The sequence below is a fragment of the Symphodus melops genome (assembly GCF_947650265.1).
Source record: "Symphodus melops genome assembly, chromosome: 2".
NCBI classification, from domain to species: domain Eukaryota; kingdom Metazoa; phylum Chordata; class Actinopteri; order Labriformes; family Labridae; genus Symphodus; species Symphodus melops.
In genome coordinates this window covers 21,132,700-22,286,132 of record NC_136692.1, presented here as the reverse complement: position 1 = coordinate 22,286,132, position 1,153,433 = coordinate 21,132,700, and the positions used below count along the sequence as shown (strand labels likewise).

Below are 1,153,433 nucleotides of genomic sequence, written 5' to 3'. Positions count from 1 at the left end.
CTCTCACACACAAATCAAGTCCGGGAAGTCTTAAACTTGTTCGGAACGACCTTTCAGGACGACGTCTCAGCCAAAAAGGGAAGAGACCTTGAGAGTTCGCGCTAACAGAGAGTTACAGAGTGGTTGCGCCACCCACTGTTCTGGTGTGAGATTACACCTCTAACTGAGATATATCGATTTAGTAACTCCATATTCATGTGGGTTACATTATTTCATGCAAAATAATGAAAAAGTGTACAGCAACGAAAAGCAGCTACATCTGAAGGATGGTGCTTTATTTGAATGTAGTTAATCAGCTCCTGTAACATTATAGAAACACTCAAAGTACTGCTGATTCATTTTGGTCCATCTGCTTCTCTGCACAGACATTTTCTGGCTAACACAAAAAATGTTTCACTTTAAAGTTGAAGGCAGACAAATCAGCTCAGCTTTACTAATGTCATTTGTTTTTGTACATGCAGTTTTTTAAAGGTTTATTTTAGGGCTTTTGTGCCTTTACCCAGAGAGGGTCAGAAATCAGGGAGAGAGAGAAAGTGGAGAATGAGCCCGAGGTTGGACCTGCACCCAGGTAACCCGTCTAGAGGTATTTTCTGTATTTTTAAGTTAAAATCATTTGGGTATTTGATCAAGATGTTTTTGTTTGTTACTTTGGCTTGTGCTGATAAAGTTTAGAAGTTTGGAAATTCATTTGGTTTTGGCTCATCATTGGGAGTGAGGAAAGAGAGGGCTGACCTTACAGAAACATTCAAAGAAAAGGGTTAGGGTAACAACTTCGCCTTCTTAGTTATTATCTTATCTCATTATATTCATCTGCACCCTGTACCCCACAGTTTTATGTGATGCTTGCATAAAACAACGTTTAAAACTGTTTCATTGACGGGGGGGGGGGGGGGGGGGGGCGGGTGCTTCTAAAGCCCCCTGCTTGCTTTAGTGACTTAAACTTTATTTAGTTCAACATTTGTACATTATAAAACATCTTAACTAACTTTTCAAAGCAGTTAATGAGGGACAGAGAGATAAACAACAAAAGCATTTAAAGTGCTAATAAATGCAAATTTTGAAAAAGTCAAACATAATTTTATGTAAATCTGTTCATTACACGAGGAGTCCAGCTTCAGTGCTCGAAACTCCCAAATGTGCAAGGACAAAGAAGCTCAGGCTCAATTTAAGCAAGCACACACTGGGGTTCCAGCTGTTTGCCACAGTGCAGACACTATTGTAGGATCATTTATTGAAGAGAATTCACTAAACTTTAGTCCTGAAGTCATTAAGTTATCCAAAAAGGATTCAAATGCCAGATAACATGTCAAAAATATTTAAGATAATATACAAAATCATACAACAACCCTGCAGGTTGAAGTAACTCCCTCCACACAGCCACACCAGTTGTTTCTTTGATCAACAGCTTACAAGCGTTTGACTGCAGTCCAGCTGTTGTACTTCCTACTTGGCCAGGTTGTCTCATGGTGCAGGGCGGTGGAGGGTGGCACGGGGAGGGGTGCAAACCGCCATCTCCAGAAAATACATCTGTGACAGAAAACTCCAGCGAAAGTGCATCACAATTAAAAGAATGAAGAGACATTCAGAAAACAACGTTAACAGCATTCTCTGTAGTTGTTTACCCGATTGCAACAATTTCATCAAGTGAACTATATTTTACCAAGCCCTGATAACACGGTTATTACCAAACCCTCCTGCCGGGAAGCTAATTTGCAAAAAAGAGACTCCCCCTGATGTTGAATTCCTTGGTGAAAATGTCTCTCCTCAAACATCCATTTATTGACTTCCCTGAAAAGATTTTTTTCTAATTCATTCTTCTACCATAATCTTTTTCTTTAGTGCTATTCATATTCCAAAGCCCCTTCTATCCACAGAGTGTTCCAACACCAATGTTTGACTGAAGGCTGTAATATTCCGTTTGAATGTAGATGCTATGCAAGCATGCCGCCTGCCCATGTAGGGGTTGTTTATGTTGGGTTCTACATGTTTGATTGTGTGCTGCTGCTGTCATTTGCTCCCTGTCAATTTAATACATTTCATGTAACATATCCCCTTCACATTGCGATAACATTTGGTGAATTGTAACAAGTGTAGAAATCAGGACCAGTTTAAGTGATGGAGTCCCATGAAAGTTTGGCAGAGTATACATGTTTCTTTACCCACTTCAATGTTTCTAAACTGTTTACCAATTAAAGCTTGACCTTCCTGTAAGCTAGTGGGATAGCATACTTGCTTAGCATTCAGATTTGCTTGCTGTTTTACTGAAGTGCCCCTTCCTCCAATATTTAAAGTGTTTTCCAAGAAAATTGGAAACTGTAAGACATCCTTTATTATAAATAATCATTTTTATATAGGTGTTTATAGGTGACAGTCAACACAAGAAATATTTAATCAAACAATGCTCAGCAATTACCTTGAGTTCATGGGAACTTTAACCCTTTGTAGTGTCCTTTTATGGGGACTTTGTGTCTTTCATTTTGTCTTTGTTCTCTTTGGAGACAACAAGCTTTTCTTAAGCAAAAAACACATTTGCCTCACAGTTACCTTAATCTGGTGTGCCAGATTATGTTAAATGATGTTCCATAAAGTATTCTGGTCTTGTTCCAGATTCAAAAGTGGCCCACGTGTTGTTAACTGGAGGGGAATGTGCACACTGCCAGGTTACCCCTGCCAAATTTGGCCTGGAAACCAAACACAGGGCCTGTACCTGCTCATTTTTGGACTCATGATTTGAATTTGGAGAAAAGTAATCACAATCTGTGACTTACTGTTTAGAAATAAAATAATGTCAAAAGCAATGATCAATCGGCTGCAGATCTGATAAAGTCAGTGAAGAAACTGTCAATAGCGATGAGTCTTTAACTTCCACATCCATATATCAATCTACAATTTATAACAAGCATGCAAGAACAATTTAGACTGAAAAACAAGTGTTATGAATTAGAGGCCTATTGAATACAGTATCCCAAGACAGTGGTAGATAAAGGCTATTTGAAGTGTGTGGTCTAAAACTATGGTGGGGAAGCAGCACACATAACTTTCCTTCTCAGACAACCTCAGAACATCACTTAATCCTTATTCTCCAATCAATATCGCTGTCACTTCCTTTCTAAGCGCCCTGATGTTTTATATAAAAAAGTATAAGTAGAATAATTCTGCTAGCTAGCAGAACATGTCCATTGCTAAAAGAAAATGTTTTCTTTTTTTTACATAAACAAGGTAATCGTGCACTCAGACTCGCACAGTTGTTCCATACCGTGCTTAAACCCGATTTCCTGAGTATTGGCTAAAGCAACTAATCCAAACTAGAATTACCCATACTGACACCTCAAGATTTGTAAGAAACATTAAGAGCATGTCATTGGCATGTACTGAAAGGATATTTTATGAGTTTTCTCCCAGCTGACTCTGACCTGTAAGAGATGGTTTTTCTAAAAGCCCCCACCAAAGGTGTGAAAGCGATCACAAACAATAGAATGGACAATGGGAATCTCTGCCTGGAAACCTGGCCAAGGTAAAAAAAATTAAAAAAAAAAATATATATATTTTTCCATTTTTTTATGACAGCAAATAATTAGTTATTCTATAGCTGCTAATAAATGCATCAACATGCCCAGTAACTCCAGCATGGGAAAAAGGGATAGGCCCACTCAACCTGATCAAAAGCCTTTTTCTCTTTCCGACAACTGTAAATTGTATTACGTCAGAATTTGGCAGTTGAACCACATTGAGAAGCTTCCTTTTATTACCACACTGATTTCTGCCAGATGTAAATCCTGTCTGATCATTGTTTACAATGGCAAGCAGGACTAGTTCTAAATAAAAATGTTGGAAAGCAATTTAAGGTTTGTATTGTAGGTTATTGCAATTTAAGGCTTATAAGGCCTGTAGGAAACCTACATTTTAAAGTCTTTATCATTTCTCTCACTTTGCCACAAGTATGCCACCAGAGATTCAATGATGTCACAGATATTTAAAAAAAAAAAAAAAAAGGTGCTGAATGAAAATTAATTAGTCTTCTGAGTTATCATTGTGGCTTTACTGATAAGAATGACACGGGACCTGAATTGGTAATTTATGTCAGTACTTGAACGATGTTGCTGGCTCAGCATTTCCATTTCCATTCTATCAATACGGTGCCTCACATATTTTACTAGGTGATTTGTTCATTAAGTAGAGAATGGGCTGCAGCTTTCAGGAGGTAAGTACCCACTTCAAAGCATCTAGAGATACATATCAAGATGAACAGCTGAGATAAACATAAAACTTCCCAAACTGTTTAAGCTGCATTGGGAAGCATGAGCATGAGAAAAGCATTTTGGTGCATTCATTTGTAAGCCTGGTAACCTGCAGACTGCTAAACAGAGCCGAGGCTTTGAAGCTGCTTCACTCTCACTTTCCCTGCACTTATGGGAATAGACACAATATTTGGTAAGTTTCTTTTGTAATATTTTTGATGTATCACCTGCAAAGTATTGCCACATTTGTATCTCTTTTGATAACAAAGCCTTTGGTCTCTCTAGGAACTGGGTTGCTCCCTATAACAAGCGCATCAAGATCAGCAACTTACCAGAATATTTGGTGTTCCCTGCAAAAATCAACATCATCATTAATCATCCATGCCAATCATCATTTCATTATTATTTAAATACTTTCAGGGAGACTAAGGGTGCACTCACACTAGGCACTCCATACCATGCCCATGCACACTTCACCCCTGAAGTCCAGTTTGACTAATGTGAGTGTTACGATCCATTCTAAAGCGCGGTACACTTCCTTGGTCCTGGTATGCTTGGACGGTGCTTCGGCAGGGTAAAGTTCACACACAAGCACAAGCATGCAGGTACACAACATGGACAGCCTTAGTTATGGTGAAGTCTCAGTGTTCTGGCTGTATCCATTTAAAGTGACTCCAAATAAGCCAAAGAGTCAGTAAAGGAGCTGCCATGTTCTCCGTGTTGTTCTCTGATGTTTTCTTTTTCTTGAGATCGCCTGTCTCTTAACTAAACAGCTTCATGATAATGTAAATGTAAAGGATACAAGATTGTTAAGAAGTTAAAATGACTAAGATAGTGGATTTAAAAAACTCAGGTGTCTTTCTAATATGTTTTGGGCAAATATTCTGTATAGTCATCATACCGTAACTTCAACAATTAGAGCTTACAGCCTTTTACACCCTCGATGAAGCAAACAGTATAGGATCAAGAAAAACTGATTTCATTACCGCTATATATGTTAGATATTATTACTTAAAATTAATATTTTACCCAAGATTTTCTATGTAATAGTTCCAATCACATTCAAAGAAAAAAATATGGAAATAAATGGTTGCTCTTCCTTTCAACTCATTGCACCACCCATCCGTCTGAATACCATGTGATCTAGGGCATTCAGCCTCTCTGCCCCCCGCGCTTCTGAAACTGTCAACCAGACAACTGTAACATCTCTAATCTCAAAAACACATATTTTTATGCTTTCATATTCAGTTTGACCATTATTCAACTTCTCTCACAATTTTGAATTACTATCTAGATACAAAAAAATAGTTTTAATTGAACTGAAATGTCTTCAAAATGGTTTTGTACACTGTCCAGTACTAATAAAACACAATGGGCGATATGGGCGTTTCTGCCTCAGCGTGCAAAATACTGGGAGGAGAAAATGCAAAGAAGTTAACAAGTTAGTACACACGATGCGATTTACCAAACCAGGCAAAGATTGCGGTGATTGTGACGGTGTCTACATTTAACACCTTTGAAAAGAACGTGCTAATCCAAGAGCCCCAGTGTTACGCACAACAGGCTGCAGTTAGGAGGAGACATAGGCACAAGAAAAGATGTGTTATGTTTGTTTAAATGACAGAAAAATAAATGTAATGCGTTTATTTATTTTTTTATCTTGCTTCAATAATACTTTAAAAGAAACATGGTTAAAGTATAAGTTAACATTCACAGCCTCTGCATTGTAAAGAATTTCAACACTGACACTTATGTCATCCTATTTCCCTCTTCTCGCCAACATTACATGTTAAACATCACATTTACTTTCTCAAGGGTTGCGTTTCTCCAGTGCACTCCGATGCGCTACTCCAGACCGTGCTCGTTTCTTGACTCTACAGCCCTCTGCCCTGCTGCTGCGCTGTGGGACGCTTGGATTCGGGGGCCTTACCACTGTTTGTACCCCCGACTTCAGTACCTGTTGCCATGGCATTTATGTCCGATCAGACACAGCGCTGACCAGCTTCTGCTGCGCAACGGGCACGAGTGGCACACACACACTGAGCACCAGTGCCAAAGAGGACTCGCACCATGACAATTCACTCAAAAGAGGGAGGGAAGAAAAGAAAGGCCCGGTTAAATACCAAGGTTTTCTTATAAGCCACTTTTTCCTTTTGTTATATTCAGATTTATCTGCTATTACTTGAAAATACTGGACGTTCATTTGCCTCTCACTAATACCTATTTCAGCAAGTTTCATTGAAATTTTGCCAATATTTTAAAAATAATTTTGCAGTGAAACAGACAAACAGAAACAGAAAGAAAAAGAACAAAAGCTCATTGGCAGAGGAAGAATTATTAAGAATACTACTTAGAATCAATAATAATAGAAACTGTGGATGCCAAGCAGGCTCAGAGCAGCAGGTGGTCTTCAATAACAATCAACAAGAATCAGCAAGATGAGAGAGCACAACAACTGCAGCAGAGATACAAAGTTCAGGATATCAAAAAAAACAAAAAAAACATTAATGGATCTAAATGTAACGTTTAGTGGAGATTTTTCCTCAGAAATTGAATAACTAATGTGAGAAGTTTAAGTTAAAAAGCACAAGGCATAGCTAAACTGAGGTTGAACCTTAGATTAAATCTGTGGGGAAAATGAATTAGCCGTTTCATCTTTTTATCTCTTTTTTTTCCAGTGATACTCTACAAATCAAAGTTTGGTGTATGATTAATACTGGACAGAAAGGTGCAGAGGGGTATATGAACTTGTGCAATGATTTGTTTAAAAATGTGTATCCACATGGAATTTCATGGCAGTTCTGATTGATTAAATACTCCTTTGTTTTTTTCCCTATTACATGGATGGAGAAAAAGAGGTTTTCTAAAGTTTCAATGGCTGATTCTGGCCAATCCATCCTCACTGTGCTTTCATGTGAGGTGTTGTTTCATCTGCAGGACCTTTTCAGTAATTAATTCAACTGCCTACTTAGCTCCTGCGAGATACATTTTGTTCTGAGTCAGAGTGAAAATCAAACTTAATTGACCTTTAAACTGATATTTAATCTTTGCCAGATTGCAGCAATAGGCATTTGAGGAGCTCTAACCCTGTTAGTTACTGTCAAAGTGAGCCGCCATAAATTACCAACACAGACTACGAACCTGGCACCTGCAGGCTTTAGACTATTGTTGTTGCCTGTTTCAAGACTGCCAGCTGTATTAGTGCCAAATTCACATTCATGTCCTGGTGTTTGCATGGAACAAATCTCTTTTATGATGATCACAAAGTGCTTTTTGTTCTGAGTTTGCCTGGTGAGTGTTCTCTACTTGAATTAATGGAAATCTGAAGATCTTCAGTGGCGTTTTCACAGAAAAAGGTAACAAAGGGTAAATGAGTATTCTTATTTTGCAAGAAAATCACAGCTTCCATCTCTTCAGTGAGTCAGAAAGCATCAAGGACAAGTAGCAATTTCCCAACGAGTGAAGGAATACACCAGGTTGCCTTTTTATATGCAATTCCAGATGCCTCCTTAGGGCTTGATGTCTTTCATCATTATTCTTTCATGTAATTCTGCAGCACACAGCATCTGTACTCTTCACACAGTGTTTGTTATATATGTAAGTCATTTTCATCAAATCGCAAATAAACATCCTTTAAAACAAAATGGAAACGGGAAATCACAAGGTGAACAGGCAGCACTGCCCCTCTCGTTCAACGTTTATAACTTACACAGTCGAGAATTGGAAACACCAGCTGTCTTTTTCCATTTACTGACTCAAGCTGGTGTCTTCCACAAATTTCCATTTTTAGATACTACAGCCTTCTGTAATCATTTATTTTGTTTCACTTATTCATTTATTTGTCATGTTTTCAACAACTCGACAACCAGAGTCCGATTGTTTTTTTAGAGAGATTATGTATAAGGCAGCAAAAAATGATTTTTTTGTTCGTTCTTTACTGCAAGGAATCCCAAGGGTAGAACTTGTAGATGTGTTTAAGTGTTCACTGTTGCTAATAGTACAGCAATTGAGAATTAAAAAAAACACACATTGGGGACCCAAAATGGATTGCAAAAAAAAAAGTTTGCAAAATAACTTGGAAGACGCACATTAAAAGGAGGTTAATGTGTCCTTGTGAAAATCCCTAGTAGTTAACAAAAGTTTCTGGTCCATTAAATATTCTCTGCAAAAATAAACAAAACAACAACAACATTGCACCAAAAAGATTCACCCAGTAATGTTCAAATGTTTTTTGATAAACACTGTTAAACATTGAACTGGGTCTGTCTCCCGTATTGCTATGCTGAGTGCGCACTGGTGGGTGTAACCTCATTTCAAGGTTTTCACTCTGCAGAGGTGCATTCTCCCAGAGAGGCCAGGCTCTACTTTTACTTGATTGTTGTTGCTAGCTCTAAACTCACAGTTTATGGGGAAATAAATAAACCTCAAGGCACATCTTGCAGTGTTTATCTCCGAAGGCTCAGCTGAATGGGATTACAGTGTATTTCGCATTAAAAAATCTACCACTTGCACTTTGTCTAGAAAGCTTGTTGACGACCAAAACTTGGTAAAGCCAATCTTCTAATCGTTCTGAATTCACATTTCAAAAGAAATCACAAATGCATCTGATTCCAAGCAGCAAGGTGAGAGGATGAAATCTGAGCAGCAGCGTAAGGGGTTGAAAGATCTGCATACAAAGTGACACAATAGCTTGAGACAGGCTCCATATGGGCCTTTGGAGCTGGTAAAATTGAAAATGAAAGCACAGATGCTGTCGCAATACATTGGGGGATCACAATTCAACAAAGAGTCTTAGAACTGTCAGGATGTGGCAACAGGACTCTGACTAGTGTTGCTGCGATGAGGTGCCTTCTGACAGCTTCACTTAGAGCCTCTTCCCTGTTTTTATGGGAGCCAAATTATCATATTTCATATGTCAGTCAAATATAAAAAGATGGCTGTTATCTCCTGCTAAAGCATCAGAGTTAAATGTTTTCAGATATATAATCTACTTTATGCAGTACTTTTTGATTAAAGACGTTTATAAGTTTCAATCCATTTAGCCCTCTTTAAAAGTCATCAAACTCCACAAATGCCTCAGTATCCCTTAAACTTATCTTTTAATGGGTTATTTTAATAGGAAAAGTTAATCCTAATATCTAAATTATTATCAAGATAGAGCGATCATATTGATGTTAAACTCTGGATATATCTGCCTTATCTATCTCTGCAGCCATGCTGAACTCTTTAATTGGCCTCGGTGACCTTGTCAACAGCACAGGATCCTGCTCTGAGGCTCTGAAACTCATCATTTGAAACAAGACATGTTGTTTTGTGACATCTTCTGCTTGCTGGTATTTACTCCCCTGTTCCATCTGTCTTTTGAGCTTGGTATTATATTTAGACATGTACTGCACTGCTTGTAAGATCTGGGAAGCTTGACACTGCAGAGCTTCGTGAAATATCATCATAATCGTTAGCAGAATATCAATTGCAGAAAGTATCACAGGACAGATGCCAAGTAAAATAAGTATAGCTGAGGAAGAATTGTCACTGCTTGAGATAACTACTCCAATTACATTTGCTCTAAGGATTTTATTTCGGATTTGGTCATTAAGATGGGTAAATATTTTAATTTCCTATTTCCTTTGAGGTCGTTTTTCAAGGCTGCATTCATCAATTAGATAATTACAATAGGTCAAAAGTCTGAATCTACTAAAATGTGTTGCAAAAAAGATACATACAACGATGTTTCAGTCACTTCATATGCTTCAAAGTTAGGGTTCAGGTTTAAGTCTCCATTATTGGGAGGAGAGGCAGTTTTCTGGCAGGCAGGCAGCCTCGTTGACAAGCAGACAGGTATAGGGAAATCAAATACACAACAATAAAATCCTATTGAAAAGCATGAAAAATAGAAAACGCAGAAATCATCCAATTAACAGATAGAAGAGAAAACACTTGCAAACCTTTATTGAAATGTTCAGAAATATGTAAAGAGGCTGATGAGGGGAAGTGGAGGCAGGTGGGGAATGTGTGATGATAAGAAACAGAGATGTTTGAGACAACGGGGGAAAGGGAAAAAAAAACATCCAAGGGCCTCTGGTGGAGCATTCATTCTCATGAAGCCCCATTAAATTGAAACGACTCAAAAAGGTTTAGCGAGAAAAAAAAAATCTTTAACTTGTGGAGTCGACAAGCTGACATCAGACTAGGCAAAAACTGAGAAGGAAAGTATATTTAATGTTATTGCTTCAAACTTTTTAGGAATTTGTCTTCTCTAAATCAATGTTTTTGTTGCTTTGCAGATTGAATGGCCTGCGAAAGTAATCAGAACATCTTCCAAAGACAGGTTAGTTTTACCAACATTCATTCTGAAAAACGGACTTTGACATTGAACATCTGTTCAATGTCTGGAGGAAATGTGATCCAATGTAAGACAATTCTGTAAATATAGGCCTATTTATGTCTTTGTATTTTCCACATTTCAAATACATATGAAATTATGTGTTTTGTTCAAAATCATTATGCTCATTGATGGAAACTGTATTGTGTTGGCAGATGCTTACTTCCTGAAGTTCCACTTTAAAGCCTGATCTTTTGTCTGTTCAATCGTTCATGTGGTGGTGATGACTAAAAGAGAGCGCTGCAGGGGGTGAACAGCTTATCGTCATGCAGCTACAATTATGACTCCACGGGAATGCTAATGATGCTGGATGAAGAAAAGTACAGAGAATTCCATGATTATCAGGAGTCAGTCTTTAACATGTGTTGGACAAGCTGGACAATTCTGAGTTGCCAGTCTAAAAGTAATCAGGAACACCTCTCTGAAATCACTATTCCAACTTTTAGCCCTGGTTTAAGTCCAACATGGCTGCTACGTGCAATAACAGTAACGTTTAAGCTAAAACTGTATTGTGTTTATAAAGTAGTCCTCTTTTTGAGTAATTAAATGTAAACTGTAAATTCCAGTTTGCAAGATGAATAAGTGATTATTTTATCTTCAAACAATCACACCAATGGTATTGTCCTATTGTATCTGTGGACATGTTATTTCTGCGCATCAAACTATCTAGTAGTGTGTTATCCCCTTGCACTAGTTAATTATTAAAGGCACTCCTGGAGGGGTCCATGCTGTTTGTTCGACTTGTTGCTATGTCTCAACTGGAACACGGCCGACTTGGTTTTGACGTCCTTTCCAGCTCTGAGATCAAAGTGCAGAGATAAATGGAACCTAACGTAAACAAAGCCTCTTCACCAAAGTTTTGTTTTGTCTAGTATGTGAAAAGATTAGATGTAAATTAGCAAACCACTGTTAAGGTGGACTTTGAAAGAAGAAATGCACATTTGGGTTTTCTCATTTAAACTAATCTCTCACAACATATCTGTGAAATACACAAAGAGTTATCCTTGGTCCTTTCTAACTGGACTTAAGTAGCTTTCAGTATCATACATCTTTTTGGCACAGAAGAACAATAATAAATATGCTGGCTTTGAATTAATGACAGATAGCCTCAGGCCTGCAGATCTAACAGATCAAAATGCCGGCCCCTGTTACTGCTCTGACATGAGGGATGCTATGCATATTCATGATTTCCATTTGCAAGTACCGAACCATGAGCAAAAATAAAGACAGTGAGTTTATTAATAAATGCTTCAGTTTTATGGGATACAAAGATTAATTCTCTAATTGTCTTTGTCCAACTGTTGTAAAAAATTATTACTTAATTGAATGAATAAACAACAGAGAGCCTGATTTGTCGGGGACGTGATCGTTGCACAAATGTTATTCATGTTGCAACTGTTACAGCAGCAGTCCAGTTTAGTTAATTGGGTGGAAGCTGTTTTTTTTTCTGACAGCATCACAAAGGTCAATTTCCCTCTATGCGTCCCTCGCTATGTTGGAGCTTTCTGTTTCCGTTTGGAGCTTTTCTTTTCTGCGTTTGTTGACAAAGCTTTGGCAGTCAAACAGATCACATTACTGACTGGTTTGCAACAATATGTCACACGTTGCTAATATGTCAGTAATATGTAATTTCTGAACATTATGACACAGCGGTATCCTTAGTTTATTTTATGACGTAGCACACTTGCCATGGCTCCAGCCTGCGTGGGTCACAACTCTCTCAAAGGTTGTGCGTTTCTGTGTGCTGATTGTTTGTCCGTATGCAACATGTGTAATAGAGTGATCTGGGGAGCTATTAAATGGATAACTCATTACGTTTGAACAAAAAGATGCACTGAAACACTTGTGATTTAATTCCATCTGCACTGGATATGTGCCTTTTCGCTTGATGCATTTGTAGAAACTTTAATTGTTTGCTTTCAAGGCGTGTTTTTTGTGTTTTTACTCTGCAGCAGACTGAGAGACAGAAGTACGTTGTTCTGATAATGTGTGACAAAGTGGAGGCAGGAAGAACTCGGGGTGATGGCTCATTCTGTTTGAACAAAGGACGCAATGTATTGCTAATAATTTGATTCATGATATGAACTGGTTTCATGGGTCAGCCTTGTAACTGAAAATGTTTAAAGCAGCTGGCATTTGAATGGAAAGTAACAGAGGGCTGAGCATTGAGAAACCTGCAGTTTAATTGTAAACTTGGGTCAAAGAATGAAAAAAGAATAACCCAGAACATGAATCTAAGACTTTCTTCCTGCTCGTCTGTTTAGCATCTTAGAAAAACAAAAGTTTTCAAATTTTTAAAAAGTCCAAATGAGGAAATGTTTTAAAAAACATCTTTTAATCAAATCCAAAATTCCAATTAGATTTTAACCAAATGAAAACAGCAAGCACTGTTCTTGGACTGCTTGTATTTATCATGAGTGATTGTAGTTTGGAATCTAACAGTCCAAATGATGGCTAAGATTTTTCTAGTAGTTGGAATTCCCCGCTATTTGTTTCTTCTTGTTAAAATGCTTTGGACCATCGCTTGAGGACAATGCAATCACTTCTATAAGCTCAAAAAGGTTTAGAGTGGAGGAGCACAGCCACATGAAATCACTTTTTTCAAACTTTAAAAACTCACATACACAAGAAATGTTTATGTAGGTTTGATTCAAGCGCAACGTGGAACCAAAGACGAGCATGTGCTATGCCTATCCGGTGCACAGAAAATTATTAACTCTGACATTAATGAGAGGCTCAAAAGGTGAAAATATGTGCACATTGTCAGTGGCATTCTGAGCATCTATTTGAATGGACAATAGTGGGAGACGTCGGCATGAGTTGTTTGAGGGGGTTTCAATTCACAAACCCGGAATACAAAAGCTTTGACTAAGTGATTTTTTTTTCTAGTGGTTAAAACAGTAACACAAAACAGTGAGGTAACCATGCTGTATTGTTTTGATTAGAACTAGGATGTGGACTGTTGAAAACCGGGATGTACAGTATGCTCACTCTACCAAAGCTACTTTAAAAATGGTCTAGAAAATTCAACATAGATGATCTGAAAAACCACCACTCAACTGGCCCAGCAATGTTCAGAGATACAAATAAAATAAGTATTTATGTGCAATTAGCTCCCGTTAGGAACTAAAATTAGAACCATTTAAGGGTAAAATTGGCAAACAACCTCATCCTGACTCCTTTACACATTCTACAATACTAATGCAGAGTTCAGACACAGAGAAATATGTTGTATATCCAACACGCAATTCTGTCAAACATTAAAGTTAGCAAGTTTGTAGTTAGATGCCAATGTTATTGTTCTTTTTTATTAAAAGGATGGCCCAATCTTGCTCTTTAGTTTTAGCCTCCATTGTCCTTCTGTTGCTTGGCAAAGGTTAAGCTAGGAAATGACAATCACTTGTCATCCTGTCAGTAACATCCATCCCTGACTGGATGTCGTAATAGGTTATAATGTTAGAATAGGTGTGCTGTATCAGTATGATTTTTGAGGATTGTGGAAGAGGTAGGTAAAATGACATAACGGGTAGAAACAGTTGCTTGAGGGATACATAAACAGTTAAAGGGTTTGATATCTTCCACTTCATTTCCATTGTTTTTGTAAAAGATATTATTATTAAACATTATCAATTTTTAAAAAATATTCGGCCTCTAAAAAAGAAATAACCATGAAAAAACACACTCTGTTTCAGAATTCTAGTTCAGCTTCACAATGGGAAGAATAATAAATCTTCAGTCCCTCATGGCCTGACATTGTTTCTGCAGATCTATAATAAGATGTAATAAAAATCAAACAGTTCAGAAAGTGTAATACTCAAACAGTGGAACTCAACCTTTACCATTTTTTCCACATTAAACTTCCACCACCTCATTGTTCTGTGCCTCCCCCTGACATGCAAGCCTTTCAGTAACCTGCACCAAGGGTTAGAGTATGTGTTCGGGATTCTAAGAACCCCATACCACATTATGTCAGCCTTCCAAGGTGAAAGAGAGAGACAGGGGCCACAGATTAATTCAAGCCACTGTATAATGAGGCTGCTCTCAGACTTCCCTGGGTGAATAAAGACGAGTGGCTTTTGTTTGTTCCAGCTTTGCCATCTTACATTGACAACTCCTATAATAGGATGTTATGTCCAAGTCTCATCTGCTGCAGGGAAAAAAGGGGCATAAACAGTAATTGAGGGAGGGACAAAGAAGAAGGTTGTTGATCCGAAATGACATACTGTGCTCTCTGGAGAGAACGTCTTTCAATAAGCACAACTGATAACTCAATTCTACTTTCCCTAGGACAAATTGGCATTTGCATGCTAAATTCCTTCACGTGGAGCCATCAAGTCAATGGCTCTATGAGATCAAGAAGAGATTGTAGCTTAATTCTGTCTACAAAACTGTACTGCCTGATAACCATGTGATAAGGAAATGTGGATTTTGTTCTTGTAGTTTGGTCATTGTTTTAGTCAGGTCTTATAATTAACAGTGGTTGTGGGTGGTATGGTTTTTATAGAGCGATAGGAACACATCGACAGGGACAGAAACTACATCCAGATCATCAGTTCCAATATAATTCAATTGAATCACTTTATTGTTCCCTGAGGGGCAAAGTTGTAGATGTTGTAAACATGCTCACAGTTTAATAAAAAAACTGCTTTATATGGAGATAAAACACAAGTGATTATCCCTCATTGTTCAGGAACCACTTTGAGCATACAATAGACAACATTGGTATTTTTTTTGGGCAATAACTTAATCGTAAGCTGTTGTTGGCGCTTCAAAAGAAACTATCCCACTGTGAAAGTTGCTATTTTAGTCAGTGGAAGATGTGCTAGATCTAATGGTGTTTAGGTTTCAGCTGGAGTCTCTGAGAAGAGGAGGAGCAGGATAACAAAGAGAATGCTGGCAGTTTTTGAATCTGTGTGCTTCGACTGCAGATTGGTACTGGTACATTGAGTCGTCATTGCAGTGTAATTTGCAGCATGCACATCATCTTCTTTACACCCTTCAGTTCACAGGAATTTCATCAGCCAGAGAACAAATGCACTGATGTACAAAAATACATTTATTTGAAACAATTTCAAAATGACAGTTTCTTTACCGTAGAAATATTGAAATAAAGATGAAACAGAACATTACTGATGATGCATGCATTGTGGTTTTTTGTGCACTGAAGAACATTACAATGCTTCTGCCTTCTGTTAAATCATGAAAGGAAGAATCTCTTTCATTTCAAGTATGGATTCCCCAAAAGATGTAACAGCATAATGTGGCATTTAAAATGTCAGCTGAGACTGTAATTCCCAGTGATCAAAGTGGTGATTGAATGCACAATGAGTAGATCAACACCCAGTGTATGAGTTTATTTTACTGAGGACAGTTTCAATGTGCAGATACATTGAACTGCATGTATTCAGTTGATAGACTTTACTTTTGGAACTCTAAATTCTTACCCACCAACAGTTGCAACAAAACATTGGCCTGGATATGAACCACATTAGTCTTCATACATTCTTTACAATGTCAAAGGGTTCAAATGGGAGGTACTTTTCTGTTTTTCCTAATGCCATTTTGTTAAGTATCTAAAAAAAGTGACACCATCAAAGCTCCCATCCAAACAAACCCCAGCCAAGCAAACAAACCCTTTTGCTTGTGACGTGAGTTGAATTCAACAAAGTTATGAAACCATCTTTGTTCAATGTGTATTCTATCTGCAGTAACAAGGCTTGGCTGTTTGATTTGAGATGAGAACGCGCCGTTCGAAGAAATGCATATCTGACAGACTGCATCTCTGTGCAGTGTGTTCCCTGCCCCTCTCAATTTTCCTGCAAGTGCTGTTTACTGAGCTCAGCATAGTGGGAACATTCTGCATGGGGGGCTCTTCCACTCAGCTATATAGCCGTCTCTGATTATCTTCACGGTGGATACCAGGTGGCCAATGGGCCACAGCCTGAGGCCTTCTTGTGTTTGAAGGACTGGAAACCACACATAGACATTATAAGAAATGGACTTAGCCTCTGAAACTCAAAGCCAGTATAGAAGTGCATTAGACGGTAGACTGATATACTTTCGAATGGCTAGAAGAATCTTGAATTTCCCTCGGAATCAAGTATCTATCTATCTATCTATCCATCCATCTATCTATCTAGAGATGGGAGACTCCATGTGTTACAATTAGAGAATAAACCTACTGTTTTGGCATCAGTTGCTAGTTTCAGTTTTTCTGCAGGGTCACTTTCCTTTTGTCCACAACCACCATGTAGTGTGATTTAGAGTTAACTCAACAGTAATAATGGATTGCTTTGGGCTCAGGCTACCTTGGGATTAGCTGGTCACTTCTATGTCATGACCTTTAAAATGTCATGTTCAGCACTTGTACTGAAAGACATAAAGGAGATGGTTGTTTGTTTTCTGTCATTAACCTATTAACGAGAGAGGTGGGACTCAGTCTGTTGAGACCTTGGTTGGGAACCAGAGGGTTGCTGTATCGAGTCCCTTTGCAGACCCAGCGCAGATATTGTTTTGGTAGCTGGAGAGGTGTCAGTTTACTTCCTGGGCATTACCAACGTACCCCTAGGTCCAAGCACCATCGTCTAAATGCTTGAGTGATCTTCCATGTGCTGCCACTCACTTTAACATCTCACGTTTAGTGGATGTCCTTAGGATCCTGTTTGTGCATATGCTTGTTTGTCAGAAGATATGAAACGTGTTTAATGTCTCTGACATATGAACTTTCACGTTAGAGCTACTGGTTCAAAATACTACAGCGGCCTACTCATTATCAAATCAAAAATAAATATATCTATGCAGTTTTAACTTGGATATTCTGACAACTGAAACAGACTTGTTCTGATCAGGACTATATTCAAGGTAATAATTGCACAATGGTCTTAGTAGACTAATGTTCCTCTTCCCTCACATTTATTTGAACAAACTCGTCCCCCTCAGAGTAAGTTGTTAAATCAGGCTGAGCCGTTTTCATCCAATCCTTCATTTTTAAATAGCAATCTTATCAGTTTAGTAGTATGTTTTTTGACAAAATACCTGATACACAATTTTCTAATCAGCCTCTACTGTGCCTGTTTCCCACTTATTAGCAAATGTTAGCACACAAAAAGGGGGCTAAATAAGACTTCATACCTGCCTGACATTAAGATGAAGATTTTGTCTTTGTGGTGACATAGGAATGCTTTTTAGAGCCATAGGGACAATTCATTTAAAAACTAATGCAAACCCCATGCCAAAAGTCAGAGTATCACAAAAGTAACTCGGGTTTAATCTTTGGACACTGTGCATGTAAGTATTGAATAACAAAGCAATTAATTCAATTATACAGTGAATGAGATATTCAACTGTTGTAGATGGATAGATTGTACTGACAGATAAACAGGCCAACATAAAGCTACACTTCTGCCATGGCTAGAATGAGGGGGAAGGGGAATCAATAATGAAAATGGTACAAACGAAGATTCTTAACCAGTCAGAGTGTATTCAATTTGTGTATTTGTCAAAAGGTAAGGAATCCAAAATGGAACAAGCCATCTTAACCCACTTTAAGGCCTAAAGGCACTCTAGAAGATGTACACATATCATATACCATCACATATTTTGTAATGAATGTTTCTCATGCACAATTGATCACTGGAAGCCACAATATTTTTATAAGAATTCAGCTTTTTTTCTGAGGCAGAGTCAGAAACATCTGAACTGTAGTAACTGAGGAATGAATGCAAAGATGATATTGGCAAATGATGTAGTATAGTTGAAAGACAATTGCCGATGTAAACATGTCTAAATATCTACTGTATATGTTTCATGAAAATATAAACATATTGAGCACGATCACTTTCATTTTGACCCTTTTCGAATAGATACATACTGCCCCATAGTTACAGAAGAAAAAAGGAAATTGAAAACAGAAATTTGGGCAGAGTCGATCAGGCTCTTCTGATGAATGATTAGAAAATAACTATATACAACACTTGCTTATCTACAACACAGAAATTGTGTCCTTACTAAGAACATGCACAAGTCAAGGACCTTAGCAAAACAAAGTACATTTTTTCTTAAAGTAATGTTTGACTTTAAACACACTTTCAAAAACAGACCACTGTCAGATCTTCTGTCATTGCCTTAGTACTTAGACTACAAGCATGTAGAAAGTAATAATATATACATTTAACAGAACAGATTTTGTACATTTTTCATATTATTCCCTGTTTGACTGAAGACTCAGACAGTATAGTCTATATACGTATAGGCAGAAATGATTTTCAAAGCAAACTCCTTAGGAAATGTACAGAACTCTTCATAAGTTTTTGACAAAGACATTTCACTCTGCAAAAGAAATGTCGCTATGTAGCTTATACATCCACAGAACTGAACACGTGTCTCCAGTTTACTTACAATGATCTCATCGAGTAGTTTGATATTTGCAGCGTGGATGTTGTTGGACGAGGCATCCGTGCAAGTCTGTATAAATGAGGTCCCTTAGAAAACTATTAACATCAGTTGTGTTGAGAATTACAAAACAGAAAAAGAGAACCCTCGACACAGTAATGCTTCACTCTGTACATGAACTGCTGCTCTCCGGCTTTACACACTGGTACAGTTTGGAATCTCCCTTGTGCTCTCGCAGGCATTCCCAACTCCCCCTGAGTGGAAAGTCATGAAATAAAGTAAGAGAGAGAGAAAGGAAACACATAATTAGAATTTGTCTTTTTTTAATGTGTAAGATGAATGAATGGGCAAATACAGAATGTGGAATTCAACTGTATTTAAGGTTCAAGTCATATACCCTTCATCAAAGCCAATGTTCCATTGAATAGTTGTGCTCTTGACAGATTTTGGTTTGGATAGATTGAAACTCATTTTTGGAGAATGAACAAATCCTAACAAAATGTGAAGTAAGCTGACAGTCTCTGTGAGCTCATCAATATCAGTACATAGACATCTTTAAACAAGTCCTGCAGACATTTAGTCGATTCCTCCGACCAGACTGTAACCAATCTTTGTTACGGTGTGTTCCTCTTCAAGGACAGAACATAATAGATGACATAGTTAAGTATGTTCTGAAAGGTATTGTTTCTTTGTTGTATTCAAGTGAGACAATAGTGTAACTATGATGTGCGTGATTTAACAAGAAAAAACTGATCGCCAAATCTAAAGAAAAGAACACTGGCCCTTTAAAAACAGGTCATTTTAATGGTCAATATTGCTTAGCCCTTATGGAGCTTTTTGGGTGGGGGAAGGGGGGGGGGGGCATCATGGGGGTAGAAGTTCTTGGAAACCAGAGGGCATGCTCCAATCACATAGCATCAGATGGTTAGGGATTGTGTGCCTGATTATATGGAAGAGCAATATGTGATTACGAGGCACAAATGTAAAATGCCTTGAGGAGCTCTTATTTTGTATTTTTTTGTCTGTATCAAATAATATCCTTCATCAATTAATCATCTAATGTTAAAACTATCAGATACAAAAAACATGCATTATCAATCACATATTCCTTGTTGAAAATGTGCCATCTTTAAAGAGGCTGATGTGACTGATCAATAAGTCCACGACCCAAACACAATGTGATTTGAATAATTTAAGAAAGTATTGACATTTAAATTCTATTAATGCTTGGGAGATCTAATATTGGCTTAAAAAACCTATATACCCGATTGATAAAATATTAAATAGTAGCTGATTTATTGTCTGTTCAGCCATACACTGACACATCATTTATTCCAGCTTAGTCTGCCATTCAAGGTGCTTTGGAAATGTTTTTCTTACAACACTGAGCTCTGTTTTCATTCAGTGTAACAAACCAGACATCCTTTAACTTTCGGTGTATTTTGTAAGATAAGATAACAGAAGAGAACATTTATTGCCACAGTGGGATATTTGGACTTGGACTTCCCAGTGCTGGGATACAGTAAGAAAATATCAAAGGACATTTATCCATCAGTAAAACATGTCCAGTTAAATAATAATTAAATTGTACCACAGTACTGTCTTTTTTTAGTGTACCGTTCTGGTTAGAATTTATTCCATCATATCTTCTTGTTCAGTATGAGCCATAGCCACTATCAACACGGGCTGCTACATGATTTTATACCCGACAGTCTCATCTCTGTGCAAAAGATAACAATGGACACTGAGCTGAATAAAAAATATTTAGCTGGACATCAAGCAGAATACTGATTACTTAGGTGCTTGAGGATGTCCACTACTTTGTAAAACTAAAAGTTTGTTCTCTACAGTTATCTGGAGTTCTAACACCCAGGTCAGAATCCTATGGTTTTCCAGAACTGTGAAACTACGGGAGCTTCATTCACCTGGTAAAGTATCTCAGAGCCTTATAAATTCAGGAACAGCGGTGTGTCAGATGACCTGAACTGCTCACTGTGCTGTAAGGTCAAAGAAAGCAATATCGGACAATTTGCTTTCAACAACACTGCTGCTTTTTGTTTCAGATTGAGATACTCTTTTTAAACCAGTCATGCTGTGGCCAACCACTAAACTGATTACAGCCACTGTCTCTGCGCTCCTGCTGGCCTTATTGAATCTCAAGACGGCATGCCTAAACATGTTATTAATTATTAATTGTTCGCAGTGCTGGAGGCATTGCTGGAATCTATTCTTTACTATATTAAAACCCTTCCAGGACTGTCTCTACAATGTGGCTCCCTCTGCCTTTCTCTTCCATAAATAATTAAAAATGTAAAAGAAAATTAAGTTGCCAATTCTACGTCTAAAAAATCCTCTTAATTTCAAAGCTAGAGTATGCCTGCAGCCATTTCCTCTGTGTTCCAAAACTGAAGCATCAAATTCTGTCCTCTGTTCCGCGGTGCCGCCTTTCATCTTCAACTCGTATAATGTTAAGATGAATTTGAAAGCTTTCGACTTACTTTTGACCCTTGACTCCAGTTCTTTCTCCATGAGTTCTTTAGATGTGGGGAACTCACTCAGAGTGATTTTAGGCGTGCTGTCACCCTGGCCCACTGAGCCGATCATCTCCTGCTCTTTCTCCTGGTTCACCTCAGCGTATATGTTGATCCAGGGTATTTTTCTAAAGTGGTGTTAGCAAACAGATCAGCAAATTAATCAGATGTTACCAGACGATAATTTAAAAAAAATGTCATTGTTTGAGTTTAATTTTTTATCCCTAACCCTGAGAGTTCAACTTTTCTCAAAACCCTCAAAGAACCGAACGCTGTTCCCCTTGAGCTATAAGCTGTCGAATTCCAAAGTTGTCCAGACTTTAATTAAATATCTCCGAAACTAATTTACAAGCAAACTACAGTAACATTGGTATCGTTTCCCATCTGCATTTATAACACATAATATACATCTTTATTTAGGCACTATCCAATTTATTTCCAATTACTATTCATTTTGGTTATTAATTGCTCTGTTTTGTCAACTGTGAGATTTTTTTTGAAAAATGCATCCTCTTTAGACTAATGGGAAAAATTTCATATCCATAATTAATGACAGCTTTTCCATTTCCCCTCGATTTTTTCGAGAGAATCATTTTGAGAATGAATAATTTATTCCGCAAAAAAACAGCTGAGGCACAGCGAGCGAATATTATACCACTTAATGGCCGTTTTCTCTGCATTTGATAACTGATTGGTGTGAGTGCCTCATGTATTGGAACCCCGCAAGAAGTTTCTCTACAACTCTCTAAGGGGATGTGTCAAATTAAACTTCCAAACATGATTGTGATGGATTGGTTTAGGCTGTGCTAATCTGGTACACATCAATAATGGATAAAATGGTAATAGATCTACAGTATACTAGGGACATGATGTCTGTGCTGCAGGTGGAAGTAATCACAAAGGTTGAGCACCTCTTGAATTTGTAGATGAGGAACACTGCAAGGCCCAGGAACACCACTGATAGGAGCATTAGCATGGCTGAGCTGCTGTGTCTGGGGTTTGAGTCCACCAAGGGTGCTGTGAAAGTAGAAGAGAACAAACACAAATCCAACATTAGTTTTCTATTTTTGTCCATCTGAAGAATAAAAGTCCAATGTTGATGTTGTTTTTCTTGCGATGATTTAGGTCTTTAACTTCGGAGAGAAATGTCTGGCTCACTAACTGTAAAATGTTGTTTGGTGCACAGCTTTCTGCTGGAAACACACAAAATCAACACTTTTTGAGAAGGACAAGCCTGAACCACAACAGTAAAAAAAAAATATGAATGAGATAGAAAAGCTAAACTAGCTTATACCTGTATACCAGCTAGCTAAACCTTAGTATGGAAGCATTTTTGAAAGAGATTAAGTTTTATTTTTTTATAAAATGATTCTGACTCCCTTCCAACATAAAAACAAAGTGGAAATTTTTTTTTTTTGCCAACTCATTTTTTTTATAAGAATTTTTTCATGTCCATTCCAATGGACGCCACAACAATATGGGCGTAAAATCTCATAAATATCATTGAACTTCTAACACATACCATACAACACCATACTTTTTATAGGAGGCTGATAACATAGTTTTTTTACTTTAAAATACTAGGAACTGGAACTTATGCTGGAGAAGACGTCAGCTTGTGTTTTAATTTATTATATTTTAATTTTCGTGCAGCTTTGAAGTGGTTTCGGTGTGTACTAAAGAGGTTCATTAGGCCTACAGGCCTAATGAACCTCTTTAGTACACCTGTGTGTGAAGCCTAATGAATAATCTTATGTTTGTTTTTAAAGGCCAGGAAGGTGAAATTGTTTTACCTGACCAGTTTCGGCTACTGTAGCCTTCATCAGAGGTGTCACGTGATGTTGTTGTGACCTCGTCTGTGCTGATTTATGTAGATTTTGCCATCCCACCTGACATGATCATGATGGGATGGGGGGGGGCCCTGCTGTCTGATGGTTTGTTAGACAGCTGGGGGTGGCTCTGCAGGACTGTGTCGCAGGTGTGGGGAAAGTTGCTATGACCTTTCATCCCGGTTTGCAGTCCTTGGTGCACGTTTCCTAATTCTCCCTCTTGCAGTGGTCTGAAATGGCTGATTTCAGATTCTCCTGCATTGCTTTCATTCTTGAGTCATCAGTAGCCTATCATTCTTGAATGAAAGTAATGCAGGAGAATCTGAAATCAGCCATTTCAGACCACTGCAAGAGAGAGAACCACCTAATGGACTGGGATGCAGCCAAGGTCATATGGACAGAAAGCAAAAAGTTCCACCGGTGGATCAAAGAGACGGTGAAAACGGGCACCAAGGACTGCAAACCGGGATGAAGGAACATACCAACTTTCCCACACCTGGGACACAGTCCTGCAGAGCCACCCCCAGCTATCTAACAAACCATCTGACAGCATGGGGCACCCTCCTTACGAGACGTTCAAGGAATTCTTTGACTTTATACTCTACAACAGGGGTATCCAACCCTGGTCCTCGAGGGCTACTATCCTACATGTTTTAGATGTCTCCCTCTTCCAACACACCTGATTCAAATGATCAGGATTGTTATCAGGCTTCTGCAGAGCTTGATGACGAGATAATCATTTGAATCAGGTGTGTTGGAAGAGAGAGACATCTAAAACATGCAGGATAGTAGCCCTTGAGGACCAGGGTTGGCTACCCCTGCTCTACAAGAACATTATGTACAAAAAAAATATATTAAAAATTGCATAATTATGAATAACTGAACCATGGCATCATGCTTTACCAATGAAAAGCTTACAAGTATGCTTTTTCTTTATATTCTAACACCTAACATTTGGGTGTTAGCTTAACTCGCCCAACTACTGCTGTCCATTGCAATGGACATCAGACTTTGAAAAAATCCTCTAAATTAAATACATGATATATGTTCAAAATAACTTCATATATTATTACTTGTAACAGTTAAAATTATACTGACAGAAAGTTTTTTTGGCCAGCATGAACATAAATGTATATTTTTGACTGAAAATGGGCACTTGCGCTTCCCTCTCTGGAGCTGCTTCACCATGCTGGTCTTGTCAGAGGTCTGACACTCTCTCAGAGCATGCTCAAAGTCATGACATGATTGTGATTGGATAATCAGGACCCAGTTAGTAACCAGCAGTGCTGACCTCATCCAATTACAGAGTATTTATTGGTTTAGAGACAGAAATATGTCATGTCCATTCCAATGGACGCAGGGTCAGAAGGGGTTAAATCTATCATGTAAAGCAGTCAAGCAGTTGGCTAAATCTTCCAAGTTTACATCAAACCATTTATTTTCCACTGGACCTTATAATAAATGGTTAAAATATATATATATATATATATATATATATATATATATATATATATATGACAAATATTACAAATACAGTGGAACTTAAGATTCTCTAGTTTTGAAAGCTCATATGTCAGAAGGTAAGGTAGCGTGAAATAAATGTTTCCCAAGCAGGGTTAAGAAGGTAACTGTAGCAGATGACTGAAACAGTTAGAGTAGATTAGAAATAGTTATCTGCATATTTATCTCTAATGAGAACCCAACCAAACAAGCACTTTTTATGATGCATGTCACACTAGGTCTCATTATTTTTAAATAGTGAATTAATGTCTGCCATTGTATGAAAATCACATTGGAATTTCCGTTATTACTGTGCAACATCTGAGCACATCAGCTCAGAGGCGATGAGGCATTTGCTGTTGACCTTTCTCAAGGAGCTTGAAGGCTTTTTAGACCTTTTCTTGGAGGGTGGCATCAAAGGAGCGATCCAGCTGTGTACACCTCCGATGTCATTAGAGTGCAGCACAGCAGCGAAGCATCGCAGTGCATGCCAGGCTGTTAACCTGGCACTTTTAGCCACAGACAACTCATGGCTGTGTGCCTCCAGAGACTGTACGCCTAATGAAAACCAGCCAAGCAATGAATACAACGTAAGATCTGTCCAGCACATGGGAGTTGATGAGGCCGGAGCCAAAAAAAAGGTGGAGTATCCCAGACAAGCAACCGCATTTAAAATTGATGTGCCTCAACGAATCAAGCATTGATTTCACATTTAAAACTGCAATTTATTTTATTTGCCTTTATTTTTTTCTTGGCAGGAGCACATTTCTCTTTTCTCAAAAGTTGGCCAACATTCTATTTGTAACGATGATAAGCAGAACAGTGTTGTTGACTCTTCCAGAAAATGTTGAATTCCAGCTTTGCCCTTAAATTGTACAGTCCTTCTTCTCAAGGACTAAATAATCAACATAATTATATTCAGTGTAACACTCATTTTGTGGTTGGATGGCTATAAAAGGAATCGAACAGATGTTCAGTTTTTGATGGCAGGCATAAAAGATCCCTCATCTCAAGGAGCTCCACTTAAAATCAAACCTCACCCGATACTCCCCTGTGTTCTCCTGCTTGGGATGGAAGCAGGCTGACAGGAATTTTAATTGGTGGACCAAAGAAAAATACTTGTCAAAAAAAAAGGTTATTATTCTACATTTCTCTGCACTTCTAACTGCAAAATATAAAATGGCAGGGCAAACTTAAATCACCCAGACAAGTTGATAAAATATGAAATAACTCAAAGACAGTATTGAAAGCAGTAAGAGTAAATAATTCTTACCCAGTGTTAACTGTGTGTTGTACACAATCACCCTCACACCAGGCTTCAGCTCAAACTCCACTAGATTTTGATTCAGTGCACTTATGATAACATCAGACACCTGTAGAACACAATAAACATGGTGTTACATATATATTTTTTAATGTATGGAGTAGTGTGTTTGATATGATTTTAAAATAGTTTCCATGTAAAATGTTACCTATACCTGCTCTAGCTCCTCCTCTTTCTTTTTCTTGGCCTCTGATTGGTTCTTATAAGGTAACAGGAAGAGTTCAGCAGCTGTAGGAACTCCAGGAAACACAGCGACCAAGAGCTGCTCCTCCGGGAAGTCCGACACCTGTGACAAGATTGATATACTTTGTTAGCTACAACACTGTGGTCATAATTATCACAGACGGTACAGCAATATAATCAGCTCTTTTATGATAATTTTTTGCAAAATCTTTTAACTTCATTATCTATAAATATAACTGAGGAACAGACCAAAGTCTACGAAAAGAGTATGATATGAACTATAAATTATGTCTAAACAAACGTACCTTCTAAATTTGTACCAACTGAAAAAACTATACAAAGTGAAAACTGTATACCAAGAAGATGCAGCATCTGTGTTGTTTCATTGGTGGATTGAATGAATAGTGCAGTGAGCAGAGTTGGAGTGTGTATCTCATTAGCTGTCAGGCTTTTTTTTTACCCTATTCTATTGCATTGAACAATGCAATAGAAATTGTCCACAAGTGTCTACATAGAACTCATTTTAAAAGTTTTAGTTTAAGATAGCAAGAACTACAGTGCGGAGCCCCACATTTTAGAATTTGTGGCAAGGAAATAAGAATTTGTGGCCACAAATGATAATTTCGAGGCCACAAATCACGATGGGTGCGTGAAGAACTCCGTTTAGTTGTCAAAGTGGGGAGGTGTTTAGTTTGTGGATTTTTCTAGGGTATTTGTATTGTTTTTAACAATGAATGAACTCATACAGTGCATCATAACGCAGGATCAGAGCCAGTGCATACTAGCCTACTAAGATCAATGATGCTCTGTCCTAACCATGCTAGTGCTCGCCTGATAAGGTCATGAAATGGTGTCTCCATGCTATTCTTTGAGAAGGGGTTACACTACTGATTCTAAGCTCCTCAAGCTTAACTCATTTTTAGACCACTCCAAATACATCCATCTAATCAATCCATAAAGACACATGTTAATAAAAGAGATCAAGATTTGCCCTTGGTTTAAGCTAAACAATGGGTTATTCCAGAGTTACAAATAGCATTTATAACAAACATTATTTTCATATAATAACACTTATTTAAACTTCCACAATTCAACAAGTCATCAGAGTTCTTCACGCACATGATCCACCACGTGTGGCCTGAATGAATTACTAATTTGAGGCCACAAAATAATAATTTGTCGTCACACACTATTATTTCGTTGTCATAAATTATAACATTTTTGCCAACGCCACCAGACTGGGCTCCATACAGCAGAATAGTTTTTTGTAAAAAAAAAATATATATATTGAAACTCTTAATAAAATTCCACTCTACCGGCTGCTTTAATTGTTTATGGGTTTCTTAGTGTGTTGCATGTTTATATGTAAACCTGTGTACTAATTGTGCTGTGACAACTAATTTCCCCCTGGGAAACAACAAAGAATTTTACTGTAAAGTAAAAAACACACACACACACAGGATTTCATTTTTCACAGTACATGAACTGAAACACTTTTAACATGATAATGTCTGTAAGCACTTGGAAAAGGAGAAAACAGTATTCCACCAGGTCCAGCATTGCTGTTACTCTGGGTCCAGGATCATCTAATATAGACTGAGTGGAAAAATGTTCTGAGGTATGACTAGAAAAAAGGTGAACTTCTGTTTAAAAACAATCCAGCTTATTATCAGGGCAAAGTTCAAAAGCATGCATTAATCATGGTGTGGGAGTGCATTCGTGCACATGGATAGGACAAAGTCAAAATCTGTGTGGGCACCATTCATGCTGAACCATACACATGTTTTGAAGCAGACTAATTATTTAAGGCCATATTTCATCAAGACCGTGTCCAGACATATTGTGATATACTATATAACAACAACATAGCGCTGTAGTAACTGACAGTCCTATCTTAAATCCTAAACTGTCATCCATTGTAACTATTTGGAGCACTACAAAGCCAGTAGACAATCAGCTGAACTCATTCAGCAAGCAGTACATGAAGCAAAAGTGGTAAACATTCCACTTTCAAACTCAGAGATTTGCCACCTTTGTTCCCAAGAAAAAAAGTACAATGACAGAGTACAATAATAAGGTTCCAAGTTTTCATTATATCACTTTCCATCACTTTCATTATATACAAACTAGGCATTCAAGTTTCCAAATACAATGAATTATCTCTGTTGTATCATTCCGCCTGTTGTCTTTGTGCCATTTTCAATAAAATATGGGGTTTCAATGGTTCACAAATGCTCACATTCATTTGGTTTTGTATTCTACACAATTTCCAGACATTTTATGAACTGGAATCACTTTAAAGAAATATAAGTGTTCCACCGTGATAAGAAAGGATGTTCAAGTTGTTATAGGTGTAATTATGGATCAGTGGGAATGGCGATTACATCGCAAACATCTACAGTTCAGTGTCAAGGTGGTCCATTTAAATTGAGTTTCATCATATGTGAGGCTTTACTCCATGCTGCAAGAACAGAGTCTAATCCTTATATGACTGTTACCAAACAGAATGAAACAAGGATAAATGTATGCATTAGATTGGGCCATTTATCAATTAACATCATTTTCTAAACACAATATGCTTTATATTAAAATGCAAAAAGTAGATGTGAAATGACACAGAAGAATGTTCCATGAGAAGTTACTTTTTAATCATGGAAACCTAATTATATTCTGAAACTCTTCAGAGTTCATTCCATAATTACTTTCATTTGAAATTGCCTGCCCCTAAATCACTGATAAGTGCTTGTATATTCAGAATAGCAGTGACAGTTCACATATTGGTGAGCATCTTCACTTAACAGATGTTTTCACACTCTTCATAAGGCTTTAATGTCCTCTTTTGGTGTCTGTGCAATTATGTGTAATTAAGTGTTTTCAGTTTGTTAATGAATGGATCATTTTGGTTTTTTGGTTTTTAAACTTGTCAAACATTTTTTGTAATCATTAAAGAAAAAATAAATACGACTCTAAATACGACTTGTTTTGCTTTGACTTTTTGTGTTAAAGTTGACATCAAACAAAGTATAGCTGTCATGACTTTCAGACTGAAGCAGAGAGGGTTTTCATGTCAGTCTTCTGTTGGCATGGGTGAAGACCTGTATTTTTGTTGTATTTGAATACATCCTGTAAATGCAACAGTTCACCACAAGTTCACGTGCCAGTATTGATGCAAACAGAAGGGGAAGCACAGAAGTAGAAAGGGAGAGAAGGAAAAGAGAGATGAAACAAGAGGGTGGAATATCAAAAATAGTAGCTGTGTGAAAAATAAAAGGAGACAGTGTTTTCAAGTGTTATTTTGGGAAGGAACGAACAGGCAACTTTTTTGTGCCGTTTTCTTTTTAAGTGCCATCCTTGCCACAAAATCTGCCTCTGAAACTATTAGAAGCATCCTCATCATTTTATCATGAGCAGATCATTTGACGATACAAGACCTGGTGTCAGCATCGGCATTTAAGCGCCAACATAATTATTTTAATCTTTTTTGAATTTATAAACAGACTTCAAGCAAGTCCTGCTGTCATGATACTGGATTTTTTTCATCTAAAATGTAAGTTAGAATCTCTTGGTATTTACATTTATTAGACAACACGAATCTATTTGGTTAGATTAGATTAGATTAGGTTAGATTCCCATGACATCATTTAAAATAACGCACATAGCATTCCTAGCATATAGCATTATCCCATTTTCACTTTAACTCAGCTTTAACTCCTGCATGGGAGCTTTGTCATAAAAACGAGTGAAAGTTCTCTTAAGTCTTAATTTTGGCTGCAATAGTTTTCATAGAGACATATGGTAATGTTACACAACTGTGAATCCACACACATTCCCTTCTTGCATATTTTTGGATTTAAAAAAACCCCAAACACACTTGATGTGATAGAGCTGTAACTTTTTCTCAGTTTCCAAGGATGCTTAAGTCTTAATTACCTGTGAGGGATAAAGCATTAGCCTTGCAAATGTTTCTCTCTTTGTTTCGAGAAATACGTTTTTCAGGCTCTCTACTCTCAACAATCATACAAGAAAATGAAGCACACAATACAATACAAATACCCTCTGAAAAATGAAGCCTGGATGGAAATCACTCTTTATTTTAGAGCCTGTGATGTTTTTATGTTTTCTCAGCGGTCTGGGCAGACAATTGAGTGGGCATAGCCAGATAACATCAATTATCAAGCACAGGAATCACTATTTGAGTACCAAAGAAGTGGCCATGGGCAAGACTTGCATTGAGAGCAGTGAGGCTACAGTGAATTGGATGACAGAAGAAGCAATTTACCCGGAGAAGAAAATCAATACACTTTGGCCATGCGAGATGTCATTGCAATCACTCATTAGTTTAAAAACCTGCCTGGTTCCTATGGAGCCCTCCATTTTGATGCTTTGCAAACATAGGGATGAATACAAAAATATGATTTGGTTGGTATGGAGGAAGAGGTGAGAAAACTCAACAATGATGAGGTTACCTGCTGCAGGGGAGCATGGCTCAATTTGGTTTGATTCAAACATTCCACAGTGCAATATTTTGCAGGTTTATTTGAAGGGAATACTTTTTCAAAGAGATAAGCTCTTGAGAGATTCAGCACAGAAATTAAACCACATGCATGCAAACTGAAAGTTATTACACCTCGATATACTGCTCCAAATTCTGCATGCTACTATCTATGCTGTAGTTCTGCTTTCATATGTTGTAAAAATAGAGAAAAACCCTTTGGGATGTACCATCTAATTGTTTGCCAATGCAATATAATATTAAAGCAACTATTGAGTTGCATAACCGAATGTTTATGCATGCTTGCCTACTGCTTCAGCCAAGCTTGCAGCTCTGTGGGCTCAACAAAGGTACAATGGCATGTTGAGCTAAGTGCTACAATTAGAATGCTTATGAACTCACACAAAACAGTGTAAAGATCATGACACTCAACTATGTTATATTTAACCATGATTGCTATTTTAGCATATTAGCATACAAGCATATTTGACAAACATGTAGGGTAAACATAAGCTGCAGATGCTATTCCAACACAACTGATACAGACAGTGTGGGGTTAACACTAATAAAAAAAGACGATAGGGGTACACTAGGTGGTCTGATCTGGTTCAGAAGTAGTTTGGTTTGGTCAATAAACCTTGACTTTGCTTATCTTTTCAAAGCAAATAGTACCTTGGCTGGATGATGATAGCTGCATTTGCTACCTAATAGTGTGACATCATAGCGATGTGATATAGTGTAGCACAAACAACTTCAACAGATCGAAGAAAGCGGTACAGTAAATCAAGGGCAGCACCTCTGAGGTCGTCGATTGGTCAGTGCTATGCAAAGAAAATGAAAAAAGCCTTGAATTAACTCTTGAAATCCAAAGAATATTTAATCATAGGACGTTTTGTGTGAACCTTTGTAATCTCTGTCGCACGGAAACTGACGATTGTTTTACCAATGAACTGACTTGCAGTTTGCCTAGTGTTGTGTATTTGTCAGGCAAACTTAAAGCATCACGAACAGAGGACTTCGTTTAACTTTCTTTAATGTCGGCGCACATTCTTCTAAACACATTCCTTTTCTTTTTCTTCTCTCTCACTCTATATCTCTCTAGAGCAGCAACTGTCCCACTATGCCCCCTACTGGCCGGAGAAGTATAAGCTTTTAGAACACAACATTTCCCCCTTTCTTAAAAGCATTCCACTTACCTCAAAATAACGTGGGGTATTATCAAAATGTTTTTCTTACCACAACTAGTAAGCTCTGTAGTTATAACCTGAACATATCAACATCTTCTGTAGTTATTATAACCTGCATGTAACTTCACATAACAATTAGCAGTAGTTATTTTAGTTTTATGAACACTTATGTCCCTCACATACAGTATGCTCAAGTGACATAGTCTTTAATCCAAGCTGGCTGTTTTCTACTGCGTTGGCTCCTATTCTGTGTGCTGTCACACATAGCAGGTTCTGGAGGCTCAGGTTCTTCTGCTATAGGAACAAAGGTCTCCGGCAGTACAGACAGGCGTGACGCATCCCAAGTCTTCCCGTCATTCAAGGTGTAGCTGTGATGTCCCTTCTGTTTTGTCACTTTAAGAGGTTCACTGAACTTGGACCTTCCTTTCTTGGTGTGCAGGGGGTTTCTCACACGCACAAGGCTCCCTGGGTGCAGTTTAGGAGTCTTGGCATGTCTCTTCATGTCCGTATATGTTTTCATGTGTAACTGTTTCTTTGCAACTCTGTCTCTCAGTGGTTTATCCTGAACAACAGTGAGTGTTGGCTGGATAGTGAGCTTTGTTCTCATCTTTCTTCCGTACATGAGCTCAAAAGGTGATGTTCCTGTGGTTGCATGTGGTGTAGCTCTATAAACTTGAAGAAACTCGGTGACATGGGTTTTCCAAGGAGCCTTCACTCTCTCTGCAGTAAGAATGGTTTCTTTTAACACTCTGTTCATTCTCTCTACTGCCCCGTTTCCTTCCGGGTGATAAATTGTGGTCCTGATGTGTTGGATATCTCGTTCTTTCATGAAAGAGGACAGTTCTGAGGAGGTAAGCTGTGGACCATTATCAGTCACCACCGATATCGGGTTTCCTTTTTGGCTAAACACTGACCTCATGAAGGCAATCACTGTAGCCGCAGTGCACTGTGGAGCAAAACACACCTCTGGCCACTTTGAATAGTAGTCCACCATGGTAATAGCAAACTTGCAGTCCGCAGGACCAGTCTCAAATGGGCCAACAATGTCCAGTCCAAGCTTTTGCCAAGGACCATCAGGTAAAGGAACTGGTGTCATCGGAGCAGGAGCTGTCTTTGTTGATTTATCATTCAGCTGACATGACACACATGTTGCAATAACAGACTGCACCAGTGCATCCATCTTAGGCCACCAATACAAGTCTCTCAGTCTCTGTTTAGTACGAACAATGCCTTGGTGGCTCTCATGTGCCAGGTGTACCATGTGAGAACGCACACTTACTGGCACCACCATTCTGTGACCCCCTCTCAGAACAAGTGAGTCGTGTACAGACAGTTCGTTTCTGACCTGATAATAAGGCAACATGTCTATAGGCAGGCCTTTGGATGATGCAGGCCACCCTTTCGCCATGTAGCTGCGCAGCTGACGTAGTTCTGGGCAGGAGGAACAGACCTTTTTGAAGTCAGATATAGGAATGGCAGTCAGGAGGGTGGAGATGGCAGCAACAGTCTCCGGTTCCATTTCTGAAGAGCACTCCTGGTTGTTTGGCAGCGGCAAGCGGGAAAGGCAGTCTGCTGCATGATTCTGAGCACCAGGTCTGTAAACAATATCATAGTTGAAGCAGAGCAGTCTGGCAGACCACCGTGCTATCCTCATGCCAGCTCTCCCCATGCCTTTTGTCATCAGTAGTGTGGTTAAAGCCTGGTGATCAGTTTGTAAAGTGAACTTTGTCCTCCATAAGTAAGTCCTCCAACGCTCTGTAGCCCAGACACAGGCCAACGCTTCTTTTTCTACCACTGAGTATTTCCTCTCAGCTGTACTCAGAGAGCGAGAAGCAAAAGCCACTGTCCTTTCGGAGTTGTCTGGATGCATCTGGGTGAGGACACCACCTATGCCATAGTCTGAGGCGTCTGTGGACACGATGATGGGCAGTGAGGGATCAAAAAGGGCCAGCGCTGGACTTTCAGTAATTAGCTGTTTGACCTGCTGAAAGCTGCGCTGGGCGTTATCAGTCCATTGAAATGTAGCGGTGCGCAACACATCTCTCATTGGTTCCACAACAGTTGCATAGTTTTGTATGAACTTGGCGTACCAGGATGTCAGGCCCAGGAAGGACCTGAGAGATGCAGTATCACTGGGTGCAGGTGCATCACGAATAGCTGTAATGTGGTCATCAGTCGGCAGCAGATCATCCCTACTTATGGTATGCCCCAGATAAGTTAGCTTATTTTGGTAGAATTTGCATTTTTCAGTATTCAGACGCAGTCCAGATTCCTGTAGTCTGCACAGTACAGCTTTCAGGCGTGTTTCATGATCAGCACGGCAAGATGAGAAAACAATGATGTCATCAAGATATGCTTGAACTCCAGGCAGATCTTTCAGCACAATGGACATCATTTTCTGAAATGCTGACGGCGCTGATGCTAGCCCAAAACAAACTCGCTTATATCTGAAGAGCCCTTCATGTGTTATAAAAGCAGTCAGGTCTCTGCTGTCCTCATGCAGAGGGACCTGATAGTAAGCATTTGCAAGGTCAATGGTTGAGAACACAGATGCTCCTCTGAGCTCTGAAAAGAGCTCCTCAATGTGTGGAATAGGGTAACAATCAGTCACTACAGCTTTGTTGGGCTCTCTGAGATCAGTACACATCCGTATTCTTTCTGAGTTCTTGCGTTGAGTCACCACAATTAGGGACACCCAGGGAGATGCATCAATCCTCTCGATGATGTCAGCATCCAGCAGGCGCTTTAATTCTGCAGAAACAGCATCTCTGACGGAGAAAGGTAACCGCCTTAACTTTTGTTGCACAGGTTTCACATCATCTCTTACTTTGACTTTGTGTACAAAGTCTTTCACACAGCCCATGGTAGACAGAGGCAAGGCTGTAGTGTCAGGTGGAGGTGCAGTTGCAGTTGCTGGTTGAACAGTTATCTCCTTAACCATCAACTCTGCTTTCGGTACTACTTTCCTTCCCACAATCATAATTTCCAGTGCCTCAACTAAGTCCAACCCCAGCAGCAGCGAACCTGACTTTACAATGAAGAAAGTGGCTGGAGCAGAACATCCGTCATGAAATGCAGTGATGTTCAGACAGCCAAGTACTGGGATTCTCTGCCTCGAGTAGGTGACTAGAGGAATGTCTGTGCGTTTTAGCGGGATGTGACTGAATGAGCTCCAATAAACACAAGCAGGAAGCAATGACACTGAAGATCCAGTGTCCACTATCATCTTAAATGGCTGCATATTGGTAGGTAAACCTAATTCTATTGTGCACAGAATTTTTCTCTCTAGTGGCACAGCATCTTTCAGATACAGCACAGTCAGCTCTGGGATAACAATCTCCTTCACCTCATGTTTTTGACCTGAACGGCACACTTTAGCAAAGTGCCCAGTCTTTCCACATGATTTACATGTTTTATTTGCAGCAGGACAGTTCGGTGAATTTGCAAGGTGCTTATCTGAGTCACATCTGTAGCATTTACGTGCCCGTTGAGTGTTTGAGTCACGTTTTCTGGGATTACCTGCATTGTAGGGGCGCTGTTTTTCCAACTTTGGCAGCTTATTCATTTCCCTCACTTGTACTTCATTATGTGAAAACGTGCTGGCGTTGCGCGCGGCTGATTCCACTTGGTTGGCAATCTGAATCGCTTTATCGAGTGTGAGTTGTTCCTCGAGCAGCAAACGTTCACGTATGCGTCCATTGTAAGACTTTTCCACAATCTGGTCTCTTAACATATCTTGCTCTGCATTTCCAAATTCACATAATACGAGCATCTCACGCAGCGCGGAAACATATTGTGCAATACTTTCATCATGTCTTTGTGCACGTTGGCGAAACTTATGTCTTTCAGCAATGACATTTACCTTCTGCACAAAATGCGCTTTCAAGGCAGCAACAGCATGGTTGTAAGTAGTCCCTGTTTCAGTCAAAGTGTAGAAAATCCTCTGTGCTTCGGTTCCGACGCTGTGTAGCAATACAGCACGCTTTCGGGCATCAGGCCACTTGGCTCCTTCCACGTCAATCACTAGCAGGTAGTTTTCGAACATCTTTAGCCACGTTCCAAACGGCATCGTAGGTTCTCCCGGACATTGTAGGAATGAGGGAGGCAAAGGAGTAGAAGCCACGGCCATCCTCGTCGCCAATTTGTTGTGTATTTGTCAGGCAAACTTAAAGCATCACGAACAGAGGACTTCGTTTAACTTTCTTTAATGTCGGCGCACATTCTTCTCAACACATTCCTTTTCTTTTTCTTCTCTCTCACTCTATATCTCTCTAGAGCAGCAACTGTCCCACTATGCCCCCTACTGGCCGGAGAAGTATAAGCTTTTAGAACACAACACCTAGCTCTACCCTTTAGGGTCGGATCGGTACACTTGGCAGTCCAAAAGGAGAGTAGCAAAATAAGTAGGACAGCATGAGGTGGTTATTTTGGTATCAAGCCCAACTTTTAACAGTGGTAACACTTACAAATGCCAAACCATATCAAACTGAATAGTTTCACACTTAATCTGACCACTTGGTGGAAACGAGGCTTCCAAATACCAAAATACCAAAAACATCATCAGTCAGTGGTGTAATGATCATTAATGTTCCAGCGGCTTCTTCTCTTCCCGCTCCCCTCTCTTCTGGACCTCTACGGCACCCGCCTCACCCGCAAAGCAACCCGCATTGTGAGTGACCCCACCCACCCCTCACACAGCCTCTTCAGCCTCCTGCCATCGGGGAGACGGTACCGCAGTCTGCGGGCCGACTCTACCAGACTGAGAAACAGCTTCTTCCACCAAGCTGTCAGGAAGCTGAACTCTCTCCCTTCTCTTCCCTCTCTTCCCTCCCTTCCTTCCCCTCTGCCCCCATGAACACTGAACATTGGAACCTCCTCCTGTTTGAACATTGAAACAGAACCCTGGTCACTTATTGCACATTGCACGCATGCACAAGTTTCACTTTTCTTATAATCTTGTTTTATACTCCATTTTATTTAACTTTGTACTTTTTGCACATTTAGTTTTATTAATGTAAATATTATTTATCTTTTTTACCTTGTTTTATTTTATTTACCGTACCTTTTTATCTACATTGCACCGTCTGACATATTTTGGAATTGACAATAAAGAACCTTGAACCTTGAACCTTTACCGAACAAAGTTTTATGAAGATAATTTGTTTCTATATGAATATGTAAGGCCAGTTATCAACAGTACTCATCACAAGTTGTTTGATGGATTGTTTTTGTGCCTTTAGGGAAGAATGATGAAGTGTTATAACGATGAGCATGGTCTTGTTACCTGCTCTTTTGTTAATGTTAACAGACAAACAGTAAGGTCCTTTACCTGCTTTTGTAAAGTGTCTTGAGATAACGCCTGTTATGAATTGACGCTATATAAATAAAGATTGATTGATTGATTGATTGATTGATTGATTTTGGTGCCTTCAGGGCACCAATCTGGAAAGGATAGCTTGAAAAGTAGCTCAACCTTCAGGGAAAGCTTTTGGTGAGAAGGGACATTGCAAACTGAATGAGTTTAAGCGGTGGAACATTAAGGGGATGTGAGAGGAAGGTGATTCAAGAAAGACTGAGTGAAATGAAATAACCTCCATTACTGAATGTGCATTCAGGAGTAGCAGCCACACCACAACAAGCCTGGGTGAAGAGTGCAGAGTCATGACTTCTACGATTCAGCAGCAGGGCCACGCAGCACCTCAGTTTAATAGACCTTGACTTTGATTGCGAGTTGTTCTCTCGCTCATCACCTGTTTTGTTGTTGCAAAGTTGTTTACTAAGTTGAAAGCCATCACTTGTCTGACTGCGGCCTCTCTCCCAAGCAAGTGTTTTTAAACCTGACAACATTTCAGAAAAATCACCCTCTCTGTCTCCACTTGGATAATATATTAGCTGAAAATGAAGCCTGTGTCAGCTCTAGGCTCATATCGGCAGGAGTTGATGTCAGACTTGCAGAGTAAAGTGAAAAGATTAATTCCAACATATGTGACATATCAGCCTCTGTCAACTAGTGTAATGCAATAAATAACAAATATTGAAGCTGTCATTTTTTTCACACACTGTGAGGTTTCTTCACCCCAAGGGAGGCCCTGTTAGAATGCCTACATATTTAAGCAAAACTAGCTAAACAATCACTGGTAGAGCCCTCAATTTAATTTGTGTCATAGAAACTGCATGATACCTTTTATCAACCTTCATTGAAAAACATGTGTTGTCTTTAAAACATAATTGCTATTCATATCCATTTCCTCCCTGGATTAACCTTGTGTTAGTGTTCCTCGACTGGAGCATAGAAAGAAAGGCTGAGGAGAAGAAAGACACACCTGGAGAAAAACGCAACACAGAACTTTTTTTTCACATTAATTAATGCACGCCATAATCCTCCTGTACCACGGTTTTGCTCAGTCATACGGCATACGCCCTGCCCCTACGGATCTGTTTCTGGAAAGTGACAACTAATATTGTAACCTTAATGGTTGCTTATACTGAGAGCAGGACTAAGAATGTAACTTTTAGAAATATTGACCTCATTCCATCCACACAACAAAATGTGAATGAACTTACACAGAACGTGCCAGTATGCATGCCATTATAAGCTTCAAACTGCCTCATTAACCTTGGAGATTAATTTCTAAGAGAAGTGTATACGGCTTTAGTCTTATGAGGTCAAACATAAACAAGATCAGAGCGTCTATGAAGTTGTTAATATCGATCCTGTCCGAATAATTTAATAACTTGTTATGGCTGATCTTGATGGAAATATTTATTTCAGAAAAACAAGCTATTTTTTTTTTCTAGGCATATTTTTTTGCTAAAAGCCTTTTAAAATGTGTTTTGAAGTAGAGTTATATGCCATCAGAATTGAGAGGTACATTATTGACACTACTCTAATCCCATTGAAAATAAGCATTAAAACCTAGTTAAAAACTCATTATTACATATTTTGCAAAGACCGTTTCATCACTGACTGTTTTGCCTTGGCTAGTGGAGGTTTGACTGTCATCTGACTGGCACCGTGTGAATGGAAAGCTAAACAATGGCTTGCCATCAGTATCATAGTTAGTAGTTGGCATACACATGCAATGTTAAAGAGGTCCCCATTTTTGTTCACCAAGCTGTGGTGGATTAGCCAGTGTTCTATAATTCTTAACCCACTGATGCCCTTTCCCATTGGCAACAAAGACCATTGTTTAAACTCCAACTGCAGGGGGACAGACAATATGTTTCCCAAAAAGGTCCCTAGCACTAGGGGTAAACGGTCATGTGACTCTAAGATCCAATCTGGAAATTAGCTTTGTTATTAATAGCAAAGGATCAACTTGCAATCAGTCAAAAAGTCAAATTTACAGACATGTAGGACCAATATCCAGTTTACATTTAACTCAATGACAACATTTCTGATGCTTGAAAAATGCTCAGCAATTACCCATAATGTTAAACAGGGAGATCAGTAAGCTCAAAAGCAGAGGCCTAAGTCTGGGTTATCCCGGTTATACATGAGATTCTTTTCACTCATTTAAATAGTCCACCAGCAGCGCCCACCTGCAGCTTTAATGGTCAATATGTTGGTGAGATAGGCAAGAGCACATTACAACCAAATGCAGTCAGCTATTCATGAGTTGTCAATGGGGAGATGAGTAGCACTTAACAATGATGGGTTAGCTTCCCACACACGCTGAGAGCACTTGCACCCCTCCTACGTTCAAGTACTTTAAAGCACGCACACATACACACACATACATTAGACACAGTGACAGCTACCATCACATCACAGGTCCCCCACAAGACCCTGCACTTGAAGTCCTGGGATCATTTAATTGATGACTTTTGAAATGAAAGAATCTGCCCCAATGAAGCCATCTTGGGGGAGAAGGAAAGCCGAGGCGTTGTCACACCTGTCTCATGATGAATCACTGGGTGCCCCTAAGGGCGTTGTAGTGCCGCACCAATGAGCCCAGAGTAATGGGCAGCGGAGGTAATAGGAGCATAGGAAATAATACAGAAATATCATGGTGAGAGAGAAGGTAGGAGATAAAAAGACTTGCAGAAAGACAGACAGAAGAGAAGGCGAGGGACAGAGGAAACGAAAATCACTCACTTGGAGCAGAGCCTTCTTAATTACTCTCCCCACATCCTGTCTCCACTCGGGTATGTCGGGGTTGAACTCGTCCAGATTAGGGGAGAAAGATAAAAGTAGAGATTTGAAGAATTCTGTCGAGGAGAGTCAGGGGAAAATCAGCCATTAATTCACGCAGATCCGGGGGCATTATTCTCAGAGAGCAGTGCCAACTGTCATTTTGTTCAAGCTGAGTTTCAGGTAGTTAACACTTGATGAAAAGAAGAGGCTTCCTCACATCCCCCACACTTCCCTTTGGCTAAATGTAGCAGATGCACTTCTAGATAATTAGAAAATGTCACAGCTTTACGCCAGCCATTCTGCTGGTGATAAATCACATGCTCTTAAAGACACTTGCTGCCGCATTACTTGGTTTCAAATAAAGACATATTTTTCAGAGGGTCTAACAGTAATGTGATATATTTTACGAAAAGAGGGACAGTTTTATTTCCAAGACAGCATAGTTAGAGAATGATGTATTTGGAAGTATCTAACTGCTTTGCATAAAACTTAAAACTTAGGAGATGCCAGCAGTACAAAGTTCTGCAAGATTGTCTGAGCCCCAGGACACAAGCAGAAAAAAACAACATACTGACCTTTGACTGCTATGGTCTTGGTATCCTGCAGTATTGCGTTAGCTGCAGCCACTTGAACCGTGATGGTGTGCATTCCCTCGCTGGGGAAGGTGTATGAGATACTCCCGTCCAATGTAATTACAGGCTGAAAGCACAAAAGGTACAAAATTGTCACAGTATGTCCTCCTGTTCTTCCTGTTATTCTACACCTTGTTTTCCCACCACATACTCTGGCTTAACCTTCCTTCAATTTAAAGCACATTTCCACCATCCTAACCAGTTCTGCGATTGTCTGACCTTCCTAGGTCCCATGTCTCCTATTCCCTCATCAGTTTCACGCCATGAACAGTGGTAAGTTTCCCTTTTATTTCTTTTTTTTTTAGGCAGGTCATCCTAGTTGCCATGAGCTTTGTTGGTGTCCTGCCTTTCATTTTGCCCTTGGATTTGTCTTCAATTGAGCCTTGATCCACCTACCTTCAACCTAGCGTTTTCAAGTTTGCTTGCCTTGTTACTAGTCACTTTCTGAAAGCTAATTATTCCAAAATAAAGCCTCTTAAATGCACCAGCATGACAGTTTCCATCTACTCCGGGGTCCGGTGCCTTTCTAACCAAACATTTCAGGCTTTTTAGAGCCTAAAATTTAACACCTACCCGAAATGTTATAACTGGTCGATAATGTAACAAAATGCTGAGCCCAAAAGGTAATAACGTTTTGCCTGAAATTAAGTTGTTACATTTTGGGTTAGTTCTTACATTATGGGGCAGGCAAAATATTTTTCTCCTAATAATATAACAACTTGTTACATTTTTGGGGAAAAAAAAGTTATTACGTTTTGGGCTCTACATTTTGTTATATAATCGACCAAGTATTACATTTGGGTTTTGTTACATTTTTTAAATATCATTTTGGGTTGTTGTAACATTTCAGGCTCTAACAAGGCTGTTATTTGGTTATCAGGATGGTGTTAGGTGTTGACTTGTTTCACTATTGAGGTATGTTCTGGGATTTGTTTGAGATAAATAAAGTTTGGTCAAATGATGACTTTTTGTTAAGGTCAACTATACTTCACTTTCAATTTATGATATCCCAAAATTAGAGGCATTTTAAAGTTGAAGTTGATGATGTAAGTCTCTCTTTCATGGCTGCCAAGCTAGTCTTTTTAGTTAGAGGATAACTGTGATACAGGAAATACATAAAATCTAATGGCCCACCAAGTCAGGTTGGATTTATTCAGCAGGTCTTGTAAATGATGCTGAGCAAGCTTTTTCTCTTTTGTAATGCCCTATCCTCTTAATGTTGTGTCATAGAATTAGCAACATGTTATCAGTGTCAAAGCAAAGCCCCACAGAACTGCTGGCTGTTGAGTTCCTTTCAGACAAGGAGCAGATGTTGCCAGCGCCTCCAGTGTTTGAATGTAAACATGACAGCAGACAAGTCAGGGAGGTCTGCCGCAGTGTCAGGCAGAGGGAGAGGGACTGTCACGTTGAACTTTCACAACTGGCTGCTGAGACGTGCTATGTAAATATAGCAATGACAGCAACTACTGCAAGAGAAATGATCCAGGAACAGATTTTTACTGGTGTGCGAGTTCCCTGAGCAGGTTGCTTTTTATGATACTTGCAGGCTGTGACTATTTTCCCTCATTTGACCTAAAATACGATTATGATGCATTCTTTTATCCTTAAAACAGACAAATAAAAAAAAAGACCATAAAAATCAGCATTGGTTGTGCTGACTTCTCTTTCCAACCACCTAAATAGAAATATTAATTCAAGATTTTACACATTTTAAACAAAAAAAATGCAATTCGTTATTTTGTTTCATTTCATGATATGTATGTGTTGTCAATGTGTTTTCTAATCTGTGTCTCTGTCCTGTTGTTTTACCTCGTAAACTGTTCTGCTTTGTTCTGTGCTGCGTCATGTTTTGAGCTAAGTTATCTTCTGTTTATGTTATCGCTCTTTTTCCTTTGTCTCTCCTTGTTTATTCGTCAGGGCCACACTTCACTACAGGTGAAACGTGGCGTTTTGAATAATTCTGGCATTTCTACCCATGTTTTTTATTAATTTGCAATGTCCCCTTCCTTAATAAACTGAATTAAATTGAAAGTTATTATTTAGGCGGATAGAAGCCCTTTTAGTTTGTAGTAAGAAAATGAAATCTGTTAAAACTGCTATAGAATAAAATGTACAATTTCTGGGCTGTACAGAATTACTAATTTGAAAGCCTTCATAGTCTCCTTTAAATGTAAGTTGTGAAGATGAAGGTGATGTGTCAAGTGATCTGTAAGTCACATGACGTGTCAGAACCTTGAGCACCCTGGTTGAATGGAGATGGGGTGAAAGTAAAATAAACCATGATATGCTAGCAGATAACTGGATCATAAATATTTTAATTCAGCAGACACTCTTTGAAGCTTTCACTTAATTTCACTTCATTCATGTTTATTCTCAAAGTCTGATCCTATTCTGTAACATATACAGGCTCATGGGGGTATTTTGTCAGTTGAAATTAGCTTTATTCCAGCACTTCCTTGATTTAAACATATATTTGACCTTAAATGCCACATATTGTGTCATGTTTTAAAAACTTGATTAATAGTTAAACTTATTAATAAGCCTTGTGCTTAAAGAATTACCTCAGTATTGTTCCCAAGCCACCAGAAGTAGGTGACAGTACGCGAGTGGCTGGGTAAAACCACCGCTGTGATGTTCACCTCCTTGTTCCTTATGACCACGAAGGGAGCTAGAAGCTGGACATGCTCAACTGGACCTGAGAAAGAAACAACACAAAGTGTTAAAAATCATCCAAGTTTTTATTTCTGATGAGACATGATTGACTCTTTGTTTTAGGGAATAAGCTCACATGGTGTAAAGCTCGTTTCAGGTCGAGATATACTCCAGACATCATCCCTTTTGTAAGACAGCATAGTGTGATGGGATGTTCTCTCACAGTCCTAAGATGCGCACCTCAGGTGAAAAGATAAATTGTCCAAGGGGTGCATGAAAGTGTGACCAGGTTTCTCCGTGTGTGATTCACCAGCACCCTTTTCAGGGTGTTTGCTACATCATCTTAGCTACTGCATTCTGGGATAAGATCCACCCATATACTATAATCTTAAAAGAGTGTGTTTATTTATTTTTTCCCCAAATACAATATTCCTTCAAGTTTGTAAATGTATGGTCTTTGGCAGTGAAACCATTTTTATACAATTTCACATGATGCCACCGTCACTATAATAGTTACTCACCGTATCAGACACTGTGGACTTTATTTGCAATTTGAAACCAGAATTTGAGGGTACACAAAAAAAATAAAACTATAACACTTTTTTTTCATGGGCCAAATTAAGAAAAATTGGAAGTGCAAAAACCTGCAGTTCATTCAGGGTTCACTTGAGGCAGGCTGCAAAAGCTCCAGAAGTCACATACACACTCATTCAAAAATACCAAGTTTTACAGAAGAAGTTAACTGCTCAACAGATTTGAATTTATGAAGAAGTGTTGGCTGTTTGTCCAGTGGCTTAAGACCCCGCTTCAGCTCGAGCTCTTGGCCTTTTGTTGGGTTGACTGAAAGTTGCATTTCAAGCAATAACACTTATACGTTCGACATATCTATTATACCAATCTGCACAATGTGATGGTAGGCAGGATATGAAATATACTTTATATTCATTTCACATTTAATTCTACACTCTTTTAGATCCATCAATCTGTGGCAGTGAGGTCATTTTTGAATGACAATCAATGAAAGTTTACTTTTGTCTTTATGTTTGTTATGAGGAGGATATCCTCAAATGGAACACTTCAGTCATTTTTAATTCTGTCTGTTGTGCTTTTAACTAAGTGACATCAGCCATTGATTTCCTCAGGAGAAACAAGGAAAAAGATGGTGCATTAACAAACACTTTGGTTTGATACATTGATAATGAACTGCATGCATGGCTGAAAAAACGTCTTTTAAATCCTAAGAAGGACAGCATTAAATTACTGAATCTTTAGCAGCTGTTGTAAAGGACCAACCCTGAACAGTCATTGTCATGTTTATCCCTTGTGTTTTTCCAGATTTCCAAAGGTGTCATCTCCTACAATCTACTTCACCTGCAAACCACTCCACTAACTCTCTGTCTGCAACACTTGCACTTAAGTGAAATAAGTGCCGAATGGAAAGCTTCACACCTCTCTATCATATTGATTAAAAAAAGGTAAAAAGACCAACGTCTCTTTCAAAATGTGTTTTCTTTGCTGTTGTTTGTAAAATTAAAAAAAGTCGATATATGGAGACATCATGACCTTCTATTCCATTCTGACCATTTATTTACTCCACGTTTTGAAAAATGAAAGATTAATTCAAGATGTTGGCTGACTGTTTTTAGTGGTGGCAACTAAACAAGTAGTTGCAGTTAAAGGTCCTTGTAGATTTGGAAGTTCGGTGTTAGCACCTTGACACGCTGCTCATTTAAACTCGAAAAAACATTGAAATGTTGTCTGTATTTGTTACAGGTAATGCTTCAAGCCTCCATACCAAGAACCTAATAGTACCTGACAGCAGCCTATTGCTTTACACTAATCTCAGGGATGACGTTTCCTGCTGTGGACGGATGTTCTACATTACTTCTGGTGAAAAAAAAAACCTCTGCCAAAGGTTTGTGTAGTGCTGTAGTGTGGGGTGTTCCGTCTCGCTGAGACTTCTGTTAGCTTTCATCCTCTTTAACCAGAACTAATCTTTATCCCCACTTTCAGATACTCAGTGTGTGTGTGTGAATGACAGAGGAAGAGCGAGGGATTTGATTTTAAATATGCTCAGCAGAGAAATTTTTGTCGTAGTTTTTAGCTTTTACCCTGAAAGCATCACCTACGCTGTAAATAAATCCATCTAAAATGTTTCCGAATTCAGAAATAAACACGACAGCTAATACATCAGGGTGTCAAGAGGTCAAATAAGACGGATTTAAAAGAAAAAGATTAAAGATAAACTTCACAGACGAAAAGAGGATTGTACTCATCTTGAAAGGTGCTTTCATGATTCCCTTAGAAACAACAATATATAGTTTTTCATTGTACTTTGCTACAGATTTAAAGCATGACACTAATTTCATTGTGTGTGCCAATTTGTGGGAAATAGTCTCCACTTCAGAATAAGCCATTGTTATTCGTATAACATCCTAAGTTGACTATGGGTGAATTAGTAGCACTGGCCTGAAAGTCTATATTTCTCCCCACAGTGAAACTTGCGTAAGCAAACTTGACATGACCTTCCTCTCAAAAGTTGTTCATCACAGCTGCTGTATTATATAACAGGTCAGTACAGATCATTTCAGATGAGCTGAGCATGGATCAACTATGTGGCTGTCAATCAGTTGAACATACAGTATTTTAACACCTGGAGCTAGGCAATGGAAAACATACAACTGAGAAGTTCACATTGCTGCTTTGGGTACAATGACTGTCTATGTTATGAAACATTGGGAAATAAAACAAGAAAAACATGTTCGGATTCTACAAAGCAGGTGTACTCATAAAAACAGCTTGAAGGAAAATTAAAACGTGCACCCTCAGTCCTCAATTATGGGTAATAAAGCCACATATCTCAGGGATACATCACCTACGATCTTACTTTAATGAAGGTAAGCATTTTTGTTGAAATTATTCAAGAGAGTTGTTTGTTAAAACTTGATTTTGGTTCTTTTTTAATTAGACTGCATTTCATGAGAGGCTCTACATCATTAAAACATGACAGATCAAAACAAAGATTTAATTAATCTGCAGCATTAACTGCTAAGTCCCTAATGCAAAGGTTAACTGAAAAAAATAAATGAATGATTTTATTCACATGCATATTTGTGGACATTTGAGACAATAAAGAAGTGTCCATGCATGTGAAATGGTCCACAAAGAAGCTACCTAAAGCTTATGCAAGGTGGGCATGACAAATTATTTTTACAACTCTACAATTCATTGATTTTAGCTCGGTGTACTTTATAAACAGCCAATATACACTGTTTTGTAGAAACAAAATAAGGCTGGATCCTGACATGTTTGAGTTTTTCAGTCCTATAAAAGTCGATATCCAACCAATCCCCTTAAGGGTGGCCAATATTTTACATTTTTCAAAACTGAAAAAACACAATAATAATAATAATTCTACATGGGGTGTACAAAGATATGGCCACACAAAGGTGTGTGGAAGGTTGCTCCCTCCATACAAAAGCCTTATAAAATAAAATGTAACATGTTGTCAACCGAAGTTGACAAAACTTTGAGAGTAAGTAACTGCATATTTATCTACCGTCAAGGAGAACTAATCACAAGATCGAAGGCGGGACATAACATTTGGAAGAATTTATTGTGATCATTGGCTTCAACAAAGCTTTTTAATTGGTCAAATGTGTCGATGCACAAGTTCAGCATTGGTCCTAAGACAACTGAATCGTTTTACAGGAAGAGAAAAATACAGTTATTTTGATGTAAGAAATAAAAAGATAATGTTTTATTCAAATGTATTTGGCTGATCATGGAACCAGCAAAAAAAGTGTTTTTCATTTCACTGAGGCCAAAAAGAAAACCCCTCAGTAGGCCCTTAGGAGTGCTTACAGTTCCAACAACCTTCACCAGCTACACAGAGCAGCCTATATGTAGTCTGACAAGCAAACAGGGGGTGATAAAAGTCAGTCACATGGTGCACCAACTGCTGCTGCTTGTTAGGGCCCATGTGTTGAGCCCATGTAATAACTAGAAGCACCTCTAATTAGTTTCTTAAACATGTTGCTCTCCTCTTCTCTCATACTGTTTTTCATCGCAGCACTTACATGTGACGTGCAGGAAGAGAGTGGTGCTGTCATGACCCAGCGTGTTCTCTGCCAGTGCAGTCACACGGAATATTCCGGCAGACTTGTAGACGTGTTTTATCCCCTCCTCGGTCCAGCTCAGGTTGGAGTAGGACACAGCTGTGCCGTCGCCGAAATCCAACTGGATGTTGGTCCGCAAAGAGTCACCCTGAAACACAGCAAAGGGGGGAGGGGTTTCAGTGAGGTGAATATAATGCACTGACAGCACATTCTCACATGAAACCATCCATCAGAAAGGCCAAAATCATCGGCTGGATGCTATACAGTGTTATGAGTAGGAATAATATTGGCAAAAAGTCAGGTCTCATCATCTTAAACCGTGTGTAAATTTGTTCGAAGGAGCGTCAACCTCAGAGATATGTAATAGCTCCTTGGTAGGCTGACAGTGGCAAGCCAAAAAATCATAGCAACCCAAATACGAAGCAGCACAGCAAATGTGAATATACAGGAACCTGAATACCAATATATCAAGCCAAAAATATCATTAAAATGCTCCCAAAATAAACAGTGTGCCTGTTTGAGATTTTGTAGGGGGAGTGATTGAAATGACTGAGCTCGTTATCCATCTGAGTTAAAATCAGAGTTTAATTGGATCCAATAAATAAACAGGACGAATAAATCTATAGCCCTCTTAAAACTACGAGAAAAATCATTTGAATATAACAACTTTTATACTCCATGTCAGTCTCCCTCAGTTGTGTGCATTTCTCTGTAGTCCAACTGAGATCTGAAACTGTTATTTATGAGAAAAGGACGAAAAAAAGATCCAACAGCTTTTTTGTTAAAGTGGGAACTAAAGGGAACTAAAGCTTATGTCTCATAGTTAATAGAATCGGTTCCCTTCACACATTTTAACGTTTTTTCTTTCCTTTGGGTGGAAACACAAACAAGAGAAACACATCACACAGTCACGAAAAATGCACCTTGGTAAAAATCGTAATATGTGTAAGCAGTTTATTTCTCTTCTATTTAAACTGAAGGTCATGTGTTATCAATTAGAAATGCATGTTCAATTTCATAGTTTCATTTATAAAAAACTGTAATATTAGAGCCTATATACATTATCATTTAAAGTTAACTTAAGTCCTTTCAAGTACGTCTCTTCCACCCTTCAAGTAATAACGTTTCTTATGTGGCAAGATTCATGGTGGTTTCAAAAGTTTTGTCTGACTTATTTTGCAGAAAACACTTTGTTTCATTACACAGTCAGTAAGGAGCTTTGCTTTGCATGACTTCAGCAAATACTAATTTGCAAAAACAAACTGTTCAGTAAACAAAAATAAATGAAATACTACAGAAACTATGTACATTTGTTCAAGGAGTCTTCTGAAAAAAAAGGAACTAATCATTATGACTTGCTTTTCTGTCAGTGTTTCCTCAATTGTAAAATGTCAGGATCACTGCGTAACTTACTATCATATCTTTGCCTGAGAAAGACAAGAACAGAAAATTATGAATGCCTGTCAGTCAGCATGTGAACATGAGCATCTGTGTACATGCACCCCACCCGACCATGTTTGCCTTTGCATGGTGTGTGAGTCTTTAGCTGCTTGCACGGTGTCCTCTGGGAATCACATCTGGCATTATCCGAGGATCAGCACACAACACGAGTGTTGGTGGCTCCAGCTGCCACGGCGGCTGAATCTGCTCTCATCCCGCAGGCCTGGGAAGGCAAACTCCCAGCCTCCCTTCAGCACATTGTTGCTCAATGCTACAGGGATCTTCATTTGTAAAACTGCATTAGCATGAAAGCTTTGCCAAAACGCACAATACAAAAAACATATACAACTATTGTTCCATCTCTTCCCTGCTCTTTTGCTCCTTTTTTATCAATCTCTGAAATCTGTCTTTGTGCGTGTCCTAGTGTGAAAACATAGGATGTTTTGTCGAGGCTTCTGGGGACATTTTATGCCATTTGCCTGGAAAATGATATCTTTGATAAGTAGCTGGAGAGAATAGAGAACAGGGGAGAACAGGATTTGACAGTATGGGCATTGTTAAGAGCTGTAATGAGCTGGCATGCTAACAGGACTCTGGCTTGGTGGCACCAATGTCATTCAGCCCTCCTCAGTGTCTGCGGTCCATTCTCAGCTCATACTTACTCTCTATATCAGCCACAATGGGACTGACTAATCTGCATGAGACTGATGCTGGTCTGTCGCTCTAAATGTCACTCTTTGTGTGCGTGTATCTCCCAGGGCTGAGAGGATCCAAACACATCATGGCGGGAGCCTTGAGGCTAGGACATCAGTGTTGGTTCACAATGAAAGCGCTGTTGTACAGGTTTGACAAGAGTTTGGAAACACAAGGGCTATCGTTTGCTCAGGTGTGTGTCAAACCTGAAACCACCGTGTCAGTGTGATGTATGACAACAAAAGACATGGCTCCTGAGAGGTTGTTTTTCACAATGTCTTTTTTGTTGTCCCCCACAGCTGATACAGCAGAGTCCTTGTTGTGTTAATGCAGAGGGACATTAGTGTATGAGCAGTGCGTACTGCAAGATCAAGTGATGAGAAACTGTACCTCTTTTCCCGTTAGGGCTAGCCTGAGGCTGGAGCCGATCCCAGCTCTCATCAGGCGATAGGTGGGGTACACCCTGGACTGATCACAAGTCAATCACTGGGCTGAAATATAGAAACAGACAACCAGCTGCACTCACACCTACGGGCAATGTAGAGTCACCAATCAACCTAATGAGCATGTCTTTGGACTGTGGGACAAAGCCAGAGTACCCATAGAGAACCCACGCATGCAGAAAATCCAAAAGGACCCTTCTTGCCGTGAGGTAACAGCGCTAACAACAGCTCCTCAAACAAAATCAATTAAATCAAATTGAGTTACCTGGTATTTGCCTTTGTTTAATGCTGCACAAACATGATTTGTTTCATGTTAATTTATGAAATTACAAATTAATGTTAGCCCTTTCTAAATTGCCATTTGGGATTGTGCGTCTGCAAGTGAAATTAGCAAGTTAGTTGATTTTAGCAGGCAACCTTTAATACGGTTCTGTACAATTTCATCAAAGCTGATATAGCTTTTGTAATACAAAACACAATTTCTCAAGTGAATCAGTTTAAAATGTTCCTGTTTGTTTAGAACATGGGTTCGTTGTTTCTGACATCACTGCCATTCACACGAAATGATAAAGTATTTGAAAGGAAAACATTCATCAACTTCACCAGTTATGTTTGAGAGAATACCAATCAAATCTAACGTTTTGTTGCTTTGGTATGATAAAAGGCACAATGAACAATACATTGATTACACTGAGTATGTATGGATCTAACACTGGCCTTTATTTCCATCCAGTCCCTCCAGTAGAAAGGACTCCCTTTCTGCTTAAAACTACCCGCCGTTCACTACGCATTATACTTTTTTGGAGTATTATTCTAAAATATTTGTGAAAATGAATTCAAGGTTCAGAGGATGGTTTACATTATGTTTTTGTGGTGACAAAAAGCTCTGGTTATAGATAGTGACTTATTCATTTTTGATTGCAATTTATTTGTTTACACTTTGTCCTGCTGCCCTGAAATGACAGAAACAAGCAACAATGTTTGTTTTTGTTTTTTTTCAATCAAAGAGGACCAATCACTTGATAGAGTCTCATGGGAAATAAGAGTAAAACAACGTTTTACTGTTTACTTTTCAGTAAACGAGTGGGTATGAGCAGAAAGTAATATCTGCTCATAGCCAGACATTTAATAGAGCGGCTGCACAGTTTGGAATCAAACCCTGCAGTAAATATTTTAGCTCTGAATCCTCAGCGGACACGTCGTTCATGTTCGATCACAAAGAAAGACAACTATGGAACATTTCCTAACAAATGTGACCAGACAAACAAAAATTCCACTTCAAGGGAAAAAAACCCAACAAATACTCATCAGAGTAGGTGAAGTCAATGCTATATCTACGAAAGCATTAGTTCGACATTTTGTTCAATATTTGTCCCTTTTCTTTCTGAAAGTTGGATGAGCATAATATTTTCACTGCATGCTTAATAGGAAGGTGAACAAAAAACTTTTTGGCAGATCTGTAGCTTACATGTATATGACACAATTACTTTTTTTGACAGACAGTATATACTGTATATAAAAAGAGTGTGAATGACATTATGCATTGTATGTCTAGGCTACATCTAGACCAGTCCTGTACAGGTAGCTTAAAAAAATAATTAGCCTGAACGTATTATAAATATTTATTTATTTCAAAGTCTGAGTGATGTCACCCATCGGTTCCTTCTGGGGGCTTTTGAGTCCCATCGCTGGTGGTTACTACACTGAAAATGTTCTCTCAACCTACCTTTCAGTGAACCTAACAACAGATCATTTGCTGGAGCTCAGGTGAGATTTAGGCCTTTTGGCAAACTTATACATCACGTCAGCTGTCCATCACGTAAGCTTTATTTTTCATCATCAGAGGCTGTCGCTTGGTGATTATCCAAAAACAATCACATTACCAAAGACAGAGCTGAGAACATGAAACCATTAAATCAGTGTCCGTGAGACAAACAGGATATGATTGTATCATAACATAATTAAACATTAGGCTGGTAATTCTAACCATATCCAGCATGGGGTGATAATTTATAAAAGTACATTGTTATGGCTAGATACAGTATGTGTATAGTTTGGAGGAAGCCTCAGCCATTTTTTTACCCCTCTTTGGAATAACCTGTTCCTTTCAATCAGATTACTGATAGTTGTTTATTATAGCGTTTATTTATTCATTTTTTTGCTTTGTTCTAGTTTCCATTAAGATTTGTGCAAATATGCTTCTGCAATTCAAAAACAAGATTTGCTATTTGAAATGTTGCACACTTATACCCGAAGGACCAAGCGTGCATGGGATTTTTATATTTCTTTAATTTGCTCTGAAACACAGAGACACAAACATCAACTTTGCGTGGCTGCACACTCTCGGACGTCAAGGTTAACTGAGCTACGCATGGCATCAAAGATAATGCTTATGCCTCTCAAACAATGATACAAATATTCTGCACACCCATACACACAGTAAATATTAAAGAAGGCTAACTGTGGATTTTCTACTGTCACTTACATCACTTTTCTTACCTGAAACACAGAGACACAAACATCAACTTCGCGTGGCTGCACACTCTCGGACGTCAAGGTTAACTGAGCTACGCATGGCATCAAAGACCCCTTGTGCTGCCCTGAGCTGCCCCAAAAGTGCCTGTGTTACACTTTATACTTCTTCGATCCACAATTATACCCACTAAAAATATCATAGTGCCTTTGCGCAGAAATATTTAACAATAAGACTTAACTGACAAAACAAAAATACTTAAATAATATGAGAGGGGGGGTGCCAACTGTCCACAAACATGCCTGAAATAACACGGGCCTCACAGAAACGTACCTCAGAACCATATCCCTATAGAAACAACGTTTCCTTCTCACATCCACAAAGCAAACCCATTAAACAACAAACCATTTGAACTGGCAGAGGAAATAAGTAAATAAGCTCATGTCTTAAATTTCTTTGAATCTGTCTCCACTCTTTGATGCTACAGTACATATGGAAAAGCAGTTAGATTTATCATGGATTGTTTGAGCTTGACGTTTTTGAGGCACAAGCCAATCAGTTCTCTGCCAACCAGCACTTGGAGAAAAGTCAGTTACTGTAATAAAGCCCATCTGTAGCTGTAATTATTGTTCTGTGTTTCACAACAAACACAAAACTATGTCTGACAAGGAAAATGTACCATGCAGTTTTATTTATTGAATCATACCACATAACTTCTCCCTTTTTCTCACCTTTGATTGCTCAAGACTTTTTAACAATTAAATATTTACAGTATGGGCTGTTGCTCTTCCTACACCTTACAGCCACTGTAGGCTTTATGAATATAAATTAAAGTCTCAATTCATCATTATAATTTTCTTAAAGGTGGCTACGCATGCACCACACACAACAATATAGCAACAGGGAACGGAAATCAAAGGCAACATTTCTAGCTTAACCAAAATGACCATATATCTGCTAAAAACTCATGTGGTATACCATACGTTTGTAAATAACAGAAAGCACTAATAATTGGAATTCCACTCAACTCAAAAGATAGATCCGGACTCAAGACCAACATAACCTGGTGGCAATGCATGTCAGGGAAGCTGATCATTTGGTGTCGTCCCTGATATATGTTGTTATCAAGATCAAGCATTAAACCCCAGATGAGGATGTGATTTAAACACCATCTGAATTCGCAGAGAGTACGTTTCTAAAGAGTCAAACTCCAGACATTAATGCCAAAAAATTAATCTATTAAAAATATTATCAAGATTGAGTATTATTGCAATCGATGACATTTAGTTTTCTTGTTGAAATGTTTTCTAAAAAATATATACCGGTATACATTTTGTTAAAACAAAAACAAATTGAAGTGTTTTTCTCCGGTCTACGTTTATCCTAAGAATGCTGAAAGTTTCACAAGATGCTTTGTGCAAATATATTTATTTGAAAGATAAATGTGTTTCACATCGAAGACTTTTTAGCCCTTTTCAGACTGCAAATCAGTGACAGTGCCATAACAAAACCCGGCCGTCATCACGCCTTAAGACATTTATTTTGATTCTGCAACACTGTAATATTAGTGTACCAGTCTGTAAATCACATTGCCGTACAGGGTTTCTGAAGCTTAAGGGATGTAGGCATGTTAGAGACCGAAATGTAACAACCGCCTGAAATGTAACAATGTCCCAAAATGTAATACCTGGTCGATAATGTAACAAAACGCTGAGCCCAAAACATAACTTTTTGCAACATGTTACATTTTTGGTCAGTTCTTATGGGGCAGGCAAAATATTGTTCTCCTAGTAATGTAACAAGTTGTTGGATTTTGGGCAAAAAGTTACGATATTTTGAGCTCAGCATTTTGTTACATTATCAACCAGTTATTACATTCACGGTTTTGTTACATTTTTGGTATAACATTTCAGGTCGTTGTTATATTTCGGCCTCTAACAAGGCACAGCTGTTGCTCCACACGCACAGTTAGACACCCAGAGCCCCTTTAACACCTCTGTTACTATCTCCAAAGATGATAGAGATGGGGCATCCCTTTGAACCTCTGATTTTGCCTCTGTAACGTTCAGATTTAAGAGGTACCTTCACAGGGACGCAATATTGCATCATTAAACGGTTTGAATTGGGCTTTGAGATGTTTACCCACACCTGCCATTATAGCACCTATCGGCCTATACGTACACATCTAAATATATATTGATGTGGCCCCCATTTTTCAGAAATTCTCAGCTGAAGATGATCATACAGTGGAAACTTTAGTTTAATGTTCAAAAACTTTTTTTTAGCATTAAGTGTGTGGGTAGATCTTTTTCTGAACGTGCGTATTACCAGCCCCGTTTCATCAACAGCTGATGCTACAAGGATTCTTTAACCTTAACCATCTATGCTTTATTTAATCACATTGTTTTACCACCCACTGCTCTTCTGTCACCCCCGCCCCACTGATGAAAGTAAGAGGCCTGTGTTTCTCAAGTCATCACACAGTAATTTGACAACTGAGCACAGACAACACCTTTGGGGACATACACTTACCTTGAGCGGTTTCAGTGTCTGGAAAACACTCCAGTTGCCAATGCCCAAACAGCCTGCAGATAATATCAGCGGAATATTTTCTGCCTGAGAAACTGGCGAGACTGTTTCCTTGTGATGAGACCGCCTGGCAGGACTGGCTCTGAACAAAGTGTTTCTCTCACACTAACAGGGTCTCTTGTGAGGTCCTTTACTTTTGCTACTGGCTTAGGAGCCGAGCTTTGTGTAGGCGATTTGGAGCCATTTGACTCTATTAAACTAAAGAGAAGTGTTAAGAGCAGTGCTTTCCTGGGAATCACCAGACGCACTCAAACTTTAACATTTATGCTTGAGGGGTCTATGAGCTATATCTTACAAGTTTTATAGACAAAAAAACCCACCTCTTTACTCAGTTTCCACACGTCTGGTATTCATCTTGTTCAACAACAAGCGCAATGACATTTATTTCATATTTTTAAACACACTATAATCTATAATATCTTTAATATCAAAATGAAAACACACATTTGGATGCATGAATCATTTTGTAAAACTATTAAGTTGCTCCTGTTAAAATGTTGGACGTTTTGGGACACCCAGTTGGTCACATCTGTGATGCATTCAACCAGGGATTTAACAGTGGTTAAAGCACTGGTTGAATTTGGTCTGTATGTCATCAGCCTAGTTATAACTACAAATTCTGTGTTTTGTGGTCTTGCGTTTACTTCAAACTTAAACTATTTGATCCTAGATTTAAACCTTGGAAATTATATTGAGAATAAGACATTAATTTTGTTTTTGAGTACATGACAGAAGGATTCTCAAGAGAGACACCCCCCCCCCCTCCCCCCCATGATGCAAACAAGGCAGATGCTGATATCAAACTAGGATATGGTAGTTCAGGTGGAAGATATTCCCTTTGTGTAAATAATGTAAATAAACATAAATGCAATAAAAATGTTATGTACTTTTTAAATTAAAAATAACATCTGCCCATATACGTATTGTTATGATGCACTAAAATATAACTACGGTGTAGAAGAGGTTATTCTTTGTGACAAACCTACAGAGAAATATAAAATTACTGTGCAGATTGAGTTAAGAGAGAGCATATTGGAATTTATGATGCAGCGAGGAACAAAACGCCAAAAGAAGACCATTCTAATCCTATAGGGAAATTACAAAAAAAAAAACCTGCTACGCAATTGATAGAGTATCTGTCAAATGATGCTTCCTTCCTCATGATGGCAAAAATGCATTAAATGCAACCTCAAATCAACAGAATAAAGCGGTGCTTGGAGGTAATGGCAATCTTGCTTGGGATTTAAAAGAGCAATGTTTATTTTCTTCTCACCTCATCCAGATGTACCAAGAAGGTTACGTTGTTTCCCAGGTTGGCGGTGAGTTTGCCATCTCTTGTGGTCAGCATGAGTCCTTTGGGAGGTCTGTTGGGACACTGCTGCTTTCTGGGCGTGTACATTTCTTTTACACCTTTTGTGCAGTTGTTCAACACAACTTTACGGTACCTTTAGAAAGACACAGGACCTAAATTTAGAGTCAGCGAGTTTCTTTAACTTAAATCCATTTTGCCTTTTCTGTAGTTTAAGACACATTTCAATTAATCCACTGGATGCTTCATGGTACGTGGTTTAGAGGAAAAGTCTGCTGTAGTAAGAAAGCTCAACTATCATTAAAACTAAACTCAACAATTGCAAAAAGTCAATAAATGACAGTGAATACAAGTATAAAATGGTGTCACAGATTAATAAAGAAATATATAATAAAAATAAATATATAATATATTCTGCGCCAAAATAAAACCATTACATTTTGATATGTTTTGAATTTAGAGAATTGGACAAAACAACCCCACTTCTTAGGTTATTTATTTATTTGTAAATTTGTTTTTCACCTGTGCATCTCACTCACCCAGTGCTGTTGAAGTAGTTTTGCCCTTGGCTGCAGCTTCTGGAGACAGTGAAGGGATTGAACCAAAAGGATGGCCTGCAGTTCCCATCTCCGCGCCGCTCGTACCCATAATCACTATTGAACAACAAAGCACATCCACAAAGCACCTGATCAATATCAACATGTGAAAAAGGACATATTGTCATACAGTGTGTTCCACATCCCTCGTTTTTTTTTTTTTTTTTATAACTGGTGGCCAGAGACCTGCTAAGCCTGGAGAAAACATCATTATGTATTGATTGAGGCCTCTGCTGACTAATGCACAATACCAAGCACTATGTATGAATTCACAACCTAGAGGGGAGACGGTTGTTTGTTACCATACAAGGATGACTAACTCTCACTTGCCTGCAAGCGTTTTTAATCACTACATGATTTACATCTAACAAAGCAAGGTAAGCAAGAGCCCATTCTAATAAAGAGCATGACATTGATTTGTCAATTAATCACCAAGCCCTACAAATAAACAAAACCAACAAGCCGGTGACAGACTAGTCCACTTTGATTATGTGGTAACAACAGTGTGAATTGTTCATTAACACGCTGTCATGGAAGATTAGACAGATTAGACAGATGCAAGTGGATAGAAAGGTTAAAGGTAAATATAATGTCGTTGGGAGGACGGGACTTTGCATAGCTCTGATAAAGATGGGTGCGAACACAGAATCTGGATCAAAGGTTCCAAAAAACACAAGTTACTTTCAATTTTGGATACACTTTAGTTACAGAGAAAAGTTTAAATGTCAGAAGAAACGTATCTAAATGACAAAAACTCAAGCAATAGTCAAAGGTGTTCTTTTTCGATGCCAATGACAACATGATAAATGAGGAAGAGCATGAGCAAGAGACAAAAACTTAAACAAAATAATCCTCATTGTAGCCGGCATCAACATCATAAAGTATGGGCAAACATTTATACATCTATGGTAGGAATCTGTAGCCATAGTTGAATAGCTTAGCTTAGCAAAAGGATAAGGAGTCGTGGAAACAGCTAGCATGGCCCTACTTTATCTTTAAAAACAAACTTATCAGCACATTTAAAACAGTGTATTAAAATTGTGTAGCCGTTCACTTGAGAGATATTGTATTTTTAAGTGACGGAATTGTTTTGTTTTTTTTGCACGTAACCAGCACAGTTACTCAAAGTACTCTTGCTGTGACTTTAAAAATGCAATGCTTTCAGCTGAGAGACTGTACTGAGGACGAGCAAGGTGGGAAATTCTTTCAATGCACATCATTGTTTTCTTTATTTTCTACAAGTACAAAGCCTCTTCACCTTTTCATCTGCTGATACATTATGTATTAGCATCACTTTTTGGGAATGTCCTGCCTTGACTCACTTTGCTTTCTGTCATGCTTAAATAGCATATCTGTGATTGCAAAGGTCCAATGGTTGATCGATAGGTCTGTCTGTCTGTCATTTTTTTGTCAGCAGAAAGGTCTGCACCAATGATTCAATTACAGTATGTAGGCTCATTAAGGGCCTGATTTACTGAAGGTTTGCGTGTATTAAAACGTGTACAAACTTGATACCACCAACAAAAAATGTGCCGTTTGATTTACTAACAGCGTGCAGTGAGGATTGCGTCTTTCATATGAGCAAACTAACACGTATTGTCCAAATAGTACGTTTGCCTTAATGAATATGCAAAACGAGGCGTTTCTGCAAAATGCTGGGAGGAGAAAATGCAAAGAAGTTAAGTTAGTACACGCAATGTGATTTACCAAGCCAGGCAAAAATTGCGGTGGTTGTGACGGTGTCTGAAATTAAGATCTTTGAAAAGAACGTGCTAATCCAAGAGCCCAAGTGTAACTGCAGCCTGTTCACTGCAGGCTGCAGTTAGGAGGAGACATAGGCACAATAAAAGACGTGTTAACATGTTAAAATGACAGAAAAATATATGGTATGCATTTATTTTGTATCTTGCTTCAATAATAGTTTAAAATGATTGAACTGTAACTGAACATTCACAGCCTCTGCATTCTAAAGAATTTCAACATTGACACTGTCGTCCTATTTCCCTCTTCTCGCCAACATTACATTTTAAACTCTCTGGTGCACTCCGGCGCGCGCTCGTCTCTTCACTCTACAGCCCCCTCCCCTGCTGCTGCGCTGTGGGACGCTTGAACGGGGGGCTAACCATGCTTGTACCCCCAACTTCAGTACCTGTTGCTAGACAGCGCTGACCAGCTTCTGGTGCGCAACGATAGCACGAGTGGCACACACACTGCGCACCAGTGCCACAGAGGACCGTGTTTAATACCGAAGTTTTCTGATAAGCCCCTTTTTTCTTTTGTTATATTCATATTTATCTGCTATTACTTAATACTGGACGTTCATTTGCCTCTCACTAACACCTATTTTGCACTTGCAGTCGTCCAGCTTTCCGTCCAAACTCTCTGTGACGTAAACCAGTAGAACACGCAAAAGCCTGACAGAAATACTACCGCCTCCACAAGGTTTGCACCTGACGTCATTCACGCAAATGTTCTTAGTAAATCACCCGCAAAACTCCCACAAGCCAAACGTGCAAACTTTTGCAATGAGCATGCAGTTTAGTACTCTTTAATTGAGAGCTTAGTAAATCAGGCCCTAAGTGTCACACAAACTCCTCACATCTGAGCTTTTCTCTGTTTTGTTCATGTTATGTTTTTAATACTCCTTGTGAACTTGTAAGCATGCACCAGATAACTCCCTACTGAGAAGAGACGGAGCAAGACAGACAGGCAGAAATCAAACAGAGAGAAAAAAAAAAAACTAACTTTCCACTCATTAGATGGAAACCAATTAGCACTCACTCTCTGACCTTCTACAAACACTATTTACATAACAGCTGTATGTCGGGGATGGCTTTTTTTCTGCTCCCTGTCATTACAAGATAAAAAATATAACCATTTAGGATTTGCATACAAATTTAAACTATTTACACCCCCCCCCCCCACCCATCAGTTCCCCCAGCCCCACCTTCCACATCGTCTCAATAGAATTACTAGCATGGTGAGCTTGCAGATGGATGCCAGAGAGAAAGACATAATGAGTAAATTGTGTACAAAGATCCCAAACTTATCAGATTATTGGAGAAACACAAAACAAATGGAGCAAATGAATGAGACACATGAATAGCATATGCAATGGATTCCACTTAAAGGGCGCTAAATTAGAAAAGCAGGATGATGAGTGAAAACGAAGTTCATATAAAACTTTTCTATTATCCATGCTGCATGCTTCTGTTGCTGCACTGTTCATTCATTCAACATGAGCAACTCTGCTGAGGAATACATCAGCTAATTTACATATTTCCCCTGTTCATCACTCATTTTTTGAAAATTTAACTGACATGACCATTGCTGTTTCCATTGCTGTGCTGGAAAATAAACCTTCTGCAGTATTTAAATCACAGCACACATCCACAAAGTCCTTTTTTAGGAGTGCATCTGTTCCCTCTCAGTAGAATAAAAATAAATACATGATGTAAAAAAAGTCAAAAAGTAAATAAAGCACCTTTTTTAACATGTTTGTTCTGTTTTTTATTGTGTCACATGTTTTGTACCTTCTGAGGTCCATGCTGAACAATTTGATATTACATCTGATTGGTTGAAAAATATCAGACATTGGGCTTCCAATTTATCATGAAATTGCAAGCCGGTCAGTGTAGCTGGACCACTTGAGAGTCAATGGTCTGAAACAGTAGTTCCTAAAGTGGGATTTGGCACCCACTGAGCAGTCTTGAGACACTAGTAGGGGGGTTGCAAGATGACCTTCCAAAAAAAAGATACAAATTAAAAATTACCTAAAAATGACATTTTACCCGGTTTTTGAAATAATCTTTAAAGTGAGATTTGTGCTGAAATAAAAGTCAAATCTTAAACTGTAACAATCTTTATATTATTTTGTTTATTTTATTGTTAAATTATGATTTTTTTATTTATTTATATTTTATTTATTTTGTTATTTTCAAGGTCTGCTACAGACAGACAGACAGACAGAGTTTTATCAGAAAATTAAACATTTTTGTGATAAATCATCTGTTTTAATAATATATAAAGTCCTAGAGTTATGCATTTATTTTCATCATTACGGGCATGGCTGATTTGAATGACAGTCAGGCACATTGTGGACCTTAAGCTTGAGATAGTATGTGACAACCCTCAATCGTTGGGCTTCATAACACCTCTTCAGAAACCAATAAGTACAACCTTGCTACATCCATCTATGGACATGAGTGCTTTTTATCCAATTTACAACCCCATTTGTCTGACTTTTAAATGCAACTGGTCGTTAAATTACATTTTTTCAATGCTCGTTATATTTATGAACGATCCATTACTCATACAAAACTTTGGGGAATGATCAATAGGTTGCATATTAACTCAGGTTCCGTACACCACATATATGTGTTTGGGTAGATGCACCTGAACATAACATGTGCATGATCAAGGCTAGTTATATTTCCTTTAGTTTGACTTTAAGTAAACAACCCATAGAGTCATATTGTAACTTACCGCCACATCTGGCAGCCAGCCAGGAGAAAACAATTAAAACACCAACTTATTGAAATTCTTTCAAGATTAATGAAAAACAACTTTCCTCTAAAGGACATTGTTGTTAATGAAGTACTCTTTAAGAGAAACATAATCTCCCTTGATGATTATTAAGAAAGGAGCTGATGCACAAAGGCACACATCCTCTTACCATTCAAAGTCATGAGCTCTGCAAATACACGACTCAGCCGAGAGGATTCTAGAGTAGTCCCTTCCCAGCATGCAGTAGTTTCCAGGCCTGCGCTTCATGTAAATCTGTTTCTGTCCCATCACACATGGCTCACCCTGTTGGAACAATACATAGTGTTTTTTATTGTATTTTTATGGCATCACACTTACTCGCTCAGTAGTTTGCATACCTGGTTGTGCAGGTGCCAGGTTTGATAGTCCTCCTCTGTGCACTTCCTGCTGTAGATGGACTTGTAGTCTATTTTGATGAGCTGCCACTCAGAACGGTGGCTGAAGTGTCCAAAAAAGCTAAAGAAGCAAATGAACTGTTTTACAACAAAATGTAACAGGAAGTTACAACACATGAGATGATTCAAATAACGTGTAGCAATACATTTTTTTCTGTCACAAATTATAATTTTGTAGTGCCAGAGAGTAGTTCTTCTATGTGAGCTGTTTCGCTTATATGGACCGCTTTTATTAAACAATATCAGGGTGTATTTTTTCTCAAAGTAGGCTCTGTTTTTCTTTCCCTTCTTTGCCCATAGTAGCCTCATTGGTCATTATAAACATATTTCTGTCTCAAAAAGTTACATGCAAAAGCAACATGTAGCTAGGACCCTTTGGCATGTGTTGGATGTCTGAGTTACTGGCAGTTCCATCCAGGGGCTGAAAGTGTGATGTGCACAAACAAACCAAAAGGGAATATAAATGTAAACCATTCTTACTTCACCAACCATACTTTATCAACCTTATGACACAAGATACTGGTTACATTAGTTCATTGTTTTAATGACACAAAACTAAAATTTATGTAAATGTCAGAATTTAAAATACTTTTGAAAAAACTCTAACTTTCAAAAATACATTTATGGGAATGTCTTGATCCCAACACTTTGCCTGTCTAACTTTCCCTTGCACCTTACTCATGAAATAAACGTTCATATGTAAAGAAAAATAATGGCCTTCCAAAAAAAAAAAAAAGATATTGAGTGTGGTACACAAGTCAAACTTCTGACAGGGAAAAAAGCCAATCACTATAATCCAATGTTTCATGGAGGATTCAAATATATGTTAAAAGAAAAAGATCAATCCATTGTGGTTTGTCAGAATTTCCTGCTCATTTATCATATTACTACTCATTATTTTTACATTTTGCTGTCAATGATTGTTAACTAGAATGATAACTTTGCTTTTGAGAGTTTTTTGTAGTTGCTGACTGGAGTAGCACCTGTGTGGGTGTAAACGCAAATGTACAACTGAGTGGAATAGGAAATCATTGTGGGCGGTTTTGGTCCCTGCCAATCAAATCTAAAACAATACGCCAACACAGTCTTGATGTGAGAATTTTTAGTATAAAACTCGAAAACAATTAAAATCTCAAGATGAGATCAGTCAGTGTATGTTGCTTGATTAGTCATTGCTCGTTCTTCTGTGAGCTGTGACATCAGAGGGGTTCAGTTTTACTGACAAAAGTGTCTTTATTAAGTGATTCTGCTTTAATCAAACCCATTGTTCATGTTACCTAATATCCACAAAGGTCTGACTTACAGCCTACATAACCCTTTACCTGTCACTCACACGTGTGGCTTAATAACGGTTAAATACCACTGTGCTTTGAATGGACGCCTCCTTTAAAGGTCCTCCATCTGTCTCGCCTTTCTGCTGAAAACAATAATAACCCTTGGGGCTGAACAGAGAACAGAAAATTGCCATTCACCTTTCACTCAGCCAACACTAGTAAAGGACAAAGAAATCATCACCTTTAAACATGTTTTTCGTCGCTGCTTTGGATTTGCTGGACTTACGTCATGATTTGGTTCTCGGCCCCGGCCTCCACCAAGACTCCGTCCACAAACAGAGGCACTGATGAGAAGCTGTGCTGGGTCCACTGCCTCCCCTCGTCAAAGCTGACCCTGTGTGTGAGTGTCAGAACGCATTCCCATCACAAACCCAGCAACAGCAATGGCACAGAAACAGACGCCCTTTATTAGAGCCCGGTCATAGGGGAGTAGGGGTGTATGGGCGGAGTGTTAGGTGGATATCAGGATGACTGGCTTGTCCTAACAGACAAGTCTCAGAGTCTCAGTGCAATTAGCTACTGTAGCTTTAGGTAAACATGAAAAGCTGAGCATTAAAGAGATATTTAAGAGCCAGTCTGTCTGGTTATCAAAGCAAAGATGCCCAAAGCTGCTCTCAGATGTCAAAAAGAAAGAGTGCGACATCTCTGGTCCTGGGTGAAGTCTACACAGGGGTGAAAAAAAACAAGACCAGAATAGAACTGTTTCATGTGTCAGTGCAAAACTGCAGAGTGTGGAGGAGGCAGTGAAGAAAAAATTGGACAGCTTTCATCATCGAGGCTTGGGCTCTATTGATTCTGACAACTTATCAACATCGGTGCTGAAGTGAGAACAACTAGGAGTACCTGAGTGTGACATGGCCTGTGTGTGGAAGAAAGAAAAGCCTGCCTTGTTGACTCCGACCCCCCCACACTGCCATCATTTAGCTAAAAGCACTGACAAAAGAAACAGTGTTGACATGCACCTATTATGTGATTCAGACGAAGTGTTTAACTGAACACTGGTTTAGAGAGCCACACGTTGCTCCATGGCAGCTGTATAGTGTATATGTGGAGATACACAGGCTTCTTTCTATCTGTCATTTATTTCATTTCCTCTACCATCACACTTAAATTGGTTGAGAGACAAAACCCCAGCAGGCTACACTTCAGTGGCTCTAAAACTAATTTCAGAATTGTTGCAAAAGCGACTAGAGAACAGATCTGGTCTCACTTGGATTAGCCTGCACTGAGGCAAAGCAAGGCCCCCCGATTTGGCAGAAAGAAGGCAATGTGTTAATGAAAAGTGTGGGAAGGGGTGTTCAGACTGCAGGCTGTTAATCATAAGTGGCTTGAAAAAAAAGGGTTATATTTATCTCCAAAGGCCACAGTCTAAGTGCATCGCGAAATGGACGTCTATATATAAGCTCGTTTTTTTGGGACCATAAGGGTCGAGTTCACCTAAAAATAGCTGATGAAAATTGAAAAAGGCAATTTAAGACTGGAGGTATACGTCCAAAAGTTCACTAAATGGACATACCACAAATGTCTGGTTGGCACAGATGGCTGCTTGACTGCGACGAGGGCTCCTCCTTTGTCCAGAAACCACACGTTGTGCTCCTCTTCAAATATCTGAAAAGACACAGAAATTCACACACAAAAATACAGAGAAAGGCAGTAGATCTCATGCGCAACTCTACCAATGTTATTTGTAAAATTTACATTTATCAATATGATAAAAGCATGCATAAACTGACAAGGAGCACTAATGGCATTGTCTTTACCCATTACCTTTTAAAGCGCCAAAACTCAATTACCAGGATCACAATTATAAGAAATGGACCAAACATTGTGTTTATCCTCTCTTGATGATACGATTAATTTAGCGGACGCTTTAATCCTAAGCAATAAAAATCAGAGTGTAACGGGTATGGAGTGAACCCAATTGCAGCACAAATGAACCAGTGTTTTCATTTTAAAACAGTCTTTATTTATCAGGTTCACGTATGTAGACAACAGACCAGAAGAAGTGAGCTGGAGAGGCGAAGCTGATCTGTTCAGTCTTTCCAGCCACAGGCAGACAAGGAACAGGGAACAGGCAGGCAATACTCGTGGTCATAAACAGAAAACTAGCAGGTTTACCGGGGCTGAGACAAGAGACAATGGTCGGAGGCAGGTCGGGTCAATAACAGGTAGGTAATCCAGGAATAAGTGCTGGAGAGTTAGGCATGGGAGCTAAAACAATCTGGCAAAGAGTGAGTGAAGTGAAGCTGCATATATACTGGCTTGATTGGAGATGACGAGCAGGTGAGAGCAGTTTGACTGTTGAGGTGTGTGGCTGAGCAGCTGAGCGGGGGAGGAGCAGAGCAGACTGTGACACAGAGAGTAAGTACAACCCAAGCAAGGTTCTAGAAGGAGGAAACACCATCATTAGGTGCACACCAACAGCTTTTAGTTCAATAGGCCACACAGGTGCTGACGGGCTATGCAAAGAGTCACAACACTGACAGCTGTTCTTGAGACTTCTAATCAAAACCATCCTAGATATCACCATTATCGAACAGAACAATCAACATCACCAGCATTATCATTAAATAATAATAATGATGTAATTTTCTCCAGGTACGCTTTTTAAGATTTTGGTTGAAATTGTCTTTATGTCCTGACAAACATCTGCAGCAGTTGTAAGCCTGTAAAAACATCAACCAATGTCTGCACTGAGTTCCATTATTATGAACTAATCAGTTCTCCCTGCTCGAGCCCACACTCAAAGCATGAGTTGAAATCCGCTTCTGGACCAATGATGCTTGTGCATGTAAGTGAGGGGCGTGGCTTTTGAGGGGAGTTGGTGGAAGCAGACGGAGCATGCATGGAATGCGACTTTCAAAATCTTGCTAGTTTCCTAAAATGTCCAACCCTGCCTTTAAGTTGGGAGATGTTCATGAAAGAACTGGGTCTTCAGCTTTTTGTTAAAGGTGCAAAGGGACTCTACTGATTGAACAGAGTTTGGTAGTTCGTTCCACCATCGGGGGGCGACAGAGGAGAAGAGTCTAGTTAGACACTTAGGACCCTGTTGTGAAGGTTGGATCAGGTGCCTTTAATTTTCAGAGATAAATGAGCTAAAAGGAGTCTCCCTGGATGAAAGAATGATTTTGAATTATGTCAAATAATATCTTAATACTTAAACATAATTACTTAAACCTTGATGCTTGACTACCTGCAGCCAGTGTAATTGAAAATTTCCTTCGGATTACGTTTTTTTTGGCTACTGAAAAAGAGACATTTTTTTGTTATCGGTAATCTCTGTCAGAATTGTCTGTAAAGACATGACTAACACTTGTACTAAATAGTTAAATGAATAGTTTGTTATAGCTGCAGGGTAAACCTTGGGTGTTAGAGAGTCATCTTAAGTACTGTTGTGTATTTTTCTTTTGGCTGTCGATGCATTTTGGTGTTTGGAGAAATAAGAATATACCTGGAGGAAAGCATGACTGCTGGAAGAGCACAAGTGTACACCAAATAACAACGCTTCCTTTTAAAAATATAAATTTGGAAATCTCAGCAGCATGTTATGTCTTCGCTTTCACACTGTTTGACAGTTGTTTCCTGATCGAAATTATTCATGGTTTTTGTGAACGAGAACTAAGTTCTTTCAAAATCTGCAAAAATCGACCTTGCTTTTTAGGCAATGTTAGGTTAAAGAAAAAAAATCTTTATTTGTAAAATGGATTTAAAGTAGCAGGATTTGGGCGGTAGAACAATACAGCTGAATACAATAAAGACCAGGAAAGCTGGTAGCTGTTATGTCAATCTTTCAAACTGTTGTACAAATCTGTCAGCTGGTTTAAATCACAGCGTGAAGCTTACCTGTCTCCAGCTGTTGCCAGCATCTGAAGATATGTACATGCCAACATTGTTGTAGGACAGCTCAGCTCCAATATTTCCTGCAGAGTAAAAAAAAACCCCACATGTCAAAAGAGAATATGGTTCAATAAAACTGCAGTGAGACCACACAGATAAGGAGGGACACATGTTTTATATACATGCTACGTACATAAAAGTGAGTTATAAATCTACTTCATCAGCCTTCTGTCTCGCAATCTGCAAGAACATTATAGAGATGCTGCTCGGTCAATTTCTATGGATGCCTGTGTCATTAATACAAAACCATGGCTCTACATATTTTATATTTTTCTCTGAGTGGGCATCAAGTAACTTCTTCTTTTGTCGATCCTCTTCTGCAATCTTGGCCATGGCTCAGTAAATAGGCATGTGTTTGATCTGGATGGTGTTTGTCATGTTGGTGAGATGATCTCTGCACCAGCTGACGTCTTAAAAGGCGCAGCGGGCAAAGTGAATCACAGTGCCAAAGCAAAGACTCAGCCAGCAACACACACACACACACACACACTCATATAAACACATACCAACACAGGGACACAATGCAAGCATGGCATCTGAGATGTAAGTTTGTTCAGTATTCTCACAGACCAAAGACAAAACAGACAGATCTAAAGATAAACACACACACACACACACACACACACACACACACACACACACACACACACGCACACACACACATGCACACACACAGCAAAAGCAGACTTTTTGACACTCCACTGCTGCTCACACATCTTTTTTTTTCCCTCTGAACTCGTCTGTCTTTTTTCCTGCTTCAGTTTTATTCAAGTGGTCTAAATTATGAATAAAGTTGATCTTCTTACTGCAAGTGTTGCTTGCATTTTGACCCCTTCTAAGCTTTTCACTCTTCATGCACCTTGTCAGATGGTGAAGTTTGTGCCAGAAAATCCTCGGCTTCTTCCGTTTTTTTTTTTTCAAATGCCTGAACACTCACAAGGGATCTCATGCCGCATAAAGCAAATTGTGGCTGGTCTCATAAATATAGACATTGAAAAAGTTGGGCGTGTGATCCACAAAATGTTTGCTTTTTGAAAAACTTAAAGACCTTGCAGCGTGAGAGAGGCTTCAGCTTGGCTAAGGCTTAGATTTGATTTATTACTTCTATTTCTTATGATTGCTTATTTTAATATATGTTCAATTGTTTATCTATTATCTATCTTCCTTTAAATCCTGATGATTTTAAGACTTGTCTTTGTTTTTTGCATTTTTTGTTGGCACGGCAAAGTGGATCCTTTAAGAGCTTCAATATAAAGGTTATAATACTTTCACAGTTCAAATCGTTTCTGAAAATATTTACTTCAAAAGGTATAAGCCTGAAAATGTCCTTTTTTGCATGCAGAAATGAATGAAAATCTTTGTTTTAATTGCAATATGCTATTAGTATCCTGCTTCCTATTACGGTTCTAAAGTAGGGGTTTTATGCAATTGCTTTTTAAAAAATTTTTTTTTTTTACTGGGGCTGCTGCTCTGACTGCCACCAAAATAAAGCTCCTCTGCATACTGGATGTAACAAGCTGCGCCCATCACTCATAATGCCACGCTACCACTTCTTCTCAAGAAAACAGGCTCACACTCATGGTAAAGTAAGTTTGAATTTTTGAGTGTCTTCTAGTTTGAGTTGCATTAGGCTTTTGACTGTACTTCATACATCTTCACATGTTATCAGTCGAGAATCCTTGACCCCCTCAATATCAGTCCATCAAAAATATGACTGCTGCTGGTCAGGTCTGTGTTTGTAAAAAGGTTGTGGATCCCTATCCTACAACTTGTGTTAAGCATTTTGTCTTACCTGTGGCAACTATTATCCCTGGAGCAGAGCTCTTGGTGGAGATTGTTCCTGACAGGTACGGGTTCTCTGACATTTGCAGCTGGAGGTGAAGTGAACAGAAAGGCTGCAGAAAAAAGAAAAAAGGGTAGGTTGACACAGACGTTAATATTCATCGGAATTATTATTTTTTGTTTTGGCATTTTGTGATGTTTCATATACTCCTGATGTATTTCCTGTCAATGTTGATAAGCCACACTGTTTGGTAAACATTTAACAAACTATTTGGGCTCAATGTAGAAAAAAAAAAAAAAAGTTAGGTTTTGGTTTGCCATTATCCGACGTCTCTTTTGGAATCACTATAAGGTCACTCAAAGGAAGGCATATGAGCAGTGTTTAAAGTGGCCTGTTTACACAGATTTCAGCTAAATGTTAACACATTATTCTACTGAAACTGGATCATATTTCATGAGTAAAATAAGGGCCATCTGCATTAATGTTTCAATTAAATGAGGACAGAAAGCAATTTATTTTATTTTAAATGTATTTATTTTTAGTATTGCATTAATCATGTACTACAGGCTGCACGGTGGTGCAGTGGTTAACACCCTTGTGTCACAGCGAGTAGGTTCCAGGTGCGACTTTACATTAGACCGTAGCCTCTCTGTGTGGAGTTTGCATGTTCTCCTAGTGCTTGCATGGGTTCTCTCTGGTTACTTTGGCTTCCTCCCACAGCCCATCGACATGCTCGTGAGGTTAATTGCTGAGGTGTGAATGTGATTGTGGCTGGTTGTTTGTCTCGCCTATAGTCCAAATGACAGCTTGGATCGGCGGCTCCAGCCCCCTGTGACCCCCCAATGGGAAAAGTGGTATAGATATTTGATGGATGGATGGATTATTAATTTGCTATTTTGGCCCTTTTGGTGCACTGTAATTAAACAATCTTCCTACTTCCACAGCTATGGAAAAGAACAACACAAATGTGCCTTTATACCCATGCTTTTCCTTTAAAATCTCCTTTGTTTACCTGTTTTTATTTTTTTTTCTAAATCTGAAAAAAGATCATTTTTAGTGGTTAAGTTAGTGTTGGAAAGTTCCATACTTGCTTTCAAAATAAAAGCATGATATTATCTAAAAAGGAATTATAATACCTCTAACTTGAGACTATTCGGATTGAAAGTAATAGAATTTTAAACACACAATTAAATGTGATTAACTCAGCCCTAAAAAGCTTTCTTGTTTTCTCCCCACCTGCTACAACCTCCACTCTCAGTGAGGCAGGTTCTAGAGGGGAGGGTCGCTGTTAGCTAGTTAGCAAAGTAAGCCCCCCCTTGAACCTCAGGGTCAAGTATGAATTAGTGTTTACAACTAGCATAGGAGATTTGAACCACCAGAGGCAAAGGTTTTCTAGCTTATGGCTGGACCCCCTTGGGGGGATGCTGGTTGAGAGTGGCCATGGGCACTGCAAGCTGGGGATTCAAATTTGTAAGTGCTTTCTACAGCCTCCAAGGGAACAGGCCAGGAGATACATTTTACAACAGCTCAGACCAAAACTACAACAATTAGGATACTGGGTGCAACAGGGTTATAGCTTGAATGCAAGGCGCAAAACTGGATTTCACACTGGTACTGTTTAAGTGTGTGATACAAGAATTATAAGAGTAATTCTCTGTTTTAAATTTTAGAATTTACAGCTAATCAGTGAGACAGTAAACTTATAGGACAAAACAAAACCATCACAAACTAGCTTGACTCATTTGTCTCACAATGAGCAAATGTGCCTTCATAGGTTGGGCTAATTGTATTTAATCTGTCATTAATACAAAGAGCAATGGAATTTGCATTAAAGTGTGACAGCGAGTCTCTAAGGCATGCACACAACAGAAGACAATTACATTTGTTCACAGAGCAGAAAAAGAAAAGAAACAAAAAACGTGTCTGCGTTTGTCTTTGCAGCAGACAGCGTGTCACTAGTGTAAGGACATGAAGGGCAGCGGACTGAACAGGGTAATCAAAAGGGAATCCACAGCAGTAATTAAAATGTCACATGAATGCGCAATCACAGGGAACCTGTACGCCACCAAATCACTTCTTAAACAGCACGAAGTCCCCCTAATGTCTCAGACATGATTCCTCCTAACGGTCGACCTCTTAGATGAGTAGCAGGGAGGCGGTCTAATAACGATGGAGACAGATGCAAAAAAATAAATCTGCTTCTGCCAGAACCTAGACACATTTGAAAAATGTGCATAGTTTATCATCTCAATATCACTTTTCTCATACGCAGACATTAGGCATACTTTGTGGGAATATATAACAAAAACATATATTTTCAACTACTTAACTCAATTTGCTTTTGCTAAAGACTCTTACAGGTGAAAGCACCCCACATACAGTAAAGAGCTTGAAGGAGCAATATCGAAAGTCATATTGATTTCATTTGAGCATATATATATATATATATATATACACTTATTTGCTATATACACTACAGTAGTACACTAATTAATGTGATGTGTGCCAACATTAACATTTATATGAATGAACAGAATCCCTACATCTCCAGGTTATTTTATAGTTGTAAGAGGATGTTTGTTGTCGTGGCGGTCTCCATTACAGAGCCACTATGACACCAGAGATCAAAGCCCGCTATATTTGGAAGCAAAAATCGCTCCTGAAAGTTGCAATAACGTTGCTGTATGTGTTGCTGTGATAAAAATGTCATGTAAATTATAATTGGATACAATGTCTGCAAACATGTTCTCTTCCTCAGGTCTGTTTCGCCTGTTCATCTTGACTAAGATCAACGTGGCGTTCGGTTTCATCGAGAGGGGAGTAGCAGACAGAACTCCCATGATTCCCCTCCAGCCTGTACATCATATTTTCACACTGTGGTATTGAATGAGAATCCTCTGGCGTGGGGTGTTTGGACTAACAAAAATACATCATTAGAATTTACTAGAATAAAAACATGATAGAAACTCATAATGCATCATCACAACCTGGAGATCAAAAGGTTCATCTTATTTATAACTGAAAATAAATCCCTCTTAAACACGTTTAAAGCCACTATTCTAAAGTTCAAACTTTGAACCTGGCAAAATTATTCCCTGTACTATATTTTCAAAGTTTTATATTAGCTTTCAGTTTCGCAAATGTTGTTATTTTCCCCTTTAAGTTAACATTTTCAAGCATAGTATCTTACCAGTATGCAGTGAATGTCGTTTCCATCCAGGTCACTAGCAGGGGCCTGCAGGAGCCTCCAGTCACGGCCCTTATTGTAGGTGATGAACGTCTTTACCTGGTTGTCTTGCCTCTTGTTAGCGATCAGCATGCCTTTAATTCCTGCCACCTAAGGGACAGGGAAAACACTGCAGGTTCAACCTCAGCTTCACCCAGGGACTTTTTTTGTTATATTTTTTTTCATCTTGCTACTAGTTCCCTTCTGCACAAGAAGAAGCAAAACCCAGTCCCCTCATCAGAGGGCATTATGGGTACTGAGGCAGTAATCTTTGTGACACCAGCTCAGTTAAATGCAAATGGTGTGCTTATCCTTTCTCACTGGGGCTGACAGTGTGGCAGACACCATCAGCAGAGTCGGCTGCATTTTCTTATGCTGAGCTAAGTGCTATCTGTAATTGTATCCTCACATGTCTCAGCAATCCAGACAGTACAAAATGATGACTGTTAGGGAGTGACACCTTGTATGTTTTCTCACAGTCACTCTGAGTCTCCTGAAACACCGCAACACACTCACACACGCACAAAAAATTCTCTTCCACAATCATCCCTGCTAGCTGTCTCTCACAGAAAAGACATATTCCTCAACCTTACCAAAGTGTGATATGTCATGGAACGGACAGAGTTACTCCAAATGGTTGCCATCATGAGGGGCTCCGGTTGGATGTGTTCCCCCTCCCTGCAGAGGTTCGTCAGTGTAAGTGGCACTAATAGGCATGGAACCTGACATTGTCATAGAAACATGGTGCTCAGGACAGATTCAGCTAATGAGGGACCCTGCATCCTCATCAAACTAGACCTGTCAATCACTGCAGTAATTATTTATCGCTTCCACCTCCTCTATCACTCACAGTCACACCTGCAAACAAACAAGAAGCAGACATCTCTCCTAAGCATACATTTCTCTCAATCCATCACTCATACCTCCCACACTTTACATTCTTTGAGTGAAGGATGCAGACATGTTGCACAAACTACTCAATGTGCTGCTGTGTTAAAGGAAAAATGTGCTCATTTGTGGCTCCATGCAATAATGACTTCAAACATCTCGGCAGGAAATAAAGAAAAGAAAAACTGAATGACGTTTTGTGCATCAGAGCATGATCACAGACACTGAGTGTGAGTCATAACCTTGACAAAGACACTATATGTTAGAATAGAATATATATATATATATATATATATATATATATATATATATATATATTCTATTCTATTTCTGATTAACAGCCTGCTGCTCTTCATCACAGAGTATGCTGCTCTGATGTTTGTTCGCTTGTTTAGAACCAATGATATCGTTTATCAGAAAAAATGTCTTGTAAATTTAACATCAGAAGAAAAAAATGAAAAGAGAAGAATATAACACGTCAAAAGCTTGCAGAGCAGTCTCTTTTTTTTTTACCACAAAGCCTTTTCAGAACCAGAGGGCTTAGCACAAAAACTTTGAACCTCTGTTTGAATCCTGCATTCCCTCCAAACAATCATCTCTGTTTGCTGAGACAGTATTCAGCGTTGGACTATGTTGACTCAGTCCTATTATCATACAATATGGAACACAGAGGGAGGGTGAAATGATGGCTCAGGATTTACTGCATATCAAAGCTCTATTCTCTTTTGTTTTTGCTCTTCAGACAAATGTAAACATACCTTACACACCTATGTATAAGAAAAGGCTATTAGGCTGTTTTGGTGAAGTATGTATCACTATAAATTCAATTAAATGTATTATTTATAAGGTGTCGAAAAAAAATAGTTTTCTGGACTGTTGCTTTTATTTACAATCAATTAATCAATCAGTTATTTTCAACACATTTGTAGTGGGTCTGATTTATTTTTCTGGATTTTATATTCCACTCGATGCTTTTAATTAAACGCAACATCCTGCTCAGTTTATTTCTTCTTTTAAAGGCAGGATTGGTAGTTTTTTGAAAACTAGCATGAGTGCACCCACCCCCCTCTAAACTCTGTCATCGGTTCATCACTCCATCATTGGTTTATCAAATTGGTACCTCGGGGCAGACATTGGTCAACATTTTACAGGCTTACAGTTTCTAGAGACATTTTTTTTTTCATTCCATTTTCAGAGCTCATTAATTATTATGTTCTGTCAGGACCAAAAGACGATCCCAACCAAAACCTGTGAATCTGGAGAAAATTACCAACAAACTCTCCCTTCAAATACTGTTGTCTGTTACTGTGATAATAATTAAAAGTTACTCACATTTTTTATTTACTTCTGCCTAACAGATGGATTTTTGGGTGGCACGTGGACACTCTGGACATGCACCTGCTCACTAAGAACAGAGGATGAATAAAACATAGCTTTGTTTGACTCCCACTCTCCGGAGAGTCTCCAAAGCCTATTGTCCCGCCATATCTGTGGCTTTAAAAAAATATTTCTACAATCTGAGTTTCTTGGACTGCTAAAACAATGGGCTTTAATATTAAGTAAGCAGAGTGACAATGTTGTTGTTTTTTCCAAATGATTCACTAAATCTAAAAGCAGGAGCCTGGACAAGAAAAAAAGTAATTTTTTTGGTAGAGCAGTGTATTTCCTTTATGAAGTAAAAAAACCCCAAAACAATTCAGTTTTACACATCAAGCACAACCTGTTTACCGTCAGAAGGGAATAACTGGATGGTTTTCATGTCTGTTTCTCCCTTGTACTCATTGAGCGGAACTGCGAACCTGACATGCTAGATGCACACAGCAGAGTTACATAGTTTAATTCATTTAGCAAACACAACCAAGCAACAGTTCTCTTCTTCCCAATTCAGGAGGACTTTCAGGGGATTGTGGGGAGTGGCTATGCCCCTTTTTTATGTATGTTTGTATACTTACATAAAAAATGTACATAATACATTAAAAATAATGTAATAGAGGGGAAAAAACAAGTATATTAAAATAAAATACATAATGAATTACAAGTTAACCTAATTGTCTACTGTTAAAAATTAAGCTCATGTGATGAGTTTTAACTGTTTTTAAAACTGAATCTAATACTTTGGCCTTTATATGATGCACAAAAGAAGACAAGGATACACGTGAGCATGCAGATTGTATCTATATAGTTATGTATAGGTATCCATGACAATGGGGTAAAAAAAGAAATGCCATCACAAATGCAGGCCTTTATCCTACTGTTGATTAATTTATGTCTACCTAACCGTATTTATGGAGACAAATACTTTTTTGTTTGACATTAACATAAGGTTACAGTTTCTGTGAGATCAGCTCAAAGCTTGCTGGCGAAGGGTATGAATTCATATACTTCTCCAGAGTTCTCTCCTTTACTGGGTGTTGAGGGACAACTTTAAGAATAGCCTTTTATTTAGCCTACATGAGTCTTTTTATTGGTTAGCAGGAAATTACTTGATGTGCATGAACAAAATAATAGTTTGTATGACTAGTTTGCAGTATGCTTTGTGAGTTTGAGTACATCAATCTGAGTACCAGCTTGATCCTGATGATCTAACACCCTCCACTGAAACCACTTCACATCTTCAATCAGTCATTCAAAGCAGTTTGTATCGAGATGAGGGGGATGCAGGGTTTTTGATGCACCGCGAACCCAAGCCAATCAGACTGATAATTGCCAGAGAGCCACCTGCTTAACCACCATCAGTCTGATGGGAAGTTTAGTGGGTGATGCAGAGCCCTGATGTCAACAGAAAATTAGTTTTCACAACAAAGCCTCCTGATTACAGAAATTGCCCTTATCCAATCTGATTGACAATAAAATAATCTTCCTAATTTAGAGGGTAATTCAGCAATTTTCAGTGTGAAATAGCATAATTGATTTTAGGGAGGAAGATGGAAGGAGAACAGAGACCCAAATGGCAAGAGACAGGACTTGTAAGAGGAAGAACAAAACAACTTTCGCATACTCTGCTTTCTCCCCTCTTGTCTGACTCAAGCTGTATGTTCTGTCTGGAACATTAGGTCTGTGAGGAGCAGTTTGTCAGAGTCACAAAGCAATAAATGGGATGAGTTCCACAGCATATATCTTCCCGTGTGTAATGGGTCTGATACTAGAAACAGCAGAGTATCATCCTTCTCTTGTTTAGGTTCTGATCAGGAACAGAGCTCCGACCACCACACCTGATCATCTCATACTGCATGCGCTGGAATGCCTGAACTACTGCTGCACATCAATGGGAGCTGGACACGCACACGCGCACACACGTGCGCGCACACACACACACACACACACACACACACACACACACACACACACACACACACACACACACACACACACACACACACACACACACACACACACACACACACACACACACACACACACACACACACACACACACACACACACACACACACACACACACACACACTGTGCTGGAGAGGTAATGGCATTGTTAATTACCATACCGCTGCCACTGCTGCTGGCCAATATCTCACTTCCTTTACTCTTTCAGTCACACCTGCCAGTGTGGGAGTGATAAAATGGGTTCAACAGGGAGTAGAGAAGGAGGGAATTTTACCACACTGCCATGAATGCTAATACAAACACATTCTGTGGCTATCCAGTAAGCTAACAAGGTCATTACAAGTCCAGAGGTGCATGGCAGTGAGCCCCATTAAGCATGTTCTTCATACTGTTATTTTCTGCTGTCAGGAAGATTGATGACCACTGCAGCTTGTCTTTGTATGCAAACCTGTAAAACAAGTAACTGCTACACAAACTCTACTCTTCTCTCAACTGTGTATGCAGAGCAAGTAGAGAGAAAACAATACACTGAATCTGCATTCTATAAAATAACTTTAGCCAAATTGTAACAATCATAATTTGATGATATTGACGGATCGAGAGAGGTTTAACAATATCACGTCAGATAAGGAGGTGTTGGATATCCATAGGATTAAAAGGGAAAAAATGAGCATGAATAAATGTTTTTCTGAGCATATGTTGTTCATAACCAATTTAGGCAATTTGCAGCTGTATACAGATGTGAACTAGAGACAATAAGCAAAATCCTTTGTTTTTAGTTTGCAGGTAACCCTTTTGATCATTTTAATTAGATGTGGCCTTTCATTTCCACAACCTCAGAGGTAAAAAATTAAACCAAAGTGAATGTGTAAAAAAACTGCAGTACACACCCCAAAATGAAATACCCATTTTGAATGCAGAAGTAAACATGTTTCTTACAGCCTGGCACAAATAATATAACTACTTAGGTCTGAATAATCTATGCCTTAATCTGCACACGTTGTACGGGGGTTGTAATTTTTTATAACTCATCCGTTTGATTTTATGAAGGTTAAAGGGCATAGCTCATTTGACTGATGGGCGGGCTTGTTGTAGCTGTTTGACAGGAGGTTTAAGGGCCTAACCTTAGCTCCAGCTGTTTGAGGTTGACCAAAAGTCAGTTTGAATAAGTACTTCCAATCTAGAGAACACCATCATTTGGCTTTGATTGTCCATTTCAGAAACCCATGGGTGATGCAGCCATATGGCTGAATCTGAAACTATTCATACTTAATGTGATTTCACATTGAGTAAGTATGATCTGCATTGAGTATGCAATTTTGCGTATGTGAAAAATGGATGTATACTAGATTGGCCAGATTTTTTTAAGCATTAAACAGGAGCACACTGATCATACTATACTGGCCCATAATGCATTGTGGCTTTTATATAGTGTCCATTGGCAGAGCTCACCAAGGGAATAAAAGTAAATGAAAGTAATGGATTGATGAACTGTGTATTGTTGTTGAATTTTATTTATGAACAGATGATCATGCTAGCTTGATACTAGCTTATCCAACGTAGCTCAGACCAGAAGTAAACAAGTGACTCACAGTCTGTTGCTAAAAGCATACTAACTAGGTTGGTATGCTGTATGCAGAATGTGTTGTTTTAGTATGTCGTCTGCAGAACATCAGCATGTGGTTTCAGGCACAGCCTATATATCCATGTATTCATGTGTAGAGTTGTGGATGTTTTGTACATTCAGGGATCAGCACCCATTTAAAAAATGTGCTCTAATCTGTATTAGTGCAGACGTGTGGGTATTTTATGGCAAAATGTAAGAAGGTGAGAAAGTAATAGTCCCTGAAGCTTCCCATTGATTCAATCGATGAAAATCTCACTGTATGTTTCCCCCCAGGATGACCAATTTCTTCTGTAGCCTACCTCATACAGGTCCAACATCTGGTTTCCTCCGATTCCCCTTGTAGTCTTGACATTTTCCATGGCCAAGGTGAAGTAGATCCCTCTGGTGTCAGACAGGTAGAGGTTATAGGTGTCGTTCTGGTTCCACTCCTGCACTGCCGCAAACACTTGCTTCTCATCGGTGCTGACAATGTGTAAATCCTATCAGGGAGCAGGGAGAGATTAAGAGGAGTTATGACTGGAGGCGGGAAGGTGACGGATAAGAACATGCTGACCCTGTGGGACTGGTCATGAGATCAATGCTGTGGTACAAATATAAATGGTTGATGACATACTGTTCAGTGTATAGCTCACCCTGGAGTGTTGTACCATTGCTAAAACTATGACTTTAAAAGGACAAAGTTCCAGATTTAAGGGGTATGTGTGTGGAAAAGAACTCAGAGACGCCTGAGGCTTGAGAGCAGATTTTTAAAGCAATCTACATAAATTTGCCGTTTTGACAGAATAAAGCTGAAAAGCTCCAAGGAGTAAGACTGTGACACCTCATCAAGCCTATTTTTAATTAACCCTGAGATTCTAAATTACATTTATTTTTCCGTCACAGAGTTACAAGTAGAACTTAGCCAATATTAGTCAAATGACATAATCAAGCTAGCCTTACAATGACATACTGGTGTTGCAAAATTTCTTCTTAATAATGTTGAAATATAAAGTTTTCATAGAACACATTGTGTTAAAAACAACGTTTACAATACCAATCGTTCTGTGCACATGTGATTTAGCAAAATGGCTGACGACTTGGTTGTGAGCATTAGAATTGGCTAAGAATGTATTGTTATGTATTATATAATTAAATCAATCAGTCAGTCTATATTTGTACAGCCCCAATGTATAGCAAATGTTATCTCATGATCTTGAGAAATTAAAATACCATATCCGTTGTTATTTTAATTGCAAAGACAACAAACATTAATCCATCGTGAGCACTCAGTAACATTTGAAAAAGTTACAGTGGCAACTAAAAAATTCCTTTAAGTGGTTGAAACCTTGAGCAGAATCAGACTCATGATGAACACCCATCTTCCAAACTGTGTTGGGCTTGGAAAGCGGAATTATTGTAGAAAGTAGTTTGGAAGAAAGTGTCTTTACAAAGTTGCTAAAGCATCAGAATAAATATGTTTAAAAAACAATTCGAAATGTGTCATTTTTCTCCCCTCTTTAAAAAAGGGTATCTGTAACAGTCTAAAACATATACCGTAAATTCCGGACTATAAGCCGCTACTTTTTTCTCACACTTCGAGCACTGCGGCTTCTACTCCGGTGCGGCTAATGCATGGATTTTTTATGGGGGACAATGAGCTTCTGCCGCAAAAACATTTGACTTCGTCACGTCGGATCTTAATATCAGTCATTTTGCGCTTCATGCACGCACCCTCATGATGGAAAACACACGGAGAAATACATATGATGCAGCTTTCAAGTTAAAGGCGATCGACCTGGCTGTCAAAGAAGCTAACAGAGCTGCTGCACGTTAATATGACACTGACAGCGACAACAAGAGACTGAGGAAGTGAGTAATGAAGTCATTCTGAGGCAGTGAATGGATGGACTTTTTCTTGTGAAATATATTACGGTCATCTTTTTCATCAGCCGTGTTACAGACACCGTCGGCTAGGCTTCGTATTGTAACGGTTCATGTTGCAAAGTCAGTAGTTGATAATGTGTTCATAATTCCGATTATGTGGAGAGTCAGTGAATGCACCAGCGAGAACGTGTTGAGTGGCTGTATGAGAGAACGCTGGGGGAGAGAGTTGGATTGTTACGGCAAGTTATGTGTTGCTCTCTGCTGTAAACGGCGTGGTCACGGCCGACAGTGATCGGGTTATTAAAAGTTATTATTTGAACGCTCTCGTCATCCTTTAACGTCCGTACGGACGCTACAGTATTTGCGGATGTTACCGGTAGCCTACGTCTGTGTAAATAGCTCTTGTTATAGCGTGGACACCTGCGGCTTATAATCAAGTGCGGCTTATATATGTACAAATACATTTATTTACTTATTTTTAGCCGGTGCGGCTTATATCCAGGTGCGCTCAATGGTACGGAATTTACGGTACTATTAGTCAGATTCCACTTGTGGAAATATAAATGAAATTGTCTAATAAAACTGCAACTTACCTTTGGCAAGGAGTATTTGGGGAGTTTGGTTTGTATAAACGATTCTCTCTTGTAGGACACATAATAGGTGGCTCGCCCCGATGTAGGAACCTACAAAACAAAACAAACCACTTTGACTTAAAATCCCCAAGTAATTCTAGCTTTGTTGCAGCAACAATATACATGTTTTTCATTTTAAGCTCAGCTGCTGCTCAAATACAGAGGACACCTTGTATCAAGGCCTTGACTAACCTCATTACTGACAGCAAATCATATTCTCTCCAATCAATTACAGTGGTGGATGATAGCACACATCAATCTCTCTTTCTCTCTATCTCCGTCCTGCTGGCTTTCAAATAACTTTTCCCAAAACAGTTTTTTTTTCTTCCTTCGACTTTACCATTTATAGCCGTCACCTGGTTTGCATTCAGAGAATGCTGCCCTCTCAATGCACTTAGTGGTTTCAAAGTGGACTTTGGTAAATATCTCTTAGGACAATCAATAGTCTCATTATTCTTTGTCAAGAGAAATCTTTACGTTGCCTAACCAAGCCTCATCTGACGTCTCAGAGGGTAAAAAGGTGTCCTTAATGGTCTAGACCCATTGCAAACACTCCAAGCTGTTTGGTGTTAGCTTATGCAGCAAGACAACAGAGGGCTGGTGGGTGTTGGAGCTTTGTCATTAGCCTCGAGGCTACGGAAGCCAAGCACATTATACACATACAAACACATAGAGCCACGAAGAGTAAAGTCAGCCGGCAGCTTTGTAATATACTTTTCCCTTTTGTCAATAACGACATTGAACTCAGTAACGGCAAACCTTCAAATCAAACTTGTGGCTCTCTGCTAAGGAGGAATGATATCAGCATTAATGTTGTATGACAGGGCTGATTCTTTCACTTATCTTGTAAGTGCTAAAATAAGAGAAAACAAGCCAGGAGAGGAAATATAGAAGGGTAGTACTACTGAACAGTCCCACATGCAATCGAATAAAGGAGCGGGAGATCGATGGCAGAGTAACCAGAGGCAGTTTGAACTTTAAGAGAAATTGGTATGATTGATTTTCTTCCCCTCCCATCCCTTTCAGGATCTTTCGTCTGTGACGCATTATGTGTTTAAATGTGGCGGTGCAAGAAGTGAAGGGGGAGGTTTAGGTTGAGTGCTTGTGAGTTTACTTGAGAGACTTCAGAGAGGTCAAACAGCACTGAAGGTTCTTTGGAGTTTCTTTGTCTTACGTGCTGCCAAGACCAGTAAGAGTTCTGGAGGTATGACTTTCCTGTAAGGTAAGTTGGTATCTGAAAAGTCCCATTTCTTCTCTGAACAAAACATTAAGTTGGATTAGAGAGCTTGGAATGCAAGACCACAACTACTATCAGCATTTTGGAGTTATTGCTATTCAGGCTCCATGCCAATTTAGATCTAACCTTTTAGTGACTTCATATGACTAAATTTGTTTCCCTATACTGGGCATATTTTGGTATTTGTCATGTAATAGTTTAGAAAATGTAGGCTACGTTATGTTACATTCTTGCAGCTTTAACATTTTTAAAGCTGATTTAGGCTGCCAAATTTGGCCTTGGTGACATTGCTTAAAAACTACATCAATGCTATTATTAGTATAATGTCATTAATATAGTAATAAGAAAATGAGATAAGATTAACCTATTTTTCCTGTTAAATTAATGCTGCATATAAAAAGCTTGGACAGATTATCGCACATAAGGATTGTCTTTTTAAAAAATTATTGCATACAAGTGAAAGTATAATTCCATCCATTATCTTAACCGCTTTTGCCGTTTGGGGTCGTGGTAGGCTGGAGCCAGTCATTTGGGGAGAGGGGGGATTAAAAGTATGTGTTGTTGTTTAAAAGTCAATCACAGGGCTGACATACTGGACAGAGAGAGTCAACCAGCCACACATTCACACTTACGGGCAATTTAGAGTCACCAATTCATCTAACAAGCATGTCTTTGTACTGTGGAAAACATGCTAACTCCACACATAAAGGCCTTGTATACAGGGATACAAATCATGGACCTTCTTGCTGTGAGGTAAGAGCGCTAACAAATGCACCACCCGGCAGCCCAAAAGTGAAAGCAGTGACTCACTTTCAGCACTTGAGATGGATTCAGCTTAGCAGAGGCAGATGTCAGACTTTGAGACACTGGGTGAAAAAGTCTCGAATCGAGGGAATCAACATGTGGGGATTTTATTATTTTTTTTAAGATAATGGTGGTTATTTTTTCTGTGAACAGCTCTTATAGCTCCATATTGGAAGAACGCACACTTTGACAGGTGAAGAGGTTAGCAGACTAAAGCAAATATGTAGATTTGTATCTTAAGCACAGGTGCTGGAAGCACATTTAGCAGACATGACCACAACAGTTGTTCAAGGTAAATTAGAATGAAATACAGTATGTGTTGTGGTAGACTAGCCGTGTAATTGTGCTGACTTTCCCAGTCGACTTTTAAATGTATGAAACTTAATTTGAATAATGTCAAAAGTGAATAATATTCATTCTGTGGACTAAATTAAAATGAAACCCATAAATTGCATCTGCACTACTTGAAATTCAGCACATTTTTTTCAGATTTGTCTGTCACACAAATCATGATTACAATAATGTACCAGGCAGTGACTGGGATGAATATTAAAAGTATTTTAGTCCATCAACAAATTCAATAATAATAATTATGCTTCAGTTCAGGGAAAATATTTTTTTATTTGCCCTAATTTGTACATAAAGAAGACACTGGACATCAAACTTTTGCTTTGAAGGCACATTGGATTTCTTGGTAGAAATGTGGTCACATTAAAATGCTTTAATTATATTTCAATATGAATCTTTAATGATTTGAATGGTTTTTGAGCAGAACAAAACCTATTGTGAAAAAAATGAAATAAACCAACCCTCAGTTCTGAATATTTTTTTAAATTTTAACTTCTTAATTATTTTTTGTTTTGTTTTAACTTACTAAATGACTCGCCCCTGAACTGCTACCTTATCATGGAGGGGGAGTTTGAGTACCCGAATGATCCTTGGAGCTATGTTGTCAGGGGCTTCATGCCGCCAGCAGGGTCTGCCAAGGCAAACAAATCAAATCAATCAAATAACCCCGATGACGACTACAGCAATAAGGACCGTGACGCCGACTGGCATGACGCAGCCGGGGCCCTACCCTGGAGCCCTGCCCAGGTTTGGGGCAGTCAATGGCAGGGGCCTCGGCCACCTGATCCCCTGACAAAGCTTCTGGCTTTTGGGACATGGAATGTCACCTCACTGGGGGGGAAGGAACCTGAGCTTGTGCGGGAGTTTGAGAGGTACCGGCCAGATATAGTCGGGCGCATCTCCACACACAGCTTGGGCTCTGGAACCCAGCACCTCGAGAGGGGTTGGTCTCTTCATTTCTCTGGAGTTGCCCACGATGAGAGGTGGCAGGCTGGTGTGGGCTTGCTCATAGCCCCACAGCTCAGCCGCCATGTGTGAGAGGGTTGCATCCCTACGCTTTTCGGACAACAGAGTCTCTCACTGTTATCTCAGCACAGCAGTGGAGTCCCTGGGACGGGTGCTGGACAGTGCTCCGAATGGGGACTCCATTGTTCTACTGGGGGACTTCAACACTCATGTGGGTAACGCCCGTGAGACTTGGAGGGGGGTGATTGGGATGAACGGCCTCCCTTATCTGAACCCGGGCGGTGTTTTGTTATTGGACTTCTGTGCCAATCATAGTTTGTCCATAACAAACACCTTGTTCGAGCACAGGGGTGCCCATAAATGCACGTGGCACCAGGACACCCTAGGCCAGAGGTCGATGATAGACTTTTGTGGTCGTGTCGTCTGACCCCCGGCCGTGTGTTTTGGACACTCGGGAGAAGAAAGGGGCTTAGCCGTCAACTGATCAGTGAGTTGAATGCGACGGGTGAGGAAGCCGGACAGACTCTGCGGGCCTAAACATGTAGTGAGGGTCTGTTGGGAACGTCTGGCAGAACCATCTGTTAGTGAGGCCTTTAACACCCATCTCCGGGAGAGCTTTTCACAGATCCCAAGCGAGGCTAGCGACATTGAGTCCGAGTGGTCCATGTTCTCCACCTCCATTGTTGAAAAGGCTGCTCCGAGCTGTGGTCGCAAGGTCTCTGGTGCCTGTCATGGCGGTAATCCCTGAAGGGAGGCTGTCAGGCTGAAGAAGGAGTCCGATCTGGCATTGCTAGCTCATAGAACTCCTGAGGCAGCTGACGGGTACCAGCAGGCCAGGCGTGCCGCAGCCTGGGCTGTTGTGGAGGCAAAAACTCGGGCCTGGGAGGAGTTTGGGGAGGCCATGGAGGAGGACTTTTAGACGAACTTGAGGAAATTCTGGCAAACCGTCCATTTCCTCAGGAGAGGAAGCAACCTCAACTAGGGATCTTGTCAGACAGTTCAATTCAACTCAAAAAACTTTATTTGTACAGTGCAACTATATTAAAAAATGTAACCAATCAACAAGAATAAAGTGTAAAAGAAGAATAAGTGTCAGGGTGTTAGTACAGGTTAGAATCCAATCACAGAGTTAGATACGAAGAACAGCAGAGAGGAAAGTGTCTAGATGTTAGTACAAGTTAAAAACACAAGTCACAGTTAGATACAGAGGACAGTGTTGATGTGAGATGCATGTATCAGATGAAAGCAGACATGTGAACAGGTGTATATGATGTAAACGTGCAGTAGACTGTTGAAACAGGTATAAACAGAACTGTAGTGCAGAAAAAGATAAGTGGACAGGGATCGGACTAAGATGTGATCAGACATGATACTTCGGGAATACTTGAAGGAATACTTCAAGCATCTCCTCAATCCCGCCGTCACGTCTTCCACTGAGGAAGCAGAGGCTGAGCTCTCAGAGGTAGACTCGTTCATTACACAAGCTGAAGTCACCAAGGTGGTTGGCAAGCTCCTCGGTGGCAAGGCACGGGGGGTGGATGAGATTCGCCCTGAGTATCTTAAGTCTCTGGATGTGCAGGGGCTGTCATGGTTGACACGTCTCTGTAACATCACGTGGAGGTCAGGGACAGTGCCTTTGGACTAGCAGACCAGGGTGGTGGTCCCTCTTTTCAAGAAGGGGGATCAGAGGGTGTGTTCCAACTACTGGGGAACCACACTCCTCAGCCTCCCTGGGAAAGTCTATTCCAGGGTACTGGAGAGGAGGATCCAGCCGTTAGTCGAACCTTGGATCCAAGAGGAACAATGCAGCTTTCGTCCTGGCCACGGAACACTGGACCAGCTCTACACTCTCCATCGGGTGCTCGAGGGTTCATGGGAGTTCGCCCAACCAGTCCACATGTGCTTTGTGGATCTGGAGAAGGCGTTCAACCGTGGCGTCCTGTAGGGGGTGCTCCTTGAATTTCCCTCGGGATCAATAAAGTATCTATCTATCTATCTATCTATCTATCTATCTATCTATCTATCTATCTATCTATCTATCTATCTATCTATCTATCTATCTATCTATCTATCTATCTATCTATCTATCTATCTATCTATCTATCTATCTCCAAGAGTATGGGGTCCGGGGCCCTTTGCTCAGGACGGACCGGTGCTATGACCCGCTTTGTTGATTACCATGATTAGTCTCTCCTGTGTCATTAGACTCATCTGTGTCTGATTACCCCATGTCTATTTAGTCTCTGTTTTTGTTACCCTCTGTGTCAGTTCATTGTAGTTTGTTGGTCCAGTGTGTGTTTTGGTACCCTGTCTTCTTGGATCATTTGGATTTTTACTGTTCCTCATTTTTGTTTTTGAACAGTAAGTTTTTGTTTCTTGTCTTGGTCTTTTTGTTTGAATAAATATTTTGTTTTTTCTGTACATGGGTCCTCCTCCCTGTTTTCTGCCCGTTACTGTGACAATGACAATTCATTCAATAAATGACGGGAAGAAAAGAGAGGCCCTTTTTAATGCCTTGGTTTTCTGATAAGCTAAATATTCTTTTTGTTATATTCAGAGTTGTCTGCTAAAACTTGAAAATACTGCTCGTTCATTTGCCTCTCTTACTAAAAACCTATTTTGCACTTGCAGCCATCCTGTTTCTGTCCAAACTCTCTGTGATATAAACCAGTAGAACATGCAAAAGCCTGACTGAATAACTACCGCCTCTACAAGGTTTGCACCTCTTACAATTCACACAAATATTCTTGGTAAATCACCTGCAAAATGCTCACAAACCAAACGTGCAATCTTTTGGAGTGAACTCGCTATTTAGTACTCTTTAATTGGGATCTTAGTAAATCAGGGCCCGTGTGTTCTATTTGACAGATGGTTGTCAAACCCTTGTGCTGCTTGCTTTGGTAAGCCAATTTGATGTAAGCTGTTGATCAATAATCTGTGATCAACAGTAGATCAGATAAAAGATAGATCAATAAAAAGAGCCACACTTTTTTTTTTTTTTTTTTACAATCGATGGCTTCAATAATGTCATGTAAAACCTTTCGTGCAGGTGTAACAGTGCTTTGTTGTTTTCTAAAACCTGACATTTAAAAAGGACATTATTATTCTACAAGAAGTCCTTCCATTGATCACTTATGATTTTCTCAAACACAGAATGTAATGTTTTGAAATTGGCCTGTAATTATTTACAATGGAAGGTCCACCTCCTTTAAACAGGGGAAGACCAAAGGCAGATTTCAAGACCTTTTTTAACTCAACGCAAGCTGAGCAAATCAAAAGTAGAAGGTACGAAATGAAGTGTACGGCAAAGTGTACATTAGCCGAAGCCCTCTCCTGGCTGTTTCATTCTATGATGTCCTTTAAATCAGCTTATCACATCTTAGTAAATCAAGATCCTTCATTCCAAGTCATAAGATGATGAAGATAACATGAAACTAATTAACTTCACACCCACATCTCATAGAAGACAATTAAGGGAATTATATTGACTCCCTAATGTACAGGTCACATCCTCAGGTTTGATTATCTATACATAGCAGGCCACTAACTTGTGTTTCTGCTTCTTTGATTAGTCTCGTCTCTTTTCAAGTAGAAAGCAATAACTTAGAGATACTTGGAAAATGAAGACACATGATTACACAGTATATCGGTGTGAACAACTGACTATTCATAGAATGAATCATACAATTCATACAAGTCAATTAGACATAAACACCCAGATATAATAGAGAAGTTCTCTCAGGGTTTAGCATGATCCATCATGTATCCCATCGTCAGTGGGACTGACAGTTTAGAGCCCTACCTGTATGAATATGTAGTCGTCTTGAACCACCAAAGAGCTGATGTCAATGTATCCGGGGAATGGGTAGTTCCTGTTAGCTTCTGTGCACATCTGCACTCTGCATGTCACATATTGCACATCTGTCAGAGACATAGAAGGCAGAGGTTAAATAAGCAATCCAAAGTGAGCATTCATCAGATTCATTCTATAGAGCTGTAACAAGAGAGTAATTGTGGGCATCATCCGCTGCAGCTGACTTTTTCTCAGATATATAAGTATTAAATAATTTGTCTTGCTTGTGTGAGACATCAATAAAATACAAGAGTGTGTGGGTAGGGTTCAACTTCACCTGTCTATGTGGTATGACATGTTCTCTGACTAATTTGCTTTTCCTTCCAGCACAAGATTTATTCTTATTATGTGTGCCACAGACAAGCAGCTCCGCCTGTCAATCATATACCAGTAATATGAGATAAAAGCAAGGCTCTTTTTTTTTTTTTTTTTTTTTTTTTTACAGTGACACTGCTTCAAAATCACAAGCTGGCATAAACAGATCCACCTATGTCACCTATAGAAGACCTGTGTGCTTCAGTCAGTCAGAGTTATAGAGCTGACATTCAGAAAAGGGAAGAAGATGAAGAAAGGCCATATTAATCAGAAATCCTGCTTTGGGTTTATTGGTGGGGCGAGCCGTTGCTGTTTCCCTGGGGACGCCAGATTTTCTCCAAAGGGAATTCATTCCTATAGAGACCTGTTCATTACTCTTTGATGTGTGTGCTTGTTGTGCACTGTCTGTAGGAGACACTTACTTCCATCGGGTGTATGAGCCTCCATGTGAACCAGATCAGGCTCCTTGTCGAGGCCCGAGACAGACCTTTGAAAGAGTGACAGACCATGGGAGAATACATCATCATAATGACAACGAATTGAAAGGGATACAAAGCACAAAAGACGGTGAAAAAAGATCAGAGCATATTCAGAGGGACAGCGGAGGAGGAAACAGGATGAAAGGCCAAGGATTCTAAGGTATTCTGCTCTACTCGCTGCTATTTTTTTTTCCAGTTAGAAAAAAAAAGATGAAGTTTCTAGTTTGAAACCTGCTCACAAAGAAATGCAATAAATGTCCATGAAAAACAGAAGTACTTGGTGATAACATTTAATTTTAATTTCCTGCAAGGGAAATGGCAAAGATGCAGATGCAAAGTGCATACAGGACAAACAAGACATTTTCTTCCACTGACTGAAACAAGCGCTTTGACTTATGATGCATCCACACAGTGCTTGTGTCAGTTCCTTTGTCAGTTGGATTTTTAGAAGATCTCTATGAGGGTATTGGTCCAGCCTGTTGTTAGAGCATGCACCCCATGGCAGACCCTCATCTTTTACTGCAAGTAATCTATTACTCTGCTCAGCGACACTTCCTGTCCTATCTTAGTGTAAGAATAATAAAAACAAAAGTCTTGAAAACAATATGGCATTGTTGCACATGTAATATGTAGGATTAAAAAGGTGCATTGTTGATGCATTTTATTTCATAAATGCACATTGTTGACAGTACATTTTGTAACATTAACATAATAACATTATAATAAGGTCATTGAACAGGCCTGATTAGAAAAGAGGAATGTCTTTTTCAACAAGGGATTACAGGTGTTAAATTGTTTGTTGCAAAGCTTGGAATTTATACCGACTTTGTGGTCAAAGGACATGATCAATTTGGTATCAGACGTTTTGTGGTTTCTGTTTAAAGTGTTGACAAACAAGTTTCAGATGGATTTTATTGGAACAAGTTTTAACTGTGTGTGTGTGTGTGTGTGTGTGTGTGTCTTTACTTATGTATGTGTGTCTGTCCACTGCTATGTAGGCTTACTGACCGTCCGTCGTCTTTGTTTGAAAAAAAAAAAAAAGTAGTTGGAGAAGATTACTTTACACCACGATGTAACATACTGTTAAAGGTGCATGTCCATTTTCTGTGATTTATGTAAGATCAAACTGACATTTTCCTCGTATTCAAATTGTCCTATTATGGCAATTACATGCACAGCTACTCAAGACACGAACCCTTCCAGCAGAATACAAAAAGAAATAAAAACATCTTTCCCCCTCATCATTGCCTGGGTGATGAAGGGTGATGCCGACGTGAGTATATCTCTGTGTAAAATCTTGCTTTATTGTTCATTTCACTGCTTGTGGATTAGACCTGATGGACACAGCTTTACCATTGTGCCGATATTTCATATCCCTTGGAGGCTGATGAAGCCATTGTCCAAATACAGGCAACTGGAGTCCTGCCTAGCCATTGCTAGAGGCCCCTTCAGTGTGCAGATGTCCTTGAAAGGCCTTTGGCCGTGAAGGGTGAAGCCAACGATGCATTGTGCGGATTTTTTAGGATTATACCACAATCATGGCACGCAAGAAGCTCCAGATTTATGCAAGTTATAACAGTGGTTGTAGCCAACGGCGATCCCAGGCACTTCCCAATCACCTTAGAGACAGGGTTAGGAGCAATGAGATGGAATAGATCCGGGCCTACATTTGTGATGAGTGTGCACTTTCAAATATAGTAGGTACACTGCAGGGGGAGTGAGAAGAGGACATGACAGGAAAAGAAGTGACAGGGACGTCCTGGATCCATTATTAGTCATAGCTCCTCGTACTGTAACCAAGCTTCTGCACGTTGGCATCTGTGGGAAACCTGCCCCATGTCATTCTATTAGTTATGTGAAAATAATTATTTTGTATGCATGTACAATATGCCTGATATGAGCAGAGTGCATGTGAAAAATGAGGTGGAATGCCATCTCAGACTATGAATGCAAATGATGTTCTGGAGGAGGAGGATTAATCTCTAGCCTGATTGTATCAAGGAGTAGAAAATGTTCAGGATTTCAGCAGCATCACCAGTCAGTCAGACACCTTGTTCGAAGCCATCAGTATCACTTGCTCAGTGGCGCAGAACACGAGCAATGGTTTCTGCATTCCTGAGTAAACAAAACTTTGAAGGAGGGGGTAAGGAGTGCATTGAAAGAAAGATAAAAGGGAAGATGTGAGAGAGGATGACTCACCAGTAGAATCGGTTCGGCGTGACGCGTTCGTGTATGAGATGCCATTTTCTTCCAAAGTCCATAGAGCTGTACAACTGGAGGGAATATCAGAGAAAAAGAGACTCAGTGTTAGCATGACAAATTGTTACTTCTTCAGTGCTGCAGCGTCTAAAAAGACTGGCTGATTTAGAAGATGTAACAGTGATGAGTGAGCCTGAGACATGGCTGAATAATTCTACGGTGGAGGTTAGGCTGAGACCATAAAGCATCAACAAGAGAGATGAGCCAGCCATCATCATTACCCACTGTTCATTTAAGCTAACATATCGTCACTGATATAGGCATTGTAATTCACCTCTCCTCTTTTAAAATAGAGCCACAGGTTCCAGTTAGGCTCTTCATTGGAATAATAAATGATAGCCAAAAAAGAAATGACACTGAAGTGGCCACTTTCGGCATTATCAGCAAATAATCTGGTTTGATTCAGTAGGTTTCAAATGTTTCTTCAGTATGCTACTGTACAAAAACCTGCAGCCCTATAGAATGAGCGTGTATTGGTTCAAGGAATGATATATAGCACAGCTGACATGAAAGTGTAAAGAGTGTGTGCAGTGTGCAGTGACCCAATTTCTATGCACTAATTATTTTCTGTTGCTTTGGCAAACAATTAAAAACCCAGGTGCATTTCCCAACACTGTATTGATTGATTTTGCCAAAGGAACTCCTTTCTGCTTTCCCCTGCATTGCATTTTGTCCTTATAGCGCGGTGACCCTAGTTGAGCTCTATGCTAATGTCCCTACTTGCTTTCTTTCATCAATGCAAATCTCACACTAACTCAGATAAAAGGATATCAATTTGTCTCGAGATGCAATGTAATAGTCAGCTCCACATTGGCAATAGCTATCCGTGTCAGCAGGTGTGTTTTCCACATAAAAATGACACCATCCGTGTTCTCAAAACATGTTCAGCAAGAGTGCCCTCCATTTGCAGATTGCAGTGGTTATCTGCTTCTGATTGGAAATTGGCGTGATTCTGTAGCTCTTCACATGGTGCTGTCAAACCTCCATCATGTAATCAGCACTTGGAGGGCCATGTGTCTTTTTGGAGGGCTTGATAATGACCTGCAATGGCAGGAGAGCAAAGCATTTATCCCTGTGTCCAATGTCAGCATGGATCCAGAGAAAACATTTGTCCAAACCTTCATGAAATCAAACCCTGTCTAATAAACACTACCCATTGGCATCTATTTGAAAGAAAATTAGATTTCTTATTCCTCCAATTCCAGTTCCGTACGGCTCCCCATTGGAGCCGTTGTGCGGGTGAAACAGTGCGACAGGCAGGCTCCCTCATCACTTTGGACAGTGACATATGACGGCAGCAGGCAGGCTCAGCCTCTCCTCCCTCCATTCATCAGTTCAATGACATCTTAAATTTTAAAGCTTCTGAGCTGTCACAAAGTAAGCTTCATAGTTTCCCACTCACTACAATAAATCAAACACGTGGTAGGCCAGCTGCCACGCCACCGATGGAGTTGATGACGGCAGACAGAGCTGACAAAGGATGAAAGCTCAAACAGTGGTTGAGGAATTGCAGAAACCAGCTTCAAATTAATTTATTCTGGTGCATTCAGAAAACTTTTGGGTTGCTTGGACCTGTGCATTAACTTACAGGTAAGCATTGGAATACAGCTGAGGGTCCTGTGATGCAGTTCGTGAATTTGAAAGTTTTTGTTACCAAGGTTGGATTTTAGTAAAATGGCACGGGGGGGGTGGGTGGGGGGGCAAAGTAGTTTATTGCACATTATATTTAGTAAAATTGCATCATAAGAAAAACAAAATGTTTTATCTGTGGTTTGATATTGCTGGATGTATCCAGGTCTCAGGTGACATTCTTCATTGTCTTCCCAACATCTGTTTGAAAGGACTCAAATAAAAAAGCTATTTTTGATCAATCTTCTTCATCATCCACAATCTCACCTCGTGTGTAAGTAACTATAACTTGAATATGAATGAGAGCCTGTGTGGCTGCATGAATGCAGAGTGACTTTCTGCTGACAATTAAAATAGATGGGACATGTAACATTAAGACAGATGAAGGATGGCCTCGGAAAAAGCCTTCAGAATACTAAGACATTCAAATGGAATATAGCCTAATAGCAAAAAGAGACATACATAAAGGGCATTACAGTCTATAAAGTCATCCAGAAACCCATAGACTTACCTTTTCAGATCATAGCATACCCATGGCCCCTTTTATGTTTTTGGCCTTGCTTTGAATCAGTCTTTTAGATTAAGTTGTATATTTTAACATTTCACTTGCAACTCCCTTTTTTTTTAAATAATATTTGGTAAAATGACCAATGATTTGATTTCAAGCAATGCAGCCAAAGTTCAGACATAAATAAAAAAAAAGAATCCATGGAGTTCGGGCTGCTCTACAGAGTGAGTATCAGAATTCCAGGAATAATTCATGTAAATAGAGAGAGAGGCATAGCTAAACCAAATGTGTCTCACTGTGGTTCAGATCAGGATTCAGGTCTTTGATGGCCAGGTCCTACTCAAATATCCATTATAAACAGTGTTGCCTTCATCACATTTAGCCATCAAACAATTTAAAGCCTGCTGCAGGCAAGCATGCATAATAAACAGGAACTGTTCCACAACTCTTACTTTAGGAGTTATGCAGCGCAATTGGATTTTGTATAGGGAAAAAAACTTAAGGTTTATGTGTTTGTATTGGTTTTTCTTCTTAGTGCACTTTTATGGGAAACATAATCTGCATGGGGTGTCGAGGAAATCAAACAGAGATGTAGCTTAAATGTGAAATAAATTGATGTTGCCCCCTCACAGGAGAGCTTACACATCAATCTCTCAAAGATGAATTTCATAAGCCATGTTCATGCCTTTTTTCCCCCGTATAAATGTGTAATAAATGTACACCATTGACTTTTTTTAAAAATGTATTTCCTATTGTATTTGGTTGAGAGAATCCAGACTTCTCTACAGAAACCTTCTACCCTTGAAATCAATTAGAAAAGAGTCACAGTGTCTAGAGACATGTCCCCTGTGGATAGAATGACATGAGTTTTCATACTGCTCACACACACGCACAACAACAAAACGCCTGCTCCCAGTATCCGGCAACAACAAGCTACTTGTTCGCTGTGATGCTACTGTACCATCTACAAAAATATATGGCCACATACAACCATCTGAGATAATAATGATGTCTTTTCTCAACTCGGCCTGTGAGTTGGAAAAAAAAAACGGTGACAAGATGCTTAAAGACAGCGGGAGAGGGATGAACCATTATTCTCACAGTGGAGGATAAAATGTGGTGGACCTCTGCAACCAATTAGTGACAGGAAGCCCACGTGGGGCTGTTTTGTGACCTTGCACATGCCCTGTTCCCGCAGGATTTCTAACCATTGCTCAGTGCATTGATGCTCCATGCACCTCCAGCCTCCTCTTATACTGTGATTCTGATCACTCTTTCCAGCAACAATATTCTCTATTGACGGCCTGTCTGTTTCAGTATGCAATGCAAATAAGTCACTATTTTCCAGAAGGCAGTCAGAAGAAACTGGATACAATTGTTTATTATCTCCAATACTGTATTTATTTTTGTTTAAATGGTAACAGATCCAACCAGCACCGAACCCTGACTTCACACTTACTGAGATAATATAGCTTTAATATCAGACTTTTACTATAATTAAGTTTTATGATAATCCCATTTTTTCATCAAGTATAATTGCATTAAGTCCTCCACAAGGAATAAAAAGTAATCATGTTTTCCCACTTATCTCAGGTGATTTCTAGCCACACATTTTATGTCTGTATTTTAAGATACCTGAGAGAACTTTTCAGCCTCCAGCCCATTATTGCAGAGATGGATGGGATTTTTTTTTTTTTTTTTTTTACGAGTGCAATCGCTACTGACAATTAAACAAGAAAAGAAAAGAGCATAATCTCCTTTCAAAAAGTTTGCACCGATGAATCTATATTATTGAGACCTCACTGTCAGCTGACTGCAAGTAATGTTTTTGTTTTGTTGCAGAAAAACAGAAGGGGCGATTTTGGGGCAAAGTATTTAAAATGAAATACCTCTAATTAAAAAAAAAAAAATGTATACATCATAGTTGTACTTTAGAACTCCAAAAAATTGGTTGTGGAAAAAATTAAGTCTAAGTCAGTTTAAGGAGCTGGAGTGAGTAAGAAAAATGATTTCCTATCACAGAATACATTTTTATTCCAAGATTTGAAGACAAATATTTTAACGATGGGATTAAACTCAAATGAGAATACGGATCACTAAGCGCAAAAAACAAAAACAAAACATTTACCTATCTAAAGGCAGAATCTGAAAAATCAGACTCCTAAAGTAAATCCTTAGTTGGGGACCGGCCTACTTGTGTAACTGTTTTTATTAGCTTAAGAGTTATGAACGTTTAACCGGTTTCATTGTTATTCCACAATGTCAGTAGTATTCAGGCCTTACTGTTTGCTCAATGATAAATAACCGGACGGTTTCACTTGTGTTTAGCCATGAAAGTAAAAACAAAGGGAAAGAATAAACTTCTTCTTAAGCTGAGAACTGTTCCACTGTCTCTCTCTGACATGAAGTATGGCTCCTTTTCTGTCATGGCTTCCGTCCTAATGTTGGAAAAAATGTGTGTGAACTTGAATGCTATCTTTCTCCGACACACTGCTTCAACCAAGAGCAAAGTAAAGACTGTTTTTACCCCTTTTTTATGTTTGCACAGTTCAGCATTGCAGCTACACCGTGCCACCCAGAAAAGCTTTGCGCATTTAGATCAAAAGCACAAACAACTCCACCAACACAGAGAAGTTCTCAGAGAAAAAAAAAAAAACGAATCAAGATTTGGAAGTTATGGAAATGATAACTGCTGCATTATAACCCTATGTGTCCCACAATTACTATAAGTCACCTTTATAACCTCTAATTAAGTCTCCTATAAATTTCTGATGCATTGTACTGTGCTCTAAATCAAAATGCTTCTGTTGGCATCGCCCTGGTGTGTCTCATATGGGTGTGAGGAGGAGGGACTGTTTTTTTATTGCACAATTTATGGAGCTCTGCAAAGTAGACAGCAGTAAGGATGCTCCTACAGAGGGAGGTATAGGAAAGGTCTATGCAAACTGTCAGAGTGAGAGGCCGAAGGATGAGGGAAGTTTAGAGTGGAACATCCACTCTGAACGTCACCGTTACTCGAAGACAAAACCAGTACCTGTGTTCTGTTTAACCCAAAGACAACATGTCTCTGTTTAGATAGCAATTCTTTCTTTTCTTCTTACCACAGTGCTATAAATGAGCATTAAAAGTCAGATTAAATCGAGAATTAAGACTTTTTAACTGGTCATGAAGCAGTCTCATAAACAGTAAGAAGAGTGGCTGTTTTTACATATTATTTTAAATGACTATCATGGTGTCATAGGGTCAGGTTCCAACAAAACCCTTTACTGAAAAAAACAAACAAAAAAAACACCTTTATTTCTCAGGGACAGGTTCACCTTGAATGGCCAAATCTGGAGATTGGGCTAGTTGTCTTTCGTATTTTTTTAACCCCTTTATTTAACAATAATGATAATAACAATTTTGAGCTGCTGTAACACCCGAATTTCCCCCGTTGGGTAATCAATAAAGTTTAGTCCTTATCCTTAGCTGTAGAAATCCAGCTCACTTCCTGATTACTGCCAAGGTGCACAATGGCTGACCTCCTAGTGTCGCGCTAATGAGCTAACACTCTAAATTGGTGTAACTATAGGAACATGAACAATAGAATGCGTTCATAACATTTTCTCATTTTAAAAACAGCAGGAAAACATCAAGAGACATGACTTTTAATCATAGGTACACTGTGTTCTTGACTTAATGATTCAAGAAAAAAAGCTCTTGATGATGATCGTTGGAGTTAATATTCCATATTTATAGAAAATACATTTCGAAAAGTAAAGAGCATCCTGCAATATGAACTCTGGAGTTTTTAATCACTTGTTGCGTGAGCTTGCTCAACAAATTAAAATGTATCCTGTACGATTATCAGTGTCAAACACTAACATGGACCCAGTCAAGTATAACAAATGCATCCCCTGTGGCTTTGTGCTGACTTTCATAATGCACCGCCTCATCTGGTTTCCCTCAGTAATTCCTTGTTCAGCTATCTTGTTGCCTTCTAGCAACATAACAAATCATAGCAGGCGGCACACCTGCCTGGCAGCAACACAGGTACTGTTTGAACTCTCAAGATGACAGTGAGACGGGGACTTCAGTTCTTTATTCTGCTCAGATGACCCATCTCTGTAACGGCATGTGCTTAGGAAAAACTGCCACTGCTTTTTTGTTTTCATACATTTTGAGGGCCCATTATTTAAAGCTGCATATGTTGCATAACTCACTATAGTAGGGACATGTCGAGAACTTTTTACAAGGGTGGCTCAAATAAAGCAGTTGAAATGCACATATGCACACACACACACCACTTAATATCCATTAGTTAGCCTTTCTAACTTCAAAAATAATACCCACTTGATAAAACAAGCTTTGAAAACTCTCAAACCAACGCACGCAGGTGTCAATCATCAGCGTCGCCAACTTACATAAGCTAACCAGCAAGCTAAATCATACCAAACATTCTTTGGCGGCTTGGGGTCCACAGCTATTATATCTATTATATATGAAAGGTGTTTTTTGCTGCACTTCATCATTCAAACATGAAATGTTTGATTACGAATGAAATGTATTGGGATAACTCTTGTCCCACAAAAAGAGACAATGTTATTTTTATTCTTAGTAGTTCTTAACTCACATTTCACCACATTGGCATAATCAAAAGATAACATGACAATATCATTACATGTTTCTTTCTCAGCTAAAATCTCTTTTGCCCTTTGGTAATTATGTACATATGTGAGTGTAGAATAATAACATGTGGTGTTCCCCAAGGATCCATTCTGGGGCCCATATTTTTTGAAACATCGACATGTTGATTTTAAAATACCAGAACATCTCTTACCATTCTTAGCAGATAACACACATTTGTATATTGCAGTGTCATCTATGACTACAGTCCCATTCAACTTACAAAAAATAACTCCAGTGTGGAGCATCAGATTGAGCTGTGATCTGTGAGCTGTAATTGTGTCTTGTGCATTTGGCCCTTTTCAAACGTGGCCTTTTAACCCTTTCCTTCCTGCAGTCCAACACCAATTTAGTAGGCTAAAGCACAAAAGTGACGGAAAGAATGTGATGTAAGTAACTTTTCACATATCAATGGGCACATTTTTCTGATTCAGTTTTGCCAATGGCATCACCTACCACCACAGTATTGCTGTTCGGTCTTGAAATTGATGTGTGAGATTAAGTTTGGGACATTTTTCTTTTATTTTGAGCATAATGTGATATCAAGAGAAGGATCTGTTTTGCTGTCAGACTCTGAAGGTTGACTAGAAAAGAAAAACATTTGTCGAAAGATTTTGAAAAAAAATACATAAAAAACAGTTTAATAATCTAAGATGATGTCATTTTTTTTCATCTGAGATGCGTGGTTTGAGTTATTTCTTAGATCAGATGTTTCTCATTATGTTGAGGCTCAAACTCTGTTCAAGTTGTGCTTTTTCCAAAAACATAATATACTTTATTTCTTTCCGTATCAAAGATAGTGCTGTTTTTTTTTGTTTTTTTTTTCATATTGAGGCAGAACATATTCATTGAGTTAGTGCTCTAGCTGCACTGGTTCAAAATGTACGACCAGGGCCTCATTATACATGCTCAATTTAAAGCAGCTGCTTCAACACGTCTTCGAGAAATTATTTTTATCCACTTATCCATAATTATGCTGCACAATGCTAAGCCCATATGCAAGAGAAGGAGCCCTATTATCTCCATTGTGCTAGCAAGTGTACGGTTTGTATTGTCTCGATCATGTGTTTCAAGTTAAAGTCCATTACAAGAACCCCGGGAGGGCGGGCCTGCAGCAGCCCGATGAAGCGCGGCAGAGCTGTCGCAGCTCAGGACAAGGGAGCTGAGCACTAAAGATACCTGCCATCTGGAGAGCCATTGAGTTGAGAAATGCACTGCAGTAGCTGAGCAGCCTTTTTGGCTCGAACTCAATACCACCTTTACGACGAGGGCAGGAAAGTGGATCTGTTTGGTGAGAAACACTTTGACAGATTTGTAGTAAGTCATTTTGTTTGTGGAAAGGATTAGAATCTGCCATTACGAATGGGTACCAAACTATAGCTAATATTTGTGCGTTTGCATTCACTGCTCCTTCGTGTGCATGGCATGTCCTTCTAGAAAGTCTGGACCAAAAAATAGACAGAGAGAGAGAAAGAGATATCATCTAGTCCCTTCATTTTAACGACTTCCTTGTTCCACCAGTTTGGAGCTGCTGTCATTCTGCACCAACTCAGGTACTAAAGATATGTATGCTACATCATTAACAACAGGCATTCATCTTTAGCCCAGCTGCTGTAGTGAAATAAAAACATCTGGATAACGGGGGAAAACATTCAAAATTGAAAGTAACTTTTTAAGGACAACTTCGAAAGAATGGATGTAATGGATGGAGAGTAAAACAGAGCAGACGCACACAGAGGGGAGAATCAGAGGAAGGCAGGCAGGGGCAGACTGGGATAATAATTCAGGCCGCGAGTTTGACTCCATAAAGGCCACCCTGTCCATGTGAACCACTAATCGTGTAAGCTAACTGACAAAATGCAATATCCAAATCACAAGAACCAGCAATGTCAATGACATGACAATCCTGAACGTGTCATGAAACTGCATCATAATGACATTCTGTTCTGCAGAGATGCTCTGGCTTACACTCTCCAGATGTAGTGACACGTCTGTGTATAAAGACACCACCAAAATACCACAACATCATCATTTAACCTGTGTCACAAGTACACATTAAAATTAAAATGCAAAATGTAATCATCATCTTTAATTGTGAATTACATTGCAATCACATTATCTGAGAAATCATTTAAACAGATGAGTCGTTGAACATATTGTGTAGCCCTAACGCATATTGTGCATAAAGCTGTAAATCATTTCTAGATAGATATAGCACTAGAGAAATATATTGATATTTTTCATTGATCCAAGTACTATGTGATAAAGTTGTGATTTATTGATTAGCTTTAGGCTACAACGTGTATGCACTTTAGTAGCTTTTGTTTTTTTTGAGTTGTTGAAACAATCTGCCCTCAGTGTTATATGGTCGCTCTCTTGCTCTTAGATTTAATCCCTTCCCAGAGTCATTCTCGCTGTGTCAGCTGTGGGCCGGTTTGTCACACTGTCATTACCCAGGCTAATACTGGGTTACTTTATTTATTGTGTTACTTTATTAACTACTTACTTATTTACTAAACTAGCAATGCTGGGTCTGTGTAGACTAACCTAGTTTCATGTACTGGCGTACACGCCTCTTATTTTGAAGCATTTCGCTGCGTCTGTGGCGAGGGTCTTTCTCATTCTCTCCCTCTGTGCTACACCTTTCCAGTTCTTGTTACTGTCCATTTCACCTGGCACTAATGTTGACCATGTCCATTGAGACGTAGCAGGTAGATGCCTGATATGTGGGTCACAAAGTATCCAATGATGTCTTTTTTTTTTTTTTTTTTTTGCAGTACACCAGCAACCTGCTCATCTCTATAAACCAACCGAAAGAGTGGCACGAGCATGTACTGTATTCTTGCTGCTCACATTGAATACTCATGGCAGGCACAGGGAAATGTCCTGTTGCTACAATCCACGCCTGTGGACTGGACAAACTGACTGTGTGCAGTCAAACAGGATACGCTTGACAACCTTATCCAATTTTGTTTTTTAGAAATCAAGATTTTCGTTTAAAATCCATGGGTGCAATAAAAGCTCGATGCTAACTAGTGTCATTCTTCAGTACAGGGTGACAAAAAAGCCTCCTCTTCTTTGCTTCTTGATAAGCTGTAGTCACCAAAAAGTGGAGTGTATCTTTGAAGACTTTTTGAATGCCTTTAATTTATAACAGAAAAAACTAAGGGACAGAGAAAAGACAAAAAAAAAAAATTGCCAGCTTGTGGCCTAAAAAAGAAAAGGCTTTTGTGATGTGAACTTAGCTGATAGAATCCTTTAAGTGTTCTTTTTGCTACTGAAGACAGTTTAAAATAAAAGACGTTTAATTAGAACAAAGTCGCCTTGATTTTATAAAGCTCTTGACGATAATCATACTGTGACAAAAATAGCATTTGCACTGATTTCCTCTGCACGATGACAGGACATGCTTTTGTACGCGCACATATTAAAGGTTTAAATGGAGAGTCATATTCAGCGGGCAGAAAAGGTGTCATCCAGCGATTACACTGACAGGGATGGATCCTTAAAGGGAAGCACTCGGGGATGTACACTCACTGCTTCCTATTAAATAAGGTTTGAGTTAAAAGAGCTTATCTGAAGAGGACTCTTCAACACCAGATTCTATAGCCACAGACAACAATATTGCTCATATTAAGAAAAATGCAAATTATATTTTATGGAGTCAATGCAAATCAAAAGAAATAAAAGAAAGATGGGGTGGGGGGGGGGGGGGGGGGGGAGTAATCCTGAATAATGTGTTCCCCCTCTTTCCCTGAATCCTTTATTGAGTCTGATGTCCCCATTGCATTTCTGAAATGTTTAGCCAGGATGCAATTCAGCTCGAAATAATTAACAGCATAAATTTGCATCATTAGGATGGATTAAGTCAAACAATGTTTGCACGTTGAAGGACTGAAGAGACTGTGTAGCTCTGTCAGAGAGGAGGCTCCTTTCACATTCGAGGTGGGCTGTCTTTGGAGACATAGGTGAGGATGCTCCTTCTTTACCCGGGAAACAAATGTGCAGACAGATTATTTTAACAGAAAAAAAAGGACTGGAGCAGATTTGTATGTTTGTGTGTTCCTGTTAGGGAACAGCAATGGAAAAGAATGGCAATTACCAGCAGCAGGTGGAGTGTTTTAGTTGTCCCCTGAGCCTCTTTCAGTCACAACCTGAGCTGCCAAAGTAACTTGCTGATTTTCCTCAACAGAGCATTTTCCATTTTCCAGACTTACTCTGCTGACTGCTTATATCCTGCTTGAAAATGTAAGGCCCTGTCAGACCAGGACAGCCGATCCAGATTGTGCATTCACCTGTACCTCTAAAGAGTATTCACAGAAGGACAAATTAATATACAAAAAACAGTACTTGAAATGAAAATAAATAGTTTCCCCTGGAAACATCTGTGAAGATCTGATCAGTGTTTTCTTTAAGTGTAAAAAAAAGACATCCCACACTACGTCCATAGGAACAAACACACTGAGGTTGACAGGGTTTTGGAGAGATGGATGGATGGATCATTGAAATAACAATCAATTAGCTTACCAGGCATTGCAAGAATTACTCATGGCTAATGAATTTATTTATCCAACCAGAAGCTGGATAGTGTGGTATGATCATTATAGTGACTTTTCAACAATATGGAAGAGACACTACTACACCTTACTTTCTTTTATATACTTTATGTAGGACTGTAATTTGCAATATTAATATCACATTGCTTGGAAGAATATTTACAACTGGCAAATGAGATCATCGACTCATCAGGAAAACGTTTTTTAAGCATTTCATTTCAGGAAAATTATCTGCATTAGTTTAACCCTTCCGTATATTTTTTCCTTCTCAAAGCTTAATCTAGTATTTCCCCATTCTGGCTTTAGAGAGATTCAGGGTAAATGCTATTCCACACTGACCCCATGGTTATGTCCACTTTCTTATTTACCTTCTATGGACATGATTCCAGTCCTTTAATAATAAACAATCTGCCACACTGCTCTTTGCATTTATCTGTGTAATTACATAAAGTTTTTAATCTGTGTGAACATGTCTGGGCGGTTTCAAAGACAAACTCTTTCCACCTTTTTGCTGGAAAAAAATAAGTTTTTCCTGATATATATAATTTCCCAAGTTTCCAACAACCAATGTATTGGATAATAGCTTTTCACAGACATGAGCAGCTGTGCACTTGAACCGAGATCCTACCAAGGTCAGAGCTGTCCAACCGAGTCCCCGTAGGACTTCATAATTTCTTCAGGGAGCGACTGTCTGCAACAACATTACTTGAACTGAAAATGATTCAGTCAACTAACCTCAGTCATCACCATTAGTCAAGCGGAAGAGTAATTGAACTCATCCCCATTACAGGTAACACAACAATACGGCACGGGACGACATTAGGGTGCAGGAGGGGGAAAAAGTGATGAAGAGCTCACTGGAATGAGATTGGATTTAAACAAGTGCCGCTCGTGTCCTGGGGGGGGCTTACACGGATGCTCTTATAGCGGATAGGTGGAGGCTGCATAATGATGAGACACTTAGTTTCCCTACTGTTCAGATTTATGGGCTCTGAGGCCTGTTACGATCATTAGGGGGATCGTGAAAGGAAAAGGGAAATGGGGTTGAGACTATATGGGCTTGGGAGGAGGTGGAAATTGCAGAGATCTTTTTTTTCTGGTAACGCAGCACTTTTGAACCATAAATCTTTGATCGTCTCCTCCCTATTTGTGCAATGGCATTTTATAATGGAAGACTCCCCATAATTTCACACTCCAATTAGTAAATTACTAATGTTCCAATACGCGAGACTAGAGGAGGTTATAAACAAACAGGTCATACCCTTAGGGAACCTGGTTAACAGAAGAGAGGGGAGGAATATTGTACACAAGGTAATAAAAATAAGTGGCTTTTGTTTGATTGTGTTCGAGATGACTCAGAGAACCCCAAATGAACTATAGCAGCATTAAAATAGGAGGTATAAAAAAAATAAAAATAAAAAAACCCCTCAAAACAACAATCTAATTATTAGTTTTATCTTTGCATAATGCCTGCAAGTAGACCAGAATAAACTTCAGTGAGTTGGATCTCTGCCAAAGGATTTACAAACATCAGCAAAAATGTGGATGAACGAAAGTCATTAGGCATTTGGAACACGTTGAATAATTCATATTGTATAATCACCTGGAATCAACAGAAATATTAACTTCTGTGTTACCTGGGGTTGATTTAACAAAAGAAAAAAAAATACATTGTTGGTCTGAAGATTTATCGTCTCTTCAGATTAGCTCACTATGCATTTGCTCTAACTGTCCTGTAAAGCCAACACATGGACTTCTTCTATATTTTCTTTGTCCACTGACATGCTGAAGCACCACAGGACTTACATTTTCCTCACACATAAACCAATGCGTAGTGATGGGTACAGGACAGACAGTTTAAACATCTACAAAATCTGAGTCAAACATCTCAACCTCATTTTTGATCAATCACAGGTAACAGGTAAGAGGCAGTGCTAAGGCAGGAATTGAGCATCCTAGCAAGCAACTGTAACAGGTCCACCTGTCAGGCAAATGAGTATATTCAAAAATATATGAATAAATCTTTGGCTTTATGTGTTTCCCGTATTGAGTTTTAAACTCTATGTAAACTAAACTTAGCGTGTAAATTTTGTCCAGGAAATGACAAAACAAGCAAAAAATGGAAAATAACAGTATGTAGATTCCACCGCCAGAGGTCTCTCAATCAAAACAATAACAAAAGATGAAGTTAAGATGTCTGATGAATACAAAACAGGTACACAGAGATCTACACAAGTTAAGCAAAGACAAGCTGATACAATAAGTGGTGACAGGAATTTAGAAATAATTGTAGATAGGATTAAAGTTTGTGTTAAAAGAAATCTGATACCTCACCTCATCTGGTTTCAATAAAGACACGGCTAGAACCAAACATATCTAAATGTAGGCTTCAGTTTGTAACCTGGACTGTAAATGGATCACAAATAAGAATAATCTTCCAGCCTTTTAAGAAAACATCGCCCGAGTGCTCTGAATCATGAACAACAAAAGTTACCTGAGCAAAGTTTATATGGAATTTATTCATCTTAAATTGACATTATTTCTTGTGTATTCCTTGCTCAGAATAAAAACAGTATTCTCTCCTGAGCTGCAAAAAGAAAGAAAGAAAGAAAGAAAGAAAGAAAGAAAGAAAGAAAGAAAGAAAGAAAGAAAGAAAGAAAGAAAGAAAGAAAGAAAGAAAGAAAGAAAGAAAGAAAGAAAGAAAGAAAGAAAGAAAGAAAGAAAGAAAGAAAGAAAGAAAGAAAGAAAGAAAGAAAGAAAACAGAAATCAATATAAAGTTAGATCTGTTATTTCAAAAACCCGATTTATCTTACACAATATAGAGCTAGTGAAGTGGTGACACGAGTTTCCCAGTCAAGAATCGGTAAAATTATGTTCTAGGCCACCTTACTGCCCTGTGTTTATTTCACACTTACTGGATTACTTCTGGGATGAAGGTGCCTAATAATTATTTGTAGCTCAAAAATAGATGCCTTGATAACTTGCTGTGAGAGAACAGATCAACATCCAATCTAACGCCACACACCTTACCTCTGACAATGTGATTTAGGGAGGAGGTTTGCTTCTAAGCAGTGATTTTAAGCGACTGTGTCAACAGGGGTGGGCTCGACTGACGCATCATTGGAACAGGCAATGAGGGAATACACCAAGGCCTGTTTGAAAACTGATATACAAGCTGATAAACAGATGAACTAATATCTGTTATCATGCCAATGGAGGATGTCAGTGAAGCCTCTATCACAAATACAAATTAGTTACTTATTAAGAAATTGAGCATTATCCATCAATCTTCATTTGCTCTCATTTATTGGTTCATTTTCCAGCTATGTTCCATCTCCCCCATCTTTCTCCAACCCAACCCGCCTCACACGCATATATCTGCCGGAACAACCCCCTCCCCACCCGGCTGACTCTTTTCTCAATCCCCTGCACCTGACAGCTTCGCTTCTCCTCTGTGAAGAGCAAAACGTGGACTGACAGGCCCGCACAGCACGCGAGGAGCAGCAGCAGGCAGGTAAGCAAAGTGTAAAGGTTAAAATGGATGGTGAAATATCAAAGGCTCCTCCATCATGGTGAATTCTAAACATTGTCAGAGGACATGTGGTATTTTCCAAGGACAAAGATAGCCTTCTACCTCGAGGCCTTTCCCTGACGGTAAAAAAAAGCCATAGGGATTAATAATATTGTCATGTCTGAACTCATCAATACTGTCTGATGGTGAATTCAATAAACAAGATAACTAAAGATATATTTGTGTTGTTAGATGTTGGTTTCTAATTCCATGCTTTCTCCATACTCACACTTTAACAACTCATGGAAAAGTTTACAGTTTCTTTTTCTTTTTTTTTTTGATGTATCCTTCTTCTGGAGCCTTCTACTAATGTAACTGTCAAAAATGTGACAACAGAGAACAACATGTTATTTTTCCATTGCTGAGTCTGTAAGTTGCTGTTCCCACAGTCACAAGAAAAGATGAAGCGGTTAACCCGTTTAACAATTAACCCCGGTTTAAGATTTCACAGTTAATTAATCCTAAAGACCCTGCTACATGGCTTGTTTCTGTTCTCTGTCACAAAAAGTGGGCGGAGACATTCAATTCAGTAAAGAGTGACACCAGCTGTTGTATACGGGTGGTCCTTGTTAAGTTACACTGCATTATATTTACCAAGGCAGAAGTAGCTGCAGTGAAGCTTTGTATCCAAAAAAGAAAAAAAAGTTAAAATTGCCAGTTTGGATGGATTTTAGAATGACCAGGGAGTCATTCAAGACAACATCATCCCTTTCTGTAAAATCTGCCGGTGAAAAGTTTCAGCTAAAGTTTTGCATACATCAAACTTGACCACCACCACACAACACATCTGATTCCTGCATACTAACAAAGTGATACTATGTAAGTGGTAAATTACTCAACAAAACATCCTATTGGTCTGGAATTAAAACAGTCACAGGTGTTCATCAACACAACAGCTGCCTTAAATCTTGGTCTTAACCTTTAGAGTCATGAGGCCTTTTTGTTTGAGAGGTAAGAGCACTGTCCAATAGTTGCTCTATTCCTATGAACTCAATGCTATTTCAAGGTCAACCGTTGCTAAAGTTGTCAACCAGCAGAAAAGTTTCTTCTCCTTTCTATTGACAAAGTACACTTTCAGCTTAGCAGGCCACCTCCATCTGCTGTTTTGACAACAGAGTGACAATACATATCTGCAATTCCATAAGAACGTGTTACTCCATCTGTGCTGCCTCTTCTTGCCATGTCGCTGTCAGTGTTTCACTGTATCCATAATTTCCCTTTGATTTCAGAGCTCCGTTCCCCGTTTCATCATACCAGGCACCCTACAATCAAGGCCATGCTTGACCTGTTGGCACTTGTTTTCTTTTGAATTCATATGACGAACTTTTCAAGTCCTTTAATCATCCTGCAATTACTCTTTTGATTGGGTCTGTTTGTTTGCGACTATGCTTTTTACTAAACTGATTATAACACCATCCAAGCTGCCAATGTTTTGTTTTTTTTCTTCTTTTTAATACTACGGTTAATTCTACCTCCTGGAATTAAACTGCCAAGGACAGCTCCCTCTCTGACCATTTAGTCATGATCTATTGTATTATTACTGTGTGGCTCTTAGCCATCCATCACCTGACTAATGACATTAATCCTCTGTCTGCACCGGGCTGCCAACTCAGGGCCATAGAGAGCTTTAGTTGAGTCCCATATGTGTCGGGGTTCAGATTTAGTAATATAGTTCTGTAGCCACTGAGTCACCAGCTTCCAGTTAAAGCAGCCTCAGCCTTAATGGATTACCTCTCCTCTAGTGGAAACACAAACACACAAATGAAATGTTTGCCTGGACCTAGGCACTGCTGTGTACCATCTTAGGGTAATGTAATTGTGCTGCAGTGTGAATATGCACTACAGTTCCTTGTGGATGACTCTTTATGAGGTTAGAGCTGAACCAATAAAGCCCCTGTCCTCGTTAAACTCAACGCTTGCATTGTGAAAGTATACCCTGGTGGCTCTCTTTGTTTCCCCAAAGTGCAAGTTTGGTTGTTTGCTGCTTTGGGTTCAAAGGAAATGCAAGCGGGGGGAATTTCAATTGTCACTGCTCAAATTGTGTTGCGGGCTGGTCAGAATGCCACAGACTAGCAGGAAATATAAAATACGCCTTTTGATTATGTGTGACTATACAGGAGGCAGACCAGTGTTCAGTTGTGGCAGGCGCCTGACAATCACATTTTTAAAACATGCGCATGGAATAAAGTTATGTCAGTCATACATTCTCCCTCAAGACTGGACTTTAAAAGGTGCATTGAACCAAGTATAGTAAAAATAGCTGCGTAAATAGCCGTGTCCAGTTTTGTTACCCTGATGCTGTCATTGGGAATATATTGGCTCCACGTTAAGAGTGTATTGCTTGCCTTTTTCTCAAATACTGGTCACACAGTAACATCTAACAGCTATTTAATAGATTTCTATGAAAACATTCATGATCCCTAGCTTACAAATTACATGTTTCAAAACAAATGAGATGTGTTGCCATAAACTGAATTAAATTGAATTGTGGTCCCATAACATTTTGTATGCATGGATATTAAAACTTTCATTTCAATCCAAAAGTCAGGTCTGAAGAAGCCTTTTCAATGATGTCTTAATGAACATTAACCAATTCCTGTTGGTATAAACTTAGAATTACTATGACCTTGGTGAACAAGGACCTTTAGAGACACATTCTAGGTTATTGGTCCCCATTTGATGAATAGCCTACTTCAGATTTTAGTAATCATCAACTAAGTCTATCTCAGCCTGTAGCACATTTTCAGAAAACATATTTCTTCTGAGAGGTTTTTCCCTTAATCTCTAGAAATCTCCTGTAGTTCCAACATGAAGTCTAAGATAAGGATACATATCTGCTGAACTTAACATATTTCCTCCAACCTAATTGGAGATTTGTTCTCAGATCTAAAAAGCTAATTTTAATCACATGCTCAACTCAATTCAAGTCTTTTCCTGAATGCATTGCAACCCAGCACAAAACTGTCCGGTCACTTTTATGTGTAGTGTTACAATACAGCGAATGACAGTGCCCAAAGAGAGTGCCTCTTCGCCTTTTAAATTGTCCTCCTGATCTCAATACATATTGTATTGATATCAGTGTTCGTCAGGGCAGAGCCCTTCCTGTGTGCTCTGCCCAGAGATCATCTCTTGCCTAACTACAGAGTATTTGCAGTGGGTGAGAAGGAGTACAAGATTGACAAACTGCTGTTGTGTGTGAGATGGATAACTTAATAACAAATGTGACTTTTAGATTGTGGAACATTATACTTCACAAATTCCCTTCAGCTTTATTTAAACAGTTTACAAACATGAGAGTTTGCATTTAGCCATGTTGAAATAAAGCCTATACATTCTAACCAATAATATGACATATTACTGTATACTGAGTAAGCACAAAAGTGTTGATGATCCATTTTGAGAAGCGTAGGATGTTATTTTTTAGCTTTCAAATGACATCACACATGAAACCACCCACCTCGCCCTCCTGCTAAACTCTATACAGATGAGATAGCAGCCTCTGTTTCCTCCTATAGATGTTTTCAACAGGTTTATTTTTTATTTTTTAAATGAAAAGTGTGTTTTTCAATTGGATGCACTTACTGACAGGAAGGCAAGCTAAGGTTGTGCTTCTTCAGAATAAACTGAGGAGACTTACCAAGAGGAGGAGATTGTGGATTAATGATTGTAGACACTCTGGTGTCTCTCGAGAAACAGAATTATCCTAATCCTGCCATTAAATATTGTGTTCACTTAAGAATATTATGACTGCCTTTTCACTTCCCAAACCCCAGCATTAATGACCCAGCCACATTGAAACTGTCTGCACTTTTGTTTACTCTTAGGTGAAGGATTCTCCACTATGTAAACACTAGCAAGAACAGTTTTTAGGGTTAGGGTTACAATCTGAAATGGGTTTTATCTTAAACGTCCCATATTATGCCCGTTTAGGGGTTCATATATCTAATCTATGTGTCCACTAAAGTAGATTCACAAACGTGAGCCAAGTTTGACCTGATTGGTCGGCCAATCAGCTCTCTCGTAATTGGCCAGAACTTTGTTGGGCTTTGCTCTTGAATATGTCCCATCCCTTTTACCGTTTTGGGAATGCTACAGTCAGTCCAAGGGGAGCTTGTGCTTGCTACAGTGAGCCAATGGGCTTGGATCAGTGAAGCCTTTGTCGGATGTCACAAAACCATTTTCAACGAGGAGGGCTAGGGACCGAGCGTTTCATGCGGCTATTGCTACTGCTAACAGAAGGAGGTAGGATAAGCCACGATTCCGTGGACTTTACATTTTTGCAAATAGATTTGCCTAAACATGCAAGACACCTGGAAAACAGTAATAAAGTATAAATCCAGAAAAAGCAGACTATGGGACTTTTAATATCAGTTTGTGTGTAGTTTTCAGGTGATCTGCATCATATTGAAGAGATTTAAAAAGCCTGTGCTGCAACCCCAAAGTCTATTCAGGAGTAGTTGCTACTTTGCCAAGCTCTATTTTCCCTCTTAGCCTCCTCGCTGTTCATGTGATTCCCTTCCCTTGCATTCCCTTTTCTTTTTTCTTATTTTTTAACTTAGTTTATTTTATTTAAAAAACCACCATTTTTACAATTATATTAAGAGTCCTTCAATTTTACTTTTTTTTTTTTTTTATTACAGCTGTACAGTATCTACAGTATATGTTTACAAGGACAAACACAATGCATTCTGTTTCAATCACAAATATATTATTAAAATGCAATGCTAGAATGTTGGCGCCCTCTCTAAGAACTACAAAAAGCAGCATTGTAGAAGTCCTAATGGTGGTAATTACGACAATTATTATCAAGGACAAATAGTCACTGAAAAAATATGCCACTCTGTAATGGGTCAGATACTCTCATTAGGAATTAGCTGATTACAAACAATGTTTGATGGCAGTGCAGCACTGTACCCTTTGTCTCTTTGTGATGCAATTACAGGATGAACTAATCGCTACATAGTCCATTAGAGAGTGACGGCCTTGTCTTTCAAGTTTGCTGAGGTGTCAGCAGCACAAGACGTATCATGTCCATTCAGACATTTTCAACCTCTTTGTGTGTTTTTTAGGGTATTGCTGCAGTAACCCTAACATGCTATCTGTAACAAACTATAAGAAATATTGTAGTTTTAAAAAATGGCAGTGGCAGAGCGTAAGGAAAGTGGAACCTGTTTCTGTCTGGGCTTTGGTCACATAGGAAAAAAAAAGTGTTTTTGGCAAGATGCCTGAGCCAAACTGGGAGCTCAGACAGTTTACAGGGAATAAATTAAGACAAGTCCTTTTCATTGTACGTGTAGAGCTGCTTTCCTGTGCTTCTTCCGTGTCTGCCCGTTTACATAACTCACTCACTTGGCAGCAGTAACATTGGTCTTGTTCTCAGTAGCCAACTTGGGACTACATCAATGAGTAATTGTCTCCACAAAAAACTCACAGACGAGATTTGAGCCTGTAAAGGTCACCAAGAGTTCTTAATCTAAAAATACCTTCATTTAGTAAAGTAGGGGGACTGACCTGAATGTTAATTTTTTGAAAAGTACAAAATAAAAGAGAATCAAGATTTACAACAAATATCTCACTCACACCTATTAGTCCTGACATGGTTTTGATGCCTCACTAAAGAGTTTCACTCGTGCCTTTAAAGTTAGGTCCTTAGGGCTGCATTTAACCACAGTTAAGCACCAACTTACAGCTGATTAAATTCAGAGCGACCCAGTCTGAAAACTATTAGCAGGTTACAAGCTGAAAATGAGCATATTAAAGCTTCTCGCTGCAGGCTCAAACGTGGAGATGAAGCATCTAGGCTGCAGGTGGAATTAAACAACCAATAATATCAGTGTGAACTTCTTTTAACTAACTAGATGAAGAATATGTGCTTTATCTGCAATAACAGTTGAAGGGGTTGGGTTATGGAGCAAAATTAAATTAGGTTCAGCTGAGGTCGCAATCATGCCTGGGCTTGATGCTTCAGATAGCAAATTGTGCTTGTGATTATTCAAATTATAGCCACATTAGTTATAATGCCTGTAATCTTCATTTCATGCACTGACCTGGACTACCTTGTAAATGTTGATTTGCCAAATCTTTATTAAGTCAGAACCACCTCCAGCTTCTTGATCTTTCTACTCTGCTGCTTGATGTATATCCCACTTTCATGACTGAGATGTATTTAATCAGTGAGATCAATAACTCTTACAGTCATTGATCCTGGGAGTCTATCTTATGAGCCAGCCAGGCACACCTCATATTTTGTGTACGCTGTAATTTTGAAAGATAATGCAAGCTGCTAAGGCATGTTTTTAATTAATATTTGGGGACTGTTTTGAGGTTATGTAAAAGCTATGACAGATGAGTAGCTTTTACTCGTTGCGATCCATATGAATAATTTTATGTTTTTTGCCCGAACTTTGGCTGAAGGCTCACAGCACTGCTCTTTAAACTACACTCCTCCCCGGACTTCACAGGGATTTAAAGTTCTTGAACCTGGCTACTGTGTTCATCCTGATAGTCAGTCCTGCAGTCTAAAATAGCAGCAGCTGAATTTTCATGCTGACTTCTAATGCAAAGTAATAGAGCTCAAATGAAAGTTCTGATCTTTCTGACTTTTTTGCCTCCTGTTTCAGAATGGGTGATATGTAAAATAAAATAAGGTTAATAAAAAGACGAGACGTTACAGAGAGGGAATGTTCTTTATTTAGCCAATCATCATAATAAATGAACAGGACTTGGAGCATTCAGTAAGTAAGACACATCTATGAAATATGGCATTAATCCTAAAAAAGGGTCTAATGCCTGTTGTACATTTATTCTTTGGATCTTAGAGGCACAAGTGCAGAAAATGACCATAAACTCTTTGCACCAAAGTTTGTTGTTTTTTGCACATAGTTATCTGAAATGATGTGCATTAAGATAATATGTTGCATTAAGAACTAAGCAAAGTTTGTTTGTGCGAAATACTACACAATATCCTCTCATAAAGTTACAAAATAGTTCCAGTTATAGGTTATATTTCCACATAAAGACTGTGTAGTTACATCTTGGCACAAAAAATGTCTTGGTTTAGTTAAGAACAAGCTTGCAGCAAAGGTTGTAGTAAGTATCATTTTCAGTGATGTCACATATGTACACTGCATTATACGTCATCATCATTTGAATTGCAAATATGTTTTTTTTTTTTATTGAATTTGAATTGAATCATGACTGCACTAAAAACAGCAAGTAACAAGTGACTGACTTTGTCACTAGGTGAGGTTTTGTTAAATACATGTAAAAGCATGTAGCTATAGGGTTGAAATAAGTAAACACAGTTTGCAAAGCTACATGGCATTAGTCATGTGACAAAAAAAACAGTTGGATACGAGGATAAACGGCTCGGTTAGTTTTACACAGAAAGTGAAGTAGACTTTTTGCAAGAAGTCAAAAGCTCAATGCCGACGTCATACAGGACTCATCCGAGTCTGCTGTGTTTAAGTCTTGGGTTTGTCAGACCAATCAATTGTTCACAACTGCTGTCTTTATAGGACTTTTGTTTTTGCTCTTTATGCTACTGTACGTGTCTTTTTTTTTTCTTCTACCAAACAAAGTGGATCCTAAATAGGCATTAATTGGCCTTGTTTCCTAAAGTGCTGAAACATGTTATTAACACATAATATTCAACCAATCCCTTATTACATCGATGTAAACCAACAAGTCCTCCAACCTATACGACCGCAGGTCATCTGTCACGTGGTACGACCCATAGGAGCGTTTCCTAAATTAGCGCCCCCTACCGGCAAACGGAGAAATACCAGTAAATCGTCACACTGCACATCACACTGCTTGATGCGCTTACCAAGGTAAGTGGAAATAACTATTCTTTTGGGGAAAAAGTTAGCTAGCTTGGACTTGGGTTAGGGGGTCAAGTGTCATTCGATGACGAACACACATTCACCGGATCAAAGTCGTCATCCCCCCCCCCCCCACACACACACAGAGGGATTTATGTTGCTCTTGGGTCATAGACATTGACCTTAATGGCAGACCTTAGCTGGCGACAATCTCTTTTCACTGTGTGAAGATAGCATGCAGAGCTCCATGTTGTGAGTTAAACAAGGTGACAACAGGATGAATAGTGATAAGGAAAACGGGAGGCTAAGAATTAGTTTTAGGGAGTGATGTTTTTTAAGCTGATGTAGTATATACCATTACATCTGAAACAAAAGCTGTAGCTCAAATACTGCAACAGCCCTGTCTCAGATAATGGCTCAATGTGTTCTGTTCAAAACAAAGAGGGCCAATCCAAAAAAAACATGCCAGGGAAAATAAACACATTACTGGGAGCTGTACTGTAATGGCTTGCATGGGGCTTGCAGCATTGTGGATGTCCATCAGTCTAGTGCCACACTCACCACTCTATTTCTCTTGACTTTTGTTTTGAACATATAAAGTCTTTGCACTCACACAGTCATTCAGATTGGCATATGCAAATTCTACAGGGAACCAACTTTGTAAATTATTCGAGAAAGGTTTCATAAAAAAAATCATGCCACTTAGAACATGCTGCATTATACTGTACGGTTGAAGGCTGGGTCTCAAACCAGCAATCATCGGGATCCAATGAGTACAATGCTAAATCTTAAATATCCAAACAGGCTAAGAAAACTGTCTATTCAAATTTTCAAAATGTAAGTACTTTAAATGGAACATTTTCCAGAAATGCTGAGCTCTTCTTCAAAAAAAGTTTTTTTTGATCTTTTGCCCAAATAATTGGTTTTGGTGTGGAAGATTATTATTAACGAATGGATATGCAATAACTCTCATGTAGACTTCTCGCTGTTGTGCCAGTTATTTGTTGCTACTTTGATACTGTAGCTTGCAAATCTCTTGACATTGCATATGTTGGGACACATCTAATCTGATGATGTCCTCTATTTAAAGCTTCAGGTTCTAGTCCAGGGCAGATCAGAAAATTAAGAGATTTTAATTCAAATTCATCTCTATTTAGTAATATTAAATGATGGCACTATTCTTTCTTTATTGTTTCAAATTGTAATAATTTCACAAGCTTCAACTTAAGCAGGAGATTTACTACACTTCCATCAGATAATTTACCGAGATGATGAAAACTACTACCTTTTAAATGTGAACAGTATTCATCACAAAGGTAGAAATGGTCACACGCAGCCTATTGTGAAGAGCAGAGAAAAGGCAGCAAAGACAATCTCACCTTCTGGTCGTGACTGTAGGCTAACGCCCAGTCCTCCTTAGAGGGGTGGAATAAAAGGCTCAGCACAAAGAACGTGAGGCGGTACTTCTGGAAACTGGCCCCCTCATCAGAGCTGATGAGCACGCTGCTCTCAAACTCAGGATCTGTCAACACCATAATCTGTGAGAGCGGAGAGAAAGATAGAGAACGAAAGGTAGAGAAAGGGTTTTTGAAGAAAAAGGAGGGGAGGATTTTAAGGGTGAGATGGAGTAAAGATTGGGAGATGAGAGGAGAAAACAATGTTAGAAGGTAGGAGCAGTGTCAGCAAAAAAAAGGCCTTGCTCTTTGGAAGATGTCAGGCATCTGTTTGGCAAACATGGCCTCCAACAACTTCATTTCACAAGTGTGACTCATGTTGTCTTGGCCATGTGGCTCTTCCTGTGCACTCGTGTCATGAATAAGATCAAGGTTGGTGTGTTGGGAAATCCTGAAGGCATTTTTCTTCATGAAACTTCATGGAGTTAAATTGGTTGCTTAGAGTCTAGTCTTGTGCATTGGTTCCTAACCTGGGATTTAAGAACCCTTTGGGGTGAGGCAAGATAAAGTAACTCAGGGGTGGAGACTCTGTGTGCTCTGAGGTTGTAGAAACGTGATTTGCACTCATAAACAACAAGAATGAATGAAATGTGAGAACAAAAGACTAAGGCTACTTAGTTAGCTCAACTTGAAATTCATGTTATTTACTTAGATTTAAATATATTTACATTTTTTAACACTACAGTATTTTTTTTACAAGGGTCTTGGGGGAGCTCAGCTTCTTTTCAGTCAGAAGTAGTGTATGCGAGGTAAAATGTTTGGGAACCCTTGGTCTAGTGACAATTTAATCCTGGTACCAACAAGGGTTTGTGCAGCCATGCATGATTTTGCTTTTTTAGATTGTTATCTTCTTTTTCAACTTTAGTTCTTTCTGCACATTATTTCTTAACATATCTCCTTCAAGGGAAATTTGATTTCAAATGTAACTAGTGTCACAGAGGTAGAAGCCTTAATTTCATGCTTGGAATATTTCCAGCAGAGCTATCAGAGTTATTACAAAATTCAATAAGAACAGGAATTCCACAAGACATAGTCCTTTTTGCTAACGACATTTAGAGTCTTTGTGGAAGCAGATAAAATAGTCACAGGAAATTTCTCCTTGACTAAAGAAGCTATATTTGAATAGGTGTGTAATATATTTAAAGAACGTTGTATTCTTTTGAAACAGACTATTGAAAACATTGTTCCTAAATAAAATGTCCTTCTGCCTTTCAATTCACTTCATATGAAATATACATTGTCTGTGTTTTTTAATGAATCCAACACCATTATCAGCATTGATCGACTGGTGCATGTCTGTTGCACTAAAAGGTAAAGTGGAAATTCAAACATTGGTCTGTAAACTACATGGAAGGTTCTGACTTGTTATGTGCAGAGAATAGTTGTCTCTAACCACTGAGCCTTCGAGTAATGGATGCAGTGAACATTGAAGTATCTTCATCGCTATGAAGGTTGTTACAGGAGGCCCTCAGATAAAAACGTAAATTTTTTCAGGTGACAGAACTGACATCACAAAAATTTATGTCATCACATTATGACACATGGAAGACATAATCACAATGTAACTAGCAGAAAGAAAGTGATGCACACTTCCTTTAACTGGTGGTAAGTCAGTGTACTGGGTCCTTTATGAATCAATATGAATCCTTGTCACATTATAAAAGATCATTAGCTGTTTTGTTAAACTAGGTTGCAATTGTTTATTTTGTGTTCTTTTTTTTTATTTGGATAAAACTACAGCACCCACTTCTCACTGAGGCTTTGGTGGTGGAGGTGTGAACAGCAGGAGCTTGTGGCACAAAATGGATGTGTTCTTTCACGTCAATTCAATTTGGATTGGAAAAAACAGCAGGGCATTTGTCACTGACAGAAATGTTAGCCCCCCCTTTCCACAGCTTTACTCTGAACCCTCCCTGGTGGTGATTTAGATAAATTGTTTTTCATTAAGCACCAATAAACAGGCGGAAAATTCGCCACCTGGATATCTCATTGGTCCACGCTTGCAGATCTTGCCATTCATTACCTGTCACTGTGTAATGCCAAGGCCTCCTGATATCTGCCAGTGTCTTTGAGGGTTGTCAAATGTAATTTGCTGTTTTTAAGCAGTAATCATACTCTATATTATTATAGTGAGCAGCACAGTCTATTATGAAAGGTAAATTACATTATGCAGAGCCTTATTGTGAGTCAGCTGTCAGTGCTTTTAGTTAACAAAAGCAGAAAAGCCTTGTATAAATGGATGATCATGTGTTTCATATTTAAATACAGCCTTGCTTTCTCTTTGAGCATTTCATGTTTTACTTTTGTAACTATATCCTTCAGCTGCTGTGTTTTTAATCTTAACATTTCCGTAAACATCAGCCCAGAAATGGGCTCTTTAGGAAAAAGTGTCTGACAAGTAACGTCAGCTTCACATGACTAATTTCCCATCAGAGAAGTGTGAAAACAGCCACTTTATTCCCCAACCTTATACATTATCGTAACGAGCCAGTTTCTGTCTGACGCCTCTGCAATCAAACAGAACCCAGAACCAATTCCAAGCCAATACAAAGGTGGGAAAAGGAGTAGCGGCCAATTCCTCTCCTGCCTACTAAAACACTCAACCACAAACAATAATTACTCACTTCCAAAATCAAAGTGACCGATAGCATTAGCAAGGAGGTGATTAAGATTTCCCCCACAGCATCCACTCAGCCTGTGTGAGGAGAGTAGCAATACAGAATCAATAGAGGTTGGGGCGATAACCGCGCCGTTTTATAAACCTGATGTTGAGAGCTGTGCATATGCTGTAGAGGAGAGATAGGAAGCGGGTAGTTGTCGGATCATGGGGTAAGTGGAGGTATGGATCAGACAGGCAGGGGGAGAGACACCCTGCAGCACATGAATCACGCCACGTCGGATCAATTGAGCTTAGTCTGCTTTTGACGGGAGGCTTTAACAGAGAGTTGTCGCGGCAATATGTTCATTAACCATGGATCAGGACTTAATCACCCCATTTAGCTATCATGTTTTCACTGTCTTGCTTCCTCAATGGCATTTTAAATGTGCATGTCTTTATTTTCAAATTAACCTAATCCGGCAGCCGTTCAATCAAATCGCTCAAGCTCTAAGAGCACACCGAGCTCAGAGGAATGACATCAAAATACAGCTGAGAAGAATCATGGGAGGTGTCATTTTCTGTGGCTCTGCTCTAAATGTCATTACTATCATTGAAATGTAAAATGTGACATTGGGAAAAGGTCAGAACTTACACTTACAAGTCTACATATGCTTCAAGTATAGCCGCAGAAGACTTATAATGAAACCTTTATTGAGGTTGATAGGAATAAGAGCGGCAGACGATTTTATCTGACGGTGACTGATTGGACATCCACACTGCTCTTGTGTGTGTGTGTGTGTGTGTGTGTGTGTGTAAACAAGTTCGCTCAGAGGCTTCAAAGAAATGCGGGAGTGGAGCCAGGCAAACTTTCATCCATCTCATGGAAGGCAAATGAATATAACTCAATAAGGGATAAGGTGCATGGGGGGAATGGACCTGTGGGCAGAGCTCGAGATCAACCATGAGAGTTAAATTTTCTCCTGGGATTGTTACAGAATCTCGGTTACAGTAAAATTAAATCAAGTTTATCTTTATTGTCCTTCGAGGTGGTCATTTGTCTTGTAAAACATCAATAAAAGGCACCCAAAGAGAATATGGTTTAGCTTTCTTTATTTGGTTTATACATTTCAACTTTAAGACATTTGTTTTGGTGAAACATTTATCAAAAAAATATCAAACAGAGATCCCAAGGCTGATTAATTTTCATGTTGTTATCATTTAGTAAGGTTTCAACCTTGTTGACAAAAAAGAAAAAAAGGAAAGTAGCATTACAGTTCCAGCCACCAGGATTTTCCCTTTAGGGCAGTAGCCAGTCAGCTGTCAGGCGGACACTTCTTATGCAGTTCCAAGGCAAAGAGAGAGCCCCCCTCTTTGCATACATTGCACTGTAAACACACCTATGTAATTGCAGAGTGTTGCCAGTAGATGACGCTTCCCTCACAAGAACGCGTCAGCCTACAGTATTATTGAGCTGAACTTGGGTCAATCAAACTCAGACATGCATTAATGAATGCTTAATTACATCAGCTGCTTCATAAAGTCCATATTTAATATAATCTATAACTTTCTTCATGGCATTAAACCAATTCCTTACTTCTCTACTCTACTTTGATGTGCAAATTGTTCACATATGTAGGCCTACATCTTCTTTAGTGAGCATTGCTTAACTGTCCTTAAAATAGGTTGTGAAATCAGAATCAGAATTCTTTTGTTGTCATTGTTCCTCTTTAGAGCACAACGAAATAAAAAAATATAGCAGCTCTTGTATTAAAAACAGAAAAGGAAAAACAGTGCAAACAGTACAGGGAGGTCGTCAAAATGTGCAAATATATGTAACTGAAGAAGAGTTCCCTTTCATGAGCTCACAAAGCACTGAGATGAGGCAGCTGGTTTTTTTTTGGTTCAAAACGCGCATATCACTTTCACTGACGTGTGGATCAATAAATCCACTCAAAGTCAACAGTGGATTACAGGTAGTCTAATCTCAACTGTCTGGTTGAAGCTCTCACACATTGCTGTACATTTTGACACATTGGTATTCTCAGTTTCTTTTATGATGTAGCGCACCTTGCGTGTCTCCAGGCTGCATCACGGCGCATGATCAGCGTTGCAGTGACCAATGCGGTCGAATGGTTGAAGCACAGAAGCTACTCAGTGATTTTACAAATGTCATTATGAAGTTGTATTTGTCTTTGAGAGGGTGATTATCTGTGCATGGGTCACATCTCTGTCACAGGTTTTGTGTCTCTGTGCGCTGAATGTTTGCCCTTTCGCAACGTAACAGAGTGATTTGACTGGTCCACTTGTTACATTTGAACAAAAAGATGCACTGAAACGCTAAAGATTTGATTAACCCACACTGGATGTGTGCTTTATACCATGCTTAATGCATCTGTAGAAACTTTTAATTCTGTTTGCGGGTTTGCTTTTTAAGTTGTGGGTCTGTTTTCTGTTCTGTGCATCTGCAGCATGACACCGAGAAATAAAATTACTGTAAATGCAGGATACTGAATCTACAGTGTATTTAAACCTGTCGTTTAAATGTTAACTTGGGTCAAAGAATGGAAAAAGAACGACCTAGAACATGACTCTAAGGCTTTCTTCCTGCCCCTCTGTTTCATGTCTTTCAAACAAATGTTTTCAAATGTTTCCAAACGTCCAAATGAGGAAATGTATTCAAAAGCATTCCAATTAGATCCTTACCTAACGAAAAAAGTAGCTGTGTTCTTGTACTGCTTGTATTTATCATGAGAGATTATTCTTTGGAATCTAGCAGTCCAAATGATGGCTAAGACTCTTCTAGTAGTTGGAATTTCCTGTTATTTGTTTCTTGTTGTTAAAATGCATTGGACCTTCACTTGAGAACAATTTCTTTAACTGGCCTCTTTTTAAATCACTTCTGTAAGCTCTTGAGGGTCCAGAGTGGAGGACTGATTCAAGCGCAGCCTGGACCAAGACAAAGTCAAGCTTTAATTTATGTGTTATGTTTAAGATCATAAAGATGGTCTATCGGGTGCACAGAAAATGATTAACTCAGATGTGCAAATTGTCAGGTGCATTCTGAGCATCTATTTGAACGGAGATTGAAGGGAGACTTGGCAATTTCGGCCCATGGCCAGGACGTTGATACATTTATTTAATTCATTTAGTGACACCTCAAACTCATGATGTCCCTGATCCAAACCTTTTGACTCTCTGTACGAGTACAAGCTCCCCTCAGACTGACTGTAGCATTTCCAATATGGTAAAAGGGGCGGGACATATCTGAGAACAAAGCCAAACGACTGACCAATTAAGATAATTAAGTGGAGACCCCCCTTTCTTTTCTCTTCATGGGGGATTGTGAGCATTGGAAATACAGGCAGAGGAGAGAGCCTGCATGGAGCAGCAGTACATGAAAACAGACACTTTTTTTTTTAAACATAAGCAATTGTGAACGTACTTTAGTAGAAATGTAAATTATATATGAACCCCCGAAAAGGGCATAAAATGGGAATTTCAAGCAGATTCGCCTCCTACTTTCTACCAAATATAGCAGCCTTTCATCTTGTATGTTTACTACGTCATGTGTGGACTCAAACACTGGATTGTTGTTGTTAACATCCTGTGTTTTATGTGTGAAGCGTGTGAATTCTATTTTTCGCATCTTGGTTTAATCTTACATAACTGAAAGCACATAAGAGAAAGTGTGTCAGGTCAGCAGCAAATACAAAGAACCGGAGGAACTATTCCTGCTATGCCCTTAATGTGGAATTACATTTTCTCAATATAAAGAAGGCAAAAAGAGTGAGTCATAAGGAGTAATCAGCTGCAGCTATGATATGTTCCTCACTCTGACATGGTTTCTCCCAACAACGTGGGATCCTATTAACTTCCACGCCATGCAAACACATTCGGGGTCAGTACCTTGGCTCGGCCTTGGGAAAGTGAAACAAATGAACTCCAGCACTGTCACGACTCCCAGCATGTCATCATTGCACGCTGGAGTCAGCTTTTATTTTCTAGCAGCATTGTCCACTTTCTTTCTTTTTATTAAACAACAATTATCCGACATGACATTTCGACCACAATGAACACATTATTTGAAATTAATTTGAAAAAGTTTTTTTTTTTCTAAAGGCTTGCAACACATTTAGGACGTTTTCAACTCTATGAATGGTCAGGCATGACTTGTTGTTTCTAATAATGTGCAAACATTTTCAAAGGAACCAGAATAGTTCTTAGGTCCTTGAATTAGTGAAGACCAGTCTTTTATATCCTCTCGTTCATGTTAATTTGTATTCTTGAGCGATAACAAAACAAACAAGCACATTAAAGATGATCAAACTACTTGTTTATTCATATTCAATGAAAGGAAGGCCTGACATTATGTTTGTGGACACTATCTACAGGTGTCTATTGGTCTTGTTATGTTTTAAAAGACTTTGTAAACATATTGCCGAATGTGTGAAGTGATTCATGAAAGTGTAAAAGAACATCTCTTGTAATTTTTACGCAAGCAATTTCTGAGGCTTTTATTTTGAAATGAATGCTACATTTATTTTAAAACAGTACTACACTGTAAACCCAAATGGGTTTACAATGGGAAAGGTAATATAAAAATATAAAATAATAATAATATAAAAATAATAATAATATAAAAATAGTAAACCGTTGAAAAAAAACCCCTGTTAATTAAGAGGAAGATTTGTGTTGAAGCTGTAGGTCAGCAGTTCTCTCCTGTTCACATTAGTTTTGTAGGATCTACCGACTTAAAAAAAGACTTGTTTGTGATGAACAGAGGCTGCTACTAGTCACACTTTACTGCATCTAATTGCCTTCAAACACCATTTCAATTTCTTTGTAAATTATAATGTGTATGGGTCCTGCGTTACCAGAGTAACAGATCAGTTCAATGCAGTATAAGCTTCCCATCCACCATATCCACAGTTTCTTATAATTAACTAGAGCTGGGGAAATTATAATAATGTGCCGAATGTTATTTTCTTGTGTGCTTATCTTGGCACTAAAACAAAATTGACAAGAAATATATGGATATGGAAAAGGCTTTTGGCAGATGCCTCTGGAGACTAGACTCCAACTTCAACCGAGCATCTCACAGCCCTCTGACCTCAAGGTCAACAAATACGTGTCTGTCAAACTGCTTGATTCTGCAGTAGTGAATCACAGAGTGGGGACTTAAAACATGTCCTGTACATGCATCTCTGAAGCGTATGATGCAGGAATGAGTATCATCTGTTAAAGGATCCTTAACCTCCACAGGTCAATTGATCTAATGTGAATTTTAATACAGGAGAGGTTAAGATGGTTTCTTTTACAATCTCTTCATTAAATTAAGTTGACATAAAACTGAAGCAGATGGGAGTAAATGAAGTCTGTTCGATTAGCTCTATTCTTTAAATGTCAAATAAACAAGATGTTGTTGACAGAATTCTTGGTCAGATAAGACACGTTGGCAGATGACTTGCAGGTGGATATGCTTACACCTTTTTGATACTTTACATCCTTAATATTCGACATTTGGAAACATATTTTGCAAAAGCATGCTTTGAGTTTATCTGTCTTGAACAGAAATTTTGTTCAGAATATTTTTTTTTTTTCTAAAGTTAGACAATGTCATAAATAAACACATTCACAAGGATGTCAGCTGATAAGCTACAGGAAACTGTTAAATAATAGATGATAAATATAATAATAATAATAAAAACAATGAGATAAGGGGGAATTCATGGAGATGTTTTATATTACTCAACGTGATTGATTCGTTATTGAGATATATCGTTAAATTCATTTAACAATCCGTTTTTTTCTGAGGGTGCCTCAGTTCGCACCTCCCCGAGCACCCACCTAACCCATGCCCAGCGCCGCAGGGCGAGCGTCCCCGCTGCCGGTGTCTGCTTCATGGGCTGCCTGGTTGATCCTGCCAGGAGCATATGCTTGTCTCAAAGATTAAGCCATGCAAGTCTAAGTACACACGGCCGGTACAGTGAAACCGCGAATGGCTCATTAAATCATTCCATTCACACACCTGGCATCAGTGTGTGAATGGATATGAATGGACAGGTGTGACATGCACACATGCAAATGCAAACGTGTGTTGCATAGTCATAAGACAAGAAAAGCGCTTTTTAAGCTGAAATCCATTCATCATTTTACCTGGTAACACCTCAAGATTTGACGAGTGTCAAAAACAATTATGACCATCCTAGTGGGTTCTTATGCAATGGGCTGCAAAGAGACAGAACTACTTTTTAGACGTGAGTTGATGGGGATAAATAGACACTGTGCTACCAATTAGAGGTGAGTGTTTACCGCATAAAGTTAATAACAGTCCAAAAGCTAAACAGGTTTATAGCTGAGAGTTTGCATTTAAGGCAAACATCATCAGCAAATCAGAACAGAGCTGGAAAAAAAAACAAACTAAAATAAGATGAAATGAGGAAACTGCAGATAAAGGTATGTCTCCTCTTTAAGCCTGTTTTCAAGCAGTCTGTTTCTCTCTGCAGTCCAGATCATTAGAGGCCACTATTAAAGAGTTTACTGATCATTATAATATAAAACATTTATGGCAAGGTGTTTCATTGATCTGGTGTATTTTGACAGAATGGGGACATTGAGTAAAACATCTTACCTTTCTCTTGTTAGTTGGGCAGACATACAGGTAGCTCAGAACAGTCTTGAATCCTACTTTGTCATTCATTCTCTCATATGTGGAGCCGTAGTCAGTCGATCTGTATTGGAGAAGATAAAGGGAAAATGCTCTCTGAGGCAGGCAAATAATATAGCAGATAAAAGCATAGCGCTGACAATGTAATGGGTAAACAAACAGACTAAAGACTACTGGGACTTTGCAGGATTCATGTCAAATGATATTTATTTTGCTGTGATGAAAAAGGAAGCGATATCACACCCTACAGGAAAAAAAGAAAAGCAGAAAGTGTAGAGGCTTGTATATGGTACTGTATACACATAGTTACTCTGCGCCGGAGAGAAACCTCTGGCATTAGAACAAGGGAAGGTTAACCAATCATACAGAGCTGCTGACAAAAATGAACCATTGGAAAATGTCTTGGGACCCTGCACTGTTAATAATTAATTCTCTCCCGATAACTACCATGAAATAAAATATGACGAGAGAAAAAAACATGTGGATGTTCCTGAACCCATGGGCTTTAATAATTTAGCAGTGGGAATGAGCCTGTTAGCCAGCCTAGTCCCCAGAATCTCCACATGAATCCATCATCGCTCGTAACTACCAAATCTGCCTTCAAGAAGAATATTACAGCATGTGCAGGACTTCACTCGTGTTTCCTTATTTTTTTTATAAATGTGAAAGCTGCATTCATGTGCCCAGGATTTTCAAACATTTCTCTCAGAGGGAACAGAGGCACCCACCCACAACTGTGGCAGAACTCCCATTTGGATTTAAAGACTACTTCACAGTGTTATGAGAAACGTGGAGATGATACCTATTTGAGTGCGTTTTTTTTTTCCCCCTCCATTAAAGCCTGCTGCTTGTGCTGCTCCAGTAGGGAATGGAGTTTCAGTAAAATTGCAAAGAGCCTGCTGTCAGTCAGATTCATTCCTGAATTCCCCAGAGAGACACAGCAGTTGCTACGATTACAAAGCACAATAATGAATCAGACTGGCAGAATATTAAAGAGGAGAGGAGAGGAGAGGGGGTGCTGAGAATGATCTTGATTCAAAGCAGTCCAATGAACTCTACTATTAGCCTCTGTGTAATGTTGTTTGAACCTCCTAAGATCAGACTTCAATAATAACAAACAAACATATGTTGATTTTAGAGTGACATCGGTAAGCCAGGCAGGCCTTCTCTATCATCTGGTCACCATAATGCATTCATTCAAATCTTAAACGGAGAGCACTGATGAGTTGGGCGTGGACAAGAGGAAGATGTCAGTTCTTGGATGTTAACGGGGATGAAGCGTGACACATACACTCTGAGAGAGAGCTGATTTAAACAGAAAGGAAATGACAAGAAGATTACCCTCATCATTCCTTGTGGACTATTTTGTAGAGGGCAATTAAAGAGGAAGGGCTGCCTGCATATCAGTAGTTGTTCTGCATGCCTCACGTACGGAGGCTATAGACCTCCAAGCGCAGACGGTCTGGGTTTGAATCTGACTTGGCTTCTTTGTCGTATGTCACTCTTTCTCCCTGGTATCCAACTCTATCGTTGACTAGGCCATCTCTACAACAGATGCAAAAAGCCCCCAAATAATTTGAATTAGATAGGCGAGTCTCGAGGAGGGACCACATGTTGGCTCTTGCCTGTTGATGCCCTTGGCTTTGATGTTTCTGCAGTGGAAGCAAGAAGGGAATATTTTGAACAACTTGTTTTAGTCCATAAAGACTCTTTATGATTGACTGTCTTTTTCTTTTTTTCATTCATCTGAGAAATTGTGTATTAGCTTTGCAAAGGCTTTGCGTGAAAAGGCCGTGCTCTAGTTTTTAGCTTAAACTATTTCAAGTTATGTATTTTAGAGGAGGTGAAACGTGTACTGTATTTGATACATTATGAGAAACATTAAATATGATTCCTCTAAAAAGGGGGTTCCTCTAACTCCAATCCTATTGTTTAACAGATTTTTATGTCTATGAATGACCTTCTTAAAGTTTTGGAACTGCTTCCAGATTCCCAGTTGCTTTCTTCCAGCAGCTAATAGACTGGTATAGTAATGACGTATTATTGTAGGCCAACCCGAAAAAAGGGTTAGTGTTAGGTGAGAAATCCTTGTCTGCAATTCTAAAACTTTGTGTACCTGTTTGTTATTCAGATCCCAAAATATGTTTAAAAATTCATACAACTTCCATTAAAGAAAAAAAATGAAAATACATATTTCACATTGTTTTCAAAAAATGTAAATGCTATTTTTTTTAAGATGTTGACAATCAAACCAAATCATGAATAAATAGACTTTAAAAACTAGTAGATATAGTGGAAAGAAGATCATTATTGAGAATGTAATATTGGAATTGTCTCTATGGTGCTTAAATAATAATTTTTCAAAGAGGCCAAACAGTTATCTATTTATACCTGTATGTTCTACACTGTTTGGTGTCAAGCATTTTTATCAACTCAAACTAGCAACTTAAAATAGCAGTACTGCTGTCTTCGGGGAATAGGATGAATATGATCAAACTGGCCACAAGTAAATGAAGTCTTACTGAATGTCTTTGTAGTAGGTTCAGTGTGAGCCTTCAGACACTTCTGGCCTGCCCTTGGCTTGCTAATCATATTAAGTCTTAGGAAACTGACAAGTCAAATTTGACCTTAGCCATATTGTTAAACATTCTCATTCAAGCACAAAGGGATTATCCCTCCTAATATTTTAATAGTACATCAATTACTGCAGCGGTTTGTTTGACCGAAAAAAAAAAAGCGATTAATACCTCTATTGTACACAAAAAGTCCCAAGCTTTTTTAGTGGACATTTAGAGGTTGATTTTTACTTCTTTTTTTTTTTCAATTACTCCCACGAGTATGAAGCTTTAAGAATGTAAAATTCCACCTCCTCGAATTTTTTCTATGATTTTATTTTACTGGGACAAAGCACATTAATATACATTTCTTTAAATATTCCAGAGTTAGCCAAAAGGCTAATTTTTACCTGTTTTCCCAGATTTTAGAAAAGGCTCTCTAGAATATCAAAACAAATTCAAACATTACTAAAAGCTATAAATAGAATAGGCAGTAATTAAGTAGACAGATAAAAAGTCACAGGTTAACATACATAAGATGTGCAGGACAAACAAGCATTTGGTTACGATTAAAAAAAGTATAACGTGCAGGACAGACATGAAGCAGCATTAAGCAGACATAAAAAAATGTAAAAAAAAAAATAAAAATAAACAGGTATTTGTAAAAGCACTAAAGTCAATGTTACATACACACAACAGCGGTAAGTGTTGGACTCTCTGATAAATGTTGGGATGTTCCATTCACGAGAGACTGTAACAGAAAAGGCTGACTGACTAAAGGCGCACTTCTTCAAAGGAATAACGCAGTCACTTCTTCAGACACCTCTCGTCAAGTGATGGATATTTGTTTGGATGCTTACTAAATCTTTGAGTGGGGGAGGGCCCAAACCAGTGCTTTATTTTATTAAAAAAAAGGCATGCTTTTTTGTTGTTTAATCATGTTTTTCCAGATCAGGAGGTTTTATTATGTGAAGATTGAACAGTGAAATTGTTTTTTTTTTTGTTTTTTTTTAAACTTTTACTATCTGTTCATACAAAGATTAAAGTGGTTTAATATTGGTGTGACTTGCCTGAGACCAGCTTGTCAAACAGTCGGTCATATATGAGAAATAAAATCATTGAATGCGCGTACATCTTGGCTGCATCAGTAGACATTTCTGATGTATCTGAAGTTGAAAGTTTCAATTTAATTTGTTTACAGACTTTTTAAAAAAAATGTTTTTAACATGTGCCTTAAAGTTAAGGTTGGAGTCAAGTATGATAACAAGGTATTTGAATTCTTTTACAAATGTGTTTTTTCTCCTGACAAATATAACTGGATCTTTTTCTTTAGAGTCATCTTTTAGTGGAAAACACGCCAACAGTTTTCAACATGTTAATAGGAAACAGCAGTGGTTGGGCCATGACATAATTTTGACCATTGCGGGTGTAAGTTTAGAAGCAATGTCTGCTTTGCCCACACAAAACAATATTGTCAGCATAAATCTTAACCACAGGGCATACAGATGGAAAATAATGTACATATCGGCAGAATAAAAGTGGGCCCGTGTAGATCCCTGCAGTATGCCAGTGGACAAGCAGAAAGCATAAGATTGACAATTAAGTATTTGCTCACTTTGAAAGCGGTTGGAAAGATAGAGTATGATTCTAACCACTTAAGGGCATAGGCAGACGAATAAAATGTCTATAACTTATATAGAAGAACTGATTTCCTGTGTCAAATGCTTTTCTGAGATCCAGAAAGACTGCACAGACAATACCACGGTTATTTAGCAGTGATTTGATTTTTTTTTTAATGAAGAAGTAATTAGCTGTCTCTGTTGAATGGTTGGATCTGAATCCAAACTTCATTGGATGCAGATGGAAATAGCTGTTATTCAGGTGATGTATAATTTGCTCAATTGAGCACTTCTCTGCAACTTTCAACATGATAGAAAGAATGCTGATGGGCCTATAATTGCAGTGGTATGTTTTTCTGTTTTCCTCTGTTTGCATATTGCACCAGAAAACTTAGCTGAGTGTGGAAAAACCCTGTGCAACACTGGCACTGGTTTTGTGTTGGATGCATCACCTGCCACCTCCTTGCAAAGCAGCAACAGTAGGCACAATATACCATTTATTCTGGCTGACATCCAGTATGGAAGCGGTCAGACAGGTTGGTGTAGAGAGGGAAGCAGTTTTGCCAATTTGCTCTTTGCAAAACACTTGCAGGCGCCATGTGTCAACACTATGTGACATTTTAGTTTCCCTGTCAGTGTCTCACAGTATAGCACACCGTTTCTAGAGTTCACTTACAAAGGCAAAGCTTTGGTTTAATAATGTGTTGGTGGTTATTTGTAACCATAGGGTTCTAAACACTGACTTTGAACCTTTAAATATTTTAAATAATTTTAAATCAACAGAAGAGTTGTTTTTTGGTTTTGGTTTTTACAGGTCACATATCATACAAAATACCCCAACCTGTCTACAACTCCAACTATGATAAAAGTCCATCCTGTCCATCTTTTGCCTGCTCCACTTTTCTGAAAATATGTTTCAAAACAGGCCGCTGGAGACTTGGCCTTTGTGACATCACAGAGGACTGTAACCACTTCCCCAGCTGACACTCCCACAGCTCGGTGTTTGTTTTACCCTCGGAGTCTACATGGTGTAAGAAAGCCCGCGCAACTTTCAAAAGAGGTCAAACACAGCTCATTTACTTTTAAAGCTACAGAAACAGCCTGCTCTGACCAGGACTAAAATGAAGGTTCACAGTCTTGTTAAAAATAAAAGGATGGGAGTGCATTTTTATCAAGAAACTTCACAGACGTGTCTTCCTGCCCTCTTAGACCTATGTAAACTGGTTGAAAAGGAGGAGGATATGTTAACTCCAAATCAAAACAGACTTTTGAGAGGCTGATGGTTGAGTAATTGAGCAGAGGTTGTTGTCCTCGAAGAATGCGGTTCGGGTTTAAATCTGACCTGTGCCATGCTATCTGTCCATGATTTCTGACTTCATCCACTGTCTTATCTTGAATTTCCCTCAAATCAATAAAGTGTCTATCTATCTAGCTGTGCGATTAAGGCATAAAAAGCCAACAAAAAACAGACTTTTCATGTTGGAAGTAGTGATGGGAATTATGGCTCTTTTTAGAGAACCAGCTCTTTTGGCTCAGCTCACCAAAAAGAGCCGGCTCTTTCGGCTCCCAAGTGGCTCATCAGATTTTTTGTAAAAGTATGCATTATATCAAATGTTTATGATATAAACACACTTATTTATACACTCTGCAGAGTTGCAGCTTGAAGAGGAAAAAGAAGAGAGAGAGAGAGGAAAAAACCCAAATAAATAAGCGGCCCTGGCCAGGATTTTTTGAAATATCGAGGTCAACATTCGATAAACATTTATTTTAGGCAAAACTGTTTAGTGTGTTTTTGTATGAGTGTGTTGCTGCAATCATAAAATATATAAAACTATAACTGAAGTATTTGTGTGTGTGGTGTTGCTGCCTCACAATAAATAACAACTAAGGTGATCTCTAACTGTATATGAAGTGTTTGGTATAGGATATGGTGATTGACTGAGTGATATAGAGAGACTCTGGTCTTTGTATGTAACTGGGTCCTGGTCTTTGTGTGTAACTGGGTCCTGGTCTTTGTATGTAACTGGGTCCTGGTCTTTGCATGTAACTGGGTCCTGGTCTTTGTATGTAACTGGGTCCTGGTCTGATAATGGGCTTCCTGGACCTGACTCCACATTCATCTCACTGGTTCCTTCTCCTGCTCTTTCTCTCTCCTCTCTTCCTGTCTCATCCTCTGTGAAATTTTTAATGCTGTTCAGCCTTGAACATGAACTTCAAATATTCGGATTCATGTCCTTTCATTTTTCAGCCCAGGCTACATTTACATCTCTATTGTCTATCTGTTGCATCTATAGGCTCATTCACTGTTTCTCATTCTCTTAGCTTATTACAGTTTTGGTCACCAAACACCTAAACACATAGACACTAAATGGTGACAATGTCTCAAAATGAAGGAACACTAGACCAAATCCTCTTTCTAAAAAATCAGGTTCAAAATAAAAAGTGCTCCTCTCTTCTTTGCCTGATCATCCTCTGCCTTTCATGCTGCAACAAATAACTTGATTGACGCTGCCTCTTAAAACTACGTTACATCGTTGCTCCGATTCATTTAAATGCCGTTCTAAAAAATAGACCTGCAGTCACGTCGTGAGACTCGCGAACGTGTTTACTTTCGGGTTTAATGAAACGAAACTTAAAGAAAAATATGAGGAGTACATAACAGAGGTGTAAACCTCTGTCTCTCTCTCCTGTTCGTCTGCTGTGTTTATAACCCCTCCCCTTGCTCAGTGAGGACACAGACGCAACCGCACATCTTTACCAATGATATCCGGCTTTAACAGAAAAAAGACAAGAAAAAAAGTAATCAGCTCCCATCTGGCTCCCAATGACGAGCCGGCTCCTGTCGTTCACTTCAAAGAGCCGAGTCTTAGAGCCGTTACGTTCTCGACCGACACATCACTAGTTGGAAGTAGTATGTCCATATTATAAAGACGTTGATATTCCATTTTATCGAAAAATCGATTCAATGGGAGCTGCATGACAATTCCTATTCACCTGAGAGTTAAAACAGAAATGATATACAACGTGATAAATAATAAACATATATGAAAACGTGGGTAAGGGGGCGATTACATTATACTTAAATACAAACTTTATTTGCCGAGGAAGTTCAAACTTAAGGTTACTGAAATCTGACAAAAACAAAAACACAGTGAAGCAATTAAAATACTTCATACTGTATAACAAACAGAACTAAACATCCAGGCGTATATGGGCTTCATTTGTCTTGGCCCTACTCTTGCATGTTCCGTATAACATGAAAACAAACAGTAAAATGTAACATTAATTCTGTGTCTTACTCGAGTCTGTGCTCCATAAAAAGGTTTTGCGGTACAGAGGATCTTTGCTGAGGGTAAACAGACTAACACTAATGAAAGGTTTTACGAGAGCTTCTCCTCCTTTTACTCAGTCCTATAACCATTCTTGCTGTTTTACTATTGACCTTATGCAGGCCAATGAGGAGCAACAACTCTACATATGCTTTTTCATTTGAACAGACATATTTTGCATAAATAGGCAAATGTTTGTGGTTTTTTTTGTGTGTGTGTGTGTGTGTGTGTGGTTGGGGGGGGGGGGGGGGGGGGGCTAAATCCAATCAGATACCTGCTTTCTTTTTGTCTTGTCTGGTTGTCATGGGCAAAGAAATTAATATGCAAAGTTTCCCTGAACATAGAATCAATGCAAAGACAGAAAAGTTCAACTCACTGCTCTGAGTCTTTCACATATTTTAAAATTTAAGACGCAACTCCAGGGAACCTTCTGCAAGAAGCAACCTCTTTCCATATCCGTTCAGACTAGCAATGTGCAAGCCTTCCCATGGAATCATTGTCTTTTTCAAGCTTGCGCTAAAAAATACAGGCTGGAAATGTTTTTTCTGCATTTCAGTGAAAGAGATTAAGGCAGATTTGAATCAGGATGTTGCATTAGAATCTCTCGAGTGAAAGATTTTCTCTGTAAGTCTTTGACCATGAAACAGACTTAGCAGACTGGCGATATTACGGCCTGTTCTTGGAAGATTTGGTATTTAAAGAGCATAATGAATTGCAGAACGTAAAGAGCTTTCCCTCAACACTTTCTTTTTACAAACTGTCTTTAAAGTATGGAAGAGATGAGAAAAAAAAAAAAGATTAGCAAAGTGAATTAGCAAAGGCCAGAAGATGGGACTCAGTTAAAATGAAACACATTCAAATACATATAGCATCTGTGTATCCATACATTCACAAAGTGGAGGTTTCAGCTTGTGTTTCCACTTCCACATTTGTCAAGCCCTCCAATAATTTGAGTGTGTGAGAGATGCAGTGCATTGCTGTGTATGAACATCAAATGATTGGGAAAAGAGACATGCAGAAATAGCATTAGGGAATGTTTGTGAGGTTTTGCCAGATGGCTGCCAGTAAAGCAGAACAACTCAGCGTTGGTGTACAACGCTGTTGACCATGCTCTTGGGAACGAGAGAGAAGGAGTAGAGAAAAAGAGCTTTTCACTTCAAAGACTAAAGGATGAAAACTCCAAGCAAATCATCTTAGTTTCTCAACCTCGCACAAACAACACAAATCACCCTGAAGCATGCAAGAATTAAAGAGAAACAAAGTCTGTTGCAATGTTGTTCCAATGAAAACAAAAGGTGACTGATCTACTGCTCTCCTCGCCGCACAGCTCGCATTGGGCTGTTTGCTGCTAAGACAAAAATGCCTGTGAATGCACGCTTGTGCACACGAAACAGCAAAGAGACACAATGAGAAAACAACAAATCAATATTCATCAGGCATCCGAAGATGAAGGCATCATCAGGTGGCTGTCGGAGTCGAACCGAAGCAGCAACAACTCAATTGTCTGTCACGCAGAGACGCAGGAGGCTCAGAGACAGGGAGAGGAAAGGTGTCTTAGCAGAGAGAACCCCGTGGCAAAATCAAGCCTGAACACTCGCTGAGTGATGCGCCTGAAAAACATTCTCTGCACCGGTGAACCGAAGCATTCTCTGCAATACTGAGGGGTCAGAGGGAGAGACCACCTGAATGCATTGCAGACATTTCCACCACAACTGTCTGAAATGTTGCAGTCCTTTGTTCCAGGAACCAACTCTAGAGGGATGACATAGCCAACACTGCTCTTGCCACAGGTCTTTGACACGAGCCTGCTCTTTGGATAGAATCCAGGAAACTCTGGTTATAGAGGAAAAGAAGTAAACAGCGATGTCACCAGAACAAAATGCCCGAGTGTTTGATGATTAAAGACCGGATTTGGACAAGCAAAATATCTTTTAATTAACCTCAAATGTTCTGCATGAGGGAGTTCATACTCTGTCATGAGGGAGTTCATACTCTGTCTTGGGCGGCAGTAGCTCAGTCTGTAGGGACTTGGGTTGGGAACCGGAGGGTCGCCGGTTCAAGTCCCGGCACGGACCAAGTCCGGAAACTGGTCTGGTAACTGGAGAGGTGCCAGTCCATTTCCTGAGCACTGCCGAGGTGCCCCCGAGCAAGGCACCGAACCCCAAAACTGCTCTGGAGCGCTCGCTGTGGGCAGCCCCCTCACTCTGAGACCTCTCCATTAATGCATGTCACTAGAACCCTGTTTGTGCATGAGTGTGTATCTCGGCCTATGTGTGTGTTAGACAGAGTGTAAAAAACAAATTTCCCCTCGTGGGATTAATAAAGTGTAAATTATTATTATTATTGGCAGAACCTTTCTTTGAATGGTGATATATGCTGTGCTTACACAACGAGACAATCCTGCAGCAGTCTGTCAAGTTTGTACTCTCTGCCTGATCTGGCGATTAACTCTCCAATGTAAGACTCAAGACAAGTAAGGATCAGTTCAGATCTAGTTCCAAATTTGTTAAATACCCTGACTTAGTGATTACTGCAGCCAACAAATCCCTCAACAGATCTCCATGATCTCGCTAATGTAGTCTCGTTTGCATCGTTGAGACACCGTTGAGCCCTCTGTGAAAGGAAAAACAGGATGATGTATAAATGGTAGTGATGTATCTATGGTGATGCATGACCAATCATTCTCACTGAAGTGCACTGCTGCTTACGTCCCCAAATTCTATGAAAGAAAGCCATTACTGGAGTATATACGGGGTTAAATAGTGAGCATGCTATTCTAGCAGAATGTAAATTTTTAATTTTTGATGTTTTTTTTTAATTTTTTTAATTTAACAAGACTTCATTCTGCAGATTCTCATGGTTACAATTATTCCCTAAGAGAGGGTCTATACTCACTGTCTCCATTTGTAATGTCAGTCTGGGATACCGATTGAGAAGTGTTATCTCACACTGGCATCAAACTGTTATTTATGTAGCATATATTTTTTAAGAGAAGTCATATTGTTTCCTGTTGGAGGTTTTTTTGTGTTTTTTTTTTAACCTCTGTAGCTAAAGCACAGCCCCCCAACTGAGGAGCAAACAGCATTTTCCCTCCCAGCAAAACGAGAAAAAATGAGTCAGGACAGGGATGATGAATGTCACAGAGCAGTGACAAAATGTGTGATGAAAGCTCTGCACCATTTTAGCACAACAAAATCTCCATGGTTCAGGTATTCTACTGAGTGAAACAAGAGCGTTATTTTGAGGAGGGAACACAAACAAACAGCACTGCATTTGCCACAATACAATCATACATTGTTTGCATGGCATTAAACATAAACTGTATTGTTCAGAAGCTTCAAATATGGATATCACAATTTGGCTGTCTCGAGACAGTATGTCTTTTTTTTTTTAAACCAATAGTGGATGTTGGACCTCAAGACAAACTGCAGATCAATGCTCAGTGAGTCAGAACTGCCCACAGTGGACATTGTAACATGCTCGTCTGTGTGCTGGCCCTGCAGCAAATGCTGACCTGCCCTGGTGTTTCCTTGCCTTCTATCTGAGGCATAGAGAACAACGTTATGAGGCTGAATAAGAGCAAGCAACCAGAGAAAATGAAGGGATGGATGAGCTGCCCGGGGCAATTAGTCTGCTACTTGCTGCCTGTGTACTGCTTCTTTCAACCAACCGATTATTAAGTGCTCTAATCCCATACACTAATCCGGCACTCGAAACAACATTTAAGCAGAAACAAGCGCTGTCGTCATAGTTCCCTTTTATGGCAAGAACACTGGACTTTGAGATAATGGCTCTTTTCTGTGCAGCTTCCCTGTCAATTCATTCACAAGAGACAGATTGATAAAAGGCCTAACTTTGTCCTTTAACCGAAGGTTTTATGTTTGCATAATGTCAAGATATAGAATAACTAAAATACATGTTTGGATGTATGTTTGAGGGTTATTCAGTCAATTCTAGAACAATTGTAGCATGTTTCATGTGTTCAAGTTTTGTTTGCAAGAAGAACGGACTAATCCAAGAACAGGTTAGAGGATCCATACGGACGTCTTTAAGAAGACATCCATATGGATCAAAATTAAGAATAAGAAATGGGCCTTCATGTAGGGGCCTATGTTTATGAGTTGTATTCAAGTTCAGATTTTATTTTGCAAAATACTGAAGACAGAATCATATGAATCTACGTGTCCGTTTATTCAGAAAAAAAAACAAGTTTGAACTGTATTCTTGAATCAGCACTCATATGGGAGAACACCAGCTTCCTCCTTTTTTTTCATCCAAATAAAGATGTGATGCCATTATTCATTTATCTCTGTTACTGGAGTAATTGTATGTGGTGCGGAGGAAATAAAAAAGACGGGCTCTTTTTCAAATGCAGAGCCTTTGATGGCACCGATCCCACATGCTAAAACCAGACTGTAACACTGTATGACTACAATAAATAAAATTTCCGCTGCCTTTCATCAGAAGAAAATACATACGGCAACGGAGGCTATATGAAAACTTTTAATCACACAGAAACCCATACAGAATAAAAATGGTGCCATTACATGAGATGTGAACGATATGAAACAAAAAAAAAAGATAAACATGAGGATTGTGTTGCAGCACGTCTTTAGCAGAGGCAGGAAAACCTTCAGCAGGTTTTAATAATCACTGCTCCCATCAGCAGAGCATATCTCAGCAAGGGGAATCGTAATGTACAAGCTGTCAAGGAGTTTATCTGTGGAATATACACTCACCCCGAGCCGCACTCTTGTGAAATCTTTCACAACAACTGAAGCCTACATACACAATCATGCTCAAAGGTGGCACACACACTCACACACACGTGCTGGCATCTTTCCATGTTTTTACCTAAGGCAACTGCTGCACAATCTCTCCTCTAATGCAGAATCCACTGAAGCATAATTGAAAATGACTTTGGAGATTCGACACATTAAGATTAGAAGATGTTGTATTTGCAGGTGTTTGTGTGGGACAGCGCTGAGTTTTGTGTGAGACACACACGAGGGAGCAGAGGACGGTGAAGCATAAAAAAAATAATGGAACCTCATAAGACTGAGCACGGTATGCCAAAGTCTGTCTTTCTTTCAATAGATTAAGAAATGTGTTTATGTGCACAGCCACTGGTGTGTGTGTGTGTGTGTGTGTGTGTGTGTGTGTGTGTGTCTGTGTCTGTGTGCACATTAATGTATGCGTCTGTTTTAGTGGGAGAGAGAGAGAGAGAGGAAGGAAAATACAAAAACAAACCACGTGTGAAACAAACACAAACAGGAAATGTGCCAGCAGACTGTACTGCAATTCGTGCCTCTGCTTCGAAAAAGAGAACGTCAGAGAGGATGCTGTAGTGTAAATTTGAAAGAGTCCACATAACAAACGGGTGCAGAGGAAGTGTGATAACATGTAAACAAAAGACAGGCTAGAAAAGAGAGAGAACAGGTCATAAAAAAAATGTGATGAAAAAACATCATCCTCACTGTATCCTGTGCTGCCATCGGGCCATACCCAAAAATAATCCTGGATGCATTATTGCGCAACGCCTGACAAATGCAGCGTTGAGGAAATACCTTAAAGGAATAAGCTGAGTGGGGCAGAAGTGCTGACATTCAAAGATCGCTTTCAGTGACAACATTCGTTGTGTATCCCTCTCATAGCCCCTCTTCTCCAGTCAACCTTGACAGCTGGTAGGCGAGTGTTTTTTCCTTCATTCCCTTCCCTATTCTCCACATTGACGGAAGCTTTTTTTTTTCTTTTTTTTTAAGAGTTCATCTTTTTAGGAAAAGCATAAATCATTAAAAAAATTCCCAGAGACATGATGACGTTTTTATGAGTTCCAGAAGGACATTTTTTGGCCTCACTAAAGATAAATGTGCTTTTGACATCTATGTTGTTCCCACTGAGGATTTCTCCTGCTGACCTCGGCCATATTGTTTAATGACTTTATCACCTTGCACACTGTGAGGTGCACCAAGTTTCCCCTATAGTCCATTACAGACGTTATGGTACAGTTTGTGATTTAAATCTGAGTGCAGGCTCTGGAGCACACACACACACCTACACACCCACACACCCACACACCCACACACACACACACACACACACACACACACACACACACACACACACACACACACACACACACTAACCCAAGAAAGCCTCTAGTGTATCTTTCCTCCCTTCAAAGCTGGCGGGCAAAGAACAACCAGAAATGACTTCCATTCATTATTCATAGTGAGAGTAGGCTTGAGAAAACAGCAATTTGAAGACTCGATTATTATAAAGCTGGAGAGTGGCAGTGCACCATAGTAAACATTTGGTTGCAGTTTTTTGCTCCAACAGATCTCTGGAGTGTTGTAAGGGATGATGTCTGGACAAAGTGCCAAAGAAAAAATAAAGAGGACTTGGGAGTGTGTGTGCTCACAGACATGTTTACTATTTTCATTTCATTTTCATACATAAAATTGGAAATAAGAATCAATGTTCAGTTTCAAGTGGATCAGTGCTAGCTTGCATTGTGCAAGAGTCCTTTTGATTCAGTACAACAAAACGATGACAGAAGAGGGTTATCAAAGGAGTCTAACCTAAAGAATATGCTCTCCTTTCATCTTATGCATCTCAGGCAATTTTATAGAGAAATTAGAAAAAATGTAACGAGTAATGTAACTAATTACTTTCTTCAGGGAATAATCATGTAATGTAAGGCATTACTATTTTTAAGAGTAATGTGTAATATATTACTTTTTTGAGTAACAAGTGCCAACACTGGTGGCTATACTATCAAAGGTTACAACTTCTATTATTTTAAATGTGCTGGAGTGCAGCTTGTTGAAAGTCCCAGCTCTGATAGTATCAGTCGCCACATGAACACACACACACACACACACACACACACACACACACACTGGACATAGAGTAACATCCCTTAATTAAATTAGACTTTAAGTCATGAAAAAGTTGTGTGTGGGCATGGACTAAACTAATGATTCAATATGTGTAAGGTAAATTACATCCGAAATAAAGAAGCAGAAATAAGGCTTTTATATAATTAAAGAGCCTTTAATAATTTAAGTCCACTTATCATTGCTATTTTTTTTGGTTATGTTTGGCTTAATCATTATAATTTTATAATAATAATTATTATTTTTGATGCCTCATACTCCAGAAAATAACTTCTTTAGACCTCATTTAAACTGCATTCATCTGTGATATAGCAAAAAGTAGAAGTTTGGACTTTGAGTCTGAAGCTCTGCCTCATTTTCTAGCCTATATATATCAGAAATAATTGCCTCCAACTTATCGATCACATGGCATTTAGAGATAGCTTAATGATCTGTCTATAGACCTCCGGAGCTATTCTGCAAATAAGCAGACATAGCTTGCATTTTAAAAAGTATTATTTTAATGTGTTCCGCGGAGACATCCTACGATCCTCTTCTGTGCTAATGGAGGAGGGCTGCAAACAAACTTGATTTGTATCTGCTTTAATAGCTGTGGATTTATGCACATCATGCTGCGTGTTTGCAGAATCCAAATTTTAATTTCATTTATAAATCATTCCCTCCTTTTCTGTCACTACTGACGCTGCATGCTGAGGTGAGTTTTAACGCCTCAAACGCACAAGCTGTTTCTCTGATGGATTCTCGGTAAAGACAGAGTTATAAAAGCAAGGCAGGAGTTTAAGAAATCTGAGCACGCTCTGTGAGTCTTTTCGTTTGATCCCCTGCTCATTTGGCGGCGTGCATCCTGTTGCAACCGCTCAGGGTAAATACACGTTTTGTTCCCATTTCCAAAGAGAAGGGAGGGGGGGGGATTGTTCTCCTGGAGGGTAAGTGGGAGCTATCCTACACTTCTTTTCTCTGCCTTTATCTGGTTACCTTTCTTCTCTCTGATAATAATCTCCGCAGCCAATCATGTGGAACTTATAACTCCGACGTGTAAGTAAAGTTTTACAAAAAGGTAAGTAAGGAGAAGAAGGTAAAATATGAATAATACACTTTCCTCCTATCTATTTAAACTTGCTCTGTGTGCTTCACATATACTTGACAATTCACACATTCAGCTCATTTTGGCTGTGTCTCTCAGTGTGTCTCGCAGCAACCTGTTCGCAATATCAACACGTCTAAGCATGAGGCCCAGCGCTGACTGTATAATGTTGTACAGGCAGTTGGCAGCTGATATGGGGCAAAAACAAAACAAGCACCTAGCCATACTACCCAGGGCACAAGCCACATCACCAGCCACCCCGGTTCAGCTCCATGCTGTGGGCAATTTGTGTCACAATGTTGTCCTTAAAGTGAATATTTACGTCATTTCAGATAAGCCGTGGAGTCAAAGCTCGCAGGCATGCACTGCTGTCGTCAAACACGGGAACACTCATCATAAATTTAGGGCATTATCTGGCCTGTATCCTTGGGAATCCACGACAAACAGATTTATCCCCTCAGGATCAACATACTTAAAACAAGGAAATTCGAGTAACAAATGGAGAAGCCCTGGAATGGCCATGGTATGCCTCAAGTTTTAAACCTCCTGATGAAATTCACCTCATGCTGTGATGGCAGCAGGCGAATGAGTACAAGCTTGAGGAAGAAAAAAGGAAAGACCCCAGGCGTGTGCAATTAAAAAGAGGTAAGATTTTAAATATTCGAGTGATAGGATCAATATAAATGACCTATTAAATAGCTGCAAGGTTGATCTACGTGTTAACTGAGGTAAAGCACAAATGAGGAAACAAAAAGGTCGCTGGAATTCCCAAGAAATATGTTTTAAAGCAGCTTCTCTATGATGACAAGGTTTTTCAGTGTGCACACTGAAAAAGTCATTGTCGTTTCTAGAGCAAAATACCAACAGAAGGAATCTCAGTGCACCTTTCAAGCAGAGTAAGTCCAGTCTGCACTTCGAATCATTTCTGATCTTTCTAACTGCCTTGTTAGGGCCCGAAATGTGAAAACTATCGGAAAAAAATGTGACCCGGTCTCTTTTACCAGCTTAGTGTTGCTGAATGTTTTGATATATAAAGGCAGGTCTCAATCAGAGGCTCCTCTGCATTTAGTGTTAGATAGTTAGTGGGTTGACACTAAGGACCAAAAGTCGCTGGACACAAAAATTAAAAATGAACTGAGTAATAAGACTGACTTGAAACTATTAACTTAAATTAGAAACCAAAACAGGTGGTCACAGAAGCTAAAATTCATTCATAGGGCTGAGGGAATCTGGGGAGTGATGCATTGCTTGGTACAGCTTTTTGCAGATGCTTAATGTATGTGCACCTGTAATTACCTGCAGTACAAGTCAGGGTTTTTAGGATTTTAAGTGATCCAATTATAGACGCATCAGCCTTGCCATTTCCAGAGTGCTTTTTATTAAAGTGCTCATCAAAAGTTCGGACGAGACCGGGCTAGTGGGGTTTTAGAGGGGAAATACGGAGTCCAATTGCAAAAGGTCAGAGACATCAGGTGGGTCTCACGGAGAGAGCCAGGCCCTTATTATAGGCACTGACCTGTGAAATATCACATACCCTGTGAGCATGCTCAGCAAAATGATGCAATTTGAGAGGATGTCACTCCTCACCCCCAGGTGACCCCATCCTGGCTCAGCGAGGAGAAATGGAGTCTGCAGCCAGGGAGTGATAACGCAAAACTATCTCCTCTTTCTCTCTTATACTCCCTCAGTCTCTCTAATGGACTCCTGTTTTAGGCGAGGGAATCCCCTCCAACATGAAGGTCCTCTTTAAAAGAAAGTGGACCCACCAACATTTGTTTGTTTGCTTTTCCCTCTGATTTTCTTATCTTTTCATGGTGGAAAAGCACAAGGACCTGCAGCTTATTGTTTATGAAAATTATATGACAATGTGTTACCTGACTTTAAAGGTTACACTATATATATAGTTTTTTTTTTTAAAAATACAAAACAATTGTTGTGAATAGGTGCTGTACAAATTAAGATTGATTGATTGATTGAACAAGGCACAAGTCTAATGAAATGGGGTTATTACAGAGTATACCGTAAATTCCGTACTATTGAGCGCACCTGGATATAAGCCGCACCGGCTAAAAATAAGTAAATAAATGTATTTGTACATATATAAGCCGCACTTGATTATAAGCCGCAGGTGTCCACGCTATAACAAGAGCTATTTACACAGACCTAGGCTACCGGTAACATCCGCAAATACTGTAGCGACGTTAAAGGACGACAAGAGCGTTCAAATAATAACTTTTAATAACCCGATCACTGTCGGCCGTGACCACGCCGTTTACAGCAGAGAGCAACACATAACTTGCCGTAACAATCCAACTCTCTCACCCAGCGTTCTCTCATACAGCCACTCAACACGTTCTCGCTGGTGCATTCACTGACTCTCCACATAATCGGAATTATGAACACATTATCAACTACTGACTTTACAACATGAACCGTTACAATACGAAGCCTAGCCGACGGTGTCTGTAACACGGCTGATGAAAAAGATGACCGTAATATATTTCACAAGAAAAAGTCCATCCATTCACTGCCTCAGAATGACTTCATTACTCACTTCCTCAGTCTCTGTTGTCGCTGTCAGTGTCATCTTAACGTGCAGCAGCTCTGTTAGCTTCTTTGACAGCCAGGTCGATCGCCTTTAACTTGAAAACTGCATCATATGTATTTCTCCGTGTGTTTTCCATCATGAGGGTGCGTGCATGAAGCGCAAAATGACTGATATTAAGATCCGACGTGACGAAGTCAAATGTTTTTGCGGCAGAAGCTCATTGTCCCCCAAGAAAAATCCATGCATTAGCCGCACCGGAGTAGAAGCCGCAGTGCTCGAAGTGTGAGAAAAAAGTAGCGGCTTATAGTCCGGAATTTACGGTAATTACCCAACAGTTGTTTACTTATTGAAAATTGGTGTAATGAAGTCTCATGATCTCATTAGTTTATTGTGGTTATCACTAATTTCATTAAACGAGGACATATTATAGCCCTTTTCAAACTGCTCCCTGTGGTCTGAATGAATAATAATAAAATATAACATGAATCAAGCACCAGAGAAGGTTTGTGACCCTGTAAAAACCAGCTCTTTCAGAACGCTCCATTTGTGTATGTCTCTTTAAATTCAATGAGATTAGTTTCCCTTGTCGACATCACTCCTTTACAAGCAAGAAAAAATTATGGTGGACCTGCACAAATGTTTTGTTCTAGGCTGGGGGTGAAGTGCGTTCAGGGCTTTTTTAATTTTTTTACCAGAATCTCACTGTGACGTCACAAGTAGAGCATTTGAAACAGAGCATCATTTCTCTGTGTTATAAGACTGCAGACCACAAACAAAAGACTGGACGGGTTTAGTTCACTTTTTTTTTTCAGGTTACTTTTATGTTTAAAAACACTGTAAAATAATCTTTTCAGAATATGTCTGCTTTGAAACAAAGGTTCTCTTAATTTGGTAAACATACCGATTGGTATGACTTCTTTACTGCAGAAGTCAAATTGTTTATAGTGAATAGTACACACAATTGTTCTTTAAATCTGAGCTTTGATGGAATTAGAAAATATTTATAGTGGTACACAATATTCAACAAGGAAAATATTGTACATTAAATACGATGCAATACGATAAATAATAATCAAAATCTTTACCTGATTTAGCATAAGTTAGATTTTTAGACTACTACATTGAAAGTCATCCGTATGCGGATTTAGAATTTGTCATACAAGACACACTTTTCTGTTTTTGTTACCTTTGCCAATCACATAACAGCTGCTGCAGACATAACAGGTCAATATCTGACCAAATTGAACTCAATTGATGCTGTTGTGTGTGTCAGAAATGCCAAGGCCAATTTTTATCAAGGTAGATGAATGCTTGGAATGATGAAAAATGTCATGGCTGGTGTTGCTACATCAGTGTTGATTCTTTCTTTAAAATGTGTTGAAGGAGTGTAAGACAGCTAACCATTACTAGCATAACATTGTGGAATAGAGTGATAGCTATATTTTTGTATGAAAGAGCAAAGGTTGAGATATTGTGAGTTAAAGAGCGTATATAGGTCACTTAAAAAAAAAAAAAAAAGAACACTCCCATTATGCAACCAACAGCATGTTTTGGTAGCTCCTCCCTGCCTGGTTCATGGTCAAAGAGATGAAAAGAATGCATGATGATATCTGTAGTCGTCATATTCTTTACTGGAAAAGGCTTAATCAGAGGCAAATAAGATATTATTAAACAATTGCCCTATGTCGCTTAAGCACAACTCCCCATAGCTAGTAAAAATGACATTCAAATCGCCGTAGCCCACCCATAACTTCTCGATAATAATTTTTTTCAGACCTGAAGCAGATGTAGTGCTGTAATTATCTCCCCACCAGCAATCAAACTGTTGGCAAATATTCCATAATCTCTGGCATTTTCAGCACCACTATTTTAACTGTAGTTATCTTCATAATGAACATTTCCTCATACAAAACATCATTACAGCTCTAATCAGCAGCTTAATAGAGGACAGAAATAAAGTGAAAAGAATGCTCTTTTTTTTATTATCAGATCAGCGTCAATTTGCTGAAGGCGAGAATAAGAGCAATTAAATCAAAATAATTAGACTCGAACGCCTAAACATTTGGTGTGAAACTTAACATGCTGTAATGTGATAAGACAAACTGACTCAGACTACAGCGATGTTCCCTGAGGGATACAATGAAAAGTCTGACAGTTAGTGCATGTTTGTCGGTGGTACTGTGGTGTCATCATTTAGCAGTTCAATAGGAGAGTGATGCTCTTTCTCACAGATATTGATTCACCGATTTCAGACCACAGAGAGAGAATAATAATGGTTGAACTGAGAGGTGTTCTCGCTTCATGCACTGCAGGTGCAGATAAGACTTCAACTGTTAAAACCAAACATCCACATCAAGGGACAATTATCAGTCACGTTTAGTGTTATTATTTGAGTCAAAGCCTGAAAGGCATGGCTTCTCCAACATGTGTTGCCAGATTTTAGAAACACTAAGTCACCTCATGAGTTTTAAGCCTCAAACTCCCTTAAACTACGCAAAAAGCTAAATTTGAGTTAAAACTCCTTTAAACATTCAGGTGCTTAAAGGAGTAATATGAAGGATTTTTACACTTAAATCTTAATTAATTAAAAATGTATTGTTGTTATATTTTTTGTTGAGCACTTACATTACCTCAAATATTTACAACATTTATCAAAGCCAGGGGAATACTTTATTTAATAGCTGTTTCTGTCATGGCGGATGTAAAAAAAAGATGTAAACATATTCCCCTCCTCAGGTCTGTTTCAGCCACTGTCTTAACTACTATGGTAAACATGGACTATGTTTTCATCTGGTGTGGGAGGTAGTAGAGGGAATCTTCCCCATGATACCCTGACAGCGTCGACATCATCTTTTGCTATTCATAGATTAATTGTGAGCCCCCTGGTGGCGAACTTTACATACTGTGCATTTAAAGAAATCAACATAGAACGGATGCACGAGCAAAAGCCAACCAGAGAGTTGGTAGGAAGATAAATTTAGTTATTTTGATTTACTGTTAATTCAACCAGTAGGCGACAGATAAAGCAATTCATGGAACGCTGTTAAGCTGAAGACTTAAGTGCCTAAAACCTGCATTATCTCCAATGGCCAGTGCTCCTGGTAACAAAATCTGTACGGAAGTGTACCAGAAAGTTCTCACTTAACTCATTAGAAGTTTAAGTCTTCTTAATTGAATCGCAATCATTTTGCGAAGGCCTCAAAACAGTATTGAAACAACTAAAAGCACACACCAGGGTGGCTACCTCTAATTTTGACAGTATAAAAGTCCTTGCTCATCATAGCTATTGCCCTGTCTGTACCAATGCAGTAAAAAGAGTGCTTAAGTTCGTCATGTTACTACCTTTCATTCACACCAAGTGTATAGTACTCAATTCAGTTTTATTATTTGCTGTTTGGTCCTGTACCAAACTGTAAATAATTAAGCCCTCAGTTAATTGCCCCAATATCTGCCTTAGTGGATCATCATCAACTAATAATTAAGGGCTCTGCATTTTGTTTTGAGTGGGACAAAAAGACTGCAGCTAATCACGAGCGTTCCAGTTCAATGATTCAGTGATACCACTGTGAGTATACAACTTTAATGAACTTTTTATGTAGCACTGAGAACAACTACTGCATAGGCTTGTTTGCAAAAAGTACAAGTAAGCCTATAGGATATGTCAGATTTATATAATTATATAGGAGCGACATACAGCCTGACTTTGTTGTTGGCATTCATTTCATGTTTGAATACCTGCAAATGAGTACGGGGCTTGTCATAACTGATCAGTTTTCTTCCACAGAGGGGCAATATGCTCCAGAGACCAGATGAGAGAGGTTGAACAACTTTGAAGAACTGTTTTGCTGAGTTGATTTATTGTCAACAATGAGCAGCTCGCCTTTGTTTCTTTTCTCTACCACCTCCACACACATATCAGGGCTTCTTTGAAAATTATGCACAGACAGACTGAGCAGCTTTCATTGTTTAAGGTCAGGATGTTCATTAAAATTGACAGACTGACTGGGCGATACTTTGAGCTGTTTCCAGTGCCTTGACCTTTGCAAAAAAGCCAGACTTAGACTTTCCATTTGAGATGTCTTCCCATAAAGCAATAAACATTCACTCCAACTGCTCATCTTCAATCCCTATCAAAGTAGCGATCTCAATTAGCTGGCAACAGAAGACGAATCATAGACAGGAGCTGACTTGAGACAGCAGGTTTCCTAGCACTGCCACAGTTAAGCTGATAGAAGAAAATTGCTGTTTCAGTAAAGAACTTGCCCTTTATCTGCATTTTTTCCTATTTCCTTTTACCACATCCCTTAACGTATAGCATTTCTATCTCAAATTCAACCTGAGTTATTATTTACAAGTAGAATACAAGCAGATTATGTACGTCTGTTTTTTTTTTTTAAAACACAATCTCGCATCTTTTCAGACAGTGACATATTGGAAATTCAAGCTTAGATGGACAGCTGCTCCTCTCACTGTAGGTTTGTGGGTGAGTGACAGGGCTGGGAGTGCTGCCAATAATTTTGATCTTCAAGCAGAGTGATGTCCCTGTCTTCACATCATGGATAAGTTACTTCACCTGATTACATCTTGCCTGCAGAGTTAAACTGTCAGGCGCACTTAACTCTGATAACGGTTTCACGGTTTGTGTGGGAACTGCTCTCAGTCAACGCCATTTGATAGGACACATACCAAGTCCCTGAACGCATTTACACCAAGTGTGTCGAAGACGGCGCGTTTGTGCAGGCGAACTTTGTGAGCCGTTATTATGTGAGTGTTTTTGCAATCCAAAAAATTTCAATATGGTAGCTGGTTGACTCAAAAGTGGAGAGTCATTCACCAAAGAGACAAATAGGCAGAAACTATGCAGTTAAGATTGTAGTTGGTTTCAATCTAAAAAGTCCAAGTTAGTTTGTTTTAGAGTGAGACCTCAAGTAATTGGCAGCTGCAATATTTTCCTGCAAATCCAGCACTGCAATCAACCAAGCTGTAACCTCCTCTGAATTATATTATACACCCAGACACAATATCTGGTGTTGCATTTGGACTGAACACAGCTTAACAATGATGATAAAAGAAACAGAGTGCCCAGAGTGACTTACATTCCTGTCCAGTCTGATTGTACCAGAGCCTGGTGCTAGTTCATGTTGCAAAAGAACATATATTTGCAATTGTTGATTGGCAACTGCTACTTTGTTAATCCTTCACATTCCTTGGCTCACTCATCAGCTGCTAGGCTACTAGCTGAAACTGCCGGTATATAACATGTCTCAAGCCTGCTGTTATATTCAATCAAGAGGCCCCCGAAGCATTACATGCGAAGGAAAGAAAGTGAAAGTGAAAAAGTACATTTAAGGGAATGACACAGTGAGTTTTATCTGTTTGAGTTAATAATATTTGAAAGAGCAAAATGGTTGTCTTCACTTGCACATAAAACAAACAGTAGTCCACTGGAGTTTTGCAAAAGCTTCTGTAAGACTGAGTGGGATGCCATTTGGATGGATGCAGCATCCATTTAACTTTATGAATCCGTGATGGCAATGTTGTGTAGCCTCAGCTCTCTCCACCCTACTCTAGTTTTTATTTTCTGAGTATTACAAACAAAGATCCACAGTTTGTGTTTGCTTGCTCAAGTGGCTTTGTTCTCAAACAGAATCTCCATTCCATAATGGCTTCATTAATTATTTGGCCGATCTTAAAAAGCAGAGCCTCTGGAGACACCATTGAATATAATATGAGAGGGCATCATCTCAGGTGGTTCGATCACTCAGTAGGATCATTTTGAGAACTAAAACTTTGCTTCTGATAAATGCACCGTGTGCTGAGAGTAACCCAAGTTTGTGCACGAGCAAGTTTATTTCAGTTCCATTCACTTTGCATTATGATGGTTTTCACCTCTCCTTTAGGCTACATTATGTCCTCTCTCTGCCATCTGTGGTGGTTTCAACAGGGATATGTCCAGGGGACTTTATGTAACTGGAGGGATCACCAAAGTGTGTCAAAAGTTTTCTTGGTTGTATAACAGGCTGAACCTGAGAGAAAAGGTGGCTCAAATTTGAGAGGACACATTATATAATAGCAGCAAGTAGAGGCTTATCGGGAAGCAATCACTGAATTATTTAAAGAGGTTTTTGTGGACTCTTTTATGACCCATAGTGTCTGCAGTTAAATAAACTGTGTTCTATCTTTTAAACAGACATTTTTCTTGCAAATAAAAACCCAAACATGCACTTTTTTGCCTCATGGCCCAAATTACCTAGGCACTGCTTGGGAAAAGTAAACTTGTTTTGTTCATCTTAAGATACTTTTGAATAATAAATAAATAAGATACTTTTGAATAATAAATAAATAAGATACTTTTGAGTAATATACATATTTAACATCCACATTTTGCTCAAATATTAGACTACTTGTAACAGAGACATTGGACACATCGTCTTCATAGCATCCACGCTGTCTGTTTTTGTTGTTAAAACATTCCGACTTTTAAAATTGAAAATACGTAAACAAACTGAAGTCGGATAGGCAACTTTCAAACCTGAATGCAGCATGCAGCTCCAGTCAGTAGCTGCTGTGATCTAGCCAGCACTACAGCCTCAAAGTAAACAAGATAGAAGAAGACAGGCATGCTAATGATTGCCATACTCGGCGACTGCCAGTCAGTTGTTCCGTACATGCCACATAACGCAGTGTACAATCATAGTCAGGGATTAGTATAGTATAGTATAGTATTAGTATGAAGATACAGTAATTTTGAGCTTTTGGTCTTTGATTCTAATCCCAAGTAGACAAAGACAGGGTAGTCATTTTAAGATAACAGTAGTCATTTTTATAAGCTGAAATGACAACTTTAGCTGGTGGTTATTTCTTAGCAGCAACACGATCCACTTAGATTTGAAAAATGTGTTACATGCCGTTTCAACTCATCGGGGATGTGTTACCCATCCCACTGCTATTGTGTTTTTTCTCTTTACAAGCAATCTTGTTGTTTCTGGAGTGAGTGTGCATATGTGTGTGTGTTCATTCTATTCCCAGAACTGGTGAGGAAGGAGGGTACATGAGACAATGTGCCAGATACAAGAGTATGGCAAACAGCAAACTCCACCCTGAGTGCCTGGTCTGACCGTGCGTGACACCAGAATAAACTGTTCACAGCAGCAGAGGAGCAGAGTGATTGCAAACAGAAGGTAGAAAGAGACTCTTAGTTTTATTATTAAGGGTGACACTGGGAGAGAAAGAAAAACCTTACTGATCAATGACATGAAGCATCGAATGAATTCAAGGATCATCGTACAAGGTTACTTCCGTCCTTTGTCTCTTCCTGCAGCACTGCAGGATTCAGAGACACCTATGTGTTTGCTAATAAAAGCTCCAGTGGACTCACCTCCAAAGAGTGCTCTCAGTGACGCTGCCAATATGGAAGTCATACAGCTTGGTTAGAATCAGGATGACCTGTAAACAGAGGACAGATTCAACTGTTAAAATGTTTGAATGAAAACACCAAAGTAAACAATAAATTCTCCTTAGACTGAGACCAAAGCATCAAGAATATTGCTTCAATTGCATCATCATTACCAAGTCTAATACCACATCAAGAATCAAAGCTTCTTGTCCACCAATGATGATATGGTGAGATCAACAGATGTTTCAGTACAGCTGTACTGGACTATACATGCAAAAGTGTATTTGAGCCAGGAGCTCTTGGTACCAGGGGACCTACTTTCCCTCCTGAAATGTTCTAGCCATGACAAACACAAATTGAGCCTTAAGCGGTAAACTAATAGACTATTTAAAAAAGTTTTTTTTTTTTTTACAATGGACTGTATACAGTATGAGGAATCAACATGGTCTCTGGGCAACCACTTTTTAAAACAAGTGTAAGGCAAGGCAAAGCAAGTTTATTTATATAGCGCTTTTCAGGCACAAGGCAATTCACAGTGCTTTACAGACATAATAGCAGAAATACATTTAAACAAAACTTAAGGAAAGAATGCAACAGATATTAAGTAAACAGAGCAAAAAAAAGATTGTACATCATTAAAAGAGTGAAAAGATAAGATGGTGAAAACTGTTAACTAGGGGAGATAAAATGCACTCCTTAATACACTTAACCATATGGTAGTATTTACATCTGATAATTCCCTCTGGTTACAAAATGAAACCAGCGGAGCGTGAGAAAATGAGGCAACCACATGTGAAAACACAGAGAAGTGTGCACACACAATTATTTAGCATTTATCACACTTGACCTGACCTCATTGGGGAAAACATCCTTTTACATAACAGAGGCTATTTTCATCCGTCGCTCCACATGTTGTTTGAGTTCCTCTTTTCCTTCCCTTACAAAATGACCGCTGCTTGTCCTCATTAGCATCACTCGTTAGTATTTCCTCCTCCGAAACAAGCTTGTTTAAAGCATCCTGACAAGTTTGACTTGAGTCACATGGCTGGAAGGGAATGAAGAGGGTGTGGCTGTGTTCCCTCTGTCAGCGATCAGCGAATTAGGCCTACATGAGGGGAAAGTGAATCTCTGTACAGTTTGGAAAAGAACCCGTGACCTGGCATTCTCGACCTCGCCGAGTGCTCATGTCCCCATGAAGCTTTGAGGCCCGCAGACTTCAGAGACCTTTCCACCCCTGGCTGAGCCTCAATGTCCCCAAAAGCCCTTTGAGCGAGCCAGCCGCTCACAAGGGACCCTTGGATAGTACTCGTGGGGAAGATGTGCCACATGCCCGAGGGATCCTCATGCTGAGACTGTGAACATATGGTTCAGGCCTGCACGCCAGAGAGGGGCAGTGTTGAATATGATAAAAAAAAAATGTGTTCTTGCTTTTCAGCTGCATAACATAAAACACTGGATTGCCTGGGCATGAGCTTGTGTTAGTCTGTAGATGCATATTTTCTTTTAGAGCATTCTACGTGCTAGCCAGCCCACTGTAGAGATGACAGATTTTGTGTAAATGTGTGTGCTTCTATAAGATTTCAGCTGTCAGAGATCTGGATACTCTATTGGAGTTCTTATATCTACTTTATGTCTACTAAAGTACGTTCACGATCGCTAATGTTTGAAAAAAAGTCTGTTTTCATGTACTGCCATGCAGGCTCTTTCATCTAACTGTTTTTCCAATGCTCAGAATCCCCCACCAAGAAAAATAAAAACAAAAAAACAAGCCGGGTGCTCACGTGTGCTAAGTCTGGTTTGATTAATTGGCCGATCTGCTCTCTTGCAATTGGTCAGTCATTCCACTCTGTTCTCGGATATGTCCCGTCCCTTTTACCATATTGGGAATGCTGCAGTCAGTCCGAGCTTGCTCAAACGAGCCAATGGGCTTGGATCAGTGACATCATAGGTTTGTGATGTAACAAACATATGATGTCATGAACCCATTTTCAATGAGGGAGGCTCGGGACCGAATGTTACATGCAGCTACTGCTCCTGCTAATAGGAGGAGGTAGGAAAATAAGTGTTTCCGTGGACTTTGAAGTTTTGCAAATAGATGTGCGGACGTCACATGTGAGTCATGCAAGACTCCGGGAAGAATTCCTTGTACTGTATGTGTCTGTTGTAATCCAACCATAAAAGCCCTTTTAAAGAAGTAACTAATTAAACCCTAAGGTCATTACAAAATGACTTTCACAGAATTTCAAAATCCAACATGTAGATATTTCTGTTTATTTAAGTGCTTGCTCTAAAATGTTCTTGTTTTTGGTTCAGCAGATAGTGGTTTTAACTGATGGACAAAATTGCAGGTGTGTATCTGAATCCCTCCTTGACTAGCAATTATTCCATTAAAATGTCAGTCACATTGCACGCAAGCCTTTTTGCCAAAGCAATTAACCTGAAAACATATTATAAGCATAACTACATGCCCCCACTGTCCTCTAATGCCATGTCGTAGTTCTAAATTAAATTGTGTATTCTGTGTTCCTCTCATGACTTGCTAATTAAAGTGCTAATGAATTTCCAGAGAAAACTAATTTTCAGTTTCTACTTTGTACAGAATTAGTTTACTTATAGATGTGAAGACTCTCTGACCACGGGCGATCTAGCAAGGACACTTTATTTTTGCCATTTCACAATAGTAATGGATGGATTTTTTTTTTTAAATCATGCTGAATGTCTTAATTACTTGAAAAAGTAAATATAATTCAACCTTTTGAAATATTTTTAGATACAGTTGGAGACTTTGGTCTGACATTTCTCTTTTTTGCTGTGCTTATTCTAAGTAGGCCGACTAATGTTTTTTCCTGGCACATTTCCAACCATTTTACCTAAGAGTGACATCTGGACATCCCTAAACTAAATTCATTAATTGGTTCTTGATTATTACCGACATCATCTAAACTCACTGCATGTTGTAGATTAATCAGTTACCAAAAATATATAATTTTTTCACACCAATGCATACACATTTTTATACAATATGGTTTTATACATTTTTGGTCTTGGCATTTTATGTTTTTCTGTTTAAATCCCAATGGAAGTAGGAGCACTGTGGGTACTGAAATGCTTTTTTTAAGAAGAAGAATTACTTGTACTGTATGTGTAAACGTATTGAACAAGAAACAGTGCTTGGCTGTAAACACTTTACTCATTGTCTGCTGCTGGAATCCTTGGCTATATTCACTAATATGTGTGTGATGGATACTAAACAATTTGCATAACTGTCTGGGCTTAATTGCACTATGCACTATTTAGTCGCACTTATTCATGTACAAGAATATTTATAAATCGAACTTCGTTGCATAGGAGTATATGAATGTTTGTGTTTCTGCATTTGTTTTGGCAGACAGTGGACACAGAGCTTGGAGTTTTTGGCCTTGTCCAGCTCAAGCAGAATTCTCCCTGAGGTGTACCAGCGATCTAAAAGGTATCGGAGAGCGTTTCCATATTCCAAGAGTAAACGTAAATGGAGTTAAGCTTGTATAGTGCTTTTCTAGTCTTCTGACCACACAAAGTGCTTTACAGTATATACTGAAGGTCACAATCACACATTCACACCATGTTCGCACACTGATGGCAGAGGCTGCGATGTAAATGGTCCGTCAGTATTAACTAAGCCCATCCATACACATTCACAAACCACTGATGCAGCTGCGGAAGCAATTTGGTGTTCGGTGTTTTGCCCAAGGACACATGGTGCATTCACACAGAAGAAGCTTGTTCCTTCTGGTTTTGTTTTATGATACTTTGTTAGACTGCTGGTTCTTATCGACTTAGTTATGTACTTACTGTAAGTTTAGATTTACTTATTTAAGTAAATAATAACAGTAATTCAACCACATCATTTATCATATATTTATTTTATCTTGATTTTAATTAGATATATTAATGTTCTTATTTGTAAAAGAGATGTTTCTAACCTGTAGCTTTGTGCAGCGCATGTGTCTTCCCTAGTTTCCACCGGACACGTTTGTCATTTTCATCCTCTGCACCCATAGGTGAATTGGTCCTAAAACAGTGTGTGGTCAGGCGTGAATTTATGAATTTATATTCATAAATTCACCTCTACATGTTTTTTTTTCTTTCAAATTATCAAAAAGATTTAATTACTGATCTCTCTATTTCCACACACTCAAGTTTGAATTGAAAATGTGACTAGGGATGAAAACCAACACTACCGCTGAACCTCACCTCAGCCACTGCAGCATCTCTAGAACAGCCTCATGTCCAAAGGAAGAAGATGACTGCAGACAGGAAAGCAGAAGCTTGCCGTCTCCCAACCCCCCATTAAAAATTAAAATCAGAATGTATCAGCAAATACAAAAATATTTTTAACAGATCAGTGTGAGCCCTGCCCCATGAGTGTCTATATGTCTTAAATAGCAGAATAATACAATGTAACAGAATTAAGACTTTTTATTGGATTATCACACAGTCACTTTCTTAGTCCTCAAAATAGGAACATGTCACTTGTGCGCCTGACCACACATTGTTTTAGGACCAATTCACCTATGGGTGCAGAGGATGAAAATGACAAACGTGTCCGGTGGAAACTAGGGAAGACACATGTGCTGCACATAGGACTCTTTGTTTCTGGTGTCAATGTACATTTGTTAGCTAAATGCTAGTTTTTGTCAGCAACCCTGTTGCCTGCTGTTGTAAAATGATCCTATAATGATAACAATGATAGAATATGCACAGTTCCATTATATACATAACATTGCATGTAAAGTTTATTATCAAAGACAAAAAATATAAAATCTCCTTCAACAAGATAAGACTTGATTTGAAAGGTTATTGAAAAAAAGTATCAGCGAACTAGCATGAATGATTGACAGTTAGCAATGTTAGCATAGTGAAGTCTCCACTTTCTGACCGTGAATCCAGAACAGCTTTGTTTTCTATTGATTAAAGTCTAATTAACCTGATCTTCTTTATTGTCAGTGTTACCCTGCAACCCCTCACACAATGATGGCCACTATTTATTGCTTTGCCCTGTTTCCCTTGCTCAAAGAACTTATCTGGACAGTTTTGTAAACAATCCTCATGACTCATGTGTTGGCCTCAAAGACACTGATCAAAGAAAAAAACAAAAGATTGAAAACTTGAATCCACATCTAAACCATATGAAGACAATTTTCATTTCACCTCAAAAAACAACTTCTTAGACATCTGCTTTGAACACTCCTTTTCGGAACAAAAGCGTTGCCTCTGCCTTTGATTGCAAAAATGTCATGGTGCTATTACTGAAAGTCTCACACACTACTGACAACAAGCTTTTAGTAGTGTGTAAACAAATGTCAGGCTAGTCAACACCAAAATGGCAGCTGGAACTGATCATTATCTAGAAGTGATTAAGTCTCTCAGTAGCATGTCAACAGCTGAGCAATTACTCTGTCAATTGATGAGAGCTGTTTATGAGACACATTGTCAAATGATGGCAACAGAGCAACCAGTAAACAGCAAGGCCAGGCAAAAAAAAATCACACACTCTGGCTTGACTATGGGGGGGAGGGGGGAGCTGTTAATTTAATAGTGAGTGGATAAATTCACAGATGTTTGTTTTTTTTGTTGCAGTGATTTTGAGGACCATACGAGGAGACAAATACAAAGTCAAATTAAGGAGGGTGTCAACAATAAAGGCCATCTGACAATAAGGAAAATAATTATCTGTTGTCTATGTTTTCTCGCAACAACAAAGAGGGCTGTCACTAAGTGTCTTATCTGTTATTTTCATCAACGCATCAGTCAACCAAATAATTAAACACTCTTATAGAGCAGCATGATTACACATAGACATTAGTCTATCAGAATACAGCTGCACAAGTCATTATTTGTATACAATGGATTATATGTTGTGTGACATACAGAATTTCTTATCATTGTCAACAGTGTACTAACTCTTCAAACAGTGCTTTTAGGTGGAGCAAGGGAGTTTGTTAATCCCGCCTTTGTGTGTTTTGTGGACTTGATGGCCTATGATTGTGTCCCTTGTGGCGTTACGTCGGGAGTATTGGGGGAATACGGGAATGAGAACCATTCAGTCCCTATATGACCAAAGTGAGACCTGTGTCCCAATCCCCAGAGTCAGACATGTTTCCAGTCTCGGTTGGCTTCTACCAGTGTGGACCCTTTTCACTGATTCTGTTTGTGAATTTCATTGACAGGCTCTCAAGATGCAGATAGGTGGAGGAATGCATCCCTGCTTTTTTTGTGAATTATGTAGTTCTTTTGGCTTCTACAGCTTAGGTCCTCAAGCTGGCATTGGGGCGGTTTACAGCTCAGTTTGAAGGGACTGAGATGAGAGTCAAGCTAGAAGCCATGGTTCTCTGCTGGGAAAACCAATGGATTGCCTCCTACCTTTGGGGTAGGGAGAGTCTCTGCCTCAAGAAAAGGAATTCAAGTATATCTTGGTCTTGATCACCAGTGAGGGTAAAATGGTTTGTGAGATTGAAAGGTAGATCGGTGCATCACCAGCAATAGACTAGTGGTACAGAGTGGTGTTTTACAGGACCATGGTGATGATATCTTTTATTAATTATTTTTTGTCTTCCATTCATTTGGCTAAAGTATGTGAGCCTTATATCATCACTGATGATCCTGTCTCTGTAATAGTGTGTGTAGGTCTGTTCTGTACAGTACAAATACAGTATTTATGCTTCATGTCTTTTTATAAACCCACCTCTCAGACAAAAAAAACAAAACAATTGTACTTCCAATATTATTTCTTTTGAATTGAGTTTAAGGTTACACATATTCAAGAGAACACCTAAGTCTCAAGCCTTCAATTCTTCTTGAAATAATGAGATTACTTTAGGCAGAGGAATAGGGTTGCACTTGGTAAACTGCTGTTCCGTAGACTGCCTTGTAATGACAAAGTATGTTGAAGGCCTCTTTCATGATTCAATGTAGGCCGTCAGCAGACGAAGGGAAGTGAGTTAAGATGTACAATGAGTGGTGTTTGCGTGAGTAAATGCAGTCCACCAGGATTTGTTAAAGCAGTTGGCATCTTGTATTCCCATCAAGACCACACCAGGGAGAAGAATGTGGTACTGTGCTCCTTCTGGACATCACTCACTTGGCTTCCTCGCAGCATCCTCCTTCTCTCTCTATCACTGTGCTGCTTTACTCTCACGCTCTCTGTCTCCATCTTTCTGTATACCTCCCGAGAGTAAAGATTCTTTCATTTATTGAATCCGTCATTTGTCTGTCTATCCCCATTCCCCCTTTTCTCGCCGGCCATATCTCACCCTACCGTTACCTTACCAACTCTAAGTGTTCCTTCCAACTTCGGCCACTTTATCTCTGCTTATCTGTTTGTTTCTGTCTTCCCTTTGTGCTGCTCTCTTGTGGTTTATCTCCTTACATCTGTTTTCCAAAATCTCGTTCTTATATTTCCTTTAAAATTGACCCAACCTCTGCTTCTAACCTGAATTCTTTTATTTTTCCTGATTATCTCTGGTTATTTTTTACTCTGGCTATCTTTTCTTTCAACAGTGAAGCACATCTGAGAGATTTATACAAAATATGAAGGAATTAAGACAAGATCTTAATAAATAAGGCACAACACTCATCCTAAGATCCAGAAAGCTACTGCATCCAATTTCTGATGATAGTTTTGCCAGTGCAGTCCAAGTATTAGGCCTATATTTTACGGCTGTCAATGTTTTTTTTTTTAATTAATTTTTATCCTGATTAATGTCTACATTTCAATATAAGCACCATAAATCACAATTTAAATCAAATGTTTGATATTTAATTATTAAACATTTCTATACAGTTGTTATGGTATTATTGTGTATTTCTCTTGTTTTAAGCTATGTTTCATTTACTTCTTGCTTAACTAACTTAACTGTAACATTATTGGCTGATAAGGTGGGCAGGATGGCAGTTAACAATACCCTCATTAGGTGAATGCATACATTTCCTTTTCAGTGGCAACAGTTTGTTAACATTGATAAAATTATCAACTATCAGCACCCACACTGGAGTACCGCAAGGGTGCGTCTCTTGTTCACTTTTTGTACCAATGACTGTATTAACCATCACAATAATTGTAAATGAATTAGAAGTGCAGAACATGTTGCTCTCATAGGTTTAAATTACAATAAGACTTATAGCATTTAGGAAGGCTGTAATAGCAGCCCTTTTTTGTTTAGATCTTCACACTCAAACCTTCACAGGTGATAATCCTTCAAAATTCATTTTTGTGCTCACCCAAGTGGAAACAGATGCAGCCAGCATCCTTTAGTTGTCTTTATTCTGTCGTTGTTTTGTAAAACTTTTTTTTTTTAAATGTTAGAAATTAAGCTTGTGTGTGTGCTGCTTCTAAACACTGAAAATCGAACTTCCAGGGACAGCGAAGGAAGGTCAGTGTCAGAAAATGTGCTTTAAAACAATGACTTTATTGGTTAGAGCAGTTTTCAGCATGTTCATAGATTTCATACATTTGTTTTGCATCTTGTTGTAATAATTGATTTGGCCTTGTAAAACATGGTTGAAAGCACAAATACAAATTAAATGTTAAGACTTTTCAATTGCTAATATTCCAACATTTAATTGCACACTGCACATTCATCAGTCTGCCGGTGAAGCCCAACCACCAAAGTAAACAGTTTATTGGACAGCAGGAATACTTTAGAGTAATTGACTCATAACATGAATGTATTTATTGTAATTAAAGGTCATGTGCTTCCTGTTTTTTTTTCTTTAAGGTAACTTAAGTTTATCTTTACATGTCATGGGGATCATTGCAGGGACAAAGCCCTTTCTTGGATTACTTTATCATTGAACAACACAAGTTTGTGCTTGAGCAGAAGACACTGTATTCAAAAGCGAGCTGTAGGATCAATATGGTGCTACAAGGTGAGATGAAGGTCAATTGATAAAGCAATCAAGAGGGCTACCTGGCAGTAGTGAGGTTTTAAGTTTTATCACCTCCTCTGGACTTGCAGACTGTGCAAGGAATAACTTTCCCAGCATACCAAGATAAACCTGCCATATTACGCCATGCTGCCATTTCTGTTCCAAAAAAAAAAAAGTTTGCCATTCCAATTTCACATAAGCATACAATATCCTGATTCACATTCAAAGACTGGAGATAGAAACGTTACCATAACTCGGAGAGCTCCAACCAGTCTGGCACCACAGTTTCTAGAAGTCATGAGAATCTTGCTGCTATTTTTCTCGGGCCAGATTTATAATTTCTCAAAAGCAAGGATTTTTTAATTTTTTTTATTTAACTACTTTTTTATTGCACTGCCATAACATGGCAGCACATACAGTATGCACAGCTTGAAACTGAGCTTTTGTGCTAAGCTTTTGCTGCCATTTTAGTAAGCAGGAAAATGTTTTTTCGAAAGATGTGGCAGTCCTTCAGATTTAAATCTGTATAAGCAAGATTCTTTTTTTGGCATTTCTTCCCACCTCTTTGGAGTTTACCCATAGTGCTTCCTGCACACTTTCACAGTGTAAAGTAAAACATTGGCCTCATTCCAACAACTAATTAGGCTTAACGAACTCAAAATCCTTTTTGCAGATTCAGAAGGAAATCTACATTTTCTTTATCAAACAATGGGGAAAATATACAGCAGTAAAGTTCAAGTTTGAAGGACAATAAAGAAAGTCACGTTATTATTTACAGTTTCCATTTGGATATTCCAGGCATTGGAATAGCATGCAGGACACAGTTCTTCCTATTTGTCCATTATTTCCTTACCCATGGTGAAGCTGTGTCTCAGGCCAGCTCCTAAGGAAGTCAAGCGGAGCAAACACTATCTGGCTGGCTGTGAAGCCTGCACTTGGGGTTAGAGCTTATCACAGTGCAGGCAAGGGTGCAATAAAAACAAAGGCTGCTTACGCTCCCTCACTTTAGCCCTTCATACTTTATAACACAAAGACAGATAGGAAAATGGATGCAGTGGCATTTTATTGACGCACATACACCGACTGGAGACATCCTGGCACAACCAAAATGACATGCCACTATCTTATACGAGGATACTGATTACAAGGAAGGTTAAGCTACAGTAAGATCTCTGTCTTTTTTTTCCCTTTTTGAAGCAGTCCAGTTTCTCTTCACTTAATTTTCGACATTTTATCATTGGATACACAGAGGCAGAGCCCAGAGAGACGATCTAAGATATGTTAAAGAATGTACCATTTCTCTACAAGAGCTATATTTGAAAGAATGTGGTCCTGCATGCCCGCTAATTAGGAAAGAGGAGCAGTTGCTGCAGTGTAAATGGGATGCAAGTGATATATTGTGTTGAAAAATGGACTGCGGCACAGATAAAAAAGGAAGAATGTCACTAATAAGATGCTGTCGGAAGTAGCCTGTAAGTACGTGCAGTGTTGTTCGTTGATACAGCATGTTTTCCAAGAGAAAAGAATGAAAGAGGCTACTGATTAGTCCAGTCTTAAAAGAAGCAAACAAACTCAAGCAAGCTTCCTTATTGGAGCGGAAAGTTATCAAGAAAGGGATCAAAATGCATGCTTTTCTACCTCCAATGCATATGCTACATACTTGACTACATTTGTTAAAACGTGTAGCTTTTCTTCTTTTTACATATGTGGCAGATACAATTGTGTTCAGTACATATACACTTCTTATTGTTCAGGTGTTAAGCAGGTTTTTGGGCTAACATGTTGCTGTAACACCAACACTATTTGCAGTAACAAGTAAAGCATCTTGTAACTTTGCAGATTTAATGAGGCCGCTCCAATTTCTGACATTTAAAAGCGCTCGTTGTTACTTTGTGTGAAACAGCCGACAACAAGAGAGCAAGGTGACACCTACAACAGCAGAGCATTGTGCGCTGTAAACAAACAAAGGCAGGTGATCCTGTCTTTTAAATACCAACATCATTATGATTAGATTGTGTCTGCAACATGCTTCATCTCAACTTTAAAGTCTTTAAAAAATAACTACAAATTAATTAATGATTTCAGTGTTATTTGAAATTCAAAAGGTGGAAAATCAGTATTTTTCATGGGTAAGACGTATTTAAATAGAATTTGCAAGCAAGATGACTTCAGCAGAGTTATTGTTTCAGATTTTTAGAGCACTCCAAAGCTACTTAATACAAAAGCTTGGTGGATCTGGTGAATTAGAGGGATGTGTAAAACTTGATGGTGTGCACCTTTTTAAAAGAAAATTCAGGATATATCCGATCCTGGCTACAGAAGCGATAAAATAGAGAAGAAGCTCAACAAAACGGTTGTGTGTAAATGTCCTTGATGTTCTTCAGGGTGTCAAAGCTTGTGATGAGTTATTCTTGTGGCCAATGAAGAAGAGGTAATTTAAAGTTCTGGTATAAAAAAGACATAAAAGAGAAAGGAGGAGAGAAAAAAAAAGAAGAATCTGAGAAGTTCTCACCTGACAGAAGCATTATGCATACTCTGCCAAAGGGAACCAGGTGGACGGATGGTCTGCAGCTCATAAGTGACAGACGCCAAACTGTGAAATGTGCGAGTGAAAAATATAAGTCCACACAAGTTTTGGCAAGAAAATTGACTGGTTTTTTTTTATTTATTTTTTTAAATAGTGTGAAAAACTAATTTGTCCTTGGAAGGACACATGAGAGAAGAGATGGTATCTGCACAGTCAGAGTCAGGATGGGAAGCAACAGCCACCCACAGTTATTAGAGTTATTGTGAAATTTTTACCTTTATTCCTTGATTATTTTTTTTTTATAAGACAGAAGGGAACACTTTTTGCAAATAACACAATGATGACTGCTAGCTGTTAGTCTCAAAAAGCGTGAATAATCCTCACAACTGGGGTTCTGTCTGAATACATACTCCAGCACATGCTCCCATTAATCTAATCAGCGTCATTGTCAGCCAGAAAAGCCTGTTTTTCAGAGGCACATCATTTCAGATTAGAGCAGCATATTGATCTTTATTCAGAAAAGGAGTCTGTCATTTACATTTTCACATTATTTCCTTTTATTCCCACATCATTTCTGAGTTCTGGTAATTTTCCCTCTTACACCTCTCTGGTGTTTGCAGGAGCCAAGGAGAAGAGGAGAGGAAGGAGGCAGGGAGCTCTAACTGTAGGCGTTCTCGTGTGTCGTTGGGAATCTTTCTCTGAGGTGACACTATATGGAGGCAGCAGGACAGCTGATTAACACCAGACTCTGTCTGAAACCCTTTAATACATTCTCCCCACACACAGATACTTGTCTTGGGACGGTACATTCTGCTAGCTAAAGCAGCTGAGCCTGACTTCGACACTGCAGACACACTAAAAGCAACAGAAGTGAGCAGGGCGTAATTAAAATTGCAGCATGTTGTCTTTTCAGGGACATTATGTTATCCATCAGGCACTTGATCCATCGGCCCGGCTCGACACGAGGCAGCCCGCTGATGGCTAAGAGGCTGCTTACACCGACATCTGCTGTGACAGCGCTGGGTTGGCAGACACCAGAGTGTGCTGCTGTCGCCACCCTGTCGCACCATCCATTACTGTAATACCTCCACCTGACTGATCTACTGTTTGGAGAGTCATTTGAGGTCAGGTTTTTTTTTTTTGTCATTAAAAAATCCACTCAGTGATAGTTCAAATAATTCAGTCTGGACTTCAGTGGTTGACCAGACAAATTACCCATACCAATAATGATAGCAAGGCTCTCTCTCTCTCTCTATATATATATATATATATATATATACACACATACATGAATGAAGAATGTTTCAAAGTAAAAGGGATCTCCATCTAATTGAAAAAAAATTAGAATTAGATTATTGAGTTTGAACTGAACTGACAGCATTCAGAGATCTTCTAAAACAGTACAGCAATTAAATATCTCATCAATTCCTAAAACATTATTCCAGAACCATGAAGTCAAGTAAAACATGTTCTTAGGGGAAAAAAAGCACTGTCCTTTCTCGTGAAATCACCCCATGAAATCGAATAGTTCCAAAGAACAATGATTCTCAAAGTGGGGTCCAAGGATCACCAGGGGTCCGTGAAGCAAAAAAAAAGAAAAGAAAAAAAGTCTCACATAAAAGGGAAGTGAAAAGTTTGAGAACCACTGCCAGAAAGCCCAAACTGTCACTGTGGTGAAGGGGACTGGAGCTTCAGGAAGCTTACATGTCGCAGCTCATAATCCAGTGCCATGCTGGGGCATGGTCATCACTCTGTGCCAACAACAGCAGCCTGGCAAGCACAACAGTTAGTACCATGTGTTTTATAGCATGATTCATTTTGACTTCCTGAATGTCCAGCATCCTCACAGCCAGGGCAGTTCAAGTGAGCCATATCAGAGAGTGAGCTCAGAGTCGAGATGACTCTAAGGTCTGCATGTGTCTTCGACATATCAATATGAGGAAGGTTTGGTCAGACTTAGCAGACGTGTGTAGGATTACTGAGCCTTAAATGAGACTCTGCATAGCAAATAAATCTTATTGAGCACTGGAGGGTTTTAAGGTGTCTGAAAATCATGTCTATAGAGAAAAAGAATTATCAGTGGATTGTAACTTCAGTTACTTGGTCTTTGTCTGACTTCTGTTTGGTTGGTTGATTGTTATGCTGTAATGTCTGTGTAGGGTCATAGTCACCCAGGTCACGTTAAATGCCAATCTTGATAAAAGATGGTATCTTGACTGATTGAAGATCCTTGAGATTTTTCACCTCTCCTCTAAACTACCAGGTAGTTTAGCCTTTCGGAGGAGTGGTGAAATGTCTTTAATATCTTCAACCGTTTATTTCTAGTAACATTAAGAGGCAACCAGGCACCTCCAAATCAGATTTTTTTGTAGTTGGTTTTTTGCCAGTCTGGACCAAATTTGATTCAAACCACATCCGCAGCTGGTTTCAAATGAAATTTGATTCAGACAGATCCGACTCAATCTGAACATCTCGGTCGCTTTAATATGTCTTCTGCGTCATTCACAACATAACACCATCAGCAATAACAATGACGTAGATCCGGCAAGCAGGAAGTAAACTTTGGTCAGTGAAAGAAAACAGCAAGAATAAAAACAAATGTAGTAAAAACAAGCCCAGGGACAGACTGTTCCGCAAGATTGTTTGCGTCAGAAATAATCACACTTCTCTGTCATCTATTTTGCTGTTGTATTTCCTGGATGTAATCTGTTTTCATAGAAATCAATGTGGATCAGACCATGTCAATATGGGCAGGCAGATCGGATCTAGTCTCTTGCAATTTGTAATATAGACATTCAGTTAGATCGGATTCTGATCTGATTTGGGCAAAAATTTCGGATTTGGGCGGCAGTCTGAACAAAGCCTTAGGCAATAACCCACTTGCAGAGCCTCTGAATAAAAATGACAAAGATGTCATTGATTTTTTTTGGTAAGTATAAAAAAACAGGAGCAAATTTTATTCCTAAAATAACTTTCCTCAAGTGCAAAGCAATTTTAGAATTTCCTTCACAAGGCATCTGTTTCTCACAAAAAAAAGTGGAGCAATCAATGATTTTCATGGTAGAGTTTTAAAGTAATAAACCTTTTTCATGGTACATAGATGACAACTGCTTCAAAAATCGTGTGTGACTTGTCTTCAATGACTGCTGTACAAGCGCAGTGATCACATGGTGCGGATAAAAAAAAACTAAAAAAAAAGCCTTAACTTATCTAGTCATGCTTCAGTGCAGCTGTGAGAGACTTCCTGTAAACCAATTAGGGGAGGAAAAGGTCATACACTAGCCTTGGAGAAAAAAAAAGAGATAAAAGCCTGATTGGATTTGTTCATGCTCTAATTTTGACCATCACACTTTTCACAAATTGTATCCAATTGAGCGTAGAGAAGTAGAGAGAAGATGAGAGCAAATGCCTGTGTCAGTCTGTCTACCAATGCTGCTGATAAAAAAAATACAAAAAAAAAAATGTATCCTACTTATCTAAAAGAATTGCCAGCCCCAGATCACTGTGTTAATGTGATGCAGAAAGTATCCAAAAAAGATGAGAAATGATCATAATCTATAATGAAGTTTGGTGAACAATAACATGAGACGTGAGTTACTTGGGGGGGGGAGGTCAGCTGCATAGGGAAAATCCCCGGCTGTAAAATCAGATTGGTGTAGCCTGCTCACACAAGGCTTGGCTTTATATTTCTAACCACCTCGAGCGCAGTGCTTGACATACTACTCAGACCAACACATTCCCTGTGATTTCAGCAGGGAGGGCCTACTTAGATACTTACATTTATCTTGATTCAATTAATGATGTGGAATAGTTGCAGCCTGCAGACTGTATTTGACAAGACTGTTTCAGGAAACCTTGGTGCCCCAGGCCAAACACCCAGACAACCCGGAGGCGATTTTATCTCTAAATCATAATATTTAATGAAAATCTAACTTTTTTCTTTTTTAGAACTCAAGTCTATCATCTTGAAAAACTTTTTTACTGAACTGTTTTAAAGGAAGAATGTGTGACTTTTCGATCCAGTAGATGTCGCCCTTGAGCACCAGCATGAAACAAGGTAATTGGCCACAACTCCAACGCCATATTCAGGCCTCCACTCTCCAAGTGACACATCTCCACTGAGATTTGCAAGAAGGAGAAAAGCACAAGGAGCAGGCAAAATAATTGTCCTTTGCTTGTGCTGCAGCTTATTGCCTGCATTGTTGTGTTAGCGGGCTAATGTTAGCACACTTTAGTTAGCTTCATGTTGCATACATCTGAATACCCTTACATGACATTCAATTGAGCAAATAAAGTAAGTATATTATTCTTCATTTCTGTAGTTCTGGAATAAAACAACTTTTATACATTAGGGGGAGGAGCCAGCCGTCCTGTCCATGTAAACCTGATGTAAACACGGCTCCAACAACACAGCCAGCACAACTGGTATGTCTCACATACCAGTTCTCTCATTCTCTCATTGTAGACAGTCATGACTCAGAGAGATATTCATAGTACTCGCTTATTTTATACTATAAGTTAAATACAAATAGTTTTGAAGGATAGACTGAGACTGAACCACAGCATGATCCCTTCGTAGTGTGAGTAAAAATCACCGCCCTTGAATCTAACGAGGTATGTTCTCAGCGTAAAAAGCTGAAAAATCACTGTGCACCTCCTGTTGTTTTGGCCTTTTAATATGCTTTGTTGCCTTGACTGCAGAGAGAAAATGAAAGATTTTCTATTGATGCAGAGAATTAGGACCATTAGGTCTCATTAGGAAACTCGATCAGCGCCTGCTTGTGTGCTCTTTCTTTTTCTCTCTACTTCAGGCCTGCTTGGGAGATAGTCCAGGCCTGAAGTGATCGTTACAAACACAAGCACATTTATTCTTTCTGTCAACTGCTGAGACACAGTGGATGCTGCCAATGAATCTCTAATTTCTGAAGCCGCTGAAACGGGTAATTTCCTCCCCGAAAAAGCACATAGCAAAGCAATGTTTGTTCTACTTTTACTGCTGCAGTTGTTGTTGTTGTTTTTGCACCAGAGAAAGAACAAGATAGGGAAGGAGATCAAGGGGAAAAAGGTAGGAAGACAGTATCTGTTTGATCTTATTTTTTTTCTCAAATTGATCGGCATCACATCATCTAAAATAAAATGTATAACTTGTGCATCTGGAGCTGTATTTATACGCAAAGATGAAAACAGCAACCTAGCCGTATGCTGCCATTTTTTATGTTCATAAAGCGCCTGCTTGTCTTTTGCATCTCCCTCTTTTGTGAACCGCCACGTCTGAAACTTAAAAGTTGAACTTCACTGTGCGCTTCACTATTAAACTTACTTTTTCAGCTGCCTCTCTCGGCTGCTGCTCTCGTTATATCTACAGCGACATTGCTAAGCTATAAATAGGGATCCTCAGAAAAGCGATTTTGGGATGAAGAATGATGCCTTTGCTGTTAAGTATTTCCATTGGGCTGATGTATCATTTGGGGTTGAGCTCTCATTATCAACTCGCAAGATTACAAGCCCTAACTCTCTCAGAGGAGAGTACTGTCTGCTCTTCTTCCATCAGGTGTATTTCTGCAGTACACACTCACTGCCAGTTGAATAGGGACATATCTATCCAGCTCATTCTCTCAGACCTCCCTCCTCCTCATTCTCTTTACTCTTCCACTCTCTCCCGCATGTCTCCCTGCCATCTTTCCCCTCTTGGCCATTTTCCTGCCCCCTATCTCTATCGCCTGCTTTCATTTCTTTCATGCTGTCTGAAAGTTCAAGGCTTTCATTGACTTTGCTGACTCTCAGCAGACTCTGAGGATGCTGGAACCGAGAGTTACGGTGGCTGAAGCTGACATCTCTTCTCAATTAAATCTGGGACTTTAGCTGCAGTGTGTGGTGGCTTTGGTGGTCAATTAAAAAGGGGGTTTGGTCTTCTTTATAGAACCACCGAGTAGGATAAAGGAACAAAGCTGGTGTTTTGCCTGGATTTATGTTAATACTATACATAACCATATGAGATTATGTCTTTAGATACACATCTTAAAAGGTGCATGCATTTCCATACCATTGTACTTTTATCATACATCATTTTTCAGTTATGATGATGTGGGTGGAATCTTATACAACAACAGTTAGAAAACAATGTAAATCACCAGACATCCCTTATTATTCGTTACATTTGTTTGCAATTCAAGCATACAAGGGCTTATAAAATGCAATGTTGCACCGACAGTGTTGCACTGTAGAAGACCAGAAGGACTGCATGATGTCAAATACAGGGAGGAAACATATTCATAAACAGGGATTGATGAGTTGCGTCTTTAAAACCATTTCCGCTCATGTGTTTGAGCTTGTTGAGCATTTTTCTAGTCTTTAAACGACACAAAGTGCTTTAACACTGCACATCACCCTGACCAAAGAGGCTGCTAAGTAAAGTGACCATGAGAAGTAACACATCCCATTCATACACCTTCATATGCTGATGAAGCAGCAGGAGTATCTTGGGTTTAAGTGTCAACTGGGTGAGAACATGAAATAAATAAATACATAATATAACAGGAAGACGCGGCAGAATTACAAATACTGCCACGAACAATTCCCAGGAAAGATTGAATAAATGGTGTAACAGCTCAGCTCAAGTGAATCTTCAAGTTCTCCCTCATGCCAGATAACAGAAGCAAGAGTGGGTAGAGGTCATCTCGGCTGATCCACTCGCCAACAACAAACCAGAACAGTTCCATAAAGCAGCATCCAACGATATGAGGTTGTTGTTTCACAGAATCATAAACTGTGGTTAAACAGTTGCAATTTATTTTGACCACAATAGGATTTTGTAGAGCTGCAGAGAAAGAAAAAGGGCAAATAGTCCTGCAGTCTGTTTTATCTTCAAATACTAAATATAAGAGCTTAAAACTGCTGAATTACGGCAAACCCAAGAGAGCTGTTTGAGAGAAAGCAAACAAAACATTTAATAAAGTAGGCAGGAACAAAACAGACTCAGAGCCATGCATTCTTGTGTTTTTACATGACGGAGTTAAAGCAAACACTGCATGTTTTCGTATAAAACACAGGAAAAAAGGGATTTATGTTCTTTTGTTAATCATCGATTAAACAAAGCTGTTTGAGCATGAGAGCTAAGAAGGCGTATTCACAAACTTGCACCTTGTTTTGGAAAAGTGTTGTTGTTGCCTATAACTGAAACATTGGAAAATCTCCCTAAAATCAATGCTTCATTTAGGTTTTCATTTCTGATACTTGTCGCTGCTCTTGAACTGGTTGACTCTGCAATGTTACAAAGTGCATTTCTAATGTAATCTAAGAGACCTCTGCTAGAACGAGTGAAACCTTTTTTTTTTCTTTTCATACTCTTCATGACTTCAATGTACAAAGAAATAATGAATCAAATTGTTCCTGTAATTCAACCAATACATGAGATGCGATCAAGTTTTTTGTACTTTCAGAGCACAGAGAGAAAAGCCTTTTCACTCTGATGGTTGTATCAGAAATTGAATAAATCTTTACGCTGCACGCCTCCTGATGGTGTTTTCCAGAACCAAAGCAAACAGTAAAAGATTAAATCTTCAAACATTTTTTCGTGTGTATCCATCATCGTGTAACAGTCCGTACCTTTTTACGTCTAATAACCACAATAGCGATACAGATTTGGAGAGGAAGAAGGCTGTTCATATCTGCTATTGTGCACTTCACTATTCCGATTGGATTGGAAAATCTTTCTTGTCTCGGAGGAGCAGTTTGGCTTGCAACAGAGGTCTATGCAGGCAATACACATCATAAAAAACAGCACAAAGACATAAATAGATGCATATAAGACACAACTACCATAGATTTCATGCCTCGTGCCTGCAACAATGCCCACAGCTTATTTAAAAACCCAACTGCTGATTGGACAAACAACCTCCGATATCTGTTTGATTAGCCCTCCTCAGGGAACCTGCTCCCTGTTAGCAGAAGTCTCCGCTCTGCATGCAGAGGTAGCTGATGGAGGCGCTACTTGTCAACAGACTAGGGCAGGCAATTGCTTGGGGCCCCAGACCAGTAGGGGCCCCCCAAAGGCTGAAAAAACCTTAAATCACAGCATTGCCTCAAAATGTGCACATTTTGACATGAGAGTAAACCTCTCTAATGGGACCCCATCTTACAGCACTTACTCTCAATGTCCTGCTAATTTTCACATGCAATATTGCTGTGAAATTGATAATAGACGCTGTTTGGAGCAGCCCCCATTGAATGTTTGCCGAGGGCCCCAACAGACCTTAGAAGTGCCCCTGGGTGCTGAGGGTCTTCCTGGATGGTCTTTGCCTTGTGAGTGGCTCTTATTTGAAAAAGATGGCCAAGATCATTCAAGTCAACGCCAACAATCTGTTGGAAAAATGTAAAAATATTTCCCAGGCTGTTTTTCTTAATGATGCATGGTTCAAGAGATGCTGTAACTATTGGTTATGAAGCCAGTTTGCTATAACAACCTGCTCACAATATATTATCGCTTAGTTACCATGTGTATCTAAAGATTTCCTTCTTTCTTATATCTTTGGGGGAAAAAATGAATTAGCAGTTATTTTTGAGAGATATGCTTCTCGTGTTACCTCTGCCTCATCCAGTTTTGGACATTTCCAAACCAACAAAGAGATTCAGACGGACAAAAATAAACATATCATATTAAATAGCATACATCACCATAAGGTCCTCTGTAGTGTTGTAGTCAAGACAACACTAACCGTGACACCCGAGGCTGGAGTTCTTCTGAGACCGAGACAAGACCAAAACATTCAGGGATCGAGACCGATATATATCACTGAAAAAAATCATCATCTCATGTGCAGCTCACAAGTACAAATCTAATTATTATGATTGATTTTAAGTAAATTGTTCACTTAAAAAGGGGAGTTTTCTTACTAATCGTGCACTCCTTTCTTTGGAGCTCCTGAGCTCCCTTCGGTTTCTCGAGAATGTTGGTGAGGATGGCCTGCCCAAACATCCAATCTCCCTCTTCATCCTATCCTTTCCTTTCCTTCTTGGGATTATGACAGAACAGCCATGTTATCCTAAGTCTGCTGAACATTTTTGACTGTTAAAGGGAGTTTTTTTTTTTTCAAAAGACTACTACCTTTTTTGGAAATGTTTAGGGTTTCCACACATGTACTTTTAGTGTCTGTAATTCCCTAAAAAGCCTCAAGCAAACTTCCTGAGATGCTGATATTCAACAATACATACTGTAATACACTTAATAAATTAAAATGGCAGGGTGCCCATAAAAAGAACAATCCTTTAATGGAATTAGCCCCAGCCCAAAAAAAACATACAAGGAAAATGATTTTTTTTCCCCCAGATGCCATTGATGATCAAACTTCACAGAGATATGGTGTATAAATGAATGAAAACATACCTCCAATGTTAACAAGATAAACAAACCCATTTAATTAGAGTGCATCTTTAAAACCTTGAGATGTATCATCTTATTTACAACCTAGAATCTGGACTCCATGTTATATCAACCAATTTTGACCTCACAGCACAGTATGAGCCTGCATATTACTGTTCGCTCATACGGTTGTCCATTTGTTTAGTATTGTTTCTGATCAATGTAAAAAGGCAACTAGAAGTTCCGTTCTCTCTGCTCTCTCTCTCTCTCTGTGTGTGTGTGTGTGTGTGTGTGTGTGTGTGTGTGTGTGTGTGTGTGTGTGTGAGTGAGAGAGAGAGACCTGTTGAAGGTCCCTTTCTACTGCATTTACATACAAATATGGCTCCTGTTTGAAGTGTTTTACTTGTTGGAACTATATTTAGGTTCTTCGCAGGCTCTGTTGAACGAGTCTGTCAGGAGCTGGAGCTAGAAGTGACCTTTCCAACAGCCAACACTCACTGCAGCCTCCAGTCACCTCCTCAACTCTAACTCGGCGTGTTAAGACTCTGCTGAAAGGCTCCCTGACACCCACCAGCTCCAGCACATCTCCCTTTAGATTCACATAAAATACACATTGTTTTGTTCACACAATGAAACCACATTAACAAGCTGTTTCAACGTGTGTACGCACGCAGTCACCTCACAGATGCTGGATCGCTTCCTCTATACTCCCTCTCTTTCTCCTCTATACCACTCTGCTTTCTTCACCGCCACACGCAAAGACACTCAGTGGATCAATCTTCTCCGATTGGATTGATGGCCCGCATGTCTTCTGCTGACTAAGGCGATGCCAAATATGGAGAGTTATTGGGGAAATTATGCTTAGCTGCCACTCTATCTGGAATGGGGATCCACTTTGTCAATCCTGATCTTTAGCTGCTGTCACCGCAGCACCACCCAGTGTGCCTCTGTGACCCAATGCTGCTAATGCAGGCGGAGCAGATTTCACCACAGGCGTGATAAATGCATCCCAATGAGCTCAGTGGTTGGCTATTATGATCTATATTACTAACCCTCAAAGAGGAATGTTACATTTGCTAGATGACATTTTAGTCAAAGTCAGGGGCAGGAAATTAAAGCACATAGGAAGTGATTTATTGGAAGAGAAACAGGCATTGTACGCTTTTTGGCAGGAACAATCAAATAAATAAGGATTATATAAAACAAGTGGCTGTGTGTGGTCTAAGGTTAGAGAAACAAAGGCACACTGAATTTCTCTTCTTTCATGCCTGGTCATTTCCATATGTCCCCCCTTGCTCTCCTGCCCATCCATCAAATTTCACTCTGGGCAAGACAGCTGTCTGGAGCTGAAACATATTCACAGTTCAGCAGTCCATCAAATTGCACCAAATACAGTAATTCTTCAGTCAAGCTGGAGCAGGGGAGTTTAAGGCAAAAAGCGTCAAGGAGGCAGAGTCATGTTTGTGAACCCTAAACCAAGTTTAACCCTTTCTCTCAGCACAAGGTTTTACAGCAAGTTTACTTTGAGTTTATTTGCAAGTCACATACAGTATAAAGCCATGCATCTGTTGCTGGAGAAGTGAAATATGTATTAAAAAAAAGAAAGTGTTTGCCCAAACAAGTTGTCCCTTTCAAAAATCAGAAATGTATCTCAAGCTGGTCTGCTTCTCACTCATTCATTTGTTAAGTCATCATTCATTCACATCACTTCCTTACACTGTCTCCCTCTCCCTCTCTTCAGCCAATTCTCAGCGTTTAAGCACTAAACAAACTGGATTTGGCCACCACCTCTATTATCCAGTCATCCTGCTGCTGTCAAACTTGAAATCTGATCTTCTTCTTCTGTGGTCAGATCGTCATTTCAGTATGGATCACTGTGATGCCCCTTCACCCCAATCAACTCCAATCCATCTCATCAGCATCCAGGTCCAGCTCTTCAGCAGTCCACCTCTCATCAAATCATCACACCCTGCATCTAATTTCTTCACCACCACTAGTGTCTGAAGTCCATTGTGTATTAAACCTTTTCTAAATGGTACATTTAGCAATTGTCCACCTGAAAAACAAATTTTTTTTACTCGTGTCTCTTGTTTTATAGGAAGTATGAAAACTTAAACTCAAGAATGATTGAAAAAGGAAAAAAAAGGGTTTTATAAGCAATTGAACGCTTATAAATACATACAACTTGCATCCACATGGCTAAGAGCATTTAGAAAGACTAGCTATGAGTGATTAATATGTCAATTTATGTACTGACATTTACAGCGGAGGAGATTGGACTGATTTTCTACTGTTTTGTGTCAAAATGATGACAGGTGCGAGTGATGATCCTATCTTGTATTTTTTAGGATAAAAACAGCATTATAAAAGGTATAAATAATGGAACTTGAGAGAATGTGTCAGCCCAGAATGGACTTCACATGTGTAGCTAAAAGACGTTTCATTTATAATATGAAATGTTAATTTGTCTGCAGAGATCTGTGCAGCAGAGGAGCAAAGTAGATCCATAATTAGAGTTTTTTTAATTTTTATTGTGCAGTCTGAGAAGTCACTGCTGTGAGGAACAAATTGTGGGCAATAACATCGAACTGGAACAATCTCAGGCATGAAGGTAAGTTTTGTTTACGAGGTCAGCTCTAGACTTTTATGTGTTGTGAAGAGGCCTCTCTTATCTGTTGGGCTGAATTGTTTAATGGCGTGTGAAATATGTAAAATAACATGTATTACTATATTAAGTTTTACACTAACATGTCTAAATTAATTAAAAATTGGCTAAATGCTAAATTGTATATGTTTTATTGAGTATTTTACATTAAATATTTCCAAAAGAGATCAAAACCGGAGAAATCCGTAATTTTAACATGTCTTGTCATGGTGGCCACAATGACTGAACCGACATGAAAAAAAATCCAAGAGCAAAAGTTTCAGCAACGATCAGCAGTGGCCTGAGTACGAGGAGAAGGATTTAAGCATGAGCGCAGGAATATGAGAGCAAGCAAACAAAAACAGAGAAAATGTAAGCACGAGCAACAATTTGAGTACGAATACCGGTTTTTGAGAGAGAATATTAAAACAATCTTTCGGTGAAATCAATAAATAATGCTGTCAAAACTTAAAAACTCATTCTTGAGTTGAAAACCATGCTCTTGAATAAGATAGTATTTTAATCCCATACCTGGCGGGGATCATCAGTTCATTACTGTGCCTGTGGACATGTAAATCTGGACACATTTATACTCGCGCATAGATCAGGAAATATCACCTGACAATGTAAGTAAATATCTAATGTAAAAAAAAAATCCCAAAAATATTATCATTTGTTATCACAAACATACTCAGATCATGAAACAGACATTTAAGGAGTCTCTTTTTTAAAAAACCTGAACAGCTAAAAATTCAACAAAATTAGAGTTAATGAAGACATTTGTTCAGTTTTTCAGAGAGTAAGAGTAGCATTTCATGATAATATAGTTATCTTGAATTAAGACTCCATACCCTGGAGTCTACGGTAAGAACATTAAAAAAAAATGGTTTTATTTTTTTTATAACCATCAAAAAAAGAAAAAAAATCTCAGCCTTAAGTCTTTCTTTTCCAAACTAGTTAGCTCAAAAGACAAAATACAGATGTACCAGACTCTTAAAAGTGACTCATGTTATGTTCACCAGATAAGAAAGCGTCTTTGTAAATAAATCATTGCTTCCCGGTGGTGTGAGATCGACATTCGACTGTTTACAACAACTCCAATCTCGGTTCTACAAACCGTATGTGAAGTAACAGAAACTATCATATCAAAGAAGATGACTCTGACTGTTTAATATTAAACAAATGTCCATTCTGGTAAGTCTTGTTGTAAGCATGTCTTAAAGGAGAATCAGTTATAAAATCTCAGTAAAACATTTTAATTTTTATTACAAATATCGACAAATAGATTATATTTGAGGTCTGACTTAATATCACTTGGAGTTTCCATAACTGTCCCCATAAACTCTTCACGGACAATGAGCATGACTATAAGACAAATCACTTCTATAATGCAGTTACTCATTTATGTGATGGAGCTGAGTTAAGACATCGGTAACTTGGAACTCTAACCAGTTTGTTCAGAAACTTGCCGATCACTGCTTAAAAGAAAACTCTGAAGAATGATATTCAAAATGTTATTTCAAAACATGAGGAACAACCATTCCATTTCCTGTAAACACAGCTCAACTTGTGTGAGAGGTTTATTTTGCTGACCTCTTTCCTTTTCCTTTGAGAGGTTTATGACTTTTTGGAAAGGCTTGGAATGGAATGGGCCATTGTTCTCTCTGGGGCATGTTGATTCTTCATTTGAGAGTGCCTTGTTAACCCACTCAGCCAGCACATGAGTGCACTTTACTTAATGCATGAAGGTGGCACCTAGCCAACTGCTGCACAATTTTATATTATGGCAGGCTTCACTCAAATCCCCTCTATTAAAAGGCTGCCAGCTCCCACTCCTGCAATTGCTCATTATGTTATGATCAACCTGTGGGGGTCTTCTGCAGCATAACTTGTCCCTCTTTGGTCCCTAAAGACAATTCTGAGCATTCACATGAATGCAGATGAAGGGAGAATAATGTGGTGGATGAAAGTACCATGTTCATACCATTGGGATTCTTTCCCTAACATGCATTTCTACCCTTTGGTGGAATTGCTTGTACTGTATATGCCCTGGTTAACCTTTAGGAGCTGTGTTGTCAGGGGCAGTAGCTCCTCATAGGCATCGTGAAGACAAATAATTCCAACATGAGAGGTTGGACAATTCGTAGACCCCTATGTTCCTTTCGGGAAAAAAAAAGAAAAAAAGACTGAACTCCCCCCTTGGTGAAGGGGCAGCTCATGCTCTTTACTGATTGGTCTTGTCTGGCTCTGCTGCTGCTGCTGCCATGTGAGTACACGATCTCGAGGAAAGGTGTACAGCCTGATGAATACACAAATAGATTGCAGGAACAAATGAATGTTTAATCTTCTATCAAATTATTAACACTGCCTGTTTGCCTATTGATCACAGCAACAGAAAGTAGACCACGTCAAACAGACAAAGGAGATTACTCGCGAGCACAGTGATGCATTAAGGAAATAGAATGTTCAAGTGTTGATAAACAATGCCAACATCTGACCATGGTCTTCAACCAAGGGCCACGTCTTTACTCTGAGAAGAGTGCTGGAGGCAGCTTGTTTTGTCAGGATGTACTTTGGGAAGGAGTGTCTTTCAACGGCAGGATGGAGAATTCTCAAATGCCTGACGATGAAGTAGGACCAGACTCTTTTGTATTGTAAATAATGAATTCAGTCAGTTCATACAACTAATCAGGCGGCTGCTCCATGGAGAAATCCCATACCAAGTGCCACTGGTAGACGTCTGACCAAGAACACATTGAAAATATTACATTTAATGGCATTAAGCAACAGGAAAGTCCGGGCTACTATGCTTGGCCTTCAGCTATAACACAGATTCAAGTGGTTGGCTTTGTTTATCTTTTTAAACGTTTCCTTTCATACTAATCAAAAGGTCTATCTGATGAATAGGAAGGCCTTTGAACTAAACTCAGAGAAAGCAATTCATAGTCCTGATCAACAGCTTAATCACATCAATAATTTAGAAATATACTGAAAGAGAAGAGAGCAAAGTGACATTGAAGCAAAGCAAAACAAAACAGAAAAGATCAGAATGAACACCCAGTTAGGTTGTCTCAATACCAAGAAGGACAAGTGTTACATTTTTCATTGTGGAATGAATCGCTGCTTGTCATGCAAAAAAAATAAAATAAAATTAGAGACAGCAAAACAAGAGAAAGCAGTCTGGACAATGAATACAGATTACATATCAAATATTAGCACAGTTAATTAACTCCAAATCGTGGTTGGGTAAACAGTGCAGCAGTTTTGGAATAGCAGCCCCTGGCTGTGAATTAATGTGTCAAACTGACAGTAATTTCCTACCATTTGAAATGTAATGGAAACATTTGAAACTGGCACCAGCAATGACTAGAATGCAAAGATGTTCTATTGAAAGAAGCTCTTGCTGGAAGTGAAACTTAACACTGCGACACCTCCTGAGACTCATAGATTTTTCCTGTTAAAGTTTGCAAAGTTAACCAGCTTTCCACCCAGTAGACATCATATGCTTTAACAAAGAAAATCTCATTCTCAAGAACTGAAAATAAAAAAGACAGCGGAAAATGCGAAGTGTGCATCAGTGGTGACCATCAGAAAAACTTTATGTACATTTTCTGTAACAAGGATCGACAATATCATGTCTTTTATTATTTGCTTAAACACAAATAATACACCTGTAACATTATGATGTAGAATTAAAATACAGAGTGTTTGGCAAATTTGGAAATCCCTGTTTTTTTGTTTTTTTTAAATTGACGATTGAAGTCCGTATGAAAAACACCCAGCATATGAGACATGGCTAGCTGTAATGTTTTATTGATGCAGCCTCTGTGCTGAAGGGGTAAATCTATCTTTTGTAGTGCCACACATCCTCTTTAAGAAATCAATCATTCTGCTTACTAATGGCAGACCATCTGCACTACCAGGCAAGCAACTTCTCTTCAAAGCCCTCCTATCCATGAGCTTTTGCACCCTGATCAGAGACTGCAGGTTAAAAGTGATGCATTGATGGAGCTGAACATGTTATATGGCTGTGAGGTCTGAAGATGAGTTTTGTGAAACACAATAAAGAAACCTTGTATCACAAAAACGAGTAAAATACAAAATAAACTTAACATAATTGACCACAAGCCCAACCCATGCTTCTCTCCCACTTACTGATACCTAACCACTGAAACTATTTGCTGTAACATGAGGCCCTTTCCCCCTTAATGTGACTGTAATGTGGGCTTTAAGGTCACTTACTGTATACTCCTTTTTTTACAAATTCCAAAAAGTCTCAGAGCTCCCTAAAACATGTCAGTGAAGTTTCTTTCCAAAAATCGCGTCTGATCCTGTATTTTAGGATGCCTGGCCCTCTGTTTCAGCTCTGCTCAAAACAGGCTGTTTCTGTCTAGCTTTGAAACCAAGTGAGCTTTGTATGACTACGCTCCTCTGGAAAGGTTTGGGTGGCTCAGAGCTTACTCACTCCCTGCCTTATTGTTTACAGTCTAAGGGCAAGACAAACACCGACTGTAACCGTGGGAGTATCACCCACCTGAGTGAGGGGTTACTGCCCTTTGTGATGTCACAAGGAGAACATCTTGCCTGTTTAAACGCATTTCCTAAAAAGTGGAGCAAAAAAAAACCTTTTCTCACAACTGGTCCGCAGATGGACTAGGGGCACAAAAATATGTTACATTTAAAAGTGGTTGAAAAGCAAAGTGGCCTGATTGCAGATATGATCCCTCACAACAATGGATGTTGGAATACATGAACAATTCAGGGATACATTATCTGGGAATGATACCCCCTCTGTCTTTGATGCCGGAAAATCAGCCTCTGTACTACCTGAACACTTGCAGCCTTCAGACTTGATTGTTATGGATAGTGTGATTGAACGTAACAGCTGGGAACACTCTGGAGCACATCCTGGCACAAAGCACGAATAAAAAAGGAAAACTGTGTCCCAAATCTTATGTAAAGCTAACAACAGCAGGAACTCTCAGGCATCCAAAGGAGGACTTGGATTTGCAGTCAGCACTCTGGGTGTTAGGAAGACGCCTTGCTCGACATGCCAAATCCATATTAAAGACTCTGCACAAGCAAAGCATTGAATAGTAAGACTATAAAACACTTCTTGTGAGGAGCTTTGAAGGGCAGAGATAGTTTGGTTGAGTTGGTTGGAAGCAGAGAGTGCAGTACTGCTTTTTTACATTTGTCTGATTTAGGTTAAGTAAACCATCTCTTATCGTTCACTTTGTTTGTTTCATTGGTTACTTTTATAATGCAGTTACATTGGATACTGAAAAAAACATCTTCTTGACATGATTACGGTAAAAAAAAAATATATATATATAACTGACACAAACACTAATTTCTATCTATTTATTAGTTGTCATAAAAACAGCTTTTAAATCTGTGCTCTAATCTTTATTGGCTAGTAAAATACCATCTATTTTTAGAATTTCAGTTCCTGTTAAAATGCCTTTAGCATTTCTTTTAATTCAGTATCTCTTTCTTAGTCTTTGGTATATGGAGGTGTGCAGGCTGCAGAGCAACGTAAAAAAAAAAAAAAAAAGATCTTGATTTATTCGCTTGCATATTAAGATTTCACCCCGAAAACAAACTGTTGGAGTCTTTTTCAAACCATCCACTACACCCTAGCCCTACCCACTACCCCTCCGTTTGCGCGTCCACGTGGAGGGTCCGCCATATTAAGTCTGTCTCAAACCACTTAGCGGGGAGTGGTAGTGGGCCATAAAACCCTCCGCCAGCGAGTCTGCACCGATGCCGACTTGATATGATCACGTGTAACACCTATTGCGTCCGGTAGTCACGGAAGGAGTGACCTATACAAAAGTAAGTTCCGTGTGTAAGTGTTTGTACAAACCAAAACACTACTCCAACTATACATTTAATATCATCATACAGACGTTAACAACTTCACCTGTTTATTGTTGTGAGGATCAAATAAAAGCCTCCTCTTCTTTTCTTCCTTCTGTTGACGTGTTTATTTCATTGTGTTTTATATATTTTTTTTTTTTAAAGGATTATTTTTGGCCTTTTTGCCTTTATTGATAGGACAGATAGAGTCGGAAGGGGGGAGAGAGTGGGGAGAGACATGCGGGAAGGTGGCCACAGGCCGGACGCGAACCTGGGCCGCCCGCGCGAGGAGCAAGGCCTCGCAACATGGTACGCGCGCAGTCGCTGCCGCTGAGCTATCGGCGCCCCCGATTATGTTTTATATTTAAAGGGACTGTTGCAAAAACTAAAGAATATGAAATTATTTTGCAGACAACTTATCACTGTTATTTATTTATCATTGTTCTACTTTTGATTTCTTTGTAAAACTTACATTTCGGCTGCAACAAAAAAATAAACGTCTTGCAGCTGTGATGTTCATTTATAGTCTCCTTGTCTGTGCTTTCATTTAAGACAACCTGTTCTTTGATATTATAATAAATTAACTAAACATTAAATTATAAATTACAATAAAGAATGTGGGCTCCATCTGATCGTTTTGCTACAAGTCTACACTAATATACATTTACTAGAGAAAAATAATCTACATAAAGACTTTTACAGAATGTATTACATACATTAATAATAAGCCGTTCCCCCAGGATGCTGCTAAGTAACCATGGTAACACACACTTCCTGTTTCCACCTGAAAGAGTGAAGTTTGTCCCGATGCCTACTGCTGTATTTCTACCCTACACCTGGATGGAGGGGACTTCATTCAGCTGCGAGTGTGACTTCTGACGGAGGGGGAGTGTGTAGGGATTGGTTTGAAAAAGGCCCCTATATCAGGCAATACCTTTACCTATCTGCCAGAGCTTCCTGGTTCTGTTCATGCATGAAACAACACTGTTGGAAATGCAGAATAACAACAAAGCTACCCGTGACCACAGCTGCGATGGTGGGAGGCTGATGGAAGAGTGGAGGAGTGAAAGAGGAAAGGGTCATGACCTGCCCCTCTGGTACTAAATGGATAATTCAACTCTATTTCACTAAAACATCTACCGGAGCCGAGGCAGTAGAGTTTGTACAATACCTCATGTCATCAACAACATAACAAGCTCCATCGCCTCTTGGAATAAAGGGATGAAATAGCAGGCAGCCCTCTCCCGATAAACACCTCCTACCCTCACTTTCTTTTCTATTACTTATTTCTGCCGTTCCCTGCCTGTAGCTCGATACAATCCATCATCTTCTGCTGCGGCTCAGTGTCCTCAGGTTGAGCAGTGAGTGCTCAGTGCACCATATGGTTTCCTTAACAAAACAGTTTTCCTTTTGGAAATTCAACTCTCTGCCTCTATTCTTTTGACCTCTTGTTATTTATAGACAAGATACAGAGCATACCACTGGGAAAAGTTTGCTTTTTTATAACCAGATATAAAGTAAACAGGCTGAAGCAAAGGACGGTTAAGATATTACTTTAGATTTGGCAGTTATGAATCAGTGTGGTTTTGCTCTAAATGTTAGATAAAAATGATTCAAAATGCAAAAATAAAGCACCTAAAGGAAATTATTGCATCCACCCTCGGAAATAAGCACAAGAGGCAGCTATTTCTGCATTACAGTGTTAAATAACTTGTAATTCAGCAGATCCAGTCAGTGGACAAAATGATTAATATTAGGTTAACACAGGGGCATCTGTTTATTTGCAGACCTAATACAATGTTTACCACCAATAAGGTTTATATATTACATATGTATAATGCTAAGTAGGCAGTTTCACCTTAAGCGGAGTTCACACTAAAAGGTAATAGCTTGGTTTTCGGTGCCTTGCTGCAATCTAAAGCAAACTCCAGACTTGTCAATGTTTTTAAAGATTGTCTCGCTAAATGTTCCTTTATGGTGTGAGGCGTGTTTAATTTCATACGATCTGCCGGGAAGGATATTGGGAATACCCCGATTTGAAATGGTAAATACTGAACATGTTTAAATATAATTCAACATGGTTAATCAAACAAGCTGATTTCCTGTTATGTGAGGGAAACCGAGATATGAAATATCTTAGTGTGTGGTGTGTTGTTTGGTCATACCGTTGCTCTCCACCCATCAAAAGTACACAATCTATGACTGTGAGGAGGCACTAACTCTGACTCTAAAAATCTGTTCAGATTTTTAAAAACCTTTTATTGTTAGCAAGGTTTTAAGTGTCCATAGTCAGGAAATAGTAGTAGTAGTAACCAATCAGAATTGAGTATCAACCTAGACCAGGATACAAGGACATTTTAAGAAAGTCTTTTCCTTCTGTTGACTTCTGTCTTGTGATTTCCCTTCAACCAAAACATCTCAAAGTTTTGATTTGTACAAACAAGGCTTTTCAGTCAAATTTGAAGGACACTATGTTTTTCTTTTAAATTGAAAAGATAAAAGCTTCAGAGCGTCTTTGGTATTATGAACAGATATGAAATCAGTAAATAGATATTCATACTTTAAGACTTTCAGGTATTAAACACAATGCTGTCAACATGTAATAACCCAATAGTTGTGGATTGTTGTATCCTTTTTTAATGGAGGGATTATTATGTACAATGCGCTGGAAGCATGTGTTGCCTCTGACAACATGTGTTATCGCTGGCTTACTGATAGACCCGGTGACAGCGAACTTGGGGTTGTGCTTGTTAAAAAAATCTTGATAGCAATTCAACGTTCAGGTGTTATCCAAAGTCACATAAACTGATGCAGCAGTCATCAATATCCTAGGTTTCTTTAACATTTTAACTCAATATTTCTCACACAACCCAAATGCTGGAGATACTGCAAACTGAACACACAGAAACTAAAAATGTGTGGTGGAGAAAAAAAGGCAGACATAGGCACAAAGGCAGCCAGACGGTGTACTGTAACTGCCAAACATTAATTGAGGAAAATCATTAAAATCACCTTCAAAGACCTTATCTAGGCAACTTCTTTCTCGGCTGCCTTAAAGGGGTAAACATATTCCGTCAGCAGCAAAACAGTTTTGTTTGAGACGCTCACTTTTGTCATAAAGTCAAATGAAGGATAAAGAAACAATCCGTCTCATGTAGCTCATTAGAGGAGAGATGAGCCGGGCGCTCCCAGCAGAGTAAGACCCATCAGCTGTCAAACACCTGCTTTTTGTGTCTGGGAGACAGGCAGGCGGGGAGCCTCACAAAGCAGAGTGCAAACTGTCGGTGCCACTGTAAAAGATCCAAAACAACCTCAAGAGGAATATGCCACATCATTATGACTGGAAGACATTCCACAAGTACACGACAATATGATAACAACTCAGGGCCTTTGTTGAAATACAAAAGGATTTTCACCGCTGTAAAAACAGACAAACACCTGATGAAGGCTGGATTTATTTACAGTAAACAAGTGCTTACATTTAAATCTCTGTCTTCCCTTTGGAATGACATTCCAACTCCTACGCAGCTTTGTATTCTGTTCAAACCTGACAAGGTCAGACTAAGTACTGAGTGAAGAATTCATTAAATCTACTTATCTGTGCCAGAAGTGTAATTATGAATTGTCCATCAAGCCATGGCTGGTCCCAGGAGAGCTTTAAGGGATATGCCCTGCTTGGTCTTCGGACCACGGGCATTGATCAACTTTTAGTTTCAGAGTGGTTTAGATTAAAGCCAGCCGAGCTGGAGGCTTAAAGACTGTCATCAAATATGCATCAAGAGATTGTTCCATCCTGTAATCTGCTCACAATTATCTGACAATTAAATATGTCATATTTCATCAATATTTAGAAACATTCATAACACTCATATTTTGATGTTCGTATTGAAATTTGGCACCTGTATAACAAGTCTTAATAAATATGATCATATGGGAATATGTTTACCTTTAAAAATTACAGAAAGAAAATTGATTTTTTCTCAAAATGAACCTAATTACAAATTTAAAAAGACAGCTCAATCTAAAAGTAACACCTGAAAGATGGGACTTCATGATGCACTGTCAAACTCCTCATACTTATAAACTATACTATAACTCTGGGTACAAAACTTTTCGACTAGGTGGACCAACTGGGGAAAAGGACTTATTTAAGGGTGGCATGGAATTCAATTCATGGAATTCAATGGGTGTTGGCATCTCAATTTATCACCTACACATAGCTCACATTTCTACACCATTCATTCATTTCAAGGAGAATTTTAAACTTTTTCACCTCTGAATCTGAGAAGTTACACTTGGTTTGAGAGCTTCAACTTCTTTAAGAGTTAGAATTTCAACTCTCTGAGTAACTGGGGAAGTATCCAGTTCATATTTAATTTACAGTCTCTGATTAATGTCTGCCTTCATAAGAAAGAAAACAGTGTTTCTACTCACATATCATTTTCCTGTAAAATGTTATTAAAGTAAGGAATTCAGATTGATTATTCCATTTCCCCCAGCTAGTCAGTGTAGTCTTTGACACAGCACAGATGAACAGAGCATCTGTGATATATACCCAGCCACGCTCCAACCCCTGCTAGGTTAACATGAATCTGGTCTACAGTTTCACTTATATTTATAACACCAGGTAAAATTGAAAATCCGACATTTTTCGACAGTGAAAAAATATAGAAAGTACAATTATTCTATATTACACCTCGCTTCTGGCAAAATTTAACCCTTAAATCACACACAGCTTCTCTTAAGAGAAAAGCTCATTTTGTCAGAGGAGTAAATGATCTTCTCGCTTCCCTGCTTTTCCCCTTGTTTCACCAAGCAAAAGACTCATTCTTAATCTCCTCATGAAATGAGACTATAAACAATGAGAAATTCACCAGACATCTCCTATTCCATTCCACTGAAAAAGGTTGGAGTTAGCCTTGGGCAAAGCTGTTAGTGCTTCATGCTCCAGCAATCTGGCAACTATTTCTGTTGGCGAACCTTCGTGCAGGGATAAGAGGGTTGTGTATCTTGCCAGGCAGCATGATATGTTTATCTTTTTCTGTCTTTTCTCACTTTCTTTTGTTTTGAAAATCAATCGTTACATTGGTGGTGTACAGAGGGAAAAGAAGGAATGCAGTGTTTTTTTCTTCTTTTTTTAGGTTTTTACCACAGACACATTCAAAACCACATGATCCTCCTGATTAATGCTGTGTTTAAGCCAAATCAAGTTAGAATTGAGCTTGAATGTGGGAATAACTGAGGAAACACATAAAGCCAAGAGCTAGTGGAAGCCAACTGTCATCAAAGTGGCAATACTCAGATTATTCAGATGTATTAATGTTATTTAAACATTTATTTAAAAACGCACTCCTTTAACATTTGCAGAAATAATAAGAAAGAGCTCCAACATGTTCTGTTGTACCAGGTGGTAAATATGTTTAATCCTGCTGTAAAGAACAATTTCACATTTTGTGTGTGTTGGGATTCACTCACTTTTGGCTATTTCGGGAGCTACATTTTGTTGCCCCTCCACATTGGTTTGATGCAGCCATCGTCTTCAAGCACACTGTCTCTTAAGGCCTTCTTCAGAGGAGGCCTCTGCTCATTAACCTTTGTGCTCCAGCACACCTTGGGCTCCTTTTTTTTTGGTACATTTGCTTCTTTTAAGTAACTGCGTGTAGGGCTGTTTTACTGGTCGACCAGATGTCTCCAATCACTCTCTCTGAACCTCTTTAGCACTTTTCTGCGTTCCTCTATCTGCCTCTGTCCTCTGATAATAGTCTCCTATCTTGCTGGTCGCGGAGTCCTCCTGTTCTCCTCTGCAAACCACCAGAGGGTATCATCTAACTTTGCACTGTCCTCGTACATTAAATCAATAGGACCTCTTTAAGCAGACTGCCTTATGCCATATCCCTACCTCTTTCAAAGGGGGATTCATACTGTATAAATCCGATGAATGTCCAAACAAAGACATGTCCACCAAAAACAACTGAACATGAGAGAAAAACCTACTCAGTATTTCAGTTTGGGCCGCTAGTTGGAATTCTCAGGCTAACTTTGAGTTTCTTTCTGAATTGCCAGCTTACTATGGCTTTAATCCAAAATCTGGTTTCCATAGAGACTCTGAAGATAGCAGTATGATTGAGGTGGTCTTTTTTTAAGCTATAATGTAAAAGTCCCATAAGGTCTAGATAAAGAAGTTGTATTTTTGGTCTTTTTGCCTTTGTTGGATAGCATAGCTGAAGAGAGTCATTACATATTGGGAAGAGGAAGTGGGGGAAGACATGCAGCAAAAGGCGGAGGTTGGATTCTAACCCACAGACACTGCAACAAGACCATACATACGTGGCACGAAATAGCCTAGGCTATCGGCACCCCTGCTTAAGATGCTTTTCAATATATCAAGTCATTATGTATATACTTTGTTTAACCTTCATGCTGAAAAGCTTTCACGAATAGCTTTTACTTTAAGACTGCTGTTTGGAGGACAACTAAAAATAAGTTTAATCTAAATGCATCTTTATTTCCTATTATTCATCTCTTTTCATTACATTCTGGTAACGTCACACAGACGTCCAGACAACATCAGGATTACACAGGATAAGCCTTCCTCTCTCTCACCATTGCCTCACTTCACCATTATATCCCATTAGAAATGTGTGTGCAACCGTTTTGTAATTCTCAAGGCATGCATTCATATCACAAAACTACAGCTGTCGTCCACTCTGTATGCAACCACCTGTCCTTCAAAACCTCCCAACTTGAGAACTATCTTGACTGCAAAACTCCTCTGAAATCTATCATTCTTAATCCTGTGAAAAGTGTTCCCTGCCATCCGTGAGTAGATTGTTGTGCGTGTGATACTGAAACTGATGCATGTTTAAGATGTATTATGACTACTAATGTAGTGAACTGAGCTTCACTTCTGTTCTGCATTTAAACTCTTACAGCTTTCAATTTCTAGGAAAAACATTGGATTCTAACTTGCAAAATGCGTGGTCCTTCAGCTATATCTTTTCTTTGACTAATTGCAGTTTGGTTCTGCCTGGCACTTTGAGTGAGCTTGGGAACGTGTAGTACTTTGGTCTTTTAGTATAGAAAACAATACAACATTGTACAATGGATTCATATACATCTTGAGAAAATGTGCTGACTCTTGAACACAGGTTGGTGTTTTTTTCTACTAAGGGTACGATTGAATAATAGGCCTCTTTCTGCTTATACTCAATGTGTTCATTTCACCCGGTCCAAAGAAATGGTTTGAAATCCACTGTATGAATGATTTGTGCTTACGTTAATATTATACCAGTTATTTTAACATTTTTTATTCTAGGTGTGTGTGTTTTAATAAAATTGTCTGACTTTTCAGTACAAAGGTGTTTGGAATGTGCAATCCCTCCTGCAAGCCCTCTTCACACAATGTCTTTGATGTGGCCCTTCACTGCCAATCACTCACCAATTCAAAGTTTAGTTTAAGGCCCTGAACAGTTAATCACTCACCCACTTTATATACAGTAGGTTGAGTGAGCCTTAATAGCTAATCACTTAAATGATCTTTTCCTTAAAAAGAATTGGTTACTAGACTAGATGTCAGGTTATGATAAGAAACAGGAAGTGTCTTCCCCTACAGATTGGAGAAAGGATTCGGGATTATGACGCACCAATGAGAGAAGAGGAGCCAAACTGGAAACGCAGGAAATGCATAATTTGGAAAGCTGCCCCAATCGGAGGAAGGAACCACACATTTTCGAATGCATGATTTGGTTAGATATTCTCTGTCTAGAGCAGGGGTGGGCAATTATTTTTTTAACAAGGGGCCACATGAGAAACTCACATTTTGTCAGAGGGCCGCACCAACTATAACTTAAACTCTGCTCAACGTTCTCTTAATGTAAAATACAAAATGATATATTTTGAATAGGTGGAAACTGGCAATCGGAAGACTAAAAACAGTCTGTAAATATTTGTAGAAATAGACTTTGTTAAATTGTGGCGTACAGGTCAAATAAGAAAATGCTACTATAGATGTAATAAACAAAAAAAAGTGAAATGTCGTGACATTTATTTTTAACTTTGTTATATTCACAAGCAAAGAAAAACTTTATAACAAGTCCAAACAATAACTTTGATTGTTTTTCAGCTCATTCATTCACTTCAGTGAGAATAATCCAGTATATCTTCATCCAGTCTCTTAATCTTTAGTCTTGTACACATTAGTCATTAATTACCTGTTTATTTTTAGTTCACTGTTATTATTTAATGTTAAATTTTACACAGAGAGCACAGGCTACCAAAAATAAATTCCATTTTTGTTAAACATACCTGGCCAATGAAACTGATTCTATCTTGGGCTTCAACAAGGACATTTAAATCTGGCTCTGTGAATGACAGCTGAGAGGTGCTCATCACTGATAGAGGATCTGTGTTTGGATTTGTTTAACTTCATCACTGAGAATGTTTGTGCACAAAGAGGACAAGCATCTTCTGAAAATTATTATAGTCATAGTCGCCGCTTTGTCCTTTAGCTGAAGCTCCAAGTTTGCAGCGATGTCCTCAACCCGCCTCCTCACATTGCGTCAGTGCAAAAGACTCCAATTAACACTCCTTAATAAACTCTCTTACGCCTTACTGTTTCCGGCGACTCGTCCTGACGGCTGCATCTCTGGCTGTGTAACGTTTTGTAAAAACCCCTTGTTGGGTTTGCAGCTTTGCTAGCAACGTTGTTTACCTTCAATCGCACGCACACTGCGTCCGTCCATACGGAAGTAATACGCTGACGCTTTTATTTTGAAAGCGTCAGCGTTGTATTGCAAGCACGGCTTAAATATACAGTAAATATTGATTTATTATTGGCATCGCGTGGGCCAGACAGGGATGCACAACGGGCCGTAGTTTGCCCAGGTCTGGTCTAGAGTATAAAAGGGTTCATGGAAAGATAGTCGGGGCTCAGACTTTGCGAACTGACCAGGATCTGTCTGTCGTCAGGGACACGTAGTGTTGAACCCAGAGACTCTGTAACTTCTATTCTTGATTCATCGTGTTAATAAACTCTGTTAACCTGGAATAGACGCCTCCAGTCATTCCTCTCATCCCATCAAAAGAATGCGCAGAGAGATTCTAGGTAATTATTTGAAGGAGTCAGATTTCTGTTTACAACATTTAGGAAAAGGATTAAACAGCCAACTTTTATCCAACAAGTATCAGCCTACAAAGGCTGATGATATATAATGAGTATAGTTTATGGCAAGATTTGTGGATGGATGTATATATATCCATCCATCTATAGTGTATAGATCCATTGTCAGTGAATTGTACGAGTTTAAGCAGCAAGTAAAGCAACTTTAGATAGTCGTGTAAATTTCACACAACAAAAGCAATTCAAGCAAAAGAGGATCAAAGTTCATTACCAGCATTCCCAGAGAAAAATAGGAAAACTAATGTATAATAACAAATGGAACCTAATCCATTATGACACATACTCTATTCATATATTTGCTGCAGAAGTAATGCATGCTATATATTTTCAAGAGAGAGTGCAGGACCTTTGGCACAGAGCAGCAAGACATCAGCAGAGTTTGTGTCTAATGAAGCAAAAACTACAGCACTATCCGTTTGTGTTCCATTTTAATGAAATGACTAAATATTGCCTTCAGGCTCGGATGTCAGCAGAGCAGTAAGAATGCAGTCCACGGACAAAAAGGCTTTTGTGTCTTTACTCAAAACACCCCACATTGCTGCAGTATGTCACTGTGTTAAAATAGTTTTTAGAAATACAATGTGATGAAATTGTTCTCAATATCCTGCCCTGAGGTTGCTCAATAATAACATTTGGCAAGCTCTTTGTTCTTTAGTATTGTCTGCTTTCTTCAAAAACAAGCTTGATGAGCAATCATTCAGTGGAAATACCGTGCAACACCTTGGCAAAAATGTTTTCACTTTGCAATACAGTTAATACATACGGAAGGTATCTATCAGCACCATTTTTTCCCTACAGTGTCATAGTAAGAACGTCATATTGACTTTGTAGTGCTAATGTCAATGTTTAAAACTTATCATGAACTTTAGACAACTTCCACTTCCCTCAGTTCAATGTCGTTATCTCTATGTTTCCATCAGATTCATTCCCATTTCAGACTCAGTTGACAAATCATCTCAAGCACAGACTTTTGTCATTTCCAATTCCTTCCTTATGCTCAACAGGGATTCTTGCCTCTCTCTTATTCTTACCACCTTTCGTTTCAATCCTTCTTCCAAGGCCCCAGACTGCAGCTGCTGCTTCACATTTTAATACAAACTGTGTAAGACAACCCAAACAGGGTCCTTCGGCGCCAATTGCATTAATCCTTGCTACCTCCCATCACCTGTCTCTTTTTTCACAGTATCTTTGCTAAGTTTCAAAGTTTTCCCAAACTCACCCCCCCCCCCCCCATCACTTTTTTTTCTTTTTCCTTATCCTTCTTGCTCCTCCAACACTCTTATATTCTTAGTGATGATTTAGGTGTGTGTTTCACCATAGCACTGACTATTATTCAAATGTCTAAGCTTGAAAAAAAAAAAAATCTTCCTTCAATTTTTTGCAGAAGATTTTTTGACTAACTTCACTTAAATTAAGTTAAACCTTTTACACCTCCCACAGAATGCACAATAACTTCACCAAGCCAAGGTTGTCATGGCGGTCAGCAGAAAGATGTTCTTGCCAAAGTGTCATCCATGCACATGGATTAAAAAAAAAAAAAAAGAACAAGAGGAGTAATATAATAATGTTGCTGTCCTTTGTTGAGAAAAAAGGCCAAATTGGGAGGCCAGTGTTGCAAACATAGCTTAAGGTGAAGTCATGTTGTTGTTAACATACGCTTGTGACAGTTCTGGAGCTGTCACAAGCGTTGTTTAATGCTGCATTTCTATTGGTTGGTACTTCACTTAGATTGTAGAAGAATTCACATTGGGAGATGGTCGCCCTACATTTCTGGTTCCTTCAGATATTTGTCCCAAGACCAGTTGATTGGCCATCTTTGATGGTGTGTCGACCACCATTCTGGAGCCACAAGCTCCAATATAGTCACGATTGATGAGTTTTAATATGGGACAGCATGAAACTGTACAATCGTTACCCAGCTTTAGGAAACAACATAATAATAAGTTAAATAAGATATAGATACATTTTATTGATCTCTATGTAATGTATTCCACAGCTGTTAATGTCAAGTGGAAATGCTAAGTGAAATAAAAAATCTAAAGTCTACATTCACTGACTTCGTAAGTGTTTTACATTTGTGGTGACCAATTAATGGGCTCAAGATAATTGGCTTCTTTCTGCAGTGAAGACTAAAGGTTGCAAAGTTCTCTTATATAGCATGGTTCATTTCACTCATCTGCTTCTCCCTTTCCCGACTTTGATTTGTTCTTGCAAGTGAAAAGTCTGATGCGTACTACAAGGTCTGTTAGGTTCTTTATCTAATAACTAATCAACTCAGGCAGTTACCAACAACTAGAACCTCATTATGTGTTCCGCAATGTTGTTAACTTTTCAAATAGCTACTGAAATAGCCTTGGTCATGGACTAATAACTATGACACTTTAGCGTTTTCCAATCCAGATCTTTTCTTCTTACCGGTTTTATCAGCATGTCTTTGAGAGCACATTTACTTTTTATAGTATGTTTAAAACATTAGATTAAAAGGCAACCCTTCACTGCTTGTTGACATGAGCAGAGGCCTAATCATGATGACATTGGAGCAGTTTGTTTAGTAACTCCCCGTGGATGTCCAGAATCTAATTAAATGCAGTTCAAAACATTGCCGTGACATTTCTTCCCTTGCCACATTACTGGGCTTTCCGGGATTTCATCTCCTCCTAGAGAAAACACAGATGGCACTTTGGAAATGATGTCTTCAGGACTAAATGGACCGTGAACATTTCGGCTTGACCTGCTGCAGGAGTGCAAATCCCTGAAAAAGAAAAATGCATGTCACCTTTGTGGAAGTTTTAGCACAACCTTTTCTCTTCCCATCCATTGTTTCTCTCTGTGAGCCAGCCCAGGATTAAATGTACAAATACGGTGTAGTTCTTTTTTTTTAGTCAATGCCAGCATTACTTTAAGTTCTAGTAGTCAGTAATTTGCTTTTGCATATTGTTACTCCACAGGGAGACTTAAAAATGGACATATGGACAGAGGCAACGAGACTGTGAAAGTCATTGCAATTAGTTTATTTCCTTATTGAGGCCATCAACAGCTTGTCAGTGTGGCATTTCATTGCAACGTTCTCAGCAGGATAAAACTAACAACAAGAGCAGGAGAAGCAATAACAGCACCTGTCATTTTAACGGCTTTGACATGCTGATTAAAGGCCAAACAGCCTTGTGCAAATGAGACAAAAATATACTGTCTAATTCACAAAGCAAAGATTCAATGCTTTCCAAACTGTGCTGCAGACCAAAGAGCAGGCAGGTGCTGTTTACATGTATTTAAATGAGCCGAAATATTTTGGGCCAAATTTAACTCTGATGTAATAAACCGCATTGATAAAAAACTAACAATTAAGAAAAAACTGCTCTGATAGTTAATCGTTAATACATTACTCTACAATATTGCTAAGGGGAAGCAGTAACTACCTGCAGATAAGTATTTTTCAGAAAAGTATGCTTAAACGTCTCACTGCTGAGGGCGAAGCCATATTTTTGTATGACTAAAAAATAAATAACCTGTAAATGAAGTATGAAAATAAAATACATTTAAATAAGGGATAATCTTTGCAAAATCCTGGGCTGCCTGACGCTCAACCCAAGCACATACTAGCATGGGTGATGGGAAGGATTTTTTGAGGGGTTTGGAGGGGTAAACAAAGTGTTCAGGCTGGCTGAATCATATCTGTTGAGTCTGACTTCAAAATAAATCAGAAAAAGTGTCCCATCTCTCTACAGCTCCTGTTCCTTACTTTGACAATCCCCGTGCCACAGAATATTGTGAAAGCTCATCTTGTCTATCAGATGCACAATAATAATAATAAAAAAAAAAAACTACGCCGAGCTGGACATCTCTGTGGGTGTTTTGTTTGGGTTATCTCATTAGAACGATACTTTTTGTAAAAAGGAAAATGAGATAGTGCGGCCAACTGTAATGCAATTCATCAAGCTATTAGAGGTGGCCATCCATTCCTAGTAAAGACATTTACAAGAAGAAATAATCTTTTAAAACATTGTGATATCGAGTCCCTGTTTTTCCAGGCCGGTACTGTCTGCCAAGTACCGAAGCAATACAACAGGGAAGTCCACAACCTGTTTTAATTAGACACAGACTGTATGACTATGTATGCACACAAAGTCTGCTGATTCAGAGACAGTCTCGTCTACATGCACACTGACCCTTCCATCAGTTCATCCATGTCAAATCATTCATCTGATTTGTCGTGGCCGGTTAGCGATGCAACGTAACAAACACTGTGACAGTAGGATTATTCCATGGCTCCTCATATGCACAGTTAGGCATACAGTACATTCATATCATATATGCTTGAGTGTATCTCCCCAATCAAGTGTACTGATGTGTTCTGCTATTGCACTCTTTATTTGAACAAGTCAAACTACATCACACTACAAAGAACTCGACCCATGATGATTGAACGCTAAGAAGCCCAGCTAAACAAAACAGAAGATCTTAACAGTTTAACGGCGTGATTTATTGAGTGTCTCCATCAGTGAGCATCTTAGGAGCAGCATGTAATTAGCTCAACTCAAAGACAATCAATCTTTAAAGGATCTTTTCTCTGTAAGATTAATGTTATTTTTGTACATAGTCCCTGACAACTAAACTTATAAACTAAACTTGTAGGAATGTTTTTGCCGCTAACCAAAGTCTCTGTGTGCATCTATTTTGCCGTATAACACACAGTGCTGATACAATTGCAGATCAACAGGGGAAGAGACAACTTTTGGCATGTCATCTATTTATTTGTATACAAACCTGAGGCAAAAGTTGGGTTACATGACTTCTAATTCTGCTAAAAATGAGAGAACGATTATAGCACTAACAATACAGCCTACAATTATTTCTCAACCTGTTATGAATAACAGATTGTTGCTTTTTGTCCTTCTTAGTTTATCTCCCACTGTCCACTTCCATTTTTAGGCTGTTCCACAGATTTGGAGCAGCCACTGCAAAGGTTCTATCACCTCAGTTTTAAGCCTGCATCTAGAAATATGCAGGAGCATCTGGTGGGTTGAGCTCTCGGACTGGAGCATGTTGGTGCAAGAGCTCATACAAATGCCAAGAGGCAAACTCATTTTAAAGTCTTTTAAACAAGTAATACAGTCTTAAACTGGATCCTGAAGCTCACAGGAAGCCAGGACATGAGCTTGTGGTCGCGTTGTCTTTTTTTCAGTCTGAGAACTTGATGCTGTGTTCTAAACCAGCTGTATACCCCAAAGAGATGACTGACACACACACTGCAATCTGACTCTCTCAAATGCATTTGAAAGAAGCAAAGGGCTTTATGTTTACCAGCAATATCAGTTGAACAAAATGGTTTTGTTGACCATCAAGCTAATCTTTTGGTCAAATTTGAAAAGCCAAGGCCAAGACCACTGTCTGTACCATAAAGAAATTCAGGTTTTCCACATTGTGATTTATTTGTCTCCTTTTGTTTCGATTCAGGAAGCAGACAGTGGATAACAAAGATAAGAAAAAAAGCCTCATTCTTTATTACTCGGAATTACTTATTAGACTATCTATTTTCAGCAAGAGCTTGAAGCCACAATTAGTGCAAAGATATTTTTGGTCATCTGATATTGTGCAAACAAAGAAGCCCATTGTGCAAAATGTATTTTCATACTGGTTTGTTTAATGCCTGATTTTCCAGCAAAATTCAAACTGTTTACAAGTATAATCTGAGAGTAGTCTAACTTCAGGATGACCTCTTCGTACATGTCCTTTTTTTATTCTCTGCCGCTTTCAAACTCTAAATCTGTTCAAAAGTCAAAACCTCAGGCGCAGCAATGGCCAACATTGGTATGGGTGATGTGGAAGATGTTTTTGGTGGGTTGGGGGGGTGGAGAAAGTGTTCAGGCTGGCGGAATCATATCTGTTTAGTCTGGCTTCAAAATGAACAAGAGAATGCGTCCCATCTCTCTACAGCTCTTTTTCCTTTTGACAATCCCTGTGTCACAGAAGGTTGTGAAAGCTCATCTTGTATATCAGACAAATGATAAAAGCAAACTATGCAGTGCAGGACATCTCTGCAGGTGTTTTTCATTAATTTTTTGCTTATCTCTTTAGAGCAATACATTTTGTGAAAAAGACCATAAGATGGCCATGGTCAATTGTAGCGGAATTCATTGAGCTATTAGGGGTGGCCATCCATTCCTACAGTAGTAAAGACATTTACATGAAGAAATAAATCTTTCAAAAAAACTGGGATATCAAGTCCATACAATGTTTTTTTTCAGGCAGGTACTGTCTGCTGAAGCATTGTGCAACAGGGAAGTCTACAACCTGTTTTAATTAGACACAGACTGTATGACTATGTATGTACACAACGTCTGCTGATTCAGAGACAGTCTCGTCTACATGCACACTGACCCTTCCATCAGTTCATCCATGTGGAATCGTTCATCTGATTTGTCGTGGCCGGTTAGCGATGCAATGTAACAAACACTGTGACAGTAGGATTATTTCATGGCTCCTCATATGCACAGTTAGGCATACAGTACATTCATATCATATGCTTGAGTGTATCTCCCCAACCAAGTGTACTGATGTGTTCTGCTGTTTCAGTCTTTATTATAACAAGCCAAACTATAACACACTACAAAGAACTCGACCCCAAGAAGATTGAACGCCAAGAAGCCCAGCTAAACAAAACAGAAGATCTTAACAGTTTAACAGCATGATTTATTGAGTGTCTCCATCAGTGAGCATCTTAAGAGCAGCATGTAATTAGCTCAACTCAAAGACAATCAATCTTTAAAGCAACAACATGTCAGAATTTGGTTGCAGCTCACCAAAGTCTCTGTGTGCATCTATTTTGCCATACAACACACAGTGCTGACTTGCAGTTCGACAAGGGAAGAGACAACTTTGGCATGTGATCTATTTATTTGTATGCAAACCTGAAGCAAAAGTTGGGTTATAGACTTCTGAGTTGGGAAAACTGATAAAAATGAGAGAACAATGATAGCCTTAACAATACAGCTTAACATTATATCTCAATCTGTTGTGAATAATTCAATGTACACTCTGCGGTCGGATTGTTGCTTTTTGTCATAAGACTGTATCTAGAAACATCTGGTGGGTAGACCGTTGAGCTCTCGGACTGGAGCATGTTGGTGCAAGAGCTCATACAAATAACAAGAAGCCAACTCATTTTAAAGTCTTTTCAACAAGCAATACAGTCTTAAACTGGATCCTGAAGCTCACAGGAAGCCAGTACAGGAGCTTGTGGGCACATTGTCTTTTTTCCAGTCTGAGAACTTGATGCTGCGTTCTAAACCAGCTGTATACCCCAAAGAGATGACTGACACACAAACCACAATCTGCCTCTCTCAAATACATTTGAAAGAAGCAAAGGGCTTTATGTTTACCAGCAATGTCAGTTGAAAAAAATGGTGTTGTTGTCCATCAAGCTAATCTTTTGGTCAAATTTGTAAAACCAAGGTTAAGACCGCTGTCTGTACCATTGATTTATTTGCCTCCTGTTGTTTCGATTCAGGAAGTAGACAGTGGATAGCAAAAATGAAAAAGTCTCATTCTTCATTACATGGAATTACTTATTAGACTATCTATTTTCAGCAAGAGCTTGAAGCCACGATTAGTACAAAGATATTTTTGCTCATCTGATATTGTGCAAACAAAGAGGCCCATTGAACAAAATGTATTTTCGTACTGGTCTGTTTAATGCCAGATTTTCCAGGCAAATTCAAGAGTGAGTGGTGTAATTTCAGGATCTCCTCTTCGTACATTTGTCCTTTTTTTATTCTCTGCCCCTTTCAAACTCTCAATCCTCTCTGTTCAAAAGTCAAAACCTCGGCCTCAGCTATAAATACTGTTTAGCTTCCTGCATGCCCTTAGAAGCACACCATACTTTGACTTGTCATTAGGCAGATGGAAAGTTAGTCGAAAAATATTGAATACATGTGGATAACTGTTCAAAATGCCTTCAAGAATAACATGTCTTTTCAGCAGTGTAGTTTACCAGTTAATGTTTATGTGCAGGTCTACAACTGCCAAGCAAATGCTTTACTCATATTACTTAGTTCCTCAGATTAAATATGAGGGACTAAGGAAAATTGTCTCCTTTTTTGTGAAGTACACATTTTAATGAACTGAGTTAAAACTGTTTCATTGTTTTTATTTGTTTAATTTATTTTTATTTTTACTTAATGATTCTTCTCAACATGGCTGGACTATACATTTAGAAAATAATGAAAATCTGTTGTTATCCAAAACACATAGGCAACCAACACACAAAGGATTAGAAGCGCTACAAGAGGACTGTAGATAATCGTCCTCACCTAGACAGCGAAAGCATTTCATCTGTTTGATGAGATAATGATTCCAGCCCTCTCAACAACCCTTAAATGAACACTTGAGTTGAAGAGGGCTTGAGTACTCAAATGTAACCAGGCAAATGTTCATCTTGTGCTTAAAAAACAGACAACATCACACAAGTCAGACATCTCTTGAGATTCACAGAAGTAAAATCAGAATTTAATCTAACCCCAAAGCAGTCACAATTGGCTCGGAGACATGCCATTTTAATGAAGCTGCTGTATATGAATGGAAAAACCTCAAACCATAATCTGAGACCTTCTCTATCTTGTAAAAGCTTCCTAACAAGATCAGAGATTGAGTCATCCACGTTGTGAAAGAGGTTTTCCTTATCTCAGAAACCAATTAATGGCAAAAGCTTGAATAATGCTCATGGGAACATGCTAACGCAACACTTTCAACACAGCACAACAGTTTGAGCACATCACTCATGGGCATGATCAAAGAACAGATGCTGATGCGTGTGGCGTATTCTATGGCACATTGATGAGCAGGAATATTTTTTAGCCTCTGTGAAAGATGAAATGATTAGGTATATTCAGAGGATAAGGAACCTATAGTTTAATTGATTTTACAATAAGGATTAATCAGACTAAGAGAGATGGAACAGTAACAGTGTTACAGTTGAATGTTATTTTTAAATGCATACGGTTGGCAGTCCATGGGTCGACCATTCAAGTCTTCACTGAAATGTTTGAAAATTATTTAATTAATTCACATTAAGTTATTTGGAACCCAAAGACTTAAGCCTACTCACTAAAATAACAAAGAACAGCATCATCTCTAATTTGTTTCATAATTAGGAGACTAAAAGTTTCACATTAATGACAATGCCATTGGTTCTAAGCATACTTGTATTGAGTGCTTATTAGAAAGTGTTGTAAGATTCTAAGCTTTAATCATGAACATGGCAGAAATTGTACGCGCTAATGTTAACGCGTTAGCATTTTCTTTTGTGAATGTTTTTGCATGGTGACATTCGGAATGTATCCAAACACGCTCATGATATGATAAGAATTTAAGGCTGCCAATATAACTCCAGGCCCCTTATCTATTTAAACATGCAGTACTATGCAAGAAAAATGGTCTTCCTGTGCTTTCATTTTAAATATTGTGAGTATTAAATTAGCTCTCTAGCCATTCAAGGGTAAATTTATTCCATTGGTAAGAAAAAGGCGAACAAAGATGTATGATGATTTCATTAAACAGAATCATGTAATCTCCATATATGACTTAATGACATGTTTCCACAAAGACATCTGCAGCTTTCTTTATGAGTTTGATTCACATTTATTCAAATGGTGCACTAGATAGAAAATTACAACCATAATTTGGCATATAACCATTGGCACAATGTTGGTTTAGTAGTTGTACTATGTAAATTGTATCAACTAATAAATCTGCCTGCATATTGTAACCAGACTGCTTCATGTAAGATTCATCACTTTGTCCCTCGCTGCTTTCAACTGGAACAAAAGATGGACTATTACATACAAGCATGTGAACTTGTGAACCTTTTTCTATTCCTGTATGTGTTCTTGTCTCTCTATGGTTCTTCTTACCAGTCAGTGTTTGCCTCATCTCCATTTTGATACTGTTTATACTGTAAAAGACTGCTGTGTGATTGTTATGTGAAGTGTATATCCACTCACCTTTTGAGTGCAGAGTTCCGAGTGAGCTACAGTAGTTGCCGTAAAGCGGTGAAAAGTGTTGTTATGCAGGTGTGCTCGGCTCGTGTGGAAAAATAAAGTGGAAGCGGTGACTGAAGAAGCTCCCTGTCTACGTCCTGTTTATTATTTCTTTAGTTAAAGTGTATTAGATCCAACAAACCCAGAAAGCTCTGTTACAGTAGTGTTTTGTTTTTCCATCTATCACTTGGTAAAGAGAACATATTTCTCCAGAAAGCTAGGAATTTATAGCACTGACTATGGAAAAAAAGCTAGATGTTAGATTCTAAGCACCTGCCTGATTATTGCCACCAAAAAAAAATGTATGCATCAACAAAAATTAAGCCATTACTGAGAAGAAAAGGAAAACCAGACAGCAAAAAAGCTTCAAAATCTTTTTCCCAAATGTTAGGTGACGAAAAAAAAAACAACTACCAAGATAAAGGACCGATCTTTGCAAGTATGTAATGAAAATAATCTGTCATTTGACTGCCTAAAAAAACCTGTATAGGAGGGTACAAAGTAGTAATAAAACAGCAGACTGGGGAAGAAGATATGAAAGTTTTTTTTCCATTACGATCACAGTAAAGGTAATAAAAGCATGTGAAAAAGTATCAGCTGAAGAAGAAGTCTGGTTGAAACGTGGTTTTGATGGAATCAAAAAATGTAGTGGCATTTGAGCAAGTGTGCTGGTATGTCTTCTTCCTTAGATTTGGAAAATGAAATTACTTTTTTTTAATTTATTTATTTCCAAAGAATGTAGTTTATGCAATAGCATTAATCCATGGGTCCAATGCTCAGTCCAGATTGTGTTAACTAATTCAGGAGGTGAAGGTGACTTCAGACTGATATGATAGCCTTAATTAAGAGTTTTTTGGGGGGGTTTTCTCGGAGGGAGTGAAGATCAATTGGCTATGACATTTACAAGCATCAATATGAATCTCCGCCAGACATTTAAAAAGCAGAAAAAAATAAAGCTATTTTTTGCAGAACTGTGACTGAACCCCATCTACTACAAATGTCACTTATAATCTCTCACGACAATGGAACTGACACTAAAACTGACTTTTTGACTTTACTGACTTTCCTGACAGCTGGAATTGGTAATAAATGTTCAAAAAAATACAAGGACTGACATAGTCTTTATAGGAAGCTAAAACGAATAACATATGTTAGGAAAATAGAGATTGTTGAATTACCAACATTATACGACCATGTTTAGGGGTACACGTCTGATTATTAAAACTGATGGAAAAAGATAAAACATTAGGAGCAAATTAATAGGCATTAGAAAAGACAAATGAGACAATTCCAGCAAATGGGTAATGGCTCATTATATCGTGGGGTGATTATTCAGTGGAATTCAATTGAAGTGAATTCAGCTCAGGGAGTCATTACGCTCAAAGTTAGTCCTCTGTGTGCAATTGCACTGCCATGCATGATGAGAAAAATACCTAAATGCAATGATGTGACCAGAGGGGTCAAACTGGGTCAAAGCAGAAAGAATAAAGAAGAATGATACTGCCTTTTGCAAAGGGACCTTAGCTTCATAAAAGATATCCACAGCAGAGACATCTGCGAATAAGCATGATGGATTTATGATAAATGTGAAATCAGTTAATATTTCCATCTATTGCATTTGCCTTGCTAAATAGCTGGATAGCTAATAGAGGGAGGTACAGCAATTCAACCTTGAAAGAGCCAACATGCAGAGTTTTGCACTCAATAATGAGTCAGACATGACCTTAAAGTTAAAACAGTGAGAGGGTCTCTGTTTATATCTTTTCATTATCTCTGTTGAGTTTGCATGTTATTTTTAATTATGACCCTGAAGACCCATCTTCACCTGAAGTCTAAATTAAGGGAGGGGGGGGGGGATTAAACAAAGGCTTGGATTAATGAAGGACAAGTTGATTAAAGTGAAACAAACATCCTTTCGGGTTATTCAAATTCTGTTTTCACTTTTAGACTGATGGTTAATTCATTGACATCCTTGAACTCGTTTTTCACCGGATCACAATCTCTTGGTATGTCATGATAAGACTTTACAGGGACTATTTTTAACATAAACCAGTTAAAAAGGGTAGCTAACTTTAAAACTGTTAAAGATTGGGAAGAAAGTGCTTCTCTTACTCTTCTCTGCAGAAGTTCTGATCTGTCGACAGTGCAGTGTGTTATATGTGTTTGCAACAGTGCATGACATATTTAGATACGCAGTGTATTTGAAAAATCATTCAAGCCATTTATGCCGGAAAATACAAATAACCATACATATTCATGTAATTAAATAAATGAATAATAGTCAAATTAAACCCAGCATCATCTAATCTCTTAGAAGGCTGGTCTAAATAATAAGAGGATTTGATCTTATGATCTTAAACAGTCCGCATGTAAACACATCACAATTGATTGTCTGTATGCATCTGCACATCGGAGATGGAAACTAAGCTCGACTAGAAAGAATCTAATCAACACAACTGTTGATTGCAATCATTTATAACCATATGAAAAGTACAACAGCAACGTTTTGTTATTGTGTAGGGAACGTGCTCTCCTAAGAGTGTAAAATACCTGAAAATGAAATGGAGCTAAATGACAAGTTATAAAGCTCATCCAGTGTAATAGAGATCAGATCAGACTGAATTGCAGGGGATTTTCCAACAACCTTCTGTGAAAGAACTCCTTTCTTCAACACTTTCATCTTCATCTGTGTGAGTGCAGATTGTCTATTTTGTGCTGACATCCAAGCATGAAACTGAAACTACATCCTCCGCACTTATTCCAGACTGAGGGACAGACATTGCCAGTTTTGTCCTGCTTTTTAGCCAAAACATGCTTATTAGGATATTTAAAAGCTGTCCATCCCTGGCACAAACAGGAAATAGTGAATATCCAGATTCTTCATGGATCACTTTATTATACGGCTCTGTTTAAAGTACTGTTCTCTCATCATTTGCAGAGTCTAGCTGTTAATTCACTTGACACATTGCTCGATTTTTCGTAACATGTCACATGCAGAATGTTATCTCTAGCAGTTTGCCATTGTTCCCTGGGGTAAAGAATCAAAGCTGGTCTGTGACATCGCCATTTGTTGTCAGATGTAGCCATCATCTGTTGGTTTGTTGACGGCTTTATTGGAGCCATGGATTTGTTGATTAGGTCGTTGCCATGCTGATTTCTGGAGCCAGAAGAGACCATATGGGGTATAAGGACCAGGAGTGTGCACACATCAAGTTATTGGAGCCAATAAATTCTCCTTGACATATTATGTTGTCAATACTTTCATTAAACAATGATGGTGTCTATGTGTGGGGAGTCTATAGGGAGTGTGCAGAGTGTGTGATTTTGTTTTGCTTTTTCGAATCTTTATTTTTTTCCCCTAAACTTGAAACTTCCTCTACATATGTCTGTAGTTATTTTCCATTTGTTGGTGTCTATGTGCTCTTAACTGAAAAGCTGATGTTTAGTTGTTTGGTAAACCCAGAGCTAACGTCATATTGATGATTGGTTACAGGCTTGAAGATGTCAAACCCATTTTGAGAAACTTGTTGCCTAAAAAATGTCTATTACCGAATCATTGCTAATAAATCTTTGTTTGCAAGTTAGATAGTGTGTGGGGGTTTACCTTTAGATTTTTGATGGACACATTGCTCTTCTACACACCTATCTTGTGAAGTAGATGTGCAAAGGTTTTTTTTTTCCAAATTAAAACAATTAAAAAAAATACCAAATCCCCACAACCATGGCTGAGAGTGTTAGTTCTCAGCCATAAGGTTGCCAGTTAGGTTTTACCCAGTATCGCTGTCTGTACAGCTAACAATGTATCAATACACGCAATAAAACATAAAACATACAGAATCATTTAAAAAGGGCTGAATTAAAGGCACTGTAACAGTCCTTCCAACTGAACATCAGCTCAGAGACAGTTTGACATGATGGGAGAAGAAACACTGTCACTGCGGGATGCATGGAACGATTAATGAACTAATGACATTATATATTTATTTACTAATCATTAGGATTCAGGGCCCGAGGAGTCACATCCTCTCTGCCAAGGCTCTCCATGGAGCATTCATTTTGTTTGGTCTACATAACAAAGACAAAAATTAAAAGCTGGCATAGAAGCCCTCAAGCTGAGCGCACACAAAGCTTTAAGTTTGCTCTGTAGACGTGGAAGCTTAAAACAGGGAGAGGGAATTCTGTGACTGAATGTTTATAGATTTAATTAAATTACAAGAAGAGACAAAAAGCCCAGAGGCAAAGCGCTTTAGTGTTTAACAGAAGCAGGATATGGCTATTGTTAGGAGTGAACAATCAGCTGGAATTCCTTTTTGAGGCTGAATACTGCTTTATATTCTGCACAATATGCTGACTTAGAAATGGTATCAGTGGGTTTATTAAGTAATGGCTGCACAGTAGAAAAATTCTCAATAGTGTGATCTGGGAAAAGAAACGGCAAGCATAAGAGAAACAGAAGTTCTAAAGAATGTGAGGTTGTGAATATGCAGACGTTTTTTTTTAAATTAATGTCTGCAAGTGGCTGCTAAATTCATTATGTGTACAATACAGTATATGCCGTAGGTGTGAAAAACCATTCATCTGCAGTCCCCTCAACCTTCCTCCTCTCACAAGCCAGAGGTGCTGAACTGGCATGGAAGACTGCCATCATTATGTTATATCATCAATTAGTCTCATCAATTAATCTGGTGACATAACATACCCTCCGACTACACTGAGAGCTCATTCTCACAGTGCCCTTGCCCGTATGTATCCCCAGTGACAAAAGCCAGAGTGTTGCCAAGGCCTGATATTGCCGCGCAGAAGGTCATGCTAAACGAAGAGGCTCGTCCAAGCACTGATGCCTTTTTACATCTTACAACATCATACCCCCGCACCTTCCAAAATACAACAGGTCTGCAGCAAAGTGCTGCCTCTGAAACCTTGACCTTTTTTCACATAGTGTAAATGTCAGTGAGCATGTGAACTCCTAGCTTGAAATGAGTGTTCGTGGTTCAACTGCTCAAAGTAGGAAACAGCAGGAAGAGATAACCAGAAGCTGAGGTCAAATCAAAGTGTGATTACATTCGGGGTTTTTTTTGCACCATTCTGAACAGGAGATACCAGCGTGTTTTAGAATAGATTTTAAGAGTTCACAGGTTACTTCAAAGGCTGTTCTTGACAGTACTTCCTGCTATAACTGATATATCCTGGACCCTTTAACTGCTGTAAGTGCGATACTTTGAGATTCAAAGGTAGTGTGGCTTTGAGCATTTTGTTCCTGAAACCTGCTTGAAAATGGATTTGCAGTCACAGATCATAGCCTGGAGATATTTGCTTGACAAAAATAAAGTCAGCCAAGTGAGTGATATCTTTTGATTCCATTCTTAAGTAAAGATGCTATTCCCGATATTTTCAGAATCAATAATACCTTGCATATCTTGCAATATTTACATTTTATTTATTTTTGTTCTGTCTCATCTTCCCTGAAGACAAATTGTTTCCAAACGACAGACATTGCTTCCAAGTGTCATATTGGTGGTGTCGTCATGTGACTCTGCCCTGAAAATAATTGAAATAATTGACATGGACAAGATTACATCGATTATAGGTTATGAATGTGAGTTTAGAGGAATTTTCTATTAACTTCCCGGCCCTAATCTCTAAACTGTCTTTTTCATGTTTTTTTTGCGTTTGCCTTTATTGCAGTTGAATCTGCACTACATGCTTTGTAACATGATTCTATAATGTGCTCCATAAAAACAAAAACAAAAAATTTTTTTTTACCATTACTATGAGGCTTAACAACGAAAGCAGTGGTAGCAGTATTAGTAGTAGTAGTAGTAGCAGTAGTAGGTAATATGAGCCATGGTAGTTTGGATGATATTGGTAATATCATTTTGAACATGAACAGTGACTCATGTATTTACAAGTCCAGGATGACTGACAGAGAAATGCACCATCTGCCCCAAACATGCTCTAATTGAGGCATATGTGGTGGCTAAAAAAGCAAGTATACTAATTCTTCTTTACAATAATCTAGTACATGTTGTCATCCGACTCGTTAAGAATTAACAAATCATTTACATATTTTTTTTATTTATTTTTATTTTTTCATCATAGCAGTGGGATGAGGAAGTACCAAGGGCAGAACAAATTTCAACAATCATTCTGCACCAGATGTTATCAAGAAGTACCAGCATGCTGTGGTTATCCAAAACATAGCATTAGCCAACCCTGAAATGTAACAACACACGAAATTACACATATTGTTTGGGTCCTATTGTCTTTGTGAGAACAAATCCACTTGTTGCATGACATGCTCTCGATGAATTCAACAGCATGAAGCCCCAAACAGAAAAAAAGACCAGAATCATAATTTAAGGATGAAAAGAATCGACGCAGGAATACCCTGCCAACACTGCATACAAAAATCCCCTCTGCTGTTTCTGCCTTGAAATTGTGACTGTTAGAAGTACAATTTTGAAGGTTGCATTACCTATAATCATTTTAAAATTGCCTTGAATAAGTAGATATGTAGAGTTCATGCAATATGAAATCAAAGTTTATACTCCTACTCATTTATTCTGATATTAGTTTGAACCTCCCCTAGTTGATCTCCCAGAGGGCAACTGGCCAGGTGTTGTGAGGGGAGTGGGGGTTACTGGGTCAGCATGTTGCTGCGGGGACAGCAGTGAGTGGGTACTGAGGCAGAAATAGGTCAGTGCTAAGAGAGGACAACAAATTGGCAGTAACACTCAACCCCCAGTGAAGCAGGAGAATGTGGGGAAACAGGGGTGGAATATATGCAATTCATGGGACACTACAAGTATCTATTCCAGAGGTTTACATAAGTAACACATGCTCTTCAAAGACTTGCACCTTCATTCATGATTGTGTCTTGAATGTAAATGAAGAAGTTCATGAGTTCACGGCTCACAGGACTCCTGCTGTGGTCTGAACTCCTAATGTACCGTTGTTGGGTGAGGTGGGAAAGTAGCATCAAAGAAAGTGCCCAGCTGCTAAACTATAGGGGTGTTCTCAGCCTCTGTGTGTGTGTGTGTGTGTGTGTGTGTGTGTGTGTGTGTGTGTGTGTGTGTGTGTGTGTGTGTGTGTGTGTGTGTGTGTGTGTGTGTGTGTGTAACTCAACAGCTCATTCAGAGATGCATTAATACACTCAAAGACAGCAGAGTTAAAGAGATCTTGAACAATAGGCTTTTACACAGCTATTAGTTGGTGTGTTTGATTTTGATGATTTGCAGTGAAGGGAGAGAGGAAATGTGTGGAAGAAGAGATTAAATTCGAGATTAAAAAGTTTTTCCTTAGGGGTTTATTAATCATTAATTTTTGTGACTCGAAAAAGGTGTTATTTTAGATTAGTGTTGTGCAAATGTAGAAATATGTCCCCTGTTTTAAGGCAAGGTATTTTAATGTAAGGCTCGGTCTCTTTTATTCTTTGTTTTTTTTTAAAGTTACAGTTACTATTGATCTTATTGACAGAACCTGGACGAGTCAGAGACTGATGGCACAAAACTTCAGAGGTATGATAAGTGCCATGTGAGAAATGTTGAAGTAAAGTGAGGCGGCAACAAAAAACATCTATCATGTGTTTTTGGGCTGTCAGTATAGGTGTTGGGAGGCTTTTTACCTTACATAGCACACGTTTCAAAGGTAAGTTCATTAGTTCTGGTGATTAGATGTGACCAAAGCCATGTGTCTGGTGTGAATGTGTTGCCTGACATCAGTATGGGTGTTACAAGATTGAATGGTTGTATTTAGGGGCAGGTAAAAAAGACCTATGTGGTCTATAGGTTATAGCACTTGCCATCCATCAATGCATTACTGACTAAAAAGTCAGCTTAAAAAGATATTAGTCAAAGTAGAATAGACTAAAAAAAAGATCAGTCATAAACTAAAATTGTTGTCTCATTGTGTGTTTTTACTTTCCCTCTCAAACCTGCAATAATGATTTTTTTCCTGCCCCCCTAGGGGCAGTGCAAACAAGCTGTGAACACTAAATTGGGACATCAACACCTCTGAAGTTAATATGGGCAAACTTGTTAGCAAACAGTTGCTTATTTTCACATCTAGCAGGTACAGAGCAGCATAAAAAAAAGCTGCTTCAGAGTTATGTGCGTGTATATTTTGGCTGCTCACAATTCCTGAGGGAAGTATGTGACTCTTCAGACGCTAAATACTGTGTCCATCTTCAGTTGGCTGTTGTGCTGGTAGAGTTCTGTGGATTTTTGGAGCTTTCTCCCCGGGAACAGCTTCCGCTTCAGTTGGAGGATAAAGCTATCAGCAGTGAGTGTGGAGCAGAACAGTACGTTTTGGACCCAAGCTGTGGGCCAGTGAACAGACCAATGAGATGGAACCCACTAAGAAGGAACAATAAATCTAGGCAAGGCAAGTTCATTTATATGGCACATTTTAACAACAAGGCAATTCAAAGTGCTTCACACAAGACATCAAGAGCATCATGACAGAGGGAAGAAAAGATACATTAAAATAGAAAATCAATAAAAAAATTACCTAAATTATTAAAACTTAAAACATATTCCCGTAAAAATAATTTAATTACAATTAATTGAAGTAAGAATATGCAAATAATTAAAAGTTTCTGTGCAGAGTAAACGATTTCAATCTTTACTAAAGTTGTTTAGTTAGGGGGATGTGCAAAAGCAGAAATGTTCTCCTTTCAAGGATGTAACTTTATAACATGTCCGTGTACAGCAGGCTGATTGCTGCAGCTTGAAACAGCATGCATCAGATCAACCTCCTGTTTTGAAAAATGAAGCAAATTTGAAAGTGCAAAAAAAACTGCAGCTCATTGAGGCTCTGCTTGAGGCTCGCTCCAAGAGCCATGAAAGTCACATACACACCACAGACATTGGGAATGTCTTTTTTATTTTTTTTTATATCTGTTTTGATTTTATGAATGATACGAGTTTTGCATAGTTAGGCCCAAGGCTGACCGTATCAACAGGCGGGTGCTACAGAGGTTTATCAGGAAGCCTGCTTCTGCTCCAGCTCTAAGCCTGTCCTCAGGTTGTCCGTAAGTTAGGGTGAAGCAGAATTTTCAACATGGCAGATACCGCTGATGGACCTCAAAAGGCCCCCCCTGTAAAAGATGGGTGACATCACTCAGGCTTCATCCATCAATATCTTTAGTCGATGATTGTATTACAGGTTGAGTTCACCCTGTACATGTAAAATAGCTTTAGTACAAAAATGGCTTCCCCCCCTCTCTTAATCTACATCACTCTCTTTAGTTATTTTTCTCATCACTTTTTCTTCGCTGATTTTACATTAAAATAGTTCAGACAATTTCACCTTCCGAATGATACCAGGGCAAAAGGAATGCAACGCTGCCCAACATAATTCCCTCAACAAACCACGAGCACACTCAGAGAAAATATGATGAATTATAAAGGGAGCTGTGGATGAGCTCAGCCATAAGCAGTTAAGCTGATGCTTTGCAGAGAACAAAAACAACATAAGCACAATGTAGAATTAATGAATAGCTCCACGACAAAAGCTTTCATCCCAGTTGTGTTATGTCATGGTTATTGATGCTGTTGTGAAAATAAAGTCAAGTAATGCACAATGAGAAGAAATAAAGAATTTAAAACACAATATTATGCATATTTGCTGCAACCAGTGAGCTGAGAAAGCCTGCACTTGAAAAGGTAGAAGATGAATGTTTCAGCAGCATAAGTGTTTCTCTGCTTTTCTTTAATCTCTTTAAAACCCAGTTTGCTTAAAGAGGGAACTTATGATGTGAATATTCATGTTGGTATGACACACAGGCATAGAGATTATCTCTGTGTTAGGCACTACATATAAAGCTAAAGAACAAAGAAGATGGGGTTGTGCTGTCAAATAGAAGTAAATGGCTATTATGTGAACAGTAAATAGGCAGGAAAAAAAATCTGCATTGTGTTAAAAAGTCACTACATTAACTCACCATTCTTCTGACCTTAAAGAAAGGAGTTCCACAGTGTTTATCAGAATCACTAACCTCAGGGTGCACAACCCCGTGAGGTAGATGGAGTTTAAAATTTGGGGTTGCCTGAAACTTGTTATTTATTGATCAATAAAAGATGTATTGAACATACGCTATTGTAGGCATTAGCCAATGTCAAAACAAGGAATTACAGTCTCTGCCTGTCATCCATAGCAAAAAAAAATAGGAGGCAGCATGTCGCAGGGAGGCTTGAGCTGATCCCAGGTGTCATTGGGCGAGAGCAGAGGGGTACAGCCTGGATTGTTTGCCAGTCAAGAAACAGGGCTGACATTTCGAGACAGACAAACAGCCACTCTCACATCCACACCTTCCGGCAATGCAGTCACCAATTTACCTATAACGAGCATGTATTTGGACTGTGGGAGGAAGCCGGAGGGAAGCCAGAGTTCTCGAAGAGAACGCACACATGGCACAGGGCGAACATGCAAACTCCACACAAAGAGGCTCCTGTCAGACAAAGATTCGAACCAGGAACCTGCTCGCCCTAAGACAACAATGCTAACCAGTGTTTCACTTCATTGTCTTTGCTGTTTTCTTATTATGATTTTATTTTTGAGATAAATTAAGATGTTTTATTTCCATAAAATCTGCACGATCTAAAGGTTATAAGAGTTTTGTAATTAATGCTCAGTCTATGCTTTTTTTTCAGATTCATTTGAACAGGATTATACGTTTATAATTGTCTCCTGCAGCCAGATTTTGTAAAAAAAAAAAAAAAAAAAAGTCTTAGATTTTATTTTCCCAAACAAGCCTTTTGTGTCCATTTATTGAGATGTTTGACTGAAAATAAAATAATATAAAGTGCACAAACAGGCAATAAATAACAAGGACCCAGCTTTGTGTGAAAAAGTTTGTATTAGAGCACTAATACACCTGATGATCTGACAGTGGGTGGGTCCCGAGCCCTCATACAAGTGGTGGGAACTCTATCAAAGTCTCAAAAAAGCTAAGAAGGGGGAGATTGGAACAGAAAGTTTTAGATTTTCAGTTTGAAGCAGATCAAGGCCTTGACCTCGACCAACCTAAATGCTCCTTGATGTTTTGAGGCACATATTTTTATAGATTCTCTTCAATATCACATATATCTCAATATCTCATGTTCACAACTGTTTGTTTTTTGCAGCAATTATTCTTTAGGAGATTTAGATCCCAAACAAAGCCATGGAAGCGCATACTGTGAAACTTTAAATTGACAGTCCACAATAAAAACAAACCTTTAAGAGGCTATTGTCCTCCAAACAGAAGACCCAGGATCAAGTCTGACCTGTGGCTCCTTTCCAGCATCTCAATCCCCATCTCTCTCTCTATTTCTTACTCTATCCATGTTCCTATCCAATAAAGCAAAGAATAATTCTTAAAAGGAACACGGTGCAAATGAGAAAATAATTAAAAGTTATCTTTACATATTAATATATTGGTGTTGCTGGGCTTGGAAGAGGCGAGAAAATGTACAGTATCAGTGAGAATGTAATTTATTTCCATGTCAGAAAGCCCATCAACATGTTTTTAATTAAAATTGCTACATGGTATTTCCTCATACGGGTGCAGCCACTTAAGAAGTAAAAAAACTGGAAAGATAAAGGTAGACCTTGAGCAAATTACTGAGTGAGACAGAGCGGAAGACATCATGAGGGAGACGGGGACGGAGTGGGAGGGGGCGAGTTTGATTAGACAAACTCTGAGACGTGTTTCGTTCGGTTGGAGGGCTGTTAATTACCGCTACAGTTCAAAACAATCTCCCTCTCCTGCTGAGATAGTCCCCTCCTTTTACACCATCAGCCACATGCTCTGTCACACGGTCGCTTCTTCATCAGGGCTCGAAGGCACAAGTTATGCATGGTATCCTCATCACCCCAGACTGGTGAAGATCACCCTCCACCCTTGTAATACACTCATCATCCAGCAGTCATGATCAAAGTCCTGCTCACTTCTGTAGATGGTGTGAAGTTACAGATCGACTTCCTTAACTCTGTAATTTGCTCGTCAATGGAGCTGTTTGTTGAATCTCTGACAGATCTTGCATGGTCGTGTGATTACCGCTGATACATAAAGTCGCTCTGGACCTTGGCATGACCATACATTTTCTCCTGATTGAATATGCATTGGATATAAAATGTAAGTTTGAGTAATTTCCAATGCTTTTGAAGGTAATATTAGCTTCATCATAAAGATTCTATTACTCAATGGGAGCCCTTTGACTACAAGGACTTCATTTCATTCAATCAAATTGAAAAAGATGTCACACGGCTACATATTCTTCTATATTTAAATCTTCAAGTGTTTTTTAAAAAAATATTTTTTTATTAATAATTGAACATGCAACTATGGTAAAATGGACTTTGCAAATGGACTTGAGCTTGTATAGCGCTTTTCTAGTCTTCCGACTACTCAAAGCGCTTTTTACACTGCAGATCACACCTACCCATTCACACCCATTCCCACTGATGGCTAGTTATGTGGACCATCCAGTAATTAATTCCATTCACGCACATTCATACGCCCCAGATGCAGCAGGGGGAGCAATTTGGGGTTTTGGGACACTTAACGGCCCCAAACGGCTGTTAAGTGTCCCAAAACCCAAAACCCCCAAAAAACTGGAAAGATAAGTGCCCGAGGACACATCGGACATGTTGCTCGCAGGAGCTGGGGATCAAACCCTCAACCTTCCAATTGAGGGACAACGACTCTACCAACTGAGCCACAGCCGCCCGGTGAGCTGGTGAACTTAGCCTATGTAAAAGGGCTTTGAAGTGGCTCTCTTGTTTGAAATTATGAGCAGGGGCCGACTATATTGAATGCAAATGTCTTTTCATTTCAAAGTCAGAACAAAAAGGTCCGAACTTTTAATCTGTTTCATTACATCAGTAAACGTTTTCCCAACAAATAGAATAACTGAAAGTATCTTTTTTTATTATTATTTTTTTTTTTTAAAGATTTATTTTTGGCCTTTATTGATAGAGAGAGGAAGGTGGAGTCGAAAACAGGGAGAGACATGCGGGAAATGGGCCACAGGCCAGACGCGAACCCTGGCTGCCCGCGCGAGGAGCAAAGTCTCACTATATGGGACGCGCCCCAGCCATTGCGCCACCGGCGCCCCATAACTGAAGTTATCTTTGACATAACTGTTACTCGTTTATAAATTCTGATACAGCAAGAGGGGGGAAAAGTAAAAATGTTACGGACGGATGCCTTGGGTTTGGTAACTTCTGACTACATGAACCTTTTAAGGAGTGCAGGTATGTTCAAATATGTAGTCACTTCTAAATGAAAAGAAAATTACAGCTCAAATTTCTAGATCGAGGCTTTAATTTGGACATTTTTGAGTAAAAATAGTTCAATAAACAAACAGTGCCCTCTCCTCATTCTCAGTTCTGAACACCCATTTTATATTTCTGTACTTCCTCCCTGCAGTCCTAAAAAACAAAAATAAACATCTTCATAAATGTGCATAACTGTAGATCTACTATAGTCTTAATCCAAGCATTTGGCAATTCTTCTCCATATGACACCAAATAACTTCCCAAAATACACAACCACACTTTCATCTCTGCTTAAAGCATTAGTGTCATTTTGTGAGCACACTGTGGTTTAACAGAATCGATATGCTTTAAAAACATCTTGGTACAGTACATGAGAACTGTCAAATGACGTTATACTGATGCTTTTTTTTCCAGATTTAAAGATAGATGGCATGAAAACTCAGTCGCAGGCGTTGCAAGGGAGGCACGTCAGCCATTTTCCTGGAACAGGACCCAATTAATGCAGTACTCTAATTGATCAGCATTCATCCCTCATCCATGCCAAGTCACCAAGCCAGTGACTGCCATAGTGCTGCCAGAGGATCTCTGCCATCCACCATTCACACTGGGAGGTTTCAGACACCACACAGGCCGTTTACTAATAGAGATTTACACTGTTTGGTTGTACACACACACACACATATATATATATATATATATATATATATATATATATATATAAAATCAGCTGAGTGTGTGTGAATGACCATGAATCTAAAACAGGAGTAGATCTCTAATTGCCTCCCACAGGGCTGAAACATATATATGTATATACACACCATGGTTTTACCTCCTGGAGTTAAATATAAGACAATGAGGAACAAATGCTTTATTTGAACGGTTATATGACAATGGCTTCTGGGGATATTTTTCATATTAAGGCAGTCTTAATAGCAAGAAGAGATCAACTTAGGTGCCAGAGGCAAGGCTGTGGATCCATCAACCACATATTCAACACTGTGTTTTGAAAGACCCTAATTTCTTTCATGTCCCTGAAGAGAAGAGAAATGTGTTTTCTAACTTGGAGATAGAACGATCCAACCGCTAAACTAAATGAGCCTCTAAAGACACATTTTCACATTTAAAATGTCATCTTCTGATTAGGGTGAAATGTCAAATTCCCTGAGGTTCAGCCAGTGCCTTTCAAGGATGGATTGAAGGGGAATATTATATGGATAAAATAGAGGAAAAGATACCATCTCAAGGTCACAAAGTGAGACCAAGATATCTGTAATAGACATAAGGACATAAGGACCCTTAGAGGGGAGAAGGAGGTGCGGGGGTCTGTGGAGATGGTTTAAGTTCCAGTCCTTGGGGAAATCTCCATCCATCTGGGGAGACGTAGGGAGCAGAGTCAAATCACATGCTCTAACATGCCCTTAATTTGGGTAAACATATGCCACTGCTAAGGTCATTTGGAATCGGTTCACATGGCAGATATTGGTTGTGATGGTGGGCATTCGCTGAGAGACGAGCATACATGATATCGATATGTGATGTACACACACCACTCGTGTTTCACTGTCAATGCTTAATGTTCACACTTCTTCTTATCCTTCTTCCACTTATTCTATCAACACAATATGGAAACGTACAATCTTAAATGTCCCCCTGTCTGTAAGTCTAAATTAAACCCATAAAGCATTCCTGAACCAAACCCCTATCTGTTGCTTTGGATTAAGCCTGCAGGCAAAACCCACCTGATCAGTGCTAATGGAAGTTCTATGAGTTAAATGTCATTACAGTAAGTATTTTAAAAAAAAGGTTTCTTCATTAAAGATGTGTTTTTTAAAGGCACATTAGTATAAGATGCTAATTGCTTACCTTGAAATATTGTCGTAATTAAGATGTCAGTGAGTGTTTGTACTTTTACAACCAGGATATCATTTGAAATCATTTGAAGTTTTAAATGTGGCTCTGTTACATGTGTACTTATAATATTTACAAGCTCTGTGTGATCTCAACCTACCACAGATAGAAATGTGTCTCTCTCTCTCTCTGGTTAAGTCCATTACAACTATCTGTGCTTGATTACTTTGGCTAAATGTGGGTTGGCTCTGGGCTGTCATCATACAGTAGCGAATCAAAGATGGGAAAGACTATACAATTGTAAATTTACACCAGAAATAACCTGTAAATGTGTCAAAATTAGAATATAGAAACAATAAACTTGCTTATTTGATATTTTGGTCAACAAAATGAATCAACACTAAACACAAAGTGGCCTCTAATTGAGAACTGCCTTAATTTGAAATTAACAAAAAAAAAAAAAAAAAACTTGGTTAGCTGGTTAAATTGGGATGAGCTTTATTTAAAGTTATACAATAATTGATCTGACTTTCTTACATCATTGGCATCATCGTCAAATGTAATATGTACTTAGACTGTAATGTCCCTAAAGTTTATAATAGTTAAAGTTACTGAACAACTATTAGGAGTATTTCTCACATGACCTCTTATGACTAGATATTCAAACTGTGAGAGGGTTTATTGTATTGTGTTTTAAGAGGAGCATGAATCGGAACTATGCTTAGAAATATATATATTATATATATATATTTTTTTTGTAATTGTATAAGAACATATTACACATTTGCCTGCAAAAAAACCCCCAAACAGTTACTACAATTGTTCAGTAAAGGGAGTAGATTTACTTACTCAAGCATGTGGTGTAAACAGTAGCATAACATGGACAACTGTAGCTAAAGCACCTTACAGTACAACTATGTAGAAAGGTCAAAATAAGGGAATGCTTTTGTGTTACTTGGGTTCCCTGCAGGGGTGAAACAACCCTGGCCACTACACTTAAACACAAGTCCTCTTTGAATCAACATATTTCCCAGAGGTCTCCCATCCAAGCCGTGTGTGCTGCTTACTGGCCTGGATAGCAATAACATCTCAACGCTGATTATTCACGCCGAGCCACAGCCATGAAAATGCCACAGTGTCAAGCTTGCACTTTACTCTTTTTAACAGTGGCTCCAAGCTTTAACTCCTATCCTTCTGCAGCACACCACTGTGGTTAGAGAAGTATTTTTACTACTGTGGCAGCCCCAGAGGGAACGCAGAAAAATGTGGAGTAGGCTCTTTCAGTAATTTCAGTCCAAGTCTCCACCATGCACATCAGAGCCGGAGGAGCAGATATGGTCCGAATAGTGAATCCACCCACACGGCATGTCGCTCTGTATAACCAGTCTGAAACTGTGAGCATGCTATCGTCAACCACATACATGTGCACCAATACCTACACATAGCACAATCAGAATGTTGCACACACAGAAACGGAAAGCTTGAAGACAAAAAAAGATGCAAGACAATGATGGAATCAATGTGCTGTTGATAACAACAGGTGTCACATATTCCTATCTTGCATTTGAACATATATGAGAGCTTCCAGTCACGCTTCCGTTCTAATCATCTACAACCTCGTCTGGATGTTGAATCCGAGGTTGCAGAATGAGTGGGAGCTTGGCATGTTGGCACGCTCTTTGTCTGCCTCCTGATAGAATGCTTTCCACTCGGATGAATGACCCACCCTCCGATGACTCAGTGCAGCAGAGCAATAAATGATGCCACCCCAGACTCCTGCTGATAAAAAAGGTGTTTCTATCTATTTGTGCATATATACAGTATATATTTTTATGAATATGGATCTTATACAAAACATTTAATGATTTTGTAGCCAAAGTGTTCAAAAAGCAAGCGACTGTGGGCTGATTCCTTTAACATACTTACATGTTGATCCTCGTGAATTCGAGTGCTTATCAATTTGTACATGTGCTGCAATTTATTTCAGGATATAACCATCACTGGAAAGAATAAAATTACACTTCAACTGTGCTGAGGAATGAAATTGCCCCATTACTGTAGTGGAGTAACAGGACAGATTTTAATTTAGATTATTTTAATTTCCATGCACAACTGGATTTTAGTGCCTGTGCAAACTCACAGACCATTTCATTCAACTGCTTTATTTCAGCTGTGTTGGGACTTTCAAATCTATGAGTCATTGATTAACTCGACCCATCACCTGTCAACCAGATGCAGGGGGCCAATCACTGTGTGAGCAGGCTGGGGGTGGGGGGCATGATCTTCCAACTTGTGTTGACAACATAGCTGCGTCAAGTTGCCGAGGAGACTCATGCATGTCTCCTCTGACATGATGACATGGAACATCACAAAGCTTGTACTGACAGTCACAAATGTAAATTTGGTATCTATGCAAACAATTTTGAGGGGAACAACACATTAAATTAAAATGCTGAGAAATAAATACAACATATATACAATATGTTCTGTTGGATTAGACGTCTGTGCATTTGTTTGTCATGAGTAACGGGCAGAAAACAGGGAGGAGGAACAATTTATCTAAAAAAAGGAAGAAAAAAAAAAAACTTACTTCAATAATAAATCCAGAAATCCAAAAACCACGAGGAGAAAAACAAAGTAAATCCAGAGAGCCGAGGAAGATAAACGACGTGCCAAACTGCTAACAGACTACGAGAGACAATGAACCGACACAGAGGGTAACAAAGACAGAGACTAAATAGACATGAGGTAATTAGACACAGGTGAGTCTAATGACACAGGTGAGGACAATCAGGGTAATCACACAGGCGGGAAACACAAGGAACACAGAACACAAGACACTTGAGGACAAGTAAAAAGTAAAACCTGACACTGACACCAACTAAACAAGATATTACAAGATAAAACAGGAAACACTAAAGACTAGACTTAAAACACACAGTACAGGAAATAAACTTAGAGGCAACATAGGAGGACACAGGGAAACACACTAAAGACTAAAGTAAACACAAGACTATGAAACATTAAAACACACAAGGGAAACAATCAACAATAGGAAATATAAACACAGAACACTAAGGAAAGAAAGAAAACTAAAACAAGACCAAACGCAGAACCAAACCATGACAGTTTATGATCTTTGTCTGCTGATTAGTTATCTATGGAGGTTAAGAAAACTCTGGGAACAGATTTGTAAACTGTGGGAACGGATATGTAAACGATAGATGTGGCTTTAATAGGTGATTTCTTTTTTCAGAGATGGGATGGATAATTTCCATGTTAAATATACAACAAGAAAATCCAAATGCTCTGGATTTAAGGGTACGTTCAATGCTATAATTTCTGTTTGGCATTGCTGACGTAGCTTACTTGGCAGATGCCATTGCAAAGGAAATGTTCCGTTACTTGTCCTCTGAAGAAAGACCTCGTGGTAAAATAATAATGTGCTGAAAGATTGCTAACTAGCGGGCAAAGATTATGACTCTTTTGGCAGAGATGATAAACTGTACTCACAAGTTTGTAAACTGAGAGCGCAGAGATATAAAAGGCTGTATTTTTTTTTCTTATCCTAAGCTGCACAGTTTTTGTAGACGTTCAATAAGATAAACTTACTACGGCAATGAAACATGTCTTATGCAACCTAGGTCACAATGTCCTGTCTCTCTTTCTCCTTTCCTGCCAGTCATTTGACAGGGAGCAAAGCACGAAGGTCTTAAAATAAACAAACAGCCCAGAGACCATCAAGTGGTAAATTCCGCATCTGGGTCCCCACTGGTCAAGGACGGAATCCCAGCACAAGTTTTTTTGTCATTCACTATACGTGCATAAATGCATTTCAAATTACTTGGACCAAAAATAGCAGAAAGGCAAAAGACTTAATGAGTGGTGCAATTTCCGTTGTTGTATGTCGTTATATGCCATTTGCAATTTTCTAAAATATCAATATTTCTAACACTTCATCCACAAAAGGATCAAACAAAAATCAGAATAGCTGGTGATTAGAATGCCGTTATAGTCAAGGTAATTTACCCACCTTGACCCACAATTATCAGTCTATCTGTTTTGTTAGATTAACAATAAAAGATTGGGGGATTTCTTAAATAAAAAATCATTTGTTTGGGGTAAATTTTAATCTGATGTTGAAGCTTCAGGAAAGATCCAGGTGTCACAAAAGTTATTAGAAACCATCCTCTGTGAGTCATAAATAACCAATGACATTTTGAGATAATCTATGGAGACATGCCCCTCGACAAAAGAATTGGGCAGACGAGTAGAAAGAATGAGTAACAATGTTGAGACCAGCAGGGGGAAAAATAATAAAGGTTAGCTGACACACTTTCTTCAGGGTAGATGAATGACAGTGAATTCATATGCCACCCAGTGACCACTGTATCCTGAGGCGCAGGACTTCTCAGATTTGACTCCACATAAATTCCCCCTTGCAGTGATGGCTAAAACTAAAGCTCCTTAAATGCAGAGATAGGCCGCAGAAGCGAAGAATCTTTACTAGCCGGATTATCTCTCTTGTAGCAGCCCACTCTACAAATGCTTTTCTATCTGGTAAACCATGTAGCTCTAAATTCAATTAGGGCCACATAAACATTTTCATGTGTGGCAAGTGAGCTGTGAAAGGGCAGCGCACAGGCTCAGGCTGCAGCTGGGAAGAGTCGAGCAGGGCCTGATCCGCTCCTGAGCAGCAGAGGAAGGAAAAGATTTGAGATGCGGTCGGAGACGTGCTGTAATATTTAGCATGCACAGAACTTGCTGCTTTGTGAGAGTCCACGCGAGCGCCTGTCTCTTTATCACGTTGTATGTCTGCAGCTGTCATGTTTCCATCCATCTATCTGACTCCATGCCTCCCCCTCTGCCTTCTCTCGTCACACACAAACACACACTGACAAACACAGACCATAGTTATCAATTTCTTTCAATCACAGTTTTCCATTTAATCTCGCTGTTTTTCTTTGCAGGATTAGTCTGGCGGCATCACTCCAGCTACACTCTGAATTTACAACAAGCAGCATATTCATCATTTAGTATCTATGTGCACCTAAGCTGTACGAGGCTCAATGTGGCTACAGCTCTGGGTATAATCAGTGGTTTCTCCCTCTCTCTCTCTCTCTCTCTCTCTCTACGTCCTTCTGTCCTGCAATTCATATTACACTTCATTATTCTTTAGGGTACCCACTCCCTCTAGTGATGGACAAAGGCACTGCCCAAGGAGCAGCCGGCAGGCAGGCAGGCAGGCGGCCAAAGTGGGACCACAGGAATGACAGGAAGAGTCAGCCTCCCTGGCTGCAGGCTGGATGCCGTGCCAGGGCTGTCGGTGGGAAACACAGTGGTGGACTGAGAGGAACACTTGTGTGACAAGAACACACAAAACAGTCACTGCGGCATAAAAATTACTTTACCGAGTGCAATCTCCGTTTCAGGGAGTTTGTCGGGTTGAAGTGCTAAAAGGCGAAAAACAAAAAAGGACACAAGAACAGGCAGAGGACAGCAGGCACACACACACACACACACACACACACACATTACTAAACTGCTGTGAAAAAGCATCTTCATTTGTATTGAAGTGGCACAACATGATAATTACCTGGGCTGGGTTTCTCCTGAGCTGCATGCTACAATGTGGGTTCCCGACAAGGCCTAGTTTCCCTGAGCCCCCGCTCCACTCATCCATCTCGCTGGTCTGTATGATGAAGTGATGCTTTCAGTTGCAGCCCTACCTCTGAAAATGTTAATAATCATACACAGCATCCACTTTCCCCATCTACATCTTCAGCTCTTATCAGTGGTATATCGTCTACCAAAGATACACTGTGAACACGAAAAAAACAACAACAACAAAAACCCAACTATCCAGGTCTGCTGCTTTAATAACACATTCATTTTCATATCAGATTCTGTGTCCATGTGTTTGGAACAGAGAAGATTAGCCCACTTAGAGGCTGCATGCACAGATGCATAATTAACATAATAGCTCACTCCAGAGCTTCATGCATCCAACATATTATAAGGTGAGGAAGAATTGAACGCTCTGGACTCAATAGAATTCATTATATGAAGTTGCGAGAGAACACTCTCCATGCAGCAAATCATTGCTTCTGTTTGAGTGGTCTCATTTAAATTACATTATGTCCTTGCACTGACATGCTTAAAATCAGACAGGGACTGGAATCAGATCTATCCCCTTCAAGATAATTGATACCGCCAGGGTCTGGGCAGACCACACAGTGGAAATCGGGCATTATTCATAATTCATCAAATTTTACATAACTGACTTACTTCTGAAGATTACACAATAACATCTTCGTCGTTCAAGGGAGAGCCATGGTCAACCCAGACCTAACAAGCACTGTTGAATTAAAGGCCCAATCAGAATGAGAATCCCCCCCCCCCATGACATGCTCGGCAGTCTGTCGACAAATTACTCATTTACTTATCCACCACAGTGTGTGTTTAAGCGTTGATTCCAGGTGTTCCCAGAGTAAACGTCATCTTACTGATGATGGCATTTTACAGGTTTCTTGCATTTTTCCTGTTGTGATTCTTCTCCCTTCTCCCTGGCGAAAAGGTCACTCCTGAGCTAATGCTCCTGCTATCACATTGTGACAGCTCTGGGATAATGTGTGATAATTAAAAAGGCTTTGGCATATGGCTAGCATTGCAAACATGCTGTGTGAGTCAATGGGAGCTATTTTTTGCCTGGTGGGAGAAAGAAAATGAATTGCCATTTTGGATGAAAATGCACCATTGCACTCAATGTTGGATATTTTTCTCTACAAAAAACACCAAACAAACATGCTTGCATATTTAGAGCAGTTTTAAGAGGGAGGTAAAAAGAAAAAAAAAAAAGCAGAGACATGACAAAATGAACCTCGATTTAGCAACTTTAGTGAAAAACAACCTTAGCTCGATAACACAAGGATAGAATTGGAGGATTGACAACAATCCAAAACAATTCTGAATTTGAGCCCTTCCATCTGGAGGGATGTAAAATGTCTCTTCTTATGTTAACGAAACTACGTGTATAAGACGTGTGTGTACATTCTATGAAAGTCACAGTAACATTAGCCTACTTGAAAAAGAAAATCAATCTGTTAGCTCTGTGGATCTAAGGTGCAAATGATACTTAGAGTCTCAAACCCATTAAACAGTCTGTTCCCATAAAAAAACCCAAATACATTACCTCTTATTTTAACTGCGTTATTAAACAAAAACAAAAGGTTGAAAAAAGATCCTTAACTTCAAGAAAACATAAACAAGTGGTGCCAAAAGTAATCCACTGAATGTTTCTTAGTGTTGCTTTCAGAGTATGCATCTACAACATTAGTATTTACCGTCGTTTACAGCCACCTGACCCGGTTTGTTTTTACATTGCACACAGTAACTGGACGTGTAGGATACCAAATATTCAACTCTTCAAAACCTTTTAAACATTCTTCACAAATTCTTTCTTGCCAAAATGGCTATACCCAAGGAAGAAAAAAAAACAAGACTAGTAACACGGAACCCATCACAGAAGTTGTGTGATATATTGGGGGTGTCAAAAATATTGATAGATGCAGTTTTATTACCTAAAACAAAGAAAAGATGCAGCACCCCCAAAAAAAGTCAGACGGTGGCCGAACTTGCCTTATTTTCACTGTGGCCTGCAGGCACATGACACACCAGGAATGATACTGAGCACCATTGATTGTAAAGGCCTACTATCAGTCTCTCTATGACAGGACTGGGGCAGCACAGTAAGCTACCTTCTCTGAGAGTTATTGGGATTTAAACTGTTCAAGATTCTACTTTTACTCACACCAGCTGGGTTTGTGACGACCCCATGTGCTTGTAATCAACAAACCACACATGGAATGGAAAGGAATATTCAAGAGGAACTTATAACAATACGACAAACAAATTGATGAAGCTAAACATGGAAACAACAACAACAACAGGCCCTTTTAGGTGCTGTCTGTTTTATGTGCTGCTCTCAGCATGGCAAGCCACACTGAGCAGAAAATCACTTTGCTGTTGATGCAGGCAAAAAGAGGTTTGCAGGCTGGAGCACGTAAAAAGTGTCAGACAAAGGGTATTTATTTGGTCACACGCCTGTTACCACTCATTACTCAACATTACTGCGTGTATTCATTAAAACCTCAACTCAAGATGCAGTGAATAAAGTGCGGAAAACAAACAGAGAAAGTGGGAAAACGAGCCATGAGGGTCCAAATGGGGCCACTTAGGGATGTCTTTATCACCACAGCAAAGATAATTTAGCAGTGGAGGTGAACATAAAGTAAAAGGGACATCCATGCTTTAGTTTTTTATTTCAGGTTTGCTGTGGATTATTATGTAAATTATGCAATATTTTTGAAACTGTGTTGTATTTCTTTCTTCATATGCAAACAACAGCTTACTTTTTCCGTAAAGGCAGCACACGTGAAAGCCTTCTGTTCAGCATGCTTCATTAGGTTGTTTTTTTTTACGCTACTCACAGGTTGCAACCATTAAAACATACAGTATGCATTGTTGCACACATACACATAATGCATAAATCAGTGCATACTCATAGCTCCCCCTTCACTCAAACTGCAGTGTTCACACATTTCAACTATTGATCGCAAAAACAATGTGACAACCTGAATTGACAGCAGTCTGCTTTCAAGGCAGAGGTGCTGCTCGTCAAGAGGCAGGGCAGGCAACTGCTGGGGACCTCAGGCCAGTTGGGGGCCCCCAAACGCCTGAAAAACTTTAAACCAAAGTATTGCCTGAGATTTTGAACAATTTTGCAACAACAGTAGGATATCTGCCTAATCGGGCACCATCTGACAGCACTCACTCTAAATGCCCTGTTTAGTGTTGCATACATTAGTCCTGTGAAAACCAAAATGAAGAGGTAAATGAAGAGCAGTTATCTGTAATATCGAGATAATAATAAACCCTAGTTGTGACGCCCCCAATAAGTTTTTGCCTCGGGCCCCAACATACCCTGGAATCGCACGTTTCCAGGTCTACCTGGCAAGAAATAGGAGCATAGATGGATACGTTCCCCTCTCATCTCTATGCTGAAACAAGACAGACGCTGACCAGCAACAGAAAGCAACTGCCTCATTCCTGTGTGCATATGTGCACAAGCTAAACAACTTGATTACAGGTGGCAGCAGCTTCTTGTCTGTTGAATCAAGGCACAAATTCTCAAAGAGCATTAAAAACAAGTATCAGCTGAAACAACAAATCAAATACCATTTGGCAGATATATTCAGTGTGCTTCTCAAACAGAGTGCCAGAAAGATAGAAACCCTGTAATACGACCCACAGCAACAGTTCTGAGAGAAAAGCTTCGATCCATCCTCTATCCATTATCTTCTGCTTATCCAAGGCCATAAGCTACAGTAGGCAAACGAGTCTGGAAATCCCTTTTCCCCGTACTATTTTTTCAGCTCCTTCTAAGAGTTTCTGAGGCATTCTTAGGCCTCAGATGAGATACATATCCCCTACAGCAAGTTTCGGGTTCCACTGTGGGGTATTCTACCTGTATAACATGCCCTAAAAAAAGCCTCCAAGCCAAGACGCCCAAGAGACATCATAATCAGATGCTGGATCAACCTCAGCTGGCTGATTTGATGCAAAGGAACAGCAGCTCAACTCCAACCTCCAGTCTTATGACTGAGATCTTTATCCGATCGCTAAAGCAATGCAGTGTGACACTCAAGCTCATTTCAGCCGCTCGTATTGGCAATGTCATTTTTCAGTCACCACCTAAACCCCATGACAGGAGGTGAGGGTGTACCACCGCATTACTGCTGATGCCATACTGAAACTTTCTGACAATCCACTTCACTTAAACTTGTTGAAAAGATCGCAATATCCTTTAACTTCTTCACTTTACCTTCTTAAACAACATACATTAGATCAGAAGCCATTTCATTACCACTTTGAACTAAAACTATAACAACAAAAGTGTTCACTTGAACAAAGAGAGACTACAGTGTTGCAGAAAAATCTGTTCTAGGTTAGCTTATATTAGCTCACCATTGATGAGATCACCTGGCCACCATTTGTAGTTGTTATCATGTCAGAGAGATCTTGACTGTTTCTCTGACAGGGAAATTAAGCATTAAACAATGCAGTCCAATATACACTCAATTACTACGATTGACAGCCTCAAATTATAATACAGTTATGCAGCACCATGTGACTAAAATCTCACCAAGAATGGACATACGTTAAAACATACACTTGGTTCTACATTACAAGGCACTAATGCGTGATATAAAGTCCCTTTGGTCCTTCAGCGTAAGTGTCACATACATTAACTTGTTGAAAAGATCGCAATATCCTTTAACTTCTTCACTTTACCTTCTTAAACAACATACATTAGATCAGAAGCCATTTCATTACCACTTTGAACTAAAACTATAACAACAAAAGTGTTCACTTGAACAAAGAGAGACTACAGTGTTGCAGAAAAATCTGTTCTAGGTTAGCTTATATTAGCTCACCATTGATGAGATCACCTGGCCACCATTTGTAGTTGTTATCATGTCAGAGAGATCTTGACTGTTTCTCTGACAGGGAAATTAAGCATTAAACAATGCAGTCCAATATACACTCAATTACTACGATTGACAGCCTCAAATTATAATACAGTTATGCAGCACCATGTGACTAAAATCTCACCAAGAATGGACATACGTTAAAACATACACTTGGTTCTACATTACAAGGCACTAATGCGTAATATAAAGTCCCTTTGGTCCTTCAGCGTAAGTGTCACATACATTAATTGTCCATCTGAAGGGATTGTTAGCCGTTCCTTTCGCTTGTATCTTCCTTCTGCTCTTTAACGGTAACAGTATTTTTTTCTCAGCAGGATTATGTACACTCTGCATTCTTTTCCAGTGGAAGTTCCACCCTCAAAGAAAATACCTATAAAAGAGCTGGAGGATTAATAATTCATTGATATCCATGGCCACTCACACACACTCCTTTATGGCAGACTCATATTAGTGCCATACCCGTCAGGATGCAGTTCAAACAACTCTTACGGCGTCATTAACATTTTAAAAGCAGCTCAGCTTGGGGGCTCGGTAAATAAGAGACAATTATTGTGTTTGATAGAAATGTAATATGGTCCTGTTTCAAGAGAATTAAGTGCAAACTTTGCTGGAAGGAAAAGGACTTATAGCCGGTCGAAGGATGATTTATTTAAAGGGCACTTTTCAGGCTGAGTTCCACGCCAGATACCACAGTTGGTCTGGAGTTCAGTCACGTATGGTGGCTGCTTAGGCATTTTGTGCAGCTTGAGAGGGGCATTAAGGGGAAATGGAAATCCAAAATCACGAGCATCTATCTCCCACAGGCATCAATGAAAGATGCTAATACAACCTGTTTGATAATGGGTGGGATGCTTAAGCAGGTCATTATCATTAAAATCCACATTGGAATAAAAAAAAAAAAAAAGCAGACCTGATTGTAAAGTTAATGCAGCGTGGACCCATTTTACAGCCGCTTTCAATCTCTCATACATAAACCAGTAGATCACTTTAATTAGACAATGTGTTAATTGACTGCAGGTCCTGGGGTGTGATGTGTCAACATTAGTCTCCATCAATGACAACCACCTCCAGGCATGACACCACTCACTCAGACAGTGAGAGAGATGAGACACTGAGAATGATTGAGGTCATTGTGTGTGTATATTAGCGTGTGTCTGTTATCTTCTTCATAGACATATATGTGCATGCATGCAACTTTGTATCAGCCTATTGCATAGGAACAAGTTTGTTGTTTGGTGCCTAAGATTTCATGTGACCGAGTGAAGACGTATTAATGCGTGGGAGAGACAGAGCGTGATGAAGGAGGGCAGTGAGAAAAGAGGAAGAAAAATCAAAGAGAGGATGAGGTAGAGCGAGAGAGAGAGAGAAAGAGAGAGACAGCGTGCGGTCTATCACTTCACAGTGGTCCCACATTATTACATGCTCATCGCCTGGCCTCTCTCTCCAGCTTGCCCATGTTTGGGAAATGGCAAGGGACATCAACGTTACAAAGTATCACACTTGGCTCTAAAAAAAAAAAAGGTGGTAAAGGTCAAGATGCACGGTGCCTCTTGGAGATTCAAAGCTCGATATTCTGGAAGTCAGTCCATAGGTGTTTCAAACTGTGCACAGTAAGGGAAGACGGAAGGAAGCACACTGCACTGGTAGGAGGTACCCCACATTCTCTGGTGGGAAAAAAAAGCATTTAATAGAATAGAAATGAAACTAAATTAAATCTGACACTGGGGTGTACCAGTGTAATTAACACACATAGTTACCCTCACACTTCTCTCTGCCTCACACTCTTTCTTGCACATGGATAATGTCAGCAGCCTTGTACTGCAGAGCAGGATCAGTGGCCAAGCGTATGATTAACACTCAAGTCTCTGAAGTCATGGCGAGGTAGCTTCCATCAGCACCTCAACTAACGTGGCAATCATACAGGAAACATAATGAGACCATTAGTTCTGGTGAACGCAGCCTTAAAGCCTTCCTGTCCTACCTGCTGGGCTTTTTCTATGCGTCTGCTCGGAGACCTTCAAAGCTTTTTGCAGCTTGATGTGAACCGAGATCTGTGGCACTGCAGCAGCAGGTGCAATGGACCCTGATTGGACGACTTCCTGAATGGCTTCCTAAATGTGATAGTATTTCCGCACCCAAGCGCTAAGGAGAGTTCCAACATTATGTAACACTTTTAAGTCTGCTGACCTTTAAGAGTTGACGTAAAACCATAGATATCCTTAAATTGGGCTGACCCAGTTAACTATACTAAAATGGAAGATGTGGGTTTTTGCATTATGTAGACATAAGGGTAGGATGTTTTTGTCTTTGCTGGATATATTAACTGTTCTTTTTTTGGTACATGGGAAACAAATGGTTATCTGTGTATGCTTATGCAGAGCAATAATAAAAGCAACAAATATAGCTTTATATAGATATTCAATTTGACAGGCTAAACAGCAGTGACATGGTATTGGGTGTCATAACATCCTTTCAAAACGCATGCATGACCATCAGAAAATCAAGAGTGGATATGCCCACAGTATGGGAAACTGCAGCCAAGAATTTGACTCTGGAGGCCATTCAAGACAGATTCTCCATTCATGTTTTGTGGCATATGGCTTCTGGCCATAGAATTATACATCCAAAGAAAAAAAAAAAACAGGCGACAGGAAACAAACTTGTATGAACTAATTAGAGGGGGAAGGGGAGGGGTAGACGGGAGGAGAAATCGAGGAATATGGGAGATGAGGCCCGCTGGAAGGGCTACATTATTTATGACATTCTTGTTTTCTTCTCCTCTTTCTTCCTCCAGAGCAGAGGGCCAACAGGGTAGCAGGAGAGGGGAGAGAAAAAAAAGTTCATTATGTATTACCTTCAGTTATTTAGGCTGAGGGGTGAGATGGGCTGAGGGAAAGTGAGCGGGAACAAGACCTGCCTCCACATCCTAAATCATGTCCCGCTCGCTGCAGAGAAAACTGTTGGAAATGCGTCTCACGGCTCTGTCCTTGTTGTTGGGTCTCAGGGCTATTCCCACAATATTGGCGGTGCATATAATGACTGGAACATGCAAATAGCATCCAGTCAGGCTAATATAGCAGTCTACAACATGTTTTCAGGAGTGGGGTTCTTTCAAATAAGAAATCCTTTTTGTAATAAGTCGATATCCTGCAAAAATGGGTTTTATATATCGAGCTTACATACACATAGTTGATGTTTGCTCGTGCCGCACGACATTTGGCCTTCAAATGCCACTCATGAGACTCTGCATGTGTTCCTCTAGCGCTCAAGAGGGATTTAGGAATTTCAAACACACACAGCTCTATTGATGACTTGCCAGATATGCCTGACCTGTCTCTGTGTGAGTTCTCATGACTTTAAAAGACCACTCGAGTCGAGCCGAGTGCTCACTCTGTCTTATGCTAATGCACCAACAGATGAAGGGACATCAAAAAAGTCTGGCCGTGTGTGGTGGTATATGAAAATAATGTTTAGATCAACACACACAGGACGGGAAAAAATGCCATTGAGCAGCTTAAATGCTGACACCATCTATTGCTATCAATATGCTGACATTTATGGTCACAGTTTTCTTAATGGAACATATTTATTATGATTATGCTGTTGGGAGGAATTCTCAAGGTTTCCTCAAAAGAGATGGATGTATTAAGATGTCAACAAAAAAAGCACTGCTAAAGCTATGCATTTTGTATTCATGTTCTCAGTCACAATGCCATTACTCTAAAGGTGAAAGGATTACACAGTCTCAGAGACATTTAAGGCAATTACTTCTCACTCTGCTTTCTGGATGATTCACAGAATTTATGCCAAAAAATATGTCAAACGACATACTATTTCAACATTCACAAGTGACACAAGGATATGACAACATGCAGCGTGAAAGAAAGGGAGGAAAAGTGTGGGCTGAAACAGCCAGCTGTACAGGTAGAGAGAGACAGAAAGAGTGCATTAGCTTTGTGTACACGCCTCAGAGGACACGCCATTCCCTCCCAAGGGAAGCTACAGCGGCGTCAATTCCTCCAAGAGGTAGTCACAGTAAAAGACACGGCCGAGCAATCTGGCTGAAATAAGACCGGGAAAAACTTTCTAGACCGAAGATGTTGTGGAATTATGTTCAATGCCGGGGCCGCTCAACCAAATAGGAACGACATATTTGAACCCAAAGGAGTTCAGTTTCTTGACTGAAGGCCTTTGGAACACCTTCCAAAGCTCGCCCATGACAGAGTTGACTGATCCGACTCACGTCTCTGCTTATTGTTTGGTTACATTACAAATCTTGGCAAATGATTGGGTAGAGAGGGTAAAGGAGAGGGACACTGTTGTCAAACTAATGCTAGCAAACATCGCACACAGAAAGTCATGTATGCGTCGTTCAAGACCAGGCTTCTCCTGGTTTATAAGACAGAAAGAAAGAAAGAAAGAAAGAAAGAGAAGGAAAGAAAGAAAGAGAGAAAGAAAGAAAGAAAGAAAGAAAGAAGTATCTTATGGCTTTAACTTTGACCTCCTTGAAGCCACTGGATGGGAACGTTTCCATGTGAGAAGAAGTAAAGTAAGTAAAGGATCTGGAAAGATGATGGTAATACATGAATTGCTCTGTTTAGTTGTAATAGACCCCTTCAATTATGTTGCATACCCAAAAGAGAATACAAATGATCTACAAAAACACCCGGGTCAGTTTAAACAGTATTTCATAGGCTGTTGGCAAAACACCACATGGGGGCATTTCTTCCATGTTTGTGCTGCAAGAGTGGGTACATGGGTATTGTAAGCTGTTTGTGTTATGAAGATCAACACAATAAGAACTACTGCATGAGAGAGGAAAAAAAAGATATCCATCTTCAGGGAATTCATCAAACACAGACCAAGGAGATAAAGCTTGCATGTGTCTGTGCTGATCGACAAGAAAAACAAGCTGTATGAATCAGTGCGAGCAGATCACTGAGCTGTTCCCATTGCAAATCACACTGTTTTAAAATAACAATAATGTGCATGTAAATTAGGATTATTGTCAGATGGGTTGGTAATATAGTTGTCAAGTTTCTTTGTTTGATGCTTTGTTACACATGTTTCCTTAAACGATGTTTCATTAAGCAACAGTCATGGCAGGGTTGTTCTGTCTGACCAATGAAGGTTGATTGTCTGAAAAACCTAACTCAAGGTTGCCCTAAAGGTTTTACACTGATTGATTTAATATTTAAAAACAGACAGAGTCATAACTGTGGAACAAAAGTGTAAAAGAACCAGAGATTATTTTTTTCTGCGTTAATAGTATTAACAAAAAGAATAACAAGAAGGCTCAGGTTGTTAAGTGTTAAAACCAAACAAATAGCACAGCAGGCTGTGAATAAAAGGCCAAGATTAAGGTGCTGCACTGAGCTGGTCATCCATTCAACTAGCCATTCACTCTTACTCTTACTAAACAACTACAGCAGTTCAGCTAGTGGACTCTCTCCCTGCGTCCAGCACTCTATTCATCACCACAACAAGCATCAAACACGAATAAAGATTAAGTAGCAGATCTCCCCTTTTGGGGATGCTCTCGAGGCCAGCCTGATTTCCCTTTTTGTGCGGCAACAAAAAGGGAGATTTAAAAAAAAAAACAGAGGCCTCAGTTTTCAAAATAATAAAGATTTAAAGCTGAGGGGCAGCAGCACAAAATAACCTCTTCACCCTCTCTGTCCAGCACACACTCAAGAGTCACACACACAAATACATATGCACACAAACAAGCTCCCTACACACTGCCTCAGTCTTCACTGCGGGTTAAAAAACAAGTTCATTCACCGTGTGGTAATCAGCTCAGACAAGACTGAATATGTGGGATTTTTTTTTTTTTTTCAAATGGAATAAAGCAGTAGGAAGAGCCACAACAACAAATTAAGCTCATAAAAAACACACAGAAGAGGCCCATTGGCTCACTGTGAGCTTACAGGGTTGCATAAATGACTTTGATTCATTTTGTGACATTATTCTCTTCCTGTGAGAGCCCACTTGTGCAAGAGGGGCAGAGTTTGCACGCAGTTTGTCTGGAGAACAGGTTTTAGTGTGGTCAGTGTCATTTAAGAATAAATGGTACAGTGACTACTGCTGTTGTTCAGATTTACACATTATGACAGCAGGTTGGCCCTGCCTTTGACTTGCACTGTTATTTTGTGACACCCAAAGGACTGTATCTTGTCCTTCTGCACCCATAGAGCAAGCTAACCTATTTAGACTTCAGTTTTTATGACGAGACATGAATCATGGGAATTTATATTCTTGAATTGTATCTTTTAATGAGGAAGTTTAAGGAATTAAGCAAATCATTTTTGTGTATTCATTTGGGTTTGTTTTTTTTTGCAGCACAAAATACAGTGAGCTGTCTTTAAATTCAGTGCAGTATAACATTTAAATTCAGTGCCCCATTGTTTCTGGATACACGCATCTCTCAGTAAATAATGCAGATGGGGTAGAGAATCATCATGCAAACACTGAATACCCTCCTTTGGAAAGTCTATGTTAATCCTTTCAGGTTTGAAACTATTTCATTCGTATTGAAATCACTGCTGTTAAAATGAGAAAATACCCCAAACAGTTCTTTTCATAGATTTAAAAAATGTGTTTACTTCAGTTAAGGCAAAATTTCAGGACAAGCTCAGAGAGTTGAACAGCGAATAATTTCATAATCTAAAGATTTGAAGAGTTTATTGGAGATTGAGTAATAATTTATGACTCCCTCCCTCCCCGATCAATTAGTTTGGATAAAACCCCTCGCATCATTTTGGAGGCATGAATCATGTTCAAAATCTCAAATCGCTGCAAGTAAATCATAAACAGGTTTTCCAAACAAGACTATGACTTCGAAATGTTTGGTATAAAAGTCAAATTGAACGACTTTGAGAGAATTCACAGGCAAATAGACTGGAATTTAGGATGAAATCACAACACATCTATCTATCTATCTATCTATCTATCTATCTATCTATCTATGTATCTATCATTAACACGGTCGCTGTTAGAGAGAAGGGGCATCGTGCGTAATTTCGGTGGGAGTCAAAGGTTGATACGATTTACAATCACTGCACATGTCTGGCATTTAGGCAACAGTGTGCGTCAATGTGCATCTGTAGCTTCCAGTGCACCTGTTAACAGTGAAGCTCAACTCAACGGCACGATGGAGCGCCGAGTCTCCGCTCTGTGCGTCACGGAGTTTGATCCCCAGCCGCTTTCAACACTTCGCTTTCAGGATAGAGTTAACGTGCGATGTTGAGCAGTGTAAAGACACAGATTATAGAGCTGGGGACAATTACAACAACATTGAATTTCACTTACGCTGCTGTTCTGCCCTGACCAGTAGACCACAGCGTGGTTATGGGCAGAGTCTCCCGTCAGAGCAAAAGTGCTGCTGGTGAGCTTAGGCTCATCCTGCTTGTTATTTCCTCTCACTTCGTCCCTGTTCCATCCGAACTCGGACCTGCCCTTGTTGAGTCCGTCCAACAACGAGCCTCGAGCCTCCGTTGCGCCCGCATCCACGCCGGCCCACCCGTTTGCGCTCAACTCAGCAAACTCAGGACCACTTCTCTTCGCTCTCCGGAGCGCAACATCCTCACTCTCCCCGGTCACTCCTGCCCTGATATTGTCCCTGCGACTTTCTTCCATGGAGCCCAGCGTGTCCTCCTTAACACCAACAACTCTATTCGAACTGACATGTTGTAAGAACCGGGGGACATCCCCGAAATAAAAGCCTTTCTCATCGTCGTTTTCAACTCCAGCATTTTGGTCAGTAACCCCGACTTCACTAAACTCTACTCGGATGTTTTTAAGGCTACCCGGCTCCTCTGTCGGGTCAGCGCGCATCCCCAGCTGTAATTCCTCTTGGATTAGTTGAAGTGGCGTTGGGCAAGATGCGCACGTTATCTCCGCCTTGGCATTTTGTAGGGTATGAACGGCTATCATCAGCCAGATACCCAGAGATAAGTGCAAGCCTGGGCACAAGCCAGCCCAAGTCTCCATCGCTGACAGAGATTTGGGGGGGTGGGGGGGGGTGAAAGACCGTTGGAGACCTTATCCGATACCTTAACTCCCTTCTCGCAGGTCGATACGGAATAACTAACGCCTCTTTTGTCCGTCTGCTTGTTTGGGGGGGTTGAAAAGTGCTCCTCAGCAAAACCGTTCACGTCCAAGGATCTCTGGTCGGGAAAGCCACCACTCTGGAGGGAGGAGCTGTATAGCAGCCAGCTGCCGAGTGTGCGCCCGGAAGAGACAGTTAGAGAGAGAGTGTGTGCGAGAGAGAGAGAGAGAGAGAGAGAGAGAGAGAGAGAGAGAGAGAGAGAGAGTATGTTTGTGTGTGTGTGAGAGAGAGAGAGAGAGATAGAGATAGAGTGTGTGTGTGTGAGAGAGAGAGAGAGATAGAGAGAGTGTGTGTGTGAGAGAGAGAGAGAAAGGGAGAGAGAGAGAGAGAGAGAGAGGAACTGTCCGTGGTGCTGAACATACTCCTATTCTTGAGCTAGTGAACATTTTGCAACGCAAAAAAAAATTCAATTGAAGTACACATCTGGTGACGCAAGAAAAAAAATAAGTTATTTACAGGATAGTTTGAAAGCTGTGACGCAACAGTTATTTACCGGGAAACGAAGATCAATAGTAATTATGATAATCGTTGAAGCTCTTCTTCTTGTTGTTACTAAGAACAGTTTTAGGAGAGCAACCATAGCCTGATTTGGCCATGTATATTAAACATGAGATTGATGTCAGGGTTTTGCTCATTCTCAGTTGGCCAGTGTCTACTTCTTCAAACACCAAACTAAGTATAATGTGAACAGTGGAGAAATCATAAGCAGCCATTTGTGGTGAAAAAAAGATCTGGTCACTCATGGTGTGGGAAAAATTACAGCACTAGAGCATGTGGAGCACGGGGGAGAGAACATTCACATGGATTGGGATGGATTGGGAAGAATTGGCAGTGAGTTGCACCACTCCTGGGGGAAAACGAAGCAGCGCCTACAGACATGAGAGAAGGAGGGAAGGGGATGCAGTGTTGCTGCACTTTAAGCATCAAATTGCAGATGGAAAAGTGAGACAAAAGAAGAAAACAGACAAGTGTGTGTTTGTTGTAAAAAAGGGAAAGAGAGAAAAGGAGAGCTTGTCAAAGTGTTAGGGTAAGTGCAGAGCATTACTCATTAATGATCCAGCATGTTGTGCCCTTGTCTATCAAGCTGACAGCCCACAAATTGCTCGTCCGGGAACAATAAGAGACAGAGGCTGAATTTCAACAAATGAAGTCATATCAGGGAGAAATAAAGACCGTTTTTTTGGAGGGGGGGATTTCAACTCCAGGAATGAAAGTAACCATAGCATCTTGTTTAAAGATATTGGAGGAACCAGTCCAGTATTATAAAGTTAGTGATCCATTTCTATTTTTCTAACACCACGCAAGCAAGCACAATATACACAGGTTATTTATCTAAGGCAGGGGTTAACTGTGATGTTTGCAGTTAGCATGTTCTCACTATGCTCTGGCTTCCGCTTACAGTCCACAGTCATTAGGTTAGCTGTCCGTATAGGTGTGATTGTATCCACGGATGGCTGTCTGTCTCTATGTGTCAGCCCTGTGATTGACCGGACAGGGTGGCCAATGTCAGATGGGATTGGCTCCAACCCCCCTGTCACCCTTCAAAGGTTAAGCGAGTGAAGCTAATGGATGGATGTCTGAGTCTGAAGGAAATTAAAAACCCCTCAGAGAGTTGTTTATAGTTGTAATTTTCATTTTTTGTTGACACAAATTAAAGTACAAAAAAAGAATGTTTCATCCAGGGGGGGATTAAAGTCCTGTGTGGGATCAACAGAAAAAAAATGAATTAGTCTGCCTTCACCACCTCCAAGAATGACACAAGTTACATGTATCCAAAACAAAAAGATGAACATGCTGTATGTCAATTATTAAAATAATTCTTCAGATTACCACAACAATAATGAATAACAATAATGAAGTTTGCAAATGTGGCAAGAGGACCAGAGATATTTTCTACACATGTAGTTCCAACTAGACATAGAACTAATAGCTCGCTAGGCCACATGAATAAGCACAACGCATTGATGTTGTAACCAATTTATGTAGATACATGACATGTCTTTACATCCTTCTTTTATAGTTGACTGAAAGTACCATATAAACATCATAGCTATGTTCCATTTAAACCTAAACAACAGAGTTTACCAATTTTAAGACAAGTAAAACATTGGCTGAAACTGGAGCACGTCTGTAAGCATTGACTGTTTCCTCTTACAATCCTCATTAAACTGTTTAGTCTTATTCAGTCTCTTATTTTTATTGAGGTTATAATATCCATACTTGTATAGTTTCACTATTTCTGTATATCTTAAAGTCTAATGATTCTGTTTTAATCCCAAAAGCCGAAACAGAGACAGGAGTTGCCACTACTAGAAACCTGCATGCTCAAATGTATTTATAATATGTGAAGCAATGTTCATTGCATGTGTCCCTGTTAAATAAACACATCACATTTAAAAAAACAAAACATTTTTGTGCCTTAAGCTGAATAAAATTCAATTATGTTTTAAAGTTGGTAAAGGCACCAAAATTTTGTTTAAGTTACAGCAAAAAACAAAGTTAGGCTGTATAACAGCCAAAAGTGGCTTCTGTTGTCACAGGAAGCTTCCAGTTGTTTCAAGTGAAAAGAGATGTTTTAATTTATCCCACCAGAAAGCCTTAAAAGGTTTGAGGGAAAGTGTTTCTAGCAACCAATGCGTGGGGCTTTTTTTTTTTTTGTTTGTTTTACAAAAAATTAAATATAAAAGTTTTGATAGAAAAAAAACAAAACACCTAAATTGTCTTACTCGACACACACTGAGCAGTATCAAGAGTTGTTTTAACACAGTTAGCACCCTCTTGTTTCCATGAATCTTTGCATCATGTCACTTTTAAGATTTCTATAAAGCGTCAAGCTTTTCATTGGTAAGCTGTGCTGCCAACCAACTGGCAGTTGAGCAACACAAAGTAGCAGACACTGAACTGAAAGGGACTACTTGGCAAACACAGTGAGGACTTTTGAAGCAACAGGAGGCGTTTATTTTACAAGTTATAAGAAACCACTGTCAGAGCTGGAAAAGAATGAAGACAGAACATATATTTGTGAAATGACAAGAATCAAAACTTTGCATCAATGTGTATGCATCTGAAACTGATTGATGCGTCAATATGTCACTAAAAAGCTTGTGGTTACAGCTTTCAAAGTGATGGGGTGTGAACAGTGTTTAAGTGTTTATTCGGCCAAAAGAATCCAAATTGCAATGTGTTGCTTTGCTTATACTATCACAGTAAACAAGACAATATATTACCCCGATAATAATCCCCATCCTCAGATATCTGATACAAAGTCCAAAACAGACACGAGTGTGCACGCCAAGCTCAGAAATAAAGTAACTACATTTCCCAGAATGTTGAATAATTTCTTCAATGAGTCCCATGACTTTTACACACTCTACTCTAAAATGACTGTGACCAAGCAGACTGTCACCAGCGAAAGACCCTAAGCAGCTCAGATCCAAACAGAGACATGGCCTGTGTGCCAAGACTGAAATATCTCAGAGAGACACATGTAATGAGATTTTAATGAAAGTGAATGAAACTTCTCATCTCTTTTGATGCTGCCATTCATCAATTACCATGGCTTCTTAATGGAGTGGAAATTATTAATCAATCCACGATAAATCAGATGAAAACTTTCACATCAATCAATATCCAAGTAAGAAGTTTTGTTTTTTTTTATCTGAGAGAGGAACTCTGAAGTACTATGGATGTGTCATAAAGGGTTGTATCCCAAATATTGAGAAGCAGGATGCTTATTTATTTTTAATTGTATATAGGCCAATGCAAAGTTCAACAGAGTGTCAGTCTTTTATGCAACTAAAGATTAAGGGCCTGATTTACTAAACGTTTGCGTGTATTAAAACGTGTGCAAACTTGATACCACCAGCAAAAAAATTTGCTATCTGATTTACTAACAGCGTGCAGTGAGGATTGCGTCTTTCATATGAGCAAAACAACACGTACTGTCCAAATAGTACGTTTGCCTTTATGAATATGCAAAACGAGACGTTTCTGCCTCAGCGTGCAAAATACTGGGAGGAGAAAATGCAAAGAAGTTAAGTTAGTACACGCAATGTGAGTTACCAAGCCAGGCAAAAAAGTGATTGTGACGGTGTCTGAATTTAACACCTTTAAAAAGAACGTGCTAATCCAAGAGCCCAGTGTTATGCACTGCAGGCTGCAGTTAGGAGGAGACATAGGCACAATGAAAGACGTGTTAACATGTTTAAATGACAGAAAAATAAAGGGTATGCATGTATTTTTTATCAGTAATAATAGTACTTAAGTAATAATACTTCAATAATAGTTTAAAAGAAACACCTTGATTAAACTATAAGTGAACATTCACAGCCTCTGCATTCTAAAGAATTTCAACATTGACACTTATGTCGTCCTATTTCCCTCTTCTTGCCAACATTACATTTTAAACTGGGCATTTACTTTTCTCGGGTTGCGTGTCTCTGGTGCACTCCAGAGCGCGCTCATCTCTTCACTCTATCAATCAATCAATCAATCAATCTTTATTTATATAGCGTCAATTCATAACAGGCGTTATCTCAAGACACTTTACAAAAGCAGGTAAAGCACCTTACTGTTTGTCTGTTAACATTAACAAAAGAGCAGGTAACAAGACCATGCTCATTGTTATGTTTACAAAAAGCAGGTAAAGGACCTTACTTATGGCTATATTACAAGAGCCCAGCTTAATCCATCATAGCGTGGCAAGAAGAAACTTCCTTTTAACAGGCAGAAATCTTCAGCAGACCCGGGCTCATGACGGAACAGCCATCTGCTAAACTGTGCGGGGCTTGAAATGGGATGGGGGAGATGGGACAAGATGCAGAAAGAAGAATAGGATAGGATAGGTTTGGGGGCAGGGGGTGGGGGGTCTGGGCAGGCCATCCTCGTGTGTGTGTGTGGGGGGGAGGGGTTGTTTGCTGAAAAAGTTAAACTTATCAAGGAAGTGAAGAACTGCATCCAAGGCCTAAACCTGGTTCAGGCCAAGAAACTAGTGGAGTCCCTTCCCCAGGAAATCCAAGCCAATGTGTCCAAAGAAGAGGCGGAGAAACTCAAAGCAGCTCTGGAGGCAGCAGGCGGCACCGTGGTGTTGGAGTAGCTCTGAGCCCCGCAAGTTCTCCACTGTTTTGCTGCTCCTGCACTTCATTCTTCATTCTATTGTTTTGAACCAAACTCTACAGCCCCCTCCCCTGCTGCTGCGCTGTGGGACACTTGGATTGGGGGCTCACCATGCTTGTCCCCCCAAATTCAGTACCTGTTGCCATGAGATTTATGTTCGATCAGACACAGCGCTGACCAGCTTCTGGTGCACAACGATGGCACGAGTGGCACACACACACTGCGCACCAGTGTCACAGAGGACATGCACCTCCTGCTCAATGTATTACAATTCATTCAAAAAAGGGAGGGAAGAGAAGAGAGGCCGTGTTTAATACCATGGTTTTCTTATAAGCCACTTTTTCCTTTTGTTATATTTAGATTTATCTGCTATTACTTGATACTGGACGTTCATTGCCTCTCACCAACACCTATTTTGTGCTTGCAGTCGTCCAGCTTTCCGTCCAAACTCTCTGTGACGTAAACCAGTAGAACGCGCAAAAGCCTGGCAGAAATACTACCGCCTCCACAAGGTTTGCACCTGACGTCATTCACACAAATGTTCTTAGTAAATCACCCGCAAAACACCCACAAGCCAAACGTGCAAACTAGTACTCTTTAATTTAGATCTTAGTAAATCAGGCCCTAAATGTGCTCACTAGGGGCTTCTTGATATTAAATAGACATGAAATAATGGTAAAACAAATAGAAACGGGATGAATAACAGGACTCTCGTATTAATCAAATAGTCACATTTAGTATGTGATGGCCACATCCGTAAACAGCTAATGAAACCAATTCACACACTATCACCACTTTGGCATATTTCCTAGCTGCACGTGGTCTAAAAAACAAATTTAAAGATGAGCATCACAGTTTGTTTGAATACAACACAACATTTTTACAAATTAGGACTGTGGGGTAACAAAAAATTGAAACATGAATCTTTTGATTATTTAGTGCTCTACTCTCACTTCTGCTCCTTCAGCTATCTGTTTGCAAATTCTAAAGACACTCCTACACAGAGGGAGACTTGTATGGTATCTGTGGCAATCAGAAAAAACGGTGACAAGTCAAGAACTCTGGACAAGCAACACCAAAGCCCATGTTGCAGTCAATATATACAGTCTCTTTGAATCAAATCAAAACCAGCCAAAGCATAAAAGGCGGAGTTTGAAGAAAATAATGATGCATTTAAAAAGTGGTCTTCGTCCCGACATGACAAAAGCAGCAGACTGGCCTCTGGCTTAATGCTTTTGACAAACTTGATAACTCTGCAGCTTGCATTTTTGAACATCCAGGACCAAGTGATCAAAGGAGAAATACTAAATCATTTCTTTAGCCATCTGTCTGATAATAAAGAAAAAACCTCGAGACAGACTTTTAAATATATGGCTTGATGGGAAACATCCAAAGTTATGATTTTGTGTAAGCACAATTAATTCCCACTTGTGTTGATTGACAGGAAAACGCACCTTAAACACATTTGAACACTATTACAATGCACCTATTCTATTTCTGTCCCTTTGTCCTGTCTGTTGATAGATCATTGTTATAAATACTGTATGTACAGAATATACTTCACTATTAGAGAAAAACAAACTAATAATACTATCTTGTAAGATGGTCACAGCACGTTTTGTGTGGAGACCAAAACTCATTGATTAATTCTAGTAAAGGTTATGGTTTTGATTCAAATTACTTGCATCACATGACATTAAAAACATCAACAGATACCAGAGGGAACTTTACAAATGAACCACCTTTTACAAAAGTTATCTTGCAGCTCTATTAAACGTTGTCATGTTTAACAACAAGGAAGCTTCTGTATTTCACTGAGAACGGTCTGAGAATGTGCTGAACAGAAGGTTGAAAAGCCACATTTAAAGGTAGTTTAACATTTAGGTCATATCATTGCATCATAATGATAAAAGGTCTATTGGCAAAACTCCTGGGGATAAATATGCACATGTAACTTACTTGCATTCAAGTCTTAACATATACGTATATTCAACCTTCTAACAAAGACCACAACAGGGGAGAACAAACAGCTCGAGAGGCCAACTCTGAGGTTCAAATGGGAATCAAACCGAAGTCTGCTAGTCAGAGACGAAATCTTACTTGTTGTTGTAAGAGTTCTTCTTATTAAAAAGGACAATAACCACTTAATGAAGTTGGTGTATTGAAGGAAAATGTGCCAAACAGATTTCTACGTGCTTGCCCCATGTACAGAGGACATAGTATTTCAAAGTGGACAGCCCCAGTTCAAATCTGACCTGTGGCTCCTTTCATATGTTGTACCACACACCCTTCTGACTCCATCCACTTTCCTCCCTCAGAGCCAGCAACAGAGCAGCAGTCGACATAACGATACATGATGAAACAAGTTTATTTCTAAGCAGAGAAAATGAAAACTATTTTCAGAGTGACTAACGCAAACAGGTGTAATTCTCACTAACTTATAACATAATGTTTGTTGCTTCATAAAGTAACTGTAGGATCTCATTTTAGGAGGTCACATGTACTGAATCAATAAGATGTAACTCTCCAAAGCCTGGGGAATCAAATACTGTCAGGCAACGTGACATTTGAATGAGGCTCTTTTGGGTTTTCTGGCACATCAAGATAAAGGTCAGGCTATGATACTAGAGTCCTTGGACACGCAACTGTAATTGACCTTTTCCTTTGATAATAGGGCATGGATTGACTCATGTTTCTATAGGGGCCCAGCTCCACTCACTGCTGTACAAATATAATTAGTCAAGTTGCTCAGGGAGTCATTAGGTACAGTAAGACTTAAGCTTAGAGGACAACGTTCAGCATTGGTGATGGAACTAAAACACAACATTTTTTCTGTCTTTGCATACAGCATCGTGGCAGGTTTGAAGTTAAAGAGAGACATTCATTACTTCACTGTTGCGATGAGCTCTGATTTGTCTTGTGTATGTAATGTCTTGTAATGTCACTGTTGTCTTGGCTTTCATTGTATTTTATTCTATTATCTGCCATGCACCACTTCACTTTATTATTTAGTATCTGTGTACTTGCGCACACACACACACACACACACACACACACACACGCACACACACACACACACACACACACACACTTACTTAATTATTTATTTCATATTAACTGTATTATAGTTTGGAAGTATAGTTTTAACATCGATATTTCTGTGGACATCTTTAGTCCGATCACGGTCCACTTATACCTGCTTTTGTATTTGACTTTGTAATTTTGTATTTTAACTTTGTACTTATATTTTGACACTTTCTTCTTTTGTTGACACTTCATCTTTGGTTAAACTTTTGGTATACCTGCACTGCTCTGTGTGACCTTGAATTTCCCCCCGGGGACAAATAAAGTTTTTTTTTAATTGAATGGAATTAATGACTCAGTATGAATCTGGTATCCATCACAGGCTGACCACCTTTGTTAAATTTGTACTGTGTGGAAATTAATCATTGCAAGTGAGTGTGCTGTAGTGTCCTACTTGTAAACATATGTGTATCTTAATAATCAACATTCGTATCATGTGATTGAAGTAATCATATGTTATTAGCCTCTGTGCCTTATAGGCAGCTGCACAGAGGGAGGTCAGAAGTTGAAATCGTACAGCCCTTAAAAGCATGCAAGACCTTCAGGAACAGTCAGAAAAGTAAAATTGAAATCATACAGCCCCTGAATAAGGGCGGGCCTATAACTCCCCATTCAAACATACAGGCGCAAGCCATGCGCAACCATCGCCACTGTATCCATTTCTGGATCGTGAGCGGAGCGCACCCATGAGCAGCTGTATACGCATCGCTGGAGAGCTAAGAGATCACATGGGAATAAAGAGGAAAAACTTGCAAACATGTTGCTTTGTTTTTCTAAGGATGAATTTTTTCTTCACTCAGTGCCTGTTTTTATGCAATGTTGGTTAAGTGATAAAAATACACTCAGGAGTCCCTATATTGAGTTTTATTTTGAAAGTGACCTGATACTCTGTGCATTGGTGAACAACATTGCTCCGGACTAGGCTAAGTGTCGAACTTGTGTGTTTGACAGTTGTGTGTCAAAGGATGTCCTTGATAAATGTTCTATCAGGTGAGTTTCCGCGCTCACGTCATTCATGTCATAATAATAAAAAAGGTCATCAAATTTGTGTCTCAGCTGTGTAAAAATAAATGACTGAAAACCTTGATTATATTGCAAAATTCACACATTTAATGAAATGACACGTGAGAAAACATGACTTCATAAAAAGTCTATTAAATAATTCACATCTCACAAGTACCCACCCTACTCTGTCTCTGATTGGCTGCTAAAACACGAGAGACAGGCAGACAGACCAACAGTGAAAGACGGAGATGCCAATGATGAACTGAAATGGAAAATGGAGAGCATTTAATACATAGAGAGTGAGAGAAAGAAAGCAAACCACCATGCTCCCTATTATCCATTATCCTTTTTTTGTATTCTTTCAATTGTGATGATAAATGGACATTTTATTGGAGCCAATTACCAGCTGTGGAATTTTACATTTTATTTTACACAAACACACCTAATCATGGGGCTAATTAACATCCTAAATGCTTTTTGATTGTTTGATCGACATTTCATTAATCCACTCATTTGGGCTCCATATAATCTAACTTGATTTGTTGCCATGTTTAACTAAAACTGGATTTAAACATTCAAGGTTCAAGCGTTTTATCTCCACTAAATATGTATTGCAGTAGCTTTGAACAACAGAGCAAAATAACACCATAACAAAAGGGATACTCAAATACATAAATCAGCTGAAAACTATTACTATTATCACCTTCCTTCACTTTTTAAAACTTCTTAAGTAAAACCTGCCTTAAACTTTATCATTTTGTATTTCGACCCATCTGATAAACCTCCTTTACATCTACCGGCAGCTGTTTTCAGCCTCCAAAGGGCCACCTCTACGAACACCTCTGCAGAAAGATGTGGACGTGAACACATTTGCTCTCACTGTTTGACAACAAGAGGCACCTGTTACTGGTCTTTAATTTCACACTGCATGCTTGTTGAGACTAATACCATACTGCAGAATACAAAAACTGTTTTTCTTCCCTGCGTTGACTGTGCAGGACTAGAGTTAATTAGCGATTCAATGTCCTGAGCAGCTTTTGAGATAACCGTCTGCAGAAACAAGATTGACATGAAAGCTAACGAGAAGGCATGTCATTTCCAGCCTGTTCTCTCTCCCAACTTGTCATGGAGAGCAGCTGTCTGTGAAACACTCTGATCTTGCTACCCTTTGAGAATCTTTTTTTTTTGCAGGGTGTCCTTTAGCACATTGTTTGATGTGCCATTAAGGTCCATTGACTCAGAATGAAGAGCTTGACATTTGGTAGGTAGATTAGGGTTTGGTTTAAATGTAAAACCAATATCAATTTTGACTTTACATTAACTATTTAAAAAACGCAACTTATGTAACACTGGCAATTTAGATACATTGGTTACCAACCCTAACCCTTAAATATTAAAAGCATGTCTGTGATGCAACATAACGCATAGCATACAGATGTTGGCATTCATTTCCCACCAAACCTGAGAACCTCTTGACACTTCCACAACTCATCTATAGGTTTGCGCTCTCTTCCATCCCACACCATATGCACCATACATTCACACATGGGAATATTTCTTAAAAGACCAGTCAATAAAGTCAGTGCTGTCCTGTTCATATGATGCTATTCATCATATCAAACAATGCTTCAGATCAAAGGAAGATTTTGTTGCTTTTGTAAAATTGTGGAAGTCAATGAGAGATATGGGGCTAATAATTATGGGAGACATTTAAAGTACAAGTGTGGGGAGAAATTATTTGCACATAAATCTAAAACGTGAAGGAGATTGGCAGACACATCTCAGAGCATTATGAGCTCTATTCTATTATTTCAATGCCAGATTTTCATTAAGTCCAGCAAATAATACAGGGAGAATCTGACATTCATCAAGCATTCAGTACAGAACAACATTACTGAATAACTGTTTAATACGAAAGAGAACATCTTTGAGCCGAGCATAGTGAGAGGAGTGGGTAGCAAAATCTGATATCCTGCCAGAAGAGCTATAAAGGCCACTAGATTTAAAAAAAAAAAATGTTTTTTTGAGTAAGTGTAGGTTAAGAAGCAGAAGATAAGAGGTGTAACAAAAGGATAAAGTAAAATACTTTGCAAAACCTTAATTTCACTTTTTTTGAGCACTGCATTTAAGATCCTGTCCTCCACAAAAAACGACTCCACTGGTCATTTGTGAAAGCGTCAAATTACGACCTATATTTACGTTTTAGAGTCAAGCGACCTCTAGCGGACATATAAATAACCTTGATCCGGTGAATGTGTGTTGGTCATTGAACAACGTTTGACCCCTAACCCTAACCGAAGTCCAAGCTAGCTAACTTTTTTCCCAAAAATAGTTAATTACCACTTACCTTAGTAAGCGCATCAAGCAGTGTGATGTGCAGGGTGACGACTTACTGGCATTTCTCATTTCTGGAGCTAATTTAGGAAACGCTCTTATGGGTTGTATTACGGGACAGACGACCTCTACAGTCGTATAGGTTGGAGGACTTGTTGGCATTTAACCAATAACATAAAATCAATCTTTATGTGTTTGTGTATATATATATGTATTCATACATTTAGACATGTATAGACACACATACTGCTTTTTTTGTGCTTCGTTCGTCAACCAGGCTCTATGTTACATTGTTAGAGTTTTTCTTTTCTCTGGTGAAAAAAAAATGCATTTCTTTCACAGAAAAAAGCACAACATTAATCTAATGTCATTACAGTTATACTTCCATTACTCATAGTGCAGTATACATTTTACTCAGCTCTATCTTGACCATGCAGCCTTTAACATGCAAAACTGTCAGTGAAGAGAACCTGCATTATATTATTTAGGACCTCCAACAACGCTTCTGTACAGAACATGTTAGAACATGACAGACAGTTACCACTGTAGATTTCACAGATTACAACATTGAATTGAAATCCCACTTTCCAACACGTTTACTGGCACATATCTGTTATTTCATTTACAGAGGTGGGCACACAAAAATGTACTTCTGTTTACATGCTAACAAAGATGTTGACTTCCATATGAGTTGATCCAATAATTCTGTTAAACGCACAGTGTGTAAAATTCACTACAGGGGGCTCTTAATCCAAACAATAACAAAAGATGATATTGAGGCTTGTGGGGTATTATGGGAGAAACCAAGCAAGCTCCATGTTGAATAGATATGAATGGGCGAAACCGATCTGAGAAAGACAATGGGCCAGATTTACTGAGATCTCAATTAAAGAGTACTAAATTGCGTGTTCACCGCAAAAGTTTGCACGTTTGGCTTGTGGGTGTTTTGCAGGTGATTTACTAAGAACATTTGCGTGAATGACGTCAGGTGCAAACCTTGTGGAGGCGGTAGTATTTCTGTCAGGCTTGTGCGTGTTCTACTGGTTTACGTCACAGAGTTTGGACGGAAAGCTGGACGACTACAAGCGCAAAATAGATAATAGTTAGAGGCCAATGAACGTCCAGTATTTTCAAGTAATAGCATATAAATGTGAATATAACAAAAGGAAAACATGGCTTATAAGAAAACCTCTGTATTAAACACGTTCCTCTGTGGCACTGGTGCGCAGTGTGTGTGCCACTCGTGCTATCGTTGCGCACCAGAAGCTGGTCAGCGCTGTCTAGCAACAGGTACTGAAGTTGGGGGTACAAGCATGGTGAGCCCCCCGTTCAAGCGTCCCACAGTGCAGCAGCAGGGGAGGGGGCTGTAGAGTGAAGAGACGAGCGCGCGCCGGAGTGCACCAGAGACACGTAACCCGAGAAGATTAAATGCCTTAAAATGTGATGTTGGCGAGAAGAGGGAAATAGGACGACATAATGTCAATGTTGAAATTCTTGCAGACGCTGTGAATGTTCAGTTACAGTTTAATCATGGCGTTTCTTTTAAACTATTATTGAAGCAAGATACAAAATAAATGCATACCATTTATTTTATCAAAATAAATGCATACCATTTATTTTTCTGTCATTTAAACATGTTAACACGTCTTTCTTTGTGCCTATGTCTCCTCCTCACTGCAGCCTGCAGTGCATAACACTGGGCTCTTGGATTAGCACGTTCTTTTCAAAGGTGTTAAATTCAGACACCGTCACAACCACCGCAATTTTTGCCTGGCTTGGTAAATCACATTGCGTGTGCTAACTTAACTTCTTTACATGTTCTCCTCCCAGTATTTTGCACATTTGGGCAGAAACGCCTCGTTTTGCATATTCATTAAGGCAAACATACTAAATGAACAGTACGTGTTGTTTTGCTCATATGAAAGACGCAAATCCTCACTGCACGCTGTTAGTAGATCAGATAGCACATTTTTTTCTGGTGGTATCAAGGTTGCACACATTTTAATACACGCAAACCTTTAGTAAATCTGGCCCAATGTGTACTGAAGATGCATCCAAGTATATTTTACATTGTGGTTTTTTTTTTTTTTTATGGTAGCAGTACATAACGGCAGCAAGCACATACAGCAGTCTTTGACGTAATATCCGGTGTCTATCATGGTGGCTGCCTACAAGACATGCCCCGTTGCAACTATAAAATTATAGTTTTCTCTGGCTTTGATAACTTTTGGAAATATTATATAGTTTATGTAAGTACTCAACTAGGAAATATATACTGTATAATGTGGTCTTTGTTAAGTTCGAATTCAAGTTAAATATGTTAATGCAAACATTAGCATGCAGTTCTACATGCAGTTCCTTTCATATTTATCTGAAGTGGAAATGAGCAATCACCAGTATCATCAAAAAGAAACAAAAACAGTCTTTTAGAACGTTTATAGATCCAATTCTTAAGAGGCCATGATGACTAGAAAATGTGATGAAAATCTACAAAAAATACAAACTGTCAGCACTTCTCTGTCTTATATATGTGTTTTCTCATTCTCACCATCATGTAAGCACCTGCTGCTCTGCATATGTTCATCAAGCTTCCACCAACAAACACACTTTTGGATTTCAATTACCATCTGAAGGTCTACTGTTGGCTAGACTCCTCTTCCAGTCATAATGTTGCAACAGACAAGGCCCTGCTGTATTAGCGCAATGGTCCTCACGATTCAAATCCATTACATCCACAGATTGATTTTCAAGTTTTCCACCACTGTTTAGCTGTTTCCTGTATTCTACTCAGAACTTTTGAATGACACCTCATTTGACCAATCACAACAATTCATTCACTGTTTCTAGGCTACTTGTAGAAACGGGACTTTCTTTCTCTCCCCTTGATAACACTGGCAAAACTCATGATATCGATGTGTGAGTTAAAAAAAGGGTGAACAACAGAGGTCGGCAGTCTCGTCTCTTTAAAGAGTCAGGAGCGATTGAGGTCGTGTGACTTGGTGTTGGTCAAAATGAAGTTATTGTTAAGGTCTCTTTGTACACTTTTCAGTCTTATGTGCACATCCCAAACAGTGTCTAAAGCTTACATTTTTGTGTACTCTGATTCAAAATCACTTGAATACGACACATTGTGAATCTCCTTGAATGGTTATCACTCGATCAGTCTATCGCTAATTGCCTGTGCTTTGCACAATCAGCCTGGCAGCTGAGTTACTTGTACTGCTTTTGCGAGTAATTTTTCCTTAAGAGAAGCACAGGTGATGAATGTATCCCTGAGCACTGTGCTTTTATGTGAATAATTGTATCTGCCTTGAGGCGCCGCTTCAGTGGATGTCATTTGTTAATAGGAAAAAATATAGGGACATAACATAAATATAGAAGATTTGAAGTATTTCAAAGCCTTCCGTTTAGCTAAAGACAGCATGAGAGGCAGGGTGAATAGTTTCTGTATCGATTGCTGCTTTAATTCTAAATAGAGACTGACAGTTCAGGCAGCTACTGGATCCTCCAATGGCTGAGTCAGTGCCTCGTCGCTGTCACAGCTGTGCTTGCCTGTGGCAGGTTTGTTCCTCTATCAGTGGATAAGGATTTCCATCTTCACACCTCAGGGTTCTCAGAAGGCAGCAGCTCTCCCAATCGGTCAACTTTGCTAACACCAAGCAGGGCATTTCAGGTAAGCAAGCTGTCCTTGGGATGCATTACTCAGCCATTCTATGGGGACCTTTTGGATGCTGGTGCAGGACACTCAGGGACAATACCTTGAACTCTATCACACATCTTTTTTATGGGTGCAACAAGTTTTGTGATTTACTCACTGAGTATAGAACAGAGTCTTGCCAATATGCGCTGTATCCAATATGAAATGTCAACAAAAGGAAGACAAGATTTATGATAGAACAGGGAGAAGCATATTAGGAATAGTTTTTATTTGCGATGATATGCTAATGCAGTACCCATATTAATAAGACAAAGCAGTAATAATGCTTCACTTTCCAGTTATAAATACACCAAGACAAATTCCTTGTATATGTAAATGTACTTTAAAAAAAAAAAAATCTGATTCTGATGGAATAATTGACGCACTTGCCTAAAACATGTTGCTTTCATTGCCTTTTATTGCCTATAATGCAATGTATAATGTGAGGGACTGCAGATGTAGGTCTAAGCTGTCTCTGGTGCAATACATCAAATGGCAACATTTATGTTTCATAATTGTACATGGTCTCTTTACAAATAAAAGTTAAAGTAAAGTCAAATGTTAAAACAATTCAAATCGTCTGTTTTTTTTGTTGGTTTTTTTTATTCCACCAAACAATAATCCCCTTTTTGATTATCTGGATGGATTATTCTATACATTTTTTATCCTTTCACACTTCGTCCTGCCTTCAGTTTCTGTTGGCTCATCTGCAGCGGGTGTCAGGTTAGAAGCACGGGAGGCACCTGACCGTCCTCCCGGGTCCGTGGCTTCGGTTGACATCTTTGCAGAAGTAACTTAATCACCAAGTACACAATAATAAACAGGAGACATGTTTCTCTCTTAACTGGAAGCCGCTATGCCCCGCTCTGCTTGAACTCAGAGTGCTGGGAGGCTCCGCCCTTTATTATTTAAACAGCGCGTAACCTTACGCATAATAAAGTAGTGCCTACCAAAATAACACAGTGGCATATATCGCACTCTAACAGTTTCACCTTGTCTTTCATGTTTCTGCCAATTTTAACATAGTCCAATGTGGAGCGCAGCCACGAGCAGGTGTACTCAGCTCACAGGAGAACTACAAGATTAAAGGGGAATAAAGAGATGCTGATCATTTAGTGCCTGTTTTGATACCGTTTAAAAAAAAGAGATGGAAAATGGGAATGCAAGTCTATTTATATAGTGTTTTATTTAGAAAATGAGTGGTCTGTTAATTTTCATCTATTATGTTCAGCTTGGGGCACCTTCAAAACAGACGTAGAGCATTTGAAAGAGTTGAGCATAGTGATGCTGCTTTCAAGTTCTAGAGAAGGACTGCGGTGCTGACCGACCATGGAGCACACTGATGTGAAAACTGGCCACATTTGCATTTCTACTGTTTTAAGACCCAGATAATATAGTATTAAAAGCACTGACCCAGCAAGAAGTGGCATTAAAAAATACTCTTGATAGATTATTTTGCTGTCATGTGTCATTTGTAAGCATCACTATTAATTTCATTCAGTTTCATAACCTGTTTAAACTCCTTACAGTATGTTCAAACAGTTGCAGTGCAACATTTTCAAGTTAAATTGAGTTATTCATTTTTCATAAGACATGTATACCATCTTAAAAATACAAATCATTGGCCCTTTGCAAGACTGTATTGAACTAAAAATGTCAACACAAAGTTTGTATGGTGCACATAATGCAGATTCTCCATCCACAAGTACAGCCTTTATTAAAAATTTAAATTTCACAGGCTCGTGTCTTCAGCTCATGTAACACAGCATGTGCTTGTGTTTGGGGATTTAGCAGTAGTCTGGCAATGCATTCTCAGCAGATGTTGTTGAATTGTTGGAGTCTTGTTTTTCATCTTCCCTGGCCTGCATGTGAAAATCTTCTGCTGAATGCAGTTCGAAAGTCTTAGAGACTTAAGCTAGCTCAGTAAATGTGTACTGCATATAAATGGATTTTAAGAATTTCCTTTCTGCCCCTTTTTTTAAAAAAAGAAAAAAAACCTGTTGCTTTGTCTTTTAGTAGTTGCTTCATTGTTAGTTTGCAGTGCAGTCAGTTGTTATGTCCTGTTGATAAAGTGATGAAAACTGCAATCTTCCATCCTGATATAGTTTTTATTTTGGAACTGACTAGACACTGTGTGTTTCGTTGTCTGACTTCCTGTCTGAGCTGTTCTATTCTGTCAGCTTGATGCGTGCTTGCAGCATGCTCCGCCAAAAATAGACCAGCGGCATATTTAAATTGGAGCAGAGCTTAATGGCGCTGCTGGCACGCCTCGGAGACAGACAGCAGCGCTCGACAATGACTAGTAGCAAACCAACAGGGTCGCAGTGTGAGGCGCTGAAGGACCACGTCGCACGTATGTATGTGGAAATGGGGGGGTTAGTGTGGGTAGAGCTCTAAAAACACAGCATCCTGCTGTTTCATTTAGGAATCATTATAGTCTTCTTAATATGTCATGGTATCTTATAGTAATATGCTTAGGGCCATTCTTGTAGTTTATAAACTTTTTTTCTACTTATTATATTGTTGGGTATTCATGACTATAAGGTCAAGTTCGGAGTGTCTGTAGATCGCTACTGGTTTGCCGTCCAGAATGAACAGATAAAAGTAATTATCCCTCATTTCTCTGCTTTGTATTAGTATCATGAAGTAGCAGTGGTACATGAGCTGCTCTTGGTAGTGGCCTAACCTCCAGCTGATGCTTTGATAGAAAGTAAATAAATTATGAAGTTGAAGACAAAGCACAACATCAATAGGAATATTCTGATTCCTCCATCTGATATTCTTCGACGAGCCTGGCGACCACACTTACTAAGGCTGTGACTTTTTCATGTCCTTTGAATTTTTTTAAAAGTGACGTTTTTAATTGCGCAAGCATCAGAACCGTCACCACTTCTGTGCCCTTTCATTTGCATTTCTCTCTTCCCTCTTTAAGAGATAGAAGAGGCAAACCGCTTTATTTCAGTGCCTCTGAATAATTGATGTGTAATGCTGTTGTGAAGTGGAAAGCACCTCATGGTGGCTGCTTGAGCGAGCAAGAGAGACATGGTGCACCTTTTCAAGCTTCCTCCTCCAGATTTAAGAACAGTGCCAAAGAAAGAGGGGAGCGAGGGGGAGGAAAGGGCAGTCAAAGGAGAGAGGCAGAGAACTGACCTCCCCCACACTGCCACCCCCGTGGCCAGTGATATCATTGACAAGGCTGGTAGTACAGTTCTGCAGGTTAAATTAGTTTAGGCCTAGAGAGCATAAAAACAGAATTAAGACAGGGGTGTTTTTTGTGAACAAGTGTTTTGATTCACAATTATTGCAATATGCTTAAAGTTTGATTTTATCCAATAAAAGTACTTGTGTAAATAGAAAGCGGTACATTCAGACAAAAAAACCAAACACATACGGTCTATTTTTTGTAAGAAGATCTGGCACATTATGTTTTGATTCATGTTGAGTTATTTGGTTGACAATTTAATGATCCTAGTAAAAAAAAAAAAGACAAGCAGGAGAATCCTGACTAAAGTTTTCTCTCTGCTCAGCGAGTCAGCAGAATTTTGTGTGTTTCATTTAGAAGCCCTTCAATCTTGCAAGACAAAAGCCTTTTCATGTCAGTCTTCACGTTTCATAATGTGGCTGTGCCATTAATTATTTGCCCAGCAGGCCTTGGGGGCTCTTTAACTTCTGTTTCTAAGAAACCATAAGTCAACATTGAAGGCCTGATTCACAAAAGGCTTTGGACCCCTGCTAAACCAGTGAAAAATACACTGTCTAATTCATGAATACATGCAACACCCCCACCTGTGCTGGAGAACAAACTCTTCTGTACGCTTGTGCTGTTTGCGTGTAATGAGCTATTGTGAAGTCAATATGTGAAAAATGACTGCCTTTATATGAAAATTGACCGAGATACATTATTCACAAAAACTGATGTTAACAATAACATGCAGTAAGAGTGAAAAAAATGACCGTCTGTTGAGATGAGGGGCAGCAGTATTTATAAGAGAAGTCAGACAAGCTCCATTGATCAAAACAATGCCACCTCTGAATGACTTTTTCCTTCTTCGAGTTGCCCTTTTTGCACTATTCAGGGATGAAGCTTTGTTATTGAGTGGTGACAATCATATCCACTTTTTTTTCAGTTTGGACTCAGGATTAATTTGTTTTGAATTAAAAGTGTCCTTTTGCTTCCTCCCTCATCATTATTATGTTGATGAAATTGTGCTCTGAGAGCGCAGCCTCAGTGCAGACGTGAAGATGTATTCTCTCTCCACATTCCGACCCAAATCAAAAGCAAACTGAACGAAGCCGGACAACTTAGGGGGTATGTTTGCGCCCAAGATATCTTTAGAGCAAACTGTGTGAGTTAGAACTTCCAGACTGAGCACGATAGAGCCAGCAACAATGTGCAATTGTTGAATCCATTCTTTGTGAAACAGGAGTGTTTCATTAAAATATATTTTTGAACCAACATTTTCAGAAAAGTTGTGACTGTGATGGAATACAAACTTTTTGTGGCACAACTTTTTAGTAAGTCTCCTATTTTTGAACTGCTCTGAGCCTGTCTGTACAAATACAGCTTGTATCTGCCTCTTAATAATCAATAATAATCTTATGTTCGAGACACAAAGCAGAAAGCTAAAGTAACTAAACTCCTTTGTAATTCATGTTGTCTTGGCATGGGGCAAACAAACAAATCGGGAAGAGGAATATGATTTGAATTGATTTTTTTTTTTCCAAACTGGGTGAGATGGATCTGATAAAATGGCAACTGCAAGAGTATGTAAAACTGAATAAACTGTACTGTATTAACTTGAAAACATTACTGTCTACTTTACCTGGGCCAGTGTGGCCTCAGAGCCTAAGTGTTTATGAACAAAATGAGTGTGAAGAAACATGTAGGCACACTTGACTCAAACCACAAAATGTATGTTTTATCATGGTGAAGTTCCAGATAAGCTTGGGCACTCTCATAAATTAGTATCAGTGTTTTGGCCCCAGTTGTGTTAACTTCCATAAAAGTGATCAAGTGGAAACTCTTCTGGGCTGTTCTCCCATCACCACGAAGAGAATGAAAATAAAAACTAGACACTGCATTCCAATTAAAACACACTGGTTCCTGTACATCTCGGATCAGGGTTTGCTACAGAAAGTACTTGGCTCTACTGGGAAAAAATTCTACGAAAGACATGTGAGGAGCAGTTTGGACTGGTAACAGGCTTGAGACTGAGATGGAGATTAAAGCAACAATCACTGCTGGGCCAAGAAGCAGCTGGAGCCAGGGAGTGCAAATTTCCATTTTTCAATTTCTCATCATCCAATATTTTCACAGGCCAATTCATCTAAAAGCCCCCGCCCCCTTTGAAGAAGGGAGGAAAGCATTTACTTCATGGCAGTTGTTAAAACAAGTCTGCGTGTGTTTGTGTATGTGTGTGGGTGTGCATTCACAGAAGGATAAAATGGCAAAATGTGCATGCACACTGTATAAGAACGTGAATGTGTACAAGTTGTGTAGCTGTATCTGATCTTTAAAGGAGGCAACACGTTTTGATGGATTTGGACTTCAGAAAAGAAAGAAATGAGGAAAAAGAATCAGCATCTCTGAAATCAACTCCAGCTACTCATATGCATGTATAAATATTAATGCAACTGTGCTGCCAACAAGCTTTAAAAGAGCTGTACAGTCAAACGTGGCACTGACATATTTTATGGTCGACTCTCAAAGCTTTTATGATATTCAGACAGATGCTGACAGAAGCTATCATAATCATGATCTCAGAACAAGTGAAATCTGCTCAGTTGTTTTTAGTTACAGCAATAGTAAGTGACAGTAAAGTGAGAACAGATTAGAGTGATATTAAAGTGCACCTACTCACCACCCTCCCCTGCATTTAATGTCCAAGCTGATATTCAGCTGGTGCCTTGTCTTTTTATAAAAGCACAGGGGATCGGCCTGGTATGAATATCCAATGGTATAAGTAAATACGTGATTATCGTCTATGTTGTGGAGTTTTGCATAATTTGACTCAAAATGTACACCTTGTCTAGATGTGGTATACGATTGCATAAACAATTAAATGTTGTGGACAGTGATCACAGGAGTGTGGTAAAAAGGGTGGACATATTTTGTCAGTAACTGAGATTCAAAAATCTGTGACTTTTATAATTCCTTTTCCCTTCTTTGTCAATAGACCGGAATAGTTTCCCATGAGTACTTGCCCAAAATACTGTAGTAATTTTTTGTTGGTCAACCCGGAAGTAACTAAGGCTGCGTCTCAAGTCCCTTATTTGCAGGCTCCTCGGTCCTCGGCCGAACCGGAAGTAGTTCCAGAGCCGCCATGTTGAGGATCGTCTCAAAGCTCTTATAGCGAACGGAGGAGAGAGGATCGAGGAGCGAGGAGGCTGATCCGAGGAGCGATGACCGAGGAGACGCGAGAGTGACTTTCCGGAAGAGACATTCAGATGAACGATATAAAAACTCCACCCCCGCATCTGGGAAATTTCAACGAGATGGCGGGAGAAAAGTTGTTTAAGTGTAAGTAGCGTTTCTTCCTAACATTCACCCACTTCATGTGTCCACTAAAAGAAAATGATATAATATGTAATGCAAGAGGATGGACATTGAAAACAATTGAATTTGCTATCCTTGCTGATTTAAATAACTATTAATTCATACGAAGGTTTATGAATTCATAGAATTAGGTAACATTGTTGAAATACTATTCAATCAGTCATCTATATGATGGTCATTCCTTTAGGAAAAGACATGTCATGGCAGCAGAGCTTTATTTGAATAAGAGCCAAATGTTTGTTGTGAGCTAAAAAGTCATTATGGGTTACTGAGGCTGAAAATGTATCGCTGTGACATTTACATGTAAGCAGTGTACCCAAATAGAAAGGAATATATAGGCTGTACCTGCTAACAGAACATAAGCAAGACTGTTCACAAGTTTGTCAGCCATGTACCAATGTCAAAATAATCCACAGTATGTATCCCCATTTCCCCCATTGAACATTTAAAAGACTACAGAAACATCCCCACCAAACAAGAACGTGGTTTTATTTTATGTAAGCTCACTAGTGTGGAAAGTGATCAAGCTAATGGACCTCTAGCTATGATGAGCTCCACACTTGTGTGTTGGAAACGGGGATGATGTAAATATGGGAACAACAGTAAACACGGAGAAGAGACAGCATAAGTGCTGAAGTCAAAACTGAAGCATCACCCGATACAACATAGGCCTTTCATGCAATAATTGACAGGTCACGAGTGTGACACTAAAGCGTTTCACAGTGTGCATTGGTGCCAAATGATGCGAAAAATAAATTGGATGTGTGATTTAACAGGGGCCAACGAAATAACAACGGCATCAATTAAGACCCATAAAGAGAATGACCATCTCTTTACGGGCAAACGCCACACTGCGAAGAAGGCGTGGGGTTGAGTTGAACTTCACATTAGTCGAGTCATGTGAAAATGCTGACCATAGTAACATAATTGCCCAGTGATCAAGCCTGCGTCATGCTATCACAATATGACTAATTCATACCCTATCACTAAGACCACTTATATATTGTGGCTGAAAAAAACAAGGAGTGATGAGGCTGACACAATTTGTCTTCTCCACAGGGAAATCATCAAGCTGCTTGACCTGGCGGGACAGGTCTCGGTCTCCCAGGTCAGGTCAAAAAATGGGACAATTTGAAAAGGAAATATAAGGTGAGATATCTATTCTGTATGGTTTCAATGCGTGTCCTTAGACATCAGTGCAGATAGTTGTTTCATGTAATGCGTCATGTTATGGTATCTTATTTTCCCTGTGTCTGCATCCTGTTGATAAAGCCCTCCTTTAATGTCTTGCAGAAGGTGAAATGTCCGCCTACGGGCACAGGGACAGACAGGGGGGAGGCCCTCATGCACGACGCCATAGGAGGGCGGCCCTCAATCGAGCTGCCCATCCTGATGGAGTCGTGTGTGGGGGAACCCACATGCCTGAAGCTGCTGTGGCCTCTGCAGATGACTCATCATCTAATATATCTGCAGCTTGTAGCCAGGCTTGTCAGGAGGAAGATGCACCCCCCAAACGTCGCAGGACGACCCGCCTCGACCTCCTGGCCTTCCTGCAGGAGGAGGCAAGGAAAGAGGACGGCAGATATGAGAGGCTACAAAACACTAGTGACAGCCTCGTCCAGCTCCTCACAGAGAATTGTAATAAAAAATAATAATTTGATCATTGTTGTTTAAAGTATGGTTCTGTTTTCTATTGGTAAACATGTTGTTCTGTAATTGACATTCTGGGACTACAGCTATGCAACGCAGTTTAGTGTAGTAGTTATTCTGAGGACGTTAGAGATGATAAAGTTGAAAGACAACCAAACAATGCTATTAGTTTCAACAGTGAGCTGTTTTTGTTAAGTCTGACAGATAGTGTACACAATGAAGATGAAAGAGAGACTTTCCAGGGTTATTTCAGTCGAAAATTCCTATGGGATTTTTGCATTGGATTTTGGATCATTACAGAAAATAAGCTCAGTGTCAAACACACGCTTCTGATGAGTAGCTGTTCTGTTCAGCTGGATGATCTTTACAGATGAACACCACTTACATGAAGTTTGAAGCGTTAATGCAGCTGAGAGAAGTAAAGAGCTAATGTTATGAGGCATTAGCGTTGCTTGACTGCAATTCTCTGGTAGCACATGTTGCTGCATATTCAGACAGGACTTCTTAAAACTAGGCATCTTGTAGGATACACATACAATATTCATATCATGTTTGGGTGTTGAAAAACACAGAGGAGGACCCAAGTGCAGAAAAAAAGAACATTTATTTAAACAAAAAGCCGAAAGAACCAAACTTTCTCAAAAACTAAATCCAACAAATCTGAAAGAAGAAAAACAGGAAACACTGAAACTGAAACCAGGACCACACGACAGTGACAAACTTTACAGAGAGACTGAAGAAGACACACAATGAACTGAAACAGAGGGTAAGACACACTAAGACTAAATAGACATGGGGTAATCAGACACAGGTGAGACTAATGAGACAGGTGAGGACAATCAGAGTTATCACGACAAGAGGCAACAAAAGAGAGGCAGGAAACCAGACAACACTGAGAACTACAAAGTAAAACATGGAACACTGTAGAAAAAACACACAGAGGCACAGGGAGAAGACATTATAAAAAACAGGAAATACTAAAGACTAAACTAAGAAAACACAAGAGAAAACAGGCAACACTTGGGAATAATAAAACAGGACTCAAAACTCTGAAATAAAAACATAAAACCAAAACATGACAATGCATCAGTCAGTAATTGTTCAGTTGGACTTCCTGACTATTTATATAAAATTACAACACAAATGAACAAGATCAGAACAGGACTGAACCAGTTATCATTTAGAAAATATCACAATCTTATTCAGTCACAACTGACCGCTCATATTCCAGTTGGCATCGTAGACTGACTGGAATTAAACTTGTCAAATTAAGCAGTGCCATTTTTTCAGTTTCCACCTTTCTTTTCCGGACTGTATTACAATTTGTATTAAAGAGACTGTGATTCAAAGCCAAAGTATTAAGCCACAACAACATGAACTGCCTCCTGTCGTCCTCACTACAGATGGACGTAATGTCAGTAAGGTCACCCATTGGTTTCTAAAGAGCTTTTTTGAAGCCTAACATGCAGTTGCTGACTCCACCTAACTTTGGTTCACCCTCAAACATGCAAAGAGACGAATGCAGCAATGTGCCCACCTGTCCCTCATCTTAAACACACTCAACTCTTAGCCTTAAAACAATGTTTGTATTAAGTGACCCTTCTAATATGGGAACCTGTGGGGATTTTTAAACCTGCCTGAAGTGGATTCTCAAAAAAATGCAGGGTTTTTTGTTGTCGTTGCTTTTCACTCCAGCTTTGGATTCATTTGTCAACACAGGAGGAACATAAGTGAAGATAAGTGTCTGAGAAACGTTTCATTGACTTGGGATGAACTTCTGAAGTGGTAGTGTTTTAACCCAACATATAAGTCCCATCATTGTTTTTTCTGTGTCCACATGTCATTTTCACTTTAGATGCCACCATGATGCTGTCACAGAGTGGTGTTCATGTCTTGTATTTATGTGAAATCATGCTATTTGACAAAGACATCCTGCCATTTCAGATGATGCTACTGGCATGCAAGGCATTCTTCTGAGCTATTCAGTTAATACAAACAGTTTGGAGGGGGAAAAAAATAAAGGCCTATTTCTAATTGGCTCTTTATAGACAGAAATCATACCACACATGGCAATCTACATTGTCAGCAATGTCACATATACTTGGACAACACAACACTGTGACAAAGGAGACAGTTTACCATCACAGTTTGAACACAAACAATTTTCTGTTTTGTTCATGAAAAAATCATTACAAGCTGTCATCATAGACAACATATTATACTTCTTAATTTGCTCGTGATTTGAACAATAGCTGCCTGTAGAAAAAACATGAAGACACTGATTATATGTTAACCACAGATACAAATAATGGAGGGATATGTGGTGATAGTATTAGTTTCTCCCCTCCATGTCAGATAGTCTCTCCCTGTTGAAAATATAGAGTTTTAACTTGATTCAAATTCAGAATTTTTTTCATAGATGAAAATGAATGGCAATTTTTCTTTTTCTATTTTCTGTCCACAATTACAGTTTTCTGAGCTATTACTATCCACTCCACAATCTGTGATTGGCGACTATGACAAAGTCACACTCTCAAAAGATCAATCTAAGTGGAATTGATAGATTCAAAATGCAAACCGTAAAGAGAGAAACTTTGGTGGTTTTCACACTTTCTGCTGCTAACAGACAGTAACAGGAACTCAAAAGCTGATTTTTTTTACAGGCAGGAAGAGCCTTCTGTCAACAGACTTTTACCCCCAACTTGTCAAATATGACAGGAGTGGTCAGCAGCATTTCACTTCAAGATATGACGATAACAGGAACCCTATAGCACCTGTTTGCACAAACACACATGTATATTCTGTGCAAAAACGAATGTTGACTTACAGAATGACAAGGACTTGCTGAGTGATATTAAATAATTTATGAGTGTGGACCTGCAATAATCATGCACAAGTGAGACGTGAAGTGGTCACAGTTTGGACATGTTTGGGAGCAAAAATAAAAAGGAGAAAGTATGAATTTTGTTGAAACTGAAGTCTGAGTTGTGTCATTGAAGATTGTGACATAACTAATGGCATTTTCATCAAAATTCATATGTAATAGCAGAGGTGGTGAGAAATTATGCTAGAGGGATACTCCAGTGTCACATTTTCAAGCTTCAGGTCATTGACTGAGCTACCATATTTGACACATTAGGAGTTCAACTTGCTTGCCTCTTTTCCTCCAGAGTGTCACTGGTCTTAAGCTGTGTCCACTCCATCTCATGAAGCACAGCTAAGTAATCATGGTGCTAAGACAGTAGTTGTCAAGAAGCACACATCGTTTAGCATGGCTCCCTCTGCCTTGACTTTCTCAGGCAGCTGTTTTGGATCGTACCACTGATCTGTTTTTAATGCAGTCGTTTGCAGCAGTGCACTATTCTCTATATACCCAACAAAGAGCTCCCTTTATCTGTGCCTACTATATGGGGTCCAAACAGATTTTCAATCATTGCTGGATATATCCCTTTATAGCAAGATAATTCTAGGAGTTTTTGGTGATGCAAATTTATTCAGGTTTGGAGCGACGTATTAACTAGTTAGCACGTCTTTCCATTCAATTTCCCCCTCGCATTACTGCTTTTAATATGTTCTTTGATAACAAAGCTCTGTGAGAGTGTGCAGCAGGGATTTCATTGTAATGGAAAAGTGATGGATTCATTTTTTTACAGGCAGCTGAGGGATCAGTCTTAATTATCTCAGGTTTTGGACCTTGATCTGATTTCCTGTCCACGTCTCCTGGTGCCTGAGGTGTCCATACACATCATTTGAATGTATTTGAAGTGTGTGTGGTCGGCTTGTGCCTTTATGAGGACCAAAAGTCCTCATTCTGGGAGGCCTTTTAAAAGGTAATAGAATCCTTCAAGGACAGCGTACCAATATAAGAACCCTTTAGAAATTGTGGTTTTTTTTTCAAAAATGTATATATTCATGAGTAAATATTCCCAAAAAATATGGCATTTTATAAGTGACTGACTGGCAACCAATTCAGGTAGTGCACTGCCTCTTGATCAATGGGATCCGCTACCCAAAAGAGATAGATTTTTGATGAAGATGAGCTTCAGCATGTCAGCAACAAGATGTGAAATTCAGAATTCCAATGCAATCCCACAACATTATAAACTATTATATCCATGGTCAAAACTTAATAGAAAATCTATCATTTCTCTTTGTTTTCTTAAGGCACATTTCAAGTCCACCTCACTTTCAGGCAGCTTATAGAAAATAACAGTTAACAGTTTTGTACAATAGTTGGGAGGTGACCCAGGACTTAATGTGAACTAAGTCCTGGGTCTTGTTGTTATCAAATTGACATTTGATAACAATTTGGGCCTGTGGTCGTGGGAAAAAAAGTTTTAGCAGATTGTAAGGTATAGATTTAAAGCAAGTAGAAATTGACTGAGCCCTAATAGTCCCTACTGTCCTTACTAACATTTAAAGTAAGTAAGAGGACCATATTACCCCCTGGTCATCTAGCTGATATTAATAATTGTTACGATACACTGTTGGTTAGACCCAGATGCACGACTCAGACAGTTTTTGCAGTGAACAATAAATTTAATAAACACACAGTAGTGACACGAGTGACAATAAATGTGTGGAAGTCCTTGCTCATCCGTGAGCAGTGAGAATGAAAACCTAGTGACAGTCCTGGTGAAAGTCCTGAATCCTGAACGCGTGAGGTGAAGACAGGTGAGACGAGCAGACAGGTCGACAGGTAGATGGAGGAGCAGGTGAGTCTTTGTGGGGAGCACTGGTGCAGGGGAGAAACACAAGGAGGATAAATACACAATATCCACCAAAACAACTAAGAGTCAAACTACAAGAGAACCTAATTCAGTACAATACCACTGTGGGGTGATAATAATCCAGCGCCGACTGCGTGTGTAGAGCAGGGTTAAGTACTGAAGCTGATGAAGATGAGCTGCACCTGGGAATCACACCTGCGGCAAACCTAGACAGGGGAAGGAGACACAGAAGGATCAGACAGACAGGGGGAAAACAGACAACACACACAAGTTGGAGTGGACTAAACAAAACCAACTCATGAAAATAATGTTCAGTTCAACAATGCAGAGACCAAATGGTTTAATGTTTGATTAACACATTGCATTTATGCAAAACAGGTCAAGATGGTAATTACAGACAAAAGACTTAAAATAAATACATGGGATAAAAGAATGAGGACTCCTTGTTCCTGCTGAAACTCATAGACAGTAGTGATGTTGAGCCAAAAGTGAAGCTACACTGCCACGCTGAGTGAACAGATTGGGCTTTTGTTTTACCATGCACAACACATGTTAAAAACAACTAGGGCATTGGAAAAAGGGGATGACTATTTCTGTCATAAAACCCACCATGACATCCATCTGCAGCAGTGCCATAACAATTCCTTCGTTTGTTCTGTTTAACCACATGGTCAAACTTTGAAATGACGATTCTTTCAGCACCTTTTCTTCATCATGCTCTTAGGCCTCCAAAAGGCTCAGGTGAGGAAAAACATTTGTAAATCCATTCCTTTGGTTTACTAATCTGTGCACACAGTTTTTTAAAGCCCAACAGTGTGGTTCCAGAACTTAAAATACCCTTAATTTTCCTCATAGCAGATTTGATAATTAGCCATTTTGTCATAAGCATAGTGTTAAACAATGGTTTTTGATCCAGAAAACACAAGTTTGTATGATATCTTTCTAGTTTTTAGATATAAATATATAATAGATCATGGGGAGAAACCCCACACCACCCACAATCCGAGAATGTCATGATGATTCTCTCTGATTGGTGGAGCACGCTCTTACTAATTACCTGTTCACGGAAGTTCAACAAGATATTACACATTTATTTGTAACATTAACACTACCATTACAAAAATAACAATAATAAGTGTGCTAAACCATTGGGGTCTGGTTGGAATTGCAATGGATTGAGTGTTTCCTTTACTTCCAAAAAAAAATAGGTTCAAATTCTTGTACCTTTGCCTTACTGGGGTAGGTGGTTGGCCTGGTTCTGATGGATGGATGTCAGCCTTCCACTTTGCAACCATTTGTCAAAAGCTGTGTGCATTGTTTAGAGAGCCATGCCCACAAACGTAGATTGGCTAACAGCTTTTTTATTACTGAGCCTTTGGGGGCTTAGTAAACTCTACTGTATTTTATTTTTTTGCTAAAACTTAAGCTACTTCTCTTGACTCTCTCCAATCATGTTTAAACAATATCCATGACTTTATAATGGAGCATGATGAAGCATACATAATGAGGTGGCAGTCAAAGGCCCTTATATAGCTTTTCCCAAGCTCTTTAACACAGGGCCCTGACCTTTTTAACTAGCAGAATTAATTGGGCTGGACTAACCTTTTAGATGCTAGCTGGGAAATAGGACCAGCATTCCCGGGTTGCCTCATTATACCACACTGGCTTTGGTGTGCCAGTGTTCTTTCCTCCCAATAGTTTTGGGACACAAAACAACCAGTCAGCGACTCAGATGGGGAATACATTTCAGGTCAGTTCTATTGAGCCCATTGCTCTCAGCTTGGTCCTTTATAATGTACAGTCACATGGAAATTGCTTTGCAGTAGTGCAGAAACAGAGGTATCCTCTCCAAAAGACAAACTCAGTAGTTTCCAATTGAGCCCAATTATAAAATTCCTGCAAAAACACATATTTTTAAACACGTGCACAAAACCCATGAATTTAGCCAGTGTTAGTTTATCTAAAATGTCATGAACGGAACATACAAATGAGAAAGAGGAGTTAGGTACTTGTCACAGAAGAGAAAATCTCAAGAAATTACAACATATTTTTTTAAGAATAATAATAATAAATTGTAATGCATTTCATCGCTAAAGGACACAGTTTTCACTTTCTTGGATGCGCATCAGAAATGGTTTCACATAAAGGAAGGACCAAACTTAGATGCCCTTAACCCAAATTTAGTTCTGACTTATTGAACATAAAAATACGCAAAAGATCCTGTAACGAGAATAGATGCTTTGTACCAGATTAAGCTAACCAATTAATTTCCACCTGTTGCCCTGGGCAGGTGTTAAAAAACATCACGGTAGTCCAGCATAGACATGTAAGTGTCAGCAACCATTTTAGATTCAAAAGAGAGGAAGCTACTGTAAGGCTTCAGATAAAATGCAAGTTTCAGTTTAAACAATATTCAGCTGCTGACTTTGAGTGTAAAAGGAAGAAATTCATCAATGAAAATAGCAAGATCACTTGACAGACAATCTGTGAATTGTCCCCCGGGGACAAATAAAGTCTTTTTTAATTGAATTGTACCCTAGATTAAAGGCAGGTTGGGTGATTAAGATTTAGCATTTGAAAACAGCATGACATTTGTTTTGTCTGCATTTACCACAATTTTCAAATCGTAAACATTTTGTTTAACAGCATTAAAAGATGGCACAGTGACAGACCTCTTGCTGAGGCTAATGCAAATTTACAGTACAAGAAAATAATTTTGTCCAACAACATGTTGTGTTATTAGACTGAGCACAAGCAATACTCCAGTGTTTTAGACCTCTAAAAGAGACGAAGAGGCTTCTAACACAGAAACAGAGACAGCAATATTTGCTTGATTTTCCAGAGTTGACTTACAGTCAAAAGTCAACCAGCTGTGTTGTTTAGAAATGCGCAAGTAAATTTGCACAATTTATTTGTACTATTGTATTTTTTCCTTTTTTTTCTATTATGTTGTTCTATTTTTGTTATGCATGTCAAACATTGAGAACAAAGACCACTTTGACTTTATTTTTTTTCCTTGCTACATATTACATGCCTTTATTCCTCTTCTGCCTTAATCTGTTATAATTAAGTTTAATTTCAACATCTAAGCTCTGTCTAGATGTCAGAAATGTGGAAATCTAGAAGTGAATTACTGCCTTCTTAACCACAGAACATTATCTCCGGGTGATTTTCACCTGAGCAAAAATATTTACATGATTTTTATTATGTTGCATTTGTGTGAGTGGTAGCTTCAGCATTGTCTTTGACATCTATGAAGGCATTAGTGTTTCCCTTCTCCAAAACATACTTTTCCTACAGGCATGTGTTTGGGTGAATTTCACCCGAAATAGTTTACCTCTATTTCGGGTGAGGAGTCTGTGCCTTCACCAGCGAAGTCTCAAGTTTCCAGTTTCATTCTTTTTTTTTTTGATTTTTTTTTTTTCTTAATTTTTCGGTAATTTTGGAGCATTTTTATAGGGTTAAGCTTATTTTCATTTTGTTAGACATGACACACTTGTAACATAAAAGAAGAAGAAGAAGAAGAAGATTCTTTATTTGTCATTGATACAGTACAGGTACAAGTACAACGAAATGGCTTTTTGGTCGAGGACCGGTCTGCAGCGATACTTCGCGCTGACCTTCATACGCCCCAGACGCAGCAGGGGGGAGCTCATTTGGGGTTGCTCGCAGGAGCTGGGGATCGGACCCTTGACCTTCCGATTGAGGGACGACGACTCTACCAACTGAGCCACAGCCGCCCCAGAGAACAATAGTTGATCATGTATTGTCATATTTTGATTCTGATTACAATTCCTATTTATTTGGGATATTATATCGGGTAAAAATCACTCAGCGTTAGTGATGGTGTTACTAATTTACGCGATGGTGTTCTAGGGTTAAGAGACGTGAGTTCGGTGGTGCCGGTAGCGTAGTGGCAGCGCACGTGTCACTATGTATCGAGGCTATAGTCCTCATGCGGGCTGCCTGGGTTCGACCCCATCCTGAGGCCTTTTCCTGCATGTCATTCCCCTCTCTCTCTCCCCCCAATTTCCTGCATGATCCACTGTCTCTCTCTCTCTCTCTCTCTCTCAATAAAGGCCAAACAAGCCCAAAAATATAATTTAAAAAATAAAAAAAGAGAGAGAGACGTGAGTTCAAGTTTTTTCAGGCATCTTATTAGGATGCTCCCTGGACACACTTGTTGTTGAGGTGTTTCAGGCACATCCAACTGTGGCAGACCAGGAGCATGCTGGAGGGATGATCTGTCTCAACTGGCCTGGAAACGGCCTGCAATGTGTCAATAGAGTCTGGTAGAAAAGATAGGGAGAAGTGCTTCGAGGCTATAATTGCAATTGCCTGTAACCAGCGCCTACTGTCTACATGGACTACATGGATGGAAACTTGAAGCTCTTTGTAATAGTGCCCACACTCAAACAAAAACTATTTTTCCCATCAACTACTTTGGTTTTGAAAGTCTGTGCTTTCCTGTTTTCAGAAAACAGCAGTCAGGGTCAGCCTGACTTCACATTGTTGACAATGCGGAGTACATCGATACAAGTTTTGCAAAACTAAAGTGACATTGTTGCTGTCATACGGAGAGATAAAAGAAAATGTTTTTGCACTCTGAAAGGAAAGAAATGTCACCTAAGCCTGACCTTGAATTTTATCAGGCTGCCTTGCACAGAGGGAGTTGCCAAGGTTTGGTGGGTTATCAGAAATATTCATGACAGCTCACTCAATGGATCAGGACTGGAAATTAGCCAAGCGCATCAAAAGTGGTTTATAAAAGTCAACATTTTAAGGATAAAAATATAAGATTGACGCAAGCTTATACTTAATGTAAATTTAAGATTATCAACTACATTTCAGCGTTACTTTTTCCAAACTCTGTAAATACCAAAGCTTCAACAGAAACTAGAGGGTTTCAAATTTGATCTATAGGGTGAGCCTAATTTCCAGACACTGCAGTATAGTGATGGTTGCCAGGGGCGTTGATCGGGTTTGATCGATGGATCAAACAAACACAATCTCAATCTCTCTTTGGCAATATCAAACCAAAAGACTTTTGGCTTGAGATTGGATATCCTTCTCATATAAAAACAGTACCCAAACTGGAATAAGGCAGTTTGAACTTTTCTTTGGTTCCTTAATGTATGCCAGGATTAAGGTGGAGGTCTGAGAATGCTATGTATGAATGAGGATGGCGGTAGTTGGTGAAACGACGCAGTCCCATAGTAGTGGCTAGGCGTCAGGAATGTTGGGTTGTAGTAACAACAACAAAACCCCAACAATGAAAAACACCCATTAGAAAAAGCCAACGGACATCTAAGCCCAAACATCATCAGAATTCAAGCAACATAATACCCAACAATGACTCAACCCTGTTAATTAACACATCATCAAATTGTTTTACCCATTAAAGTTGCTTTTATGCATTTTTCATTTGCATCACTTTCTCTTCCACTATCCGAACATCTTTTAACATTTTTATAATAGTTAACTTTTAATTAAGCCTTACACATGATATGGTTATAGTAAAGAGAATCAAACATCATCCTGAGGTGTAAACCACTAACTGAGCTACTATGATTGGGTGATGATGAATACAGGATTATCTTATTTTATGTGGGCAACGTCTATGTTGCAAATTGTAATTAAATTATAGCATCTGAGAGAAAGACAACTGACACGTCTGACTGAATATGTAACTATTTTAATTCAAATTACATACAGCCTTTCTGAGAAAGCAAGGCAAGTTTATTTATGTCGTACATTTCAACAACAAGGCAATTTAAAGTGCTTCACACAATACAGCAAAAGCATCATGACGGAGAAAAGAAAAGATACATTAAAATATAATTTAAAAAATCACTGAAATTATTAAAACTTCGGATGTGTTAAAGTAAAAAAGAATTCAAATAAAATGACAAGTAAACATAAACATAGTCAATCAATGTAAACATATTTAAAAAATTAAAAGTTACCATGTAGGGTGAAAGATTACAATCATATTATGCCCTTCATGTGTTCATCTATCTAATTGATGTGTCTACTAAAGTACGTTTGCAATCACTAATGCTTTTGTCTGTTTTCATGTACTGCTGCTACATGCAGACTCTCTCATCGGCCTGTATTTCTAACGTTTAGAATCCCCCACGAAGAGAAAAAAAAAAGGGGTCCCCACGTGTGCCAAGTCTGATCTGACACATCGATTTGCCTAAACATGCACAAGACACCTGGGAAACACACTAAAGAGCCTTTAAAACCAGAAAAAGCATAATATGGGACCTTTAAAGGCAACTGTAAACAGGTGTCTCTTTAACCTGGATTTAAAAGAGCTGAGAGTTTCAGCAGTCCTGCAGTTTTCTGGGAGTTGTTCCAGATATGAGGAGCATAGAAAGTGAATGCTGCTTCTCCATGTTTGGCTCTGACTCCAGGGACAGACAGCAGACTTGAAGGCTACCAGATGACCTGAGTGGTCTGCATGGTTTGTAGTTAATCAGGAGGTAACTCTTGTATTTTGGCACTAAACCATTAAGCACTTTATGAACCAGCAGCAGTAATTTACATTCTCTGACAGACTGGCAGCCAGTGTAAAGACCTGAGAACTGGCCTGATGTGATCCAATTTCTTGGTTTTGGTGAGACTCTAGAGGCAGCGTTCTGGATCAGCTACTGTAAAGACACTGTTACAGTAATACAGTTACAGTAATACTGTTACAGTAATCGAGACGACTGAAGATAAAAGCATGGAGAGGCTTTTCCACGTCCTGCTCGAAGAAAAGTCCTCTAATTTATTTAATATCCTCTTCATGTGATAGTCAGCTGATTTTGTAATTGTCTTGATATGGCTTTTAAATTGTAGGTTTGAGTCCATCACTCCGCCCAGATTTCTTGCCTGGTCTGTGGTCTTTACTTTACTGATTCATCTTTGTTTTATCTTTGTTCAGCTGGAGAAAATTGTATTACGGTACATCCACTCATTGATTTCCTTTATGCATTTACCCAGTGCTTTGATAGGACTATGATCTCCTGGCGACATTGTAATGTATATATATATGTTTGTATGGTCTGCGTATTCATGATAACTTATTTTATTTTATTTTATTTTATTTTTTTTGTTGTCTTTGTTTTTTATAATCAAAACCATAGGGAACATGTAGACGTTAAACAGAAGAGGCCCCAGGATGGAACCTTGGGAAAGTAAGTACAAGTAATTTTTGTTTGCTCAGATGTGCAGTTACCTACAGACACGAAGAAGTCCCTGTTCTTTAGGTAGGACTTAAACCAGTTTAGTGCTGTGCCAGACACCAAGTTTTCCAGTTGATCGAGTAATATATTTTGGTTAACTGTGTCAAATGCAACACCGAGATCAAGTAAAACTAACATTGGCTCAATGTCAAGAACTTATGTTACTGTTGAAAAACAGCTTTTTCGATTTCAAAAGCTGTCAAGTTTTTAACACAGTTCTTTAGTCCCTCTGTCCTTGGGGTTATCAACATGGATGTTAAACTCACAATCAATAACAACAAATAACAACACATAAAAACACAAAGTCAATACAGAGAAAGCTAACCCTGTAGTCACAAGACAGTGAGTTGTACTCTGAAACAGAGGTTCATGAAGCGTGTGTGACATCATCACCCTAAGCCTCTTCAACCGAGTGGTGCACATGGTTTACATTGTCTGCACTGACCAATTCCACTGAGAGCACGCCGAGCTTAACTAGCAGCATCTGCTTTGTCTACTTGTCGAGCATGTTGGTACTGGACTGGAGCTTGACCAGAGGTAAGAGCTGAAGAGTGCTGGACATCTATTTTTATATTTTGCACGACATTAAATGTTGGTCATGCCCGCCAGTTGTTTCCTTTTTGACCCAGAAAAAGTACAATACTGCAGCTACAGTCTAGAGTGGGCACAGCAGAAAACTATAACCCGAAATATGTAAGGCTAACTTGTCTCTTCTTCTTTTATTATGTGACAGATTATTTTGCATTACAATATGTGGTATATGCAAAACAAAATCAATGACATTTAATGATATATGATCCATTGTATCATGCTCTTGAATTTTAGGTCGCTGCAGTGAACACAAGTTTTAGAATACTATTGCTTCAATTAGTAACAACATAATTTTTTTTCCTGATATAATATATTCAATAAAAAGTGCTTGTAATCATAATACATTTATTGATATAGCACCTTTAAAAACAGAGGTTTAAACTTGTCCTCAATATGACAAATTAGAGAAGTGTTGTTTTATTTTCCAACTGCCATGTCTGCAGGTATCATGGGGGAACAATATAGAAATGCTCCAAAATTACCGAAAAATGAGTAAAAACAAAATAAAAAATAAAAACGTAAACTTGGTCTTCGGTCCACCCATCCCTTGGACCTGCATGACTTCCCTGGTGAAGGCACAGTCTACTTGACACACAGGCAGCTGCAGGAGAGAGAAACTACTGCCGGGTGAAAATCATCCGAAAGTGTCTGTGGGAAAAGTATGTTTTGGAGAAGGAAAACACGATGCCTTCAGTTACGTCAAAGGCAATGCTGAAGAGACCCAGGACACTTAAATAAATACAAAATAATGAACATCATGTTAATACGTTTGCTCGGGTGCGATTGTGGTCTAGGGTAAAAAAAAAAACGAACAAAAAAAAAAAAAACCTCTACAGAACTATCGAAAAGTCGGACATCAGTACAGGTGGTAGCTTTAAATGCAGGGTATGTATATTCAACTTCCAGGGGGCTCTCAATCAAAATAATATCATTAGACAAAGTCGAGGCAGGTGGGAATCATGGGACGGATTTAAACCACTCTACCCCTGCCCACCATGAAAACAAACTCTGAGTTGACCGTAGTCAAGATGAATGATTGAAACAGAACTGAGGAAGGTGTTAACGTAATTAATCCAAATATAATCTGTGTGTGTGTGTTTTTTTTTTATTTAACAGCAGCACATATAGCAACACTTCAGCAGAGGACTGTTTCAGTAGCAGTTCCCGCTTGGCAATGATCAACATATTAACATGCTATGTTACTTGCACCTGTGCTAGTGAGTCTTCCTCAACCTGGGAGAGAGTTCCCAGTGTTCTGTTTTTTGTCTTAGTTAAAAAAAAAGAATGGCTATGACCTCCTCATTATATTTCATGTTCATGGTAATAATTTGATTTGCCAGTTTAATCCTCATAAGCGCATTAATGTGTTGTTTGACCTGCATTGCTTGTTCCAAGAAAGAAAGAAGAAACATAAAATGAGGCCAGCGTTTTAGAAAAGCCTCCACTTCTGATGAAAGGATCCCAAAACATGCAGTCTCATTTTTTGACATTTTCACTTGGGTGGCAAATTTCTTCGTCCCTGGAAGCTGTAAAGTGGCAGTCTGCATTAACAGTGTGATGTTTAGTTCACAGGGTATTAACCAGGCTTATCCCTGCAGTGTCTGATGAGCTTCTTATCCACGCTAACTCTCCCAGTGAGGGTTTTTTTTTTTCCCTCGAAACAGGAATTGCACATTGGACAAGAACCTGTAAAAAAAGCTAAACCAGCAGTAGCAATATCAAACACAACCATATATTTTCCTAAATTTAGGTCTGGCTGCATCTAAAAATGGAGCTTGAAGCACCCAGAAAGGTGGTTCACATTTCACTGTGTCCTTTCAGCAAGTGAACTAATTCTTCCTCGGTGTGTGCTTATTACTTTATTTGATGATTCATGCATGATTCATCCTGGAACTGTAGTATTTAGGGGGTTGCATCCAGCCTGACTGGATAATTGCACAGTAGATAATGTCTTTCCAGACACAGACAATGCAATGTTGTTGTTGTAATTTTGTCTTTGTTCTCTTAAGACCTAATGAGGATTTGTCATCTTTAATTACATCCTCAAGTGGCACAATGACATCCTCGCCTTCACTAAATTCCAAACGACACCCAAACATTTGAATCAATCCATTCTTAAATTGTGGGTGCCAGCATTCGTCAGTAGAATTCAAGTTGAAGAAAAATATTAAAAAAACAATTCTACTTTATATGCTAAAGATTTGGTCTAGGTAAGAATGCCTTATCTATATGCAAATTATAAGTTATCAACTTCAATAACTGTTGAACGAGGTGTCTCCAAACATGCTATTGCCTTCATTTGTCAGGCTGCCAGGGCGGCACAGATTTTAATGCAAAGCATTCAATCTTGAGAGAGATGGCAGCAAACACAGACAAATAGTCCATGGAAAAAGGGAGAGGATAGTTAAGAGCCTAAAATGCCAGGGATAATAATGAGTTTTGTTTGTGTGTCGCCCACTTCATCTTTATAGCAAATGATAAACCAACTAGTCGACGACAAGTAAAAAATACCTTTGTAATGCTAATTGAAACAATTTCCAAACGCAGCACGGGGGAATTAGCAATTTGAGAAAACAGAATGTGTGTCCTGTAGAGGATTCTGGGACAACAGCATCCAGCAACCCTCTGTAAAGAAGAAAAATAGAAGAAAAGAGCTTGGAGCTTTTTTTTTTTTTATTGTGGGCGGGAGGATGTAGACATGTTGGAAAGACACAACTAAAAGGTTAATGTTTTATAAATCAAATTAAATGTGTTCCTTAATAAAATGATTCCCTCCCTTCATTTACTGTGTGACTGTAGCAACAAACAAATGACCAGCAGACACTGTTTATTGCTCTCATTACCATGGAGCTTATGAAAAGAGCATTGTGCAAGGAAACTTATCATCTCTTCTCCAATGATGTAGGACTTTAAGTCCTTTCTACAGTCCATATCTTAAGTCAATTAGAGTCCCGATCATGCGTCTGTATATTGTGTGTCTTGTTTTTTTTTTTTTTTGTAATTGTCTGAACACTCTGTGCATTGTCTTATCTGATTTCCTGTCCGGGTTGTTCCATTCTGTCCAGCTTAACGTGTTCTCTGCACCGTACTCAAAATATCATAAATATAGCGTATTTGGAATAGAGAACAGGGCATGGAATATGTGTAAATTGGAATTTAAACCATTGTGAACCAACTACTGCCATCATCAAAAGAGCAAAATGGAAAATCTTCTTTTGGAGAAATGATATACATCACTCCATAGACTTATTTAAAAAAAAATGTCATTAAGGGACTGAAGCTGCATAATTTTTTTTTTTTTTAAATTGATCTGTCTATGGTCTTTTGAGCAAGGCACTGACCTCAGACTGCAATAATGGCTGCGATAATGAAGGACACAAATTGTAGAAGCATTCTTAATACTTGCTGTTATCTTTTATGCATGTCTTCCTATATCAAGAATTTAGAATGCATTTCTCTTAATGTTTGTGTTCATGGTTATTATACAGTTTAAGTTCAACTTATTTTTGTATCTGGCAATCAACTCTCCAGAGATTTCTTTTTTAAATCTTTTAAGCTGTTTAGAAGGTATTTGTAGCGCTGCTTTAATTTGTACACGCTATTCTTTTCCTTTTTTTTAATCTTGTGGTTGTAATATTTCAAGACATGTAGCTCATTCATCCTGATGTTCGTTTTTTTTTTCCTTTTGTAATTGTTTTTGGATTTGGAGCAATGTATTATAATCCGATAAACTATAAAACCACTATAATCCACTAAGATACAAATAAAATGAGGAGAAAATGATTTAACAACCACCTTAGTGTCTTTTTTATTATGACATATATAAGGTTTCAAAACAGCCTAGATCACCTTTTCTTGGACATACAGGTTTTGTGTGAGGATGAAGAGACGTGGTCGCCAACACACACCTGCTGAGAAGAGCCTGGCTGCATTTTCTTCCATCTGTCTGCCCACAGAAACTCCCCATCTATAAAGGCAAATTGTCACAGAAATCCAAAAGGGAAAGACTCTCTTTCAATGTCAGGCAGTTTCATATATCTAATACACTTAAAGGCAAAACTGTTGAGATCCAGCGAGTCCCAGGCAGATGATTTGAGCCTTAGAAGCCCCCTAAGAGCTATAGTGCTTATCTAGTCCTCCTTCCCTCAGCAGACGGCCACTGTAAGAACGTCTCCTCCAATCGTCAGTGCTGGAAACGCTCTTATCTCTGCTCCACTGCATACCTTCTCCTTGCACTCACAAAATTGAGCCACAATTCTTTTAACTGCATGTTAAGGCTTTCATCACGAATGTGATACGTGATATATCCATTTGGAAGGAGAGGTTCTTGATATATTTCCTATTCACATATATGCAAAATATACTACTACAAAGTATACCATCTCCTTTATGAAGCCTCTTAAAATGTGGCTTTTATTTAAAAGTATTTTAAAAAACTTAAATAAAACACTTTCAAATAGGGATGCTCGATATTGGCTTTTCTACCGATATCCGATATTCCGATATTGTCCAACTCTTAATTTCCGATACCGATATCACCGATACCGACATATGCAGGCTTTTTACATCAAAACTGTTAGGTAACAACAACATAAAATATCTCCTGTGGAATTAACACATTATGCCTAGTTTTATTGTGATGCCCCACTGGATGCATATGTGAATGAAACATGGCTTTCCAAATGTACACACTGAGAAAAATAAGAGAACAACTTAAATTATGGAAAAAAGTGCCATATTTATTTAGTGTTAGAGAGAAACCTCAACAACAAACAGCCTCAAACAACACCACAGACAATATAAAAAAAAGGAAGAGGCATATCTTCAGTCCATTAGTTGTAAACAAACATAGTCAATGAATGACTGGCCATAACTTGTCAAATAATATACTCAAACTGGGCTCAATCTCTTTTGAGAGTAACAAAATCCTCTCTCCTGATGCCTCCAGTACTCCAAAGGGCATCCTTTCGAGGGGATGGCTTCTCCTAGGTATGCATGCACCTAAAGAAAGAATAAAAAAGAGAGACAGGGAATAAATATATAATAGAATTCCTCCATTTCGTTAATATAATTTCTATTATTTATTTTTCTTTGAAGCACTGACTGCCAAATGGTTATTGTATTCATTGCATGTAATGTATATTTTTAATGTGACGCACTCAGCACAGCAGATTAAATTTAGTTTGATGATTAAGTTAATTAATTACTCACCTGCGCTGTCTCGCTTGTAGGTGCTTGAGCTGCAACTTCATTCTCTGCAAGGATTTCTTGGTACATGTCCCGCAGGTTCATGCTTCCAGTTCGAGCCTTCTTAGGTGGGCAGTCCTGGTCCTCCTGGCCTGGGTCATCTGCACTTCCACCAGCAGCCTCTCCATTGCTGCCACATTGTTTTTTCTCAGTTGACTCTTTAAGCGACAACTGTGTGGTTTTCTTCGGTTTCGACTGTTGCTTCTTTTCATCACTTTGCTGCGCAAATGTAGCAACTCCGCGTGATTCTTCTTGACATGGGTTATTAAAATTGATGTATTAAAGGAAGACACCTTGTTTCCTCCTCGCATAACCGACGCTTTGCAGTCATTGCAAATTTATCATCCGTAGTTGACACTTGGAAATAGTTCCAAACCACGGACACCTCATTCACCAGGTGAGCTAACTTGTTAGCCACGAGTCCAGCGTGTCGTATTTGTTGTTGTCTAACGTCATCAAGCGCGCGCCCATAAACGTCCCATGCTGCGTTCATGCAGACTCGGAAATTCCAGTATTGGTTCCAATATCGGTTGAAAAAATCCGATACCGATATTTCCAAATATTACATTTTTAAGTCAATATCGGCCGATAATATCGGCCCTCCGATATTATCGGACATCCCTACTTTCAAACAATACTTCACCATGTTTTTCTAACACGACTACACTGCCTACAAACTCCCTTATCATAAGAAAAGTCCATCATTGTCTCTTGCCTGCTCCATTTTTCAGAAAACGTGTGCAGTCCATAAAAAGATTTCCCCTTCACGACATGGGTGACGCTACCCACAGCTAGGTTTTTGTTCTGCCCTTGGAGTCTGCCTTCTGACCATAAACAAAAGGACATGTAGTGAGAAGGTGGGAGCCACCCAACCTCTTACAGAGAGGCATGGTTAAGCTCATTTACATTTAAAGCTACAGACACAGAAACAGCCTGTTCTGAGCAGGGCTAAAATAGAGAGATTTAAAGGCATGATTTAACATAGGCTCAGACTTGATTTACAAAAATCACATACATGCATTGGTGAGACATATGTGTGACCTTTAAAACAATGCAAATTTTAGTCTTATAACCAATTCTTAGCGTTTTGAAAGTTAAGCATGTCCCAGTGTGATTGAAGTGTTTTGCTCTTCATTTCCTAGTTACAGTTAGCATACACACGCAGCTTTATTTCAAGAGCTAAATTCCAACCACCAATACAGAACATCCATTTCTACAGGCAAACATGACAATAAGAGACAACATTAACACCCACAGCTATCAGCAAGCTACTTGGTCCTGGACAACTCCATTCGTTGATTTTTTCTTTTTCTTTTTTTTTTACGACTGGACCACCAAATCTATAGCTAATATATAGTGATTATGTAAAGGGTTAAACATGTGTGTATAATTCATTGAAATAAGTATTGTGTTAAGCTTAAATTGAAGGTGATTAAAAAGGTTAAAAGAATGGATCACAAGATCTGTGATGGCATAAATGTAAAAAGTATTCAGACCAGTGAACAAGTTCATTGTATAAGGAAAATACAGTTCATAGCTAATAAGTTAAATGAGTTAAAAAGAGACCCCAATATATTTTTTTATGTCTAAAACAGGTATTTTAAGCCACATTTAAGTGCACTGGATTCGCTATGTTATTGTGATACTAGCTCAGGTCACTCGAGAGCGCATCGCGCTTGCAAGGGGCATTATACCCAAAAGAGGCAAATGCTGCAGAATAAATCCTGCAGCCGAGCTCAACGCAGCTAAATTTCGTTGCCTCTTTGTATTCACATACTGGTGGGTTTATTGTCCGCAAAACCACAAGCATTAAAGTCAGTACAATGGTCAAGATAGTTGTGAATGTTGTCTGTAAGAATATGTTTGAAGTCGAGTATATAACGGTGGCATGTGAGAAAGAGTAAAGTTGTACAATAGCGTGCTAGGCTAGCGCACCTGATGCTAATGCATGGTAACATTGAAGAGCATGTGAGCATATAAAGACATTTAAAGGGGTCTGTTTTGTTGAAGTAATGATATAGAAATCACAGAGAGCTGTACGTTTCATGTTATGTTTAATGAATGTAGGTTTATATAAACTTAATAGATGTGACTTATGTGTGAGTATCTTGTAAGACATACATGTATGGTCTTATGTGATAATGTGATGCTAGTTACATAAGTGTTATGTTTAATATATGTAATTAGCAGAATGAATCCTGCAGCCAAGCTGAACGCAGCTAAATTTCATTGCCTCTTTGTATTCACATACAGGGTTTCAGAAACTCTCCTCCCTGGCACCCCTAGGCCAGGTCGGGGAGCAACAATTTGCATAGCGGCAGCTACAAAACTAAAACTTTAAAAACACAAACTTTTAAACTTTGGTTAAACATAATTGTTAAATGTTTTAAATATTTTTTATTGTTCACTAGCATACCACCCCTAATTGCAGCTAATGTGAATTTTACTGTGTAGTTGCTTTAGAAACATCATCAGAGATACACAAAAGTGTGTAGCCATAAAACTGCCTCTCACAAATGTTGTAAAGGCTCAAACAACAAAAATCAATAGGCTAAGGAAGATTAATGCTCCACAGCATTACAGCAGCTTAAACAATAATGTTGTTACAGCTGACTTAAACTCCCTGCATGCCTCTTGTAAGGGTTATTAACAAAGGTAGTGTTTGTCATGGCTCTGTCTGGCAAATCTGGAGGGGTGTGTGCATGAAGCAGTGCAAAACATTTCATCAATGTAATCGAGTGCACACAGGCAAAGCAGGAAAAGATGTTGAGTTTCCAAACTAGTGCTTGTGTTTGACATGCCAACTCATTTTGAAAATACATCATGCACTTGTATACAAATGAACTTCATTCACCAACTGACAGCCATGCCAAAAAAAGAACATGAAAGCTTTTTTGTTTCAGACAAAAAGTCAGAAAACTATTCAACAGTCCAACAGCATAATAAAGTGCATTCACAGGTATTTGTTTCTCTGTGCTTCCTTATAATACAGAGACAAGAAGCCAAGAGACATAACTTGGCAGTGCAGGCATTGGAGTTGTAAAATGCTCTTTTTCAAAATGGCAGTGTATATTCAGTTGGCCGCTTCACTTTCTGCACCGTAGAATTGTGCAATGCCAGACAATCTAGTAAAAAAAAAACCACAATAATGAAGGTGGTTTAGGTGAGTTTGTTTATGAATGTAATATGTAACAAAAGCACGACCAATATCATATTTCTAGACTACAGTCTTGCGTTTTTGGGCACCCTTGTTCATGAGTAATAAATCAACTGTATCAAATGATCTGCTTTAGGACTTTTTAAATTGTATGTGTCTTAAGCTTTGATTATTCTGGAAAAATGGACTTTAACTTTAACTTTATTTGTAAAGGGACTGTGTACAATATTAAATAATGTTGCCAATGGATGTATTGCACTAGAGTTAGCTCAGAGCTAGTTTACATCTGCAGTCCCTCGGTTACAACATCACACAGTAATACAAAATATAAAATATGTCTGTAACAAACAGCAGATTTTCTACACACACGCCTACACACCCACTGAGCACACACACACACACACACACACAGACACAGTTAAATGTATAAATGAAGATCAGTTGTTACAGAATTGAGTGTCTTTTAGCAGATCTTTCACTTTGTGTTTAAAGCTGCAGATTGAATGACAGTTCTTCATATCGTCTGGCAGAGCGTTCCACTGAGTTGATGCTTTCACACAGAAAGCTGATTGCCCAAAAGCAGAATGACGGCAGGTTACAAAATAATCCCTTCTTGAAGATATTCTTGTAGATCTTATCGACTCCACTGAGCGAAACTTAATAAATTGATGTATTGGCGGGGGCGCCAAATCATTTACAATTTTATATACAAGACACAAATTTGATAAAAGCCTAAAATTCTCAACATTCAAAAGATTATGCTTCCTGAGGATCCTGCAGTGATGATGTTGCATGGGTTTTTTTGTCAAAGACTTTTAAGGTTTGTTTGTACAAGGACTCCAGGGGTTTGATTTGAATGTGATAGTTACATTTTACGATGACTTCCATCTCTAAATTTATATAACTTAATAATTTACATTTAATGAACACAACAACATAGGGAGCTCAAGAGGACTGATGGTCTATGCACAAACTTACTACAGTTATATACTCCCTTTTACACAGCCTGTTCAAGGAGGGACTTGACAAGTTTATTATGTTTGCCCTTTCATAAGGGGCAGAAACTGAATAGGAAAGGGGGATACTAGAGGTTGTACAGAGTTAAAGGGATGTCTTTGTAAATGGGACAGTGGGCAGGATGCAGAAATAAAAGGTGCAGTATGTGTAGCTTCATTTCATATAAAAGGGGGGGGGGGGGGGAGGAGAAGGAGCCTATTAAATGCTTTCATAGTTAAAAGAAATAAGTGAAAACTCTCACCTAAACAAGTATTACTCTTAACATCTGGTTTACAGTTTGATAATTTTGCTATAAAAGTTGTTGGCAGGTTGTAGTGAGTTAATTGGAAAACAGTTATCACAGGTATGAATTGTCATGACTATCCAAATCATTTTCATTGAGGTTTATGAGAAACAGTGAATAAATTATTTTATTTGGGGGTTTATGAAACCTTATTTCCAGTTCAAGATAAAACATATTTTCCCAAAATAATTCAGTTTCATCTGATCTCCCTGCAGTATATTCTGTATTCCGACTCACCCTCCAGAACACAAGCTGGTGAAACAGTGAAGACTTTCCCTCTATGGCTCCCATAGGGACCATCTCCAATTTGCTGCAATTTATAGGCCTGTCCCTATAAATCAGACTAATCGATGGATTCAAAGACTTTTTATTAAACGGTTGTGCGAGATGCTGAGTCTCCTGAGAATATTAGTCAAATCTCATTTTAATGTAACCACACTTTTTAAATCCTCTTGAATTACACTTGAAATGCACAGTGTTGAGTGAAAAAAAACTTCATGCTCATAATGTTGATCCATTTCCATCAATATTTCCTCACGTATAATCTATTGCCCACAGTAAAAAGCCCGCTGAATGCAAAAAAAAGAATCTAATATTACATCAATTTTCCTTTAATAATATTTGTATAGTTGTATACGTTGGTCTGACTCTGAATAAAACTCAAACATGACTGAATGAATTATTTCTTTTATTGAAACACACCACAGGAAGTGCTCACATCTGCTCTACACATAGGTCAATTTAACCCAGAGAAACAAATGGGCATGCAGGATTCACTTATCATGATGAGTTCATAAACCTAATGGGTAAATTGGTCCCCAGGGAGGGTCATGGTTAAAGACCGATGTGGCCATTAAGCCCACAGACCACAATTTACAGCTATGAGCAGAAACACTTCCTGTGAGCTTGTCTCTTTTAGGAGAAATACATATCAGGGTATCAGAGTGTCAAGAGAAGTGGTGATGGTGTCCAATAAGAACATTTTTGAATAATTGCAATTAACTGAAACCATCTGTTACTAAAATCTAAACCTTACGTTGTTCCTGAACTTTTCCTCTGTGAACAGCAGGTCAGCTTAGGAAATAAAAATACTCAAAAAAACTGTCAAAAACATTTCAAATAATGTAGAATATTTACCTTGCCTAGCCTTGTGTACGTATGGTTGTTGTGAAGCTACACCAGCAACATGTTAGTTAGGTTTAACAGAAAGATTGGAAGCAGGGAAAAAGCTCTTGTTGTTAAAACATTTTATTTATTTTTTTCACATTTTGGCACATGTTCGAATAATTGAGACCATTAAAAAACAGACTGAGAATATTGGGGGGTTTTTTGTTTAAGGTTGCTAATGGATTTCTGAATCTATAATAAATACACTCGCATGGAAGTGGTATCCATATTTTATATTTATCAGCAACAAATAAACTAATAAAGATTAGCACAAGTTACTTTTTGCATGTCAACTTCAAATTCTGACAGTGACGTCCTCGCCTACGAAAACCAATTCACTCAATTACTCCCAACATGTCTGATACTGTTGCAGTTTCAGAGGCTCAAGACATCAAATCATGCCTCTACCAACAATCTTCTGTTGATCAAGCAACAAAAGTAAATATAATTCCAAATTATAAAAGTAAATAATTCCAACAGCAATGAAAGTGGTAACACTATGATCTATTGGTTTATGCTTAAGGATCAACTACACCTAACAGGTACGGAGGGAAAGGAAAAAGGTCAGCAGTTGGGCTTAAATGGGCTACATTTTTTCTTGCCTCTTTCTAGTCTTTTCACCACTGAAAGATCCTTAAACTAAATGTCACATTCTACTTTAAACAGACTAATGACAAAACTTTTTCTTTTCTTTTTTTTCAAACACTGATGGCTTTGGCTTAATCAGCAGTTTAGGGTTAGGTGTCTTGCCGATGGATACTTCAACGTGGACCGCAGGGGCTTATACACCCCCCCCCAAAAAAATAAAAAAAATAAAAAAATGCTACTTAACATTATTTATGCAACTGTATAGGATGTTCGATTGTAAATGAATATCAGCTAGGAAACAGCAATACAGCATTTCATGTAAGAAATGAGTGGTTATAAACTATACTCACATTTTCAGATCACTATATGCACTTCATCTTATAAATCTGTCTGGGATTTGTCACCGGTAGCTGAAATGTAATTCATTGTTTAACTTATCTGTGCATTGTATGACGTGGTTAAGTAGAAAACTAAAGTCCTGAGTGAGGTCATTAGAGATCGTGTCATTGAGGAAAGGCCCGCATTGTCCCTGAACAAAGAGATAAGGGCACTTTATTGTTTTCTCTTAATCTCTATCTGAAGCTCCCAATACATATTCACAAACACACACAACGATACACACCTATTCATCGGAAAACCAAGGGCATAAAATCAATCTCAATATTCATATGTGGTCGCGGCTGAGTTTACCACTCAGAGAAAAACATGCATTCTGACAGATTCTGTCAAAGTGAAGCTCACATGACGATGACCGCGTTGTGAGCAGAAAGTGGCTCATTTTAGCTATTCATTCTACATGTCCTCTTCATTCTAAGCAGCAAGGCCCTGTAGGACTCAAGGTTACCCTCTATCACTGGGAGAATCATTACGGTGAGACAGGAAGACAAATCTATAAGGCCTGGTCTCTATTCCCTGAGCATCAGCAGCAGCTAACCTGTTTATTGGTATTCTTACAATCAAAGCACATGTGGTGTTAAAGCAGCGAGGCCAGCTTTTTTAGAACTCTTCTCTCTTTCTCTCTCTCTATGCACAATTGACCGTTCAGCACATTTCTAACACAAAAATATGCTTGGCAGCTCCCTGGTGTTGCTCTCTTCTGCACCACATGCACTGACTCGTGGCATATCCTAACAGGGTGATGTCCATCAAAACCTTCACTGTGCTGACGTCTTCTCTCAGTCCTGTTGCAATATTCACGACGCAAAATTTTCACATTTGCTTTTTTTTTTCCTTGTACGGAATTGCTAAATGGACAAAAAAACGAAGCCCAGTTCCCATTTTTTAAAATCCCTGACTCAGTCTGCATGGGTCTCATGTGAATGGAAGCATTTTGCAGTGTGATGCCAGACATGCAACCACATCGCTGAGGCGCATTTTACTGTTCGGTAATGGACAAAGGGGAATGCAAAAGAGGGTTTATTGAATCCTTTAAACTTGATCTTTTATCTGGCATTGAAGCCTTTAGCAATTATTGTAAAAGGTCATTTGTATTTCTTAATTGCCAGCCTGGCAGGTGGCTGAAGTCTGTTCATTTCCTCCAGAGAGCTGTGGCCACATTCTCCAGACCGACGCCTCCATTGATTGCAGAGGCTGATAGGACAGTGCCATCAGGGAGCCCGCTCTAAACGCTGCACACTGTTTGCTCCCTCGTGTGCTGGCTGGGTTGCGCTCTCACTCAAGTGAAAGGTTATATGTGGGGTTCATGTTATGTGTGTGTGTGTGTGTGTGTGTGTGTGTGTTGTGTGTGTGTGAGTGTGGACATGCAGTCAGACAATATAAGGTAGGAAGAACAAGTGAGGGATGATCTAAGGTGAAAGACAGACTGCAGGAGAGGGAAACAAAGAAGGATGAAAACCACTGCTGTTTATCTTCCTCTTTTCATGACTTTATCTTCCCTCACTTGAACACATGCAAAAGGTTGTGATACGTTTCAACTCTTCAAAAGCACGGCTACATGTTTGAGGGATCACATTTTGAGATTAAACTTTAAATGGACGAGAAATTATCTTCAAAAATGCCACATCTGTGCACCCTTAAATTGAATCCACAATAGTTTTTATTTTTTCTGATCTTTGATATTCTCAGCATATTTTTTGATGTGCATCTATAATGATGTTGGCGGGAGGTTTACAGGTCAATAATATTGAATACAGAGTCTTAATCTGCAAACAGATCAGGCTATAACAAACGTTACGTTAGCATCTCTGACATAGAGGTCAATATGCTCTCTATGGCAAAATGGTCAAACCCTAAATGTGTTCAGAGTCAGTATTTCAGATCAGATTACATTTATTTTTACAAATGTTGCCTGAGAATCCTGTGAAGCCATTTGCCAGGTCTATGATAGCTGAGATACATTCATAACAATAAATAGGTGTGAATATAAGTCACTTAACTTGGGGGGCGCACCAAACAGCCAATCCGAGATCCAGCCAAAGAGGTGGTCTCGTGGTACGGTTCATTTGAGGTGTGAAAGCGATCGGACCTTTTTGGACATAACAGGTTCCCGTTGCCACGCGCATTAATGGAAATAATTATTTGGTTAGCAGCAAATTGTTCTTGTTTGCTTCTATTGGCTACTTCTTTGATATAGGACACAGAGCTGCTCTCCAGTCTAACTTTCAGACACTTTCATTGTTCAATCCAATACTTTTAAAACACATATTAACAGCAGCTACAGCAATGTTTTCCAGGTGCTTCAATTCTTGTTATTTTCCCCCATAGCAGTCTATTCTTTCTCCTTTCCCCTGTGCCACACACTGCATTGATAATCTCGGCCATATTCATCATAAAACCAGTTGATTACCCATACATATGCTGACATTTTTTTCCACAATGTAATATTTACATACCGATACTGAACATATTTAATTCTGGCTCAATATGTTCAAAACCAGGACAGTGAGTGCAGCACGCAAGATCTCTATGATTGTTTACTTTCATTTTATGACCGCCTTACCCAGCCCCAGACCGTTTTGTCCAATGATTTAAAGATCTGTGCTAACGTGATTTTGTTTAGGAATTCTGGGACTCTGATGAAAGGTGCAATGTGAAAACGAACAGCACCAAATCAAAAAAGAAACATATTTGGTCCGGACCAAGGAAAGTGAACTAAAGGATTTTCCTGGTGTGAATACACCCTCTGCATAAACTCAGAAAGGTAATGTGCATGTTTGCATAATGGACAATTTTAGATTCTCCTCATTGTCAAATTCATCCATTCTTTACCTACTCTCTCCTACTTCTGTCCCAATATCCTCCTCCTCCTTTCCTCTGTTATCCTCAACTGCCTGTCTTGTATTCTCTTCCGACTTTTATGGTCTTTTCTTACTTTTATAACGGCTTTTTTAAAAGAATGTTTAACCCTCCTCTGTTTTCAAACATATCGATGGGATTACGTTTGGAATTGAAGAGGCAGATGCAGGGAAGCAGATAATGATTCTGCTTTAGGTTAATAAGCAACATTTACTTGCAGACCCAATATGTGTTTTTGGGTTGGACACAACAAATAAATAGAAAATAGATTAATTTCAATGAGATGAAAAACAGAGCAAACCAGATATATATAGTTTTCTCAAATGTAAATGAAGTACTATGAATGCTCCACACATATCAAACCTCAAATGCAGAGACTACAAGGTGAAAACATTGGTTGTATCACACACTAAAATATGACTTAACCCTCCTGTTGTCCTCATTTTCTGTATACACCCCGTGTCCTCCGGGTCAAAATGACCCGTCTTCACTAAACCCCTAATATAAGCAGCTTAATTGAATTTAAACACCAAATTTCATCTTGTTTGAAGAAACAACTTGTCATTCACCACAAAATGTGTGAATACCTGAGTTTTCCCCCTTCACTTCATTTCTATAGGTTATGAAAAGAAAAAAAAATGTGCAAAAAGGAGTTTTGAATGAAGTTTTATTCATCCCAATGACTCAGTTTCTTAATTTTCTCTTTCTTTCTTTTTTTTTCAGTGAACAATTTAAGACAATATACAATACAAAAATATGAAAAATAACATAACCCATTGAACTAATTGCCACATGTAGGGCAGTATGCAAGTGCGCAGCCTTTGCAGATATATTTCTTACACCTGCAGCACACAGTATGTGTTTTACAGTCCTTCTTTTGAAGGCAGAACTGACATCTCTTCCTCTTACTTGCCCTAGCTGGGGAAGTGGCTGTGGTAGCTAGATCCTCAGGTTGATCAGGAGCTCCAGCACTCTGAATAGCCTTCACAACTGCTGCTGAGGCTTCTGTGCGAGGGACATGCTTCCTTCTTTCAATGAGTGGAATTACAAGTGCCTTTCCCAGCTGCTCCAGGAACACCCTCCTCTTGTCCTACTTACAAGACATCCAGGTCGGGTTGATCTCCCTCCAAATCACAAAGGCATTGTAGGAGGAAACATCAATGATGTTGTGGAAGATGACCAGGGGCCAGCGGGCAGTCATCCTTCTGCAGCTGTATGTTCCAATCACCTTATCTAAGTTGTCCACACCTCCCTTGTTGCGGTTGTAGTCTAGGATGATGACTGGTGGGAGCTCAGGCTTGTTCTTTCGAACTGTACCAACCATGGTGATCTTCCTCTTCAGGAGCTGCTGTCCAAGTTCATAAGATGTGAAGAAGTTGTCACATGTGACATTGTGACCCCTCAGTCCCTCTGTCACATCAAGCACAACTCGCATCCCCTGGTTCTTCTCTGGGCATCCACTAGCCGTCTTCCCGGTATAGATTTGCATTTTCCAAGCATAGCTTGATTTGGCATCGCAATCATCTTTATGGTATTTTGTTCTGCATGCCTGCCGTGTTGGTCATATGCTGCTGAGGACCATGTTATTTTGCCATTTTTTGAAAGGAAGGTCTCTCTTTCAGCTTCAGGGTTTTCTTCTTCTTCTGAAGATGATTCATCATGCTCTGGGTTGTATTCCTCCCCATCTTCTTCTTCTGATACATCCTCCACTTCTTCTTCTGAATCAGAGTTGTCTTGCTGGACATCTGAAAAAATCAGCTCTAGAGCCTCTTCAACGTTATATCGCACACTCATGGCTTCGGCACAGACAGAATTCGGGGCCCTGTCATCTGCAGCACCTTTATAATCTCTGGAAATCCACAGAGAAAGAGCTCTGCAGTCTGCGAGAACGCCGTTGTGTCATTTACTTCTGCTACTGTCTTGTTCACGTTTACTGCTAATTGATCTGAGACTGATCAAAGGCACAGTAGTCCGCGAGAAGACCACTTCTGCAACTGCTTGACGAAAACAACTAAACATTGTAACATTCTGTGGCGTGTAAATAACTCTGTGACCTTGATTTCAACTCTTTTTGTCTCACGGGTCATTTTGACCCGAATACCATCTTTGTACCTTTTTTTGTACAGCTTACATGGAAATGTGAATAAAAGCAACATTTCACTTTTTCTACTGTTGGTGCCAATCTAGGCAAAGTCATAAAATTTCAAGTTAAAAAAATATCGTTAAGAGGATTTTTTGGGGGTTTTTAACACAGTGGCGGGTCATTTTGACCCGAAGACAACAGGAGGGTTAAATGATATTGGCACAAGATAAAGTGTTAGATCAGTGAGAAGTAGATGTTGATGTAATTGACCTGGACTACAACCTTCTGTAGTTAGGCTTTGCAATGAGGAAAAAAAGAACAAGTGAGGATGATTTGTACCTGGAGATACGGCCAACAGGGCTGTCTTGTTTAGAATACTTGAGAGGGGAACTGTACCATTTAGGTTTTTGTCCACAGTAGCATGCTAACTAATGTTAGCCTCTGTGATGAAACACGGTCACCGACTCACTCTTCTCCTCATTGTTGTGGTACTGGAAGCAAAGGCCTGATAAAGCAGAATTTTAATTATTAAATATTTGAAATCATCAGGCTTGTTGAGGGTAGGCCAGCTCATTACACCCTTAACATGACAACAACAAAAACACAATCTGACACATTTACTAACCAAGGGCTAAAAAACTGATTTCTCCCCTAATCATTGGGGGAGGAACAGGGTAAAATAAGCCAGAGTATAAATGCAACCTTAGGCAGAAGAACTACCTTGTTAGGTTAAATAAGCTTCTTATTAGGCTTATAAAATAACGTAAAACAAGCTCTTGAGTTTATTTCCACCTTTCCTTTGACACACTCCAGTAGAGAATAAGCTCCTGGCTGCGTTCAGAAAAAGAAAGGAAATGTGTTATTGTGGATAGGATTTTTACTAAATGAAAAAAGAAAACTTTCATACTGCTTTTACAGTCAAAGTATTGCCTCAGCATCATGGATTTGATTATTTTACAATGACACTCACTGATGATGAACACTACCAATGACATTCCCAGTACATTAATTATTACATCTTAAAATAATGTAGCATACAAATGTGAACAATTTCCTGAAATCGAAAAAAAGGTTTATTTGCTATTTCTTCAGTAGAAGTCAGCCCATATTTCAGCTACAGTAAGGAGCGGGAGGTCTTCCTCCGTCCCTTGCCAGGAGGATTCTGCAGCGCTTCAGTTGTTCATCTCTGGAGTTGCTCCACTGCACAGCTCCATTTGTAGCATCAACTGTCTGAATGCACAGCTTGTTAGCGGCTTCAGGCCAGCGAGCGCACGGCAGTGCAAAGGGGACGCAAGGAGGGAAGCATCAGGCCCACCGGCACCACTGGCCCAGCCTTAATGGTCATCATAGCAGACAGGTCGGATACTGGTTAGGGAGAGAACAAGAGGAAAAAGTGGAGATGGGTAGACCAAAGCCAGAGAAAAAACAGGGACAGTAACGGCAAGAGCAGCATTGATGATTAAAAAAAGGCACAGGAGTTTCTTTCCAAATACTGCTGTTAGCAGAAAAAAGACCTGTCAATTTATTGTGGGCAGTGGTCTAAAGGGTTTTACAGAAATAGGATTGAAGCCAAAGAATGAGATGAACAGGAAGTCTTTGGAAATAATGAGGGTGGGGATTTTCTGCATGAAGCTATAGAGTTATCTACCTGTGTTAAATATTGGTAAAATTGTGTAATCTGTGGGTTCTGAAAAGCGCACAGGATTAAGCATTTCAGAAAAATGTAATCCCATATTAGCAAAATTGGAGAAATGTTGTGCTTGGATTCACAGAATGAGAAATTCTGCCACAGAATTAAACATGAGGAATTATTGTATCCTCTTTTGAACCATGGTGCCAAAGTGTATGAGGATAACAAAAAAGTCAAAGAAAATACATACAAAATTGACATTGGTGCATAGTATAATGCAGTAGTTAGCTGCAATTATTTAACAAAATATGATCCCTCAATGCATTATTGCATGACTAATTCAGTCATGGTAAGACTTTAAAGGTCACATATTATGCACAATTCACTTTATCATGTTTTTCTTACACTAATATGTGTCCCTAGTCTGTGTACAAACCCCCTTATTATGAGAAAAGCCTATCCTCTCTATCTTTTCCCTGCTCCACTTTGCAAAATGTGTGCTCAAACAGGCTGTTAGAGATGTTCCCCTTTATTACAACACAAAGCGCAGTAACCCCTACCCCAGATTGCAAACATTCCCAAAACTTGGTGTTTGTTCTACTCTGTTGAGCCCACCTTCTCACCTTAAACATTTGGGAATGTAGCAAGAAAGCCACCCAAGCCCTAAAACACAGCTCACTTGTATTTAAAGCTACTATGTACTAATTATAGGCCAGTTTCCTTACTGCCGCAATTTTCTAAGATTTTGGAGAAGCTTTTTGCTGCCAGATGAAACACTTTTATAGAAAAGTACAACTTGTTATCAGACAGTCAATATGGTTTCAGAAAAAAAACAGATCCACTTCACATGGACTTATTGACCTAAAAGAAGAAATTACATCAACAATAGATAAAGGGAGGTTTGAGTTTTTATTGACCTGAAAAAGCATTTGACATCTTAGACCATGACCTTTTGATTAAAAAGATGGAGAGATGTGGTATCAGAGGGACTCTTTTGAACTGGCTGAAAGTGTGGTGTACACCAAGGGTCGATATTGGGGCCAATCTGTCATGTTTGGGGTTCTGTGTGCTTCCACGTGTGTTTGTTGCGTTTTCCCTGTCTGTGTACTCCCTCTGTGTCTCCCCTTGCCCCTTAATTGGTGATTGGTTTCAGGCTGGCTCACAGGTGTTTGCACTCCAATCAGCACACTATTTAAGCCGGCACCTTCCATGCTGCCGGCACCAGATTATTGTTCTTCCCTCATGGCTACCCAAGTCTGCCTTCCTGCACCCCCCCCCCCCCCCCCCCCCCCCGTTGTCTCGTTCGTCTACGTCCGGCTCAACTTCACGCATGTTTTTGGACTCTGGGTTTTTGGATCACCGTCTAGTCACATTAGATTTCATGTAGCACATTCCAGTCACATTATATTTCATGTAGTACATTTATTCACCGTTGTCACTCGCTGTTTAATAAATTATTGTTTGTATATTCTGTCTCTGAGTCGTGCGTCTGGTTCCAAATTCTGAATCGTAACAGAATAATCTGGCCAAACATGGAACTAGCCGATCCAGAGACTGAAGCTAGCTTGCTGTGAAACGCTATTTCGTCTCAGGGAATTATGCTTGGCCATCACGATCAGATCCTCCGGGGGTTATCGGAGTCTCTTCATGTGATTTCCGCCAGCCTGAATCGTGTGGAAAATCAATTGTTAGTTGCTCAGGCAGCTCCTGCCACTCACACTAACCCTGTCGTTTCTTCCCCCAGTTCGGCCCAGCCTCGTGAGCCTTTTGTCCCAGCCCCTGAGAGATTTTGTGGTAAACTTGGAGACTGTAAGTCATTTTTGTTTCAATGTACACTTGTGTTCGAAACACAACCCTTAATTTACGCAGCTGACAGATCTAAGATTGCTTATGTGTTGGGACTACTTTCGGGCAGAGCGAGGACGTGGGGAACGGCTTTTTGGAACAATCCGCTTAATGATAACATTCAGTTTAAAGTTTTCTCTGAAGAGATGGCGTCCGTGTTTGATCACCCTGTGGCTAATAAGGATTCGGGGAACCAGCTTCTTAGTTTACGTCAGGATACCCTCAGTGTTGCGGAATACTCAGTTGAATTTTCGGACACTCGCTATTGAGCTGGGTTGGGATAATCAAGCATTACAGGGAATTTTCTTAAAGGGGTTAAATGAGACGGTTAAAGACGGGTTGGTGGGACGTGCGGAAACCAACAACCTTCAAGAATTAATTACTCTAGCGATTAAAATTGACAATCGCATCCAGGAAAGGCAACGCGAGAAAAACAAGGGTAATTTTCGGTTGCCTAGTCAGTTGGAATACTTCCAGTACATCTAGTTTTGAGAAACGAGGTGCGTTTTCACCTCCCCAGAGTGAACCCCCTCGCACTGCAGTTCGGGGAGAGGAACCCATGCAATTGGGTCGTAGCAGATTGACACCTGCGGAAAGAAATAGATGGTTTTCACTAAGACTCTGCATTTATTGCGGTGAAGAAGGACATCGGCTAGTGAACTGTCCAAATCGTTTAAACTAGTCCGCTCATTAGTAGCAGCAGGGGTGCTGGTGAGCAGAGCGGAGATAATCAATTCCCCTCGTAAACGTCTCAATTTGGAAGCTAGTATCTTCGTGAATGGTAAGTCTTTTACCATACTTGCTCTGGTGGATTCAGGTGCAGACTCTAACTTCATTGATTCGGAGTTAGTTTAACAGGCCGAGATCTCGAGTCAGTCCACGTCGATTCCCCTTAAAGTGGACGCTTTAAACGGTCAACTCCTGGCGCACATTAATTCAGAGACGTCACCATTGTCGCTAACACTAGCAGGTAATCACAGAGAGGAAATAGTTTTTCACATCATGCCATCCTCTCACGCTCCCCTAGTGTTAGGTCTTCCCTGGCTCCAGCGCCATAATCATTTTATTGATTGGACCATGGGTCGGATCACGGGATGGAGTGATTTCAGTCATGCTAATTGTTTGACTTCAGCTATTTCCTTGTGTAAATTAGCTCCTTGTGCTCGCTCCTTTTCCACCACAGATTTGTGGTACCTCCGGTTTACCACAACCTAAGTGAAGTATTCTGTAAAGAAAGAGCCCTATCGTTACCCCCACACAGACCTTACGATTATGCGATTGACTTGCTCCCAGGGGCTTCATTACCTTCTAGTTGTTTATTCAACCTGTCTAATCCTGAAAAGGAGACCATGGAGAAGTACATTACCGAGTCCCTAAATTCGGGTATTATTCGGCCATCTTCCTCGCCGCTCGGGGCCGGTTTTTTCTTTGTCGACAAGAAGGATAAATCTCTGCGCCCTTGTATTGACTTTAGAGGGTTGAACAACATCACAGTGAAAACTAAGTACCCGCTACCACTCATTAGTTCTGCGTTCGAACCGCTTCATGGGGCTACAGTGTTTACCAAGCTCGACTTACGTAACGCTTATCATCTAGTCCGCATCAGAGAGGGAGATGAGTGGAAAACGGCGTTTAACACTCATCTTGGACATTTTGAGTATCTGGTTATGCCGTTTGGATTAACCAATGCCCCTGCCATTTTTCAAGCCCTCATAAATGACGTTCTCAGGGATTTTTTGAATCACTCGGTTTTTGTCTATTTGGATGACATTCTTATTTTTTCCAAGTCCATCGAGGATCATGTGATTATGGTCAAGAAAGTGCTCCAAAGACTATTGGAGAATAGACTATTCGTCAAGGCGGAGAAGTGTGTGTTCCATGCTGCCTCGGCCTCTTTCTTGGGATATATCCTAGGGAGCGGTCAAGTGAGGACGGACCCGGCTAAAGTGAAAGCGATGTTGGGATGGGACACTCCGACGTCACGAAAACAGCATTGGGAGCCACGGTCAGCTTGTCCTCCGGATATCACATAACTCGCTCACCTCTTCCGCGACAGGTATGGCTCCATTCCTGTGTTCTTTGGGATCCTTACCCCCATTGTTCCTCAGTCAGGAGGAGGAGATCACTGTTCCTTCTGTCCAGAATCACCTGCGACGGATTCACAGGACATGGAAGGAGGCTCGTGCAGTGCTCCTTAGGATGAAGGAACGGAACCAGAGGATGACAGACTGTCGCAGGGTTCGGGCACCTGTTTATGTTCCCGGGCAGAAGGTTTGGCTTAACGCTAAGGACATTCCGCTCAGTGTGACGTCCAAAATACTGGCTCCCCGGTTTATTGGTCCTCATGAGATTGAAAGAGTGATTAATCCTACTGCTGTACGTCTCAGACTTCCTCCGGCTCTCAAAATTCATCCGACGTTTCACGTTTCTCAGGTGAAACCGGTTGTCACTAGTGTCGCCCCTCCACCCCCCCGGCTCATCGACGGTCATCCGGCCTTCACAGTAAACAGGATTATGGATGTTCGCCGCAGAGGCCGGGGGTTCCAGTTCCTGGTTGACTGGGTGGGGTCCGGAGGAGTGGAGCTGGATTCCTAGAACCCTGATTTTAGACCATTCTCTTATCCAGGACTTTTACCGTGCTAATCCGGGTAAACCGGGAGGACCGCCAGGAGGCGGTCTTTGAGGGGGGGTACTGTCATGTTTGGGGTTCTGTGTGCTTCCACGTGTGTCTGTTGTGTTGTCCCTGTCTGTCTACTCCCTCTGTGTCTCCCCTTGCCCCTTAATTGGTGATTGGTTTCAGGTTGGCTCACAAGTGTTTGCACTCCAATCAGCACACTATTTAAGCCGGCTCCTTCCATGCTGCCGGCACCAGATTATTGTCTGGTGTCAAGGCACCTTCAACATTGAAGTGGCATTGATCACAGAAAAATCGATTGTGTACATACTGTAGTGAATAAAAGTATACATTTAATGTGTAGTTATAAAAAAAAAAAGTTCAAGCATTAATTAGTCTTTCGACGTTTTTGTCAAGACCCGGGTTTTTTGTGTGAGTTGAAGATTCTGTGATCCAATTGTCTGCAACCTGCTCATCCTCCCTGGAGTGCTGCGTGGATTTTAGTCTTGTGAGCCATCCACCCATCGATCCATCCATCCAACTTGAGAATCCCGAGAGGAAATGAACAGTTAATTGCCCTTGCTACAGTTGGTGGTAACAACCAGAAGGACTGATTTATATTGCTGCTGTTTTGAATAATTGTATTTTCCGATTTGAGGGGAAGAACGTTTTTGTTTAGTGATAAATTTCCTTTTACAGAGTAGGAAGTTTGTTATTAGGATTTGACTTTGAAAATAAAATCCAGGTTCTAACCTAAAAATAAAAAAACTAAAACAGGAAATCAATGACCTTACTGTAATATATCGGACATTAACCAAAACAACGTTAATAAATAGAAATAATACAGTAAACTGCATAAATTAAATTTTAGCATAAACCTGCAACCTAAGCACAACCGAAGTAGTGTAACTAGTAATAGAACCAGGACACCAACAATATATTAAAATAAAGGGAAGTGACAAACGAGACGTCCATCCATCCATCCATTTTCTGCCGCTTGTCTGGGACCGGGTCGCGGGGGCAGCAGTCTAAGCAGAGACGCCCAGACTTCCCTCGCCCCAGACACCTCCTCCAGCTCTTCCGGTGGGACCCCGAGGCGTTCCCAAGCCAGCCGAGAGACATAGTGCCCGGACCACCTCAACTGATTCCTCTCAATGTGAAGGAGTAGCAGCTCTACTCCGAGTTCCTCCCTGGTGACCAAGCTCCTCACCCTATCTCTAAGGGTGCGCCCAGCCACCCTACGGAGGAAGCCCATTTCGGCTGCTTGTATCCGCGATCTCGTTCTTTCGGTCATGACCCAAAGCTCATGACCATAGGCGAGATGTAATTGTTGAATATTTTACAAGACCATAAATATTCTACTTTGTTTTTTTACTCCCACATGATTCAGTGTCTGTGTGTTGTTCCTCGGTGTCCGTTCGGAATCCTTTTTCTCCTTGACGAACCTAATTTCTGATGCGCTGGTCCAAACTGCTATTCCTCTCAGTGGCATTTATAGAGGTTTGATTGAAGCTATAAATTTATGTATCTGTGCTCAGTATCCACAAACGGGATCTTGGGTTACAATTAGTATTACATTTTTTTTGATTTGGTGAAATTTAAAATTGTACAAATTATTTATAAAGCAAAAAATAATCTTCTTCCAAGGTCAATTCAAAACTTATTCCATGAGAGGGAAGGTAGTAGACGATATGATTTAGGGGCTACTTAAAAATTGCAACACCAAAGTGCAAGATCGACTCTCAAAAGTATGTGCATCTCAGTTGGTGGGGTTATTCTATGGAATGGTTTAAATGTTGAGGTCAAACTCAGTAATGATGTTCATCAACTCAAAAAGAAGTTTAGATTCAGTGTGTTTGAAACTTATCGCAGGGAGGAAAATCAGGTTAACTGGCTTACTAATGAGATAATTTTGTGGTTGAGGGGCTTCGGAGAGTGACTGTGTTTGTTGTTTTTATGTTGTATTTGACTGGAAATCTATAAGCTTTGCTTCTGCCATCCCCTTTTCAAACCGTGTTGTTGTTGTTGTGTCTGCGTCTGTTTTATGGTTTGAAATAAATATTATTGGTTGATTGATTGAATCTTGTTGAAAAGGTGGAGAATATGTGACCTTAAAAAATCTCCAGGTGGAAAAAGTGTTGACATATTGGAGTTATGCGCTCAGTTGTCTTGGTCTTTGTTTAAACTGTGTGTGCACAGCTACTGAAAATCAAATAAACCAACAAAGCCAATGTCACATAGAATAAAAGTAAGTTTGTGGGACTTTTTCTGTAGTTTCTACTGGAAGTAACTGATTGCACAGTCTGACGTGCCTACAAAACTGAGATTCTTTTGTCAGTAACACGTTTGTTTACAGAATCTTATGTCACAGAGCATAAGAAGCAATTATTCTGCAAGCTTGATGCAGAAGCACTATCACATGGGAGTGCAACTTACCAGCATGTGTCAGCTGTTAGAGGTTTGACAATCAGTGATGTTTACGGCACATTTGTCATTGTGTCCAACTGGGCTTAACCCAAGTCCGATTTTATTCAGTCAAGCTGGCTATGGAAGTTCAATATAACACTCAGACCAAAACACCTTTATGAGTGGAATTTTTTTTAAAGTGTTGGCTGTTGGCCAGACATTAAAACATTTCAAGCGGACTACTTTCTTCTTGCTTCAATTCACCCCACAGCTTGAGCTTAAGTTAGGAGCAGATTGGCTCACAACATGCCTTACCCAACTAAGAGCTTTTGAGAGACTCAGATTGTTAATGTCAACTCCTTTCTAAATATTGCTTTTACTGCCTTTAATTCACCCGTTTCATTGTGAAGTCATCAGAACTTCTGGGTTAAACAACACAGACTCTGCAATCAGGAGGCAGAGGTTCAAGTTCCATGTCACACCAAAAGATAATTGAGTTATTGTTATAACTCCAAGATCTGTTCACTGTAAATGTTTTACAGGAGACAAACCAAAGATACAGTGTCCTCTGTCTCTTTAAGAGCATGTAATAAACAAGTGTGTGTATCTGATGATATTTAAAGGAATATCGCCGGATAACTTGGTTTCTGCAAAAACATTGTGATCGATAATCACTGAAGCATGTTAGGACTTGTTTTTTGTTTTTAAGTAGTACAGCATGTCTTGCCTTATGCAGTGCACAGAAAAGCTGCTATAAAAAAGTAACAAAGTTTCAACTGACGAGATGTGAGTTGATTCTTTCTTTTTTTATTGAAAATTTAAATTGTATGCTATATAAGGGCAACCCAAGTAAATACAAACTGACATTTGTGAGATATTTTTCAAGATGGTTTTACCTGCTGCAGTTGCAGTGCAGCCTGTTGACCCAGTGCCCCCGCCAGAGGGAATTCAATCTCTCAGGAATAAATAAAGAATATCAAAATATATGGTGCACTGGAGAGAGTGAATGTATAAAATACAAATCAAATGATCGTATAATACTGTTTACAGTCTTTAGGCTGGACTACATCCACCTACTGCAGGACTTTAACAAACACTAATGGGCAATTGCAATTGAAATAAAATTGCTCAGCCATGTTGAATCTAAACAGAGCAGCAGGAGAATAGGTTCAGTGGTTGGCAGTGTTTGTTTTCCAAGGAAAAGCAAGACAAAGCCTTAAACAAACAGCATCTGCTAACAAAAGCAAACTGTTTGACCCACTTCGTGCTGTGCTCCAAAACCAAAGGTCCGCTCCTCTATGTTCCTCGCTTTCTGCCCTTCAGACTTGGCTTCTCATTACTCACATTTGAACCCCAGCCGACAAGAAGCTCCATTGTCTTTTAACTTCAACCGCGTTTGTTTTCCGTTGCCTTGCTCACACATCCCAGCGTCCAGATGGAACCGATTGAGGGGTGAGTGTAACACTTTTTGTTTGTGTTCAGACATCTCTGCCACGCTTTTAGGATACTTTGAGCACACCGTTTAACTAAAGAGAGCTTTGATACGGGAAAAACAGCAGGCATAAAGTCACTTTTTCCAGTTGTTTCCAGAGTAACAGCGACAAATTTGAAAAATCAACCAATTAGCATGAAAATGGAACCAGGTCAATATCTGCCCTCCATGGCACTAAGTGGAAAAGAGATAAAATGACACACCTGGAGATGTGACATCCAGCATCAACAGAAAACTAAAACAAATTATGTCCTATTTACAAAGGTGACAGGGTTGAGGTGTTGCCACGTTGCTGTTTTGTTGTGGAGACATGAAAAAGCATGAGACGGTGCAGAAGGGAGAGAGTGAGAGATGTAAAATGGAACAACTCCCAGGGGCAGCAGCATTCATGTTTGCTGGGGGGGGGGGAGAGAAACCAAAAGGGATTGTTGAAGAAATATAACAGCCATTAGCTGTGCAGAAAGTGGCTGCTGACAATGAGGAAACCATTTTCTTTCAGCATGCCACTGTCCCTCAAAAGTGAATGTAATGAGCCCTGTGGAGGAAAGCATTCCAGGGTCAGGGGAGGCTGTGTATGTTTGTGTGTGTGTTTGCAAGGGTGTCATGAAGAGGTTTCAAACTGAATAAGAGGTCCTCAGCCCTGGTTAGTTCACTTGGCACACTAAAACAGCCTCCAGGTACACAGTGAAATAAGGTACAGTACCAGGCAGGCAGTTTACTGGACCTGGATATGATCTATTGTAGGCTCTACTGTGGTGCCTTTCTGATGTGGCCAATGAAACAAATTACAAAATAGTCCACACAATTAATTTCCTCAGAATTGTTGGTGCCTTAGTGTAGCACAAATACCAATAATTATGATAAAAAAAAATTTCCACTGAATTAATATAATTAAACAATGCTGTCACTAAAACAACAATATCAAATAATTACATATTTTCAATTATATAAAACAAAAACTATCAATGCAGTACAGAGCTTGCTCTGGCTCAAATACTGGGTGTAGTCTTTGAAGATCCTTGACCTGATTCAGATGACTGATTTCTTTTCAAGTCGCCTGGAATTGAAACGTCATGGCGTCACAAACGGTTAGTGTACCCAGAATGCACATAAGGCGTTAAATTTAAACAACAGGCACACATTACTCAAGGCCAGATGTATTAAAAAAAAAGAAAATTGCACAACACAAATCCTGAAGTCAAATGAGACTCCGGGAAAACAGGTTCACGTTCTGTGCTTGATGTCATTCTTAAAGGGATAGTTCACCCACTGAAACATGAATATGTGGTGAAATTGGGTCATATATGTTGTAGTTATTTTTATTTGGTGCCTTCTTGACCTAGAAAAAGCAGAAAATGTATTTTAATCTGATTTGAATCAAATACAACCAAATCCAGAATGCAAAGCCACTCCCACTGATCTAGAGAACACCAGGTTGACACCGCCCACCAGAGCTAGCGATTCAGGCTACTATAGCTATTACATGCAACTAATTTGCAGATTCAGTAAGACTTGTGAATATACTTCATTTATTTTTCTTTTGAAATGGTGAATTATTGCTTAGTACCTGATTGTTTAATCCGAACAAGTAAAGGCCAAGAAGTACGTTTTCACCACTTGCTGATTAGAGATTGGACGTGAGGCAATGTTTGCAATGTTTCCATTAGTTTAGGGCTATCAACCACCCACTGTGAGCAGAGGACACCATCATGGAATGACTGAAAACCCTGCGGTAAGACTATATTTCTGATCACACGCGATGATATCCAAAAAAGATATATTAATGCTGTGTTAACTGTATGGAAATGCTAATGCTTTAAGGTTTGTTTGTAATTTAAAAGGTTTAAAAGAGGCACAAAGGCAGGAAAGACAGCCAATCCTATAGTGATGACAATTGTGTTGTAAATCTGGCATTTGTTTCTGAGCAAAACAATAATTTCTTGGTTTCCTGACATTTAACAGTAGACTTTGACCAAGACCAGGCTTGTCATCTGTGGGACAGGCAAGGACAATCTTTTCTCGTCACTTTCTTGATCTCAGATTGGGAGTAGGCAGGCAATTCCTTCGTGCTGACAGGCAACAGCAGTCCCTCTGAAGAGGAAGAATCCCACTTTGTAATGAGCTATCTCTCTGGAATCGGCTCAGAAGGACTGCCTGAATTGATAGAAAGTCGAAGTTGACGCACAGGTATGATGGGAATTAAAATACCCTGCATATGAAAGGTGAATCAAAAGTATGATAATGTCCCTTTGCTTTCGTGTAGTAACTGTCACTTTACTACAGACTTTAGCTTTACATTCATTCAGTCAGTGATCTGTGACACAGCTATGATTATGTTTTACACAGCTTGTGCCTTTTGAACCTTGAACAAATGTAATTTGATGTTCAGTTCAAATGAAACATCTGCGGAAAAAGACCTCCTGTGTGCAATTTTACCTGTATATTTTACATGTTCCCAAGTTGACTCTACATCCTCTAAATATTATAAGTAGAAATAAAGGTGGAGTTCATTCAGTGGTAAACAAATGGAGCCCATGTGGGAGCATTTGAAATTGTACTAATTAAATATTGGCAAGTACTAAGAGGTCCTCTCATGTGGCACAGTAATTAGTTGTTCCATATTCATTTTTTTTATTAATGTATCTTTACAAGAGTAGAGCACGGTGGACTTATTAAGACATTGAGTAAACATGAACCGAATGATTTAAAATGAGCACAGCATACGCTATGGCACTAAATGTACCAATAAAACCCTGTGCTTTTTTAAAGTGTCATTAAAATGGTGTCAACAATGTAAACGGTGAATTTGAAATAAGAAGTAGTTTAAAATCAAGAACTATATATATATATATATATATATATATATATATATATATATATATATATATATATATATATATTACCTCTTGATGGGAACTTGTGAAGGAGTGCATATTTGGAGCACCCTTTCTTCTGTCTACACTGCTCAAACTGCAGGATTTTGCTCTTAATTGTGACAGTCTGTGTTATATTTGTTAACCTCTCAAATTATGCAGCATTTAGTTCAATTCTGTGCACAATTAGTGTTTGGATAAATTATACAGGTTTTCACTTTAAACCTTAACTCACAGTAATTATTTTTAGAAGCTCTGGCACAGTACAAATTCCTGAATTGCTCACGTGAGTGAAACTGCAGGCTATTCAACAGACTTTTCTCCAATAGATGGTTGGCATGGAAATGAAGTTAAGCCTATCCAAGGTGGTTAGAAGCATTGTATTGATGCAGTAACCATTACCAACCAATAAAAGGCAACTTAAATATTGGGGATGCTGGTGCAGCTCAGTCAGTAGAGAGCTCAGTAGAGCAGGCACCCCGTATACAGACACTACCTGCCACGACACTTCCTGGCCACTGGTCTGACAAGAGGCCATTGGGGTGCACCTCCCCTCCTCACATTTCTCTCTCTTTCTCTCTCTATAGCTGTCTTATCTAATCAAAAGAAAAGGCCAATACATAGGGTTTACATACTGATGCATTTAATTTAATTTAATTGTTCAGAAGAAACTGGATTTTTCTTCCTGATTAAGGCAATTCCTTATTGGCTTGTCTAATAAAACAAAAACTCTGGTTAGCATGTTTAGAATCTCATACTTTACAAACAGGGCAGTAACGGACTAATTAGCCAGGTGATTTATTAGCACTGAGTAAAGAGAACTAGAGCTTTGAAGTAATCATTTGTCAACCACCTGCTCCTCATCGCCTTTATCTTCACATTGCAGCACATATTTTAATGAGGATAATAAATTAACTTTAACTCCTCCTTTATTACCTCTCTCTTTTACCAAACCACATGCCTGTATCTGGATTTAGTATTTTTTTTGTTTGTTTTACAACTAAGATAGATAGATAGATAGATAGATAGATAGATAGATAGATAGATAGATAGATAGATAGATAGATAGATAGATAGATAAGTATTTTATTTGTGCTTTGAATTTACATTCTTAATCCTTTGAGTAGAAACAGACTGACCTTGTGTCAGGTCTCATGGAAATAAGGGTCTCTTTGAACGATTATGTGACTGAACATTGAATTGAACATGAATTGAATGAAAAATATTTATCTGAAAAGATGTCCAGCTTATCATTAAGAGGCAAAACCTCAGATATTACTTTTTAAGTTGAGAGTTTAACCTAACCCTAAAGTAGTGGAATGAAAACCTGAACCTGAAACTCATGACTGTAATTTACTAATTCAGTGGAAAGCCCTTGAGAAATGTGCCCTTAAATCTATGTTTTCCTTCCCAAACCTTTCAAACTCCACTTATGAATTAAAACGTTTTTTTCTTGTGCATTGTTTGTCATGAAGATTGACTAAATGCAATTCTAGACTGAAACTATAGAGAGGAATCTGAAATATTTTCATATACTGAAGATAGACCACTACGTAGCTTTTTAAATCTTTAACCTTAAAAAAAATGTAGGGGGCGCTGGTGGCCCAGTGGTTAGTGTGCGCATCCCAATGTAAGGAGGCTACAGTTCAAACGAAACATCTGCGGAAAAAGACCTCCTGTGTGCAATTTTACCTGTATATTTTACATGTTCCCAAGTTGACTCTACATCCTCTAAATATTATAAGTATAAAGGTGGAGTTCATTTAGTGGTAAACCAATGGAGCCCATGTGGGAGCATTTGAAATTGTACTAACTACAGTCCTCAAAACACGGACAGCCCGGGTTCACGTCCTACCTGTGGCCTTTTTCCCGCATGTCCATCCCCTCTCTCTCCTCCAATTTCTGATTCTGTCCACTATCTCCCTCTCCAATAAAGGCAAAAAGGCCAAAAATGAAAATTTCAACAAAAAAAATTAAAAGCTGCGAGATACTCAGCAACTATGAGACTTTATATCAGTAGATGGCTAAAACTATGAACCTGTGTTGGAAACTTAGTGTGGTTCATTGACAATATAGAAGAAAGAGACATAGGAATCTTCCGTATTTTTCAATACAAGGCTTGACTATTTTCCGATAATCATTATATTTCATATGCGTCTGCTGTCAGCAAATTGTGAGATTGTGTATAACCTTTTCACGCCTATGTCACCATGGTTACAATGATTTTATCAACTTACAGCTCTGAACGACAAGACAAGAGAAAAACAAGATTTATCGGATAATTAGAGTAACCTCAATATCTTCTTGATTGGTGATTTGAATCATGGACTCGGGGTATGATTTGTTGTTAATTTTTTCGAATGTCCAATACCCAAAGATATTCCTTAAATTAATTTTATTTGTTTTTATGTAACCTTTATTTGAACAGGTAATTAACAGATTGAGATCAAGATCTCTTTCACAAGGGTGACCTGGTCAAAAAGGGCTGCAGGGCGATGTCATAATAAATATTACGTGATGAAAAAAAAACATCAAACAATAACTAAAATCACGGAATTGCAATGTAACCTAACACTGAAAAAACAGACTAGATTCAAACTCAGACAGACCTAAGTGACAATGTCTTTTTTAAACTGGGGTTGCAATAAAGGCTTCCTGTTTGGTGTCTAGGGACTTAACCAGTGCTGTCTACTCCCTTTGCCTCTGGCAGCTTTATCATTGCTTAAAACATCTTTGAGGGTTACCAGTCTATCCGAGCGAATATTCTTTCTGAAGTACTCCCACTCGGCAACTTGCACGGTCAATACGGCTATGAATCCAACTGGGAATTCCACAAGTTAATGGAAGCCTAGAAAGAGCCTGGGCTTGTTCCAGTGCAGCAATGTAGTCCATTTCCTCTCATGTCATCAGAAGCACTGCTCTTCAGTTTTCAAGGAAAGGTGAACCACAGGTGTTTCCCCTCTAACATTAACTCCATGTGGCATGTTGCCTGCAACCTGCTTATCTCACAGCTTTCTCAGAAAGGCCAAGGGAGTTAGCGCTTCACTTTAATGCACAGAGGAATCATGTTATCCAAATACAGGTCTTAAAATGTTTCCCTTTTTTCTTTTGGAGATTATATTTTTTGGCTTTTTGCCATCAAGGACAGCTGAAAAGTGAAAATAAATGTAAGGAAAAGAGAGTGGGGGATAACATTCATCAAATGGTTTTTGATCAGGAGTCAACTTAGTGGTATAGCCTCTGCACATGGTGCGACTGCTCAACACCAACTGAGCTGGTTAGGCTCAATTGGTGGAGATGGCATTCAATCAGGTAAACAACTGTATTGCTCCCTACAGGCAACTTCAAAGTTAATGACAACTGCAACATTTTATTATATTTCTGTTATGTTAAGCACGTAAGCATAATTAACAGTGTGGCCTCTGAAGGTGGCAGTCGGGTGCTATTAAGTGCCTGCTAAGTGTCATATCAGATAATCCCAGTCACTGATCTTGACATCTCAGCATGTTTTGTCGTAACTTCAGTATATTTACTTTTACAACTTTAACTAATATGTCATCAACTTTTAGTTGGTATCCAAGTATTTGCCTTCTTTAGCTTGTTGGCTCCTTGTTATACATTGATTAACTTTTGCGAACCTCAACATGGGAGTCAGATTTAAAGTGCATAATGTCTATCTATTCTCCTTGTTGAATAGCCAGTCCCCTTACAGCACTACTGTAAATACTTATTCTCAAAAAACAACTAATAATGTTCCTTTTGCCTTTTTTAATTAACCTATTTATTACAGCATACTATTGACCAGACAGTGCAATTAAGAAAATGTATTGTTATGGCTATGGAAAAGCAAACTGTTGATATCAGGTTCCCAGGACTGCCTTACAGTGTTAGTGAATCCTTATTGTGTTTTGTGTTGACTTTTTAATAAAATAAAAGACGGTAAGCGCCCCCCCGATGCTGATGATGGGCTGCTTGCTGCCCCACTGTTACAATGCTGCTTGATTCATTTAAAATGCATAAACTCAAAATGGCCTTACAAACATAGACCTGTCTACAGTTATATTACTTTTTTTTTCAAGATGGCTTATTTTTTAAATGAACAACTTCTTCTCAGTGCTACAGAGCTGTCACCTTTACATTTTTCTCTTCATCCTTTTACTGTCCTCCCTTGGTTCACATCAGTGAATAGACATGATTTTGTGGCCCTCATTCAAAGTTTATTATCTCTGGTATGAGATTGCAGTGGAAATTATTTGTTCTTAAAAATATGTGGCACAGTAAGACATATACAATGCACACTTTAAGTAAACTGAGGAAACAATGTTGCCAGGTTAAAAGTACAAAGAAACATAATGGTTATTATTAAAATGTCTACTTAACTTCAACTACTTAATTTCGACTTACTGTTTCTTACAGGCCATCTGTATTGTTTCACAATGTTAGTTAACTTCATTAGCTTTTCTCCAAAGAGCTCATTAGAGAAAGCACACTGGCTACAAATTGTTTTCCAATGCAGAATAAATCTGTTTTCTGTTGTCTCCTTTGCATCGAATATATGGTGAAAGTGTGCGTTTATATTGAGGTCATGACAAAGTGTGGTTTTTGACATCTTTGGAATGGAAAACAGGCTGGTTGTAGAGATATGTTGGTGTGGACAGCTGGCAAACAAGCTGACAAACAAACAGACCTAAAGACTCATCAAACAGAATGGCAATCCTTGGGCCATTCTTCTAGAGTGCAAAACAGAATATTTAAGTGTTTGCTTTGCAGACTTCAATTTCGACACGTAAAAACAGGCAAAATGTTTATTGTCCATATACAAACACAGGCAAATATAATGCATGTGACTATTTCATAGCACCCTCACACATATATACACAAATTATCATATTATTCTCTGAGCAGGTGGGGGTCACGGAAGTAGTTCGTTCAACTCTACTCCATAAAGAATAGGAATTCATAGCAAAATCTGTGATGCCTGTGAGAGAAATGTCTTCCAAATATAGGAGAATTGCAAGTTCTCTAAAGAAACACAAACACAATGTAATATGATTCAGGAAAACTTTAAGACCTGAATCACGCAGAGAAACAAATGGAAATGGTTCTCTCTAAAAGGGTGTGCTCACACTGACTTTCAATAGTGACAACTGTCATATAGTTCCAATAAATCAAATAACTATTTAAATGATTACCAACCACACCAATAACGGTGATAAACTCAGATCATCAGCAAAAATAATGGTACCTTGACTTGTTAGCCACCTTTAGTACAAATTTCAGAATTGTGCAAGCTTCCATTGCTTGGTAATCTGTCTTTTTTCTTTTTAAATGTAACATTAACATAACACTATTTGTAGTCATGGTAAACTTGTATTTGGCAATATAAAAGGCTGTAGGAAGCTAGTAAAGAGATCATTCTCCACTGGACTTTGGTAGGAAAGAAATGGCAGCAGTTTTCTCAGAAATTGCCAATTGGCTTGTTTCTTTTGGACCATGCCATTGTTCACAAGAACTCCATAGATGACGATCTTGTAATTCTGCCAACTATAACACAGTTTGGGCAGAAAGCCTGGAGCTTTTAGATGTGTGGTTTGTCAACGTGGAAAAGGTGATGTCCATGTCAGTTCATATTGATATCATATCCATACTGATTCAATGCTTGAGACCCCAAAATGAATCTGTTGTGGTCACGTTTTGGCCTTCAGGGTCTTTTTGGCCTGAACTCGAACATGTTCACTCTTCTGGACATGTTTGAGGGCGTGAATGTCCAAACAATTCTAAACTGCCTTCCCATCGACAAGGACCACAAGGTTTTGTCCTTCCTTGGCCCAAAGTTTGTACAGTTGTACTGTATATGATTCCCTTCATATGCACATTCAACTAAACAACACCCTGTAAGTCGTCTGGTAACCATGTGTGGCTTGCTCCAACACCAAACATAGAGAAGTCTGTTTGGCAAGCCACAGTCATACATGGATCTCATGTATGACCTGGGACTGAAAATTTAAATGACTGAAACTGAAAAACCTTTGAGTTCCTCATCATGTCCATGAAGGACATTTTTCTTTACAAAGAAAGGCTCAGGAGATTCCAACCCTCATGGCAAGCTTTTCAGTTTGAGCTGGTTAACAGCCATCCCCTGTCACCTTTCAATTATAAGCTTAGCTCATCACTGGGAACTTGCAGTGTTAGCCAGAAAAGCCTGACACACATAGGCCTTTTGGGGTTGTCTCCCTTCAACAGTCCGTCAGTTAGTGAGAGCCCCCCCAGCCATCTATTAGCCACCTGGACCAGTGACAACATGCAGGTTGTCTGTGTCTCCAAGGTGTTCCCCGTCATGGACACCCTGGAGGCTGCTTCAATCATTGAGGCCTGCATGATTGAAGTCCTCTTGGGGGACTTTTCCATGTCCAGGAAAATGCCCGTCCTGTTGGCAAACTTGAAAGGCTGACAAGTAGTCAGAGCACTGGATACATGTGGAGGCAATGTCCAAAGCACATTTCAGTGCAGCTTGCTTCTTTGGATGCCACTTTTGGCAGAGCCAAAGCAATTGTGAAGATGGCAGGGCACGATCAGGCCAAGTGTACCCATCATAGTTTTGAGTAGATGAAACCGGTGCCTCAAGTTCACAGATCCATCTAAAAGCAGACGTGTGGTGGAAAGTCAACAACTACAGTATGTAGGACTGCATATAAGAGACAGGCCTGCTTTAGATGGAGTAAAGCAGGCCTGGAGGTGGCGAGATCTGGATAATGAGAAACCCTACAATGCAACCTTGTGCCCACACAGCTCACCTGTATCAGCTCTGTGGACATGAGGATGTAAGTTCATTGTTCATGATAGCTTAAACAAGCTGGCCATTGACATGCCATATGCACAAGCATTTATGCAAAAGGGTTAATTTATTATTGTGGACAGAGAAAAAAGGCTGGGATTGATATTTCCGCACAATGGATGGTAGAGAGAAGACACAGTAAATTTCATGTTTTGGCATTGGCAATCCAAGCAATCCAACTTGACATCAACATCTGCTTTAATTTAAATATCCAAATCTTTACTTTAAATGGAAAACATTGTCAGACAAACATGAACTTGTATAGTACCTTTCTATTATTCTGACTATTCATAGCGCTTTTACACCGCATGTCACATCTACCCATTCACACACTGATGGGAGAAGCTGCTATATAAAGTAACCATGAGAAGTAACTAATCCCATTCACACACATTCATATGCTGCTGACGAAGCAGCAGGAGAAACTTCGGGTCAAGTGTTTTACCCAAGGATACACAGGACATGTGGCTGCAGGATCTGCGGATCGATCCATTGGCCTTTAGGTAAAGAGACAACCGACTCTGCCAACTGAGCCACAGCTGCCTATTCATAAATTCTCCTTAATTCTTGCAGGTATGATTGCGTTGACGACATGTAAATGGTCAATGAATGCTCTGGCTTTTATGAATCCTTTTTGCTTACCCAGCCCCTCAAGGTGGTCAACTAGTCTGCAAGAATAGTATTTTACATTAAACTAATTAGAATATGCCCCTGTAATTGAGTGGTATCCTGGAATCATTTTTTGAAGATTATGGGAATAGGTTTGATTTTAGTCTTGGTCCACTGTGTGGGTTTATGCCATTATTAAAACTGCACTGAAATAACTCATAATATACTGAACAGCGTTGGTGACTTCAATCAAAGAGGCAGTATGTAAACAGAAAGAACGAGATATACATAATATTTTACCTTTCTAGCTATCTAGGTTTGATATGGACAAGAATTAAATACTGAGGTCTCTGATGCAGTGTAGAGAATGTTAAGATCTGCTTGGAGTGTATGAGGTATTTGTGCAGACTTTGTGGGCTGCAACCTATTTTAAGGTTGAGGCAGAAACTGCAGGCCACCCCCACACCTCAGAGCAGTCAGTATGTTGTGAGGCAGGTATGGAAGCAAAGTTAGCTGGCAATAATAGTAACAACCAAAAGCAGACACAGTACACTGACTACTGTACAATTAACCCGGTGTACACCTTTACTTTATTTCATACTACCAAAAAAAAAAAAAAAGAAGAAGTCCTTTCAAATAATGAATCTGACATCATTTATCGCCGAAGGAATAGGTTGATTTAAAAATCTATTTATTAATGTCCTGATCAATAATGTAGTGCCAATCACACATCATCCCTTACTTGTTTTCTTTGAATTGAGTGGTATTGACATGCTTGAAATCATAACCAACAATAGCCCCTCTGAGGGGGCAAAATCTGATACCGTTATCGTCAGTGACACTAGTGGCTCAGCATAGTCATAAACCAATGTATCGTACAACTAGCCATACGGAGAGCCTATTCTATTTTTTAAAAAAAGAAGCTCAAATTAAGTTGAGTTTTGAGTCATCAGGAGCTGAATCTGTTTGTTATAACTATTTTTAAAAGTGACCCGAAGTGCCAAAATGTGATGTGCACTAATGATTACACATTTCTCCATTCAATTGATAGATAGTGTTGACTATGGAACAGAGCTGGAGGAAGCAAAAACAAGGACAAATAAGAGTCTTCTTTGGGTTTGTAAATGTAGGGATGGGGTAAACATTTCCTGCACTGAACTGAGACCACCCTTACAATTTAATCTGAAAATGTAATGCAGCAATGCAATAAAAATTGATCTGATTATTGATTGGATGCAATAGATTCTGTGGCATTGAATGCTGTGTGTGTGTGTGTGTGTGTGTGTGTTTGTGTGTGTGTGTGTGTGTGTGTGTTCGTGTGTGTCTGTGTGTGTGTACGTGTACGTGTAGGTGTGTGAGTGCTTGTGTGTGTGTGTCTTGTTTTCTACTGTTGTTGCTGTTTGAAGATTTATTTCAAGCCATAGTGCTATGAAAGTATCATAGTTGCTAAACAGGGAAATGCAGCCATGGCAAATAAGATTAAGTTTATTGTTTATTCCTAGGGGTTTATAGGAATAACATTACACACAAGGTTAATTATGATAATAAAATAAGCTAACATAATCAACAAAGATCATGTCTTTGATTAGCAAACAAGAGTACCGTTGTTTTTTCCCCCCAATTAAACGCATGATAAATAGCGTATGACAATCTGCTGGCAACGCTCACTATGTTTACACAGGAACCCTCTGAACCTCCTTTAAAAATCACAGTTTAGCAGTGACATACAGTATAAGTCACAGGCTTTACAACTGACAATAAAGTCACGGCTCATAAATCATGATGTCACGCTGCAGCTGTTCTGTTGGGTGCTGTGATAATGACTTATATTCTGACAGCAGGCACCAACAAAAAAAAGAAAACTGACTGGCCCTTTACTACTATTCATTAACATCTCAAAATGTAGTCAACCTTCTTCAGTGGCGCTCAAAAACAGATCAAATGTTCTGTCAGTCAGTTTGTCAGGGGAGAAATGGAGGCACATGACAGCGCGGGAGGATACCTGGATGTCACACACTTCCAGTCATTAGCATCGGTTTGTCTTGACAGCACCTTATACATGACAGGAAAAGGCCTTCTCTGCCTTTCATCCCAGGAGAGCACGTCTGACAACCAGCTGACTTGACTGACTCATATACTGACAAACTGGCTGACATACAGACAATTCTGCAGCGGAGGGGCTGCGGCGCTACACAGACGATGAGCAAAGAGGACAAACAAGCTGCGAGCTAGAAGTGAGGAGGGCAGAAATGTGCAGTGTGCAGATGAGGGAAGACGTGGTTCCATGGCAATTTTGGCAGATTAAATAATAATGCATTTGTGCGCTGTTACATGTTGAAAAGTGAATAATCTTGTTTTGTGTGATCAGAGGTCTGCAAAATGGTCTGAATGTTACAGCCTCAGCTAAAAAAAAAAAATAGGATGCAGAGGAAAAAAATTGGGTCTTCTCATCATTTGACTCACTGATTAAATATGACCCTGTCACTCTTGTGTTGTTTTGAACTAAATATCCTTGGAGTATTCTCTTGCTCACATACAAAGACAATGTTTTGGCAACATTTTTTATTCGTTAAATTTAAATGAAGTTAATATATCAACTTAGTTTCAGGAGCAAGGACAGCAACTAAACAACACCTTCAATCCCTTGACAAGCCTATATACTTATAGGGAGCCATCCTGACCCGTTCTGTTTGTCTCAGTTCTTCAACCCACCCTCCCTCTCATCCATCCCCCTCTTTCCTCATCCCTTCCTCTTGTTTGCCTAATTCTAGGCACAGTCAGGGCCGTGATCAGCTTGGGCAGAATAATGCCTGAGACGGAACCCCAACTCTGACTCTCCCTCTGCCCTTCAGTCATTCCATCCTCTCAGAATGACAAAATCCTCTTCCATCATAATAATTATCTCAACATACTTTCCTCTGTCTCATCATTCATTTGATCTATCATTCATGATCTAAAATGTATCTTGTCATGATATGGTCATTGCTAGTGAAGTTAATGTCAAGTAGAGAATTGTATAGTTTGGGTAAGTGCAGCACCTGCTTGGACTCTTTGTCAATCATTTGCAGCCACATTTGTTTTACTTTCTACTATGTACTCTTATGTTCATATCTTTATTTGTGTATTGTTTGTCTGGAAAGTTTTCTACACTGCTACACGCCGCAGACGTAGCCATTTGTGACCCGAGTGCCACCCTTCCACACTTTCATGGCCCCGCTGCTCCACCATCCTCCTCCAAACTTGGAAAGGCAGAAATAGCAGCAGAGAGGGAGGAGAAACAAAGATGCTGAGAGACTCAGAGAGAGAGAGCTCTGTGCTAGCCTGCCAAGTGGCACCCATGCCACTGCGCATGGAGTTAGATGCCAAAGCTTGTCAAACAAGAGGCCCCCATCCAATCCAATCCAGTGACGGAGGGGAGGACTGGCTGCCACTCAAGTCACCTATATAAGAGTCCTCAATGCTCACCACTGCCAGGCCTTAAAAGCACTTGCTTTCGTTGAAGTCCTTCCATGGTTTAAAGACACAAATTATGTGTTTTTACTTTTTGAAAGGGCCGTATGCCTCAGAAACGTGCAAAAATATAAGTGCTGAATTTTAAAATGTCTGCTAATTCCTTTCAGACCAAACCAATATTTCAAGAGCGCTGCATTTGTTTCCGACTATTAATAAAATGAGGCTTCTTGCTGAACTAGTACATTTCTCAGCGCACAAAGTTTACATGACGAATGTGTCTCATGATTGTAATTAGGGTTGGCTCGCTTGTGAAGGTGCTTTGTTCTGGGTAGTCCCTGGAAAAAAGCACCTGAGGGATATAAAAGGAGGGATAACTTCTGAGTGGGGCAGAGAGTCCAGACAAGTGTGTTTGTTCTAGTGCAGGCGTGTGCAGATGTTTCTTAATTGGATTTGGCCCAGGTGTACCTGTGCATGACGCATGTCTTGATTGGGTTTCTGTGTGTGAGTGAGTGTGTGCATGTGTCTGCGTGCTTAATTGCATGTGTTTGCATAATCAACAATGTTATCCATTGTAAAAGCAAGAGACTATTAACAGTTTCCACACATTGACGACCTCCCCCCCTCACCCTCTTCAGACCCCAAAAGAAATAAGTGAGACGTCCAAGAGAGATCATTATCGGAGAGGCTCTATATCGATCCATCCTAATTAATTACCTGCTTGATAGATAGGAGTGAATCCCGCCACACTCCAATAGCTGAAGAGAAAGGGACCTGCTGTTTGATTTCAACACTTGTGCAAACAGTAGACATCTGTTGACAAACTGTACAGACCACTGATTGCATATAATGATGGATGATATACATCTCCACCTTTCATTGTAATCAAAATTAAGCTATAATACGACTGATATCATGTGCTGGTGTCGACATTTGAAGCTAGGTGTGTGGGGGTTTTTGTTTGTTGTTTTTAGCTTTCTTGCGACTAGTATGAAGGAGGAGAACAGACGTAATGTATTTACAAATGAACATTAGATTAAAGGTCACACGCTAAACTCCTTTTTAATAAGTTTATATAAGTCTTAAAGGTTGTTAATTTTCTCCAGATACACTTTTTAAGATTATGGTTGAAATTGTCTTTAGGTCCAGATGGAAATTAATAATTCATGTGCTCTGAAAAAGAAATAAAATCTGTCATCTGTAGCAGTTGTAAACACGTAAAAACTTTTACCAATTTCTGCACTCGGTTCGAGTATTATGAACCAATTATGCCTCCTTGTCTCCTGTTCGTCTGTACCCCAGTGACTGGCCAATTTCGAGAGAGCAGTCACACGAGTTGACACACGTGGGGACCCTTTTCTTTCTCTCTCTCTTCACAGGTTATGGTTACATTTAATCTGTCATTATGTTTACTCTTAGTCACATAGGGGGCTTCTAAAACTTGTTTCAGGCTTATTGTATACAGAAGAGGGGGGGACAGTGGGTGTGTAATGTAACTAATGTCTTGTGTCCTGCATGTATCTATCTATCTATCTATCTATCTATCTATCTATCTATCTATCTATCTATCTATCTATCTATCTATCTATCTATCTATCTATCTATCTATCTATCTATCTATCCATCCATCCATCCATCCATCCATCCATCCATCCATCCATCCATCCATCCATCCATCCATCCATCCATCCATCCATCCATCCATCCATCCATCCATCCATCCATCCATCCATCCATCCATCCATCCATCCATCCATCCATCCATCCATCCATCCATCCATCTTCATCGGGGATTATGAGCGTTATAAATACAGGCAGATGATAGAGCCTGCATGGAGGGGCAGTACATGAAAACGGATCCTTTTATCGAACATTAGCGATTGTGAACTTTAGAAGACACTTTACTTAGATATATGAACCCCAAAAAGGCTATAATATAGGACCTTTAAGTGGTCGCTTGTGTCTCTTTTCTCCTAAATGTGAGACGGAGTTCCCTCAGTGATACAAAACAAGGTTTAAACTAAACAAGATTTTGGAGGAGAAGTGAAGGTAATGAATGTGTGCAATTTGAATAATGGTATTAAGCTGCATTTTAATGTTTGTTTTTTTTTTGTTTTGTTTTTTGACGAGATCCAAGGCACAATAACGAGCATTTTCGGATATAGAAAAATATCCATCTCATTACTTTTGCCTTTCCACACTCATATTTGACTTGGTCTTATTTCTATTTGAAACACTACTGTACAGTAGAGATCAAGCCAGTAGAGCAGGGGTGCTCAATACGTCGATCACGATCTACCAGTCAATCTTAAAGCATTATAAAGTAGACGTCAGCCTATCGTCCGTCCTCACTATGAAAAAAAAAAAAAAAAAACGTCTCAGCGCTCCGCGCCTCCGTATTTCCCCATTAAGTTTTGTTTCATTAAAACCGAAAGTAAAGACGGTCGCGATGTGACTGTATTTGCTGAATGAATATTAAAATATTTAACGTAGTGTTAAAAGGCTGCGTCAATCAGTTATCATTTGTTGCAGCAAGAAAGGCAGAGGATCATCAGGCAAAGAGGAGGAAAGGTGAGAACTGTAATAAGCTAAGAGAATGAGAAACATAGTGAAGAAGCCTACAGATGAAACAGATAAAAAATAGAGATGTAAATGTAGCCTAGGCTGGAAAACGAAAAGATGCAATGAACCAGAATATTTCAAGGCCATGTTCAGTCACAGTATGAATCATCCATCAATAATATTATTTGGATGGATAAGTAATAATGTGACTAAACATGGCATTACAGTTAAAGTAATCAGTAATCATGACTCAGTAGTATACTTGCACTTTTGATTTAAAAAATTCAACAGAGGATAAGACAGAAGAGAGACATGAAGACCAGGACCCAGTTACGTGCAAAGGCCAAAGTCATTCTCTCTCTCTCTCTCTCTCTCTCTCTCTCTCCATAACCTATACCAAACACTTAATATACAGGTACAGAGCTAAATTCTAAATAAATATATGTTTTGCATGTTTATATTAGGTAGATCATTTTGACTTGGTCATTTTATAAGTAGCTCCCATGCCAAAAAAGTGTGAGCACCCCTGCAGTAGAGCCACACAATTGACATACCCATCCTGCTAACATAAACATCCAATAAATTCACAAAGCCGAGCCCAAACAGAGAACCCAAATGCACAACTCCAAAAACGCATGCAAATACATAGTCCGTTTAATCAGAAGAGATGTCCATACATGGGAACATAAGCATATCTAAATCATACAGCAAAAGGCAGGTAAAAAATTCAGAAACGGAATAGTAATCAGTAAAAATACACAGAATGCTGGAGCGTTGTCATGAGGGAACAAGACGAACTGGCACAGAAGGAAGTGAACATGGAGAATATATACACAAGGGGAGGAAAGGCATCTAGACACAGGTGGGACACATCTGCAATCATAGACGTGGGAGACACAGGATGGTTGGAAGCAAAGGATCTGAAATGTGTCACAGGGTAAGCATCAAAGTAAAGAAGAAAAACAAGACATGAAACATGAGAATAACTAAAAAAAATAGAACTATACTATCCTGGAGACGTGCTGTAGTGACTGTAGTAGTCCTACTAGTACTGTAGTGCTGTAGTAGTACTGTATCTTTCGAAAGTTGAGAAGGCTATAGTTTGCACATTTTATCGTTATTATTGTACTGTGTGACAGTACAGTACGAGACGGAATGTGCAGATGCTCAGGATAGACATCTTTTATCACTGTCTACTTGGAGAGTTCAAGCACCAAGGATTCAATCATACAATATCACATCATCATGCAAACTAAATCATTTATCTTTAAATCATTTACTTGTCTCTCCTGATTAAAATGGTTATGGAAATCTAAATGAATAAAGTCTCCTTCCCTTGTTCCTCTTCTACTTTGTTCCTATCCACTTTCAAAGAAGATTCTCAGAATGAACAATTGGACCGAAAGCAACAAGATTAGACAAAACTGTGAAGGCAGAAATATAATTTTTGTGCATCATTAATTTATCATACATTTATTTAATAACAATTTCCCATCTGTTAAAAATGAGGAGGCGGACTCAATAAGCCTGTACTGCAGCCAATGAGCAGGGAGAAATGGAGATATGTTGGCTTCACCTTTTGGAAGCTGTCATGCCGTCCGCCTTGTTATACAAGTCTCTGATACAAAAAAATGCATTGCATGTTGAAGAACATTACTTGAATACAAACTTGTTTTCTAAGTGACCAAAATGATTCAAGTTATGAACACTAAAAAAGAAACACATGACCTACATGCAGACATTCACTTAAGACATAACAAAGAAGCCCTAACAGTCTTTATCAAAATGTACACATTGTCTGTTGCACGAATAGACATGCTGCCTGTGTGAAGTGAAGAAACAGCCACATCTCTTCAGAGCACACATGCATGGAGCATAGAATCTAATAAGACTAATTTCCCTTCTTCTTTTATAATCCGGTCTGTGCAAAGATCCCCGCCTTCCTTACCCACTCAAACTGCTTCATCCAAATACATACACCTTACAAGAGGATCAGCAGGCTATCTGGACAACCAATGTCAGATTAAAACCCTACTAAGCTCTAATTACATAGTGTGTTAAAGAGCAGCAAATGAAACATGGCTCTTACGTATCAGCAAGACGAAATAAAGTAGAGTGCAAATGTGAGACATGAACCAGCTCAAATCGGTTAAGTGAAGCACGATATAGCTGCTGCCCACATCCTCTCAGAAAGCCCTGTGCATGTGTGTGTGAGAGTGCGTCTGCATGCGTGTTTGTGTGTGTGTGTGTGTGTGTGTTAGTCAGCATGAGAGTGTGCATTTGTGTGTATTTTTTGGTCTCTCTTCTGCTTCTATCTTGGTTTCTGTTGGGACTCTCTGAGAATCGCCTCACCCTTATATGCTCCATTTCACCCAGCTCACTCTCTCCCTCCTCGGAAACAGTTCTATATTATTTTGTGGTGAAAAGTTCTTTTTTGTACTTTGCAAAAAGTTTCTTTGTGAATGATCTCAAAGCAGATAGAGAATGAAAATGTAAACCTGAAATGTTCAATGTCTGTGAGATTTTAGAATGAAAGAAATGTGAATTTGTAAATATTTATAACAGATTTTGGTAAAATTGTGAATGGACTCGAGCTTCTATAGCACTTTTTCTTGCCTCTTGACTTCGCAAAGCAATGTATCACTGCATTTCACACGTACCCATTCACACACTGATTTCAGAGGTTTTTCTACAGCAGACCTGGGCGAACTACGGCCCTCAGGCCACACCGTGCCAGTTGTTCGCCCTTGTCCGGCCGGCGCAAGGCCTATCAAAAAACTATATATTTAAGCCATGCATGACATACAACTCGGATGCTTTTATTTTGAAAGGCGCTCGTTCATAATACTTCCGCAAGGAAGCATGCATGCACTCCGCACGTGAGTGCCGTGAAACAGCATTGCTAGCAAAGCTGCCAACAAGGAATTTTTACAAAACATTACAGAGCCAGAGATGAAGCCTTCAGGAAAAAATATGTAATTTTTCATAAGATTGCCAGAAAAAGTAAGGCGTTTTCTGACGGAGAGTTCACAAAGGAGTGCTTATCGGACTCTGTTTCACTGATATGCCAGGAGAAAAAGGGAGCATTTAAGAAGATGCCACTCTGCCGTTTATTACTTCTATAGTAGTATTTTCTTATTTGACCTATACACCACATTTTCACTAAGCCTATTTCTACAAATATTTACAGATTATGTTTATTCTTCTGATTGCCAGTACCAGCTATTCAAAATATATAATTTTGTATTTTATGAGCAGAGTTCAAGTTATCATTGTTTTGGCCTTCTGACAAAATTCCAGTTTCTCATATGGCCCCCTGTAAAAATTAATTTCCCAACTAACCCCATGCGGACACATTCATATGCCACCGACGAAGCAATGGGAGCAATTCGGGCTTTCTTGCCCAAGGACATATTAGACATGTTGCTACGGGAGTTGAGGATCGAACCCTCGACCTTCTAGTTGACAGACGACGAGTCTACCAACTGATCCACAGACACCGAAAGATGTCAACGAAAGATCTGCTCTTTATTTCTCTCACTCTGGATACTGTCTAAATCACATATTGTTCCTTTTTTGATGATTTATACTGTTCAGTTCTGACTCCGAGCCAGAAGCAGAAGCTAGTTGGCCTACGTACCTTGCTAATGTTTCTTTGAGTTTTGAGTCCGTGGTAAAACCCAGTGTGGAATTTAAATTGTTGTTTAGTAGATTGATATTAAACTGGAATTTTACTTATTTACAGGACACTTAATAAGACAGTCCACAGGAAAGCACACAATAGAATTTACAGCAGTACATTGCCATCCATCCATCCATCCATTTTTTGCCGCTTATCCAGGGCCGGGTCGCGGGGGCAGCAGTCTAAGCAGAGACACCCAGACTTCCCTCACCCCAGACACCTCCTCCAGCAATTCCGGTGGGACCCCGAGGCGTTCCCAAGCCAGCCGAGAGACATAGTCTCTCCAGCGTGTCCTGGGTCTACCCCGAGGCCTCCTCTCGGAGGGACATGCCCGGAACACCTCCCTAGGGAGGCGTCCAGGGGGCATCCGGACCAGATGCCCGAACTCCTCTCGATGTGAAGGAGCAATGGCTCTACTCCGAGCTCCTCCCTGGTGACCAAGCTCCTCACCCTATCTCTGAGGGAGCGCCCAGCCACCCTACGGAGGAAGCCCATTTCGGCCGCTTGTATCCAAGATCTCGTTCTTTCGATCATGACCCAAAGCTCATGACCATAGGTGAGGGTAGGAACGAAGATCGACCGGTAAATTGAGAGCTTCGCCTTTCGGCTTAGCTCCTTCTTCACCACGACGGACCGATACAGCAACCGCATGACTGCAGACGCCGCACCAATCCGTCTGTCGATCTCACGCTCCATCTTCCCCCCACTCGTGAACAAGACCCCGAGATACTTAAACTCCTCCACCTGGGGCAAGGACTTCCCACCGACCCAAAGAGGGCAAACCACCTTTTTCCGGTCGAGCACCATGGCCTCAGATTTAGAGGTGCTGATCCTCATCCCAGCCGCCTCACACTCAGTAGCGAACCGCCCCAGTGCGCGCTGGAGGTCCGGTTTGATGGAGCCAACAAGACCACATCATCTGCAAAAAGCAGAGACGAGATCCTGTGGTCCCCGAACCGGACCCCCTCTGGCCCATGGCTGCACCTAGAAATTCTGTCCATAAAAGTAATGAACAGAACCGGTGACAAAGGGCAGCCTTGCCTGAGGCCAACGCGCACCGGGAACAGGTCCGACTTACTGCCGGCAATGCGAACCATACTCCTGCTCCGGTCGAGCACCCGCTGGAGAGTGTAGAGCTGGTCCAGTGTTCCACGGCCAGGACGAAAACCGCATTGTTCCTCTTGAATCCGAGGTTTGACTAACAGCCGGATCCTCCTCTCCAGTACCCTGGAATAGACTTTCCCAGGGAGGCTGAGGAGTGTGATTCCCCGGTAGTTGGAACACACCCTCCGGTCCCCCTTCTTGAAAAGAGGGACCACCACCCCAGTCTGCCAGTCCAGAGGCACTGTCCCCGACATCCACGCGATGTTACAGAGACGTGTCAACCATGACAACCCCTGCACATCCAGAGACTTAAGATACTCAGGGCGAATCTCATCCACCCCCGGAGCCTTGCCACCAAGGAGCTTGCCAACTACCTTGGTGACTTCGGCTTGGGTGATGGACTAGTCTACCTCTGAGAACTCAGCCTCTGCTTCCTTAGTGGAAGACGTGACGATGGGATTGAGGAGATCCTCGAAGTATTCCTTCCACTGTCCGACTACATCCCCAGTTGAGGTCAGCAGCTCCCCACCTCCACTGTAAACAGTGTTGGTGAAGCACTGCTTCCCCCTCCTGAGGCGACGGACGGTTTGCCAGAATTTCCTCGAGGCTGACCAAAAGTCCTCCTCCATGGCCTCCCCGAACTCCTCCCAGGCCCAAGTCTTTGCCTCCATGACCGCCCGAGCTGCGGAACGCCTGGCCTGCCGGTACCCGTCAGCTCTCTCAGGAGTCCTATGCGCTAGCAACGCCTGATAGGACTCCTTCTTCAGCTTGACGGCCTCCCTTACTTCCGGTGTCCACCCCCGGGTTCGGGGATTGCCGCCACGACAGGCACCAGAGACCCTGCGACCACAGCTCAGAGCAGCTGCTATGACAATGGAGGTGGAGAACATGGTCCACTCAGACTCAATGTCCCCAGCCTCCCCCGGGATCTGTGAAAAGCTCGTCCGGAGGTGGGAGTTGAAGACCTCACTAACAGAGGGTTCAGCCAGACGTTCCCAGCAGACCCTCACTACACGTTTGGGCCTGCCGAGTCTGACCGGCTTCCTCCCCTGCCAGCACATCCACCTCACCACCAGGTGGTGATCAGTTTACAGCTCAGCCCCTCTCTTCACTCGAGTGTCCGAGACACACGGCCGAAGATCAGATGACACAACCACAAAGTCTATCATCGACCAGCTCTATCATCTAGAGAGTCCTGGTGCCACGTGCACTTATGGACATCCCTGTGCTTGAACATGGTGTTTGTTATGGACAAACTGTGAATAGCACAGAAGTCCAATAACAGAACACCACTCTGGTTCAGATTAGGGAGGCCGTTCATCCCAATCACCCCACTCCAGATCTCACTGTCGTTGCCCACGTGAGCTTTGAAGTCCCCCAGTAGAACAATGGAGCCGTTCGGGCCGTAGGCCGAGACGACAGTGAGAGACCTGTTGTCATGGTTTGGTTTTGTTCGGTATTTATTCCTGTTTTAGTTTTCATTATTTCCCTTGTGTTCTGTGTATCTATGTTCCTAGTGTGTTTTCCTGTATTCTTGTGTTCTTCTATGTTGCCTGTTTATTTCCTGTCTTGTGTTTTAAGTCTAGTCTTTAGTGTTTCCTGTTTTATTTTGTATATCTGGTTTTGGTGGTGTCTGTGTCAAGTTGTACTTTGTACTTGTCTTCAGTGTTCTGGTCTTGTGTCCTTTTGTTCCTTGTGTTTCCCGCCTTCCTGATTACCCTGATGTTCCTCACCTGTCTCGTTAGTCTCACCTGCGTCTGATTACCCCTTGTCTATTTAGTCTCTGTGTTTGCCTCAGTTTCTTGTCGGTTCATTGTATTGTCTTGTCGGATGTCAGTTGTCGTGGCCTGTTGTTTCCTCTCCCTGCTCCATGTGTTTCTCCTCGTCGTGGTTTTTGGATTTTTGGTTTTTCCAAGTAAGTTTTTGTTTTTGCCTTTTTTGTTAAAATAAATTAATGTATTCTGCACTTGGGTCCTCCTCCCTGTTTCCTACTGCTACTCCGTGACACCTGTCCCCTACCCGAAGGCGCAGGGACACGACCCTCTCGTTCACTGGAGTGAACTCCAACACCTGGCGGGTGAGCTGTGGGGCTATGAGCAAGCCCACACCAGCCCGCCGCCTCTCACCGCGGGCAACTCCAGAGAAGTAGAGAGTCCAGCCCCTCTCGAGGAGCTGGGTTCCAGAGCCCAATATATCTAGCCGGTACATCTCAACCTCCTGCACAAGCTCAGGCTCCTTCCCCCCCAGTGAGGTGACGTTCCACGTCCCAAACGTCAGAAGCTGCATCCGTGGATCGGGTCGCCGAGGCCCCTGCCGTCGGCTGCCGCCCGATCCACATTGCACCCATCCCTTACGGCTTCCTCTGCAGGTGGGAGGACGGGCCCGCGTCATCCTTTCGGGCTGAGCCCGGCCGGGCCCCACGGGCAAAAGCCCGGCCACCAGGCACTCTCCTGCGGGCCCCAACCCCAGGCCTGGCTCCAGGGTGGGGCCCTGGCTCCGCCATGCCGGGCGACGTCACGGTCCTTGCTCTTATTTCCATCATAGGGGTTTTGTGAACTGCTTTTGGTCTGACCTGTCACCTAGGACCTGTTTGCCTTGGGTGACCCTGCTGGGGGCTTAAAGCCCCCGACAACATAGCTCCTAGGGTCATTCGGGTGCTCAAACTCCCCCACCATGATAAGGTAGCAGTTCAGGGGGGAGTACAGTACATTGCCCTGTGCACTCTCTGTCAGCACCTGTGTCTGGTCTGATATGAAGAAGTTTGTAAACCTTTAGTCACGTTGTTACATCCTGTGTGGAGACGTACTTGTGCTGTACATTCTCAACAAGTAAATTGCTTTGAACACAAAGCATCTGCCAAATGTAATTGTGACATTAAGACACTGTGAATGTTGTGCTTCCTTTTGTACGTTTTTCCTATTTGTGAGCTTTATGGTCTGTGACACAAATGTTTTGGGTCAAATACAACCATCTTTGATGTGTTGTAGTTTCCCAAAGCATGCACTGCTACATTGCTAAATTCTGCAAAATCAATGATTATCCAACCAAAACATGGATCTCAGTCAGGACAATATAGAATTACTGTATTTCAGGGAAACATTACTTATGTTACACAATGCACTCAATAAGATTATCTATGACTTTTTACATTGATTGCTTGATGTAGCTCACAAATGGATGTAGCATGATATTGCATGATTCAACCCCCAAAGACTGTACCCTTCCCACTGTGTTTGTGTGAGGCTGGACTTCACTGAGGACTCAGAGGCTGAGTCTGAAGGGTCTACAGAGGCAAGACAGGCAGACACAGTGACCACGCTGCGGCGCCACACTGTGTATGACACGCTTGATCAACTCTCGTTACAGCTGTGCTTGCACAGCGGGCTCATAAACATGACCACAGAGGCTGGATCATACACACAAACCTAAATACACAAACGCAGACACCTGAGCAAGCGCACACACACACACACACACACACACACACACACACACACACACACACACACACACACACACACACACACACACACAGAGAGAGATGTAATAACCTGTGGACTCATTTACATACATTTAACTGCAGACTTATCAGCCTTCTGGCCGACACCTCCCGCCTCGCTTTCTAACACGAGAATTGGCTTCAAGCTGTGATCATTCACTGTTCATCATCAGAATAACCACAACAAACAAACACACACACACACACACACACACACACACACAGACACAGACAGACAGACACAGACAGACAGACACACAAAGAAACAAGTGAATGTTCAAGTCACTGTCTCTCCTGTCATGTTCACCTCCCAACCCTTACTTTTTAACTGCTCTTATAGCATCAAAACAGTTTTTCAGAACCAAATTTTTATTCAACATTCCTTGGCTGTAAACAATGTCTCAAAATAGAGTTTAACATGAATTTATAGAATTAGCCATTAAAAAAACTGTAGTGAAAATACAAATAGGCACTGAAAATTGTACGAAATAAACGCGTAATGTAAAAAATAAACTAATTTAACATTAATGTTGGGTGTGTGTGTGTGTGTGGGGGGGGGTGGGGGGGTGGGGGGGGAACAATACTGAATCTGTTGTACACAGAATGCTATGATTCACATAAATAATAATAAAATAAAATGCATGATGGATGAAACTTTACATTATCCTATCAAGGCAGTCAACACCTCTTTTGTTCTTGTTGTAGTCCAGTATCATAAGAGGCTTCTTGTCCTCTGTGGTGCTGACAGCGTCGTCTTTGTGTAGCATGCTCATCAGAATGACATTTCTATTCTTCTTGGGAACATACGACATGAGTGTGTATGTCAGTGAGAGCAAATTTTGATGTGAGTGCCTATCTTCCTCTTGTTGATACAAGTGCAGGGGGAAGTTGAGGCATGTTCTTCCTCACTGTCCCTACCATGTCAAGCTTTCTTTACAGCAGCTCCTGACCAAGAGCATATGATGTGAAGAAGTCACATGAGATATTATGTCCTTGGACCATGCCTTGTTTTTTTTTCGGCCCTTCCAGTACTGGGTTTACCCATGTATACCTGCATATTCTAGGCATAGCTGCTCCTGGTGTCCAGATCTTTATTACATATGTCCCTAGTTTGCTTGGAATGTACACCTTGAAGGAACAGCGAACAGGAACCAGGCACTCATCAACTGTCACCTCAGGGTCTGGATTGTACATAAATGTGAGGCGCTCCACCCACCTGTCCCACTTCTTCCTGATGGCAGCCAGTTTGTAATTTTGCCAGCGGATGAGTCGTGTATCTCTGTTATCAAATCGAATAATTCTTGAAAGGACATGAAACTGATGTAAGGACATAGTTGCCCGGAAAATAGGCCTGCAAAACTGTGCATCCCACAGACTTTTTGTTGCGACTTATTGTTTGAGCGATATATTCTTGCTAAAATCAACAGACCTATGTAGGCTTGGAGGTCTACCAGGTCGATTTCTCTCCAGGTATCCCCAAAGACATACTTCCACTCCAGGTGTGTCATCTCCAATGATTCCCTAATGGACTCTGGTAAAAAGAGTTGGAAGCTGGACTTGATGTCATCCAAACGAGAAGTGTGTTGGCCCTGGCTTCATCTTTAATATGTTTTCCACTCTCACTCTACTTCCTCTGTCCTGGGGGGATAAAGGCCAGAGCAAGTTGGACTGGAATGTCTCCTCAGGTGCATGTTCTTCAGGTGCCTCTCACTCTCCATCTGTTTACTGGTCAGTCTCCTCAAAGTCTGGATCAAAATCTGGGTTGTCTTCCACTTCTGAGATATCCTCCTCTATCTCTGGTTCAATTTCAGTGCCCTTTCATCATGCCCAAAAACCTGGACCAGAACCTCTTCAACAGATAACCGCTTGGTCAGTAGCCTACTCATTGTGCTCAGAGTAAAAGGAAGTGCAAGTCAAATGTCAAGCTATGGGGTCTGTGTGAAGATGATACATTGATTAGTCTGGAAGGTGTGCTTTACGTGGGGGATAAGTACAAAATCATGGGAAAGAGATGGATTTACGTAACAGACACTAGTCTAGTCTGTGTGAAGATGTGATGCATTGTTTCATTAGGAAGCTGGTCAATTTTGACTGGGAACACCACAGGTGTAACAAGGTTGATTAAGACACTCAAAATAGGTGATTATCACTTTTATATGTTCAAGTGCATAGTGGGGAGGATGTTATAAGGCCTTGAGGCAATCAGATGTAAAACACAATTTTTACGAGTGTTTTACAAGTAATCGGTCAGAATTGACCCGAACACAACAGGAAGGTTTAATAGTAAGAATGAGTTATGTCCTCTCCTGTTGATTCATATACAAAAGAAATTCTGAACTTGCAAATGTATTTAGTGCTGAGTAGACATGCTCCACTAAGAGCAAGATGCAATCTTATTCCTCGATTTCCGCAGCTGGTGTAGCTTAAAATGTCAATTTGCACCTGCTATCAAGATAAACAAGAGATCTCATAGTATTATTAAATGATTTAATTTCATGGTCTAATCAGTGAGGGTTTCATGGGCATCAGCAAGATCCACATCGGTAGACATTTCATCACAGGATACCTATAAGAAACAATTACTGTTTGAGTATCATTCCTTCACCTTCAATGTGAAGAGAAGAAAATTTTTGGTAAGAGAAAAAAGTCAAGAATAAAATGACTGTCTCCTTTTGCCAGCAATCGATACACAGAGACAGTGATGGAAGTGTTTTTCTGAGTAGAGTTAAAAGGTGGAAAAGATAATCCAAGTGCATATCTCTGTTTTCTTTTTTTTTTACAGAGGAATCTGACGGATCCTCAAAAAATCTAATTCTGAGCATAAAGTTTCATATCTCCCAGATGTCAGACTGAGCCCTTTGATGTGAGCATTAGTATTCAGGTGCTGGAGGTGTAATAATGTCAAAGGTCTCCGCCTGAAGTGCATGACTAATTTAACAGAGGTGCGATTTCACTCGAAGAGATGGATGTGTCATAATAGCTTCCAGGTAATTTGCTCAAAAGGGACCTTGATCTACACTTGATCTACACTGCTTGTGGCCCCAAGGACTTGATTCCTCCATCATTCTGCACTGATGAATCCTCTACTTGTGTCATAATCGACCAAGGACTCCATTAGAAGGCATCCGACCCCCACGTCGAACAGTCACAACCTTCCCTGAGCCTCGAGGGACACAGAAAAGAAAGAGAGAACTGCATTCCTCCTGGGGGAAACAGAGTTAAAACAACAAGAAGCTGGAGTGAGCATACGTGTTCCAGTGTGTCTGTTCTTATCGAAGATTTGAGGTGGGCATTCTGGCACCCGCTGGGTTTTTCTTGGAGCAAGAAATGACCACATTTGAAAGTGGTGCTTCAGAGGATTGCTGGTGAAAGCCACTCTATCAAATCTATACAGTCTATGGCTGTGTTCAATTATAAATTAGCTGATGTAGTAGTTAATTGATTTCCTGCAAAATTTTACGTTTATGGTGGTAAGTGATTGCAGTTAAAAAAAAAAAAAATACTAAAGTGGATGAATGACACAAATTGGTTTACTTAAAAAAATTTAAAAAACGGGTGTGATGAACTCCGGAGTCAGCAGGCTAAATCTGACACTGACCAGACTGACTCACTCTTTAGATGTTGTTACCGCAAGTACCTAGTTTTTCTTCTTGTGTGCTCTGATTGTTGCACATGAAGAGAGACCTGTTCCTTTGACTTTTATATCCTCATTTGCTTTGAGTTGTGTATCTGCAGTATCACCCGGTGCTGAATTTTTCAGTTGTTGTGTTATGGATTGGTATTGAACTAGAATCAACTGAAATGTGGGTTTGTAAGGACACTGAAGCGGACTTTTACAGACTGGATCAAACTGAAACAGAATCAGACATGCGCTACACACATCCGTTTTCTTTTTCTTTTCTTTTTTTGCACTGCTGTTCTGAAAACACATTTTTTAGAAATGTTAGTTTGTTTGGTTGCTTTTGTGGCTTATTGTCGTGTTTGATGAATGTGTTCCTGGTTATTGTTTATTTATTATTCTGTGTGTGTTGACAAAAATATTTGTATTTGTATTTATTTTTAATTTGTCAGACTTGACTCTGACTGGCACACCAAATTCAATCTTGTCAAATCCGCTACAATGTAAACAAGCCAGTTAGGATAAGGATGTACACCAGTTCTGTGGCTAGGATTAGTTCACTTGACACATAACAGACAGCAAGCAGCAGTTGTCACTCAAGCAGCAACACCTTAGAGCCATGTTTTTTTTTTTTTTAATCCAGTTTCAGCATAAAATAATCTCCAAATGTGACTAAACCATGAGAGGTTAGTTTCAGTGACTAAATTTGCTGAGATGACCCATAAAAAATAGCTTAATCTACCTGTCAGTCAAAGGGACCACACACTCATTATGTCACGCTATAACACTTTGTTGCTTAGCACAAAAATAAAATAAAAATGCACCCACACGATGCATGCACACAAATTCCACTTTCAGCACACAAACAACTAACTTTCCTGAATACCTCAATACTCTTCGCCACAGCTACTACCAAGCAAGCTGAAGCTTGAGGGACAACAGAAGAGACAAGAAGGCTAATTGAGAGGTTGATGAGAAGGGAATGTAAAGGGCAGCAAGCAGATGGAAAAGGGAGATAAGGGAGAAAACTGTCAGTTAGGGATCGAGGAAGGAAGGAAGAGCGAGAAATGAGGAGAGACTTAAAAAAGGAGTTCTGCTTATATTTTTGAATTCCTGCGAGCTCAAGAAGCAGCAGCAGAGAAGTAACAAACACCAGCAAAAGTCAAATGAGGACAAGGGGCTGGTTGTTAATCATGGGCACTCCAGAGCACTAGAAATATCTGTCTACTTGAAGGCCACAGCATGGCTTTTGCAATAGCTAATGTGCTATATTGTGTGCAATTGAAAGCCTGCACAACATCAGTCTAGCTTGTGCTTGTGTTCAGTCTGCCAAATGTGATTCTGAATTTTAAGTCAGCTCCTGCTCTATGTGACCAGCAGTTCTAAGGATGTGCGGCTAAGACTCTTGTTTTATTTACCAATGTATCTGACATGGACCTGATGAACTTGAGAAGGGGAGTGTTCACACGTTTGCTCTGTACAATACAAAATCAAGATGAATGCTGCTTGTATCTATGCTACATTGTTCCATCGTCCTGTCTCAGGACATTTTGTTGTAAACGAGAAATGATGCAGATGAATTCAGTAAGAATTTTAAGTTTACACAGTTGTATTACTCTGCAAACCGTGTGGTGCCAGTTTACATTCATTTTCACAAGGTCTAAAAGAGTCACCCTTAAATTAGGGGCTCAGAGATTGCCATACAAATGCTAAAATAAAGCCTGGGGAAGAATTAGCTCTTTGTCTCTAAACTCGTAAATAAATGTTTGTCTCGTTAAGGAAATGCTCTGTTTTGTTTAGCTTTTAAGTGGGAAACCACAAACCCAAAACATGAGACTAAAATAGGCTGAAAGCATCAGGAGGTTGGCAAGGAACTGCCGGATTGTTTTTTCTTTGATGAGCCTCTAGTGTATAAGCGACAGTTTCTCAGTACTTGCGTGCTGATGTATTGTTGTCAAACCCATACGCTCATAATTACAAGCACTGTCACAACCAAGTCCTTTATTTGGGGCCAAAGGATGTTTTTTGGTGACAATAATTTAAGTTCAACCTCTGTCAAAGAACACTTTTCATTGTCTTTGATGCAGCTATGGCTGGTATAAAAAACATTTCAATCATTGTCATTTGCAACTTAATGTGATTAAGTTGTTGACATCTTCAAATTAATGGCATATGAAAACAGGAAAAATATTGAATTTGCTCAATTCTGGATGTGGAAAAGCAACCAACATAGCAACCAAACGCATGGTGTGGTTTCTGTACAAGTGTCTGTTGAAGAGATTAATTAATGTTTGTATTGCAAAAATATAAAAAAACACTGAGTGTTGGTCGTCACGAACACTCTCACTTTGTTTGTTTAACTTAATAAAATGTTGACAGGGGCTCATGTTACATTATGTTGGGGTCAAATAATGAAATGTGTGTATATCTTTACATATAATCATTAGACGCAGGACAAAAAAAGTGATGTAATTTTAGAGATGCCTGGCCTAATATTTACATTTTAAATCACTAATCTGTTGGGAAAAAAAACAGTTAAACTTTAAAAAAAAAAATCTTAAAACCACACAGGCGGCACCACCTCCACCTGAATATAGGGATAAAAAGCCGAAGATGAAGTCCCACTTTAAGCAGCCTCACACATAATTTAGAGGCTAACCCTTGGCCTCAGATCTGAGCCAGGGAAAAAGAGTCAGCAATATTCATCTTTATTTGATTCACTTTCTAATCGTCCTGCTCAGCAAAGACGTCGTCACATGACACTTCCATGGAGACCCAACAGATCAAGTCAGTTTCCATGGTAGTGGCATAGAGACAAATTTAGTTTGCTGTTGCTGAAGTCCCATGTCTGCCAGCTCCCTAAGCATTAATGGAGATGAGGAAGACAAAGAACAAGGGAAATGCTTTTCTTCCACTGATAGAGCAGTTGATACGCTTCATGAGCACAGGACTACAGAGAGGTAAACTAAGTAGGAGAAAACAGTGAGTCACCATGAGAGGCAAAAATAAAATCCATCTCGTTCTAATTTAAGACATAGGCATAACAGGGTGTGAAAACAAATACATGTTCAGGTGTGATCTCATTGCTATTTCACACCTTTCATCTCTAATAGGCCAAACTTGTTCATATAGCACTGTCTAGGCAAGAGTGAGATGAGTATATGGTGCATTGCACACCTCACGGTCAGATCCAGGCCAATTTAAGGCATCGTCTTTTGGAGCTTTGTTGAGAGTGGGCTCAGTTGAAAGGACACCCCGGGGCCAGCTGGGGTGAAAGGCCTGACAAAAACCCAGCTGGATCTGACGCGTCAAACTTCTGTGGCACAGCGATGCAGACAGAAACCCCGGCTTGTGTTCTGGGTCCAGAGACGAGGCACTCTGCAAAAGTAGCAAAGGCTTTTGGATGCCATTAATTTGCTGTGACAGTAAGGCTTTCGTCGGCCACGTTGCTGCACATCTGAGGTTGACCTTAAAGCTACGTTTAGCCTCTTTCTTAATGTGATCGAAGAAAGGAGGGGACGTATCTGTCTCGTGTGCCATACATTTGGTTAAACAGCAGCTGGCAGTCAGCCATAATTATACACCTCAGCCTGTGCATTATTTATGCCACATTTTAAAATCCATTAAAAGTCATTTGGGCTCCTCTAAAACCTGTCATTATCGATTGACTTTACTGTAATTGCTGCTTTAAGCCCCTAAAGATTTTCTGCCTGGTGATTAAGGATGTAGGTCCTGCTGCAAGGGTGTGCAGAGAACATACGCTAATCAAGGTGCTGTAAAACTCACAAGCCCAAGTAGTATTTCACCTGGTGGTCAGCAGCTGAGGCTCTGTCGGATTGGAGTGGATGGAGGTTTTACAGCCCAGACCTTTCAGACGCTCCTCTTCAGGGGAGGATTTGTATAGTCATAAAGTTGTGGTTTTCTTCTACAGAGCAGCGACTAAATTTCATTTAGTCAAAACTGTGAAAAAAAAATTCACTGCTGATATACATGGCTGTCTTAACTGAAATGAGGCCGCGTCCTGAGGCGGAAACTTTACACAACATGTAATGATATTTTAAAAGAAATACAATTGGGTGCTCAAAGAGCTCCAGTAGTGTTTGAGTGAGAGAGACTAATCAATACAGACATCATTAACAGGGCCTTGCTGAAGCGGCTGTCTCGACATGCAGTGTTTAACATTTAACGTCATGAGCCATTGGAAATGATTCTGGGAGGCTTATTAATTCAAAGGCAAGTCCAGTAGAGTGTGAGGGGACCAGGCAGCCTGAGGATTTACAGCCAAATCGGCTCTTAATTGTCTTAGTGTGGTTTTTAACTGAGAAAGGATTGAGTCTGAGCTAAGTGCATTTCAAGGACAGTTGAAGTTGTATGGGATGGTAATAACAGAAATGATAACATCTTCACAATGAATAGTGTGGATGTGTGGGTTTAATGATCTATTCGCCAATGTACTTTAGCACCTAAGAAGGATGTTACTGAAGGTATCTTTTTCATTCATCATTGTTTGGAAATTGCTTTAAATTGTTTTGGGGTTTTTTACACAGGCCCTAAGCAGACATACATCCATACATTTTTCCCATGATTACAAGAAAAGTCAAAGTTGTATTCTGAAGATCCTATCTTTTTTTAATCTCATTTTCATGGGACAACGTTCTTATCCCCATGCATTAACTACTTTATACCTTCAAACAGGGGTGTCAAACTCCAGTCCTCGGACTGTTAGATGTCTCCCTGCTTTTACACAGCTGAATCCAATGAGTGAGTCGTTATCAGGCTTCTGCAGAGCTTGATGACAACACATTGTTTTAAAGTAGGTGTGTTAGAGCAGGGAGACGTCTAAAAGTCTGAGGAAGCCGGCCCTCCAGGACTGGAGTTTGACACCTGTGCCTTAAAATGTCCAGGAAACGACTAAAATAAAGTCATCGTCTGCAAAGTTTGTTTTGATTGTTTGCAGTCTCCGTGGAGTTGATGTAAAAATGAAGCACATTATAGTGTCATTTATATATATATCTATGTATCCTGTTATAAATGGTTTATCATTCGAGCATTCAGCTCTTACAGTACACACTCTGAACATAACGTTTTAACCTTGATGGTGCTAAATGAGATAAGTCAATAGTTTGACTCTCAGCCAACATGGTAAATTAATTTGCATTAGGATTGCACCAAATTAAGCACTTAAAATGCACATACAAAAGTGCTTTAAAAATGCATTTCACAGCTTCCATTTATAAACAAAAGAAAATGATTTAATTACCCTGACTTTTTTATAAGGCACCTGCCTTTCCTGCTCCTACTTTAATTATTCTGAGCTACTGAGAACGTTTGCAAGGTTTGTGGTAATGAAATATCATGTTGTCCATTATGTACGTATTTCTATCTGTCATAACTATTTGTCTGTTACAGATACTGGTCTAATTTTGAACCAATGGTTTTTGTTACTTGAAGGTTGCACAGTAAAATTCAGACATGGCACATTTTGCTTTTATTATCTCTGGCCCATTCTTGTGAATGTTGTATTGTTTTTAGTTTTAGATGGAGAAGTGTTGCTTTTTTAGGACAAATATTTTGATGCACTTAAAATGCAATTAATGTTGATTAATTAATTACTTAGAAAGCTGTGAGTTCATTAGATTTTTTTTTTTTTTAAATAAAAAAAAATTGTATAGCAAAAAAACTAAACAAAAACATTTCAATTTAGTGCTTTGACAATTTAAGGACACCATTGCCATATGAGCTTAACAAAAAAAAAAGTCTATAAAAAATAACTGTTATTCTGGCTACATTAATACACACAAGTTTTATAATATACTGGATAAATGTACAGACCTTGAAAAATCCACCTTGCATCTGCTTGTGTTCTCTGACATTTGAAACCCTGACAAGAAGCTGTGGGAGGTTAGTTTTGAGGGCAATTTGTGTGAAAGAGTTACAAGCCAAACATGATGCTGGCTCGAAGTCATGTGACACCATTCACAGGCTTTTTATGCATTACCTCATCTTTGTCACCTCAGAGTCCCTCTACTTTCACAGCAAATTCTTAATATCATCCTTCACCCTCAATTTCCCTTAATATTCTTGGTTTGGTCCAAACTGCTCTGCTCTACAACTGTGAATCACACTGTGTTTTGTTTCAGGCAGTAAACACATCAGATGAGGCGTATTTGGACACCGTTTGAGAGATGACAGCATATGTAGTGTCCACCTGAACAGAGTGCAGGCCAGGCCTGGGCTGGGCTGGGGCTGGTCCAGCGGGGGTCCACACACCAGACTCCCCTGGTACCAGCAGATGGCTTAGAGGCTGACCAAGTATGGCGATTCAATCTGCTGCTATTATCCAAGGTGGGCCAACTTCCTCCTGCCAGCAGGTTGTCTCTTTCATCATGCGCTCGCTCTCCAAAACTAATGTTTCCTGTGTGCATCAGCTGTGATGTTTTATAGCTCCAGTGGCTGGAGCAATACAATGATTTCTGACTTGTGGTCGAAATTTGGGGTTATGTTACTTGATTGCAGCAAAGATGTCATTGTAAGTAAATATTGACATGATTAAAAGCACCAATTAGGACACCTCCCTTGTGTCTGTGTTTGAGTGGGGGATAAAATGAAATGTGTACTTTTTCCAATGCTGCTTCATGTGCATCCATTTGTTTGTGGCTGCTAGAGTGTTTGTGTAACTGTTATATTTCCAGAGACGGTTAGAGGATGAGAGGAAAAATAAATTCAAACCCAGGAAAATAAGGACAAACTAAGTTTAAGCAAATGTAAAAATAGATTTGTTTACAAATTAAAGAAAAAAGGTCCAACTCAATCGAAGCCCATTCTAGAAAACACAAACAAAAGAGAAGCTGAAAACTCTCAATGCGTCCAGAACTAACAAGCAAAAACTCTTTCCTCCACAGAAGGCTTACGCTAAAGTTGCTCAACATCAAGACACCAATGCCTATGCCTATGCCTATGCCTATGCCTATGCCCATGCCCATGCCCATGCCCATGCCTATGCCCATGCCCATGCCCATGCCTATGCCCATGCCTATGCCCATGCAGCCTAACGGCTTACTTAAAGCCGGCTGTGAGCTCTCTGCTGGTCTTTATACTCCAGCCCCTGATTGCTAAGTTGCCACAGGAGAGGCTGAGAAGCAGCACCTGGAGAGCAAACAGCAGAAAGAGGGAAAGAAAACATGTAACGAATACAGCAAACAGCAGCATGTAACAAAAACTGTGCAAGTGTATAAATCTGTTGGCAAAAGCAATGATTAAATTGGAGAAAAATTAGAAAAATTTTAAATTACTTGCCACAGGCCACAAATTGGATATCCTGGCATTCTGACACAGATTTGGAAATCAATATTTGGGCACACTAATGACAACAAATTGTAAGGAATATGCCAAAAATAAAAGGGCTGTACAGGTTAGCTTAAAATGTAGTAAGTTAAAAACAGGACGACACAAGCACAGTCCAATGACATCTCCAGCTGCACATGTACCTCTGTAAGAGCCTGTAAAGTAAAGTAGCATCCACATGCAATTGTTTAATCTTCCATGCTGCAGTGTGTGTTTGAAGCCAGTCAAATGATGGTAGGGTGAGGAAAAAAGGAAAGGTCAGCCATTTCTTCGCCTCATTGACTGTCTGATTTTCTACCTAAGTTGCCTGTGTGATCCCTCGTCTGATTTTATGATCTGAAGTGTCGTTTGCCACATGTCAGGAGCCCACACCGACAGCTGCTGATTATGAAGGTCATCAACTCTTTCCTTGAAAAAAGCAACACAAAGCAGAAACACAGATACAGTAAATAAAGGGAGAACATTAACTATAACCACCAAATTAAAACTGTTCAGTACTGTAAGTTCTGGCTGTTTCCTTTTCCGCTCTGCACAGTCTTGCCCACTCAGTCGTCTCAGCCTCCCGCACAGTTCAAGTTCAAGTCCTCTCCCAGGAGGCTGAACCACTTACCTTCTGAAGCAATATCACATTTTTTATATACCTTTTTCAATCCTTTTGCAGCAGCTCGTTGACCACCTCTTACTGCATTTTTTTTACCTTTTTGTGCTTCATCTTGGACTTGTTTATTTAGTGCTGAATTTTCTTTGCCTCCAGGAGGAAATCTTATATATTCTGTTTGCCAGTTCTGTTCTGTTTTGTTTTTCTTCACATCATCAGTGTTCTGTGGTCCACTCAATGCTTGATCTCCTTTTTTAAATGATCTTTATCAAGTTCCACAAAGAGTTGAACTTTTTTTTACTGTACAGTTGGGAATCATTTAACAATAAAATACTTAATATTCAGGAAGAAGATCAACAATTATTTTTATTATCAGATTTCAATGGGTGTTACTATAAAAACAAAAGTCAGTCTTCATACGAAGTTTAAAACTGAAATATTACCACTGAAAACTTGCAAGGTTATTATTTAATTTCCATGTTAGACTGTGATAGAAGTAGTATATCAGGTGTTTTTTTAATATATATTTTTGCTAAAGGACGTGTGACTTTGTCATTCAGTTGATGTCACCCTTCAGCACCAGCATGAAACCAAAACAAACTGCGACGCTTGCGCTACTCTGAAGCCTCCGCTCTCCTCCAGCGGCACACTTCCGATGGAAGGCATCATAGTACCTGTAAAGCACAAGCAGAGGACAAAATGGTCCTTCCATTGAGCTGCAATTGCCTTTGGGCTGCATTATTGTGTTAGCAGGCTAAAGTTAGCACACATTGGTTAACTCATTGCATCATATTGCACATAAATTGGCATGGAAAAAATTGTTTTTGTTGCTTCTTATGTAAAAACGCCACTTAACATCCCACTCCAAACACAGACAAAGTTTTAATATCTTAACAATGACAATAACATTTTCTTCTCTTTCCTTTCCTTCTTTTTAATTGTTCTATCCTTTCAAAAGCCACCTGTGGACAAGTGTTGCAAATTAGCACACATGCTAAAACCCTCAAGTCAATGCATCTGGTCGGTCCAATGTAATTGCTATGCCCACATCAAATAAACTTTAAATAAATACATATATACCAATACAAATTCTTCATACTGTGTACACCTTTTACATCTGTGGCTTAGACGGGGCTCTCCACCCTTTTGCTGTATATTTATCACCAAGTGTGGATTCTGTGAAATTTGTGCTCTGGCATCAAGTAAGACACCACCTTATAACAGGCTGCTGTGCAACAGCTGCTTGGTGATGGTCAAGCACTATTATTATTTATGGCATTCCTTCCATTCAAAGCTCTTGTGAAGCTGATTCTTCACATTTTCAACCGGCTGTTATTTTCATGTGTTTGTATAGCTGAAGTTTCTCTATTCTCAACACTTACCTATTCAATCTTATAGACTTTATTAAAGAAGTAGAGTTGACAGATATCCTAAAGAACTGGTCTTCACATATGGGCAGACTGCTAAATATTTTTAAGTTATGAATCAATTACTTCTACACTGTCAAGCTCAATGACAATTAAAGCACCTTGTTCTTGCATGGTCTATCCATAAAAACAAAGGCATGTGGGGCGCCATAGTGTGGTGGTTAGTCTGAGCGCCCCCATGTGCAGAGGCTGTGATACAACGGTTTGGTCTGGCCTGTCGCGTCTTTATTGCAAGTTGTTTTTCACTCTCTCTCGCTCTGATTTCAGGCTCTACTGCCCTATCCTACAAAAATATTGAACAAAAAAAAAAAACGATAAAAAAGGCCAACAAACTTTAATACTTGTCAGCTATTTGAATGAAAGTATCAAAGGTACACCAGGCAGACAGCGAAGAACACACACCTGTTACTCTAAGCAGCTGTGCCCATACTCTTAGCCATGACTTAATTGGTACAGGTTACTTATTTGAAATACATCCCCACTTCAGTTACCATCGATAGGAAAAGCAGCTAAATGGGTAAAAAAAAGAGGTTATAATTCTGCTTTAAAGTGCAGCATTGATCAGAATCAGAATCGTTTTTATTGTCAAGTACATTTGTCAAGGAATTTGCCTTGGTGTATTGATGCTTAAAAAACGTTAACATGGGAAATAAGGCTAAAATAGTAAGTACTTAATAAAATAATTGTTGGGCTCTACAGTGGTTGACTTACTGTTGGCCACAGAGATTGCTGTTTTATTTCAATGCTGCACTTTAGTAGTTCTGAGTTGCCAAACTACAGCCTGCTGCATGCTTTAGTGTCTTACATTTGCACTATTGTCATTGTATTTGTCTGAGCAGCCTTGATCAGGTGAAAGAGAAAGCCTTCTTACAAATTCTGGTAAAAGCAGACGTGGCTCATTTGTTCTTGTAACAATCCATCATTAACACTCACTTTCAAACACTTTTATTGAGACTTGGTCAATAAGTAAAGGCCCAAATTGGGCATGTGACCTGGTCCCAGCAGGCTGCTGGCAGATAATGCAATTTTGTGTCTTTCTGGGTGTCCAAATTGCCCTGCACTGAAGGACTGCTAATGACAAATACTGCTACACATTCCTTCCCAGCGTGATCACTACAATAATGGTTAAACATCATTTTGTGTTAAAACCTGTAACTTTGTCAGGACTTGGGCTGTGATACTTGGCTGTGATTTTAAAAATCAGTATTAACTTCCAAACTTTTTCACAGTCTCACCAGGCTGCCTCTTCAGACAGTCAGTGCTTTTCTCGTCTTTTCAAGACATAAAGCACTTTTACGCTGCGGGTCACATCCATTCACACCTAGTTACACACTGATGGAAGAGGCTGATTTGTAAAGCCATCAGAAGTTACTACATCCATTCATACACATTCACATGCCACTGATAAAACAGCAGGTGCCACTTTTGGGTAAAGTGTCTTGCCCAAGGGCACATCGGACATGTAGCGATAGTAGCTGGTGAATGAACCTTCGACCTTCTGATAAAAGGTTCTATTGAAAAAATAAAACCTCTCAATGAGTTGATCACTTCCTAGTTGCACCATCGGAGAAGAATGGCTGTATCAAAGTTAGTTATTCAAATAGCTTAATATTGAGATCAAAATTTAAGATGTTTGATAAACTTAAAACTGCTGCTTGTTCCTCGTGAGAATCAACATGCAGATTCCAGCGGGGAAGTTGGACCTGGGGTCACGACTTGTTCCAAGATCAAAAGAAAAGCATTGAGTGACCTGATATGTGGTGACATAACTAAATTCTTTAGATCGGCAAGTAAAAATAAAAAAGGTATGTGCAGATTACAAAAGAATAGAGAAATCACCCAACCACTGGGATACTGGTGACACTTAATTCTTTTGTCGACATTTTATCTTTGGTTAAATTTTTAGTATACCTGCACTGTTGTTCATTTATGCCTGAATCCCCCCCGAGGACAAATAAATATTTTTTAATTGAATTTCAATTGAATCAGTTTAAAGTAAATGTTGAATTAAATAATAGATTCTCCTTCATACATTTTAATTGTTAAAGTCTTTATACCAACTTCTCAGAGTAAGTCTAGTATGCTGAATAAACACTGATAGTGATAAACATATAATGTTATGTGTTGGAAGTCCTCAGCCTCTTAAAATAATTTTTAACGCAACATACAGTTTTGGTGGCATAATCCTCAAATGTGGCTTCCTGCTACTCTGAATGAGATGTTACATGAACTTCACAAGACTTGGCCAGAACCCCCTTCGGAGACGGGAAAGCTCCATATTTCTTTTCTGAAAAGGAGGCTCAGATGGCACAAAAGTCATTTTGCATCATCGAAGGCTGTTTTGGTTAGCAGGGGCGAAACTACAGTGCTAGTTCTTCATATTTTCAACCACTGATGCTACAGACCTATTACAGATCAGTGGGCGGTACCTCCCTCCCACAATCAAAACTTAAAGGCAGGGTTGTTAATTTTCTCATTTTCACATTTTGGTTGAAATTTTCTTTTCTATGTCCTAACAAAAAATAATAATTCATGTGTTCTAAAAAAGAAAGAAAGAATATCTGTCATCTTTTGCAGTTGTATGCACATAAAAACGTCGAGTTTTATGAACCAATCATGCCTCCCGCTCTACCTGCTCGTTCTCTACCCCGTGAGTACACCAGCCCACACTCAAAGTATAAGCTGAAATCCGCTTCTGGACCAATAGCGCAAGCAAATACAATTGAGTAGCACAGCTTTTGAGGGAGCACAGAGGGGAGGGGATGGGTGAAGACAAAGCACATAGGGAATGATACTTTCGAAATGATGCTACTTTTCAAAATTACCAACCTTTAATATTCACGATTTCGATGGTCATGTGCTCGAATCAGATGTTCTTGGCTCTCTCTACAAGCTAGATAGATAGATAGATAGATAGATAGGGAAATTCAGCAATATAATATAGCAATATAACGGCTAGCTGGCTGCAAGGTCAAGTAGCGCAGGCCATCTCGAGCTAAAACGTCTGTGTTGGAGTAAATGTCTGTAAATAATACCGCATCCAGGTGCTGTTATGGTGGTTTCCGAGTTGGGAAGTCATTCTTCCGACTACAGTGTTCTAAAAGCACAAAAAAGTGAATGCTACGAAGAATGTCAGTAAAAGGTTACTGTCAAAAGTTATATTTGAGCAAAAAGTTGATGTGCAATATGTGCATGAATAAAAAAGTATATTAACATTGACAAAACATATATTACGCCATTTGATGATGATTCTGACATCGAGTAGGTAAGTCGGGCACCAAATTCTTTTAGGGAGTTTGCGAGTGCTTTTTCTGAATTTAGCAGGTGTTTTATGCACATTTCACAACTTGGAAGATTGTTTTTCCGATGTCTCCGATACCACATGAATCAGTGGGAGTGGCCTATTGTGCTGTGCATTCTGGGAGTTGTTGTCTTTCATCCAGATGAGCCAAAAAGACAGTGTTGGCCTTTTCTTTGTGAAGAAAGCATCAACTTCTAAATGACCCAATGTCATTACAGATTCATGTTTATACGAGTGAAGTATCCCTTTGACCCTCAATTGGTCCTGCTGCTTGTCCTTACACGTATGTATGAATAAGAAGAATAAGAATTAGTTAATACTGATTTATACTTTATAGCAGCAAGCAGGTGTGACCAACTGTGTCATAAGTAATTCAGTCAGAGGACTAGAAAAGAGCTATACAAGTTTAAGTCCGTTTACCATTTGCCCTTCAGTTCAGAATGCACAAAGAATTTCAAACTCTTCCCTGCCTCACACCTTTATCAGCTGTATTAACATTTCCTGAGTTCTGTGCCCTATTCTAGTGTTGGGCTCAAACATTTTAGTAGGCTATGACTAAAAATTCAACAGTACACATTAGTGTCTGTCAGAAATATTTTTGTTTAAGTTTTTAGGAGCAAGTTTTCATACAGATTTCTGGCAATTTCTGTGTACTGGCATCATCACAAGTTCTGACAAAGCAGAACAACAGTTGAACTTGCTGCAGCTCAGTGAGGTGGATTTGGTTGGCAGTGGTGGGCAGCAGGAGCACAGGAGCAACCATTTGGCTCTACCTGTTGGCTCCCAGCTGCACTGTGCTGATCCCCACTGGGGTCAGTACTGTGGTATTGCTTTTTGCAGTTCGAAAACCCAGGAGTGTGTATGTGAGTACATTCGTCGACACATATTTTTGTTAAGACTTACTCAACGCTCATGAAGGTTTTTTGTTGCAATGTGTGTTTTAAAACTGGAAGTTTTCTTTAGTACTTTCTGACTTTCTTTTATGTGCAGCTATGTGCTTGGGTGGACACATCTAAGTATGGCTATACCCTTTTGGGAGGCATGTTACGGTTTAGGTTGAACCTTTTTAAGATGCATTTATTCTCCCTCTGACCTCTTTTTGGTGCTAAAATATAGCCCTTTCTGCACAAACAGCAATTTTGGAGATACAGTATGTGTTGTATTGATTTGTATGCGTCGTATTCTTTATACTGGAAGTGCTGAGGTGTAACAGTCAGAATACTGGAAGAGAATGTGAAATACAGAACAAGTTTATTTTTATCTCAGTAATGTGTGTAGTACATAATATATGTAATTCTAAAATGTATCCCCCTGACTACAAAAACCTGTTTCTGCAACACAATGTTGTATCACAGCCTAGCATACATTAAATCAGTTGTGTTCAAACTTACAAACACAACAAACTGTTTTTTCAACTCTTTTTTTCTCTCTGCTTGTTGTTTTCAATTATGGTGGAAATTAATGTCATGACTGCTGCAGATTAACTCCAGCTACAGAAGAACAAAAAAAGGAGAGTGTCTTTAAAAAAAAATGCTTTTCTATCTACTCCTTTCTTTGACCATGACAGGCAGTTATTTATTTACAACTATGCATCATTTAATGTCAGAATCCAAATATGTCTGGAGTCAGTTTGGAGATAAAGGCTTGACTCTGTGTCAGTCAATTTTACCCCCACAATTTTATTGTAAGCAGACGTCAAAAGAATCATTTTCCATTTGACATTGTATTAATAATATGGCCTCACCACAGAGTATACAAAGCAAATAGCGGTGTATGCAAGGGTATATCTTAATAGCATTAAAAATGAAGAAGCCAGTATTTGTAAATTAAGAAATAAAACTGATTCTTCAATTTTTGGCTTACCAGAGGCTTAAATGGTTCTTACTCCATATTAGAATTGCAATTGCCTGCATGGAAGCTTGTTTAGCTAAACCATTGCCAAAAGTGCCAGGGGTCCACATTTAATTAAGCTTGGTAATAAATTATCAAGGAACTGTGCTCTGAATGTCTTCACTTCTAGGAGCGATGTTTTTATTGAGCATACCTAGAGTTGTTTGCAGCTATAACCACTGATACTGCACCACCCTTTTGCAGACCTGCAGTATTTTTCAAAGCATTAATTATTGGAAGATTAATACTGAGATCTCTAATGACTACCCTGAGATCAAATGCTTGTTACTTTTCACAGAGTCATTTGAATGTTTTTATAGTCTACTACATTCAAAAAAATCTTGAGGAGACTACAGAGGGGCATTTTAAAGAATCCTAAATAGGGTTACAAATGCAGCCACTGTAATTCTTAATGGGTGAATACTTAATTAGGTGATAGCGGGTGGGGGCTGTGTCATGGGGGCCTAATTATTCAAGTGAGCTGGCCTGAACTCACTACTACTCCGTGAGAAATGATTTATGGGAGTCCTGAAAAGCCCTCTGCGGGATGGGCGATAGGGGCGAGTGGGGAGGCAGAGCTGTCGGACATGGTGGCAGCGGTTCTATGAGCATAACAGAAGGCAAGCACAAAGAGACAGGAAGGAAAAAACAGGCACTCTGGAGCTGATGGGAAATAAGGCAGCTTTAACTTGCACCATAGGACGATAGTCACCCTGGGTGTTACTGAGTTTCGAGTAGCATTTGTGTGCCGGTGGTCAGACATTCTCCCAAAACAAAAAAGACAAAGTGAACGTGTTGGAGACAGAGAGCTAGACAGAAACAGGGGAGGGAGGAGAGAGCTGGGACTGAGAAAACAAGACAGAGTGACACAAGTGCAAAACATGCAGGGCTACGAGAGAAACAAAGATAAAGGTCTGGAAAAGACTAAACAAAAAAAGTATGGCTGTGTTGGTGTGACATACTGTGAGAGAGGCTTTGACGAGAAAAAAGAAGTATGGTTAGGAGAAGGGAATAAAACAGACGGGAGAGACAGACAGAGAGATGAAAGTCAGTGAAGACCTTGAGCTTTTTGTCTCCCACCCCCGATAGAACCCAGGCGCTGCTGGAGCCGCTATGCTGCCTCTGAATCTCATAGCAGTACAAAAATTGTGCCGAGGCCCCCCCGCATGCTTTCTTGTGCTTGGAGTGGGTGGGTTGCAGAGTGAGGAAAACGTACAGTGCATATCAGTGAGTCGGAGAAATCTTTTCAAAATATGCCACAGGTCCTGCTGGCTGCCTTTTTAACTAGCAACACATCCGAGTAAAGATATGTCAACACAGCCAGGTCACTGTGGTTAAGAGGCACACAAAATGAGCAGCATTATCAATAGTAGTAAGCACTGTTGCTCGTATTGTCGCCAGGGCAACTTCAGATCATGTTGTTGTCCTTTCCTTTGCAATGCCAAGAGCATTTCACTGGAATAATATTTTGCTGTTGTTAGCTTTATTGCTTGGATACAAATTCTGGTTGTAGTTTAATGGGATTTTCTGGTGTCAGTGTCCTTGTAAACAATAGGGACACAAAGGTTTGCTTCTGTTGATCACCTCAGCTGTAGGTGTAGGTTGTAACTAAATACTAAATTAAGTATTAAGCTAAATGTACTTGTTATTGCCACTGACAGGTTTGCATAATGATCCAGAGTCAAACAACATTACTAAATGCTTCCCTGAAGAGAAACACATTTGTAAAGAAGATTAAGATTGTACACTGTAGCTTCTAGATATGCGGGAGAATTTCTTGGAAGAAGAGTATAAAAAGGCAAGGTTTAGGGTAATTATTGCTTTTGTCAATGCAGTTTAGTAGTTTCGAAGAGATCTTTGTACCTATAAGTGATTATAGCCCAAATGTTCATCCATCCATTCATTCATTTTCTACCGCTTATCCGGGGCCGGGTTACGGGGGCAGCCGTCTAAGCAGAGATGCCCAGACTTTCCTTGCCTCAGACACTTCCTCCAGCTCTTCTGGTGGGACCCCAAGGTGTTCCCTGGCCAGCCGAGAGACATAGTCTCTCCAGCGTGTCTTGGGTCTACCTCGAGGCCTCCTCCCAGAGGGACATGCCCGGAACACTTCCCTAGGGAGGCGGACACTGCAATCTCACACTCCTCCACCTGGCTCATGGACTCCCCACCGAGCCAGAGAGTGCAAGCCACCTTTTTTCCTGTCGAGAACCATGGTCTCAGATTTAGAGGTGGGGATCCTCATCCCAGCTGCCTCACACTCAGCTGCAAACTGCCCCAGTGTGCACTGGAGGTCTAGGTTCGATGGAGCCAACAAGACCACATCATCCGCAAATAAATGGGCAGATCGGAGGGTGCGGTTCGGGCTGTGTCAGTAAAGGAGCTCAGACAGGTAGGGGGGAGCCAGGTTATGGAGGGTATGGTAGGTGAGCATGAGCAGTTTGAAGTTAATTTGGTAATACACAACTCACTGTCTGATCCATTCTTTATACTTTCACACTTGTGATTATGCTATTGAAAACAACATTTGAAATAAAAGCTTTAATTCACATACACATCTTTGGCTGCAAGACTTTTTTCTGCGTTTTGACGAAGACAAAGACTTACATGTCATGTCTCGTTCCGGCTTCTAAATCTCATGGGGGGGGGGGAATAGTCAATTAACCTGCGTCACTTGCAAGCTCACAGAGCCATGCGCTCATTTAAAGTATCACTTATAATTCAACACATCTTTTTCAGCGATACATGGAAAGGACAGCCTCCTTTATCAAAGCCACAGTCTATTTAAAGTGTAATCAGGCACACTGTGGTAGGACAGCAGGACAGGTTTGACCTCATCAAGTCTTAATGAGGTCTACAGAGTCATTAACACAAACATTTAAATAACATACATCTATATTAATAGGTTATTAATGACTTAAAGCAATTATGTATACAGTGAACTGGAGAGAGGGCCGAGAAAGAAAACTAGAAAAAGACTAGTGAAACTCAGTGTGTGTGTGTGTGTGTGTGTGTGTGTGTGTGTGTGTGTGTGTGTGTGTGTGTGTGTGTGTGTGTGTGTGTGTGTGTGTGTGTGTGTGTGTGTGTGTGTGTGTGTGTGTGTGTGTGTGTGTGTGTGCGCGCGCGCGCGCGTGTGTGTGTGTGTGTGTGTGTGTGTGTGTGTGCGCGTGGGTGCGTGTGTGTGTGTGTGTGCTTAGTGGTCAACAGAGTATTCTGTATATTATGAAATAAAAGCTGTTATTCAAATATTAGTCGAGATTCAAATGTTTTGGGTTTGCGGGAATGAACAAATAATGTTTGCAGAGCAGATTTTCATCACAGTCTTGTCATACAGACAAATTTGCTCTGAATTAATTTTGGTCTACTGACAGGAGAAATAAAAATGATATATTACTGAAGCATACATTTTTGAATATACTGGAAAGGACAACTTAAGATAGACTTAAGATAGTTGAGGGGAAAAAATGGGGGAGGACTTGGCCGAGGTCGGATTGAACACGACAAGGACTATAGCCTCTATACATGGGGTAGGCATCATAACCGCTAGGGTATTCATCACCCTGTCTAATGGTGGTTTTCTTTTTATTATTTTAATTTATATTTCTTATTTAACCTTTATTTAACTAAGACATAAACGTGTTGAGAGTCCTGGCTAAGACAGGCAGCAGCACAACTCAGACCATCCACAAACTTCAGGAAAACAACATCTACAGCCAAATGTGTCTGCCTCCAAGTTAGTTAGCATCCAATGAGAACAGATCATTGTAATTAATTTCAAGCGAAAGGAAAAGCAAACTTCAACACCTTTTTCTCCGAAAAATCAGTTCTGATTTTTGGACATGTAAGAAAAGGTCCTGGGAATGAAGAGTATCAGTCCCTGTACTCGTCTAACTAATGTAGGTCAGAAGTTATAAAGGAAGTAGACCTGAGATAGACTTCTAGTTAAGAATATGTGTTTAAGTCTGTATAGGGTCAAAGAAGTCCATCCAACCCGTGCAAACAAATGACAACAAACAGGGAGTGAGGGCTGAAAAACCAGTGATGAAACTCAGAGCTCCATGATACACGGTGTCTTGTGCATGTCAGCCATGTGAAATAACACAACAAGAACATGACCCTGTTCCAGATGTGTGTTTTTAAAAAACAACTAAACAGAAATCTTGTTTTGATCATTAACCCAAATAATGACACAAACACACTGAATCAAACTGGATTAAGTTAACCCAGTATTGTATAATTGGTGTATCATTGTCAATGAATGCATGGCATGGTTGACTTTGTCAACTGTCAAATCCCAATACAAACAAACATAAGTAGTTCAGCGTAAATATTTATAGTTCATGTCTAATGATCTCAGTCTCACTCAGGCATTCCTTTGGTCCTCTGACTTTTTAGTTATTTATTTATTTATTTCAAAAATTGCTTCATTTTTATACATTCATCTGAAGACCTCCAACCACACAGTGTGAGCTGCTAAATTGTATGAAGCATGTTAGGCTGTTAAGAAAAAATAAATACAATAAATAATTATATATATATAAATGAAGGTGAGTTGAATTGAGTGACTGCAGTTGTGACAGGATGCCAATGACAGACGGCGACCATGAGGCAAAGGAACTTCACTCGGTGTAAACTCATATACAGCATGACTTGGGGTAAACAGCAGTGAGCCCATTGATATGCAGAGCCTTCACATGCCTATAGGCTAGCTGCTGTAAAAAAGGGCCAGTGTCTGGGTTGTGTATCGTGCAGAAGTTTTCTGACTTCAAAACACAGAGGTGAGTGACTGAGTTGCTTAGTACAGATCAGCTGAAGCCCACAAGGTTCACAGGGGGGTGAATCACTGCACAGAGGGAGAAAAGTAGCACATAAATACCAAACGCTAGACCTGAGCAAAGACTTAATCCTTTTATGTGAGGCCTCTTTCATGTCGTGAGCAAAAGATGCATGTGTGAACACCTACTGTAAGCAAATGTTTATTTACAGGCTGCAAATCTGCAGCATCAGAGCTTAAAGACTTGAAAGTGACAGCATGTTGCTGAGTCCAAGAGAATACATCATCGTCTGTTTTTTCCCCTTTGTAGTTAATTTGAAGTATAGGAGTGACCTTTAAGAGCAGCCCTTAAGTGATAACATGATCAATCACATTCATGCAGAGATAAAACAGCCATTGAGACTCAGAAATGCCTACAATGTGTTGCTGTTTTTTTGCATGATTCCAAAAATTAATTTTAAATTGTGAAATTTAAAATTCTTAGTAATTAACGCATCATTTCTTAATTTGTTCAACTGGGGGAAAAAACCAAGCAAGAGGACATAAAACTATCTTTGGTGAAGCTTCCTTCAAGTGGACTTTTACTAACCATACACAGTATGTATTAGTTTTCACTGATATATGAGAGCAGCAAAGAAGGTGAGTTTTTATTAGAGTGTTTAACGTTGCTAAAAGGGACCTTATACAGTGAGCATGTGGTTAAGGTGTGTGTTTTAAAATGAATTCAAATGCCAGGATTCTTGGCTATACATAAAACACCAATCTCCAAAACCAGTTAAATAAATGTCTAAGACAATGTGTTTGCCTTGTAGAAATAGCAGAAAGCCAAAACTCTGACCCAGATGTGTCAGAAAAGGCAACACGCTATTTTCTTCATTTGAAATAAATATCATGATTGACGGAAGCAATACACTTATAATAACCCTTAGTTTCAAGATTTGGCATCAGAGAAATCAAACTTTTGTCTTAGAAAACAATAAAATGTCTCATTTTCAGCATTTGACATGTTTACCCTCCTCAGGCCTTTTTCTATGAAAATTGTGGTTTCAGTGTTTTTAAAATCATCACATTATTTATTTGCATGTTTAAGGGAAAAATAGAGCCTCATTGTGATGTGGGAAAAATATTTTAGAGATGAGGGGACCTAAGGCTGAGGGATCATTGGGGTGACACCAGAGCTTCGATAGGCGTGGGCAATGAACACACTATAAACTACCACAGAAAAGTTGGCAATAGAGCAATATGTTCTATGAATTGATACATAAACAGTGATGTACATGCAGTGTCACTGGATCAGTGCATTCACTGCTCATTAAGGCAGATCAAAGCAGCAGAGCAGACTAACAAGACAAGTCAAAAGTTTTCCTCCACAGAGTTTTGGAAATATTTGCCCGTAAGTAGTAGTAGTAGAGTTGCAGTAGAGTGCAAATGGTTTCAGTTAGCATGCTTAAAATAGACGGTTTCCTAAATAAAAATGACTGCTGTGCTGTGCTAGCCTATGCTAATACTGTTACCCACTTATTGGCTGACAAACTATACATCCTGTTCCATGTGAGAGAAATTGACCCCCTACCCACAGAAAAATGCACCAGGCTGTACTGTATTCTCTGGCTAGACAAACCCCCCCCCCCCCAAAAAAAAACATATATATATATATATATATATATATATATATATATATAGCCCTCAGAGGCTGAATTGTTATTAATTTGCTTTACAAGAAGCTCACTAAACTTCATTTATAATCTCACTAGAACTCCCAATAAAAGTTAAAATGTTCAAAATGTAAAACCCTGCTAATTGATAGATAGAGGCCCAGGAAAATGATTAAAAAAGAAAACACTTTGGAACTTAAATTGAAGTCTGTGTAGGAGTAATGTGAGATATTTGTGGAAAGTCTAAATGGATCTGAACATATTAAAGAGTGGAGGTTTGGAGTAGGTATTAGTACAAGGAATTAAAATGATCAAGATGGTATGAAGCATAAATTTATGTTCAAAATGTTATAGTTAAACGAAGATGAGCTTTGTAGCAGAATCAAATGAATTGAAATGCAATAAGCAGACGATAGCCTGAATATGTTAGATCGCAGCTTGGTGTTAGGATGAGAGGACGGAGGCAGTCTTTGAATGTGCCATGAAAGCATACATCTGTGCCTCTATGTGCAGGCTTTTTTCCCCTATGTGTCCAGATGTTAATTGTCACAGCCAGTCAAAAATACAACAATCAAAGCCCTTGTTTCGTAGCAGCCTTTTCCCTTTTCTGGACACATTAACATAGTCAGCGTACTTTCCTCTTCAAATCACATATGGTCCTTGTAGATTGAGTTTCAGTTTATGCCAGGTTTTTTTTTTTTTCTTTACTCAGCAGGAGGTGCAAACGGTGAAGCATCGTTTTATTTCTCAGCTTGTACATCCTTGATTTCCTTTGTTGCCTCCTCTCCTTATAGCCCCTCCTTATTCTCTCTCACCTTAGATTGCAGCAGAGAAAGCAAGAGAGCAACAAGACAAGAAATCAGTCCAGGCAAGGGGTGAAAGGAGATGAGAGGTTTGGTGCAGTCGTAATATTTGTCTAGCGTGCGGTGTGGAGACAAATTATATTAGAGGTATTTTTAATACAGTCCCCTCTTTTATTCCTCACTAATGTCATTAGGACTTCTGCAAGACAAACAACACTGAGTTCTTAATTGAGAGCTATATGAATTTATATTGATTCAGATTTATGGATACAGATTCTTCATTCAGTTGTATTTTACTAGGCAAAGACACTTCTAAATTACCTACTGTTGGATTCTGGCTAGCCATGTGCTCTGAACAAAGGACTCAGGCCTGTATCAATTTTTGAAAGCCTGAGTAAAGTTTTTTTGGAGGAAGGGGGGTCTAAATTCTCTATCCTCTTTGGAGGAGGCCCAAAGTAAGCCCACAAGGAGACTGGGGTCTATAAAAACCATCACCTCCTAAGATTCAACCTCTTCAGATGCTTTCAGCTTTCAGAGGATGCCCGGCTCTCTCAAATGCTGGACCTCAGCATTCAAGGAGGCCAACCCCCTCCTCTTGGCTAACTTCCAGGTACTGCAGGTAGCCTACTCTGGATTTTCCACATAATGACCACAGCTTCTAGGGACTGTAAATCACTCTGCCTTGGCTGCTGCAGAGGTTATGTAGATCTTCACACGCTGAATCAAGCATCAGAGGCTTCAGTTGCCTACTTCCACGGCATATTTTTGAGAGTTTTGGACACGATCAGAACTCCCTGGTTTGAGCACAAAGAGTTTCTCCCCTTTGATTTTTGTAAGACGTCGACGAACGCAATTGGACAGGAGCACTGATGAAAGCCACTGATCCTTAAATCCACAAGGACACGAAGAATGCAGCTCCAGTATCCAGAAGGACGATTAGAGCAAGGTTAAGTCCAATATCTGAATCCTGTTAACTACTCCTACTACGCCTCACGAAGGAAACCTGCCTGAAGCTGCTGATTTGAACATTCAGCAAAGAGAAGACCAACCGAACCTTGCAACAATCACTAAGAGTGATCCACAGTAAGAGATTTTGGTGGGCAGAAATAGCTTTTAGAAATAGGCAATAATTGTGCATTATTGTTGACGAGATGTCACATTCTGTTGAAAGCTGCTGCATTTGTTTTATTGTGCTGAACCGCTTTGTTCGCCATTGTGTTTTCATTTAATGCTTTGCTAGTTTACTTTAATTTAACTACTTTCACCATCAGAAAGACCAGTGTACCGTTGAATCAAAGTCCGGCCACTGGCTTTCTGGTGTTTAAGTAATAGTTACTGAACTCAGCTCAGAGAGCTTCAGCTATTTCATTGGGTGACCAAATGGCTCCCTTTGTTGTCCACCATCTTGACCATGTGATTGACCACATGGTGCTTTGTCCCCCTCAGCCATCTTGTTTTTTCTCTCCTCTCACTCTGGGCCTTTTTCAAACCAATCCCTACATACGCAAAGTCACACTCGCAGCTGAATGAAGTCCCCTCCATCCAGGTGTAGGGTAGAAATACAGCAACAGGCTTTGGGACAAACTTCACTCTCTCAGGTGGAAACAGGAAGTGTGTGTTACCATGGTTTCTCAGCGGCATCTTGGAGGAACGGCTTATTATCAATGTACGTGATACATTCTGTAAAAGTCTTGATGTAGATTATTTTTCTCTAGTAGATTTATATTAGCGTAGACAAAACGATCAGATGGAGCCCACATTCTTTATTGTAATTTATAATTTAATGTTTAGTTAATTTATTATAATATCAAAGAACAGGTTGTCTTCAATGAAAGCACAGACAAGGAGACTATAAATGAACATCACAGCTGCAAGACGTTTATTTTTTTGTTGTAGCCGAAATTAAGTTTTACAAAGAAATCAAAAGTAGAACAATGATAAATAAATAACAGTGAGAAGTTGTCTGCAACATTATTTTATATTCTTTAGTTTTTGCAACAGTCCCTTTAAATATGAAACACAATGAAATAAACACGTCAACAGAAGGAAGAAAATTAGAGGAGGCTTTTATTTGATCCTCAGAACAATAAACACGTGAAGTTGTTAACGTCTGTATGATGATATTAAATGTCCATCTTAGTTGGAGTAGTGTTTTGGTTTGTACAAACACTAACACACGGAACTTACTTTTGTATAGGTCACTCCTTCTCTGACTACCAGACGCAATAGGCGTTACACGTGATCATATCAAGTGGGCATCAGTGCAGACTCGCTGGCGGAGGGTTTTATGGCCCACTACCACTCCCCGCTAAGTGGTTTGAGACAGACTTAATATGGCGGACCCTCCACGTGGACGCGCAAACGGAGGGGTAATGGGTAGGGCTAGGGTGTAGTGGACGGTTTAAAAAAGACCCTCTATCCCTCTCTCTCTCTCTCTCTCTCACACACACACACACACACACACACACACACACACACACACACACACACACACACACACACACACACACACAAACAAACAAGCACACACTGACACACACCCACACACACATCTGTAGTTTAGTTTTTAGTTAACAGTTGTTTTTTTGATTGGGTTTCATTGATTAACTTAATGTTTCTTTGTTAAATAAATTCTGTTATGATATAAAGAGCAGTTGTTTGTGATTACTGTGTATTTACATTGTGACATAGGCTGGGTGAAAGGGCTTTGTGTTCGGATTTCACACCTTCAATTAAATATAGATTATTAATTGTTAATGATATTGGTATTTAATAAATCAATTTGAGACTGATATTTGTAATCTTTGGTTGTTCTCTGATCTCCAAGTGGTGCCCCAAGGTTTTTGAAATTATTGATTTATATTAATAATTAAATAAAGTTGATTATTAATGTTAATTTGACAACCAAAGTTTTATTTTATGAAACCCAATGTAATTGTTGGTCAGGTATTCCCTCCTGAAAACCCCCAAACTACACAGCAATGCTTTATCAATAAGTGTCAAATTAAAGATCTGTAAAGAGTCTGTTTTTGTCTTGCTCATTGAGAGTAGCAGTGGTTATTGAACCATGGACAACAGAGACCATAAAAAGTGCTTGTTGTGTCATACATGACACCTGCTGATCTGTAACCCTGCTTGCAAATATGACGTGCAAAATGACCTGGCATCTGCACATGTTGGGCAGTTTAGATGAGGTTCTCATATTTACTTTCCTACACTTACCGTTGGACGTGGGCTCTCCAGTAACATGCGCCTCTTCTCAAGATGCGTTATAGGAATTGAATCTTCAAGTAGAGGCGTAGAGATCTATTTCCCAGGTCAAAGGCAGGAGAAGATGGGGAGATAGAAAAATAGCTACCCTTTGGTCTACGTTTCTTCAGCTCTCCCTGCCTAAAAGTAGTCCACTTAGTGCAGGCAAAGTAATGACTAAGACTCGGTAGTTTTAATCTCCACTTTTATCCCAGCTCTAATGACAGCTTTTAACATGGAGATGGTTTCATAACTGGTCATCACAATAGGACACACAAAAAACAAGAAATTAAACCTGAACAGTTAAGGTTTTCTTTCAGAGGACTGCTAGCATACAGCATACTTTACTTTGGCTGTGAAACAGTATCAATATGATCTTAAAAACTGGAATGCCATGCTGTGTGAGTGATTTGTCTTTATGGGGGTGCTGAGGCAATTGCTAGCTAAGTGACAGTGATCAATATGTATGTTATCAAGTCAAGGGTCCACTAGATGAATGGTATTGTTATCTGCCTGGGAAAAACAATATTCTCACAGCAGTTATTCCAGGCACAATGACTCGCTCTTTATTGGCTCATGAAAATCTGAGCTGTCAAAGTGTCAAAACTAAGCCAGCTTTTACTAATATATTTCAAAACTGACTGAGTGCAGTTCTGCCGCATAAAAGAGAGGGGAGGGGGGTAGAGGGAAAAAAAAGTGCAACAGAGAAAATTAAACCACTGCCAGAATATTGACTGCCACTTAGCAAGTGAAGAAAAAGAGCAAATGAAAAAAAATTGAAGACAATTTCATTGCTGCATTGTAAATTAGTGAGACACAAATAGATGCAATCTCAATATGAGAGGGGTAAATACAACGGGCAGAGCGTGGGACCCCAAAGGACCAAAGGGCTGAGCAAAGCAATCACAATTATGACTGTTTATAATCTGCATAATGCATCTGGAAGCCTCTGCACTCCAAGCAAGGGGCTAGCGACATCTACAGGTGTCCATTTTGATCAATATTAACAGAATGTGCTCACAGTAACCGTGGCAACAGTTGCATATCATGCATGATGCCTGGGTCTGCCTCTGTCCTTTAATAGTGGGCTAGAGAGTGACCCCTTCATCAAAGTCTGAGAGGTCAGAGACAGAGAATCCCAGGCTGACAGAACAAGGACCATTACTGCAGACTGAAATAATCTCTATTCCATAACAGCATTCAGACTCAGAGTATCTTGGTAACAGTAGCTGTCACACGCCCTCCCTCCCACATTTCCATTATCTTTCTCCTGCTCACAATATAAAGACTTTAACCACAGCTGTAACCGCCTGAACCACTGGAACACAAACTTGGCCGTGCACCAGAATGTGTGGGAGAGGGGCAAAGGAGCAAGAGCTGCTAGAACTACCATTACAGTAGGGACAACAGTGTATTTAAAGAAGAGAGGAGAATGGGAAATTACAAGAGCAGGCGGATAGAGTTTTAAAAACATACAGCGTATAATTTAATGATACAACATGTTTTAATCGAAATTGATGCCAGCATGGTGTGAACATGTTCGTGTTGAGATTCTATTCTTTCTCTCGAATTACACCTTTCCTTCTTTCATCAGTACAGGGCGTAATTTATGTCGTCAGACAAAAGTTGTGTAGTACTCTGTGAACTCTCATGTCTCTCATCTGTCATTCAACAACACACAGGATATGACATAGCTATCTCTGTAAAAACAGCACTAAGCAAATTACCTTTAATGTGTAAAAGTGGAGCCTCTAGCTGAAGTCAACAGTTAGAGGGGGTGCTTCACATATGCAGATTTAACAGAAATACATACTTTGTTATTCATAATGTAAAATAAGGCTGAATTTTGTTTACAAGAGGTGTATGGCTGATGGTGAAAAGCAAAGAAAATGACTGTGTAAGATGTTAATAGAGTGTGAGAATAAGACAAATGATTTAGTTATAGAAAGAAGTCAAGCCATTTATAAAAGCTTCATTTAATGATTCAATAATCAATGTTTATGGTAGTTTAAGGTGAGGGTGCTGCCGCGCAGTAAATAAAGGAATCTTGAAATCTGGCCATCCAGAAAAACATTGAGGACAACAAGGATTAAGCAAGATAATAAGATCAAGTCTACCAATCTTGCATGGATTATATCCAGATAAAATCTATAGATAGTCTTGTTCCAACATTTTAGAGGAGGATTTTTAATAATATGATCCCAAACAATGAGAGATATCTAGATCTCAGCATAGAGTTGGTTTCAGACGTGATTCCAGGGAAAATGTCAACATCTTTAGCACTAGAATGATATTTCGCTTTATTGAGGTACATGACATTAACATTAGCATAGTCCCCTGTGGACAAAGTATGTAGTGTGAAGTCCACTTTTAAGCACTTGTAATCCGGATGTGGTCACATTTAAAAGTCTGTATCTGGATCATTTTGATCCAATCCAGTTTCTCTTTGAAACACCTCACAGATTAAACGTGAGCTAGATGACTTGACACATAGTTGAAACAGTGGTTTACCAAAGCTCTACTAGGAACATTTAAGTGGCATTTCAGACCTAAAACACATCACCATTATAAACAAACAAGTTGTGACTGAAATACTGTAGTTTCCTATTTCTGCAGCTTTTCCTTGGGACAATTTTAACTTTGCTCTTGTCTGATAAGAGTCGGATGTTGAAGACAGTCCATAATGTTGATTTTGTGTAAAATTTATTTAATCATATTTTAATAATTTTTCCGCTCTGGGTATTTGTGCACAGTGCACAGACTTTTCGGATACTGATGTTAAATATCTGTGCTACCTCTTTCTCACTGGTTAATCTCAAGTGTCCTTCTTTTACCTCCCAGTAACTTCATTTAGATTTGAACCTTGACACCTTTTTCGTGAGGTTCAAATAATGGCACAACCAGTACAAGCTGACAAGACCTTTGAAATGTTGGCTTAGCTGCTCTACAATGTGATATGAATTAAAGGCTCTTCTTAGCCAAACCTAAGTTGAGTGGAGCTTTGAACGAACTCTTCTTTGTCGTGTCACAACAACAAAAAAGTGTCATCCGTATATTGAAAACAGCCCTGAAATTACACAAAAGCAATCTGGCAGATGTGCTGTTCAAAAAACATCTCTGATACATCTCTGTGGCTTGTTTTACAAAGTCAAGAATATGTTTTGACACTGAAGCAGTATATGCTGTCAGAAACAATTTTTTTTTTTTTTTGTATGAAACTCAGTATTGAGGTTTTGCATACATTAGCACAAAGAGCCTGAAGGGACACATAGCGTCCTCCACCAAGTGTCATCCAGCTGGCACATGAAGCCTCAGGTATCACAAGGACACAGGGAGCCTGATTGACACGTCACCATTGAGCTACGATGTCAAGAGCTTCAATCACACACCACATACATGTTAAAGTCATATTTATTTTCTGTTAGACATGTGAAACACAAACACCCATACCACAACGAATACAGAATGAGTCATTCAGTGTCGAACAGCTCTCTTACCTCAATAGTGCTCTGTTGGCTGGCAAAGGCAACCTATGGGACAAATGTGACTCAGTATTTGGGGTCCTAGCAACTTCCCTTAACTTTTTTTTTTTTAAAAAGATTTATTTTTGGCCTTTTGACTTTATTTTTATTATAGAGAGAGGAAGGGTGGATAAAGGCGGAAATCAGGGAGAGAGCGGTGATAGACATGCAGGAAAGGAGCCACAGGCTGGACGCGAACCCGGGCCGCCCATAGCCTCGCTACATGGGACACGCGCGCTGCCACTGCGCCACCAGCGCCCTACTTCCCTTAACTTTTTTAATGCAAATAAATCACATAACAAAAAAAACATTCTTAATCTTCCAATGAACTAGGTCCTACCTAACTGCACTGAATATTGTGAAGAATCGTGAAGTTGATTTTAATCTGATAATTATGCTCAATTAGGAGAACTTTTTTTTCCAACTCTATTTTCATGGGATGTTTGCCTTGCTGACTGCCCAGTGGCCACTTTTGCTCCCCCTGCTGCTGTGTCAGGGGCGTATGAATGTGTGTAAATGGAATTTGTTTCTTGATGGGCCATATAACCAGCCATCAGTGTGAATGGGTAGGTGTAACCTGCAGTGTAAAAGTGCTGGGCAGTCAGAAGACTAAAAAAGGGCTATACAAGCTCAAGTCCATTACCAGGTGAAGTCAGAGTGTTTTTATAACGGTTTATTTTTTCGAGTAAAAGTTTACAAAGACTGGAAATGTATTTATCTATTTGTTTAGTCTAGGTTTAATTATATTCAAGGGAAATATGAATGGACCTTGATGTTTACCATCAGTTACAATGAGCACAATACTGGCATTGCTTTCCCAATGGCCCAAAATAAAAGCTCTATGTAGAAACCAATATGGCGGTGTCCGCAAAGTTAGTGGTGTTCTAGTCTGCGGCTGCCCCAGCCCTTGACAAAAGTCTATTTAGTTTAATCCCCAGAGTTTTTGGTGTCATGCCCCCGGTCCTTTTGACATGCCTCCTTTCTGGCTGGACATCAGGAAAGGGAAAGCCACTGAAACCGGACGGATCATCTGTTTTCAGGAGGTAACTCCGACCTGTCGGAGTCTTTTCCTTATTTGGATTCTATGGCCGTCACGCCGAGGATCCTTTGTTGAGTTTGAGAAGACCTAGAGCTCACTCTGGTATTTTTTGTTGAACGGTGTAGTCAAAGAGTGACTCGATAACAAGAGAGCCCACTCTTGTATTTTTGTTTTTTTTGTTGTTACTAAGAACTTTGACAACTGTGAAAATACACTGACTTTTGGATATTGTTGCTCGACTTTGAGATATTGTTTGTTTAATGCATTTCAGTTTATTCTGCACTTCATGTCTTTGTGTGAAATTTTTGAGTTATGTCTGGTTCAAAGAACTAGAGGATAGCTTTGTGGTGGGTTTATCAAATACATATAGAGAACAAACTTTGTTTGTTGTCGGTTGAGATACCGGCTGGCACCCCAAAAAGACCCATTAAAACCGCTACAAGATGGCTCAATTATAGCCCTAAGAGGAAGATGTTTTTCTATTCTGTGAGCTTTGGATGTTGTGGCAAAATAAAGAGAATCCCTAACAGGCTTTACACTAGACTTTTTGTTTTCTTTTTTTTCATAAAGCACTGTATGCTGGCTGTACTCTTCATATTTTGTCACACTGAAACCCTTTGTGAATCTTATATAATGTGTGGTATATTGTATATTCCCCTTATTCACATGGTGGCCATTTCCCTCCCTCCCAAGCTTTCCTTGACAATAGATCATGTTTAGCATACTGCACGTCACTAGTTTACACCACAAATCTGTACTTATTCTCTTTTGGCTTCCTTCTCACAAACAAGTCCAGTTATGTTATGGGAAAAACAGATCTAGTTTTGAGACCTCAGATAATGTAATGAACCTACAATGTTGACTGTAAACGGTGAGTACTTCACCTCAACGCCATGCTTCTTATTTCATTTTTACCACTGCAGTGACTACAATGAACACAACTGTGTTGAATACCCCAGATGATATAGGCTGATGGGTGTGATGGAGGGAAAAAAAAGGATGTCGGCTCAGCAGCTCTGAATGACAGCTTCATCCCAGACGAGCCAGATGACAGTAAATTCACCTCTGGACTGAAAATAAATGACTACTGAGAAATCAGGCAAAGAACTGCAGAGCACAGCAATATAGTTCAAACTAGTTACATAACCTTAAGTACAGTTTATTGTGTTGATTTCTTACTTCAGGCTGTGTAAAAATGCACAAAAAGCTCTTCCATGTCTTCCCAAGCGTTCTTACCCGACTGTAATCCGCTGTGCTCAAAGAGGATCAAGCTAAATGGAGTTTGTGTCCTTTTGCATCCTTGCCATAATACAGTCTCAATAATGGAAACATGCTGAAGGGCAGCACAGGGTTGTGTGTATGAGTGTGTGTTCAGAAGTGATGAATGTGTGTCTGCTCACATGCAGTGATATGGAAGGGTGATAGGGCATCATGCTCCATTTTGACTATCTTTCCTTTTTCATTATTTCTTTAGTGATTGTCAAAATAAGGCTCCCCTCCAATTCCAACTGCACACTGCAACCTACCAAAGGGTTCATGTCGCAACACAAAGATCTCATATAGGACTTTCCCCACATTCATTCAGACTCACTATCAGGGTGTCTCATGTCTCTCTGCGTTTTTCCTTTCTCTCTCAGCTCCCTGTTTCATGATCCTTATAGACTGTATCAGCTCAGCAATTCTCTCCACAGAGCTAAAGGTATTGTGGTAACAAATCTCACAGTCTAATCTCGCCCGGGCTTATGTCAGGGATGTTGCGGCTCGTGTTTTTTCAATCCAAGCTCTGAGCCCTTGTGTTATTAAATTACTGAGGCAAATCGGATACGAGCAAAACACGGAGAGAGAGGGAATGTGTGCATGTTACTCAGCTTTGTATGTAGGCTGCATGTGGATCCAAGCAAGTCCATCAAGCCCTTCAGAGCAGCATTACCAGACAAAATGTTTTAGGATCAGTGTGAGCAAAATAATAACCGGCAAATAGAACAATGATTTTGGCAGAGGTGGATGTTTTAGCATTGATGCAATCTGCTGCAAGAATGGTAACAGGGCGAGCAAAATCCACGAGCAAAAGCTTCATGGGCTGCAACAAGCTCTGCATTCGAAGTGACAGTGGAAAGTGGCTATGATCTGCATTGATCTCACCATCACAAGGCAGTTTTAAATTTCCAAAACATAGAGAATGAAATAGCTGAAATAAAATTGTGTTACTCAACTTTAAGCTTCCATTACACTCCACCATCTCTGCAAAGAATATCAGGACAGGAAGTTTAACTTTAGTATTGTGGAAAACTTCTCTGACCTACTGTGACATTTTAAAGCAAGAACTATCCCTTGTATATGGGGTTGGGGCAGCATGCATTTTTATTTAACCATTATTTATCCAGGAGAAGTGTCCTATTTTTCAAGGGAGTCTTTCAACTATAGCATTAACTGTAGAGCCTCTTAAACAGGTGCCCAGAACTGTTTAATCTGATAACCCCTACTGGCGCCAACAAAGAAATTAAATATAAATTCCATTTTGGAGTGGCTATTTGGGGATGGCTTTATGAGGGGCTCAAATTCTGTTCATTGCTGGTAGATTTCTGCTAGGTGTCACTTGCTATTTCACTTACTGTCTTGATAGCTCTCACCTGTGGTTGTATTAATGCCTAATTGGAACTTGTTTTATATTTGGAAAAAATAAAATGTTGGTCATTTGGGTTTAATGTGTAAACCAACCATTTCACACACAGGCCTCTGCTGAAGTCTTTCTATTGAGATAAAACCTAGTTCTTCAGTATGTGATCATAGATTTGTAAATATTTCAGTATGGACTTACAACACCACAGGGATACTGTAGTTTGTATGAGAAGAAAGTTGATGGTCGGTCAGCAGATTTGCGTAATTAACTAACTGCTCACAAAACGGTGGACAAGCAAGCGATCCACAATTTTACAAAATAATGCTCTCTTTGCGTCTTAAAGTTAATACATGATTAACTGCATTCAGCTTCCAACACACACAGAATGTCATTTTGTAGGAAACAATTTGGTTGAGTAACTCGTTCACCAGCTATTGAGTTTGCCTGCCAGCACAATTTAGTTCAAAAGTGGTCAAACAGACATTTAGGCTTCAAAACTGCAGTAGTTGTGGCCGCCATCAATGCTCAATGTGATGGTGGCTACATCCATTTTTCATAGTCTTTTCTATGACCAGAAATAATCCCATTTGGCAGGTAAAAAGACAAAAAAAAACGATATTTGTTCCCACAACATGGATGATGTTGTCATGGTTTGGTTTTGTTCGGTATTTAATCCTGTTTTAGTTTTCATTATTTCCCTCGTGTTCTGTGTATGTATGTTCCTAGTGTGTTTCTTTAGTCCTTAGTGTGTTTTCCTGTATCCTTGTGTTCTTCTATGTTGCCTGTTAGTTTATTTCCTGTCTTGTGTTTTTAGTCTAGTCTTTAGTGTTTCCTGTTTTATTTTGTACATCTGGTTTTGGTGGTGTCAGTGTTGGGTTTTACTTTGTACATGTCCTCAGTGTTCTGGTCTTGTGTTCTTTGTTCCTTGTGTTTCCCGCCTTTGTGATTACCCTGATGTTCCTCACCTGTCTCGTTAGTATCACCTGTATCTGATTACCCCTTGTCTATTTAGTCTCTGTGTTTAAATAAATCTTTATTTTCTGCAATTGGGTCCTCCTCCCTGTATTCTGCCTGCTAACCCGTGACAGAATGACACGGCCAACAATGGACCCAGCAGAGGATTTTGATTCAATGGACGGTGTTTCTAAAATACTTTACTTTCAAAATATTTTTCGTTTGGCCCGGAGCACTGCTTCTTCTGAGCAGTCTCCATGGACTGGCACCCGCCTGGCCATTTTTACTGGGAACCGAGGAGGCCCAAGGAGGAGAGGCCGCCATGGCTCCCATTTGCCTAGTCCAGCAGTGACTCTACCTTTGTGCTCCACAAGGCCTCAATCTGAGCCTCGGCCCAAAGTAGAGCCTAAACCTCAGTCCTGGCTTCGGCCTCATGGTGCCTCAGAGCAGTCTCCATTTGATGGCACCCGCCTGGCCATTTTTACTGGCACTCGTGGTGGCCCCAAAAGGAGAGGTGGTCGCCGTGGCTCCCGGTTGCCCAGCCCCCCAGTAACTCTGCCCTTGTGCTCCCCAGAGCCTCAGCCCGACGCTAAGCCTCTGCTTCCTGTCCCTGATCCGGCAGAGCGCCGTCTGCTTCCTGTCCCCGTTCCGGCAGAGCGCCGTCTGCTTCCTGTCCCCGTTCCGGCAGAGCGCCGTCTGCTTCCTGTCCCCGTTCCGGCAGAGCGCCGACTGCCTCCTGTCCCTGTTCCAGCAGAGTGCTGTCGGCCACCAGCTCCAGCAGAGCGCTGTCTGCTACCTGTCCCTGTTCCAGCAGAGTGTTGTCAGCTTCCTGTCCCCGTGCCTGCTGAACGCCGTCGGCGTCAAGTTGAGGTTCCCTCGGCATTCGGGCGGAAGCCCGACGACGTCTCCTCTGCGATCCGGCCGACGCCTGAGCTTCTCTCGGCGGTCCGGCCATCATCCGACGACGTCTCCTCTGCGGTCCGGCCGACACCTGAGCTTCCCTCGGCGGTCTGGCCAACATCCGACGACGTCTCCTCTGCGGTCCGGCCAACACCTGAGCTTCCCTCGGCAGTCCGGCCAACGTCCAACGACGTTTCCTTGGCGGCCCAGTCGATGCCTGATGTCCTCCCGACACCTGAACTCTCTTCCGTGCCTGCTCAGCCTCCTGGCCAACCCCCGGAGCTCTCCCCTGAGTCTGTTCGGCCTCCGGGCCTTCCACTTGAACTGACTGGGGCCTGTATGCCTGAAGGTCCGGAGTCCCTCCTCCGGACCCCCTCCACCCACCCTGGGGTGGTTTTTTGTTTTAGTTTTCATTATTTCCCTCGTGTTCTGTGTATGTATGTTCCTAGTGTGTTTCTTTAGTCCTTAGTGTGTTTTCCTGTATCCTTGTGTTCTTCTATGTTGCCTGTTAGTTTATTTCCTGTCTTGTGTTTTTAGTCTAGTCTTTAGTGTTTCCTGTTTTATTTTGTACATCTGGTTTTGGTGGTGGTGTCAGTGTTAGGTTTTACTTTGTACATGTCCTCAGTGTTCTGGTCTTGTGTTCTTTGTTCCTTGTGTTTCCCGCCTTTGTGATTACCCTGATGTTCCTCACCTGTCTCGTTAGTATCGCCTGTATCTGATTACCCCTTGTCTATTTAGTCTCTGTGTTTGCCTGAGTTTCTTGTTGTGTCATTGTATTGTCAATGTCCTTTGTCGTGAGTAGTTGTAGTCTGTCGTTGATCGTTTGTTCCCTGCCTTTCAGATTTCGTGTGGAGTAAGTTTTTGTTTTGTGTTTTTGCCTTTTGATTTTGAGGCTGCTTTTTTTTGTTAAATAAATCTTTATTTTCTGCAATTGGGTCCTCCTCCCTGTATTCTGCCTGCTAACCCGTGACAGATGTGTTCACATCTTCATCATTGCTGCATGGTAGAAGTTAAAGCACAAATAACAAGACTTAGATTTTTTGCTTTGTTACTTATTGAGCACAGCCATCCGCTAGTTTTATTTGAATTGTGCACATAATAGCTCTATTGTGGCCCATCATGAGGCCTTCTGGTGGACTGTTGGCAGAATACACAGAATAACTTGCTGGGAAAAAACATCTTATATTGTGAAACTCTAGCACATCACAGGGGTAAATGCAGCCAAAAACAAATGGTTTGCCCATGAGTGTCTTGCCTTAGAGCATACTGTTGGGCTCCCTACATTCCCTCCTCTGGGACTAAAAAAATATTTTTGGAAAGGCATTGTAGCTTCTTCTTTGTGTAACCCAACCCAAGTGCTTCAAATGCTGTGCCTGAAATTGATTGCTTTCTCTTCCAGGGAGTCAAAGACCTAAACAAAAACAATTGAATACTTACAAGATACTTGAGTTGTGTTTTCATGTGATACACACTTGATAAGAATTTTTTAAATAAATACATCTGGTCATCATATTCATATTTCTATCACATTCAAAAGTTTGAATACATTTCATATAACATGTCAACATGTATTCAACATACTTTTCTCAGCTATTTATTTATTTAATATTTTACTGTGCTGCAATGTCCTGAAATAAAATCAATTTTTAACCGCGCATTTGTAGCTTTGGATTTGTTCATCTGAGTTCAAAGCACTGATTTAGGTAGCCTGCCGCGAAGCCGCTTTTTGCACGGCCTATTTTAAAAAAACACGGCCTTGAAATTTTTGCACGGCTTGACCTAGGCCGTGCAAAAATCTACATTTAATAGACGTGCTTACTACACGGGTTTCTGTACGGTGCCACCCGTGCCCTATTTGGTAGGCGGAATGTCAGGATAACGATAGCCGCTATGTAAATAGCGTCAAATGGTAGCAGCTAACCGCTAACAGCTATCCGCTAACTAATAAATCCAACAAAAGAGAAAAACGCTACATAAACAAAACCAACGCTGGAAACATCCAGCAGTTCATCCACTTTGTCATTGGCATGTGACTGTTTATTACAAGAACTCAATCCAGCTTTGTTTCAGAGAAGGCTGTGTGCGGCGAGGAGAAATACACACGTAAACAATCAGCTGTGTTACAGTCAATGGTTTAAACACGGTGGAGTTTTGTTTACCAACGTAACACAGGAAGTGACGACTCTTTCAACCAATCAACGGACTGCAGGGTTTAGCTCCAGATGATTGACTTATCAAGGTCTAGGGATCTATTATTACTGGATGACACAATATTATATTATGAATTTATGTGTTTGTTGTTTGTTTTTTAAAGAAAGTGCAGATAGAAGCAGTGGGCCAACAAAGGGCTTAGACAACATGAACCAAGTGAGTTGCAGTCAAATGATGATGGGGTGTGTCAGGGTAGGGGCTGTACAGTAAATCAACATTATGAAGCTTGGGAAAACTAAAATGTGAAAACTAAAACGTGTAACAATGCATCTTATTGAACAGAATGCACCATTTAGAGACTTATTCAGTTTTCTTCAAAACTAGTGTGTTAGGGAGCACATAACCGCCGCGCCGCCGTTAGTGACACTGAAAAAAATTTGCACCCCCTGTATTTTTTTTTGCACCCCCTGTTTTCCCATTTCTGCCTAAATCACTGGTTCAAAGCGACAACTCTATAAAGCAAGATGACTCTTACTGAGGCATGCAAGATAAACAGGAGCTTTGTAAAAAGGAAAAGGTTAGGTGTGTGTCAGCAGCAGCTTTTAACATCTTTCACAACCTCCGCAGATCCAGGATGAGCTGATTTTAAAGGTTCTCTTTTGAACTGCCTGATATATACACTTACGACTTGAAAACATAATGTGCAAAGAGCCTCTTCTGAAGGTGGGCTCCACAAACTCGCTAACCAAGAAAGTATAACTAATATTTACTGCATATATACTGTCTTCCTAAACTGTATACATTCACTTCTGTTTGATTTGACTCTTGCTGCTGAGGTCATCGCTGTAGCCTTGAGTCACAAGAGAGAAAAATCAGTTAGAGCAGAAATGTGTTGAAAACTCCTATAAACTCTTGTAACAGTCCTCTTACAGGATATACCAGGAAAAAAACATCAGCAATATAGTTACACTGTATGTTGGGCTACTTTAACCTACAATTATTAAACAATCTCTCCCCAGTCCACCCGAAAGGGAAAAACAGGCTGAACAATTGACTTAATTGATGCAATGTAAGGGTTATTTGTGCAATTTAACCCTGGTATCAATCATTTCCATAATCACTTTTTGCATTTTGGCAGATTGCTGACGCATGCACATCAACTGACCATCGTTGAAAGTAATGATCACATTTCGTCCTCCTCAGCCTTGAACAGTCTTTTTTTTATCATTGTCAAAACTCACACTCACACAGGTGAGTGAACCTGAAGAGGATGAGCATTAGCCTGTCTGGAGAGATGTGGGAGCTCAGTCTCCTCAGACAGCCAAAAGTGTGCAGGTGACAGTCTTTCATCTCTTGTTTGAAGCCCATATTACTGCGCTATGATTACCGTTCTTTGACTGCAATTTTTTTAGCTTTCTATCGAAATAGTCCCTCGTCTTGGTCATCATCTTGGGTGCTTGGACTCAAAATGACATCAGAACTGTCACAGACTAATACTATAATTAGCTTGAGATTTTCTTTGAAAATGACTGCGGATGTTGTGTAAGATCAGAAATTTATGAAAATCCAAACCTTTAAATCAGCGTGCTCATACTTTCTTCTTTTTCTGCTCACTCCTCTCCTCTTTGTTGTTACTATCGATCCATTTTGACCCACATGTCGCAGAAGTTAGCTCAGACCTTACACACAGTACACGATTTTAATCCTAAACCCCATACGTCGTGATAAATCATAACAGATTAACAATTCTGTTCTTATAATGTGGTGAACAACGAGACGACCAAGCCAGCACACCACACACTAACCGATTCATGCAACAATCACAGTCTCGACTATATTAAACAGTCAAATGGGAGTAAACAAACCTGATTGTCAGGCTATTGAAGCTAGCTGTTAACTGGTACGTCCATTACAGTAACGTTTTGACCAACTCCTTTCTTTGTGAGTTGGATTGTGTTGCATTTTATAGGGCTCATTAAATAAACGTGTTGTTGGCTGAAAGTCAACAAGTCGGTTTTTAATGTATGATATCCATCTAACTTTATCCCTCGCGTTTGCTCGTTGCCATGGTAATGTGTGTTGTGCTTCCTGCTTCAGTCAGCTTGCTTTCCTATTGGCTACTGTTCCTTTTCAGGTGACAATTCACAAAGCCACCCACAGTGTCCTCGTCACACAACAGGATTTGTGATGGTAAATATTTAACATATTTAATATAGTTAATGTACTGTTTTTTTAAATCAGGGTGGGCCGATAGTCTTCCAAGCACACCACATTATCTGGCAAGATAATCTGAGAATCCATCAGATAGTCGAGACTTTGCTGACTTTGGTCATGATAGGTCCAACTGTGGGGGTCCCACGGTCATTCCTGTTCTTCTTTGGATTATTTTTTCTCAAAATGTACCTGTCCTGAAGTCTAGGGAAGGCACAACTCACTATATACAGTAATACAACAAGGTGCAGTGGGTACAGAAAGTATTCTGACCCCTTTAAATGTTTCACTCTTTGTTTCATTGCGGAAATTTGTTAAATCAAAAAAAGTTCATTTTATTTCGCATTAATGTACACTCAGAAAAAACAGAAATGTAAAAATATTTACAAATGTATGAAAAACGAAAAACTGAAATATCACATGGTAATTAGTATTCAGACTCGTTGCTCAGTTTTGAGTAGAAGCACCCTTTTGAGCTAGTCCAGCCATGAGTCTTCTTGGAAATGATGCAACAAGTTTTTCGCTCCTGGATTTAGGCATCCTCTGCCAGTCTTCCTTGCAGATCCTCTCCAGTTCTGTTAGTTTGAATGGTGAACATTGGTGGACAGCATTAGGTCTCTCCAGAGATGCTCAATTGGGTTTAGGTCAGGGCTCTGGCTAGGCCAGTCAAGAATGGTCACAGAGTTTTTTATGAAGCCACTCCTTTGTGCTTAAGGTCATTGTCTTGTTGAAACCTTCGGACCAGTCTGAGGTACTGAGAACTCTGGAAGAGGTTTTCTTCCAGGATATTTCTGTACTTGGCCACATTTATCTTTCCTTCTATTGCAACCAGTTGTCCTGTCCCTGCAGCTGAAAAACACCCCTATAGTATGATGCTGCTACCACCATGTTTCACTGTTGGGACTGTTTGGGTAGGTGATGAGCAGTGCCGGATTTTCTCCACACATACCACTTAGAATTAACGCTGAAATGTTTAATCTTGGTCTCATCAGACCAGAGAATCTTCTTTGTTATAGTCTGAGAGTCCTTCATGCTGCATGAAGGGTGCTCGAGGGTTCATGGGAGTTTGCCCAACCAGTCCACATGTGCTTTGTGGATCTGGAGAAGGCATTCAACCGTGTCCCTCTGTGGGGGGTGCTCTGTGAGTATGGGCTTCGGGGCCCTTTGATAAGGGCGGTCCGGTTCTTGTACGACCGGATCAGGAGTATGGTTCGCATTGCCGGCAGTAAGTCGGACCTGTTCCCGGTGCACGTTGGCTTCCGGCAGGGCTGCCCTTTGTCACCGGTTCTGTTCATTACTTTTATGGACAGAATTTCTAGGCGCAGCCAGGGACCAGAGGGGGTCCGGTTCGGGGACCACAGGATCTCGTCTCTGCTTTTTGCAGATGATGTGGTCTTGTTGGCTCCATCGAACCCGGACCTTCAGCGCGCACTGGGGTGGTTCGCTGCCGAGTGTGAGGCGGCTGGGATGAGGATCAGCACCTCTAAATCCGAGGCCATGGTTCTCGACCGGAAAAAGGTGGTTTGCCCTCTTCGGGTCGGTGGGGAGTCCCTGCCCCAGGTGGAGGAGTTTAAGTATCTTGGAGTCTTGTTCACGAGTGGGGGGAAGATGGAGCGTGAGATCGACAGACGGATCGGTGCGGCGTCTGCAGTCATGCGGTTGCTGTATCGGTCCGTCGTGGTGAAGAAGGAGCTAAGCCGAAAGGCGAAGCTCTCGATTTACCGGTCAATGTTCGTTCCTACAATCACCTATGGTCATGAGCTCTGGATCATGACCGAAAGAACGAGATCTCGGATACAAGCAGCCGAAATGGGCTTCCTCCGTAGGGTGGCTGGGCGCACCCTTAGAGATAGGGTGAGGAGCTCGGTCACCAGGGAGGAGCTCGGAGTAGAGGCCTTACTCCTTCACATCGAGAGGAGTCAGTTGAGGTGGTTCGGGCATCTGGTCCGGCATGTCCCTCTGGGAGGAGGCCTCGGGGTAGACCCAGGACACGCTGGAGAGACTATGTCTCTCGGCTGGCTTGGGAACGCCTCGGGGTCCCACCGGAAGAGCTGGAGGAGGTGTCTGGGGTGAGGGAAGTCTGGGTGTCTCTGCTTAGACTGCTGCCTCCGCGACCCGGCCCCGGATAAGCGGCAGAAAATGGATGGATGGATGAGAGTCCTTCATGTGTTTTGGCAAACTCTATGCATGCTTTCATATGTCTTGCATTGAGGAGAGGCTTCAGTTAGGCCACTCTGCCATAAAGCCCCGACTGGTGGAGGGCTGCAGTAATAGTTGACTTTGTGGAACTTTCTCCCATCTCCCTCCTGCATCTCTGAAGCTCAGTGATCTCTGGGTTCTTCTTTACCTCTCTCGCCAAGGCTCTTCTCCCACGATTGCTCAGTTTGGCTGGACGGCCAGATCTAGGAGGAGTTCTGGTTGTCCCAAACTTCTTCCATTTAAGGATTATGGAGACCACTGTGCTCTCAAGAACCATGAGTGCTTCAGAAATTATTTTGTAACCTTGCACAGATCTGTGCCTTGCCACAATTCTGTCTCTGAGCTCCTTGGACAGTGCCTTCGACCTCAGGATTCTCATTTGCTCTGACATGCACATTGAGCTGTAAGGTCTTATAGAGACAGGTGTGTGCCTTTCCTAATTAAGTCCAATCAGTTTAATTAAACACAGCTGGACTACAATGAAGGAGCAGAACCATCTCAAGGAGAATCAGAAGAAATATACAGCTTGTGAGTTAAATACGAGTATCACAGCAAAGGGTCTGACTACTTATGACCATGTTATATTTCACTTTGTTTTTGCAAAAATTTCTACATTTCTGTCAAAATGGGATGCTCAGTGTACATTAATGAGAAATAAAATTAACTTTATAGATTTTAGCAAATGGTTGCAATGAAACAGAGAGTGAAAATTTAAAGGGGTCTGAATACTTTCCGTAGCCACTCTATTCTTTATGGATGGCTGAATATTTAACCTGTTGTTTGAAGGGTAAGCCTGCATCCCGATTTAACATTCACTGTCCAAGTTTTAACCAACCAAAACATTAACCCATGCTTACAACACTGATTTTACTGTATGTCAAACAACTTTGTCCCCAACCAATAGAAGAAAAAAAACATCACACTGTACAAGTTTCAACCAATCTCAAGGTTGCGGCTGAGCCTTGCTTATCATGCTGACAGGACCTGCCGCATAACGACAGGTAGGCAAGCTGTGATTGGCAAAAAGAAAGTCAGAGTTTTCAAAGAGAGAGAGAGTTGCGGCTTCCTGCAGTACAAAGTGAATGTGCAGTGTTCTGCACACACTGCATGTGTCCATTTTCAGCTGCCCACAACGAAAACACAAACACAAACTGTGGGTACAGGCTGGTGGTAGTACTGTTGAGATCTACTTCAGTTAGCAAATACAGCTGATAACTAACCTAAATGGGCTGCTCATAAGGCCACTTTGTCTACCATCTTGTGAGACCAATCAAGGTCACCAATCTCTAGAGCTCTATATTGTAGTAGATTTGCCATAACACTAAAATGTCCTGATTTGGAGGTTGGAAAATCTTGGTCACCCTATATTATGCAGATCCGTGTAGACTGCAGATATTTTTTAAATCGATGTTAAATAAAAATGTTTTGTATAATCGACATGTAAAGGCAAGTTTTATATAACGTCAATTCCTTTTAAGTTTCAGTTGTACAAAGTCTACAGAAATGACGCATTAAATCACAGACAAGAATAAATGTTACATCAGTGAAAAAAATACCTTTACTTTTTCTATGCATGATAGAAAGGTAAACAGCAGATAGAAGTTCTCTTTGAAAGGACAACAAGGCCAAACGAAAGTGTGGTTTTTGTATACACCTTCTCATTAGGTAAAAAAAGGAAAAAAAACATGAAGGAACAGCTAGAATGTGGGTTTAATGTACTAAATGCAACTCAATCATCTTGCATAAACACTGAAAGGTGTCACGGAGTAGCAGGTAGGAAACAGGAGAGGAGGACCCATGTGCAGAAACCAATTTATTTTAACAAAAAGCAGCCTTAAAATCAAAAGGCAAAAATACAAAACAAAAACTTACTCCACACGAAAAGCAGAGAACAAACGATCAACGACAGACTACCAATACCCACGACAACTGACAAGACACTGACATTGACAATGACACGACAAGAAACTCAGGCAAACACAGAGACTAAATAGACAAGGGGTAATCAGATACAGGTGATACTAACGAGACAGGTGAGGAACATCAGGGTAATCAGAAAGGCGGGAAACACAAGGAACAAAGAACACAAGACCAGAACACTGAAGACAAGTACAAAGTAAAACCTGACACTGACACCACCAAAACCAGATCTACAAAATAAAACAGGAAACACTAAAGACTAGACTTGGAAACATTAAACACCAAACTAAGAAACTGAAAACACAAGTAACAGGAAAACAAGCCTACAGACAACATAGAAGAACACAAGGACACAGGGAAACACACTAAGGACTAAAGTAAAACACACTAGGAACATACATACACAGAACATGATGGAAATAATGAAAACTAAACCAGGATTAAATGCAGAACAAAACCAAACCATGACAGAAAGGATTTTAAACACTCTTATTTACAGTAATATATCAGTTATAGTGTGGGACTTGTAATCAGCAGAAGATTTGAATCAAAGAAAATTGTCTTTATGACAAGTAAACAGATTTTAAATAACACCAAAAAGGGAAAATGAGACTGATACGTTAAGTTGAGTTGTGTTAGAAAGAGATGTAAATCGGACTGTTTAAAATGAGAGAGGTAAAACAGGGTAATGTGTTCGAGACCTCACCACTCTGTAACTGCTCTTTCTTCATTGTCATGCTTGGTGGCTGAAACAGAGGTAAAGGGATGAAATTGCAATTCAGACGGCAGTGGTGGCCCAATCAATTGCTTGCCCGATGCTTGTATTACCGCCCCAGCATTTTAAACACTTGTCTGTGCCTCTGTTCTCTTTTCTCCAATGTGAAATGCTTCCTCCGAGCCTCCTCCCGCTTTCAAATGATGCATCGCTGGTGTCAAAGCAGCCATATGCTAACCAATTGAGAGGCAAACCGTACAACGTCTAATCTTGCACTTAAAAGTCCAATGCTCCAGAGACTTTACAATATTATTGTTGAGAACAAATGGTGATAATGGACAGCTCATTAGGCAAATACAAAGAATCAGCCTATTACCCCCAGACATTTATTTGATTTTATTGGCTCTGAAACATCAAATCTTACATGTCCTAGAACAAGACCTTGTCCTTGATGCATATAAATCATATTAAGTCAATTTAGCCGGATCTTAATCATAATGGTCGTAATGGGCATGGGTACAGATTTATGTAAAAGTCTTAGTCTAACAGAAATATATGAACTTTTCTTAGCCCTCTCCTTAGTGAAAGAGCATACGAAATTTATCTTGATGTGTTTGTACTGAGCATGCACTTTGCCTACACTGTGTGCCTGAGTGTGATTTTCCTACATCAAAGCTTAATCATTACCTTACACTGAATGCCTTAGATGCAACTTTTTTGTTCAGCTTCCAGCATTTATATACATTTTTATCAATTCTGCTTGTGCAAACTCACATAAAACTGGGTGACAGCCTGCAGAATTGCAGAACTGCCGTCTCATATGGTCCTTTCATCAGGCCAGAAGGGGGAAAAACCGACAAAAGAGAGTTCTATGAGGAATGTATTTTAAACACACCAAGATGTAAAAGTTATCTGACTGTTTGAGTAAATGTTTAAATCTGTTCCGTGTAGTTTGGATGAAATTGTTAAAGACAAAAGCAAGAACAACCCTCCAACAACCCTTTTATAGGTTGCAGTGCAACTCTCAAAAAAGGTCATCTTTAGAACTGTATTGTTTTGTTTGTCCATTTAGGGTTGGAGAGGAAAAACATAGTGATACCCCCTGTAGAAATGAAGACCAAATGGTTCTTATTTCCAAGTGAACAAACACACTATTATTTCTGCTGATTAATACCCCCATTGCTAGACAAGGTATTAAAAAATTACAAATGCGGATTAAGATGTGGTTAGCCTAGCTTAGCATTTAAGACCTGAATTAAAAGAAGCTCCACCACTGTTTGGTTGCAAGACACACAAAGGCTGTTGTTTACACATCTCTCCTCTTCTGCTGCGATACACTAGCAAAATGACAGTATTAGTGCAAACCGACTAGTTTTGTTTTAAAACTATGAGGAGTTATATGATAGAACTTCTAAATTGCAAAGAACAGACGGCCACTGTTACTGTAAAACACAGTTTGAACTCATTTCATTATGGTGGAGGTTACCAGTTTTTTTTTACACTGGGCCTCAGGCATTATTGTACGGAGAATAAATGTTTTTGATGATGTCTTTGGTCTACGTATAAATTAAAATTGGAATATTCTAGTATACAGGGCTTTTTTAGTTGTACCGTCTGACTTACATCACACAGAAGAGTACATGAACTGTTGATTATTGTTTGTTTTAAAGGTAAGAACTAAAGTAAGAAAAAGGATGTTTAATTTACAGCTCCCTCTACTTGGAACAAATTACAGAAAGTAATGAGTTGGTCTGGTTGGATGCTTTTAAGAGGATGTGAAATGAGTTGGAGGCAGAAACATCTGACTGTTGAATTGTATGATTATTGTTTTTTTCATGTATTTGCTGCTTTTGTTTGTAAATTCCTGTCTTTACATGAGGCCTGTTAAACATTTTTTTTTATCACCAGTAATAACTGAATTGTAATAATTATTAATGGTTAATTGCATTTTTAATCCCAAGTTTCTAATTCCATCATCTCATATGCAAAATATAGTAGGAGACTGTAAGGAGTAATACTGTGCAGATAGAAGACCTGGGCTGCTCTGCCTTCTAAACATATTTTGATGTTATTTCTGCATCAGAATGTATGTAAAAAGTCACATAATGGGAACTTGGTTTACTTCAGAAAGGTTGGTTGGATCTTCTAAAATTAGGACAGAGAATCTGTGCTCCATGTCTTCATGCCTCGCTACTATAGCGACAGCCTGACAGAGGCTTAATCCTATTTTATTGTATGTAGCTTCTCCATGGGAATGTATTGATATTATGTGAAGAAGAGTGTCAATATTTACTTCAATATATTTTTTACATTTATTTCTTCATCAGTGACATGACTTTTGCTCAAGTCATATCAAACTGATTTTTTATTAGCAATATGGAGTAATTTAAATATAATTTAACTGGCTGCTTAAGACACCAACTCAGAAGAACACAAACTGCTTCTGCTGTCTTCAAACTTAGCTTTTTATTTATTGTTGCTTCTGTAATGTCCTAATAAAAAAAGAGATTACAACAGAAGCTTTAACTACCTGCTCTATGAGTGCATCTTTACAGCCCTTTACACGATATTTGTTTAGATTTCCGTACACGGACTGTAGGAAAGAAAAACAACGATAAATAATGATCAACTGTTATTGGAAACTGTTTGGATTTTGTGATACACAAAGAGACATTACAACAAATCATTCCTTGTTTATTACTATTATTAAACATATGTGTATAATGGTATGGTACAAGACAATTAGCAGGCCAGTGGCTTCCTGATAGCAGCTCTTCAGTCAGTTGCAGTGAAATTAAGTAGTATTTTAAATATGTTACATATAAGAGCAGGACATGCTTAAATGCCTTAAGTACATACTTGTACTTGCCCATGCATAAATACCCATATTTTCTTTCTCAATATTGGACTGTGGTTTTATATTAACTTTTGTGTGCACATTTTTCTACAGGTTTGTGAACAGGATGCATCTGGCCGTCAATAATATTTCACATTTCCATTCAGGCAGAAAGTAAGTAGGCTGGCAACTAATGAGCCGATTACTGGGAGCAGCATATGGCATGTTCTGTATGGTTCTCTTGGCTCCACCATTAGCTCTGATGAGAGCTGAGAGAGATGTGGAGACTGGGTGGGTCAGCTGGGGGAGAAAACGGGAAGATATGTGTATGTACTGCACTATGTAGCACAGTCTCTTTGGGAGTGAAAGAATAAAAACAGAGGGTGCAAAATCCTTGAGCTGAAGGGTGCTTCTCAAAGTATGTATACTTTAGGATCATGGGAGGACTCAAATAAATCCCTGTCCTGATTGGTATTTCCTGACTATAAGTAGAGGACATTTGTAATAAGACTTTGCCATCTGATTGTGAAAATGAGGGCATGTGTCTATCTTGCCATAAAGTCACACCGGTATAGTAATTTGAGGGTTCCCTTCATTATGGCGTGAAACTTAACACAAACTGAATGGCAGCATATTACACTTGATCATAAACAAGAAAGTGAAGAATAAATAATATTTTATGTGGTACAATTATATAACAAAAATACTTTTAATATTAACACAGTAACCTACTAATGACCTAGTAATGTTGTGTGTCAAAGTGGGCTGCTCCATTCCATCTAGTGTTATTAAAACATTCCTAAAAGTCCATCTGGGATTGGGGGAAAAATTTGCCACAGTGGTAAAAGAGGTATTTTCCAATTAGTGAGGAAAAGCTTCCGGCTGTTCAGAGAGATGTGTGTTCTAGAAACATCACATGTTAATACTTACAGTGAGAAATTAAAAGAGAGCAAGACTAATGTGCCTGGTTCTTCAGACCCATTTGCACCTAAAAATGACAGGTAGTGTTACACTGGATTACTACCCCAAGGTTTTCTGCTCGCTGTGAGATCAGCAGAATTTGGTTGAAACAAAAAAATTGATGAGATGTTGAAAGGAGGCACAGAGTGGTCATTTAATCTCACATATTGGAGGAACAGTGCGAATTCTGTCTTGGCCGTGGAACAGTGGACCAGATCCTGTGGACCAGATCCTCACAAGAAGCCCTTTACAGGGCTTCTTGTAAGGTATGGGAGTTTGCTTATCAACCCTAATGATGCTATGAGCCATCCCTATATGTTCCAGTTTGGTGGCTTTAAAACGTTATTTCTATCGTCATGCTTGGACCTACGGCAAGAGTCGAGGTGCGCCAGGTGAGGTGAGTTTTTTGGCATGGATGTTTCCCCGAAAGGCAGCTGGAGGTCCCTGTACAAGATGCCCATTGAAGAGCGGACAGCAGACCTCCAGTGGAGGATTGTACATGGGGCAATAGCTACGATCAGATACAGAGCACACCTGGATCCACGGGTGGGAAATGAGTGTCTTTTTTTTGTGGTCAGACTGAGACTTTGTTTCACTTATTTGTACAATGTCCCCGGCTATCAGTACTGTTTTAACCTTTAAAAAGTTGGTTTCAAGGCTTTGGGGAGGTGTTTTTGCCTTCAGTCTGTTCATCTTTGGCCCAAAGTACTGTGCACGGAGGAAGAGTGTGCACACACTGATGAACTTCTTATCTGGTTCTGCCAAGTTGGCCATTTGGTTGACTTGTAAGAATAGGGCTCAAGGTGTGGGCAGTGTGGAGCCGCTGTCGGGCTTGTTAAAAGCTAAACTTAGGGTTGAACATGCCTATAATAGGATGACGGACAACTTGTGGACATTTGGTGAAATTTGGGCTGTTGTCGGGGGTTCTATGTTCTGTGGGGCAGGATGATGATTTCACTATTTATGTATGATTGAAGTTATTTTCTCTGTTGTTGTATTTTTCTGATGGTTTTTGTTATTGTTGTCCAGTAGGTTTTGCAATGGTTTATTAAAGGGATTTTGAAAACCTACGGCAGGACTTTAGCGATTAACAGCCCAGTGTGATGCAGCTGGGATGGAGGTCAGCACCTCCAAGTCTGAAGCAATAGTTCTCTGCCTGAAAAAGAGGATTGCTACCTTCAGCATGGGGAATGAGTCTTTGCCAAAAGTGAAGGAGTTTAAGTATTTCAGGGTCTCGTTCATGAGTAAGGGTAAGATGGACCATGAGATTGACAGGTAGCTGTGTTCAGCGTCTGCAGTAATGAAAGCGTTGTGCTGGACTGTCCAGCCTGAAAGTATTGCTCATGAGCTGTGGGTAGAGACTGAGAGAAAAAGATAACAGATATAAGAAGCCAATTGAGTGTCATCCAGAGGGTGACTGGGATAAGAAATAGAATGAAGAGTTCAGACATTCGGGAAGAATTCCTTGGAATCCGCCAGGAGGAGCTGCAAAACATAGCTGCAGAGAGGGAAGTCTGGGTCGACTTGCTTAGCCTGATGCCATCATGATCCGACCTTGGATGGATGGACAAGGCAACTTTCAAAAACTCCAATATCTTGATTTGCCTTTATAGTGTGTTTCATGACATGGTTTCCAGCCATTTATCTTGCTCTCTAGCTAAACACTAAATACTAGACATGCTCATGAGCTAGTTGCTCATGACAACTTTAGTACTATTTTTTTCTCACAGATTTGTAACAAATTAAGGCAACTTTCCTCAGATGTTTTCTTTGTTTGAATAAAAAGGACCATGATTTGCACCTCATATTAATGAGGACTAATGTGAACAAAAAGATTGCGTGGGTATATCTAAAATATGCAGCAGGCAAACAAAGGATGACACACATGTACTTGTAACATTTTTAATATAACCAACAGATAATAAACACATAGAGCATTTAATATGTAAATATTGTCTTTTCCACCACAATGACACAAGTATTAAAGGTTAAACTGGTGCAGGGCTCAGTCCAGACAGCCCAGCAGCCTACTACAGAAATACACTCATCAACGTGACAAGACAGAGCACAGGGACTGGATTAAGTGCAGCAGACCCTGAGCGGATCCCTGCCCACAGCCTCCTCTGACCACTCAGCCAGACCATTCAGACCAACACCTCCTCAGGCAGTGCCATCGCCCCAGGAAGAGAGGGAGGAGAGCAGCAGATTAGATTCAGAATCAGATTTGTTGCCATGAAGGTTTGCACACATTCTGACAGTTCACTGTCTATTGTTGCATAATGATCAAATATAAGTAAATATAGAGGATGGAAGATGCTGTAAATGAGAAGATTATTCCAGAGATGTAACCTCAGCACACAAACTCCTCCTCTTTATTTTTTTTTATTGAAGTACATAAATAACATGCTGAAATGAGATTTTCCATTTCATAACAGTGCTTATAAACATGACTTATAAGGACTGAGCTGCAGATCACTGACACTGTGTTAATGGCAAAGTACAACATTCTGTTTTAAGCTTATGAACAATGTTAGAATTCAAATGTATTAAAATCGGATTCAACAAGATCAAAAGACCTCTTACTATAACACTTAATAATTGTTCTTATTACTTTACAAAATTGCTACTATTAAATTACTACAAACTAACTGCCAACCAAACATCCAGGGTCCATGGGGCCTATTTTCCATAATCCATCGTTGACTACATCAAAAAGAAATACAGGGAGAACAAGGAAGACCTTGCCATATCTTTCAGTTAATGAAAATGATTAAATTAATTTACCAAGTACCATAAAGCGTGTGCTTTATTTTGAATTTGCATGTGCAAAGATTGGCCATAACATCCTCCCACAAGCTCCCACAAGAACTTTGAAATATCTAGACATTATTCAAAATGAGAAGCCTTTTTATTAGTGCATAATTCAGGCTCATTGATTATTTATCGAAGCGACTGGGGGCCGACTGCAGTCTGAAAGGTTATAAAGCAATATCCCTGCAACAGAAATAACCCAGTTGTAGGAAGGACGATAGAATTTTTATTTAAAAAGAAGCCACTGTGGATTTGAGTTGCATAGATTCTCTCTCTTCTTTATATCATGAAAAATCATCGATGACTCAAAGTTTGTCTTGTTTTATGTCTGCGCTTTGTCTTTATTGAACTCACTGTTGTCTTGTGATTCTCGAGGTCTTTTCTGCCTGATCTGCAGCAACTGTCTTTCTCTAAATCATTTTAACTGCACATCCAACTCATTTTTCCATTACGTGTCTATTCAAGAGGACTCTGAGCCACAGTAAGGATGAACATACAGTACATTGTGTTGATTTTTTAGCAGCACGAAGAAGTAACAAAAAAACGTAGACATTATTTTTCAAAATCAATTATTACAACAATATATATATATATAGTAAAATGGATGTGAGCTTGTGGAGAAACATAGAGGGGATAACGATGTATTAATAATATCCACATCTGTGACTGAAATGTTCAGCTTTGATTTGTGTCAACAAAAATGCCGAAAACATTTTTCCGGGTCACTGTGAGCTGTTTATTGACGGGCCTCTGTGTGCTTCTCATTACAGAGCAACACACACACCCACATGTCCACTCTTAATACAAAAGCACTATAAGGCATAGTGTTTGCAAGGGGAAACTAAAATTCAAAGCAAAGAATGAAATAAACGGATGCAGCATGCGCAGAACAACACAACAGTGTTCAGGAGCTGCATCAAGAAAGGTTTTAATAAAATACCCCTATATTGTAGACTGACTGCTTTTTAAAAACTGTTTAAGTCAAATCCTCAAGTAAATTGATCACTACTCGTTATCAAGTACAGATAAACCAACTATTTATTTACAAATTTACATATTGAAATGGAAATTAAGCATTTGAATATAGTTACCAATTTTAATATTCAAAATATATTCACATTTTCTTTCTGCAGTGCTAATTCACACCCATTCATCAACTGATCACAGAGACTGCTGTGTGAAGTGTCCATCAGCATCAATCTAATCCCTTTCACACACATTAGTACGCTGATGGCAAACCAGCGGGAGCAACTTGGGATGACGAGGGTGTTTTGCCCAAGGACACATCAGACATGTGACTATAGCATTGTACCACAGCAGCCCATAAAATTAAGCTGTGTCTCGATACAAGGGTTACAATTCAATATATTTATAACTGTTAAAATGGCAATACACAAAATTCATTTTAAATTCTTTTTTTTTTTTTTTAAGTTAAATGTTTTGTCTAAAAAAACATAGAATATAAATGTATATCTAATTAAAAGTTGACTTTTGGTATGCCATCAGGTTAGTAAGATCTTAACTTTTATGACAGTCTCTTTAACATCCTTTAATTTGTTTAAAGTCCCACTAAAGGAATGACCCTGCTTCAGGACCAAAAGTTACCATGACATGAAGAACAAAAGGTTGATGCTCATGTCGTTGCTGTCTTTAACAGTTTCTGACTTAGCTTCAACCTTAAATACTAAAAGTTAATATCTAAACCTTTGTAAAAATCCAATTTGTGTATTGTTGAGTCTAAATTTAAACCATTGCTTGTATAAAAAAAGTTTTCATCCTCAGTTACAGGGATTCATATCAGGAATGTTATGACACTGCACTGACACAATGTGCCCTAGGATCCAATAAAGAGACCGTTTTTAGACCCAAAAATAGCCCTCAGTCACCGTCGTCCCATGAAAACCCTCAAAAAGGAAAAAAGCTTTCAGCAACTTTTGTACCACATGATTTTTGATCATGTTTGTCCCTGCAGCGTCTCTCTACAAAGCACAACACTTTTCTTGTTTTTCTTTTTTTTTTCTTCGAAAAAATAAAGAGATACCATATTTAACACTGGCTTACCAAGGACATTGGACTTCTTCTGATTGAAGCAGAGTTCTGTTGTAACAAACTGCTAGTTTGAGAGCTAATTAAAATTGACCTAATCATATCCTTATATTTACCTGTTTTTATTTAAACAAATCGGGTCAGGTGGTGAAAATATAACTGACATCAAACTTAAATAATCATGTTTAACAATGGGCTTCATGTATTGAAATCAGTCCTTTTTCGAATCAAATAATTCTGATAATTATTCATTGTTGTTGTTTTTTTGGACTTCTATTCATCTTGCAGACTTAGGCTTTATTTACTAAAGACCATTTGCCCCTCAAACTGCTTATTTTTACAATTTCACAAGTTCATTACAGATTTAAAAAACTATATATCTTCACATTGTGAAAGTGAAATTCTTTTTTTTTTTTTTTTAACTATTAGGAGAGTTAGCCATGCAAACAGCATAACTGTACACAGCAGTCCTGTTGTCAATACCATAATGTATAAAAAGATTAACCAATTACAGTGTTTCAAGTACAAGTGTTCATTTGCCTGAGCTCTTTCAATTAATTTTCATACATATTATGGAAAAAGGAGAAAAAGGAGAAAAAGGAGCCAATTAAATGTCATAATTGACAGCTCTGTTGACATATGTTGCTCTGTTCCTTACTGGATTAACAGAGTCGAGTCGGAAACGTAAAAAAACACAGAAGTGACTGAATATTAGTTTCCACTTTACACCCACATTATGTTCCAAATCTGTTCAGCTGTTGTAGTATTAACATGAGGGATCTTTTGCATTTTATCAGTACATTAAACTTGAACTTTGGGTAACAAATAGGGCTCTGTGTTTATTCAGCGGATCCTGATTCTGTCTGGAAATGACATCACTAGTGCAATGTGTCAGTAACTGTCACGGGGGTATTTTAGCTTCAATGTTGTACAAAGGAAGGAGACAGAGGACCATATTTATACAGTTAAAGTTCCAATCTGAAATATCTCAACAACGGCTCGACGTTTGTGTAGTATGTTCAATACAGTGAAACTTGAAAACTTTGTTACTTGTTTAGTGTTTTTTCTCTCTCACAATGGCATTTTGCCAATGTAGGATCCCTGACACATATTCTTAGGATTCGTTGACTTTGCTATGAACTGTGGCTTGAGAACCACTCTAGCACAGGTTAAGTCAAAAACAAGAATTACATGTTTATTTTTAAACGTAGGCCAACATCAAATAATGGGAATATTACAATCGAACAGTTTCATTGATGTGACCTTCCACCTCTTTTAACCACAGTTTTTTTTTTTTTTTATCTCTCTTGAAAACAATCCCTACTGGCCAAAGTATGGCTCCAAAGCTGTTGTCAGTGTTTCAAGTCAAGAGTCATTACCCTTCCATAGACTGATTCAACCCTTAGGAAGGAAATAAATGAGTGACCCCATCAACACGATTATTATTGTCCCTGTTTTAAAAGGTCTCACAATGACAGCTGTGCGTGTTGAAGTGGCAGTCAAAAAGTGGGCGACCGCCAACCCACCACACGAACACACACACTGAAAGGAAGCCTATTATGGTATACATAAACGTTCTTCTGTTCTGCTTTGTTCAGGGTATGTCGAATCACCTGTTGACACCAGTGTTTTGTGTAACAAATGCTCCTCTTCTGTGTGTCACAACTTGAGATCTGTATTCAGACAGCTGCGTTTTCCTTGGTGCAGGGTTCGTGGGGTCACGCAGGCCTTTAGGCTTCAGAGGGAGAGGCTGACTCTGTGTTTAATGAGCTTGGAGCAGGCCCAGACTTTGGTCTCTTTCATCCCTGTAGCAGTCACTGCAGCCAGTTAGCTCATTGAAGCACGGAAAGACCCCTTTAACAACCACACCGAAACACACACACACACACACCCTGTCTCTCTGACCTCTCTGTCTTCACATCCCTTCTCTCTAAAGCTAACCATCTCTGTACCTCACTCTGTCGGTCCCTTTACCTGGTCCGGTTGTTTCCTCTGTCGAATCAGCTCAGCATCAATGTGCACTATGCTCGTGCACACTTTAACTCCTTTGCCTTCTGGCTGTCAATGCACTGCCTTGTCCCCCCCTCCAGTCTGCTTCATTAGCTGCAGTTCCCTCTGTATTGGGAACACTAGGAGGGAAAAAAAGGATGGACACTATACGCACAGGCAGGGTTTCCACCAAAGTTATGTGACCAAAGCAAGCCACATATGAAACAGAGGCCTTTTGGTTGGAAATGTCAGGTATTGCTTCTGAAGGTGTTAGAACCAGCAGACCGGATGATCTATTTAGAGGAGGTAATTACTCTTTCTTTCCTTAGCATTGACAAGCCCTTGACCGAAACACTTAATTGCCAGTGGAAATTCATTAGCTGCATAGATGCCAGCGGCTGTAGGAGTTCTTACTTGCTGTGTGACTGTAAGTAACTTTCTGACTGCGCAGCGAGGCTGTGCCACACTATTTTTCTTTGAAATATTTTTTTTTCACCAATCCAATTTCAAAAAGATCCATTAGACAGGTGTTTAACCTCCCACCACCTGTTTGAAATGAAGGGAGAATGTGAAAAAGGACGGAAAGCCATGGACCAAGACGCAGCAGAGAAAAGTAAGTTATTTTTCATCTGTCTAATAAGCGCTAACCTCTTTACTTTCACTCATTTCAAGGAAACGACAGGGGCAGATCGCTGGTGAGAGACTGTCACACTGATCTACTTTAAAGATCCTCGTAAGTGCACGGATCAGGCATCGCAGAGGAAGGCTGAAATCCAGTGGCGGGTCTTGAGTTTATACCTGAGCCTTCAGTGCTCTCCTAACACAATGAAATCATCCTCTGATAACCTCATTATGATGTCACAGCTGTAGGTTATTGTTATTTCACATGATAATCTCAAATTCATGATAACACTGTAACCTTGGCAAGAGAAATGCTGTGATGTAACACAAAGATGAACATTGATGAGGACTAAAATTACACCTACTGCGAATGCTACATATAGAAACCATCAGGGATGTAGTCCTATTTTGATATATGACTGGATGATTCATCACAAAAGGGCATTGGTATCACTAAAGTGTAGGTCATTATCACAGTGACAAAAATGCAAAAAAAAACCTTAATAACAAATTTTAACAGGCCTCCAAACATTAAAGCCCAACTGTCGCACATGCCACTGTAGCACACAAAAACTGAAACGCTCCATGTCTAGAAAAAAAAACGACCTCATTGTCCCTTTATCTGAACTGCTCTTTCAAGATCCAAAAATGTATATCAAGCTAGTTTCACAAATGTTAGCCTGACCCACTGACCCATTAAACTGCACTAAATTCTGACAAACTAAGGCAAGGCAACGTGGAACGCTCTGGCATGTCAAAGAATACAACCAATTTTTTTCCCCATGTACTTAAAATATAAAGGGATTCCCTTGAAATCCTTCAAGCCTCGGGGCAGAATTTCTGACCTGGAAACAACACAGGAAATGTAATTGGATAAAAGTGAAATAGGTGTCATTAAGTCGGCTGCACTAGAAGAAGCGCATTTGCGGGAGTGAGATATGACACTAAGCCAATAAAATGGGAATAATTCAGACAAATTGTATCATATTCATGACAAAAAATATAACAAAGTTTGTGATTTTGACAAGCAGAGAAGGTCTGGCGGGCCCTGACTGACCACAACCGCTGAAATCCCAGTGCAAGTCAAGTCTGCACAAGGGCCATGATGGTGGTTCCTTAGATTTTTGGTACTCAAAAAAATGCAATTATTGTTAGCATAAAAAGAAACTGACATTCTTTCTCTTGACCCCATGTTTACAACTTATCACAATTGTGGGTACATTATAAACTTAGCTGCATACTAAGATAAAGAAAACAATACCTGCAGATAGTAAATCACATCAGTAAATGGAGAACTAAGAACAGGGTAAAGCACTGGGACTGATTGATGTCTGTGTGTCTAAGTCGTGAGGTAGGAAATCATAAGCTACTTTATCATACTTTAATGTGTCTGTCAATTGAGTTTATATGGAAATAGGTGGTCATAGAAATTATTTTCACATAATGAAAATCAACATACTATACTACTAAAAGTGAAAAATGAGATCCTATTCATTGACTGTTTTTTTTATAATGTATCATTACACTCTAATCCCTGTCTCCACTGTGAGCAGCATTTCAATGTCCAGTGTACCTCTGGGCACTAACACTACCTCACTGTTGGTTGTAGTACAACCCTAAACCAGCCAAATAATAACCACACATTTTTCACGTATTTATTTGATTTTTTGGAAATCTCATTCAGGTACAAATCTTATTGACAATGGTGCTGAGGAAGAGACGTGAATACATTTCTATTGAAGCGGAGACTGACTGTAAATGTAAAAAAAAAAAATAATAATCATAAACTCAAATAATGATTTATAACAGTTGTTCTCAAACTTTTCACAGTGAGTACCACCACAGAGAATATATGCGTCTCCTCGTATCACCATCATTGCCAACACTGAAATACAGTAGCATAGCACTATTTAACTACAGCTACAGTTTACTGTACACAGGCGGCTGTTTGATTCCTGATATGCATATTATTTATCAATGACCGTTCACCACACACTGCTGTATGGGCTCATTCTCTGTGCCATTCTGAAGGAATCCATCAAACTGTTTTACCTATTCGTCATGTGTCGAAGCATCAATGACACCGCTAACGTCGCCTCAAGCACAGTTGACTTCAGCTCCTTCTAAACTGCTTACCTCATGTTTCATTCTAGTATCGCACTGTTTAGAGCCACAAATACATAACATTTTAACCATAATGTTTGCTTGCCATAATGTTGACTTTTTAATCTTTGAAATAAAGATGTTCAAATACATCTTTATAAAGATGTTCAAATTCAGAGGGTACACAGAGGGTAGTTCTCCGTTCTCTTAATTGCTTGTCAGTCCTCGCTCCTCGGCTGAACAAGAAGTAGCTCCAGACACGCCATATAAGGATCATCGCAAAGGGCTTACACTGAAAGGAGGAGGGAGATCCGAGGAGTGATGAGGAAACGCAAAAGCTGACTTTACGGAAGTCTTTTTACTGACAGGCACCCCCCTTGTCAAATATCGCTCTTTGATTGGACGCTGCAGCAGATCAGACTTTAATGAAACTTCTCAACATGAGCGGAGTTTAATACTGGAGAAAAGACGGACATTAAAAAGATGATAAACGGACCGACGGACATTTAAACAGATTATAAACATCTGTGAGATTGTTAAGAGTCGGTCTGTGATGAGCTGGGATTAAAAAGTGTCTGACATGAAGATTAACAACCAAATATGAAGCCCTATTACTTCTACAAAATCAATAGTTAAAAGTGAAGGCCGATCACTGCCAACATTTGATTAGTTTTCTGATTCATGGTCAAACAGTCTGTTAATATAAATTGTTCAAATCTAAAGATCAGAAATGATTCCTTAATTTTCGGTTCATGATCCCTCAGACTGCTTTTATGTCTGATGATGACAGTTTGATGCAGAGGGAGTCTGTCAGTCACAAACACAATTTGCATTCACACTTATTTACCTTCTTAGCGTTTGTATAATTTAGATCCTAATAAAAACAATTTTTTAGTTTTCCTAGGATGTGAACATAAGTCAAAACTAATACAAATATATATATATATATATATATATATATACACACATATATATAGACAATTCCATTCATTTATTTATTTATTTATTTTTCAGTAGAAATTGTCATTTTAGTTTGAAGCAGACTGCTTCAGGTTGTTCTTCATGTGTTTGTTATCAGGTAAAGAGACTAAACACTGTTAATCAGTTTGATTAGAAATAATACAGTGTGTGTTTGTGCGGACATGAACAGCTGTTAAATCTGACTGACTGCTGAATGTGATCAACTGATGTCGGTTCACGTGACGCTGTCGAGGAAAGGATGTCTCATTTCGCTAAAAACTGATTTCCTCGTTCTTCTCTTCTCTGCTTCCTTTCCTTTGCGCCTCGCATGGTGGGAGGGAAAATGAAGGAGAAAACTTGGAGGACACTCGATGCAATTAAGGGAAGTGAGAAGTACCCAGACAACCAGAGTACAACCATAAGGATCCGGCGTACCACCAGTGGTTCCCGTACCACAGTTTGAGAATCAATGGTTCATACCACTTTTTCTTACATTTTTCTTTTCAGTTTTTTTCTGCCCATGAAAAACACACAAAGGCTGTGGTTATACTGTAGTGAAAAAGTTAAGATTAAAAGAGTGTTAAGTTCAGGAGAGGTTGTTGTGTGTTTGGTATTGAAATCAAGCGACACTGTGAAGGTTTTTTTGTTGGGTTTTTTTTAACTATTGTCTGAGCTAGACAATTGTATTGATACAAGAGGAAACATGTTATTCATTGTTCCTTGAGCTTCACCATACAAGGTCATAAAAAATCTGCAGTATTTTATGTCAATTAACTTTACTTTGCACAATCTCATGGAGTTTTCTTTTTCTTAAAGCAGAGTTTGTTTGTTTTTTACATTTAGATTGTTAACCTGACCACTGCAAACTTTAATTTAGAGTTAAATTTCAATCTTAGAATATACAAAACATTTGACAGAGAAACATCGTACTTTTCATGTCAATGAATCAAACTGCTTAACATTAGGAGAAATGGTTTAATCTGGAAAGATGGAACAAATCCAAACCTGGAAATAGAGCACTTTTATTTGGGTTGCTTTCACATCTAACCTTGTGTGATTCAGGGGTAACCACTTCCAGGGAAGTTGAAACTCTGATGTCTGCAGTTGGGTTTGCTCCCCCACCTGATGTAGCCTCTTACTGTGTATGAGCCTCCAATCTACAAAATTGAGAAGCTGGAGAGGACAGTCAGCGCAAACATCAAGAAGTGGCTGGGGCAAGACGACCCACATGGCACAAGGCAACACCTACAGAGAGGAGAAAGCTGGTAGTTACCTAGGTCCGGCAGCAACAGGAAGCAGAGAGAGGCTGTGTCACAAGCCAAGCAGGGTCAGTGGACTGCCTGGGAAAATCTGTAGCACCGTAAGCTCATGTGGAGAGACTTGTGGGAATTGGAGGGAAGCCAAATCAGCCTCATCATCAGGGCCACCTACAATGTTCTTCCTACACCCAATAATCTTATCAGTCAGTGGTTTGGAGAAGATCCAGCGTGCCCTCTCTGCTAAACCCCAGCAACTCTTAGATCCTCACTGGCTGCAAAACCAGTCTGTCCCAAGGCTGTTACACATGGTGGCATAACCACCAATGCCCTCCCTCACTCAACATCCAGACACCCATCCACAACCCCTTTTGTGAGAGCAGGACAGGATCCAGTGAAACCCAGCAGCAAGAGTGGATAGCACCCCCTTAGATGTCGCAAGGGACTGGAAAATACAGGTTGATCTTGACCAGCAACTTAAGTTCCACCAGAGGTCTTGATCAATAATCTCAGGCCGGATCTTATTTTGTGGTCAATCTCACAGAAATCCCTGTTCATCATGGAGATAACGGTACCATGGGAGGCTGGAGTGAGGAGTGAACAACAAGGCTGGCATACACAGGTACTCCCAGTAGAGTTTGGGTGCAAAGGATTTATGGCCACATCCAAAGCCAAGCTCCTGAAGGGGGTGGGAGTTTAGGGACAGGTCCTCAGGAAGCCGTCGTATCATTGTCAGAGGCAGCACAGTGAAGCACCTGTTGGATTTGGGGGGAAAAAGGATCCCAACTGGGCTGCAAAGAACAGTGAATAGGGGTAAAAGCAGAAGGGGCTTCATATGGGATGCCAGGTGTTGCGGTTGAGCTCTCTGGAGGTGTCGTGGGCCTATCTAGGAAATACAAGGGAAGGAGGGTACCTGAATACCCTGGTGACTCTATTACTGCCCCCCCCTCTTTCCTTCACCTCCTCTCCTGTATCTTTCACCTGCTCCTCCCCTCTTTCCTTCACCACCTCCTGTCCTCTTTCTCTTCCTCCTCTGTTCTTTCCCCCCCTTTCCCTTCCTGTCAAATTGTGTGTACCGTAGACACACGTCACTAGTTGGGACTGTAGCTGCATTCATGCAGTGTGGGACATATCTGAAATATGAGTTTCTGAGTTATATTATGCACAGAAACGCCTGCTTAATTTCGAACAAGTTGGAAATTGAGGAAATAATTAGGTGACAGACTTGCCAACATTTTTATCAACTTGGGGACAAAATACGTTTTCTAACGTTAAGATACTCTATAATCTGCTAATTCATGTTTCAACATGTTGATAAATTATTAAGCAACTTAAAACAGAGAAATTACACTTCTTCTTATAGCGTCAACACTGTTAACTCGAAAACTGTGACCATCTGGGGAGCATCTGAATGCAGCAAGTAGCTCTGGTCAGTAGCTGCTGCTGTCATCCAGCCTGCACATGCAAGTAAACAAGACAGTGGAAAAGCGACATCCCGTCGCATGAAAGTTTGACAGTAGCCTATTTTTATTAATAAAATAGAGACATGGTATACATAGTCTGTGTCAGGTTAAACAATGTATAACCACACACGCAGGCATCAGCAAGTTAACCTGACTGAAGGCTGTTGTCAGCAATGCTATTATTTGCTGTGCTCAGCAAAACCCAATTGTCATTGTTTACAGTTGCCCAAATTCACCCCATAATGCACTGTATTTTGGTTCACCGGAATGCATTCTCACCTATGGTGAACCAAACTCTGGTGCATTTGGAAACGAATAGACAGCCCAGTTTTGAAGCAGACCAGATTTCGGTTAAGCGTTCACACCACCCCAAACCAAGTGAACTATCTGACAAAGTGCAGCCATTCGTTTCAAGGGGACCAAACGGCTTAGATGTGAACACACCCTTAAATAGTTTTGTTTTATTTTTCATACTGGTTAGAGGGTCTTTAGTTGAAGAACATGCTATGTGAGGCTTTATTGTCGTAGTCTGCTGATCAGGACCTCATGTTGCAACATACACAACTACAGGGCTTTATGAGAGGAAACCAGATCTTCTGGAGCTGATTAAAGAGAAATGGGGAAAAGCATTCTTCTCATAACTCTGACTTAAAGGTTCAGTAAAGTGCAGGCTCACACCTCAAAGAGCCATGGTTGAATCCCTTATTGAGGAAGACTGAGAGCTCTTTGAAACTGATCTACAGTGTTTTTCATTGTGTTCTGCTCTACAACACAGCATGTTCACCAAAATGAAGAGCTGGTTGCTACAGAGAGATAAAAAAATTCAGTTAACGTACTTTAACACCTGGCTTGAAATAATAGCAAAGGGGCAGATGTTATAATACTAAACCATAAAAGATAGTTATTTCGCAGCATTAAAAAATGCACGCGGGTGTGAAACTTAATCAGGCTTATGAAGCTGACATCACAAATTAACAGAGTTTAAACTCCTCAAACATAACATGCATTGCAGTGAGGCTTCAACGAGACTTTTAGTGATTTTCTGTTTTGTTTTTTTTCTTCATTGCATAACCAGTTCAAAAAAGAACCAGGGCCCTTATTTCTAATCTTTATTTTCAAAGTCTCTAACAGGGAAGAGAGGAAATTAAAGCAACTAGACTGTCTCAAACTACAAAAAGAGACTGATGAGTGGGGGCATAAAGTTGAGCAATTAAGATCTATTTCAGCCGCATAAATTACAGTGTTACATCACCGACAAATCTGTGAATCTCTGACTGAAATTTTCCAAAGAATCAAGACATTTTTTGAGGATTTTGCGTTTTACAGTCAGGTTTAGCCTTTGTTTGTTTGTGTGTGTGTGTGTGTGTGTGTGTGTGTGTGTGTGTGTGTGTGTGTGTGTGTGTGTGTGTGTGTGTGTGTTTGTTGTTTTTTTAAGGGAGAACAGCAAATACATTCAAGTGACAGGGTGGACACAGAGGAACCCAGTACAGGGCAACACTTTGTGCAGTGCAATCCTAAGAAAAACCTGCTGATGGTGATTCTGTCTGACAGGAGGAAAATGTAGAAGCCTGAAAATTCAACAGTGGAGGGTTAAAAATTAGAACACAAAGAGAGGGAGAGACAGGCTTTTTTTTTGTCGTTTTTGGTTGGAGCTGTAAGGATGAGGCAGATTTTGTTAGCATCTCCTGAAATACCTATTGACATCCTGGCATAGGACCTGTTGAGGGTAATTGTTAAATGAAGAGTGAAATATGAGTGGTTGACATGAGCAGGGGCTGACACCTGACAAATTGGAAGAGAAGATTTGAGAGGACAGAAATCATCTTTCTTTAATGGTGAGCAGGGATGTCAATATCCTTTAAAAGGGTCATACATTAAAAATGTAAAATGTCATGCAATTTGAATAGTACACATCTGTACAGCTTTTAACTCTGCATCAATTTGATCTGCAAAGTGTCACCTCACATACAGACAGGTGTGAAGCCAACAGCAGAAGACGATAAAAATGTTGATTAATATAGAAAAAAACAGGCTTGAATAATGAGTGTCAGCCGAGCATGAAGCTTGTTGTTGCTGATGTGTTCTGTTCTAAGTCTTTCTTTCATTCACTTTCCTGGTCCCTTTCACTCTTCTTCCTTTCCCCTCTGAAAAATCAAGTCAGCCAACCTCATCTTCACCATCTCAGCTGGAGAATAAGGAAAGACACAGGGCGGCTTTAAACTGAAGAGAGAGACAAAGCGAAAAATGTTTCAGGGTTTCCCATGGATCTGTCTGAAGTTAATAGCTTCTTATAGGAATCACTACAGGACAGTGATTCATGGCATCTATGTGCATAATAGATGTCCTAGGATACACATAGAGTCAGCGAGTCAGGAAATGTCTTTGTCTGACCCCCCCACATAGCTGTGAACAGAATCACTTGTATTGAAGATTAAGAGCGATTTTTGCAGTATCCTCTCAGTTTTACTAAGTGCTTTAGCATCTTTGAGCCCTTTTTTGGTTTTACTGCAAATCAATCAATTTTAAAGCCCTCCTACGCCACATTGTCAGCAATGACAGGAATGTGCTTTCAGAGAAAAGCTTTAGAAAAGACAACTGCCAACACTTGACAGAAGTGCAATTATAGTTTGCTATGTGCTCGTAAATGCAGGTGCGTGTTTAGCAGCTAAAATGGAGATATACAGCATCTCTCAGGATTGGTGGAAATCAAAACAGCTCTAACAGGAATATTGCAATTGAATATTTTACACTCCAAATGTACATCATTCTTACTCATAGGGAATGTGAGTATCAGTTTTGCTAACACATTATCCATATAAACTTGACTTGGATGTCTCTGCCAGCTTTTAGATGTTGTGTTTTCACATAGCCCCAGCTCTAATGAAAAACTAACACATCAGTTGCTCACTGAAGACTGAATTGTTAAGGAATGTTATTGCTTTTTACAATAAGCATCAGAACTAAATCAGGGAAAGTTATTTTTTTTATTTTTTTTTTTGCAGTTTTTTGGTTGCAATTTTTAATCTCATATGTGACACGTTGGAAGGTGATTGAACGGCTCAATGCAGCAGCACATTAAATCAGTATGGACGCTATCTTTAAAAGAACTACAACTCTGCTGAGAAAAGCTTAAGTGCCGTCATGGGAAGGTGTTCTGATATATAAAGAATAGATAAAGAGTAGTATAGAGAGCAAGATCGAAGAGCCAAAACTGAATGTTCCAGTTTCAAGTTTTGCTGCATGGTCGGTACAGTATGAAGAGTTTAAAGGAAGTCAAGTCATGGGAAAGTTACAAACATGTATTGACAGTATAAGGAATCCGAAGGGTATGAGAATAGAGAAAGACTTATTTTCTGGTCAATTAAAGTTATGGTTTAACTTCTCAGTTGGCTTATACTTGATGCACATAGCAAAATATGTTTTAACAATACCTGATTGGTTAAACACAGATGTATTCAGGTGTATTGCTTATAATGGACCAGTTCAATTAATTTCTAGAAAAACAGGAACCTAACCACCAAGATCCTGTTTTTGTATTTCATCTCTGCTTTTAACACAACGATCTTCTACAGGACAACCTCTCTCAGGATGCAGTCCATCAAGACCAAAACCTCAAGCCACAAGAACAGTTTCTTCCCCTCTGCTGTGCTGCTGATCCCATCTTGCCCCTGTAACACCTTTGTCAAAATCTCTAATGGCAGCTAGAGGGGGAGCTAGAGTAGGAATGTTACCTGAAGCTATCCCCTCTACTAACAATGAAATGGGCTCACTTTTTTATCCTAATTGACGTGTATTGTCAAGTAAATGTCTGATGGTGATTAGAAAGCTGAATCCATCCTGTTCTGCTCTAATTACAGCTCATACACTCATTAATTCGGAACTTTTGAACGGGGCACTATAGGGAGTGATGAAGAACACTCTTCAGAGGCTGCTGGTGGGCGAGTTTAAGGCCTGGGGTGGGCCTCCCTGCTGTTTTTATGTCCTCTCTTCCTGTGAACCCTGAAAGATTAAAAAAGTACAGCGAGCGGCCACCATGCTAATCAGCTAAAGAGGGTGCAGCAGCAGTCCCTGAGGGAGGGCAATATTGGCTTCCAATAGATCATAGTGTGGCAGAACTGAGGGAGCATGACTGGACCCTGAAGCATGCTGGGTGGATGCGCATGGGTGTTCATAAGTGTGCCAGGAAAGTTAGGATCACACAGGATAGAGTAAAGAGGTTTAAAATTGTGTCAATGAAGCCAAAAAAAAAGTGCCTTCTTTCATGCCAACATAACAATGTTTCTACTTATGTTCAAGATGACTATGTACATGAAAATGACCAGCACGTTGCTGGTTGTAGAGCAGAATAAACATGGGACATGGGACAATGCAAAATTATTTTGCCTTTTTCCACACAAAAACGGTTACATCTTTCAGTTTGGGTGGCATTCCCAGCAATGACACTGTCTGTAACTGTTTCTCAGTGGTTCAGACCTGTGTGTCTTTCATCTCTCTTGGTCTGACAGCACTGTTTCCTTCTTCTCTTTCTTTTCTTTTTGCCTAATCGTCAATCGTCTAACATTGAATAAACTGGTGTTTATTCTTTTCTTAATGGCATTTTTCTGCATTACAGAAATAACAAGTTTTTTAATCCTTTAATTGACATTAGTCAATGACATGAAGTTAATACTCAACAAAGCTGTGTAATAATAAGGTATGAAATAGATATTCACTCAGTATTTCTTTTATGCACTAACAATCCTTGGGGAAAAAAAATAGTTTCCCAGATTTTGGCACAGCACCTGTTTTCTTTGGCTTGGATTTAGTTGCAAACTCTGTGACTATGTAAATCTGTACCGACATGTGTGCCAAACCTTAGAGATAGGTTTGCAGTTTAAATACATTTTGACATGCTAATTGAACAGTCAACAACCATGATGTCAGTTGTGATAGCTCAATGTGATTTTTAATGTCCTTTATTTAAAGGAAATACCACCAAGAAAACTCTATATATGAAAATCTTGTTTAGGCATTAGCAGCAGCTACACACCTGGAAATTGTAACAAAAAGATGGGTCAGATTAGTTTATCTTTCACAATTGCTATGTATAAAGCTGATACCTGACTTTTCATTAAGTCCCATCATTAAGTCCGAATTTCCATCGTCTCATCATTCTTTAGCCAATACTTGCATACATAGCAGCATTTCTATCACCATCTGTTGCACTAATTTGCTAGTTTCAGAATGAAACATTAAACATAAATCAATGCCAAACACTTCACACTAAGTAGCATGCTTAGCTGTCAATATTGACATGCCAAAGCAAGCATTAAGCTCATGGCGCTAATATGCCTGATGGGACACCAACATGTCTGTTAACATGTTACTTCTCAGACATCAAGGCAACATGAGCAACCAGTAACAGCACTGTTCAGAACAGGAAGAAAAAGCTTAGCCTGAGTGGAACGAACAAATGGAGACACTGCAGTTTTATCCACATGGGAGCTGGACAGCTTTATGCTCTCAGTTCATGACCAACCTAATTAATTTCTTCTGTACTGTGTTGCTCCTCAAGTAGTTTTTGATCCTTGTTTTATCTGTTTTCTGTTTCAGCTGTAACACCAATGGCTAATGAGTTCTACTGTGTGGCACAGGGCCAACTCTCCACATGGGGACCTTCAGGCTTGGGCAGAGAACAAACCCCAGTAGGGATGCACTGCTCACTAAATATTTTATATCATTAGCCCTACTGCCCACACTTCTGAGAACCTTTTGATGGAAAGCATGTTTATTCCACCCATATTGTCTCTGTCAGTGGTGACAGTTTTTCTTTCTATTGCAGTGCCCCACTCTCTGAATGAACGATGGATGTACAGTGAGAAATGACTCTATGGGGAGCAACTATTACTGTGTCACTCCCTTCATTTGGGCTGGAACTCATTTTTTTGGTTTGAGGCACTTTCAGTGATGTGCTCAGTCAGACAGTTCATAATTGCTTTTTTTTTCTTTCTTTTTTTATAATCGTTGCCTGCTGTCTGACAGCTAAAAACATGGCAAACATGAAAAGAGAGAATAAGGGACCATTTTTGAAGATTCACATTTTGTCTTTTTCCTGTGTCACAAGATCCTCCTGTCAGTCCCACTCCCAGTGCTTGATTTAGCTAGCCGTGAACATCAGGACTATACCCACCCGGAAAACATCCGGTGCCTCACCAATTCCATCTGTTCAGACCTCTGGTGCTGAGCAGCCCCACAAAGTCTACACACAGGCAGGGAATTGTTGGGCCAACACACCTTCCTGTTTGGCTGACTGTCTGATTGCTGTCGCTCACTCTCTAACACAGTCACAGACGCACACACCTCCCCACCTACTCTATCTCACTATGAACATGCATAGCATTGTATTTGCACACAAATTCTGTTGTTGTACAAACTTTTTTTTTTTTTTTCAAAACTTCTGGATGTGTTGAGGAAACAAGAGGCTTGAGGTGCTTTTATACAGCATACATTGTTCTCTACCATATACAGTACATACATGGCACTACAACCAATTACTGATATAGTGATCAGAAGCAACTTGAGACCCTAAATGTTCTCGAATGGGTCTCACGTTTCACAGACATTCTGAAATTGACACAGAACAGACATGTGCAGACATACGGCATGGTACGAAAAACCAGTGTGGCCGCGCCCTTACAATCATGCACTTCTAAACATTTCTGACAAACTTTAACAATTGTACCTCAATGCATGTCTTATCATTCCCTCCAGGATTCCGTGGACTTGTTGGGGGATTGTTGTGGCCTAAAAGGCCTGATTTTGGGGCAATGTTTTTAGATGTTTTTTTGCAAATAAATTGTAGCAGGAAGTGAAAATTGCAAAACTAATTTCAACCTTTGATTTCCTTACACATCCAAATTAATATTTTGCCTTCGGCCCTGTGTCCTCCCTAGTGTTTTTTTCTCAATGCCAGCACTACTTTTTTCCCCCAGTCTTTTTTAACAGGCAGAGATCATTTGCAGCGGAAAGCAGCTGTCTCGATGACAAGAGCAGCCCCTATAGTGTCTTTTTCACACCTGGGATGAATGTTTGTCACGATCCTTTACCTGCTTATTGTAAACATAACGATGAGCATGGTCTTGTTACCTGCTCTTTCGTTAATGTTAACAGACAAACAGTAAGGTCCTTTACCTGCTTTTGTAAAGTGTCTCGAGATAACACCTGTTATGAATTGACGCTATACAAATAAAGATTAATTGATTGATTGATTTGGTCAATTAGTGAAGCTGGAAAAAAAAAACTCTCCAACCCTCACGCCATGTATATAAGAAAAAGATCCTCTGAAAACCAAATTGTATTTTTTTTGAATAACATATTCATGTGCACAGTCTTCTTCCGCAGAGCAGTGACTTGTTAACATACATAAATAGTTGACGAATGAACATTTGTGTAGGCGAAGTATAAATTCTGAGGAACTGTCCACTGGGAGTGTTGCCAGTAAACATTATTAAACAAAACTCTGGAACCCATTGTTGTTGTAGTCCACCTTCTTGTGCATGGCTGTTGACTGGCGTTGTAATGGGCATGTATGTAGTTCAACATTTCCACATACTCCAGTGTGCCACGATCTGTCAGGTTGTGCACTAGGCCGCAGTTCACTGCCATTCTAGTCAATAATTGTGTTTGTACAGCGAAGCGGTACCGTGCCAGCAGTGCCACTATGCTCCTTTTGAAATGTTCTTTGCAAGTTCTTCTCTATATTCCTGCTTGATCTTGTAGTTCTCCTGTGATTTATGTACAGCTGCTCATGGCTGCGCTCACGTTCCAGAAATGGACCCGGTGGCAAAGTTTTACACGTCCTAAAAATTTGCAAATTAAAAGATTACGTGAAAATCTACAAAGCACTGGTAAAGGTGGACATGTGTAGCAAGCAGACACAACTTGAATGCATCTCTTTGCATCTATATCAATTCGGGAATATTAAAAAAAAAAGAGGTAAATTGCCCCTTTCCTGTGTAAGTAAGCCTGTTGCAAATTCCATCTCTTCAACAAAGACCAGTGTTCATTGGCAGGCAGTTACAGTAAAACATTTAATCAGGACAATTTCTCCTTCAGTCTATTTAGGCTGTCTCCACTTACTCAAATAAGAAAGAAAGAATGTTGCACCCAGCAGAAATGCCACATGCAAACTTTCCATTTACAGGAAAACAATTCCACCTCTGACTCTGGTTAAAATAAATGATCTGTTAAAGCCTGTTGATATTTCTTTGACATAACTATTATTAATATGACCAGGGAGTAAGTCAGTTTGGGGCTGTCAGTGACTCAACACTTTATCGACATGTGGAAAGATTTAGAGCTGTTATGCACAAGGATTTTTTTTTTTGACCCTCTTGCGAAAGAGAAAACATTAGAGAGAAAGCTTTGTTTAAACAAGGAAAGTAATTTCACATTTTTCAAGTCTGGCATCAAAATAACCCATGAAAAAGTTATTTTCTCTTTAAGTTCTCCACTTTAAGGCACCAAAAAGATCAGGGCAGATTGCAGACGCTCTTTGTGCGCAATGGGGCTCTTTGCGGGTACAATCCATTCATAGTGGATTTTGCCCTGAATCAGCCCAACCACTCGTTGGGCATGTCATGTTTTGTCATCAGTGTATTCAGGTATGTACTTGGTCACTTCCTTGAGTCACTGCCTCTTTTTTTCTTCTCCTATCTTTTGCCCACAATCATTGTTTCCACCCTATTTGTCTTTCGGTTTCATGGTGGCTCTCTGCGTGTTTTCTTCTGTTTTCACTATTTTTAGGATATTACTGTTTTGCTTTCATTTTCATGCTTGCTCCAAAAGGATTCTTTTGTATGGTGTTTGGTCCTCTCTCTTTGTTTTTACACCAAAGGGACAAACAGAACAGTAAGGAAATGTGTTTTAGTTGAGCATTTGTTAAATTGCAAATTACTTGTTTCAATGCAGCACACTTATTTAGTCAATCAGAAATGACAAACTAACTTACAGTGGACTGAAATGTTCCTAGCATATTATTGCTTCAATTGAACCATGTCAAGAAAAGACAAGGGCAAAATGTCCATCTGTCAGTCAGTCAGTCAGTGAGTCACATAGTTGTTTGGTCAAGTGTTGAAAGAGATAGACCATTAGAGACAGGAAATGGAACAAAAGAACAAGTAAAGAGCTAAGCAGGGATATTGCTGCACATGTGGAGGGAGAGAAAAGAATGAGGTAAGGTCAGGCCGGGGTACACTGGGACTCTCATTAAATAAGTACAGCCCTGTGGTCAGAAAGCTGTGGAAAAAAAAGTGACAAGGTCGCTGAGCTTGTCAGTGGAGGACACTCAAAGAAAAGTGGAAGTTAAGCCTCATCCTTCTTCTCAAGCTATCAAAGACAAGATATAAAAAGATGATGAAACCACAAATGGAATCAAAAAAGACTTTGATTTATACTGTATCAGACCTTATCCTGTGATATGGCATTTTGTGACATAAAAGCCTGGCGCACTCACACGTTTCTGTTTTCCCCGAACAGTCGGTGCAGTGCATTTACATTGGCAGTCTCCATTGGCAGCTCGAAAAGGTCCAATTGGTGTGGAACAGTGTTTTAATGGGGATCAAATGGAACAAGCTCAAACAAACAAACATTAGGCTTCGAGTTAATGAGCTTGGCTGCACATTATAAACGACCTGCACTAGGCTGCCGCGTCCCTTGCTCTTTGTAGTGGAGCTGCACTGTCGAACATGAGGTCTCCAGCTTGCTGACAAGAAGCAACTTGCTCAATTTCAACAATAGATGACTATGTGAATGAATGAGTCAGCAAGCCAGCATTGCCAAATGTATCTTTTTGTTGAAACCATAGTTGTAGCTGAAGTCAGAGCAGTCAAGCATAGCCCTCCAGTATGTATATGTAACAGATGCAAATGCCTTCGTCCAGACATGACAAGATCTTGAGGGACAGCCATGCTCATGTGATGTGAAGGGCAGTGAGGACAGCTGCAAAACAAAATCTGGGACAGGAATGGTTCCTGTCTATTTTATTTTGTAGTTTGAGCCTAATTATTGTCCTCCATGAGCTCAACGCCTGCTCTGATTGATTTTCTTATTACTTCTTTTTTCTCACCAGCTGGACTTTTTTTTAGTTAGCAGGCAGAGTCTGTACTTTGAGCAGATTATTATGATGATGCGAAGATGTAAGTGTCACAAAACGTAAAAAGGTAGGGAAAGGCAGAATAAAATAAAAAAAGATGTATTTAAAGTAAAAAGGAAAAGCAAACTTAATATCAAAAACAAGGTCCATAAGGTAAGATGAGCTGCCACAATGAAACCTATGAGCAGAGGTCTGGCATAGAAAAACTGTATCAATGACTACAGAATGGAAGAAGCACAGAGACTAAATAGACACCGTGAAAACGTCACAGGGTTAGAGTAAGGTGTTAGGAGAATTCATAAAGGACTTAGGAAAAGGCGAACACATTGTTTTGACAATTGGACCGCACTTTTACTAGGTGATGTAATAATAATGTGACGGCGGCGGAGGTTAGTGACGTGAGTCTACCGTGGTGGAACTACAGTTCTCAGAAAATGGACTACAAACAGCTCTTTCCCCTGTGCTTTCTTACTGTTGAAATAATCCTAAAAACCACGGCGTGTGAATAAAAATAAAAGGTAGGCTTAATTAGATAGCAGAAAACGTCACTGTGATGGTTAATAACATAACGCATAAACTCTGAACTATGAGACAGACCCCAGAGGCAGGTCCTCTGATGAGGGCGCGGGAGTTTGCTGAGTCGACAGTGCCTCCCAAGGAGACACAGAAGTGGCCCGAGCCTCCAACCAGGAAACAGGAGTGGGCAGATCATCCCACGGAGACAGAAGAATCTGCCAGACAGCCAGTCGGACCACTCTGCAGAGACAGGAACAGGGACTAAAATTACATGTGACTGTATTTTACAGTGCACTAAAAATGCGGAGTGAAAGATGAAATTGTGTGTTCCTTGCAAATATGTCTTTGGTGTACAGTTAGCCAAAGGTCCTCATTTTTAAATGATTAGAAGATGAACATCACCTTTGATGGTTTAAATTATCCTTTTATTCATCTTAATTCTGAGGCATAACACAAAATGTGTCATTACAAATGTAACCCTGGGGGACTAGCTTGCCATTGCTGATTAAAATTGCTGTACTCATTTGAGTCCATAGCTGCTTGTTAACGCTGACTTTTCAGAAGTAAAATAAATTACAGTACCGTAAATTCCGGACTATTGAGCGCACCTGGATATAAGCCGCACCGGCTAAAAATAAGTAAAAAAATGTATTTATACATATATAAGCCGCACTTGATAATAAGCCGCAGGTGTACACGTCATAACAGAGCTATTTGCACAGAAAGACGTGACATAAAAATTTTTTTTTTAACTTTTAATTAAATACGTTCTACCGGTAACATCCGCAAATACGAAGCCTAGCCTACTGGAAATCCTTGATCGAACAGTGTCTGTAACACAGCTGATAAAAAAGGTTACCGTAATACAGTAATACATTTCACAAGAAAAAGTCCATCCATTCACTGACTCAGAATGACTTCATTTCCTCACTTCCTCAGTCTCTTTTTCGTTGTCGCTGTCAGTGTCAACTTTACGTGCAGCAGCTCTGTTAGCTTCTGTGACAGCCAGCCTCGATCGCCTTTAACTTGAAAGCTGCATCATATGTATTTCTCCGTGTGTTTTCCATGATGAGGGTGCGTGCATGAAGCGCAAAATGACTGATATTAAGATCCGATGTGACGAGGTCAAATGTTATTGTGGCACAAGCACATTATCCCCCAAGAAAAATCCATAAATAAGCCGCATCGTTTTAAAAGCCGCAGTGTTAAAAACCGCGACAAAAAGTAGCGGCTTATAGTCCGGAATTTACGGTAAATATTAATGGACAAAGCCTGAATGCAGTCACTCATCTGTTACGGCAGGGGGCTTTCGAGTTGCATCGATAGCTGTTGCCAGGCTGGAAATCCTGTCTCCGCCTAACTTTCAGTCAACCTCACGATAGGCTTAGAGCTGAGGCGACTTTTAAGCCACTTAAAAAAACTGTTAAATCGCACCTACATTTAAATCAAATCAGCTGTGCACCTCATTGTGGAAAAAAATCTATCATTCATAGAAATGGAAAAAGTGACCTTCTTACAGTGTATGCCAATCGAGAAATAAGCTAATCAGGCCTATTTTGTTTGTGGGTTAATATTTGCTGTTTTTTTGTGTATTTGTGAAAGTGGACTATCGACGAAAGGCAGGAGTTTTGCACTTCCAAATTGGCTACATTTTTCAGCACTAAAGAGTACTGCTTGATCTCCATCTGTTAAAGTGTATATTTTTATTTTAGGTTGCTGTTGAGGTTTCTTACGTCCATCATGCTTCTCTGCAAGTATTGATACATACAGTGGAAGGGGAGAGCTGTTGCGTTCGTCCCTATTAAAGCCGTTTATGACCTTGATGATGTATTTAAGTCCATTTCGGGTTCATGTTCCTGTTTTAGCATCCCTTGCCTCTGCTGAGAAGACGTTGCTACAACAACTGAGTTATATCAGTATGCACTTAACAGCTCCCACTGCTGTGGGATGACTAGAGATCGTAGCGTATCAAAGGCGCTGTTGACGGCACGGACCGATTTCAATTTGTGCACGATCAATACTTTTTTCACACTAAGGCTATTCAGTTTTGTTTTTGCTTTTTTTTTTACCCGTCCTTTGTCCTGCAGAAAGCAAGATAAGACACATCAAATTACAAACCTCGATCCAAATCAAATTCGATTTCAGAGTTGTAGTTTAGTGCTCCCTGTGCATGGGTCTTCTAATATAATCATGGGGTTCCGAGGCTCACTTCAATTCAGTCCATCATAGCATGCACAGAATCAAATGGTTTTCATTCCAGAGGATTTATGAATGAAGCAAGTGTAGATTGTCCCTGATATTGTTGAGAAAAACTCAAAGTACCCTAAACCCAGGAGGGACACACTGTAAATGTTTTTGCTGTATTGTTGGGACTCATAAGCAAAGTGTGAACTCACTGCAAACCCAAGGGTGTTCTGCTCTAGCTTTTGCTCTGGATTCCAAATGAGATGAGACATCCATGTTTAATATTTTAAGGGTTCAGCTGAAGCACACAGCTTGTCTAGAGACTAAATTAGGTTACTAGTGCACATGCATACCTCTCATTCAAAGATCAATCATCATCTTTATGAAATACTTAATCTTGTTTAGCAGCCAACACGAGGGTTGAACAGCCATTTCCTTTCACCTCCTATGCTGTATGTTTAGACGGGGCAATGAAAAAAAGGGGAATTAATGCTGCTGAAAGATGATTGATTAAAAAAAGGACATTGGATTAAAATCAATAGCTGTACTGCAATGCTCAAGTAGAATTGTGTTGTTTTAACTCTGTCGACTGCCCCAGCCACAGTCAGGCATCGATTTATTGAACTATGTTTTGTGCACCAGCGGCAGATTTTTAAGCAAAAGGGGAAATTTTCCAGAATGTTTTAGAGACTCAGAGATCTCAGCAGAGGTAAAGACACAGCCAGGGAATTGCTGTGTGGCTTTGTTACATCTTTCACTGTGGCATATTAACCCTTTATCAGGCAAGTGACTATTTTTGGTAATTTCTGTACACATTACATATGACCACACATCTGCACCTCAGTAAGGTCGAGAAGCATGTGATCCTCACTCAGCCAATCAGAAGAGATCACCCTACGTCACTGATCCTGCTATTGTCACATTTGAACCAACTATGGTAACTTAGTCAATGTTTGTTTTTTCTACATGAAACTAAAAAAAAATTAAAAATGTTTTAACAGAAATAAAGTTCTGTTATGTCTCCCAATAACACTCTGAGGTTGAATTTTTGAATTTCAAAGTATTTCAATGAGTGCTCTTTAAAGGGTTAAGAGTATACACAGTATGAGATGATATTCAATGACAGCCAACACTGGAACATTGTAAGTCAGCTTTAAGTTTAAAATATTGCAAAATAGATTTTTTTTTTCTTAGCAGAGACACAAATGACAGTTTAAAAACCAATCAGAACTGTTGCAGTCTAATGCCTTAATGTGACATTAAATGGAGAGTGGAATTTAAAGTCAGTGAGCCAAAAAAAATCAAATCCGAAGTTTGACAGGGAGATAAAGCAAATATCAACTTTTGCTGAGTTTTTTTTTCCCATTCTCCTTTGATTTATTTATTTATTTATTTATTTTTTGCAATCATTTAAAAGCCTATCCTTATCATCTCATTTGTATTACTTAATGTACATATCACACTGTTTGAGAAAAAAACTTATCAAAATCTCAACATACAGTATGACCAGATCAGTGGAGTTTCAATAGTCTACTGATAGACTGTACGTTAGAGAACAGCCTAGTGTCATGAGTGATTAATATCAAGGCAGAGAAAATATACTGTACTCCTGTTATCACCTTGATTGCTTGTTGTCCATCGCTGACAGTAACATCACATCATCGTGTGTGTGTGTCTGTGTGTGTGTGTGTGTGTGTGTGTGTGTGTGTGTGTGTGTGTTTTGTAGTAGCAAGGTATCCAGCTGACAGGAACATTTTGAAAATGTGAGATGTATGTGGTGAGCTGGGGATAACCGTCTGTGTTGCAACCAATAATCTAGACAAAGTACCAGCATCTAGCCAGCAGTCACTGATGATAAATTGCCATATTTAAATCAAGTTGCTTCCTTGCTCGTTTTTTTCTGCCTCATCGACAACACGTGTAAATGTTTTATGTTCAACACCCTACACGTTGCAATTTATGGAGCACATCATTGGACCATATGTCGGTGGACAGTCTGAATGTCATCTGTGTTGATGCACATTTGGATGTGTGTGTTTATTCATTGAATTATGAACAAAATCATAAATTCCAGACACTATCTCAAAGTGATACGCAAAGACAAATACAATAATAAATTCTAACTTCTGAAAACGGTCTGATTAAGTAAAAATAAAGATGCAAGCAATTTCTCATAAAACATTACTTATATTATGAACTTTCTGTATATTCAGGGATTTTTTTCACCTTTTTAAAGTACACAGAATTACCTTTTTTGATTCCATGTTAAGGAACACCAAGATGGAACTTTTCAATTCTTGGGACCTTTCTAAAACTGTAACTTTTGTGCCAGATGGACTGTTATAGCTGAATGAATCAATATTCAGTGTGCTGGAAAGTTTCTTCATCAACAGAGACAATTATGCTCTTGCAATAGACACAGTGTTCCTAGAACGGCTCAGTGGAATTCAGTTCTTGGAAGCGAGCTATTCATTTTTTATGTGGTGCGAACTCTATTTGGCCGTGAGAGTTCACGACCTGCCTTGTGTGGGAGTCTGCCACTTTGACTTTTTTTTTTCTTATGACTGTCTGATAAACTTGACCTTCTTCTGGATCTGATGTAGCTTACGATGATCTCATTGTCACCTCTGCTTGTCCTTCTTTGTAGCCTCACAAGTTTTACATATTCTGAGGTTTTGATTAACATTTGAGTGAACAAAATCAATGCAGAGTCCTGTTCATCTTATATAAATAAATGTTCAATATCTGTGTCCCACTGGTATGTTTGTCATTAATGATAATTAACAGAACTAAATGTAGAGGAAAGTACATAGATTAGGCAATACATGCTAAATGTAATTAAAGTAAAACTGTGTTAAAACAAAGAGGCAATGCAGTGTCTAGTGTCTAGCCTCCTGTTAGTCAACATCAAATATGTAAAAGCACCTAATGGACTAAGAACAAACATAAACAACAATGAAAGCTATGCTACGTATGAAGCTATCGTATGTCGCCGCTGAAAGAGTGTTGAATATTTCCAGCAAATAGTTCAACCCAAGCGCAGGGCGACCATACGCAGCATTTGGGTAAGATCTGGGATAACTAGTATCTTAGAGGATTTTGTGGAGGAAGTGGTTATATTGGTGAGTGTCGCGTTGTAAAGTTCCACTGCCCACTACTGGCCAGGCGTGAGAACTACATTGTTTTCACTCAGGCAAGACCTGCAGTGTAGACGGTCTGACTTCAAATCCGAAGTGGGATCGTTTCGCTGCGTTTCTGTCACAGCGTCTCCGTGTAAACAGGGCCTCAGTCTCCACACTAATTCATCCCAAAAGTGTTCGATTGGGTTAAGGTCAGGACTCTGCAGGCCAGACAAGTTCATCCACACCAACCTCTCACATCCATGTCGTTATGCGCTTTGCTTTGTTGGAACAGGAAGGGGCCATCCCCAAACTGTTTCCACAAAGTTGGAGGCATGGAATTGTCCAAAATCTCTTGGTATTCTGAAGCATTCAGAGTTCCTTTCACTGGAACTAAGAGGCCAAGCCCAGCACCTGAAAAAACAACCACACCATAATCCCGCCTCCAACAAACTCTACTCTTGGCACAATGTATTCAGACAAGTTCCGTTCTCCTGCCAACTGCCAAACCACTGACAGTTGACTGGCATATTTGGGAGCGAGGAAATTTTCCAACTGGACTAGTTGCATAGGTGGCCTCCAATCACTGTACCACTCTGGAATTCACTGAGCTCCTGAGAGCAACCCATCCTTTCACAAATGTTTGAAGAAAAAGTCTGCATGCCTTGGTGCTTGATTTTATACACCTGTGGCCATGGAAGAGATTGGAACGCCTGATTATTTAATAATTATTTGGATGGGTGAGTGAATACTTTTGGCAATATAATGTATATATACATGTAGTATTAGATTCAAATATCCAATTTATCCTTTTTAAAATAATAACAGAACATGTGAACAAGTGCCACAATTGCCCGTCCTCCCAGTAGGGAGGCGTGTGTGTTGACGCAATATTTAACCCCTTGACGCCTGAATTTGTTTCCAAGTATTAAAACTTTTTTTCTTTTTTTTCTGTCTCCGACTGGTCCTATGACAAACTAATGCTTGCGAAAGGTTCCGAGGTGACAGGTTGTAGACGCCTTTGTCATCAATGTGATTCATCACTGTGACCTGTACATGTACAAAGTGCACAGGTATTTACACTGCCTAAATCCTGTTTATAAAGCTCTTGGTTTGGTCCCTTCATATTTACAGTATGTGCATACCTTCAATGAACCAGAAGCCAATATGCCTTGTGTTCCTGTGATGTTTTAAAACTGTCTGTTCCTCATGTCCACACTGAGCTCTGGAAAAGAGCGTTCAGTTTTGCTGCTCCTTCTACCTGGAACTTTCTCCAGAATGACTTGAAAATGGCTGACCCTTATTTCACTTGAAGCCTTTGGCACGATCTTAAAGGGGGAAAAAACGTGAGACAATTGGACAGTGTCTGTGTGTTTAAATTGTAATCTGTCATCACAACATCATCATGCACTTTATCATTGCAATTGTTGTTTTTTTCTTAACTTATTAACTCTGTAAACGGTTTTAATCATTTACTATTTATCATGACATGTGCTACTGCCCTCTTGGCCAGGTCACCCTTGAGAAAACGATCTTCATTTCAATGGGTTAATTACCTGGTTAAATAAAGGTTAAAAAATAAATAAATAAAAAATTGGAAGTGTATCAACCGGCAGCGGAGGAATTCAGACACTATTTTGGCTGCATTTGGAGCGGAAGCGGTTTGATGCAAATTCGCGACAATAGGGTAAAAATATACTCATTCTCTCTGGTTGCCGCTAAAACAACTTGATTAATTTATTATTTGTTTATTAGACTGCCTGCCACAAAAGCTTTAGATCTGTCTGATGGCACCATATGGTACTAAAGTAATGCTTTACTAACCAGATGTAAACCAGCACAGTGCAGTCTCGTAGCATGGGACGGGTTGTCAGTATTTTGATCTGGAAAAAAGACAAATGCAGGCTGATTGGTGATCCGGTCAAATTGGAATACAACCTATGCCAGATAATTTCATAACCAGCACTGACATGTGGATGTTAATCTAAGGTGGGCTGAGGACTGATGTTTATAGCACAGTTAGCATTAGCCACACTATGCAAATCAATCTGAGCTGCTGTGATTCAGTGTTTATCTTTGTTTAACAAATTGTGCTCAATTGTGGATGTTTTTATATCTTGAGACTGGTTGAAAAGTCTGGACTTTAATTTATGTTTAATCAAGAGGAAAATTAGTCACAGAAATATCCTAACTGCCAGCATGCATCTTGCAACATGAGGTTGTAGTTTCCAAAGATATTTAGAGCATCACTTCTAAATAGTAAATAATATAGAGACTAGATCTAATCTATACTTTTTAAAGCAAGGACAAAAAACTTCTTGTACTCTTTAAACTTTCAAGTATCATTATGTGTTTCAGTTGCATTCTATGAAGCTCTGCTGCGTAGATGTCTTTTTATAATACCAGACGGTGCACTCTTCTCCTCTCCTGCTCACACAATCCTGTATTTCTTTGCAATCCAGAGTGTGGCACAGTACTGCCCAAGCCATTAAATATGAATGGGCGATCATCTACTCATACACAACAACACTACAATATTTAGCACATGATGATTTGTGTCAGGAGTGCTCTTCTTCGCGTTGCATCTCACGTCGAGAGCCCCGAAGAGCAATTAGAGCTCTTTTTTCATGACAAGGAGCAACGGCTGGGAATTTAAAGATGTGTTTAAGCAGCAGCAAAACTCCAGATCAAAGCAAGTCTGTCAGAGCCTTTTACCAACCATTTTGGGATTCGGGTGTGGTACTCAAAATGAAGTAGGCTATTAGTCCAAACTTCTATTGCAGCTGTAGCGATATGTTTTATACAGACCATGCTTGTGTCACACAATTAAGAAAAAAAAAAGATGACATGTGGTAAGGTATCCTTCCTGCTTTATCATCATGCTTTATCGTTGACTTGAAATATTAATAATCAATATGTGATATCCAAATTGTACGTATAAGTATCCACAAACATCTGATTGAAAATAAATAGTCATACTGTAACTCTTGGAAAAGCAGCTTATTTTGCAGGTAAGACCATTTATCAGGATTGTGTGGGTGGGGCAGCTCACATTTTGATTGACACGTCAATAAAAATTCCCATTTGTTGTATATTGCAACCGTCAGATTCGCTGCTCAAGTCATTCTGGGTTATCTAGCCTAACAGAACCAGCAAAGCCAACAGTGCTGCTTCATCTGATTGACCATATTTTTTAAACTTTGTTGAATGTTTGTTTGTTTAAATTCAAGTCTAAATTCTGAGCAGTGCTACAGAGTCCAACTTTTGGCTTTCAATGAGCCGGCATTGGGAGGCTAAGGTGCAGGGAGACTGGACACTGGACACTCTGGGAGCCATTTGGCAAAGCACAGTGCTTTCCGGGCCAAATAGGGGTTAACCCATCTTTAGGGGAATGAGCGCAGCATATGCAGGAGTGCTTTTGCATGACTGTGCCACGGCTCAGTATTCAATCAAATCCGCTGTATGACAAGCTGTCATCTTCACTGGTTCATGTGCACCTAGGAACAGCATACACAAGTATGAAGTAGCAAAGAGCTGGGGGTCAAAGAGAGAGAAGGGATCAGATAGTTGATAGACAGATAGACGGAAAAGAGTACATAGATTACAGGCAGAAACTATCTAATTGCAAAAGTTGACACAGTTGGCTCATGAAGGCAGATCGAGCAGGAGCTGAGTGCACTTCATCGTGCAGGCACGTGTGTTTTGCTTATTGTTGGCTGGAAAGTAATTCTGTGATCTCTATAAATCTCGGAGTTAACCCCACCCACTTCTTATCCAATATCAGAAAGTTTTCAAAAACTTAAATAATTTCAAAAACTGTTCAAGGGGTCATTCCTTTTTACTTTCAAAGAGCAGCTATCATGTACATTAGATCATAAATGACAGTTATATCTGTTTCACAAGAGCAGAAATGTCTTTAAAAACCCGAGGAGAAGCTGTCTATGTAAACGCAAACAGGCAAATCTTACAGTCGAATTCTGTTGGACTACTGTAGCATTGATATGAAGGCAAATATTGTCATTATAATTGTTGTGTATAATGCTTGACTCTGTTGCTTCGTCTGCTACCTCTGTATTGTTTCATTACGTCACGTCTTACCTCAGGAGACCCCCCTTTTCTCTGACAGGGATAGTCATCTGTGAGGAGCATATGTGAACATCCAGGTTGAATCTCTGGAGCTGTCCTTCTCTGATTATGGAGATATTATCTGAAGTGCATATGTGAAAACAGCTTAGAAGCCTATTGACGATTTGGGTTTCCAGAGGCTGTAAGTCATAAAAACCAGAGCAAACATGAGCCTAATATAAGATCCATCAAATACAAAAACATGAACAAAGAAAGAATTGGATGTTGGGCACCGAGAACAGCTGAATAACTGTTTTTAATCCTCTTAAAGCAACCTTTGTGCATGTACCCATCCAATCTGAAGCCATTTTTAAATTGTTGCGCAGAAAGATGACATCAAAGTTCTAGATTTAATTTGCAAAAAAATCCGGCCTTTGGACATAAATACAGATGTTTGGAGCAAAGCTTGAGGAAAGGGGACACTGAAAGTGGACGCTTTTAGCATCACAAACATGATGACACCCCCCCTCTACTATCACCACTGTTTTGGGAGCGGGGCCAAGAACTGCAGTGACAATTATCTTGAAATTGAGACAAATACATCCAACACTGTCTGCATGGCTGGAAACCATCAGACGTATCGAGGGAAATGAGATTTAATGCCAAGCAGCTGGATGTTATGATATATGACACATGATTCTGTGCGTGAAATTGCATGCCAGGTAGATCCTGTTGTTGTGCGACAGTAACGTCATGGAGCTGCTGGATGTGTGACCTTTACATGAACCACAGAGGTCCTTCATATGGACTCAAACAGTATGATGTGAATGAAAGTGACAGGTTTATATACATCAGGCCTATAACTTCAGAAGCCTGTGGAGAGGCTCATAGCTTATTCAATACGTCTTCGGCCAGCTTCCCTGACAGCCTCGCCTATACTTTTGGGGGTTCTTGGGTTGTGCTCAGTAAAGACGACATGAACTGTGAATTATAGTCAACACAGTTGGCATTGTGCCATGTGAAATTGCCTTTTAGTCTTGTAGCAGGGTCTGGGCCATGAAGTCTGAAAGAAAGCTTAGAGTGGCAGTAAAAACAAACATTATTTATATGTCTTACTGAAAATTCTGAGAGAAAACAATAGAAACTAAACAAACGGCGGTAAAAGGTAGGACGCATGCAAAGACAAATCTTTCAAAAGAAAAAAGTAAAAGGAGAGACAGAAGTAAAACAAAGTCACGCTGGAGGAAAACAAAGAGATCCAAAGTACAAGAGGTTGACAGATCAACATGTAGAGATAGAAGAGAGAAAGAAAGTGAGAAATAGAAGAAAAAAAAGAAGAGAGACTGTCTTTGAAAGCAATGGATAGTCCAATGAGCACTGCTAAGTGCACACTGTGTCAGAAAGTATGAGCATCCAGGCTGTCATAAGAAATGGGCATTTCATGTTCTCCCTTTGGTCGCTGTGTAGCAGATCGTGGCTGTTGACCTCCCTGACAGATCCTGGGCTCCCATCCATCACCTCGGGGAGACATATTAATGTGGCAGCAAGTTTTTAGCTTATCCATCACAACATCAGATGGCCCACACAGAATCTAAGGACACAGTCTCATCTCTCAGACAATTGATTATTAAGACCTTATCTGACTTTCTTAAAATGAAAGACTGTCAAGGATTTAGATTGTCCTTTGGTCACTGAAATAAGTCATGGTATTGAATCACAGGGTTGATTTTTAATTATAATGAAAAAGGCATCCAAAGCAGAGTGTGCAAATGTTCATTATATTAGCAGTGAAGACTGTAGACTTATTGAGGATCAGAATTTGGAAGTAAAGGGTAAAAACTGTTCTTTACAACATATGTGATGAAAATGACCTGAAGACCAATAAAAAAGAAACAGAGGAAAAAAAGGAAACTGAAGAAGCGGTGCCTGGTGACTCTGATGTCCCTGACAGTTCTGACATTGTCTGCAACTTTGTCACAGACATCAGGGCAGATTCATACAAGCAAGACATTCTTCTCGAATGACTCTGGCTCAGAAAAGCAGAGAACGACATTGTGGTCGGTGGGTATGGATCAGTGGTCGTCTCTCAAATAGAAGGTCTGGGGTTCAATCCCCCAGAGAGAGAGATAGAGAGAGAGAGAGAGAGAGAGAGAGAGAGAGAGAGAGAGAGAGAGAGAGAGAGAGAGAGAAAGGTGAAAGCAGCTGGAAACAAGCCATTGTGGAGAAGCCCGCAGGTGGCAGTGATCAGTGGTTGACAGTGGTATGGAAGTGAGGTAGTGCCTCAGAGAAAACAAAACAGAATAAGTTTTGCACATAACACTCAACTTAACTAAGAAGGGGACTTTGTACTCTATTACAGAGAAGACAGAGCCTCTATTTCTTGACTTTTACTCCTTTGAAGAAGTGGAGGCAACATCGCCTTGGTTATTTTCAGACTCAAGTATATGAGTTCAGAATTGGTGTACTTTTCCCCCATCTATGTTATGTAGGGTTTTTATTACTTCTGAACAGTGTTTAATCTTTAAAATGCACAGTTTTGTGTAAAACTATTTATAAAGGACTGTACACTTGAAAGATTCAGTGGGAAACACGAGTGCCTTCACCAACACATGGTGTACATTTCACGGCTCTTACATTGTATGCATTTATCCTGCACTTGCATCAAAGTCCCTTTAATCAGAGATTCATGGATTGATGCAAGGAAACGAAGCAAATGAGAGCGGAAAAGGGGGAAAGTACATTGAAGGTTGAAGACATATTTTTTTGTGATGAAAGTGTCAGCCGATTACTGCTCAGCTGTCAGTTTAGAAGCTTGATTTGGTCCAAACAAATGTGCACCGCATTCATTTTCATAAAATACTATAAAATACACACAGTAATAGTGTTGTGTCTGTATGTACCCTGAAAACAAACATCTTCACATCAAGAAGAGCATGGAGTCTATGTATTCTATGTACTGTGACCTGTTCAAACTGTAGGGACAATTTCAGCACAATGCTTTTATCATCAAATTATTTATGATTGTGAGTATCCACCTCGGATTTTTAACTGAGGATTTACTGTCTTTGAAGCTTCATAATCAGCAACTTGTGAAAAAGTTATGCTTCATAAAAGCAGACATTAAAGCTCCCTAATCCTGTTGTGAAAGCATCAAAGCAGTGGACCAATGAAGTTCTGGAAGAATGAAAGGTTTACTGACTGGGATGCTTTCAGGTCTGCCACAAACAATCTGGATGGGTACACAGAGGCTGTGACGTCATACATTGGCTTCTGCCAGGACTTATGTTTAACATCACAAACTAAGGTTGAGTTACAACAACAACAAGCCCTGGTTTACAGCTAAACTCATGCAGGAAAAGGAGGTGGGGACAGGGAAAGTTTTGAAGAGTCAAGGAATAGCCTTATTCCATTTTTTGCTGCTTCACTTCTTGTACCAAAAGAAGTTTGTCTCTCGATTTCAAATGCTTCTTTTAACATGTGTCTCAGGTTAAGCCTGAACAACACCTATGGCTAATTTCTTTACACATCAAATGTGTTGTTCTTGATTATAGCCATGATTTTTCAAGAAGTATTTAGAAATTTAAAACATGTAGCAAACAAGTATCATAAGTATTAGATTGATTTCATATACTTACAGAAAATGAATGAGGAATGAAAATAAAAGTAAAGCCTAATACAAAGGAATGCAAAAGAAATTCCCAGCAGCAATATCAATTAATGTCAAATTTTATAAAATACCCCAAAGCTACTGTTATTCCCCATCTACAGGAAGCCAAGACAAAATGAAGTAGACCCAAATCCCTTAATTCCCCAGCAGCCACAGAAACAGTCTTAGGTCTGAGACTAACTGGGCAATGAACTGACCTGAAAACTCAGGTAAAACAAAAGAAAAAATTAACAAATAATTAACCCCCCTTCTAACACAAATTCAACCAAAGACTGAACAAAGAACATGGCGGGCTGGTTGAGAAATCAGGAGATGGGGTTCCCCTTGCACTGCAGTGACGTCATCTTCCGGTTTATCCTGTATACTGGGAAGTCTTCAGTGGCTGGAATCAGCAAGTGATCAGCCAATCAGCTCCTGTGTCTTGCACACCTATTTCGGAGCGGGAAACTACAAGAACATAGCTTGTGTTTTTGTATTCTTTGTCATCATTTGAGTTGATTCAGTCGTGTGTATCTCAATGTCAAAATGTTAAGATATAGATGATAGAAAAAGATAATACTTTTGTTTTTAAGTGTATGTAAGAAAACGCTTGAATCATTTGTATGGATACAGTCTACTATGTCATCAATGTTGTAAAAAAAAAAAACATTAGTGATTCCCTTTTTTACGATATGCTTTTGTTGTAATAGTAATGGAATATAGTTGATTTAGCAGGTGCACCTTACTATTCTGTCTGGTGATGCCTCAACTTGACAAAACTTTGGATGACTTGGTAAACCACACTTAAAAGAACTCTTCTTAAAAGAACGATGATGTTTCTCTCTGTAAAGTCTTTTTGCATTGTCCTTGTTTTTTTCTTCCCAATGTTGTTGCAACATATTACTCTACAGTTTCATTAACGGGGTGACAAAAGACTTTCACTGTTGAAAGGGCAGGTTTGTCCAAGGTCGACACATAAACTGAGTGCGCATTTGATGCCATTATCTGTACCGTCCGAAAATGTTTCATTTTTTGCTTTGTGACGCTTTCTTGCCAGTAATACATTGGGTCTGTTTAAGTAAAAGAACAGCCTTTCTTGCTAAGTTCTTGCAGTGCAGGCACATTGCGGTGGAGTTTACTGCCTTCCATTTTTCCCAGGAAGAGCTGTGAATCTTGTGCAGAGAGTGGCTGTCCTCAAAGGCACGTAAGTAACTCAGCCTATTGGACAGGTTTGCAGCTTAAGGGTACTGATCTGTTTTAGCAATCCAGAACTTGCTGGTGCTAGATGTTTCGTCCTTAAAGGCTGCAGAGTTCCTACATCAGAGAATGGAGTGGAACAGTAACTGAGATCCTGGCCTTGAGAGGAAGTATCAAAGAAGCAAAAAATAACAATCTGAGAGCTTTTATTGGTTCAAAGGGGCATTTGACTCAGTGGTGTTGAATACTACAGTGGTGTAAGAATACTCAAGGCCTATGGTGTTCCTCCAGACCCTCTTTGGGCTATCAGGAGCATGTACACAGGCAAAAGAGCGAAGTTTGTTGTCAGACCGCCACACCCAACTCACTTGCGCATACAGTTGCCTCTCGTTTGCACTTTAGCGAGGATAAGCCTCTCCTGTTTCCCCAGACACTGCCAGATTGTTCTCTGTTTATCCTTGCAAGACTTTCCAGCACTCGACCATCTGCATTGTCTCCAGGTTGTCCACCTAAAGATCCTTGCTCTGCCCTACTTTCAGACAGTTCCCTTGAGGACCTCTAGTCAGCCTGTGGCCCTTCGTGACTTCCCCAGCTCATGGAGGTGGCACTCCTGAGAGAATTTCCTCCAGTTTTTCAAGGCGTCTGATGTGAAAGTGCCCCTGATGCTGAGATGTCTGACTTGAACTTTTCTGATATGTTTTTGGACATAAAATGCTGGACTCTGAAGCCTACCCTGCAGAAGTACCTGGATGGATGCAACACTATAAAGTTGCATGTAGGACTAAACATCAATCAGAAAGCACATGTCACCATAAACAAATTACAATGAAGCTTGCCAAAGGTGAGTGAGAAAATAGCACGGAGAATGAGGATGATAAATAACGGAGCTGCCAGCCAGTAAACTGTTTCAATGGGAGCCCACTGGCACAAACCACAAGGACGTCCGAAATTAACGCATGTGGATGTTCGGAGGAAAGGTGGTTGGTGAGTTAGCCAGATGAATGGAGGATCAGGATGACTGGAAATTCCACTGGAGGGCTCATCTGAGGATGACCACATGAATGTATGTTACCACCGAAAATCATCTTGAAATGGGAATAAGGAGTTTCAGGGTCACTTCTCCTGCGGCCTGGAATACCCTGCAGGAGAATATGTTTTTTGGGGATGGCCTTTTCAAATCTATGAAAAACTAAACCAGAGGAGGACAATGTCTTAGGTTGTGGGTGCTTTAACTACTGACTTTTTGCTCTGTGACTCAGGACATGTTGGTTTATGTTTGTAATTGTTTTAACTTTCTGGAAATGGAATGGAAATTCTATTAAACTCAAAGAACACTTTTTATTAAATGCCTTCTATGCAACTTTATGGATATGATGATAAATATAAAAATGTCTTTCTAAACGCCTTTACAATGAAATTGAATGGGAGAAATAACTGATCATGGAAAAAAAATACTGATGTTGTTTTAATGAAGGGGTCCCTTTCATTTTTTGACCTGAAAGTTATTGATTTTCTTTTTTTAATCATGAATGAGAAAATATATATATGAATTGGTTAATACTCTTTTCTATGTTGTTGTTTAAATTCATGCTCAATATTTTGTTATAACACTTGTCAAACCCTTTTTTAATCCCTCCTCGTCACATACCAACTCTTTTGCAATTAACAGTTTATAATTTATTTCAAATTCTGTTTAGTGTCTATTTTAACGTTTGTCTTTTCTCTGTTATCGAACTCATGTTGAGGAGTTTTTATTGAATGCTGGGTCACTGCAGTCTTCAATGAATGTAATTCCAATTATCTTAACTCCAATTCATATTTTATCCAATAAGGGTAAAGGCTCCCTCCTTGATTCTCTCTCTCTCTCTCTCTCTCTCTCTCTCTCTCTCTCTCTCTCTCTCTCTCTCTCTCTCTCTCTCTCTCTCTCTCTCTCTCTCTCTCTCTCTCTCTCTCTCTCTCTCTCTCTCTCTCTCTCTCTCTCTCTCTCTCTCTCTCTCTCTCTCTCTCTCTCTCTCTCTCATCGTTTCAGAGACATGAGAAGCACTGATGGCCCCTAATGAGAAGCTTCTTCGCTGTATCAAATGCAGGAAATATTCATCGTGGATGGATCATGTCACAACAAAAGTCAGGATTTTTCGGTACCTGCAGCTTGAAATTTAGCAAGATGTCAGAAGAGATTGTGGGTTCCTTTGACATCATTATAGTCATGAACAAGGCAGGTGTTGTATTAGTTCAGATGTATGTCTACACTCCTTGATGTGAGTTTCAGATTCTCCCTCAGCAGCACTGCAGTTTGAGCCTGTTAGCTCTACAGCTTGCAATTTTTTCCCCTTTTGTGTTATTTCTGCTGCTGTGAGCCTGGTAACACCCTGGCATATCTGGTGTACACCTTTAGAATAGACACTTGTATAGCAGGAAGAGCTCTGAAAAGACTAGGATAGGAAATAAAGAAAGAAGAGCAGGATAATAGGTTTTAATGTGTCACTGCCATGAGGTCTAGCTCTGTGTTTTCTTTGTCTCCTCAGTTGCATTTCATGGATATTTTTCCCAAAAGATTTGCCTACGTAAGATGGCATCACTTTGGTTCTGGAAGTAATCCCTTTTTTCCCCTTTTGTGTCTCAGAAACATTCCCTTTCTCTACCTCCTCTTCTCTGTCTGGTCTCTATCTCGTGGCTCTTTCTCTTTCTCTCCCTTTCATAAATTACTACCTCCACCTCAGAGGAAATGACAACAATCCTGCAGCACCATGAAGAGAGAGCTTCTCATGTGAAATCAGAATGCATGTCATGCGCCTGCACATCAAAAGCAGGCTGTGTTTGCGTGCTCCTCCGCCTGGCAGGGATGCTGGGATGTAAAACTTTCTCAGCTGTTGAAGCGTCTAAATGTCAACTTTAAGTTAAAACGCTCAAATTTCACGCAACAGTATCAGAAATGATCTTCAGTCTCCGAATGCCTGAGTATGAGTGTTTGAGCTTGAAGACTCTGTTGTGTGAGTCCATTACATTAGTCTAGTTTGTTCAGTCCATTACATGATAAAGTGTGTCCAAGCAGTGCCCCCTTGTGGCTGCATGTGAAAGAGTCCTGCTTCAACAAATTATTATCCATTGAAGCCCTCAGACATGTTTTCATTCAAAACATTCCTTGGTTTAAACACATTTTATCTAACAACCAACCACCTGCTTATTATTTGATACTTTGGAGAAATCATTTTGAAATGCATGCGTCTGTAGGCACTGAATAAGAAATCTGAGCTCTTTTAATTTTAAAATGAGTTCCATAAAATAAAAAATGCTGGGCAAATGTAGCTGTGTTTAAAATGTAAAATCAATGGAAGTGGGATGGTTGGTTGAGTAGCTCCTAAGCATGAATCATACCCTAAAGAGCAGTTATTTTAGAGCTTAACATTATATGAGCGTACAATGCAGCAGTTGTTGGAAACAGAAGGCCAAACCAAAAGCATTTCTCTTCACCGTTCTGTCGCCTCAGGCTCGAGGAGGCTTTTTAGATGGAGGTGAGTTGAGATTCTCCGTAAGAGGTATAACATTAGAAGCCTCTCCACCTTTCCAAAAAGGTCAAATATCATTCTGCCTAGCTGAAGGCAAGGAGAGGCAACAAAAAAGCAACACTGGACTGGTTTGAGATGAGAGCGCTGTGTGTCTCTTTCATCTGCACAGTGTGTGAACCTGCTATCAGATCGCTCCTCTGACTCTCTCAGACTCATAACCTGAGCGTGAGCAGGCATAGCAACACAGTGAAGAATGCACACATGGACATGTACACACAGAGAACAGAGTTGCTCAGGTGTGTAAGTGTTGCCGTTGGAGAGTTTACCTTCAGGTTCTTTGCTAACATTCCAGTGAGAGCTGTTTATTGGCCAATGTGAGCAGCTTGCCCCGGCGCTCTCACTTGTTCAGTAACTGCTCACTTTTTGGGTAATTCAAGAACTGTCAGATCTTTGGGAGGGCTGCCGAGTGGGAGAGAAACAACTAAGACAAGAAGAGATGTGAGATTTCTGCTTCTCGGCAAGTTAAAAGAAAACAAAATAAGTCTATTAAATTCAGTTTTTTTTCAACAGTGAGCTCAGCAGTGGCCATTTACAAAATGTCACTAAACACTTCAGGCCATGGCAAACCTCAAATGTCAACAACAAAAAAAATCCAGCCTGGCACGCTGACTCAGAATGAGAGCAGCCAAACGATAGAGGCAACAGCTGAGCGTTTATCACTCTTCCAGCCAGCGACACATCCGATTGGCACGGTGGATAAACTTGGCTGTGTTGCGCATCTCTCTTCAGCCTCAGGAACAGTCCGGAAGAAGGAAGTGAGGGTGACAAAATAAAGAGAGTGGGATGATTCTGTTTACAGACAGGGTAAGGAGAGTGTGTGTCTGATTGCTTCAGTCTTTATCAGTGCTGATCCAGAGTCATTGCCTGTCTGCAAATGTTGATGAAGTAAGTAGCCCAAACTGTGACATTTTAACCCTTTAGAAATGTACCTCCTGCAGTAACCATCACAATTGGTTTGTGCAGATTCAAGGAAAATGATGCATAATAAGATACTTGAAATATGTACATCACAATATGCCTTTTATACCAGTTTGGGGTTAGATATCTTTAGAATTGAACAGCCAATCCATCAACAAGAGAAGACAGACTGTTTATTGGCGTCTCACTGGAAGTGTAAATTCATTTAGCAGAGAAGTTTTTACTGACGTCTGAGGCTGCTTAATATGATGAGCGTTATTAAGCTTAAATGGTCTGTAGAGGTCTGTGTGCATAATAGAAATGTGAGGCAATTGCAAAAAGAGTGTGGATACACCTCATGTTCATGAAGGAAGTCAATCCACTATGCTTTCAACAGCAACAGCAACCCTGTTGATATCCAGTGGGTTCACGTCTGCATTTTTTTTTGAACTCCTCAGATGTGTTTGAGACAATTTCCACCCACAGATTCTGTGCATGAAAGTCTGTTTACAGGACTTGGGGAGTACAAAGTTGAATGAAACCTTTTGTGGCTCCACATGGGGCTGTGTGAAGTCTCAGAAATGTCCTCGAGTGATGTCACTTATAGAGAACTACAAGTTTGAAAATGTTGAAAAATCTGGGGGTGTGGAGTAAGACAGAAGTGAGCTGCAGACGTGTTCAGCCAGCTCCTCATCTCTGCTTGGGGCCATATCAAGCTTGAGGCTACATTAGCTGCTACTGGTATACCACCCAGGTCTTTGACCACACTGCTGAAACTGGATTTACATAACATATAAAATAGCTGCTAGGTTTGACAAGGAAGAAAAACAATCTAGTTGTTTTTTTTTTAATTATTATTTATTCTTCACTGAGTCTAATATTATTGGTGTGCATGAATAAATCCATTGAGTAGACTTAAAGTTGTCAGGAGATGACTTTCCACCCTGATCTACATCATTTTTAGGGTTTCTCCAAACGCATTTAACATTGATGAACATTTTTTTTATGAAAGTCATACAAGAAATGCAGCTTGTAGCCTGTTTATTTTATTTATTTTCTTCCTATTCCTTAAGCTCTATTTTAATGTTTTTATGTCTGTAAAGCACTGTGAATTGCCTTGTGTCTAACAGCGCTATATAAATAAACTTGCCTTGCCTTGCCTTGCCTTTACAATAGGGAATAAAACATTTGCACACAGCAGATGTCATACATAAAATAAAATGTGCCAGAGTAAACTTCAGTTAAAAATTCTGCAAACAGAAGGCCAATACTGATTTGACAAAATAATTCCAAACTCATTTAAAGAAATAAGATCAAACTAGGAAACTAGGCATGGCTAAAAGTGTGGTAAAGAAAATCCTCACTGACTAAAATTGTTCCACACAGAACTTGTAAGAAGAACAAATAAAGCCAAGTGCAGTGGTGCAAAATTACAAATCAAAGTTAAAACAAAGGGAAGGATACATGCAGCTTCTCAAGTGAAGAGACAATGCTTTGTACATCAGACAGTGAGTAAATATTTTTGGACCAATTGAGGGTCTTACGATAAAGCTTCTTAAATTAATTGTTAAGGTCTTTGAAACATGTATTTGTATAAAAACATAAAACAAAACGTGCCTAATGAGTTGGAAAGGGACATAACTCATTCATTGACTTTCCTCTGTTTGTTAAGACTCTTTGTCTTTAAATACCTGAGTGCTTCCATTCACTATATGTGCTGTATCTAGTGGGAGGCCATCACTGACCTCTCTTGTGTCTTGTTTATACAACTTTTGTTCTATCAGTAGCTGCTCCGGTCTCTTGTTCTCCTTTGATGGTGACTGTCCTGACCTCAATGCTGGCTGTGCAGCTGCTTCACCTCCTTCACCAACTCCAACATCCCCCTTCATTTCTCTGGAGATCTGATCTACCTGGATGTCATGTAGTAACTGGGCTTGAAAACTCCAAAGAGAAAACAGATTAAAAAAAGAGACCTAGAGCTGCTGTGTGCATTTTTGAAGTTACATGTTGGGCAGGACTGATTGCTGCTTGGGCTTTGTACCTCTCTGTTTTATCTGTTGATGTTTCAGCAGTAAGTTTCCCTTACTGCTTTTTAATTGATGTTAAATAGAATATCATACATGCAACCCTCTAAGCAGGAAATCTCATTCTAATCATGTCTGATATCCCTGTTCCCATGTACATGAATATGAGGTCCAGCTTACGCCAATGCTGACTCAAGAGTGAAAGAGTCAGTCAAGAGTGAAAAAAAGGAAACACTTTCCACCACTTAATTCTACTCTACTAAATATGTTACTTTTCCTTTCAACTTGCTCTTTAGGACTTTTATCTTTTTCTGCTAGGATGCGATGATTGAAGAGTAACTCCAACGACTTAACGTAAGAAAAAGTTTTCTAGTCTAGTACTATTTAAAAGAAGTTTGAGAAAGTCTCGAGTGTCTCAAGTGGGGACGGCTGTGGCTCAGTGGGTAGAGTCATCGTCCCTCAACTGGAAGGCCAGGGGTTTGATCCCCAGCTCTTGGGGTCACCTAAGTCTGAATTGTGAAGAGTTTAAAGACAACACATTTGAAAAATATATAAAGGTAGGAGCAATGCAAACTTTTAGACCTAAGTCTGACAGTCTTTCATAATTTCTTGAGTTAAAGACTTTACGATTTGTGCAGGGTCACGTTATAAATGCCTGTAACTTGATGGGGTTTTCTTCCTTCTTAATCACTTTTCAAACTTCACAGGCTTGTCACATTTAAAATCATTACAGTGACAGGATCTATGATAAAAGAAAAGAAATCACACCTATATGTCAGCAAACCTTTCTCTGATCAGTTTCCAAGATGTTCTCAGCTCTTGTTTTAAATGAGAAGGAGAATGATAAGCAAGTCATGAGTGAAGATTTGCTCCATGAGAAGTCAACTAGTCTTTTTTCCAGGTCTCTGCCTCCTCAGAAATGTCACTGACAGTGTTTAAAGGCTGGGTAGGAAGCATGAACATGAAATGACCGTACAATATGGGGGCGGGCTGCCTGTCCTTTTATTGCATTGCAGTAGAATGACATGTGACGTAAATATCTGCATGAACACAGGGAACGTTTGTCAATAAAGCTATAGCAAATAAAGCTATAGCAAATAAAGCTATAGCAACAAGTACACTATGTCCTTTTTTAAATGTGAAAGGAACGGTACAGTACCTTGCTATACTATATGAGAGTATATTTTTATCAAAACACTTTAATTAGTCAAACGATTTAAAAATCTTTATTCTATCTCACTGTCACGAGGAAACGGGAGGGAGGACCCAATTGCAAGGAAACTACATTTATTTAACAAAAGGCAAACTAAATGAAAAGGAAAATCCAAAATCCTTAAATCCAAAACGTCTCAAACACCGAGTGTAGAAAAACAAAGTAAATCCAGGAAAGCAAACGACAGGCAAAGACGGACACTCATGACAGACTAACACGACAAGAGACAACCTGACTACCATACACAATGAACCGATGAGGGACTGAAGAAAAACACAGACTAAATAGACGGGGTTAATTGGACACAGGTGAGACTAACGAACACTGAGGACAAGTACAAAGTAACCCAACACTGACACCACCAACACCAGATATACAAAATAAAATGGAAAACACCAAAGACTAGACTTAAAACACAAAACAGGAAATAAACTTAACAGGCAACAGGGAAACATACTTAAGACAACGTAAACACAAGACTATGAAATATTAAAACACACAAAGGAAACAAACAGAATACTAAGGAAAACATGAAAACTAAAACAAGACGAAACACAGAAACAAAACAAAACCATGACACTCATGTTTCATATTTGACTACCTCTTTGTTGATGACAAAGGTAAAAGAAGGCTGTAAGAATTTAATCTAAATTGTAAAAGGAAAACAAAATCAAATAAAAAATAAACTGTGTTTTTTAAGGTAGATACTTGAGAAAACTTTTTTTTTCTAATGAATCTTTACTAGTTGTCATTCTCAGTTTCAACAAGGTTGTTTCATGGATCAAAATATACAGAAGAAGAACTCCAATAAGCTTTAAAGCTGCTTTTGTTGAGAAATCACAGATAAAAAGCAAATCTTAACCATCATGGGCTTCTTTTGTTTTGTTGTTTATTGTTGATTTACACTAGATGGCAGCTTCACACAATTCATGAACCATGATAAAGCAATGATTAGCGCTGACGTGTGTTTTACACGTTTGAAAAGCTACTTTGAATTTGCATTTTAAGAACCTGTTGCACTTCAAGTAGATCATACTTTAGACTATACAACTGCATAGTATATTATAAATATGTATTTTTATTTATGCGTTTGTTGAACAACTTTCAAATGAATGGAATAGGTTAACAATTTAATGAAATAGCTAAAACGCAGTATTTCCCATCAGAAGACTCGAGGTGCTAAACCTGTTTTAATAAAAGAAAATTCCTACCAAAACTAACAGATTTACTGTGGTATTATTTCTCTTATTGATTACAGAGGATTACAGACGTAAAATTCCGCTGAAGAGCTTCACTTTGAGCGACCATGACGGAGCCCCCTCTGACTTAACACACCTGTGTGCCTGTTGCCTCTTTCGCTTTGCTCGCGCCTACAGTCTTGATTGGAAGTCGTCATTACAAATACACAACTACACAAGGAAAAGTGTCCATCCCTTCACTCCGGAGGAAACTGTGTGACAGCGGGATGCAGACAGCAGTCATCAGTCTTAAACATCAGACTGAGCTATTACAACCCTCTTGGTATGGGTAATAATGTGTCGGCTTTACAGACGCTGCACCTTGGACAAAAGCAGGGGTTCCACCGACTCCGAAACTCTCCGAAAGGTCAGTAAACACACCACAAAACTCTCTGGCTGCTGGCTGAACGCGCACTATGCAAACTACTCATTAGGGATGGCTATATGGAAATAATGCATCCTCACAGAGTAGCATATTGATGTAAACTCTGGGTAAAGTGCCAAGATGAGTGCGGAAATGTGTTTTAAGAAGCGTATTTCACACTTCCTGCTGCTCGTGGATCAGCTGGGTGAGGGTGCTGAAGAACAGCTCCTGAGTCATGCTGCAGGAGGCGGGCCTGCTGTCTATTCAGACGCAAGGTTGTTTCTCGGAACATTCTTGTTAGCAGCCCTTATTTTGGAAAACAATTCAGATAAAATGGTTCTTCTTTTCCAGTTGATAGACTTCACATTATATATTCACATTACATAAACATGATAGGATACATATAAATATAAAAAGGCAATAGTAGGCAGCCAACAATGCAAGTTGTAAATTGTGCCAAAGTTGTTGTTTTTTTTAACCTTAGAAGTTAAAATATCAATGCTATGTCAAATATATGTGCAAACATTCCAAAAAAACAGTAATCACCTTAGAAGTGATGTGTATCTTGTTAAACAATCATATGGGTAATACATCTTTTACAGCTGTGATCCATTTAGATAAAACAAAGATGGACAGAGTTGAGTTTGTTAGCTCACCCTCTTTGGACAAAGTGAAAAATTAACCTTCTCTTACAGCAATGCTTTCATGTAGTTCTAAGTCAATGCTTGTAGACTCTCTTGTACATTTTCAAAGAAACATCGTTACTTCTGGTGATAACCTTTAAGTGTGTTTGAGAGGTGGTTATAGCACCATAAGCTCAAAGTGGAAGCCAATGCTAATTAAATGGCTGAAACATGATTGACAGCGGGACAGCACCACTAAGTGGTCTGATTATATCTTAGTTTTAAGAGAATACAAGCTTAATTCACACTTTATTACCTCTGTAAACATTTTCCTCATTTGATTGCTTGTTTGAATTCTACAGTATGGATGGTGTTCGTTCAGTTAAAACAAAGGATGTGGTTCAATTTGGATTGAACCACATTGCTGCTAAAGCATTCTCTATATATGATTAGTTTTGGTTCAAACAAATCAGGAAAGCGGCAGCCAAAAAGCAAACACAGTAGGCCTTGACATTTGTTTCCTCTAACTGATGGGTGAAGTCATGCTTGCTAAGTCTATTTCTTTTATATGCTGATAATTAAAGCATTGACCAACAACCTTTTGGGCTGCTTTCAAACTAAGCATAATTTTTTCTGCTTCAATGGAAGCCTCAGAGCCATTACAAAGAGGTACATTTGCAAAAGTGTATCCCCATATGTGTATACAAAGTTGACTTTCATTGGCATTATGTACAATCTTTGTAGTTCTTCTGAATGACTAAGAACATTTTCAGTAACATAATTTCATCAGATTGTCATTAAAATGTTATTTTCCAACAAAGAAAATAACAGAGATAAGAACACAAGTAATTGGGTTTGTGTGTTTTTAAGTACAAAAAAACGAATTAAACGCTTAAACAATGAAATGGTCTTTGTTAATCCACCCTTTACTCTGCTTTTCCAGGACCCTATGGGCTGAATCCCATGTGTAATACAATCAAGTATCAAGTACTTTTCTGTACCCCCCCCCCCCCCCCCCCCCACACACACACACACACACACACACCCTGAATCCACTGTTACATCTGGATTACAGAGAGTAAAATGAGCCTGGGGGAACAGTTTTAAAGGGAGCTGTCATCTGGATAATCACCATAAGTACACAGTTTGCCCTTTTACATCCTATCTCTCTCTACATTGAACACACTCTCTGAGAGCGCTTGGCTATTTTCACATCGCAGGAACGAGGCGCAGAACAAGTGAGTCAGGCCGAAAGAGGCAAAGCAGTGCATGAGAGGAGAGGAGCCATTATTCAGCCAGGTTTCCTTGGCGACCACCCATAACATGTGCAACAGTTCCCATGGTGATGGTTTCCAGTGTGAGCTATCTGCGGAAGATGATGGCAGATTGGGATGTGGACCAGAGCACGTCACTGGCAGTAATAAAAGAACAAGGACGTGTTTGTGCTGCTCAGTGTCTATATTTATTGGGCCAGCATACAGACAGTGGGCAGTGATTGGGTGGATTATGAAAAGGAAATGTCTGGAGATAAATGTTCAGCTGAGGAGAGGATGCACACTGCATGTAAAGTTTATAGCTCCGAACCACATCACTCCAGCTCATGTTGTGACTGTTCTGTGCTGACTCAGCCTTGTGTTGATGACTTTCTATTAACTTTTGCAGAAATCATCTCTTTTCTGACATAAATCACATTTGATATTGAGAAACTGTCACGTTTAAATTACAGGCAGTTTCTGTCTTTTTTTCAGTTTGCTTCTTTGTGTTAGGATGAGATATAACTAGTTCTAAGTAGGCAGCTCAGGCAGCTCCAAGCTTCACATCCTGCAATTGTGACTGTTCACCCATCCTTTCAGGGAAGGTACCTGTATCAGGAATGATTCAATGGTCTCCAAGTTGTCACATATTTCGTCAGTCTAAAGTAAATGATACAAGGAGATCTGAACCATTACAGATCCTTAAATTGTTATTTTTGATGCATGAATTTAGGAATGAAATTCCAGATTATTATACCACAAGATTACAAATTTGCTGAAAGCCTTCAACAGATGTTGGTTCATCTGAATACAGTTAGAGATTGAAAGAACTGTCATTATATAATTTTCACTGATATGCAACATTGTTTTATTATTATGTGGAAAGGAATGAATGTTTATTTTTTTTGAATGATGCTAACATAACATAGTTTGCTTGAAGCCTTGTCTGTTGCAAATGCAAGTCGGGAATGTTTTTCGACTTATGTTGAATACACACCTGTAAAGCTTTCCTCAAATATCTTCGTTCTTTCAAGTGTATAATGTTATAAGAAAGGAAAATACAAAAAACAAAAGTACAATTTATGATGGTTATAAAGTTCTTGTTTGGGCATCTGGGAGAGACAACTAGATTTGCTGAATGTTATGAAAACACTGAACAGTACTGCCTCTTACAATGATCTGATGGCTTTCCTGAGGGCCTGTCTCCGAACTCCCACTCCCTTCTTGGCTGTGGATGTGGCCACAAATCCTTTGCATCCAACCTCTTCCGGAAGCACCTGTGTATGCCAGCCTTGTTGTGCCTCAAAAGCTAAAATAGGTGTACTATCGGTGTAGCTCCATGGGGATTTCTTTGAGATTGCCCACAAAATAAGATCGGCCTGAGGTTAGTATTCAAGACCTAAGGTGGAACTTAAGTTGCTGGTCAAGATCAACCTGTGTTTTCCAGTTGCTTGCTGCACCTAAGAGGGTGCTATCTACTCTTGCTGCTGGTTTCACTGGGCCCTGTCCTACTCTCACAAAGAGTAGATGTGGATGGGTGCCTGGATGTTGAGTGAGGGAGGACATTGGGGGTGGTTTGCCTTCCTTCCAGAATGATTGCCAGTTGCCGTAAGACTTAAAAAAAATCTTAAATATGATGTTATCTTGGCAAAATATATTCCTGTTAATGACAAAAAAAATTTGGCTCATACTGCTTAAATGAGCCAGAGGGAAGCTGCTCTGTCAGGTATATTCTAATAATGAAGAGTCAGGAGATGAACAGGCGCTTTTCCAGGGGATATAATGGACCAATGAATGTTTTGTGTTACAGGTATAAATGCTACATGGAAAAGGAAGTCTATCCTAGAATTTATTTAATGCTAACACATGCTTCTCTGGAGAAGTTAGCATCCATATTGAGAGGCATTTATTGTTTTATCAGACTATGATATACCTCGATTGTCGATGTGTACTGATATTGAGCAGCAAGAAGCACTTCCAGCAGACTCAAGTGCTGCTGCTTTAACAACTAAAGACATGCCAGTGTTTACTACCACAGAAGCTTCAGGAAGGTGGAAGTTGTCAGGCCCGGGGCTGGATGGGACTCAGCAGGGAGCAGCAAGGAATACTGTATGTTTTTGGCTTAGGTTCTGTTTTTGTTTTCTCATTAGTAATATATGAGCCTGTGCTTGCTTTAAATGGCACTAAGCACATGTGACAGATAGGTTGCAGGACTGCATTCAGGCAAGGATCCATCCTCGGGGACAGTACATCACCAAACGCACTTAAACATGTTTTACAGTCCCAGCAGCAGACAAAATTTATGTTAGAAAGCACAAGCTGCTGTATGTTCACAGTCAGTACACACACAAAAACAAGGACACAAACAGATGTAGCTGAAGAGGACATGTAGTGTGGTGCCGTGTGAGTGTCTCCATGGAAAACCAGAGTGTGTTAGACAAAGAGAAAGGCAGACATGGGGAATGCTAAAGCCCTGCCAAACAAGATGAAGAGTAATTCCTCATGGGTAAACAACACTTTAGTTCCAGCCCATTTCTCCATCTTTTTTAGAGCTATACCCCATCTCAGTCTAAAAGTTCCATCTCAGTCAAAGGAATTAAATGTGTAATACCTGAGAACAAATTCAATTATTCCTGTTAAGTAGTTTCCATAAATAGCCTAGAGTTCATATTTTGAGCTTAAATCCAACCGAGAAAGAGAGCTAATTTGATGTCTTCCTCAAGGACACTTAAAAAGTGAGAAGATGAGCAAACCATCCAGTTAAAATGCTTCTAAAGTGCAGTCAGTAACACTGAGAGGTCAAAGTTGTGATTTTTCTTCTGATTATCTCACAGGAGAGTAAGAGGGCTTTTGTTGGAAGTGTTTTATAGGCGTGCAGAGTTTGCTTCATTGAGTTGTGACACAGTTCATTTACACAGCGACAGTGGCGGGGAGCTAAACAGCCCGTCTGAGCTGTACATCATCACCTTTTCATTAACAGGCGACTGACTCCAGCTCAGCTCATTCCACTACATGATACGACTGCGAGGGCAGCACAAGGGCATGCTGTTACTTCATCCACACACAGACACACACACATATAGACAAGCAAGTGTGCTCCCTTGTTCACAAACTCCACTATAGATATAGTGATTAATCAAAGTTACTCCATCAACCAACCACCACATGAGAGGGAGTGATGTTCTGATTATCAGCACTGAGTTAATCGACTGCCTGTTGAGTGTTTATCTTTTAGTTCAATGTGTTTAATATTGGGTGGCTGTTGCATAATGGTAGTCATCTGGCTCTCAAACAGAAGTTTGGAGGTTCGATCCCCATCTCCTGTATCATTTCAGAATTTCCTTGGGCAAGACACTTGACCCGAAATTGCTTCCACTGCTATGTCAGCGGTGTATGAATGTATCAGGTACTGTTGGACACTTGAACCTTGTAATGTCCTCCCGATTGGAATACACCTTTTGTCCTCAGGGGTCAAAAATGACCCCGTCTGGTTTGACTGTAATTTAAAGCATTACAGTATGAATTTAAATACATTTTGTGCGACTGTAACATGTGGGCTAAGTTAACTACGTATTTAGATCAGCATTTACTAAAATAAACAAAAGAAGAAATTAGGTATCATCTCGAGGGAGCCATGGTGTCCAAACACAGGTAACTTTAAATAATAATAGTTGTATTTCGTAAAATGAAACAATTTCCTTTCCAACAATAAAGGCCTTTGATTGAATCAAAAAAACAAATGTCCTCTTTCCACTCTGGAAAGGCTCTGTTTATGTCCGTTATAAGAAAAAAAGGGAAAAAATCAATGTCTTTCAGGGTTTCCAGAATGTTTTTTTTCCTGTCCTACTACACGTGTAGCAGGAGGTGAGTTGATCTAGTTGGGTAGCGTACCATCTTGATCATGGAAGAGTTCATCATGAAAAAAAACCTGACCGCTGATCGTCTTGGGCAAACAAACAATTCTGCTCTGCTGTTTCACCATGCGATGAATGAAATGAGAGGGACTAATCTTGTGAACCGGATCTTTTTGATAAGTGGCTCTGATTAGGTGAAAGAAAAAAGGGAAGTTAACAGACACTCAAAATAAAATGAAAATGTTTTATAATAGTTATAGAGGTTCACTGAGGTCACTCCCCTTGCACAGAAAAAACAAGAGGCTAAATCAAATTCAAATTAATTACCCTGTGTTACACTTTCCCCCTGATCTCCCATCGTCCCACTACATTCAAGTGGTTGGCTACTAACTGGTGGGTTTGGTGTGACAGTGGGGGAACATTCAGGATCTCTCAAAGCATTCCAAAATGTTATACTTAATCCATGAAACAATGACTGGATAGTATCTAGCACTGGACGTCCAGGTTTTGTATAGTGCAGTCTATCTGGGGGTTTCCAGGTCCTAGCTGAATGCCGTACAGGAATTTCTCTGTCACTGTCCACATCAGGGGGTTAAGGTAAGTTATTCGAATCATTTTCTAAGGGGGACGATGCTCTTTCCTCAGAAGCACAACTTTGTGGTAAGTATGTGAGCTCTGCATTTTCAGGTAGGTTTGAACTTTCAGAGTTTTGGTCGGTATCAACCATAACAGTATCTACCGCTTCCTGGTGTGCCTCCGGAGAGGTTTCAGATTGGGGGGTCTGCGGAGTTTCAGGCACTGTAACATGGTCTTTGGGAATATCAATTAGTGTTCCACTATGCCAGTGGAATGGAATCCGATCATCTCCATTTAATAGATTGTCCATGTCTGTTTTGTTGTCAGGTGGGTTCAGGTTGGAGTGTGTCTTTGGTTTGGAGGGTTCTTTTGTAGAGGGAACTATTGGTTGGGGAAAGTAACCACAAGTAAGCAGAAGATCTCTGTGTAGTGTTCTAAGAGGGCGGTCTTTACTTTCAGGCCTGACTGTATAGTCAGGAAGGGTCCCGCTCTCTTTACAACAATGAATTATTTTGACTTCATATCATTTTGACTATTTAAATGATTACATAATGGTATCGGTCTATGTCTAGATATAAGTTTAGTGAGGATGCTGTTTTTGAACCATTTGAAGGGCAGCAAATAATATACACCTGCTGTGCTCTGGGGTCAAAATGACCCTGTCTGGTTGGACTGTTATTTAACCCTTGTTGTCCTTGGGTCATTTGCTGTCAAATAGGTTTATTATTCACCAAATGGTCTGAAAATAATCGGGTTGTTCGATACGATCCTCTTGGTGATTCAACTAAATTTGAAGTCAAATAGACCCTGCAACACATAGTGGGGAGTACATTACTGCCCCATAGCCTACTGCTTTCCAAACCATCTTTGATCTTAGATCGATGATGTGTCGGGTCAAACAATAGATATGACAACAAAAACAACAACAAGCTCAGTCACCTACACTAGTGACATCTTCAACTGCTCTAGTTTACAAGTAGAAGGTTGACAGATTTACTAGTAAACTAGTTGATGGCAAAAATTCCTACATATTAACTTGTGAGGTAGAACATATCTACTAGTTAACTAGTGAGGCTTGGAAACGTTTCCTTGTTAACTAGTAATAGCTAAAATGTCAACTAGTCACCCTAGTGAGGGCAGTTTCTACCTTCTTAGTTTACCAGTGAAGCCCCATACAGTTTACAAGTAAACCAATAAGTGCCTCAATATCCATTAGTTAAACTAGCAGGTATCTTTTTGGCCTCTACAGCAGCTCCCCACAGCCCAGCCATCAATCTATAAAGAGGCGCAGATTCTGCTTTCCCCCAGAGTGATCTCAAAACATCGAAAGTGTGTCAAAAATGAAATGCATACATTTACAGAACTACCTGCCTTGCCTGCAGACATGTAGATGAGCTCTTACTGGCAACACATTTCAAATGGAATGAAGAAATGCTGTTCATGTGGTTGAATGAAGTTGTTACAAAGGGTGTGACACACAATTGGGTTAAATTACCACGTTGTATTCTTTAACATAGCAGCAGGGAATTGGTAAGTGTGACCTGCAGTGTGAAAAGCTAAGGGACATCAGCGGTCCCTTTGCAGGTCAAATCTAAAACATTGCATGATTAAACGTCACTGAAAAAACTCAGACACAGAAGACTAATCTCAAGAATTAGCTAACCAGAAAAGGAAAACAAAAATCCACTTGTAAATTTTGACCAGAAAAATTGAAATATAAACTTAAGCACACCAGATGTTGCTACTAAGCAAAAACACAAATCTGCATATTTTGCAGAGATTCAAATTCAGCCTACTTTGGTTGAGTAGGACAGCTTCTGCCCATTCTGTATATGACATTGGACCAGGGAATTTATGTAGAACATCAGAAAGTTCCCACTTGACAACCAATAGCCATTGTCTTTTTTTTGGCTGGAACGTTGGTATAGCACATTATCTGCCATTGCCATGGAATATGGTACTTAAAATTGTCATATCCCAAATATTGTAAATAATTTTAGCTTGTCAGTACGCAAGCTATGAAATACTGTTTTTACAAACATGATAATTTTTCCAATATGTTGTCACATTTCCAAGAACACAAAACATTTGACCCCACAAACATTGTTGTTGTTTTCACAGAATATGCAAAGAAAAGTGACACATTTCTTGAATTATTACATTTTTAACAGTGAACATTAAGCTTACAAAACAAGATTTAAGATTTGAAAAAACTGCAATCGAAATCCTAGAAAATAGTAAAAAGCTTCCACTTCTGCAATAACAGCAGCTCAAAAGTTACATTTGAAAAGCTGTTAAGCTTGTAATGAACAGATCAAAGAAACATTGAGAAACAGTTGATTTACTCTAAATTGTGTAAAACTGACCATGCTGATTGTAATCTCAATCCGGATAAAAAGCAAAAGGGTGAAGTTCATTCAATTACACAGGCATGTACTGGAAAATTAGAACTAGTAGTACTTGAAAAATTAGAACAAATTGGTTGTGTTCAGTTTGGATAAAGAACACTGAAGAGCAGAGGAGGAAAACTAATGTCTGGACAAGGGACAAGAGCTGTCGGACCAGGTAGCAATTTATTAATTTTTTCTGCTGGTGATTCTCGAGGTAAAAATTAGCTCAATAGATAGATAGATAAAGTGTTGCCAAAATGTAGACAATCAAGACTTGACATGAAGCTTCTTTAAATTAGTTTTATTGTGTTCTGATTAGAAATGTGTCATTTAGGTTGACATGAACGGTTTCTTAATGAATAAATCTTTTTTCAAGAAAAATGTTTGTTAGTCTGACAGTTTGGTGTAGATGTGTTGTTGTGTTGAAGGGTTGGGAAAAAAACATCTAAAGGATAGTTTAATGTTTGTAAGCAGTGGTTAATTAAAACAAGGCATTCAGTTGTGGTTTTGGTGCGTCCAAAAGCTCAAGATTTTAAGTTGACTAAAAAGGTTTGTTAATTGTTCATTTCATTATCAGTGTACACATCTACAGGCTGCATTTCAGACACTGATCCTTGATGGACTTTGTGCAATAGTTAACATTTAGTAGTTTGTGCTGCACAGAGGTAGAACACAGAAACACAGAAGTATTTTTTGAAGAAATCAAATCTCCAGTGTCATAAATGAACTTCAGAGCTTGTAGGTAAAAGGAAAGTGTTAGCTGTTTGAACCTTAGATAACCCCTATTAAGAGTAAAGTGTTCATGAAGTTAAATTACTCTCCATTTGTTTCGTAATCAGTGAACCATGGACCATATTTCAAGAATTGCACAGCTGATGAAGTCATAACTTTAACATGAAATATTATATCCAGCAAACTTCTTGCTTTGACTGTGACCCGTCTGTTTTTTCTTTACGCGACAGTCGACCTCGCTTATGCAACGTGGCACCGACAGTGCAGCTGCCTGCCTGCAGCGCTGTTTGAACATCCTTAACACCTGCCTAAATAAGAAACACAGATAGAGAGAGGTGATAGCTGCACATTGTCACTCCTGAGGATTGGAGCACCTCGGGCACTGTAATACAGCGTTCACACTTAGTAAACATTAGTCATAAAACAAGACTCCCTTTTTTTTCTAACCCAAGCAGTTATTCATTCTATAGATGATCTCAGCTGTTTTATACTAAGAAAAAAAACACAAAGAGTTAAGAGTACCTTGGTCACATGATGCACTTTGACATCCCTTCCTATAACAATCATGTTACAAATCAAGTTTCATTTATCCTGTAGTCACATCATGTATTGACAGAACACGTGATGACATTGGTGATGTTTTGGATTTGTATTCATAGTCAGGGTTTTTATGATTGCTTAAGATACATTCAGCACTTTTTGTGTGTACTGCCAACCTTCACTTTTACACAAATCAAACCTTAAGCCTGCTGCTTGGCCACGCCTGGCTTTTGCACTACCGCGACCAAAACACACCCCGACATGCACAGGGGGCTTTGGGTCCTTCATCACTGCTTGCGGTTTCAATTTTAGCTTCTGCCTGAAATTGTTCATTTAAGCTGCTGTCTCTTTAACACCCCCCACCACATTTTAGAAGGACTTTGAAGGAGTTATGGCATTTTGTCAATCACAGATCTTGTAACTGATTTTTCTTTCCTAGATTATAAATGTATTGACTTTTTCACAATAAAGTTGTGAATATTGCTGCTTCTCAGCACTGTGACAGATTTGTGTTTTAATGGTACTTTGAATTGATATGGGAACAAACAGCTTACCCGGTGTACTCAGCAGGTCTGCAGCTTGCATAAGGGGACAGCGGGGAATTAACTAAGTCAAGCCTAAATCTTGATCGTGTGCATTTGTTCTGAGCACCTCTGAACAGCTTCAGGAAACTATAAGTTTAATTTAGATTTAGGATTTTGCCATGGTAGTAAAAACTACAACTAATAATTGTCTCAGATCATGGGATCAATGGTTTTAAAACTCAAAAGCTTCAGTGGACTTCTTCTCAGTCCAGATGGCTCTAAAATGCCATCATTTTCTGAGCATATGTCATCAGGATACTGGGCTTCAGGTGCATTAGTGATGTTTCTGTTTCAACAAATCCAACATTTTTTCAACAAATGTTTTTTCGTGGAAGTGAAATGGTTTTTAGGTCTTCATATTACTTGCGTTTACTCTTGGGCTTTATGGGAGATTGATGTAGCCCTATAAAGTCATTTTATTTATTTTTTTGCATTTGTGAAAGTTTTCATAATTGATTAGACGTATTGGATTATATGTTTGGTCTTAAACCTTCATTTAGGTGTTACCATGTTAAAAAACGTTTATTCTTATTACTTTACATGACTTGTGCAGTGGAAATGTCTTCCAATGATTGAGTCTGATTGCTTAAGTAGATTAAACACAGTTTTAATTTCACCACCATGATGCTGAATAAAAACAACAACAACAACTGATGTTGAGACTATTGGAGAATCATGGAGTGTTTCTCTTTGCTACTCTCCCTACATCCGATCCGATGAAAACTCACTCTGAGTTGACAGCTGTCAATACAGCAGGTGAAACACAAGTTACAAGTTACAGACAAGTTAACAAATTGAAGTATAATTTACATAGCATTTTACATTACAGCAGCACATACAGCAACAGTATGGCAGCTTTCAGTAGCAGCTACCACTTAGTTATGTAGCAGTCTTTGATGTAACACCCTGTGTTTTGATGGCAACTCTAAACGTGTTTGTCATGACACCTTCCACGACGAGACACGCCCTTTTACAACTATAAAAGTACATATTGTGAGGGCTTTGATAACTTTCTGATTTTTTTTAGGTAATGTTAACTAATTTAGATATTTTTAAATTAAAATAAAATTATGTACCTTTTTATGAACTACAACATAAAGGCATGTTGTGGTGTGTGCTATTGTGATTGGTAAATGAACTTACTTTGAAAAACAGTTTAACTTGTCCTAATATGACCTTGCACTTGTAATTAAAAAAAATTCAGCATCAGATCAATAGAAGCACACAAATGGTTTTGATTGTGCAATTAAAAAAAGAAGAAAGTTGGACTGAAAGCTGGAAAAGTACAAATAATACTTGGCATACTGACAAATCAATCAGGATGCAAGTGGTGCTGCTTTTTGTTGCAGAAAAGCACTGAGAACATTGTGACAGGAAGGTGATTATTCTCTAATTAAAATGGGTGTATAAAACTTCATCTGAAATGTGTTTTGCGTGTGCGTGCTGGAAACTATGCTTTGTTCTGTTAATTTTCTTTATTTTCTTTTTTGCTGAGTAACAGATAGCATGGCGGCATGGAGGACTAATTAGGGACCAGTTTACCATACCAATAATGTTTGCAAAGATTTGGACTTCTACACACTACATACATGTAAGCTCTGCTGATTTTAGTAATAGTAAGACCCTTTGTTAGGATTCACCGTCATGTCTAAAACTGTCTGAAATTCTCTCAGTTCATCAGGAACAAAGCAGGAACCAAGTGCAGATAAAAAACAAATATTTATTTTATCACACAAGAGAATCAAGGAGCCAAGAGGAAAGTTATCACAGAAGACATGAACTGACAACAAGAGGGAAGGAACTCTGAGACTAAGTAATAATCAGAGACAGGTGAGACTAAACACAAAGGTGATGACAATCAAGATAATCAATAAGGAGGGAACCCAAGAATAAGAAACACTGGGGACAAGAAGAATAAAACAAAACGGGAAAAAAAAGACTAAACAAGAGCACATCCATGAGAAAATAAAAAAGGAACTCAAAAACTAAACAATAACGAGAAACAAACTAAACAAAGGTAAATCATGTAAAAATGTCTCCTTCAAATAGGTTTATAGACAAGAAATGTCATTACATCTATTTATTGTCATGACTATAAGTTTTCAAAAGTGGAATTATTCCTTCAAGTCATTTCCTACAGTGGATATTTTTAATACATTTTGGCATTGTTCAGGTTTTTATTGTTCCACTTGTTCTCTTTTTATGAACTGCAGAGCTGCTGAGTAAACACTGTAAGGTGTTTATTCCCATATCACAGAGTGTAACCAATAAAACACATCTGTCACTGTGTGTAAAACAAGTGACATGTTCCTTTCTTTATGGGGGTAAGTCAATAGATTTTTGTTCCAAGACAAGTGCTACATGCTGTATAACTATAAACATGCCATAGTTGATTTCTGGTGTTATAGAGGTTAGAAAAAATCTAAAGCAGCTCCATATCACACTTTCAATGTTCATTGTCTGAATCTGTCTCCATGGTGCTGATTTAAAAAGTCTTTAAACTCTTATAACAGTGATGAGTGCATTCCAATCAAATCTGAAGAGTAGTCTCCAATTGCCCTTTGTCAACCAAAAGCAACAATTCAAACGCATACACACATATTCATACACACACACACACACACACAAATTCAAATAACTTTATACACACACAAACAGACACACACACATAGAGGTATCCCCCTCCGGCCCCCCTGCTGCTCGGCGGAGTTGCACCACTGTTTCTGATGGGATAATCTCCACGTTGTGCTGTGGCCCATGTGAGGAAGGGATTACATATTTATTCGGAGCGTTGTCATCCCGCCTTTACCATCTGTCACCCGCAGGCGTGGGACGTTTACAAGAGCTTTATAGCATAGTGATAGGATGAGAGTGGGTGTGGGAGAGATTGGATATGAGAAAAAGAAAGCTGAAGTAAGAAGTGCAAGCTTGAGAAACAAGCCCCCCCCCCCCCCCCCCCCCCCCCCCCCCCCCCTTTTAAAAAGTACCAAAAGTTTCCATCGACACCTGATGTGAGAAATAAACAGAAAGTTTGGGGACTCTCTACTGCGGTCCAGTCGGGTCTTCAGGGACTTTTCCCATGCTCTCTGTTAGCAGTCTTGTCATAGATCCTCTTTCTAGTCCCAGGGTGATTAAAAGCCAAGTCTGTGCTGATGTCATAATCCACATCCCTGTCGCTTACATTACAGCAGGGACTTGATAGATGGTCTGGCTTTCTTGGCTGACCCTGCCAACCTCAGGTAGAGTTTAGAGTGTTCAAAACATGTCAAATCATACATTTTAAAGCACATTGGATTCATTTTAATTACACAAAATTCAAGGCGGGGAAAGTAATGTCAGATTTATCATCCTCTGGTTTTATAACATCATAGTCAAGTGTGTTGTTGATGGTGCAGTTTCACTCAAAGACCTTAAGTAGGTGCCAAAGCACACTAAACTGAATTCCTCAGATCTATTATACTCACTTTGACCATAAATTATAACACTGTCATGACAGTCTGAGACACCTTTTGAAAAGCATTGCAAGATGTGTAGCTTACAACCCTCCCACTTGCGTCAGTATAATCAGTCATTAGGGCCTGAAGCACTAACAAGTGTGAAGTAAAAAAGTACAAAAAAAATTGCTCAATTGAATGTGTAACAGGCTACGTATTTGAACAAACTTGTCTGATGGCGTTCATCCGATCATTGCAAACTTTGTGTGTTTTAGATCTCTTATTGTGCACTGCACGATTCTATACAAAAGGGCATGGCCTCGGTTTACTGTCAAACTTCACTTTTATGCAAATCAAACTGTAAAGCCTGCTGCTTGGCCACGTCTGAGTGGTGCACTTCCATGGCCGCAAAACACCCCGACATGCATGGGGTGCTTCAGGCCCTTCGTCACTGCTTGCAGTTTTAATTTGAGCTTCTGCCTGAAATTATTCATTTCAGTTGCTGTCTCTTTCACCCCCCTCCACATGTGTTCACTTTCCTCTGATTGGCCATCTCTGTTTGTAGTTACAAGGAAATTTGAGCGAGTGTCCGTGTCTTACAAATTTGCTCTGTGCTTTCCTCTTATACATCGTCAGAACCTGACTTTAGGTTGGCTACTCCAACCTATTTTTCTAATATTTCTGTTAGACATTTACTTCTCCAGCCCCTCCATCAATCCTAGCTATCATACACTGATGTGTTTGTTTTGAATGCTGCCACATTCATATTCACACACTATTTTGGTATAACTACTTAAACAGTGTAATGCTGTTATTCCTGCTGTTTTTCACCATAGAAACACACTAAGTTTAACAAGGTCTCTATTCAGAACTTCCCTCGCACCATTTTAGTGTTCACAATTCTCTGTTTTTTTCTGGTTGTTTAATTTATTTCCACATAGTCAACAGATCAAATTTCAGATTCTCTTAATTTTTCTAATTTTATTAACACTGCCAACACAGCTTGTTGATTCTTAAACACCTACACACCTCAAGGAAATCCAATGTTGGAACAGACGTCTCTTTCCTCAGGTCTGTGAGCCAATAAGAAAAAAGTACATCAAATTCTGGGAAAGCAACGCTTGGAGTTAAATGGTAAAGTATAATTGGGCAGATTTAAGATCATCTTAAGAGTCTTTTAGATAAGGTATTACTGTTGTTGTTTATATGAGTTGTTTTTTATGTTCTAACAGTTTAATTAAATGTGATATTAAGATATTTTTCTGTTTATTTATAGAATTAATGTCTTCACACCCTGGCTCTTTGGGCAAGACAAATATAGGACTCACCATGTTACAATTGTATCAAAAAGTGATTTATTGAACAATTGTCAAATTATTAAATGAACAGCTAAATTCTTAAAATGGAGTGTGGGTATCAGTATTGTCATTACTGTAAGTTGTGCATGAGGGCTAATGTAGTGTGTATGTTGCACAAAACATAATGTAAGATGAGGCCACTCTGCAGTCCTCATACCACAGGCAACATGACTGCAAAGAAAAGAGCAATACATTAGACAGCGGAAACAATTTGAGTCAGAAGCAGCAACAGGGCCTTGAGTAGCCCGGGAGCACAGGTTGACCCCCAATCAACACCACACTCTGAGTTAGCACAAACAACACCAAACACTCACTGACACCAAGGGTGCTACACTGTACCATTATATGTTATAGAGGCCTGCAAGGCTCAGGTATGAGCGTTAAAAATCAGTATAATAACCTCACAACCTTTGCACAGGGATTTGTAAACTGTGGGAACAGATGGGGCAGCTGTGACTCAGTTGGTAAGAGTCATTTGTCTCTCAACCAAAGGGTTGGGTGTTTGACCCCAGCTCCTGTGGTAACATGTCCAAAGTACCTTGGGCAAGAACCTTTACCCTGAATTGCTCCTGCTGCTTGGTTGATGGCATCTGCATATGTACCCAATGGATTAGTTATTTCTGATGGTCTCTGACCTCTGTGTGAATGGGTATGAATGTGTAGATGTGATCTGCAGTGTAAAACTGCTTTGAGTAGTTTGAAAACTAGGAAGTGCTACAAGCACACAGTATACACAGCTGTGCCCACAGTTGAGGAAACCATGCCCACAGGAAAACAGTAATGATGAAGAATATAACAAAATTTTATCTTCAGCATACTCTATGTATTGTCTTTTATTAATGGTAAGAAAAATTAAACAGACAGTTAACAAAAATGGATTACCCTGAAGATCCACTCCCCATGTGGTTGGTCTGTGAAGAGTAGCAGAAAGCAAAAATGGAATGATTTCATAAGTCTTGTGACTATCCTGTAAAGATTCAAATAAAAAAATGCAATGCAGTTTGAACAGCACAAATACTCCATCACCTTGTTAAGTGCTCCTATCTATTTTTTTCCTGAATACCATGTGTACTATGCTCTGCCCACTACTAAACTTAGTAATTTTCTAAAAAATAAAAAAAATGCGATCAGTTATAGTTGGTGTTGAGTGGTCCTCTATTACATCATCTTCTCTTTTGGAAGTGCCTCAATCGCCAAGTGATGGACAGTTAAATGCCACTCCACAGTGTTTTGAATACACTGCTAAATTTTAAGTGTTATTTATTTAAAAGGTTGCCTCTCCGTCTGCTGCTCCTAATCTAGTATATTTTTTATTAATGTATCCCTTCAGGGTTTGTCATAGAGAAACACAAAGTCTTCTTTCTTTGCTACACTGGTGATGATGTAACACAACAGCATTGAGTGCTTTTCATTATGCTTGCTTATTCTTCCTCGTGTCTTCTCTCCTTCTGTGGTCCTAACAGCAGTATTTCTTCACCATCATGGAGGATCTCCTGTAGGAAAATAATCATTATTTAAATAAAGAGCTTTATATGAAATAATTCCTCAATCTATCAAAGCCGTTGAGCCCTCTTAAGTTGTCGAGGGTCTAAAGAAACACCGGTGAAGGAGGGTGCCCACCTGATGACCTTGATGACATCATTACCCCCTCTCCCCACTTGAAGTCCTATGAGCTGAAACAAAAGAACCTTGTCACTTGAATGTAAAAGCATAAAGCATAAAGATGCATGTGATGTATTATGACATTATGTACAAGAGGTAATCTTGTTAGTAATCTAGATAGTTAGTCCTGATGCAGTATGACCGCTGGCCAGCATCGTGCTTGAGTACAGTATGGATTGCTGGTGAACAGTTCCCCTCTTTTTTCATCATGGAAAAAATATCAGCTGTATAAAGTTTTTATTTGTCTCTAACCAAAAAGGAAATTTGTTTTTTGTTGGCTAGAGAGCTGACAGCATAGACATAACATTTTAACTTTAATGTGACTCTTTAGAGTTCTTATGTCTCTAGTTATACAGATTTTACTGTCAACCGTTTCCACTATGGTAAACCATAAATGTGCTTGAGCATGTCTTTTGACAACTCTAAGCGCTTTTTACACTGCAGGTCACACCTACCCATTAACACAGTTATGGTAGAGGCTGCTATGTAAAGTCACCATCAGAAGCAACTAATCCTATTCACACGCTGCCGATGAAGCAGCTGCAGCAACTTGGGGATAAGTGTCCTGCTCAAGGACACATTAGGAAGACACATCAGAAATGTGGCTACAGGAGCTGGGGTTGAACCCTCAACCTTCTAGTTGAGAGACAACTAACTCTACCACTGATCCACAGCCGCCCCGCAGCACACTATTAAACTGTCTGCTACACTGAATAATTTCTGTAAAAGATACACAATAATAGTGTCCAGTCGGATTTTAACAGGCTGTATTTTAAGTTTTAAAATAGATTCTATCATTCAAGAATGCAGTTTTTTAAACCCCTTCAAATGTATTTCAAAACTTTGAAGAGATTTTAAAATGCCAATAGGTTTTTGTTTTTTTCACATTTTATGGTCGAGAGATGTAAATCTCACAACCTCTCCCCTGATCCTTTTGACTTATCTATCCCATATTCACGAGCAGTTACTTGTGTTTGTATTATATTTCTGTGTGAAAAGTAAACTTAAGTCAATGAACCCTATTTAACTTCTGCAGAATGTATCAATTTAACAAATCTCTAAAAATGTTTTCATGGAGCATTCTGCAGCATGTCACACCCGGCTAGCTCCTCATGACTTTCTGATTTTTGTGCCCTGAAGCTACTGAATCTCAGCTGAATCCCATGACTCCTCTTTCCTTCTCGTCTTCCATCCTTTTCTCAGGCTAAGAGCAAAGCATGAGACATCTTCATGTGTTTTTTTTTTCTTCTGAGAGAACCTTATACTCTATGGTCTGCACTGTGGGGAAAAAAGAAGAAATGATGCCCTAAAAACAATACCTCAATATGTTTTTTTTCTGTTATGGTCCCGATTGAGAAAGGAAACAGATTAGCCCCAGGTGTAGTCTTTGGTGGCCTCTCCTGTGTCTAATTAAAAAGGCTTTCCTTTTAGTGAGAACATATAAAGCAGTGATTGAGGTGATTTCTTTCTGAGCTGTGCCAGCTCTGTGGGACAATCACACTTTCAAGAACTCCATTTTCTTTTGATCTTATTTTCAGCTCAGCTCCTAAAGGATCTAAATACAGGCTAAAAACCTGGAGAGAGAGAGAGAGAGAAGCTGCACAGGTTGTAAATGTGATAAATGAGAGGAGAGATAAAGCAAGAGGCACATAAACGGATTAAAGAAAGCTCTTGTAATCTATCTCTGCATCTGGAAGTGTCCTTTTGCCAAATGAGACAAGAGCATGTGGGTGTTGAGACGGCTACAGTGCGCTGATTCACTGAGGGCACGGTTTGGAAACCACTAAACCAGCAGGCCCGCTGATTGATGGCGCCAAAAATCCATGCAAACGCATTCATATGTTTCCTCAAGCAGCAGCTGTCCCATATTAATCTAATGTAATGAACAATAAACACCTCATCATGATCGGAATAGCAGTTTGAAAGTCGCCATGATGTGTTTTGAGAGAAATTACAACCACATGTACCCCTGCTTGTAAGAGGGAGGAAAGCTACAGGAAACAAGGGGTGTCCTAATCAATACACGTTTGTAACCAAGGCTGGTTCTAGAATGGCTAAGCTGGTTAACTGTTTGGTCAGTCAGTCCATCAGTGAAGTCTTCTGACCTCCCTAATGGATTGACAAGTAATGTTTCCAGTCAGCCTTCATAGGAGCTATGTATGTTGCCTCTTAACCTGCATTCTTTCTAATGAACTGCAGGATGCATCTGCTGCTGAAACTGCTGAAGTATCATTCTATCTAAGTCCATTGGTATACAGTGATGAGCGTAAACAGCATCTGAGAGTCAGACATACTCAGAGCACTGACCCTACCAAAACTTTGACCCCCTCATCTTACTGAGTTTTTCCATCTTTAGCGCTGTTGACTATGTTTGTCAGCATTAATCCGTTACTTTGAGTAATGGAAAAGAACGACACCTCTGCACCTTTCAAATGTTGCATTTTACTTCAGGGGCAGGGCGCTTTTGAAGCCTGTCGTCAGCGGTCGCCATGTTGGAAATACTGTCTCAACTTCACTTTCGGTGAACTTAACAACAGGCTAAGAACTGGAGCTGTTGAACTACACATGTAATTGATATGAAGGGCAAATATTCTCATTATAGCATTGTATAACAGACTTTAGCATTGTCCTGCTGTGAGGTGCATGTGTGAACAGCGAGGTCAAAAGGATATCTGGAACAGTCCTCTTGAAATTATCTAGGTGTTTTCAGGAGTGCATAATGTGAACACGGCTTATGTGACTTTAGTGGCCTTATGGCGCTAGACTCAAGTAGACGCTCGAGGAACTGCAGTTTTTTGCACTTCTCCATTGGCTTCACTTTTCAACCCCAGAGGCTGCCCCTTGATGCAAATGTTTTTGTCAACACTTCTTAAAATCCTTCCCCTAAAAGTCCCACATGACAGTGGCCAAGATGGCAAAGTCAATATTTCAAAACTGCGTAAACATCATAATGGCTACATCCACTTCTTGTATGTGGTCTATGGTCATTGTTACTCATTTTTTGTGCCTCATCATTATGTAAAAGGCTCTGAAGTGGAATGCTGCCATTAAGCCCAAAGCAAAGGTGTAACAGGCCAAACAATGTCCGTGTGAATGAGTAGGATGACAGGACGGAACAGCTGTGTTTGTGCCACTGACTCATGAACTGTTTGGTGAATGCTTCTTTTGCTTTTACAATGCTCTGATGCTGTTCAGTGTAACATAGTACAAGCAAGGTAATGGCAGTGTAATCACTTCACCATCTTCAGACTAGAAGATGTACATAAAAGCCCAAAGACCCAAAGATCTTTCACATCATGCACTTACCAAATTTAATTTCCGTACACATGTAATAGTCTCTCCTGATGTAAAAGCCATTTTACAAGGAAAGTGTAGCAGGTGTATACACACACACACCAGACAAGATATGCCTTATTAAATCACAAGCTTAATAGATAATTCCAATCCTTTCATATCTGATACCCCTGTGAAGCCTGTCACTCCTCACCTGCACATTACACTGCAGCTCTTCAGCCATGAAAACGGTATTTGTAGTTCCTGAGAAGCACACATGCACAACAAGGCGTTTCTTTGCAGAAAACCTAACCCCTGAGAAGAGTGGTACTGAGAGATATTAAAGCAGAGTGAAAGATCTAATTATTAGTTCCCCACATTGTGTGCTCCAACTCTGATGAAAACTACTACATTACATGAGACATCCTATGCCCTCAAACTAACTTTCACCTTTGCTAATAACGAAGAGTGTAGTTATCTAGAATACCTGCTGAGGGCATGACTCTGAATAGATGGAGAGGGATTTGCAATAAGGCTGGATTTATGAAAAGAGGAAACCATCATTATTCCAATCCTTGCTGAGGTAATTGTGCAAATGCCCCCCTACTTGTTATCTTTTCTCTCTGTTTCTCATTTTCTCTCTTTCATATAACAGATACAAAGTCACTTTTGTAGATCTTACAGTGTTTTTCTACCTTTCCTCATGCTGTTTTCGTGTTTTCTTGTCCTTTTTCTGGATTGTATGAGGTTCATCTGGCCCTCACTTTGAAAATGGCCTTGTGATGGGGCTCCAGAGGCTCGGCTGAATAGGAGGTTTTGTTTCCACACACGTGCCGAGCAGCGCTCTCACACAATACCGACTGCAGGAGACTCATTCCGCCGGCTTCCCCGCCACTCGACATCTGCTTCCAGATTCCCTTTCACTTCCATACAAATCACTTAGAATGAGGCAGCAGGCCCTGTTCTGCTGGCAGGATGTTTTGTTGCCCCTGTGGACTGGTTGACTCTCGCACAGCTCACACCTTGCTGTGCTATTACTCCACTCAACTGCTATCTGTTGTGTTGTGTCACTGCATGCTTTCTGTTCATGGACTTTGTGTTTCATTGGGCTAATGGATCCTCTGTGTGTTTACTGTATGTGTAGCCCTGTGTGTGATTACACATGCATCCCTGTTAGTCATACGCAATTCCTGTTAAGCAGCAGTTGTCGTGGAAACCCTCGTGGAGTCTGGTCTCCAGCTGCCGCCAAAGACTGGAGCATGCTGGGACATGTGGCTGAGATGGTTGTTTAATCATCAACCATCACGTCAGATCTGTGGCCACATGATGTTTAAAGGCTGCACTCAATTCATGTAAACCTAAAGAAAAAGACCAAAGAAATAGGTCAAAAAGTATAAGCTTTCTTAGTTATAAACTAAAAAAGGTGTTTCTTGTTGTTTTTCCCAATCTCTTCACACCAAACTCAATGTGTGGTTTTAAATGGTCTTTTACTTGCGAAATTGCCCTGAAAAGTATAGAAGTGACAAAAAAAAAAAAAAAAGACTGAAAAATGTTGCTTTTATTTTATCAATAAAATGCTATCAAAGCAAACTCGATTTCCCTTCTGGTGTTAAAGTGCAAGCGGTAAACTTTTCCCAAAACAAAACCAGTTCCAAACAACTGACGAGACTATGCCTTTTTTGGAACTCTCTGGCAGCCATGTTGTTGTTTGTGTCTCTGTAAGAAGTAAGAAAGCCCAAGGGGAGCTGCGCGGGACGTCCATGGAGAAAATCCAGAATTTAATTTTTAAAATGATCCTAAACCATAAATATAACTAATCAACACAATAGATTTGTTTCTCAGCCCTAATATGTGCTGCAGATCAAAGCTGTGGATGGATAACATGTATTATTCAGAACATTATAAGCAATGGAAGTAGGCACTGAAAGACAGTATTTATTTTGCGGACTCTGTTATGAGAATTTTAGTTGAAGTTTTGGATGGAGGACATCTTTGTTTTGGGAGTCAGAAGAGACCATAAATCGGACTAAGGGCAGGCCAATAGGCTCTGCTACTCCTCAGTCCTGGTGAACTGGATGCTTTGATGGCAATTTGGCAACCACATCTTCACGTTGTAGGCTACAATGGAAGAAGATTGAGATAAGCTGTCCATAGTGATGTACAATGAATGGTACAGACAGACAAATGTTTCATTGGGCAGATGTAAACATACTGTAGTATGCCTTGGTTCAAATTATTCTTAATTTAACTCTTAAATTATCGTAGCATTTGGTTCAGTTAGAACTCAAAACCTGATGAGTACAGCAGGGAAAAATCTGTGTGGTATAAACCAGAGAAGATCCACTTGATCTGTAAAAAAAACATGTATAAGTTAAAAGGTACACAAAAATGATAAAGTGTAAGGCAGTAAATCAGCTGAAGTTGTAAGCACATCCTGAGCTGAATTGCAGAATACCATGAGCCAAACCACATTGTTGTCTGAATTATGTAAGTTATGTAATGCAATTTTATGTACAGACTTTAGAAATGCACCGTTATAATAATGCAGAGAAGACTGCAGGCAACCGCAGGCTTTCTTGAGTAAAGGTTAAGAAGGACAGAGTGGAAGATGCATTATTAAAACAGGAAGTAAGAGGTAGAGTACAAAGGAAGGATGTTCAATGTGTTCATGTACAGCACCAACGTCAAGCCGGCGAGGAAGTGCACCTTACTTCAGCCCTTTTCCTCAAGTGTGTATCTGCAAGATTACACGACACGGCTCTGATGTTTCTCTCTGAGCGTCTTCTGGCCAGCGTCCAGTTACAACCTTTCTTATAGTCACATCCTTCCTCGTCATGAGCTATTATACCTTGGTGTAAGGATGTCATCACTGAGAAGACTTTTAAAGCCTTTAAAATTAAATCAGATTAAAATAGGGAAAGTGCATCTTTGATCTTAAAGGTTAAAGTCTTATCAAGCATAAAACTGAGAGGAAATTCAAAGAGTTTTACTACTTTAATCTCATTTTGCCGTCAAGACCTTTTTTGTGTTGCAGTAGATCATGATTTCAATGAAATCTTGGCTTTGAACTCATCAAGTGTACATTTGATAATAAGTGTAGTGCAGTGCTACAAAATATATTGAAGCCATCCCTGTTAGAGTCAGAGGAGAAAGCAGAAGCCTGGAAAAATAATTACAATTTATCAGTGCCTTGCTATCTATATCATAGTTAGCACTTAGCACACACATGCAGTATACGCTATCTTGATCAAGAATGCAATAGTGTGTTAGCTAGAATTATTACAAAGCCACCCCACCAACAACAAATTCTATCGAAAATATTTTACAGCAAACAACCTGCACTAAAATAAAATTAAAACATAAACACTCGTCAACACTTAGCTGTAACTAGCACACCTTTAGCTTACCGATTAATGCTATTTAATACTATTTGTGAACAACTGAAAAGCAGTCAGATGACTTCTATCGGACTATAAGATTAATTATGTGCACAACCAATTCAGAGCCAGTATCAGTAAAATTCACAAAGATTCAAATACTTTATTATTTAAACAAATGTACTTGTTGTTGTTGTTGTTGTTGTTGTTGTTTTAAACATTAGATACTGAATAAGGAAGTATTCTGCTGTGGATTTGGGTCTTCAGTGACTGAAGTTAAAGTTAATCAGGATCAAAACAAAATCTTTTTTTCTTAAAAGCTGTCTTTCAACTCAACATTTCTGCAGTAGTAAAAGTCATTTGGGATAGCTTGTTTTTTTATATCGTTATCATGGGGCAGATGTGGCTCAGTTGGTAGAGTCAGCCATCTCCTAACTGTACAGTCCGATGTGTCCAAACTTTAACCCAATTTGCTCCTTCTGCTTCGCTAATGGTGTATGAATGTGTACAAGTGGGATTAGTTACTTTTGATGTGTGAATGTGTGACTCAGTGTGTGACCTGCGTTGTGAAAGCACTTTGACTATTCAGAAGACTATAAAAGTCCATTTACCATCTGGTCTTACTTTTAAACACTGATGAATGCAATAACAATAAGGCTAATATCAAGATTTTGTGAAAACATAAAAGTGCTTATGTCAAAAAGATTTCTTAAAAAACCCTGAATCATATTTTAAACATCTGTATAGGAGATATATGAAACCATCCTGTGTTTATGTAGCCTCTAAAAGTGCTATGAACAACAGTCTTCCCCTCAAATGTGCAGACCATGTGTGTGTCGACAATTGTTCCATTAACCAAACCAAACTTTAACATTGAGGACCTGATTTCATTTTAATCAACATTCCAGCCAGCTAGAGTATTTGTTATGGTTACACGGCTATAATCATTAATAGTGGTGGGAAATCGGGGCATGTAAATATCATTAGCTTTAGGAGCATGTGTTGCTTCAAACATTAACATGATTGTAAAGCATTACGCCGTTAGTTGTATAAGAGTCATTAAGCCGCTCATGTTCACTAAAGAACATCTGTCTAACTTCATCAAAACCTTAAATGCCTTCTAAAAGCTGAACTACCAGAAATGTGTCCCTATAGTCCTAATAATCATATAGTGAAATGAAAAATGGAATCTGCAGAGCATCTCAATTGTGACATCCAGAAACACTGATTGATCATTTTAAGTAACCGTACACTCTACAAAGCCTGTAAAAGATTTTCAGAAAATAATGTATCAATAATAATATTCCAATAATCTGATAACACTGGACTGTGCCATATTCCAAAACAATTTTAAATATTGAAACTATAGGCTGTATTTTGAAGCCTATATCAGCGTATTTTTTTAACCTAAAGCATTTAAATAGAGATGTTGTGTGTTAAAACCAACTCAATTTGTAGTTAAATAGTGGGTTTAGATGTGCTGCTTAGAAGTGCCTATATTTTCCCATGAATTATAATTTACACATGCTGTTTTACATTTTACTCCTATCTATAGTCTATCCAGTGAATTTTAGTTCTTATTCCTTTTATTCTGATTTTTAATTTGGCTCAGCCTGCTCTTTTCAATGCCACTATCTAAAAGCCTGTAGCTTCAGGCCCAAAGTAAACACAGTTGGTGTCTACAATGAGGAACAGTGAGGTCACCACGGATAGGTGATGACAGCTCCAGTCAGAAGCCTGACTCTTGAGGGGTCACCCAGTCTGTCTGCCAGGGGCCGGAGGCACATAAGGAAGTATGTAGGATGAAGGAGTGAGTGCTGAGAGCAAAGAATTTGACCAGTTGCTCTCTGGGGGTCTGGATCCATACTTAGCCTCAGACCTTTATCTACTTTATTTTTTATTTATTTTTAAATACAAAGACTACGTTGAATGAATGTGTATACATTTTACCATCAACTCCACAAGCTACTATATATGGTGTATAATGAATAATTCCTTATTGCATTACTTTTATTAGCTTTAACCTTCATAGTTTGATATTAGTTTCAGAACAAAGGCACATACTCTTACACTTCCTGCTTGCCTGTCGTGGCAGCAGCTCAGTGCGGCAGTGACAGCGTTAAATGCGCTCAGCCAGTCTCCACCTTTTATGTAAATGACAGTGTGTGTGTGTGTGTGAGTGGGACCTGAGGCGGAGAGAGCGCTCAGTGAATGGGGGGGGAGTTGCCATCACGGATGTGTCTGCGCTCACTAGGAGGAGGTGTGGGTCTCTTGTCCAATGTTTTGCATGTATTTGGAGCAAAGAAGCGATAAGTTGTCTTTCAATGCGATCGTGCAATCATGTCACGAGCGTTGTGCTTTGCAAGCAGAGCATCTGAATAATCCACACTGGCGATAAGCGGACTCCAAAGGAATAAAGCAATGGGTGGCCAGATAACGCGAAATGCCTTTTACGGTAAGAAATAGACATTTTTAGCTTTACGTTTTGGACGTTTTAAATCTAATATTATTGCTTCATTGCCTCCGCATTTAACTCCAGATATTTATTTTTTTTAATAGTGGGTTTGTGATTATTTCGTAGCTATGTTTACAGTAGAGCTGCTGGCTGTGTTATCAGGTACCATATTGCCACTACAGCCTATTCTTCGGTCACAATTACGTCACTCCCCTTAATTAGAATAGGAGTCTGGAGATGCGCAGCTTTGTGTTTTAATAAAACCCGTTGAATCAAATAGGATGTCACCACTTCTGTACCAAACTGTACATTTAGTGTTGAATTGGAGAGACAACATTGTTAGTGAATGATGGCAAGTTATGGGGTGTCCCTCTGCTCTCCTCTGCTCAGCGAAGTGAAACCGTATTCCCCCCTTATTAGTAAAGGGTCAGTGAGTGCAGATGTGCTTCAGAATCATCGATATATCGATATCCTATCGCATTCTGGATACTGGCAGTAAGGGCGAGGAATCCATCACACATGATGGCTCGTGGCTAAAAACAAAACAGCTGACTTAATTCCCAAAAAGTATGGTTTGATTAGTTGGTTAAAAAGTAGGTTGTTATTTTTCTCACAGATAAAAAAGGGGCATTGGATACAGCAGTCTTTTTGTTTAAAATTTCAAAGGGATTTTGGTGAATCACTATCAGTTTATCAAAAGTGAAAGTCAACAGTGTAGCGTCTGTTTGGTGTATATGCAAAATGTAGGCCAGCTAATGGCCCTTAAGTGTCATATTTAATGCTCTCTACTGACAAACAGACTACTCAGTATAATTTGTTTACTTTTTATGATAAATTGAAATAAAATAATTGACTTTTGCAACTTCACAGGAATAAAAACACAAGCTTTAAAATAGAGCTGGACAATATCCAGCTCTATCAGGTTATCCATCCAATTTGTATATTGTTATTTACATGCTTATCTGTTACATACATATAAGGGAGACTTTGGGAGTGAAGCCAAGTCCTTGTTTGTACAGCCTCTCCTGCCTCAGACCACCTGATCATTCTAATTAAAGACCCAGGATTAATCCAATTAGTTAAAGAGGGACAGACTAAGACAGCAGAGTGAAGCTGCTACATCTCCTCCTCATAAGAATCAAGGTCACACACCTTTCACACAGTTGCTCTTTGTTGTGTGCGTTCAAAAGCAATATTACCTGGTCGCTTACAAAAGTAAATATCGCCTTTAAACAGGTAAGTTTTTAAGTTTTCGTGAAATTCATTCACAAATGGATTCATAAGGGTTGTTGCTGTTGTTAAGACAACATCTAAGAACTGATATTGATTCAACTGGAGGTCAACTAATTTATGACGTTGAAAGGCTAGGTCCAGATTTCAGCATAATTCAAGTTAAACCAGTCTGTAGAGCGCAATCAATGAAGGACTACAGGCCAATACGACTGTAATAAAGCAAGAGTGATGTTAAACTATGGTTTTGTAACATTCTCTGCTGGACACACTACATGATCATTTACTCAATCCAACCAAGAGTTGTTTCTGACTGAAATGCTCTGAAATAGAAAGATTTTTACACTGATGCGGAACATAATTGCAGTTGCAAAGATGTTAAAAATATGCCTGTATTAAACAAAATGTAGTAATAGGTAGGATCTGCACCATTATGTCCATGAGAAAGCTGATGTGCTTGATGGCTCAAACTACTCAGACACTTGAACGGAACATTGTCATAAAGTTATGTAACTCTTCATGCTACGACTAGCAAAATATAGTAAAATAAATAATAAATAAATAATAAATATATACTCTGAAAATAGTAATTTTCTTAAAAACTTAACTAACTTTGAATGTCCTCATTCGTTCATAATATAAACTATTCCTTTTCTTCTATTGCATTCAGTCTGATGTGTAAAATAATTTTGCCATCAGGCTTATATTTCTTCATCATCTCTGTGTATGTAATTTTGCTCACATACAGTATACGTACAATGTATACATTTTGCCAAGAGATTACTCTTGAATCAAAAAAACATTTAAAATAAATTGGCCAGTGTGTACCTTTTTGGAAATATACACAATAATCTGGTTTTCATTGCAATACATTTTGCAATCATAACCAACTATCTGTGCATGATCTTTCTTATTACAATCACTTAGAGAAAAAAGAAGCAAGTATATTTGCACCGAAAACTGATCGTTGTATTTGAAAGATTCTGGTGACTTTAAGTATTTCTGGAAAATTCATGTTATTAAGCTGTTAGTACTAAAAAGGGTTAAAGTCTAACTTTTGAATAATGAGCCAGACCAATGACTATAGAAAATACTTTCACAAAGAACAGCAACTGCAGTATACAAATAAAAACATAAACAAAGAAGATTAATAAAAAAAATTGGAGGAAGGGTGTCAAATTAAACACTGAAATATGTTCATGTTTACATATACTAGACACTGACATACATTTCAGACTACATTTCTATACATTTGTTAACACACTAATATATTGTATTACACACACACACACACACACACACACACACACACACACACACACACACACACACACACATTGTTTACCTTACAGGGTAAATTATGACTATTTTTATGCCATATAGCAAAGAAACATTATTCTTTTTCAATAAACAACTAGATCTTTGCTCATGAACTCATTGTTGATAATTATTGTTTTTGATAAATTATTATGTACCAAAAGACACAATTTCCTTTATGTGTCAGTATTTTGTTACAGGCCAAATATTAATTTAAGAGTTGCTTAGGAAGATAAAAAAAAAAACCAAAAAAACATTTATTCACACAAACATACACATCCAGTTCCATATTGTAGAATTAATTAACAGAATATTAAGCATTACAACTTATTCATCGAAGGTTCTGACTTCTTTTTACAGACCAGTTTAATCAAATAAAGCTTCATAAAAAACACTACCTCTATATTTAGAGATGTGTACAAGTGAATGGAACTAAATTTGATTTGAGTGTTGGCATGGCAACCCCAAGCCATTGAAAGAAAGCATTTGCTCTTTTATTTACCTGAAAACAAACAAAAGCAAGCAGAATTTAAGGTGATGTTTTCCACTTTAGTTTACTCTCTGTTCATGCTGATTGTTGAAGTTAATCAAAATCGTTATCAATAGATTTTTTTTGGTTGTGGACTCACTGAAAACATTTACGTCTAGTTAAAAGTGTGACTTTGAAAAATTCTGCTTTCTAAAGTTGTACCTCTGCAGGCAGTTGTTCTCAGGTGTTAAGCATCAGAGCACATCCAAACAGTGTTTTCTGAGTTGGTTACATAATTGAGTCTGCTCAGTGTGTGGGAGCTCCACTTCTGTGCTCCCGATTGACTGAAAGTGGGCCAGTGTCTGAGCTGCCAGGCTCATTCGATGGAGTGTCTGGCTCTGCTAGATGTGAATAACATTCAGTATCATAATGCAAAGTGGACACATAGCTGAAGAGATGCTACATACATATTCTTAAATTCATAGAATCTGAACTGGACAGGTTATTGAATTCATTCATGCCACATAGAAAATATCTTGATATTCTCCCTCTATCTCATTTCTCTCATTTATTGTTTGTATGAGGGCAAGAGCTAAAAAGAGAAACACTTTAATCAGGTTCAGGCAGTTTCTATGGACTGACAGAAACACATGTCTGAGGGTCAGATTTGTTAAGTGTGTGTGTGTCAGTGACACACGTAAAATTCTTACTGACTTGAGGCAGAATGTGCTGGGGTAACAATCTTGTTCAACACAAGAGGAAAATCCCCTCACATCTACAAGCATGTGCAACCTCAACCTGCCGGCTTCTACAGGTGTGTGTGTGTGTGTGTGTGTGTGTGTGTGTGTGTGTGTGTGTGTGTGTGTGTGTGTGTGTGTGTGTGTGTGTGTGTGTGAGTGTGTGTGTGTGTGTGCGTGCGTGCGTGTGTGTGTGTGCGTGCTTGCCCTTCTATTCTCATTCTCACGACAGATCACCTTGAAGGCAGCACCCACATAATGACTTCCAGCCAGCACTGAATAGCATCTTGCCTGTGTTCAGTCGATACACACTGCATATCATTATGCTTCTCCGCCAGCCTGCTCCTCTTTCACTGTCAAACAAGCCTCAGTGGATTGCATTGTGCGCCATTGTAAATATGCAGCATGCAATGTCATTACTTATTGATCTCGGTTGTATAATCCTTCTCGTGAAGAGAATGTGGTAACAGCAGGAAGACTAGTGGGTGACGTCGGTTGAACTTCATCATTCTGCTATCTCACCTTTCACTGCCAGGTCATCACCCCGTGAATTATAGATAAACGAGTGTCTCTGCTGGAGATGTGTCCAGGAATCGTTAAGTAGTAGAAAATACTAGTAGAAAAAACGGCTTCTACTGCCCATATACACACACACACACACACACACACACACATTTATATATACACACACATATATTATTCCCCGAGAGAACAATAAAGTTTGTGAACTTTTGAACTTTTTGAAGTCGAACTTTAGTTTGTTCAAGTTTTGTTTTATTACCAACAAACCAACGTTAACTGCAAAGAAGACTGTTTTCTCTGTAACGCGGCATCACTGCTCGGCTATCTGGCACCCCAAGACAATGCACAGAGTGGGGCTGCACAGTCTTCAGAAATGCTGGACTTGAATTTTGCTGAGCTGAATTGGATACTTTTTTTTATATCTTAGTCAGTAGAAGAAGATATCGTTGTGATAATGGATTTTTTTTTTAAATGAGAGCCATTGCACGACACTGGTGCAGTCCATGATATGCTCTTAAAACACATCAAGGGGAAAACATGTAACAACCATTTAGCAGCTGATGTAAAGTAAATAACTTGTAGGATGAATGAATGCTGCTTTGACCGCTGTCTTATGTTAACCCCCCACAGAGAGTCATTACCATGGGCACGACTCATTGCATGGACACTGAACCAATAGATGTGTCACGACGTCGTTGCCTAGCAGCACGTCAAGCCCTTTGGTCGTCACCAACATAATGAGTGATGAGTCTGTAATGAATGTCGGCAGGTAGAATAGCAGCCACAGCTCAGTTACTGTCACTGCCACAGTAACCTTACAGTCATTAAGACACACAGCTGATTGGGTTACACAAACTTGCTCTGTATACGTATGGCATCTGTCACACATACAAAAAGCACATGCGAGGACCCTTGAAGATGAGTAAGAAGAAGAAATGTAATCCACCGTGAAGTGCCTGCTGGTGCACACGGTGCATAAATCAACTCTCCTGAGCTGTTTTTTTAAATATCTCAGCTTAAATGATAATGTCTTTGTGATTTATCACAGCTATTATTGTGTGATTCATTTCACAGTTGGTGCTACATCAGGCTGAAATGCCATGTTATCTTCAGTCAGTGGGATTGAATACATCATCCAGACACCGCTATGTAAACATCATTAAGATGATGTTTGTCATTGCCCTCGAGGCTTGTTTGGCAGTGTTGTAAATGACACTGTAATAATAAAGAACATGTGCGGGGAGAGCAACACTTTACACTACTACCCTTTGTTAAATAAAAAAATTATGTTTTGATATCCCTTCTGATTTTTGTTTTCTAACAACACAATGTCAAAACAGGATGTACAAAAACTGCACAAGATGTTTTCCTAACCTCTTGTTTCGGTGATTTATCTCAAGCACAGCTTTAACAATAAGTCACGCTGACGGTTCCATCTGTTTATAGTGATCAATTTCACTTTTGTAGTTTTATGTTACAATAAAAGCTACCTGGCATGATTGCAAATGAATATATGTGTGTGCATGTGTGTGTGCCTGTGTTTTCACTACAATATCCTGCATGATTGTTAAGCCGGGCTTTTAGCAACAAGTGCAGGACGTGGGTTGGTACGTGGGCTACCTGTGCTTCAGGAAAAACTGCTGCTGTTGTGACTGAATGCTACAGACTCATCATGTTTCTACCGTGCTAAAATTAGTCCCCCTGGTTATATGATGGAGATCTGGGTCAATGGTTTCTGCAAATAGGTAAGTTTAGTTCCAGCATACCAAGAACAGAAAAACAAAGCAGACACAAAGTTGATTCACTGAGCTGTACCTGTATAAGAATCAGTCTTAAGGTTTGTATACGGTTGTGTGGTGGAAATGTACTACCAATACCCCGTTTAAGAACAAATGTGTTCAAACTCTTGTTTTTGAAGTGGCTGTACTGTCTTATTGGGTGCTACACCATGGATGAACAATATGGTTATAATTAGCAGGGCATTAAGCGACATAATGGATTAAACATGTGTTGTTTGGTTTTGAATGATTTAATTTACTTACTTGTGCCAAACAAATGAAGTGACAATCAAACATCTTTTTGAAGGAAAATACATGCAGTGGTTGTTTACAGGTCTTTGATTTTTACTAATTATTGGTAGCTATTTATAGACTGGAGTTTATTGGAACTATTTAATGGATATGTTCAGTTACAGGCCCCTGTTCAGGTGGATGACTTCCTTTCACACCAATGCACAGCTTGAAATTGTAAAATAATGAACAGGTACATCCTCATAATATATTTGAAGTCTGTATTTCATAAGGGTTATTTGTCCTGCACGAGTCATGACAAGTTATCAAGTTATGTTGTGCGCTCTGTGTACAGAGGCTATGGTCCTAGTTGCGGTAGCTGTTGGTTTGAGTCCGGCCTCAGTCCTTTTCATTGTTTCATCCCCTGCTCTTGCCTCTCATAATTTCTTGTAGATAGATCTATCTATCTATCTATCTATCTATCTATCTATCTATCTATCTATCTATCTATCTATCTATCTTTTGCAAATAAATACACCCTTGATAAATTCAATCCCAGACTGTTCTGTATTCAAAATTCTTCAACAATAACCTAATTTAAAAAAAAATAAAACAGATTAGTTTTCATCGAATGAGCATGTGTCAGTTTTGATCTGTGTAAGACAATCCAGGAAGCCATTTGTCTACCAAATGCTCAGCAAATTTTACAACAGTTTTCTCCCATCTATGAATATCCTCTTTGCATAGTAAACCACTTAACTGATGGCAGGTGAGTAATGGTCAAACAACCTGATAGAAAAACAAACATGGAGACACACAGCTCACCTCTCACTCAATGTAGTCAGCCTATAAACTGCTGAGAGATTAGTTTGCTGCTCCACAGAGATGTTCATTGGAGTATGACATAAATCGCACACAAACCTGTGTATTGTGATGAGGGATTGGACCTGTTGAGTGTGTGTTGTTATTAGTGGGCTGAAGACCTCTACACTCTGGGGCAGACTTATACAGGCAATTTACCCTGTTTGATTATAATGAGACATCCTTGACCTTTGGCAACAACGCTCCAGTGAGGCTGTTAAAAGAGCTTTTTCCCTGATAGTAAACACACAGCGCTGTTTTTTTAAGAGGAACCTGACAGATTGATGTTTAAAGGAGCCATTTTATTTCCTTTTACATCAAGGGGTCACATCTTGGGCACTGCGGACATGAGCACACTAAAGGATTTGTGTTGCAGAGGTAAATGGAGGACTGAGCAGACATCAGGCTCGAGGCAGGTCTATCAAACCTAAAACTTCAACATGGGATTTGAGAGCAAACAGTGAATTTTAAAATGGAAAACAGCTGTATTGAAATATAAGAGTTAACATCCAAAGCTCTTTAGAGCATAACGTGCATTTACTGCAGGTTATCTGTGAGCCAATAAAATACAAAACCTTCTGATATGACAGTTTCTATTTATATGGGGGACTTTAAAAAGTAATAATTTATTATTTCAGTCAGACACATATCTAAACAGTAGAATAACTAGAATATGCCATTAAGTGTACTAACATATATGTAAATTCATGTCAAAACAATTCCCTTTCAATTCCTTATTAATACATTGAGTTACTTTGTTTAATTATAGACAGAATGCACTGACATACTGTATATCTTTTAAACTGTGGAATTACTGGATAGCAAAGTGTTGCCTAATAACATGCACAGACACCAGGCTGACCTTAGTGTTCACATCCAGTCTCATATTGAGCTGTATGTTGTAGTGAGCCTTAGCAGAGTGCATACAGGAAAGAAGATAGATAGCTTTATATAAAAGTCATTTTAGATTAATTGTGTAACTTTGCTATGAGTAATGAGCTGGTTCTTTGAAGGCTTAATGCTCAACTATTTATGCTACTGAAATTAATCTATGAAAGTGATGGCGTTTGGCAGTTGTTTAACTGTCGGTTTATTATGGCTGCTCCAGCTAGAAATAAGGATGACAGTAAAGCATCACTGTAAATTTGAAGACTTCTTGTGTATAACAAACATACTGTATCAAAGGAAAGATAACTATGTGCAGCTCTTTTGCCAACAATAATTTACAGAAAAGCAACTTTTTATCATCTTAAGACTTGTGGCGGGCAGTGTCAGACATTTGACTCTACACAAACCCAAAGAACAGAGGGGAATGACACAAGCAAAATCTCATAGAAAAATCCAATATATTGGACTAATTACATTAGAATCACCAAATTCTTCCCAATAGTAGCCCCAGACTCAGTAGAACTCAGTCAGAACTGTGCATGTTTCTCATATTTATCAGGCTGTACAGAGATCTTATTAATGTAGTTATGCCTGTGGTAGATACAGTTAGTGGGGGTGGGAAGGAGATGACCAATTTAAGAAGGTGAGGACTTGTTTCTCTGGAATTTAATTTTTTTTTCTGCACGTTTATTTTGGTCAAACATACAGGAGAAACTACACCGTCACTCTTCCTGTTCAACCTGGATATCAGGAAAGGTCAAAATGTCCCCAAGCTCTAATACACGTAATCTGCTGAAGCTCCTTCCATTGACTTGCAAATACAAATAGCTGCAAAGCTGTTGAGTCTTAAGGAAAGGGTTCTTGTTCAAGGTGTACGTTAAAATAAAGGATTAAAAGATCGACAGGGATGAAAGATGTTGGTTCGCTTATTCCGCTGTTTACATAGAATCTCCAAGACGTGTGTACAAGCCAAGAATCAAACATCTTTGACTAGAAATGTTGTTGTTGTTGTGTCTGAGTGAACAAAAGGCATCTGCTGTATCCCAGTCGATAGCTGCAGAATAAAAGAGTACAATGATCGAGACCTTTAGATACGAGGGGTTGCTAAGGAACATTAATTCACACGTAGCCTGCTTCTCTCCACAGCAGCTGCGCCCCTTTACAGCCTGATAATGCATTCAGCTCAATCTGCCCGGGACCATGTGAGCCACATTCAACAACTGCTCTCCTGTGGCCCAGCCTAAGACAAAAGGCCTCAACCATGCTCTTAGGATGAGGCCAGATTTAACAGTACACACGTTTTGCAGGGTGAAAAACTGGATGGGTCATTATGAGATAAACAGCGATGAGAGGGAGAGGAGAGAGACAAAAGAAGAGAGAGAGCTCAAAGCGTTAGAACTGGCTGCATGCTCTTATCAGGACTCCACAGGACAGCTGCTGCTGCCAGTGTTAGCTTTCACCTGTTTGTCAAACTGTCCTCTGTGATAATGACAGTAGGTTGTGAGTCCTGAACTCCACACACTTCATGCCAATCGTTACTTTGACTTTCACAATTCTTCATTTATTTTTGAAAGCAAGCACCTGCCAGAGGGCTGAACTAAACTCTGAATACTGAAATACTGGAGGCAGATTTATCTTACATTTCTGTGATATATGATGATCTATGGGTTTTGAATCTAATAGAATGGTGACCAACCATTTTGTTTTCTGAAATGTTCCCAGAATACTTCAGAGTGGAGTTTGATTGCAGAGAGGAATCAACTTGCTGATACATCAGGGTAACGCGCAGGTTTTTGCTGATGTTTATGCAGATGTATCATCCGCTCATGATTAAAAAGACAGGGTTTCCTTTCTTGCCAGTACATCATTCTATCAAAAAAAAAAGACAGACCCACCAATTTCTAGACCAACAGCAGTTTGAATTGCCCATAATGCAACACAGATGGAAGACCTTTGTCCCAAGAGTGGGAATCTATCTCTCAACCCACAACCACAGTTACTTTTGCCAACAACATTGCTCTCTTGGCCAGCAAGTTGAACACTGCTGAATGCAAAATATGCAGGTGAGAGTGTGAGGGAAATTTGGATTACACATACAACAGAGCAGACATTTTGAGTGAATGTGGGCACAACCGATGATAAATGAAACCTCTTCACCACAAAATGCTGGAATGTCGAAACACAAATATTGAAACTTCTGGAAATCATTTGACATCCCAGAATGATGATCTATAATATGTTGTAGCAGGATCAGAGTCTCTGTTGAAGCAATTCACCTCAGCTCGGCTTCAGAATGCTAATCTAACAATTTAAATCTGGAAGTAAACCAGCTTTGATAAAGCTGTTGAAATTGCTTCAGTAAATGCCGTTTCTGTTAGCTATGCAAGTACTCGATCTTATCACCCTCAGCAACTCTAAAGCAGACTGCATTCAGACACATTTACTACCAATAATTTAGCAGCAGGCCGATCCTTCTTCAGAAAGACTGCAAGTCATAGAACGTCTAGAAGGGTGCGATGTTTGTTATGTTCTGCCTTGCCAGGAACTTGTGATTGGATTTTGGGATAGTTATTTGCAAGACTAATGTAGCAACCAACTTATGCAGTCACAGTGGATAAACTTCATCAAATACGTTTGGCTTTCTAAAGTGCTGTTTGTCTGGGAAAAGTTCACTATGCGCATATTAGAGGATCATAATTTCTGTGTGACGTTTTGCAATCTTGACCCGTATTGAGATTTCTCCCTGCAGAGCCCAGCGTGATTATTACTGATTAGCTCATTACTCCATTGCTCAGAAATAATCATCAAAGAATCCAAATAGAAGAACTCAGAAATCTTAGATTATGTTGTAATATACAAGGTTATTTTCTGTGATGCAAAACTTTTCATCAAATTTTTAACAAAATATCAGGGAGTAATTACAGTGACCTATGTTAACCTTCTGTTTCTAATAAGGACATTTTAGATTCACAATAAAGCTCATCTCTGTCTCATTTCTCATCAGACTCCCTTGGTGGCCCGTTTCCATCCACGTCACACCGATGTCACCACAAACCCAAAAGGTGTCTGCCCATTCAGTGTGGCAGCATCGGTGGGCAAATTCCCCTCAGCCCTCTCCTCTTCCATCCAAACACCAAGGGATCCCAAATTGTCATGGACCCTGCCCAGAAGACTGTTAAGAGACAGGCCAGTTTCTGCAACGCCATCACCTTCTGCAACAGGCCAATCGCCCTGTATGAGCAAGTCCGCCTCAAGGTACGTTATGTCTGAGAGAAGCACCAAACATGTCAAATGTAAATTTAAACTGTAATATTTTGTTTTTATATGAGCATTTTCTTTATTTTTCCCATTGGGGGATCAATAAAGTTTATCTTTATCCTTAACTTAAAATATGAAGTCGCTCAAATGAATATGGCAGCTTTTTCCTCAAATATCACACAAAGGGTGGGATGACCAAACGGTTTTGGATGTTTTTCTGCCAGGAAATCAGCAGTGTATTATATACAGGGAGCTTAAATAATCTTCAACATTTTACTACTTGAACTGCAGATTGGGAAATGAGCTTCTGTTTTTTTGTCCGCAGATCACTAAAAAGCAGTGCTGCTGGAGTGGGGCTCTACGTCTGGGCTTCACCTCTAAAGACCCCTCCAGGATAAACCCTGACAACCTACCTAAGTACGCCTGCCCCGACCTGGTGTCACAGAGCGGCTTCTGGGCCAAAGCATTGCCTGAGGAGTTTGCCAATGAAGGCAACATCATTGCCTTTTGGGCTGACAAGAAGGGGAGAGTCTTCTATCGCATTAATGAATCCAGTCCCATGCTGTTCTTCAGTGGAGTCCGCACAGCTGAACCCCTGTGGGCACTCATTGATGTTTACGGTCTGACCCGTGGAGTACAGCTGCTAGGTAAGACGGCAGAAACATAAAAAAAAAAAACTAACCAGGAAAAGCTGACAACTGGCCTGTGGCATGTGCAAAGTAAAAGCCTGGGGGACTAAATTTAGCACGGTGGAAACACCTATAGAGCCACAATTGCCATATTTATGTGAAATATGCTGAGTTGAAATAAAGTAGTATTATCCTTTAAGGCCTTGTTTTGTAGGGGGATTGTGTCAAGTCCTGCCTTTGATAGCTTAAATATATTAGAAAACATAATGCTTACATTGTATATAACTTATCGGGAACGGTATGTAATCATGGATTAAATTTTACTCGAGGCCTACGAGTATAACCTTCACCCTAAAACAATCAACTGACAATGAAAATCTGTAACTTTCCAGTTAGGCTTTTTGGACGTGATCTAATTCTTCATTCGGGACTAACACTTGGAATATTGTTTCTCAAGCGTTTTTTTTTTAGAGAAGTGTTTGAAAGCAATGACGTGTTTTGGTATTTTCAGATGACCTCAGATTGTTTTGTTTTTACTTTCTACACGTCTGCAGTTGAAAACGCAGGTGTTCTTGTGTCCTCACGTTGACAGTAAACGCGTCCTTTCCTTGAGGTTACCCTTCCTGTCTTTGTGTTCAGTAAAGCCTTTCATGAGGCTATGGAATAATATGAACAAAGGCTATCTATATCAGACCAATATTTGGCCCCTGTTGTTTACACTAAAGAGACACTGCTGGGGTATTATCAAGGTATGCTAGCTTAACATACATAACACAGAGGCATAGCGCGGGATAGTATGGCCGAGGCTTTGATGTGAGAGAATGTATACACATTTCTTTTCCCTGGAGAGTCAGTGCTGTCATCCCCTGTGTGCTTGTAAAAATAGACCAGGGGTCACATGTCCCATAGATAGCACATTTGATTGTAATTGTGCTCAGTGTTGATTGACAGTGGTATCTCCAGGCCAGAGGGGGTGGATGTTTAGCGTTTTGAGGATGAGGGAATCCATACTTGTGTCTCTCTCTTTGTTCACCTCTCCCTTTTTTTCTTGTGACAACTATTTTTCTTATTTATGTTCATAAGTCCAATAGTCATTTATACATGTTGTCCTTATACAGTATATAACTGTTGGCAGATGGAACAAAACATTTAAGATTAAGAGGAACACATGAGATGTTTCAAATATCAAACAGAAAAGGCCAGCCAGCCAAACCAGGCAGCTCATAATCTTATCTGATGAAAGTCTCTGTACCCTGACCCTTTCAAAGACTGCGTCAAGCCCCCTTCAATCAAAACGTCCTCTTAGCCCTACTTAAGTCCTTTCTACAGTTAGACCATATACAGGGCAGCCAACTGAGCAGTGCTCCTGTTCCTCAGGGGGCCGACTGACATCTGCCCCCACAAACAGAGGCCCGTTCAGAGGGGTGGAACACTACTGAAGGTCAAGATAGAACTACATCTTCTAGACAAGACACAATCCATTGTGGTATTGAATGGACGATTGTGTCAGGCCTGTGCATCACGTTTCTGTGTGCAACGCTTCATGAACCTTTCCCTATCCACAGATAAGCCCTCAGGCTTTCACATCTGAGGCTTTTGCTTCGCTTTCTCTCCTGATTTCATCTGGCATTTGAAGATGTGAAAAATAAATGGCATTATTTCATTAAAGATAATAAATAAATCCACTACATATAATAAGAATGAAATACAGCACTACAGTAAGAAATACAGCACTATTGGCGTACATGAAATGTGCTACACAAACATGTATCTCCATCCGTAGTACTACTTTTATTCCTGTCAGGGCGATCCTTTGACTTCATAGAGAGGCATCAAATAATGGGGGTAAAGGGGTAAAAGTTAGGCATTTAGTATTTTCTTTTATTTCTTGTCATTCTTGGAAATCTGAAAACCTAAGTAACCCTCTTTAAATAAATTTTGCACATACAGAAAGATTGTGACATTTATCTTCAAGCTCTTTCTTACTGTAATTTAGGTTGTTTATCACATTTTCACTCAAAAGCACCAGTTTTATATCAGCAGATACTTATTTTTTTCTGCAGCTGTGACGACCACATTTGCCCTCCGGGATCAATAACATTTATATTCTCTCCATTACAGCATTTTTCTGCACTGAATGAGATTATATATGTGCCTCCGTTGGAAATACTGTAATCCTGACTACACAAAGATTGAATTAAAATTCTATGGTGGATTTACTTTCTAGCTCAAAGACATTCAGTACAGCTTGTGTATCTAGCACTTTCATAATGTAAATTAGCAGAGGGCTCTTGTAGTGTCTCCTCCATTCAGCAGGAACAATGTTGGCGCATAAACACACACACACACACACACACACACACCACATTTCTATTCAGATCAACCATTTCAACTGTCTTCATATCATTTTATGTTTTTCTTTTTACCAGCTGGTAAATTACGTTTTCTATTACATGTAATCCATTCCTATTTGCTGATCCCCTTGACAGACTGTATTTACAGTTGAGTCTGTTTTTTTAAACACTAACTATGTAATTTGCTGATAATGAATAAAGGTTTGACAAGTAGGGGGCAGTTTTGTAAAAGGACCTCATTTTTAGTAATTCTAGAAACCACATCCTGAACCCACACAGAATATAAATGTGATCCTTTTATCCTCTTTTAAAGGCAAAATCAACATGGCACTAAGTATGAAGCTGCACATGATCTTATGCTGCATATAGCAAACGTAGCAGACAGGGGGAGGGGCCTGTGCTTGGAGGTCTTGAGGGTTGCATTGCATTCTGGGGTTTAAGATTCAAGTGGACTTGATTTGACCACCCTGCTTAACATCAGGACAGTCAGACATGTTTGAGCATGCTACACAGCCACTGCTACAGTCTCTTGTAATATCATGCATTGAGATTACGAGATTATCTAAAACACAGCAGTGTGGCTGGTCTTCAACCTACCTAAAACAACATGTTTCTCTGCTGTTTATCTCCCTCAAATTGCTCCCAGTTACTGCTCACATCAAATTTAAAACTCTGCTCTTCGCTTACAAAACAGTGTTAAAAACAGGTCCTGCTTACCTAAACTGTTATCCATCTCTTCACTCCCTCCCACCCACTATGCTCTGTTAATAAAAGGCATCAGCAAAGCCCCAATTGACTCTACTACTTTGTCGCCCCCCGGTGGTAAAACAAACTATCAAACTCCATTCGATCTACAGATTCCCTTGCACTTTTGAAATTGTATATGTATTGACCTTTTACTATGAAAAAGGTCAATACCTCTTTTATGAACATCTACATACTTAATGATATTGATGTGATGATAATATTTTGCTTGGTTTTTATATTTTGATGCTGATTTAAGCTTTCAGGAAAAGCTATCGATGTTGTTGACTTTTAGGGCCAGATTTACTAAAGGTTTGCGTGTATTAAAACGTGTGCAAACTTGATACCACCAGCAAAAAATGTGCTATCTGATCTACTAACAGCGTGCAGTGAGGATTTGCGTCTTTCATATGAGCAAAACAACACGTACTGTTCATTTAGTATGTTTGCGTTAATGAATATGCAAAACGAGGCGTTTCTGCCTAAGTGCGCAAAATACTGGGAGGAGAAAATGCAAAGAAGTTAAGTTAGTACACGCAATGTGATTTGCCAAGCCAGGCAAAAATTGCGGTGGTTGTGACGGTGTCTGAATTTAACACCTTTGAAAAGAACGTGCTAATCCAAGAGCCCAGTGTTATGCACTGCAGGCTGCAGTTAGGAGGAGACATAGGCACAATGAAAGACGTGTTAACATGCTTAAATGACAGAAAAATAAATGGTATGCATTTATTTTGTATCTTGCTTCAGTAATAGTTTAAAAAAAACGCCATGATTAAACTGTGAACATTCACAGCGTCTGCATTCTAAAGAATTTCAACATTGACATTATGTCGTCCTATTTTCCTCTTCTCACCAACATTACATTTTAAACTGGGCATTTCATTTTCTCGGGTTACTCTCTGCTGCACTGTGGGACGCTTGAACGGGGGGGCTCACCATGCTTGTACCCCCAACTTCAGTACCTGTTGCCATGAGATTTATGTTCGATCAGACACAGCGCTGACCAGCTTCTGGTGCGCAACGATAGCACGAGTGGCGCACACACTGCGCACCAGTGCCACAGAGGACCGTGTTTAATACCAAGGTTTTCTTTTAAGCCACTTTTTCCTTTTGTTATATTCAGATTTATCTGCTATTACTTGAAAATACTGGACGTTCATTTGCCTCTCACTAACACCTATTTTGCGCTTGCAGTCGTCCAGCTTTCCGTCCAAACTCTCTGTGACGTAAACCAGTAGAACGCGCAAAAGCCTGGCAGAAATACTACCGCCTCCACAAGGTTTGCACCTGACGTCATTCACGCAAATGTTCTTAGTAAAACGCAAAACGCCCACAAGCCAAACGTGCAAACTTTTGCGGTGAACACGCAATTTAGTACTCTTTAATTGAGATCTTAGTAAATCTGGCCCTTAAAGTCAACACCTGTCCTTTTCTTACTGACGTTGTTTCCGTCTCTCTAGATCCTTGCTTGTGTTGTATTGACTGCTAAATGAATTGGAGTGTTTCTGTGTGTGCGAAGTACCGGTAGGCAAGTTATGATAGAAATATGATAGTATCTCTGGTAGACAGTAAGATCCTTCAGTTAGGCATCTTTGGTCTGCATGGACATTTTAAACTCATTACAAATGTGTATAGAGTGCTGTAGTAATACAGGCCATTTATTATAGCTTCAAGGTTATAGCAACACACTCTGTTGCAACGTTACTTACAAGAAACAACATATCAGCGACAATATGCCAAACACAAGTTTGGTGAAAGCCATATGTGCTTAAATTGTCAGCATAATTAATGTATGTAGACGTCAAAATATGGGCGTTTTTACAGCTATATATAAAATAACCAAGATGTGCTGTAACACAAAACAACCATAGTGCTGCTCAAGGAGATTGCCCAGTTTGCCTTCACAACAGTGCTACACAGATTGTGTCATGTGGATCTTGTAATTATCTAGAATTAGATCCTCGGATTTTTTGAAAATGTAGTAGTGGTTAATTGTTGATGATTCTAGCTGCCCTAATTTTAAAGATTCCCTTCACACATGAGAGCAACGTCTTCGTCTGTATTCAAGTACTATCTGTTTATCATCCTGAAGCTGTTCAGAGGTCAGCATCGGAGGAGAGTGAGTGATGACCCTGGGAAGACATTTTGAACGCTTTTAAAGTGGAAAGATTGAAATAGGAGCCGTTGTGTACCATGTGATAATCCAGCACTGCGGGAATCACCAGAGGGATTCGTCATACATGACAGGAGCAAGGGTGGGGAGGGGTGATTAAGTGCTCTCACACCTCCACCAGCATGATAACAGCAAGTTAAGATTTTCCTTCCTGCTTTCCATCCTGCTGATGAAGCTGAGACACAAAAAAAATAATGCATTGTATTATTTTACTTAAGACTGAGTCGACTAGAGTTAAAGGTTATTGGATCTTTACACTCAGCAATGAATGCTAATAATGTACATAGAGCCACAACAGGCTTTCTAAACTAAGTAATGCACCGGAAATGATTAACTAAACCACTGCTGCCAAGAAGTTGACTCAAAACCAAAACTGTCCAGGAGATCTAGAAAACACGAAATGAAAGACTGCCAGAGAGAAATTGATAACACAAAGGACTGGAGTCAAAAATAAACTATCCTGCACCCCAAATTTTACACTGGGCCACAGACAATTGGAATATAATGCACAGAATTTTGTCCATCCAGGAGGACCACGTTATATTCAGTTATTAGTGGAAGCCTACAGTTGTCTTACCTGCTCATTCTTGATACTGACATTGACATGCTCTGTCGAAAAACAGATAAGGAAGACATTTTACATTTCTTTTTTATCTGTTAAGATTGTCCAGTTTAATTTTTATTGTCAGGCAAATCTTGTCTTTCAAGCTGAAAACAGTTGTAAAGCACTTATTTTATTGTGTATTGGTATCAGAAGTTACTCCAACTTTTCTCCATTCACTCTTATTGTTATTGTGTTAAGTGTGAAAGTATCAGCTGGTGCCTGACATTAATAAAGACATTTTTGTTTTTTAAAAATCCCCAAAATACGGATCTATGTTCAGATCAGATAAGTGACAGAATCTGTAATCCGTTTAAACCAGTTTGGTCTGTTGCATCCACTAGTATACACGGCCATGACCACAGGTTTTATTGATAGCAAACGCTGATGAAAGTAAACTGCAACTTAGATGGTTTTCAAAGGCAAACAAGCTATCGGGCAATTCAAGTCATGCCTCTGCTGCAGAGAAAAAGTGTTGGAATAGGTGTTGTCTCTTCTTAGCACCTCAGGGTCTTGAACTGGGCAAATATAATATTGCAGAGGCTTGGCAAGATAAACTTTGGGGCAGACTGAAGCTGTCCCCATAGGCCTGAAATCCAACAAACTAGAAAAGCTTGTTTAATATAAATCCAATGTCCCTGTTCTAAGGTTAGCTGTCACTCTAGTAATGTACACACACACACACACACACACACACACACACACACACACACACACACACACCACACGCACACACACACAGGCGCACACACACACAGACATACCAGAACTGACATCGTGAAGGCAATTGCAGCTGTTGTGAAGGCAGCAAGACTCAGATTGTATGAGTCGGTCACAGTGGAGCTTTAATCAAGACAGGCCCTCTGTGGGTCTTCCCTTAAGGACAAGGGAATGAAGTCTTATTGCAAAGCCTTGAGGCTGCTAACACCTCTCTACCAGGCTGACTCAAATAGAGAGGGAGCTGGCCAATCTAGCTGTCAACCAGAAAAAAGCAAGGCAGTTAATTTGGTTCAAACGAAAGAGAGGATATCTGTGTTTCATCAGGAAAACTGCCTTCTCACTCAGCGGAGGAGTGGAACTAAGAGCTTCTGACGTGTGTTATGAGGGATTGTCCTAGGGTGATGGATTCAATGACACGGTACAGCTCTTGACTAGAAAATTGAGTCCCATTGTGCCATCAGAAAGCAACAACATGTTCTGCCAAATTAGATGATTGACAGAGCAGCTGTTGGTTTTTTTGTTTTTTTGTATCATGTAAAGCATAGATATGATGCCGCTTCTTTACAAACATAACAACGAGAGCTCAAATCTTTGTGCTGAACCCTCGAAATCCTCTCATCTTTTTATGTAACCACCCAACTGTTTATTTTGGAAGATGAAACAGCATTGATTGCAGAAATGTGCTTTTGTGTAAAGATGACAGATGTGGGCTAGGTGAAAGGAAAACCAAGCCTGAAAGCTGAAGTGCTTCACTGAGAGTAAAACAATGTGTGAAGGCTTGATGGATGACGGCGCAGCAGAGACGACTCTTTTGTTTACGTCTTTCCCAAGACATGTCAGAAGAGCTAGCTAATCTGTGACACCGCATCAGCTAACGTGGCAGGGTCATCCTGTTTGAACCTTTCAAAACATGTCAGTGATGGTTTGGCTAAAGTGAGGGAAACGTCTCAGAATTACATCCCTCCAGGTTATATTCACTGTTTCAGCTGGTTTGGGTATAGGACTACAGGGAAAGCTTAAACACCTTCACTTTTTCTAAAGGTGTTGGGAATGATGATAAAGCAGATAAATCTGGCATGGTTTAGCACTGAACATGCTGAAGGCTGATGCCAACAAAAGTTACTTAGAATTCTCAACATAGAGGCACAAAGTGCAGGCTTAAAGCTTAGTTTAATCATATAAACAGAGAGTGATGGCCCAAATTAAATCATTTAAAGGGGACATATTATACCCTTTTTTCACCTTTTCAAACAGTTCCATGTTCAAAAACACTGTAAAAGCGGATAAAAGCTCCCCTTAAAGGCTGTGAACTTTACAAACAGAGCCTAAAAAAGACAGAACAGTGTTCATCATTCAAGAGTGTTTACAAAGAGCGGAATTATCACAGAGGTCCTTACTCTCAAACCTCATGACAAAACACTGGTTCATGTTTAGGCTGTATAAATCAAAAGTGTTTATAACGTCAGTGTTTTTGCAACTTTCTCCCCCACTGGATGCATGATGTGAGGAAGAAAATAACTGAGCTAGCTTATTAGTAGGTAAACAGTAGGGCGCTTCTTTTAGCAAGTAATGATACGATCCTCCAAACTCTCTCAGATTATGTTAGAATGTGCAGCAACTCAATAACATTGAGGAGTACAGCTTTTTGGTATGAGGGTATTGATGACATAATCAAAATTGGATTAAACCAGTTGATCTGGTCTAGGCTCTGGTGCAAATAAAGTTAAAAAAGAGTAGTGATGAGTACTAGTATGTTCACCAGCGCTATGATCTAGTTTGGTTTTTTTTCTTCCCAACTCACTTTCAAATAGATTCTTTTTTTCAGCCACGGCTACAAAGAGCTTATGTAGAATAAATATCTGTGAATATCTAATGACAATAAGTTGAACTTTTTGGGGGATTGGATGTAACTATTTTTTCAAACTCCCTGATCATTTAAGTATGAAAGTGTTCGCACAGACTTGTTTGAAGCATTTCTGCATTACGTATCTATGTATATATTTTATGCATCCGTATTTAATGTAATATATCATAAAAGAGTAAAACAATAGGATTTTAGAAGTTCACTCAATCTTTGATTTTCTCTTTACTATGCTCTGGTTCCACTCCTATAGGACTCAGCCAAGATGAAGTCGTCTGGAATGATAGAGGTCTATTACTGTCGTTTGTTTGTGTTTTTCAGCTGAGAGAGAAAGAATCGGACCAGGTTTCCTTCACTTCAGGGAGAGAGCGATTACTTTCACTGAAATGATGATTTGATTATTGCGCGCACTTGACTGGTACTATTGTTTGACTTGGCAGGATTTAGCCTCTCAGTTCATAGCAGCACTTACAAATCCTGATGCTTCACACACCCTCCAACGATAACACACAGGGGAGAAAAGCTGTAGTAAATCCACCTTTTGAAAGGGAAGTGATTTAAAAAAACATCCAGACTTCAAGCAAAGCACATTAAGAGACAATGTGTGTCTTGGCTTAAGCTGCATTTATGATTGTTGTTGAGAGATCAAAAGTCCATGAAGAACAAACTAGATTTGTATAATCTGGCATTTAGATTCTGTTTTAAAATTTCTTCCCCCTGGCTGCACTCTGTGACACTGTTTTCCTGTTGAATGGGACATTCATTTTTTTGAATTTTTGACGTTATAACTTTTTTGTTTTAAACCAGAACAGTAGCTAAAATTACAAATCGTAACTTTAAAAAAGAAGGACGGTTACTTATCAAAGCCTCTATAATAACTCAGCTTTTGAAACGTGCTTTTCAAAATCAATTAAATGCTCAAACTAAAAGGACTACATCATTTTAAAACTCTGCAGTACTTGCTGGTTTGGGTTTTAATAAGTAGTAACCTTGTGGACCTCAGTGCATTAATTCTTGTGGGAGAACTCCTCTGAATCTGTGTTTAGGTTGTGTTCTGCTCTGCAGCAGTGTGAATAGACCTCAGGATTTGAGATCATGGTTGCATCTACTTTTCTTATGAAAGCAAAGATTCATCTGATCAAAGTTTCCACAGTGTCTTGGATTCAGACACATTCAATTTATTTTATCCCCCCACATTTATTAAATTGACAAAATATTTTGACTGTTGGTTATTACTGTGACTTATTGTAAATATTTTTCTTAACATAAACGATGGATAAAAGTTGTGGAAGGGCCTATATTGAGATTGTTTGATTTTCTTGGTAATAAATAATTATCAGCCTTCCTCCACAGCTGAGCCCAGGAATAAAACAAGGCAGCTTTAATTTAAGAGCCTTATGATGGAAGTTATTAACACCGAGGTCCTGGCATTCTGATTGGCAGAGAAGGGGCGGCACATGCTGAATTCTGCAGATGACCTAAGGATGGGGCTTTCGTGACTTGCCAGGCGTTCTGCCCGGCTCTTTGTTATGGCCATGTGTCGCCCTGGGAGCCTGCTGCTCTTTCCAAAGCCCGGGTTCAAAGCCGCCCTGCCTGAACAAGGAGTGAGATTGGACCAATGCCAGGGAATAAAGAACAACCCCAAACATCTAGTACAAAGACCCCTCTGACTCAATCTCTCTTTTTCACTATCCCACTCTCTCTCTCTTAGCTGCTTTCTATGTTCATCTCTCACTGACTATAGACTGGTCATTTTGGGTGTCTTAATTCCTCAATCAGTCACTGAGCTATACTCAGCCTTATTCTCCGACAAAGACCCTGGTTTTTCTCCCTAACTCTGTACTCTACCTGGATTTCCATCTCTACCTTCGACCTTCATAGCTGATCCCAGCTGAACAATTCCCTGAACAACTTGTGTCCTTTTGTCATCACGTCTCATCTTTCTGTTCTCTCATCATCCACTTCCTTTAAAATCACTCTTAGATTTCTCTTTTCATTTTCTTTTCCTAGTTCCAGCTCCCTCTTCACCTTTGCCGACATCAGATAAAACCCTCGGGAGACTATGGATAAAGATAAGCCCTGTGAGATAGATTGTGTGCGTGAGACTGAGTAAATCCTCCGCCCGGCCCCCCTCTTCTCGAGCATTGGCTCAAAGTCCTGGCACGTTCCGTCTGCACAGGGTAGCAAAGCCACTAAGCCAGCCTCTATCTCTATCCACCTCCCCATGCAGAGCATTAGCTAACCTGCTTTTCGGCTATTCCCTAATCAAAAACATTTACAGCATGAGCCAATGCCTGTGCATGGGTCAAAATAGACACACTGCCTTTCTACATCCAATCACCCACGACCCTTGTCCATGTATTTGAGGTGGATTAGTCCAACAGGTGCTTAATTATTCTAATTTAAAAACGCTCCGAGGAGGAACCAGGGACTAAAAAGGCAAGGCAAATGGGTTTCAATTTTTAAAAGGCCTTATAAAAGAGCTGACCCATAAGTCTCACACTCACCTGATTCATTTAATGAATGGTTGAACTTAACAGGTGCTACATTTAGTTTGAAATTAAATCAAAGTTGAAAAACTCAGTGATGAATCCCCCCCCCCCCCCCCAGTTTCTAAACCGCCACAGGCTCACAGTGTCGGCAGCTGCATCTTCCATGGCCTCATTACAAAGTCTTCCTACATGAGAGAGAAGGGAACACACACACACACACACACACACACTTTAATGATTGTTAAGTACACAATTCTGGCCTCAGCCAATAGGAGGGAGCTTTTGTGAGTGTTTGATTTGAAAGGGACCAATAGGAGACAGGGATTGAATGCGCTAAAAAATGCAGGTGCACCATGATTAGAAAGCAGCAGCTGGTGGGGTCACAAACAGACACGGATACACACACTTTTTGTGCCTAAGGAAACACAAACACACAAGGTTTTTCATATGCATGGTAAATATTCTCCAGCACTTTCATTCCACTGTCTGGCCTTTGAGCTAACAACAACTTTAAGGAGTGCATTAAAGTACCTCAGTGCCTCCGTCTCATCGTCCTTTGATGAATAAAGAAGCAAAAAAGGATGAATACACAAGGCACGCTGGCCCATATGGGTTTGAAATGACTACTCTTTGAAAGGTGAGTGAGAAAGACGATATGAAAGGGAGTAGAGAAATCCTCAAAGAAGTTTTTTTTTTTTTTTTTTTTTTTCTGAAATAGCTTATAAAAGACTATTTTTAAAGGGGAATCAATTTACTGTGTGAGTATGTGTCCACATATTCTAAGTTTGAGTTTGAGTCGGAGCAACACACTGAGTGAGCAAGATGATCTGTGGCTCTTTAAAAAGCATCCACAGACTCCTTTGAACATAAATCCAGCATTGTCACAGGCAGCCATCCATTCCCCATCCCAGATTTACCTCCCCGCTCTATTCTCTCCCTCTCTCCATTCGCTGTTATCCCCCGAGACATGTCATCATCTTCTCTGCAGCCCAGAGGTCTCGCAACATCGTAAGACCCATCGTAATCCAATTTAGCATGCAGGGATGGGTCGAAATTGCCAGCTCTGGAATACATGCACGCACAATTCTGTTTGGTGATGTCATTCAAATCCCCCAATAACTCAGCTGGTGGGCATCTCGATTTGCTCTGTGGTCGGGCAGTTAGCAGTGCTGCTTCTGGATAAGTGGCTAAAGAAGAGGCCTTTTCTGATCACCGGAGAGCAGAATTTAAGCCCGATTCAGGTCTCATTACTTCATTAAAGCCCTCCCTTCAGCAAAAGTGCTGTCTTGTCAAACGAAAATGCATAACATGAAGAAATGGCAGATTGAGCTGTTCAATTACAATTTAACAGCCAAACGTTGATAGCCTCTGTTCATTTCCACAGCCTGTCCATTGAGTTCTGGTGAGAGGAGCTGACAAGGAGGCTGAGAGTCCATAAGGAGATATTCACAGCAGAGGAAATAGGAATCTATGCTTGCGTGCTCGTCATCTTCAGCTAGCCTGAGGGACTCGGTTAGCTGCAACACACTTCAACGCAGAGAGGTGTTTAATGGTTGATTAGCAGTCTATATGAGCTGCCCCACAGCCAAGGCACCAAAGGCGCTGTCCTTTCCAGTTTATGCCCCTCTGAAAAATCAATCAGCACAATCACAGGGCCTTAGCTCCATTAAAAATTAATGGCAGAGCATCGTGCTCAGGGATAGCTGCTGACATTAATTGAAGGCTGACATGACTCTGAGGGAGAGGTGATTACATCTCAGCTTTACTGTGTTCAAGGGCTCATCAGACACATCAGAGGGCATTTCAGTGATGATGCAGAAAATCAGACATGTCACTGATCAAACACTTTGGAGGATGATGTCATCCGCAATTCAGTTAAACACAGAAGTAGCCTGCTTCTTGATGTCAGCCACTGTCTGTGTAGACAGTGATCCGGTGTACTACAGGTCATCTTCAGAGACTCGGCTTAAAGCTGTTATGTAACTTTCGAATAAGTCAAGGCTGTTAGCCGAACTGCACCAGTCACCTGTCATACATGCTCGCAAGGCATCTACATCGCCCCTGAAACACTGGCTATTTACCGGTATAATGTTTCCAGAGGACGTTAGTTGTCATACACGTGAGATAAGTTTGTAGTTTGTACTGTTGATTTCGGTAAGCGGATCGGGGTGAGGAGGACATTGAGAACATAAATAAAATGACACAGACTTTGGCGAATAATCTGACCTGATTTCTTTTTTATACAGGCAACACAGATAGACTGTGAAAATCGACATTTACACATCAGTTAAAAGTTTGCTTATTAGTGGGTGATACAAAATGCAATTTATTCAAAAGTGTAAAACGTTACCTATATATGTAACTTGTAGCTACATATATTTGGCCGTTAATTGGTTCGCCTGATGGCCACACGGTATCGCTATAAACGCAGTATTTTTGAAAGTTACATATTTAAGCTAAGACTTGCAGTTGGACCGTGTCTCAATTTCCCTAGTTTTCGTTGTTATTTTGTTAATTAAAACTTTATTTTAGATAGGATTTCAAACCAAATAGTGAATAGAGAGTGGGGAATGTCCCGCAGGAAAGGAGTCACAAGTCGTTCTTGAACCCGGGCTGTGTGCTTCGAGGAATGTAGCCTTATTACATGGGGTGAGACCTCACCGCAACCCCGAGTTCATCTGTGAACTCTGTGTTCCTTATTTTAATGCTCATTTTACCTGCAATAGGTTGAAATGCTCCTCCTCCGTGTAATTTTGATTTATCCAAGAGGTCTTAGAATCTGGAAAATACTTGAGCTTTTGCACAACATGAACCTAAGAGGCTTACGTATTCTGTTTTCACTGCTCCAGTTTACAGTTAATGGTGTGCAGCGTCTCTGACAGCCGTGCTAATAAAGGCTAAGAGGTTTATCTAGAGTCAGGCTCTCAGGTCTTGGGCAGCCCCTGTATCTGGCATGGACTGAGAGTCTCTCAAAAGAAAGAGTCGACAGCTGGTTGCTGTCTTTCATCTTCCACCCTGCACATAGCCCGCCCTTCTTTTGTCTTAATTGCTCTCCTCCAGGTCCTGCTTTCACTGAGGAGTGTCTTCCACTATTTTCTTGACCTCCTGTGTGGAGGAGAAAGAGTTTATTTTGTCTATCATTTCTGTCTCTTGTTTCCCCTGTCTGTCACTCCTGCAAATACACATGTGCATCCAGCATAGACGAACCCAGAGAGCCCAGCCCTCCTGCACACATACAGTAGGTCTCTCTCAGGACACTGGGCTAATTTAACCCCCAACACCAACCCAAGGCAAACCAGGAAAAGGAGGGGGAAAGACGGAGGGAGGACACATTTGGAGGTGCTATTTTAAAACGAGACCATAGGCAACCTGAGGGCATCATACCTTATCAGAGTCATTGGTGCACGCGTTTGTGTGCACGTAACCTGACTCTTGCTAGGAGATACATGTAATGGCAGATATTAATGGCTCTCTCTATGGAGTGATACTGTACTATGGCGTGCAAGGAATGCAACTAATTCACACCCGCACCCACACTGACACACATACACACCCATGCATGTGTTCAGCTATGTTTCAGGACATTGATTTATTCTATGCTTACTGACACATAGAACATTTTCTCTATAAAACTGGATGATTCAGCTCTGTATGGATACAAAAACAAGCCACGACTTGCGTTCAGTTTTTCTTTTTTTTACTTTTAAATACACCTTCTGACAGCCTCATTTGCCGCTGAGATGACTTATTGGAACTAACCGACATTTGTGCGACTGGAGTTAAATTGCTCTCTCTTTTTTCATCATTATCTTGTTTTCAGCTGCAGATTCAGCCCTTCTTAGAACTGTATTCTCACAAGTTTTATTCAGCTGACTGCAAACTTCATCACCACAGCCCTCGGGCAAATTGCTAATCAAAGTGAAACACAGCAAGACCGCTATTAACTGCTGTTCTCTCATCCTCGTCTCTCCCTTCCCTTTTTAGACAGTGAGATTGTTCCTGCTGACTGCCTGCGCCCGCGCTCCTTCACCACTGTGCGCTCCTCCTCTCTGCGGCGTGAAGCAGACGACTCCCGCCTGTCGGTCAGCCTGTGTGACCTCAACCTGCAGCAGGAGGATGGACGCTCGCCCCACAACCACTCCCACCGCCACACCCTCCACCTCGCTTCAGCCTCCTCCTCCTCCACCTGCCCCATACCACAGAACTCTCTCAACTCCCAGCAATCTTCTCTGCTGCCGTCAGCTCTGGAGAGTGACCTCCACTTCCACCAGCTGCGTGGCGCGCACATTAAGACGCTGGACGAGCAGACCGTGGCCCGCTCGGAGCACGCACGAGAGGAACGCACCCTTGTTTTCACCAACCGGCCCCTGCGCACTGGAGAGACTGTCTTCATCAAAGTCACCAAGTCCAGCCCAGCCCGCTCAGGTTCATTGTCCTATGGCGTGACGTCATGTGACCCGGCAGTGCTGCGCCCCAGCGACCTGCCCTACAACCCAGAGGCCCTTGTGGACAGGAAGGAGTTCTGGGCAGTGTGCCGGGTGCCTACGCCTCTTCAAAGCAGTGACATCTTGGGCTTCCTGGTCAATCACGAGGGGGAAGTCATCCTCAGCCACAACGGCACCAATGTTGGCATGCAGGTGTGTGTGGACAACTCCCGTCCACTCTGGATGTTCTTTGGGCTGCATGGGGCTGTGACTCAGCTGAGGATTCTGGGTAAGTAAGAACCACATGGCATGATGGTTAGCACTTGTGGGTAGACAGAAATAGGAGGATTATTTAGTTGAAAACTGAAAAAAGGTAGTCAGGTTTTTTTAATACTGTATTTTTGTACAGTTAGGAACATGTGTGAGACAAATAAGCAGACAAATCCATTAGAGGTTCAGGAGAGGCTTACGTATTCTGACTTAAAGTCTCTCCACACCTTTTAAACACACATCTTTTGGAACTCCTAGCCCCCAACTTTTCTGACATTATGTTCGAGTTAGGCAGATTAATTATACAGATAGATACAATATGTCATTTATATTGAATAGCAAGAAGTAGCAGAACAAAGCAGCTACCGAGATCGATCGATCGATCTATCTATCTATCTATCTATCTATCTATGAAAGAAAAGGGGGGTAGCAATGAGCGCTTCACTTGGTCAAAAAATGTGAAGGGATCAGGTGCTCTTCAAGAACAGGGGACAAATGTCTAATAGCTAATACAAAAATGGGAACTGTCCTGACGACAAACAGTTGAGGTGCAGAAAGGCAGTCCAAACTGAAAGTACAAGGCACTTTGATGTTGTATAAAAATCTGTAAATTTAACAGGGATGCCTCTACGTGTTTCGACTCTACTGACTCCTCGTATAGGTAATTGACAGAGATAAAAACAGGTGCTGAAATAGGATGTCATGTGACATGGTCACATGATGCATTTGCAACGGTCCGTATATATTTAAGACTTTGCTACCTGACCTAAAGATGGCTTTCACTTTCTTTTCAGTTCATTTTGTTTCCAAGTCTAGTCAGGCTAAATTTGTAAATAAAGTTGATGGAGTGTCCCTTTAAACTCATTAAGAAAACATACTTTCATGTGTGTCAGATGAACATTTTCTACCGACAAATGTTTTACAGATAAAAACAATGTAAAACTTAATAATTTAAATATGATATGAAATATGTTATGTTTCACTTATAATTGAAATTGTACATGATCAGGTGTAAAACATTGACTCTAGCTCCTGTATGTGTCCTGTGGAGTAATGACTAACCTTAGTTCTCTGACAGCATGCTCTGTCTAGAGAATAATCCCACTTGAAGCAGTAATTTATGGTGGAAATAACCATCCTTTTAGACCAGCGATGCGTTCTGGGTCAGGAACTCACAGATCAAGATATTGATCTTCATTTGGCCAGGCACTAGCACTGGTGGGAACTTCAAGCTCCATGCTTAATTCACTTACTCCCGTGGTTTAATCTATTTGTGCTAAGTGTTGATTGCTCTGACAGTATACCGATGGAGGGGAACCACATACCCCGCGGTGTGGAAATTACAGCCATGGCCACGACCAGAACTAAAGGGTCAAGAGTTTGAAAGAGCACTTTATTACTTTGTTTGTCACAATATTTACAGCAGATGTCTTGAAACAGGAAGCTTCTGTACACGTTCATAGGATTATCAGGACATGTACACACTGTCACGAACCAGGAAAGATGAAAACAGGAAGTGTGAGACCAAAGTGTGTGTGTGTGTGTGGGGGGGGGGGGGGGGTTGGGACACTTTGCCTGCCAGGGGTGTGCGACACCTGAGGTTTGTTCACCTGCTCTAAATGCTTCTAGTGATAGGGGGAGCTGGAAAGGTGTGAGGCAGTTTATTACTGACGTTCACATCAACCTGCTGAATATATATTGCCATCCCAAAGGTGCAGGCAGCTGAGGGAATTATCTCCACAATGTAAGATGTTGAAATACAGGAACGTTCCAAGAGTCCTCTTGTATACCAAATGTTGTTTGACAAGACATATCTTTTGAAAATCATGGTTCAAACATTTTTTTTTAAAAGACTTGTGTCAAAACATGTGATACAAAATTTTGGATTTCCACCAAGCAGGAATACTCGGCGAGGTCACAGGACAATGGTGGGAGGTGGGGGAGGTAGGAGTAAAATTTAACAACTTTGCTGAAAATGTTTTAATACTGGCAGCACTTGCTAGAACTAGAAAAATATATATATATATATTTGTGTCATGCATCATCTAAATTCATCATAGAACATGTCTTTTTTTTCCCAGTAGCTGTTATAGTTTGAAGTTCAAGAAGTCAAAATAAATACTTAACTCATTTAATCACATGCAAACTAGCAAACTTCAACTACAACATGAAGTTCAGTTCTCCTTTCACAATTTTTAAGAGACAGGGTTGCACTCAAGAATATAAAAAATGGAAGAGCGCTTTATGCCCTCTATTATTAAGTGTGCTGCTCAGAGTGGCATTTGTTCACAAATCTGCCAGAGACATGACTTAAAATCCTTCTCACTCAAAGAAGAAACTAAAATCATCAGCTTTACAACAAGCCATGACGGTGTAAGTTCACCAAGTCATTGAAAAGCAGTTGACAGTAAGAAGGCAACCTCTCTGTCAGCTGTATAATGCAGATTGGCGAGTGCAGCAGTGGAGGCTGTCTCTAATAATACACCTCTAAAGGGGCATAACAGCCAAAACAGCAGCAGCCTTTCAAAGGTGTCACAAGTGCGTGTCTGTGGAGGAAGAGGCGTCTATAAATACATCCTGCTTTTCTTCAGTGACGGCGGTGAAAAGGGAAGCTGGTGTTACAAGAGGTTAGAGGGAACGAACCTCAGCTTTAAGTAGACAAGTGAGAGAGAGACTGGAGATAAACCTTTATCTTGTTAAAGGCCTTATTTTAAACCTTGAAACAAAAGAGAATTCACTGTGGATTAAATGTGTCCCCTGTTAGCTTGTCATGAACTGACAGCAAATTTAAATAAAGCTATGCAAATAAAAATACGAGTGAATGAGTAAATATCAATAATCAAAGAAACAAAATAATTAATTGATCAATTGAGAAAAAGCTGAAAACAGCACAGAAGACTCCAATGTTCCAGACACATCTTCACCCTGTGTTGCTGCTTCGTTTTAAAGAGCGTGGCAGGGGCATCGGCATGTCATGCTTTAATCTGCATAAACTAGGTTTCAGGATGATTCTTCAGTCAACAGTCCATACAGCCGGTGTCTGGAACCTTCTGAGAGATTCTTGAGAGAAAATGATGTTGGCTGTAAGCTACTTCAATAAACATCACTTACTGTATGCCTATCTACATAAAGCATCAAAACAAATCAAATGTCAATACCCAAAGCTGACTTTGTAGACTTTAACATTTAAAAGTAACATCACTACTGTGTCAAATGTACGCTCCGAATTTTTCCAATGTCAAATATTTTTACGTCAAATATTTTTATTTCATTCCAACTCTTGAATAAAAGTTTTTTTTTTTTTTCTTTTACTTCAATTTGTTATACTTGTACTCACAGTCAAAAAAAACCCGAAAACAAAAGTCATTACGAGTTCTTTGTCCCACATATCAAATATGATTGGGATTCACAAAAGAGGCTGATCGGTGTCACTTTTAGAGCCAAGCTCACATTGTCACATTTGTCATTAAGACCCAGAGAAAAACTTTTAGTATTTTTTTTTCTGAAGCTTATTTGTGTCCTTTAGTTTGTGAGAAACCAAATCATTTATGTTGTGTGTCCTCATGTCAATATATCACATCATCTCCAAACCTTAAAACCATTTAAAAAAGGTACCTGTGTAAAATCAGTGCATTCACTCTTTTCTGTAATTAGAGAGATGACTGGCTCTGCATTGAGCCCGTAATGGAGATGTATGCTGGAGTGTACCTGCTTAAGTTCATTGTTATAAAGCCAATTATATGTTCATCTGTGGGTCTTGTTCTGAATTTACATCAGGAAAAGCTTCTTCGCAAGAAGTCAAAAAAGACCCCACCAACACCATCCGAAGGGACACTGCCAACTCTCTGGTATCACTCAGGGACTCAAAAGATGATGAAGATGAGCATTACCTCTCGGAGTCTCCCGCATGGCTGCAAATGTTTCAATATGCATCCCATAGATTGAGCGCAGTAAAAACTCCTATTAGCATCCATCCTAGATGTTAAATTGTTCGACTCAACAGGCTGCTATAAGGTTGTTGTGTGGTGCTAAAGCAAAAATTAAACCAAAGTCTTTTTTAAGTGACAACATTTGGACACAGGTACGGACCATACTTCATTCTCCTTTCTAACCAAAAAAAAGGCAAATGTTACATTCTTTCTATTTCAGAAATAGCATAATATCTTAACACTATCGTAAACACTACTGCCGGGTTCCCGTGTTTTGCAGAGAGCGATCACATACATCATTGTTAAATTAAATTTCAATTTGGTAACTGTATATAACAGACCATCTGTTTTATCTATTTGCATTTGTTACAATCATTTACTCATACCAGAGAGCTTGACAGCAGAACAAAACAGGAAAAAGCAGAACAATGAAACCAGTCGGAGGCACTTCCCTTTATCAGAGTAGATCTTGGAATTCCCACTGAGGTGTGAATCATCTTTATGTATACCAGATGCTTCGAATCAGGAAGCAGCTCTTATCTCGTGCTTACAACCCGTGATCTATTGCTTTGTGTTGACGTTTGTAGCTTTCAGTTTGGCTTGATTCGAGCCGTGCCTTCTTCCTGGAGTGAGAGATGTTGAACTTAAAAAGCTTTGCTCTCCCCAGAGGACTCTTGCTCTTCAGAATGGCGAGATAAAGCAAGTCATCACAGAGGCCTCCCGCTTCAAACAAAGCACAAAGTAATGGAGCTCCCTCTAATGGGAACGGACACACTCAAACAGAAACATCAGGTTAGCTCGGGTCAGCCTGGAGTGCTCAGACAGGTTAATGATAGTGAAGGAAATCGATACTGCATTACTTCAATTGATGCTGAAGGCATGGGGTACGACAAAGGTTGTAATTGTAATTAAAAATATCTGTCTCTCTTTTACATCTGTTTGGACATATATTGAAAGGTTGTGTGTATTTTTGCGGTTTGACAAAAAGGTCAAGCAAAAATGTTCTTCCTAAGAGACCAATTGCTTTAAATCTTGATTGTTGGCTTTTAGCTTAGTGCATCATGCACTTATCACTTTGCCTGCTTGCTTTAGTGGGTGCACGTGTGGGACCCACTCACAGAAACTTTGGCATTATCAGCGGTCACAATCTCAGCAGGATACCTATTATTTAAACTTCAGAACAAGACTAAAAGACAGCTGCTTGGCATTTAAGCCCACAAAAATTGAGGAAAACAACTTGCTACTTGTTGATCTATTAGTCACTCATCCTACAAAGATCAGAATTATTTCCCTCAGTCCCTTTGGTTCCAACAGCTATGAGGTTGTTGGGATCAAATTTATGTAGTCAGAAACTCAACTCAATCTTAATTTTTCCAAGCAGTCACTAAATTTGCCTCTGCAATGAGCTGTATAATATTATATTAGGTCCATTAACTTACATGCTAATGCAAAGCACATGCTGCCATTTTTTAATATTGATGTGAATCAAAAGCAACAAGTCCTCTGCTCTTACTTCCTTTACCATAGATTTTTTGCCTTTAAAACTGTCAAATAATTGAAATAATAATTGCCTATTTTCATCCAGTTTCACATTAATGAAAGCTATTTGAAATACAGGAAACATCTTGACAGCATTAGTCGACTCCTCCTGGGCTTCCTTCAAAATTCTGTTATAGAGTTCATCTCAGTCCTCAGAAGAAAAAAAACCCAGATTAAATAAAGAAGAATCAAATCTTCACTGCAGGTCTTCAAGTCAATAATATTTGATAATATTATAAAACAATACTCTAGCTTAGGGCAAACCCAACTAGCTCACCAACTCACTAGTTGGGTTTGGATATGTTAGCCGGCATTAAAGTCGTTTTGTAATAGAATATGAAGATTAATGATCAGTTTCATGAAGAGAAGGATCTGTGCTCAATTAAATGTGGATATTTTGTAGATTTCAGAGGGCTGGGATTTTCCTCATAATATGGGATGTTTGTGAAAGTGTACAATTATAATTCTGACCAAAAGGCTGTTCTGTCAAAACATTTCCTACAATACACAATAAGAAATGTGTGCAGAGAGATGTAGGCTTTGGAAAAGTAGAATAAAAGTATACAGCAGTGTTTTGTTTTGGTCAGACACACTGGATCAAATAAAAGCCATTCCTAGAACACCACCAGAAGCACAGCACCCCATATGACAGTGGTTCAGTCTGACACAAATCTAAGTGACAGAATTAGTGTTTTCTAAACTCTCCATGCCAAGACTTGTCATGGACAGTTTTACCCACAGGGACACACCAACTCTTAGACGTCATGTCCTGTCCGGTATACTTCTCTGTTGTCTAAATTTCTCCCATTAGAGTGATTTATTCCCCACAAAAACCACACAGCAGCTGACAGTTGAACTCTGAAAGGGAGATATTGAAGGGACCCTGCGCCTCATGGCGGGGAAATAGGACACCCATCCAGTGACCCAATTCACATATATTATAGATTCCATTAAAATGTCCGTGTGCTCATGCTCCAGTGAAACCTCTCACCACCCACATCCTCATGCAGTGCAGCTGCCACCCTCCTCTCTCCTCCTCGTCTCAACTTCTGTCATCTTAGCTGCAGTCTTCTCTTCTTTCTCTTTTAGTTTTCTGCTTAATTCATTTTGTTGTTTCTACAGGAGGTCTTGAATATGAGCACATGTATACCTGCTACATGACTTCCACACAATCCCATCTGTCTGTGAAATATTGTTATGAAGCTCTGCTCTCTTATGTGTCTGCATGCACTACTTAACTCGGAGTCTCTCAGTCCATGTAAACAACAGTGAGAGTTTGGTTTGAGAAGTGTGTGGATGGGAGCGCATGAAGTCAGAGGCCAACTAAGAACACAAATATAAATATGTGAATGCTTCTCTCATTAGTTCAGTAGTTAATGTTATGGATATAACTGGCACAGGAATGAGTCCTAAAACCCAGAAGAGAGTTAGCTTTAGTTCCTAACTCTAAAAGTCAAGGAGGATTTTGAGTGGGTTTGTGGTTAGATGCCTGAAATAAGGTCTGTGGTAAAATATAAAGAGAGATGTAGACGCTTTGTTAGATGAGATAAACTACGTGAGAACGCTCCGTTTTAGTGTTACGAGACCCCCCCTGAGTTTTCCCGTTAGATATCCCTCATAGAGAGAATAAAAATGGCAGACCCAAAGAGACCTTTGATAACACAAAAGACTGGAGTCAAAAAAAAAACTATCCAGCACCCCAAATTTTACACTGCGCCAGAGGTAAATGGAATATAATGCACACAAAGAACTTAGTTAGTGTTCATATATATATATATATATATATATATATATATATATATATAGACATAGACAACTTGAGAAACCACAGAGAGAAGCTCTCACTACCTCTGAAGGTGTGATAATGAGTCAGCACAGAGCGCTAGAGACTAAGGGTTTATAAAAGCTCCCCACACCTGGACTTAATCAAAGCCAATTAGTGCCACACACACCTGATACCAGTGAGTTGATTCTCTCACCACTCTCACAGAGCCAAAAGACTGAGGGTACGTTTGGATCGTCCCTCCTATCAACTTTCACGAGTCTTTTTAAGTGGCGGCCATGATAAGAGTCGTTTGAATTCTCTAAAAGTTAAGAAAAGGTGGTTTAATGCTTCCTTTATAAACTCCTTTAGCACTGGACCATCCTTTACAAAAGGAGATAAGAAAGTGCCGGCCCACAATTCATTGCGACTGCAATTTTTAAAGCGACTCACGCATCCGACCCGTATCCGAGCGTTCACGAAAAGTAACGATCCGTTGGAGGACAAATGTGGAGACAATCTGAATTTGGTTTCTATATTGATTTGACTTATAATTAGTTTCCGTTGCATTTATTTTACTTATTTTTATTCTATGTGTGTGTGAAGAATGTGAACATTGCTTTTATACATTCTTGTATCATGTTTGTGGAGATGCTTGCTGTTATTTGATGTTGATTTAATACGAGAAATTGAAATATAAAACTTTGTTATTAAAAAAAGAAAAAGGGACACAGATCGTAGAAGTTAGCGCTGTAATAATTTGCCGTGATGTTGATGTTATAAAACGATCAAAGTGAAGTTTCCTGGTATCTTATATAGCCTACTTTATATTTTTATTTTTAGGATTATTTCACTGGTAAGATGTCACAGTGGAACATTTTTTTGATGATCTTTTTGTAGTCCATTTTCTGAAAACTGTAGTTTTACCACGGCAGACTCACGCCATTAACCTCCGCCGCTGTCACATTGTTATTATGTCACCTTGTAGAAGTGCGGTCCGATTGTCATAACAACGCGTTTGCCTTTTCCTAATTCCTTTACTAATTCTCCTTTCACCATTTTACACCTTTCGTTTACCCTGTGACGTTTTCATAGGGTTAAGTTAAAGTGGATAGTGAAGGTCGTTAGGAGGGACAATCTGAATGCACCCTGAGTGTCCTCACAGACTATGAACAAATGTGAAGATCACCATATATCACTAATGTACCAAAAATGTAGTGTTTTGAATGGCTTAATATTACTTCTACGTAAATATTTTTGTTATGTATAATATTTGGAATGGAAATTTGATCAAGAATAGAATCTATTATGTTCCAGGGTCAATTTAATCGCAGGACAAACAATCACAATTTCAAAGATTTAGAAGGATTTGAATTGTAAAACAGAAAATCATCATCATCAAAACATCAGTAAGGAACACATGACAGTTCTGTATTTACAAAAAACCTAGACCGAACATCACACAAACGTTATACAGCTAAAACAGCCTGAGGTCAACTTGACCCCAAAGAACACAGTACAGCATATGTGCAGGACATTGAAATGATATCGTCATGTTAATTTTATGTTTACCAAGTTGTCCCCATTAAATTCATTAATGGTCATTAAATAAGTAGTCATTAAATAGTAAATTAAATATGAATGAAAAAAAATTACGTCAATCATTTTTTTAGAGACTAAAAATGGGGTCAAATTGACCCCAAAGATAATAGGAGAGTTAAGGTTGAATTTCTGACCTTATCCTCAAAATGTTTGTGGATATGCTTAAGATACTTTGTGTGTATCTGTGCAGTGTTATGGCCTTGGTACCATGGCTTTAAAGATTGAGTGATGATCTCTAGTGGATAAAGTTAATATGTTCTGAGATTTTATCTCTTGTGCACTCTGGGAAAGCAAAATATGTTATTGTTTGACACCTCAGTTATTTTTTAAATTGACATTGCAGGTTTTTTTTGTTGATGCAATAGGTCATTGAGAGGCTATTAAGGATGTGATTCTGAGAGTAAAACAGGCTACTCTTACTTTCTTGTTTTTTTCAGATGCTTTTTAAAACCTTCAAAACTTTCTTTTACCAACCCCCTATCTTTTTAGTCATATCCCTTGCATGCAGATAGTGCACATAGGTTCATATATATGCATGGAAGCACTCCCACTCTCCTCACCACACCTGATAGAGGGATTTAAAAAATCTGGGATATATGACGACATTCTGCTTCAAAAACGTGTCATTTTTTTTCTCCAAAGATAATATCTACAGCACATTTTCTGCAGCAGGCTGAGCCATTAACTTAAATTACTGCCTTCTTAACCGTTTCCCTCTCATCCAATCTACACAGACACATTAAAAAAAACAAGCCTAAGTGCACATTTGTCCCTTTAGTGCCACAGAACAAGAGATTCTCTGCAATTAGATTAACAGCCACCCAGTTTGAAATGGGTGGCTGTGAAATGTTTGAAGATAACATTTCACAGAAGAAACGTTCATGTAAACTATTTGTCCTCCTCCTATTCGTCTTCTTTTATCTCTTTTGCTTTTGTGGTCTATCAACAGGCCTGAAGATGTAACATGTAACCTCTTCACTTCCCTGATGTGTTGTAAAATGAATGTCTCCTTTTAAACATGAACACACACTAAGCCTCCAAACCCTTCTGTGTCCTCCTCTACGTCCCTCAGCCCCACCCACCTCCCTCTTTACATACTCTGCATAGCTCCCATGCTTTAATAGGAGGAGGCTATCTCCGTAGATGTTGTTCTAAAGATGGATAGATGGGTGCATGACTAGATGGATAGATAGCAGTAGAGATGTGGCCACAGAGAGGCAGCCTGTCCTCACAGCTGTTCACACAGGTCACTTTAATCAAGTGTAGAACAGGCGGGATCAGGGCCGGGCACCACAGATCCTGCCTCAGCTGCCTGGGAGGGGACGTGCCCGACTGCCAAAGGGATTAACAGTGAGAGATGGGCAGAGAGAGGGTGGGGGTGGTGTACAGGGAATAAAGATTCAGTTCCAGGGGGAACCTCTTGTGCTGCAGGGCAATCAGGCTCGAGTAATCCAACAAAAGCTGAAACATGTCGCAGCAGACCTTGTAATAGTGGCACAGTGTTTACTATCAACACTCACAGCAGGAGTGATTCAATGTGAGCTTTTACTTATATAAACATGTACTGTAGATCACAAAACATGTTGGACCTGTAAACACTAAGGTTTCTAGAGCTGCTTTGATTCCTTTTTTTGGAAGGTTAAGGACCTCAGTTTGTTAAAACATTTTATTTATTTATTTTTTTTGTATGTTGAAAAAGTTTTCTGCAGAAGTCAGCTGGAAAAGTATTTGAAAATGGTCAAATTGATACATTACATTTTTAAGATAGCTTAACTATTACATTTATCCTTTGTTTGTGTTAAAGTACCAGTTGCCCCATTGAGTCTTTTTAGCATGTCTGCAAGTACTGATTATGTTTGATTTGAATATTGTGCCATTTCCAAAAAGAAGAGGAAAAAAGAGCCATGCACAAAAGATAATAAACCATACATTAGAAATCGAGATCACATTAAAAGTAGGTACATTAATCACAAATATGATTTAAAGAATATAATAGAATTACACAATAGTAATGCCACTTTCTGGGCAGAGAACTTTCCCTCAGTCAATGACAGAACGCAGGTGAGTTAAGGAGTGGATTGAATTCAGCAATTTCACGCAATTCAAACCAGTAAATATGACAGCCACAGCAAAGAAGAGAAAATATCTTTGTCAAAATGAGACAAAATGCCAAGCAGATAAAGCTCTTTTCACAACAAGGGTAAAACTTGTGTTGGCTTTCACCAGTAGAATGCCGAGTTAGTCTGCTTTTTGTTGGACATTCAGTTGCCAAACACAGGCTTGTGCTGAATAATCAGCTTTTCCATTATAACTAATATAGTTAGTTAGTAAATGTACACGTTTAAGTCCTGCAGTGGGTGTACACTTATGGTGACAATGAGCCCAAGTGGATGGACCCCAGTTTAAAAGTTGACTCTGACTGAATCTATACCTTTGAAACCAAAAAACTGTTGTTGTTGTTTTTTTTACAAAGCTCGAGAAACAGAAAGCAAACGTATCATTTTAAAATTGTAATAAACATTCAATATTTTATTGTCAAGACACTAATGTAAATTTATCCTGAGTCGTCACAATCATCATAATAATAAAACAGAGAAATTGAGACTATTCCCCAGTTTACTCTCATTTGAATAATTTGCTGATTTAGATTACATAAGTAACATCAACTTTAACGAAAATTATTCTTCAAGTGGCTGTAGATACAAAATTTAGCACCATGCTTTAAACTACCTTTGAAAACATAAAATCATCAGAACACTTTGGGATTATGGTCAGGCTCTTGTTCAGTTCATCACAGCAGAGACAAGTTGCGAGTTTCTGTATATAGACTCTATAGTCTAAGTGTTTCCCTGCCTTTTGCCCAGTGTGCTCATAGCCTGTGTAGAGCTTCTCACGCACACTGCCTCAATAAGGCGTGTCATTCTGCTCATGTTGTTCCCTGCTTCAAACTAACAGTGCTGCAAGAGAGTTACATCACGTTACACACTTAACATACTGTACAAAACATGCACACATCAAGGCGCCGAGCGGCTCAGGAGCACCAGGGTAATCCCTGGTATGCAAACAAAAGAGATTCTTGACTAACCCCTCCTTGTCCCCAAAATACAAATTCACAGCTGCTGATACAGAGTCATACCATTGACATGACGACTCACCAATTGGGACAAAAGCATTGCTACTCTTTATGTCCTGGCTGTTATGGGTATTTCTAATATCCAATGGCCCATTATTGGTTTGGCCCTAAAATGAAATCTGCCTCCGTCTGGTGTCCAGGGGCATCAGATAGATTGATCGAGCTGCCGGTGCAGATGGCAGCAGAGCTGCTGTCTGGCAAACTGCTGGGGCATTCGTTAGCATGCGGCTGTCATTATAATATTTCAGGCCAGTGTTGACTGTGACTCTGCCGCAACAGGTGACTCTGGTTTCACTTCTTTCCTCACTCTTTCACCACACTAAAGTGATGCTTTTTGACTAAAATGTAACTGAACTAAGATGGTTAAATGTGAACCCAACGGCCGCTTCAGGGTTCTGTTGTCATCGTGCTATTTTTGACAGCAATCTTACAGAAGGTAATTAAAGTAATAAGGCATTTACGTTGGGAGGCAGCTAAGCATTTTATGAGAATTCTTTGTTGATGATTCTATGCTTGCACCGTAAGGCAGCTCATTTGCATCTTAATTTGTTGGGTATTTTGGTGTCTCCGCAATACCTTTGATGGTAAAATATTAGAGTTATTTTCAATGACAACGAATGCCACCAAATAACTGACATCAGACACAGCCTGCAGAAAACATTTAATAAGTATTATAGATAAGACACCATATTTTGCATTTCCCTGCTGATACTGCAGAGTGACATTTTAGAGCCATATTACTGTTTCCAGGGAAATCACTTTTTAGCTGCATAGGGGTAGAATTATACTTTCCACTGTTTGTAATTATTATTTATTATTATTATTAGTTGAATTATTTATTTTTTATGTTCATGTCATGTTGTCTTATGTTACATGTTTGGAATACATAAAGAAATCCCCCCAAACAGATTATTAAATCCCTAATATCAATAATCTCATCGCAGTGTCGGCAGATGGCTGTTCACCATGAGCCAGGGTTTGCAAGATCTCTTCCTCTTAAAAGGAAGTTTTTTTCTTGCCCCTGTAACTTTGCTAAATGTTGCTGTGCTCATTATGGATTAATGTCTTACACATTTGTTATGAATAAGCACTATACAAATAAAGATTGGTTAATAGATAATAGCATTCTATTTGCAGTCAATTCAAGTTAAGAGTTTTTCCTTCAATTTCTTGCAGGTTTGTTGCTTTGGCCACTCAATCTCCTTTGATACTTCATATAAATAAGAACTCTTTGTTTTATATTCCAACTTAGTCTTAAATGTCCTAAATCTCTCTTAGACTACTGCATCAATCACCAGAAATATCCCTGAGACAAACTTCACACTGTTTGTTGCTGCTTAGATAATGGAGTTATGATTAAGACAACTAACTCTGTGCCGTTATCTACACCTAGGTTCCACTCATCTCGGTGATCAGCGTACCACTTCGAACCCCAGCTCGCCCTCCTCCTCTCCCCACACCCCCAGTGCCCTGGGTAGTGGCAGCTCTGATCCGGTGCTGAACGGAGGCCTGTGCTCTGCCGCTTACTGCAGCTCAGCAGGGGGTAGGTACACCCAGAGAGGAAGCTACCACTGTAGAAGAAGAGAATCAATTACCCCACAGGGGACTAAGGGAGGTCGTTATTGGGTAGTAGCACATGTCATCCTCGTAGATTGGAACAATGTCAAGCACTTCGTTGTCCCACTGGTGCTCCAGCTGCAACTGGATCTAAGAAAATGTTCAGCACGTGTTGTGTCACAAGGCAGGTTTATGTAAATGGTTCTGACTATATATTTTTCTTTGAGATTATGCAAGACACCAGACTTACACAAAACTTAATCCACAGCCAAAGTTAACAGTGGAAAATGCCACGTTCTTTACTCAAAATCAAAATAAACGCAAGCACAATACAACAAAACTTTGAAAGTGTTGATGTCTACTTTGTTCGGACGGATTTAGTAATTTCCCAAAACATACCGTAGTTTAGTTCCAGTATGGTGGTTTTCAGTGACTTCATGATGCTTTATGTAGCTGTTTCAAAACACAAGTAAAGAGTGTAATATCTAACTGAAAATTTAATTTGACTTTTTCCCCTTATGTGTTCTTCTATCATTAATTTCACCACAGGAACAACCCCAAATTCACCTATCAGCCTCCCGAAGTCCCCTACATTCCCAGCAGGCCATGGGCCTTGGTCTGATGAGTGCTCTATCTGTTACGAGAACACGGTGGACACGGTGATCTACGCATGTGGACACATGTGTCTTTGCTACACGTGTGGAGTCAAACTCAAGAAGATGTCCAACGCCTGCTGTCCCATCTGCAGGCGGCAAATCAAAGACATTATCAAGACCTACCGGAGCACATAAGGGGAGACGGCTAATGGACAGACAACCTCCCTAAAATTGGCATAATCCCAGTGTCAGGGAAATTAATGTCTCAGTTCAGGGAATATGAACTCTGGTACATACAATTATAGTTGTTTGAACCTTTCCAAAGCTGGTACCGTGTCTCTGGAAGGTTTCTTTCTCTTTAGAGTTGATGTCACAGCCTCCCTGCAGAGGGTGCACTGGAAGAGACATGGAAGGGGTTTCACTGAGAACTTCATGCCAGAAGTGTTCACTCTCTCTTGCATCCTGACTGACTTTGAAGGGGAGACACCAAATTCTTACACTCTGTAGTTTGTTGAGCAATTTAAGGAACGTTCCAGAGCAGATTAGTCACTTTGGGGCTGAATGTGTCAACAATAGTTCTCTAAGAAGAAGCTCTGAGATATGTCTCCGACCTGGTGCAGACTTCTGACGTCAATCAAGACAAGCACACCTTCAGCAGGTTACATCTCAGTATGACACAACTTGTGTCTGTGTGTGACTGAGACATGAAGATATGAAATCGGTCTAGTAATGATGTAGTGATGGATTTCTGTAATTGTCGTGGTGATTATCAGTCAGTGATGTGCTTAGAGATGCAAGACAGTGCTGAGTTAAATTAAGTAGGATTGTAAAACCTCTTTTACTTGTATAATCTAATGTACCGTAATGGTAGTTCTATTGCAAACGTCGATGGTAGCTATATTGTTGTGCTAGCTGCTTGCTCTGCAATGTGGTATGTTGCACTGAAATCGGCTTCATCCTCTCAAAAAGGCCCCGTAATTGACAGAGGACAATGAAACAATCCACCAACCTGTGAACTCAGCAGCTACAAATCCACGAAAAACAAACCGGAAGTGATTCTCCTCAGGGTTAGCAATCTTTTGTAAGATTTAAGCTATTTCCCCTAACTTTTCCTGTACCCCGGCCTAGTACACTGTGAGCGCTCATGACAAAGTGAGTTCCTCTTAAATAGGACCCAAAATAATGCATTATGTCAAGGATTGTTGCTAAGATATCAGGATCACAGCCTCCTGCCTTAACCCAGAAATGGTTCATTTGGCACATGCAGATGTGCATATTCTGTGTTTTTTTTCCAAAGCCCCTAAAAGAACAACAACAACAAAAAAACAAAAGTACCAAATGATGCTGTTGTTTGGCACACACGGCTTACTCAAAGGGAAGAAAGCACACAGAATTCAAGATATTTTTGTAATGCAAATCCATGACATTTCAAATATTTATACACTTTTCACCAGCAACAATCCTTTGTAGAACTCAGTTCAGGGGCTCATGTTTTTAGGATTTCTATAACTATCCACTTTAAATTCATGATGAAATGTCTGTACACCCACTCCTGACATGTCAGTTTTGAACAAAACAACTCAGCAGTAAACCATAGCTTATAACATGACATCACTTGAGGCTGAGAATATTTTGATTTGTTCAATCTACATCAAACGTAATTTTGTAAAATCAACACATGGGGCTCAAACCTATGCTGCTATTGCCAGCTGTCCTTTTTTTGGGCAAATATAACCAATGATGTTTCACACATCGCCTCCAACTTTTACAGTTTGATAACACTACTGCTTGAATTGTTAAATCACATTTGAATGTTACCTTTATGTATTTAGAGAGTTATTTTTTATCAGTGTGTTTGAGTTGTAAAACAAACAAAAAAAGTATTTTTTTTGTCATTATAATTCTGAAATGTGTTTCTTTGTTCATCCAAAATCATGAGAATCTAAATCTATTCTTGTTTTCTAATAGAGAATATAGAGAGTTGTTTTTACCGACGCAATAAGAAGTATTGCAGTATACAATCAGAACCTCATTGCTTCGGTGTGCAAGTTTTAAAGTCTTGGTTATATTACAATTTCTTTATTCCAAGTGGGTTTTTTGTTTGTTTTTGTTTTGTAATTTATATTTTTGTGTGTAAGCCCATGTTAGAGAGCCCTCCTACCCCCTTTCTGTATTTATAATTCTTACCATTATATAGTTTATAAAGCCATCGTTGTATGGTAAAATGATAAATGTCACTTTATAAAGCTACTGATTGTAATCTTGCAAATGTTTTTTTATGCCACCTTTGCTTTGGCTCAACTACGGCTTGTTTTTTGTTTTGTTTTTTTGTGCAGACTCCCTGACCAAATTTTTCTTAATTTTCATTACATTGTAAACCATGTAATTCAAAATCCTATAATCAATTTGAGACAGCCATCATTTTTTGGACCACCTGAATTGGTAAATAAGCTTCTTTTAGAGCTACGAATTGATTTGTCTGAAGTTTTATCACGTTATCTGCACAATCATTGATTCAAAAGGATGTAATGCCATTTTTTTTAGTTTGAGTTTTATTTTTGAATTCAAATGAGTCCACAGGCTCCTTGAATGTTTCTGATCCTGTAATTTGATATTTATTTATTCATCAAAACCTGCTTTGCTTGAGTGTTTTTTTTTCTTTCTGTCTGCTTTGCAACAATCGGATATAAGTATGTCTGGGAAAATCTTACAGCTGCACATTAGTGATTCTTTCTGTAGATTCTTGGTACTTTTTTTTTCTTCTTAGCATGCATAAGTTATAGGTTTACTACTCTGTGTGAACAACGGGACCAACTTTAGACGAGCATCAGAGTGGAACACTGTTAGTGTTAATGTAGACTGGAACCAGTGGCTAAAATAACATGTATATATAGCCATTGTTGTGACACAGCAGCAAACCAGCATTTTCTTTCTTTTTATTTTAAAACAAAAAGTGTTTGTTTGTGAGCTCTGTTCTGTGTGAGTCGGATGATTGTGGTTAATAAACTTTCCAGATGTGTTTGAGCAGTGTTTTGTTTGTTGTGTTTCTTAAAGCTACATTAATTTCTCTTTTTCCCCTCTTTGGGTAACACGATAACCTGCCGACATCTCTACAACAAGAATCATCTCGGTTTAACATGCCAACATTGACATTATTCTAAGGTGAATCATTTCCCAAGCAGTTATTGTTTACACAATCCAAAAAACATTAAGCAATATAGGCAGTAATAAGGGGTAAGTTCAGACTTTTTGGACTGGGGTGCCCCAACTGGGGCAGTTAGGCTTTGTTCAGACTGCTGCCAGAATCCGATTTTTTTCCAAACCTGATCCGAGTCCACTTTACAAATTGCAAGTGACCAGATCAGATCTCCCTGTCTGTATTGACATGGACTGATTCACATAGATTTCTATGGTAACAGGTTACGCCCAAGAAATACAACTACAAAATGGATGACAGAAAAGTAAGTCTAGTTCTGATGCAAACAATCTTGTGGAGCAGAGATTGAAAAAGGATGGATGGATGGAAGCGAACTCCTGTGACCTTGGTTGTTTGGTGTAAGGTGGCCATAGAACTCAATCCAACTGTTTTAACAGTCTTTTTCTTGTCTTGTCTTTACCATAAAATCAAACATCTTTTATATTACTGCAGGTCTTTAGTCCTACCTTCTGCAAATTAAGTTGTTTAATGACATACAGATTGTCAACATTTATTGGAGAGATTTCGCCAGCAATAAACAGGAAGCTGTAAAGTAGCAACATGGCGTAGAGGCAAAGGAACGCAAAGAAAAGAAGGAGAAACTGGTGGCCTCTTTGACATGTCCTCCCTTTTGTACAATGATAAAGTGGAGTAGGAAAAAAGGGGTACAGAAATTGTTCCAGCCATAGAAATCCCCCGTGAATATGCTATAGTTTCGGTTTCTACCCGTGAATATGAAGGCAAGGCAAGTTTATTTATATAGCACGTTTCAACAACAAGGCAATTCAAAGTGCTTTACACAAGACATCAAGACTCAGTCGTTATTCTCTGGATTTCGAGGGCCACAGTAATTTGTGTCCACCTTTTTTCCTTTTCCACTCTATCATGGTACAAAGGGGAGGACAGGTCAGACAATCTGGCCCTCTCCAAAACTCCAACAGTTTCTCCTCCGCTTCGGTTTTCTGTTGAAAAGTTGTAGTTGCAAATCTCCACCAGATGCATGATGGAAATAATCTCAAAAAGGAATCTCTTCATGTACTTCCAGTAAATGACCGTCCATGAGTTGCTGAACCATGTATTTGGATATGAGAGAGTGTCAGAAGTACATCCTTTAAGTCTTTAAATCAATAATATGAGTATGGTCAACAATTAATAGAGGTATTCCCTCCAGTAAAAAACTGGAAGCAGCTAGAGGAATAGAAGATCAAAATCTAAGGCACTGTACACACGGCTGCTTTAACCACATTACTAACGTGACATTGTTGAATGCATGCTTGCTATGATGACAGTGAGTGCAGGGTGAGGATAATTTCCAGGTAAGGTAGAGCTGAAAAAGTTCCCACCTGGCTGGATACAAACAAGGTGAAGTGGCTTAAAGGCTCTGTGGAACTAAGGGACAACATAGATTTGGATGACGTGTGTTTATGGTTACTACATTCTGTGTTTGACCGGCGATGACTGAGTCAAACATGTGGTCTTGTAACTATCAAGGTCTGGCTGGAACTTCCCATCAATGCTCATGTCACTGCAAGATAAAAGACTATGTTTATAAAGGCTGTTTTGCTTTTTATACCTCCAATCTGGTGTTGTCCTGAGTTGCACAATCTGAATAATTATACAGCTATGTACTAATGGGCAATAGCTCTGTCAAGCCCTTCTGCAGAAACGATTACAGGCTCAAGCTGTGCTGGTTCATTTATGCACTGTGGCTCTGTGCAGCAGAAATGTCCCATGAGTCACTAAGGGCCTGCTTATTACTTTGAGTTTTTTTTTTCTTTTTCCTTGTGCAATACATGGAAAATAGAAACTTCAGGACCCATATAAAAGTAACATACTTTGGAACAATAATCTTCTATGCCATTGTTTTCTGCTTCTGGACAGTGACGTCAAACAGTGGCACCAGTCTTTTTTCCTATACTGAGATAAACACATTTTCTGTTCAATTGGATTTAATAACCAATGATTTACGAATAGTGCTCCAGCTGAAGGGCAAAATCATTAAACAAAGCTTACTTTCTTTCAATGAGAAACTTGAATATCAGCAGAAACATTGAGTTCAGTTATGTCTCTGATAGAAAGAAAACAACAATAATAATTAAATGGTAGGTCTTTTTTAACAGAATGAGGGATTTGACAAAAGGTTGTAACCGAAGCTCCTTTTTTTCCATTTCTGAAACCTTTCTTCAGTAACCTCTCATCAAAGTGGAATCATCAAGGGTTCCTGGAGGATCCCCTAAGCAATCAAGGTTCCAAAGAGTTTCTTCGGCCTTTCCTCCATTGGACATACATTTGAGGTGTAAACTACTACATTATAAATGGAGACCATCATCAGATTTTTCTGGTGCTTTGACTCTATTTATTTCCCTTGTTGAAAAAACAAGGAGGACCCAATTCTATTTGACTAAATCTAAATGCAAAGACAAAGTTCATCAAAAATCCCATGAACAAACAATGCTTATAAAAGCAAAAAACAAGGAGCCACAAGGAAAACCACAGGAAACATTGGTACACAGATCTGGCATGGGTAATTGAACCACTGAGACTAAATAGAATAATAGGTAATCAAACACAGGTTAGATTAAAAAGATACAGGTGAGGACAATCCAGGCAATCAAGGAATAAAATACAAAAAACAACTATAAACTAAATCATGAAACAGAGAACTGAAGACTGTAACAAAACACAGACAGACAAAAGGAAAAGAAATTACCAAATAAAACAGGAAACACTAAAGACTAAACAAGTAAACAATTAACATTAGGACACATTAACACACAAGGGAGAAAAGACTGAGACCTAAACAAGATACAACTCTAAACCACTACTAAACAAGACAAAACCATAACACTTCTGGATAGAGGAATAGAGGAGAAAACCACATGACTGTCTTTGGATATAGCAATATGTTTAATTTGCAAACTTGTACATTTCTGTTTGTAATTCTTAGTCATCAATGTACTGTAACCATTATTAATTATAATTATCACCACACAGACTTTAAACTAGTTCAACAGCTCCATGTCTCTATTTCATCCAGCTAATGCCAACATTTTAAAATAAATTGTTGGTCGAGTTAACTCTAGCCTTTCAGGTACTGAATAAACTGTTTCCTCTGTGCAACAAGAAATTGCAAAAAGCCAAATCCATTTTTCACTCTTTAGGTTTCCATCCACTGCAAGCATCAACAATGTTCTCTTTGTTCTTTCCACTAACTGAAAATAATTGTAATTTGCTCTTAAACCTGAGTGAAAATGTTATTTTTTTTTTACTACTTTTGGAACAAAATTAAGAATTTTATTGTGTTCAGGTTTTTGTCTGCTCAGTTGGGAAAGAGTAATGTGTGTATTACTGTGTGTTATTATCACACCATAATAATATGTGCAATGTATTTACCTTTAAGCATCAGTCCACTGCCTTTCTTCTTTCTTCTGCCAATATAATATTTGAAGTCTGAAATGTTAACAGTGTTTATGTGCACTTGACCTTTGACATTTTGACCATAAGAAACCGAAATATACAACTCGTCTCATAACTCCGACATAGCAAGTCGTGCCCTTTGTGGTGTTCAGCTGAAACACAATGCTGAGACATCCAGAGGCTCTGGCACTCTGTTACATCATGTGTTGTGGACTCTGTTCAAATCACAGCTGCTGGTGGGCCTCAAGATGACAGGTAGGGGATCAGGAGATCGGTGGAAATATTTCTAACCTGAAACATACATTGTAGGTGTGCTTCCATTGTAATCTTTGCATTACAAATTAAAGAAGAACCTCATCTAGCAGTCTACTGAGAGCCCTCATAGTCATCTGTCTGTCTGCAAATAGAACGGAGTGTGACATCCCGTATAAAAAAAATGACTAAGGAATATGAATAAGATGAGTAATAATCTCATGAAAAGACGAGGGGATCTAATTCTTTTTATTGTTCAACTGAGCATTCATAAAGCTGACAGAGATCCTCATCCTTCAGTGTTCACTAAAAAAATTATTATGCTGCATGAAAATGTCTGGAACATAATAGAATTTTATCAAAACGCATGTCAACATACATTTTGGGTTTGAGATGTGCAGGTCTATTCATATGAAAATATCTCTGTTATTACTGTCTGTTAAACACTGACGCTGCCTACAAGAAGACAGACTGGTTCAAGAGAGCCATCTAGTGGAAACAACCTGTATGTTTGTCTCCACAAGAAGGGTGTACACTCAATAAATATTGATTTTGGTAAAATTTCAATTAATTTGTCATATGTTTATGTTTTTTTAAAGAAAAATCAAGGGTTATAATTTACATTAAAGGCAGTGTAATTTTCTTCAGATACACTTTTTAAGATTCTGGTTGAAATTGTCTTTAGGTTCTGGAAGTAATTAATAATTCATTTGATCTGAAAAAGAAAAGATAAAAATCCATCATCTGTAGCAGTTGTAAACATGTAAAAACTTCGACTAATGTTGGCACTCGGTACATGTCTTATAAACCAATCAAGCCTCTCTACCCCATGCATGCATGAGCCCACACTGAAAGCATGAGGAGCTGAAATCCACTTCTGGGCCATTGGCGCTCGTGCATGTAAGCGAGGGGCTTGACTTTTCAGAGAGCAGAGTGGAGGGGATGGGTGAATACGGAGAATGCTTATAAAAATAAAATACTTTTAAAATTATCATGCTAGTTTTCGAAAATGACCTACCCTGCCTTTAATTCATACTTTTTTCTTCACAGCTGAATTATCACCCTGACAAATCTGAAAAGAAAGGAACATTCCAGGCCCCTGATTGAAAGGTTGAACTTTCTCAACTTGAAGTTTTAATAGCTCTTTCAAACTGATTTAAGCTTCACTCTTTGAAAAAGTTACAAAATAGCAAGAGAAAATGTTATGTATGATATGTCAACTAAACAGAAAAATGATCACCTGAATTAACGGGTCTTAAATTATTTGTGGTTGCAAGTTTTATTCTTACAAGAGCCTTTTGGACCTATGACAGCAACTTTGAAGAACAATTCATGAAGTAGCTAAACTTCATTTTTACATTAAAATATAGTCCTTAGAAGATGTTTTAGATTCCATTGTAATTTTCCTTAGAAAAAACATCAGAGAGACAGGGAAGGAAGTTAAAATAAATCTCTGTGTGCCTTCGCTTTGGTTTGCACAATAAAGAAGTTTCTACACTATTTAAGCAATTTGACTTTTTTGCTTTATGCACGTACAAGGGGCTTTCTGAGAGCTAAATGTTATTTTGGCTTCACAACATTGCCCTTATAGCATAAACATTGCTAGAACACAGCAGAATATCTGTTGAATAGCCTAACTAGCTACTTAGCACCAAACAACGTGACTTTAACAACTTACCAACTAACAGTACTAAAGCATTTAGTTGCTTTTGCGCTCTCTTCTTAGGAGTTTCTGGGGAGTTTCTGGGGACAAACACAAAGCTAACTTAACTAAGTAGGCTAAGTACCTGAAAAGAAAGTTCCCGTTGTTCATTCAGAAGAAAAATCTTAAAAGTCCAGCGCCTCAAAATTTGCTGTTAGCAATTAGCTAGTGAACACTGAAATAATAATATTACCATCTGAAAGTTAAGTTATTGTCAGGGGTTACAAGAGACTTGCGCTAAGCTAACTAAGCAAGTTAGCTTGCTATTAGATTGAACTTTGAAGTTACCTTCGTCAGTTAGGCTATGAAGTCTGTCTACAAGATTACTCAGTAATAGTCATCTGTTAGCTGTCATTTCAGGGGAATCTTTGAAGAGGCAATGTTTTTTTCAATGTTAAGATGTAAACAATACTTGATCAATTTAATTCAACAAAATACACCATTACGCTTTACATTTCAATGACTTCCTGTAGCTCTCTCTGCCCAGAAGTTATCAGCAAAAACTATGAATTAGCCTAATCCTTTACCTTTAAAGGATGGGGATTTTGGTAGCTTTGGGATTTTGGTGGGACAGAGGTGTAAGCACATGTTTTATGTAACTATGGCCATAAATCATTAATCTCTCCACACACATTTGGATACATGGAAGCAAAAGCTCCTGTCTCCTCTCTTTAGAGGGGAACTGGGGCTCCGAGAACTCGTTCGTCTTCATTCAGAGCTCTCAACCTCCTTACACTTTTTCTCTCATAAGTCATACCTTGCTATATATAACCAGCTGCATTGTTCTGCTCCCCCACATCTAAACTCACTTAATCTGGTTTTCACAATAAAGCAAATAAAGATAGATGTCTCAATCTGTTATATTACTGTCACACACTATCTAGTAGAAGGGAGGGGGACTGCTGCTCTTTATCTGCAGGAGCACATACGCCTGGACTTGTGATACAAATGAAAAAGGAGCCAGTTTAAAACAACAAAGATAATACATTTAATATTGTTTCTCTTTTGGGCAATGTGAGATACAATGTAAACATGTACAAGATACAAAAAAAAGAAACAAGAACTGTCAAAATGAGAGGGCACATAAGAAAATGTCCGGTTTTAAAAAGGATGCACATGGGCAAAATTATTTAGATCTGAAAATGGACCGTATTTTCTCTCTTTTCTGGTCCACTGAAGTACAGTTTTATTAGGATTTGAACACTAAGTGTTCTTCATCACCATGATTTCGTGGGCAGATGACTCATCATTGGATGATTCATTGACATTTGCAAAAAAGCCTTCTTAGCTTGCTCATGGCATGCCTTTTGAAATTAAGTTGTTTTCGAGACGTTCAATTTAATACATTTTGCAATAACAATAATGATTAAAAAAAAGAAAAGAAAAGAATAGCACCTCCTTTGGTCCAACTCGAGGCCTGTAGTTGTTACTGAGTCTGTTAGTGTGGGAGACATGCTGGTAACAGATTGTTTTTGTCAGACTTTACAGATCAAGAGCTTGATGGCATCAACTTCCAAGTCTTTTTTTGGCACGCTGCACAGCAGGGCTATGACAAACTGTTTTCTATAAAGGCAACATCCAGGTTAAAAACAGGCACCACCTCGATAAATCTACCTCAGCTGTGGAACCAAATCAATCACTTTTGACAGCTCACCTCCACCACGGCATGCTGCCACGCAGAATGGCAGAATCCGCATTGTTCTTGATTAGAAAGCTGTTGCAGCAGGAATATCTTCCGATAGGTTTAGGGTTAATTAAGACACACTGTTGTGCTAATTAGTAACGGGGTTTCAAACAGAGAGAGAAAAGTGCCACAGAGACACAGCTGCACGCCTCGTTCCTCGACACAGCCTCTTTTCTGGAGCTCCCACTGATGCCTGCTGGCGCGTCAAACAACTGTGATTCTGTCAGGAAGTTCTTAAAATGACATAAATAATCAGCGTCTCCTGATTCACAGGCTTGGGAGTTTTTTTCAACCCAACTGCTTGAGAAAAAGTCCTGCAGCTTCGCTTATTTTTTTACCGATTTTTCTTACCCTAAAAAAAACAAGCCGTTAATTAAAAACCTACAAAATCATCTTCTTAAATATCTCCCACCTGCTCCCACACACTTACTCAAACTTTCTTATCGAACCTACGCCTCCTTCAATCAGACGACTGCCTTTATTAACTCAGCAATCACACTGTTCCAGAGCTGGCTGCTGTTGACTTCTCCTTTTTGGGATTTCTCTTCCTATTATGAATTGAAGCTTGTTTCATTTGACATGAATAAGCCTTTCAAATCATGTGTTACACTTTTATAGCACTCAATTATTTTCTCAACAAAAGCACAAAGCAATGAAACCAAAAAAAAAGAGAGACAGGGAATCCAACATTTGGAGCAGTGTTTTGAGTCTCATTCGAAATAACTTTCTCAACATACAGCACAACTCTTGCACCCTCAGGGCTCCATAAGATCTGAAGACACTGACAACAAAAGAAGCTAAAATCAGAAGTGGGATCAGATTTTAAAGTTACTTTCTGGAATAAGAGCAAGACAGAGAGAAGCTGCTGAAGTGTGAACTCATTCGTCTCTGACTGACTTGCACTTCTTGGTGAAGTATCTTCCAAAAGTGCTGCAATTAAAACATAGTATGGAGTGATGAGATTTCACGGCTCTAGTTTAGACATAAGGAGCTCATTAGCTATGTGGTTCGAAATAGTTGGAGGGAATTATTTTTCATAGTTTTCAGAGAGGAAGAGTAGCCCACTAGCCTTTCATCTGGCTCTTATCAAAGCAGAGCTCCTCTCTCCTCGCTCTCACCTTGTCTCAAAGAATCCACTATCTGATCCATTTTATGTCTCCCTGCATCCTCCTCTCACAATCCTTTCCCTTGACCTCCCAATTCTCTTTCCTCTGAGTGCACCTGCCAACAATCTATCTCATCATGCAAAAACACAAACATGCACACAACCACCCCCCACACCCCCCCACCCCCACCCCATCACTGCACAACCCACCCAGATATCTTAATCACTTTACCAACAATAGACTTAGCTCGGCTGTGTCGAGGAAACAGAGAAGTGAAAATGTGTGGCAGAGGAAGAAACGAAAGAAAGGAGAAGGGTGGAAGATTATGCTGTGGCAGCAGCTAGTGTTTGGGATTACACAGCTTAAGGTGCTTCACGCTCGAGAGGTGCCGTCCATTTGTTAAAATAAAAAGAGAGTAAGGAATAAAACGGGTTCTGGTGTAGTGGAGCCGTCTCACCTGGCTGACCTCCAGGAATATGTCAGGAAACTCGTATAGTATTTCCTCTGGCATGAATGACTCCTCATCATTTCTGAGTGTGTGTTGAGCTGTGCAGGTAGAATGCAGAAATATTGCCTTCACCAATTCCCTTTCCTTGCTGCCGTGTTGATGCACACAGGTTTAAGAAACGAATGATGTCGATCAGATCGGCTGAACGGGTTTATTAAGAATCCTGCTGCTTACAGGTGTGGCCTTGCATTATTGGAAATGCATTTTAATGGCTTCCTTAATGATAGATAAAAGGATTGATACCTCTCTCAAGCCAGTGCACTTAACATAAAGCTGGCCCAGAGGTAGTTAGCTGAGCTTAGCATTAAGACTCGGACTGAAAAAATTGCAAGCATTGCTCCTTTTAAAGGTTAAAAATCCACCTATCAGCTCCTCTACAGGCAGCATACAAATTGACCGGATAAATCTCATTGGCTGTGTAAAAAAACAAGGCGAACAAAATACAAGTTCTGATTTAAGATGAATGATCATTTACTGTCCAGGTGCAGTGACTTCCTAACGTTTTCTCATCTTCAAACTGTGAAACATTGTCTTTTTATTTTTTTTTAACACATCTAAAGTCTTCACCTTTGAGATATTTGAGTTTTTTAAAGGCATTTTGACAGAACCACATTAACGATCTTCCCTCTGTTCCCAGCTTTCATGCTCAGCTAATCCAATTCTCTATTGTCTTGAGCTTCTTTTTTTCCCAAGATCTACAAACATGGTAGGAAAAAAATCGTTCCAATTATATTTGGTCCCATTTCAAAATCTTTTATAACTATCTTTTTTTTAACCTCATGCTGAAGTGAGTTTTTCTTTAAAAAAAAAGTTTGTTCACAGCACACTGAAAAGTTGATTATCAAATTGAAGTTTACACAGCCGACGTGTGTTAGTAGCATTTTGGAGAAGTGGCTTCTAGATTTGATGTAAAAAAAAAATCTGCTTGTACGTCTTTAAGTTAGATTTAAAGCATGTTTAAGTGTAAGCAACATTTTTCATTATGAAAGAGGCATCAATATTCATATCTAACTACTGGTAAAAAAGCAAAACAGGCTATTTTTAGATAAATATTTTAACTACAATAGAGTTTGTGGACATGACAGATTCTCTGTGTTGGTCTGTTCACTCGCTCAGTCTTTAGCACGGTGACATTTTCACCTGTATCTCATAGATGAGGTCTGCCTGGGGCCCAGCAAAAGGGGAAGAAAATAAAGGGTTTTTCTATTTTTGGTGTACAACCTGAAAGTTGATGGATCGAACTGAAATGGCCCGAAGGAGCATTCACCATCAGCTGTCTTGTTTACTGCTGAAACTCTCCCAATCCACGTCTCTTTGCCGGTGGTTCCAAATGCCTCCTCTGCCGTGCTGATTGTTGAGGGAAAAGTCTGACTCAGTGGGACAACGGTGGAGTAAATGTCAAGAGAGACATCTGCGTAGGTGCAGAGAGAACATACTCCAGAGGGAAAAGAAAGAATAAGAAAAACACACAACAACACTAAAACGAGAAACTATAGAAATTCCATTCAGGCACGAACGTGACAGCTCAGAGCAGGGCCACTGAGGCCCCTGATCATGGGCCCATGACTCACCGTCTGTGTAGAAGACCCCAGGTGGCTTTAATGTCAATACAGAATGGGTCAGCGGGTTTCTGCCATGCTGCTCATTCATTCTGTCCACTGCTTATCCAGGAGAAAAACAGATCTTCATGTTTGTTATTATAAAAGTCCATCACTTCAGGAGATAATGAGATGTCACATCTAACTGCTTTGGTCAAATGAGTTTTATGATAGTTATAGGGCCTTTCACATGTGCCCTTAAAAAATGATACGCTTCGAAATAATGATGGTAAAAGCTGATGACTGGCAGTTTGACTGACAATATCTACACCCAACAGATGTAATGGCATTGTACACAATTGTTGCAGACCTTGTGTGACCTTGTTGAAGCTTGATGTGTTTCTTATCTATTGCACAATTCCTCGCAGGTACATTTTCAGAATACCACAAAGCAAAAAAAAAAGAAAGAAGGGGGGGGGGGATTCAACAAAGCAAAATGTATGCTTGTCACAGAACCATTCCCTTGCTATTTCAGCCAAGTGAAATCATCTACATCAAACAAAGCACTATCAAACAATAATATATGCTAGAGCAAAAAATATTTAAAGTGATTCAACACATTTACATAATGCCTTCGTCTGGATGGGAAGCGGCCATGTTGCCTAATAAAATCTACAGTTTTGGTCCTTATGTGGGTTTAAATCACTTTCCTTTTATGAAAATGAATGACAAACACTTCTCAAATACTTACTTACTTCAGATTGACTCTACTTTTTGCATATTTAAGGTGAAGAAGCCTAATGAATTACAAATGTAAATCTGAATCAAGCTTCGGTGTATTTGAACAGGGGAAATGTGATTGTCAAACCTTCATAAGACACAAAACTATTCAAAATAAATATACATAAAATCAGGCATTATGTAAAGCACAATAAAGATGAAGGAAGCACCCATGATTTGCTAAAGTTGCAGAACACAGCATACTTTTTTTTTTTTTCAAATAATGTGCCCAATAAAAAAAAAACGCGCTACAAATTTTTTTTTAGCTGCACTCAGAATTGTTTTTTAAAAAGGAAAAACTCATCAATTTTCTGTACACTGTAATTGTGAGACTCACTGGCCAGCAGTGCATTTTCTATTGCACTGAGGTAGTATGGCTTGGAAGCCTTGTTGTTGAGATAAAAATGAAGTTGTAGTACCTTTTACTGCCCACAAGAGTTCTCTGTTTCTCCAATTCTACTCAAACTTTAACATTACGTGAGCTGACGTTAGAAAAAAAGTCAGTCCTTAAATAATAATAAAAAAATAATAATAATAAATAACATGCTGAGTATTAACTGCACCTTTACATTAATGCACCATAAAAACAGGTTTAAAGTGCACTAATTCACAAAACAGAACCACTTCATTCCTCATTATCGCTACGGTGTGATCACAAGATAACAAATGAACAACAACAAACAAAAACAAATATGCCTGACTAAAATAGACATCTGCGATCTAGCAGGTACTGTTTTTTGTATAATACTATGATACTGTCCAGCAGAAACATAAAAAGTTAGCGTTCAGCCTCAAAGAGTGTCCACCTTTCGTTAGAAAACCATTTCAGCAGTCTTGAACATCAGCCGTTTTGAATTTGGATTCAAGCTTGGGATATCAAATTCTCCCATTTTACTCCTGCAAATGAGAAGAATCTCAAATGTCATGATGAAATGTTGTTTGTGAGGTAAATGATTCCAATCTTATAATACGTAAAAGTGCTCCATGACTTTGTTCTTTACATCTATATTAGGTATCAAGTGCTGCCAGTTGCTGGTAGGAAAATGTGATTTCTGCTCAGAAGTTATAAACTTCAAATCATTATGTTTCTTGTGTCATAAATAAGTAGTAACAACACACGCAACGAACTGTTTTTTGGTTTTGATCACATTATGGGCTAAATGCTTTGCATATATGTCCCTGGGATTCTAGTATTTCATTGCATTTTCAGTATTTTCACATATCTAATCATCAGCGGTTAAATTTTACATCATCAAAACACAATACATACATATTTATAGATCATTTAATTGTCCCTGAAAGCAGTAGAGTACATGTAAACCGTTTGTTGTCCATTTTTCAAGGAGATTAACCACTTCATATGAGGTGAGATCTTAAGGTAATGGTTGTTTCTTTTTCGTTATCCAGGAAACTAAATTATCTTCCTGTTTTTTGTCTTTTTCAAGTTTTGCAGGTTTTTTCAGATCTTGAATTCCGGGCAAAAAACAAAACAGATATGACCAATTTTTTTGGAGCTTGAAGGTCTAAAAGCATGCCAATTAGTCAGACATGGGCTTCTTCTGTGTATTTAACCAGGTTTTTAAAAAGTTTGATAAGAGTTTTTACTTTAATCCAATTCAAGGCTGTCCGTTCAAACAAGAGAGCAGAAATAATTCTCTAAGAAAGACTTGCATTGACAGAGGACGTTAAAACATGTACAATGAAAGTAAAATAACGTGAGTAACATGGGGATTTAGTGTGCTTGATGATGTGTGGCTTAAGATGAATACATTTTCTGGTGAAGACTAGACTTCTGGAGACTAAATTTTTGTTGGACCAGTTAGAGCACTCCATAGCAACGTTCTTTTGGGGATCTTTGTTACTTGTGGATATGCTCTCGGTGGTGTTCATTGGTCTATGGCACTCGAAGAAGATTTGGTTGTTTCATGTTTTTGCCATCCACCATTTAGGACCTCCATTCAGGTGAACAAACACAAAAGGCACTTATCGGCCATCATAGTCAAAAATGGGCAGGAATAAGCACAGCCATTACCCTGCTCAACTTCGGCATTACACGGTGCAAACCTCTTTTAGAAGTTATCGTTCCCATTCATATCATTTGTGTATCTCACAGGCAATGTCCTCCGCAAAAACTTTCACTGAAGGGTGACCAATCCCACATTTCTGTCTCTCGTTCCTGCCAAAATATTACAAATCTTGACTCTCCTCTTTGTATACATTTAGTAAACCAGCACTAAAAGTGTTCTTCTGCAACAGATTAAAACATCTCTCATTTTTTACACAAAGTCTTTTAAAAATTTACATTTTCAAGGACATATTGCTATTGGGAGATTGCAGGTAACATTCTTAAGAAATGATGCCACCCATGTCCTTGAAGACATCAAAAGAAAGGGGAAAGGATGAGTGAGGATGGGTTTATTTTTTCCGCTCTAGGTAATTGGATGGGACCCAGCCCTTGCGGGGAAGCAGGCTGTCCTGCACCTGGCAGTACCACCATCCATTGGGGTTTCTCTCCAAAACCTCCAGACAGGTGCCCTCTGTGAAACCCATAGTTTCCTCATCGCCCCGGTAGTCAGCGATGGACACATACACATCCCTCCCGAGGTTATTGTGAATCAGCTGGCTCTTCTCTATGGGCTTGGGTCGGACTGTGGACACGGGGATGCCATTGCGTTGGTTAACTCTGCTAAGGGCGTCCTGCACATTGCTTGTACTGAACGTGCTCCCTGACGACCCAAGGCTGGAGCGCTCGACGGGCCTCGTCTGACTTTCAACAACGACGTGTGGCCGCACGGTACTAAAGGAGGCGTTTCTACGCACACCAAGAGTGGCAGAGCCAGATCCATAGTTGTCACTTCTGCCCAGTGATTCATTGCGCCTCAGGGACCCTGTCATGTAGTGTGCATCCTTGGCTGGCTGTGAGGTGGTCACAAATACAGACTGTGGACGTACTGCTACCTGGCGCACCCCATTTCTCATGCGAACACCTCCATTTACCATCCCAGATGGCTTCTGGAAGCCCCCAGGAGGCTTTGAAGGAATTGGGGGGGTGTTCCTTCTTAGGCCTTGATGCTGCTGATTCAGACCTTGGATGTTGATGTTGTTGAGAGCCAAAACATGCTGCTCATTTTTCTCCAGGCTGTTGGATTTACTCCCACCACTACCATGTCCATCTGAATCTGATCGGCCTCCATCAGCTGCTTGTCTCACAGGTTCCAAGTAGTAAGAGGGAGCCCAGCCTTCCTCGGATCCCGATCGGATGTACCACCATCCACTCTCCTGCTTCTCCAGGACCTCGACTTCCACCCTGGCTGGAAAGCTTATCTCAGAGTCCTGGACCTTCTTGTAGGCATCAAGGGAGCGGTAGAGATTGGGGCCTTCCACATCTAAGTCACCCCGGCTTCCTTTGGAGTACACAGAAGAGAGATCTGCGGTACTGCGGGAGCACATGGAATCCTCTGATGAAATTACAGAGGCTGTTTCAGAGTCTTCCCCACGTCCAGGTTTGAGGCCATGTCGAAACTGACTTGTAGGCCTTAGCTGTCGTCTCAGAGAGCCGATGTCCATCCTTTCAGGAGTCTGGGGTTCTGATTTGGTCAGAAGAGGTTTAGGTCTGACGGATGGCTTGGGTCTGGTTGAGGGGCTCTGGCCTATTCTCTGCTCTACATCCCGGCTGAAAGCAGGGACTTTCTTGGGTCCTCTGGTCAACTCATCTGATGAAGAATGTGGGCTGTTATCCTGTGACCTGAGGCTGATATCTATGCATCGGCCCAGAGTCTGGCTTCTCCTGTTCATCTCCGGAGTCATGGTCTTCATGGGTCTGCCGGCTAAAGGCGAGGATCCAGAAGGTTTGCGTGGGACTGTGGAGGAATGGTAAATCCTTGGGGAATTTGGCTCACTGGCACCTTTGGCAGTGGTGCCTTTAACACCACTACTTGATCTGAAGCCGTCATTCTCATAGATGCATTCTTCTTTTCCAACCTCCTCCACGGACCTGAAGGAAGTTCTTCTGCGAGTGAAGACAGGAGATGCTTTGCAGACAGGAGGAGAGGCCTTACAGGATGGAGGAGAGCTGCGGTACTTGTCACTGACCACATTACTGACCTTTACATCCAGGGACCGCTCATCCTTCAGAGAATCGGTATCTGATTCACCTTCACAGCCGACGGCAGGGACATCATATTCAGGTTCCTCATACACAGGCCTGGTCTGCGGTTCTGCAACTTTAGGAACAGAGCCAGCTGGAGTAGGAGTTTCTTCAGAGTTTTGCTTTTTGACAGGAGGTGCCGGGGGTGGGACTTTGGGCCGAGTCAGAGTGCTGGTCCGTCGACTGAGGTTTGGCTTTTTGCGCTTGTCAATATAGGAGCAAGGGGCCCAACCCTCCATCTCGCCAATCTGCACATACCACCAGCCCCCAGGGTTTTTCTCGATTACCTAAACAACAAGACAAAAAGGATACATGCTATCAATAAGAGCAATTGTCCTTCTGTAGGATTTTAGACTAACTTCAAATCATAATTGGTTGAATTTCCTAAACACACAGTATTTCCTTTGTTGAAGATGGCCTTCATCCTCCTTCGAACCTAGTATTGTTAGTGTTAAGTTTTTAAACATTCATATTGATTCCACAATAGCTTAATATTAGCGTCCCAGTCTGTGAATTCACATTGCCGTTGAGCATTGCAAAATGCACGGCAAAACAGGATCTCCACACACTCCCTTGCTGTCTCAGCTCGAACTGTCTCGCCTCTGTTTCTCCTCTCTTACTACCTCAGAAGACGGTACAGAGGTGGGATGACTCTGTCCCCCCATTATGACTCTGCAACATTCAGATTAAAGGTGAAACGTCACAAAGGCGGAAAAATTGTGGCTTGAAACAGCAGTCTGAATAGGGCTGAAATAAAATGTTGATTTTTAATCCTTTTAACTTTTATATGTACAACTAGCTTTCTTACAAACATGAATTAATATTTAGACAGACTTTATTATGTCCAACAAAAACACTCTATTTAGATTGGGTGAGCAGGTCTACATTCTGATATCAGTGCAGCCTTGATTATAACTGAACCACTTCCCTTCCCAAACTGCAAACATTTGTGTTTTGTTTTGTCAAATACTCACAGTTTGCTTTAATTCAGGCATCAAAACAATGGCTTTTGATGGTTTGCAGCTTAATCCTGTGAAAATACCTCAGTCCAAATGAGATGCTTGAGAGTGCTCAATTAGGTCAGCTATTGGTTAAGGACAACATTTTTTTAAGATATGTGCTCCTTGAATCTGCATTAAGAGTCTTCTTGCAGGGAGATCCATAAAAAATAACAGCACAATAGTAAGCCTACAACCCCCAGTTCACCATAACTTTACCTTGAGGGTTTCTAAATGATATCATCCCTCTCTAACTGAGTCTCTGCAGAGTCCTTTCTGTCTATATCATCGCGACTGTCTCAGCGTCCAAGTCTACCTTGGTGGCACTCAGTCAACACTGATATTCAGCGAGCCCTGACTGTCTATTTCTCTGTGACAACAATGTAGATGTGGCCTCTTACATCAGCCTTTTGTCCTCCACGGAAACTGATGCCATCTGAAATTGAGGACTGGAAATCTGCGATAGTGTAATACTCTGCTTCCACAGCAGGGGGCTCTGGTGGCTTAGGTAACTGGAATCCCTACACAGAAAAAGAAGTAGACATGTCAGCATTTTTAGACATCATTATACTGTATCTGGCCTTGACTTGAAAGTGAGTGTGACAATGGCTGTAATGCGAAAGACAGCTGTACTGTAGGTTTATGGATGCATGTGTTAAAAAACAAACAAACAGCAAAAAATGTACAGGATTAAAATGTGTTTCAGATAATTACGAGACATGCGGAAATTTGTGTTTTTCTCTATGCTTTGCCCATACAATGGTTGCTATAACAACCGGAAGCTCTTTCAAACCTTTCCTTTTAAGTTGTTATTCTTGCTAACTGTTTTTGCACTGCTATGAAAAATCATTTACAGCTTCCACCAGCAGCTTGTTAAATCATTCTTCACTGTGATCAAGGATAACTCTGTGATGCTTACATAGTCCCTAGCAGGTAAAGTAAAAAAAAAAAAAGAAAGAAAGAAAATGACTCACAAGGTTGGCTTCTCTTCTTGGGGGAGGTTTTTGTCTAAGATTTGGAGAGCCTGATAAAGAAAGAAACATTTCATTCATTTACAAAAGTGTACATGTGTGCCTCATTCCTGTGCTCAGGGAGACACAAATACCTCTACCAATACTCAAAGAGTGGGTGGTGGTCATGTTCTTGGTTTCAGACTGACAGCGTCACTCCCTTTTCACATAGCAACAAGACCGAGCAACCTTCTTCTCTACCTTAAAGAGACCTATATGGTCACACAGGAAGTCAGAATGCTTCAGACATAGCCCTTGTTTTGATGTCTCATTACTGCATATGGAGACTCCTGTACTGCCTAAAAAAATTATCTCGAGGACTGACTGATAGTCCGACTCTCACAGAAGTAGTTAGCTCATTTTAAAAACAGGATCAAGTGCATCTTTTTTTTCTTAACCAAACATTTTATCTGAATTTTGCTGTGATATTTACATAGCAAGTTTATAAACAATTGTCATGTAAAAAAATATTTTGGATTATTATTTTAATTTTAAGTCACATGTCAGGGATCATATGGTTTATTAAACAACACACTGCCCTTTATTTTTAACCATTAAGCTCTCAAACTACAGAACATAACTTGAAATAAAATAGGAAGGTTACTGTATTACTAGCAATGAAAATACCAATCAACATGCAGCATCAAATGACCTTCTCAGATTTCTGAAATATTTTGGTATGCTGTGACACTGCAGAAGTTTATTTAACATGGACGTGCACACAGCTGATGTTGCAAAAGGGAAAGAGACACTGTTAGCACTGAGAGTCTTAAGGTTTGCTCAAACACATGTTAATCAAAAGAGGAAATGATAAATAAACCTAATCATGAGCATATCAGCAAACCTGCAAACAAACACACTGAGAACAAGTTAGATCATTGTTTGCTGAAATAAAATTGGCTGTGTGCGAGTATTTTATCTCCTAAAATACTTGTTTCCTTCTGTTTTCAACATGTCCAATCACAAGCTCAGGCATGATTCACAAATGTATCGCAGTAATGTGCAGAAGCTTGCAAACACATACAGTAGCAGTGTTACAGTCTTAGTATGTGAGTGAAATGGTAATCCTAACATTTTAAATCCCAAATTAAACAACCACACAGGTTATCGAGTCAGATTCTGAGATTAGAGTACACCAACACAATCAGATAAACCAGCAGCTTACCTATAGCATCGAAGCCTACACAGAAAGAAAGCAGCATGGTTCAGTGTCTCGTACAAAGTTTCCAAACCCTTCTCTTTTACACGTCTATGCATTTACAGATTTAATCACTGCCACAGAAAAATTCATTATGCACTAAAACTCCAAAAATGCTCACCAATTTCCACTCGATGAGGCGCCACTCTAGCAACAGCTGGGGACCCTGGCTCACCTCTCGCTTTACTTTCTCTGAGTGCGGCACTCGCAGCTATTCCCAGACACGGGCTGTTGGTGTCCCGTCCTGCGCTCAGCCTCCTGCCCGTCTCTGCATTGATCTCAGAGTTATAGGGCATGGGCAGGCTGATCTCACTCTTTGAGATGTGCCGCTCGGGTGAGGTGCCAGCTTCTCCGTCCGTCTGGATGTCCTTCTCGCTGACCGACTTCTTCTGCAGCAGGTTGCTGATCTCCATGATGTTGCCGATGATCTCCACCGGGCCTGTCAAGTTCTTCTTTCGAGGGGAGAAGTCCTCTTTCACCTTTTTCAAGTAGGAGGCAGGGGCCCAGCCCTCTTTTCCTAAGTATCTGAGGGTAGGAGACATAAACCAGACTGAATGAATTTTCCATTTTTGTCTGCACTCATTCTGCAAATTCAGATTTACATGACATGCAGTTTGAAGAAAGGTAAATGTACCAACCAGGACTACAACAAAATATATATTGGTTACCGTAAAACTTACATTTATTACCTGGGCTGTTATTGTCTTCAGTCCACAAAATGAATCTAACGTTTTCAATGTACACCAGTTAGATTAGTTTTGCACAGGGTGAGGCAACTGCTAAACAAAATAAATTAAAAATCACAAATTTGAGCTCTTTATGACAGTATGGTAACTTGCTGCGTGGTTGGTACATGTACCAGCATCTTTCTGTTTCTCTTTGACAAATGTTGAAGGTTATTTTTGTGCTTTTTCTCCAAATATGTGATCCACTAACTATTCAACACTGAATTCATAGGGGCCTCTAATTGAGAAATGCTGTTACTTGTCAAAACCTGCGGCTTCACCAGGGTGCTAAAAGGGATTTGGCCATAAAATTGGGATGGGCTTTTATTTGAAGTTTTACGGTAATTATTGAAAAAGTTATTGAATGTCTCTCCATCCAAAGGGCAAAATATAACAAACTAAAATGAAAATGCAAGAAGTAAAATCTAAGGAAGATGAAATCTGTCATTGAATTACATTTAACGTATTGCCAAAATAAACAAACTTTCTCAGTCTGAATTTTCTATTCATTTCATTGTAAATTAACCTTTTTATTGTTAATCTCACACCACAGCATAGCAATCATGAATCACTATAGAAGAAGAGAACACCCAAAGAACCCTTCTCATTTAAGAGGGACAAAGTATAGCGAGTAGACTACTTTAAATTACCTTCAAGTAGAGTCATTTAAGGTCATAGACTGAACAAGGCAATTTGTCTTTTCTTGGTCAAGATTTTTCCTTTTCAGTATAATATGCTACTTGTCTTTGTGATTTTCCGGGCATTTAGCCTATGCTCCAGATTAATGTGACACTGTCTGCTAAATTGAAGCACTTTTTCCTCCAAAAAGAGAAAACCATTATTACCTGTAAATCTAAATCTCCCAGTAAAGGAGAAATGCACTTAATTAAGTGTTAATTTTCTTCTTTTTTTTGTTTTCCCTTGGGGTGAACATTTCTTTCCTTTTTCTATTCTAGTCTCCTCAGCTCAAAGTGCAAAACAAATCCACCTTTAATGGGGCGCTGATGTAGTCAGGCTGTCATTTTTTGTGGGTGGGGCACTTTATGAATATGCAACAACATTTCCATATCCTCTGGACTCAAGTATGCAATAAAATGTACCGTGTAAGATAACAAATATTGAAAAGCAGACACTATTGTAATTCTAATGATGCAGCTGAAAAGCAAGTAAATACAATGCATTATATTTGCAAAGAGACACTGCTCCCCACATTTCTACCTATTGTAAAAATGACTAATTTAACAGAGCAGTGTGCAACAATAGGTAATGTTTCTAAAAGTAACTCTGACTCATTTGCCTCGAGGTGGGCCATTTTCTGCTCAGAAGAGAGAGGATCATTTCTTTTCCCCTGTGTCACGACTCAAGCTGTGACCACAAGGAGTCCCAATGACTAAATAAAACCCGGTGATTTCGCTGTAAAAGGGCACATTGAGTGCAGCATGACTCAGGTGTACACCTAGAGGATTTTGGAAAACATGCTCTAAAATGAGTCATTATGCTTCGCAGTAAGGTGAGTGAATAAATCAAATCCATTTTTATTTCTCGGATATTTATTTAGTTATATGACATGTCATAAATGTGAAGGGTCTTTTGCATCTGCACAGCATTTGACACCCTCCTCTCTAAGTTCATGCATACCCAATGGGGATGTGAATTGTAGCTGCAAGAATCTGGCAATAGAAAACACATCAGGGGTAATAACATATTGTAATAGTACAAGTAGGACCATATAATGGATCCTTTTTATGAACTTTTTGAGTCAATAGGCTAGGCAGACAACTGCTTGGGGCCCCAGGCCAGTAGGGGGCCCCCAACAACTGACAAAATTGAAACCACAGCATTGCTTCAAAATGTGCAAATTTTGCAATGACAGTAAGAAACCTCTCAAATGGGGCCCCATCTGAAAGCTTTTAATGCCTTGCTAAATGTTGTATGCAAATAATTATGGACGGTGGTTGGAGAAAACTACCAAATCACATCACTGCCAAGTGCACATATGGCTTTATTAGTTGTGACATTCGGGAAATAGCAGAAGTCTTGTACTTTTTTTTGGCTCCCATTCTTTACCATTTGTATATTTGTGTGCTCTTGCCAACTTCAAGGATAGGTGATACAACTTTGAAAAAGCTGGTAGTCTGATGTAAAGCTATAAATTAGAAACAACAACAACACTCATCATGAAGTGCTATGTGTTGATGCTTTTTTCTTCCTGAGCAGGTTTTACTCACCTGATGAACCACCAGCCCTCGAGGTTCTTTTGGATGACCTCCACGGTGACCCCTTTCTCAAAGCTGACTTCATCCTTCCCCTGGCTGGTGTACGGCTGTATTGTCACATATTTCTCCTCTGGAGTGTATTTAAGGTAAAGGAGAGAGAAATAGAGATAAGTGAGTGAAATATTGCCATTTAACTGTCTTTTTACTGCAGTGTGATATTACCGTATATTACATCTATCCCAGAGGACCATATCGGGGGGAAAATGATGACTTTGACCTACTTAAAATGCTCCGACTATTTTCATACCAACACAAACACAACACTCTCCCCCTCATCTTAGACAATCATAACAACGTACTCCCCCTACTGGCGGAACCTCTCCTCTATGCAGCTTGTTTTTAATCCACACCCGGCCTTTTTGGACCTTGGTCCAGCATTCTTCTCTCGAGAGGGAGATTCCTCTTCTAGCAAAAGGCCCACATCAGGGCCTCACATTTGAGGAGATAAGACTTTTTTTGGACCAACATATCTCCGCTCATACCGCTTTTTTTCTGATCGCCAATCCTCTCTCACACTCTGCAGGGCTTCCAAAGGAATTCAAGGCAAAACAATGGGAGCACGAGAGGAGGCTGCGATTGGCAGGTAGATCAGACCACGGACACCAATGATCACATTATCAGGAAGAATTGGCTGTAGGTATTGACGTTAATCAGTATGAAATAAATAAATTAAACAGGAGAGAACAAGACCTGATACTGTTGGAGGTAATGAGACTGTTTTGAAGGAAACATGAGGGACAGGGAGGGTCTCTCAGAGGTATATGTGAGAGTGTTTGTTCATCTGAATGCATGCTTTCAATAGGTGGGGTACGACCAGACGGCGGGGATTCGTGTTCGTCTGCTGCCTGTCAGTGCAGAGCAGCTGAGGTCAATAATGTCGAGCAGGGTGGAATGTCTAGCCCTGAACCTCAACTTGCAAAGCATGTTGTGTAGGTGTGTATACTGTATGTGTGTATTTGTTTGCGTGTAGAGTTGGGGATGAGTACTTGCAGATGGACAGGGAATAACGTGCCGGCTTAGAAAAGAATTTGAGACTTTTACCTTAATACATCTGCTAGTATCAAGTGTATGGATGCGATACAAACACGTTTGGTACGATGTAAGAGTATGAATAAGGAGGGTTCTACTCAGACTGATGGTGTAGGTAATTTTACAGGCATGGGCTACACTTGCCCATTGAAAAGGTTTCATTTTCTAGTGGTCTATTTGATCTTAAATCTTCACCTAATTCCAGTTTTTCCAGCGCCACAAATCCAACCCAAACCTCAACCCAACCCCCAACAACCACAAAAAAAACCCTACAGTAAACCTCTGGTCTTATTCTGTTTCATAAAAATGCCCAAAAACTTCAAACTTGCTCTTTAAAATTGTCCCAGGATTCAGTTTTGTTTCAACAATAAGTTGTGTTCTGAAGAGTCTTGGTGTCATTGGTGTAGCATCTCAAATCAGTATCAGTCATGACAAAAGTCAGAGTATTTTCATGAGCAAAGATACACAATAAGATGGACAGAATGATTTATGAGCAAAGGCTTTTTTTTAGTGTTTGTGAGTATATTGAATTCATCATTCCCCGAGGATAAGAATGAAAGATGTCACTGATCACATTTATGAAGCGCATCTGGGTTTTCGACTTTCATGAGCTGTGCACTTGCTTCAGTGTCAGTCCCTGTGTTTGCGTTGGCATCAGCGTCACACTGCAGTGACGGCACAGAGAGTCCAGAGGAGGGTCAGAGAGACAATAAATCAGATTAGGGACCTGCTGTAAATGATAGCACCCTGAGGAAGCCCAAGCAGGGCGGAGGGAGGACAGTTTTTATTGAACCCCTGCCGAGAGCACAATGAGGTCACACTGCAAGTCAGTAGCCAATCAGAGACCCTACAGAGGTCAAGACACCCTGACCTTGCTTTGTGTCAGAGCATGTGGGAGTCAAAAAGTGATGAACTTTAATTTAATTTCAGTCTTGAGTGCACCCTTTATTTCACTGTCACCACCCCAGGATCGCGTCCACATCATCTTTAGGAAGCATCACATCAAAGAGATCTGCGACAGCAAACAAGCTGCAGACTCTGGAGGAGGAGACGACTGCTCCTCCATTAGCAAATTAGCTCGTGGGAGAACATAAATCGTACTGAATCAGTCTTTGTTTTTGTCCTTTTCCAGCTCTACTAAATCAAACTGTATCTCATGTGTCCTTGCAGTGCTGTAAAACCTCACTCACCCATTTCTTATCGCTAGTCTGGCAATGCATTATCAGGCACGGACAGTGGTGCCTCCACTCACAAAGCAGAGAGTGGGAAATGGGGATGACAAGAAGGTGGGTGAGGATAAGAACAGGAGAAGAGGAAGTTTTTTTTTCCAATAATAGCTGCTTTTTCTTTTTTCTTGACTATGCTAAAACTTTCAAGATAAAAAACACGGAGTTGGCCAGTTTTACTACACTTTCTTATGGTTGTCTTTACTTTCTGGCAGTCGCATTTTTCCCAGCAGCACTACCGTCGGCCATCTGGTGCGGCAGATCTGACTGAAGCACAGTTGAACGGAGTTCAGGCACAGAAAGGCAGACAGCAGTACAGTAATTGGACAGCACGCCGACAGAAGGTAATACAGTCACAAAGTGAAGAGTGGTAATGATTGAAAAACCTGGAAAATCCACACTAGAAAGGGACTGAAGGCAGCAGCAGCTGCAGGTTTCATGGTGGGACTATTTCAGAGGTTGGGAAAAGGGCTACTGGTCAAGCCTTTAACATGTCTGCAATGCAGCGAGTAACTCTTGCCATGTGAAAGCTCTCTGTCCTCTTTGTGTCAGTCGTTTTGACCTTTGCGTTGCTTCATCACTTTGCTGTCAGCCAACTGAATCACAGTCACCCCACAGGTTGTCACTTTCCTTTAATAAGCTGTCTTTAATGAGCAACACCCTAAAACAAGAGTTTAACATTAGTGAACCTCCAGGTGACGTATTTAATGTAGAGTCAATCAATCAATCAATCAATCTTTATTTATATAGCGTCAATTCATAACAGGCGTTATCTCAAGACAAACAGGTAAAGGACCTTACTGTTTGTCTGTTAACATTAACAAAAGAGCAGGTAACAAGACCATGCTCATCGTTATGTTTACAAAAAGCAGGTAAAGGACCTTACTTATTAAAAGAATAGAAGAAAGTGAATCTGCCTCTGACAGCATGTGCCCATCAGCAAAAATATGCTGAAACTGGAAGTGCAGAAAAACACAACAGAAAACTGTGAATTTGACAAAAGATTGTTCAAAGTTGGCACCATGGAAATAGAAAAGTTTTTTTTGGTGGACTGTGAGGATTTCAGCAATGATCCATCTAATCTAAAATCAACACAACTGCAAACACAGCAGGTTACTCCAATACGCTGTTAACACCTGAACGGACTGCTCGTCTACACTGACATTTAGTGGATGTATATGCAGGAAAATACACTCATTCAGTCACATAATCACACAACTCTATAAAGAATATCATTCATCTTGATGTTGGCCAGTTTCATGTGATAAAACAGGAGCCATCCCAAAGACTTAATTCTATTTTATCAACATCAAACATTACTAAACACATCTGCAGCCAAGTTGTCTTGAGTAAAATAAAACTTGCCTTTAAATGTTCCACATCAGAAGAATAAAAGGTGAATCTGCTGTCCCCTCAGTTACTCTTGAAGATGTACAATGCTATCTGGAACTGTTGGCATTCGTTTTTTTTCATCAGATTTGCCTCACTCAAACCGCATGTCCACGATGATATTTCACGTTTTCAGTATGTTATGCAACACACGCCCTCAACTCAACTGCATCACAGTATGAAAATAAAAGGTTAGGTCTGACTGCACATTTAACATGAAGAAAATGAGTCTTCTTTTCTTAAATCAAAACGTAATATTGCAGACATTGCATACTCTCAGTCGAGTGACCTCTTTGAATGTATCCAATCAGGCTCCAAACATTTGAGCTGTAATCACACTGAACAAAACAGAAATACAAGTTGAAACTCAGTGGAAAAGATAAGACCTGAAATGCTCTTCTCACTACACTCAAGTCAAAGATGAAGTGCTTGAATTCCAGAAACGTGAGCAAAAGTGCTTCGTGGCCTCATTCTTCAGTGGCGACAGCGAGCCTGGTGACTCATCCGCACTCTATAGATGTTGAGGTCTGAGTGATTAAAACCATTCTGCAGACTGGGCTGCTGCCCCACTTTCACACTTTCCACCGGCTCACCCGGGCCAAGCCTCAATGTTCTGTGAGACGTATCTCGTTAGGTAATGTTCATGCAGCCCTGCCGAACACTGTTCCCCTGACTTTGATTCCACTCTTTGATTGATGATGTACTGCTAAAAGCCATTCTTTTAAATTTCTTTCAAGATTATACTACCTGCTTTCATTTCCGTATAAGCTGTCTCCTGTCTCTGTACAGCTACCACACTTATTTCCCACAAAACCGAATACTTTAAATATGTAGGTATGTGGCAAAGTGTGTAACTTACACTGCATCAACTGCCTGAGGCTGTGATAGAAGAATACGTCTTGTATATTAATATGTATGTTTTTACAAGGATTAGGGGCCCTTCCATTTGTCTACTGTACAGTAGGAGTTACGATTGGCTCTCTGCAGGAGAAGCAGCACATGCCTTTGCTCCTAATTTCCCTATTTTTTCAACCTCCTCTGATAAATGCCCCTTTACCTGCTAGCTAAGTAAAGGATGGTAACACAATCCATTCCAGCCAGACTGTGTTATGATGACAAGAAAAAGGGTTTCACTGAGGTTTCTCTGGTCCAGGGACAGCTTCCACAAGCAGGTCCTTTAGAGTGTCCTTTAGAAGCCCTGACTAATCCGGAGAGAAGAAAGGTACCCAACTTACAGTGTGGAAAAAGTTTTGACCGTTCGAGCTGATTCATTTCCTAAGAGACATGAAATGTTTCAGACATAGACTCATGTCTCCATTTCAGCATCAAAGCAATATTGACATAACCAAACTGCAGTTAAATTTAGAAATGCAAATGTTAAAAGCTGGCAATAACATTTTCACATTTGCCTCTTTTTGAACACATCAACCAAGTCGTCATTAACAGCATTTCAAACCAAGGGAAGCTTGCTTTGATGAAGCAGTTATACAATCATTTATGTTCACATGGCTTGGTGATTGTCAAGGTTGTTAGGTCTGTGCTGTGAAAGCCAAATAGCCTTAATTAACCAAGCGCATTTAAAGGCAGCCCGATTATTTGTTTGCTCAGTGTGAGTAGAAGAGCATTCCGAGTTTGATGGAGTGAGAGTTCAGATTTTACTGTCAGAGCTGACTCATGGCCACCCAACAATCTGCTCCCGGCAGATTCTCCCGGCCAGTTGTTGTTGGCTGACTGGTGAGGATTTAAATGAGGTTGTTTACCGTGTGGACCACAAAGTATGTGAAAGTAAAGAAGAGGGGGCCAAAAGAGGGGCTCAGCAGTATTTTCATTGTACTGTCCGAGCTCATGAATCAGATTCAAACCCTTTTTTTGTCATCTTATTCTAACTTAAATTTTGGTGCTTTTATAATTTTGCATATTCCATCGACTAAAACAGCAATCGCTAGCATGTGAAAATGAAAAATCTCCACTCAAAGTTTTACTCAATAGCTACGTCACATCACTTTATCAGCAGGAGAAATAACTGAAGTATCCATTTGTGAGCTACTGTATTATCAACTTGCCAGTTAAATATTATTTTGTTGACAAAAAATGACAAGTACAGTAGAGGAACATTGTAAATCATTTTCTCTTTAAATGATTGTGCCGTTTAAGTGTTTAATATAAAGAAAGCACTTAAACATATAAGCTGTAAAACCATTAGCGTCTAACAAGTCTACATGATAGTACATTGATCTCCTGAAAGATAAACTCGCTAGCTTTGTCTGAGCTTCTGCAACTCAGTCTTCATTAGCCGTAATAAAAGACATATGTGAACTCATATTAACTGCATTGTAGGCTAACACATCTGGATTTTTAAGAGCATTTTTTTTGTGGGAGCTTTTTTAATTGCTGACTCTGAAATTGTAAAAAAAAATAATTACAAATCCATCCATCTATGTCACTTTTCCAATTTCGGGTCCCACCCAGTGGTCAGGCAGGAGAGGCGGCGAAACCTGGACTGTTCGCCACTCAATCTCAGGGCTGACATAGAGATAGAAAACCAGCCGCACTCACATCCACACCTCGAGACAGAGTCACTGATCAACCTAACAAGTTGAACATATCTTTGGACTGTGTGGGGAAGCCGGAGTAACCGGAAAGAACCCAATTATGCAGAGGGAGAACATGTAAGCTCCACATAGAGAGTCTCTGTCTAACAGGGATTCAAACTAGGAACCTCCTCGCTGTAAGGGCAAAAGCGCTAACCAGCCTGGTCATAATGTTGCACAACAGAATACGCTTGTTTGAGAACGTTTGACATATGCACTTGAAGGCTCATCCATGTGTGACATGGGCGTTTACTTCTTGCAGTGTGTTCTGTGTGCTTTTTGTTACTGAGGTCACCTCTGCTGTGCTGACGGTTCACTATCCCCCCCAGAGTCCAGCGGCGGTCCAGCCTCTTCAGATGTGCCTTGCGTCTCTTAGTAACTGGTGGTGAGAAGCAGCCATAAAGAAAAACAGACAAACAAAAAAAAAATGTTGGGTTAGTCTAAGCAGCATCAGTTAGCCAAGTCAACAAAAGCAAAACTAAAGCTGCTGTTAGAAGCACCGAAATATAGGACAACTGCCAATAAACACCATTTACAGATGTGTCACATGTGAAGAGGTGTTACTATTGTGTGATGTAAGGGTAACAGGGTTCCTAAGTACTTCAGACACAGATTTGTTCAATGCAAAGTTCGATTTGTTGTTATTATATTGTGTTTTACATCCTGTAATTGTTCTATATACACAGACAAGTGTTAAAACTTCTCATTCCTGAAGTTTGTGGAGGGAAAAAGCAGAAATCAAAAAAGCATATGTAGAATATATTTGAAAGCAGGATGATATGCTTCTAGTATGGATGGTGGATAACCACCATGATCATCATTTGTGCATGTGTACTGTACAACCTGATAAACCAGTGAGCGAAAAGTATGTTCAAAGAGCCTCTAAAACAATGATGTGATTCAAGCAAAAACAACAGTGACGGACAATGTACTTGCTGTCCTTTAAGGGGAAATAATAATCATTTTATTTATAGAGCGCTTTTAGTCAACGTGCTATACACAGCTTAGAAACACAACAAACATACATAACACATCATTAAAAACATCAGCCATAAACATCAGTGAAAAGGTGGGTCTTCAGCTTCGCTTTGAACACATCAATGGAACATGAAAGTCTGATGTCCGCAGGGAGATTGTTCCAGAGAGTGGGAGCTTGTGGCTTGTGAAAAATTGGTATGACTCTGTTGCTGATGAAGCTAAGAAAGTCAAAACCTTTTTTTAAGTCCACTTCTCCAGATTTAGTAAAAAGACCTAGTGCTTGTCTACTACAGCAGAGGAGCAGAGGTAAAGCCCCTGAGACACAGATACAAGAATAGACTCTGAGTGACTGTGTCTTATCTGAACCATTATGTTACTTTACCCTTCACTGAAGAGTAAGTATCAACGGCTCAAATAGGAAAGGATCAGAAGCACAGATCTGATTGATATGTACGAGCAAATGATGAGGTCTGGATCCAGAATCTGAAGTGAAACTTGCACAGTTTGAACCTTTAGCCTTCATCTCTCCTCAGTAGTTCCAAGCCAGCATGATAAAGAAGCAGTCCTAAGATAAGAAGTCTCTTTCCTGTCGAAGTGCCATCTCCAAGGCCACATGAAGAACAAAACCATTAATGTTAGGGAAGACAAGCCGATGTCTTCTGCCTATCTCTGTACAGTGCTAATCTAATTCTTTTTTTTTCCTTTTTTTTTTGGTGACTCTTCACCCTCTTGTCTCCCCATCTTTCCTCCTGCTCGGCATCTGCCCTCCTCTCTTTGTGTGCTGGCTGCTCCTTGTCATTTCCTCTTCCTTTTGATTCCTCTCTGCCTTCCATCCATCCATTCCAGTGAGCGCCACCCTACCCTTGTTGACCTCCTAATTGAAATATCAGCTAAGGGAAGGCACAGAGGGAAATGTTATTTCGAGGTAATTTCAGTGGGGGCCGGGCTGCGCTTGTCGGTTCCTCTCCAGCAAGCAGAGCTGTCAGTGGAATTAGGTTACAGACCACGCAGAGATAATGAGACGACAGGAAGCAGGGAAGAGGGAGATCAGAAATAAGAAGTGACGATGTGTGCAAACACAAAGACACCGGACTTAATGGGAGAATGGGCCACTGATAGAGGACGGGTACGGTTGTGTGCATGTGTGTGCGCGTGTGTGCATGTGCTTGTGTGTAGCTCAGGCCCTTTCCAAAGAAATTGACTATTAGGTGGTTAACGATGAAGGAAGACACCACAAGACTACTGATAGTGATTCCTATCAAAAACAAGCCAACTGTGCTCACTAAGTCACGTCTTGTGGTGTAGATGTGAAAAGTCATCCTTCGAGTAATAAAAGAAACATTACAGGTGCACTTTCTTTGGTGGATCTCCACTCACTCTCTCCCTCGTGCACTGGTGTAAAGAGGGGTCTGTTGACGTGCTCTGCAGGGAAACATCCACATAAAGACATCCTCTCGTTAGCCCTCAAATTGATGCACCGGGAACAAAGATGTTGTATTGTTTGTTTTTTTTCCACCACACAGTCTTGTAAAAACTTGGTAGCTTTATTACCCACAATACAACGAGGCCACAAACAGTTCAGTCAAAGGTTTTATGAAAGAAGCAGCTAATGTAGCTTTGCATTCCATTTCATCCCCTCTGTCTACTCTCTTTAGTGAGCCAACCTCTGCCGGGTAATGGATGCAGCCCATGACTGTTTTAATTCATTCAGACACTGAGTTTTTTTTCCCATGGGCTTATAATACTTGTCTTAATGTTACTTATTTTACTTAAAGCTTACATATTATACTTCTTTTCAACAAGTTTAAAAAAGTGTCAGAGGTCTATGTCTTCTTGCTCAATATCCACTCTGAGTCTATAAACCCCTCCGTTTCAGCCCTGTTTAGAGCAGGCTATTGGGTGGGGCGGAAGGGGGGGGACTTGAGCCTCTGAGCATGGGCTAACCGCTAGGCTACCAGAACCCCCCCCTAGTTTGAGCTTTTAATAATGTTTATAGTCACATAACCTGTGGTCACATGCCAACCGTTGTCATGGGTCAGTACGTTTACTCCTGTGTGGACTATTTGCATTTTATGTTTTCTCATTTGACCACAAACTGCAGTGCAATGAGCCGAGAAGATGTAAATTGTAATGTGGCCAAATTATCCTTTAAATGCTTGAATTAATCCAAATTGAACACTCTATAGCACACCGAATTTAATCAAAGTTCGTTTACTGATAACACGAAAAAACAAATGAGACACTCATTAAAACAATATCCAACTACAATCCCCAAGCAATAAACACTACACATCCATTAGGCTGTTATTTCACCTCCAGGATACAGACTGTACGAGAATTCACGGTTGCGGGCACTGACAAGATCTATTTAGTGGGAGAAAAAAAAAATCCCTGAAACGAATGAGAACAGCAAATAACAGTGACTGTGGCAGCTGTGCAGGAGCTGTCATCATTCTAGCAGTGTGTTTATGTGTCTGTGTGTCTGTGTGTGCGTCTTGCAGAATGTGCACAGTTCAGTGGAGCGAGGAGGCTTGCACATCTTAATGAGAGACAGACCATGTTTGTTAGATAATCCAGTGGCACTCTGAAGCATGATAAACCATTGCACCATTCCTGTTTCATTTCCACACACTGCTGCAGATAAACCATGCACGTGCGTCTGGCATGTATTTCGAAGCATGCGTGTGAGCATACTTGTGTGTTAGCACTTTATTTATCTCTATTGGATTCCCTTGGTCAGAAAGCAGAAAAGGGGCTTATGGCACAGTGATGAAATGCTACATCCCTGCAGTTAGACTAAACATTAGGGAGGAAAGGGTCACAATAGAACGAGCCTCCTGCAAGAGTTGCAGCCTCCCGAGGGAGTTGAAAGGAATTTTTCTGTGGTGCCAAAATATTGCAAACCCTTTGGCTGTGGTCTGGTACCATTTCACCATGGAGCTGCAACTGTGGTCTTTAAGGTTCCTAATGTGTGACTGGAAGTTTGTGACTGTGTGTATGTGCTTGTGTGTTTACAGCTGACTACTGTGATGCTTTTTTTTTTAAATTGAGTTGAGAGCACAGAAAAACCACTCACATAACAAGTTTTAAGAAAAAAAAATGGGGTTTCTCACCCAGAGAGACATTTATGTATTTGTGTTTTATGAATATAATAATGTCTGAGCTAACCTTCTCCGGTCCTCGAGGTGCCCAGATCTAAGTCGTCTCTGGTTACATTCTGGGAGTCCAGGTATGTGGCTGGCACCCAGCCCTGCTCCTCTGCTGTGCTGACAAACCACCAGCCTGAAAATAAAAGAGAAAGAGACAGAAATTAAAATATGCACTGCTAACAATCACCAAATTATGAAGTATGGCAGCTGCCATCATTACCCCATGTGGTGATTTACATGGGAATGACATGTCTCTGTCGCTCATCTCTACAGTGTTGCAACATGTGACTGAGGATGAAACGACATTAAACATAGCAGTTTCAGCCTGTGTATGGAGGACTAAACTGTACATTCATCATGATGGGCTTTTTGTGTATCAGCATTAAAAAGAGATCCGAGGCGGACTCATTGCAGATGAAAGTTTCACCTACTTGCAAAGCTCTCACCATTACTAAACCAGACGTTGAAAGAGATAGAGTGATACTAGATAGCAATGTTTAGGAGGCTGAAGTGAACTGGTTGAAAAAGTTCTTATTGGACAAATGAAGATGAAGTTGTTGAGACTGGTGGATGGCTTAAGAAGTTGCTGCTTTTTTTTCATCAGAACTTATTTTGAAATGCGTTTCACTGGTGCTTTGTTTCCTTACTTCTCCCAAAGCTATTTGACAATTTGTGCAGAGTAAATACAACTTTCCAGCTTTGTGAGGTTATTCATTGGCACAGTGCTTTGATAGGAATATCAGTTTACTGTAGATACAGGATCACATTCTAACATCTTGCTGGTTTTGAGTCATTCATTCTGGGCTCATACATGGACTACAACAAGGAGGTGGAAAACACTCTGGTTTGACTGTTAGTCCATGCAGAGTTGAATTCTTGACACAACTAGGCGCATAAAGAACCCAGGCAAATTCAGTTTATTTGTTACCTTGGTGAACATTGTCCTTATGGTGTCTTCTTTTGATAGTTTTTTTTTTGTTCTCCAACACATCATGATGCTCATTGTGTAGGTTATGGTTCCACTTACAGAACATTTGACGATAAGCAGCTATGTTGTGGGGAATCACTGCCTTTAATTGTCAAGTTACTTTCAGGACGTGAACTACGACTGAAAAATAAACTTAACAAAACCTTCATAGGCTCAATTCAGGCTCCCAAAATACGAAATTGGCAATAGTCAAACTTCCAACCTGAAGGGGGTCTGGGCGAGTTTCTTGTAATTCATTATGGGACAACATTTCCTCAAAACATCAAAAGTCTGCGAAAATGTTTGCATCAAATTAAAAGTAGATAGAGTAAAAGTAGTAGTAGATCTTTCACTGAACAAGTGAGACGTTTGATGTGCTGGTGGTGCGAGATAAAAAGTGAGGGAGAAACTGATATTTTACAGATTCATCCTTTGAGAAGTTGTACCAGACTGGTGCACAAAAGAAAGGCTGGTTCATCAACTGACCAACCAATATTGTCATTCCTGCAGCCATGCTACCATCTTAGCTACCTCGGAACCTTGTAGAAGAATACTTCTCCAAGCAGAGTCAAGGCATGTTGAGTCATTGCCATTACAGATGCTAAATGCATATTTTACTGGAACTCTTTACAACATTGATAGATCATTGCTATACAGCCAAAGAACTGTTGCTTGAAAGTCTACATTTCCACAGACTACGTCCTTTGAGTATGTCTGACATCGGCTGTCTAATCTTATGTCTTTGAGGAGTTTCACAAAGTAGAGGTTTCCATTCAGAAATGGATTAAATATCACGATCACACCACTGTACTGCAGTCAACGTTGACTTACTTCTTAAGCAAGAGAGATTAATGCATTGAGTACAACTGACTGTTTGTGGTTAAATGCCGACTACATTGAGACTTCATCCAGAGAGCTGACTTCACGTGACCACAAAAACTCATCCCTGTGAGAGGCAACCAAAAGTTAGAAAAAGCGGGAGGCACATCATTCACTTCAAAAGCAATTTAATGAACGGCATATGTCCTCTATTGCAAATCATTGGTCTTGACAGGCTGAAGATGAAAATTGTCTTTAAATTGGACAACATGACTTAATTATTCTAGTCACTTCAATGTCTGGCAACAAGAAACCATAGGATGAAAAGAAACTGGGGTGACGGCCAACTGAGTGAAACGGTTAAATTTTTTTCTTTTTCAGTCTTGTCTTGTGTGGAAGAAATATAAATCTGGGATCATATTTCTTGATTTTGGCCCTAATAGAAGCTGACGCATGCTATATACACTCCTGAATCTCAATGATCTACAGTAAAATGGCTGGTCTGAAGGGCCGACACTAAACTCAAGTGTTCCTTTGTAAGTGTGAATGAACGTGTAAGTGCAGTAGAAGTGACAGATTTAGACAGATGGGTGCTGGTGGACAGAACCACATTTTTTAATTATTATTCTAAATCAGTCCAACAATTAGATCATTGCTGCTCACCATACAGCATGGCTTGGTCTATAATGTGGTTGCAGAAGCCTGGATGAATCAGCCAATCACGCCCTTTTTTACTACCCAGCAAGACACCAATCACATTAACACGTACTATGAATGATGTGGAAAATATGCCTGTTACATAGAACTGTATCATTCGGAAAGTCACAGCAATGGTGAAAAGTGTTGTGTGAGATGTGTTTGTACAGTAAAAAGCAGCAACTGTGTAAGGAGTACCGTATGGAGCACTTCACAAAGAAACTGAGATTTAACTGCGACAGAGAATGATTTTTTTGTTTTGATAAGCGCAAAGATATATCATAAAATACTAGCTAAATGTGTCTTCATTTACAGTAAACTGACACTTGGTTTTCCTGAGCCGTTTCTTTTTGTGGTCTTCCAAACAAAGGTGTCTTTGTCATTTAGCAAAACCATCACTTAAGAAAACTGCATCAGCTGAGGAACTAATCCCCGGAAGAAGACCATGAGATGACCTTTTAAAGAAGACACCAGGGTGACAATTAGTTAAAATGTATATTCCTTTATTTGTAGTCAAATTACTACGGCAAAGGTCAGAAAATCATAGAACTCTTAATGCTATTTTGTGAAATAAAACTTTATTTGAGTGATCTGAACATTAAATAACCTCTGATTTAGTCCACAGGTAGGCTGAAAGCAGTTAAGATGCATTTGGTGTTTCTAGTAGTACAAGCTTAAATACCATCTTCTCCTAATAATAGTTCAATAAAAAAAAAGCAGAGCAGAGCCTGCACAGTCCACTGCATGTGGCCTCATCTCTCCTCAGCCATATAAGCAGAATGAGGCCCGAGCCACCCGGACACTGACAGCTTATGTGCAGTATAAAAAACTGTCTTCCAACACACACACACGCACACGCACACGCACACACACACACACACACACACACACACACACACACACACACACACACACACACACACACAGAGTTCTCCTGAATATCCCACAGCACTTCATATCTCACAGTCAATACAGGAATTAATTCAACCTGAGGGGCCACAGACAAGTGGGGGGTTAAACACAGTTTCTGCAGTGCAGCTGAACTTCCTCTTAGTCACCCTCACCATCTGTGGATGCTCTGTACCTGCCGACAGTCTGCATGCATTCTGACTCCTGTAGAGACGGCACGGTGCAGTTTGGCATCCACAGGGGTCAGCACAGTTCATGTTGGACCCATCAGGATCAATTTAGGAGCCTGTACGGCCTAAGACGGTGTGGGTAGCAGTTTCATATGAAATTGCATTTGACAGCGCGACAGTTATATTATGCTAATTAAATCTTACAACATAACTCCTGGTTTATGGAGCCCAGTGTTATAAATGAACAGCATGGATACAGTGCTGGGACTTGTAAACTCAGGAGGGGCTGTCAGACTTGGGCATGTAGGGAACGTTCCTGTGTGGGTCTGGTCTGCTGGGTGAAGGTAAGAGGAGTCAGTTGTGGCCAAATAATAGCTGATAATGGTTTCATGAAGGTTTCTGAAGTGTTCACATTTACTGTATCTTTTTTGTCAGTGGTGCACACTTAAATATAATGAAACCTGAAGAATTCAAAAGCTTAATTTAATGAAAAAATTAAAGAATAAATTATAACACATTTTAAAAAGCATTACATCAAAGGGAAGTTAGAGTCTTAGTAAGAAATTACATTTAGGTGCAAAATGAATGAGACAAATTATTTTAGATAACAAAATATTGAATTGAAGAGATCTGAAAAAAGCTTTTTTTGATAATTAGGAGCTTATGCATTTTCACTTTGCTATGTTGAACGATAACACTCAAAAGAACAAAGCCATGAAATAATGTAATTTATATACTAAACGGTAGAAAACACTTTGCCGGGTCACTACTTGCTGGATCAGAAATTGTTCCAATATTTAAATGGCTGACAACAGCTTCCAGATATGTTTTCCATGCAGCTGACACCATGTTGTTAAAAGATGATTTCATTGTTTTATGTTCAGAAGGGAACGGCTCAAGCCGCATTTTGAACGCGTCAAAGGCGAGAAGTTTATGTGGAGATACCTGAAGGTTTTAGTCATTTTCTTTTGTGCCAGAGTTTAAAAGTAAGAACAGCTTGCTCTCCATGAAACACATTAGGGCTTTCATGGGCTGATTCATTGTGACTACTCAAAGAGCTGAAGAAGAATTGGAGCCACCTGTCCAGAGGAGTGATGTAGTTCTGCACAGAGAAATGAGCAGGAGCTCTTTCTCTTTAGGGCCCACCTGCCTTAAGATAGAAAATAAACTCTTTGGATGACAAGAGGTCTGCAGTGACTGTTTGCCATCAACAGTGGCAAGTGCAAGCTTCTCAGGTGCAAGCTATCTCATCTCACTACCATTAGTGATTATCTCATCTTACCCATAGTAAGATAAGAAGGAAGCGATCGCAAAAAGGAGAATTCTTGATCTTTAAAGATCCAACAACTTGGGAATAATCACAGCCGACTTCAGCGTGACTACATCTTAATCAGGAATGTTGTTTCATCTGTTTTTGCTGGTGAAACTCATTTCCTACAGCTGTGAAGAGTTAAAACAAGGAATTGTTTTAGAACACAAAATAAATAAATAAAATGTGTTCAGTTCTTCAAGTTGTACCTCCATTCAGAAAAAGACAGCACACGTATCATCACAATGAGAGACTGTAACTGAATGTTTACCTGCTATTGTTGCTGTCTGAGTTTATATATGAACAGCCGTGGTAAAAATAAATATATGACTCTTTGCTAAGAGTCACGTCTTGGCATTTATTAAACTGGCTAGAGCCAGCAACAGTTAGCTGTTCATAACAGAAACCGAAGAAAAACGCTGGAAACAGCTTGCTTACTTGGCTCTCTATCCAAATGTAACACAATCTGTTAAAGTACCTCGAAAGCTCTAAAGCACCTGTTACATATAGCTCATATATTTACTGTGTCATATTTTACAACAATCTGAGATGGAAAACTCGACAATTCGACATCACAAAGTATAAGGCAAATGTGTAATTGTAGCAAGATATGAGTTTACACAGGCAAGTTTGTCCTTGTTCATACTGTTTTAATGGGGGGGGGGGGGGGGGAGAGAGAGAGAGAGAGAGAGAGAGAGAGAGAGAGAGAGATGACCAACAATACTTGGCCATCACCAACAGGCTTTGTCTTCTTCAGATATGCACAGTAAGCATTCCCACAAAGGCCAGAAAGAGTTGAAAAACTTCTCTATCTTCCTCACACGCCAAGCTTCAGAATCCATCATGTGCACACATGGTAGTCCAAGGCAAGGTTTTGACATGGCCCAGTTCTCCTATAAATCCAGTTCTGCAGAAAGTGGGCCCAGTAAAATCAAATAAATGAGGACCAGAAACAGAGCTGCAACCCCCTGAAATACAAACAGACTGCAAGCAGGACTGGAGACAAAAGGTAAAAAAAATAGAGATGCAGATGTGGGTATAGTTAAAAGAGATTGAACTAAAAAGTTAGAAAATCAGTCTCTTACAGTATCTGTATGTAATAGGCGGTTGGCACTATTGCAAACCTGGTCCCTGAGCGAAGTGGGCTGACCCTCATGTATGAGAAACGCGCAGTCGGTTTTCACAGAAAATCTGTCACGTAGGAGGAGATCTGGGCCCAAGATTGGCAGCCAGATGGAGAAATATTACTCATAGTCAATTAAACCAAAAGCATAACTTGGCTCAGAATAAACATGGAATGATGCAGACACCGACCAGTAGAGCTCAGTGAGGGCGTGGTGGGCCAGATTACTGTGAGGGGGAATGTTTTCACTAACAAAAGGAGTGGCTGACAGAAGCAGTTAGCTTAGTGTGTCATATGATGACCAAATGCAGATTCGGAGGTTATTTAGATGAACCCCACTAAAAGAGGAGATCAAATCCTGTCATCTTGGACTGAGGTTTAAAAACAGTGCAAACTATAAGACACTATGTGACTGCATGCATGCTGTTGTAAATAAGAAATCATGTGGAGCGATGTCACCGAAACAGTTCGCAGGAAGATGTTTGTGGTAACATGTTACTTCAATTTTAGTTTTACATTGAGTTTTAACAAAAAGGATTGTGCTTACACTCAAAAAAGAATACCCCTAAATCGAGTCTCTATCAGTCTCTCTACTTAAATTCCCTTGATATTGTCTTCAAAAAGCATATTGCAGGTTAAAGACAACAGTGCACTAATCATCAGGGAAATGACTTAAAACACTATTTTGAAAGAGATTCATAAATTAATAAACCACAGGGTCTCTTGGAGACGTTTTAGCACGTTTGCTCGTTTAACACTGATAAACATGGATCCGAGTGTCACTCCTGTGAATAAAGAGGAACACAATATGTATTCCTATACATATGATAGTCCACTGACTTATAATTATGAACCTGCGAGATGTGATTGAGACCAGAAACAGGGCAGGATTAGGAGGAATAACTACAATAACTCACTACAGCAACTACACACGTGATGTTTCCCTCCATGCTTAAAAAAGGAGAATTGCTGTATGTTTTTCAATCTGCAGACTATTGTCAATCTGGAGAATGTCAGAATCAGGTGTCAGGGACAAAAAACAAAAGGCCTTTCTTTTTCTTGTGCAGAAAAACAAGCATGTACATATCACCACTTCGATGCATGTAGAACTTTGCAGAAGGGCTCTCCTACAGTATCTTCAAAAATATGGTTGACAAATTAATGTTCGTTTGTTGTATTCTCATATAAGATGATGAAGTTCAGTTGGACCTCTAATAAAAAACAAAGCACACCCTGGACAGGCTTTGCAGTTGTGATCAAAGACCTACTTCATCTACCTCAGGTCACTTACAGCATTCTCTGATACATGACCAGTAACTACACGTGCTCATTTACATGACCTGCAGTGGAAAAACAAGAGCCGAGCTCGTCAAGGGGTGGGCGGGTCAGTCAGCAGCAGCTGTGAAAATGATCGAGTGCAGAACAGGACAAATAAAAGATGTTCAGTCAATGAAGTGCACACTGTGCAGAGACATCTGTGCCTACAGTAGGACGCTACTGTTGTTTTCACAGGTTGATATCATCATGTCTTGTTATTGGTGGGTTTGGTCCACTGTGTCTGTGCATGCGTTTGAGCATGCACGTGTCTGTCTTTGAGTGAGTCAATGCAATGAGCTTTGTGAGTCTTCACTACTTAGAGCTGAGTTGTACTGCCCGGTGTTTTTGATAAGATGACAACACGAGTGCTCATTTCCTGTTAGGTGTCAGGTCTTCTAATTGGCCAGAAGGTTGCTGGGCGGAACTCAACTACTTGTTTCAATCGAGCAAAAAAACTCAGAACAAAGAAGACCAGGAAAAACTCGGGCACTTTGTTGGCTACCATCAAGACTGCTAAATCATCATGGGCCTCCATACTTGTGTGGTGGTGTCTATGTCTTTCCTCTGACTGCGTTTGTATTATATGGTGGACTCAGACAGTGCTGGTGTGTTTTCCCCAGTCAATGACAGCACGCGGGTGAGTTTAGCGATTAGACGTGAATGAAATCAGTAAATATGACAGATGTGGACATAGTGGTAAAGGTGACGAAATATAATCACAGAGAGGTGAAATGGCAAGAAAAAGCTCATTCCAAAACAAAGGTCAACCTTTTTCATGGAGTTTGTCTGCTCTCTGTTGGACAGACAGGTGCCAACCACAGGCAGGCTAGCTAGTGCTGACGTGTCGCTTGCAGGTTAGGCACCCGCTGTGCACGTATACACGTTAAGTCGTGCAGTGAGTGTGTGCTTCTTGGACGACTCGTCCAGGAGGAGGGGCTCAGTTTGAATATTGTGTTTACAAGCTACAACAAAGATTTCGACTGATTCTACATTTAAAGACTCATCAGGGTCACCCTGATCATTTTAAACGTGTTTGAAAATTACGGTGTTTCTGTGACTTTCTAAATGGGACAATGACAACGAATGAGAGAGAATAGATAATTAAGAAATAAGTGAATTCCAAATAAAAAGAAAAAAAACAACATTTACCCAGATTTCACTGCAAAAAAGAGTTAAAGGTATATTTCCAGACTTGTAGAACTTGAAACTGAAAAGATAGATAGATAGATAGATAGATAGATAGATAGATAGATAGATAGATAGATAGATAGATAGATAGATAGATAAGTGTAACTACAGTAATATTTTTGCAAAACTTCAGTGTCCAGTTGCTAACATCTGCTACTCCATCACATCAAGTAGAGTTTTCTGCTAGTCCCTTTGACCCAATAGGCTAAGACATTAAATTTATGTAAGAGAAAATAAGAGGTAGAATAGCAGTCCATTTCAGCATGAAGCAACCTGATTTTTCAAATCTGTTCTGATTTTTAGCTTGAATTAACATTCTTGCTAATGTGTGTAACTAAACAGACTAAACTGGTCGAGAGGACTCATGAGACTCTAAGCAACTAATGACATATATTAAGACAGCTACACCTGCTGTAGCCCACATTAATACACATGCATATATCGTAATTTCCATACTATAAGCCGCTACTTTTTTCACACTGACGATTAAAAAATGATGTGGCTAATCTATGGATTTACTTTTGGCTAACGAACTTAATGCCGCCAAAACATTTGACCGTGTCACATCGGACCAATGAAATTACATGCATTATGTGCATTTAAAGTGCCACTCCGAGCTGAGGGGGAGACTTGGATGACTTGCAGCGACAAATAATTTACCAAAACTGGCCACATGCGAAGAGCAACTTTTGCTCAAGTCTGCCAGTGAATCCTGACAGCATGGAGCAGTGTCAAAATATCCACTATCACCAAGGGGTTTTGAAGGGGTGGACTGCTGTGCAATGAAGAGGACAGCACAAGCGCAAATTTGCCTCAAGGTGAAAGTCTGACAGTGACAACAAAAAAAGAGATTGAGGAAGTGAGTGACAAAGTGATCTCATGTTACAATGTGGACCCCCGCGGCTTATCGACAAGTGCGGCCTATATATATACAAATACATTTATTTACTTATTTCTAGCCGGTGCGGCTTATATCCAGGTGCGCTCAATAGTCTGGAAATTACGGTACACAGCTACAAGCACACACACACCCACCCACACACACACACGCAAACAAACATGAATATGTAAGGCAGCAGAGAGACTGTAATTGGCATTTCATACAGCACTGAGAACTAATTGGAGTTTCTAGATACACCATGTCTTGGCAGGCAATAATTGCCTGTTTTTCTCCCGCAGAGGGAAAGCCGAGGTCAGGGTGAACTGAGTTGTACATTAACAGCAGCGAGAGCAAGATTTTCATTGAGCGTCACATGCAAAGGGCTGTCGTAGAGGTTTGGAAGAATGAGATGAGAAAGTGATGCTGGATACGAAATAGAATGAGCCATAAAAAAAAGAGACAGAGGTGAGAGAGAGAGGAAAAGGAAAGCCACCTTGAGAGCATCCAGGAGGCCCTCAAGGTGGCTGTCATTTTTTTGTCCTCCTCTCAGTTTTTCTAATTAGAGACAGATCCCCTGAAGAGAACAGAGCGCTGGAACGAACAGCTTCTTTCCAGGGTGATGTACCGAATTGCCAGTTAATCTTTCTGCAAACAGTGGAGAATATTTGAAGAACCACACATGGAATAGCAGCAAGCAATTGTTGTTGCCATTAACAGTCACAACATTGAGCATCACAACAACAACAACAACAACTTTATTACTGTTAAAACATCTAAAACATTTTCTTCAGCTATTCACCGTCATCCTTACCACTTAAAACACTCTGTTCTAATCCATCCAATGGATATAATGAAGATGATAGAATGTGAGAGAAATATTTTTCCAACTCACAACTAAACATAATTCACACCTTTGCATCAACATTTTTACCAACTCTTTACCATCAACTATGCAGTTTTAAAATATCCCATATCTAACCGCAAAGTACACAGTCAACAAACCGACTGCGTTAGTTAAAGCATTTTTCTTATATATTAAATAGGTTACACAATCTAAGTAGTATGCAGAGTGAGTTTTTCAAAACGGAAAGGCTTTGAAGTACACTTGGCCTTTGCAGTTCTCATCCCAAGTAAATAATTACAAACGCTTATGGTTTAACACTGTCAAACAGTACTTCATTTTGTAGAGTGTGTTTAGGGAAACTGTTTGGATTTGTTTTGGAATACTAAAAAAAAAAAGGATTAATCTCAGATAAACATCACTTTGTGCTCAAACACCCATTTAAGGATCAACTTCTCCCTGTGTTTAATTCATCTACCAACCCCTCTACCACCAGGCCAAATAGATCCTCTTTCTTTTTATCCTGCATTTGAAGTGTCTGATGTGATCGTGGATTTCAGACTGGACATCGTACTTCACAAACTGTGCATCCACCCACTTCTCAATAAGTTTGAATAATATAAAACCGTTGTGAAGACTTTTTTCCAGTTGAATTCCACTTTAAATAACATTCACTATAATGAACAAATTCCCAAACTTACACAAGCTCCCTCCCAAACTTTATAGGGACGGCTATTTCATAGTCAAAAGATTACATTTTTGGGTGGAATACCCTTTCACAACACTTCAAAGTGTTTCTGAAAGTTAAAAATAGGTATTATGGGGTGCCACCTAATCCATTCTGTGCTGTTCCCTCCTAGGAAGTCATAACCAATTTCAAGGTTCTGGTCTTTATTGGCACAGTAAGACTGAAGTATTATATCCTGGTTTGAAGATCATGTTGCCTGGATGAAGTTTTCTAAAAATGTGGGGGTCTTGTTACTGAGCCAGAATTGTTCCAAGTGAAAGGGGATATCAGGCTATAGGGGCTTTCAGAAACCAGAAACCAGAGTGATGACTAAACATCACGCTCAGTGAGTTCAAGCTTACACTGTACATTCATGCTCCATATGGTGTATTTGTTACCTTAAGCTAAAGTCTGTAATCTGTTAGTAGCCGTCAGATCTGTGTACTTGGCAATGCTCACTGAAACATGCTACATTTAACCTGGTCAGTCTCCTCTGAGCCTCTGCTATCCCACAGATTGTCTTTAGTAAACTATAGGCTGTGAAAGTGAGGCTATAGCTAACCAGCTAAGCTAGTGTGTTGTGAGAATGATACTATACCATCCCTTGGCTCAAACGTAACACCCTGATTGATGCTGGCTGTCTCTTTAATGGCCTGGAGGCGATGCTAATGCTTTCCTCAAGCCTCCCATGTGAACTCTGTCCAAACCAAAACCTTCTCTGATGCAGAACATCCTATAAGCTAGCCCTTAGTACACCTTGATTAAAGACATAAGATACCTTTGACAGCCTAAGGCGAATGGTATGTCAACCTAGCTTTCATGCAGAACCTTTTAAAGCTCCCCCTAGACGAGGCTGTTAGAGGGACTACTGCATCATTAAACACTTTAGTACATTGTTTTTTATGGTCCTTAACAGCCCATTTAATATTCCAAATACGATACCATTCATGCTGCTTAAAAAAAGAGCATCTGAGATTTTTTTATTATGTACATTACACATTTGTAGAATTATTAGTCTTTTTAGCTATTGGCTATTGTACTGAATATATTTATTTTTTGTTTAGGTTCTTGTATGGGGTTTGTTTTTACAGCAAAAAAAACGTGCAATATATTTCTCTGTCTAGTAATTTCACAAATAGCTTTTGTTTTTATATCTGCAGCTTATTTCGTAAATACTACTTAGCTTATGTAAATACTTGCTGTTTTTTGTCCTGCACTAAGAGCTAATGCAACAAAATGCTGTTCTTATCTGCACTGTAAAGTTCAATTTTGAATAACAATAAAGAAAGTCTAGGTTTCATTATCATGTCTAGGGCCATATTCAAACATCTAAATTATATTTGTGCTACAAATGTGTCTATTTCTTAGTGGGAAGGACTTTACATGGCATCAGTCGTACATTGGTAGAAAAACTGATCTTACTTTGATACAGAGATTTTCGGGACATTTTCCAGCCACTATGGCAAAGAAATTCTGTAATTATTTTACAGCCTAAAGCTAAGACATACCCTAAGTGAACCTCAGCTTGTAGTGCAAATGACCAAATGCAATGTGAGGTTCAGATCATTCATTTTTAGCCTAAGGCTTTCTCTTACGAAACTGATTTGCACAAGGAACAATCTCTTGCCAGGCCAAGCTAAGCAATAAGGAATAACCTTTGGAAAAGCATGGCTTAGACTGCCAGCCTTACCAGGTCTCCTGGGAAAGGTGCAGTGGGGAAATGTTTTCAAAATTCCAGACAGTGATATTCAGACAAACAGCATTTTACCCTCTGACAAGAAATGCCGCAAATGTAGATGTCTTCAATTTTTCCATGTACGCCATCACAATTTAGTCATCTAGAAAAACATTACTACTACGATGTTTCTAAATTAAGATAAGTATTATCTGGAAACACATCGGAGGTTGTACTGTACATGAGGTGTTGAGTCAATTCCAGAGAGAGGTTAGCCAATCTCTTAAATAACTTTGAACCAATTGTGATAAAATGCTTCTAAATCTTGGCAGAAAAAAAGTGCAAAGATACTTGGGTGAATGGCTTCGCCGGCTGGCGTTGTGGTTTGGGCGGTATACCAACCCAAAGGATAAAATGTTTGCAGTTTAGCGTCAAGGCCCTCATGGCAGATCCATTAGTCTCGGCTGATGGAACAAGGGGGAAAAGGGTATTCCCTCCCATATTTCCCCCTATGACACTGTGACAACAGAGAAAGAAGGCTAGTCACTTGAATTTACACTGTCTGAGATGATGCTAGACAGTGTGAAAGAAAAAAAGGGGGGATTACAACTTCTGAGGCCAAGTTTTCTGCATATCAATTATTTATTTGATTTGGCAGGCCCTGCTTTGGAGCTATGTGGTAGAGCTTTCAGAAGAGAGAGAGAGAGAGAGAGAGAGAGAGAGAGAGAGAGAGAGAGAGAGAGAGAGAGAGAGAGAGAGAGAGAGAGAGAGAGAGAGAGAGAGCGCAACAAAATCTCAATAATTTAATTGTAATACATTTGGTACAAAAGTAAGCTTGGCCATGCACATCGTTAACTATCTACATTATCATCGTCGCAGTCTTGACATGTTAAGTAGGATGTGTTATTAACCGCTATGATCTTTGGTGTAGATTTCCACGCTACCTTTAGAATGAACTGTAACTTCTTTGGTGATCTCCTTACCATTGTTCCCTCTAATAAATTGATGGAGTGTTCCACTATTTGATAAGGACATTTATGATCCCCAGAAGATGAATCCACTTTATTTAGATAATCACATGACGGTTTGTACTTAAGAGAACAGATGTATTACCATGAAATGTATAACACCGCGCTGATTCTCTGAACTCTTGAGGTAAGCCTCAAGGAGACAGACCAAATTAACCAAGAAATAAAACTTACATCTTCACCTGATGCTACTAATACACTATCAACACTGATGTTCCTTAACTAGTTTACAAGAGGGATCTCTGAGCATTCAACACAGGTCTGTGGCTGTTCTTACTCCAACACACCATATAATTTAACTGGTCACATTATGCAGATTTATTTTCTCCAGATGGGACATTCCTCACTCCAGACGCTGAAGGTTACCATGTCCGAAGGGGAACCAGAGGGAGAAAACCAGGACAGTGGCTCGGACCATGCCTCGTCTCCTCTCTAAGGGACGATTCCAGCTTGTCCAGCCCCCAATCCCACTGTGTGCTTCATAAATCTTATTTTAGCGTAGCAGTTTCCAAGTACCTATCCATGGATAAGTAGCCATAGACACAAACTCACCCACAGTTAAACTCTGTCTCAAACAATGTTTAAACCAGAACCAGGTTTTACTTTGACAGGAGTCTTTTTTGACACACTCCAGCAAACAGCTGGGTGTAGATTTGCAAGGCAATGACTTCTCACGGAGGCAAAACAACAACTTCCAGCTCTGGAGCTGAACCCCTTCTTATGACAGGTCAAGCCTGCAAACACTTAAAACTGGTGGAAATATTCTGTGTTTGACCAAGGAACTAAACGTCAATGTATGAATCCATCTGTGTTTAATATGTGGAGGGAAAAAAAAGGACTTGAATTCAAAAGTAGTTTAAATATGGATTTGTGCTTCTCTTGGAGAGGATTAAAAGAAATCACAGTACTGACTTGGATGTTATAGGAAAGAAACTCATATTGCCTTCGGGACTGTCACTGTCCCTTTGTTGAAAACATCGCAGGAAGTCAGCACATGCAGACCAGGAGGCTGCAGTAAAACCTTGAAAGCAGAATGGGGGTTGTCAGATATTATACAAGCTCTCAGATGTGTTTGTCTTGGCATAGACTCCCAGTGATGTCATCATTATTATTATCATCATCATCATCATCATCATCATCAGCATGGCTGTTGCTCCACTTCTGTGGCCCAGTAAATGACGACAGCACACATATCCAGGTCTTGGGCAGGAGCTCAAAAGAGCTGAAGTTGCTCATATTGTTCTAACAACTTCAATCAATATTTAATGTGAATTATTCAGTATAAAGCCTTCGAATACTGTAGGTCTGGTGAGCAGATGCTGTCAGGCCAAATAATCCGAATGGGCATCATAGAATAGAATGCTGTGTTCTGAGGCATCATAAACCCAGAATGTCCAACAACCCACTGGTAATAAAAAATTGAATTCGAAAAAGAATTTTCCAGTCAGAAGCTTATAGGAAGACTCACAGAGCTGTAAGTGGGAAATCAAGACATCCAACTTTAAAGTGAATCTTAAGAAGACAACAACTTCTTTGAGTACAAGATTGTGCCAAACCACATATTTAAAAAAAAAAAAAAAAAAAACCCTTTCTCTTGCAACATCTCTGCTCTTTCAAATCTTCACTTAACACTTATCTCATTCATGCTGAATTGCTGACAGGCAAAAACCTGAACATGTGCCAAATGCAAATGTAAATCATACTCAAAGGCGACAAAATGACAAGCCTGTTCAATGCTAAATATGACTCATAAAGGGCACATAATCACACGAAGATGTGGAAGCCAAGATATCTTCAGGACGAATGAATTCACACGTAATCAGAGCAGAGATAAGAGCTGACACAATGATGGGATGATTTTTGCCCAGCTTTCCCTTGTGCAAGCTGCTGTCTGTCAGTTTTCTACTTGCATGTGAGACCCAGGGTAAGGATTGTTACACAGAATTTCTTTATTAGGAAGCGAGGTGAAAAAGTGAAGGTTGACATTTGTACTGATGCAAATCCTAACAGCGATACGTCGTGTTTGCCAAATTCTGTCCCTGGAGTTTCCTTTACGGTATACGTACTATAACCAGACTAATGTTAGCCTCACCTTGACACCCTAATACAGAAACAGAACCAACCAATTAAACACCTCAATTCCCCATTCTACAAACCAGACAAATTATCCCATTTGAACCTGGCATTCTTACTGAAAAAGGCAAGAGACTGGAACTCGGCCATAACACTACCTTTCCTCTGCGTCCACCTTAATCTCAACTGACTGCTGCCAGCCTTACAGCACCTCCAGGTGGTGCCAAGCCCCATGCTAGGAGATCAAGAGATAAAAGGGGGACCCTTGCAAAAGAGGTGAGAACAGGAGGGAATGAAATCACAGAGAGAGAGAGAGAGAGAGAGAGAGAGAGAGAGAGAGAGAGAGAGAGAGAGAGAGAGAGAGAGAGAGAGAGAGAGAGAGAGAGAGAGAGAGGTTGATGAGTGAACATGACTCTGTGTTTACTAAGATAGAGGTAGTAGAACCATCAGGAAAGCAACAGCCAAAATTTCAAGCAACTTTATGGACATGTCTTGTTTAAAAAGCTAGCTTTTCACTCTGCTTATCTTGAATCATGTGTCATAATGAGGTTCTTGTGTGGATCTCAGTACATGGATTGTTGTGAGAGTTCTCCAAAGACATGTTTGGCTGAAAATACAATATTATAATTCACTTACCGCTTTCGCTCTTCTCAATCACATCCACCGTCTCTCCAGCTTTAAGGCTTATCTCTGAGTTCTCCTGCCTCTCGTAGTTGGCCACGGCCACGTACTGCTCCAGCACCATCGGCTCCGAGCTGTCAATCCCTGAGGGGAAGAAACAGGCTGTCAGCCACCTGCCTGCTGTTGCACCCCGCGAACGCCCGCCGCAACCAACTAAGCCGCTACTGCCGTGCACCCTGTACGCCGCCATGGGCCAACCCGGGCTCCCTGCCGCCCCAAGCGATCACAACGCAAGCTCAGGACTTGGCTGCATAGTCCTAAACATCTGGCCATATAGCTGAGTCGACCCCCGGCCCACAGCAAAGGACTGGGGAGCATTGGAAGGTATCAAAACAAACGCCGGGTACGGAAGGAAAAAAAAAACTTTATTCGGGCTGCATCTTGCATCTAAAGGGGATCCATGATCTCAAGCAAACTTTTAGATCCAAAAAGAAAGAAGGTAAAAGAAAAAAAAAAAGAGAGAGAGAGAGAGAGAGAGACAGACAGAGAAGCTGCGTGTGGTTGGTCGGGGAAGACTGGGGAGCGAATGAGTGGAAGAATGGTGAAGTTTCCTTGTGGAAAATCAACAGTGTAGTTAAGAGGAAAGGCCTCCCCTCTGCTGCCTGTGGGACACAGCCGTTGGACAGCGAGTTGAGAAAGGGGGTTGAACACACCAATCATGGTAGTCAGCACTGTTGGCCTTAAATAGAAACATATGAGTGGAGTAGAGAGAAGGAGAGGGAGGGAGAGAAACAGGGAAGGAGGCAAGGTCCGTGTTTATGTGAAACAAAAGAAGAAAGCGTTTCTGATGGGGTTAGGCCGCTCTGTTTTCTCTCTCTGTGAAGTTTAACCTTTCAGTGCCAGCAGTGGTTTCATTATTAAGCTCACGTGATACATATCTGATGTTAGTTGTAATTGTAAGCTTAGTAGGTAGGCTTTCTTAAATGTCTTGCTGCAGAGAGATGACCCACGCAGATATAAGGTTGACATTTTAACTGATTAGTAACCTGTTATGTTCTGCCGATGAGGTGTCTTCGTCTGACTGTATCATGGATGAGATAAACAGAAAGCTTGAAAATGGTGAGATGAAGATGATTTTTTTCACAATCAAAAAGTGTAAATAAATTTTAAAAAAGATCCTGAAATAATGTGTATTTAAAACAGCTTTACTGTTCTTGTTCACTATTCAAACTTTCACCGAGCGGTCGGGGGTGATGGATGAGTCAAGCAATGCTGGATATCCACCCAGGAGAGCAGGGATCGAGCCCAGTGTTGAAACAAAAAGTCAACACTGAGTTATTATTTCAACCCACACCATGATGTGATTCCTAAACTTAACTTCGTTTTTGTTCTTCTTCCGTGAAATCTTAACCAAATGTACTGTTTCAAGTTAGCCAAGTGAAGCAGAAACTAAAGGAGGACTATAGACCTTAAAACAGCTGTTTACAGACAGTACACTGTGCACCAATAAGCCATGACAAATAGAGTTCCCTATTTGATTCATGTTCAATAATTACAGACAATGACAGTTGTGGGGACACAATTATAAACAATAGAATAGTGTACTATAGTTGAAGCTAACACAACTTTACTATAGCTACTGATCTTGAGGACTTAATCACAGCAGTTTCTTCAGAACAAAGAGGAATAATGTAATTAAAAAAAACTATTAAAAAGGGACCAGATACTCTTTGGAGAAATGTTCTTAAACAAGTGAAGAAGATCAATATTTCAGCTGAAGTCAGGAGCCATTTAGCCCACAGGATAAAGACTGGAGGCGAGGGAAAACTGATCAAAATGTTGAAGCCTACAAACTGTGCTACAACTCAGTAATTAACATGTTGACAAAAGAGAAATGTTGCACAATGTCTTGTAACTCTTTCTTGGCATAAACAGCCTGGCAGGAGAACTTGAATGACCCGATAATGCCTGACAACCTGAACAGTTGTTGGAGATGCTGCACATGAGTTCATTGTGTTGCTGTCAAATTAACTTTTGTTCATCAGAAAGTGTTATTTATTACTTTAGAGGTGATTCTTGGTATATTTTTAGAGTCTGGATGGACCCGGGCAAGATGTTTCCTCTCCTAACCATGCCTAATCATGTCTCACCTTAATCACAATATAATTCGATCTGATTCTGCAGCTTTGAAAGCTGATTTATAAACACACTCACTAACCTCCTCTGTGATTTAATACATGAAACCAAGATCAAGGTTATATTTGAATGCATTAACACACTCACTCAACTTTAACTTTGGCTGTATCAGACACTGTGGTCTGATTTGTGTTGTTTGAAAAATGTAATATCCTTGGCAAGTAAGGTGCGCCTTAGACCTTCTAATATCAGTGCAAAAAGCTCAACATTTTCACCTGGAGTTCAATATATGATCTTAAATCATATCTTCGCATCTTCAACACGTCAACAGCACACTGACTGGCTGAGAACAGACATCCAAAAAAACATCCAAGCAACTTTGTTGCTATCAATATGTCTCTTTATAAAAGCAGCACTGTAACAATCAATCATCCATTTCCAAAGTGAAATAAACTGCAGTTCCCCTCCTCCCCCCTTAAATCATTGAACATTGAAGAAAAAACACAGTCATTTCTGAGGCCTTGCAGTGTGCTCTTGTAGTTGGCTGGCTAACACCTGGGTAGCTGCTAACTCTAATTAGTCATTTCAGATGTGAATTTGCAAGCAGATATATAAAAAACTGGGCAAAGACGTGTGTTGTTCAGCTGATACTATGGGGTTGATTTTGGCCTATTATGGCTATATCCACATCAGTTTTCAGATACGTGCTTTTCAGATATTTGCCTATTTTCAAAGAACATAAAATGGACTGTAGCAATGTGATCATCACAGTTTGTCAAAAGAGCTTGCTCCGATTTCCTATGGTTTAAACCCTCTCTGAGAATCATTGCATATTCATTCTGGAAAAATGATTCAAAAATGATTTATAATCTATAAAGAGAAACCCTTCATGCTGTGTTGTATATTTCTACTTTAAACCATTTGTTATAACTATCATTTCAAAAAAAAAAGGTCCACATCTGTTTGGCAGAATTAAAGATGCTGATGTTCAAAAAAAACAAAAAAACATCCAGCATACATCAACGTCTCCAGCAAAGAGACAACGATGAGATACGTCACTGATATGGAAAACCACGGGAGCGTTCTAATTGCTTGGGCTGAGAAGAAAAGTACGTTTCAAACTTTGTCAGCAAATCTTCCCATCTTTCCGCCGTCGTCTCCATCAGAGATAATACATTCTCTACAGTCAGCCTCTTTTGTCATTTAGTAAACGGGATAAGACCTTGAACATGATTTATATTGTGAAAGTTAGGCTGAGCACATCCTGCATGTCAGACAGCACTGTCCTTTAACATCTCAGACAGCAGCTCAAATCTCTATGCTGCATCTTCACAGTAAGCCTTGTAAGGACTTTATGGGAATTAAACAGGTAGTGATGCAGTCATGCATTTAAACAGCCTAATGTAAAAAAAAAAAAAAAAAAAAATCAAGCATCTCTACATGTTGTTCCTCAAATAAGCAGGCAGGGAACACCGAGGGAATGCTCGTAACGTCACATCCCCGCTGAGTGAGGCTTGGCATTCATCTCTGTCTTTCTTTAGTACTCTCTCAGGAGGCGAAATAAAGAAAAGGAACTTACTGCTTAGAATGTAAGCAGCCAATGTGTGGGGAGCAATCAAAGTCAGCCTGAGGAAGTAAAGCAGCACAGACCCAGCTATTTAAAAGCTTTATGCTGTTGTAATGGCAACCCCACCTTGTTGAGTAATAACATGAATCCTAAAGACCTGTGACATGCTGTCTGCAACGTTCCAGTTCTGTTATAGCTCAGGACTTCTGATTGTATTTTAGGGGGGAGTTGTTGTATCAGACTTCTACACACTCACACAAACTCAAGGTTCACACACACAAAGCTCTCCGCACCGTGCCTAAGCACGCGTCACCTTCATAGTCCAGTTGGTTTGACTGGTGTGAGGGCTCAGATCCATGCAGAAGCACATTCCACTTCATGTGCACCTAGCATGGTTGGAAGGTGCGTTTCAACACTCAAACAGTAGTTCATGCAGGAGCACAAAACACAAGTAGGATATACCAGGTGAACATGAACTTCCAATATCGAGAGAAAATCCCCCCGAGTGCTCTGGCTTTATCTGAGCAAAATGACTCGCATAAATTATCCACAAAGCAAGAAAAGTACCAGCCGTTGTTGTCTGTGTTGTTCTTCGATGTGCCCACGCTGACTTGTACACTAATGATGACGTAAACCCTATTGTATTAGGATGTTATGTAGAAGAGGTAACCATGCTCAGGTCCAGTTAGTCCTGGAGCAGTGTGAGTGAAAGGCAAGGAGGGGGAATTGTGGGGGGGTTAAGGTTCCATTGAGGATCTCCTCTTTGTATACAAAGCTCTTAATGGGCGAGGTCAAAGTCACATTGCTAACTCCCTTGTTAGTGTGCTATAGCTCACATCACCTGCAGAGAGACCAGCACTATCAACAGTATCCATTCACTTAAGCCTTTAACTCGGAGTAACTATTTTTGAGACCGCCTTTTGTTTCCACTTATTCATAGCTGCATTCTTTTAAATTAGCAATTTGACTTGAAATTACCCTGCTATTGATTCTGCCATTGGGTTGGTTTGGTATGTATTCTTTTGAAATCTTTATATTACATTTTTCATATTAGCTGGGAGAATTGGCTCCAGCCCCATGTGGCCCCGAAGAGGATAAGCCTTATAGATAACAGATGGATGAATAGATGTTAATCCATCCTATTTTAATCTTGATCAATTATCTTGAAAAACTTATGCTCACTGTTATTCCCAATATGATGTTACTTTCTTTCTAATTATAATGGGGGATCTGTGTTTGATGTTCCGGACTCACTCTGATGGGCTGATAGTTCCAACGGCAGGAAATGACATATGCGTGTCTTTCCCCAGCAATGCCTCAAAAACAACTAGAGAACATTGGCTAAATGTTCAACAGATGTGCAGTTCTGTGGATGTATTTGTGTCTTCAAATGTGTTTATATTCGTTGTTCTTTCGGGCTGATGTTTGTTTGCGAAAGAGACAATACCGATTGCAATTCTTTCGCTCTCAATTCATTGTCCCTTTACAGCTACAGTTGAATGAGGGCACAGGCATCGATCGTCAATGTTGCAGGCAAATGTAAAGAACCAGACTTGACACCTCATTTTAGTCTGAGACAATTTGCTACATGCAGACCTGAGGTCCATGTTCCTCACTCTGGCACCGTGCCCAGCTGTTGTGTTGGCCAGCCAGGCCTGCCGAGATTGATGGAGAGGGTGCAGAGAGAGAGAGAGAGAGAGACAGAGACAGAGACAGAGAGACAGAGCGGCTGAATTTGAGCAGATGTGTAGAAGCAGAGGCTGGTGACAGCGCATGCAAAGCAGATGCCAAGAGAAAGCTCAAGTGTGAAGAGAAATAAAAGTGCAGAATCAAAAGGGATGCAGCCACTCAAGCACAGTAGTGCATGCAAATTCAACATGCGGACGTAAACACACAAGGCTACCTGAGGCCTCTTTCCTCGGGCTGTCTGTAAAGCCGTACATCCATACTGCAGACAGAGAGAAGGAAGGAGAGAAGCAGAGAGAGATTATTCAGTTTGACAGCATGCAGAAGCAGCAGTATGGCGGAGCACACCTTTATCCCACCTACTGAACTCTAAAAATAAAGAGGCGAAGGCACAAATAGCTCTGGATCCAAAGTCTGGGCCTATTCCTCTGGGATTGTTCCACAAAAAGTGTTGGCCAGTGTTTAAAAGTTTCATGCTGGAGAGCATAAAGAGCATCTAAGGACAAGTAAGAGGACTATCACAAACATCCATTATTAAATTCACTCTCAAACCCTGCCTCCTTTCCACTGATAAACACTCACTCCATCCTTCCCATGATCCCCTTTCCTCCACCTCCTTATATCTTTCTTCATTTCCATCCCTCTCTGTGGACCTCCTGGAATGTCTGAGAGGGGCGTCAGCCACATCCCCCCCCTTCCTCTGCTTTAAAAAATATCTCAGTCGAAAACCAGGAAATTAAACGCCATGCATCAGAGAAGACGGGGAAAGGAAGCTGGTGACCAAGACTCTGGGTTGCAGCTGATTGATTTAGCTACGTTGGTATATTTTATAGAGGACTTGATTTGAAGCATGAATGTCTGATCCAAAAAGTATGGCAGTGACTGGCTGCCATCTTATCTCGGAAGTGAGACGGTACTGGGGCTTCAGTACTGCTGGACACAAAAAAGGTACAGATATGGAGTAATTAGACCCAGTACCATAGCGAAGAATGTCTACATACTTTTCAGTGAGTTTGTTGTCTTTATTTTTCCTTTTTTTTTTAGACAAACCCTTTGTTATGATTGGCAGCAAAAATATAATAAAACAACATTTTCAATGTGGACCGTAACATTTGCTTATGGTCTGAAATGAACTGTAAAAAAATAGAATTGATTTTCCAAACATAAATATTTCTGTGCCAAAGGTAACGATGAACAGTTTGAAACACTATTGGTTCATTTTGGCAAAGATAATGGGTTAGGTTGAAACAATCATTGAATTTGGACTTTAACACGTGAAAAACAGCAAACTCTGGGTGGAAACTTTTCTGTGTAGAAAGCTTTGAAGCAAAATTTGAGACAAACAGGATCAGCCAATCACAGCACAGTAAGGCAGGATTAGGCTGCACTATATAATCAGAAAAAGAAATGCTTGTTGGCACTGAGTTTTGTAAAGTGTAAATTCCGAGGGTTGGCACTGTATGGTTGGTTTGAACCTTGGATGCTTACTGGAATTTGTTGGATTGTTTTCACACATAACATCTAATTGAATTTCTTTACTCGTTTTTTTTTGTGTATGACTACGTTATTTATCTAATACGAATGTTCAAACAGTGATGATTCAGGGAAATGATAACGTTTTACAGACGCTCATAACCCTGACTACTGTTAAACTAGAAGTTTGTGGGATGAAATGATTACCCTCTCGGGTCAATGAAAACAATGAAAAGCCGCTGCAAATGTTCATAATTTAATGAAGATGAATGTGAAAGAGGGCTGTTTCCTAAATAATCAACTCCTCTTATGAAGAGACCAAGTTTTAACGCCTCATAAGAATCGTGCAGTACTGGATCTCATCCAGCTCTGGCCCTGCTGCGAAGCCGACAGCTCCTCTTAGTTGACTCACGTGAGATAATAAACGGAAGAAAAAAAAATCCCCTTTCGCTATCCACCCAAGCCTCAGGAGCTTTGCCGGATTGATGTTGGCCCCAGAGGGAGGGATACAGGCTGGTCCCAGGTCAGCCAGGGTCAAACCCCGCTCACTTACAACCTACCATGATTATTACCCACATGGCTGCTCTCAGTGTAGCACTCAACATCTGATTGATATTAACTCTCCTCCTTTCTTCGGGTCCTCCGTACTAACCCACCACACACACACACACACACACACACACACACACACACACACACACACACACACACACACACACACACACACACACACACACACACACACACACACACACACACACACACACACACACACACACACACACACACACACACACACACACACACACACACACACACACACACACACACACACAAACAGATGCTTAATTCCTTTCAGGTTTCTCTGATGACACCACAAACCAGCAGAACCAGCAGTGTTTTTTTCTGTCCCTTTGGGTAATTTTCCTACAACTGACCCCAAACGTCTACATATAGCCCTGCAATCGAGAGGCTTGTGACGCTGAGAAATGGCATTTCCTAAGTCCTTTCGAGTTAAGATCGGAGGGGTTTATTTGCCATCGTGTCTTGTTTTCCTATTGACTTAGTAAATTTGCTTTTGAGGGAAAAGTTTCATCATTGCAAGTCAGAGCCTGGAAACCACATGATGGATCAAAAGGATGGTATGAGGTCTTTAAGGAGAGACGAAGGAGGTGTTGGGAGCTATAAATATGCAGCTATGTTGGTATAGGGTATGTTGCCAATAAATACCAAAAAACTGCCACAAAGAAGTGGCAAATTGGGCTTCAAGAAATCTCCAAATCTATTGGCCTCCCATGCGGGAGGTGGATTCAGCGTCCTGGGTAACCAACTTGCATAAAACACACATTCCAGCACTCAAAGTGTTACCATGTAGACTGCAATATTAGTTATCTCTTTCTTTTTTTTCGTCCTAAAACGGATCTATTGAGTTTAAACATGAGCGCTCAGGGTCAGGAGAAACGTTGATGTTTGTGTGCTATTGGACAACATCAGGGTGTGAAAGATAAAGTAAAGGAAAACAGGGCTAAAAAGGAGCATATAGGTGGGGATAAACGTTTTATTTAAGTGGTGATCACAGATGTATTTATAATGAGAATAAAAAGATACTGTACTGTTAAACATTCCAACCCGAGATTTGTCTCTATAAAAAGAATATGTGAACAAGCTGATCATCTTAAAATAAAAAAAATAAAAAAACTCAGACTGGATGTCTCTTCGAATCCATCTGCAACTGTTTTGTTGCAGCTGCCTCCTCACTGAAACAAACAATCAGGAGCTAGGAAGGTAAAACCTCGTCACCTGACACTATAAGACAAAGGCAACCAATATGAAATTACAACTAGAGAGCATTGATTCAGCACTACTGAAACTGTGAATAAAGAGTCAATGCTAACAAGCACATGCAAGAGCTAACAAGTCTAAAATACACGGCTTAGCAGGAGAAGGAGAGAACCAACAAATTGTTCTTACTGTGACACAAACGCTCGTAGTGACAAATGAGGTTTGTGTGCAAACAGGGTATAATACCCCAATGCTAACAGAACACAGCCACTAGCAATGACAAAGCCTTGGTGGGGTCAAATCACATCACAGGTCACATCTGTTCCATAGTGAGCACTGTCACTTCACACGGTCGTCCAGACTTTCTCCTCTTCCTGTTCTCTCAACATAACTACATTTACACTCTGGCTCACCTCATTTACAGTTTTTTTTCCCCTTTTAAAAATCACCTCCACAGGATTTATAGCCCTTCAGTTTATGTTGGCATTAATATTTCAGATTTGACTGAGTATTTTCCTGGTGACTTTTTTTCCCTGGCCACACTGTTCACCTTTATTTGACAAATAACTTAATAACTAATACATCTCATGCTCAAAGTAATAAAACAAAATAAATGTTTGTGAAAAACAGAACAATGTCATCTGATTATAGTGAAATCATAACTCATACAGTGGCCTATCATCTTGGACAAGATTAGTGCAACCTCCTGAAATCACTTCAGTCAGGATTGCTCTTGCCATAAATCTAACTATTTATAGCCAAACGGACATACGGTTTTGCTTGGCTACAGATGCTCCCTGGGTTAGCCAAGCAGCAGGCTCTGACTTTCTATGGAGCAAATTGCTTAAAAACCCCAAAAGGATTATCCAAACCTTTTAGATTAGGAAAAAGGCTGGGATGGTAGAGGTAAGGCGGTAGCAGAGTGTGAGCAACCATTAGCCTGGATGAGATGATAGAGAAGGAAGTCTTTTTTAAATGGACCTCGCCTTGTTGTGATTGGTTGTGAATGATAAGAAACAATGATTCAATCAGTTTGTCAGCTGACTACAGCTGGGGCATCTAACTTCTGTGTCTATTTAGTTGAGTTCAAAGTCAACCACCTTCATCTGGGTGTTTCCCAGGAAAAGGACGATTACTGTGAAAACAACACTAACATAAAGTTACTTGATTAAAGTTGATGGATACATTTCTTTCTGGTTTTCCTATTTAGTAGATGTCCAGTAGATGCTCTGCCTGAACTGTCAATCAATTATCTTGATTATTATTATTATTATTATTATTATTAACTATTTACTCATTGTAAGGTTGTTTACTTGTAGCCCTGAGCGAGTTAGCTCGGTTCGTGCTCATACTGAAAGCTCTGACCATGCGGGGGGAAGATAACTGATTTCACGGCACAGGAGGTTTTGACTTCCAGGAAAAGTGAACTTTGACTGGAGAACATTGGAGGCCACTTCGACTTGACTGGCTTACAGCAGAGTAAGACCTGTGCATGCTGCAAAGAACCAAATGTGGCTGTACAGCTAAAATATTCTACATAAATTTAAGTTAGAGGGCTTTAGTTGTTGAGTCAGACCCCCATTTGAGTTTGAAAAAAAAGCTTAACCAACAACAGTTAGAGACACTGGATTTGAGTCATGAGTGGACTTTAATAAAGATGAACCACAAAGATTCAACAGCTTCCCTTCTTTTTCTCTGCCATATTATATTCACCAAGCCTCCAGCAGCTGTTATTTTTCTGTGTAAATCAATACTCACTTAACCATATCTTCGGTATAGATTTGATGAGAGTGTGCAGACATTATTATTGCTGAAATTAAGTGCTCTGTGGGATAGAAACTGTGTAAAAGTCAGAATAGAATGGGTTCTTCTCTGGAGGCAGGTAATGGAGTGTGTAAGTGTCATATAAATGTGTCCACTGACAGAGGAGGTCCTGATGGTACAAACAACAGCCCTGGCACTGAGATTCTAATTAGCTCCGACAGCTTAAAGGTTGTGTCCACAGACTAGCCCTGATCACTAAGCCTACACTTGTCAAAACACACGAAAAGACACAACCCTCCTCGCTCCCTCCTCTAAATAAATATGACTGTCAGTCAGGCTGAAATCTTATCCACTGTGCCACGTAAACAAACTTGTGCCTGTCTAACAGGCTCAACCCCTGCAGCCTCTGCAGCCCAAACAGCACCCTCCTCTGATCCCTCTGAATCTGGCCCTCACATGGAGTATGAGCTCCATCTGCACTGCAGAAATGTGGGGCAAGTGTGGAGCTATGACCTCTGAAACTGACATTCATGTTAGAAAAAAAACAATATAACTTCTACATCTCCTGCTCCATGAGGATATTGGGTAAGAAACTACTTAGTTGTTTATCTTCATTGGCATCATGAAATCCTTTGAGCATGCATTAATGGCATTTGGACTGTTTCCATGACTGTGATGCAAGAGGCTCTCTGGATAGACTAACACAGATAATTGTACATTTTAGACAATCCAGATGCTGATATATTTAAACTGACTTGGAATTTCACAATAGTGAGTCAATATAAAAAACCCAGTGTACTGACTTTGTTCAAAACATCCTCCGTTTCCTGAAGAAAATACTTTGCTTCGGTGGAAGTGATTCATTTTTGTTTTTTAGCAGCAGCAACAACATTGTGTTTGGCATTAACAGAAGAACAGCCTAGGAGATGCACGCCATAGTCATTATGGCTAAACAGTAAGAAAAAAATAAATCAGCCCCAAGTAACAAAGTAACTAAGGGAACACCAGCAGACGTGATCGTTTGTTTAGTCTTGCGAGGTTGAATATTTCATGACAAACAGCAGGTTTTTCCATCTGCATGGTGCGATTCATCAGCTAAAGTTGGGAATGTCCAAAACACGCTGATCGTACATACAAGATTAGCCTATATGGTACTTTTAGCACACATATTGCAACAAATGTATATACCTTTTAAACCAACAGATTAGTTGATTAGTAAACTTAATGTGTTTAGTAGGCTTGTGTGAAGAGACTTTGTCCTCCACTGTAAATTGGACAGGTTTAATGCTAACATTTTCAAACCGTGTCTTACTAGTTACTACGTGTCTTACCGTGTTTTACTATTCGATTTCAAAAATACATGTGACAGTGGTAGAGTTAACAGTAATAGGGAAAAGAAATAAGGACAGACAGACAGACAGACAGACAGACAGACAGACAGACAGACAGACAGACAGACAGACAGACAGACAGACAGACAGACAGACAGACAGACAGACAGACAGACAGACAGACAGACAGACAGACAGACAGACAGACAGACAGACAGACAGACAGACAGTACAGGCAACAGGTTGGTAGGATGGACACAGCTATATAATCACCACTGCGAGCTATAGCTTATGTTAGCAGTGCAACTGACAAGCCAGGAAAGACACACCCTCTGCTGCATCGGTGTGCCAAACAAGGTGGAGACAGTGGATGGAGGACTTTGCCAGCAGTAGGTTTGCCATGCTCAAACTTTCTGCTGGTGAAAATGTACTCAGGATGTAAGATGGTAAGTTTTGAAAAAGGTTTTCGGAACTTTTAATCAATGCCCAATCGCAGAAATTAGCAATTGTGTTTCTGACAGGAAGTGATTTTTCTAACATCTTTAGTGCCTGATAACTAACAGTAGACATTAAAACAACATTAAGCCTCCCTGACTGACTTTGTTACTTCAGGTCAAAGCAGGGCCACACAAATGAAGATCCACCTGTTTGAAAGAATAGTACACTTCTTCAGAAAGGAGATGTTAGAAAATGATGCAAGCTGGTTTATCTGCAGCAGCAATCAGCTTCCAAGAACTCAAAGCACTTTGAGGAATGTGGGTGTAATTGAATTAGTAAGCACCCTGCAGGACTACAACAAACCAATGCTTTGTGGGAGGGTCACAAAGTTCTTTTTCTTTAGGTCTAAAAATAAACTCATCATCAAGGTCGAGACTTGTTTACCTGAAGGAGATCAAATTAAACTTACACACAACTTTTCTGAGTGAGGTAAAAATCTAAGAGCCCCCCCCCCACACACACACACACTACTTTCAGCTTTGCTTTACCCATTATGAAAAAGTATCCCAAGATGTTTCTATCCATATACGCAATATATGAGTGACTAAAATATCAATACGAAGAAGTTTTTAACAGCATCTGAGGCAAGAAAATCATACAAACAACCACATCTGCTTTTTCTCTTTAACAATTCACAAGAGGAGAGACTGTTGTTTCTCTTAGTTTCTTCAGGCTTAAATACACAGGAGTCCCAGATACATATCTGAGTTACTCACGTGTATTGTTTTGTGTAAAGCAGGTGTACTCCAGTAAGTTCTGCTATCATTGCATTACATTTAAAACGATGGTTAATGAAGCTGAAAAATCCTTGACAGAAAGGGAACGTTGTCGTCATTATAGTCAATAGTTTCAGCTGCTAACTTGTCTATTCTCCCTATTGCACTTTAATATATGTTTCACTGATTTTGCTCTCTATCTAAATACTGCTAGCTTTCAACTATCATCACTGTTTTTAGCACATGTTCATCTATTCCAGGAAAGTGTGTTTACATTCACTTAAACATGACTTACAAATGTCGCAGTTCATTTCTTAAATTATGTGCTACGTTCATATGCAGGATACAGAGGCAATAGTTCAAGGCCTGTCCATGGTTTTATTCTTTACTTTTACTGAATTGTATTTGTGGTGTCTAATGGATGTATTACAGCCCGTGTTTACCTCCTAAGTCCTAAGAAACAAGACCACACAGATCCGGATAAAATCCCAAGCCTCTTACAAGTGCATACTTTCATTACAGTATAACAAGAACAATTCTTTCTTCTTCCTTGTTGAAAATGATTTGGACTATCTGACATGTGTCATGCAAAATAGCTTAGCCTGAAACTGAAACCACAGCAGCCTCACAATCTGTCAAAAGTCTCGACCACCACAACAGAGAATGCTACTTTCTCTTTACAGGACATATGTTAATGACTCTATTTTGACATTGCAAAGAACTATCAGGCAGTTCCGAAACCCCACCCTGTAATCTATGACCAGAAGAAGAGGGCTTGACAGCTTTCTGAAACCACCCCAAAACACAGTAAGTCAGCATCCCACTGCGGGACAAGTAAACATACCACACATTGACACCACATGGATTACAGACAAGTCGCAGAGAGAGATTCAGAGACATATGGCAAAGAGCATAACATCCTGCCTTCGATTCCGATGAAGGGTTTTATTAAGAGCAACAAGTTAAAAGAGAAAGAAGGCTGTGAGCTAGGATACTGAAGGAAACAGGTGACTTACCCGATTTGCGCTTGGAGCCATAGTCCCTGAAGGAGAAGCAACACAAGAGGGACATAGTTAGTGGTCAGCAGACGCCCCCTCGCTCAATAACAAAGCATGCAGTCACCGCATATTGATTCTAACACTCCTGAATGGGGAGGGAAAAAAGCACTTGCTCTGAAACACATGCATGCAATCAGCTTTGGCACACTAAGAAATGCATGTGCTTGAGGGAGAGAGAGAGCGAGGAGGAGAATCGGAGCGAAGGATGGGGAGAGAGGGAGGAATGACTTTGGCCAGCTGCCCGTACTCCCCGCATCAGACACAAATTAGTCATGTGACTCCAAAGCGGCACCACCATCCTCTTCCTATACTCATTCTCTCCTTCCCTTCTTTCGTCCCGTCAGAAACAAGGCGACCTCTCCCCACATTCGAGAGAAGGAGGATCACTTTAAGATGCCCTGCTTAATGGACTCTAATGGGATTATGCCACAGGGCTAAGCTATGGATGGAGGGGGTGACACAGAGTTTTAAGTGTGCTTATGTTTGAGGTTTGCTGTCCTAGGCTTGTCCACCTTTGCTCTTCCTTGTCAGTAGTGCCTTTCGGACTTGGAACTGTGTTAAAAAATTGTTTTTAAAAAAAGATGTGCAAAGTGAGAGATCAAGGTAAAGAGAGCTATTTATAGAAATGCAGACCTGACAATCTGTCCATCGTCACTCTACAACCTCCCTCCCATCCTACCTCTCTTCTTGCTCTCACTCTCCGTCTCTTGCATTAAAACCCATGTGTCCTTTCTGTTTTCCCAAGAGCTTTTCAAAACCCTCATCCAACCTTAATTTAGCTCCGTCATCCCCTTAAAGTACAGTCGGAAATTAGAAGCAGGCAGCAATGACACAAAAGCACAATTCTATAAGAAAGTGTAAAATCCAATGACGAATAATCTCTGCTTTCAAAGTGCATCATTTTGTCTAAAAATAATCACAACACATGTTCTAATATGAACCCTCAGAGAGAGGGGAGTGATTTATGAATGGCTGGTGGCAGCATCACTCTTATTCGAAGAGGAGTAACAGATTGCTTCTGATAGCTGTTGCGTTATCTCTGGATAAAAAAGGGATGTGTTAAGTCGGATGCTGGCTTATTGGAGTGGATATCAAGTTAAGTTCATGCCGACAATGAGACACTGCATGTAACTTATCGTGGATGTCCTCTAAGATTCAGGGTCAACTACCCAACTCTGAGAGTATGCTTGATTGGGACAGTTGACCTAGCTTGTGAAACAGGCCATTTCCCTAATGAGGGAACTCTTCTCTTGTCAGGTATGATGCAGTGCAAATAGGTCTGGATGATTATACCGCAGTGCCAGGAGAGCAGACACAGCACAGAGCGTGCACAGCCAGCAGTCAAGGTAGTGCCCTCTCACGACATGAGGTTAATGAAAACCTCCTCTTGGCTCTTGCTCCGACCGCACTCCAGCTAATAAGCCACATTTACGCAAGGAGACACTGTAAGCGCAGAGGGACCCGACAGCAGCAAAAAGCAATGTCGCAGGATGCTTTAGTGTCACTGTGCTTGTTCTCGCTCCTTCTCTGACCATCGCTTCATCCCCACCCTTGTGATCTGATGTATCTGTCTCTTTGTGACTGGCCACAGCAGATGAATAAAGCCTTTATACTGACCTCTCCACCAAGATCCCTCTGTGCTAGCAACCAGAATATGCTTCATTGTCACCAAAGTGGGACACAGAGAGAGCGGGACTTGACCCTCGCCTCATCTCATCCATATCTAGCAATGCAGGACACATGACCTCTAATACACAGTAAATGGATAGAATTCTGTTCGTTGGCCAATAACTTTCAATGAGAGGCACTGCAGAGTGTCTGTATGTGTCTTAGTGGAAAGTATGCTGCCGACTGACCAAGCCTCAGATATGGAAGGATATTTGCCAGGATGTTTGTCGTTTTTGCTCCAGGCCTGCCACAGTGAAGTTAAATAGATTTCCACGGTTTAAGCACAATTTTTAAGATTTTCCAAGCATTGCTAACCGCTGTGTTCACTTTGTCATTTACCAGGTACACTTCCACTGAGGGCTGTCTACTTGAGGTTAAGGATTCCAATCATAAATCTGGATTTCATCAGTCAACTGATTATTCTTTGTAATTTTTAGTTGGGCTTTGTTTTATGTCCACAGAGCAATGCTGGATCAAAAGCATGACAGGCCGCATAGTGAAAAAATAGAATTTTGAAATAGCCCTTTTGTGGTAATTGTTAATGTCTGGGAACCGAAATATCCACAGCTGGTGTTTTTGCTGGCGCTCTTCATGTCAGAGGAGGCTGTGAGCTGAGCTGCATATTTAAAGGATGCCCAGCTTGTTTTTTGGCTTATGTGTTTATCATTTGCGAGGTTTTAATTGGTAACAAAATCAGTCTTCTCCTCTCAAAGAGTATGTTTAAGGACAAATGCCAGCTTGGTGGGGGTCTGCAAGCTGAGCTGTCAAACACTTTAGCTCAGTAGCTGGCTTAAATCCTTAATATGGCTAATTTATATAAAAGGTCTAAAGGATGGTGACATGAGTAATAGAAGCACTTAAGGAAGACTGATAAATAATCGACTTTCTTACGGGTTCAAACCTGAGACTCCTTCGAGCTTCTGAGTTTGATGTAGCGCGAAACTAAAACAAGGGCACTGTGGCTTAATAGAGCAGGATGGATTCAAGTCAACTGGTAAAAAGCATCTGCAAAAACAGCCAGGAGAATCAGCAACTAACCAGATTTGCCACATTATAAAATCTGATGTCTATCATTCAAAAATCCAGTCTTTCCTTTCTATTTTTTGTCTTTATATTTGTAGTTTTGGTGAAACATCTTGTATTAGTAAATGTAAAAGCCTGTTACAAGTATAGTTTTTGTAAGTGACAGTCAACCCAAGAGCAGGTGCTGGCCTTATAAACGACTGCCCGACCTTCAGCCCAGCTACAAATGTTTTAATATGCATCCTGGCTGACTGCTGGGTTAATTAAACAGGCTAACAGTAAACGATCCACACAGGGTGACAATACAGTGGTGCGGGACCTGGAAATGGCTGGGTGTAACTTATCAAGGAGGTGATGGGAGGACGAGGGCCAATGAATGAGTTTAGTTTGGTGGAAAACAGCATGCAGCATGAAAAGTACTTTGCTGCAGCAAACTCCCAGGGAGCCTGTTAAGCTATTCATGCTGTGCTTCGTTTGAAAGGCAAACACGACCTCCAAGCTCTATAAACAACTTCCAATCAAGAGAAAGGCAGGGGCGTAAGCAGTTTCTGGTCCAGCTCTATACGTCGGACAAACATCACTCATTACTCAAGCAGATGCTGTGCTGTGCTTGACGGTCTGGGGTTAATTGTTTTTTAATGTATGATCAGATGCAGCTTCAGCAGATAAAGAAGTTGAAACCTGTCCTTAATCCTGGCACATATAGTGATAGCTAATTGGATCAATAGTATGTGATTTTACTGTTGAAAAGGAAAGCAGGTCAAAGTAAAAGGTTGGCTCGTATCACGTGTGGGTGGTTGTTGGCATTAAGTGTGCACAATAGGCTTTAGCACAACATGCCTGAATGCCTTCTAAGCATTAGCCCACTGAAAGAGCTCTGGAGGGAAATATTAGTCAACATGCAGGCACATTAGGCATGCTCGAAAGTAGCAGGTAATTACAGAAGCCCCTATTTAGCAGCCCAATTAACCTGGTTTGAGAAAGAGGAGGCATTTTTTCGATAATAAAGTCAATGTGAGAAAGATGTTAGACTTGTTAGCTCGGCAGCTAACATTTAAAATTATATTAGGACATGCCACAGGGAGTCTGGCTATTTTTGGCTTTATCTAAGGTGTGGGTTTGGAGGCATCTGCAAAGCATTAGGACACAAAGGAGGAGCATGGTAGGGCAAAACTTTGAGTAAGTGTTGGAGGCTGAGAAGGGAATAAAGAAACATAGGGTCCAGACTCTGTGCAGTGACCCAAATCCTTGAGGCTGAAATCAAACTCTTCCCTTGAGGGCTGAGCAACCAGCTCTGGCTGCCAACTCTTTCCCCACATCTCCTCAAGGTATGGAGAGGAGGAAGCGAAGGGTGAAAGGCGATGTGAAGAATACATACTGCAGTGGTGGAGAAAAGTGGTGGTGCTTTATGTGGCTAGGTGGGATTTCAAGGTCTTTTTTTGTTTTGCAGCCAGATGCAAAAAAAACTACACTGACAGTTTGTTTTTGCACAGGAGTTATTGAGATTTTATAATTTAGCATTATACTTCCAAACTTATATAACAGTAAAGAAAAAGTTTGATGGTTTTAAATCTTCCAAATAAAACCAACATATATTTGAAGGAGCAATATTTAAAATAACTGTGGTATTAAACCATAAAATGACCTCTCTTTATCATCAGGAAACATGCTATTTTGAAGTGCTGGCTTCTCTGATGACAATGCAGAAGCCATTCTGGCCTAAGATTCGCTTCAAGTCAGGAATGAACCATATTTGTTTTGACCAGTGAAGGTGGCAATTTTAAGGCACCCCAAGGCCATCTTAGACGCCCCTCACTTTGCAAACCAAGAGGTGTTGCAGCAATGGAAGCACGCAAGCAAACTAGTTCAGACTAAACTGATTTTATCTGACCTAAAAAGCCTTGTCATATTGCCAATCAGCTCCGAGACCAGAAACTTGGTAGAATAGAATAAATATTGTAGATGCTTTTGAAAAATGGAGAGAGGTTAGAAGGCAGGCAAGTTTTAAGACCAAATGGAGGGGAGTGTGAGGGGAGACAGTTCTTAAATATATTTTACATTTGGACTGCAGTTCTAATTTTAAGTCAGAGCTACATATTGCTACTTTCATAACTTTCTGCAATATGAAATTCTTTTGCTTTTGCAGATTGTTAAGACACTTGGTTTAAAATGGTCAGGTTAGATTTAGCAAAACAGCTGCTAAGTTAAAATTGTTTTTATTCTGACCACGGGAATGTTTGGGTCAAGTTTACGAACTGACTTAGGTGTCTCTATCTGTTCGTTTGCGTGTATAATTCTACCAAACAGAGTAAAGATAGGCATGTGTGCTGAACCACACACAAAAACACGAGCAGATGGGCCGGTTGAATACACAAAGAACACACACTCGCAGACATTTTGTCACACTTTTCATCACATTCTGACATTTGGTCATGGTGTGTTCACTGACTACAGCTCTGTGAAGCAGGAGCACTTTCATGCACGTCTCATCAGTTCCAGAGTTGGAGGCTCTGGACATTGATTGTCAAGCCAAAACAGATGTGAGTACTTCTGGTGAGGCAGGCCATGTGGTGGAAGGGTCAGGGGGGTTAGTTTGGAGATCAGCTGACTGCTAATGCATGGATATGTATACAGTAGACTCAAATACATTACTTCTGCTGTGTTCACAGATATACTATACCATGCTGATATTGTGAAATAGTTTTTTTTTTTTTTTTATCCACTATTGTTGTCTTCTTTTAATGTCCCTAACATCTTATCTTTTTTTCAATAGAAAACATCAAACACCCAACTTTGTGTGGTAAACTAAACATGAATACCTACTTTAAGCAAAGGCTGATCTTGTTCTCTTGACTAACTGATTCAACATTTTATAATAATAAAAATACCTACATTTGGAGGTAGATAGATAGATAGATAGATACTTTATTGATCCCGAGGGAAATTCAAGATAAGGTAATGCTTACTGAAAGGATTACCATGTTAAGACTGAGAGGAACAGAGCCTGCTTTGTTTGTGCTTGTTTATACCTTCAGCTGCATGCCAAGTTCATATGCATGGTCACGAGATATACATTTTCAGATGTGTTTGTATGGATGGTCATCAGTTTGTTAAGTTCTTAAAGACTGTTTTGGTCTGAAAAAAAAAAAAATAGCAGAACGGCTGCCAAAGGTGAATGTGTTTTCAGCCTACTCAAATAAGACACTCATGATAGTAAGATACCATGCCATTATAACTTTTGTTGTTTTCCATACTGCCTTGCTTCACCTCTTTCCTGATTGGTATGAGATTGGAGCGTAGCTGAACAGGGATTATGTTGGCTTTTACAGTGTGCAAAATAAGGTTGTTAGCAGTTTTAAGCCTCTTAAAGACAAACACTAGTTCTGATTAACTGGTGCATACTCAGGTTCAGTTATACTCAGAGACAGAGAAATAAGTGTTTTAGTCTGCCATTTGTTTTCTCACCTGCCGTCGGACTCTGACATTCCTGCATACTTACATTTTTTTTTAAATTGGTTTTAAAAGCTGAAAAAAAAATCCACATGCATAAAATGTAGGAGCAAAAAGGAATTCTCTAGGTGAAAGAAAATCCTTTAGAAATGGTAAAAATGTAAAAGCTAAAAATAGTTCTGTGGATTACTCCACATCGCACTGGGTCAATAAGGTCTCACTTTGATATTCTATCTTTTATCCTTACTGTGAGGTACAGTATGAGAACGATAAGATGTGTTTATTATAAGCTGTAAACATTTTCATGCCAACTCTTTTATTTCTAAAAAAATAAATGAAAGCTTAGAAAAATGCTGTTAAGGCAATGGCTTTAGTCATGAAGATTACATTGGTGGGATGACAGAAACAGGGCTAATTAATTTTTTTCGCATAACTGCTGAACGTCAGTGACTCTCAGTGGCCCCCTGCTACACCAGCCTGAAGGACCAGGAAATAAACACTTCTTGGGATTACTGTTTTAGCCTCTCTCTCTCTCTCTCTCTCTCTCTCTCTCTCTCTCTCTCTCTCTCTCTCTCTCTATCTGTCAACCTCCCTCTGCCCCCCACCCCCCTCACACCTCCAGTTTATCCCAGAGTGTCACCAAATGTAGACCCCAGACCGAACACTGTTAACCACAGGCCCACCCACTTTAAGCCCCTCAAGAGCCCCAAATTGCCCCAAGCCACCCTCTGTCTTTTAGCGCTGTGGAAAGGCTCAAGCCCACTATATGCATTTGCGCTCCAGACGGGCTTCAAGGAATCAACTAAGCTCAACACTCCTCTGTACAGCAGAGAGCAGAGTTACTTATTGTAAACACATGGACACTCAGAATAATGAACAAAAAGGTTATTACCATCTATTTTAAGAACATAAATACACAGACGTTCCTGCTCTTGTGAGGACGTTCTAGTTAGCTAAGTGATGCGTCTGTCTGCAGAGGAGGTTCATACTCTAAATATCGTGCTGCATGTGGACAGTCGGCACAGCCATAGTTAGTGTCAATAGAACTTTTAAGTGGGATATTGTTTTAGTTAATCATCTACCTTAATATTTGAGAACATGTCCTATAAGCTAAGCTAACTCCCCGCGTTTTCAGGCACCAAATACAGAAAATATTCGTTCTCCTCTCCACAACCCGACCATGAGCCTGTCTCTGGTGTTAGAATGCCCCTCAATGCACAAAAAGATTGAATTATTATCCCTTAGTTTATGTCGCTCTTTGCTCAGAATCATCATGATTGTAACATGAAAGTTATTGTGAACAAACACTGTGATTTCTTTGAATAATATTAAACAATTAAATGCAACACAAGCAGCAAATTCAGCTGAATCATAACAGATTCAAAGCAATAGGAGTAAGAATTTAAATCTCAGGTTTGATAACATTAGCTACAATAAGCTATGTGTCTTACGAAACTGAATAAGGCTGCGGCAGCTCAAGTCCAAAGTGTTTCTCATCAAGCGAGGCTGCATTTAAATCTGCCTCCCATTTATGAGAGAAAGAATGCTATTTCGTTCTTTATAAGGAGTAAAACGGTCTCCCTTGAAATATTAGCTTCCAATGTGAATATCTGTGTCAGAGCTGGAAACACTTACGCCTCAAGACTCCACCTTCAGTCAGTAACACAAACACATTATCACCCACTTATTCCTAATTAACCCAAAAACACCAAATCTGTCTTCACCCTGTCAGCCCCACTACTTAGGCCAGCTATGTCGAGAGCCCAGAGCTGACCAATCACACGAGTTCATGACTTATCCCGGTAATAATCTGATAATCTTGCAGCATCTCTCTTCTCAAGGACCGAGCCAAGGTCGATGCCTATTGTGATTCATGGAGAGGGTTGTGAGGGGGCATGATGAATGACGATAACATCCCCCCTTGTCTCACACTACGGCTGCCTGTGGGGGGCAGTGGACAATATTTTCATCACGCCCGATAAAAGCGGCATGCGCATGTTAATGGGGAAATTTGTCAACGTTATTGTCTGTGGAGGAAATATAATGCCATTTAGGCTGATAGTTCGCTATACCACGAGCCCAGACAGATACAACCAATGACAGCCCACGTGACTCGATAAAAATGAGAGATCTGGGGTGGAAAATGCTAACTAAGAGAGAAAAAAAAAACAGTCTCACAAAATGGGGAAACGTCTAGCAGCATTTGAATAGGCGAGGAATTCCATCCAGTGGAAATAGATCTCACACAGGAAGAGCGGGGGGGGGGGGGGGGGGGGGGGGGGGGGGGTGAGGACATCTATACTGAAGAAAAACTGAAAAAGGCTCAGAGAAATGCTTGAGAATCTGGTCAGACAGAGGATACATTTATAGAAAGACTGAAGCCCTGGGGAGGTTTTCTGAGTGGACAAGAGATTGGACCACAGGCTGACCTGGAAACAGAGGCTGAGGGGGGAATCATCAAGTTACAGCTGTTTGTATTGTGAAGCACGCCACCATGTGGAGGATGACTGGAGGGTAGAATAACAACTCATGGGAACATCTGTGATTTTCTCACTTAGACCAAGTCAGCAAACTTTAGATAAAACACTGCCGCTCCATTTTCAGCATCAGAGGAAAGGAAAGAAAAAAACTAAAGTAAAGACAGAGACACTGAATGCTCTTTGACACAACTTTTGGAACTGAGTGAAGGAGTTCTTGTTTCAGCTTCACTTTGTTTAAGATTCAGTTTGATGCAAATAATTTGTATTCATGTTCAAAACATCAGCTCAGTCAGAGACAGAATCATTAGCCAGCATTAACAGGTTATCGCTTCAGGCTTGTTCACAGTTTCTGCAAAACATGAGCAGAATCTTTCTACTCATCCCAAAAGATACAAGACCAAAGAAGACGTACAGTCTTTCTTTTGTCCCTTTTCTTTGCAGAGCAATTCAATGTGGTATTTCCATGAGAACAAGTAGTCTATCATTACACTCAAACATGAAAGTACCAGAATATGTCTGTGTGTTCTGGATAACAATAGAAGCTTTACAAGAGCAAGATGGTGACAATTCCTTCTGTTTTTTATTTTTGTTGTTGTTGTTGTTTGAATCTTAAAAAGTACTTTAACTCCACAAACGACGGCGCAAATATGGAACAACACAGAGAGCCGGGTTCACTACTGCCAACAGTCAGGTGGTCTCTTTTCCAGCAGCGACCCACTGCTACGCTCGAAACATTTCAGGAGATAGAAAAATAATGAATAACACTTTCAAAAAATGATACCAACAAGAGGGGGAAAAAATAGGTAACAGAAATACATTTTTCTTACAACAGTAATCATTTTGTGAGCCTTAAAACTAAAGCCTGAACAATATCCCTGAGCTGATATTATCGTGCTGATATTCTGCTTGTTTCACTGAACATATATTGCAGAAAGCAATGATTCGGGTGATATCAAGAGGGTGCCATCAAATCGTTTTTCTAACATGCACTGCATTGTTTGCAGCTCAACACGGTGAGTATCACATCTGAGCAGATGGTGGTCTGCACTGGCATCGGTTGACAGAACAACATCATATTTTTCTTCGAAACGGTTAACTTCTTAAGAAAAAGAAAAAACTTCTGATCACCATCACGCGTGTGTGAAGTATAGTCGAGCCACAGGTGAGGTCTGTTCAAGCTTAGAAAATCCCTTAATTAGCTTCCACATGAGTATTAGCTGGATTGTTCCATCCTTAGATGAATTGGCTTCTGTCTCCATAATCCCAAATTGGTTGGGCTCCACTCAACTCCTTGTGGGTTTCCATAAACCCAAAATGGTTCAAACCACTCAGATGGAGGGAACACAACTGCTCTCTGTGGAGGAGCTACACTGGGCAGTTCCCATGTGTATGAATTTGTCTTGAATGTCTGTAGCTGTGTTCCAATAAACTCTTTGTTTTGACACAGGAAAATGTCATGAAGCATTCACGATACGGTCTTTGATTCGGCGGGAGAGAAATATCCGTGTTTTTTGGGGGGTTTTTTTACAGTTGTTCAGCGGGGACATTTCATCACATCAGAGAGGAACAACAACGAAAAAGAGCAGAGATCCAGCTGGCGGTCCAATCAAAACATATATGAAACATCAAGGGCGCTCAGCTTCAAACAGAAGCAGCTGATTGCACAAGAGTGGCATCAGCTTGGAGACTCACGTCCCCACTGGGCTGCAGTGCTCCACCCAACAGAGAGGGGTCGCTATCACTTAAACAGGCCGAGGTAGAGGGAACAATGTGTCTGACTGGGAGATGTGCTCAGGATCTGTTTGGATTCTCAGATTTGTCGATTTATTGCGCTGCTCTTCGAGGCGCGCGGTTACTTTTCCCAATCACATCCTCGTGTGAAAATTCAATCTGACATTGTCGAGCAGGTGAGGTGCGTGCTGTTGTTAAAGCATGGCTCCTTTAATCAGAGTTTATGGATGCAGTATAAAAAATAAGACGTCACAGCTCGATCTAGTCATAAAAAGGTCAGACTGAGCACCTCGCTCTAACCTGAATGCCAATATATCGCATCCGCTCCCTTGTATATTGATCATTTTTCAGTCTTCTGCGGCCTGTCAGCGATATCAGGGGATGACGGCTGCACCGTTGGCCTTGCACTCCTCTGCTTCCGACCGCCTTGCCTCCCTTGGGAACCTTCCTCAATCCTCTTCATCTCCTTCCTCCTTTGACAGGAAGTGATGCAGTGGATATATTTCATCAACCTGGTGGATTTACAGCTGTCCCAGCTCGCTCTATTCGTCACCCTCATGTACAGTCTGGCCCTACCCAGGGCTATTAGCGTTGCAAGAGCGAAACCCTACACCTTGACAACACCCTGTGAGTAAGTGTGCGAAGAAGAGATCACAAGTGAGTCAGACGCCGCATCGGGTGGGTGGGAGGGCGGGGAGGGTGAATGAGTGCATCTGTGGAAGATGGTGCTGAGAGAGAAAATAGAGCCGAGACTGTAGAAAGAGACAGACAGACGCGAGGTGCACTGAAATAGCCTGGCAATAACAAGTACGCTGCACACCATCAAGCAGGAGCAATTGAGTCTTGGAAACTAAAAAAAAAAAAAAGCTCAGCTCTTCTCCTGCACAAACATTTTAAAACATAATTGCGAATAGTGTCTGAGATCGATGAACGATCACACATGAGAGCGCATACATGTACGCACGCACACGCCAAACCTCCCACGGGCTGCACGCTCCACTGACCACTCCTCAAAACTCTGACACGCTTTAAGTGTTTAACCCCATGCATGCTGGGGCTGCACATTGTTGATGGTGTGCTGTGCGGTCTCCAGTGAGTGCTATTGATCCTTATAGTTAGAGGAGAGGAGCGTCCTATCCATTATGGCTGAGTGAGCCTGTCGCCTTTCTCCTGCTCACAGCAGACGGGGAGGAACGGACAGATGACAGGGAGAAGAAGGATGGAGGAGGAAGCGGGGGGGGGGGCTTCATAACTCCAGGACAATGTAGGAGAGGAGGAGAAGGTGACTGAAAATGGGAATAGAAGGTGAATAAGTGAGAAAGGAGGGAGTGAAGGGGGAGAGGGAGCATGATGTTTATCTACGCTGCAAACAGGTAGCAAGAAAGCATGTCATCTTGTTCACTGAGAACATTTCATGTGATTTTTTTTTGGGCTCTGGCTTGCAGTTTGTTTTTCATCTGCTGCCGTACATAATCGTACCTGTGCAGTCATGTATTCTAGTTAATACGAGATTCAAGTAAAGCAGGGATATGGTCATTACAAAGCTCTCAATAGACCCACTAAGGGTGAAACACTCCAAAGGACACCTTGGATTTCAAATTAAGCATTTCTCGGCTGAATCAAACTGGATCATATAAAAAGGACAATTATTACAGGTTTGCATTAATGCTGGTTCTGTAAAAAAAAAAAAAAAAAAATAGGGTCAGGTTAATAAACTGTAAAAAAAAAAAACTACAGCAATAGTTCACCAACAACTAAGACCTCTGATTGGACAACTGGCAAAGATCATTTTTGACTTATGTAGGATGAAAGTGTTTTTACTGTTGTAATATTTTAGGGTTAAACTAATTAGGGCGGCCTATCTGCTTTTTATTTTATGCACTATACACTTGCTGGAAATCTTTGGTAAGCCAAATCTAGAAAAACAATCAACTCTCTCCAACAGAAAGTCAAACTAACCAAAGAAAATCATCAGCCCTTCGGTTTATACAAACTAACTTTGTTACCTGCTTTAATACTTTGACATGTTTTAATGTAAAACAATTCAGATTTGATAAATAGAAATAATTGAGTCAGATTTGGTTATTGTGGACCCAATCCTAATCAGGACTACTGTTGGCACTTCATAATACTGAATAGCTTCAAATCAAGTTTGAATGGGACTTTCCTAAAACTCATAAAAGCCACTTAATTGATTAGACCTCGAGGAGACTTAAGTTAAGAAGTCAATACCAGATTACCAGAGTGTTTTAGATGAGCTGATACACACTCAGACCAGGATGGATTAATATTAGCTTTCAGCCGTCAGTCTGTCTCTGGGTTTCAAATCACTTTTCTTCATTTACAGCACTTAGGACACACATGAATTTGCAAGGAGACATTAAAAAAAAAACACAAAGTAGTAGCACACACACACACGCTCCAATCAGGACTTTGAATCAATAGCCAATCTCATTCCTGAACCACACTCCCCCATGATTCATTTTCATCAAGCAGATGCATTATGGGTAGGGAATGGAAGCAACCCATCCAATTTAGCCTCGATACAAGTCGAGTCCTCTGGATCATGACGTCTACTAACTATTAACTGAGGAGACTTTTTTTTTTTTTTTTCTGAACAGAGAGCGGGCAGTTCAGCCCTCTGAGTATATTCTTCTTTTATTGAGAGTGGAGAGTGAAAGCCTGCAGGGATCCAGAGAAGCCAGAGGAGGTTCTGGCTCCATTTGATCTGGAGCCGACTGGAGTACAGCGATTCTTTTTGCTGAGGTTTCCACAACTTCAGCACCTCTGTGTTCAAACTACAACTTCACAATTCACACTGTGAATTTCAGCTGAGGTGTATTCTTTGAGCTGAATCTTCTGACAGCAGTCTTGAGGAGTTATTAAAACCAACCTCCCCAAGTATGCGTGTTTACATTGTAAATGCTAATGAGCCTCTTCTTCAGAGACAGCTCTTTGCAGCTCTATTACTTAGAGCTTGTTCCATGTCACTGTGAAAACTCATATATATGCTGAAAGCTTGAGCTGTTATTTTTTCATTCCACCTTATATGCAAGTACATTACTGAGTTACATATTAGTCACGAGGTAGGATATTGAATTATTTAGACATACAATAGATAAACACCAGACAAGCTCACCAAGTGGAAACCTCTGATGTTAAGAAATGAAGCCAATGTAAAAGTGCATTGGATAGTGGATTTGACTTTTGACTGACATGCGGGGGTAGTTAAATGCCAGGAGGCTCATAACCCTCCTGAACTCCAACTATTTAATCTGTTTGATTAAAGGTTAGTTAATAAAGAAATTCCAATATGGCACTGCCATTGATAGGCTTGAACAGCAACCAATGGAAGCTCTCCTTGAGACTGCATGCATGTTATGGAGGTCTATGGGAAGAACTGGACCGTACCATGACACAAAATGAAAGAAAATCATATCTCAAAATCAATGAAATAACATTTACATTGAAAATGTTTGGAGGAATAATATAAGAATATAATCACAATACAAAAGTCTACAATGTATGCTGATTAAGCACTCTTTTTGTATCTCCCAGGAATAAAAAAAAAACAGTATCTATAAAATGTAGATGTTTCATTAAAAAAATCTAAATTTTTGAGCCTAATCCAAATTAAGAAAATTAATAATTTATTTTACCTAAATTGACAAAGTAATGGGCAATTACCCTCCAAAAAATACAACGGCATTATTATTATTATACATCAAATATAAGATGAGCCAAAACAAGTCAATGGTTGCAGAACAATTTAAACACAATTCATGACCAAAGTCAATGACTTGACACAGAATATCGGTTTTTTTTTATAGCAACTACTACGTGTTCTTCTGTTTGTCTAATCAGAAAGTTCTTCATATCCCTTACAGGCTATACCTTTCCAATCCAGTTCTGGTGTGGTGGAGTTCCCCAAGGGTCAATCCTTGGGCCGTTCTTTTTGTTTCTGTTCCCTCTGCATGCCTTCTGGACCTCACAGAGTAAACTGCCTTTCTCTCCCTCACAAGACTTTTGTAGGCTGTGTGGGGATTTACTTGTTTTTTTTTACATCTGTTAAACTTTATCAGGTGGCAATAAAATATATGAATTGAGTGTACTGTGACAGTGATGCTAACAGACCGTGTCTGGTGAGCATAGCATGTATAAACATGACTTCATCTCCTATACTTAAAAGAAGACAAATGCTGTTTCATTATGCAGCTAAATGCAGCATTATATACAGGGCAGAAGGAGAAAGAAAGGAGATTGATGCTTGTAGAAAGGAAGAGAAAGAGATTGGAAGAGATGAAGGGCGTGAGTCAAGCAAGGGTGCAGAAAGATGAGATGAGGATGCAAGCGAGATGGAAAGCTGTATGGACAGCGAGAGAAAGAGAGCTGTTGATCAAAGAATGAATGCGTTGGTGTTTATAACCTTGAGCTGCCACGTCAATTAAACACACTTTAATAAATGAGGCCAAACCGGATACAAGGAGAAAGAGGAGGATGGAAGACATGGAGGGATACCCGATTATACTGAGCTGTAAAATATCAGCAGGCAGAAATCACTAAATCCAGCCTTCTTTCTCAGCCTTTAGAGACAAATCTCTAAAAAAAAAACAAAAATGGAGGAAGGGAAAGATAGAGAAAAGTAATTAAATCATAAAAAAGACATAGCCCGGATCTAACTACAGTACTCTGTTGCAGAGCCCTGGGTGCAGATGACTCGTTGCATATAGTGTATAAACATGTTACAATTGAATAGTGTGATACTTGCATTTGAGCTTTGGAAGGTTGAGTGTGTTCTCTAATTAAAAACTACCCAAAGGGGCTCTCTCCTGTTATGAAACAAGTCATTCTCATCCTCGCAGTGCTCGCACACTCTCATCCATCAACTCACTGTACACCCCCCCCCCCCCCCCCCCCACCTCTGCCCCTAGCCTGGTATGAGCTTTTAACGAACTCTGAGAGAAAATGCTGATCAGGGAATAGTCTTTATGGACAATGAGAAAAGAAAGAGAGATAATGAGCTTAGCTTCAATATCATCATGCTGTATTTAAGAGGCGACATGCAAAGACGAGGAAATTCATAGCTTGTTCAAGGATGTGTGCTATGGGGTTATTAACAACGTGTGAGCTAATTTCAGTTCCAGAGATAAAGTAAACATCGTGTTTATGTGTTGCAATGATGGGATTTAACAGTGGGAGTGTTCAACAGTGTGTGCATTAATATGTGTCTTATAGACTGCCTGATCATTACCGGGAAGGCATTTAAAAAATGTGCAAGAATTCTGTATTGAGGAAAGGAGTTGCATTTTCTAGCCCTTTATGTATAGATTTTGGCATGGAAGATATTCAGCAGATCTTGTAAATCCTGCTTCAGGGTGAGTCACCATCATCTCAATGTCATATATCAATATCTACTCTGCAACGATATCGAGTCCTGTCCAACTTAGAAAATGAGATCACTGTATCCCTGTTAATCAAAAAGAGGATGTCCCAAAAGATGATGATGCGCTTGTGTTTTCAGTCACTTAATGGTAATTCTTTAGTACTTAACATATACTTGATCCACAATCACTGCGCAACACGGTGTAGGTCACATAAATGCAGAAACATAAAAGGTTGAGTCAGCAGAAATGCTGGTTACAGCTTGTAAACAAAACATGCAAACTAGGACTCTCCTCCTGGGCTCATCGCCACCAGAAGTGCATACCCATAGACCCATAGCAGGACTTTACTGCAAGCTACCTGAGACTAGGCCTATCTCAAGTGTTGTAAAGGGTGAAAGCCAACAGAAGCTTTACCCTTGTGTTGGAATGAGTTTTATCTGCTTGGCATGTTGCCTCAGTGGGAGGATATTTTCTCTTTGTTGCTGCTATGTCCGTATCCGTCATATAAGCCGATTTGAATACACCTAAACTCCCCTGCATGCAATCATTAACTGGGTAACCGAAACAAACTAAAACACCTAAACTCATGCAGAGGACAGGTTCTCTGCAGACACGGTCAAAACACATGTATGGCAGATGATTGAGGGCACTGCATTAACTTTGTATAAGTAAAGCCTTCTATGTTATTGTGCTCATTGAGGCTGATGTTAAAATCTTTGATATGGCGTCCACATATTCACAGCGAATGGAACAATGTTCTGATGCACTGCCGCAGTAATTATAGCCTTGCTGTGGAGCTGTTAGTTGTGTATGCAAAGTGAAGTCTGTGGCACTCACTCCACAGGGGGGTTGATGTCCTCAGCTTTTGTCTCAAAGAAGCGCAGCACCTCCTCACTCTGAGAAATCTGTGGAGGGAGTCTCACCAGCGCCTAAGGAGAAAGAAAACGATGAGCGTTAAAAAGGACATCAGCCTGCAATTAGTACCAAAGTACTTTAAGGTTGCACACGACTGCAATAAGAGGTTGTTCTTTTGTTAACTTTCACACGCCTTTCCTGTGATTGTGAAAATGTGTATTAACTCTCTGTAATTTCTGTGCCTCTGTTGTTATTTTCAACACAGAGGTCTATCTTGAAAGAGATCCCATTCCCATTAAAAACGCAATAATAAGAAAAAAAATTAAGGAAAAAAATAAATAAATCAAAGATGTACCATCAACTCGTGTAAGTTGGAAGTTGTCACCCTCAACAAAACAGAGAATTTTCTCCAAACTTACTTAAAGATATACATGCCCAGGATGACAACATGTCAACACTATTGAAGGAACATTTAAATATGCACATGTAAAACCAAACTTAAAACTGAGGGTTTTTTTAAAAGTGATGCATAACAATTAGTTGTACACGTAGACATTAGGAGCTGTTTCTGGAGTTAAGAGTAGAGTGTGTCTTCTATGTGTTTTTCTTTGTACTGTGGGTCACACTGCCAATAAAGGTGAAAAACAGATAAGGAGCACAGCAAGGTTTTAAACTGCAACGATGCCACAGCACATCAGGTGGGCGCTGCAGGAGTATGAATAAAATGTTTGACTTTTTTGTGCAGTGCTGAGGTAAGGCTTCACAGCCCCTCAGTCCCTTAAAGTTCAACCTGAGCCACTAAAAATATTGAATTTCAGTCAGTTCTCCTCACATGAAAAACATACACCAATCCCTCTGACATCTCACCTGCAGCAAGTCTTTAAGTCTACAACACTTGAGGTAAAGACGCACTTCCTCTCAACTCACCTCCATACTCAGCTCATCATAAGTCTCAACTGAAGGTTAAATTATTTAATAGTGCCAGACAATGAAAAGACGCTGAAAAGTGAAATGAAAAGACGAGTTTTTTGGGTTAGGTAACAGTTCCTGTGTGGCAAAAAGAAATAGTTTAATCTTGTAACACGTGCCACAATACTGCGGATTGAAAGCATGGCAAATGTCAGCTTTTATAAAATGCAACAAAAGAATGTATTATGTGTTAGACCCTGGTTTGTTTGTTTGTTTGCACTTGATTTACGACGAAAGACTTTAAGTCGGCCCTTCATCACTTCCCTGCAAAAAAAAAGAGCCAATCAAAAGATGCATAAACTTACAAAAATTCAGCATCAGCATCTTCCATCCTTTGCTACCAACCCCATGTTTGTTCATTTGTTCGAACACAACTAAACACATGTAATGTTATGTTGCTGACATAACGCTAGAAATACTGTAGTTGTTGGTCGCACATTTTAAAGTGCTGAATAGTTCACACAAAGAGAGACTCTTCCGTCTACATAAAGTGAAGCCTTTCATTATACCCTTCAATATAAAATCAAAAGGAGAAACAGTTGTAATCATACTTTGCTCTCATACATGATGTCTGCCTCAAAGTAACTCACACTGGGCCATGTGCCTATGCATGTTTGCACTTGGGCACACTTGCATGTAGAGAGCACCATGGTGGCCTTTATCAGACACTTGGGATTTCATCTTCCACAGTGGATACTATCATAAAAAGAATGAGGATCTGAAGTGATCTCTGCTGACTAAAGTGCCAAGGCCAACAACCTATACTGCTTGACTGTAATCCACAAGCCCTCAGATGGCACAGCATTAACAACAGATATCATTCTGTGGTCGATACCACATGAACTAATGGGGTAATATGTTTATTGATAAAGCAAACTACAGAGAAAGAGAGGACCATACTTCTGACTAACCATCCATATTTAATGATTTCTTCACTTTCCACCCAAGGTCTAGCTCATGTACAATACAGAGGTGCCCGACCATGAAGGTATGCGACAACATCAGCACAGCTTGGGCTTTTCATTTAAATGAGCACAGTCGGAGGCACCTTCATATTTCATTCAACAGATCTTATATTATTGAAAGCGCCTTGTGGTAGGGGATTGAGGACACCCTATCTCACTGTGTACTCAACACTGGCTGGACTCCCACAATCTCTAGAGAGCAGAGATCCCCGGAGAACACTGGGTAATTACTCTTCCTCTCTGTTGTTTGCCTCATAAACAGGATGCAGGAAGTAAACAGTGCGGCACACTCCAGTGCTGGGCTCGCTATAGCAACCATAAACATTAGAGCGCCCTGGGTTATTTGGGTAATGAGGAAACGTGCAGAGCAAAAGATCGGGTTGATTTCAGATGAGTGTAATTGCATTTGTTCCTGAGACTTCTTTTGGTTCCAATTACTGAGTTGACACAATGGCTAACCTTTCCTAAAACAGATGACAATAACTGCAAACTCAGTGTTTGCATAAAGAGAAATAAGGGCCTAAACTTGACATTAAACATCCCAAATGAAGACATGATCTCACGATTCAGAATCTTATTTAGTATCTGCAAAACTAAATCATTTAACTGTCAGCAAACTTGGATCAACAAACAAATAATGATTCACTTAAGGCTCTTTGTCAACATTGTTGAGGTGGCTAATCAAGTTTTGATTGACAGTCTGTTTGCATCATCGCAGTAAGAATCAGAGAAGGAAGCACGAGTGCTCTGCTCCCCGAGATTCTCCTTTAAATTGTGAAGTGGAATGACTGTTGTCCCTGTTATCGTTTCTAGCTAGCATTATCATGCTACATGAGCCGGGATCATGTCACACAGTCTGTGGTGTAACCCATACACTGTATGAAACGTGGACGTAGTCTCAGTGACCTCACCAGCTGGTTTCTTCTGAAGCTTATTGATGGCGATTGCCATATTGAAAATACTGTCAACAAAACTCTCAGTCAACATAGTAAAAGGCAAAGAGGTGCAGCTGAGGAGAGCCTTAAGGCCTTCTGACAAAAAACAGCACGCCGTCTTACTGTCAAAGCAATCACTCCCTTAATTATGTAGAACTCCTATCTTACATCAAATCAAAACAGATGAGTTATTAAAAATATGTACAATGTGTGCCGATAAACGCCTGAAGTAGTCAGAACAAAGCAGCTTTTGGTACCAGGGTATAAACTTGTTTATTGCTGCTGACAAAATAGACATTTTGATATGGGGTGTGTATAGCACTTTGGGAGTCTTTTAGATGGCAGCCTCAAGTGGAGACTCAAGGAACTGCAGTTTTCAGCACTTCCAGATGGGCTTTATTTTTTTCATTGGTTACCACTTGGCGTTAACAGATGCTTTGTTATTACAGATGTAACACAGAAAAAACATGGTCAATAAAAAGCTTTTTTTTTTTTTACAATAAGTTGGAGATCTTTCTTAGATCACATTTGTCGTAAATATCCAAAGTTCCAACATAACCACACCACATGTAATCCCTGTATTGGGAAAGCTTAACTTAAAAGATAATATTTCCAGTTTGGATGGACACTTTGATTAAGGGGATTATATCTTGACCCTTTGGCCTTTATTGATAAACAGTTTAAGAGACACAGGAAACACATTTGGGAGGAGAGTGTGAAGCAGGCATGCATTAAAGGGCGGAGGCAAAGGAGAAGACTTTGTCTGGAGGGGAAGAAACCTGCGATTTATGAGTCGATGACTGCAGCCTCTCATGCAGACCATCTAAACCAGAGCCTGTGAAGCAGTTTTTGAAATATTTCGAGATGCCTATTTTTACGTCTATAAGATTTTTAGATGGGTTCAAGGGTTTTCCATGGACTTTGAAGCAACCTGTCCCCCTGCTTGTGTGGACTTTTGCCAAGGTGAAGGAAGGAAGGAAGGAAGGAAGGAAGGAAGGAAGTATGACGGGCATCACAGAGAAAAGGGCCTGTATCCGGGATTAATAAAAAAAATAAAAAATAAACTAATTAGAGAGAGAACAGGAAGTGATAAGTTGAGTTTCCCTTGAACTTGGGATAACTTAAAAGGCACTCAGGGTTTCGTTTTCTATTTAAGACCGGAGAAGAACTTTATTTCAAAGTGTAACAATGAGGGGATAAGGTCGTCGTGAGTGAGCCTTTGAAATAAGGCCCACTCAGTTTCTCTTTCATGCAGTGCAGTGACTCAAAAGTTTGACGCACAACTAGGTCGCCCCACTTCTCTGACTGTGGCAAACATAAAATAAACAACTCTCAATTGTAGGAAGAGTTCATAACCAAGCAGAGTCCTTCACAGCCTCGGAAAAGTGTCAGAGCACATTAGTGACTCTACAGAAGGCTCGAAGAGCTAAGACACACAGATCTTCACTGTAACGACTATGAAACTTTTCCATGTACACAACAAGTAGTAGGTCTGAATCTCATGTCCCATTTTTTAAAGCGTGTGAAAGGACAGTCTGAGAGGGGACTTTTGACCCCACTCACAGACAGTGGAGGGGATGTTCCCAAGAGTCCAAAGAGAGCCAGAAGGATATTTACCCTGCAGTAGTCGTCAATGAAACGCAGACGCTTCATGGCCACATCTCGCACATGACTTCTCCGGAACAGGATTTTGCCTGGAGAGGAAGAAAAGAGGACAGAAAGGAGATTATAAATGTGGGAGGATGGATAGGGGGTGAAGGAAATGTCAAGCTTGTGTTCGACTGAACCTTCCAGGCAGAAACAAAGCAAATCAAGGTGCTTTGAAGGGGCTTCCACTCTGAACCATAAGACAAGGAGGCAATATTCACGATTTTCAAAAAAAAACAAACACTTGGAGCAGATACACAGTTGGCTTATTCAGAAAAAAAAGGTCAGTACACAGGAATCCAGAAACAGGAAGAGGCATCCAAAAACGGCAGGTCAAAATTCAGAAACCGGTCAAAATAATTCACAAAGAGAAACGCACAAAACAGCTGAAACGAATGTCACAAAGAAACAATAGGAACTGGCACAGAAGGAGGGGAAATACTCAGAGACTAAATACTCAAGGGGCTAGAAGACAATTAGACACAGGTGAGACACATCAGGTAATGACAGACGCGGGAGACACAGACAGGAGGACAGAAAGCAACGGAACTGAAACAAGACACATAATAAGTATCAAAGTAAACGAGGAAGTAGAAGACATAAAGATGAGAGCAACAGAATAAATAACTATACTATCCTGGAGCCTTGACAGGGGCAGCGGTATACACTCTTTAATTCAAAAAAACAACAACTTTGAGCTTATCTGGCATTATTGCCAACTACGTGTAAAACCGTATCCCACCAGAAGATGTCACTAATGCACACTGGTGATACCAAAGCAATCTTTGTCCCACAGTCAAGGCCCCAGCTGTCCTCCGATATGGATTCCATGACCTCTGACTGTGACACGGCTTTTAAACAAACAAATAGGATTCATATACACATGGGTCATGAATTTTCCTCTCATCCTCTCAACCCACCCACGGGGAACATAAAAAGACCCCCAGACGAACAAATGTATGCGCTGACATCCTGTGCAGGAAGTGTAAAATGAAGAGAGTGGTTATTGCATAATCAGCTCCTCTACAGGCTCTATTTGAAGAGTTCTACTTTTACCCTGGAATAAAAATAACTATTAATTTACATATTACATAAACCTTTAACTAAAGCAATGACTTTTTTTTTTACGATCAGGGATATTTAACAAGTACAAGTCTGCATCTCATGAGCTGTTAAATCCAGATAATTTATGCACACAGTAAGTCTTTATTAACTGATGATGTGAGACCAGATTAAAAGTGTGGAAGTTCAGCTGGTTGTCTTCTTTGTACAACTACTATAAAAAAGGTGGGAAGTATTAAATTGGCCATAAACGTTGCAAATAACTAATTCTTGTTCATATGAATTATTTGACAATTGTTAATCAATAATGTTATTATGTGGTCCATAAAATGTTGAAAACTGGCGAACGTGTACAATCTGTTGTTAAAACTTAGAGTAAAACGTCTTAAACAACTTATTTTAGTCCAAACAACAAAGCAGAAAAAGATTGTGTGTCCAGTTAAAACTGTGGCTATGCAAATAAATTGAACAACAAAATGGCAATATATATGTGTAATATGTCTCTATGTCGTACACAGCAGGGGTGGAGAACTGCTGAGCCCCATCCTTGACTACCAGCTGACAAACCTGAGTGAATCATGTCTGCAATAACAACATTACAAATATTATATCTGTAAAGCAAAGCATATTCAAAAGTGTTCATCTGAAAAAGGATTAAAAAAATAACACGAACGTGACATGACAGCTTCTTGACATGAGGTCACAGTGCGAGGGCTGGGTTTTAGCTGTGGTTTAACTTTAAGGTATTAGCACTTACATGACTGAGCATAAAATACAAAGGCTAATTTTGTTTTGGCTCCTTTAAGTCAAAAAGCAAACAGGGCAGCAACAGAACCACATGAATATGTTGCCTCTACACCTTGCAGATGCTCTTTACCTGCTGGAGCAAGAGAGATCTCATTGGCTCGAGCATCATCGGTCTGTAACAGTGGATGACAAGACAGAACACGGTTGCTGCAGGAGGCCAATGTCGTGTCATATTTATGGCCACTGAGTAACTTAATTTGGGATGTGAGCCAACATGGCCATGGATCATTTTAAAGACCTGGCTCAAATTTGTTGCAGAAATGTTTTTAATAACATAGTAAAGAAGACTTCATTTTTCAATACTCTTTTTGCCGACTATTCTTTACACCATTCTGTGAGTACTGACGGTCGATTCCAAACAAGGGATTTTTTTTTATTTTGAATGGCAAAAATGTAAGTGTAAGGCCCATCCTCATCTGAAATATCATCCTGTAGTTTAATGCATTCCATGAGTGTCATGCAGCAAGGGCAGAGGAGCTTATTCTCAAATTAACATCCTCGAACAAACAACAGACAGTCAGTAATGTTTACATCTGGTGCCGCTGCTTTCAGAGATAAGAGGTACGTATGTGGATATTTGGCTGGTCTCCCAATAGTTTTTGTGTGTGAGTGTGTGAGACATCATGAGCAAACACACAGGGCAGGAGGATGAAGAGGAGGATGACTTCAGGTGAGAGAGAGAATTTACTGTAGGACCAGGGTGAAACATGAGTGTGTGATAATAAACAATATAACAGACAGACTATGACAAATGAATTTAGAGAAATCTGCATTGGTGACATATAAGTGTACAGAGATATCCAGTACTTGAACACACACACACACACACACACACACACACACACACACACACAAACACAAGACATGGGTGTGATTAACAGAATCATTGTTAGCCATCCTGCCCTGGACTCTGAACTGCCACAAACAGCCTCATCGATCACTGCCACACTGCACTGTAGGTCGCTATGAGTCTGAATGTCAGGAGACGATTTACAGCAGGACAGACGAGCATGTGTGGCATGACTCCAATCAATGTTAGGACACACACACACACAGCCTGTATATCTGTGCTTATCAAATTATAAGACACATGACAAAAAAAAACAAAAAACTATCTCAGTTATCACAGCTTAACTGATTCAACAATGCCCTTAAATGAAAAGTCACACAGACACACACACTGAAAAACACAGCAGTGATTTGAAAGTCACAGATAGCGCCTTGTCAGCAGTCACACACACACACGCATCTATACATGCACACACACAGAGACACACACATGCAGCACAGGCAGGCATCAGTAACCAGCTCATATTGACGCTGCGCTACTGCCAGCCATACATTATTAATACGGGAGCCTGTTCAGATAAATGGAGCTGAAGAGCAGGCTATTACCTGGGAGAAATGGGATGATCCTCTTCTTGGGGTCTTTCTGCCCTCCCTCAATTGGGAACTTGTCAAGTATCTGCATCTACGGATGGAAGAGGAAAACAGTTTTAGTTCAATGTTTGTTTGTTTTTTGGAGAAATGTTTATTTTGACTCCTGAGAGTGACATGAGGAGATCGATATCAAGCTCAAATCTGTATTTAAAGTGTGCGGCAGGAGCGAGCAGGAATTAGCTTAGCTTAGCATAAACAAAGGCTGACTTGACAAGTTTACGCTAACCAGCAAGTCTTCGGTCCAGCTCATATCAAACGTCTGATGCACTCGTCTGACGTTTGAATGCGATGATAATGGTACTTTGTGGTTCTGACTTCATGAAGTTTCAACAAGAACTGTTATGCATTCAAAACGGAACATCATGGTAGCACTAGCAGAGCATTTTGTTTGAGGCACTGACTATGAGCACCTGGCTTAGCCTTGGTCTCTGCAAACAGCAATCCATCAAACACATCCCACCTTCAGCTTTGCGTAGCTCTTAAATATGCATAACCTAAATAGCCAGCTAATTGCACAAACAAATCTGTCAATAATACAATTCTTCTGGAAGCCGTTTAGTTCTATCAGAAGAGCACCACATGTGATGTTGGACACGCTGGTCACTGGCCTGACTTCCAGCCCGGGAGCATGTTGCATGGTATCCCCACTTTCTCTTTATAACATTTCACGTCTCTTTTCAGCTGCTCTGTCAAATAATGGCAAATAAAATATCTTGGTTATTTTTAACATGTCTGATGACTCACTTCACTGAGATATATATTGACGACTTTTTAATTGTTTTCAGATCTGATTACTTGTTAAAGAAAGAGGCATTGTGTATTTACAATGCATCATAAGATAAGACATACTGTATTATGTATTTATTGTCACAATACAAGTACAACAAAACATTGAGGGAGCAAACCTTTGGATGCCAAATAGAAGTCATTAGATATAAAATATACAAATAGTAAACTCTCAATACCCAAGCCATAACAGATGGCTGATGTCACACAGACTCCATTGATGTTTACAGTCTGTGGTTCAGAATCAGTGTGAAAAGGAGGGATAAGGTGGTGGGGGTGGTTCCGAATCCAGTGATGGGAGCTTTTGTGTGGTGCAGAGTGTATATGGAGGATGATGGGGGGCTTAGGGTCTCTAGGTCAAGGGGGTCCAAGCCAAGCCCAAGCACCGTTTTTGTGCTGCTGCTAAGTTTACATCTTCCTGACATGAGCTCTTTGCTTTAGCTACCTCAAGCTTTTTTTTTTTCACTGATTATGACACAATGAAAATTAAACAGTGATGCCTCTAAATAACCAAGAAAAGCAGGCTAGACCATCAACTGAGAGACTGATTATATATTTTTCAGTGTTAACAGTAACTGTCTGTCACAGCTGTCATCAGGTGTGATACAGAAAATGTCTTTAGTATGCACACAGATCTGAGAGCCTGAGTTTACATTTTCAAGACAGACTTTGAGGAGGATTTAAAGAGATACTTCAACCATTTGCATTAAAAGTCCCATATTATGCTTTTTATTGTTTTATATAGTCTTTAGTGTGTTTTACAGGTGTCTTGTGCATGTTTAGGCACATTTATGTGTAAAGATTCAAAGGGCTTGAAAATGCAGATTCTCCTCCCTCCTCCTGCCACATGTAACGCTCCGTCCCTAGCCCCCCTCAAAAATTGGGATTGTGACATCACAAACCCATGATGTCACTGATCCAAGCCCATCGTTGTAGCAAGCACAAGCTCCCCTTGGATTGATTGTAGCATTTCCAATATGGTAAAAGGGGAGGGACATAGCCGAGAACAAGCCGAACAACTGACCAATTACGAGAGAGTAGATCGGCTGACCAATCAAACCAGACTTAGCACACGAGGGGAAGCTGCTTTTTTTTCTCTTTGTGGGGGATTCTGAGCATTAGAAATACAGGCAGATGAGAGAGCCTGCATGGAGCAGCAGGACATTGTGATTGTGAACATATTTTTGTTGACACAAAAATTAGATAAATGAAAAGGGCATAATATGGACCTTTAAGCTTTGTATCATTAGAAATTTGGTGGTATTTTTGATTGGTCACGCATCCCTTATTTTCCCCTGAGACAACAAAACTCCTTATTTCGTGTCTGAGAGGAGCCTGAGATAACGCAAAAATGAACATTTTTTGTCATCGAAAGGCCTTTTTGGCTAGCAGTGGTGAAACTACATAGTTCCTTCCTCGCAATTTTGACAACTGAAGCTACAGACCTATAACAGATCAGTCGACAGGAAATGTCAATGTCAATAATGCTGCGTTCAGGTGCTGCTCAGGTGGTCCAAGTTTCCGAGTTGGGAAGTCATTCTTCCAAATTTACTGTGTTCAAGACTTCAGTGTTTTAATAACAGCAAGTCAAGTCGGTAACACAAGACACCTAATTCCTACATATTTGTATTTTATTTGTGCTCTTCTTCTTGTCTTTCACTCCTGTAACACTTGGATTTCCACACTAATGATAATGATAATGATAATAATACCTTTGTTTTTTTTTTCAAAATACTCAAAGACGCTTCGCCAAAAAAAAACAAAAAAAACAAAAAAACAAGCAACCAACAAACAATCAATAAAGGAAGATCTTGTCATTATGGGAATAGGCTGTGTGTAGTTGCTTGAGGTCACAGTAACAGCACTGTAAAATGACTAGCTTACATTTAATTCATGTGGGCTGTGTCACTGGGCTACTGGCTTATCATGATGAAGACATAACAATACCGGGGGGTTTATATATATATATATATCATCCTAATCAATGAAAACATTTATTGTACACCTAAACACAGTTTACAAAGTGTTGAGACCATTGTCTTGTCTTATATGGCTATAAATAGATATGCATCCTACACATAGCTGTGTCAGGAAATACAGGATTTAATATAACTGCATCGTCCTTTTCTTCTGTTCCAAAGCAAATTCACACACAAGCAAGACCAAAAGCCGCACAAAACTTTTTTGTTTTGTTTTGACCTTCTGATCCTGTCCACAAAAATAACACAAAATGAAAGCTCCTCTAATTGCTTTGCTGCACCAACTTCAGATTTATCTCAGGCTTATTGTTTAGCTCTTTAACTTAATATAAACTCAGTGACAGCTGAAAGTAGATCATTTCAAGTATTCTTGATATTAAAAGACTCGCCATTGAACAAAAATAATTTCTTTACTTCATATTTCCAATAGGAAATATCAAGTTTTATCTTTCCTTCCTGGCATATTCAGCATTTTAGGGTTCACAACCTTCATAAGAACTTAATCCCAAATCCACATGAGTGTATCACACATATTCTAAAAATCAAAGCCTGTCAACACATCTTTAGGTCCCGCAGGCTCAGAGCAGCAGTGGCTCAGTGAAGTGCGGGTTCACGGGAGTCAAACAAGCTCCTATTTATTCACAAAGCATGGAGACAGGAAAGACGTTGAGAGAAGAAGTGCTGACATCGAAGCTGAAGGTGCAAGAAAAGAAAGAGTGAGGGATGGAGAGAAAGACAGGCGCAGACAGACAAAGCAGGAGAAAAAAAAACATTTTTTGTTTAAAAAGGAGAAAGACTCAGAGAGAAGGAGAGACATAGCAGAGGTCACAGGGGTGCAGACAAATAGTGTCAGCCCTATTGTGTTTACCCAGTTTCACCCTTCAAATAAATCATTCAAGAGAGGGATTAGAGTGGAAGAAAAGGCAAAGCAGAGGAGAGATGTAGAGGTCTCGCACACACTGTACAGCACTGCAGCACCCTGTTTGCTACAGTAATCAGGGACAGAGAGGAGGTAAAGAAATGTGTTTATATTCATGCATGCGTGGGGGGGGGGGGTCCAGAAAAGAATCTAATAAAAGGAAAAGAGACATCAGTTGTTTCTGTATCCAAGGGCTAAAAAAAGACTCTTGGGAGCAAAGTGAGCACACGCACCGTGATGGGGCTTCAAGATGTCGTCTATTGAGACATCCAGAAACACAAACTCAAATCCCAGATGCCCTTTCATGACATGACATCAGTCCCCAGATCCAGTCTACCCCCCTGTGTCCATCTGTCAATCTGAATCCACCTCTCTATTAAACCTCTGTCTACTTTTTTTTTACCCAGTTCCACTTTGCTGGACAGAGAGACATAGAGAGAGAAGGGGAGAAGAGAGAGGAGGAGATGGAGAGTCAATGCTACAGAAGTCATCAAAGTCATGGTCCAGGTTCCTTGTCTGTGCCTCCTTCCCTCCCTCCCTCCCTCTCTCCCGTCCTTTATGCTGTTTGGAAGATTTCTTTCAAGCTGCCAGGTTTCTGCTGCAGCGACAGCACAAAACTTGCAGCAGACCCAGCTGTTTGTTTGGACCACCTATGAATGCTGCCAGGGACCCAAAAATATAAATCCTGCTGATATTACAACCCACCCTGACAAACTCAACAAAACAGGAAGAGAGTGGTGATGGACCAGAAACCAAACGTTAAGTCCAGAAGCAGATTTTCTATAAATGTGACTGCAGACCTTTTTTTTCCCCCCAACCTTCTTAAAATCAATAATGAGGTGGATTGGACAAAGCTTAACCAGAGAGCGTGCGATTCTGTAAGCATTGAATCATACAATCAGGAGGACCTATGTGTCTTTATGTGACGATTGGCCTTTACAGAACTTATCCTGCTGATAAAATGTAGAGATATTTACATTTAGTCATCATGGTCTAGTTTGCTTTATAACACGTTAAGTAACATAGTTGCAATTTTTCGCTTTTTATTTTGAGAGAGGAGAGAGAAGAACAGCAGCACTTCTGAAGTTCGACATAGCAGCTTCAGCAGGGTTGCAAAAGTCAGCTCCTTCTTAGCGTATCGCTACGGCCCAAACTGGCCCACTTGGATCAAGGTCAACTCGTTATTCAAACAAGCTCCGGTTGGTTCTAGCTCGTACTTAAATACACACTTCCCTGTCCATGCTGACAGATTCTTGGCAAACGGAAGTGTGCTCGCGTCCCGTCAGGAATTGTGGGATCACAGACACAGAAAATGGTGAGAACAGATGGGAGGGCGTGGATCAGGTGACGGAGCCGGTGGCTCGAATGCTCCTTTACATACAAGCACACATGCTGCACACTGTCCAGGAAACAATCAGCTTCTTGTTTGAATTTGGCAAACACACAGTCATCAGTCCAGGTGGTGATATTCTGTTCCCAGGATGTCAAGAGAGAGAGAGAGAGAGAGAGAGAGAGAGAGAGAGAGAGAGAGAGAGAGATAGAGAAACAATAAAATAAATAATAAATAAATAAACACTCATGCCAAACCATTGCTCCACTTCCCAGACTTCACTTCACTGTCTCCTTGGTAACCAGCACAGAGAGAGTATGAAGAAGAGTTGTGAAGGGACGTGATTGGATGATGCTGCGCAGCTCTGGACCACTGGTGTAAATGTTGGGAGTCAGGTAAAAAAAAAAAAAAAAAGAGGAGGAAGAGGTTCTTTTATCTGTTGTCAGAGTGTGTGCAGATGACTATGATGTAATGGATCCAATCCAGCAAAGCTTTTACACATCACTCCTTCAGGGAGATTTTGTTGTTGGTTTTTACTCTCATTTCAAAGCTTGAAAGACTGAAATATAGAACCATGGCAAGGGTTTGTACTGATAAATAAAAGGAAGACCAATCCCTTTATTAGTGTGCATAACTGATGCCAAACCTCACAGGGTGCATTTTTGTGTTTGGTCCTTATATTACTAAACGTTAAGGACTCATTTATCTGGTCTCACTCCATGGTTTGGTTAAAAGTCTTTAGGTTCAGAAATGTTGGATCCAATCACATCACTTTACATCTCTTCTTCAGGTTTTGAAACTGACATGAACAGATTGGCCACAGATGGCCAAAAAAAAGCTAACACAGAATGATGCAGCGCAAATTGATAACAGATAAGTCTACAATAGTATCAAGTCTAAGCAGGCTTTGAGGATGTCAAGACATGTTGCTTCAGAAATGATGGATTAACCAGCCTTGTTTGATAATGGATTCTATCGTCGAACCCATGCTCTCTTATAGCGCTGCTGATGTACCTTTGAGCCACGGTTGCACAGTAGACTCTGTCCACGAACTGGAACTAAATATACAGACTAAGCCTCAGTGATGTCTCTCATTAGTTAATGAAGGGAGGCTATAGTCCTCATCGCAGCGGACCTTTACTGCATGTCAACCCCCCCCCCCCCCCCCCCCCCCGCTCTCTCCTCCTCACCTTTCCTGTCTCTCTCCAGATGTCCTATCCAATAAAAAAGGCAGAAGGCCCAAAAAATAAGTAAAAAAAAGAAACGCTGTCTCAACTCTTTCAGTAGACAGGCAGAGAATGGATGTCCCCTTGTTTCAAGCTTCCTGACAAACAGCTACAGAACGCAAGCTTTAAAACAATCAAACTGGATGAGTTAGAAAAAAGATTCAGCCCATTATACACTTTGTGCTGGTAAAGACATGAGCTATTTAGACCATGTTTGCTTTTTGAAACAGGCTGTAAACATGTTTCTTTCTGCTGTCTAAAAGGGCGTTTGTGAGTGGGTGTGTATGTGGGTTCTGGGGGTTCTGCAGCGAGCCTCATGTGGACAGTCGAGGAACTGCAGTTTTTTGCATTTTGCATTGTTTTTTTTTGTTTTCAACAACTGAGATTGCTGCTTGACATCATGTATCTTTATAAGCAAACAGACAACGGACCATTTGAGGTCGGCAGAGTCCAGATCAGTGCAGCTTTGACAGTTGTAAGCTGAAACTCACAGGTATAGACCGTGCAATCAATCAATCAATCAATGTTTGTTACCTTTCCTTTCACTGCTCTTCCTCTGCTAAACTAATCCGGCGCACACAGTGCCTCAGGAGCTGCATTTGTCAACAGAGCTGTCAATCATAGATAGACCCTTTTTATAGCAACTAATAGCTAATCAAAAAAGGCACTAACTTCTATCACAATCAGTGGAATAGTTGAGGATGGGGGGGATAAAACCATTTCCAAATCATATAGATGACGGTGATGATAGATGTGTTTTACCAATGTAACCTTCTCATTTTAGCATCCTACACCACTCGATCTGAGTTTATATACAGGTAAATCCCCCCACGCATTTTGAGTAACCTTGAAACATTTTTCTCATTAACATGAAGGATTTTAAATTTGAAGAAATAAAGTAAATGTAACGAATCAACATCCACATCGAGATTATCATACTCTCCAAACTGCAAGTAGTATAATCAAGAGTATGTCTTCATTAAGTTTGGAGCGAAAACACTTGAAACATGTAGAGAGAGAGGAACAACTGAGCCACAAAGCAGCAGCTCCTTCTTCATATCGCGCACATGTGCTAAGAATAGAGTCTCCATTTAAGGAACTATGAGAGTCAGTTGGCATGAACTTGGGGGATGCCATTCTGTTCATGTGCAGTGGATTGATGTCTTACTTCCTGTTGGTGGTCATGTGACTGGGAGTGTTTACCCCGGGCGTCACAGTAGCGTAACAAACTGAGATGAAAATAAACACACACACACACACACACACACAGATTCAAACTGTGGAAAGACTCATGACCAGCACAACAAGGCAGCCATGTGATCTTTTGCACCATTTTCACAGCAACATGCTGATAAGTGAGCAGAGAGGGGCCGCATACGAGTAGGCTTGTTCTGGCTGGGATCAGGGCAAGACATGGCATTGCTCTTCCTGCTCCACTTGTGTCCACAGGCCTAATGTACATTTAACAACAAGGTCGTCAAATCTGCTGTCCTCGTACTGTAAACATGTTGTTGTTTTTTTTCCCCACTTCTATTCTCAGGGTCCAACAAACCGCAGTTCTCTCTTTTTTCTTTAGGAACACATGATGAGGACGGGATAGGAAGCAGTCAAGTGGAGCATATGAATCAAGTCTGAACACGCATTAGCAGCCAGCGGTATTCAGTTTCCGAGAGACAGATGCCTAAGTTCAGCTCGAGGGAAGGGAGGCCAATCATTTCCAGCCACAATCACTCACAGTTGTGCCTCTAAATATAAACTAGCACCCTGGCACCAAATCACTGCCAATGGTTGGTCTATTATATTTGGATGCAACATGATATTCTGCATGCTTCGATGCAGAAGGAATGCATGTATGGGAGCGGCGTTATGGGGGCTGGATTTGCCAAATATCTGTTGCTGGAGATTTCAACAGTGTGGGTATTTGACCCCCCCCTCCCTCCCCTTGTTTCAAAATGACAACAGGTGTTGGGATGTGAAAACGTCTGTCTGTCTCTCTGTCTTCTGTCACTCACTCGTCACTCCTAAGTCTCAGGCCGTAGAGCTGCTGTGGTCTTTAGAAGAATGCTCCAGGGATGAGCTTTGACTGGGATACACTCTTAGTGGAATCAGATCCTGTTTTCTCCAGGGAATACACCGGAATTCCTGCTTATCTCAAAAGCTGGCAGCATCTGTGGCCGTATGAGTGATGTGAATGGGATGGTTTTGTACTGAAATGAACACCAACTTTTAATATTGAAGTCTGCAGTATATCTGTAGAGCAGGTTAAATGTTTGTCTTTTCTTGTTTGTTGCCGATCAGTTGTAATGTTTGTGATACATACACAAATTACAATTCCAAAGAGTAAGATGATGTTTAAACTGCTATCAAACCAACAAATGACAACAAAATATTATTATCAAAACATTATTATTATCTAAAATATAATCAGAGAAAAAAAAACAATCTGTGACACATTTGGAAGTTAAAACCATGATGACCTTTTTTTTCTTTTTTATTGAAAAAAAAAGACCAAATTATATCAGCAATGTACAGGGACTTGTAATAGTTCATAGTAATAATCACAGGTGTTTTTTGCAATCATAATGAGTTGCAAATTGGCCCCTACTACAACAATATCCAACACAATTAACCTTCATATTTTGGCAAAAAAACAGAGGTCAAGTCTTAAAATTATACCCATGAGAACCAGTAGCTCAATAATTTTAGATCAGACTGTAGTCTATTCTTTCTGGGAAAGTTTGCAGCTTCAGAGGAAAATAGCAGTGGAAGCTGCTGATGAATGATTACAGTTAAACTGCATAATTCAGTTTCATCAAAGCGCTCGGTCTGAAACAAATTAGAGACTTGTGAACCAGTTTGTCAGCTGGTCGATTGTGTTAACGCTGCGCTGGAGCAAAACATCGCCTGCTGGAGGAGAACTTTTCAAACAACAATCTATACCTCTCTCTCTCTCTCTCTCTCTCTCTCTCTCTCTCTCTCTCTCTCTCTCGCTCCCATTGAGATGTAATGGTGTTGAAGTTTTGACATCTGGATGCTATCCTCACACACGGTCATTAAATATACATTATTCAAAGAGATAAAACAGCATAATCTTTTAGAAAAGGGAAGAAGAGCCAGAGTCAGAGAGCAGGTGTTTTTTTGGGGGGGTTTTTATCTCAAATACTGTAATTTTACAGGATTTAGTGCCATGATAGCTATTTATATTGAGCTCATATAACACATTGTTTTCAAGAGTTTAAAACAAATCAATGTCCAATTTTAGTTTCATGGAGATAAAGAATAAGCAATCATGTTTTAAATTTGAGCTTCACCTTCCATTTATTGCCCAAAGAATAACACCTTTCCTTTTTAATACACGCGCCAGCTAAAATTATTTACAGGCCATTTGTCATCTCAGGAGCTTCGACCAGAACAACCAAACAACTCACTGCTTGACTTTCCAGAGCATCCCAAAACCAAAATCTGAGAAATAGAACAGTGTCGCCTTACACAGTTGGTGAAAGAAAAAGTAGGCCAGCCAACTTACAGTCAGTGCAGGCAAAGGCAAAGAGGAAGGGGCTCTCACCTGTGCCAGGGGTCAGAACTAGAAGAGCAGCGTAGCACCTAATTTAGCCATGCTGGCGAACCCAAGAGTTTCCGTGCTGACAGCCAGGACAAACCCCGGGCACTGTGGCCAAACCACAGTCTCTCCCAGAACTGGTGAATCGAATGGCAGTGCCACTGTGAGTATGTGTTCAATGCGCTCCAAGGCCCACACTCATAAGGGCGTGGAAGTGAAATGAGAAGTGAGGTTTAGAGAAAAGCCATGAGTGGGCTGAGCGAAGTAAAGAAAGCTTCAAAGAGAAAGACTAAATACACAAAGCTGCAGAAACATGAACGATAAAAAGAGATTAGAGGTGCAAGGTCTTGGGACTGAAGGCTTGTTTAAATATGGGAATAAAAATCTCACTTTTTGGGGTTTGACTATGACTGTTTCCCAGATCAATTTCTTCCACTTTCAGATATGGTAACATGCAGTTCACTTCATGTACCGGATATCGTTCTTAAGACAGTCAACGTTTAAGGCTGGACTGTAAGACATTTCTCCGCCTCAACGGTTGACAACTCAGCTACACAGCCAAGGAGGTACACACGCCACTGACAGTGAATTTCCACCTCAAGTGAAACAAGGGGCACAAAGAAGGAGGCCAAAATAACAGAATTACATACATTTGAACAATTTTCCAATTCAATAAAAGTGACAAATGTCAAGTGACTGGTATTGTCACACGTTGGTGGTATGGCTCTGCACAGTTGTTATAAGTCATCCAAAAAACAGGCTAAAAGAAAAAGAAGATGTCACAGCAGTTCTGACGGTCATTACTGATAAATGTAGTAAGTGTATAACGTTGTTTAACTGAAACGTCTCATTACAGCGCTATCTCCAACCTTCGGATGGACTAACTGATTAACTTATTATCTTAAACTGTGACTGTGCTTTACATTTTAAATCTTCTTTGGATATGAATAAAGAAAATAGTCTCCGTGACGTGAACCTTCGCACTCCCTAAGGATGAGGACCATGAACGGGGGCAGCTGTGGATCAGTGGTAGAGTCGGTTGTCACTCAACGAGAACACTGGAGGTTCAATCCCCAGCTCCTGCAGCAATATACACTTAACCCTAAACTTAACCTCTCGCTGCTTGTCGTTGGCGTATGTTTGAATGAGCTAATACCGATGGACTGTAAAAAAATAAAAAAATAAAATTTAAAAAAAAGATTGCAGGGCTAATCCAGGTTTCAGGACCACACCAAACCTTGTTGTCAAAGATATAAGTAAAACTTTTTGTGTACATGTCTCACCAGAAGCTGACTTTCTAACTTTAAATTATGGTAACATCTACTGGGGGATTTTCACAGGCTGGCCTTTTTTTATTTTTTATTTTTTTAAAGCTCCTGCTGTGTGTAGAGTGTAAAAAACGTAATTTTACGATGGAGGTAGAGTGGGGTAAAACTGGGTCATCAAGTAATGGAAAGAGCGCCAGGGTGATGAGGAGAAATGCTAGTAATGCATCACAAACACACACACACTAGCAAATAAAAAAAAACATGAATGCAAAACAGCCTACATGGAAACGCACATAAGAAATCTCAGTGGCCTTTCGCTCGGTAAGCTGATGCACTTGACCCCGAGAACGTGCAGGTCAGGTTGGATTAGCCAGAGAAAACTAGCTCAAAGGAGACCCAAAGGGGGGGGGGGGGGGGGGGGGGTGATAGCTGCAAGAGGGGCAATGCAATGCTTTCTGAGGAGAGACAGAGACAGATGGAGGAGCTGAGAGAGATGCGCGAGCAGCAGGGGGGGGTAGAGAGATAAGGTGAGAAATAGTTGGAATGAGATATGAATGTCAGAGGGTGTGTTTGGCAGAAGGGGAGGACGTGACAAGCGAGGCAAAGACAAATAGGGGAAAAGACGTGGTGGGAACAGCAGAGGGAGAGGAGATAGACACCTGGGTTTCACTTTGAATTCTAGTGGGAACTCTCGTCTCTTATCACCCTGTGTCTCTATCTCAGTTTTCGCGTCGCTCTCTTTTTCAATCTAACTCAGAGGCATTAAAAGCCTGAGTCCCGTGTGACTCATCGCAGCCGACTGTTTGCCCAATCACTGATGATTAACCTGCAGACAGAGAGGTAAGGCAGGGGCATTGGCAGGATTCAGACTGGACATTAACACAGATACTGTGGATAGGGAGAGGCAGTCTTTGGATTTCTGCAATATCAGCTAAAAAAAACCTGCAGGGATGTTTGTTTAAACGTGTCTGAAGTGCCAAACGGATGGGCTTAAAGGCATCAGAGGAACATAGAGTTTTACAGTTTAATAACACGTGTTAGTAGGCTTGATTCACCATCCATCCATTATCTATGAGGTTCAGGGTCGCGGACGGCTGGAGCCGATCTCAGCTGTCATTTGGGCAAGAGGCAGTTTGCACCCTGGACATTTTACAGAGACGAAAAACCAGACACACTCACATATTCACAGCGACGGGTACGGGTCACAGATGAACCCAACAAGCATGTCTTTGGACGATGGGAGGAAGCTGCACAGGACCCACACACGCACAGGTAGAACATGTTAACTCCACACAGAGAGACGCTCCTTACAGATGGGGATTTGAACCAGGAACCTTCTCGCTGTGAGGCAACATGTGCTAACCACTGCACCATCACGCAGCGCTGATTCACTTTCCATTCAATCATTTTCGCCTTATATTTCATTTTGGACACTTATTGTGTAGTTTCTTTTTTATTTTTTGTGTAAATTGTGCTGTTTTTTTCTTAAATATTGATATCTTCAGAACAATAACAGTTCGAGGGATTCACGTTTTTATTTGAGAGCTCTCTGACACATTTATACATGAATGCACCCTGATGGCTACGAAGCAATTTAGATTTGTGCTTTTTGAACACTTTTCTGCTACTGCACTGCTAACTCACTGAGAAACACGCTGTATCCAAGGACCAACCAAAGCAGGAAGGGAGAAGACTGCAATGTGAACAAAAGTTGATTCTTTTTTTTTTTTTTTTTTTATTCATCAAAGCCAAAAATAAAAGGCTCACATCATATTGTAAAATGACATTAATGCAAACTCAAAATGAATCATCATTCATTTATTTTCCACCTGAAAAGTAAAGATTCTCTAAGCTTAATGTCCCTTGTTTGTGTTTCTCTGAAGAAGATTTGTTTTGTAAATCTTTAACAGAAAAGGAAACCACAGTTGAGACCACTGTAAGTATTTTGAGCAAGCAGGTATAAATGAATTTCATCTTGAGTTGCTGTTATTTTTTTTACGTTACATTATATAAAGAGAAAAAAGTCAAACGTATTTTTCCATTTCTTTGGCGTTGACCCTGTGTATCTGTGGATAACAAATAACTGTAGAATTCCTTTCATACTGTTTCATTTCTTTTTTTTATCACATGTCCTTGATCACATCTGTCCTTCAATCACTCAACAGTAAGCTCCACAATATCCGCACATACAGATAGCACACCTTTCTCTGAATAGGACGCACAGTAGGCGTATAAAATAAATACAGTGTGATTTATTAAACAGCATACAAAGGCACAGGAGCGTTAGATAGAAATGTACTAAAAAAGAAGACAAAAAACTCGAGCACAGCCTCTTTGTTCAAGGCTCAGTGTGAAGCAGAGCTGCCAATGATGTACAAAGCACTCAAAGTTTTCATCTACACTGCTCACCATCTCGTTCAGGTGGAGGAGACCTTGAGCTGAACAGAAACATGGAGGCTGGCCAGCCGAGCGCAGAGAAGTGAGGGGGAGAAAACAAGACAGAGACAGATAGAGAGCAAGAGAGGTGTGTCAGCTGCCACATACATCTCCACATAGCAGGAGGCAGTGCAAACAAAGGAGGCAAGCAGTCGGACTGAACATACTCTTCATTAATATGTAAAGTGGGAGTTATAAACAATGAGTTGTCCATCATCAGAAATTAATGTACCAGGAGGTGCTAATGGTCATTTATATGTAAAATAAAACAAACCATTATTTGTGTTTTCATGCCTTTTCATTTAGAGGTGTATTTCTCTCTCTCTCTCTCTCTCTCTCTCTCTCTCTCTCTCTCTCTCTCTCTCTCTCTCTCTCTCTCTCTCTCTCTCTCTCTCTCTCTCTCTCTCTCTCTCTCTCTCTCTCCCTCTCTCTCTCTCTCTCTCTCTCTCTCTCTCTGGTATTGTCTAAGCGTTTGTCTAAAACCTGCATCATTACATTACTGCATCATGCAATGAAAACATTGTTCCCTGCTTTGCTAATAAATGGAAGTAATCTTGAATAACAACATGACAAAAGTTACATTTTGCTGCAGTTATAAGTTAATGATTTTATACGAGCAACATTCAAAATTAATTCACTGTGATGCAGTTGACAAACAGTGTGTATTATGACAACAAGTTAGGCCAGCTATACAGCCATGCCTTTGTCTATTTGCAAATGTCTATATCATGACTTTAACAAACGACAAGCCATATGTCAGCTCGAGAGAATCATTTTATTTATTTTTTTTTCAGTTGAGTTCAAAAGATTTTCCAAAGCCATGACTCTCTTCACTGAAAATATCTGAGACTTTGACTAATACTTGGAAAACTTGTCACATTTGAAATTGTATACAAAGAAAAAACTGTTGAATATTGTTTCATTAGGTAGAAAGATCCTACATACGATTTGGTGGCCCCGCAGCTCTTTCATTTGAAATGCTTAACTGTTACAATAGAACGACTGAGTGGGCATTTATTCTCTCAGAAACCAATGGACACGTTGCTGCTGTTCAGATTTTGGATTGACACAGGCCACCAGAAAAAAGTCAGAAGATGAGGGGTGAGAGAGGGATGTTAGAGGGAAAAGATGAAGGTGAGCAGAATCTGTAAAGCAAAAAACACGTTTACCATTAGAGAGTTCTGTTGGGAAAAAGCTGTGAAAATACAGAATGACGGACATGTTTTAAAGCGTTTTTTTCTTATATGTTTTCATGAATGTCCATACATGCAGAAGCTGCCAGTCATTTTGACGGCCTCCATCTCAACACAATGACAAGACGTAGCGACACTCAAGGAAATTGCTATTTCTGTTAATTCAGTCATGGATGCAAAAAAAAAAAAAGAAGCAACAGTTGCCAATTTAGGTGTCCAGAAAGAACCCACCATCTGCACTGTCTCCACTCTGTTCCTCCAACATTTTCCTCCAAGTGCGGATGTACTCGTCCTCAATTTGTTTCCATTTAGTTTTGCAACTTTCCACATCGACTTCTAAAAAAGGAACTCATCTGGCATGTTTGTAGTTGTTCTGTGGCATCATACAGATGTGGATAATTGTAGACTTGTTCGGTCAGCACCCTGGATCTTGCCCTCAGCCTCTACACTGCCCCCACTGCTCATGTGGATATCACATCTTCTGACAGTGTGCCAGTCATTTTTGAGGATGTGCAGCACTGGAACTCCAAACATACGCAGGGCATGCAGGTCAGCCAACATGTGCTCGCGAACACAAGTATGTTCCCAACCTCGGAGGTATCACTTGATAACTTCTTGGACATTTAGTGGCTTTGACCTATGTTTCACTTACACTTTTGATTCAGGTGTTGATCTAAAAGCTTAAGCCATGTCAAGTATCCTACACCAAGGTTTATCCAAATCCATTATTTTCTTTCATATTGTGTTCTTTACAAACACACACACATAACTCCTCAATTCCTTAACAATATTGTTTCTGAAATTAGCGTTTCCTCTGTTGACCCTCCAGCCTTGTCTCTTCGTCTGTCTCTGACACATTTTAGGGGACAGATGTGAAGTCTCTCGGAGTCCCTGAATGTGGCCCAGTCACCTCAGAGTCACACTGCTTAGCTTCTTGAAGCATGGAAAGATCGCACAAATGGCTGAACTGTTCTCATTCATCCTAAATTTAGCCCACTCTCCTGATCCCTTCTCCATGGCTGTGGGAAACATACCCCCCCCCCCCATGCTTAAACTCCAGAGAGGACCAGGCCTGTCAAACAGTCGATTGTAACTCACAAAGAACAGGTCCTGTGTTGCTTGTATGTAGGTGTCCTTCCTCTGAAAAAGTATGCTTCCTGCTCTACCCTCTCTCAAACGTACATAAATAAAATAAAACAGCCCTTTTATCCCCGACCCGAAACAATGGGCCACCTCATTGAAATGAGTTACAGTACATCCACAAAACACTTCAAGGACAAAAAGGCTGCAGGCTATTCAGCAATTTATCCTCGAGGATGGCATACCGATAATGCCTTGTGGTCGAGACATACGTTTCCATCAACCCATCCACTTAGAGGTCAGAGACTCCCAATTCAGTGACCTTCCTTTTTAAGCGCTTTGACCACAGCTACTGTATAATTTTCTGCGTTAAACACAACTTGCTGTTTTGCTGCTAACTTTAAAGCTTTCTGTAAAAAGGGTTGAGTATTGACCCTGCTATTTAAAGAGAGAAGTGACTAATATCATACATTGGTTCTTCAAAGGAACACTAAACTCTGAAAAAATGCTCGAGACATGTAACATTCAAACACAAGCAAACTGAATATTCAGTTGCTGCAGGGAGGCTCACACAAGGGCAGACTTGGAAAAAGAAAAGAGAGGTTTGTTTTCGGCGTGTGAGGGCAGAATACAAAACCAAAAGCCCTCGTAAAAAGCGTGAGTCAGAGCGTGTCCTTCTCTCAGATGGTGAGCCATGCCACAGCCTTAAATATACAAAAACTTTGCTGAAGGCCCAAGGACACCAAGGGCACATTCACCCACTCCTCATTTTCTCCTGAGCGACCCTGAAATGCACAATATCTCAATATCTTTCATTGCTCCCATCTGCATCATCGATGTCGTCAGCAACAACAGCATGAAACTTAATCACCAACGCCACTGGTATCGCTGTCATCCTCATTACCATAATCCCTTTCATATCTTTCATCACTGTCCTCCTCTGCCTCATTATCAACACCAGCATCGTGATCATCCTCCTCTAACTCCTTACTGTTGTTTTCATCCTCAGGCCTCTCCAGATGCCCTGTTCCCCTCCCTGTCCTGGTTTCATCTCTGCTGAAGAGTAACTTAGGAGGCTTACTTCTGACAGAAGGACAAGGTGTTTGACTCATTCAGGAACTGTTGTGACAAAACCACAGAGGTGTTGGAGGGCAGCCTGGAAGACTCAGTCATACACTGACGGGGTATGAGCTGGTCTTTAGCGGACAAACAGAAGACCAGGTTGGGGAGGCAAGGGTAAGGGTGTGGGGATGGATCATACCAAATGTATGCAGTGCTGTGAGCATTTGGGTGACACATATATGCAATGATGGGGAAGGTATGTGTATAAACAAGCCTCCGTCTGCTTTGACTTGCTTTTTACTGCCTTGAACCATGGCTATTATTGAGGTATGTAGTTGGAAGGTTTTCTAAATTCAAATGCCAAGTCAGAACAACTCATATTTTGTAAGTCACTTAGAAGCCTCTGCCATCAGCTTGTGGATGGTTAGGTGTTATCTGTGGTGTAAAAACACTTTGAGTTGTCAAAAGACAAGAATAGGGCTTTAGAAGTTCTTTAGAAATTAGAAGTCTATCTTTTCCAAAAACACAGAATAGAGCAGTTCCATGGAGGGGGCTGAGGACTGAGCTGCTGCTAGCTTGTTTCTAAGTACTATGCTTGTTACCAAGAGTGGAACTATCTGCAGAGGACTTCTCCTCTTAGAAGCAGATAGACCTGGCGATTAAAGCCATGTTATCTTTAAAAATACACTTCAAATAATGAAAAAAGGGTAGTGACTGAATGTATAGAAGCCTAGATTTAGAAAGGCAAATTAATGTTGCATGAAAACGTTATTCCTCTGATACAGTCATGTTTGAGGATCATGGTTCAATGTGTAAGAGCCAACGTGAAAAAAAATCAAACCTCCACTCCAGCAAGGCGGCTTCAACAACCCAAACGACTGTTTGAAGAGAATAAATGGGAATACAGCAATGGATGGCAGAGAGAAAGCAGCTCCTTTCTCAGCATAGAAATGGACAGTGTGAGATCTAACAGACTATTTACAGAATAAAAGTACCATGCCAAAAGAGTGAGGAAAAAAAGTAACAATATGGTAAACGGCTCCTTTTTTCACACAGGGTCACATAGTACTGCTATTGCTCCAGTTATTTCAACGTTAACACGTTTTAAACAGTGCACGCATCGTAATGGTAGAAACACTCGGGAATGTAACAGGAAGCACTTGAATTCATCATTTTTTCAGCAGGTGTTGGCAGAAGGAAAGTAAGTAGGGTAAAGCTTTTTCAGGTTGAAACACAAATAGATGTATGTATGCTATGGTCAGTGCTACACTTGGTACATCAAACTACTCTATGAGAGGAAAACTTTTCAGATCAAATTTAGACATAATAAGTTCAAGTAACATCTGCTCCGCCTGTCCAGAACCAAAGCCAGTATATTTCCAGGAAAAGACAGCATGTCCTGGTTATTACTAAGAAACTCTCTAGACTCCCCCAGAGATCTTTGCCAAAGCTTTGGTTAAAGCGCTCTCCAACAGTTTCAGAGAGGCCATCCATGTTTCTCCCCTGGAAGGGTTAGCAGGGCTGTTGAGAGCAGCCGGTTGTCTGCTGTAGACAAATGTTTGGACAGGAGAGGCTCCGGGTTGCTCTTAAAACAGTGGAACCATCAAAGGCATCGGGCGAGATCAAAGGTTGACAAGAAAGCTCTATTTTTCATCCATATACCAGCAGTGATGGAGGATTGCTGGGTATAAGAACAAAAGTATGTCAGTATTGTTATAAGTAGTTTTATTCATATGTATCAGAGCAAATGGAAAGATCAAAGAAGTAGATAAAGTAAGATATGAGTGGGGAAGTGCTGGTGCAGATATGTTGCAGTGTTATTTTTTAGAAACATGAAGCAGTGGATTTCCACAAAAGATTTTGTTCAACTGCAGCAAACTCTGAAAAACGTTGCCCATATGAGAGCCGCTTTCTCTGCTGACACAATAAAGTGCAGTCCAGGTCGTGTGACCTTTGTGCGACTTTTGACAAAGCTAACAAAATTAATCATGTGGCCGCTGACTGGGAATACTTTTGTGCCAAACCTTCCATGAACCATTAAAGTTCATTGGTTTCCTCCCAGGCCATTTGGAGAGGCAGCAGCAACGTCTGAGGGAAACTCGGGTTGGGAACCAGAGGGTCGCCGGTTCAAGTCTTGGATGGAAGTGACTGGGGTTTGCTGGAGGTGTTCCAGTTTGATCCCTGAGTATTCTTTCCCTGGGGAAAGTGAACATCTATAGGTTTACGCTTTCAAAATGTTCACTTTCCCCAGGGAAAAGCTTGTGTTTGTAAGATGAAGAATACCAGGTGTAAGCCATGCATCCACCCATCTTTCCTCTGACTTTTCTAAAAGGAAGGGATATCCATTTTTTTCATGTTTATGATTATACCTCCGTCTCTTATGCCACATTAGGAGTAAGCTGTTTGAGGGGGGTCCATTTTCCACCTCACACTGCCTCACTAGTTATCAATGGGAGCTTTCAGAAAATACCTTTCCTCCACTGATTGAAACATCATTTCCTGCCAGACCAGCACACTGGGGCTATTGAGATGTGCCCCCCTGTAACGCTCTCACTGTGGCCCCTTCATATTTACTACTGACCCTGAGACCTCTGGTCCAATATACATATGCTATCAGCTTGCAGCGAGCTGAGGGTGGAAGAGCTAAGCATAAACGTACACAAACATTCACCTCATTTGGAAACTAAGAGACACATTGCAGGGTTTTCAGTGGAACTCATGCTCAAGTCCAAAATAAATAGAGTCCTGAAGAGAGACCTTGACCCTTACGAATGAGAGTAAACTATCCGAGGCAAGCCCCAAAGAAACTGAGGCAGACTCTTAGCTGAATGTATTTTTCAGCTAATATCTGTAAAAATTCTTTTCACAGATATATCAGTTTCAATGTGGCCTATACGTTTTTCCAAAATGCACCGCTAAGATTTTCTACAGAAGATATAATGTCTACCAATTTCATAGTTTATAACATTTTTAGCAATGACTAAAGCACCGATACCACAGAGCTAAGATGGCAGGGAATAATTTAGGCTAGGAATAAGAAGGTCATGTATACACTGATAAAGTTGCACATCTGTGCAAAATTATTATTTTTTTTATACCAGCTCAAATGCATAACTAAATAAGCCACTATATAGGTCATCTTTAAATTTGTTTGAGATTCTATATCAATAAGGCTCTAAAGAAAACAGATAAAGACCTCCAGCATATAACTTTGTAAAGAATCAAACCAGTCTGAGCAGCCATCCCCTAGAAAATGCAACAGCAACACACTGTAAAGCAGGGTGCATTAAATTGACTTCCCTGTGGATTTCTTGCTTGTACTATAAAGTAGGTCTGTCAGCTCCCTGACGTTTTGAGGGTAAGAGAGAGAGAGATGAGATGAGAAGGAAGAAGGAGTGGGGCGAAAGAAGCAGGGGTGAAATATAGACGGAAAAGAGAGATAGAGATGCACATACTGCAGCATCTCTTCGAGGCGAGGGATACAAACCATGTCTCCCCTGCTCCCCGACCAATTACTAACATATACATTGATTCATTGAGGTGACGAGGTGTGGAAGAACGCGGGAATAGTAACGGCAGCAGTGAACAGTTGGTGGATCTTAGACATTAATCTATACAAAACAATGCAGCAAGTTCACAGGGTAGACACGGTCAAATATATCATCAGCAGAGGAAATGAGGATTTCCTACAAACAAAACCCTGCATTGAGCATGAAGGAGAGAGTTGAGTGATTGAAGATTACCTGTAGGTCAAAGAACTTGCTGTATCTTCTGTAGATGATGTGCGATGTGTTGTCAGAGTAGGTGACATTGATGAGATATACCTGTCAAGAGAAGAGAAGCAAAGTTAAAACATATTGCTTGATATTAAAAACTGGTTGTATCGGATAAACAATGCATCATTTGACATTCACCATGAACTAATGCCCAGTGGCTACAGAGAGTAACTCTGGGACACACATATATTACATTTACGGGACCCACACAATACCAACAACTGGATTTCATACATGTTAAACTTTTCTTTTCAACCTTTTTACATCCTTTATTAATTCCCTGCCGAGCATCCATCATGTACTGTTCCAAATTTAAAAACAAAGTCGTGTTACTTTTTAATATATTGCAAGAAATGACTGACTCAGGCACAGAACCATCTGCCATATTCCCATCAACTCTTCACGCTGCATAATGAGATAAACAACACTGTTAGCAAGAACATGATCATATTTAATAAATGATAACACATAACTAGTTTTTGTTTTGTTCGTGGCTTTTCACTGAGTTAAGTATAACAGTCTTTGAAAACTGCAATGACTTTGAAAAAAGATCACTGTTGTTTTTACATTCATAGTTTTTTTCATCCCAAAAGTACATCAGACTCAAACTTTAGGGGTTTTCTTTCCTGTGAGGAAAGTGCTTAAAACGTTGATCTGTTCCATCACAATACTAATTGTTATACCAAGACTTGAGTAAGATCACATACTCTACTGGTACAAGTTCAATTTAAAAAGATATGTTCATAATTGATGGAAAAAACAATATTGCTGATGTTTCTAAATCATAGACTGGCATTAAATGTTCCACTTGCTCTGTACTGGGTTGTTGTGTTTTAGTGTTCCGTGATCATTTCACTGAAACCAGTAAGATTTTTTGGATTGGGAGAGGGGGTATTAAATGATGGAATTAAACGGCTTTTTGACTTGCATTAAGGCAGATAAAGGATTCCCATATTTGTGTAGAGTATCAACACTGGTATTGTATCCAAACAACTGAAGAGTCTACATCTGACAAGAGTTTGATATTTGGCGAGTTGTATGTCACAAATACATGCAATTTGATTCGACAAAGGATAACTGTTTTTATTTCAGTAAAAATTTAAATGAAGTTGACGTTTAAATAGCACATAAATAGCACATCAAACGGATGTTGTTCTGTCTCCGACTGGTCCTGTATTGAAAGTGCATCAACCAGCAGTGGAGGAAAACGAACGCTATTTTGGCTGCATTTGGAGCGGAAGCGGTTTGATGCAAATTCGCGACAACAGGCGTCAAGGGGTTAAGTACTCCTTCAATCAATAGAAGCCATTTTATTAATTACAATCTGTTTGCACTTTGCAGTACCAGCGACTTACAGATAACATGCTCACACGGCTCAAAATCTGTTCCCTCAACATGGACGTTCATCAGCACAACTCGTGAATCTGTCATTGATTGATAAGGTAAGAAGGTGACATCATCGCCCTGTTGTCGGCAGCACACTGACCTACTGGCCTTTATCCTTGGCTGAAGCAATGCCTCAGCTATGAGAGGCCTGATAAGGTTGAGATAGTCCATTTATCCCTCAAGAGAAGCCAAGTAATGCTGCCGTCATGTCTAATCTCATGAAACATTGATAACCGAGGTAACAGATCTAGACGCCAGGAATATTTCATCAGAGACAGTAAGAGCAGGTGGGAACTGCTGATTTGGAGGGCTCTGGATGTGAAAAGCCTCCAATGGATAAGTTCTTACATAACATTACGCTACAACCTTCTGAAGGGTAGAGTGCTCTGAGTAACCAGTTTATTTGGTTCACTTCCAAACTGTAATACAACCTCTTCAAGCGAGTAATGTTTTAATAACTGGACCCTATCGATGATTATAAAGTCAGTGGGTTAAAAATATACTTTTGTGAAATATACTGTACTTTTAAAAATTGAAATCCATTAAGATTTCAACACGTGTTTGTCTTTTTTGGAATAAAGTTTACACATAGACTGAACAACTGTCTGTACTGTGCATTGCGTGCTTGCCTGGTGTTCCCTAATTGTAAATAAGATGATTATTTAAAGTACAGAGGAACAGCCATCAATACTGGCATAGATGTGTCTTTTTTCTGTTGGTGTTGCCAGAACATGACAGTTTATATTGAAATCAATCATAGTTTCATCCACCGATTCCTTGCCAGCTGAGTACGTCAAAGCTGCATACATTTGACAATCATTTTTATTGACTTTTTAGCTTAAATAGCCATTATTAAGTAATTTGCAATGAAACACAATGCAGTTACCCAGCCAAGGCATTCCAGCTAAGTGGTTCAGACACATCACAAATAGAAATCTACTTAGCTTCAAGCCACCGTGAACACAGAAACGATTGACTTTGCCTCATGGATAGCATTGAGATCAAATAAAGGCAGCGTGTTTGCCTGGTTAGCTATTTCTGCTCCTTATTCCTGCAAGCTCCATCGTTATGACTGATCTCACACTGTCACTCCGAACCCTCTGTACCTGCCAAGAGTCCCCAGAGCAGAACGGGGATGAATGAGGTCGAGTGTAGGACCCTGAAGATGATGCACGAAGGGCAGCAGCTTGAAACAAAAATGGTTCAACAACAAAGCCGGGTGTTAAAAGGCCTTGTTGCTGCTGAAGGGGCTCAGCGGCTGCTGGCAAGGAGCCATTGCAGTATGTTCACTCCCATGCAAACACAGCTACTGGCATGCTGAAGCTGTGACTGTCACACTACACTGACAAACGTGTTCTTAGCACAGTAGGGAGTCACCACAGCGATTAGCTTGGCATTTATTGCTATGGAAATGTGCTCCCCTGGGTACTGCCTGCTAACAAAATCATAAGAGTAAAAAAATATAAAGTGTCTTTGTGACTTTTGTAGCACAATATGGACGGGCGAGTACAGCAAAGAGATGGGCTTTGTGCCGCTAACAGAGCAGCTCTTGACAAAATACATGTCAGAAAAGGGCAAAAAACATAGTGAATGGAGGGGCTTCCCTGACACTTGTCAGATCTTTGTTTTCAGGTGGTGGTAAGAGACTCATTTTTATCAGGTCATTTTATATATATATATATATAAATGAATCGCAGTTTAAGTACATCACAACATTTGCCCTAAAAAGTAACACTTCTCAATCTAAATGGATATTGGTGGATGAATGAATGCAATGCATCCAATTTACTTGCTTTTCAGTTTCATAAAGCTGTTGGATCTTGTGTGAAATACTTTTTTCATACAGCAGCTTAAAAGTTGGATCACACGTTATCTGTATATCTAATCTTCTACCACTAATAGTGGTCTACAGTAAGTTTATCAGATGTTGAATTACTAATTTTGGTCCTGAAGCCAGTCATTTGGTCTAGTTTGGGCTGCAAACGCCTTTTGTTTGTACTTTTGGCGGAGCTAGCGCGGAGCTAGCGCGGGGCTAGTGCGGGGCTAGCACAGACAATGAAAAACTGTCTAACCCCAACCAAATATATGGTTAAAAGAGGTAGAGTAAAGAAGTGAAGCCTGTGTCAAACTTTGAGATGGTACTAGTAAAATTGAAACATTATCGATACCTGGATTGATATATAACAGCAGTTAAGATACTATTGATCGTGAAACAACGGAAATTGTATCGTTTTAAGACATTTGGTATCAAAAACTATTTAAAAATCTGATGATCAATTTGATTGAGTAATAAAATAGGCTTGGCTTCAATGGTATCAGCTAAACATCAGCAGGTAAGCAATGTCTTTGTGAGCATTTTAGCATGTTGCTGTTGGCTTTGAACTAAAAGCATGGCAGTGCCTAATATTTAAAGTAAGGCTGCAGATTGTTGTTCAAGTGAGTTCGCCACTTCTAAACTACAGTTCCTTCATCCTTATCAGGTCAATGCACTTTCATACAGACAAATCAGCAACAAATACATCGCAGCAATATCTCTGGTGAACAAATTAGCAGTCGTGCCATTATCTTATATGCACACACTAATTGCAAATGCATGAGCAACTCACCCCATTTCTACTTTGTGGTTGTGTGTGTGTGTGTGTGTGTGTGTGTGTGTGTGTGTGTGTGTGTGTGCTCTATAAACTCCTCTGACCTCAACGGTATGCCAGAGTATCTTCCTCTCATCATACCTCAAGGCCACATAATTTAACGCAGGAGAAAATCATTGCTGAGCTGAGGCATAAAACAGGAGCCAAGCAGGAAGATGTGCACTCTGTGAAAAGACCCACACCCCATAAGCAGATGGGTATGTGACGACAACCACTGTTTAAAACACTACTATTAACCTTACAAGAGCTTCCCATGCCCAAAATATGAAGCTTAAACCTAATGCTCCCCCAGTCACCAAAAATAGACTACTCACTCAACTCAGCCAGAACATTATCAGGTCTGAAGTGCTGCCTCTCCAGATAAATCAAGACACATCCACCATCTTCGACTTGCCAGCAATGATATTATTATTATTATTTCGCACATGACACTTTTTTCTCTGTCTCCATGAGGAATGGGACACACTCATGCAACCACATACAGAAGTCAAAGGGGGCTGACTCACAACCAGTCAGTACTGCAGTAAAAACTGCCTCGGATAAAGCATTGGTGGAACAAAAACACTTCTCTTTGAGTCTCCCTCAACAGCATTTATAGGCATTGTGTAACACGCAATAAATAGTAACTGTGGAAAATCGAAACTTTATCGTTACCCTTTTTTGGTTAGAGCTACATAACAGGTCTAACAAACCCCAGTTTGTAGAATACTTATAGTGTTTATGGCATTGGTAAAATGGAAGCCTTACAAAGGGTTTGTTGGTTTGATTTTAATTGGTCTGGAAAAAGTTACAAATTGTGTCTCTTGTTCATTAAATGTTAAATATGTGTCATTTGACAAACAAGGTAAATGTTATTTCAGGGGGCTCCGGTAGCCTTGTTAGTTCGTGTAAACCATGTTTTTTTTCCTCCAAGCGGGTTTGAATCCGACATGCATGTAATTCCCCATCTCTCTCTCTCTCCATTATTTTTGACTCTATCCAATGTCCTATCTCTAAATCAAAGGATTAAAAAGGCCCCAAAATCTTTAAAGGGGGGGCGGGGGGTTACAACTGTTTGTTACTTTAAAACCCATTCATTAAATATTAACACCAGAACCCAATTATGTGTCCGTAGTGGGAACTAAAATTCTTTGCATTCTGCCCACACCTTATCAAAAGTGTTATAAAGGATTCAGGGATGTTTACCAAAATAGAGGGGATTAGAATGTCTATCAAGAACCTGACTCACTCAAATATCAGATAAAAAATAATGCTCCAAATGATACCATATCAAAGATAAAATGAAACAAATGACAAGCCACTTTTCACTGCAGCCACACAGACTGATTGAGATTTGAGTCGTAAAGTCGAAGTTCGTCTCCAGTTTATCTCCAGTGTGTTGATTTTCACAGAAGCCAAGATAAAAAGTTAAACATTATCTTGTGATTGCTCCTAGACATTCTTGCACGGCAGGCCTGTCTGAACAATGTGGCAACAAGGCTATGATTACAAAATGAAGGCGGATTTTTTTGGGCAAGCATGATCCACGCATGATCTTCTGATTTGTAACAGTCAGCTGCTCTGCATTTAGAAACAGGAAGATGTTGGGAACTAAAATATGTACCGAGGGATGAGAGAAACAGTGAGCAGACTGAACAATTAAATCACTATAAATGAATGTAAAGGAACAAACATGGCCATGTCTGAGCTCATGTTGCATTGTGTCGCAGCTCCTACGGCGAAGCAATTCTTTTGAGGAGCATTCAACAACTCATTGAGAATAACCTGTTTCCCTTCACATGTCAATTCTCCATTTCCTCAAAAGTTTAATTTCTTTTTAAAGGACTCTGAAAATGAATTCATTAACATTAGCAAAATAGGAGATTGTCTAAATAACTCAAAATGGCTTTGGGGGCTTGTATGTCCCATTTACCAAAAGGAAAAAAAGACATGCACAAGCGCCTTTCCAATGGAGGAGACAGGACTTGAAAGTAAGAGTTTTATTCACACTTGAAAGACAGGAGAAAAAAAAAAGGTGAATTCTTAAGTCGGAATAAATTGGACCTCTGATTATTTCAAAATGTTCGGCTGAAACACCCATGAATATTCAACTCAAGTTTACAGCTTAACTTTTGCCTTCTCCGACTCCCCCGTGGAGATATAATTGCTCTTCCAACATTAACACAATTCAACAAAGTAGAAAGTGTAGATAGCATTCAAACATGAAAAAAATAACTTACAGTGTCGGAGGCAAGCCAGGAGCAAGTCCTGCAGCTTTCAAGTGAAGACGGCAAAAGAGACGAGTGCTTGGTGAGGCAGAGAATGTGGGCCTAGCCACTAAATGCAGTGAACCCCGCCTAAACTTCTAATTTTAAAGTAACCTATAAAACAGACCCATGTAATACTTCCAGACCATGAAAAGGCACAAATGATCTTACTGGAGAAGGAAAAAAAGTGATGTTGGAAAGATTTTCTTAGCATGAGAGAGAAGTTTTTCCACATGGAGCCATGACTGCACTAAATAAAGTCAGTTGTCTAATAAAGCCGGTTATTAACAAATGACAATAAAGCCTGACAAATTCTTCAAAGCCGCGTCTAAGCAGAGGCAACAAAAAAGTCACAAGAGTGAAACAAACCGTCGGACAATTTCATTCATGAGCTTTGGCAGGGGGTCTTTGGAAAAATAAAACTCAACAGAGACAGCTTTTTGTATTTGCTGCCAAAACGGTGCCCTTTACACACCACACACCAGGCCTACGCCTCAGCTTTCCGTAACTGTGGTCACTTCCCCTTTGAAATGGGCCAATCACGCCTTCGGTTCTTTGTAGCGGTCACAGGAAGTGAGGGTCAGGGCGCCGCTGAGGGAAAAAAAAAAGGTGCATTAAGCAGGTACAGCCCGCGCATGCACCTTTGATGGCATATTTCTACATCTTCACAAGAACAAGAGAAATCAATCCTGGGGATTTTTACATCGGATTCTAACAAAGATAAAAGACCAACAACGTAATAAAGTCATGTTCACAGATTCATTGGATGGATTCCAGTTGACTGCAGTTTGCAGGAGTGAGTCTCGCTATAAGCACTTTGATGTGTGAATTAGAAAGCAGCAGAGACAACTAACCAGACCTCCAAAGAGACACAAGCTGTGCCATATAAATATTGCATAATAACTGATGCTACACAAAGATAGAGCACACATCAGCAAAGTAACAGCAGTAACATGTGAACACCAAGTTGTGTTTTCAGCATGTGTGATGGGAGTCTAAAATAAAATCAAGTCTTGAGTGATGAATTTTTCATAAACAAACTACAAGAGAGGATGCAAGTTAATCATCCTGTCAGTGCTGAGCAGCATTTGAAAGGGTAACAGACTTCAAATGGCCTCATACTGTTTACATACACAATACAGTACATATGTGGATATATGTAAAACAGGCATATCAGGGTTTAAATGGAAATGAAATTGTAGCTACAACTTAACGTTCTTCACACAGGCAGAGGACGTGGTATCTAGAGCCTGATATAAAGGACTGCAGCTCGATTCGATTCCACTTTCCAAAACTGTCTCAGAAGAAAGCTGTTCAACACGAGTCCAGTTCAGCTCAAGACTTCTGCCTGTTAGAAGGAACTTTCTCCTCGCCACTGTTATTTCCTATGCGGTTGTAATTGTTGTCAAGCGGTTTACTGTATGATGGGTCTTGATACGATAGTGACCATATGGTTCTAATTAGACTTCTTTTAACAGAATTTAATGTACCTAATAGCAACCAGAATTAAGTTTGATCTTTTTAAACACATCCAAGAAACTTTAGGAGAAAAACGTAACGGTCCAAGTTCACGTAGTGTCAGCGTTGACTTCTGGGATATATTACAGTATTGTTTTTATATAATGGCTCTTTTTGCTGAGTATATTATTAAGCAGATCAGATATTCATAATGAATAAACCCTGAGTGCTTCTGTAAAGAAAGATTATCTTGTCATACAGTATTCATCCAGCTGGACTGATTTTAATAACGTTTAAGCAAATTTCCTAACTATCAAGTACATCAAAAAAAGAGAGCTGGAAGCAAGACGAATTCTCACTCTACATCTTTTTTTCCCATTACGGCGAGAACACACACATCAAGCCCGTTGACGACACACTCCATGATGTCGACAAAGTTCAGTTCAGGTCATTTTCCAAACACGATGCACATGCACGCTCGACCTTGTTACAGAGCAACGCCACATCTAGGTGTTGTTATCAGAAGTCAAGAAGAGTTCTTATAGTTTGAGGCCATGTTCCAACACAATAACTTGCTTTTTAACCCAATTATAATAGACTTTGTGCTTTGGGAATAGAGCTTGTGTTGTGTATTTAAGAGTTCTTCAGGAGACACATAAAATGTTTCACAATGTCAAACAACATCTGGTTCACTGGAACACGTGAAAAGAACTCCCAGCATGGGTGGGAGGTCCTGGTGATAAGAGTGGAAGGACGACAACATTGTCGACGCTTTTGTCAAGCACTGTCGCAGCCTGCAACACGAATAAACACTCCTGTCAGTGTTTGGTGTCTAAGCTCGAGCCATTGAAACAGAGCGTCGAGAAGATTGAGTCCACTAACAGGCGTTAGCTAGGTCCCCTTTTACACACCCGCACACTTTCACACACATGACCCCTGAGCACTTCCAGCTCGTTGTCAAACTCTCCCAAACAATGAACAACCCCCCCCCCCCTCTAAAGAACCAGTTTCATAAACTTCTCTTCCTCCCAGCATGAGCCTCTCAGTTTGAGGTGAGCATCTGAAAACAGGGACCTTTTTCAGCGAGATATCACTCCGTGTTTGATAGACCAATAAATATTTGAGTGGGGAACAGCTCTCTGAAGAGATGTTTTACGGTGCCAAATAACAACACCGTCCTTAAGTCTGGGCCTTTGCGTGGCACAGGAGCCACGAGAAAATGAAATGTTAAGGGACTGGGACTTGTAAGGGAAACAGAAGCTTAAGGTAAACATGGCTGAGCCCAACCTTCGCACTCTCTCTTTTCTCACCTTGTCCTGTAAACACAACACACATGCACAAAAACCAGTGTGAGAATGTGCGCGCATGTGTCTTGGATGCACGTTTGCGACTCAGCGGTCCAGTTTTCCCTACAGTCCAACAAGCACTTCCCTTTGACAAAGCCCCAAGTCTCATTCCCCCTCCTCTCACAAGATAAGCATTTCCAGCTGGCTTCACAAACATTACAAATGAGATTCAATGGGTGACACAGATTGTGTCTTTCTCTCATTTACTCTCCTCTGTCTCTTTCTCTGTCTCTGTCTCTGTCTCTCTCTCTCTCTCTCTCTCCCCATTTCCCTCTTTTTTCTTCTCACAGTGACTAGCCTTGTCTCATGAGACAGGGTAACTAGGGAAACTAGGCCACAGACTGGCCCACTGAGATAGAGTCCAAAACACATTGCAGCTCAAGTTACATTTTAACTGTGCATACAGTAGCTTGGGTCCTGCGAAACAAAACCAGCCTAGAAAGTTGTACTGATGTGGGAAGCTCATGTTACACTCAACTACTCGGTGGGAGAAACAACTGTGTAACGACGGAGGACCACTAATCTGCTGCCTTTAAGCACCACATCATTCTGCTATGCCATCTTAATGCAAAGTCCAATTATTTGTTTTGTAGATGGTGCATTTTTGAGACACCCTTAAACATCTTTTTCATAAGCAGGACATAATGATTTAACATCCTCTTATGTAGACTATGTGCATAAAGTATGGAGTTTTACACTGGAGGTAGTTAGCTTAGCTCAACTCTGTTTTGATTATCAGCATAAAGCATGGAACAGGGGAAAGCCATTGCCTTATTTATCAGTGAGTTGGCAATGTTCTGACTGTTATACTTGGGTACTCCTGTCCACGCGATAAAATGAAAAGCTAAGTAGACAAAGCTAATCGCCTCTTGTTATCGAGTCCATCCTCTCCTCTTCCCTCACAATCTGGTGCGCTGCAGCCGCTCTGCAGAGAAGGTGAATGGCTGCCGTCTCCCATCTCTCCACGACCTGTAAACCTCCGGGACCCTGAGTCGGCAGGTTAGATCGTGGGCCGACCCATCTCACCCTGCACGAGGACTGTTTGAGACTTTCCTCTCAGGTTAGAGGCTGCGGTCCATCAGGACCAAAACCTCAAGCCACAAGAACAGTTTCTTGACATGAAGAATGTCCCTGCCCTCCACCCTCCGCCCACATAACACAGACTCTCATCTGCCCCCACAGTCAGAAAACATCACAGTAATGTGAAGGCTGAAACTGTTTCTTTATGCGTTACATTAATGCTCACTGGACTTCGCATTTATTTTCTCTCTTGCACCCTTTGTACATTTGTTTTTTTTATTATTATTCTTTATAATTGACAGTGTTTAAATTCTATTTTACATTCAATTCAACAAACTACAGATTAAATTCAATTCAATTTCATTTTTTTCAAGTACTTGTTATTTTAGCCTTGATTTTTCCTTTGCACAATACACCCAGACAAATTCCTTGTAAATGTACTTGGGAATAAAAACCGATTCGGATTCTGAAAATAAATTATTTGAACAGCAGACCAATGATTCACAGTCTTTACCCCCAGTGATGTCTAACAGACCTTGTTTGTTTAACCACTTAAGCCTGCTAGGCACAATCATTTGACTTCAAGGTGCTTTGAAAGAATGGTTAGACATTTTACCAAGAGCATGTTGGTCGCTATTTTAACGCTTGTGCATCGCTCAAGTCTTCATGCTAACACGTGTGAAAATTAAGGAGTAAGAAGGGTTCATGTGCTCTGTCAGGAGTCCACGCTGTAAAACCATAGCTTCAAGGTTTTACAAAAAAAGATGTTGTTTTTTTTAATACCCAAGCTAAAGGCACAGATAGGATTATTTTTTTACATTACACTGAACACAGCTGTCTTTTTTTTTTCATTTTTGCTGCAATAGCTACAGGCTACAAAAAAAAACGTACTGACTGAAAACTGAAAAAAACAATCTGGATGAGAGGAAAAAGATGTTCATCTTGTGAACCTTTTATTGGATTCAAAGGTCAACCACACTGACATAAAGAAGCATCAACTCTTGTTTTTCCATCAATATCATGGCCCCAAAGTTTTTGAGATATTTGACATCATTGATTGGTTTAGTGTTGTGAAAGAAACCATCACAGCAGACTTAAGGAACAGATTTCAACCTTTGCTTGAAGATCCTCATAAGCGATTCAGAGACACTTATGGAGGATCTTAAAAGCGCTACATCCTGACATATTCAAAAATATGTGTACGGCCTTTGAGAACAAAGCACACACCTGAATTGAGTTACAATTTACTACTATCATGTTCAAGGCTCAGTCAACAATTAAGTAAACAAGTGCCACAGTAGCTCAATCAAAGGGACTAATTGCTGGAGGAGTGCAAGGTCACCTCCCAAGTACTGTCGAGCTGCCTTGGAGCAAGGCACTGAACTCCTTACAGCTCAGGAGCACTTCCTGTGATGTAGCCCCATCTCTCCATGAATGCTTTTCCATACCAATGCATGTCCTAATGTAATTTAAATTACATTTTTAAAATCTAATAGTAAAGTGGCTAACTTTCAAATGTCCAAAGCCAACAGAGATTCATGTCATCAACATCATAATCAAACAAAACCTTACTTTGTTTCCATTTTTATCACACAAAGTTGTGTAGGAGTGTACAATGTTAAATTAAGTGCATAGGGGCTCATTCTGCATTATAACCTCATTTTGAAGCAATTTCAACATCTAATCTAAAGATAATTATCAATTTAGTTGCTATTGTTGCTATTAAATTGTATTGAGTCAAGAAAACTAATTGGCGCACAGCAAACCTTGGGGCAGGTATTATTCCAGTACGGGAGCATTGGTTGGTTTTTAAGAGCTCCAGGCAAACTATAATTAAGCTGCCATGTCTATCCGACTATGTACACTGTACTACTTGATGTGTGCTTGAAGGTGACGTATTCAATAATCTGGGGGAAGTGGGGGAGGAGGGTTGGGGTTGTCAATCGTGGACAGGCAGTTGATTTTTGCCCCGGGGCTCTGAACAGTGATGCCTCCACACTGTCAGAATTTAGGAGTCAGTTTCACTGGGGTCAGACAAAGTTAAAAGAAATATACAGTGCAATCATATTGCAGTAAAGTGTTTAGGGTGGTGTTATAAATTAAGCAACACTATTTATAACATTTCCATCACCTATAAAGCATACAGTGTTGATGAAGGGTCACATATGACGAGACACCTGGGAATTTCTCTTATCATTCGGGAGCAAGAGTGCTAATTGTCTCCAACTAACATTATGCTCAAGGGTCTCTAGGAATGTAATTGCATATAAGCAAGTCATTTATAATGGCTTGTTGATGAACTCCAAATATGTTCTGAATACAGGGCCATGAAATGCAAAGAACAACACAGACTGGTGTATAAAACAGGGGCGGTATTGATAAAGTCCACAGCAGGCAAGGATCAGGAAGGTAATAAAGATCCTTTAAGCCTGTCCTTAGTTTTTCAGTGACGGAGGAAGACAAGGTGGTTTATATTCTGAGTAACATATTGATGACATAAAGCAACAAGTAAAATAGCAGATAAATAATTGGACATTACTTATTGTGAAGCTCTGTAACAGTTACTACCTTGTCGTTCAGTTATCATGTCAACAGTTCTTTTCAAGATTAACAATGAACTTCTGATCAAAAAGTTTTATCTAAAATAAGAAACGATCCTTCTGGTTACTGAGGGGGACAAATACAGGAATTTGGAAACCACAATGACAACTGATCATACTTATTCTCATTAAAGGTAATTAACATCAGCACCAGGAAAGCTATGGACCATGTTGAATATTCGTATTGTTAATCAGGGTTATTACACAAAAAGGCCCTTATTGGTTAAAGAAAATAATCCATGAAAGATGATGGTCTTTGGTAAATGGGACATTCGGATGACGTCATGTGACTATTGACTGCTTTGACATGTTCACCGGTTGATACATTCTTCAGGACAATAGAACTAATCCTGACTCTGTTTTATTATTTCAGTCTTAAAACGCTGAGGTATTGCCTTTTCGTGAGATAAAAAAAACCCCACAAAGGCCAAAACTTGAAGTCAATTTGGCAGTGAAAGTTTTGTTTCAACCTTTGCAGCTTATTGAGAAACACAGGTTGACAGGTTGAGTTTGGTGCATTATGAAATCCCTCAAGTATCTGATCGGTTTACACCAAACAGATCTGAAACCACTGCAAACATCACTGATTGCAAAGCCAATACACATGTCGGGCACTCTTTTGAAATGTTAAAGATAGTAAATACATTTACTCCAATGCGTCCGGGATGCACATTTTGACGGTACTCATTTATGACAGCTCACCTGCGTTCATGAAGTATGTCTGCTTAAAGGCTGTGCAGTGTTAGCGAGTAATGCTTTGAAATAGTTCATCATTTATGAGCAGGGATCTTGCTGAATTAGAGTCTTCCCGTGAGCTTAGCTTAGCTGGGCTACATTTAATGGACTAAACGATGCGTTTAGGTGTCATGCTGTGACTGTGAACAGGGCCAGAGACGCGCCGCTGACACGTCTGAATGGGACAAGGTGGGAATGAGGTGACATATGGATGAAGCCGAAGCAGACAACTCACGTAGTGTTTAGACGGATTGCGCCTCTTCTCCACGTCCACGACTTTCACGTCCAGCACAGTCCGAAACTGCATCTTGACCCTGCAAAGGCTATGCATTAAGGGCGACTGGCAAGCAGACAGGCAGCTGCTGCGGCTCCAGATAGGCTATCTTTAGGCTATATCATGGGAGAGAAATCACAACATTCATCGCTGTGTCATTTAACCATTCGGAGGTCCATTAAGACATCAGCTCCTCGCAGTAGATTTGGCCTGCCCAGACTTCCCTCCGATGACGCAACGGTGGTCAAATCTAACCAGAAACTTATCAATAGTCAATTGAAGACACGCGGTGAAGCAGACACAGCTGAATATCCAAGAACAGACCGATTTTCACGTTGCCTTCAAACACAAGAGGCTGTTATCCAGGGGCTGACGGAGCCTTGGTGAAGTCGGTCACCTTAAAAAAAAAAAAAAAAAAAAAGTGAAGCAAGTTCCTTTGTGTCTGGCGCGATGCTTACTAAAAAGGGGCATCAGCCTATCTTGAGGTTATAGCGGCTGACTGAATGGAAAAAGGGAGCCGGCAAATCCAGCGCCAAACGCGTCCTGCTGCGTTCCGGCAGGCGCAGTGAATTTAGGGGACGGAGTGGGATGGGCTTCATCACGTCCTCAGGGCTACTTGGAATAAAGCTGGAGCTTAGGAAAAAAAAATAGGGATTTGGTTGTGCTTTTCCCGAAGAGAAGCGTGCTGTTGTGTGTGCGTTACATGGAGCTGCGTTTGTAAGCAGCAGATACAGAGGGAATTTATCATTCTCATAATACATTCGTCTAGCACAGCCTCCCTCCCCATAACTTTTCCTCTACGTTTGAGAGAATATGCAACATTATGTTGTTGGCCTATAGAAATACCCGGCACGATATAGTCTATTCGCCTCCAAGTGTAGCCTTATTGTGTTATTTATTAAGGTGTTCTCCCATTCTGTGCAATAGATGACAGCGTGATAATACAGCTAGTTTCGTTCACTATCTCCAGGAGCTGTGTGCAGCTTTCTGGCCAGAGACACGATCTACTAAACTATGGATACAGATGTTTCACAAGCGACCAATCAGCAGCCGGCTCTACATGAAAGAGCCAATTAACGACCAAACACTGCCCCCCTGTGTAGACAGCAACACAAGTGAGTAGGTAAGAAATGTATTTGTATTTTTTTTTACAATAAAGAAGTGTCTATGAATAACACAATTGTACCATGTAATTAAAGCATCAGTAAGTATCACGCTCAATCCTGTGTTATTTAAATGATGTCACTGTAGGTGTTAGCCTCAGGCTGAAATCTAACTTGGTATCTGCCCCAGCACCCTGAGAACTCCTGGGGTCCTGAAAGCTCAAGACTTATATCAACTGCTTTAGTGGTGGTGTTAATGAATATTCATATGAGATTATAAAAGGCTTGATAGCAGCACCAAAAGGCCCCCTATACGGTCATCAATAGCATCATGGGGGTTTTAAATTAGTGTTTGTAGAAGAAGAGAACTTCTGCACAATAATACATTTGTCCTAACTACTTAGAGCTGCACTTCACTGACTTTATGAGTGAAATTCAGGTACCCAATAACAATAATCATCATTATAATCATAAAAATACATTTTAATTTTAGAGCACAGTTTAAAATCCACATAACTAAATTCTTTACAAGGCAAATAATAAAACAGACAGGCCATAAAATCGTGAGAAAAAAATATCCTTTTTTTTTTTTTTTTTTAAATGTTTATGGTTCCTAATTCTTTATGACCTGCTCCACACAGCAGACGTTCACTATTTGTGTCTGTTATGTTTTCATTGGAAGGCTGAAAACTAAATCGTCCATCTGGAATAAATTTCAAACGATGATTAGCGCTACGCTGCATGTAAAGATTTTTTTTTTTTTTTTCTGTGGATCTGAAGGGAAATTTCTAAACGCCCATCTCCTATTCTTTTTGTCAACATCCACTGGGGCTGTAAAGAAACTGATCCTTCACTACAAGCTTTTATCTTAATATTTTTTTTAAAGACTGCAGATGGAAAAAAGGACATTTGGAGAGATGAACCAGACTAAACCTGAAGGTTTACTCTTTGAATCGAGCCACACAAAAGCCCAATCTTTGCCGTTAGTTTAATCATTGTTCATTTTGAAATGTACCAAACCTTTGTAAATAATTACAATATTAGACACCATATTTGATGCTTTCCTGATATTTAATTTGTATGATTTTTCTTCCAAATAAGTTGATATTTTACCCGTGCTAAAAATCTACAGTTATTGTTTTAAAAGAACATTAGTAGTTCAAATTGTGTTGTAAAGTGCTAAACTTGATGAAAAGAAGACTACAGAATACCATTATTGACTAAAACATATTTGCCGCTCACTTTTTGGTGCAATGTCACATTATACACATCATATGCAGTAATATAGGTCCCAAGCCCAAGTGTCCTCAGCTCAAAACATGGTGTAATGGTTGTCACTGGTACTGACAATGTCACTGTTGCACTCCAGTGATTTGAGCACCAGCTCCAGCGCTGCTTTGCTCACGTTGAGGCTGTGGCGCTGCCTGATAGCAGAAAGAATGTGCAGGATGTGACAGCCCTTCTCTGAATCTATAGACACAAGGAAGAGGGGGAAAAAAGTCAACACAAGCTTTATTTGTGGCCATGAAAATCACTGCTATGTGGAGAGAGAGGAGAAATCAAACATTTAAAAAATATATATTTCAGGATAGCATTTTCATTATTGTAGTTATTGATCAAATGTTATTTCCGACATATCAAAGATACAAAACAAAGTGAAAAGCACGAAAATACAATACACAAAAGACAATGTTCAAAGTATTACATGAAAAATGATATGCCTTTTCTACACTATATACTGTACACTCCACTGATTTTCCATAAATATATGTATAAGTTGAGATACTATGATTTTCAACAAACTACAGATTCATACAATGCAGATATCCATATCTACACCGATATCCACTTGCACAATTCAATGCACTATATCAACACTCCCTATATCTATACAGCCCAGCAGTCAGTAAAAAAATAAAATAAAATTAAGCTTGTTAGTTAACTTCATATAACATTTGAAGAGGTAAAAAAACAGGTACAGCAGTTGTGAATGTAGTCCTGTCAAGCGGCGTTTGTATTAATTAACTTTAGCAAGGAAGGGATTGGAAGAGAACAATGCTCTCTAAAGTTTCAACATTTGTTAATAAATGTTTTCTTTTTACTTAAAATATGATTAGAAATCCAACTACTAACTACCTGTCTTTTAGTTTGCTTATTAATTTAAAGAGTATAAAATAAAAGCAAGTCATTCAGTTCTTTAGCTATATTTTACAAAAATACATCAAATGGCCAACATGTTTAAGTGGCGATAATTAAGAGTTAAACACTGAGAGCTATGTTGTGAAGTAAAGCTAAAAACTACAGCAGGTCAAAATCATCCAATAGTTCTCTTGTATAATAAAAACAAAGTGTTCTTACATTTCTCCCTCCTTGAGTCCTCCCTTATAATGTCTTTGACGGCCATGAGTAGATCTTTGTCTTCTGCAGTCACCTGTTGTTTGATCACAGAATCAAAGAGACACATTCAAGATGAATGCTTCGAACAACTGCCCCTCTGAAGAAGGAGCAACTCTTTTCAGATTTCTCTGTTATTTCTCACATGGTAGACTTCATCCTGGGATTTGACTCTGCGGTACACAATACCCTCATCCTGTAAAACCTGAAGGGCCTCCTTCAGAAGATGGCGAAGCTGCTGGCATGAAGACGGACCCTCCACAGGCTCCTCGATAGCAAGAGGAGCATTTTAGTGTATGACTAATGTGATTTCCTTTAATATGACCATTAACTTCATTTGTTTTAGCACATTTCCATGGTAGAAATCAAATCCAGACTGTCTTCCTTTATTCTATTTATCAGTCTTGACTCAGGAGTATGATTGAAAAACAGCCTGGTATTTGATGTTTGTGTTTGTGAAAAGGTATCCAAGCTTGTTGTCTGGCCTACCTGGTCTGCTGAGGCTGTTTGAGGCTGGCTGGGGATCAGAGGCTGCAGGAGGTCCTGAACATCATAGGGTCTGAATCTGCTCACAGAATTCTGCTTGACAAAATCCTTAATAATATTTGTAGCCTTGCTAAGGGGATTGGTGGCTAAGCTACAGGAAAAAAGGACAGACCAAAAAAAACAGAACTTAAAACAATTTATAGAAGTGTTTACGTTTATTTTGTATCATTATTAATAACTGATAATATCCGTCCTTTCAGTTCATAAATAAGTTAAGGGTCATTTTATTATTGATAAACTACTACCTCTTTTTTTTTTTATATAAATCTGGAATAAATACAAGTTGTTTAATGTATATTTGGTTTAATGTATAACTACAAACTGTACCTGAAAGACTGCAGTTTTCTTCTTCATTAAATGCCTTACTTTGTTACGCGTTTGCTCACCAAGAACACAGAATATGAAGTGGAACTCGAGTAAAAACTGGTGCTACATTTAAATGAAGCTGAAAAGCTACAGTAGCTATATACAGTAGTTGTATTATAACATTTAGACTAAAGGATGAAGATTTTTACCCAGTTGCATTTGGTTGCAGCTTGAATGATTTGTCATAGCACTGTCTGTAAAGCTGAGGAACCTCCATCATCCATGCAATCTGGACGGCCATCACCGGGTCATTCACTTTATCTGGGAACATACAGAGACACATGATGAACAGGCACAGGTTACACGTGGCAGGCACTCAGAAATAAAATATGTGCTGTGTGTAGTTGTGTGCACAGTATGTGTGAAACAGAGAAGGCACATGAAGGCCATCATAAAGTGGGACTGCAATGCTAGGATAAAGAATGCCCTTGGCAGAAACTAAGTGTGTGTGGGATTATTTGGGGAAAAAAAGTAAGCAATAGCACTTTCTAAGGAAGCAGCTGTTAAATGTTGGTATTTCTAAAAGATTGCAAAAACATACATTGCATCATAGCAATGAGAGTATCCCCAATATATTCAGATGCAACTGGAGTCCCTTATTTAGTGTAACTATCCTGAATATGTTAACTCACTGTAATATTTGAAACTAACTACTGGAAAATAAGTAAAAGTGAATGCTTTATTGAAGATCAGACTCCAACTGTGGACCACATAGGATCGAACTTTGCACTCACAGTACACTGAAGCAGAGATTTCTCTCTGTTGCCTCGAGGTCTTCACCGGTCCCCTGACTCGGAGCAGCTCTCCAATTTCCAGGTGGCAACGGCTCAGCTGAGCCTGTCTCAGCTTCTCCAGCTCAGCGACTGGGTTGAGGCCTCCCAGAGCCCCATCACTGCCTTTTCCCCCTGCTGAAAATGTAAAAAGCAAGCCAAAAATGATACAGGGCTCTGCAGCATTAATTAAATACATCAGGTTGAATCTTTGAAGCACCACTTACAGAAGTGAAGACTGTGTGCATAAAGCTGCAAAACCTAAACAGCTGAACTAATCAATATTCAAACTATACGTAATGTGTAGTGGAATGTTTGTAGTGCTGACATAACACAGACTGATCATTAAGCTACAGTGTACAGTTCTGCACACCAGACAGACTGAATGTTATAGCTGTTTTTAACTTCCTGGTTTAGATTTCTGACCTGAACTTTTCTCTCCTGGGCTTGTTTTTCAGTAAAACAGTTTTAATCCAAACACAGTGCTGCCTGCCCAGAACAAACCAGCGGTCAGACAAAGTGAGAGACTACATGGTGCACACTGCACATGTTCGTTTTCAGAGAAATAAAAAAAAGCACAAACTTAGAAAAATCATACAATATCAAAGAATAATTCAAATTTCAATGAACCTGAACATTACTTAAAATCCAGCTTCATGCCGAAATAAACTGTATTCCAAGAAAACAATTGAACTTAATTGCTAAAGGAAGCTAAAGCGACCCAGGCAGGAAGAATTTTTGTACAGTATTAGTAGCACTTTACAAAAACGTTTTGTGTAAGAGGCCCCCCCATTAGCCCCAAGAAGCTCCCAACAAAAAATCTGACGAGATATTAAAATCAAATTGTAGTTAATGAAGATGGTCGACCTTTCATTTGTTGTTATTTGACATGGTGATATATGAAATATGGTGTCTTCAACACGTGTGCAGCCTCAAGGACACATTAACTGAATGTAAACATAGCTGTGCTTTTGAAGAAAACTGCAAAAGGGAACTGTACACTATAACAAAAAGATCTCAAAAGGTTGTTACAAACTATTTTGTATGTAAAATACAGCTGTGTGGTACATCTGACAAATAAACTGAACAAACGTATAAACAGCAGTGAAATTAGCTCATAGAACACAAATGTTCAATGAACTAGTCGGTCAGATTGGTCTTCTCCTCTTCCTCCCAGCTGAACCATGCCAGGAGATCATCTGCGATCTGACCGATCACATAATTATTTTGAGAAAAAACATGTGATACTTAGACAACCTCAGCCATCTAAGTCAAGTCAATTTCATTTATAAAGCACATTTGCAACAGCCAAGGCGGACCAAAGTGCTGTACTGTAGATTCAACTCAGTTGAATTTCAGTTCAGTAAAATACAATACATCCAAACATCATAGAAATCGGAAAAACAAATTTGAAAACAAGTTAAATCTAAGGACTAATACTGATCAGAACTATGCAACAAAAGTAATCTTACATTTGGTAGGATCCCCCGCCTCCTTCAATAGGTCATTTTTCCAGCATAAACAGTTTATAACGCCAGTACCATCGTCCACTGTAAGAGGAAGGAAAGAAACCCAAAATCAGACAAAGACAGTTTTGTACATGAGGAAATGTATAATTAAAAGCTATGCTATATTAAGTCATTCATACAAAAAGGAACTAATGTTTATGTCACTTTGTTTTGATTGTAAATAAAACTTGGGATGTGGTTTCCTCAATGTTTTACTACAAACATGCAACAATGTCCTGAAGATAGCATTCCCATTACATCAGTGATGAAATATTTAATTGTTTGTTATTAATATAACACACACACACACACACACACACACACACACACACGTTCATTTCACTCACTGTAACTCAACTTGTTCCTGAAATATGAGCAGTGTTGTTCACAGCAGGGACAAAGCGAGATTACCTCCATAACAGAAGAAGTCTTCTCTTTCTCTCTTGTAAACTACTGTACCCAGCACATCAACTTTGTAGATTGGGTGAGAGTTGTAGAAGTAAATACCTGTGAAGCATGAATGGAAACAAAGATATGAGACTATTCTCATCATAACAATCTGAAAGTTGGTTGGGAACTCAAAAATGAGTTTGCTAACTTTCCAACCGAAATAAACACTAGCTGATGTGAGCATGCACATTGGTTGTTTGTTTTGTGTTTATTAGGTCATCTGATAAGTAATGTTGAATTTGCAGACAAAACGTGAGTGTGTTTGTTATTACCTGGCACCTGTGTGGACTCTGTCATCTGCAGGATATCTCTGACATACAGCTTGGCGAAAGCAGAAAAGATCGGGTCCAGTCCCCACAACATCGATGGGGGCTCTTCCGCTGGATCCATCGTAGCTGCCTGCATGTCATTATGATTACAGAAGCTGATGGTCAACGTGTCTTCCGAGTTCTTTTCCTGAAATGGAGCAGATTCCAAAAAAGACGAAAGTTAAGCTAGCAGCAGTCGAGTGAGCATTGATCACGTGGCACGTTAACGCATGTCAATATTTTATTATTATCATTATCATTATTGAAATAGCAGATAATATTAATTTTCTGGACCGTTTTAAACTTAGAATTACTGTATTTATTTATTTATTTATTAACTGTAAAGCGTATTGGGTATCTCTTTGTGTTTCGCAAAGGATTGTGGGACATGAAGTTTCAGTAAGGACACAAAGAATCCTGACAGCTTTGTTTATTTTTTTCGGGGGACGCCGGTCATTGGAGAGATTAACATTGCAAAGAACAGCAAGTGTAGAGCAGACTTTAAGATTTTAAATAATATCACCGTGAACAGTCAAAGCCAGCGTCAAACTGCACGTTGTCTCCTGCGCGGACGAGGGCAGCAAAAGATTGATTTTCCCCCGCCAAACGGTCAAGCACGAGGAGCGAGAAGAGAAAAGAACCGAGCTCGAGCTGCGCGGAACACGTGAACGCGCACCGACACTAAATCCGCTAGATTACTAAACCCGTCCCACACCAAGGAAAAGATGACTGTTTTTACCTTTTTAACGAGTCTTACTGACCGGACAAACTGAAACTGTTATTTACACCTTGAAGGAAACTAATGAATAATTCAGTGGAATATAACTTCTTTGAAGGACTCGTCGGTTTTTAAAGAAGACTCTCAGGATTGTCGGGCCAAGTCGGTCGCCAGGAGTTGACACAACGGCGAGCTTCACCTACTACTTTGCGTTCAAATAAAGTATTGTTATGCGGATCTCAAACGCTGCAACACTTCCAGGTTAACCTTAAGTTATTTTCTTCGGGGTTCACATCGACCCGTGATGTGAGAAAGTGCTAGAATCTGGACTTTGTTATAACAGTGTCAAAGGCTAAGCTAGGTAGGTAGTGATCCTAACTAGTATGAGAGCAGCACCGTGTGGAGCAGGCAGATATTAATAACTGATGAGACACATGTTACTCCAAAGACTCAGACCCAAACTGCTCTGCTCTTTCGAAGTTGAATTGCTATTTTAACTTAATGACTGGATGAAGCAGGATTCAGTATGTCATTTTTCAATTTCCGTAAAATATTTAAATTGGGGGCCGAGAAGAAGAAGAAACAGTATGAGCACGTGCGCAGAGATGAAAATCCAGAGGAAATATGGGACATCATCGGTGAACTGGGAGATGGAGCCTTTGGAAAAGTGTTCAAGGTAGGTCATGTTTCCTGTAGGTTTTTTCCCTGTTTAGAGGATAGCTTTCCCTCCCGTGTTTATTGTGGTGAAATGGGACAGAAGCTGAACCCTTTGTTAGCAAACAATCCTCTTTTTGTAGACCGATATAACGTGAGAGCAGGGCCACAGCTGTGTGGTTTTGCTTTGTCCCACCCACCAACCATCCCCAAACAGAAGGAGCAGCCCTGTGACAGAGCTGATCAGGTCAAATGTTATGACTGATCAAGCTCCCTTTCATGCTCGTCTGACCCCATTCAATTCAAAGAGTCCATCAGTGTGGACGTTTCAAAGGAAATGAAATGTATTAAAAACAGAATGTAAACATTAACACTACTTGACCCCTTCCTTGAAGTACAAATGGCAGATGTGAATGTCATCAGTAGTGAATAATGATGTCACTGATCTCCTTTAGCACAGCTGATGACTTACTTTTCTAAAGCTCCATCACTAGCATACGTATTTGTCTTTATTGCAGATAATTCAGCAGTTATTTGTTTGGTAGCTGATATTGTTCATTTTGAGATGAGTGCAAAAAAATATCTTCACAATAGATTGTTCATTTCCCCTACAACAACATAGCAGACTGCCATCTCAAACAATAAGTTAACTGGAGGGTATTTAATCATTTATAGTCACATAGTGATTGTTTCAAGAATGATCCAACATGCACTGACAAACTACATAACATTGTTTATATGCGTAACTGTCACAATCACACTCACCTTTTCTTATTGTGAAACATTTACACTAGTGTCGTCAGCAGACAGATTTAGGTTGAACTCCAAAGTTGATGCATCTAACATAAATGTCATTTTATAGTTGCCCATCAGGAGCAAACTTGACTTTTGTGAATTTTTTTTTAAAAGTACCAATAAACCATCAGAGTATCTTTATCCTACATTTACAGAGGGATGATCACGTGTCAAAGCAAACCCTCTCATCATTTTCATAGTGCTGTGTTGTTTGGTTGGGTCCTAATGCATATCAGAAACGCATCAGTTCACTTGTTGGACGAATGGTTAGTTAGATGGAGAGGGAGGGTCTCCACCATCTCTGATTTCAGGAAGTCTGCGTCTAACAAATGCAATGTGCATCTTCTGTTTTCTTCTTTGTTGTCAAACAGTATTTTAAGACTCTTTGAAACAGTTGGACTGAATCAAGATCCCGAGCTGGGCGTCCTTGATGTCATACTTCCATCTTCACAGACTATGATGTAATCATGTGTCGCCGATGAATTTCCCCCGCAGGCAGAGAGCAAGGTTCACATGAAACAGACAGACAGCTCAGCGGAGCTGTTGTGATGCTTAGTCTGTGAAACGAACAAAACAATGTACAGGGAAGATAGCAAGAAAAGGATGCTGTGTATAATAATGCAAACTTACACACAATGAAGACCATAGACATGTTTGAGGCTTTCATGATTCATAAAATAAGTTGATGGAATTACTTTTGAGCTTGGAGAAGATGTTTGTTTTTTTGTTTTGTTTTTTTAACCCTTTGTCTACTGAGGAAATTCAAAAATGACTTTTTTTGTAGTTTTTCCTGGTTGACCTTGAAGTCTGCCATCCTGGACTCCTTTAGAAAACCCTTCAAACGACGACAAACTAATAACAAAAGCGAACTTTAACTTGAGTGTAGATTGTAAAAACAAGCTCATTTAATGCTAGCAGCTGCTCAAAAAGAAAACCTTTTTTTTTTTTTTAAACTTGAACTGTTTCATTCAGATTGGCTTCGACCTACAATTCATACTCTGAAATCAGAGTTTCTTCACTGCTCCCAGATGGCTGATGCAGCCGCATTAACATCCATGGGGGTACAAACACATTGACTGCTGAGGAAGCTGCGGTTTTTTTGAGCAGGAAGAAGAGTTGTTTTGTGTTGAAAGAGTAGAATCTGGTGGCGGCAGAGACTGGTTAACTTACAAAAATACCTGATCGATGTTTGACTTTATCGGAGGCAACAAATTGTAAACGTAAAATATAATATCTGCACAACTTCAGGAAGAAGTCAAATACATAGTGACGACACAAATCCTGAATCATCTTCCATGGAAGCTGCAGTTCATGTTTGTCCTGCTGGAAACAGTAAAGTAAAATAAGCTATGTATTTCAGAGCACTGATGCATTATCAGGACAGTTCACGCGCGCGCGCGCGCGCGCGCGCGCGCACACACACACACACACACACACACACACACACACACACACACACACACACACACACACACACACACACACACACACACACACACACACACACACACACACACACACGCACATGCACACTGAAATACTAGCAGTATTTATGAGGTACGTTTCTAAAAGTAGTGTCAGGCTCAACCCGTAACACAGGCAGGTCACCAGGAAGTGGCTGCATCCCATTTCACAGCAGCAACTTCATTGAGCACATCCTGCCGAGAAGCCAAAACAAACAGGAGGAATTTCCACTTGAAGCAGAAATGTCTGATGCTCTGCAGACTTCTCCGGACCTGCAGCAAAGCACACATTGTTCATGTGCTTGTTTTAGGCTTTACTAATGGTTGTTTGATTGTTATTGTTTTTTTATTGTTACTGTTGCGGGTCATGAGTCAAGCCCATTTAAAGTCCAACTTTATCGAAGTCTTTAAGACGGCATGATAGTGGATGAGCTGCAAGCCCCCCCCCCCCCTCTCTAAAGCTCAGCATAAAAGACGAGAAAGACTTTTAAGTGCGTCCTCTGCCCAGACAAGGATCTAATACTTTTGTCATCCCGCAGGCTCAAAACAAGCAGACAGGGATCCTCGCTGCAGCCAAAGTGATTGACACAAAGACGGAGGAGGAGCTGGAGGACTACATGGTGGAGATCGACATCCTGGCCTCTTGCGACCACCCAAACATCGTCAAGCTGCTCGACGCTTTCTACTATGAGGGCAAACTCTGGGTGAGTGCTGGAGGGCCGGAGCAGTCAGCTGCTCCGTGAAGGTCAGAGGGAAACATGCACAGCAACAGGAGTTTGCTTTGACCAAACTAAATCCTGTAACACACATCAGGCATGTCTTGAAGTTACGGATTAGGAAGCAAACACAAGTATTCAGCACGTCGGCTTGTCGAACGGGAAACGAATCAAACGTGTGTTAAAGTGAGTCATTGTGCGTAGTCGTTTTATTCTGTTTGTCTTGATTGTGTTTTTCAGGGCTCAGATTTGGCTCTCACATCGGGCTGTGAGAAGTTTTTGCAGTTCCAGCGTTTCTCTTCTTCTCCTCTGTTTTATTGTTATCAAATGGTTTGGGCCAAAGTTCACACGAGCAGCAGCTTTCTGAGCTGTTAATCATCATACCACTTTATTATCCGTCTTCTTCTAATGAGCTCATTTTTCTGTTTTTTTTTTTATTCCAGCGGCACACCAGCTTTTTAAGTGTTAATGTTTCCCTGAAGGATTGACAGTCGGGTGATGGGGAACCCTGTCGTGCACGCTCAGCGGCTCGGACACAAACCTCTCTAAAGACTTGTCAGGTCCTCGTTATGAGCTCGTTATGATTACCTGAGCATTTCATTTCATGGAGCGCTCAGCCCTTTTCCTCTTCATTGTCCTCTGAACAATGGCTCGGGCTCGATGGAGGCTGTCTGTTGATTTGAATCTGGGCGTGTGCCCCCGCACGCCACCTGTTTGTGCAGAGTGAAGTTCCTCACAGAAGATTCAGCAACGAAAGGAAGAGAGCGGAGAGCGTTTCTTAGACACCTCCTCCCCGAGATGAAAGACTTTATCCCACAATTGACAGGAAAGTCCGAAGGCAGCTAATTGTGTCGTTGTTTACTCAATCCTGTCACCTATTGACCTTTTTAATATTTTATGCTGCCTTATCCAGCGATCTGATTGGACAGGAGGCTTTCAGTGAGCGCTGAGTTCAACATCACTTTAAATTCTCTCTCAGCTGTCAACCACAGTTGGAAATGAACGTTTTTTTTTTCGCCATCAAACTCGGCTGAGTTTGAACTTCCGTGTAGGTGGTGCAAGCTAGTATTGTTGTAACAATGGACACAAACAATCTTGGGGTTGCTTGGCAACAGGCACATTTCAGTGAAATTTTTAATTGGTTGAGTTGGCGAATTTGTGCTTCTTCCTCAGATTCAGTGCTTGTTAAACTTTTGTTTTTAAAGTAGACACTGCAGCGTCGGCCTCCTGCCTGCGTCAACGTCACCGCAGAGCTGACGTTCACTTCGTCGTCTCCTCTCGGGGGATATTGTTTAGATGAACTTCACATCCACAGCTTTTTTATGTTGCTTCTGTTTTCATCCTTGATGGGCTGTTACGCGTGTAGATGAGATCCGACGCACTCGTACGTACTACATCCTTCCTTTCTATGAGAAATAGATGGTCCGCCCTTCTCTTAAATCTGTGTATGTGAAGTAGAAGCCGCAGCCCGTGACACGCCACAGTGAGGGTCATTGTGCAAGAGCCGGGCTGCTACAACAACACAACGCCTCCAGTGAAACACCAGAATGGTCCGCTGTCGAAGAGCCAAGACTGACACTTGACCAACTGTATGTCGTGTAAGGGCTTTGTTGTTGTAACTCGAACAGGCTCGATTAGCTAATCTGAATAATAGAAACCCCATTGAACTCTGGGAAATAGTTGGGTGATCTCAAAAGTGAAATATCACATTGATCGATTGAAATGCAGGCTGACGCTGACAAACGTTTGAGTCAACGTGTGAAGCACATTCAGCGTCTCAGTGGTTACAACACTGCAGCTTTACTTCCTGTTCCATAATGTGTGAGATCCAGCACAGCTTGCAGTTGTGTACTTCAGACTTATGTCATTTACTGATCTGGAGAAGAACAGAGGGGAAGTTGATTTTTTTGTATTTATTTTTTTATTCCTAGATTCAGGGTTTTCTAAAACAAGTACGTATGAGCATGTTGAATGTTTTTTTCATGGAGTTTGGAGATATCATCTGGAGCATTCACACTGTTTAAAACATTTGGTGGGATAATAACAATACTGCATATTGAAAAATTGGCGACATTATGAAAGCACAGCTAACAGTGGGCTCGTTCACAATAAAGGCAACAAAACAAAGTTGTGTGATCGGTACGGATCAACCCTCAGGGTAGCTGCATGTGATCTGCCCATTAATTGCCAAATTGAACACAGTCACAGTTTGACTGAGGCTGAAATGTGGATGCAGACAGAGCTCCACCTCTAAAGTAGAAAGGAGAGCGTTGTTTCACTCTGAAGTGCACTGACTGATCCTTATTGACGCAGTGTGATGTAAGAAACAGACGATCCAGCATCAGTACACGGGACAAACAGGCAGCTCCTCAAAACGCCGGGCTGTGAAGTTTAGTTTTGGGCTCTACTGTTTGTCCAGTATTCAACCAGGGCTGCTCGATCATCTCCAACATCCTAACCACGATTGTTTCAGATACATTTCTTTCATACAGAATCTCATCGACACACAACACCTGCATCACGTACATTCATCACACTTATATATATTTTTTACAAACTCTACTTTCTCTCCAGACGCCCAAATGAAGAGAAAAGGCCGTCCTCCCACGTCGTCTGCCTGCTCCACTTTTCAGTCTGCTCAAACCGGCCGTTTGGAGATTTTTAGAGACAAAATGCAGCATGACACGCAGCACATTAACTGTCCAATCTGGATTATCAAGATGGAGAGAAGCAATCCAACCTTAAACTATCTTCTATTCCGTTTTTTTTGTATATATAATTTTACAAACAGCTCTTTCTTCTGTTGATTTTTAATGCACCGGTTATGTCAACATCCGATCCTGTTTTCATGAGCTTTATTCTGTTTTTTTTTTTTGTTTGTTTGTTTTTTTTTTCAATTTTCTCAGAGAAACCAGCATACGATAATACAATGCAGTCATGCGGCCTTTTTTGCAACGCGTTCCTCTCCGTCGCTACCCTTCGCCTCCCGTCTGCCTTTGATTGGCCGAATCGACAAGTTGAATCGACAAGTCGAATCTACGTCGGCGGCCGGTGGCGGGAGTCTCTCTGATTGGCTGTTTGTTCGGAGGCTTCATTCATCTGCAGCTCTCCCACACAGATTGAAGAAAGCTCCTTGAGCCTGCCGCTGTCGCTTTCTTCTTCTGCTTTACAAAGACCAAGGGCTGACTACGCCGCGGCCATTTTTAACTTTTTATCAGAGATTATTCTCGACTATAGGCTACGTATAACACCGTATCCCAACAACAGACACCTGCCGCCTCACACATGTGCAGAACTTGCTTTTCGACTGCAGTCTTTGAGCGTGTTCTGCTAAGGTGACGTGAGGCGACGCCACATGCAGCCTTTATTATCACCTTTAGGTTTTTTGGGGGGGGGGGGGGGGGGGGTTTCCGTCTGCTTGGTGAGTCAGGGCCTTTAGCTCCAGATGCTCTACCTTACTTACTTCCATAATCATGCCCATGAAGGTGCTGTGCCCGTTCACCTTTAATCCTATTTACAGAATAAGGCCTCTGGCAGTATAGCCAGCTAGCTACCCGAGCAGCTGTGTCAAACCTTTTCCACAATGTGGCCCCAACTGGGCCAATCCTCTTACGTCAACAGCCGTGCTCAAAGCTCCTAAGTGCCTCCAGGGGCTCAGCGGGTTTCATTCACACAGGGCTGGGTGGAGGTTCATTCTCAAATTGCCTGAGCTGAGTTTGTAAACAGGGAAGATGATAATGTTGAGTGCATGTGAGTTTTGTACATGTACAATGAATGTTCCAGCAGAGTGTGGAAACACCGCTGCCTGGATCTGAGAAGCTCTGACAATAGATGTGACTGCGACGGCGTTCATTCAGAGCTTTTGTTCACCTCTTTGAAATGAGCTTTGTAACATAGCTCAAGGCTACTTTGATCAGTAATAATAATAATAATAATAATAGGAGGTGTGTCATATTCTTCTCCTCCTCTGCTATCATTGGGGGGGAATTAACTTTTAATTTTGGTCAATGAAATTAAAGGAGGATCAATTCACACAGCTAAGTAAACAGACGAGAGGCTGGACATGAGAGGCAAAAGAAAATATTCTCAGGCATTATCCAACAGGGGAAAAAAACCTCAAAGTCAAAAATAAATAGAGAGAAATGTTTGTGAATTCGATGTGTGCCATCGCTATGTGCCATAGCTTGAAAAAAGTTTGAGCCAAAAAATGGACTGGTGATCTGAAAAGTGAAAGTAACACAACAGGTGACGTGTTCCAAATACTCTGTGTGTGTGTTTGTGTTTGTGTGTGTGCGGTGCGCCCTGTTTTCCATAAACAAATGCCCATGTTGAAAAAAACCAAACATTGACTCTGTTTCTTTTTCCCCCCGCTTTGCAGATCCTCATCGAGTTCTGTGCAGGAGGGGCTGTGGATGCAGTCATGCTAGGTGAGTCAGCGTTTCCTCTTTGCATACAGCTTGTACCTCACCCCCCCACCCCCCTACACACACACACACACACACACGACTCTCTTTATCCATCAATACATCTGAGTGTTGCTGATCCCTCTTTGCCGTCTGTGATTGGATGACACGAGTGAATTCCCGGTTCAGGAATGCTAAGCATGTGTTTGTGTGACCCTCGCCCCCCCCCCCCCCCTGCAGAACTGGAGAGACCCCTGACGGAGCCTCAGATTAGGGTGGTGTGCAGGCAGACCCTGCAGGCCCTGGTCTACCTCCACGATAACAACATCATCCACAGAGACCTGAAGGCTGGAAACATCCTTCTCACGCTGAACGGTGACGTCAAACTGGGTAAGGGGCAAAGTCATATCCTGCTGTCAAGGCCACAAATGACATCCTTTCTTTCTTTCTTTCTTTTTTTATATTCTGGGTAGCTCCAAAGGTTTGGCATTAAAACATGCCTAAAAAAATGTCTGCTGTAAAATCTGGAGTATAAGTCGCACCGGTTTATGAAACACAAAAAGGTTGAAACTGTCTGCCTGTGTTTTGTTCTGTTGTGTTCCCAACATGCACTTTCTGTCCAGCTGAGGAGAGTTTTAAGTTTGCACTCCTACTGGCTTCACTACACAGTGTTTGAGCTCTCAGCCTACAGGGAAAGTTGTGATGTCATGCTGCCCTCCTCCGCCGTGTGCTCCACAAGCTTTGTTAAGGCAACCTTGTACAGAAGTGGTGCAGACAGCCTGCTCCATGTCGTCGTGTGTCCAGATACAACTTCCAACAGACGACGGCTGGGGAGGACGTTTAGATCATGTCAGATCATGTGCAGGTGGAGATGGTGATTTATACTGGTGTATAAGACAGCCCAGTTGTTCTCAGTGAAATAATAGGTATTGAGAGTGTCTTATACACTGGATCAGAAACTATTCAACCACCTTCTCCACCATCTGAACAGTTTCTATTTGGGCGAGACACATATTCCACTTTTTAGATCTTGTACATTTGAACTCGTACCCTCAACCTGAAATTTTAGATTTTAGTCACTGGACGCTTTGAGACAAACTGAAGTCATCTCCGGAGCAGCTAAGGCTCACAGGCCGGCACAAAGAACCTCAGAGAAAACGCTGATTTTTAAACATCAAACTGCTATCACTAAATGTGATTTCAGCAAGAGAGAAGGAGACGTTTGATTTTGTAATCATTCCCTCCCCAACGCTTCAGAAATCTCCCCTCAGAAGAAACCAGAGCTAACTAGTACAAACTTTTCTTGTGTGGTTGACATATCATGTCCAAACACATGCTGTACGTGTTTACTGTACTTTTAATAGACATGTAATCGAGTCCTTATAGCATGAAAACAACTATTTCAAGCATGAATAACTGCTTGTTGTTGTTGTTGTTGTTGTTGTTGTTTTGACTTCAGGTCAACTGGAACAACCAGAATCTATTTGACTGCACTCCGACGTTGGTTCTTTGTAATGAGTTCTGATAAAGCAGACGAGTGGATGAAAAGAGGATCCATGCGGTCAGGGACAAACAGTGTGTTGGAGAAAGTTAAAAGTAAAAAGAAGACGGCTTTGTCCTGCAGGTCGTGGGGTTTTTTTTTCGGACTCTGTCATTTTCAAAGTTACCAAACAAGTGTGTGACATCAGATTGTGTCTTTGGCCAAACTGATGATTTGATCGAATCCTTCCTTGTGATAGGACGATCTGAAATGGCACAAGAAGGATCTGTACAGTGATCCAGCACTGCACTTATCTGAGCTCTGTCATGAGCTTTCAGACAGCTCAGAGGCCCAGAAGAAAAAAAAAAGTTTGTTAGGAGAAGTCACATGGTTGTTCTCATGACATAAAACTTCATGCATGTTTAAAAAAAAAAAAAAAAAAAAAAGTCAGTCATGATGAAGAATGTCGTGCCTCTGTGATGCTTTGACAAAGTGACCGGACTCTTTAAACTGCTTCACATTAGTGTCCTGTTCATCAGCAAATAAAACATGAGAATGAGTCTGCATTAATAATACAATGATCTACAACCCTTTAATAAAGACAGCTGTGTCTCTTTGTCTGCACAGACTCTATGGAAGAGTCATGTGATGGAGGATTTCTTCCCAGAATTCAAAGTCTTTATGCGGGAAAAAGAGAGCCGGAGAGGGAATTCTCTCTCTCAGGGAGCTGGAAGTATTTGAGTTACTGTTTGGATCTAAAATGAAAACATGGCAGCTGAACTGGCATACACGTTTATAGTTTTACAGCAGCAGGGTTGTACTTTAGCCTTTTGATCTCTGAGGGTGTATCCAAAAAGAAAAAGGATCCAGAGAGTCATTGTCGTCAAGTTGGAACTCAGAGGAGGAGGAATGTTTGTTGCAGGTAGCAATTTTGTGTTAAAGTCCAGGTCTTTTTGAAACCGTGTTCTGCCACTCTCATCACTGTTGAAGGACTCTGGATCTCCTTTAAAAGTTTCAAAGTCAGCAGATATTAAAGTCAAAGATTTAATGTACAACTTTTTGTTTTCCCCTTGTCGAGAGTCCTGTTCGAAATGAATCGTGAAGGATGCGACATGAATAACAGGAACCGGTCGGTACCGTGCCTAAGCAGGTTTTCCCCTCAAAGTTCAGTTCATCTGAAAAGTATGAGCGCTCTGTTCTGTGCTTTTAAGAAATCCTGGAGTGTTCTTTCTGTATGAAATGACACAGTCAGTAAAGTAGCTCTCATGTTCTCTTTGTTTGTGGGTACCTTTTTTGTTGTTGTTGTTTTTTTATCTCCTTCTGTTTAGTAAACAAAGCATTTTTCATGTTCACGTTAAGCCATGCATGTGTTTTATCACGACCTTCTGGACAAGAGGTCACCGTGCTCAGGCCCGGTTCATGGTGGAGTAGTGCGAGTGCAGGCCGGGGTGGGGCACAGGACATCACAGCACAGGAGCACTGGGCCTGCTGTGAGAGCACCCTGAATGGTTAGAGAAGGTCAGCAGTGTTCTTAAGTGCCTCAGTGTTTGGGTTCGAGGACACGGGAGGAGTGTTGGTCTTTTGTCCCTTTTTGAGACCTTGTGTGCTTCCTGAAGTGTTTGTGAACGATGTAGATCAGCAGCTTAACGTGCAGTTTTAGAAACATTAGCACGCAGCTGCCCCCGTCATCATGGCCGCTAAAGCAACATTTGAACTTGTTTAAAGTATATTTTTAAAAAACTGCAGTGTGTGTGTGTGGGGGGGGGGGGGGACAAAGATTGTTTTGACCCGCTCCTCAGTTTGTACACTGAGCTTTGTTCACAGCAGATGCAGCTACGTAGCATCAGACTGCTAACACTGTCTAAAGACATGATGACACACAAAGAGGGGCCAACAATGACCTGTTACTCACACACGATGAGGAAAGTGTGCAAACGCAGAGAGTGTTGAGCAGACTCTTTTTTTCAACACTTCAATTCTGAATGAGAACATCGATGACTTTTCTCCACCGACAGGCGCTCTAATGTTCCCGTCACAGAGAATGTTAGGAGCTGGGTTAAACTCTGCCTTCTTACTTTTTTTTTCTTGTGTGTGTGTGTGTGTGTGCATGTGTGTGTGTTTGGACAACAGAAGGTGCCGGTGGTGAATTTTGTGGCTAACTTTTTTTGTTGTTTTTTTCTCCGGTCACATTTTCCAGCCGACTTTGGTGTATCTGCAAAAAACACCAAAACACTACAGAGGAGAGACTCTTTCATCGGAACACCGTACTGGTGAGCGGACTTGGATTTCCTCATCAATTTTCAATATTTTTTGTCCCATTTATTAAAGAAAATGTTTTGGGTTTTTTTTGTTGTTGTTTTTTTTTTAAGTTCGCCGTACAGTTTGCCTTTTTCTTTTTATCTTTCTTGAACATAATGTAATCCTTTTTCCACTTTCCCCCTCTCCCTTTCAGGATGGCTCCAGAGGTGGTGATGTGCGAGACGTCAAAGGACCGTCCGTACGACTACAAGGCTGATATCTGGTCCCTCGGGGTCACCTTGATTGAGTTGGCGCAGATTGAGCCGCCCAATCACGAGATGAACCCCATGAGAGTTTTGCTGAAAATAGCCAAAGCGGATCCTCCGACCCTGATGCAGCCGTCACGCTGGTGAGCGAGTGCCTCAGTGAATCGACGGGGACGAGGGAGAAGCTACCGCCAGCTTCCTGGCTGACGAGTGCTACATTTTGTACATTTTGATGTTTTAAATATTTAACTCGATTGTTTTTTTTTTCTCCATCACTTAAGGTCTCCAGAATTCAGTGATTTCTTACGGCGGTGTCTTGACAAGCACGTTGACAACCGATGGGGCGCGTCACAACTACTCCAGGTAACTTTCACATCAGGGACCTGGGCCCGGCTCGAGTACGCCTCACCCCCTGCTCCAGTTCCTTTTTGTTCAGTCTTGTTGATTCGCTGCACTCGTACTGTGCCCGAGTCCGCTTGGAGACTGCCGAACGACTCGCGTCCTCGAGCGAGTCTGTAAGAGAGGCGAACACAGCCGCGCTCGAACAATGAAGTCGACCTCTTTACGATTTATACAGAAACCATCATATCCGCACAGCAGGGGGCGATATCCTCCCCTGAGCTGCACATTAGTACGCTCGGTGACCCATGAAGCATATTTCTGTTGGAGTTATTATTTTCAGCTCTTGCTTTAAAGGGTCCTTTTAAAAATCTCATCCCGCAGGGTAACAGAAAGGAAGAGACACCTTTTAATAAGCTCTCATTAAAGCGTTAATATGATGCTTATCTCACGCCTTGTGTTATTGATCGCTAAACGCTTGGACGTGCCTCCTGCAGCTCCGCTAATGTTACAGAATCAAAGTGCATCTGTGTGAGGCGTGGAGTAAGGTGAGCAGAGGAAGCAGCGCTTGTGAGTGGGCGCGAAAATAAAGCGCAGAGAGGGACTGAAACGGTGAAATAAACCAAATGGAGAAAATGAAAATGGCATGCGTGATAAAGTTTAACACGTCTGTTTATGAGTACTCCCTGCACTGAAGCTGGCCACGGGGGGGAAGAAATGTTAACACCTGCCATACAGAGAGTAAGCACTCCTGGTGGACATCTGCTTCCCCGCCTGCTGTCAGGACTGCACCCTGTGTCCTCCTGCCAAGACTGACGCTCATCCCTATTCGCTCCAGCTGACGTCAGCTGTACAGGCTTTTCTTTTTCCATCGGGTTTAAAGTGCTCACCAGGTCAGAGCCACTTACTTACAGACGGGCAGTGAGAACACACACACACGCACACACACACAGGCACACAGGCGGACGGATACAGGCACAACTATGCAACGCTCCAGCTAAAGGATCGTGCAACCCAGACGAAGACTCGATGGGCTTGAAAATGCGGAGTAGCGGTCTGCCTCCGATGAGCGTTTTGATATCGAAGAAGCTGCACCTTCTCAGGCCAGCCATCGAATATGTTCAGCAGATCTCTCAGCCTAAAAAGGTGAGGGCTTTACAGCACATGGAGATGCACTTCCTTAAGCGTTATCTTTCATAACATCCGAGTTCACTGATACAAGGATGGATTTACACGCTTTGTTTGTTTGTTTCCTGGGGAAGTATGTGGGACTAAACTTCCAGGGAGGAGGAAGTGTGAAAGAAGGATTCATTGTGTTTGTATATTTACTTTGGTTTATTTTATTAAGAAACGAGTGAAAGAAGGTTTCTCTGAGGTCAGTTTCTGTCTCAGAATGTGCTGTGGTCTTTGTGCTGAACGCTATCGAGTCTGGTTTCTAATCAGGTTATGTCATAATCCATCTTTTGCACAGCATCCGTTCGTGTCCCGGGTTTCGGACAGCAGGCCGCTGAGGGAGATCATAGCTGAGGCGAAGGCCGAGGTTACCGAGGAGATCGAGGAGCACAAAGAGGAAGAAGAGGAGGAAGAGACAGAGGCACATCTGGTGCGTACACGGTTACCGAGGAAACACTTTGAAATACTTCCTGCTTTGCTGACTTCGACGTGATGTGGAAATAATCACGTACGCCGTGTCTCTGACATCACACACCTCCCCCCCGTACAGTCAATCTGTCATTCTGAGTGAGCGTGATCATTATGTATGTGTAGCCCACTCATTGTATCCCACAATGCATTGTGAAAGGTAAGGTTCAGCCCACGCTCACAAGCCAATCAATGGACACCATCAAGCCAGGAAGTGTCATTTGACGTCTCACAGGCGAACCGCAGCACACGTCAATGTTTGGAGACCTTTTTAATAGAAATCTGAAAACCTTCTTCATAAAGAGTGAAAGATTTGTTTTTTTTCCCTAAATGATGATGTCACACACGAGACCAAAGTCTGCAAGCGCCAGTAATGTGAGTTTAGGTTTGAACTTGTTATTTGAAATGACACATTTTACATTTATTATTGTTTAGGCTTCACTGGAACTCCTGCCGTTATTTACCGTTCTCATAGTTCCTCAGCCGGCGTCCAACGAGTGAGACAACTTAGTGTCCAGAATGTTTGAACTTAAATCTCTTTTGGCTTTAAAACGTTGGTTTGATGAAATAATTTAACTGAATGTGTTATCAAAGGATCTGGGCGATAATTTATTTTTCTTTTTTTTTCAACAAAAAAATTTGAAATGGAAAATAATCATCAGATTCACCATTACTTTAATTATTCTCATTCGATGCAGCCCTGCTTTATCCAAACACTTAGTGACTGACGTTCAATCAGCTCAGCCACATTTCTAACTCTGCTCTTGTCCTCTTACCGCTCCGACAGGGTCACAAGCGCGCCCCCTCTGACGCCAGCGTCGCTAGCTCAGAGGATGAAAAGGTCCCGCTCTCGCCCTCCATTTTGGAACCGGTCCCTGAAAAGGTTGAGCCAAGTCTGCCAGGGCTCACACCTACCCAGCTCCCCGTGGCCAACCATGTGCTCGACACAAGCTGTGTGGAGGAGCCCGCCGCCCCTGCCCCTGCTGCTGCTGGGGAACACACTCCAGTCCCGGACCAAGAGGTGGAACAGAAACCAGCAGAGGAGAAGCTTCCAGAAGCAGAAATGGACGATGCCTCCCCGGACACGGAGATCGAAACAGGGATACCCGCTGAGGAAATGCAAAACCTGGAGATAACTGTTGAGGATGAAAAGGAAGTTGACACCGCCGAGGTTCCATCCGGTCCACAAACCAGCACAGAGTCCACTGAGCCTCGAGAGGAGGAGAAGAACGACGCCGGCGGGGAACCGAGCACACCGGCAGATGAGGAGGAAGAGCCGTACAAGCATCTTAACGTGTCACTGACTCTCCCGGGGCGCGATAAAGCTGTCCCCAAAAAGGACGAGGAGGCGGAGAAGACGATCCCAGACAAAGCTAAGGATGACAAAGAGAGAGACTCGGACTCGGGCAGCGGCTCTGCTGCGGATAACAGCAGTGTGGACCTGAATCTGTCCATCTCCAGCTTTCTGTCCAAAACAAAAGAACCAGGATCTGTTTCCATCCAGGTAAAAAGCCCTCAGTCCACAAAGATCGGACGCTCTGTGACACCCTGCGTAGATACAGGAATGCAGCACTCTCTCTCTTTTTCTCCTTTCACTAGGACACCCGGCGCCAGAAGAAGACGCTGAAGAAGACTCGCAAATTCATGGTGGACGGTGTCGAAGTGAGCGTGACGACGTCAAAGATCGTCACAGACAACGACACCAAGAACGAGGAGATGAGATTCCTGAGGTATTCAGCCCTTATTTGCATACACCATGTGCATCAGTTTATGCAAATCTCATGTAAATGCTACCCATGATCCTTTGCTCACACTCTGACTCTGAAGAGATTATTTTTAGAAATGCTCAACTTTTTTTTTTTTTTTTTTTTCTCCCTCGTTTAAACTTGCGTTTGCCACCTTGAACCACTTTCTGCTAAGTAAGACTTGCTTTTTTTTTTTGCTTCGTTCTCTTCCTGTGGTCCAGGCGCCAGGAGCTGAGGGAGCTGCGTCTCCTGCAGAAGGAGGAGCAGAGGGCCCAGCAGCAGCTCAGCAACAAGCTGCAGCAACAGAAGGAGCAGATCTACAGGCGCTTTGAGCAGGAGACCACGGTGAGTCACTCCAAATGTTCACGCTCAATCTGCTCTCACATTTTCTGCCATCTTCAGGCTCATACGCGTCCGGCAGCATGCTACACGTCTGCTCAGAGATCGCTCTCTCTCTTTCCTCTCACGTGGTATCGAAGTAGGGAGACTCAGTAGTGATCCACTCTACATTCAAATGAGTGTGAAGGCAGAAAAGAGCAGCAGCTCTAATCCATCCGACATTATCGATGTAATCAACACGCCCGTCTTCCGTGTAATGATTTACCCAACAATGACCTGCTCAGTGAAAGTATCCACATGACAGACTTTGTACTCCAGAGCTCGCGGCGCTTGTCCATCTTATGTTCAGTTTAGCTTCCAGACATTAGTATTCGCACGTACTCTGTCTGATGGCTGGATCGGTTCATGAGTGCATTGCATGCGTGGATCCAGGTTCTATTGAAGGAAAAGAAAAGCACACACCCGGCTCTTTAAACTGAAAACTGTTTCTGCCCATTTCTGGCTTTTCACTGAACAGGAAGTGTTTTTGTGTGTGGAGCAGGTTTTGCAAAAAGCCAGACGGATCTGGGTTTTTTTGTTGTTGTTTTAACTCCATCTCTTCAGTTCTTTACTGTCTCTGTTTTACTCCTCAGACATCAGAGTCGTGTTGTATAAATGATCCAGTTTAACATCAACAACCTTTCAATCAAATGCACATTCAGCCTTCAGGACTGACCAGTGAATAATAATAACTCGACTGTTGAAATAAATGAGGGTTAAAAATAGAAGGAGAAATCTGAAAGGCTTAGTTGAGTATCAGTGTTTCTTTTATCACCTTCTTTTTGGTTCAAATGAAATGGAAGTTTGAGGCACTCTTCATACAAACAGAGAACTTCTGAACATATATGTTACATTTCTGGGACGAGATGGAGTTCACTTTGCTGCTACGTACGCAATACTTGTCAATTGGAACGGCGTCCAATCACTGACTAGTGTCTTCCACCAAACTTACCCGCGTTGCTGTCATTGGTCGAGGGGAAACACTTTCACTTCCTGCCCAGAAATGTCCTGAAAGTCCCCCAAAACATCTACCATCTATCGATCCAGCTTTCTATGTACACACCTACACCCTCTAAAACAGGGGTGTCCAAAGTGTGGCCTGGGGGCCATTTGTGGCCCTTGCGGCCCCTGAGTTTAATAGAAGAATCAGAAGAATTTTGGCCCGAGGCCTTCATTCAGATGGCATACTCTGTTTTTGTTTTTCCTGTTAGCGAGGGCTGAAAGATATTTCTGAAATAGAAAATGTTCAGTACAATGTTTTTGGGGGTTTTTTGACAGCTTTAACCATTTTCCACATTTTATGACTAACTATGAAAATGAACCGTTGCATACTTCATACAAGCAGACTGTTGTTTAACCATTTAATAACCTGAGCCTAAATACAGAAAGCTCCCCCCCCCCCCCAAAAAAAAAAAACACGTCTGAGTAAAACAGATAATAAGGAGCGAAAAACTCAAAAGTTTTTGATTTCCTTTTTATTAAAGGAGGTTTTTTGGGGGGGATTCTGGTCTACAAATCCTGACTATTTTTTTTTTACGTCAAAATACAAAAAGTTCCTTTACAATATTTTTCAAATTGTAAAAAAAACAAAAACTTAATCAACTTATTCCACGTCTCTGTCTTCTCGTGACTATCAGAGTAAGAAGCGTCAGTACGATCAGGAGGTGGAGAACCTGGAGCGCCAGCAGAAACAGACCATCGAGAGGCTGGAGCAGGAGCACACCAACCGGCTCAGAGACGAGGCCAAGCGCATCAAAGCCGAGCAGGACAAAGAACTGTCCAAGTACCAGAACGTGCTGAAGAACCGCAAGAAAGAGGTACGCCTGTTCCCTGTGGGACAGCCTGTAAACGCTGCCTTCATGGTCGCTTGTTTTCATACTCGGCCTTATAAGTGCAGTTACATAAGCAGCGTTTAGCTGCACAGAAGATTAATCAGTCTGCCTGCCACCTCTCACTTCGTCCCTCAACCACTGCTAATCTATCCACAGCTTTTTGTCCCCTTTATTTTTTCATTGCTCGTGGCTGCTTCCATATTTGCCAAAACAGGAAGTGAGAGTTTATATTATAAACATGTTACAAACGCTCCCATTAAACATATTGAAGAGGATTCGATCGCGGCCCCACCAGAGGAGGTCATGACGGGTTTATTTAGAACTTTGATCCACACTGCGCTGTGTGAGAGCAGCACGCAGGAAGTTCTTCAACGTGTTTATTCATGAGGCTATTTCTCATGTTTTTAGGACATTTTTTTTCTCTTTCCTCCAAACCTTCCACCTACCCGCCCACCTCGTGTTAACGTGTGCCCGATGTTGAGTGCAACATGTGGGAGGGTAATGTGCTGTGATCCACAGGGGAGGGGGGGAGGGTGTCAGTGTTTTCTGGGTGTCAGTGAAACCACGACTGGCTGCACACACACCAGTGCAAGAGCGAGGAAGCTGCATGTTCTGTGATACGCTTCCATCAATTCTCTCTATTAATCTCAAAGAGATCAACATTTACTGCTGCACAAGTTCTGCACGTTTTCAACCAGTGATTCTCAAAGTGGGGTCCCAGCGGAGAGTTTCTACATCTTCACTTTGGGTGAATAGGTTCATATTTTGTGTCCGTGTCAGAGTTTGTTTTGGCTCCAGAGGATCTCATGGGCTCTAATGAAGGCCAAAAGCTTTGAAAGTGTATTCTAAGATTTAGCATTTTCAGAAACACGCAGAGAGCGGAGAGCTCCTCTGTGATGAGTCGGCCCATCTCCCAGTCCTTGATGTTTGCTTCATCGCTCTTCTAAACGGCGTGCAGATAAACTGCCCTACAAAGCAAAAAGGCAGTAACTACGCAGAGTGCAGAACTAAGAAAAAGGACTCTTAAGTTATCACCTCGTCCAGCCTAAGTAGTTGTAGGTATATTATTGGACATGTGGCAGTTTTGTTACTTTTATATGAGCTTATTCTTTGTACATATCAATCATCATATTTTATTTGATATTTTACAGTTACTGTGTTCTTGCTTTGTATTGCTTACCAAAAATGTGCCAAAATACCAAGGGAAAAGGCTCCAACTCCATATTCTTCAAAAAACATTTCATCACAGCTTGTGTTAGATATGATGCATTTAGAATGATGGGAACCATTTGTTTTCCTGAACATGGATGTACTAAGCCCAAAGCCATTTGACCATTTTAGCTCGGTGTTTCACCTGGAATATGTTTCGGTGCTGACATGGCTGCTTCAAAAGTGTTTGGGGGCACAGTTCATTTGGAATAGACCACAGCATTGTGCGACTCATTTAAAGTTGTGTGACGTTACTGTGCAGTAACATGGTTGTGATGCAGGCTCGTAATACAAAGCATGAGTAACTAATATGAAACAGTAATGGCTTTCACTGTGTTTTTGCTTTGTTTCAATAGGGCTTTTTGCAGTTACTGTTAAAAAAAAAAAAAAAAAATCTCCAAAACGATACAAATTTTAGACGATGCATTGACTGTCACGAAAACGATAAGAACTCATTTTTGACCAAAATTGCAGTTACTGCCTTTTTGCTTTGTAGGGCAGATAAAGGTAGAGGACATGTTTCTGTCGGTCAGGAGCCGCACCGATCAGCAGACTTCCACCTGGACCCTTTTCTCATCACTTTTGAACATTTCCGATCTCTTGTCATGCTTCATCCAGGAACAGGAGTTTCTCCAGAAGCAGCAGCAGGACCTGGACAGCGCTCTGAAGAAGATCATCCAGCAACACAAACACGAGCTGGCCACCATCGAGAGAGACTGTCTGAACCACAAGCAGCAGCTCCTGCGAGGTCCGTCCTATATACGCACGTGTTGCTTTCATGTAACGTGGGATAGAAGGGGCTTCTGTTGAAAGCCTCTAAGAAGGAAACAAAAGAACTGGGCCTTTTATCATGATGTCACACTGATGTCAAACTCACTTCCCTGTGCTGTCGGAGGTGTGCGTTCTCTCGTCTTTAGCGTGTTACAGCATTGAAAGTAATCATCCTATATTTAGCCACTCAGATCAGCAGTGAACAATCTCTCTTTTCAGGCAGAATAAATTCTTCCCCTTTATCCCTTTTAACACCAACAAAAGCTTCTCTGGCATGATCGCAGTGAGCAGCAGCCAGTTAGCGGTTAGCGCTCGCTGCTGGTACTTAATCCCCCCCTCTGCTTAATGTGCCAGGAGCCACACAAACAACGCTTCTGAGAAACGCTCAGTGTACCAAGTCACGGGAGGTTGGGACGGTGCTTTAGGAGCCTTTAAAGAGCTTTGAGCGGGGGAATAGAAATTGTAAGATAGTTGGAAGCTTAAAAGCGGAAAACTCATTAGCAAAGTTGATGTCGGTTGACACGAGTATCTGGAAAAAAAATTCTGCGTCTTATGAGGGAAGTTCAGCTAACTCTACGCGTTGTCTCCGCTGCTTCACATCTCGTCGAGCAGCTTTTAAAAAGAGGCGTAATTCCCCCTCGAATTAACCTGTAAACGCTTCTGCTGTGTGGCCGTTCAGCCTCGTCTCATTTCCATTTGTGTCCCTGCTCACAGCTCGGGAGGCTGCCATGTGGGAGCTGGAAGAGCGCCATCTGCAGGAGAAACACCAGCTGTTCAAACAGCAGCTCAAAGACCAGTACTTCATGCAGAGACACCAGCTGCTGAAGAGACACGAGAAGGTTCGTGCCCAATAAGAGCCAAAGCCTTTTCTTTTTCTTCTTTTTGTCCTTTTCTATATTTTATTACTGGCATTTCAACTGTGCCTTTTTTGATGCATATTTTACTAGCTATTTAAATATTGTTTTGATGCATATTTTTTCTACACTTATATTTTTATCTTTTTTTTAAAAAAAATCTTTTTGTGATTTTCTTCTGCTAACCTGCTCTGCTGCTCTAACACAAAATTTCTCCGCTTGGGAGACGAATGAAGAAATATGTTATTTTATCATTAAACCTGTCACAGTTTAGTCTCAAGAAATCAGCTTCCAAAAAATAAAGTGTAAAAGTCGCAGTGGAAGGTCACATCTCGTGTGTGTGTGTGTGTTCCTCTTGCAGGAGATGGAGCAGATGCAACGCTACAACCAGCGTCTGATCGAGGAGCTGAAGAATAAGCAGACGCAGGAGAGAACCAGACTGCCCAAGATCCAGCGCAGCGAGGCCAAGACCCGCATGGCCATGTTCAAGAAGAGCCTTCGTATCACCGGAGCGATCATCAGCGTCGAGCAGGAGAGGGAGAAGGTCAAACAGGTAACAAAGCTTCATGGAGAAGAGAAGTCAATATTACCCCGAGCTGAGTTGGAAAGCCAAAGCAAACGCATTAGTCTGAATTAAGAAACGATGCGTGAAGTCTGATCATGTCTTGGTTGTCCAGTTCGCTGCACAGGAAGAGAAGAGGCAGAAGAACGAGAGGCTCCATCAGCATCAGAAACATGAAAACCAGATGAGAGACCTGCAGCTGCAGTGCGACGCCAACGTCAGAGAGCTCCAGCAGCTACAGGTAGAGATTGAACAAGAACCTTAAACCACACCTGGATTCTTAAATGAAACACGAAATGTTACTTTGAATCTAGCATGTTTCCATGTCACAGTGTAGAGAGAAATATAATTGTTTCATGTTACTTTAAAGGATCCCACAATTTAGCACAAAAAAAAGCATCTCTCCTCCAGCATGAAAAAAAAAAAAAGTTCTTGTCTTTACCCTTTTTGTGTTTTTCAGAACGAGAAGTGCCACCTGCTGATCGAACATGAGACCCAGAAGCTGAAGGAGTTGGACGAGGAGCACAGCCTGGAGCTGAAGGAGTGGAGAGAGAAACTACGACCCAGGAAGAAGGTATCCATTACTCCAGACTAAAAACTACCAGCCTGCAGCGCACACGGAGAAAAAAAAAACAGACTCACCCTGACAGTCATTGAAAAATGTCTTAGCACGGACATTCATGTCTCCTGTCAAGATGAGCTGTGAGGGAACCGTTCTTCTTGCTGTGTTTGTCTGTTTTTAGAGTAGATGTAAAGGGACCTATGTTAAAAAGCATCTTCTTCACTCGATTGAAACACGTACCCGAATGTTTTAGAGACGATCCTATGAAATTAAACTGTCTGTTTGCATCCTTCAGGCTCTGGAGGAAGAGTTTGCCAGGAAGCTGCAGGAACAGGAAGTGTTCTTCAAGATGAGCGGAGAGTCCGAGTGCCTTAACCCCTCCACCCAGAGCCGCATCTCCAAGTTCTACCCCATACCAAGTGTCCACTCCACCGGTTTCTAGGAGAAGCCTACCTTTACATTTGCACACACACACACAAACACACACACACACACTCCAGACAGTGAGAACCGAGCATGCGCTGCCTTGCCCTCATCTTCCAGGGACTTTTGGAGGGTGTAATAACAAGTATCTCTGTTTCTGGACTTTTGGTCCTCAGTCTGAAGCCCTCTTTTTGTTTTGCTCTTTTTCTCCGTTCATTCATCATTTTCACACTATGACAACCATTTACAGGAAATGAAGTAGGATGTTTGCAGGTTCAGTGTTAAAGTCCGAACCCTAAAACCACTGAAGTGAAGTCTTTCTGTCAAACCTCCTTTTACTGATTGAATTCTTTCATTAAAAAACAAATCCAGTGCCTGTAGAGATGGATGTTTTTTGGGGTTTTTTGGCTTTCATATCGAAGTAATTTAAGATGATTATTTGCTGCTCAATTATTTCCTCTCATTTAGATATTTGCACTAATGAAGATCTGGCATTTTTAGACCACTGAAAACATAATGTTAAAGAGCAAACATATCACTTGAGTTGATGCTAAAATAGAATGTACGTCTGATGGAGACATTTGTAACAAACACTCCTTTTGAAGAAACGATAAGATACAGTTCAGTTTGGACAGATAACACTTTGTGCTCTAACTTTAATATTCTCCTGCAGACAGGAGTCTCGTCATTCAAGGTTGAGCTTCAGAATGCCTTCCTGTCCCGAGCACACGACTTTCATTAAGCAACAAGCAGTGATGTAACGGACTGTAAGATGCTGAGGCGAGGTGTTTACATACAGAGACAAAGGATCACTGTAAACTGAAAACTAAGGAAATCACTGTGGTGGCAGAAGGAAAGACTGTCAAACAAGCATGTATGTACCTGTTTGTTGGTGTCGTAGGTTTGACCACTTTGTTTTTATTATTATGAAGTAAAAGATCAATGTATCCATACAATTTATTATTCAGGGATGAATAAAGAATGCAATGTTTCAACGTGTCCATAAATTGTAGCAGGGGTAAGAAAATATCAATTGTCGTGCGTTTTGCGCTATGATCTTTTCTGAAATACAATAAACTATCAAAAACATATTTTTAAATAGTTAGCATTCTAAATGCTCAACAACCCCCCTCCCCACCCCCCAACCAACCAACCACTAGATGGCACTGTTGTGATGTTCATCCAGATATTTGACTACAAATCAAAGTTCATATCGCTGACACGAACGGGTCTGTAGAACAGAGACTCAAAAATGCATACCGGTACAATATTTCAAAATGAAAACCTAACACCTTTTATCATGAGCTGTATCACATTAACAGCTTCACACTTTCAATTCAAAACATTTCTGCAAGACTTTTTCAAAAGTCTTCCTCTGACTTCTCTCTCAATGTATTTTGCTACAAGGTGTATCATGTGTAGGTCTGCTTTTTTTTTTTTTTTTTAATGAAATAATACTGTTTTTATATTAGTATTCTAGCTTATAGCCTTAACACTTCAGAACAGCTGAATGGATATACTGTATACCTGATATGACTGCCTTTAAAGACTTTAGTCTAACTAAAGAATTGATGCCAGCTCATAAACTCAGCGTTCCTTTTCTATGACTGTATGGAAAGTTATGACAGCTGCAGAAATCTTACATTCATATTATCGGCTGTGTGAAAGAGGTGGGAGACCCGTTTTAAGCCCCGAGTTAGGCATAATAACAGTCATCTACAACGCAGATCAAGAGGAAAAAAACAGATGTTTACTGTAATATTGTATTGGATGCTAACTGGGCTAGCAAAAGCTGCACACAGGAGACATTTTCATTGGGCCCTGGTGGTGACCAACTAAATAGAGATAAAACAAACCCTGTTTCTTGTCTCTCTTTTTTTAACATTAAATCTGAGCAAACTCTGTGAACATTGTTCTGTTTTGGGGATGACTTTGAAGTAGTGATATAGATTAAATGTGTTCAGAAAATGTTCAATAAATGAATAGGAGAAGGGTCGCTTTTTAGACCTTATTACATTACAATCTTTTTTCAATCAGTAGTTTCATCCCCTACTGGCCACAAGGAAAAGGCACTTTGTTACTGGCTTTAGTTTGAATCTACATCTAAAATACAGTCTGTGATCAAGGAAAGAAACAAGGTTTTGTTTTTAGGGAGATGTATTAAAATGATGTGAAAGCAATGTCATACTTGATGCAGTTGTAAACACAAGCGTGATTTAAAAAATGGACCTGACTGGTTTAGGTCCTATTTATGACATTGGTTCTTTTTTTTTCATCTCATTTTCTTTATTATTGGCTTTGAAGAGTTCCAGATAGTCGAGGTATTTAATAAATGAACTGGTTGTGTAATGAAGGAGTGCTGTGCACCTTTTACAAAGCTGACTCACTAGCTATTTCTATGGACATGTCACCCACACTGCAGCATCTGTGCTTCAGCTTTATGCTTCTATTGGTGGTTTGCTGCATAGAATACTATAATCACAAAATCAGTAATAGTAATAGTAATAGTTCCATCTTTATTGGTCAGTTTGATTTTACAAATTAATGATTAAATTCTGAATGTAAAAAAAAAAAGTCCCAATCATAATCATTTTGCATTTTTTTAAATGTGTAGTTTTAGAATGCCTGTGTCATGTAGATTTTCATTTTGCTGTAAATAAAAAAATGTCTTCTGTGCTACGGTTGTGTGTATTCTTTGTTGTTCCATCAGGTGATACACTAATGAAAAGCTATTAAAGCTAAATACATTCAAAGCAATAAGTAACAAAATGTTCACTAATGATCTATTAAAAGGTGAAAGACATCAACAGTTCATTTAATCCATACAATAGAAGATATTACCCCTCTGAATGACACCACATAAAACAATGTAAACAAACTAAACAACTATACATAATCCCTCTATTAAAAAGACAGTTTGCACAAATAGAAGAAAAATCACAAAACAATTCTAAAACAGGGATTTTCTTAAGTTCAGTTACTGCCTTTAAACACCCCAAACAGTCCGTATAAAACATGTTGTTATAGCTGATATTATTTTAAACACCAACGTTTCTTCTCCTTCTTTTTGACCTCATGAATTCGCCTGGAAAAAAAAGAATAATGCTAATCATTAGGTTCTTTTATTTTCCAGAAGACTGAATCACATTAAAATGTTCTTTTTGCAAATAGTTCTAAATAAAGCACATGATCCACGCACACTTTGATCCAGAGCCATTATTAACTAAGATTAATGACTAACCTCTGTCCCCTTCTTGTCCTCTGCGTCCTTCAGGCCCAGGAAGGCCTCGTTCACCTGTGTCATGACAAAGAGTTGTGTTTTGAAATGTCTTCTACTTATTTATCACGCAACATGAAACCTCCTTTTTGTCTGTTTTTACACATCTTATCTAATGTCGGCTATTGCTTATAAAAGACAAACATTTTAGAATTGTTTCCAGTGATTTCTAACCACTACTACATCAACAAGGCAGCAACTTTACTCTGAAAGCCCACTCAGGGTTAGGAAGCTTCTTCCTTAATAATGCATTGCTGTGAGCTAGCTGTCTGACTGTTAGTTAGGACTGGGTTAAATTCTGATGACAACTCTGGCCAAGCAGAAACCCCCTGTGTTAAAAATAAGGACTACACAGAAGTGCTTAAAACTGCAGTTCCTCTAGTGTCCACTTGGGGCTAGCTCAAAACACCAAAGCATCCTGTCCATGTCCATAATTTATTACCAATTTTTACGGCAGAAATAATCGTGTTTATAACCTGGAACAAAACCAAAATTTGGTCTCTTTAGCTCTATTTGTCTTGGTGTAACACATCTGGTTTGATTATATTTAGGGAAAGAGAAATAGGCTGATAGGCTGATTTGAATGAAAGGCAGGTGTGTTGTTGTTTTCTTGGAGGCTTTGTTTAGCTGAACCTTTTCTCTGACCTTAAACAGTAGGCCTTGCTTGTAGTGTTTTCCTTGTTTGAAATATCCTAGCTAGCTGAGTCGAGTGTAGGCCTATACTGCACTATTCGTTAGCCCTCGTCAACTCCAACTCTTTGTCTGCTTCAGTTGAACTCAAATTCAGAAATCAATGGATAAGATTACTGAGAGTATGTTTTATAAAGTCTATGTTTGTGACTATGCTGTCATTACCTCGTTCTCCTTTTGGTCCTGGGAATCCTATGTCTCCTTTATGTCCTGGTCTCCCAGGCGGTCCTACAATGGCTCCATGTACTGTCAGAATACAAATTGAAATGTCTTTTTTTTTAGCCATGCTCGTACTTAAACCCTTTTGCTTTTCAGGTAATAATTGCACGTTTGGCACAGCATGTGTTTCTCTGATGTTTACCTCTGATGTATTCAACTACATCGGTGACGTTTGTGCGGGAACCAAACAACCGACTGTATCCAGGGGGACCAGGAGGGCCGGGTGGACCTGGTAGGCCTTGGAAGTCACGACCATTGTGCTCCCTCACTATGTCGTGCAGCATACCATGAGCTGTGAATAACGAAAACAATTTGTGATGCCTATTTTTTGTAATTTAAAGTGAAGACATTAAAAACAATCAGCAGTAAAAAACATGATTACTTGATGTTTGAAGATACACTTGAGCCTTATTAGTAGGGTAAAGTGTTTTAAATGGACTTTAAATAGGAAGAACTAAAGGCTTTAGACTGAGACATACAATTTGAATTTACAAAGATACAGCCTGTCATGGGGTTCTTGGCCTTGAATGATACACATATTTTACTAATAAGAAAACAATACTTACATTTGATGTATTCCACCACATTTACAACATTTTCTCTGGAGCTGACCAATTGACTGTGTCCTGGCACGCCTGGTAGTCCAGGGGGTCCTGGAGGTCCTTGAACAAAATGTTTAGAGTCTCTCAGAACATCCCTGAGCAGACCGTGAGCTGAAGGACAGTAGAGGTCAGTTAGGTAAGATGTAGACCATGTTATCATGAAAGCAAGATCCATTTTTATTTGTGTTGTGGTTCATGACAAACTTCCTCCAGTGCACCTACATTTGATGTAATCAGTAACTTTAGCAGCCATATTGGAATAGTCTCCAGAATCCAGGTTCAATAGTCTGCTCCCAGGCACACCAGGGTCACCCTTGTGTCCTGGGGTTCCAGGAGGGCCTGGCGGACCAGGAGGTCCAAACATAGCTCCAACCAAACCATCACCTGATGAAAAAAAATCTACATTTTAAGACTTCAGAAAGCCTGGAATTTTTTATGATAATGAGTCACAACCCAGACAGATTATCATCGAGACATTTTAAAGGTGTATGATGTGCCTAACCATCAAACTTAAATTATCTCATAAGTCTTTATATTTTGCTGCTGGCTAAATTTCATTCCGTTAAACATACTCTTTATGTATTCTTGTTGTTCAGCTTTAAGCATCTCTCTGCCAGCATGCTCAGCATAGGTAGCCAGTACACGGACTGGACCAGGGGGACCCTCTGGTCCAGGGGGACCTGGAGGGCCAGGTGGGCCTCTATGGGAAACACCTTTAAAAAGAGAATGGAAAAGATTTAGGCTAACACAATTTTCTGTATGTTTTCCTTGACTAAATCCTATAAAATGTATAAAGCCAGTGTGTAGACTCACTTTGTAAGTAGTCTCGAACATTTGCATTGACGTAATTCCCATATCCTGGTGGTCCGGGTGGTCCTGCTGGTCCAGGTGGACCGTGTGAACCAGGGATACCTGGGGCACCAGGAGGCCCTTGTGGGCCAACAAGTCCTTGGTAACCACCTCGTTGGGGACAAAGAGAATATCTTTAAGCTTAAGAATAATGTTGTTTGTATAACTTTGTAATAAAATTCTACTAATCGCCCTTTACTATGTTTTTTTTTACCTCCTATCGAGGAGGTCCAGAGGCACCTACTTGTCCCCTCTCTGGGGAAAGTTCGGACCAACATTCAATCATGCTTCAGCTCTCAAAAGGATGAGCTTTGTTTTTCAGACTATAAGGTCCATCTGTCACTAACCATTCATCAGGCTGAGGACACGTTCAGCCACTTCCTGGGTGTTGATACTGTAGCTGCCATGGCCGGACCCTGGAGCTCCAGGTGGTCCTGGTGGACCAGGAGTGCCTGCTACATATCTCCTCACGTCCTCTCCTAGACACAAAACGATTGACACACTTTCAGGCTCAGCTGTTGAGCCAGCTAATAAACAAACACTGCAAGATTTATGGAGAAATCTTTAGTTTTGTTTCTCCAAATTAAAAGTATCAACAACAAAGTCTATGTTTAAATAAACATCTTTTAAAACCCTTACTTACGTTGTAAAAGGTTGATGATGTCATTAATAGAAACAGATCCAGGTGGACCGGGAGGACCAGCAGGACCAGGAGTCCCATCATATCCTCGACCTGAACCTGGAGAGGAAAATGTAATGAAGCAGGTTTCCCCAATGTTGATAATTCACAAAAGGCATCATGTTTATTAATATACAAAACAATAAATCTCACCCTGGACGTAGGAAATAACTCGATTGGCTATATCATCAACTGACCCCTCCCCTGGGGGCCCTGGTGGACCTGGGGGTCCAGGGGGTCCAGCCAGGTATCCCCTGATGTTGCCACCTGCATGTCAAGAAACATTTGTCTCAAACAGTTCACTTTGAACAGCTTGCTTCATGTATTTAATCCAAAGTAAATAACCAGTAGATTACTCTGTAAGTATTCTGCAATATATTGTCCCACATCAGTTGATCCAGACCCACTTCCATCCCTTCCAGGTGCACCAGGGGGTCCAGGTTGGCCTGGGGGGCCAGGACTGTATGAGCCACCTTGTTCAACAAAACAGAATCTCTTAAAATTGAATTGCAATTTAAAACACTTTTGTTCTCTTATACATAAAACGATTGTGATTGCAATACCATTTGACTAAGCAGCAGTGACACTTGTAGAGAGGTGAGACTGATTGAACGGTACGTTAATCAATATATCCTCTATTGGCAAATAGAATCAATATTCCAGTTTTGCAAATAAACTGAATGTGTACTATTTGTATAGTGATGCTTCTATGTCTGTCCAACTCTCCAAAAGAGCTATCATTAAAGGTCAAAAGTTGCTCAAGTAATTATTTAAAAAAATTGGTCCTTAGAACTTGTCTGCAACATTTACTGAAGTCTCTGAGAATGTGTGAGCTACTTCTTGCTCTTGACTCTGAACACCATTTGTAATTGGTGAAAGAGATTCTTACAATATTGTCTTAATAAATGGATTCAAATGAGTAGTCTTACCAGTTGACACTCCAGGGACTCCTGGGGCCCCTGGGGCTCCCACATCACCTGCACAGAACAGAGAGAGGGACTCAAAGGCCAGCTGAATTCTGAATAAAAGGTATCAGTTGAAGGAAAGAGAAGAAAACAATACACTGTAGAGATATATACTGGACAGAGAGAGTTTGTGTACAGCTATCTACTATAGTTCAAACCTGATTAATGACACCGAAAAAAGGGGAAGTTTAGGAAAGGGAGAGAGTTTGAAGAGGGTTACCTTTCGGTCCTTGTGGCCCCTCTCGACCCCCTGGGCCTGGTGGGCCTTGAGGGCCAACAGGTCCAGGTTGACCTGGGAAACCTGACATGAATAACAAAACATAGACTTAAGATCTGTTGAGTCTGGGGTTTATTATTAACCCTTCAAGATCTCGATAAAAATTGTGGGGGAGATACCTGCCGGATAAGACTGCTAGGTATGATTTAAAGATTTAGTCAAATTTCCAGTGAGTTGACCTTGATATATGAGCTTTATTTGATCGTCCAATTGGTAAATTATTTTCTTTTTTACAAGAATTAGATGGAGAAAGAGTGGAAGAGTTAAAGACCAAGAGTAGAGTACCAACTTTATGTGAAAACAGGTACCTACTGCCAGACACTTTGTTAAAACCTCTCAAATTTAAACTCATTGTCTACAAGGCAAGGCCAACGTAGAGAGATTCTTGCATAAAATGAGACCTCCATAGATACTTATAAAAGTACAAAATGTAAAATTTGATCTCATTTACACGTTTTTTTTACATACCAACGCTTCTTTCACCTGGACTCCCTGGAAGGCCTGGTTGACCTGGTTCACCTGAAACAGTCATTATTATACTGAGCGAGAGTGACGTTTAATTTACAAGACTAGTTTCTAATCAAAACAGTGATTGCATTGATTGAAGTTTCCTCACCTTGGTATCCTTGGGGTCCTCTTGCACCTAAAGGGCAATGAATGACATAGTCAGAGGAAAAAAATCTGTGAATCCAGAGGTTCTAAAAAGTTGTGAAGTATTCCAAACCAGTATCAACATTCACACGATAAAACTTTGTCATTACCCTTTGCACAATCTGACTGGTATACAAACAGGGGTGAATAGTTTTGAAGTTTTCAACAGCATCAACTTTCTCAGACCTACCAGATGAACCCTGTGGGCCTTGGGGTCCTGGAGGTCCTGGTGGTCCAGCAAAGAAGGTATCTAAGAAATAAACCAGGAAATTGCATCACAAATGCAAAGGTTACATATGACATGTGCACTTTGGTCCCAACTGTATGGCTATCAATCTTACATTGAATTTCTTTGACTAACCTGAAGTAGGCACAAAACTGCCAGGTTCTCCTTTCACACCTGGAGGTCCAGGTACACCAACACCTGTGAGGAGAGCAACACAATTCTCAAATCAATTTTAAATTTAGAGAGAAAAGTATAACCCTTTGTTCTAATGCTGCTGAAATCATTCGTAATGCTGAGGATCTATGTATCTATGTTATTGTCTGTGATGGTTGTTACTTGTTTACCTGGCTCCCCTTGAGGCCCTCTCCGCCCCGGAGGACCTTGTTTAGACTCACCTGAACATGAATTGAAGGAACATTTTAATAATCATTACAACTTTTTCAAACTGTTGGATATCTTATGAATAACTCTCAACATACCAGCAGGTCCTTGTGGACCAGGCTCTCCAGGAGACCCTGGAGGTCCTGGTGGGCCGGGCTGTCCAGACCCTGAGTAAAGTCCTGTTACAAATGAAAATACAGAGGATGTAAACATCTTTATAACTGTAAATTACAGTGATATGTTTAAGTACCACCACAAAATTTGAATATAACACGTTAAGAAAAAGACAAGTACTCACTGCCTGTTTGGGTTTCTGTTGGTTTCTCACTGACACCAGGTTCACCAGGTTTTCCTTGCTCTCCCTTCTCACCTTGTTCTCCTTTATCACCCTTCTCTCCTTCTTGACCCTTAGGACCTAAGTAGTAATGTGAGTGTTACACCAGAAAAAAAAATCTGTTTAATGTGTAATAACAATCCAAACATATAATAGATGATCCGTGTCAGATGCTTGGAGTTAATCAAGAGTTTCAACTTACCAGGTTGTCCAGGAATACCAGCTGGGCCAATGGGACCAGACAGACCAGGGCTTCCAGCAGGACCTGGAGGCCCAGCAGGCCCAGGGGGTCCAGGGATAGCCACAGCATCAGAGCCAACTTGAAACAAGTACAGAAACAAAAAACAATTCCACTTTACAAGATGGTCACAAAAACAAAATACTCAATAAACTCATATTATTCATATTTTATTTGGACTAAAAGTGTTGTTGGTGCTTACTTGGACTAATGACTTTACCAGGTAATCCTGCATCACCTGAAAATCAGTGTCATATGAGATTGCATGAAAAAACTTTACATTACAGACACACATATCAATGTTAGCCTTTGAAACAAAGGAATTTAGATAAAAGAACTTTTAGAGAAACACATAATTTAAAGTACCAATGTCAGATTCTTAGTTTTACTCCAACTTAAGTAAACTAGTAATCAACGTTATTATTCACCTGCAATAGTGCCTAGGTTAAGTTTCATTTTAATCTAAGAGCTAGTTCAAAGCTTTTAATGTTAGTTGATCAATGAGTCAGTTAGTTAGTAAGTTAGTTAGTTAGTTAGTAAGTTAGTAAGTTAGTTAGTTAGTTAGTTAGTTAGTTAGTTGAACCAAAATCGTGGATTGGTATATAAAAACCAACAGATTCCCCACGAGAGGCCAACCAACGTACTCAGGTGGTGATCGACTACTACTACTCTCCAATTTATTGGTATTGAAAGAGTGAGACTCAAACCTAAACGAGAAAAGGTTATTAATCAGATCTTAAGAAGGGAAACATTCTGTGTTTCTGTTGTCATACAGGGCATGTATGATGCTTTATTCATAAGTACTAACTGAGAAAATGTGTTTTACGATGATAACTCTTTAGACCTCATAGTTATTGTGTCTAGGAAACGAGGCTTTACCTTGAGCACCAGGCTGTCCTGGTTGTCCAGCAATGCCTGTGTCAATGGATCAAAACAAGTATTGATATATAGAAAATCAAATCTGTATAAAAATAAAATGTATTTCATAAGTAAATATATTGAAACCTGGGGGTCCTTGGAGTCCAGGAATTCCTGGATACAAATAAAAACAATGTCATGGCGCGGCTTAGGAAAGATCAGCACAAAGGAAATACTTGAGACACACACGTTTTCAGTCTATGTATGATCCCATAAGTTGACAGTGTTGTGATACCTTGGGTCCCAGCATCTCCGGGAGTTCCTGGAGGTCCTCTCACACCAGGAGGTCCCATTGAACCTGCTTCACCTGCAATTAATACACAGAGTTTCTATTTTACACGACAATTTCTACTGAAACAGTGATCCAGTTTTTACGTATCTCCTTGAGTCATGATGGCTTTTCCATTACAGGAGAGTTGTATTTTCTTACCCCGGTACATAAAAACAATTTATACACAAACAGACACATCATCTGTGTGTCAGCCTATCTGCTCATACAACTGAACTTCCTCTGATCTTATTTATTAAGCTGTCTTCTGTTTTCATTTCACAGCATTTACACAGCAGCATTGATCCTTAGGGCGCTGTCAGAATAAACCCAGCTGTCTGGAGAGATGATTCAGCCCTTATTCAATCTCTCTCCAGTGTTGGCATGTTATTAACAGAATCTAATTTTTCTTGTACGGTTTTGAACTCACCACCAACTCCTTGAGATCCCTTCGGTCCAGTCGGTCCTTGTGGCCCAGGTTGTCCTGGTTCACCTTTAATTGAACACAAAATAATAATAAAAATTAAGAGTTTACCCAGTCAAATATGTTTTACCCATTACCTCTTCTTTAATGCAAATGCAGAATCATGCAATATTTTTGAAGTTTTTGAACTTTTTTCAGGTTCATTGTTTATATTTGTCTCATAGATTCACATGTGGATCCCAAACCCAATCGGAATCATAGCAACATTTTACCTTCAAAAGCTACAGGGTAAAAATTTGTTGTTGCTAAGTGTCGGGGTAAAAAAAAGTTTAGATTTCTTTACACTGTTTTACTTCTCATTTTCTCGTTTGTTTCTACTGTTTCTTGGTTCCCTGTGTGTTCATGTTTCTTAGTTTGGTGTTGTGTTACTTTTTTTGTTCTTTCTGATCATAGTGTTTCCCTTGTGTGTTTCTCAGTCTGAAGTGTCTGTAGTTTTATTTTGTCATTTCATGTTTCTGGTCTTGTATTCATTGCTTGTATTATTTACCTCCTGACTGATTTCCCTGATTGTCTTCACCTGTGTAATCAGTCTCACCTGTGTTTGATTACCCCTGTGCCTATTTAGTCTCTGTGTCAGTTCATTGTCATTTGTCGATGTGTGTGTAGGTTAGAGGCTCCCCATGTCGTACCAGCGTTTTCATTGAGGAGTTTGTTTTTGAATAATATTTTTTTGTTTTAAAATAAACTGTTTTTGTTTGTACTCCAATTGGGACCAGTTCCCTGTTTTTCCATCCCAGTGACAGAATAATTATAGTAAGTTATAGTTTATCTTTTTTAAGTTATTCTTGATTAGTGTGTTTTTCTTTTCTTAAATATTAAAAAGATACATAACAGTTACTTTTAGAAGTCTTAAGCCTTACTTCAATATGGAAGCTGTGAAACAAGTTGAGGATAAATAAATGTCTATCCTCAATCAGGATATCATTTGAAAAGCATTTAAATAACACAATCTCAAATAAGCTTACAATAGTTAGTGAATACAGGCCGTAGCAGAACAGGCAAGATTGTAACAGCAAAGCTTTGGAGAGAGAGTTGCACTGATGAAGTTTGCATCATTACAGAGTTAATTCCTTTGTTCTTTGAAGTTTAACAAACATGAAGTTGAAAGACATTTTGGGACGCACCTGCAGGTCCACGTTGTCCTCTCTCTCCCAGGTCTCCTTTGGCTCCTGGAAGCCCTGCTGTTCCTCGATCACCTGCAATAAAAAAAAAAAAACAACATACACGTTGAAGGACGTAACTAGTCAATTAATATCCTAAAGAAGTATCTAACACTTTATTGTGCCTATCGATTGTGGTTTTATGTTGAACAGGAAGCACACTGTCAAATGATTTAACAAAAGCTTTATTTTGAACTGATCACTGTCGTCTACTTCATATGGATCATGAAAAGAAGAACAGGATAAAGCATTTTGGAACCTTTTGCTCCAGGAGGTCCTTGTTCACCATGGAAACCCTTGATACCAGGAGCACCTGCAGATTAATAAAGCTGATTTCAAACATGACTGCCAATCAGGAGCAAATAACCGAAAATATAAACTAGTCAAATCGAGTCTTTACCAGGGCTTCCTGAGGCCCCCTGCTCTCCCATGGCACCTAAGACAAAACAAATGTCAGCTGTTCATTATTACATTGTTGATAAAAGTTAATGTGTGCAGCACCTTTAAAAAAATGTGAACCCCTTTACTTAAAATCTTTAGAATTTTAATAGACTAAGATGTCTCCCAACCTGTCACTGCTTTATATTCAGTGCATCATAATTTTCTTGGGAGATTCTTTATTTTGATGTATCAGTGTGTAGGGTTGAGTGTCTTTACCAGAAAGATTCTGAATTGCAACCGAATGAGAACTGTGTTATTTCTAACAGAAAAGATCCTGCATATCACTTGATTCAATTCCTAATGAGATTATTTTTTTAATTTCATCTTCAAAAATGTCTTCAGTCCAGCAAGTTATAGATTTATTCTATAATCAAACAGAGGCAAAAGGACGGTATGTTTGAAGGTGTGGCTCCGAGTGATTGACATGTCTCTACCCAGCAAACTGTCAACAATGCTACAGGCATGCCTAAGATCACGACGGTCAGTTGTCCACAAACCAATCAGTAACCAATCAAGTTTACTACATCTGAAATTGTCAATCAAATTTCACGTCTTCATGAACATCAGGAAAACTATAGGCCTCAGAGAAACAAGCAAAACATCTGCCTTCTCTGCTGCCAGTTTGAAAATTCTCAGATTCGCAGCGCAACTTTGCTCACTCTGTAGATTGAAGAGGTTCTTATTTTCAGGTAAGTTTTTACAACTGAAACAAAGTTTTGGTAATAAATTATAATACTTTTGCCAATAATGCTCCATAAACATTTAAAACAACACTTTTTTTACTTTGTCAGCATTTTATCTATAATGTGAGGATATGCTGTTTTGGTCATGACACAATCATTTATGTGTATCAACTTCACAGGTACCTCCAGTCGATCGCTCATTCACCCAGCCTATTTAAATTGTTATAAACTAAGGTTTCTTATGCTTTTTTTCCAATGTTGTGCTGTTTTTATGCTCTTGTTCTATGTGTTTATTTTTCAGATTGCAGTTGTTTGCTTGTTGGTCATAACCTCTTTATCGTGTTCTCTCATGTACTTACTGTTTTATTCAAGCCTTTTGTAAAGCACTTTTTTTGCACAATTTGATAAAGTTTTTTTTTTCTTTTTTTAAACAAAACTATTAGTATAGTCCTTTAAATGATATCTGATCTGACATTTAACTCCATCATGACTGTTGACCTTACCTTTAGGCCCCACAGGTCCCACAGGTCCAGCAAGACCAGGGCGTCCCTGCTCACCTTGAGATCCTGTCATGACAGGTTTCATTATCAAAGAACGGACATCTCAACAAATATTCTTCTATGATTCAACGTAGCAATCATTTTCTACCTTTGTCTCCTTTCTCTCCAAAGCCTGGGGGTCCAGCCTCGCCACGGGGGCCCATCTGCCCCTCCCGACCCCTCTGGCCTTGTGGTCCTTCAGCACCTGATTCACCTGTTAAGAAATTAGCAGAGATCCAGTCCATGTTTTCATATTGTAAATGTCTAAAAATTCACACGTAAATAACCTCAACTAAACACTACCTGCACTTCCCTTTGGTCCTCGTGGGCCATCCAGTCCTGGGTGACCCATCTGCCCCGGAGGACCTGGCAAAAAATAAGATATGTCATTAGGGAAATAGACACAGAGTTGGGGCTGCAAATATCTTAGATAATTATTCACATGTTCCGAGGCTTTGGTCCTGGAAGAAGGAGGCTGTGTGTGACTCTGTCCCTTGGCACTTGTAACTTGCTGCATGTCATTCCTCACTCTCACACTCATCCCAGTTTCCTACTCTTTCCTACTTATTCTCTGTCCTCATCTACAATAGAGGTATAAAGCACCAAAATAATTTAATACAAAAAGAGGACAAACTGAACTTCTGATTAAAGGAGAAATCAAAATCTAAAGCATATTTTCTCTCAGTCTTACCTGGCAGACCAGGGAATCCACTATCACCTGCAAAAGACAGAATCGTAGTTGTTGGTTCCAACATCTAAATAACACAAACTAGGTGAAACGTTACTTCAAATAAGCACACATGAAATCCTAGCGCTCCTAAAAGATGTCCTCTCTTAAAAACAAGAAAACTATTTATAGTGAATCCGAACCTATCCCAAAACAAGTGTATTACGAGTGCACACGTCTGATACAAGAGTACACAATGGTTTTCTCCCAGTACATTGTTCAATTATTAACCAAATATTTCTTTAAGGGCTATAAATAAAAAAACATATATTATCAGAAAAAATAAAAGAATTGTTGTGCAGTGTTCCTCACCTTTTTGTCCAAGCTGCCCTGGATCACCTGTAAATCACAGCCAATGTTAAAAATGTAATATATATATAACATGATATTACATTTTAAGTAAGATTTTTTTAGACATGCCTTTAGGTCCTGGATCTCCTTTCTCCCCTTTAAGTGAGTATGCCAGTGTCTCTGAAAAAAGAAAAATGTAAGGATCGTTCACATCAACATGTGCATCAGGAGGTTTATTATGAACTGTCCTAATCTATCAGTGTGTTACTCCTCCGCACCTCTAACAGCATCTGAGCGGAGTTCAGCCCTGACCAGCTGCTGGACGGCTCTATGCAGGGCAGCACTGTCCGGTCCTGGTGCTGGTCCTGGTCCTGGTCCGCTTCCTGCCACCGCTCCTTGCCCAGCAGCTCCCAGGTTGATAGTGTTGTCAGAGCGAGTCAAAGTGGACCCAGCAGAACTTCTTTCGATGTAAGACGACTCCAGCGGGTCGATGATGTTGACGCCAGAGGAGGCTGACAGGCGACTGGATCTGGCCGATGCAGTGCCAGTGATGGCTTCAAGTGCATCAATACGGTTCTGGAGGCGTCTGACTTTTTCGCCTGTGAGGACAGAGAGGAGATGATGGGCATGTGCAGGCTGCATTCAATCACCCTTATGAAAGAAAACAACACACTGTTACAAAAGCACAACGTCTTACCCAAAGCGATGAGTCCAAAGAGGAGGCCGAGGAGGAGGAGCAGGCTGAGCAGGAGGCCAAGCAGCCACTTCCACCAGCTGCAGCAGGATAAGAAGCCGATGCCGGACTTATCTTCACGGATCTCTGAGAGACAAAAAGTTTCAACACAGAATAGCATCGTTTCCAAAGAAAGAAAGAAAGCAAGGAAACCAACAACTGAGAGCGTCAAAGAAGTGCCAAATTAAAAAAAAAGCTTCTACATGTACACACTTAGCAAAGATTTATATTAGTGAGAATAAATAATATATTTTTTTTACAACAAATAAGTACTTCAACAGTATACTGTATCAGTACTGACATGATTTATATCTTGCAAGATTTTTCTTTAATGAAAAATTGGATGTGCCACAGATATTGCTACTTGCTTCTTGCCATGATATGGATGGGAAGGTTGATAACACACTAGTGTCTACATCATATACTGAATGAGAGGCTCCAGTCAGAGGCTCAGCTTAGCAAGAGATTAGATACAGGGTGGAACTACAGTTGTAGAAAGACATATGTATACTTAAACCTTAACTTTAAACCTTATTTAAAAGTTATTGCACAGACAAGCTCAAAGGTCTGTATCCTCAAAGGAAATTTATGATCAGGGGACAGGAGGCATTTCTTGTTTAGCTCAACCGAGTTGGGAGCAAACAGATAAGCATGCTAAAAGTAATTTTGTCCAACAATGGCGAATGGACAGAGAAATAACGTGCAGTCCTTTACCTGCATAGGTGGCTTTGTCTTTTGTGGATACTTTTAATGATGCAGCTTTAAAACAAAAAAGTAACACATGCAAATAATTAAACACTGTTTAAAAAACTTGATATGTATTTGATTAAAAAATTGATTATCATTTGTTGAAAAATGTGGATTAATGTACATTTATCCTCTGTTTCCTCCGCCATCGTGCTGGATGATAGTTTTTGTTTCTCTCGCTTCAATGAGTCTTCCGAATAGGTTCCTACAAGACAGCAAATACCAACCTTTATCACTTATCATACAAAGACATTGTAAACAAGAAAAACATTTTCTTGATTTTGCTGAAAGAATAAGGCAGAGGGGAAGTGAAGCAGTAAAGTAATGTGGTCAGCTTTAGGGTTACCTGTAACACTAGCAGGTACAGCGGACATGAACTGCTTCCCCGTGTCTTTGGTCATGATCAGACGCTCTGTCTCCTTCTTCACAGGAGCGTTCTCCTTCTCTATCAGCACAAACTTAAAGTCTTTGCCCCTGGCCTCTTCATGGATGGGACTGCTGGGTCTCACTGCAAGGAACAGACAACGCAACACTGAGACCTAAAATGGAAAATCGAGTGTGTCATAAGCCCCGACTATCCCCCAGAACTATATAGTTTAATAATTACGACCCAGTGCTGTTTTCAGTAGAACATAGTGATATGCATCTACGTCATTCGAGAAATAAAAGCTAGTGTTGGCTTAACTATCTTAGTGATGATGACATTTTAAACAGATAAATATCCAAAAACACATTACAAAATAAATACATATATATGTCCTTTTTTAATTCACATTCTCTTAATCATGAATCTATAGCCACAGTAACATCACTCATTGGTTTGTTGAGCACTGTGACCTTTATGTTTGACACTTTCGCCCTTACCATTGTGATGTTTTGGAGACAGTTGTGACAATATTTTGAGTGAGTGCAGATTAAGCTAAGACTCTTAAGTGACTAAGAAGTGACTGTGAGGGGACTCTAGAGTCCCCTGTAAACATATTGTTTGTAAAAGACTGGAAACTTTCAGATATTTATTTATTTATTTATTTTTAATTAGATGAGAAGAGGAGTTGCTGACCGCTGGCTATGTGACTAAATACAGACTTTGGCATTGTCTCTGTTTTGAAACCCTCTGGTAATGTGTAGTCCATGATGGAGACAATGCCACACGTCCTATCACTGAATCCTTTTATATGCAATACTGTATTACAATGATAAGCTCTCTTTTATAGTTCACTACTCATGAACGACAACCTGTTACACAGACCTAAAAATGTAAAGCCTCACCTGTGGTTGGGCTCATCCCTGGGCTCGATGCATTTTTCTGCACACCATAGACTGTGAAATGACAAACATGTTTCCTTAAATATTTTGTTCCCTTGAAATGGCATCTCCCTTCATTGCTTCACCTCTTTTTATTTTCACAACAAGTGACCAAACATAATCTGAGCCCAGTTGTTCAAAAGTATTGTGATTAAATCAAGGTTTATCAAACTGAATCAAATCTTGAAAACAAGTTTTTAAAAAGAAAAAAAAAATACAGAATAATAGATAATAAAATCTGGGTTTGTAAACGTGTAAAAATTCTATTCTATATATTCTGTCCTCGTAAATGATTTTGCCAAATAGCTGTTAATACCAAACTTAAAATGCTGTATTGTAAGTTATCCAATTTTTTTCAAGTAATACTTTAAATACAAAGAAGAAGTTCAAATGGATGACCTTATTCTGGGTAGCGAATCTGGATCATTCTTCTCAAGATTAAAGTCTACTAAACAACTGGACCCAGATGCTTACATTAAAATCCTTACATCTCCTAAGTGTTTAATATTTGTTGTATTTTACTTTTCTACCTATCTGTGTGCTGCTTCCAGGGTGTGAGAGGACAGTAGGGCTGGTACCGGCCAGGTTATTCTGCACTCCATAGAAAGGAACTGAGACAGAAAGAAAGTAAAGAGCATGGTGATCTTATCTTATAGCCGAGCTGAGGATGTGAAATGCCAGTGGGACAAAACATGACAGAAGGAAAGCGGCTCACCACCAGTGCTGCCAGCAGACAGTCCACCATTCACAGAGGGAGAGCTGAGTGTCAGGTTGTTCTGAACTCCTCCTATAAGTGTCAGAATAGAGCACAGGCTATGACACTGGGCAAGGAAATACCATCTACATCTACATCTGTAGATCTCATACTACAGGTCTACAACATAGATGACAAAAGGTGATGTTCAACCTTCTTATTTCTCCATAATTTAAAAACTGGAGAGAGATCTCAAAACTGCAACATCCCCTTCATTGGTCATTTTTGTCTCCTTAAAGTTCATAAATGTTTTCCATTCTTAATAATGTTCTCCAAAATGTTTTTACAATTTGTGTTTATGTGTATCTGTTTTTTAATATATTTTTGCAAAACTTTGTTTCTTTTTGTAATTTACTTGTAGATGCTTGTGTTTCTTTTGTGTGTATTTTTAATGTTTCTGAAGTTGACATGCTTGTGTTTGTGGTTGTTTTCCACTCTATGTTAAAGCATTATCTTTTATTGTTATTTTGTGTCTAAGTTTTCTCCTCTTTGAACACACATTATGTAAATTTCGCTGCCAATCAAAACAACAACCAAAAGACGACGTCAGAGCTGGTGGGGAATCGTGGGAGTGATTCTCTGTGCTAATCCACCCCCACCTCCAATGAAAAACTGACAAGTTGACCGTAGTCAGGACAATGTGGGAAAAGTAGTCCATGTATGGTTTATTGTCACAGCAGCACATTCAGTCACAGTACGGGAGCTTTCAGTGGCATAAATATGTTAGATAAACATATAATTTCTGTCATGGCGGCACTGTCATGGCAGCCACCGCAATAAGACATGTCCCGAGACAATTGTAAAATTAAGGATTTCTGTGACTTTGATATAACTGTTAAAAATATTTGAGCTAATGTAAGTACTCATCAAAAAACATAGCATAACATCATTTTTTATTGAATTTAGAAATTTTGGTGGAAGAATTCTACAAATTGTGTTTTAAATTTTATTTTGCCTGATATTTTTAATAAAGATGCCAGAAAAACATTGAGTTGTTAATTTGTTATCCGTGCGATTTGTGCATGCAAACAAAATATAATTAAAGTAAACGTAAATTAAAACTATAATATTGGTAAAACCAGAACCATGCATTTTTGTAAACAAAACAAAAATCGGCCATGTGTTAATTTATCATCTGAAACAGTTAAATCAGAAGCTCAAGATATAATTGTGTCAAAATATCTGCAATGATATCCTATTGCAATTTAGCTAATACAGTTGTATGACTTACCTGGCTGGTAAAGGGTGGAGGTTGTGGAAAGGTTGTTGTGGTTTGTGTTGTAACTGTAACTGCTGCTTATACCTCCAGACCAAATGCTGCCATAGTTGTCTAGAAAAAAAATGATGACAGCTAAAGATGAAAAATGGACTGCAAATATCACACGTCACAATCATACAGCAACTTTTTTTCTGTAAACTTCATTCTTCACTGAAGTGTATTTTACATGCAACACAATGTAATATGAACAAGTATGTGAAGTGTAAGTATGCTGCTGAAATATGTGAGCTGTTGGTGGGACAAATGGTGTTCTTAAGGTTAGAGATTGAGTTAACATCAAAGACAATGAAGGGGTCTATTTGGGGTCATTCCTTAAGACTGTGAAAGATAAACAATTTATCTTTTATTGAAATGAGAACAGACCCTTAGGATACATTGGGTGAGATAAGACGTCACCTTATGGTGACCTGTATAACCTTTGAAGCCATATGTCCTGAGGAACCACAGGGGGTGCAGGACTGTAGGAGATGCACACCTGAATGATCAAAGCCTAAATGAAGTCGTAAATGTCCTGATGCTTTGACCAACACTGTATAAATACCAGGGTCTTTTCTTTGTTCAGGAGAATCACATTTGGCTGGTGACTCTCCCAGGTACCATGGCTAACCTGGACTGATGCTGTTTCTTGTCTTTGTAAATAAATGTCTTACATTACAAGCAAGTCAGTGTCAGCGGATATTTCTTCATCATCTACACATCATCGTCAAAGGAGGAGAACTTAAGACACTACATCACTGCATTTAAAACCTCATGTGTGAACAGTTGAATTGTGAAGTTCAACCTGCACTGGAGCTCTCAGACATGGTCCTGGTCTCCACACTGGCTTTCTTGGGGATGGGTAGGGTGTTGTTGGGGGACCTGGTGGGGCTGGGGCTGGTGCTGGTGGAACGGTTTCCTCTCAACAGACGCTTCACATCATCCAGCTCAGTCCCTGAAAGGACATCAAGTAGTAGAAAGGACTGTCTGCAGGTTCCCACGGCTTTCACTTACTTCCAAATCCAAACTATACGTACAGTATATTCATGATAATATTTTACTACAGACTCACAGTATATTAGGCATAAAGAAGTATCACGGTGTTCCATGTAATACAGTTCAAGGAGGATATGAATACTTTTTATTTACAAGGGTAGAGAGTTGTTATAAAGCACATAACACAGGCTGGTGGCTTTATTGTCCACAGCATATACTGTAGTATACTCACAGCTGGCTGTAGGCGAGGCACTCTGAAGCCGGGCTCTGATCTCACTCTCTAAAGACAGAGATATTATTTATTTATTTTTGTTATTTTTTTAACCCATGATAGAAAAAAATTGTCATAGCCAATGTCTTGTTTCGTATTGCAATTCAATTCTTGTGTTGTTTGTTAAAGTGTGGCATATCAGTGCTGTTTGTACCTCTGCTCTGAGTTCTCCCTCTGGTGGCAGAAGAAGAAATTGCACTTGATGTGACTAAAAGATTGAAACCAAAAATCATGAATGACAATTTGAACAGAACTTCTCACAACATAGTATAATCCAAGGAGAAAGGGGAGCTTACCATACTCCTTTCTGTTATACTCTGGAGAGGAATTTGGGCTTGAACTCTCTAAAATATATGGGGAGAAAATACAGGCCTCAATAGCAACTCAAGTTTATTTTCCATACACTTCATCGGAAGCAGCACAAATTAATTGACCAATTTGTCCAATGACTGACCGTCAAAGACCTCTGACATAGCTGCTGCCATGGTTGTTATGGTCTTCCTCTCTTTTGGGACAGGGGAATATGTGATTGCAGAGGACGATCCTCTCTTGGCTTCCCCAGATCCTGCAGTACTGTAGCTGCTCTTTGTCACTGTTGAAACTGTTACAGCACCAAGGCCCCCCTCCCTTTTCCCCTCTCTGCTACTCACAAAACCAGAGGACATGCTTGAAGAACTTCTTCCAGCAGCCTTAACTTCAGCTGCTGAGGTCTCCAAAGCAGTAGACGCCCCTCCTACTGCTCCTGAACTCCCAACAACAACCAAACTGCCTCCACTCGCTGAACTTCCTCCCCGTGCAGAGCTTCCTCCAGCTGAGGATACAGCAGAAGAAGAAGCTCCTATAGTACTAATGCTGATGCCTCCAGATCCACCAGAGGTGGTGCTCGAGTTGCTGGATGTGATCAGAACTGAGCTGCTCGTGCCTCCTGAGCCTCCAGATGCAGCTCTTCCGCCTGACCCTCCTACACTCTGAAAGACATCTCCTAAAGAAAATAACAAGAAAAGAGGAAAGGTTTTACTGTGTCTTCTCTCTTAAAGGCACATGTTGCCGAAGTCCTCATCAAATTTTAGATGATTCTGCCTGATAGGCCTTAGGCTTATAGGTAATTACCTAAATCCTGTTTACCCCACAAGACAATGTAGATATATGCCCTACAGTAAATAGTGAAAGTCCCATGTTAACATTTTATCAAATAACATTCCTCAGTTAAGCCTCTGCTTGCGTGATTATGTGCCTGAACATGCTGCCTTAGTACTATACACCTACCTATTTTTTCTTCTGCGAGGTTGTCTTCAGACATTCATAACATATAGGTGATGCTGCTGGTGCTGCCCAGGGTAATGATTTTTTTCCTGTCTAATAAAAAACCCTGTCACCTTCAAGTTAAGAGGCAGCCTTTGGCTCCATAAAGTGGCTCTTTCTACAAGTTGTTGCCTACAGTACACGGAACTTAAAACCTGTCTTTATTCATATCCTCCATTAAGGTATTTTTGGCTAATTTAGCAACAAAATGTATTGCTTATTCAGAGTACAGAGCATCAGGAATGTGTTAAAATTGTAGTCAAAAGAAGTATCTTGATTCCCCACCTTCTAAAGTAGATTTCCATTGATACTCAAGCTTTGAATTTATTTTGATTTTTTTTTAATAATTAATTTATTAATTTAATAAATGTTAATAGAGCTGTTGAATTAAACCAAATATGTAAGAGTTGGAAAACCAAACCAACAAGTAAAAACATGTAAATAGCTTCAAAGAACTCAATCTTTTTTATGCATGGCTAGTTCTGCTATAGCGTATCACTAATTTTGTTCTCTTATTTTACAAATATAAACTTAAAAGCTCCAAAGCGGCAAATCACTACAGAAGACTAAGGATATAGTATCATATACAGTATGACTGTAATGACAGAATGAGCAAGCAAACATGGTGATGAAAGCTTTTATGACACACATGAACACGGGTAAACACACAACACAAATGAAATACATAACGTGCTTATTTACTTGTGTTACATGTGTAAATGAAACAATTGAAGATACATAAACATTAAACTACCAGTATGTTAGCTTAGCATACACATTACAGACAATTACTGTAGCATTTTAACAATATCTAGTTGTTTGAGCAGAACAATCTTGCAGTTACATTGCAGCAGTATTAATGAAAGGTATTTCTTGAACATTTTTTACATTCTTGTGAAATCTGCCAATTAACTTTAATTTGGATTTAATAAGAGGTAGAAGAGAAAGTCCAGGTTAATATGTAGCTGAAACTAGCAGCATGTTAGCTTAACAATGCTACATACACTAGAGATGCTTAAGAGTTCAATGGACATCAGGAGTGCACAGGGGTTATCAGACCTCTTTTATCTGACTCTGAAGTGATTGAAGGTACAACTTACTGTTCGAAGTTAGTCTTGTAGAAGTTATTGATTTTGTGACCACTGTGAACGAGAAAAACAAACAATCACTACAAACATTACTCATGTACACTGATTTAGGCCTTTTCAAACCATGTTACCTTTAAAGAGAGCCTCTTTTACAGATGAACAATGAATAGACTACTGTATAAAAGTCTTTTATTTTTATTTTTTATTGATGCTTAATTTACATCCAGTTGTAGGCGGAAACTACTGTTCTGCAATTTGCAAAAGCCAATCCTTAAAATGTTTTCACCAAACTTAAATTGCAGCATTGTCACTGTATAAGCATTGACATTTCGTCAGGTTTTACTGCTTTTACTGTAATTGTGCACCAATTTTATATTTGAAAAAGTATGTTGTAACTCTTACCTTTACCAACTCCTCCTGAACTTGCAGTCTGGGCTGTATTTAGGTTATCCATCCAACACTACCTGTTCAAAGAAAGACCCATACGTTTTACTTCTGGAAAGTATAGATTATGAATAGCTAAAACTAAGCATACAGGTAGGTAGATTTTCATGTATTCTCCAGGAATGGTGTTATACCCTCAGGAACTACTTGCAGCCCTTTTGAACACATCTTTTTTTTTTCAATTCATGTGGTCATATTTCATCCTTTGTAGCCAAGTCTTTTTAGAATCAAGCATGCTTTTGATTTACAGTGTTCACCTGAAGCTATATAGAAAGGGCGTAGCCCTTTGTTCACTTCATGAATATGACTTTGCTTCTTACAAAAGGCATATACAGTGTGCAGGCAAATCACTACAGAAGACTCAGGTTTCAGTCATAACTGCAAGAGCTGACATTAAATATTTGGCCAGCGGTCACACAGTTGGATTGAACCTATAACGACGTGTATAGACTCAAAGAAGAGACACAGGCTGACATGAGCTATTTCATGTTATCTACATTTCATTCAGCATTTGCTTATATCCAAAACAGTGAACATCAGAGATAAAGTACAACACAAGCAAGGATCTAGAAAGGAGGAATCAACTTCAGAAAGTGATAAGTGCTGTATGTACAAATGTAATAGGCTAATAACAGCCACACAATTATAATCCATGTTTTGGGACATTTTTCTACAGTTATTATATTGTTGGGTTTTGTGTTTCCTTTTTTTTAATCTAAAGCATCAACTCTCCACTGGTGGGTCTGGACCCAAAAGTGGGCAGTAGAGCCATTTTCATTGGGTCACAAATGTGTGTTTGAAGAAATATTGTGTTAAAAGTCAGTGAAGGGGGACGCAGATGGACCATGTACAGAGGCTATAGTCCTCTAAGTGGGCGGCCCAGGTTAAAGTCCCAACTGTGTCTCCTTTCCTGTATATCCTAACCAGTGATCTATCTGAATAAAGCCCCAAAAGATGTTGTTTTAAAGTGTGTGAAGCACTTTTAAACATATTTGATTTTTTCGGTTGCTTATTTCTGTCAAATGTTTTGTGTCAGCTGACATCTGAACTGCACAATTTTTTATTAAATAAATGTGTTTTTAAAAAAAAGAGTAACCAGAGTCATACAGTCTGGTTGAGAATGACCGATTTAAAGCACCTTTAAGCAAAATGAGTGAAAACCAAAAGTTCATAAGGACTTTCAGTTTAACTCAAATTCAAGACCAACAGGTGTTTATGAAATTCTTTCAGTGAAATTATGTCAGTGTCACGTGTTATGACTGGTTGGATGGGGTCGTAGAATACGCTGCTGTCTGTCAGTGTTACCACTGGGGGGTGCTACAATCTCAAGTTTAAACACAGTGGCTTTAAAAAGCTTTACATCTCTATTTTTTACTAAAAGACATTAATGGTCTGTAAAAAAAAAAAAAAAAAAAAAAGCCTAGCACAGCGAGCAATTCCAACTGTAGACATCATTGATCATGAAGTTCTTCAAATCAACAAAGAATTAATCCTTTTTTATTGGCTTTCTCTTTTTTGTGTTCTTTACAGAGATCCAACATTAATCTGATTTATTTTACCTGCAAACATGGTGGGGACAAATTTCCTTTGGGCAGAAACCAACCAGATGCAAGTTCAACTCTTCTGCAGCAACAGTTCTAAATACCTTTCTCCAAAATCCTTTAGCATATTTTGAATATGACACAAGATGGAAGGGAATTTATTAGCAGTATATATAACATGAAAACAAATAAAAACACACATTTATAACTAATAAACGGCCCTTTAAAATATCCTCCAGCGGGATTAAATAATATTTTCATGTTACATTTTCAAATCTGTCACTCTAATGCATTGTGCTTACATTTTGCATTTTTTAATAAATAATATGAGGATGATGATAAGAAGGCATATTTCACACTGAGGCAGTTAGTTGCCTGAGGTGACAGATTCTACGTAATCAGCTTTAAAAAAGTAAAAGGAATCCTCCAGCAATGTCACCCATACACTGCACCACAAAAATAAACAAAAACGAGCACACAATCATTAAATGGAAGTTTTAGACGTAGATGAGCAGGTATAGCTCACATCTAAAGATAAAGATGAAGTTAATCTTAATTGTTCCTCCAGTGAAAAATAACTTGATGTGGATGTTACTTTTTAAATCTTCTTCCTTTTACACACTTTTTTCTCCATTGATAGCGTTCATGCATCTATAATTCCATTCCCTCAAGCAACTTGTTTTTACCATGTACAGTTTTGAGGAATTGATCACTTATACGTTTCACAAATGTTTGTCATTGTATATGCCTAACGCATGTCTAAAAACAAAACTATAGCAATCTTTAATTTACAACCCTGATGTGTACAGCACAGATGTGTAAGAAAGAACGATAGACAAATGGATAGATGAAGCACCGTTGATTCCATAATAAATAAATACTCACAGAGAATTTTCCTTATCTTTTAAATCATTTGTGCATAAAATAGTCCATTCCCACCTGAATGTCCTCAAGCAGTAAATCCTTGATCACTTGGTTCTCCTCACCACATCACATGTATGAAGTCCAGGGGCTTGCAGGTATACATGCTGTGCCAGGGACTCGAGTTTATGTATTAGTTTTGTGTGACTCACAGCTTCAGCCGACAAGTTCCAACAAAGTGAGGGGCTGTGATTCCAGCCTATGACAGACAAATTGTTCAGACAGAGGAGGAAAAACAGCCTTAGGCTCAGTGAATGAATGAGTTAAACACTATTATTAAAAAGTAAAACTGATTAGACAACATGTTGCACTACTGTATTACTATTACTGTGATTTGTTTCAGCTACAACTTTATCATTATCCTGAAGGGACATGCTTGTTTTAGATGTTACATTAGGTGAACACGCTTTGTGACTGCAAGTCATAAATAAACAAAAGAATTTGACCTTGAACACTAAACAGTAAGAATCATTAAGAAGTAAAAGTGAAAACATTGCTTTTGAAATGTGAATAAAAAGCAAAGATCCATTGAATTAATTATTGAAAGAAAATCTTTTGCAGCCAATTTGTGTTTATAGACATATCTTTCTTTCTTGTTAAATCCAAACTTGTGAGTTAACTGCTGGCATCAGGTACAGAAATGTCTAAGAGAAGGGTCAGTTGTGTAAGTGATTCACATAAAACCCTAATAAATCAGAAGCTTCCATTGTGAAGTTTAAATATTGAAATGTGAAGACTTTGTTTACATTGTTTTGGATTTTCAGCGGCAGTGAGGCCTGACGTGCACACCGAGCATGACACCCGTCGGATTTAATCATGTCAGAACTGAGAAATTCTACTTCAGCAGGCAGAGGGTAAAATCTGTTTATATGTATTGACATACATTTAAAATGATAAAACAGAGCAGCAGTAAAAACATACAAACTAAAGAACAGATCAAAGGCAAGATGATGAAAGACTGATCTGACAACAGCACGACAAAGCCACAACTCTGACATGGTCTAAACTCCCGACTACCTCATTGCAGTCTTTTTTACATTAAATGTTATTTTTTCTTTATTTTATTAAACATTTTACACATTTTAAACCCTTTACAGTCCCTTCAGTACTGGCTAAATACCAGTTATATAGGGAAAGAAGGGTAAATTACTGTGTAATAACAGTTACAAACAAGGAGGTAAATTTTTAAAAGCTACAGCTAAATTACTTAAAAGCTGTCCCTTATGTAAATGGTAAATGGACTTGAGCTTGTATAGCGCTTCTGACTCCTCAAAGCGCTTTTACACCACATGTCACACATTCACAACAGTTCACACACTGATAGTAGTGGTTGCTATGTAGAGTGACCATCAGAAGTAACTAATCCCATTCATACGCATTCATACATGGAAGACGAAGAAGAGCAACTCGGGGTTGACATGTTTTCTTTTTTTTTGGAAACTCTATTTATCCCCGTGGGGCAATTAGGGCACCAAGCGTTCGACCGCAGGAGCAGCAAACTGTACACCCTGACAGAGCAGGGGGAGCAATTCAGGGTTAAGTGTCTTGCCCAAGGACATGTTGCTTGCAGGAGCTGGGGATCGAACCCTCCACCTTCCGGTTGAGAGGCGATGACTCTATAAATTGAGCCCAATGTAGGCCTATTGGGTAAAAAGAGGATAAAGAAAATAGTTGGTTAAAGTTACCGATATGAAGGTAAAATTGCAGCTGAATTGAGTAGAAAAATCTCGACTATCAACTCTTAATTGAGTTTTTTTTTAGAAAGGGCTGCCTTGGTATTTGTTGTGATTTACCATGTTAAAATATACAATAAACAAGTGCTTCTCATGGCTTCTCATGTAACTGAGAAGGACTTTGACACTGAGCAGAAAAAAATGCTTTGTTTTGCAATAATTACTTTTTAGTTGGTTAGCAAGCATTTACTTCTCCCGTGGTTTTTACTGATAACTTCATCAGTAACACTCTTATCACAAGACTGTCAACTGAAGTCATGCAACCCCTGGCTGTAACATGATAAAAGATTTCCCAGCTTGACATCAATAAAGTACAACTATCTCTGTCTGCCAAGCAAGAAGTTGCATTTGGCTCACATATTACGTGCCTGCAGCACATTAACATTGGCCAGGGCAGGGGCATAAAGCCTAAAACTTCTGCCAGGAAATAAACAGTAAATCAATAAATTAATCAATGCACTTTGCTGCTGTGTGCTGTTAACCAGAGCTTTTAGTTTGAGCCAAAATCCTGGACAGTCTGTAGCTGTGAGACTGAACCAAAACAATTTATTAGTAGGCCTTAAAACAATGTGGTGAAGATTTATTGAACACTTTGAGTAATTTCAGAGGAACTGCAGAGTTTGAAAAAAAAAAAAAAAAGAAACTTAGTTGCAAGATTTATTTTCATATTTTAGTAGGCCATTAACACATTATCATTAGCATTTCTCTTTCTGCAGGCAAAGATGTTCATGATATCAGGATCTTTTTGGGCATGAAGACCACCTATATTTTAACCAGGAAAGACAAATAAATGATCCAAAGATGAAAGTTTTATTTACATATGTGATATTGAATGATTGTCAGAGAATCTTTGGCGTTTGAACTGAAGTGAGACAGGGTGATTGAAGTGAGACAGGGTGATTTTAATTTTTTTTAAAACTCTATTTATCCCCATGGGGCAATTAGCGCACCAAGCGTACGACCACAGGAGCAGCGAACTGCATACACCCTGACAGAGCAGGGGGAGCAATTCAGGGTTAAGTGTCTTGCCCAAGGACACATCGGACATGTTGCTCGCAGGAGCTGGGGATCGAACCCTCGACCTTCCAGTTGAGAAACGATGACTCTACCCACTGAGCACAGCCGCCACAGCAGCCGACAATTGAAGACGTCTGTAAAAGGTGTTCCGGCCAAAAGAGTCCCTGGGGAAAGAAAAGAAGAAAGAAGGTTCCGGCCCAATGAGGACCAGCTGGTATAAAAGCAGCGCACTCACTCTGCCAGGGGGAGGGTAGGGTGAGGTGCTGCGGGGCATGCTGTGGGGCATGCTGCCAGGCATGTGTTTTTAAAATTGTTTTTTGTTATTTTGTAAATAAATTTCACCTGGGTGCACATGAAGAAGCCTCAGCTCTACTTTGTCCTCCAGAAACGCAGTCTAGGCTCTCCGTGACCTGACGAATGTCACAATTGGGTTGCAACAAGATCAATCCCCCATAGAGTCCAGACACTGGTGGTGGAGGTCTTAGAAGATGATGTTGTCTGGGTTGACGCCATTAAGAAGTTGAATGAACTGTGAAGACTGGAAGACATCTGAGGCAGACTGTGAAGACTTGGCTTGACCGAGCGATGGCTGATGCTGTGATTTGAGGTTGATGGGTTGAAGAATGTGATGGAAGAGAAAGCCATTTTTAAACAAGACAGAATCAATGTGACAGGCTAACGATGAGGGAGTGGAGCAGAGCTATTACATAGATGTGACCAGGTGATGAGAACAACTGATTATAAGAAAATGAGCGAGCATGCTTGAAGGAGCGATTTGACATGGTAATAAATTAAACAATAGAACAAGCATGCATATAGTTTTCTTGACTGAACTTTTGCGTGTGAGGTGTGAATGTTGGCCTGACGCCTGGATACCTGTCACTCAAACACTACAAATCTGGTGCATTTAAGAAAATATATCCAAGGAGATAAGCTTACACACCATTCAAATAAATCCCATGATGAAGTGAGATCTTCCAGTACAATCACATCTGGTGCTTGAACAAGTCTGAAACCATCACACATAAAACTTATCTGGAATAAATTCTTCAGTGACACAGACGCTTTTCACAAGACATGCTCCAAATAGCAGGTATGAAGTAACAACATGGCATTGTGTTTTTTACTTCTTGCTTATCTCAACTTTACAACTTTGCTCACAGAGTCACTTTCACTTAACTTTCAAGGGTCAGGCAGCCTTGTTTTCCATTTTCAGACTGCTTTAAAAAGAAACAACAACAACAAAAAGCACAGTTCAAGGGGAGAGAAATGAGTGACACACCTCACGGCTAAACAGTATTAGTCAGGTATGCTCGAGCGCTGGCAAGTGAGGATCTTCACCAGCAGGCTTCAGGGCTGTAAGAGGAGGGATAAAAAATAATGGCCACATGTTTCAAATCAAACCCTATTGGGTAAACAGAACTGATGACCAATAAAATACTCTTGTGAATTAAATGAACCTAATTACAAATAAATCCAATTTCTCAAACTCTGACAAATACCTCAAGGTGCATAAAGAATACAAACATATCCAAATCCTGTTAAAAACTCCTTAAACACAAGTGAACTTTGAAAGGATTTTGAAACTGATGTTATTAATAACTGAATAAAAAGTCTAAAGTGTTTTCAAATTAATGTTGCATATAAACCCTGCTGCAGTATCATGGTGAACAATTTACACTACTTCCTTGTGAATCATAACTTCAGACTGTTGTACCGGCAACCAGCCAAGCACAGGTGTTTCATAGCATCTGTTTTTTTGAAATATGTTTGTGAAACATTTTTAGTAGAAATTGTGAATGACTCATTGTTGGCTGGCTATAAATCCTCCCACGCATCTTAAATAGCCTTTTTCAAATTCCTCATAACACAGATGTCTCAAAATTGACCTTTTACAAAAGTGTTTCCTGAGGTGCAGGCCCCTTAGGACATTTGTATTTTTCTTATCTTCAACAACTTAAAAGTAAAGTAGTGCAATGAAAGTGGTCCCTATAGTAAAGGTGCTGTGGTGGTAAAAACTACAGTTCCCAGCAGGACAATAATGTACGTTAGACTAAAATATTGTTGGTTTGTTTGTTTGCCAGATATCACATAAAATTGTATACACTCTGCTTCAAACTCAGTGACATGGAGGGATTTAAATGTATGGGCCTACAGTAGCAGTGACATTCAACAAAAACCTATTTTTTGAAAGCTATTCCAATGAAGAAGTGTCTTAAACCTGCATTTTGTCTACCACCAGCAAGGGTCAAAAATATTACCAGAAAATTCAAGTACGTTTGATTGAGTTGAGAAAATGACCTAACTTCAGACAACTTTAAAATTATGGATTTCTTTAGCTCTAATAATCATTGGAAATATTTGATGTAATGTTAATACTTGGTCACAGTGAACGTGCAATGAATTTAGACATGTTAATGTAAACATTGTCATACAACTCTATTGTACTTTTAAGGTAAAAACTTATTGAGATCTAACAGAAACCAAGTCAAATTCAGGTATCTGATCTTAACTTTTTTTAAATGTACTTTAAAAAATAAAATCCATCATAAGTCCTCTGTTTCCACTTGGACCTAATATACTTGATTCTTTAGATATCCCGATTAAAGAAAAAGAAAACACATTTAAGATACCATACATTTCCAGAAAAGCACAAGCCTGAAAGGTTCACACATGTTGTGGTACAGAGGTAATATGTGCTGTTTGAGAATAGCCACAAGGCATGTCAGGTGACAGCTCTGACCTTTATCTTAAGTATCATGACTGGGCTCATAGCTCAGAGAAATAAGAGTGACTCATATCTTATACATTAAGTGCTGATAGGCATGTGCTTCATAAAGGTCAAGAAACACATCTTTAATGTGATTTAATGGGTTTTCAAATCCAATTAGCATCGAACAGAGCAGAACTACATATAACACAAACTGAGGTGCTTTGGATAAAACATACATACTGTAACAGACGTGCATACATAAAAAATACTGGGGGCTGACAGGAAAAACTCCAGGTAAAGTCTAAGTGACAAATTTGGCTTGCTCCTCCTGCAAATTTGGAGTTTTCTGTAATCACTCTATTTAATAAGCCCCCAGTCTCCCCTAACCATGTAAAGATGGCATGATCGCCAGTCTTTTACTCTTTCTCATTTGCATAGCAGGACTTTAGTCTTGTTTTTCTGAAGAGGGTGTAAATGCATGTCCATAACCATTGCAACAAAACAGTCTCATTTATCTTTTTTAATGCTCCGCAACCATTGCTTCTTTTTTTTTTCTTTTCTACCCTCCTACTACTCAGTGTCCGTGTATTTTGCACATTTTTCGAAGCATTTGTTCAAAACATAAAAAATTGTACTAACAAAAACAAACAAAAAATAAAACAAAAAACACGTTCCGGAAATGTTTTTGCTATGCGTGTACTTCCGGGTCGACTGTTATGTCCGCGACCTGTGTGGAGAAGTGAGCGGTCCGGTGATTCATGAACATTTCTGCATTTAGTGAAAGCCAAACACGTTTGACGGGAAAAACAGCAGCCATGCCGATTTTCGATATTCATAAGTTGAACAGAGCAGCGGCTTTTCTTTACGCCTTTGGAGTTTGGACCATGATAGGCTCATTCGCCATGCTCAGATACTCAGGACGTTTTGACTTTATACCAGGTGAGCGAGAATCTACTGTTAACATAGACTGTAAATAATACGACTGTAACAACAGACTGTAAATACTGTAAATAATAAGACTGTAACAACAGACTGTAAATACTGTAAATAATAAGACTGTAACAACAGACTGTAAATACAGTAAATAATAAGACTGTAACAACAGACTGTAAATACTGTAAATAATAGGACTATAACAACAGACTATAAATACTGTAAATAATAGGACTGTAACAACAGACTGTAAATACTGTAAATAATAGGACTGTAACAACAGACTGTAAATATAGGACTGTAACAATAGACTGTAAATATAAGACTAACAATAGACTAAATAATAGGACTGTAACAATAGACTGTAAATAATAAGACTGTAAATACTGTGACTGTGAATTTACAGGTGATAACTTCCATTATCCTGTTGTCAGTTTATCATACTTTTGAAACCAAGCATGGGTACCAGGCTACATCTCTGAAGGCATCAAAACAACCTCTGAAGACTTTAAAAAAGGATTTGGCTGCTCGTTTACAGCAGTGAATTAGCGATTAAATGAAATAATATGAATTTATTAATTCTATTTTGTGCCCAAATGTGTGTTTGCTTTAAATCCGTTAAAACTACATAGTGTTTGGGGCCACTGGTGGCGCAGTGGTTAGTGCGCGCACCCCCATGTATGGAAGCCATAGGCTCAATCTCATGTCCCTTATTTGCACCGAGTGTCCTCCGAGTTGTCTCCTCCACTTGCGTCTTAGGGTGCATCCCAAGTGTCTTATTTGCAGTCTCCTCGGTCCTCGGCCAAACCGGAGTTAGTTCCAAAGCCGCCATGTTGAGGATCGTCCCAAAGCTCTTATAGCGGACAGAGGAGAGAGGATCGAGGAGAGAGGAGGCTGATCCGAGGAGCGATGACCGAGGAGACATGAGAGCTGACTTCACGGAAGTCTTTTCACTGACAGACACGCCCCCTTTTCGTATATCACTCATTGATTGGACGCTGCACAGGATCAGACTTCAGTTAAACTTCTCAACATGAGCAGAGTTTAATACGGGAGAAAAGACGGACATTAAAAAGACGCTAAACGGAGCGTCAGACATTTAAACAGATGATGAACATCAGTGAGTTTGTAAAGAGTCGGTCTGTGATGAGCTGGGATTAAAAAGAGTCTGACATGAAGATTAACAACCAAATATGAAGCTCTATAACTTCTATCAAATCAATACATCCTTCATGTTCTGCTCATCATCCCTCAGACTGTTTGAATGTCTGATGATGATGAGGATGACAGTTTGATGAAGAGGGATTCCGTTTTGTATTCTCACTTATTTATCTTCACAAAGTTTCATCATTTAGATTCTAATCAATCATTTTCAGTATTCCTGACACATAAATATCTGTGTTTATAAAATGCAGAGTTTGTTGTCTAAATACAGGCTAGGTTAAGTCCAAACTGTTTAATAATAATCAATAATTATAGACAATTCAAAATGAAATCTTTTAGTCAGTAGAAACTGTCCTTTTGGTTTGAGTAGACTGCAGGTTGTTCTTCAGATGTTTTTTTTTATCAGGTAAAGACACTAAACACTGTAACTGTGTTTGATTAGAAATAATACAGTGTGTGTGTTTGATTAGAAATAATACAGTGTGTTTGTGTGGACATAAACAGCTGTTCGGCTGATTGACAGCTGAACGTGATCAGCTGATGTCGCGTCATGTGACGCTGTCGAGGAAACGACGTCTCATGTGTCTTAAAGCTGATTTCCTCGGTCCTCTCTCCTCGGCTTCGTTTCCTCCGTTCATCTCTGGTGGGCGGGACTAAGACGCAAGTGGAGGAGACAACTCGGAGGACACTCGGTGCAAATAAGGGACTTGAGATCCACCCTCTGTCCCCTATTTCTATCATATAGAAGACCAAAAGTAAACCTTAAAAAAAAAAACAACATAGTGTTTAACCGACTTGAGCAAATGATGAAAATCATTGGAATGAATGTACTTCAGAATTTTTCAAATTCATTGTCAATGAAAGGTCGGCATGCAGATCACATATTAAAGGTAAAGATGAGTTATTGTACAAAATAAACATTAACCAATGACAAATTCTACTATGAAGGTTTAACATGTGTAAAATACACATCATTTCTTTAAATTTTCAACAGTGCTTCTATTTATTTTTTTAAAACATTTTGTCAAAGGACAGTTTCTGTCAACAATCATCAACTCTGCTCTAAATGCCTGCATTACATAATATGTAATGTAAGAAATATGGGTTTTAATACATTTTAAATCAGAATATAAATATTTGAGCTAGAGGATAAATATGCGTTGAATTGTATACATGTACACATTGAACAATAAGCTACTTTGTCATATAACATTTTGGACTGAGCAAATTCACTTTGTTTTATTGAATGAATTGTTTTTGATTAGATTGATGTGGCGGTGAGTCCTAAGTGATCACTATCATTATCAGCCACCACATGAATGTAGATTTGAGATGTATTTCTGCCTGGTTTTATATCACCAGTAATAATAATTATGGTTATACACTAATGTTTACCTCCTCCACATTATTTATTTATTGACAGACAAAAAAGACATGGTCCAACAGCCAGAAGATCCAGATACAGTAATCTCCGAGGACGCTCACACCATCACCTCCGAGAAAGACTCTTTTCCCCTACATGATGATAACTTTATATCACCTTCCACGGCTGAAACTGGGACTGAAGGCAATGACAAATAGCTGCATCAAATAACGAATAATGGACACTGTAGACTCTTGTGGATACAAACTTTATGATGTGACATTTTGATGATTGGTAAAGGAAACTCTAGGCAGGTGTCTCTAGTCCAGTGTTCATTGAGCTGTCTCTATTTATGCTTAGAGATAATAAGAAATGTTTCAAATGATCAAAGGCTTTAAGTAATGATCTGATGTATCAGCTATATATCATGTAGTCTATCTAAGGCTAACACTTTTTGAAAATAATATGAATGTGTTTTGCAACTCCCCTGTTTTCTGTTGAAAAAGAAACGTTGATGGAGCTATTTGTGAAACATGAATAAATTGGAGAACCAGTCAATCTTAAGAATCAATTCTTTTGTTTCTGGAAATGTCAGAAGTAAAATAATGTGAATTTTTAAATACTGCATCAGTTGACTTATACATCATGAATCGCTCAATAATTATATTGTCTTGAGATGTTGATAATTATTATGATCTAGACTACAGTGTGGTCTTTTTAAGGTCTCAAGAAGGATGTACTGACAATAATTCAAAGGGATTTGTTATTAGCAAATGCCAAAAAATGTCAATCATCTAACATTGTGATTAATTAAAAATCACTAATTTGTCTTAATTTCTCAGAAAACACAGAATGAACTTTTTTCCGCTTTTGTTGCATTTACTTTTTAACTGTTGTTACTTATTTCTTGGTCCACACTCCAGTCCAATAGATGGCGGTAATGATTTAAGTGCGTTTAAACTTTTGCCAACATCCACACACAAAATGATGAAATTAACAGAAGAAGGGTGTTGTATGTTTTCCAGCCACTAGAGGACGACAGCTGCACAGCTCGGAAGTTTAGAGAGCGTGCTCAACAACACAACACACAAAACAATGAAAGCTATCATTCAGAGGGTCACCAAGGCGACCGTGACAGGTGAGTGGATGTTTGAGCCTTGCTGACTTTCAACAGGCTGCTTTTCTGACTGTCACACCTCTTAAAGTCGAGGCTAACAGCTAGCCTTCATTCATTAACGGCGCTGACAATGCATTTTAGCTTACCCTAGCGGGGTTAGCTTTAGCACTGTCCTGTTTCTTAGTGGAGACAGAAGTTCGTTTACAATCCTTTTTTTTTTTTTTTAAGCTCAGAGGACACAAGTCAAGTTTTTTTTTATATGTCGCAGATGATATGTCTCCTTTGGGTGACAGCCCGGACTGGAGTCATTTAGTCTTGTTAGCCTTCAGTCTGTTTGTCACTGAATGACTACAATAACCAGCTCACTCACTCTTTAAATGTTACTTCTTGTGTTCTTGCAGTGGGAGAAGAACAAGTGAGTTCAATTGGACGAGGACTGTGTGTGCTGTTGGGAATATCAGTAGAGGACACTCAGAAAGATGCTGACTACATGTGAGTGTGGAAGCACGCTGGTTGTGTTTTTAACCCGGACTAACACTGATAAATGACACATATAAAAGTTCTTTTCTTGTCTTCTGACTACTTCAAGTGTTTTTACACCACCTGTCACTCTACCCATGTTCACACATGGCTTTGTAGTTAGATCCATCAGAAGTTACTCATCCCATTCATTCGCATTCATACCCCCCCCCCACTTCATTGACTATAAAGAAGTAAATCATTGCCTTTCCATAAATGCAAATTGACTAAAGCTTCTTGTGAGAAGTCAGCACTGAGATGCTATAAATAGATCTTTTATTTTTACTCCTGTCAAAAATAACTCTATATTTAGACTTGGCTGTGACTATCAAAATACAAAAAGTTTTAAATTGCTCCAAAAGCTTTCTCAACATTGGCAGAAATGGTTACTATACCATTGGATCCTTCATCGGTTGATTTGTTTCCTCTTTGTTATTGTGTACTACACACAGATTGTTAAGCTTATATGTTGGCCGTTATAAAAACAAAGTTACATAACAAGTCAAAGAAACTAAAATCAATAATCAGAAGCTAAGTTACATCATTATCTGATAATGGTGTAACAGCACATCTACCCAGTTTTATATTCATGAGTAGCAGCTGTTCAGACTACAAACTAGAACTACGCTTTTAAATCGTTCAGCGTTATCTGCATTGCGTTTCCAATCATGTCCCAGGTGGATTGACACTTTTTTTTTTTCTGCCTCTCTGTCTGTGATTTTTTTGTTTGTTTTTTGTGCGTCTTTCCAGAGTTCGAAAGATCCTGAACCTGCGTCTGTTCGAAGACGAGAATGGGCGAGCGTGGAGCAAAAGTGTCATGGAGCGGGACTTTGAGGTGCTGTGTGTGAGCCAGTTCACACTGCAGTGTATCCTGAAGGGCAACAAGCCAGACTTCCACTCAGCCATGCCTGCAGAGTTGGCCCAGCCCTTCTACAACAGCATCCTGGAGAACATGAGGAGTTCTTACAAGCCAGAGCTCATTAAAGGTGGGTAAACTGATGACATAGTCGTTTACTGCCCACCTTTTCAGCCTTACAGCGACGTATCGATGCGGCTTTTGGGACTCGGAGAACAGCCTATAAAACATGGAATTTTTCTAGAGTTGCTTTTGTTTTTTCTAATATGCAACATTTACAAGCTGAGTCACAAAATCGTTGTTCGTCGTTAACGAGATGATTATTGGCAGATGATTATTCAACAAAAGTCAAAGTTATTCCTGAACATTTGTTCCGTCAGTGCTGGGTCAGATAGTGAGAAGCTGAAACCTATGATTTATACCTGGTATTATGATGGATGCTCTAAAATTAGTATAGGGGAAAAAAAAGACCTTTTTTTAAGGGTTATTCTGAAAAGTGCGGAGGTGAAAACGAGGAGCCATAAGAACACACTCCCAAGAGATCAGAGGACAACATGGTTTAAAACCCTTAGTTCTTGTTTCTGGGCTCATTAAAATACAAAAGTGTCGAGGGTCCCTGTTCCCACCGCCCACTTAAAGGCCTGAATCCGTGCTCGGTCCGCCCCCCCGCTTCCTAACTGCCTGTATTTATCTAAGCGTAAGGTTGTGGCTCTTCTGGGTAAGAGAGGTGGGGATTATTGGTGCTGTGAGGCCGCTTCGGTGACGGCGGCAGTGAATCAGGTCAGCCCACCGGGGAGCAGGTGCGGAGAACACCTTGTCCCAGCAAGGGAGGCATAAGGCTTCCTAATTAGTCCCGCCCCCCCCCCCTTGAGAGGAAATATGATGACGCGTCTCTTTTCCATTGCGGTCCACAACTTTTATTGTGCAGATGGTGTCATTAATCTCACAGAGCCAGTGGACAAAAAGGAGAACATTTAAGTTTAAACTTCCTGTCCTCCTACTGTCCCTTTTATGTTACGATGTCTGAAGGTTCCATGTAGTAAAGATGAGGATGTGGTCTCATTAGAGATGTCAGAGCTGATGCTTATGAGGGTCGTTTTCGCTGATGTTTCACATTTCTCTTTCATTCATTCAAACCTTTTCCGTTGTCTCTTTTCTCTTTCTAGATGGGAAGTTTGGGGCCTACATGCAGGTCACCATTCAAAACGACGGACCTGTCACTGTGGAACTGTCGTCGCCCACTGGTCCCAGTGACCCCAGACAGGTATGTTACTGAGCGTTTTTTTCACTGCAGTTTTGAAAACCTCATAAGAGACTTTATATCGTGACAGTAAGTGAGCGCTGATTCACAGTGTCACACCAGTGGAAGTAGAAAACCAGTTCACCAACCTGAAATGGAAAATGGTTTGTGTGGAGTCGACCTGTTTTGACTGCGTGTTACTCTAACTCGTATTCAATGGTTGTTATTTTACCCTGCCACTGTCAGAACGTTTAAATACATCTATTTATCCCACTTAAATTCAGCTATTCAACTTTTCGAGGAGACGGCTGACCTCTACTTTAAACCACTAGGTGGCAATGTTGCCTCTTGTGAATGTTCTGCTCTGCCCGAAAGTTTTTTTTTGTTTTTTTTTTACCAAGTCAAACAATTGGAAAAAGGAACTGTGGTTGATCAAAGAGGTAATTTTTGGTAAAGTTTGTTTGTCACTGCAAATAACTTTTATGGAAAAGGAATACATGAATGGTAAGGCTCTCTTGGATTCTGTTGTTCAGGTGGATAGACAGATCATCATTGGTATTGCACTTAAAAAATGACGTCCTTTGCATGATCATGATGATTTTCCCTTACCCTGTGAAGTGAGACTGATTCACTAAGTTGTCACTCAGTCCGTCCTTCGGCGATGCTAAGAGACGCACACTAAGGCCGCTCAGGTAGTCTTCTGTAAGCGGCTCTAACAGACCAGCTCTGTGGGAGCCTTCCACATCCTCTCTCAGCGTGCTCATGCTCATCTCTGTTGAATCGCCGTCATATGATCTGCTGATGGGTTGGCAGCTCACAACTACCAGAGTTGAACTATTTTAGGGGTCACTCCTTGTAGAGTTGGATTGTGTCTTCACAGCATCTCATATTTTCAACGTTTGTCTTTTTTTTTTAGCTTAGATTAAAAAAAAAGAAGCTGTTGATGAAATGAGTTTATATTTCTTGAAGAAATCCCCCCTGCATTCATGTGATATCAGAAAATAATAATAATAATAAATTGGAAAGTGAGAATAAATAAATTGACTTTTTTTTAAACAAAAAAAAGTTGATTAAAGGCCATCCAATGGTTCTTAAATTATGAAAAAATAAATCCACTTTTACATGGTTTTTGAACATATATGTGGGCGACCTGAGAGTCTGTTGACACCCAAAATTTGAAATAAATCCATTCAGTCCTTTTTGTGTTCTTCTTAAGTCTTAACACAGAGAAATGCTCTGTTTCAAATGTTCTCAGTTTGTGACATCACAAGTTGGATTTTTGTAAGAGAATCCCCTCCCCTCTCCTGATATCTTCACCCATGGACTCCACCTCCAGCCTAGAGCTAAACTTTTTGCGCAGGTCTGTCATTTTCATTCTCTCTACAGAGGAGTAATGTTTACCGGGAAAACTCAGGGATTGTCACTGCATTTAAAGAGACACACACCAAATCGAAGCGTTCTGACAGAGCAGGTTTATACAGGGTCACAAACCTCCTCTGGTGCCTGATTCATGTTATATTCTAACCAAAGCACAGCACACATGTTTCATTTAGACCACAGGGGACTGTTTGACATGATGAAAAAGGGGGACAATATGTCCTCTTTAAAATGACTGTTAACCTCTTGATAGTGTGAAAGGAAAAAGTCATGGGACCACCAGAGCCATTGACATATTTCCTCTTAGGCTTAAACATTCTGTTGTTGATTGATGTTGATGATTGTGGTGGACCAACATAAAAAGTTTTAACTCTGGCACTAATGGAAGCTCGAGGTAGAACCAAATAGATTTTTGTTGGTCGTTTCTTTGATTCCTCCACAAGTCGTTGGGCCGTGATTCAAGAGGTAATTGCAACGTTTTTCACTCCGATGTCTTCAAGAGTATGAGATGATAACGGCAGGCCTGTGCTTGCTTTTAAAGATCGACTTTCACTGTGATCTTGTGAACACAACCTCCGAGGAAAGGTCGGAGGAAGTCCCTTCAGATTTCAGTCGAGCCCATCGATGAAATGATCAGACTTGAGTTGTCAAAGATCAGGGAGACTTCACGTCCTTCCCGTTCTCCCGAACACGACGTCTCACCTCTTATTTCTCTCATCTTTTTTTTTTTTTTTTTCTTTCATCACGTATTAATCCAAGAAGACGACGCCATCTGTGATCGATTAGAGGATAGTCCCTCCTGTGAAAGATTACTCCGCAAACTCTCTGTTTAATGTTGGCTCACTAATGCTGTTCAAATATTTCCATTTGACAAACAGATCGTCCATCATGGTCCCAGTTAGAGGCTGCAGGCTGTAAATGGACTGTTTGGGTTGAGGTTTACAGACTGAACACAAGGCAGTCATTGTCGTCCTCATGGTTTAACTTGATATTATTATTCTTTGGACTCAATAATAAACTCTTTTTGTTGAAAAAATGTGTAAGCCAACATTTGTAAACTGCTTTTCATTCACTGAGAGTCAGTAGCTTCGAGCATCCCAAGTAAGTAAACACTTTGTAAAGGAAGAGAACTTCATACATCTTGATCTGTCAACTCACTTGATCCTGGTCACTTCCATGAAACCTATCCAAAGTCCTCATGCTTTGGCCGCTCTCTCTTTGGTGGCTTTGGCTCTCTCGCCCCAAAGGGAGGGACATTAAGCAGCCCTCAGAATTTTAATCTAGTCTGTTTGGGGATGTTTGCTCTGGAAGCCGAGGAGCCCAAGCCAAAGCCGAACACGAGGGATAAAAGGCCATCCAATGGTTCTTAAAGCTTGGCACAGCGGCGAAATGAAGCAACAGCCAAACAGACACTGTCCCTTTCTTTCCATAAATCAAGAGGTTTAGTCGGCTGCAGGGTCAAGCAGGCAGCAAACAATGGCGTTATCCAGAGCAAAGTAAAGCCGTCATGTGTGGATGTGTTCTGAGGCGGGTCGATAGCAGAGGGGCTCCCGAGTAGTTTCTATTTGTTCACCTGACTGTTTGTGCATGCTGTTGTGGGCGCTGAGCTGAAACCAACAAACACAGAAACGGTGTATTGTTTGCTCATGCAAAGTCATGTTTGGACTCAAAATCGTGGCTTTAATGCAGCTCCAACAGTTCATTGCTTTTTTTTGTGTGTGTGTGTGCTAAAAAAGAAAATGTTTGTTCATCGTTCACAGTTTGAGTTCAGACGTTCAGATACATCTCTCCTCTGGCTTCTCTCTACTCAACAAAGACAGTTGCTGTGGTGTATTACAAAGGCAAATAAATGAGTTCAAATGGGAATAACGCGCCTTCTTTTTGTGGCGCTCTCTGAATAATGTAATGTGTTATGTCATGGTTACATCTTGTTCATAAATATTTACCCAGCCGCAACCAAAAGTTTGAGCATCTATGCTAACGAGCCTTCTTCACTTAGCATTGACGACCTCATCGTGTGTGTGTGTGTGTGTGTGTGTGTGTGTGTGTGTGTGTGTGTGTGTGTGTGTGTGTGTGTGTGTGTGTGTGTGTGTGTGTGTGTGTGTGTGTGTGTGTGTGTGTGTGTGTGTGTGTGTGTGTGTGTGTGTGTGTGTGTGTGTGTGTGTGTGTGTGTGTGTGTGTGTGTGTGTGTGTGTGTGTGTGTGTGTGTGTGTGTGTGTGTGTGTGTGTGTGTGTGTGTGTGTGTGTGTGTGTGTGTGTGTGTGTGTGTGTGTGGTCACAACAATAGACTCATTGAAGGGGATCATATGACGGCTCAGAGGGAAGAAAGAGAGGAAAAAGAAGCTGTGCTGTATCAACTGGACACATGTCGATGTAGGCTGATTGGCTTCTCTATCAAACTTCTTTTCGTGCTCATGTTGGTATTCACAGCGAACATGCCATAAAGGTCGTGATCTGCTGGTCATGACGCAGCATGTTCACGCTCTGCTCAAGCAGACTGATTAGATTCCAGTTTCAGTTCAGCCAGAGTTCATCCAAAAATGAGTTTGTAATATGTTTTACAAGTAAACGTGACTTCACGAAGGCACACATACTTGAATACTTAAAAAAAAAAAAAAAAAAAAAAAAAAAGAATATTTAAAGCCCCTCAGAGTTGCTTTCAAGTCATAAATGTTTTTCAAAAAACATACATTATTCATGATTTGGAAGTTAACAATTCAAATTGGACTTCAGGAGAAGACAGTATTCAGCTTCCATTATTCAGTGTTCGACTCTTAAGGATTTAAATCGGTCTGATTCAGCGTGACCATGCTGGCGTGGGACTTTTCAACGGGTCTTTAACTAACACGCCGCTGCCCGTTACAGTCCGCGTCCCATGTTGAATCGCTGATCCAGCACACGCTGTCACAGGACCCGTGTCCTGGGTCACGTCTTTTCTGCTCATTCCAAAGTCGAGGCTTCAATTGAAAGGAGCTGTGAAACAACCTGAGGAGACGGAGCGACTGAACGAGTGACGCGTTTCAAATCTCCTCTTTAAACCGACCGCTGTAGGCTCGCTTTAATCTAAAGCCTACTTAACTTTCATCTTGTTTTATGAATTGAAAACAAATGATTTGTTGATGAGACTCCTTCATCAGCTGACATGAGTCTCATGTTCTCTCTGTATCTCATATTTCCATGCCAGATGCAGATAAATCATGACGCTGCAGGAAGTAGACGTTTTCTGACAGACTTCACTGCACGTGCTGTTGTAAAAAAAAAAAATAACATTCTTCTGATGAAACCCAAGATAACCCTGGATGATCCTCACGTGATGCTGACGACCTGTTATTTCTCAAACGTTAAACCGTGCTTCAATGAGTTTGTATCGTAACGAGGGATGTAACGATTCCCTCAACTCGCGATCCTGAGTTCACGATGCGAATGTGGAGGTGTTTGGAGCCTCTCATGGTGCTGGTTGTGTACTTCCTTGTCTTGGTTGCAGTATTTTTACACAGGTTTTGGCTCGTCATCTTCCCATCTCTTTCACTTTCTGTCTCGGGATGCAAAAAACCCCCACTTCGACTGTCATGACAATGCATGCAGACGCTCATGATGTAACTGTGATTGGTTTTTTGAGTACCGATTCGAAACCCTTGAAACCTTTTGAATGAATTTTTAACTGCCTCATGAATTACTCTTCTCTTGGGGAAAATGGACATCAAACCTTTTTTAATTTAACCATTTTCTGTCTTTTTCCGCAAATAACACCTGAGATGTATGTTTCTGACTGCTCAGCATTCAGACCCGCAGAGATGACCCATAAAACACACAGCTGTATGTGCATCAAGTTCAGGCTTGTTCTCGTGGAAGAAAATAAACACGATAGACGAGAAGCCACGTGTCCCTTGAGCTCCTTTTTCTCTCCAGTCGTCGCTAAAAGAGAAACTCTAAAACAGAACTCAAGCTCATCTCTTAATTATCCAGACACACTCGTCCCGTCGGAAAATGTTTCAGACACGTGGAGTTTAACATAAACCTGAGCAGTGAGAGAAAAGAGAGAAAAGAAAAAAAGAATTCCCTGTTCTTTGTGTTTCCACAGCTGTCGAAGCAGGAGAAGCAGCAGCAGAGGAAAGAGAAGACGCGCTCCAAAGGCCCCTCGGAGTCGAGCAGGGAGAAGGGCGCCCAACGTTCCCGACAGGACCCCAACGCCAGTAGTGGAGCCGAGGGTGACGTGTCGTCAGAGAGGGAGCCCTAGGGCCGCACGGTGAGGGCGCCCAAAGGAAACGCCTACAACCAACATACGTGTCTTCAAGGAGAAATTACAAACAAACTGAACATTTCTGAAAATGTCCAACTCAATTCCAGTTGTTTTGTTTTTGCCATTATTGGTTATTGACTTGCATAAGCTATTAGAGGAGGCTCTCCACATTCAAGGGGCATCAAGCCTTTGACAATAATCAAACAATGACAGAGTAGGATTATGCTCAAATACTTAAATCCCAAAAAACCATCTCTACAGTTTATACGGTTAAAGACAGTTTGACTTGGAAACATGTACAACTGAAAAAGATTACCTTTTTTTTTTTTTTTTTTTTTTTTAACCAAGATTCCACATTACTTTTTTTTTTTTTACATTGTCTATACAACCAGCTGCAACCAAGAGTTCTTTCCCATTTCATATATGACTGTAATGTGTCATGAGTTTGGTAGCTTGAAATGTGGGGCAGGCAGAACCCCCCAACCCCCCCATAAAAAAAATAAAAAAAAAACCCCAAAAAACCAGGAGTGTTGATATTCACCTCAGCATCTCTGTAATCTCCTCCTCCCGTCTCTGTTTGTTGTTGTTGACACTGCGGTGAAACTCGGCAACGCTCGCGAGAGACTGATCCGTTTGTTTGTTTGTTTTTTTTTAATCCTGCGGTTCGTAATGCAGCGATGAGGAAGGGGGCAGGAGAAAGGAGAGGTCAGGGTTGCTCTCGTTTGCCTTCAGTGTTTTTGTTTTACAGAGGATAGAGATGGGGAGGCATTGAGTCAGCGCCCTTCCTCCTGCATGTCCCTTCTGCTCTCCCTGCTGAGGCTGCGACTGCTGGCTCCTGTGGCACCGCTCCTCTCCCTGTGTGACCTCAGAGGCAGACACGCACATCAACGGAAATCAACCAAACTCAGCAGTCAACACTTTAAAAAACAAAAAACAAAAAAAAAAACGGCCGTAGTTTCTGCTCCTCTTTCATGTTTAACATTGGACACATTTGTACGGTTAGCCACATACAGATGAAAGAATGTCCGACAGCAGTATCATCATCTAAAGTGGATGCTGAATTGTTTATGTGTACATACATTCACCTTGTCCCATGACAGACCCTGTAAAGCCTGTAGTCCTATCTCGTCTCTCCGACAGCAGGGGGGCCCTTTGTGGTAATCCTGAAATGCATGTTGGGTAAATATGTGCCCCTAGACATGGAAGCACGAGCACCTCATTACATAAGGCTTTTCTTTTTTTGTCTGACAGAGAGCCAGAGCGAGCGAGATGGCAGGAAGGAGGAAGGGGGGGGGATGAGAAGGGCAAAGAAGCAGGAAAAAAAAAATGTTTCACAGAAGTGGAGTTGTTTGTTTTGTTGTGTCTCTTAGTGCGCAGCAGAGGAGCGCACACGCAGCAATTCCGTGTTTTTTTTTTTCTTGTTTGGGAGGAGAGGTTGGAGAGAGAAATTTAGGAGAAAAAAAAAACTTCATGTCAGACAAGAGACTTGCACGCTGAATATTTTAAAGGCAGAATTGATGTTCCTGAGGTGAGCTTTTACATGACTTAAACATGAGCACTTGTGTGCTTTCATCATTATGACTCAGTTTTGACAGACCTCCATTCTCCTCTCTGCTTCTCTCCATTTTTTTTTTCATCCGTAATGTTCCGAACTGCAAAAAAAAAACGAGGCTCCTTAGTCACATCAGACCACTTCCAGCCATGTCTCGCCCATGTTGTTTTTTCTTTTTAATATCAACTATTAACGACCTGTCAGAGAGTGGATTGAATGTTTTATATGTCTGCTTTTTATAGTTGATAAAGCCTACAGTGATATTTCTGTTCTGCCAATAAACTCTCAAATCTCTTGATCTAAGTAGCCCTGTATGTATGAACCTTTTAAAATGAGTAATGCATTAAAATAAAAGTCCACATTCATTCACACATGAGAAAATACAGAGACCAGTCCTGATGCTTCTCCTCTTTTCCTCTCATACAGATGTTGTATTGAGGACATGCCAGTAAACAAAGTTTCCTCAGGAAGGCCTGAATCCTCAGTGACCCTCACACCTGATCTGGGACTAACCCCCCCCCCCCCCCCCCCTTTCCTCTTCGGGGAATCATCAGGACTCATCAGGCTTCTGAAGAACACTGCCTGCCTTGCTGGTGTCCATGGCTTAATCCCTCAGAGTCACACCGGTCTTACTATGAGCTTTGCCTGTTTTTAATGTGTTTAAATAGGTCACAGGGGTGCACATGAAGGCAGCATGGGTGATACGGGATGGAAAAGGACATTCACAGCAATGTAGTTTGGTTGACTGTGATGTCTCACTATTTTTTTTTTTTCATGTTTCCACCTCCAGCTGGCTCTGTATTTCCCTTTCTGATCTCAGCTGCTGCTTCCACTTAATCTCTGCTCAGAGGCATGGCAGCGGCCCTGAAGCATAACTCAGCTTCCAGTCCTTGGCTGACAGCACAGGCACAAGATCATCAGGGAAGTGATAATGTAACCGCCTTGCCATGTTTTATTACACCACTGCCATTTCATGTTGTTATAGTAACACATGTCACGTCTGGCTGACAAGGTAACGATACCTAAAAAAAAATAACATGACTCTAAAACTGCTAAAGAGCATGGGCCAGTCCTTCACTTCCTTGTTTCTCTCTTGTGGTTAAAAAGTCAACAAAAGTTAGAAATTGTGTTTTAACACTGTTGATTTTTTCTTTAAAAAAATAATAATTCTGAATAGACAGTCAAAGCCTCAGCGCTGAACTATTAGCTATGTTAGATTTCATGCTAATTTCTCCACTTTCCTGTTTATTGGATCGACTTTTGTTGCCCCTTAAATGAAAAAAAACAAACATCCACTACTGGGAAAAATGGTTGATTAGCAAGAACAGCTTCTAAACATTCCTGCTAACACCGCCTGATTTTTGTGGTTTCTAAATCTTACAAAATAAACAACAACAGAGATATGTTCACAAAAAAAGTGAATATAGCCAACACCAATCCACACAATTTGGTAGTCGCCATCTTGGATTTTGGAGCAGAAAGGGGCCATTCTGGGGTATATTGCAGATCTTTATCGCTCCTGTCTTTCCTGATTGAATCAAATGAACTGAGCTGTGGTTGTCATACGTAATGTATCTTTTTGTCGTAAAAACAAACCCACACCTGTTCATGTTGTCACACTGTGGTTTGCTTGTCTGCCTGCTCACCTGTCGATCCGTTGAACTGTCCTTTTGGATGTTTGGAGGTTTTTCTCACCATGCTTAATGGTGATCTCAGTTGGACTCAGTTTCCAATCTGTCTTTTAAACTGTCCCTTGTTTTGATGCTCTACCACACTAACACTGAGAAAGTGATCATTTTGACTGCAGGGAGGAATGATGCCAAACACCTTGCTTGAGTCGATTCTTCCACCTAGGGATCGAGTAGCTTTTTGTTTCGTGACTACAAGTCAGTTTGTCTCAGTAACATGGAGAGGAGCCTGCTGTGTTTACTATCATTGGATTCTGACATCAGACAGTGTGGATTGATGGAGTTCTGCCTCACAAATTACACCTATTATTTATAGATGTTTTTGAGTATTACACTGTCCTGCTGTCAGCTGAATGTACTTTTTTTTGTCATTTTATAAAAATGTCAAAAAGAATAAAGTGGTGTGTGTTTTTTTTATTCAGCCTGATTTAAAAGCAGGGATGACTGTCCTTATTTCCCCTTCCAGTGTCCCCACCTGGACCGTCTCTATGCTGTCCTGACTTTTGCTTTGTAGCTTTTGTTTTTAGTTCAGCAAGCTAATTCTGGCCAACATACCGTATCCCTCATCCCATTTCTCTCCCTCTCTCCCTCTCCCTCTCTCTCTCTCTCTCTCTCTCTCTCTCTCCCCCTCTCCCTCTCTCCCTCTCTCCCTCTCCCTCTCTCTCTCCCTCTCCCTCTCTCTCTCTCTCTCTCTCTCTCTCTCTGTCTCTCTCTCTCTGTAATGCTGCTGAGCCGAGGTTTCTCCACATTGAGAGGGCGAGGAGCTGCTGTAGCCTGGACTGGGCAGCTCACAGTGAGGGAAGACATGACCCAAATATGTCTGCTAGCTTGCTAGCCAAAGTGCAGTATCAAATTGGGGTAAAATAACTGCAGCTCTCCTCTGCAATGACTGCATTGTGATCCTGATGCCAGACAGGCTGTACAGTAAGAGAGGCGAAGGCAGACTGGTGCGGCTGCCCAGGATTATTGATGCACTGATCCAAACACTGAGAGGGCTGCAATTGATCACATCTGTAGGAACAAGGAATGTTGAATGAGGCAGATGTTAAATGTTTCTGTATGGAGTCACCTGTGTATTGCACACCACCCTGAGGTGCAGGGCAGTGGAAGTGGGCAAAGTGTCAGTCGGACAGGGGGAAAGTGGGTTAAATTCCAGGCATTCTCTTACTTCTGAAGCTCTGGTTTGTCTCCTCTACAACTTATCTCACATCTTGTGTGTGTTTGTGAGAGCCCTTTGCCAAGCCCACTGGCTATGGAAAAACAATTTAACTGGATTTAATTTGTTGCCCCCACTCCTTCCTCTCTCCCTCTCCCCCCTTGTGTGTGTTTTTTTTCTTTTGTTAGTGCCTCTAAGAGGTTGGGAATGCATCATGTTTAGTAACTCCATGACCAGAGCTCGCTCTACAAGTCAGACAGGCCACGCTTCAGGGCAGTTTTCAGGCCACCACATATGGACTGTCATTCGAGTTTGAAAGCTGTAAAATGGGTTTCTGTTTCTTATCTTGTAAAATGTAAGATAAATCCTATTTTTTAGTTAACATGTAAAGCCTCTCTTAGTCACACATCTTCCTTCCTTTCTTATTTTTGTTTTATATTAGCAGTCTAAGCTTTTTGCTCTAAAGGGTTAAAAAAAAAGTGCACAGTTAAACCAGTTGCCTAGAGCCCTGACCACTTTTTCCATTCTTGCTGGAATGTTTCCAGTGCTATTTATATAAAACCTCAGGCCCGACAATCAAGAAACCAACTTGGCCAGGATCAAGTTTTCTTCATTATCCTTAATTTGCTGTTGCACTCAAGTCCTTGCATCGATAAAATAAGTCATGACAATCAAATACATGCTCTATCTCTTACACGACAAGACAGATTTGCAGTGACAAACTGTAAAAGCAGGCACATGTGAAATCAATCCATATGACCTAACTTCTATTGTGAAACCAAAGAAAACCACATGTCATCTGTCATGCTGGATGAAAGATAATCTGCAGTGAGATTTACAGCTCTTGTTGAGAATCAAATCCTTTTGTGTTCAAAAGGGAATGGTGTTCACTTCTAGCTGAGAAAGATACATCAGACAATAATAGCATTATTTTGATTTCATTAGTAGAAGGCAGAGTTAGCTTGGAACGCACCACAGGATTTAAGCATGACTTTGTGAGCAGTACTAGTTCAAAACAACCAGTGATGCAGTCTCATAAACTTTATAATAATTCAGTGTGTGAGACTGATTTCTTGTTCTAACAGCTTCATCACTGTATATCAATGAAAGATATTCCCAGAAGAGGGCAGTGAAAGACATCTTTTTTATTTTCTTCACTGTATAATATTGAGTATCTATGTCCAATCAATAGTATTTGACCTAACTGTGGAGACATTGAAGCCAACCACTGAAAAAACATATGCACGTCTGCTACCAAAATTAGGGGGTTATATGTTTTGATTTAAGATGCTTATTTTGTTATTTGAGCGTGATTACTTTTGGTAAAGAGAGCAAGAAACAATAACCTTTATTATTTACTTCATGAGTTTGAAAATAGAGACTCTACAAAGTGAAGTCAAAATATCAAAAATGAATATGCTACCAACTGTTAAGAACAGTTACTGCTAATATGAAACCTGTTACAGGCAGGGAACATTTCTTTAAATTAATCAAAGCTATTTTATGCAAGGCAGGAGCACTAACATGGAGTTTTTCAGGTGCACATATTTATAAGGGGAAGCTGACAGAGTTTCAGCTTTTCCTGCCTTTCTCTGAAGTAGACAGCATTCTCAAGCAACCAGTCTATGTTATCCCATTCAGCTATCAGCTTCAGATCTGTGAGTTCTGTGTGTCCACCTGCTCTGGAAGATCTTACATGAAAAATATATCCTATCCTTGACAAATCTGCAAACATGATTTTTAATATTTTTTTTTAGAAATATCCTTTAGATGTTAAAAGGTATCAGTGGTAGTAAAAATTCTCATATCATTGCGGTCAGTTTAGTTAATAAGCCTGAATGGACAGATAAAAAATGCATCTTAAAAGGACACATTGAACTGTAGAGAACATATCAAATATACTGTAGGGGAATATGGAACAACAGCCGAAACAAGCTGTGCCTCTCGACACATATCCACTTTGTAACATAATACTAAATAATGATATTACTGCAATAATACTGTTCTTCTTTTTTTTCTTTTTTTAAAAAAATACTGGACTTATAGAGACAATAAGTAAGATGGTAAATAACAAACATGTATTTGTGTAATGAAGTGTTTATGCTGTAATGACAATGTTTTAAACCCAAGAACTGCGCCCCCTAAAAGTTTACAGTTTAAGTAGACTTTATGTGATTAGTTTGACTTGTTTTTTTCAGCATGTTTTTGATCTGGTATTCACTTTTATTCATTATCTCTCTCTCTCTCTCTCTCTCTCTCTCTCTCTCTCTCTCTCTCTCTCTCTCTCTCTCTCTCTCTCTCTCTCTCACTCACTCAGCGTGCCCTCTCAACACTCAGCAGACGGACGCATCGATGGAGGGCTCGTGCTGCAGTCCTCTGCCGTACCATTTCCAAAACCACATTTCAACATGACATAAGAAGTGAAACCCCGGCTCTACCGGCCAGAAGCTTGTCGTTTATTTACCAAGCAGTCCTCTCAGCATCCTAGCTGTACCAATTTAAAACTTTTTTTTCTTTCTAACATCCCCCCCCTGCTTCTCTGAAACCCCTCCCCTGTCATTTTTCATCCGGGGAGATAAATCAAATCTCTGGAAAATAGAGGAGGTTGCACGTTTTTATTTTGTATATTTTTTGACTTCGGGGATCCGCATGGATGTGGCAGCTGAACAGGGGATGTCTCTGCCGGGTATCCGACTCCGGGATCGAGCTGAGCAAGTGATGCCGAGCCAGAAGAAGGTGAAAGCGAGACGGAAAAGACGAAAGGAGTTGGTTTTAATCCAGATATGCTTGTTCGGTGGTTTGCTTTTGGTCGTGAAGGGGTTTTCCTACTTTGCGGAATATTCAGGTGAGGATTCAACACTTTGCTCTGAGGCAGCGGGGGGGCTTCATTCTTGTTTGTTTAATTTACCTGCACGTTTACTTCATGTTGTCACCAGACGTCTCAGCCAGACATTCATATTAGTGTAGACGGTTGCATTGTAATGAGTCGATACATTTAAAGGCATCTTCCTGTCAACACTTCCGCCAATTGCTGGCGTTTCATTTTCACTGTCACATGTGTCAAACATTTCCTCCATTTCTAACTATACAGTACGAATTGATAGTCGTGTGTGACATATTCGTGGAAATATTCATGGACTGAAAGATGAATTCTGTCACTGTTCTTCTTCTTCATCTGTTAATGAATGGGGATACAACCATACTCAACCATACTTTCTGACTGGCTGTGTAGTGGCAACATCTCACGATACGTGTGCGACTGTCGCGATATTATATTGCACAAGAGGGAGTGCCGTTGTAGAAAATATCAGCATAGTGATTCAGTCATAGAGCTGAAGAGAATGACAGTCCTGCTGATATTCACAACAACAGACAAGCAACTGCTTACACATGAGTGATGTAGCCTATCAATAAACAACATATGTTATAATTCATTCAACAGCACAACTGGGTCCACTACAGGACTACATGTGGTTCTTTTTGAAATGCCTAGTTTATTCAAATATTGGTCTTCATGAAACTACAGGCTATTATATCGTACTAAGTTAATATAGGCTATTAAGAACAGCTAAAACAGAGTGTTAGGCCATGATCAGAAAATCCCCATGGATGTAATATTCCATAACAGCACTCACTGAATGCCTTTTAGTCCAATTAAGTTTCCTGGTTGGAACTAACTTATACACTATAAATATATTTTTTTTTACATATTAATACTTTGTAAGTTATTCAATATTAAGCAGTTCTTTTGTGTTATTTTATGAAATGTGTAGCCTATAACATCCCTTTAATATATGAGCTAAACAGGGTCTACAATGTTTTAAAATGGACATTGTGTCTCTTTAAAATATTTAATTCCATAATACATTTAATTTAGCCTATAAAAACTGCATGTTGTCATGCTGCTGAAAAAAACACACTATAGACTTAAATCCTTTTAGCCCCAGTTTGACCTGACAAAAAAAAACGTTTATGTGGACTTCAAGGTGTTTATACAGGTGCACAGGTAAAATGGTTGACTAAAGCTATTACCAAGGGGGAACTACTCTGGGCTGACGGTGTGATCAGAGGCTCCTGTATGTTCAGGTGTTTAAGCTGCAGAGCGGTGAAATCAGGGCAACGAGTCCCAAGATAGGCCTCTGGATTACAGCGGTTCTTCCTTTTTTCTGTGAGCTGACATGTTTGGAATGTCGCGCAATCACAGTGAATCACTTCTTCACAGAAAACCTCTGTCACTCTTTTGGTCTTTGAATCTATGTTTGACTGTGCCCCCGAGCACTCCTTAATTATCAAGTCTGCATCAGCTAAAGTGAGATGCATTCATCACTTTCCACGGACAGAAGGCGTGCATGAATATTCATACACTTATGATGTGTGCATCATCACTGGGACATTTTTTTCTCCTGCATCCTCCCCACTGTGTATCCTGGTTACATGTAAATACAACAGTGCTGCTCTCTTCGTGTGCTCGAATTAGGAGGTGAACAAGAGATGACTCTGGGGCGTTAAATGCGTTTCCCTTGTCTCCATTGTGTTCTTGTTAACTCGTAATCAGCTTTCCAGAATATCAATTAAAATTGATTATTTATGATGTGCTTAATTAAGTTCAGCTAGATGGGGCTTGATGCCGTGGAGCTGTAAAGCGGAACACTCAACGCCTCCTCACAGTGGCACATTAATCATTCCCATACGCCTATCCTTCTCTTTGTGTGCAAGATAAAGGAATGATAGCAGGAAAGAGGCAACAGTGCAGCACTGGCACGCAAACCTTACTGCTGCTGCTGTGTGTGGTGTAGTGAAGGTGAGGCCAGGTGAGAAGTTCAGCTATGCCCAGAGGTCTCTAGATTAACTGGACTTTAAATTTCCATCTGAATCCCTCTCTTAGGCCGGACTTGTAGTTGGCAGGGTGGAAAGGGCAAAGATATCCTGCTGGTCTCCCTGAAGTATGAAATGAATTCACTGGTGTCGCCACTTTCTTGAAGAATGTGCAGATGTAGCCACAGTGGGACCCCACTTTGTGCGCTGCGATGTTGCTCTCTCTCTCCCTCCCCACCCCATAGAGCATTTTGTTTTGGAAAATCAAGATATTTCCCTTCAATGTATGAATTTTAGAGAAGGAGGGCTGTGGGGATATGATACTGACACATCTGTGGTGAACTCCTCCAGCTGTGTCCTTCCCTACTATTACATAAAAATTCAAACTTGAAGGTGACAGAAAGGTTGTTAAAATGATATTTCTTGTCATGCAACTGCAACATCCAAGCCAGGGGCGTATCCAAAGGGGTGGCATGAGCCGCCCTTGAAATCTGATTGGCCACCCAAGGTACCACCCAATAATCCAAATCTATGATCGACTATTTAGCTGTTTTCAATGAAGAAGGAATACTTTTCTGTTTTAAATACTCTAAATACATTTCTTTTTCTCTAAAAACTTCCAAGGAAAAGCTTCCTCTCACAGTCTAACTTGCAATGGACTTAATATCCAATGAATGTATATGCAACTCAGACAGTGTACAAGAGTTTGCATGCAATTTTTCTAAGTTTCTAAGTTAAGTTGTTTCTTTGCTCATATATCTTTGTTTGTGAGTCTCTAAAGAATCAATCTAACAATATTTATATTTCCCCAAATTGTGTTATTTATCATTAATGTGGATAGAAAGGGAAACAAAAAGTATAATCATTTGCGTCTGTGTGCCCACATAGATCATGCCACCTGGTCAGCCCTCCCAGTTAAGAAAGTCTGGAAACGCCCCTGATCCCAGCAACACAAACATGTCATTTCTGTTCATCATGTTAAATGTAATATGTCTGGCCTCTTGGTGGCCCTTTTGGGATTGGAATATACTGTATATATTGAAAATGTGGGTATTTTAAAATACCCACATTTGTTTGCTCTGTTTGCATGTGGTGCAAGAATAAGTTGGTCAACCAATAAGACAATCGTCAAACAAAATCTATTCATTTTGTTCAATTGATTATCATCCAGTGATTACAAATTCTGTATTATTTCATCCGACAATTTCAAACAACCAAAAGTGTCCGCTTGTCAAATATGAACGTTTTTATAAGTCCTCTTAACTAAGTTCAATAAGTTTGTCACAATAAAACCAGATTTTTGAAGACCTCACTTCAGACTCTTAAAAGGAGAGATAGGAATATTTCAATATCCTTCACAATCACATGGACCAATTTTTTTTTTTTAAATATCAGCATTTATATAATGTGACTGACCATGCTTTACAATATAAAAAAATCTGGTAACACCCACTTGACCTAGAAGTGACATGCTTGACCAAGGATACTCATGAACAAGTCCAACACAATTTACAAAGTCAGCAATGCGTCCTTTTTCTCTAAATTAATTAATCCCTTCTGTTTTTTAATTTAAAGATACACAATGATAGTTTATTGGGTTTTTTTTTTTAAAAAAGAGGTTAAACTTGATGAGCTTAAGAACAGGTTAAACTTGATGACAAGCTTGCTTGCTTTACAGTGAAATTTTATCACCACTTTTGCATCGCATCATTTAACAGGCATCAAATCAGGTAGTACACAGTCCAGAATCAATACACTGGGGTAACTCACACGGATGGACAAGTATCATACTCATAAGCAGGGCTGTCCTGGAACTTAATTAGAAATTATTTGCTGGACAATACAAAGATTCAACTTTTTTTTTTTCTTCCGATTTTTCTTCATTTTCAGCATCACCAAACCTATATCAGTCTGCGTGAGACTTTGATTTTACTTGTAGAACACATGTTCCATTTCCAGTTGACCACTGCTTCACATTTCTTGTTGTCTTAACGTTAAACCAGATAACTTTACTGGACAAAAGGTTTGGCATGTAGATGTTTGGATCTGACGTGATCAGAGGAACAAGATAAGTTAAAGTAGTAAGTAAGCACTGGCAGCTCAGTGAGCAGCCCCTGCAGCTCACCAGAGTGTTTTTTTGTAGATTTTAATTTCTTTGTCAGATAAATGGAGAGAGGAGGAGAACTCAGAGAATAATAATAAAACAACTTAGCCAATAATAAAATGCTTACCAAAAACAAGCAAAAACCTTTAAACAAGCTAGCAGCTGCTCAGCTTGCAGCCCCTCCTGACCTCCTTTGCCACCTGACATTGTACGAGAAACAATACCTATAACAAAGCTCTTTCCTATGTTGTTAAACGTTATCATTACCTGCTTATGTTATGCTGTGCATGTTTTGCAGATTGCCTTGGCCAGTTACTTTGTCCTTTTTGTTCTGTCTGTTTTTCCTGTTTTTAGGATGACTTTTAACATCAGTCTGGGGACTACAGATGAAAAATAGCCCTTTGGCTAATTCTGGCGCATTTACAGAAATGTTATTAATGTGCACTGTCCCTGTTTTCAAATAAACTTATTATTATTATTAGCTTGTTTTGTGGAGCTCTTGACCTCTGTGGCCGTGGAAGTCAGCTCTTAAATGATGAACACTTACAGGACGCATTGAAGCTCGGTTTCTAATATTTTTAATTAGTTAAGAAGAAAAACAGAAGGGAAAGGATTTTAAAGACAACAGACAATACTCAACTGGTGATTTGAAGAGTAAGCTTATATGTGGCTGCCCTGCTTGTAGGATACACTAGTTGTCAATACTCCTTAGTTTTTACAATGTTACTGGGTCTGCTAAACACACGGCTGTACTCATACTCTTCAAATTAATTGAAGAAAAAAAAAAATCTGCCGCACTGCTATATACCAAGGTTTCAGCTTCATGTGTTAAAATGCTGCTTCTACATACTGTAGCTGCACTGCAATGTCCTTGAATCTATTTTAAACTTTTCACTGTGACAAACATATTTCAGGTTTTGACGTCTCTGGCCACAGCAGTGACGACCAGGAGAGATGGGGAGGAAGGAGGCTACTGCAGGAAACAGACAACAGCAGCCTTGAGGAAATGGAAAAAGAATCTAAGAACTGCACCGCCCCAGGTAAGACAGAGACAAGATGAAAGAAAGAGGACACCCAAGTGTCCCCTTCCTCCCTTCTCTCCCTCCAGAATAGAGAGGGAGGAAAGGAGGGGGAAAAAGTGAGAAACAAATCATCACCTGACATGTTCTGTCTTTTTACCCTCTTCTCTTCCCCTCCTTGATGTGGGGTAACCCAGTTTGGGAGGTCAGATGATTTCCCATGAGCACCTGCGGTGATGTTCTGGCTGCATCAGCATTTTCCATTCTTCCTTCTCCATCACTTTTTACTAAAGATCCTCCATGTTTCAATCTTACTCCCTTAACCCAGCTTCCCTTCTCTTCATTTTTCAACAACTCTTTTTATACCTGCTATTCCCTTCCTCTGCGTTTCCCTCACGTTTTTCCCTTTGGAAGCAGAATTTACAAAAAAAAAAAACTGTTTCCATGGCAACCTTTTTATCTTATAATCAGCCAGCTTCTGTTCGAGGCGCTTTAGGATGGCATGTGAGGATGCTGAAGGCATTTTGTGCAGCTCCTTGTTTGTAAAGTTTAAACTGCTCACCATAGTTAAAGGGGCTAAATCATCTATGTGATGGTGCCCTTCGGATTAGATAACAAATACTACATTTTATCAGTATTATTATTGAGCCACCTTTTTCACTATAGTCTATGATTATTATTTAATGGCTATATCTTTAGTATCTTTATGTCTGTCTTTCTGTTAATGTAAAGACAAATTTGGAATCAGCTCTTCATAATATAATTGAACCAAAAGTGACTTTAAATTGATTTTGTTCATCAGTCAAACACCAAAAGAATCATCCATTACTTTTTCAAATAAGATTAGTAAGGAGCAAATCTACACTTTCAAAAAGATGGTTGTGATGTTGGGATTTCTGAAAAATATTATGTTACGTTATTTAAAATGTCTAACATGCAAGTTACCATGTGTTTTTGTTGTGGAAAATGTGGAAGTTAGAGTCCTTAGAGATGTTTGTTTTGCAGCTTGTAAACACAACATTCAAACTGGGCCCCTCCTCCTGGGCTCAGTGCTACCAGAAGAGCACAGTCATCGCAGGGTTAGAATGTAAGTTTACTGCTTCTACCTACACTGTAAGTTACCGCACGCTAGCACAAGTTTATATCCGGTGTTTGGCACGTCTCTCTAACTGACAGCAGACCAACTCTGTGTTTTCAGGTAAAAGCATCGCAAAGGTTAACCATTGTTAGGGAACGAGCTTTATCCACTCAGCGTTTCAACTCACTGTGATTCTATGTTCTCTTCTTATCTCCATGGCCATCATATTCACTGGTTTGAATCCACTCCCTAATTTACCTGAGCCTTGTCATTGGCTGAGGGAAGCACACCAGCTCCCTGCACAGAAATTTCCAGAGTCCGCCAAACATCATAATCAGGGGTAGAGGACACAGTCTCTGCAGACACAGTCATTCCCACTCATGTATGGAGGCCCATAAGTTAGGATTGAGCAAAATTACTTTCGTATACATCTATATTTTATTTATTTAGAAGACTGACTGTACCTCTAACAAAGGTGGTTTAAAAAGCTTACTGTAATCTTCTCGTCTGATACCAACCCAGTGGCAGTGATAAGAGACATGTAGAAGTAGTCAATGTTGTACCTAATGGTCTTTATTACTAATTTATGTCTGTGCTTTGCCTCTGTGCACTGCCTGTCAGCACCTGCGACTAATCGGACTTGAAGCTGTTGTTAGCACTTACTGACATTGTATCCTCTTCTCCAGATCCTGGTTTGTGGTGTTCATTTCTTTGGACGAAAGCGTCTGTTTAATGAATTGTAGAATTGCAGGTCACGAAGAGGTTTCAGTTATACTTTCAGTGTGTTAAATAACAAGCTAAAATCACCTCACAGAACGTTTAAGTAGTAATGGACATCCAAAGCGTGGTTGTGGTGTAATCTAGTCTGTTTGTCATTTAATCAGTCTGAACGCTTGCTGAGAGCGAGGGATGATCACTGGTACTCAGTACTTGCATGTTATAGGCTACAGTATTTTAACTTCAGTGTTACATGTGTAACTGAGCTTTCTGGGTTTGCCTAACTGAGTATACTTAGTAGAGGTGGGGGAAAAAATCAAGACAGCATAGTGTTGCAATACTTTGCTTGGCGATATATATCGATTCACGGCCGCCAAGAATCAATATTTTTATTATATTAATAACAAATGCACTTTTTACATTTTTTATTTGTTAAGGGGGTTGCACAATTCATTTAGAACATGTCATAGATCATTGTTAAAAATGACTTTAATTGTACAGTTGTCCGTACATGTTTGTGTCCAGTTGAGTCTGATTAGACTGAAATACCAACAGTTCAGACTGTTAGGTTGCATGCAGCCTTTCACAAGCTTTTACTTTGATCACAGTGTTGGTCAGTCGGTGGGTTTCACTCCCACTGGGTAGAATTAAAAAGACTAAAGTGAGATGAATAGAATGAGAATTTTTTTCTTATTTGACCAAAAATTTCTTGATTTATTTAATTTTGTGGACATAATATACAATTAAACCAGCGTAATCATATTGTATCACAGATCTCAGTATACATGTTTAAAAATCACAGTAATATCTAATAAAAAGACTTTAATAGCGTCAGGTCTGCAGTGCCAGGGCTTCATGACCCCGCACTTTGCCTGGAAATAAGATGCGCTATCAAATAATACGACAAAATCCCACCTCCACATAATGCCTCTTCAACTTATTTGAGTTTCCACAGAATGCTTTTGCTTGCTTTGATCAACTAAATAAAAAAATATATTCAAACTTGAGTGAAACTCTGGGGAAGTCCCAAAGGAAAAGCCGTAAATAAATGTGCACTCACGAAAAGTGATTATTATTGTTGTTCAGAGCCCTCACTCACGCTCACTGAGAATGCGCCTCAAGGTCTGTGAGTCTGTGAGTGTGAAGTTTGGAATTCAGCCATAAGCACATGTGCACAGCGAGCCACATCACAGCTACAACAAGTCCTTTGTGATACCTTACAGTGCAATAAACGGCGTTAAACATGCTAATCATAGAAATACTAGTTTGATGTTTAGCCACATTAACTCCATGAGCTTAAAGCACTAGGAGAAACCAGCAGAGACAGACAATGGTATGTCCCGCTTTACATAATTTGCTAGCGCTGTTAGCACACATCATTGTGATGATGCCAGAGCAGAGAAAACTAGCCTTATGTCTAGACGAGCTAATACTGTAGATCTTCTCCCATTACGTTTTGTAGAAAGGGAAGCTTCCGCGAGCTGATGGCGTTTGTGCTGTCTTCAAATTAGTTAGCATTCGAGTACTCGTCCATGAGGTAATGGGAGGACTCCAGCATTTAGATTACTTTTAATGCCCATCCCTTGTTAGAACTCCTCAATCATCAATGAACCTTCATATACTAAGAAGTTAATGGGAGTTCATTTGGTGTTCCTTCCTGTTATAATTAAAGTGTATAAGTGGTTGGATGTAAAGGGTGACTGCTGCAGAATAGGTTGACATTTGTCTTTTTTTACCTCCCGGAGCATGAGGCGATTGGCCTCTCTCGTGGTGTTCTCTCCTGAGCTCATTAAGCAAAATGGCCATCATCAATCTCCTTACTCATCCACCCAAGGTCGCCGCTGTCATCTATAAAAGGAGCCAAGGTCAAAGTGCAACTTATTCTCTCTGCTTGCTTATTATACAGTATCTGCTCTTTCCTCCTCTTGTGCTAAATTTAAAGCTCGTACCCTCGGTGGCTGCAGCCCCAGCGTCCCTCCAGGGTGCTGGAAGATTTTAACTGGAAAAAAGTCTCTATTTTGTTAAAAAAAAAAAAAAAAGTCTAGGCCCACTTCTGTTGATTTCTGCTCCTGACCCGGTATGAAAGACATCAAACACACAGGTGCTAGTGAGTCATTCTTCAAATGACCTTTAAGCGAGAGAGGAATCTGCAATTTTAAAAGGGTGGTGGATGTGTAAGGGTGGCCTTTCAAAGACCATGTATGGCCTGCAAAGGGTTAACAGGTGTATCTTGTAGGTTATGTTCAAGGCTGCAAGTAGTATTTTTTCCATGATCAAAGATGCAGCTATCCTGTTAAATGCAACTTCATGGTGTAACTTTTTCCCACACAGCCCAGAGTTGAAACGTTTCCTACCAACTCTCTGAAGGTCTTCTATTTTAAACGTAGAGGCATCAATCCAGGAAGTGGTTTGCCATTTACCCTGTGAAGCTGAAAGTGAGGCTGTGAAATGAATGTATCCAACCTTAATGCAAGACAATGCTGTTTGCATCCAATCACAGACCTGCTATAATATCTTAACATGTTAATCACAACTATCACATCTAAAAGTCATGGATAATGAAGTTGTAAGTATTTACAGTGTATCTTATTAATGGTCAATTTGGGAATTAATAAACAGTGACGTAAAAGTCTTTTCAAATTATTTGTCACAGTCAAAGTAAAGCCTTCAAATAAATGATCACAAATAAATAGAAAATCTTCTATCTTTGAAGTTATAGCCCTGTTTCCACCAAGCGGTTTCTTACAACATCCATTTATTGGTGTTTCCACCGTAAAAAATTGTGAATGGTACCAAAATAAGGGATCTGTTCCATCCTACTTTTTTGGTACCCCTCTGTTGGGGTGCCAAGGGCACTGTTTTAGTGGGTCCCTCTGTTTACTGTGGCCCTTTCTTCGTCTTCATTAAACTTAATTGATATCCTGCTACAATGTGTTGGGTTGCTAGGAGCTACCTCCTTCTAGCTTACACTTGGCTTATCAAATAATGGTACAGTTGGCTGTTGAAATGCAAGCAAGATCAGGGTTGACCGTACCAAACTCAACCAAACTGTACTGAACCAAACTAAACTGTTCGGAGGAAACAGGGAACGTGATTCAGATAAAGTTATCTTGAAGGTAAAGGTTGATTGTTCCGGAACATTTTAGATTTAGGCTGCAGTTTTTCTAACTAACAAAGCCCCCACTCAACTCAATGTAAGCTGATGAATACAGGCTTCAGCTTGGTACTTGACATGTACATGAGATGTTGATGCAGGCGATAAGCCACTGCTATGGTTGACATAGTTTACTTTCCTGTGTGGTTGAAGTATTGTTTGCATGTCTGTGTCAGTGCACAACCATATATTCTTTGTGGGTAAAGATTAAGAACATTATTCAATCTCATTGTTGTTTATATATTATTATTAATATTGACTTTAAACCCCAAAATACCAGCCTGATGGAAACTCTGTCAGCAGTTCACAGCAGGATTCATCCTCTGGGAACCATAAATGTTGTTTCTGTCAGCTGGCCAATCAGCTTAGCGAGTCATGTGTGTGATCATGTTGTAGGTTGCAAAAGTATTTGTACACAGCAGATTGTGTATGAATGTAAGTGTGTGTATGTCTGCAGTGTGTAGAGCATGAGTTTGGCTGATGAGGAAGCGTCACAACATGAGCTCTGTGCTGAGAGAGGAAGCAGTGCGGCGGAGGGCACTCACTGATTGTTGCCTGAAATTATCATCCTGCTGATCGAGATAAGGGAGAAGAGACAGTCAGAGAGACGGAGAGCCAGAGGCCCTCATTTGGTAATTTCTTCCCTCCCAGCCACACATGAAACAAGCGATCATACCCGTCATTACATCTCTCTCGCTGATTCTAATTTGTAAAGACCCTGCTGTTACTAGTGATTTCAGTCTCTTCCAGTCAATCCCCACAACCCCTCTCAATCACTTCCCCATTTTGCTTAAATTTGCAGTGAAGGGAAAAAGAAGGAAAACACTGACTGGGGCTGCAAGTTTACGGAGTATCCCAGTAATGTTAAAAGCCTTAAGAAACTACAGGATTCTTAAATGTATGCTATGTAGAATTTTATTAGGATTTTCACACGAAAATATCTCAAATTAATTGATGGAAAACGGTTATATATATTTTTGTCGTGTACTACCATGACCTAAAATATTTTCGTAAGTTATCAAAGACAGAAGAATGCTTCATTTTATACTTCATGTAACGGATCATGTTGTTATTGCTGCACCGGATGTTACGTCAAAGAGGGCTTACAAAAGGAAGCAAGAAGTGCTACTGAAAGCTGCCCTACTTTTGCTGGATGTGCTGCTGTGATAAAAAATGTCATGTTAATGACATATTTATGCTTAACGATACATTGTCGGCATTAGAGCTGGGTATTGTCCACAACCTCACAATTCAATTCCTTTCCAGTCCTTTTGTTCACTATTTGTACTGATATTGATTTGATTCGATATTGATCAATATGCTTTGATAACGATTTAATAATACCCAAAGCTACCCAGATAACTCATCACAGTACCTTCTGATATTTATTTAATAATTGTGTTTGCATTATTTTTGTTGGTTTAGAACAAACTGACTCACACATTTGTATTTTATTGTCACAATATTCTTTAATAAACAAACATTCAAGCATTAAAGTACAGTATGCTCTAAAGTGCACATTTGTGCCTGATTTCACTGAACCTACAGTGCCCCCAGTGGAGAGAGGCATCATTACAATGGAAATAATCGATATTGAATTGCGAAAATCATAGTTGCAATGCAATATTTTTACCCAGCCCTAGTAAACATTCTTTTCCTCAGGTCTGTTTCGCCTGTGTGTAGAGATATAGTCAACAGGGAGTTTGTTTTATTAGGGGGTGGGGGCGGAGTCACAGAGAGAATCAACGTCATCTTAAATCTTTCATTGTTTGTATTTTTTTTTTGTATTATTACATTTGCTGATGGTGTAATTGTTTTAAAGCGGTTTATTTACAATTAGTATTTAAAATGTGTGACCAAAGTATGTTAAACAGCAGTCTTTTATCCAAGTCAGTGTTTGCCAATAACTTTCTTTTGCTAAAAGGATGTGAGCGAGATAGGAGTCGAGCTACCACTTTCAACAGTAGCTTGACTTTCTTTTTTTTTTCTTGAAAAAAGTATTTTCAGAAATGCTTTTATTTTAGAGATGGGGACAGTAAAGTGTCTAAAAAACAACCAGAGAGAAAGAGAGCAGGGAATGACATGCAGGAAAGGAGCTACAGGTCGCTTTTGAGGACTTAACATTGTTAGCTAAGTTTTTAGCTTCCTCTCTTATTGTTTAGCCCATAGATTCTAGTTTAATAGGTTGTGAGGGTTAACTTGTGATGCTCCATATTTACAGTGAACATGAGGAAAATACCATTAAATTTGAAGAGAACTGAGCATAGCCGTTGAATCTACATAAAGCACAAGGCATTTTTTTAAACACACTGTCATGTTCACACACACACACACACACACACACACACACACACACACACACACACACACACACACACACTTAGAGGTCTATAAAAAAACATACACCACCAGAGCATGCATGTTTATCTCCTTTGCAAATACAGGTGTATCAAGTATCCCCAGGAGCAGGTGTGTGTGTTGAAGTATTAGCTGTGTGATTTGACAGATAGCGAAGTGGGTATCCCAAACATGTGACTGCTCACTGCAGGGGTCTTTCCCCGGAGGCTGTCCCCTCCTCTTCTGTTATTAAACATCCTCTCTGCTCCGCTCAGCTCCCACGCAACACTCCATTTTAGGAAAGGAGGCTGCGATGACTTAATCAGGGCTTCCCTGTGAGTAATGTTATGAGTGCGCTGCATGGAATCTTGAAGGAGTAGCACCTTGTTAAGAATGGTATTGATTAATGTGAAGGTGCTGGCCCTTCTTTCTGCAGCGAGTGGGAGTGTGTTTGCCTTACTTTACGCAGGCAGCCTCTGGTCCCTCCCTGTGTGCCAGAGGCAAGTGGGCAAGCATCGCTGTAATGCAGCTGATGAATTAATCACATCAGAAAAAATTATCACTCCCTAATACTTCAACAATAGAGCTGCACTAATCAAATGCAAAATTGACCCAGGGGGGCAAGCACAATGATTTCCTCTGAGAAATCAATTCTGCCGTATTACAATATTAGCTTTGAGTGGGCTGCCCTGTCAACATAAAGACAACAGCTGCATAAACAGTTGCAGATGGTGGCAAAGTTCTTTCATAACTGCCTAACGTGCAGATTGGCAAAGTCATCTTGTTGTTTTATTGCAGAAACAGGAGCTCAGGGTGCTCAGGGGAATAATAGCGATCCATCACAGCAATTAGCTGAGCGAGTCAGAGAGTCCCCACTACATCAGCTCACGCTGCTTCGCTCCCTTTCCCCCCCTCCCCATCATTCTCCCCTTCTTTGTTTTTGTCCTTCTTTTTTTTTGTTTGCTGTTTTTCCCCCTTTATTTCTGGGCTCACTGATTGTCATGTTTCTTCTGTGTATCTCGCCTGTTCCCCCCCCCCCCCCCCCCTCCGTTAACAGAGGAAATGCTTCCAACTTCCCCTGCTGAATTATAGAGTCCAGGTTGTTTGCCAGCAGCAGAAGCGGCTCGACACACCTTTAAAAGATTCATCCTGCTGGTGTGACTGTGAGCGATGTTGAGGCGGTTTCCTGAGTGCCTCGAACATTGTCTCTTTCCCTGCCACTTTTACAGAGTTTTAGAGGACATGAGACTCACAAGTACAGCATTTTTCTGAACAGCTTTTGTATGACCTCAGACATAAATCCGCCTGCATGTAGAGACTATAAATAATATTTTGACATTCTTATCTCGCATAAAGGCTGATCTAAATGTGTGAAAATAGAAAAGGGGGCACATTGATTTTGCGAGATCTGCAACCTAGTTTGTTATATATTTCTATTTATCTTCTTAGCACAGCTTTAGTGACGACGTAACCCATTTATGGATTTGATTCTTAGTATGCGGTTAAAGCAATTTCCTTCATATCTTCTTGAGGTTTCGTGTAATAATGCAGCATTGACAATACATCATAAGGAAAAAGGCGGTACAAATGAGCTCAGATTATAGCCTGGGGAAAGAAAGACGGGGAGCAGATGTACTGTTTCATGGCACGACTACTCGTCAACGCACACTGTTATTGTGCTCTGCAGTACTGTCACACAGAAAAGGTTGAGGTGCTGACAGAATTTGATGATGTTGGATGTGCTTAATGGATAAGGATATTTCAGTCTGTCAGATTGCATTATTTGAGCGCTCCACGTGAAGGAGTCGAGCAGCTGGCAGGCTGCGATGATGACTGACAGATCCACAGCTCCACTGTGGTACACCAGGCCCTTTAAGTACTACCAAGGGATCAGCGTGTAAACAACCAGACTGAATTATTGTCTTAACTAGAGTGAGAGTAGCTGCATACTTTTAGCTCCCACAAACATTACTGATAAACGATTACCATAATCTGTCCACGAACCCTTCTGCTGACTAGAATTCACCTGGAGTGGCTGTAACTTTTTTTTCATTCAGACTTTACCCGTCATTTCTCCTGCCACATCCTGGTATTTTTTTTCCCACAAAAGGTCTGAGCAGTCCTTCTGAAATATTTTCAGGAGTGCATATCTGAAAACGGCTATACTTTAAGATTTTTGAGTTGGCCATTGGAGCGTTCTGTGGCCGTGGCACCCCCCCCCCCCCCCCCCCCCCCCCAAACATTAAGAAAGAACATATAATTGCTACTAGCTGTAGCAGAGCAAAGTGCAGACAATGTCATCACTCTGCACATGTGAAAAGATTTTCTATTCACTAAACTGGCCTCATGCTGAGATAATTCGTGGCTACATGCCATTGCTTCAGTCACTTATGTAAAACACGTCATTCATGTCAAATGATGTTCTAAGGTACCTGCTAGTTCTTGGAAGCAGTATTCAGTGCTCTCTATTGCTCTCACTGTTGCCCTTCATACACACAACTGATGTTGTACGAGAGTTTCTTCTCTCCGTGTTTTGAGAGCAGTTTCTGTCATTCATCTGATCTGAACAGTGAGGCCATTTTTCCACAGAGATGAATCATAAGCAGTTGAGCTTTTATACATGGATTCAAAAGTTAACCTGCTCCGGAGTACGCCGTACAGCCTGGGTTACCATGGTGATGTACACTGTTTAAAAGAGAGTCATCCGTGTTGTTTCAAATGGCCGTGCTTATGCCCAAACTGAACCCCATGAGACTCTTTTCTCTGCTGAACCTCTTCACTGATGGGATGGTGGATATGTGACATGTGGTTAGGTTAGGAACCTTTTGGAACATGTTGTTGACCAAAGGTTGAGAGGCTTTGGTCACCTGTTACAAAGTTAATGTCAGCAGACACTTTGATCAAATGCAGAGATCTTCTAGTTTCAAGCCGCTGTTAAATGTCTTTTCTCAAAAAAGGATTTATTGGATTCTCCCTGAAAAAGACCTATTATCATTCTGCATCATTTTCTTTTCAAAGTTTAGTCTTTTTTTGTTGTACTTAACAGTTAGGCTCCTGAAAGGTGACCAAACAGGTCAGTGAGAGAAATCTAGTTAAAAAGTAAGGAACTGTTGTAGGGCTGCACAATTAATCCCACATTCATCATTATTGCGGTTTCAGCACAATAGAATCAACACATTTCCCACGTCTGAATTCACTGAAATAAACTATTTTGTGCACAATAAAAAAATGCTTTCTCAATCAGCATGCATACATCTTACCTTTGAACAGAGGCCTGAGTGTAATGGCAATAATTTAGCACCATCAGATGAAGCTCAAGCTGCTGTCAGCTACTCTCAGAATAATTGGCCAATTTAGTGCTGATTTAAAAAGAAAAACACTTTTGGGAATTATTTTGGATTCAGTAGGGACATGTTGCAAATATAATGTGTAAAACATGATGAACAGCATATAGACAGGGGGACTCTGAAGGCTAACATGCTCTTTTTGTTTTGAGTTGATTTGCGGAACTTAGCATCATAATCATAATGTGTTTTGCTCATATGCAGGCTTAACCTGTACCTCTATCTTATGTCTGTTGTCTGCAAGTGTAGATGAAAACGTCTGTAGTGTTCAGGCGGGGCATTCTCCTTTAAGGTGGGTAATGTAATATGATGTAGTGCTGCTGGTTTGCTTTGGGATGTGAGTGTCTCTTGTAAATACAGAGAAGTAAAAGGGTATAAAACAGATACTGGAAAGTGGACACTTACTGTGGGTAAAGCTACAGGCGTCAGTCGAAGTTTTCCAGATAAGCTCAGGTTCAAGTGTAATGCTTTTGCCTACATTGGGATGGCAGCACTAAGTGCACACAGAGAAACTGTTTTACTCAAAGATATCTAAACAGCTTCTAACTACACTTCAATCATGTGCTCTCGCTGTCTGAGTTTTCTTTACTTTTCTTCGTTGCCGTAGATTATGTGTTGACAAAGTATCAACCAAAGATGAAATTATTATGACATCCTGACTTTCTAACTACTCTGGGGGGGTGATGAATAAATCACCTGAAGTTCACTTTGCTTGTTGTTTCAAGACATTCACAAGTCATTTATGTTGCATGCTAAACAATGTATGAAAAAAACACGCAATGCCGTCCCTCTTGAGAGTTGTTCATTCGACCACATAATGAACGCTGATTCTAAGTGCAAGTAATAGTTGTGGCTGTGGGGATTGTAAGAAATTTGAGTGGTCATTAGGGGATTTCTAGAGGGAGTTTTCGGGTGAGGTGGCTTTCAGTTTCCCCTCAGAATGAAGAGGTTTGGATAATTTCGCTGAGCTGTTTCAAATCAGTTTAATCGTGTCACTGCACTGCACAGCAAAACAAGACTGAAGATTGATTTATTTTTGGGCTTTTGATGCCTTTATTTAGAACAAGGACAGTGGATAGAGTCAGAAATTGGGGAGAGGGAGAATGGGGAAAAGGAGCCACAGGTCGGCTTCAGACCCAGGCCGCCCGTTTGGAGGACTTATGATTCTGTACATGGAGCGCACACACTGTCCACTGGGCTACCGTCACCTCAGACTCACGATTTTATCATGAAGCTAAAAATATTCCGAATGAAATTTTACTTTGGCAGCGTCCTTCACTTCTTCTATTTTAATCTCAACCCAACCACAGTAAACAGCTGTGCATCGGTATATAATGATTCTACTCTTATTTAAATGTTGATGAACAGTCCATGTGTGATTCTCGTCGTAGCTGGAGAAAAAATCTTAGCAGCAGACATTAGTCAAGTTTTCTCCTTGTCCCCACAAAGAACATAGTCCTGCATAGTGAGTGATGTATTAACTGCATCCTCAGCTGGAGGGTATTAGACTCATGATACATGTATACCTATTTGTGCATGTAAGTTCATCTATGTTTGTATAAATGTTTGTTTGTAGGGGCAAAGCGTGTGCGTGCTATCAAGTGTGCAAGGAGGGGAACAAAAAGAGCGGGAGTCCTTAAATGTCACATTACTCAGCACGGTAACTACGCTCACGACATGCGATGTGTCAGCCCACATCATCATCGCCCACCGAGCATGTGCAGAACAGGCCCCCAGCCCTCCACGTGCGCTCAGAATATGCACGAGATGAACACGGGGATGAGCTCCGGGTCCCTGAGGGCGGGGAATGCAACTTTAATCACCTTTTTTGGTGTTGCTTATTTATTTATTTTTCTTTGTCATGCTGAGTGCCATCAGCCCTTCTGGTTGTTTTTGTTATTATCCTCCTCACTGTTTGCTCTCTGCTTTTTCCCCCCCCTCACTGTTCAGCATCGACAGCTTCTCATGACGTGTGCACCTCCCAGGGGCAGCAGTGACTTCTTGTTCATCGGCCTGGATCAAACATCTTTATCATCTGTGTGAGGGAGAGTGTCAATGTTAAACCTCACATGAAAACTCTCTGCTTTTACTCGCAACCCCTGTCAGATGAAACTCCCTGAATGCTTTGCTGGCAGCAATATGTAGTCGGCTATTTTTAGACACAATAATATTTGTAATGTTGAAGTTCACAGATTCACCATTAACTAGCAGATTATGAGCCTTCTTCTAAGTCTCTCTTTTAAACCTTAATTCTGCTCAAGATAAGATAAGAAATACTTATTGTTCCCTTATGAAAATGTACAAGTTACACAGAATATAGAACAACAAGTCAGGAACTGCAGGCAGTCTGCACCAGACAAGGGAGAAATAAACAATCGCAGATAAATTGAATTCAGTGCATACACATGTCCACAAACACAATAGTTACACATGCTCACGATATGACAGTACAGAGGAGTATGTAAGTAATGTGAACAGGTAATTGCACAGGTCTTCCTTTAACATATTGTCTTTATGTAATTAGGGCCCGACCAATGTGGGATTTTTGGGGTTGATGCCGATATCGATATTGAGGAGGGAAAAAAAATCTGATACCAATAAGAATCTTTATAACAAGTCATAACTATCCTTCTAATTGGTGCTTAATTCTGCATGTATGTTGTTCAACTTCCTGTACGGACTTCATAAAAGAAGGTTATTGTTGGCAAATGATAGCATATGCATTATAAAGCATTCATAAGTAAGTTGTTGAATGTTACAGCAATTTTTGTTCTGCAATCAGTTTCAAACTCTTCCTCTTCTTTTGTTGTTTATGTTATTTTTAAAACAAAAAGATGCAGAGATTAGATTAGCAATTCAAGTGCACTGCTCTCCAGCAGACATGTCCAGGGTCTCTCTGTTTTTAAGTGTTCCCACAAAGGAAAAAAAATATTGAATTTAGTTTTACAATTATATGTTACTCTCATAATTAAGGAGTATGGCCAGCAGCAGTCCAGTGGCAGAGCACTTTGACAAAGAAACATGGTTCTGCTCATGGTTTCTTGTTGTTTTATTGAATTTTTCCTGACACTGAATGTACGTGCCTGTTAATGGTTGATCATGTTGGTTTTCTGTAAATAAGATTTACAAGACTCTACATCTGTTGTAAACTATTAAGTTTCATAAGATGACGTTATTTTTTATTTAATAGCAAGAGTATAAGTCACAGTAACAACGGCTACATGCAGGTAGTAAAAGTGCTGATCTAAAGTATATATAAAGCTAGTCCTGCGAGACGTAAACCATCTATAATAAAATGAACATGTACCTATATGTATACTGGTGATAATTATGGTCATAAAGATCTACTAAGAATTCTCGACATTTGAAAATGATGACATTTTAATTTGGAAAATTGAACCCTGTGTACTTGAGCTGTATGGATTTAAAACATGTGATCGTGACCATGAGCAGCTGAGCAATTGTTCATCCCACAGCTTAGGAGAGGCCAACATTACTGTGTTTCCTAAATCAGGAGGAGAGTCTGTTTGTTTATCAGGATGCTTTAACTGTGCTTCAGTGAATTTATTACCTTTGACTCGATGCTAAGTAAGGATACGTGACAGCTGTGGCATGCTTTCCCCCCTCATTATCAAGAGATTTGTATTTAGACAGCGATGATACAATTCCAGACAGATCAGATCCTTGAGAAGAAAGATGTGCTGTAAAGCATGAAGTTGATCAGATGGGATCTGAAGTTTACCTTTAGGATAACTTCCTTCCTTCTCTTTACTTGAAAGTCAATATAAATATATCATGCCAACTCTTTGAAAGCAATCTTCAAACATTTTTTTTTTTCACCCTCCTTCAACCTCACTGGTGTGTAATTGCAGCCGGACGCTGTTAAAGAAGTGGCCATATTATCAGTCTGAAGAAATTTTCTGTGTTGTTTTTTCCCAGAAGGGAACCACGGAGACGATGCACACGCTCAGACACACACAACGAGGAAGAAGAAAAAAACATTTCCCACTGTGCATAATTAGCCAGAATGTGAGAAGCAGAATCATTGCATTCATTATGGGCTGGATGGTTTCCAGTTGATGGTAGCTTGAGAGCAGAGGGAGATGTATTGTAAATCCATGGTGCCTCACTGCCTCTGTGCAGCGAGTAAGCAGGGATTTCATTAATGGCATATTTAACTGTTAGTCATGGCACATGGCCCCCACTGATCTGCTAATGGAGCTCCACTGTGGCTCTCAGACTGTTTAAAACTGTCCCTTTGTTTAGGTCTGTTGAGGCAACCAAAGATTTTGTTTGACAGCCTCATGATAAAAGTGAATCATTCATTATGACAACAAAAAAATCCCACACAACTTCAAATATGTTTTTGCCATTTTTCTGTTTGTAACAAGGGCATTGGGAGCAATAAATTAATCCGTTTTTTATTTTCTTGTGTTGTGTATGAATTATATGAGCAGCCCAAATTTAGCGTTTGAGTATGTTGGTATATTAGCATGAATCTTGAGATAACTTCAAACATCACTGGTTTTATGCTTTAGCTTAGCTTAGGTTTAGCTTAAAAGATTTGATACTTATCCATATACATTAAAAAAACATTTTTACGTAACAACAATTTCAAACAATTACGTAACAAACTATTAATTGAAACATAAACAGATTTTTTTGGAAAAATTGTATAATATCACAGCACATGTTTAACATATCAAAACACATGTTTTACATATATTTATTCTCAATGTTTACAAAAACCTGCTTTGCAACCAGATATCATGAATCAAGCCTAGTTCCTTAAAAAGGTTTTTTTTTTTCAAATAACTTTGGTGAGGTTCGCCATGTTGTTTGTGTAACAGCAGATATACGGTTCGCATCCTTTTGCAATATGTAGCCTCAGCCTTGATGAGGTCATCGGATGGTATCCAACCTTCACAGAGTCTTTTGACCCCTGACCCCAAACTCTTCAGTCGGCGGGTCTATCAGTGCCCCCAGTAAGTTCTACCTTTATTTCCTTCCTGCGACCACAGGATGATGTTCTGGTCTTAGAGTTATGGACAGTACTTTTTTGTTTTGTTGTTTCAGTTGTTTTCAGTCAGCAGCGTTTGCAGCAGAAAGCAGCCACCTGGATGAAAAGCGTAGCGTCCAGCGTCATTTCAACTTTTTAGAAAGACGCTGTTGACGTCAACGGCGCTCTTTTCAAAATGTATGATAGAGATTGTATCTTGTGTTTTGTTCCCGCATCCTCTTTGCAAGGAGGGGAAAAAAAAGGATCTCAAACATAAAACATGCAGTAAAAAGTAACAGAGGCATGTCGTTCATATAGCAGCTGTCGTCAACAAACTGTTGTCATGGAGACAGGACAGACGTGTAGCGCGAACAAACGCTTAATGCACACACTCCCGAGTGCACAGCCAGCGCTTTTCTGACCAGAAAAAACGCTAGGTGGACACAGGACCTTACACAGGAGGTCTTCTAAAACTGGCTCCAGCTGCCAAAGTTCCTTCTAGGCAATTTACCTCAGAGTAAGTTCCAAGTCTTTGGTTGTCTGTTGTCTGTGACTGGACTCTGACCATTGGTGAAAGTGTGATATTAGACCTTGTCTTCCAAATGTTGTCTCATGTGAGAACCCTCTGCCTGGCTGACTGCAGTGTTGGCAGCTCACATCTGCCCATGGATCTTGTTTTCACTCGGGCTTGTCGGATGTGTTGGTCTTTGGAATTCTGGTGTGTTAAAAAGAGTCTGCACTTGGACTCTTTGAACTCCTCCACCACAGAAGACAGGGATAGTTGGAGCTGTCGAGACCATACAGTATGTAGAGCCAGATCGATATAAAACATGGGGCTATTCGCAACCATCTATGAAAGTGCTTGTTTAGCTTGTTTTCAAGTCCTTTAACTTGTTTCATGGATATTTCATAAACAGTGAGAAGCCACATAAGCATAGGAAGCAAGCATGTTCTGAGCAGAAGAGGTTGTCAGGGTATCAGCGAACCATTTTCCATGGCACTTTTCCGTCAGTTTCCCTCTTTTAATCACCAGACATCTAAACCTCTTTGGGACTTGAGTTGGTGTTTTCAAGGTGAGATCATCCATCAATCCCGATTGCTGGCTGTCGACTCTTTGGAGCAGTTATCGGTCCTATTGCCTTTTTGTTGGCTGCGGAAATAATAAGGTTAATTCCCATGACGAATGAAATGGGGGAAATTGTTCATCCTGTTACAATTCCCTTTTCCGCTGGTGTAATTTGATGTCTGCAAAGTAGCTGGTGATCAGGCCGTGGATGTGATCTGGGATGTGGTAGAAGTCCCTAGCAACTTTGATCTAAAGTAGTTGAGGGGAGTGGATCCATAAGTATTCGGGCGTCAAGGCATAAAACTGTTACCTTTCAACTCCTTTGCTTCTTGTATGAGTTGGCTGAGGGCTCCTGTATGCTCCAGACGTCCAAAAAAAAGCCGTTGACATCCCTTTTCTGGATAGAGGTGTGGTTGTATCCATTCTGTGCCATTTAAGCAGCCATTCCTCCAGCCAGCACAGAGAAAAAAAAAACCTTGCCCTCCGCTCAAAGCAAGGAGAGAGTTTGGAATTGGTTAATTTGTGCATAGTTCTAATTCTTTGCGCACAAAGCACCCATCTGCTTTTCTCATGGGCATTGTTTTGGAACGTTCCAGTCTTCTGCAGGTCCTACTTGAACAACTGCAAGGATCTTGTTCAGGTCCTTAATAATGGCTCACTCATTGGGGTTGATAATTCCTTGGCTATGGTGGACTTTCTGGGGTGGCAATGGTTGTGTCTTCAGCGTGTTCTTGAGGAAATGTGAGCACTAGGGGAGATCACTAAAACTGTGGTGAGCCATCGGTCTCGCATTCGCTTTGGTTTCACCAGACTGTGTATCTGTGCATTGAGCTTTCATCTCTCCATATTCCACATTTAGACCTTCTCTGATGTATCTTAAGCCATAATACATGTTTTCACATCTATTTGCAATCGCAATTTGCTTCTAACTTCTTTGTGGTTAAGCTTGTTTGTTTGAGCCTTCTCTCTGTCTGTGTTGCTGTCCTGTTTGTAGACATCTATTCTGTCCTGGTCAGTCTGGGGGTATGTATAAGGTTGAGTTAATTGTTTTTATTTTCTGCTGTTTTCACAAGTAAGTTTTAAATTGGATCGCCTTGATACACACAGATACTTAAAATGTTATGAGTTTGTAAGATCAGGATTCTTATTTCTTGCTATTCATAGGACCACATAATAAATTGTAGGTTGCTGGATACTAATAACGACAAGAGGTTAAATGGAGAGACCGCTTTTTGATTTTTTTTTTTTTTTGACAGCAGAGCAAATCAATACAAATGTAAACGTTCAAACATCATCGTCATGTAAAGTCAACTATTTCTCCATAAACTTTACACAGCCGATGTATTGCATAAATAACATAACCATATTGCATGCCTGTCTAAGAGGACAATTAAGATTATTTCCACCCCAGGAAAAGTCTGTGCTCGATCACTGTCCTTCCTAAACCCTTTTAAATTTGATCAGTGGCTACAGTATTTAACAGTCTAGTTAAATTCCATGTGTTAAACATACCTGGCAATAAAGCGGATTCTGATTTTGGTTGTGATTATCGCTAGCTGCAAAACTTTGTCTAGAAATTCTAAACTCTTTTGCCTGGGTGCTTTTATGTTTTATCCAAATCTGACCAAATAACAGCACTAAAATGCATCAAAACTAAGAAATGAGCAAACCTCCAGCCCATAGTCTGGTCTGCTTTTGTGGGCCATATACAAAAGCTTTATAATAAAATACAGTTTTTCTCAACCAGTTGTAAACTGCTCATGATTGGTAAAAATTAGATTGTTGTGATTTTTAGTAGCATTTTTCGTATAGTCAACAAAAATTGTTAAAAGTGTTTCTCATTCCTTATGGCAACATCTCCTGCTTCCTTCAGTATTGTAAACATTTCTTTTCTTTTTACCATTTCTTAGCTTTGATATGAAGCTTGTGTTGGAGGTGCCTTTACTATGACTCATGTTGGTGGTTTTGAAACAACCAATTATGTTTCCACCACTCACACACACACACACACACACACACACACACACACACACACACACACACACACACACACACACACACTTACCATCATACTTATCATTTGCAATATATTGTCTATAGTCCTTCTACATTTAACTCTCTTGTGTGTAATAGATAAAAACAAAGAATAAATAAATAGGAAAACAATCATACCTCCACCAATGTTCTCTACTAAGAGGCTAGTTTGAGAGTTTATTATGTCTGACATAGAAGTGTCTTTTGAAGGGATAAAAATAGTGCTTCATCAAACAGTTACACACAGTCTGTTCAGTGTGTATTCACACACACACACACACACACACACACGCATGTACACTGGTATACACACGAACAAACGTGTACACAAATCCTCTGTTGAGTCTTTTTACTCTAGAGGTTGGATCTGGTCTGCACCAAACTGTAACATAATATGCTTAGTCATCAGAACAGCAAATAGTAACAGCCACAGCATCTGCGTGCTTACACAAACTAACCCTAACACACACACACACACACACACACACACACACACACACACACACACACACACATACACTTACACAAATCTCTCTCATACACACAATCAAATACACACAACGCAATCCTAATAAGAGCTTGCCATCCAAATCTACAAATGCAGTTAGACAACCCCCTCCCCCGTCGTCTTACCCCCCAATGCCAAATCCATCCATGGTGCCTGTTCGTTTCCACGACAACGGCCTGAAAGTATTATATCATCAGTGAGGAGGGAACAGGGCAGAATTTTACACGCATGCACACACACACACACACACACACACACACACACACCCACACACACACACACACACACACACACACACACACACACACACATAACCTCACTGTGTCTTTTGCTCTCGCTCTGTTTCACACACATATCCCTAAGTGCCCCCCCCTTTTTTTTTTTGAGCATACGGAGCCTTGCCCCATGTTATATAAGACGCCCGGGCTCTCACTTGGAGAGGTGACATCATCACCATACAGAATGAGGGTGAGAGTAAATATTTTTGCAGGAACAAAGTCAATGCATGTTAATCATGATTTTAAAAAACATAAATATATTGTTGATTTTAAATTTTAACTTTTGACATTTTTACTCTACTCAATGTGAAAAGTACATTAAACAGCCTATTACTTTGTAAAAAATGATGCTCCATGCTAGATTACATTTTAAGGTATTGCCAGAAACAGAGACAACAGCCAGTCTGAAGTATTTGGTTTTCAACATACACATCCAAGTTACATTGCAAAACATTTACCCCATGTTAGCAGCAGCTCAGCCAGCAGTCCCCACACTGCACTACTGAAGAGCGTTGACAGTGAATTTGTCTTTATCAAGATGCTTTCCATACTTTCATCCTGATGAATATCAAAATGGACAAACATAGAACAAATAATTGTAATCACATTTCAATTAAAAAATGTTATTTTTCCCTGGCAGGCAATTTAAGGTCAGGCAGAGCAGTAAATCAGCGACAGTGCAGCTATACTAAAATGTAACCAAAGATAAAAGTGTCAACAAAAGAACAAAGTGTCAAAATGTAAGTACATTTTATTCCATATTGTCCAGCAGTACACTCATTGACACTTCTTGTAGCTGAATTTTTCAGCTCCTCCTCATGATGTTCTTGTACTGTGTTCACAGTGAGGCCCCTGTTGATTTGAACTCACATTAGCGATTAACGTCAACGAAACATGCACAATAATTCACTGTGACTGCATAAAGCTTATTAACACATTTAGCACGCTAATGAAACCATTAGCATCCATGTAGCTGGATGTGGGACCTGTATGAGAGGAGTGACATGCAGATGCTTTCATTGCTCTTCACTTGTTTTAACAGCTTTGTTAAAGTGAAGGGGGGGGTTGCTCTCATTAGCAAATGTTAGAAGAGAACATCCAGACATTACTCCAGATTAATTTTGATGTACTTCTGAAATATGCAGCAGATCTTCATAGCAATGCGGAAGCACTAGGTTAGAAAGCGGTGTAGTGGGGGCAAAGGGGCCTTCCTGGTTTATATTTAAACAGCAGAGATTGCAGGAAATCCCCAAAGACTCTAAAGCATTACTCCACCTTTTCACCCCCATCTCTGAGCTGGTTATAAATAACATGAAAGAAGGAGGGAGTGGGGGAGAGTTGGGTAAAGATGACAAGAGTGGTTTTCTACTGGGATCTGTACAGTAGATGTGTGACAGAATATTTCAGGCCAAGAGCTAACACAGCCATACGCACGCGCATGGCCCTCCCACTGCTCTCATCTCCATTTCACCCTCTCCACAGATAAACCCACACACATCATATATGATGATGACATGATGATCTCTAATGTAAGGCTGAAATGTCCAGCCATTGACAGAAAATAACTTTGGATGGTTGCTTGCTTGCTTTACAAAGTCGGGGAACAATACTTTACTTTGGGAACAATATTTCCAATATACAAGGAGAAATCCTGAAATGTGTAAACGTTTAGTTTGAATTAAAACGAACCTGGAACCATTCCGCATCACTCAGAGAAGGTGGGCTCTGCAATCTACCTTCTCTGTCACCACATCGAGAAAGGTTGTGTGGGTGAGCAGTTCATCAAGCAGTGTTTGTGTGTGGATGTGATTCATTTAATCCTGATCTGACTGTGAAAGTAAAATGTTTACAGGTGAAACAACTTGTTTTTACCTTTTCATATTTATAACCACAAAAAAACATGTGTGTGTGTGTCTGTCAGTGATGGAATACAAGTTAAAGATGTAAGTTAAGATGCTTCTTTGGTTTGAATGGTAACAGAGGTCACCAAAGCAAACTTATAAATTCTTGGTACAGTGAGGAGTCCTTTATTTGAAGATCTCAGGGATCTGTCTGGTGTGTTTTGGGTCAGCATGTCGGTAATGTAAGGAGGGACAAAGCCATTCAAGGATTTGAAGACAGTTAAAAGTATTTTAATTACATATATATATACATATACATATACATACATATATACATATATACACACACACACACACACATATCTATTCATATATATATATATATATATATATAGGGAGCCAGTGAAGGGAGATTAAATGTGATGTGATGTGTTCAAACTTTTTGGTTTTTATTGGTATTCTGGCTGCAGCATTCTGGATGAGCTGGAGCTTATTTAAAACCTGCTATGTCAGCCCAGAAAAAAGTGCGTTGCAATAATCTAATCTACTAGAAATAAATGCATGGACCAGCTATATTCCTAAAATGATAAAATGCAGTTTTGCAGGTATACGATAGATTTTGTATTTAGAGATAGGACAGTGGATAGAGTCAGAAATTGGGGTGAGAGAGAGTAGGGAATTATGCGGAAACGGAGCCCAAGGTCAGACTTGAACCTGCAATGCCCACAAAAGGACGGCTGTGGCTCAGTTGGTAGAGTCGTCGTCTCTAAACCGGGAGGTCAAGGGTGCGATTCCCAGCTCCTGATGCAACATGTCCAATGTGTCCTTAAGCAAGATACTTTACCCTGAATTGCTAGCTGCTAATGCAGCAGCAGTTAATGTTTACTTTTGATGGTCCCACTACACAGAAATCTCTCCCATCAAGTCCATTTAGCATTTAGTTGGGGGACAATAATCTGCCAACATGGGCCAAAAATGTATATATTGGATTAAAATAAAAGCTGGGACCTTGTGTAGAGGGTGATATCTGACCCAGCTCTAAGTGATTTTATAGATCAAGGTACTGTGTGGGCCTTGGTCACTGGGGTTCAGGTAAAGTCATGAAGACCTTGAACATTCTATTAAGGATTGGCATTATTTGACTGTTTCATATGAATAAAACATAGTTTTATATTAATCCTCTATTTCTGATGTTAACTTTTATTTGGACATCATTTTATTGGGACTTTTTTATTTACTTTTTTTAACCATATTTACTTCATATTCTATTTTAAGATTTATTTTGTTTTAGAACAAACCAGTGAAGCGTTTTAAGAAATGGATACTTCAGAATCTACATGATACCCATGTTTCTATTGTTTGGTTAGACAAATATAGCATCTTAATTTATTTAGTATCTACTGTACCCGTATCAACCCATTCTGCTGGGATTAGGATAATCTGGATGTTTACAAACAAAGGTATCTTTCCTTGGCTCCAAAAATTTGATCCAGATCAAATGCCAAACAGGATTAAGTGATCTAAACTGATTTTAAATTGTTTTGGGGTTTTTTTTAAGACCAGTCCTGTATCTGAAATCCATGCATTTTATTTGATGGCAAAGTGGTTTCAGTGAAGGCAGTATGACACAAACCTTTCTCTTGCTTTAGTACAAGTAAGAGTCTGTGGAGGATGTAATAAGAGACCAGAGAGATTTGGATGAAGAGCAAAAACACAGCAGCTAGCGTGACATGCTTGTGCATCTGAAAGGTTCAGTGGAGCATAAAGGAGAGGCAAAGGAGCCGCAGAGCTCCAGCGCGAGGAAAACAAGCCAAACAGAAGTCGCGTTCGGATCGACTCAGAGCCCCCTCAGCAGCTCACTGTGGCTCCCTCCAAATTGCAAGCTAAATTAGACTGGCATGGGATGATGTAGACGGGCGAGCACGCAGGCAGTCAGGAGAGTGAAGCAGACCGAGGCACGCTGAAGCCTGATTACTGATTGATACATTGACTGCGGCTGATTGTTCATAGCGAAGAAGAACAGGTGACCGAGATGATTGCAGAAAGGGAAACCATAAAAATCTCACTGCTCTTTGGCGTGTTTATGTCTTGCACGTGTGCTGGTGTCTCGCTCAATCTGTGTGTTCATGTTGGTCTGTATTTGTCTGTGTGTGTTTGACTTTGTGTGTGTGCATGTTTACTACAGCCAGCCATAGGCTATTTGGGGTCAAAGCACCCTCTGCAGCTGTGGCAGGTTCATCCCAGTGACCTCACTTACAACTGCACTGATTACCCCGCCAATAATATCACTTCTTTCTTTCTTTCTTTCTTTCTTTCTTTCTTTCTTTCTTTCTTTCTTTCTTTCTTTCTTTCTTTCTAGTTTAGTTTTATATAGAAAACGCTTAACAACAATTACATTTACCCTTTGCAAGCTGTTCATTCAATCACTGTTCAATAGAGCTGTGCTGAAATAAAATCAGTAGAGACACATATAGTGATATTTGTTTTAACAGTATATTTATTTTCCCCACCCTTAAAAAAACAATAACTTTCCCTTAGTTCTTATTATCACAATGTTCGGCTCGGAGGCGGGCTCCACCTAAAGCTGCCAAGAGAGAGAGAACAAGTGGTCAAGTATATGACAAAGTGTGTGCCGCAACAGGACCAAAAATGCTGAACAAACTAAGACGTTATAATATGCTTACTAAATTCAGATTTTTATGTAGCTGCTCTTCATCTGTGTGTCTCTGCTCGGCTCCTCTTCAGACCTACACAACTCACACTGCAACATCTACATGGACTACACAGTTTAAAGGGCAAAAAAAGTTCAACAGTCTGTATTCACACAAAAAAAGAAAAAAAAAAAAAGATACCAGTTCAAGCAGGCTAACCGAGTTTTAAAAGTCAGGCTGATCGATATCCAAAATGGCTTGGTCAAACAGTCCATGAAATGCTAGAAAGGTAAGGGTATCTCTCCAAACCATTGTAAGTTATCAGTAACATCTTTAACAGGTTTCCTCTTCCTAACAGTCCAACACACATCGCTGTTGCCGTCATACCACAGGGCACATGTATTTAGTGTTTCTTTTTCGTCTTCCTAAACATCATGCGTAATGCACTGCATCTCTGCCTACACTCTGCATGTAGGACACTAAACGTCATCACTAAAGGCAAATACACCTCAGCGCAGCAGAGGCTGAATCTGAGGAGTGACTCCCCTCCAGTTAAGACCTACACGCCGTCACTTTTTGCCCATGCACCTCTCCTTTCTGCTACTTAAACAAACTCTTTCTCTCAAGGAGACCCGTTCTCTGTTGCTATGGAGTTTGTGTTTAGAGTAAAAGAGTCGAGCACATTTTGTAAGCATGAGTGCTGGTATTGATGAAACCCATCAAAGGGGACTGGTGCGAGTGCATACTTACATGATGAGTAAGAGATATTTTTCCGTCACTAACATATGTGTAAACGCCTGTTCAAACACTTGTTGCAGATACAGCAGAGTTCTTGTCGGCTCTGCAAGTTCTCAATCTTGGATTTTGTGAGTGCTGACTGAACATGTGCCAAGAATATTTTGTCCTTGATGGTTTCTGCTGACGTAAAGTGTCTCTTGGCAGTGGGTGTCTTTTGTTGGACATGAAAGCCCCCTTTCCCATTGCTAGTTTTTGTCTTGTGGTGAAATCTGTAAAAGTGACTCACTCCTTAAATCCAGGTGATGCGTAAGTAAGAACCGGGCCAGTATTGATGAAAGAAAACTCTTGAGCTTTTGGCTATGTTATCATTTCACTACAATCCTATGCCCTTGGTTTAATGAAAGGGTTAGTACTGTAGGTCTAAGAAGGGTGTCTGTGTTGGCTTTATGCATTATTTGTTGCCAAAAGTGCGACACCTTAGCCAACAATCAATATCAAAACTTGACAGAAACTCATTTTCTTTCTGTTATTCTTTGATTAAAATAAAAGGGAGTCTGGAAATTTAGGATTTCAGTTGGTCTCAAATGAAGACGCAGTGCGTCAAAATGTTAGTCCTCTGCATCTTGATAAACTTGTCTTTAAGTGATTCCAAGCTCCTTCTTTGGATTCTGCCTGTGTGAAAGAGTCCTTTGAATTAATGGTGATGTCTTAGTTCCTTCTCTGAGAGGGGCTGAAGCACAAGAGTTTCCTCCTACTTTTAGTCATTGTGCCTCCTGAGGAAGTCAAAGACTTTAAGAAGTGCACTTCGCCATCATGACTATAACCACTTATTTGTAGACTACCGTCTTGAAGCCTCAGGTTTGGCATTTTAGCCACCAGCATCTTGGAATTTTTTGAGGACCAAAATGTGATCACATACAAACAAGAGGGTGGATACACTTTGCTATGCCTCATTTCTTTCATAGATTATCATAATACTGACCTTTCATTGATAAGTAACCATTCCTACCACATATCCTGTTTAAAGGAACCATAACTCACTAAATGAACACCATCCTTACTGAAGCGATTGAAATCATAAACTCACAGAAATAGAAGATCGAGATAATGAATAAAGTTAAAATGAGAATCAAATTATGATAAAACTCCAGACACATCATCTTTTGCAGTCAGGGTGTTGCCCCCTGCTGGCCATAAGAAAGACTGCAGACTTCCCCTCTGAGACTAAATACTGTAGTTTCACACAGTCTTTTGCTCAATTTGAAAAATAGGATTTTGTTACGAGTCAGAATGAATTTGGAACCAGACGCACAACTCAGAGACAGAATATACAAAACAATGATTTATTAAACAGCGAGTGACAACGGTGAATAAATGTACTCCATGAAATATAATGTGACAAGAATGTGTTGCATGAAATCTAATGTGACTATAATGTGTAACATGAAATATAATGTGACTCGAAAGTGATCCCAAAACCCAGAGTCCAAAACATGCGTGAAGTTGAGCCAGATGTAGACGAACGAGACGACGGGGGAAAAACGAGGTAGCAGGAAGGGCAGGTCTGGGGAACTAACGAGAGGGAGAAAAAACACGAGAGGTCAAAAACACGACAAGCAAAAACGAGCATTCACAGAGTCACTAGAAAACTGGTGTTGACACGGAGCGTACAACCCATGAGGGAAGAACAATAATCTGGCGCTGGCAGCATGGAAGGAGCCGGCTTAAATAGTGAGCTGATTGGAGTGCAAACACCTCTGAGCCAACCTGAAACCAATGATCAATTAAGGAGCAAGGGGAGACACAGAGGGAGTAGACAGACAGGGAAAACACAACAAACACACGTGGAAAAGCACACAGAACCCCAAACATGACAGATTTAACTGACACCCAAGCATGTTATCCCTTAAGGACCTCCAGGGCGGCAGTAGCTCAGTCTGTAGGGACTTGGGTTGGGAACCGGAGGGTCACCGGCCCAAGTCCCGGCACGGACCAAGTCCGGAAACTGGTCTGGTAGCTGAAGAGGTGCCAGTCCATTTCCTGAGCACTGCCGAGGTGCCCCTGAGCAAGGCACCGAACCCCAAAAACTGCTCTGGAGCGCCCGCTGTGGGCAGCAACCTCACTCTGAGACCTCTCCATTAATGCAGAGTGAAAAAAAAAAAATAAAAAAAAAAAACTGCAATATAGATTTGAATCTTTTTGAGTTCTTTGCAATCTTTATGTGTGCAAAAGTGCCACTTCTAAGATCAGTCCGTAGTCAAGATGGTGTAAATGTGACCTCTGCCATATTTTGTCCACGAGAACTGTAGAAATTGACATTTGTCATTTTTTAAAAAATGCCCAACGCTAATCCGGCCAGTGCAGCTAGACACTGTGTATAACTGAGTGAATGTTTGACAGTAATATCAGACTTGTTTTAATTTGTAGGATTTCATCTTAATTCCAAACCATAGCTTGTAAGGCTGCTGCTTGGTGAATCCCTGTTGCTGCTCCTCTTCGTCGTCACATGACAGGACGCACCAGCCGAGCTCTTTGTCTCACTAAATCATGTAAAAAGCCATTGACCTGTATCTGTCCGCTCTCCCACTGTCCACTTCTACCTCAGTGGACCTGAGTGGCTGTGTTTAGTTGCTAGATACTCTAATGCTTGTATGTCATTATGGCCATTATGTTTTGCACAGGAAAAAAAGACAACTGTTTTAGCTTTATTCCAGCAATTGACTGTTCACTAACCTTAGCCCCTCTTCACTACTCATACTACACTCTTCAAAAACAAAAGTGCTATGTACAATGCAAACGTTGGCAGATTAACTATTACAAGACAAGCTAATCGAACTGGGCCTTGATTTTAAATAGGGGGTGATTAAAGCAGGCTAAATAGCTTTCAACCATTACATTTTATCTACTTTAGCTTGCTAACAAAGTAAACGTTAGTCCTAAGTTGGTTAAGATATACTGTCGCTAGTTCGCTTTTAAATATATATGGTCACTAGCTGTTAAATGGGAATCTTCCAAAATGTGGTCTTGGCTGTAAATACTGTATGTCTTAGGCTAATAAGTCCTCCAGTGCAGTGCTTTTTTTTCAGATGAGAAGCTGCTGATGTTAGCCTACATTCTGATTACATTCAGGTCTGGCTTCTAGGCGGTGTTGAACTACACAGTGAATAAGCCTCTGTATGTTTTATCTTTTTTAATAAAATAGAGCCATGCTAGCAAGTTAGCGTCAGGCATTCAGCTGAAGCTGCAATACGCGTTTGTCATTCTTGACAGTCACCTGACAAACACATTCTCTCAATTCGGGTTCTGTCCTTCTCTGTTGTTGCCATCGCTGCCTTGCAGTATGTGCTTATTCCTTCAGCTCCACCACTGCACCAACATTCATTTGCACGTTTAGGCTCGGCAGTAGGATGACATTTAAGATATTATCTCATCACTCCTCAAACTTCTGCCTGTTAAACAAATCCGCAGTAAGTAATATGGTCGGTGGCTAAACGCCAAACTTAACCGTGAGACGACTGCAACGCACATTTTAAACATGAGCTGTATGGAAATACAGTCAGTTTACTTTTAGATAGCAAGCCAAGACCTGTTACAATTTGTAATTTTAATGTTTGTTCCATTTCATTATGTGTTCAGCATGTGAAGAAATATGACAGGCTTATTGCTTCGCTGTTAATGGATCGTCACTATTAATTTAATATGGTCTTGTCTTTAGACAATTGCTTTGTTCCTAAGTAGTAATCCAGTTTTTTCCTTCAAATGAATAACTCGTGGGGTTGCAGTTCTATATGAAGCCTGCTCACATACTGTGCTAGCTTCTTCTCAAAGTACGGTAAACTGGGCTTCATCTTTATCAGAACAGTGTAGCAGGATGAGTTTTAGCAGGTCTTTAAAGACTTCGCATCAGATTCAGCTTTCTGCTAATCGTATTTTTAGTCTGTTATTTTTTAAATGTTTTTTATATAAAAACAATACCTGCAGAGTTTTTATTATCTGTATTATCCTTTTGTCATCAACATTGAACCATTTCCCTCACATGAGAGCTGCCTTTTCTTTCCCTTTATACACCAGCCTGGCATTTTGGTTGGGTGGAGTTAAAGTAAGCTAACACTGGCTTGTAACAGTAAATATTAAACACATCCAGCTGCCGCTGTGAGATGGCAGTCTGCTGTGCTGCTTTGTACCCTCTGTGGCTTTTACAGGCTGCTCTGCATTGTGTTATGCTTAAAAAGTATGAGCAGTTAAGCAGTGCAGAGGGGGACCGCAGCCACTTGAGCACAGCGAGATGCTGTGGATGCAAATAGGTCAACAGAGAAGAACAAAGTTTGGAGAGAAGGATAAGCAGTGGGAAAGTAGTAAACTGTTGTGCTCTGGTTTTGTCTGTGGAACATTTTGTGGAGGTTTTTTATTCTTGGGACTAAACGTAGGTGGAATGATAAACTACTCCAGGCTTACTCACTTTATTCATTCATTCTTTCACCCACCTGCCTCTCAAATAAAGTGCATACACTTTGTGAGATGCAGACCATGTAACCTTGATGTTCCTGATTCATAAGCACCGAATCAAAGAAATGATCTTCGTCACAGACATAACACCCACAGGTTTAGACTCTCATTTTTAGACCTTAAGTTTGGTTCTTGTTGTATTTTTTTTTTTTTGATAAGATGAGAGAAAACTTGATTTTTTTCTTGCATGATGAGTAGCTCAGCAATCCTCGCATCACAATCAAATGATGAGTCTTAAAAAAAATCAGTAAAATAAGGTAATCTTACTAAGCAGAACACCAAAGTTGTCTTTTGCTGCATCAATCAAAACTTATTATAGTGTCAATCACAAAGATTGTTTTGTATCCAGACAACCTGGTTTTAAACACCAAAGATACCAAATAAAGCCGATGAGCAGCGAGCAGTAAAACAGCAAATCCTGTTTATTGCAAGGTGAAGCTACTCGTCCTGTCAACTCAATCTGGAGGCATTAAATGGAGAGATGGTTTCAACTAAAGGCTCTGGCTTTAATAAAAAAGATCTTCAGCTAAAAATCAGGAAATATTACACATTTAGAATCTAAACCTGTCAGTTTCAGCTTTTTTTTTTTGTTGTTGTTTTTTTTGGAAAGTAATTGATCGTCACCATCTCCAAGACAACAGATTACCTTGCAGAGGTTACAGCCTGTCTCATGGCTCCTGGTCAAGGCAATCTACTGAAGTATATACACTAAAGAAAATGAAGCTATCAGCAATTCACATCCCCAAATCTAGATTATATACATCGAATGCCTGTTAGTACCCGCATCTAATTTAGCCATACCTTGCTAAAGCTCTTGTTAGTTTGTTAGTTTTCGTTTCTACTTCAACAGGCTCTCCCCAAGGTTCTCTGTTTTTACTGTGAAGGTAAATTAACTAATTGTATTTCTGTTTTTGGCATTTTTTGGCATGCTGGCGGCCATTATCCGAAATCCCTTCATTCTGCCTAGTTGGCCTTTCCCATGAAAAGGAGTAGGTGCTAAATATGTAACAGATGTTAGCGGTGACCTGCGAATGTGCTCCTGATTAGTGTGTGAGGAAACGATGACAGGGGTGATTTGATTCTTGAGAAGTGTGAGGCAAAGGTTCCTAAACACTGTGGTAGCTCAGAGGCCTGTCGCTGGTCTTTGCAGTAAAGGGGGAAATGTGGGGCCGAGAGAGAGGGGAGGAAGTCAAGAACCATGGAGAGAGGGTAGAATAACTCAGGGCTCGACTCCCTCTTCTTTTCACCTCTTGCTTTACACTCTCCGTCTGCCAACTTTCCACTCCTCTATCTCTGTCTTCTGCACACAAAATGTCGTTTTCTGTTGCTCCATTGTCCTGATAGTCCCATGCAAAGAAGAGGAGTTTGGAAAGTGCAGCTAAACTCCAACCACCTTTTCTCTCTCCTTTGCTCTCCATCCCTCTTGCCTTACCCTAAATATCCCTCGCGCTATTTATAAAATGGACTCTCTCCTCTTCGCCCTCGCTTTGTCCTCCTAGTTCTCCTTTTTTCCATTTCCCTTTTTTTTCTTCTTGTCGCTCTCCCAGGAAGGAGGCCTGCTCATGCACAGTCCTTGGCAGGGCACAGTTACCACTTCACACACACTTGGGCAGCGTTCTCTTTTGGCCCATTTTTTATTTTTTTTTGTCAGAGCAAATGGGTTCAATGGTTGTCTGTGCTCAAAATGTTCACCTTCCTGCTGGGCTTTTGAAATGTGTTCCTGTACCAACCCTCACATACATATTCACACACTCTTGTACTGTTCATTTACTGTTCTGACCGTATGTTTCTGTCTCCTGCAGCTCTGCACGAGTTCCCGACAGACCTTTTTACACACAAGGAGAGAACAGAAGGAGCTGTGGCCTTGCATGTCCTGTGTGTAAGTTACCTTCTCCGACATATTTCTTTTGAGATTCCGTGTCAGGGCTAAATTGTGCTTTTACATTCACCTTACAATAAATCTTTGAATATTTTCTGAACTTGAAGGATCAGGAATTCCTATTGGAAAAATCTTTGTATTTTGCATAAATATTCACTCAGAATCAAGGTATATTTGTCTAGAATTTGAAGGTCAAAAGTCAAAGTCACAGTGAACTAAATTGTGTTCCCATTCTGAAGCAAATTCTGAAGGCTCTAATGTAACGCCTGATTCATTCTCTTCCTTTCTTGAATGTGGAGTGGGAAGTTTTCTCACACTGTAAACGAAAAGGGAAAAGGACAAAATACTTACAATTAGACAATAGTGTACTGTTGATATAAGATATTTAAGTGATCAAAGTGGAGCCTCTTGTGTTTCATTTAGGTTAAAACATGGGTTGGTATAAACTTGAACATGTTTGGTTGGAGGAGACACAGAAACATAAGGTGAAGATTTTTGTTGAAGTGTATGAGCCCAACAAACGCTCGCTGAGGTGAACACACGCTCCACACGACTCCCTCTGGAGCCACTTAATGCAAAATAACTAAAAAGGTGCCATAAAACTCCCCAACAGCTTTTAACAGACTTTGATATTTAATATCTGTGAAATTTCCCTTGTAAGTCACATCAGTTGCAACATAAAAATGAAGACACTTCAACCAAAAAAACATCCCACAACACTAGCTGTCTCATTACTTTTCACATTTGGTTATAATAAGCTATTTAATATAACATGATATCCTACTTGAAGGATCCTCCTTAGATAGTCTGAATACGTGTCACCATTTAATTATTTCCCAAAGGTTGTTTCATTAATTTGTAAAGTAATACAGAAAATCATTTGAACAAAGTATGTACATTAATACAGGATTCTTTTAAACCTGATCCACAAATTGTTTCCCAATGGTGTCAAATCCGGGGTCGCAATCTTTTGTCGCATAACTTGACATGTATGGATTTTAAAAGGATACTTCACCAACTTGCATTTAGCTTTGTATCATTGAAAATCCGCTTGTATTTTTTATGGTGCATCGCTCCCTCAAAGCTCCATAAATCTTGTCTAAAAAGGAGCCTCCAATGACGCAAAAATCATCATTTTGGTTCACTGTAGGCTGCTGCGGTTGGAGGGAGTGAAACTACATCACTAGTTACTCATGTTTTTGTCCCACTGAAGCTACAGACCTATTACAGATGAATGGGTGGGACCTCACTGCTAGACTCTAAAAGCAATGTCCGCCATCTTGCCAAGAAGCTATGCTAACAGACTCTATGGAGAAAGCTGAGAAGAATGGACAATGGGGAAAAAGTACGTTTCAACGTCATGGCAACAATATTACGAAAGAGTTTTTGAAGGTCTTGTGCTTGGATTGGATTTTCGTGGCTGTTTAGCGCCCAGCAATAGAGGCTGATGGAGGAACGGGAGGCAGCTGCTGCTAAGAGGCGGGTCTTGTGTCTGCAGCAGCCGAGGCACAAGGCTTTCCTGTCGGCGGCGGTGAGGATGAGGAGCCTTGGCCGGCTCCAGCTGGGGTGGACTGGTGGTGTCGGTGCTGTCACTGTTTGCCTATATCTACACAAACAAAGAGTCCGTTTGCTACCAGGAATATCTAAGATGCCAATTCCTTCTGAAATCTCAGAAGCATTTGAAGAAACGGTGGAATAGACCATAAACAGAACACCGTAGCTTCAGTGGGAGTGGCCTGCAGTGCTTCGCATTCTGGGAGTTGTTGTTGTCTTTCATTCACATGAGCCAAAAAGACACTTTCAACCTGACTTTCAATCTCTAACTTTTGTATTTTACATTTCTACTATATAACCCAAATGTCAATACAGATTTATGTTTCAATGGGTCAAGTATCCCTGTAAGTGTCTTTGCCAGGAGCACAGCATAGGCACCCGTGTTTTTTTAGCTGAAGAGCAAGGGTATTATAACAGCAGGTTGTACAATCAGAACCAGAAGTACATTTCTTTCAGTCTTTTACAAGAAAACAAAGTTTTGATAAAATTCAAAGCTTATTGCCAGACTTCTTCTATGTCAAGTTCCTTTTCCAATTTATATTGGACATTATTGAAGCTTATTGGACAAGTGTCATGTAACGGGTAGTCAAAGGAGGAAGGCCCAAGAATCTATGCAGAAGATTGAATCAAGATATGAGAAACGCAAACCCAGTTATAAAAACTATATTTAACAGGCTCAGACCACCAGCAATACAATAGTATTTGTGGAATTTAATTTTTTCATGATCTTTAATTTAATTTTGCCTTGTTGTTAAATGCAAGTCTGCGGTGTTTAAGAATTTCCACCCCATTGCTACTGCTGTTAAAGGAGGAGTAGGTGACCTGACCCACCCAGCTTATATGTAGTTTAATGTACTTTTGAGATCAGAATGATGGGTCTCCTTAAGTAAGCCATTCTGAAAGTTTTCTTTCTTTAGGAATGGAGAGAGAAAGAATGGGATGCAGACAGAGGACACAGACTATTAAAGTAACTACATAAAACATTGAAGCCGAGGAGATTTATTCTGCTGAAAAAAAGGAAGGAAAAATAAGATACTCTCAAAGAGAATACAAAATTATGAAACTCAACAAAAACCCCCATGTGAAATACTAATTCAACCCCCCTAACTAAAGCACAAAACATAAGAAAAATGTTTTCAGCAAAAAGGTCAGAGATTTGTAAGAAGTGGCATACCAGCAACACACAGCGGCAGATTAATTAGAAGACCATAAAATAAGCACAGACTCGCAGTCTGACATACTACTGTCCAATCTAGTATGCAGTATATATGGCATAATTATACAGTATGTCCTATTGTTTTATGTAGGTGGTTTTGAAAACATCCAGAGTGAAGGAGAGCAAAACAATGAACAATCTAAAGACTAATTAGTGGACATATATCGATATAATTTTTCAACTATTTTTGTGTCAAAGGAAACTCAGTTTTTAAAAATGTTTGATATGAAGCAATATGTGTATCTTAATTTCTTTTACGTGATGTTTTCAATAGATTAAAATTGGTATATCATATCTCATTATGATTGCTATTTGTCCTCAGAAAGATCTTCATTCAGTACTTCTTCCAAGTCAACAACTCCCCTCTTCCCCTTCTCCTCTGAGAAGCAGTGACTTCTCCAGTGTGGCCCAGCAGGGGTCGATATGTGGGGTCAAGGCTACGATGTAGCCTCTCTGTCGTCACTTTTGTGCAGGCAGAGTGATTCGGTACATGTTGACCTGTGTTGTGTTGTTCAGTTGCTAATGCTCTCCGGGGGAATGAATGTAATGGAGGTTCATGCCAGCAGAGCAGCGTCTCCAGGGTACTTTGCTGATCATAATCAGAGCACTAAGAACTACCAAACATGTTTGACATTACTGCCGATGTCACTACTTACAGTGCACCCACCCTCTGAGTTAGCCTTTTCCTGCTGCAGTAGGGCAAGTGAAGATAACCTTTACTAAGATGCTTGTGCATAAAATAAAGCAAAAATAGACTATATCATCAAAAGCTATTTCCTTGTGATGTCTAACCTTTAAAATAATATTCCATGTCCTTTTTATAGCAGGTGTTACTAAACATGACATTGTTGAAAGGAAAGCTTAATATGAATTTCAGGAAGGACGTCGGGACAAATACATGCTGTGTATACTTGTCCAACTGAAATGCTGTTTCAATTTTTCCACTTTTGGAAAATGTAGATGCCCAAGGTGAAAGCCTGTCTGCTGTTACTGCAACTATTTGAACTATTGAACACGCAGAATAGTCTTTGAAATGTCTTCAAACAGGTTTTCAAAAATAAACCAAGTGTTAGCCAGGGGACAAGATAAATGGGAGCAGTACGGGTCTGTTATCATACTTAGAATCAAAAGCTGGATGCCAAGCTACAGTAAAGTGCTTTTAAACAGGCCATTAAATTGCTCAAGCTAACAAAGCGACTTCACAGTTTCTTATATTTGAGATGAAGTTCATAAACGAACTTGGAAACAGCTGATAAACATATCTTAAACACACAGCCTGGGTAACATTGATAGTACAGATAGTACAGTACTTTCCTCTCTATCTTCCATTTGTCCACCTTCTTCTAGAATTAAAAAAAACAATTACTGATCTTGTCCAATATATACGTAAATAGTATTATTTTTACTTGAAAAATAGTAACACAAAAAAGGCATTTCTGGTCTGTTATTTTTGTTGTTGTCTGACCCTGGGTTACAGGACAGTTGAATATGGTTTAGTTTGCATTCATCTGTACAAAAGACATCAAAACCTTTTTTACTCTGCCTTAAGGAGTCATCTTTATGATTGGACTCTTTTTCTTTCCGGTGGCCCCTACTGTTAAAAGAGGTACCTGCTTGTGCATTTTTCAGACCTCACTCTGACAAATATAAAAACAGACTGAAGGTGAACACAGAACTCAAGTCTTATTCATGAGTGTCATTGTCTGTTTGTACAGGTATTACAACTGCCGTCCAACTGGCAGATCAATCACTTCTTCTCAATGAAGTCTGCTTGAGGTTTCCCCTGTGAATAATGACACAACCAATTGATGATACCAAAGTAAATTATGGTCTTCTGCAAATGCAAGAGCTGTGAGCTCAAACACAATAGTGTTGATAAGAGAGTGTTGGAGTGTCTGTTGGGGCTTGAGTTAGGAACTGGAGGGTCCTGAGGTGCCCTTGAGCCATGCTCACTCCAACATCTCTAGATTAGTGCATCTCCATAGGCTCCTGTTTGTGCATGTGTCTGTATTTCAGACAGAATATTTTTAATTTTTTTACTTTTATTTTCATGTGCGTAGTAGGAATGTGCTCAAAAAATTGCTTTGAAACATATCAGAACACATTGGACATTCAGGAGTTGTGAGATGTGAGATATTGCACAAACAACATCATAAAAAGTGTTACGATTACTCTGCATGACAACAGTCGTCTTGTCATACATGCACATACACTCTGCATATGTGTGTTCTTCGTCTCACACAGATGTTTGTAAGTTCAGCTCACTCTCACCTGCTTACAGAAATAGAAAACAGAAGAACTCCTAATGCAGAGTAAAATGTGACTTACTTCTGGGAACAAAAAGGAAAAGCAATATTCACTCTCCATGTCATTCTGGGTGAAAGCAGGTCCTTGAAAGAATATTCACGCTTTCCTTTGTTCACATATTCCCAGACAGTTTGTCGTGACTGCCTGTCAACCTGACACTTCTTCTCTTGATCATCTTGATCCATCTCTCAGCTCATCTTCGGATTTTATCTGCGCTCTTCATGCAATATTGGATGCCAGGAAGAGGTGGCACACAGACGGTTTTTATGCAGTTACACAGCAGGAAACTAAAAAAAGCTATTAATAAATAACATTAAATGTATTTTACATGTTTTTTTAGGAGGAGTCCTTTGGGAGGAAGTTTTTTTTATGGAGTCCCACAAGGGCCCATATTAGGACCTCTATTGTTTTTGTCTACAATTATATTTGTTTCTAAAACCATTGTTATGTATTTGCCATTGGAATGAGTCAAAAGAGTAAGCGTTTGTGGTAAGAATTAGGGCCTGCAAATATATCAAGCTTTTCCGATTTATCGAATGAGATAATGAGTAAGACGATTATCGTTTACATCGCTTATTTCACCTCTCACCGTCTCTCCTTCTTAACCCTCCTCTGCCTCTTTCTCTCTCACTGTTTGTATATTATAGACTAGCTGATATTATTGGATTGGTTGTCCTTTCGGGTATATTATCAAAACCGCATCCAAATGAAATGTGTTTTGTCCTTAGCAGTATTTAATTTTTCAGAATAGATAGGTGATAATGAATTATTCATGCCACACATTTAAATGTTGGATTTTAAAGACTACCTCGAGGAAAATACAGATATAATCCAAACTGGTTTATTTCCCATAGTTGTGGCCACTGTGACTCGGTGCATTGCTCTAATTACATCTGTAGAGACTAGAAAACATGAAGTTTACTAAGTTCATGCAGAAAAGCTGTAAGAATTGTTGAAAGAACCATAAAACCCCTAGTTCATTCGGTTAATGTTGCAATAAGGTTTTAAGAGAGACATTTTTAAACAATTCACAAAAGTGAAAATAAGTCTTCAATAAAAGTTTCAAAAATAAGAAAAAAAGAAATATGACTTAAAGTAGAATGTGATCCCATTTGGTTCAAACCATTTTTACAGAAGTTAGAGTGTAAATATTGCAGTAAATGATGAACAAATATAAACCATATTATTGTTTAATGTGTCAAATACTGTTCTTTTACTCGGGCCATGGTTCATGTTGCTTTCCAGTTTACCTCATTAGGGAAATAAACAGAAACACACAACCTCCCCTTCTGGGCTTTATAATGCCACTAAGTTTTAGAAATTAAAACTTCATCTCCGAGTTTAAAATGCAAGCAGTGTGGTCCCAAAGTCATGTTATTCATGAATATTTGATGACTTTTCTGTTAATGTGCTGCACTGCATTTGCATCGGATCAGACCTCTATATCTTTAGCCTTCAATTACTATGCCCGTTCCTTCATTTTTCATGGTAATTAAATCTAAATTTAATGTAGCAGTTAGAGCGGAGAGTGGTAGACATCCTCACGTGGTTCTGCTAAAATGAAAGGAGGAAGAATAGAACACAGCTATCTGAACTTTGTGAGTGGATTTCTAATCCTATATTGTGTATAAATCACATCACGCAACATGTTCATACCTCAATGATCCCTGTTATATTTATCTCTCTCTCTCTCCTTCTCTCCACAGACCATTTACATGTTCTGTGCCCTGGCTCTTGTCTGCGATGACTACTTTGTCCCCTCATTGGAGAAGCTGTGTGAGGTGGGAATGCAAGGTCACGAATATTTGTTTAGAACTTTCTTTATCTTACTAAATGAAATGACAACAAGGAGCAAGTAAAGAAAATCACAGTTATTTTGCCTTAGTGCAGTTTAAGTGGATGGCTTATCGACTTGAAGGACAGAGTTTCTTGAGCTTTCACATTTTACGAAGACTCCCAGTTTATAATTGCATTTGTTCAGCTGGTGCTTCAATTGTATATCTGTACTTGTATGTTGTTGCTCACAAGCTCATCCATGTATTTATTAATGTACGGTTCATCTGAGCTTACAATTTAAGCACAAGTAGAACACATCTAAGTGCAAGCTTAAAAATTATAAGTGCAAGGGACAAATCCAGGACATCTAATCACATAGTCACACTTTCCAACTTAGACCACACTCTGGAATGATGTCTGAAAAACTCCCCAATGAAAATGTTTTGTGGTGTAATGGATCAAGGGTTTACTACTTCGAAGCTACAAATGGGATAATTACTCCTCTGTCTTTTATCACATAGTTAAAATACAGCACGGACGTGTTTGGTTTTATTGTTTTCTTTAAAGTCAGTGACTGTAATTGTACACATGCATTGGCATAAATTAATGTAGGCCTAATACGGTATATGAACAAAAAGCTCAATTTATACCCATACTAAGAGCTTTTTTTCTCACAAGCTTTCTTCACATAACTTAATACTGAAATTAGATACATGATAAGCTCACTATCATTTTTATATTGATTATTATTTTTATATTTTATATTGGATCTCTAATAGTAGTATCTAAAAAAGTGTTCTTGTACTATAGTAAACACCAGATGAAATATCACACATGAGAGCTTTAGTGGATTTGTCCACTCAAGGCTGCGGTTGAGACTGAACATTTACTGTGTACACTTTTGAATCACTCTGGATTAACGTCGTGTCAGATGGTATTTCTCTGAATATGAACCTTGTCCTTCAAATTTTAACCCTTTTTGTCTCTCCGGCAGCGTCTCAATCTCAGCGAGGACGTAGCGGGTGCAACTTTCATGGCTGCTGGTAGCTCAGCCCCTGAGCTCTTCACATCTATCATAGGTATCAACTGAAAGCTTCCCTACATGTTTTAGCCTCTGTTGTTGTACTCTTAACACACACTGCTGCACTTAAGCTGCTTCGTTTAGGTCCCGTGCATGTATTTATATTGAAGGGAATTACAAGTATTTGCAAACTTTTGCTGTTCTTTATATATTTGGGGACTTTTATGATACTTAGGTTGTAAAACTTTTGACATTTAAAGAAAAATACACATTTGTTATTAATGTGTTTAGAGGACAGCATTTTCAACGCCACAAAACTCCATTGACAAAAGCAAAACAAACAAGTTATATGTCTGCAGCTGCCTCAATCGGTTGCCTTGTTTGTGTTATCATGTTTTTTTCCCATGCTTATAATAGTTTGATTCAAACCAATATTTGTGAAACACAGTTCTAGAGAAAAATAACACACTGCAGCACCAGGAGACCAATTACTCGTGTGCTGTGCTAGGTTTAATAACTGAATTTGTCAATGGAGTCTGGTGGCTCTGAGGGAGGGAGCAGCTGTTTCTACTTTTATAAAAAAGCATCCTTCTCCTTAACAGAGGCTTCATCTCTGTTTGGAGGCTTTTTGTAATGCTGTTTGAATCCCAGAATAATAATGTGTACTGATCAGGGGTAAATGAAAGCCCCCTTTTTTTTTTTTCGTAATTCTATGATCAGGCACAAACGAAGGCAGTTGCTGGCTGAAGCAATCATTTAAAGCCATCAAATAACATTTTTAAAATCTAAATATTTAAGACCCAAAATTTAAATTGAAAAACACTGGTATTCCCCCTTATTGGATACTGCAAAATACTTGTTTTTCAAGACACACATATTAAACAAACATGGTTTCAATTCACAGAATTACATTAAAGTCGTTTCGTGTCATAAGCTCCACAGAACTGCTGATGAGGAGTACAGTATGTATTTCCTCTTTGATCAAGAGAAAACTCTCTGTGTGGTACTGTACGTCTATCACAAACAACAATATGAGTACAACTCACTTCAAAGGCTGGCCTGTTATGTTACATGACTTTGTTCTTTATATAGAAATCTAATTTTACATACAGAAGGGGCTTAAGAGCTTCAAATCTCTGCTGATTTGTTAAGAAAATCAAAGCGTCTTCGGGTTTTTATTAGCCTCTGACAAAAAGATTGTCTTCTTCCCCGTGCTTATTGTTTGCTTGGAGTAAGTGAAAGAAATCCATGACTACATAACCAAGTTGTTTTACTGTTATCTATGATATGTTTGTCAACTGGTTTACAGCAACACCTAATCCGTGCTCTCTAAGGATTCATAATGATGTGTGGATTTTGTGTGTGTTTGTGTGTTTGCTGGCTTGTTCTCTCCACAGGGGTGTTCATCACTAAAGGAGACGTGGGTGTGGGGACCATCGTGGGTTCAGCTGTCTTCAACATCCTCTGCATCATCGGTGTTTGTGGCTTCTTTGCTGGCCAGGTATGATGTCATAGTAACCACACACGGCTGCTACAGTCAGCATTTTCACAGATAACAACGAATAGATTGATGTCACCTCACATTTTAAGCCAAACCAAAGTACTTGTAAGGAATTGGCAATATGGGAAAAATATTATCCGGGATATTTCCTATATTGATTTATATTTATCAAAAAATTACCGAAAATGGGCTGATGCTGTGTGTGTTTCCTGACATTGACAAGCTCCTTAAAGTGCCGGACAGTTAGTTAGTTTTGCTTTCTGCTTTCAGCAAACACAACATGTCCATGTGGTCTTCATGCCTAACTGCTACAATCATAAGCCTTGGTTATTTTAAGGGGTTTATTTTTTTGTTCACATTGAAAACTATTTTTTTTTTTTTTTTTTTTTTTTTTAAAGATTTGTTTTTGGCCTTTTGCCTTTATTGATAGAGGACAGTGGATAGAGTCGGAAAGGGGGAGAGAGTGGGGAGAGACATGCGGGAAAGTGGCCACAGGCCGGACGCGAACCCGGGCCGCCCGCGCGAGGAGCGAGGCCTCGCAACATGGTACGCGCGCTGTCGCTGCCGCTGAGCTATCGGCGCCCCCACATTGAAAACTATTTTGATAAAGGATAACTCATCACTAATGTTCACCGCCTCTCTAAAACAAACAATAAAACAAAACAGAAATAAAAACATACAAACACAAAAAAGCAATTTTTGGTGAAATATCCTTCTCTTGTCTCTTCAAGGCCTTTTCGACTGGCACGTCTGGGGGCTGCTAGCCGAGCTGCCACTGATTATTATATGACGAATATTAGCTAGTTTTTTATTTACAATTTCAGTATGTTTGTTGGATGACAGGAGTTCACTCAAATGTAAATTTAACATCAACACCCTCTTGAAATGGCTTGATTTCCCAGCCCTAGTACTCATGTATTCATGCATAATTTTATTCATGAGAAAGAAGGAAACACAAGCACACTGTTGATTAATGCATGCACGAGTCCATGAGTGTGCACCAAAAATGAGTTTCAAAGGAGGTCAGAGCCACATGTAAACTCAGAGTTCCTATTTTTTATTGATGTACTTTCAGCTACGTATTTCTCGTCTTTGTTCTCTAAAATGTACACGGACCCTTTGCCTCTGTGATTGGTAACTTTTCCCTAGTCGTCAGTCCTGTCAGATTTATCACATCTTTGGTGTGACTTTCTTGTTTGGTATGAAAAATAGCACCGACAAGATGAGACATGTCCCTGATTATTTTCCAAAGAAAAGTAAAGCCTATCCAGTGAAACTTTCTTTTTTCCTGTGCTTATGTTTGCGAGGTGTCTCCTTTCATATTCTCTCCTGTGCTTACCAGCCACACGGGCACCGCATCCCATCAGCCTGAACCTGAAAGATAGTTTGTATCTCATTTCTGTTTTACATCTTCCCTGCTTTGTTTTGCTTGAGATTTGGAGATAACATAATACAGCGCAGCCTCTCTCTGATGCTATCTGACATGCCACGGGACATTGAAATGAGCAGAATACAAGGATAAGCTCTCCGCTCTGAAAAATATATGTACTGGACTCCAAAAGCAGTGATGCAATCGCAGATTGTGCGTTACGTAATCATAGTGAGATAATGAAGGAGAAGGGGCGGGCGGTGTACCAGGGCTTGGAGGGATGGGGGTGCACCAAAATCATCTTCAATTCTGGCAGTCGCACCTCACTACAGTTTGTTAGCTTTGGACGATGTTTCAAAGGAGAACCGATCTACAAAGATCTTTTGTTCAGGGAAACAGAGTACAAGCAAACATTGCAAAGCTTTGTTTTGCTCTTACTTTGCCATCTGCCTCGCAGCGGCAAACGTTTTCTCATCAGGGAGTGGCACTTTCAAGATGTGACTTCTGACCCTTCCCTCATGTATATGCAGCGTGATGCTGTGTGGGAGAGTGTTGCATTGTTAGTCACTGCATTGTGGGCTCCTCCTGCATTGTATCTGATTACAAAAAGTCAATAAACACACAGGCACCTTTTTTTTCCTATGTAGGATGGTACCTTTTCAGTGACTGTGATTCAGGAGGTCAACTCGAGAGCTCCCGTGTTTATATCAGTATGGTAATGATGTCAGAGGCGTTTTATGCAGCATAATACTGCGTAAACTCCAGGAGGGACAAGTGTTACTATAAGAGTCTATGAATTGAAGCTGCATACATCCTTAAGTGAGTGTGCTTATCATGCTTTTTTCTTTTTTTTTTCTTGCAGGCGGTGAAGCTCTCTCATTGGGCTCTTCTCCGAGATTCCATTTATTACACGTTCTCTATCATTGCCCTCATTGTGGTAAGAGATGACAGACTCACATGCAAATACACTCTTCATGTGCTCAAGTGTCTTTACTGCAGATGTATGCAGGTACACCTACTATAAGGCATACACTGTAAGTTTAGTTTAAAAGTGCAGCTTTTGTATCAATACCCAATTTACACTTTCTGCCTCAGCATTATCGGCTGAGAAGGAAGAAAGTCAATAGTGTACATCCACCTATTTTGTTATTTTTTTAACAGTTTTTTTTGAAATAACAGCAATCTTCCTCTCAGTGAAACCTGTATTTAGTTTCTTAAATGTTTAATACGTGTGGAGTATCATGGGAGAACAATGACGTGTCACAAGTCCATCAAATGTTCTGCAGATCTGGAAAATGCACTGTATTCACACTAAAGGGGAACATAAGACACTGAATCCAAGCGCAAAAAACACTTTAATTTAATTTGGGTTAATGGACACTGTTCTCCCTAAAGTTAAAGAGAAAATGCTGCAATGGTAGCAGAGGACCATGTTCATTTTCTAACATGTTCAAAAGAGAGTATGTATGTTTGAGCTACCAATGAAATATAAATAATATCATGATGGTGGTACAATATTACACTGAATTGGTTCATTTTTTATTCCTACATGGAAACAAAAAATGAGCCTGTTTTTTGGGTGTGAATCGCAGGTGGTGGAAAGAAATCTCTAACTGGATCTTCCTTCAAGCATTTAGTGGAGGGGGACATGTCCTTTCTCCATTTGCGATGACATTCAAAAGTCCTTGCAGTATTCTTTGTTATGTACTCGCATCAAAAGCACTGTGCTTTAAAGCATACTGCCTTTTGCACACATACTGTTTGGACTTAGTATGAAGGATTGGAGAGAGACGATGCATGTCTATGTGCGAGACAACAAACAGTAGGTCACTCCAGGTTAGCAGCCAGTTTAGCCCAACATGCTATAGGCCAGTCAGCATGATCTTTTCACATCATGCCCACATCAACAGATAACTCCATGCCATTATGACAATAAGATAAGATAATCCTTTATTCATCTCACAAACAGAGAAATGTACAGTGTTACAGCAGCAAAACAGGCGAAAAATCACACAGTGCAAAATTAAATTAGATGTAAATATAAAAAAATGTACATCAAAAATAGTTCAAAGTTACAGGGCTACACTCATTACAGTTGTTATAGTATGAACAGTGCTGTTATTGCACCAATGGTCCCATAAATGTTTACTGCAATGCAAAGTTTAAAAAAAATCAGGTGCCGATGATATCTTCTAACATCATTATTAAGAGATCGAATTTTGGGTGTTTACAATGTTACAGATGTCACATAGAAAACCTTACTGTCACACTGAACCAAAAACCCAAATGCATGACTCAGGAAACATTAGGAAGATTCAAAGTCTGTTTAATAACAAGCAGGGTCGGTACATGGAAATCCATGTACTCCAGGCAAAGGTATCCAAAACTGAGAGGCAACAAGGCTAAGTCACTATGGATAAACGGGTCAGATCAAAAAGGCTATCAGAAAGGAATACTAGAATGCTGGGAGGAACTGGCACAGAGGGAGGGAAACACAGAGACTATATACTGAAGGGAGGTGGAGACAGCAGGACACAGGTGAGACACATCAGGGAAGCAACTGTGCAGGAGACACTGGGGGAAGGGCAGGAAGGATCAGTCTTTAAACAGAACAGAGTAAGAACCAAAATAAAACACAAACACATAAAATAAAATGTGAGGAAAACAGAATAAAATGTAAAACCTAAATAGTCTGTTGTCTTAGTCCTTCCTGTCTCAATATTCACTGTAATCAACTAAAGGTCAGGTTTTAACCTTTTCTCCAGTTGTCTGAGCTCCGGATCACTCATGCCCTCTAGTGGAGGAGATGTTGAATTGCATAAATAATGTAACTTTCCACTGTTTGCATCTAATATGCCTCTCTTTGTCTTGTCTTTTCAGTTTATCTACGATGAGAAGGTGTGCTGGTGCGTACTGAATTTTCTGTTGCAGCTTTAAATTATTAAAACACTGAATAACTACAAGCAGAATACTGAGATTGTGTTTGTGTGCAGGTGGGAGTCTCTTGTCCTGCTTCTAATGTATGCAGTCTACATACTCATTATGAAGTAAGTGCCCCCCTCAGAAACTGCTCATTCTCCTAAAGTACCTCATCGTGCACATTTAGTTCAAACATTTTTGTCCCCTTTCTTATTGGCTTGTTTTCTGCAGGTTTAACGGCAGGGCACACCGCTACTTTGACCGTCGAAAGAAGAACTCTATGAATCTGGCCAACGGGCTGACAGGAAGCACAGATCTGGAGGACAATGTGACGTGTGATGCTACTGCGGTCCTGCTCAAGAAAGGTAATAACAATAGAGGTCATAACCTGAAGAACAAGTCTCCTTCTACTTCACTTTAGCCCTTGTTGTTCTTAGTTAAAAAATATCCTCTTTGGTAAAGCCTTCTGCTTACTTGCCCTGCAACACACTTTTACACCCTGTATTTTATAAAGAAATACTAACAGAATATACAAAATAGCTGCAGAGTAAGAAAATATCGTCCTACCTAAAATACATAGCTCTGTTCCAATCTCCTGTCTGTCACCTGCCAGACAAGGGGCATTTTTCAGATCTCATACATATCATGGTAATGATTATACTGTATGAAAATGTTGTTTATTAGATGAACTCTGACCTGCATTTGATTTGATTGATTTAGTGAAATAGTCTTAGTATATATTTATTTGCATTTCATAGGAATTAAAAATGATCATAGATTAAAAAAAAAAATCCTGATAGAGAAAGAGGTAGTGATTTGTCAATCACAGGTTGCCACTTTCAACTCTGCTTATTGTCTTTTATACTTTCAACTGGGCCATAATACACCTCATCTTTATTAGCTAAATGTAACTGCTGAAGGGAACTATACTGTCAAACAAATAAAAAAAAACACATCCACTAACAGGCACTTGAAACTTTAACTCCAGAGTCACTTTAATTCAGAAATCATAAAAATGTTTGGCAGTTATTATTAACAAATGTTTCCACACGAAAAAAGTCAATTACTTATTGTGACGTGAGTTCAGCACTGCAGTCAGAGGACCTTTTTTTTGTCTCTATGTCTCTTCAGCTAACTTCCACTGTAAGCCATCAGTGCTGATGGTGGACGAGCTGCTCTCTGCGTACCCACACCAGCTGACTTTCTCTGAGGCCGGCATGAGGATCATGATCACCAGTCATTTCTCCCCCAGGACTCGCCTCACCATGGCCTCACGCATGCTCATCAATGAGGTACACATGGATATGTGTGAATACGATTTTGACTTGTATTTTGAATTATGCATTTTTTTTCCTTTTTGATTAGATGAAATTATAAAGCGGCTTAAGTTCCTTAAACTTAGTTGGCTTTGTCAGCTGAAGTAACTTTGAGAAATCCCCATACATAAAGCCAGAATAATAATAATAATCTGTAATAATAATAAGCCTCTCAGCATACGACACACACCAAAGAATTCTGCTTTACTGTCACTTTCTTCGCTCAGACACCTGTCTGATGTAGATTAATGTCTGGATGTAAATCCTAAACACACAACCAAATATTGGCAGAAAAAAAGAGCAAGATCATTAACTTTTACTTCACACAAATAAAGTTTTGTTTTATGACTATTGGGACCCAAGTGGCATAGTGATCAGTATGTAATATCAAATGCTAATCTTTCATCTTAAAATCAACCTCAGTGCAAAATGAAACAAAAGCTGTTTGATGAAGTTGTGTATGTTCTTTTATCATCTTCAGAGACAAAGACTGATCAACACCACAGAGACTCGAGTCAACCGCATCACTAATGGCGACTCTGACGCAGCAGCCAGGACTCAGGGGAGGCGGAGCTTAGAGAACGGGATGGGTGCAGCTGAGCAGGGTCTGAACGGGCGGTGCAGACTTCAGCGGCTTGAGTCCGGGAACGAGACTGAGACTGAAAATGAGGATAACGAGAACAATGAGAACGATGGGGAGAAAGAGGGAGAAGACGACAACGGTGGCCCCATGGTGCCCTTTAAAATCCCAGGTACAGCTCAGAGGACATTTTGAAGTTAAATGATAACAATTGGGGCTTTCTGCTCAGCTGTCGTCTTGACTACTTTCCCCTTTTTTCCCCTCCTCGTCCTCCTCCTCCAGCTGGAGCCTGTACCAAGCTGAAGTGGCTGGTCATGTGGCCATTGTCTCTGCTTCTGTTCCTCACGGTGCCCAACTGTTCAAAGCGGCGTTGGGAGAGATGGTTCATGGTTTCCTTCTTCACTGCCACCATCTGGATTGCTGGTCTCTCCTACATTATGGTCTGGATGGTCAGTACAGTTAGATACCCTCACTTACACGCTCACAACCCGTCCTGCCTCAATGACACCAGAATGTTATCCTTTCGGATTCTTAGTTTTTTGTAAAATCTGGAAATCTGTAAGTAATAACAGAATATTCATTCTATGAAACAGAGGGACACACTGAACAATAATCATAGAGCAGCGGTCTCCAACCTCTCTTTATCTGAGAGCCACTTTGGCAAAATGGAAATGGAAAAGAGCTACTTGCATCACATAGCAAACATGAGCTGAATTAAGCTCCTGTTTGTACACGACTGAAATTGCAATAAGCCATTTTTTCGTCAATAAATTTAAATCCACATCAAGGTTAAAAAAAAATCTTATTTTGCCATACAGTAACGTCAAATAACTTATTGTTTACTCTTGTTTTTATGCGTCAAATGCAGTATATGAATAGTGGGAAGAGTTGTATTTACTGTCGTCGGTCAACCTATCGGCGAGCTACTGAAAACCTGCCTGCGAGCTACCAGTAGCTCCCGAGCTACCCGTTGGAGAATCCTGTCATAGAGAAAGAAGGGAGCTTTGATAAACTCCTCCTATTTCATGCATATAGTGGTATGCTCTTATTACTGTGACCATTCTTACCGATACCTAAGTAAAATTGATTGTCTCGTAATACATTTGGTGATGCCAGATTTTCGAAAGTTCAGAGCCACAATATTTACTGGCTGAACTTTTTGACATTGTATGCATTGACTTTACATACAATCCTGTCATATTTACGGTATTCATTTGATGATGAGAACTTGTTCCAGTTCTCTGTATTTAAAGCTCCTGTGAGGAACTTTAAGGTTGTGTTGACTGTGGCGCCCCCTGATGAAAAAGTGGGGAAGATTCATCACTGAACTGATCTTTTCTTCTATGTGTGGAAGTATCTACTTAATGAAAGGGCAAAAGAAACTCATACATTTTTATTTTAAACGTCTAACATGCAATTCAGTATAAATCCTTGACATGATAACATGACATGACATGATAACTTCACCTCTGGCATAAGCTCAAACACCTCTGTACATGCACATGTAACTAGTTTCTAGAAGGTCAGCACTTTGTTTCTAAGGCTCTTTAACTGTTTACAGGTCTCTTTTAATCAGCACATGTTTTTCTCTCCTCACAGGTTATGTACATTATGCTATATTAGTCTTAAGTCTAACTGCTAATGCTAACTGCACAGGTTTAACATATAATTATGTTTATTCTTAGTCACATAGGGGCTGCTAAATCTTGTTTGGGGGATTTTGTATACAGAGGGGAGGGGGGACAGCGGGTGTGTATTGTAATTAATGTCTTGTGTCCTGCCTGTCTCTATACTGCTACTGGATGCCTTGAATTTCCCTCGGGATCAATAAAGTATCTATCTATCTATCTATCTATCTATCTATCTATCTATCTATCATAACATGTTTAAAAAAGCAGTTTCTGAAGGAGAAATTGATATTAACTGATGACACCTATCCCATGGTAAGTGTGACAGGCATGTAAAAGAATGTTTAGAAATAAATCAATCTTCTCTCTAATCGTATTGTTTTCTGTTGAAGGTAATAAAAATAAATCAGCGTTTTTTTCAGCCTGTTTCCATTAAATTACCATTTAAAAATTCCTCACACTTTTCATTGTACAACAATCATGACATTTAGGAATTGTTGTTACTCTTATTACTCTTTCTTCTCTCTGTTTTTTCATTCAACTTTTATGTTAGGAGGTTGAAGAACTCTGATACTTAATTTGTCTTGGTGTTTTTTTAAATATTTGTATTACCTTTAAATTTCTTTCAGTTATCCGCTTCATAGAAGCCATTTACTGGTTTCTACCACAGCCACATATCCCCTAATGTATTATTTAGTGAATCAAATAATCAAACCTTGCCGAACTGTTTAGGTGGGATCATTTGCTGAGACACAATCTGTTTGGTTGTACTGTAGGTGACTGTGATTGGATTTACTCTGGGTATTCCTGACGTCATTATGGGCATCACCTTCTTGGCAGCAGGCACCAGCGTCCCAGACTGCATGGCCAGTGTGATAGTTGCTCGACAAGGTACATAGAAAATGCCTACACACAAACAAATCTATTGTGCTCCAACAAGGAAGTGGAATTAGCCCTTTTGTTACAAAAATTCATGCAAAAAGAAAATAAATGCTGCAGAGTATTGCTTCATGTCATTATTGACTTGTCTCCCGACTGTGTTCAGATCTTGACTGTGTTTCTCTCCTTGCCTCAGGTCTGGGAGATATGGCCATCTCCAACTCCATAGGAAGTAATGTGTTTGACATCCTAGTGGGCCTGGGTCTGCCCTGGTTTCTACAAACACTCTGCATCGACTATGGCTCCAATGTGAGTGCTTCTCTGCTTAGCCAGAGGAGATGTGAGCTGTGTGCATGAAGGACTGGGAACAGTCGTCAGTAATAATCAGACCAGAGCAGAGAGGGATTTTCATATTGTACAGGTCATTGCACAGTTTATTACCTTACTCTGTGGTGAAATGTTGTGCTCATTGGCCTGCCTGATTAGCAGAAAGAGAAATAGAGTAGGTGTGTTAAAAGGGATTCCCTGGCCTGTTATATACAGGAGGTATCTGTGTGTATCTACTGTAGGGACAGAGTGATTGTCTTCTTCTGTGTACACCAGTCTTTAGAAGAAACCACATGTTGAAATACAAGATGTCAGTAAATTTGAGTTTGTCTCTTTAGGTCTTTCTGAACAGCAGAGGACTCATTTTTTCTGTTGGACTCCTCCTTGCTTCGGTGTTTGTCACAGTAAGTACCAAAGTGGTGCTTTTACCGCTCACCAAAACATGCTGTAATAGTGAGTCTTCTAGATATAAACACAATGAGAATGTAATATGTCATGTTTCAGTGAAGCTGTCACTCATTCTTCTCCTTGCTACCTGCAGGTTCTCGGTGTCCATTTGAACAACTGGACTTTGGACTGGCGACTGGGCTTGGCCTGCCTCGTCTTGTACGCCATCTTTCTTTGCTTCTCCATCCTCATCGAGTTTAACGTCTTCATCTTCGTCAACCTTCCCATGTGTCGAGACATCCACTGACCACCATCCTCTTCTTCTCCTTCCATCTCTGGTAACTGGCGGAAACCTCCCCTGGCCTCTCGTTTCCTTTGCACCTCAGAACCAAGTCCTACCGATTAATTTAATTTAAATTTTTTTTTTTTTCAAATAGAAAAATAGAGAAGTATATGATTTATTTTTGGTGCAATACACACAAGAGAGAATAAACAGGTGTTGGGATGAGACGGGAGGCGAGAAAGACGAGTCCTGGCAGCAGAGGTTGCTGCCAACTGTCAAATGAACTGAAAGATTTGACGGGAGTAAACTGTATTAACATCAACAGTTTGGCGACTGTTGGTGAAGAAGCTGCTACTGTAACTAACTAACTGGCAAGGGGGAAGGAGAGAAATCCTGCGCTAACAGCGATTTTCAGCTGGATTGTTTGTTACTCTTTGTACAAGTTTGGATATAAGCACATGATTAAGGTATTTTTAAGATGAAAAAAAAGGCTTTTCTGTAAATATTTGTGGATTATCTAAGAACTTATATTAGCAGCTGATATTTGGAGTTCTCTTATGCACAACTGGATCAGTCCTGCAAAATGGAATAATAAAATAACATAATAGTGGTCGGTCAGTAACACATATACAAAACCTGCTTCAACGTGTCTCCCATGCTGAGCTGCAGCCAACGTAGCATGCTTTACTAGCAGGTCAACTCTAGCTTTGCACTGACACAGGTAGATGATAAACCTTAGTCACATAACGGCTGTCTTTTTGTTTGTGTTTCTGCTTGTCTTCAGACATATCCAAGTAGTGGTGGGCTTTATGTTTTTTCAATGAAACCCACATAGGAAAGGGATTTCCCTGGACCTGACATCCAGCACTGTCACTTTATCGGTTAGAGATAATATTCTATCATTGCAAAGCCTGTACAGGTACTCTACACATGTAACTACTGAATTTAAGTTCCCTTTATAGGCAGTAGAGGTCTTGTTAAAAAAAATAAAAGAATTAGTTTTTATTAGTTTCTGAGTTCAGAATAACAATATTTCTTCTTAAAGCCAAACGTTTTTTTTAGACTAGGAGTAAGTTTAAAGTCAGCTCGAGTGAACAGTGTGTGCACATGTGTGTGTGTGTGCGTGTGTGTGTGTGTGTGTGTGTGTGTGTGTGTGAGGTGTGTCTGTTGGAGTCTTGAGGGGAACCAAGGAGCCCACTGTTACTGGGAAGACATAATCATGATTTATTTATGAATTAATTTATTCAAAGATCATGTCTAACCTCCAGTTTCAGCCCTTTGGATCATGTACAGTGTATTTTAAAAGGAGCGCTCTCTGACGACAGAGCTGTACAAAGTACTGTACCTAATATATAATCCACTTACTGGAAACTGACTTGATGTTGTTTATATTTAAGAATAGAACTTTATAATTTATAAGTTTTGTATAGTTCGAAAATATGTTGCAACAATTGTATAATGGTACAAAAACAACGGATGATGCACGGCTGCACATAGTTGCATTGCTGTGGAGATTTTTATTTTTTAAAAGGACTGAAAATGCAATCTCTATCACTGGTCCTAACATAAATGGGTGAGAAGCTGTTGCTAATCCCCTCGCATGGTGAATTAGTGATAAATTCTGTATGTAAAAGACTTTCAATTGAAATAAAGTGTAAAAAAAAAAAAAAAAAAAGTACATACTTATGGCACTCCACCCTTTTGACTTTCACATGATGTTTCTGAAACACAGTGCTTGAACTTATGTGCCATCTCCTGTATTTGAGGCTCTAAAGCAATGCTCGTGGCCATTGTCCTGCTTGTATTTGAGCCAAAAAAAAAAAAAACACCTTTGTCAACAGTATTGCCACTCTGTTTCAGCATGTGTGAACAAAATGTGGAAGACGTGTATTTTTATTTTATTATATTTTTTATCTTGACGGAGAATTCTCATGTTTTCAAGGGTTGCTAATTTATGGAAAGCGTCCTCTGTCTTTAGGTTGCTGCCTATCATGCAGCCACATGAGGGTGCTGTAGAGCTGTATAGCGGCTGCAGAAGTTTGGGTATATTTTTAGTAGTCAACAGGGATAAAATACTGGATGGTTTGCATGCCTCTTTCATAATTCAGATTATTTTCTGTGTAATTTTAATGAATTTCCGAGATTGAAAAGGCACTGTCTTGATTATGCTGTATATACAGTATCAGGGGGATATGCTATAATAAACACAGATGTTGGATAACTTCTGATTGTTGAGCAGTAATATTTGAGATATCTACAGTATTTAGAATGTAGGCCTACAACCGTTAGTTTTCAGCTATTAAATGTTGTTTTACGCTCATGTCTTTTGCGTTGTTTGTAAATCCTTGTTTTTGTTGATGAGGACCTTTGGGCGGAGCTGTAGACCCTGTTCCCAGTGGTCTTCTTGCAATAAACTGATTTACATACACAAGTATTCCCCTACTGTCTTTATGACCCGTTAACTGGCTGTAACCTCAATTTTTAATTTGACGCTGAATTCTTCAGTAAACCCAGAATGTTTTCATTTTGTCGTCATGATGGACCTAAAAAATATCCTCATTGAACTCTGCCAGAGCTTTTAGCATTTTTCAGTAGACCTAGTGAACAAGCTCCATTATATAGGTAAAGTAACAAGCTGGTTCATATAGTAAATAGACTTGAGCTTGCAGAACACTTCTTCTGACTAAGAAAGTGCTTTTACAACACGTCACACCTACACATTCACACACTGATGGTAGAGATTACTGGGTTATGTGAAGTGACCATCAGAGGTAACCTATCCCATCCATATATGCGTTCATGCACCACCAACATTGCTGTGGGAGCAATAAGGGGTGTCTTGCCCAAGGACACATCAGACATGCTGCAGCAGGAACGAGGAAGTATAGTTGCCCTGTGCTGGAACATTTAACAACTGGAGAGCTGAGGTACAAGAATATTAGACTAAGTTGTGTTTAGGGGCCTCAGACACAAACTTGCCTATTAGCACAGACTTTATGCAGTGTCATGTAAAAAGTCCACTTGCTTAAAGGGGGGTGCATTAACTGTTTTATTTACAGCTTGTTTTGGTATCCTAAAGTAAACAGCCCAATTTATATTGGCTAGTTATTCATTGAATAATGTGTTCAACATTAAGGCACTACCAAACAGTTTAAGCAGGATAGATGAATGATGTCTATAAATATGGAAGAATCCATCCATGGATGGATGGATAAAGCCTTATAAGTTTCTTTTGCTGTAAAAAAACAAAACAAACAAACATAAAATGTGATATTTTACATTTGATTCTACTCCCAGACCTACTCTTGAAACCTTCATGAAACTGTTTCAATTTACAGCATGTGCCCTACTATAGGCTAGCTATCCTATTCAACACATACACATGTTACACATTTTAGGATAGGCTACTTGACTGTGCAACTATTAAATAGCATTTCTCAAATTGGTTGTAAATTAGCCTACTGGCTAAAAAAAGGTGTTAGCGCTAGCTTACATGTAGTCCTATGTAGGCTGCATTGGGCTATTCAGAGATTGGTCTCTTGGTCGTCATGGCAACTTTACTGACAGAGAATGTAGAATAGGCCGAAGTATAATATCAGTTTGCCAAACAATATTACACATTGAGTTGTCTAACTGAAAACTTTTTCCAGACAATACTTCATGACCACCATCTGAAATTAAAGATCTCCAGCTGCCTCCTCCTCGGTCCGGCAGAGGCGTCATATTACTCTGCAGACTCTCCTCCTCCTCCTCCTCCTCCTCCTCCTTCTCCTCTGGCTCGCAGACACCTCAGTGCTGGGACTCAAATCTGTAGCCTGACACTAAACCATGTAATCCACCGAGTTCGGGGACATTTAGGATCCCCGAAAGTAAAGGAAACAACCGACAAAGCGGCCATGAGTCTGCTTCATGGAGCAAACCCAGAGAGACAGACCGAATGAAAAGCTGGAATCGACAGCAAGGTAAGAAGCAGACTGTTTTCTTTCTTCAACAGTGGACTTGCTGAAGCTCATCACTTCTGTTTCGAGTCAACAATTGTCCAATTTTTATTGCCGGAAATGTCGACTATATTTTTACACCGAGTTTTTGGCTCAAAGATTTCTGAGAGGTTTTAAGTGCACTTTTCAGTTTCTGTAGGATAGTGGTTCATGAAATAATGAAATAACCTGGAGTTACCTGCTAAATGCTTCTGTTGAAGTGGAACTGAAAAAAAAAGAAAATGAACAAAGCAATAAAGACTTTACAAGTAAATTGTTCAACTTTGTCAATCAAGACTAAAATGCTATGCTGCCCATTCAGTGTACCATAATGTTGTAGACATAATAATGGAGCTACAAATAATAATTCAAATGAAATGAAGAGTAGAAATGCTTGGATGTGGTTGGTAAATGCAGTTTTAAGGCTTTGCAAACTGTTGTGACACTTTAGGACAGTGCAGACAGTTAGTCTCCAGATGAAGCTTTGGGATTTGTCTGCATGTTTAATGATGCTGTAGAGATGATGTCGTCCTCTCTGGCAGATGTATTAAAAAGTATTTGACTGGAGTTCTCCATTAGACTGCTCTTGCACCTGGCTGGGATTTGTTTTAACTTTCAGCCAGGTCCCGAAGAACTGTGCTACTTTTTTTTTGGGCCCAAATACCAAAAGGATTAACTGCTAATTTAAAACTTTAAGAAGGGAAAATACATAGCGCATTGCTATTTGAAAGTGGCTTCATAGCATTGGATTGTCACACAATCTCCAGGACTACTGTGTGTTTCTGTCTTCTTAGCGAGTGTGCAAAATGAATTGTGAAATAGAGGTCAGATTGACGACCCTCTCAGACATTCGTATTTTCTTTGGACTCTACTGTTTAAAAAAGTGTCACAAGCCCCAACCCAAACAATGATTTGGATTCTTTCCTTGTTTATGTTCCAAATATGCAAAGCTGAAAACAATGCTGTGAGTTGATACCCCAAGTTTAAACCTGATAATACTAATGGAATAATAATAATGACTTTTTCCAATAATGTGCATTTAAATTTGACACATTTTGACAAAACCCCTCCTTCAGGATTTAACTATATTTGCAAATATATTTTTTTAAATACTTAAATAAATCGGCTGGTTCTACCTATGCTATTGGGACAGGGGTGTCAGGGCTGTCCTGAACTGTGTGTTTGTCCAAGTCCTTTGTGCACATGTTTGATGAAGTGATCACCAGCATTCTCACCGGCTGCCTCTTAAATCTGAGAAGAGTGGTTTTGAGACGTCACTTTGTAATATGCTCACTGGTCTTCCACAGCTCAGTCTCACAGTGGGTGTTGTCACTTTAAGCTGGAGACTGCAGCTTCATAACCCATGGTTAAAATGTGCCACCTTATACTTACCAGGTTTTCACAAGCTGAAGAGACTCACTTCCAAACTGCCATTATAAACGATGCACACGCTGCCCCATTATCGAAAGGCTAATCCATTAATATCTCTGATGTTTTAAATCAACCTCCCAACCAGTAAAATCTTTCTACCAAAGGTTGCTCAACTGATCTCCATAAAGCACCTTGTTTATTATAAAAGTATGCAGCAGTAACATGTCCCAGCTTTGACTCTTTGCCTCACTTTTGGTGATCTTTTTCTGTCAAAAAAAAAAAAAAAAAAAAATGCAAGACCTGTTTGAACACGAGTCCAATCTCACTCCTCTGCAGCTCCATTCGATTTTCTTCCTCTCTGACGATGTTTCTCTCTCCAAATGACGACTTGTTTCTCAGTGGATGGAGGGGCCGTGGCCTTTATTTAAGCTGCTCTGGAATCTGGTGGACAGATTATCTTCACTGCAAAAACTGAGGAGTTTTGGCACTAAACAGGCCTAGTTAGGCTGCGTTACTGCTTCGAGGAAGTGAATAAGCACAAAGGTATTTCAATGAGAGAGAACTTGCAGCTTGTCAGAGCTTGATTTGAAGATGATCGTTTTTCTGTATATACAGTGATTTCAAGGAGATTACTTACTTCTGCCTGTATGCACTCTCTCTGCAACTCCATTAAGTCTTCTTTGGATTTCTTTTACTCCAAATTCAAGCTTTTCTGATTTTAGATTTCATTTTAGTATTCTATCAAACCATTTCCCTCTGAAAGAAGAGGGCAGCAGTAAGATTCCCAAATAACCGATCCGCACCGTCCCACTTTTTGGGACCCTTCCGTTGGGGCGCCAAGAATGTGGAGCCGACACGAAAAGGTGGCGCTAAACACTGCAGTGTACTATTTTTCTCCTTTGTTGAATTTATTAGTTAGCGGTTAGCTGTTAGCTGCTATCATGTGATGCTGTTAACTAGCGGCTATCGTCATCCGGCTTACACGCCGCCCACCAAATAGGGCACGGGTGGCCGTGGAAAAGCAAACGGGATTGGGCTTAATCGCACCACACCGTACCAAACTGTACTGATCCATACCGGACTGCTGTGTGGAAACGGGGCTTTAGGTTCATGGGTGGCTTTAAATTTCCTGCAGCTGTGAGAATGAGCCTGAACATTGTTGTCTTGGAGCTCTTTGATTCTATTCATCCCACATGATATCTTGGATCAACTCCTTGTCTTCTCTTTTGCTGAAGGTCAAAAAAAACAACAACCCCGTCATGGCTTTTTTTCCACACATTTCTCTCGAGTGTGTGATGTTGTCTTTTGTTTTTTTTCAGCTCCTGAAAAGTTCGGTTTCACAAATCGCTTACTCGACTACAACATACTTTTAACACGTGTTTAAGCGGGGGGGAAAAACCCTGCTTGGTAAAGTGAAGGACACAAATGATGTGGTTTAAAGAAACAAATCCCATGATTCCTGCCTATTGGACTTGACCCACAGTTTAAAAAAAAGTAGTTTGATCCATCTAACCCTGGTCCTCGACGACTTCCTGAAGTGGATCATCTCACTCCTCTCCTGCAGGAAGACCTGCAAACTGGGTCACATGACTCACACAGGTTTAATGACTTCAAAGACATTACCTTTGAACTCCAACAACCGAACAAGTTCTTGGTTTTCACTGTGAGTAAATGGACCACAGTCTTATAGCTCGATGATGAACCCATGGACTTTACGGCCCACGATGAAGACAGTCGGGTCCTTGGCCTAGTTTCTGATCCAGTTTCTGTTGCAGCCAGTCTTGAGCCGAAGTCATTAAAATCCTCTTTCCTGTGTTTGTTTACACTTTGCTCTTCTTCCATACTTCCTCGAGGAATCAAAATGGCAATTAGACTATTTTCTGTTTGCGTTCCCTCCCCTTGTGCCCTGACCTCTTTCTTTCCTCCGGTGCATGCTTAAAAAAAAAAAAAATAGAAGTGGAGACACTTTGATCAGATCTCCTTGTCAGTTTTGATGCAGTTCTCCTCGTACTCACTTAAAGGGGAGTAGCTCTGAGGAAACAGCCCAGACTTTTTCTCGGCTGACCTTTCCAGTGGAAACTTTTGGCTGGGCGGTGCTGGTGTCTCAGTTTCTCACCATGATCGAGTCCAGTCGCAGGCTTTTTTTTTTTTACAAGCAAAGTGGAATTAAATGATGGTTATTTTGAGTTTGTGTGTTTCTGCGGCTCAGGTTGGTTTGACAGACTGACAGACGCCTCTGTAAGCATTCAGAGGAGAAAGGCAAAGTAATCCAAACCTTCTTCGGTAAAAAGCTGTGAGTGAAGTGATTCCTGCAGAATGAATAAAAGGCCAAAAGATTCTCATCTCTCTCTCTCTCTCTCTCTCTCTCTCTCTCTCTCTCTCTCTCTCTCTCTCTCTCTCTCTCTCTCTCTCTCTCTCTCTCTCTCTCTCTCAGACGCAACAAACCGACTGCCAACAATGATCTCCTAAGTCTGAATCATGGCGCTCTCTGGTTGGCTTTGTATTATTAAACAACTATAATGAAGCAAAGAATGCGTCCAAGAAAAATCTAAAAAAAAAAATACAAATAATGAAAGAAAGTAGAGCATCATCTGGTTTGTCTCAGGGCAATAACAAGAGCCATGTGCAGGAGCTTGTGTCTGCAGGTGTCTTCATGCAGCTGCCTGCAGACCCCTTCTTCTGCTCTGTTACCCTGACAGCTTTACGCTCCACCGGATGTCCCAACAAAAACATCAAGCGGCAATTCATGTTGTCGTTTTTTACTCAAAGAAAGACGAATAAAGATTCTTTTTTTTTTTTTTTTTTCCCCAGATACTTTTATAAGGGAGAGCATCAACCAACACATGTTATGATGTCATAACAACTTTACATTTCACTGCACATCTGTATAAGTATGTGGCAAACAAAACATCTGGAATCATCAACAGGAATATTTCAGTGTAAGCTGATGTGTACACTACGAGTTTACCGTTCTTTAATAACTGTGAATGAGTCAGTGGTTTAATAAGTCATTTAACTTTTGATCGGTTCTACGAAGATAAAAATGATCATTTTCAAAGTATCCAGCCTGATCTGCCACTTTAACAACACATCTGTGTTCACTATAAAACACTGAAGCTATTCATTAGCATCGACTTAGCACAGCCTCGCAGCTCTCATGATGTATCCACTGAGAGGGAATTAAGATCCTGTCAGCAGAGAGGGTGTTCAAAGATAACAACACAGAGCTTTTATTTTCACTAAGTTTGAACGCATGTCTATGGACCTGAGCTTGTGTGACACTTTTCTAGTCTTCTGACTACCCCAATCACTTTTTAAAACATAAGTCACATTCACTCCTGCTTCACTCACTGATGGTGTAGGCTGCTGTGTAAAGTCGTATCAGGATGAACTCATCCCATTCAAACCACATTCAACCACAACACATTCTAGTTGCATTGGAAGCTTGAGCAACGTGGGGTTCATCACCTCGTGATGAGACTGCAGGAGCTGGGGATCGACCAACTGACTCTACCACTGAGCCACAGCCCCAACTTACAGTACTACACCCTGTCATAGCACTGCAGTGTGTAGCACTGTTGGTCAGTGTGTGTGTGTGTTTGTGTAGAACTTGAAGTTTCAGATTCAGAGTAAACAGTGGAGAAACTGAAAGAAGCATCGCAACATGATTTCCATAAAATGTTTTCATCAGGATCTTTGAAATGAGACGTCCATCTTTTACTTTGTCCTCATTCTCTTCCTTCTGCTTCTTCTATTTGTGTGCCTGTGGAAATGAAACCAGATGAGACTATCAGTTCTGCTTTGAGGACGGTTGGGTGACAGTTCATTCTCTGTGTGGTCACCAGTTACAGTATGTAGAAAAGTCGGCTCTCATGTATCCACAGTAACTTCACTGATGTTTCTTTCTGCTGCTTCTTGTGTTTTCTTTTTCTTTCTGATAGTAGAAGTGTTTAATTAAGCAACAACGTGGTGAAGAAAATGTCAGAATGGACAAAACAAAAAAACACTTTTTTAAGATACAAAAGCTCCTCGCGCGGGCGGCCCGGGTTCGCGTCCGGCCTGTGGCCACTTTCCCGCATGTCTCTCCCCACTCTCTCCCCCTTTCCGATTCTATCCACTGTCCTCTATCAATAAAGGCAAAAGGCCAAAAACAAATCTTTAAAAAAAAAAAAAAAAAAAAAGATACAAAAGCAGTTATAATGATCGTGGCTCGACAACCAACTTTAGCAATGAATAATCATTAAATAGAACTTGATGGTTTCTCTATCAGGTGTCCGAGTTTATTGAATAAATGGTCATATATTTTATTTACTTATTTTAATAAGTTTGTTTTTAGGCCTTCATTAGGATGTGATTTAGTAAGTGTTTATTAATGAATGATCACCTGCGGCCTGAAGAACAAGCTCCAAATGCTACAAGTTGTCTTCTACAAAGTCGATATACGAAACTTGTTTTCTTTCAGTTCACTTTTATTTACCATTTAAACACAACGCAGCATAGAAATGACTTTAGACCTCTACATTCAGTCTCCTTAAAGGCAGGGTGGATTGGTGTTTTTTTTCAGATAGACTTTTTAAGATTTTTTAAACTTGTCTTCAGGTCCTGACACATTAATAACTCGCGCTCTGAAAAAGAAACATCAATTGTGTCATCTGTAGCAGCTGAGATGATGTAAAAACTTTGACCAATGTCTGCCACGAGGTACCAATCTGATGAACCAATCATTGATCCCTGTCTCCCTGCTCGCCCGCTCTCTACCCCATGATGCGTGCACGAGCCCACGCTCAAAGCATGAGCTGAAATCCACTTCTGGACCAATGGCACCCACGCATGTAAGTGAGGGGCGGGGCTTTAGAGGGAGCACAGAGTGAAGGGGTGAAAACGGAGCACGGAGAGGTTGCTACTTTAAACAAATCATGCTAGTTTTGAAAAATGACCAACCCTGCCTTTAAGTTGTTTTAAGTTGTGCTGCTTTCAAGTAGGTTGGCTGTCAGGACATGGTAAGTCATTTTTAGACTTGTATGGACTTGATGTGATGTCATTTTCAGAACACAGCAGCCACCAATCAGAAACATGGACGCCAAAATACCAGCTTGCAATCTGTTAATGTCCTACATGTAGTGACTGAAGATAAAGTTCTAACAATGAAAAATGTCCTCAGACACAATCAGATAAAATTCTTCCAAAAAAATGTAATGAACAAAATAACAATATGCTAACTAACAATCTACATGTAAATATTCCTATATTTATCTTTACACAAAAGGCTGCCCACATGGAAGTACGTTATCCTGACCTGAAACTCTGGACTCTTCTTAATTGCCAGATGCTTTTCATATCTCTCCTCCCTCTGTGCCTGAGCTGAGGGGAGCAGATAGCTTCCTTCCTGTGTGAGATAAAGGTGCGTGTGTGGAGTGGCAGGCAAGCAGAGCAACTTGCATTGTGGGAACATTGAGGCAGACATTTGGGAGGGAAAGGGAATCTAAAATAAATAACTTCAGAGAGGGATGAAGTTAACGAAGTAGAAAAAGAATCAAATTAAGAGGTCAGGTCAGAGTCTCTCAAAGATGACAACTGAAATAGCCAATGTTTGTGTGAGGACACGGGAACAAAGAGAAGAGAGGGGGTGTGAGAGAGGGATGAAACAGGAGAGGACAGCAGTTTGGGCTGAAGGTAAGTTTGGGATTGGAATGAGATACAAAGGACTGAGGCAATTATCAGAAATGAAGGAGTGGGGGGTGGGGGGGTGGGGGGGGGAGGACAGAGAGGATCAAGGCTGGGAAGTGAAAGCAGAAGAAAAGGTGAAAGTGTGAAGAGCTAGACAAGAGAGGAGAGAGGGAGAGCGAGAGTCACAATGAAAGCATTCCAGTCCACCAGACCCTCTATAATGCTGACTGTGGCTGAACTCGGAATTTCCTCCGGCTACACGCACCACAGTTAAAAGTGTGTGTTTTGTTTTTTTTTGACCCGCACAGACATAACTACACACCCAGACGTGAGAATCACCCAGCCCGGCTGTCAGGACGAAAACATGGCTGCCAGTACACCACCAGGGACTCCTCCCAGCGGCCTAACAGACAGGAGTGGGAGCTTCTTCAAAGTAAGGAACCAGGAATGCATGGATATTATCATAGATTACGTAGTAAAGTATGAAATACATTATAGATTATTTCTTAACCTTCTCAAGTTGAACATTTACCAGGAAGACAAACGATGGCACAGAACCTGATTTATCTTGCTCACACAGAAAAAAAAAAATTGTTTCTTTATGATCCAGTATTCAGGCTGCTGTAAATTGCTTTATGTAGATTATATAGTAAAGATGTCACATTATGGACCACTGTTCCATTAAATGCTTGACTTCTGTTTCTTTGTCATGAACATTTTCTCAACCATTAAAAATGTCTGGTGGAATTCCTCTTGAGGGCCAGCAGCCTGTGCCCGTCCTCAAACTGTATGCCACCTGCCTGAATCAATTCCAGTGACATGTTGCTGAAGTAACCAGCAGCTGATGACGCTGCCCGCCTAGTGCAGTGCCATCTTTTTTTTTTTTTTTTATCTTGGCACTGTGGGAAAATGTATGGAATTCTTTTTGATCTTATATTCTTTTTATGTATACGTTTTATTTGTCAAGGGGTCATGAACAAAAGTAAAGATACATGTTGCCATTTGATGCGTTGTTGCACAGTTTAGAGCTAGTTTACACCTGCAGTCCCTCGATCGCAGTAATAAAACATAGCTAAAAAAATCAACTTCATTAAACATAGCAGAGTATCCGAGAGCAGCAGAGGCACAGCACAGCAGCCACGTTATATTTTATAATTCCTAATTCTGACAAAGTTATTATTTGTTATTGGGTGTTATAGAATATTGATTGAGGAGAAAGCACAGTGGACTTCCTCCTCTCACTGCCATGTATTGAAGGAGTGCTGGAAATGAAGAAACTCAGCTGCACATTTTGGCTGTGACAAACACATTCAGAGGAGTGATAAAACTCTCTCTTTATACTGAGTGTCCATCTTCCAGAAGTTTCTTTTAGTCACACACTTAATGCATGAGAACCAGGTTGAACCCTGCTTCTGTTTGAGTCTTTAAAAGACTCCATAAACCATCCCAGATCCTTCAGTTCTAAATCAAAACGAAGATGAAGATGAGAGTGGTGCTGACCGTTCATAGTTCATCATAATGTGAATTATCAGTCAATGAACCCGAACTACAAGGAGCTCATTAAAATCCTTCCTGACTGAGACTTTGCAGCGCTACACTGTAAAAAAGAAGAAAAAGGATTAGATTGTACTGAAGAGTTCATGTTAAGTGTCTGACGAATTGCTGAATCTGGTTTATCCCTTGTGTATTCTCTGCTGCATAGTTTGTCTCCCATTCCTAAAGTCAAAAGTCACTGTTTTGAAAATGAATGCCTGACACTGGACTGAACATAAGAAACAAATGATCACTTTACTTATCATTTGTATCCACAAAATCATGTGTGATTCTGACAGGAAGAACACTTGATGACATTACACTGATTTGTTGTTTTGTTTTGATCAACTTGTGCCGCTTTTGTTATATAATCAAACCTTTCATTTCTAGACTCAGAACACCCTTATAGCCTAATCCTAATTTCCTGCCCATCACTCCTTCATCACCACAAAAACAAACTGTAAAAAACATCAATCTTTGACTCCTTTTTAAAAATTGTGACGTAAGGGATCGTAAATGTGTCTTGCCCGTTGTTTCCATATGGAGGTTCACAGTTTCCCCCCGGCTGCCTCTTGTTCTCTCAGACAGTCGCCTATAGACGAAGAGATTAAAGCACTTTCAGTGCTAAAAAAAAAAGAAAGAGACAAATTAAGAGCAGGATTTACAATGATCTAAGGAACAAACTCTCTCACTTTCTTCATCCTCACTCACCCTGTGAAATCGCTCTGTGTGTAAAAACCAAACGCATAGTTTCCCATTGACTGCATGCATGGCTTTAACAGCCGTCCATGCAGAGAAACACACACAAGCACACGCACACACACGCACACACACACACACACACACACACACACACACACACACACGCACACACACGCACACACACACACACACCAGGAAAACAACATTTTGAAAAAGGTTGAATGAGTGAAGCAGACCTCAGTTGTTGATGAGGTTTTTTTTTTCTGGATATCAATCATTTCCTATTAAAAATTATCGGAGTTAAATAAATGTGTGAGGGCTCCATGCAGCACTTTGCCAGTAGGCAGTCACTCACTAACATTTCATGATCACTGACCTTCATTTCACAGCTCAGGAATTTCCCATGTCTCCTCCTCTGGCCCTGTTCAGCCATTCCAATAATGTCCTTCAAAGCCTCTCCTTGATCTGAAAAGTCTTTTACTTCTTATTCTTGTCTGATTATTAAAGTTTAAGATTGAGCAGCTGGACCCCTCTGGCACTGTCTGATTCATTCAAAAAAAAAAAAGTGGCCTTCCAATCTTTCAACTATAAATGTGACACTTCCCCAAACCTGTATTCTTTCTAATAGCCAGCAGGGGGCGACTCCTTTTTGTACAAGGCAAATGTTCTCTCTTGATCTATTACATGAGTAACATTTTCCCAATAAGTTTATGTTCTTAAATGTTCTGGTCATTTTCAATGTATATACTGGAGTGACATGACACTTTTGACTTTTGTCATTTCTCCAGCTCTGTGTCTTTCCATGTTTGTGATGTCTGTTATTCTGTTATTCAAATGAACACCTCGGCTGTCTGTAGTGTCTGGTTTTAGACTTTCAGTGCTTCGACAGCATTAATGACACTTTGCTGAGTCAGCTCCTCTCTCTCCAGCTCTCTTCATCCATCAGGACTCAAACATCTTCTCCTGTCTTCACAAGGGTTCACACTGAGTTCCCAGAGTCAGTTTACATTTCCCTCGAGCCACTGCCACTTACCTCTGGACACGTGTTGTATAATAGATTTTTAACCTGAAACAAAGCCAGCTGGGAAGTAGGAGGCTGGAACTGAGCTGGCTCCACATAGTCCTGTGAGGGGGGAGTATAGAGAGTCCTGTGGTGGGTATGGTCTGGCCGGGAGCCAAGCTGCTGGAGGAAAGTTTGGAAGAGAGGGACTCCTACTGGATGAAATGTACAATACAAGCAGAACATCTTACTTCAGATTATTTTTGTAAAGGGCTTTATTGTTTGCTAAATTGCTAAATCGTTTCTGTTTACACAACATGGGTTGAGATTACCAAATAAAAAACAACAGATTTTTATTGTATGCTTGATGCAGTTTGTTAATGTACAGCACAAATGTTTTAACATCTTCTCTTAACAGCTGAGTAGGCCTTCACAAATCTGTGAGTAATACATAATGTGGAGTGGGGGAATGTGGAAACAAATGAAACAGCATTAAAGCAATTAAACGCTGTCTTTATGCAACAAAGCAGTTTTTAAACTCAAATTTTATACAGGCTGTTTTTTTGTAGTGGAAACTCGTCACCGTTTACAGCAATTTGCTTCATTTTTACAGATTTGTGCCTTTTTTCTTCTCGACACATTACTCAGTCAGATCAAATAAATGCTCTTAGGTTTTTGGTTTTTTTAACAATTATGAGCGACATAAAGATTGTCAATAAATATTAAACAGCTGAATCCGTTTAGCTGTGGAGAGAACCTTTCCAAAGAATCAACACATTTCCTTAAGTATCAGAGTATCTCCTTGTCTTTATACTTCCCTTTTATTTGGAAAGGAGATGTTGGCTTCATCCTGAAAAGGAAAGGAAAGTGAAAGCAATGAGGCAGCTAACGAAAAAAGTTTTTAATATTCTCTGGTTGGGTTGCACCAACATGGATTAACTCTTAAACTGGATTCAATCAAGGTCTAAGTGTTAAATGTGTTGCACCAAACTTTAAACCTATTTTAAATTAAATTTACAATTAATCCTGGTTAATGTTAGGCCTTTGGTAATCTCAATTTAAATTCCACTTAAACATAAACTAGAATTAAGTCTGTCGCACCAGTTATTTTAAGCCTCGTCTAAACCTGTCTTAGTCGTGATCTCTAAACCAACCCTGGAGGTTTATGCTAGCTATATCTCAGTTTCCTTGACAGCATGGCTGCATATCTTCGCTGGATGGGATTAGAGAAAAGAGTTACTCGCAGGGAAATTGGACATATGACAATGACAATAGTGAGTTTTCACAGCAGTATAGATTCACAAAAGAATCTGTCATACCTTAATGAGAAGGTCGGACCAGCTATGAAGCATGGAAGTGAAAGGAACTTTGCTGTGCCATCTCTTCTGCAGCTTGTAACCGGCTGTTTTCAGATGGTTGACAGAGATCATTTTGGAGTTCATAAGTCCACCGTCTGCAGAATTGTCAGCAGACTTACGAAGGCATTTGCGAGTTTAAAGCGTCAGTATAAACAAGGGATTGAGGTGGTGTAGTGTTTTGACCGGTATTAATATTGAGTTCACACTATATCCGAATACTCACACAGGGAGTGTTTCACATGCTGCTTTACTCTCATACTTCCAGTACAACACTGCCCTTTGCGTCACCTTGACGTCATCACGCATGTAACCTGGGATACCATACACTACATCCCTCCCCTTCTTAGATATTAACTCACATCAGTTAACTTGTTCAAACACAACTGTTCATACAAAACTCAGTTATTTTTTTAAATCAAATAAACATTTCCTTAATCATCCATGCAGTACTCTTTGAAATAACATATTCAGCATTAATAGCATTTCCAGATACTTAGGCTATTCCTTATGAATAATAATTTTCCAACATAACTGTATAATAAACATACATTCAAGCTCCGCTAATAATGTAACCACACATTTTAGATAACAGGAAATGCCACTTCCAATACTTTTACATTTACACAGACATAGCATAATCTAAATGGCGAGGGGTGGACTACCCTGCCATTAAGACAAATGCAGGGGGTTATTCAGCCCCTTTTTGGTATTGTCTGACTAATCAGCAAGGTGAGTTGGTGTTTTCTTGGTTCTCTGAGGTCTAAAACCATGTTCAGAGTTCTCATCAGGTGACACATGACGTATTATCTCCTTGCCGTCCTTTTCAAGAATGACTGAACATCCTTTTCTGTCCACCACATTGTAGGGGTCTTGTTCAAACAGTGTTGACAGTTTGTTTTGTTTCTGCTGACAGAGCAGGACTTTGTCACCTCGTTTCACACTGCTGTCTCTTGCTCTTCTGATTCGGTCTGCGTCCCTTCTCCTTCCCCCCAGCATCAGTCCTGCGAATGGCAGCGTCCTTTGCCACTGGTTGCACCTGGTTGGTGGCTGACAATTCAGGAAGCTTGGTTCTGATCTGGCGGTTGAAGAGTAGCTCGACTGGGCTGCGGCCTGTGACACAGTGTGATGTGCTGCGGTAAGCCATAAGGAAAACATCCAGCTCGCTGTGCCAGTCCTTTCCTTCAGCGAGAGCCGCACGTATGGCTTTACAGAGTGTCCTGTTCTGCCTTTCAACCTCACCGTTTACTTGAGGCCAATATGGTGTTACGCGGTGATGTTCGATTCCATTTTTTCGGTTTTGAATTCTCTTGACACAAAAGGCGTGCCGTTGTCAGTGACAACAGACTCTGGGATTTCATGACTCGCAAATAAGTGTCTCAGATATTTTATAATGTTCACAGATGTGGGGCTCCTGAGGACATCTACACTCACCCATCTAGAGTAGTAATCCGTGACTACCAGTAGATGGTCTCCTGATGGGAATGGACCACACATGTCCATAGCGAATGTCTGCCAAGGTTTAGCAGGGAGCTCGGACCTTGTAGTTGGAACATCCTGTGGAGGTGAGCCATTGAGTTGACAAGCGTGACATGACCTTACCAACTCCTCTGCTTCATGATCGATTCCGGGCCACCACACTTTTTTTCTCAGTCTTTGTTTTGTTTTGACGATCCCTTGATGTCCTTCATGTGCTAACATCAGGGTCTGTCGTCGTGCTGCCTGAGGGACAACTATCCGGGAACCTCTCAACACTATTTGATGGTTTCAAGTGGCTTGTGATCAGTCATCATCACAAACTCTTTTCCGTAGAGGAACACATGAAACTTCTCACATGCCCACACAATTGCAAGAGCTTCTCTTTCAGTCTGAGAGTAGCGGCGCTCTACATCAGCTAAAGCTCGGCTGGCATAGTAGACTGGCTTGTGTGTTCCATCACTTTGCAATTGGCTTATTATTGCTCCTAATCCCACTGGACTGGCATCCACAATCACATGTGTCTCAGCAGCCAGACTGAGGTAGGCCATTACATGTGAACTGGCCAGCTGCCTCTTTAGCTCCACGAATGCTGTTTCCTGCTCTGACTCCCATGTCCATTTACAGGATTGCCTTGTGAGCCTCCTCAGTGGTTCTGATGTTGTGGCCAGATTTGGAATCAATCTCCCCCAGTAGTTAACAAGCCCTAGGAAACTTCTCACCTCAGCCGCATTTGTTGGCCGTCGTGTGTTCTCCACTGCCTCAATCTTTGACTGAGCTGCACCTATGCCGTTTTTGGAAAGTACATGGCCCATGAATTCCAGTTGTGATATGCGAAACTGGCACTTCGTCCCAACTGAACAGCATTCTTTATCCCCAGCACACGTATTCGTGATTCTTCAATCACCTGGATTTTTGCACTGACATATTTTCCATTTGCTTTAACATCAGCCATGAAAATACCTTTTACATGGAGTGGTGTGGTTGAGCCAAATGGGTAGACTTGCTTTTCTGGGCATTGCAATTTAATGTTACATTTGGACTTAAGCTGTTGGAACTTTGTCTCAGTCACAATATTACATGTAGCCCCTGAATCAATTAACATTTCTACTGGCTGCTCATTTACCAGTACAGTTAGTGTTCCATCCTCCACACTATCATTCACTGTGAATACATGGTCATCTTCACTGTCACTGGGTTGCTTTTGCATGTCTTTGGTTGTTAATCTGTGTTGGGAATTTTCAGGAGCGAATACCTGACCAACGGTTATGTTGGGTTTTATGACGTAAAATTTGATTGTCAAAATAAATTAATAATTAAGTTTATTTAATTATTAATCTAAATCAATCATTGTTATTAAACTGCGTTTAATAAACCTCGGGGCACCACCCTGTAAACAGGGAACAACCAAAATATTACCAATATCAGTCTCAAATTATTTAATTAAATACCAATATCATTAATAATTAATAATCTGTATTTAATTGAAGGTGTGAAATCCGAACACAAAGCCCTTTCACCCAGCCTAAGTCACAAAGCAAATTCACAGTGATCACAAACAACGACTTTTTAAGATATAATAGAATTTATTTAACAAAGCAACATCAAGTAAATCAATGAAACCCAATCAAACAAATAACCATCATAAGCCAAACTACAATTAACAAACAAAACAAACAAGCGTGGCACATGTGTGTGTGTGTGTGTGTGTGTGTGTGTGTGTGTGCGTGTGTGTGTGTGTGTGTGTGTGTGTGTGTGTGTGTGTGTGTGTGTGTGTGTGTGTGTGTGTGTGTGCGTGTGTGTGTGTGAGAGAGAGAAAGAGAGAGGGGGAGGGACAGACAGACAGAGACAGATCAAAATGGCGACGACCACGCGTGGTCACGTGATGGCGGACACAGAACGTGATCTACGTTTCTGCAGCGTCTGGAAAGCCACAGGTCTCTATGTGTGTGCGTTTACCGAAAGGTGTGTGTGTAAAGGCGAGAGAGCGAGGGAAAACAACGCACCTCGACAGCTCAATCTCGGACTGGAGCTCACCACAACTCAGAGCACAGTTTACGTCACGTACCAGAAGCAAGTGGCCGGATTTGTATCAGACGGCGTTCACACTAGTCTTTCTGATAGTGAGTCTATTACCCGGTTATGACGTGGGAGCTCACAGATAAACACACGAGACACAGCGGCACAAATAAGGAGAACAAAGGAGATTTTACTCTGGTAAAATCTAAGACACAGTGGTCAAACACCAAGCAAATATTATCACCGTTTCACTATAATAACTCAGTTATTAAACACACTCTCTATATCTAACTGCCCAGACCTAGCTAAGCCTCACTTGGAACCGTTTTGTCCACGGTTGATGAAGGAAAAGATTCTGGAACGGCCTTTCTGCAGTTGTTTGGAGATGGCGGTGCGTGTCCAATGGGGTTGAGCAGGGCCGTCGTGTCCTCCGTCGAGCGAGGTGATCTCCGTGAGTGTCCTTTCTTTAAAGGACGGAACGAGACGTAATCCTTCCAGTCTCTCTCAATACCGTTTCATTACGGGAGAAATAGAACGCTATACTTCTGAGATGCGTTCAAGTGGATGATCTAGGCTCGGAAATTAGGACGTCGGTATGCTTCAAGGCCTTGGATCAGCTGCGCGCCAAAACTTTTAAACAAAGGGAAGCGTGCTGGAAACAGGAACAGAGTTGGGTATCCTCGGACGTCGCCAGACGACGTTTGAAAGAGAGTGAACAATGGGGCATGGCCGGCTTTATACCTCCCAGACTTCACACCTATGTGTTAGGTGTGGCAAGGCATTCTGGGAGTACCTGCAAGGCATGCTGGGATAAAGAGTCTTTTGTCGTAGTTCTCCAAACATACACAGCCTGAACTTTGCCATCCTGGCTGGACCCAACAGCTGTTTACTTTATATGTTTCTTCGTTTTACACATCTTAGCAAAATGTCCTTCTTTGTCACAGTTATTGCACTTTTTGATTATTGTTACTGTGCACACACGACTTAAATGACCTTCACGCCCACATAGGAAACATTTCATGAGGCGGTGATTGATTCTGTCTTGTTGAGTCTTTGGGTCTTACCATTTTGCACGTCCCTCTGGCGGGTTCTTTCTCCACAGCATTAACAGTCAATTTCCCCATCCTTGCGGCCTGATGATCTGTTGCTTCCATTGTCCGTGCAATGTCCAAGAGCCCTGGAAGTTTCAGATCTTTCTCCCGCAGTAGCCGTCTGCGCAGTGCGTTTGAAATGCACTTGGTCACGAATGAAATCCTCCTTGTTATCTCCGAATTCACACGTTGCAGCCAGCTTCTTTAATCGACTCACATAACTATCCATAGACTCATCTTGCGTTTGTTCAGCTTGTCTAAACATGTGTCGCTCATAGGGAATGTTCTTTTGAGGTGTGAAGTATGTGTTTAATTTGTTTACCGCTTCATCGTAGTCTGTCTCATCTGCACCCTCCAAAGTGAAGAATATGTCCTGAATATCGGGTCCTGCTAAATGTGGCAATAAAGCCATTTTCCTTGGAGCAACACACGCTCCTGATGCAGCTAAATGGGTCATTCTCATGAAACCATTACAATACCATGTCCATAGTGATTCTAAATATAAATTGTGACATTTCGTTATATAACTAAATATTATAATGAAGATAACAATCTTCTCTACCTTGCACACAGATTAATTTCAACATAAGAATGAATTGTTTTAGTATTTTATTGTATTTTCTGCTGAAATTCTCATTACCTCAACTAGTCCAGTTCTGACTGAATGTATGTTATGATGTAATTTAAACAGAGTAAAATGAAAATATTCAGGAAAAAATAAATGTAATCTATATTAGATGTTTTCAAATAGCAGAAAAAGTATCAACTGAATATTCATGTATACTAATAACTTAAGTATTATGGAAAATTGAAGTGTCCCTGACTGATGTTCTCATCATCCGCAACATTTTTTTAAGGACCATTTACACACACACACAAAGAATTTTGATACAGTTTGAGTTTGAGTGAAGCATCACATCTTCCAGTATGTTCAAAATGGCTACAAGGTAAGGAGATCTTTTTATATTTCTCCAGTTAAAAGTTAAACATTCTGTTATCAGAATGTAACATGAAACATGAATGCATTCATTACTTTAGTTGTTTTTTTATTGATTTCTTCACATGCACATGTTTCAGTGCAGCGAGCAGGAGACCAGCGGTGTTAGTTGGAGCTGGAGCAGATGAACATTCGTCTGAGCCAGCCTCTCTTCTTCTTTGCTTTTTTCTCCAACATCTCTGCCATCTTGCTCTCCAGCGCTTCCATCCTGTAGGCCATGCAGCTCTCCCTCTCCGTCCACTTCTCCTCCTTCTCCTTCAGAGTTTTGTGGAGGAGCTGAATGGCGTCTAAGAGGGAGCTCCTCTCCTCCTGCCACTCCTTCTGCCGCTGCTGCAGCTCCTCTTGGGCATTTTTTTGGGCCGCAGCGAGCTCAGCGTTGACAGGTTTGAGGCTCTCCAGATCGGCCGTGAAGGTAGAGCGGGACCTTTCCAGCTCCGCCTGAGACTCCTCTTTGAGCCTTTGCATGTCTTTCTCGACATCGGCAGCTGTCTGACTCGCTGCTGTCTCGTCCAGCTCGTCAGTCTGCTGCCCCTGCTCTCGGTGGCTTCTGAGCCACTTGAATTTGTTGGAAGCTTTCTTCTCCTTGCAGACTGTATTCAGACTCAGGGCCTGGTTCAGGAGATGAGTTTGGAGCTTCTGCATGTGGAAGTTAATCTTCTCTGCCTCCTCATCCTGAGCAGACTGGCCGGTGCAGGGATCCATTTTTTCTTCTTCATGAGAGCAGCCTGTTCCTGCTGCAGCTTCTCACTGAGGCTCAGGATGCCCGTCTTCAGAGCACCGACCTTCTGCCGGTGCTCTTGCTCATCCTCTTCCTGCAAGTCTTCACTGGACTGATGTTTGAGGGTGAATTTGTCCAGATCTTCATGAGCTGTCTGCAGCTGCAGGATCAGCTCTGAGGTGTCTTTGTCCTTAGTCTGGGTGCACTGATTGGCTGCAGAAACCTCAGCAGTGGCGTTGGCGCTTGGCTGCTCCTTTTTCTGTTTGGCCATCTCAAGTTGGCTCTCCAAAGCTGCAGCTTTATTCTCAGCTTGGAGCAGATCGGAGCGAGCCTTGTTCAGCTTGGTCTTGAGCTGTGTAACTTTCTTGTCTGCAGCTGCACATTTATAATAAAAGTTTTTATGGTGGTACTCGGCATCTTTGAGTTGTGCTTTTAAATGAGTATTTTCTGCCACCAGTCGGGACATTTTGTCCTCCTCGAATTCTGAGTCAAACTGGTATTGGAAGTCTTGCATGCTGCTGCAGGTATCCTCCAGATTTATGCTCCTCCTTGGACTTTGAGCTTGGTTGTGAAAGCGTTTATCCATCGCTGCAGTTAAAGTTCTTACAGAGGTCGAAACTACTGACTGTGCTCGTAGAGAACGGAGTAAGTGAAAGTTTTTTAAAGGTTTGTAAAAGTTCCGACTTGCTGTGAAAATAACGACTGATCAAGAGGCTGCTCAAAGTGGTTATGAAGCTTGGAGTGAACTCTGAGCATTTTGTAACCTCAGTGTTCCTCTGATGTTTCAATCGAGGATTCTGTTCTAGAAAAGACTCCAAACTCTTTGTTGGTTTTTAAAAACAAACAAACAAACCATTTTCCCTCTGATGTGATTGGTCAGGGTGTGTTAAAGAATTTCCCTCGGGATCACTTGAATTTCCCTCGGGATCACTTGAATTTCCCTCGGGATCAATAAAGTATCTACCTATCTATCTATCTATCTATCTATCTATCTATCTATCTATCTATCTATCTATCTATCTATCTATCTATCTATCTATCTATCTATCTATCTATCTATCTATCTATCTATCTATCTATCTATCTATCTATCTATCTATCTATCTATCTATCTATCTATCTATCTATCTATCTATCTATCTAAAGCAACTGTGTGAGGTTTCCATGACGACCTGAGAGAGTCGAGTTTGAGCTCTGGGATGCAAATGTAGGGGCTAAAGAGCAAGTTTAAGAAATAGCTATTTAAGACCAAGATGAACTTGCACAAACCGCAACCGTAACTCTCCATGTTAGTTTTTCACGCTCCTTTGTTCAAACTAAACCAGGGAAGCTCTGACTCTGTGTGACGAAGCAGAGTTTTAAGTTCAGTTTGATAAGCCAGAAATCACTTAGGAGACAATAAAACGCTTCCACAGCTGCGATTTAAAAGACGACGGCGCGTCCTCAACTTCTAAATCTGTCTCTGCAGCTGCTGGCGCTCACCGTGTTACTGAGATTCATTTTTTCATTGTATGATCTTAATGTTTTGAGACCATTGCGGTAATGAGATTTTTATGGACTTGTTTTGGAAAATGTGTTCTAAAAGTTGGTAAACTGTCAGTAAATATTTTGAAATTAATGCCCACGAACACTTAAGACCTTGTTTATAATGCCTATAAAAGAAACATCTTTATTCTTGCCTTTTAAAAATGTCATGTTGTAACTTTATGAAATCAAGATTTCATGAGAATCACCCAAATAGAGTTTAAAACTATTTATCCACTTCTCCCAGCGAACTCCAATATTAGCTGACTCACTCAGCACATCAAAGGGACCGACAGCTGGTAAACTTAGCGCCATGCTAGCTTCATTCGTGCGTCCTCTTTTCTTCCCCTTCGACAGATCTAAGTTCGTACACCATCTACAGTTTGTGCACATTACAGCATACCGTCTTAGATCCTTGTCGCCATTTGTAGTGTTTTGACCGGTATTAATATTGAGTTCACAGTATATCCGATTACTCACACCGGGAGCATTTCACATGCTGCTTTATTCTCATACTTCCAGTACAACACTGCCCTTTGCGTCACCTTGACGTCATCACGTATGTAACCTGGGATACCATACACGACAGGTGGATTGCTGGATTGAGGAGAGCAGGTTTTTCAGGAATATCCTAATTGGGGCTAATCGCTGCACCCCCATTTCCATTACTAACCCAGGTGGTGAGAATGGGGAACTGGTCCGTAATAGAAAGGGCTACTGCTTGATTAATGTCCAAGTGGTGTGTACTGACCAGGCACAGATCACACACGTTGTTGCAAGATGGCCAGGATCCCCACATAACAGCCCAATCTTTTACAACAGCAACTTTGTGTACTGCTGGAAGGATTAATTCAAGTATAACCCCAAACTCCTCCATCAACTATTTCAGTCTGGCTTGTTTACTTTTCAATAATGACCATGACTTTGATGATGTCACAGAAAGCTTTAACCCAAGCTAGAAAGGTTGTGTGCAAAAGTTTTAATTCAGTAAATCTATGCACAGATCGTTTTAATTTAGAAACAGTAACTCCCCCCTCATACTGTTATATCAGTTTCTATCCTTGTGTTTTGATTTTAACAGCAGTTCACTTAAACCTGTCTCTCTCTCTCTCTCTGTAGTCCTGAAAAGTCCTTTGTGATCTGGGAGATGTAGTCTTTCAGGCCTTCCTCCAGACTGCATTTGAAGTTGAGACACATTGGGCATAGATATACTTCATTAAATTGTGTTACTTTCATACACAGAGGCCTGAATCACACACATGCACAAGACAGACCTGGGGACATGAATTAATGGAGAGATGGAGGTGCAGTGGTTGTCCCCACTGGAAGCGCCCCTTGAGCTTTGGTGGGGTTTGGTGCCTTGCTCAATGGCACCTCAGCAGTGCTCGAGAAGTGGTCTGGTGGTCTCTCTAGCTACCAGACCAACCTCCATATTTTGTTCCACATTGGGACTTGAACCAGCGACTTACCGGTTCCCAACCCAATCCCTACGGACTGAGCTACTGCCGCTCTGACAGATTAATATGTATATGACTCGTCTGGACGTTAATGTGGGGGATTGTTTTCTAATGCTTTGTCTTCATGTTTCCTGTCTGTTGGAAATGAGGTCCACAGGAAAATAGACTAATGATTTCCCTGCTCTTTGTTTCAGGATGGTAACAATGCAGAAATGTTGCCTCAGTTTCTGGCTTCCTAATTCACATTTGAGGAATGCTGTCAGTTTCATTTCTTGCTTTGTGCCCTCCTCTTCTCCTTCGTATGCTCTGTCATCAGTCAAAACCTTTCTTTCCGTCTCCTTCCAGTTGATTGACACATTTGCATTGGAGATCGGGGAGCTGACTAAAGAGATGGTCCAGATCTCCCCTACTGCTGACAAGGAGCCAACAGACCAACAGAGGTGAGGCTTCTTTTTTTTTTCATTCAAAAATGTTCTGACAATTTTAATTTAGACTTTATTCAACTTGAGTTGTCTTTTTTTATGACTGAATAATCTTGAAATGTGATATTAATGAGGCAGATCTTGAAAATAAAAAAAAACTTCAGATTGCTTTGCATCTTTTCACATTGTGTTGAACTATTTTTAGGAATATCTGTAAATTCCACAACATGTTGGTACTCATGTCCACCAGCAGATGGCACAAGTGTTAAAGTCTGTCTCGTTGTATCTGCCAGGATGGAAAGTGAGTTGAGCGGTGTTTACCTGCAGTCCCCACACTATGGCGGTGTGGGGGTTGAAAGGGATTCTGGGTACGACTCCTTACGGAGGAGGATGAGCGTGCTGGACAGGCTGACTCAAACCCATCCGGTGTGGCTGCTGCTGGCGGTCAGTGAAGAGGAAGCTGGTCACATTCTTCTCAAGCAGCCACCAGGGGTGAGGGGGGTTATCTATCTTGGATGCATGTGTTTCCATTTCATTTCATTCAACTGTGTTTTACTGAATGAGTTCTGACTCCATGTTTTCCAGGTGTTTCTTGTGAGGAAGTCGGCTGTTCTGCAGAGAAAAGTTCTGTCTGTGCGTCTGAAGGAGACTCTGTCAGGATCTCCTATCAGCCACTTCCCTGTCAGAGAGAGCCAGTACAGTAAGTAACCTGTTTGGGTGAACTCCCAGAATTGCTCTACAACAGGAGTGTGTTTAGATAAATAGATAGATACTTTATTGATCCCGAGGGAAATTCAAGTAGTGACATACACATTTTTGGTTTCTTGGCATTTTCAAATTCGTCATACCTCTAGAGTCTGTGCACCTTTTTCTATAGATGATGAAGGACAGTTTGCCAGAACACATAAGTAATCTGAAATTGGGTTTGTTTTATTCTATTTGTTTTTTTTGTTTTTCTTTTTTAAATAATTACTTACATCATATTGACTAAGAAGTATGTGAATTTTCCAAAATGAACATGTTAACATTCTGAGACTTATTTTTAAATGAGTTTTGAAAGTCATAACATGTTTTATCCTGATGTCATTTCCTGCTGTAGTCCTGATAGTTTGATAGACTTAGAACTGTCACAACCTAAGCTTCAAGGTAAAGAAAGTGTTTGAATGTGTGGAAGTTGTTAGAAATGAAACATTCTGTCGTTCTTTTATGACAGTGTGCGACATAAACACACATGCCAGAGTGATCTAAATAACGATAGGGATGCAGAATACGAACACATTATTCTAAACACTAAACAGGTAAGTTAATCAAATGGGTGCCTGAGGTTATTTTGTTGCACTGCAGGTTTATACAAACCACAATCTCCCATGGCTACGTGTGGGTTTTTACCTTTCTGTACATGTAGAGAATGAACTATTCAATGAATGAAAAGATTTAACTTTCTTTGGAAGAGTATTAAATAAATGAATGTTTTTTTAAACTTTTATACAGGATCAAATTGAACAAGGTGTCTGTTTATCAGGTTCACTCTGACGGAACTATCACCATCATTGAGATAATTTAAATGAATCAATTATTACAGATAACAACTCCAAACCAACTCTGGTTAGATCATCTTAATGATCGTCAGACTACTTCATGATATGTGACTGTGCAGACCTTGTAAAACAAAAGTTCAACTCAGAAGTTGAAGAGAGAGTGATCTGAAAAGTGATCTTTCAGTTTCATTTGGTCTTCTGATTCTGTTTTTATTCCACCACAACCCCCTCTCTGGGTCACAGAGTTAAAGATGTCACTTCCCGTCTTCCTCCGCGTATTGTGTTTGAAGATAAGCAATGACGCAAACGAGATTAGAGTATGTGCATATTTGCATTTCATGCGACGTCGTCGTCGTTCTGAGGAGAGCACAAATAATTTACGATAACAATTAAACGAAGGCTGTGATCTGTCTTTTTTTAAGTCCCTTATAATCTTACAATAATACGTTCTGTATTGATGCCTAGTGGTTGAGTTTGAGAGTTAGTCATGGAGTTGTGACAGTGCCAAAGTGTGATGACATAGCAGCTGTGGATTTTCCCTGCTGAAACGACATTGCACATGGAAGTGGAAGGGGAGGGGGAGGGGGGGAGGGGTGGTTGCCTTTGGCCCGGTTTGCCCTTAGATGTGGGTCAGCTACTCTCAACTTGGCCTGTCATACTGCCAGTGGTGCCTGAAGTTACCGTTGTGCATGAGTGATTTGGGCTTGACTTGAACATGAACCACCCTCAGTACATTCTAAAAATACTGTTTACTACTTTTAATGTTTTGCACTTTGAGTTATAAAATGTTTTGTGAAATGCTCCAGCAGATGCTTCAGCCAGCAGCCAAAGACGGACTGGACTGTCTATTCAAATTTGCTATGTTACATTTAGGATCCCTTTAATGGGTAGAACGAGATAGAGTAGAACATAGAGAGTAAGATGCTGTTCTAAAAACAGTAGTTTGCCTTGCAGAACAAGGGAGTTGCTTGCTGTCTCTTTTTAAATGCACTTGTACTGTTGAAACAAAAAAAGAAAAACCTACAGTCACACAAAAACACAAAACCTAGTCCAAGTTACTGCAAGGTGAACTCCTGTCCCTTAATGCTCACAGTATATTGAAAAGGGAAACACAAACAGATATGATACTGTCTGACTGGCTGATACAAGTGGATAACACAAATACAGAGACATAGAACAAAGCCACATGCACGTGCTATTCACCTCACAAACACTTTACTATGTGGAAATAAACCGTGATGCTTTCACACCCCTGATAAAGTATCTTTTGTGAATTAACTTATCAAGTCCCTGTACTGCGATGAGATATGTCCACTGGGACTGTAATGTCATGTGGTTATTTAAGTGTCAGATATTTGCTCTTTCAATTCAAAAAACTTTATTTGTCCCTGGGGGGAAGTCAAAGGCACACAGACAGTCCAGCTATACTAAAAATGTAACCAAAGATACAGTGTCAACAAAAGAATAAAGAGTCAGTGTTTAGCAATGAAGCAAGAATAAATAAATACTAGTGAGTCCCAATCCCAAAAGCAGTGTAAGTGTATTTTTGTTATAGAGTTTATAGTATGAAAAGTGGTTTACACATTTCATTTGCTTCCAGCCTTTTCCCTTGAGGGATCTGGGATCAGCTTTGCAGATCTGTTCCGCCTGGTGGCTTTCTACTGTATAAGCAGGTAAACAACTTGTATTCTTCAGTCACTCTTTACATATCACATCTCCAGTTTCTCTCTTTGTGTTCCCTCTGTGATGATTAGAGGAGGATTTGAGGATGGAAACACTGTGGATGTTGATACATTTTTGTCCAGCAAGCGGCAGTCAGCTCTTTGTGTGCCCGGTCTCTCACTTCTCGTTTTAGCTCGTGCCAGCTCTGGAGACACAGACTGATGTAGGAGTTTAAAAAAAACAGACGCAGTACATTCTACCATGAGCGATGTCCACAAAAATAGTGGACTCACCTGGAAAGGCGACTGCTCTCCAAAAGGCTCTCCTGAATTTGAAACTTTTATATTTGTCTTCAAGTGAAAGTGAATGTTCTCAACTTAATTTAATTTAATATCATCCTTCCTCTGCACATGTTGTGTATATGAGTTTCTATTGGAAACAAAGGGTTGGCAAATTTTTAAAATGATGACTGAACACATTTTCACTTCTCTGTATGCCAGTGTGCAGGTTTGTTATGCCAAATAATGTGTGACTTCATCAGTTTTTCTGATGATATATCTGTCAAACTGAGGACAGTGGGCTTTATTACCCTGACCATTGAGCAATAAAACAAACAACAAGAAAAGAAAAGTCAACAGGGGAAACATGTGGAAGCATTTTAAGTTTCACAACTAAACCCTGAATTTCATTCAGCTGCTGCTGTTTCCCCCTTTGAAATTAACCTCTTGTATTTTTTTAGTGACTACTTGTTTCTGATTTATTGATTATGTGTTCATCTTTCATTTAGGGACGTCCTGCCTTTCTCACTCAAACTCCCAGAAGCCATTGCATCTGCAAAGACTCAGAAAGAACTGGAGGAGGTGGCTCAGCTTGGAGCAGGTAGCCCTCATTTGATTCTTCTTCTTGAAATTCTGTATCTGGTTTGAATTTCATCTTTAAAGGAAACACTGCAGGTGAAGTCGTAAGTAAAAGTATAGTTAACATCAGTAGGTTTAGAAAGACAACACTTAGATCATTGTACAGTTTGTACATACAGTATATACAGTATATACAGTATTTCCATCAGTTAAGTTAAACTTCTTGGTAATCTTAAAAGTTTTTAGATCACATAGATATTTGATGCTGCAGAGGACTATTCCAGAAAGTTAAAAAAAATATATATACAAAAACTTTTTCTTCAAAATCCATAAAAAAGGCAGGAACACAAAATGTAATATTTTACAATGTTACAATTTTGGGCTTAAAGAAGTACCTGAAGATAATGTTTGTAAAGTTTCTGGAGCAGTTAAAGAAAGTCCAATCTAATAGTGGTGTGTTGTGTTAACTGCATGGTTACACACTGTAAAAGAATGTGCTGAAACATAGGGAGAATATAAAAGAAATAAATGCTAGATTTTGAAAGAAGTACACGAGACTGAAGTTAAAAATGAAGAACAGCAGTGTTGTACTTTCCACCTTCACCTCAACCACAGTTTTTTTCCCTGGCAGTTACATCTTCTGTTACAAATTCTGAAACTAAACTAGCAAATGGGGATTACACCTTCCTCTGTTTGCAACAAATACAGTTTATTTGTGAGCCGAACACTCAGGTCTGTTTCACAGCAGATACGGTCGCTTCACCTCTGTGGAGTTATTCTCGGCTCTGCTGCTGTGAAACTGCAGTGAGTCAGCTCCTTACAGTAGAAGTGTGGGACATAACTCAGAGCTTAGTGTGTTGGGAGAAGGGAGTGGCGAGTGGAAATCTACGGTGCTGTCTAAACAAACACATACCATCATAGTACATTCAAGTGTGTGTGTGAGAACGCACAAGGTTTGCAAGTGCTAATGTAATATTTGCAGCTAACTGTGTCATAGCTTCTACAAACATGAAAAGATGCTTTTGTATTTGCGTGTTGGAATCTTGTGAATAGACGTGGGTGTCTGCTTTCACTGAAATGCCTTCTGCGTGCCTGTTTTTATATTTGACGTGAAGTGGGAGAAGTTAAAAGGCCCTTTTAAGCTCGAGTATTTCTTAGCTAGATGTGCGGTCATAAAGGGAAACTCCCCTTCTCCGATGGGAAGCTTCTATTAAAAGATTTTTAAAAAAAACAGGCTGGCATTTATGTCGTGGAAGCTGGGCACGCACATGTGAAACAAAAACAGTCCCCAACAGTCTATAGTCACTACTATTAATACACGGTTAACTATTGCAGTTCTTAGAGAGGCTGAAGATGTGTAAGAAAGTTGTTTCATGTAAATTTCACTTACAGATGTTGTTGACAATGGAAACAAAGTCATTTGTGAGTATGTCTCAGAAAGGGTAAGACTGGTAATACATCAAACACACACGGCGGACAATTTCCTCTGAATCAAATTCAGGGCTTGAGGCTAAATTGCTGTTTACATAACGCTCTGTTCCAGGTCACAAGTCGAATAGCTAAAAAGAATCAGACAAATAAGGTGTTTTCTTGACCTTTTTCTTGTAGGATCTGTTGGAACCGTCCATCTTTTTTATTGGTTCTGCAATGCAGGAACTATGAACCATGAACTATTTTAGTTCCTCGAACCCTGTTAAGAGGAACCTTTTTAGCTCCTGCTTCAGAGTATCATGGCGGTGTGAATGCAGAGCAGACAGACGGCATGGTGTGTAGTTCTCAGGAACCCATAGTGGATAGTTATCACATCACAGCTTTCTGATAGATCTGCAACACAAAGGACAGTTGGAAGTGGAAAATGTGAAGCAAAAAAAGGGTCATATATTGCATTAGAAAAAATAAGATCTCCCTTAGCTAAATGTAAGCAAGCATTCAACCACTTCCAAGCTAACATGACTACTGATTTAGTGGGAGGCCTAAAATATATAATAGGTAAAATGTACATAAGTTAAAAGAAGAGATGTCAACATGTTTTTTTATAGCGGAAGATAAATATGAGAAAAAGTGTACCAGTTTGTGTTGAAATGTTGTTGAGAGGATGTCTGCATTCTCATAGTAGCTCATATTTATCTCAAAGCGATGTTTAGCTGAAATGATCCTCACAGAGCTGCTAGCAGGTCTGCAGCCTGAGCAGCGATGTTAATCCTGACGTCAGGATTGTATTTCAAAATGGTCGAATTCAAAAATTGCTTGATCTGTTTGAAGCATAAAGTCCACAATTGCTACTGTGTGAGGCCTTTCATTTGAAGGGGTGGTAAGTTTCATTCACGTCGACTCAGGCTGTTTAGTATGCTCTACTCTGTTGCATGAATGAAATTGGGGCTGTAAAAAGATGTTTTTTTTAGTTGATTCTTTCACCAGAGCTACAGTACATTTGACATCACCCTCATGTAGTTTTGTAGATGTTGCTGGCTTATATTTGTTCGGTCGAGTTTCTCACCGCATATGTTTGTGTGAGAGATTAGAGAAATCTGAATGTATATCTGAGAGTTCTGGTTGTCCTGCTTCTTGCAGCTCGGCCCTCTCGACAGACTCCACAGTATGTCAAGTGGTCATTGCTCACATGGACAAGTGAGAATGCCATCACATTTCAGTCTCCAGACAATGAGGTAACAAAGGTCACATATAAAGCTGCTCTATCAGCTGGAGCGTGCTTCTTTACTGCTCTGTGAAAGGCAGGGTTAACCTTTCCTTTTTTAGCCTGCAGGAACTGTCATCAGTGGGCTTCTGCTGCTGTCACTGCATAGATATTTTTAAGTGGCTTGACTTGTTGCTTCTTCTTTTCAGTGTGGTTAAATGAATGTGTTTGAACTGTTTCCTTTAGGCCTGGGTGGATTCTTTTTCTATTCAGTCTGGGTTTTTTTTTATTTTTTTTTTTTTTAAAGCTTGCAGGAGGATTGTCTTTGTAAATAACTTAAAAACAACGAGATGATTCAGTAGAAAGGCACACATGACACCAAAGAGGAAACGTGGTAGCCACTGTTATGGAAAAATTAAAACTAGATAAAAACAGGCACAACATTATATAAAATAACGTATGCACACGGTCGATGACGATTCAAAGAACAGGAAAGCTGTTAAAACTACTCGCCGAGGGGAGCTGGAGACGTATGAGAGAGGAAAAGAGGACACGAAGAAGGATTGCAGAATCTGGAACTCTGTGCCGGGTGGTGTGTTTAGTTCCCTCCCACTTTGTCATTAGCATGGGCGACTCCCTCTTTGTGTGTTTGCTGGTTGTGAATCAGAGGGCTGTGCTCACGGCATTTCTGCCACTGACGAGAGGAAAGCTACAACCAAGCAGAGAGAAAACTTAGGAGAACTTAAAAGGGCTTAACTCACCGTTGGTAAGAAATAGATTGTCTTTTTTTTTATTTCACTGTTCTTTTACTATTTTTTTCATGTGTAGTCTCCTGTTACTAGTTGTTATTTAAGACTAACTCATTTTCTGGGAACCTTGAGTTGTCCAAGGAGAAGTTTGTGTTTAGCTTGAGGTAGTTAATGTTTGCCTGTGTGTGTGTGTGTGTGTGTGTGTGTGTGTGTGTGTGTGTGTGTGTGTGTGTGTGTGTGTGTGTGTGTGTGTGTGTGTGTGTGTGTGTGTGTGTGTGTGTGTGTGTGTGTGTGTGTTTGTCTTGTGTTTTACAGGATTCTGGGACTCTGCCCTGTGCAGCCAGCGTCGCACTCCTCCTCGTCCCTGTCGCCCTCTGAGCCGAACCCTGAGCCTCCAGCGGACTAACAGGAACAGGGAGGCCCGGGGGTCACAGCAGGGAAACACTGAGCCTCACTGTGACAGTGCTCCACCAACCCTACGGCCCTACGCCTCTCCACCTTCCCTTCGTCTGGAGAGAAGACATTCCAGTGGTCCTCTGTGCTTCGTTACTCCTCTCTTTCTCCAGACTCATCAGCACCATCACAGCCGTGATAATCCTCCTCGGAATGCGATCAAGTCCATAAACCTGGAGAATGCGGAGGAAGCATCCATGAAGCCGTTGGGCAGCAGTAGTCAAGCTAGTGGGCAGCAGAACATCGTCAATCTGAGCGGTAGTCCCAGGCAAGCTCCCCCTCGCCCCCCTCCTCCCCGCTCGATGTCACGCCGGCGCCCTGCTCCGCCACCACCTGGACCGCCAACGGCAACCACAAGGCCAAAGAGCATGCCGACGGCTGTTGCTGTGTCGGTTAGAAAACAGCAGTCTCCCAGCAAGCGCCCAGCACCCCAACCACCGCAAATGGGTGCCAAGCAGACCAGCCCGTCCAAAACGGCCAGCTCATTGGCCCGCGTGCCTTCGAACCCGCCGCCTCCAAGACCGAAGAAGCCTGATCTGGAGGCCCATCGCTGTCACATTGCCCTGGATGACGAGACCATCGCTAAGGCTCTGTCCCGTGCGAAGCTTCCCTCCTGCCAGCCGTCGCCTGCTGCTCCTGCCGATGTACTACTGGACAACAACACTAATAATCCATCCACTCCAAATGAGAGGGGAGGCCAGCGTCTCAGTGACATGAGCATGTCCACTTCTTCTTCTGACTCACTGGAATACTCCCAGGCTCCTGGATTCTCCCTTGGGTTAGCCTCGAACCCTTCGAGACACCTGAATCATCAAGACCCAGTGGAGGACAGCAGTGACGATGACGAGGACGGGGAAGAAGACGAGGAGGAGGATTACGGCGTCGGCTTGGAGACAGACCTTGAAATGCGCCTCCGTCCTTCCTTCAAAACGCGGCGGCCGAGGGTCAGTGTGAGCCTGGGCGGCGGCTCTTTTGTCATCCCCAGGGCTCTGAAGGGTCGTTTCAGTAAGGTGAGCGGCATGCTCAGCTCTCTTATGACCCCAGAGAGACGGGCTGTGAAAAGGATCGCTGAGCTGTCCAGGAATAAAACTTCCTACTTTGGATCCCTGGTCCAGGACTATATCAGCTTTGTTCAGGAGAACCGCAGCTGTCACACATCGGGGATAGATTTTCTGCAGACTCTCAGGCAGTTTATGACTCAGATGAAGGCTTACCTGCGCCAGAGCTCTGAGCTGGATCCGCCTCTCGAGTCCCTCATACCTGAGGACCAGATCGGTAAGTCTATTCATCTATTAACAATAGACTAAAAAGGAAAATGCACTACATATGAGATTTGTTGATTGCTTATTTCATCTGTCTTTGTGAAACATCTCCCCTTGCAAGCGTGGGCACAGTTGTGTGATGGTTTAGTCGTATCCCTTTTTGACAGTATTCACTTCTCTACATTTTTAAAGCCAGCGTAATTTTCAGAAGCAAAACCTCTTCAGATGTGCTTCAATGAGGGAGCTTAAAATGAAGTCATACAGCGATAATGTTCAGTGAATTCCTCAACTTGAGTATACCTTGTAAATCAGGCTTCAACTTTGAACATTTGAATCTTAGTCTGCCTTGCACTTGGTGTTGGGTTACAGAGGAGTGCTGTGCCCGATGAGTTATTCTTGGCTTACTTATGTTAGTGTTAGATGACTAGCCTCAGGCTCCTTAAAACTGAAAGCCAGAGTAGACTAATGGGTCAGCAAATACTAAAGATCTAATATTGTTCTATTGCGCATATCCTATTGATGTTTTTTCTGATCGTGCGCTTGTACATAAACCTTTTTATTGCTCTGGCGTTAACACTCTGAGCGCTATCTGCAGCACATGCAGCACAGTGCTAAAGCTGAAAAGACGGTGGTGTGCACTCAAATGAGCTTACAAAATGTGTAGTAGAAGTGAGCAATATATAGCGTCTAAGATAATATCTGAATAGTTATTTTAACAATGTGACAGTAAATAATAAACAACTGCTGGTCCAAACAAGATTTAACCCTATATGACTAAGAATAAACAGATTAAACCTGTACAATTAAAAATAGACTCATGCTTATATAAAGAAATAACCTAGTGGATAACAGTTGAAGAGTGTTGACCTTCTGAAAGTATGTGTTGTTTCTGCATGTACTGTTTGAGGTGTTAAAAAAGACATCAGACAGTCAATGCAGACAATAAGGGTGCGAATTAAAGTATGAGTCCAAACACTAAAGGTGCAGACATAAAGAGATGGCAGATGGACTTTAAGTGTCCAAACAATAAGGTGAAAACAGGAATAATTAAAGTTTTTGTCATTAACGTAGCCAAACATTGCTCGATCCCTAAAAACTGCTCTCGTTTCCAAACCAGTGCTAAAGTAAGGAGAAATTATTTTAGAGAAATAATATTTAACCTTACTATGTCCCTGCTATGGCATACAGTGCTAAGGTTAAATATTTTTAAATGAAGTTATTTGTTTTAGTGTTACTGAAACTGAATTGAGGTTACAATGATTGTAAAAAGTAGTTTGTTGTCATGAGTCAAAGGGACAAAGAGATGCCAAACCAAACCCATCTCATTATTGTGAACCGTTTGCATGAATATGTAAGTGTGTCTGTCTGCACTCATCTCACAGCCCTTGTTCATTGTAAACAACAACAGCAAAGCTTTGTTCAGACACAGAGAAGTGATCCACTCTGGTTGTGCTAACAGACCATGGATACGCACATAAAGAGCCTCCCTCTCTGTAGTGTTCCCTTAGGATAGGGGAAATGTGAAGTGGGTTGTTTATTTTGACATACAGCTGAGTGAAAGGTAATAATAATAATAATAATAACACATTTTATTTTTAAAGCACTTTACATTTTTCAATGTCAAAGTGCTACAGAGTTTAAAAGGATAAAAGAGCAGTTACATCTAAAAAAACGAAGTTTAGAGAAGGTAAACAGCTTTCTCTTAGCTGGAATGAGTTATTTTAAAGACATTTTCAGTTATTTATATATATATTTTTTTACCTGAACAAAATGGTCAAAGTTACGAGCACGGAGCATGCAGTCAGGCTGACGTGATGAAATCCTACCAAGCGCGGCTAAAAGAAAGGAGAACAGGAGCTTAGCTGATGCCAATGACTGCTGTGGTCCAGCGTGTTTGCAGGAAGATTAAGATGAGAGTTTTTCACACAACGTCTTAAAGTCCGACATCTTTTGGAAGAAATGTGGTAAATATTTAAGCAGTAACAATGGAGCGTGGGTGTTGTGACTAATATGAGTGTTTAGATGTTGACCTTGAGTTTAACAGGTAGAATGTTTGTTTGCCAAAAGAGGTTGGACGCTTTTAAATACACCCCATTTACAGCCATGACTGAATAAGAAACAAACAAAACGGGGGTTGTAAATGGGAAGTCAAGGCCATGACTTTAGAGTTTCAGATTTGTTCTCAAGTTTTCAGGGTGTGTTTTGAATGTCAGTTGTGCTATGTATTTGATTGTGTTTCTGAATAACACATTATAGATCACTGACTGCCCTATAGTTTACGTATGTATGTCCACAGGAAGCCTTTGAGCAGGTTGGATTTCAGATAAAGCCTGAAAACAAACATAGCTCAACAGATAAAGGAAACAAGCCTTTCTGAATTGAACCAGGAAGCTGTTTGTAACAAAAAGGAGTGTGTGGGTGTGTTTGTGTGTACCTGCATGGTCAAACTACATGAAGCCCAATAATAATATAATAACATCATAATTTCCTTAATAGCCCCTGTAACCCTCCGTGCATACACACAAGGATCTAATGGACTTATCCAGCCTCAGTAAACACCTCACTGAGGCTCGCCGGTGTTTATTACTCTACATTTATTTGGCTTTGCAGTGTTCAATAAAGACCGTCTGAAAACCCTAACCTCATGTGAACCACCACACTTAGACACAGTGTCCGCCCCGGGCTTGTGTTCTACTGAAGTGTTCACCCTGTACCTCTCGAATGACTCAACACAAAGGCAGATATTTCTTGACAGAAACACATTTCTTGTATGTGCATGTTCGCTCGTTTATGCGAGCTGCAAAACATGAACGAGGTTCTGTGCAGCTGTCTCTCCATTAGCATGCTGCAGACTAAAAGACTGCCTGCAGGCTGTGGATGCCTGTGGATGAATCAGTAGGCAGTTATACCAGAGGACAATAAGACACAATTGTTGAAATGCAACTTGCTGTCCAGTGTTTGAGGTAGGCAGGAAGTTGTTTGAATCCCATGTGCGTAGGTCTGAGGTACAGACGGCGCCATTGTCGAGGTCCAACCAAAGTGCTTCAAAATCAGTGACGTAATAATGATCAGTGTCATAAAGCTAACACTTCAACCAATCTGCCAGTCTTTACTCTCCAAAGAGAATTCATGTTGACTTTTTGATAAAAAAAACCCAAAAAACTAACATCTATTTTTGAAACCTTTCAGCTCTTTGAATATTTAGTTTCGATGGGAAGCAATGACCGAACTAAAAACGTATTGGAATATTTTTTTATAACAGTTTAGAAACTGATTGAGGACGACATGCCCTCAGGAAAAAATAAATAAAAATCCATGGATAATTTGTTATAAGTTGTTGATCTTTTTTAAAGGACTTAAGTGACACTTTTTCCAAAAATGTTCAACATCAGCATCAATGAAGGAGCCTGACCATAATCATTGATGATGTACTTCCTTTTTTTATGTGTGGAGAGAGAGAGGGGGTCACTGAACACAGGATGGCTGTCTTTAGATGTAAAGAGAGCCTTTGACTCTTCAACTGCTACCGCTTTGAAGCAACGAAGAAGGTCTGAAAAATGGAATTCTGCCTTTAATGGACCAAGGACAAAACACAAGAGGGGCGGAGTTAAAAAAGTGAAAAATATCAAATACACGACATACAGTATGACCATGACTGGATAAGAACAGACAATGTATAGAATGATAAATTTGTCATAATATATATATTTTGAGTTGTAAACCCTAAGAACTGCTCTCGTTTAAGTATGCCTAATTCTAAAAAATGCCTGCTTGCTTGGCTTTGTGCTTGCTGCTGTGTACCTGTAATCCAGATAAAAACACAACTCAATAGACAAGGACATTTTGTTCTCGAAGTAACCAGGAAGCTATCTGTAAGAAATTGTGTGTGAGTGTACCTGCCCGGTCACACAACATTGAGTCCAACAATAATGTCTTTAATAACCTCTGTGTGTACAGATGAGGATCTCGTGGTCTTATCCACCCTTAACAAAGAGCTCAGGCTCACCACTGTTTATTACTTCAGACTTATATGACTTAGCAGTGTTCAATACACAGCTGTTATAAACCCAGACCTCAAATGACTCCCTGATCCTGATCCTGATCCTGATCCTGATCCTGATCCTGATCCTGATCCTGATCCTGGCTCCTGATAGTGTTCAGGCTTGTGTTGAGTTGAGTGTGTTTTCACCCCGTGTTCTTTAGGTGACTCGACAGAAAGGTAGACATTTCTCCAAAAGATCCAAATGTACACTCCCAGGTTAATGGGAAGGCTTATGTCAATTGAAGCAGGGTGAAATAACCACATATGAAGTGGACACTGAAATGTTGTTTCATGTGTAGGACTGTTTTTAGTTGCTATGGAACGTGTTTCTGTCTGCAGCAGTACACAGCATAGTTTACATGTAGAAACTCTTACCTGCTCCTCCAAGCAGGCTGTGCTGTCTGTTATCTGTGGCACACAGTAATCATCCATAACTAGGCCTATACCTTATACAACCCAGCTTTGAGTTACTAAAACTACCCCCTTTGATACCCCAGCAGGATCTTCTGGATTTTCCTTCCTGAAACTCCTTCTTGACTTTGTCCTTGTATACTCTCTTGGCCTCTTTTTTTTTCTTGTTCAGTTTACTTGAGAATAAATTTGGTTTTGGGGCCTGTTGTAAAATGCTCTTTTCTTTTCATTAAATGAAGCTTTTATGGGATCCAGGACTTGTTGTTGTAAAATACCTTGACAGATTTTGTAGTAACATCACCTCCTTGTGAGAGGTGATGCTGTGAGCCAACATCAGTGACCTCCTTTGAACTGCTCCTGCGTAAGCAGCCCCCCCCCCCCTACACACACACACACACACACACACACACACACACACACACACACACACACACACACTGTACAGTCAAAGAAGCCTTGCGATGTCTCATATGCATTATTGTCCTACACATTCACTTTTATGCAGCAGTGTGGTCTACTGACCAAAGAGGCAGCTTGTTTTTGAGGCTTTTTCTTTTTCTTTTTAGATTTAACATCGTGAGTCAGGCATTCATGACTCTTTAATAGTCAAACTGTGACTCATTTGTTTGCCTCAGAGTTTGTTTTTTTATCTGTCTGGTAATAAAGACGTGTGTGTTTGTATGTGACTTTCATCCTCTACAGATCAGGTGCTAGAAAAGGCCATGCACAAGTGTGTCCTAAAGCCTCTGAAGAGTGTGATCGAGGCGGCTTTACATGACTTCCAGGTAAGAGATAAGCAAGTTTTTTAGAGCCAGATTGATATTGGTTGGCTGATAATATTATTATTGGCTGGTTGTCCCGTCACTCATAACTGCTGTAACTGTGTGGATTTCTTTTCTTTATTTGCACTTATTTGAATATTTTACAAAGCAAAACAATAAAACATGATTTAGGGGAATGCTCAAATGTTTGGACGTTTAGATTTGGTGGAAATATTTCACATTCACCTAACAAATATCCTGAAATATTAACCTAAAAGGTTGAACTGTGTAACAATGTTTGTATTTCTTAAGAAATCTGTAGAAAATGATATTTTCCTGGTTTGGAATTGTTTTTAGTGAGAGTTTTCACTTGTCCTTTCTCTCAATTGAAGTGCTGAAGTGCTAACAAACTCCTTACACATGTCCTTATTCAGCAACAATAATAAAATACTACAAACACAATATATCAATTTGCTAGGAATCTAACTTTGTTGACTGAGTAATGTAACCTTCCCCCTCACTGGCTGCTTTGTCCTCTACAGGTCAGCAGTGGGACTTTGCAGCAGCTGAGAGAGAACTTGGCCCTGGCTAAGTCCAAGAAGCCCCAGGAGCTCGGGGTGGACGGAGCTGTGCCCCCTGACTCTCTGGCTATTGAGAAAATCCGCCACAAGTTCCACAACATGAAGAAGATGTACTCCCCAGAGAAAAAGGTTTCACTCCTGCTGCGTGTGTGTAAACTCATCTACACCATCATGCAGGATAATTCAGGTAGAAAAAGAGTTTCCCACACTGCATACAACATTTCTGAAACTACACACAGTTTTAGTTTCATGTTCCTTTTACAGCAATGTCTTCTGTCTGACCTGTTTGACCACCACACCTACTTGCGTCTCTGCTTTCTGCCTGCTTCCTTCCTTCCAGGGAGGATGTACGGGGCCGATGACTTCCTGCCTATGCTGACTTACGTCGTAGCTCAGTGTGAAATGCCTCAGCTGGACACAGAGATCCAATACATGATGGAGCTGCTGGACCCTTCTCTGCTGCAAGGAGAAGGTGGGGCATGGCGTAACCAGGGGCGGAGTTATGGGTGGGCTGGCGGATTGCACAGAGGAATGTCCCTGTTCAAATGGCTGCCTCCTAATGTAGAAATGGTTAAAATACGATATGTGATCTTAATTTTTTTGATTTTGATGACAGGTGTTAGTTATGCATGCAGCTGACATGATTGACAGGTGGGCGTGTTGTGGCGTTTTGTCAAGAGGCTTAAAAAGCCACCTCAGCTCCAGTTCTCAGCCTGTTGTTAGGTTGACTGTTAGTTCATAGGCTGAGACAGGATTTCCAGCATGGCTACTGTCGCCATCAAGCATCCTGAGCCCCCTACAGTCACACATGAGTGACGTCACTCCGGCTTTGTCAATTAATATTTACAGTCTATGATTCTGAGCTGCAGGGAAAATGTTTAGAAGATTACAGAGGATGCTTTTCTTTCACTTATTTTAAACAATTCCAGCATTCCATTTTTTTCTGTTTGTTCACCCTGAAGAAGGCGTGTGCCCAGCTTTTTGATAACCTGTCTGTTACTAACATTTCTATGATAAAATAACCAGTTTTATAAAGGATGCTTTTGAAATATTTGAAGCCAAATAGTAAAAAAACCAAAAAAAAACACTTCCTATGAGTGCATCGACTGTATTAATATTGTGTGCATATTACATCACAGCCCTTTCCTTTTCCTCTTAAAATTCTTTCACTCAAAGAAGATGAAGAAGAGAAAAAGTCAAATATGTTTTTGGTCTTCAATTTTCTTCGTGCACTCTTACAACGCACAAGATGTGTTAAAGCTGAACCTTTACAGCTGAGTTGAGTTTATCCGGAAGTTTCATCGATAGTGCTTTAGAAACATGGGTTTAGGAAGGAAAGTCTTTACGACATTAGCAGGAAATTCCAGTCGGGGAACAAGGAGGCCTGACCCTCCCAGCATGAAATACTTTCCTGTCAGTGTCAACCTGTCTGGCCTGTAAGTTTATTGTAGAACAGCTCAAGTGTACTTTTGTATTTAGTATGTATTTTAGTGCTTTGATTTAAAAAAAAAAAGTTGCAGTTCTTGTTCTAAATCTTTTCTGGTTCAAAGGAAGTGTTTGTCGATTCTTGATACGTTCTCTTCAGGTGACTAAATGATCTCAGCTTGTTTCTCCTCTTGACAACAAGCCCTGAAACGCTGTCACATCTGTTCTTTCTTTTTCTCCATTAATCTTGCACCATCTATTGTGTCAACCATCCAGGCGGTTATTACCTGACCAGCGCGTATGGAGCCATGTCGCTCATCAAGAACTTCCAGGAGGAGCAGGCGGCCCGGGTTCTGACTTCCGAGGCCAGAAACACTCTTCACCAGTGGCACCGGCGTCGCACAGCACAGCGTTCAGTGCCGTCTGTGGACGACTTTCAGGTATCACGCCTGACCTGAACCCATCTTGATCATTCAGGCAGTGAGTCTAAGTTGTACCAATTCAAAACACATCCAAACTCAGCATTGGGAAAGATGCATGAAAGGTGCTGTGTTGTGGCCCTCTTCAATGAAAAGGAATACATCTACAGTTTCCTCTATCACAGCATGTGGATCTGGATCTGTGGTTTTTATAAATCTAGTTGAGAGCACCCCCTACTGGTAGTACTATTAACACCTGCATGTGATTTTATTTTTATCTATTTATTTTTTTGACAATTACCCTGCCTGCCTTTATATCGAATGATTCAGTCAGTTCTTATGGCGATATCTGACTACACGACATGTGAACACTTGTTTTTTTGTTTCCCTTTATAGAACTATCTCCGTGTAGCCCTGCAGGAAGTGGACACAGGCTGCACAGCCAAAACCTTGCTCGTTGACCCATACACAACCACAGAGGAGGTCTGCTCACTCTGTGCTTACAAGTTCAAGATCCCTGACCCTGAGAAGTACGCACTGTTTCTGGTCATTGAGGACACAAGCCAACAGCTCGCCCCCGACACACACCCACAACGGATCAAAGCCGAGCTCCACAGCCGGCCTCGGACACAGATCTTCCACTTCCTCTACAGGAAGGTGCCCAACCTGAACCTCTGTATCCCTGACGTTATACACAATGCAAATTGCCTTCAAGTACAATAGTGGAGAAGAATGTAACCGCTCGCTGCACTTGATCACTATTGATCATTTTGATTTATTGTTTTTTGGTGCTTGTAGATGTTTGTTTTGTCGATGAATTGGAGGATGTCTGTGGAGAAGCCAAGCTGTATGTCAAATGTCTTGGGTCAAAGATGATGTCATGAAGAGGAATAAGTGGATCATTTATTTTCATGAGCAAACCACCAGGAGGTAGAATGGACTTTGGAACGTGTGGGTGTTTCACCTGAACACCTGAAGACGTCAGATTGGAGTCAAAAAGGCAGAGAAAAGTAAACGTAAAAATCTGCAGGTTGGGTTAAGGGTTTTAAAAACGTATTTGGCAGCCCTTTATTTCATTTATATGGCAGAGTTGGCTGGAAGCGATGAAGTTTTCACTATTGGAAATGTATTTTCATGTCAAAATATCATTATTGATGAGCAAAACGTTGGATGCATTTGGCACGTTTATCTATTTTCAAATCTAAACATTTAATTTGGACCTATCGAAAGGTATTTACACACAGCTACCTTTGGTTAGTTATCAGCAATCCCTTCTATAGCAGCAATAACAATCACATGTACAAATTCCAACATGTTTCAGTAGGATTGTGATTGTTAGAAATAACATTTCACATTATAAATATTAACAAAAGCACTTCTAGCAGTTTTGACATTTTCAAAAAAATATTTTGTATTTGCTGCACAGAATGCTATTTTCATTCAGATGTGTACAGATGCTTATGAAAACTTAAATTGTTCTCGGGTTACAGTTATATTACAGACATCTGAAATACACATAACATCTTAACTTCATCAAAAATCATTTCTGACTTTCAGCACAGAATTTTCTGAATCTTTTACTGATGTGCGTAAAGGAGCGTGTAAAATGTTTGCTTTTTGGATGCAGAGATTCAACACTGATTTCCAGTTTTGAAACTGGCTTGAAGAATTTACATTTTGATGAGAAATGAATGATTTGTAGATAAAATTCATAAGAACTGCTCCCAGTCAAAACACACATTATTGCATTTACTGCTTTTAATGAGCTTGGAAAAAAAAGGGCTCGCCACACTTTTATATCCATCTGTGCCAACTGAGAGGAAGAGAAGTTATTGGTTTGTGGCTGTTTTGCAGGATTGTAAGTATTTAAGTTGTAATATGGAGATGAAAAGTTTCTCTGATAATTATAAATGTATCATATATTTAATTTGGAACCGTCATACTGTAGACCGCCTTTAATATAACTAACATTTATCTTAACTGCTGTAATCCCAGGTGCCTTTAATAGGAATTGAACATGCTGTTAATTACAGAGAGTTTACTCAGCTTTCATCTAAAGAACGCTTCATGCCAAAGCTCTGATTTAATAAGTAAAATGAACTATTTTTAAAGTTTAAATCCTGTTTTTTTTGTGAGTTGTGTTTTATTTCTGCAGTTGCGGGTCAACTGTAGCTTTTATGTCTGTGTCTAAATATTTTTATATCCAAATGTTTCTTTTCTCATTTCTAAAGTGAAAAAGATTTGTATTCAAATTTAACATGTCTGTACTTGACTTTGTAGTGGTGTTGGATTTATGCCAGTTATTTTTCAGGAGTCATTTTCAAACTACACTGTTTCTACTGTTTGTAATAGAAACGCAAAGATGATTGTGGAAATATATAAATTCTCTTCAACTGAGACTATAGGCTCACATTATTTCATGAGGATGTTGTGCTTCTTTTGTGGGGGAGGACTCGTCAAATACTGAAGAGAGATATATACATACATACTGTATGTGTGTGTGTTTTTGTTTTTTTTGTTGAGGGGGGGCTTTTTGCCATTCTTTGATAGGACAGTGGATAGAGTGGTAAATCTGGAGAGAACGAGACTGGGGAGTAACCATTAGCCAAGATTTTTTTTTTTTTTTTTTTTGCAGGATTTATATCATAACCAATGGTCTCGTGTACTTCAACCCACAAAATAGTCTCCACAATACTCATTAGTTCTATATGACTTACCATGCAATGTTGCTTTTATTAAGTCCCTTTTTTTCCTTAAAGTTTCTAAATGTCCAAGAAACGCTAACCAAAATTTCCCAGACCTCCAAAATTGTCTTCAATTTTTGTATTTATTTATTTAGAACAACCCGTGGTCCAAGACCTTAAAACGATTGAATTGATTAAGCGAACGATAATGGAAAATAGGCACATGCTTCAAATAGAAAAAAATATATATTGAAGCGTGAAAAAGAAGATTTTGGGGATTGCTTGTTAAAAACACTGAAGTAATCAATTACTTCTAAAAATAACTGATTAATTAGTCAAATATTCATGATAATAATTGCTGCATATTTTTTCACAAAGAGAAAGAAAGTGATTTGCAGTCTAATCTTTCATCATTAGCATTAAGTCCAATCTTCTCATGTAGCGGTAAATGCCAACATCTGTTGGAGTTGAGCAGTGAAATGTAACTTACCTACAACAGCATCAGGTATTACCTTTGAATAGCTTCATAGTACTGTAAGTTTGTTATTTAGCATCTAAGGAGCTTTCTGCATTCCCTGTCATGAGTAATTATGCTGTATGTGTCTCGTTCGTTTGACATTTAATAGACTAACTGCTTATTTTTCTCAGTGTGGAGCACTTGTGCCCTTAATTAACTTAAATTCATACCTCAGTATATCCACCAAAGTTTTTTTTAACACGTAACTAAATGGAATTAATTATAAAACATAACTTGTATAAGCTCACTCGTCTATGAAAAAAGAAAGATTTATGATAAAGCTTGAGACGCTTATAGATACATTTTAACTCCACGGAGTAAACAAACGTTTAGAACGTAAAGTATTATTTTATTTAGAACTCGAGCACTTTTAAAATCACGCTTGAATTAAATGTGAGGGAGAGAAATGAATGTGTGCTTAAATCACAGGTAGGCCCTCATCTACAGACCCCTCACATGCTACCAAAGGGGTCACTTCGACAGATATGTTAGGCTACATGTTGACTGGTTAAACTATGTCAATGAAAACAACTAATTTAGAATATTTGACACCCTCCCTTTGTAAACATTTCAATATACACTTTCAACGTTTAATTCTTATGTGTAGGGTGTATGTGTGTGCTGTTAAACTAATGCAGGTGAAAGCCTCGGCTTGTTGTCATGAAGCATGGACATGTGTGAGCAGCAGGGGGCAGCACACAAAGATGTACATGGAAGATGCAAATGAAACACGCCCATTCCTCTTCCTGGATACTTCTCAGACTCTTCTCCCTTTTTTTAAAGGGTCAGTTAAAGACTGGAGTAAATGAAGATGAACCACATTTATGAGCCTGTGAGAGTGTCAGTTTTGTATTTATTTTTTTTCTGACATTTTTACATGATACTTTGTTTAGTTTCGCTCCACTCACCCTCTGTTGCAGGAAGGACTGAGAGCTGCAGGTTTTGGTAAGTCACGCTGTGATTTGCAAAACACAGATGCGCTAACATGGAAGAGTAAATTAATGAACGAGTGTTACTGTAAGCACCAACTGTACTGACCGTAAATAATGCAGCTTGAAAGGCTTCAGACACCGGGTTAGTTTGGGGTTGCTTTAGCGTTAGCCTTGATCTTAAAAGCTGCCTAACTTTTCATGAACGATGCCTCAGACATGTGTTGTTGTTGTTGTTTGAGAACATTGTCTTTTTAAATAATGGATGTGACCGTCATCGTGCAAGATTTAAAGCTGTTTTATCCAGCGGCGGTCATTTTCTTTCAGTGGAAAAAAAACGGCTTCAAAGTAACGGATAGGCTACATGACCACTGGAGTTTATGACAACTTCATATTTTCCCTTTTCTTCTAACGGAGGAGAAACGTGTAATTGTTGCCCTTCTGTGTTAAACTCCTAACTCCAAACTGCAGGGCTCATCTGTTTAACAGTAAGAGTTACATGTAGTATGTAGATCAGGGTCCCTCTGTGCTGTTGAGTCACTTTATAGACTACATATTGTTTTGGACAGGAGCCAAAGCAATTCTAACACCCCTGTATGGTTTATTATGACCTAACTCAAATGTTTCAGCAGGTTAATGGTCGAAACTTTAAGAAGTCTACAGGCAAGACAAAATAAGCCGAAAGATGTGGACGTGTAAATACTGACTAAGAATAATCTCCACAGAGGGGATTTTCTATGATGTCAAGAGTACAATTTGAACACATAGGTGACAAAACAAAGAAAACAAGGAATAGACTTTCTTTATTGTCATTCAAATTTGAACTCTACAGTGCAGATAAGAACGAAATTTCGTTGCATTGGCCCGTAGTGCAGAACAAAAAAAGCAGCATCAAGTATTTACATAAGGTCATTAGTATTTACTAAGTAAAGTGCAGAGACGTAAAACAGAACAAGAGCTATGTGTGAAATTACTCGGTGAGGTAGTCCAGCTGAGGGCAAAGAAGGAGTTATTTTATTGTGTTTAAAGTTCGCTTCGGAGGCAGCAGAAGCCCTGATGGTGACCTAGGTCAAAGAGGAACCCTTCCTTAAGTCCTTCTTGTGCTCATCCACGTGTTGACCATAATGGCTATTAATACTTTACCTGTCAAAGTAATGGTGTTATCTTTCTCTGCTAAGCAGCACTGAGCGATACTTCTTTAGCTTAACACCTGTCACATTGTGTGCATTTCATACAACTTGTAAAAGATAAGAGATGGACACTGCAAGTTTTAAACTAAGTGAGTTGGTTAAAGTTCACTAACACTGTATATGACATGATGGCCTGATTATTCATTGAAGATTTTCATCTAATGAATAATGATCAGTTCACCTGTAGGCCATGTCATTTAAGGTCTTGAGTCAAAGTCTATCAGATCCACAACTTCTGACTTTTGACTAATCATTTCTTGGTTCTCGGTCTGTCAAAAAGCACAACGCTGGCACCCTTTAAAACCACCATCTGATGAAGTTTGATCATCAGAGCCTTCTGTTTCTTCCCCACAGCTTAGCACTACGTGAGCTTAAGTTTTGACTCAAATTTAATTTGTTTTTCAGAAATAGCTGGCGCTGAAATGGATCTCCAAACCCGTCTCAAAATCACTCTGAAGAACAAATATCTGAAAGTGAAGGAAACATACTCAGAAAAGTCACTACTTCCTTTAAGACTTTGTCAATGGGATAGCAAGCACGGCTCCCCCTTGCCCGGTTTGCCCCAGCATGAATTCACATATGTCGACAAGTCGGACTTGTGGATGCTTTTCAAAACCATTCCACTTTCTGAACCGTTATCATGTGACTGCAAACACAAAAGCAGCAAAAAGACTGTCCTCACAATAGGAGTTTCTGGAGTTGGAAAAACGACAGCAGTGCAGACCGGTGCTTTGGAGTGGGCCGAGGGGAAATGGCACCAAGACATCCACCTTCTTTTTCCTCTCACATTTTGGGAGTTAAATTTGCTCCGAAAAAAAGTCAGCCTTATCGAACTTCTCCTGACGTTTTACCCCGAACTGAAGGGGCTCGACGTTTCTAGCCTGAATAAAAACAACGTGTGGTTTGTCCTCGACGGACTTGATGAGTTTCACACCTCACTTAACTTCAACGGCCCAACTGTTACTGATGTTTCTCAGGTGTCCAACGTGGATACTCTCGTGACGAGTCTGATAAGTGGGAATTTACTCCCCAACGCTCATGTATGGATAACAACCAGATATGCAGAGGCGACACAGATCCCTGAACAATTTGTCCTTAAAGAGACGGGAATGAAAGGCTTCAGTGACAAACAGAAGGAGCAGCACTTCAAATCTATAATCTCTGATGAATTTATGAGCGACAGAGCCATGGACCACGTGAAAATATCACGGAGTCTCGACTTCCTTTCCGAGATACCTCCAATCTGCACCATCATGGCAAATGTCTTGAAGAATCACGTCAAAGCGGCTGATGGGTTTAAAATCAACCCTTTGAATCTCACCCAGATTTACTCAAAGCTGACTCAGGATTCAAACTCTGATGTTCTTGCCAAACTGAAGAAGCTTGCAATGCATCGACTGGGAGAGAAAAATGTGTTGTATGAAAAAGATCTCAGAGAATGGGACTTAAGTGTTGTCGAAGCATCGTCTTTCTCCAAAGAGTGTCCGCTTGTGTTGAGAGAAGAGAAGGGACTGCGCAATACCAAAGTGTTTCGCTTTAGCCAAGTGAGCGTCCAAGAGTTCTTGGCCGCGTCGGCCAAGTTGGACACCATCGAGGCGAGTCATCTGGAGTCTGATGTTCTCCACTTCCTGGTGGACACGATGATGATGAACCGTAAGGGAGAGTTCGATGTCTTCCTTCGTTTCGTCTTTGGGCTCGTAAAGGAACGAGGCACATTGGAGCCCACCGATCCACTGTTTTACTACACCAAAGGCAAGATCCTGCAGGAGGTTTTGTCTCCCATTGCTGTGGGTCTCTTTCACTGTCTGAGGGAGTATGACAGCCAGGCCTTTCTGAACGAAGTCAAGTTCTTTCTGAAGTATGGCATCTCTCCAATCCAGGGTTTCACTGCCATGCATTGGACATTTATGATCCAAAGGACCACTAACTTTGAAGGGATGAGGGAAAGTTTTGAACTCCAAGTAACTCTGAGAAGTGATGATTCTGTCCTGAAGCAGCTGCCACATATTTTAAAATCCAAGAAAGCCATGTGAGTTGTTACTCATTGTGTTCAGCCTACGTACTTACATGCCAACATCTGTGGTTGTTAAGACAGTCTTACTGTTCAGTTGTTTTCTTTCTATTTAGGCAAAAGGAATGCAAAATGTGTTCTGGCATGGGATCAGCCCAAATTAAAAAAATGTAAAATAAAATGTCTTATCATTGTATGGAAATAGTTAAGAAGCGGATGTAGTCACAATGACATTAACCCTGTGGCGTATTGTTTTAAAGACTGGAGAATACCATTTTGGCTGCCAGCTTTTCAGGCCTTCAGAAGTGGAGTCGCCGTTTGCTAGCCATTAGAACAAACAGTCTACATTCACCTTTCAAATCCATTCTCTGATTTTGAGAAGTCTGCTTCTTGATAGTAGTAGAAGCAGCCGTCACTCGTCTGTTTGGAAAAGGATAAGACAGCCACTTCCTTGTTATTGTTGTTTCAGTTTAGTGATCACAAAACGAAAATCCTACCATTACTGCCTCCCATAACTTGTCATGAGTAATGAATGTCTGGCTCCTTGCAGGCTGCGCTTCTCTAACCTCACAGACAGGAGTTGTCCAGGCTTAGCAGCAGTGCTGAGCACAGGACAGTCGTACCTGAGAGAGCTCGATCTGGGGTACAACAGCATCACGGACAGTGGAGTCGAGACTCTGGTGGAAGGGCTGAGCAATCCAAACTGCAAGCTAAAAAAGCTGAGGCTGCAGGGCTGTGGAGTGGGCTCTCGAGCATGTAAATATCTGGTGAGAGCCCTGAAAGAGTCCCCGAAACTCAAGGAGCTGGATCTCAGCATGAACGAGATAGGAAACGAAGGAGTGCAACATCTTGCGAATGGTCTAAGAGATGGATGCCGCTTAGAAACCCTAAGGTAGGTGTCTGGAAATACTTTTACATACGAGCACGCCCTCTTTGTTTCTTTATTTCTTGATAAAATAAAAGAATATAGAGCATCTTTGATTGTAACTTTTGTTTTCCAGATCTTTAACTCCCCATACTTGACTCTAATGGCCCATAATGACACTAATTTAGAAAAGCTAAATAGGGACAGGAAATGTGAGACGGAGAGATTGGGGTAGACGTGTCTTAAAGGTTCAATGACTTGAGCTCTGAATAAGGTTGACGGTTTATGTACTTCATTGGATCAATATCTCAAATTAAAAAGGCACCACTAATGCGTACAGGAGAAGAAAAACAAATAACTCTTCAAAGTAATCAGTCTTTCTGACCAAAGTTGGTCAACTCTTCTGATCTTCGGACAAAGCACTTCATGTTTGAAAATGTCACAGACTCTCATCGGCCCCACAGTCAGAAAACATCACAGTAATGTGAAGAATGCGTTCCATTAATGTTCACCGGACTTTATCATTTATTTTCTTACATGCACTCCATCGCACCTTTTGAACATTTATTTTTTTTAATTATAAATCTTTATATTTGATACTTTTTAGCTATTTTATATTTTTATTATAATTTCTTTCTTCTTTTTTTATTATTTAAGTTCCTGCTATTTTGGCTTTATTTCTCTTGTTAACAGTTTTTGCACCAAGACAAATAACTCGTATGTGTAAATGTACTAAAACCTGATTTCAGGAAGAAAAAAAAAAACGTCCATATCGTTACACTATAAACTATTTAAATGTTTCTTGAAGCTTTAAACTATTGGAAGAAAATCATTGTAGTTTTAGGGAGTGAAACAAATTTAAGAGTTGAGACAGTAGAGATGGAAGAAGAGCTATGATCAGCAATCATCACTGACATCCAACCAAAATCAACAGTGGATCACAGATACATTCATAAATGACACTGACACACACACACGCACACACACACACCTGAAGACTAACTCTAAAAGAAATGTTCAAACAGTTTCTCTTCATTTTGAAATGAGTTAGGGTATGGAGACAAACCTGCTGGTCTTGTACCAGGAATGAAGGCTGCGGGGGTTGTTATGTTGATTTGTAGCTCTGAAAGGGTTAATGACAGAACGGTCAAAGTTGTATGGACTTGCTCAGCTCAGTTAAAGGGTTTCATGTAAACTACTCATGGAGAGTTGAAATGTTCATGAACAAAGATATTCCTGTTTGAAAAAAAAAAGAGTGATCTGGACTCGAAACAAACGCTTGAGAGATTTACGACCTGTCGGATGAGGAATGCAATGTTCTGGGCAGGAGAGTGAAGGGTCGCCGTGTGTGACCTTGAAAAGATAAGTACTGATGTCCACAGAGCCGTATCTGGAGCCAAGATGTCGAACCACAAGGTTTTAATTAACATGCTCCGTTGAAACAAAAGGTGTAAAAGTGACTGTGAGGGTCCTGTTTATTCTCTTCCCATTAGCCCCAGCTCATCGTTTGACAGGAGAGGAGTTTTGTTTTGAAATTTAAAAAAGGGGGGGGAGGGGGTCAGAAGAATAATGTAATCTGCCAGAAGAAATGTGGCCGTCTTCAGGAAGTTGGAACTTTAAGACGTCCAAGGAGATGGTTTCTTTTGTTGCCAAGTCTGCACACAGGTTGTTCTTTTATTCAAAGGTGTTGTTTGTTTGTTTGTTTGTTTGTTTGCTTGTTTGTAGACTATCACAGTGCAACATCGAGCACACAGGCTGCGTGTATTTAGCCTCAGCGCTGAAGAAAAACCCGGACCACCTAAAAGAGCTGGATCTGAGCATCAACGCTATCGGAGACAAGGGGGCCAATGAGCTTCTGAAAAAAGTGGATATAACACAGCTGACAAAGCTAGAGTGAGTATGACTTGGATGTACGCACGTTCACTCTGACTTTTAAGTAGATAGCATTAAACTCAGTCTCTACTGTCTGTGTGGCAGCTTGTACCACTGCGGCCTGTCTGTATTAAGCTGTGCAAGGATCGGGGAAGCTCTGAAGAATGAAAGCAGCTCTCTGGTGGAACTCAATCTCAGCAACAACCACTTCCAAGACGCAGGATTTGCACTTATCTGCGAAGGCATGTACGCGTGGTGCGGTCTGCAAAAACTCAAGTAAGGCAGCCATGGGCTTATATTTCTTTCTGACTGATTAGATAACAATCAGAGGAAGGAGGACCTGAATGTTGATGACGACTTCACCGTATTCTACAACATGACGTTTTGTTTATTTGCTGTATTCTCAATCAAATGCAAATGTTAGACTCCTTTAATTGTCAGTTCAATGAAAAAGCATATTTCTTGATTCTAGATTTTTTTTTCTTTGACTTTTTTTCCGAGCTCTCTACTGAATATCTCTGAACTATTGATGAATGACATATGTCCCTCTTTGCCATCAGTGTTTCAAGATGTGGCATCACTCACATCGGCGCAGGTTTTCTGGGGAAGGTCCTGTGTTCAATCTCGCAGCTGTACAGCGGTCGGACGCAGAAATCCGACTGGCAGGCGGTTGAGCTTAAAGAGCTGGACATCAGCATGAACTGGCTCAGAGACCAGGGGGTCAAAGAAATCTGTGGTGGAATGAAGAATCCCTACAGCCATCTCAAAGTTCTCAAGTACACATCCTAACTTCTCTTGACAAAGATGTTGTAATCTCACAGGAGCAGTCTGCTCTAACGTGCGTTTATGTTTGGTTGTTTTTTCAGCCTCAGTTACTGCAACCTGACTGATGACTGCTGTGCAGAGCTTGCAGGAGGATTATCGTCAAAGGAGAATGTTGTCGTTGAGCTTGACCTGTCTTGCAATGAGCTTCAAGATAAGGGAGTGAAGAAACTCTGCATGGGAATGAGAACCCCCCACTGCAGACTGGAGAAATTATCGTACGTCTTTGTCTTTGGTAGAGTGCTGTGTGAAAAATGTCGAATGCACATTATTTATTTCCAATGTACCTCTGTCCTACTCCACGTGGCCATAACAAAACGGACACATTTTAAAAGACGGGTGAGGTAGCATTTTTGACATTTTTTTAATACCCATTATGATTGAAAAAAACTATGATGAAGTTCTACTCTAAAATTTTGTACAAATATCAAGCTGTTCATCAACTCATCAAAGCGGACCATCTTAATATAGACCATAAGGTCAACATTTCAAAGTTGTAATACCATTTAGGGGATGTTGTCAACATTTCATCAGTTAATGAGCCGTGCAAAAAGTTTAAATCAAATGCCAGAGAAACTTTGGAAGGTATTTTTCAACATACCACTTCATCATTTATCTGTTTTAGACAACAAAATATCCACTTCTGGAGTAAAAAGTCTCACCGTGATGGCCAACTTTCACCAGATGCTGCATCTCAGCTCTGGCAGTGTGGAGCCTCCTGGAGCAGATACGCGAGGCTTCTATTTTTGCCAGAAACTGGAGCATGAGGCATCAATTTAGCAGAGACAAAAATGAGCAGGACTGGGAGTCAGACACCGAAACAACATTAAAACATCCCGTTTATTTTCAGAATAAAACACTCAGTTTTGACAGTTCAGATAAACGACTGCCTGTGTGTTTTTGCTTATACGGTTTATGTAGAGTTTTATGCCACATCGTATAATCTTGTGCTGTTGCGAGTGAATCTGTAAAATTACAGTGGAAATTCCTGTCTCTGCACTCCAGCTGACCGGCTGTGCTCTTAATGACGGACAGAGCCGAAATGGACCGGAGCTCACAAAAGTTTGGGGTCAAACAAAACCATTTTATTTTACTGAAACATCCCTGGCTAACATGGCGAGCATGGTCATCTTAATTTGCTGACAGACCATATTTAAAGCATTACATGAGTGCAGATAAATAATGGAAAAGTTATCAAGGTGATTGTGAATGAAATCAGAGGATATTGTTTTCTCCTGGCGTTGAAAAATGTTTCTGTTTCTCTCCAGATTGAGGAGCTGTAGTCTGAGCTCTAAAAGTGTCGAGTTCCTGATCACAGCCCTGAAGTCAAACCCTCAACATCTGTCCGAGCTGCATTTGATGGGCAACAAACTGGAAGACTCGTCAATCAGAGTGCTCAGTGAGCTGACAAAGTGCCAGAAATACACCCTGAGCACATTAGAGTGAGTACTGACGTTATGTGCACGAGTTATCAAGTTTAGATTTCAATCCCATCATCTTCTTTTTCTTCACCATGGTCCATGTGATGCAGTAACACGGCAACTAAAGCATTCATGTGTCCGGTCTTGTTCTCGTCTTTCAGTATCTCTGCAGACTGAGGAGGGTGACAGACGACGGACAAGAAGAAGATGTTCTTTACTCCAGCATGAAATGTTTGGCTCTACCTGTATAGGAACATATTCGATGCATATTTAAATATTTAACCTACGGCAATGCTAAGGTTTATCACAGATACACTTGACCCTTTTTTTTTTGCTACTTTTTTTATGATTTTATGTATTGTTACATATTTAAAAACAATGCACGTGTTGACATGCTGCGTTGCTCAGTATTTGGGGGGAAAAAAGTGATAAAAAGATGAAAGTATGTCCCCCCCTTGCAATTTTTTTTCCTGTATATCACCAGCTTTCTCTGTCATGAAAGCTAAGTATGATCTTTAAAATAAATCCAGCATTGGCTTACTGTGTATGAGAGTATCTTTAATGTTCATGGGTTTACCTTCCAGTCTGATTGACTTTCATTATCTCCCCTGAATTATTCAGACCCCTCAGTGTATCAGGAACAGGTCAACTCAGTGTTAGTTTTTATGCAATCCATTCAAACTAAACTTTAGTGTCATTTTGCTCTTAAATTGATTGTCTGTACATTCCACACCTTTTTGATGACTTTTTTTTTTTTTTTTTAAATCAGATTTCAGTGCCATTTATAATACATTTTTTCAAAAAAAAAAAAAATTTTTAAACTGAACACATGGTATTCAGGTATTCAGACTCGTTGCTCAGTTTTGAGTAGAAGCAGCCTTTTGAGCTAGTCCAGCCATGAGTCTTCTTGGGAATGATGCAACAAGTTTTTCGCTCCTGGATTTAGGGATCCTCTGCCGTTCTTCCTTGCAGAAGGAAGGAAGAATGGCATTGGCCAGCAAAGGGTCTGAATACTTATGACCATGTGGTTTCTTTTTTTAATAAATTTGCAAAAATGTCTACATTTCATTGTCAAGATGGGATGCTGAGTGTACATTAATGAGAAATAAAATGAACTTTCTTTATTTTTATCAAATGGCTGCAGTGAAACATTTAAAGGGGTCTGAATACTTTCAGTGTCTTTGTATTGATTCAATAAATCATCAGTAAATAATGTTAGCAAATTGTAGGTTATCACAAATTCACAGAGCACAAAATGAAATCTACAAATGTCTCACTTTAAAGCGATAAACTGAAAGCAGCAAAGCCTTATTTTTAAAAATCTTTAACCAGCACGTTTGACATTTTTGCATGAAATAAATGTGCTGTTAATGATAGCTTATCAAAGTAATTTTGTTTTAAATGATTTGTGTTATTGCATGTTTTCTGTTAGTTGGCGTCAATCATCGACCCCCAGGTTAGCAAGATGTGCCGTGTGGTCGTTAAGCTCTTTCATGCTGTCAATGGAGTTAAACTCCAAAAAGTTCCTGTTTTGTAAAACGCTTTACATTGGCCCCATTTCGACTGGAGGATCTGTCACTCAGAACTATAGACTTTTTGAGGAACTATGTGCTTTTCCACCAGATCTACCAGGGTAGAAATTCAGTTCTGGGGTAGAAGTTCCCCCTAAAAAAGACCCTGCTGGAGGTTATGTACTTTCTGAAAGTCCACAGACTTTTGACAATAGAGCATGTAACTCCCACAGAGCTAAATGTCTTTGATTGGTCAGTCACAGCGATGTAAAAAAACACAGTGGTTAATCTAACACCCGATTATAGACTAAGTAAGGGTTTAAGATCAAATTAAACTAAAAATAAATAGAAAAGCAAGCAAGAGAAGAGTCAGAGGTTTGGTCTGGATTTTAAACCTTTAAAATGTTTTAATCTCCCTTGTTTAGTTTTACTTTTAAGTGTGTTTTACATTATTTACTAATTCATTGAGATAAAACTTGATTTGACTTCTGCAAAAATTAATTTACATTTATGTTTGAGTAAAATAATGAATGACTTGTAAACCTTTTCTTTATTCTCATTTTTTTTTTTTAAAACTAACTTTAGAGACTGAAAATCTTTTTTAGAAATACAATTTGAAAATGACCCCTACAAAGATTATCTATATTCACAATTTAAAAAAAACTGAAGTTTAAATGTCATAATCACAAAAAATAATTTACCACAATAGTAACTTTAAGACATTCATTGTTGAAAGAGATGCACTTGTGTCTCAGCTTTGCATGCACTGTCTGAGTTCTTGCAGCACTCCCATCTAGCGGCCGACCCTAATAGTTTCAGTCAGTGACGCTTTTGACGCTGGTTGACGAAGCGATATCTGCTGCGTCCCTCAGTGCAGCACAGCAGGCAGCATCTACTGTGTCATCGCATTGAACGCACATCTGAGGGGAAAGGTAAACTATTGGACGTTTGACATTATAGCAATTATAACTACCATTGGTTTTTGCTGTGTCCTGAAACAGACGTGTTTCAAGTGATTATTTATTCCAGGTAGGTTTGTTATCTCTGTTTGCGCATTTTAAGACTCCACATTGATAGTCAAGTGCGGTGTGGTTTTAATATCATGGTAATTTGATCAGTGCAATAGATGCCAAAAAAGTGCAGAGTGATTGTGGACTGGCACCGTATCAAGCTCTTTTCAGACTAGGCCTGTATGGCGCAGTTTCTGAGGATAAATATTCTTAACCTAAAAAGTCACGTTGGAATCCTCTCCGCCCATCATCATCATCATCATCATCCTCCTCCTCCAGCTGCTCCCACCACGGAATATCATCATCAATAGTGCAATAAGTCAAACAGTCTGCAAGGTGGCTGCTGAGACATGCCGACAGTTTTTAAACGCCCTCGGCTCTGCAGGGCTTTTTTTTTTTTTTTTTTTTTTTGGGGGGGGGGGGTTATGCATTATTTTTGTGTACTTACGGGGGTGTAGAACAAATGCAAGCTTTTAAATGAATTATCACTTTGTGCTGTCGTGTGTCACAGTAAACAGTTTTCATTATGACAAGCAGGTGGGCTATTGTCTTGGGATGTTATGGTTACGGGGTCCAATGAAATAGGCCTACAGTCAATTCCAGGCTGAGTGACAACTGAAATTAAATTAGACAGTTCAATGCAGATGCAGTCAGGTAAAGTTCTGTGACCCAGCGGTCTGTGCACGTGGACGTACAGCGTGCGCGTGCCACTGTGAGAGAAACGGAACAGTCAACCAAAGTTCACGTTAGACCTATCGGATCTTTTTTTAAATCAAATTATCTTTACAGATGAGAAGGAGCTCGAAATACATTTACTCAACCATCAAACATATAGATTACTCGGTGACTAGTGTTTAAATGATGTTTGTCATGATGTTTGATTTTAAATGCTTATTTTTGTTTTCTGTCCAGTGTCTGAAAAAAGTCATTGCTGTGGCGATTCTGGAGTCTGTTAGGGCCCCAAGCAAAGATCAATTAATCGGCCTTCCAACCATCAGATCTGTGTCCTGACGCATACTAAATAGCAATAACTGAAAGAGAGTATACTGCAAAAACGTTCGTGAAAAATGTTTACAAAAGTTTATTTAAAATAAAAAATATTTATGCCAAACAAGAAAAATGTAAACGTCAGGGTTCTCCCAAGGCCAAATAAGTTATACAAAAAAAAAACTTTCTGACTTGAAGAAAAAGTTGTCTTAGCTGTTAAAAACAAAATATAAAACTAAACTCCTCACCACAAAACAGGAGAACATTGGTTAAAGAAAATGGCAGAGAACCCCTACAATATGCTTCTGACTTCATTAATCTTGCTCACTGGAAGTACAAAACATACAAGTGACACCATCCACTTGAAACCAGCAGAATGAGAGGAGACCAGCAGCCCTGCCTGAGGTTTTAATCTCCAGCTGATTAGCCGATCAGTTCGGAGGTCTCAGGTGTGTGTCAGTGTAAAGCACGAGGGTGCGGCAGACCTGCAAAGCAGACATGGTGAGAGAAACAAAACAAAAACACCAATCCAAGCAGGACGTAACACAGGTCATTTCATAAAGTGCTTAATTATTTTATCTAACATGCATAACAAGGTCCTGCATGAGGTATGGATGTAATTGTATTTGACACATTCCTTTAAGAAATAACTGTGATGAGCTAACACTGCTTTATCCTTTCAAACAACACGTTTTTTGATTACAGTTAGTAGTAAAAGAAGCTTTATGGTATCACAGTCTTTCAGGCACTTATGGGAATTTCTAAGAAGATAAAGTAACTTCCTTCCTTTGTTTATTCGTGGTGAAGTCAATGACTAATGGTCTAGTACACAGGAAAAGTAGTATTGGAAGCAATTTTGCAGAAAGTATTTAGAAGGTTACACGATTGATTGGCTGTATTGCTATTGTAGATACTGCAACACTGTCTCAGTATGGTTATGTCAGCTTTATACCAAAATGATTCGGGGGAAATAGTATGACGTTATGTGTTTTAGCATGTTTTTATAAATGGAGATACTTGCCCTTAAGGCCCACACGACTTTTATATCAAAACCAAATGTAGCATCGGTTTAATGTCCCCTCTTAACCATCTCCAAACAGCTCAGCAAACAGTTAATGCACAGCTGGGTCAGGTCTCTGAGTAAATAATCAAATCGATCTATTAAGTGAACTTTAATATTTAGTCACTCCTTTCCTATGTCTAATTCCATATTTGCGGTAGATCTTTAAGTAGGGGCGTCTGAGAGGGGCTGATAGGGCTCAACATGTCTGCTTCCTTGACTCATTCATTGCATGTTGTTAATTTTGTTTGCTGGTATATTTCAGTATCAGGTGTGAGAAGCAATGGGGAAGGAGAAACTCCACATAAACATTGTGGTCATAGGACATGTCGACTCAGGCAAGTCCACCACTACAGGCCACCTCATCTACAAGTGTGGGGGAATTGACAAACGAACTATAGAGAAGTTTGAGAAGGAAGCTGCGGAGGTATGTGACTCTTACTCTTTTAACATTCTCTCTAACTCATGTTTAACATTAGATTTTTCATCGTTGCATGTGGAACTGCAGTTTAAGGACAACTGTATTCTGCTCTATTTAAACTATCATCTTGTCTTACAAGCATGATGACTATTTTCTGTATCAACGTCTGTTTTTATTTATTTATTGAAATATCTTGGAAAAGTGGCGGGTGTAAAAAAATAAATAAATAAATACATATATATATATATATCTCCTATGTAACATGTTGCTACATTCTCTATACACTTCGGTCAGCATGAATAGACTACAACATATTTGTAATAACATCCATGGGTTTTATAAATCAATTCATATATTGTTGTTTTTTTTTCAGAAAGTTATAGTTATTATGTGTCTGGTCACTGTTTTCAACAACATTGTGAACTCTTTTTTGATCATTTATGAGCGATGTGTGATTTGATGCAGAAACCCCGTAAACAAAAAAAGTATATTCTTATTAGCTTTCAAACTGACAAAGAGAACTGTCAAGAAGTCACAAGTAAGTGCCAAAGTGTAATAAAACATTATGCATCAACAGAAAGAACAACATAACTGTGTGCTAAACTATGCAATGTTTATGTGTATGTAGATATTTGTTAAATTAAATGTTGATCTTTCCTGCTGATTCCATCAGTTAAGGGAACTTGCATACCAACGTTTTTTTTGTTTTTTTTTTATCATGTGGCCTTCCATTGGGATTATTTCTTCAAGGAAAAATACATTTATTCAAGCAGTTGCAAAATAGAAACATGTCGCTGCCCTCTGCAGTATGTTTGTAATTAGTTATTTGTATAATAAGTTCTGGGTGACATACTGAGGGCTTATGGCTATTTATGGATAGGTAGTGATGTATTTTACGTTTTACATTTCTTCATCCTTCCTTCACATCATCTAGATGGGAAAAGGTTCTTTCAAATACGCCTGGGTTTTGGACAAGCTGAAAGCAGAGCGTGAGCGCGGTATCACCATCGATATCTCTCTCTGGAAGTTTGAAACCAGCAAGTACTATGTCACCATCATTGATGCTCCAGGACACAGGGACTTCATCAAGAATATGATCACTGGGACTTCTCAGGTAGATGAGAAGGAGATTTTTAAAAACATGTATTATAGTGTAGGGATAGAATATTATAGGAGATTATTTCACATTCTTTGTTGTTGTTTTTTTTACTCCATCAGGCCGACTGTGCCGTGCTGATCGTGGCTGCAGGTGTGGGAGAGTTTGAAGCTGGCATCTCAAAAAACGGGCAGACTCGTGAACACGCCCTTCTCGCCTACACCCTGGGAGTGAAGCAGCTCATTGTGGGCATTAACAAGATGGATTCCACGGAGCCTAACTACAGCCAGAAGCGCTATGAGGAGATCGTAAAGGAAGTCAGCACTTACATCAAGAAGATCGGCTATAACCCAGACACTGTGGCTTTTGTACCCATCTCTGGCTGGAATGGAGACAACATGCTGGAGCCCAGCCCTAATGTGGGTATATCCTCATATAATGCCTTTAATCCAACTGTTTTCAAAGTATTTGTATTTAAAGTGGTGCCTCAATACAGTATATATATGCATAAATACAGTAGTAGCTGCAGGTGGATGTAGTTAACGAAAAGGGAAAGACCACAGAAGAGCCAGGCTTCTTTTTTTGTGCCTGAGTTCCATAAAAAGTGCACATCTTCTCTAGAAGATCAATGAATAGAAATGAGTTTATCAATACAAGAATGGAGCCTCGCGTTCCTTAAGGCAGGCCACGGATTCATTCTCTAATATTGTGCCAGAGTTTGCACCAGCTGATCTCACTCAAGCCTCGTCAGCTGATATGCTGAAAACATCCTATGGCCATATAGTTCTTATGCCGCCTTATTTAAACTGCTTTAGTCAGCCTATGCTTCCCTGCTCCCTCTGCATGCTACATTTGCAACCCTCCTCTTTCCCTATATATATATATATATATATATTGCAACCCTCCCTTCTTGAGCCAAAGGTCCCCAAGTTTAGGACTAGAAAAAATAAGTTAGCAAACCAATAACCTCTTATCCTGCCTTCCTCCTCCGTTCTGTGTGCAAAATGAAAAAAAAAAAAAAAAACACCAGCGCGTGCCAAATTGTTATTGATGACTCAGGAATTACTGGTAGCAGGATTCTGCTCTGTCACGGCTTTGTCAGAGCTGCAGTTGTGGCCGATGGCAGAGAGCAGGGACGACACACTGAAGTAGAGACAAAATCTGGCACCTTCCGGCAGCCTTCTGAAAAGGATTTAGCCGTGTTTGTTTTTGCTTAGAATGTAACATGATGTCTATGAATGAACCCAGATCTTTTACCCCTTGCTCTGTGCTGCCATTTCCCTTCGTACTGTATGTAGCAACGTACTTTTTTTCTGGGCAGCATTCACTTTAAAAATTCTAACATTGGACAATGTTTAGGACACTGGTTATTAAAACATACTATACCATTGCTAGCTATATCTCAACTTGTGAGTCCCAACCTGTATTTAATATGCCGTGCTGTTTATACTAACTGTATCTACAAAAACAAGATGATATATTGTAAACCATGAATGCACATGAAAACATATGTCACTGTTGCATAAAAAATGTTGCAGACACAGCATAGCTTTTTATTTATTCCAACCGTTAACTAAATGTCAAGCTGTCTCGGTAAACCTGCCTCTCCACAGATGTCATGGTTCAAGGGCTGGAAGATCAATCGTAAAGATGGTAACGCCTCAGGCACCACGCTGCTGGAAGCTCTGGACTCCATCCATCCTCCCACGCGCCCCACTGACAAGCCCCTCCGTCTGCCTCTGCAGGATGTCTACAAAATTGGAGGTGAGACTATGTTAGTAGTGTGTCAGTCGTTAGTATGTAAGTGACCAGCTGTAAAAAGTCTCAATGGGACCAGCTATGCATTAGAAGTATTTTTGAGACTGAGAGCACTTTGTAACACAACAGAACTAATTGAGGTCTGAATGTAATTCTAGCTGACTCTTTGTATTCTAGTAAGAGTTTCGGTCCTTTCATCTGAGCAATGTTTTCTAGACATCATCATCTAGATGAAGCTTGAATTATAAGCTGACGAAAAAAGGGAGTGCATACTTTTAATATTGATTAACTTTCTGCCAGGCATTGGGACTGTACCAGTTGGCCGAGTGGAGACGGGGATCTTAAAACCTGGAATGGTGGTGACCTTTGCCCCAGTTAACCTGACCACTGAGGTCAAATCTGTAGAAATGCACCACGAGGCCCTGAATGAAGCCCTACCTGGTGACAATGTGGGCTTTAACGTCAAGAATGTGTCCGTTAAGGATATTCGCCGTGGCAACGTGGCTGGAGACAGCAAAAGCGATCCACCACAGGAGGCAGCCGGCTTCACCTCTCAGGTCTGCACACAGAGCTAGCTTTGATACTGACTGAGTTGTCACTGTTTTGAAGTATCTACATGTTCACCAGTCTCTACTTCTCCACACGACTTAATGTGTCATGCAGGTGATTATCCTAAACCACCCTGGTCAGATCAGTGCTGGTTACGCCCCAGTGCTGGACTGCCACACTGCACACATCGCATGCAAGTTTGCAGAGCTCAAGGAAAAGATAGACCGTCGATCTGGCAAGAAACTTGAAGACAATCCCAAGTTCCTGAAATCTGGAGATGCTGCCATTGTTGACATGATTCCTGGCAAGCCCATGTGTGTGGAGAGCTTCTCTGAGTACCCACCTCTGGGTAAGTTACCTGCCATGCACAGGAATCACTGTGTGTGGGTCACAAAATTTTTTTTGTATAATGTATTATTTCTCCTAAATAATAGGGTTGAGAGTAAATCAAATCTAGCCTTTTTTCAATTTGGAGGAAACTGAAAACTTTGGTCGATACCCAACATCCACAAATGTCCAATATCTGACAAGGATGCTCATAATTGGTTGAAATAGACAGCACAAGGAATTTTATTGGTTCTTATTGGTTTAACTTTTTGAATAAAATTCAAAGGGAAACACAATAAATCCAAACTCTGATGTACTTTGAGAAGCCATGACAGCTAGCTATAACAATCCAAGCCAATTTAAGGCGTTTCATATTTATTAAAGAAAATACATGTTTTGTCAATTATTCCTCTCCAGGAAGATTTGCGGTGCGTGACATGCGTCAGACAGTGGCAGTGGGAGTGATCAAAGGAGTGGAAAAGAAAGCCCCCACTAGCGGTAAGGTCACCAAGTCTGCACAGAAGGCACAGAAGACCAAATGAACGTTTTGCTGGGCTGCTGCCCCAAACGCTCACCATGGCCGAAGACACACACGCACCCTGCACCTTCTAAACACCATCGTCAGCGTCTGGTCTATTATCACAATGCATCGCAAAAGCAGACGTAGGAAAAAAAAATGACTAGCACACTGTTAGTGATTAACATGTCACCACTGCAATGTGTAGGTTTTATTGTCTCACACAACACCTGTTCATTATCCCTCTGTGGTTGTGTGCTGTTGATCTAGCCAACAAACTTACTTGCTCAGCACTTGTAGTAATACGGATGTCTGTTTGTTGAAGTAATGCTCTTTGTTGTAGCTTTAAAAGAGATGTGCTAACTAGCCTGAGGTAGAATGGCTTCTTGCATGTTACCTGTTTGCACCTTAGAGGAACAAGCTTCTGAAACCGTTCAGAACCTGAAATCTTCATGCCTAGCACACTGCTTGTCGTAGACTTAGCAATGTCAAATGTTAAAAGTTACTGTCCATGCACCTTACTTACTTGTTATTTGTGAGCTCACATTCATAAAAGTAAAAATGTTGAAACTGAATGTCTTTGTTTGTGGTATTATTGCCAAGTACCCAAATGTTCAACCAAAAAAAAAAAAAAATCAAACTCTTTGCAGAATTTCTTTTATTGATGAATGAGAATAATTCACTTGCATTTTCATAACATTACAGGCTTCATAAATCTAACTGAGGTTATTACTAGTGTAAATATGTGCACATAATTTAAATAAATTAAACAAGACCAAATGTTAACATGTTAAAGGCCTGTTTTTATGCCCAGTAGCAAAACGATTGCCTAATAAGAAAAAGCCTCATGTCAGATCTAAATTAAGAAGATAAAGAATGAAGACCGTGCAATTATTTGAGTTCAGTTGAACCTAATGCACTTTTCAGGAAATTGTGATATGGAGATGATTATGTACCACAAGAGCAAGGCACCAATATATCCTATGTTCTGCACAAGTTGTAGACTTTATAATGATTTGTCTCAGTGACATGGCATTCATTCTCAGTAATTGGTAGGTTTGGATATGGCAACCTCTTCATGCAAAAGATGTTTAAATATCTTTAGAAAACTAAAATCCACTTCTTAAAAGCAAAACGACCCCAAGCCTTCTTCATGTATATTCTGATAATTAAAATGGGTCTTCAAAATGCATTGAGGTACTCGCAAGCTAATGGTGGTTACTCATGACTGGGGCTTCAGATGCATTAGCGCTCCCATCTACCCGCAGCTAATGGAGCTATAATATATTTCTAAGAGGTCTGAGAGAACAGCTTTTCCCTGCCTGGTCCCCTTTATCTGTACCATGCAACATGAATACATTCTGCAGCAAGTCCACTTCAATAAAGGAAACATAATCCCACATTGTATTGAATGGATACAAATTTACCATGAATTAAACAAGAAATGTTCCTTTCATTTAAAAACAGAATGGCAAAATGCCAAATGCAATGCAAAGTTAGATTTCTGAACAAAAACAAACAGCTTATACTAAAACACATATTCTGACATCACATCAAACTTAGAAAGGACATTCAAGATGAGGTTCAGTCCATGGCTAATGTCAGCTGGAAAACAAGTTGCTTGTTCCTTTTCCAAGACTGTAAACTCGATCCTTCCCAGATAAACGTGTCGCACACAGCTGGCTTTTTTCAGAGTAAATCACTTTTCTCATGCACATGTGCGTATACAGACGTGTATACACGTATACGTAATAAGTGCATCTTATACTACAGATGACTGCGACTTTGATACGTGTTCTTAACCACATTTTCTAAGTTTCATGCTGCACTTCTCAGTTTTAAATGGGTATAACCTTCAATTTTGGATATTTCAGACTTGTAGTTATATTTTGTCTTAAGTATTTACGCAGTATTATATGCAAATCAGTTTGCGACTTTTTTTACTTGCTTGTTTCAGATAATGCAAGTCATTTCAAGACTGACATGGATTGGCTGATATTAATGATATGAGCATATATAACAGAACACAATGCCCAATAGTTCAGGGTCCTTGTATCATTGGTCTTCGAATTTTTGTTTCTGGTATTTTGTTTATTTCTTTATTTTTTGTTTTATTTTGGTAAACAAGGTTTGAGCAAAAGATTTTTTTCCATATAACAAAATAAAAAAATAATGAAGTCATCAGCAAGTTTGCCAAATGGGTAGTGGCCTGTTAGAGGACTTCAAGTCAATGGATAAAATGTCTTTGGAACAGCAATCTATCAACAAATATTTCTTCATAGGTAAAATATATGACAGTGGCTGTATAATAAATGAAGCTGTTTAAAAGGAAAGTCTGTAGTTACAGACCATCTGTCCTGGTATAATGTTTTTTTCAACCCTTTAGTAGTTAGTAGCAAGAGGCACTGCTTGCAAAAAGGCAGCAGGAGCATCACAGACACACTAATGCATGCACAAACAGCGCTGTTCTGCCATGCCAGCTCCAATGCTACACACCACCATAAGTACCTCCCATTACTCCTTATTATAATTGGATTAGGAGCAAAAACACTCTGGCCTACCATATTACCTTAGTGTGCTACAGAGAAAATACGTAAATATCTAATATCAATACACTGGCAGTCTGTAAACACTATTTACTCCTTTTCTCTGTCTCTCTTTTTTTTTCAATTTTGTTTTTTGAGGGGCTTTTAATGCCTTTATCGGAGCTGGATCAGTGAATGGAGTCAGAAATCAGGGAGAGAAAGAGAGAGTCGAGACGACGTGTAAAAGGAGCCACAGGTCAGATCTGAACCTGTGCTGCCCGAACATGGCGCACGAGCAGTAACCACGAGGCAACTGACACCCCCACTCCCTGTCTTTTTTGTCTTCTTTCCATCTGATTCTATAGTTGTTTATTTTTTAAAATCTTTTTATGTAAATTGAGAACTTGTTTTAATGTTAATAAGATTATTTTCTGATTAGCCGACCACTAATAACAACACCTCCTGTAATTCAACTTGGGTTTTTGAGTTTTTAAATAAAAAGTCAATGACTACTTGTTTTTTATCCTTAAATAGAAAACAAGAATCCAAAGACCAAGAGATAGCCTACACAGACCCTTCAGGGTCTAATATTTGATTTGAATGTTTTGGGCAGAACGATATGATGATATGATGATATCAGTTAGGTGGCTTTTCAAGCTTGATTTTTGAGGTGATCCGATAAAACTCTTAATATAAATTTACTCTGTTGATATTACAGTACAGACTTTTAAAAATGGCCTGCATATAAATGACAAAACCAAAACATGATCAGGAAACAATGGACCAGATTTCAATGTCAATGATATAAATCAAGCAAAACTTAATAGTCTGCTGAATGAAGAATGTACACAAAGTGTTGAAAACTAATAGCCGTGCAATTTTTGAATCAATATATTTAAAGTGCCTGCATTAGTCAAGGAAAAAGTTAAACATACGATACCTGCATTTGGGGGTCAAAACTTGAATAATTACAGTAATAGGACCTGTGTCTTATTTTTTTAATATTGTGGGCAGCCAAAGAGGATAGCAACTCTTTATTTTATTAAAGATCTAAACTTCAAGAGGTTATCTGGTTTATTTTAATGAATGCGTAGAAAATTAAACTAAAATAGTAACTGGACAGGAGAATGTCAAGTTTGGCTACAGTGAGGTAACATTCACTTCAGTGTAGAAGCCTGTCCATGTGATTCGATTATTAAGACATGAACAATACCCAGCCTCTCTTTCACTTTTATCCAGCAGCCACTCACAGTTAACAGAACATGGATCCAGGTTTTGTTCAGCTTTTGTTTTTTGTTTTTTTTAGATAGGCAGTGCTTGTCAAGAGAAAAGGGAGTAGCCATTGACCAAGATGCAGTTAGCCATTGCTTATTAATTGACACCAATTAGCTTTTTATCAACCTCTATCAATGAATCTTCATTTTAGTACAGATTACAATTTGGTTGCGCAAGCAGTCGCTCAACTCCTACACAGCAATGTGTCTCAAGTTTACATTCAGACTTACACAAGTGAAGAGGGGGAAAAGTCTCAATGTGGTGCATCCACTACCAGTATTTTTTAAAAGCTACACCATATGCCCTAACATATCCACCCTCGCCTCGAGAGGCTCAATGAGTAAAGGGATTACCTGAATCCCTCAAAACTACCACCATATTAATGAGCATTGTTTACAAGGCTATGCTGAAACTGAAGACAGGAAACTTTTGCACTACGAACGAGGTCAATTAAGACTGAATTTTGACTCTTAATTTCATCTACGTTTTACATTTGTAAAACTTTTCTTAAGCGAAGGAAAGCTAGTAAATACTCCACTATGCGATCAAAAATTCAAATCAATTGATCAAGCATGAACTTTCAGGGAGTAACACTTCTGTGAATTCCTAATGAACCGCATAGCCTTCGCTGTAGAAGCTTCTCCGGGAACTACAAAGTGTTTTGCATAAAGGTAGGAGAAGCAGCTCTTATTGGACTTCATCGATGCCACTTTGGGTCTGGTATTCAAGTCTTAATAATGCAATATTTATGCCTGTTTTATCCACCCTGTACAAAAGTGATGATATGTTCAAAGTCACCATGCTGTTTCATTTGTGTAAACTCTATCTTGCTTAACTCAGTACCTTTGACTGACAACATGCAATGCTCATGCAATGCTCATGCTGCGTCTCAAGATCTTCCACAACCAATCGTCTGTCAGGCCAAATCTGGTTGACAGCCAAGTTACAGTTTTACTTCTTGTCCATTATAGAAGCCTTCATCTTTTTCTTTTTCCCCGATTTGTCAATCATACTTCAAAACAAAGAAAAACGTGTGCAATGATATGCCACAATTGACCCGCCTGTATGAAAATACTGTGATTTTTTACCAAATGAATCAACACAAAAGAAAACAAAATGGACCCCTTGTTAAACACCAACCCTCCCCTCCAAAAAGGATAAAATCGTCTTTGTGAGGTGAGATTTCTGTGCCTCCTTGACTGCAGGCGAGTTTATTTTAGCCGTACGTGTGGCATGTTCAGCAATTCGGAGCTGCCAGTAGAGGGTGGAGAGGCATGGCCACTGGCCAAGCTGCTGTTAGAGCCCCGGGACCCGGCCCCTGATCTGCTCCCTGTCCTCTGGAGCTCCAAGGTGAAAGAGGGGTTCTCAGCAGTACCAAGGGACAGAAAGTCAAATCCCTGTGTCTCCACCTCTCTGTCACTGATAAATAGGTCCTCCTCACCCCATACGCCCCCGCTCCTACTTAGATTACCACCACCACCCCCTCCTCCTCCTCCACCAGGGTCTTGGCTGCAGCTGTGGAAGCCGATGGGGGAATCACTACATGTACTTGGGCTTGGAGATGACAGACTGTGGCTGAGATGGGAGTCCTGGACAGTTCCGGGAGCTGCCTGCATCAGGTCCTGCACTGACATAGACTTGCCCAAGCCACGGTCCAACTTGTTGGGGCCAGAGCAGCAGCCCAGGGCTGGTGGCACCAGCGGCTGGCCACTTCGACTGGGAGGGGGTGGTGGTGGAAGTCTCGTCAAAAGAGGAAACCCTCCGTCTGCAACTCCTCCGACACTGCTCATGCTATTTGGGGTGAGCAGCGGTGAAGAGCTACCTACAGCCTCGTCAGTGCCACTCTCAGGTGTAGTGGCTTGAGCCTGGCTGTGATTATGGCGGACATAATGTGGATGATGATGGCGATGGTGGTGAGGGTGGTGGTGAGGCAACGGTGATGGGCTGAAAGAGGAAGATGCAAGGTTGGAGGGAGGCGTTGAGGAAGAGGCGTTAAGATTGAGGTTGAGCTCATTGGGTGGTGCAAGGATAAGATGGAGTCCTCCCTTTGAGAGATGGGAGTTGGTGGAGGGGTGTGTGATGCAGTCCCCAGTGGGAGGCGCTCCTGTGCTGCTGACCTGGGTGGAGCAGGACAGATCTTTGCTGAAGACAGGGGAGTTGTAGTCAGAGGTCTGTTCCAATTCAAAAAGAGGCAGAGAGGAGAGCGTGAGGGCTGAAGATGAACCTTTACGCAGAACCTGGCGATAGATGTCGAGCAGGGAGTCGAGCTTTGACTCAATTGACTGAACCTGTGAGACGAAAAAAAGAAAGGAGTGAACAGATAGAAAGTTTGAAAAGTCGGGAAGGACTGACTCAGATCCACTATATGAATCTATTTTTAGGAAGACCTCTAATCTAAAAACAAATAATTGTATGTTTACTAATTTAGGTGCCTGGTGTACTGGTATCTAGCATTACAACACACTTAAGCTATGAATATTGGTAAAAAAAAAGAAGAAAAAAAAAAAGAAGAAGAAACGTGTAGAACAAAATAAACTGAACTCTATAATAATCATCTTTAAGCTTTTGACACATAAATGGTGTTGCATGAAAGTGTAACTAAAAATCTGGATGTCATCTCTTAAGTTTGACAAAATGTTAACGTGAAGTTGCAAGTCGGACTGCAAACTTTTGCAAAATATGGTAAAGGAAGTCTTGAGAACTCCCTGGTGGCGGATGTTATGAAAATGAGATGTAAGCAATACTTCCTTCAGCTCAGTGTTATTCCTTCATGGTCTTTGTTTCGTCTACACATGTATTTTTTTTTTTTTTTTTAATAAGCACAGGTAGCAGACAGTAGCAGGTTAACTCACTTTCATACATACAGGAGGGGAAACAATTCTTACACTGATTAGTCTTACAAAAAAGATTACAAGATTATTTCTAATTTACTCTCAATGACTCTATCAATTACTGGCTATTGGATTTTGAAGGATATAATCTGTTCCAGAAACATACACACACATATGTAGAGGAGACACATAGTGGTTCCCTGACACGGAAATAAATAATAATTAAAGAGCAGAACACAGACCTGCCTCTCCACTTTACAGACACGACCCAACATGCTCATATCCTCTAAAATATCTCCATCAGACAGCAGTTTCTCTCGAATCTTCTTATCCAGAGGGATCTGGCCTCTCCCTAGGATTTGGTCCACTCTGCAAGAACAAACACACACACACACACACACACACACACACACACACACACACACACAGCACAAGCATACGACAACACACACAAGCACATGCAAACAGAAGTAGAATTAATTATCAAAAGATAGAAAAGAAAAGTACAAGGGAGAGATCAACGAGGCAGCCCACAGAAAGAAATTAAGCTTCAAACTGAAACAGAATATCAGTTGTTTTTTTTTTAGCAAACTCAGGCGAACAAGGTTATCCTTTCTCACTGGATTTAAAAGAAATGTTGTTGGAGAAAACATTTTTCATCATTCTACTAAATTATGTAACTAAATTTGGGATGACGACAATTCACAGAACTTTGTACTGTTGTCTTTATGTTCTACAATCCAGTGAGTTTCTAAAGATTTGTGTTAAAAAAGACTATCTAAAAGGGCATACCAGTAGTCTTGATTCTGGGTGTTAATCTAGATTATTTGTGGTCTTTATTATTTGTAGGTACAACGGATTAGTGAACTGTTGCTGTAAAAGGATTAGCAAAAGCGTCAGTATGTGACAACTGATTTAAAACGTTTTTTATACCTCCATATTCTGACAAAATCATCAGTATGGGTTGGGAAAAAAATGGAAGTCATCATTAAAAACATTTTTAAAAGTTTGATACAGTTTCCCAGTCCTATCGCTATGTCTAATCTTGTGTGTATGCAACAGGCCTGTTCACAGTCCCTGACAGATACAGACCGAATGATTTATTCATTGATAAAAAATTGTTTTAAAAAAAGTTACTTGATACATGCAGTATAACTTTGTGATTTGAGAATTTGGTCTGTATGTGAATATGCTTGAGTTAGAGGGGTGTGCATATTTCTGAGTGATTTAAATAACGACTCAGGATCCACCAGATTTATTTTCATAGACTGTATATTAGAAGTAGATGTAGTTATAGTGATGACCGTTTGCTTTGCAGATTACTATTCTGACGACTAAACAAAATTATTTTATTGTCACAATCTTGGTGTTGAAGAGCCAAAAGTTACCATTTTTCTAAAAACAGGTAAAGCCAAGGCCAGAAGAAATAGACGGATTGGTAAATTCAGACTTCTCTTTGCAAAAAGTGTGTGGTCCCTACAGCTCATTTGAATAGAACGCAGATTTAAAGTGGTACTTCAGTGGCTCTACTTTTTAAAACCCAGCGGAAGTAAACTTCTTATATATAGTCTATGAACATGCCAAAACAAAAGTTAATATGTATTGGATAGTTTGTTAGTCTTTGGTTTTGGATGATTTATTCTAAGGCAATGTTACAAAGGAGCAAACATGACAGACATGCGTGAAATAAGGTTTCACTTCACTTTCAGATCAGTCGTTTCAAAGAAGAAGCTTCCATATGCCACATTTGTTTTTGCAAAATTTTGAATAAATATCTCTTCTTGAATCAACTGAGTAAAAAAGCAAACTGAACCCCATTATCATGTTAAAGATGTGGGGGCTATTCTGACCCCTGTGTGGAGTTCTTTCTGCCCTGGCTGTAATAAACAGGCAGAGAGGGGGTAGAAAAGGCCTTGGCTCTGCTGCTCAGGGTCTGTGGGCCTACTATCATGTCCAGCCTGTGAGGAAAGCAAAGAAAACACAGACACACAGAGGTACACGTGCATACACACATAAATACACAAATCACAAAATCCCAAGAATAAACAGACGTTCAAAAACAAACAAATATACCCATACATGCATAAGATATGGGGGCACACATACACACAAGGATACAGATGAGTTATAGTGTTGTCAAACAGCTCAATACTGAAAGCAACATTAAAGCATTAAAACTGTCAGCGAGTGCGACCATGCTCTGTGTTGTCATGCCTACCTTGTCTGCAGGCTCTTAATACGACACAGCATGTCGAGGTGACCGGCAGAGTACTGCTCGATCACATCTTTGACATCATAGGGACGCAGCGTCTCCTTAAACTTCTTCTTGGCCACATGGAACTTCATTATTCTGCACAGCGATGCAAAAGATGAAGATAAATCAGCCACAGGGGGGCGCTCTCATACAGACAGTTTGCATGACTGTTGGTAACATCCTGAGCCTGAGATGTTTTACAGAACGCATCTAATGAACAGAAAACCTTCACTTCATTTGTTTTATTTTCTACATGTCATGTGTGTAGTGCATGCAGATAACCTGCTTCTTCACAGAAAAGCAAACGGTCACAACCACCTGTACAATCACTTCATTGGCAGTTATAAAAACAGTCACTGAGTTTGTGGCTGCTTATTTAATAAAAAAAAAAAACAGCTGAAAAACAAAGGAATACGTTTAAAGAAGAGTTACGAGTTAAAAGAAGATCTCAGGTCCTGTGTCATAATGTTGTCATGTTATTTAATTTGAGAAGACTTTTAAAAGACTAAAATATAAAAGTCTTTGGACCATTTTATAAATCATATAATGGTATGAGGAGCAGTGAAAAAAATCATTTTATCGTCCTTTCATACTGCAATCCCATGTCTGCATCCTCATTAGGATAAACTAACATTACTCCATTGAAAATCCTTTAATTCTTTATCAAAACAGCTTCAAGATTTCAGGTTAATGCCCCAAAATACTTTCTTGCGTTTCTGTGCGCTGATCTCTCCCTGAGTACGTCTGTGAGCAGTCCAGCACCACGTTCCGCTTGAAAAAGCTTTGAATTGCAATGCATGATGGTTTATATTATTTGGATTATTGCCATAAGTTGTACACTACTTTTCATATTTCATTGTGGGATAAGATGAGTGGACTATATAGGGTTTGATAATGCTCATTCTGACATTCTGTATCAAATTAAATAAAGCAAAGATGATCTAAAAATAACTTCAGGAAAACATTCCTCCGGTCGTTTTTAATCCCCAAATCAGCAGAGCAATTAGAAGACGGGGTTGTAATCAGGGGTTGTTTGCATGCAGCCTCAGCATAGAAAAGCACATTATTAGTTTGATTGAAGGAGGAAGTCTTGTTTCCATGGCCTCACCTGACGGCTCTGATGACACACTTGACTGAGGGTAGCAGGTCCTCCACTGAGATCTCACAGTGACAGCCCTTATCATCAAACCCATCCTCTCCAGCCATGTTGGATTCTGCTGTTGGGGACAGAGTGAACAGAAATGAAGGGACCATTTGGATTTTGCTAAATCAAATGTGTTGAATCATTGTTTGTTTGTTTTTTTTCCCAACCATGCACTGTGAATGTACATAAGATTATTTAAACTTATTTTAGGTTTATTAACTTACTCATGTAAATACTGTATTCTTATTACCCTCATGTGATATCAATTCATACACATGCTTGATGAAAATTCTGTAAAAACATTCTACCACATGGATATTAACCACCTGTTACATAACTACATATTTTATCATCATGTTTATCTAAGCATGTTTACACAACACTATTGCCTTGACCAAAGTCTAATTATGTGTGTGTGTATGTGAAGCTGGCTAAAAAAGAAGAATCTGATTCTGAAACGCAAACAGTTTCTAGAGCTACTTGTGCATGTTTTTTCAGTTGTTTTTTTCACACCCCTGTACGCGGTCTTCACCAACTCCTCTTTAGCAGCTGCTAAATGCTCCACTATGTCCACCAGCTAGGTGCAAACTTCATCTGTCTTCCCCTCGTTATTAGAAGTAGGTGCACTACTAGAGTCTGTCTCCATGATGCATGTATGCCATGTGCCACTGTGTCCTTAAAAGGTAAGAGTGTATAACTCATGTGCCATGCCTTTGAACAATTCAATACAAATTTGATTAAAAATGAGAAAAGAGAGCACAGCAAGAGTTGTTTTGGTCCTTCAGGTCATCTCAAATGTTTTATTTCTTCTCTGAGAAGAAATAAATCCCCTCGGGGAATCCATGAGACTGGATAAACAAGCAGCCTTCACGTGGGTCCTACGCTGCCTGAAACCCCTCATTATTGAAAGCTTTAATAGCTTTTTTTTTTTTATTCTGTCCTATTATAATTACCATGGATATCACCATGCAACATGGTCAGTATTGAGCACAAGGAAGAGACACGTGTTAGGAAACAGGATGCAATTTTAAAACAGTTTGCACCTTTGTACCCTGATAGCAGAGAAGAGTGCATCACCTGATTAACGTTTGCTATTATTTCCCCCATTTAACAAAATGTGGTACACCTGTATGTACAGGTATAAACAATTTGAGAGGGAAATGTTTCCCATCTTCTAGCAGATCAGCTAGCAAATGTGGCAGTGTCAGAGAATGATCAGAGGCATCGTATTTAAAAGCAATGCAGTCAAGTTTTGGAAGGCTTGGCTTTTGAATCCTCTCAATCAACAGGCATTGGACAACAGGCTGCTCATTTCTGCCTAAGCTGACCAGCTCCACCTTCCAACAATCCACCAGTCAAACCACAAACAACAACTGGCTGTTACTAAGGAGGGTCTTCCAGACTGGTATGGCTAGGCCGATTGGAGAAAGTGAAAATGATCAGGAGCATTGCTTCTCTCGGTTGTTTAAACTAGTGGGAAAACAGTTGTGATTGTTGGGATGGTCATTGAAATACGTTTTCCATTTCAAACTTTCAATTTATGGATGTGTTTTGCTACTTTTCGGTTAATTGACAGCAAATGTTCAGCTGATTCAATTGTATTACTTTCATGAGTATTAGCAAATACTTCATACATTTTTACCAGTCACAACCAAACCAGGTTCTGCAAACTTTCATATTTATAGGCACTATTTATGACTGATAGGTACAAAAGGTTTAAGAATAGCTCCAGTTAGTTGTCTTATATCCTACAGTTTGATGCACTTATGAGGGGCAAAGACATGCATCAAAATATGTCCTCTTGTTTTATTTTTTATATGACTCTCTTAAAACTAACTGACTCCATTGACACTAATCCTACCATGCAGAAGACAGAAGTTACTGGCCTATCAACAGATCAACTAGTTCTTATTATAGTAGAGAAGCTTCCTCTGCAAGGTTAAATCAATTCTTGTCAGGGGGTCTTGTGGTTTTGTAACATGTGTTTTTTGGTGAATGATAAATAAATATATGGCTCAGAGAAAGAGGTTTATTTTTTGTAGGAAACATTGCTGCAGTTTTGTCTGTGATATTTAGTGAGCCTGAGTCTGTACGAGTTGAAATAATGGGACAGAATTACTCACCATCAGTGGTGGAGCGCGACTGGCTTTTAAGGCGGAGTGAGGGTCTGAAACGTGTACGGTCGTTGAAGCTCCAGCTCTTCTGTACCTTTGCGGGGCTGGTGCTCTCTGCCCCGGTCTCAGCCACCGGCGAGCGCCTGTCGTTCACCGAGGATGTTTGCCTGTTCTTGATGCTTTGACCTCGAGGGCTCGCCAACCTTACCCGCTCCTTGAAGCTCAACTTCTGACTGTGCAGTGAATCAGGAATGGAAAAGCAGGGAAGTTTGAGTGAGGAGAGGAAAAAGAAAAGAAGTGATGTTATTGTGTGACAGACAGTGAAGTTTAAAGGCAACACCAAAAATATTATCAGCCCAAATGCTGTTACTTTACAGGTTCTTTTGGCAGTCATCATTCAGAACTGTATTGGCCAATATAATGGTTGAGAGCTACGATTGAGATGTAGAGAGGGAGCATGCATCATAGCATTGCAGCAGCTGCTACACACAAAATGCAAGCACAGGTCAGATAATAATGTATGTTATTTGAGCCCAGTTGTATGCACGTAATGACAGTTCTAAACCCCTACATCATCTACATTAAATGATTCTATGTGAATGAACAGTTATCATGTGGTGAATTAGACATTATGGGATGTCCATGAAACATGTGCTGAAAGGGTGAGCTTATTGGGGAAAGTGATAGAAAGGGATGAGGGAAGTAAGGACAAATGAAAATAACATTTAGAAAAAGTAAAGGAGTGGCTGATTCTGAGTTTGTGCACTTATAGATAATAACCGCATGCAAAGGCAGCACAAAGCATCAGGCACGGCTAATTTAAAGCAGGATTTGACATGTTTGGTTATGAAAAAAGGGAAATTAAAAAAATGGACATTCCCTAAGTGTTCAACATTTTTTTTGAAAAATCTTTCAAATCTTGACAAAATATTTACTAATTGTTTTCTAAATGTAAATTCAATGAATCATTGCTGCATCACTAGTTACTGTCTCTATTTTACTCTACATCTCTTTAAGAGGGCCCATGTTATTTCTTAATATTAGCAACATTTCTCAAAAGTAGCAAAAGTAGCAAAAAATAAAAAAAGGTGTTATTCTTTTCAGGTGTGGATTAATAGGCTTCATTGATTGAGTGCACTGGTCAGGGATTTCAGACATATGGTGTTTGTGACTCAAAATAAACTATAATGAGTGTGCTTATGGAAAAGGAGGATTTTTTTACACTATTAACCTACACTGTTAGATTTAAGGAGAGGAGTAGTTAGTGGGTAAGTTCCAACACCAGAAGCTTCTCGAGAAAATATATAGTGATGGTCTAAGAAGTTTCAAAAAAATCTTTCTACTCTCAGGACATACAGATAAAGAAGAGAGACCGAGTGTTTCCGCCAAATAATTTGCAGGGACTTGTTTTAAACACTCTAAACAGATGCAGTCAAACCAGAGACACAACAGGCAGAAGTAGCGCATTGCTCAGGCAAAGATCAAACAAATGCAGACAGTGTTTTACTATAAATGAGACTGATGTCTCCCTGCAATACCTCTGCACTCTCTCTGCCGCCTACAGACCCATGCACCAAGAATTAGTCAGCATTCCCAAATAAAAGCGGCATGTAACCGGAGCAGAAATACTGTGTACCTATGTTTCCGAGTGGTACGCCTCCTCAGTAGCTTCTGTTTATTACTAAGAATTTTACTAAAAAAACCAAGAGGAGATAGACATATGGTGATGTGTTACATGATGTAGTACCAGAGGTGGGGAATTATTTACCTCTGGATTTTTAGTTCGGAGAAACATTGTCCTTTCTTACGACTTGCTTTGTTTTTTATGTTTTATATGACTTGACGAACTTCATTAAACCCTAATCCCTTACTTTCTTAAACATGTCCAGCAAGTTCATGTCAAGATAGTTTGAATTTTAGCTTGTTAAGATACCAGTTTTTATGATCTTATCCTTAAAATCTGTCCAACCTGAAGTTTAGTGTCCCTCATAACTGAAGAGCGTATTAAAATTGTGTGATAAATTAAGAAAAAAAAAAAAACATTTTTTAAAATTAAGTCATGCTCTATAAAAAACACAAATCATATTGATCAAATGTAAATGTAGAAACATGAGCAAACATTTCCCAGAGGTTATTTGTGTCATGATTTGGGTTTGTATGTGTTATATTTCAGAGTTTTGAGTTCCGTATATTTCTTAGTTCAGTCTTCAGTGTTTCCTGAGTTTTAAATTGTATTCTAGTCTTCAGTGTTTCCTGTGTTTCTTTGTGTCCTTCTCTGTTGTCTGTAATATTGTTCCCTGTGTTACTTGTATGTGATTCCTGGTGTGGCTGCTTTGGTCTTTAGTGTTTCCCTGTTGCCTGTAAGTTTGTTTCCTGTGTTATGTTTTAAGTCTAGTCTTTAGTGTTTCCTGTTTTATTTTGTATATCTGGTTTTGGTGGTGTCAGTGTTGGGCCTTCCATTGTACTTGTCCTCTAGTGTTCTGGTCTGGTGTTCTTTGTTCCTTGTGTTTCCCGCCTGTCTTGATTACCCTGATTAGTCTCACCTGTGTCTGATTACCCCTGTCTATATAGTTCTCTGTGTGTTCTTACCCTTCTGTCGGATCATTGTCTTTTGTTGCCTGTTAGTGTGGTTGTGTATTCTAAGCCTGTCGTTTTCATCTCCCTGCTCCCTGGATTTTCCTTGTTTCTCCTCGTGGTTTTTGGACGTTTTGGATTTAGTTTTGAGTAAGTTTTTGTTTTACCTTTTGTTTTAAATAAATCTTGTTTTCTGCAATTGGGTCCTCCCTCCCTGTTTTCCACCTCTGCCTGTGACAATTTGAACTGTGCACATTTTGTTTGTTTATATGCTATTTTTTCTGAGCACATTTTAAAAGCATTTAAAGGTTTTAAACCAGTAGAAATACAGTGGATGGGGCACAGATGGACAAGTGGTTAGGCTGTGCCCTATGTACAGAGGCTTTAGTCCTCCAAGCAGGCAGCTTAGGTTCAAGTAGGACCTCTGACCACTTTCCTGTGGCATGTCATTCCTCACTCTCCCCTGATTTCTCTGTCAACTGTCCTGTCCAAGAAAACGCAAGCCCCACCAAAAAATCTACAAAAAACCCCCAGAACAATACATATGTTTGCACATTCACTAATTGTGAAGTAATTCATTGAACGTTAAATTGTAATTTTTCATACATACAGAATGTAGAAGTTGTGCTCCAGCTTAAAATTGTTATTTTGCACTCCTATCTTCTCCAACTCCAACTCCATCTATCCTATGATGATGTCATTGAAAATATACAAGTAAAATTCTACTCTTGAATATAAGGATTCAAAGAGGATTATGCAAACAAAAAGGTCGTATGCCTAACATGTAAATGCAATAATCCTCTGCAAAGCTGTATGCAGGCTGCGAAGTATACAACAGTTTCTGTTGGCACTTCAGACTGTCGACCACTGACATTTAGAAGCAGCAGAACAGAGGCCGTTGAGCTGAGGAGAGGAAAATTAACAACTGCAGCAGCTTTTGAAAAAAGGTAGCAATTTGGTGACTCAGTACTTCATGTCGATATCCCTCATTTAACTGTGTGAATTCAGCTTGGCCATGGCAACAAGTGCCTGAGTCACCAGCATGAAGCTGCTAACCTTTAGACGGACACTTGACAATTCACAGAGGGGAATCATGATGTACATCCATTTTATCTGGTTCAGGGTTTGTTTTTGGTCCTATAGCTTTGCATTACAGTACACTTCTATATGTTACCCTAAGTAATACATTAATCCAGTTTATGGATGAATTACATTGAACTGGAAACTGTTGGTGTAATCTCACCTGGCTGTGCAATAAAGATGTGCGTTCAGGGTTTGCAAGAAAATACAATAAAAAAAAAAAACCTCACGCAGCACAGCACAGTAAAAGGTTAAGGCTGCAGCTATTCTCTGTAGTTGGTAAGAGGTGCTTTAGATTGTGTGGGATGAATTCTGTCCTTTCAGGCAGGCTGACTGTCGACATGTTCACCTGCTATGTTGGTTTATTGCGCTGACTTCACTTTCTATTGCAACCTTTGCAATGTGGTAAACATTAAGCGTGGTCTCGAAATGAGTACTTAATAAAACAGCGTAACATGTTGGTAGCGTGTATTCTCATGTGTTAGTTTGCAATGCAGCTGAAAAGTCAATATGAAGTTTAGTCATCTTTAGGCTAAGTGACGGGTAATGTTTGGATTATTAATATTAAGTATTGGGTTATTGATCTGAAATAATCAAATGTTTGTACGCATGTGAAGTTATTTCATGTTATGTACGGCATGTTTTAAAATGGGATGAGATGTAAATACGTTTCAGTGTCTCATTGGTTTCTCGACGACTGTCATAATAAACAACCACTGCCCCAACACACTGAACTGCTATAAACTGCTGCTGTTCAAGGATCCAGCACCATCTCCTCTGTTATAGTAACTGTAATTAAAACAGATGAGATGGTACGGCATCCTCGATCTGTGGGAGATCACACCCCTGTTTTTATCAATAAAAGAATCAACCAGGTCAGCTCCTACAGGTATCTTGGCCCCGAGATAACCTGTTGATTATTTGTATTCTTGTTTAAAACAAAGCATGTGCCTCTTGTGTAGACTCTGTGTGTTTGGTGTTAACCATAAGATCATATTTTTTTATCAGGCCATGATGGACAGTATCTATACATACAGGATGTCAGTGTGGTGCAGTAATCTCTATTGTCAACTAAAGTCTAAGCTTGCTCGTCTGGTGCAGACAGTCATGTAGGCGTGCCCACAGTGGGGGTTGGGGAGTTTTTAAAAAAAAAATTTATTTAAAATATTTTTGCAAAATGTATAAATTCCTTATGAATCTTCTGAGAAAAGATTTTGACACACCTAGGCTATTACGTGTATTTTTTTGATTTAATTATTTTTAGGCATAATCAACACAAGTTTACGGAAGTTACATTGTCAACGTCAGGCAGGCTCGTGGTTGCAGACGCCGAGTGAAGTGAAAAGGTTCCCCGCTAGCTCCATGCTCGGTTTACGTGTCACAGTTCAAGATGTAGCACCATGACCCAGAAAAGACTCGCAAACCTTTAATTGATGCATGCCAACACAGACGTCATGAACGACCTGGACATTCGTCCCCTCATTACAGCCTTTATTTCCACGACCCCAGAGCGCACCTGGACATTTGGACACCTGTAACCAGGGCACCCTGTCTGCAGCTCACAGTAAGATCATGGTGCCGCCGCGCACCTTCATATCTATGCAGTTTAATGTCAAACTATAGTATTTTTTCAAGGTGGTGGGGATTGAGAGTGTTATTTTGATCGTGTGTTCTGTGCGTAATGGATTTGGAGAACTGTTTAATAACATGTAAATAGTAGGAGATTGTTTCCTTGTGGTTTGTGTAAAAAGGTTGGAGATTGGGAAAAAAAAGTGTTATTTTGTGCTTATGTTTGAGTAATGGATGTGGAGAGCTATTCAATAACGTGCTTAGATTGTCTGTGATTATTTCTTTGTGCTGTGCGTAAAATAATTTTAGAGCTAACAGAGTCGTGTGTGACAGGTGCAGTGACTCAGGTTCATGCCAGCTGATCAAACCTGTTGCATTGTTAAAGTGCTACTGTGAAGTTTAAGTAATAGTGCATATATTATGTGTGTGGCCCAGGCTGTGTTCACTGAAGAGTGTAAGACATTGACGTGGTGAATCTCTATACTTATCTAGTTTTAAACATTTAAATGTATATATTATAAATGTATTCTAAATAGGCTCATAGGTTTTTTTTTGTCCAAAAAAGAACAAAAGATTTTCACAGCACTCCCTGTTCAAAATAACTTCCAGCGGCCCTGCATGAAGGTGATGGGGAGGACTGAAAACCTCTCCCTTCAGCAAATATATGAAGTCTGTTCACAGACTGGCTCAAGGAGTGTTGTCTGACCCGTCTCACATCCTCCACTCTGAGTATGAGCTTCTACCTTCTTGCAGACGATACACAGATATAAACTGAACCGCTTTAAAATCTCTTTTGTTCCCACATCGATAACAATTCTGAGTAATGTTTCGTAAGGCTGTGTGGGTTGTGCATAGCGTCATGGTGTTCCTGTATGCTTTTTATATTTCCTTACCTTTGTTATCTTATCTCTCATGCTGTGTTTTTGCAGATCTTCTGCAGTATGGATGGAGGGTAATGTGCGATATATGTTGTGTTGTTTGGTAAGCCTTTGTTTATGTGTGGATTGTTTTTATTTATTATTATTTTATTTATTGATTTAAGTGGAAGAAGTTCAATATTTGGCAGCACTTTGAATCCAAGACCAATTTCCCCAAAGGGACAATAAAGTGAATTGCATTTGATTGTATTTTGTACACTCAAGTAATAAAAAGTATTTTGTGAGACAATTTTCTCAAAGATTTAAGTGTCAGGATAAAGGCTCCATAGTGACTTTCAATCGGCATTGTTGCTTTGGTCGAGGCATTTTAAATCTTAAATTTAAATTTTTTGCTAATTTCTGTATATTCCAGTTGTATCATCTGTGTATCACACCATGGGGAAAAAGGAAGACTGTGTCTGGTTGTTGTGGTGTTGTGGAGAGAAACATGCACACATGAGTTTAATAGCTGCAAACATAAAGTCATCATACTATCCTCTGTAGATGATTTAAGAACATGCCAGCTGCTATAAGAAAATCTCATAAAGTTCAATTTTTTTTAAACGTTTTGCACTTCATAAATTCAGCAAGACAAATATCAAGTACAGAAAAAACTTTTTGGGAGGAACACAAAGTATTCTCAAATGCAAGTAGCTATACAGGACCAAAAAAAAAAAAGAGGTTACAATCATTTAGTCATTTAAAGACAACTTTTAAAGCCCATTCACTAAATGATTGAAGTACAACGTAAAGGTGTGCGTTATTTGTCGAGAATTGTCACAAACCTTGTGGTAGACTCTCCCTGCTCCTTCCTGCAGTTGACAGAAAGTAAGAAGAGATGAATGAGAAAGCATCCTTTCATGAAACTTCACATAAACAGCGAGATTAGTGTTTCATCAGTATCTCTGATTGTTTAAGTCCATTTACTCCTGATCACAGAGATTTTAGATCAAAGCATGTTAAACTTGTTGCAGACTACTTTATAATTTAAATACATTCCCCCCTAACTTCTCATCTCTACGCTCTTTTATATGCCCTTTAAAGCTGTATAAGTGATGTGATGGTAAAATTAAACTGACTGTTGCGAGGATATTTAGTGCAGACATTTTAAATCAATTTGCATCTTAACTGAATTGTCCATTCAATATTTAGCACGGATAACAATGAATTAGGATTTGATGTACAGAGCGATGGATTCAAAAACTGGGGTTGTTTCAAGAGTCTGCTGCTTTTGAACATCCAGCAGCTGCTAATGGGCTTTGATTAAATGACTACAGTAACATGTTGAGCCAAATCTCCCTGATTATCATTTCTACTAAGAACACATGTTTTTAGCACTGCCTGGCTCACATTGGCATTCTAATGGTTTAAAATCATCCATACATACAGAGATTTTCCATTTTGTTAATTGTTCTCTATTGACTTTTTGGATACGTTTGTTTGTGTGAATTTGGAGTTAATTGTGTTAAAACACAATAAAAACAATAAACACACAAACATTGACAGAAATTACAGAAAAGCAACCTTTGTCTGCTAGTAAAAAAACCCCCCAAGTTTTAGTCAATGGAGCTGTTTTTCTTTCTGAATCTTTCTTTCTGAAATCTTTTTAAGACAGTTAAAATCCCCTTACTCTTTGACTAAAATGTCATCCTCTTTTACTGTGTGGTAAAGTACCTTTAATAACAGCCTGAAGGTGTCAGCGGCTAATAAGTCGTTTTAAATTTCTTTCATTAATCGAGAAATTTCCCTCCGAGAATAACGTTTTAGCCATGACAGCCTGTTTTACGTCTGGTAAAGCCCTTTCATAACTCAATGGTTGTCTTATACCTCAAACAAATATAAGTTAAAAAAAGAAGGTCCAGGTCAGTATCACCCTTTAAGGCCTTTGTCACCAGCTGTTGTATAATAAAAAAAAGTTTTTGAACTTATTGGTTAATTATGAGCATTCCAGTGTAAATGGACATAAACAAATCGAAACATGCAGGTCAATGCAAACTAACAAGGCAAACAAATGAAGCACTTGCTACAAGATTTGGCTGAGTAACTGGAGATCTGTTCATTCTAGCACTAAGCAGTTCATCAGAGCTGTATAACTGTGCAGTATATGCTTACAGATGGTTTTGCCAACAGGGTATTTCCAGGCTCCACACAGAGATCTCTGAGTGATGATTACTGACTTGTACACAGTGGTGAGGTAGAAAACAAGCTAATATATGTACTTAATTGGATGATCAGCACTATTTGTGTGTGTGATAAGCTATACGCAGCTCAGCTGGCAGTCTCTACTACTCATTGCGTCCACAAAAGAGGAGAATCAGAGAAACAAGCTTCCCAGTGAACTATTTTATTTCTTCCTGTTTAAATCAATAGTTGGGTTTATTTTGAAAGTGAGAAGAGCTTGGATTTGTCTCCAGGTGAAAACCTTGCAGCAGCTTGGTTTGCAGTCAGCCATTTATAAAGTTTACAATATGCCATGCTGTTGCTCTGCTTAAATAGACGCAGTCAGTGACTAAATGGCTCAGGGCATCAGTCCACTGAGGCCACTGTTTCAGGGGAGTGAAGTGCTGCAAATCCAAAATCCTGATTGACTCATAGACTCATGATCGTGAGTGCACATGCCAAAAAGAGTGAATAATAAAACTGTCAAAATGAATCCAATGAAAGTCCTTGAAGCATTGAGCTGTCAAATCAGTCTCAGTGTAGAGAGTAATGTTCATCAAGATTATTACAACAGGGGAAAAAAACAGTTTTTAAGATGTGTTATCGATCAGGTTTTTTTTTTTAAGGTTTTTTTTTTTGTTTTGTTTTGTTTTGTTTGTTATTTCATGCTTAAAATAAAGGAGCCTGGAAATGACATGTCGCCTAAATGGTTTGGATTCTATTTTTTATATAGAGATGGAATTTATTATATGATTTAAAAAAAGCAAAATATTCCAACAATAAGACAAAGGATACATGAAGACTCCAAAAGTACATTACTGAAATACAAGAAAATAGAGTGGCACAGATACTTTATACAGCTACAGCTGCCATCATTGTACCTACTTTGTAGGGCTGCAGGTATGCAACGCCTTCAAGTGAGGCTTCCAGGTAGCAATGGAAACCGAGTTCTCATCAGCCGCATAACTACGCCAAACACACTGCATGCAGAATACACAAAACCAGGAAGAGGAAAAGAAGGTAAAATGATGATTACCCCCCATCCCAAAAATAAGCAAACAAATTAATAAGGGAAGAATTAAAAAAAAAGGTAAAGTAGGGAGTCAGAAGGGAAATGAAGAAGAAGATGAGGAGAGTAAAAAAGGAAACACATTGAAAAATCTTATTAGTGAAACCAAAAACAGGTGTGTCAAACGTCTGTGGTTGGGCAAAGGTCAGGCATGGATACATGCCTGTGGGGAGGCAGGAGGCTCTCATAGTGTCGCCACGTGGCGTCCAGATAGGGCCTGGTGCTGTCGGTGGAGTAATAACGCCACGCAGCCTGGTACAACATGGGGACGCACAGGATGAAGAAGAGGACGAGACAAGAGGGGAGTGGTGGTGAAGACACAAAAGAGAGGGGAACATTAGAAGAAGAGAGGAGGGAGAAGAGCATTCGAGAGAGGAGAGGAGAAAAATGGAAGTGGATGTAGAAATATATGAGATGGACAGAGTGAGGAACATAATGTGGAAATGTGTGACGTCAGGGTGGAAAGAAGGAAACGTGTGGCGCAGACAAGATATGGGGGGGGGGGAAGGGTGGAGGAATGACTTTTCTCAACTTTGTGGAAGAAGCTCCAAATAATCCTACAAATTAGAGTGCAATCTGCACAGTGAGGGCGAGGGGGGCACAGGGCTGGACACAGAGAAGCTACGGTCTATGTGCTTCGTTTCAGGTAGATTCAGAGATTTTCAAGAGTCCATGGAGGAGAAAGAGAAACTGGAGAATTATAAATTCATTAAAGGATTTTTAACAACTGTACATTAAGCAGACAATCACGTTGTCTATGTCGTGGTTTAATGTTTGACAAAGATGCAACAAATTAATTAGGTTTTCATTTGAAGCATAAACTCATCGTAAGAACAGACTTTTGGTCTTACCTGGATGAGGTAGGCTGCTGGGTTTCTTCTTTTCTCAAAGTGCTTCTGTCTGTGCTGCTCCTGGACCTTCAGGGCAAAACCTGAGCCCAGAATACCCTGATATGATATAAAGAGAAGTAAATACTGGATGCATGCGTACACCAACGACTCTAAAGTATCATTGTGCTGCTGAGAAGGAAATGTCAACACTGAGATCTCATTGTGACTCAAAGATTGAAGATATATTTAATGTTGATCATTTATCAGGGATATTATGTAAGCCCTAAAGGTTACTGAGAAAAGGAATTCTGGTGATCCATTTTTCTCAATCTGATCTTTTTTTTCACATGTATATGTATTTATAGTATGAGGTTTGTTATTGATTTATTTATTTTGCTGAAATAAGCTTTTTAGTCTTATGTTTAGTAGGGGGAAAGTATTTCATGAACATTGAAAGTTAATTTCAGCTTCATTTGTCATAACTGGTGCAAAGAGGTTATGAAACAGATGAAAACATTTTTTGTTGTTGACAAAGTGTTGTTGTTGTTGTTGTTGTTGTTGTTACACTCAATCTAACCAGAGGAGGCTAAAGTGCTCCTCTTGCCCATGTTGTAGATACAGTAGGACTGGGAATATTCCTCTTTTATGAGGTTCCTATTCATTTCTCATAACACTGTTTAAAAAAAACCTTCACATATTTTCTCCATTTTTGTGTTTGTGATGTCACCACCGTGCTCGGAAGACCTCTAGCTTTTGTCCGATTTATATTGACATTTGTTGCTGTAACTAGTTGCTTCTGACAACTGCCTTAAGGTAAATTAAGCACAATTTTCAGTTTAAGTATAACAAAAATCAAATATACTTCAAGGTAATATGAAATGGAGTAATTACTTCCTAAAAAGAAAGTCAAGTCAAACTCATAGTGGATTTGTTGTTCTTGGAATTGTGTTCACATGAGGAGGTACTGTAGAAGCTGCGGGATGACAAAGGAGTGTCTCAAGAGAGAATTTGTTTTTGCAAAGCATTTTGCAGCAGATATGAAATAAATTGCAGTAGGTTAAACATGTTTGCAGTTCCTAAAATATTTTCATCTTTTTTAAAAATGTTTTTGTGTCACATTAAATATTTTTGCACGTAGTAAAATGTTTTTTCACAATCATGAAATATTTAGACAGTTGACCTTCAGGGCCACCGTACATTTGATTGCTTCATGCAAAAACGACAAAAACTTTGATTTCATTTGTTAGAATTAGAGAGTTATTTTACTGCATGTACGCTTAAGTTACTTTTGTCAAAGTGCTGCATATTTTCAGTAATTTTAACTTTTGTATCAAAAGTTCTGTACATTAAAATTGCAAGGGAAGAAAGTAGTTCATATTCATTCTTGGTAGTCACCACAGATGTATAAGCTAATATATAATATAAATGTAGCCATGTGCCAACTTCATCTCTCTGGTGTTGAACTGTAGGCTAAATAACTTGGCAGCAGCAAAACAAATCTTTACACAGCGACATGTCAAAATTACACTGAAACATCTGCTCGCTCTCTGAAAATTAAAAAGAGAAAAGGATTATATGGAAAAATTGGACTTACGGCTGGCAAGGCAAAGAAGGAGATGCCCAGAAGAGCAAACCCTGCAGACAGCATCCGTCCTGTCCATGTCTTTGGTGTTTTGTCCCCGTAACCAATTGTTGTCAGTGTGATCTGTGTAAAAAATGTCTTGTTTTAAATACATTAATAATCCTCATTTTCCACCACTCTTATAAAGCTCCATCAGGCTTCATGACAAATACAATAAATAAATAAAACTAGTTATGTAATTCCAAATGTAATAAATTAAGTGGGTTCTATTGATCAGCCGTTTACTGATTTGACTAAAATGTGTCATATTTTCTTGAGTAAAACAAACATTTTGTTATTGCTAACTAATCTTCTATCCTCAGTATCTATATTTAATTTTAACAACTTCCGTCAAACTGTCTCCAGTTGAGCCACATAGAGGCATGATTTAAAAAGATTTCTTCAGGCAAGGCAATCTCATCTGGAGGATTAGACCTCTGTCAAGGCTTTACAGCAGCGAGTCTGTGGCCTTGGGTTTGAGCACATTGATGAAACAGCCGTTTGGTGATATGATGATTTTTCTTTTTAGCCGTTAGGAAAATGGTGTTTAATGGAGCCTAATGTTTATGGAGGAGATGTCAAAGCTCTGAGGCAATAACAAACCGGTGAAGACTCTAACTTTCATATTTAATGCAGGAGAGAAGAGGGAGCACTGCAGGTGTGCAGACAGGTGGAAATATTTATCTGATGCAAAGAAGTGTAAAGTTTGTATTTTTCTGTTCCAAAGATACAAGAAAACAGGCCAAGCAGCTGCAGATGCTACAGTCTGGGTGACATGAATACAATATGGAGCAGTGGGTTCATCATGGACATTATGATTTTTTACCATAAAAAAAAATGCATGTAGCCCCTGTGACCTCAACCAATCATTTGTGAACTAATGTTTGCAAGCGCCCATATTTTTCATGTGGCTGTCAAAACTGTTTGTTAACATATTTGGACACAAAGGGTTTACCTGAGAGGATCAACAATGGGCTTTAATGCCATGATGGCAGTGAGCACTCGGGCTAAGTTGCTACTAGGATGTATCCATAATTCATAGTAAGTGAATTATGGATATATCCCCCCCCCCCACCAAAAAAACCCATATAGTCACAGGTATTCATTCTTTTAATCGTGATAATCTTTATAATTTTTATCCTCCGTGGATAAAAATATCAACTTCTTTTACACCATGTATAGTTTTAGTTAAGTCTTGGTAGCTCAAGCCACAGATACACATTCCCACCAAGCTTACCGTGCCCCACCACAGAGCATCAGCGTAGGTCGCAAATTCCTTGTTGAACTTGTTTTCCACAAGGTAGACAAGGAATGACGAGAAGATAAGAACCAAAAAGCCAATGTACCAGGCGGTTACAAGCTCCTGCAGGCAGAGGACAAAAGCAACTGTCAGACTGTAATCATGTAGAAGAAAATGTATTCAATGCAAAACCACTTAGGAATGTGAATATTCACTGTCCATCAACCTTTATCTGCTTTTCTATAAAGATTGAGGACAAAACTGCGATGAAATAGACCAGGTGATGGAAATGGATTAATGGGGTCTGTGTTTTAAATATGCTTATATTACCTTTTTTTCCTAAACTACATGTGAAGTCCCTTTTCATTTTACTATTCAAAGTGAGAGTAAAGGTTATTAGACACACGCTATTCTTATAAATGCCAACTGCACCAGGTGTAACAAGAGATTCAAGGCCCCAAAGCACATGAAAACATGAATTGTCAATAAGAACACGTATCAGGTTCAAGGCTGCAATCAGGACATTTTGTTGATTAAAGCTTTAAGCTAAGGTCATGATCAGGATTGATTATTTTCAAATGTAATTCATTCAACAATGTAACGAAATCAATGCTAAAGCTTTGGGAGTCCTTATTTCGACCGATGCCTGACATAGAGTGCTCCCACATAGTGTTCTCATCTTCAAACATCTATTAGTTTGAACACTTTATGGATACTGTAGTGAAACTATAACCCATAGAATCGTTTTTTCAATGACCTTAGCTGACAACCCCTGCCTGAATGGATCTAACTCCGTATCAGGGTTTTTCCAATCAAAGTGCTTGTGCATAGTGTACTTTGTACAGATGGACTTCAAACAGTGAAGGGCTTGTTTAAACCAAAGTCAGCTGACTTAAGTTTTTTTTAAGCTTCACAAATTTGATTCAATTAATTTAAGCTCCTGGGGGCTTCACTTTTTGTACTTGCTGTAAAAACCATGAACTGTACTGAACAGCTCTGTGGTGTAGATATCTGGGACGTTACACTGAAGGTCAAAAAGTTTCCACCTCATGCAAGCACCATCAAGACAGTTAATCAAAAAGTATTTTTTTCTCCTTTAGCAGACTGGGTGTGTTTAATTATTATTTGTGATAGCCCACCTTGCTGTGCGCGTAGACCACTGAGCCCAGCAGCTTCCAGGTTCCTCCTCTACGATCCATCCGCACCATGCGAAGGATCTGCAGGAAACGAAGGCTACGCAGGACAGAGGTGGCAAATATGTTGCCCTGGCTACCAGCTGACACAACGGCAACCGATGCAATCAGAACGATGATGTCTGAAACGTAGAGACACAAAGGCTCAACATCAGTAATCTGCACTGACTAATATTCATATTAGAAACAATGAACCTGAACGTGGCTTGCAACAGCTTCTGGTTGTTTTAGAAGTGAAGGCCTGAAGCCTCATCATTTTGTATATTTAAATTTCTACCACCTACAATTACTGTGTTCATCTTCATGTAAATGAGGCTTACTTCTGTCTGAATTATGCATTGCTGAAAAAAACACACACATGTAAGTCATGAATAAATTGAATTAGTTTTCCAAACAATAAAATATTATGGAATAAACTCCAACTCTTAAATCATTAACATTAAAAAATATATCTAAAAGTGTTATCACATGTTATTTTGTGAAGAAACATGATTAATGATTAGATATGATGATAAAATCTATCTCCAGGAAAAATTACGTGCAAAGTTTCCTCAGCTGTTATCTTGTACATAATCAATACGATGCATCACATTTAGACGGGATCATTAAAAATAAACATCAGACGGTAAGTCAGTGAATTACGTCAGAACTGTTTCCTGATTTATTTTCTGGATCCAACCACCATTTCATGGGGATGATGCTTTAGAAAAATCAAGACTGAAAGTCATAAATCTTTCATTTGATACTTTGACATTCATAAGAAATTTACTTTGAACAAGTTCATAAATTAATTGTAAACTTCAAGAATATGATTAAAATATGACAACGTTTCTTCTTCTTCTGGGTCCTCTTTACAAAACAAATGGCTTTATTTTCAAATCTTCATGTTTCAGATTGGTGAGAGTGTTTGTTTAGTTTCTCATTTTGTGTCTAATGCAGCGTGGAAAAAGTTTGTGTTTTAAAACTTCTTTAATCTGAGCCCAGCCTTGAACAGAGCCAGTGAGGACAGGTTGGCAGGAGAGATGAGTAATATGTTTGTTTGTATTTTCAAAATAAATAAACCTGCAGCTTTCTAGACCAACTCCTAACATGAACTCAAAGGATTTTGCAGTCGACAAGTAAGGCTATATAAAAGCATGTAAAAAAAATTCTAATGGCAGGTCGCCAGTAGCGCAGTGGCAGCGTACGCGTACGTGTCACTATGGAGGCCACAGTCCTCAGTCAGGCAGCCCGGGTTCAACCCCAGTCCGTGACGTTGGAGGCGGTTGGTATTGGCAGATCTGAGGTGTCTTGTGCAGGTCTGTGGGGTGAGCAGTTCTTTGAGGTATGAGGGGGCGGTGCCGTGTATGCATTGGTGAGTGAGTAGTAGGATTTTATATTCGATCCTGGGTGAGACAGGAAGCCTCCTTCCCCTCCTTCTCTCCCCGATTTCCAACACTATCAACTTTCTCTTCTTCTAAAATAATGGCAAAAAAGCCCAATAATAAATCTTTATTAAAAAAAATTATAAAAATCTAATGGCTAAGAATTTAACCCTATCTTACTAGTTACATTTTTTTCAACGATTGGCTAAATGGATCATCTGATGTTTCAACTCACTGTGGTCACTTCACTTTTAACAAAGGCTCCATTTTACTGCAGCTGACATAACGGGCCATCGGCATCTGCTTTACAATAATGTAGTGTTTACTCTTCTACATACTCTTTATGTTTGTATAAGCCTCCTGGCTAGCACATCGATCCGCGAGAGACACAAACAGAACAGTGGGAAGAAGTTATTGGCACTGCTGCGTGAAGGATATTTAATTCCACACAGTCGATGTGAAATGATCAAGAACTCTGGACTGTGTGTCACTGAGACTCTAACAGTCTGTGGGCTTCACTTTGTTTCTCATTTATTTTCCAATGAGAGCATATACGTGCTGGCCGACTATATTACTGTTGATGCCACAAATCTTGACCGACACATACACAAATATCAACAACCAAAGGCACAGGCAATCGTTAAGACTGTTTGAAGGAAGTTGACACAGAAACCACACAAAACAAATGAATAACATTAAACCCACAAAGTAACAAGCTCCGCTGACAACAAAAATAACAAAACGTTCTCTCCTTTCCCCGTTCACTCCTCGCTCAAACAGATCTTCACCTCAGTGACGCACCATGTGAAACTCTAGCCTTATTTAGTTCACTCTGTGCAGGAGGTTTTCCCTCTTAATTAACCACCACTTTCACTGCTGTCCTTCAGCCGAACCCACTTCTATAAAGAGAAAATGCTGACCAAGATGATGCTAATGGCTCCTGATCCGGACCATGGACCAGTTGACCCATACTGAAGAGGAGAGTAAGAGTCAGCAGGAGCATGAAAAATACATAAATGACACACAGCAGAGTGGTGCTGTATCTTGGAGGGGGGGGGGGTAGAGCTTCTTCGGGACTGTGTGCGTGTGTGTGTGTGTGTGTGTGTGTCTGTGTGTGTGTGCATGTGTGTGTGTGTGTAATGTATAGTATTTACCTTGCTATTTGATAAAGCCTTTGTCATCAAGCATCATAATCTTTGGATCAAATGTCAGTCAATGTCTACACTCGGATACTTTACTCATTGAACTGTATAAACAACTGGGATTGAATACCAAACTGTGTTGGGGTTGCTGTTACCTTCAGATGTTTGATGGTAGTCTTATTACCTTGAGTTTGTTAAAATAAATATTAAAGTCTCCCACGTTGACACAGTCTGAATCAATGCACACAGCAGACATGAGACTAGCAAACTGTGCATTGTATGTAAGGGGCCTGTGAATGATTATTAATAGTGAACGACAGGAGAATCTCAACTGAATTAAAACATATTGAAAAGAGTGAAACTTCCCATGACAACAGTGTGTACATAGTCACACATGTGCATAGTGTACCTGCATAACCTTTATTTTTCCATCTTATTGTTTCTTAATCTCCTCACTTCTCAGCACCCTTATTTCTACCCCCTATATTACATCCTGCCTCTCTTACTACTTTTTGCATTTTCCTTTTTATGTATATCCTCGGTGCAAACAGCAGCTCGTTACAGAGCGGTGACGATGGCAGCTCAGTGCACGCTGCCTGACCTCTGAGCCCTGCACTCCCTCCCTCCGACATCCTGCTGTATTTTAGCCCAACCCATGTCTAAACAGTGGAAAGAATAAAAGCACTTAATGCAACCTCATTACGTAAATGCTCTCTGCTCTTATGAGCCCTGACCACAACTGAAAATGACACCAGCACACTATGGTCAGTAGCGTGCTGTGGTACTGTGCTGACGTCGTAACAACGTTAAACAGTGTTTACAGAGAGGACCATTGCAACCACTAGAGGGTGAGAAGAAGAGAGGTCAAAAAATGGACTGTTAGGTAAATTTTTCAAGGTAGAATTATCTATGCAGGATTTTAGGTATGTCTTTTTTTATGATTTAAAACCAGATTCAAATCAGTATCATCTTTCTAATTTTCATTATAATTCATGTATACATTTATATGTACAAGACAAGATCATTTCTCTGTAATTCCATGTTTGTCTAAGAGAACAGATCGAAATAAAAAGTGTCTGCAGGTTTGAATTTGTAGCATTTGTTGCTGAAATACTGATTTTGTCCACAAGAGGCAGAGCTTTACAAAACGATAGAGTTGAATGGAGTGAATTGTACGAAGGCAAATTTTAATGAAACCATTTTTAGTACAGTTGCAGACCAAACTAAACATCTCGGTCAATAAAGAGGGTAAAATGTCAAACTTAAATGCATTTTATCTCATTGTTTTTACCTACAGGCTATTCCTTTCACCAGAATCAAATGAAAGGAGTTGTAAGGAACACAGATGGATTACTTTGGGAAAAACTATTTTAATTCAAGATCGGAAGGTTTTTTTTTTTTTTTTTTTTTTGTCACATAAACATACAGGACATGCAGTGAACTGTTTTTGTAACATTTACTGTATGTTGAATAAAAACAATTCAGCATTTCTCCGAGGCCTCATGGGGCTCCCTTAGTGTTAAAGAGACCAATCAAAAAGGTGTTCTTCAACAACTCACCTATGACGCAGAAAGGCTTCCTGGCAAAGCGTAGGCGTCCTTGCCATCCTCTGTAGCGACAGCAGCATCCTGCTGACCAGATACGGGCGATATACTCCAACCCGAACACCACAATCATCACAAACTCCTGTTCAAACACACACACACAGGCAGAAGTTATTTCATCAGTGAGTCACTGATTATAACAGAGATACTATGCATTATCACAAATACATCCTCACACTTAATTATATATTATGAATGAAGTGATTTGGTTGCTGAAATTGTGTTTCTGAGTTTAATAATGTCTGTGTTTAGTTTCAGGTACATGAAATTGTGTTTTTTCTGAAGTTTCCTTTATGCTCAACTGATTAAAAAATGACGTCCCTTTAAAGTTAGAGGCTTTTAAAAGTGCTATAACAACCCCAGTTTCTTTATTCTTGTCTTCTAAAGGGAAAAGTTCTATTCTGTATTGTGACTCCATCACACAAGTACATTAACACTTACATGTAACCATAAACACAGTTTATGTCAAGATGAGTGGTCAAATTAATAAATGTCTTAAATTTATTTTCCTTTGAAGTTGTTTCTTTTTCATGATTATTCGTTTCATTTTCAGATTTCATTCTGATTGAATAAATGTATACTATGTTCACACTGATTGTGAACAGTGTACAATTAGTATAATTAAAACAATAAATCATAAATGATACACAAGTGGATCAACAGAGATATGTTTTGCTCACACAGGCCCTAACGTAATATATGAGTTAAAAGCATGCACAATATTTGTTATCATATTACTTTACTATACTTGAAAATAAAGAATGTGTTTTTCTCTCTTATTGCAACATCAAAAACTACAAAGTCCTCAGGTGCAGCATCAGATCAACAGGGACAGAATAAGAAAGAAATGCAGAGCAAAAATTAAATTAAATTAAAAATGTTATATATATTATTCTATATAATATAATATAGATTGTTAAAGTCAGCTCATGAGCAGGCTGGGATTTGGAAAAAAAAGGTGAAAGTGAAGGAAAATAAGCTGTCGGGGAAAAGGTTTCACTATTGGAAGTGTTGGTTTTGTTAAAAGTAACATTTTGGCTGATTGTTTCTGAGTTTCTTACCAGGATGAGGAGACAGTAGGAGGAGAAGTCCTGATGAGCGGGGATAGTGGAGAACACAGAGAGGACCAGGCAGCTGAAAACCAGGACGAACCTAAACAGAAACATTAGAAAAGAAAGAACAGAGTCAGAAATACAAGCACAATTAGAATCAGACTAAATGGCATGGTGGAAAAAACTGAAACCACCACAATGACCATCAGATAAAATCTCAATTTCCACTCCTCACAAATATGCTCTTCATCAGAACTGTCTGCTGCATTTTCCTCTGTGTCAAACTCTTGAACTCGATTTGGCGTCACAGGAGGACCAGTACACGCACAACCTGGCAGCACAATCACAGAACTTATTTCCTCTCTGCAGCGAACCATGAGCCACACTATTATTCAATTTCCTCAGATATCAAGTTAATCATCCATGTTTGTGTAACATCATTTGCAAGAAACAAGCAGTGAAGCTGCCTCTGTTGGAAAACAAGCAACATCTGACTGTTTCCACACTCTTGACTATTGCTCCCTTGCCAGGAAACCGTATCTTCACAACCATAACGTGTTTTTTTCCATCACGTGAAGACATCAGGCCCCTTATTCTGAATGCTGAGAGCACATCTGTTTTTCATCAGCTCAGATCTCCACTTAAGCCTGCCCTGTGCACTATCTTTTAAAAGTTGTTAAATGACAGCTTTTTTAGGTCGTGTCCGGCTTCATGTTTGCACAGGTGCGCATTCATAATTTATGGAGACCTTTTGTATGGCTCTGACCTTTAGGCCTCTAAACTTGTGATAACTGAAACTTCAAAAAGAAGAGACTTCAATCTCAAGCTACTAGTTTTTTCCACTGAAGAGTGAGAAGGTAGTGCACACTGAGTTCAATAAAGAGCATTTCACTGAAAACTGCTGCCTTGTGCTATAAAAAACAACGTTATAATAGGGATGAAATGAACCCAGAACAGCTAAATATGAGAGCTGCAGATTCAGTTGATCATCCTCTGTGAGTTTTCTTCTTTTTAACCCATCCAAATTGTTGTATTGTGACGACACCAACGAGGTTGTCGTCATAAAAAACATTCATAAAAGCAACATTACAGTTATCATTTTTATGTTGGAGTTCTTGTCCTTTAAACACAGGCCCTATTTCTGCATACTTTGGTGTTAAAAAACACAAGGGGTACGTTATATTAGGAGTTGCCCCTGTAGAGTCCAGCGCAGAGGAAGCTTTCACACCTACAACGTATGGGTATGCTAAGTGTTTGATGACAGTAAAAGAAGGATCCCTTCACAGAAAGACCATTTTGTTAAGGAGTAAAGTATTTAGATGAAACCAAAAACACCGGTTGAATTATTCAATGCAAAGCCATCTACTAATACAGTAATGTCCTGCAACATGGGAGTTGCTGGTCAACTGACTGGTAAGTTAGCTTCGAACCAACACCACTACAAAAACAAAACACATTCGATGAAGCTGGCAGTTGCTAGTTTAAAAAATGTTTTTGGTTTTAGATCCAAAGCTTGACAAAGGGGTCATGTGTTTTCAATGCTTGAATTAATCCAGGTCAGTTATTTCATCTAAAAACCGGGTGCGGGAAATGTGCAGCAGCTACTCTATCAGAAATACATCAGAGGAAGGAAGAGGAAGATATTAACTCAGGAATCTGTTTACATCACACTCAAACAGAATTATTGGGCTGACACAAATTTGTCTAAAAAAAAATAACAGCCAGCTGTTAAGATCTTACTGATTACATCATGTCACAACGAACAAGCATGAACCTCCTCTTCTTTGCTTGTCTTTTAAGGTTTTTGTCTGATAAAGTGTGTGTGAGTGCCATATGGTATTTTAACAGACTGTGACAGTCAAAAAACACATGCACATCACTTAGTTAGGTGCTGTGTCGTATAATACATTACAATTGCAAAAAAGGTCTTGCAACACTAAAGTCGTTTTTATAAGCTAAAAGTGCATTATTGCATTATTATTATTATTATTATTATTATTATTATTATTATTTGTGCCCCTGATCAAGGGCTTTTAGGAAATAAACACATTTATATTTTGGAGCTTTAGTGTTGCGATTTCTTTAGTGCACTTATTTTAACAGACTGTAACGCTGACAATGAAGACACCAATAAACAGGTGAAAAAGTCTGATGGCTTAACTTGACGACATGGAAGGCAAGTGAAGCAAGCTCTAGTTAAATAAGATAGAAATGTTGAGAATTTAAAACATTATATTTACATACAGCATATCAGAGTATATATGAAAAGATTAACATTTCTCCAATTTCTCCAGTTTTCTGCCACTTAAAAGGGACTGAGCATTTTTTGAACAGTTAATACTTTGAGGATTTTTTTTTGCAACATATAAAACCATAGGACCAAGCAAAATCATGCTCACAACACAGAGACAACATCCAAAATAGTTCACAGTACAGGCATTCAGGACGACACCCTTTTTTTCCACTGGTTATCTAAAATATTTTTTAAACACATAATTAATTTATTCTCCCAAGCATGTCATCATTGCCAAACAGCCATCTGCTCTACCCATAATACAGTTTGTCCATATTCACAGCTGAATGACGGATAGACTGGGGACTCCTTCCTGTCAGTCCCCTTTGTGCCAGATTGACCTCACGTTATCACAGAGCTCAAAGCAAGTCCTTCAAGCTTGAAGATCATGGGTCTAGCAGAGTCTGTGTGAAAGTTGTGGGTGTGCAGAGGGGGTTAATGTCCCATAGCCTTTCTGACAGTGCAGGACTGTGCTGTTCTGACCCTGGTTCAGCCCTCTTTGACATCCTATAAGTCAATGTAGAGGTCAAAACTTTCCATAAGCCATTAAAGACGGTTACATCATTATATCTCGGCCTTCTCTTCCTGCTTGCATGGCTCAAACAGCTGCTGGAGGCTCAGACAAAAGCAATAGCGTAAAGTATCAAATGTAGATGAGATTTTCTCTGTTGATATTTCCAAAGATTTGAATAATGGGGTTTTGCGTAGAAGAAAATATCGAGTGACAAGCATTGTATAGCTGTCAGCCGAAAAAGCAAACTCCCCGTCACCGGTACACCTACGTCTCTCACACTTACAAGGTTGTCAGACTGAAAATTACACAGTGACAATCAACTCTTCTCATCCATAGCCAAACTCTCTTTTCTGTTTTGAATATATCTGACTTCAAAGGGAGTATGGAACAACTGAACACCACATGGACAGCGTCATTATCTCCCAATGAAGTTCACTAATAAATCCCACAAACTAGAGTCTCAGCCTGCCTCAGAGCTTGTGGGTCACGATGCCCTGCACTCATAAGAGGTGGAATTAATGTGGAGTGTAGCTCTGCACTTCCTGCAGAAGGATCGCTCTTAACCTTCATAAAAGCTGCAGCGACAAAAACTTAAGCTGGCTTACACACACACACACACACACACACACACACATCTACACAAACTCAAAAAAAACCTTTCAAATAGAGATGTCTGTACCTCCACCCTCACACACATTCACCTTATTCAAACAAACCCTTAACCACTTTAGAAAAAAAATCAACAGCTAAAAAAGTGCATGGTAATTAGCTTTTATTCTTTCCATAATGTTTATAATTCATTTTTCAGGAAATTTAATTGCAACATTTATGACTGATGTTTACAATCTGCCCCTGGGGTCTTAAAAAAGGATGCTCTGCAACTACCTACTGATATTTTTCTCCGGGTGACTTTAAAGTAGCTGTCACATTTCCTGAATAAAAGTGAACCAAATGTTAACAAAGAGATGAAAAACAATAAAAAAAGACTGCATTTAAAAAGGCAAAATTCCTGTAAATTTAAACACAATTAAATGACATAAACCCTCCACAAAGTAGGGCAAAACACACAAACAGGTGGAAAGTTAAAAACGGTGTCCAAGGAAATACAAAGAGATACAAAATGACAGGAAAAACTAATGAGACAGTAAAGAACAGAAAAGTCACTTATTTAGATTGCAAACTCTATGTGCTCAATCTTAAGGTTTTTGTGCTGATCTGATTTTTTTGTTTAGCTGTTCACCTCTCTAATGAGAGACAATCTCTAATATATATATATATATATATATATATATATATATATATATATATATATATATATATATATATATATATATTTATTCATTTATATCTCACCTCTCTTTAGTAGGCTCATGTGTGAACCGATCACAGTGGACTGACCCACATAGATAAACAACAACATGTTGCACGCAGCAAGGTGTAAAGAGAATATTTCATAATAACTAGAACTTATGATCTTTGACCTCCCGCAGAAGGACACAGTGCTGTGTCTATGTGGTGATCAAGGTTATCCTTTATGCTGGTTTTTCAGAAGGTCAACTACGTAGGTAGCTCACTTCTTACCGAGCTAAATTGCCATGGAAACTTATGCTGAACACCTAACACTAAGCCACACCAAGGAGATTAAAGGAAATATATACTGTACTTAGAGATAAGAGATAAAAACAACCTCATGGATGTGCACAATGGCCACATATTCAGTACTGTTGATTTCTAGAAATCTCTCAGTGTTGCAGCGCTCCAAAAGATTTATTATCCTGTAATGACTACATACTGTATGACTGGGTTTCTAATGGACGATGATACCAGAAGAAGCTCTCACTCACAGGACATTTAGATGTGTCCTCTGAAACTGTCCATGGTCCTGAAGCCATTTCTGCCCTTGTCTTTTGACCCTTGATTCATCATTAGGTTTTTTTCCTCAGAGTGTTTAGTTTTGGTTGACATTAAAGTGGACATTTTCTTGTATACATCAATGCATCATGTCCTCTGCGACATAAACTGAGCTGTTCTTCTGCTCCAAAACCGCACAATGTTCTCTTTGCGAGTTTATACCAGAAACAAATGTACTATTCTTTGTTACACAAACCGAAGAGCACAAACAGATGGTAATCAAACTTTTACTTCCAAAAACATACCGCCAAATATGGAGGGAGAACAATGATTTTACAAAGATTCAGGGCTTTCATTTTGTAGATGATCCTAGAGATGTATAAACCATGACCACATTAAATGGTACTTCACAAGCTTGTTTTTTTGCGCCCCTTTTTGTAATACTTACACCCTGAAAAAAATCAAGTGAGAACGAAGTAGACTTATGAAGTTTGAACTTTTCATTTGCAACTGTGGATTATTACAATTCCTAATTGGTCATCTCATGTTTAAATCGACCCTTTTAAAAGGACCACATATTATGCAAAGTGCACTGTTTGTCTTACACTAATATATGTCACTATCCATTCGACAAACCCCCCCAGTTATGAGAAAAGTCCATCCTCTCCGTCTTTTTTGCCTGCTCCACTTTTCGGAAAATGTGTGCTCAAACAGGTCGTCTGGAGATTTTCCATTTGTGACATCACACAGCTTGTTCTACCCTCTGAGTCTGCCTTGTAACCGTGAACAATTGAACATGGAGCGAGAAAGCCTGCGCCAACACAGTGAAATTAGGGCACATCTACAAATTTGCAAACCAAAAATGTGAAAATCTGTGTCTGTTGTATTTTAGTGTGTCTCCTCTAATAATCCCCCTAGAGGTCTGGCTAGGATGACCCAGGACCCCCAATGTAAAGTTAGAATTACATGAAAGAGCACCTGTGGGATAAGTATTACCATGGGTGTCTTTAGGTACTCCAGTCTAAGGGTGCGTTCCCACCTCAGCCGTTTGGTCCCTTTGAAAAGAACTCTGGTGCACTTTGTCAGATAGTTTGTTGGGTTTGGAGAGGTGTAAACGCTCAAACAAACCCTAGTGCTGAGACAATTTGTGTGTAAGGTCTCTGTTACAAGTTATATTTGAGCAAAACATTGATGTGAAATTGGTGATTAGCCTATTAAAAAGTATCTTAGTGTCAATAAAACATAATTGGTTGATGATATAAATGTCGGCAAGTTGGGCACCTAATTCTTTTCCCAATTTCCGATTTGTTGTTCGTACTTATGCAGACTTATGCATTTCTGTGCATTACACCACTCAGAAACGTGACATTTTTAAGATGTGTCTGAAACGCACAAATGCAGCTACAGCCCCAGCTAGTGAAGTGTTCCTATATTGTACACACAATTTAACAGGCTTTGGTCAACTTTACAAAGTGCACTCTGAACGCAAACCAAACCAAATGAAAAATCCAACAAGGTTGCAACTTTACCCTTGAATCACACAGGTCCAACAAAACGTATGTGAAAGCAACGTGTTAAGTTTAATATAGATTCTCTTTTTAAACAGTCATATGTTTTTCATTAGAGGTTTTCTGTTCTATTAACTGTCTGGTACTTTTTAGTTTGTACTTTGCAAGTAGTAAAAAAAGTTCACTGTCTAATCAAGAACATTGTTACCTTTTTTATGTCTCATTTGTTTGGCCATATAAGTGTACCAAACTGAATGTGACCAAAGTACTTGTTGTTAGGAGAACAGTTTACTTAAATTTGTGAGATTATAATGTTTTATGGCTTTGGGTTTCATGTCTGACGCCTTTAGACTTTTAAAATACTTTTACAGGCTTAGAATACCACAGAAATACCATGTATGACTTCAGGTCGCCACAAGTTCTCGCCAGGCCGGGAGAAAAACACATCATCTATTAAAATGCAATCACTCATGGTCGGTCACAGTAGTAGTCGACCATGCATTGAATGTCTCAAAACATTCTTTGCAGTCACGCTTACCATCTGTTGGTTTACTCCAACAGTGACAGGCCTCCTTTGTGTACTCAACACTTCAAAGGGTCAAATGTTTGACACTGTTGGATAGTTATCACTTGTTTAAGTACTGCAATTACATTCCCCCGGTCTGCACCCTGACACATATGCACAAACATTGTAAATCTGAAGGACAGCATGTATTTGCACATGTTCTATTCCGCCTGCTTCTTATAAGCGACAGTGCTGACACAGAGCCACGGAGAGGAGTGTGACGCTGCTGCAAGAGCAAAGACGATTGAACAATTTCCATAATTCACCAGGGATTTTTCAAAAGGCTGAGGCAGGGATACAGTTTGTATTTTGTCAAGTGGTGGCAGGTCGGGGAAAGGAAAACATTGTATTGTGTCTCCTTCCCCATTACGCTGATGTTATGCATCCCAGTGTGGAAAAAGAGAAAGCAGAGTGAGCAGAATGTGTTCAGGAGATTAACTTAGTGCATGTTAACCTGCACTCCAGCAGCTCAAAGATGGAGCAGGGATTTTCATGACGTGTGACTATTGATACACTAAGGTGTTTAAAAGGAGTCCTCTGGGTTCTTGTGTTGATCCATGAGGCTCTTGCCGTGCCTCGTAGCAGAAGTGACATGGATAGGACAGGATATTCAGCAAACAAACAAACAAAGCTTTAGCTGTTCTGTTAAGGCTCAAAGAAAATGTTTATATGCAAAATGACTACCGAGTACACGTCACTGTTTCGTGGTGGAGTTGCCATAATGTTTCTGATTTCTTTTACGAAAAAAGATATATGACAAATGTGTTTTGGTTCACATTTTGGTTATTTGGTTCAGGATCTGGGGCCCGTCTCAGAAAGCAGGTTAAACAAAAGTCTAACCCTTAGCTCTGAGCGGATTTACCCTCAGGTAGGAAATCGAGTTTTTGGTTCCAGATCAGCTGATTTTAGTTTGTTAAATCAACTTTGAGTTGGTTCACTCTGTGTTTACCGTGTGCACCATGAGGATAGAAAACCATACTACAATTCACCATGGCAACAGAGGGGACAAAAAGGAGATCCTCGTACTTTAACCATCTTGAAATATAACCAACATCTTCATGCGAACAAACAGAGAATATGCAGTTTTTAAAAAGGAAAAAAGAAACACTGTTGCAGGGAAAAGGGATTTTTGAAGTTGGAGTGTTTTGTCTTGCAATAGAGTCAAAATGTCAGTCTCTATTTTAATAACAGCGTCTGAGTCTACATGCAGCGTGTTTGTCATTCGCAGATAAATTCTTCACTTTGTCCCTAACTAGTTGTTTCATGTGTCTATCTGCTATTTGATGCTGAGCAGAAAGTATCAAGTGTCAATCATGTGAAGAAGAAATTGTTACAACAGCCAGCCAAGACCTGACATCCAATGAAGAATCAAAAAAGACACGCACGTCCATCAATGGGTGCTGGATCCAAAAAACTCAATAGTTAAGGAAAGCAACCCAAGATCTGCACTTCAAGAAGCTTTCATTTGAAGGATTTATTAAGTGACATTTCCGAGCTAATGTGCTCTCTTTTTTATTTTTATTTTTTGCTAATCACTTACTCCTTGCTTAGCACAAAGGCTAGCTCTCAGTAGAATGCCAAATGGAATCAAATGCCAAATGGAGCAGCAAGAAATTCAGCCAATCTGAATTTATGAATAGACTTTGAAGTATGAATCCATAATCATTTTGAATCAACAATAGATTCTGAATCAAATCATGACCCTAAGAACTAATTGTGAGACACAAATATTCCCAGCCCTAGACAAACATATAGGGCTTTCACACTTCCAGAAATGTCCAGAAAAAACTCAGGATGTATTTGTGCTCAATTTTTCACTCACATTTCACCCATAGTTTCTCCTGTCAGACCCCTGTCAGTATTTTTGATATACTGTGACTGCTGAACGGTGCATAGAATGTATACATGTGACCATGGTCTCCGGGCACATAATTAAACATTATGTATTCTGTTTGTCCGTATGTTTCTTTCCGCTCTTTTGTTGACATTGTGATACTGCCGAACCATAAGTGACATTGCGGCAAATATTGTCATTGTAGCATCTATCTTATTACTGCTTGTCACTACCTTTATATTCTAACCTCTCCTTTTGAGTTGGTTCACCCCCCCCCCCCCCCCCGAGGATGGCCTGCCCAGACCCCCCCCCCCCCCAACCTATCCCATCCTATCCTTCTTTCTGCATCTTGTCCCATCTCCCCCATCCCATTTTCAAGCCCAGCACAGTTTAGCAGATGGCTGTTCCGTCATGAGCCCGGGTCTGCTGAAGATTTCTGCCTGTTAAAAGGAAGTTTTTTCTTGCCACGCTATGATGGATTAAGCTGGGCTCTTGTAATATAGCCATAAGTAAGGTCCTTTACCTGCTTTTTGTAAACATAACAATGAGCATGGTCTTGTTACCTGCTCTTTTGTTAATGTTAACAGACAAACAGTAAGGTCCTTTACCTGCTTTTGTAAAGTGTCTCGAGATAACGCCTGTTATGAATTGACGCTATATAAATAAAGATTGATTGATTGATTGATTGATCATATAGCGGACTCTGTTGCTCCGTCCGTGTCATCTTTTCTTACCTTGGGAAACCCCCGCCTCTCTGACAGGAATAGTCTTCCGTTGTGAGGAGCATACGTGAACGGCCAGGTCAGGAGAATCTCCCTTCTGAAATGATCTAGATATATTCCGGAGTGTATATGTGAAAACGGTTAACACTTCCTGCCACAAAAACCCCACGACCAAATTTGAACTTGAAGCTAACTTGATGTAGTATTACTTATGGTTATTTGAGGTAATTAAAAGTCAATTTATAAGCTACTGTGAATTTAAATGTCATGCTAAATGTCTTTATTAAACAGACAAGCCAGCATGCTGGTAGATCTAGCTGTCAGCTCCCTTTTTGTGCACTCACTTCCTTCCCCATCTATCATAAAAAGCAGTGCACTTCCACTTTCTTCATCAAAGCCCTTTATTTTGTTCAATTTAATGTCCTCAATGTGTAAAAGCAAAGCTTGAGACAGGAAAGGCTTTTGTTTCTTTTGTGCAGTAAAGGCTTTACTTTTGCTTTAATAACATAAAAGGAGGCACCTCCAAGGCTTGCACTTTCAGTCTGAAATTCTTAAGGGTCAGCCAACCAACAGCAGTATCGTTTTAAGAAATTGAGGGATGAATATCTGGACAACTTGAGTCGATCATTTTAGTGGTAATAAAATCACAAAATTGTCAGCAGGCTTTTCTATGAGGCTTGGTTCATCATGTTGTGCCTTAAGTGAATCTGCTTATAAAATGAAATCAAGACAGAATGACTCGATTAGAGAAGAAAAACAAATGAAAGGGATAATAAACAATAGAAGGAGAGTGAAAAGAAAAACACAAAGCCGTCACTGCCTCAAGGTGTATTAAGAGAACATATTGTTCATAAAACAATTACAGTGTTAACGTTAATAATGCAAAAAAGTAGATAAATAATTCACGGATATTTGTGCTGTTACTGTTATAAAGATCATGTTAAAGTGCAGATAAATATGTATGTGACATTTAGCAGAGCCAAATAGTTTCCCCAAATTGGCATTTCTCTAATCAGAGAAATTCAACATTTTCACTCGTGCTCTGCTTGATGAGATGACGACTATGTTGAAAATTACTGAACGATGATTGAAAAAAAGGCCTTACAGAAAATGTTACTGTCAGAAAGTAGTGAAATAAACATCAACACTTTATCACATTTAACTTTTTCTTGTGTCAGTATACACAGGAACAAAGACTTTAAGAAAAACAGTGTGTACTCAGCAACATGTTCTCTTTGAGCTCATAATACAGTAGGCATCCACTTTAAACCACAGTGATATGTTATGCACTATAATCTTGAGTTTTTGGTGTTTTAAAACTAAATGTGTTATATGTCCAATACGTCTTTGAGATAACCCCCTAATGCATAAAAGATACTACAGCAGATGGACAGGTTGCACCCTCTTGTAGTGCTTCCCCCACAGTAGCACTAAAGAGATACAGTTTGCTACGGCAGAAATATCTCTCGCAGCACAAGAAGATACACAACGAGGAAAGAGAGATGCCTGTTTAAGGGATCACACACTGTAATCCTCTGTGATGTGAATCGAGGCTCCATCACTAAAGTAAAATGTGAACATGCTATGAGGAAATAAAGCCACCAAGACCACCCACAGTCAGTGTACCACTATTTCACACGCGTCGTCATGGGAGAACATAATGAAAATGTAGCGATTTCTGCCATGGTTTTAAAATGAAAAGAAAAGGGCCTTTTTACACGCTTCATGGCAAAGTGAGAGCAATACATCTGGATTAACCACAAGTAGCCTCACCCTCGTTTAATGTGTCCTGTTCTCTCATGTTGAGGCACGTAAAGACGCTGTGCAAATTAAAACTCCATCAGCAGAGTCGTAATGGAAAATAAAGAAGAGGCTGAACAATTCAGACTTCACAAATGATTCAGGCCCTGACTGTGCAGGCTCCTGCTGTTTCTGAAGCTTCCCTTCATGGTGAGGTGTCAGCACTAACATTCACAACAGATTGAATACTGTATGTTACTGAAGCAGGCTGCCTAATTGATTATTTTTGTATTAAAAATGCAAAATATTAACACATTTTTACATGGGCAGAAATGGCTTTTTTTGTTTAAAAGAATCACAATATATGTTCAAAATAAAGTAAGGATTAAAAATCTCAAAGTCACTTGTATCAACTGAAAGCCATAGAGCAAACAAATGCAAATACCAATGGTAAAATAGTTAAGTTCTTATTAGTATGGGTAAAGTAAAGGAAGTGGAGAGCTGTTAAATTATTGTGTTACTTTATGTCGAAGAGAAGAAGCCATGCTTTGGATTCAGCATTTGAACATTGGGACAGCTGGGCGAACATTAATCACTGCTGAGCAATGATGACCAGGAAGCTTCACTCTATTCTAAATTAACTGAAGAGTTTGTTGATACAGAAACACTGTAATGTTATTATCAGTGTCTGAGGTTTAAAAGTATAACAGCCGGTCAATATACAAGTTGATGGGGTGCCGGCAGCCTTGTGGTTAGAGCCTGCGCCCCATGTTGGGAGGCTGTAGTCCTCAAAGCAGATAGTACCCGGAGCTCCTTTACTGCATGTCACTTCTCTCTTCTTGATTGACTCTATCTGCTGTCCTGTCTTTAAATAAAGGCATATAACCCCAAATTAAAGCTTACAAAAAAGAAGTAAAAAAAGTCCATGTTGACTTGAGGCATCTATATGAGGAATGTGGTTTGGGGTGATTTTAGTACCCCATGAAGACAAAGTGAGTTATTTTTTCCTCCTGCCTTCCTGTACATCGATTAAATTCCCACCTCCTCCTATTGAACAGAAGGAAAGCAAGAAAAACCAAGTGATTGGAGCTGACCTTCTGCAACTTGGAGCCAGAGTTTGTGCAGCTAAAGATGCTGTGCTGTATTGACTGTATTCATGTCTTTCCCAATCCCACAAACACAGATAACTGGATATAATCCTTCAGGGTCAACACAAACCACAGCAATAAAGTGTCAGGATTAAGGAGACTATTCGTATTATGTGAAGTTAAAAGTGTTGTTGTTCGTCATGTTCAACCTTGCCATTCCTCCTCTACTCCGCAGGAACCACATTCGTCAATAGAGCTGTCAATCATGACATCACTAATTTAAAAATTACCACATGGACTTTAATCATCAGAAGAATGTACCATTAACTTGACATTAACCACGTTGGAGAAAAAACCTGTATTACATGTACATTAATTACATTTATAGTTTGAACCATGTCCCATTGTTTAAGATTCACAAGAGTTGGGACTTACGGCCTAGGCTGCAGACAGTCAGAAAGTGGAGCTTTAGGCCTTCCTTTTGGGGAGCTATAATGTCCTTTTACCTTATTAAATGAAATGAAATATTGGTTACAACTTATTACAAAAAGTCCAAGTTGTCATTGACCAAAAGACTAAAATATTCTAAACAGATCTAAATAGATTTTTAAAAAGATTTAAAGCTAAGAAGAGCAGCAAACCCTTTTGCTGGAAAAAAAACAAAGAAACAAATTTGTGTAATCCCTATGTGCTGCTAGAACAAATGTGATTTTAAACACCTGCTTTAAAACTGACATGTGACCCATTTGTGGTTGTTATACCCACATTGTAAGTGCCACCTGTTTTTCTACCAACACACTTTCACATCTGGGGTCCGAACAGAGCAGCTTTCAGAGTCACAGACCTTCTCCTACCTAACAGATCCCCATCTGTTAGGTAGGAGGCCAAAAAACATCGGAATGAATATTTTTAAGTACAGTCATTTGTAATAGAGATACTGGTGGTCTGGATGAGCAGAGTCATTTGATGAAACAACTTTCTTTCGACATCATGCTGAAGAGAAATAAGAAATCTCCTCACATGCGAGTCTGGAATAGGAACATTTTATAATGGGAGTTCTGTTGTCTTGCACGAAGCCACCGTGGACATGTGGTGCGTTCAGTGCATTCGTCCAGACCGTTGGCAAATCCGTGCTGTATCAACGCTCAGCTGCGTGCAGGCAAGTGCGATTGTGTTCGTCAAAAAAAATATCGCGACCCGAAACATTACAGCTCTCCAGTCCACATATTTATAGATGTATTCATATCAACGCATTCTGGTATCTGATGAATACTTAAAACGTTGAGAACGTTTATAAAAATATTGGATCATATTAAGAAAAGTCACAAATTGGTGCATAAAAACAGCTCATCCGACTGCCCCTGGGTATTTTGCACCCTGATTATGAGCCCCTATAGCTAAGCAGATAGCACAGGTTATCTACTAATTTGTAGATCAACACATTGATCCCCTGCTTCTTGAGAAATCCTCAATTGTTCTTGGTATCCTAAAACAAGCAACTGTATCTGTGCATGACTGTGTTTGTGAATTACAGTAGAAGTGCAACAGACAATAGAGTGATATTAACATATAATAATGAAAACTTCATGCAAAATTTCTCGTTGCTGCCAAAATATAACAACAAACACTTTCAAACACAACAGAACCTTTGGACAAAGCGAAAACAGCACACAGTTATCGATTAATCTTGATTATCTTGTTTTACTGATGGTGGGGAGACAAAATCGTAATTGACACTCAATTAATTGCCCAAGCTTACCATCAGGTCTATTCTGAAATAAGGATATTAAATCAAAGGTTCAACCAATTGCGCTCAGGTCAACTTCTGCTTCCGATTACTTTTTGGATTGCTTTAATATGATAAATAAATAAAAAAGTTCAAATGAGTCTATTTAAATGTTACACTCTCAAAGGTGCAAAGGTCCATGGGAGTTGCTACTGCGTGGCACTGTAAGTGCCATAAATATAACCATCACATTGTCTCCCTGCAGTGTTTAAATTATTCTATTTTTGATGACCCAAATTAATTAGGAAGCCCTGCTGTAAAATGAGACTGATTTAATATGAAAAAAGGCCCTTTGGGTTTAGACTGGCATGAGTGTTCTTCTAAAACTAAACTTGAGTTAGGTATTTCTCACATTAAGCTCCTATTATGGGAAAGGATATTGTCCAAAGCAATCACTGTCATTGATCGGTGTCATTCGCAAACTCATTGATCTTATTCCACAGTTGAAAACCTCCTAACTGACTTTAAGGGACAGTATTCTCTGCTCGACTGTGATGTGCTCGCTCTGTTGGCGTCCCACTTCATAGTGACTCTCTCCATCGATCAACATTATTTGTGTACTTTCTCCATTCAGTGACGGTTCAGTAATTGGACCTTCAGGCTCCGCCTCACTTCTACCTCCAATCTCCCTCTAGGCAAACAAGTATTAATGGAGCCAGGTGAAGGGATAATGAGGCGCCCAGACACAGACAAAGTTTTTAGGAGTGGCAGACTTTCATTGTCACTTCAAAACAAAGAACAGACAGACATGGGTGAGGAGTGCAACAGCATTCTGGTGTGACCTCATAGAGTTTGAAAAACTAATACTTTTATGTGTTGCATAAAGGAAACACCTGTCCAGATTATGACCTGGCCACAAACCAATGAAAACCACTATGTTGTGCACAGACACCTTTTCAGATTCATAGAGAAATACATTTACTGTAAGACTGGAGGATCAATCGAGGGGCGGAATCAGGTTATAATTATTAGTTTATTTAAAACAGATACAACAGAAAATCTGAAATGTATGAGTTTAGATTAAAAAGTTTCAGCGGTAGCGATCAGTACTGAAGTGAAGGGAGACAAACTCGCTCTGGGCTTTAAACTTTATCTGTAAACTAAATCAAAATCCACTCTCACTAAATAAAAACTCACTCTCAGGAAGGTGAACAATCATGCACATTTTACTTGAATGTGACTGAGGTTAGCAGAGAGCTTTGCAGCAAAATCATTCACTATGTTTTCTGCTCAGGCAAACCCCTATGACCTCAAAATAGCAGAGAAACCATTAATCAACAAGTGTGGGAGCGCGCTGGTCGATAAGCTGACGTTGTTCATCCATCCCCCTATGCGGTCTAAATTTGGGTGATAAGAAAGGATGAAGCTGATGGCTCAGAGCATTACAATGTGCCGTGTTGCTGTGCCTGTGAATAATTCATCAAACACAGATAAACACTGCGAGGACAGCTTCTCAATCAATAGGCAAACATTATCTTTGGTGGTAATGGACATTGGAGGATGAGATTTAAATGTAATCTATTCCGTCTGCTAAAAACAACAAATTACTGTCCAAAGCGTCGACGTCAGAGATCTGCAGCTGTCAGAGAAGTATCCTCCTATTTATTCATTCCTGCTGGATGTGAAAATTAAAATCTTTGCAACACTCAGATTAGTAACTTTCAAAGCATATTTGATTTATTATCATTAAAAAAAAAAAGACAAATTGCTTTAACTAATTTGCAAAGAAGAAGACTAAAGATTTCAGATAAATAAATCGAATTTAGCCAATTTCCAAAACAACCCTTCCACCTGTAACTCTATTGGCTTTTTGAAAAGACTATATATATATATATATATATATATATATACAGACACACACACACACAGACACACACACACACACACACACACACACAGACACACACACACACACACACACACACACACACACACACACACACACACACACACTCATACATACATACATACATACATATTGTATATCATATCACTGTGTATCATGTAACCTTGCTTTCATTTGCACAATACATCCATACCTCAATACAGATTTTTCATGTTAAATATTTAAGTAAAACATAGCAGCGAGGAGAAAGGCCTGAAACTGCTTTCAGGCCTGAACTTTTATTCTGAGCATCTCATGATCTACCATAAAGCTAAACACAGTCCAGTGTTTCCCAGAGGAGCAGGAAGCCTCCAGCAAGGCCACAACTGGGAGCAGGACAAATAAATAACAACTAAGCAGCGAGACGGGGAGGACAACAGACCAGATGTCCAGCTCAGAACAGCAGGAGTTAAAGGGGTTTCTTTTGTTAAACTGCATGATTCATAGGCAACATGAGGACACAGGAAAGACAAACACGATAGTTGTGTTTGTTTGTTTCTTTGTTTGTTTTGAGTTTTTGATTGAGGGAACATAAGCTAAAGTGGATTCTCAGAATAATACATGATATAGGTTTCCCACACAAAACTCTCTTGAGGTTAAACGTTTCTCTGAATATTTTTTTTCTCCTTTCAGGTGATCATAAAATGTCTCATGATATATCCATGAATATAACGTATATTTCATCTATTAAAACCTGTACTGTAGAATTACTACCATTTAAAATCTATTCAGTTCTTTAGTGGTAGACTGGGAGAACAATCATTGGAAATGCAATAAAGCTGCGACAAACGGCTGCTAGGCGACGTGACAAACGACCTGAAAACTAAAGGCGTAAGTGAGACTCCATAACTCCAACCCTGATAAGATATCATAAAAAGAAAATCCAGAGGACTGCAGGGAGGACTGTGTGATGAGTCTTTCATGATTTTAAGCAGGTATTTGATGTAAAATGGAAAAAGTGTCAGCATCTCTAATGGCAGCCACCATAAAGCATAGAGATACTTCAAAATGAAAGATCATCAATCACGTTGTATCATATAATCTGGCTGCTGCTGCACATGCGTAGGGAATCAGCTTAAATCAAGTATTTTTCCTGCCAAGATTTTTTTCTCCTTTCCACTCAAGTAAGAACTTAACACATAAGCTCACCAATTCTTATCTCATCCGACGGTGTGATAGTGAACACACAGAAACAGCTCAGCAGCATGTATTAGACCTGATGTAAATATGGAGCATAACAATCTTCTGCTAGTCAGGTCTGTGTGCAGACATGAACAAAGTGTTTAAAAAAAAAACATCTCCACTATGACTCACATATTGTTTGATGATATTTACAGCTTTGGTGTTAAGTTTAAAACCATACAAGATCATTTCCTGCAATCCCTTAACAACAGCCTATAGATAGTCCATTACCCACAGCTCCATCACTCTGAGACATATATCTGTTTCCTAAATGACAGATGAACTTGCAGATGGCAGACACACAGAAGGCTTATCTTCTTCTACAATTTACAGATATTTTCTTAAGATGACATTACTTATGAATATTTGCAAGTCATGGCATAATTCAATTCAAAGCATAGTATAGGCTTTGTCCTTGTCAAAAACATGTAAAAAATACATTGATTGATCATTTCTCGAATAGCATAAAAAAAATCCAGCAGCATCACTGACTGTTATAGTCCATCAAAGACTTTCACATTAATTCAAAATATTTACTTTAACCTTCTGAGAAAAGGATGAGAATGAACTGTCTTGTCGTTGTGCAGGATAATCAGGAAGTCAAGTTTTTTTTTCAAGTGCGGCTGCAGCTAAACACAACTTCACACCTAGCACCTCACACGTTTTCTTATTGCCAACAGCAGCAACATTAGACAACTTTTGTTTTCTTTCTTTTTCTACAATTTTCATTACTTACACCTTCGAACAAATAAAACAAACAAACAAACAAAGTGTCTGAGAGCTTAGTCTGTGGCCATAGACTCATTAAAGGTACCCATCGAGAGTCAGTTTTGCAAACATGCTGCAAAGTGAAGTTTACAATGTTTTAGGCATGTACACAGAGATGGGACAGGGAAGAGAGATTTGGGATGACATGCATCACATTCACAGCTGGAGTCCAAACCAAATGGACAATGTAAAAACGATTCTGCCTCTGTACATTTGACTCGCTTTAACAAGTGAGCCAATCAAATCCTGACCTCAACAGCACAGCAACAAAATGAAATGGAGGAAAATAATGTTACAGGGTTACATACAGCATGTTTTTCTCTTTAGGCACAGGGCAGCTATCAAAGCTGCTGTATTTTACAAGTTGTGAGAGAAAAGGAGGATGCACCATTCATGATCCTGGAGGCTGGAAATTACAAATAAGCACAATGGCACTCACATCATCATCACATCACAGCATTATCTTTATTCAGAGAGAATAAAACCCAATCACTGAACAAACTTCACAATGAGGGACACAACAAGTGTTTCCTATATTCTTTACTATATTCTTTCATCATTTCATTTCTTTTTTTTGTAAAGGGACCATGTACAAACATAAATTTTGCCATTTGATTTGAATTTTGAATTTGAGTTTGAAATGCTTTATTAATCCCTGAGGGAAAATCGGGTTTAAACTCTGCTATTTTAGGGACATGATTCTCTCTCTCTCTCTTACACACACACACACACACACACACACACACACACACACACACACACACACACACACACACACACACACAATGCATGAATGAAGATCAGTGATTATTGCAGAAGAAAGATAAAGATATTCAGCACAAGGCTATCATATCAGACTGCAGGTTTACATCATTGGGTGAGAAAATGACAAAATGAGTCCTTGCACTGGGTTCATCACCTGGCTCTCAATACACAGCAATCAATGCAGATAAATAAAAAAACAATTACACCGCACAAGGTCAGGAAATAGAAAAGAAAGTGACAAGAGAGTATTCTGTATGTCTCTCTGTCAACTGTCTGTAACTACAGCACAAAAAGCCAGAGGGGAGCTATTGTTAAAGACTAAGATTTAGGCTAATTTTGATTTTTAGTACCTTTTTATCTCTTGCAGCATTGAGAAGATGAACTGATGGTGTACTTTGACTCCTCGCTGACACCGCTCTATTGATTTCTTTGGCTTGACTGACAGCAGATATTAACAGGAAAGAAAGCACATGCACCTGATCACATGCCACCACTCATGGGAAAACCATTTTCTGTGCAGCCCTGTGGAAAAGCAGCTCACTTCCTGTTCAGTCACAGAGTGGTGAACAGCACATTCTTTGGCGAGCCTTCAGTGTCTCTGTTAAAAGGATTTGTTCTGGCATTTTTACAGAGTTGGTACTGATGCGTGCGACTGAGAGAGCTGCTCGGTTCTTGTGGAAACAATAATTGAGGTGCCAGATAATCGCAGCTCCTTTTTTTCTGGAAAAACTGTTGCTTTTTCTCTTTAGGGTAATTTGAACTTCAAGCCACCGTGGAGTAACACAAAATCTGAAACAGAAATCAGGAAGCACATAAAAAGGCTTTCCAATATTTCAGAGTGACAGAAAAATGTTGCGGTGAAAGGTTACACTGTCAGACATTTTATGGTGTAAGATCGGTTTTTAATAACCAGTCACATTTTTCAAATGAGGGGCATTCATTGGGTCAGGCTGATAAATACAGGAGCCAAGCGGCTGTTTTTGTTACAGTAACGATAACAACCTTGCAGTAAATTACAACCGGGCTCAAGCCTCGGCCGCGATGACAGACAGCCCAAGAGAGCCAAGTGGAAAGATGATATAAATCTGAGATGCTAAATCTGCTCATTTTAGAATGCAAGTTGGAAATTATGAGAAGTTTTTGGTTTAAGTTTTTTGGTTTAAGGGTGTGAGGAGGATGAGGTTGGAAGTATTTTCCATCCATTAGTGGCGTTGCATGAGATACGCACATAATTCACTTTCCACATCTTCACCCAATTAACTAATCCCATCATAATCGAGCGAGCTCTGGCTTGATGTTTCGCATCAGCGAGAAGTTATAGAGCCCCGAAAGCCACGCAGAGATTCTATCAATCACGCACACACGTAGACACACATACAGTGGAGAGACACATTTTCACATTGCACGCATGAGACAAAGAGCAGCAGATTGTGCTCCAGTATGAACACAGCTGCTGATGCAACTGCTTCACAACACATTCTGGCAGATGTGAGGTTCTCAGCTCAAGCATTGTTCAATCAATTGATGAATAATGCGTGACTGTTGCAGCTTTGGCAGCTGCACTAGACATCTTTGCACAAAATAAATTATAAATACGCAGAAATTAGAATAGAAAAAGCCAAAAAGATGCATTGCTGTAACAGGAATAAAGACAGATACAGGTACATGTGAGAAACGGATATATTCAGGCCACATATAAAATACAAGTCCGAAGACTGCCTCTTATTTTGACGGATTGGAATCACCGGCTGTCCACCACTCCTTCCTCATTCTCACACAGCACTGTCATTAACCACAGTAATGCATCTGCAGTTGACCTCCCATTCCAGTTGGTGGTGATTGTGCATAATTAATTAGTGATTGTTTTGTCCTGTAGACCAACTGACCTCACATGCATGAGATCGTTGTCTAGCTACTGGTTGTTTTCATGCCATGGTTGAGCTTGTGTGCTTTGGCAGGCTACAGTGAACGATCGAGCACCCGCGGGTACACAACAGACATCAGAGCAGTGTTTAAGTGTCCAGATGTAATTTTGTTGTGTCCTCAAGATAGAAATGCTTCACCGTTGCATCTGACCACATCTCATTTAAGACCAACAGGGGAGATGTGCTGACAAATGCATTAACCAGTTAAAAGATGAGCCGCAGCGGAACAAGATGATGTGCTGTGATATGATTTAGGGCCCACTCACACGGCAACCTGTACACGCTTCACTCCTTAAGTCAAGTTTGTTTGACTCCTCCGATCCGTGCTCAAGCACGATACACTTCGTTAGCCCTGGCACAATTGGAAGGTGTGCTTTGGCACGTTACAGTTCATGCATGAGCACAAGCCCGGGTACACACTGTGGTCAGCTGTCATTATTGAGAAATCCCAGAATCTAATCCCAGAATCTAATGACTTTATCTTTATCTATCTTTTCTTGTTGAATATGAGCCTAAATATCTATCTATGATGGGGGTGCTTTTATGGTGAAATGCTGCTTGACCAACATGGAGATACTCCTGGAGCAGTGCCAGATTGATAAAAGTTGAGATCTATATAACACGTTTCTATTATTATTTATTTATGACAAATGAGCAATTTTAAGTCAACATAACCTCTGACAAATTTACATGCACGGTGCTAAAAGCACACATAACCTTTTCAAAATCCTTAAAAGATAAAATGAACTTAACCTCAATTAAACGAAGGCAAAGTTGACTTTTAATACAAAGCAAACTCAAGTTGATTTTGTTGTCCTCTGTCCATAAGAAGATACGTTATATGTTATACACTGTGTCATTTCTGAGGCTCTGTTTACTCCAGAATCTGATTAAACTGGCCTCTTATTTGCTGTGCAACTGAACAAAGAGCTTGGTCTCAGAAAACCATGTTAGCAAAATATCCAGAGAGTAGTTTTTGATCAAATTAATCAGCATCAAAGGACGTAAAAAGTACAGGAGAAGAAAAAAGGTGCATCTGGATTACTTAGCTGCAGGCTGTGTTCAGTGAATTGCAGCCCTGTAGACAGACATTTTGTTCACACTGAGAGGCTGAGCGTTCGGAAATGCTACAATTGGAAAGTAATACAGATTGCCCTACAGTTTTCTCTTTTGTCCTGCTGACAATGACATTATCATTCCCAGCTCCTGTATCATCGACCTTGAATTAACAATCAGACATCCATTCAGCATGATCAGCCACTCTCAGATTCAAAGCCAAACAGCCCTCAGAGCAGACATCTAACAACAATGTTCACTAATACATATGTTTGCAGAGGGTCAATAACAAATAATAAGCCTTTTTTTTCCCACATCTGGGTGGCAAATTCAGCAAACATTTGCCACAAAAGCTGCATCCAGTTTTTTTGGTCTACATTTCTCTTTCAGAAGTAAAACAACACATCTGTTTGTGTACAAAAACATTAACAGTGATTGCTTTTAGCAAACACAGAGACAAAGTTGTGTCTATATGCAAAGTGGGCATCAATAATAATAGAGTGGACTGGACAAATGGATTTGCTCACATTGTTTTGACAGATGTGAAAGGTCTGTAGTCATTAGAGACTGGCTCTCTTCCATCATGCTTAAATCATCTATTAAAAAAGGTAACTCAGCCATGATGTCTGTGTGGAATAAGAGGATCATGGACTCTCCTTCCTTTTTTGTCTTTGTTGTTCCCATGCTGCAGTTAAAAAACTGAAAACTGAATCGCAGCAGTCAAGATTTCAAATCAACTGAAAAGTGCTAATTATGCTTAACTGCTCCCACTGCTAGCTCTGTCCCACTATCAGGACAAAGATGGGTGTGCGTGTGCGTGAGTGTGTGTGTGTGTGTGTGTGTGTGTGTAGGTGTGTGTGCGCACGCAAGGGGGGCGGGGGGATGTTGCAAAACACACAAAGCCCCTACAAGAGGTACGTGGTTTCAGCTCGCACTTTTAGAGCTTTTATATTGATTTTCACAACAGCAGAGTGCCAACACAAACTGTTCGGAGGGGTGTGAAATATTCTCATCCCTAAAATAAAATCCTCTCTGGCTTCCTGTGAGCTTGACTCTGTTCCACCCACATATCCAGTCTCAGTTTTGCTTTTTATTTTCATCCCCATTTAGTATAGTTGTTTTCAAATCGGTTGAGTTGCCAATGAAATTAATTTGTCTCAACCAACATTGCATCTCATCCCTCTCTGCACTCACTTTCAGCACCTGTATCCGAACAGCTGCTCCATGTCACTGGCTCAAGAAATACCATGTTGCTTTCCATTCATGTGTAATAATATTTACAACTAGAAGCCATTACTTCACAGTCTCATTATCATATTACACACAATGATGTTAGCCTGCCAATTTGTTGCTGATGCAGGCTGGACACTGATGAAGTGCGAGTACTACATACGGTTGTATCCTAGATAAATGTAGAATTTCACAAACCCAAAAAAATCAAATATTAAAACATATATGGGATTATCAGTGTTTCTTACACACATATTTAATTTTGTTTTTACTTTTTGAACTTAATAAACTGAAAAATTGCACTTTTTTTGATGTAACTAAAAGCTTGTAGCAATTTTGTCCATGTGCTCTGTACCTTGGGCAAACATTTGCTGCAGCTGGCATACAGCTGCTAGCTAACTGTTTCTGTAAAACCCAATAGAAATCTATTTTACCAAGTCCAAGCTTTGTAGAAGCACTGATACTTTATGTAGTGACTATTTTAGATTTAAATTGAAGTGGGTTTTTTGTAAGCACACAATACAAAATTACCTGTGTCTGTGTTGTGTATTGGCATGAATTTAAAAACTATAAATATCTGTCCAAAATCCTCAGCCCCTGCTTGGAACAATCTAGCCCCCCCACAGCGTTCGAGATTACCATGCAATCTCTGCTCAAGGTGCTACGAACTACAATCAAGCTCTATTGTCCTGAAAATATTCTGTGACTTAGGTTTCACATAAGCACTTAACACAACACCTAGAAATACAGACGTTTGCTCTTAAAAGTGGGTTTTTGCTCTTTGTGAGCAATCATTTTCTAAGAGCCGACGGCAGACGAGTCTGTGTCTGGAAGGAAAAAATAAAAACCTACCTCGTCCCAGGCTGCATTTGATCTTCTCCTGCTGAGATGGCAGCAGTAAAGACTCCCACTAACCTCCCCTGATCTCTTTCTGCTCACATCAATCTTAGAAATTAATGGCTGTCAAACTCAGCCGGACCCCCCTGTGGATGAACAATGGCTGAAACCTTCACTCTGTGCTGTCAACCCTCTCTGTCTGTTTGTATTACTAGAGAAGCAGCAATTAAAAATTGACAAACAGCATGCTGCAGTGTAAGAGAGCCTGCTAACAAAGGCACCCTGACTCACAGTAATTCCCTGACAAGGCAGTTTGGACATGTGTAAGTGATAACTCCCCTCCAGTTATGACTGTTGACACAATGGAAATCATACAGAGCGCCATGTTGAACTTGTATTTTATCTCTTGGCTTGTTGGTTTGCCTTGTGCTTTAAATTAAACGGGGCATCAAACTGGTATCTTTGATGTCCAACTATTTCTATAGAAAAACAATAAGCATGGAAAACAGTTAAATCTCCCTCTCCATGTGCTATGTCTTTGTAGTCTTTATGCAGTGCATTAAACAATGGTGAAAATGTCATAAACTTCAGTCTGCTTCTGCTTTGATGCACTCATGGTGCTGCTCTAAGTGTTACACAGTAATATGTGTGAAAGAAAGCCTAAGATAGACGTTCAGACCATGCCAACTTTCACACCTCCACACCTGACCATTACAACTTCAAATGGACATGCTGTTCAGATTAAACATTTTGAATAGTTTTACAATTTCACAAGTCTGCTGCGGGAAAATAAGTGATCCAGAACACCTGTCATCATCTGCTTTGACTATATGTGCACTATTCCTAGTAATGAAATAAATCTTGTAAAAAAAAAAAAAGAATAATTAAAACAAAAAAAGAATATAGCACTTCAGCATTTATTTCACCTTCAGTAAAACTTTTTTAGATCTTAACATTCACAAGGCTTTGGAGATAGGCTTATCTGCAAATGTAAAACCCCCCCAAAAAAACAGAGAAAAAACCCTGTAGGTGGGACTTTGGTCCACAGGAAATTTTGGTACGTGAGCATCACACATATAAAACATTTACTCCAACTAGGTTAACTGATAATACTGTTGTCGCAATAAACTAACAAGAGAACCAAATACTCAAAATGTGAATAGAGGAGAGATTACAAACCCAGAAATATGATCGTCAGTGTACTTGATAAGTCACTCCTCTAAAGTTAATACAGAACCTTATTTTTGTTTACATCCTTTTATAACCTTATTGATGTGGCATGTCTTTTCTATTCTGCAAAGAAGTGGACTGGTTGCCAGCGCTAAGCATGCCGCCCTTGTTCAAAGAAGTTACAGAGGAAATCTACTTTATAAATGAATACCCTGTTTCAAAAGCAGCGGGACTGTGCTGACCAGTTTATCACCAGACCAAACACAGGGGGACAATACTGAGGGTGCTCTTAGATAAATAACATCTGTAATGTATGAAATATGGAACCATCAGACATATAACAAACACACTGCTGATCCACAAAATGGGTAAATGATTTTATTGCTAGAACAATATACATGTGTCTACATTTCTAAGTTCATGTTAGGACCATGATTTGTGTGCTTTGTTCGGCATTAGTGAAGCAACCAATCTGTTATACAATCCCTCTCTGCTCTACAGGCAGACAGGTTAGACAAACAAGGAGCTGAATGTTTTTTTTTCTGACCTTTAAGCCATTAAACACATAAACCTCTGAATAGCTTCCCCAAAAAACTCAACGTAAGGCATCAAAATAGAAACAAACAACAGAGGCAAAAGGGTGAAATTCATTATCCAAATCCCTCAACAAACACTGAGGGCTGTGGGAATTAATCCACCTCAATTCAAGAAAGTGCAGAAAGACATCTGGTTCTGATTACAACACTTGCAACACTCTTTTTTTTGTCTGTCTCATCAGCTCTCCTCTAGCTCTATCAGGAGGCCCTCAGCTTTTCTCAGCATCTCTCTATCTCATTTTCTGTCTCTCTGGCTCATTTACAGGAGTTTCAGGCATCCCTCAGTGATGTCTGCAGCTCTGCAGTTCACGCAGCAGTAGTTTTAGCAAGGAGGCAATAAGAGAGGGGTCTTTGATAAGCCAAACAAGGTCAATGGTGGTCCTGCTGGATAATGTTGGACTGGTCAGCTGGACAGGACCTGATGGACTTACTCATCCCCTCACTGCATTGGTGTATTTAAAGCCACACAGAGCAGGAAAAGACCAACAGAATCAGTATAGTGATAGTGACCTCTTCTGAGGTCTATTCATTATCATCATGTGAAAACTGGATTCTGGAATGGAGTCAGTTTATCTGTGGCTTTCATAATGACATAACTTATATAAGACGATACTTAATCATTGGATTTGAATGTTTAAAGAGGCATTTAAGATGCTTAAGAACTCGCATATGACTGCCATTATTTACATAAAACTATACACAATTCTTTTGTCTTTACACTCATATCAAAGTGACAATTGTCAGTTACAATGTATGATTATAAATTTGTTACAAACAAGAACTACTTTAAGTTATTAGGTATATTTTGATATGAAAAACAAAAATCAAAAACAGGTCTTATATTGTAGCCCTCCACCTCCACAGGTTAAGAGGATCAAGTCCCACCCACACTAGAGGAAACAAGTGAAATTTCCCCCAATGATTTTATATTGCACGAAAGTACCACTTTGTCTTTTTCATCTGCTACCAAATGACAGAGAAATGTGGAAAAAAAAATACACAAACAACAATACAGAAGAAGGTTTTTAATACAGAAGTATCCTGCAGAAAAAAAAGGAGGAAAAAAGTATAAAAAGTGGATACTGGCAAAGAGAGTTGGGCATCAGCTATGCTATACCAGGTTTTGAGCAAAACATTTGAAAATGTAAAAAAAGAATTTATCTTTCAGCCATGCTGTGGGATCAGTTTTCAAAGAAAATCAAGGTCAGCAGAATAAACATTGAAAAACAACAACAATATTCAGTTGGCCTCTTAAACATGAAGCTCAAAAATAAGATTTTTTAAAAAGAATAATAATTTAATTCAATCAATCTCTAGCATTCATCCTTTCTACACATTTTGTTTTCCTCAAAGGCCCATTTAAGGTCCTAGGAAGCCTGCTTTCCTTTGCAGCCAATTTGCCACAGTGGTCAATCCATGAAATGACCAAATAACACATCGTTTTATCTGTAAATAAGCTTTTCCTAACTCAATTTACTTTGTGATGTGGCCACCTTGTAAGACATTATACAAATCATTGGGTCCTAATAGGTGTACAATTGTTTCTTTTTAAGTTGTAACAGAAATGCAAAACGGAAAAAAAGTGTTTAGGTAACTTTGAACAGTACAGATGTGAGGGTTTATTTGTGAAAGTTAAGAAGGATAGAAATTACAAAATATAAGAAACATTAGGTTTGTTTAAAAGAAGTATTATGCTAAGTTGAAATGTGTCTTAAGGTGCAAAAGTCAGCACAGACACACACACTGTGTATGCAAACAATTACCAGTGTGGGTAACAAATTAAGCCTTTTGAGAGCAAACATGTTAAATAATTCAGGAGCCACTAAAATATTTGCAAACATTAAACTGGTTTATTCTGCAAAATGACACAGAAGTTTCCATTTAAACGTGCCCCTGTGCCATAGAAAGACAGAGGAGGGCTTTTAAAAGGGTAAAGGTGTTACATTTTTAATGAACGTCCAACATACAGATTGTATAACGGGTGTAAAAAGGGTGGAAGTACCTGCATTTGTTTCCTACTAAAGTGTCTAGACATAGTGACCTGGCATGACAGCACACCAGGCTGATTGGCCAAAGTGCTTTTTGCTGTAAAATAATTCTGGCTGTCATTCATCAAACTGCTGTCTGTATACTGCACGGATGAAAGGAAATGAAAGGACTTAGATGGTACAAAAGCTGTGCAGTGAAATGTTTCCTTAAATTAGGAAACAAAACTATATCACAAACACAAACAAAAATCATTAAGTAGAAACGGTCTGAGGACCTGACCATGACAGAAAAGAATCTATTCCACTTTGTGTAGTTTCCAGGTTCCACTGTCTTGAATCAATAATGTAATAAACTTTTGTCTTTAACCAGACCTCCAACCAAAGCCCTTTTTGTCATTGCTGTCTTGGAGGTTTTACATCTACACTCTCAGGTTGGATATAGCTGTCAGTTAAACAACATGATGTAAAGTGGATATGGCAGAGGATCCTGTCCCCTCCTGTAGCGTTCCACTTTGTCGCTCCAGACGGCATGAACTCAACAGAACTGCATGGTAAGCTCATGAGACTCAGGGGATAGGTTTTCCAAAAGCTGCTGCGGCCTGACATTTTCCATTCATAAAATTCCTGGAATTGAGATGAAGGAGGGAAAATAAATCAGCCTGGTGTCTGTGTTTTTTCATGCATGTGTGTTTTTTTCATGCCGCTGTGATTGGCGCGTGAGGGTTTAGCCATATGTTTCCTCTTGCTACCACTCTCCACAGCCTCTTGTTTTTCCTATTGACATTGAAACGACATAAAGGAGGGATTTGCTGAGTGTGCCATCCAAGTGAAGTGGTTAGAAATGGGAGGCTATTATGACATGGAAAGTCTTCATTACTGTGCACATTATTGACAGCCATCTATTGATGGAAATTTCCGCTTTCCCCCCACTTTAACACCCCAATTTAAAAAAATGTATGAACCTCCTCCCATAAATACCCTTGGTGTTATTTTCATTCTTAAACACTAGAAACACATGAATGATGCTCATTTGTTTTCATCTTTCTTTTTTTCTACTTATTGAAGTACAGTGCTGTGCTGGATTGAATAAGGCAATTCATTCTCTTGCAGTCTGAAGCTCTTTGAGGTGGTTTCTCTTTCAGTAATTTAAGGCCCTCTCACAAACAACCATCCCTTGCTGCATCATAGATGGAAGCTATGAAGATAAAAGGATCAACTTTGAAGTGAATATAAAAAAGAAATTAGTCGTTTTATCAAGTAATCCTGTGCTCTTATACTTTACAACCCAGTTTAATGGATGAGAACTTCTCTAGCAGGACCTGGATTAAAGTTGGAAGCAGGACAGTAGACTTATGTAATGTCAATGAAACACATTTGGACGTAAAAAAATTCATCCCATTGTGGTACGCTTTATTTATGTTCCACCTTAACAACTTGTGCATGAGTCGCTGTAATGAGATGATCATCGAGTGCTGCCTGTCATTACTGTAGCTCTGGATAGAGTTAAATAATGACTTTGTTCATTAGTTTATTCATCTCTTCATATGATAGCTGTGCATTATAATGTCCCTCCTCATCCCTTTACTCCTTTATTTTTGGCACATTACTGATGCACTGCCAAAAGGTGGGCTGTGCCAAGTCCCAGGAGGGAAATTACATGCAAATGGAAATGCAAAAATCAAAGCTGCATATAAATATCTTCATGCCCATGTGCACACTGACAGGAGAACACAAACAAATATAGATACATCTGTGGTAAAAATACACCAATGTGTGCAATATTAAAATAATATACTACGTTTATTTGAGGCATAGAGTGAAGCTATCAGTCATTATATGATGGATAGAGCTGTTCATAATTTAACAAACACTACAAAAAATGACATTATTATTCCACAGCAAAGTGCCCTGCAGTGAGCATTAAGATTGAGTTGATTCTAAATGCTTTGTTACTGTGCCCTTTACGATTTAAGTGTTTTGTAATGCAGTTACATTTTATCTTGAGGCTGTAAGTAAAGCTGTAAGTTTTGTTTCATTACACTGATATTATTATGTTCTCTGGAGCAGCTAAGTGGTCTCAGCTGCAAAATAAAAGTAAAAAAAATTGAACTCATTATTCTTCTTTATGACAAACAACTCCCCAACCAAAATATAAATTTGCTTTCAACTTTGTGTTTCTTTATTTCTATTTTAGCACAACAGAACAATGGATCACAGATCATAAGAAAAGTTCTAAAATGTTTTTGTTCTCAATGTCAGACTCATCCAAGTTTTTAATTTGATTTAGTTTGTAGACCTATGGCTTCTTTCTGCATGTCAGTAACCACTCTCTCTCTCTCTCTCTCTCTCCCACTTTCTGACTCTGTCCACTGTCCAGTGACTCAATTAAAAGCATGAAACCTTGAAAAATGAACCTTTGAACAACAATACTTCAAATATAATTACAGTAATAACTCAATCCATTTACTTGGAAAGCTGACTCAAACCTAGTCTTGAACAAAAAATAAACAACACATGAAAGTGTATGGTTATCAAAAAAAGTTATGGGAAATCAATTAGTAACTTGTTAACGTGTTAAAAAAGCACCTATTCTGATATGATTACCAGTATGCTGTCCAAATCAATACACTAATAGAATCCTGAGAACAGAACAGATATGAGAGAGAAATAGACACATATGAAGTTGATATGAGTAAAATGGTTAAGAAAAAAAAAAGTACTAGAAAAGTGTTTTGTGTCGTTAAATTCCCCACAAAAGACACTGAAAAAATAGAGCCTACACACACTAACATCAGCTAGAAGAACTGTTGTTTTACCAAGCCCTCCACCAAACCCTCTGCACTTCGCCTCCATTGTAATCAATTGAGAAAATAAGACAGCCAATACATGGAATAGAAAGTACATAAAGGCTGAATGTTTGCTGTCACAGACTTTTCTTTTTTTCCTTTCATATTTCCAAACACCCTCTCTCCTCTGAGATTCATGTGGACTTGTGGTATGTGACGTCCCCCCACTCCACAGTGCTGCTAATTGGGATTAGCATATTCACCCACCAAAACAATGCCGTGGTGATATTAGGCTGCTGTGACCGGTGGCCTTTATTCACCACAGACTTAATAATCCCTCTGTCTCCGGGAGCAAAGCTCATTAAATCTCGAGCATTGTAGCCCATTATAAGCACCTACCAGCTCTGGCACCTCCTACAAATCCTACCAGGTCACAGATATGGAGCTGTGGCTAGCGTGGCAGTCTAGTGAACGGCTAATCACAACCCCAGTGTTTGGACTAGCCGATTAGCTCTCCTCACTGATCCCTGATCCCCCAGGATTAAACTCAAACAGCAGCAGAGCCCGACTGTACCAGACTAAATAGAAACACACCTAGAAGTATGTCATCTATCCCTCTCTCTCTCCCTCTCTCTCTCTCTCTCTCTCTCTCTTTCTCTCTCTCTCTCTCTCTCTCTCTCTCTCTCTCTCTTTCTCTCTCATAAACAACACACAGACGTACGATTTGTAAGTCAGCTAACAGCCAATTGTATCCTTACATTACTTTTCAGATGAGTGGGTGTCATGGTTGTGTTCAGCACCATTTTTTCTTTAGCCAAGACAATAACAATAGCCTTATAAGCGAAGGGCGGTAGGTCGTGGCTTGAGATCGTGGCATTTAGCCAACCAAAGGAGGCATCATATTCTTTGCAGGTTGAAAAGATTTACTCTATCTTCAGCATAAATATTAACCATAAGCATATACTGAAGTAGTCGGTTAAACATGTTGTTTGCCAAAGACTCATACAGTAGGCTAACCTTAGCAAATTGCATTTTTTCTTGTTTATATTGAGGATTAGCAGAACATGATACAAATCCATGTTTGTGCTCGAAACAAGTCTGACATTGGAACTGTTATTTGGATTCTGGTGAAACTTAGACAATTTAGTAAATGTTTACAAAAAAAGAGAAATTTTAGTTCATTTCCAAATATTTATTGGACTCTGGACACCGAGCTTAAAACCAAGCTTCATACTTCATGTATACCATATCTGTGAGTGAGAGCTGCCCTTGTACATGCCCCAATATGGAAACTAGCAGTATGTTTAGACATGCAAACACTGCAGGCATCAGCTGATACTCCAGAAGGAATAAAGACATGAAAAATTACATCTGTATTTTCATGGTCCACCAGGATGTTAAACACTTCAGGGAACATTTGTTAGTGTCTTCAATGCTGTTGAAAATAAAGAAAAGCTGTTCATTTATTTTAATGTAATCTGCCTATATTCAAAAAGGAAGTGAAAAAACTACGCCATTGTTTTAATAACTAGATTATAATGGTGAAGAACTCAATACCTCTGAGAACACTATTGGCCAACGGCAGTGGGTAATGACTCAGTCAACCAGATAAATCCTTGGTGCAAGCCAGTAAATGGATAGAAGCAGCATCTTTGCTGAATATGTATCAGATAAAGCATTATTGTAACCAACCTGCAGCCTTTCTGTTATTCACACCCAAGGCCTAAGTGATATTCATAAACTATCGTTGAAGCTGTTTGGATAAACACAGAACATGTAAAAGCACATCAACCATCAGCGACAGAACCGGCAAAGTCAGTGTAGGTATAACCTGATGTGGACCCATTCCAAAACTCTAAAAAAAATCTTGGAGACACCTGTGCCCATAATCGCACGTTATGAGAATACTTTAAGGGGGCTTCTATAGCAACTCTGAGTAAGGAAGAGTATTATGGGAGATGGGAGTGCATCCTCAAGGGAATCAACCTCAAAGATGATCCCTGCATGACATTTCTTCAATCTCGTCATTGTTCTGCCACTTGCTTCTTTTCTAGAAAAAAACGATTAAGCCTCTTAGAAAAACTATTCAATAATAACACCTTGAGAGCTCCCTCGAGAGCTAAGATGCTGTATGAATGTTTAATCTTTAACAGGATTTAGTCTTAAATTTAAGGAGAAATTCTTCGAAATGTATACAAATTTTCTTAGAATTCCTTTCATTATGAGCAACGACTAAACTTTATGAAGACAGCTCAAGATGTTCAAAAACAACTAGAGCTATAGAAGGAGAGGTAAAACTGACATATTATTGTGGTTGAGTAAGAGCCTGCAACACCTATAAAATAATAGACTTAGACTTAGAGACTTAGACTAAACTAATAATAGATTATCAAAACATTATTGTAACAAAGTTATTTAGTCAAGTACGCAAACACTAAAGTCACAAGACAGTATTCAAATATATTTAAGTGAATGAATTTGTGAATTCAGTGAATTTCCCCATTTTATTTGAATGAGAGTCTAATCATGGTGAAACGTATGGAGCCAGAATAGTGACAGCTAAATGTTGGCATTGAAAATAAGATTTGGCATTAAAAAGACATCTGACCTAACAAATGGAAAAAAATGGCATTGAACAATGAAGAACAAAGAAAATGCATCAAAACATTTTTGTTTTGATGACTTTTGCATTCTTTTGTGTTTTTCAGTGATCATCTTCAGATGATTTCTCCGTGTCGTTCCTTTTTCACAACGCAAGTTAAATTTTACAATGACTAATTCTTTGTTGTCAGTGGTTTTCGGTTTCAGTTCTGTCACCTTTTTGGTATGGAGGGGAGACATGAGATCTGATTTTTTCCAAATCTGGTCACTTTACTGTGCTTTCTATGTCACTCACAACGCGATACCATCATCAACAATAACATCGACGTAGATCTGGCAAGCCTGAAGTTTACTGTGATCGTTGGAAGAAAACAGAAAGAATAAAATCAAACATGTAGTAAAACAAGCCCACAGACAGACTGCTCCACAAGTTTGTTTGTGTCAGAAATAGATACATTTCTCCATCATCCATTTTGCTGTTCTACTTCCTGGGCATAACCTGTTACCATAGAAATCAATGTGGATCAGACCACGTCAATATGGACAGACATATCGGATCTGGTCACTTGTAATTTGTAATGTGGACAGTCAGCCAATTAGATTGGATTCTGATCTGAGTTGGGCAAAAAAATGCTGAAGGCATCAGATCAGAAGGCGGATTCAGGGTCAGTTGTTGTCGATATGCTAATTATAAAAATCAAGTGCTCATCGCCCCCTCCCCTCCATGCCAAAGATGTGACAGAGAACTGAATTGAAAAAGACTTAAAATGTTCTTCATTGAAACTTTTTTCAGCACCGTTAGCTATTTCAGTGCCAATAATTTTTTTGGACAATTCTCGTGTTTCAAAGGCAATCTTTCTTTGTTATTTCAGGTGCCAAATGTTATTTTCAATGCCAGCATTTAGCTGTCACTTTTCTGGCTCCATAGAAAAGCCCCTTAACTCTAGTAAATGCTACTGCTCACTCCTTACCTCACTGCACAACTTGTCCTTTCCTGGTGTATTTTGCACCATATGTGATTGTTTGACAGGTTCTAAAAGCTTTGATCCAAGTCTGATAGCCTCATCTCCAAGAATCATTTGCCTGTGTGTTTCTGGACGTGTGAGGTGACCTCGCAGTTTTCCTAGTGCAATGTGCCTTACCTCTGTTGATTTTTTTTCATAATTTCTAAGTGCCAACCTGTGTGAGTGTGACAAACATATTCTTGCAAGTAATACAGGTTATTGATGAGAGTTTAGCTCGATTAGTAGTTTTTTAATGTCCACATTTTTACGTCTCATTTCTCTACAGCAAAATCAATGTCATCAGAATCTTTTGTCTCGTCATTTTAAGTCTGTCATTGGCTGTTTCGCCACTAATAAGACTTAATAAAAAAGGGAGTACAAAAGGAAACTGAGAATGACTGAAGAGAATGCTGTCAGTAACTAAACTCTTACGGCGTGAGATTATTCTTTTTTTATTATTGAACGTGTTAAAAAACAACAATACAAACACAAATAAGAAGTATAAGCGATAAAATGGAGAAAAAAACTCCAAAATAAACGAGATCCTTAGGATCCTCAGCACCAAATAAATAAGTCAAATAATACAGTTCATGTTCAATAGGGATAGGAAGAAGTAGAAAAAAAAATGTGGTCCTACCCCATCTTATTTTTATGCTTTATTCATAAAAATGTGTACATCTACTCAAATGTACTGAAGTATCTTTACATCAAAAGGCATTTGAACTATTGAATATGGGCATCATGTTGATCCAATCAATCTCTTCAGTCATACCTTGTTAACAACAACTTATTTTTCAGAAAACTATCTGATTTCTCAAAACTGTGAGCCTCTCAAGATATAAAATATAAAAACACTGGTTACTGAAAACTTAACAGATAGTGACTCAAAAAAAAAAAAAACGGAACTTTGTGTCAAATCCAAGCTCTTCTTGTAAACGGTTGGTGAGTCATGAGGTTGAGGGAAACGCTATACATGGTGATTCAGAGTGCAAAAAAATATTTGTAATGTCCCTCCATTTTCAACAGTTTCAAACACTGATTAGGTTATCTACCAGGACTGATGGTTTGTTCTTTTTCCATCTATTTTCATAAGCAGACTGTCAAGCATGAAGAGTTTTATCACTAACCTTTTACTAATTGATTTCTCCGATTTGAGATGATTTTTTATTGAATAGCAAGGAACTTGGCTTGTCAAACTTCAAAATCCAGTTGTGGGCACATGTGCATTTTAATTAACTACTGCTCACTCATATCTTCAGTCTCAGTGTCAATGTCTCATATGCAAAGCTTTGATTTGAACTTGATAGTTTAATGTTATTGATAAATGTAGTACAAAGGAGAGATTAGGGCAAGGAAGGATACAATACACAAGCACATTCTTCTGATCAACTTAAGCAGCAAGATGCAGCTCAGACATAAAACAGGAAATTACCTATTTATGATCTCAGTGGGAAATGATATGGCCAAGAGGGTAAGATGACATTTTTTTCTTTTATATATTAACTTTTACTCGTGTTCAATTAAAAAATCCAATCAACAGGTTGGTTGCAATAGTTAATGATAGATAAGTAGTGGATCAAACATGGTCACTATGCAGAAGACATTGTTACTGTATTTCTTGATGATAGTGTAATTATAGGCAAATAATGAGACCCTCATGCTGCTGGGAAACTGTTATTTAATATAAGATCTTTTAATTATTTCTTTAATGTCCTCATTATTCACTTTCAGACTCTTGTATGTCAAATTACTCTAATTACAGCCCTTTTGCCAGGCACTAATAGCATCATAAGCATCACACCCGTGTGTCTTTGATGGAACAGGAAGTGTAAAGGAAGGAGCCAAGGAAATGAGGACAATTTCCCTGTGAGGCCCCACTGACCAGGAGCAGCTGAACAGGTTCCACATTTAGGAGCCATTAGACTACAACCTAACGGCAGCTCAGACCCTCCCACTTCCTGCCAGGTGTTCCCCAAGGCTGTGTTCCTAGACCTTAGAGTTTTGGTGTATGTCTTACTTTAAGTGTGCATGTCTTTCTGCACTTCATTAAATTTAGTCTGGATGTAACTGTATGTTTGGCATTTCAAATTTGTCTGTTGATGTCACGCAGCTGCTGCTGCTCGAATTGAAGAGGTTGAGCAAACAGAATGCTTTGTAAGTGGACACAAGTTCAAGTAATAAGTAATGACCTCAGGCTGGAAAAAAACATAAGTCAAATTTTTCAGAGCGGCTTCTATGTAGAAAGCATGGATTCATGGACCAGATGACATGGCTCGAAGAGGGAGGTTTACTGTGCTTCCTGTCACATTAAAAGTGAGTAGACCTGAGCTGTAAGCACAAAGTGTGCAGAACAGACTGGAAGTTTAAGGATTTCCGTCGCTGGAATGAGTTTGAAAGAAGGAGAGACTGGGCAGGTTCTGCCTATTATTTTTTCCAAAAGAAAGGAGATGAAGTATAGTGGAATTGTACATCTTCTATACCACTCCTTTTGGCGGGAAATTGCTGTGTACGAGTGCCCACATACAGTATGCCTTTGGCCTCAAGTCCTATACGAGCACTGAAGACTCAGACCTAGGAGTGGAGGACTGAGAATTTTTTATTCAAATAAAAAGTATTTTAATTTTTTTTGGCCATCTTGTTTAGCAACAGTCTGTATGTCACAGTATGTAGGATTAGATCACTGTGGATGACGCTGCATCCTTCAACCTTTTGATGAGCAGGTGGGTTGCTGGTATTTTAAGTTTTATAGAAATTTGTAGTGATTGTGGTGCAGCAGAAATAATAAGTCCCGATTAAAAAAGATGCAATGCACATTTATGCATGTCACACAGTGCTGTAACTTAATTGATAATTTAAATTTCCAGACAGGCTGAGACACTCACTTAGAATCTAACTGTATTTATGCTAATAATAAGCTGAAAGTTTGAAAGTCCACTCTGGAGAGTTTCTTCTATCCTGTCAAGTTATAGAAGCGTAAATCAGCTTCACATTTTCCTGTTTAAAAGTCAATAATGGCTGTAGTGACATCACTGCACACACAGTAAAACATTTAAAGTTGCAGTAAGCTGCTTCTCCAATATTTTGAAGTAAATGTTTGAAAAACCAATTCATACATCATTACAACACCATTACAACACAACAAAAATGATAATTTAAAGATTATTATTCTGTGTTTTACCAATATCATACGTTGTTAGACATGTAGGTACAACATATGAATGAAGACTCGGATAATAAGTAAAAGCTCTGCTTATAAGAATGTATTCTAATTAAATACACAAGTTTTATAGCTCAAACTTAAACTTGTGGAATCTTTCTCAGATAATGGGGACTTGATTCTTCTTTGAGCTTTGGTGCCATCATGCTAAGGATAGTTAAAGGATGGCTGGTTTCACGGATGCACAGCACCACAAATTCAAAAAGCAGCACTTGACATTTTCAGTTGCAGAGTCCAAACTGCAATGGAAATCATGCACATACCACAGACAACCAATTTAAAATTACAGCTTTGCTTCAGTATTAAAAATTACAGTTGGTGAGGGTCATTTTGTGCCTGTCACTTCTAATGACTCCATTTCACATCAGCATGGCTAACCACTGCAAATAATTGGATGCTCACAAGTGCATCTGCCTTGGATGTCACTGGCAGTACTCCCTTTTTTAAAAATGTTTCCACTGCAAAAATACACAGATATTTTGCACATGTTAAGAATGGACACTTGTGCAAATGAGAGAAGAAGCACTGATTACACGATATTGAAATAAGAAGATTACTGAATTTATATGTACTCATGAAGGTCAAAACAGACCTCAGCAGAATATTCTTTAAAGAGTAAACTGAACCTTGTGCTTTTTGTTTTAGACTATGACACCTGAATCATTTTCTCTCCATTATTTTGAGCATATTTAATTTCCTTAATATGCAAATTGTCTGCAATGTTGGCTGGTTCACTTGCAATGATGTCTTCATATGACAAATTATTCTCTGCATTGTGTTTCCTTGTCATTTGTGAATGATCTTTGACATTTTCATCATGTTACCTCTTTAATTTGGGATATGAGCAAATCGACATGTTAAGAAATCATTAGACTATGTTACAGTCAAATTCAATTATGGTAAAAAATTAGCTTTATTTGAGTAGCTGCTTGGACTCTAATTCCCTCAAATGCGTTCATGCTACTATAAAGGCTGCATATAAAAGTAAGAATTTACTAAATATTTTCAAGTAAAAATGCCTGAAGACACCACTTAGCCAAAGCAAAGTATGGGTGCTCTACTTCTGCAGAGCTGCAGGATTCATATATGTAAAGTACAGTGACATAAGAAAAAAAAAGGTTTTGAACGAGTTCTGTTTTCACATCCAGATTCTTGCTACACTAACATTAACAATAATAAGACTGCTTTACAAAGTCCAAAAATAACTCGGCAGGATGGTGAGGTTTCCTTCCAGCCCTGGGTGCCACTATAGCTATGAGAATATATGGACTGTGGCCATGGCAAGCTCAGCTCTTCAGTTTGCTGGGGCTCATTATCACACAATCACGCCTCACTAGGTACGAAGCTGCCTCTGTCTGCCCGGCTGCCAGTCCAGACAGGTGGGAGGGAAAAGAATGAGCGAGCGAGAGAGAGAGAGAGAGAGAGAGAGAGTCCAGACTGTGATAGAAAGAAGGGTAAGAAAGGAGGTCAACAAGGAGGAACAAGGAGGTGCTCTTCCCTGAAAAATCATTCAGCCAAGACCCTAGTTGGTTTTCATATTGTCAGTCAGATCTCTACACTGTTTTTTAGTCGTGTCATTGTTTAATACAACTGAGTGGTAAGTGACTGTTCACTATTCATTAAAAATGAGCTTTATATCCACAGATACATTTCACGTAGGGTTCTCATCTCACAGACCTGGGGTCTCATTTACATAACCGTTGCGTACGCTCTTTCCCAGGCAAAGTCTGTGATACCTGTTGGTAAAATGTGCACACATTTAAGTGAACCCTGACCACGGCCGTAGCCACCATTGAGGACACCGAGGTCTTGTCCTCTCTTTTTTTCCCCTTAATTTTCATTTCAATAAGACCGAAAGCAAACACGGTCGGGACGTGACTGCAGGTCTATTTTTAGAACGGCAATTAAATGAATCGGAGCAAAGATGTAACGTAGTGTTAAGAGGCTGCATCAATCAAGTTGTCACTTGTTGGAGCATGAAAGGCAGTGGATGATCCGGCAAAGAGAGAAAAAGGTGAGAATTGTAATAAGAAACATAGTGAACGAGCCTACAGATGCAACAGGTAGACAATAGAGATGCCCCAGGGGTCTCCGACCTATCTTCACCTGAGAGCTACTTTGAAAAAATTACAGTGACTAAGAGTTACTTGCATCACATTGCTGACATTTATTTACACAGCACACATCAGCTGAATTAAGCTACTGTGTGACACTGCAATAACCAATAAATAATCTTAAATTCATATCAAGGTCCAAATGTCTAAATGAAAGGACATGCAATGAATGTTTTAGGGCCATGTTCAATCACAGTATGAATGATAATATTTGCATGTTTGGATGGCGAAGTAATAATATAATTATGTGACTAAAGATGGCATTAAAATATTAGGTCAAATTATATTATATATATCATGATTCAGTAGTAAACCTCGACTTTTCATGATAAAAATGCAGAGGATGAGACAGGAGAGAGAGATGAAGAGATTGAAGGGACAGAGACAGGAGGAGAGGAGAGAGAAAGAAAGAAAGGGAACCAGTGAGATGCATGTGGAGTCAAGTCCAGGAGGTGCAAGCCCATTATTGGCCCAGGACCCAGCGACATACAAAGACCAGGACCCAGCGACATACGAAGACCAGGACCCAGCGACATACAAAGACCAGAATCTCCCTCTCTCTCTTTCACACTCAATTACAATATCCTATACCAAACACTTAATATACAGTTACAGATCATCATCTCAGTTGTAGTTTTTTAACACCACACACACACACACACACACACACACTCACAAATACTTCAGTTATACTTCTACATTTATTTTACGATTGCAGCAATACACACTAAACAGTTGTGCCAAAACAAATGTTTGCTGAATGACCTCAGTATTTCAAAAATCCTGGCTATGGCCCTGACCCATGTGCATGTACATTTTGGAGACATGGAAAATCGGTGACACACACGCCAAGGTGGTGAATTGAGGCCTGTGGAATGCATCAATGTCTCTTTCACATTTAATTTAACTAAATATCAAACTTCCTGATGGATCCGCGTCATCATAATCATTAAAGCCAGCCGTTATTTCATACGTGCGCCTGTAGTGACCTGTTTTCAGTGAGTAACTTTCAATATGACAATTTTATAAACGTAAAAAAATACATAAATAAAAGCCTGACACACTTACTTATTTTGCACCGTATTACCTTTAATAACCCGGACAGACCTCAGAGTACCGGACTGTGCGCTAATGACATCACTCATATATAAATCAGATTTAAATTAACACAAAAACCATTTACATGAATATCGAGCATTTCTCATCAAGTGTAATTTTTCGTTGGAATATAGATGACTGAGCTGCAAGACGCACAGAGACACAGCAGTGCCTTCACACATTCAGTCTTCTCGTTACTCAGCACTTCTTCATCATCCTGCACTTTCATTTTTGTGTGAATAATAATAGATTGGACATCTCTGACACAATCATTAAGCCTATATATCCTCATAATTAGTCACAGAGCAGACAGAGTTCATCATGAAATAATGTGGCCTACAATTAGAAGTTGTTGATCGTTGATCAAAATTTTGATTAATATCCTACAGCAAAGACTCCTGACTGACATGAGCACTCTGACCATATATAAATAAATCATTGTGGGTCCCGTAAATATATATACAATTGCGGATATACTTGTGCATAATGATGAACAGTGCAATGCAATGTGGTTTCATTCTCATGTTTTTCTTAAGTTTGTGACCCTCCTGCTGTGGCAAACTACCGATTACCGTAAATTCCGTACTATTGAGCGCACCTGGATATAAGCCGCACCGGCTAAAAATAAGTACGGTAAATAAATGTATTTGTACATATATAAGCCGCACTTGATTATAAGCCGCAGGTGTCCACGCTATAACAAGAGCTATTTACACAGACGTAGGCTACCGGTAACATCCGCAAATACTGTAGCGTCCGTACGGACGTTAAAGGACGACGAGAGCGTTCAAATAATAACTTTTAATAACCCGATAACTGTCGGCCGTGACCACGCCGTTTACAGCAGAGAGCAACACACGTAACTTGCCGTAACAATCCAACTCTCTCCCCCAGCGTTCTCTCATACAGCCACTCAACACGTTCTCGCTGGTGCATTCACTGACTCTCCACATAATCGGAATTATGAACACATTATCAACTACTGACTTTACAACATGAACCGTTACAATACGAAGCCTAGCCGACGGTGTCTGTAACACGGCTGATGAAAAAGATGACCGTAATATATTTCACAAGAAAAAGTCCATCCATTCACTGCCTCAGAATGACTTCATTACTCACTTCCTCAGTCTCTGTTGTCGCTGTCAGTGTCATCTTAACGTGCAGCAGCTCTGTTAGCTTCTTTGACAGCCAGGTCGATCGCCTTTAACTTGAAAGCTGCATCATATGTATTTCTCCGTGTGTTTTCCATCATGAGGGTGCGTGCATGAAGCGCAAAATGACTGATATTAAGATCCGACGTGACGAAGTCAAATGTTTTTGCGGCAGAAGCTCATTGTCCCCCATAAAAAATCCATGCATTAGCCGCACCGGAGTAGAAGCCGCAGTGCTCGAAGTGTGAGAAAAAAGTAGCGGCTTATAGTCCGGAATTTACGGTATGTGCTTTCTAACCTTCATTTCATTCACAAGTTCCTCCTTTTCAGGTCAGAAAGTTGATTTTCTTTGTCTAAACTTCCAGTTTTCGGCGAAATCCAGCACTGGAAACTTTTGATCTTCCCCCTTGTTTGTATACATTTTCATTCACTAGCTCCTTTGCATTATTGCATTTCGTTTATAGTTGAATATGGGCGTGTTGCGGGCGAAACATGGAAATAATCTACGTGCGACAATTTCTAGGTGGATCGTGATTTATAAAGGGAACTTTGCATGAAGGTGTGCGTACAAACGGTTTTATAAATCAGAATTATTTGGTGCGCACGCCATTTCCGGGGTTTTTGGCCTGCATATATTTTTGGTATGGATTCTACACACTGTTTTAGAAATGAGACCCCTGGTGTTTAAACAGGCAGTGGAGCATAATCAATTTTCAACGATTTACAGCAGACACAGGTGTCAAGAGTTGTGAGCTTAACTGGCGCTATCCCTTTTTTAGTTCCAACCAATTTCATTCTTCACGCGGATTGCCTATTATTTTAAAACATGCATACCTGGTTAATGAAATTGGTAAAAAAAAAAAAAAAAAAAGCTACAACTGCATTATATAACCATTTAACAAATGACTATACTGTTAGGCCAATGTGCCTCTTCCGTATATCCTTATATGTACCTTTTGCTCTAAACTTGCAGCATAGACTCTCTATTGTCTTCTCCAGGTGAAACACCTCAACACACGAACATCACCCCACCTCTGCTAAAACTTCTGCACAGCACACCAACATTTTAGAGGAGGCACCTTACTACTGTATATAATCCTGTGATTTCTTACATTCCTTTTCTACTCTCTGGTTTTGGTAGCTGACGTGCGAGTCAGCGAGGTAGACCCTCAGCTGAGACAACGCCCTCGGTATCTGCATTGTATGTCCTTGCTTCATTAAACTTTCTGGTTTGTTCAATGTGAACCTGAGTCTCTTCTCTCCCTTCTCTCAGAAAACCAACACGCACAAGGTGACTTAATAAACCCTGAACAGCATCAAGCAACAATAACTGACTTATTTTACAATCTGGAAAATGACAACACAGTTGCATGAACTGGTAACTCTGTATTAGATGGAAACATGTAGTAATTAGCCAAATGCCAGCACTAATTGAAGAAAAACACAAGACTCTCAAAGGCCTTTTTTCAGACATTAAATACTGACATTTTTCTAGTTTATTTCCACTTTAAGTAAAACATTGCTTATTACACCTCACAGCATTCCTACAACTTGAAGTACTCTGGTAGGAGAGAAGAAAGGGCTATGTAGGTGTCTTCAGTAACCGTGACAGTTTCTGTGTTAGTATCACATCATGTATAAAGATGTTTTAGGAATACAAACATATACAGACAACTGTGGCTAGCAGCTAAGAGCATAAACTCCACTATGTGAACTCATCCTCACCCTGTCCATTCACTCACGGTGAATGTTTTTGACTACAACCTGCACTTCACCCTGACTTCACACAGGCATTTTACTTGGGGCTTGAAAGGAAAAAAGTTTGCAAAAAGTCAGGATGAACAGACTTGTCTGCTTGCATTCACAGCCCACCCGCACATGTCGATACATATTGAGTGCAGTTCATGCATGAAATGGGGTTTGGACTGATAAAGCAGTTTAGTGTGACTTATTGCTGAATTTTGGAAACAAAGCTTTATGTTGAACAGCCAAAACTGTTGGGACATAACAAAATATAATCTGAGTTCAGCCCCTGTCACACCAAAGAGAAGGGTTCAAGATATGAGAGGAAAGTGAGACAGATAGGGTTTCACTCAAGAGCAGAGGGAATACAAAAAACCCTTAAAAAAAAGCAGAGGGGAAGGTAAAGGAGAGGGTAATTGAGCAGGGGGCCAAGACAGAGTGAGGGGGAGCAAGAGTATTGATGTCTATGGCAATGTTTCTCTTTTTCCTCCCCCCTTCTTATTTTCCATCTGAGTTACACGGTCATTTGGCTGCACTGACTGGGACCACCGGCGTGTTTCCACTCAGCTGTCTGGTTCTCCGCCTGTCTGTCTGACTGCAGGTTCTTATTGTCTTCCTGTTCGTCCACTCAGTTTCTCTTCCTGTCTGTCTTTCATCTGGTCTGACTGTTTGTCCTTTTGGCTCTCGGACAGTTTCTCACTGTGAAATACGTAAGAAAGCAGAGCTCTCATTTCCCCTTCACCACAGAGTGAGGAGGACTTCTGAGGAGCTGAGCTGAGGGGAGCAATGAACACACACACACACACACACACACACACACACACACACACACACACACACACGCTTATACACACAAGTCATATATAACAGCCAGACAAATGAAATACATGTGGAATATTGTGATGTGTTTTTATTTTATTTCCTGTGATGCAGACAGTCTCTGTCTCCGTCTTTTAGAACAAAATCTCTGTCTAGGTTTTCTTCTCTAAGAATGTACTTGCTAAGGGAAAAAAAACAAAAACTTGGCAAATCACTCTAGGTTCAGTGTCATTTTAAACAATCCGTATGAGTTAAATCATTTCTGTAGAGTCCGATTTATTTTCAACCTCTTGCTGCATATAATTAATGTGAAGGTTTTTGTGAGACTATTAATGATGAATGTGCACAAATTCAAAGACTGGAGAGATATGTCATCACATTGCTCTCAGACAAGGTAGAAAAACTAAATCCTTCGCTGCAAACTTCATAAGTATTATAAGATTGTCAAAGTATTTTTTTTTTAAAATAAAGAAGTTTAAATCTCGCACCAGGTTGGTTCTCATTTTAAACCAAAACACACAAAGGGCAGGGATATGTCTGTTTATTTAACGGTTTCATTGTTTACCCTTTAATGGAGATTTATTCTGGGTTTTTCTTTATATTGATGTATTTCACATCATGTCTTTCCTCGCCCCACCAACCTGTACACCTGGGGTTTGGTTGACTCACCCGCCTGCCAGCTCTGCCAGCAGAAAGGCACACTGGAGCACATTCTGAGCAGCCGTCCAAGGAGCTTGGGAGACGGGAGGTACCAGTGTCGCCACAACTAAGCTCTTCAAGCGTTAGCAGACACCATCTGCACTGAGATAGGCCACAGCAAACTCAGCTCAGCCCACCAAAGCACATCATCAACTTTGTCCAGGCAGGAGAGAAACCATGGCCTCAACCCAAGTCACAGGGAGGACTGCTCTCATTGGCGAGAGGCTAGCAACTCTTGGTTGACCTAGGGAGACAGTTGAGTTTCCCGGACATCATTGCTGTGACCACCCTCCGGCCTGACATGGCAAGTGGTTTTAATTGAGCTGGTCGTACCATGAGTTTTGTGATAACTAAGTCACTTATTTAATGTTTTGTGTGTAAAGCTCTTTCTGTCATATTTCCGAGGATGGAGCGTGCTATATATATATATATATATATATATATATATATATATATATATATATATATATATATATATATATATATATATCTCTGAAATCACCTAACACACCCACATGTTAAGCGTTTTTAAATCCTCTGAAGAGGAAGGTTGGTGTTTCATGGTGAGTAAAACATAAACAAACATTTGTGCCTCCAGCTTTGGTCTGGCAGAGTTTCAACACTGCAGAGAAGTGGAATGACACTTTTTTGTTAATACTGTGAACATACTTTATCTATGTAAGAACATATTTACAGCTTGTCATGCAGACGCACAGGCATAAACTTACAACCCTAAATCCAAAGGTCAAATTTGCTTTGAGAAAATATGTGTGTCTTTATAGTGAAAGTTTCTTCTGCTGCAGTTTGCTTCCTCAGGTAGGACTTCTGATTTAAGAAACAGTAACCACCTGCCAAAGCTTTAAATTGTGGATTTTGAGCATTCCTTTAAAGAAAGGTGGTTGGTTCAGTCAATAGTAATTGAGTGAAAAAAAAACCCCCATAAACATAGGATGAAAAAAGTGACGAAAAGTCACCAGGAGTCAGCATTGCTGGGTCTCCATTAATAGTTATATTTTGGTATGGATTTGGACAAGGACTGTTGCCAGGATAGAGCGCACATGTTTCCACACCTAGTGTTCAACACTTAAACCTCTTAACCATCTGGAAACACCTTCCAATTTCCAAATTTCAGCTCATCATGGTCTCATTACCATTACAAACAGAGGAAATGGGAACTCAAGACAGAAAAGCTGGATTTTGTGGAAAGTTAACCAAGCATTAAATAAGTTTCACACAACCAGAAGTCAGTTAACAAGCATTGTAAGTCAACATCTTCAGATTTTAAAGACACTAAAACCTGCTGACATTACACTGGATTGCACCATACATAACAACAACAACAACAACAACAACAACAACAACAACAACAACAACACATTGAACAGTAGCATGTGTGCATCACATTTGGCATCAGCTGTGGTATAATGTGACTTTTCAATCACAGCATTTCCATTAGCCAACACTCTGTCGGAGGGGAAAATGAGAGACAGAATAGAACACACACAAAAAAAATCTGCAGCTGTTTTTTTTAATAGTGGAAAACAACAAAAGCACCCAAATATCATCCACATGCAGAGCCTGAAATTTAACAACTGTTAGAAAGGGGTGAAAAGAGGGTCAAGAGAAGGCTAAAAAAAGTGCTGATTACATTCTGTAGTTCTTATCTGCAAGTCTTGCCCAGTGTACTGTAGGTTTTGTTTCAGTTCTGTTAAAATGAAAAGTTTAAGATGAACGACGAATACTCACATTTGTTATGTTCTTAAATCCTTTGGATTAGGATTTATTATTAGAGGAAACTTGTCTGTTGTTTGAAGCCCTCTCTCTGCCCTCTGTTAACTATCTTCCTTTTCTATTTCACTTGAAATTTCCATTTTCATCTCTTCACTTTATGAACTAGATTGCAGCGGATGGTGGAGTGAACATAAAGAAAAAGAAAAGAGGCCTAAATAAAGGGGATGGTGTTAGATGGTGGCCATTGAGGCTTTCAGGTGAGTTAAGGGCTTATACTCATTTTCTCCAAGGTAAATGCTCCAGTACTAAGAACATCTGTCAATGCTTTATTGCTGCAGTTAACCATATTTGCATGGCAGCTTATTTCCTTTCCAGCATGTTCTGGAAGCTCACCTGCTGTTGTAATGTTAAATGGTAAATAGGGCTTCTAGAGTCTACTCAAAGCGCTTTTACACCACAGGTCACACCTACCCATTCACACCGATTCACACACTGAAGGCAGTGGTCGCTATGTAGTAAAACCATCAGAAGTTACTAATCCTGTTTACACACAACCGACGAAGTAGCGGCAGCACTTCGGGGCTAAGTGTCTTGCCCACGGACATGTTGAACATGTGTATTGATCTCTCAACCAGAAGGTTGACCACTGCAGCCGCCCCATGTTGTGCTGCTGTTTTCCAGGTTGTAATTCATATGGATTAAGGGGTATCTGAAGAAGTTTATGGATTGAACAGCAATAGAAATTACAATGAAAAAGTGAAAATCTAACTGAGGCTGTTGTTTGAATTACATATTTCAAAAATCCTTCAGCATTGTGCAGATTATAGCAAAGGTATCAGTCCAAAGATAACAATAAAACTTAGCGTTAGCCAAAAGCTAATATCCAGTTGGAAGCATTACTAAAAGTGTAAATAAAGGGCTAACGACATGGTGCTTATATACTACCCTTCAAATGTAATGTTAGATAGAAATTAAAAAGGCTCTCAGCGTTTTATACTGAAATATTTCCCACAAGACTTTCCCATGCCTATCATTAAAAAAGCAATGAAATGATAAATTGTCAAACTTTGTATGATGTAAACAGGAACATAGCAGCGTATGAACTGCAGATAAGCTTTATTTGTAAGAATCATCACTTCATTAGGATGTAACGATTCAGTCAACACACAATACTATTCACGATTCTGGGTTCACTGTGCGACTCAAAGTTAGACTGAAGACAAAACACCAATGCACCTTGTAATGTCTTTGGCTCTTGCAGTCGTTTGGGTGAGCAGGGCTGCAACCCTGCTTGTCAGTGTGGTTTGGCTTTTTTATATATTTTTTTCTCGCAACAAAGGGAATGACTGGAGCTTCGCATTGTGGTGTTGGGTTTTGATTTTCTGTCTTGGGGAAGCCAAAATGCTTCCACACCTCCGATATAAAAAAGGGTGGTACATCCTCAATTTCAAAATCTAGCTCGGCGGCTGCCACGATAACACCTGCTTGTTACAACCAACCGCTTCTGCTGACGCTCACCGACACTCAACGCAAGTGTTGTCGGATGTTAAACGAGAGAATCTAGTACTGTGAGCCTTGACACGTTAGAAACGATTTTTAACTGTCTCGCGATTAATCTTAAACCTTACTGTCTTTTTAGATAGGCATTTGGCAAAAGGTTGTCATCAAATGAATATCAACAACTAAACATATAATTAAGTAAAATCCTGCTGTCATAGACAAAATCTGTGTGCTGGAGGAGATTTTATAACAAGTCAAAAACAAATGATTTTTTGGTCCTGGAGACCAGTAAACAATTTGCAGACAGGACACATTTCTAGACTACAAAGACTGCTCTTTCCATCACTGGAACAGAATTTTACCATTGAATCAATTTTTGAAAATTCCATTTGTTTCTTGGCAACTTGAACAGCAGAGCTAGCCAACTAAGATGGGAAATATGGAGACTTGTCTTTTTCAGATAGATACAGAAATTGACAGACATCTATCAGACAGATTAAAATGCAGTAAGGGGATTCAACAAACACTTTAATTGAAACATATGATAATTTCCCAGCAGACACGCTTATTCACGTTTTACTCCAGAGTATTGCAGGTACAGTATAAAATCATAATAATTCCTAACGTCCCTACAGGAGCTTTTTGCAAAGGCCACCACAGTCTCTCATGCTGACCTTAAGCAGCCTGCGACATTTAAACCCGTCTACAACTGTTCCACTTAAGGTGATTTTACACTTAAGCTCAGTGTTTTCTTGTGTCACACAGTGATCTTTTAGTCACCTTTCAGGCTTAGTGTAAAACTTCCTCGGGTCAGCAGAAATGTAAAAGCAAGTGAGAAAAAAGGATATGTAAGGTCAGAAATAACCTGTGGGTGAAAAAAGAGCAGAAAACAAAGCCCATTGAGATGTAAAGAATAACCATAAAAGGACAATCAGGATGGGTTAAAAGTGCAGCTGGGCTAATTTTATCTTAAGAGAAGAATGAGATCAGTGATTAGCTGCTCCAGGAAATGGATCACTGAGCTGTTTTGGTTTGGAGTTAAAACAGATATGGTACTGAAATAACAGCAACAGCGGTAGCAGAGAACGGCTTGTTTTAATTGTCTCTGAAGTGGAACAGCTGGCTGCGACTGCTGGGCCTCACAGCATAACACACACATGTGCATGCACACACACACTCTCTCTCTCTCTCTCACACACACACACACACACACACACACACACACACACAAAGAGAGCAATATAGTTGGCGTCCATTACTAAAGGTTGAGACTCAAGCCAAGACTTTCATTCTGCTGTTCTGCTGTTAACAGTTTGTCCTCACTGACATTAGGACAACTGAGTCCCCTGCACCAAGCACAGTACAGACTCCACTGGATGAGTGAGCCAATGGAAAATACAGCTGAAAACACTTTAGCTTAACATAACAACCACTTACAGTGGAGGATCATCTACAGATCTGCTAAAACAATACAATTAAATGTGTTTACCAGTTTAAGTGAAAGCAGGCGTTATACTTTAGACACAGCCCTGTGCTACTGGAAAACAGAACAAGGGAACTGAAGAGAGACATCCTGCTCATTTTGGTGAAGCATCAAGTGGCAACAATATTACTTTGAACACTTTAAATTTGATGATTTAGGTTACCTTAAAGCGTAATTTTTCCAGATGGGCTAAGGGGTCAAACTAGTAATAATACTAGTAATAATAAATATCTTCCTTATTTATTTGCATTCATCCTTTATTTGAACACTGAGACCATGGGCTCTTTTCCAGTGGAGAGGCTGAACTTATTTCCTCTCACATCTTCATCGTCTTGCACAGCAAATACTCACTGGACCCTTATATTGAAGTATACAAATGTTTAAAGTTATGCTTCTGATAATAAATGATTAATGCGTACACTGTGAAATTCAATCAATCAATCAATCAATCAATCTTTATTTGTATAGCATCAATTCATAACAAGTGGTATCACAAGACAATTTACAAGAAGCAGGCTCCGGCTCCACCTCAGTGTTAATAGTGTTGATAAACTCTGAACTAAAGAAGTGGTGATTGATTGTTTGCCTAAGGCCGCTGAGTTCAATTCCCTGTAAAGATCAAACTCATCACATACTCTTCATAACAACGGAGCCAAAGATTTCTCTCTGTGGTCTTTGTTATCAGGGCTAAACAGCAAGTTACATGGCTCATTCCACATGCGGGAGTCTCACAAATGTTTCACATGAATGGAACCTTTGAAAGGAGTTGCAGTATTCTGGGGCACAACATGTCACATATATAAAGCTTTTTTTATTGAACTGTCAGAACAGATGGCACAGCAATTTGTTTGTCCTCTGCCGTCTGTGGAGGGCCATTTGTCATTAATGCGCATACAGGTCAGCTTCAGGACGGATAATGTGATGGTGATAGTGTTTGTTGAAAGTGTAACAATGTCTGTCAGTAAACTTGTGTATATGTCGAAGCTGCAGACTTATGCTGTAGAGATGCTGCTGCCTCTGTGATCTCGACTGAATTGTACTTTAAAAAGAATCACCTGTCTCACTGTGACGTCTCCAAAAAGATAGAACGCTAGCACTAACTTTGTATACAGTATATCAAACAGCTTTTAATCAGACAGTTAAAGGCTTGTTCAGTGAAACTAACTGGAACCTTAACACGAAAGTGAGTCCACTCAAAAAGTTTTATGTTACTAGCAAAGTTTACAAAATTAAGCAAATTTACTGTAATCAAAATTACAGGGTATCTTTTCGTGTCAGAATATTGAACTCACCAATCTACAGTTAATGGTCTGATATTAAACCAGACACACAACCTTTCATTTGACAGGTTGTTATTTTACTTCTTACATTTATATCTGGGATGTTGCTGAATAGTTTCTTTAACACAGCATTTGAGACTCTGATTCCCACTTCTCTGCATAGAGGGCCCTTAAAAAATCAGTGAACAAAGAACCTTTGGCACTTTTTAAAATATTTGTTTTGGGGCATTTTGCCTTTGTTCAATAGGACAGTGGATGGAGTGGGAAATGGGGGCAATAGAGTAAGGACTGACATGCAGGAAAGAAGCCGCAGCGAGGACTTGACCAGGACCAGCAGAATAAAGCTTCCGTACATGAGGGGTGAACTCTATGAACTCTTCGGAATTTTTGTTTTGATAACAGATAGTTGCAAAAATATTACTTTTTAATACTTTGAAAAGATACCAGCCTATGTTAGTAATAATGCATGGTACAGTTCTATACAATGTAGCAACATAAACAAAATCAAAGTTTAAATAACTCCTCCAAATGGTTATATATTAACCGTTCTTTAAAGCCGTCATGCATGTGCACAGTGCTGTCTGTAGAGGATAATAACACTTTGGCAGTGTAACAGATGCACACAGTCAGCTGATTACTATATGTGAGAAACACACAGAGAGAACTGGGCTGTAAATAGAAATGACTGCTCGAGGGATCTGAACATGACATGCAACTGACAGTCACACAGAATGCAAAACAAATGACACATCATCACTAACGGAGGACCAGCGGCAGCCAATTGGATGCCTGGAAGAATCTCCAACTTCATTCCTGGACAACCAGAAGCCTGGCTGTCAGCTGTGGGTCATGATGGGGAGAAAGGATCACAACAACAAGAGTCTGATGGATATTTAACCTAGCTGTTCAGACAACGTAATGGTCAGAAGCAACACTTGATGATTCAAGTTGACATGCTATCAAACACTTTGACACATTATCAGTGTTTCCTTCTTCTTCATCTATCGGTATATAAACCCTAAAGGTGGCCTTTGTGCTGTTACAAATAATACAAAGCATTAAAAGCTTAATGAAAGAGGAAATGAAGACACAACGTTAGTTTGTTTCCTACCGCACCTGAAATGTATCTTTATGTGTACTTTGCCTCTGAACGTAAGCAATACCCTTTTCGATATAAACATGCAGAAAAGAAATTATATTCTTGCATTGAGGCACTTCTACCTAGTGTTTAACCTGATTTATTGTACCACATGACTCCAAGACCAAAGGCCTTTCTGCTCCCCAGTCATAAATATTCAAATGAGATCTTCAATTTGTGTTGAGCAGGTTATTGGAAAGCTAGAGAAGGATGCAGGATTCTCCCTAAAGCCTGGTTGTAACTGTGTTACCCACTACACTAAATGACTTGCTGAGATGCTACGTCTTGAATTAAAGTTGGATCCTCTCCCAGCATGCAGTGGAGGGGAAACAATTGAGTCAGCCCCCTTGCAAAAGCCTTTGGCAAAATCCAATATAACTGCTGAGCAACACTTTTGGTATTCTACTCAGCATGACAGAGCTCAACGCATCTGCTGAAATCTGAACGTTAGGGAGAAAAACCTGGAGAGAAGAAACCTGAAGGGGAAGTTTAAGAAAGTAACTTCACTTATTCAGAAGTGTTTAAAAATTAAGTAGCCTTTGTTGAAGGATTTATTATGCAGTTTAGTTATCGTAAGGGAGAAGGATATGCCGTAATTGCCATTCTGTTTACTTTTTCATGGGAAATGTGAGATACATAGTTCCTGTATAAGCAATATCTGGGGAAAACTGTTATCTTCATCTAAAAAAAGACTTCAAACTCTTGCTGGTGTCAATTATGTTAGCTTTACATTGAAAAAAGAAAAAAAAACAACCTTCAAGGGACATCAAGTTTGCAGACAGCTTTCAATGTCAGACTAATCAAAACGTCTTGACAGTTGTTGCTGGAGTTTTTTGGAGTGATCCTGCCATCCCAACTGCTTGGTGTATGGTGGTTGAACTCATTCCTAGAAGTCAGTCTTTTCAACATTCGAAAAAAATGTAAAACGTTGAATGTTATTGCAAGTTTGATGTTTTTGCTAAGGTGAAGAGAGAAGCTTTTTTGAGCACAATACAAGAAGCAGAACACCTGGTAGACCGTAAACAGAAGGCTGGCTCTAAATGTTCTATCTCAAAAAGGTTTAAGATAATGGAAAGGCTTTGTTTGCAGCCTACTATCTCACTATAGTAACAAGGCTAATGTTGAGGCCTTATTTACCACAAATTAAACAAATGACTGCACACACACAGAGACAGACAGAGACAGAAATTTAGTTGTTGTTTTATAAAAAGTGAATGCACAATAAATTGTCTTTGCATTTTAATATAGTTTGTGACTAAACTGCTTTTTATTGTCTTATAAGACAAATGCATGCATCATTGTTTTCTTTTATATACTGTGATTTTACTGGCTTTAATTGGCTAATAGCTAAGAACCAGAGCAACACTTTGACACGTTTATCATAATTTTCCTATACTCAACAACTTATACAGCTATATAGATATTTTCATGTGACACCTCCCATGACCTTTTATATCAATGTATTGAAAAATAGAGCCACTAACAAAGTCATTGAGCTACTTGTGAGTAAAATAGAACATACATAAATGACGATACATCTGCAGCCGTGTCAGAGGGGTCGTGTCTGCAATGATACAGACAAGTGTGGAGTTTTCTCATCTGAAAACTTCACACACAGAAATCGTGACAGTCAGATACACAAAAGTATTCCCAAATTCCCCTGCAGATGTGCACACACACACTGAGAACTGAGTGGGTATAATGTCTGCCTGTGACTCACCAGCAGCTATACATGCTGGGTTCAATATGCAAGACCATTAAAAAGGCAACAACAGCCGTTCCCTGCACCATGGAAGACACATGATATATTACTGCATCCTATCTGCTCTTGTGTGTGTGTGTGTGTGTGTGTGTGTGTGTGTGTGTGTGTGTGTGTGTGTGTGTGTGTGTGTGTGTGTGGGGTGGGGGGGGGCACATAAACTGGTTGTTCAGTGTGCACATTTGCGTCAAAGTCTGTACATGCTAGTTACTTAGAAATCTCCTCTCCCGCCTCACATCCCTGCAGACATCACTTAGCGCAGAGCTCGGCTGAAGGGTCACACACATCTATCTTGCTCGCAGCCCTTTGGTGACTCATAGCAAGCTGGCCGAAGAAAGGGTCTTGGGTATTTATTAACGGTTATACAGTACACCTACAATGTGACGGAGGAGTAGGAGTGCGAACAAGACAGTGAGATGGAGAGATGCAAAAACAGAGAATGAAAAATATGGATGAAAAGAGATATGGTGCATGGTGAATAGAGCTTTAGTAGTAGCTTGTAGTAGTTATTTGTAAGTGGATCAGGATTAAATGAAATGTGTCAAGACTACTTGGATAAGAGGTCACTATCTGCATCTATTAAAGCAAAACATTGCAATAAATGAACTGTGTTAAAAATGTAACGAAAGCAGCACCAGGGACAGTTCAGCTGAGGTAAACTTTAGAAAAGACAAAATAGAAATGAAGAAAAGGCTGAGGGGCAACTTGCAAGATGAAGCGTGCTGAGGCATTGCGGTGATGGTCTGTGGTGAATGGAAAGGCTCATTTGCTGAAACGTAGTGATGCCTTGGCGATCAACCGTTACGCTTAACAATGCTACTGTGCATTTTTGAGGAAGAAACCAGCCTTGCAAAATGTAGCTTGATCTTTAACACCGCAATGCATACAGCAACATAAGCAAACACTTTAAGGCTGATTGGTATCTTAAGGAGGAAAACTCTGTAATTCAGATGTGATTAAGTGATTTTTTTTTTTTTTTTACACACTCATTCAAACAAATGTTGTTAACCAGTGCCCCCTAAATTAGTGCCCCTGCCCTGGCCAATAACAATAGCTGCAGGTTCATACACAGCATGTAAAAAAAAACATGTGGCTGCCCCCACTATATCTCATCATGGGTTGACAAAAAGTAGAAAAAAAAACATGTTGGACATGAAGATGATTGATGTAAACCGAGCTGACATACATACACACACACACACACACACACACACACAGAGCACACAGAGCACACATATTTTATAACTGGTCAATGTTCCTCAAATTTAAAGAGAAGGCCTTTATGTTGTATACGGAAGATGGTGCACGTCCAAGTATAATCATTCTTCAAAGGCGCTCTGCGTTACGACAAGACAGGTGAATGTTGGTATTATTGGATCAGAAAGGACTGCAGAGGTTGATTAAACATAATAGAAGACAGGTCTGACATATTCAAGTACAGCACAGTTGCTCTGGTAACAAGTATAGAGTAGCTACTCTGCAACACATCACACCCATCATTGTAGACAATACTAATCGTACCTTTGACATTGACTAATTATTAGGTTCATAATTTGATCTGGCATAAGCAATTACAATACATTTCTTAATAGGTAGAGTCAAGTTAAGCACAAGGGACAACTAGCAGAGATGGCTTAGAGGCCTTTGTTACCCTGATGGGATGTAGAGAATTAAAGGGTCTGATCAAAATGACTGATTCAATTTCAAACTTAAAATAATTTAATTTTTAAACCAAAATGGAGCCAGAGTCTTTGGAATTTGAAAACATCTTATCTTTAGCTGTTTTAGCAAGGCTTACATTTCAAGGAGGCAGTCTTCAATTCTCCCTCTCAGGAAACCTTAAACACTTTTTTTTATTTCATACACAATCTCTCCCTTCAGTGTTTAACGATGTCGTATCATCTATTTGTCCTTCTCAGCTCTGTCCCTGCTCCTATCTTTGTCTCTACTCTGTCTTTACTAAACTAAGCTCCAATTAGCTTGGCCCACAGGCAGCAGTGTAACAGTGACGCTGTATGAGGACATGTCCTGGGCATGCCCCACAAACTCATACGTACACTGTGCTTTATTAACCTTCAGTTACAATCTGACCTCCTTATTGCTGAGCATGATTAACATCAGAGCAGTATTTAGACTTTTTCATTGATAAGTATAACCGTATCAACTTAACATAATAAAGCTAATCAATCTTACGACTCTAATTAAACTTACTGTTAACACTACAACATTTCTCTATTGACATAAATGGACCATTAGCCTGTTACAGTTACACATTACATAACTGTATTGCCATTTGCCTGGAAAACATTATGATGATCCAATACAAATGTGACTCAGAGGTCAAATCTACTGGGGGGGGTTACTTAGCAGAATATGAGACAGGTCAACAGTTCCACGAACAACAAAAACAACAACAGCAACAACTGCAGTACAACCTATAGTGTAGGTTACTCCTGCTGTAAACAATGTCTCTAAAGTTGATCTAATGAGGCGGAGATATTGGTAGATAACGGTGATATGGTGATAAAGATATCTGAATCTGTAGCCATACTTATGCTAATGTATTGGGATGTCCACAAAGATTGGTCACATTTAGAATTCAGTGTACAATCCTACTTTAGGATAACAATGACAATGAGGGTTTAGGCCCGTGCCCACCTAAAGTTTTTTCTGAGCAAAAAAGTGCTGCCTGTGCAGCCATAAGTGTTTTCATTAATCCTGTATTCAAGCCCATGGCATTATCTTTGCTAATAAAAGCAACTAGTGGATGTTTCCCTGTGTCATGTGACTACAGTAACTTATTTAACCACCACACTTCCATCAAAGACAAAATCTTTCAGAATTCTTTAATGTAGCTAAGTAACGCATCTCTGAGTATGTTATACATTATTTCCCCAAAAACTTTATTAGCAGCTGTAGGTGCCACAGTTAGGCTATCAGTAAGCCAGGCTAAGGGAAAGAGAGGAAACTCCCTTCTTAAATTTAATATAAATGAGACCAGAAACGCATCCATTTGCTGCCTGTATGAAAACTGAGCCCTCTAACCTGATGTCTAACAGCTCTTCAGAGTCTGAAAAGGCCTGTAAAGTAGCTCAGATGTTGTGTGTCAGATAGCAGCATCCATCCTCATATAGAATTTCAATAGCTATTCAACAGTGCTCGTCTCTCAGGTCCAATCAGCAGGCTGCACTTAAGCATATCCACGTTTACTGAGTGGCACACACAATGCATTTATTTTGCTCTTTTGGTCACATATTCAGGGACACCTTCCATTTTTCTCCCTCATCTACATAAATAACACCAATTACTGAGCAGTGGAAAGAGAGAGCTCTCCCAGTGAGGAGGATGAAAAGACAAAACACAGCAGGAGGACTGAATAATTTACATTGTTATTTGTATATTGGTCATGCTTCCATGTACATCTTTGCTGTTGGTGTTTATAATATTTGCCTACAGGTTTGACGCTGTTGGTGAGATTCAGTTGCCTACAGTAAACAGCAGCTGCCATTACAACTGAGACTTTAATGCCTCTAGAGCCTCTCAATAATAATTTCTCTTGCCTTGCAAGAGAAGGTGCAGGTGGTTGTTTGCAATGTGGGCAGTCAGTGAGATCATCACTGCAGGACAAGAGAGGCTTCAGCGCTTTACCCTGGTGATCTCATCACTAGGGTAAACCCCATATCATGTCTCCAAACAGTAATTTCACCTGAAAAAAATGATCAAAGTATCAAAAATACGCTCATAGAATTTAGACCTTTATGATCCTTAAAGGTCTAACGAGGCCTGTTCCTTTGCTGTAAGATCTAATTCAACTGCAAAGTGACGTTAGTTTTCAAGAATTGGTGCAGATAAAGTAACAACCTTTCCACCTTTAAATTTTACTTTCAAAGGTAAATCTAATTGGACAATAACTTTAAACAGGGACTATGGCGTCTCTACCCTGTCCATAGCGGCTTGATTGCTTGTTTACTGCAGTTTTGTAACTTTAATATTTGTCTGGCTGAAAGAAAAATGTTTGTTTAAAAGTGCACTATGGAGTTTTGGTAGAGACATTTGAAAGTTGTAGAAGTGTACAGATTATGTCATATATGTTCATAACTCAATACACAAACTGACCTCAGAGGGAAATTTGGTTCCTATAATACTGTTTCAAGATAAAATGCTACGCTGCTTATGGTGGTGGGTCCATAACAATGTAACCATTTCATTTCAGGGAATAAAACTGATGGAAAGTTAAGGAAATTACTGTGCCAAATAAAATCCATTTAAAACTTTCTTCTAAGCACTTCCTGTTTTGGAGTCTTGTGTTGTGCAGCTCAGGCTGAAGCTTTCAAGTGAGGTATTTATGCTGTCAGATACAGCAGCACAGAAACGAGGAGGGGGCTCTCACTCAACACGTCGTTAGACACTAATGGAAACACATTTCAGAAATAAACCTGTTGTTGTGCTTCTAGACATTAGTCATTTGGCATTCAATTTAATCTTATGAGCTACAGTAGAGAACATGAGGTTTTAGGTGTGTTTTTGTTTTATATTGCTGGATGAGTTAACGTTTGTTCATTACTTTAAATCCAACTGAAGGATTTTGTGCCACAACACTACCTTTTCACCCAAATGATTTAAAACTGAAAATAAAACTGTCTATTTTTCACATTTAATGCAGACTTTATTTGATCACATTTACTGTAAACCATTTAACACACACATACAACCTTGCTACTTCTCCTCATATAGTTCAACAAAATGTAGCAGCAAATGTGTGTCAGTCCACTTGATGTTGTAAATGGAAGATCAAATTATTTGACAGTATTTTATGAAAAGATTAAAAGACATCTGACATCTGATTCAAGTTTTTTTCTTTCATTTAGAACTTGCAATATCGGGCCACAGATGGGTTAGTGGTTGGTGGCCCTATGTACGGATCTACATAGGGCTCTAATCCTCCAAGCTGGTGGCCTGGGTTTAAGTTCTACCTGTGGCTCCTTTCCTCCATTTATTCCTCAATCCCTCTCTCCCCAATTCCCTATCCTCAATCCACTGTCAAATCAAGAAAAGTCTGAAAATTTTAATCTAAAAAAAGAAACATGCAGTCATGAGTCACATATCAAATGAATATAGCCATGTTGAATTAAAAAAAATATAATGTAAAAAATGTCTTTTGATTTTATTAGTCTATTTATGTCAGTCTTTACACAAGTCTACCATTTAATTTATTCAAATGCAAAAATAATCCAAGCCAAGCCTTTTACCAGTTGTTTTACAGTGTCATAAAGTGTCGGAGTTTTGAGTTCTGTTTTATTACTCTCTTGTGTTTCCTGTTTTCTCTTGTGCGTTTCTTAGTTCAGTCTTTAGTGTTTCCTGTTTTATTTTGTAGTACTGGTCCCCAGTGTTGTCTGGTTTCCTGCCCCTCTGTGTTTTCCTGAGTCTTGATTACCCTGATTGTCCTTAACCATCTCATTAGTTTCAACTTTGTCTGATTACCCCATGTCTACTTAGTCTCAGTGACTGTCTTTACATGGACACAAATAATCGGAATAAAAGCCCTATCTGATTAAAAATGCTACATGTAAACATGTCAATCAGAACAGACTGAGCCGATCAGTCTCATTCGGAAAGAAATTTCATTTGGATTGAGAGGGAAGGTTCATGCCGATCGTTGTTTGAATTAAGATCACAATCCATGTACATGCTCGATCTGATCGTGTCTGCCTGACTGTGAAATGGTCCTGCCCCATGTCTGCCCCATGTCTGCCCCAGTAAAGTGATGATTCCATCAGAGCCTAATGTTTACAGTCTACGATCAGAACACAGAACTTCATGAATGATAGCTGCATGTAAAACGATTTCATATGACTTTATTTCAAACGAATTAGAGCTGTCACTTTAACACGTTAATTAGATTAATTAATTACACAGCAAATTAACGTGTTATAAAAAATGACGCAAGATTAATTATAGCACACTTGAATAAAAAATTCAATGTAAATTTTACCCAGAAACGACAGACTGTAAGAAATGTGAATTTCAAACTTGGCCATTTGAAGGACCCGTACTTGACAGTGGCACGTCATTTCAAACATGCCTTGTTAGCCAAACCCAGCACCATACAGCTCTGCCCAAACAAAACAAAGCAAGACTGAGGTGAAAATGTTGTGTCCATTTAGCAGCTCATGAGCAGCGCAAACTCCGCTGGAGGACGGAGCTCAGTTCATTTATAAAGTCAAGAGGGTAGAGACAGCGCGCAAGACGACGGACAGCAGCCAGCAGCCAGGACCAAAACCCAAACCGGGAAACCAGGTCACTGTGTGTCTGCAACGGCCCAGGTTATACATTTCCCCAATGAAAGATTTGAGGAAACAAAAACGAGACAAGGCATCATTAATTAATTTTTCAAAAAACAACAAAAAACGTTTTATATCATAAAAAATCATCAGAATTTTTGTGTGTTTTAATGTTTTTATGCATTAAAAATATAGAATTCACAAGATTTGAACATTTCAATAAAAGAGTCATAATTATAAGATTAAAGTGCATATGAATTGAAATGTCATATTATAAAAATAACTTCTTTTCAATAAAAACTTTTTATTCAATCACTAATAATGTGGATTTCAAATCTTCTCTTCTTAGTGTATTCATTTTATTAGTTATGCACTACAATTTTGTAATGTCATGACATTTGAATTCTTTATTTGGGGACCTTAAACAGATATGAGATTAAAATTAGATTAATTAGATTAATTAATTACAAACCCTGTAATTAATTAGATTAATTGTTTTAATCGACTGACAGCACTAATACAAATATTACATCGCAGTAAAAAAAAAAAAGAGTCCACTTTGAAGCGATAGTTGGCGTCTTTCCCAGCGAGCTACAATAACATCTCTGGTATGAGCAGACACAGGGCTGATGGATTTCCAGATGTATGGATGTAGTCTATGGCAAACAATCTCAACAGATTGAAGGGAGACCCTGTTTTGTGCTAGACTGTACATGCAGGAATCAGACATTCTACAATGAACTTATGCCCTTAAATTCAATGGAAAAGAGACAGCCCCAGTACTGCTGCAATGTGAAAAGTACTTAGTGCACACCCTATATGAGGCAGTTTTGTCAGCCCAACTGTCACATGCTCATTAATGTTTCAGCCACAGACAGATCAGCATATTCACAGCAGCTAAAAGAATCAGGCAGGGACCAACAACGTGTTAGGAGCTTCGGCTGACACTGCAAATAGTGCATGAAGGACATACACTCATGGTGAGGCATATACTCTAACGTTGATAATATGTCAGGCATTTGAGGCTTAAGACCCAAGGCTGCCATTAACGTCTATGTTAATAATTAAGAGATGACTGCTTTGGGAAAACAGCGCGGCTTGCAACAGTTAGGAGAGATGATGCAACAGGAGAAAATAAAACCTGCATCAGTAACAAGTTTGAGGGAAGGGAGAGAATGTGAGAAAAGACCCAAGAGAGCAAAGATACTGTGTAAAAAGATATCAATTACAAACACAGTGTCATGAGGGCTATGCTAGTCACAGTTAAATTCAATGTGTATAAGCAAGCATTATTTGGAGAATTTCTGAATAGATGTGGTTAAATCTTGTTATAGGGGTGAATGTCACTCACTTTTATTGTTCCAGATATCAATCGTCAACAAGCAAGCAACCCATGGTTCAGCAATAATCACAATCTTACATGCAGTTTCATCACTTAGACTTAATACAGACTACAAGCTATGGGGGTTCACATAAAAAGGGATGTTTGACCCATCATTTCACACCTCTAAATAAAAAAGAACAATTAAAGCAACAATTTAATAATTCTTACATCTTCAACTAAATGCAAGTTGTTTCCCTTGGAAAAACACCTTCAACTCAATGAAAAAAGTTTCATATGATATTTTAAAAGTAGTGTTATGGATCAATATTGTTCCCCCTCTGTATCAGGTTAGATGTGCAGCATAAGTTGAAACCTGACAAGGCAAAAAAAATACATCTGTGCCAATACAACAACACTTCAAATTGGGCTTTATGTACCTTGCTAAACCATTAACCATGCTTTCAAGTATCCTTCAACTGGTTTTTAATTTAAAGGATTATTTTTGGCCTTTTTGCCTTTATTGATAGGACAGATAGAGTCGGAAAGGGGGAGAGAGTGGGGAGAGACATGCGGGAAAGTGGCCACAGGCCGGACGCGAACCCGGGCCGCCCGCGCGAGGAGCAAGGCCTCGCAACATGGTACGCGCGCAGTCGCTGCCGCTGAGCTATCGGCGCCCCAACTGGTTTTTAATTTAATGTGACTGCAGTGCTGATAATGAAGTGGACAGTTCTTGTATAACAGCGTTAACAGGTAATCACTGATAACCACTTCCTGTTGCAGTGTTTGAGAATAGCAGGCAAACCAAAAAAGGTAAATACTGAGCAATGAGCAAAAAAACTTAAGGTGGTCCTGAGTCAACCCTCCGGCATTGAGGGGGAATTCAGAGCAGCTGCTGTGTGTTAGTCCCCTGGCAGGTCACGTTACAGATGATGAGCTCTGGGGGGGGGGGGGGGGGGGGAGGTTAGAAGGCAGGGGGCTATTTTTGCACACTGCCATTCTACAGTCCAAACCCCCCACTTCCTCACAATCTCTTTGCCTCCTCCATTCTTTTCTCCCCTGGCATCACATTACCATGTGTAATTAGGCTTCTAATTAAGGCTGTGGATGTTGAAAGGATGAATGCCCACTGTCGGCCTGGTCTCTCTCTCTCTCTCCCTCACTTTCCCTCTGCATGGAGTCTCAGAGCTGCACTGTAGTCTGCAACACAAAGATGTACTGCTGGCTACCCTGACAAATTATTTTTTTGTATTTTCATTTACGTGGATTGGAATTTTTAGCCTACCTAAGAAATTAGCATATTATAGTGCAAAAATATGCACTGGCAGTAAAGAAACACGGGATATTTCCCCAACACCAAAGGATTACATGGAGGAAGCATGATGAGAGACAGGCAGCAGTGCTATTCAAGCAACACAATGAAAGTGTTTTGAGGTCACATTGGTGGATGGATGTAATGCACTTCAGTCCAGTTCACTTTAGCTCGAATTCTTTAAAGACGCTCTCTTTAGGTGTTTTTTTGTTTTTTGTTTTTCAGGTAATGTTGAATTATGATGAGGTTAAATAAAATGGTTTCAATAAAATGTAACTTTTTTTTTTTCAGTAAAACTAAACCACAAATGTGATATCATTAATAATAAAAATTCAACTTGAGCTTTCCAGGTGGACAAACTACTTTTTCTTATCAATTTTTACGACACTGAAAAGTGGTCACGACTGTGTTCTTTTTAGTTTGCAAAGGCCAAAATATTTAAAAACAGTACATAAAGGGGCATTTCTATATCAAACAATACACAAGTAACGTGTGCTTACACATACAGTATTAACACAACAATTATCACAACAATTGCGTTTGAGTCTGGATCGGTTTCCTTTCTGCTTCCACAGACACACAGGACCTATAAGGAAGTGTTCATATCACTCCTGTTTTTGTTTACATCCGCTATGATTACTCTAAATTAATATCCAGGACAAATCTGTCCCATGTTTTTGTGTTTGTTCTTTTGTTTTTGTATTTCGCAAAAAAAGTTTTCTTATACAAAACATGTGAAAACACTGAATAAATTAGCCTCCAGCTGGACATATATGAGAATTTCAAGATTGCCCTTCAGTTACATTTATTTTGGTCAAAATTGCAGACAAGTCGGGTAACCTTTTTTTGATGGATAAATGAAATGTCAAAGATAAGTTGATATTGAGGTCCAAGATTAACCATTTAAGCAACATAAACTGAAGTGCTTTTCTTTTGTTTGCCTATGTGACAAACATAATCTGACATTTTAAGAGAAAGCAGTAAAAGATAAAAGAAGAAAGATGATGGCTCCTATTTGCAGATATGGAAATATCTGTCTGCAGCTGCTGATATGTCCTTGAGCCAACTTCTATGTCTGCATCAAAAAATATTTATAAGGGCGTGAATGGTTTCATCGCAATTAAGTCGTATGTCACGAAAAAAACCCGAACATTTCAACATCAAGTTGTTGATCTAATTGTTGAGGCTGCCGTTTGTTTTCATGCTCCAATCTCAAACCCCAGACTAAGGCAGTGAATAGCTGTAACAAGCAGCTGAAAACATGAATTTGCTAACTATGCCTTTATTGTGTCCAATTTCTTCCAGCTGCCCCACTCCTCTTAAAGCTCAAGTACAGAAGCTAATCGGGCTTCGGTGGAGTCTGGCGAATATTAAGATATCTGCTGAAGGATATCAATCGATCATTTGAATATTTGTACTTCTGTTACACTCAGCCTCCCACCCACTAAATTACTCCAAAGGCCTCACGTAAACAAAACTGCAGTCAGTCATATACTGTAATAGTCAAAGAGTGACAGGTAACGGCACACACAGAGAATGTGCATGCAGACTGGGTTCATGTGTAGATAAATGTGGGACTGTATAGGTCGGACAGATGAATTGATCATGGATGGTGGATAATGTGCTGGTTTTAAGTCAGTGATTGAGCGAGCGAGTGAGTGAGCGAGTGTGTGAGCGAGCGAGCAAGTGAGTGAGAAAGCAAGTGAGAGAGTGAGCAAGCAGCAAGTGAGAGAGTGAGCAAGCGACAGGTGAGCGAGCAAGTGAGCAAGCAAGTGAGAGAGTGAGTGAGTGAGTGAGTGTGTAAGCGAGTGAGTGCCTGGTGGGCGTAGTCATGAGTAGTTACTGGATGAGTATGTATTAATGTGTTCATGTATTTAAGTAATCTATTTGTGCAAGTGCCTGTGTGAGTGTGTGTGTGTGTGTGTGTGTGTGTGTGTGTAAGAGAGAGAGAGAGACAGTGTGTGTATGTACTGTATGGAGGAAACATGGAAGGAAACAGCTGATGGGTTCATATTTAAAGCGTGACAGTGAGCGTGTGGGCGAAGCCATGAAGGCTGAGTGGCCTGCCAACACAGGCAGCTGCCTTTCACATTCAAATGATGATCCACTCCTTCATCTTATACTGGAAATGTGCCTTTTCATGTGCCCATATGTACGTATCTTACTCACTTACTTATCTCTATCCAGTGTTTTTCAAATTTAACACAAAAAGAAAATCCTTGCATTTCTGTGCTGTCTAGCTCATCATATGAAATATGACTGCATTGTTTTGTTTTTTCAGTCTGTCAGGTAACTCTCACTCACTGTGCAGCACCAGAAAAATAACAGTTTTGTGCCTCTGCCGGTTACCAGAAGATAAAGATATATTTTCCAATATCTCACAATACAAACAAGAGGGGCAGGATTTATATAAATATTATTGACGAAACATACTGACATTTAGATATGAATGTTTCTACAAAGAGGCTTCCAGAGCCGACGAAGACAAAAAACCTGTCAAACACAAGACAGACACACGTTTATCGGAGCACTAGGTAGATATATTGAGGGATCTGGACTGTAAATTGTGTTGTTTATGTTCAGAGTTTCTTATTTTGGGTTCAGGACCAGAATATACAACAGCTCACCGTGTGTTGCTCTGGTGACTCACACAATTATGTTTAGGTTCTGCAGAAGAAGCCACTAAAAGGATTGAAAGGAACATTGTAGACCGTCTGCCTGTATGTCCAGCCGCAGCAGGAACCTGGGTCAGAACCCAGTGCTGCACATAACAGGAATACACATGATATGACAGACAGGTAACAGGTACACTCTATGTGACAACACTTAGTTTGACTTTGCTCAGATGAAGATATTAACTTTGATCAGATATAAGACCTTTAGTTTAATAAGGAAAAAAGACTTCTTATTGTATAAAGCAGCAAAAAGGTCTGGTTTAAAGGGTTTAGATTGATGTACAGTACACTACATCTAACATCCAGCAATGTGCGTTTCCAGTGACGAGTGAGTTACTGAAAAATCGTAGATAGTTAATACAATGTGAAAGCAAACAACAACAAATTTCAACGAGAAACAAGAGCTTTTAAATTTCTGTAATTGTAACAGTGTTACTGAATTTCGGGTGTAACTGGATAACATTACTAGTCACTGTACATGGTGGTAGAGTTACAGTTATAGTTACTAAGTAACTGGTGACCAGTGGCAGTGCCAGAATTTTCTTTTTGCTGGCGCTATGGGGTTGCTCAACTTTTTCGAGAGGGTGCTTTGAGATTTCGTGTTCCCCATACCAGTTTACAGTTCAATTTCTACAGCAACGTTCGCGAGGCCGGGACGCACGCATGCAACATTATGTGGTAAACACAGGGCTAGATATACAGCCTTCAGAATATACGTTCACAAGCCTACCTCACCTCATCATCACCTGTATTAGCCATATTAGGTTCATCACACTCCTTTCCATTGATTGAGTCTCCGTCAGTTTGAACTGAGTCTCTGAGTCACATTTGGACGTTAAGAAAACATAAAAGTTTCTCCTTTGATAATGGTAAAATACAACTGTGCTCTGGTCCCAATAAACACATACTCCGTTGTGTATCCCTGCTGGATCTGGAGCAGCTCACACATGATCAGCTGTACACACATCACAGGTGAACTACAGTACAAGATCACGCAGGAATAAATAGATAAACATTCAAACATGTTGCTTTCTGATGACGATCTGCTGTTCATTTAGTGTCTGTTATTACATAATGTTGATAAAGTGATAAAAATACAATCAAATACAATCACGTGGACTGTTTTCTTTTGAAATTGACCGGATAATCTGTGCTTTTCATTGTCTGACTTCCTGTGATATTCTGTCTAGCTTGACACGAACCTGCTGCAGCCTCCCGCACTCGAAAATCGACTCGTTGCGTATTTGAAAGTGAGCAGCGCATAATGGCGCTGGTAGCACGCTCCAGAGAATGACCGCGGCGGCTGCTGTGTGAAAGAGAGTGGCAGCGAACTACGGTGCACTGACACACGCGTAGACCAGTGTGAGAATTGGGGAGAAGTGGAGCGAAGGTCAAAAGTTCAATGTTTGCTGTGCCCATCGGCCAAATCATGTTTTTATTCTCCAATGTTTGTTGTACTTGTTGTTAAGTTGTATTCAGATAATAAATATAGAATTTACATTGATATTTTAAATAAAGTCCACACATTTCTTGGGGTGTTTGGTCGGTGTTGTGGCTATCCTAGAATTTGCTGGGACCAACTCATACAGGATTTAACAAGAAACACAACTGAAGTCTCTGCACTATTTTTCTATTCTTTAAGAGCTAAAATAACAGGCTCATACTTTACATGGTGGAAATATTTCATAGATCTTTTTGTTCCCTTTTACGATGACAAAAAAACACTGTTTTTAAATGAAGTTCTTTGGTGAGTCCCAAACTAAGCTGCTGCCTATTCTAGTTCAAGAGCAGTCTACAATCCTTCATCCGATCAAGGTATTTCCAAAACCTTTTTAAACCTTTTTTGAAAACTAGCATGATTTTGAAACTACCTTCCTCCCCATTCTCAAAATTCACTCCCCCCCTCTCCTCTGTGCTCCCTCCAAAGCTACGCCCCTCACTTACATGCACGAGCTCCACTGGCCCAGAAGCGGATTTTAACTCATGCTTTGAATGTGGGCTGATGCATGCATGGGGGAGAGAGGCTTGATTAGTTTAGAAAATGTGTGCCGAGTGCCAAAATTGGTCAAAGTTTTCACGCATTTACAACTGCTACAGAGAAAAGATTTATTTGTTTTTAAGAGCACATGAATTATTAATTACTGCCAGGACCTAAAGACAATTTCAACCAAGATCTTAAAAAGTGTATCTGGAGAAAATTACCTATCCTGCCTTTAATAAAACAAAACACAGTAAAACAGGAACACAGTCCGTAATAACAACATGGAGCACGCAGAGAGAATAAGATGAGTTTGCTGCTGTGTGTCTCAAGTGGCAGCAGAGCTTTTGCCACCCTCTATTATTCAACCTGAGCCTACATAATGATCGTGTGGAGCAGATGTGAGCCAGGCACAGCTGAGCCTCTGGATGTACTGACGATGAGAGATAGAGGCTCACACTGCAGGTGGGTGAGGTAAACTTCTGCTGCCGGCCTTTTAAACTCCCACATACCTCTCAGTGCTACTCAACATCTTTTATTTGTGGCCAGGCTTGCACCAAAATGACATATTTACATTTAACAACCGTGAAATGAAAACGTTGAATTGAAACTGTAAGCTAATGTAAGGAACTTGAGCTGTGTGTCCTGCTGAATTAAACCCTACATTTGATCTCTCTGTTGATCCAGTTCTGTACACATTAAATCTCAATACTCCATGCAGGACCTTAAAGGTCCAAATCACATTATTCCTCATCCTTCTCATTTCATAGGTATTATTATCCTTTAGAAAACGACTTTTAAATTCAAGACACATATCATTGAAAGAACACATTTTGTGACATCATTGGAAAAATAATACAGCTTCTGTCTTTGGAGCCTGCGGGAACACATATGAGAGCTGTTTTTAACAAGTCCTCTCTGTTCCAGTTTAATTAGAGAGAAGCAAATAAGCACGCAACTTCACACTGTGTTTACAGCACCGTAAAAGACAACTCTTTTTTTTTTCTCTCCATCACTGATGGCTTCAGTTGCAATGAGTCCAACCTCACATTTGTCCTCAGATGGAGGAATTAACACGCTCATCAGACCATTTTATCTGCCGTTTTTTTTTCCAACCAAACTTCTGAGATAAAAGAGACAGCAGACACCATAACAATGTCTCACTTTATAACAGCAAATTAGTTAAGTGTAGGAAAAGCCAGTATGGAGGTCTTAAATACACATAAGAGGAAAAGAGTGTGTAAAATTTGCATTTCACAGCTGGCAGCGGTACTTTTACAGCTTGACTCGCCTGTGACAGACGAGTCTTCAAGACACTTGGCCACAGACACGGGTGCTTCAATCCTTGTAAAAGCCTAAAAGAGAGGTGGGTGGGCCCAATTACAAAGCTACAGTGAGAGTGTGTTAGAGAGCACGGCGCATCATTAACTTACAGAGGGGAAGGGCACAATATGATGCAATTTCATTCATTAATGGTCTAACGGATGTTCAGCTGCCTGTGATTTGGAGGGGTAAACAGCAGCTGTTCATTGGAGTGAAAGTTGTTCTGCTGGGGAAGGTCATAACACTGTCATCACAGGGAAGAATAAGAGACCAAAGTTTAGGACATGATAGAGCCGAGACGAGTCCTACAGCCTGACATCACAATATTCACTATTGCAGTTATCCTGAAAAAGGGCTGCGCGTACAATAATAGTCAGAGAAAGAATCTCGGTTTCATGATTCTGACGATTCTTGCGTGATCATGTGTGTGCATTATTAATGTTTTAAATCACATGATTTAAGAAATGTAAAGTTAAAGAATTAAAGTAGCCTATGGTAGCCTATGGTCAGTGTGCGCGCCCCGGGTATGGAGGCTTTAGTCTTCCAAGCAGAGCTGTGTGTGTGTGTGTGTGTGTGTGTGTGTGTGTGTGTGTGTGTGTGTGTGTGTGTGTGTGTGTGTGTGTGTGTGTGTGTGCAGTACATTGTTATTTTTTACTTGCCCTTTGCTTGCTGCGTGATGTACGATGTTTTTATATACGTTACCTGCCAAGGGACTGCACACAGTATGTAAATTAGTCTACAGCTAACTCAGGTGCAGTACATCTATGTTTTAATTGCACATGGTCAATGACAAAAAAAAGTTCAATTGAATTAGACTTAGACTTAGACTGAACTTTATTGATCCTTTGGGATGACTCCCTCAGGAAATTTAGGTTCCAGCAGCATATACAATAAGAGTAAAAAATAAAGTGTAACACAAAATACAAAAATGTATTGTAAGTAACAATATAAAGAATAATATAGCATAAATAATGGAACACTCTTATCTTTATATTTGTTATTTCAAAAGTGATTTGTTACATTATATACATGTATATAGTATGTGGTGTAGTCGTGCAGTACAAGTGACAAGAATACATACACAGATCACGGTACAAGTTGGGTACAAAGGGAAAAAAGCATCAAAAAGTCCTGACATATTTCTAGGTTTCTCTTGTTTATTTTGAACCATCAGTCCATGTTTGTTCCATTTAGTGCCTGCTGGGACTTCCTGCAATTACTCAATTTTACTTCTGCTGTTAATGTTAAGCTCATGCAAATTAGGAATCCAGGTGTCTGAGACGAATCTTAAAAATACAATACAGTAGAGATTTTCTTGCAAATTATAATTTCCAGTAACAAAAATGTTTTTTTTTTACATCTTAGATTTAACCTTGGTACAAACTTAAACATATCTTCTTTTTTTGCTTTGCCTTTTATTTGTCACACCTTTTAATTTTGTATCTAACAATGCTAGAAGGAGAATGCCCCATAAGCATAAACATATTATTGCAAAAAAAAAAAAAAAGACAGCTCCATAGATAAAGCCAAAGGATGAAGCTTAATAAAATCATCAAAACACAGTTTAATTCCATAACAATCTATTTACCAAATATCAAAATCTATTATTATATTTTCGTTCATCTCAGCTCTTCTCTGAAGTTCTGAGGAGATTTCGAACTTATTAGGACTTCAAAAATTCTGGAGATCTTACTAAACAGCCCATGTATATTGTAGTGAGCGTACGAATGAAAGGACGCTGCTTGAAGCCCTGCAGGGCTAACAGACAGGTTGGTGGTTGCAGTAAACGATGTGCAAGGCTTAAGTTCAGAGGCCTTTCAGGATTAAGCAGCAGATGGTTGATGAGGAGCTGCTTGACATGCATTAATGTTCGTGCAGGTGAATAGAGAGAGAAAGAGGCAAACAACAAGAGTGACTTCTTTCATTTCTTCTGCTGGGATGCCTAACATATGCATGAGGACTGCAATCTGTTCAGAAGGCATCATATTCATGTATTCATGGGTATCCAGCCAGAAGCTGAAATCCAGGATCAAGGACTCTCACGTTTAAAGATTATACTCAGTTAGACACAGGCCAGTGATTTCTAAAATAAAAACAATGCAAAATGTTTTGCGTTGCCAGCAAAATTGGCAAAATTGGTCTGACTAAAGACTAATTATATCCCACTTTTGTCTTCAGCTTTATTTTGTACAACGTAGAAAATGTAGGAAGAGTTTCGGTGTCAGAGCTGCACCCCAGACTTCAGAAGATCTATAGCACAAAACAAGCCCACACAAGCAGTCATTAAAATGACTGCAGGACTAGAATTATTAATGTTAAAAGAAGACGTTGTTAAATTAAACTTCCACTTCCTTGCAGTTGCAAACAATATTTACAATTTCATAACAATAAGCAAGGTTATATATTATGATTGTAAAAAGATGTGAAGTCAAAGTTTATAGTTAAATCAATGCAGGCTTTTATGAACAGAGCCAGCAGAAAAATAAATATCACATCTACACAGTAATCAAATGCTTGGGAAAGTCATGTGCTATTGTGATAAATGGACTACAACTGAGTTCATGAATGAATGTAGTACTATCTGAATGGCACGTTTTTATAATCAATAAGACTCTAAAAACACAGAAGCAAACAACAAGTTGAGCCAGACTTGGAAAGGTTACTTTCCAAAGTCACAAAAGAACAGAACTGGTCATAACAAGTCCTCTGTAATCCCACGTCAAAACAAGGCTGAGGAAAAATTGACTCAATTAGTAACAAAACAACAAAATAAAGAGTTCAAGACAAAGTACAAGGACCATGTGGAATTCTAACACATGCCAGCTTGGAAGGAGCTTTTTTAAATTTTCCATTGCGTTAAGGTTTTGTTTGGCTCAAACTGACATTCTGAAACCAAAAAAGATATGTACAGATCTAAAGTGGTTGGTTTTAAATAAAACTTGCCTGCGACATTTCCCATCCGACAGCATACCTTCCTGAAAACAAATGTTACATAAAAGAGTCTATAACTATAATGACCATGTTTGTTGCACAACAAGACACACAACAAGCCGTTTTCTTGAAATAGGTTGATTGAAAATTGACAAACCTGTTTTGAGAGATTCTAAGAATTGCCTATTTTTCCTTGTGGTTTTGCTGCAGAGTCGTCATGGAAAGGCACCACAGCATCTTTGAAAATTAAAGTATTTCTCAGAGTTAATTTAAGTAGGAGAGCTTGAACAATAAATGAAAACACCAAAACTAGCTTTCCTGGTGTTCCAGCTTTTTGTGACGAAAAAAAAAAAAAAAAACTTCTTTCAGCAGCTCTCAAACAGTGTTCCTGCTGGGATGCACCAAGTAAAGAGAGGGAGAGTCACTGCTTTAAAAGATCAAGTATAACATTAAATTCATATAGTGTTTGTATTGTAGGACTGTTTGTTCTCTAAAGTGTTGCTATAGAGCTGTTTCATCTCTGAAGATCCTTTTTAGAGAGAAACATTGAAAATACATAGACAATCTAACACGAACCTGTGATTTAGTTCAACAGTTGAAGGTGGAATAAACTGGAATTGCCTTACATAACTGGTGTCATACTGCTGGTTTGGGGGTATTTATAAATTACACTGCTCCACAATAATGTCAGGAAATTGGTTTGAGCTGAGTGTATTTAACAACTGGCTTCATTTTAATTTTCCGCCATGAAAAACATTGATTTAGTCCTGCAGAGTGCTGTGAAGCACTTTGGATCAGATGGGAATAAATGCAGAACCTAAAATTTGAGGATTAAGCATGGATATGAATTACAAATAAAATGTTTCATTAAAAGAATCTTAAATTCTGCTATATAAAAAAGCTGGTTTTCCATGTCCCTGCAGACTGCTTAGAACAATAATTCTCCTTCACAGTCCTTACCAGCCCAGCCAGACAACAATAGAAATTATTGTACTTTGACAAATATTTTTTCCAAAAAAACCTCAGTAGCCATAAAATCCTACACCAGCGGGGCAAGGACAAGAACATGACTTAATCATTGTGACAAGCCAGTCTGATGGAGATTCCAACCGAGAGCTGGACGACAGAGGATTTCTTCAAAAACACTATCAATACACAGGACAAATATCTTATTCTGAATATTTTGGGGAATTGATTTTGGGAGAACCTGTTTGGAAAACTGCTTCATCAAAAGCCTCTCAGCTTACAATGCATCTTTACAAAGAACACAATGATGGCATTACTGTATATTCTTATGTCAACAAACCTTTCACAGTGCTTTCATCTCTAATGCGTGATTAGGCTACTGTACAGCATTCTAATCGTTTCTCTCTGCAGTCGAGCTCGCCCTAATAAAAGCTTGTATGGGTAATATGACCCATTTGGTGTTGTCATTTCAGTATCACTGTTATTCCAACAAGCAGCTGCTGTGTGTTCCTGCTCAGCTTAATTCCCAAAATCCAACACAACTCCTCTCCCCTCCCCTCCCGTACCCTCCCCTCGGCTTTCTTTGGGGGTCAAGCTTATTTTTTAAAGACAAACACTTACGAGTTGATTTGAAGAGCGACATAGAGGCATGACTTGGCATAGAAAAGCTCAAGGCAGCAACTCAGTTAGTCAGTCAGTTTAGCAGACTTTATAGGGATGGTTGCTCACATTAAAGCTGCTTTCTGGGAATCCTCAGGACTTAAGTGTCTCACACATAGGTTGTAGCATTGTCAACGTTTGTCATGGTTGATTTAGAGTGGACATGATTTGACCCAGGCTTGGAGAACATCAAGTACACCACCTTTAACCCTGGAACACCAATGCTTAAATTAGTAACACCATCACTAACGGCGGATGATTTTTACCCGATATAACATCCTAAATAAAAAGTACTTCTCATCAAAATATGACAATACATGATATTAAGTGGTGTTCTTTTATTAGACATGGTGTGCCATGTCTAACATGAAAATAAGTATTATGGAGGGACTCTATATAAATAAGTATTCACTGAGAAGGTGCATCAACGATATCGCTGTGTGTCAGAACTTTTTACAACTGAACCCAGAAAAGACTGAGGTGATTGTTTTTGGCCCTAAAGAGGAAAGGTCAGAGGTCAGCGCTCGTCTTGAATCCATGTCCTTAAGAACAACATATCAAGCCAGAAATCTTGGTGTGATTATGGACTCAGACCTGAAATTCAACAACCACATTAAGATGGTAACAAAATCAGCTTACTACCATCTGAAAAAAATATTTCAAGAATCAAAGGTTTTCTGACCAAACAGGATTCAGAGAAACTTGTTCATGCTTTTATTTTCAGCAGGCTGGATTATTGTAACAGTGTGTTTGCAGGCCTTAGTAAAAAATCAGTCTGACAGCTGCAGCTGATCCAGAACGCAGCAGCCAGAGTCCTCACCAACACAAAGAGGGTGGAGCACATTACACTTCACTTCTGTGCTTCAATCACTGCACTGGCTGCCTGCCTGTGTGTCAGAGGATCGACTTTAAAATCTTACTACTGGTCTATAAAGCATTGAATGGTCTTGGCCCTAAGTACATGTTAGATCTACTTGTAGAATATAAAACATCCAGACCGCTCAGGTCATCAGGAAGAGGTTTACTCAGTGTTCCCAGAGTCAGAAGCTCCTCACCTGTGGAACAAACTCCCTGAACACCTGAGGACTGCTGCCACACTCAGCTCCTTTAAATCAGCCCTTAAAACTATATTATTCACTCAGGCTTTATAAAGATACTCAAAAATAACAAAAAAATGTGAAAAAAAAGAATAATGAAACTTGATCTTTGTTCCACCCATTCCTCAGACATGAGACTTCCCTGGTGAAGGCATAGTCTCCTTGACACATGAGAGAGAAACTATTTCAGGTGAAAATCACCTCACCTCGAGCCTGTAGAAAAAGTATGTTTAGGAGAAGGTAAACACTCATGACTTCAAAGATGTCAAAGACAATGCTGAAGCTACCCAAGGACCCATGACACTTAGACAAACGCAACATAATTAAAATCATGTAAATACATTTGCTCGGGTGAAAATCACCCGGCGATAGTGTTCTAGGGTTAAGATATTATAATGTATGTAAAAATTGTATGTATGTCTGTGGCCTTCCTTACAAGCGATGTGACACTGATTGATTGTGACACATCAGCTGGTCAACACACTCGGATTACTATTATTCTGCATTACATGTTACAGCAGGGTATGTTGTGTTTCTAAGAAACAATTTCTTCTTGTATGGCTATGCTTGTTCTGCATCAAAGTTATTGTTTTTTTTTTAATTATAGTTCATTGATTGGCCTCAGCTCAGTTATGAAACATTATTAACAAGCTTGATAAGGATGTTTTGAAGACCATTATTATGCCGTTTATCGTCATTGTAGGGATCATCTTCTGTCTGACAAATTAATTAATTTCACCTTGTGCTAATGCACCTGTAGTTTGGGAACAAATGATTGTGTCCTTTGTGGAGTTCTTTTATTTATCTCTGATTGGGATTGAAGCTCATATTTCCAGAGAACTTCTAGCTGCGATAAATTGCGCTCATTGTTATTGATATGTTCCATCTTTGTGTTGTTTGTGTGTGTTAAATGTCCTTGTAAAAAAGATGCTAATATTACATGAACTCATTGAAAATATACTTTACATGCGATTTCATTCTGCTGCAGGAGCTAATGTAACACTGACGGAGGCCTGGAGGGAAAAAATACTCAAAAAAACACAAACGTCACCAGCATGTGTATGATATCTTCCTCCCAACCTTCACAAACACACACAAACACATAACACTCTCTGTATCTAAATGACAGAGGACTTTGCCTGAGGTGACCTTAGGAGCAAATGTACCACTAATGTGTTCCGACAAGTCCACTACAAGAAAGTGCTAACAGAGCAGAGAATTGGATAAAATTACATTACGGCTTGAAATACACTCAGTCCTATCACCCAGCTGACCCTTTTCCAGCGAATGTTGTCTAACTCTGTGGTGTTGGGCCGTGGCTGTGTGGGACGGTAAGCCCTGGAATAGCTCTGCAGACTCTTAGTGGTTTAGTCGGCCTATGGGTGGGGTGGGGGGGTGGGGGGGGGGGGGGGTGGGGGGGGGCAGAAGTATGGGAAAAAACTGCGGCTGTGGGGAAAATATTTCTCCATCTCACAATATTGAGACTCAGAAATGAGTTGACCTCTGATCGCTCTGACCTGCAGTCATAAAACACAAACCTTCGGGAAGGAAGAACTGTGGCAGGAGCAACAGGAGGAAAAAGGCTGATTTACTAAAACTCATGTATCATGTATCATTATCCCTTTTGAGAAATATTTTTCTCATTTGACAATTAGCCTGAGGACTCTGCATTTCTAGGATATTGTTATAAAATGTGTGCTGTTTATCCTGTTTGCCACCAAGCTGGCTGTTAGCGTTGGGGCTGAGCGAGGTTGCCCTTCACTTAAGTTCCCACACTGAGCTTTTTGTGTTCCCATACAGAGGGTCAGTGTGCACACTCACTCCTACATGCAGAAGCAAGGGGAAAGAGCTTACATCACTATTTTTCTGCAAGTCTTCAAGGGAAATGTTGACTATTTTAAAACTATTTCTATCCATCAGAGTAAGGTATTTTGTGCAAAATATGATTGCAGCTTTGCCAAGTTCTGTATATGAAATGGCTTTGTTTTAAAGAATATGACTTTTTCTTTATCAGCTTCATAAAAAGACCTAAAAGAGAAATTCTGCAGTTTGATTAAGTTTAAATACTCTTTCTGAGCTGACATGGACACGATACTCAAATTCACTTGTCAGAATCGTTTATTAATTGCCAAGTACATTTACATATTCAAGGAATTTGTCTTGGTGTATTGGTGCAAAAGAAAAACACAAGGCTAAAAAAACATGTACTCAAAATTAAAAAAAAAGAATAAATGACCAACATATAAAATAGAATTAAAAGAAATGTCAAATATAAAGAATAATGAAAAACACAAAATTAAGATTGTTTATTGCTCATTACACATACTGTATGTCCATCTCTTAAATGTTTCACCTATGATGTGATCATATGACTGACACTACCCAGCAGACATGGACAAGATACAAACCTCAGGAGGCTAAAATACGGGAAATATCATACACTTTTAAAAAGAAAAAAAAACACGCTGGCGACGTCATCATCACTTTTCTGAAAAGTTGAAAGATTTTAAACTTGAGCACTTAGAGCGGCCACACAAAAACAGCAGAGAGCTTGTAAAAATGTGCTGGGCACTCCGTTTTATACCCAGACAGCCGCTTTCTACTGCAAACACTTTCTACCCATTGAAAACAGCTAAAAAAAGAAGCTGGCATTGAGCAAAAAATGCAAAGTGGACACGGGACCTAATGGTGAATCTTAAAAAAGTATTCAGTTGAATGTTGCAGTTATACTCTATATTGCTACTTTACTTGATATTTTTGTTTAAGGTTTGGCAAATAAAAGTTTGGGAACCACTGGTCTAGACAGTACTTGATGTTGTTTTAAAGTTCCCTTTATGCTGTATATCATAACCTTTTGGGGGTTCAACTATTTTATATGCCTACTAAAGTATGTTTACAATTGCTAGTTTGTTTTCATGTACTGCTGCTCCATGCAGGCTCTCTCATCTTCTTGTATTTCTAACGCTTAGAATCCTCACAAAGAGAAAAAAGGTCCCACCGTGTGCCAAGTCTGACCTGCTGGGTTTATGCACATCTGCTAATTCATATGCATTTCCTTATATTGCAAACTACATATGACTGATTATGGATTAAGATATTTTGCTGTGTTCGCACAAGGCTTGGGCTCGCACTCTTCCAAATGCAAGAGATGTTGTCAACACTGATAAAGAATCTACAAAAAAAATATATGAAATTAATTGGAAAAACACTGACAATGGGAAAAGTAGAGAGGGAGAGGAGAGAAAAACTAAACCCAAATAGCTGGGATGTATTTGGAAAAAAGGGCAGAGGACCTTTACAACACAAGTAAGGATCCATACTTAAAGCGTAAACCTGCCTCTCGGTTGCCATCATAAAGTATGGGAGAAGCTACTCCTGTCGTGCATTTCTGGTTAGATCCATCAGTAGCTGGGATGGAGTGAGGGAACTGTAGAGGGACAGGCTGACTACCCAGCTTCAGTGTTTCCCCTGTGGGTAAGTCAGAGATGTCAGAGGGCCTCTGGCATGTCACCAACTACACTGCAGCATTACCAGACTCGTGCCAAGCATAGTGTCCTAGAGCAGTGCCCCATGCTGTTTCTCCCTGCCAACAACCCCCATTCCCTGGACCATCTTCAGCATTATATGCTCAACGCAGCTGTAAAATCTAGATGGTGGAATATCCTTCGTCCTTGCATAGAACACTCCCCCAACCAACCCCCTGGTATGATGAGTACTATAGTGTGTAGCCCATTTCACACTTGAACAAGGAACAGTTTGGCTATTTTTGGAGCAAGGCATTTCGATACAGTTTGTCTTTCGATATCGGCTGATTACCAGTTATTGTATAGACTCAAAGAGCATGTGTTCAATAGATTTTGTTCGATATTTTTTTTTTAAATCAGCAATGTTATCAAGAATAATAATTGAAATAATGCATTTAAAGTCTCTTCCAACTTAGTGGGTGAAATACAATACATATAAATAAAATAAAAATATAAAAAAATACAAATATTTAAAAAAAAGTTTTTAGTTAAAATACTAGCTTAGGACAACACAGGATGTTCAGGGATACCTTTGTTATTACAACAGGAACTCAACAGGCTCCATGCAACCTAAACAAGCTGCTGTATGCCTAATTATAGATCAGTGGCAGAGGCTAGGGCTCAGCTCGTATGAGCCGTGTCTAACTGCTGGCCATTGTGGCACAGAACTGACAGCATGGGCGACTCCAGCAGTGGCTGACAGAAAGCACACACAGGCAGAATCGCTCCCTTTGATTTATTTCTGTTGGCTTATTGAAATCCATCCAAGATGCCTTCTTTCCCCATTCTTGAAGGCAACATCAAGAAGACAGCATCAATTGCTACGACAACACAAAATTGCTCAAAAATTAGTCGGAGCTTTTTTATTCTGGATTTCTTCGGCACTTTGAGAGGCTGCTGCTGTTGCCTGCATAAAAACATATTAGGATTCCGGCTGTATGTGCTTTGCATGAGGCTCCCTCTAAAGCACCTCAGCAGTCAGCAGATAAACTCAGTTATTAAGCCTCAATCTGCCTGTGCAACACTCCAAACTAGTCAAGCGAGCTCCATCCCTTTGTGTCAGTTCCCCTTTAGGCAAGCATCTGCCAGCATATATAAAAAGAAGGGATAAAGACGAAGGGATCGGGAAAGTATGAAAAAACAATAAAACTAGGCAAAGAAAAGAGGTAGAACTATGAAAGCTTATGGTCGTTGTTCTGGAGCCTGGCCTCAGAACAGTGCTATCACAGGCACAGTGATGACAGAAATGCAAACAAGCAGCAGTCTGCACAGGCCACAGGGGAGAGACATGAAAGGAGGGTAAGTGGGAAGAGGCGAAGAAGAGATGTACATTCAACACTTTTACACCACTTATATCTGATGGTGTAGGTCATTCTGACGTAATGCCTCAACAATTATGTGAGATGAGCTTTTTCTTAGAAGAGGGGTAGAAGAGGGGTGTAAAAATAACATGAAATCTCTAGAGGCACTGTAGCAAATATAAAGAGGTGAGGGACACAAGAGGCAATAAGCAAAAATGGCACAAGCAAATGAGAAAAGGGTGCTTTTGTCAGACTGAAGGTGATTCACAGAATACAACATGTGACGTGACTGGTTGGGTAAAAAAGAAAAACCTGAGCAGAAAGTGAGACTCAAGGGGCAGCAGGCCAGAAAAACCCTCGTCCACGATTGAGAACTTAATTCAAAGACGAAGAATTGAGTTCCTGCACAGACTTGATAAAACGTTGATATCAAGCTTGATATAATGATGTTCATATGAGGGAAGGATGGATAGAAGGCAAGAATGTCTTAGTGACATAATCATTGCCAATGCAGGGGGGTTTAAAACCTGCATTTTTTCGCATGGCCAGCAGGGAAATTGATTCAGATTGTTTGCAAGTCTACATGCAGAAAGACTCTTATTTCACTCTGTTCAATGTATTAACTCGGTAATATTCCCTTTAAGAGAAGCTTTGAATCAACAGGTGCTGTTAAAGTGACTGATTGTTCTCCTGAGGCACAAACACATGAGTACAGGTGTGTCCTGTCCCAAGGCCTAGTCTTTGTGTTACGTGGACGTCCCTGAAAAGAGAGCGAGGGGAACTCCCTCTGAGTGGATGAAGAACTGAAACATGACACGGTAACCTATGGTAACTGATCCTGCTGATCAGCTGTGACTGCCCCTTCCATTGTTTTCAACCTAAACTGATATTACAATATATGGACATTAGTCCAATCATGTTTATTCTGATTAACATGATTTGACTTGTTCTATTTCAAAAAGCAAAACATATATTTCTGAAAAAGATTAGAATTCGAGGGTTGGGCCTTAACCAATTTAGTTAGAACCATGTGTAATCAGCATTGTTTGAGTCCTGCTTGGTCTAATAGATTTGGTCCAGGTCTACCAAAGTGGATCCCAGAGAACCCAAAAATCACACATGAAATATAGTTGGACAGACGATGTATCATTTTAGAAACCTAAATATACGGTAACAGTTGTAAAACTTGGTGCATCCTTGATAGGGGAATGTTTTACTGGCTGACTCTCTAAACATATTAACATATATGTTACAGTTAAAACAGCAACTCATTCTGCAAAAGTGACTTTGAAAGTTGCAGTTATGTAAAATGAACATAAAAATAAAGCGCAAATGTATGCAAAACCACAATAATTCGAAACATGAACACATAATTACATTCTAAAACACCATTAAACTAGATTAAATTGCATTTATATCAGATAAACGATTAAACACAGCTTTTTCCTTAAAAGTCTTCATCTTGCTTTCACTTGTCAAAGTCAAGCTGTCGCAGTCAAATTTATCTTGTAACCATCTTGACACAGCTTCTGCTCCTCGCCCTCACACTGACACAGCAACCACCATCTGGACAGAGACACATCATGCCTCTGCTTGATGCTACTGCGATCATCAAACCAGCAGGTTTCCCTTCCACTCTTTAGGTTACAGGTCTTTGCTATCGCCCTTTATAAGAAGTGTGTTTCTGAGTCACAAATCCAACCATGTGCTACCACAAAATACCCATAAATGTCACACAAGTCACCTTTTTTTTTCTTAGTGATGTAGGACAATACAAGTGAGAGATGAATATGAGGATGTGAAAATATGTGTTAACATTTAAGACATTACAAACAAGACAAAATGTAAACTAGCAGGAGGAAATGAAAATCTGTTTTGTAGTGCTGTTTGTGTATGTGTGTATGTTTTGTGAGTGTGTGTGTGTGTGTGTGTGTGTGGTTTTTTTTGTGTATAATCAGAGTGAAAAACGGGGAGAAGGACAAATAAAAGAAGAGAAGGACAGGGGAAGGAAAAACAGGACACACCAGTCACCTTTGTTTGCATTTACAAAGGGAAAAAGGGGAATTTACATGAATGCCAGCTTTTAAAGTAAGTCCTCTCTGAGTTTAAACTGCCCCCCCAAAAAAGCATGAGTCTGCAAGTGTTTTTGTTAAATATATGTTTCAATATTTATAATGGTTCAAACTGTGAGCGGAGTTATAAAGTATACTATACAGTAGGGGTCTCCTTCTCAAAACTAACAATGCAGTTAAAACCAGTAAAAACACTGAATAAAGCAGTTTCACATTAAATACTAGGGATGTAACAATTCAACTCACGATTCACGATACTGGCTTCACGATACAAACCTGCTTGTAGTCTTTGCAGCTACCATGGTAACGCCTGCTTGTTATACAACCAACCACCTCTGCTCTACAGCTGCTGATGCTCACCATATTACTGACAGGGTCCCAAATTAACATTTTGATTAAGGTCAAGGTGGCAGGTAGATGAAAAATACAGGCCAAATGTGTTTTAATGGCTGAAATAACAAATAGTGTTTGTGTGTCACCTTACTGTACATTTAAATGAGAAAGCATTATGTTCTGTTTTATCTATTACAGATTTAAAATTCAATCATTTTTATCAGATCATGATATTGAGAAATTTAAAATATATATTTGCTTGCCTTGATTTATTAAATAGGTAGTTCCCAGAGCCCCCTGCTCTCTGATCCCCGCCGCATTAACATTGCAGACTAAAAAGTAAAATCCATCAGAGAATAATACATTTTTATTCCACTAAACAAGTTCTCTCTTGATTTACCTTTGACAACATGACACTCTTCATATAATCAGCCTGTTCATTATTATATGTATCTCTGTCTGCTGCTGCTGCTGCGCGTGCATTCAGCGCGCTCACAGACTGAGACTACAGAGACTGTGAGAGGACGTTAGCTGCAGACGTGGTGAAAGTGAACGGACAAAAGTCGACCGTTTGACCAGATCACATGTTACCGACTCTGTCGTATGGATCATGGATCAGCTGTGTGCTGATAAACTAAAAGTCAAAAGGGGCGTGCCGCCGTGTGTGTTGGTGTGTCAGACTCAGCGTGCAGCAGAGAGAGGAGCGGACAGCTGCATCTACATTAAAACACGCGTATAGCGTTTTATGACTTTATGGTAAAACAGTTACCCGCTCTGGGTCAGATAGCTCTCTGAAATTAACTCACCACACGGAAAATCTACCCGCGTTTGGCGCTTGGCTGGTATTGATTTCGAACGCTGTTCCTGCGATTTATTTTTTTAAAGTATCGATGTGAACCGTGGCAACTTTTAATCGATTTTTAACTGCCTCACGATTAATCTTTACACCGCTATTAAATACCACTAGCTGGTATTTAATAACGATGTATTGGAGCCTGGTATTGGAACCACATTGTTTATATAAAAAAGATCTTCACATGCATACGCACTCAGCCAGGCAGGCAGGCAGGCAGGCAAACACATACACACACTTTTTGCAGATATCTCCACTTCCAAAAGTCAAGCCAACCAGTTAAGTCTAATGGTGCATTAAAAAGTTTAAAATTATTTGTCAGTGTCTCTCTAACACACTTTGAAGAGGCAATAGCTTGGCTGTCACTGTAGCTGCTAGTTTAGAAGTCCCTTATTTAAGCCTCACAGCCTAAGCAATTGACAACCAGTACTAAAAAGTGAGAAAGTAGTTAGCTGGTCAGGCTTATATGGGAGTTTGAGCTGGTGTGGAAACGAAAAAAAGAACCATACAGTTTAAGCTTTGTATATAAAAAGCCAAATGTGATTCGACTCACAAAATTCTGAGAGTAGCCTTTTATTCAAACTACAACGACTTGTGACTTGCACCACACCAGAGGGCATAAGCCTCTGAATGAGGGAATAAAGCCTGGATTTACAGAAAAACAGAGCTATTTCTTTGTGACATAGTGTCAATTGCTACACTATAAATGTTCCCAAATTGTAACATGAAGCACTGAGATTCAGAGCAGCGCCTGATTATACATTCAGATGTCTACTAAACATTTTATTGTGTCTGTCAGCCTCAAATACCCAACAATCCCTATCAAACACAGCTTTCAGGATGAGCCAGCAGCCTTTACTGCAGTTTATTGCAGTCTATAAATCCAAATATTCCCAATAATAAACCCACTGATAGATATTTAACAAGTGAGAGCAGTGAGTTCATGTCACTACTCCAGCACTGAAACCTGAGTTGGAGGAACACTGTATCCCTTTCCCCCACACTTTCCTGCCGCTGAACATACTTGCAAGGATAAGAGCTTGTTAATCCAGAGGTGAGATGAATGGCAGCACTGTGTATGTGTGTCTGCGTGCAGGAAGGAGAGCAGGCTGGGACCCCAGGCATAGCTCAACTCAACACAAAGACTGGCTCAGTGCTGCTGCTGTCACATTAGGGAAAGGATAAAAATATACATGTATGCTCTAGTCATACAGTGTACAGAAAACGCAATTGCAGGGAAGTGGAATGGCACATGTGGGTAAGATAGCTAGTTAGATATCAACACCAATATTACAGTTAAAGGAAGGAATTCTGAAATTGCCCTCTCCATAAGTTTCACAAGTGGATTCAATCTTTAAAATTGAGCATTTTACATCGAACATCATTTGCATACATTAAAAAAAGAAGTTTGACTCTTGGTCTTGATTTCTTTAGATCTTTAGTTTTCAATATGTAGAGTAATTCCATCAGGGGGCATGTAAAACATTCCTTACAGAATCCGAGCCAATGAGGATGTACTGTGCTGGCATGTGAGACAGAGGATAACCGAACACAGCGAGGGCAGGCTGGTGAGTGTATTTGTTCCTCTCACCTGTTCCTAATTTGTAAGACAAAGCAGATGAAGAAAGGAGCAGTTTGTTAACCTCCACCTGAAAGCAGCGGAACAGCACAACATAAAAGATTCTGAGTAAGAGGGCTCAGAGACACAACCTCCTCTACAGACATGTTATCACGGGACGATTATTTCATTCATTTTATCAAACATTCTCTCCATGTGGAGTTCAACACATTCAGCTTTTCTTTAAAGCTCCTCCAAGGATTTTATTTTTCACGTTTATGATACAAACATAGAAATTAACATACTGATGCATCTATATGACCAAGTAAATTATTTATATTTAATTATTTTAATGTCATGCTGCGACCGGGTCTGTCTCACATGCATCTGCCCTAATGCTGCTGTGACTGTTTTTATTCCCACTTATGTCTTAACTTCTTTTACTAAGACTTGGTGGGCTGTCAAACTTGAATGCCCTTCATGGGATACATAAAGTTGTCTGAATCTGAAACAGATTTTGTTTAGTATTTCCTCACAGAGTTCACAGTGAGTAAAAGGGTTTGACTGTTAAAGACATAAGGCATATTCTTCACATTACTGTATATCACTTATACTTGTACAGGACCTGATCCGCAAAGAGATAAGAGGTATTGTAGGCCACTACACACTGTCCACTGGGAACCCCAGGGCTGACACAAAAAGAGACATCCACACAAAAGCTTAACATTTTCCCCTAAATAATGGATGAGAGATTATCCCCATTGTCTCAAAACATATCCTTTGCTGTGCAGAACACGTAACTTATTTTTCATTAGATGAGACAGAAAATAGTAAAATATCTAAATGGGCAGGGTTAAGGTGGCCCTGTTGGGTAGTTAGCTGCTCTTTGAGTAAAGTGGCTATGAAATGCCCACTTTACATAAATACATGGACTAAAAAGCTGTAAATGTGATCCACAGTTTGCTGTCTCATCAGCTGAATTTGGATTTGATCTCAATTTGCCAATACAGAAATGTGACAGCAAGGCTCCCCTCAAAAGGGCTGAGTGGGAGCTCAGTCCATCCATGTCTTTGGTTCACGTTAACTGCCACAGGAAGGATCCTTATGGATATGCGTGCATCAACATTTTTAACAAAAGATGTAAATCATATTCTAATGTTAACATTGAAGCCAAGGTGTCAACCAAAATGAGCAAGTTGAGATCCAATCTCTTTTAATACTTGGGCCTAATAAAGCAGTCTGAGGATTGGAACTACTAAATATCTGGAATTTAACTATATATCTGAAACACAAACCTTAAAGGTAATCCTCCTCTGTTAGGAAATACGATACTACACAAATACAGTATAGACAGAGACTTTCATTGTTATATAAAGTAATTGTATTTGTATTGTATTGAAACATTCTGTTACAGATTTCCTCTGCTAAAATTATTGTTTCAAAATGGATGCTACTGAAAGAGGCGACTGTTGAGAAAACATTGTCCATGATGCACAGTGGTTTAGAAAAGGGAGGGTTTATCAGATGGATATCTTAAATGTAAAACAAACACCTCCAGGGCAAGGCTTGTAATTCCAGTCCCTCTCATTTAGTTGAACACAGACTTTTTAAGATAATTTAGTTTAAGGAGCCTAGTTCATGTACTAACCAGTCCAATTGGTACAGCTTTGTACCAAAGCCTTATTATACACTCTGTCCTGTCCAGCATTTACAACAGAAAAAAATGTGGCCTAATCAATTTTAATCACTTCAATCAGAAGATTTACGAGCAGTGACTAATACTGTCTGCGGAATTCAACTTCAATGGACTTTGATATCGAAATGTGCAGGGTTGTCCAATAACTAACTTTTTAGATAACAGATTGAGAAAATGTCTAAGATAAAGGGCTACAAATTTACTCTGCAATCCTTTGATGTTGGAATAATTGTGAAAATTATCTCCTGTTCGACTGGGATTATTCACTTAAAGGCCCCCATAAATCATAAAATTATCTGGACAAGTTGAAAAACGACTTGTATAGTTGATATAATTTTACACAGCTGTGGTGCAACTGATTGTATAGTGCTACATAGATCCCTTGGAAAAGCTATGTGTTTGCATCTTGCTCAAGAGCAGTTCAGGCATGGCAGCATGTAAGTGGTTTTACAGAATCTCCTGCTGCAACAAGTCGCAAAAACAAACTATCAAAAATGAACTTCACCGGAAAATTAGATTATCTGCAGACATTTGAATGCAGCAAAAGCTGAAGGCCTATACTGTCTTGTTTCATATGCTGCAAATAGGAATACAACAATACCTCCCAATACAATTAAAGGTCCCATGTTATGCTTTTCTGGTTTTATATGCTCTTCAGTGTGTTTTCCAGCTGTCTTGTATATGTTTAGGGACACCTATGTGCACAAATACAAAGTCCGCAGAAACACGGCTTTTCCTACCTCCTTCTGTTAACAGTAGCCGCATGAAATACTCGTTCCCTAGCCCCTCTCATTAAAAATGGGTACATGACATCACATACCCATGATGTCACTGATCCAAGCCTATTGGCTCATTGTCGTAAGCACAAGCTCCCCTCAGACTGAGTGTAGCATTTCCAATATGGAAAGCTGACGATTGACGACTGACCAATTATGACAGAGCAGATCAGCTGACCAATCAGATCACAATGTTTTTGTTGTTGTTTTCTCTTTAGTGGGGGAGTCTGAGCATCAGAAATACATGACAGATGAGAGAACCAGCATGAAGTAGCAGTATGAAAACATGTTTTTTTCTAATATTAGCGGTTGTGAAGTACTTTAGAAGACACATAAATGAGATAAGTGAACCCCAAATAGGGTATAATATGGACCTTCAAAAAATGTTATTCAAATATGGACAATTCAAATTGATAAGACAACAAATATATTGCCCTCCCCTTTTATTAACAAGAACATTGGTTTGTACCATTTCTTGTGAGATGTCAGTTGCTGAAGAAGAGGTGTGTGCAGACGTGGTGATTGTGAAGATTTTAAAATGTTAAAAATGTGTCTTGTTTCAAAGAAAGGGGTGTAGAAGAAGTCTTCATAAAAAACCTCTAATGAAGAAGAAATATGTGAAGACCAGAAAACACAATATCAGGACTGAACAGTTAAGGAGTAATTATTAAACATCTCACTCATGGTATTCATTGGACGATAGGTGTAGGTGATTAGTGACTACTAGCAGGCCACAGCTGTTACATAATACTACAGTTACATCTTGTGCAATAAAATTAAAAAACAGCAACATCAAAACTGTCCTAATTTTAACAAAATTTGATGGGAATCCTTCCCAAAGCAGGATTTTGCATGTATTTCATTGCACAACTTAAAGAGCTAAATAGAAAATGTAAATGATCAATGGGTTACACTGTTCAGAAACGAGCCATAGCTACAGTATTATGATCACCCCACCTCTCTTTTTTCAACCACAGTTCAAACATAGAGCACAAACAAACTATGCCACAGACCAAAAAAGATGGTGCTCGACAGTCAGCATGTGTCTCAACTTCCTTCCTCTCTCTGTAAGAGTGTCACAGTGCAACAACAGTCGCAAGCGGGAAATCCAATGCAGCTGGTTGGAAAGCCAAGAATGACAGACAGCAGACAGGAAGGCTTAAGATGTTCCTGATTCTTGACCTCAGGACAGATACTAAGTTCTGTTTTTATCAGTAAAGATGTCAAATAAGGTTTCAGTATATACGACCATACTGTGGAAATAATAAATGCAGAAAACCCTTGAGAAAGCAGCTTTCATGATGACTTTGAATTATAACTTCAGTTGTATATTTATAATTGTAGTCATGTGATAAAACGTCAATTTCATTAACAAAACAAAAACTCCTGGAACAGTGACTTGGGTTAGATGTTTACAGTAAGCCCCATGTTGCATCAAAAAGCTCTTCGTTGCAATCAATAGGTTAATAATTCAAGCTGCAGAAAAGGTTTTCAGTGTTAGCTGAGAAAAGGTTGTCATATTTTGTGTAAAAGCTGTGCAATCAAGACTTTCAATGCATGTTCTCATGTGAGCAAATCACATAAAGAGAAACATGTAAGATTCGTGCTGCAGCAGGTAGGCTACTGTATGTTACGTTATGCTACTGCACAAGTGTGCACCATCAGGGTTTGCGAATTCGAAATGCTTTAGTAGTGAAACAGCATCAACAGGTGTGCGACTCAAAGTCTTACAAGTGTCGTTCAAGTTATGGAAATGAACTTACACAAACGCATGGTAGATGAACGCCCAGGTTCTTGGTCTCTCCAGCACGTTGTACAGGTAGTTTTGGAGACGTCGGTAGCGCACATTCCTCCGGCCGCTCTGCGCGCTGTATATGAGCGGCTTCCCCAGCAGGCTGAGCCGAGCTCCCTGCTTCCCCCGCAGACTGTCGGACCCGGCAGCACCTGCTGCGGCGGTGGCTGAGAGCAAACCGTCTCCGGCGTTGTTCATCATCTTCCGATCGGACTCCACATCTTTTAAGCCGTAGCCTTCGCTACGGTGCCCTGGCGATGTCCTCATCCAGAGCCCGGTGCCACTTTCGTCTCCGCTGTGGTTCCGGGGCATGGCATCACTGGCATCAAGTGCACGTAGGTATTTTCAAGCATGCGTGTCCAGAGCTGGGAGCTTCACTAAGTCTCACACGTGTAGGACTCAGAAGGGGCTGAGTAGGGTGAAACGGTCGCTGTTTACCGTCACACTTTGACCGCCCTATTTCCTACGCACTCGCTTCTTGAGTCATTTGCACAACTGCCTCCGCGCGTAAAGGCATCCACCGCGCGCCTTGCGTGCTATACTATCCAATCCGACCAAATAACAAAGTTATAGAGAGAGTGGGTTTCCGTTTGATCAAAATTATAAATATTTTAAGCAATAACAAGGGCTTTCGTCGACGTGGGCTTTACCGCCTGTTGCTTCATGGAGCGCTACGCGTCCACGACAGATGCGCATCTGTGCTGGTCGCGCCCGCAGCTCACTTTATCTTGATCCTTCCATCATCATAATCGGTTTAATCATGAAGCTTTCAGTGTCCGGGAGATGTTTTTTTTCTATTGCAAATAAACAACGTCTTTCAAAAATGTTTAATTTCCCGAAAACTTCTAAATTAAACCACATCTACCAAAAGCCTATCAGGTAACATGGATTCCAATGAATTTTCCACTTGGTCCGCTGGAAAAGTAACCGCTACGGACGACTCATTGAACATCTGCAGAAAATATTATTCTGAGACCAAAATTATTTTTAATTTAGAGAAGCCATCTCACAATTGAGTTAAAGGTGTTCTGTAAATATGGTTTCAGCAAATACAATGTCTAAAGGCCATGTGATGTCATATGCATAGCTTTTCCCTGTTATTTAAAGAGATGTCACAATCTGTTCTGCTGCTGTCACTTTACCCATGTGGCAATAGGGAGCATTTCTCTAACAGTTTATGTGGAGACTCTCTTGTCGATGTGTAAGTGGTGTATTAATATTGCGTGAGTATTTTTAAAGGTACTTTTAATTATTTAGATGTTAAGTCATTTGTCCCAAATTACGTTATATTTCAGAATAAACTGTGAGCTCATTGAATCGAAAATACAGCTTCCTTTTTGCCACCATAGCCTCAAGTGAAAGCGGCTGCCAGAAAAGAAAACAACCGGTGACTTCCCCTTCTCAGGTTTATAATACACGCACATTTATCCACCAGACACCAGTTTAGTCCACTAAAGAAACTTACCCTAACCTTATCAGTCTGATTGCAGAGCATGTTTGTGGGGAACACGTGCATTTTCACTGATATTGAAACAATCAGTGTGTGTGTGTGTGTGTGTGTGTGTGTGTGTGTGTGTGTGCGTGTGCGTGTGTGTGTGTGCGTGCATGTGTGTGTTTGAGAGGAAACGTTCAAAACTCAGAGGCTTGACAGCCTCAGAACAACTGACTGAGCTACTCCCTCTGTCTTCCAAACTAAATTACGCCACCTACCGGTGGCTGCAAGCTGCAGCACGAGACAACATCTCCATACACCTGTGCCAGTATACACAACACATCTGAAAACAAACCTCAGAGCTCCTAACTCAACTTACAAAATCCTAGAAAGAAGTCTTTGTATCGGAGTGTTTTAGACACATTCTCAGAGCAACTCTGAGCGAGGAAGAGACAGTAACTTTATTTCTTGATGAGGAGTGTCGACCCAGGTGCTTGGTATGACACGTTTTTTTAGAAGCTGTGATTGGTTAATCTAAAAAAAAAACGTGCTCTTTTGGCGATAATAGATCATAATTGTATCAGACATTGTATAATTATGAATACATGAAATTCAAATCTCTGTTGAAATAATTGCAACCTGTACTTTAATATATAAAAATAGTATATAGCTTTCAAAATGTTTAAAATCACATGCCCACTTGTTCAGTAGCTTTTCAAATGCTGATAGTTACTGTATATTAGCATGTGAGGAGGCTTTAATCAGTGCACCGCTGTATTGTGTCACTTTATTTAGGTAGCGTTGTGAATATGGCCCAGTCTCACAAGATTTTTTTTTTTTTTCGCACTAAAACTCACATGAACTTCTGATCATTAAGGATATGATAAATACGCCTCTTAAAATGATGTTGTGCTCACTGATTTTTCTCTGTTCTCTCTTCATATCTCTTGACACTGTGCCATGCTTTTCCCATCTCTGAAGATCACAGGGCCTTTCTTGGAGCTGTGACAGCCCATTAAAACCACTGTGTCTTTCCCCAAATTAAAGCAATTCATTAAGTGAGATAAAAGGAAATTTAATTTCTAAAAACTGTTTTAATGCAGATGACAGTTTGCACATGACAGGAACATTGAAGGAATCCACAAAAAAAATGCACCTGTCTCTTAAGTTTTGTAAGTCTACTTAGTGCTAAAGTCGAGATACGAACATGGAGATTACTTGCAATCTTCTTCAAGATTTCTAAATGACAGTGTATACAATAATTTGAAGGTATTTAGGCTGTTGTTTTCTTTTGTTACCAGAGTTTGGATAGTCCTTTTAGTGTGTGTGCATATGGGGTTATGTGCCCTGACCACAGAGGGGATCCCCAATCTTTGGCAACCTAACTTTGGAGGTCAGGATCTGAAATGTCTGGGAATCCCTGGGCAACAGCTTGTGCCTTGCTGTTGTCCTTGGCTCGAGTCCAAACATTTGCGCTATGTTCTCCTCCACTTTCTTTTTAAACATGTCCTGTCTCTCTCCATTGTCCAAATGAAATAAAGACATACATGGACGAATATTGTTGAAAAATGAATCAATTTTCTCAAAGTTTTTCTGTTTACTTTGATCAACTACATTATTTTTTTTCTTAATGCATATTATTAAAGATTATATAACTTCATAATGTGATTTTCCCTGTCATGGTTTGCTCTAATGATTAGCTTTTGACCTGATTAGATAGATTAATCCATTTCCTGGGAGCAGCATGGAAACTTCATGTTGACCTGTGACTTCTGTGATCTTTGGTTTTCCTTACTGCCATGATCCGTGTCCATGCTTTGAAACACTGGAGTTTGTGACCCTGATGCCGTGACGAGGGGAACTGGGGGCCCAGCTGGCACTGCAGGCCTGGTGCGAGGGAGGTTAGTGCAGATTGCCTGCAGATGTTTTTGCAGGGGGCCTTCTACTTATTTGACAAGAGGATGTAGAATATAAATCTCCCAAGCCCTTTGCTGCACTGTATCATATGTGAGGTCACACATGAGGCCCTTATGGTCCAACTTCCTCTCCGTTGAGGCGCTCTGTAGCACCAAAGACAAGAGAGTTATTGTGTGAGATTGCAGCAGTACTAAATTCTCATCTGCTCTAATCAACAAAAACTAGGTCAAACCTTTTTTTCTCTCCATAAAAATACGAATTGCATAAGAAATGTTTGTAGAAGAAGCATAGAGAGAATACACTCCACCTGTCTGGATGGAATTGTACTAAGTCTGCTTCAAATCTTTCATTTCTTTTTTTAAGTCTTAATGTTCTGTTATTTACCAACACTCAACATTTTAACACCAACAAGTCTGCTGCTTTGGTCATAAAATAGAGGAATCTGCCTATTGCTCTGCAACTATCTTTCTCTCTTACTATGTTAGATACGGTCAAATTACTTTACTTTTTTATTTTATTATTTCGTGGACAATCCCTTCTTAAAATAAAAGGTGCAGCTTTAGCCTTTGCCGCTAACTTCCAGCCGTAGTCACCGGCCATTTGTGAATCGGCAACCTAAAGTGCATAATTAAAAAATTAAAATACAATAAATTGCATTACATTTGTGATAACAGAGGGCCAAGGCATAAAGGAGAGAGGCATACAGACATAACATGTCGCACACAACTGAAGCAAGCACAGACACTCCACCAACTCTCCATTATACTTTGTTTTCCTTGATTTACTCAATGCCTTTATATTGTAACAGCATTATTCAGTGGCTTTCTACAGATGTTCCTATATACAACTGCTGAAATTAGTTCTATAACTTCGACCCCCTAGAATTCTCAAACAAAATAATAATTTAATAACTTCCATTTGGAAATATGGGCAGAATACATTAAAATGAAAGCAGGTTTCTTCCACACATTCTTTTTATTTGTAAATAATAAAAATGAACTATTTTTTTTAATATAAAACATACACATCATTTGAGCCACATCTGTTATACAAACAAGAAATGTTGCAGTGAATGCTTTACTCTTTTCTAATTTTCTTTTTGTTTCGGTGGAACACAGAAGTTGTAAACAATCAGCTATTTTTTTTTCTGTTAATACTGACCCAAAAAAAAGGAAAAGAAAAACCAGCTTTACTGGACGATAAAAAGAAAAGTCAACTCCTGTAAAGTGTGACTGACGGTTCAGACATTGAGTTTGAAGCACAAAGAAGTGTTCAGAAGACTTTTAGCACAGTGGAACACCTGTAGATTTTGCAGCCGTGTTTGATAGCACGGCCTTTTTGTGAACAAAGTCCATCGCCTTGTATTGTCCCACTGCATGGTCCCTTATAGTATATTAATCGCTCCACAATATATGACTTTGTCCCTTTGCAAATGATCACTGAACCTATTGAAAACCCAGGGAATGGCTTTTGAGTATTTACAGTTTATGACTCTCTGTGCATCTTTATTTATTCTTTATATAACTTAACAGTTCATATGTTATTATATCTGAAATCATTATGTTAAACATAATTCATATTTCCATATAAGTGGATCTGATTTGTACATAGCTATTCATACATTATCTCAGCCCCTTGGAGGTATACTATGAGGTGGAACAACAGTAGAGGGCTGTGAGGTCTGCTCAGTGTGACTGAGCAGTACAGTACATCGTCCAGAGGGTAAGGGAAAGACATCAACGTAATCTTGGGATATTTAGTTCGAGCGACATTCAGCACCGGACTGAGGGACGCGGAATTGACTGCAGTTGAGTTCAAATGTCTTTGCGTAATGGGAATGGCTTCAGTTTCTTGGTTTTATCTCTTTAATATTCAAGTACGAGCAAACTGTACAACTGCATGCAACATACAAGCGGCCCTACAGTATGTGGAACTAACACACGTATTTAGATCAGTATCTTTTTTTCTGTATGTTTTGTTTTACAAAAATGTGCATGCAGCTTTGAACAGGTTCCAAAGTCATGCTGGCTCCCCCTTTTTCCTGGTAGGTGGAGCCTGCGGGCCGAACGGAGGATGAGCATTGATGTTAGTGTCCTGATCAGATCAGTCTGGTTGGTTACTTTCACATTCACAGAGATGAACATTGGAAACTGTAAGCAACTCTTTTTTTTTCTTTTTTCTGAGCATCTAATAAAAGAAAATGAACAGAAAGAGTGAAGGGATTGCTGCTTTTTTCTTATTTTTTTACTCTTTTTTTTTTTTTTTCTTCAAAAAGTTAAACTTTTTGTCGTAAAAAAATCAAGCTCTTGTGCTTGGGTTAATTTTCAAAAGAAGGTCAACGAAGGGCTGGATAGAAACCTGTAACGTGCTGGGGTGAAAAATTAGACGCTCCCATATGTCTCATCAATGAACAAAGACTTCCTATTTTTTAGCTTTTTTACAGTGATGTTGAACCCTTGTGGCATTTCAAAGTGACATAAACTTCATTTGTAGGTCAACCCTCTGGGAGACCTAATTTACATCTATACAAAGACAACTGGCCAGTGGTGGAACAAGGAAAACAACGCTGCAAGCTAATCTCACTGTCAAGTGTAAAAATCTATCATTATCAGCCTTCCCCTCCCTCCCCCTGCATAACACTTGCAGACATTTAATAGATTGAATATCCTTTTTATCTCTTGTGTTTACTTTTTTTTTTTTTATCTCCATGCACACACCAGACTGACAAAACTATCATGAGCATTTTATGCACTGTAAAAACCTTTTGTGCCAGTAGTAACAAAGGGAAAGAAAATTAACAACCAAGCAATCACGCTAAAACAGTGTGGCATCGAGCAGCCACAGTAAACATAATGAGGATTTTTCTTAGACAGAGAAGGACCAGTGATGTGGCTCTAAGGTCTAGGCACCAGAAGAAGGCCCTGTGCTTCCAGACTGAATACCCACGTGGTAGCACCCTGCCTTGAGGACAGGATGTCGGCAGTCTGTTGGGTTCTGGAGGAGGCCACTACACAGAGGACTGCGCCCCCTGCAGATGTGGAGGGTGATTACCTCTTCACTTACATTCTGATGCTAATGTACATTTCTTTGCTATTGTTGATTCAGTGAAAAACCACCCTGTTTCATTTGATCTCCCATCTCGAGAGCAACTGCTCACCGGCTCTGCTTCTTCAGCATACACAGAGAAAAACTACAAGACTTTTTTCTTTGAATGATAATGAAACACTGAAATGTGGCGCTTTCTAACAACAGACAAAATTAACCACGACAGAAGTGATTGTCAGATCTCAGCAAAGCTTTCTCATTGTGACTGTTTCTGATTGTTGTTGTTCTACATCTCCGCCATCTTTTGTGTGTGTGTGTGTGTGTGTGTGTGTAGGTGTGTGTGTGTGTGTGTGTGTGTGTGTGTGTTTGTTTCTCTCTGCAGAACACTTCATAGTTTGTTGAACTTTTGCGTAGAGCAGTTGGTCCACTAGGACCTGAGTCCTGGAGGTCCGGAGGAGCTGTCAAGTGACGACTGGGAAGCCCGCCGCGTCAGGGAGGCAAGTGTTGGATCCACCAAAGAGGATGGTGGGAATAATTTGTACCAGCCAATGACTGTGCTTGATAAGTCTAGTTCCTCCAGTAGGATTTGTGCTACTCCCATGAAGCTCTTATGGTCCATACGGCCATAGTCCCCCCATACAATCACCTGAAAGGAAGAACATTTTCTGTCAAATTACAGCAGCTTTATTCCTGACCTTTTAGTGTGTGTGTGTGTGTGTGTGTGTGTGTGTATGTGTGTGTGTATACACACACTAAGTTAGCCTTATTGGAAAAATCAAACTGAACATGTGTAACCTAACTGTGCAGACCTTTTTTGTGACTTTTTATTTTGACTTGTGCAGTTGTCTTTGTACATTTGTCTATTTTGTTGTGTTTCAGTAATTTTCCTTGTTGCATGCATGTAGTGTGTAGTGTTTACCCTAACATCTCTTTTAATCACCTGAACTGTGCATTCAGTTTTTTTTTCTATGTCATTTGGCCTTTACCAAGACAGGAGAGTAGATAAGACAAGAGAGAAGGAAATAAGGAGAAAGAGAGAGTGGGCAATGATGAAGGAAAGGAGCTGCCGTTTGAACTTGAAACCGGACTGCCCGTTAGCCTAATTTCATGGGGTTCGATCTAACCACTAGGCTATCAACACCACTCAAACTACATTTAAATTAAAAAATGTTTTAAATTAATTTGATGTGTGTCGAGCTATGAGGGCCACTTTGGTGGAAAGTGGAAAAGCACATTTCCTTTCGTGTGGAAGAGAAATATCTTGGGCTTACCTGTAAGACTTTACCCTGTGGACTTTCTTCGAATAGCAATGCTTGCTGGTACAGTGGGTCAAGTGTTTTCCTTGCAATCTTGGTTTTCTTTTTGGCTACGTACGCTCCATTATTCAGCAGGTAGACTTTGACGTATGGAGCTGAAGGCAGAGACAGAAAAGCAATAAGTGGGGAACACATAAAATTGCCAAATTTAATCCAAACCACATCTCAAATGAATGTGTATCTTAGGGAAAGGATTATCTTTAACTGAGTGTATCTACGATATGAAACAGGATATCCTACAGTATAATACAAAGAAAAGTGAAGAGGTAGGACTGATGTCTTGAGAGGAACAAACACATTCATGGTATTTTGTAAGCAAAGGGCTCTGGGCTCTCACCAGGGAGGGATTTGGATCCTGGCTTTTGAACTAGTCCTCGAGCTCGGATGACCTCCACCTCAAGCTGACCCTTCTTCTCCATCATGCCAATCTGGATGTCACCTGTGAACCACAGAGAAGTGTAAAGACAACTGGTTTGATACATCAGAAGCTGAGCAATGACAGCAGGACCTGCAGAGCCAAAGCTGTTGACAGCTGCCGGATGAACAAATAGGAAGACAGAAAAGAAAAAAACAGTTGTTGTCTTGACTGAAAGCTGAACCCATAAGAATATTTGATAAAAAATATCTTATAAGGGATCGTATCAGCTATGACATGCCTGAGAAGCGTTTTGCTCAGAGCTTTTTGATGCCTATCAACAAAAAAGGGAAATTGACCAAACAACTGTGGGAATATGTTCAATAATATTCTATTAGACTTTTTTTTTCGGTTTCGATCTGATTCAGATGCAAATGTACTGATGCTAAAAATTTGTTAAAATCCCAATTAATAGTGCTATTGCTGTTGTTGGTAGTATGTGTACGGCTACACAAAGCTGTACTAAACCTGGCATAGTGCCGGCTTCACATACAAACAGAAGACAGCAACAACTCTCAGGTATTCAAATTACATTTTTTTCAACTGTAAACATAAAGTGTATGAATTGTACTTTTGATCACAGAAGGAGCTGTTCCATCTTGTCCGAAAGTTGTGATGGAGGCAATTTGTGGAGACTACTTGCAGTTCATTCTGAACGTCCTATACCGATATTAAATCGGATCTGTCCCACCTCTATATTCTGTTCAATATAATATATTGAACATCAATGTTTCAGTATATACTATACTCTACCATATTAAAGGCATATTAAAAGAAATGATGTTTATGATTTCTTCTACTCTATTGCTTTGTAGATTGTTAAAGTTGTTCGTAAAACACATCTTTCTTACAATTTAATATTAATATAATATAAGATCAGACATGCTTTGTTTATTTATTTAATGTAACATCTCAACAATTTCTCAAATGTCTGTGTCTGTGATCCAGAGATGGTGCTGCCTGATAAGTTTACGTGGCATCACTGGTTTCGGCTCTCTGCAGGTGTTTTTATGCTAAGTAATGACTGTTTTTTCTTCTTCTACTTCTACTATTAGTAATGTTTATCGTATTTTGATGTTCGGAGTAAATTTTACCTAATAAAATCATATAAAATAAGTATCACATAGATAATAGAAATCATTTTAGTCAATAAAAAAATATCAAACAATAAACACCGAGTCAAAAGTTTTTCAGAAGTTGTCTAAATCACTTAATAGAAATGAAAAAATAAAATAATGTAAGAATATTAAAAATGGATTATTACAGTAAATGGACTAAGTTTCAAAGTAAGATCTTAGAGGTTAGAAGAGGACTACAGATCTTACCGATAGCAGGAGTAGCCAGAGTTTGCCTCCCCACTAACTGAGCCGGTCCCAGGCCGTCCAGGAAGTCACTGAACTGACTGCTGGCCCCAAGATTCACTCCAGAGAAGATCAAACTGACAAAGACAACATACTCATGACCAGTTATCAGAAAAGTTATCAACGTACCATGAGAACACACAGTGGAGGTACTCGGAGAAGTCAGGTCATTTCGCTGTCTTCAGGGGAATCAATGCAAGTCTGAGAAATTCAATTGTTACTGTGATGGATTATCACATGTGGGTAACATGTGATAATCCATCACAGTAACCATTGAATCAATGTATAGTTATTTTTAAACCTTTCTTAGTTTTCCTATTGTAAAGTATCTTTGAGTGTTTTAGAAAACACTAGGCGGTCATTCTGTCACGGTTTGCATTTCAGCGACACCTCACTGAGCAAGAGTGTTTTTTTAACAGTGCGTTCATTATATGACACCGCGTACGCTGTCTGTCACCGGATATACACCCAGGACAGGAAGGTAAGGCCAGGATGTAAATCTTCAGAGCGTGTAAGCAAACAAGCTCACATGCCATTTGTACATTGTTTTAAAGTGTGATTTATACATTTCAAGCTACAACACCTTCAACAGGGAAACATTTGCTATTCAAAACAGAGGGTCAAAATGGATTTGTTTAAAGTACTGAAGTTTGGAACACTTGCGGAAATGTAAAATAAAATGTTTCTACATTCAATGTGACGTAGATGAAATAGTAAGTCACTTGGTTCTCCCCTTTTCAGATAGACATCTACCGTAATGATATAAGAGTAAGATGTAGAGAAGAATGAAGAACAGGAAGTGTGCCGTTTACTCACTTCCCCTCAGAGTTGCAGCTGTTCATGCTGCCATTATTGGACTCTCTGCTGGGCTGCCGGCTCATGTTGCGTGTCAGCTCCACTGCCATGCCGGTCTCTGTGCTCCTCTGGATGGGTGCACCTTTCTCTTTTTTACTCTTTCCCTCTGGATAAAAGAGGTGAGACAGGAACAATGACAATGATACATTCAGAGAGAGAAGTTACCATGAATAATTTTAGCCTTTAATTGAGTAGATGTGTAAATGTCCTTGCATATTAACCTGTCAAATGTCAGTTTGATTTAAATTAAGGCCCAAGTCTCACGAAAATACCATCGGAAAAAGGGGCAATGATGGACACTGACATAAAACCACAGACTAACTGAAATGACCAAATGTTAATCCAAGAAATGTTGTTAACAAAAATCACCAGTATGATACCAAAACAAGCTTTTGGTTGGCAAACAAACCTCTCCTCCAGTGGCACACCTCCAACCACCCTACACTCATGTTCGCATGAAGGAGTTTTCATTAAGGACGCACAATAATTAAGCACAAGCGGTGGACTAAATTGTCCTTTGCTCGAGCTGCAATTGCCTGTGGTCTGCATTGTTGTGTTAGCAGGCTAATGTTAATACAATTCAGTTGGCACATCGCTTCATATTGCACATAAATTGACATGGAATGACCGTGATCTAAAGACACCTACAGTATGTGACATCCAAATTACTGTCCATTTTTTATTGCAGTAACCATTAATCATGGAGACACCTTTATCACAATCTAGGATTAAGAGGCCATTCCCAGTCTGCTCTTTAGATCTACATATACTAGCTCTAAGCTCCATCTACAAGAAGTGAAGGGTAGAAATACTGAACCAGAGGCTTTAAGTGGCAACATCAGGGTGATGGTATTTTAAAAACCCCTCACGATTAAACTGTATTCAGAGGCTGAGTATACTAAACAAACACATTGTTACAGCAGAGAAACATCACAAAATATCATGAAAAAGAACAACGCTGTAGTTAGATCACACATACACACACAAATAGATATATACAGCCACTTCCAGAGCAGATTTTTCAATGGGCCGGAGCCTTAGATCCAGTTCAGGGCTCTGCAATCACTCTCTTTGAAGTATTGCCAAAGTTACACCCATGCCCTGCTGAATCCACTCGTCAGAAGTAAACAGGAAACCGTTGGGCACAAAATTAAACCTAAAAATGCTTTGTGACATCTACAACTGGCAAGCAACCACTTTCTGATTCACTGTTTTTGCTGTGTGGTGGAAAAAAAAGCTGCTCTTCTGAGCCACCCATTAAAATATCTTCAGAGCATATACTTAGAAAAAGAGAACATTTACATCTAGCAGGTATCAGAATATGAGCGATATGTGATCTATTTTAACACTTCAATAAAAATAAACCCATAATCGTGTAAAATGCAGAATCACAAATAATCTCACCTGCTTCTGCTCTCGTCCGTTATGAACAGGACATTTTATTTCACATGATTCCTATTGTTGCACTGCTACCTTATCTCTACATCAGGGGGAGAGGCCAGGAGACCCCTGAGGCTTAGTGTTCTCTAATAGCTTTTTATGTCCACTACAAAGAAGATATAAGTACATTGTTTGGCTTTCATCTTGAGTCTTACACCCTCTTTTTTTTTTTTGGGCAAAAATGCAGTCTGGACTCTGTGGGGCTTGAAGCTGGGCTGCAGGGGCTCTCAGCCGACCACCAGGGTCTAAAACTCTCTGAAATATATTATGAGGTTGTTCTGCTTTTATAAGGAGCACTATAGAAGTCTCTTTTAAAAAAAAAAAAAAAAAAAAAGGTACTCTTTGGTAGAGTCACAAATCAGTGGAGATTCTATAAGTTCTTTTAAATCTCAGATACTATGAAATCTATGTCCTTTGAATTTGATTGTAACGTGATGTTTAAACGACATGTTTTTGATACTAGGCTGGGTGAAGTTAATGTTTCTGTAAGTAAGTGATGCATAACAACATTGACTGTCTGCCATATTTTTGGTTGGATGACTTACCCACATTTAAAGCACACCTATTCATTGGACATCAAAGCTGCAATTGAATATCTCGGGGTCATCATTGCAACTCACCGGGGCCGCTGATCTGTGATGTGCTGCGGCTGCGACGGTTACCAACGATGGCCACAACCCGTGCGCTGAGGCTGGAACGCCTCTTCTTGCTGCCGCCACCGACCGTACCCAGTGCTGTGTCTGATTGGCTACCATCAGTTCGCTCCTGTGTGTAGATCTCTCCGCTCACGCTGGAGCTCTTCAGCATGCTGCGGCCCACAGATCGTAAATGGCGACTGCAGAGAGAAGACAGTGAGAGAGGACTCTGTGATCTGAGGTAATGCACAGGGTGTCAATAAGAACTCTGACCTTCATCCTCTATACTGTACCTTTATTTAAGGAGAACACATAAAGAGCATGGTCGACAAGAAGTGGAGAAGGATAATATACTTCATTTGAATGTGGTTGAGGAATTGGGTTTAATTTAAGAGTATATAAAACAAATACTGATAAGTAAACATTTATGTTTACATTTTTTTCAAAAGTAGCCTCACTAAAACAAAGAATTCCAATTTGATATTTCGATCATTTTGAAACACGTGGTAAAATTATACATTACTCAAACATAATGCTGATGGTCAAATTAAGCATTAAAGTTCTGTCTTCTCAAACGAGCTACTAAACCCGGGCACAAGCCAACAAGTCTTCGCTCCTGCCTCCTAGGGGTTCTAAGGAGACGGCGCATGTCCATCCCCTCAGAGGGGGTCAAAGTGCTGCAGGAGATCCGAGCTATGCTGCCCCTTTCGCTCATAGTCTCCACTCCCTGTGGACCCCTGGCAGCCACAGACCAGTGGCCCAGTGAAGCCAAGGAAAAACTGGGAAGAGGGAGGGTGCTCTGAGGCCTCTCCTCTGCCCCCTGTTGGGGGCCTAGGGAAAGGTCTACAGCAAAGGGCGAGGTAGGGAGGGGAGGGTCCAGGTCTGGAGGATTGAGGGGGTCCAGGCAGTCACGGCACAGGATGCATGCAAGGAGGGATCTGAGACATGCAGAAGGGATCGATGGCACAAACATACACAGATACACAAACACAAGCACAGGAAACAAAGGGCAAATAGAACAAAATGAAAAATAACATTTTACAAAGTGCAAAAATAAAACATATACTTAAAGAAATATTTATAGGTTGGTTGTAATGTAACACGAGTGTCAATTGACTTGTTTGTTCTCTTTAGAATAATGAAAATGTCAAAAATTGAAGTATCAAAGTTGGAATATGTACTCTTGTTTTATTTTTGTGATTTGATTTCAACTTTTTGAAATACTGAATCTTCATCAACAATTTATACTTACCATTAAAGGATTGCAATAAAAGGATAATTGATTGTAGATTACTTATTTGAGCACACAAGGTAACATAAACAGCATCCAAAGAATGATTAGAAATTAGGGGACAGCAGTTTGAAGAATCGGGGCATAAAGATTAAAGAACATAGAATTGGTAAAAAAAAGAAAAGCAGAAGGTACATGAAGATAAAACCAGCGGCAACTTTATTGTCTTTTATGTATGCATCCGGTTTCTTCCAGAACTATCATCTAACAGGCCTGTATGAGGCGTAAGTGCACTCACTGAATACAGATATTAACAGCCAACGCTGAGTTCATACTGACCTCAGACCAGCCAGCCTCCTACATCACTGGATCACTAATTCATAGCCGCTGTCTGTCTTAAAATGACCCGACGTCTAAATAATAGATTAGCTATATTACAGGCTGCTTTAAAAATGGCCTCATTCCCATTTATCTGCTTATTTGAATTCGCACCGTCTGATCCTATTTTCAGAAAACAGACTCATGCTGTTTCCATACTGTCATGAAGTCAACCTCTACACAGCCAAGGGTTCATTCTGTGAAGATTGAATCCATCTCTCTCTCTCTCTCTCTCTCAGTGATAAGATACTTCAAGTTTGTCAATAGCTTTCTTTAATAATAATATGAACAACCTAATACTCATTTGCACTATTACTTGAACATGTTCATCATATATCAATACTGTAAAATATCTTTTAAATAGAGTTTGTATATTCTGAAACCGAAAGGCTGTGACTCATTTGTAGAGTTGGTCCTGTGTCCACATCCGAACAAGACGCTGGAAGCACACTGACCCCTGGATTGCGTGAGAATGGAGTAATGGGGTTGGAGATTTTAACTGGCTGCTTCTTCTATCAGTGCATGAATGTGAGGGGATTGGGGGGGGAAGTCGGCAGTTTCTGACCTCATTGCTCTGACGTTTAAAGCATTTTTGGGTCAGCTCCTGTTTTTTCCAAAATGTCCTTATAAACACACTTCCTTAGTAAATAAAGCTTTTACAAGGTCACCAGAGTGCGACCTTGTAAATGCTTCAAATTGAGTGTGAGTTATTCCAGGTGTTCACATCTACAGAAAAACAGATAAACACTAGAGTAGCAATTGTTTTCATGCTGTGGAATGACATGTTGAAGTACACATACTCCTGGGCATATTTTTTATAGTGCTTGTTTCTTTTTTAAATGACAAATATTCTACAAAGTAGGAAGTTACCAAGTTATTTTTTCTCTCTCTCCGCCAAGATCTGGGAAAGTGTGTCAAAGGCCGTGGGGATTGTGCTTTTATAACGCTCTGTTTGGATTGATCCTCGGTAAGGCCATAAAGAAAGTGGCTCCTTCTCTCCTCCTTTCAGACCTCAATGCATTAGCAGCTAATAAGCTGCAGTTCATCATCACCAGCTGACCCACTGGGATTGGGTCGTTTGTAACTGTCAGCACACAGCTACAGTATGTGTAAGTGTGTGTGTGAGGCGTGTGCCTTCGTGCAATAGTGTGTGTGTGTGTGTGTGTGTTAGTGTGTGCGTGTGTACGCATGAAAAGGACAGGTGAATCTTTGTGCATGTTTTTGTAACTTGTAATTGACCTTATTTGTATCTATTGTAATTTGTAGCAAATATTTCCCATATCATATAATTTTAGTTTGTTTTCTTTAAACATGTTCTAAATTGAAGCCACATCCACAAAATTTGAGCTGAATATAGATTATTAATGAATACAACTTCATGTCATGTCATCAGAGTGGAGTCTTTTTTTCCTTACACACTAGATTTTAAAGGGCTTCACAGCTATAGGATCAACCTCCATAAATGTGCTGGACTTTTACGAGATAAACTTGACATGAATAGTCAAAGTCAAAGCTGTAAAAAATACATTAATAAATAAATCAACCTACATTCCCCTTAATATTAATATGATTGTGTAAACCCTCCTTTCCTCTCAATCACACTAGGTCTTTATTTAAATCCAGAACCTTGACACATTGGGCTCAAAAACATTCTCAGATGATTTATTTCAACCAGTGAATCATTTTCTAATAAGTGAATTACAACTCAAAAGTACAGGGACAACATCCTTTAGCAGGAAGTTTAACCCTCTCACAGTGATCAAACCCTTAGCTTAAGTTTCCTCAAATAAGACTCAGTAGATCTACAAGTCGGAGCTACCATCCGGCCTTCCTCCAGAAAAACAACAACTGAGTTCCCTTCAGAGGTCATTGAGTAGGAGCCTATAAATGCAACTGTTAAAAGTTTTCCATTGTGTGGTGTTGTCTTAAGTAATTTGAGATTTAGGGATTTTCTTTCTTGGTCGTTCAGTGAGAAGATGGATGGTCTGTCACCATCAGTAAATTCCCCATTCTGGCTTTATTGATCTTTACCTGGACTCCCTCGTGTCTCCGGCTACAGTGTGTCTCCTGCGCTTCAACTCCGCAGAGAAACGTCTCTTTCCTGCTGCCTTCCTCCTCTCCTCCTCTCCATTCACCCCCCACGAAATCCTCCTGTCTTTCTTCTCCTCCTCTAACGACTTGGATCTGGGTCCAGTGTGTTTAAATTCCCATTGTTTGTTGAATGTGTGTGTGTGTGTGCATACGTGTGTGTGTGTGTGTGTGTGTGTGTGTGTGTGTTTGTTTGTTTGTGAGAGGGGATAGAAGAGACAGAGCATGCAGGAGGAAAGAACATGCAGAAGTTGGCATGCAGAAATAAAAACAGAGACAAACACCGATTAGCATGCTAAACTCAAAACGATGACCTCTTCTCAAAGTATCCTCAGTATTTAAATTAAACACATGAAAAATAGCCAATAAAGACTAACCTGAGTCGCCCCCCCGGTCGTTCTGATTGGATGGACATGTAGCTGGTGCTACTGAGGCGGGAGGTACTGCTGGCATGGGAGAGAACCGACATATCGCTCTTATCACTGTCTGACGATCTGGCCGACATGTTGTCACTGCTACGCCGCTGCTCTGCGTACATCTACAGACAGAGACACACCGGTGAGGGAGGCAGAGAAATGCTAATATTTTACATATTCCATTTATCAAGTGAAGGTGAAGGAGAACAGGATCTGAAGAATGACTATGGAACATTGAGGCTGACCTCCCGTTTTGTCTTGAGGTCCGTCTCAGGGTCGTGGGAGGCTGAAGGCCGGTAGGAATGTACTTTCATCTGCACCTGTCGGGCACGCTCCTCTACTGCAAGAGCTAAAAGTGAAGAGACATAAAAGAGTGTCACACAGGAAGTATATAGACCATGAAAGGGAGAGGAATATAAATAAGACAAAAAAGGAATAGGACAAATTCATGTGTTTCCAATAAGAGTGACGAAAGGAAATATTTGAAGGATGCAAGCTCTGGTTTCTGACACTAGATGGAGCAGGATGATTACTTATTGTACATTCAGCGTCTTCATGGAGGATGGAGGGAGGTCAGACAAAATTTCCATAATTAACCCAGGGCTAAATATAAGTCTCTTCTCTCTTCTCTCTAAGTGAAGAATGGTAGTATGTAGTATATGCCTTAAAAATGTGATGTGTATGGAGTTGATGTTTTAGTTTTCTTCCTTTTAAAAGGATTGTCCCATTTAGGATGAAACAGATGATAAAGCAGGGTGTGATGTAGCATCTGGCTGACGTGTTCAAATATTGTCACTTCAGGCTCTAAAAATAAATAAATAATTGATACAATGAATGATACAAGTGCTAGAAACTAAATGAGATGAGGAAAGTTGGTACAGTACAACTTAGTGACTGTGCAGCAGCGAAAAGATGAGGTTTGTAATGATACTTGACCAGCTAGTGATTCTGATTTTAGTGCCATTATCATCTCTTTTTATTTTAATGTCTTTCAACTGTTCCTGGATTAGTATGTGAGAGGTCTTTTCAGTGAAAAAGCAACACTCCAACTGTTGTGAATGTATAAAAGTTTAGACAGAATTAGGAGACTCGTTACAAATAATAATAAAAATGACTGAAAAAATACGATGGGGAATTCTAAAATACCCAACTTCAGAACAGAAATCCAATTTTTGAAATCCACTTACCTTGCTCTATGCTGCTGCTTTTTGCAGGGAGCTGAGGCAGTTGCCGGCCCCTGCGACCTGATGAAGGAGTCCCCATAGGAGAGGGGCTGCCATGAGTGTGTCTGACAAATAGAAACATAAAAACACAACACAAGAAACACAAGAAAACACATTCACGCATTATCATATGTGTACTCATCAATTTATCAAAACTGAAGCACAGAGACAGTTCACTGATAGCTGGTATTACAGGAGAGAGGGGAATGGATCAGAATCTTCAGGAAAGGAGCGGGGAGTAAAGGAGGCTGCACCAGACAGTCTGCACAGTGCTGTCATAATGTTAATGATAATAGGTTTATGCAGAAAATATATTTTTAGTAATACTTTTTGCATGGATTCCTTCACCACACACTTTAAGACACAGAGGAAATCGGAACACACAGGAGGAGTATTGGTTCTGGCTGTAGCATGCACCTGTCTAGACGAGGTGAGTTTGGGCAAGACCCAGACAAGGCGGTCTGCCCAAAGGGCCTCAGAGGCCCCCCTCTCCCCCTACTGCCCCTCAGGATAGAGGTAGGCTGGATACGACTGCGGTCAGCAAAACAAAAAAGGAAATAAAATGTAAAAAATAATAATAATACACAAACAGTACATAAGTCATTTTGAAGATCTGTGTTGTGATATTTGTCTGATGTTGTCTTTGTGTAATGTTAATAATTTACCTTCAAATACTGTCAGAGCAACAGTTTGACTTTCCGTCACATAGGCTTAGGTGATTTCTGGAGGAGAGTTTAATAGGAAAATCTGCTCTATGCTGCTGTCTCTGTTGAGTACAAACCAGCCGCGTACTAACTTAGCATAGCATAAAGACAGGAAACAGAAGGAAGCAGCTAGCATGGCTCTGTATCATAAGTTCAAAACGGCTACTGTAGTTAACCGTTTGTTCATCAATCTATAAAAGAAAATGAGCCAATGAGACGCAGGCGTGCTTCTACCGTTAAGACCTGATGAGATGTCTACATCTCATAGGGAAATTCACAAGTGCAAAGGACACTTTAATTTACAGTGAAAACAAATACTTCATTGCTTTCAAATGTTTCATATTTAAAGTCTCTATATCTGATACAAAGGCTGAGACTTTAGGAAGATTTTAGCAAACAATGATATTCTGATATTCTCATTGAGCTAAGTAAAGAGAGTGCTAGCTGTGGAGTTGGAGTGTAGCTTAATAAGCGCAAGACACATTTAAGCAGCTCGAACCCCCCATATCAGAGAACTGCTTCTTACACTGAAAAACCCCACATAAAGGTAAGTGCAAAAAGCAAGTTGCAAAACTCTTGATTATTAAACGTTTTTTTGATTTAAGCCGGGTTAAATGTTATAGGAAGGTGTCCTTATTTTTCGCTTGCTTTCAGGTATTGCACAAGCTGCAATACTTCCAAAAAACAAAAATATGAATGATCCAGCCTTGACCGTCAGTCACTGGTGGTCAGGTACCATCCCTCCAGACAAAAAAAGGAGCAGGAACATCAAAAGAAGAGATTTAGAAAATTGAAAGAGGAGATGAATGAAGAAATGAATGAATGAGCTCACCTGTCCCCCTCCAGACTTTTTCTGCTGTCTCTGTGACAGTTGGGAGTTGATGAATTGCTACACGGCCTGTTTCGATAAACAGTGACCACAGAGAGAGAGAAAAAACAAACAACACGACATGAAGGATGACAAGCCACAGAATGTATAAACTGAAAACTGTGATATGATGTAAAAGACTCAAACCAAGACTTTGGTTTGGTTATTGTGGCTCTTAAAAGCGCTTTGACGGAGAATTGCACATTCTTTTTTTTTTTCATACCAGCATCAATGTTAGAGAAAGCACTTGAAAGGCAGATAAGTTGGGAAATTCAAAGCAGGCGCTCAGCAGAAAGAGCAGGTGCAGGAGAATAAAGGAGGGATTACACAGCATTAGACGACAAATATTTGCAGGAAAGAGGAAAGAGACTGCTGATCACAAGATCTGTGCAACACCATCATCTACACTACAAGAGCTGTGGGCTGCAGGAGGGTTTCACAGTTAAAGCAGGAGAAGGCTTTGAAAGAAGGGGGCAGCAGGAGAGGCAGGCCTGGTATACCTGTCTTCCTCAGGGGCCACATGTTCTATAAAGATCCTGGGGCTTGGGGGAGTCTTGTGGGGCAAAGAGTTGGAACACCTAGACGGGTGGAAGGGTGGGAGGAGGAGCATCCCGAACACCAGGAGGAGATGTTAGTGAACACAGGGACTGAGGAGGGTTGACACTGTTTACAAAGTTTATGTCACAATATCAGCGGAAAAAAACAAGTTTCCCAATCGTGAATTACCTTATGATGCCATTCTTTACTTTGATTGGATAGCGCCATATTGCTGTGCTTTGATAGGACATTAAAGGCCTTAAGGCCATGTAAATCTGATGGCAATCCTGCTACCAATAATTTTCACTTTCACCATGATCTTTAAAGTAAACAACAGGCTGTTGGCTGTGGTTTCTATATAGCATACAGCAGTGGTTCACAAAGTGGGGATCGGGACCCCCGGTGTTTGCGAGATCCAAAGACGAGGGTCCGTTCAAAAAACAAAAATACAAATTTGGAAAAAAAATTAATTTCAGAATTGACCCATCATTGTAAAAAGAGTGTAAAAGGTAGTGAATTGTATTAACTATTAAGAGAAAATAAATGAAGTTAATATGTAAAATTACTTCAAATCTAAATTGCACAGGGCAGCAACATTGTACATGCTGCTCTGACTATTTTTTCAGTTTAGTAAGTCTACTTAATGATAGTTTATACTTTACATGGAAATGACTTGTATGATGCTTCTAGCCCTTCTTTTCTTACATTTTCAGGACTCTTATTCTTTCATGTTTTCTTTTGGATAGTTATATTAGTGCATTGGCTGGCCACATTATAGACCCTTAATCACTCTCAGGGACAATGGGGGTCCTCAGTCTCTCACACTCTGAGTTTGCTAAAAGAATTAGCGTAGTACTGACTGTATTGTCCGCACAACCATCGCTGTCATCATTTCTGCACACACTGCTCTGATCTCCACCTCAGCGGCAAGGAAGTGTGAACAACAGGAAGACGAGGAATACAAAGGTGAGATCCTTCTTGCATTTGATCCTTATCCCATTTTTCTTAACAGCGAGTATTGGTCTTTTAACTGCTCTTTTGTAAAGCGTCTCGAGATAACACTTGTTATAAATTGTCACATTTCTCACATACTTCTCAGGGAGACACATTTTGAGGTTTAGTCTGCACTTACAGACATTTCAGGGACTCAACTTCGTTTGCTCTTTAATCTCATCTGTCATTAGGTGGAACACCGCTTCACAGTGTGTGTGCCGAACTATTCAGCACTATTTCTGTCTTTGAGATTGAATATACTTAAACGAATCCACATTCAAACAACATTTATCTATGAAGGTTGTGAGTTCATGAAAGTGAATGAAAGTGGTACATGACATGAGCTGGTGCAAAGACGTGATAAAGTCATGCAGGAGAAAAACTGATTTCAAAGCTGCTACGAAAGGCTTCAGAAGAGTCTGTGATCCTTGTTTCTTTAGTATCCTTAAAAATGTATCATTACAAATGTGTGAATTGAATTCAAAATCTTTTTATACCTGTCTCTGTCAGAGGAGTGAAAGTTGGTGTCTGGTCTGAGACAGGTGGTGCTGGCACTCCTTACTCTGTCCAACGACGGCTGCAGGTCGCTGCATCACCACAACATGGCAGCAGAGAGAGACAGAAGAGAGAGAAAGAGAGATGGAGACAAGATGTACAAGGACAGAGAATCCAGGCATGAGAGGAAGAGATTGAGAATAAAGTGCGATGAGTAGGAGGTAGACAATAGAAAAAGCAGGGAAAGTGAGAGAGACGAGAATAATGTGAGATTAAGAGAAAGGAGACAAATGGAAGGAGGGAGAGAGAAGACGAAAAGGCATCAGACAGTGCAGTGACATGTAATGGCTCTGATTCTATATCTCCATTTATCACAGGCAGTCATTCCTTGCGACTATACACTGCGAGACCGCTCAGATGAGAGGTTGGTGGGTTGCCATGGGAACCAGGTCTGACTGGGAGCAGGGACTGCTTCTGAGTGTGTGAGAAGGTGAGGAGGGGGTGAACGGGTGAGGGGGGAGAGGAGCAGCAAGTGTTGGCTCACAGCTGCATATTTGTCACGTCATGATGCTCTATCACAACAGTCACTTTCAACAGATGGTTGGCTCTGCACCATCGCATGACATTGCACTTCATGCATTCAGAACAAAAGCCTCACATGGACGACAACAATGGCTTAAAGTTCAGTGTCAGTATAATGCTCTGGCAGCATGGAGTCATATGGTAAAAAAGAAAAAAACAGTTATGTAAAGACAAACACAGAAGTGGATTTAAAAAATGTGTAACTACAATTACTAGTCATTTAAAGAATAGGAAAAAAAGAGAAAATGTAAACGAGAACAAAAGTGCTTTCCATATCAAGTAATAAAAAATGACAGAAACAAGTATTCTTACATGATTTCATATTGTCTCTTTTTTTACTATATTTTTTACTATTTTAAAAAACAAATCTTTTTTTGTATCTTAATATTGTTTCAATTGTTGTGATTAATGAATTCACTTTTGTATACAACATTAAGAGTCTTGGAAGGAGACCCTCCTCAAAGTGACTGGTAATGAAAAAGTTAGAATTAAAAAAGAATTTAAAAAAAGGGTGAAGAATGAGGAAAAATGAAATTAACATCATCAATTAATACATCCTGGAAAATTATTTAAAAAAAGATAAAGGAAATTCAGTTGTTTGTCAATCTAAAAACTATCTGCCCAACTCATGAGCATAGATGAATGTATTCAATAATAAATAATAGAAATAATAAAAAGAACTCTAGAAAATGTTTAATGTACTGTATTTTAAAACCACATACATACACATACATACAATATAGATAGACACACACACACACATATTTTGTGTTTTCAGATATCCATCCATCCAGTATCTATAATGCTTTTCCTGTTCGGCTGGAGCCGATCCCAGCTGTCACTGGGCAAGAGGCAGGGTATACACTGGACTGGTCACCAGTCAATTCAACGAGCTGACGTATTAAAGAGAAAGATGACCAGACACGCTCACACTTACAAACAATTTAGAGTCACCAACTGACTTAACAATGCTTGGGAGGAAGCTTGAGTCCCTGGAGAAAAAACCTATGCATGCACTGGGAGAGCACACAGAGAGGCTCCTGTCCAGCGGGGATTTCTCACCTTGCTGTGAGAAAACAGCACTAACCACTGTACAGTCCTATTCATGAACCCTTTATCTACGATTACTTTTTCCATCTCTTAAAATGTATCAATTTATCTGTTTTCAGTATTCATATATATATTTCAATATTTATTTTCTTAATATTTCCCAGGTGTATTTCCTTTCTTTGCACTCTATGACTCGAAATGTTATTATCTTTTTAAGCTTCTGTTAGGCTGGTCACCCAAAACACGGGAAGAAGAAACAATTCTGGGTGAAGGAAGGATGGGGGAGGACGTTTGTGCATGTTTTTTTTCTTACCTAACTGTGACCTCATCAGTGAACCTTAGCACACGGTGTGTAAGGATGCTACGAGGCATGGTGTCGCCCCCTTCCTGCCTGGAGGGCGGCTTGCTCTTTAGGCATGCAGGGAGGGTTGAGCTGTGTGCCAGAACCCCACCCATAACAGGCAGAGGAAAGCCCCGTATGCAAAAAAAAAAAAAAAAAAAGGCAAAGGAAAACAAAATGACACATGCAACTGGCTGAAATACCCAGAAAGACAATAAGTGAAGGGGGGGAAACACAAGCAGGAAACAAAGCTTGAAGCGGAGCAGGAGACACAAAAGAAGCAACATCCACACCATAACACTGAAGATGATGAAGTTGATGAACAGCATGCTGTCTGAGAGAAATTCATTATGTAAGAGTAGGGATGGCTCCTCCTGCCCTCCTTGTGGACTGACCCCACACATATATATGGGGGAGATTACATGTAATGCGGATTATATAACACCGTCTACGGATGTTAGGCATGGAAAGTGGAGTAAACCAAGCTACTATACATCTGTCAAATGTATAGGAGAGGCATGTAGAGGATTAAAGCAGAACACAGACAAATGGAGAGAATGCTTTTGCAGGAATGATGCCTTGTACAGAGACTGATGATTATGTGTCTTTATCAGTGGTCAGAGGAAGATAAGATCATGTTTTAAAACAATATGTAATGATGTTCTTCGGCAAAAATGGAGATAAACCAACCAACATCTGATAAATATGGATAGTACTGGTGTGTTTGCATGGTTTGTGTAGGTTATATAGACCATTAATACAAACGTGCATATCTTTTATGTCATTCATTCCAAGTCACTCCATTTCCATAAGTTTTAGACAGAATTATGAGCATTTCTATATTTCAATCTTTTAACTGTATATCTATAAAGTTAGGGAAACTTGCAAGAGACACATTGATTAAAATCTTTGCAGAAGGAGCCCAAGACAATTAAAAAAAATTCACACCCCAAATACCATCAATCTTCTGACATAATAGTTGACACGCCATTTTGTGGTGCTGTCTGAATTCTGAGTGAGCATGGACATACCCGACTAAATCTATCCCACAATGCATTTTGAAAAGTACTGTATCAGCAAGGGTCTCTATCTTAGAAATATACACTATCATGCATTGCAGTTCAAAAGATTTTTATGCGCAAAGAGTGGTGTTTGACTTGGCTGCTGTCAGATGGACCAGAGGAGCTTGATATAGCTCACTGTACAGGGAGTAGGGAATGAGAGAGAGATTTTGGACACAGCCATGCTTTTCATCGAGTGTATCTTTAGTGTTTACCATCACATTTATAGTTGCGTACTTATGACTAAACAAAAAGGTACTATAAATGCTGATGGGTTTGGCCTTTTTGTGCAGTGACATATCAAACCAAAGAAAAAAAGAAAAAAAAGAAATTGTGTAACATTGTAGAGCAATCCAGCTGTGGTTTATTAGAATCATATAAAACCAAAAATGTCAAACTCATGCAAGAAGAGAAAGCCAGGAGGATTAAATCATGCCACGGGTCTGACTAGTAACAAGCTGCATGTGAAATTAGATATGTCTCTCAAAAATGATTGCTTTTTTTGTGTCCTTACTGCCGCAAACATCATAGAATTGAGATTTGAGACAATAAATGAAAAAAGCCAGGACTAAGATTTAACATTATCTTGACACGACTATGTTTTTTGATTGATTAACTTACAGCATGGTTTACAAACACAACACTTAATTGGCACATCTGATGTGTTTTGATGATCAGAAGTGATGTGAAGTAAAAATGAATATACTGTATGGTTTATGGTAACACTTGATTGTAATACACAGAGGGAACAAAACACAAACCATGAAGTTAGCCTCAGCAGCAACATGACAAAGCAGCTCTGCACACATTCCCTTTAAAGCAAGCACAATCAGCAGCACAGTGCTCTAGGAGAAATCAGGCCATTTATTGCGCTGAGAGGACACTGTCGCCACCAAATGACCATCCAACTCCACAAATGAGTCTGGGAAAGCTGCACAGGCACAGAGCAGGGAAAGGACAACACTGTCTTTTAAGCTAACTGCTTACCTGTAAATGTCTTTATGGATACCGTTTACTAACAGGGGCATTTTGGGGGGGAGGGTGCTGCTGTATCTACCTACGGCCCTGATGTATGAGTTGAGATTGTGCACATAAAGCAGGACAAGAAACAAAAGGTGGGGGGAAAAAAACAAACAAGTGCTGTGAATAAGCGAATCAAATACAAAAAAAAAAAAAAAAGAAATTAATCAGAAGAGCTTTGCCTTGTTTGAGATCAGTCACAGAGCAGGTCACTAATCCCCTCACACAGCCGTCAGTGTTCTCCATGTGTTTTTGTTGGAAAGTTGTGATGATAGAGGCGGTACTTAGACATTCATTTATGAGTGTGGGACAGCTACTACTGTAAGCCCCAACATGACATTCTGAGATATGCTTTTTTTGCAAATGTAAAGAAGTCGACATACACTCCACAGTGTCCATTCAAGAGAAACTCACTGTATTTGAGTCAAAAGTATGACCATTAGGTGTGTTAAGATGAACTTGTTAAAGTATAGTGGGAATGTAAATGATGATAAAATGGCATATTTTATCAAAAAATAAACCTGAGTGGTGATCAGTGTCTTTTCTTTTTGTTTTTTACCTGTTTGTATGCAGGCACTCGGCACTCCCCCCTCGGATAGACCTGTGCATCTCCAGGACCTCACTGTCATTGCCATGACGATGGGTTAAAGAATGACAAACACCCCGAGAAAAACACAACAGAAAAGGATGGCAACTCAGACAGGCAAAGTGAATTTATGAATGAGAGAAACCAGGAAATCATAAGTCTAAGATTTCATTTAAGTGTGGTCTCTTGATTCAAACTGTTAGTAGTATTAGTAGGAATTAGTTTGAAAAAAGTACACTGAACACATTTAATAAACAAGTTATTTACCAATGATTCCACCCTTGTAAAATATTAGAAAATAATAGCATCCATAATAATAATAATAGCAGGGTATGAAATTCTAACTCAAAGCATGTTTGTCAATTTCTGCATATATTCTGCATTTATATTCTGTGCTTATTTTCCATTCTGTGTCCTTGCTGAATTGTCTTTTTCCATATAGAGCACTGCATGATCCCACTTTACTGTGCTATGATTGGCTTGTATATGATCTGCGTTTGGTGTTTTACACAGCTCTTTAGCAAGACATAAAACAGATCACTGTTCACGTCTCATACATACAGTCAGTCATGTAGATTTTTTTTTGCCATGGAGAAGTTCCTTTCATACTCTTAACCAAGATGTTTTGGTGACCTATCCAAATGGAGTCAGGCAGTAGCGTTCCTTGTCTGCAAGGAATGGAGTTACACCATGATAGTTCCCAATAATGAAACTAGTCACTATGGATCATGCCTTTTTACCCACAGTCCCTCCCTTGCCATTGCTCATTCATGAATTGGGGAAGAATGGACAGCTTAAGAGAATAGAGAATTTGTTTGGCTGCTGGATTCAAGCATCAGTGATCTCCTCCAAGAATTACAAACCCCACCTTTAAAGCTAAATCATTACACTTTGAAACAGATATCTGCATGTTGAGGTTCAGAGCTGCTTTCAAATCCTCCCTGAGAGGACCATTATGCATACAGATTAAATGTATGCGCAGTCTCATTCTTGATGGTTTTATTTGACCAAATTATTGGTAAATATAAATTGTATCTACCTTTTTACAAAATTCTTCTAAAACAAACCTTATAACCCCATCCAAAACAGCGATCCAGGAAACAGGTTACCTGTCTTCAGAGTACTCGTAGTCTGAATCCCCGGAGCGTTGGTGCTCTAGGTGGGAGTCATGGTAGCGGGATGGGGAAGGTGAGTGGGAGTGATGGCGGTTCTGGTGGATCTCATCAAGACTCCTGTCAAAATAAATAAATGTCAAATGAGTTCATGCTTATTCAAATCCTGACCCATGTTTGAAGCATCTGATGTCAGAGACTGCTTCAGATTAACGATAGAGTCTGTTGCCTTCAGAGATCGAAACAGTAAAATACCTACAGCACAATTGTGCCACAGCGAGACTAAATAATGTGAACATTAAGATGAGGATCGAAGCAAAAAAGTGATGCTAAAAAAGTAAGTAGTTACTTTTTAAAAAGTAACCAGTTACTTTTTTAAAGAAGTAACTCAGATTCTTTTTCACAGTAGTAGATAGTCGTTTTTGCAGTTTATGTGTAAAAATTTATTAAAAAAGCTAAACTTTCCAATGTTTGGACTGGGCATGTAGACACTTGCTTCAATATTTTCTGGACCCATTACCCACACTCTCCTGATTGTTTACCATGCAGCACTGACAGGTGATGCTGACCTTTGCATGGGGACGTGTGCGGGCCGTGAGCGGGCCCTGCAGGAGTCCTCTCGGTGAGGAGACACAGAGCGGGAGCGGTGCTGGACCGGCCGCTGCTGCTCAGGTACAGCCAACGTACTCCCCCGTTCTCTCTCCCTGGAGTTACGCTCTGCATCTACACACACACACAGATCCAGCACAGATAGGCGCACGCGCACGAGCACACGCACACACACACACACACACACACACCAGCAACAACAAAAAAAAACATCCATACACATTCATGGACACAACACACAATGAAGCAAAAATAGAACACAGACAGACACACAAAGATCCAGGCATTATTTCTGTGTCCTTTGAGATAAAAAAAAAGAAAAGTGCACCAGTTGTGTGTACCATTGTTGTACTACCGTCTACGGTTACAGTTGCCATTCTTTTTGACGATTGTAGAACATCACATCAGGATGTTTTACAGGAAAATGACCAACTAGCAGACAGGATAGCTGGTCATGTAGCCTGAGTGTGACTGTGAGGCTAAGGTTGCCTGTTTCTGCAATGTCTTTATCAGACTTGATATCAGTAGTATGCAATAATGCAGAGAGCAAAACACCTTTATAAAGTAAGAACCTGTGAAAAACGTTAACAAAATCTATGCTTATAAAAACATGTAATCGATGAGCTGGCAGAATAAATATAATAACAATATATACATTTTAGTAGATAATTGCATCGTGTTTGTAATTACATTCTACACAGTTTTCAACCTTTTTAGAATCAGGTTCTGCAAGAAACTGCACAAGATGAATAGAACCTTTATACACAAGATACTAAATTGAGTTGCAATTTACAGTACAGTCCCCCCCCACACTTTGCATTGTTTTTGTTGCTGCTGCTGGAAATATTTAACTCTAGCTTTAACATTAAAGAATACATCATATATGTTTATCATAGTACAGTAAATGTGCGCAGATGTTTCAAGAAACTGAAAATGTTGACAGAGAGTAACATAACAGTCTGGACTCAGTGTGATGAATAAGAAAAGTATTTTTGGTAATAATTTCTTATTCAGCTTGTGACATACCAAACCCATTTAGCTTGTTTAAACACCCAAATAAACTGCAAAGTCACAAGTTTTGAGACACATTTAATGTTCATCTGACAGGAGATTAAGCCACAGCAGAAACAGACCAACAATTAAAGCAGCTGTGTGATTCTATTTGCTTCTAAGGTGCATGTTCAGTGTCCTTTTTGTTAACGTAGGCAACTTGTGGACAGGACTCATGCAGGAGAATGGCAATGAGCAACTGTAGCTCTACAGTCTAACATGCACGCTTTAGTGTTTCTACAGTCCAGCAGAGGAGGAGATACGGTTAACTGCAGCCTATGAAAGAATACTGCTGAAACTGCATCACTATAAGGGCTGGACACTTCCAATTGTGTGCAGTCCAGGAGCATATTGATGAATTGCCAACGTCTTTGTTGTTTTGCTTTCTGGTGACACAGCAAAGATTGTTTATTTTAATTTTGAGTGCAATTACTTCTTAAATGGCGCCATAAGCAGCCTTAAAGGTTTTTGATGGAGGAAAAGGCTCTCTCACCCAGTGCTGGACGCCGACAGGCTAATACAATGTAGTGCTCAGTAACCATGCCCCCCACCCACCTTTATTCACAACCATCAAACCATCATCAAACTCTGTGTCAATGATGCGATGCGACCCTGCACACACACACACACACACACACACACACACACACACACATACACGCACACACACACACAGACAGGACAGGGTTGAGAGGTTCTATTGTCAGACACGAAAGAGAAAGCTGGGTAAAGGAAAGGTTAGAAACCGCACAGTCACACACACTATAACAAACAAAACAGGGAGTAAATGATACATATATATATATATATATATATATATATATATATATATATATATATACATATATACATATATATATATATATTATAACAACATAGCCTATTTATATAGCATTTAATGCAACCACACATACTTTGTAATTTCTTGCTTGGGCTGTCTCCATGGACGTGTCTGCGTGGGAGGTACGGGGAGGGCTGAGGCAGAGGTATAGAGGACACGTCATGTGTCTGGAGTTTATACCAATGAGGAATATCATCCAGCAAGGCTGTCTCCAACTCAATCAGGATCTAAGAGAGATAAGAGCAGAAAAGTCATATGGTTGAGTAAAAGAGAAGCAGTCAAGAAGATCCTCACAGGATCCACTTATTCTGAAGGTAAAAGAGCTGTGAAAATGGGACCAATGTAACAACAGAATATGGATCATGTTTCTCCCACCTCGCCAAGGAATTCGCTCTCCTCCTCTTGGACCCTGGGCTGGTCCCACACTGTGATCTCTAACATTCGTTCTCTGAAGTCCCGCCGATGAACATGGGAATATAGGAATGTCTGGTTCCACTTGGGATCAGCACTCTTCTTTACTGTTTTAGTCCGCCGTTTACTTTTATCACTAGAACAAAGGCATGAACACAATGAGCTTTAGAGTGTAAGGAGAAAGGGTGTTTAAAAAAAGGGTCTGGCAATTTGTTATGGCTGTAAATTGCTTTAGTATTTCACTGTACAGTAAATTATGTGATCAATTTATTTGAAATTCTCTGTGCAGCGCCCAGCACCTTGGTCAAGGGCCTGCCAGGAGAAGCTGGTTGATAGGGGAAACCAGATTGTCCAGAAGCAACACATACAAACACATAGGCAGCATGAAGATTTATATCAGAAACGTCCTCCCTCGACCTGGAGACACTATTTGGGGTTTGAGGCCAGGACATTTTGGGTACCACAGTCTCATATGGTACCCAGTATTTTCGTATTGTGTCCCAAACTTGCATCTGAAACTCAACCTACTTTTTATACTAAAGCTGGGAAACAAAACCAAAGATATTCTTGGTATATCCCACCAGTCTTTGAGTCATGGTCCTTGTTGGTGTGGCCAAGCAAAGGACCTTTGGACACCATCAGTTGGGATTTAAACTGAAAGTTAGGTTTAAACCTACGATCATCTTGGGCCAGTTGTTCAAAACATTTAATCTGGATGAAAATAATCCGGATTTGAAAATCCTTTTTTTTTGCTATTAAGGATCAGGTAATCCTTCTAACTTTCATGCTGTGTTTTCAAAGCAACATTGGACTGGATCAGATACACAGTTTTTAAGATGAACAAATCTGGATTACCAGTGCTCTAAATGGGACAACGTATCACAATGTGGGCTACCAGCTATGTAAAGAACAGGTAGAAGAGCCAACATGGGGTCATTGTAAGTGTGAGACAAAACACAAAAATAACAAACATCCACTTCCATTCATAATTTCTTTTATGAACCCTAATCTAAGCCATAAAAAATACAAACAAATATACATTAACAAATAAATTGTGGATATTTTGAAAGTTTCTTTTCATAAAGGTTAAATGTCCAATAGTTAACAAAATAAAGAATGTTCATGGGTCTTCGTCTGAGGAGGAGGGACCAACATTTCCAAGCCCTGCTTTTAGGAGGCTGATCTGAAGTTTCGTTTTGGTTTGCTGCAGTTTGGTCAGATTGATTTGTTTCTCTGCTACAACGTTTACACTAGTCAAGTGCAAAATATAAATCAGTAAGCTACACACTAAATGATACACATTTAGTATTTGACCAATTTTAAAGTTTTACTCCATTTTGTCCACCTTGAAATCCTATGCTAGATCAGGATAATACTGTTTTTTTTATCAAAGTTATCCAAATCCTACTGACAAGTTCTGGACAACAGAATACACAATGTGATAATCGGGTTACTGATTCCTTCTTTCCCTTTTGAACAACCCATTTCCAAGATTTGATCCAATCCAATAAACAAAATCCGATCAGTTTACCTTTGAACAACTGACCCCTTGGGGTGCCATGATACAATTATGATTAGATTCATGTATTGTATTGTATTGTATTGTATTCGTGTTTTTTTTAAAGCCAGGGTGCTTTATACTTAGCTACTCTGATATCTACAGATATCCTGATATCCTTCAGTTACATTCCCACTACAGATTCAATGAGCTTGTGAAATGGCCCCATTAAACATACCTCCTATCTGGCAGGAAGTACATTTTAACATAGGGGTTCCGAGGTCGTCCATCTGTACGAGTTGGCAGATCTATGGCTTGAAGGACGTTGACGATCAACTGATGACCCACTTTGTCGTACCACAACTTTACCTGGGAAAGTGCATGAAGACGGTTCAATGAATCCATATTGATCTCCAATTGAACAACAATAGACCATCCTCTGTCCTCATTTTTATCAGATACTCACAGAGAGCTGTCCAGGCAGAACCAGAGGGAGGTCTCGGAGGGTCCCAGGGCTGGTAGGCGACATCACTGAAATAGAAGGACGGTCCATCTTTTGTGACTCAAAGGAACTGGAGCCAGCTGTTGAACAGAACAATTGCTAAATTAAATAACCATCCAATTCCTCTCTTCTTTTATACATTTACGAAGCCTTATCTAAGGAATCGCTGCAGGGGCAGCAGGTAGAGAAGGTGAGAACAGATGCTCCTCTACCACACTGTGTTATCCAGCTCTCAATGGGGGAAATCTTTGGCATTCCACGGTGAGATAAAATCCCTCCTGCTAGTCTAGTTCTTTTCTAAGGTCTCTCCTCAGTTGGTCGAGCTCAGGAAACCTCAAAAGGAAGGCGTCAGGATGCCCCAACCCCTTAGTTTAAGTTCTTTCAATGCAAAAGAACAGCAGTTCTACTCCAGGTTCCCTTCTGATATCTGAGCTCCTCACCCTATATCCTGGGTTGAGCCAAGCTACCGTTCAAACACTAACCAATGTCAGCTACTATACAATCTCATCTTTTAACCCTAAAAGAAGTTCATAATAATATGTGAGGATTAAAGAGTTGAACTTTTGATAAAGCGCTATGAAACTCTGCTCCCATTTCAACTTCTGTCAGATCAAAAAAGCTAGAACAGTTTACATAATTGACTTTCATTTCTCAAATGCTGGATGTCTTAATACTTTTAAGCGCTCAAGGAAGATAAATCTGATGTTTTAATAATACTTGGTCATACTCAGTCCTCCAGCCTTTTCTGTAGGACACTAGGTCCACAAAAACAATTATGAACACTGAGAACAACAATATGGAGAGGAAAAAATCTGGGCGCCACATTTAAGACATCTTTCTTTTTTTCATCTAAATAATTCAATTACAATATAACAATATAATTCCTCTCTCTTTCTCTCTCTCTCGTCGCACAAAATTCTTCATGCTTTTATCTTTTCTCATGTAGATTATTTTAATGCAATCATAACATTAGTATCAGTATCACTCATAGCGTCCTCCACATACGGAACACAGAGCATATCATGGACAGACAAATATATGCAGATCCCTCCTGTTCTTGCCAGCTCACACTAGCTGCCTGTTTCAGTCAAATTGATTTAGAGATTTTATTGATTGCTTAAATGGCTTTGAATGGTCTTGCTCCAAAATATTTAACAGATCTTTTAACAGTGCATTTGCCTGGCCGATCCTTTAGCTCAGTGGCTCTGATAACCTGGCTGGTTAGAAAAGGTGGCCATGTGTACGCAGTCGGAGGCCCATGATCGTGAAACTATCTGCCAATCACAATGACACAGTCTACATCTTTAGCTTCTTTAAAACGTTCTTATATAAGATGGCTTTAATTAATTATACTCTGTGTTGTCTTTATCAGCTTTAACTTTCCTCTTTTAATTGTGAAGAACTTTGATTCATAGTCCCTCAAATAATTGGCAAAGGGGAGCTGCGGCATCTTATGACTGAAACCAGAGAACCAGGAATATGTAGAGCATATCCTGGAGGGAAGCTTGCCTGTGAGCATCAGGTTGCTAGGCTTTTACTCGTGTAGGTCGACAAGACATAGGCCAATAAAGACTGAAACGGACATTCACCCAATCCATATGTATCAGGGTCAGACACTTGCCCACATGACAACAGGAAAAAATCAGTTTACAGTTTCTTGATAAGATAAGGAAGAAAGCTCCTCATATATATATAAAAAAAAAAAAAACTTACTAGATTCTAGAGGAGGGTGGGATGACTCTGGGATTCTTGGAATGTCTCTGAAAAAAGGGAAAGAAAGTCAGTGAATTCCTCATTTCACTAGGTGTTGAATCTCCATCAAGATACTTGCAATGTAAAGACAGGTGTACATTCATCTTAAAAAAAATGAATGAGTAAAAGGCTCATGGCAACCAACCAGTTGCACGGTGGGGGAAAAAGCAAGCAGTTGATGATAAACACATCTACATCTCAAACATGATGGGTTGTAGGGAGAGGAGGATGGTTTTCTCTTGGATCTTAAGATTTCAGGGAAAATTTACATGAAGGGGCTCCACCTATAAACCAACTCTACTTACTGATATGCTCTATACACTTTTCTCAAGAAGTTTTTGGACATAATTCGGTGGATAGAGCTTTTAGATAAAGGAAGGAGACATATCAAAGGTATCCGTCAGAAAGTCAATACCATTACTCAAACACTTTAGTAATATGAATCCATTATTAGCAACATTGAGTTTACCCTATAGGTCTTGACACAACAATTTCCACTTGAGGTTCAGCCTTGGATTCAAGGATAATGTTGTACACTTCTTTCTTTGTTAGTCCAGGCAAAGACTTCCCGTTCCACTGCAACACTTCATCCCCTGTAACCAAGATGGTTGACAAATAGATTACATCTTTAGTGCATCCATCCATCCATCTACCCACCAATCCATTTATCCATCAATCCATCTTTTTTTGTTTTTAAACTGTAACTTTAACTGAATTAAAAGTCGATTACCAGGGATGAAAACAACATTTGTTCTGATGAATTTATGGAAACAAAAAGGGTTTGCTTTCGCAGCTGCTGACTGACAGCAGAAAACTAACATTGAATGGCACATGGAGAATGTGTCTTTGGATTTCGCCTACAAATGTTCCTTTTTTAACAAGATCACACCGTGTTGGCTAGAATCTGTTCTTGTTTTTTTTTGTTCTTTTTTCCAGTTTAAGTTAACTTTTTAGGGAACAATCTTTTTGCTCCAATTTTATATTATATACAGTATTGAATTTCTATTCAAACGTGACAAGAAAATAGCCATTATCAAACAACTCTAGATGAAAGCTTATTGGATTTATACCTGCTCGTAAGTGTCCCACGACATCTGCCAGGCTGCCTTTCTTTACTTTTGTGATAAAGGCCCCGAGTCTCCCCATCTCTGTCATCTTTCCTCCCACCACCTGCACATTAAGGAGACAAAGAGCAAAGGATAGGATTAGAGGTACGTGCTGAATTCAGTTATTGCTCAACAGGCAGTATTCAACATGCTGTATGTAAATGCTTACTTTTAGCCCAAGGAGCGAACCAGCCTCCCGCGGCATGGCTGACCTTTTGCTGAGAGTGATTCGTCCGATTAGGTGGTCACCCTCCTTGGATGGCTGCCACGTAACTGGATGCTGCAAAAGAAGTTGTGAGGCAGAGAATAGACAGAGAACAAAAATGGTTAAGAGAAAATGGTAAGAAATGTAAACCTATTTGGTGTTTGAGTAACTATTAGGGTAAACAAAATCCCATCCTGTCATAAATCTGTTTTGTTTTTCATAAACTTACATGCCAAACTGTAGGATCTAGAGAATGACAATCCCAGTCACCTGTATGGATGGAAGAGGAGGAAAGTTAGTTATGCTTCTCTGTTTGTACGGTATTACTGCATGTGTAGCAATTGTTTATCATATGATGTAGTTTACGTTGTAGATATCAAATACTAGAATTGAATAGTCTTCAACTAAAATAACTTCCAGACTTAGACATAGTTTGGGGGCCTCTCTTTCCTGTTAGTAGTGTCCCTTATTCTGAAAGCCAACAAAGATGGAATTCACTGATTGCAAAAAAAAATCAGATTGTGTGGAATAGAGTAAAAAAACAACAACACATATTTCTTAGTAGATTCATCAGTAAACATGTTTCTAATAATTCAGTCCCTTCCTTCAAATCTTGTCAAATTAGGAATGATTACAAGTAGGCAAGCTTTACATGCAGTTATTGCTACTGCTAACAGGAGAGGGTAGGAGAAGCTATAGATGTCCCTGAACATGCACAAGACACCTGGAAAAAAGACTTCAGACCAGAAAAAAAGCATAATATGGGACCTTTAAAATATGACATACATTCGACAAAGTCACAGAGTTATTGAAACAACTGATATTCCCTGTTTAGAAGTTACAATCTTACATTGCTGAGCTAATTGTCAGTACTGTACATTCATTGAAACAGCTGAAGACAACAACTTCATTCATAAACAAACTGATTCACTTTGCTGTATGTTGGCAAGTGAAAAGAAATTGCTGCCAGAGCCTGGCAGAAATAAAGACACCAGTCACTGTCATAGTTTCCCCAGCTCTCATTAACACTGACAGATGGTCGGCCCAGGTAGAAGAACTAACTGGCCCATTATCACCCAACCAGAGCCGCTTGCAATGTTCACGGCCACTTTTCCACCACATGAATACAACTATGCCAGATTGGGGGCAAGGGTAAAGGAAAATTTGTTTCACTTGAAGTTTTTGGCAAATACAAGGAGAGAATTCAAAAAGAGATTTCAGGTTTTGTTATAAATATGAAACACATACTTTTGTTTATTAAAAACATCTTTAGAGATATTCAGTGGTAAGCTACACAGAAAACGACTGCTCTGAAAGGTCAACCAATAATAGGATGGGTGATTGAGATGCAAAAAAGAAAGTCTCGAGTGCTGCTCATCTCAAATATAAAAATCAACTAAGGATGCTTGGAAAGTAAAAGCTGACTCTGCAGTTTGAACTTGCTGAGTCAGGTTTTTTTGGTTTTGGAGGATGAACACACTGGCTAGATTATTTGAGCTGCTCTTCTAACTGATGCTACATCAAAGGATCAACTCTCTGCAGGAATTAACATGGTATTGTTCCTGATAAATGGTGTGCGTGCGTATATAGATGTGTGTGAGTGTGTGTGTTTGTGAATATGTGTAGAGGGTTGTATGGGTCATAGAGCACTTACTACAATTTTAGTCTCTGAAATGCACAAGCTTAACAAAATCCCTTCAATATTGCGTATAAAATGTCCTAAAGCACCATATCTTGAACTCCCTCTAACCTGATAAAGGCTTGCTTCAGCCACAATAAAATGTGTCATGTATTTTTTTTCTGAATCATTTGTTCCATTTAAGATAATTTGCTATTCCTTTTCAATTAATTTCAACCAGGTTTTGGTACGGTCCAACCTCTCCTGAAATGTTAAAAATGCGAGAAACCTTGTGCTCAGGAGGGCGGGTGTTTTGGTTCATACAAAGGCTACAATCCTCAGTAGTTAACTGAGCTTATACTACTTAATATCAAGCATTGAACCTGCAACGATATGTTATATTTCAAAATGTACTTTCACATTAGCTTGCTCAAATATAGAAACTTTGATTTAATAATGTGTGATTGTAATCACCACCATGTGGGGCGCTGGATAGCCTAGTGTTTATGTCTGTTCCCCTCATGCTCATCTTCATTGCAGCAGCCATGGGTTTGAATCTGAATTTGGCATTTTGCTGCATATCATTCCCTACTCTCTCCTCCCAACATTTCCTTTTACTCTTCAGCTGCCCCAACCAATAGCCAGGTGTTGAGTAGATGTCAAGATGCTAGCAGAGCAACAGAGTACACAGATTAGGCACAACACTTATGGGTAAGGTCAGACCACTGTGTTAAACTGTAAAACAAAAAAATCAGTTACAGAATAAACTTACGCAGCCAACGAAACTGATTTTACAGAGCGCTAACTGCCATGATAGTATACAAATGTATTTCTAGAGTAACTATTAGTGATTATTGGTAGGTCCAGAAGTTCATATTAAAATGGTATCTGTGATGGAATGTGCTGCTGAAGTGCGTTTCAAATGGCACAAAGACTGAAATATCCAGTTTAAAAATATATACTTTAGAAAAATTAAGAACTTTTGGCTTTATAAAAGTGAATCAAGAAGCCTTGTAGCATTTGTGTGGTATTAGTCATTATCAGCCTCAGCCATTTTTAAAATGAGTATCACAATTTAGGTATTATATATTATGAAATACTTCTTGTATTGTTTCCAATTTTTTAAGAAAGAATATGTGGCTGTTTAAAAAAGCAATAACCATTTAGCTGATGAGCTCAACAAGAGATGGCATGATCAGCCTGAATACAAACCAGTCCACTGCCATTCCAATACAAGGTCCTGTTCATGTCCCTCTCCACATCACCGTTCTCTGTACTAAAACACCCAGACTAGGAAAGTACAAAAAGATTGTTTCATGCTGATTCTATGGGGACTTTTGAGGTAATTAATGTTAGTATCACACACAAGCACGCACACACACACACACACACACACACACACACATGCACAGGCAGTAGCTACAAGTGTGCAACAATCTGGGACATGCTGTTATCCCAAAGCCAGACTTCTCCTTCCTATTTCCTCTCTCCCATCATCATTGTTATGTACTTCTTTACACCAAGGAAGAAAGACAATTACTCCCTTCTTCCGTTTTACTCTAAAACTGCTGCGTCATTAAAACCTGGATCTGTGCTATAGACTTATATCTTATGGGATGTAGTTCACCTAAAGGAAACAAAATAGTAAATTCTGTCAACACAATCCTTCTGATGACTCTTGAAACATATACCGGTAATTTACTGTTTTACATGAAAATTACAACATTATTTTATTCATCATGTCTGCTTTGCAATGAAATAAAAAACAAAGCTTGTAATCTGAGCCATAAGCCCTTTTTTCTAAAACAGGAACTTTTATCCGAATATACGGACCTTTTGAGGAACTAACCGCAGCAACCAGGGTCTAAATATAACTCTAGGGTAAATCATCATCTCTTATAAAAGACCCTGCTCAGGAGGTAGTACTTTTAAATGGCCCAGAACTTAAATTGGGTTAATCATGTGTTTTTCATAGCAATTATATGAACCATATGAACCATCATTTGAATGATGGTAAAGTACCAGTGCATGTCACAATACATGGGTTATGGCACAATAAACTGCACAGGTTGCAATGTTGTAAGCAAGGGGACATATGACGTCATAAGATGTTACTACTGTACTACCAGGAATCTGTGTACATTAGTTTAACATGAAAAACGTAACTAAAATGACCAAACATTTTATCATGATTATCATGCATACATATCAGTGCTTTCTTTCATCCCTGCTCTCTCTCTTGTTTTAACAAACAGATCACAAGACTGTCAGAGAAGTATTCCATTCCTCCTCTAACCTTACAATCAACATCGGTGCGCCACTTCCGCAAACAGAACAAAACAAAAAACTGGCCGCTCTAAACATTAGATGAAAGATTGTAAAGAGAGAATGACAAATTTGACGTTTTAGGCTCATACATCTCCCAGGACTACACTTGGACTGAAATGAACTTGGACTTAATGAACAGTACTGAGGGCATTGAGATGAACCATCCTGTCTTAGCAGATGCTTGTGTATACCGTTGCTCAAACAAAAGCACAATCAATCCGGTGTGGTATAACAGCTAAGAGAAAAAGCTCTGCTTCCAGTCATCAACTCAGTACAGAAGATCACAAATGTACTTCTAAATTCTCTTGAGAACATCTAGAAGTGAACATCTAGTGAGATTTAAACTCTGGACAATAAACAACATGAGATTTATAACACCTTTTCTCTAGCAGTTTCTATTGCCATGCCATCAGAGAACTCAACTCAATTTCAAATGTATAAACAAATGTGCTATTTTAACATTGAAACGAAAGTAGTTTGATTACAATTGACCTAAAAGATTGGTATATGGACTGTGCAATTGGGGGCAGCAGTTGCTCAGGGACTTGGGTAAGGAACTGGAGGGTCACCGGTTCAAGTCCTGATATGGACCAAGATACGGACGTTGGTCTAGTAGCTGAAGATTTGCCAGACCACTTCTCAAGCACTGCCAATGCGCCCTTGAGAAAGGCACTAAGCTCCCTCCAGTGAGGGCAGACACCGCACTCTGACATCTCTCCAAAGTACATTATCTGTCTGTCTGTCTGTCTGTCTGTCTGTCTGTCTGTCTGTCTTAACTGGCTTCATGCCATAAATAAAAGTATAAACACAAAGTCTACCAAAGTTAAATTCCTTGTGTGTTAAACATACCTAGCCAATAAAGCTGACTCTGAAATAGACATCAGGTTGAAGCCCAGCTTGCTGAAGAATGTTTAAAACAGCTAATAAACTCAATCCACACCTTCCCTTTATTAGCAGTTCCTGATTTATAGTAATCTGGATTAAAACATCTGGATCAAACCACTTATAAGCTGCTGGAGCACAGCTAACTCTACCTATTGCCCCTCAAACTAGCACTCCCTTGCTGCTTTTAGCATTGTCAAGAATTGACAATAGAACATACAATAGAATTGAGGAGTGATAACAGTGTGCAAACAGCATCATGCTAGGTTTAAGCTAGTGGTCCACGGTTGGTTGACGCAGCTGGATGATTCCTAAGTATTACGTAGCATGCAAGCCACTGGCCTAATTCCACAAATCTGCTGGCCTAAATCACAGGGACTCTGCAAATAAATGAGAGCTGTCCTGAGAGCAGCAGGGTTTTAGCCATAGCATAGAGGTGTAGATGACACACGGGGATTGTGATGCACCGTGTATTGGTTGGATGCTTCATCCTGTCATATAATTTAAAGTTTTTTAAGTCCGAAATTAGAATGTGCCAGTATTAGAATAATCCCAGCAGCGAATATATCCTAGCCTTTTTTGCGCATTACGGTAAATCTACTACCAAACCTATTCTGGAGGCCAGTTCCATAAAGTGTTGAAACAGGAAAAGCAATCAATGGTAGGATTATGACTCTCTTTTTATACTCAGCTGTTACATGGTCAATGAATCTTTTGCGGCCATCTTTCATCTTCACAGCCTCAACAATTCAGTAAATAAATCTGATCTTTTATCAAGTCATTTAATCCAGATCTTTTGAGTTCTCATTAATTATCTGCAACAAATAGCCATCAAATCTTTCAGATCTGTCTTAAACCGCGCCCACACTTGGTACACAGTGGCTGGTACAGGAAAAATCTGGTCGTATTCGTGTCAGTGATGAGAAAGACTGAGGATCACATGTTCAGATCAAGGATGTGACTCTTAGCAACTTTTGATGGTTAGAAGAAGACAACGAAGGATTAAAGCTAGCTTAAGCAATAACTTTAAGGAACAGTGGTTAATGCAAGGAAAAGGATGGCAGCAGACAGTGCAAGGTATGCAACTTTGGCTATATTTAGCTAAGTAAGCTAGTGGAGTGAGCACATCTGTCTGACTGACCTTTCTCACTGATGCTTTCCATGTCCACGTCCTCACAGCTGGTGTACTCAGGCGTGGAGCCACCCTCCTCTTCTGAGCTGCTGATAGACATCTGCCTCTTGTTGACTCCGCGCTTACTCTTGTACGTCCGTGGAGGGGGCGGCCGTAAAGATTCAGACTGGTCCGAGCTTTGGGAGTCCTTCCTCAGCAGGTTATCCCCACCCTTGTCTCTTGGTGTCCGTGTTGTGCCGGGATCTAGGCGGCCTTTGTTAGGACCCCAATCTGGAGGCACCAGTTCCCCAGGTTGAGGTCCTGATCTCACTCCACCTCCGGCTGGTGGAGCTCCCCCTCCAACCCCCACGGTCCTATCCACAGAGTAGGCTCTGTGGTTCTCCAGGCCAGCCTTGCGGTCTCCCTCCCTACCTCCACCCCTCCTTGCAAGTCGATTCTCGGGCACCTCCCCTGCACTGCCTCCTTCAGGTCCCAGTCCCACCTCATTGATGGCCAAATCACTATGTCGTCTTTCATGGCGGACCTTGGAAACCTTAGCATGCATGCGCATCTCCTGTTCCTCTTTCTGTGGTTTTACTGGGTACCGTGCCAGGTTGGGGTCACTACGGTAACGATTCTGAAACTCCTCTTCACGACGCTTGCGTTCTCTCTGCTCTTCATCCTCTGGGCGTCTTCGGTGGGTTTCTGAAAAACAAAAGTTTTCCTGCCCCTCCTCGTAGTCCTGAGAATGGATCTTCTCCAGCCTCCGTCCTTCTCCCAACCGCCTCTCTCCTCTTTCCCCAGACATCACTCTCTCATCCAAGGACGACTGAGACGGCAACTTCCCAGCAGCTCTGCGACCACTTCCCCGACCCGTTCCTCCCTTACCATTTTGTTCATGGAGGGACACTGGCCTTTTCCTGAATAAGAGAAGTATTAATACAAGAATGCATCATGTAGTCTACAGACAGGTTTGAAGGATCTGTTCAAAAATAAGATGGGAGACAAGTGTTTTGTGAAACTATATTAAGTTAAAAAAAAACCTTAGTCACTTTAGATGAATGCAGAATACAAATAAAATCAAAGATCTTCAGACACATATCTGTGACCCAGCTTCTCCATTGGTTTAACTAGAACAGACACAGATCTATTTTCTATCCAAAGGGATTAATATACCACAGCTTTAGCCTGTCTCCGCTTTCTCAGTTTTTAATAAATATTAATCTCAAATTCTTCACTTCATAATGCTAAAGAAACAACAGGCAAGAGTTGTACAATGAGAATTCCTGCAGTATCTGCAACATATGTTTAGTGTGTGTATCTTCATTTGTATGCTTACTTTTCTTTAGGTGGCTCACTTTGAGACCGTGTCCCGGGCATGTTGTCAGCACCCTTGGCAGCAGTGACGCCAGAGGGTGGCTGTGTCCCGTCTTGTGGCCCTGTATTGCCAGAGGACGAGGCTTGGGATCTGGAGCGGAGTAGTTTTCCGTTTCGTTGAGCCTCACCTCCTGTGGTTAGGTTGTTTAAGGAGGTGCCCAGGCTCCCAGGCCGCACCCCTGATCCAGAAAACCATTCTCCTGATTTGGTGAGAATCTCCTGCTGTTTACGGCATAGGTTGCATACCCACATCACCTACAGGAGGGGAAGAGACAAAACGTGTTTGCACAGCGGGCTCAGAGTTATGAAAAAAAAAAACATTAACCAAATAGTTGTTGGACATGCTTGAATCCATAAAGTTGCGGGATTGTCAACATTCATCTGGCACAATTTATTCTCTTAAACATACAGCCTTGGATCACAAGAAGGAAACACTGTATACTTAGTAGATAGAATATCACATTGGGATTTGTGGTGGTGGTACTATCTATCTATCTATCTATCTATCTATCTATCTATCTATCTATCTATCTATCTATCTATCTATCTATCTATCTATCTATCTTTCACAAACATTGAACAGTGTCTGTCACCTCACATGAATTTGAATCTCTAACCTGTGCAACAGCTATTAAGATATCAGAGAGCATGTCCATAAGACTAGTATGATACATTGCCATGTCAACATTACCAAAATGTTAACAAATAGCAAACGCGAAGATAAGTTCTGTTTTGCTTTCTACAAAAAAACTTCAGGCACTTAAAAACTCATGGTTCACCTCTGCTCTGATGCCAGTGCTGCAACCTTTTCGACTTCTAATGCAAATGATTTGCTACTGAAATCAAATATTATAATATCAATTCTGGAGAAGAGTTTGAAAAGCAAAAAAAATAAATGTTTGTTTCTTCCTTTTAAAAAGAAAAGGAGCAAAGCTATCTTCTTCACTGCATTACTCATCATGCTGGCAATGATTTACTGTCATTAAACTCTTGAACACGACTGTAAAGTAAGATTGATGAACAGAGTCACATACAGAAGGCATGATTGAATTTTATTTCTTCTCATACTATGTGAAATCCATGGAAGACATGAGATACTCACATTGAGCCATGGCTACTGAATATCACCTCACTTCAGCAGCAAAAAAACAGGATTTATCTCCCTCCGTATATAATCCCAGCGGTTTATTTTCAGTAAAATAAATCCAGGGCATCGAAGAAGGAAAACACAATCGTCTCTTGTATTCCACTCTGCACAACCTTGGCTCAAGTTAGAAGCAAACCACCACTGGGAACTCCAGAAATCCCCAAAATGTTACTCCTTGATGGTCAGTGGGAATGCACTCTTAGCCCTCAGTGTAGCAGTTAGCGGTTAGCCTTCAGAGTGCCAAAGCACATTCATCATGGCCTGATTGAATCCCAGTTGGCGCATGTCCAGACTAATCTAAAGTAAATCAGCCGCCCGCACGGCCCACAGCTGTCCAGCGGACATCCAGCTGCAAAATACCGTCTCTCTCTCTTTCTCTCGCTCTCTCTCTCTCTCTTTCTCTCCCTCTCTCTCTCTCTCCCTCTCTCTCTTCCCCTGACTTTATCCACCTCTTTACCTCAACGGAGGGGCAACAGATTAGCAGTCGGCAGTAATCCTTTCAGCTCCTCACCATTATTCAACCCATCATCGGCTGACAATACTAGCTCACAAATCAGAATTTCCAGCTTATAAACCCCCCTGAGGCACAACTGTACACAGGTTACAAATTAAGACCACAAGCAAGTAAGACCCCCCTTCAGTCTTTTTTCCAATTGCATGATGGGGAAACTCAGCTGCCTCGTATACATCAACAGCGCAACTTGGAAAACATTTTCTTATATACAGTTACGTAAAATTTTGAATAATTTGCCACTTAAGTTCAATTCCCAAGAACAGAAAATGTAGAATCATGCTTTCATATCCATAACTAACACAGGTAAAGCATGTTTATACCAGGGATTTAAAAAAAACTCAAGGCCAAGCTGATTTTGAAAGAAACAGTTGTCTCATGAGAGCTCATCTGAGATGTGAGCAGTAAAGCATTTCTGTGTATACTAGTATCATTAAAATGTTGTGCAAAATGTTATAACCCTATATTTCAGTATGGACCCCTTTGCAGCAATATCAAAAGCTTAGAGCAATTTAAAACGTTTTACATAACTTTTGTCTAATATAAAAAAAAAAACCTTGAGTACAGTGCAGCGGATAGGATCCAAAAAAAATGCCACCATGCAAACCATAACTATGATGACACAACAAGAGATGTACTGCTTTTCTACACATTAAAAAACGCAGGACTGTAATATTTTTGCAGTGTATAAACAAATAATTCCCTTTGCAGCCCATCATTTCTTTGTGTTAACTCTGTTACTGTGCATTGTTGGGAGAGTGATGACCCGTATGTTTCTATAGGTTGATTTTCTAGTAGCCGCCAAACAAAATGGAGTGAATGCTGTAATCCACAAGCTTAATCCTTGAATGAGAACTTCATATAGAAGAACAAACATAATGGAAGAACGGACTGTGTATGTTATCACACAAAACAAATACAAAATCGCATTTTATAATGGCATAGCTGCATGGGTTTGATATGTGCTTTAGACCATACAGCACAGATGGGGGGACAGTAGAAAACAATGAAGAAGTTAGATGCCACATGAGCACACACTCACTCACTCACACGCACGCAAACATTCACACACACACTCGCACACACAAAGGGTATTATACATATAATCCTTCACTGGAGTGATTGTGCTCTGTTTTCCTGGATAGCCTGAAAGATATCACAGGGGGAATTAATTATGTGTGTACTGAACTGTGTGTGTGTACGTGTGTGTGCGTGCGTGCATGTTTGTGTACATAAGATGCAGAAGCTCCACCCTGTAATGTGTGCGGAACATGTATTCTCAGTGGTATCTGCTGCTGGACAAGCCGGAGTGTGATGTCAGACCCTCAGCCAGCTAAGCCAACCAATCATTTCACTCCGTCCAGAGGCAGCCCACTCTGGTGTCAGCTCGAGTTCATCGCTCTGCCTCACTGCACGATGTGAAGGGCTGCAGTGCCGTGAGAATGAGTTTGCGTGTGCATATATGTGATCAGTATGTATATAGGAAATTTCTGAAACCTTCTTGCCTGGAAGACGAGTGTGGCGTGGGCGACTGCCCGTAGGCGAGGTGTGTGTGTGTGTATGTGCATGTGTGTCTAGAATATGCAGTGCCATCTCTCTCATGAAATTATGTCAACCTCCTTCTGCCTAAAAATGTGTTTCTCCATGGTAACCAAAACCACAGAAATCAGCCAGTGAGAAAAGGGGAACAAAGCGGTGTGTGCATGTGTGTTGTTGGTGTGTGTGTTTGACGGAGTGTTAGCCTTTTTTCCTTAACCCCGGAAGCATTTAAGTGGCGGCCATGAAAAGAGTGGTTCGAATTCTCAAAAAGTTAAGGAAAGGTGGGTCAATGCTTCCTTTATAACCTCCTTTAGCATAGGAAACACTGGACCATCCTTTACGAAAGAAGATGAGAAAGTGCCTCCCCACAATTTATTGCGGCTGCAACTTTTAAAGGGATTCGTGTGTTCGATCGTTGATGATAACTAACGATCTGTTGGAGAAGAAATGTGCATTTGGTTTCTATATTGATTTGATTAATCATTTGTTAGGAGCTTTCCATTCCTTTTCTTTCTTTCTTTTTATTTTATGTGTGAAGAAGGTTTACTTTTGTACATTGTTTCATGTTTAGTGGAGATGCTTTGCTGTTATTTGAAGTTGATTTAATACAAGAAATTGTAATAGGCCTATAAAACCTTGTTGATTAAAAAAGAAATGGGATGCAGATCATGGAAGTTAGCACTGCAATAATTTGCCTGAACAATCTTAAACCCAGAGGTGGTGAACGTGATGCGGATGTTGTAAAACGGCCAAAGTGAAGTATCCTGGAATCTTATATAGACCTTATTTTTTAATTCCAATCTTGTATAAGGAATATATTACTGGTAAGAAGGCTCTGGGGAAAGATTTTTAGACAAGCTTTTTGTAGTCCAACCACGGCAGACCCATGTCACTAATCTCCGTTGCGTCGCATCATTATTACGTCGCCTAGTGGAAATGTGGTGGGAGTGTCAGAACAATGCGATCACCTTTCCCTAAGTCTTTTATGAACTCTCCTAACACCTTTCCTAAACCATATGATGTTTTCAATGGGTTGAGATAAAGTGGATAGTAAAAGTAGATAGTAGGAATAATCTGAATGCACCCAAAGAAAAATAGAGCGTGTCACCACTAACTGACAGCAAAGGAGGCGGCAGTAGCTCAGTCTGTAGGGACTTGGGTTGGGAACCGGAGGGTCGCCGGTTCAAGTCCTGGCACGGACCAAGTCCGGAAACTGGTCTGGTAGCTGGAGAGGTGCCAGTCCATTTCCTGAGCACTGCCGAGGTGCCCCTGAGCAAGGCACCGAACCCCAAAAACTGCTCTGGAGCGCCCGCTGTGGGCAGCAACCTCACTCTGAGACCTCTCCATTAATGCAGAGTGAAAACCGAATTTCCCCTCGTGGGATTAATAAAGTATATAAAAAAAAATAAAAAAAAGGGAACTAAAACAAACTGTACAAATGTATTTAGTGAGCTTCTGGGTGGGCATGTCTTACAGCTTCGCTCCATAATTTGCTAATACAGCTCCGACCAAGTCTTCAGAGAGGCAGTACACCACTTCACTGTCGCCTCACTCTTGTGTTAAAAACTTTGCATAGGTTTAGTATGAACGCTACATGTTTGTATTCAGATCTCTTTTAGGTTCACGCATGCAGTTCGACCAAGAATAAAACAGGACATGTTTAGTATTGAACGTGTGGAAGGGGAATAGTTCTGTCTTTCTTTGCTTTAAATTTCCAAGTCCCTCTTTCTAATACTCTCTCCTGACATGTGTCCCTTTTTTTTATTTCTTTTGATTGTCCATGCTCTCCATCCTGTCTCTTCAACTAGCTCGCTTCAACTACTCTTGTTTTCCCTCTACTCTTACTGTATACTTTTATTTAATTCCCCTGCTTCCATTCCTCTCTTTTCGTATACTTTGACCCTTCATTTTATTTCTTTATTTGAAGTCTCCTTTCCTTTTCCTCCCCTTTCCTTTCAACACTTTATTTAATATTTAACCTTCTGCCATTTTACTTCTTTTGTGTTTCCTCCTTAAATCACTCTTTTACCCTCCTTTACGTTTATGTTGCTTCCTGGCCTTTCTCTTCTGACCAATTATGTCCAATTCCTTCTACTCCTTAATTTTTTATTCCATTTCCTGCACTCAACTTTTTCCATTTATTTTCTTATTTTATTTCTCCTCCCCCTCTAGCACAACTGACACACCTGGCTGACTTGACAAATGAAGACACCACAAACCTGTCACTCATAGGTATCCATCTCACACCCCTTCCCTTCATCTCCCGCCCCCAGCAATGCTCCATCCATCTGCTGACAAAATGGTGAAGACGTTGTTGCTGCCGCAGCTCAGCCGACAGCAGCAGCATTCAACAAACCGCTCAAAGCAAGAACAGCATTCGTTTAGCTCTGGATTGTGTGAACATCAGCTTTTCCTTCAATGGGCTGAACAAACGGGAGCGACGGGGGAGGGGAGAGGCATTGGTGAAGGTGTGGTTGGCTTTCAGCGAGCGCGTGCGGTGACCCTACCAACAACACACACATTGATAGAATGATATATGATGCAGCACTGGGTGTAAACTGCCATCGTTAAGTGAATGGTAAATCTTGAATGGTGGGATGAAGAAAGACGACCGCAAAAGACATAATGCTCCATTTCCTCTAATAAGGTAGTAGATCAACTCTGCAAGCAGGCAAAACACGCTCGAGGAATGTTGAGAGCAAATCAGAGCTTTGGTGGCTGTAAATCCAAGCTGGCTGCACATTTCTGATCTCAAGATCATGGAGAAAAGTCTCTAGCTGCTTCCTGTGATCTACATCCCTGAACAAGTAGGCTTGTTACAATTAAACAATAATACTATAGCTTATGTGTTGTGAATATTATTGAATTCCAAATAGGCACATACAGTATAACGAGCGCTTTCTTGATAAGCCCCCATCAGCGGGCGGGAACACATCAATTGCCTGTGCTTGCTGACACTGCTTAAAATACTTTCATTTTGGTGATCTGTTTCTATTCAACCTTCAAATTATTATAGCAGTTATGTTGTACATTTCCTTCATATCCACAAAAATGACCATTAGTGTTTGTGTTGGCATCTACCCTTATAGGTCTTCAGTAGTACTTAGTCATAAATTGGCTGGATTTAGACAGAAAAATCTATTTCAGTAAAACAAGGTTTTGGTTGAAACGGGGAGCTCTATTCTAATGACGCAAAGGATTTTATTCTCCAAATTCATCATCCAACCCATAGAGTCCAAACGCCAAAAAATGTCTGTAAAATTACATCTTCATATTATTCATTGCAATAAATAATGTTCTATATTCACTTGTCTCTCCTGATTGATATAGCGGGCAGAACACATTGAAGTCAAAGTGCACATTTTTGTTGACCCATCCAACCACAACCTCAACTAAGCTGTATATAAGAAATGGAGATTACCACTGTGATGTTTCCCATTAGTGGGTGGACTGTGGATAGAGTTTTGAATTCTGCCTGTAACCATGTTGGTTTTTAAAGAGCCTCAAGAAACAACCGTTTGAAAGTAAGAGGGTAGCTGAGAGGAGCAGCTAATGCTAGTTTGCATGTAAGGTGCAACCATTATTCCTGGTAACTGTCTAATTCTGATGGCTATTTGGCCATTTTTCTTATTTTGGCTTCTTGGCTAATGCTAAATTACAGAAGTTAAGTGAGCCAGTCACCAGTCAGTCTGACTAAATTTATATAACATGTATCCTGTATCCATATGTAACACACACAAGTAACATGTTCTCTTCCGCCTTTGCTCATTCAAGGTGCTGCCTTGTTATCAATGCTAGCTAAGGAACCGAATTAAAAGCAACATTAGAATGGACACTACTGTTGTGTCGTCTGCTACATATAATGATTTTCTTGTCCATGTGGCTATAGTGTTTTTGCCAGATGAGGTCAAATTGGTATTATTATTACACATACAATGTAAGCCTTACTTAATCTTATCAGTCAGCTTAAAAAACAAGATTTTGATGTAATATGTGTGACCTCATTCTTCCAGGAAATGTGTGCAGTTTCAGAGTGGTGTCTGAGATAAAAACAGATGGACTAAGAGTTAAATGGAGATGCTTTTGAATCGGTAAAAGGTGCAAGAGAGTGTTACAGAGACTAAAGCAGATGCTCTCTAGATTCTGAGAGAGAGGAGAAGGAGGAGGAGACAGCAACGGGTTAGCTATCTTATACTGAGAAACATGATTGAGATGATGCAGTGCATCCTCCCTGCCAGTAAAAAAAAGGTGCAGTGTCAGCTTGATTTAGAAAGGAGTGTGGCTTTATCAGTGTGACTATAAACCTGTGTTTAGTGTTTGTGTGAGCGTGCTGAGTGTTAAAGGAGACACACACACACACATCTATTATGTGGGGAAAAATGTAAGCTGTATTTATCACAGTAATGAATGAATGTTTGAGTGCTGCAATGGAGTAATGTGTGAGTGGCAATTATCTTGTTAAAGATTTTTGCTTTTCGTTCGAGATTTTTCTATGTGATATTAGTTGCACATTCAAAATGAAGGACTTCAATTAATGGTTTAAGTGTGAGCACTTGAACCATAGACTGTACTGTATAAAGTGATAAATGACATAACTCCATAAACCGCAGCCAAAAAATGTTTAGCTCCCCCTACTGACTGGCTATGGTATTGTTCATGAACAATAAAGCGTCCATGTTGACAGATGAGACATGGGTCAAATTTGAAAATTAGATATCGCTCCCGTGAAGCTGTGTGCACCAGAAAAGCAGAGAAGAGGAGCAATAGAGAGAGGAAATATAACACAAGAGTCACTGAATTTGCTGTAACCATAAGTATCTGCTTCAAACTGAAAAAGACTATTTATGCTGAACTGAAGGATCTCTGCATTTTTTTCCTGTAAGTTGTGTTTTGGTATGCAAAATGTACAGGAAGTCAATACTGCTGCGCCACCAGCTACCAGCCACCAGCCATTTTCGGGATTGCTTGACTTCATTTTTGTACAAGTGGAGGAGCTGGGGACACATGCTCAATCTGTATAGTAAATGACTTGAACACATAACATTGCCTCTATCATTACGTGTTCCAGGGTGATTCTGGCTCATAATCATAGTCATGCCCTTTTAGTCATAACACCAGAGATCTGCTTTGCTAAAATTACTGTTGAAATTCCTTATTTCTTATCACATTATATAATTACTTGTGTATGTGTGAATGAGGAATAGGTTCTTGTTTGCTATCCACTGGGAGGCAGAGCTTGGTTACAAAGGATACAGCTTGTTAGCCGTTTGTTCAGTTTCTGAGAGCCATCCGGAGCGGACATTAAACACACATAAACAAACACTCAGCCATTAACAAGCTGTAGCTCCAGCTATAGCAGGGACAGCTTGACAGAGAGGACCATGATATGCACATCAACTACTTCAGAGCTATAGATTAACCTTTCCACCACACACTACAATTTACATTAACTTGAAACTACTGGTAATTAATAATGTGTTCTGTTTAGAAAACAGGGACCTGTAGTTCACAGGTCATTCATGTCCATCATTTTGTAACGAGATGCTATTTAAATAGCACTATGAATTTAACATCATGTTTCAGCAGCAAATACTACTTAAATACTACTCACCAAAAACATACATTTGACTAATAAATGGGCTTGAGTTTATATAGTGTCCACACACTGATGCCAGAAGCTGCTATGTAGTTTCCATCAATATAAACAGTGTGCTGTCAAGGTGGCCAGGGGTTTTACAACCACAGCTGAAATGTCACTGGCCACCTCTACTGGCGTACCAGATCGGATATGTAGCAAACAATTGAAAGTTCAATACTGGAAATTCAAGTATTAATTACACATTGTCAAGTATCTGAAAATGCAAGCACCATTTGCAAATACTAATCTAATATATGCTGGCCTGGTGTTTGACTGACATCATCTCAACAAGCTGGTATGGCGAGTTACTTTGCTTATATGATTTTGTCTTTAATGCAGTATTAGGCTAACACCATCTACAAATAACAACAGAAATCCAAAGCTTGACAGACCAGTCAAAAAGACCTAGCGCTAAAGCTAGTCAGCCTTTATTCTTTGGATTTGATTTATTATTTGACATATAGCAGATATGAGTAGTTGATTCAGTTCAGATTCAACTCTATACTGATTGCTGTTCTTTTTATATTTGCTACTTAATACAAAAATCCAAAGATTTTTCTTTCAAAAAGTCAATGAATCAGCAGTAATAAAAGTAGTAGAAAGATCAAGATATTTTAAAGCACAGTCATGAATAAGATATAGAGATCAAATCAATTAAATATACACACCACAACAAACACCAAAAGCATAAAAAAAAGTCCTTGAAAAAAATACTGCACATACAAAAACCACATGTGATCACATATACATACACACACAATGAGTAACTTTTCGTATGCTTGGGAGAATAGATTTAAGTTTAGCTTTAAAGTAGAGAGAGTTGTGATAGACCTCAGGTCAGGAGGTAGTTTTTTTTTCCAGAGAGATGGACCACAGTAGTTAAAGGCCCCTCTCCGAACTTTGATCGTATTTTGAGTATGGCTTAAAGACCCCCCGACTGATGACCTGAGGAACCAGCTTTGGTTGTACACTTTTTATAATCCTACAATAAAAATGATTGAACTATCTTCACTGTTTCTGACTTTGACTGGATTCATCGGTAACAAACTGTCTGGTGACATTTGGCAGGGACCAAGCATTGAAGGGACGTGGTCAGTGGACAAAGTGGAACATACACCTGGGCCCCTCCCGTCTCTCCATGGCAGGCTGGTCTGGTCTCAAACACACAGGCAGGGAAAGCATGCACAGGCATGAGTGTATCCAGTATGCATCCAGATATATGTCTTGGTAGTGTGCTCTCTAATAAGCATGCCAGCTAAAATGCCAGTCATCCATCCATAATTTTGTGATTGAGATTTATTTCAGTATCCATTGTTCCCCTTTAAGTACAGCCATGCCTACAGCCATAGGAAGAGGGGTCAGGACGGGTCAGAGGGGTCAAACTAGGGCTGTATAAGACTCAGATTTTTGTCAGTCGAAACAGATTTGACAGCTTAGATTTTTCCTCCTTTCTTTTCAGTTTAGCTCCACAACAAACTTGTTTTATCATCAGCACATTTATTAGAAATGACTGCTGGATTTTTTAAAATCCCAGCTGGCTACCTTTTTTTTAAAAATCACCAATAGTTACATGTTGTGGTGTTTCTATTATGTATATAACATCTACATATTTTTTATCAGTTATAAATGCACAAATTACATTTTAATAAGGAACATGAGAACATAAAAGATCACGTAATGTCTGTTTTCATCTATTAACAGGAGAAAAGAAGAATCAAAAGAAAAGCAGCTGAGCAAAAGTGGCTCAGCTCACAGTCCATGAAACCTTGAACAAGAGGCTATAGTTAAAGGTTTTTAACATTAAACATGCTGTACATGATATCAGGGGAGGATGAGACATCTGCAGATGAATCAGTTCCTGTTTATGATGCAAATTGAACAAATGAGGTTAACAACATGTTAGGCACAAGCTATGAAACAGCTCAGCTTGCAGCCCCTCCTGATGTTCCTCTGTCCACACAAAGTAGACTTTAAGAAAAACAAATACGTTTAACGTCAAATGTCTTTTGCATAGTTTAAATTTGTTTTAGGGTTAGGGTCTGTTTGCTGGATATGTATAACATATACAAATATTTGGCAGGAACACTTAGGCCTTGTCCACAGGTAGCCGGGTTTTTGTGAAAAAGAACTTACATACACACAAACTCGCTTTTAGAAAAAAAATTAATCTACACATAACCGCAGAAGTGCGTTTTTAAGCACATTCATACTGTTTCCGAATGTAAACACAGGTCGCATATGTGACGTAAGAACATATTTTGTCGCAGGCAGTGACGTTTCGAAACGCAAAACCCCAGTTATTGACGTCCACATGCAAACGCATAAATGGAGAATTCGCAAATCTTCACTTTGGTCTGAGGTTTTTAAAAGCTTCATTTTTATGCCATAAATCTGCGTTTTCGTGTGGATGAGAGGCCAAAATGTAGAAAAATATCTTCGTTTTGTGAGATACCTGGCTACGTGTGGACAGGGCTTTAAGCTAGCAGCCTTTCCTGACTTCCTGTGTATGTAGAAGAGCATCAGAGAAACTCTTATTTCACAGTAACATAGCTTCATTTTTGTATCTGGCTTTAACTTGCGTGAAGGAATCCTAATCTTGGAATTAATCTGAGTACCTGAAAGTGCTAGGCAGCTCAACAACCCATCCTGTTCTCCCATGTCTGCACAAAGAAATGCCTTAAACACTGACTTTAAAAAGGAAACTGCCTAATTATGAGTCCAATGGTTGCAATTACTGAGTCTTTTTTTGGCTGAGTGGAGGAGACTTAGACAATTCAGCTGTCCTGTCTGAAACCCTCAATTTAAGTTAACTTCATATTCTAAGAAAAAAAGAAAAGCCTGCACACTCATTCAGTTATAGTAAAGATTCCTCCTTAATTTTAATATATTTATTTTAAATAAATAATTTGCTTAAAGAACTTCTGGTGGCACTGTTTAAAACTTTTTTATTTTTATTTGCTGTCACAATCTGAAATTAGAAAAAAAGGGAAAAATCTAAAATAAAAACAACTCATGGTCTCAAGTTTCTGTTTTCATATTTTCATCAATGTATCACTGTATGGTTTGGATCCGATTGATGTTGATGATTTGTGCTATGGATAAATAATTTGAATTTCCCTCGGTATCTATCTATCTATCTTTAATTGCAATACTTATTATTATGTGATGTAACTGTATTTGTCACTGTTTTTTAAGATGTTTTAGTCATTTAGGGAATTTGCTGACCACATCTGCCTATCCCACTATTTGTCTGCAAGTCTATACGTATGGATGTAGCCACTCATTTTCAAAAGAGACCATTGAGCATTACTGTGCCAGTTTCTCTGCTTTTACCTTCTGTTTGTTTGTTTTTTTTGTTGTTGTTTTTTTATTGTTATTTCATTGCGGATAGAGCTGGAAATCAGGGCAAAACATGATAGTGCTCTGATTCAACTGACAAAACATGACTGGGTCATTTTGACCTAAGGTTAAATAATGCACTTTTAAGGTAGCACTGAGTCAAACGCCCTGCCGACAGCCTTCATAATGGTTCATGCTTGCTCTGCCCGTCAGTTTTTTTAGGGTCTGCATTCATTCTCAAAATCAGAGAACTGCTCAACCACAATGATCTGTGACTACGAAAGAGAGAGTGGGTCTGAATTCCTGTTCTGATGCTGTGAATGAGCACAGACCCCAGTATGGAGGGGAGACATTAGTGGTGACCCATGCATTAAAATCCATCACCCAGCCGGCCTTACCCTGTCCTTCACTATGACACACTTTGCAAGGGGAGGAGACAGACAACGGACACAGAGTTAGTTTGGGTTACACTGGAGACAAAATCCTCGGAGAACACACGAGTTCCACCTCAAACAGTACAGTAACACTCTGCACAGATCAAAGTTAACAAAAGCTGTGAACTATTGGGGACTTCCCCTGTTCACTTAGGTCAGTAAGCTGTGTGTGGATCTGTACACACACTGCCTCCGCTTACTGCTCCCTGGGCTCTGCAACCGTTTGTCTTTCTTTCAGCTGGAAAATCATAGTAGAGTCTAAACATAGAAATCTTTTCATTTTCTTTCCAGGGTATAAATACACTTTCTTTAAAACAGACATGTTCAAGATTTGAGCAATGCAAGTGTTGTTTATTACCTTTTAGTGGCACACACATCACAATCACAGCACAGAGAGAACACAAAAAAGATGCTAACCACTTTGTCCTCCTTTGTGGCATGCAGTCCAGGTAGCAGTGAGAATTAAGGAAAAGGAAAGGTGGAAGTGGAGCCAGAGAGGTGAAGAGAGGAAGAGAGGATAGAATGAAAGAGATTCAGAAAAGTATCATTTGTGAAATGGTAGATCAGGAAAGATTGTGGCAAAAGAGGAGAAAAACAAAGGAGAAAAGTGGGAACAAGAGGACGTGGTGCAAACATTTGTTAATAACATCCTGCAGAATAGATACACATACTTCATATTTAGTGACAGGGTGTGTGAGACGGTGAATGTATGACACATGTTAGGCTGCAGCGACATGCATGACCCAGCTTAGTATGACCTTGGTGTGACGCATGACCTGTGACATCATTAGGATGCGTCACAGCTTCTTTCAGCATGAAGAGCAAACTGGGACGACATAAGCAACATGAAGAAAACTCAAAAACAACCGTTATTTCTGAAATAAATTGTGTCTTTTTTATCTAAAATATCTTATTATGAATCTCAAGTGAATTGATTTAAAAAGACTGTGGTTTTTACTTAATTTGAATATAAATGACTGCATGAATTATGTCAAATTAGTTGTACATTATGTTTCTGTTATCAAATGTTTAAAATACTTCTTTGAAGATTTTTTTTGTAACTGAGATACTACTGTTTCATTAGCTTGCATTTTTACATGGATTTACAAACACCACAAGAATTCCTTTTAAAACCTTCTTATCAGTGGTTTATATAGGCTCGTGGTTTAAGACATGAAATTGATATTTTTCAGTTTAACTTAAAATATATATCCACACTGTATATGGTCAATCAAATATAAGATATTGAAACAGCAGCCGTATGTAATGCAAAAGCAAACAGTGACTTATGTAACACATAATGAGATCGATTTACAAAACAAATACATGTGGTGCCACTTGGGTAACACTGCTTCAGTGTTTCTCCTGAACCAAAACTATGATCTTTCCCATGACCTTACTTGTCTAACCTATTTCACACTCCAACTGTTCCTTAATGTAAAGTCATTTTACTGTAATCACGGCATCTTAATCCTCCGGAGTTTGTCCGTTTTGGCATTTCAAGAACTCAAAATGCAAAGGTGTTAAATACCTAATGAAACACTGTGATTGCATATAAACATGACACGTGTAACGTTGTGTAAAGTGTTTTACTCCATTGCATCAGATCACGTCATTGAGCCCAAACTCTGCGTTCTGTTTTTTATAAAATCTACATAGTTATTTGAGAAATCTGTCCTTTAAAGTTCAAGGACGTAAATTTAACATGAAAGCATTGAGCAAAAAAAGAGTTGTTTGAGTATTGCTCCTTTAAAATGACTAATGTCATGCTAGTCAAACAACTTTATTTCCATGCTGCCTACTGTGAAAGCTATATATTTGTCTTCACCAACAGGGATACTATCTTTATCTCCTACACTCACTGGCCCCTGAGCTCTGCATACGTGCGATGCCAGTGTGAGTTCAGGGCCAGCTGGTCCAGGCGGATATACAACAGATTGGGGACCAGCAGGCTGAGGGTGGAGGGCCCAGAGTCAGGTAAGATACCCAGGAGGAGGTGCTCTCTCTTGAGTTGGAGGAAAGCCCAGAGAGTGCATGGATTGAAGAGGGCCGAGTCTTAAAATAGTGTAAACATGTCCGGCATACGCATGGGTGCGTCACTGAGCAATCTAGGACTGAATCAACTTGTCCAACTAGGTGACATGATGTTGGCCTTTGTGTACAAGTGTACAATAAGAGCATTTTGATTAACCGTTTAGTCTATCTATCTATCTATCTATCTATCTATCTATCTATCTATCTATCTATCTATCTATCTATCTATCTATCTATCTATCTATCTATCTATCTATCTATCTATCTTTTCAGATTGAACAAAGTTCTAAGAAAGATATCAGTGTAGGTATTGGATTTGTTCTCTCTCTAATATCCATATTGGTATTTGCCTCAGGTGGGCCCTTATATACAGAATTACAGCAAACAAGTAAAGAAGACAATGATGATGCGAGAGTTTTTTTATATTCACCTTTTCAAAACTTGGATCTCTTTGGAAAATATTATTACTGCTACATAAACAGGTGAATGGCAGTCAACTCGTTTACACACTTCAACTCTCCACATCACCTGAAAAACAAATCCTCCCTTTTTTTATTTTTTTTAATTAAGGCTACAAAAATCTTCGGCCTCGCTCCCTGCTCTCACATGGCCACCTACCCTGCACCTCAACGGTGCTCATGGGTTCATCCCCACCAGCACCCCAGCATCAACCTGCAGGATCCCCCTTGGGGAGTCTAAGGTATTATCTCATCAGTACTCAAATCGCTGCATGTAAAACGAATGTGCAGGAAGTAATAAGGTCATAGGCTAGGCACCAAACTCTACCTCAGGTCTGTTGATGCAATAACCATTTGAAACATGAGCGAACTACATGCACAACTGACCTTTTGAACTGCTGTTTTCATTGTTGTGAGTTTATTGCAGGATTTTGTTGTAGTGAGATATTTGGAAATCCTATTTTAAATGTGTTAGCTTTTGTCTTTGCCTGATTCCTTCTATTCTTTATTTTGGCATGTTGCTTTAGAAGGTCAGCACTGTTGCTGTCTAACATGCTGGCTTGTGATGGTTGCAGTGTATACACAGGAGACAGGACAACACAGATGCTGCAACTAGAGTGCTTTTACATCCAAGTGAGCTACGGAGCTTCAGTTTGTTCAACAACAGATCAGCCTCAGACTTAAAATGAACAATAAAGAGCCTATGACTGATGCAAAGCCATTCTTACACACACTTTGGATTCACCAAAGTGTGGCCAGGGAGCATCAAAGCAGACAAAACAAACAGAAGCAGAAAGAACCGCACTCGACATCAGCCTATACCGCAGGAATGAGGCGAGTGTGAGCGGGAGAAAGAAAAAGTGAGAGGTTAAAGGTCAGGTTTCTCACATTGTTGGAGCGCAGAGAGACTCGTCCTCCACAGCGAGCGCAGAATTTGGTCTGGCAGTAGGAGCAGAGGTGGCCACAGCCGTCTGCAAACTTGGTCTTGCGGCAGATACCGCAGGTGGGAGCGTCGTCTTTCTGCAGGGTCTGCTGGCGCCGTGTGTCCGCCCCAATGCGACGCACCTCCTGTTTGTAGCTCTCAAACTGCTGGTGCAGTGTTCTGAGAAGAGAAAAGAGAATTAAATGAAGATTTGAAGACCTTTTGAACTTGACTAACTTCACCCTCCCATGCTTTTTCAACAGATCGGCTCTGACTACATGTAATCTTAGATTGGAAAAACAAGACAGGACGTGGAAGAGTTTCTGAATTGCTAAATAATTTTTCAAATCTAATAAATGTGAAAAAAGTCAAAGTTGACTTTATTCAGGCTCATGTTTGAGAACATTTGAGTATCAGCAAAATAACTGGCAATTAGAGCCCCACTTGAAAGGTGCTTTTCAAAAAAAATAAAATCATACACGTAATTAAATCTAACTTCAGCTCAGTTAAGCGCTCTGCAGCTCACAGCATCTGCCCTTCTTCGTAATGCCTCTCAGAGTGTTGGTGATGGAAAAGATCATGAATCCCAAATCAGACCAAGTGAAAACACACACAATGTTGTCTCAACAAAAGAGTCAAATGAATACTGCATTAGCATAGCCTATAGAGGACCAGACCGACAGTTTAATTACTTTGCTGAGTGAGACAGATATTAGAGCGGAAGGAGATGGCTTCATTCACAGCTTTGCAGCCAATTTCTCTTTTCATTGAAGCTCTGTGGTTAAAACTTACTCCTGAAAAGAAAGTGGTAATATTGGAAAGCCAACTGGTAAACAACTTGATCACCTGGCTCTATTGAAAGCAGACATGTTCTCTCGCCTGTATAGCTCAGCTGCTTAATCGTTAGGTCACTGATAGAAAACATATTCTCTGATCGGCTGCAAGCTGCTTTTTCTTGTCAAAGAAATCCAACAGATAGCAGTCCTCCAACATGACCCATCCAAAGTCCAGAGACAAAAAAGAAAACTTTTGGAGAAAGAAAAATCTGTCCTTTGAGGCTTTGCTGAAAAACAAGCTGTCCAAATTAAATGTTAAGTCATTCCAACAGAATGTACAGTCTCCATAAAATCGTCCCTTAGCTGCCAAACAGAAACTTTCCAGGAAACGAGCTGACAGAAGACAGTTGCAGAGTTGTGCATTCCTCTTCACTGTTGTCTCTCTCTCTGAGTCTCTGGTTTATCTAAGAGTAGAGACAACAGACTGTCACCACACCAAGCTGAGACAGGGAGGGGACTCTCAGATGGGGACATATCTGTCCAATCAGCTGACCGGAATGAGGTTGCAAAATAAAATGTAACATAAAAGTGATGATAAAGAATATTTACTTGAAATATGTCCATTGATGACACAATAATAAAACATAATAATGCAACATCTGTTTTCAGACATAGATATGCAGCTTTAGGGCTCAAGTCTTTCAAGCACCTTATTACATTACTTGTTACAATTATTTCTCAATGGTACTGTAAAGCTTAATGATGCATTTGTTCTCACAAATCCTCAGAAGCCCTCAGGTTATTACGGAAAGTCTTTCTGTAATAACCTGAGGGCTCAACATGAAAGCATCCATCTTTATCAGAGCCCAGGTCCCTGAAAGAGAAGTCACAGTACGCTGTGTAGAACTGACCACACCCATTTCTTGTTTTCATTTCTATTTGATTTTTTTTTTTAAACAAATCAGTCCACTAATGCATACAAGTTAAATCTACAAACTCATTATGTAAGACAATGTACAATACAAAATACAATAGACAATAAAGGAAGAACACAAAGCCAACACTTTTTGTTGAATGCCGGCTGAATTTTGTTATAAAGTTGAATGATAACATGCGCACTAGTTTGTAGAGTATTTCCATTTTAGGTAAACTGAAGTTAAAACACCCTGGTGACTTGATGTTTTCTATCTTACAGAGTTAGAAGTGAAGCATAAAAAGAAGCAAACTTTGATTATTACCATCATCATATTATTAGTATTTTGAAAGCCATTGAGCCATGACTGTATAATCAACTCGGTTAAAAAATATGCTTAGGATATAAAACATAGGTCCGATACCACATTGAGATGCTGCATTTGATGGTCATGTCATTGTGCTTTTTGTGTATTAAAGTGAAATGAACAAAATGGGAATTTGACCAGGAAACTAGTTTTCTTACGGTTAAAAAACTGGATTTCAAAATTCAGTCAACAAAGGTTCGCAGCTATTAAAAAAATATATGCCATCATGACGATAATCATGGTATCTTTAAACTCTACTGAATCTATTCTTCTATCTTTTCTGAGGATAGAAAAGATTAAAGCTATGAATAAATAACATAGATAAACCATCCAGAGGATTAAAGTCACTGTAGGCCACCAGAGAGACCAGAGAGTCTCGGCACATTCAGAGAGGTTAAGTATCTATATATGCTATATCTTAATGATGAAAATACAAATGTGTTTTCCCATAATTTCAAATGTTAAAAGTTGTCTAATGGAAGTTTTTTCTTGCCACGCTATGACGGATTAAGCTGGGCTCTTGTAATATAGCCATCAGTAAGGTCCTTTACCTGCTTTTTGTAAACATAACGATGAGCATGGTCTTGTTACCTGCTCTTTTGTTAATGTTAACAGACAAACAGTAAGGTCCTTTACCTGCTTTTGTAAAGTGTCTTGAGATAACGCCTGTTATGAATTGACGCTATATAAATAAAGATTGATTGATTGATTGATTGATTGATTAATCTTTAGCGAGATCCTACATGTATATTGAGTATTCTCTTCTGTGTAATTTTAGTTATTACTATTTGTTAAAATGAGGATCCTTGCAGCTTGCAGCATGCTTACATCCTTTATTTGGTGCTGATGTTTAAAAACAAAAGACAGATTTCTTCATTAGCAAATGTAAAAATAAATCCAAAACAAGATGAAGACTGAACTTAAGACTTGACACAAACCTCAGCTAACTGATCCATAGGTGATTTTAATAGAAAAAACAACAAAACACCCCCACTGCACCGACGTCAGAAGTGACCTCTGACCGTGAGGAGCTATCCATCCTGCCAATGTGAGTCCAGGGGCTAAGCCTAACCCATGCACCATGGGAACAGCTGTCAGAAGCAGAGGGTGCACAGCCGGTTGTCATAGTAACGTGGTGGCGTCAAGCACTGGGTGTCAGTGGGTGTCTGTGCAGCAGCTGTTCCTGTTCCTAGAGCTACCGTTTCGTCTTCACCCATTTCACACATTTATGCAGACAAGCTGCAGCAGGCGATTTTTAAAGGTTGACAAAAATGTGTGTTTTGTGTCCTCAATCAAAAAAGAGTTCTGCAGCAGCGTGAAGAGACTCGTCACTTTCAACTAAACTTCTCTAGATTTATCCTTTGGGGATTTCTAATGAGTCTCAATATATCCCATCAAGATGAAAGGATAAACACAAAAGATGGTACTCCACAGCTGTTGTTTCTAATCAAACCACAGCAAATGTTTCTATCAATGATACAGTACATGATGTCTGGATTCTCCAAATATGTCAAATCTTGGTACAGAATCGGTTGCTAACTATATTTACATACACAAGGAATTTGTCTTGGGGTATTGGTGCTAAAAAAACAGTTAACATGGGCAATAAGGCTAAAATAGCAAGTACTCAAATACCTCCCTCTACTCTACACATGTAGTAACATCGTGTAGCTTTAAAGCTATTTTGACTGTTTAGTTGTTCACCAAGGAACAGCACTAAGCAGCTAGAAAGCTGCCAAAATCACCACAAGACCATTATTCATCCCCACAGTGGAAGTTCATAAAATCAGTGTATTTGAATAAATTCATTTGCTGTCAAGGGGAAGATAAAACAAGGCATTGATAATTTTATTAATGACGTCATGTTTTGATTGAGAGCCCCCATGGAACAAAAATGTGTTAAAAGAAAACTAATGATCTCGTAATACTGACAGTAAAGTTTTTAGTCCTCTATAAAGAAATCTAAAATACAAAGTATGCAGCTAAAATGTTAATTACAAATGTGACTGACTAAACATTTACAGCTTAAAAAGTGACAGAGTGGGCCTCTAGATTCATGCACTGTAAGTCAACACACAACTCCAAGGATCATAATGTCAACAACAATGCATCTTATTAACACTTCCTTTGTGGTAAATGGAATATGTCCAAGACTCCCACTTCCATCCCCTTTTGCTTCTCTTATATAGCTCTTTTCCAGTCTTCTGACTACTCAAAGTGCTTTTACACCACATGTTACACCTACACATTCACATACTGAAGGTGGAGGCTATTTTCTACAGTGACCATCAGATCTAACAAATCCCATTCACACGCCACAGACGAAGCAGCAGGAGCAATTTGGGTTTAAGGCCCTTACACACCAAGGAGACCACCACCCGACAGTCTGTCAGTGAGTGGTCGTAGCCCTAGTTTTTGGGTTGAAACTGCAGAGCCGCTTGTTCAAGTCCTGAAGCAGGCCGTAAGATTAGTCTGACAGCCTGAGAGGTGTAAAACCAGAGATTCCCACAAGGATTAATAAAGTGTATAAAATAAAACGTAAACTATCAGGTAACCCTACTTATTTTACTACATATTTTCCTTTCAGTCGGCGATAGGGGTAAATCTTTCATACCCCTAAGTTGCATCTCCAGATTTTAAACTTTTTAGAGAAGATACTTTGGCCTGATTAGAAGGAAGCCTATTCTGTCTGTCAACTTCCTAACTAAGGTAATTCATAACATAAAGCCGTTATCTTTTAGTTCTAATTTAATTTGGATTTTCCTGAAGTTGATAACTTCCGAGGTTAGCAAGTTAGCCACCGGTGTGGTAGCTCAGCTAAAATAGCCTGACCAGGGACAGTGTTTTTACATAACACACAAATTGAGCTGTCCTTTAGAGTTCACTGCTCGTTACTGGAGTTGTGTCCACAGAGTCATGAGGCGGCAGTTTTAGGAACTTTGTTTCTCATGACAGTGCACTGGAAAGACAAGGGGTGCGTTCGGATTGTCCCTCCAATCCACTTTCACAAGCATTTTTTCCTTAACCCCGGAAGTAGTTAAGTGGCGGCCATGATAAGCCGTTCGAATTCTCTGAAATCTTGGTAATGTACCTTTAAACTAATGAGAATAATCCTTTTAGTGTAATAAACATTTAAATGGATGTTACAATTTGTATTAAGATTTAGTAAACCTTAAACTAAAGAATTTATTATTTAAGTGTAACAACCTTTAAACCATTTAGAATAATAAACCTTCAAACTAATGAAAAAAAATATCATATAGGTAAAATTAAACCTTACAAATATGCTAGATTGTTTTTTTTTTAATGTAACAAATATCTAAAACGGTATCTTGTTAACAAGAAACAGTATTTGAATGTCACACTGCCTTAGCTGCTGTTTTAAAGTCATCCAATAGATGGCACTGCTGCGGACCTGAAAGTGAAACCTTCAGCTCTGCAGAAACATTATAGTGTGAAAAAGTAACTTCTTCAAGTACTGTTATGCGTTTCTTTTTTGTTATAAAAAATGACAGTAACGATGGTCAGGTGATTCAGGTGTAGAAGCTGAACAGCCGCTGTCTCCGCTCTGTAGGATAGTGATGAAGAGGACCAGTGGGAGAGACGTGTTTGATGTCAGATGGGTATTCATGCACAAAATGCACTTCCACACAAGCAGGCAGGCAGGCACACATAAACAATGACACAGACAGAAAACCCACATGTATGGGTTTTCCTTGGCCCTGGGGTCTCACTTTTTCAGCTCAGCTTGTCCAAAACTCCCACTTCCTCCCCTTCTGCCTCTCTCTTTCTTGTTTTCTTTTTATCACTCCCTCATGTGTCTCCACTCTTCACCAGTCATTGGTGTGGAGTTGTTAATTAGCACTGCTATGAATACTTTGCCTGGGATGGGGAAGGGAGAGGGGGATGCTGTGTGTCTTTAGTTGTGTGTGTGTGTTTGTATATGCAGTGCTATTTCTGTCCCTTCAGCTGATTACTTGTGATGCCCGGCATGGGATTTTTTCTCAGTTTTATGAGAGAAAAAAGTTAGATAACAAGCATGCGGTTTGTGTTCGCTTTTAGCAGAGCAGAAGGCGGCATGTGTGAAATTTAAAACATAAATCTTTAAATCACACAGAAGTAAACCAAGGAGTCATTTTATTTCTAATGCACCAGTTTGGATTTTGTTGGCTGAAATTATATCTCCTGCAAACAATATTTTTAGCTACAGAGCTACCATAAAATAATGCAAACCTAAAACTATGGAAACTCTTCCAGAATGTGCTTTAAAAAATAAAAAATAAACTAGTAATTGTAATAAGTAACTTAATGTTTTACTTTAACAGTTCAGGATTTGAGGGCGAGGACGAACTATTGACTTTAGAAAACACAATGCAGGCTTGTTTCTTCTTAACTATTGTTGTAGCTAATAGCTCCTTAAATCAAAACAAGTTGGCCATTTTTTTTGGCATCATGCCAAAAGTCCAAGTTGTAACCTGTACAAACTTAGAGAATCTGGCAATTGTTTTCATTTCACCTCTGCCTGAAGACCTAGCAACTTAACAAATTTGGCTACACCTTTTCTCTTGTACCTCGAACACCATCAAACAGCAAGTTTTGTATTTAATATAGCCTCACATACAATATTTTGTCTTAGCTTTTGTGAGATAGTATTTAACAATTACTGTTCAGGATTTGTGACACTAAAGTTTAATACAAAGCAACCTATCCTCTTTTTTGAGAGGTCTGGAGTCCAAATAATGAGCAAGCTAAATAAAAAGTCCCAGAACTCCATGACAGCACTTGTGTTAATGATGGAGCTAGAGACCAGGGCACTTTCTGAATAGCCACAGTTCAGTATGCAGTGCAGACTTTTCAGTAGGAAGTTTCAGTAGACTGAACTCTTGTGGTTGTTCAGTATGCATTTTGTGGGTCCACTTCAGTATCAGTACTAACTTCTGGGTTTTATGCAGTATGGATCTGATGCATCTTGTCAGGAAATTAGTTTTATTTTACAACCCACAATGCTGTGTGAAATTAACCGTGAAACCTAAATTCACAAGCACCTTCAAATTCAAAACAAACAAACATGGATTCATCGAATCAATTGTTGATCAAGAATAAAAGTCGCCACTGAAATTGCTCCTTTTAATTAACAAACAAAAATGTTACAAATGTCTGCATTATTATCAGACCTTTTTTCCTGACTTAATGCACTACTCGTCTTGAATAAAAGCTTACTGCATGCTGAACTGTGACTATTCGGAAAGGGACATGTTGAAGTATGCTGTGGGAGTAAAGGGGTGGGAGTGGAGGGTTTTGTAGGAGTAAAACTGAAAGTGAGAAGAGTCCGAATGTGAGCAGACAGAGTGGGGTAAAAAGGAAACCTGATGGGAAGAACAGGTAAGGAGTGTCCCAGAAAGTCCTCCCATTTTAGTAAGAGATGTATAAAGACTGTCTACAGAGATGGTGATAAAAGAACAAGTGAAAAGGCAAAAGATGAACAAAGAAAGCCAAAACGGAAACAAGCGTGGGCCAGGGACCAGCAGTGGAGAAAAGCTGATGCATCCGGAGCCGCTCTATAAATACCACTTGAGAAGAGGAGTGGATGATGGATAGAGGATGGAGACAAAATGATGAAAAGGAAGTGGAGGAGAAAAAGGATCAGATAGAGCTACTCAGGAACACTGCTAATCTTATGAAAAAAAGCAAGATCAGTAATTTATTGAAGTGTTGAAACAAAATCCAGAAAAATCTTCACAACCCTTCTGGTGTGGGCTGTGTGAGAAGAAGAAAGAAGTCAAGGAAGGGAACAAGATGAGCAACAGATGGTTGTTTTAACCAAATGCAAATATCTCCTTTGTGTTCTTATTTGCCTGGCATGATGATATCCACCATGACTTTTACACATTTGCCTCCCTCCTCTGTCTAAAGGCCATAAAATGGTAATCGTCATGATGCTAGCTGAAATAAATCACACAGATGGCCATTGTGTATCTTATCTATGGGGATGCAGTTTCTCAAATAGTGTGGTCGATCCTTCCTGTTTGATTCCCAGCTGTTATTCTTTCTAGGATTCAACTTACAGCCACATGTAAACAGACTGCTTGAGTCACATAAATCTGTTTGATTAGCTGTAGTGAAGCTTAGTCCTGTTTTAGAATTGGAATGTGTCAGGAAGCTAACACCACCTATTCTCCATTACATACAAATCAATCTATTAATAAGCCGCAATACATGACATACAATTTGGGTTGTATGACTGTAAGTTTGCGGTCGTCTTTGGTATGTGCTTTTCTGTTTACATGTATGTTATTGAGTATTCTTTGTTTTAATTCATGTGTTATGTGTTAACACAAGGGCTAGTTAATAGAGAGTAATAGGTATACTTGACTCCTTTGAATTGTGCTTTGTATCATCAGAAACCTGGTAGTATTTTTGTATGGTCGTGCATAGCGACCTCATTTTGCCCTGAGACGGGAAAGCTCTGTATTTCTTTTCTGAAAAAGACCCTCCAATGATGCAAAAATCATCATTTTACGTCATCAGGGGCTGTTTTGGTTAAAAGGGGTGGAACTACAGTACATCGATAGTTCCTCCTTGACCCACTGAAGCCACAGACCTATTACAGATCAGTGGGTGGGAGGTTACTGCCAGAATCTAAAAGCAACATCCGCCATCTTGCTATAAAGCTATGCTAACAGGCTCTGTGGAGAAAGCTGAGAAGAACAGTAGGAGGCGGTGAATACAAGAAGCCCAGTCCTGCTCAAGCTGGGTGGACTAGATAGATAGATACTTTATTGATCCCGAGGGAAATTCAGGTGGTGTCGGTGCTCTCATTTTTGGCATTTTGAACACACATAGGCCTTGTTTACATTGCACCTCCACATCTGATTTTTAGCACATCTATATTGCATGTAGTTTGTTTTTAGCCAGTCTGGACCAAAAAAAAGCAACAAGATCGGATTTTTCAAATTCTGATTCAAACCAATGCGGTTAAAACGGATTCCTACCGATCCAATTCAATCAATTCAATCTACTCAGTCGCTTTAAGAAGTCTTCTGCATCACTTGCAATGTGACCATCTACAGTAACTGTAATAATTGTAGATGAGTAGGAACTAATGTCTGTATGAACATAGAGGGATGAGAATAAGGAACAGACTAGAACAGAGGCTGATAAAAGTTACTAGGCTTCACGAGTGGTGCATTCGGATTGTCCCTCCTATCTCCTCTCACTCTCCTTTTTTCCTTAACCCTGGAAGTCTTCAAGTGGCAGCCATGATAAGAGCAGTTTGAATTCTCTAAAAGTCGAGGAAAGGTGGGTCAATGCTTCCTTGACCAAAGGAGAAGAGGAAGTGCCGCCCCACCTAGGTCCACAACTTTTAAAGGGATTCGCGCATCCAAGCGTTCACGAAAACTAATAATCTGTTGGAGGAGAAATGTGGAGACAATCTGCATTTGGTTTCTATTGATTTGACTAATAATTTGTTACTACCTTTGTATTTATTTTATGCATTTTTATTTTGTGTGTGAATAAGGTGAACATTGCTTTTAGACATTCTTGTATCATCTTTTGTGGAGATGCTTTGCTGTTATTTGATGTTGACTTAATGCGAGAAATTGTAATATAAAACCTTGTTAATAAAAAAAATGGGATGCAGCGTTATGAGCGTTAGCTCTGCAATAATAATTTGCCTTTAACAACTTTTAACAATCTTAAACCCAGAGGTGATTGATGTGAAGCTGAGATCTGTTGCGATTGACTGCTGAAAGTTGGCGATCTCTGCACAATATGCACTTCAGCATTCACAGACCCCGCTCCGTCATTTTATGTGACCTACCACTTTGTGGCTGAGTTGCATGACTTTCATTTCTTGTTCCTAGCTTAACCAAGTGGCTTTAGTGGTTACAAAAAACAGAACTGTTTGACAATATTAATCACAATCATTCCTTTGGCTAAAAATCAACATTGTTGGAAAGAGACAGTGGTCTCCTGGGTGAGCCCCTGTGATTTACCTATTCAATAGAACAAAGGGGGAGTACTCTTTTGGTAGGAAATTTTAGACTGAAATCCACTACCTGTATCTACTATCTACATTCCAGACAGACTCGGCTGTTCTTCAATGTAGTGTTTGAAATGAAAGTAGGGGAAAGGGTGAGTCATCAACACCAGGCTATGTAAATCCTAAAGTGAAAAATTTTGACTTGAATTAAAATAATGTAATGTTGACCAAACTTGCATTTGTAATGGTCCATTCATAAAATGGTGTCCTGGATAGAAAGCCATTAAGCTACATATCTTTAGCTTGTCTCCAACAGGTAGCATTAGCCTGAGCAGCCCCTTCCTTAGCTAGTGCTCAGATATTGATATGAGTCCTCTTTGTATTGATGTTGAGAGTGTTTTATCCGTATTTATGGAGCAGAGTGCATTTTTGGCATGGACTCCTCAGTGTGTATCAGTGTGTCCATCACTGTCTCTCCAGCTCATACATTTATTTTTTCCCCTTCTTCTCCATTTATATACCTCTAACTCTTTCTCCATTGCCTTTGTTTCTCCCCCCCTAAACATCAGTCATATCAGTATGGGTGTATGAAATTGCAGTCTGTCAAAGTTCAGTCAAATTTAAAATGCAGTTTATCCGACTTTCTCTCATTCTTTTAAATACTAATGGTACTGAGAGAAACATGCACACAAATCACAGATCACAAAACATCAGACCTCAGATTGCCATCTGGGTGACGTGTAAGCCAAGACTCTAGTTGGTGGAGTCACTGCAGAGTAATTATGGGCAACCTCTAATCCCCTCACTTTATCCCAGCCGCCTTGACAAGCAGCCTGCTCCTCTGACTTCACTTAATTTTCCATGGGTCCCACAAACCATCATGCATAGTGAGCTAGACTAAAATTCATTGATGTTGGGGATTTTTTTCTGCAAACTAGACAAATTGTTAAATTACAGCCAATATTCATGTTGGGCAATTTTACTCATGCAGTAAAGGAGTAAATACATAGTGCCCCGGCCTTTAGACTTACCTGTTTCTAGTCTTGTCATGCACACATCATTTAGCAGGAAATTAGATCTGCATTAAATCAAGTGTTGCTCCGACAGCTTTCTTTGAAAATGTCTTTTTTTTAAATTCCTCATCATAATATTTCCTGCACAGTTTAGCTGTAATTCAGCAGTAGGAAATGCCATTCTTTGAAGTATTTCAGAAAAATTGACTTTAAATTGCATTATCATATTCTGACATTGCAATCTTTTAATTATTATAAGGGCTGTCAGCATTAATCACAATTCATTAAGGTTTAACACATTATTTTTTTTAATCTGGGATCAAACACATTATTTTGTCTCTTTAGCCACACCTAGATAAGCCTCCACGGTGTCTCAAACTTAGAACATCTTCACAGCAATGGAAAAGAACAACACTGCTGCATCTTTTAATGGCTCATTTATAAATAAAAAGAAAAAAGAAACTCTGAAACAGGGTCAAATGTCATATTCACCTTATGACACCAAACATTTCCCTTTGTAACGTATCATTTAGCTGTTTCCTTGCTTTTTCCTTGGTAAAGTTAATGTCATAACCTCTGATCCATCAGAACAGCTATAATTTCCAAATGAAAGCAGGATTCAATTCAAACAACAATCTTGAGCTTAATACAATGCAGAAATTAAATATATATTGCTTATATTTTTATCAATTCATAGCGAGCTTACCGTTTGGGGCGTTAGGTATGCGCTACGCTGTGCCCCGTTTGTGTGCCAAACAGAGGCGGCACATTTGCGCAAGGTAAATAGGCGGACGTGGCGCGTCATAATGATCACATGACATAATTGATTGTTGAAATTGTTTTCAAACGATCTCCTCAGATAGGCTGCTGTGGTATGAATAAAATAATGATTCAAATGGGTAAAGTAGTGTTAAGTAATCCACAGGGAGGTAAACGGTTAAAAACCGTTCATTCGTGAAAAAATGTTTTTTGTTTAAAATGTTATGCAAATCATAACGCCTGGTGGGAGGGGCTTTTTGTTTAAAAAGAAGGCTGCTTGCTTGCTTGCTTGAGACTTCGACGTCAGTCTACTCCTGGTTACAGAGAAGGTAACATCTTTTGGGGATTCCTTTGTTTGCGCAGTGCACATGTGGGAGTTTTGCCTTTTTGGAAATCTTTCATATGTGTAAATAATATTTTTACTGGGGTTTTTTTTGTAAATATTGTACACTGCACTTTGGGAGGCCGATAAAAAAATAAATACAGTCTTTGACTACACCTGTGTTTGTACAATCTGTTTTGGGTGTTTTGAAAAGAACGCTGTCACACAATTGTGCAAATAAAATGTGATTCATCACAGTTAACTATTGAAATTAATCACAAATGCAAAATATAACTGCTTGACAGCTCCAACAACCAAATTCTCCAAGGAGGAGATGTAAACTAGTGAGAGGGATGTCTGGGTTTGCCGCCATCTTGAGCAAGATTAGCAGAAAAAATAAATGGATGGATACCATACAAGAACTATTAACTTTTTTGTTTCCTTGGGGAAAAAGTTCTGCCAAAGATTCAGCTGCTTTCACTAAAATTAATTACTAAAGACAAAAAAAACCCAGAAAAGAACATTCACATGTAAACAGAACAGCACATCGCAATGCAAAACAACACACCATATAAAACAATGGATAATGCATTTGCCTCCTGTTTTTCCTCGTAGAAATTGTTCTGCTTTTGCAGGTTGGTTGCACTTATTTCACCTTATTTTTCACTATCAGTTGTCTTTTCAGTTGCAGATCAATTGTTAAAAAATGAAATTATAACAATTCCTCACAACTCATGTTGATACAGCACCACAAGATAACAGCATAACACATACTAATTGGACTGTCATACAACCGTGTGGCCGCTGTGCATATAATGCCATCCCTTCCTGTGACCACAAACAGAGATGAAGGGAGAGAGAGAGATGTAGAGAAGTCTGGGTAGAATGCTTTCTTATTAAACTTTAATGCTAGGGAGGTCTGGGAGCACTAAAGAGGCCACTCACAGAGGCTCACTCGGGTCTCTCACTCTGTCTCTCAACACACTCACTCACTCAGAGTCCCACCCTGCCACACACCCCACGAGCAACTACATCTCCTCGTCCTGTGAGAGTGTGAAAGACTGTATGCTGGTTTTCTGTCACATTTTGACCCCTACCTCTCTGCTACTGCAGCGAATGATTAACCAACTCTCTAAATCAGCCCATGTGTATCAACTCACAAACACATGGCTGTTTCCCAGATCACACAAGATAAAAAAAAACATTGTGGCATTAAGGACATGTTCACCAGAATATTTATAGAATAAAAGTTTGAAAAGAGGAATTGTGGAAGTGACTCTTTTTTTTAAATTAATTAATGTATCTGCTCCTTAACAGTTTCCTTTTGGTTTGACTATCTGTGAACTGTCTCATGTTGTGGAGTAAGGATTTGTGATTTTACTACTCTTTGTCTCAAGTCTGCTCCTGAATCATTTTTCTTTGAACGTTAGTGGGTTGCTGTTGCTGCTCAGAGTTGATGCTCTGCAACAAGTGCTGGAGACAGTCCTGAAGGGATTGCAAACCATGGAGTAAGAAAAGGATACTTTGACACTTCTTTTCATATGCCACAACATTAACGCAAACACATAGACTGTATCAGGGATAGGCTCGTATTAGCATGATAGTATCAACAGATATATTAGCCACGTTCTCCAAAATTAACATTGCGCAAAAAAAAATCAACATGTTAAAGCTATTACGCTTGTGGAAATAGTTTCACTTGTTTACTGATTTCTGATGGTGAACTCCCAGGAGTCACCTTTAAGACGACAGATCGGGACCTCACTGCAATGAAAAGGCTAAAATCAAAAGGCTTCAAAATACTGCTAGTACTAATACTAACCCTTTAATTTGTGTGCAGTTGCACAAAAGAGCTGTGTTTGTTAATCAGTCATACTTCAAATTACTTTGACTTCCATGGGCTGAAGCATCCATTTCAAGCTTCAAAACTTACTACTTTGGCCTAAAGTCAGGATACACAGAAATATTTTGCTGGCACTCACACAGCAACATGTGCACTGATTTACACCCAAAAGTGCACCAGTTTTCATTTTACAACTGGAAAGCAAACATAAGATGCCAGTTTTGAAGCCATCACGCTGCAAAGATGACAGATGTGTTGAAAAACTCACAAGAATTCAAACAAAGCAGTAACCTCCCAACCTCCTCATCCCCCCTCCCTCCACTGGTTTCCATTCCTCCAGGTGTTGTAGACACACTCGACAGCCTTCCTTTAATTAAAAGACAAAGTGTGACGGAACCAATACATAGACAAACACGTGCATACACAAGCACACACATATGGAGCTCATGGCTTCACACTCTCTCCAGCTGTCTGGGGAAAAAAAGCATGAGGCTGGCTGCAAAGCAACAGGACAAAATGTACAGTGACAAAGGCATTCTGTCTCCACAAGACTGTACCTTCCATCTGCAAGCTTTCATTCACAGGCTGAGGAAACAGTAACACCATCTGATTTTGTGCTGCATTTTGTATGCTGCTGATCAAAAGTAGTTCCATCTATGGAGAGGTTGTGTGTACATGGAGGTAGGTGTATGTGAACATGAAGGTATTCACCTATGAAAAATAGGAATGTGCATACTAGCATACACATACAATCTTTGAGATCTGAATAAGTGATCAGATACATGATAAGTCACACATGTACAGAATGTGCATGAGTTAAGATCATTTCCTCGTTATTTAGTGGAAGCCAACAGCAGGTAAAAAACCCAGAAACAGGTTAAGAAGAAAAAAGCTGAGTACATCAACAGCAGCCAGTGAACTGAATATTTTAATATTTCAGGAACTGCCTCCATGTGTGCTATTTTCAGAACAGATTCATAATTCAGCATTAGAATTTTCCACGCAGAAATCTTGAAACTCTTAAAAGTGCAAAGGAAAATGTTCCTTTTTATGTTAACTAACAGATAACAAATAGGGTTCAGTGGGAATCTCCCGTTTACTCTGGAGACTAGATCTGCTCACTTGATATGATACAAGCTTTTGTGTTTAAGCTTGTTGGTTTTAGCAGCTGCTTTCAGCAAATAAATCAAATGAATCAGTCAAATCATCGTCTCCATTTATTAAAAACAAGCTTAGAGTAGTGCCTAACAGAGAATCATGTGACTCGATATTGGCTAGTTCTCTCTCTGATATTTGACGATATAACTAGTTTTATTCACATATTATTCATTTCTATAGTTTTTTTATTTTTAATTTGTCAAATTCTAAGTAAATATTAGTGATTCCATGCAATACTGTTATACTCGCCAATATAGGTTTTTGTTTAACTGTAAAGAAAATATTTGATATGTTTGATAACTGCATTTGAGGGATTATAGCAATAAATGTGTGTTTTCATCTTTATCTCTATCTATCAATCCCTAACGATCAGGGATAGATCTAAAAAAAGATATCACGGAATCTGCATTTTCTCTCCCAAAAATCGGTATTAACTCGGTGTCATTCGGAGCCCTAGCTTAGAGGGTACCAAAGTCACCCAGAGTCTGATAAAAAGGTGTCTGCTACATCAAGGAGGACACTTTAGTTAGGTTTTCAAGTGAACTATTGGACAAACATATTGAATTACATTATTTGGTCCAAAAAACTGTTCTGGCTCAAACAATTAAATTCTGTTACAAATAAAAATCCATAAATACATTTAATGAGCTCGCAGAAAATGTCTCAAAGTAGTTCATATTCAACTTGTGACAAAATAAATCAAAGATGAAAATAAATATATACTCAAAATGTTTCTGTGCTGCTGTTAATGGCTTCACATGTTGAAGGACGTTAGTCTTCTGTCGTTTCAATGATTTATTTATTTCAGATAAACACAGGTGATGTCTGGGTAAAACAAAAATAGTTTTCATATCTTACTTTTAATAATATAACAATCTTTTTTCTTTAATTAAATATATGAATATTTGTTGCGATATCAACCATTTATGTTGATGAACATCCTCTCTTTACTTTATTTAAGCAGGTGCCTTGACTATTCAGCTCATGGGAAATTGAAAATAATCCTAATAAATGTATTTAATCCTGAATTCGGTGTACAAAGCACAGCAAAGACACGTGTTTCTCCTGCACAGTTTGTTTTGGCACCACTTTAAACTACACAAGAAGTTGTAAACACACCACTGACACATATCACCTTTGTAATTAGTTACAGGGGATGTAACAACTAGTCGCCTGTTGGACCAGTTACAGATAATTTGCAATATTGATTTTTTCTTGTTTAATTTGGCATCTAATCGCAAATATTTTCAAGCTGGAGCTTTGTTTTCTTCTCCAGAAACACCAAATAGAGATATATGTCTCCTTAACAGCTAAATGCACATGCTAGGTACTACTAGCACACCTGTGCTGTGCTTTGGTCAAAAAATAATATAATTCAAGCACCAGAGGTTTGTGACCCCGTATAAATGAGCCCTCTCAGAACACTCTGTTTTGGTGTGCGTCTCTTTAAATGCAACGAGACCCCCCCTAAGTTTTCCCAGTAAACATCACACCTCTGTAGTGACAATACAAATGGCAGACTTGCACAAACATTTTGCTCAAGGTTGGGGTTGAAGACAATGGGTAAAAAAAACTGGGGAGGGGAGGGTTGGGGTTTTTTTTTAGAAAAGTGAGAAAATCTAAAAGGGAGGATTTGTCTCTGTGTTATAAGACTTCTGCAGACCACAAACAAATGACTGGATGGGGTTATTTCACATGTTGTGGGCTTGTAGACACTCAGGTTACCCAATTAAACATTCAAAAACACAACACAACACAACACACACACACACACACACACAGCTGTTTCTCCTGTTAAATTAAAAGCCTATTATTGACCTTGCCTGTAGACTACAGTTGACTACTTGGTGGACAGTAGCAGCCAGCACACAGGGATGGGGGCTTTTGCTGCCCTCTAGATGCACCCTACAGCCCGGAGCCTTGGGGAGCCCTGGTAAAGAGATTAGTGTGTGTCTGTGTGTGTCTGTGTGTATGTCTGTGTGTTTACGTCTCCCCTTTTTTCCATCATTCCCTCACTGTAATCCTTAAAACCTCTAAATCCTCCCTCCTCTTCCTCCTTCTGTGCCCCAGGTCCTGATTTTTTTCTGTCCATCTGGTGTCAAGCAACAAATTGCAGCCATTCTCCACCTCTCACTGCACCATACATCAGAAATGTTCTCAACCTAAGACTTGTTTTGTATTGTTTGGGTTCTAATTGACTAACAGGTTAAAAAAAATGTTTTTGGTTGTGTCAGCCGATATCTCCCGCTTACAAGCCACAAAAACCGCAATGGCGGCAACACAATCCTTCAGAGAAATGGGGCGAATGAAATACAAAACTTAAGGTGGTTTGTTTTAGAACTTATAGACTGAGATTGTTTAATAAAGTCTTACAATTTACATTAAATTTAAGAGACACAGCTTTTTTTGTTGAGGATTTATCCTGATTAAAACCAACAAACAGAAGTTGTATTGCTGTCTGCAAAACCAAATTCCACATGTCCATTTTTACCTATAAAAACACAAGAGGCTTTAATCTACTGCAGCCACAACCAGTTAATTTGTTTGCAAAGTTGTGTGACTTTGGGTTTTAAATGATTAGCTCAGATAAAACAGAGGACAAACAAACACATTTGACAAGATGGTAGCAGACCAGAAAATTCTGTGTTCTGAGAAGAACAAAGTCTTTTTTATGGAATCTGATGGTGAGTGATATAACTGGGGTTTTTTTATTCAAGAAAATTAATCATCTGAGCTGTCTGTGGCTAAAAAAAAAAAAACAGTTTTAGTGGATGCATTTTCATTAAAGATTGCAGCCATAGAACCATCAGGTCCTAGCAACTGTAACAATCTAGAGCAATTCTGCAAGCTTTTTGTAGCCATAATTCATCTAGCCTAAAATATGTTTCAAAATGGGGACCCCGTTTTAGAAAAAACTTCCCCTTTAAATAATTTGATCAGTGTCACAGAAAACAACACTGCAGCCAGATGTGAGTAGCAGTGAAGTCGGAGAGTAGTACTACCTAAAAGCTTTTAACCTCAACACAAGTGGAAGCCTCGATTAACCACAACCAATCCCCCCCCAACCTTAAGGCTCTTTGTTGTGCCTCCACCCCTGTCTCAAATGTCTACAACCTCTCTGCTCAGCACATCAATATTTTATACATTATTTCTATATTTACATTTTGGAAACCTCAAAAGCACACAGGGGTGGATAGAAAAAAAGGTTCCCAGCTGTGCGAGGAGGAGGATTTTAACGTCACAGCAGCGTCAGGAAGGCTGGTCGCTGCTGTGCTCAGCATTTCACTCACTCCTCACATCATGACAGCTCCAGTCTCACATCCTCTGGATTAGGAAGTCAATGGAGGTTTAGCAAGTCAATGGATGGAGTGTGTGAAGTCTATAGTGTATTAGAAATGGACAAAGTGGTCGTTAAGAGTGTGAACGAGTGAGGGAAAGCCCAGGTGCTGACCTCTCACAGCCTGACAGATGATCAACTATGAAGCAGGTGTTTTGGTTCAGTCACACATCAGGACCTTTTCTCTTGCTGGAGGTTAAACTCAGCAAACATAAAGTCCAATATGAGTACAACCTTATCTCTGCCAGCTGCTCAGGGAAAGCTGCAACTTGATTGGACAGTGCTGACCAGGTAGATGTCATAAGGTTCTCAATGTCCTATTTGGATCGGACGATTCACTGCTGAGGGGAAGAATCGAATGTTTTTGGCTCACGCAAAATTAGAATGAAATTATTAAAGAGCTTGGATAGTATTAGTGTATTAATATGAAGTGGTGAATCACTTTAACTTTGCTTCATTAAAGTACACACTTTGGGTATTTTAGTGGCCTGCCTGGAACTTTTAATAATGATCATCAGAATAAATTTGAGATTCATTTCAATCATTTATTCAGCCAGTTGTTATGTCCAAGCTAACTGATTTATGGTGTGTTTGACACAGATGCTCCTGTAATTCATAGTTACTGTAAGAACCACAAATATCCAACAAAAACACAAAGTCGAGTTTGTTATTTCTTTAAGTCAACTCGTGTCAACCTGTACTAATCATGTGTTTGCCTTTTTTCTGTTGCTGATGTTAATTGATGTGGCTCACTGGCTAATTAGAAACTTCAGTTGATTAAGTGTTTCTCCATCTGTCAGACCAACAACCCCAGGCCTTTTGTTTCTAATATATGGACATTTGCTGTGATGAATAATTCACATGTGTGGCACCACATCTAGTTTTGTTGACTACTATCAAGAAGAACTGGTTAATCAATAAAAGCACAAAGAGTGTTTTTTTTCTTATAATAGATGCTCTATTGTAAGAAAAAAATGATGGAGGTGGAGATGGAGGTATAATTTAAACTGTGTTTGATTCAAACACTGATTAATGAAAAAGTTAAAATTATACAGTTAAATGATTGTCACTGACATCTGGATCAGACCAGATCTATTTTTTATATAGGTATCTAACCTCAAGGCTAAAAACTCATAATAATCAGTATGCTGGTTTTTGGCACTGATAGACTCAGATTATTGTCAAAATGTCTGATAACATGGCTGAAAATGTAATTTTAATGTGTTTAGTAGGATAGAACCTGAAGATGTAGTGTCTCATTTCACACAACAAGCATACAAACCAGCATTACTTGACATATGTACATGACATAAATACCTATAGCTCTCTCTCTCTCTCAACCTCTAACAACCCCACCCCAGCGCTCATGTTGAACAAGACCAGGTTAAGAAGTAGAGTACAACATGTATAAGGAGAAACAATAGAACGCTGCAACATTGGATTATTTGTGGTACAGGCAAAATTAAAAATAAATAAATTAGTAATCAAAAACAAGAACAGGTTGTTTTTATGGAAAGAAAATACATAGATAGATAGATAGATAGATAGATGGATAGATGGATAGATAGATAGATAGATAGATAGATAGATAGATAGATAGATAGATAGATAGATAGATAGATAGATAGATAGATAGATAGATTTGCGACCTTCAAGGCTATCAACCGCCATTGACAAAAACACATTTTGTTACTTATAGAACTACAGAACACAGGAGATGTTATTCATAACATCTGCAATACAGTCTGATTGAAACCATTTACTACCATTATTATTAATTATGTGCCTGGCTTATACATGTTAAATAGGGTGATTATCACTAAATTGCTCTCTGCCTTAATTTCCAGTCAGCATCTTGCATCAAAATCTTGCAAAATACACAGAAGCAAACATTCAAGACGGCCTCCTGCTCACAAGCCATTCTCGCATATTCCTGCTGCTCCCATCAATGATTAGCCAGATGATGAAGCCATTATTGACTGAACCTGAGCCTGTGCCTCATGGAACATTAAATACATCACTTCCTCTCAAGGGGGCCTCAACGCAGCTCTCACCCAGCATCACCTTCAGGCTGAAGGCAGGAAATGAAAACAACCATTAGAATAGAAGCTAACCAGAGTGCTGAAGCTATAGGATGCTGCACACCTGCTACAGCAAGACACTCACATGCCGGTGCAGGTGTGGACACACTGTCTGTATACTGGGGATATCGCTTGTGATGAAAACCCCCTGAGAGATCAAAGTGCTCAGTAACCAAGGCTTTTGTTGGAGCTGAAGCACACATAGCCAGACCTCAACAACAAACATAAGTATATCTTTCAGGCTTATTTGTATCGTTACACAGGTTTTTGATATTCTGTAACGGGTTGCCTATACTTGAGTATACGGGGATTTAAAAGGTATGAGGGCAATTCAGGTGTATTTTATCATCTGTAACGTGTCCGATTTAGGCCTGCTAAGATTTCCAACCACACCCCATCTTCCTCTTTGCGCCGGGGGAAGCAAAATGAGCGTACCCACCACCTCCACCACCGCCCGTCTGCCGAGGTTATAAAACGCTCCGGGCCTCTGAGCTATAATGTCATTGTTGTTGCCATTTTTTCTTACATTCACACAATCGCTCTGCTTTTGCATTAAGTCATTCTAACCCGCGTGCGTGCGTAAAATCAGAGCGCAGTTGGATGTGTAAACTGAGGGATGGGGTGCAGTCCCCATTGATGAAAAACGAGTGGGTGAGGGATGGAAAAATGCTATGATTCATCGCCAGCCCCCCCGACCCCCCCCCCCCCCCCCCCAATCCAATTTCTCCCTCTCTCTCTCTCTCTCTCTCTCTCTCTCTCTCCCCCCTCTCCAGCAGCACTGTCGCACCCCATCCACAAGGTCCTGTCTACACCTGTAACACGTTTGACCCTGTTTCGGGTCAACTCCATTGACTGTGATTGTATACTGTTTTCATTTAAAGATTGATTTCAGCAGAATCAAAGCTCATGAGACTACTTGTGACGGTGTTGAGCTGTTTATGGAGATGCATCTTTTTGGTCCTCTGCACAGCCTCACATTAGTGAAAACCTTTAGGGGATCCCATCAAATCATGATGAAGGCAAGCCTCGAAGTGCAGAGTGATGGGAGAGTAGAAAAAAGATGCATCGGTTAATGATTACTGGATGTGATGGGTGTGTAATGCTGGTAACACTCGTTATAATGGGTGTAAAAGGGACCTTTGTCGAACCGGAATTGTGTCGTTGTAAGCGTAACTTTAACATAAAAAGAAGAAAATTGTTGCCCTTACTTAAGCATGGCTTGTTCTTTATCTTCTTCCTCCTTTTGCCGAGCCATCACAGCCATGATGATCTTCCTCTCCTCCTCGGTAAGATGGCTCAGGTCCGGCAGATCCGGCATGGATGGCGGCGCGGTGGGTGGGCGAGGGCCACCCTGGGGCCCCACTGAGGCGGACATATTTTCCACCACCACCACCCCACCTCCTGCTTCACCTCGGCGAGTCGTTTCGGCTGACAGGTTTCCCGGAGCGTTTCCGAGCCACACCTCACGACCTGGTCCGCGCGCCGAGCGGCAGCCGCAGCTCCGGCGAATAGTGCAAGCCGCTCATGGTTGCAGGCACGCTCGATTGTGCTTTTGTTTATTCTCTATGGGTCTCTCGTCCCCCCCCACCCCCCGGCTGTCCGCCTCTCCCCTCCACTGCCCGGTTTCACTTAGAGCCCATTTCCGCTTTGACGCCGGGAGTTGAGTCGAGCTATAGGGGACCACTCTGCTGCTCTTGCTCTGTGGTGCCTACGCCGTCGTTGGACTGGAGCTGGATGTTGGGGCGGTATAGGCGGAGTCCGTGAGGCTTCTCCCTCTCTCTCTCTCTCTCTCTCTCTCTCTCTCTCTCTCTCTCTCTCTCTCTCTCTTCTCTCTCTCACACGCTCGCTCTCTCTTTTCTCACTCTCAGTCAACGGGAATGCAGCCCTGCCGCCTGCTCTCCTCTTTTAGCGGAGGCGCGCTTACTCATGTGAGAATGGGGTCCTCTCTACCATCACGAGCACAGCTTTTTACTGAAAATACACTCACTCACCCCGGTGTCCAACAACATTCTCTCTCTCTCTCTCTCTCTCTCTCTCTCTCTCTCTCTCTTCTGGAGTTCTGAAGTGGACAAATCTTAACATCTCGCGATAGTGTGATTATTTTATTTTATTATCATCATCTATTAATTTTCTTTATTTTTTTCTTTTTGGAGGGGGAATCACAAACCAAAGCCTGATTTAATAACAGGGGAAATTTACTCACGGTTTGTCCTAGACGCGTTCAGTCGATTTCAGCACCAGGGACAGCAGCCTCTGTAAATAGCACTACACGTTTTATTTTCCTGATATTCTTATCAATGACAAAATCGATACTAACAGTTTTTCCTTGTTAGATTTTAAGGTATCCAAGCAAACAAGCTCAGTAAACAATAGAAAACAAACCTCAGTTTCCTGCACGTGTTTAAGTTTATTTTGTTTCCCCGATTCTTTTTTAAGTCTGTAATTCATATTAAATGTTTTTGCCGTCACGTTAATGTTATTTAGTAGGCCATAGGTATATGTACTGAACGTGTTGTCTCTAACTCTGTTTCACTTTGCTGCGTGTAAAAATCTCGGGGACATGTGTGTGTCAAAAAAGAATTCATGATATAATTCATTAATATCGACTTGGACACAACGCATCTTATGTTAACATTAACCTATCCGAATTTATTGTTTTTACAACCCAGCCGATAGGCTCAAATACTCACCTCCCTGATCCTGTATTAAGCTGAGTCTATAAGCAACATTTAAAAACTCTATAAATCTCACAGCCCTGACAGGCTTTGTATGTCACTGTTATTGCTGTTCTTGTTTATAACTACTATTTTTTTTTCTCAACATGATTACATTTGACCTGATTAAGTTTAACCTAATATATCCCTCTTAGTTTATAGAAATGTTTATTCTGACTCGAGCAATGAGCTCGTGTCCTACAATAATCGTCTCAGTTACAACAGACCAGACCCTCTCTCCTTCCCTCTCAGCTCACTTTGCATTCTCATCAGACTCTCAGGCTATACCGACTCGCAGCTGGCACCGGTTTCTCCCGGATGACGTAATGCCGTGTGAGTGGCTGACTCCATCCAGCAGATGGCATTAACCCCAGCTTCCGTCAAGCAAGTGACGTCACCGAGGAGGTGACTGTACAACGGTGACGTCAGTTTCCCGTGGTGCAGAATTTTGTCATCATTTAAGTCGTGACTAGGGACCACCAGCTCTTTGATACAGAGTCGTTTAAAAGGCTGAGTGAATCTCTGCAGACTTTAGACTAAATATACCCTGAGCACGGTCTGGAGGTTTCAAAGCCTCTGAATTCACTTTTTTTTTAAATCAATATCAGATAATGCTATTAAATATACTGTAAAATATTAAACTAATGGATAACAAGTTTCTAGTGTTCCTATTGTAGAAGGGATTATTCCCCTTCCTATAATTGAAAGTGAGCCATGTTTGAAAAGTTTTCCAGTTATGTCTTCCCATGTACAGAGTTAATTAAAATGGCATTTGACTTTAGTGAAACTACATCATAATCATCTCATATGTAAATCATGCTTAGCACACAGAAAACATTCTTGCTGTATATGGAAATCTAGATAAACCTTTGAGGCTGCAAGTACAGACCTTATTTCTCTAAGACAGACAAGACACATTTTTCTTATCAGCCTGATGTGCACACGTGGATATGTATTGCACATATATTTCAGTTTTACACATAGAATGTTGTCTTGTTTGAGCAGACAGAGAGAAAATATAAAGAATGGCCTTGGAGAGCAAAACAATAATGTAGGACAGAAATAATAAGAGAAAAGTCAAACAACAGTAGTGCTTTAAGTAGGGGAGCCCTCCACTGGATAAGGGCGGCATTGTACCTGGTTTCTCAAGAAATCAGAAAATAAATAAAATACCAGAATTAAAGTTTAAAGTCGAGGTTAAAATCACTCATGGAGTTTAAATTCAGAACAATTGTTGACGTGTTTGTCTTGAATATTCTTGGTAATGCTTAGATATAAGCAAAGGTGAATTGAGTCACAGTCAGTGGATTTTTCAGTAGTCTTTAATATATTTAGTAAAGACATAAAAACATTTTCTATACTCAGCTCACGTTTTGATCATTGAGTAAAGTGACTTTGCTGTGATACAGAAACTCCTGAATCTGTATACCCAAAGCTAAATAATGTGAATGTACTGACATCTAGTGGTAGAAAGATGTTACTACAGGCTAGAAACTTTTTTTCAGGCTTTTTCATGCTTGAATAACGTTTTAAGTAAGTTAGATTGGGGCTGTAAAAAACCTTGTAATGACATGATACTCGGATTATGATAAAAGCCCAAATCACTGTTGGCCACAAAACAATTATTGTACTCAATTCTGCAATCATAGTTTTTAAGAGTAAGTCCTGCAATGGAAAAGTGAAATTTGAAAATATTAGATTTTATTCACTTTGGAAGAAAAATGAACAATAAGTCTTTAGTTCCCTGTCCTGACCCCACTTTTAGTACAGTCCCCCTGGGGTGGATGCAACACCCCTGAGTACCTCTAGTAAAGCATGTTTGGCCATTTCATGTCATATATTAATATTTGTCTGAGAACCAAATATGTTATTTCAAATAATGTATGAAATAAAAGCATCTTCATGGAGTCAAAAGAAATACCAAAGACAAAGAAAATAATCAGTGGTATTTCAGGAGGCAATTTTGGGCTGGATAATCTGTGCATACTGAAATACAATCAAAACAATTTTATTTTAGCCACGGACAAAAATCTTCCAACAAATTTAAAAACATTCATGTAATCTTATTTTATGAGGTTTTATGAAAAAAGAAACATCTAACCATCAGCAACATAAAGATGTTGGGAAACATGACTGCTTTGGAATAATAAAAATCAGGTTTCCTCGGTTTGGTTTCAGAGTTCAGATAGGCGTTACATCCAATAGTCAATGGTTAGTAACAGAAAAAATAAACAGGGCCTCTGGGATTTTTTTTTGTTTTGTAATTTTGGCTTGGATCTGTTGGTATACTGTCCATCTAATTTTTGATGATCTCTGAGTCCACGTCTTCTGTACGGCTCACCACTTTTCCATCGACAATCTCCTCAATAACGACCCTCCTCCTCTGGGTAATGACTGGTTTAGCTGCAAAAAAATACAATATTTAAATCTTAAATTGTTTGTGTAGAGCTCTCGCATAATCTGCAAGTTATTAATTATTCGTACCTAAGATAATAAAGAGTACTTATTATTGAAATTACTAAACATGCCTTTCCCTAGTGTGGAAGAAAACTTACGTTTGACAACTTCTTCTTTTTTGACGGTTGTAGTCCTTGTAACAGTGGAAGAACTTGACCTGTGGGGACACAAAAGTGAAGTTTGTGGCATTTAAATATCAAACGAAAATTAAGCATTTAGGAAATATTCTTATCCACCCTCTCTCATGCCAAGAACAGGGGAATATTACATTAATAATAAAGCTAAAGTTACTAGTTGGTTAGTTTAGCTTTCAAAAATGACAAAAGAAAAAAGAGAAACCTTCTAGCACCTTAAAGTCTACAATTTTTAAACATTTTTAAATGTGCTGATTTTATAACTTTTGCAGAGGTCCATATCATCTAATTGCTTTATGTTTCAAAGCTTATGCTAAGCAAGGCTACTGTTCTTTTGTTTAGCATCATATTAGTAAGGACATTGGTTCATTTTGTAATAGAAATCTCCCTTACTTCAAATCTCCATCCAGCAACCTTCTGTACTCAGCGATCTCCATCTCCAGTCTCGTCTTGATGTCTAATAGACGCTGGTATTCTTGGGATTGCCTCTCGATGTCCGCTTTCATTTGAGTAAGCTCATTCTCCAGGCTGTTGACCATGCCTTGGAGCTGATTCAGCTGAAGGTTGTAGCGAGTCTCTGTCTCCTCAAGCTGGCCTTCCAAAGCACTTTTCTTCACAATGAAAAAAAAAGAAGATGTAAGGGCTAACAGAACACCCGACTTAGGTTGCCTCAGGTTAAAAAAGTAGTCAGACATGTTTGGTATGTGTGTTGTAGTCAGACATGTTACTATGGTATGCGTGTTGTACAATTCAGACATGTTGAACTTGATTTTGAAAAGTGCAGGCTGCAGTTACCAGGCTGTACTGGGACTGTAACTCAATCTGCAGGGCCTGCAGGGTCCTCTTCAGGTCGTTGATCTCAGTCCTTGAGGACTGGAGGGTCTCTGTGCTGGTTTCCAACTGCTTGTTCAGCTCATCAAACTAGAAGATAGGAAAAAATGGTTTATATCCTGTATTTATAAATGTTTTGATAGTCAGTTCAGTGAAGACGGAAGATGAGCTCAGTTTTATGGGGTTAAATGTTTCCTACAGTATGTTCACCTCACCTTGCCCTTGTACCAGTCATCCATTTCACGGCGGTTCTTCTCAGCAATCTTCTCATATTGAGCTCTGATACCATCCATGACCTGGGACAAGTCATCCTGAGGTTTGGAATCCACCTCCACGTTCACAGAGTTGGTGTTCATTTGGTTACGCAGGGCTGCAAGTTCCTACAGGTTGGAAAGAAGGAGTTGTATAGTTAGGTAATATCAAAGATGTAACCAAAGCATAAAAACAAAGGACACTAAGAGGATCAGACAACAGTTGAAGTGGACCAATGAATCTTTCAAAAGATAAAGAAAAAAAACAATTCCTGTTAAATAACATAGTTTTAAGGCTTTATGACCCTTTAACTATTTAGCTTATACTATCTTATGTTGGCACAGTTTAAATTGATAGATATTGTCAAAGTGACAATATTGTGACACTTCCTTGTCTTAGTCGTTTTACTACTTCTGCAATTATACTGTGTTTTTCAATTATCCTGTAGGGACAACATTTTATTAATTGATCTATGAGTCATCATTTGTGGCAGCACCCTTGGGCTTTTATCAGCACCAACTTTGAGGTACAAATCTTGAACGCATAGCAGAAAATCAAGTTACCGGTATGTAAATATTAAGATAGCATTTATTTGAGGTTTTGCCAAATACTTGACTAATTGTCCCAACTATTAATGTTGCTTTTGTTGTAGGATTAAGTGAGTCCAGAGCCCTTCATTTCTAAAAACAACATGTCCCAAAACATGATTTATTGTTTTCCAGAGCAGAAATGATACAATGGAAGACCTCTTAAATATTTGCTATCTTTGACAATGAAGCATTTTGGTGAAGTTTTTTTGTATAAGTACTTTGTAAATTAGTTTGGATAGGAAACAAGCTTGCTGATTCCGTACATGTACTCAAACCTATCCTTCTACACTCACCTCTTCATGATTCTTCTTCAGGTAGACCAGCTCCTCCTTCAGACCCTCAACCTGCATCTCCAGGTCAGAACGGGCCATAGTCAGGTCATCCAGGACCTTGCGCAGTCCCATGATGTCTCCTTCCACTGAAGTGCGCACTGCCAGCTCATTTTCATACCTGTTGAAAGAAATGCACAGACATTTATACTGCTGTATCTGATCAATTACTGTTACTAACAACATTAACAACCAAAGAAAAACAGCTGAAACCAAAACCAGTTTCACCACTTTAATCATTGTGTTGACCATTACACCCCAGAGACGATTATGTTAACTTAGTCTGCAACTACAAAATAGCAAAATAGTGTTATTGTTTTTTTGACAACACAGGACAGATGTAACCTTTTCACTCACTTGATTCTGAAGTCTTCTGCTGCCAGTCTGGCGTTGTCGATCTGCAGCATCAGCCTGGCATTGTCCTGGGTGGCAAGACTGATCTAAAATAGAAAGGGGGACATTGTCAGTATTTCCTTCTTCCCATTATGGTACAAGCACAAAGGTGTGTTTGTGAAACTAGGCTGGTGCTGGGCTGGGAGGCTTTGATGATCAGTAGAATAGTGTTCTTTATGCCTGACTTTGATGGCATCATTGTAACCAAATTAACTCATTGAGTGTTCTCCTTTCTAAATTGTCTGCTTGTAGCTAGAAGTAAGACACAAAAATGACAACACCAACAAAAACCAAATAAAAAACGCTTTGATTGTCAAGTCATGTCTCATAAAGGTTAATATTGGTCTAAAGTTTTACGATGAATGAGAATTAAGTGTCATGGGATCACTGATCCACACCCGGATTTCAAATGACTGAGTAAAACTCCTGACTGGACTTTATAGACTGATGTAACAGACAATTGAAGGCACTTGTATACTCAGTGACATGTAAAGTCCTCTTTGGTGCAGCATCTTGAATGAGGCCAAATGAGGTAAAGGTTTGACTTCAAGCACTTGATGGAATAATTCATGTTTATTGGATCTCTTTTAAGCTTGTTTTATTGCGTCCAATACAAATAATAATTCTTTTTATTTGAGAATCTTTCAGAAAAAGATAAATACAACAAATCTAGTCTATATTATTAAAAATGTCTTTAAGTAAAATGAAGAGTTTGGATATTGGGGGACAAACGAAATAAATAAATAATACATTTAGTTGTAATATTCATAATAAAGCCTACCTACCTACCTACCTAGGCTATATTAAGGACACTATGGTTTGTCTTAAACACAATTTTACAGTTGTAAAAAAAGTTATAGCCTATTGAAAAATATGTTGACATTAAAACCTTGTAAAGAGGAAGACTTACCTTCTTGCGGAGGTCTTCGATGATTGCCTCGTACCTGCTGTAGTCCCTGACAGTGGGCTTCTGCTTGTCGTACCACTCGCGGATTTGACGCTCCAGCTGCGCATTAGCGGTCTCCAGAGAGTGCACCTTTTCCAGATAGGAGGCCAAGCGATCATTAAGGTTCTGCATGGTTTGTTTCCCGTTGCCAGAAGAGTTGACATTGCTGCCGCCACCTCCGAAAGCTCCTGACAGATCAAAACCAGCGCCAATGCCGTTGGAGGCATAAGACACCTTGACGTCCCTACTACCTGCACCGCCATAGACGCTTGAACCCCGCCTCGGACCCGTGCTTGAGGGCAGAGAGAACGCGGAAAATGCGGATGACTGGAACAGGGACATAGTGACTTCTCTTCTGACGCAGGTACAGATCGCAGTGAAACCCTGTCAAACACAGCGTGTGGTGTGGAGGAGATGGCACTGATCGGACCGTCAAGGTTTTATAGCCACCTCCCAGGGCGAGGGGAGCGGCCGAACAGGTGGGTGGAAGGACGAGCATCACAGGTGTGACCACAGGGCGTGGAGGGCTGGCTTTCGGGTTTACTGCCCACAATATTTAGCTTAACGGCTGTCAGAGCGCGTTTCTGTAAGTCGGTTAAACCTGTATTGTTCAGTCAAGTTGTCACTTTTAATTAAGAATCGACAGAGAAAAGAAATAAGAAGGCTTCTGCATTATGTTGACTTTACAAACTTGCATCATCATCATGAAAATTGTGTCTTCTTTTACCCTTAAGTCAACACCAAAAGAAAAATGTCTTACATAAATCAGGGACAAGGCAAGTGGTTAATGACTGAGTTTTGTCCATTGCCTTGTCCTAGATTAAATTCAGCTCTACCTAAATGGAACTTGTTGGCTTGCCTTTTGAACAAATAAATGTTGTGTTATCAAGCTAATACAGCAAAGCAGTAATAAGTGTGAGACAAGTACAACATTTCCTTTTTTTCTAAGTTCATTATTTTGTATAGTTGCTTTATGATTTGCATATATTCCAATGTTTCAAGCTTCAATATATATTCTAACCAAATACAGACCGAGGAATTCACTAAGAACTCATAAACAACGAATGACTGAGCTCTGCAGTTCTCTTAGATAAAGCCCACTATATGCTTTGTTTTTGTTCGATGATATCATTCAGGTCTAAGTTGACGAGTCTGTCAGCATCTTTTAAAACAAAAACAGAGCATTTATTTTGATGACCAAGGCCGGAATGTTATTGAGATCTCGGATGATAGCTCTCTTTCTTTATCATCATAAAAATGTCAATCTACCGTGTAGCTTCTCATAGTCACTGCCAAGAGGCCTTGTTTGAAATACTGATAATCTCTCAAACTGAATGAAATCCAATTCCCATGAAACTTGTCTCTTATCATAATAAACAGCATGTATCTATGTACAATTATAATTATTTCTATTCACCCCTAACTGCCTTGTAGTAAGTGGGTGAACAAGCGGCTGTTGCCTTAAGTGTAATTAATCAGTGTTTTTTACATGGTCAGTAGACATTTTAGAAACCTCCAGCAGTCAGGTCTTCAACGAGTGTTTCCTTTGGCATAATAGCAGTATTGACAGTTTCTCCTTCAATCATTTTTCAGGAACCGATAAGTACTGACATTATGATACCTCATCTGGAAAATCCAAATATTATTAGGTAAGCTTCTTGTATATCAAAGGATCAGAATTGGCAAACAAATCAGAGGCTTAAACTCTATAACAGAAAAAAAGATTAAATACAATCTCATAACTGTGGCATGATATTATAGTTTGAACAGCTCCTTAGTTTGATGCTTTTGTAATAATTATTTTAGGATGGATAAAAGATTAAATGACAAAGGGGATACAGTAATAATCATTTCTGAAATCGAAGTTGTTTTGCATGTTCCAGTTGACATTAAACCAGGAGTCTAAGGAAATGTTAATCCAGAGTTACAATGGCACATAAACAAATAGTAAGTGCAGTTTATGTTACTTAACACTAGAAGACTTTTTAGAGCACTAAATCAGACACCATCTCACAAATAATAATAACTTCATGCATTTTTTTAAACAGGTTACTAACAGCAAACAATAGCAAAACAAATGCACACATGAACTAATACACATAATCAAGCAAATATGGAGGTATTTTAAATTAACACAAGACACCTGTTTCCAATTGAAAGGCAAGTGCCAAAAAATAAGAAACCCCCATCCCAACAACGAAAAGACTGAAAGGAGAAAAGAAAGGAGAGTCTGCAGGAGGATGTTAGAAAGAGGACAAGGATGGCAGAGCCAGTGCACAAGGCTGATTAAGATAGAGCTCACCTATACCTGGTTCGGCTGTATACAACATGCTCTTTATTATCTACAGTAAAAGAACAAAATAAATGTAACATGTATGCCTGGTAAAGAAGTACACTACAATGCCAGCAGTTAAGAAAAGCAAACCATTAAAGGTGAGTTGTAAGAATAGATTTAAAAGAAGACACTGAGTTTGCATGTATGACTTCTACCTGCAGGGAGTTCAACAGCTGCAAAGGCTCAGTCCCATTTTGCAAACAGTTTTAGGAACAAGTGGGGCCCAGCAGGACGATTTCAGCCAGTGTTACGGCTCATATGGACTGGAGTTAGTATATCAAAGATAGAGTTTGGCCTGGTCATATAAGGCCTTAATAAATCAATTAGCAATAAAAACAAGCAATTCTAAAACGTTCATGTAGCCAGGGAAGGCATGCAACGACAGCTGTATTGCATTCACTTCTCTTGCTATTTCCATTGAAAGCCTGGCAGCAACATTTTGAACTATAGCAGTCTTTGGACATTTAATCATCAAGGCTGGAAGAAATACTTGCATGTGTGAGTTTTTGTAAGTCACCAGGGGCCTTTTGGACCAACAGCATTTACGCCTGGTCTTAAGCTAAGTCAGTCTTAACTTACCGTTCTAAGACCGACCTGACAGATATGACCAATGCAGCAGCAGGAATTAAGCCTCAGAACTTTGGCCCTCACTATCGCAAAAACATTAGATACAATATATTTAGATGGAAGAGAATTATAAGAGACCAAAAACTGGACAAAAAGGCAATGAGGATCGATCCAGAGGTTTCAGCTGCTGACAGTACCTCTTTTTGCACACTGTGCTTTTTAAAACAGTGTTGGAGACATGATTGGCACCCACAAGTCCACCACCTATCAGGACCAGCATCGGAAATTATGAAATATAATTTCCGCCAGACCTCAGGCATCCCTGCCATTGTGTGCTGCATCAGTGTAACTCGTGCAGATCAAGGTTCCATCTTCTATGGATGCAACTAGAAATGTTTAGATTGCTTTTGACAACAAATATAACATAGTCAGTGTTGTTGCAAGATGGCCTGGATGTACCAAAGATGCACACATCCTTCTGGAGAAGAAAGGAATGATCTGATTTTGTGAAGTTATCTCAGTTGAGCAAAGCAGTACTGCATCACTTTGGTCATTTGGGTATTAAAAGATAGCTATGAGTCAAAGATGACCCCTAGGTTGGGGGCACTTTGCAAACATTATTTGATAGGACGTCCAGACAGGGTGAGAGATTGTTTAGTTAGCTAGTACTGGGGCCAGAGGGACTAAAATGAGCACTTAAGATTTTGACTCATTGAACTTTAAACCTTTTTTGGTATCTAACTTTGATTTCTATCAGACAGGTTTATTCAGGACATGGTGGTCGGGTCATCTGCGTAACAATGAAAGTCTGAACTATGCCTTTGCAGTATTGGTGCCAGGGGAAGTATGGAATTGTGTGTGCAGGATCTCCAACAACTTCTATGTTTAAACCTGGTTTAGTGTTTCCTGTTTGATGCCCGGAAAAGGTCACAATTCATGAATTTCACAATTCACTGTTTCAGGACTAGGAATGTAAGGTCACTATGTACATGTTGGACTTTATCCCAGACATTTGAGCAAGAACTCTGATTGCATTATTCCAGCACAGTGTTTGTGCCCTCAACTGTTAAGTTACTTAGGAAACAGTATGTTGTAAGGCTGAAAGTGAGAGTAAAGGTCAATTTTGCACAAAATGAAAATCATCATTTGAGCTAGTTGTTTTTAGACTCAATTCTAATGAGATAGAACAAAGTCTGACTTTGCAAGGGGGACATAAACAGGGTAGGATAAATGTATTGTTGCTATGATAAAAAAAATTCTGGTCCTTGCTATCCTTGTGTGTTTCTTTCTTTCTTTAAAATCAAGAAACATCTCTTCTTAGTTTGTCCATTTGGTAAAATTCTTCCTTGTAGAGTTGTTATTCTGAAATCTGCTTTCAGCCATCCCTTGTACTTGTTGGGATTCATTCAATGCTGTGTCCTGAGGATGACTTGTGAGTACTGTAATGACTCAGTTTAAGGCACTAAATAAATTACCTGTTGATCTTCTGTGTGGGTGGAGGGATTATAGGGAAAAAGTTGTGAAAGGTCAGAACCATTGTTACTTTTACAGTGAGCAGATTTTGTTTATTTTAACAGGGACAGTGCTCATCATATTAGCTATAACAGAGTAAGCTTTAAGCTAATTTGCAAGTCTATATTCCCCGGACAGGAGATAGAGACAACGTCTTTGGTCATCATTTTATATCAATAAAAGTAACATTTAGGAACCAATTAAGGAGACAGGTTAACTGACTAATCTATCGATGTACCTGTTATAGCCATTTTTTATTCACATTTAAAAATCTAGTTTAAATAATCAGTTTAACTCAGGCCATCTGGTATGATTGACGTCTCTTTAGCCCCTTTCACAGAGTCTGTCTGAGGTTGGACTTTTTGAGATTATTTCACCCAAAAGTTTGGTAATAACGATACAAAGATATATACGGTCAGTGCCTCTCTGCAGTTAATTCAGTAGTGACCTTGTAACAGGTACCAGTTGATAATATATGATATATATAATACATGATAATACATCAACTGGTACCTGTCTATAATTAACAGAGTCTGTGTAAAAGGACTTAGTTCTTTGTGTGAGTTATATATTTTCTCCCAGAACTCAATGCTATCTTTAATCTCACGCTGGTTGAAAAAGTGTGTTTTCTGGCAGAGTTTAAGAAAGTAAAACTAGGGTACTGATTAAGCTCAGTTGTTAGAGTAGGTGACACAGTCCTTGAAGCATCAGCTGCAGGTCTGACTCTGGGCCTCGGCCATGTGATGCATGTCTACCCCCCTCTATCCCTTACAGCTTTCCTGTCCCTCAGCTGCCCTATCATTAAAAATAAAAATGCCCATAAAAAATCAAGTCAGACATAATGGCAGAGTTTTGCTGGCACATGCTGTTTTGTTAGTAACATGCTGGTCTGAAATTGTAATTTGGGTTTGTGATGTTTTCACGCTGGCAGGTTAGATCAAAGAGAGATGTGCCTCTTCTCATTTCACCTTCTCACTTTCCAGACATAACTTTCCCCTGTAAACCAGACCTTTGTTCTGACCCCACAAACAGCAAGTGACAACAATAAGTACACAGCCCAGACTTGCTCATCTGTTTGACATACTTGCCCTTCCTCAATGAACATTGTCTGACAGCTAAATGTGCCACTCCCAGGGTAATTGTTTTTTTTCTTCCTGAGATGCTTTCCAAAATGTCTGAAAGGCTTTGAATAAGATAATACTTAGTTTTCAGTCTCCTTAATTCTCTTTGAAAATACTATATAATGGGACTGGCATTAATGAAGTTTTTTCTTTAAGTACACAAGCAGTTAATTACACTAGCTATTTTAAAATCCTTTTCAGACTTATACATGATTACTTTAAGTTCGTAAGCTACAGTAAAACAATGTTTTTCTTTTCTTTTTTTCCTTTTTTTTTAACCAAAGAGAAGTGGGATTAAAAAAAACTAAAACTTGATGGACTTTGATGACCCATAGTTACTTAATTATGTTTTCTCTATGGCTAATTTTCTACCGACTTTCCCAGGCAATTTCTGGTGGAGACACCCTGAATATTTCATGCAACGTGTCAGATAAATTAAACTGTTCCCTCCAGTTTTCTTTATTGTAAACTCGTTGAGTAAAAAGGTATGTCTTTCATCTGTGCGCAACTTTTGTCTCCCAGACCATAAACTATGTTACGACTGGAATATAGCGTATGAGAGGGACGCCACATAGGCCTAATTGTTTGTACTCACTCCTATCAACATTAAAGGTGTGGAGTGTTTGTTTGTAAGGATTGCAAGGCACAGCTGTTAAAAAAGCATTAGCATTGGCCTTGTGATTCCTGAAGTGTGAGAAACTCAAGTGATTAAAGGACATTGAGCTGAGAGGATCAGACACATACGAACATAGTCACAGTATGAAAACTATATCAAAGAAATGATATGAGTTTCTCCTCCAGGACTCCTTGAAAACTATATCAAATAAAGATGTTACATCGTTGATTGCTTTATTATTAGAACCTTAAGATGCAGCAGTCTAATAGAAGCACTACGGCCTATTTCTGAATTTTCTTTCCCGTTAGCAAAGTCTGTTGTAGGCTAAATGCTTGTCTTTCATTTTTATCTGATGATGCAAAGAAAAAAATAGTGAAATTTATCGTGGTTGAATTTGAGGTGGCGATAGGCCCGACCAAGAAAACTGTTAGAAAGAAGAAAAAAAAATTCTTGTAAAAATGTTAGTTTAAATGACAGTTTATTTAGCCAAATTAAGCTAGTTTAAACTCATGTTAGAAACAGTTGTTAACACTGTATGTAGATTAATAAGGTACAGTTAAGGTGTTTCTTGTCTTTTTTTTCCTGCTTTAAATAGCTTAAAATGAGTTTTCAGAGGGTGATATATCTGTACACAAATAGTAAAACTGCGACCACAAAATACAAAAAAACAAAAAATGAGCGAGAAGATTCCTAATTTGCTGCATTACACATGACCCTTTCGACATAACACTGTCAATTAGCACACAGTTAAAAGTATTTATTAGTGCAGCTTTAAATGGTACAATAATTTGTATGGGTGTTGTCAATACAAGCATTAATAACTGGTGCTTGAATCAGCATTAAACAGGTTTAAATAGTTATGAGATTCACACGAAAAGGGATGTGATCTTTTGTTCATGTTGTCTCTGTCTGTCAGTAAGCAAATCACTAGGAGCTGAACATAGCCCCTAAAGCATAGTCTGGTGAAGAGTTTATGAGAGATAATCCCTTCTGTGGCTTTGGCTTTAAACCGCCACAATACCTCCCAACGCAATCGTGTTCAGACAAAATCTTCCAGGCATGGTGTTTGATGGGTAATTGTCAGATAATTACATCAACGCTATTATACATTTTGATGACAGTTGTTCTGTCTTTTTAAACATTTTTAGTGAAAGGCTCCTTTTACAGAAAAAATGAGGCATCACGTGAGAAGCTACCAAAGAGTTACTGGCGCCTACCCATGAGGAAACAGAGGCAGAGGAATGTAACGTCAAGTCAGGTACTGTACATGAGGGAGCTCTTACACTTCACTGTTTTGCCTTCTCTTGTATGCAGTGTCCACCTGTGAAGCCTCCATCTCTGTTCCTGAAATCTGGCCAACAAGCCACCACCTGCTTTTTCCCATAGGCCTCAGTTACATGATTCCAGGGGCCAAACACTCCTGCGGATATCGTGCGACGGAGGATCCTCAGATCTATGTGGGAGCAAATGACGTCTGAAAACAGGCTGGATGACATTCCTTGTTTGTAGTCATAGCAGAAATCCTCTGTCCCAGACAGTCAGAACAGAACTGCTTGCAACGCCCTCACAGTTGTTTTTGTGTCCAGGATTTTATCTAACAACATTATTAATCACAGCGTCATCATCAGCCCTCTCTTGCCAACGGGAGGCCACCTTCCTGAAAGGGTGTGGTGTGATGATGGTAAGTATCCTGACAGTCCTGCCTGGCCCTGTCTAGTTAGTCAGCATGTTTCACGCATGTGTGTTTCATTGTTTAATGTAAAATGTTCCCACACTTTGTACATTGTCCTATGGTGGATTGTTCCTTCCTCCTCTTTATCTACCTATCTTCCTTTCTCTGACTTTACACATGGAAAGAAACCAAATCTCTGGCAAAAGTGAGCTTGCTACCCCACTGCTGTATTGCAGAAAGAAAGTAAAAACTACACTGAGATAATATTTGTACAGTGGTTGTAGCTGATACATCTGCGGGCTGAGTTGTCTGTTTTAATAATCCCCACATCCTGCCTCTTTGTTTGCCAAATGGAAAAGTTGACAGATAAGAAGTTTGTTCAAAAGTAGCTGCTTAGAAATGAAAGACAAAGGAACACTTAAGGTGAGAATTTCTAAAGCGTGAAACCCTATTTTAAAAAAGATCAAGGTGTTTATGTATCTTTGACACTTAAACATACTGAACTATGTGTTTATCTTCATTCTTTTTCGAAGAGTCCCTGGACCATAATTTGCACAAACAAAGTGTTTATTACTTGAGTAGAAGGGCTTTGGCCTCCATACATAATGCATGTACACTAGGCCACCAGTGTCACTACTGTTTGTTCAATAAGTTGTACAGAAAAATCCGTTTTTTGGGATGGGTTAATTTTAGGTTGTCCTGACCTGCAGGGTTGTTGAAAACTAAAATACCAGATGATTTCTGAGGTGATATTCAAGTGTTGGACCTTCCAGTTTTTAACTAATCCATCGAGCCATGAAGGGGGTAGCTAGGATGGTAGTTACTTTAATAGCTGCTTAGCTAGTCTAGCCAACAAACATTGGCATCACCTTAGATATGCAGCTATTAGCAGCTTGCTGGTCACTTGAGTTGGTAAATGAATTGGACTTCTCTCTGGGATTTCTAGTCTTCTGACCACTCAAGTGATCTTACCACACAAGTTAAAGGATAACTTGTGGGAACAAGATAATTATAACGATAGATCAGTGGTGTCCAAACTTTTTTTCTTGCGGGCCAAAATTGTCGAGTTAGAATCGCTCACGGGCCACAGGGTTTTTTTTTTTAAATATTGGAAGGAACTTTTTGTACTTTGACCTCTTCAAAAATAATGTAAATACACAATAACTAATTGCAGTGAGAAACTGTTGTGTTCTAATTTTTTGGAAAGAATAGTCAGGCTTTTATTGGTCTCCCTCGCTAACATGAAAAAGAAATGAAATATGCCATCTGATGAGGCCTGGGGCCAAAATCTTCTGATTCTTCGATTTTGAAGTCAAGGGCCACAAAAAATCCACTCAAGGGCCACAAATGGCCCCCGGGCCGCACTTTGGACACCCCTGCGATAGATAGATAGATAGATAGATAGATAGATAGATAGATAGATAGATAGATAGATAGATAGATAGATAGATAGATAGATAGATAGATAGATAGATAGATAGATAGATAGATAGATAGATAGATAGATAGATAGATACTTTATTGATCCTGAGGGAAAAACGTGTTCACCTGATAAATATATTGTGCATAGAAGTTAGTAGGCTCTCATGTGGGCACATTTTTTTTCTCCCCAAGACTGCAATTCATCATGATCCATACTTTGCACAAGTGTGTATTACTTGAGAGCAAAATGCACACATATTTAACCTGATTATAGTGCTTGTATAGGCCACCTGTAATTAAGGTACTGTTTAAATACACATTCACTCACACACTGGTCCTATCACTCCCTGAACATTCCCTCCACAGCATGTGTTGCTGTGTGTTTGAAAGCGCCTCAGTAATCCTGGATCAGAGAGTACAAAGGGCCCCAGAGTGCTGGTGATGTAAGCACAGTGTCCAGTGCTTACCCCATTGCTCTACACTTGTCCACACGCTGCCAGTGAGTGGGGCATGAGTGAGTTGGAACAGAGCGGACCATCCCTGTCGTGGCTGACCCTTAAGACCAAAGACTGACACACAAACAGGGAGATACTGGCAGTCTAATGGCAGCCCTTCTGCTCTTTCTCAGGGGCCAGCTGCTGATGACCTGGGACACAGTGGGAAGGAGAAAGTGTTGACCTGAAGTAGAAGAATGTAACTAAGCTGTGGGGAGTGGTGGATCGGCTCAGTGTGACCAGGCGATCAGACAGACAGACTTCTGCTGGCTTGTTACTACATTTACTGTGCGCGCTATTCGTTTAAGGCCACGTCGTCTCAGGTGAGTATCTTTGGGTAAACATTTACCTAGTAAACGCCTTTGGCAGCGTGTGATCTCAAATGGGTGGCAGACTGTTTGCTGTGAAAGTTGTTAATTTTATATTTTCTGTGTGCACATTACGGATAAAGCATCGTAAGTCGTTACCATCATAGCTTCTACCAGCTGTGGTAGGTTATTTGACTATATGGAAACATCATCAGCTCGGTGTGTGAGTAAACATTTGGGTGTGGGCTCTCTCAGGTCTCCATGGACTTGCTGCAGGACTCCAGTCACACCATGTGGGGTTTGAATGCCCGTCTAAAGGGCTTCCTGGAGCAGGTGAACAGGCTGCAGGACACCAACCGGAGGCTTGAGGCTCAAATAGCCGACTGGGGTGTCAGAAATGACTCACACTCTTGGGACTGGTCCCTACAGGAGCAGACTGTCAAGGAGCTCCGTGCACAGGTCAGACATGACTTTTTTTTAATGTTTTTATCCATCAGATTATTATTACAAATCATTGTGACTACTTAACAATGCTGCAGAGCTGTTGGCCAGAATAGGATCCTTTTTGCTGATGGATAGGTTTGTAGATGTGCTGCAGCCGTGGATTCCTCTCAGGCTTTATGATTATGTTCCATGACATCAGCTCAAGGCCATATTGGCTGAATGACAACAGGAGGTGTGTATAATCAAACAGCATGACTGCAGTCTAAACAGAGACTCAGGTGATTATGTTGGTGACAACTGCATTCAACATCATGTGATTGTGAACAGTGTGTTAACAGGAACAGCAAGTTTAGTCAAGGCTTATAATGCCACCCCTGTTTGAGGATAGCAAACATATTGTGTGTTTCGTTGATAGAAAGCACCAAAACTCTCACAAAGATATTGTTGGATGTTGATGCACTGACTGGCAGTCAATGTTGGCTAAATATTGGTTGGAGGCTTCATAAGTTGTAACAAAGTGTTTTAATGATCATTTTGGTCTTTTAGCTCCAGCTGGTTTTGACAATCTGCTTATTGATATGTTGATTGATTTACTGCTTTTTATTAAGGCACACACAAGAAGTGTTAACAATCCACCAAATGTACAATTTCATGATTAAACATGACATACATTTGTTTTTGCATTCATAATTATGTGTTATTTGACTTGGCCAGAAGTCATAACTCACATGTTTTTTTTTGTTTATTCAATTAAAATAACAATAACAAAGAGGATATTTGATTATAGAGTCAAAAGGACATCAATTATGTCCTCATAGAGTGGACAAGAGGACAAAGATATTTACTTTTTCTCCAATGTCACTGGGCTCAAATGACAAAGTAAACTTGAGTGGCATTTAATCCTTTGTAGTAATGTTTCTTACAGAACTGTGCTCAAGGGTTTGTTGTTGTTAGTGTAAGGGATGCATGACAAATAATTCAGATTCAGATCTTTTCTTTATGAAACAATGTTTTTGTTTTATATCTTTATTATTTGACCAATATGTTTCTAAAAACTTGATTATCCAACTAGATGTTCTAAATTAATTTCTCATTTAGGTTGAAGAAACAAAAAAAAAACAACAAGACTTTGAAGAAACACTGTTTTAGACCTTTGCTTTTAGTTGTCTTGTTTCAAAACTTGTACAACAGTGAGGTGAGGTGAGGTGAGCGGTAACAGAAATGTGTCTTCAAACACAGCGAGAATGCCAGCTGTCACTCACACACGCACAGAATGCGGAACTCATTATGACTTTGAAGGCTATTCCTCTCTGTTGAACATTAACGCCACCAGGTACGGTGAGCTCACATGACTCCTCTTAATGGTTTACAACTGGCCTTTCTTTCTGCATGAGTAGGTTTCCCTGGCAGACATTCTAATGACTTGCTGTTTGTTGTTGTTGTTCACTTTACCCAGCTCTTCTCCAAAGTTTGGCTTGTGTTTCCATGACTATAACAGACATAAGAGCAGTCTCTGCTCGCCTCTTTGTAAGCTGATCCAGTAAGTGCATTCATGTTCACATATAGGATTACTCTTAAGCACTGCTTTATATGATCTTTTCATTTACAACACAGGTGTTGTGATGAGTAAGACATTATTAAGAAGAAGATCTTTTCAGAGCTCTGATTGACTCATCACAAAGGAGTCAGAAATGGGAAGGTGTACTGAAACATCCACACAATGAAGGTATTCAAATGTTTATGGTATAAATGTTATGGAATATTCTGTGTGCTCTTTGGCTTCCTTACAACATAGGTGGGTCGTGTTCTGAAAGTGTTGCAATGCTCAGAAAACAAAGTGACATAAGGGTGTGTTAACTTCTTTTTTGTGTGTGATAAAAGACATGGAACAACCTTTTTGTGCTCTGATTTATCCATTTAAACATAATAATACATTTATTCAGACAGCTCTTTAGTCTACACAACTGAGAAAACCTTCTTTATAGTTAAACTTTTAAAAAGTCATGTCAGCTCTCATGGGAAACTAGAGAAATTAGAAATGGCTGTAACGCTTTCCCCTTTGTATGTTTAGTTCACGTGCTGTGTCTGCTATCATTTCACACATATATATTTTTGGAAGGCAAAAGTTTGTTCGATTTTCAATTGAAACCATGTGACCTGCTGTTTATAGAAAGTTTGAGTGCTGATGGTGTCGTGGTTGGTGAGTGGGCCCCATGTGTAGAGGCTGCGGCCCTCCAAGCAGGGTTAAGTTCAACCTGTGTCGCTTTCCCACACTTCATTCCCCACTCTCTCTCTCTGTCTCTCTCTCTCTCTCTCTCTCTCTCTCTCTCTCTCCAACTGATTTTTTACTATACCCACTGTGCTATCTCTCCAATAAAGGCACAACTGCACCCAAAAAAATGTTATACAAAATATGTATCATAAAATCCACAATATTTTGTTCAAATAACTGTTTGTACTAGGCAGTAACTATACAAGATTTGACCTACATTACAGACAGCCCTGATATTCTTGTCTTGCAAAACCCTTTCTACTTATTTTCTGCTGATATATTTTTAAATGCTCCGCTACCTGCAGAGTGAAAACTGTGGGTTTTATTTGTTTGACTTTTGAGCAAAAGCAGGAGAAGAGGAGGGAAGGGAAGGGATGGACACTTGCTTTGGTCTGATCTCTATTTATGTATTTTTTTTAAATTCTCTTTTAACTGTAGGACAGAAAAGTATTGTATGTCTGAAATGAACTTTTACAGCGGTTAAATTGCTTATTCTTTGATTTAATTACCTGTTATTGTATGTATTTTATTCAGGTTGGTAAACTACTGATGGAAAACGCCAAGCTGGCATTACAGTCGGACACCATGAAGTCCAGAGCTGCTGCCGTCCAGGCCAGGTCAGCTTTATTTGGTTTTCCTAAAAAATCTAGCACTCCTCGATCCATACACCATGGAGTTTGTTACATTGTTGATTTGGCATGATAGCGTCCAAATAAACAAATGACAGGTTCTGGTACATTTTTTTTATCTGTGTGTTTGAAAAATATAAATATTTTTTGTAATTTAAACAGTTACCCATGTGTGATAAATGTAGAGTTATCATAACTGAAGCATTAAACATCACAAAATACTGTGCAAGCAGAGAGAATAACAACCAAATACTTCCTGTTTACATCCTGCTGGGATGCTTTTTCAAGTCGGGCCAATTCCCCGTTCCTGTGAGCCAACCTGCATACAAATCCAGGCCGGGCTTTGTGCCATGTCAGCACTTTCACTTATGTTTTGATGCAGTGACACCGCTCTCTAACACACATTCACACACAGTCTCTACCCGTCCACTGTCAGGCATTAACCCTTGAAGGACAGAGTCTGCATGCAGCAGTTTGAAATGAATACATCTGTTGTATTTATAGCTCCACCTGATGTGTCTCCTGACTCCCTAAATGTGTCTGTGAGACTCTGGACTCTTTTTATGGCACACTTTACAGATCCCAAGGACTTTTATGTCCTTTATACTAAAAGTTAGGAAACATTCACTAGCTTTGGCATCCTATTTCTTAATTTAGCTAAACTGGGTGTGGACAAGTTTGACGAACACATAGGGCCAGATTTACTAAAGGTTTGCGTGTATTAAAACGTGTGCAAACTTGATGCCACCAGCAAAAAATGTGCAATCTGATTTACTAACAGCGTGCAGTGAGGATTGCGTCTTTCATATGAGCAAAACAACACGTATTGTCCAAATAGTATGTTTGCCTTAATGAAAATGCAAAATGAGGCGTTTCTGCCTCAGCGTGCAAAATACTGGGAGGAGAAAATGTAAATAAGTTAAGTTAGTACACGCAATGTGAGTTACCAAGCCAGGCAAAAAATTGCGATGGTTGTGACGGTGTCTGAATTTAACACCTATAGAAAAGAACGTGCTAATCCAAGAGCCCAGTGTTACGCACTGCAGGCTGCAGTTAGGAGGAGACATAGGCACAATGAAAGACGTGTTAACATGTTTAAATGACAGAAAAAAGAAATGGTATGCATTTATTTTGTATCTTGCTTCAATAATAGTTTAAAAGAAACGCCATGATTAAACTGTAACTGAACATTCACAGCGTCTGCATTCTAAAGAATTTCAACATTGACATTATGTCGTCCTATTTCCCTCTTCTCGCCAACATTACATTTTAAACTGGGCATTTCATTTTCTCGGGTTACGTGTCTCTGGTGCACTCCGGAGCGCTTCTCCAGAGCGCGCTCGTCTCTTCACTCTACAGCCTCCTCCACTGGGACGCTTGAATGGAGGGCTCACCATGCTTGTACCCCCAACTTCAGTACCTGTTGCCATGAGATTTATGTTCGATCAGACACAGAGCTGACCAGCTTCTGGTGCGCAACGATGGCACGAGTGGCGCACACAGTGCGCACCAGTGCCACAGAGGACCGTGTTTAATTCCGAGGTTTTCTTATAAGCCACTTTTTCCTTTTGTTATATTCATATTTATTTGCTATTACTTAATACTGGACGTTCATTTGCCTCTCACTAACACCTATTTTGCGCTTTCCGTCCAAACTCTCTGTGACGTAAACCAGTAGAACACGCAAAAGCCTGGCAGAAATACTACCGCCTCCACAAGGTTTGCACCTGACGTCATTCACGCAAATGTTCTTAGTAAATCACCCGCAAAACGCCCACAAGCCAAACGTGCAAACTTTTGCGGTGAACATGCAATTTAGTACTCTTTAATTGAGATCTTAGTAAATCTGGCCCATAGAGACGCTTCAGAGAACAAATACTTTACTCGATTTAAATGTCGCTTTTTTTCTCTCTTATTCTTATTCTTACGATTAAAAGATTAACAATGAACTACCTTGACTGTTGATATTGTCATAGATGTGAGATGGAAGAGACAAACACCATGCATCTGGAGCAGCAGGTGGCTCTGCTCAAAGAATCCAAGAGGGAGGCGGATCAGAGCAGTGTGATGCTGCAGGCGAACCTTCGACACTCCATGATGGAACTGCAGGACATGCACCAAGAGTTTGAGGTCACTTTATGTACAGCACACGTCTTTCATGACTTATTTTTCTCTTTGTTTCCATGCAACTCTTTTGTCTGCCTTTTTTTTACTGTGGAAGACTTGGTGGCGACAGAGAGTGGAGCGTTCACGATGGCATGAAGAACAAGTGGTAGAGAAAGCCATTTTTAAACAAGACAGCAGCAGTGTGACAGGCTAACGATGAGTGAGTGGAGCAGAGCTATTACATAGATGTGACCAGGTGATGTGAACAACTGATTATAAGAAAATGAGTGAGCATGCGTGGAGGAGCGATTTGACATGGTAATAGAAGCAACAATAGAACAAGCGTGGAAAATATAGTCTTCCTCACCGAACTTTTGCTAGAGCTACATTTGAGCACACAGAGGGAGTAAACATTTTAGATTATTTTAATGCAATACTAGTGTATCTTAAATGTGAAAAAGTTAATGTCTAAATATGGTTATTTTGTTATCATTCAAATAATAAGTTCCTACTTGTCCAGCAGGTCTGTACTGGATGTGCTGTAGACGTTGGTTGCTTTTATTTGTAACTCTTACATTCAATTCCAGTCATGTTTCTGAGTGTGTGTGCATGTTTTAATATGTGTTTTTATCCATTCAATAAGCCTTATAACATCTAATGATTCCTTGTCCCCTTTTCTGACCTCATCCACACCTCCTCTCTCCTTCCCGTCTTGCCTCCTTTGTTCTCTCATTCCTGCTGACTAATACCTCCCCCACTCAAGTTCAGTGTCTTTCCCTGCATCCAGACACAAACACACACAGACACTCACACTTCTGCACATACAGAACCCAGTATCTGATCATTTTTCCCTTTGCATATACATTGCTTGGACGTACGTTCAGCCCTGTTCCAAGCACACACACACAAACAAAACACACTGTCATGCACGCTCACAAAGACGTCGAGACAAAGACATGACAAAGACATGTCTTATTTCCCTGTTTTTTTAACATGTGTTTCTCTTGTTTTTTTCTCTCTTTCCATCTTCTCATCTCACCCTCCCTCTGCCTTTTTCACTCCATCTCTCCGTCCCCCTCCCACTCCGTCCCCATTTGCTCCCCTTGGTTGGCTGTTTGCAGGCAGCCCGGGCTCTACAGCTGCAGCGGGCCGGGTCCTGCGATGCTCTTTTAGAGACAGCCACAGCAGCAGCAGTAGCAGCCACAGCAGCAGGAGGAGGAGGGGAGAAGGAGGATGGCACAGGGATGGAGCTCACTCAGCTCCTCGACAGAATCAGAACGCAGTGCGACCAGAGCAAACTCCCCGGCCTGGGAGAGAGACACCTCAACCTGGGCTCCGTTTCAAATCGGGTCTCGGGCTCTGTTGGGCCTAGCAGCTCTGGAGCAGCAACAGCAGCATCCACAAAACACGGAGGAGCTCTCACTGAGGTACGCATCCACACTTCACTTTTATGTCTCTTATGACATCCTGGCTGACTGCCAGCCAGACACACCCTCAAGACCAACTCCAAGCCATCCCATAGACGAGGCAGACTTCTGTTTGTTTTTGGCTGGAGTTAAAACAAATGCCACAGCGTGTGTTGACTGTGATGAAAGGCTGTATGCTTTGGACTCATCTTGCCTCTCCCTTCTTTGAGGTTTGTGTATGTTTTGTGTAAATGTCTCCTCATTTCACCTTTTTTTGCTGTCACACACATATGCAGTACCGTGCCAGAGTTAACTTTTCTGAGTGCATCCTGATCTACATTAAACATGTATTAGCCACACAACAAAGCTAACCATTATATTATACAATGCAGATGTGTTTTTCCTTTATGTGTGTAGCAGGCCTTTTTATTTTGAAGTTGAAGCTCTCAGCCTAACAGTCCTGTTTTTTGTTGGGGTTTTTTGTAATCATGGGGAAGAGCCAATATGGAGCCTTTTATTACCCTGGTGTTCCTGTGCCACAACACAATGACTGTGTTCTGACAGTGCTAAAATTGTGCACATTTAGAAAAATGCTTGTGTGTAGCTTTGTTTGTCTGGTAAAGGTGAAAGGGTAAACACAATGCTGCAACCTTTAGCCTTGCCTGATGTTCATAACTAACAAAGCCTGATGTTTGTATTGACAATAATATGATCCTCTCTATAGAGTTGTATAGCATTTTAAAGGGGAAAACTTGTCTGTTGTGAGTTGCATTGCTTACTAAGAACCAAACCTCTGATGCAGGTACCAAATTCACGTCATCAATTATCATTTTCATTGACCCCTGTAAGATTAAATATGACTTCTGGGTATTTTTATAAACAGATACATAAGTTCTGTTGAACTTTCGATTTACTTCCTGTAGGTCTGAGTCGGTCTGAAATGTGTTAAATGCATTACCTTTCTCGTGCAACTTCTGCAAGAGTTGTTTTTGTATGTATTTTTTTAAATTCTGTGTTGTGTTATATTCCTCTTCCTCTGCTCTCATGTGTATGTCGACCTTGTGTGTGCCATTGTGCTTTTTAAAACAAGCCCACGATACAATTCAAACAGAACAAATGTTGCTTGATGGTGGTGAAAAGAATCCTCTGGTTGCCTTATGATTTCACAGTAAAAATCTTTCTTTTATATCAGCTTGTTATAGAAACAGAGCTACAGCTAAATAATACAGCTACAGCTACATAAGCACACTTTCTGTAGATATAGAGATACTTTACATTTGATACTTATTTACAATTATCCTTCACTAAATAAGTAAAAGACACATCTTTCTCTCTTTATTCCTCTACACTTTGTTGACTGCTAGAGTCATTTGTTACTTTGAACATCGAAGATTTTAAACTGAAAAAAATTGATCAACGAATATATCATTAATACAGCATACAGCATCCATCGGAAAATAGAGAATTTAAAGTTAGTTTAAACTTGACTGTTGAAATTATGAAATGCTTTGTGGTAAAATATCTACTGTCAGGAGACATTTGTTACAATAACTTCTCCAAGATGTGACATGTCACTGCTACTTCTTATGTACTTTCAAATATCCAAAGTATTGAATGAAAACATTTAAATATTTGCCATTACTCATTGCTTTAAGGATTTTTTTGTTTGAGTATGATGTAAATATGATCTAATGTTAAATATTATCATATGTACAAATATGACAATGAGTCAGCTTCTCGCTTCCCCATTTTTGAAGGTTGCTGTGAAACGTCTAACAGCTGTACATTGTGTCAACACAGCTGGTGAAGCTTTGTGTGCACACATGCCTGGATGTCTGCTCTGCTTTGTGTTTACTTTTCAAATGAAACAAACTATCAGCCACTTTCTCACTGAGTGCCAATGGGAAAGAGTTGTTGTGCACAAGATGTGTGGCCACATTTTAGATAGTTGTAGCTTTTAATGAAGCCTGTTGTTGTTTATTAACCTTTTGCAAATTATTCATCCCAATAAGCCACATGCAATCAGCTACTGTACAGCACATTCACAGGTCAAACATTTATTTGGTCCAGACAAAGACTCTCTCCCTTCTGAATTACATATGGCTTCAAGTGTGTTGTTTGGCTGTGTGTATTTGCTGATACTTGGGCAGCTTGGATGATTTTGATGTTCATAATCCAGTCATGATGTCTGATTTCTGTCATCTCACTCAGGAGGAGGCAGCATGGGCGCAGGTGAACTTTGGCAGCGCTGCCCTGAGGGAAGCCCGGGCCGAGCTCGCAGAGGCCAGGAGGCAGTGGCACTCCCTACAGGTGGAGATAGAGACCCTACATGCCCTGGTGAGGAAACACTCGTTACAGATAAACTCAAATACTGTCACATTGCATGACGCCTATATGATGGCAAATGGTAGATTGCGTGTGTTGATTTTTCTAGATTTTGTAATCATAGTATTTTGAAACAGAAGATATACATGTTAGAAGCATACTGTTATGACAGGTGGGGAAATTAACTGTCTGTATGTTTTATTCTGTTCATTGTAAACTAAATGGTTTTCATTTTTTCAAAACCATTTTTTAAAATCTTTTTCACAGCACATGCCTTCGATTTAGTCATTGTTTCCCTTTGGGCCCCTTAGAGTTAAAAGAAAATGAAATCATAAGATGTGATTTAAGACATGTTATACCATGGTCTTGGGGAAACTGGTTTTTCATTTATTCCAAACAAATGGCACCATATAGTTTTTTTCAAATAATTGTTTCAGGTGTTTATGAAACCCTCATGTGTTACCAGTAAAACAGAATCGTGGCTTGTAAAGAACTTAACATTTGAATGGAAATTACCATTAAAACGTATTCACATATTACTGAAGGGTCTTGTTTTTCTTTTCATTAAGGAAGTCACCAACACTGGATAATACCAGACAAAGTGTCTTATATTAGGACTTAAACATTTGTGGTCAGTATCATGGTACCCACTTGGCTCTTTTTTCTTCTTCAGGAGAAAGGCCTGGAGGGCTCCCTACAGAACACCCAGCAGATGTACTCCAGCCAGCTGCAGGACCTTTCCCAGGTGATCACTGGGCTAGAGAGTGAATTGGAGCAGGTGAGAAACGGATTGGCCACCCAGCGCCAGCGACACAGCCAGCTCCTCAACACAAAAATGAGATTGGAGCAAGAAATTGCCACTTATCGTCGTCTGCTGGATCGTGAAGAGGGCAGGTAGGGACAAAAGGATAGGAGTGGCATGGAATCCTTGGAGGAAACAGGAAGTAATTGTTCAGTTGGGGGTTTTTTCTGTGGTTTAACCAGGGAGCTGGTTTTATTTTCTGTTTGAATAATTACTGGTGGATTGGATTAGTTTAAGCTACAAAACATAAAACAGAACAGTAACTGTTACAGAATTATTAGTGGTATGCATCAGTTCTGAAAGATATTTATCTAAGAAAACAGACGTTTCACTCACTTTTACTGACATGAATTAAAGAGTTTTCCCTTGCACTTAAAGATTAAAAATATTATTTCGTAATCTTTTCCTTTATGTAGCTGTCAAACTATTTGATGAGTCATGTGTGGCCAAAGCCAACAGTTTTCTTTCTGGATTAAGAAAAATAAGTCAAGTAGAAATTGAAAATCCCCAATAATTGCAGGTTGAGACTCAAGTCAAGTACAGCATGACATCATAATTACAGAGCCTATTGGATTAATAGCCGAACCATCCGTCTGCTGTATCAGACAACATGATAGAAGCCAGACGATCTGCCTGTCTTCATCTTGTCTCTTTCATTATTGCCTACCAGAGACAGTCAGTTTTTATTCGATCATACACCATTCTTTTGACGTCATCTTTAATTATGATCTGATACATTGGCTACAACAAACATATGATTGTCAGTTTATAGTTTGAGAAAAGTACAGTCATTTGATTTTACGACTCTCGCAGACATTGCAGACAGACAGATAGTGCCGCCTTTGCCATTCCTTATTAGTTTGTCTACAGATGCTTTTCATTCATGATATGACATGATTGATTGACTGATGTCATGTATGCAAAGAGAGACACAACATGGCATTTGAAATTTGCATTGGTTGTTTGAGAAGGGTGGTGACTCAGTAGCAAGCAGTTGCTCAATAGGGCTGTGTGACAGAAAAAGACATGAGAGCTTTCCTGAACGACTGAAGCATCTGCAGTTCTGCACACATCAAACTCTTAAGGTTACTGGGTTTGGTCTGCAGATTTACAAAAAGGAACACACAATACACTGAAAGGTCTGTGCACAATTACCTTTGTGTTGTCTTTTAAACATTCAGGTTGTGCAAAAAAAATAAATCTGTTTGTATTTGTGATTCAAACTAATCAGCATTATAAAATAAGCTGACCATATTTTCAAACATCCAAATTGGGACGCTTCAATTTTTACCACAAACCCACAAATATCAGCCTGCACTGGTCACACAAAATGGCAGGCAAAGGTTCCCTCCAGAGCTGTTCATTTAAGTTTGGTGGCACCAGTGTTTGCCGCACTGAAGTAGGTCGTAACACAAACCTACTGTTTGTGTTTTTCGTGCATTTATTTTAAGCTCATCCTGTGAGTGACGTTTCGAGCGCAGCTCTTCTTCAGACTTATTAGCATTATCCTATTTGCTCCTTGGCATTAATGATATTGTCAGCCTATATCTGAGACATAATCCAACAACCAGGCAACATGTTGACATGTCACTGCAGTAATTGGAAAGTTAACAGAAACAATAGGTGAAGATGACAAAAATGAGACAATTTGTCTTCTGTGGCGATTGTCTGCTATCAAGCAGTTTAATAGGGATACACTCCATTTCTAATCAAGTATCCAACCCCAATAACGACACTGCTCATATTAATGTCCATTAGTTTCCAAATAATCACTCATCTTGTACCTTAATGTTCCAATAACATTGTTTCTGAACCTTTAGTGTAAATAGTGCATGTATATTGATTTGAATTCAAAACATGCCAAGTCGGCCTACTGCTAAGGTTTCCAAAAAACATTTGTTCTGCAGTGATTTGGTCATGAATCGAAGCATTGGTTGCGTTGACATTTTTTTTAACATAAAAGTCACAAGGTTAATGCAATTTATCTTAGGCTGGACAGGGATCTTCAAACCACATCCCATAGCAACCCTTTCAACATTATCGGATTTTTCACAAAAGCTTCAACATCTGGGCATGAGAGGGATATCAAGGAATCCTCAGAGTCTTTAGTGTCCATCCTTTCAGGACCTCAACTGCTGTGTGTTGGTTGAATAAAAGTGCAGACTCTTCCAGTAAGTCTGCTAGTGTTGCAACATGTTTTTAATAATTTCCTCGTTACCTGAGCACCTTGTTGGCAGGTGGAGCAGCAACATCACACTTTTTTTTCTAGTCTCCTTCTATCCACAAGTCATCCATAGCACAATTGCCAGCAAATAATCTCGTTAGACTGCTTGTATTGGAGCATCCCTGACACACCCTTGGCAGCCCAGTTGGTTTCATCATAAAGTTAAACATGAGACACCCATCTCTGTTGAGTAATTCCACTGATGCGATGCAGACATCATATGAGCTCAATCTGATGCAGTAGATGTGGGTGGTCCGGCTACACAGCAGTTCTATGGAGTGTAGTGAGACATAGAGCATGTAAGCCAGCATATAAAATGGATAATTTAGTTCCAAAAGTGTGGCCTCTAAAGGCCTAGTTAGATTTGTTTAATCAAGTTGTGTATTTTAAGAACAAGACTTTGAGATGATACTGATCAAATATTTAAGTTACAGAACTTATAGAGACTTTTACTCAACAGAGGAGATCAGTATGGTGGCTGGAACTCATCTAATAAAACATCTCTATCAGCAGTCACTTTTTGGATTTGGAGCAGCTCAAGTTACTAATGATTGTTTGTCACCTTGCTTTTCGTGAAAATATTTTTTTTATTCAATTACCGTTATCATAAATTCAAATTGGCCAATAAAATTTACTTCTAACTCTGCTTGTTGTTTTGAATTGCTGCTCAAAAGCAGTTTCCAGTGTGTTAGCTAACAGGATGGTTTAAAGGGTTTCAGTTGGTGTGTGCTCCACATTTAGAGGCTGAGTCCATGTTGCATCAGCCCTGAGGTTTGACTTCCACCCTATTCCAGCTATTTGCCATAAAATGCCTTTAAACAATCTTGGGAATTAAGCATCATGTCAAAGGCTTAGTGAGACATTTTGTGGCTGTACCACATGTCAACGTTCTCTTCAGCCCAGAATTCCATGAGAAAATAAAAGCCAGTCTCATATTCATCGACTGAATGCAAACCTGCAGCCAGTGTGGGATAAGCTCATATTAGCTTTCTGGCTAATAAGCATGTCTTTTTGGTAATTAGACAATTAGCTTATCCTTGTTGTCTCTTCCTCTTAGGGTTTAGTTTCACATAATGACCTAATAGATGTACATTATCCCATGTAATAAACAGCTACTTATCAAGAACATTTATTGACACATTTTTTTAAATATAGAATTTTCTGCATCTGCAACTGCGTCAAAAACAGCAGATAACGTTTTAATCTTCCTAAATCAAACTGAACATGAAGTGAAGGTGAAGTGGTGAGCAAGATGAACTGTTGACACTTTCTTGTCCATTAACTTGTCTTTAAACACTGCTGCAGCCCAGAGCTGTTTTTTTACCATGTTGTTAACTTCTGTTGTCCAGCTCTTTGGGTCTGGTAAATGCTCTTTATGGTCTTTACGCTCTCTATTTGCTTAAAATCAATATTATGCAGACTCATATGATTTTACATTGCCCTACAGTCTTTGTTCAAATGTTCAATGGAAAAAACCCCAATACAAATTCAAGACAGGCATTGATTGAAAAAGATGTTGATACGGTGCTTTAGATACGCTGGTTGAATCTTACTCTTGTTTTTCCAACTTAGACAGGTTAGCATATTTTACTGTTTTATGTGTTCATGCTTAGCTAAGCTAACTGACTCCTTGCTATTATTTAATTTACATCATGCAGCCCGGACTAGAAAGAAAGTGAAGAAGCATATATTTTGCAGAAAATATAACTTTCGTTTTATCTATTTAAATCGGTAAACAGGTACATGGGTCATAATGTACGGCCAATGAGTTTGCAGCCCTGGAGATCTTATGTGGAGGATCAGAAGGAAAGCTGTCTGGACAACGGCTTTAGCGACCCCGCTGTTACTCCGGACGAACCAAAGTCTGAGCCATTACCTGTGATACCGTCACTTCTCCCAGTAGACAATGAGCTGAAGAAAAGCATACTGCACAGACAGCAAAGCCTTGTGATACTCACAGGTAATACACACACACACACACACACACACACACACACACACACAATCTTACTACAGTTACATCTCATAATGACTTGTCAATAATGTGTTCTCACAGAGCCAGAGCAAGATAAAGACTTGCCAATCTCCACTGTGAAGACTCAGGAGATTCTTCAGGGCAATGTGGTGCGCGAGAGTGCAGAGGGTCACGGCACCATCGAGTGAGTATCGACCTTTTTGGCCCCCATTGACCTGCAGTCAGCACCGTTGCTGTTCTTACTGGAAAGTAGGCATTATCTAGTAGCAAGCACTAATAGCATTACTTAGAGGCCAAATGTTCTTCATAACAAAGATAAATGCCTTTTCCATGAAGGAACATAGCTTAATGCTAGCTTAATCGTCTGACACCTTCACACCTGATAACTTTGACTGAGGGAGGATTTTATTGACTCATTACTCTTTAATGACAAACGTTCTGTTTTCTCCACCCTGGCGACGTCTAGTCCAGCAGACAAACGATCAAAAGGTATTATGTTTTCAGGTTCAACCAGTTAGAGAGGGCAGAAAACATTTAGTTAATTGCCCAGGTTCCCATAATTAACTCAAGCTTAGCGTTTCATGTGGAGATACCCGCGGGGTGTGGAGTCTTCAGGGCGTGGCAGCTGCCATTGTTTGATGAGACAGGGCAAACATTTTTTGTGTTGCCAACAACATACACATCTAAAAACTACTTACACACATGCCAACATCTCCACACAGAGCTTCACACAGCCACTATGCCAGAATATTTACTCTGTCTTTAGGCAGTGATGGTTTAACTTACTCTATACAAGTGTCAAGGGACTTGGTTGGCAAGCCTTGTATCCATCCTTAATAATTGCTGCCACTGCCCTGAAGCAGTACCCCCAATTATATGATTAAAATGGGTACAAATCTTTCTTTATTGCACAATGTAGCACCATCTCTAAGAACAGATGGAACCAGTTTTGTCGTGGACTGCATAAGTTTTTCTCATGATTATAAAACATTCAAAAATCTGATAAATCCGACAAAAAATCTAGTCTTGGACCTTACTGGTCTTCTCCATAAATGATGATAAACATGCTTGATGTGTGAGATTTAAAGGTTTTGATGATTTAGTCAGTAAGTCCTGAACACAACCTCAACAGACAATAGGAAAGAGCAGACAACGGGGAGATAGAGATGCTGAAGGGGCTTCACTGTAGCTACATGAAATATTAATGCCCTCAGGCTAACGGTAGCTAGCATGCTTTATTGAACGATATTAAAACTTACTTTTAAAATCTCATCTCAAGTTTTGCCAAAGAACTGAGTTGACTCCTTGAACCATGTTGACTGTGTTTCCCTAAACCAATTTGTGATGCAGATTCTTTATGAATAATATTTCAGGTCACTGTTCGATTATCTTATACAGACTTATACTCTTATACTTTTCATACTGTAGAAGAATAAAACACAGAAGTGAATATACAGCAGTGCTGCTAATTTTAGGAAACATAAACGGTTTATGGAGATTTACAAAGTGATTGTCAACAACACCAACACAATTATTTGTCTTTTAAAAGAGAGGATAGTTAACATCTCCTGCATTAGCTAAAGGCCTATTCTCTTTTGCTGAATAATGTGCTATTGTCAGTTCATTAGACATCTTCTCTAGCCCATCATCTAACAAGCTAATGCACAAACATTGTACATCTTGCAGCCACATTTCTCTTTAAGTCTTTTGAACAACCTTATTATTTATATAATAATGACCCTGTAAATACACTGCTGGTCTCTTCAGCTTGAGCCAAAAATAAGTTTGCATTTGTACATTATATCAGACAGTAATTTGCATTATTTTGAATTTCATTTGTTTTTTAAGACCCAGGGACCAAATTCTAATCGAGTTTACTCTAAGCCTAGACTAATTTTCAGTGAATTCAAAGAAGGGTTTCATTAGTGTATTAGCTATGACAAGTCACACACCAGTTCCTAAACCTGGTCACACTCTAGTTCTTACACCAGGTCACACACTAGTTCCTAAGCCAGGTTAAATATAGGGTATAGAAAGTGCACTCCTTTGCTGCCCCCTTGTGTTACTTTGCAGCAAATGTCTATCATTGAAATAATTTTTTGTTGTGAAAGTGTCCATCTCTCATAGAATTAAATGACATCTGTTGGAAACATAATTCATAAAATATCCCCTAACTGACCATTTCACAGTTGTAACATTTCCTGGCAATCACTTGAGTAAAACGAGCATACCAGACTGAATCTCTCTGGAAGAAGTTTTGGAGTTCATAGGTCAGCTAAAAACTGTGTGGCAACTGTTAAAGAATGTTTTTAACATGTAATTTAGAAGATTCTGGATTTAGTCATCGACAGGATATCATTAAAAGATTTCATGCTTTGCATTTAGGGAAACAAAGAACTGCACATTAGCATTCAGAAAGGCTGTCACCTTCTATGTGGCAGGATTAATTAAAAATGGACTGAGGCGAGGTGGAGAAATGTGCTGAGGTTTGTCTAGTCAAAATTTAAATTTATGGTTTGGAATCCTGGATGCTCTATTTTCTGGTCTTACAAGGAGAGGGACCAGCTGACTTGTTAGCCAACCAATCAATTAATCTTTATTTGTACAGCTGAAATTTGATAATCAATGTTATTTCAAGACACTTTACATAAAGAGATGTCTACACTGTCTTTGTTATGTTTTTGCTGAACAATACATACTGGCTTTGCATTCTAGAGTTTTTTTTTCAGGGACACCTTCCTTATTTCAGAAAGGTATTTCCAAACCACAGTCTGGATGTATTACAGCAGCATGGTTCCATAGAGTCCAGGTGATACATTGCCCGCCTGCAGTCGCGACTTGTCACCCATTCAAAATGTTTGGAGAATAATGTAGTAAATTTAGACAAAAGCCCCCCTGAACTGTTGGACATCCACATTAAGCAAAAGATGATCAAACATTCCTCTTTCAAAATGAGAGAAATACTTCTGAGAAGTTCTCTAAGTGCTTGCAATGTGTTGTTAAAGAAAAAGTGTTGCAGCAGAGAGGTGACCCGGACTTTTTAGAAACATGTTGCTGGCATCAAATTCAAAATGAGGATACCATTTTACAACAACTTTGAATATCTCAGTTAAAACTTTTAAGGAATTGGGGTTAAACAAAATTGTACATGTTTGATAAATTAGCAGATAAAAAACATCAAATCTGTCTAGACTAATAACATATAATGTGACATATATCATTTTCATGATTTTGTCTTTTATTCCCTTGAATTTTACTCATTTTCCTCCAGGACGGAGAAGATTGATAAAGTGATTAAGCAGTGGGAGGGCTCCTTCTTCAGAGGGAACCCCAAGCTGCGAAAGAAGTCTGTATCTCTGCGTTTCGACCTGCACATGGCTGCAGCAGATGAGGGGTGTGCCCAGACGAAACAGGACAGCCTCCCTGACGTGGAGGTGCGTCTCATTATGAAGCGATCTCGCAGCATCCCCTCTATCACACCGTAACCCTGTCTCTGGGTCGCACGAGACAAAAAAAACAGTGTGCAGCTGTTTCTGGTAACACTAGTAATGTTGGAGCCACAGAAATGTGTCATTGACTGCTGAGATATACCCATCCATCTATATCAATACACTTTATATGAATTTACAATGACAGCATTCATTGAACATTGCATACCAAATGATGATTTATGATGAGATGTTTATCCTTAAACCTTGACAGGAGGATCATCATCTAGCAGCCTTTAGCTGATATAATGGGGCCATTCTCATAGTGCCAATAATAAATCAAATATAACAGACCCATGTTACAGACAACACCAAATGATATGAGAACAGCGTCATTATCATTCTAGATACAACAGTACAGTAGTCTCAATAATGTTTTTATTTGTAAAACAACTTGCTTAAATACAGCTGTTCTTCAAATAACTAGTAAAAAGACTGTACAATGTTGATGAGGCTCTTTGAGTTAAGAAATGGACATGGGCTGGGGTGGACTTTTTTTTTTTAAAGCAACTGTATTTCATCTCTTCAGTTTGCCTTATGCTAATTTTGCTATATGATAGCAGCTCAGACCTACCTATTATTCTGTATATCAATAGAAACCACAACTACTAAAAAAGAAAAGCATGAAAAATAATCTTGAAAACAAAGAGTGGCTCAGTCTAACATACAGTCTTTCATTATTTTTCTGTACTTAAAAAAATCTAATTGCATTTCTTTCTTGGGATTTTGTATCTATGAAGCTTTATTTATTTATTTACATTATACCATGGTCCTGGTAACAACATGATTCCCATTGGCTGCCAATATGTTTTAATCCATATAATGGTCACACACAAATCAAGTTACTGTAGAAATATAAGCAAAATGATTTCAATAAATGCGCCGGCATTGTAATTGTAGTTGTATCTAAGATGCAGCCAATAGTACACATGGCCAAAATTTGCTCATGAAAATATATTTAGAGTTATTTACGATAAGTGAGAAGATTGAATAGCTTGGTAGTCATGTTGTGAAACATATTGTCATGCTATATTTACTGTTTTGTTTGTTGTTGTTGTTCATATACAAGGTAACTGACTTTAAATCTCTTGCTAGCATTACCATCAGCTTTCTGGCTCATGTTTTTATGCGCTAAACAATAATATATCTTCACTTGCTAAGCGGTATTTAAAATGTGTATTATTCACAGACGTAAAGAACAATGTTCCTGTTTGCATTAGAACCTTGTGGAATTTTAATGACTCGTCAGGTATTTGTCCAACCCTCAGGCGTTTCCAGATTATCAGCGCTCGGGCTTCAAAAAAACTTTTTATTTAGAGCAAGTGACCAACTTGAAATTGGTGCGATGGTGCCTATACTTTGGAACTAATGACACCTTCATGCCATCGGTTAATTACTGATAATTGGCACCTTGAGGGGATTATCCATTCATTGATATATTAAAGTGAAAATGGAAGCACATTACCTTTAATTATTATCACACTTAGAGCCATCAATGGAAAATTAATTGAAACAAAAGAATATTGATGTTATACTGTATGTTTTTTTTTTTTTTTTACTCAATTACTGTAATTTTCTCTTGGTCAACAGCCATAATAACCATTGATGTAGGCAGAGTGAACGTATTTAAAAGTTTAAAGTTCTCAAAAGCTTGCACTGTACACACGCACAGCACTTAGAAGAACATCAGCACTGAGAGATTTCCAAAACGTGTGCACTTTGTCATTGTCTATGTTGTAAAAATATCAATCATTTCAAACTGATACTGGCTCCGGTTCACAATTATCTTAAAAAGTACTGCTCACTGTGATCTTTACATAAGTGAGGCCCTTCACACTTGCTGTGTCTCAGAGAATTTAAGTACCCTGTCTTAACCAGACGAGGGCAGTATTTGTAAATAGTTAAAATTTGCAGTGTGGCGTCAATACTCAACTCTGGTTGTTTAGCACATGCTGTCTGTTACACCTTAGATAAAGAGTTTTTATGCTATTCAGTTTTGAGTTGGCACCAAAGATACTAAGCCTGATAAAATGACCATTGTGCATTGCATTTAGGTGCCTCAGAACAAGTTGAGAGTATTTGAAGATATTATCTATGCAGTTCTGTGCTTGGTTTTATTTTGCTTCATGAAGCAAACTCTTTTTTTTGGGAGCGCTTTAACTTAAGAATGAAGCATTATGCGTTTATCTTTATTTCAAATAAAGAAAGAAATGTGTGCAGATTATTGCGTCTGTGTGTCTTTGAGTTGCTATAATAGTGTCTCGGTTATATGTGCATAGGCGTTAAAGCTGTCTGGGTTGTCTCGGTCACATTTTCCAGTTCCTGTCTCTCTGTCTCTGACATAATAAATAAGCAGCCACACACTTGTTCAGCAGTTGAACAGGTTTATTATTTTAATCAAAGTTAAAAAAAAAAAAAATACAGGAGTTTACAGAGGATACAGGGTATGGTCAACAGTGCAATGCAGTGCAGTGAAATAAATATATTCTGAGCTATACAGCAAGGGAATCTGCAATAAGTTGCTCTGAAATGAAAGGACCCGACTCTAGAGAAGCATGAACTTCCAGTCTATTAACAAAAACTTCAAAATCCCTCATATGTTTTAATGACAAGGCTTGTGCAGATTTCGACTTCAATTTAAAATAAAGTAAAACGTGTCAGTTGTTTGTTTTTTTTACAAAAATATTTTGCATATACAAAAAATTTAATTCTGGATAAACATATTTCTTTGCAGTTTTATAAACAGGTTTTTTACAGTGTCAGTGAGCCATGACAAACAACATGTTTCTGTTCCATTTGCAGTCCAATTAATCTCTCTTTCTCATCCGACCAAAGCTCGAGTCAATAGGTCAGAAAAACTTAAGTCACATGTCTAGTTTGAGAAGCCATAGTAACACTCATGACACCAGTTTGTACAGGTTTAGTGCAGATAAATACAGTAGAAGATTATGTAGAGGGCCTTAACCCTTCTTACTGCCTCATATTGAGGTTTTTCTTAGTTCTTGTGGGTCTTTGCTATGGCAGCCTGCATAACCTCAATGGCATTGTTGCAAGGCTGCAGGGGATCATACTCTGCAAAAATATGGCAAACATTCTCCATACCAGCCTCGACACCTTTTGTCACGAAACCAAACATCCTGTTGGGATAAAAAATATCATAGCTGAGGTCAGATTTCATTCTTAAAGGACTGATAAAGAATGTCTTTATATTTATGTATAAATCAATTCCAGGTAAACCTGACGAAGAGGATTAATAAGGGAAACCCAGAGGAGAAATATACTGTCATTAAAATCTAATGACAATATGATATCTTAACAAATTAAGTAAAAAATTACCTTGCACCAAAACTGGAACCTCTCATCCACCTGTAGAGCAAATAAGACAACGTTTAAAATGTGGTATACTTTCATAGTCTTTGAAAGCTTTGGAGGAAAATGCCAATGGGGACTATTTTTAAATGCTGCTCTATAACTTTACTTAATAGTTGTGAGGCTTCTGCACCCTTCAGGTCCAGGGTCATAACATTTATTTATGTGATATACCTTCTTTTTGAAATTTTCTTAACTTAAAAATAACATTCAAAAAAAAGGAAAAGAAGAAATGAAATGCTGTCATTTGCATCTGCTATGAAGTTAAGTTCATGATCCACATTAAAGGGATATTTCATCCATTTGCGTGAAGCTTTGTATCATTAGAAACATGGTAGTAGTGTTGAATGGTCATGAATCCAACCCTCATTTTGCCCAGAGACGAGAAAAATATGTTTTTCTTTGACTGGAAGTTTTCTTCACGTGATGCAATATGATGAATGTTTTTGCATCACATGAAGAAAACTTTTAAGCAAAGAAAAACACTACTACCATGTTTCTAATGATAGACAGCTTCATGTAAATGGGTGAAGTATCCCTTTAACTACGGCTGGGAATTAGTCCTTTTGATTATAACGTGTGTTGCTGAATACTCACAATCGATTGTCTGGATCTGCACCACTGTAGCTAAGCAATTGAACAGGGTAATGGCGTCTGAAGAAAAGCCTATGAAAAGGGGAATCAGTCTTAAAAAAATGTTGCATGACAATAAAAAAAACCACTGTCATTTTGTTATGTACTGTAAGTAAAATCAAAGTTTTTGTGTGACAGGATGTGTGTTTCCTTACTTCCTGTTGATATCTGTCAGTGTTACACCCTTTAGAGACACCTTCAGATTCACAATGGTGGGTGTGAAGGAGCCTGAGGCCTTCTCAAGTGTGGATGACACCGCCCTCTGCACCGCACAGGGGCCAGTCAGGGTCTCAGTGGGAACAGCATTCAGGTAGACACAATTGAAAGCTATGAAGGAAAGAAATTAAAAAACAAATAAATAAAAATCATGATATTTTTGAATGAACTAGATATCAGTTAGTAAACAATAACAAACACACGTCTAAGCTTTGCTTTCACCAGCCATTAATATATACATTTCTTGTATAATATATTGTTTATCACAAGCCGGAACCTCCTTTTTAATTTATCTAATTATTATTATATTATTATTATTTAAGTGATATCATTGTGTCTAATATGAGCTCTTTTTAAAGACGTTTCCATCATAAGAAAGGACAATCTATTGGTAATAAAATTTGACATACATAGGCCTACTTTAATTAGGCTGTATGTGGATAAAGAAGTATACAGGGCATGCTGTAGTGAGGCATGTCACAGTTATCATAGTTATTATTCACTCATGGCCTTCTTGTGTTTCCTCTGCCATTCAAAGTAAAAGGTTTGTCTCAAAAAAAAAAAATACGCAGGTGGTGTCAACTTGGCCTGAGGCTAACAACCTGGAGCAAGAGCAGGTACAATACAATTCACACATGTCCTTTGAGAAGTTACTTGAATTAGTTTTCTTTAAATGTGTCGCTGTTTCGTCGAGCACTTTATTAAAAATATCAGAAAGTCGTAAAGACTTGGCCTACAGCTAGCATTTCTAAAGCCAACTAATTAGCTAGCTAACCTCAGTTAAGCTACAGTAGATAAATCTCTTTTTTCTACAGTCATTAACAAGCTAGTGTTACAGTTTCCTTAAAACATTTTAGAAAATAAGGTGAAAGAAATGTTAAACAAATTTAAATGTATTGAATTAATGTAGATTATTTTTTTGTCTTTGTTATGATCTTTAATCACTTCGTAAACGGACATTAATGTGTGACCCTTGTGAACCCCAAACAGCATAACTTGAAGGTAAGTGGTCGGGAAAATAATAATTCAATAAGCACTACATGATAATATAAAGGGTTTATGGCATTTACTGTTTTTTATGTCCCACCTGCTTTATTCCTGTTCTCTGATTCTGGTTTGTCATTTCTCTGTTCTGCTGCACTCAGATCTGTGGAGGAAAAACAATCAATCAGCTCTCATTGTTATGTTTGTTTTTTTTCGTCTTACAAACAATGACAAGTCAAACAAACAAAAAAGCAAAGTAATTTGAAAAAAAAGAAAAGAAAAGTCACATAAAACTTACCTTGCTGGTGAAGCACTAATTTGCATGGTAAGGCATAAGCAGAAACGGTGTGCTGGTAAACTAGGGCGGACAGACTTCCTACAAGGACAACACAAACATAAAATCGTTTTCATAAGTTTAAGTCAAATTGAGATGCTCTGGAATAAAATTCCTTTGCAACATTTTATATCTTATTCCCAGAGACTTTGGCTATCTTAAGTATAGATTAAAGGCCACCTATACTCAATATCAGTAACTTTTAGTCTGGATATTTTAGGCATGTTACCCTGACCTTTTGAACAAATCAAAATCATCAAGTGAGCTTCGTACATCTTTCATAAAGTCACTTTTACCATGTGGAGACTTTGAAAGCCACCATAGCTTCAGGAAAATATTATGTGAACGCTGATCTGTCATTACATGTGTCTGACTCCTAACAACCTCAAGTATGTGAAAGGAAAGAATGATAGAGGTTTCTTTTTTTGAGAAAACACACCCTCAGGACTCATGCCTTTGCATGATGCAAGAGGTCCACCCACACCTGAAGAGTCCAGACAGAGCTGACTCAGTCCTGGTGTGTCAGACAATATCTAAAGGTGGTTATAATTTGAATAGTGTTCTTGTTGTTTTACCTACCAAAGTATGGTTCCTGAGAAGAGCCTTTGATGCGTACTCCCTTCGCTGATGATTCAATAAGGAAGTGTCTGATAACTTCTGAGCTGTTCTCTCCTGTGTCATAGAGCAAACAAATGTTAGTATAAACATACATTCAGTCAGAGGAGTTAATGTACAACTTCTGATAGAGATAAAGATCAACGATAAAGAGGCACAACACTTATTATTGACCCATGTATTAATTACTTAGTTTATTTTTTTAATATTATTGTTTAGATGTGGTGCCCTCAGGCTACAAGGCCCAGTCAGAGTTACATTACTCCTCCTTTTTTTTTTTTTTTTTAGATACAGTTTGTCAACAGTCATCTCAGATCGACTCCCTTTCCTTTCATATTGTATTCACATGAACTTTTTCTAAACAAAAAATGTCGAGGAAAAATTGTGAAAGTGTCAAAAGTGAAATGATTTTTACAGCAAATATAACTTCAGGATACAATATGGTGCTGCCAGATTCCCTAAACACATCTGTTCATATGGCATAATGAAAGATATTAGTTGAGTGTTAATTGTCACAATATTTGATTAAAAAATCATCAAAATCATAATTCTATCAAGTCTGTCAAACTCAACTTTAGTTTGTGTTAAAGCAAATTATTCCTGAAATAAATGTTTCCATCACACCACTGAGGATATTTTCTTTCTATTAGTATCCTTTAGGGATCATTTTGAAATATTGTAACTGAGAATTTAATAACCCAGACTGCATATTCCTGTCAAACTAATTTAAATCTGCAAATGAATCAAGCTGCAAAATTGTTTAGTATTTTTCCCTCTTTGACTGCTTACTCTGCTGGTTTTCTTTGTGTGAACAGAGTGAATACTGCAGACGGGAAAAAACCCCATCTCTGTGTCCAGCCTCGTCACCGATAGCTGGATGTCATCAGACTTGTTCATTCACATCAGCATCGTTTGGTAAGTGATTCTGTGTGCCTTCCAGTTTAAGACACACAAACCAATGACGACAGAAGCCCTGTGCTGCGATTTGTTTACACGTTTTGTCTGCTGTGGGCTTCAGTAGCTTTCCTTTTCTTTCTTCCACAAAACACTGCTATAACTGATACTAATTCATGTTTCAAATGGCGGTATTAGGTCAGGCATTGTACGAAGCACAACATGTTTACCTGGGTATGCGCCTGCAGTGAAGTTGGCAGATGTTTGGTCAACCTTCATGGCCAGGCCAAAGCTGCCTCTGTGGGAAGTGCTGTCTCTCACCACAAATGTTCCAGGTTCCTTGTCCTTTAACAAGTCTTCAGCTGAAAGAATTAAACATCAAAGAAAAAGGTCATCGACATGTCTGCTTTTGATGCCTATCACAAACCGTCCAAACTTCAACGCTCCTATTGTGTTGTATACCCATTAGAGATTCACTGATCCACTTTTTTTCAGTTTCAATACAGTTTGTTCCAATACTGATTCTGATATTTTTACATCAAAACTAACAGTGTTATTGTTGTTGGTGGTAGTATGTGTAATACTTCATAAAGCTGTAGTAAACGCAGCATTGCCTCGCATTGTGCTGGCTTCCCATACAAACAGGAAGCAGCAACATCTGTCAGGTTTTAAATCTTTTATAAAAAGGAAAGCACAACACTGTGCCACAACGCCTCTCTTGATCTTCAACTGAATATCAGCCAATCATGTCGGTATCTGCCTGTGTTGTTACATCAATAGAGATTTGGATCTCAGGTAAGGCTACGCACATATCAGACCCTTAAGATCAAGCCCTATCAAAAATCCTCAACTATGTAGAGCTAGTGAACGTTTGTTGTGATGTCATGTAATGGTTTGTGGACTTTTGTCTTGAAGATTTCAGATCATCATTTTGGCTGCTGCCATGTTGTTGTTTGTTTTTTACAGAAAATGACCATATTTGGATGATGAGAAAATAGAAAAGCCTCTATCCTGCCATGACCTGTAGCAAACTCCATAAATATGGCGTTAAAAAAAATGGAGGAAAGTAATTGTGGTTCATCGCCTTACACTCAGAATGTAACCAGTGACATCTCCTATGTATAGTATGAATGCATGTTTACCAAGAGACCACATTGACCTCTTATTTAGAGTTTATGATTTGTACTTCCCAGAAGTCAACATAGAAATGGTCTTAATAGCCTGAGGAAAGCTTTTATTTTGTGTTAAATGAGTAATCTTGAGAGTGATGTTTCCTCACCTTCTGCTCTGCTGGTATGTGGACGGAACCAAAACTTTGAAGTGTCCATGACAAACTTCATTGAAGGCTGGCTGCCATTGAAACGTGCTTGGAAACCTAAACAACCCCAGAAAATATGACAATGTGGTCAAATTCAAACTGGAGATCAGTAACTGCCTACAAAATAGCACATTATGACACATGCAACTCACTGTGGGGAGTACTGGGCTTTGAGTGCGACCACGCTCTCTGTATTGAGTCTGTTTCTGCTCCCACACACTGGACGTGCTGGTCTGGCTGCGGTGTGCCGTTGATCAGCAGTACAGGAATATCTGTCAGAGAGCCCGACAGTGAGGCAGGACTGCTCTGTGCGCCTCGCTGCTCATACAGATGTCCTCGCCTTATCAGTGGAGGCTTCTCTGGACTGTGCATGTCATCAGTTGTCCTCGTTCTGGATCCTTCACTGAAGGAGCCGGATGTACAAGTTAGGATGGACTCTGGAGAGTCGGCGTCTTCACTGGCCAGGGACAGGTTGCTAAACAGGGAGAAGGGATTGATGAATGGAAAGGTTAGACAACTACAGATAGGGAGTTTGAAATACTGGGACAAATATCAAAGTGGCGGTTAAAAGACCACAAGGCAAATGATGTACCGTTTATTAGAACTGGTGTGAATATATATAGACCATTGCTACAAGGACTGTGCACCCATTGTAAATTCTGTCTCGTCCAGGCTGTCATGTGGCTGTGATGCTTTACTACATGTGCTGGAGATTATGCTAACAGGGTAACCTTAGGAGTCAAACCCTGCTCTACTTGACAAACTATGTGACCACATCATTTCTTAATCAACGTTTAAAAAGCGTTTAATGTAGCTGTAAAACACAGCCTCACATATTCTAAAACGAACCCTAAACTTTTCCTGTTTTACTTAGTATTAGTTCACCTGAACTTACACTTTGAAGAAAATGAGATCCCGCCCCTCTTGATTTGTAACACTGTTAAGTTGACTACATTGAGAGCAAGAAGAAACCAAGCTGTTTCTTAAAATAAAGTGAAAGTTTGAGGTGGTTAATTCTGACATAAAGCTTTCACGAAACAACGAGTTGTCATGGACGGTTTGGCCTGCCTTTGATTGTATTACAGTATCCAAGAAAGAGCTGCTTTTACCAGATCAAATATTTAGTCCGACTGACCATGTTTTTATCAGGACTTTTACCTGCCAAGGATGTAACTGGTGTCTGAGCATGTAGACATGGAGAGGAGCGAAACAGTACTGTTTCTGTTGGAGTGTGACAAACGCAGGCATCCGTTATCCGACTTTGATGAGGGATTTCGTCTGGGTACACTTCCACCTGGCAGAGGAGGCAGGGTCGACGTCGGAGATCTGGAGAAGACCAGGGTGCCTTGAGGACTGCAGCTCACACTGCTGCGTGTTGGGATGGATATACTGGGTGACACGCATTGGATCGTGGTGGGCAAGGAGCAGGGATGACGCCCTCTAGGCACCAAAATGCAATTGGAGACGTCTTCATCTGAGCAGGAACCATCTGAGGATCAATCGGAAAGTTTGAGTTAAAACACTGCCATTAGGTTATTATTTTAGAGGATGTCTAACCATGTGGAAAAACACTGCATGTTTCATAACTTTCCCAGGATTCATTCTTTAGTTTTCTCTTCAAAAGAAGCACTTGACGAGTAAAGACATTGATATTGCTCATGCAGGTACCTGCTTGTATAGCTCAAGCCACTTCTTCCAAACCAAATGCTTTGAATTTTCATTTCAGCTGTTGCGAGGATACAAAAACACTCGGAGGAGTCCAAACTTGTTCCTGTGCACTTGATGATCTGTTTGCCTCACTGTGGTGATGGGAACTGAGGGAGTTTTTGGCTTGTGAGAGAGCCAGACAATGGCTGCTTCTGCAACTCATGTTACATAATAATGACTAACGCATAAAGAGAAATAGTGATGTCTGACTGTGACTTTATCCAGAAATACTGTGGTTTGCAATCAAAGGAGATTGTACCAATGACCACTGCATATAAGTTCTGTCTTTAACTGTCTTCACCTCTGTGAACGTTTCTTTTACACTTGCTTGCCATTGCAAATCTAAACACCCGTAAACACACATGCAAACATCTTTCAAGACATTTGTGGAACAGGAAATCCATGTATATGCTTTGTTTACTTTTGAGTGCACTTTCTGAGTGCTCTGAGTGAAGAAACCACCATACCACCCTGATGTGTGACTGCTTGGTGTGGCTCTTTGTGTCTGTAACTTAACATGTGCAGCAGGGTGTGGTGCTAGTCTGGGCAGTAATCCCAGAACAGCCAAAGTTGTGCAATTATCCCAAGGTTAAAAAACTCAAAGGGAGGGTAAATTTCCAAATCCCCAGGCTATATGTACTATTTGTTTCACGGGGGTGACTGTGGTTTAAATGTACTCCAAGTTACCCTTTAAGTTGAAAGAGAGAAAATAAAGGAAAGAAATGTCGAATATATTATAGCTTCAGGGTCGTACTGTACCTGTGGGGGGGCTGTTGCATGAGGGACTTTTGTTAACCTCAATGGGTTCAAATGTTGGATCTAGATCCAGCATGAGCTGGTTTAGATTATCCATGGAAATGTCGAGGTCATCATGGTTGCCACTGGGTTCCATGAGACTGGGATGTTGATGGAGGGTCTCCTTGGCCGGGTCCAGCCGGATTGTTTGACCCACTCTTAGAACATGATTGGGTATAATGTGCGTCATGCCTTTAGCTGCAGGCATCATGTTATATCAGCTCACTGTTTTCTGGAACAACTAAAAGACAGACACAATGGAGAGAGATCAGTTACACTGTCCTTTATGGAACGACAGCTGTGCCTTCTCCTCTTGCAAAACGGAGGCAGGATAACCTTTATGTTCGAGCCCCCTGTAGGAGCTAATGAAACAATGTTCTCAAGGTTTTCATCGTTGATTAGTGATAGAAGAAACAACTCACTAACCTGTGCGGTGCATTAACATTTACAACTTTTAAATGTGGAAATAAATCTTTAATTGTCCTCTTAATAGTTAATGCTGCGCTCCACTTGAACTGGGAAGTGGGAAATTACGATTTCCCAGTTGGAAGTGTCAACTGGAAGCCCCCCCCCCCCCAAGTCGTATTTACAAGTCGGAAAGCGGCTACGTGCATCAACCGTACGTTAAAGCTTTAACTATGGTGTTTATTAGCCGCTTGCTGCTCCTTTTCTTTGTGGTCAAATCAATCACACCGATCGTGCAAGTTCTCTCTGTGCACATATTGTTAATGTGCACGTACTATCAACTATCATGTAGTGTGTTGTTATCGTTTTGGTATTAGCTAACAAAACAAAGGTAGACTACTCCTGGAAGTGTCCATGTTGCTTTTCCGACTTGCAACTGAAACACGCTCAACTCGGGTGTGACGCCTTTCCCAGCTCTGACTCCTCAGTTCTGAGGTAAATGGGACACAGCATAAAGACCTGAGATCAGGTCCTAGTTCAAAACTGACATACACTTAAAAGAAGCAGGAAGACGCTCAAAATCACATTAAATAGAAGTGTGTTAGTCAGCGATAGCCTTTAGGACGTGCACAAACACACTCAATGTAAAGAACCACGGGCTGAGTCAACGCCTTGCATCAAATGCTGATATCAGCATGAATAAGTACGGGTGTGTCAAAAGTGGGATGATCAGCTCATACTGTTTCTCTATTTTCTGAACTTCAGACGAGGTGCGGCGCTTTATGAGTCAACCAGGTGGTTACCATGACTACAGGAGTGTTTTCCTATCACAACAACTAAAACATTTTGGATGAATGTAGCAGTCAGCAAAGTACTCACAGATAAAATCCGCTTGTTCCAGGAAAAAAATAACGGACAAATGAGAACTTATTTTACTTTTGAGAAACAGACTAGAATCACATCGCTTTGATTTAAAGGACAGGATTTCTGAATGGGCTGTCGTACAACCTTGAGGTATTCATTTGTTTTTCATCCTAGAAATCAGAGCACACATGGACCATCAATAGCTTTGTATGTTCCTGCCAAAACCTGTTTCCATATTAATGTTAGAACAAATTAATGACGAACAGGTAGAGAAGTACAGTGAAAACACATTTGGACTAGAATGACTTCTGTTTTGTTTTTTTTACTACAAGTGATAGCTTGTGATATATCATAAATCAGAGAAAAGTTCTCTTACCGTATTTTCCTCTGGTCTGGATTTTTACCGGTGCAATGTTCATTAACTCTCCGACTCCACACTGTTTGACTTGGACATTTAGTGTGTTGCTTGCTTTTATTAATGAAATCCCAACCCTTTTCCCTGTAAGCCTATCAGCTGCGAGGATCTCTAATCCCTGTGGCTCCCACTGATTATGCAATCTTAGCAGCCACAAGTTTGTGGCTGTAGGGAAGATTTTTCTCAGTAATGACTTGAGATGACGACAGAGCTACTGTATGACTTACACTGCTGACACTAAAGCATATTTAAAGAGGTGTGTGGTGTTATTTTCATTACATTATTTGAAATGTTTTGTTTGCATTCAAGCAATAAGCTTTATAGTATCTTTTACCGGTGACAAAGTGCTCCAAAGAAAAATTCAAAAGAAACCAAATTTAATTAAAAAGGACAAACATAAAACACCAGATGAAATATACAAGTGGAAACAATAAGTTTAAATGGTTCTAAGCTACTTAATGCTGGTTAAACAGGTGGGTCACTTAGGCCAGACGATATGACCTCAAATCAACATCACAATTAATTGAACATTTGATCTAGATTAGGATTAATGAACAATATTTTTTTTTTTTTGCCTTCATAGTTCACAGACATGCTCTCTACTGTGAATATGCTCAGCTATTAAAGCTGTCATATTGTTTCTAATGAAAGAGTGCATATCTGACAAACTATGCTGCGGTTATTTATTGAATATGTCGAACTGAAATCAAAGCACTGCTTGAAATAAAAACAACACATTTTAGTTTTAAAGTAGAAACTTCTCTGTAGAAACAGTAGAATAAATAACTTGCATTTCTTGCAGTGTTTACATTGGAATTCTTTTTGTTCTGTGTCGTCTTCCTTAAAGACAAAATGTGTCCAAACGACAGACATTGTTTCCATGTTTTGCGCATTGGACGTCTTGTAATGTGAAAACAATGAAAATAATCGACATGCGCAACATGACACCAGTTGGAGGGTTCTTCCATTCATTTTCAATTAATTTCACAGCCCTGGGGTCACTCATGGGGAGAGTATTTGAAAACTAAGGAGCAAACTGGACCCATTTTTTTATTGTTTCTTTATTCCGACACAGTCAGGGCTTCCGTTTACAAATAAAAACATATATGACCTAATGTCCTTGTGACATATTTATTACCCCCTTGATATGTGAAGGATATGGCAATGAGACTCTTGCCTACAGCTGGTCCAATCAGTATGTGTGTTGGTGGTATTGTGTTACCTTGGTATTTCATTGGCTTAGCTTTTGTTGTCCCTCTTGTTTGTACCTCACTGCAAACCAAAAAGGATTCCTTTTTGTGCAGCATATTACGGCTGGTACAATCAAGACATCTGAAATCGAGCTAAAGTTAAGAATTTAATCATTAATTTTTCGCAATTATGTAACAATACAAAAAAACGTAAATAAAAACAATAAGGAACTGGTTGGTCCTGCTATTTGTTGTATTGCAGATTTCTTTTTTAACCAAAATGATAGCTTGATAGGCAAAAGTTAATCTTAACTGACAAGAATAAAAGACAATAAAAACAAAGCAGCACATAATTCACATGCATCTATCTTTGCTACGTATATACAAAAAGATTATTTTTTAGACATTTTTCATAATGGTCAACATGTCCATGCATTCGTAGGCTTCTTGAAAGAGCTTTAAGGGGAAAATGTGGTGGTGGTTTCAGTGTCTGTGGCCCCTGAGCTCCTCCTCCTGCCGAGGGTATACTTGAAGAACCTCTCCTGGCTCATACAGCCAAAGTCCTTCAACAGCTTCAGTAGGTCATGACGAAACTTCACACCAATAAAGGCGTAGACGAAAGGGTTCAGGCAGCACCTAAGGAAGGCCACACACTGAGTGACATCAATGGCGTAGAGAAGACGGTTATCATAGCCACAGTCATCAGTTCCTCCTTTTGCTGTTACAACTGTGCTCCAAAATAAGACCAGGTTGTAAGGCAGTTGGCAAAGCAGGAAGACGGCTACCACAGCGAGAATCACCTTGATCGCCTTGTTCCTTTCAAAGTTACGAGCCTGGCAAAGGGTCTGGACAATGCGGCTGTAACAGAAGCTCATGACCAGGAGTGGAAGGGCAAAAGCCAAAACAATCTGGCATGTCTGGAGGCTTACACGGAGATTGTCAGTATTACTAGAGTAAGGAGTGCAGGTGTTGTTGTTGATGGTGGTAAAGGTCATTTCTGGTATGGAGAAAATCAGTGCCATCACCCATATGACTGCTGATGACACCTTGCTGAGAAACATTGCTCTGGAGCGATGGCGATGAGCTGAGACTGCCTTTGCGATGGCAAAGTAGCGGTCCACACTGATGAAAGAGAGAAGAAACATGCTGCTGTAGAAGCTGACCTTGTAGATGGTGTGCATGGCTTTGCAAACCACGAGGCCCAGAACCCATTTTGCCATGTTGTTGGCTGCCCAGAAGGGGAGCGACAGAGCAAAGAAAAGGTCGGCAAATGACAGGTTAAGCAGGTACACATCGGTCATGGTCTTGAGACGCTTAAAATAGAGGAAGGTGAGGATGATGAGCAGGTTGCCAACCAGCCCTAAGAAACAGATGATGGAGTAGAAGGTGGACATGAACCAGCGGCGGAACTCGCGGTTTAAATCCTTTTTGCACAGCTGAGGAAAGACATCGTAATCCACAGTGCCGTTGTAGTTGTAATAATGGTCGAACATGATGGCTGTATTACTTTCTTCCTGAGATGAGCAAGACTGCAAAGACAGACATAATCATCACATTTTTTGAGAACAGTGTAAATTAAGGTCACAGTATCCACCAGTACCTAGTAGCTTATTAGCATGCTAATCAGTAGCAAACTGTTTAACTGGCTTATTAGTCATTTTTAAGGGCCTCTTAGTTCCTCATTCTACTTGACCATAGTCTATAGCTAATAGGCCACTAACTAAGAATGTAACCTCCTAATTACAGCTTATTGACATTACATGAATTATGATCTTAATGCGTGTTACTTGGTATGGCCCTTAAAATAAAGAGTAGGATGAGTAACCAGATCTGTCCCAATGACTTTATCTTTGCTAGGGGAGCCTTGGCAAACCCATGGTGCAGCGTTTCAAAATCAAGAGTCAAGTCAAGACTAAAGCCAGTAGCTATTTCATGTGCTGAACCTTAAAGAGCTACCTGCCCCCCTTTACATTTTACCTTTGATAGATCTTTTCAGACCCTACTTAGCGGAAATTGTACATTTTAGGGGAAAGGTTGTGGTTATGCACCTGCTGCATTCAGCTCGAAGTGAACACATGTTGGTGCATATACTGTAATCCCTGATATGTTCTGATATAAAAAGACGTGTTCCACTTTTGTGTTTGTCTCACCTTAAAACCTATCAGCAATATCAGCGCAGCAGGAAGAAGCTTTGGGAGATCTGGGAAAAAAAGCAGTCAATTTTTTGAATACCAAGCACTTTTATAGTTTTACCATCTTCTTCCACCAATCATGCACCATAACTGAACCATCAGCTAAGTGAAAAGTCGTTCGTCTTTAACAAGGCAATAGTAAGAGACAGAAGGTGGGCCAGTTAATGGTCATGTTTACCATGTGTTTCATAACTACCTCCAGAAATCAGTCTTGAAAAAAATGGATATTTTGGTTGAATCAATTTCACAGTAGAACTGTCCCACAGATCATAACTTACAAGCCAATAATCAGAACAGCTACAAATCTTCTTTTACTTGACTATAGCGTAATAGTATGGCTTGTAAAAATAAAATGTTCATCCATAAACCAGGATATTTTTAATATTGCATCAACACCACTTTAGCATGTACCTGTGTAGTTAAACATTGTTGACTTTGTTTATAGTTTAACACATGTTTGGATGGAGGTTACAAATAGCTGTAGAATCAGAGTGGCACATTGATCACAGGGTCATCAGCATACAAATCAGATTTTGCCATTGTTGATTGAAGTGGTAACTCGAGAGTGATGGAACGATAAGCTCAAGGGGAACTTTGATCTCACAGGGACTAGACAGATTTACAAAACAAGAGTCAAAACTGATGCAGCATGTAGCCAAAGTATCCTTAATGTTGCTCCAAGTAAAGCTTCCACTCCGGATGGTACACTATCCAACAAATACGTCTTTTCATCTGACACCACCTGACTACAGCTTTTTAAAATAATTATAAACTCCATTACCTCCCTTGATTAACTTAAGTAGAAAATGTCCATTTCCATGCCCAATGAGGAAATTCTACAAACATTCTCTTGCCTACAGCTGAGGGATCTAGTACAGTTATTGTATCCCTAAAACTCCTCCAGAGCCAAAGTTTAAATTTCTGTGTATTTATTTGATGGAGGTGGTTGAGTTTTGCACAGTTTCAATAAAGGACATGAACTTTTATGTTGCATACACAGTTTGTAGCTATTGCAAATTCCTGCAGGCCCTTCTTTGTCTAAAAAACACTGTGTGGTTCAGACTTATAGATTTATATAATAGTCATTACACTGCAGACTCATTATGCAGACTACGAAATAAGACGTACAACATCACAAACCATGTCTGTGGTTCAATCGGCGCTCTCAGAAAGGAACAATAGCTAAAACGAACCTAGCATGAAGACCACTTTTAGGCGCACACGTTTAGCGTCTTGCACAGGTCACATCTAAATAAACACAATAACTCTCAATGATCTATTTGACACCAGTTAAAAAAAAATCCCGGGTTTATCCTTGAAAATAAATATTTTCGTCTTCTTTTCATGCGTCCATTCATTACAGCAAGATGACATTCTTGTAGTTACTCTGAGACGGTACTCACCACTGAGAGAAGTCATGTTGACTGAGAGTACTACAGTATGCTGTAGGTAAAGCCACTAAACACAGATGAGTTCAGTGTTTGTGGGATGCTGGTTTCCCCTCATTTGAAAAAACAAAAAACACCTGAAACTTTCTTTTTTTTTTCAAAAGCCCTCAAGTGTCATGTGAGCTTGCTGAAGCAAACAGGGACTGTAACAAAACGCCATGTGCGCCATTTGAAGTCACCGTACACAACTTGCTTTTTACTTTAACTAGCAAAAGCAGCATAACTCTTTAACTAAGCAATGGTACGAAAGTACAAATATCAATACGTAGTACCAAAAGTAAAAGCAAAATCCTGTGTTATATTAAAGGATATAATTGGTGCATACATATAGTATTATTTTAATATTGCTGCTGCCTTTACGAGCTACTGTCTGACTTTAAAGTACAGCAGGTTAAACTGTGAAACAGTTAGAATATGATTTAATGTCTTTCTTACAAGTTAACCACATGGGTGGACATTCACATGCCAGAGGAAACTAAGTCATAACTTATTCATTTTTAGCATTTGGTCAGATATTTATTTTAAATTTCAAAATGAAAGTGCATCAGTAGTGCAAGCTCGAGTTCAATGAAGGTCGTTTTTGTATCCTGGAGAGTTGTTGCACTGGACAGCAGCAGGAGCTCTTGCAAAACTACCCTGATATCCACTTTCTGTCAAGATGTGCACTTCAGCACACCTGTATCTCTTTGTGGTTGTGGTTTCTTGCTTTCACTTGATGCAGTGCTAACCACATGCTGCAAACCTGGCATGCTGCAATGTAGGGGAAACCTTTAACAATTAAATGAAGCACTACCAAATCTGATCATAATAGCATGTCTCGAGTGGCTGACACTAAAAGCTGAAATTTCCTTTTTGGTCTAAGCCAGTTAGTTATATATTCAGGAAGCAACAATTCTTCGTATTGAAGCGCACACAAGCCCTCAGGATGGTAAGTTCTGCAATGAAAACAGGAAATCAAATTAATTCCATTTCAGTTTACCCACTTCCCTGTGCAAAGGACATGCAACGAGTGAGCTTACTGTATGCAGCAACAAAGACACAAAGTGCGTTCATTTTTATATTGAATGCACCAGAGGTGCTTACAAGTAAACTTATTTTGTCACAGTAAAACTTATATTTAAAAAGTTAATGTACCCAAGGAAAACCAACTGATTACATTTTCAGGGTAGAAAAGTTTATTGGTATAAATATGAAAAAGGAAATACCTTTTAAGACTTCATGTTTATGTTATTCAAGCTCTTTTCTTTTTTTTTTAAGACATCAAACTCCATGTTTAAGCAAACCTCGTTACACCGTGTACACAATTACGGTACATTTAAAAGTTTTCAGCTGAAAAATTGCAATATCGATCATAACACATAAATGTTCTTAGCATACTGCTTTTGATTTGATTGACAGCTAGCAAACTTCAGAACACTGGAAGTCGAGTATTGTACAGCATTGATGATCACCAATGATATACCAATGGATGGACTGGGGCTTTGCCCCAGGACAACCAATACACAAGTATCATTAAAATACTACAAATAAATAAAACAAAAACAAAAAAAACAAAAAAACTAGAAGCACAAACTCCTGAGACAATACTGTCACTGTAATACTGATACAGAGTAAACAAAGAAACTCCTCCTGTTTCACTCTTCACAAGTATGCATTTAAAAAAATCACAACATGCAAACGTAGCAATAAGTCTAACAATGACACTTCAATACAAAAGACAACGTTAAATATAACACTGAACAATGTTTTTGATATGTGACAGCTTTTTTTTTTTCATTAACTGTGAAGTCTGATCAACTGTACAGCTGATCTAGGATCTGCCAGATGGAGGGGAGATGTGCATCAATGTGTGCTGAAAAGGACTGCTATGGGTTGGTCTAAATGGGAATGAGGCCTGTGGAGAAAATACTGTATAGTCCTTTCTATTAGCACATGTAGCAGCGGTTGATTTTAGAGAGAAATGAAACTAGCTCAGGCGGCTTCAAGTGCTTTACATATACTGTACGTCTATTCTTATTCTGGGCATATCTGTGTGTATTCAGACTTTGACACTCAGCCCCTCTGAACCCCGCTCATATGCTTTGACATACTGAGATGATACTGTGCAATAAATGTAATCAGAGGATCAGATCAGCCTGACAGCTGCCACTCAGGTGTCAGACTCAGTGGGCTGCTCTTGCTTTGCTGGGCCCCTCTGATGGCTCACTCGTCTGAGCATCCTCCGTCTGAGCAGAGGTGGTCTCTGAGCCTGTGTTACTGTCGCTGGTGCCCTCCTCCATAGCTCCCTCCAGGACACTCTCCTTGTCCTCCGACGCCCCCTCCTCACTACCTGGATGAGCCTCAAGGTCTTCCGAGGCCTTTGCCTTTTCTGTCATAAAAAAACACGATGTTGAAAAATCATAAATCCCTAGTGCAGAGCCAGTTGGTGCTAAGGCTCTTTGATTTACACACCTGCAAAAAATTGCATTAATTGACAATAACAAAGGAATCAAGTGACATTGAAGATGTATTTTATAAAATCTTTTTTACCTAACATTATAAATTATGATTCTCATAGTCTTAAAGCTTAAGCTTTACACAAAAGTATGACATTCTGAGGATTGATTTCATTGGACAAAGGGAACAATCAGAAGCATGTGTTGCTCACCTTGTGTATCTGGGGTGTTGGATTCTTGTTCCTCGCCTTCCTTGTTGTTACTTTCGCTGAGAGGATTTTGCTGGGACTTGTTGCCATGTGTTGCACAAATGTGTTTTTCTTCCTCTGCAAGCACACAGGTGGAGGCCTCTCTCGCTCCTCGCTCTCCTGGATCCTTGTCTCGCTCTGTCACCCGTTTGCGGGCTGCCTCTTCTGCTGCAGCGATCTCTGCAGAAATCTTCTCCATGTCCACTTCCACCTTCATACAGCAAAGCTTCAAACACAGTAAATGAGGGTTAGAACTGGTGAAAACAACTGACACACTTTATTCATTTTCTTGATTACAAACATTAGTGATGAACACATATATTCCTGTCTGCCACAGAGCAATACGTTGCTAAAAACATCTGAAGAATGTAACTCAATGAGCGCTTGGTCCTCTTCTTAACATCAACATTACCTCAGCTCATGTTCAGTCAGACACTGAATACAACAAGAGACTGTTAATGGCTCAATGGCACCACCTGTTGTGAAGTGTGGACACTGCATCGAGCCGAGCAGTGCTGCGTCTCGTTTCAAAACAACAGTTATTATGGGGGCTACAAATTGTAAACGATGACAGATATATGATTGCAGGCACATGTGGATGGAGTTAGCAGCAGCTGGTGGCTGTAAGGCAGACATAGACTGGCACACAACCAGAGCTGCACACTGTTAGGTTAAACATGCAAAATGAAGCTTGCGTGCGAGTAAGTGATGACCGAGCCCCATGAAAAAGATGCCGTACCCTTTTGAGCTCATTTGTAAACGATTCTGTGGCTTCTATGAATTTTCTTTTCTTGTCCTGGTGGCGGTCTTCAATCTGAAGCAACTCAGCCTCCAACTTTCTCTGTAACACAAGACATACAGGCACCACAGTTATGACATTATAAAGCCATAAAAACAAAGCCATTTGTTTGCATAATGCAACCATTGTGTCAAGTATATAAGACTTCACCCCACCTGGTGCACCATCAAAGACTGGACCTGGCGTTTTAGGACCTGCATGCGAGCAGTGGTAACAACTGACCGCACGTCAGGTACCACGCTCTCGCTGAGGATCTCGCTGATCAGGCGGTGGTTGCGTTGGAAACGAGATGCAGCCGAGTGCTTTATAGAAAAGCCGTCGTCATAATCTGAAGACAAACAAAACAAAACATCTACCGGTAATTGTTTCATGAAATATATTTTTTGTGAAAGTGCCGATATTTAACAGTGACCACCAGTGACCAAAATACTAAAGAACAGAATGATGCAAGTATCAAGACAGTAATAATGAGGGAGAATATTTCTCAATATTTATGAAGTGTTAGAGTTAGTCATGGGCCATTGACATTTGCATAAAGGATAATGGAGCAGGGAGGACAAATCCGAATACAGTTCATTTGTTTTGAAGAGAATCATCATGCCGAGTCCTTTTTTTACAAGCTGTGTGGAGACAAAGAGTTATGTCCAGAAGAATCCAAAAATCCAGGACTACATCTTTTACAGTGATTGCAGCTCGGGTTTGGCTGGAATTCGAGAACCATCATTTGTCTCATAAAGGAAAACCGTCGATTACCATCTGCTTCAACTTTTCAACACACGTGTAAATAACAGCATTGAAACAGTTATGGCGTGATGGTTTGTCGAGGAATATCCTGTCAGAAAAGTAAACTGATATTTGATTACACAGCTTTGCACTGATTGCAATTAAACTAGTTATTTCACCAGGCAATTTAAAACAGATTTAATGACATAATAAAGTATTTTTCACATCCACTCATGCTGTATAGAAATATTATACATTTAATAAAGCTTCTTTAAAAATATTCTTCTAAATTCTTTATAATTATAAGCCAATCGGTCCCCCTTCTGTATTTCCATTTGATATCACTGTTTAATTCTTTCAAACACTTGTGGCACTTTTCTTTTTTTTTTTTAAACAAAACTTTGCTAAAGATCTATAGGACACGAGTTCAAGGTGGATAACACATAAACACCCGTGTGTGTGTGTAACTTGAAACTTTCCAGAGAGCAGCTGACTTTGATCTGCCATGTTGAAAGTTTCAAACGTCTCGTGTAGGTGGTCTGACACCACAACAGGAAACTGTAAAGAAAGATACTACATTCTGATGCTCAAGTGTGATAACATTCATTTTCACATGCTCACATATCAGCAGTGTTGGGACTAACACGTTACTGTTAACGCCACTACTATTTGCCGCAACGAGTTATCGAGTCACTTTTCAAATGTAATCACACTGTTACAATGACTGACATGTAACAGCACTCATCGATACTTTACGTAAAAAATTAACAACACAAGATTTAAGTTTATTTACCGGTACATCGATTTGGTGGGCGAGGTTACGCTAACGTCAGCACAGTAGCCTCGTGGCAGAAAGACTGTTGCTCGCAGTACGCATGTACTCACACACGCACACACACAAACACACACACACACACACACACACAGTGAGCTTTCTGTTTTGGAAACATCATCACTCTGCTCGAGTTAAACGACACGAATATAGCAGTGAGTCGTCCACTGTCCAGGAAATAAAACTCATGTCACACATCTGATGAAGCAGTGAGCTAAACGACACGCTTGAAGTAGTTACCACCGAGCAGCCACTTCGCCCCAAACAGACAAGACTTAACATTCAATCACAGCCAGCTCTACGACCTGTTAGCCAGTTGGTCTGTTGCCTTCAGATAATTAGTCAAATACCTGCAGAACATATTAAAAATGTTTCATGGAAATGTGAAAGTTTTTTCCTCCACAGCAACACTCAATCATGTCCACGTTAATATAAATATAATATAAACTATATTAAGTATATAAAGTATGGGCCAAAGCTAAAGTTGCTTCACTAAGTCTCTAGTTACTTATAAAGCAGTGACTCTGTGAGTAACTTAGTTACTTTTTGAAGGGAGTAACTAACTAGTTAATAATAATACTAATTTTTAGTAACTTGCCCATCACTACATGTATGTAAAATTCAGTGTCACTTTATCATTGTGATTTCAACCTTTCCTTGAAGCGTTAAACTATCCCTCTGCATAACTAACACCAGGCCTGTTTGTTGTTTCAGGCTTTATGTCGACATGTTCTGTAATATTTTCCTGACGGCAGAACATCTATGGAAAAACTTGCCGTGTTCAAGTCATTTCAATAACCATCAGGTTCCTCATGATAGGTGCCGTGCTTTGCATTTGACTTTTGGCTGCTCCCAGGTACTTCATCTGTATGAGCTGTTCTGATGCTGTTAAAAACACAAACTACTTTATGGCAGCAGCTCAGAGGAGGACCTCTTGAAGACAGTTTTTTGTTTTTTTTATTACCACAGACTCTGAATATGCAGCCGCCCGTAGAGCTAAATCTTTTAATCACTGACGTACGTGCGGTCTGTTTACAACATAACCTACCGGGATAACAGCTCTGACATTTTAATGGACTGGGGTGTTTCTAAATAGGAATTGGTTTTATCTGTAGTTTTCCTGTACATCATTATCTTCCACTGCAACCCAGCCAGACCCCAGACAAGCATCATTTCCTTGAGGTGGGTGTAACTCAAACGTCTTCTCTTCGTTTTGTCTAACTTGTATGAATGCGTCATTCTCAGAGACAAAAGAGAAAGAATGTAAATTTTGCAATTATGTCCAAACCAACGCCAAGAAAACCTTGAAAATGTAAACAGTTTAGCAAAAGAAAAGACACTTTTAATTTCCATTGTGCAACTTAAAAGCAAAATTGACTTTTCAAAGATGGCTTTACCAAACATGTGGATGGTTAGAGCAGTGGAGGAGGAGGAAAAAGATAACAGTCTCTGGGTGTGCAGACTGGCAACTCTGTGTGGTCGTGCTGCAGTAATTACAGCTCTAAACCTTGGGAGAAAAAGCATTTAGTTGAGTAGCCTTACCATCTGGATCCTCAGCTGGCTGAATGCTCATGTAAGGCTCGCCCTTGTCCAGTCTGGACTGCCTCTGACGGCTCTCCTCCTCCAGAGCTGCCTCGGCTCTGCTCTTTGCATTGACATAGGCCAGGTAGGCTGGCGAGTTGTGATAGGCCTTCATGCTCTCATTATACTCAATCTACAGTGGAAAGGACAACAGCAATGACCAGGCAACAGAGAGGGCAAGCAGTCACGACAGGTGGACCCTTGTTTCAAGTAACCATGACAGCATAAGACAGAGATGTGTTAGAAAGTAAGGAATATCTACTGATCACGCATTAGAACAACCCCTTGTAAAACAACCAACCTTCTCTGCTTCGTAGTCATTCAAATAATCCTGTTTCTCCTCATCAGTGAGGTCCCTCCACATGCCACCGATTATCTTCCCAATTTCCCAAAGCTTCAGATCAGGATTGGAGGCTTTTACTTGATCCCAAACCTGGTGATGAGAACCAGACATGGGTGTGGGGTTGGGTTGGGTTGGAGGGGCTATAAGTGGTTATCTCTTAGCAGAGAGGTCACAAACCAGAGGAGGCCGTGTGCTTTAAGCTCCATCTCCAAGTTGATAAATCCCACTATGCAGTCCTATCTAAGTCCTGGCTTCGTGAACCTGCACACTTACCTCACTAACAACTATACACATGTGTACTAATATTTCATCAAATCAATTCTGAGCTGATTGAATATTATAAAGTTACATACTGTGTACTTACCTTACGACTGTATCTCATGTATGGCATCAGTGGCTTATCGGGTGGTTTGGGTGGCTTTGGGATATTTATTCCAGAGGAATTCTGGTACAAAAAGGGGAAGAGAAACGTTGAGGCATGGTCATTGACTATGTTTACACGCACACCATATTCCTTTTAAGGTCCATATTCTGATTAATGCAATATTCAGAAAAAGGTCTTTACATGTTCCGCAGAATGTGGAGCTACTGAAATATTCCCATTCCCCTTGAAGAAGCATATTTAAAAGCATATATTCCAACTACCGCGTTCAGATGACGATATTCAGGTTATGCCAGGGGTTTTATTCTGGTTTTTTAATAATTGGTAAAACGAGCTTCATAGGGTTATGACAACTGAAATACGGTGTTTACACGACTCCTACGCCATCAGAATATTGTCATTATTCAGATTAATACAGGAAAATGGTGTGCATATAAACTTAAGTTAGTGTTGTGTGATCATGCACACTTTTAAATCTCACTGAAGTAGTAGAGTTTGAAAAACTGTACAGTCAATGGTTGTACAAATTCACACAAATCATCGAGACAAATCTTAACAGAATATGCTTGAAAGTCCTCGCTTATCACCTTAACTTTCTAAATGTAATTAATGTCAATTTAAGGACACAGGAAAGTCAGCAACCCCACAGAGAACAATGAAATATGGCTGACTGTGGGAAAAATGTTTTAAAAAAAATGTCACTTAAGCCGAGATTTGCTCATGATGCCATTATCAGAGTCAGCCAACCACAGCTTGCATGCAGGGACTGAATTACTACTCAGCAGCCAGAGACATTGAGCAGTGAGTCTGGGATGCCATGGCAACACTGATGGCATGGGTTATTTAATATGGCTGTCAGAAATGCAGACTTTTGGAGGCATGTGGTATTGACTTCACAGATGGACTCTTAGCCACTCGTGAGTTCTGCTTCTCATGCTGACTATTTTACAACATGTACTCTTTGAACCGTGGAAATGCAAATGTGTATATATTCATATTTGCTACAACGGTTGATCTTGTAAAAGCTCCAAATGTCGTTGATGCTCACAGACGCTTGTGCACGTTCTATCTATTCACAAGGACAGCTTCATTTTCAGCGTGAACATGGAGAGTTCTCCAGAATGTGTAACTCATGTTTTATCACAATAAGACTTTATATGGATTTTTTTTCTCCCCTATTTGTTTGATATTAGTGATTTTCTGTTGTTTCATTGATGTGTACTATATCCAATATTGTTACCATGTCAATTTTTTTTCATAGACGAGATTAAATACTGGAGCGCTTACTCTTTCTCTGCTGCTGGTCATTAACTACCTAGTGCTTTGATGGAAACAATGACACAGATTTAACATTTGAATCTGAAGTAATGGCTTGTTTTAAAGATGGTTAGATTGATCAATGATTAGATGATTTGGCCTGCATAAAGTTCTAGGTTTCATAATATTTTTTTCTTGATTTTCCTACCGTTACCCGACTGTTGCTGCTTTGGCTTCCTCCCAGTCTGTAGTTGTTGTAGGCCAAGTGGCTGTATGGGTTGTAACCCACAAACCCGGCAGTGTTGGGCATTTGCTGATGAAACAAATGAGACAGAAATATGAATGAGAAATGACATCAAAGAAGAGGAGGGAAAAAAGAAGAGAAAGTCAAAACACACACGTAAGGACCAATGAAAGGAGCTTGGAAAATGCAAAATAAAGAAACTTGCATTCATGCTTGGGCTTTATGGACATCATCTTTGCAGGAGGAGAGGTGGATTTTTTAAAAAGCTGATTTTACAAAATAACAGGTTTTAAGCACAACATGTAAGGCAATATGTTTTTATTAAGAACAACTTCAACTTAATTTAGGATATGCAGATAACATTTAATGTCAAGTATAGTTGTGAATACTTACAGTTGTAGGGGCCGGGGGAGGAGGAGGAGCATAAGATGGTCTCTCTGTTTAGAAAGAAAAAAAGTTCAACACAAACAGCAGACTTTAAGAAATTCAACAAGCCAATCATGACTTTTCTGCATTGACGATCAATAAAGAATACGTTTTGTTTTATGTGCAATAAAAATGAAATCCTCTAAAAATCGTTTAGTCAACAGACGTGGATACTGCAGTGTTAAATCCATATGAGCTGGCCTGTATGAATAAAAAGTGCAGCTGTGTTAAAATATGTAAAGATATTCTGACCCACAAAGAGCTAAAACACTCCCCGTTTCTTACTTGACATCTTGGCGACGAAGCTACAAGTCCACCCGAGTCATTGGATCTGCAATAAATAAAGAGTTCGAATTAGTATACATGTGATAATCATTAATTGTGTTGTTAACAGATAACACTAACAAAGGACTGCCGACGATGACTGAGAAGACGACAGGGCTGGCTAACACTGGCTAGCATCAACGTTAGCTTGAAGCTAGCTAAGAGACGAGACAGGTTAGGTGTATAACTCGTTAACATGTTTGACAAAGACTTTACGTGCGGTCGCTTTTAGAAGGCGTTCTTTGTTAAACGTGAAAATAGGTGAGATTATATTCGTAAATGGCGAGCAGCTCACATGTTAACATAATGTAGCTCGATGGTTAACTGTGCTAGGTAAGCTAGCAGACGTCAAACAAACGCAGGACTTGAGTTCACAGGTGTTGATTTTAATTCATGTATTTAATGACAGTGAATATTCGTGAATAAATATACGTGGCTAGTTCGCTTGTTACGGTAATGTTGATTGTAAAAACGATGTGAAATAGGCCTTGTTGGTTCTCGGGCTCAGCGACCCAGTTAAAAAGACAAATGACAAATATGAGCAGGCAGCTTAAAATTACATCTGCACACCTACAGATATACCAAACCTCACAGATTTACATGGTGACAAGCAAGTACGTGCTAATGAGTTGTCTATAAAACTCACCATAAACACCACGGAGTGTAGGTTTTGTCTTTGACAGGGAAGCTCAGAGAAACAGTCCCTTACAATAAACCAATGAAATGGGGTCCACTCATAAGATTCCTGCAGAATCTTCCAGAATTACACCCCCACCCTCTCCTCATTACAGCTGTTCCCTATTGTTGATGCTGCAGGTTTGGCTTATTCACATCACTGAAGACACATCTGTCTCCTCATTCAGAGGACAAGAGAAGGTACAATGTCACAGCTCAGTTAGTCTGGGGCTCCACGCTTTACAAACAGACGTTTAATGTTTCTTGAAGCTCACATGAATCATTATAAGACTTGTCAGAAACAGTGCAGCTTTTTACTCCTGAGATGTACAAGCTGACTTAAGTTATTACTGTTACTGCAAATATGTAAAGCCTATATATGCCAGTGCAGGTGCTCTCGTTTACACTGTCATAAGTTATACAAGTTATGTATAATGCTGAAAACATTTTTGAATAACTTATGTCACCATACCATAAGTTGCATTATGCACACTTTACAGGCTACTAAGCTTTAGGAAAAATCAAGGTTGCCCTATTCACTGCTCCCTTGTTGTGAGAACTGAAATACTTTGCATTCTTGTTCACATTGTCTGAGAGCCGCCCAGGTCAATAGTTGTAATAGTGTGTTCCCTAAAAATAACAATCCAAAGCCTGTAGGATTTAGCCTATATCTCTGTCCATTCAACCTGAATAGTACTTGTTTAGGATTTGTTAATTGATTGTGTTCATTGTGACCCCGTGTCTTTCTGTTTATACTGCACACTTGAGGGATTATTTGATTTCTGCTTGACCTGCACCCTGTATAATATGCAAGCAGACACTGTTGTGGTCTCATCCGCAGGTGTGGCTGTTGTGGTGTTATCTTTTTTCATCACTAAGCAATGGCTAGAAAGATGTATGGACAGGAAGGGGGGCCTGGCAGATTCCACAAGAGACATAGGCAGGACCTTGTTTAGCCTTGGATGCCTGTGATGGAGTACATCTGGAGGTAGTGTGAAGGTCACATGCCTCCTGTAAGCTACTGTGCTGGCTCAACATGGACACTCACGCAGGGCCTCCCAGGCACAGCTGCGGGACAGTGGACGCCCAGAGGCAGAGCAGAGCCTGTGATCGTTTGAACCACTCACAGGGAAACCTGTAAAGCTGTTCTGGTAAATCTGATTCGGACCCAGTTCTTAAGCCTTTAGAGCTCTCCAAAATAGACTCAGGCAGTGGAACTAAGCAGACTTGAAAGTTTACTCTGGAGGTGGACCGTAGGTATTTTTAGAAGCTGCTGTTGCCAGATTATTATGAGGTATCATCCCAGAGGTATTCCCTGGAAAAATGCCTCGAGTATTATCATTATATACCTGGGGTTTTTTCCACAATAGACTCAGCATAGATGTTATTCAAGTTCTGTGTAAAAAAAATGGCACATGAAGATGTGTATATGAATACAATAGTTTAATTATCAGTAAACGTTTTCTCTCTACTTCACACACCTCCCATGGCACTCTCTTTTCCTTCTAGCTATTCCACAAGTCATTTGAAGTCTTAAAGAGCTTCTTTAGTATATTTTAGTGCCTTTTTAACATGATTAATGCATTGTGATTTATCAGTATCTTGTCATTTCTCATCACTCCTGATATTGTATGATAATGTTAAGAAGACAACAGCCTGTCTTTCAGTGTATTGGTTGACTTTTAAACTGAAGCTCTTAATTTCATTTGTAGGACATCCATTGTAGTACAATCATTAGAAGTGCAATGCATTAAGAAATATTCCCTTAGTTTACCTCTATACAAGGGCCACGTGAACAAACCACTCGACGCCCCACGATGTCCCATTCTTCTGCAAAACATTTAAAGACGCACACATGAAAGGAATTTCTTCAAACTTAGATCAAATGTTCTCGAGGATGAACCGATAGAACAATTAGTAGATTATTTTTCTGGTCTTCTTGCTGTTGTGAAAATAAAGGACTAACAGTTCTTTAATAAACGTGTGATCCTCGTGGTGGCACCAACATATCTCTAATAAACACTTGTCCACTTCTTGTGTGACTATTAATAACAGCAACAACATTACAGTTTGAAAGTGTTTTATTGATGTATTGCAGCGTGTACATTTTTATAAGGGAAAACAATTACAATGTAACTGATCATTTAAATGGTTGAAATTCAATATTTCAATTCTTTGATCACTTCAGTTTTTGAATATAACGGTCCAGTACTGGACTGATACACAAGACCTTTGTTATTTTTTTCAGCCCTAGTCCATTTGTATGCATGCAAAAAAAAAAAAAAAAGACCTAATATCTTCTACACATTAGTATATAATATCAAAAACAAAAGGAACAGCCTTTCTTCTCATTAGAAATGCAATGACCTTTAAGAACAGCAAAGTTAGAGATCAAACAATGCACTACGCCTTACATACACAGTTTATCTAGTTACAAGGCCTTTCAAAAATCAAAGCCGGAACTCTTCAGTATCTCTTTCAAAAAGTAAGATTATCTAACACAAAAAATGTAGTGAACGTCATCGTTAAGTGATTGAGATTCTGCTGGAGTTGTTTATGTGTCAACAGGTCACTGAATGAGTATTGAGTGAGTGTTTTGTTCGTGTAATCTTTGGATCTGTTTTTAGCACTTTTGGCTTCTTAGCTCTAACGTTGAGTCCCGACCCGTGCCATCTTCTCACAACCCTTCAGTGAAACCACTGTGGATTCATGTCCTTTAGTTACAATAAGAATAAGCTTCGAGATTATAACGTTTCCAGAGTTTATATATTGACAACTGGCTTCAGCAATTGGTTGACATTCTTTACCAAATAACTAGGCCGGTCATTTTGTCTTTAAATCCTGGCTATCATTTCTTAAATGTAACTGACGCTCATAGGTACGTTTTGTAACATTGTAAAAGAACAAAGTGCACGAATAAAATAATGTAAGATTTAATGTGTCGAAACAGAAGAAGGATTGTTGTATTGTATTGTTAGACTTCATTTGATGGTAGACTCACAATCCGACTTGTTTTTGCAGGCGGTCCAATAGAAAGAGTTTAGAAATCAGGCTTTTGCATTGGCTTTACTTTTTAAAAAACTGTAGGCTACTCAGTGCACAAATATTGAATATTGAAATACTATTATTGAAATGTTAGTATTGATTTTTCATAAAGGCATTGTTGAAAAAAAAAAAACAATATGGGAAATAGTGCAAAAAAGCTAATTATTTGTTTTTATGGCACTTCTTTATTTCTATGGAAGCAGAATGACCCCCCCCCCCCTTTTCTGTGCTCAGCCTTAGATTAAGCTCCATTAACAGTGAGCTTAGATTAGTGAATCTCTGTATTATTATTTATTTATTTATAAAAGGGCTCACAGGCATTGAGCTGCACCTCTAATAAGCGTGTGTCTTCTCTGATGAGGGAGTCAGGATCACTGCATGTGAATGTTGCTGTCGGTTTGGCTCCACTATGATTAGATAATAAAGCATCAAGACTCCCGTCAGTACCTGACTTGACTTTCTGTCCACGCTCTTTGGCCCCCTTCTCTAATAAACAACACAGAATCCAGCCGGCAGAAGGCTGGTGACAAACACCAGCGTCAACCTTTAGTCACATCACCAAAGAGAACACTAAAGTCACTGTGAGATTAATCTCAGCCTTCCCTCCAGTGTGAGATATTTGATGGATTGACCTTTGATATAAGGTGGGATGGCCTACAGATGATCAAATATGAACTGGCATCAACAGAGGAGAGGCTTCCACATAATCACCATGCTTTATTTCTGAAGGTTAACTTAAGATCCACTTCAACTCAGTCATGTTGCATTTCAAACACACCAGGACTGCCCTTTACAGCACCAGTTAACAGAACATGTCTATTAGAAGCAGTGATGTTGCAGAGCCAATGTGGGATCTCTCTCTGATATTTATACGCTACAACTGAAAACACACTCGAAAAGATGTCGTTAATAGCTTTGGAGATGGTCATGTATTTAGCTTATCCTTACACTTGATGCTCACAGCTTATCTCTGTTTGTTTGAAAACTCTCACGTTCTCATCCTTATCCCTAAACAATGCCCAGAAAGTACAGATGCCATCTTTTTGTTACACATTTTGGCACAATGATTATATAGCACCACTTGAATTTTGTGAAACAGTCAGTGTGGAGAGAAATCCTGGAGGATAGGAGCATATTCACACAAACACAAGAGACACACTGGCATCTTAGCAACCAGCTGGACAAACAAGATTATCCAATCAGCAGTGTACAGAGGTTGCCAGTCCACAATGCTAGAGAGAGAGAGCGAGCGAGCAAGACAGAGCACACCATGCGTGATGAAGCAAATCTATTGTAGGGTTTCTTGATTATTTTGAATTAAACATGAAAATGTAAAAAGTTCTGGCATATTATTTGGTTACTCATTGAGGGGATCGACTTCTTTGTTCCTCTGGTTCTTTAGTTTTACCGTCTGATCGTCCCGCCTTTTATAACATGTTCACTTTTCTCTGTTTTAGGATTTCTTTAAACTTACTTACCACATCGCCGGGGTTTATACATATAGGCCAGTACAATAACAACAACCAATTACACACATTGTGTGAAAACTAGTACACAACCCTTTAATGATTAATCAATCTGGATTGTCCTGATGCAGTCACGACGAAATGATCTGTAGTGCCCCAGAAACAACTCATCAAATGTTTACAGCTCCCGTTGTTTTTCAGGTCTGATTATCTGGTGGGAAGGATGTGGGGGTTTTTGTGTTTTTTTTGTGTTTTTTTTTTTTTTTTTTTTTAAACTTTTGAACAATCATTCATTGAATATAAGAGAAAACATTTGCTCTCTAAAAAAAGATCACAACCACAACGGTAGAAGTTCTTCGTCCGCCACCTGTTACTTTGAAGCGCAGGTCTTCAGTTCATATAATTGAAACTACAGACAAGTGCTCAAAAGACTCCGAGACCACATACTCTCACACCCAGAAAGAAATTAGCAAAAGAACTCAAATCAATGGTTTCCTTTTTGTTGCACAAGCTCTAGTACCATTGGCCTCTAGTGAAGCGAGGCTTTAGAGCGAAGTCTTTTTCACATGTAGTTCTGCTAATAAGCACCAGTAGAGTTAAGCTGGTCCTGCACTCCCTCTGCCACTCCTCGCTCTTCAATCCCTCTGTGTCGCAGTCATTAATTGGTGGCAGTCCAGTTCCCCTCGTAGCTCCAGCGGACCCGGCAGCCTCAAGCCCGTCTTCTGGTCCACACACCAGCACTTTCCACGCTGGCCGTCACGTGCAGGATGACACTGTGGGCAGAAAAATGTGGTTATATGTTGTTGGCGTATAAGACAATACCCATTCCCTTGGATATTGCAATATTCGTTTTCAAGGTGGCCGTCCTTAAAAACACTTATAATGTTTAAGTACTGTTCTACATCCAAAGATTTACCTCAGCAGTTCACTTTGTGTTGAATTAGAACCCCAAACACCCGATAGCATGTTAGCTATTTCAGCTATTTGACTCTTTAACTCCTTGTTGCTTAAACACAGAAGACAGACCCATGAAACTGGCCAAGTCGTAACAAGGGTCTGGGTAAAAGTGTCAATATTTTACAATATATCACAATCAGGTCTAGTGTAATCATCAGAATATCATAACCTTGGGTTGGTTTCACCCGCAGACGCAGAGTTGGTCATCCATGATAATCCTGCACTGGGTTTGTGCGTCTGGTGGGATGAGCCCAGGAGGAGGGGTCCAGGTCGAGTGTTCACAGGCTGCGACAAACATTCCTCCTGACCCCCACCTTTAAAGTGTCACTCATTAAGATTAAACCTATCCACCGTAACGCAAATGTGAGCTTTATTTCATCGATTGCTGCGATAATCTCATTCCCTCACATGCTCTTCAGCAGAAGGTAGCTGTTTAAAAAAACACTAAACAGCAAAACTGAATATTTAGCAACTCGCTGGTATAATTAGTGCAGCAGTTGAAGAGACAGATGTTTCCCTCATGAACTGCTGGAGGGCCAAACATCTAAACGAGAGGTAACTACACTGAAATTCAGCAGCACTTGTTTTAAGTGCAGAGGCCGTCAAACTCTCCATGCACTCTTTGCAGTGGAGCTGGTTTTATACTATACACAGCAGAGCGCTTGGAAAAAGGTCACAGAGTAGTTTTATTGTCGTGAAAGAGTAGTTAATGTTCTGTGGACAGGCCTGCTCCTCTCCAGGATGACATCCGATCCAGCTTTTAAAGCTTTTTGAAACTGTTGTGTTTTTGGACTTCACTATATCCCAGATCCAAACAGCATTTCTGCCGGGCGCTTTTGTGTGTTTGTCCTTATCTAAACATGGAATTGTATTTCTTTTTTTTTTCTCGACTTGGAACTTGCGTTTGAAGTTCCATTGTCTTTGTTCACTCTTAGTGGCCTGAAATAACTGTACACCACTTCTGTTTACACTCTCAAAGTGGACCAACCAACACTTGTTGACAGATGCGGGTTGTGATTTTTCCCTGAAATGTCAATTCAACACCCATTTCCAATTCCTGAGACTACTGCAAATGAAAGGACACGAGTCTTAAGCGCTTCATTGTGTTTAGTCAATCAGCAGAAGATAAACACTTGACAGACAGTTATTTACTTTCAGATTGTTTCATGTTACTACATACTATAATACTAAGCTTCAGAGGCTCCTTCTTTGAGCTTTATGGTTTCCTGTAAAAGCAAACTTGTTGTGACGGTTTACTGTTTAAAATAAACTTCTAGATCAGCTCAGAATCTCCGAGCACCCCAGCCATGAAATGATTCCCAGTCGCCCTTCATGACCTGTGTTTTACTTCCCGAAAGATTCTATCTGAGTGCACTTAAAGTTAAACAGTAAACAGTTCCCTCTGAATGTGAGCAGACAGGGAAACTTTAACCACGTTACACAACCAACACAACTCTTGATGACTGCTGCTTTTCCTTTTATCACTCATTCTGTATCTGCTGCTTTGTATGCATGCACAGCTCGGGGAGCGCTCTTATCTCTGTTTTTTTAGGTTCTCTCATTCTCAGTCTTATCTTCATAGTTGGCCAACGTTGCAAAGTCAAACAAGTAATTGTATCCAAAAGCTAATTGCATCCATCACAGCAGTGTGGGGATTATTGTCCAACAGTTTAGGGGAAACCACTTTACACAGGCAGCAACTGTTAATTCACTGAAGTAAATTACTTTTTAATGTGAGCTGGAAAAACCGTGGATTTTCCACGACAGTCTTTTGTGTTGTTCTTGAACAAGTTAGACAGTATTTCATCGGCTGCAGGCATGTTTTGTGTTTTGGCTGTATTAGATGTATTTCCAAAGGATCTGCTTGGAATATAAAGACCGGCATTTTCTATTTGTATTGGCTTAACATTTTAAGATTCACAGTTCACCAGCACACGTAGCCAAATAGGGGTCTGCTCTGTGAGTAATCCAATAAGTGTGTATGTGCTTACTCTCACAGACCTGTTTTGGGTGGAAATCTCCATTCTTGTCACAGTTGGGTATGGGGATTGTGAAGAGGTCGTCATGTGTGCGGCTGTTTGATGCCAGTCGGTCCAACGCTCGCTGCAGCTCAGCACGGCACGGAGCCTTCAGGAGAGAATCACAGTGACCAACAGAGTTCCAGACCGATACATGTATTTAAGTATTTAAGTATGCACTACAAGGAAAGATAAGTGTGGGGCTGTTTTATAGTATACCTTTTTATTTTAGAGCCACAATTAAATAACAATACAGTAATTGTAAAATGTGTTTCATGTACTTGTCTAATACGAAGTGTCCCTAAGGTTGAGACGATGGATGAAAATGTTGCTGTCGTGATCATTCTGGTATATTTACATCGATGCATTTTGATTTAAACTACGGGGTCCTTCTGTGTGGAACCAAACTGAATTCATTCTAGTGAGTTTCAGATTCAAAATGAAAAAAAATATATATATATTTCTATAAAGTGTAAAGGTTTACTTTTTCTTTAAAACTGCGGTCATACACACAGTGTATTTTTTATTTTATGTTATTTTTTTCGCACAATCCAAAGGATTTGGTTCTAATTCATGAAAAAAGGATGACATACAGGGATCTGTATGTTTTGTATGTGTGACATTACTGTGCTATAACACATTTCTCTGATGTTTTATGGTCTGAACTGTGGTGAAACCAGGCTGTTCCTGATTAAAAGGGTTGTTGTGATCCTGATCTTGCCAATAAAAAATAAAAAAAACATCTAATTGCATGTTGATGTCAACGTGCACCTGCATTTCATTTAGAATGACGCCAATTAAATGTTACGGTCTGTAAATAACTAATTTTGTACAATATGTTACGGGACTGTTACGCTCCTGCCTTTGGCACTATAAAGCCTTAATCTAAAACACCTGCTGGGGTGGAGGAATGAGCTCCAGAGAGGGAATGCTTGGGTTTGTTATTTTCTGTAAAAAGTGATTAAGATGTCAAAAGATTGTTTCTCTTACCAGCGCTGCCTTGGTCTCCTCCCTGGCAGTGTTGCTTCTCTGATTTGTGGATTTTGGAGGGTGGCGTGCAAGGGTCTTCTGTATGCAGCGCTTGTCCTGTGGACTGCACCGGATATTGCTGTTGTTCGGATGCTCAGGGATGATCTCATCCTGCCTTTCCATCGCTGAAAGGAGGAAGGAAATATGTTTGAGTTCCTTAAACTCGACAATAAGATGAAAAAATGCTCTCAAAAGAAAAAAGAAAGGCAGCTCAGGGAAAGTCAAAGACTCAAATGATCAGCTGAGAACACCCACAACTCCACATTTAGCTGGTCGCTGTTTTATCCATTCCACACCGAGTAAGTAATGAGCAATAGGCTGTCGTAGTATTTCCAAATGAGCCCTTCAGTGTTCATCACTCAAAAGATTTTATAAGGAAGAAATGGTCCACCTCTCTCACAAAACAAAGCTGTTAATTGAAATCCAGGAAAGTTGAAAGCCGAGCTTCCGCCAACTTTTAGCTCACGAGACTAAAGAGGGCCAAAATCAGGCATCGAGTTCAAAAGCAGTTCATTGCTGTGGTGATATTCTCCTGAAAAATGAGTCGAGCAGAGCAGAAAAAAAAGGAAACAATTAATTGTAGTTTAGTATTGACCAGTCAAATTTGATTCCACTGACAAGAAAGGAAGTCAGTTAAGTCAGCTTTATTAGTGCTATAAAAGAAGTCTGTTGGATGATGTTTGGTTCAACATTTTAACATCCGATATGAGCAAATGTGACGAGTCCTTTCTGTATTATGTTTTTTTAATGTTTGCCCTCATATAGAGCAGCGACTGGTCTGTCTCTCCTTCTCATCCTTCTACATCTCGTCCAGCTGAACGTGGTGAGATGTGGGCTAAAAATGAGGCCGGGTTAACCTCAAGGACATACTGCTGGGTTTGCGCTCATGGGGGGTATCAGCACCTCAGCTCTCAAACCTGGTACCACGGCCGCTCCGCCTCAGTCTTGCCCCCCCCCCCCGGCTCTAAGGCTTTTTTTAAACCATACCACCCCGGTTCTGCTGCCCTCTGTACATTGTGGTCTGTGCCACATTCACCTTTACATCCCTATAATCCGGCAGTTTTGTTGCCCTGCAGGCAGCCAGCTGCTTCCTCAGGAAATGCTCCCCTCCCTCTTCATCCGCAACCCCTCCACAACAACTACGCTCTGTACCAGATGGAGGCTGTTAGAGGGTATTTGCACTGTCACAAATGGGCACAACTGGAGTGTGTGTGTGTGTGTGTTGCTTGATGCTGGGGGGGGGGGGGGGGGCACAAGATGTGCAAAATGGGGGATAAAAGGTTGTGTGTGTCTCTCTGCATGTTGCTTTTCACCTGTGGCTTGTGAGACTTGGCAGCGCTTTCTGCTCATAACCCCATGGACTTTTACAGATTGGCACTGAAATCAAAGCGCCGTAAAGCGTAGATTTTAGCTGTGCTCTGATCACTGAACCAGGACGTAGCTCTGTTTTATATCTAAGGTAAACTACCAGGCATCCACTTAATTGTTGTTGGCAAAGAGACAATGACGGTGGCTCAGGAGCCTCCTTTATCTTGTGCAGACTGTGGCCATTTCTCAGGTCTGCAACAGATGAAGGCGTTTAGCTCTTTCTTTGCGGATCTTTTTTCCAGCTGGTCCGCCTGTTTTATTTTGCCATTTTCTCATGGTGACTACAGTTTATTGTTACCTTAGTGGCAGGACTTGGAAGTGGAAGGTTCATCTTCATAGACACTTCTCCTGCTTTGCTTGGCTTGTCTGGGGGAAGTGTTTCTCGTCTGTTTGTATTTTTAGTCTCGATGCCGTTGAGCTTTGCTCATCACTTTCTTCCACAAGAGCCAACTGGCTTTCATCTGTTTCCCTTCGTTCCAAGTTGTTCTTTCTCCCATTGTGTCAGTTCACACTTTTTTTTTTTTTTTTTTTTTTTGATTCCACCCTCTTTCATCGAGCGAGCCAAAGTGATTTAAAGTGGGTCAGAGGTGGCGTGTCCTGTTTGCTACCACTGCTGTTTTCCATGGAGGAAGTTTCCACTTCTCTGTTTGGTTTCATATGATTTGGATCAGCAGCTCATGGATTTTGAAATATAAATTCCTTTAAGTGCATTATCAGCCCTGGAGCTGATATGATGCAGTTCATTGACGGTCACAGGTGCGGAGCAAAGATAAATAGGCCTGAGTAAACATGCAATCATGCAAAGAATCCGGAAGAGTCTGAGCTCCGTTTTGGTCTTTGAAGCTTTGTGTTTGCACAAAGTGTAAAAGTATAACTTCTAAGGCTGAAAAGTTTAAATTATTGACATTTTACATGATTATTTACATACACCTACAAAGGATGCCTTCAAACTTTAGTTTTCTTGTCAAACCAACAGTTGAAAACCAGAGGCTTAAAAAGTGAAAGCACCAAAGTATGACACTTATGAATCTAAAAGCAGCATCTCTTATGGTCGCTATTTTAACAGTTGAAACACTCATTTACAGATTTAAGACATGTCCGTCTATATTGGGCGAGTTAAGCAACAGAGTGAGGCGCAATAAGGTTAAGTCCATTAATTGTCCAAAGGCTTGTTTTGAGCATACCATAAATAAAAGCACTCACAGTGTCAGCTCTCAGTGCCGGGTTAATGATTCATTCTGTACTGCACGAGTGATGGACACAAAATATTAGTCTCTTCTATCTTTGGACTCTGGTAGTTAAGTTTGAGCATTATTATACATCCAGCTCTTTGTTTTGTGAGAGCGCGTGTGCTGATATTTCTGCGCGTATCAGAGAGATGGATCAGAGTAAGCACTCTGCTGTGTCTCTTTGCAGTTTGGTCATTCATTCCACCACCGGGAACTACAAAGGAAAATAGTTGTCGCTTGTGACTTGAGGGCTCTGTTGTGAAGAGACTACCAGATGCTTTTCATTGGCTGAGTGTGGACCTGGATGAGGGCGTACAGGAAGTAGTGTAGTTCAGTTGCTGTTTTGTAAGCAAGCAACGGGGTTCTGAGTTTGATGTGAGGCGCAACTGGGAACCAGTCGTGGGAAATGAACAGCAGAGTACGTGCGCTGTTTAAGGTCGGTTAAGAACCCATCTGGATCATCTGAAGAGACGCAAATGTCCGTTCTGTGACGTCACAGAAAACTAGACGATCTAGCAACCTGGTAGTATTTTTGAATGGTTATGCTGCCCAAGACAATCTGAGCAGGATGTAGGATAGAGGCACGTCTGGTTATCAGCAGGTTAAATTCTTCAGATCTCAACAGAAAGTCAAATCTTTTTGGTTTGGATTGAATGGCCGTTTTAGCTATAAGACTGGTACGAAGGATGAGCGTTTAGATTCAGTTTATCATCACAATACTTTTCTTAATAAACTGCAGGGGTGGCTCTGTTTAGATTGGGTTTCAATATGTGGCCCCATTACAGCTGCACATCTGACAGGCAGACATGTAAGCATCTATGTGAGAGAGCGGTGTGCGATAGGCAGTTTGCTCCTTTTTCCTAATGAATAGCTTTTCTATAGAAACAATTATGTCATTTCTGGTTACAATACCTGGTGATATTGACAAGTCCACGCTTTGTGCTCTGTTTACTGTGCGTCCATGCACTCTGCCGAACTTTAACGCAGGGAGTGACATCAGTTGTCAAATGTCACTATTGTAGGCTTTAAACTGAGCTGAACCTCAAAGTCAAATATCCTCCTGAAACAAATATTTGTTCAGCGAGACCGACAGAGTTCTTTCCTGTAGTTTATACCTCCAGTACTTCGGATCCTGGATCTGGGCCAGCAAAGGCCTCAACATATGAGGCATTTGTTCAGAAACCTTGGATGCACTCTCTCAAAATCATGACCTCATTGATGTTGTTTTCCAGACAGATCTGCCGAGCACAGATCGAGCCCATAGTTCCAACTCCTTGACAATACATCAGCGTCCATCATCCCCAAACTTAGAATCAGCAGATAAAGGTGCTAGTCTGGCGTCCCCTCCACAGGGCTCCAAAGTCAAGTTGGCTACAATAAATATGCAACATCTGGTAAGGTAAGCGATGCTTAACACATGGTTTGTTGCAAAACGGTCACAATCCTATCATGGTTAGAAAGAACGTTTGAAAAGGTTTGGGGAAAAGTCGGAGGGTTAAGTTGAATTACTTTTCTTTGTAACATAAATAACAGAGACGTTCAAATGATCCATTAGTTTCAGATCCAAATCGAGCCCAGATCTCTTGGATAAAGGTCTTTGGTGTGTTTGACCCTTTAATCAATAAACGCCGTCTGTTTTTGAAAGAAAATGAAATAAAAGACCACGTACCCAAATTACAAAAACAAAAGATATAATTTGATAAATAGCGGAGTAATGGTGCAATCAGTTTTGCTGACAGTTTAAGTATAAATTTATTAATGTTATTTATTTTTATTTGACAGTTTACTTGAGTTCAAAGCACAGAGTGATCAGATCCATAACTGAGGACTCAGCCAGACTCATTTATGTCATCTTATTCATTTGGTTTTACAAACTTTGGAATTTCAAAGTACGATTTTATAAAACTTGCCAAGAGAGGCGTCAAATCTTTGCAATCTTTCCCCTCGAGGGAAAAAAAGTTATTCTACAACGATAGACATTCATCTTGTAAAAAAAGAATAAACTGTGGAGAGGATTTGTCTCCAACAAGCCATCGGTAACTTTGTTTTGTTCCTGGCACTGAACTCATGACGTCTACGAACCTGACAGAACATCAGAACATGACTTTCCAGGCAGAAGATTTCTATGAATCAGTTAATCATTAGAACCGATGCCTCGCTGTTTTGTAAGAACATCAAATTACAAGTCCTGTAAGAAGCCAATGTGTCAGTTTGTTAATAGACAGATAAAGGAATGATTAAGTAATAAGTCCTTAGTTAAGGGAGACCTGCTGCACTGCGTTATACTTAAAATAGTTCAAAGAGACATCCAACATGGTTTTTTTTTTTTTTTTAGTTTGCAAGAGCAGCAACAGGCGACCTTCTCTTTTAAATAATTATTCATGCATATCATCATCATATTATTACAGTATATTATTCATTAACAGTCAGGAGGCAAGTGGGTCTCTTGACAAAGAATTCCCTGCTTGATCTTTTATAGGGTCTTCGAAAGTCTTTCATTTGTGTTTAAGTAGCCTGGAATGTAATTTATAGAAGTCTTCATTTTCCTCTGGTCTTCCCTGCATGTAAATAAATAAATACCGTACCATCATCAATAACTGTCGTACACAACATTGAAGATGCTATGACAGTGGCGTGTGCACCAGCACAGGCCAGGCTACAAAACTTAACATGCTAACGTTAGCTCCTCACACTGAGGACCTTTTGATTTCGTCTAAAACGCTCATGAGCGGTGCCTGTGTGGAGTTAGCTTTATGTTTGTCTTGTTTAATTAAGCCATGCTAACGAGTAAGCTAGCTAGCCAGCTGGCTTGTGGACCATCATAACGGACAAAGTTTTTTAAGAGTTCATCTCAGCCGCCTTCCAAAGAGAGTGAATTAGCAGTATCACAGGCAGTGATTCATGCATTTCATGCATTTGTTTCAGGTTAGTGAATATGCATGTGGCCAGGATAATTACTGTGTTACTGTGTGTCCAAGTAATTACTGTTGGCCTGCTTATGAACACTGCGGTAAGCTCGCCCGCTGTATGTGTCACCAAGTTTTTTTAGCACTAGCGTGAGAGCATTCACCAACTCTTCTTTTTCAGAGCGCCAACTTAGTGCAGCTGTCCTCAATGTAGCACGCCTCATCATTGTGGTGACCAATGATATGGATGACACTCTTGTGAAATCATCACATACTGTACATACAAGCCAATAAGCTTATGTGGAGGTGGACCAGTCAGACACTGAAGGTTGTCGCTAAATTCTGTTATATCTGGAAAAAAAGCTTCCTGAACATGATAAAAAGAGAAATGAATACTATCTCAAAGACTTGGCTAAGGTTTTCATTTTACAGTGAGACTATTATTTAAAACCATTGTAGTCTCCTCCTGCTCGCTATGAGAAAGAATGCAGCTTTAAGGCACTTGGCTTCTGTTAAACTGAATCATTTTGATGGGAACAGTCGATGGTAATAAAGCAGGTTTTTGGTAATTTTAGGATTTTAGCATTGTCCGATTAAAAAAGCAGCTAACAAGTTGAGTTTTATTTATTTAATCCGGATCCAAAATGCAGTTACAGCAGTCAGCCTAAACACTGCAGGATAGCCTCTGTTACATCCTGTTAGTGTTTTAGATGTGTTTAATACATGAAAACACAGTGATAAGACTTGGAAAATATGCTGTTGTCTTTTATGGGCAAGCGGTCGCACACACACACACACACACACACACACACACACACACACACACACACACGATGGAGTAGTTGAGATACGGGACAATAATAAGGCAGGATAAGTGAAGCTGCTCCAGATGGATCATCATCAGGACAAACATTGTCCTTTACTTTGACGAAAATCTTTTGGATCCAAACATCCCAGTGCATGATTTAATTAAAACATGCTTTGGAAACTTGAGAGGAGGGTGAGGTTTTTCCCACATCCACTAACTCCACTGAGATTTAGAGTTTGTTCCGTTTTCAAAAGCAATACTACTTTTTATCTCGATGGAATTATTTTCATAGACGTCTGAATTTTTGAACACTGGCTCATACAGAAGTGATCCAAAGGTCTAAAAGGCATTTCAACTCCATGTTCTGGACTCAATCTCTGATTGTTTAGTAGAATTTATTAACTTGATGATCTGTGAGTAAATTCTGTCATTGTGAGTTTGGGTAATCTCAGTCACCCGTCACATGTTGATGCTCTGTTACTACTACTGAATAGATCTGTGAATAGAGGGAAACCTGCAGCTGCAGCGAATTAGGTCAAACTATTTCAGTTACACCATTAACATGATTTGGCTGGAGGATCTTGTGCTAATAGATGTAAAGAACAAGTGCAAGGAGAGGAACAAATACTACAGCATTTCTTGCAGCCAATCACGTGGCATGAAGAATATAATACTTAATATGAAAGACAAAACATATAAAAGCTGCACAAAACTTTTCTCAGCACGTACGTTTCCCCTGTTCTCCTCAGATTAGGACTTTTTTTTTCAAGGCCAGGAGGACACTGTGGGACAGTTTATGTTTTATCTCTCGGCTCCAACAGTAGAGGGGGGTCCCTGTCCAACGGAGAACAACAATTAGCTAATCACATTTACTCCTGCACAAAAGCCCCAGCTGTATAAATGTGCTGCACGACCCAAAGAAAGCAAATACACAACATTAAGGGACATCTGCGGAAAATCCTCCTTTGGCACCCTGTAAATGCATCCACATCTCTCAGTTCCCTGAACGTGCTGCCGAGTCCTCGCTCACTGGAGAATCTAGGTTAGCATGCTGCTTTCATAAAGACCTGTGTGCGTCAGTGTGTTGGAAGGAGTCCGGCTCCAGGGACAGCTTCATTCATGCAGCTTCTTCAGGGCCTGTACGTGGAAGACTTTACATATCTGACATCTGTATCAGTTTGTAAATAATATCTGTTTCACCGTGAGAGGGGGAAACATTGAAATATGACATGCAGCCAGGCCCGGCAGGAATGACAATACATCTATAATGATTTATTCTGAGTATTAGGACAGAGAGAACTTTTAAGAATTGGATATTAAGATGCATGAAAGCTTTCTCAGACCTTGACACAACATGCCGAGCACTGCTTGTTGTTGCTATGTAAATTTGGTTCAGGGATAGCCTGAAGGTCGAGACATGTTTGAGAATTACAGCAGAGACTGATAGCTCTTCACTACTAGTATCCTGATTTAATGCGTTACCTTAACTTATCTCTGAAAACCCTTCGGGGCTGCACACATCTTTGTATGTTGCAGATGCAGAACTGCACCTATGAGCCTGACTAAATCCTCTCCATTGGGTTGACGAGATCTGTCTCCAGCCCAGGATCTTTTTCATTATGAATTCTCTCAGTTTTTAAAAAGCCCTCTTCTATTTTTATCTGCTATGTTCACTGTTGCTAGGAGTGGGGCAGTGTCAGACATGTCTTCAAGAGAAGCACCCCCTTGTTTAATAATGCATAAGTACGTTGCATGCGCCACAAAGGAAATCTCCTGCCTGTGATTGGAGTTGCTCTTTGCCCCCCTCCCCCCCCCCCCCGAGCCTTTCTGATTGTCTCTCTGCTGCCATTTGTTTACACTGAACATTCTTATACAGCAGATCTGAGCTGCTGCCCAGAAGAATTGATTTACAGTAAGATTTATTGGGCAGAGCTTTCCTGCTTTGTTATGACAGACTCCGGGGGATGAGAAGGAGTGTGGAGTCAAACAAAAGTCGGCGCTCACATTACAGAAGACCGAAAACAAAACTTATGAACTTTCCAAATTGTTCCATCCACTGCGGCCCCGCCCTGGAGGAAAAAAAGAAACCAAGACCGCCCCCCGGTGCACTAGAACCTTAGTCTTGGACAGCTGATCAGACAAGGCAGGATCGGAGAGCAGAACTAATGTTCCCTCCATCTCAGTCTTGCTCTGAACAGCTTTATTCTATCCTATTTAGATTCTATTTAGTCATGCCATGTGCCGCTCTAACCTATGCTGGCCTCGCACACACAGCAGAAGGCTCTCATTTCAGCTCTGGCAGAATGAGTGTCGATGAGCTCATCCTTGTGAAGGAGCTGGACACGGTGGGCGATGCGCTCTAAGGCTTATTAGAGCTGGGAGGGGGCGGTGCACCCAGGGCCAGGGGAAACAGATGCTGCATGAAGATGAGCATCCAGGGAGTTTAGGATTGGCTGAGCCGATCCAAATCTTTGGTGTTCTGGCGCGAGCAGGTATCCTCCTGTCGTTACCATTTACTATCTGGAAGCGTGGACTCAGCGGAAGCGGTGGTGATCGAGTTAGTTGATTATCTGGGACAAATGAAAGCACCACCTTGTCTGCAACACATTAAAACAATATGGCATGATGGAAATCAACACCACTCCCTTTGAGGGGAACAGAGGAAGACAAACACGAGAAACATTTTCCTCAGTAGGAAGCAGCGGACTGGAACTGGATATGCATATAACACATCTAGAATTAGACATCCCACTGTGGGAAAGTGGAAACAGGCTTTCTGCTGTGCAAAAGGAATTCAGCAACAAAAGAGCAGGATAAAAAGTGTGATCGAGACATTGACAGCAAAGAAGAGTTCTGCAGCAGCAGCAGGAGGAGGAGGAGGAGGAGGAAGAGGAGGAGTGGGGGCGTCCATGAAAGAGAACCAAGTGAATTACTGATTGCAGAAAGCTCTAATAGCCCCAGACTGGCCATACTCCATTACAGTCATTTCATACAGCAGCTTTTATTACCTCCTCCCATTACACACACACACACACACACACACACACACACACACACACACACACACTCATACATCCCCAGTACCACCACAATGCATTTTACAGCCCATACTGCACGACTACCTGCAGGATCTCAGCTCAACATGGTAAAGTAATTGCACCAAAGGGTTGACAGGAATCTTTTTTTTTTTTTTTTTAAACCAAGTGCCCTATTCCTTCATCAAAACAGAAGTCACATGCCACACAGTCATACTGAGTGCATACACAGACAGTAAATCCTCACACGCCCACCCCAGCTATCACCACAGCGCTCTCCTCTCTGAAGCCTGCTTTGCATCTTACAGCGGGGCCCTTTTCTCACCGACCAGCCGCAAGACAGCAGGGGGACTGTGTGCACTCTCCCATCAGGCCATGCGTGAGGAGCTGGTGTGTGTGCATGCTCTGGTTCAGGGCTTAGCTGAGATTAGGGTAAACAAGCAGCACATTTTCACCCCTCGCCCTCCCCTCCCCCCTCCCCTTCCTCCCAACTCTGACCTCGCTCAGGTAAGACCCAGGGTGCGGAGACAAAAAGTATTCTTGTCCACTAAGTGACATGGAAGAGACACAAGTTCCATTTAGAGTAGACCTGGTGAAGTGCTTATTGCTTACAAAACATAACACATCACATATTTGCTTAATGCTTAAAGGGGAAAAAAAAAAAAAAAGTAGTGCTGAATGAAAAGAGACTCTGGCCCACTGCTCTCACCTGAGTTCTCCTCCACCTCCCTCTCATCCGTGCACACCCCCTGGCCATGCATTAACGAGTGAAGTGGCCTTTCCACGCCACGCGGCGGGTAGCAGCGGAGGCCCGTTCCACATCGTGGAGAGTAGACGCCACAGTGAGCACCTTTGGGCAAGGCGCAGGTGGGGCAGCAGCCGCAGCCAGGCTCCCGCACTGTCTCCTCGCAGCCGTCTGGCAGACGACATGCAGACAGCCTCTCGTCAGAACACATCGGGCAGCGGATGGCCGTGTCCGACAAGCACAGTGCGACCAGTGACAGGGCGCCTAATGTCCACAGGCCCCAGCAGGACAGGGCAACTGCAACGCCACGTCCTCGAACCATGGCAGCCCCAGCACCTGCACGCAATCCTTTGCCCTGGTGTATGATCCCCTCTCCTCTGAGTGTGGTGCGGCTTATGATTACTTTTTACTTCAAAAGCTCAATTAAGACCAACACAGGAGGCTATAGAGAAAAACTCCAGCTGTCCAGGATGGTTTTTGATATTTTCAGCTGGTTACTGTTCCAATGGCAGGGACACAATGCCTTTACTGTATTGCCTCTTCGTTCCTCTGATTGAATTTCACAGAGCAGAAATTGGAGCTCGCTTTTGTTCTCGCCTGACGAGTGTAGTGGTGATAAGAGGTATTTTTTTTTGTAATGTTAGAAGGAGCACTTGCCGGCAGGATTATCCACCACTTTGTTTAGGTGAGTCTTGGTATCCCTTTAAGTCCAGAGGCTTGTCCGCCCTTTAAATGAAGCACAGAGAAAAGAATCTGGTCTACAAGTGTCCAAATGCAAAGTAGATAATCTATAAGAAGCGTTTTTTAAGTCAAAGCTGCAGTTTCCTCCTTCTTTTTGGTGTGCAGTGCAAAGGACTCGCTCCTGAGAATGGCTCAACACGAGTAGCTCTCTTTGGACTTTATACTGGTCCATGGACACGCCTCTTTCTACAGTGAGAGAGGAGCTGAAAGGCACAGCGGAGAAAAGCTAGGCTAAAGCTCTCCCCCTCTGTCTCCCTCTGTAGCTCTCTCCAAGGTTTCTATCCACTCTGCCTCTCTTGTCCTCTTTGAATCCTGAGTGCATGGAGAGATAAAGCAGCTGAATTACCCTCTCTTTAGTTCACACACAGAATGCACTTGGTTTTCTCTCCCAACCATTTACATTTTTATTTATTACAGTTGTACATGTATGACTTGTTGTGAGTTAATAAAACGTTCCGCTTCATATAAAAACAGGGAAAAGAAGGACACTTTTTTTGCACTTTAATGCTACCCAAAAATCCCGACACAATCCTGTGTGCACCACTGGGGTGAGAAAACATCCCAACAACATCATGCCTGCACCCTCTGTGTCTGTGTGTGATTTTGCATATTTGAGCGTCCGGTGGCCAGTCTGTCCCTCAGATCTCGTTCTTTTATTCACTCCTTCAGAGTGGGCAGCTATAAAAGGCAAACAGCCCCCCCCACCCTTTACCCATTCACACCCTGCCCCCAAAGGTCCCAAATATGCTCCCACCAGGCCATCGCAAGGATTTTACGTGCGTGTTCCATTGTACGTGTGTGTTTCTTATCATGACAAAGTCTGTAAATCAGCGTCTGACTTGGTTCTTATTTGCCTGAGTTTGTGCAGCTTGCCCCACGCCCAGCCTTTAAGCTTCTGAATCATGGCTTTTATTGGTCCATGTCTCTCTTTTTTTCTGTTTTCCTTCATTTTACCATGGAAACCCAGCATGTATTGTAATGCCTTTGTGTGTGTGTGCTTTCTTTCTTTCTGGGTTTTTTTTTTCCTCAGTTGGTAGCTGGTTGCCGCAGGCGGGCCAGGAGTAGCCGACTAGCCTTACAAGGCCGAGCCCCACTCAGGTGGCGGCTGCTGTGTGTGCTGTAAAGTAATTGGCACCTCAACCAAATCTGCTGTGTAAGAAATATTACAGCACTAGTCAAGATAACAATGGCCTTGCAGTTACACAGAAACTTGAAATATTTAAGCAGAAATGTGATGAAAAAAAGCTTCAGTGAGATGACTGACTGACCAACAATGTACTAAAACAACAATGTACTAAAACAGTGGGTAACCAGCTCACTGGTTCTGCTCACAGCAGGGCCAGCAGCTTCATTATGTGTCATTGCCATGAGGTGTGTGTGTGTGTGTGTGTGTGTGTGTGTGTGTGTGTGTGTGTGTGTGTGTGCTGTGAAGAACTGTGAACAACCCCCCTACCCTCTATACCATTGGGCTTTATAGTTGTGTGTGTGTCTATAGTGTTATTTTCACTGACAAACCTTTTAACTTGTAAAAACAAAACTATAACAGACAAGTTGAAATGCTTCATCCGTCCTAGAGAGAGAAACAATACAACACTAACAACGACAATAATACTCACACATCTTAGAAAACTGTAACGATCATGGGAAATCCCTCTATTCCTTGTACGGTGGAATTTTAAGATCTGTGTATGAGGCCAGTAGACCGTTCGTTGCGAGCTTTTTGTATTCCAGGACAGTCCCCTCTAACACTGAGATTTAACATGCTCTACATTACATGTGTAGATGAACATGTAATGAGAGCAGACTCGTTACAAAACTGCTCGGTAACAACGTTTTGAAATTCTGGAATGGCGTAAGACATAAAAAAAAAAAAGGCAACAGCTGTGTTACCACGCACAGTCTGGAGTAGATAATATAGCAACATTACCATGCTTTATTTAATTATGTGAAAGGGAGCTCCTATAAATTGGGGGAAATTGCTGGCAGTGATATAGAAGGATTTACAGCCGCTGAGGTCTACCAAGTAAAATCACAGCGCTCCGATAATAAGGCAAGTGGCTCAGATCAGATCACTGCAGTTTGCTCACCCAAAGGTTGCAGTTCTTCATGCGATGTGTTTAACAGGACTCGCAGCCTGCTGCAGGACTCTGTGTTATCTGTTACTTTAGGGCCGTCATCAAGGACAAAGCTGGCAAGCTTGGGAGCTTCGATAATTACCAGCCTATTGCACCAACCAGTGTGGTTATTAGATGGGTTATCTGAATTTATTGGTGCCATAGATCACTTTGGCTTTCAAGCTGAGCATGGTACTGATCTTTGAATGTGTGCTTTGAAAGAAGCTGTTGAGGTCAAAGTTAGGAAAAGGTCTTACATCACACGTTGTTTATGAATCTATGTAAAAAGGGGCAGTCTGATTATATTTTAAGAATTTTGGCTTACTGGTTTACCAACCATGGAGAATAAATGTGAAATGGGGGTGGCGCTTTCATGAACATGAATGATCTATTTCTACATGCTTGGATGCTTTTTTTCAAACAATCTATTTCTACAACTGAAAGGTTGCAAAACGGGTTGTGTGTTGGGTAACAACATAATCAATCTTCATTTTGTTTCAGCATCTGCTGAATATTAGCTCTGACTATGGGGTAACACATGACGTACGCCACAATGCTCAAAAGAGTGCTGTGTTGGTCTGCAGGACAAAGGGGCACAGGGACTTTTACCTGCCAGGTGCTTAGTGTCATTTGCAAACTAAAATATGTAGGGCACTTCAGCACAGATCAAATGTCTGATGATGATGATGATGATGATGATGTCATGTACAAACAAAATATTTTATGTTCAAGTTGGCAAGAAAATCCTCTTTGTGTTGGAGAACTGTGCTCATGTTTAGATCAATCTCTTTCCAGACCATCTTGCACTCATTGTTATACCGCCCCCCTGTGGGCCAAGTATGAAAAGGCTTCTGTCGATTGCGAGGACGCTGTTAAAGAACAACTCTGATGGCCTAGTGCAAGAACTCAGAACAGAGAAACGTTTTTAAAGCAGGACTTTGCACTTCATTTACAAATGACTCTCTGAAGGATTCCTCAGAACTCCATTATAATGCTGCTGACAAATCCCATTCATAGTTCTCTGCAATACCACTCTCTACACTGGATTAACTGTCTTTTATCATATTGGTGGTGAAAAATAAAACTCACTCATATTAAAAATGTGTTTTTCATAATAGGAATAATGTTTGATATAAACGACCAGGTTTTTCTTGCTCCATGTACACATCACTTCCAAAATGGTATCAACACCAAACTGGATACTCGTTAGAGTGCACTCATTGAATCCATTCAAACTCTGCTGGATGACTTGTAACAGACCTTGATAAAGCTTGATAAAGAGCTCAAATGTGTTAAAAGAGCTTCAGAACAAATAGTTGGAGGTGGGGTGGTACGCTTATTATGATGAATGTCGAGAATAGGAATTAACGACATTGTTGTTGCTTGACCACAAGATGGAGTACTCGCTCCTTAAACAGTAACAAAAAGCATGTGGACCGCTTGAACTGATATTTTTAACCCATTTACAGTTCTATGTTTCTCACATGGTGTTTCAGCCTCAACATGTTTGCGTTAACAAAAGGAATGTTTCTCTTCCCATGATGAAAATAGTAAGGAGGAGTGATTTGATTCATGGGGGCCGCTGCTGTGATGTACGAGCATGATAGTGGCCTGTGACGCTCCACCTTGTTCAAAACGAGTTCCTGTTTCTTTAAGGGATCTCTCCAAGTGACGTTGCTTTTATTCCATATTCAGAGAAAGTCCTGTGGCAGAGCGTGGAATCTCCTACTGCGAGTGCGCCGCTGAGCTGAGAGCAGGTAAGAATATTTCATCATTTACCTAAACTTCACCTTCAACAGAAAATTAAACGCAAAAAGTACGTGAGTATGTTTGTAGTCGGGACATGGAGCCTTTGTGCTTCTAAGCGTGAGTTTGTCTTGACATTTTTTCCTCCCTGAATGGGATTCTTAAAATGCTGAAAAGTAACTGAACTATTTATTAATTACTTTTGCATTTCAAACAATTACTCAAAGTGTTTCTATGTTAAGCTTTTTGATCAACTTTTAAAAAAAACATAAAAAATCACATAAAAAACTTTCAAAATAGCTTTAAAAAAAAAAAAGAACAGCTAAATGTTGTATTTCCTAATTCATTTTGAAAATATAAGTAAAAGTGTTGGAGTATCTCTGGCTGTTGGAGTGGAAAGCACATATACACTTGCTCCTATGTAGAGACCAGGCAGGAAGTAAATGTGCAGTGAACATCATCTCTTTCTCGTCAGGCTAAATGTAGTGACAGGGACGAGCAATCAAGCGTGGGCTTTTACCCCACACACTGGCTGTTTGGTTTTTTTTTAGGTGAACTTGTCACACTGCACAGAAAGGTTTAGAAGTCGTTCAAGAAATGTCACACACAAATGCACCCAGCGCATCGTTAGCGGCAGTAACAAAAAAGTTGATGTAGCAGCACGATACAAGACTTTTCCAGGGAGCATTTTTTGACAAGACAAGGAATCTCTGTTGACATGGTTATCTCACTGAAACTACTTGTTGCAATCTCACCACAGAACGTTTGTTTCATCATGAACACAGACAAGCATACTGATTTTACTGACCAAGAAGGAGACGCCATGGGTGAGTATCTTATCGCTTGTCTCTGCTGTTAATGCACCCATGTTCAGACTACATTTCTCCTCATTTACCCCGACACCCCCCACACACACACACACACACACACACACACACACACACACACACACACCCCCCTCCCACACACACACACACACACACACACACACACATACACACACACTCACACACTCACACACTCATAAGGTGTCTCTGCAGCTGGATTTTAACGTTCCCGTACTTTCAAAGAGTGTCTGCCAGAGAACTGATGTACATGTGTTTAAAGTGCAAACTGCTGAAACAAAAAGTAACACAAAATTTTGCATATGTGTCACCTTGTCAGAGGTTTACAGCGAGGTTGAAGATCTGAAGCCGCACAGGGAGGAGGAGGAGGAGGAGGAGGAGGAAGAGCGGGAGGATAACTCAAGTAGTGAGAATGGAGTGCCGGGTGATGAATGTGCAACCAATTCACGTAGGTTCACTAACACATCCACCCACACCAACACGCAAGTTCCACATCTTTCACGTGTTTCCATTTGACTTCTGTATGTAACTATTAACACACATTTATTCCCTTTGTGGCTGCAGACGTAATGAAGTTTTAGGGGGGGAAAAGTAAGCAGAACATGAAGCAAAGCCTGAGATGTGTTAGTAGAAATTGATTTTGGGAGACAAAGTCAAGTTAAGCAAAGAGAATTGGATAACCTTGTTTTGTCACTTCACAGTAATGTGAATGTATTTTGTCTTTAATTGTTTGAATACTGACATGCTGTTCCAGTGTATTTTGGGGGGACAGAACAGTGGAAGAGAAGCAGGAAATGTTGGGAGATGAAATGCAACAATGGGCTGAGGTCAGATTCAAACCCAATAATACACCCAAGATGTGTATTATTAGTATTCAGTTTACAGGTCAATGAAAAGGGAGATAAAGGATTTATAAGTGCGAAGGCAAGAGCTGTTTGTATGCACAGAGAAGACCTTTTCAGCCTCTAAGGCTACTGTTATGTATCCCCTTTATTTGCACTTATTTGGATGTTTCTGGTAATAATATGTCAACATGTAATCTTGAGTAACCCCTTTTAAGAGACAAAAAGTCATTTAGATAGGAGTTGTCACAGCAAGACAAAGTTACACAAACACATTGTTAAGTAAAAGGACATGCAGTCGGCGGTCAAATGTTCCTTCATTCTGCTGTGATTATTCTCAGTGTTTATAAATGTGTCTCTGTAGACCTAAACCATCATGGGAGCGAAGACGTAAAGAGCACTTTCAGACTGAAAGAGCTGGCTGGAGGTTACAATATATGACAAATGGATTTGTCCTTGATGCCTTTGTCAGTAAAAACCATACATGTCAAAGCAGTCAAACCAGCTTTCTTACATGAGCTGCACTGACATATAGAGACCCAAAGCAGGGACAGAGCTCACTGAGGCATGCTGTTCTCAATCCAACATCATCAGAGAAATTAAGGCTGATCAATATGTCTAGAATCAGTTATTAATACAAAAGTAAATTCAATGCAAGTTACAATACAAACACTCAAAAACTCTCACACTGACATTTTACACATTTCTAAACTGTGACCACCTTGTTTCACACATTATATTTTGAGTGTTGACATGTTTGTTTTCAGCCTTTGCGGCCGTAGTCCCTCATTTGTCAAAGTAAAAAAAGGATATGGTGTCACAGACGGCGCTCCTATTTATTTCTGACTGCCACCCATCTGCACCACTTGGTGCACATCCTAAAGCCCTGCTCTGCATCTAATGCACAGCCTGCGGTTCACTGCTCTCAGACCCTGGACTCTATATTGGGCCACAAAGAGCGCTGCGTGTACAGAGTTTCCATAGCACCTCTCAGCGCTTTCCACAAACAAGGCGCTGCTCTTCAGCTCATCAGTATCACCGCCAAGACCACAGTGTGGTTTCTGGATGGAGCCGAGTATGCTGGGGGTTAGTTCACACTTAGCAAAAGGCTGGGTGAGAGGTCCTGCTCACCAGGCCTCAGGACTTTTGCGTGTCAACAGTTTTGGTGATGATTTATTTACATCTGCTTGTTTAATTTAAAAAAAAAAGATGGGAGGAGATTAATAATTAGGGATTTGGGAAACTTTGCCAGTGTCTTTTTGGATCCAAAATGTTTAATGTTGAAATCTTTTTTTTTTTTTTGAAAAACAAAGCAGGAACTTGTTTCTGTGTGCGACTCGGGCTGCGTCTCTCTCCTGCCCTGGTTCTAGTTTATGTGCATTCAGAGGAAATGCCTTCCCCTTATCTTGAGCACACATCTTATGAATGTAGCAGTGACACTATTCAAAGGCCCAAATGAAGCTACCAGCACTCTGGAGAGGTGCTTGTTCTATTATCAAACTATCAGTTATGAATACATATGTAGGAATGAGGTTGAGACAGTGCTAGTATAAGTTTAAATGAGAACATACATCATGTGCTGTATATTTGCATGTAACCTTGCATCATGTCTTATCTCTGTTTATCTGTGCTTTTTTTTTGATATCATGTTCCAATCATTCATCTGTGATAACATCAAATATCTCTCTAAAGACATTGTCTGCTTCCTTTCTGCTTAGGCGCAATAAAAACCGAGGCAGAGGAGATGCAAGATGATGATCAGTACCATGAGGCTGAAAAAGAAAAAGAGACTGTGCCAAAGGAAGCAGCAGACGGGGGTCTGGAGGAGGAGATGGAAGGAGGGTTAGATGAGGAGGAGAATGGCGATGACAGAGACGGGGATGAAGAGGGCGACACCCTGAGCGAGCCAGAGGACCTTTCACTGGTCTACTCGCATTACGACGGTGCCGCTCTGCCAGACGCCCACGGCGCCGAACCATCGGCTGAAGCAGAAGAGACCTATGTGCCTGAAGCTGCAGGGTCTCGCATCCAAACAACAGGCAAGCTCAACTGTGACATCTGTGGCCTGTCCTGCGTCAGCATCAACGTCTTGATGGTGCACAAGCGCAGCCACACGGGTAAGCACAGGAACACCTAACCTCAAACACAACAGTAACACATTTTCATCCGCCGATAGCAACGGGAGATAGCGCCTCGTGTTGACTAGGTCAAGATGTTTGATCGAGTGACTTGGATTAACCGCATCATACATGACGCATGTGTCCTAACCAGCGCGGCAGCTACACCAGGAGGTTGTGAAATATCCTCTATTGTTGAAATTTAAAGCTCGGGTGATAACTGCAGGAGCAAATAGGTCATTCAAACAACTAACATCTACAGTCGTAATTATGCAACTCTGGTAATAACTCACTCATGTGCACATCATTTCAGTTCTACTGCTTCAATAAGGACACCAGATTCAACCTCTGCACAGGAACCACACACATCTAGTTAGACCTGCCAAAGTCTAGAGTTGTTGCTTCCTGCGTGTTAGCCTGTGTAACAGAAAAAACATTTGGCCTCTGTGTTTAAAGTTTTTTATTTTCTGTTTTTAATTGGGGTTTTTTGTTTTTTTATTATTATTATAAAATTGGTGCTCCCACAGAAAGTCTGTTTTATTTTCATTCCACTTAAAATGAGGACAAGAATAATCTAATGTTTTTCTACAAAACCTGTCAGAAGATCGAGGTATCGAGTTCGACCTCTAAATGTAGCAAGAAACCTTTAACACACCATAATAGCCCACTGTTTCATTCCTTCCTTTCCTGATCAGTTTGATTATCACCGCCAGCTGTCGGTCTGAAAAATAGAAGAAAAAAAAAGATTAATAAGGAGAAGTTTTGAACAGCAGAACACGGACGCCTTCACATGATCTCATGAGGCTGCTTTTTGGGAAGTCCTATGCGCAATTGAATGTGGCATATGTGTGGTTAGAGTCGTGAGAACTTTGTTTTACAGGTCTGTGAATGACAGACTGGACTTGCCTTGTGCAAGAAAATAGTTCCTGCCCAAAATAATACAACTCAAAACAATAGAACACTCAACATTCATTTTATGTGACATCTGCAAAACAAATTAAACCTAAATAATTTTGTGTTTTTTGCGTTATATGAGAGAGAAATCCAGCAATAAAAGTCTGTACAAAAGATGTTCTCTCACTTGTACAGTAGACCACATATGCTGTTGTCAAAAAAATGTGTGCTAAACATCTCTTAATTTATGAATCTGGGAGGCAGCCGGAGCTCAGACTGTTGACTCCTGGTGAGGACTCAACAGTCTGGCACGTAGCTAGTCTGGGACGTCGCTAGTATGTAAAATAGTTGAGATCTAAAGGTTTAGGTTTATTTTCTTATGTTTGTGCTTTGCTCAGGTGAGAGGCCATTCCACTGCAGTCAGTGCGGATCCTCCTTTACCCAAAAGGGAAACCTGCTCCGCCACATCAAACTGCACTCCGGGGAAAAGCCTTTCAAATGCCCGATGTGCAGCTATGCCTGCCGACGCCGAGACGCTCTTAGCGGGCACCTGCGCACCCACTCTGGTACCTGCTGCCACACACACACACACACACACACACACACATGTGAAGATAACATGCACTGATACTGAGTGCACCTGGTTTTCTCACCCCTTAATGTTGGTTTCTCAGTCACTCTGACTCGGAACACATGAGGTCTGCTGAGCCTGCATGGCTTTTTCCTGTCACAGCCCATACACTTTGATACAGTTACACACATCACAGAGGATAGCTTACTCATTTACTCCTGGAAACGCACTCAGTCTCAGTTCACATCTTTTTTACCTGCAAAAACCCTGCACACTCCCTCGTGTGCACGTCGTCAGTTTTGTTTGAAACCACTTAAGGAAATAATACTGAAGCACTAAGATTTGTATGTGTCATGTGTTAAATTACTGATGCCCTTGTTTCCAGTGGAGAAGCCCTTCAAGTGTAATCACTGCAATCGGAGCTACAAGCAGCGCAGCTCGCTCGAGGAGCACAGAGAGAGGTGCCATGTATACATTCAGAGCAGCGGGATGAAGGCTGAGAGAGGTGAGCAGACGGTCCATCCTTTGTGTGAACAGCACTTTCTGATGCCACAATAACAAACCTGTTAAATGTCTACAGCAGATGCATGATTAAATCTGTTACAGCCAACAGATCAGATTTTAGTGCCTTGTTGAAAACCTGTGCAGGCAGCAGTTAGCCCATCATACAGCTAAATAGGTTGTGGCTCCTGCGGTGCAGAGAGTCAGTGCTCTGAAGACCGCTCCTCATGTCTATAAGCTGAAGGGGAAGCTGGATTTTAGGGCAAATCGTTTCAGGCCAGCCACTCACACAAATGAAAAAAAAACCAATAACCTTGCCCCCAACAAGTTCTTGACATTCTGAAAGGACAGTTGCACTGTTGCAACACATAGAAAATGCTCTGTGGTCACCAAATGTCGTAAGTTTATGCCAGGTTGTGCCTCAGTGGTGAGGAAGCACATCCTCATTACGTGGTCTCCTCTCCTTTACTGGTGGAGTACAAAGCACCAGGAAGTGAGGTGAGAGGAGCTTCTGGTCTTAAATTAATATATTTTCCCTCCCAGTTTGCCTCTTTATTGGGTTGCTAGTTCCATTAGCATTTTTTCTTTTATACTTTCTCAATCTCAAGAAGAGGACAGCTAGAGGTTCCACCTTAACTCAGGATTGTTTTTGTTCATGACTGTGTTTTCATTTCAATGACGCACTCACTCTGAATCTGTTGCAGAGGACAGCCAGACATCCAGGACTCAGATGGGCACTGAGCGTGCTCTGCTGCTCGACAGGCTCGCTAACAATGTAGCCAAACGGAAGAGCACGATGCCGCAGAAGTTCACTGGTAAGAGTAGCTGGACTCACAGCAGGCGTCGTCATTCTGACCAGTTTTTTATACAATGTGTAATATTTATAAAAAGATGATTCAGTTGTTTTTGTTTAACTGCGATGTTTATCTAATTATTGGCTACTTTTGCTAGCCTTTTAAATTCCCATGTTCACTTAGCTCTTTGAAACACTGAATTCTGTGTGCAGCCATTATATGCTTCTGTCTTTTTGGAACTTCATTTTGGCTTTTTGCTGGGTTTGTATGCTTCACAATGCTGAATTCATGTTTGGTAGTAGTTCTGATATATTTTTTTAAATTGTTTGTCTAAGCTACTTGTTTGTCTGTCTTTTTGTATTTGCTTGCCTTCGACTTTTGCCTAACAGGAATTGTGGGCAGAGCACCTCATGCCTCATACCTGCCCACATCAGCAAGTGGTTGACACTGTCCTATATTCTCTTCCAGAATTGTGTCATCGGTGGGTATTGGTAACCATGATTAGTTGAATGAGAGAAAATGTGAAAAAGCACTTGAAACGTCTCTGTTTAATCACTCACTTTGCATGTTTTGATCCAAACTGAGATCATTTCCTGATTGATGAATGATTAAAGAAATCAGTTTCATAATAGGATGCACGACATGTAATACTCTCATCTCTCTGGTAAGGCTGCACTAACATTGAGTTGTAGTTTCGTAATCAAGCTTCAAGCTCCTCGCTAAAATCAAGGGTGTCTTGGCAAAACAACTCCGACAGCTCTATCAAGTTGACAAATAAGTGAGATCTTTCAATATGACAACCACAGGGGGGAAAAGAGAAGTAATTTCTGAAAACCGCACAGAGACAGAACAGGCGGGAGGCGAGAAACGTGAGCAGGTGCCTCGTTGTCTCAGCTGCAGCTGCAGAAGAGGCCTTTATCGTCTGTGTTGTCTGCTTCCTCTGCTTCCTCTGTCCTCTCGTGCCTCCTAGCTAAACTGCTTTCTCTGCTTGTTCTGTTTCTTCAAAGCTTCTTTAATCCTGTCAACCTCGGAAGGTCCAATTTACGGCGCGGGTCTTCCTTTGTGTTGCCTGCTGGGGATGCACTTTTTCCTCACCCCTTCTACTCAACACACGAAGTCCCCCTGTCATGTCTTTCTCCATCTCCGGGCAGTAACTGCTCAAACTGCTGCTTGCTTTTTTTTGGTATGTCTCCAGCTGCTGTTGGATGAAGGGTGTGACACCTATTCCTGCTGAGTATGTGTGCTCTCTCTTCTCGTGCTGCTGGTCTAGGAGACAATGATGTTTGCCTGGACTTGAGCTTTAAGAGGGAACTGATCCATCCCTCTGACATTAAGGACCCTCCACCAGGCTCCCCTGGGCTGGAAGCCTACCACCAGCAACAACCTGCTGTCCTTCCAGGGCCTGACAGTGACCCAGCTCCTTCCCTCAGGCCCTATCCTATTTCAATAGGCCGCAACGACATTACACCCATTGGCCTCACTAACGGCCACAAGATGAGTATGCCGTTCCTGGGCCACCCTCATTCGGCACAGCCCCCCCCCAACATCGACTCCTTCCACACAGACGGCTCTCAGATGTCCCAGCCCATCATGTACAGCTTAGGACACCTGTTGGGGGGAGGGCTGAACCACCACAATGGCATCCCACACCCACACGCTCAGCCCATCCCTTTATCACCCCTAGAGGCGCTACGGGTAGTGCGAGCCGACGGGGAGGCGGGACCTCTGCCTGGAGCCGTGTACCCCTGTGGCCACTGCAGGGTGATCTTTCTGGACTATGTCATGTTCACCATCCACATGGGCTGCCATGGCTTCCGTGATCCGCTTGAGTGCAACGTGTGTGGCCACCGCAGCCGGGACCGTTACGAATTCACTTCCCACATAGCCCGTGGGGAGCACCGCCTCGAACTGAAGTAGTTTTCATTTAGACAGAGGTTAATGCTTATACACTCACATATGTATGAGCACACTCTCAGGTTTAGTCATACAAGTAGCTGATAGTATCAAAAATGAAAGCATGAAGTAGCAGCTATCTCTCTTTGTGTCTGGTGTATGTGCCTGTCTTGAGTGAATGTACGTAACGGAGATAAAGCGAGAGACGTTATAGGTGTGTGAGAGGTGTCAGTGTTCTTACTCATATTGTATTCATCTGAAAAGATGGCCTGTAAAGTGTTAATAGGGGAGGAATTCTACTTTATTTTCAGACATACCTTTGTATTTGATGATACATGTTCTTTGTACCATATTGCTATTTTCCATGTAAACATTCAAATCTTTAACACAGTAGCAGACATTGATGCATCACTTGTGTCTGCCCTATTGTTTTCACTGTTTTCTCAGTAAAATTTAGAAAAAGTAAAAGACAACCCTTTTTTTCTACATCATACATAAGGCAAAACCTTGTTTTAGAGTAATTCAGCTTCTCTAAAAAAAAAACTAAAAAAAGTTCAAGATTGCAAAAAAAAAAAAAAAAATCCCATTATCTATAAGGTCACATGCCTCTTTTAGTTCTGTGGTTTTGAGTGCAGTTCATTGCTTCAAAACACATCACTTCCCTCTGCAACATCTGATGTTTTCTCCCTCCAGAATAGTTGCATTTAGCCCTCGCACAAGTTTGAAAATGGGAGAGAGATGAACTTGTAAGCACTACTACGTAGGGCAGAGATAATGGGGATTCAAAAGAATGTTGAGAGAGTCGTAAATTTAGTGGAAGGTGTTTTTATGATGAGCATGAGACTCAAACCATTTGCATTAAAAAAAAAAAAAAGCTTTGTATGAACTGAGAATGAGTTTAAACATGAGTCTATACTTTTATTTCTGATGAGAATGTCTACTTAAGTCAGAGTCTGAAAATCCTGGCTGCTTCGAAAATGAATGTCAGTGTATCAGAAGTTTACTCTTAACATCCATCTGCTGGCAGGAAGAGTGTAATGAAGAGTGACAGGCAATTAATCTTAATGTGCAATCCTTATACAGAGTCACTCCAGAGCAGGGGATCTCAAAGGTTGTTGGACTATTGAGAGCCATTTAAAATATGTTTTTTAAATATTTACTTAAAAGGGGATAAAGCAGGAGCATGTCCAGATTGGTGGCCAGCGTTGGCATGGGCTCTACTAGAAATCTGATTGGCCACTCCAGGTTCCAAAAAAAATAAAATTCTAAACTGTGATTGGCTATTTGCCCTGCCAGAAGTGTTAAAAACAACTATTGGGCCTTTTTGGGAAAGGCTGCTAGTATTTTTCTTGACATATCAATGTCTATTTCATAAAAAAAGGTGCTCAGAAAAGTCATGCATTCTGTTTTACTTGCAATGAACTAGCTGGTGTTGGGACCAAAACATTGCCAATTAATGATTTTTAATTAGACTGTGTTGGAGTTTGCATGCTAATTTTTAAGCAGTAATTTGACTTTGATGACTTAAACATAAATCCTTTTTTTTGTCATTGAAACATTCAGCTTATGTATCCAATGTGTTGTGTTATAAACTAGATATGATTGGTGGACTTATAAAGGCTAGATCATTTATATTCATATGTATGTGCATATCACACTTGAGGAGTCTTTGCCCCAGGTGGACCACCTGAGTAAAAAAAACTCTGGACACGCCCCAGTTAATAAGCATCTGTTTAGTTATTAGCTAACACAAGCACTCATTAGGAAAGAACTGGGGTTTAAAAAAATACATTCCCAGAAACAGCCTACTCACAGTGTCATTTTGTACAACAGAAACATGTTCAGATCACACAGCTGGCTTCTTGTTAATAACACCTTAAAGCAAACCCTGCTTTTTCATCCGTTTTGCTTTAATTTGGATTACAATTGAAAAATCGAACATCATGCTACAGTGATGAAGATTAACTATCCTTTGAGTCCATGAACTCATCTGCAAAAAATATTAGAGTTTAAAAAAAAATCATCCAGTGAGCAGGGGGGTAAATTTATTCATTTACATAGTCAGTCATGTTTTTTTAACAAAATGGAGAAACTGAAGGAATGCAGCTTGAGGACCTTTTGCATGGGCTATATTTCAACATCGAGAGGACATCCACTGCTATACAATCTTTAACAAGAAAGTCAATGATGACAAAAATGATACTTATCAGTAGCTCCACTCTTCCTACTCAGCTCTCAACACACCCACAGTATTCAAAAAGTGTGTCTGCCCTTAAACTCTACATGTGGGATTTATTCCGAGTAACGCCGAAAATTAAGATAAAAAGTCAGGCTGTTTTGGAGTTTTAATTATTTTTTGGAAATTTTTCTGATTGCTTAAGGGAAATTCTGGTGAATACATAAAATAAACTCTAGCCTATCAGTGCGTAGAGCTGTGTGTCATAATTAAATGTGACCTGACACTGAAGGGACTCGGTCACACCTTGCTGCCTTCTGACCAGAAAAGGGTGTTAGCTTCATCCAGCTGCTACCACACTATCTGTGTTCTCCATCAGTGCCAGTTCCCTTTTCTCTCTCTTTGGGGTTGAAGAGAAGTGACACTTGTAAGGCAAACTGCCATCACAGCTTTGTGTCCACATGTCACAGCAGAAGCCAAGTCATCCATCTTAGAAGTAATAATTGGCTGCTTCTCTTTTCAATCTTTGAGGGGTTGACTTCACTTGTCTGAGTAACATTTTGAGGAAGAGCGTAGGTTTATCTGAACAAGTTTAAGGTTAAAAATAAAGGCAGGGTTGTGTTTTTGGTGATTGAGGGGTAACAGCTAATATGAAAGACTGTTTTCAAACACATCACTTATAAACTTAAAAAATGATTGTCTGGGAGAGTGAATGGGACTTGTGTGTGAAAACATTTCTTTTCTTTAAGTGCGTTTCTGAAATTCCATTAAAAACATTTTTTTTTTAAAACAGCCCGCCAGTCAGGGTTTTTAGACAGGAGTCCTAAAGCGGGTCCATTCATACTGAGAGAGTTCTGGTGACATCTGCTGATGGAATTATTAGTCATCTAAACAGCCAAAAATCAAAATGAAAACGATCATGAGATACTTTTACTGGAACCAATACAGGGTAAGTCTTACAAAACTGTGTCAATAAGATGTCTAATTTATGACTCATGATGAGAAAATGCATGATTAAAGGGTTTCAGAAATTCCTTTTGCGTACCCCTGACTTGTAATGACTTGATATTTTGTTAACCTTTACAGGTTTCTGAGAGTTGTCTGGGTGAATAAATTATTACATTTCCAGCTCGCTGGATTTCAGTTAAATAAACTAGATCTTTTTCTAATATTTTTATATAAATGCTGAAATTGTCTAGTCGAATTTAAACAAAACAATATTATTTACATGAAAACTGGTTCTTTTCATATTCCAGAGAGGCTTAACAAATGAAGTTGAATCAAATGTTTTTATCTGAAATCCAACTACTTTAATCCAATATCAGTCTGTTGTGAATGAATCGCATGAGATCATAGTGACTTAATATGTCATTTATTGTAGCAGAAATATAAGATGTTTTACTTTATTCATAAGTATACAACATACAGTCATTGCATAGTCACTACTTATAATAGGTATTATTTGAACAATATGGGGTAAACAAGGTGTTACCAAGGATGTTATAAAAAACATTTAATTATTTGGATACCTGGAATCATTTGATGTATTTCTTTTCCCATCATCAGGGGCAGAGGTTATGTTACTCACTTTCATTCACATTTGGATTGAGATGTACTGTATGTGATACAACACTCCTTTTCTAAACACCAATATTAAAATAATGTACATTTCTTATTTCTTATGTTTTTGCATATTATTTTATTCCATTTTATTTATTAAATTCTCAGAATTATTTTCTCCTTTTATACTTACTATACGTTTTCACACTTTTTTTGAAACAGAAATAATAAAGACTATAAATAAGGAGGAAACTCAAGAGTGAACGATGACAGGGATCCACAGAACATCTGCCTTGAATTTCCCTCGGGATCAATAAAGTATCTATCTATCTATCTAACAAAGTGAGTGAGCTGAGGCACAATGAAAATACACAAGTGTCCTATGTAACCCTCTAAAAGTCAGAAAGTATAATATTATCCGACAGCTAAATAAATGAAATGAATTATAAATAGATAATATGTTTATTACTGTAGGGATATCACAGTGAGGTAAATTACGTAGTTTTAAAGGATTATTGTCCTCTACATCGAACATGTTAATATGTTATCCTTAGGTGTAAGTACTCATAAAGTATCCCAAAATTCATTTAAACATGGAAAATACCCCAAAAACCTGAGAGGAGTTTATTATGGGACATTTTTATTTTAGTCCCATGAAAACTGGTCTCATTTCAATCTGTTTTGGAAGAATAACAGCAAAGTTTGACTTGAATTATTATTATCTTTGTGAGAACAAAATGATCTTACAATTAAGAAAACAAAGTCTAATGCTATTTTAAGGCTATCTAGGTTTTTTATTCAATCTAAAACTCTTGAATGTCACAACATAGGACAAATTGTATACGGATGGGGGGGTTTTTTTACAAAAAAAAATGTTATCCCTGTTTTGCCAACGAATTTACAGTTTTAAAAAATCTCCAAATGATAATGAAGTAAAATGTCATGAAATAACAAGACAGTAATGTAGAAACAGGTAAATAATTCACAGTTGATGTTCCCTCTCTCTTTGCAGCTCTGGATGGTGAAATAGCTTGCAATTGTTTGTTTTGTGTTGTTATTCCGTAGAAATCCGAAGGATGGCGCTGTTTTCAAAAAGTTGATAAGACAGAGTGCAGCCAGCGGTTTGATGGATCCACATGTTTTATTTATCACATTATTAAACTGTTCAACCGAAAGGTGGCCTCCTGTCACCATACTGACATATCGACAGACATGATAAATAAAGTACCGTAACCATTTGACACGCGCGGTATAAAATGGGGCTTGTGATACATGTAACAATAACTTGCTACCATCGCTCTGACTTTTATTTCGATCCAGAGGAGCAGGTCTGCGCATGCGCACTGCATCGGTTCTATGGGGACGGGGAGGACATCACGGAAAAAACGTAGCAGCGGCACCACAAACCCCACGCCGAGATTTTCGTCCTTTTCGCTGCGCTGTAAACTGCGCGACGAAAGCGGCTCATGACTATGCCCGGTGCGGCGTTAAAGTGCGGGAGGACCACTTGACAGGCCTGGGCGAGGTCTGAGCCTTTGCCGGGAGGGGAAATACATTTGTTCTTATGGGAGAAGCATGCGGGAAATGGTCGGAGGTTGCTGCGTGTGTTCAGACGAGCGAGGCTGGGCTGAGAATCCGCTGGTTTACTGTGATGGACACGGCTGCAGCGTCGCAGTTCACCAAGGTAACGTTAGCCGCTGTTAGCGCGTTATTACTGGGCAGCTGTGGCGACTGAGCCGGCGGCTGGAGAGGCAGCCAGAGGTGGTGAAGGGTCAGGAGGTTTGTCGCTGTCTACGTGCGTGTTTGTGTGTGTGTTGATGAGTGTGTGTGTGTGTGTGTGTTGATGTGTGTGTGTGTGGGAGGGGTAGGTAGGTAAGTAGGCGTGCTGTTTGTTGTTTCCCCTCAGTCGACACACATGATTAAACGCACACACAGTGACACGGAGCCTGCATGGCGCCGAGATGCCACTTGGGTCCGTGTAAGTGCTTGTAGGTGTGAGTGTGCTGTCTGGCCCGGTCGGATCCACGACATACTGCAAGAGGCGTGTTTTGCGACAGGAGAGGCCCGCCGGTCTGGACACTGTGTTACCTTCTTCTGATGGACCAGTAAAAAAAAAGGGCAATTGACCTTAAAATAAAATAAATAAAAACATCCTGGCACTGATTGTTGGGCAAACTCTTTTCGTGTGACTTCATGAAATCTGCCCTAATCTGCATCTTAAGTTTGTGAAACATAGATCCTCAAAGTGATGAAATTCAACCCAATATTATGCTTGCATTGTGGTGAGAATGTAAATGTGATACAGCAGGTTGAATAAAGATGTGTCTACCTATCTAGGATTTTTGAGATCTACAAGAAAGCCAATTGTGGGGAGATGTTCTCCAACTGTGGATAAGGTGGCTGAGACAGTAAATTGTTTGAACACTGGAATGAAGGAAAAAAAAGCCTTATCTTTAAGAATTGTGTACAAAGAATCTGAATTAAAGAAGATGTAATGTAAATAGCAATTAGTACAGAGCACTGTTATCTGCCTCATCTGTTATAAATGTCTACTGCAGACAGTGCTGAGTGCTCAGAGGGACAAACCAAGCCTTCATAATTCAAACCAAGCTTTGTTTGTTTTAATAACATATTAAACAAAAAAATCACGATGTAAAATAAAACAAAGATGGTGACATATCCTGCCTGTTTTCAGAAGTTGTTTAATAAATGAAAATTGATTTGGATGTTAAGTTGTTGGTCGACTGCCCTGAGCTGCTGTACTACATGGAAACAAGAGACTTCCCTTTGGACTGGTTGTATTGTAAACAAGTTAGATTTTAAAAAGCTACCGTTAGTTGTCTTGAAGTAGTTTGGTGTAGCAGTGTCAAACCATGGGCTGCTATAAAGTACGTCTGAAGTCATGTGGTAAGAAAAAGCAGCAGAACAGTTTTTATCATTTCCAGCGTCTCCAGGCACACTGATGACAATGTTTGCCAGTTGTGCGAGACACTAACCATACCCCTTAACGGTCTGCTATAAAAGCTGATTCCATTACCAGCATCGCTTGATCGAATTTTTGATCAGATGTGAGGAAAAACAATCAAAAGATGTTATTTATAGTCCGTCTCCCTGCTCCTGCCTCTTATGTGACTCAAAAACTACAAATCATTTAAAGATGATCTGATCAAAATGACATGAGACTTGATTATTGACGACATGTAAACACTGCACGGGGTGCCACTCGCCTCGTGGTAAAGTGTGCTCGCCTCATGTATAGATTATAATCCTCGAGAACAGCAGCCCAGGCTTGAATCTGACCTGTGTTTCATTCCTCTCTCTCTCTCTCTCTCTCTGCTTGATTCACAGCTCTATCCACGGTGCTATCTCTACAACACAAGCATAAAAAGCTTATAAAACATATAATGCACAAGGTGTACCGATAATTTATTACAGTAATAAAACATGGAAGATAAAAAAGAACTCCAGTAGTTTGAATAATAATCTGACATCTTCGGTTGTACTGTTTATTTGTTGAGAAATTTCTGATGAACACCGTTAAGTAATAAGTGAGTCTGTGTGTGTGTGTGTGTGTATCACCCAGCATGCTATGGCATAGTCCAAGTGCCCACCGGTCCGTGGTTCTGTCGGAAGTGTGAGTCACAGGAGAGGGCGGCGCGTGTGGTGAGTATGCCAGCACACAACATGACACAACACATCCATCCCTTCCTGCTCCGCCCGTTATGTGATTTATGCCACACTCCCAACATGCTCTGCTTTCCCTGCCCCAGAGGTGTGAGCTGTGTCCTCACAAGGATGGTGCCCTCAAGAGGACGGACAATGGAGGTAAATCACCCACCTGTTTCCCTCCCCCCTGCTTCATGTTTTTGAGTTATACAGCAATTGTGTGCTTGAGATTGTTCACTCATATGAACCTCATCGTTGCATTGATCCTCTGCCAATGTCTCGTCCAGGCTGGGCCCACGTCGTGTGTGCTCTCTACATCCCTGAGGTGCAGTTTGCCAACGTTCTCACCATGGAGCCCATCATCCTGCAGTACGTCCCACATGAGAGATACATAAAGGTACCGACACACTCTGCTGTCCCCATAAAACTGGTTACACGTTGTAAATTGAACATTTGGTGCATTCGAGCCGTTTTCTAATACAGTATACACTCCAGAAAATGTCAGGACATTTTTATGCAGACTGCACCTGGTCACATGCAGACAGCCTAAAGTGGTGTGTCGATCCCAGGAAGTGTAAAGCCCCGTTTCCACCAAGCGGTTCGTCTCGGCACGGCTCTCATTTTGTTGTGTTTCCATCAGCTATTAGCGATTAGCTGCTATGACGTGACGCTATTACGTAGCTGATGCAGCCATCAGCATCTCGCTTAGACGCCAACTACCAAATATGGCACGGTTGGCTGTGGAAAGACAGGATCAGCCTTTACCAGACCAAACTGTACTGATCCATAACAGACCGCTTGGTGGAAACAGGGCTTAACAATCCCCTCTTGTTCGCTTGAAGTGAATTTTCCTGAATATTTCCTGCTTCGTTCTCACTTCCACTCAACCCGAATTGAAAAGGAACATTTACTAATGTGGCTGTTTGCGTTCAAACATTCAGTCCACAGAAAAGATTTCAAGACTGTGTGACAGCACCATGACTCTGTCTCCAAACTTACCTTCAGCTGTTTTTGAGCTCGGGCCTTCATTTAACTTACATTTGATTCATTGTTTGTTTTTTCAAGAAGGATCCCTATTGTTTTTGTGACGGTTAGAGTTTGATGAAAAAGAAACAAAAACAGAAACAGCTGGTTTATTGACCTGACTGAGGCTACCTGACTCCACAAACAAACGTGTCGCTGATCTCTAACCTGTGGTTATTATTATTAGTAACGCGTCAGTTATTATGATTATCTGACGCTGGTGTTTGAAAACGTTAGCCACAAAGTAAAAATACTAAGACCCTAAGGCAGCAACTGCCAGATTCTGCGAGGTAAAAATGAGTGCTTTTACACATGCATCAAACTCCTGAAGCTGTCGGGGGAGCTGGTGTGAGGTTTTTACTAACAGCCACGTTTTTCACCACAACTTTATCCGATGTTTCTCCTGCCTGCGCCTTAGTGCTTTTTCTGCATGATATCTAAGTGAGCTGATGTTACCCTATATACGACCACCTCCACAATCTTTCCCCCCTTTTTATAGTTCATGCACTCTTGATTGATCAGTCACACATGCAGTTTAGTACTCTTTAGGTCGGATCTTATCTTTACCCAGAACTCCTGCTGTCACACAACCAACTCCTGAACAACTACAATAAACCTTTCTTTTATCTGATATCTGTAAGATTTCAGTGCAGGGACTTTGTTTCCAATCACACTTTTTTTTTTTCAGTTTCAACAACCATGAGAGACATTCATCATGTGCATGACTGCAGTTTGAACCAAACATGACATAATGCAAACACATGTGGGAAACACAGCCCTTATTTCTTCTTTTACCCGGAACATTCTCTCTCCGCCTACACATCCCGTACAAGACCCAGAGCTGAATGTGGCAAGGTCACGCGTGCTCTCTGGAGGTTGTTGAAAGTCATTCTGGGAAATGTAGGAGATTTCCAGCTAAAGCAGAACTAAATTCAGCTTGTCAAGGGAACCACATGTTCTTGAATGTGCTCAAGAGATTAGTTTGAAGTCAGCTGTCAAATGATTAAAATTCAATATCTGAAGCTTCTGTCTTTGAGGAGTTTGCTCCACTTCCTGCAGGAGAAGACTAGAAAAAGAATGTTTTAGACATCTGGCCCATTGGTCAGACATTATTAATGCTTAAGGTGTCTGCTTGAGTTTTGGGGTACGGCCTTTTTTTATTTATTTTTTAGCTTTCAGTGTAAATAAGAAATTAGATGTAAAAATATATGAAAACAATTGTTTGTTGTTTTTTTGTGTTACTTAATGTAACACAAAAAACATCTTATTGATATATATATATGTGGTAAAGACTTCTTATCATGCAATATTCACTGAATTTTATCATTCATATTTTCATTTCTTGTAGTATATATTTTCAGATCCAGTAAATACTTGGCAGCATAAACCTTCAAAACCTTCAAAAAAAAAAGTGAGCGATTTTCTTGAAGGGGATTTTTAACTCTGTTCTTAAAAAATGTTGAGTGTCTGCCTTTCATAACGTCCAGCTAGTTTTATCAGGCGACGGGCCTGATAACCAAAACGCTTGACTCTGTACTGCTCTTGGAGACTGGAGGGACCAGGCTCCTGACAGGGACGAGTTGATAAGGTGGGATGAAGTGCTTGCATTTCAAGTATTAAAGACGAGGAATGTCAAGTACAAACCAGAGGATGCTCTCTCCCATACTTTAGTTTGGATTAGTTTAATAATGTCTCCTCTTAATCTGAACAGAATCAGTCATGGAAATTGCCATGATGAGAGCATCAGAGAGGAAGCGATCCTTTTTCTGAAAGGTGGAAGGTTTTCAACAGCTTCACTGAAGAATCAGAGCGATTTGAAAAAAGACGTCTGGCAATGTTGCCTTTAGTCCAGAAGGTTTACTGACATGTTTACATATGAAAATGTTTGACGCTGTACACTGCCTGATGACATACAAAGATAACTGGACCTCACACAGAGTTCTAACTTGTAGAGAGAGACCGCCTATGGGAAACATGTGTTGTGCTTTGACATTCAGAAATGAAATAACTGATTCCCTTTTTTTTCTTTTTGAAACCGTTTAGCCACAGATTTTGTTTCAGGACATGAAAGCTTTTTTCTTCCATCAGCTGCCCTCTGTACCTTTTTCCCTCGTCTGAATTGTTGATGGATTAAGATTGTGTACAGCAAAAAAAAAAAAAAAAGATATCTGTGTATGCAGCATGTGTGCCAGAGCTGCCCTTTTCAAGCGATCGACGTTACAAAGAAATCAATATTTGAAGCATGGGCTGAGCAGCCAGTTGCAGACATGCTGTGTTTGTGTCTGTGTGCGTGCCTGCATTTAAATGTACACATGTGAGTGTTCGAGCGCCTCGTTTCATATTACCGTGTCAGCTACAGTAAATTGCATGCAGCTTTCCCCCGTCAGAGTCCATTCATCCACATTTTGCTGCCTGCATTCCTAGACGGCGCTACAATGGACAGTGAAAACTTGAGAAGCCTCTCTTCCTTTTGACGTGCCCGGTGTGGTGGTGTCTCCGGTATTTCATTACACAGCAGACATCCTCAAAGGGGGGAGGGGGGGGGGGGGTGAACAGAGGGCAAAGTAGGATGTGGGGTGTAAAGGAAAGACAGAGGAAACGGGAGAGAAAGGGCGAAGCAGAGACGACTGAAGCAAAAAGGTAGAGAGCCCGCTGTTCCTTTGTCCCGCACCTGTTGCTAGGCCTCTCCTGCCCCCCACCAGTCAGCCCCGCTCACTGGGGGAAAAGCTGCAGAAGTACAAAAGCTCTGTCTGTGTGCGTAAGGGTTTGTCTGCTGGTGTGTGCTCCAGTGCTTACATGTATTTTGCAGTCGTGTGTACATTAACATGTCACTGAAGGCTCATTGAAGACTAATGCTTCTCAGCCTGGCTCCATTAGAAAATCATTTTTTCTTCACCCTTTACTTATTGTGTTCGTTAGGCAGGTGATAAGAAAAAAAAAAAATCAGGAGCCTCAAGAAACAAAAAATTCCAATGTAAAAGCTGCATTTCTTTTCAATCCAGCCACAAGTTCTTCAATGTCAACTTTTTTTTTCTCCCACAACGTTCCCAAACATCTGCTGAACCGCTCAGCAACACGAAGTGGCGAGCGCGGAGCAAGCTGCTTTGTTTGAAAGCCTCATCTGTTGTCTTGACAGGCCCAAACATCCTAATCTTTTACAGTATAGCTGTGGCTGGTCTCAAATGAAGAAGTTTTCCGTCTTTTCCCACAATGCAATCACAGCGGTTTCACTCTAATGGCCGAGTAACGTGAACGTAAGCTTTTGCTCTGCTAACAATAGAGAAACACATGGAAGACGAGACCTCCCGAGAATGTCAACTGCTTTCCATATGGACCTGCAGTTTGTTTGTTTTTTTTAAAAGCAAGGAGGACTGTGAACTGTAATCAACTGATATATGTCTCTTTCTCTTCTTTGCTGCTTCATTAGACTTGCTATATCTGTGAGGACCATGGCAGGGAGAGCAAGGCTGCCTGTGGAGCATGTATGACCTGCAACAGACAGGGCTGCAGACAAGCTTTTCATGTCACCTGGTAAGAGTTAAGATGTGTGCATGTGTGCGTTTCGGAGCGGGGTGCCTGGAGTTGGTTGTCTATAAGCATGGCGTTTAGCTGGCTCTTGCGAGAGCACCTTCCGAGATGTTGTAAAATATACCTCAGAATATCTTACCACGTGTCTGTGCTGTGACCTAGATGTGATTATTCTAGAATGAGAGAAGAACAGTTAACCTGCTTTCTAGACACAAACTAACTGGAACAGCAGCAGGGTACCAGAAATCTCCCCATAATGCCAAACTCTGTTTCCCATAGCTCTATTTATTTTACGGCATGTGTATGCTCTAATGTGACTCATTCTCTCGTAACGTTTTAGTTGTATTTGTTAACACTCTGTAAACAACAGCTGATTGTGTCTGACTGGCAGAAGTTGAAAAAAAACCTCAACTCAAGCCTGAAAGCTCACATGTGGAGTAGATTTCCGTGTGCACACATTTGATATTTGATCCAGGATGTTTTGGCCGATCACAAAAGCTCGCAGCTAACATCAAAGGGAGATGTCCAGGTGTCTCTTTCAGGTGTGTGTGTGTGTGTGTATGTGCAGTGTGTGTGTGTGTGCAGTGTGTGTGTGTGTGTGTGTGTGTGTGCAGTGTGTGTGTGTTTGCATGTGTGCTCTCCCGTCTGATCCTGTGACACCCTTTGTGTAGTGCTCAGATGGCCGGTCTGCTGTGTGAGGAGGAAGGCCCCGAAGCTGACAATGTCAAATACTGCGGCTACTGCAAGCATCACTACAACAAAATGGTAAGATGGACGACTGTCTGCAAACGAACGAGCACAAAACAGCTGAACTGAAAGGGTCACGTATAAAGTTACAAACGTTGTGATTAACACGGAAGAAAAAGGTGTACCTAGGTTTTTATTTAAATATTATGATAATAACTCAATAAAAATCTTTTTTTTTTTTCATTGTGTTATTCGGTCAGTCACTGTTAACATCAGAACATTTAAGTGTTGAGAATGGGAGCTATTCTGCTCAAACTAATTCCTTATTTTTCCTCCTGAGACTTGTTGACTCCTTTAACTGGAGATACTCAGATCTACAGCATAGTGGACGTGTTATTTGGTTCATAGAGCAGGTATGCATTCATTTCCATTGGCCCTGTAGAACCCTGTAGACCCTGATGAAGGCCACAGGATGAAACTATTAAAGTCGATGTACATACTACGAGTGTTGCTGGAGTATGTCGACTTCTTCGAGCCTTTCACTGTTTGTGCACCAATCCGGGAACCAGAGGGTCACCGGTTTAATACTTCCATAACACCTCTATGTATCATTTGAATGAAATGATTTTTTCTTTTTTTTTTTATAGCAGAAGAAGCTGCGCTCCAGTGAAAACACGAGCAGCTCCATCTGTCATCCCAGAGGTCGCTCCAGCTCTCCATCACAGGAAAAACACCACCACCACAAACTGAGGAAGGTCAGGACTAAAGACACATTAGTGTAACTGCAGGGGCAAAGACAGCAAAGGAAAGCATAAAATGTGTGGTTATGAAATGCATGCAGTATCATAATGAAAATGCTTTTTGGTTTAAAAGCTTAGTTTTTGGCACAAATAATTGTCATCCCCAGTACTTGTGTATGTTGAGGTCTGTTTGTTCCCCTTTGTGTAAGAGCTTTTAGTGAATCATCGGTAGGATGTCGTTTGTCTCCTCACATGCCTGAGCTCTGCGTGTTCATGTCTGTTCAGAGTCACAAGGACAAGATCCGGCAGAAAGAGCGCCACAAGAAGTCCTCTGACAGCCTGAGTACTTCGGTGATGACCAACAGTATCGAAAAGGTATTTACATCTAACCCCAATCAAAGCCTGCAGGAATAACAGAACCGATCGAACTGCCGTTGTAACGGCTCGTGTCTCGTGCTGCAGATATCCTCCAGTCACCACAGCAGCAAGGACGGCGAGGGAAAGTTGAAGAAGCAAAGTTCCCACAGTCACAGCCATCGCAGCAAAAAACCAGGAAGCACTGGCAAGAGCTGCTCCTCGTCCTCCTGCTCCTCCAGTCCGTTCAACACAGGTACCACAGGAAGAATCCAACACCACATCTATATGTAGCATGGAGCCCAGAGGCATTATGCTTTATTTACAAGTCTGTTTTATATCAGTGTCTTGGACTTAAGGACCTGTTTTGGTTGTCTTTTTATTTTTGAGTTGGTATTTACTTCTATGTTTAGCTCCCTAATAATGAGTAGTGTTGTTTGTTATATGGTTCCAGGTGCTTGGATTTTTTGGAGTTTTTATAATTAAATGTTTGTTTGTTTGGGTTCACACTGTGGGCATCTGAGGTTAAAAAAGATAAGAAAACTTTAATGTCATTGTACAGGTCCAGCGAAATGCTGTTAGAGCAGTCCTGTGCAACAGATGCCATGTCAAAGTATCAAAGATAATATAAAAAGAAATGTAAAAATATACAAACACCATGAGCAAAATGTACAAATAACAAAAATGACACTATAACCAAATTTACAAATGAGAGTGTACGAGGATGAATGTAAGAAAATATCAAGGTAGGTTGGCAGACAGAGGACCAGCATGCACTGGGGTAGGCCTATTTTTATTTGTATCAGTGCAAGAGAGGAAGCAAGAGCCATGATTTTCTTTTCTTGGCTTCCTTCCTTTATGGAAATTAAATCATAAGATACTCAGTGCACACCCCATCTCCATGGTGCATGAGTGATTATGTTTGATTAAATAAGATTAACATTTGGACTTCTCATGTGACATTATTTCCACACACAAAAAAACCCCCACACTGGCCATTTGTTCTTTGTTTATGTTTTTCCTGTGTAATATAAAGATACATAATGGGTAATATATTTAAATAATTTTAACAACAATTTATAGCTTTAGATCACAGGACCAGTTTGAAGGGCTGGAGGGCAAAGAGAGCACACCGTGTGAACACCGTGGAGCTGCAGCATGGGCTTGTTAGTTTTCTTATCTCTTCATAACAACAAATGCTTACTTCACGAGACAACCGCGAAAAAAGACAAGGATATTTTGGGCACTTAGTTGCGACCCTTAAAACAGCCCTCGAGAGACTTTTTCACAATCTAAAAAAAACCAAATCCGTGCCAGAACTTCCCGTCGGTGATGTTTTCCCATCGAGTGGAGAACTCTTCCCCTTACACTGCCACAAGGCTCAAAGCCTTCACAAGTAGGATAGTGTAGAGAGTGCTAATTAGCTAGTTATAGGTTACCTAACAACTCAATCAAAGGAACATCGAGCGTCTAATTCAGCCTTGATCTCTTCCTCTCTCGGTTTTCTCTCTCAGATGGGATTCTGCAGAAGTCAGTCACTGGCTGTAGTTTAAATAACGAATGAATAACAAGTTTCATAGTCTGCATTCATCTATTCCATCTAACCAAAACTTTGCTGATTGGTGTAGTCATACAACTTTGGAGGGACATTTTAGTTTGTGTGTATGGCCACAGCTGTCGTTCTTCTCTTGCAGGTGGCTCCCTGACCTCCACTCAGGATTTCCATCAGTTCTCATCATCATCCCGTCTGGAGCGCGACCATGATCGAGGCGGTGACGACCACAGTAGCGATGAGCGAAAGGAGCGTCACAGGAGGCCAGCAGTCCAAGAGGAAGAGGAAGAAGATGAGAAGGGACGGGGTAAAGATGAGGAGGAGGAAGATGAGGAAGAGGAGGAGGACAGTAAATACCACAAGCCACCAGCTTTGACTTCTGCTGATGTCCCACTGGTAGGGTCACAGGGTCATGACCGGTCCGAGAGCAACTCAAGCCCTTTTGAGAACAAAGTCACTATTTCCACCTTTGGGTCCATTATGCGAATCACATCCACGTCCAGCCATGGCAGCAGCAGCAAGATCCGCAAGATCTCCTCATCAGGGGACTACAAACCCTCCAAGTCTCTCAGTAAACAATCCCAACTGAACACGCCGCCCATCCTAGAAGAGGCAGACCTGGAGGAGAAAGCCGCTCCTCCACCGCTGCCCCGCGAGAGGAGGCACCGCGGCAACAAGAAAAGCAGCCATGGTCCAGGACGCCCACGAGGCAGCAAGAACCGAGAAAGGAGGGAAGAGGAGCATCATCACCACCATCACCACACAGCACCTCCTCCTCCTCCTCCACCTCCTCCTCCTCCTCCGGCCTTAACCTCCTCTGTTTACCCAAGCCCATCCTCCATCCCTCACCCCGCCTTCCCCTCCCCTCTGCCACCCACCAGTATCTCTTCTTCTACATCTTCTTCCACATCATCTTTCTCCTCCTCCTCTGCTGGCAGTTTTTCCACAAGCCGCGGCAACTCACTTCTCGGCTCCGGTGAGTCTGACTGAGGGGGCGTGTGTGTGGTAGCCCTCTAGCTTCCTGTTTGTGTGTGTGTGTGTGTGTGTGTGTGAGAGAGCGAGATGCATCACTATCCATGTTGGTGTGTTCATCACGTGCAGTGTGACTTTAAAGTGTTGAAATGTTTCCATTACACACTGTATGTGCCGTGTCAGCAGCAAGGAAGCAGCCTGTCTGTATATCAGGTGTAAAAACTGTAGGCTAAAAATAAAAGAAAAAGAGCACTTTAAGTTGGAGCCGATCAGATTGAACCAATTTTGTTAATAAAAGTGGTTGTGACATTCAGGATATTTGGTTTGTGACACAGTGCTGAAGGTGGAGAGATTGTTGCAGATAGTGGTTTTAGTGTGCACTGCATCTCTTGAGTGCTACATTTCCTGTCCCACTTACAGATCTTGTCTTCGTGCACAGGTACAATGTGTTGTCGTTTTCTTAGGTTGTTACCGCTCATTAATTGCAAAGAACAATAACCGTCTTTCTAACAAATCTTTTACAGGCATCTACTCCAGTCTCAAGGACCCTCTCACGCTGGGCGGGGGTGTCTGCGGTACCCCTCTGTCTCTGGGTGGAGGGGTGTGTAGCACCTCCCTGTCCCTGGGAGGGGGTATGTGTAGCACCCCTCTCTCCTCAGGACTCCTTCAATCACACGTTTCCTCCCTCTCACTTCCATCAGTCAGTGCCGTCTCAAACACACAGGTACTTTGCAAAGAGAGATTATTAATAGCCCTTCAGATCACGCTGCACGAGAGAGTGAAACAGTCTGTATTCTCACTTCTGATGTTGTCGTAGTTTTACTGAACGTTGGGAATTTGTCGTTATGCTGCTTCAAATAAATAAAAAAATGATGCTATTATTACCAAGGCAAGAGCCTGCAGTGGTTTCATAATGTTTGTGACACACATATTAATCCTGTTCAGCAGCATGCGTCTACACACCAAAATCACCTGAAGTTTAACGTTACAGTAAAACTACCAATGTGAATGTGATCCCATATAAAACATGACAACATCATTTAATGAATGGACCAGTTGGTACATTCATATTACTCCTCGTTGGCTGATTATTTCTTCTCATTGCTTTTCCGTGTTTTATATTCAGAAAGCATTTTCACTTTGACCAACATCCTTCCTGATTGTCATGATCATGTGTTTGTCAGCCAGATGTTGACGTTCTGTTTGTCGTAGGTCCATCCGGGATCCAGCACCTCCTACAGTTTGACCTCCTCACAGCCGTTTGCTAGCTGTCTCTCCACCGCCCCGACACTGCCACCACTACTGAGCCAAGCCCAGACCTCACTGCCAGGTGAGAGCAGGGAACACATCAGAAGGACTGAGATTTGTTCTGAAACTCAAATAGCTCTGGAAAAGTTTTCACTGGAAATCTTCTTCTGACACAATATGAGGGGTTTTTTTTTTTCAAAGCTGACAAATATCAATCTGTTAATATTGCAAATAAACTTGATGACTCTTTGTTTCTCTTCTCAGAGACGGACCTCGATGACTGTCGTTTCCCGTGTCAAGGGAACTCGCCAACAGAGAGTCTTTCTTCACAGTATGTCTTATTTCATGTTTTTTTGGGGGGGTTTAACATTGAAAGGGATTTTAAACATTTGTAAGCCGAGGTAGCTAAATGTTTTGCTGCAGTAAATATCTCTGTTGTGATCCTTCTTCGGACGCCGTCAGGCACGCAGAACAACAATCTGAGCCTTTAACAAGCACTTTGATGGGACATTTAGCCCAAAGACTTATTTTTAGCCATTCTGGGTAATGTTGCAGCTGCTGACACAATCTGTATTTGTTTGTAGCAGTCATTTCATTTCTTAAATATGAGGTGTTGGTTTAGATTTGTTGGCAGCATGGCAGCCCAATCTACAGAGGCTGTAGTCCTCATTGTACCAGTCACAGCTTTGATATTTGGTGTATGGTATTACCCACTCTCTCCCCATATTCCTTTTTTCTAATTTTTTTAAAGAGTCTTAAATTTACAAAAAAAAAAATGGTCCAGAGTTTGAAAAAAAAACAAAAAACCCTAATTATGCTTTATGTCTCGGTTGCAATACTGGATTTTACACGCCTTCGGGGTTGCTAAAAAAATACAGTGAATAGTAAACAGTTTGAATCACGAGGAATCTCCAATTTACTCATCTTGAATCTGTCAAATAACACGTTTGGATGGATCATTTTGTAGCGGAACTGTTGCATCTGATGGGTTTCTATTTCTGTAAGCAGCAACAAAAATCGAGAGGAAAAGAGCCGATGGTTTATGACCAGGGTTAGGGTTAGGGTTAGGGTTAGTCACCGTGTGAATCACACAGAATACACACCACAGCCAGGGTAGTTTCCCAGTAGTGACTTCTGACTTCTCTCTGACTCCATGTTGGTTTTCTCCTCCTCCGCACACAGGTCTCCTATGAGCTGTCTTCCTCTTCTGTTTGACCAGAGAGACGGCTTAAGTACAGGAGTCAGAAGCCGTCCAGAGAACGTCCCAGCAGCCAGCTCTCACATCGAGCTGCTGTTGGAGAAACACAGCAACGGAGAGATGGGAGTCAACAGTGAGTTTGAAGACAAACACACGAGGTGGTTTTAGGGTGAAGCTGAAGGTCACATGATGATCAGAGGGATAAGAATGGAAGAAAAGACTTCCCGTGTTAGCTGTGCGTCTAGACCCAAAACAAATACATTTGTCTGATAAAAAGAAAGAATGAAAGGCTGTTAAGTTAAAATTATTTTATAATTATAATTCAATGTGCTTAATGAACTAAAGCATCCAGTGCTGCTTTCCTTATTTGAATCCCCGTCAGACCGGGCCTCTCTTTGTGGAGTTCACATGTTCTCTCCGTGCATGTGTGGGTTCTCTCCAGCTTCCTCCCACAGTGCGAGCGTCTCCAGCCCCCCCGCCATCCTGACCGGGAAAAGCGGTATAGATAATGAATGGATCCAGTGCTATTAAATTTCTTTAAATACTGCGCAGCAATATCCTGGAATAGCAAAACAAAGCATACTGTTCTTAAGTAAGTAAGCGTTGTGCCAGTACAAAAGAGAAAAACCCCTAAATACACTCTTCTGTGACAAATGTACAACTCCTGTTATTTGGATCGATTGATTTAAAAACAGTCGATTCCACTTGGTTTTATCTGTTCTTTGTATAGAGTCATAAAAGAAACAGCACTTGAGCAAGCAGCTTTGATCATACAACTTTTTTAGGAGAGGATTATATTTCAAAACATGAATTATAAAAAAATTCTGTTAAAAGACTTAACTCATAATGTGGACCAAAGATCTTGAAACACATCAAAGTATCCGACACATAAACTGTTTTACTAGGAGCAACATATTGTCGGACAGACACATCAGTATAAACTGCCCTCACGGAGAATATTTCACTTTATGATGATTTCACTTCTTTGCTTGGGGTCAAAACGAGCATGATGATTACAAGTGTCTTCACAGCATCTGGAAAGTGCACATGCTTACTTACAGTACATATAGCTGCAGTTGCCTCAGTAAGGATACGATGGAGGGCTATTTAGAGATGATGAATGTGTGAACCTGAGGACAGTGTGAGGGATAGAAAATAGTAAAGCAAAGCAGAAGCCGCTTTGTTTCCTTTTGTTCTGTTGCGCTCTCGTAAACCATCTTACTCACTTTTTCTCCGGGGACATCAGCTGACGCTTGCTTTCACATCTATTCTTTGCTACTTTCTCTCTCTACGCAGAGTCCTGTCTCCCTTTTTTTTCTCTCCCTTTTTTCGTCAGATTTATTTCAGTGTCTGTTTGTTTTGCCACCGTCCCTCTCTCTTCGCCATCGTTTCCAACTTAAAGTGGGTAAAAAGTTCACATCTCTGTGTTCCACGGAGAGTTCACATCTCCTCCACTCTGCACAGAGTGTTTGTTCAGAGGGTCTGAGATGCTGGGCCCGCTGCACAGACAGCTCCATAGAAAATCAATTAGAGAGCCTTTAAAGGATGGGTTAAATTCTAGTTCAGACCTCACAGCAAGGCTGTTGCTTGTGTATCTAGTATTAATCTCCACACAGTCACAAAGGAACGATTAAACCATGCAAGCTCTTGATTGGAATGTGTTCAGATGTACAGTTTTCTAATCTTATAACGCAACAATGGCGTCTAGAATGAAGTTTACAAAGTGAGCTGCAGAAATGACAAGAATGGTCTATTTACTGTAAGTGCTACATGCAGTGGATCTCGCTCTCAGCTTTGAAGTCAGTAAAGTCTAAAACATTGTTGTGGCCCAAATTTGAGGATATTTTTGGATGTCTAAAGTTAGCTACAAACTGCTAGTTGGTCCCTCATATAAAACCTCCCTAAACACCAGGATCCTGTCCACACATCTACAGCCGGCAACTACAAAAACATGTGTTTGAACACAATGATTTAGGGCATCCAACAATGTTCTGTTGAGCTGGTAATAATGAGACAAGTGTAGCTTTACGCTAACTTTCACACCAAAGGCTTGTTAAAGTTTCAACCAAAATAGCTACGAGGATTTAAAGGAGAGAACTCAGACACATTGCCAGAATGTTTTTTGTTTTTTTGCATAATTCACAGGATTACACATGTTGAGCTTTATTTGGGTCACAGACACAAGCTTGTTGAACCTCTTATATCTTCAGGTATAGTTCTGCTCTCTTGAACTGATCCTCATGCAGGGGCCTACTCAGGCTACTTAATGAAAAACATCTGTAGGGGTGCAACGACCTCATGGAAGGCGGAAAACACATTTAAGAGCAGGACACTTCTGCAGTACTTCTGGGAAGTCCTCATCTCTTTTTGCACAGCGGTTTTGAACCATTACTGACTCGTGTTGATACGTCACATAATTATGGGTTTGAAAAGTTTTTCTTTGTCTGATTTACGAAGACTTTTATTTTTCAAAATGATGAGCTTACCTGAAATGTTTACATTTCTCTATCCTCTCTGCCTCTCGTAGTTGTTGAGATGCTGCAGTCGCTTCACTCCCTGCAGCAGGAGAACCAGCGGCTCCAGGACCAGATCCTCAGCCTGACCACCAAAAAGGAGCGTCTGCAGCTGCTCAACACCGAGCTGGCCGTGCATTTCCCTCCTCACGTCATCTCTGCCCAGAGCTCCATGCACGCCTCAGCCCAGATCAACTTCCTGTCATCCAACCAAGGTCAGACTTCCGATCTCTTCTGCACACGGTGACAAAACTTTAAAAGCAACAATCTTACATTTTTATCTGCTTTTTTTTCTTCTTTTCTTCTCCCCTCACAATAGTCCCCCTGATTATTAGCATATTAGGTTCATCTCTTGAGCAAAACCCAGAAATTAAACAATCACAGTGGTCATGATTTGTTGATTCGAAACATTGAAATGTGAATAATGAATGACATGGTTGGTTAGTGTGAAGCTTTGATTTTGTCCTCTTCACCCTGTGTTTATGTCTCTTTTCTTTAGACCCCCTGAGCATCAATAAGAGTCCTCTGTCCAAAAGCTGCTTCCTGAATGAAACCTCTTTTGTTACCTCGTCTGAGGTGGGCACCTGAAGACCCTTCTTGTCTTAGGGCTCAAATATATACTTGCTTTTGAACCACACGTATGCGTAGACAACTTGCTGGGTCGTGAGCGTAAACGTTCACATCCTCTCCCATTTAAAACGAGTGTTACTGAAGGATTCCTCTAGAGGGAGCACCACTTAAATCAGACGTGTAAAGTTGAGATGATCTGTCGCCGGCTATTTCGGCACGCACGTTTGTTCCTATGCAACAGCAACCACTCATCATAGTAAGAGTAGTTTTCTTCAAAACTTTTTGCCATTTTAGTAGCGGCTCTCCGGCGTCTCCAATGTGATCATTTCCAGTCTCATTACCAGACAGCTCTACACTGCTCCCACACTTACATGCACATTGAATCTTGCAGACAGGTAGCGTTAATTTCTGAAGGATGTGCACAAGGCTGAACATGTGTTCACGTGCTAAAATGCAAGTATACTAGGATACTACTAACGCTATTTTTTCATTTTTGATCATTATTCCTAGAAGTGTTGAGATTCAGTCAGTTGTCTGAGTTATAAAATGTCAAAAAAAAAAATTGTGTTTTAAGGAATGTTTCCAGAACAATAGGACGATGATAGCATACCTATCTTTTCAATCTCAGTTTTACCATGTTAAAACGTTGGATCTCTCTGTAGACTCTTTATTCCACTGTTTGTTTTTGTTTTAGGAGCTCCACTCTGGTAGTCCGTCCCGCAGTAGCTCCTCCCTCTCCTTCCAGAGTACCCCTCCTCCTCAGCAGAGCCCCGCCTCCTTTGGACAGCCTCTGCTGAACGGCCTGAGTCGAGGTCTAAATGACGGTTTGGGCGCCATCACTCAGGCTGGCGGCTCGACGCTGCCGTTGGTGGGCGGGCTGATGGCCTCCCTCGCAGGAAGTTCTCAGCTCAATATGAACAGTATGCTGGGCAGTCTGAACGGTGTGATCCAGTCTCCTGTGCAGAATGCGCCCCAGCCTACCCTTCCTGCTCTACGCCCCCAGCCTCCACCGCTAAACCCCCAGGTCCTCACATCGGGTTTTCAGCTTCCCAAGAGCGTGAGCCCGTATGTACCAAGTCTGTCTTTCAATCATCTGAAGAAGAAATCCATGAAAAAATCCATGTTTTAACAACGTTTCAGACAGCCTGCAGATATTGGTGGAGTTGTGGAAGAAGCGTGATTGATGTGATTTTTGATGATTATGAGAGTTGATATATTGTCTGTGGTTCCATCTGACTCTATGTTTGTTACCTGCAGATCTTCTCTGCTGTCTGAGCAACAGAAGCAGCTTCTTCTGGAGCAGCAACAGCAGCAGCAGCTTCAGCAGTTCCTCACCTCACAGAATTTCACTCCGGTAAAAAAATTTAAAAAAAACTCTTTATGACAATATGACAACTTTCCTTCAGTGTAAGAGTCCCCATAACGAAGACTTGAAGCAGTTCTGACTCTTTCTTAGTTTTAACTTCCAAGAGTCAAGTTGAAGTGTGTTTGCAGAAACTTTTGGAAACAATTACACCCTCACCCACATTCATGTGATAATTGGGTCTTAGAAGTCTCACAGTGTCCCTGCGGGCCCCGGGCCCTTTCCTGGGAAAAGCAAATGACAGCAGCCTTGACTCTCAGCGGTTACCTTTACATAAATAACTTGGTACGGACATAAACCATTATTCAGTCAATTTTTTTCCAGCCCTTAGCTTGAGCTTTAACATGAAGACATTGGAGTTAATGTATAATTCCTCATTAAAACCCTCTACTTTAAAGCGTGCTGATTTTGGTTTTTGTTTTCAATCAGTCCTTCCTGTTGCAGTGGCCTGTTTGAATGTGTTTGAATACTGGTACAAGTGCAAATAATTACAGCCAAAGAGATTACCTTTAGCATGTTGTAATATCAACATGAGGAGCACATTATCCATTGTAACACTGAGTTGGCATGTTCCTCCCTTCCAACACCAGGAAACCAGACACCATGGATGTTCCTATTTGAATTGCAAATGAGTGAAGTTGTTGGGTGTGTAGACTGGTCAGACACTGAGCTTTGAGTTTATACATCACTGATAGCTTTACTCAGTGACTGTGGGGGTTAGGCTTTTAATATATCAGTGTCACTGTGCATTAACACAATAGTTAGTTGAAAATGTGATATAACATCAAACTTATCAAGGCCCAAACTGTCTTCTCCCCCTCCACCAGGAGCAGCAGGTGGTGGTGTGCCAGATGCTGCAGCAGCAGAGACAGAGGGAGCTGCAGCGCCTCACGCTGGCAGGAGCCCTCACCTCCAACCCAAACTCACCCATGATCGCCCAGTCACCCAACCTGCTGTCTTCAGCTACCGCCTCCCCCCTGCAGGGAGGCAGCCTCTTCGGCCTGCAGGAAAACGCACTTCACAAGCCCGGGGTGAGTGACTCTACTACATTCAATGATGTAATGTTTTTAAAACGGACTAAAAAAAGAAATGTGTGTTCACAGTCTGCAGGAGAGAAGGGCGGAGACAAGAACGGGTGAATTTTCCTGACCACACAGGAGCAGCTTAAATGAAGAAATCTGGCATCACTGCTAACTTGAAGAACCAAGGTCAACTTCTGTGTGACTGTTGAACTTCTTTCCCTCTGTCGTCCTCATCTTACTCCCTCATTTATGAATGTATACCAGGATGGACTTAAACGTCAAGAGGAAGTTTTTCGTGTTTTGATATTCTTTATATTCAAGGATCTTCTCATAGATTTTTGTGTAGGCAGCTTTCAGAGAGCATGGAAACAGTGATCTCTTCTTAAATTGCACTAATTTGTTAGCTAGACCAATGGGGCTGCTTCTGAAGGCAGATCCAGAGTTCCTGCTTGTTCCTGCAGGAGCTGCATTCGCTCCCCAAGATGGGAGTATACTTTCTCTCTCTGACTTCTTCGAGCACTTACTTTCATGATTTCCTGCTTGAACCATTCAGCAAGGGAGACTTTTTGCAACTTCAACTGTCTTCCTGGATATTTTGTCTTCCCTTTATGTTGTTCAATCCCCCCCACCCCCCAGCCTCTCACATGCACTTATGATGTAAAGGGTAAATATACTGTCATTTTTTTTATGCTTGTTCGGGGCATTTTAACATTAAGCTAGTAATTACCTCAGATCTTTCTGCCACCTGTTTCCCACTGTTCAAATTTTGTGATGACTTTTTACCGCAATAGCCTTCACTGGATAAACAATTAACTCATGTAAATGTAAAATGGCACAAAACCCAGGTGTCCAAAATGGCCCTAGAGTCCACCAGAGACTGACCAGTACACAGACTTTATTTAAAACCACCCTGAGAGTTTCTAAAGACTTTTATATCCTTCCAGTTGCTATGGAGATTAAGCAGACGAAACCAAACATTTGGAAATTGTAAGTAAGAAATTAATTGTTTTTCCTAAACAAATGTGCACTTTGCATGTTAGTAGCTAACAGAGCAAATTAGCCATCAACACATTACCTTCTAAAGGATGCTTGGTACTTAGTAGGCTGTTAGGCACTGATAAGTTTTTGTTTTTTTTAAATGTGAGTATTTTTGCACTCCTCCTCCTGAAGTGATGTTGTTTCTGTTTTGTTATTTTCACACATAGATATCCTTTCATGATCATCAACTAGCTGTTCTTTTAGCAATACTGGATAGATAATGCCTTAATGATACTAGATTTACAGAGGAAACCATGAGCCCAAAGGCTTACTCTCTTGTTGTCTTTCTTTGAACGTGTTTTTTTATCTGGGGTTCATAGGGTACATTAGTAAAGTGAGAGCAATCGTCCGAAACCTGTTTATACTTTTGATAGCAAACTGATCATTTCCAACATTGAAATGTGTGAATAACCGTATAGTGGTAACTGAAGTGTCAAATCATTTTCTATAGTAAGTTTTGTGTTCAGATGCAATGTGCTTTAGTTTGTGCTTCAGAGTACCGAGAAACGAGGACTTACTTTGGGTCTTACCTTCAATTCTGCACAGAGGAGTCCGAGGAGGCCAAGATGTAAACGTTAGTTCAGTTGCTGTTGCAGCAGTGCATGATGCATAGTGTAGCTGTTATCAACTGAGAGTACAGATATGTGATACTGTTGTTACTGTTGAGCCCACATTCATGATTTTCTCCAATGTCGAGGCTTAAATAAGCTTCTCTCTCTTTACACTCCACTCGATCATGTGAATACTGGAGACCTAAGAGGCAACAGAGAACAAATATGAAGAATCTGATCCATCTTCTAAATCTGAAACTGGATTTGTAACCTAAACCAGTTCAAAATGCAATCATATTACTAAAACGAGGCAAATATTACATAAAAAACAGATATTTATTTTCTATCCTTAAAAAGACTGAACTTTTTTCTTGATGCCAATTTGAGAATTTAGACAAAAGAAAACATAGTATTTTCCCCACATATGAAACTTTTTTCACCTGTGATCACAGCTGAGAGAAAATGATCCAAAGATGACTTTATTTAAAAGTGAGGAGCTCAAAACTGAAACTGAAATGACTCACTTCAAGCTGAAATGTTTGATGTAAAAAAAGACCTGTTTCTTAGAGGAGAGGAATTGACTGCAAAAAAAACAAAAAAACCTTATCTTATTATTACTGGTTGATGAACACAGGAGAGAAACCATTTAGAACAGACCTGAAAAAAGTTTCATTTTTCTCCGCTGTCTCTTAGGGCTTCTATATCTGATGAATCTGTCAGACTTTGGTTATTTCACCATGTTTCTCCTTTTCTCCCTTCTTTAACACTTCCGTTTGGATTCTTGAACAGGATTTCCCTCACATGTGATATCTGGAGTGTTACTTGTTAGCAGCTAATGTAGACGTCGGAAAGGAACCTTAAGCGGCTCACTAGTCCATGATAAATACTGTAGCAACGACAGGAGAATGTTGATTTTGTTGATGATGTTGAAAACATGAACCAACGTGTTGACATGACTCCGAGTGGGAGGTCTGCAATTAACCAAGTATGTCCTTATTATGTGAGTCCAGACACAACCATGTCCAATAGTTTGACTGAGGACGGTGCAAAGGATTTCTGAAGCGGTTTCTTTCTCATGTTGCACTGGGGCACTTTGGGCCCAATTGTAAATCCTTTTTTAGTACTTTTTTTAAATTTTGTTGAAATACAAGTTGTATACTTTAATAAGTTTGTGTGAAAACACATTCATGCTTTGAAGTTTGGGTAACCATGATAATCCATGTTCTGAATGTTGTACTGTGTATCTTTTATGTATTACAACAATGAAGCACCTGGCTCTGAATGAGATGATGGAGAGCGAGTTACCTATTGGGATAGGAATTGCATGAAATGCAGTGAGCTCTCTCAAATGTGTCGCTAAATACCAAGTAATAACTATGCATCATTTTAAATGCATTGTTCCCTGAAAAAAAAAAGAAATTAAATGAAATGAGCACTGAGTTTTAAAAAAGGACAAGCATGTTGTCATTGTACAGTGTATTTGTTTGAGAGAATTGATCGAAACGAATTTGACATTACTCAGATTAAAAGCCCTGTAAAGTATTTTGATATTTTTGTGTGTAAAATTAAAAAGGATGGATTAAGAGAACTTTTTGTCAATAAATGTATTTTACTGAGTTGTTTTATATTATCTCTTGAGTGTTCATTGATTTATCTTCATGTGCTGAAAGAGACGTGTGAATGAAAGGTTGCAACCTTTGACCTGGTCCCTTATATGTATAGCTTTAACATCACCCAGTTAGAGGAAAATATTCTTCAATATACTGGTTAGAAGGTGAATCTTTCATCATCATTACCCTTATTATCATATTAGAGTATTTCCTGATCTGGTTGTAAGAGTTTTCTGAATACAGCCTTCATATCAAGTCCAAAGGTGAACAACAAGACGTTTACGAGACCATCAGTAGTGACTACCTTTACTATTTGTTGGTTAATCATGGACTAACCTTATATGAAAATGTTGTATCCATGAAGAGGACTAATCAAATAATATCGGTGAATCCCGGCTGTAAAATAAAACATTTGAAATAAGCTTCTAGTTATAAGAGCTTGAGTTATAATTAACAGTTAACATGAGTGTTTATGAATGGATGACAGACACTTATAGGACCATTAGATATTCAAGCAGCTAACAATAAAGCTAACCAACATGCAGTTAATTAGTTTTGAATACTTCATAGGATAATGTCTACCTAATTGAGACGTCGAGGCTGCCGTATTTAACCTTGAAGTCAGTTCTGAATGAAACACGGGGAGGAAGAGGAGGGGCTGAACTCAGCACTCCAGCTGTTTACAGTCCTAAACCAATCACTTTCCCTTCACAGACAGGGGCCATGTTGTAACTTTTGTTGGAGAAAGCGCAGGTTTTCCAGGTAAGTTGACCGTCTCATGCTGCTGGATGCCACTTCTCTGACAAGAAGCAGAAACATCACGACTTGAATTGAACTTGAAGACGAAGATGATCGCAAACAACTTCCTGGTTGCAGTGCGGAGAGGATGTATGCGGCTCAGACGTCCTCAGTTTGTTTTACCTTCTTCTTCCTCCTCGATGGTGAGCTTTCAATGTTTTTGTGAACTAAAAGTATGTTTATTATATCAGGCTTGTTTTCATATAATATTTACTGATGCGTCTCAAATGTGGTAGCCTGTTAAAGTGCCGAGTCACTTCTCATTCCCAGCTTCTCTGGTTGTCTTTTTTTCCCCTATACAAACACTTCATCTGTTACACCCATAGACTGTAGGGATCATTATGTATGGACACACCCTTCATTCACCTTTAACACTGAAGTTTTGATTGTGAGAAGCCAGCAGCTGCAAGGCAGCTCATTAATCAAGATTATGATGATTCAGCACATTAAAAGTGTGCCTTTTAAGACAGTTAGTAGCTGTGTATTTGTTCTCCATTTGAATCCATTCTTTATTATTAATCATTATTTTTACATTCAATTTATATTAATCCAAAATATAGATTAAACTTGAATAAATCCATTTACATCTATCCCACCTCTGCATCAGTGTGCACATCTCGAGGATCCAACAAGTTTAAGCCAGCTGTACGAAACTGTAGCCTGTTTCTTACTAGTTTAAATTTCTTTTTTCATATCCTTCTTTTTTTCTGCAGGTTCAGCTGTGTCTACAGTCTACACAGCCCATCCCTGCAGCCAGGTTGCCCTTCAGAGTGAAAGTGACGGCAGGGAAACGCTATGCCTGGTGTGCCTGCGGACACAGTAAGAAACAGGTGAGTATTGTGTTGGGATTCAGCTTTCAGAGGCACCTGAAAAGCCCAAATGCTGATCATTTAGTTTTATTGCTAAGTTAATGCTTATTAGTTTAAGGTTGAAAACAGCAACAACCTTATTTAGGTAAGGTAAACTTTGAAACTGACCATTGGACTTGATTCCCCAGAAATCCTATTCCTTAATTCTGTAGGTTTACAGAAGATTGATAATTGGCTTCTATCGTACCAGATTTAAACTTACTGGGGCGCCTCCAGGACCTCCTGGCTCCATGATAAGATCTCACATTGGGCCCCATCACCATGGCCCAGACTAACAATGGAGACTTTCTATAACCAAACCTCGGTCACACAAATGAGTCATTAAAATTTGAAACCACTATACTTTCATTTTCACCCTGAAGTAATCACCATCATATCTAAGCAACATCTGGTTCTGCAGTCCTATTTATTTCAACAGACAACATTTAACATCACAAATTTCAAATCCATGAACTAGATCCTAACCCCATGCAGCAACCTTGTTGTGTCACAGCATGAGAAGTACAGGTGTAACCTTTCTTTTTACTTTTCTAAGCTTATATAGAAATAGAATGATAGATCAGCAGTCGCCCAGGACTTTTCCTCTGCATCCTAATCCTAATATCACTTTAAGGTTCAGTAACTTTGCTTTTTGTCTGCTGGGTGTAAAAGTACATCATTTTGCAAAGCATCATTGACCATTAAAAGTCCAAAACAAAGATGTTTTAGGTAAAGTGAAATGTTTTCTACTGTGTCCTTCTCTCTCAGCCTTACTGCGACGGAGCTCACAAGACAAAAGCTCCGAGCATCTCGCCTTTACGCTTCACCCCTGAAAAGGACCAGAATGTGATGCTGTGTGCCTGCAAACAAACTAAAAACCCTCCGTACTGTGACGGCTCACACTTTAAGGTCATCTTCCAGGACGTAGTGAAGTCAGTGAAAGGAGTTTTTAAATAAAAAATGTTTGAGATACCCGACGACCTCGTGTTTTTGTATCAACACTTGCAGCTGCACTAGTAATTGGCCTAAACTCTTTATTTCAGAATTAGTGATTTGGAATCATGTGCTATTCTCTCCATCCTTTTCTGACTGATATATATTGAGTGTGTAAATAAAAGTGTACATGATTTTATACACATTTGTTCACGCAAGAATTGTCAATGTGTTAATGGTTGCATTACACATTTGTGTTGTCTGAAGTATGAATAGCCTTTTTTAACTGTGCCGAAACAGAGACGAGACAACTGACTATTACATGTCATGTATTGCATTATTGATTGATACTAAAATGAAATCAACTGTTAAAGCTCACGTTGTGAGATATTTACATCTTCATTTGTGACTGTTTTATTGTACACTGTCAAAAACAATTGATTTTTAAAAAGCCCATACATTTTGTGTAATCAACACAATGTAAGGACATGACCTCTTGTGTCACAGAGCAGACTTGTTTAGAGAGTGTGTGTATATATATATATGTGTGTGTGTGTATATGTGTGTGTGTGTGTGTGTGTGTGTGTGTGTACCTGACCCATTCTGAGGTCATGGTTAATGAAGTTGCAGACAGGATGGCGAAATCTGCTTCAAAACAAGTTAATATAGGCCTATGGAAAAGCTGAATACAGAAGCAAAATCAATGAAGGAGGGAGTGGCAAGAAACTTGAGAGGAGGAAAAAAGAGGGAGATGTTAGGCTATTTAAATTCACAACCTATGGTTAGGAATGACTTTCTGTCATTCTGGATCAGAATCAGAAATACTTTATTAATCCCAGGGCGAAATTCGGTTATCGTTGCTCAAAAACACAGTACAGGAGTAAAAAAAAAAATTATGTAGACTGTAAAAAAAAAAAAAAAAAGTTGTTGAATGTTGTGTTTACAAGCTGCACAAAACATGACTACCTGTAAATAATGACATGATGTTACACAGTCTTGTACAGTAGGTGGCGGTATGCACCTGTAAATCGTTTACGATCCGCCAATAAAGCGAGAGAAGAAGAAGAAGCTGTTTGCTTTTAGATATATGCCCACTCTTCTGTTATTGCTGATTTTATTCTCAGTCTAAATGACATTGTGGTCTAACTACGGATCCGTTATTTAATATACTATTGTGCACATGTGCGCGGCTGTCGCAGCAGTTAACCTCAGCTGAATTCATATACAAGTTAAAGTAGCTGTCATTGGAGACATGAACATGTTGTTGACCAAATTAGACCACAGATGGATTAGTCTGACCTTGGGACAACATTGGATAACAGCTTTGGCATCTTCAAAGGTGTGTAGAGTTATTGCATTATGCCTGTGGCTTTTCTATTGATCACATACTAAAACTAGTTGTAGGCTAAGTTAACATTTGTGAGGTGGCTGCTCTTTTAACTTGTCTCTCAAAAGTTATTCTCGAAAACAAAATGCATTATTGTTCAGTGATACATGTAGGCCAAGGGCAAACAGGAAATCACAAAGTACTTTTTACAAAGTAAGTACTTTTTAAAAAGCATGCTGGAAGAACTGGCTCTGTGTCTTTAGTTTACACTTATTTATCTTTCCTTTGAGTAGATTTCGTGCACATAAAACAGTCATGATAATAAACACCTCAAATTTATCTGTAAAGAAACTAAAGTAATAGTGCCACTTACTGGAGAATATAAAAGCTCCAGCTTTAAACGACAGACTGATTCTGACCTCTGACTTACAGTGTGGATACACCTGAGCATGCTCGACATGAAGCTTCGACTGTTGAAAAATAAGGAGCTGGTGGATGACCACATCAAGAAACGCTCAAAACAAAACTGTGGACCGAAAGATTTCGAAACAGATGAAAGCTGAATACACAAGGGCAGGTTGACCTTTTTAAAACTAGAACCAATAGTGTGATCAGTCTGAGGTTGTTCCATTTCACCATAACTGATTCAACCAAAACAAAGCCCAGTCTGTAACTGATACGACATTTATGAAGGCTTACTATATTGTTCAACAATATTGTGATAATTAAACTCTGACCATTACCCATGAAGTGATTTAGTACATAACAGGGTAAACAACCCTCTGCAGAGGATTATTTTTATCATCAAGTGTTACTACTTGCTTGAGAAATACAATAAAAACATTTTTCTGCCCCTTTCATCAAGCTCTCCACGAGTCCTGTGATCCCCTGTAAGAAGCCATTCAAAGTCGAGCTGGTTGGTGGAAAACGGTACTCGTGGTGCACATGTGGACACAGCAAAAAACAGGTAAAACTATCATTACTCCTTTCTGCAAAACACATCCTGTATCCTCTCACGTTTTTCTTTTCTTTTTTAGCCCTTTTGTGACGGAGCGCACAAAACCAAAGCCCACGGCCTGTCCCCACTGCGCTTCGTTCCTGAAAAGGACTCCACCGTTTGGCTGTGTGGCTGCAAGTACACCAACAACCCACCTTACTGCGATGGAACGCACAAGCAGGACTTCATCGTGTCTGCAGCACTGCATGAACACACTGACTCTTGAGAAGGAAACTTTGAATTGCACTTTTATGCTGCTCTTGAATCCACACATTTTGTAAACATGGAAACAGTTCAACCCATAAGTGTTTGAATCTTGTGTCTTGTCTGTGTTTCTTCCCTGAAAGGGAAGATAGTTGCCACAGAAAACATGCTCTTTCGTTGTCCCTCCTTTTTGTGTAGTTCGATATTGTTGTTTGATCACGGGTTACTGACTGTATAGGGAAGGGTAAAAATGGTTCTGAATCCAATGAAAAAAGATGGGACATCATGTACTGTATTTATGACAATTTTTGTTGTAAAGCCATGAAGATGGCTTTACAGAAAAACCCCACTGTGAACAGCTTCTGTACTTTGAAGTGTGTACTGTATATATTTTGTACGACAGAATCAGTGGGGAGGTGTAACACTGCAGTGTTTGCCAATCTCATCCATAAAGCAGAAATCTTTCAAAGCCAAAGTTTTATGATGTGACAGTCTGTAGTCTTTCAGTTACATGTGATACTGTTTTTGTTTAATGAACTAAATAAACGACTGTAATAATGAGTTGTGAGTTAAGTTGACTTCATGGTTTGCAAGAATCCTGAGAAACGTTTTTGATTAACAAACTTTTAACTCAATAACTGATCGAGCAGGGCCATCTGGTGAAAGAGCAGGCAAAGTACAGACTTTACAGAGACTGACACTTTTACTAAAGGACAATATTACAAATCATGGATGCCCAGATAGAGATATCTTAAGTTATCACAATTTACCTAAGGCATTGAAAGAAATGCCTTTAAATGAATCACATGCTCTTATGTTATCAGGTTTTTCATATTTTGCTTATCAGTATTGAAAGTGTGACACGTTCATCCTGATACTGTGTACTGTCAGGGAGTATAGCTTGTTGACCCTGACATGTCTCTTTAGATTGTATCTGTTTGTCATGTGTTTTAGTATTACTAAGCACACTGTGTCACACATAGTGGATCCTAAAATCTGAGCGGGGCTATAATGGAACACATCCTTAAATTTAACGTGACGTTAGGCTGATTTAGCTTTAGCACTTGGTTTGACCCCTGCAGTGTGAGCTCTCCTGCAGTTGATTGGATGACCTTTTTTGGATCGAGGACTTGTAGTCCTCTTACCCTCCAATTAACTTCTTTTTTTTTTTCCAGAGCAACGTGGTAGATGACTAATTACACATTTTTGCAAACTAAGGCATGGTATCGTGAAACATAGCCACAGTTGCACGAAAAGACAATCATGTCTTTGATAAAATAAACAATCTAGAATCTGTAAAAAAAAAATGTTTTATGTTAGAAGGAAACACCCGCCTCCTTACAAAGAATGGGCCACAACAGGGCTAGGGATAGGGCTCAGAGGTAGAATTGAGATCACTTTGACATACACATTTCATGGTCTTTTTTCATGCCCTTTGCAAGGCTAAGTTTTGATCTCATTGGGGGGGAGGGGGGGGAGTGCAGCAACCAGAGCGCTGCTGAAGCTACAGAACATCTAAAGGTACCAAACTACCTCAGCCATGCAAACTAAAAAATATGAGAAACCTTGCCAGTGTCCTTATTCACACAGATGACACTACTAATCTAAATGGACTTGAGCTTGTATAGCACTTTTCTAGTCAACTACGACTACTCAAAGCGCTTTTACACAGATCACACCTACACATTCACAATGATGGCTGGTTATGTGATAATTAATTCCATTCACGCACATTCATACGCCCCAGACGCAGGAGCGATTTGGGGTTGAGTGTCTTGCCCAAGGACACATTGCTCACAGGAGCTGGGGATCGAACCCTCGACCTTCCAATTGAGGGACGACGACTCTACCAACTGAGCCACAGCTGCCCCAATCTAAGGACCCCTCTCCCTGGAGAAGCTAGTATACAGTATAACTCCTCCACAGTATAACTCCTCACAGTCATTATTTAAAATAATTGTGTATTTCAGATCCATTTGTGTGGGTTTATATTTGGATGACTGTAAATCATTCAAGTCATGGCAAACATACTTGTGAAAACGTATGAGTCACAAAAGCTTTCGTCAAACTTTAGAGAAATAACAGCAAGAAGACATGCTCTGACAGGAAAAGTGCTTATCATGTGTTAACTTAAATGACTCCGTGGGTAGAAAGGGAAAGCCATTGTATGTGGCTGCCTCTTCTTGCCATGTCTAGAATGTGAAAATAAAAGTTTGGTGGTGACGTTCCCAGTGGTTCATCTACTGCAGGTGGAGTCAACTGCAAGATTGTTTAACAGCTGCAGTTCAAAGTGAAAATGAAGTATAGAATTTTCAGGACTTTGACAGACAAAACTTCCCTTTGTGATGTAGGTAACATTTTAAACAGTTTTTTTTTTAATTGTTTGGAGTTTGGTTTTTTTTGCTGACAGAATATCCTCAGTTAATAAGGTTGAATTCATAAACTTTTATCCAAAAGAGCAGGCTTCACCCCTGATGTGTGGAGTATTCTTTTCCAAGTTTGAACTGTACAAACAATTTTTCTTAAACACTTACAACAGGATAATACTCATATCATGTACAGCCTGTAAGGTTACGATGAGGGCTATCTATCTATGAGGGCTATCTATCTATCTATCTATCTATCTATCTATCTATCTATCTATCTATCTATCTATCTATCTATCTATCTATCTATCTATCTATCTATCTATCGCAATCTCATATCTAATGCTATTTTGTCTCTTTTGGTGCACCTTCGTTAATTCTCTGCTGTGTCTCCCAGTAGTCACAGTGATAATGAGAACACTGCTGCATTTTCGAATTTCTCATTTTTCACTTTAAAAAAATGTTGCTCAGAGTGACACATTTCTAAGAAAATTCTTTGAATCAGGACGTTTACTTAGAATTTCCCCTCAAAGTTCAGACTAGACTCTTGTAAAGATAAAAGTTATTAACAAAGTGTCTTATCCCTTGAAAGAGCTCCTAAGGTATAAAACTGATAGGAGTAGTGAGGAGGACTTCTAACAGACTTAAAAGTTTCTCAAGCTGAGGAGAATGGAGAAATGTTCTTTGAACACGACATGAAGAATAGTTGGGTACAACGGACACAACTAACTCGTGGAGCCATTTCAATCCATCTCTGACTTTTCTCAGTGCAAAGTGAGACGTATGTTGTTTCTTTAACTCTTACATGCGATCATCCAATCACTAATTAAGACTCTTCACGGTCAGCAGGTGAAGAAGAAGCTGCTGCACAGGTGGATGTGTGATTTCAAACATCTTGCTGTCGGCTTTATACTTTTAACTATTACGACTTATAAATGATCAAACATGTGATCATAAACAAGTGTTTATATTTACACAATGCCTGACGAGAGTCTATATATGACTCTACCTAGCATTAGCATTGGGGTCAACCACGCCTCCTCACTTAGATGAAAGTGTTTGTCCATTCCTTGTTCTAAAAATGTTCCTAAATCTCTCTGAAGCAAAGACTCCTTGCTTGGGATTTTAAACTAGAGGTTAAGAGCTCTTTGATAGGGGACTCTCCAAATGTTTGTGAATAAGGGCACTGGACAGCTCAGTTGACGAGTAAAAAGTAAAAAGTAAAAAGTAATGTCTTATGACATTTTTTTTACCCTCCTCATTAACTGTTATTTTTTCTATACACTATGAGTTCCTTTATGTGGTTAAACTGATGTCCTTTACCTTAGATCTACAAGGAGGTCCTCACTTTATTTCAAACAATAAATAAAGTACTCTCAGCTTCAGACCTATAACCTAATCATCAATTTAATAAAGAGACTATTGCATGCACCTTTCTTTACGGATGTACACCTCAATGTTGTACAATTAATTGCGAAAGATGCATCTAAAATGATCAATTCATCAGCAATACTTATCAGGAGTTATTCTATAAGAAACACTTGATATGCTCTCTCACATATTCTGAGGCTAGCTTACATCTATAGCTTTGCTTCTTTTACGTCTGCATCATGAAATCTGTAATATGGGAAAACATTTTTTAGTATTTCTATTGGCTTGTGTCATGTTGTCTCTCCAGTGTCTTAAACAATTGCAAATAACAAAAGCGCCGACTTTTGATTCTCTTTTGTTAGCTTTACAACCACATGTAGATTGACAATGTGATGACTGCATATGGAAGAAGAAGCTGTGTTGTAGTTGACCTTCTTCCAGTGAGAAGTAACAGGGAGCTTGTAAAGCGCTGCTCCTAAAGTCAGGGGATCATAAATAGCACACTCAGGGCAGAAAAACCTAGTAAGTAAACATTTTATTGACCTAAAACATGCACATATGGCTGATAAAAAAAAAAGTAGCATTGCTTGTTGAAAAGAAACAAAAGGAATGTTGAACTTGATGGGACTACAACATACATGGCCAAATATCCAAATCCCTTTTGACTTCTTCGACTGCCACAAGAGACAGAACGTGTTCTGTTGACAAACGTCTGCTTGTGAGCGGGGTAGTGCTTCGAAATCTGAACATGTAAATCCGCCTCCGGTTGAAAAATACTTCATGGTTTGGGATTTTGTGATCTGACCATTAACAAAGTGCATGAATAATTATATGTAATGTACCTGTTTTACCTGATGAGGGCTTGGATATACTGGACACTTATACAGCAGTTATAAACATTACTGTTCAAAGACAAGGATGAGCTTCTTTTAACATGGACCTCCTGCAGTGATGTACACTGCAACGCCTTTCAGCTTCTTGTCTGAGCTTTAGACTGAGCATAATGTTGCTGTTGGAGCTATGAAATGAAACAGACCCACTGCATATACAATACAAAACGATTACAATATCTTGTATAAAAGATAAGTTTATACATATGTATGCACACATGCTCACATTTGATACATCCTGTACAGTTTGTATGTGTGCACTGTTCTAGTCTAACACACATAAACGCACACGCAAACACACGCACACACACGCACATACATACAAGTGTCTATTTGGCTACACTTTCAGTCTTTCCTGCTGAAAGGTGATGACAGTAATCCGCCTCCTGTTTGTCCAGAAGGAGGACATGCAGAGCTCGTCCGTTTGCGCTGTAGAAAGAAATAATAAAGGGAGCAATTCAAACACTGTCCTCCCCGCTGCCCAGCACGCAAGTTAGGTTGTTGGAGGCAAACCGCTTTTGTCGCCTCCCCTCACCTCCTCTTTAGCGGCCCCAGAGCTTGTGCCATTGACAGTCACCTTCCGAGTGTTGGCGGCCTGTTTAGAGGCCAGTGTGTGTCGCTGAGTGTTGTTGGGCACAGTGGGACCGTTGGAGCTTTGGATGGCAGAAGAGGGGTTGTGTGACGCAGGGCTGGACTGTGAGGAGGCTCTGGGGGGCTGGGCTGCAGCAGGACTGTGGACCTTGTCGCTCTGGGAGTCGCTCTCTGACGTGGGGCTTGTGTTGACGCCGTCGGAGTGTCCCTGGGCAGCAGACTGAGAAAGCCTCCTGCGCTTTCTGTTGGGTTTGACCAGATACTGCAAAGGGATGGGTCCGGTCTGCACAGAGGAACACACACACAGACGGGATGTTTTAAATATTGTCAATATCTGGTAAAAATGTTCAGATAAAAGTTTAAGTGTACATTTCAAGTAAAAAATGTTCAGCAAGACACTTGTCAATTCATGTTTGTAGACAGTATATTACATCATGAATTGATGTGACAAAATGTTGCCAGATCTTTAATTTACACGTGCAACACGGCCCTCAGAAAACTAACCTTACTTTAGCTTTTGTAATTTTCAGCCCACGGTCACAACTGTGCACTAAAAGCAGGTCACCTAAACCGTTATAATAATGTTTGCTCAAACCACAAGTACGTAAAGACAGGGCCCTCTTTAGAAAAGTGTATGTCTGTGGTCAGTTTTTTTTTGAGCATTAAATTTTCAGTTGAAGTGAAAGTGTTAGGGCTGAGGGCTGAGACGGTGAGATGGAGAAGTTTGAGAGTAATTAGATGTTTGGCTTTCATTTGTTAAAAGTCAAAGTCTTATCCTTGAATAGAATTTATTAAAACTATTAGAATAGAACAGAATGCCTTTATTGTCATTATACTAATTATACAACAAGGTTATTAAAGTTGGGGCGCCGGTGGAATACTGATTGGTGCGTGCATCCCATGTGTGGAGGCTGGGTCCTCTATGGCAGCGGCCCAGGTACGACCTGTGACTCCTTTCTGGTCTACTGTCCTATCTCTATTTTCTTTTAAAAACTATCAAAGTTGTTTCTGTTTCGTGAGGCTAAAGAAAGAAGTCATGAGTTGGGTATCATAAGGTTCATTTCAGGACAGCAGTTTCATCATCTCAGAGAGCGAAGTGTGTCCATAAAAACAACAACATTGTATTATTTTGTGCATCTACTGTGTCTGCATTTACCAGGGATTTAAAAATGGGCAGTATTCATGAAAACCAGGGAAAAAATAAAACTACTACTACTGTTGGATTCACTCACAGAGGATCCATCCATGTAAATGTTCATAGCAGTAGATTACACTAACGGTTAGCAACCTGTTACTGATGTTGTAAAATAAAAGGTGCGAGAGAAATATGTAAGCAGTAATGTCAAATTATTTACGAGATCTGTTTATAGTAATATGTGGAAATGTAGAAGAAACAGGTGCGTCTGTTTTTCCTACTGATCTTTACGGCAAACATAAGAAATATTAATGTATCAAATTTAATGCAACATCAATGAGTCAAGCTATGCTAATTACAGCAAACAACAGTAATCATCACTGTAAGGTTAGTTTTTGTGGTCAACAGTAAACTGTATTAAAGCAGTCACTCACCCGTCTCCACTCGTAAAAGTAGGCAATATCCATTAGTGTGTAGTAGTCCTTCAATGGCTCGTCTCCATACAGCACTTCCACCTTTAACACAGTGCAAAAAACAGTTGTGACCAGCAGAACTGATGTATGCTAATATAGGATTCAACTCAACCAGGTCTAAGCGAGCCAGGAATGACCACCACTGAGTTGTGTTTACTTCAGCTGTATGAACAGTGAATAGGCAGGATTGCCTGTGAATGAATCAGATCATCCATTTGAAAGAATACTGTGGCAGCCGTCTCATTTTAAAGATTTGTTTCAAGCTTATTTATGAATTCAGTTAGGATCAACAGCCTGGAGGCTAGGCTTATGCGACACAGTGTCATGTCATTTACACACTTCGTTATCAAATGTCAACATGTAAATTCTGTTGATCCTCACATAACATTAGAGATAAATCCCATCCACCCCAAGAAGTGATCCCTTCACATGACACGTTATCTGATCCAAGTAAATTAATATGAAACATTACAGCAGCTTTAAGATTTGGGAGTTTTCCATCAATGCCCCTTAAGTTTGGCCACTTGTGATGAGGCCTCTTCTGACCATTGTAGTTGTCATGTTGCAGAGTGGCTTTTTCCACACATGCACCTCTGAAATGTAAAGGACAGGCTGCCACTCAAATCTTCCTGACTTACCTGTTGACAAGTGTATGGTGAACGAGTCTAAGCCAAAGATTCTTTTTCATGACAATTCACACCTCTATATCAATGCTCAACTGATGAGCTCGACTGATACATAGTGGCAAGCAGAAAAGAGTATGAAAAAGCCTTATGACATGCATGAAGATCATGCCCGTTGCCCTCTAATCCCGGGGAATAAACATCATAACCTTTGTTGCTAGCAGTACATTTTCCACGATATTAACGACTGCATTTACAGATCAGCCCGTTCCTACTTCATGCAGAAATATTTCTTCACAGTGGCAGTAAAAAGTAATTTGAGTTCATAAATGCAGCTGAACATGAAAACGAAATTTCCAGGAGTTTTGTGTATGAAACGCAACAAGTGACGGCTCACATATCAAAGTTCATGAAACCTGATATGATGCAACCTCTGTTGTGGCAAGGTTACTAAGAATTAAAACCGTTTACTACTCTGCCTTGAACCTGAAGTTTTAACAGAGAACAAAAAAACAGACTGAGTGTCCATTTACCCGATAAGTGTTGGGAATATCCATCTTGCTTCGGAGGAACTTTGCAAGGTGCATGACCGACATGGCTGCTGGGCACTGGAGGAAGCGTTTACCATTGGACTGAGAAGACAGGAGAAACCAGGATGAGAAGCAGAAAATCACATGAAAACATGAAGTGTGTAGGCTTAAATACTGCTGTATTATTCCTATTTGTCAGATCAGCTTCTACCTTGTCTCCTTCCATCTCTGCACGCTGCATCTCATTATTTCTGAAAGAAAAACATGAAATACAAAAAAAAGGGTTAAAAAAAACAAAAAACATTCAAACCACAAACACAGGAAAATGTCCAGAGAAATGTGCTAGATATGAGAGGACCCTTCTTGAGGGTTTAAACAGTTCTTACTCGCTCTTTTTAACTGAACAACTTATTGACTGTTAAAATGAGACTTACTTTTATATTAGTCATTCTACACCAGATGTAGAAGTTAATAGTAAGGGAATATTGCAAACATCTGGGAATAAATTCCTTACCAATAGATTTCTTGACAAACGTGTTCATAAAGGTGTTTTATAACACATACTGTATAAAAATATTTCAATCCAACTCCTGGAGGGAAATCCATGAGAGCTTACAACAAAACACTAAAATAAGGACAGTTGGGGTCCCCGGTCTCTTGCACAGTTATTTTGGTGGTGCAACGCTGAAATGTTTGGGAACCTCTGCTCTACATCCTCATTGATACAGTTCTTGTATGCTGTACCATTTGTGCATGCCTAGATACATTCAACACCTTTCTCAATACAGTTAAAGCTTGTGAACCAGAGTTACTTATTTTTCACCAATAAGGTACTATTCCAGGTACCCTGACTTTGAGCCGCTCATGGATTTTCCTACGGGAGTTGGATTTAAATGTTTTTATACGTTTTTGAGACGCCTTTATGAACATGTTTGTGAAGAAATCTATTGGGAAGGAATTTATTCCCAGATCAGCCAAATATAATGATAAAATTCCCTTACTATAAATGGGAAATAGAATCGGAAATTTACAGCACTATTCCAGACTTCTGACACTCAAAGGACTTTTTTTCACAACACGTCACATCCATACTGATAACTAGGGCCCGGCTGATGTGGGCTGACTCCGATATTGGAGGTAGAAAAAAAAAATCTGATACCGATATATCAGCCAATATACACTTTTTTTTACTTTGATCCCTCATGTAGTCACCAAACACTTGTGGGAAAGTTATATCATGAAGACAAGACGCTCACTCAACTAGAGAGAAACTTTGCTTGTACCTGCATCACCACTTGACACTCTGGAGAGTGATACCTGTAGTTATCCATATAGCACACTCTGCTGGTGAAAGAGAACTGCCAGTGTAATACAATGATACTCGGTATCGGCACGACAAAACATAGCTGATAAGGATAGTCACTGGATAGGCTATCGGCTGATACCATTGGTCGAGCTCTGCGGAGGCTGCTACATAAAGTGCCTGACTGCTCAACAGCACCAGTCCATTCAAACACATCTACAAGCTGCTGACATAGCAGCGGGAATAATTTAGGGTTCACTGTCTTGTACAATTCAACATGCAACTGCAGGAGCTGGGGATCAAACCCCCGACATTCCCATGAAGAGACGACCACAGAGCCGCAGCCGCCCCAGCTGACAGCCTTATAAAGGTGCAAAGGTATTCATATTAAAAAATCTCTGACAGTCCCTAACAGAGTGGTAAACAAAATGCACTAATAATTTCAGAAATGTTGTTTAACAAGTAAATAGCTCAACTGTTCTATTCAGTAAACATGAAGGGTTCACTCACAACTCAAAGTTGTCTGTGTTTAGGGAATCAAAATGAATCCAATCGTTAAGCTCAGAGCCAAAAAACAAATGAGCCTCTTTAGTGATTTGCATTAATAGTATAAACAGACACAAGAGACAGTGAAATGTCTTTGGTGTGGCACAAAGGCCAACAGTGTCACGATGAGGGACTTTGCTAACTGGTGGCTGAATGGAGGGATCAGTGAGGACAATCTGTATTGTTAACTTTAGTTACTCAGTTCAATGCACCAAGTGAAGACAGCACAACAGTCCCAAATTATAGGCACATAAAAGGGATTATTTCAGGATGCTCAAATGAGTCACTGTAAATATTTTCAGACCTGCATCAATAAAGAAATGATAGCAAAATAATTTGAAAAGGGCTTGAAAATGAATCCACCATGTTCTCGTTTATCGTTTTGATTTTGACCTTATGGTTACATCTCATTGTTTCCACACGAGCCTCAGCAGCAACTCTTCAGTAACTAGACCCAACATGAAAAATCCTCACTGATGCTTTTTTTTTTTTTTTTTGTTTCTCGCAAAAAATGATTGACTCACTTGTTCCTCTCGTAGAACTGTATGGACAGACTGATGATTTCATCCTCTGCTATATTGAACGTCTCCACCACTTCCCCTGGTTCCAGCACACGATTCTCTGCGTAGAAGTCCCGCCTCCGTTTCATTTCATCTGAGTGCAGCAGTCAAAACATAGGTGTGAATTGGTGGAAATGCAACGATGCATGGAAAATGATGACAAAAACAGAAACGTAAAAACACATCCTCACCTTTGAATAACCCCGGAACAAGCTTATATACAATATCTTGTAGAGTTTTGTCAGCTCTAGAAAAGAAAGACATTTGTGATCTTGATCAAACTCACTCCAATGCTGTCTTAAAAATATATCTTGAAAAAAAAAAAAAAAAAAAAGCATAAAAACTGACCTTATACTGAGCTGTGGACATGTCTTGTGAACCTGGACGTCACATCGAGGGCAGAACTTATTTGTCTCCAGGAAGGCAACGATGCAAGTTTTACAAACTTAAGAGAAAAAGGACAAAGATTAATGCTAAAATGCTGCAGCACTGACTTACCCTTACGGAAATTCAAATTTCAATTCTTTAAAATGTGAAACAAACAAGTTTGAAACATTTGATGTATAAGACAGGAAACTACTGATTAAGAGCTATGAAGAATAACTGATTTAACATTAAAGCTGCAATCCCTAAAAGGAGTTTTGTGTTAAAAATCTGTTTCTCCTGCAGACACAGAAAGGACACTGTACTGTGCAAAACAAACAACTCTAAATGATACATACATGGCCTGATGTTCAAGCTCAGGCATCACTATCATTATTTGGAAGGGAAACATGGTAACCACATCACTAAGTGTAAAACAGATATAACAAGTTTTAATTGATCAGATTTTCTTTTCTTGATGGCACTCAAAAGGTCAATGGATACATCACCGGCCTGCAGGTCAGAATATGATTCATGACACCACGCTCGCCTCCCTACAACCACAACATGAGTGGGAGCTCTGCTGAATATGCAAACTGTTGTAAGGTCTATACTAATGCTATACCTGGGTTAACAGAAACACTGCATGCATGTGAGCTGATGCTTTCACTTGAGGGACTTACAGGAGTGCAGGCACTCTACGATGGTTGTGGCATCAATTAAGTACCCAGCGCACAGTGGACATGTGAGATGTGGATTCAGATCTGTGATTTTAATCCGGTTGGGCTGCATTTTATCCATCTGGACTGATCTGCAGGGGTAAACACAAGAGGTTCTTGTTACACAGAAGGGCACATATCTAAATATTGTGATACTAACAGCTCCATCCCATATGGTAAATCAGAGACAGTGCCTCCTCAGACAATGTCTGCAGCTCGTCCTTGGGACAACAGACAGAGACCACAACTCGGAGCAACGGTGGTAAATCAAAACAAATTGACCCTCATGTTGTAGCGGTAAATAACGTGTGGAAAGCAAGAGTCGAGCTGCTAAGTGCAAGCTGTGTTCTGGCACACAGCAGCAGACTATTGAATCGCCCCTGTGTGGCCTCATCTTGTGCATCAGCTTCGCTCCTCGACCAGCAGCGGGGCAACAAAGAGCGTTTGCTTTTCCCCGGAGCTCCGCTGCTCCGACCGGCCACCAGAACCGAATCCATCCACATAGATCCCCATCAGTGAGGGGGGGGTGCAGGGGCACAGAAAATCACACTGGTACACAAAGCAGCCATCTTAAATTCACTGACAGGGTTGTATGAGGAGGCGAACAAGAGAGACTCAAAATGTGACACCGTGCACTTTGTGTGCGCCTCAGCAAACAAGCGGGCCGATCAGCCCGGTAAAGAACAATCACTGATGCTTCGTTCCTACCTGATTAGACATAAAAGAGTCCCTCTCCTCCCTGCGAGGATCCAGGTAAATTATTTGGACTTGGACAGAATTTGCAGCAGCGCCAGAAAATGGCTTTTTTCAGCACCGTCAGAGGACTGCCCATTTTGGATCACGTGATATTATTTTGTCGCCTCGTTCTCGGGGCATGCAGGGTATCCTCTGCAGGCCCTGCTCACTTTTTACACTTGTTTATTTTGCACTAGCCACGCATCACATGTTATTTAAAATTTCAGCATCTGTTTATTAATTAGTTTGAAACAAATTGCACCGAAGTGTACTCTGCCCCGCCCTCAGTTAGTCTGACTCTGGGTGTAAATGATTTTGTCTGCAGGACTGAATGAGGGCCTGCAGGCCTCACGTCCCGGGCCGAGCTGAGGGCTGGCCCAACAAACTTCTGCAAGTTGATAGGAGATTAGTATGTCTTGTTCCGTTTCATCTAAAAATATTTTAATATAAAAAGTCAATTCAAACTGCTAAGAAAAATAAAGGAATAGATTTTTTTTAAAAGCACTGATTTGTTCGTTGTCTTTGTGGTTTATCGTTGCTGGGTGTCTTGATGCAACGATTGCATTGCATTGAGCTATACAACTATGAACTTTGTTATTTTGGTCATTTACAATACAACATAACCATTTAATAACCACTGATATCAAGGCCTATGATTGTGAGTAATGATAGGCCCATAGTGTCCATAGAACACCGATTTTGGAAACAACAGTGTACACAAGCAAAATTAAATGATAAATAAATACAAGGACAGTAAGATGTTTTGATGTTCAAAATGACATGACTGTCTGATCAAACATATCAAAGTTTGTTTTCAGTCTAAACTAGCCATGTCTGGATTTATGAAGTATTTAATCCCAACCAGTGGAATACACACTGTGATAATCTCTGTTTGTTTTATGCATAAAAGGAAGACTGAATCCATAAATCTGAGGTTACAATGTATGTATTCCAGGTAACCATTCCCCCAATGAAGCAGCACAAATGAACAGACAGATAAGAGATGATATGTAATTATGCCAGTCAGTGTGGTAAACAGATCAGTGTAGGACAGAAAAACCTGCAGAGAGCCACAGACACAGCTTCAGTCCTGAGTTCTCTTTCTTACAGATGGAGATGCTGTTACACACAAGTCACTAAGTCACAACCCGACTGATGATGAGGTGAAATTTGACTGTCTGGACATTTAACAGAGCGAAGCGGAAAACAGCTTTCATGTAATGTTATGGCCGCTGTTGTCTTGGTTTCTGGAAAGGTCTGCCTGACGACTTGAGAGAGAGAAACACACCTCGTCACATATCTTTCTATCCTGCTCTTGCCTCTGCCTTTAAGTGTTCATCAGTGGTTGTCATATCAAATGTTTCTTGCTCAAATTATTTTTTCTTTATGTTTTTTCTTAATGGTTTATTTTTTTCTTCATGTTTTTTCTTCATGTTTATTTTTTTTAACATCTTAAAGGCTAGCAGATTTGTATTGTGGTTGTTTTAGTGAATTTTAAATGGCTTATTTTAGAGACTCTTTTGTCCTTTGTCATGGTGCTTTTTTGGTTCCCCCATTTTAACACTATTGTCAAAGACCAAATACAAACACAGTACAATGCAGTACCCTAACCCTAATACAAAAACATTCTGCCAGAGATGACATTTTACAGTCACAAAATATAATAAATTGCACAGGAAATAATAATCACTGCTCCTAACAATGTTTTCTGCCTTCTACTTACTACTGTAGGTTTAAACACTTGTTCATGGCATATTTGAGCTCATTTCAATAATTTCCTTTTCTATTCTTTGATGTGTAACCATAGTCCATCTAGGTAATCATAATAAAGCTGTGGCAGGACTGAGGCTGCATGATTAATCACTCTAAACTCTAAAAAGTCCTCTTTATCAAACACAATTCATCATGATACATTTTTTCACAGAAAGGAATGTCATTGATAACCAAAACTGTGTTACTGCAGATTTTAAGCCATCACTATAGCTCCCAGTCATGATGCTTTTGTTATGTTATGTGAAGCACTTTAAATGTGCTAGAAATAAACTTGACTTAATCTGTATCTGTAAAGCCTTTAAAAGGTGCCAGGTGTAGTAACTTGTTATTGAATGCCAGCAGAAAAGAAGATATTATCTTGTAGCGTAATAGTTTTTTGATCATGAAAAAAGTAAAGCATTCATTAATAAGAAGGGATATGCCAAAGGGGATTTCATTTTTTAAGGTTGGATGGTAAAATCTAAGTGAAAAACAACTAAATAATTACAACCCATGCTTCATACATCTGTTAATTAAACGATAAAAAAAAAAGTTTAATTTACAGCAGCAGAGACTGCGTTATAAAAACACTGGATCTTAATCATGTTCAGGAAGTTTTCTTTAATGTCAAGTCATTACTTAAATAATCGATATCCTGATTTATTTGATTTACAAAGTTAAAGTTTAAACCAAAATGACTTAATACATTTTAGCTAGCTTTGGTAAAAGCTTACAGCTAAGACAAATGAAATGATCTCAGTCCTTGGAATCACATTTTGATAAATCTGTGATGATGAAATGGGTGCTCTGTAGTGCACTGTTTTGCAGTTTAAACACTCAAACCTCAACTGTGGTCAATACATAACTGCAATACATGTTACAAGCAAGACCATACCAACCACTGGATGGCTTTGACATCTTGTCTTAATGTGTTGCTCTTTTTAACTTTTCCCAAACTGTGTATCTAATCTCATTTTGATCCTTGCTTCTTGACTTCAAAGCAACATTGCTAAGCACGTCAGTGATTGAAGGTGACTTCAAGTGCTCAGTGACAGGTATTATTATGTTGAATGTTAAAACAAAAAAAGTGTGCTTTGTAAATTATTCTCTTCCTTATGTCATATACTGAAAGACATATGCAACAACATTTGTTAAATAATTAGCTCATTTGTTCACAGACAGCGTTGAGAGATGAATCCCCTTTATTTTCACAGAACATTCAACAAGTAAGACACATTTTACAATATAGGCTTCCATGCAGCAGCCCACCATTACATTATTTACACAATACTGCACGACGTAAACAAGAACTAGAAATCACACAACACATATTGCATGTACAAAAAGTAACATGTATATATACTGATGGTGACGGGCCTGGTCCTTCAACATTTGATGTGCACATTTACTCAATAAAAATGAGTTCCACATATAAAAGACAAACTATAAATAATTTAAATAAAGATCATTGACACAGAGAATTATTTCATATTGTGAAATTATACTTAGTTTCTTATTGAGTTAATTATTGACATCTGAATGCTTTGTGTTAAGCATATAGTTCCATCCAAATCAGACAAGTTTGGACAATTAGTCATACTTAATACTCTTTAAATCGCATTAGATTTTTAGATGTGGTCTGTCTAGATGGTCTAAAAGTGGCTGAGACATTTACAAGTAATACACCTGTCCCCAGGTTAATTAAACCGTCTTCTGACTTGCACGTTGGCACTTGACTTCAAACAATAAACACATAGGGATGCTTTGAGCAGACTTAAGCCTCAGCCTTTCAGCCTGTACTATTCCTGTCCTGTGGGGTAATCCTGGTTCAGGTCCTGCCTGCGTTCAAGGTGAGCTGTGGGATCCCCTGTAGTTCTGCCGGCGGCCTGCAGGGGGTGCTGTTGACTGTGAAGTGAAGCGGGGGACGCCATCTTGAGGAGACCCTGTGAACGCAGCGCTCGGTGGCGGTGATTGACAACAATCATGATGGGACTACACACTGACAAGTGAAACAGCATCACTTCAGTATTTAATTGCAGACAGTAAAGTAAAGAGGGAGCAGCGGGCTGGAGAGTTTTGACCTGCGGAGGGTGAAGAGAGATGGCCGGCTAGCTGCTCTCTGGACGCGGCCTGCTCAGGAGGAGGAAGGGTGGTGACGGCACAACATGCTCTACCGCTGACTCCAAACTTATCCTCCCCACAGAGACTCCCAGGACGACGAGCACGATGCACTTATAGATTTTTAAACTCTCTTAACTTTCCAGATTGTTCTGTTGTTGTGCGTGTGTGGAGGCTTTCACTGATACTCCTCCAGACATGTCATCCAACTGCAC

At 39.8% G+C, this 1,153,433-nt stretch overlaps 24 protein-coding genes and 2 long non-coding RNA genes across 58 annotated transcripts in view; 12 read left to right on the top strand and 14 right to left on the bottom strand.

Annotated features, from left to right (window-relative positions):
• LOC306820556 overlaps positions 1–91 on the bottom strand; it is a 1,417-nt gene extending 1,326 nt beyond the window's left edge. Inside the window, exon 1 of the long non-coding RNA XR_013778682.1 lies at positions 1–91. This exon is cut by the window's left edge and continues 50 nt beyond it. This is a non-coding gene — a long non-coding RNA (uncharacterized lncRNA).
• Positions 92–16,927: 16,836 nt separating this feature from the next.
• sorcs3a (sortilin related VPS10 domain containing receptor 3a) lies at positions 16,928–232,259 on the bottom strand. Of its 2 annotated transcripts, XM_079337755.1 has the most exons (27): positions 231,321–232,259; positions 149,818–149,885; positions 124,370–124,469; positions 115,065–115,223; positions 90,873–90,946; positions 88,617–88,681; positions 87,829–87,947; positions 80,633–80,722; positions 78,476–78,655; positions 72,284–72,430; positions 69,103–69,205; positions 67,257–67,333; positions 64,930–65,021; positions 63,640–63,747; positions 62,023–62,140; positions 61,815–61,948; positions 57,083–57,196; positions 56,508–56,679; positions 47,558–47,744; positions 43,388–43,521; positions 40,770–40,893; positions 40,156–40,268; positions 26,350–26,481; positions 26,145–26,244; positions 22,454–22,559; positions 21,510–21,670; positions 16,928–19,265 (listed from the first exon to the last, which is right to left on the bottom strand). In XM_079337755.1, exons 1-27 carry the CDS (start codon positions 231,999–232,001, stop codon positions 19,207–19,209), a joined length of 3,717 nt encoding a protein of 1,238 aa, XP_079193881.1. In that variant the 5' UTR covers positions 232,002–232,259; the 3' UTR covers positions 16,928–19,206. The 2 variants fall into 2 exon arrangements, with proteins under 2 accessions (XP_079193881.1, XP_079193882.1); XM_079337756.1 differs by lacking the exon at positions 115,065–115,223.
• Positions 232,260–443,463: 211,204 nt separating this feature from the next.
• On the top strand, positions 443,464–488,417 carry neurl1aa (neuralized E3 ubiquitin protein ligase 1Aa). Its single transcript, XM_079338538.1, has 6 exons — positions 443,464–443,715; positions 454,753–455,003; positions 455,332–455,653; positions 470,565–471,293; positions 484,633–484,782; positions 485,346–488,417. Exons 1-6 carry the CDS (start codon positions 443,682–443,684, stop codon positions 485,585–485,587), a joined length of 1,728 nt encoding a protein of 575 aa, XP_079194664.1. The 5' UTR covers positions 443,464–443,681; the 3' UTR covers positions 485,588–488,417.
• Positions 488,418–500,848: 12,431 nt separating this feature from the next.
• sh3pxd2aa (SH3 and PX domains 2Aa) lies at positions 500,849–611,866 on the bottom strand. Of its 5 annotated transcripts, XM_079337760.1 has the most exons (17): positions 611,840–611,866; positions 609,350–609,504; positions 595,643–595,723; positions 575,017–575,092; positions 571,723–571,799; positions 567,219–567,310; positions 550,604–550,629; positions 542,241–542,285; positions 536,650–536,778; positions 520,311–520,424; positions 516,460–516,543; positions 509,882–509,999; positions 507,050–507,453; positions 506,896–506,910; positions 505,695–505,744; positions 505,122–505,241; positions 500,849–504,009 (listed from the first exon to the last, which is right to left on the bottom strand). In XM_079337760.1, the coding sequence occupies exons 2-17, from the start codon at positions 609,443–609,445 to the stop codon at positions 501,991–501,993; spliced, it is 3,546 nt and encodes a 1,181-aa protein (XP_079193886.1). In that variant the 5' UTR covers positions 609,446–609,504; positions 611,840–611,866; the 3' UTR covers positions 500,849–501,990. The 5 variants fall into 5 exon arrangements, with proteins under 5 accessions (XP_079193886.1, XP_079193887.1, XP_079193888.1 ...); XM_079337761.1 differs by lacking the exons at positions 542,241–542,285; positions 567,219–567,310; positions 571,723–571,799; ... (2 more) ...; positions 609,350–609,504; positions 611,840–611,866 and having other exon boundaries at positions 550,604–551,470; XM_079337762.1 differs by lacking the exons at positions 516,460–516,543; positions 542,241–542,285; positions 567,219–567,310; ... (3 more) ...; positions 609,350–609,504; positions 611,840–611,866 and having other exon boundaries at positions 550,604–551,472.
• Positions 518,627–791,438, top strand: LOC306820094 (ras and Rab interactor 2-like). Of its 3 annotated transcripts, none has more exons than XM_079337766.1 (14): positions 518,627–518,633; positions 757,921–757,958; positions 758,261–758,385; positions 772,170–772,264; positions 772,540–772,738; positions 772,832–772,946; positions 775,385–775,457; positions 776,234–776,325; positions 780,003–781,415; positions 786,558–786,640; positions 787,159–787,384; positions 787,538–787,669; positions 788,899–789,062; positions 789,438–791,438. In XM_079337766.1, the coding sequence occupies exons 2-14, from the start codon at positions 757,925–757,927 to the stop codon at positions 789,762–789,764; spliced, it is 3,078 nt and encodes a 1,025-aa protein (XP_079193892.1). In that variant the 5' UTR covers positions 518,627–518,633; positions 757,921–757,924; the 3' UTR covers positions 789,765–791,438. The 3 variants fall into 3 exon arrangements, with proteins under 3 accessions (XP_079193892.1, XP_079193894.1, XP_079193893.1); XM_079337768.1 differs by having other exon boundaries at positions 788,899–789,102; positions 789,438–789,577; XM_079337767.1 differs by lacking the exons at positions 518,627–518,633; positions 757,921–757,958 and adding an exon at positions 750,790–750,899.
• stn1 (STN1 subunit of CST complex) lies at positions 610,954–617,026 on the bottom strand. 2 transcript variants are annotated; one of them, XM_079337797.1, is made up of 9 exons: positions 616,798–617,026; positions 616,487–616,582; positions 616,040–616,117; positions 614,532–614,705; positions 613,947–614,058; positions 613,375–613,522; positions 613,031–613,153; positions 612,850–612,922; positions 610,954–611,961 (listed from the first exon to the last, which is right to left on the bottom strand). In XM_079337797.1, exons 1-9 carry the CDS (start codon positions 616,928–616,930, stop codon positions 611,804–611,806), a joined length of 1,095 nt encoding a protein of 364 aa, XP_079193923.1. In that variant the 5' UTR covers positions 616,931–617,026; the 3' UTR covers positions 610,954–611,803. The 2 variants fall into 2 exon arrangements, with proteins under 2 accessions (XP_079193923.1, XP_079193924.1); XM_079337798.1 differs by having other exon boundaries at positions 613,031–613,150.
• On the top strand, positions 617,170–640,873 carry LOC306820097 (STE20-like serine/threonine-protein kinase). Its single transcript, XM_079337776.1, has 18 exons — positions 617,170–618,227; positions 621,003–621,167; positions 625,558–625,606; positions 625,823–625,972; positions 629,260–629,332; positions 629,515–629,709; positions 629,848–629,929; positions 631,377–631,508; positions 632,334–633,050; positions 633,146–633,276; positions 633,513–633,636; positions 635,307–635,486; positions 637,329–637,458; positions 638,196–638,320; positions 638,697–638,888; positions 639,013–639,138; positions 639,358–639,471; positions 639,755–640,873. The coding sequence occupies exons 1-18, from the start codon at positions 618,078–618,080 to the stop codon at positions 639,899–639,901; spliced, it is 2,982 nt and encodes a 993-aa protein (XP_079193902.1). The 5' UTR covers positions 617,170–618,077; the 3' UTR covers positions 639,902–640,873.
• Positions 642,669–661,612, bottom strand: LOC306820087 (uncharacterized protein). Its single transcript, XM_079337748.1, has 50 exons — positions 661,297–661,612; positions 661,139–661,186; positions 660,997–661,050; positions 660,804–660,851; positions 660,381–660,530; positions 659,552–659,650; positions 658,282–658,353; positions 658,097–658,177; positions 657,531–657,581; positions 656,608–656,769; positions 656,386–656,466; positions 656,229–656,273; positions 655,479–655,601; positions 655,060–655,380; positions 654,911–654,961; positions 654,803–654,829; positions 654,455–654,481; positions 654,067–654,129; positions 653,873–653,977; positions 653,728–653,790; positions 652,501–652,536; positions 652,360–652,413; positions 652,065–652,136; positions 650,887–650,949; positions 650,424–650,495; positions 650,276–650,302; positions 650,150–650,185; positions 649,473–649,508; positions 649,235–649,351; positions 648,997–649,113; positions 648,797–648,877; positions 648,662–648,712; positions 648,453–648,515; positions 648,282–648,341; positions 648,057–648,083; positions 647,909–647,959; positions 647,384–647,464; positions 647,128–647,175; positions 646,555–646,671; positions 646,352–646,465; positions 646,163–646,258; positions 645,867–645,998; positions 645,484–645,630; positions 645,243–645,383; positions 644,893–645,054; positions 644,635–644,781; positions 644,211–644,360; positions 644,015–644,095; positions 643,124–643,177; positions 642,669–642,967 (listed from the first exon to the last, which is right to left on the bottom strand). The coding sequence occupies exons 1-50, from the start codon at positions 661,505–661,507 to the stop codon at positions 642,921–642,923; spliced, it is 4,362 nt and encodes a 1,453-aa protein (XP_079193874.1). The 5' UTR covers positions 661,508–661,612; the 3' UTR covers positions 642,669–642,920.
• On the top strand, positions 676,052–686,979 carry dtd1 (D-aminoacyl-tRNA deacylase 1). The gene is made up of 6 exons (XM_079337810.1): positions 676,052–676,199; positions 676,580–676,670; positions 677,448–677,683; positions 678,720–678,817; positions 684,252–684,416; positions 686,389–686,979. The coding sequence occupies exons 1-5, from the start codon at positions 676,157–676,159 to the stop codon at positions 684,405–684,407; spliced, it is 624 nt and encodes a 207-aa protein (XP_079193936.1). The 5' UTR covers positions 676,052–676,156; the 3' UTR covers positions 684,408–684,416; positions 686,389–686,979.
• Positions 686,989–688,347, bottom strand: LOC306820117. Its single transcript, XR_013778639.1, has 2 exons — positions 687,359–688,347; positions 686,989–687,052 (listed from the first exon to the last, which is right to left on the bottom strand). It is a non-coding gene; the product is annotated as an uncharacterized lncRNA (long non-coding RNA).
• LOC306818120 (sodium/potassium/calcium exchanger 3-like) lies at positions 691,127–747,920 on the top strand. Of its 3 annotated transcripts, XM_079335493.1 has the most exons (17): positions 691,127–691,651; positions 696,640–696,765; positions 727,798–727,874; positions 734,658–734,732; positions 735,722–735,806; positions 737,146–737,249; positions 739,481–739,555; positions 741,499–741,524; positions 741,612–741,665; positions 741,769–741,902; positions 742,669–742,829; positions 743,335–743,605; positions 743,716–743,882; positions 745,838–745,952; positions 746,137–746,249; positions 746,606–746,671; positions 746,809–747,920. In XM_079335493.1, the coding sequence occupies exons 1-17, from the start codon at positions 691,456–691,458 to the stop codon at positions 746,959–746,961; spliced, it is 1,998 nt and encodes a 665-aa protein (XP_079191619.1). In that variant the 5' UTR covers positions 691,127–691,455; the 3' UTR covers positions 746,962–747,920. The 3 variants fall into 3 exon arrangements, with proteins under 3 accessions (XP_079191619.1, XP_079191621.1, XP_079191620.1); XM_079335495.1 differs by lacking the exons at positions 691,127–691,651; positions 696,640–696,765; positions 727,798–727,874 and adding an exon at positions 729,122–729,219; XM_079335494.1 differs by lacking the exons at positions 691,127–691,651; positions 696,640–696,765; positions 727,798–727,874 and adding an exon at positions 729,852–731,130.
• A 1,595-nt stretch (positions 791,439–793,033) lies between the features above and the next one.
• LOC306820276 (NACHT, LRR and PYD domains-containing protein 3-like) lies at positions 793,034–801,897 on the top strand. 2 transcript variants are annotated; one of them, XM_079338089.1, is made up of 9 exons: positions 793,034–793,187; positions 794,767–796,390; positions 796,923–797,264; positions 798,963–799,130; positions 799,215–799,385; positions 799,670–799,885; positions 799,976–800,149; positions 801,200–801,373; positions 801,514–801,897. In XM_079338089.1, exons 2-9 carry the CDS (start codon positions 794,784–794,786, stop codon positions 801,527–801,529), a joined length of 2,868 nt encoding a protein of 955 aa, XP_079194215.1. In that variant the 5' UTR covers positions 793,034–793,187; positions 794,767–794,783; the 3' UTR covers positions 801,530–801,897. The 2 variants fall into 2 exon arrangements, with proteins under 2 accessions (XP_079194215.1, XP_079194216.1); XM_079338090.1 differs by having other exon boundaries at positions 793,034–793,235.
• A 1,788-nt stretch (positions 801,898–803,685) lies between these two features.
• On the top strand, positions 803,686–811,163 carry LOC306820104 (elongation factor 1-alpha 1). Its single transcript, XM_079337791.1, has 8 exons — positions 803,686–803,809; positions 806,202–806,347; positions 807,276–807,455; positions 807,560–807,856; positions 809,051–809,201; positions 809,496–809,752; positions 809,859–810,093; positions 810,489–811,163. The coding sequence occupies exons 2-8, from the start codon at positions 806,204–806,206 to the stop codon at positions 810,611–810,613; spliced, it is 1,389 nt and encodes a 462-aa protein (XP_079193917.1). The 5' UTR covers positions 803,686–803,809; positions 806,202–806,203; the 3' UTR covers positions 810,614–811,163.
• Positions 811,164–811,229: 66 nt separating this feature from the next.
• Positions 811,230–930,733, bottom strand: LOC306820095 (potassium voltage-gated channel subfamily KQT member 5-like). Of its 7 annotated transcripts, XM_079337769.1 has the most exons (16): positions 929,996–930,733; positions 842,156–842,246; positions 841,050–841,176; positions 836,931–837,106; positions 835,789–835,914; positions 834,525–834,635; positions 832,952–833,047; positions 831,917–832,011; positions 829,657–829,683; positions 824,368–824,424; positions 822,741–822,964; positions 820,582–820,690; positions 819,438–819,569; positions 819,070–819,177; positions 817,462–817,588; positions 811,230–816,676 (listed from the first exon to the last, which is right to left on the bottom strand). In XM_079337769.1, exons 1-16 carry the CDS (start codon positions 930,334–930,336, stop codon positions 815,600–815,602), a joined length of 3,024 nt encoding a protein of 1,007 aa, XP_079193895.1. In that variant the 5' UTR covers positions 930,337–930,733; the 3' UTR covers positions 811,230–815,599. The 7 variants fall into 7 exon arrangements, with proteins under 7 accessions (XP_079193895.1, XP_079193898.1, XP_079193899.1 ...); XM_079337772.1 differs by lacking the exon at positions 819,070–819,177; XM_079337773.1 differs by lacking the exon at positions 819,070–819,177 and having other exon boundaries at positions 820,582–820,687.
• Positions 930,734–934,329: 3,596 nt separating this feature from the next.
• rims1b (regulating synaptic membrane exocytosis 1b) lies at positions 934,330–1,010,803 on the bottom strand. 6 transcript variants are annotated; one of them, XM_079337745.1, is made up of 34 exons: positions 1,010,198–1,010,803; positions 988,403–988,616; positions 984,987–985,007; positions 972,377–972,669; positions 971,068–971,957; positions 965,328–965,368; positions 965,063–965,173; positions 964,858–964,957; positions 964,257–964,380; positions 963,749–963,795; positions 962,000–962,115; positions 961,772–961,902; positions 960,000–960,171; positions 959,698–959,851; positions 959,339–959,395; positions 957,694–957,847; positions 957,122–957,244; positions 955,986–956,048; positions 955,394–955,471; positions 953,319–953,438; positions 951,376–951,465; positions 949,849–949,926; positions 949,313–949,378; positions 948,194–948,307; positions 947,741–947,841; positions 946,799–946,902; positions 946,515–946,675; positions 946,081–946,233; positions 942,426–942,640; positions 940,327–940,471; positions 939,475–939,587; positions 938,072–938,173; positions 937,690–937,829; positions 934,330–937,064 (listed from the first exon to the last, which is right to left on the bottom strand). In XM_079337745.1, the coding sequence occupies exons 1-34, from the start codon at positions 1,010,362–1,010,364 to the stop codon at positions 936,846–936,848; spliced, it is 4,977 nt and encodes a 1,658-aa protein (XP_079193871.1). In that variant the 5' UTR covers positions 1,010,365–1,010,803; the 3' UTR covers positions 934,330–936,845. The 6 variants fall into 6 exon arrangements, with proteins under 6 accessions (XP_079193871.1, XP_079193872.1, XP_079193868.1 ...); XM_079337746.1 differs by lacking the exon at positions 946,081–946,233; XM_079337742.1 differs by lacking the exons at positions 953,319–953,438; positions 955,394–955,471; positions 984,987–985,007 and having other exon boundaries at positions 1,010,198–1,010,802.
• Positions 1,010,804–1,013,007: 2,204 nt separating this feature from the next.
• krt97 (keratin 97) lies at positions 1,013,008–1,018,032 on the bottom strand. Its single transcript, XM_079338135.1, has 8 exons — positions 1,017,600–1,018,032; positions 1,016,654–1,016,736; positions 1,016,261–1,016,417; positions 1,015,341–1,015,505; positions 1,015,090–1,015,215; positions 1,014,688–1,014,905; positions 1,014,259–1,014,317; positions 1,013,008–1,014,106 (listed from the first exon to the last, which is right to left on the bottom strand). Exons 1-8 carry the CDS (start codon positions 1,017,975–1,017,977, stop codon positions 1,014,000–1,014,002), a joined length of 1,293 nt encoding a protein of 430 aa, XP_079194261.1. The 5' UTR covers positions 1,017,978–1,018,032; the 3' UTR covers positions 1,013,008–1,013,999.
• A 7,379-nt stretch (positions 1,018,033–1,025,411) lies between these two features.
• krt222 (keratin 222) lies at positions 1,025,412–1,047,574 on the top strand. Of its 2 annotated transcripts, XM_079337790.1 has the most exons (11): positions 1,025,412–1,025,467; positions 1,027,509–1,027,697; positions 1,027,938–1,028,141; positions 1,030,933–1,031,015; positions 1,033,004–1,033,157; positions 1,034,255–1,034,560; positions 1,036,751–1,036,876; positions 1,037,538–1,037,758; positions 1,041,630–1,041,850; positions 1,041,947–1,042,049; positions 1,045,137–1,047,574. In XM_079337790.1, the coding sequence occupies exons 3-11, from the start codon at positions 1,027,944–1,027,946 to the stop codon at positions 1,045,348–1,045,350; spliced, it is 1,626 nt and encodes a 541-aa protein (XP_079193916.1). In that variant the 5' UTR covers positions 1,025,412–1,025,467; positions 1,027,509–1,027,697; positions 1,027,938–1,027,943; the 3' UTR covers positions 1,045,351–1,047,574. The 2 variants fall into 2 exon arrangements, with proteins under 2 accessions (XP_079193916.1, XP_079193915.1); XM_079337789.1 differs by lacking the exon at positions 1,025,412–1,025,467 and having other exon boundaries at positions 1,027,450–1,027,697.
• A 143-nt stretch (positions 1,047,575–1,047,717) lies between these two features.
• LOC306820100 (tensin-4-like) lies at positions 1,047,718–1,058,216 on the bottom strand. Its single transcript, XM_079337780.1, has 13 exons — positions 1,057,864–1,058,216; positions 1,056,183–1,056,459; positions 1,054,875–1,055,205; positions 1,053,869–1,054,191; positions 1,053,678–1,053,773; positions 1,052,629–1,052,760; positions 1,051,469–1,051,561; positions 1,050,854–1,050,931; positions 1,050,659–1,050,718; positions 1,049,511–1,049,682; positions 1,049,320–1,049,388; positions 1,048,690–1,048,719; positions 1,047,718–1,048,490 (listed from the first exon to the last, which is right to left on the bottom strand). Exons 2-13 carry the CDS (start codon positions 1,056,427–1,056,429, stop codon positions 1,048,349–1,048,351), a joined length of 1,773 nt encoding a protein of 590 aa, XP_079193906.1. The 5' UTR covers positions 1,056,430–1,056,459; positions 1,057,864–1,058,216; the 3' UTR covers positions 1,047,718–1,048,348.
• On the top strand, positions 1,049,575–1,105,138 carry LOC306820101 (zinc finger protein Aiolos-like). 6 transcript variants are annotated; one of them, XM_079337784.1, is made up of 11 exons: positions 1,049,575–1,049,665; positions 1,052,320–1,052,419; positions 1,093,379–1,093,467; positions 1,096,158–1,096,219; positions 1,096,969–1,097,035; positions 1,097,373–1,097,501; positions 1,099,614–1,100,012; positions 1,101,305–1,101,472; positions 1,101,863–1,101,982; positions 1,102,683–1,102,793; positions 1,104,043–1,105,138. In XM_079337784.1, exons 5-11 carry the CDS (start codon positions 1,096,984–1,096,986, stop codon positions 1,104,687–1,104,689), a joined length of 1,626 nt encoding a protein of 541 aa, XP_079193910.1. In that variant the 5' UTR covers positions 1,049,575–1,049,665; positions 1,052,320–1,052,419; positions 1,093,379–1,093,467; positions 1,096,158–1,096,219; positions 1,096,969–1,096,983; the 3' UTR covers positions 1,104,690–1,105,138. The 6 variants fall into 6 exon arrangements, with proteins under 6 accessions (XP_079193910.1, XP_079193909.1, XP_079193907.1 ...); XM_079337783.1 differs by lacking the exon at positions 1,049,575–1,049,665 and adding an exon at positions 1,050,125–1,050,188 and having other exon boundaries at positions 1,093,379–1,093,460; XM_079337781.1 differs by lacking the exon at positions 1,049,575–1,049,665 and adding an exon at positions 1,050,125–1,050,188.
• On the bottom strand, positions 1,059,154–1,062,738 carry ccr7 (chemokine (C-C motif) receptor 7). The gene is made up of 3 exons (XM_079338457.1): positions 1,062,688–1,062,738; positions 1,061,243–1,061,292; positions 1,059,154–1,060,621 (listed from the first exon to the last, which is right to left on the bottom strand). The coding sequence occupies exons 1-3, from the start codon at positions 1,062,701–1,062,703 to the stop codon at positions 1,059,551–1,059,553; spliced, it is 1,137 nt and encodes a 378-aa protein (XP_079194583.1). The 5' UTR covers positions 1,062,704–1,062,738; the 3' UTR covers positions 1,059,154–1,059,550.
• On the bottom strand, positions 1,063,885–1,073,272 carry LOC306820105 (SWI/SNF-related matrix-associated actin-dependent regulator of chromatin subfamily E member 1-like). Of its 5 annotated transcripts, none has more exons than XM_079337792.1 (11): positions 1,072,973–1,073,266; positions 1,072,288–1,072,333; positions 1,071,970–1,072,013; positions 1,071,541–1,071,645; positions 1,070,058–1,070,138; positions 1,069,652–1,069,783; positions 1,069,312–1,069,483; positions 1,066,370–1,066,542; positions 1,066,155–1,066,256; positions 1,065,380–1,065,641; positions 1,063,885–1,065,100 (listed from the first exon to the last, which is right to left on the bottom strand). In XM_079337792.1, the coding sequence occupies exons 2-11, from the start codon at positions 1,072,292–1,072,294 to the stop codon at positions 1,064,895–1,064,897; spliced, it is 1,284 nt and encodes a 427-aa protein (XP_079193918.1). In that variant the 5' UTR covers positions 1,072,295–1,072,333; positions 1,072,973–1,073,266; the 3' UTR covers positions 1,063,885–1,064,894. The 5 variants fall into 5 exon arrangements, with proteins under 5 accessions (XP_079193918.1, XP_079193921.1, XP_079193920.1 ...); XM_079337795.1 differs by lacking the exon at positions 1,072,973–1,073,266 and adding an exon at positions 1,072,759–1,072,929; XM_079337794.1 differs by lacking the exon at positions 1,072,973–1,073,266 and adding an exon at positions 1,072,622–1,072,707.
• LOC306820113 (insulin-like growth factor-binding protein 4) lies at positions 1,075,065–1,092,484 on the bottom strand. Its single transcript, XM_079337808.1, has 4 exons — positions 1,091,572–1,092,484; positions 1,081,478–1,081,641; positions 1,080,471–1,080,596; positions 1,075,065–1,078,285 (listed from the first exon to the last, which is right to left on the bottom strand). Exons 1-4 carry the CDS (start codon positions 1,091,927–1,091,929, stop codon positions 1,078,148–1,078,150), a joined length of 786 nt encoding a protein of 261 aa, XP_079193934.1. The 5' UTR covers positions 1,091,930–1,092,484; the 3' UTR covers positions 1,075,065–1,078,147.
• A 4,616-nt stretch (positions 1,105,139–1,109,754) lies between the features above and the next one.
• On the top strand, positions 1,109,755–1,132,051 carry LOC306820024 (protein AF-17-like). Its single transcript, XM_079337666.1, has 20 exons — positions 1,109,755–1,110,085; positions 1,111,985–1,112,064; positions 1,112,172–1,112,226; positions 1,112,355–1,112,464; positions 1,116,518–1,116,621; positions 1,117,290–1,117,383; positions 1,117,953–1,118,060; positions 1,118,331–1,118,420; positions 1,118,508–1,118,655; positions 1,120,094–1,120,927; positions 1,121,448–1,121,647; positions 1,122,136–1,122,253; positions 1,122,436–1,122,502; positions 1,123,354–1,123,502; positions 1,125,897–1,126,097; positions 1,126,382–1,126,458; positions 1,127,147–1,127,517; positions 1,127,710–1,127,806; positions 1,128,643–1,128,846; positions 1,128,919–1,132,051. The coding sequence occupies exons 1-20, from the start codon at positions 1,109,977–1,109,979 to the stop codon at positions 1,128,952–1,128,954; spliced, it is 3,252 nt and encodes a 1,083-aa protein (XP_079193792.1). The 5' UTR covers positions 1,109,755–1,109,976; the 3' UTR covers positions 1,128,955–1,132,051.
• Positions 1,129,778–1,134,993, top strand: LOC306820025 (uncharacterized protein). The gene is made up of 4 exons (XM_079337667.1): positions 1,129,778–1,129,824; positions 1,132,751–1,132,977; positions 1,133,548–1,133,664; positions 1,134,451–1,134,993. Exons 2-4 carry the CDS (start codon positions 1,132,885–1,132,887, stop codon positions 1,134,637–1,134,639), a joined length of 399 nt encoding a protein of 132 aa, XP_079193793.1. The 5' UTR covers positions 1,129,778–1,129,824; positions 1,132,751–1,132,884; the 3' UTR covers positions 1,134,640–1,134,993.
• A 659-nt stretch (positions 1,134,994–1,135,652) lies between these two features.
• On the top strand, positions 1,135,653–1,137,704 carry LOC306820561 (uncharacterized protein). The gene is made up of 3 exons (XM_079338442.1): positions 1,135,653–1,135,954; positions 1,136,808–1,136,909; positions 1,136,980–1,137,704. The coding sequence occupies exons 1-3, from the start codon at positions 1,135,868–1,135,870 to the stop codon at positions 1,137,163–1,137,165; spliced, it is 375 nt and encodes a 124-aa protein (XP_079194568.1). The 5' UTR covers positions 1,135,653–1,135,867; the 3' UTR covers positions 1,137,166–1,137,704.
• Positions 1,137,705–1,141,398: 3,694 nt separating this feature from the next.
• Positions 1,141,399–1,149,545, bottom strand: LOC306820107 (polycomb complex protein BMI-1-A-like). The gene is made up of 9 exons (XM_079337799.1): positions 1,149,322–1,149,545; positions 1,148,578–1,148,705; positions 1,147,880–1,147,976; positions 1,147,723–1,147,778; positions 1,147,496–1,147,625; positions 1,145,334–1,145,373; positions 1,145,126–1,145,224; positions 1,143,931–1,144,011; positions 1,141,399–1,142,644 (listed from the first exon to the last, which is right to left on the bottom strand). Exons 2-9 carry the CDS (start codon positions 1,148,693–1,148,695, stop codon positions 1,142,264–1,142,266), a joined length of 1,002 nt encoding a protein of 333 aa, XP_079193925.1. The 5' UTR covers positions 1,148,696–1,148,705; positions 1,149,322–1,149,545; the 3' UTR covers positions 1,141,399–1,142,263.
• Between the last annotated feature and the right edge of the window lie 3,888 nt (positions 1,149,546–1,153,433).

Coding starts and splice junctions, on each gene's coding strand:
- sorcs3a (XM_079337755.1), bottom strand. CDS start 232,001: ATGGAGACTTGGGCTGGCTTGTGCCCAGGCTTGCACTTATCTCTGGGT. Junction 78,656..80,632: donor CCAAATACTCCTTGCCAAAG/GTAAGTTGCAGT, acceptor GCTCCCTGATAG/GATTTACACATTGTCAGCAC. Junction 65,022..67,256: donor CTGGCAACAGCTGGAGACAG/GTAAGCTTCACG, acceptor GTGTCTTTTCAG/ATATTTGAAGAGGAGCACAA.
- neurl1aa (XM_079338538.1), top strand. CDS start 443,682: ATGGGTGGCCAGATAACGCGAAATGCCTTTTACG. Junction 443,716..454,752: donor AACGCGAAATGCCTTTTACG/GTAAGAAATAGA, acceptor ATTTCTCATCAG/ACTCCCTTGGTGGCCCGTTT. Junction 455,004..455,331: donor ATGAGCAAGTCCGCCTCAAG/GTACGTTATGTC, acceptor TTTTGTCCGCAG/ATCACTAAAAAGCAGTGCTG.
- sh3pxd2aa (XM_079337760.1), bottom strand. CDS start 609,445: ATGCATAGCCTTTGCAGGGTCAAGATGCAGTTTCGGACTGTGCTGGAC. Junction 516,544..520,310: donor CACCTCGAGGACCGGAGAAG/GTTAGCTCAGAC, acceptor TCTCACCACCAG/TTACTAAGAGACGCAAGGCA. Junction 505,242..505,694: donor CAAGAAGAGAAGCCAACCTT/GTGAGTCATTTT, acceptor TTTTCTGTGTAG/GGATTCCAGTTACCTAAGCC.
- stn1 (XM_079337797.1), bottom strand. CDS start 616,930: ATGCAGGCAGCTACGATGGATCCAGCGGAAGAGCCCCCATCGATGTTG. Junction 616,583..616,797: donor AGAGTCCACACAGGTGCCAG/GTAATAACAAAC, acceptor CATGCTTCACAG/GTATTTACTTCTACAACTCT. Junction 614,059..614,531: donor AATCTCTGCTTCAGTGTACT/GTGAGTGCAAAG, acceptor GTATGTTCCCAG/ATAAAGTGAATGACCCGGTG.
- LOC306820097 (XM_079337776.1), top strand. CDS start 618,078: ATGTCATTTTTCAATTTCCGTAAAATATTTAAATTGGGGGCCGAGAAG. Junction 618,228..621,002: donor CCTTTGGAAAAGTGTTCAAG/GTAGGTCATGTT, acceptor GTCATCCCGCAG/GCTCAAAACAAGCAGACAGG. Junction 639,472..639,754: donor AACTACGACCCAGGAAGAAG/GTATCCATTACT, acceptor TGCATCCTTCAG/GCTCTGGAGGAAGAGTTTGC.
- LOC306820087 (XM_079337748.1), bottom strand. CDS start 661,507: ATGTCCTCTGGTTTTGTGAGTAGCAGAGAGGGGAAAAGGGAGGGGGGC. Junction 653,978..654,066: donor AGGACCAAAGGGAAGTGCAG/GTAGTGTTTAGT, acceptor ATTTCTTAACAG/GTGAATCAGGTGCTGAAGGA. Junction 646,259..646,351: donor AGTTATTTCCTACGTCCAGG/GTGAGATTTATT, acceptor TTTCCTCTCCAG/GTTCAGGTCGAGGATATGAT.
- dtd1 (XM_079337810.1), top strand. CDS start 676,157: ATGAAAGCTATCATTCAGAGGGTCACCAAGGCGACCGTGACAG. Junction 676,671..677,447: donor CAGAAAGATGCTGACTACAT/GTGAGTGTGGAA, acceptor GCGTCTTTCCAG/AGTTCGAAAGATCCTGAACC. Junction 677,684..678,719: donor CAAGCCAGAGCTCATTAAAG/GTGGGTAAACTG, acceptor TTCTCTTTCTAG/ATGGGAAGTTTGGGGCCTAC.
- LOC306818120 (XM_079335493.1), top strand. CDS start 691,456: ATGGATGTGGCAGCTGAACAGGGGATGTCTCTGCCGGGTATCCGACTC. Junction 741,525..741,611: donor TACGATGAGAAGGTGTGCTG/GTGCGTACTGAA, acceptor GTTTGTGTGCAG/GTGGGAGTCTCTTGTCCTGC. Junction 741,666..741,768: donor GTCTACATACTCATTATGAA/GTAAGTGCCCCC, acceptor TGTTTTCTGCAG/GTTTAACGGCAGGGCACACC.
- LOC306820094 (XM_079337766.1), top strand. CDS start 757,925: ATGAAACAGGAGAGGACAGCAGTTTGGGCTGAAG. Junction 772,265..772,539: donor GAGCCAACAGACCAACAGAG/GTGAGGCTTCTT, acceptor TGTATCTGCCAG/GATGGAAAGTGAGTTGAGCG. Junction 775,458..776,233: donor GCTTTCTACTGTATAAGCAG/GTAAACAACTTG, acceptor TCTTTCATTTAG/GGACGTCCTGCCTTTCTCAC.
- LOC306820276 (XM_079338089.1), top strand. CDS start 794,784: ATGGATCTCCAAACCCGTCTCAAAATCACTCTGAAGAACAAATATCTG. Junction 796,391..796,922: donor TTAAAATCCAAGAAAGCCAT/GTGAGTTGTTAC, acceptor GGCTCCTTGCAG/GCTGCGCTTCTCTAACCTCA. Junction 799,886..799,975: donor AGCCATCTCAAAGTTCTCAA/GTACACATCCTA, acceptor TTGTTTTTTCAG/CCTCAGTTACTGCAACCTGA.
- LOC306820104 (XM_079337791.1), top strand. CDS start 806,204: ATGGGGAAGGAGAAACTCCACATAAACATTGTGGTCATAGGACATGTC. Junction 809,753..809,858: donor CAGCCGGCTTCACCTCTCAG/GTCTGCACACAG, acceptor TGTGTCATGCAG/GTGATTATCCTAAACCACCC. Junction 810,094..810,488: donor CTCTGAGTACCCACCTCTGG/GTAAGTTACCTG, acceptor ATTCCTCTCCAG/GAAGATTTGCGGTGCGTGAC.
- LOC306820095 (XM_079337769.1), bottom strand. CDS start 930,336: ATGCCCCGGAACCACAGCGGAGACGAAAGTGGCACCGGGCTCTGGATG. Junction 824,425..829,656: donor CAGGGAGAGTCTACCACAAG/GTTTGTGACAAT, acceptor TGGTTTTTTTAG/TAAAATTCTTAGTAATAAAC. Junction 819,570..820,581: donor TGTGTCATCAGAGCCGTCAG/GTGAGGCCATGG, acceptor ATCGCTGTGCAG/AATAATGAAGTTCCATGTGG.
- rims1b (XM_079337745.1), bottom strand. CDS start 1,010,364: ATGTCCGCCTCAGTGGGGCCCCAGGGTGGCCCTCGCCCACCCACCGCG. Junction 961,903..961,999: donor TTCTGCCTGGACAGCTCTCT/GTGAGTATCTGA, acceptor GCACTTTCCCAG/GTAAAGTTGTGGTACGACAA. Junction 951,466..953,318: donor ACTGATGAGGTCACAGTTAG/GTAAGAAAAAAA, acceptor GTGGTGATGCAG/CGACCTGCAGCCGTCGTTGG.
- krt97 (XM_079338135.1), bottom strand. CDS start 1,017,977: ATGTCCCTGTTCCAGTCATCCGCATTTTCCGCGTTCTCTCTGCCCTCA. Junction 1,015,216..1,015,340: donor ATGACTGGTACAAGGGCAAG/GTGAGGTGAACA, acceptor CCTATCTTCTAG/TTTGATGAGCTGAACAAGCA. Junction 1,014,906..1,015,089: donor TACAGTCCCAGTACAGCCTG/GTAACTGCAGCC, acceptor TTCATTGTGAAG/AAAAGTGCTTTGGAAGGCCA.
- krt222 (XM_079337790.1), top strand. CDS start 1,027,944: ATGGACTTGCTGCAGGACTCCAGTCACACCATGTGGGGTTTGAATGCC. Junction 1,028,142..1,030,932: donor TCAAGGAGCTCCGTGCACAG/GTCAGACATGAC, acceptor TATTTTATTCAG/GTTGGTAAACTACTGATGGA. Junction 1,042,050..1,045,136: donor GAGGGTCACGGCACCATCGA/GTGAGTATCGAC, acceptor ATTTTCCTCCAG/GACGGAGAAGATTGATAAAG.
- LOC306820100 (XM_079337780.1), bottom strand. CDS start 1,056,429: ATGATGCCTGCAGCTAAAGGCATGACGCACATTATACCCAATCATGTT. Junction 1,052,761..1,053,677: donor ACATACCAGCAGAGCAGAAG/GTGAGGAAACAT, acceptor TAATTCTTTCAG/CTGAAGACTTGTTAAAGGAC. Junction 1,049,683..1,050,658: donor AGAGAACAGGAATAAAGCAG/GTGGGACATAAA, acceptor TTTCCTTCATAG/CTTTCAATTGTGTCTACCTG.
- ccr7 (XM_079338457.1), bottom strand. Junction 1,060,622..1,061,242: donor TATTGCTGATAGGTTTTAAG/GTGAGACAAACA, acceptor CTGTCTTTGCAG/TCTTGCTCATCTCAGGAAGA.
- LOC306820105 (XM_079337792.1), bottom strand. Junction 1,065,642..1,066,154: donor TTACAAATGAGCTCAAAAGG/GTACGGCATCTT, acceptor CTGTGTTTGAAG/CTTTGCTGTATGAAGGTGGA. Junction 1,065,101..1,065,379: donor CAACACCCCAGATACACAAG/GTGAGCAACACA, acceptor TTTTTATGACAG/AAAAGGCAAAGGCCTCGGAA.
- LOC306820113 (XM_079337808.1), bottom strand. CDS start 1,091,929: ATGGTTCGAGGACGTGGCGTTGCAGTTGCCCTGTCCTGCTGGGGCCTG. Junction 1,081,642..1,091,571: donor GGAGGTGGAGGAGAACTCAG/GTGAGAGCAGTG, acceptor TCCTCCTTTCAG/CGATGGAAAGGCAGGATGAG. Junction 1,080,597..1,081,477: donor AGGAGACCAAGGCAGCGCTG/GTAAGAGAAACA, acceptor TCTCTCCTGAAG/GCTCCGTGCCGTGCTGAGCT.
- LOC306820101 (XM_079337784.1), top strand. CDS start 1,096,984: ATGAACACAGACAAGCATACTGATTTTACTGACCAAGAAGGAGACGCC. Junction 1,097,502..1,099,613: donor TGAATGTGCAACCAATTCAC/GTAGGTTCACTA, acceptor CTTTCTGCTTAG/GCGCAATAAAAACCGAGGCA. Junction 1,102,794..1,104,042: donor GATGCCGCAGAAGTTCACTG/GTAAGAGTAGCT, acceptor CTGCTGGTCTAG/GAGACAATGATGTTTGCCTG.
- LOC306820024 (XM_079337666.1), top strand. CDS start 1,109,977: ATGCGGGAAATGGTCGGAGGTTGCTGCGTGTGTTCAGACGAGCGAGGC. Junction 1,118,061..1,118,330: donor ACCACCACAAACTGAGGAAG/GTCAGGACTAAA, acceptor ATGTCTGTTCAG/AGTCACAAGGACAAGATCCG. Junction 1,120,928..1,121,447: donor CAACTCACTTCTCGGCTCCG/GTGAGTCTGACT, acceptor AATCTTTTACAG/GCATCTACTCCAGTCTCAAG.
- LOC306820025 (XM_079337667.1), top strand. CDS start 1,132,885: ATGATCGCAAACAACTTCCTGGTTGCAGTGCGGAGAGGATGTATGCGG. Junction 1,132,978..1,133,547: donor CTTCTTCTTCCTCCTCGATG/GTGAGCTTTCAA, acceptor TTTTTTCTGCAG/GTTCAGCTGTGTCTACAGTC. Junction 1,133,665..1,134,450: donor GCGGACACAGTAAGAAACAG/GTGAGTATTGTG, acceptor CTTCTCTCTCAG/CCTTACTGCGACGGAGCTCA.
- LOC306820561 (XM_079338442.1), top strand. CDS start 1,135,868: ATGAACATGTTGTTGACCAAATTAGACCACAGATGGATTAGTCTGACC. Junction 1,135,955..1,136,807: donor CAGCTTTGGCATCTTCAAAG/GTGTGTAGAGTT, acceptor CCTTTCATCAAG/CTCTCCACGAGTCCTGTGAT. Junction 1,136,910..1,136,979: donor GTGGACACAGCAAAAAACAG/GTAAAACTATCA, acceptor TTTCTTTTTTAG/CCCTTTTGTGACGGAGCGCA.
- LOC306820107 (XM_079337799.1), bottom strand. CDS start 1,148,695: ATGGATAAAATGCAGCCCAACCGGATTAAAATCACAGATCTGAATCCA. Junction 1,145,225..1,145,333: donor CAGAGATGGAAGGAGACAAG/GTAGAAGCTGAT, acceptor CTGTCTTCTCAG/TCCAATGGTAAACGCTTCCT. Junction 1,142,645..1,143,930: donor ACTTTTACGAGTGGAGACGG/GTGAGTGACTGC, acceptor TCCTCTGTGCAG/ACCGGACCCATCCCTTTGCA.